The sequence below is a fragment of the Pleurodeles waltl genome, chromosome 9, assembly GCF_031143425.1.
Source record: "Pleurodeles waltl isolate 20211129_DDA chromosome 9, aPleWal1.hap1.20221129, whole genome shotgun sequence".
Lineage (NCBI taxonomy): Eukaryota > Metazoa > Chordata > Amphibia > Caudata > Salamandridae > Pleurodeles > Pleurodeles waltl.
Window position 1 is genome coordinate 694,244,450 of NC_090448.1, and position 1,153,433 is coordinate 695,397,882.

General features: G+C 45.0%; 1 protein-coding gene and 1 long non-coding RNA gene across 2 annotated transcripts; one reads left to right on the forward strand and one right to left on the reverse strand.

Moving 5' to 3' along the window:
- Nucleotides 1–1,672: 1,672 nt before the first annotated feature.
- On the forward strand, nucleotides 1,673–969,389 carry QPCTL (glutaminyl-peptide cyclotransferase like). Its single transcript, XM_069207795.1, has 7 exons — nucleotides 1,673–1,953; nucleotides 168,481–168,627; nucleotides 345,218–345,505; nucleotides 495,330–495,482; nucleotides 653,491–653,590; nucleotides 833,123–833,239; nucleotides 968,740–969,389. The coding sequence occupies exons 1-7, from the start codon at nucleotides 1,768–1,770 to the stop codon at nucleotides 968,883–968,885; spliced, it is 1,137 nt and encodes a 378-aa protein (XP_069063896.1). The 5' UTR covers nucleotides 1,673–1,767; the 3' UTR covers nucleotides 968,886–969,389.
- On the reverse strand, nucleotides 210,388–210,891 carry LOC138258701 (uncharacterized). Its single transcript, XR_011198511.1, has 3 exons — nucleotides 210,814–210,891; nucleotides 210,625–210,723; nucleotides 210,388–210,479 (listed from the first exon to the last, which is right to left on the reverse strand). It is a non-coding gene; the product is annotated as an uncharacterized lncRNA (long non-coding RNA).
- Nucleotides 969,390–1,153,433: the final 184,044 nt, after the last annotated feature.

The following is a 1,153,433-nucleotide window of genomic DNA, read 5'->3' on the forward strand; positions in this document are numbered from 1 at the left end:
TTTTTATTGGGAGACTTGGGGGAACACAGAATAGCAAAACAAGTGTTATTGCCCCTTGTCTTTCTCTACATTTTTTCCTTCCAAATGTAAGGCAGTGTGTAAAAAAGACGTCTATTTGAGAAATGCCCTGTAATTCACATGCTAGTATTGGCACCCTGGAATTCAGAAATGTGCAAATAACCACTGCTTCTCAACACCTTATCTTGTGGCCATTTTGGAAATACAAAGGTTTTCTTGATACCTATTTTTCACTTTTTATATTTCAGCAAATGATTTGCTGTATACCGGGTATAGAATAAAAACCCATTGCAAGGTGCAGCTCATTTATTGGCTCTTGGTACCTAGAGTTCTTGATGAACCTACAAGCCCTATATAACCCCGCAACCAGAAGAGTCCAGCCAACGTAACGGTATATTGCTTTCAAAAATCTGACATCACAGGAAAAAGTTACAGAGTAAAATGTGGAGAAAAATTGCTGTTTTTTTCCACTTCAATTTCAATATTTTTTTATTTCAGCTGTTACTTTCTGTAGGAAACACTTGTAGGATCTACACAAATGACCCCTTTCTGAATTCAGAATTGTGTCTACTTTTCAGAAATGTTTAGCTTTCTGGGATCCAGCACTGGTTTCTCACCCATTTTGGTCACTAACTGGAAGGAGGCTGAAAGCACAATAAATAGTAAAAATGGGGTATGTCCCAAAATTGTATTGAAAAATTGGGTTTTCAAATTCAAGTCTGCCTGTTCCTGAAAGCTGGGAAGATGGTGATCTTGCCAACGCAAACCCTTTGTTGGTGCCATTTTCAGGGAAAAAACCACGAGCTGCCTTCTGCAGCCCTTTTTTCTCATTTGTTTGAAAAAAAACAAAATGTTCACTGTATTTTGGCTAATTTCTTGGTCTCCTTCAGAGGAACCCACAAAGTCTGGGTACCTCTAGAATCCCTAGGATGTTGGGGAAAAAAAAGGCTGCAAATTTGGCGTGGGTAGCTTATGTGAACAAAAAGTTATGAGGGCCTAAGAGCGAACTGCCCCAAATAGCAAAAAAAAGGCTCCGCACAGGAGGGGGAAAAGGCCTGGCAGCGAAGGGGTTAATCCATTTATGGCCACTCTCTGCCCCTTCAGATCACACCTGCACCTTTCTGCTTTCTCTCATTGTGACGCTTTTTTGTTTTTCTCTTCCTCCGTCTTTCCCAAACGTGTCTTTAGCTTGCAACAAATGCTTGAGGCAGGAGACTAAGCACCTGCCCTCAAAAATAAGTACCTGTGCTCAGCACCGGGAACAACAACACAAATTAAGCACTGCCTGTGTGTCTCTGTAAATGTTATTTTTAAAGGGACATAGATTGATGGACAATTGAGCTGAAAGGACATCTTAATTTATTATTTACATGTACAATACTACAGTATACAAATACATTTAAACATATTGGTTGAAACATAACATCGTGTTTGGGGAGGCATCGACAGACGCACAAGCGCAAACATATTGGCAGCAGCAGTATTTCTGAGCTCCCTCTGACGTTAGGGGGGCACGTAAGAACATCGGCTCTCCTTTATTTACACTCACAGCCAGGCCTGCCGACCTCTCGGTGCTCTCTTTCTCTCGTCTTGCTTGATTCTTTCTCCAATCACATCCTTTGTGTTCGGTGTCTGCTCATTCTCGTCTCCCGTCCAATCATATTTTTTCTTGCTCTGCTGTGGACTTGTCGATGCTGAGCTACAGGATCTAGTAGTGCTCACGCCCCTTTTCGTACTACCGTTTCAAGAATGTCTCGCCGTCGCCGTCCTTCACTGGTACCTCCGTCGTCTTGCGCCCCTGGTCCAGGGCCCCGAACAGGTTTGCGTGGGCTCGGTCTATCTCTTGGTTTCCTGCTGACTGCGGTGTTGCTGTTGCGAGTTTATCTTTCCGTGGAAAGCGGCCCGGCGCCGGATGTGACGACCGGAGGGAGTGAGGTGAGAATCACTCGTTTAGAGACCACCTCCAATTCTGATGGAGGAAGAGAAAAACGGCTGAAAGCAGCGGGGACAGGAAGGCAAGAGTATAGACTCTCGGCGCATGATTTGCCAATCTGTGTACTTTTTTATACGAACTTTTCCCCGCGGAATCAACGACGAGAAGTGCATCAATAAAGCAGTGTTGGCTTACTTTATTAGTAGATCTAGTAGTTCATAAATATGTTTCAGCAGTCGTGTGTAATCTGTTGGTCACATGCTTAAGTCAACATTTTATTTAGAGAGTATTATATAATTGCTAAAAGAGCTCAAGGAAAGCTAGAAATGAGATGGGTCAGATCGTCCTGTTTTTTGACAGCTCATCCGAACACTCGAAAGAATCCGTTACACGAGTTACTTTAAAACAATTTGTGGGATACAGGACGAGCAAACAATGTCGCCGCATCACATATTCAAGCACTGAGACAAGAGAAACAGAGTAAAGGTACGAAGGAGGAGTTTTCAGCCTTCTAAGACAAGAAGTACTTTTATTCATAAGCAAACTTGCCCTCGCATGGATTTTCGAAGTGAAGAGAGGCGTTTCTAAATAGAGAAGTGATCTATTATTATTTAAGAATGTGCCAAGCTGGTGAAGTCTGAGAGTGCTTAAATAGTTTGAAAAATGTGAGCTATGGACTATGACAAATGTAGTGTGCTCCATAGCCTGAGTACCTGCCAATGAATATACCACACTGATCTATGTATTTATTACACGTCTTTCTTCTTCTGCATGTAACCACAAACTCAATATTCTAAACCTGCATTCACCTCACCACCTTCACTTATGTCATCATCATACGGAATCTTTCAAGAGCCAAAAGAGTTCCATCATACACACTCAAAAGACATGACAGCAAAGAGTTCTGTTAGCGCGTCTGACCTTAATAAGTAAACTTACAAGGGATTCGAACAGGTCGATGAACCTTTTGACTCGCATTTAGGGTGTTCTTACCATTGTTCCAGTACATAATCAATACACAATCATTAGTAATCAATAGAGTCAGTAATTGTCACGCACCATGACCTTTCAGTCATGAACAACCACACCTTTAGTAAACGTTTGGAAGGTTTATTTCTCTATATTAACACTGCTACGGTCATGTAGATTAATCTCAAAATCGGATGAAACAACACTGGTTGTCCAGAGCGGCGTAGGAAAAGTAACCTTATCAAAGCTTGAACAACAACACATTCTAAAGTTATGGTGCAAATCAATAACAAAGTCAGCTGTGTCAATGTAAGAAAATACATGAAGTTTAGCAGAAAAATGTATCCATTGTTATTCCTTGTTGTCTTAATTCAATCAGTGAGAATCCTTAACTAACATCAAATTAGCATCAGCATGTTGGGCTTCATGCAAAACAATTTAGTAACACAAATTTGGAAAAACATCTAACTATGATAGATTCATAGACAAAACAGCACAGTTGTACCTAGAAAGAAAAAAGCAAATATGCATAATAATCACCATCTGGATATATCTGTCCTCAGGGTGGATCAGCTAAACAGAATCAGTCTTCGTCCTCAGGACATCAGTCGATCAGCAAGGCATCAGGCTTCAGCATAAGAATTTAAGAGGGCAAGGTTGTTAAGCATTAAAGTTAAGCACGTCTCTTGTCAAGACGCATAAGAAAATAGTAACCTCTCGGTCAGGAAGAAAATGGGTAATGGGCTGTCTTCTCTCTGTGTAGTGTCGTTAAGTCAAAGTTACCTAGACTACCCCCCAAATCCCTATTGGTCAGTTAAACTAAAATCTCAAATCTATGAATTCTAATAATGCTCCGTTCACATATTGTTGATGGGTTTGTCTTGCAATGTCTTCATCATCCGGCTTGTCGGGTAACAATATTGTTGCAGATTCTACTCTAGTCAGTATCGTCATTGTTCTTGTTCTAGGAAACTCCGTCTCACACACATTACACATAAAATGTTGCATTAGCAGGAACATCATCTTCTAGCAGTCGGTTCACACGAGAAGCTTCCGTTATGAGCACATTTAAACAGTACAATAGAAATTCACAGTTTAACCTTCTTGGTCAGCTATTTTATTAAACGCTAAGAAATACAGCTTTTACATGAGGCCTGGCAAGTAGGCCAAGACACTTGCTAAATTAAGGCCTAAAATTAATAAAGCTTAATGTGTAACCCTTAATATGACATGTTACTGCATTAGTCTAATATATATTCAACATTTCATATTATTTAATCATTGATTAGTACACTTCGTTAACATAGGTGTCCATTCTTCGTGATAACATTTTCAAATGTGTGCATTATTTTTCTACGTTATTTTATTTTCTACATAAACTTATTCAAAATAAATAAACACACATTAATAATGTTTATTAAAACACCTGTGCTAGCAGTTCCATAAATTGCCACATGGGTGCCACATGAAGATGTTTTCTTCATCTATAGGTGACAGTGAACTTTTTGCAGGAGCGCAAGGTATACCCGTTGCAGAATAAAGATGAGTTTATTGCTACAGCTGCCCAGCATAATTTTCAGCACAGTGACTGCTTCTCAACTGTCCCCATCTTCTCAAGACAGTAGAATCTTGCTTGTTTACATCAATCTCCCTTTGTTCCTAATTATCCCATCTTTTAGTTCTTCATAATTTTCCCTACACTTTTTGACAACTTTGAGGTCTGAAAATGCAGATTTACCCTTCCAGACATTCCATGGAAATTTGAGCTTAACTTATTACTTTACATGTTCTATTACAATTCCATTTATATAGTTCTTGTTTATGTTTCACATTAATTTCCACTTACTTTCTAATAACCACCTTTGTCATGTCAATTTTACCTACTTTGCACTCCAATTTAGGCTTTCTACCATGTAATAATGTGAATGGTGTATAACCAGTTGTACTGTCTTTACTGGTTCTGTGTGACCACTCCATCTGCTTAACATGGTTGGTGACTGGCCTACCACTAGACACTTCCATCTGAATGCATTCTTTAACAATTCTATTCATTCTGTCTACCAGACCATTAGCCCTGGTATTACGTCTTACTGTGGTTTATGTTTCTATTGCCTAAATAGAGTTTCCAGTTCTGTGGAAATAAATTGTGGTCCATTATCTGTCAGTTACCCTTCGCTCAAAAACAATCTCTCCGAAAACTTTATAATATATTTATATATTATTTCTCTTAAAAGAATAAACAGACCCATTGAGAACCGTGATTAACGAGTACAATAACATATCTACTTTGGACCCCCAAAATGTTCATCTGGCCCACTTTACCCATTGCCACCTTTGCCCTGGCCTCATTGGAAATTACATTGTTTGCAACAATTGAATTCTAATTTTGTAAACTTTATCAATCTCTGCACACACATAGCATGCTTCCAGCACTTCTTCATTATTATCAATACCAGGTCACAAAACAAATTCTCTAATTCTACTCTCTGTTGTATTTCATTGTGGATGTCCTTGGTGTGCATAATCAATCACTCTACTCCTCGAACTGTTGTGAGGTATCCCCATCTTTATACTTCTTCTCAATCTCCATTCACCCACACTAAGTTCATCCTTAACCCTTGCAAATTCTTTACATCATTTAGCCTTTGCTGGCCTGAGAAATTCCAGAACAGATCTTGTAGTAGATAGTAGATGAATCAGTGATTTATGGTCTATATGTATTATAAATGGTATTCCCCCATACATATAATTGAAAAAGCTTCCCGGCCAAAAAATAGAGCCTATTTCAATAACCAAATAGCCTTATTCACACTCCGATATGGTACAGGAAGCATATGCTATAACAACTCCTCCCTTTTGTACTTCTACTCAATAGGGCACCAAGTCCATATGCTCTGGCATCTGTAGTTATAAATGTTTTTTATTGGTTACATCAAAGCTACCTAAAGGTGGACGAAAGGCAATTTTCTGTTTAGTGCCATCAAATTTGTGCTGGCATGTCTTGTTGCATTCAAAATTTTTTTGGTAACTCTCTCATAGTGTTTGTTTTGGTAGAGACGGTTTGCTGACTTGTCCTCAGCCTCTCTGTGCCACCACAATCCAACTTTGGTACCAAGGTTTTTGTCTATATATTTGTACCTTTACTAGTGACTAAGGTCCTCATTTATATATTGGCGGAGAGGGTACTTTGTTGCAACTGCGATGGAGTTCCCTCCCCACCAAAATAGTGGTCTGTCTGCTGCATTTATATGTAGGCAGACCTTAAGGTTCAAAGTCTTCGCTGTGATTAATCCCCTCCGATGGCCCTGGGGAGTAAGGGCACTCAATTTAGATGGGCGGACATGTAGTCATTTATTACTGTTCCTTACTGCCAGGTAAAACCTGGTGGTAAGGAACAGTAAAACCATTATAATGCTCTCCTGCTTTACTTTTTTTCTTTTCAGAAAGAAAACCTTGTTTTTTGGATTTTGTTTTTGAATCCCCCAAAAAAGGATACTGTTTGCTGTAGAGCCATGTCCTTCCGAAGCAGCTCTGCAGCAAACAGTAAAATGTGCCTGCCATGCGGGCATTCATAAATCTGGAGGGCAGAATATTCTCGGCCTGGTGGACATAAAGTCCTCCGCCACGCCAATGGTGAATACTCCGAATGCCAGAGTATAAATCAGGCCCTAAGTCAAATGAAAGCACTGTAAGGCTATTTTATGTCTAAGGTACATGCTCGGGTGGCTGCCCAGCTTGTCTCTTAGTGCGCAGGGCAAAGCTGAGAGCATGCACACACATCAGAGAACTACATCTGCAAATACCCTTGAAACTCCTTCAGAAAGAAAGCAGGTTTCGATAATGCTATGGGCATACTGATGCATAGAGTGAGCCCCATATTATAAATATGATCTGTGTTAAATGCCTGTCACGGTGCAAATTTATTTACATTGTTGAGCAGTCTTTTAGGATGCTAATAAGGAGAAAAGGGTAATGACTACCTGTGGCATTCTTAGCATAGAATGCCAGTCATAGAGAATCTTGAGATTGTAACCAGGGATACGGGAGCGACAGTTGAGACGAGACTTCGGTGGTAGTAGGATGCTCTTGTGAAGGCTGGGGTGTACATACACATGTACTAAATAAAAACTAACCATCTTCCTCAAGATTTGATTCATCTACTTCATTTTATTGGCGATGACTTGGAGGGATACTGGCAGTACTGCCAGAACCTTTGCCACCCCAACTCGCCATGCGTCAACCGACTTTTGAACTGTATGTATGTGCTATTTACATTTTATTACGTCTCTCTGCTGATTAAGGATGTTGATCTACGCCAACAAAGCATCCAGTATAAATTTACAGTTTCATTGAGGCAAACATCGGACCGTTTACCTTAACGCTCGTGCAGTCCGAAAGCACGTGCTGGCTTCCTCACTCCTCGCTGACGCGTGTGCAGCCTCCTCTGCACCCTGCATCTCGTTCGCTGGCGGTTCTGAGCGCACGCTGTCTCACTCTGTGAACTGTGAAAAGTAACGTCAAAGCCTCACGTTCATGAAACAAGCTTAACAGTCTCACAAGTACGATGTACACAACGACACATGCAGCGGCCATCTTAACACATTGGGACAGCGCACATTAAGTTTAAGCTTTGGCATGTTGATTGGTGATAGGCACACCTAACAGCTTTCAAATAAGTGCCTTCATGAATGGATTCACCCAATTGTTTGGGCTGCTATGCAATAGTTATATTCTACAGGGCCATTTCACTGGCTGGGTCAGAGTTCTTAAAGTCCGAGCTTTAGCACATTGATCGGTGACGGGCACACCTAACAACTTTCAACCTAAGTGCCTTCAAGGACGTATTCACTGAATTCTTGGCTGTCCCTATTAAAAAAAAAAAAAAGAAAGAAAAGAAAGGGAGGGAGGGAGGAAATAAAGAGACTGTTGCTTTTCAAGTGTTTTGGTTCATAAGTTCTAGTTTTATTTTATTTTTTTCTCCTGAGTTTATCTAAGTACACTCTTGCTATTAAAAGTGGATAATTCAAGATGCAAAACGTTACATGTCCACCTTTTTTTTTAACCACACCTGGTGAACCACCAACACTATGGAAGAAATGGAAGTCTGTCTTTGCTCACCATGCAAGAGTTTGTGGTACTTCTTTGAGTGTAGAATGGAAAATGTCACTACTTACCGAAAATAACCACTGTACTAGAAAGATATCACTTTGGAAAAAGGGTCCAATATTCAGGTGAAACGGTTGAAGAATATGTCACCGCGTTGTGAAAATTAACTTCAACGTGTAGTTTTGGGGGGAGTAAGGAAGAAAGGTTGAGGGGTCAGTTCATGTTGGGCTGCAATATTGACAAGGCTAAGGAATCCTTTTGGACTAAAGATAACCCATCCCTCAATGAAGTAATAACCATCGCTAAAACTTGTGAACATAGTTCAGCATGTCTTGAAGAAATAAAAAAGGCAAGTTCTAGAGTTAAAGAAAGTGAGGTACAGACTATTAGTTGTCAAAAGGATATATCTGAAAAGACAAAGTGTCAGAAAATGTTGATGGAAACTAATAAAGATTGTAAAGGGAAAAAAAATGGGCCAAGGGAGATGATTCAGGTGTGGTGAACTTGGTCACTATGCCAATTACAAGGGTTGTGAAGGTTGGAAAGTCACTTGTAAAAATTGTGGGAAAAAAGGTCATGTTACTAAGTGTTGTAGAAGTACTGATCTAAAAAAAAAAAAGTTCCAAAAAATTAGGGGATGATGATTCTCCTACTAAGGAAATAATTTTACAAGTAAAGGATGGTATCACTCGTCCTGTAGAAAATGTTCAGATTGAGGGTGTATCTGTCCCCATGATCTCCATTTCAGGGTAGAAAATGACACTGATCCCCCCCAGAGACATATTCGAGAATCATCTCAAATACTCGGTCAAACTTCTAAAACCTGACATTTGTCCCAAGGGTTATGGTTGTGAACCGATGAATTTGTTCGGTTACTTTATAGGTTCTATTCTATTTAAATATAGGTTCACGGCAGGGAAAAAAGTAGGTATCGATAAGGGGGTATTCTCGGATTAGTTGGCTCCATCAGAGAGATTTGAAAGTATATCTCGACCCCAATGAAAATCCTTCAGTTCGATTGAAAGACTTGGAATGTGTTGACTCTGTGAACACTTCCAGACCATTATATGAACAAGATTTTCCAGAACTGTTCCAGCATAAATTTGGTTGTCTGAGGGATTATGTGCATAAAATAAAGATAAAAGGAGGAAGTGTACCTGTAGTGAGCAAAGTAAGGGGGGGTACCTTTAATCGTTAAAGAAAAGATGAAAACCGAGCTGGACAAATTAAAACAGTTCTTAAAGTCCAATCCTTAGCACATTGATCGATGACGGGCACACCTAACAACTTTCAACCTAAGTGCCTACAAGGACAGATTCACAGAATTCTTTGCTGTCCATATTAAAAAAAAAAAAAAAGAAAAGAAAGGGAGGAAATAAGGAGGCTGTTGCTTTTCAAGTGTTTTGGTTCATAAATTCTAGTTTGATTTATTTATTTGTTTCTCCTGACTTTATCTAAGTACACTCTTGCGATTAAAAAAAAAAAAGTGGATAATTCAAGATGCAAAACGTTACATATTCACCTTTTTTTTTTTAACCATGCCTGTTGAACCACCAACACTATGGAAGAAATGGAAGTCTGTCTTTGCTCACCATGCAAGAGTTTGTGGTACTTCTTTGAGAGTAGAATGGAAAATGTCACTGTTAATGCATTGTTTGGGTCCTGAGGGACAAGAGGTTTTTGAGACTCTTCCAGAACTAACTGCGGAAGATGCTAGAGAACTCAACGATTTTGAAATTTGCATAAAAAAACTTGACTTACATTCCTTACCAAAAATAACCACTGTACTAGAAAGATATCACTTTGGTGTAAGGGTCCAATATTCAGGTGAAACGTTTGAAGAATATGTCACTGCATTGCGAAAATTAGCTTCAACATGTAGTTTTGGGGGGAGTAAGGAAGAAAGGTTGAGGGGTTAGTTCATGTTGGGCTGCAGTATTGACAAGGTTAAGGAATCCTTTTGGAATAAAGGTAACCCATCCCTCAATGAAGTTGTCGCGTGGGCTCTCATTATCCTAAATGAGACTACTGGATTTCTAGGCAGCAGGATCGTTCACGGTTTGGGGGACTGAGTCGGACCCACTTGGAAGGACCTCCGTCACCCTAAACCCGGTTTTGCTCCGGCTAACTAGCAGTGCCTCATTTCTCCAAAAGGGAAGAGATGATTGGGCAGCCGAGCACATGACATCTTTGGAACTTCTCAGGGAAGTCGTGGTCACTCAGATCCAAACCAACTCTCTCATTTACAGTATGATCTCATATACAAATGACAAAGGCAGTATAAGTTTTATATAATGTTTTAATAAAACAACTGCATTTTAGATATTAAGGCGTGAACCGCAATAACCAGAACCATACAACACAGTAGGATTGAAATAGTCACGAGGAGAGTGAAACATAAGAACAACGCTATCATGGTGTTTAACAATTTCTACTCTTCCTCAGCTAGTTCTATTTCGAGCACAGCATGTTAAGCTTCTAACTTGCCTTTCTGAATCCCTTGGGAGACATCAGCCCTCATACCTGAGGAAAGGCCTGTGATCTGGTTCAGCATCTGCTACGAGGCAGTCAGCGTCTAGTTGTGGTTCCCTGGTTGGAATCTCCCTCTTGCGTGTATTGGGACAAGGAAGTGTTTTTATAACTAACATGTCAGCGTGATCACAAAATGTCCCTACGCAGGAATGCCAAAGACTAAACTCCTACCACGTCTATCGGCAATGTACCAGACTGTATCCTTGACTGAAGCACAGAGTGAACAGGAATGTGTTATGGAGAACTCCAGTGCTGAAGTAGGCTAAACAGTGTGATATAAAAAATAAAACAAGACCGTAGGACTGGCTATTTGAAAAATAACAGTACGAAGCAGAATAAAAGCATTTAGAGCAAAGTGCACAGAGGCTCTTAGCTGCGAGCAAAGGAATAAAATACATCCAGGGCAAAATGCACAAAGGCCTAAAGCCTGAAGCTAATGCGCAAAGGATACGTAAAACTGACCACACTACACCCTCCCCTTGTCGGTAGCAAGTGGTTCCAATAATATAAAAGTATCCCCCAGATTTAAACAATACATCAAAATATATATTTCGACAAGGTCAGAGGACAACAAAGTCATAAATTTGGGAAGCATGTGACGATAAAGCCAAATTCAACATAATGCCAATTTGTATTTCATCAAAAAAAATCCAGTTGTCAGACAGAAGCAATAGAAAGCAGGAGTTCCTCCACTTCAATATATGTCAATATCGGAAGATCCACCCCAAAAAATATCATGGAGCAGGTGTGTTCCAAAGCCCCAAAACCATTCAGTGCGGCACCCCGTGCAGGGCCTATGAATGAGACAATACCATCTTCTTCCAGGAAGGGAATCTCACAAACTGCCTCACGAAGCAAACGCAACCGTAGTGCACAAGTCTGGGAATGAGCCCTAATCGGAAACATCAACAGATCAGTATCGACCACTGGGGGGCGCTGCAGTGAGAGACAGAGAGCCAGTGCATGTTCAAACGAGCACCAAAGGCACCGAAACACGGGTTGCACACAATCCAAAACCGGCCGGAATGTTAGAGACCAGTCACACTCCAATTGTCCCAGGAGTGTCGCTCCAAAATGCTGTATCATGCGTTCACGCCACAGCTGCGCTGACGGGAGCGCCAATATGGGATCTCGTTGCGGCGGGACAGCCATTGCGGAAGAACAGCAGCAGCAGCAAAACCCCAGCCAATAAAGCCAAAGTAATCGGGAAACCCCCAAAAATGCTTCCGAAAATAGAGTGAATAGCCGAAGGTATTAAACCGAATATAGAAGAGAAGGTGTGAGCAAAACCAACACCAACGGCTTTAAAAAAAAAAGTGCAATTCCAGTAGTGCTGGACGCATTAAATATACGTCCCACGAGTTCACCAAAGTGACTCGGAAAGTTAGTATTCAAAAGGGACTGTATTTCCGTCGATGACCTTGCCACCTGAAGTGCGTAGGTCTCGATAGCAGATGTAAGGGCCACATGCTTTTGAAACAATAGAGCCTTTAGTCGACTCAACTTGTCAAAATTTACCTTGGAAGTAGCAATATGAGGCCAGATGTCCGCTACCTCCCTAATTTGAGTGGGGGGAAACAACACATTCCTGCAGCACGTAACGGCCTTGGTGACAACAACTACTTAAACTATTCTGGCACGCATGCCACAACAGGGTTCACTGTTAAGAAGGACATAACTGCCGTTTGAAAGCACCTGGAAAGTGTTTTTAATTACTGGGACTGGAACTCCCTTCAGATAACAAGCTAAGTTAGCAATCGAGGCATTACATGCCCCGTGCAAGGACAGCTGTTTACAAACCATGGAATGGCTGACAGACGTTTCGCATTCGCTACCGCTAAGAAAAACCTCCCTCAAACCATTAATACATCTGTATAGAAAGGGAAGCTCCCACATCTCGTGTATGTAACTGTCCCCCAACCGTTCATATCTACCCACCGGAATGTGCTTTAAACAAGAAGTAAATTGCAGAGTGGAGCTAGGCAGGTTAATAACCCCATGAATCAACAACTCAGCTGACGGAATCTCAGCAACCGTAAAAGGCAGTTTCTCCAATTTTTTCAATATTTAACATAACATATGTCGCTTCCTTTTTAGCCATCAGCTGTTGTTGACGAGTCAAATTAAAGGAAATAAATATCTCCCTGGCACAAATGTGCTGCCACGGAACGCGACCTGCCTTCAAGGTCTGTAGAGTCCAACCCAGCTGCATGATGGACCGCGTCTGATTCTGCCCATGATATAAAGAAGACATATCCGATTTGATAACGTCTATAGCAGAGGAAATGATGTTGTCAATTGTGTAAACACGGTCTGAAAGGGTATGCATCCCATTATCCACAACAGACAAAGCCTGTATCAAATTTTCCTGATCAATTTGTCTCAACCGGGCCGCTGCCTCTTGTTGTGAAAGCTTCCAAATCTCATTATATACTTCATATAAAAAACGCTTCTTCCGCAGCATCCTTGGTCCTGACAAAAAATCTTGTAAGTCAGTATCATTAGACAGTAACGTGAGATGTGACTTAACTGCATCCAGCGTGGATGACTTCAACCATTGCTGACAAAGCTTCCCCACGCTGTATGTAGTAATATCATCAGCATGTTCTGGTGATATGTAGCGAGGGTCTGCCCTACTAGTCCTGAACCCCCCTGAAGAGGTGACAAAACACTGATGACACCCATTAGTGTCTATGGGCCATAATAACCACCCGCCCGGATGTATCAATGAAGTGTGAAGCGTACCATTCCGGACCCAGTGTGTAAACTCACGAAACGTGGCATTAAAATATCGCTGCCAATTGTTCAATTTGGAAGGGACAGGTGTACCAGGCAAATTCAAATTTCTAATCATTGCTAAGCCCAAACAGCTAGTCTGTTGCACAGAGTCCTTGAGGAAAATCATTTGGACAGGAAAAACACATGCCCTAAATAAAGTGTCCCTACCTCTCATTTGCCAATTTTTCGTTCCCCAGACACTTTTCAAGTCAACAGTCTTGGACCAATATTCATACCCCTCAACCGAAAGTTTAGATACAAACAAATTTGAATACAGTAATTTAGTATCGGTCAATAACATTTGCTTATTAGCATACGGAGTAACTTTAAAATAGTAAGACTTAGCATTCTGTTGATTATGCCCAGAAAAATATGCAAATTTATCATAATACGTTTTACAACTCCCCTGTGGAGGAGTCGGGCAATGTTCCTATTGCACATATTCAAATATCGACTTAGGGTTACTCGCTTTATGAATAAAGTGGTGTCCATAATAATTGTAGCAAAACATGTCACCATGATTATCTCTAAATAGGTAAGCATCTTCATCGTCATAGACAGTATAATATTGCAATTCTGTCAGCATAGAATCTACTGTCTTCACATCCCAATCATCAGAAACTATGCCTGGTATAACGATATCATTCATTGATAACTTGAGAACATACAGTATTTGAATCAATTCAGTGGGGCCATATATATCAAACATCACTTTATCCCACACAATCCCATCCGGAATCGGTATTGCAGAAATGTTCACATTGGACAAGTCTCTTTGAACCATATGAGACGAAAAATGTGGTTTCAACACCGTCTCCACGTGCTCAATGTCAGATCGTTCAGGAAGAAAATGACCATGTATTACCAAAAAAAAAGTAACCACAAATCCCAACCACAAGAAAAGAGTCATTACAGTCATAAAAAGCCACAAATAGTTCCAAGGAAAAACAAAATAGGTGTGTTTAAGCCAACACAGCAGCTTACGTGGACCCCGGGCTGAAGATAGAGAGGACGTGGAGTCTGACACGGTATCATCAGTGTCGTTGAAGCAGCCAGAGGCAGTTCTTGCAAAAGGTGCAACCGTGAACAAAGAAGCAGATGGTGGCTCCCGCCTTGGCACGCTATAAACCACATGTTCAGAAATATCATTAAAAAGTACAGCAACTTGATCAAAAGGTTCCAAATTAATCGCCGTCTGTGGAACAATCGCAAGATCAGCTTCCACCCTCCCCAAGCTCGGAGAGGAAACCGCATCGGTGCAAATCACCTGCAGCGGGACTTCTTCCCCAGTAGTGAGAGGGATTCCGGAACTACTGGGTGTCCCTCTTGGTCTGCTGTGCAGAATCGGCCACATGTTGTAACTTGACATTATCAATGGAAACAAAGCGATTTCCTTTGGCCCCGTGCAGCGGCGGTAAAATTACAGTTCTTGTGCCGCTAATCCCTAACACAGAGACAGGCACTCGATAAGAAGGACCAAATTCTTTCTTTACTGCAACCTTTTCACGCACAAGATCCCCAATCCTGGGTATCCAGCCAGTAGGCGTTACTGGCTCATCCTTACTTCCTGTGGAGGCAGCACTTGCAGAAGAGTTATCTTCACAGAATTGTTGTAAATCCTGCAAAACAGTGACACAATCATTTATGTCAAAGGGCGTATCTGCCATCTCCACACCAGGACCATCTAGATCAGGAACATACATTTGTGTTCCAAACAGGCACTCATATGAAGTACGACCCCCCAGGGACCTTCTAGGCAAGTTATTAAGTGCTCTCTGTACTCCATACAGGTGGGCTAGCCAACTACGACCCGTACCTATAACTCTGGCCGTTAAGGATTGCTTTAAATCACGATTTAGACGCTCCACAACAGAATTTCCCTCGGGATGAACTGGAGTTGGACCCCCAACGAAGCCATGGTGTCCCTGAATGCCTTAGAGGGAAAAGCAGGGCCCTGGTCCGAATGAAAAGCCGCAACTGCAAATGTATCGACAAAGATGCGCAAATCTTTAATAACCGTCCGAGCGTCAGCCGAGCGCTGTGGCCAGACCCACACAAATCTGCAGCACGAATCTACAGCAACCAATATATATTTGTATGCACTATCTGGTGTCAGCGGACCACAATGATCCAAGTACACACACTGTAAAGGTTTATTTGAAATCAGAAGGGGCGTCTGCTGCGGGCGTCTAGCCGTCGAAGCTTTAATTTGTTGACAGACGTCGCAACAAAGGACATACTGCTTTATCTCTTTATAGAGACCAGGCCACCAGTAACGAGCCTGTAAAAGTGAAATCGTGGCAGCCACACCAGCATGTGCAGATGCCGCCCACTCATGTGCTGCAGATATTAATCGAGGTCTCTCAACTTTATTGGGCATTTCAAGTACACCAACGCCTGGAATTTTAACAACAGCGTTTAGCATATTACCCAGGCAGTAACTATATTTAGAAGGGAATCCTTTAGGAAATGGCGTGCCATCAGCCGTAGCTTTTATGGCAGCCGAAATCTCTGTGTCTGGTTTGGAACTCAAACGAGTCACTGCGGCCACAGTGGCAACCGCCACTGTCGATTTTGCGGCTTCATCAGCCAAAGTATTTCCAGCAACGTGTATTCCAACGCGCTGGTGTCCAAGTGTATGTACAACATGGACTTTAGGAAGCGTTTTTCAGATTCGCAACCTTCCCCCACAGTAATTTGTGTTTAATGGTGTTGCCTTTGGAATCTCTGAACCCATTCAACCTCCAGTAGTGCAAATATTCATTGAAAGACTGAACACAGTAGGAGTCACAGACCAGCAAGGTAAGTATCGCCGGATCCGCGTGTTCTAAGGCTAACAATAGAGCCTTGAGCTCAGCCAACTGTGCCGTACAATCTCCCAAGGTCTGCGTATAAGTATGTCGGGGGCAGAACACTTCCCCCTCCATTGTGCCGCTCACCACTGCACATGCAGCAGAATACTGTTGTTTAGTCCCAACCGCTGGTTGCGCAGAGCCATCGGTATACATGACCACCTGATATTGGTCAATAGGTAACGTGCCAGCGGGAACTGGGTATTCCATTTCATATTGAAGAAATTCTTGAGTCTGCAGTTTAGGGTAAAATATGTAATCTACAGCAGTGGCTTTGTATCCATCGCAGGTGTAAAGCTTTCGAATTAGGAACACTCGCTTTAGTAACAGCCTCTAAGGCTGGAATCGGGGAAACGACAATGATGCGTTGGCCCTGGGCAAGAGGTCTTTCTTTAATCACAGCCATCTGTACAGCAGTGAGTATTTTCTCAGTTTGTGCAAATCGTTGTTCTGCAGCAGAATACAAGTGTGACTTGTATGCTATCAGGACAGTCTCACCCTCATTAAAGGTGACATATGTAAACCCAACGGCACCAGGTATTACCCTGATGACCAGATGCGTTTTATTGTCCAGAGTGTGTAAATGTTGAACTGCTAAGAGATCAGTTTGTAGATCTCAAAGAATATGTGTATGCTCAATCGTCCAAAATCTACTTGAAAAATTTGGGCGAATCAACTCGTATAAGGGTTTTATACGTATAGCATAATCAGGAATGTAAGTTCTGCCAAAATTCAGAAACCCCAATAATGACTGGAGCTTCCGAACCGTATTAGGAGGCTGCAATTGAGCACATTTCTCCCAAAAATTTGGCGCTAAGCTCTTGCCCTCATTCGACAACTCATACCCCAGGAAAATGACGCTGAGGAAGGCAATCTTCGATTTCTTAAAATTAAACTTATAGCCAATGTCAGCAAACCCCACAACAATGTGTGCTACACGCCTTAGATGCTGCAGTATCTCATAGTCTGTCAAATATATGTCGTCAACATATGATAAAGCTTCAGGGTCCAACTCGTGCAAAATTTCACTTACACCAGCCGAAAATAGTCCTGGGCTATTCTTATACCCCTGAGGCAGACGACAAGACTTTTTTTTTGAAAGCCAAACGCACTGAAACTGTTATAGTCCCGACTTTCGGGTGCTATATTTTGGCATAAAAATCCATTCGAGATATCTAATGTTGTTTTGTATTTTTTACGCACAATATTATTCATAAGCGCTGCGCTGTGTGAATTCTGTATTGCATATGTGCGTGTATGTCCATTTAAGTGTCTGTAATCCACCACTATCCTATATGAATGGTTCGGTTTAGCAACTGGAAATAAGGGATTATTCATCGGCGAGACACAGGGTTCAATTACTCCCTGGTACTCCAATTGTGTAAGAATTTTCCTAACCGATGCCCTTGCCTCAAATTTTATAGGATACTGCGGCTGCAGCTGAGGTTCGCCCTTTATCGGAATTACATGATAAGGTGATTGTCTATCCCACCCCACGTGATTTCTATATAGGGCGGGGGCCTGTGCCAGAGCCCATGATTTACTATAGGACTCCGCTACTTCTCTCGGAACAAGTGGTGAGAATGAAGGTGTAATAACCTCCTCCCCAACTGGACAGTCGCAAACAAAGTCAGGTGGCCAATCTTGTTCGGCCAGCAGAACATCATACGATTTTACCACATGGTCCCAAAAGATGGCGTGTACTATGCGGTCAATGTCCCCTCCTAATTGCAAAGTTACTTTATATACTCTATCGGGATCAGAGACACGCATATCTGCTGTTTCCACTTGTATGAAATCATCAGTTGCTTTCACCTCCAGATGCTGTAGAAGACTCCGGCGAACTATTGTGACCTCTGCCGCGCTGTCTAACAGTGCTAACGCCCATGTCTTGTTCTTCAAGAGAACTCTCTTCTTGAGCGGCATGTCGAACTGAAACTGCTGCCACTTTCTTCTTTTTAAATTGTTGCTTTTGTTGGAGCGGTTTCTCTTCCTGTTTAACAGAAACCTCCGTTGAGCGTTGTGATTCCTGTCTCGGTTTCACGTACTCAGTTCTCTGCTCTGACCGCCCACCTCTCTCACTTCTCTTGTCCGAGGAGTCCTGAAAGGAACGAGATTGGTGTGTATCAGTGTATTGATATCTATCAGGCGTTTTCAAATTATCCCTATTCCTGAGATTACACCTATTCTGCGGGGTCTCCGGTTGCGGAGATTGTCCCCCATCTTTCTTAGGTGTCTGTTGTATTTTCTCCCAGCGCTTCTTAGTACCCTCAGGCTGCTGTTGCTTAGCATTATCTTTACTATTTTTACCCTGTAATTGGGGTTTTTGTGGTCTAGCCCCTAGGCAATCACGACCGATACTGGAATATGTTTCTGCTATTATTCTCGGGAGTTCCCGGTCCTGATTAAGTTGCGAAACGTCTCGAAGACGCATACGCACGGCTAGCGCCACTGCCTCTCCCTTGAGATTACTCAAAATAATAGAAGAAACTGCGGCAAAATTGCCCATCAGCTCTATGCCTAAATCTAAGGCTGGGGCAGCCCCATATTCATCTTGAATTTGTTTAAGCACTTCCGGTAGATTAGCCAATGTTGGTGTACCGTGTGCTGCAGTGTAGAGCACGGCAAACACCGTGCCCCAGGTATTACAATGGTCCACAGTGGGAACCACTCCATACGGCAAACACATCGTCCATATTCTATGTTTATCCTGAGGTCCCGTATGGGGAAATACTGCTTCCAGCGTATTAATTTTTTGCGCCAGCCAAAATGGAGTTTCCTCATGTTTAGCCGGTACCTTACCCATAACTGAGTGTACAGTGGCCGGATTGATACCCGGAACCACTGCCTGTGGGTGCGCCGGAGCAGCACGCGCTGCATTAGTATTTAAGGTCTGCATTACAAACTGAACCAGTCTTCTGTATGTAGTTGCTAAGTCTATATTTAAACGACTAACGTCAGGCACTGCCAAGTTAGCAACCGCAGGATATGGTGTATATGTAGGCAATAAAGGCCAGGTCCGACCATCATTACTCAGTGGAATTAACCTAACTTGTGCTACTGTGTGTGGGAGGGCGCCATCAAGCCAATTATGGTGTTCTTGATAAGATAAAGGTATCTCTAAGTATGCCTAAGCCCTGTACTGTCCAGGGACATTCGCAACAGTGTAGTCGTGAAAAGTGTTTGTACCCCCATCAACTGCTGGAAATACAACCCAAGAATAAAAAAGTTCTGTTCTATAGGCTGCATGGGCGTCCACCACAAAAGTGACCGGACCCCCCAGGTCTTTCTTTAATCACAGCCATCTGTACAGCAGTGAGTATTTTCTCAGTTTGTGCAAATCGTTGTTCTGCAGCAGAATACAAGTGTGACTTGTATGCTATCAGGACAGTCTCACCCTCATTAAAGGTGACATATGTAAACCCAACGGCACCAGGTATTACCCTGATGACCAGATGCGTTTTATTGTCCAGAGTGTGTAAATGTTGAACTGCTAAGAGATCAGTTTGTAGATCTCAAAGAATATGTGTATGCTCAATCGTCCAAAATCTACTTGAAAAATTTGGGCGAATCAACTCGTATAAGGGTTTTATACGTATAGCATAATCAGGAATGTAAGTTCTGCCAAAATTCAGAAACCCCAATAATGACTGGAGCTTCCGAACCGTATTAGGAGGCTGCAATTGAGCACATTTCTCCCAAAAATTTGGCGCTAAGCTCTTGCCCTCATTCGACAACTCATACCCCAGGAAAATGACGCTGAGGAAGGCAATCTTCGATTTCTTAAAATTAAACTTATAGCCAATGTCAGCAAACCCCACAACAATGTGTGCTACACGCCTTAGATGCTGCAGTATCTCATAGTCTGTCAAATATATGTCGTCAACATATGATAAAGCTTCAGGGTCCAACTCGTGCAAAATTTCACTTACACCAGCCGAAAATAGTCCTGGGCTATTCTTATACCCCTGAGGCAGACGACAAGACTTTTTTTTTGAAAGCCAAACGCACTGAAACTGTTATAGTCCCGACTTTCGGGTGCTATATTTTGGCATAAAAATCCATTCGAGATATCTAATGTTGTTTTGTATTTTTTACGCACAATATTATTCATAAGCGCTGCGCTGTGTGAATTCTGTATTGCATATGTGCGTGTATGTCCATTTAAGTGTCTGTAATCCACCACTATCCTATATGAATGGTTCGGTTTAGCAACTGGAAATAAGGGATTATTCATCGGCGAGACACAGGGTTCAATTACTCCCTGGTACTCCAATTGTGTAAGAATTTTCCTAACCGATGCCCTTGCCTCAAATTTTATAGGATACTGCGGCTGCAGCTGAGGTTCGCCCTTTATCGGAATTACATGATAAGGTGATTGTCTATCCCACCCCACGTGATTTCTATATAGGGCGGGGGCCTGTGCCAGAGCCCATGATTTACTATAGGACTCCGCTACTTCTCTCGGAACAAGTGGTGAGAATGAAGGTGTAATAACCTCCTCCCCAACTGGACAGTCGCAAACAAAGTCAGGTGGCCAATCTTGTTCGGCCAGCAGAACATCATACGATTTTACCACATGGTCCCAAAAGATGGCGTGTACTATGCGGTCAATGTCCCCTCCTAATTGCAAAGTTACTTTATATACTCTATCGGGATCAGAGACACGCATATCTGCTGTTTCCACTTGTATGAAATCATCAGTTGCTTTCACCTCCAGATGCTGTAGAAGACTCCGGCGAACTATTGTGACCTCTGCCGCGCTGTCTAACAGTGCTAACGCCCATGTCTTGTTCTTCAAGAGAACTCTCTTCTTGAGCGGCATGTCGAACTGAAACTGCTGCCACTTTCTTCTTTTTAAATTGTTGCTTTTGTTGGAGCGGTTTCTCTTCCTGTTTAACAGAAACCTCCGTTGAGCGTTGTGATTCCTGTCTCGGTTTCACGTACTCAGTTCTCTGCTCTGACCGCCCACCTCTCTCACTTCTCTTGTCCGAGGAGTCCTGAAAGGAACGAGATTGGTGTGTATCAGTGTATTGATATCTATCAGGCGTTTTCAAATTATCCCTATTCCTGAGATTACACCTATTCTGCGGGGTCTCCGGTTGCGGAGATTGTCCCCCATCTTTCTTAGGTGTCTGTTGTATTTTCTCCCAGCGCTTCTTAGTACCCTCAGGCTGCTGTTGCTTAGCATTATCTTTACTATTTTTACCCTGTAATTGGGGTTTTTGTGGTCTAGCCCCTAGGCAATCACGACCGATACTGGAATATGTTTCTGCTATTATTCTCGGGAGTTCCCGGTCCTGATTAAGTTGCGAAACGTCTCGAAGACGCATACGCACGGCTAGCGCCACTGCCTCTCCCTTGAGATTACTCAAAATAATAGAAGAAACTGCGGCAAAATTGCCCATCAGCTCTATGCCTAAATCTAAGGCTGGGGCAGCCCCATATTCATCTTGAATTTGTTTAAGCACTTCCGGTAGATTAGCCAATGTTGGTGTACCGTGTGCTGCAGTGTAGAGCACGGCAAACACCGTGCCCCAGGTATTACAATGGTCCACAGTGGGAACCACTCCATACGGCAAACACATCGTCCATATTCTATGTTTATCCTGAGGTCCCGTATGGGGAAATACTGCTTCCAGCGTATTAATTTTTTGCGCCAGCCAAAATGGAGTTTCCTCATGTTTAGCCGGTACCTTACCCATAACTGAGTGTACAGTGGCCGGATTGATACCCGGAACCACTGCCTGTGGGTGCGCCGGAGCAGCACGCGCTGCATTAGTATTTAAGGTCTGCATTACAAACTGAACCAGTCTTCTGTATGTAGTTGCTAAGTCTATATTTAAACGACTAACGTCAGGCACTGCCAAGTTAGCAACCGCAGGATATGGTGTATATGTAGGCAATAAAGGCCAGGTCCGACCATCATTACTCAGTGGAATTAACCTAACTTGTGCTACTGTGTGTGGGAGGGCGCCATCAAGCCAATTATGGTGTTCTTGATAAGATAAAGGTATCTCTAAGTATGCCTAAGCCCTGTACTGTCCAGGGACATTCGCAACAGTGTAGTCGTGAAAAGTGTTTGTACCCCCATCAACTGCTGGAAATACAACCCAAGAATAAAAAAGTTCTGTTCTATAGGCTGCATGGGCGTCCACCACAAAAGTGACCGGACCCCCCAGGTCTTTCTTTAATCACAGCCATCTGTACAGCAGTGAGTATTTTCTCAGTTTGTGCAAATCGTTGTTCTGCAGCAGAATACAAGTGTGACTTGTATGCTATCAGGACAGTCTCACCCTCATTAAAGGTGACATATGTAAACCCAACGGCACCAGGTATTACCCTGATGACCAGATGCGTTTTATTGTCCAGAGTGTGTAAATGTTGAACTGCTAAGAGATCAGTTTGTAGATCTCAAAGAATATGTGTATGCTCAATCGTCCAAAATCTACTTGAAAAATTTGGGCGAATCAACTCGTATAAGGGTTTTATACGTATAGCATAATCAGGAATGTAAGTTCTGCCAAAATTCAGAAACCCCAATAATGACTGGAGCTTCCGAACCGTATTAGGAGGCTGCAATTGAGCACATTTCTCCCAAAAATTTGGCGCTAAGCTCTTGCCCTCATTCGACAACTCATACCCCAGGAAAATGACGCTGAGGAAGGCAATCTTCGATTTCTTAAAATTAAACTTATAGCCAATGTCAGCAAACCCCACAACAATGTGTGCTACACGCCTTAGATGCTGCAGTATCTCATAGTCTGTCAAATATATGTCGTCAACATATGATAAAGCTTCAGGGTCCAACTCGTGCAAAATTTCACTTACACCAGCCGAAAATAGTCCTGGGCTATTCTTATACCCCTGAGGCAGACGACAAGACTTTTTTTTTGAAAGCCAAACGCACTGAAACTGTTATAGTCCCGACTTTCGGGTGCTATATTTTGGCATAAAAATCCATTCGAGATATCTAATGTTGTTTTGTATTTTTTACGCACAATATTATTCATAAGCGCTGCGCTGTGTGAATTCTGTATTGCATATGTGCGTGTATGTCCATTTAAGTGTCTGTAATCCACCACTATCCTATATGAATGGTTCGGTTTAGCAACTGGAAATAAGGGATTATTCATCGGCGAGACACAGGGTTCAATTACTCCCTGGTACTCCAATTGTGTAAGAATTTTCCTAACCGATGCCCTTGCCTCAAATTTTATAGGATACTGCGGCTGCAGCTGAGGTTCGCCCTTTATCGGAATTACATGATAAGGTGATTGTCTATCCCACCCCACGTGATTTCTATATAGGGCGGGGGCCTGTGCCAGAGCCCATGATTTACTATAGGACTCCGCTACTTCTCTCGGAACAAGTGGTGAGAATGAAGGTGTAATAACCTCCTCCCCAACTGGACAGTCGCAAACAAAGTCAGGTGGCCAATCTTGTTCGGCCAGCAGAACATCATACGATTTTACCACATGGTCCCAAAAGATGGCGTGTACTATGCGGTCAATGTCCCCTCCTAATTGCAAAGTTACTTTATATACTCTATCGGGATCAGAGACACGCATATCTGCTGTTTCCACTTGTATGAAATCATCAGTTGCTTTCACCTCCAGATGCTGTAGAAGACTCCGGCGAACTATTGTGACCTCTGCCGCGCTGTCTAACAGTGCTAACGCCCATGTCTTGTTCTTCAAGAGAACTCTCTTCTTGAGCGGCATGTCGAACTGAAACTGCTGCCACTTTCTTCTTTTTAAATTGTTGCTTTTGTTGGAGCGGTTTCTCTTCCTGTTTAACAGAAACCTCCGTTGAGCGTTGTGATTCCTGTCTCGGTTTCACGTACTCAGTTCTCTGCTCTGACCGCCCACCTCTCTCACTTCTCTTGTCCGAGGAGTCCTGAAAGGAACGAGATTGGTGTGTATCAGTGTATTGATATCTATCAGGCGTTTTCAAATTATCCCTATTCCTGAGATTACACCTATTCTGCGGGGTCTCCGGTTGCGGAGATTGTCCCCCATCTTTCTTAGGTGTCTGTTGTATTTTCTCCCAGCGCTTCTTAGTACCCTCAGGCTGCTGTTGCTTAGCATTATCTTTACTATTTTTACCCTGTAATTGGGGTTTTTGTGGTCTAGCCCCTAGGCAATCACGACCGATACTGGAATATGTTTCTGCTATTATTCTCGGGAGTTCCCGGTCCTGATTAAGTTGCGAAACGTCTCGAAGACGCATACGCACGGCTAGCGCCACTGCCTCTCCCTTGAGATTACTCAAAATAATAGAAGAAACTGCGGCAAAATTGCCCATCAGCTCTATGCCTAAATCTAAGGCTGGGGCAGCCCCATATTCATCTTGAATTTGTTTAAGCACTTCCGGTAGATTAGCCAATGTTGGTGTACCGTGTGCTGCAGTGTAGAGCACGGCAAACACCGTGCCCCAGGTATTACAATGGTCCACAGTGGGAACCACTCCATACGGCAAACACATCGTCCATATTCTATGTTTATCCTGAGGTCCCGTATGGGGAAATACTGCTTCCAGCGTATTAATTTTTTGCGCCAGCCAAAATGGAGTTTCCTCATGTTTAGCCGGTACCTTACCCATAACTGAGTGTACAGTGGCCGGATTGATACCCGGAACCACTGCCTGTGGGTGCGCCGGAGCAGCACGCGCTGCATTAGTATTTAAGGTCTGCATTACAAACTGAACCAGTCTTCTGTATGTAGTTGCTAAGTCTATATTTAAACGACTAACGTCAGGCACTGCCAAGTTAGCAACCGCAGGATATGGTGTATATGTAGGCAATAAAGGCCAGGTCCGACCATCATTACTCAGTGGAATTAACCTAACTTGTGCTACTGTGTGTGGGAGGGCGCCATCAAGCCAATTATGGTGTTCTTGATAAGATAAAGGTATCTCTAAGTATGCCTAAGCCCTGTACTGTCCAGGGACATTCGCAACAGTGTAGTCGTGAAAAGTGTTTGTACCCCCATCAACTGCTGGAAATACAACCCAAGAATAAAAAAGTTCTGTTCTATAGGCTGCATGGGCGTCCACCACAAAAGTGACCGGACCCCCCTGGTTCGTCAAACCATGTGCTAACAGATGTCCCGTGAGCGGTTGGCGCATATTAAACGCTATGTTCACTACTTGAGGATTCGCCATTAGGAAAAATAGCACCAGGGCAGAGAAGGCACACCAATAACGGGGTTTTCCCTTCAAAGTTCAAGCTTGAACAACCGACCACTAAGTAATAGGATGCACCTATCCCGTGGCGGCGGAAATCCTCAGCCCCACGGACGTCTCCGCTTACGGAACCGAGGAGTCAATATATATATGAGACCGAGAGAGTCAGCCGGACCCAAAAATTAGAGCCAGACCAATCGTTGGCGGCGCCATGTCGCGTGGGCTCTCATTATCCTAAATGAGACTACTGGATTTCTAGGCAGCAGGATCGTTCACGGTGTGGGGGACTGAGTCGGACCCACTTGGAAGGACCTCTGTCACCCTAAACCCGGTTTTGCTCCGGCTAACTAGCAGTGCCTCATTTCTCCAAAAGGGAAGAGATGATTGGGCAGCCGAGCGCATTACATCTTTGCAACTTCTCAGGGAAGTCGTGGTCACTCAGATCCAAACCAACTCCCTCATTTACAGTATGATCTCATATACAAATGATAAAGGCAGTGTAAGTTTTATATAATGTTTTAATAAAACGACTGCAATTTAGATATTAAGGCGTGAGCCGCAATAACCAGAACCATACAACACAGTAGGATTGAAATAGTCACGAGGAGCGTGAAACATAAGAACAACGCTATCATGGTGTTTAACAATTTCTACTCTCCCTCAGCTAGTTCTATTTCGAGCACAGCATGTTAAGCTTCTAACTTGCCTTTCTGAATTCCTTGGGAGACATCAGCCCTCATACCTGAGAAAAGGCCTGTGATCTGGTCCAGCATCTGCTACGAGGCAGTCAGCGTCTAGTTGTGGTTCCCTGGTCGGAATCTCCCTCTTGCGTGTATTGGGACAAGGAAGTGTTTTTATAACTAACATGTCAGCGTGATCACAAAATGTCCCTACGCAGGAATGCCAAAGACTAAACTCCTACCACGTCTATCGGCAATGTACCAGACTGTATCCTTGACTGAAGCACAGAGTGAACAGGAATGTGTTATGGAGAACTCCAGTGCTGAAGTAGGCTAAACAGTGTGATATAAAAAATAAAACAAGACCGTAGAACTGGCTATTTGAAAAATAACAGTACGAAGCCGAATAAAAGCATTTAGAGCAAAGTGCACAGAGGCTCTAAGCTGCGAGCAAAGGAATAAAATACATCCAGGGCAAAATGCACAAAGGCCTAAAGCCTGAAGCTAATGCGCAAAGGATACGTAAAACTGACCACACTAGAAAGTAATAACCATCGCTAAAACTTGTGAACATAGTTCAGCATGTCTTGAAGAAATAAAAAAGACAAATTCTAGAGTTAAAGAAAGTGAGGTACAGTCTGTTAGTTGTCAAAAGGATATATCTGTAAAGGTAAAGCATCAGAAAATGTTTGTTGGAAACTAATAAAGATGATAAAGGGAAAAAATTGGAGCAAGGGAGATGTGTCAGGTGTGGTGAACTTGGTCACTATGCCAATTACAAAGGTTGTGAAGGTTGGAAAGTCACTTGTAAAAATTGTGGGGAAAAAAGGTCATGTTACTACGTGTTGTAGAAGTACTAATGTAAAAAAAAAAACAAAAAAAAAGGTCCAAGAAATTACTTTAGGGGATGATGATTCTTCTTCTGAGGACATTATTTTACAAGTAAAGGATGGTATCACTTGTCCTGTAGAAAATGTACAGATTGAGGGTGTATCTGTCCCCATGATGTTCGATTCAGGGGAGAAAATTACACTGATCCCCCAAAGACATATTCGAGAATCATCTCAAATACTTGGTTAAACTTCTAAAACCTGACATTTGTCCCAAGGGTTATGGTGGAGAACCGATGAATTTGTCTGGTTACTTTATGGGTTCTATTCAATTTAAAGATAGGTTCACGGCAGGGAAAATTTATGAATCGATAAGGGGGGGATTCCCTGATTAGTTGGCTCCATCAGAGAGATTTGAAAGTATATCTTGACCCCAATGAAAATCCTTCAGTTCGATTGAAAGACTTGGAATGTATTGACTCAGTGAACACTTCAGACCATTATATGAACAAGATTTTCCAGAACTGTTCCAGCATAAACTTGGTTGTCTGAGGGATTACATGCATAAAATAAAGATAAAAAGAGGAAGTGTACCTGTAGTGAGCAAAGTAAGGGGGGTACCTTTAATGGTTAAAGAAAAGATGAAAATAGAGCTGGACAAATTAAAACAAAATGGTATAATGGAAGAGGTATAAGCATGGTTAGCTCCCGTAGTTATGGCTTTGAAGGCTAATGGTGAGTCGAGGTTATGTATTGATTTAAGAGAGCTAAACAAGTGTATGGCAGTCAACCATTACCCTCTGCCCAACATTAATGAAATGCTATCCATGCTAAAGAGTGCTAAGTGTTTCCCTTCTATTGACTTAACTTCTGCCTACCATCAAATAAGACTACCTAAGGATTCACAAGATTTAACGGCGTTCATAACTCCTTTTGGTACTTACGAAGAAATTTATATGCCTTTTGGTCTAATTTCAGCAGCGGCTGTATTTCAACGTGCCGTGGAGAGAGTACTAGAAGGGGTTCAAGAAATCAAAGTATACCAAGATGATATTTTAGTCTATGGAGAAGACAGCCAAGAACACAATGAAAGAGTATGCTAAGTTCTTCAAAGACTTAAAGACAGTGGCCTAACTTTGGAAGCAGAAAAGTGCAAGTTCAACCTTGAAGAAATTGACTATCTTGGGCATAGAATATCTTCCAGAGGAATTGAACCAAAAAAGGATTTAGTCGACACCATTGTCAATTGTGCTAGTCCTAATTCCAAAAAAGAAGTGATTAAATGCTTTGGCATGTCTGTGTTTTACAACAAATTTATAGACAACTTTGCGGAAAAGACTAAATTCATGCGGGGTCTAGTAAAAAAAAAAAAAGGTGTTACTTTCAAGTGGAGTAAACAGTGTGAAGAAGAATTTGTAAACATGAAACATAGTTTAAAGAATGCTTCTAGTTTACAAAGTTTTGAACCCGGTCAGGATACAGTGATAATGTCTGATGGTAGTGCAAAAGGGGTTGGAGCTGTTTTGTTACAAAGACGAAATGGTTCAGAAATTAAGGAAAAAGAACTGACCACAAGCAGTTGAAAGAGATTTTTGAAAATAAAGGGTTGGATGTTATTTTGGGTAGAATTAGAAAGTGGGTTGTTAGCTCTGCAGGAATTTCGTTTTGAAGTCCAGTACATACCTGGAGTGGAGAATAATATTGCTGATTGTTGCTCGAGATTAGTGAAAGATTCTTCTCTGATTGAAGGGGGAATGGTCTCTGAAAGTGATGATTTTGAAGAGTGAATGGTAAGAGAAGGGATAATCAAAGAAGATGAATGGTTGACAGAATTGCGAAGTGATGGTGTAATAAAACAGGTTATTTGGAGGATTAACTGTGGGTGGAATGGCAGCGAGAAAAATGATCAACTACTGTGTAGTTATTGGAGGGTTAGAGATGAGTTATCCACACAGGATGGGTTACTACTGAGAGGAACAAGACTTATTCCACCATTGAAGTTAAGAGATGAATTAATTTCTCTTGCCCATGAGAGTCATCCTGGAATTTCCAAGACAAAGGAGAGGTTGAGACTCATGTATTGGTGGCCAGTGATAGACATTCAGATTGAGTGGCGAGTAAGGGAATGTGTAGAGTGTTCCAATGCAGATAAAACTCAAATGCGTACGGTTCAGCCGATGAAGGTGAGGGAAATACCTAAGGAACCATGGCAAGAGATTGCAATGGATATTCTAGGTCCAAAAAGGCATTCCAACACGGACAAATATGTTATAGTACTGATAGATATGTTCTCAAGGTGGCCCTTAATAGGGATTACTACCTCTGTAGAGACACATGATGTTGTAAATTTTCTTGATCAAATATTTGAAAGGGAAGGCTTTCCTTCTATTATCCTTACTGATAATGGCATACAATTTGTCTCACATTTCATGGAACAGTATCTAAGCAACAGGGGTATTAAACACAAAAAGACCCGCTTCATCATCCAGAAACTAATGGCGTGGCAGAAAGACTACATAGAGTCTTGAAGGAAACTATACAAATGGCTCTAGCTAACAATAAGTGTTGGAAGGAGGAGATACCTTGTAAAATAAAAAAATATTGGGTGACTCCTCACACAGCCACTGGGTTTACTCCATTTGAATTGTTTAAGAAGAGAAAAACAAACACATTGTTCTGTCCTTAATGGGTAAATGACAAGGTGGGTGAGAAAGTAGATGTTAGTAGTAATGCTGAGAGCTGAAAAAAAACTCTGAAAGGAAAACGGAAAGCTGTAAAAAAAAAAAAAAAAGTAGTCATTCAGGTGGGTGATTTTTATTTTTTTAGAGTGAAGAGTCCACGTTTGGGACTTTCAAAGGATCACTCAAAGTTTTCTGCTCCTCTCAAAGCCACAATGATTTTGGGAAATTGCATAAGGACAGAGGATCATAGCATGTGGAACATTGGGAGAGTGGTGAAAATCAATGATGAGTTAGACAGTTTGGGAACACTTAGCTCAGTCAGAAATTTTGGGTTGGATAGGATGGATGATGATGTTGTCACAGGTTTAAGGAAAAGTTCCAGGATAATTAGGTGTCCTAAATTTCTAGAAGACTTTGTAAACTAAGCTTTAAATAAGGGCTCACATGATTTTTTTTTGCACTCTTTTTTTTATACTGTGTGTAATGAGTTTTATTATGTTCTGTATTTATACCTTGTGTTTTCTTTATGTGCCTGTGTCACATTGAAATTGTTGTTATATTAATAGGAGGGAAATGTGTGGCTTTCTGAGCATAGAATTCCAGTCCTAGAGAATCTTGGGATTGTAACCAGGGATACGGGAGCGACAGGAGACTTCGGTGGTAGTAGGGCGCTCTTGTGAAGGCTGGGGTGTACATACACATGTACTCAATAAAACTAACGATGTTCCTCAAGATTTGACTCATCTACTTCATTTCACTACCCTACTTCTGCATCACTGCAAAAGCTCCCTTTAAAGATGTTTACTGTACAACAGCAGCCTGTCAAGTAGCTTGTCATTTATAGTGCTAGATTCTGTACCTCTGCCTTTTCTAAGCATTGTAAACAACAGGTGTTACCGTTATGGTATAGAAAATACCAGCCTTAGGAGTATGGAATGCTGAGGTGCAACTGCTGAGATTTAAACTTGTGGCCCACAGACCATGACACATGTCTCAACAGTGGGCACTTAACACACTGCTCTCTCATCCTTACTTTAACTCTTTCAAAGGAAACTTGAAGCACAAAACCCTTATATTAAGTGCTGCACATTGGTGTCCTGCTACATACTCATGATACTTGACAGTTAAACGCTTCAAAGTAATTTGCATCTTCAGCTAAGAAATTGGAAATGTGTGTTTGAGCTGGGATTACAAACTGTGTATGGAATGAGGTCATGGTTATAGTCTCATTCTTCAATTGGGATGAACAAAGCTTCTCCCTATTTTACTCTTCCCTGACCTGGGACCTTCTACAGCGTAATGATCATAGCTGGCTAAGTAAGCTTTTTAATGAGAGCCTAACCAGTGATGCAAAAAGTTGCTCCAGGGGCCCACAAATTGCACTAGAGGCATAGAGTTTGAAAGGGTAAAGTTATAAATGGGGGAAGTCAGGAGGAATGAGCTAACCGGTGGTCCGCCTATGGTCTGCTGGTACAAATGCATTATTTCAACAAACTCTGCGGCCTCCCAAGAAAAATGCAATAACAATAATATTTTTTTTATATAGCTCTTTATTTCACCCTGATGTTGTTCTTAAACAGCGAAGATGACAGCTTAATAGTACTCAGTTCACTGAACCTGGAAGGGAGAGAAGCTGGGACTGCCATACTTTATTCAAACCTGCAGCCCATTCTAACATCAAGCATTATATGGCAAACATCTACCACGCTGAGTTATCTTGTTTAGCAAAGCTGTGCAAACTAACTTTATTTGTTACAAACTGATCATATTTTAAGATGGCTTAGAATGTAAAGACTCTTGCTGAAGAAATGTTCTGCTCTCAGGGTACAATACTGAAAATATAGGTTAAGTGGTAATCTGGTGTGCTCAAAGTGTTATTGTGCCAGATGTAGAATACTGCATGTAACATGCAAGACATTGCTTTCTTTGATAGCAAGATAGGTCAGATGCTATACAAGTTAATTGCAGAAATCCTTGTGTAACCTGCAGAGCCCCCGATCCAGTCCTGGTAAAATTGATGGTTATGTGCCTGATGCCGACAACTGCATGTAACTTATAATGGTTTAAGTTTGGATTGTTAATTTTACTCAAGCTGATAAAATGGGTATGGTTCATATGTCTAGAAATTAACACCAATAATTAAGGGCAAAACACTTCAATTTGTATTTTATTGTTGCAACTACACACATATATATCTGCATACCTTATGTACATAAAAAGCATAAGAAATTAAATCCATACATACAAGATGTGGAGAGAATCTGTCTTCACATGTGGATTAAAGAGTCTAGAGACAAGGTTTAGCAGGACAACTTTAACAAAAATGCCTCAAAGTATACACATTTAGACTGAAGGCTGCGTGACAGAATTAAAAGCCTTTCGATACCCTGATGCATGACACCTAGAGCAGGAACTAGTGTGTGCAGCTGTCACTGCATATGTAACGCTCTGTCAGCACACTACACCTAAAAACACTTGAATAGATTTGTGAGCAGAACATTCCTGTGCCGCTTCATGGTGCATTAGTATTAACGGAAAACAACTTCTTGTGTACTGCTGCTTCCCCGGAGTTTTCAACCTTTTGTATAGTATGAGCTACTTATGTTCAATTAAAACATTCGCAAACTACCAATATCATGAGTGTTATAATAATAATGACCACATCAGAGAAGATTACCTTAGTGTCCACTGAATGCAGGATTACCAGCAGTGATCACCTTAGTGCATCAGGGAGGGTTGCAAGCAGTAATGTAAAAAAGGCTTTCTCTGTTTGGAATGCCTCTACATCTGCATACTTGCCAGCCATAGAGCAGTGCCCTGGCACGAAAGTAATTATATTACAAATAAGCTCTTCCACATTATTTGCCATCAAAAATCAGGTTTAAATATATTTTGGAAAGTCTGCCATTTTTCATGGCATGCATATGTCATTCAAAGCAACAGATTATAGTTTAGTAGGGTGGGACACACACAGGCAAGGTACTTACAGGTACTTGGAGAGCTACCAGTAGCTCACAAGTTACTCGAGACACCTGTTCTAGTTAATGCATTGTATTCATTGGGCCCTAATTAAAGACATCCTCCTTAAGTAATGAGATGTGCCTTTAGCAGACTTCACTGTTTTAAGGGTCATGTACATGAAAGTTTCTAAATATTCACCGGGGAATGTTTTGAGATGTGCATTTGTCAGAGAGTACAAGAGAACTCTACCTGGGTCGCAAATATAGAAACCAAGAAAAATAGAGAATAAATTATTTAATTAAACATACCATTTGTATTTATTTTTTATTCTAATAACAGGATGAACATTTACTACATTTGCTCAACTGGCACACAAATATTATCATGGAAAACTCTATTTAATTGACTGTGTTTGATGTGAACTGCCCAACTGCTGATGATAAGTGCCCATTTAATTTCTAGATCCTTCAGAAATGTTTTGCAGATATACACGGGGTGAGGTTCATGGTATGGTGATTTCATTCAAAATAAAGTTCCAGATTGTACAAGCAGATCTCGTTTACAGATCTACATTGGAAAGGATATGTGTAACCCCTGCCAGTTGTTATAGTAATCCTAGATTAAATCTACTCCCCTGATAAACCCCACCCAGAAATAACTCCTTGTTCACTTTGAGCACTCATGTAATAGCTCACTGCTAGTCTTGATTCTGCTTTCAACGGGAAAATGCACACGTACATTTTGGTGTCTCAAACAGAGCAAAAATATTAGAGGGAACATTTGCTGAAAGCCAGGGGTCTTCAAACTTGGGACGCCTCAAGTGATCCAAAGTGGGGCGCCAGGCTCTGGCCAAAAGAAGCATTCTGCAGATAAGTTCTTTGTTTTAAGCATAAAAAATTGTATTTTTAAAAAGGTAACAGAACCTAACTGTGCTGTTTAAATGTCAAGACATATTTAAACATTGCTAACTTAATTGTTACGGGGGCCCGATGATTCCTCCCCATGCCCCCCTGCCCCCGTGGGTTGGGTGGTGGCATCAAAAAGTTTGAAAACCACTGCTGTAAAGTAAGACAGTTAACCATGTGCAAAGGTCCCAGAATATATAACAATAACCACCATTATACAAGTATTACACCTTGCATGAAAAGTTATGTGAAAGATTTACTCTCCTGAACATGTCTCCCAAGCCCCAACTCACCCCCCCCCCCCCCCCCCCTCATCAGAGTACATCACAAAGGATAGTGTGATGATGGCCTTCCTCATACACAACCCAGAAACATGAGCTAACAATGCAAAACAAAACCTGTAGTGGCCATTTGGGCTCAGCTCAAAAAGGAAAGCACTAGGAGGAAAACATTTTGCTTGGAATCCAATTAAGAACCCTGCATTTCCCATCATCTAATCTTACATACATGCCAATAGACCAGATTCAGGTGGGAGACTCCCAATTTTTGAAGCAGCAAATGGCTTTTATTTGGCAGTCTCCTGTCTACAATTGGCCCTCCTTCAGTCCACGTCAATGGGGGAAATATATTCTCCAGAATATATTTTTCTAGATCTCCCACTGTCCGCTGCTAAAATTTTGGCATTTATGATGTTGCTTTGTGCCCTGCTAACAAGGGTAAGACAGGTTGGTGTGCCAAACCTTCACAATCGTCCACTATCTCACTCGACATGTCCTTTTTTTAAAATATCTTTATTTCCACAAGAGGAGCATTATTCTATTACATGCAGGAAAAGGAAAAAAACATCAAGATAGTTCTATACATACAAATCATTTGAAATAATTAATCTTAATGTTCTGGTTTCAAAATTCATTAAAAAGAAAAACCTTACCAATAAATTAATTTCACCATATTACACCAAGTGTAAAAGAGGATATAGATTTTTAAATGATTATCTAGCGTTTTGTAAAAAGGCCTAGAGGCTAGAGATTTCTCACTTGCAGCCACCCAACCATAGGGACCTGGATCTCAGCCCCTCTCTTCCTAGCCTTTTTGCCTTTACGTTTATATATGTTACTCTCCAGATGGAATATTAAAAGTAGACTCATAAGCTATAGATGATACGTGGATGGTCCTGGGTTCAACCAGGCTGTAGAAATACAAAGTCGGACTACCGCCATGGCCCCAAAAACAAACTATTCAAAATCAGCACCGCCTGCATTGTTCTGACCCCCATAAGCATAAGCTGGGGAGATAAAACTATATTTGTTTGAAAAGATGTCCATAATAACCAGGCTAGCTCTTACGTGAGAAAATCCAGCGCCAGGCAGTTACAAAACATATGCCCAAGATCTGCCTCCAGGCTGCCACATTGCAGACAGCTTGCCCCTGCATTTCCCCATCAGCTTGCTACCTGGCTGGAGTGTAACAAAAAATTGTACAATGTCTTGTAATGCGGTGCCTGCAGCCCATCGTATAGCAACAGGGATTGGCCCAGTTGCAATGATTCCAAAAATCACTGGAATTGGGCCAATCTGATGTCTGCAGTCCCCTGCTTTCTCTCCTGAGATTGCTTTTCGAGGTCATCTGCCATGTACCTGCTTAGCCATTCACAAATGTGGCTTATCTTACACCCTGCATAGCCACAATGTTGCTCCAGTAAGAGCTCCTTCTCAAACCTAGCTATTCCTCCAACCCTTTTTATCAGAAAATGCATAAACTGAAGATATTTAACTCCTCAAATATAATTTTAACAGATTTAATAACAAAAACCACCCAGCTTCTCAAATCCATATGTTTCCCACCTGATGCAGTAGTCGTCATGAAAAAATGATTGGGCACAACGGGGATCTCCAAAGAGGAGTATAATGGCTATAATGTCTGACACCAGGGGTGTAGCCATAAAAAATAGACAATTATAGGCAGAGACAGCATCTTATAACATGATATCACCCTATTATGCTTAGGTCCAGGTTATCCATTCGCCTAAAATCACTTTTAATCTTCTTTAGACCTGGAGCCAGATATATTTCAACTCTATGTTCAAATTAGGCTGTGATAATAACCTCCAGATAGGCTGCATGTTCTACTCTGCGATTAGCCACCAGCTGGATTTCATCCTTACCAACAAACTTGGTCTTAATCTTATTCAAATAGTAGCCAGATATCCTACCTAATCTCAAGGCCTCATTTTCAATCTCACTGAGAGTCCCCTTTGGATCAGGTGTCACCAGCTATATCATCTGCACATGAGAATATCTCTGTCTTAATACCATGATACATTATCAGGATTATTAACTCATTAGCTTCCAATCTTCTTATCAGTGGATCGATGTACAAAGCAAACCAGAGAGGTGAGCACAGGCATCCCTGCCTTGTCCCTCTTCTTATTTGGAAGGCCTCTTACTCCCACCCCTCTATTATTTGCAGACTTGCTGTTGAAATCCTATAGAGTGGTTGAACAGCGATATCCGAGCCCTGACGGAGTTTGTTCTTCCTAAGTACAACACATAGGTAGTCTCAGGCCTCCCAATCAAAAGCCTTTTTGGCATCTAGAACTGTCAGTGCCATGGGGAGCGCCTGTTGCGCTGGCCTTATCAACAGTGCGATTACTTGGGTAATATGGTCAGTGGTATCGCTACATGGTATAAAACCAGTTTGCCACGGGGAGACCAACAAGATTTTCGTGTACAACTTAGCATCACTATTTATCAGCAAAGTAGGTCTACACAGCCCAGGTTCAAGAGGTGGCTTCCGTTTCTTCTTGAATACCACCATATTCGTTGTTACCCATGAAACTGGGGCCTACTGCCCATCTTCCACCTCAATGAGAACTTTACCTAAATGCGCATCCAAGACAGAGTAAAAAAACTTTAAAAAAATTCAAGTGGAATTTCACCTGGGCTCACTGCAGTTCTGGAAGGTATAGCTTTAAGTGCCTCTCTAATTTCTTCTTGACCGAAGAGGGCGTTTAGGAAAGTCTGATCTTCTAGGTTTAACCCGCATTCAAAAATAGGATCAAAGTACTGCATTATATCCAACTCAGCAGGGCCCTCCTCTGCTCAATGCACCTCCTTGTAAAATTCCCTAAATACTCCTCTAATATTGCCTCTGGAGTGGAGACCATCTGCCCACCCCCCCCCCCCCTTTTATCTACCTTGCCTTTTACCTTATTCGGAGGGCCAGCAGTCTGCACACTCTTTCACTATACTCCTAGCATTCAGTCCTGTGTGCTATATCTTTTTCATCTGCCTTTTCTAGAGACATATTGTTAGTAATAGATTTAATCACCGCTATCATATTGAGTATCTCCTGCAGTTTGACCCCTTCTCCTAAACAAGTTGCACCTCAATGTTCCTTAGATCTTTACACTTATCCCTTAATAACTGAGACTGAACCCTCAGTCTATTTACATTGAAACTGAGAGCCTCCCCCTTAATCTAGCCTTCAATGTATCCCATACGACCCAACCAGGGCTCTACCTCTATCAGTCTCTATGAAGGCAGGGATCCACTTATTCATTCGAATAAAATAATCTTCAACAGAGAGCAGCCCTCTTTCTAATGACCAGGTCTGCACGCAACCTTCACCAACCAAAGATGGGATTCCTGTTATCAGGGGATTAGGATCTGATAGGACTCAAGAGAACTTCTCAGTCTTTATTCCATTGACTACACTTGAGGATGTTAAAAAATACTTCAGTCTGATTTGTTTTTTTATGACAGGCTATGGACATTTTCCAGATATCTACCAATCCATGATTACTCTTCAGTGGCTGGATCGCTCAAAAAACCCTGGGCTTCCTACCCACATAACTTCCGGCTGCTGGTGTGACTGTGGCAATAACTATATTTATATTTAGCTCTCTACACAGTATTACAGGTGTCGGCAAAGAAGTCCGTTCAATATTTATGTAATCCATTACTGAACGGTTGTCTAAATTGGATCCGTAGATGAAGCAGATCGTAACCACTGCATCAGCAAATTGACTTTCAACTAGAACCCATCTCCCATATTTATCGGGCAGTCTGTGTTTCACGTCACAACAATTTCTGCGTGCCAAGATTGCCACCCCTCTTATTCTTATGTTGGTTCCCAGTGTAATATAGGACTAAGGCCCTCATTCCAACCCTGGCGGTCATAGACCGCCAGGGTGGCGAATGACAGAAGCACCGCCAACAGGCTGGCGGTGCTTCACATGTCATTCCGACCGCGGCGGTACAGCCGCGGTCGCCCAGCCGGGTCCGGCAGTTTCCCACGGATTAACATCGGCTGGGAGAATCCTCCATGGCGGCGCTGCAAGCAGCGCCGCCATGGGGATTCCGACCCCCTTCCCGCCAGCCTGTTTCTGGCGGTTTTAACCGCCAGAAACAGGATGGCGGGAACGGGTGTCCTGGGGCCCCTGGGGGCCCCTGCACTGCCCATGCCACTGGCATGGGCAGTGCAGGGGCCCCCAAACAGGGCCCCAGTATGCTTTTCACTGTCTGCCTAGCAGACAGTGAAAAGCGCGACGGGTGCAACTGCACCCGTCGCACACCTGCAACACCGCCGGCTCCATTCGGAGCCGGCTTCAGTGTTGCAGGGATCTTTCCCACTGAGCCGGCGGGCGCTCCCTTGGCGGGCGCCCGCCGGCCCAGCGGGAAAGTCAGAATGGCCTCAGTGGTCTTGTGACCGCGGAGCGGCCAAGTGGCAGTTCCCGCCAGGCGGGCGGCAACCGCCGCCCGCCTGGATTGGAATGACCCCCTAAATGTATCCCAAAACGTCCAGTGGATATTTCCTAGATCCCTCGATATGTGTCTTATGATACAGACTGTCTGCTCTAAATAATTTCATGCCTTGTACTACATTCTTCCTTTTAAGCCGATCATTGAGACCACATATATTAATTGTGACTATACATAATCTATCTACTTGTGACATTTGGACAATCTGCAAGTCTCCATCTTCACAACATATATTACACTACTATGCAGTGCTACTCATTAATTGAAACCAGCAATCCTATTGACTTTTTATACATTTTTCTCATCTCCTCTTGTTACCTTATATTGAGATAAGATGACAGGTGCAAGGTGTCCAAGGAGTCCAACAGGCTTACACCTAGAAATCATCCCCTTGCAGCTCAGGTGAATAAGCAAAACTCTCTAAGTACTCTCCAGATTTAATTTCAGAAGTAAAGACACAAATCTTATTTTTGAAAATAATCATTACAAGTGCAGGATTCATCAGATGTGCTTCAGTGCCTTTCTCCTGACAGGGCTTTATAAGTTGCCTGAGTCCCCAATGCCTTTCAATAGTCACATGGCAGAAGTCTGGCCTGGTAATAAAAAAAAGAAAAGCTAACATTCGGTTTAGAATCAAGGCGTGCTTTCTTGAAAACAGCATGCCTTAACAGTATTTTTTTTAAATAAACAATTGTGTCTCTGGGTTTTGGGGTACCATCCCCATGTAGCTGGTCTGCTTTCATCAGCATACAAGGGAACTTATAGACCTTTTGAGTTTCCTGATCCCAGTTCCAAGATTCCAGTTCTGGTAAAGCACCCTTCAATACTTGTATTACACAGGATCTAGCATTGTTGCCTTCAACACCTCTCTCAACACCCAAAATCCATAGATTATTTCAGCACTGTGGATTCTCAGAATTCTCTAGTTTCAACTGCATATCCATTATCTGGGATTCCTGAGCCACAAATTGGCCTTTCAGACCTGCCAGATCTGTTTCAAGCACTGAGGGATGGCTTTATAGTGCATGATCCTTTCTCCAGTTTCTAAACAGGCGTTGGAGATCTTCCCACTACTCCCTGCAGTTTCCTTTTTGCCATTATTGCTTTGGAATTGTCAGAGCAGGCCTCCTCCCCTAAGTTACATAATGGAGATATAGATGAGCCTCAGCAATGGTGTTTCACCCTGATTTCCCTGCACTTGTGGTTGATTTGTGTTTTGTGATGTACTTTGCTGCAAGTTGGTGAGGTTTTCATACATATGTTGAGTTGCAGAATCATCCGATTTCAGTCCAGGAATAGCCAGATTATAACTTTACTCAACCCTTGTATTCCAACCTTTTGACCTCGTGTCGCCTTGCAACCTTAAGTGCTGCTAAGTCACTTGACTCTCCTGATGAGACACTCCGGGTATTAACCGAAACACCTGAAAAGTCACTTTCTTTTTTGCTTGAGATTGCTGAGCTTTCAGTCAACTAAAAGAAGCACTCTCCGGGCTCAGTAAACTCGTTTGACACTTTGTTTGCTTTGTGTCTATCCTTGCCACCTAGGGTAGTTGGTTTGGTATTGCCATGTGTTGTGGTCAAGTCCCACCTGGAGCTGATAGCGGATTGTCGCAGAGAATCTCTATTGCCATGTTTTCTACTAGTGCTAAGGGCGCTACTAGAACCACTCAAAACTGATTTTTGTACACTTCTCTCAGACAAGGCTGCTGCAGTTGTAGAAGCCCCTATACCAGTGGTTCCCAACCTGTGGTCCGGGGACCCCTGGGGGTCTGCAAAGCCTCCTCAGGGGGTCCGCGACTACTTAGAAAATGAAATATTATTAACAGATTAGGTCCCCAGCGTTCAGTAATGACTCAGTAGGGGGTCCCTGGGTTCCAATAATGATTCAGTGGGGGTCTCCAGGTTCCAGGAAAGACAAAGTGGGGGTCCACAGATGTCAAAAGGTTGGAAACCACTGCCCTATACTACTGCTCGATGCAGATATTAGAGTTTTTACCTCGAGGCCAGGGGAATCAAAATATCAGGCTGGAATACTCCTCCTGTCAAGACCAACTCCTCCCTCTGCACCGGGTGGGGAGAAGTAAATCAAATAAATCTCCCATCCTTCGTCAGTCCTGTCCTAAGATCATCATCATATAGTTGATATGTCATTATTTGCTCTGGTCATCATCACATAACACACATCCATGTGAAACTCATTTTCAATCAATTTAAATATTATAGCAGAAAAATCTTACTACTGGTTAACTCATACAAAAAATTCTTAATTGAAGACATAAATCATCTGTATAGAAGCTCCACTGAATCCAGTACCAACACATTTGTGAAAATGTGTTTTTAATGTTTTGGAAGCTGCATCAGCATAATATGGTGAATCATGTTTATAATAATACTTTAGGAAAATAAACAAAAAGTTATTGTGTCGACGGTGTTTCAACCCTCAAACTGGATACCAGAGTCTCATCAGGTCTGACATTCCCTTGTATCCAGACTTCACAATTAAAAAAATACAACATTCCCCACTGTGGGAAGATGCTGCCAGTCTACCCAGCTCTTATATTAACCTCTTAGCTGCTGGGCCATCCCCCCCCCCCCCAGTGCTGAGCCCTTTTTTGGCTGTTTGGGGTAGATCGCGCTTAGGCCTTCATAACTTTTTGTCCACATAAGCTATCCACGCCAAATTTGCGTCCTATTTTTCCAACATCCTAGGGATTCCAATGGTACCCAGAGTGTGTGGTTTCCCCTGGAGGAGACCAAGAAATTAGCCAAAATACAGTGAAAGTTTCGTTTTTTCCAAATAAATGGGAAAAAAGGGCTGCCGAAGAAGGCTTGTGGTTTTTTCCCTGAAAATGCCATCAACAAAGGGGTTCTGGTGCTGAAATCACCATCTTCCCACCTTTCAGGAACGGGCAGACTTGAATCAGAAAACCACATTTTTCAACACAAATTTGGCATTTTACTGGGACATACCCCATTTTTACTATTTTTGGTGCTTTCAGCCTCCTTCCAGTTAGTGACAGGAATGGGTGTGAAACCAATGCTGGATCCCAGAAAGCTAAACATTTCTGAAAACTAGACAAAATTCTGAATTCAGCAAGGGTTCATTTGTGTAGATCCTACAAGGTTTTCCTACAGAAAATAACAGCTGAAATAAAAAGATATTGAAATTGAGCTGAAAACAACAGCCATTTTTCTTTATGTTTTACTCTGTAACTTTTTCCTGCGATGTCAGATTTCTGAAAGCAATATACCGTTTTGTCTGCTGGACTCTTCTGGTTGCGGGGATATAAAGGGCTTGTAGGTTCATCAAGAACCCTAGGTACCCAGAGCCAATAAATGAGCTGCACCCTGCAGTTGGTTTTCATTCTATACTGGGTGTACAGCAATTCATTTGCTGAAATATGAAGAGTGAAAAATAGGTATCAAGAAAACCTTTGCATTTCCAAAACGGGCTCACGATAAGGTTTTGAGGAGCAGTGGTTATTTGCACATCTCTGAATTCCGGGGTGCCCATACTAGCATGTGAATTGCAGGGCATTTCTCAAATAGACGTCTTTTTTACACACTCTCTTATATTTGGAAGGAAAACATGTAGAGAGAGACAAGGGGCAATAACACTTGTTTTGCTATTCTATGTTCCCCCAAGTCTCCCGATAAAAATGATACCTCACTTGTGTGGGTAGGCCTAGCACCCGCGACAGGAAATGCCCCAAAACACAACGTGGACACATCCCATTTTTTGACAGAAAACAGAGCTGTTTTTTGCAAAGTGCCTACCTGTAGATTTTGGCCTCTAGCTCAGCCGGCACATAGGGAAACCTACCAAACCTGTGCATTGTTGAAAACTAGAGACCTAGGGGAATCCAAGATGGGGTGACTTGTGGGGCTCTGACCAGGTTCTGTTACCCAGAATCCTTTGCAAACCTCAAAACGTGGCTAAAAAAAACACGTTTTCCTCACATTTCAGTGACAGAAAGTTCTGAAATCTGGGAGGAGCCACAAATTTCCTTCCACCCAGCATTCCCCCAAGTCTCCCGATAAAAATGATACCTCACTTGTGTGGGTAGGCCTAGCACCCGCGACAGGAAGTGCCCCAAAACACAACATGGACACATCACATTTTTTCATAGAAAACAGTGCCTACCTGTGGATTTTGGCCTCCAGATCAGCCGGCACCTGCGGAAACCTAATAAACCAGCGCATTTTTGAAAACTAGAAACCCAGGGGAATCCAAGATGGGGTGACTTGTGGGGCTCAGACCAGGTTCTGTTACCCAGAATCCTTTGCAAACATCAACATTTGGCCAAAAAACACTTTTTCCTCTCATTTCGGTGACAGAAAGTTCTGGAATCTGAGAGGAGCCACAAATTTCCTTCCACCCAGCATTCCCCCAAGTCTCCCGATAAAAACGGTACCTCACTTGTGTGGGTAGGCCTGGTGCCCGCGACAGGAGTAGATCACACAACGGTGAATGTTGGTCCTTACATGAGGCAGCTGTTGACCCTGGGGTGATCCATTCCTGACGCAGGCACTAGGTGTAGGCACTCAAGTGGGGTAGTGTTGTTATCAGGACAGGTGAGGAGTCACTGGGTGGTAGGAAGTTTGTGGATCCCAGCATATTCCTGTAGTTTGTGTGACAGAAATGCGAGAAAAATAGAGTTTTTATTCAACATTTCAGCTTTGCAGGGTATTCTGGGTAAGAAAACTTTGGGGAATCCACACAAGTCACACCTCTGTGGACTCCCCCGAATGTCTAGTTTCCAGAAATGTTTGGGTTTAGTGTGTTTATCTATATGGCCGCCGAACCCAGGACCAAAAACACAGGTGCCTGCCTTACAAAACCAGTTTGTTTTGCCATAGATAATTTTGATGTCTCCACAATACGATTTGGGCGGTGGAGCACTCTCTCTCTCTCTCTCTCTGCTTGCCGCCGCATTCACCTGCTCTCTGGGTTGGGCTAACCCACTATTACCCAGTTGCACAAACTGCTTGCGAAGGGACAGCAGGACTGTCCTCATCACCTCCCTCATAATGTACTGGAAGAGGAGTTATCGAATGGGACTCCTCCAACTGAAAAATCACTCCCAGAGTCCGCGCCATTGTCCTATCCCTCAGGTGCTGTCTCAGTATCTGATGTCTCAGTCTCTGATCCTATGTCCGAGCTGTCCTTTATAACCCGAGTGCCGGCAGCAGTCATCCCTCAAGATGCCATCTCTGCTATTGGCTAAACTGTTGCTCTAAAACACTAGCTTACGTAGACAGTCACAAAACCGATGGTGTGTGTGATACACGTGCAACAGTAGAGGCCACCTTACCTGCGCTTCTTCCCTCAATCAGCACGTTCTTTCAAGACACTCAAAAAACACCTTGTCACATACCATTCGTCACAGTCTTTAGCACCTCCTGCGCCCAGTCCAACAATCATTATTGGTGCTCCCACTCCCTCCTCCTCGGATTCCCTCATTACCACCCAGCAAAAGTGCCCTTCATCTCTCCATAGCCGCCCTCCACCCTGCACATACTTTTAATTGGTATTATAGCGCAGGTAATGGCTGACTTTACTAATGTACTCAGCTATTTACATAAAATACAGATTTGCTCTTTGCAGTAGGCATATAAACCTTCTGCGCTTCTTTATGGCACTAAAACTGTCACTAGACAAGTCTGACCCTTTTGTAGCAGAAACATAGTCACAATACTTACTTGACTTTTTTATTGCTGCCTAAAAGCTACAGTTGAAAAGCGTCAGTTGAAGTATGTGCATTGCTTTGAAGATGCAAACTGCAACTGAAAGACAACTGGCGGCAAATATATATATATATATATTTATATACAGCTGTGCTGCGATCGGGGGCCAGGAAACAGTTTCAGAAGGCCTCGTAAGAAAGGGGAGACTCTCCCCTTTCTTACGAGGCCTTCCCGAACGTGGGGAAGGTCGTTTTCCCCATCGGAGCAGGAAGCGGCCACAAGGCTGCTTCCTGCTCCGATAGGGAAATCAACTTTGTTACGTCGGGGCGGGTGGGGGTGAGACACGGAAGCTTCCGTGTCTCCCTGGGATATAATAAATAAAATCATCGGGTGCGACGCACCCGAGGATTTATTAACCCCCTCCCTGGTGTCGGTCACTGGTCGTGACCCGCACCAGGGAGGTAGTGCGGGATTCGGCCGAAGGGGTTAAGGTAAAAAAGATTATTTTCTCCCCTCAAGCTGTCATTTATTTATTTTCCACAGGCTCGTGAATGCTTTTCTTTTTTTAGGTGCCATAAGCACCATTCTGGGTCAGACAGTGGCAAGTTATGCCTTAATATAACTTGCTCCCACAAATACTAATTTTAATAAAGGCTGATTCACAGAATTGAGCCCCCTTTTTCCCAGGTACCAATATTTGACATCCAGCTGAGGCTTTAATGATTCCAATCTTTCATCAGCACCTATATTTTAAATATACCCCTTTTTGTTTCTATACATCATAGCACACTCCTTACTGATGGTATTTTCCTTGACAGTTCCCCAGGTCATTTTGTTGCCCAGATGAAACCCTAGTATCCAGCTTGAGGGTTGAAACGTAGTTGACACGTTAATCAGACAGGACCTCTTTGATTATGTTTTGAATTATCGATCAATGTATTGATAAGCATACTTCATAACTTAATAAGAGGCTGTCTTTGTGAGATACACCAAAGATCACAGAACTATAAGCGATGTATTTATTGCTTTATGATGTGGTGTCTCGTTTCTCACTTGGGGATCCCTTTTTTCAGCTACCACTCTGTTTATTTTCCTAAAGTATGATTATAAAAATGATTCACTATTATATTCTGATGCAGTTTCCAAAACATTAAAAACATGTTTTTCACATATGTGTTGGTACTGGATTTAGTGGAGCTTCTAGACAGATGATTTTCGTCTTTATGTAAGAATGTTTTGTATGAGTTAACCAGTAGCAAGATTTTTCTACTGTAATATTTAAATTGATTGAAAATGAGTTTCACGTGGCTATGTGTTTTGTGATAATTATACCCAGGTTCACGTGGACATTCTAGGTTGCTCTTGTATTTGTTTAGTGTTTATTTGCTCTGGGACAATCTCCCCTTCTCCCACATCTACCAGGCCATTGGCCTCACCGTCATTGGCACTAACCTTGGCTCTGGTCTCTCCAAGGGCAGTGGTGGTTGATATACTGATTCTCCATTTATGAACAGATAGCATACAAATTGGATTCTCCACCTACAGCTGTGCTAGGACGGCCACCATTAGCTAGTAATCGTGTCAGTTTGAAATCGCCAGTCAAGCTACCATTGACTGCATCTATCACAGCTTCTTTTGGTATTGTAACCCTTATTGGCAGTTGTGAGCAATTCGGTTGTTGGTTGACTGGGGTGTGAACCCTGGTCAAGCAACAGCCACAATCCCTTACAGGGTAAACCACAAAAAGTCACTAATTTAACCTGTGCTTTACCCTGGGCACACTGGCACAAAAAGCAGTCAGGCTAAGCTTGGAGGCAATGTGTTAAGTATTTATACAGGACACAAACAGCAATAAAGTGAAAACACAAAACAAGAAAAATCCAAAACCAGCTCAGAAAAAAAGTAAAAATGAATCAAGTATTTGATACCAAGATGACAAAAATCCATTCAGTAGAATTAGATGTGAATTAAACATTTCAGTTTCAAAATGGCAAGCCTCAGTTGTAGAAAATGGTCATCTAGGCACCTTTAGTACCACTGCCAAGGGACTAGGAGTGGATGGAGACTACTTGGGGTTTCAGGGCTCACTCAGGCTGGGTCTAGGTATGGCTTCGAGATGGTGAGAGGCTGTTATGTCCCTGTGGCTCTGAACAGGAGGCCAGCAAAACTAGCCCTTGGAGTCACTTGTGGAAGTGCTGGGTGCAGGTGAAGATGCAGGGCTCCACAGCAGGGCTGACCTCTGAATGTTCAAGGCAGTCTCCAGGGAGCAAATCAGTCTTTCCAGGTACAACACCAGTCTGGTAGAATGCACAGTAGGTCAAATCAGTAGGAAGTCCCCTGAGAGTCCTGTCTCTCGTCCAGTAGTGAACTGAAGAGCCCTATTTTTATACCATGGTGCCCTGTTCCTTAAAGGTGGAAGAACGTTCCAGAAGTGTTCTTTGAAGTTCCAAGAGTTTCCTGCCATGGCTCCTAGCTGGCTGTACTAACAATACAGGGTTGTTATGCCTATTGTCTGGTGGCAGAGCACAGCCTATTCAGGTGCAAGTGGGGCTGTTGTTAGCTCCGCCCCATCAAGTCAGTTAATGGCCCATTCAGGCTCTGCTAATCCCACTATGGTGTGACTGGGGGTGGAATTCACAAAGTTCTAACTGTCAGGTGCATGAGGTCATGTGACCTGAGTCTGTCTGCAGACACAGAGGGCTAAGTGCAGGAAAATGCTAACTTTCTAAAAATGCCTTTTTCAAAATTGTAATGACAAATTTGACTTTACTGTTAAAGAGGGTTTATCGTTACAAGTTTATAGGTACCAAATTTGACACAGCTACCTCCTCTGGTTTAGGAATTACAGTTTATTAAATATGATGATGATTCCTCAGTGTTATCCTATGAGAGGGGTAGGCCTCAAAGCAGTGAAAAACAAATTTGGGAGCTTTGAACTACTAGGACATGTAAAACTTAAATGTGCATGTCCTACCTTTGAATTACACGGCACCCTTTCCTATGGGCTACCTAGGGCCTACCTTAGGGGTGATTTATATGTGATAAAAAGGGGAGTTTAAGGCTTGGCAACAGGTTTTAAATGCCAAGTCGAAATGGCAATGGGATACTGCTTTCTAGCTACAATGGCACACCTGGAACATGATTTAAAGTGACACTTAAGTGGGTGGCACAGTAAGTGCTGCAGGCCCACCGGTAGCATTTAGGGCCGTATTTATACTCTGGTTGCGCCGAATTTGCGTCGTTTTTTTCGACGCAAATTCGACGCTAAACTAACGCCAACTAACGCCATATTTATACTATGGCGTTAGACGCTTCGGGCGCCAAAGTGTGCGTCATTTTTTAGCGTGAACCCCTTCCTTGCGTTAATGATATGCAAGGGAGGCGTTCCCGTCTTAAAAAATGACTCCCAGGCCTTTACGTGGTATTTATACTCCCGGGCAAAAATGACGCCCGGGAGTGGGCGTGGCCAAAAACGGCGCATTTGCGCCGCTTTTTAACGCCTGGGTCAGGCATGGCGTTAAGGGACAAGTGGGCTCAAAATGAGCCCAGAGTGCCCTCCCCTGCCCCCAGGGACCCCCCCTGCCACCCTTGCCCACCCCAGGAGGACACCCAAGGACGGAGGGACCCATCCCATGGACATTAAGGTAAGTTCAGGTAAGTATTTTTTTTTATTTTTTGTGGCATAGGGGGGCCTGATTTGTGCCCCCCTACATGCCACTATGCTCAATGACCATGCCCAGGGGACAGAAGTCCCCTGGGCATGGCCATTGGGCAAGGGGGCATGACTCCTATCTTTACAATGATAGGAGTCATGTTGATGGGGGATGGGCGTCGTTAAAAAATGGCGCAAGTCGGGTTAAGACGATTTTTTTGCCTCAACCTGACTTGCCCCATTTTAAGACGCCCTAACGTCATTTTTTCCCAACGCCGGCGCTGCCTGGTCTACGTGGTTTTTTTCCACGCACACCAGGCAGCGCCGGTCTGCTTGCGCCGGCTAACGCCATTCCATAAATACGGCGCCCGCATGGCGCTTCAGAATGGCGTTAGACGGCGCTAAATTTTTTGACGCTAAACTGCGTTAGCGCAGTTTAGCGTCAAAAAGTATAAATATGGCCCTTAATTTACAGGCCCTGGGTATATGGTATACTATGCTTCAAGGGATTTGCATGTAAATTAAATATGCCTTTCAGGTGTATGCCAATCAAACTATGTTTGAGTGAGTACAAACACTTTTGCACTGGTTAGCAGTGGTAAAGTGCACAGAGTCTTAAGGCCAACAAACAAAAATCCAGCAAAAGACAGGAGGTGGAGGATAGCTAAAAGTTGCGGGGTGATGGTGTAGAGAGAGCCATTTCCAACAGTATTTCTGCACCATTGTTTGCTTAAGTCTCTTGTGTTATCTTTTTTTAAAGCGCCACTGCTTTGAGGAGATCGTTGGTCGGGCTCCCGCCGCCCGGCTATATTGACATATTCCCTTGCAATGGGGGTTGGACATGTGAAGGTATGGCTTCTGTCCTGCCTTCCTGCTGTGATCCTGTTTCAGCCTGGATGTGCAAGGCGCTGCTGGCAGGCTTGGACAGTCGGTGACTGTAGCGCGGTCCCGCAAGGAGCAAAATTTTTTAGAAGGCATACCAGGATTAGGGCGTATTTGCATCCCTGACTGCCTTTACAGGAACCATTCACAGCAGAGAGAACGTGACATCCCAATCTGCGAGCAGATGGCTCGGCTCAGCTCCCTAGCTTAGCAGGGTTCTTAACTGGTGCAAATTCTTGCTGTAGACCAAACATGTGCCCGTGTCCAGGTCCGCAAATTGTCTCTCACTTTGTCATTTAATCAGTCAGGAGGGAGCACTCAAACGCTGATGTGACCGCTGTCTTGCTTCTTAGCTGCCTCCGCTTCACTTTTGACGTGTTCTTATGTCGTGAGGACCCTTTAGGACTCTGGTCTCCCCTGTTTTAGCTTAGTTTTACAGCTTATATTTTTATTCACATTTTATATATGTTAGGGAGGATGCCTTTAGAGATGGCTTTCACATGATTATCAGTTAGCTTTTACTCTAGGAAATCAAGGAACACGCTGCTTGCCTTTGCATGACATATAATCAGTACCTTTTGTCCAAGGTTATGGAACGTGGTGTACGATATGTTAACTTGTGTTGCTCAATCCAGAGACAGCTTCTATTACCTAGACACAGCATTGCATCGGAACTGTATTTCCATTGTGGTATGGTTTATCATATAAATGGTGCACTGATCCAAGGAGGGCAGAGGGCCTTTCAACCACGACTACCATGGGATGCACGCTGTGTGACATGGGGCTTGGTTGATCCTGATCTGCCAGCTCCCTAAGAGGATTGCCATTTACACTACAGCCTGATTCCTGACACACTTTTGTGGTATGGAAATGGGGATAATCCCTTAGATCAGGCCTGGCAGAGGGTTACAAGCACTATAAATAGACAAAGTGGTAGGTAGGAACCCCTTCAACAAATAGAACCACATATATGATGGTTGGATTGTTTATCTTCCACATCATGTTCATAATGCTGATTACCTTGCTTTGTTTTATATGCTTAGTTATTGCAGCTCACTCTTTATATACTGTATTGTGATTGTTTCAATAAATGTATTGAAAACTTCTTTCACATCTTTTGCACCTCACCTTGACATTTGTGTTGTGAACTTCATGCTTTTTGAAAGCAGTGCTTCATACCAACCAAGTATGAGTTTGATAGATATTTGGTTTTGTCAGATGTTGCTTCAGGTCTCTTTCCAACAAAAGCATGGTAGGAAGTATACACCTGTTAGGCAAAGAGAGCTCTACACATAAAAGTGACCAATTTTCTGATGTATATGAGAAAAGTGAAACCTCCTGGAGGTTCCTTTTTAAGTCTCACCTACAAACAGCTTTAGAGCTCAGGATAACACAAAGCTCACAAATAAAGATACAGAGAGGGGCTTTTGGACTACTTCTTACTGCCATTCACCACTGTGGCTTAGCTGGTTTTACGCATTGTCTTACAGGGTTGTCAATCAGTATCAGCGGATGGCATTTTTGCAAAAGTAAACAACTTAAAAAGGAGGTCCTAGACATTATCTACCGTTCTTTTGGAACCACTGCAGTCCCTTCTCGCTCTCCTGTTCACCTTATTACTTGATAGTGATTCACGTTTTGTTGGCTGGTGGGGGGGGGGAGGGGAGAGGAGGGGTGGCTAAGGCACAGGGAAAGAAAGTGAACTTCCCAGATTCAAGCTCTGTGGTCACGGTTTTAATCTAACAGGCACTGCTCCTGGAATGAAGTTCATACACAACTAACTGCTAGAAGGAACTCTCCAAGTGTGTCCTGAGTGGTGAAAAGAACATGAAAACAGCACTTGTCTGTCAGACACACTAGTTAGTAGAGCTGGTAGAAGATCAGTGTTCTATTGCCTATTTTTGGCAAACGGACAGATTAAAAATGCATGAATTTCAGAGCGCATGCGTGAAATGCTTTGGCTTGCACCTCAGAGGCTGTGGGCTCCATTGTTTCAGTGTTCAAGGGTGTTAAAGACATAGGTACCTCTGTCTGGTCTGCAGCGTGTCAATGCTTTAGTGAAACAGAGCTCTGTGAGTAATGAACGATGGCTGTGGTTTTTACACAAGACAATTATTCAGCATTACTTTGCTTTTAATATTAAACTTGACTGTGTTTACAGTTAGACACTGTGCTCTGGACTTCTGCACATTGATGTGGTTCTCACACTGCTTTGAGCAGTGACTACTTTTTTCACCCTTTTTGCAGATTTATTCTGCACGTTGCAGAGGAGTGGGGTGGCAAGAACGGACAACTATACATTTCCCAATCTGCACACTTTATTTGTAGTTGTAACTATATAGCTCTTACTAACACTGATAAGGCTTTGAAACGCTTTATGCCCAGCAGCACGCTGCTTCAGAAGCCAAGGTTAGTGGTTACTCCAGTGTTGTTGGTTTTTGTTGGCTAATGGGATTAGTCTTGTGCACTTGAGCAAAGCATTGTATGCATTCACTCCTGTTTCTTTGTGGTAGATTAAATAGAAGTTACATGTGATTATTAGTAGATTTACGTGTCCAATAGTACGAGGCTCCACATGACTGCAAAATTGTTTTGGGAAGCATCACACCTTTTAGAGAGGATTGAACTCACTCAATTCAATGTGGGACTTTTATTAAAATATTTTCTAGGTTACCCTTGGGCAACTGTAACTGACAGTTTTAGCATCAGTTTTTAAGTTAACTCCTGACTCAGTTCAGTAGATCCCATTTCCTGTTGGCATAAAGGTTTATATTTGTTAAGCAGTTTCTGCACTTTCCTGAGATGAGTCTGCGAACTGAGCTGGCTCCTTTAAAGTATATTATGCTGGCTTGAATCTGTGCTGGAGACACATCAAAAGCAAGTCAGTCTATGTGCCACATTCAGCAGCCAGTAAGGCCTCCAGTCTGTTTGCCTACCAACAGGAAATGTGGATGTTGGTGGAGGCAAAAAAGTTTATTCTTGTGAAAAACTCTGTGCACTTGCCAACTTCCACTGTATACACCTAGAAAAGTTATGCATGTCTTCTCTGTTTAGGGTAAACCAGTGTAGTATAATGCTTGCAAACCAATATATATATCACATTCAGACCAATATAATATGTGCACAAACCAGTACATTACAAGATTAAGGTAATCTAATATGTGTGTGAACCAGTACATTAAACCTTTGGATTTATGTGTTACTCTTACAAAACAGTTTCATATGTATGTGATGAAAAATGTCCTAGTTACCGTAACAAAAAGACTCAATTTCATTAAGGACTCTAAGGTGAGGATTAATCTGTTCTTTCTGCACCTAATTCCAACAACAGCTCTTCAAAGACATAAATTTGCATCAGCAAAACTGTTTTCAACAAAAAACATTTTTTCCCATGAAACCCTGGGAGACTATGTACAACATGATGTCCAATCCTGTGATAGCGTCGCCTTCAAAGCCTCTCAGCTACGCTCTCGCTCCCTCTTTCTTCCTGCAAAGGCAGCTGTCCCAAACAACTCTCATTCCTGTTTGCAAGACTCCCAACCTGCAGTAGAGGAAATAATCCCATAAAGACCATGCCATACGATGCACTGTACAAGTATGACCAGAAGTATAACACAACATTAACAAAAAGCTAGCCACATAACGTTATAAGGTGACAATAATTTAAGCTGTTGAACCATCTTACTTGCGAGAAAAAGGTGTTCCAGCCAAGATTATCATAGTATGCCTGTATCAGGAGGGAGCAGTATCCTGGCTGGGTGGGCTAATCCTCGCCTCTGTCCTACATAGAATTGAACCTTTGTGTTACGGTAGCTAGAACATTTTTCATTCTATGTCTGGACCAAAGGCAAGAATTGGGCTGGTTCAGAGCTTCACCACCACAGAGGAGGCCAAATGCAGGATTGGTTTGAAGTAGAAATGTTTAAATGTACAATCGGAAGACAAGTCCACTGCCTTGAGAATATCCTCTAACCGGGCTCCGACCGAGAAAGCCTTTGAGGCCATGGCCTCTCATATTGAAAGAGCTCCAAAGGACGATGTATCAATGCCTCCTCCTGTATGGCCCATCTGACCCCCTTTGCGATCGTTGGAGGTGACACCCCTTTATGAGGTTTAGTGAGGGTGATAAGGAGACGTCGCGCCCCATGAGGGCGAAACTCCTCTGCCATAAGCTTGTAAGCTTTCAAAGTTATAACCACACAGAGCTCAGGAGATTCTGGAAAGTTGGGGTAAGATACCGCCTTGGAATTGTTTTTTGTTCTCTGAGAAACATAGAAATTCACCCTCTTGGAGGCAAATACTCTACCTCTCTCCAGAGCACGCATGTTTGAGACCATGCGGCAAGATAACTGGCAAAGTAAGGTAGCTAACTTAGCCCAAAGCTGCTTATGAGATAAATAGTCATTAGATGGCCAAGAGTTGAACAGATGAAGGACTTTATAAACATCCCATAGGGAGGAGTATCTAGGCCCTGGAGGAGTAAATAGTCTAACTCCCCTCAGCAGTTTGCAGATTAAAGGATGTTCCCCTACCAGGTGACCATCAACGGGGGAGTGACCCGCCGAGATAGCCGACCGGAAGTTGTTGATTTTTCTGTAAGCTAGATCTCCCAAGGCTAGGAGGGCAGAAAACTTAGGATATGGAAAATGCCCACCCCCAAGGGATTTCATTGCCTTGAACAACACCAACCCAGCCATCTAAGCCAGGAGGAGTGGTAATGTCTGGTGGTGCTGTCAGACCAGGATTTTGTGAGTAGCGCTGCAGCCTCTTGCAAAATCCCTGGGACTGCACATCGTTGCCTGTAATCCTCCAAGCCATAAGATTGAGAGACCCCTGTAGGACCAAGCGGATGCCGGAGAAGATCAGAAAGAGGGGTAGACAGATTGGAAAATTCCAAGAACTGGAACCCAAACTTGAGATCTCCAAATCGGGGTAATTACCACTAGATCTGCCTCTTGTCGCCAAATTTAAGTTGAAAGTCTCATAATCATGGCGAATGCATAGCCCATTTCCTTGCTGCAGTCCTGTAGGAAGGCATCTGTTGCCACTACCTTGGGGTCCGGCCTCCAACTGTAATACCTTTACAACTGGTGGGCTAGGCAGGAGGCAAACATATCCACTTTGAAGGGACAACGTATGTCCTGATTCTTCCGAAACACACAAGGGTCTGGCCGCCATAGGCTGGAGTCCTGCCTATGACGAGAGTGCCAGTCCGCCACATGGTTGGCTGTCCCCGGGAGATGTTCCGCTGTGACCGAGATGTGATGGTCCAGGCAGTAAGTCCAAAAGTCCTTGGCTAGGTCGGACAAAAGTTTGGAGCTCGTCCCCCCGAAATGGTTGATGTAGCAGACCACCTCCACATTGTCCATCTTGAGAAAGATGCCACACTGTGCCTTCTTCCTGGTCCATCATTTGACTACAAAGGACCCCGTTATCACTTCCAAACAGTTTATGTGGAGCAATAGTTCTGAAGAGGACCCCTTTGCTCTGGTAGTGAAAGCACCGCATCGGGCCCCCCAACTAGAGAGACTAGCGTCCGACTGTATCACCAGGTTGGGTTGGGAACCAAAAATTGCTCTCCCATTTCAAGCCTCCATGTGCGTGATCCACCAGCGAAGTTCCTCTTTGGCTTCTTCTGAGAGAGGGACAGACTGTGTGTAAGTTAGACCCTTGTGGCGATAGAGTATCTTCAGGCTTTGCAATGTCAGTTAGTGGAGGGGGCTGGGTAATATGGCCTGGATGGAGGACGACAGGAGGCCCACCACACGCGCTATCTGTGTTAAGGAACAGGAGTGTCTGGCCAGGGTTCTGTGGAGTTCATGCTTGAAGCGTGACAACTTCCGGGATGGGAGGCTCAGGGTGGCGGCCACTAAATCCTCCAGAAATCCCAGGAAGTGGATGAACTGGGATGAAATAAGAGAGGCCTTCTCTCCGTTGATTAAGAACCCTAAGGATTCTAGGAGAGAAATTGCCTTTTAGAGGTGCCCGATAGCCATGAGGGCACTGATTCATGAGCAGATCGTCGAGATATACCAGGAGATGACCCCCCCCCCATCACCTGAAGGTGTTCCACAACCAGTTAAATAACCTTGGTGGCTCACCAGAGGCGGATGATAGACAGAGGTGAACTGGAAGATCTGGAAGCATCATTGGAATAGGCAAAAACGCAATGGGTGGGAAAGTAGGGATTGTTAGATAGGCATCCTTTGGATCCAGACGTACCATCCAGTCCCCTGTCTGCAACAGGTCACGAAGGAGTTGAATGCCCTCTATCTTGAAATGGCAGAACAGTAGCCATTCGTTGGACTCCTTCTAGTTGATAACGGGCCATTGCCCTCCCCGACGTGTTTCGCTACCAAGAGAAAATTGCTGAGGAAACCCTGGGGATGAAGGTGGTTCGGCACGATCGCTCACTTGTCTAGCAGGGCCTCCACCTCTTCGTCCACCAGAGCCTTTTGGGACGGGAAGAAATGTATGAGGCGTACCCTGTTTGGCTGAGTTGGGGAGCCATAGAATTCTATACGGAAGCCTCTGACTGTCTGCAGTACCCAGGCATCTGAAGTCAAGAGTCTTCAATTGTGACAGAACTGAGCCAATCTGTGTGGCGCATGAAGTAACTGAATTTTGGTATGTGTGGCACATCACACTCTTGCAAGTAGCCAGCAGCTTTCTGCCTGAATGAAGTCTCTTGATGCTTCAGTTACTGTGATCTAGAAATCTAGTATTAGCTGGAGAACTGAACTACAAAAACACACATACATTTCATGTTCTTTTTCACTCTCTCTATGGCCTGTGACCTAACCCAGCTGCTGCTGTCCCTTCAAGGGTTTCCTGTTTGGGCCAGAATAAGTTTGTGGAGTGGTGCACAAACAATAATTTTACAACAAAATGTACGCTGTTCAAGCGACTGCATGTCCGGTATCTTTCTCTCCCTGTTCCTCTGATTTAAACCTTGACTGGTTTCTATGTACATGGAGTGAATACTTAAGACCCTAAATGTTCACCTTTCAGTCTGTGTACTCCCCTCACGCAGAGTGCCATTTAGAAAGTGAAGCAGATAGATCTGCAACCCCTTAATGTGACCCTCCGACAAACCTCTTTTTCATAATAAACACCACTTTTAACAAAAGGGTATAAAGCAATGCATACAGGGAATGTAATTAGTCACTGTGCATTCCATTAGAGAAGAATACAAGACAATTCAGTAACCACATTTAAAATAACTTTAAAACAAGTGGTTCTACTTTTACAATCTAGGGTAGTTAATAATATAATAACACCTGCATATATATTTATGCATACATGTATGTGTATTTTCTGAAAAAAACTAAGTGACGTTCTAGTTAGATATGGTAATAGGATCTTAGTTTGCGTTAAAAAAAAAAAACAGAACTTGACTGAACAAAAGCAAAGGTTAAGGTGACGTTATATAGTTAGGTGTTGAAATGAGATAAAAACTAATGTTTAAAAACAAAAATAAATACAATTAATTAGTTGTAGTTTACTGAGCTGAATATAACTTGGGGCCTGTCATGCACTGTTTATGACCTCAAATATTACATCACTCATGACATGTTAAATGACATCTGAAAGTACGTCATTGATGACATCAACAATCTCTCCCATTGTCCTATACAGCATGGAGTTACATAGTGTACATATGTGGGCCCTTAGCATGGAAATAATGTAAGCCCTAGAGGCAAGTATGTTTGTGCATTTTGAAAAAAGTATAGAGCACTGTTTACAGATCACTACAGTTTGGGGTGCAAGTATTACTTCATGTTAAACGAGTTAAGTTTGAGTGCACCTGATGTGATTTGAAGAGGTATACTTCAAAGTAGGTTGTAGTTGAAAGTCAAAGCCTGTTCCCTTCTAAGAAAAGCCGAAGATTCCGTCACCAATAGATTATCTATTAGTAGATATCTGGGCACTTGTCCATGATAAATAATTGTAATGCAGTGCTATAAACAATTTCTATGTAGCTATGAGGTTTATAAGATTTGTTTCCAGAGCTCTGCTGTAGATTTTGAGGCATGGCAGATTGTTGAATGATGTAGAATGTGGGGCAGGGATGTGAAAAGCCTTTAGTTTGACACCCAGGAAATATTGTTTGGAGTCGGGGGACAAAAAGTTATCTGATTGAGACTTCTAGCTGCAGATTCCTTACCTTTGAATTTCCAGAGGCGTCAGACTGGATCCGGAAACTTTTGCTCAAGCAATACCCCTGCGCATGCTGTTAGGTGGCTCCGATCAGTTTTGCATGGCGTCAGCATCATTGGCGCCAGATGTGGCATTGCGGTGTCACCTATATAGACTAGTGCAGATCCAGAGAGAGCTTTTTGACAGGCCTTTTATGAAGTTTTTTCTTATTAGGTTGAGGATTTAATCCAGAAAAGCAGAGTTCAAACTGTGTTGCGCCTGTCACTGCGCTATGTTGGTTACAGATCCTCAACACTTATGCCTCTGGTGTCTTGAGCGCAACTTGAAGTCATGCTCAGACTGCCGGGCCATGGCGCCGAAAGCTTTGAGAGATCGAGAAGGAGGTTGCAGGACCTCTCCACGAGCCCCAAGTCCTCTTCGTCACACTTGAGGTCCTTGGGACACTCCAAGAAGACCGTTGGCCGATGAGACGAGTGGAAAACATCAGCATTAGCGGCACGGTTCTGCAGAGCAGTTGCCCTATTAGACTCTGCGCCTCCCCCCGTTTCTGGGATCTGGATCGACACATGCTCAATTAAAAACATTTTTTACAAGACCATGCGCTTTGTATTTTAATGTGCCAGAGGCCTCTGGTACGCCTTCGGGCCCCGTGGGGTCAGAGGAGACCCCTTCAGGTTCCAAGCTTGCTGCTTCGACCTCCGCTCCGATGGGGGCTCATGACTCCAGACCGGCACCGATCGTACCCAGGTGACCTTCTCTGGCGACTGTCCTGAAGACGAAGCTCTCGGCGCCAGCCCCATTTTGATTCCCGGTGAGCCAGACTGGCATTGCATTGCGCCAGTTCCAGCGCCGACAGCACCCACATGTGCCAGATTGTTGGCTGATGTTCACAGCTAGGCATAGGAGAAGATTGGGAGGGCTCACTGGACCCTTTATAACACCAGTTAGAAAGACCTTTTGACTGGTATGAGTGGTTAGGAGAGGCCAGTGGACTGTATACCTGTCCAGATACTGGCTTGTTCTCTCCTCCCACTGTGGCTACCAAGGAAGGAACTTCCTATGCAGTAGCGCTGCTTAGCGCAGCGGAGGTCCTCAACTTTGAACTGCCCTCAGTGGCCGACAAGACGCACATCTTGGCTGAAGTGCTTCATCCTGGGGCTTTTACTTCTGAACCCCTCCTGCCCTTTAATGAAGCACTTACAGACGTCCTGCTGGGAAATTGTAATAGGACGATCACTCTCCGCCATCACCCTGCACCGCACGACCCTAGTTTCCTCAGCCAACACCCCACCCCTCAGAGCTTGGTAGTCCAAGCCTCAACTTCCCATGGTGCATTCCCTTCCACTCCCCTGGCCAGGGAATCCAAGAGACTGGACCATCTTGTGAAGATGTTTTCTTCCACCAGCCTGGCACCGAGGTCAGTGAACACTGTGTGCTTATTCGGCTGTCTCTCACACACCATTTGGGATACAGTTGCGCAAGTGCTGCCAGGTCCAGAAGGAGGCCCAGGCAAAACTCTCCCAAGCAGTAAAAGACTAGAGGGACACAGCAAAGATCACCATTCAGTGTGACTTGGATACGACTGACTCGCTGCGCAGAGCAGTTGTGTTGACAGTGGCCTCACGGCACCATGCCTGGCTGAGAACATCTCTTTTTTTTCAGGGGGTGTCCAGGCAAACTTTATGGACATGCTCTTCTATGGGATTATCTTGTTTGGCAAGACTGCAGACTCAGCACTGGAGCGCTTTAAGGACTCTGGGCTAGGGCCAAGTGCTTGGGCTTCTCGGTGGCCCCTGGTCCACGTCTGTCTTTCGCCCCTTTTTTGGCTAGGGAAAGGGTGTGGCACGACGCAGCCCTATGCCAACCACTGTCCTACACAACCACCCCAGGCAATGCAAGTACGTGGGTGTGGTGCCTTCAGACCTAGAGGGTCTGGAAGCCAGAAGTCGTCTGCCACACAGTTCCCGGCAGCTGCAGCCTCAAAGCTTTCCTAGCTTGGTTGTGCAGAACCATGCTCGCCCAGTTGGAGGGAGAATTCAACATCATCTCCTCCACTAGCAGTCCATCAACTTGGACGCATGGGTACTGCAGATCATTCGAAAGGGCTGTGCCCTGCCTTTCCAATCCTTTCCTCCCCCCCCCCCCCCCCCCCCCCCCATATCTCCAACATTCGAACAGCTGGTGAAGGATCATTTGACTCTGTTCCGAGAGGAAGTTACAGCTCTCTTGGCAAGGAAGCCATAGAAAGGTTCCTGATATCAGAAGAAGACAGTGGTTGTTATTCCTGCTACTTTCTGATGATACCCAAAAAGAACAAGGGTCTTCGCCCTGTTCTAGACATACAGACCTTAAATCTCTTCCTCAATAAGGAGAGGTTCAGTATGCTCATGTTTGCTCATGTCTTGTATGCCTAAGGTCTAGAAGACTGATTGGTAACCCTGGACTTACAGGATGCCTATTTTCATATTCCCATCATGCCGACCCACAGGCATTATCTGCGGTTCGTTAGGCCACAAACACTACTAGTTCACCTTGCTGCCATTTGGCCTTACCATTGCCCGTCAGGTGTTCACCAAGATGATGGTGGTGGTCACAGCTCATCTGCGCTAGTCAGTGGTTTGTCTTCCCCCTACCTTGACGACTGACTGTTGAAGGCGAGCTCGCCCCAGACTGTCATCTCCCACATCCAGACTATAGGAAACCTTCTTCATTTGCTGGGGTTCACTATAAATGTGCCAAAGTCGCACTTGACTCCCTCTCAGATGTTCTCTTTCAAAGGAGCTGTTCTGGACACAGTGCAGTTTTGGGCTTATCCTCCTGAGCAGCGTGTCCAGAATATTCAGGTTATGATACCGATGTTTAGGCCTCTATCCTGAATTTCAGTGAGATTGACTCTGAGGCTGCTGGGCCTCATGGCATCCTGCACCCTGCTGGTAAATCATACCAGATGGCATATGCGGGCTCTGCAGTGGGACCTGAAGTTCTAGTGGGCGCAGCATCAGGGAACTCTCTTGGACACAGTCCAGATCTCAGAGGGAAGTGCGAAAGACCTGCAGTGGTGTATTATGAACCGCTATTGGGTCACAGGCAGACTCCCCTCCCTTCCCCAACCAGACCTCTCATTACTTCTGAGATGGGGCGGCCATCTGGGAAAAGTGGAGATCACAGGACTCTGATCTCCAGCAGAATCCAGGCTCCACATCTACCTGCTGGAGCTCCGGGCGATCCGATTAGCATTGAAGGCATTTCTTCCCTCTGTCAAGGGGAAGTTAGTTCAGGTGTTCATGGACAACATCACCGAAATGTGGTACTGTGGTAAGCAGGGCGGGTGGTGTCATGGAACGTTTGCCAAGAGACCTTGCTACTCTGGACATGGCTGGAACAGCAGGGCATAACCCTGGTGTTTCAACACCTAGCAGGTTCTCTGAACACCAGGGTGGACGAACGGAGCCATCAATGCCTAGCAGATCACAAGTGGCATTGCCATCCGGAGGTGGTGCAAGGTCTCTTTCAGCAGTGGGGAAAGCATTGGTTAGATCTGTTCACCTCGGAAGAGAATATGCAATGTCAGCAGTATTGCACGTTGGAGTTTCTGAGGTCGCAATCGCTTGGCTACTTTTTTTGTCGCATGTGGAGCTCAGGCCCCCTTTCCGCATTTCCACCCATACCACTCCTGCTCAGAGTTCTCAAGATCAAAAACAACGGGCCCAAGTGTTCATTGTGGCTTCGGACTGGGTAGAGAGAGTCTGGTGTCCAGAGCTTCTGAAGCTGAGCATCGGTCCTCCGATCAGGCTGGCTCTTTGGTGGATATTCTGTTGCAGCAGCAGGGAAGGGTTCTCCACCCGAACCTGTCCACTTTACACCTTCATGCGTGGAGATTGAGCAGCGACAGTCAACAGTCTTCGACCTTTCTCCTGAAGCCTGTAATGTTATTTTAGCAGCCAGGTGTTCCTCCACCAAAACGGTTTATGCCTGTGTTGGCAAAGATTTGCAATTTATTTTACAGAGAAGTCTTTAAGATCCTCTTTCTGCTTTTCTGTCTGATGTTGTTCTTTTCATTCTATCTCTTGCCCAGCGGGGCTCTGCTCTGCGTACTCTTAAGGGCTATCTGTCTGACCTGTCTGTTTTTCTGTGGCTGCCTGACACAACAAAAGAGTTCCGGGTGGATGGCCAACTCTTTGTGGATAAGTGGGATCAAAAAAGGTCAAGCAGTACAGAAACTAACCATTTTGCGCTGGTACGTTCTCTGTATAAAGATTTGCTACACCCTGTCTAAGAAGCCACCTCTTGAGGGCTTACAAGCACATTCCAACAGGGGAAAAGCTGCAAACATGGCCTTAGTTTGTGGAGTCCCAGTCCTGGACATCTGTCAGCCAGCAATGTCTGTGTCCCTGCACACGTTCGCTAAACACTATTGCCTGGATCGTCAGGTCTACAGGGACGGGCATTTTGCAGGACTTAATTTAAAAAATGTATCCGCAGTCCCCTGGCATAAGGATATGGCTTATGTATCTATTCAAAGATACGGAATCTGAAGCTAGAAGTCTCTATCAGATGAAAAAGTTACTTGCCTTCAGTAACAAGTTATCTGGTAGAGACACTATCTAGCCAAAGATTCCTTACACCCACCTATGCCTCCCTGTTCAGCAGATTCGTTTGGTAGGGTCTGGGTGATCCCGTTCAAGACCCTAGTTTGGACACACATATATGCCAGTTCTTGTCATGGCTCTGCGCTCCTGGCGTGGAAAGTCGTGATTAAAGTAACTGATGCCTGCGTGGCATCTATAAAGGTGACCACAACGTCACACCCGGTGCTGACAATGCCAAGCGGAACTGAACAGAGCCTCCCATCGGCACGCGAACGGGTATTGCTCAAGCAAAAGTTCCCGGGTCCAGTCTGACTTCTGGGGAAATTCAAAGGTAAGGAATCTCCAGCTAGATAGTCTCTACAAGATAATTTGTTACCAAAGGGAAGTAACTTGTTCTTCATGTCTATTTTGTCCTTGGGACAAGTCGGCCCAACACTCTGCAGCACAAACCCTTTGGCTGCCAGTTTACAGTACATTATGGAACAGGAAAAGGCACTGCCTGAAGTTAAGGTCTTTTTTGTGTTCATATATTAATGGTGTTCGAACTTGTATTTATGGTTCATCAATGCAAAGCCTTTATTATTTGGGTGAGCGCTCTAAGGAAATTTAAACCTTAGACTGCACTATTGACACAAATTTGCAAAGTTTAACATATGAGGCTATGTATAATGCTCCCATAATGCTCTCTAATTAGATGCAAATATTTGTAGAATCTTGAAAACAGGATTGACAATTCTTTGCTTTCAAAATAAATTGTTCACTCTCAATGCAACTAGGAAAAAAACGTTTTGCTAAAGTATTTTTGACATTTCATGTCCCATTTCTTTAAAGTATCTTATAGTAAAATGTGTTGATGCATGCTAGTATTTCCAAAAATTATTCATAATGGAAAATGAGGGTAGCAGGTTTCAACAGGGTTATGGAAAACATGAAAATAAATGAGCATTGGCAAAGCCAAAAGGTCTGGCATTGGTGGTCAGCCTTTTTTGGTTTTGTCAATGTATATCTTGTTTTGACATGGTTTTTGTACAATTTTATAGCTGTGAGAGCTGCTGGGGCCCTCACCAATATAATAAACATTGGCAAAACTAAAAATATATTTTGTTATCCAAAAAAGCACACATTGCCACAACGTTCCTGGCACTGAATAAAACTTTGTGTACTAATATGCTCCTTGTGAAAGACCTAACTGCCTTAACTCACAGTGAATCTAGTCAGTAGACCGAGTTTGAAAAAGAGATAGAACTTTAAGAAAAGCAAAAGTTCTTGGTTAATGTCAGACCATATAGGTGCCCAATTCTTAAAGAAAGTCACAAAAGTGCACCCATGTTATATGTCCTTGCATTAGTGCAGATTTACGGCTTTAATGAATTCACAAGAACTTACAGAAGTAGGCCAGGAAACCGTACGCCTACAAAATATTTGTAATCTACATTTTAGCACGAGCAAATATGCATGTGTAGCTTTGCACTCATGAAAATCTGTTGAGCTTGTACAAGTTAACTTTCCCGCCAAACACCTTTTATCCTCAACCCTGGAAGAAATGTTACCTTTGTCCTTGTTGGAAGTAAAGTTCCAACATTTCATAGTATGGGAAAAGATTAGGGAAGAGCTGATGAAAACCCCTAAAACATGATGCAAGTTAGTAGGCATGGACAGGCTCAAAAAGCATTCCAGCCCTGGAACTATTAGTTACTGCTACCTCCAGCCCCAGTATGTGGATCTGCGAAAAGGAGGCAATATAAGGAAATTGCTAGTTTTCAAACCCAACTATAGTAGGAGCATGGGCATTTTCAGAAAGGCTATAATCAGAGCTCTTATATAATGAAATTCCTTCCATAAATTGTCACTGCACTATTTGGCACCAAAGGGACAAGTGTATATTTTTACAGGGCTATTAGATTTATGAAGCAACCTGACCCAAGCCCAAATAGATATTTTATTAAATTCCACACCCCTGGTAGGGGTCACCCACTTGGAGGTGGTTTATTTGGCACCAGCATTATAAGCATAGCTCTAAGGTTGTATGCCATTGTGCCCATCTCAGAAATGCATGTAGTGTATTTTATCAAATTACAGAGGGTTGTCCGTGGGGCTGACAGAAGGTGTCTTTCAGTGGCAAATGCATACCTGTTTACCTCTTAACTTAAATTTGTGGGTCATGTGAAGTTTTTTGGAGACTAATCGCATTAAGGGGAATAGAAAATTGTACACCAGTGTGGCGTGTTGAATTATCTCAATCCCACAAACCAAATACAATGCTGTCACAATGGCTGAATGATGTTTTAGTGGTGTCATTTAACATGTCATGAGCGGTGTAATATGTTAGGTCATAAGTAGTGCATGGTGAGGTACACGTTATACACTCAGTAAACCATTAACTGGTGAATTTCGTGGGTTTCACTTTTTAAACATTCGTTTTTTTCTCATTTCAGTTCCCAACTATAAAGTCACTTTCATAATTGTTTTGTTCAGTAAATGTTTGGGGTGTTTTGGTCATATTTAACTTAAGCATACAAACAACCCCCTCGGGCAAGCTACAGCCAACACCTCGCTGCAGATGTGCTTCAGCTATGCACAGCAGTTGACCGCACGGCTTGGCCTACGTCCAGGCAAATCCCCCTCTGCACATGGCCTTTGGCTGTGCTCTGTGGAGGTTGGCTACAGGGCCTACCTTTGGCCAGGCTAGTTCGCCCAAAACCCCCACAGCTGGCCTACCCACTCCGGCGCACAGCCTTTGGATGTGCTCATTATGAGGCTTGCCACACCGTGTGACTAACTGCAGACAGCCAACCTTCTAGCTGGCACCCAACTTGCATTTTCCTTTTTGTGAAAAAGAATTTCTAGGTACATTGGTACTCGTGCAGTCCCTGCCACGCAAGCTTCCACCTTAGGGTTTTGTGCAAGCCTTCTCGAGGAAGGTGGTGGAAGTTTTTTAGCATCAGCTCCCTGGCAGTACCACCATATTCATGGCCAGAACCAGAATTTTGTTTTTTATTTTAATGTTTGAGTGGGGAGGTCCCTGTGTCCCCCCCCCTCCCCCCTTCCAGCCCTCTCCAAGGGCCTGCCTATCAGCCAGAATGTCCATAACCTGACCACATATACCCTATTTTAAAGATATTTTCACAGGTACCCAGTGGCGTAGCGTGGGTTGTCAGCACCCGGGGCAAGGCAAGTAATTTGCGCCCCCTAACCCGTGGATTTTAGCACTCGAGTCCCCTCCCCAGATGTTGTGCCCGGTGCGGCCGGCCACCCCTGCACCCCCCACGCTACGCCACTGCAGGTACCGAGTACTGTAATGCCATTTTTCTTTCAGGTCGCGGCCAGCTAATCAGATCACACGAAATGGCCGACCAGAGAAAATGCTCCCTCTACAGTGAAAAGGCCAGAGGACCAACTGACCAGACATACCTAACTTTTTAATCCCTTTATGCCCACCCTGAGAAGCTGTACGTAAATGTCTTACTTTTAACAAATTTGGTGTAATTCTAGTCGGCCATTTTTTTCAGTATCCTAGTTTTCTGTTGGAATCAACAAGGGAAATCACCATTTTGGGACCTCCTTTTTTCTTGGGTCCTGCTTGATGAATTGGCACCAAACTTTCCATGAAGGAGCAGAGGTGAAGTCGTCAAACATCGCCAAAGTTATTAGAGAAACAAAAAATGTTCTGACTTAATTATACCTACACAATGACATCCACTTCAATATATTCTAGGTGGTAACTAACATATACCACCTAACCTGTGGTGTACCATATAAACACTGTTTGTGTATATATTTATATATATATTACACGTAGTTTCTAAGGTTTAGGTGTTGAGTAGCTCCTATATGGAGCACACTATAACACTCTCTAAATCTGTTCACTTCAAATGTCTGTTTTTCTAGGATAGTTCTTAGACATATAATAAGCACAATGCCATCCCTGCTGATCTACAAAATAATAAACACTGATGGTGTCGTGCAGCCCTAGCATTTACTCGGCTAGCAGAGCAAGGAGAGCACTGGGGAGGGACTACATCCACCAGTGCACAGTGGGGCATAACTTGACTCGACGCAGGCAGAATAAATCCTGCTTCAACCTTCTGCAGCGCAGGATGCACCCAGCCATATGCCCGGGCCTGTCTTCGGCCGTCAGAGGCTGGGCTATGTTTAGTTCATTTTTGTATATTTCACTGCATAACCAAGGACCTGCAACTGATATTTTTTAGAAATTAATAATCATTAGAGAAGTGCCTTGTTAATTGTCTTTGGGACAAACTCTGGGTGTTAAAACATGGGGAAGCAGAAGGTGCCCAGATCACATAAAGATAATGATAAGAAGCCAAAGAAACTGTCCATAGCAGCTGCTTAGGGAAAACCTGCACTCTGGCTGACATTGACCATCTAATTAAAGAGGTTGAATCTATTTTACAAGCTGAACCAGCTAGAGAGGGGGAGCCTACTGCTAAAGTTCCAGCAATGTTTATGAAAGAGTGCAGGAACCTGTTCTTGATTTACATACTGCTGAGGTAAATTCCTGTGATCCTCCTGTTACTCCATCCTTGTCCCCACGGCAGAAACTGGTTTTGTCTCCTGAAGTTATTGTTTATCCAATGTCCACTGTTTAAACCAATTTACAGCCCTGGCAGAAGATGCAATCTCAAGCCACTCAACTAATTTATTATTCTGTTATTCATACTCCAATATTAAACAAAACATGTCTGAGGAGTGCAATGCTACGAGGGGTACTGGTTATTCAGAGTCAACTGGGGATTTGAGTTCTCTTGGACTCCACCGTAAGCCAGATGAACTGAAGGGTTTTCGCTTAGGGCTAACAAACCGAATCATAAGAGTGGACAGGCTGATTAGTTCTTCTTGTAAATGCCATGCTGTTAGAAATGGGGCCTCTTGTTTGCACCCTGTCCAAGTAGGGACCCTCACTGTAGTCAGGCTAAGGGAGATACCGCTCAGATAACCCCTGCTAACACTACAAAAGGACACCACACCAGTTTTAGAAAAATAGCCAATATTTATCTATATAAAACAAGACCAAATACGCTAAAAATCCAACATACAGTAATAAAAATATTAATTCTGCAAGTTTACTCAAAAATGCAGTTCCTTGAAGTCGATAGCTCCACCTAGGGCTATCATGGCATTGTGATCAACAAAACCAACAGTTCAGACCGGCCGCAGCGTTGTGGGACAGCTACGGAGTCGGGAAGACCCACAAACAGTACCTTGGATTTGCAGGGCATCGTGATCCTCGCAGTGAGCTCCGGAAAGCGGCGTCGCGGTGTCAGTTCTGGAGTCGGTGCAGGAATCGTCGGGCCCTTGAGGTCACACGCATTGCGGATTGAACTCCAGGCTGATGAAGTCAGGTGCGCCGGCGTGGATGGCATCGGGGCTGCAGTGCGAAGTGGGACGATGCGATGCGCGGTGCCCACAGGTCACGGTGCAGGCAGTGGCTTCGTGACGGTGTCCAGTGGCATAGGTGAGACCAGGGCTGTAGTGTGAAGTGGGGCGGTGCGACATACAGTCTCCACGGTGCAGGCAGCGGCGGCGTTGCTGAAGTGATGTTGTCTGTAGACCCAAGCCAGCGGGCGAGACAGGACGGTGCTTCATGACCCTCACAAGCAGTGTCCACAGGCCACTGTGCAGACAGGATGCCTGGTGACGACACAGGAGTTGATGGTGCTGGCGTCGGTCTTCTTCTTATACCCAGTTCTGCCTTTGAAGTTAGCAAACCTCAAAGCAAAGTCTCAAGTGTTTGCAAGATCCTGCCTTATCCAGGCGAGGCCCCAGGCGCACACCAGGGGATCAGAAACTGCATTGTGTGAGGGCAGGCACAGTCCTTTCAGGTGTGAACGAGCACTCCTCCCTCCTCTCTAGCTCAGATGGCTCATGAGGATATGCAGGCTACACCCCGCCCCCTTTTGTGTAACTGTCTAGAGAAGAGGTGTGAACAGCCCAACTGTCAAACTGACTCAGACAGGGAATCCACAAACAGGCAGAGTCACAGAATGGTATAAGCAAAAAAATGCCTACTTTCTAAAAGTGGCATTTTCAAACAGACAATTTAAAAACCAACTTCACTAAAAGATGTATTTTTAAATTGTGAGTTCAGAGACCCTAAACTGCAAATTTTTATCTGCTCTCAAAGGGAATCTGCGCTTTAAGGATATTTAAAGGCTGCCCCCATGTTAACCTATGAGAGAGATAGGCCATACAGAGTGAAAATTGAATTTGGCAGTATTTCACTGTTAGGACATACAAAACACACTAGTATATCTCCTACCTTAAACATACACTGCACCCTGCCCCTGGGGCTACCTAGGGCATACCTTAGGGGTGCCTCACATGTAGTAGAAGGGAAGGGTTAGGCCTGGCAAGTAGGTACACTTGCCAAGTCGAATTGACAGTTAAAAACTGCACACACAGACACTGCAGTGGAAGGTCTGAGACCTGATTACAGAGCTACTTATGTGGGTGACACAACCAGTGCTGCAGGCCCATTAGTAGCATTTGATTTACAGGCTCTGGGCACCTCTAGTGCACTGTACTAGGGACTTACTAATAAATCAAATATGCTCATCATGGATAAACCAATCATCAGTACACTTTACATAGAGAGCATATGCACTTTAACAGGAGTTAGCAGTGGTAAAGTGCCCAGAGTCCTAAAGCCAACCAAAACAAGTCAGAAAAAATAGGAGGAAGGAGGCAAAAAGACTGGGGATAACCCTGCAAAATGGGCCATTTCCAACACATGCAAACTCTGAATCTGTGCACACGACCAGTAGAAACCTCAAACCTAGTTGTATCTTTAGGGAAGAGCTTCACTGGTGCTACGAACATCTGATAAAGGTTAAATCTCTTTGTTAACCAATGTCAATGCACCAACATGAATTTAAGACCTAATGTGCAGGTTCTGAAGGTGCTAAGGTCTTGCGATTTAAGACCTCGACTTACTTATGCATGCACAAACTGGGTGAATTCTAATGTGTACCCTTTAGCTGCACCAGTTATCTGATCTCCAGGACTACAGAGTTGCGTTGTTCGTCCAATAGGACATACTCAAAGTCAACAAGAATACTGTATCTAACGCTGGTGCCTACATTGGGAAGAGGTGCCTATGAAGACACATAATTGTTAATCAAGGAGGTCATCCAATGGCTTTGATATAAGAGGGCTGCCTATTGATTGTGAGGTTTACTATTTGACATAGTAGGGAACCCATGTCCTTGGATTATATCCAAGTGAAGCTAATTAGCCAGTCATTGGCAGAAAACTTGCTATTTTTTTTAAGATGTGTACCTGTAATTTATTAGATCAGACCAATACTGAGATGAGAATAAAAAAAAGATTCCCACCCCGGCCAACCATTACCAAAGTACCCAAACTACAGTTTGCTCATATAAAGCCCTCAGACATTGTAAATATTGTTCTCTCTGATCTCCAGCCTGGTGAAATGCCTGGTAAAGTAGACTCTGGCTTGAATTCTGTTGATTGACTGGGCCAGCATGATATTGATGAGGAAGTTATTAATCCAGTCAAGCATGCCGCAACTACCTTGAGGTTTGCAAAAAGTAATGCTGACTGTGGTCTACGAGTAAATTAGAGACTCAAAAATCAAGAGAACATATACTTGTGAACAAATCCGTCATAGAGAAGGAGAGTAATGGTAGTGTAGTTACAAAACCTTCCGCTCAGGACAGTAGTTTTCTTTTATTTCTTGGAACCTGGTGAGGATCCAGAAAAAAATCTGTGATCGAGACTGGATTTCCTTTATTGGAGGATATGACCTATTGCTCTTTCAGGAAACCCGGGTAGCAGATAGTGTTTATTGATGGGTTTGTAACCTACAGTGTGGAAGCAGTACCACTTGTGAATTTTGAGTGGGTGAGTGGTGGGTTAATGATTTTGGTAAAATATGGCATAGCTTACTCTCATGAGATATTGAATTTAGATTCAGATGTTTTACTGGGTCTCCAGCTCACTTTTCCATCAGCCATAAACCTGGTTATAATTAATGTTCACACCAAGTCTGTTCACGCTGGTAGTGAGACTCCTATCAAGATGTAGCGATCTAATCAGTTTATACCATCATAATGCTAAAATAATTTTTGTAAGAGACCCCTATGTTTCTTTCTAGCCCTCTCCACTCATTATTCTAGTGATAGAACAGGACGATGAGCAATGGGGTATTCCCTCCCATCTGGTATACCACAACACCAATTTTCTAATGCCGCTTTGCAGATGGCTTCTACTTGACTGGAGTCTGAGAGCTTGTAATGGAAGAACTCATTCTGATCCAGATAGAGCAGCAACATTTAACAGGGGGTGCTTTCTAGTGTTATTGACTAGGTACTATTTGATTTCTCTCTCTGGTCACATCTGCATGATATGGAAGTTGTCACCTGTACTGAAAGAGACCACAGCCCACTGACCACTTTTCTTACAGGGGACATCAAGAGATCAGTGACATTCTGACTCCCTGAGGTCATGTAACCTATGTTAGCAGACAATTACAGAACAGTCTCCTGGCCCAAAGTATTGGCAAGTGAAAAATAGCAAGCAGAGAAATACCTTTGGTTTGTTCACTATTTCTCTCACCAAGAAAACACCCTGAACCCGATATGCCAATATTAGAGATTCATAAACATTTTTCCACACACTACAGGGCATCTTTTATAAGGAATCATTTTGTAAGCCCAAACCCCTTTTTAAGTATCCAAAGTGGTTCTCTCCTGAATATGAGATGGCAAAGAAAGCATTAAAAAGGGCTAGCAGGGATGCAGTCGCCCAGACATCCGGCTTGTGCACTCCCAGATATAAGTTAACACTAATTAATGCCAAGTGTAGCTGGGAGTATAGTAATTGGCAGGATATGCTGCAGACTTTAAAAATGAAGGATAGTCGTACTTTCTGGCACATAATCACACGTGGGAATATTAGGAGTGCAATACCTAGATGTTTTCATATTCAACCCAAGAGTGGGCAGGCACATTTTCCAGAATTGTATACTGGCGATCGTTCTATTACGACGCCACTTTGTGGGGATACTGAGGGCCCTGAAGGCAGTACCCGAATGGTGGATAGCAACCAAAGTGCAAGGGTTTTCTTTAGTCTAGATGACATACTGTCTGCCATTGATAGCTTAAGATCATCAAAGGCCCCTGAACCAGACCATATACCTTGAGATCTATATAAGCCCCAGTTCTGGGCCACATATGTGAATCTTCTATCTAATGCGATTGCGGCCAGAGGAGAGATTTCAGATGCAGGGCAGGATGCTGGGATAATCCCAATCTACAAACAAGCATTTGCAATGCAATTGGTCTCACATTTGCTTGAGTTAGAGTTATTAGCATTGTAAACTCCTAACCAGACTTTTCTTGCCACAAAAATCAAAAATGAAAAGTAAAACAGTTTCACATAAGCGAGCCGATTTAAAGCGCCACACCATGAGCATGAAGGAGTCACACAAAAGTAAAAAGATGTTCGCTTGCAGTCAAATGTATTGGCAAAAGTCACTTAGCCATGTAATGGGGTAGATGTCCAAGGCGGTAACCAAACCGCCCCAAGTGTTGCGTAGGCTCTCATTATACTAATGAGACTACTGGATTTCAAGTGGCAGAATCGGCTGCTGTGTGGGAGACTGAGTCTAACCCACTACAGGTGACACCTGTCGGTCCAATCCGGGTTCTGCTCCGGCTAATTAGCAGTGCCTCATCTCTACCTGAGGGCAGGGATGATTGGGCAGCTGAGCGCATGACATAACTGGTTTCTCAGGGAAGCTGTGGTCACTCAGGTCCCTTACATTTCTCTCAGTTACATTAGTCTCACATACACAATGACAAACAGAGGCAGTATATATTTCAATAATGCTTTAATAAAGTGACTGCATCTTAGATAGCAAAGCGTGGGCTGCAATAACCAGGACGATACAGCATGACAAGATTAAAATTGTGACAAGGAGAGTAAAACATAAAAATAATGCTACCATATTGTCACTAGAGTCAACAGACTAATTCCTACCTAGGCTATGATAGAGCACAGAGTGTTAAGCTCTAATTCTGGCCTTCAGGTTCCCCTGGGAAGACATCATCCCCCATACCTGAGCAAAGGCCTGAAGTCTGTAAAGACAGCTGTAGCAAAGCATTCGGCAATCAGCATACAGTCGTATTTCTCTGGCTGGAATCTCCCTCTAACATGTAAGGGAATGGGAAGTGTTTTTATAATAAAACAGCTGGTGTTCTAAGAAAATGTCCCTACGTAAGGATGTGTATTTTCTATGAATGTCAGTGACTAAACTTACACCACGTTCACCGGCAACCTATCTTGCTGTAGTCTTGAAAGAAGCACAGAGTGAGCAAGAATGTCTTGTTTGAGAACAGAGTCCTGGCCTAGGCAAAAACAGTCAAATAGAGAGAAAATAAAGCAAGACCGTAAAAGTGGCTACTGTAACAATAATAAAGCAAAGCCGAATAAAATACATCTAGGTTTAAGTGCACAGCGGCGGGCCTAGTATGTTAAAATAAAGTGCATGGAGCTATAACTAAAATGGCTACACAACACAAGGAGAGACAAATGTAAAGCATTTACCAATGATAAAGGATTTTTGAAGGGCAAGCCCATGAACGAGCGATAATGATGGGCGTGGTTAAAAGCCCAAATAGATGACAAAACGTCGCAAAAGCAGCTCTTGTGCGCTGCTGTGTTCAGCCTAAAAAGGTGACGCTGGCTTCCCCAGTAGTAATAGACCTATTAGATAATTTACAAAAGGTATTCGCCATGCAGATACTAGATAGATAATGAGCAGGTACTGCCCCCCAACCCCCACCCACTCCCTTTTCAGGCCAGATTGCAGGATTCTGTGCCAAAATCATCATCATTGATCAAGTTCTCAGGATCTCTTTTTTAAAATGGAAGTATATTCTTCTTGGTGGCAGAAAGCTGCTGGAGTCTGTAAATGATTCTCCTATACTAAATAGAGTGAAAGTTCCAATATTGTTATTAGCTAAATATTCCCTGTTAATCTAAAAAACTCATATGGGCCTGCAAGCCCTGATTGATGTTTTCAATTATTTTTTTTAGAGAGAATGGTTTGGAGTTGAATGTGGCAAAAAATAAATGTATGATCTTGGGTAAGAATGCAAAGAAAAGCAGGGTGGTCAGGGCTTCAACAGATGTGCTTAATGGAGTATATAGCTTTGATTATTTGTGAGTGACTCTATCTGATAATTTTCAGTGGGGGTCTCAAGTAAGTAAAGGCTCCCCTTTGATCTCCCATAGGCTTAAAGCTATTCTTTGCTTCTGCAAAAGGACATTTTCACGCTCTATTTCGCCTGCCCTTGAAGCATACCATGCTAAGACTCCGAGAGCTGCTTAACACTGTGCTGAAAATTGTGGTTTTCTGACACCTCTAGGCTAACAGTTGCTGAGAACAATTTTACTAGGGCTCTGGCCCCAGTACCTGTTAGCACCCCCCTGTATTTTGATCTGTGCATTAAGGGTATATCTGACCTGGCCCAATTGATGCCACTACTCCTCCAGGTGCACATTTGGACGACCCTGTGCTCCTGGAGTATAGAGACTTTGTAGGAGATTTATTGAAACTTGATTGTTCTTTAAAGGTACTCTGGCTGAGATGGTGCAAGTAACTTGGTCTGTCCAAACTATGGGACGCATCTGAACAAATCTGCAGGGCAGATAGGTGGGGTTTAAAAACGAAGTTACTGGTCGCATGTGCGTGAACATCTGGTCATAAGGGGTAACCTGGGACTTTTGACTGAATAGTTTCTGGAATTTAAGCCAACACCTATGTTTGCCCCCTTTCTAAATGCTCCGCCCTTGGCTAAAAGTTTATGTATAAGATTTAGCTATGTCTGTTTACTGTTATGAACGTTTAGCAGAATTGGAGGAATGGTCAGACCTTGGTCGGCTGCCCTGCTAGTGGCATGTCCTGGGAGTCAGTGGAGCATATTCTGTTTGACTGTTATGGGTATTTTGCCGCAAAACGTAGATCGATACGTCCGGCTTGCTTATCTTCAGGGATGACCACTTATGTTGAGGCGTTGCGAATACTGAGAGCTGACACATCTGGTCCGCTTGTGTTCTCCGTGAGCCGTTACCTGCTGAATGTTTGGTGTAAACGTGAGAAATACTTGCAATACAGCCGTCTTTCCGTAGTTTGACATCAAACGAAATTAACCACTTTTGCACCACTGTTTGTTCTGTTTCAGGAGGACGGCTTTTTATCTTACCACATTGTATTGTATTGTATTGTAGCCAGTTCCTTAACGGGATGGTGTCTTGCACTCAAGCGTCCATTATTTGGACTGAATATATGCACAAGTGCACTTTTATTATGTCTATTGTTGCCCTATTCCAAGTTTTGAATGAGCTAATCGTTGCCTAACAGTATTTCAGGACGAATTTATTTTGCTATACGTATAACATCTTATAGGGTTTTCCCCATCTCTTGGACAGGGATGATGGTAACATTTATTCAATTCTGGTGATAGGCCTTTTATGCCGTATTGTATTTCTTTTTCATTTTAGGTTGCTATACTTCTTTTTTCTTTTTTTTTCAGGCAAGTACTGATTTTGTTATTTGCTTTTTTTTAAAAAGTATTTTAATTATAGATTTTAGGGAGTCATTAGGTCAACTTGAATACATTGTTAGTTGATACAACAGGTACTGATTAACTGATGGTTTTTACGTTTTCTCTAAGCTGCTGTTATCCTATGCAGAATAATGTATTATGTTTTAAAGCTGTTTTTATGATAACTTTGATGGTCTAGCGACCGAATAAAGTATTATTGATTGCAAACCCTTTTGTCATTTTACAGCAAAGTCTTTAGGTTTAGGATTAGCACGTGCCATCATCCATGCTGAGCTGGAAAATAAAACAAATCATTTAAGTAATCCAGGCACGGTGTCAGAGCTTTGGATGAATAAAATAATATCCAAGGCGACCTGGAATGACTAAGTGCGACCCCTGAAGTGTTTTGCTCTTATTGGAGCTCATCAGAGAGGTATAGCTTTGTTCAGACACAAGGGAGCAAGCGATATAAGTCAAAAGCATGCCCTTTCAGGCTTAGAATGGCATATAAATTGATCAAACAAGAGCAGGGGGGAACCCTGAGTAGTCCCCACGTTTTAGGTGGAAAGCAGCTCCTTTGCATGGAACACTTTTCAGCACTATCGACAATCCAGATCTGCTAGCCTCATTACATATGTGCTTTTCTAGCAGAGTTAATAAGAACTATATCAGGGAGGTTTTTCAGACTTCCTTTATTGTGGTCTTTACACTAGGCATTAAAGCCCTTCTTTCTTTATCTTTCTAATCATAGATGTTATGATGTTGAATGATCTGGAGGTACTTCAGAGGAAGCAATAGTTGTAGTTGGGTCTCATAATGCAGGGGTAGTGTATTGCCTATTGGGTGGACAGTCTGTCTCTGTAGGAATGGTAATCCATTTACCGGCAGCTTCTGCTTCTGTGTGGTAGAAGGACTCACCAACATCCTCCGTTTCTGATGGTGTTGTATGAGTAGGGTGAGTTGTTGTAGGTCAAACTATAGCAAAAATATTGTTTTAATATTTGTGTTTATATTGTTTTTTGATTTTGCTTTAGTAAGTTATTTTAAACATTTTCCATACTAAATTGATACTTACATGTAAATAATTTATGTAACATTACCAGTATATTTTATATAGACCATCAAGTTAATAATGCAAAAATAACACTTTTTATGTAACCTTGGTGTATGCTCATGACCTACGTTACCTAATTGCATTGCTTGAGCCTTATTCAAATTTATTGATTGATTTAGACCTCAACAGAGGTCAACAATACAGAAGACCATAAATAGCACAAAAAGTAGAAAAATTAAGACATGACCAGCAGTACAGATGTCTTCAATTAGTACAAAGATAAAAACTTAAAAAAAATATTTACAATAAATTACACACATTCATTCGGAGGGGACCTTACTAGAGATATCAGATCACTAGTTTTAAACATGCCATATTTAAAACACAAAGGTTTCATAAAATGATTTCTCACCTTTACCATTTTCCTACCAAGGCCAATATATAAAACATGCTGAACATCTTGAATCCCTCCCAACAGAGCTCCTATACTCCTGCCTTATCTCTAGAGTTCTTCCAGTGTCTAGAAACTCCTTTTAACAGTAACATGCTCAAGCGTAATATGATTATACACTCCCTCGTACTATGGTCTAGTGTGAACCCAGATACTTTTGAGGACTTTAATATAATAAGTTATCTGCGAGGGACCAATACATTGCTTACCGGGAGCAATGCTCTGTGTCCAGTGTAAAACTTAGTCTTGGCATAGAATTGTTCAAAAACCGCTTCAGATGCACCAGTGTCCATTATTTCAAATGAGCGATAGAACATTGGAACTTCTCTAGTGCAATCTCAAGAATGCTATTGAAGGTATACTGTATAATCTTCTATCTCCCCGAAAGGTTTCATCTCTCAAGAATGCTCTCAGGGACCCTTCTGTAACATGTAAGAGGTGATAAGCCCACCTGATGACATTTGCCAGAGATCTAGAATAGGTACTGGGCATGGAAACCTCTAGGCGTAATGCCTGTACAGGAGTGACTTGGCTTAGGGATGTGAATTTACAGAGAAGCCTACCTTCAAACAAGTTTAAGATTAGCCATTTGTTAACTGGAATATATTCAAGTTCATACGAGAGGACAGGAGATATCTTAACCTGATAAATATCAAGGAGAATTTTAAAGTGCCTCTTGCCAGAGGCAGAATAAAATCTTATTAAGACACTTACTTGGGCAGAAGCCTTGAGCCATATGTGGGGAAAAATGAGAGTTACACTCTAGAGTCTGTAACAACGCCCTCCTTAAATAAATATACGTTTCAACCACTTCAGCTGCCCTTCCTCCCAGTCACCAGTTGTAGGGACAGTACTGTTTCCTCCCTCTAAATGGTATCACCTTAGCTTTAGATATGTTTGCCTTCATGAAGTTTTCCTTCGAATACTTATACTTAATATTAGGCTGAAGACCCATAGGAGTTCAATCAAGAATGGCCACGTCATCTGCATACATTAAAACATGTACATTTTGAGAAGCTATTTTTGGTAGAGAATTACTAGCTTGCGAAAAACAAACTGGTAAGCCACTAAGAAATATGGAAAAAAGAAGAGGGGCTAAAATACATCCCTGCTTCAGGCTATTACGTGTAGGAATCTTTGGCATCAAACCTTTATCTCCCCCCATTAGAACTCTACACCACGTAGATGTATGCAGTGCGACTATGAATCATAGTAGAGTACAGGCTCTCCAATTTCCTCCAAAGGGTTGGTCTTTCAACCCTATCAAATGTAGTAGAGAAGTCAACAAACACACAATAATCCACTTGTGATTTTGGCACCACATACTAATCAATGTCTGTTTGTAATACAACAATGTTACCTGTTACTGAGTGTTTGGACTGAAAACCTGCCTGAAGGGCCCAGTCCTTGAGGTGGTCCAGAATACTAGTGGCAACAAATGTTACCTGTAGCATCAAGGAGAGCAATTTGACAATAGTTAATGGGAGATGACCGGGAACCCTTTTTATGAAGAGGGACCACTATGCTGCCAGAATAGCCTGGGATACTTCCTGTTTCCTAGCAGTGGGGAAAAAGACGGATAAAGAAATTCCGCCATTCTTTTGAGTCGTTTTGAAGTACTTTGATATGAATCTTATCAGGACCCGTTGCTGCTGAGGGACATGCTTTCCTGATGTATGATTCAATCAGCTTAGCACTGGGAGCTGTCATGCGCTGAGTGTGCTGGACTGAAGACATAACGACTGAAGACTCCTCCTGCTTTGGCAGCTCTGTGTGATAGGAATTGCAGAGGGGTTTTTGGTAGTTCCCAGAAAACTTGAATATAGGCTGCCAAAAAGCTTTACTATTTTTTTGTAAGGCAGCTTTCTGCAAATCAGTACAGTTCCTATCCATATAGGCTTTAATGTAGGACCAACAAATTTGCCTATGCCTTTTCCACAAGGCCCGGATGTCTTTGCCCCTTAACACAGGATAGTCAATAAACTGCGAATAAGGTTGAGTTTGCAAGAAAGGGCAGGATCTAAAGATTTTTTTTTTTCCTTGGTACCATTTTATTACTAGACACAGTTCGTCCTTGAAGCAAAAGAATGACTGTTGAAATATGCTCTTCAAAAAACAGGATAGGACTACTCACTTTCTGTATGGCCCCGTCTCCAAGAGGTAATCACGGAGTTCTTCTTGGAGATATTTTGAGAATTCCATATATTTTGACCCCGATTGTTGTAAGTTAACGCCTCGCCATTACTGTCTGCTAAGGACCATGAAGGAGGTCTGTGAAGGGTGGTCACTACTTTGTACAAATACTACCATGAGGAGCTGAATTTTTTTAAATAAATCTTAACTAGATATTATGAAGTATAAGAAAAAAAAATGGTAACCCCCCTTCCATTCTGCCATTTAGGATCACCCCATTGATTGCACTTAGAGATTCCAATATTATTCTTCCACGTTTAGAAAAACAGGATCTGGGATGGACCATACTGTTTGAGCCTTATAAAATCCTGAACCAGATTAATTAACAACTTTTAATTTAGACTTTTATTCCACTCCCATTACTTTGAGCAGGATGTGAGCGATGCCTCTCTAGGGCACTGGGAGGGGATGCATAGCCTGAAATATCTGCTCCAGTTGGAGTCACAGACGGCATTACTTTAATGTCAAATGCTCTTTTAGCACCTACCTGCTTCTTCTTTTACTCTAGTGCTATAAACATTCCTGCAACTCAGCTCACTCAAACATTTTAGATCTCACTCACAGACATCTCTAGCTGTCTGTTTTTGAAAGACATATTGTGAACAATACTGGAGCTTACAATGGGCTTTGGTTCAGCCTGTTGCCAGTCATTGGTTGCCTGCACTGTCACCTGTTTGCGATTCTCCCAGAGCATATCTTCAGCACCATCTTTTTGTTTGGGTGACTTGTATGGTTTTATGGTTTACATTCAGTGAACTTCCTTTCTTTTAGGTATGGCTGTACAGCGCAGATGTTGATGGACTCCATGTGATCAACAAGAAAATTACCTTCCAGAGACCTATAGAGAGTGGGCCTTAGTTTTCACTCACATGTTGTTTCCATTTAGTATGGGATTTGATTGGGACAGAATTGTGTACATCCACTGAAAACAGTATTTGTATTGTACAGTTTGGATTGTGGCAAAACTTAAACTTAATACAGGAGGACGCACTGGCCTGGATTAGCTCCTTTCTTGCTGACAGGGGTCAGTCTGTTTAAATGGCACTATTCGCATCTGACCATAAACAGATCAAGTTTGAAGCCCTACAAGGCTCCACCGTGAGTCCTACCATTTTTAATATCTACATGACCCCTCTGGCCTCCCTCGTGGAGTCCTTTGGGGTCAAGTTAGTGTCATATGCTGATGACACGCAGCCTCTCCTCACTATGGATAACAAATTACCGGATGATTTTATCATGTTTAAGAACTGTGTGACCGCCGTTGATGCGGGATAGCAATTTACAAGGCAATACTACTAAAACAGAGATTCTGCTGTTCGACTTGCTTCCCTCTATTTGGGATAGGTAATGTTGGCTAACTTATACCTCTCTACCTCCCTGTGCAGCGTCAGTAGTCTGTAATTTAGGGGCCAAGATTGGCTGCCAATTATCCTTGGGTCTGCAGATATCTGTGGTAGGTTACTGTTTTCAGCTCCTAGAATTGGTATAAAAATCTTTGTATTTACTCCTTCTGCAAACCCAAAAAACAGTGATGCACACTCTTATTAGCTCTCGTCTTTGCTAGCTAATGCTCTCTATTTAGGCCTTTCAGCTTATCTGTTGAGGAGGTTACAGATGCTTCATGATGCTGCTGCCAAGCTGCTGTTAAAAATCCCTAGGCAGACGGCCATATGTCCTTACTTACAGGACTTGGATTGGCTTCCTATCAAGTTGAGAATCCACTTTAATATTCTGACTCAAGCCCATAGAGCTTTTTAGGAGTCGAGCCCTAGTTAACTCTCTGCAAGGATTATCCATTATCATCTGGTTAGAAGCCCCCACTCTTCTGGTGCGAAGCTGGCCATGGCACTGAGAATTGAGAGGAAAAAATGGGGCTGTGCATTCTTTTCCCATCTTGTGGCACAAGCTTTGCATGCCCTCCCTTTGGATTTGCCTGCCTTGAGATATGAAAATCACTTCAAACATGTCCTTAAAACCTGTCTTTTTAAAGCAAGAATTGTGTATTTGGTCCTTAGCACCGAGACACTCTTTAGTAGCTGTGCTCTCTATAAATCTTTGATTGAAATTGGTTCTGATTGCAAGCCAGTGATCATAGCATTAGGTCTGACTGTTTTGTTATGAAATGTTACAAAAAAAGACAGTAGGCCTCATTTATTTATTGTGAAAAACACGTTAAAATCAAGCCATTTATGGGTGGTTTGTTACTACTCTGTACGAAAGCCTGCAGAGAAGGAAATTGACAAATGAAATCTCCTTGAATACTATAGTACAGTAGTTCCCAACCTGTAGTCCGGGACCCTTGGGGGTCCATGACTGCTTAGAAAATTTGATAATATTAACTTATTAAGTCCCCAGCTTTCAGTAATGAGTCAGTGGGGTGGTTCCCTGGATTCCAATAATGATTCAGTGGGGGTCCCCCGGTTCCAGTAATGATGAAGTCCTCAGAAGTCAAAATGTTGGGAACCACTGCTGTAGGAGACAAGGGTTTTGATGTTGGTTACTCTGTGACAAACTATGAATATAGAAAATTTGCTCTGTGAGAATCTTGTGAGACCCTCGTAGGAGAAATAGTATTTTGCTTAGGTAACTTTAATTTAATATATCTTTGTAATGTTATGAATGTATGCCTAATGGTTGCCTTGTGGGGAAAGCTTACGCTCAATACAGTAGGCCGGAGTTGGGTATAGTGACAAGCCAATCATGAAGCTTCCATGCATGTTTGTTGTGTTAAGAAAAGTAATGCCAGATGCCAAATGTCTGGCTTGTCTATTTTGATCAGTTATGGCTTTGTGTGGCTTACTGTTTGTGGAAAAAGCCAGTAGGCCTCTAACAGTGAATCAGTGTCACATTGTTACAGGCTGTAGACAGGTATTTTGTTACATATAATTTCATAAGTTATCATAGTAAAGGGTTTTGGTGTTTATCTCGTGTAGGAGGCTGGCCTGGCTTATAGTGGGCACCCTGTGGTATTTACACCCTGTGCCAGGTCCAGTTATCCCTTATTAGGAGAATAGAGGTGTTTCTAGCAGCTTAGGCTGATAGAAGGTAGCTATGGCAATGCAGCTTAGGCTGAACTAGGAGACATGCAAAGCTCCTACTATACCACTTATATCATATGCACAATATCATAAGAAAACACAATACACAGATATACTAAAAATAAAGGTACTTTATTTTTATGACAATATGCCACAAGTATCTCAGTGAGTACCCTCAGTAAGAAGGTAAGTAATATAAAGAAGTTATATGTACACAGACCCAAAACAGGTAAGTAAGAGGCAGAAAAGTAATGCAAACACTGTAGAATTACAATAGGTTGCAATAGGCAAACATAGGTCTAGGGGAACACAAACCATAGACTCCAAAAGTGGAATGCGAATCACGAATGTACCCCAGACCTATGGGAGCTTGTAGAGGGTCGCTGGGACTGTAAGAAAACAGTTAGGGTGTCCAAGATACCCCACCCCAAGACCCTGAGAAGTAGGAGTAAAGTATACCTACTACCCCAAAAGAACACAATAGGCGTGATAGGGGGATTCTGCAAGAACAACAAACACCAGCAAGGCACTGAAGGTGGATTTCTGGACCTGAGGACCTGCAAAGCAAGGGGACCAAGTCCAAGAGTCACAATAGTGTCCAGGGGGGGCAGGAGCCCAGAAAACCCCAGATGAAGGTGCAAGGAAGCTGCCTCCGGGTGGAAGAAGCTTGGAGTTATGCAACAACGAAGAGGACTAGGAACTTCTCCTTTGGATGGAAGATGTCCCACGTCGCGATGAAGGTTGCAGAAGTGTTCCCACGCAGAAATACCGCAAACAAGCCTTGCTAGCTGCAAGGGTAGTGGTAGAGGTTTTTGGGTGCTGCTGGGGACCAGGAAGGACCTGGATGTCGCCCCTTGGAGGAGGAGACAGAGGGGGCGCTCAGCAACTCAGAGAGCCCCCACAGAAGGAGGCAGCACCCGCAGAAGTACCCAAACAGGCACTTAGAAGATTTGTGAACCGGAGTCCACGCAGAGTTACAAAGGAGGGTCCCACGATGTCGGAGGCCAACTCAGAGGGTTGAGCACTGCAGGACGGAGTGCTGGTGACCCAGGCTAGGCTGTGCACGAAGGAAATCCTGGAAGAGTGCACAGGAGCCTGAGCAGCTGCAAATCATGCAGTACACAGGTTTGCAGTCTAGCGTGGGGAGGCAAGGACTTACCCCCACCAAACTTGGACTGAAGGATCACTGGACTGTGGGAGTCACTTGGATAGAGTCCCTGTGTTCCAGGGACCACGCTCGCCAGGATGAGAGGAGACCCAGAGGACCTGTGATGCAGTCTTTTGGTACCTGCGTTAGCAGGGGGAAGATTCCACTGGGGATTTCTTCTTGGCTTCCAGTGCAGGGTGAAGGCAGGTGACCCCCAGAGCATGCACCACCAGGAAACATTTGAGAAAGCCGGCAGGATGAGGTGCTACAATGTTGTTGGTAGTCGTCTTGCTACTTTGTTGCGGTTTTGCAGGCCTCCTAGAGCAGTCAGCGGTCGATCCTTGGTAGAAGTCGAAGAGGGAGATGCAGAGGAACTCTGGTGAGCTCTTGCATTCGTTATCTGAAGAATCCCCCAAAGCAGAGACCCTAAATAGCCAGAAAAGGAGGTTTGGCTACCAAGAAAGGTAAGAGCCTATCAGAGGGGGTCTCTGACGTCACCTGCTGGCACTGGCCATTCAGAGCAGTCCAGTGTGCCCCCAACACCTCTTTTTCCAAGATGGCAGAAGTCTGGGACACACTGGAGGAGCTCTGGGCACCTCCCCTGGGAGGTACTGGTCAGGGGAGTGGTCACTCCCCTTTCCTTTGTCCAGTTTCGCGCCAGAGCAGGGCTGGGGGATCCCTGAACCGTTGTAGACTGGCTTGTGCAGAGATGGGCACCATCTGTGCCCATCAAAGCATTTCCAGAGGCTGGGGGAGGCTACTCCTCCCCAGCCCTTCACACCTATTTCCAAAGGGAGAGGGTGTAACACCCTCTCTCAGAGAAAATCCTTTGTTCTGCCTTCCTGGGCCAGGGCTGCCTGGACCCCAGGAGGGCAGAATCCTGTCTGAGGGGTTGGCAACAGCAGCAGCTGCAGTGAAAACTCCGGAAAGGCAGTTTGGCAGTACCCTGGTTCTGTGCTAGAGACCCGGGGGGTCATGGAATTGTTCCCCCAATACCAGAATGGTATTGGGGTGACAATTCCATGATCTTAGACATGTTAGATGGCCATGTTCGGAGTTAGCATTGTGACGCTGTACATAGGTAGTGACCTATGTATAGTGCACACGTGTAATGGTGTCCCCGCACTCACAAAGTCCGGGGAATTTGCCCTGGATGATGTGGGGGCACCTTGGCTAGTGCCAGGGTGCCCACACACTTACGTAACTTGGCACCCAACCTTCACCAGGTGAAGGTTAGACATATAGGTGACTTATAAGTTACTTATGTGCAGTGAAAAATGGCTGTGAAATAACATGGACGTTATTTCACTCAGGCTGCAGGGGCAGGCCTGTGTAAAAATTGTCTGAGCTCCCTATGGGTGGCAAAAGAAATGCTGCAGCCCATAGGGATCTCCTGGAACCCCAATACCCTGGGTACCTAAGTACCATATACAAGGGGATTATATGGGTGTACCAGTGTGCCAATGAGAATTGGTAAATTTAGTCACTAGCCTGCAGTGACAAATTTAGAAAAGCAGAGAGAGCATAAACACTGAGGTTCTGGTTAGCAGAGCCTCAGTGATACAGTTAGGCACCACACAGGGAACACATACAGGCCGCAAACTTTATTTTTTTTATTAATATATCTTTTATTACTTTTATAAGGGTGATAACATGAATCAAAACACTTTGTGAAATTCCCCGGCAATTTAAACCCTCCCGCCCCCCATCGTGCACTAAGACCTTCAATATATTTCTTATGATGAAAAAGTCTCAAAAATGTCGAGGTACGTCAACGCTCCGGCATTGTTATTAAGTAGTTGTAGCGGCGTGTTCGGAGCCTGAGTCCGATAAAGAGTTGTCTTCGTCCGAGGAGGTGGTATCAGCTGGTTTTAGGTTTTCAAGTAGTAAGTCCCATTGCGTAACACTCTCTCTGGGCCTTTGACCTCGGGATGCTTCTTTCATTAGTACTGTGCTCTCTATTTCGGCCCATTTTACTAGTGCACCTAGCCATCTAATTATTAGTGGGCCACCTGGGTCCTTCCAATGTAATGTTATTTCTCTCCTCGCTAATATCAAAGCTAAGTCTATGAATTTGTTTGACATCTTATGTGTCGATGGGTGTGGGAAATCCCCCTGGATTGCTGCTACTGGGGTAGGTAGTAGCGTTCTTTCAGTGCAGCCAGCTAGCTTCCCGAATACTTCCGACCAGTATGTGCTAATAAGGGGGCATTCCCAAAACATATGTATTATGTCTGCTGCTGGATCAGAGCAACGTGGGCAATCAGATTTATTTGTATTATATAGTTTGGCTATCCTTTTAGGAGTTAGGTAAGCTCTGTGGAAAATATACAAGTTTATCAATTTAAATCTTGCATTTCTAGAGATAGTGTAGATGTGTGATGTAATTCTGTCCCATTGATTGTCTTCTAATATCATGTCAAGGTAATTTTGTCATTTTATCTTGAGTTTATTTAGCGGAGTGCGGGTGTCACCTTGCAAGAGTTTATATATACCAGAGATTAACCTCCTCTGCTCACCCATTGAGCATAGGAGTTCGCATCCTTTATGTGCTGGGGGTTTACAGGTTCCCTTGCCCCATATTTTTTTAATGCTTTTTACAATGGCAGTATGTGTGAGAAACAATCCAGGAGGGAGATCAAATTGCTCTTGCAGCTCCACACAGGGACGGAGTTTCCCATTACCATACAGCTCACCTATTTTCGTGATGTTGAACGAGGTCAGTTTGTTAATATGTTTGAAGATTTGTTTATTTGGGAAGCAATTCAGAGCCTCCAGAGGGATTTCAGGAGCATAAGGTGTTTTTAAACAGGAGCGTTTGAGGTACTGTTCCCAGCAGTGTCTGATGGATTCCCATCCTATAGGAAGCGGCTCTTTCTGTTTCCTGGGGATCAGTATTATTTGCAGGATTTTGCTTACTGGGCAGGTTAATGGTATTTGTAAGTCAGCAGCGATTTGGGGTTTGCTAATCAGTCTTGCTAACCATTGCATTTGTCCCATCCAATAATAGATTTCTAAGTTAGGTGCAGCTAGTCCCCCATCAGAGGTAGGTCTTTGGAGGGTCCGAAGTGCTATTCTGTGTCTACTGGGACCCCAAATGAAGCTTGCAATTAATGACTCAGCACTTTTAAATATCGAGCTGGGAATTATTAGGGGTAGCGAGGAGAAAAAGTATAAAAGCCGGGGCAGTACTATCATTTTAAACAGTGCAATTCTTCCAGCAACTCTAAGGGGTAAGGTGCTCCACAATTGCATGCTAGCTTTAATTCCCCTGATTGCGCTTTGTATGTTCCTTTCTAGTAAATCGTCTACTGAATGATAGATATTGACTCCAAGATATTTGAAGGTGGATGAGGCCCAGGGTAAGCCTTAGTGTCAGGGGGTTTCGGGGTGTCTTTGGAGGTTGGGAAAATGGAGGATTGTCTCCAATTAATCCTGAGTCCCGAGGCAGAGCCGAAATTATCTAGCATTTCTATCACCCCGGGGAGATCCGCCACCAAGCTTTTAAGGAATAATAGCATGTCATCGGCATATAGCACGATGTGGTGTGTCCAATTGTTAATTGGGATACCTTCAAAGTGACCTTTTGATCTTGCAGTTTGTGCAAGGGGTTCTACTGCAATTGCGAATAAAAGAGGGGAGAGTGGGCAGCCTTGTCTAGTCCCTCTTCCCACCATGAATGGTTCAGAGAAGGTGTTGCCCATACGTACTCTTGCTGTGGGGTTTGTGTATAGCAATTTCGTCCATCGGACGAAGCCCTCTCCTAGTCCAAGTTTTAGCATGACTTGCTCTAGGTAATCCCATCTCAGGCTGTCGAAAGGTTTTTCGATGTCTATTGAGATTATAGCAGCTTGTGATAAGATATCACGTAGGGAATGTAGAAGTGATATTAATCGCCTGATGTTTAGTGCTGTGCTGCATAGTGGAATAAATCCCGATTGATCCTGGTGTATCAAAGAGGTCATGTGTGGTAAAAGGCTGTTAGCTAGTACTCTACTTAATATTTTATAGTCTAAATTCAGCATTGAGAGTGGGCGATATGAGCGGACATCGGTAGCAGGTTTGTCTGGTTTTAATAAGGGAATCATTATGGCCTCATTAGTGGAATGCGGTAATTTGTTATTTTGCCAGGCTTCTGTATATAGTGTGCAAAGTCTGGGTGCTAGAGTGTCCTGATAGAGCTGATAGAACTCTGACGGGAGGGCGTCTGCTCCTGGTACCTTACCCTTTGCCATGCTTTGTATTGCAGTTTTGATTTCTGCAATCGATATAGGGGCTGCTAGGGTTGTACTTTCTGTAGCTTCCAATCTAGGAAGCCTCAGTGACTCCAGTTCCGCGATCTGGGTACAATTAATTGTTTCAGGAGGTGGGGCGTATAGAGAGTAGTAGTATTCAAAGAAGCAATTATTATTATTTTTTTTGCTAAGTACTCTAGTCTCTGGATCTATCTCTATTTCAAGGATAATAGTTTGATGTTTGGGGGGTTTAGCTAGCCAAGCCAGAAGAGCGCTTGCTTTATCCCCTTCTGCATGCTGTCTACTTAAGTATTGCTTATAGTTGAAACGAGAGAGTCTAATGTTCTCCTCTATTATTTTGGTTTTAGTTTCCCTCAAAAGAGAGGACAGTTCAGGGTTAGAGGGGAGCTTGCACTCAATATGTCTTAGGGAATCTTCTAATTATTAAGTTCTGTTTCGATAGATCTGCGCACTCCGATACTTTCCCCGATACAATTACCCCTAGTTACTATTTTAAAGGTTTCCCATTCAAGTGCTCTAGAGGATGCAGATCCTACATTTAGTTTAAAGTAATCGTTGATACTATTGAGGAGGTGATGTTTAAAGGCCTCATCCTGTAATATTTCAGTACTGAGCCTCCAAGTGGGTATTACTGTTTTTTCTTTATGCCAATTAATTGATATTAATAAGGGGTTGTGATCAGATATGGTACGGCTCAGGTATTCAGCTGAAGTTACAACGGGCTGCAGCTCCAGAGAGACTAGTATTGTGTCTAATCTTACGTGTAGGTCATGAACCGCAGAATAAAAGGAATATTCTCTACTATGTGGATAGAGGTGTCTCCAGCAGTCTCTGATTTGCCAGCCTTGTTGCCATTCTGAAAGGGCCTTAGCTGCTTTTATCGATTGAGTCTGTGAGAGGGTGGGGTGTGATCGTAATATCAGAAATGCAATTAAAGTCACCTCCTATTATTTTCGGATTCGCCAGAATCGGACTTAGCTCCCCTGATATTTTGTCAAAGACTTTCTTCTGGTCCTGGTTTGGGGCATAGAGGCCTCCGATGGTTATTTCTCTCCCATCTAGTCTGCCCGAGATGACTACATATCTGCCTTCTTTATCTATGTATGTATGTAATGCTTGAAAAGGGATGCCAGGGCGTATCCAAACTAGTACTCCTCTCGCAAATGCTGAGTAGTTAGTGGCAAATATTTGTCCTCTCCACCTTTTCCGTAGCGCTGCCACTTCCTGCTCTATCAAATGGGTTTCCTGTAAAATAGCAATATGTACCCCTCTGCGCTTGATGTAGTTGTGTACCTTATATCGCTTAGCTATATTATTTAAACCCCTAACATTCCAGGTTATTAGCTTGTAATTTGAAGTCATAGGCTTGGCTCACTAGTTGTTGGTGGATAATGTAGGTGTGTTTTAGGGGTGTTTTTTCGCTACAACTTTCTAGTAAAAGTTTGGGACTAGTTATGTCTTCTATTTTAGGCCTCAGTGCACAAAGTTCCCTTATAACTAATTGAAAAAACTGAAATCCCAACTCCCACTCCTCAGGACCGGTTACCGTAACTTTTCCCGTCCAAACTGGTAGCATTCTGTTCTATAATCCTATAGGTGGGTGGCGTGGAGGGGACAGAGAGTGCACGTCTTCGGCCCTCCCCGGGGCCCGGCCTCAAAATGGTAGGATCAGAGTAAGGCGCTCTTTTATCCCAAGAATCAACCATTATTATCCCGGTCCGACTGCTGATTAAGGATCCTAACTGGGTTTATAAGTTTTTCTCTTAAGTACTCACGGATCAGAGGACCCACTCTTGTTGGCATCAGATGATTTCTTCAGAAGTTCCTGGAGTTATTCTAGGTAGGCTTGTGGCCATGTCCCGAGAGGATACGGAGCTTGGCAGGGAAGAGCATTGCATATTTAATCCCATTGTCTCTTAGAGTGCGTTTATGCCCGTGGAAGGAAGCCCTCTGCATCAGGGTCTCTCTCGTAAAGTCCGGGAAGATCATGACCCGTTGGTTGTTGCATAATATTTCGCCTAGTTGTCTTGACTGGGCGAGGATGTGGTCTCGGTCTTTGTAGTGCAACAGTTTAGCTATGATTGTGCGTGGTCTAGCTCCCGGGGCGGTACTTTGTTGGGGATCCTATATGCTCTTTCTGTTGCGAAGTATGCCGTCAGGCCCTCTGGTGCCATATTAGTTCTAATCCACTCCTCCAGAAAGGCCTCTGTGCTGGTTGCTGAGGATTCCATGCCTTCCGGTATTCCAATAAGTCTAAGGTTATTCCTACGTGCACGGTTTTCGGCATCTTCCACTCTGGTTTCTAATGCCTTAATTCGGGAAGTCTAATGTACCATTTCTTTGGATGCAGTTTGTTGCTTGAGGTCGATATTGGTTAAAGATTTTTCACTTGTGTCCACTCTTTCTTTCAATTTGCGATGATCGTCTCTGAGTAGTGAGAGTTCAGATGAGAGTTGGTCGATTTTCCCCTCGAGTGCTTCTCGGGATTCCTTGATAGCCAGGAGTATGGTGTCTAACGTTGCTTCTTGAGTGGTAGGGCAGTGTGAGGAGTTCTGGCTGGAGGACTGGGTGGATTGATGCGCATTTGTGCATTCCGTTTGGGCCTGGTCATCTCGCTTCTTGGGTTTCCCCATGGCTGGAACTGTGCAATAGATAAAATGGGCAAGTTGTGCAAATGTTTCCCCTGTGCAGGGGTTTGGCTTAGCGGTTTCTGCTCTGGTTGCCTGTCTTTTTCCCCATCCAATCACCACTGACTTCAAGTTTCTATCATTGACGGGGGTGCACGGGTCCTCTCCTCCCTTCACTCTGCGGCCCCGGCGCGTTCTGCTTGGGATGTTCATACGGGGTCTGATTTCGTTGTGCAGGTTGGAGTGTACCGGGTGTTTTATAGCCGTTTACTATTGGGATCCTTCAAAGTAGACCCGCCGCTGTTAATGATTACTCCCTTTGCTTTGACTCGTCGGTTATCCAGTGTGCCTCCGGGGGGTCGGCTCCAACTTTCAGGGAGGGATCCGAGGGCCGCGTCCGGCCTCACCTCTCGTTGATGTGTTTGTTTCTCGGCGAGGCCAGCACGAGGTTCTGAATCAGAGCAGTGAGTCAGGTGAGAGGACCCGTGGATCGTGGGTTCACCCCGGTGAGTAGAGTCTCAGGTTCTTTACCTCTCGAGCTCTGAAGCGGGGGTATTTTATTCCAGCTCCTCGGACCCTTCTTCATCTACTGAGTCAAGCGGGTGTAGTGGATCGCGGGTCCGATTCTTAGAATGGGGGGGTCTTCGCTGTGCTTGCGGTTGTTAGCGGCCCTTCGATGGGATAGTTCTGGTTCTTCCCCTGCCTCTACGAGCCAGTAATGAATGCTCTCCGCTCAGTGCAGATTGGAAATGCGGCGGTGGCGCGTCGAGTCTTCCCATGTGTCAAACCGGTCTTGGTGCTCAGTTATTTATTTTCTTTTCCATACCCCCACTCCTCCGGTGGCCCTCCTCACTCTCCCCATCCTCCGGTGGCGTTGCACTGCTCTCTGTTGCGCACGCCCTCCTTTACTCACTGGTTCTCTGTTGCACTTTTTTGGACTCTGCTTCGGGTTCCGGTTGCTGCGTTTGCTCAGGGGTTTCCTCTCGTTCTCTGGCCTTACAAGGGCACGCGTGAGACGCGGTCGCCATTTTGTTTTCGCGCAACTTTCTCTGGCCAACCGAGATTTCCCCAAATCTCTCCTCTAATAGGGTGCAATACTCAAGAAAAAGTAGCACATCTAGGACCAGCCGAACTCCGGAAGGGCCCACGGTGGTCCGCTGTTAAATTGTTGGGTTCAGTGCGGTAGATATGCCGGCCGGGCCCTGGTTCAGCCCCGGAGGTCCGCACTAAGCTTGCAGCCCCCATACAGGCCGCAAACTTATGGGCACTGGGGTCCTGGCTAGCAGGATCCCTGTGACACATATCAAACACACTGACAACATAGGGTTTTCACTATGAGCACTGGGCCCTGGCTAGCAGGATCCCAGTGAGACAGTAAAATCACCCTGACATATACTCACAAACAGGCCAGAAGTGGGGGTAACACGGCTAGAAAGAGGCTGCCTTCCTACATCTCGAATGAGAATTTAGCTTAAAAAACAAGAGACAAGAGGCGTCTGGTAAAGGAGGAAATGGTTTGTTTATGTAAACATTATGGCCAGGAGAGCAGTTACAGCATCAGAGTCTGAGGATTGTCTTTCGTAGTATATTGAAATGAAGCACATTTTGTACATTTTTTGGGGAGCAATGAAGTCATAAAGCATTCTTTCACCAGTGAAAAATGCGAACATTTGACAAGAAGTTGTATCTAAAATTTTCAGATAGGGAATGCAGGTGGGCCTCGACCTGGCGTGGACGCTATGTGGGCCATCAAATACGTGTCCAGATGTCTGGCCTGATGGGCAGGATGTCACTGCATGTGCTGTGTTTGCTGTGTCCTGATTGGCTAAGCGTACCTAACTACATGTGGCATCTAACTTTATGGTGTTTTTTGGAATTCATTTGTCCCTCTGGCTATTTGTGCTTTATAGGGGGCCAATCTCCAGGGACCATTGTAGTGTTGCTACCTACAGCAGTTGATATCTAAATTTTCACTCTGTTGACGAGAACTATGTACAAGGGAACTACTGGATCACTCCAGTAGTGGGAAATATATAAACAAGGGTATTACCGAATATAATCTGATGGGGAAGGATATACACACAGGGCAATGAGCTCAACGTTATTCACAGAAGTATCAAAATAAACATTCAGCAAACAAATGCATGAATATTCACAACCCTAGGAAAAGTGCAACTGTTAGTTCACAGCAACCTGTAATCTGATGACAAAATAATAAGCCTTACTTTGGCACCAAACAATTTGTGCAAATCAACAATCTCTTCATTTATACATTAAACATTGACAAAAAACACAACATTCAACATTTAAGACAAACACAGTCACATTGGTTAACTGGCATCATAATATCAAAACAACACCATTTCAACTGGCAGGGGAGATACTGGCTAGACCCCAAAAATCAGGGGAGCGGTCCGTCCGTAGTACCTTAGCCCTGCCCACTCCTAGCACACGTTATCCTGTGACCAAGGGAAGCTCTGCGCTGCGTGAGACTAGGAGAGCCTGATAATATTGTCGATACCAGCTTGGGGGAAAATATTACAGCAATTTATGCTGAGAAAGAAAGGACTTATTTCAATGCCCATAGGCTCTTCTTGGCAAAACACAGCTGTGCCTAATGTCCAGGATCCCAATCGCTCCAGTACCCTAATGTCCGAGTCACCCCTATGTCACACCCAGGGGTCCTGTGTCCCATCTGTGTCATGCCCAGCGGTCCAAGCGAAGCACAACTCTCACTTCTTTCAAATACCACCAGTGTCTGCATTTCAAAGACCCTGTATTACATCCAGGGGTCAAGCATACCACCATACCACCTGTGTTATGCCCAGCGGTCCAAGCGATCACCCTTCCCTATGCAGACAATCAAGAAAGTAACTTCAGCTGATTATGCTTTTTCCTAGTTTTCCACATGCCAGATGCTAGGACTAAGGCTCTTATGTAATCTCTTACCCTTGTGACTGTGGCTTCAGGGCAGACCTCTGCCCTGCGGATTTAGCAGAACTTTCAATCAGTTGTGGCATCTGCTCACCTTTATTGTTTGTGGAATTGTGAATCTGTCCGGGCGAGGTCCCCTTCCTTTGGTCTCAGTCTAGTTTGAAGGACCTATCAGCTCCTATCTGGCTCGCTAAAATGTTGCTCGAATGAGAGTTTACCTAAAAAATCAAGAGGCGTCTCGCAAAACAGGAAGCGGGTTGTTGAATTAAACATTACGTCCGGCAGAGCAATTAAAGCACAGGGGTCTGAGGACTGTCTCTCGTAGCACATTGAAATAAAGCATGTTTTATACATTTCTCTGGAACTAATAAAGTAAAAAAACATTCTTTCCTGGGTGAAAAATGTGAACAGTTGACAATAAGTCATAGCTAATATTTCCAGATAGGGAATGCAGGCGGGCCTCGACCAGGTGTGGACACTATGTTGGCCAGCGAGTAGGTGGCCTGAGGGGTGAGTGATCACTGTGTGTGCTGTGTCCTAATTGGCTAAGTGTACCTAATTACATGTGGCATCTAACTTTATGGTGTTTTGGGAATGCATTTGTTCCTCTGGCTATTTGTGCTTTATTGGGGCTAGTCTCCGGGGACCATTGTAGTGTTGCTGCCTATCTGTCTTATCTGATCTAAGCTTTGTGTGTTTGGCTGTTGGCTAAGTGTTACCCCACGTGTGATCTGGCAGTCCTTAACCTTCATTCCTGGGTCGCAGAGCGTGCCTGACCATGTTCCTACGTGCTTGAGTTGACGGAGTGTTCATGACGGTGCATTGGGAATCCAACAGGGGCGATGCAGCTTCTTTTGTGTATAATAATGTATTGTTCATGTAGAAAGGTGTCTTGTTGTTGCTCACATTTATTAATCCAATATTGTAGGAGGCTGGACTGGCTTGTAGTGAGTACCAAGGGGTACTAGCACCTTGCACCAGGCCCAGTTATCCCTTATTAGTGTATAGGGTGTCTAGCAGCTTAGGCTGATAGATAATGGTAGCTTAGCAGAGCAGCTTAGGCTGAACTAGGAGACGTGTGAAGCTACTACAGTACCACTTAGTGTCATATGCACAATATCATAAGAAAACACAATACACAGTTATACTAAAAATAAAGGTACTTTATTTTTATGACAATATGCCAAAGTATCTTAGAGTGTACCCTCAGTGAGAGGATAGGAAATATACACACGATATATATACACAATAGCAAAAATATGCAGTATAGTCTTAGAAAACAGTGCAAACAATGTATAGTTACAATAGGATGCAATGGGGAAACATAGGGATAGGGGCAACACAAACCATATACTCCAAAAGTGGAATGCGAACCACGAATGGACCCCAAACCTATGTGACCTTGTAGAGGGTCGCTGGGACTATTAGAAAATAGTGAGAGTTAGAAAAATAACCCTCCCCAAGACCCTGAAAAGTGAGTGCAAAGTGCACTAAAGTTCCCCTAAGGACAAAGAAGTCGTGTTAGAGGAATAATGCAGGAAAGACACAAACCAACAATGCAACAACTGTGGATTTCCAATCTAGGGTACCTGTGGCACAAGGGGACCAAGTCCAAAAGTCACAAGCAAGTCGGAGATGGGTATATGCCCAGGAAATGCCAGCTGTGGATGCAAAGAAGCTTCTACTGGACAGAAGAAGCTGAGGTTTCTGCAGGAACGAAAAGGGCTAGAGACTTCCCCTTTCGTGGACGGATCCCTCTCGCCGTGGAGAGTCGTGCAGAAGTGTTTTCCCGCCGAAAGAACGCCAACAAGCCTTGCTAGCTGCAAATCGTGCGGTTAGCGTTTTTGGACGCTGCTGTGGCCCTGGAGGGACCAGGAGGTCGCAAATTGGACCAGGAGAGAGAGGGGACGTCGAGCAAGACAAGGAGCCCTCTCAGCAGCAGGTAGCACCCGGAGAAGTGCCAGAAACAGGCACTACGAGGATGCGTGAAACGGTGCTCACCCGAAGTCGCACAAAGGAGTCCCACGTCGCCGGAGACCAACTTAGAAAGTCGTGCAATGCAGGTTAGAGTGCCGTGGACCCAGGCTTGGCTGTGCACAAAGGATTTCCGCCGGAAGTGCACAGGGGCCGGAGTAGCTGCAAAAGTCGCGGTTCCCAGCAATGCAGCCCAGTGAGGTGAGGCAAGGACTTACCTCCACCAAACTTGGACTGAAGAGTCACTGGACTGTGGGGGTCACTTGGACAGAGTCGCTGGATTCGAGGGACCTCGCTCGTTGTGCTGAGAGGAGACCCAAGGGACCGGTAATGCAGCTTTTTAGTGCCTGCGGTTGCAGGGGGAAGATTCCGTCGACCCACGGGAGATTTCTTCGGAGCTTCTGGTGCAGAGAGGAGGCAGACTACCCCCACAGCATGCACAAGCAGGAAAACAGTCGAGAAGGCGGCAGGATCAGCGTTACAGAGTTGCAGTAGTCGTCTTTGCTACTATGTTGCAGGTTTGCAGGCTTCCAGCGCGGTCAGCAGTCGATTCCTTGGCAGAAGGTGAAGAGAGAGATGCAGAGGAACTCGGATGAGCTCTTGCATTCGTTATCTAAAGTTTCCCCAGAGACAGAGACCCTAAATAGCCAGAAAAGAGGGTTTGGCTACCTAGGAGAGAGGATAGGCTACTAACACCTGAAGGAGCCTATCGGAAGGAGTCTCTGACGTCACCTGGTGGCACTGGCCACTCAGAGCAGTCCAGTGTGCCAGCAGCACCTCTGTTTCCAAGATGGCAGAGGTCTGGAGCACACTGGAGGAGCTCTGGACACCTCCCAGGGGAGGTGCAGGTCAGGGGAGTGGTCACTCCCCTTTCCTTTGTCCAGTTTCGTGCCAGAGCAGGGCTAAGGGGTCCCCTGAACCGGTGTAGACTGGCTTATGCAGAATTGGGCACATCTGTGCCCATCAAAGCATTTCCAGAGGCTGGGGGAGGCTACTCCTCCCCTGCCTTCACACCATTTTCCAAAGGGAGAGGGTGTCACACCCTCTCTCAGAGGAAGTTCTTTGTTCTGCCATCCTGGGCCAGGCCTGGCTGGACCCCAGGAGGGCAGATGCCTGTCTGAGGGGTTGGCAGCAGCAGCAGCTGCAGTGAAACCCCAGGAAGGGCAGTTTAGCAGTACCAGGGTCTGTGCTACAGACCACTGGGATCATGGGATTGTGCCAACTATGCCAGGATGGCATAGAGGGGGCAATTCCATGATCATAGACATGTTACATGGCCATATTCGGAGTTACCATTGTGAAGCTACATATAGGTAGTGACCTATATGTAGTGCACGCGTGTAATGGTGTCCCCGCACTCACAAAGTTCAGGGAATTGGCTCTGAACAATGTGGGGGCACCTTGGCTAGTGCCAGGGTGCCCTCACACTAAGTAACTTTGCACCTAACCTTTACCAGGTAAAGGTTAGACATATAGGTGACTTATAAGTTACTTAAGTGCAGTGTAAAATGGCTGTGAAATAACGTGGACGTTATTTCACTCAGGCTGCAGTGGCAGGCCTGTGTAAGAATTGTCAGAGCTCCCTATGGGTGGCAAAAGAAATGCTGCAGCCCATAGGGATCTCCTGGAACCCCAATACCCTGGGTACCTCAGTACCATATACTAGGGAATTATAAGGGTGTTCCAGTAAGCCAATGTAAATTGGTAAAATTGGTCACTAGCCTGTTAGTGACAATTTGAATGAAATGAGAGAGCATAACCACTGAGGTTCTGGTTAGCAGAGCCTCAGTGAGACAGTTAGGCACCACACAGGGAACACATACATATAGGCCACAACCTTATGAGCACTGGGGTCCTGACTAGCAGGGTCCCAGTGACACATAACAAACATACTGAAAACATAGGGTTTTCACTATGAGCACTTGGCCCTGGCTAGCAGGATCCCAGTGAGACAGTGAAAACACCCTGACATACACTCACAAACAGGCCAAAAGTGGGGGTAACAAGGCTAGAAAGAGGCTACTTTCTCACAAATATCAAAAGGTGTTAGTCCTCATTCTGACAAGCCTTGGTAGTAGAAGGTTTTCACTGGGATTATTTTAGGAGGTGTTGTATAATGTTTTGCCAGCTGTAATTTTGTACATATTTGCAATTTTATGACTGTATGTGTGATGGTTACAAGCTTATGCACACACCAGTAGGCCTGTTTTGGTTACAGTATCAAGCTAATGATAAAGCCTATAGGTCTTATTGTTTCACTCAGAAGAATTATGTCAGATTCCTTAGGTGTGGTATGCTTATAATGAAAGATTATGACAAAGCAAACTAGGTCTTACTTATTTCCAAAAACACGTGTTAAAGGTAATAGGCCTTTCAGGGTGGATTGTTCTTATGCTATACTAAAGCTTGTAGGTAGGTATTTTGTTACCCAGAATCTCACAGATTATCGTAGTAGACAAGGGTTTTGGTGTTGGTAACCCCCCGAACAAACCATGTAGATAGAAGGCGTAAAAGTATAGTAATCTGTACTGGCCTCTATCAGGAGAAATTTTAGATTGTTTTGACAACTGGAATTCTGTACACATTTGTAATTTTATTACAGTATACCCGATGGTTGCCTTGTGAGAAAGCTTATGCCCAACTCAGTACGTGTGAGTTGGTTATGGTGACAAACCAATGGTAAAAGTTATATGCCTAATTGTTTTTTATGTAAAGTTACTATAAAGTCAGTAGGCCTTAAATATTGATTGTGAAAAGTGTATGTTGAAGACAGTACGCATTAAAGGATGGATTGTTATTGGTCAGCATTAAAACCTACAGATCAGTATATTGTTACATTGAATCTCACAGATTACCATAGTAGGCAAGGGTTTTTGTGTTGGTTACTCCTTCTGACAAAACACAGGTGCAGAAGGTTTTCACTGTGACTATCCTTGACAGACCCTCTTAAGAGAGCTAATATTGTGCTATGATAACTATGTTATGCCTAATGGTTGCCTTGTGGGAAAGCTTAAGCTCAATACAGTAGGCCCAAGTTGGTTATGGTAACAAGCCAATGGGAGCAGCTATAGCCAAAGTGATTAAGAATGCCATCAACAAGAAACTCAAAACCCACCTCAAACTTCACCATCTGCTAGACAACACTCAATTTGGATTAAAAAAGAAACACAGAACTGAAACAGCACTCGTTGTGGAAACCAATAACATTCAGATCATCCGGGAGTGAGGAAAAAACAGCCGCCCTCTTCCTGCTCGACCTCTCTGCAGCATTCGACACTGTCTCCATTAACACCCTCATCAGAAGACTCCACAAGATCGGCATACAAGGATCCGTTCTCAAATGGACCTGTTCCTTCCTCACAGGAAGAACACAGAGGGTCAGGCTGCCATCCTAATCAGAGAACAAGAAATTGATATGTGGAGTCCCACAGGGATCATCCCTCAGCCCCACTCTTCATCATATACATGACACTGCACTCAGTTCATCATCCGATCACAAGACATCACTGTCATCTCCTGTGCCGATGACACCCAACTCATCCTTTCCCTGATGGACAAAACAATCACTGCCAGAACCAAATTCACTAACTGGATGACCATGGTAGCAAACTGGATGCAAATCAGCTGCCTGCAGCTCATCTCTGACAAAACGGAAGTACTGGTTTTCAACAAGCTCTCCCCATTGGACTCCACCTGATGGCTGTTCAGAGCTGGGACTCACACCCACAGACCTGGATGACAAGCTCAACATGACGCCTCAAGACAACACAGTCAGGCTTCCACATCCTAAGCATGTTGAGAAAAATCTTCAAATGGTTGCCTCAGAACACCAGGTGGACCGTCACACAAGCAAGAAATCTTTGGCAGATCCCACAATATTGTCCAATATTTGCCCCAACTCACTGCTCCTTGCATTAACCAAAATGCTTGAAAAACAGGTCAATGGCGGATTGACTTCTTTTTAGGAAATTTTGAATGCACTTCATCCATGGCAGTGTGGTTTTCGTCCAACTCACTCCACAGAATCAGCTCTGTTGTAAGTTTCTGACACCCTAAAACTGACCTTGGACGTGGGAAATAATGCAGTGTTGATCTTGCATGAGCCATCTGCTGTGTTTGACACCATCTCACACGCCACACTTCTCCACCGAATCAAGGAGTGCTGCATCTCTTATTATGCACTGTGCTGGATGAAATATGAAATCCTTCTTAATTGGTCGTAGACAGTTTGTCCACCAAGAATCATCATATCATAGCCCTGCATTATTTTATTTATATATATATATTCCCCCTTAATCTCTCTGATTGTGTCTTTTGGAATAGCGACCTCCTCATATGCTGATGATACACAGCTGATTTTATCTCTGGATAAAAGGGTCCATTGGCTCTGAGTTAAATTCAAACTGTCTCACTGAATTGATACAGTGGATGCAATCTAACCATTTAAAAGGTAACACTGTTGAGACGGAGATCATGTTGTTTAGCAAATCAAACTCATTCCCCCCAGCCCAGTGGTGGCTGAATTCTGTGCCCCCGCCACAATTGATGCTGCAAGAATCCTTGGAGTAAAATTTCATAACCTCCCTGTCTTTCTGCCGACAAGCTCTTGCAACGGCAGGCGTGTGTTTTAACTTAATTAAATTGCTAAGAAAATGTTTTGACTTCCTCCTATTAGCTACAAGGAACACTGTTGCCTTTTGTCCTCATAACCTTGAGACTTGACTGCTGTAATAGTCTCAATGCAGAATACTCAAAACAGACCATAATCTCCAGACCGTGCAGCATGCAGCGTTTAGACTTGTGTTGAAACTTCCCAGACGGTCCTCTGCAGCTCTACTTTACATTGGTTACCAGTGCATAAAATTATTTTCAAAATCCTTATATTTACCTAGGTATCTAACTGACAGATTTACCCATGACACAACAAAAGGGCCCTGAGATCTTCCCATGCTAATCTCCTTAAGCCTCCTTCATTTAGTCTCAAACTCCCAGGCACAAATCCTTCTCATTATTAGAAGCTAAGGCATGGAATCAACTTCCCAGTCCTTTGCGATTCATTGAATCAGAAGCAATTGTCAAGAGTCAGCTGAAGACCTGGCCCTTTTTGGCCCCAGATGCTCACTGTTGTTCTCTCTTCTGTGACCTACTATTTTCCTTTTTTTCTTCTGAGTTTGATTCTTTGAAGTGTCAGGATGCTCCATGGGGAGTGGTAGTGCTCTTTATTAGTTTCAGCTTCATTCATTCATTCATCACCAGCATGCTGGCTTATGGCAACACTCTATACAACATATTCCAGACCATCCAGAATACTACTGCAAGGCTCATACTCGACCTCCCATGCCGCATCACACCCATCTCAGGAAGCTTCACTGGCTCCCCATTCAAAAGCACAGCTAATTCAAACTTCTCCCGGACTCATAGAACACCCTACACAACACAGGACCAGACTACATGAACAGCAACATGGACTTTTTACCACCCAATCATATACCTACGCTCTACCTCACTCTCACATGTCCTCCGCATCAACCGAATCAAAACTGGAGGTTGCTCATTCTCCTACATCGGACCCAAGACATGGAACCACCGCCTTCTGCACATCAGAGCCTCCTCCTCACTCTTGAGTTCTGCAAAAAGCTGAATATTTGGTTCTTTGTATAAGCACCTTGGGGACCACAAAACTACACACACCCATACCCAAACACCTGGGTGCCCTCTTGGGTGTTTAGTGTACTATTCAAATCAGTATAACATAACAGGTATTTTGTTGCATGACATCTCACAGATTACCTTTGTAGGGAAGGATTTTTGTATTGGGCACCCCCTTTGACAAACCGTAGGGGTAGGCTATTTGCCCTGTAATAATTCTTACTGGAATCTCTTTTGAATGCTTGACAGGCTTAGCTGTCTGCCACGATCTTGCAAAGAAGAAAAAATAACGCATGCATTCATGCATAAACATATAGTTAAAAGAGGGCCTTTGTGTGTGCACTCTTCTGCCACTCTGCTTCCATCTGTGAAAATGTACTGCATGGAGTAATGGTTAGGTTCACATCAGTCATAGGTTCTCTTGCCCTGTGAATACCAGCATTTTCTGATCACGTGCTCTTACCCAAGAAAATTAGTGTGCTTCATTGCCAGGGCTGGTTGTCCACTCCTTTAGTTTTTAATATTATCCTTTTTAGTTCCCATTTCATTTCTTTCCTTATCCTTTTTTGCTTTCGTTTTTTCTTTGGAAGATACTACACCTCCCCACTTAGTGCTAACAGTTATCTGGCTTGCACTGCAGTGCACCACATTCCTCATAGTCACATCTTTTAAGCCAGGCAACCATTGCGAAAAGCTGTTCTTCAATGTGTATCATTTTTTTATTTATTTCAGATGATGACTGAACACAAGAGCAAGTTACAACCATCAGCATATAGTAATAGTGCATAGTACTACTTATGAGGTATGACACACACAAGACATTAATACATTGCAGGGTAAAATGAGAACCATAAACCATGGTCGAATGCACAATGACACCTTGATTCCCTCTTCATTGCCATTTGCAGAACTAAAATATTGCATTATTTGCCCAAACATAATTGATCATTAAACATGGTCACAGGATATTGTAGCAGCCTTTACTTCTGACCTACATTAAATAATGCAGTGTCGGTTTGATTAAGAAATTCGTTCTTAAGCGGTCCCCAGATATCTTTAGGTCTGCAAAGTAATGGGCAGAGCCTCTGCATATATTTCAAAGTGTTCAGTGCAACATATCAACTCTTTAGTCATTTATTTTGAGTAGATGCTTGGCCATGTCTGCAGCACATTGCTGCTTTCCTTTATCCAAGCAGCAGCGCAAACGCAACAAATGTCCTTACGCTTATTGAAATACTCCTAACTAGACCTAATAAACATGTATATGAGGAACCAGGTCAAAGCAGCATGCAGTAATGCTAGTAATGTCAAGACTATTATGTGCAAGTATGTTAGGACCCAAGGACAATCCCATGCTAAGTTTAAAAAATCACCACCTACAACCTTACATCTTAGACACTGCACATCTTCCCTAAGACTGCATTTTTATTAAACTGTATGTATGATGTAGAGTAGAGTCTGTGCAAGAACTTGAAATAAATAATTAGCAGTCTACTATTAGGAGGCAATCCTCCTGTTTGCAAGCACAAGACGTCCAGTCTGCCTCAGACAGCAGGGCATCCAATGCACGATTCCATTAATTTTGAGAAGATGGTCTGACAATAGGTGGCTAGTCTGTTGCAAGATGAGATCGAGAGGATCAGCAACAACGTTTTAAAGTGTGGAGGTTTATGAGGGAAAGTAGCAAATGTGGAGCCATTGAAGGTTTCACAAAGCCTTTAGGATAAGTAAATTGCCAATGGTGTCTGCCAAAATCGCAGAACGGGATAACATCACCACCAGGGAATAGATTGACTAATTTGACCAACTTAACTTTTCTTAGTATCTGCAAGGATTTTTCTTCATTGGTTTTGAGTCAGCCGAGGGTAGTGTAGTAATGGAAGATCTGGCAAATGCATAATTTTTAACTGCGCCCTACAACCCAGTTAGTGCCCTGCCACCACAGTGCAGTAGACTGCATTGATGTCTTGTCGTATGCATTGTACTCTATTGGTCAGCACCACCAGCAATAGACCTGGGTTCCCAATATCTCCCTCATTTGCTAAGTGTAGTAGGAACTTGGTTAAATAGTACAAGTATTGAGAGAATTGAGCCTGAGCGCGGAGGTAATGACGCTCTAGATCTGGTGTAGCAAAGCCACCTTGAACACATGGTAGAGTGAGCACTTCTTACTTTATCCTGGGTAGTTTGTCAGCCCATGCAAGCCTGACCAGCAAGGACTGTATAGATATTTAAAAAATTATATTTAAGTATATTTGGAATGTTAGTGAGAAAGTGCATGAATTCCGGTAAGATAACCATTTTCGTTCTTGCAATTTTGCTTGCAGGAAAAAGCGGTATTGTAATCGTTCATCCAGTTTGATTTTCAAGCTTGTCAGTCACTAATCCATACTTTTTACTGATAAGTCTCTGGATCTCGACTGACCCAGATCCCCACATATTGTACTGAGCTGTTACACCTTTTAGGTGGGAATTCTATAGGGCATGTTTTGGTGGAAACATGAGGGGAAGGAATAGGTGCTTAATCCACTTAGTCTGTAGACCAGAATAAAATCCCAACCTTATGAATTATCTATTAAAGGGGAAATAAATTGTCTCTGGGATTACGCATATTGATCTCCACGCCATCTGCATACAATGGTACAAGTAGCTTGACACTGGGGAGGTTTAAGGCGGAGTAGTGTTGTTGTGGCTGCACAGGAGAGGTTCCATTGGTAATGGAACAAACAAGATGGGATAATAGGGGCATCCTTGCCTAGTACTGTATTTTATTATTTTTGGTATAGAGATGACTCTATTAGCATGAATACATACAATGGGAGAGATATCCAATCTAGAAAGCAGGGTGACATGTCCATCCTCTGGAGAACAGGAACTCCTGCTCCAGGGAGTCAAAGGGCTGAAGAGTGAGGATAATGTTTGCATATTGTGTGATGTGGACCTTATGGGGATAAACTCTGGTTGACCAGATCATAAAATATAGGAAGCTGTCTATTCACTGTTTTAGCCAGCATTTTGGCATTGGTATTAAGAAGCAATAGAAGCAAGTATGATCCACATTGGTCTGGTGGCTTGCCAGGCTTAGAAAGTGTAACTACTAACGCTTCCCTCATTGAGGGAAGAGGGGGTGGCTAGGATCCGCTTTTTGCATGCTTTTTCAAACAGTAAAAGTAAATATGAAGTTAATATTTGAGTGAACTCTTTATAGAATTTGTTTGGCAGTCCACCTATTCTAAGCTATTTACTACCCAGTAGACCCTGTATAACTGTTATGATCGCTTTGATAGTGATGAGTGCCTGAGGAACTCAGTGTCCACTTCCCAGCCATGCAGCCCAAAGCTGTGAAAGTATTATAGTGCTGCAGAAGTGGCTGCATGTCTTTAGAGTTATTGAAGTACGAGTAAAAAAACAGTGAATGCATAAAGTATGGTTTCCTTGTCATAGCATGATGTGCATTCCCTAGGTTTATCATGGAAATGTTACTGAAGACCCATGGATCAGATCTGAGCTTATATACTAGATCTTTACCAGGTTTCTCCCCTACTCCATAAGACCTGGCTGTCACCCGACTGGCTAAGTGTTGGATTTCAGTAGTCCAGTAGTCTATCCATGACCAGGAGCCATGCATAAAGTAAATAAATGTGCTCTCCAGCCTGTCGGGAGTCTGAATCTCTGTAAGACAAGTACACCGTGCGACACCAGCAGGCTGGTGATAATATTTGCAGGTGCCCTCCCATGTGTCCCTGTTGTGTTGGACCTATCCAGAGTGGGGTTGAGAGCAGTGTTAAGGTCACCACAACAAAGACTTATACAAGGCAGTAAAGCGAGCACTTTATTCCAAGTATCAGTATGAAAACATGCATCTTTCACATTCAAACTATATCTGGTTTCAAATATTATATGCATCCATGCATACATATATAGCACCCTTGACTATCTGAGCTCATGTGGAGAAGTTGGAAGTGAACTCTCCTTTTGATACATCTCAGGAGTAGGATGAGTATGACAATGCATTTGTATTGGAGTCCCATCGCTTGACAATTTGCTGCAGTTACACCAGTGAGATGGGTTTCTTGCAGAAAAACTATAAATGCCAGCATATGGCAAGTAGTTTGAGGATTATTTAAGCCCCTAATGTTCCCAGTAAGAAATGGGACAGATTTAGCACACACATTTGCCAGGTAAAGTCATGATATAGGGGGTGAACTGAAACACCATTGGTCAACGTTCTCCATTTGTATGGGTTCTGAATGGTATCACCACATAAGCACTAGAAACTTTGCATGGATTGAATGGTGTGTCAAGGCAACCAAAAACATAATCCCACAATTCCCAACCTCCACCCGTATCAGAATCCCAATTATGGTGATAGGAAAGCCCCGCCACTTAACATTAACATATCAAGGAATTTGAAATGTAAAGCACATGGACTAGCATGCCATAGCATCTGAAAGGGTTGTTTCCAGTAGGAGCACCATATGTGCCGGAGTAACCCCTTGTAAAAGAATAGGGTGGTTGGGAGGACAGTGTACTTGCATCATGTAGATTGCCTGTAGTCTATCATTGTTTTACCATTCCTAGATGGCCACCAAATTGGTTCTTAAAGTGACTGCCATGCTGGAACTTTAAAATGATAGACTATTTACAATACCACTGCAAGAAAGACATCTTCTGCTAGCTTTGTTATTGCAAGCATATGCCTGTCATATTTAGACAGCAGCATAATCCTATTCTGTTTGTAGTCTTTTGTCTTTCAAATGTTGGTTGGTCATGTGTGTTTTCTGGTGGTTTTGTCAGAGGGTGAATTCATGAATGAGTCAGTTTAGTTCATAAATAAGTTTATTTGATACAAAGGGGCCTATTACCAGTTTTCTGGTTGGACTGGCAGTCTGCCATGGTGGCAGTCCTAAGAAGACTGCTGTGCTGGCGGTCTCTTACACGCTTTTTTATGATGTATACAGGCTTAACCACTGATCGCGTCGACATATTGGGGCCCAACAGCGGCACAGCTGGCTGCAGTGTTGGCGGTGTGTACTCCGTAGCCGTCATGGCTGCGCTCAACCGCCGAGCCTATTACAAAATCACCCCCTTGTGGCGGTTAGCTGATGGAGGTCGGCCGTTGCTGTATGCTCACAGCAGATCACCAGAACAATGACCATTGGATGGATTCAAAAACAACACAGCTGACATCCATTGGCCAAGTGGACACACCTGTAAATCACACTATAAAACACACCCCATCTCAGACCATGATCCTTTGCCTCTCCACTGCAGCACAGCAAGGCAGAGACCAGACATCATGTTTTCATTCCACACATTTATACTAATTTGTTTTCCAATATCACTTGTCTTGTTTTGTTAGTTCTTGTCACCACTTTAATTTAAAGTCATGTCACATTCCAAAAATCCACGTTTTTCTGAGGATGAGTTGAGAGTCATGGTGGATGAAACCATAAGAGTACAGGGCTCGAAAAACCTATTCGACCACTGGTTATGGCAAGTTTTGTTTTAGGAGGTTGAGCTATTTTTAGATTCCACTCGCCCCTTCTGGTGAGTGGGCAAAGAGCAGGAATTCTGTTCAGTCATAAACCAAACTAGCAATTAAGATGCCTTTAAATCTTATTCTTGTCACATTTGCTCTGTGTTCAGAGACAGAGGTCAAAAGTCAGTTTGTCTTCTTGCAATGCAAATACTTTTCCTTGTGACTGCAGAGTTCCAGGATTTTCTAAGGTGAACTGTCTGGCCTATGTGAAATGTAAGGCTGTTGGTACAGGTATTTCCTACCACACATTTCTATAACTAAGTCAACTTTGCAATAATTTCAAAATATATTTCTTTAGCTGTGAAAGGCTATTTTTTGTACTTCTGTGCAATGAAAAAGTATTTTAATAGGATGAAAGAAGTCAGAACACTTTACTTGGTGATGAGCAAATGATAAATACTTTCTGAAACCCAATTTTCACAGATTATTGTTAATACACTATATAGTTTTATCAGTAAAGCTGCAAGTTAGTAGGAAGGTTTTTGGAATTTGTTGTAAATTTACTGTCTGTAAATGACAGTGCACTACCACATCATGCTTTAATAATATATATTTTAAAAGTGAGTGTTTACACATAAACTGAGGAACATTCCTGCCCTGATGGCAAAGCTATTAGTAAACTAAAAGGCAAGTCATGCATGGATCATGTGTACCCTATGTAATAGACACATCACTATCCCGGATTATGGGATGTGCACACATATCAACTTTTGTAGAGTGTGGCTATGCAGTGTCAATGATTTTGCCAAAGAGGGCATTATACGGCTGTGATTGGGTCATACATGGAGTACAACTATGAACAAGGGCTTAAAAAATATGTTTGGCCCACGGACCACAAACTCCATGCCAGGTCCATGGCGGGGCATCTATTTGCTATTGATGGAAACGTGTAAGTCTTTAGCTTAGCGTCGGTTGTATCCACAACGACATTGGTTTTAGGCATCATCGAACAGCACAAGCAGCGGAAGTGCGTGTACCATCTGCCCCATGGCGTCACATATATTTGCAATATCAAGCAAATGCTTTTGAACCTCTCCTGCCCAATGAAATTCACTTTTTGTTAGTTCATCTCTACATGAGGATGCTGCCTTTGGCTGCTCAGATTATGATAATTTATCTCAAAATTATAAGGAGCTAATAACAGCAATAAATGACCATGATTCCCACCTGGATTCCATTCTTACTGGCTAGACCATTGCACATTGTGGTAGGGAGTTTAGATTCTTTACACATAAACCCTTCATCTTAACCCATCCTTAATACCTGGGCAGACCTAGAACCTCCACTCTGTCCAGAAATTGTGGGACGACCATAGCTGTACATGTGACAAGAACTGGCTGAAGTGATGGGCCACCATAATCACTTTTAAATTGTTACAATCCACAGATAGTTGAGCAGCTTTAGATCTAAATGTATCAATGGACCGACTCCAGAAGAGAGAGAGATTTTTTAAAAATCATCCCCAAATACTTGTACTCTGATACTTACTCAACTGCTGTTCTCCCAATGGCCCATCGCTAACCCACTTTCTTTTTGCCAAATATCATCATTTTAGTCTTATCAAAATGTATTACTATATCATTAATTCTGGAGTAAAACGGGTAGGACTAACAACGCTCTGGCAAACATGGGAACGGGGAGGCATCGAGCTTTCCGACCTGGAGCTTTAGTATTTTGCAGCACACCTGCAGCACGCAGTGCAATAGCTAGATGACGACAACTGGTAAAAATGTCTTCTGGACCTCCTATGGGGACCTATGGGGAATGTACACTCACAGAACTGCCTACGTGTAGGAAACGCATGTCAGTAACAAGCCCATTTCTGATACGACAGATGTGTAGTGTTTGGGAACACGCAGTCCCAAAAGTGATTCGACATGCACCCTACACGCATAACCTGCCGATATGGGCATTAAAACTTTTTGTGGACGTAACAAAATAGATGTTAGTGGAAAGGTGGCAGGAAGGAGGCTGTGAGGTCCTCGGAGATTTGTATCTCTGTGGCAAGTTTATCGCACGTGTGGAGCCAATCGTTACATTTAGGCTAGGCATATATTTACAATATGCCAAGATATCGACTACAATACGTGAAATTTGGCCCAACTTTCCGGACAAATCTGTACCCTCACAAACATTGGCTAGCTTACTATACCTGTTGGGGAGCCTTAGACTGATCGTGCACTTGTACCACACCCTCAGGGAGGATCTACTGAGAACCACACTAAAGGTACATACCAGATGTGAAGAAATCACAGAAAGGGAAAAAGTCCATATAGGGGCACGTACTGTCTGCTCTAATGCACGCTTTAAAATTATACAATATAACTACATACCCCAAGGATGCCTTACACCAAAGACTCTACACACTATTTACCCTGACCGTACAGATGCCCGCAGTGCGGGACACCAGCGGTGGGCTTAGCACATTTGGTGTAGAACTGCTGTCTGATAAGCCCCTTTTTGAAAAATGTCCTACATAGCTTAAAAATTGCAACGGGTTTGGATGTAGCCATAGGGATGTGTTGCTGGGCTTGCTTCCTGACCCATCTAAACAAAGAAACTTAGCCGTTAGTTGCTAAAAGATGTATTGCTATCAAATCAATCAATCAAGTATTTGTAAAGCACAACTTATCATCCGGGGGAGGGGGGTCAGTCGAAGAGTTAGGTCTTGAGGTTCTCCTTGAACTGAGCCATTGAGGGTGACTGCCTGAACTGAAGCAGCAGCGTCTTCCAAGTCTGCGCGGCAAGGTAGGAGAAGGATCTTCCTCCAGCCGTGTTCTTCCCATTCCTAGCGGTGGGGATGAAGGGCAGTTGAGCAGAACTGAGTTGCCTGGGGGGTGTGTAGAAGGAGAGGCGGTGGTTGAGATAGACAGGTCCAATGTTGTGGAGGGCCTTGTAAGTGTGTGTCAGGAGTTTAAAAGTGATGCATTTGTGTTTTTTTTCTTCATAATTCTTTTTACTGGTATAAACAGTTGCTCACTACAGTGCATTCTACACAAAGGTTTTGCAGAGGATCGACTTGTTTCTCGTACTACATAAAAATAGTCACTGTATAATCAATACAATATCTCATCTTTAAATGTATGTCCCTCTCCCTGACTACAATGCACAATATATGCATTATCCCACTGCTGTAATGATGGATGGTAGGTCCATACTTCCTCCCCCATTCCCTCCCCATTTGTTCCCGGTCATCACCTGTTCCTATAGGCCTCCCATTGAGACCAGATTTTGCTATACTCCTAGGGGCATCCACAACTCATGTAAATCACCTGTTCTGCTCGCTGGCACCAGTCCAAATTTTTTTCCCAGTCCTGTATCCCTGGTGGTTCACCCGCTCCCCACTCCCTCGCTATGTCTCTTTTAGCGACCCTTGCCGCTAACATTAGCCACATCGGTTGATATTGCGGCCACCGCTCCTCACCCGTTATATGAAGCGGAGAAAAGGGCGGTAACATTGACAGCGGCTCCAAATGGAGCCGCCGTCAATGTTGGTGTGCGGCGGGTGCAGCTGCACCCGTCGTGCAGATCACTGCCCGTAAATCGGCCAGTGATCTGTGCGATGGGGCACTGCACTGGGGCCCCTGCACTGCCCATGCCAAGTGCATGGGCAGTGCAGGGGCCCTCAGTGGGGTACCGGAGCACCCCTTCCGCCAGCTTTTTTTGTGCCTGGCGGGGGAACCCGCCAGGGAGAGGCTGGTGGCAGAAGGGATCATTATCCGAGGGGCAGCGCTGCCTTGTCGGTAAATGATTCCCTCCACCGTCAGGCTGCCTGTCAGCGGCAGCCTGGAGGTGCAGGAGGGCCGCCACTGTGTCCATAATATGGCGGTTCAGACCGCCATGCCGGTGGCAGTCTTTGCCCCCGCCGCTGGCATGGCAGTCTGAACTGCCGGGGATCATAATGACCCCCCCATAGTGTGGGTAAACTATGCCAACAATGTGTACAGTCTAACATGTTAGTAGCAGTTAAACATCTAAACACTCTTTCTGAAGATGTAGACTTGCAGGACTTTTTGCTAGGTCCTAGAAAACAACGCTGTAAAAGATTCATATATGCTATGTACAATGAGATCTAGAAGCCCTCTCAGATTGAAGCTGCTGCGCGCTTAAGGCAGATAGATAGAGAAAACTTAGAAAAGGCTTTAGCTGTTGTCGATAACCACATGAATACATTGTCCAACAGAATTTATTCGCTGGCAAACATAGTGTTGTCTGAAATAGATATAATTCAGACAGATATGTCCCTTTTATATCATGGAAAAAGTCAGCTGCGTTCCATCATGCAGTTAGGTTGGATGTTACAGTCATTGAAAAATGGCCAAATTCCTTGATAATATATTAACGGTAGTGAATTGTTCACTGATTTTAATTTATCTAAAGAACAGCAGACAATGGTTAAATGGGAAGCGAGTTACACCATGCTCCATGTAGAAAAGTTAGAAAAGCTGCTAGTCCTTCAACAGTATTGCTCTTAAATGACGTCATTAATCTGCCCATTTCCACTTTTCGCTTTTCAAAATGCATGAAACATCTTGCCGTGGGGAGGTACGAGCGACTGGGCGATAGCTATATTAAGAAGAGTTGGAGTTGCCCTTTGATTACCCTTGTCTGAACGGCGAAACAGAGGTCTTTCTTAGCGGAAGCGAATGTGAGACTACTGTTAGTTAGTCAGTCAGTGGTTTGCAAACAGGTGTCCCTTCACAGCCTTTGCAATGCAGGGGTCGTGAACTTGGCCTGCTTTCTGAAGGGTACTCCCGTCCCTTTGATTCGACCGACATTTCATGTACTCTCAAATGGAAGTTATGTGGTGCTGAGCGACCAAAGCTGTTGTGGTATGCAACCAGGAAATGCCTTAGCAATTTCTGTCTCTAAGGTCGTTACGTTTTGTGGACATGTTTTATTTCTCCCCCACACAAGAGATAAGGGTATTAGGTATGTGGCCTCACATTGATACTATTAATGTAAATTATGACAAGCTGAGCAGACTAAAGGCGCTACTGTTTCAAAAACAGGTCGCGTTGACATTAGCCAGAGAGACATATGCTCTGCAGATTGCGAGATCTTCAGTCAAGATACAATTCCTATTAAATACCAACTTCCGCAAGCACTTTGGAGAATTGGTATCTGGAATTTTTAACACCTCGAGCACAGTCGGGATTGTCCATTTCTTTAAGGCTGTTGGGTCTGGATTCATGTCCATCTTCCAGACTGTCTTCGGAGTCGTCCCATCGGCCATCCATTCACCTTTTTCAAGTGTGTTTGACGGCTTTCCAATTATTCTGACATTGATTGGCAGGATACTGCTGCTATTTCTTCTGATTCGCAGTGATTGTGTCTTTTCAGGTTCACAAAGCAATGTAGCCACTGCCACCAGCTCAACTGTACCTTGATCGCATGGTTCAAATCTTCGGTGTTTCCTTGCTGGTGGAATTGGAGCGTGATTGGTCATTGCCCTTCTGACCACTCCTATGGTGTGTGCAACCAGTCTTTCGCTGCATACGGTGCCTCTTCGAACATTTGCCAACAGTGCGCCTTGCTGTTACGCCGGTACCTCCTGTGGACCAAGAACTGCTGATGTCCTCAATGAGGGTTCACTCACAGTAGTGCCCCTTGAGACTAAGACTGATTCGCAAGGCCTTCTATGAGCCTTCCTTGCTCACTGAGTTGGCTCGTTAGACCATGGAGGATGACACTACTGCAGGTGGACTTGCACAAGAGCCTTCTGCGCACAACTGATCCGTGGACCCATCTCCTTATCCCGTGATCGACCTAACATCTGACGATGTGGCCTCTTTCTTGGGGTCCTTTCCATTCAGTGACTCCGGAGATGCTCCTCAAGATCATGAGTATTGCAAATAATTTGTTTATTTGCTTAGACTAAAATCAAAGTATACATTTATTGTTCTTACTTTGGCCTGCCTTGCTGGTCATGGTCGACGTTGTATCTCTTGATGTGTTTTTTAGCTATTGATTTTTACGTGTTTTTCAGAGGATTTTTTGGCTAGTTTTTGTGCTTTCAGCTTTTGGTCCAGAGCATTTGGATTCATTTCACCTTTGGCGGCGTCCAGATATGGCATCATACTTGCTATGGCAATTTGGGGGGGGGTGTGTGTGGGGGGGGTGTTAATGAATCCTAGTTTGTTTTAATGGGATACAGGAGCTTGCTTAGCCTGTGGCTTGCAGACTCTTGCCCCGTCACCCAGTGACTTTTACCCTACTTAGCTTGCTCTGTTTTAGCGCATTTATTTAATTAATTCTTTTAAGATGGCTGCCTTGTTTTGACATAGGCCCATGTTTTGATTTTCATTATCCGTGCCACTGTGCTAAGGTGTCAAGATCAGGCGACAAATACAAACAAACTGTAGGTGTTCACTTTAGGTACTTTCTCTCTTCATGCTTTCGAGGGAATTGTTTATATTAATTACCACCCCAAGCACGCCTTGTTACCTGTTATTTAGGAAAAACCCTACGTCAGGGGTCCAAGTAGATCTGTATAAATACTCCTCACTTTATCAGACAGTCAGAGGGGTTCCGACCAGATGCCATCACCGCTATCGATTTGGCACGTCGCCATGACACTGACCCAGTCTTCATTTTCCTGTGGAGTCTGAGCTAGAGACCTCATTCCAAGGCAACAAGGGTTGGGTGCTCGTCTCATGGACATGGCATTGGCAGATTGAGGTTTAACATACCTAGCGCTCTTCTAGGTCAGGGGTTATGCCTACATGCTAGGGTATCCGGACACATCACACGTCTCATGTCATTTCATGATATTGCAAGATGGTGGGCGTCTTTGTATTAATGACACTTGTCTTTACCATTCTGTTTCTTGCACTGTTCAGTATCTTAATCATTGCAGCCCATGCAACTTATTGCAGATTGCAGTCTTGCTGAAATAAAACCTATTGAAGCTTTCCTGCATCTTCTTCATTGCCTTTGTGTGATTGAGACATGTTGATAATTTGAGAAAGAGGATTGGCATAGTCGCCTACAAACATAAGTACTGTCATCCTTAAACCAGCAGTCTTGCCTAGAGCAAGAGTCCAACTACAACATAGGTTCCTTTTGTGAAATTCCTCTGGGTGTCTTGTTACATATATTCCCAAATAGGAGAATCCCTCCCTCACCAGTGGGGCCACACATCCCACCAGGATGCTCACCTACCCATCTGTTAGTGGGTAAATTTCATATTTTTCCCAGTTTATTTAGTAACCCGAGTATGTTCCAAAAGGCTGGAAAATGTGTAACATTCTGGCTATGGAACAACAGGGTTTAGTGACTTAGAGAAGGACGTCATTGGCATAGAGGGAGATCCTAGCCTCCCACCATGCTCCTTCTGGAATACCCCACACAAGAGGGTCCTGTCGCACCCAGGTGGCCAGCGGCTCCAGTGCCAGACTAAACAGCCACGGGGACAGAGGGCAGCCCTGTCTGTGACCCTGTGTAGGGCAAAAGCGCAGGACGTCACCCCATTGACTCTCACCTGTGCTAGTGTGTCGCTGTACTGCAATTGTATCCATGCACATATTTGTGGGCCAAAGCCCAGGCTTGTTAGGGCTGCCCAAAGTTAGGCCCTTTCGATACTGTCAAAGGCCATCTTTGTGTCAAGCGCGAGCAGTGCCGCCTCCTCCGCACCTGTCTCTTGCAGGATCCCACTCTTGTAGAGCTCTAGTCTGGGAGATCATTGGGACCAACCACCTTTCCTGATCGTGTCTCCATAATTGCCCCTTCCACCTCCTCTGTTGTTATGTCGTGGTCAAGCGACTCCCTATCGTCCGCTCGGAGCTCCATCATCGGCAGGTCACCAAGGAGTTCCATACAGTTCTCAAATGTGAGGGCCGTCTTTGAGGAATAGACTTGCTCATAATATATGGCAAGGGCCTTAGCTGTATCGTCACCTGTGGTATGTCGCCCGCCTATTTCATCCCTGATCTCAGTCACCCAGTTCCTATCCCAGTCTCTTCTTTCCAACCAGGCCAATAGCTTGTTTGCCTTGTCTCCTACGTCATACAGATGTCGCTGCGTGGCCAGAGCGTGTGTGCATGCCTTATTGTCCTCTAGGTCCCTCAGCTCCTGCTTCTCAAGTAAGAGACTATGACAATGATGCGGCTGTATCGAGCCCCCGGATAGTATTTCTGCCTCCAACTTACTTATCTCACCCTCTGTTGTCTCCCATTGGAGACGGCGCTCCTTCTTTAGACCGCCTGTGAGTGCCTGTGCTCGTCCTCTAATGGTCACCTTGAAGGCCTCCCAGAGTAGTCCTGCCATGGTCACACTTCCCAGGTTATCGTTGAAATGTCTCTTAGCCCCTTCGTGTAGTTTTTCAGGAAAATCACACCTCCATTAAATACCAGGGGTCTATTCTGGGTGGCAATCCTGCATCTCTTAACAGTACCAACGAGAGTGGCACCAGGTAATGATCTGACACACCACGTACGAGATGTCACCTCCCTAAAGCATCCCATCCCCATGTGTTGTGTGAAAAGGTAGTCAATTTGTGAGACACTCCTATGGGCTGCAGATAAAAATGCATATTGTCTCATGTGGGCTGTGAGCTCTCCAGAGGTCTGTCAGGCCCAACGAGTTTGCAAAGGTCTTTAAGTTCCCTGTATCCCCCCATCTCTCTACCACCAGACAGCCTGTCCAGGGTCGGGTTCATAGTATCATTCATGTCTCCCCCCAGGATAAGGGCGCCGGGGGGTAGTTCCAACAACACAGCTCCCAGTGCTGGTAGAGTGTCTGCATGTAGTTTTGGTGACACGTATACTGAACAGAAATTTAACGTCTCTCCATTCCAGATACCAGTAATTTCCACAAACCTACTCAATCTGTCCATCCTCACAAGCCCCGGTTATAAAGGTATCGATTTTTTAAGTAAGATACTCACTCCCCTGGAGCTAGAAGTGAATCCCGCATTTGCCACCAGGTAGTAGCCCATTCGGTCTTATCCCCTGCAGCAGTTTCCCTGTAGATGTGTTTCTTGTATGAGAGTCGCGTCCGGTGCATGTCTACAGAGACCTTGTAGGACCAATGTCCGTTTAATTCTATTGCCCTGGCCATTGACATTTGATGTCATGGCCTTCAAGGGCTGCGGCCTAACTGTCATCATTGTGTATGAGTTTAAGTCTTCGGATCCACAGCTGCCTGACCCCCTGAATCATCCACCCCCTCCTCCCATCTCCTAGGGGTCTTCCTGTCCTTTCCGTAGTGGATGTCGTGAGCAGAAAGAAAACACCTTTATAGAGGGCCTCAACCCATTGTGCCCTTGAACTCCCCAACAACACCCCTCCCTCTCTGCCACCCTGCCCAGTAGGCCTAAAATTGCCCACCCCCCACAACTTGCAGAGTGTCCATGCCCCAACTGTAACATAAAATGTGGTACGGGTGAACCCGCTCCGCAGAGAAGGCTCCTACGATGTGTCGAATAATCTCATTCCTTAGTATCAGTGTTAGTATGTAAAGCTTCCCACTCAACATCTGTAGTTCTAGAGTCCCTCATCTCCACTCCTCTCAAGGGGAGAATGTGCAGTTTACCTTATATATGCCCTCCTTGCCCTGATCTCTTCATCAGTGTGCCTTGCCATGTATGACTCCTAGACGGTGGGGCGGAAAAGACCCCGTCTCCCCCCCACCCCCCCTGGATTCCAACTGCGGTCCCCCTCTGGATCACTTCCTCATCCCTAGCCCCCAATGTCGGTCCAGTTCACTTTCTGGTGGCTTGTCCGCCCTCACTGGGCGCCAGCCCTCCATCCAGTCCCAGACCTCTTCCGCGGATGAGAAGAACCACGATCTGCCCTCTGCTAGGACACATAGCTTTGCCGGGAAGAGCATCATATACTTCAGTTCTTTCACTCGGAGGGCTTTCTTTACTTCATCAAAGCTACGTCTTTGTTTTTGCACCTGAGGGTAAAGTCGGTGAACAAATGCACTATGGCATTGTCTAGGTGCACGTCTCTGTGTGTATGGGCAGCTTGCAGTATAGCGTTGCAGTCTCTGGTTAAAAATTCTCGCTATGATTGTTCTGGGGGAGGAGGGGGCGTTTTCGGCGGAGGAATCAGCGCCCTATGCACCCTCTCTATGGAGAACAATTAAGATAGGTGCTTCGGACGGAGAGTGTTGACGATGAGGTGCTCCAGAAAGAGATCCACGCTAGGCCCTTCCATCCCTTCCGGAACCCCAAACACTCTGATGTTATTTCTTCGTGGCCGCCCTTCTTGGTCATCCAGTCTGGCCGCCATCACTCCACACTGCTTCGTGAGGTATTGCACTTGTTCTTCAAGCTTTTTAGAAGTGGTTTGCAATGCCTTGATGTCCGACTCCCCTGTCGATACCTTATCAGACATTTTTTTGAAGTCCACTCGTAAAAAGGAGATGTCCACCATCACAGAATGTAGTTTAGGCTCCAGCGTGCTTTTCAAGTCCGATATCGCCACCATGATGGCACTCACTGAAGGCTCTCCTACCTCTGGCGTAGCCACCTCTGACCCACTGGATGAGGGAAGCTGCTTCTGCATTCCATATTTGTCCATTTTATTGGATTGTGTTGGGGCCTGGTCCTTTGGTTTCATCTTGATCGCAGTAGGGGACGAAAAGCTCTTCACATGCCCCCCCAATCGTCCTCAGGGGGGGGTCCCCTCTGACCCCGAGTTCCACTGGGCGAGCTACCAGAAGTAAGTTCTCCTCCTATGCGTTCCTTCTGGCATAACCAGCCCCCACCTCCACCTAGCTGGGGGGCCCTTGCACTCTTCATTCCACTGGTCCGTCTTGCAAGCACAGCGGACCCCCTCCTCCTGCAAGGGCCCTCACCGTCTGGCCACTCTCATCTCTGGATCCTGGCTTCTGCTGCTGTCGTGTCTCCGGCCAGCCACAGCTCCGGCCCACCCGCTGGTGCCGTCAGCCTCTTTGCCTTCACTCGTACCGGGCCAGCGGGGGCCAGGCCGCGCAGCCCTCAGGATCTCATAGAGGGCCCTGGCCTCCGGCTCCTCCTCACTCCCAGGCTTAGCCCCAGGGGTCCCTCATCCCGATCTGGCCGCACCTACCACCGGGCCCCTACCTCTGCCGCAGTCTCTGGTTTCAGGTCCACCGCTGTGCCGGCCCGCCCGTGGGTCAGGGTAGCCTCCTTACTGCCGCCCACACAAGTTAGGGCCCTGCTGTCCGCAGGTTCTCTTCACAGGACCCTGGCCTCTGGGCTTCTCCACACTTCTGGACCTAGCCCCTAGGGGTCATGGGTCTAATTCTGGCCACACCCACTGCCTGGGCTACTCCTATGCCACGACCTAGGCTAGTCGCAGCACCGTCCTGTCCACAGACGCCGCCAGCCTCCTCGCCTCCACTCACTCCGTGGCTGCAGGCTGGGCTACTCAGTCCGCAGGATCTCGTCGGGGGCCCAGGCCTCAGGGCTCCTCCTCACTCTCTGACTTAGCCCCTGGGGTCCCTCACAGCCTCATCGGAGGGCGGGCTCTGTCCACGGCCCCCCAGCTGGCCGGATCTCACACGCTGTCTGCCTTCAGAAGATGGCGACCCACCTTGCCAGTACCACGGGGTCAATCAGCTCAGGTCTCTGTGACCACCGGGGCTAGTCTCTCGCTTTCCCCACTGTTTACTGTGTGGGAAGCTGCCAGATTATAATAAAGGATTTATTTGTTTAGCAACCTCGGAGCTCCTTTAGATGGCCGCCATCTCCGCGCGAGCCTAGCCACGGCCCCAAAGTAATGCATTTGTTGATGGGGACCCAGTGTAGGGGAGATGTGGCTGTGGTGTGGGAGGTCCTGGATGAGTCTTTGTTGCGATGTTCTGTGGAGTCTTGTTTAGATTTTCTTGTTGATGCCAGCATAGAGTGCGTTACCGTAGTCAAGTTTACTTCTAATAAGTGCATAGGTGACTGTTCTTCTTGCATCGATGGGGATCCACTTGAAAATCTGCTGGAGCAAGCAGAGTGTGTGGAAACACAAGGATGAGACAGCGTTGACTTGGCGGGTCATAGAGAGCAAGGAGTCGAGAATGATGCTGAGGTTATGTGTGTGGCTGCTGGGAGTTTTGGCAATTCCAAGGGCCACCAGGATTCATCCCAGGCAATGGGGGAAGGGCCCAGGATGAATTCCTCAGTCTTATCCGAGTTGACTTTGAGGCAGCTGTCTTTCATCCAGTCGGCAACTGCCTTCATTCTGTAGTGAAAGTTGCTTTTGGCTGTTGATGGTTCATCGGTAAGGGAGAAAATTAGCTGAGTGTCGTCAGTGTATGAAACGATGTTGAGCCAGTGGTGTCTGACGTTCTTGGTGAGCGGGGCCATGTAATCATTGAAGAGGGTGGGTCTCGGAGAGGAGCCCTGGGGTACTAGATGGATGAGTGCATGCCCTCCTGGGCATATCGAGGGGTGGCGTGATATGTCTGAATGGGTAGTGGCAGAGGAGGCCTGTATGAAACATGTGAGACGGGAGAAACACTTGGGGATGATTTGATTGCATGGAGACAAATGCTAACAGACCTTCAGGATGAGTCCACAGCAGGTGCTGAAACAGACGCTGAGTTATAAATGCACACATTGCAGGGACATGGCGGAACGCTGAAGCGATTTGAGCTTGACATGACCCGACACAGGACGGATTGGCACTCACATGAATGGGGCATCAGGGAGACTGGCAAGTGCATCAATAACACAAGGTATGGTACTTTCACCACTTGATCCTTGCACTGAGAATTAGCAGCACAAAGAAGATATATGATACCCGATTCTGAGCAGCCACTTAGGAGTTGGGTAATAGGTTGATCAAAAAGTGTTTTATGTGACTATTATCATACAATACTGGGATGCTATGATACACTGTTAAATATTGTTACACTGTATGATGTCCATTTGAAAATTAACAAAAATTATATAAACTATTTTGAACATTATATTTTAAACATCATTAATTCCGCAGTTCCTCATAAATTCCTCTAATTTCCTTTTAAGGTTAATTGGAGTGCTATCTAGAATTATCAAATCATCAGCATAAAGGCGGCAGGGAACATAAGAGCCTACTATTTTTGGTGAAAACGACAGTGTAGACTGTAGGGTTATGGGAAGATTGACTAAATATAGCACAATGAGTGTTGGACCCCTTACACATCCCTGGCGCAAACCATTCTCCGTATTTACTTTTCATGAGGCTTCCCCCTCTATCCACTATTGCCCTGGCCCAGTTATTGGTGTGGAGTTATCCCAGTATTCTCAGTAGATCTTCTGGTTTACTAGTTTGAAGACTGACCTAAAATCAACAAAACATGTATATAAGGCTCCACCACTTCTTTGTCTTACGGGCAGTTGCCAAGAGAATAACACAATGGTCAATTGTGGAATGTCCTTTAAAACCACCTTGTTCTTTTGGGATTACGTTCCCCTTGTCAATCCATACTGAAAGACAGTTCAATAGTATTTCTCTATATATCTTGGCCCCCCACATCCATAAGACTAATAAGCCTATAGTTTTTTGGCACCATGGAGGGTCATCCTTTTTAGGCTGAGCCTAGGCAGCGCATACGCTGTCTACAAGACCTGCTGTATTCAGTCTATGGGCTTTAACCACGCCCACTATTGCCTTTCGTTTTTTTGTTGGGCTGGTCTTAAATGGTTCCTGTTTTTTTAGGTTGAGCCTTGGCAGCACGCATACACTGTCTGCAAGACATGCTGTATTCAGTCTATGGGCTTTAACCAAGCCCACTTTAGCCATTCGTTCTTTATGCTTGTCTTAAATGCTTCCCTTTTAATTGGTGATTCTCCCTCATTTGTCTGCTTAGTTCCCTCCCAGGCAATTTCACTAAGAGACCATTTTGTTGCCTATCACACTATGTTCACGCTTCCCCCTGTTGCAGCGTGTGATAGCTCCTTGTAATGACATCTGTATTTAACCACTGCTCCATCTTGACCACTGACTTCATTCTGTGCTTAGCTTAGCTTCGCACACCCTCACCTTGACGGCCACCAGCATCATTTTGATTACAGGCTCCATTTTGTGCTTAACTTAGCTGCAGCCACCGACGTTAGAGGTGCAGGCATTTTTCAGCGCACAAGTTATTCAATGTGTTTTTCGCTCATGTTTTTACTCTTCGTAATCTTTCTCACCAAGGGGCACGAGTTAGATAAGGATGTAGGATTTCTAGAATTCTCTTCTCCAGCTTGTATAAAGTATAAGAGGAGAAAACTAGGCAACTGTGGAAAAATTTTACTCAGGAGGGAAGGGGACACCTTTGCCCCCGGCCACTCCCTTGAGGGTAGCTCTCTGTCTCTCTTCACAGACGACTGGGTTTAACAGCCTGTTGCTGGCAAGGAGATAAAGCAAGCGAGCCCCATGGTGATTAATTTTATTTGATTATTATTTCCAGCTTTGCATTGTGCATGAATATATAATCACTGTTTATGCAGTAGTGTATTTTCGTTGTTTGTCTTTATGAGCATTATTATTCTACGGCTGTGATTATTTTTGGAAGTGTATTTGTGTTGCTGCATTTGATCTACATGCTTCCTCTATTCAAACCTGAACTAATGCTTCAATAAATGTACTACTCAGACTTGAGAGCTCTGCATTGTTGGAATTCCTTTTATTTGTATTTCCTCTCAGCTTAAAGTAAACGCAGAACACTTTCATTTCACTGCAGTGACTTTCTTCAAAAGTGCACTTGTGTTGTACATAATTGACCTTTTTATTCAAACCTTGCTAAGTGCCTTGATAAATGTATTTCTCGGACTGAGAGGGTTACATACCAGAAATTATTTTCAGTATTTGTGTATTTCTTCTTAGTCTGCAGTAAAGCAAAGCACCCCTCCTCTCCTCTCGGCATAGTGGGATTGACTTCATGTTTTATGCCTTTCACACTTCCTCCTGTTATAGCCTGTGATGGCCCCTCCTCTCCTCTAGGCATAGCGCAATTGTCTTTTCATGTTTGTGCCTTTAAGCTGTTTGTTTTCTTCTGTGAAAAATGACGCATTCCCTGACCGCAATTTAATTTTCTAGTTGTTTATGGGTTATTGTGACTGACATTTCCAACGGTGTTGTGTGGATTTCGTTTGAAGATTTTAATACATTTTTAGGACGGGGTTTTTTGAGATGAAAATGGAGTGCCAGATTCTCATCTGGGTCGTCTTCGACAGTTTAACGGGATATGTCCATAAAATAGACATCTACTCCCATTATCTATTTTATGTTTATCTGCCCCAGTGGAACAAAACAAAAAAGCTTCAAAAGTGCACTTACTTTCACTAAACAGTGTGCTTAAGTCATGTCGCATATTTGCATTTAAAATATATATATATATATATATATAACGTTCTTTTGGTACAAGCTTTGTTACTGACGTCTTCAACGATGCAGCGCGACGGCTATTACATGTTAGAGCAGATTCTATTACTGCACCTCTTCACTCTGTCTGACCATCTAATGGGAGAGAAGCCGTCTTTATTTTTAGCTCATTGTTATTGTTACTGGCATCTCGAAGGCTGGCATAGCGTAGATTTGAAAAATTTGTTTCATTCTAACAATGTTTTTTAATATTGGAAACATAGTGCCACACCTACTATTGGCTCATTTTGTTGGCTTCAAAGTGATATTTTTTAATAATATATATCTCGCTGGAATTATGTGGCACCATAAACCAAACATAAAAGCAGTTCACTTTTGCACAGTAAAAGTTACAGCAACAGGCCAAAAAAATACGGGATAGATCACATAATTAAACATTACATTCGGACATTTAAACTGTCTGCAATTATATTGGGCCACATGTGTTGGTTGCAACCCATTAGTCATGTTTTTTTGACCATTTTGTCTTTAAAAAACAAACATGCTCTGATTAGTTTGCTCTCTTAACCCCTTAGCTGCTGGGCCGTTTCCTCCCCAGTGCTGAGCCCTTTTTTGGCTATTTGGGGTAGTTTGCGCTTAGGCCTTCATAACTTTTTGTGTACATAAGCTATCCACGCCAAATTTGCGTCCTTTTTTTCCAACATCCTAGGGATTCTAATGGTACCCAGAGTTTGTGGTTTCCCCTGGAGGAGACCAAGAAATTAGCCAAAATACAGTGAAAAATTAGTTTTTTCCAAAAAAAATGGGAAGAAAGGGCTGCTGAAGAAGGCTTGTGTTTTTTCCCCTGAAAATGCCATCAACAAAGGGTTTCTGGTGCTGAAATCACCATCTTCACACCTTTCAGGAACGGGCAGACTTGAATCTGAAAACCAAATTTTTCAACACAAATTTGGCATTTTACTGGGGCATACCCCATTTTTACTATTTTTGGTGCTTTCAGTCTCCTTCCAGTTAGTGACAGGAATGGGTGTAAAACCAATGCTGGATCCCGGAACGCTAAACATTTCTGAAAACTAGACAAAATTCTGAATTCAGCAAGGGGTCATTTGTGTAGATCCTACAAGGTTTTCCTACCGAAAATAACAGCTGAAATAAAAAAATATTGAAATTGAGCTGAAAACAACAGCCATTTTTCTTTATGTTTTACTCTGTAACTTTGTCCTGCGATGTCAGATTTTTTAAAGCAATATACCGTTATGTCTGCTGGACTCTAATGGTTGCGGGGATATAAAGGGCTTGTAGGTTCATCAAGAACCCTAGGTACCCAGAGCCAATAAATGAGCTGAACCCTGCAGTTGGTTTTCATTCTATACTGGGTATACAGCAATTCATTTGCTGAAATATGAAGAGTGAAAAATAGGTATCAAGAAAAACTTTGCATTTCCAAAATGGGCTCAAGATAAGGTTTTGAGGAGCAGTGTTTTTTTGCACATCTCTGAATTCCAGGGTGCCCATACTAGCATGTGAATTGCAGGACATTACTCAAACAGGCTTTTTTTTTTTACACACACTGTTATATTTGGAAGGAAAAAATGCAGAGAAAGATAAGGGGCAATAACAATTGTTTTGCTATTCTATGTTCCCCCAAGTCTCCCGATAAAAATGATACCTCACTTGTGTGGGTAGGCATAGCGCCCGCGACAGGAAATGCCCCAAAACACAACGTGAACACATCCCATTTTTTGACAGAAAACACAGCTTTTTTTTGCAAAGTGCCTGCCTGTACATTTTGGCCTCTAGCTCAGCCGGCACCTAGGGAAACCTACCAAACCTGTGCATTTTTGAAATCTAGAGACATAGGGGAATCCAAGATGGGGTGACCTGTGGGGCTCTGACCAGGTTCTGTTACCCAGAATCCTTTGCAAACCTCAAAAAGTGGCTAAAAATACACATTTCCCTCACATTTCGGTGACAGAAAGTTCTGGAATCTGAGAGGAGCCACAAATTTCCTTCCACTCAGCGTTCCCCCAAGTCTCCCGATAAAAATGATACCTCACTTGTGTGGGTAGGCATAGCGCCCGCGACAGGAAATGCCCCAAAACGCAACGTGGACACATCCCATTTTTTGACAGAAAACACAGCTGTTTTTTGCAAAGTGCCTGCCTGTACATTTTGGCCTCTAGCTCAGCCGGCACCTAGGGAAACCTACCAAACCTGTGCATTTTTGAAAACTAGAGACATAGGGGAATCCAAGATGGGGTGACCTGTGGGGCTCTGACCAGGTTCTGTTACCCAGAATCCTTTGCAAACCTCAAAAAGTGGCTAAAAATACACATTTCCCTCACATTTCGGTGACAGAAAGTTCTGGAATCTGAGAGGAGCCACAAATTTCCTTCCACCCAGCGTTCCCCCAAGTCTCCCGATAAAAATGATACCTCACTTGTGTGGGTAGGCCTAGCGCCCGCGACAGGAAATGCCCCAAAACACAACATGGACACATCCCATTTTTTCATAGAAAACAGTGCCTACCTGTGGATTTTGGCCTCTAGCTCAGCCGGCACCTGGGGAAACCTAGCAAGCCAGCACATTTCTGAAAACTAGAGACCTAGGGGAATCCAAGATGGGGTGACTTGTGGGGCTCTGACCAGGTTCTGTTACCCAGAATCCTTTGCAAACCTCAAAAAGTGGCTAAAAATACACGTTTTCCTCACATTTCGGTGACAGAAAGTTCTGGAATCTGAGAGGAGCCACAAATTTCCTTCCACCCAGCGTTCCCCCAAGTCTCCCGATAAAAACGATACCTCACTTGTGTGGGTAGGCCTAGCGCCCGCGACAGGAAATGCCCCAAAACACAACGTGAACACGTCCCATTTTTTGACAGAAAACACAGCTTTTTTTTGCAAAGTGCCTGCCTGTACATTTTGGCCTCTAGCTCAGCCGGCACCTAGGGAAACCTAGCAAGCCAGCGCATTTCTGAAAACTAGAGACCTAGGGGAATCCAAGATGGGGTGACTTGTGGGGCTCTGACCAGGTTCTGTTACCCAGAATCCTTTGCAAACCTCAAAAAGTGGCTAAAAATACACGTTTTCCTCACATTTCGGTGACCGAAAGTTCTGGAATCTGAGAGGAGCCACAAATTGCCTTCCACTCAGCGTTCCCCCAAGTCTCCCGATAAAAATGATACCTCACTTGTGTGGGTAGGCATAGCGCCCGTGACAGGAAATGCCCCAAAACGCAACGTGGACACATCCCATTTTTTGACAGAAAACACAGCTGTTTTTTGCAAAGTGCCTGCCTGTAGATTTTGGCCTCTAGCTCAGCCGGCACCTAGGGAAACCTACCAAACCTGTGCATTTTTTAAAACTAGAGACCTAGGGGAATCCAAGATGGGGTGACTTGTGGGGCTCTGACCAGGTTCTGTTACCCAGAATCCTTTGCATACCTCAAAAAGCGGCTAAAAATACACGTTTTCCTCACATTTCGGTGACAAAGTTCTGGAATCTGAGAGGAGCCACAAATTTCCTTCCACCCAGCGTTCCCCCAAGTCTCCCGATAAAAATGATGCCTCACTTGTGTGGGTAGGCCTAGCGCCCGCGACAGGAAATGCCCCAAAACACAACGTGGACACATCCCATTTTTTCATAGAAAACAGTGCCTACCTGTGGATTTTGGCCTGTAGCTCAGCCGGCACCTGGGGAAACCTAGCAAACCAGCGCATTTCTGAAAACTAGAGACCTAGGGGAATCCAAGATGGGGTGACTTTTGGGGCTCTGACCAGGTTCTGTTACCCAGAATCCTTTGCAAACCTCAAAAAGTGGCTAAAAATACACGTTTTCCTCACATTTCGGTGACAGAAAGTTCTGGAATCTGAGAGGAGCCACAAATTTCCTTCCACTCAGCGTTCCCCCAAGTCTCCCGATAAAAATGATACCTCACTTGTGTGGGTAGGCATAGCGCCCGCGACAGGAAATGCCCCAAAACGCAACGTGGACACATCCCATTTTTTGACAGAAAACACAGCTGTTTTTTGCAAAGTGCCTGCCTGTAGATTTTGGCCTCTAGCTCAGCCGGCACCTAGGGAAACCTACCAAACCTGTGCATTTTTGAAAACTAGAGACCTAGGGGAATCCAAGATGGGGTGACTTGTGGGGCTCTGACCAGGTTCTGTTACCCAGAATCCTTTGCAAACCTCAAAAAGTGGCTAAAAATACACATTTTCCTCACATTTCGGTGACAGAAAGTTCTGGAATCTGAGAGGAGCCACAAATTTCCTTCCACTCAGCGTTCCCCCAAGTCTCCCGATAAAAATGATACCTCACTTGTGTGGGTAGGCATAGCGCCCGCGACAGGAAATGCCCCAAAACGCAACGTGGACACATCCCATTTTTTGACAGAAAACACAGCTGTTTTTTGCAAAGTGCCTGCCTGTAGATTTTGGCCTCTAGCTCAGCCGGCACCTAGGGAAACGTACCAAACCTGTGCATTTTGTAAAACTAGAGACCTAGGGGAATCCAAGATGGGGTGACTTGTGGGGCTCTGACCAGGTTCTGTTACCCAGAATCCTTTGCAAACCTCAAAAAGTGGCTAAAAATACACGTTTTCCTCACATTTCGGTGACAGAAAGTTCTGGAATCTGAGAGGAGCCACAAATTTCCTTCCACTCAGCGTTCCCCCAAGTCTCCCGATAAAAATGATACCTCACTTGTGTGGGTAGGCATAGCGCCCGCGACAGGAAATGCCCCAAAACGCAACGTGGACACATCCCATTTTTTGACAGAAAACACAGCTGTTTTTTGCAAAGTGCCTGCCTGTACATTTTGGCCTCTAGCTCAGCCGGCACCTAGGGAAACCTACCAAACCTGTGCATTTTTGAAAACTAGAGACCTAGGGGAATCCAAGATGGGGTGACTTGTGGGGCTCTGACCAGGTTCTGTTACCCAGAATCCTTTGCAAACCTCAAAAAGTGGCTAAAAATACACGTTTTCCTCACATTTCGGTGAAAGAAAGTTCTGGAATCTGAGAGGAGCCACAAATTTCCTTCCACTCAGCGTTCCCCCAAGTCTCCCGATAAAAATGATACCTCACTTGTGTGGGTAGGCATAGCGCCCGCGACAGGAAATGCCCCAAAACGCAACGTGGACACATCCCATTTTTTGACAGAAAACACAGCTGTTTTTTGCAAAGTGCCTGCCTGTACATTTTGGCCTCTAGCTCAGCCGGCACCTAGGGAAACCTACCAAACCTGTGCATTTTTGAAAACTAGAGACCTAGGGGAATCCAAGATGGGGTGACTTGTGGGGCTCTGACCAGGTTCTGTTACCCAGAATCCTTTGCAAACCTCAAAAAGTGGCTAAAAATACACGTTTTCCTCACATTTCGGTGAAAGAAAGTTCTGGAATCTGAGAGGAGCCACAAATTTCCTTCCACTCAGCGTTCCCCCAAGTCTCCCGATAAAAATGATACCTCACTTGTGTGGGTAGGCATAGCACCCGCGACAGGAAATGCCCCAAAACGAAACGTGGACACATCCCATTTTTTGACAGAAAACACAGCTGTTTTTTGCAAAGGGCCTGCCTGTAGATTTTGGCCTCTAGTTCAGCCGGCACCTAGGGAAACCTACCAAACCTGTGCATTTTTGAAAACTAGAGACCTAGGGGAATCCAAGATGGGGTGACTTGTGGGGCTCTGACCAGGTTCTGTTACCCAGAATCCTTTGCAAACCTCAAAAAGTGGCTAAAAATACACGTTTTCCTCACATTTCGGTGACAAAGTTCTGGAATCTGAGAGGAGCCACAAATTTCCTTCCACCCAGCGTTCCCCCAAGTCTCCCGATAAAAATGATACCTCACTTGTGTGGGTAGGCCTAGCGCCCGCGACAGGAAATGCCCCAAAACACAACGTGGACACATCCCATTTTTTCATAGAAAACAGTGCCTACCTGTGGATTTTGGCCTGTAGCTCAGCCGGCACCTGGGGAAACCTAGCAAACCAGCGCATTTATGAAAACTAGAGACCTAGGGGAATCCAAGATGGGGTGACTTTTGGGGCTCTGACCAGGTTCTGTTACCCAGAATCCTTTGCAAACCTCAAAAAGTGGCTAAAAATACACGTTTTCCTCACATTTCGGTGACAGAAAGTTCTTGAATCTGAGAGGAGCCACAAATTTCCTTCCACCCAGCGTTCCCCCAAGTCTCCTGATAAAAATGATACCTCACTTGTGTGGGTAGGCCTAGCGCCCGCGACAGGAAATGCCCCAAAACACAACGTGAACACATCCCATTTTTTGACAGAAAACACAGCTGTTTTTTGCAAAGTGCCTGCCTGTACATTTTGGCCTCTAGCTCAGCCGGCACCTAGGGAAACCTACCAAACCTGTGCATTTCTGAAAACTAGAGACCTAGGGGAACCCAAGATGGGGTGACTTGTGGGGCTCTGAGCAGGTTCTGTTACCCAGAATCCTTTGCAAACCTCAAAAAGTGGCTAAAAATACACGTTTTCCTCACATTTCGGTGACAGAAAGTTCTGGAATCTGAGAGGAGCCACAAATTTCCTTCCACCCACAGTTCCCCCAGGTTTCCCGATAAATATGATACCTCACTTGTGTGGGTAGGCCTAGCGCCTGCGACAGGAAATGCCCCAAAACACAACGTGGACACATCCCATTTTATCATAGAAAACAGTGCCTACCTGTGGATTTTGGCCTCTAGCTCAACCTGCACCTGGGGAAACCTAGCAAACCAGCACATTTTTGAAAACTAGAGACCTAGAGGAATCCAAGATGGGGTGACTTGTGGGTCTCTGACCAGGTTCCGTTACCCAGAATCCTTTGCAAACCTCAATATTTGGCTAAAAAAACACATTTTCCTCACATTTCGGTGACAGAAAGTTCTGAAATCTGAGAGGAGCCACAAATGTCCTTCCACCCAGCGTTCCCCTTAAGTCTCCCGATAAAAATGATACCTCACTTGTTTGGGTAGGCCTAGCGCTCGCAACAGGAATGGATCACACAAGGGTCAATGGTAGTCCTTGCATGAGGGCTACTGTTAACCCTGGAGTGATTCATTCCTGAAGCAGGCACTAGGCGCAGGCACACAAGCGGGGTTGTGTTTTTATCAGGACAAGTGGGGAAACACTGGGTGGTAGGAATTTTGAGGATCCCTGCAGATCCCTTTTTAAGCACATTTTGTGATTCAAGGGGATTCTGGGTGAAGGAAAACTGGTGAGAGCCACGCAAGTCCTGCACCCTTGGACTCCCCTGGTACTAGTTTGTTAAAGTTAACCCACCACTCACTCTGGTTGGTTTTAGCACCTCCAGAAATTATGGTTTCAAAGCATGATTACTTCTCAAAGTATCTGAATATTGAAACCAAGCCTTCTGAAGGTGGGCCATAAAGCCGCGTCTAAGCACCAACCTCTTTATGGTCCATTCACACGCCATTCACGCACAACAAACAACCCTTTCATATCGCCAGCCACGGGCCCAATCCAACCAATCACTGCACTCACATTAACTTACCGCTGCCAGACAAGGGCCCATCACATTCACACGCCACAGAACGGAATAAGTTTGACTACATTTTACCACCTGTCAAGTAACTGCCTCCTTCTTCCTTAACATTACCAAATGCATGCGTAACAAACCTTTACTAATGACTCCTGTGACAGCCACCTGAGGCTCAGGAAGACATGTTTTTCATGCGCCTTTAACACACTCTCTGTGCTAAATCCAACTCCTTCCAGTTTGTGGATGCAAGTTGGGGGGGTCTGAGTATGCCGTACAAAGCGATTCCTCGAACTGAGTGAGCATATCTACCTTTGAAACTAAGGGAGATATGCTGGGGATTTCTCAGGATGTTCCCTAAAGAGAAGGTCATAGGCTAACTGCCTCCTTCTTCCTTAACATTACCAAATGCATGCGTAACAAACCTTTACTAATGACTCCTGTGACAGCCACTTGAGGCTCAGGAAGACATGTTTTTCATGCGCCTTTAACACACTCTCTGTGCTAAATCCAACTCCTTCCAGTTTGTGGATGCAAGTTGGGGGTGTCCGAGTATGCCGTACAAAGCGATTCCTCGAACTGAGTGAGCATATCTACCTTTGAAACTAAGGGAGATATGCTGGGGATTTCTCAGGATGTTCCCTAAAGAGAAGGTCATAGGCTATGAAAAAAGGTAGTGTTTGGTACATAGGGGAGTCCATGAGAACGTAGCATATGTCCCAGCCAACATTATGTGCAGTGATGTGACTATAATGCACCTATACAGCAAACTGAACATCTACTAAGTTCTGATGGAGGATGAACATGAAAAGCAGGTCAAACACTGACTTATACAAGTCATTCTCCTTCAGTGCTGGGATGGCACCCATGGGTTTGAACCCATAGGTGTAGATGATGTACATCTGTACTACCTTTACTATCTGCCTTCTACCTGTGCAATAACCCTGTGAAGGCACTCCTACCATAAGCTTTCCTTACCCATTCATGTCTCTGTTCTCATCAGAGTCCTGGCTAATCCTGTATAATAGCCAAGTGTACCTATACTAGTTTGTGGAAGCAAGTTGGGGGTTTCCAAGTATGCCGTACAAAGTGATTCCTCAAACTGAGAGAGCATATCTACCGTTGAAAGTAAGGTAGACATGCAGGTGAAGAAAGTGTACTCCGTGGCAATGTGGCATATGTTCTATCCACTAGTATATGCAGTAGGGGGAATATAATGCATGTTAATTGAACAGAACACCGACCACTCTCGGACGGTGGATTTAGCTGTCAAGCAGTCCAAAAGGAAGTCCATGATGAAGTAAAAATCTGTGGCTCCTTGCCTAACGAAGCAGTGGCCCATGGACGTTTGGTATCCATGCACTGCCACTGAATGGATTACCCAACGGCAGCTCAACCTCAGTCGATTTCCCAGAACTTTGCTTTAGTATGATACAACGTAAAGCAAGTAGGGATACAGAGGCCTGGTAGTGATGGACACTGGGGACAGTAATACCGACTCTCCTGCCGCTTTCCATGCTTCGAGCACACTTTACAGCGATGACATGGACGATCCTTTTTGGGTGTTTTAGGAATGCGATCAGCAAAGTGTCGCTCCTGCAGCCTTGCCACATCCTCTAGAACATATGAGGTGGAGGCTGCTGTTCTTCTGTAACAGCAGTGAGGCTTTCAATTACAGACAACTGGAAGTCAAGGAAAGTCATGAGTCTTCCTGTGGTTGTCTGACGGTAAACAACATACGCATTATATGTTGCCATCTGAATCAGGTGGGTAAACAGTTTCTTGTACCAAGTGCGAGGTTTACGACGCGCATTGTATGGTTGAAGAACCAGGTCGTTCTTGTCCACTCCGCCCATGTACTTATTGTAATCAAGTATACAGATGGGCTTGTGGACTTCGGCCATCTGACCCCAAACCGTGATGGGAGAAGTGCTCTCATCATGAATTGTAGTGAGCACGTATACATCACGCCTATCTAGGAACTTGACTGCGAGCAGTTTGTTAGAACGCAATGCAGTACTCTGGGATTTCTGGAGCTTCTTGCAAATAAGCTCCCGCGGGAATCCATTGCGGTTACACGAACTGTACCGCATGCCACAGTGCCAGCTTTGTAGAGCTCACTGAACAGGTCTACTCCTGTATAGAAATTGTCCACATAAAGGTTATGACCTTTGTGAAGAAGCGGCTAGAAAGTTCCCATACAATCTTACCTGTGACCCCTAACGCAGGAGGGCAACCTACAGGGTTTAGGGTTGAGTCCTTCCCTGTATACACTCTCAAGCTGTACACATAGCCGTAGAGCTCTCATACAGCATGTACAGCTTTATGCCATAGCGAGCTCTTTTGCTCGCAATGTACTCTCTGAAAAGCAGCCGTCCTTTGTACAGGATCAAGGACTCATCAACTGCTATATTCTTTCCAGGAGTATAGATCTCTGGAAACCTTGACAGACAAATGTTCCACGACAGGTCGAATTTTGAACAACCTGTCATGATCTGGATGGTCCCGGGGCAATACAGCAGAATTGTCATTGAAATGCAGCATGCGCTGCAGTAGCAAAAAACGATCTCTGCTCATGTATGGTGCGAAGATGGGAGTTACCCAAACCGTGCGAGTCGTCCAGTAGGACTGCAAGGTGGGTTTCTGCACTAACCCCATTTTGAGCGTAAGGCCCAAAAATATCTTCAACTCCGCCAGCGAAGTGGGAGTCCACTGGCGTGCCATAGAATGGGGCCCTAGAGTGCCTCCGCGCTCCCTCAGAAATTGGTCTGCACGCAAATTTGTTTGCTGCACAACTTTCTGAAGGAAGTCAACATCCAAAAATAGATAGATGTAGTCGACTGGCAAAAAGTTAGCTGTATCGACTTTACATCCAGCGTCAAAGGTGGAATTTGGGGCTGAACCAAACAGGGGGGCTGCCAAGAGAGCACTCTATCTGTGCTTGCGGCAGCAAGCACGTGCTCTCTGGGTTCGGCTAACCCAATGTGGTCCCGCTGCCCAGAATGTGCTTGCGAAGGGACAGCACAGATGTCGTCATTGTCTCCTTCAGACTCACTGGAAGAGGTGTCGTCGGATGGGACTCCGACGACTGAAAAATCACTCCCAGAATCTGCCCCATTGTCCTCTCCCTCAGATGCTGTCAGTGTCTGCTGTCTCAGTCTCTGATCCCACATCAGAACTGTCCTCCATAACCCGAGTAAGGGCTTGATCAGCAGTCATCCAACGAGACGCCATCTCTGCAACTGGCTAAACTGTCCCTCTAAATTACTAGCCTACGTAGAAGGCAGATAGTCACAAAATTGCTTGTGGGTATGTTTGTTGTGTATAATAGGAAATGTAGTCACCTTACCTTCGCTTCTTCTCCAATTCTGCAGATTATCTTAAAACACTGAAAAAAACAAAAAAAGAATATTACTTCACCTTACCACACACCCTGTGCAACAGTCATTTTTGGAACTCTGCCTCCCATTACCTCCTCTTCTAATTCCCTCAGTACTACCCAGCAGAAGTGCCACTCATATCTCCATAGTACCCCTGGCATAACATTTGTTTTAAAGCGCAGGTAACGCTTGCCTTTACTAATCCACTCAGCTAAATACATATAAATGTATCTCCTTTGCATCAGGACAATAAACCATCTGCGCCACTTTATGGCAACTGCCACTACAGAAAAAAGACATGCATATATATATATATATATATATATATATATATATATATATATATTGTGTGAACAAGAATCTCACCGCACTCCACGAGGTTCAAATTGGCATCTTTTATTGCAAGCAACAGCCACGTACGCGTTTCTACTCTCAAGGAGTCTTGATCACAGTTAATGAGTCCCTCTTTTCTTTCATTGTTTATACTTGCAATAAAACATGTCAATTTGAACCTCATGGAGTGCAGTGAGATTCTTGTTCACAAAATATTTTCGAGGTTGCTCTCCTCCATCACTGAGCACCGGCAGTGGAGTGTGCTGCGCAACAATCTTTTAACCAATTTGTGTTGCATATATATATATATATATATATATATATATATATAATATATATATAGATATATGTTTAGAAACAAAGTGGTTGAAGGGTTGCTGGGCGGCACACTCCACTGCCGGTGCCCAGTGACAGAGAAGACCAATCTAGAAATTATGTAATACCGAAACATTTCACCGCACTCCACGAGGTACAAATAAACGTGTATTTTATTGCAGTCAATAACCACCAACGTGTTTCAACTCACCAAGGAGTCTTGATCACGTTCCTCGTGGAGTGCGGTGAAATTGTTCACCATTATAAAACAACACACAAAAGAAAAACAAGCATTTACAATGCAATGGGTCTCGCATCTGCTCGAATTAGAGCTATTAGCCTTATAAACTCCTAACCCAACTTTTCTTGCCACATAAATTGATAATTGAAAGTTAAACTCTTTCACATAAGAGAGACGATTCACAGCGCCACGGCCACCATGATCATCAGGTGAAGAGATACACAAAAGGAAAAGAAGTTCGCTCGCAGTTAAACGTAACAGCAAAAGTGCAATTAGCCATGTACCAGGGGCGATGGCCAAGGCAGTAACAAAACCTCCCCAAGGAGGGACAAAGGTAAACCATTTTCCAATGTAATCAAAGGATTTTTTAAGGGCAAGCCCACGAACGAGTGGTAGTGATGGGCGTGAGGTGGGCGTTGTTAGAAGCCCAGATACACACCAACAAGTCAGAAAAGCAGCGCATGGGCGCTGCAATGCTCTACCTGGGAAAAAAAATAAAATATATATATATATATATATATATATATGTGTGTGTGTGTGTGTGTATGTGTATATATATATATATATATATATATATATATATATATATATATATATATATATATATACACACACACACATATATATGAGAGAGAGAGAGAGAAAACAAGACACTCATTTCACAAACTTTTTTTTTTCATACATGTGTGCTTGCCCTTGGCAAAGCACACATGTATAAGGCTGACCACCAACAATTTTATTTTTTTCCTCCTGTTTTTACCCTGGGGGGGATCGGCCCCCCCAGTCAAAACTACACTTTTTTTTAGCCCCTGGGGTTGGCCCGTGTTCTAAGGGCCGACCCCACCATTTTGTTTTCAATTATATATATTTTTTTAAATTATTTTTATAATGTGGGGGGCGCGATCGCCCCCCAAAACAGTGGAAATAAATAAATATTGCCCGGGGGGGGGGGGGCGGCCCTTTTACAAGGGGGTGACCCACCTAAAGAAGATCCCTGGTGCCTAGGGGCGTTTCCTGGCCATGGATCGCAGCCGCGCTGCGATCCATGGGCAGGAAACGGTGCCAGGGAGGCATCGATGGAAAGGGGAGAGCCTCCCCTTTCCATCGATGCCTCCCTGCCATCTGGGGAGGCCGTTTTGGCCTTTTTTTCCCCACTGGAGAACAAGAGAACGCTTACCTGCTTCTCGTCTTCTCCGGTGGGGAAAAACTGTGATGTCAGCGCGCCGGGCGGAATGGAGACACAGAAGTTCTTCAGCGTCTCCGACGGGAAAAAAATAAAATCCTCCGGTGCATTGCACCGGAGGATTTTTAACCCCCTCCCTGGTGTCGGCCACTGGTCGTGACCTGCACCAGGGAGGGAGTCCGCAGCAAAATGGTTAAGTATAAAACGGACACTCATCATCTAAGGTTATGGCACCACATACATCCCCCCTAAATTCCAACCCAAATCACATAAATAAAAGACATTGTCATTTACTGTGCCAATAGCTCCATGTCTTGCAATTGCTAGACCTATTGCATTGCAAATGCTTATTATTTGTGAATGCCCCTCCTTTGTGTTCTTAGTTCCCTCTCAGGTGATTTCACTAAGAACATTTTTGTTGGCAATCACACTACGTTCATGCTTCCTCCGGTTACAGCGTGTGATGATGGCCCCTCCTCCTCCTCTCTGGGCATAGTGCAATTGACTTTTCATGTTTTGTGCCTTTAAGCTGTTTGTTTCGTCTCTTGCGAAAAATTATGCATTCCCCGACCGCAATTTAACTTTTTTCTAGTTGTTCATGCATTATGGTCACTGGCATCGCCAACGGTGTTGTGCAGATTTCATTTGAAGATTGTTATATATTTTTGGGATGGGATTTTTAAGATAAAAAAGGAGCGCCAGATTTTTTTCTGGTTTGTGTTCGACAGTTTAGTGCAGTGTGTCTGTAAAATGGATATCTACTTCTATTATCCATTTTATGCCTCTGTGGAACAAAGCAAAAAAGCTGCAAAAGTACGCTCTTTTCAGTAAACAGTGTTTTTAAGTCAAGTGGCGTATTTTTAAAGGCGATATTTAGCACTTTCTTTTGGTACAAACTTTATTGTTAGTACCGCTGTTACAGGTTAGAGACGATTCTTTTACTGTGCCTCTTTATTGTGTTTGACCGTCTAATGAGAGACAAACCGTCTTCTTTTTAGCTCCTTATCGTTACTGGCATCTCGAAGGTTGGCGTAGCTTTCATTTGAAAAATGTGTTTTATCCCAGCAGTGTTTTTTAATATTGGAAACATAGTGCCACCTTATTTTTGCCTCATTTGTTTGGCATTAAAGCAATATTTTTTAATAAAATATATCTTGCTGGAATTATGTGGCACCACAAACTAAACATAAAAGCACTTTGCTTTTGCGCAGTGAAACTCAGCAACAGGCCAAAAAACACACAGGATGGATCACATAATTAAGCATTACGTTCAGACACTTAAACTGTCTGCAATTATATTGGGCATCCTGTGCTTGTTGCAGCTCTTTCTTCACGCTTATTACCATTTTGTATTTACAAAACAAACATGCCCTGATTTTTTTTGCTCCCTTAAGTGTAACATGGACACTCATCATCTAAGGTTATGACACCACATACATCCCCTACACTCCAAATCAAAACACATAAATAAGACATTGTCATTTACAGTGCCAATAGCTCTAACTCTCACATGCAAGACCATTTGCATTGGAAATGCTTGTTATGTATAGTTCTGATAATAACCCCTTTCCAATCCAGAGGGTAAAGGCCTGCAGAAGTAAAAGTATTATATACCTCAGAGAGACATTTTGCCCACCAATCCTGATTTTATTTTATTACTATTGCTTGCAAATCATCAAGACCTGCAGCTCAAGTGGCCTGATTCTAGATATTAAATGCCAGATTTAAATAATGGCAGACAAGTTACTCCATCAAAACAGTGAATGATATCACGCCCACCAAAATCTAAATCCCATTATAGCCTATAGGATTTAGATTTCCGCAGACGGGATATCCGTCACTGTTGGGACGGATTAACTCGTATGCCATAACTAAATCATGGCCTAAATCTTTTACTGGTGATTCAGGGAAGATTGCTAAAGTCTCATTAGCTATGGGACCAGGGACTTGGAGGGTGACACCACACTTCCCCTTACATAGAGAAGTTATAAACTGCACTCGTGGCTCTTCGGGTACCATGCTAGCTTCACTTCTCTCCTTCCCTTGATTACCATGACTTACAAGCCTCCAAAATGTTTGGGTGTCTTTTTCTAAAATAGGCAATACCATTTCCTCCCAACTTTCCTTATAAAAGATGCCTTATTCTGTGTTTATACTGTTTTAACAGTTCACAATAGGCCAAACCATTTTTAATCAGCTTCTGGGCATGCTGTAAGCTTCTTAACTTTTGCTTCATCAATTGGTGTTCAGTGTCAAACCATCTGTTTCTTTTCCTCCCTTTGCCAGTCCAGGCTTTAGTAACTCACATTTCTTCTGCCAGCCTGTAACTATGCATGCAAACAAAGATTTTATTGTGCCTACGTATTTATTTTGTGGGTTTCCTTCCTGAAGTAAGTTGGAGTATGGGTCAGTGTTATTTTGTAGTCCCACTAGAGCCTTAATATGTTGAGCAGTTTCTGCATGTCCTAAGGGAAATTCAACATCTTTCAGTATAATAACTTCTCTTCTAGACTTTTTTAGCTGAAGTTTAGTTGTCAATGGGAAATAGTCACGCATTTGGTATGGTAGAACCTGAATGTCCACAATCAGGGAGAAATGCCATGCATGGGTAAAAATGAAATCTATGGGTCCTCCATATTGCCATGTCTATAAGTCTGCGGCACCAGTGTATCTGAAGCGTAACAGCCATTCAAGCAGACAAAGCTTCGGCTCTGTAAGAAACTCTGCATTTTGACCAATGTTTTAGACTTTTGGCACCATGGAAAGGAGGCTAATGGAATCCTATACGTTTCAAAAATATCTCCAGTGTTCGCTTCTTTTTGATCTTGTTGTAGACTTATGTTAAAATCCCCCACAATAGTATCAAACTTGATGGAAATAACAATACAAATTTGTCCTACTTCTTCTTTTAATAGTTCATATTGGATTAGATTTTACTTGCATTCCTTCTGATTGATGTAGGCATGCATTATCACCATTCTTCCTACAGTTTCATCGTGATTTAAACAGATCTATCTTAGCCACATGCAACCACTCACTTTTCATTTGCACCTGAATTACTACCTTATCAATATGCTTTGAAACTAGAGTGACTTATCCTCCCGAATTGTGAAGCTTACGATTTGGGAAAGCTTCAGAATAGATCTGAGTGAAACCCGGGAAGAGTAATATTTCTCTCAACAGCCAGGCCTCCTGGAAGCATAAAATCATGTATTCCACAAGAATTGTATCTATTTGATCAAATTCTAGGACACGTCTTAGCCCATGCACATTCCAGAGGCTGTTGGGAGATGATGTATCTTAATCAATATCACTAACACCAGAATTTTTTTCCAGCTTTACACATTTGCGTTCATTGGATCAAATCTATTGGAACTATCCACTGCTGTAGTCATTCGGAGATTATATCACGTGTGTCCCCTTGTACTGTTTAGTTCTTTGGTCTTAGAGCCTTTTAAGGCCAGATTTATTTCTCTTACATCAAGTCCTGCGTGACAGTTTAAAAATGGCTCTGCTTGTGGGGTATTTGCTTCAGAGTTTGATATAAATTGAATACCTTTAATTGCTATTTCGCCTTCTACAGCCAGTATAGCTTTCTTTATAAGTTTAGAGAGAAATGTACCACTGTTACTTCCTTTGATGATCCCCCCCCCCCCCCCCCCCCCCCCCCCCAATGAAATCCCACTATCAAAATTAGTTACTACGGCTCCTCACTTGGTTGCAGACTCACAACATGAAATAGGGTTTTTGATTTTAACAATGTTGGTATTAATAACCCAATCTACCATCTCCCGACCATTCTGATTTAGTTACCTAGTCCCATTTGAGTGGGCGAGTGGTCTTATTAATTTACGTTTGTTCATACTTTTATTAATGAATCTGTCACTACCTGATTGCTGTGCCGCACCAGTTTGAGCTCCAGTAAGCCCTGGAACCTGAATTCCCCCCTTGCTTGACCACTTAAATATGCTTTTTTGACGTCCCTTTTTTTGGGTTAGTTCCCGGCCTAAATATTTCCCTGAACCTTCAGTCTTGTTGGTTGAAACTTTTCCCTTTGTGTGCAAACTACCAATATTAATCTTTGACTCCCTTAAACTATTCTTTTGTGCCCCTCTTCGTACCTTAGATTTTTTTTTTACCCTTTTACTATACTTGTGTGCCTCCCTTCTCCCCAAAGCCCTTCTTTTATAAAAGACATAATCTCCCCTTTTCTTCACAAGCATCAGGACTTTAGACACACAAATATCAGAGTCACCTTTTACTCCTGTTTCATTTACTGAATGACCTATTGGTGAACTTAAACCATTTGCAGGACCCAGTGGTCACACTAGAGAGGGCATTCATTCAATAATAGCTTTAAGTTCCATTGCAAAAAAAGTAAAGATATATAGTTCGTTTTTCGTTTTCATCATTATTTTCCACATTTGCTTCCAGGATCTCATGTAGAGTTTCTGTCTGAAAAATAACACGTCAACAAGGGACCACCCATGTGCTGCAGAAATATCCAGAGGTAGCTGATTTGACTGATCCGATGGAAAGTGATTTTTAGAGAAGTTAATCTCTTTCCTTCTTCCTTCCCTTTCAACCTGTGATCGAAGCAGATCCTCCTGACACTTCGGCCCATTATTATCTGAAGGCGACCCGAAATGACCATGCTCTATTTCAGGATCTGTCATATTGGCCTACCAGGTTACTGATGAAAAAGATAGACGTGGTTCTAATACTCCCGGTAAAGCCGCTTCTTGTTGAGGAAAAAAAGGATTTCCCCTCGAAATTGATGGTGGCAATTGCGAGCTCATTGCACTCATTTTCATGTCTAGGCTTTGATGCAGGACTTCCCCCCCCCCCCCCCCCCCCTGTTAGTTTTTTTACTACAATGTATCCATACAAATTATTTTGTGACTGAGCCCAACAGCGGTATATCTGGGGAAATTAGAAAGATCTGACTCCTAAAGGTGAGAGAGGGGGGAGTTTCTGTACATGGAGTCAATTGCCCTATGCTTACCCTTACCTCTAAGGGAGCAGTTGTTAAAGCTCCTTTTTCACTCAGAACCTCCATGAGTCTTTCTTTTACTGGTGAGATTAAGACATTTTTATATAACTTCTTTCATGCTTCCGACATTGCTTCCAGTTAAGATTGAGGAGACTACTTTTCTCCCTGGGTTAGAAATATACAATGCAGATTATTCACCAGTAACTTTAGATTTTAGGTGTATCTGTAGAATTACACCCTTTCTGCCAGGATCCAAGCCCCTGTGGTACCACACAAACACTCGAAGCCTTAAGGCCCCAACTTTCAAGACGGTATGTAAGTGTGAAGTGTGAGAAAGTAGCCTCTTTCTAGCCTTGTTACCCCCACTTTTGGCCTGTTTGTGTGTATATGTGAGGGTGTTTTCACTGTCTCACTGGGATCCTGCTAGCAAGTGCCCAGTGCTCATAGTGAAAACCCTATGTTGTCAGTATGTTTGTTATGTGTTACTGGGACCCTGCTAGCCAGGACCCCAGTGCTCATAAGGTTGTGGCCTGTATGTGTTCCCTGTGTGATGCCTAACTGTCTCATTGAGGCTCTGCTAACCAGAACCTCAGTGGTTATGCTCTCTCTGCTTCCCAACTTTGTCACTAACAGGCTAGTGACTAAATTTACCAATTCACATTGGCATAGTGGTACACCCATATAATTCCCTAGTATATGGTACTGAGGTACCCAGGTTATTGGGGTTCCAGGAGATCCCTATGGGCTGCAGCATTCCTTTTGCCACCCATAGGGAGCTCTGACAATTCTTACACAGGCCTGCCAGTGCAGCCTGAGTGAAATAACATCCATGTTATTTAACAGCCATTTACCACTGCACTTAAGTAACTTATAAGTCACCTATATGTCTAACCTTCACCTGGTGAAGGTTGGGTGCAAAGTAACTTAGTGTGTGGGCACCCTGGCACTAGCCAAGTTGCCCCCACATCGTTCAGGGCAAATTCCCCGGACTTTGTGAGTGCGGGGACACCATTACACGCGTGCACTATACATAGGTCACTACCTATGTATAGCGTCACAATGGTAACTCCGAACATGGTCATGTAACATGTCTAAGATCATGGAATTGTCACCCCAATGACATTCTGGCATTGGGGGGACAATTCCATGATCCCCTGGGTTTCTAGCACAGTACCCAGGTACTGCCAAACTGCCTTTCCGGGGTCTCCACTGCAGCTGCTGCCAACCCCTCAGACAGGTTTCTGCCCTCCTGGGGTCCAGGCAGCCCTGGCCCAGGTAGGCAGAACAAAGGATTTCCTCTGAGAGAGGGTGTAACACCCTCTCCCTTTGGAAATAGGTGTCAAGGGAGAAGTAGCCTCCCCCAGCCTCTGGAAATGCTTTGATGGACACAGAGGGTGCCCATCTCTGCATAAGCCAGTCTACACCGGTTCAGGGATCCCCCAGCCCTGCTCTGGTGCGATACTGGACAAAGGAAAAGGGAGTGACCACTCCCCTGACCTGCACCTTCCAGGGGAGGTGCCCAGAGCTGCTCAAGTGTGTCCCAGACCTCTGCCATCTTGGATTTAGAGGTGATGGGGGCACACTGGACTGCTCTGAGTGGCCAGTGCCAGCAGGTGACGTCAGAGGCTCCTTCTGATAGGCTTTTATTCTCTTGGTAGCCAATCCTCCTTCCTTGGTAGCCAAACCTCCTTTTCTGGCTATTTAGGGTCTCTGCTTTGGGGAATTCTTTAGATAACGAATACAAGAGCTCATCAGAGTTCCTCTGCATCTCCCTCTTCACCTTCTACCAAAGGATCGACCGCTGACTGCTCAGGACGCCTGCAGAACCGCAACAAGGTAGCAATATGACTACTAGCAACCTTGTATCGCCTCATCCTGCCGGCTTTCTTGACTGTTTCCAGGTGGTGCATGCTCTGGGGGTAGCCTGCCTTCAGCCTGCACTAGGAGCTCTGAAGAAATCTCCCGTGGGTCGACGGAATCTTCCCCCTCCTAATGCAGGCACCAAAAGACTGCTACACTGGTCCTCTGGGTCCCCTCTCACCCTGACGAGCGTGGTCCCTGGAACTCAGCAACTCTGTCCAAGTGACTCCCACAGTCCAGTGACTCTTCAGTCCAAGTTTGGTGGAGGTAAGTCCTTGCCTCCCCACGCTAGACTGCATTGCTGGGTACCGCATGTTTTGCAGCTGCTCCGGCTCCTGTGCAGTCTTCCAGGATTTGTTCGCGCATAGCCAAGCCTGGGTCCCCGACACTCCTTCCTGCAGTGCACAACTTTCTGAGTTGTCCTCTGGCGTCGTGGGACCCCCTTTTGTGACTTTGTGTGGACTCTGGTTCACTTTCCTTCCAAGTGCCTGTTCAGGTACTTTTGCGGGTGCTGCCTGCTTCTGTGAGGGCTCCCTGAGTTGCTGGGCGCCCACTCTGTCTTCTCCTCCAAGTGGCGACATCCTGGTCCCTCCTGGGCCACAGCAGCACCCAAAAACCTCTACCGCGACCCTTGCAGCTAGCAAGGCTTGTTTGCGGTCTTTCTGCACGGGAACCTCTGCAAGCTTCATCGCGACGTGGGACATCCGTCTTCCAAAGGAGAAGTCCCTAGCTCTCTTCTTTCTTGCAGAGCTCCAAGCCTCTTCCATCCGGTGGCAGCTTCCTTGCACCCTCAGCTGGCATTTCCTGGGCTCCTGCCCACTCTCGACACTGTCGCGACTATTGGACTTGGTCCCCTTGTCTTACAGGTACTCAGGTCCGGAAATCCATTGTTGTTGCATTGCTGGTGTTTGTTCGTCCTGCAGAATCCCCCATCACGACGTCTGTGCTCTCCGGGGGTAGTAGGTGCACTTTACACCTACCTTTCAGGGTCTTGGGGTGGGCTAATTTTCTATCCCTCACTGTTTTCTTACAGTCTCAGCGACCCTCTACAAGCTCACATAGGTTTGTGGTCCATTCGTGGTTCGCATTCCACTTTTGGAGTATATGGTTTGTGTTGCCCCTATACCTATGTGCTCATATTGCAATCTATTGTAATTCTACACTGTTTGCATTACTTTTCTTGCTATTACTTACCTAATTTTGGTTTGTGTACATATATCTTGTGTATATATCTTATCCTCATACTGAGGGTACTCACTGAGATACTTTTGGCATATTGTCATAAAAATAAAGTACCTTTATTTTTAGTATATCTGTGTATTGTGTTTTCTTATGATATTGTGCATATGACACCAGTGGTAAGGTAGGAGCTTTACATGTCTCCTACTTCAGCCTAAGCTGTTTTGCCATAGCTACCTTCTATCAGCCTAAGCTGCTAGAAACACCTCTTCTACACTAATAAGGTATAACTGGACCTGGCACAAGGTGTAAGTACCTCTGGTACCCACTACAAGCCAGGCCAGCCTCCTACATGAAGTAAATGCCACCTCTCCTCCAAAAGGTACACAAAGCGAGGGAGTGTGATAATCAAAAATCCAGGAAAATTGCGGCGTTAACTTCGGAGCACCTGTAGCTAATAAGATCTCTCCTGGTCACTGACAAAAGTGATCTAAAGAATGTGGAAATATTGGAGGTAAGTTAGCAAGTGCACCAGACTTAAAAAGCTGAAGTCCAAATCAAGTATCACTTACATTCAGGCTACATTTTGCCCACAAGCCACACTGGAGGCTGCCTTCCTGCTGTCAATTTTGAAGCTTCTGCTGCACTCCGAGTCTGGCCCAAATAGACACAGCATCGCTTGGCGCTCCACCAGCCTGATCGGCAGCCAGCCCCCTCCCACGCCCGCGCCATATCCGCCTCCTGTGTTCACAGACGGTAGTCAGCGAGGGCTCAAGGGAGTGATCTGTAGTGAGGGGGAGGCCCAAACTGAAATGGCTATTGGCCAACATTGGCGGCTAGCTGTGGCGGCCAAGAGCAGCTGGAATGTGGCAGTACTGTCTTGAGTCGAGAATGGCAGGACTGTGGCAGCACCATTGCAGAGCTGCAAAACTAGCAGTTCCACTGCAGGGCTGTGCAGTTCCGTGAATAGGCACCAGCGGGGTTCAGGAGCCACTGGAATTAACAACCAGCAAGTGTGAGCAGCGTGACCACCCGGGCACCAGCATGCTACAGCCACCTCCATGTGTGAGTGGGCAGGCTTTGCAGAAGGAACATGGCTGCAAGGGTTTCAAGGCCTCATGTCCAAGCTGTACATCAGTGGATTGATGAATGGATGTATGAGTGCAAAGATCGGAGACAGAGTCCATGTATAATGGCTGAGTGCCAAACCCATCAATGTCACAGAAAAGCACTTTCCTTCATAAGCCAGACCTGCTGGCATTCCTAACATCTGTTTCTTTTGCTTTCAGCACTCGGTGGTAGTGCATGTGTTTTCTTGCTCACTCCACAATGTGTTTTATTTCACAGTGCTGTACGATATTGACTCCTGGTTTCTCTGTTGATTTTTCTTTCATGATTTGTTTCCCCTCCTTACTCTTTCTTACATCCTGCTCCCATGTTGATTTTCCTTGTCCGACAGCTTACCAATATGTTGTGTAGGGCCTCTGTGCTCCTCATAACTACTCACTTTGCTGCCTTCACCTAACCACTCAGTGCCTTACTGGGAAAGCCCATAAAATCTACCCAAGGCTCGTCAGACAGTTTGTTACTGTCCGTAAACCTTAAGCCATAACATTCTAGGACATCTGGTTAGCCACATCTAAAGCCGACCGGGCATCCCTCCTGATACCTGCATATGTGCCTCCATAGACTAGCCCTCTAAATCTCCTCCGGATCCCTACACATTAGGGCCTCCTCACGGCTGCGAACTACTTATCATTATCGTTCCCCACCTCAGAGCTAGGCACCAGGTCTTTAGGGATGTGGACCCTTTTGTCTCCCTATGTTCTTGCTGCCACCATTACTACTGGACTTTGAAAGCTTATGCTTTTTGAGGTCCAGCTTCTTCAAACTTCATGAGCCAACAAAAGTTTCTTCTCCTCTAGGGCCCTTCATTCAGCAGCCTCCTCCTTAGCTGCCTCCAACTTTAGTTTTGCCAGCTGCATTTAGAGATCTCTCTCAGCTCTCCTGTACTTGAGTTCATCAGGGGACAAGTTGTGGAAAGACGCGCTGCTGCTTTACGCAGACTTTCCTCTTCATGCTGCTGCTCTTTGACTATAGCCAGGCAATCTTCCTTCTCCTTCTCCTCTTTCAAATCTACCTCCTCATTCTTGTGGCCACCCCCCTCCTGCTCCCTTGTTGCATCTTTCATTCTGTGAACGTCCTCCCAGATGCAGAGATCTATCAGGAGACCTTGGGCCTGATAGAGCTGAAAGTATTTTGGAGGGAGAGAGGGCTATCGGTAATAAGGAGTTCTACGAGACTAGGGGCCTGATTACAACCTAGGGAAGGGGTTAATCTGTCCTCTCTCAGAAAGCAACTACAGTTCTTGTGAGGGTGAACCACAAAAGTCATTAAATTAACCTGTGCTTAAGTCTTTGGTATCTTAGCATAAAACCAGTCAGGTTTAACTTGGAGGCAATGTGTAAAGTAGTTCTGCAACACACAAACAGTAACATAGTGAAAACATAACACAAGAAAAACCCCACACTAATTTAGAAACAGAGTACATTTTAACAAACAAATTTCTACAAGAACAACAAAAATCCAATCATTAGAACCGGAGATCTTCATTTTCTTTAGTAAAAACAGTGCCTGAAACCACAAAGAGCACAAAATGCAGTAATCTGGTTGCCCTAGACTGGGAGAAAGTCACATATTCAGGCTGATAGTCATGGAAGGAGGGGCGGATACAGAGACCAGGTTAGTCCAGCTGAAAAGTTACCTTGTAAGTCCAGCATGAAGAGTTCCTTTCGCATTCGAGGAGGCTGTGAGGAGGATCCACAGTTTTGTGGACAATTGTCTCTTTGGCACGAAGAGCTGGTCGAGCCTCGCAGACTTGTCGTTGCTGTAGCATGAAGTGCACAGGTCTCACTCTGCCAGTCACCATGGACAGTCAGCACGAAGAGCAGGTCTCACCGGAGCTTTGCATTGGCAGTCATCAGATGCGGCAGAGTTTTGGAGCAAATGTGCCCAAACATCAGACTTTTCACCTTTTTGTCCTTGAAGGCACTTTCACTGATGCCAGCCAAGGGTTCAGGGCCTAGGGGGCACCTCTTGGGGGATCAAGAATCACTCCAGCAGAGGCCAGCACCAGGGCTCTAGCAGGTCCAGTTGCAACAGGTTAGCTAACCAGTTCCAAGGAGGCCTCTGAATCTTGTTGTGTCCCTGTATCTTACACATTAGGCCAGCCAAATGACCCTTGGAGTCACTCTCAGTAACATGGGATGAAGACAAACAGTCCTTTGGGCAGCAGGGCAGTCCTGAGGCAGCAGGGCAGTCCTTCTTCTGAATCTTCAACATTTATACCAGCCCTTGTGTGAAGAGACTCCCGGTCCTACCCCAACTTCTGGTTCTAGAAAACCCATTCCTCTTCCTCTATCATGTCTCCAAACTGTCTGGGAGTGACAAAAAGCAGAGCATACCTGGTGTTACATTCCTGGTGTATGCAGGAGACAAAGTCCTTTAATTGATGCTGGGTAAACCCCATCCCAGTCATCCTGCCGGGTTGGTCCATCCTTTTCACACCTAAGCCTACATTGTCTGGAAGTAATACACAGGCTCCAACAGCAGAGCCATTCACAGTCATGTGATCCAGGACACTGGAGTAAGGCAAACATGATTGGGTCAAGAAAATGCCAACTTCTAAAAGTGGCATTTTCAGAATTGTATTTAAAATCAGACTTCACCAAGAGGATTTTAAATTACAATTCAATTCTATAATCTTTATGTGGATGAGACACACATCCATAAAAGTTACCTAAAAAATACATAATAGTTAAAAGAACTTAATGTGAAAACACATTATCACAGCAAAAATGTAATTGTGTCTGCCCTGAAACGCAGTAGAAGTGAAAGTTCCCACTGCCTGTGCACATGCCCAAAGGTAATTGAAAGAGCTATTTGGAAGAATCCTGCTCAGGTAACCTGTCACACTCGATTTCGTTACTTCCCTTTTGGTTTGTTGAAAATATTCATAAATAAGCAGGGTGTGACAGGTGTGCTTTTTACTGAGTGTGTTGTGATATTAAGGCTCAACAAAAGCACTCAGCTGCCCAGTTCTAGAGTCAGCAGATTTTACAAAGGCTTGCCAGGGTATATGCATTCCTCTTTCACAGGAGAGGCAGTTCATGATAATGTCCCTTGTTAAACTTCTCTGCTAGTTTTTCCATATGGCCAGCCACAATAGTGCTGGTCGTATACTAATAAGATCTTCCAAAAATATCAAACCCAGCTCTTTGTGACAAATAGTACTGGAGGAAGAAATGGGAACTGGAAGTGGTCTACAAAATTGATTTTCTTTGCGCTGAATACCACGCAGTTTGATGTGCCCCAAGCTTCAGCCCATACAGAGCAATGCAGGTACAATGGGACCTATAGATCTGTAGCAATGGATTAAGGAAGCCACCGTCCACAGGCTGTGGTAAGCTGCACAACGCGCCAATTGCACCTGACAACTTTGCTCTGCGCAGAGCGATGTTAAACATCCAAGACCCTGAGGAAGAAAATTCATTTGAGTGAAAAGAGTATACAACTACCTGCTCCCACTCTAAGGTTAGCACATATTAAATGTAAGACGGTAACCCATTGTTAGTGGGAGAGATAGGAGTTATAACAGTGAACAAGAGTGCATGAAGCGATATGCGTGATGCCTTTATAGGCGCTGCCCCAGTGGGCTGATGTCAGTTACTTTCTTTCCGGTCAACACAGATCAGGAGAGAGCTAACAGTCATTTTTTAACTGACCGTTTTTAACATTTTGTCAAAGTTTTTTGAGATTTTTCTCTTGGTGTGGCAGCGATGTCCACTATGAAAGCCAGCTTTAAGCCAGTGGTGCCTGTCACCAACAGATGTCTGTGATGGACCTGCATCTTGTTTGCCCCTGGTGCCTTGAGCATGACCACGATGAGAAGACCTGCTTTGACTGCCACACCATGCACCCCCAAGGCCTTGAAGGACAGTTCCTTAAGCTCCTTGCCACTTAACGTGCTAAGGTGTCGATCCTAGTCGAAAGGAAGGTCTCGGGGTCTGTCACAGAGCCATCGATCTCCATTGCAGATTAAGTTGTCTGGACTTTTGGGTAAGTCTCACAAGAAGAAAAAAAGTAAGAAGTCAAAGACTTCACCACATCTATCGAAGTCATCCAACAAGATGAGGGAGCATCATCATTTAAGTTCTGGGTCTGCGGTTGAGACTACGCCTGGGCCATATCTACACCTCCGTGGGTTTCCGGGAGCCAGAGCAACCCCCATCCAACTCTGCGAATTTTATGAGGCAATGCACCTCATATTTGGGCAGCCTGTCCATGCTGCTGCGTCTTCAGGCCCTGTAGGTTCAGGAGGTGCCCTTACTAATTTCCTGCCAGTTGGCCCATCCCTGGGGACATTCTGGCCTCTTGGATTTACAGATTGATCCAGACTGGTGCCAGTCAAACCACCTTGACCTTCCTTGATACCAGTACTGCTGTTGATGCTCCTTCCAGAGCTGCTGTCCCCATTCTCATCCCCAACTCCTACAAGGACCTGAAGGGGTGTCACCTTATACTAACTCCGGCGCCAACTGGATCCTTGCCTTCCAGACCGGAGCCTAAGTCCTATTCCTATGGGCCATGACTTGGGGAAGATTGGGTTTAGCCAATGGCCCCTGAGGAGTACCAGCGCTTAGGCCCCAGCATGGACTGGTGTCACGAATTGATGAACGCCAGTGGACTAGACACCTCCCCAGATACTGTCATGGTCTCTCCTCCTACCATGGCTATGGAGGAGAGAGCTTCTTTTCCTATGGTGGTGAGAAGGGCAGCCGATGTCCTGGACCTAAGCTCGCCCTCTGTGACAGTTAAAACAGAGGTACTTCAGCCTGGAGTGACCCCTCTCGGAAGCGCTTCTCCCATTTAATGAAGCCCTTATGGAAGTCTTAGTTGGGACCTGGCCCAAACCCTGCACAGGGGCTCTTGTGACTAGGACAGTTGCCCACCGGATTCTGCCAGTGCCCTAGGGTATCCCAGTTTCCTCAAGCAACTTCCTACCTGGGCGCTTGGTTGTCCAAGCCTCGACTTCCGGTGTTAACACTGGTACATTCCCTACAACCCCAACGGATAGGGAGTACAAAAGGCTGGACACCTTAAACAAGAAAATTTATTTTTTCCACCAGCTTGGCACTGTGGTCCGTGTACACTGCATGACTTTTTTGGCCTTTTCTTCCATGCATTGTGGGATTTGGTTGAGCAGGTGCTGCCCATCGTCCTGGAGGAGACCCGTGCCATACTCTCACAAACTCTGGTAAGCAGGAGAGATGCAGACAAATGCATAATCAAATGTGGGCTAGAAACTGACATGCTAGGCAGAGTGTTTTCCTTGTTGTGGCCATACGGCGCAATGCCTGGTTGAGGGTGACTGGCTTTTCAGGAGATGGCGAAGCCTCGTTTTAGACATGCCCTTTGATGGCTCCCATCGCTTCGAAGACAAGGCAGACTCCGCTCTAGGGTGCTAGGGCGCTTCAAGGATATCAGAGTCATGGCTAGGTTCCTTAGCTTTTCTATTGCCCTACATCAACCCCAGTCTGCCTTTTGCTCTTTATGTGGCCATAGAAAGAGCTTTGAACCTCATCTTTACTGCCCAGTCACCACAGCACGGGAGCTCCCTAGCCTCTGTGTTGCCGAAGGACATGGTACCCCCAGACCCTGTAAATCGGGCAGCCAGAGGTCAGGCAAGTCCACCACCTCCCCCAGGCAACTACAGCCTCCAAACCGCTTTAGTTTGCCCTCCAATTATCATGGGCATCCAGTGGGAGGCAGGATGCCCCATCTCCTGCACCACTGGAGGTCGATAACATCAGATCGCTGGGTTCTCTAGATTGTCTGAAGGGGCTACTCCTACCCTTCGTGACCCTCCACCCATGTCACCCACTTGCCATAGGCTGATGGAGGACCATCTTTCCCTACTCCAGTAGGAAGTGGTGGTTCTCATGGCCAAGGGACCCATGAAGTGGGTGCCGATGCCAGAAGTAGGTTGTGGTTGTTATTCCCGCTACTTTCTGGTGCCCAAAAGGACAGAGACCTTCATCCTATCCTAGCCCTGTACCTTCCCAGTCTTTCTTTAAAAAGAAGAAATTCAGAATGCTCACACTTGCTCAAGCCCTGCCTGCCCTGGACCCAGGAGACTGGATGGTAGGGTTGGACATTCAGGGCTGATATTTCCACATTCCCGTACTGCCTGCCAACAGACGTTACCTGCGGTTCACGGTGAGCCACAAGCACTTTCAGTTATCCATGCTTCATTTTGACCTAACCCGTGCCCCTCGAGTGTTCACCAAGGTGATGGCAGTGGTTGCAGCTTATCTGTGGAGATCAAGGGTAAGAGACTTTATCTATCTTGATGACTGGCTGTTGAAGGCAGGCTTGCCCCATGCAGTCGTCTCCCACCTTCAGAATATGGCAGATCTCCTGCACTCGCTGGGTTTCATTATCAATGTGCCAAAATCACGTTAATTAGCTAATTGATCATGAGAGCAGGTTGTATAAATGTAATCCTAATAAGAGGGTTGGCTTATTGGCTAGAATGTGGGGTATTAACCTTGTGGTCTGTAGGCCTTAGTGGGGAGAATTCAGGGTGCAGGATTAAACCTCAGATTGAGCTACTGTCATTACCTGGTATAGCAGCAACTATCACAAATGTTGCGTTGATTTGGCAGACAGCGAAGCCATTAAGTGAAAAGTAATGTTTCCAGAGGCTCATATAAAAACCCTAGCTGTTAAGTGGCAGATATGCTGGTGTCCCTAGCTGCAATGTCAGTGAGGATCACAATGGGGGAATTACAGGTCTTGTCCCATCCCAATCTCCCACTCCACCCTTTGCGTCAGACTTCGTGATGCCAGCATCTGTGGCAACGCACTGGAATGGATTTGTTCCTTCCTGACCGCAAGAGCCCAGAGTGTTAGACTCCCACCATAAACTTTGATGCCCAAAGAAACCTGCTGCGGAGTACCACAGGTATCCTCACTAAGCCCGACCCTCTTCAACATCTACATGGCCTTGCTCGTCACAATCTTCAGACAGCACAGACTAAACATTGCCTGCTATGCCGACAATACTGATCCACTCCCTGACCAACGACCCATCAACAGCCAAGAGAAACTTCCACAACGGTATGAGTGCTTTCACCACATGGATAGAAGCCAGCTGCCTCAGGCTCAACTTTGACAAAACAGAGATCCTTGTACTCGACTCCACCCCTCTGCCTTGGACAACTCCTTGTGGCCAGCCACCCTAGGAAACACCCCAACCCCCACCGACCACACATGCATCCTGGGCATCATCCTGGACTCCACGCTTTCCATGACCTTTTAAGCCAACGCTCTCTCATCAGCCTGCTTCCACACCCTGCGTCTCATTCGGAAGATCTTCAAATGGATCCGCACCAAGACTAGAAGGACAGTCACCCACACTCTGGTCAGCAGCAACTTGGACTACGGCAACGCACTCTTTGCCAGCATCGCAAAAAAGCTACAAGCAAGGCTACAGAGAATCCAGAATGCAGCAACCTGACTCATACTGGATATCCTCCGCTACAGCCACAACTCTGCCCACCTCAGAGACCTCCACTGGCTCCCGGTTGACAAACCCATCACCTTCAAGCTACTGATTCACACCTATAAGGCACTTCACAACATCAGACCAGACTACCTCAACCACCCCCTGACCTTCTACACCCCCGCCAGACAACTCCAATCCTCCCATCTCGCTCTGCTGCCATCCCCAGAATCAGGAAAAGCCCAGCTGGAGGAATACCCTTCTCCTACCTCGCAGCCAGGACGTGGAATACTCTCCCTCTCAACCTCAGACAGGTGGCATCACTGAAGCAATTCAGGAAAGATCTTAAGACCTGGCTTTTCGGGTGATCATCACGCCCACAACAGTGCCTTGAGACCCCCACGGGTGATAAGCTGTGCTCTACAAGTACTGATTGATTGATTGATTGATTGTTAGTGTAAGAGTGCACACTATAGCTGTCAGGGAGCACTCTGGAAACAGAATGAGACGCTCAATAAACAGGGGGAAGTTAATTGTTCACATCTGGAGACCCCATTTAGGTATATTATTACCAGCAGTCCCTTGCAGGATGTGACTAAATGATAGGGAGATACTGTGGAAATGCAGGGTATTTGCAGATTGCGACAGAGCAGTCAGATAGAAAGGCAAATCAATAGAGGCAGCATGTAGAAGCTGGTCAGTAGCTGAATCAACAGATCTTGAAGCAGTGCAGTAGAAATGGTAAGGTGCAGTCTGTCTAGACTTGCTGTATGCAAGGCCCTCTAAGAGTGAAATCTCAGCCTATAGGTACCCATGGGGAGGTGGATAGCCATGAGAGATCGCAACTTATGGTGTAGAGTGAAGGTAGGAAGTAACTGGCAGTGACAGTTTTCCTCCATTCCAAAACCTGGAAACTTTCCCGCTTAGAACAAAACCGGGAGACGGCAGGCTCTCACGCAGCACTGAGCCGCCATCTTGCTGTCAGCACGGCTCGTCCTATGAGTCAGCAGTGCCACTGGAGCAAGGAGCAATGCCGGGCTCCAAATCCACCAGATCTGACCTATCACTCGAGTCAAGAAAGCATTGTCAACATCAGCTCACTGGTTAGGGTGAAAACAAGCATCCGGAGGCTGTCGAAAAAGCAGCTCAGTGCAGAGGGTTTGTGACAGCTCAGGAAGGATTCACCATTGTGCGTGGGTGCCAAGCCACACACCCTCAGTATACTGTCATAAAGCAGTAAAGAGCATGTGGGCTAATTGCATTTCATCAGATAGGCTTGTTCAAGAAAAACATCTGAAAATACCCACTGAATCTATTAGTTTTGGCAACAAAGCTCTGAGCAGAACAGAGCTGGATACTGTAATCGTTATGGTCGCTTCGACACAGGGTTTGATTTGTCTCCTCGTCCTGGTCCTGAAGTTTACTTTTGGACCCAGTTACATTTTTGGTTCCCTACAGGGTAAGGCTGGAAGCTGGAGCCAGGTAGGGATCAACTAGATTGGATATCTTTTGCAGTGATGCCTAGCTGAATTCTTTTTCACATGCAACAAAAATCTCAGAGCTGCTTTTTATGTCCCTGTAAAGAAGGTTACAGGAGGTCAACCACCTGACTCGTGCAGAGAAGTTCCAGTCTCTAGGTGCCAACAGGAGTCAGGATTCCCTGAGTTTTTTTCTTACAACAGTTGGGCGGAATCTTCCTTTTTCAAGATGTTTCTTCCCAGGTCTTGGATATGGGAAGGTGGTGTGTGCTGTCAGTCTCATCATGGACACTAGCCAGTGACTGAAGTATTCCCTACATCAAGTCCTGGCTACTTTCTCACATAATTGCCAACTTTATATCATTAACACTTTATTTTTTCTGTTTACTGCAGAACTTCCCAGAATCTCTCAAACAGATTTGCTCTAGCCTTATCTGCTGAAGCCACTCCACCATGGAGATGAGGTGTCATCGCCTCTGTCCGTGCTAGAACTGATTTTCCCACTTGGTAGCCACACAGACAGAAAGTCTAAAGAGGGTCAGGGAATCAGTCTTTGCACTTCGAGGCAGACATATTTGGAATTTCCACCAGGCAGGAAAAAGTGGATGGATAACAGCAAAAATTATATCCTTTCTTGCCCGCTGGTGTTAAACAGAATGTTGTGATTTGTCAGGTGAAGTTAGGCACATTGCAAGCATTTATCTATATAATGGTTAGTGACAACTAGTAGAACCTGCTAACACGTCCCTTTCTAGTTATTTTACTCCCTCTGGGACTCGTTTTAGGCCAGTGAATCTTTTGACCCTGATTGAAGACACTTAGGACGAGATAACTAATCAACATGTCAATCAATATGTCAATAACGTCATCAATAGGACTCAGAAACCACCATGACCTTTCAGTCATGAATAACCACGCCAGTTTTGTACGATTTTGTGATATATATTCCCTATTGATTACAATTCTACTAGCAAGTTTATTAGTCTCAAAACCATGAAACACATCAGCATTGTCATAATATGGTAACTCGAATAAGATTTCATCAAAGCAAGAATCACAAACATTAGAACATAGCACAACGTAAACATAGGTTAACTTTAGAAGAGTATTATTTGTGCATTGATCAACAAAGCACTGAACCAGTCATTTGTCTAATTGCGTACGTTTAGTGAACCCCTTAACTAACCTCGAATTAGCATGTTGGGCTTCATGCAAAACAATTTAGTAACACAAATTTAGAAAACATCTAGCTGTGGTCTCTGTCAAAAGAAGCAGTGGGTACCCAGAAAGGAAAGGCAATCAGACAATTACAATTTCATCATCATATAGTTACCCTCTGTATTGGGTCAGCATACAGATTGTCTTCGTCCTCAGGACATCAGTTGATTCGCCATCATCCAGGGAATTCAGCAAGATGGGTAAAAAGGCATACTTCCCTCATAAGGAGGAAAAGTATAAGACGGACGAGGTAAGGCAAGGAAGGTTTGAAGAACCAAACAGCAAAGTCCCTATGCAGAGTGACAAAGTGTCTGGGTCATAACAAAGTTCGCAACAGCATCTCCGCTCTCTCTCTCACATGGCTCCTTGTGTCAAAGGTTTTTATCCCTTTTCTGTTGTACAGTCCCCTAATTTCCAATTGGATGGGGTCGGTACCCCACTATCTCCATCCAGTGGGTTTGCAATGATTTCATCAAAATTGTCACCCCATAACACTTCTCACGTAGTTTATTGGTTCTTATGATTGACGTCTCCAGCGGGCAGAATGCCCGGTATGATTTCATACTCTTGTGGTCCTTTTCGCATCTTCAGTCAGTAGGTCCATTGTCTGTACCGGTTCAGGCGACCTTGTACCTGTTACTAGTCTACAGTGTTGCATTCAGCAAAAATGTTTCACTGAGCAAGTTGAATTTCATGGGAACGGATCTTCTACGGTTACATTCATCCTTTAGCTTTGGAAAAGTACGAGTACATGTCCTTCAGCAAGTTAGCACACTGCACGTTAGAAAAACACATTTAATATGAAACCGGGCAGCTAGGTCGCGACTCATGCTAACTAAAGCCTAATGATTTATTAGCAAAACTTTAACATATACCTTTAATATTAGTGCAAAACCATACATTATCATATAATTTGTCATTATTATTAGTCAGTTTCATTAATCGTTGTATATATTGACGGCCACTACCGTGGGCACATTTCTGGTGCACGTTTAGCAAAAACACATTAATACATTTTCTATGCGCCGTTATTATGCATTAGTTCATAAACATTTCATGTTAATTTTGAGTGTAAGTCTACGCTCTCTCAGTCCCTCCTGTGATGACACTTGTCATCACACAAACCTTTCCCTTTACAACCTTTCACTTTCTTAGGCCATGCATTTCAGTTTCTTCCCCTCTGTGTGAAATTTCCCAAATTTCTTTGAACATTTTCTCCTTTTTCTTTTCCTCTTTTCTTTTATTACGTTTTGCAAATTTCTTTTAAACCTTTTACTAATTTTGCATGATAACCATAGTCTGAATAAACAGGTTAGAACAATCAATATACCCCCTATTAGTTTTGCAAGTACCCCATTCCAAATACTACTAAACCAATTCCCTACTTTAGTAATTCCTTTGCCAACTTTTTCCCACACTCCAGGTTCCTTCAGCTCCTTCAAATCTGCACTATCTCTTGTTAGGTTAGTAAGCATACCTCTAATCTTATTACTATTTTCAGGAATGAATGCACAACAGTGGCGCTCATTAAGCATCTTACAAACTCCGCCACTCTTTGCTAAAAGAATGTCTAAAGAAAGCCGGTTTTGAAGAGTCATTGCCCTCTCCGCAGCAAGTTCAGTATCCATCAGGAGTATAGCCCCTGTGAAGTTTGTCAGCATGTTATCCACAATAGTAGACAACTTTCAAATCTTTATGGAGTTTAAGATAACCCCCACTGAAGGAATTATGGCTCCAAATATGTCACCTACGACAGCAGCCGCTGTCTCTCTCTTTTGTCTAGTATGATGTAATTCAGACATTTTAGGAAGTTGCTTTAAGTCATCAATTTGGTAAATCTTTGGGAAAATTATTCGCAAATAACATGTCCCATACCATCCCTTTGGAAGACGGTAATAAGCATTAAGTCCACATATATAATAGATCCCAGGGATTGCTGGATCCCGTCCATTTAACATGAACGTCCATTTATTCTGAAACAAAAACACATGCCTGCATTCACTCGTTCCCACAAATAAAGTGTCATGATCAGATTTTGGCCTATATATACAAAGTCTTCCTACATGTAATGCATCTATAGCTAATTTGCCCTGTGTCTTTATTGCACTATAAGCATAATCATTTGCAAATGTTCGTTTTTCTAATCCCTTTTCTAGCCTTTCCTTTAATGCCTTTCTTCTATCATCAGTGTGATCTAAGAAGCTCTTTTCTACAGGCGTTAGTAAGCAGGTTAGATTATTGAGGTGCGCATAAGCTGTTCCAAAGGTCAGTGTCGGCTCAAAGAAAACCCTAACTATTTTTATGTTCTGTTCCTTAGATAATTTATTTAGCAATTCAATCACAGGCACAAAAGAAAACACTACATCTAAATTAGAGTAGAAGTATTGAACATGTTCTTGATCATAGAATCTCGTTAATGGCAAACTACAGCTTATTCCATACATGAGTGGCAGACTATGGTAAGTAACCCCTTCTTGTACTGACGAAGCAGTCTTTGTGCACACACAGCAATTCTTTGCATCCATTGTGTCAACATACTCATTCAGCAAGCGATAGAAGACATCAGTAGATAGTTCACTTTTTGAATTAGTTCCCTCATGCAAGTACTTCGTATCCTGCTCAAACCTCTCCCATGGTGTTAGTGTAGCAGTTTCAGGAGTTGAAGCATTGTTAATCGCACTCTTATCCACCAATGGCATTCCCACAATCACACCTATAATTATTAGTGCACGCACAATACCCAGAATAGCACTCAACCAACCACACATCCTACCCCTATCATTATCCTTAGTGTTACCCATGATCTGTAAAGAATCAGAAAGCAGAATAGGATAAAATGAACAATCAACTTTGAGATAGACTAAAAGCTCTTTTATTTATTTTTCTTTTTTTTCTCTCGTGCAAAGTCTCTTTCTCTTAGCAAGTATTTACAGAGTTTCACTCACTCCCAGGACCCTTTGTCAAATCAGGTTAGCAGCTTGTCATAATTGTTTTTTCAGTGTCAATTCAGGTTATCAGTGTCACATCCAGTAGTTAATCATTCTCTTTTCTTAGATTCTTTTTTCTTTCTTTAATTTCAACTTTTACCACAGTCTCTTTCTATGGTTGAATTCAGGTGCGTAGTATTGACCTGGAATTTCTCAATCAAAACAGAATGCCAAGAAAACTTGTTGCCATTCAGCTGATGTTGCATACACCCATTCAGGACCTGCGTATCTTCTGTTTGCAACTCTCTTTCTTTTCAGTTTGCGATCACCCTGTAGCTCTCCTTCACTGAGATCTTCTTTCCTGGTTGTGTCAACTTCTTCCTCTGTTGTTTCATTAGGGATCACTCTCTCCTTTTCAGCTTGTGGCTCTGGCCAATTATCTCCTTTAAGTGTTTTCTTTCCGCTCGGTCTTTCAGGATGTTGAACAGTGCCCTCCTCTTGTACTATGGTGTTTTCTCTTGATGGATCTGCAAGTGGCTCAGGAGGAGTCAGAACACCTTGACTTCCTTCTGCCTCACCTCCTTCGCCTTCAGGATCAGTTATGGGCTCAACTTCAAACCCGTATCCGTCTGCTTCTGGGAGAACCTCTCTTTGTATCGGTTCCCCTGTTGCCTCAGCTGAGATAGGCTCACTGTCACCTCTCTGGATCTCGTTTACTGTTTGAGTGATTAAGCCGTCCTCCGCGGGCTCTCCTTCAGTCTCAGTTCCCCTTTGATTATTCTCCGGCTCTGAGACTTCCTTTTCTGCAGCTGCTGTTTTGGACACTTCAAGTTCCTCATCAGTTGGACACGTCACCTTCTTTGTGTGACTGGCATGTATCCAATTTGGAAGACCTGCACATTTCACAGCAGTAGTAGTTGTCAATATTACTTGATATGGCCCCTTCCAATGTGGCTCTAAACACGACTTCCTCACGTGTTTCTTGACAACAACCCAGTCACCGGCTTTCAGGGTGTGACCTGGATCACTTATTGGTGGCAATGTGGTAGCCTCCACCTGGTGAGAGAAAGAGCGGACCATGTCAGCCAGACCCTTGCAGTAATCCAACACCATTTCATCCGTGATATTTACAAGAGCATTTGCAGGCACTGCAGGCAATCTCATAGCTCGGCCCATAAGAATCTCATGAGGAGACAGTCCTGTTTTCTTGTCTGGTGTGTTTCTCATTGACATCAGCACTAAGGGCAATGCATCTGGCCATTTCAAATTGGTAGCTGCGCACATTTTTGCCATTCTCAACTTCAAGGTCCCATTCATCTGCTCCACTAGTCCTGATGCTTCAGGGCGATAGCTACAGTGCAGCTTCTGTTCAATGTTCAATGCAGCACACAAGAGCTTAATCACCTCATTGTCGAAGTGTCTTCCCCTATCTGATTCTTAAGAGATCGGAAACCCGAAACGTGGTATTAACTCCCTAAGCAGCAGCTTTGCTACTGTGAGACTGTCATTCCTACGTGTAGGGTAAGCTACAATACAATGACTGAAAATGCACACAATCAATAACACGTATCTCAGACCTCCACACACAGGCATCTCAATAAAATCCATCTGCATTCTGCTAAATGGACCTCCTGCTCTCCCAACGTGGCTCAAATTCGCCACGGTTCCTTTCCCCGCATTCATCTGCTGACAGATGACTTCTGCAGCTTGTCTGAATTTTGGATTGAACCAATCGATTTTGAATAACCTGATCATCGCGTCTCTCCCAACATGTGCTTGACCAAGGTAAAACCTCGCAAACTATGACAAAAGATTGTTTGGCAAAACCATTTTCCCCTCCTCTGAAACCCATAAGTCATCAGATCTCTGTACACATTGCATTCTCTGCCAGGAACGTTTCTCATCATCTGATTTACCCCTTACAGGTTAGTTCGTATTACATCTATGTCTTTGACGGACATTCCCAGTTACATAATCTTTTAGCCGTACATGCCGGGACGGCACGATTAGTAGTTTACGATGTGACCGGACCTAGTGCCGTAATTTCGACATGTTATTGGACAAATGTTTGTTGGTGTCAATAGAACTCTTCTCCAAGTGTATTCTAATCAGGTTTCCTCTTACTGTTATAACTTATTGGCACTGTACTCGGGCCAATACAACAGTATACTAGTGTCAACCCACGTTTACATCACTTTCTGTGTTTTTTCTCTACTTTAGGCTTATTATGGCCATTTTTGCTATTTTCTCCTTATGATTGACTCTACTTGGAGGTCTACTGCAACCATCTGTTTGAAAATCGTGTACTCCTTCCTACTTACACATGTTCGCATAGCTCAAGGTAGCTATCTCTTACGTTAATCTCCTGCACTCTCTTACCATTACACTTTCTAAGCATGCTTTCATACTTTAAATTACTCTATTCTTTTTTTGCATGCACCTACATAACCTGCTTAATCACCCTCACTCCATTGCACGGTTCATCCATATGGTTTATTGCCTTTCAGGATTTCACTTGTGTAACATCACCTCTGGGTTACATGCTCGTCCCCACTTTCTAACTCTTATTCGTTTGCTCATTACTTGGATATTATGCACTCTTCTTTTTACATGGATGTACACCTGCGTTGCGCATCCCTCACTCTAATTCGCGTTATCACTTCAGTCACACGGGTATCATTGGTCTGGCCTTTCCCCCTTTTTTATATAATGGATTTTGATGTTTGATATCTTATTGTACATTGCCTACTTTATCTACTTGTATATATTGTTCATCTATTTTCACAGCCTTGACAAAGTCTTGAAGACGAAACGCGTGTCGGCTGTTTTGCTGTATGGACTTATGTTGCATGTGGTCATTTGATTGGAACTCTGACCACTCATTTTCATCTGGCTGTTTTGCTGTATGGACTTATTGTACACATAGTCATTTGATTGAGACTCTGACTACTTACTTGCATCTATAATAAATATCCAACATTACGTTTCTTGCCGGACGTCTACTCAATTCCTGAAATACCACTTGGATCTACTACACGACACTTTACTCTGGGTGTGCCCTGGCCTTTGTGTTTTCGTCGTACAGGCAACTACTCATTCTTCCAGTGTGTGGCCCTCTGACACCTGTGGTGGTAGGTGTATGGCTAGCCTGGCACCCATCACTAGCTGGTTCTTGTAAAAGACTATTATTAATGGACACTTGATAAACCTTGGTTGATGTGCGAGCGCCTTTGGCATTCTCCACCCCTTTTCGTTTCTCCTCTTTACTAGCACGTCCCTGTAATGATTTTAACCCATCTAGTGTGTCAACCACCCTTAATGCATAATTTGACCATGTTTCATTTTCAGTTTCAGGTAACAACTCCCATTAGTCTTGAAACAATATACAGTTCAATGCACAAAACCTTGCGACTTGATCCGCATATGCATTTCCCATTGACACAAAGTCTTGTGACTTAACATGAGCATTGCATTTCACCACGGCAATTTCAAGAAGTAACTGAATCGCGTGCAACAAATCCTTATTTTTCTCGCCATTTTTCACTGGTGGACCAGAAGAGGTCATGAAACCCCTCTGTGACCACAACTGGTCAAAATCATGTACAATTCCAAATCCGTATCTGCTATCAGTATAGATAGTGACTTTCAGGTTTTCAGCTGCGTGGCATGCCCTAGTAAGAGCAATTAATTCGGCCACTTGAGCAGAGTATACCCTTTCGAGCCAGGAAGCTTCTAAGATACCAGTGATTGTACACACGGCATATCCAGCCCTCAGTACTCCTACTGAGTCTCTCAGACATGAACCATCAACAAAGATAATGTAATCATTTTCTTCCAATTGGATATCTTTAATATCAGGTCTCGGTTTGGTGCACAGATCTATTACCTCAAGACACATCATCAATGTCTGCATTTTCAATAGGAAGTAAAGTTGCCGGGTTCAACACAGTGCACCTTTTTAAGGACACATTCGGTGAACCCAGTATGATTGTTTCATACTTGGTAAGTCTCGCATTTGTCATATGCTGCGTCTTGGTTCGGGTCAACAGAATTTCAACTGAATGTGGGACCATTACAGTTAAGGGATGTTCCATCACTATACCTTCACACTAAGTGAGGCTTTGACCAACTGCTGCAACTGCAAGGCAACAACCCGGTAAGGCTGCTGTGACTGGGTCCAAAGTAGCTGAAAAATATGCTACTGGGCGATTTGCACCTCTATGGACCTGTGTCAGGACAGACAAAGAACAAGCATCACGTTCATGACAAAACAGTACAAAAGGCTTTGTGTAATCAGGCATACCTAAAGCTGATGCCCTGCACATGCTTTCCCTCAGTTCCATGAATGCCTTCATCTCTTTCTCGGACATGGTTATGGCACCGGGCCATCCTGAATTTCCTTAACAGTCATCTCACCAAAGGTTTAGAGATAATCAAGAAGTTGGGAATCCACTGATGACAGTAGCCCACCATTCCCAGAAACATCCTAACGTCTCTCTTAGTTGTCGGGGGATTCATCTGTAATATGGCTGTCACCCTTTCTTTGGATATTTTTCGTGACCCTTTCTCAATCAGGTGACCTAAGTACTTCACCTCTTTCTGACAGTATTGTAGCTTCTTTGGGGACACTTTATGTCCATTCTTTCCCAAATGGTTCAGTAAGGCAATTGTGTCATATCTGCAGTCATCTTTTGTTCTGGACGCAATTAACAAATCATCAATGTACTGTACTAGAATCGAACTGAAAGGCAGTTCTAATGACTCCAAATCCTTCTTCAGTGTCTGATTGAAGATGGAGGGTGATTCAGAAAACCCTTGAGCAATTGGACACCAACTGTAAACCTTGTCCAGGAATTTAAAACTGAAAAGAAATTGGCTGTCCTCCTGAAGAGGCACCAAAAAGAATGCTTGAGGCAGGTCCACAACTGTGAACCACACTGCATCACACGGAACCTGAAACATGATCACTGCTGGATTTGGCACTATGGGGCAACATTTTACCACAATTTCATTTATTTTCCTCAAGTCTTGAACAATTCGAACTTTCCCACAAGGCTTTTTCAAACCCATTATTGGTGAATTACACGGGCTGATCATCACTTACTTTAGAACACCCTGCTTTATAAAGTCTGCAGTTATCTGCATCACCTGTATAAGGACGTCTTGTGCCATGTGGTACTGCGGTACCTGAGGAAACACTGCATTTGGCTTTACTTCTACCTTGACCGGTTCTACTCCTTACATTAGTCCCACTTCTTTTCCTGTCAGGTCCCACACCTTTTCTGTCACTGTTCCCTGTAATTCGGGTGGTAAATCAGTCACTGTGAACACCAGGAGTAATGTTATCAAAGGGAACTCCTCATTTGCGGTCTCCGTCTCTAACTCCGAGAACTGACCATCGTCCCCTTCACCATCACTGTTTGTCTGCACCTCAGTCCCTTCATTGGAACAGGTAATCAAACACCTCGTTTTGCACAGTAAATCTCTTCCCAGTAGGGATACGGGACTCGAGTCACAGACTACAAATCTATGTAATCCCTGGAAAGTACCAATCTCGACTTGGACTGGATCTGTAATCGGATTTGTCAGGAACTGATTTGCTACTCCTACCACCCTTATGGTACGCTCCGAAAGTGGCAATTTCAGAACCTCTGCACTTCTGACTATAGAGCCTTATGACCCATCACCTTTCCTTCAACATAAGGTCCCCTCTGATCTATTTCTAGGGACGCTGCAAGCCTGCACTCCTCACTATCTGAACAATCATCCGACCATTCATCGTTTATTCCATCCTCACCACGCAGTGGGAACTGCTGTACTGTGTTATATTGACTCATTGCTTGACCTGTGACCTGTTGAGGAAGTATCACCTGTTGCTGTCCCATTGGAGCTAATGGTATCTGCATTTGCTGTCTAGGTACCATGGGAATCTGCTGTTGTGCCTGCTGCATTTGTGCTGGTTGAACACGTGGCATTTGTATTTGTTGCACGGGTTGGAGACCCTGCATCTGTACCATGTTATTCTGGAAGTTCGGATTTTGACCCCTCACTTTTGGACCCCTCACATTTTGAAATGTACCGACATCATTGCTGTGTTGAACAACACCATTCTGTACCACTATTGGGCATTCCCGCTTCCAGTGCCCCACGCCCCCGCACGCGTGACATGGTGACACCTTTTTCATCCCCTGCACATCATTTTGAACCACCACATTATTCAAGCCTGGACCACGGTTCACATAACCTCCTCGATCCTTCGGTTGTGCCTGAAACAATCCAGTTCCCTGCGGTTGCTGCTGTACCATCTGCTGTATTCCATTTCCCTGCATCCCTGCTTGCGCTGCCTTAATTTGCATCACCATCACTTTCTTCTTTAACTTTCTCTGCTTCAATTCAATCTCGTCACTACAGTATTTCGCATACTGCAACACCTCATCAATTGGCTTCGCTTGCCAATAGATCAAATGATTCTTAATCATTTGACTAATCTCTGGTTTCAGCCCTTCGACAAACCTGAACACAAGGTGATTCATATCTTTCGGCTCTATGACCTCAGTGCCACTGTAGTGTTTGAATGCCTTCAACAATCTCTCATAGTAAGCATGTATCGACTCTTTGGCCTCCTGTGATGTTCGATCACATTTCTGCCAATCAGTAACTTTTGGCGACACCTTCTGCTTCAAAAACTCAATCACTTTGTGATAATACCTCATCACTTCAGAAGACAGTGCTCCAGTAACCTTGTCCCTTGCCGGTTCCTCTGTCGGCCAATCCACACCCCTCTTGCATTCAAGCTATAAGTCAGCTGGAACTATGGTATCAAATAGGGTATTCGAGTCTTCCCAGAGACATTTCGCAAGCTTCACAAACCTGTTTGTCTGCTGGTACCATTCTAATGGCTTCTCCCTCAACCTGGGATAATCATTTATGAATGACAGGATGTCACCCCTGGACCACGGTAAATGGACTAGAACCCCTCCGGCTGTTTCTCTCATTGGTAACATTTGTATTGTTCCTGTGTCTGGTGCAGCTTTCGCCTGCTTTGGTTTTGGGCCATCACCTTTCTCTTTATCTCTCTTCTTTGCCCATCTGCCTTCCCATTTCTCCAATGCTCCCCGAATTTGAGCACTCTGCAGTATCTCTTTTAGATGCGCCTTCATTCCAGTAGATCTCATGTGATCAAAGTCTTTAGGTTTAAAGTCTAATCTATAGCTCCTCTTCAACCTTTTAGTACTTTCTATGTCTATGCCGTACTTGTCCGCCAGGTTTGCCAACCTCTGATGCACCTTGCTAACTTCTTTGGTTATTTTGGGGCACAGATACCTCAATTCTGCTTCCGTGTATGATTCTAATCTGTTCACCCCCATTGTTCCTTCCACTAATTACGTAGCTTCTACACCCAGTCTCACAAAATTCAGGTATTCATCCCTCTCTGACCTTTCTGCGGTCAGAGTAGTAGTCTGCGGAGTGTTGAGCTTATCCAACCACTTGTTCAATTTTTGCGCTGTTAAGCCTTGCAACAAGACATTTCCAGACTGCATCATTGGTGTCTGTGTCGTATTTGTACTCATTACCTGTGGGGTTAGTGTTCCCAACCCTGCTTGCCTCATTGTCTCTAAAGGAACCCCAATCAGACTAAAGTCTAACAAGGATCTAGACCTTTCTGCTATCTGTCCTCCCTGTGCCATTCCCTGCAAATTTCTGGTAAACCCCCTTCTTATTGCTTCTTGGGTCATTACTCCCTGGTCACATACACCAGGCTTACCTTGCGCATACAGCGGTACTGGTGGACCAACAGTTATTGGCAATGATATAGCAGCTGGTGACTGTCCAATTCCCAAACCCTGTGGAGCATTAACTCCCATAGCTCGATTCATCATGGGTGCTGTAGCTACTGACTGCGGTCCCACAACAGAAGTGTAATTCGGAACCACCTGTTGTTGCGGCTGAGGCAGCAATTGCGGAGTTGGCTCAATCTGCACTAACTTTGATCTCGTATATACTGGATTAGGCGGCATCATCAAACTCGTAGTTGTCTCTAATACTGGAATATCAGGATAGAGCCTCTGAATCTGTGGTGGCTGCATTTGTATCCGTCTCTCTGGCGCAGTGGGTACACTGACACCATTCTGTATCAAAACTGTATCATTTGCCTGCACTGTATTCATGATGCCCTTATTTTGTGCCGGGTCTTCAGAACCCATACTAGTGCTCTGTACATTATCATTTATGGCATATGGTGGCGGGCGATAATGTAACAACTGATAAAGAAACTCTTCATCGTCTGAATCATCTTCATCTACCCAAGACCTCTTGAGTCTCCTTTGGCTTACTAGAGCCCTTGTCTGTCTTACAAGTGGCTTTTTTCCCCTGTGTCTCATCCTCCTGGGTTATTGCCGGAAACATCTTAATTCCGTCAACTGTTCCCCTTCTCCACATCTTGGTCTCATTATCCCATTTAGCTTCCGCTAAAGTCTTTTCTGCTCTTTTCATTCTCCTCATAAATTTCTGCTGTCTCTGTTGTATGGCCATTAAATCCCAGACCGATAATGCCTCATACTGAGCTGGTGTCGGGGTTGGTTTTTGCACACTTAACATCAATCGCAAATTTTCCAAAATTCTTATATTAAACGTTCCGTGTTCTGGAAACCCCAAGCATCCCTCCTACTCTGTCAATTTGCACCACTGCTTTAACCAAAGACATGGCGCGACTCCCTTCGCCTCCATTACGATATAAGCTGGAGTACCCTCAGGCGGTGTAGGCTCCCCCACACTCGCTGTAATGTATGTATCTCCCTTCAAAGCACACTTTAAAGCCTTGAAAAACTTCATTTTTGCGTCTTTTATTTTATTTAGAATCTAATCAGGAAGTGACTTTAATTCCCAGAACACTCTTCGCCTACCTTCTTAACCAATTGCCTCTCACGGACAGCTGCCAATCCGTGCGTGACCCCTCTCAGCAGCTGACCTGTCCCAGCGCGGCTCCACTGGCGTCACACTCACACACACTGCGGCTGACAAAGTCTTGCGGCTTGTCTTCCTCACACAAAACTAATGCAATATATTGTGAGCACCTTTAACAACAAAAACCCAAATTTACCGGTTTACTACGGGAAGGGTAACACAATCGCTTCAGAACTTTACAGAGCTTTCACTTGAAGCCTCAGCCGCTACTCTCTCCTTCTCAGCTCCCGCACTCGCAAGCAGAATTCGACCCACAAATCCTACTCTCGACTTGTCAATGGTTCGTTCTAGTGCACTTTAGAACTTGCCAAATCTTCATCGAAGGTTTCAATCACACAATTTTGACTCAAACTCGACTTGTCAACCATGCCCGATTGACCTATTAAACCGCACAAATTACAACATAAACCAAGTGTCTCCTACACTTGTCAATATACTCCGGAGTCTTATACCACGACGGGTCCGTACATCACCAACAACCACGTGGACAATTTTTTAGCACAAAGCGCCACTTTCACATGAATTTCGCCGACTTCCCTACTCTCATACTGCGGAGTACACCCACTCCTACTAAAACATTACCTGCCCTAAATCCACACAAACTTCACAAATCACCTGCAATATGCATAAGCTGAGCAAGCGCAAATCCTACACCACACATACTAAAACGCAGAGAACATACCCAACTCACTTAGGCTAGCTCCGAGATTCCGGGAAAGTCATGTGGAATTTAGAGACTCATCATACCTCCAATTTGCATTATTTAGAAAAACACTTTTTAACAATGGTCCCTCGTCCTAGGGCCCCAAAGGGCCTCAACCGTCGCTCTGCTACCAGAACTGCTAACGCGTCCCTTTCTGTTATTTTACTCTCTCTGGGACTCGTTTTAGGCCAATGAATCTTTTGACCCTGATTGAAGACACCTTAGGACGAAATAACTAATCAACATGTCAATCAATATATCAATAACGTCATCAATAAGACTCAGAAACCACCATGACCTTTCAGTCATGAATAACCACACCAGTTTTGTACGATTTTGTGATATTTATTCCCTATTGATTACAACTCTACTAGCAAGTTTATTAGTCTCAAAACCATGAAACACATCAGCATTGTCATAATATGGTAACTTGAATAAGTTTTCATCAAAGCAAGAATCACAAACATTAGAACATAACACAACGTCAACATAGGTTAACTTTAGCAGAGTATCATTTGCGCATTGATCAAGAAGGCACTGAACCAGTCATTTGTCTAATTGCGTCCGTTTAGTGAACCCCTTAACTAACCTCGAATTAGAATTGGCATGTTGGGCTTCATACAAAACAATTTAGTAACACGAATTTAGAAAACATCTAGCTATGGTCTCTGTCAAAAGAAGCAGTTGGTACCTAGAAAGGAAAGGCAATCAGACATTTACAATTTCATCATCATATAGTTACCCTCCGTATTGGGTCAGCATACAGATTGTCTTCGTCCTCAAGACATCAGTTGTTTGCCATCAGAGAGGGAATTCAGCAAGATGGGTAAAAAGGGATACTTCCCTTATAAGGAGGAAAAGTATAAGATGGACGAGGTAAGGCAAGGATGGTTTGAAGAACCAAACAGCAAAGTCCCTATGCAGAGTGACAAAGTGTCTGAGTCATAACAAAGTTCGCAACAGCATCTCCCCTCTCTCTCATGGCTCCTTGTGTCAAAGGTTTTTATCCCTTTTCTGTTGTACAGTCCCCTAATTTCCGATTGGATGGGGTCGGTACCCCACTATCTCCATCCAATGGGTTGGCAATGATTTCATCAAAATTGTCACCCCATAACAGTTCTCACGTAGTTTATTGGTTCTTATGATTGACGTCTCCAGTGGGCAGAATGTCCGATACGATTTCATACTCTCGTGGTCTTTTTCGCATCTTCAGTCAGAAGGTCCATTGTCTGTACCGGTTCAGGCGACCTTGTACCTGTTATTAGTCTACAGTGTTGCATTCTGCAAAAATGTTTCACTGAGCAAGTCGAATTTCATGGGAACGGATCTACTACGGTTACATTCATCCTTTAGCTTTGGAAAAGTTAGCAGGTTAGCACACTGCACGTTAGAAAAACACATTTAATATAAAACTGGGCAGCTAGGCCTCGACTCATGCTAACTAAAGCCTAATGATTTATTAGCAAAACTTTAACATATACCTTTAATATTAGTGCAAAACCATACATTATCATATCATTTTCATTATTATTAGTCAGTTTCATTAGTCTTTGTATAAATTGGCGGCCACTCCCCGTGGGCACATTTCAGGTGCACGTTTAGCAAAAACACATTAATACATTTTCTACGGGCATTATTATGCATTAGTTCATAAACATTTCATGCTAATTTTGAGTGTAAGTCTACGCTCTCTCACACCCATCATAGCAATGAGCATTTCCGACAGCTCTGCAACTATTTTCGAACAAGGGCTGTTATTTTTGTGTTGTAATTACACATTTATGTGGGAAACTCTTGAAGGAGAAATGGTACAAATGAAAAGCATGCAAGGGGTTGGTGTATTGTTGTACATAGGATATAGAAACATCTTATTTCCAATCTAACAGTTAAAAGATTAGCATATTCTGGAAGTTGTAGTCTTAGATTAGTAAACCAGTTTCAGTAAAACAGATTAAACTGCGACAGACGGAGCATGGTGTGCCCCACTCCTATATTAGAAATACAGGACAACCAGCAGAGTATTGTGCTACCACACACCATACAGAGACATTAATGTAGGATACCATTCTTACTGAAGACGTAACATAGGACATCCAAAGGAGTTCAGAATAAATCCAGACCAAATTTAAAGAATGGGAAATTAGTCCTTGCAGTCCGGTTGTTGATATATCGGGCAACAAACTGCGTAATAAATGTAACCAGGCCAGAAAATCGTGCAATTGGTTTACCAGCCCTGCATAACCAGACAACCAATCTAGCAATTATATGTCACTGTTCCCACTCTGGGACAATCACTGATGCTCATTTTACAGGCTGTGATGCAGATCCTGTATCAAAGAAGTCCAGCTGAACCTTACTTTTCCATTGAAACACATTCAGCAAAAATCATAATTTTTCAGTGTTGCAGTAGAAATCCTGCATTTGTGTTTAGACCTTGTAAACGGAATAATGGTTGACAGCAGCATTTGAGGGTCTGTCCTAGTCAATGTCTCTTAGTAGCCGAAAATGATATTCAGGGCACTAGAGAGAGATTTGATTATAGAATAGTTTTATTATAGAATGCCAAAGTAAACAAGTTGTTTATTTGGCTATATAGTTTAACCTAGCTGAAAGGCAGTGGGATGCTTTAAAGGGGCAAGGGTAAAGTTTCAGTCAGTGAGTTATTGGAGGGGTGATGGGGCTCATAGAGTGGAAGTAGGCTGTTAATTAATTGCAATGTATTAAAGATGTGTGTTTGCAGTTATTTGCTAAATTAGGTCAGTGTTGAGGTGATCTTGATGAATACATGAATGTTGTTCCTTGCCTTCTTTTTTCTTAAACTTTTTTGCACTTCATCTTCAGCCTTATGGTTGGTGTCCTGGCTGTGATATGCTGATTACCATCGGAGGTATTAATCTGGTTAGTCCTATAGCCCACGGTTCTGGTCGTGATAGCTTTGTAGATGATGCAGCTGGTTTTGAAGAAAGTATGGCCAAAAAGTGGAGACAGTCGTTTTCCATCTTGGCAATATTTGATGTGGTAATATTTATTTATGCTCTTCATGAAGTATGCTACGGTATATAGGTTACCCTTAAAGGTGGGAGGCAGTGTTGGCACCTGGAAGATCTTTGATATGGGCATTACGCCTACCCAGATATAAGAGCACAAGGGTTTGAAAAGTATTTCTGACATCCTTTTCTGGAAGGACTGTTTCACTTTAGTAGAGAGAGCTGGTACCAGACTGTCTGGTTTTCTTGTTGATATTTTCCTTGAGGATTAGTTCGGTGTCCTGGGTGAATCTGAGTGACTTGGCATTCTGTGAATGGTGGAGTTCAGACCCGTCCTGGTTTATGTTGTTGAGCCAAGTTTGCCCTAGTTGTTTATAGTTCTTGGTGAATCGTAGGAATTGGGGGTTGAGCTTTACGCAAGTGTTGAACATCCAGAACTGGGTGTAGTTAAAGCAGTATTTGAGGTGTTGGATGCATTGTGAAATGCAGCACAGAGGGGTAGGTGTCTAAAATGAAGCAGTTTTGATGTTGCTTTTGTACTGTTTGATCTTCCGTATTTTTTCACTGCAAGCAAGATCTTTTTTTAAAGCAAGACCATTGGCAATGTTGATGTGACCCCTTCTCTTTTCTTTGGTGTACCTATTCATGGTCATGGATGAATGAGTCGTTACAAAGTGAATTGTGACGTGATGCTGTTGATCGATAGTGTAACCTGATCGTTGTTTGACAATTTATTTTCTATTCTGTTTAAGATACGTCATAAGCACAAGAAGCTCGCTGGTGCCCGTGTGAAGCTGCTGGTGTCCCAGGTTAACCTTCAACGCCTTTGGACCACTAGGTTGCAGCCTATGCTTATAGAGAGGTACCCAGGAACTTCAGGAAGCCAGACTGTCCAGCAGGTGAGAGCATTGTTTGCAACTCTCTGTGTACGTAACTGTGCATTTTTAATCTCCACTTGTCCTTTTAAATGAGATTGAGCTACCTACCCTTGTCATGCATGATAAATTCATCTAGTCTCTGTTTTTTCATCAAAAGCACTTTAAAGCATAGAATTAGTAGTTTTGCTTTTACAATTATAAATGAAGGTTTAAAAAGCCTGGTATGCGTGATGATGTTCACTAGAAAATCAGGTTTGGGGCATCGTGACAGCACTTTTTGTGGGATAACGCCATCTCACTGTAACCTATGCCCTGACACTGCTGCTGCAGATCATGAGGCAAACTGCTCATAGCTCACAAAGGTGTATATATTTTATTGATTTACAAAATGACACAAGAATGAATCATACATGTGATAATCAGACAGCACACCCACAGTTCCATTTACCTATAATGGGCCTAATCACAGCTTGCCTGGCACATAGGATCATAGCAAGTGTTCTAGGCCTCTGTATGGGTGCCGAATGCCTAGTCCCCCCCCCCTCACCTGCTACGGCGAAGGCCTCACCACCAGGGCATCCTCAAAGCCATCCATCAGGCGGTAGTATCCCCTCCACTGTCCCTATACTTTCTCAAATTCTTTAGGGAATCCCTAACTTTCGTACACCACTCTCTCCGCTTCCATACATTGATTTTTCCCCTCCAGCTATCTGGTCCTAGTGTGTGTGGCAGCTCCTCCATAACACCTGGCCAGATCTCACATGACTATGCCAAAACCCAGCATGCAATTGTTTCCTTGAGAAGTCCACGTCATTGGGTATGTCTAGAATAATCAGCTATGGTGATGTAGGAATCGGAGCCCCCAAAACCCATTCCAGCTAACCAGTTACCTCTTCTCAGTATTGCAATATCTCCCGGTATTCCCAGAGTGTATGAAGAAAAGCAGCGGAGGCACTTGGGATGCTCGCTCTTCCCATTTTATAAACTTGGGATGGCATAGTATACCCTGTGGAAGACTTAAACTGTATTAAACATAGCCTGGCTTTAATGGCCGCTTCTCTAGGATGTATCAACGCCACCTCCCAGTCTACATCCTTCAAGGCCCCAATATCACTTTCCCATTTCTCTCGCAGTCCCCTCAGGTGGTCCAGTGCATTGTTGAAGATAGTGCAGTTGAGACTGGAAACCCCCTTGCGGACCAACACCTCCTCCAACACCCATGTCTCCAGAGGGGAGGACTCCTGAAGGTCCAGGCCCAGCACCCAGTCTCCCCTGAGGGTGTGTGCAAGTGGCAGGTACTTAAACCGTTGGGTATCAGCAAGAGCATATTACTCCAGCAGGGTCTCAGAGACTTAACCCTTCCTCTACAGTACGTCCCCTATGGTCTCAATCCCAATGTGTTCCCACTGGCCAAAACCAGTTAGTCTCCCAGTCTCTGGCAATATCATATCCCTCCAAAGGTGGGTGGCTAGGCTATCCTTGCCTTTCCAAACAAAGAGGGGTAACTAGTGTAACCTTGTTTTTCCAATGCATAGCATTAGTGGCAGCATCCCAGGCCATCAGTATAGTCTTAGTCAGTCTGGGCAGGTGCAGCTGGTCCCTCTTCCCATAGAAATTGTAGAGATAGTCCACCACTCCATAACCATACGGTTAATCCTGTATGCTGGTTCACTATGCAGGCAGTGAACTCCTTCACTGAGAAAGTATAGTTGCGCTGCCCTATGATAAGCCCTCATATCCGGGAGTGCCAGTCGGGCACTATATACAGATCTGTATAGTATCCTCAGAGCTATCCTTGGCATGGCACTATCCTACAACAGCGAGCGACTTACCAATACTGTCAAAATTCAGGTCAGGGACAGGGTACTGGGTGTTCTGCAGGACACAAAGCAGTTTAGGCAGTGATCATTTTGTACAGGGCTGCAATGCCCATGATTGTCAGAGGGAGTGTGCACCAGCGCTCCACATTCATGCGGAACTCAGTCATGACCCACTGGGTATTCCACTCCAGAGATTGCTTGTGGTCCAAAGTAATCTCTATACCTAGATATCTAAATCCATCTGTCGCAGCCCAGAGTCCACACGTCACCAGGTCCCGGCCCTCCCAACAACCCAGCTGAAAAACAGTAGACTTATTGCAGTCAACACAGAACCTCAAATAGGTCTCAAAGGAGCGAAGCACCAATAGCAGAGCCGGGACCGACCATTCTTGATCAGTCAAATACACGACGGTGTCATCCACATACAGCAAGATTTTCTCTGGCATCGCCGATACCAGGGGGAACCCCAGAATGTCCAACCTGCTCTGCACCCAACATACCAGTGGCTACATGTACAAGGCGAAGAGGAGAGGTGACCACAGAAAGCCCTATCTTGTTTCCCTTCCAACTGCAAACTGCTCAGGAAACTACCCTGTTGACCTTCACAACTGCTGTGGGTTCCCTGTACAGGAGTGCCACCCACATGCAGAACTTTGAGCCAAAGCCAAGGCACTTCAGTATCTCAAACAAGTAACACCAGTCAATAGAGTCAAGCATTTTTTTAAAGCGTCCAATGATAGGAGCGCCCATGTAGTGGGATCTGCCTTGTACCTGTCTATCCACAAGGACAATCTGCAGAGGTTGAGCCTTGTGGACTGCTGCAGCAGAAATCTGGTTTGGTCTGCATGGACCAGGTCAGAGATAACTCCCATCAGTCTAGATGAGAAGATTTTTGCCAATATCTTGCTTTTGGAGTTAGGGAGATAAGTCGATATGAAAGCAAAGAGCGGGAGGCTTGCACTTTTTGGGATGACTATATTAATGCCATGGTTGAGGTCTAGAGGCAGGGCATCTTCCACATTCACTGCCTTGAAAGGTTCAGGAAATGGGTGGAGAAGGGCAGTGAAGCATTTATAAAGCTCCACAGGAGGCCATTGACGCTTGGCGTCTTTCCGCAATGCATCGCCTGCACCACGTCATTTAATTTCGTGGTTTTCAAGTTGCCTCCCAGGGTGGCTGTACCCAATGAGTTGAGGCCCCAAAGAGATATCTCTGCCAAAAATTCAGTGACCTTATGGGTTTCAAAGTTGCACTAGGCTGTGTATAGTAGGCTGCAAAGGCTTGGGCGATCGCCACATTGTAGCGCTACAGGTCCCCAGCGTTGGTCATTATCTCAGCCCCACAACGTGCCTACTCAACCATAGCTTCTGAGATTGCCATTGCCCCAGATATACCAACAGTTTTGAATACCATAGAGAGTACCGTACATCTCCAGTCTACCAAAATGGACACCCAAATTAAATTGCTAAATACATTAGCAGTTTTTACTTCAGGAATCAACTCAAAAATTGCAGATCTCAATAACTTGATAGTAAGAGCTCAGAACTCTGCAGATTCCTGGCTGCCTGCCTGCCCCTGTACCTGCTCTTCAATCTTGGATAAACTAAGCTCTTTACCAGGAGCCTTAAGCAGCTTCCTGAGGACTTGAAAAGAGCACTTGCTCAAAATGAGGCAACTGCTCTTAGACTCGCATCCGACCCCACGAGCGACAACCCTCTCCTGCCCCCAACAACATGTCTGCAGGACACATCCTTGGAACCTTCCAAGCCCTCCTTACAGGAACCTACGGATGGCCACCGACTGCTAGCGAACAACCAAGCAGTACAGCCCCCTGCAACCTCCTTGCAGAACTCAGACTCACCGAGCAGCTCGGGCCCCCTACCAGCCTTGCGGCTTCTCTTCCTCATGCCATAACTGACACCTCAGCTAAAAAATGTTCGCCTCCTCCACTCCGGAAGAAATGCCAACGGAAAGGGAGGAAACACAGACTAAGAACATCTAATAACAAAAACATAATTTCCTTCTTCAGCAGCCAGGTAGGGGGACCCAAAAAATCATCCTGCTCTCCTTCAGGGCGTTAGACTCAAGTACTCGCACCCTCATCGGAAACTAAGGATGGGTCATCTAGTTTAGTTTAGTTTATAGAATTGTAGAGCGCATGGCTACCCGGGGGCATCCCAGCGCTAAAGTACACCATGAATGTCGGAAGAGCCAGGGGAAGCAGAGTAACTGGGAAAGAGAATGGTTTTCAACTTCCTCCTAAAGAGAAGTTCAGAGGATTCCTGACGGCATTCAATGGGCAGGGCATTCCAGAGCCGAGCAGCCCTGATGGAGAACGAATTACCTCCCCATGATCTCTTGACTGAAGGGATGTAAACCTGTCTAGAAGAACGAGATCTAAGAGGTCTAAGTGGCGAGTAACGAAAGATCCGTTTTCTAAGGGAAAGGGGACCCTTATTGTGTAAGGCTCTGTGAACAAGACACAGAGCTTTAAACTGAATGCGCTGTTTAATCGTGAGCCAATGAAGAGCTGCAAGTGCTGGTTTAGCGGAAAGATGCCTTGGGGTATTCATTAGATGTCTAGCTGCCGCGTTTTGCGTAACCTGCAGCCTCTTTATTACATAATCTGGAGGACTAAGATATAGAGAGTTCCCGTAGTCCAGGCGGGAGAGAACTAGGGCTTGTACAAGAATTCTTCTGGCAGCGAATGGCAGAAGTCCAAGAATCTTCCTGACACTTCTAATTAAGCCGAAGCAGATCGAGGAGATTCTTTTAGCTTGTGGTTCCATAGTTAAGCGTGGGTCAAGCAGAAAGCTGAGGCTTTTTACTTGTGTTATTGGAGGAGGCAGGCTGTTAAAAGCCTCAAAGTACATAGCCAGAGGGGCGGTAGTGGCGCCATTACCTATAATCATTACCTCTGATTTGCTGTCATTAAATTTCAGTTTCGACAGGGTCATCCAGTCCCCAATATCTTTCATGCAGTCGCCCAGGTTGGCAGAGGGGGAGTCCCTACTACTAGAGAGGGAAACCACCAATTGCGTGTCATCAGCATAAGTGACCATAGAGAGGTTATAAGGAGCGACTACTGTGGCCAAGGATGACAGATAGATGTTAAACAAGGTGGGGCTTAAAGATGAACCCTGCTGGACTCCACAAGATAGAAACCTGACGTCAGACAAAAAAGACGCTCCCAAACCGACGCCCCGCTCCAGCTCCACCTTTTCACTAAGACAATTAATAGAAGGTGCCTCTTTTGGTGATTCTAGTAGTAACATCATTGCCAAAGGAGGCATGTCTTGGACCCCTCCTCTGGGAACCGTCAAATGTCCTGACAAATGCACTTCATCAAAAGTGCCCCTTACTGTCACAGCAAACTTTGATAAAAGATCTCGCCAGGTCTAACTGTCCCAGAACTTAGTAAGCCAAGAAAAGCCCAGTGAGAGGATGCAGGAGAGCAACCTCACACTGACAGTGCCAACACCTTTTAAGGCTACCAGGCCTCGAAGCAGGACCAACCATATGATGCTCCAGCCGCAAATAGTCTCTATGAGCTCTCCGTTAACCCTGCGTAACAATGCCCCAAGCTCCACAATAACCTTGCTGCACCCAGAATATAGATCAAGAGGCTCATTTGACCTTCTGAACCGTGGGAACATTCTATGGTTGTTAGGACAACTCCCCGAAACCGCAAATCCCACCTCGGCAGACATGGTCTCAGTGGCATTTATCCCTCCCTTGGCACCCCAGACGAATGAAGTAACCAAAGTTACCTGGACCTCGGCAGAGGTAGCAGAACAAGTGCTTGGAGTAAGTACTACATTCAGGAGCTGGGGGATACATATAACCCTGGCACTACACCCTGCTTATCCACAACCTCTTTTAAACCGGCAGGGCGGTCAAGTCCCTCAACCATCACCCTGTGCTTCCAACAAGACCTGAAGGAACTCCGTGAACTCTCACGGCATGACATGGCCCAGTTCAGTATCTCTGCCTGGCTCTGGGGCATCATCCTTCTTCAATGACTGGAGCTGGTTACCCAGCGCACTGAGCATAGGATCAAGGCAACTTTGATGGGACGAGCTAAATATCAGCAACAAAAAGGACAAGTCCAACTTTGGAATATGTTCCTGGAATATCAGTGGGCTACTGGACAAACTGGAGGACAAGTGCCTACTCAACTACCTAATGTCATTCCAGATTATATTGCTGCAAGAGACATGGACAGAATCCCCACCTGCAATTACAGGATTTGTGAGCTATCATGTTCCGGCAACAAGGAGGGCTCGCTTTGGGCTCTTGAGTGATGGACTCATCACATATCTCAGTTCAACAATGAAGGAACGCCTTCACACGTCTGCAGCAACGTGTAGCAATCTGTTGACAGTTCTTCTTACTGTGACCCAAGGCCCCTCCACCCTTTAACCAGCCCTAATGAACACCTACATCCCACCGGGAAAAACTCGCAAATTAGAAGCTGCATATCAACTGAAAGAGAATATTGAAGAACTAGTCAATAATGCTTCACGCCCCCAACTGATCCTAAGTGGTGATTTCAACATGAACCTGTTGGGATCTGATCCTTCTGATGAAGCCACTATGGTGCAGAACCTTAGTTGGCAGATACCGGACCAAGCTCTACCTGGGTCTTGTAAGGTGAACAAGCCAGGGAAACAACTCATAAAAGATCTTGAAGCAATGGGACTCTGATCTGCCAACGGCCGCTACTGCACGGATCACCCCCCCTCATTCACATTTTTTTAACCAAAAAAGCACGATCAATAATGGACTTTACAATTTTATCCCTACTCCTGTTCAGCTGAATTTGGAAATTTCAGGTAACAAGCATAGGGGAGAGTGACCACTTACAGCAAAAGCTACATTTTACTCACCAAATTGAACATCATGAACCTATGGACGCGTTGCAGCAAGCCATATATATATCTAATGGGAGGCAAATTAAGTGGTCCTCCAAGATCACTCCTGCGCTGGCAGAGACAGCCAAGCGAATATGGTCTCTTAAATTTAATCTCAGAGACCCTGAGCAAGTGCCACATACAACCTGGGATGAGTTTGTAGTAGAGCTTTTGTCATCCTACCATCAACAGCTCCAAGGAACAAGACCCCATAGCTTACAACGCCCTTCATCAAGGAGGTACATAAAGACACTTAAACAGAACTTAAACTCCGCCCTCCGTTGTCTTCAGAAAGAACCTAGGAACGCAGCCCTGAGAGCGCTGGTATCTACCTCCAGGCATGCCTATAGAGGCCACCTTTGGTCACATCAAAAAGACAAGGCAGCCGTGCTAGCAGCAAAACTCTTGCACGCATCAAAGACAAATCACACAGTTCTGGAGGCTCATAAACGGCCTAAGCTCTGTAACACGCTCCCCCAGCATGATTAATATTTCTGAGCCCACCTGGTGTCAGTATCTCTCACACCATTTTGGCCTTTTTACTAAGCGCCCTGAGTGTGAGGCAAAAGCATCAACCTGTACCTCCACCGGCTCTCCAAAACAACAACGCAGCTGCTTTTCAGTTCCCCCTGAAACAGTGAGGATGAGAATTACTAAGTGTCAGTGCGAGGGAGCACCGGGACCCAATGGTATCCCTGCCTCCCTGTAGAAAGAGGACCCAGATTTTTGGGCAAAACATCTTTCGACACTCTATAATTGCATTCTTGTTACCAACATCATCCCGCAAGCATGGAGAGGCTCAACTATCACCCCCATCTTTAAAGGGGATGCAGCCAACGATCCAGCAAATTACCGATTAATAGCACTCCTAGATGTCTAATCAAAAATCTTTGCAGGAATTCTCTTAGAAGAACTTGAAACCTGGGCTAATACAAACAACCTGATCCCGTTCAACCAAACTGGATTCTCCAAAGGGGTGGGCACGACTGCCAACCTCATGGCCATCGCACTATTATTTGACCAATGCCAACGTGCCAAGACGCCCCTCTTTCTTTCATTTATAGACTACAAAGCTGCATTTGATCGAGTAGAAAGAGGGAAACTCGGGTTTAAGTTCGCAAGTTGGGGCATTCCCTCCCAGTTGTTGAAAGCAGTAGTCCTTCTCCACACAGATACCTGGGTGAGGGTCAAACTGTGTGGTGGGACACACCTTTCCAGGAAAATTCCCACTCTTCAGGGTCTGCGCCAGGGATGTGTGCTTGCACCCCTTCTCTTCAATTTATTTTTGACTGACCTACCAGCAGAACTGGACAAGGTAAACTCACATTCACCAAGGCTGGGGCAAACTGCTATGACAAGCTTGCTGTACGCCGACGATCTCATCCTTTTCAGTCACACTAGAATAGGCCTGCAGAGGCTACTTAACGCAACAGCTGAACTCTCTGGAAAAAACCCTCTCCTTATTAATTTGAATAAATCATAAATCATGCCCTTTAAGATGACTGGGCGGGTGCGACATCAGTGGTACTTGGGTAACAATAGGTTGACGTTGTGCGCGAATACAAATACTTAGGGGTTTTTCATGACAGCAATGGCTCCTTCAAACCCCAATTGGAGTCCCTTAGTCGGAAATCCACCTCGCTTGCATTCGCATTCAACAGCTTTAAAAAATGAACTGGGTCTTCAACAGATCTGCCGTTATTAAAGGTCATTCAAGCCAAATTAATACCAACAATCACATATGGCAGCAAAATTCTAAGAGGCCGCAGCGATGACCACTTGGACAAAATGATCACTAAGCTCTTCAAGAGTTTGTTCAGCTTACCAAATTATGTTTCACCGGCCCACGTTCGCCTAGAACTTGGCTTGGTAAGGCAGTCTCTAGCAAGGAAAGGGCTGTTTATCAACCTAAGCCATAAGCTCAATGTAGCAAAAGAAGACCCACTAAGCTCTATTATTTGGGTGGAATTTACTTCGGATACAACTTCAGCCTTCTGCTGCTACCTTGAGTCCTCCTTCACAATATTGGGCCTGAAAGATCAACTACTCCAACTCAGCTCACATCAGCTTGTCAAATGTGCAACAAAAGTAAGCACTAAGTCTCTCTCACATCTTCAGGACAAAGAGGCTTTATCGAAACAAACCCACGCCTGCTTGGTGCTATCATCATATGGCTCTCTAATCCCACAACTATATCTGGGAGCAACAATTAATCCACGGACTAAAACAGCCTTTATGAAATATCGAATGGGCTGCCTTCTACTATATGCCCACCTTCCAAAGTGGACGAGAGTCAACATGACTTGAAACGCTAATCCATTAGATATGCCTATACAAAAGCACCACGACAGATCGCAACAGGCTCTTACGACCAGTTTGGCTTCAAAGGGGACTGCGCAGATGCAGACCGGCGATATTGGCAGGCTTCAAAGGGGACGACGTACAGCACAGCTGCAGACTGGCTAAGTTCTTGGATAAATGAGCGCGCCGTCTTCTAGAGACTGAACAAGCGAGGCAAACGTGCACAATCAGTCTACAAGCAACATGGTAGCAATCCGTAACTTAGTTGAAACATTTTTACCCAAACTGATTTTATTACTGTATTTATGACTTCCTGATTTTTTTTTATTGTCTTCCCTTCTTTTTTTCTTCTTCTCTTCTCTTTTTCTCTCTTTTCTTCATGTAATGGTTTTTATTGACCGAACACGTGTTCACATAAAATACGAATACACAACCACGCAAGGAGGCCGCTGGCTTCAATGCCTTTGTCGTAGAGGCAATGTTGAAACCCCCTGTAGTTTTGCCACGCCTCTTGTGTCACATGGTTGTGGTACCAGGGGACTTTATTACCTGTAGGAGCACATGGTTGATGCAAATGTACACATGGAAAGGATGGCAAAAGGAGAGGAGGGGGGAGAAAGAAAGGGACCACAGGGTAAATCACAGCACCAGCAGATCAGATGGCATACACATCAATCACTCACTAGGACTAAGAATGGGCAGTATGGACCACAGTGACATACCATTGCCTAGGTACTACAGCAGGTAGGAACCCAAACACTACCATCTGCACACCTACTGGGACCAACTAAGCCCTGTCTGCCATGGAAAGCTAGCTACCTAACAATACCAAATATGCATACCACCCTACATACCTAAGCAGGACCACACACGAATGTCTAAACTGTCATATTGGGGTATCCACTGACTAGAACCCTGCACCCCTATCCCCCTTGTGGCTGCTATGCTGCCCTTAAGCACCCATCCAGCTCTGGCCAGGCCACCGCCTGTATGCAGGCCATTAGGGGGGGGGTGAGGCTCCGACGGGCACCCCTCCCTCGTTGGGAGGCCGTCCCCAGCTGCGCCTCCGCTGTCTTCCTGGCCCAGCTTCTCAGGTCCTCCCACTGTTTCCTTCTGTGGGTGCTCCACCGGCTATGGACCTTCAGGGTCTGCACGTCCTTGTTGATGACACACCAGAACCCCTTCTTCTGATGGGCGCTGACTTGCAGAGGAAACCCAGACAGAAGAACACCATTAACCATACAATCCAGCATGTCATGCATATGGCCTACATACTGCATTTACCCCTCATCAAGCACACACATGACCTGTACCTCTGTATTCACATTGCCTGCAGCCATACCCCCCTAAATGACACGCTGCTAACACACATACATCTACATCTACATGCAGACATGTTGCATGCAACGTACCCATGAAGTACTCACCTGTTGGTCTGGAGGTCCACACAACTGCCCATACAGGGGTATGACCCCATCCATGAGCCTCTCCAACTCCTCCGATGTGAAGGCTGGGGCCCTTTCCCCTGTTGCACAGGCCATGGCAGGTTCCAGACACAGGTTATGGACGTGCAGACCCTGAAGCACACGCAGTGGAAATGTCGTCCAGTGGAAAGTCAGGAATCAAGTGAAGTGGTAGAAAGAAAATGGGCGTCATGGCCGTGGTGGGGAACACCGTGACTGCCGGCATTGATCATCATTGGTTCCTTTACTCTATAGAGCCCCATGTTAGCCAATTAGGAATTGCACGACGGTGCAGACAGCCTTCCGCCATGACGTCTAAAGCCGGCGGAGTAAGGTCACTTCCACCTGTCCCTGCATACAGGACAGGTGGTTGCCATTTCCTGCTGCTAGAACCCATGTATTGAATTAAAATGTACGTCATTGGTGTTGACTGTACACACCTAGACAATTCTAGTGTCCAACTTACATACATGCTCTGTGTACTCTGATGTTGTGTGTCCATAGGTCCTGTTGTCACAGCCATTTTACTTTTAGCTCACTTAGATGCCAACCGCTGCAGAAGAATAGGAGGAGGCAGCAAGCACCCGTGTACAGACCCCTTGTGGACTTGGCTACACTGGAGGACAGGCACATCATACTCACCTATCGTCTGGACAGGGCCACAATCACAGAGCTGTGTGCACAATTGGAGCATGATCAGCCCCCCGTTATCGTTTGCACCACAGTAATTCCCCCTCTTGTGCAGGTGTACTATCAGTGCTCCATTTCCTGGCAACTGATTATTTTCAGGTAACTGTGGGCTTAGCTGCAAGAAAGTCACAGCCAATGTTCTCGATTGTGCTTGTAAGAGTTTTGGCTGCCTTGCTCAAACACGTGCAGCTAAATCACATTCCCACAGGTTGATGATTTGCCCAATTTGAAGGCTGGATTCTACGCAATGGGACACGTACCACATGTGATTAGGGCTATTGACCGGACCCATATTGCCTTAGTCCCTCCCAGGACTAATGAACAGGTATATAGGAATAGGAAGAGTTTCTACTCAATCAATGTCCAGATAGTGTGCCTTGTTGACCAGTACATCTTCTACGTCACTGCCAAGAATCCTGGATCTTCGCATGATGCCTTTGTCTTGAGGAATAGCAGCATCCCACAGCTAATGGCACGACTACAGAGGCACAGAGTGTGGCTTATAGGTGAGCTTGCGTCCCAACCCAATGTATGTCCGTGTGTGCCTGCAGGAGTCCTACCCCATGCCATTGCATGGCGAATGTGTGTCCCTCACTTCTTACAGGTGCTCCGGCTACCCAAACCTCTCCTGGCTATTGACCCCTGTTAGGAATCGGAGAACAGGGGCTGAGAATCGACACAATGATGCTCCTGGGCATACCAGGAGGATTGTGGAACGCACCTTTGGTCTCCTGAAAGCCAGGTTCAAGTGCCTCCATTTGACAGGTGGATACCTATGCTACTCCCCTTAGAAGGTCCGCCAGATTGTGGTGGTCTGCTGCATGCTGCATAATTTGGCCCTCAGGCGACATGTGCCCTATCTTCAGGAGGAGGGGAGTGACTATACACCTGTGGCAGCAGTGGACACTGAGGATAGTGAGGAGAAGGAAGAGGAGAAGGATGTGGACAACAGGACACGTATCATTCAGCAGTACTTCCAATGACACTCAGGTAAGACTTTTGATCTTTACATTTCTCCATTTAAGTGATGTGCTGTGTGGCTGTAGTATAATGGCAATCACTACCTTTTCATCCCGATTAACTGTCACGTATGGCTTCCCTTATTGCAGATGTTGGTGTGGTTACAACAGTGTACTGAAGTGATGTGTACAGACTGTTGAGACACATATGTAGGATGAATTCACACATTACAGGACATTTGCACAGGATCATGCAGTTCAGTACAGTTCAATACATTGAACATTTCTTTCTAATAAAGCACTACTACTCAAGTTGTGTCCAAGGGTGTTTATTTGTAAATAAGGTATTCAATGCAAAGTGAAATAGAGTGGGGTGATGGCTGGGAAAAGTCCAGTGTAGTGGGCTAGTCTGTTTGTAGTACAGGTCCAGTGTCCAAGGGGCTATAGGAAGAGGAGCAATGACAGTTCAAAGTGAAGAAGGCGACACAGTAGAACACGAGGGGGATATTCTGGAGGGGTTCATTTCCTGGCTGTGGTCTTGGCAACTGTTGCATGACCTCCTGGTGGTGTTTCACCTGCAGCCGCCGGTTCTCCTGCATGATATTGAGCACCTGACTCATCCTGTTCTGGGATTGTTGGTATGCCCCCAGGACATTTGTGAGTGCCTCCTGGGCAGTCAGTTCCCTGGGCTTGTCCTCCCCCCTAGTGCACAGCCGTTCTCCGACTGTCCCTGGCCCACTGTGCCTGTGTCCCCTGAAAGGTGTTCCCACTCCCACTGACACCAGGTGTTGTGTGGACTCGGTCCCTGTACAGGTGGGCACACTACTTATTGACGTGTCCTGGGAACAGAGGTTTGAGGGCATTGGCTGTGGTGTTTGAGTCTGAGCAGGGGCCCTGTGGTGGACTAGCTGTGGGATGTGGTAGCTGACTGACTAGTGGTCCCAAATGGGCCAGGGAGTTAATCCAGATCGAGACCTCCAGAGTTGCTGTCATCACTGAGGGCATCTTCTGGTGGGTGATTGGGTAGCCGTGGCACCTCCTCGCTGCTGAAATTGGCTGGGGCACCTGTGGGGATGTAAGTGATGTGTTTAGGGTCATTGTCCATGACATATTCTGCATTTCTAGCTTTCCCAATGATATTGGTGTTGTCCTCCCACCTTTGATACTGTGTGGTGATGTATTGTGGGATTGGTAGTTCTCCATTCTGTCCATGCATTGGTGGTGGGTGTGCATGCAGAGCTGGGAGGGGTGTGCCTGCAGTGGGTATGGCATGCAGGGGTAGACATTTAGGTGTGGTAATTGGGGTAGTGCACTGTGTGGGATGGAGTGGGGTGAAGGGAGTCAGGGTGAGGGGATGATGTGGCATGCAGGTATGGGGGGGGGGGGTGGTAGGTTGTTAATGGTGACTCACCAGTGTCCAGTCCTCCGGCTACTCCAGTGAGTCCCCCAGGATGCAGTATTGCCAAGACGTGCTCTTCCCCTGCTGTCAGCTGTGGGGGAGGAGGTGGGGTCCACCGTCAGTCCTCCTGATGGCGAGCTGGTGCCTTCCTGCAATGAAACGCACCTTCCCCCGTAGGCCATTCCACCTTTTCCAAATGTCTTCCCTTGGGCGTGGATGTTGTCCCACAGCGTTCACCCTGTCCATGATTCTTCGCCACAGCTCCATCTTCCTGGCAATAGAGATCTGCTGTACCTGTGCTCCACGCAGCTGTGGCTCTACCCTGACTATTTCCTCCACCATGACCTGCAACTCCTCATCAGCGAAACAGGGGTGCCTTTGTGGAGACATGGGAGATGTGGGGTATGTGTGTTGTGCAGAGAGGGATGTGGTGGGGTATGTGGTGCGTGATGGATTTATGGGTAGTTGTTGTATGTGTGCAGTTGTCTCTGGGATTCATGTAGCAAGGTGTAGCGGTCTTCTCCTGTTTGCAAAGGTTTGTGGGTGTTGTGGGGGTGTGCTTTATGGTGCTGTTAGTGGGTGTGTGGGGGTGTGTGTATTTGTGTCAGGTGTGTTTTTTTTGTTCTGGCCAATGTTGTCTTGTTTTGGGAGGATATTCCTGCCTTTGCGGTGTGCACCGCCAATGGTTTACTGCTGTTGAGTGTTTGCTGTGGTGTTCGTGGGTCATTATTAGGAGGGCATTGTTTTGGTGGAGTAACGGAATGGGTGCTAGTTGCAACAGTTTATCGTGTTCGTTTGGCCTGGCAGATTTGTGGTTGTGGCTGGTTTCTGTCGGTTTTGTGTGTGTATGTCATTATCTGGCAGACAGATGTTCGCCTCCGTGGCGACATGTTGGCAGCAGTCACTTCGGCGGCATTCAGAATTTACCACCAATGTCATAATGGGGGCCTATGTCTATTCACCTTTACCATACGTTTGGGCAGTGACGGCTTTGATAACCCCTTCGCAGTTCCTCCTAACAATCTTGTTCATACAAAGTCTCCACACTCATATTCATTCCATCTTGTTTCAATCCCACTACTTTTATTATATCCATCTTGCTTTTTTTCACTCTTCTACATAAATCCTTTTCATTCACTCGCCTCTATCCCATTCTTCCCATCCAACCAGGCATGGTTTTCGTACAAGGTTTCCTTCCTATCAGCAACACAAAGAGTGTTTCCAAAGTAGTAGAATGTGGAGTGGTGCGATAGCTCCATAACAATTTCTTTATCTCATCTTTCCAGTTCAGTCTGTTTTGTACAGACAGTTGTATATTGTCACTGAGAACTCTCTTAAACCGCTTTCACAAGGATTTCCACATGTTTGACCCCACAACATGACAAATAATGCTCAAATTCCTGTGACACAAACCGAGAACCGTTCTGTTTATCAGTTCCTTAGGATAAATTTCTCTCCTCCATACTTCTTCACAAAAATCCCAAATCATGCTAGATCTTACATCACTCACTATTCTAACCTCAGGCCCCTTGGAATAATAATCTGTCATTGCTACAGCATATCTTCTTCCACTGCCTTCCAACTCAGATGCTCCAAACAATTCTAATGCTACTTTCTGCCACGGTTTACTCAGAAATGGCACAGGCACAACAGGAGTTTCCTTGACAACATGTATCTTAACACTACATGCACAAATTACACAGCTTCTTACTAATTTTTCCATGTCACAATCCACTCCTGGCCACCAAAAGTCTTCTCTCACTTTTCATTCCAAAAATTCCTCCATGTCCTTCATATAAGATTTCTAATATTCTTTGTCTCAATTCCTGCTGTACAACAAATTTATCTTCTTACATTCTCATCTCGCTTGGATAATGAAAAATTTCCTAGCTGTCGAAACAGAAAGTTTCAATTCTTTGAAGAACTCGGAGGCAAAAATTAGGTTTTCTAATTTAATGTTATTTCACTCCAGCAGCCATTAAAAGATTGCAACTATAATAAACTACATTTCCCATGAGCAACAGGGAAAGAAAACAGCCAGTCAATGAATCCAAGAGCTTCCATCCTGTTAACTTTCTGCGAGGACGCTCTATCTTCCTCTTTCTTCCTGTGACACAGCTCTTAAACTTCAGATTCCCTCATGTTTATTGAAACAGAGACGTTGCAGTAAAAGCGCCTGGAAATACCTTTGTAGAAAATATGCCCTGAACAAAAAATATTAATTAGAGAATTCCATTCAACTTAACTGTTCCCACATTCATACAAGTCCTTTAAATAATGTACTTACTTCAGAACACAGATCAATTGGTGGGGTTTGGGAGGAGTACACTCCAGTCCAGGGTGGGCTGATCCTTGCCTCCAAGTCCCTAATAGAAATGAAACTTTCTGTTATGATAGCTAGGACATTTTTCATTCTATGTCGGGACCAGAGCTGAGGATTAGGCTAGCTTAAAGCTTATCCACTACCAAGGTAGCCAGATTTGCAACAGGTTTGAAGTAGAACCATTCAGAATATCCTCCAAATGTGCTCCCAAAGAAAAAGCTTTAGAAGCCATTGCCCTGTGTACCAAAGGAGCTCTGAAGCAAGAAGTGTCAATCCCTGCCCCCTGCATGACCTAGCGAACCCAGCGTGAAATAGTCTGGGAAGACACCGCTCTATGAGGTTTCGGAAGAGTAATGAACAATTGTCTTTCACCATTTGGACGAACATCCTCAGTCATCGTCTCATAGGCCTTAAGAGCCATCACCACAGACAATTTAAGCACATTGTTAATTAAATGAAGGATTGGATACTAACTTTGAATTAATTTTCCTTCTTCTGGAAATATGGAAGGTAACCTCATAAAGGGTATAATACTCTATCTGTCAAATCTAGGGCTCTCAAATCCGAAACCCTATGACATGATATCAAACACAGCAGAGTAGCCAATTTTGTGGAAATCTGTTTCCTTGACAGCTATTTGTTGGACAGTCAGGACTTAAACAACCTCAACACTTTATTCACATCCCATAAAGTAGAGTAACGAGGTTCAGGTGGCAGGCAAAGACAAAGGAATGCCACTGAGAGGTTTGCATACCACAGGATGCTCGCCTATTGGATGTCCGTCCACAGGACTGTGACTTGCTGAAATTGCCAACCTGAAGATATTAATAATTCTACACGCTAGACCTTCAGAAGCCAAGGAGACTAAAAAATTCTAGACCTGGACAACATCCTCCCACAACGGATCCACCTGCCATTGGTGACTCCAGACTCCCCATCTTGACCATGCAGAGCGGTATCTTTTATTGCTAGTCTCTGCCCAGGCTTTGGAGAGTAAAGAGGCAGCGTCCGCTGAAAGTCCTGGATCCTTCCAATGTTCCCTGTAATCCGCCACCCATCAGCCAGAGCGAACCTGAGAGAATAAGGGGAAGACAATTCACCAGGGGATCCAGGAGCAGATCTTGAGATAGGGGTAGAGGGATTGAAAAATCCCAAGAAAGTTCCATCAGTACTGGAAACCAGACTTTAGATTTCTAAATCAGGGTGACTACTACCAGGTTTGCCCATATCTTTGAGCTTGGGAACATATCCTTGTTGTTATTGCACCAACCGACCGAGAGAAGGCATCACCAGCGTTGACAAACATACCTTCCACCTCACTACTGGTACTGACGACCACTCACCTGACATGGAGCACTTCCAGGTCCAGACCAACCCGAACGCCACCCTCCGCAGGACCCTCATCTACAGACCTCCCGGCCCTCTTCAGCGAATCCAAAGCTGACTTTATCGAACACCACGCTTTCACCTCAAAGGACTACATCCTTCTTGGTGACCTAAATTTTCACCTGGACAACCTTAACAACCACAACACATCATCCCTACTGGAGAACCTTGCCACCAATGGACTCAAACAACTGCTCACCTCCCCAACACTCTCAGCAGGACACGTGCTCGATCCCATCTTCTCAGCCAGCAACAACATCTCCTTCACTTACACCTCTGAACTACATTGGACCAACCACTGATGCGTCCGCTTCTTCACCAAACCCACGAACACCGCCGCGCCCACCGCTACCCTCTCTGAAGCTGGAACAAGGTTTCCAAAGATGAACTGCCCACCAGCCGACCTCCACGGACGCCTACACATCAGCACGCATCCTCCACATATGGATTTCCGACTGCACCAACAGAGAAAGCCAGCTGGTTCTCCTCCGACATCCAAGAGTCCTAGTGCACCTGCAGATGGCTTGAGAGAAGATGGAGGAGCAGCAAGAACCCAACTGACCACGCAGCCTTCAAAACTGCTGTCACTACACACCACCACCTCATCAGAGACACAAAAAAAACTGTCATACAGGAATGTATCGACGCCAATGCACACAACAGCAAAGAACTCTTCACTGTGATCAAAGAATTTGCCAAACCCAGCACGGATACTACACACATCCCCCTCCCAAGACCTCTGCGACAACCTTGCCACCTTTTTCCACCACAAGATCATAGACATCTGTGAGAGCTTCGCAATCCAGGACCCACCCACAACCACCGCACCCAAATGCTCCAGTTCTCAGCCAACCCTGTTCAACTGGAACACTCTCACCACTGACGAAATCCTAAGGATCATAAACACCATCCACTCTGGAGCCACCTCGGGCCGCTCTCCCCACCTTATCTTCAGCCATGCTGGTGCCACCATCACCCCTGAACTCTGCCACACCATCAACTGCTCCATCAAGTCCGCTACCTTCCCTGAAGACTGGAAACATGCAAATATCAACCCCCTACTGAAAAAATCCTCTGCCAACCCAACGGACCTAAAAAATTACAGACCCATCTCACTACTCCCCTTCCCAGCCAAAGTCATTAAGAAGGCCATCAACGCCCAACCTATCAAATTCATCTAAATTAACCACACCCTGGACCCCTCCCACTCACGCTTTAGAAGCAACCACAGCACTGAGACTGCAGTCCTCCCATCAGTAGACAACATCCGCACTCTCCTCGGCCGAGGCAAAACCACAGCCCTCATCCTCATGGACCTCTCTGCAGCCTTCAATACCATCTCCCACCGCACCCTCTGCACAAGACTGCACTTTCACAGTAATTTTGCAAAACTTTTTTTCCTACTTACATTTTTTTCTTAACATTATTTTGAATGCAAAGAATCATCAATTTATCAGTCTTGCTTACAAGCTTCTGCAAACATTTGCATCTAATCAGAGCGTATTCTGGGAATATTATACATACCTTCATGTTGTTAAACTGTTCCGACATTTGTACACTTTTTTTCTTTTACTGTAACCACTGTCAGTAGTGTAGTGTGACCGTTCGTTTATTTAGAGCGCACAACGTAATAGTAAAGGCTTGCATTAATGAACCACACATATAAATTCAAACTGCAAAAACATATGGACTGAAATATTGGCTCAACTGCAGACAGTTCCCTTCCCTGTAAATTGGCAGCCAAAGGGTTTGTGCTGCTGGGGGTTGGGCCTACTTGTCCCAAGGACAAAATAAACCTGAATACTTGTTCTCCTTCACCCCAAACAATATGTTTGTGGCGTCGGGCTATAGGAATTCCACAGCTCTGAAACCACCCTGACCCAAAAAAACTACCGCCCAATATCCCTTGTCAACATGGAGGCCAAACTTTAAGCAGAAATCTTAATGAATGGACTGGAACCATGCGTCCCTCAACGTATTCGCAATTCTCAACTGGGATTCTGTAGTATTCTGAATATTACTGTATGTATTAAATACGTATTGTTGTATGTATTAAATTTGCTACTTTACCAAGGATCCGCATTAGAACATGAGGGTGTAGGGATTTTAAAGAATGTTGGGGAATGTAGTCAATTGGAGCTATGCCTGCGAGCAGCTTGAGGTGACTCAGCTTTTTGTGTGCTTTTAACAATAAACCACAAGATTGAACAGCCTTCCAGTGGTGTTTGTGCATCATTATATGTGGCGACGAGCGGCTGGTCACTCCAGAATTCACAAACCAATAAAGTACCTGTGTTCAGCACAGATGTGGGTCGACCATCGCAGCAGCTGTTTCTACCAGCGTTCACCTTAAGTGATTAAGTGTTGCCAGATGATAAAAGAGCTCTGGAGGATGTCGGACAGTTTGTTCACACCCTTTAACAATCACACATAGGTCCAAGCACATAAAATAGAGCGAGAACAAGCATCCAAGTGCGCTGGTGCGAGTGGGAGGGTCTTAGTTTTTAAGTACATAGTTAAAATCTCTGTTTCCTAAAGAAAACATTTGAACTGTACAGGCATTTTGAAGGATTGAGCATGTTCACTTTGGTTGAATGGAGGGAGCGTCTAGTGTTCTTGTCGTGCAGCACGCATCACATGAAACAGATGGAACAGACTCTACCTCATAACGAAACAGGCACCTTAAGAGTTTCATTGCGACTATCTTAATTGCTTGGGAACAAATGCATTGTACTCTTCACAACAGCTATTTTACAACGTTACGATAGTCCGGCTGTGCAGTGGTTTGTCATGAAGCATTTTTTGTGAAGTTGTGGTTTAACAAACATTTTGTGGTCAGCGGGTGCATATGAAAGTGGTCCTAAAGAAAATTTGCCAGTATTTTGAGAGGTTAAAGGATCCTCTGCTGCTGCATTCAACACAATTATGTATCTTGTTTACTGATGTTTTCCACAGTGACAGGCACAACTCAAAACTATACATATTGCAGTCATTTCAAGAATAACCTGCTTACAGCAATTACTTTTCTTAATGCTTCTCATAGCAGTAACTTTAGCTTGTTTACTTGTGTTTTCCTCAGTGACAGGCACACCTTCACGACTGACTATTCTAGAAATGCTTTTTATGGCACTGCATGTGTGCAAGTGCTGCTCGCAAACACTAATAAATATACCACTAAATGAGTGAGTTGTAATGCTGCATTGAGTGGTGTACAATAAGCTTGCTTTCTTATATAAGAAATAAGAAGAAAACAAAAATGCAATCATTAAGTCCATCACCACCCTTCTCAGACACACCAGGACATCTGCCCATACCTTGGAGGCAGTGGTATAATTGGTTTGAAACCTATTTGGGCATCAAGATTTAGGCAAGAATGAAAACAGTTTCTAATACTCGATTCTCTGGGATTTGAAGAAAGATCTACATTTAGGCACCTGCCTGATATATAAGTGGTTGATGGCGAGGAACTGGATGAATTCCAGGAGGCTGTAAAAAAACAAAACTCATCAACAGATTTGATGTCCTATCTAGCTTGGTAGTTTTAAGGCAAAAATTCTCTAAGAGGGAACAGAAAGCTAATGAAGATGTTGAAACATACATATCGGTTCTACGTAAGCTGGTGGCAGAATGCCAGTTCGATAACTTTAGTGATCAACTAATTTGAGTTGCTATCTATGGGAAATCCTACATTGGCCAAATCAACCTGCATTGCAAAAAGATAGAAACGCCTATAAAAGTGGCGAAGGAACTGGATGGCAAAACCCAAGAACAAGTATATCTGGTTTGATCCAAAGAAGAAAAAGTGAAAGGAAGCAAGTTTATTTTATCAAAACCTTCCACAACTAAACCTAGTCAATATAATGTGTTCTTTAAACAGTCCAATATTTGTTTTAGAAGTAGTATTCCATCCCATGTAAAAAGAGAGAAATCTTGTCCAGCAAAAATGTCCAATGTCTGTTATGTAGCAGAATAGGTCATTTTGAGAAGTTATGCAAAGGTAGGCAAAAGTATGGAATGCAAAAGTAACAATGTTGCAGTAGTGTATGATGAGAACGAGTGATTTCGATTATCTGATTTTTGAGGTTCAGGACATAGTTCTTGTCATAAATGAAAGGCTAGTGAAGTGTGGTGATCCAGAGCAGTGTGTTGATCCATATGTCACGTGTCCAGGTTGGAAATAAAGTGGAGCGGTTATTATTAGACTCTGGGACCAGAATCACTGTTGTTACAGAAGAACTATTTGACGCCACTGGACCGATCCCTGGTCTCTTGCAAGGTGATTTTGAAGACATCTTGACATTTAAAGGGAGGCAAATTAATGGGAAAGTCTGTGTGGTGGTTAAGGGATTAAATATGTTGGGTTGGCTTTACCAAGGGAGGTTCAGCATGGTTTTACATCCAGGAACTGGTGAATTGGTGGCTGTTGAACTGGATAGCAGTGCAATTGAAGACTTGTTAAACCATTTTCCTAAGGTTTTTTTCTGGTGAACTAGGGAAGATGAAATTATTCAAACACAAGATTAAAATGAAAGAAAATGCCATTCCTATTAAACATAAATTGAGATGGCTGGCCTTCAGTGTCAGGGATGATCTGGAAAGAAAATGTGAAGGGTTATTTTAGGAAAGTAGCCTCTTTCTAGCATGGTTACCCCCACTTTTGGCCTGTTTGTGGGTGTGTGTCAGTGTGTTTTACTGTGTAACTGGGATCCTGCTAGCCAGGACCTCAGTGCTCATAGATAAAAAACCTATATGTCAGTGTGTTTTGCCTGTCTCACTGGGATCCTGCTAGCCAGGACCCCAGTGCTCATAGTTTGTGCCCTAATATGTATGCCTGTGTAGTGCCTAACTGTGTCACGGCGGCTCTGCTAACCAGAACCTCAGTGCTCATGCTCTCTCTGCTTTTAAATTTGTCACTGTAGGCCAGTGACTTCATTTACCAATTTCAATTGGCATACTGAACCCCCCCCCCCTTATAAGTCCCTAGTATATGGTACCTAGGTACCCAGGGCATTTGGGTTCCAGGAGATCCCTATGGGCTGCAGCATTTCTTTTGCCCCCCATAGGGAGCTCAGACAAACCCTTACACAGGACTGCAATTGCAGCCTGCATGAATAGTGCACACACTATTTCACAGCCATTTTCACTGCACTTAAGTAACTTATAAGTCACCTATATGTCTAACCTCGACTTGCTGAAGGTTAGGTGCAAAGTTACTAACCCACTAGGAAAGGTGCCCCAACATAGTTCAGGGCCATTTCCCCGGACTTTGTGAGTGCGGGGACACCATTACACACGTGCACTACATATAGGTCAATACCTACATGTAGCTTCACAATAGTCACTCCGAATATGGCCATGCAACATGTCTAAGATCATGGAATTGTCCCCCTTTCCAAATCTGGTATTGGGGAGCCAATTCCATGCATCCTGGGGGCTCCAGTATGGACTGCCAGTACTGCCAAACCAGCTCTCTGAGGCTTGCACTGCAGCTACAGCTGCTGCCACCTCACAGACAGGGTTCTTCCCTCCTGGGGTCTGGGCAGCCCAGTCCCAGGAAGGCAGAATAAAGCATTTCCTCTGAGAGCAGGGTGTTACACCCTCTCCTTTTGGAAATAGGTGCTACAGGCTGGGGAGGGGTAGCCTCCCCCAGCAGATGGAAATGCTTTGAAGGGCACAGATGGTGCCCTCCTTGCATAAACAAGTCTACACCGATTCAGGGACCCCTTCTCCCCTGCTCTGGCGGGAAACTGGACAAAGGAAAGGGGAGTGACCACTCCCCTGTCCATCACCACCCCAGGGGTGTTGCCCAGAGCTCCTCCGGTGTGTCCCAGACTTCAGCCATCTTGCTTTGCAAGGTGTGGGGGCACTCAACAAGAGATACTTTTCTTCAGCAACCTCAGCTCCAAGTCAGCAACTGCAACAGTTTCCACGGTGTGCATGCTCTGGGGACTTCCTGTCTTCATCCTGCTCCAGAAGGACCTAGGAAATCTCCTGTGGAGTGACGGAGTACCTCCACTGCTTCATGCAGGCACCTTCCGAGGCGACGACCGGTACCCTGAGACTCCTCTCACGGCGACGAGCATGCTCCTAAGGACACAGAGGGTGGACATCATCGACCTAGACTGACCTGAGGTCCTGCTGCGTAATTTGGAGGAGGTAAGACCTTGCCTTCCCCGAGAATGACGGTACCCGTGTTTTGTGTCTTCTTCGCCTCCTGAGGCCTCTGTGCACTCTTTGCAAAATTTCTTCGTGCACAGCCTGGCCCAGGTCCCCAGCACTCCACCCTGCGACGCTCAACTCTCTGAGTTTTTCTTTGGCGGCGTGGGACCTTCTTTTGTTGTGCTGCATCAACTGCGTTTTGCACCTCCTTTGAACCTGGATCGTGCGGTTTCTGGGGGTGCTGGCTGGCATCCTCAGGGTTCTCTAAAGTGCTGAGAGACCCTTATTCCTTCTCACACAGAGTTGAGGCCCCCAGGTCCCTCCTGGGTCCATCCAGCGACATTTTGATGAAAAACGCACTTTTGCCGTAACCAAGGCTTGTTGGCACCTTCCAACACGAAATCTTGTCTGCAACGATCTTCACGCCGTGGGACATCTTTTGCATCATGCAGGAACCCGCTGGCATCTTCCTAGGGTACATTTCTGCAGTCTTCTTCTAATCGGGGACTCTTCTTTTGCACCCTATTCTTTTGCACCCTCTTCTGGGTTGGCAGGGGCCCCTGTCCTTCCTGGAACTTCTTTCAACTTCTGGACTTATTCCCCTTCCTTTGCAAGTCTTCAGGTCCAATAATCCAGCAGTTGCTCTTTGCAGACTTGGTTGGCTGCTGCAAAATCCCCAAAACGAGGTGTAGTATGTCCTAAGGAAACTTGCAGTACTTTACTCCTGCTCTTCTTCGCTCTGGGGTGGGGTAATTTACTTACCTTTACTGTATTCTTACTCTCCCAGCGATTCTGCACACACTACACTTGTCTAGGGGGGAATTTGTGATTCACATTCCACTTTGTTAGTATATGGTTTGTGTTGTTCCTAGACCTATTTTCTCCCATTGCATTCTATAGGATTTCCTACTGTTTGCATTGTTCTATGACTATTTACTTGGCTAATTTTGGATTCTAGTGTACATATTGTGTATAATGCTTACCTCCAGAAGGAGTATTGTCTCTAAGATATTTTTTGGTACTGTGTCACCCAAATAAATACCTTTATTTTTGGTAACACTGAGTATTGTCTTTACTTGTGTATAAGTACTGTGTAACTATAAGTGGTATTGCATGAGCTTTGCATGTCTCCTAGTTCAGCCTAAGCTGCTCAGCTATAGCTACCTCTATCAGCCTAAGCTGCTAGAACACTACTACATTCACTAACAAGGGATAACTGGACTTGGTATAAGTACCCAAGGTACCCACTACAAACCACGCCAGCCTCCTACAGTTATGCAACAAGGGCATCATTGAACCAGTTAAGTCCTTGCTGTGTCTTTCCCCTTCAGTAGTGGTTCAGAAAAAATGGTGAGAGAATGGTGGGTTTGTGTGTGTGTGTGTCTGTCTGTCTGTCTGTCTGTCTGTCTGTCTTAGGGCGTTCAATCGAGAGATTTGGGTTGATTCACACCCTCTTCCAAAAATCAATGAGATGCTTCCAATGATTTCTGGTGCAAAATATTTCACAAAACTTGACTTGGCACCAGCTTATCACCAGGTAGAGTTAGAACCTGAATTATGTCTCTTGACTGCATTTGTGTCTCCATGGCGAACCAATCAATGTTGCAGAATGCCATTTGGTTCCATGTCAGCAGCTTTGGTGTTGCAGAGGGTGGTGACCACCAAGCTTAAGGGCATACCTAAAGGGTCTATTTTTCAAGATGACGTATTAATACATATACAAGAACGTAGTGAACATGACATCATGCTCTGATGGGTCCTCACTATTTTTGATAATGCTGAGGTGGTTCTTAAGAGGGACAAATGTGAATTCTTGAAAGAATCTGTAGAATATCTGGGACATGTGATTTTTTTGTGATGGGTTTCGACGGAAACCAGGATTGATAGATGCAATACTTGATGCACCACCTCCGGCAGACAAGATTGGGGTCAAATCATTTGTGGGTCTATGCAAATTCTATTCATGTTTTATTAATGTGTTTGCAACAAGGATCAGACCAATTTCAAATCTACTTAAAGCCAAGGTGGATTTTAAGTGGGGTCCAGACTGTGCTGCTGCATTTACAGACATCAAGCAGCAGTTGTCTAGTGTGGGTGTGCTCAGATCATATGATCACAACCCAAAAGTTGCTTGATGGTTAATGCAAATAATTTACGTTTGGGTGCAGTACTATCATAGAAGTCTGAAGATCAAGAATTTACAATAGGCCTTGCTTCTGGGATTCTCAAGGCACCAAAAACCACCACTCTTTAGTGTAAAAGGAGCTTTTAGTTTGCTGTTCAGCCATTGAGAAATGTAAAAGTTACCTATGGGGTAGGCATTTTATCCTCCAGACAGCTCATAAGCGACTTGTCTCCATTCGCAGTGGTAACAATGCCAAAACCAGTATGCCAAGGCTGGCCAGATTTGTAGCTGGGTTGCTACAATTGTTCGATGTAGTTCACATATCAGGGGAAGGAATATGAGAGCATACTTCCTGTCAAGATTTCCCTACAAAAAATGGTTCTTGACAATGTTAAATATAAGGATAAATGTTGTTTAATTGCAGCTGTTGCGGTTGAAAATATAAGTCCATCCTTAGAAGGTGAATGGAAAAATGCCACTGACAAGGATACAGTATTAAAAACAGAGCCAGGTATACAGTGGAAGGTTGGCCAAGAAACAAACAGTGCACATGTCTGTCGAAGATTTGACTGTAGAAGATGGTTTAATCTTGAGATTGGACAAACTAGTACCTCCATAGAGTCTTAGAAACCTGATTTTAAAAAAAACAACACATGGACACTTAGGTGCCACACTAACTGAACACGGAGTACAAACTTCATATTGGTGGACACAAATGGATAGTGAATGTGATCAATTGGTAAAAACTGTGTAGCATGAACCATGTGCCATAAATCTTTAAAAACGTCAACTCTGCCACTGATATAAATAGAATTCACTTCAACTCCTGGGCAAAAACTGGGGATTGACTTATTTAGGCGGTTTAAAGCTCTTCCACCACTCATGTTACGCTTATGTGCTCATGGATCGTTATTCCAAGTGGCCTCATGACAAATTTATGGAAGAGCCAAATTCTAAAACGATGGTGAAGTTTCTAAAAGATATATTCATGTGCAAAGGATTCCCAGAGGTACCAGTCACTGATAACGGGGTGCAGTTTGTGTTGCCTGATGTGGAGGACTTTTGGAAGGCTGGTTCCTTTGAGCATTTAAAGAGTTCTCTACATCACCCACAAACCAATGGCCTTGTTGAGAGCCTCAATTGGGTTTTAGTTGAGTGTATACTATGGATGTTGTTGAATAAGTGTATGATGAATACAGCAGTTCAACAATGTTGTGGTTTTACAGGACCACACCTCATTAATCCACAGGTTTCATACACTTTAGGGCAGAAGACCTGTGACTCAATTAGACCCACTTGGATGTCAAAATGGTTGAAGAATCAATCTACCGAAAAAAATTAAGATTTCATTGTAAGATCCAACATTAGTATTGCTCAGCGTAAACTAAAAATGTACTATGATCTTAGGAAAAATGTGACAGAGAAACCTATTGGTGTAGGAGACCAGGTATCTATAAAAAAAAAACATGTATTTGTCAAGAAAGACGACCCAAAATTCTCTGAACACTGCTTACCACCACATGGCAGAGTTTACTGACGCCCAACCCTAATTATTAAACTCCAGCACAGTATTCTTGAAACACACCTGGTGCAGCAGGACAGACTGGACTCAAAATCAAAATCAGCCCTCACTAAAATGTGGAAACTAGACCTATACTGCAGGACGTATAGACACTAGAAGGCGGTTTTGGGGACACAGATGGGTCCTGGCAGTCCCCTTCCTGCTCTGAAAACAGCCCCTACCCTCAATCTGATAGAGAGAGTGCGAAGTGGCTGAATAGCCAGTCCCGCTCCTTTGGCAAAGTTGTGAGGCGACTAATCACCGAGCACTAATATTCTTTTCAGCCTCTGACAGTCTCACGGAGTGACTACTTTCTTCGTGGACAGCATGACAGTTTCTCATTTTGTGACATTGGAAAGGAGGCAGCAAGAAAACTTTCTTCACAATCTGTTCATCACCCGGTGTAAATCAAAGATAACCACAGATAGATGATAGACTGTAATGTAAATGCCACCTAATGTAAACGGTGACTGTGGTTTTGTATAGAATTTACAACTGCAGATTAGTCTCACAGTCATGTAAATACAAGTGTCGAGGACTCAAAGTAATAGAATTATTTGTACGGATTGCAGAAGGATGAAGGGTGGAGGTGACCCAACCTATACCGCAGCAATGAAATAGGGTGCTTTTGGTTTAAAATTAGGCTGAACATTTTATTTTTTACCATAGTGTGATCTTGATTTTTTCACTCGCTCACAAAATACTGATTCAAGTGTCTTACGGCAATGTTGTGTCCAGGAGCGAGACATAAGTAGTAGGAAGGGATACCTTTAATCATCATATTAAAAGTGACAGTTATCCCGCCCCCCGGAAATGACGTCATTTCCGGTGGCTGGGACTTCCGGTGTCCCTGAAAGCCCTCCCCGGAAGTGACGTGTGTGCATGGGGGTGTCAAGTGGGATGTGCCCTCATGGTGTCACGTGTTAGCCCCCCTTTTTTTGAAATGTTGCATATAAGGAGCTGGTTAGAACCGGCTGTCAAACCGTGAACCAGGGCTGAAACAGTTTGGCAAGGTGTCATGAAGAGATACAATGCGATCGCAAGAAAAGCCACCTCCTCAGGGTCCCTGAACACTATTGGTAGATATTACCGGACCCTACCCCCTCTTACGATGGATGAGAATGCACAACAGGGTGTCCCTGCCACCCAGGATACCGATGTTACCGGTTTTGAAGAGGAACTTTGCTATCGGCTTGAAAAGCTCAACCTCAAGGATGTGTCGACCCTGATATCCCCTATTAAGGGGGCCGACAGCGACAGCAATGCCTCGAAAGATGAATTAAGTGTTGCATCTAACTTCATAGACATTGAAGATGTTGAAGAATGTGTAGCACCACCGAATTCGCCCATCTATGAAGACATGGGCGCCCAGGAGGACCCAGAGTCAGAGGCCGTTATTGTACAGCCATCAGGTGTAAGCTCCGGCGATGTTTCTACCCCAATGGACCTCTGCGACGCCCAAGATTTCAGAGGAGCCTCTGAGTGTGACGCGAATATGGAGGTTGGTAATGACAGTTTTTTTTTTTTTATGCCTGTATACTCTAATGTCATACTTTTAACTAATAATGTGTCTTGTGCTTTCTGTTTGAACCCTAGAACGTAGCTGAAGAAAGAGAGCCTCTAGAAGGGTCAACTCCAAAGGTTAACGCCGTACATTTTTACTGCTTATGCTGTTCCAGACAGTCTGAAAGTATTACAAGCCAGAACAAAGAGCCTCGTAAGAAATGTGTCTGCACCTACACTAGCCGCGATTTTGAAAAGGAAGCTCCGGGCGTACCCTGGGCCACCATATGGCCAGTTAAAGGTTTTGCAGCGGCCGCTGTGAACGATTGTGTTAAACGGGATTATTATGATCTTTGTTACGGGCATAAAATTAATGAGCCTCAACAGGAGGCTCATGAATGTTTATACGATGCATACACAGCAAGAATAATTCGCCACATTTGTAGTCGGATAGACCCTTACCGGGTATATAAGTTGTTAAGGGTTGTGTATGGGCTGTCTGCTGTGAAGAAAGGTGTCCACAGTGATATGATTAAGGTCTTGGCTGCGGCTGTCAATGAGATCCAATACGCTGCTGAGCCCTGCTCAAAACTCGACCGCATGCATGGGATGTGTCCCCACTTTGACATAAGTATGTTAGAACGGGTTATAGAAAGACGAATGTGTGACATTTATTATAAAAACAGGGGATACACGAGGCTTTGGAGAACATGACTGAAGATTATCTCACAAATAAAGGTTCTGAATGGTCCTGGCTAGAACTGTATGAACTGTTGAACTCTGTCAGTATCCTGAGTGTTCAGAGTTATAGGCGTGGGGAGCGGGAAGTCATGTCTAGAGCTATTGAGAGTATAGCTATAAAAATATCAAAGTTTGTGGCGCTTAGGGTTTGTAAAAGGACATGCTCTGAGTAACATGTGTAGTGGGTGTTGTACTATGTATACGATTGTAAAAAGACCACAGCGGTCCAGCTTTATGACATCTATAAGCTATGTAGCACAAAATGTCAAATACACGTTGGTTGTGTAGCCCAGCCGCACTTTTATGTTTTTCATGTTTAATAAAATGACCTTACACAAAACAGGCGTCTTTCATTTTGTGGTGTTGGTGGGAGACAGCATGACGGATGCGGATTTAAGGAAGCTTTATTACGATAAACATGGGGTTGGAAGTTTCGGAGGCTCCGAAGCTCTATTTAGAAGGGCTCGAGCTGAAAATGAATGTGTAAAACGTGCCAGTGTGAAGACTTGGTTAGCTGGGGAAGAGGCTTATTCGCTGCACAAACCTGCCAGGAGACGCTTTAAGAGGAGGGCCACCGTTGTTAACGCACAGCTCGATTATCAGTGGCAGGCCGACATAATCAGTCTTCAAGATCTAGCAAAACATAACGATGGCGCCATGTATATATTAACAGTCATAGATGTCTTGTCCAAGTACGCCTATGCAGAGGCATTAAACGATAAAAGTGGTACCAGCGTACACATCTGCTTTTAAAGACATCTTCGCTAGCGGGCGTGTGCCCCAGAAACTACAAACAGACGCCGGAAAGGAATTTTTAAACAAACATTTCCAAAAATTATTAGACCAGCACGCTGTTCCACATTTTGTAACGCACACAGAGGTAAAGGCTGCTGTTGTAGAGCGTTTTAACCGTACTTTAAAGTCGAAGATGTGGCGATATTTCACAGCCAACAACACCTACAGATACGTGGATGTTCTAAAGGCTTTTATAGATGTTTATAACGCCACCTACCACAGGACAATCAAAATGGCCCCTGTTAAGGTAACAAGGGATAATTCGTTAACGGTGTGGAGAACGGTGTACGGTGGGCGTCTCACGCCGAAGGTCAAGAAACCGAATTTAAAAGAAGGGGATCATGTCAGGGTTTCAAAGTTGAAGGGGGTCTTCACCAAAGGCTACCAGCAAACATTCAGCGATGAGATATTCATAGTGGAAAGTGTGCAGCTTAAAGAAGGGATATATATTTACAGGTTAAAAGACTACGCTGGGGAAGAGGTATCGGGTGTCTTTTACACCGAAGAGTTGCAAAAGGTGCCCTACGATCCGAACAGGGTGTACAGGGTTGAAAAGGTTCTGAAAAGGAAAGGGAGCGGTGCCCGGAGACAGGCGTTGGTCAAATGGCGTGGGTGGCCCGAGAAATTTAACAGTTGGGTCCTGGCCAGCTCATTGCACGGTGTGTGAGGTCAAGCTGTAAGCGCCATGATGGAGAACTCCCCTTTTTATATCACGCTGCCATCCAATGCTTCGAAGGACATGTTCCCAGACAATCAGATTTCGAGTTATACGGTGAAACTTGCAAAACCAGTGGATTTGAAAGGCCCGTGGGAGGTGGCACTAACGGAAATACAGTACCCTAGAACTTGGAATACCTTTACAAAGGCCGATGTTAAATTTCATATAAAGCACCCTCAGGATACCCTGACCTATCACCTGTCTTTCCCACACGGCTATTACCCCACCGTAGCGACGGTAGTCGAGGCCATCAACAAATCTATAGGCAGTATTGAGACGTATGCGAATATATATCTGGTATTGGATTACGTTAGAAGAAAAGTGTTTCTTAAAGCCCCAGAGCTCAGTACTGTGTTTAAATGTAGTGGTAAATTACAACGGGTTTTAGGGACCGTACAACATCAGCAAAGGCAGGTGGATCCAGACCCTACATGTCCCGATATTAACGGAGGATTTTATACACTCTACGTTTATAGCGATATTGTAGAGCCGCAGAGGGTCGGGGACAGTTATTCACCTTTGTTGAGGTGGGTCCCTGTGCAGGGCGAAAATAACACAATGGTTAATATACAACATCACAAACTCGACTATGTTGCAATTTCTAAGAACCATTTTGACACTATAACCATCATGGTGTACAACGATCAGTCGGAGCCGGTTGCCTTTAAATACGGGAAAGTTATTGTCAAGCTTCATTTAAGGCCACGGCGCGAAGGTGACTATTAGACAGCTGCAATGGTCATCATGAAAACCTACGGGGATCCCTCTATGTACAGGGACTATTATAGAGTTCAGGCGGGGTATGGAGGCCCCCAGCCCTACTTTCAAGGGGCTCCGGTTATGTATGGGGCGGGATTGGGTGGTTTCTTCCGGAGCATGTTCAGGAGAGCAATGCCCTTTTTGAGAAGAGGGTTCGAAATTGCAAAACCTCATGTTAAAGCGGCTGCTACAAACATCGCCCAGGATGTCGTGGGTAGTGTAACGTCTGCGGTAGCCGAACGCATGAATAGACAGCCCCAAGAAGGAGTGGGGTTGCTGTATAAAGCGCATGGTGGTGTTAAAAGGAAGCGCAGGGCTTCGAGGCGTAGGGGTCCACCAAAGCCCTATAAGAAGCGCCGGACTACTTCAAAAGGCCCTCACAAAAGAAGAGCTGTAAGACGGAAGAGATCGACCAGGAAGAAGAGAACTCGTTCTAGTGCGAATATTTTTTAAAACATCGATCATGGCCTTCGTACACTGTGCATGGGGTGAATGCGCCAAATCTGAGTTAGATCTGTTTTCTCTCAAACCCACACAGACTAGCATTGAAAACAGTTTTTTCATGGAAGTGTCGCCGATGGCCGCTCTGACACCCCTTGCACCGATAGAGTTTTATGTGTCGGGGTCCACGGATATGTACCTTGATCTCAATAACACTCTCCTGCACCTCGTCTGTAAAATAACCAAAGCGAACGGTGACAACATCGAGGATGATGCTAGAGTGGCCCCGATAGCCTACCCCATCGCAACAATGTTTAATCAAGTGGACATTAACCTAGGCGATCGCCTCGTCACACAGAGTGATAACATGTATGCCTACAGGGCCTACATAGAGAGTATTCTAAATTATAGTCGCGATGCGCTGGACACACATCTTTCAGCGGGGCTCTTCTACCGAGATACCGAAGCGCATTTGGAGAACACAGCTTTGGATGGGGACAATGAGGGATTTAAAAAAAGAGCCAGCTTCGTCGCCGGCAGTAGGCATTTTGACCTCCTAGGGCGCGTATATTCAGACCTTTTCTTCCAAGACAAACTGTTAGTCAACGGTATCGATCTTAAGATCAAACTCAATCGTAACAAAGACGCTTTCTGTCTCATCAGCGGTGATGCAGAGCAGTATAAACTGGTTATATTGTCAGCGAGCCTGTTTGTAAAGAGAGTGAAAGTGTCCCCATGTGTCAGACTGGCCCATGCTGAAGCTTTACAATTATCGAGCGCCAAGTATGCCATTGAAAGAGTTGCTCTGAAGATATTCAGCATCCCCGCCGGAACCCGATTAACGCAGCAGCAGAATCTATTTCTGGGGCAATTACCGAAACTCATCATCATAGGGTTTGTGGACAATACCGCTTTTAGTGGTGTCTACAACTCAAACCCTTTCAATTTCAAACACTATGATATCAACTATGCTGCTCTGGTTCACGAGGGCGCCGTGATCCCCGCAAAACCTTTCACGCCGAATTTTGGAACATCAAATTTTGTCCTGGAATATCTAGGACTGGTCTCGATAACGGGGAAACAGCTGAGGGACTCTGGAGTAGTTGTTTCAAGAGAAGGGTATGCTGCCGGCTACACTCTGTTTGCGTTCGACCTGACGCCTGACATGGAAGACAGCGACCATTTCAACCTGATCAAAAACGGAAATCTAAAAGCGGAAATACGTTTTACACAGGCGCTGGCGGCCAATGTGAACATGGTTGTGTTCTCGGTATTCGACAGCGTTATCCAGGTCAACCACGCCCGTCAGCTTATGTTTGACTATCATTGAAAGAGTGTAAAATACAAAAATAACAATTTTTTTTTTTTTTAAATATATAAAATGGACACTACGGAGATACGGGACTTCTTAAGTAGACATAAACATGCTAAGAAATACATTCTAGGGGTATACCCTAGCGATGGACTACCTGAAAAGATAGGTCCAGAAAGGCCCCACACCCTCGTCTTTAACACCGATCCCCATTACAGGGGTGGTGCACATTGGGCGGCTCTGTTTCTGGATGTGGACAAGGTTATAGTGTTTGATAGTTTAGCCGAATTCCCTGAGCATAGTATTTATACAAAGCCGATATTCAAATATGTAAAAAAAGCATCACCCACTGTTGTGTATAATAAACTTCGGGTACAGGATCCTATGGCCATCACATGTGGGGAACATTGTATATACTTTATTAGTAAAATGTCTGAAAGTATAACGTTTAGAATTTTTTTTAATCTGTACTCAGACGATCTAGTAAACAACGATGGTGTTGTTATGAAATATGTGAATGAAAACTCCAGGACAATGTCGCACGTTGTTAAAGCAGAATATGGTCTTTGTCAAAAGTGTAAGGTACTGTAAAGCTGTTATTTGTACTTGTGTGCCTAAAATAAAAAACATCTTAAACATGCTTTCATCCTTGGCATTTTTTTTTTTTATTCACACTGCGCACATTTTCAAACCATTTATAAACAAAAAGATGGCAGACTACTGATGAAAATTTAAAAGTGTTTATTACAAGCATGTTTCAACACTAACATTTACAAGGTTAAACATATAAAATGAAGCACAATTTTTCAAACCGTAAAAACTTTTAACAAAAACTGTACAGGTGTGCAAAATTAGAGCGGTAGCCAGGTGTTCATTTTGAATAGTCCTTTTTTTTTAGGCTCCATAGGAAGAGCAGCACTGTTCCGAACGGGTGTTAGTTGTGGAAAGAAAGGTGATGACGATATAGCGGGGCTCCTTGTAAAAACAGCTGGGGCCGGATCTTTTAATCTTTCAAGCTTACGGCGATTCTCTGCATTACCGATAATCGTGGAGGGAATGTTGAGTTCCGCAGCTGCACTTAGGAACTGCTCCCAGCCTCTAGGAGCGTCTTGTGTCGATAGGGTTTTACCGTGTGTGAGACCCCGGACCAGATCATACATATGGGAACCAGCAACCGGCTGCCCTTTGTAAATGAATTCACCCCGGTCGTTCCAGGTGGTCAAATCTTTAGTAGTAGTCATTTTACTGAGCAACATTTGAGCAGCCCCTCTATATTTCTGACTGATATTTTTTAAAAGGTCTAAGACAAAGGCATCCGTTGTGGGTGTGGGGCCTATGTCTTGAGACGCCGTAGAGGGTCCTGGCTGCTGTTCAGCATCTGGGGTGTACAGCGTCAGTTTGTTTTTTTCAGAGGTTAGCTGCTTGTAGTATTGTAGAAAGTTTTGAAGGGCTCCTGAGTAAAGCCCTGCTTTGTTGTGGGGTTTTAAATCAGTTCGGTTCAAAATGGCTTTGATTTCAGCATCGAGACGCTGCGTTTCGTTTTTGCGTATGTCCCAGACATCCGTGTTAGAAGGGCCAAGATGTTCCAGCTGTTGCCGTGGTACGAGGTACATTTTGTGGGCGTGCTCCATCAGGACCTCGACAGTAACCCTGTGATTAGGGGTATAGCTATACCTAACAGCGACCCTATAAAGCCTCCTGACTGTTTGAACAGTTTTCTTTTGGAAAGGAGCGATGCCCTCTTATTGCTGAGCTTCTTAATAATGTGGCGCTTCTTCTTCAGAACGCGGAACTGGCTCGTTGATATCGGGACATTACCTTTTAGGGTGTTTAGGGCTATTTCTGAAATGGCGGCAACTAAGTCGTCCGAGGCAGCGCTTTTCTTTTAGAGGGGCTGGCTGTGATCAACATTTTTAGAAGGCCTAAATTACGCCGCAACCTCGCAGACATTGTGGGGTCCTTATATTACAAGGTTTAGAGTGTAAATGTTATAAACATCTTTTTACTTGTTCTTTTTATAGGTTTTGGGCATTGTTTTAGGCGTGTAGGCAACAGGGAAGTCAGATGGTAGTATGCCGGCTCGTAGTCTGTAGTCTTCAAGAGTGTTGGGTTTCAAATCCACCAGTAAGTAACCATGGGGTTTTGCTGTAGCATCGTTAAAGGCCTCCATGAAAAACGGGGTGTTTCCGGGGTACATTTGTTTAGCTATAATTGAGATCTGAAGTTTGTCTCTAGGGTTTTTAAATAAGACCAGGTATGAGGCTTTGAGAGTTATGGACCGGCTGCTCTTGCCCTTGTAAAACAGGTTCTGCACTATATAGCATATGCTCCGATTACGGTGGTGTGAATATTGCGTAAAAGCCCGCTCAATCTCGGGGTGGTCCCCGCCTTCACGCATGAGGTCATCCACCACGACCATGTTTACAAGTTGTTTTGGTAGCAAATCATCGTCGTTGAGATTATCGGGGATACCCTCTATAAACCGAATGTGGGGGAACTTTAGGGTGAGCTCCGTGTAAAGATCCTGCCAGCATGAATAAAGCCACACAATGTTGTTAGGGGTCTGAGATAAAACACCGGGAGCATTTTCTAGCAGTTTCTTTATAAAAAATGTTTACCGCTATTGGAGGGACCTGCTAAAACGCAGGAGAATGGGTGTTGTAGTCTAGTGTCCATATCTGGGTGGAGTTCGAGCCTCTAATGTCTTTTAGTAACCGTAAGGCAGTGTTTTGTAGTCCGATGTGAGGACCCGTTTGTCAAACACTACTCTTAAGGTTTTATACATAGGTTGGGTTGTAATTTCCCATTTTCTCTTGGACCTGACAATGCTAGGGTGGTTTACAACAATGGCTTTGCTATTTTTGTGATCGCTTGAGGCGGAGTATTCGTGCACCAGACCCTTCAGACTGTCAAAGTTTATTTTAATCGTATTGTTTACGTTTAAAGTGATACCTTTGACTTTCATGCAAACCTTGTTGTTTGAGGTCTTATAACTGTACGTCTTAGGGCCTGATGAGGTAAATTCCTGTATATACTCCCCCTTTTCGAGCTCGCTGGTCAAATCCCCTAGATAATCACCCAGCGGAGGATCTTCATCACCCTCTTTACTCACAAAGATAACCGAGTCAGTGTCATGGTACAAACACCGTTCCTGAAGCTTGTCAAGCAACCTGTAAAGCTCTAGCCTGGCGTGAGCGGTTGTGAAGCAGGCTATAAAGATGTTTATATTGTTACACGTTGTGGGGTACTCTTTGGCGTATTTCCAGCATAGAACGGCCGTCTCGTCGTCAATAAATTCACAACTGGATATGTCATAAACCGGTGTGAATATATACTTAAAAAGCTCATGTGGATCTGTGACGATGGATGTGTTTGACAAATTGGTACGCTGTGCGAACTTTCCCCACAAGGAATTGAGACAGAGCTTAGCTAGCTGACGGCGGGCGGGGTTAACCTTAATGAACGCAGGTCTCAGTTTAATACCCTCGCGAGCTTTGTAATCAGCGATATACTTTTTCTTTGAGGGCTCATCGACACACCATTCTGGATACCCCGAGGCCTCCTGCTTGTCTCTGAGAAACAAGTTGATGTACTCTGAAAAGAGCTGGGTTGTTGTGTTTGGAAAGTGCCAGACTTCCAGGATTTTACCTAGGCGATACCCTTTCTCTAGGGCCGTCTGCACCTCGATGGTACACCATGTCCCTTCCAGCACCCTCTGCTCATCACTATGCAGACATTCGCTAAGCTGTTTACTTTCAGCGCAGGTACGGCATAGGGGGAACATTAGCTTACCCTTGACTCTATAAGGGAGCACCGGAAAGTAAAGTTTCCGCGGTGGGTGAATCTGACACTTAATGATTCCAAAGTACTCTTTGAGAGGTTTAAAGTTCCGGTATATGATTGTAGGATGGCCCATAGGGTACAACTTCACCTTGTTCACAAACGGATACAGACTTGTGAAGTCGTAGTAATGTATTTTCTCACCAGGGCCAGCTACACGGTACAATTGAATGGCGTTTGTACGACCACCGAATAAGGCGTCACGGGGTTCCAGCGGTGAAGGTAACTGCTGGCTCTTAATAAAAGTGCTCAGTTCACCATCTTTCGATAGCTCAGTTACCCAATCATGTTCCCAGAGAGTTCTCAAAACAAACCCACAACTCTCAATATACTGCGCCTTCGCCATAGTCCTGCGGTGCAGATGTTCAAACGTGGTTCCCTGCAGTCTATTAAACTCATGGGGCTTGTAACACTGAGGGCATCCATGGTAAAAACACCCGTTGAACTCAAAGGCCGTTGGTACACCGTTAATTAATGCATACCCGTCTAGATAGTAGCGACCCAGCCGGTATTCGCCGCCCTGCAAAGCGTGCTGAATGAAGATGCTCTCATTCGCAGAGACATACATGAGCCACTGAATAGAGGGGGTGGAGTAACGTTTCTGCTTGCCGTTATAGAGGTCAGGTGGTACTAAGGCGATAGTTCCAGGCAATAAAAACATGTGTTTATAAATAGACATGCACATTGAAGCCAGAGTAATGTTTTGAAATGGGTCCAGGTATACAGTTATTTTTTCTTTACTCTTGAGTGATTCGGTTTCAACAAACAGGACCCGCTTTGTCATCGCCACCACAATATCTCTGAAAAGGTTGCATGCTTTTCGCAATATCATAACATCCGCCTGACAGTATGCTTTCAATTCAGTTTGAAAATGAAACCATTTTTCACGGTTTTCATCGTACCACTGTAGAAAACTCTCTTTTTCAGAGGGCATCATGTACTCGCAACCATAACTGTCGGGCGGAGGCATAGGGCCGCTGTAATTCTGATTAGCCCAGGTGTTAAAAAAGTGAGGGAAATAACCTTTACAGCCTTCAAACCCAAAGGCTTTTGGCAGTTTGCTCAACTTCATGGGCAGAAAATTCAAGGTGTCTATGAACCTAATGTCAAAAGGTACAACCTTAAGCAGCATTAGTTTGGAACCTTGGGTTATGAGACTAATGGGCAGCTTTTTATGTATCAGGTCACGGATAATGAAGAATGAGTCATATGCTTTGGAGTTGTGAGCCAGAAATGTATAATCCTGGTATCGAGGTTGCATGAACGTGATGAGGAAATCATTCACGCATGACCGTCCTTCAAACTCCCAGCTCTCATCACCTGTTAGATGGTGGGTGTAAATATAGTTTGGCTGGTGAACACCCGTCTCTTGCGTACACTCTATATCAAATACGATATAGTCTTCTGTTTTTTTCTGGTAGTGACTTCTGAGCATGTAACACTCATGTGTTGTTCCGGCTATAAAAGCCTCGGTACACCTAGGGCATTCCATGCCTTTACATTTGTGGTCGACAGGTTTATAGCGACCGCATGTCCCACATTCGGCTTTAAGAACACATTGGGCTAGGCCGATGTGCGTGATTAAGCAGTCTTGCGACCGACAAAACAGCTTACACTTTGTGCAGTTCACTTTCTGAGCATTGTCATTGACACAACCGTCCCTCTGACACATTTTACAGTGAAATTCACACTGGTGTTTGGTCCGATTGTTGTATATATGATCGCAATGCTCGCACACATACTTGGCCCCTAGAAAACCCTTCAGGTTCAAGACACCGTAAAAATGTTTTTCATGATGCAGCACATACACGGTCTTGTTTTTCACACCTTCATTGGTAGTGAAGTACTTCCAAGAACCGGCATGGTATAGAACTTTAACCGTCACGGCAAAGTGATTCTCAAAAAGGCCCAGATCCCCAAAACCTACCATTTTGTCAGACGGTATCTGAAGTGCCTCATGTGCCGCTACAGCCATCGACATAATGACGGCGTCTGGGGTAGAGCGGTCCATCAATAAGCCTGCAATGCTTGCGGCCAGACACATGTTGGTAGCTCCGGTATTAAAATCGAGCAACCACCGAGATTTCTTGCCAATGATTTTACTGTACATAACGCTCTTTAAGGCTCTGGAAGCACCACCCTCGCGACCCCTAACAACGAGGGCGATGATTCTAAAGGACCCGTACGCCAATAATTCAGCCTTGCTCTGTAAAAGTTTAGATAGGTTTTCTAAAAACGTTACAGCGTCAAACACATCCCGAGATGACCGTCTGGTGAACAGGGGACTATTGAGACCCTGTCCCTGAAAACGCATCTGAAAGAAATCATTAGGACCCACATCGTGTAACAATCGTTCGATTAGCGCTTGCACAGCCTGATGTATAGCTATAATGCCATGATCTGAGGAGTGTAGGCGATCTAGGTTAACAAACCTAAACTCCTCATATTGCTCTGTAGCGTTAAACCGCTCTACAACTCGACTATACCGTCTCACACTTTCCATAAATACTGGTTCTGAAGCCTCAGTTTGAGAATTACTGGTTGTTGGAGAGCTCACAGGGGTATGGTTAGATGTAGATGTGTTTTTAGACCTTCTGGTAACGCAGAGTCTGGCTTTCTTTAACTTTTTTATTACAACCTTGCGTTTTCTAGAACTACCCCAAGCCACTTTGGCTTCTTATGGGCCCATCTGGTTTTTGGTAACTGTCCCCCGCCGATCTGAACAATATTTGTGTTGTTTACAAATGGTGACACTGACCCTACACCTACTTCGGATGGGTCTCCTTCAGACTGCTTAAGGCTGAGACGGCTCGGACCGTCACCCCCAGAGGGCCTGTAAAGACCATCAGCACCTCCTAACTCTATATTTTGAGGTCTTATGGGTGTTGGTTTTGGGGGTTGACATGACCTCTGACTATTGAACGCTCGTAAAACTCTTAGAGCTCTACTAAGTAGGTGCTGTGGCTTCTTTTCATATTTAGACCTACGGCCCATTGTACTGGTAAATGTACCTCTAACATTCCCCGTGTATGTACGCGCGCCTAGTCATGATGGTATGTTACCCATGGCTATAACTGTTGAAGCGCAAGTTTGGGCCATTGTGTTTCTACACCGAGCCATCAGCTGTTTTAAAGCCTTTATGCTAGCTCTGGATGCCGCTATATTACCGCCGTTCTTACACAGTTTTAAAGTTTTTAGTCGGAGCTGGCATTTTAATTGTCTGAACGACTGATGGATTTCTTTAATGTAGCTGTCTAGAACTCTAGTACGGTTTGAAAGGTTGGTTTCAAGGCCCGTACTTATGACATTAGAGGTATGATTGCCAACTCCCTGAGCCACCCCGGTTATAGGACAATGGCTGGCGTTATCACCCCCACTCACTGTTGATGGACCAGAGCGGGACGTAAAAACAGGGTTCCAGTGTGAACACCCAGGAGTTTGAGAGCCCTGATCATCGCTCGAGGGTGTTCCAAAACTCTGATTTTGCGTTCCGCTACACCCTATACTGCTGTCGGGGTATATTGATGAGGAGGGTGAAGACCACTGCGCACAGGCACTTGGCGAAGGACTGGTGGGGTCGTATGCCCCCGGGGGTGTATCGGGGGACATCAGACATGGGGAGGTTAAATGTTTATCGCAATAACGAATGGCCGCTGATGTAGAGGCAGTGTTGTGGCTGGGTGCTACTGATTGAGACCCTACTGATTGTAACCCTGAGGGGATCATCTTAGAAGTATCACAAGGGGATGCCGGGGCTTCAGAACTTTGGGTAGTACCAGCTAGAGCCTTAAGAAGTCCTATACAGTGGGAGTAAGGATCCTCTGCAGGGTGATCATTTTCCAATGACGAGTCATATAACACGGAGGGGATAGTTGTACACCCTGTAGGGGTTAGGGTGTGGCCTGAAACCCCGGTATTAGAACTCTGGGCCCTAGGGGGAACCGGTTGTACCTTAACAACATTTTTAAAAGACAGGTCTAAAGGCCCAGATTGCAGCTCAGGGGTCTGGAACTTCTTCCTACGACTCTTTAAGGACAACCGATTTATTTTAGGACTGCTGCACTGTTTTGGGGACTCTCCAGAGACCTCACACGGTACAAACAGTTAGGCGTTTGGTGTTGTACGATCGATAATGTCCGTTTGTCCATGCCCCATCCCCGGGATAGTTGTTGCAGAAGTGTTCGCTGTACTAGGTATTCCCTTTATGACGGATGGTGTGGTGCCGTTAAGTGTTGTACCTGGACCATGATCGGTGGCTGTAGAGGGGCTGCAGGGCGGGTCTTGATGTTCGGGTTGGTTCACGTGTACCGATGACGCAGTGGGGTTTTGAGCAGTCCCAGTGCAGACCTTTAAAGACGACATCCGCTTCACAGGCTGAGGGCCAGCGTCTCCGGAGCTCTGGGGTGATGATTCTAGGATGTAAAGATAGCAAAATACATATTAGGGTTGGTTATAGCTGCTATACCGGTGGGTGTGAAAGACGTTTAGACACACTAAGGACAGTATACATCAGACTCTACATTTTCTAAAAATCACCTTGGGTTTTTCGGCTTGAGGGGCCCTTCTTAATAGGCGGGCCGTCCTTAGAACCAGGGGACTTCCTTTTGCGGGGCTGGCTTTTAAGCTTTGCATCCAAATTCCGGATCGCTTCATCCATAGGGACCCCTCGGGATAAAAAACATAAAAAATAATGTTACACTTACAAGATAATACATAGACTATACAAACTCACTAAGATGACCAAATATAGGTCTGATTGTAGGGCTTGTTAGGTTTTCAGAGGGGTTACAAAAAGAACCCTAATATTTACCTGCAGAAACGTTATCCTGTGACAAGGTGTTTGACCCATCTTGAACATGAAGGATTTGTTGGAGAGAGGCAATCGCACACCTGAGTTCGGCATCATAACCTATGCAAACACATGGGTTCCCATTAGCAGTAAAATAAAAATAACATTCCTGACAACGTAGTTCAGAACGACCTATGGCCTGTAACTCACCTTGCTGCACGGTCTCCATTTCCACATGGGATTCCCCAGACTCTTGACAGTCCTGTGTACAAGAGAGACAGATTTACCTTTAAGCACCCCACAATTCATCTTCTAGGTCAGAACCCTTCATAAAAGCACCCCGAATGTTGAAATTTCATTTTTTTTCTTTTTTTTTTTTTTTTTTAAATTTGAGGAAAAAATAAATATATATATATTTTAAAAATATATATATATACATATATATATATCAAGATTCAAATTGTTGAATCCCTATGTTCTGTAAGTATAAATACATATTGACAACTGTAAAACTTTTCTCAAAAACTATACACGGTTTAATGAACAAATTCCACATGGTGGCACTCTTGCATAATACGAGCTCTAAGATTGTCTCTATAAGACATAGCCAGGAAACCGGATCCTAGGAGCCATGCCTGGTTTTCACCTTAGCTGAACAAGGCTGTGAACCATGTGTGGGGGCGGAGCTCAGTCTAAACTCCAAGCTGAGCCAATTCCAACACCACACAGTCTTTGTTTTAAAAAAAAAAAAAAAGAAAATGGCCGGATGTTGATGCAACATGTGTGAGGTCCTGGGTTTTTCAGGGCAACAAAATCAGATCCAATGCCATCCTGAACTACGGTGAGTGGTGTGGGGTACTTGAGGGGTCTGAGCCTCCCTACCAGGGTTAGTTATTTTTTAATCATTATTATTTTTTATTTATTTCAACAGCTTTTATTTTATTTTTTTATTTATGTGATTTTCTATTTTTAAAATGTTCTAGACTTCAGGGTCTCCTAAACACCTGGTCACACTTGATATATATATATATATATATATATATATATATATATATTTTTTTTTTTTAAAGCATGCCCCATGGAGACCTGGGGTCTCTGAGCCTGGTGCTCAGGGCCCTCATGGCCACCCAAACTTTATTTGTATTTAAAAAAAAAAAAAAATGCTGCCCTAAGGGACCCTGGGAGCCCCAATCCCAAGGCCCCCAAAACGCTATTAATTTATTTTTTATTTTATATGTGTGTACGGGCCCCTAGGGCCCTAGCGCGCGTGGTCAGGGCCCCACAGACCATGGCCACGCGCCATTAATCCTCCTTCTTTTTAAAAAAAAAAAAAAAAATAAAAATAAAAATGCCGCACCATGGCGGCAAGCGATCGGATCACCGAGGCCTCGGGAACCCCTACGAGTTCTCGGTGAGCCGATCGGATGGTTTAATTACAGAGAATGCCGCGTTGAAACAAACACGGCATTCTCTGTATTTAAACCATCCAGGCGGCTCTCAGAAGCCGCTAGGGAACCCCCAGCGGCTTCTGAGAGCCGCCTTACCCCTTGAAGGACACCTGGTCCCCACCCGGAGACCGGTGTAATTATTCATTAAAGCTGTAATGCTCGCAGGGACCGCGTGGTCCCTGCGTGCATTTTAGCATTAATGTATAATTACACCGGGTTCCCGAGTGGCCGCGGCCGCCCTGGAGACCCGTTGTAATTAATTACTAATGCTGAAATGCTCTCAGGGACCGCGTGGTTCCTGAGAGCATTTTAACATTAGTGAATAATTACAGGGGCCGTTGTAATTATTTACTAATGCTGAAATGCTCTCAGGGACCGCGTGGTTCCTGAGAGCATTTTAACATTAGTGAATAATTACAGGGGCCGTTGTAATTATTTACTAATGCTGAAATGCTCTCAGGGACCGCGTGGTTCCTGAGAGCATTTTAACATTAGTGAATAATTACAGGGGGTCGCCCGGGAGACCCGTTGTAATTATTTACTAATGCTGAAATGCTCTCAGGGACCGCGTGGTTCCTGAGAGCATTTTAACATTAGTGAATAATTACAGAGGGTTCCCGGGCTCCTGCGGGAGCCCGGGAGACCCGCTGTAATTATTTACTAATGCTGAAATGCTCTCAGGGACCGCGTGGTTCCTGAGAGCATTTTAACATTAGTGAATAATTACAGAGGGCCCCTGGGAGGCCGCGGGAGCCCGGGAGACCCGCTGTAATTATTTACTAATGCTGAAATGCTCTCAGGGTCTACATGGTCTCTGAGAGCATTTTAACATTAGTGAATAATTACAGAGGGTTCCCGGGCTCCCGCGGCCCCGTTGTAATTATTTACTGATGCTGAAATGCTCTCAGAGACCATGCGGACCCTGAGAGTAGCGCGGAGCATAGTTAATAACAGTGCGCCCCAGAGCTCAGGACTACTCTGGGGCGCATTGTTATTAACTATGCTCCGCGCTACTCTCAGGGTCCGCATGGTCTCTGTGGTCAGGGCGGGAAATCAATAATAATAATAAAGGGTTCCCCAGAGCTTAGGGCATCTCTGGGGGCACTGTTATTAACTTTAGAGCTCAGTGCAACACAAAGCAGAGAGCTGAGCTCTAAAGTTAATAACAGTACCCCCCAGAGATGCCCTAAGCCACAATTATATATGTATGAACACATAATACCAAGGCTGAGTTACACATGTCTCTGAGAACAGCTCTGAAAAATTAATAACGTGGTGTCCCAGAGCGCTGGTTATCTCTGGGGAGAACCAGAACTAGATAGTACAACTTAAACCTAAAACCAACCCCCAAAATACAACCCCACAAAAATACCTGCCCATGCACAACCCCTGAACCATCCCGTACAAATTAAGCCCTAGAGCAAACCCTAAAATAAGGGCAGACCCTCAAAAATACCTTCAAATGCATAACCCCTGAACCAGCATGTACAAATTAAACCCTATAACCAACCCACAAAATAAGTGCAGACCCTAAAAAATACCTTCACATAACCCCAGAACCAGCAAGTACAAATTAAGCCCTACAACCAGCCCACAAAATAAGTGTTCCCCCGCAAAATACCGACACATACACAACCCCAGAGTCAACATGTACAAATTAAACAATACAGCCCACAAAATAAAATGCTTACCCTTAAAAATACATGTACATACACTCCCCCAGAACCATCCGGTTCAAATTAAGCAATACAGCCATCCCACAAAATGAGTGCGCTCACGCAAAAAAACAAATACATAGCCCACGACCCTACAAGTACCAATTAAACAAAACCAACCCATAAAGTAATTACAGTATCTCAAAAATACACTAATAGCTTTTAAATTTGTATTTGTTTTTATTTATTTTTTAAAAGCAGGCATTTTACATATCTATGTATAGTTAAACAGGTTGGGGCTAATGTCATTGTTAAACTTTAGTAAAACACATACACACACCACACTTACAGACCTTAAGTAGAAGATGTTCAGCATCACCAGTCTGAGCTCTGCCCTTCATGTTTCCAGCCATGATGTCCTGATACAGCCCTGCTTGCCACAAATGTCAGTATGTAGTTCAGAAAAAAAGAGGTCTGTGAAGGTGGGGGGTTCTTATACCATGCTCACCGCGGTAATTATGCCTGTGCTCTATGATTGGTGGGACCTGGAAATAGACATCTGTTATAGGCTAGCAATACTTGGCATTTGTTGTGTTTCAACTTTTAATTACTGGGTCAGTTTTCTAATTTAATCCCCTCTGTGCCCCCTGGAAAGAATGTAGGCCCACCTCTGTTTTAGATTAGCCATGCCACAACAACCTCTGTTGTGTTTCAAACTTTTAATTACTGGGTCAGTTTCTAATTTAGCCCCCTCTGTGTCCCTGGAAAGAATTAAGGCCCACCTCTGTTTTAGATTAGCCATGCCCCTCATCCTCTGTTGTGTTTCAAACTTTTAATTACTGGGTCAGTTTCTAATTTAGCCCCGTCTGTGTCCCTGGAAAGAATGTAGGCCCACCTCTGTTTTAGATTAGCCATGCCTCTCATCCTCTGTTGTGTTTCAACTTTTAATTACTGGGTCAGTTTTCTAATTTAATCCCCTCTGTGACCCCTGGAAAGAATGTAGGCCCACCTCTGTTTTAGATTAGCCATGCCACAACAACCTCTGTTGTGTTTCAAACTTTTAATTACTGGGTCAGTTTCTAATTTAGCCCCCTCTGTGTCCCTGGAAAGAATGTAGGCCCACCTCTGTTTTAGATTAGCCATGCCCCTCATCCTCTGTTGTGTTTCAAACTTTTAATTACTGGGTCAGTTTCTAATTTAGCCCCCACTGTGTCCCAGGGAAAGAATGTAGGCCCACCTCTGTTTTAGATTAGCCATGCCACAACAACCTCTGTTGTGTTTCAAACTTTTAATTACTGGGCCAGTTTCTAATTTAGACCCCACTGTGTCCCTGGAAAGAATGTAGGCACACCTCTGTTTTAGATTTGCTATGCCCCTCATCCTCTGTTGTGTTTCAAACTTTTAATTACTGGTCCAGTTTCTAATTTAGCCTCCACTGTGTCCCTGGGAAACCCTATAGGCACACAGCTGTTTTAGATTTACCTCTCTAAATTGATAGGCTGGCTCTAACAAAAGCAGCATTTGACCATTCCCACTTTTTTGGATTAGCCAACAGTGTGGAGGTTTGACCAGATCGCCCACTTTGCAGCCCTATGCAGAGGCACCCTAACAGCCACTTGGGCATGAATGTCTGACATGTCCAGACCTGTCCCTCTCAAGCTCTGAAACCACGTGCACATCACTAAGTCATACTTTTTACACATCTCATAGGCCAAAACCCAGGGGCTAGGACCCAGACACAGGGCTAACACGTGACACCATGAGGGCACATCCCACTTGAGACCCCCATGCACACACGTCACTTCCGGGGAGGGCTTTCAGGGACACCGGAAGTCCCAGCCACCGGAAATGACGTCATTTCCGGGGGGCGGGATAACTGTCACTTTTAATATGATGATTAAAGGTATCCCTTCCTACTACTGACATACTTTCCTCAAATGAGCCTGCTGCCTCTATTGCATGTGACTTTAGCAAACAAGGTATGCCCTCTTCAATTGCAGCTTGCATTTTACATAATATATGCAATCTGTACCCTTCGCCCGGAGGCCCACGTTCAGCCCTAGGCTATTTTCTGCCCCACTGGCTAGTGCTGTGCTGACCTGGAGCATGAATGTAATCCTCATATGAAAGCCCCTTGCTTTTATAATTGGCTCAACTTCTGTCTTCCCGAAGTGTGCCGTGGGTGCGTTGAAAGATGAACTTCCATCTCTCTATAATCCTTCCTTTAGCAAGGAGGTAATTACGGAACATATTGTGCTAACACAAGCTTTGCTATTAACACAGAGCAATTTCCTTTAGCGTTTCTTAACTGATAACTGAAAGACAGATCATTTACAGGAGTGGAGTGTTATGTACCTGAAGCTTCATAGTCGGTGAGAATTCAGATTTCTCATAGAAATTCAATGAACAGTCAACAAATAGTATTACTTGTGGTGTATGCCACACTTCCTACACAGGATGATTCTGTGCTTGTGGCCACATTACTGATTGTTGTAAGTTATCTAGCCTTTTAAGTACCTTCTAAAAGTCATAAAGTCCTGCTTGCTTGTAACCAATCAGATAGGTGTAATCGTATCCCTTTAGTGGTGTAAAAGCATACTTGTATTGGGCAAAGAAGGAACTCTTTAATCGGATTGGCTATCAATCTTTCATTGGTTGTATTGCCTAAACAACTATGCAGTGGAAAGGGATTGGCAGGAGAAACGGTTTCCAGTTGTGCATTAGCATGATGTCCTAGACAGCGCTGTATGTCTTGTACAGATTTTACATGCTGCTTGTCTTGCTGTCTGTCCGTTGGCTGGCTCACTGACTGGTCACCAAATATTATTTTTACTGTTCCATGTCAGTGAGTCGGAAGTGACACCTGGAGGAGTTACAGCAAGAACGGGGTCAGAGCTGGTGAGTAGACTCCACTCCATAGCAGCCTTAATCTTAGCTACTAACCGTACTGCGAAACCGGACACGTGGCACAAAATGCTGGTGAAGCAGCTTCCTTTGTGGCACCTTTTTGCAGAGATGCACTGTAATCCTTCACAATTCTCTGGACTTTGACCACGCCCCCTGCACCTTCCACAGCTCCCACAGCTGCCTTCCTTCCGCAGCGCTCTGCTTTCTCTGCAGCCAGTGCACGCTACACTCACCCTTCTCTAAAATGTGCCCTAATTGCATCTGTTTACATTGATACCTAACTGTCAAGGGAAGCTATATTTTTAATATGCAGTGACAAGTGAAATTTAATTAAATGCAGCAGTATTTTTTCTTTGCAGCCTGGTTTCACGAAGAATAATTTAGGTTTTTTTCCTGTGTGTTATTTTGCACCTGCCAAATACTGTTAATAATCACAGCTACACAGGAAAAAAATATGTATTTTTTTAATGCACAGCCCGATCATGATTTACACAGGCCCAGTCACGTTCACACTGTCATTAATGTCAGGGTCAGGTGGAACTCAGCGGAATCACGCAAAGGTTTTGGGCCACTGTGCAGTATTACACGTAGCAGGACTCCGCAAGTTGTGCCCAACTCTACCTGTGACATCATATGCCCTCTCCCTACGCTGTTTTTGTGGTCGTCATCTTCTGATCCTATTTTTCTGCCGTTGGGTCTAGATGCAGAGCAGAAGAATCCCCAAGTCGTGGAAAAAAGTTGGAAGACTTTGAAGTTTCTTTGAGGATTTCAGGAAGAAATACACAGAGGATCGCCAAAGAAGGTACCGCTTATTTCTAGTATCATCGGAGGGATCGCCAACTTAGTGGAGAGAATGCCCTGAGGTGTGCAAAAACTTTGAAGGTGAGACTGAAGCAGAGGAAGGCATACCACGCCTTGCAGGGGCAGACACCTGCACATTCCCTGAAAGATCTGGGACTTTCAAGTGATGAGGACAACAATATCCCAGAAGTAGCCAACATCGAAGGCTTGGATGTGGAGATAAGAATTGTTGATGTCAAGCCCAAAAACCTGAGAGGGGAAGAAACCATGGGTAACCCTGAAAAAAACACCCTAGGTTGGACCTTGACTGCAGAGTCAGAACCCACAAAAAGTGCCTCAGCGCAGTGAAAAACACACCTCAGCAGAAGGCAAGATGTCACCCAAAGATCCCCTTGGTTTTATACATAGAGATACCGCAGGAGGAAAACAAAAAGAAAAGACTAAGACATCGATAGACGATTGAGGTCGAGACGTTCAAAGTTTGAAAGTTTCAAAAGGTGAGAAAAACTCAGAAAAAATAATTTGTAAAGATGCAGATAAAAGACTCCACGCCGTGGAAAAGAAAATCGTTGACGGCGGTCGACTTAGAAGAAAGAGCTGCCAAAATAGAGAAATAAAAAGGTGTCTCAAGGCCGAAATGGCAGCCCTATTACAAAAGAAGAAGGATTTCGACACCTCACTTCTCGAATACAGAATCCCACATAAATCTCCTCCACAAAGGAAAAACAAGGGAATGAGGTTGAGGAGTTGTAACCACCCTGAATTCCAGGAAGATGAGGAAGAGGAACAACAATTCTTCTTCGAGGAAGAAGGGGAAGGAGCTGAAAGCATTATGGTATTCCAGGAATATGAGGGCTCCGAGTGTAAAGAAACTCAATTGCAGGATGTAGAAACAGACTGTCCAGAAGAGAAGAGTACACATACATCACAAGACTGTCTCTACCTGATGATATCACCATGTATGACCAGATAATAAGGAGAGCAGCTGATAAATATGGTGTTCAGCTCGAGAAGTTGAAAACACATTAATGCTTTCTTTTGGAAACTCGTCTGCCATCCAAAAAAAAACAAAAAAAAAATTCTTGCCCATGCTCCCTAGCATTCTTGACCACGAGAGAGAAGCTTTTATGGAGCCTGCAACATGCAGGGCAATAAGAACGCTGGCAGAGAAAAAATACAACCACTCTTCCAAAGACTCTACTTATATGAAAGTTTGAGTGCAGGTAGATTCCATTATTGCTGCAACTGCTAGGAAAAGGGCTTACGTACCAGCAATATTGGGATCACCCCCTGACAGGGAGTAAGAAGATGGATTTAGTTGGAAGTAAGTTTTAAAGGGGTGTGACTAACCATTGTAAAATAGTCCGCTCAAATCCCCTCCTTGACAGGTACGCCTATCACCAGCGGGATGAAATGGGAGAACTAATGAAACATCTGCCAGAGCAGTAAAGAAAAAGGACAGCTTTAATTGCAGAAGAGGACAATAATATTGGAAATACATGCTTAAAATCAGCACTGCACACAGCAAGTTGGCAGGTGATGGCAGAAACGACTGTTAGACACCATGCTTGGCTAACAATATCTGGTTTCAAGCCTGAAGTTAAAGCTAATATTTTAAATGCACCTTTGAAAGGGGAACACATATTTGGCAGTGCAGAGGATGACACTGCAACAAATTAAAAAAGATAATTACACAGCAAAATCAATAGGTGCCTTACAATTCGGAGGAAATGTAAGAAGAGAAACGCCAATCAGCAGATGACCATTGAGCAGAGGTAATTTCCTATCAGCTTCATCCCACTAAGGATTCCAAAGCACACACCAGACAGTCATCACAACACTGTCAATTGCAGCCACAAGCAAGACAGTCCTTTCGCGGACAAGCAGGTGGGGTGAGCTCAACCACACAAGGGAGGAAGAACCTCCTCCTCAAAGTGACTGCACAAGTCAAGAAAGCCTCTTGCAGACAACATCTGTGGGAGGAAGAACTTCCTTCACGAGTGGAAGAAGATACCATCTGACCATTGAATTTTAAACATAACAATATTTGAATATTGCATAGAATTTATAAAGATGCCTCCAATGAAAAGACCAAAAAATAAAAAGATAATTGAAGAAAGAGATTCCAAGACTGATCAAAGAAATAGAAGATTGATTGCAAAAGGAGGCAATAGAAAAGTTCCACAGAAAGTTCAACACAGGGAAACTACTCAACATATTTTCTAATTCAAAAGCCAGATGAAATCCTTCAAACAATTCTGGATTTTAGGTTCATAAATAAATTCATCAAGACACACAAATTCAAAATAACCATGCCACAAGAAGTCATCCCACAGCTAGAAAAGGGAGGCTACACAGCAACAATAGATCTAAAGGACACATACTTGCACATTTCAATGAAGCACAGTTCCAAAAAATAGCTTTGGTTTGTTATGATCAGGAAACACTACCAATTCAAAGTGCTAGCTTTTGGCATAAAATCAGCACCAAGAGTTTTCACAAACACAAAAATGCAAAGAAGATGCTCAAAAGGTACTATCAACTCTATACAAAGACAGAAAAATCACCAACAAAGCCAGAACAAGATTTTTTTTTTCTAGTAGCAAGAATCAACACTGTTGAAGCAACACCTTATCCCTGTGAAAAGAGAATTATATCCATTCTACAAGAAACTCTCTGGTACCAGAAGGGTTGGTCTCTGACAGCGAGGACTGTAGGGAAGATACTAGGAAAGAGCTTTTTGCATACCTCTGATATCAAATGTGAGATTTCACATGAGACCAGTCCAAGAATGGCTACAAACACAATTGTCACAAACCACAGGAAGTTGGGAGTATCTAGTGGTTGTAACGCAGGAAATACAAGATGAAATGACATGGTGTAAGAGACCACATTTAACAGAGGAAAGACTATTCATAGAACCTAAGCCAACAGTGACCATCACTACAGATGCCTCACATTTGGGTTTGTCAGGCACACATGGGCACTCTTGAAGTCAGATGTGTTTGGAAGGAACAAGAAGCAGTTCAATATATCAGCATTCTGGAACTCAATACAGTAGTGTTAACCTTAAAATCCTTTCAGAAGCAGTTGTGGGGGAAAACAATCTAATCTAAACAGACAGTACAACAACGTTTTATCAGCAAACAGGGAGGAACACAATCCTATCTTCTACAAAAATAAGAAAATGAAATTTCGAAATGGGCTCTGTAGAAGAATATATACTTAACAATGATTCACTTACCGGGGAAAACAATGTTCAAGCAGACAAATTGAGCAGAAGGACTTCATCCACTTGCGAGTGGGAATTAAATTAATCAGTACTCACATCTTCCAGCAGTAGGGAATACCTAAAGTAGATCTGTTTGCAACACAAGCAAATGCAAATTGCTCACATTTTGTGTCCAGGAACCCACACCACCAGTCCCTGGGGCATTCCCTGTCAATAAACTGGTCTGGGAAATTTGCATACGCCACTATCACACAGAATAATCAACAAATGCAAACGCAACAAGATTAAACTGATACTTATTGCTCCACAGTGGCCAAGGCAAACTTTGTGGTCAAAACTAATACAAACGTCTCAGGGCAACATTCAAAAGTTACTAAACAGACAAGATCTGCTGTCAATGCAAAAGGGCTCCAACCGGGACCAGAGTCCCTAAAACTAGCAGCTTGACTTCTGAAGACATAGAATTTGGGCATCTATACTTACCTGAAAAGACAGTGGCGGTAATAAGAGAGGTAAGGAGGTCAACAACCAGAAGATGTTACATAGTAAAATGGCAAAGATACTCAAAGTGGTGCAGAGACCCAGGATTATTACACCAAAGCACTTCAGATGTGGCAGTGATGAAATACCTTACACATCTCCTAGACTGTAATCTCACTTATACCTCATTAAAGGTTAATCTGGCAGCACTCGTGATGTACACAAGAGGATACACAGGAATGAGCGTCTTTACATCACCAGTCATAAAACGCTTCTTAGAAGTAGCTAGGAGAATAGCACCACCCAGACAGGTGCCAGCACCAACATGGAATCTTAATTTCATGTTAACCCAACTCATGACAAACCCTTTTGAAAATCTACTTAATGTTACATTAAAAATACTTATGCTTAAAACTGCCTTTCTAGTGACAACTTCAACTCTCCGCAGAGTAAGTGAGCTAAGGACAATTACAATACAAGAACCATATTTACAAATACATAAAGACAGAGTGGTCTTAAGGACAGATGCTTATTTCCTACCAAAGGTTAGTTCACAATTTCATATTAATCAAATCATTCAAATTCTAACTTTTTTTCTGAGAACCTAAAAATAAAGCGTCAAGAACACTGCCACACACTGGGTGCACGAAGAACAGTCATGCATTAAATGGAAAGAACAAAGACAATTAGGGAAACAAAACAACTGTTTGTTTCCTTCACAAACAACAACTTGGGCAAGCCTTTGACCAAGAAAACTATGGCCAAATGAATTTCTCAAAACATCCAGATTTGTTTCACACAGGCAGGGGCAAAACTGTCCAACACGCCAAGGGCACATTTAACAAGAAAAAAAGGAGCAACTATTGCTTTTCTAGCATATATTCCAGTACAGTACATCTGCATGCCAGCTATCTGGTCAGCAATTCATACATTCACAAAACATAATGGCACAGACATTCATAAGAACAAAGAAGCGCAAGTGGAACAGAAGGTATTAAAACACCTATTCGCTAATTTAAACCCATTTCCATCCCAACCACCACAACAGTGAAAAAACGCTACAAATTCAATGCACAGCATGTAAATCCAGAAAAGAGTCACACTGCGAAATGAAATGGTTTCTTACCTGTAATAGTAGTGTTGCAGCTTGAAGAATTTTCTGGATTCACAAGCGGCCCACCCACCACCCCAAGAAGACAGGAGGAAAGAAAAAAAAATAATCTGAAGATGGCACCCACAAAAACAGTGTGGAGAGGGTATATGACATCACAGAAGGCAGGATAAAGCACCAACTAGTGGATCTGTCTGTGCCCAGCAACAATAAAAAAATGGAATGGAAAGACTTGCAGCTACAGTGGAAATATTCCAGACGCAACCACTAGATGGCAAATTAATGCACAGCATGTGAATCCAGAAAATTTGTCTCCAAGCTGCAAAACTATTATTATAGGTAAGAAACAATATCTTTGCAGTGGTGTTTTCTAAAAAAAAAAAAAAAAAAAAAAAAAAAAGCACATAATATTCTGCGTATTATTGTATGTATTAAACTAGTGTTACTTTACCAAAGCTCCACATTAGAACATGAGGTTATAGGGATTCTATAGAATGTTGAAGTGTGAAGCCAGTTGGACCTATGCTTGCGAGCAGCTTGGGGTGACTCAACATTGTGTGTACTTTCAACAATAAACCACAAATAGAACACCTCTAAAGTGGTTTTGGTGCCTCATTATAGATTAATTAAGGGGAGACTTGCCAGAGACAATGTACGTATGCTCACCCACATAGTAGAAATGGCCCAGTCACGGCAATTGCTTTTAACATCCAAATGTCCGAAGATAATGTCTTGTGGCTGTTCCTGCAGTCTGTTCTCGAGACACACAACTGTTCATAAAAATGGCTATAACATTAACTGCCAACACAAAAGCAAAAATCAGAATCAGCAGCACACTTTTCATTCTCTTGACCTACACCAAGGCACACAACAGGGCAGCCCCTTGTCTCCTGTACTCTCCCTACTTTCCCTTGATTAATTACTGCAAAGGATTAATATTGCCAGAGAAATTAGTGTTCCAAAATGGGACAACATCATACAAAACTGCTGCGTATGCAGACAATATACCCATATTTTCCAATGACATTGAGAAAACCATTCTTCTGAACACTAATATAATCCACAAATTCTCTTGGGTATCTGGATATACCTTAAAGAAAGACAAAACTGAGGTGCTTCCCCTCGACCCCATTGCTTACCCACACACTTTGGTGACTTACAACTCCATGGCAACCAAAGTTCGTCAAATATCCTGGTATCTGGTTTACTGGTAATTTAACTGAATCAGTTTGACATAATGAAACACAAACCATAACTGAAGTCAAAGACCTTTGTTACTCATAGTCCGCTAAACACATATCATGGTGGGGCAGACTTCAACCCCTTAAAGTACTGATGATTAGCCCAGTCATGTTCGTCACATCGATGCATCCCTTGAAACTATTACACACTTTTTTGTGGCTGTAACTTACCAAACTGGAACCTTTATCAGTCAGCCTTTTTGGCAGCACAAGGATCCCATTGGCTTCTGCCAGATACAATTGATCACCCCTTTGGTTAGAAATTTAACATACATTATGTGAACCCTTCCACAGCCACTACAAATGTGCTCAAATTTGTAGAAATACCAAAATCTATCTGTAATTAATCACTAGCTTCTATATGGCATAACCTGAAAATCAAGGCCGAAAAAGTCACTAATCTTGGCTTGTCACGGACATCCAAAGTTATAAGACTGACCCATGACTTTTATGATGAGAACACCAGTCTATGCTCTTTTGCAGAGCTCCAATCCATATTCCATTTGCCCAACTTCGATTTTTATGCTTTCCTAAAGCTTAAAGTGAAGTTATCTAAGTTAAGCTCATTTAGCCAGCCCTCCTCCAGCATCACAACCACCACTGCATTCGAAAGGGCCCAAACATCAAGACCTCTGACACATAGACAACCTGTCAGAAGAAAGTTGGTCAAAAATCTCTAACACATCAATATGTAACAAAATTGTCCCATCACTTACACAATCAAAACTTCCTTCAAACCCGTCAAACATTCACAAGTTAAAATTCGCAACAACAACAAATGTTGGAATTGTAACTTTACCTCTGGTACACCCAAACATATGTTCGGTAGCTGTACCCTCCTTGGCCCATACTGCTCATGGATTGAGAACCAACTAACGGAGCTATTTGAAATACAATCCTCTTAAACTTCTCAATGATTATGTTGGGTCTCTGGGCATCACCAAATGCTCTACTAGTTGATACCCATGATATGGCACTACTCAACCTATTTCTGATAATCGCAACTAAAATTATTCTCATGGAATGGAAGTAGTTCTATAAAATATCCTATCACACTTGATCCTATCACCTGGATTTCGTACCTCAGAGGTGCCCATAGCTCCGAAGAAAAAACCCAGACTAACCCCAAGATCTTGCAGAGAGTATGGCAAATTCTAGATAGGTTTACGGTATGCAACAACAGCTTCTCTCCCTCTTATCTGCAGTAAGCGACCAACATCTGAAACATTCAACTGCTTCTCTAACCAGAACCAGAGTCCCCCCCTGAAGCGATGGGATCCCTCTCCACCCCCACCCTTTCTAACAATGTCTATGCATTACACTTATGAGATGTATATTATGTACTTTGTTCTGCACAGAACTGATCTATGGCTAAAAGTTGAGTACTACATTTTTCTATAAGGCCATGTTTTGTCCATTTGCGCTAGAATTTAATCTCATATGGCTATTATGTTATGCTACAATCGCCTCAGTGATGCTATGAATATAGGTCTATGTACTCCCTTCCATGCCTCCAGGCCTATAATGTACCTTCTCTTTTATTGTATCACATGAAGTGTTACCAAGATTTGCCTTTATTGCTGGTTCTATAAAACTCAATAAAGATTAATGGAAATACATTTTAAGTGCATCTTGAAGCTATCTTGCAGTCTTACAGTCTTGCCAGTTATTGGTACAGCCACTCTGCAAAACTTGCACATTAATATCTTTCGTTTATGCACCTCTTCCATTGAGAAGTCTTTGTTTTTATATGCTTAATCCTCTACTGATTTTATTTTGTAGCACAGGGAGTTCTATACCAGGCTACCAAATTAGAAAAAAAGCTTTAGAAACAGGTTGGGTGTCTTTCACTGACTTCTTTTAAGTCTTGAACTTAAACAAAGCCCCTCCTCGCCTTCTGTAACGTGCTAAGAAGGAACATTTGGTCCAATCCATATGCTACATTTTTTTAATGACTTTTGCCCACGGTGTGGTTCAAAAGCTGGTACCTCTGGTGGAGTTCAGAGTCTTTGAAATAAAATGCATGTCAAGGCACTTAGGGGAAGTAATAGAGAGGTCTTGAGTGGCTAAGGTAGGTGAAGTTGTTCCTTAATGGTTTGTTTAATAAGCAGTTTATTCCTAGATGAAGGTTGGATACCAGAAGACAATTTTTTTATAGTTTGCGCCAGCTCCGGTCCCGGAGGGAGAAAAGTTGGTTAAGTGCAAGTTGTGCAACAGCAGTCGTAGTCCAGGATGGGCACGCACCAGTCAGGCAGATGCATCCCATATCTGGGACCAAAGCAAACAGGCAGATGACCCCACAGAGCCTGCGACTGTCTGGTAGATTTATCACTCTTCAGGCCTTTGGTACTCTAATAGATGCAGCCTCCATCTGGGTCCTTCTCGCTCTGTAAGCCTCAGCTGCGATCAGGCCCATGAGTTCCTGACAATAACTGAGTGAGAGACCATACTGGACAAGCATCACTGTCCTTTTTACTTTGCTCTAAGGACGTCCGCTTCTTCTTAGATATCCCTCAGGCACCAGGGTTGTCCTGTGTGTGTGTTTGGGCGGGTGGTTCTTGCTGCCCCTGGACAGCCTTCCTCCTGCATGGACAGACAGACTCCGTCCCTCTCCCAGCAGGCAGGTAGCCTTCTAGGTGCTTCAATGCAGGCCCACAACTCCTCCAGCATAAAGTCCAGACTTCAGGTAATGTCCTATCACCCATTAGAAACTTGCTGTCATGCAGACAACAACCCTGGTTGCACAAGTCCTTGAATTCCCTGTGGAGCACTCTTCTTCATAATCATAAAGGATGTGGAGCTGGAACGAAGTGTGGTGATTTGGGTCCCACATTTAAAGGTAGCTTTTTGATTAGGCATATGGGTCGACTGTCTCAAATTGTAGAACCACAACTGCTTCCTTTCAAGTTTCCAGGTGGTTTTCGTTTCATATGTCCTCTTTGGACTGTTTTTTAGACACACTTTGTGTAGATCTCACAGTAAGTTGAACGGGGCTGTCTCTGTACTGGAGCACTAACAACAGACACACAATCAAGTATGAGGTCTCTGCATCTAGTTATCATCAACCAAACGGAATTAATAATGAGGGAAAGACTAGGGCAGCCCTCTCCCAGAGACTCCATCACTTTACACAGCAGAGTCTGCAATCCTTAACCTGTCGTCTAACAAAAGGCAGTGCTCAAGAAAATGAATCAACTGCAATAACAAAAAGATGATGGCTGGAATGCTTGAATTAATCTCAGCCTCTGGCAGTTGTCCAGGCCGCATTCCAATCCATCATTTTTTGCCCACCCTGCTGCTCTAGACAAAGGCTTGCTTTATGCCAACCCTCCTCTAGGGAACAGTCTGCCCCATCCTGCCAGGTAAGGCCCTTTCCAGAAAGGGCCATAAGCATCGCCAGACTGGTTTCACCCTACTTGGGGCTACGCAATAGGGTGTAGCGTGATACATATGGCACAGTGTCCTCAGGATGTATGTCTGCACATACCCATTGCACTTACATTGTGACGTGCAACAACAGCAAGGTGATAAATGGAATGATTTAATTGATCTCAGCCACTAGCAATCACAAAGGCTGCATTCCAGTCCATCTTTTTTCACCCACCATGACACTCAAGACAAAGTCCCACCTTATGCAAATCAGGACCCACCATTTTACTCCATGGAAACAGCTTGTCTCGAACTGCCAGTCAAAGCCCTTTACAGAAGGGATCACAAGTAACCCCAGACCAGTTTCGCCCTACCAGTTAGTTCAGGCTGGACTGTTCTTATTGAAGCAGGGTCAAGACTGGTTTGCATATGACTGGGTGCAAAGTGAGGCAGCTTGGCGTGCAAAATAATGAGGGACTGACATGCAGCCCAAGTAAATGCCAGTGGCTAAGATTAATTCAAGGGTTCAATCCATCACTTTTTTTGTATACTACAGTGCAATGGCCTTAGAGTATACCCAGGCATGGGTCCTGTGCTCCCTGTGGCACTGGAACCAAGCAACACCCAATTGAGCCCCAATCAAGATTAAACTTGGGTGGCTTGGGTTCTGGTTCAGGGAGGCCCTGATCTGGCAATTTGGGTTGGACTTTTCCTATTGGAGGCAGGGCCAAGACTGATTTGCTTATGACTAGGTCCACACTGAAGTGGCAAGATGTGCAAAATACTGATGGACTGGGATGCGGCTTGAGTAATTATCAGTGGCTAAAATTAATTCAAGCATTCCAGTCATCACTTTTTTGTATTCTTCACGAACACTATTCAGCTGCTTATTGTTAACCCAAAAGGCCGTAGAACCTCAAAAAGCAGCCCCATCTCTCTTCTGCCATGTTGAAGTCTGAGTCCCCTTCCTCAGCTACAGGAATACAACCAATACACTTCCGTTATCCAGGAGCAGATCCTCGCCCTCCATCTTGTGCTTCACTAGGCCAAGGGAATCCAAAGCGGATCTCACTAAATTCCATTACTCTGGATCACCCACACACCATACATGTGCTGGACTGACTAAATATACAGACATGCACATACGATGTCAGCACAAGGCCTGGGTACACACATCGGAGTAGAACTTTTCACAGGTGGGAAAGCAAGCCACAATTAGAGTCACCCATTTAAAAAGGTCTGGTCACACTGTATATTTCTTATAGATATGGTATGCTGGTATGCCAATGGCAGGCACAGTAGTCCCAATGTCAGTACTTTCGCTTGGTGTACACCTTCTAGGTCAAAGGACAGGTCCAGGAACTTGCCTAGTCAGGGGCAAGACCAGGCTTCATCACACATGCATAGATTAACAGTGATGCCAGGACTAAAATAAAATGTCTGTATAGCAAATATCCATGCAGTTGGGCATTCAGGGCTAATGAACACACCTGTATGCCTTTTGGGGGACTTCCTTTTTCCCACGGGCATAGAACTGCTAGCGCGCCTGGTCCTTAGTAAGTAAACTTACAAGGGGACGCGTATAGGCCGATGAACCTTTTGGATCGCATGGAGTATCCTAATCACGTAGTGACCAGTGGCATCAATAATCAATGTAATCAATCAGTAACCACTAAGAGAATCTTTAGTTAAACAATTATAACCATCATTTCATGAATAACCGCAACTTGATAAAGCGTTGAACAAATTTTATTTTCCCTATTGACTACAATTCTAATACATCTGGTTAACTCAAACTTTATTTAATCAGCTCAGAATTAGTTTATTAGTGAACACTAATAACACAATCTAATCAAAACTTTAGAAAGCATATGTTCAAAGCTTCAGGATAAGCCAACAAAATGGATATAACAACATTAATAGCAAAGTTCAGCAATCTATCCGTCAATCATTGTCACTGTCAACGTCACCAGGAAAAACCCTTCCTAACCCAAATTAGCATCAGCATGTGGGACTTCATGCAAAAAAAATTAGAAAAATATGAATTTGGAAACATCTAGCTAGAAGAAAAATTATAAAACAGCGCAGTTGGTACCTAGAAGAAAAGGCATAAGTTAGTCACATTGTCATAGCTACCTATCCACGGAATGGATCAGCAACAAAGTCAGTCTTCCTCAGGTCATCAATAAATCAGCAGCGCATCAGGCTCTCAAGAGTGTGAGCCCAACGACAGGATCTCGAACAGCGTTTCTTGATGTCTTCAGCATTCACCCCTCTCATCTCGCATCTGCCTAAAATCTGAATCTTTATCCCCTTGTCATGACTTTTTATTAGAGTTTTTCAGTCCATCCCCCTAATTTCTAATTCGTTCACTAATAAGCAGTTATGACCCTAACCAATAACGTTTATTTTACAAATCTATAAGTTCTAATATTTCTTCTTTGTCAGTTCAAGGATTGGTCCATTGTACGATGTCTTCATAATCCGGCTCTTCAGGTATCAAAAATGTTGCATGTTCCTCTTCAGTCAGTGTTCTCATTGTTCAAGTCCTGGGAAAGTACATTTAGCCTACTCTTCACATCATTGTATCCAGTTGACTTCATCATCTCCTGTCTGTCGGTACATTGCAGAAAATTCTAGCTAAACAACTTTAACATAGGGTGGTTCAGGGTCAGGTTATGCACCGGCTTCTCTGCAGTGCTCTAGAAATTCAGCTTCTTGTGTGAAGCCTGGCAAGACTAGGCCACTACTTCAGCTAAGTTAATTCTACAAATTAATGCAAAACATAGGTTATACATCTCAGTATGACATATTACTACATTATTGTCATTATGTTACACATTTTTAGTTAATTTTAGTACAATTTCTAAATAGTAGCTGCCATTCTCTGTGGGCACATTTTCAAACGTGCACATTATTTTCTCTCAACGATTAATTTCTCTACATAGTTTTCATTAATTACAACACATATTCATTAATAATTTGTATTTAGCATATCTGCGTCCACAGAACACTTCAATTCTATTTACTGACTCTGTTTTCTGACATTCCCTTTTTCGCCACAAAGTAAACACCTAAGGTGTGGAGTACATGCTGCATACCACGCCAACAGCCTTGAGTTACTGGTGAAAGGCAATTAAAAAACACATCTTTCCCCAAACCTTCTAGCACTCCTCTTTTATTGATAACTGCGTTGGTCTATAGAACAGAACTATTTTACACTTGAGAAAGTGATGAACTACACAGACTGGCTCAACTGTATAAGAGGACAATTCAACTGACTGGTTCTAAAACTTCTGCCTTCTGGACTGTCACTGCCACACGCTATGAGCAATGACTTAGTTGGTGGATTTCCCATTAAACAGCTTTTTTCATGCATGCATCAGCATTTTCTTTACGTGCCACTTTTACCCTCATCTTTTGTTTGTTTTTAGGGTAGAGGGCCACAACTCATACATTAATCCTAAACTGCTTCCCAGCTCTAGCTCCCTGTTATGCTGCACATTTGTTTTGCCAGTTTTCATTCTATGGTTGTTACCTGAGCCACCACTTCTCTCCACCCACGATTTTCCCTGGCCTGACACAGTAATACTGCAGTGCAGTGCTCAAGGGCAAATTGTCTTTGGAGAGAAATATGTAATCAGCATACCCGCTTCAATCATTGCATGTAAAGTGGCACTTAATTAAAGTTCATGAAAATAAGGCCGCTTTGGATACTCTCCTTTGCGTCAAACGATCACTGAGATGATTTATTTTTAATCTCTGTTCACACATCGTAACATTAATAAAGCGCTTTCATGCACGCTACATCCTCATAAACTCTCCTGACCACTATACTAGGCCAACGAATATACTGCAGTCGTTCTGGATAGGGAAGTTTCTAAAGAAGAATGTCAGCTGATGTAGATGAGCACATCCGGTGCCTCAACTTAGGTACAATACTAGGAGAGCAGCTGCCAGATATTGTACACAAGGTACCTCCTTCCAACTAGGCTGGAAACAATATACCACACTATCCAATGGCTGGAGGGGTTGACCCCCCCCCCCTCACCCCCCAAATAAGCAATATGCTACATATCTGGCGATCCTTTACGGAAGCATGGACATGATTCTGAAAAAAAAAATGTTTACACAGATGAAAGCTAATACAAACATCTATTGATGGATTCACTTGTTCTCCTGGGTGCGCCTACACCTTTCCTCTCCTGTGCTCTCACTTTCCAGTCAGGGTTGTGAGCTCCCAACTGCTGTTTGCTGGTCCGATTGCCTCACCCATAAATGGAAAGCTAATGCTAGATCATCAAAAGATTAGCGACTTACTTCACTCTGGCAGCTGGCTGCAGGGAAACAAGAACATTGGCAAAGCCAATAGGTACGGCATTGGCTACTGTTTTTTTGTCAATGCTTATTTTGTTTTGTAATGGTTTTTGCTAAACTTTATTTCCGAGGAGCGCCGAGCTCTTGCCAATATAAATAAAATGGCTAAAAGCTAAAATATTTTTAGTCTGAAAACGTGCAAGCTGCCATAGGCCATGGTACTGAAGAGAACAACTTTGTGTGCGGATATTCTCCTTGTGAAAGGGCAAAATGCTGTCATTCACAGTGAAGTTAACCGATAGCTGAAGTATGCTGACCCACTACTGGTGTTGGGCTATAGTACGATGCAGCGGGTGGAAAACAATGTGAATGACGTAAAAGCAGACCATCGTAACAGGTCTGGCTGAAAGCCCCTATAACTAAGCACATTATATATACAATTTTAGTAAAAATCAAATGGTCTTGGCTCACACCAAACCTAAAAATTAGAGTGAGAACTAAGAACATGCCTGTTGACACTCGTGTATCACGCCCTCCTTTCTGTTTTACATAGACAGGTACCTCAAAGCGGCTAGGTGGACGAAATTCCTGTGTTGATTTCGTTTATCAGAGTTACTTTGTGCACAGGGTCAATAGGTCTAGGTGAAATTAATTAAAGCCACCTAATATGGCTTGAAGTGAGAAGTACTTATGACCCTGACAAGCGTGCAGTTAACCTCTTGTGGACTTTATCCAACGCAACTTCTTCGGGCAAGTTTTATATGCTGTTATCGTTTCAGATTTTACACGTGCCTCAATAAAACGGATAGAAAAATATGAAGACCGTGTGGCAGTCCTGGCTAGCCATGCCCCTAATAGGTCACACACTCTCGCCTGTAAGTGGTGGACTATGGGGGAGTTTAGTTCTCCGCGTGCAGGGCGCTCAAACTGGTGATGGACCAGTGATTTGGAATGCCATGCACACCTGCCTCACACCTGGAAGGTGTTCGCAGGATAGAAACCTTCATGCTATTTATGCAGGGGAATCACAGCTTTGGCCGACCAACATCTCAGGATGCGGAAACAAAATCCCATTACTGTGTAATGCTTGAAAGGATTGCTCTTCCAGAATGCCACTTGACTTGATCAGTTTCTTTGGGTCGGGCCAGGCAATAAAAGAGCACCTGATATCAGTCCAATTTAGCAGTGCTCGGTACATTATGGCAGTGCGAGGCAGGTTCCAAGTGTGCCACTCAAAATGCTGTGGTTAGTGGGGCTCAGCCGCCTATATATTCTCTGCAGTCCTGGCCTGGTTACATTCCTTATCACTCAAAAGTAGACCGCTGAGAATTCTGTCTCTATACAGGTGGGCAGATCTTCTTTAAAATGCGAACTTTGGATGTGCTGCAGTGGTCTGTTTATATCCAGTCATAGCGCTAGGTAGCCCAATCTAGCTGTTAAGTCAAATTTGAACTTCTTCCTAAATCTTTGGAGGGAGCCACACACCTTAACTGCATTTCTTTTTAGTGTGGTAATCCTTTAAAGTGAAACTGTCCTCTTGCTTTGTGTATTAGAACTGAGACACGTTCTCCCCAGCAGCACAGAACCTAGAATGTGGGTTGGGTCAGGCAGCTCTTCTTTGATGTAAGATATGTTAAGGCCTGACCTGGGTAGTACTCATTAATTTGCGTAGTGATTCTTAGGTCAACTTTTAGGTCTTCTTGTTGGAACTGGTTTAGCTAGCCTGAGCGAAAAACATCACTTGCCTCTCCTTCCTCCAGGTGGGTTATTCAAGCCAGACAATTATACCTAGAGTTAAAAATAATTTTGGAGAGAAGAGGTAATAAGAGGATCATCACAGGGGACAATGTAGGGAGAGAGGGAGAAACAAGGCTCTAGTTAGCACAAAGGCATTAATACCCTGCTACTCAAGGGGCAGAAACATATTGGAAAACCACCAACATCTGTACCACCACCTCAAATGTACACAAGCAATCTCAAGTACATTCCACATACATGCTTGAAGAATGAGGAGGAGGCCCACTTGTGACGTTACTACATGGTTGAAGTGAAAAAAATTATTGTGCTACTGTAGTCAGCTTCCACCACTAGTCGGTGGTTTTTGTCATGGCGGCAATATCTACCCATGTTAAAAGGAGCACCTCTTTGGATAGACTTCTGTTACCTAAGATAGTTTGTCACTTTTTGTTTTGCCAATGTATTGTTTATTGTTTCAGCTGTCAGCCATACAATAATAAATAAAACATTTAATAAATGCATTAAAACACATTCTGACAAATCCTGACCCATAAAATGCAAAGGGAATACCAGTTTGAACTGCAAGCCGACATCCTGACAACGTGCAAATAGCACTAGTTTAGTTAAGCTAAAATGGTTGCACCAATAACTGCCGTCTAAAGGAAATGCCATGAACAGCGTATTTTCCCCAACACTGTATATTCGTACTGATACCCGGTCAGTTTCCACAGCTGTTGGCAGTTCCCTCATATGTGGCCATACTGCCCATGGATACAAGGCTATTGAATTAAAAATATGTTCTCCGTCCTGCAACAAAACGGCAGTGCCGATCTAATACATCTGATCTTGTACAACCTAAAAAGGGGCAGAAGCCATCTGTTGCATGGTGAGCCATAGTGTTCTAGCTTCAATAACAACACATGTATTGTGAAGTTGTACGTTTTATTCATATGATGAAAAGACAGAACATGGCCTCCCGTCTGCCCGTCTCTGTGTCAGCAGGTAAACTGCCGTATATCAAACGCACTGCCAGAATGTCCTGTGTATTTTAATAGAACAATGACATTCTTATTAAAACGTAACACATAGTGTGTGCAAAACAACAAAAAGTGGCATAATTTGTCTTCCTCCCCTCTCGCCCCCAAATTTGCAATCTCAATATTCACTACCGATGGTGAGGCTAGAGCACCTACTGCCGGCAGAGTACCCAATCTAAATCTAATGTATAGCATACTTTTTTGTTTGGGATAAATCAAATCTAAATGAAACATACTGCCTGGCTTATGTCCACCATGGAAGTACTTCCCCAGTATGCTTCCTGGCCTTATTGTGGAGAGGTTTTCTTCCACCCAAAGTAACAGTTCTTTACGAGCTCTGCAGGGACCCACCTTACTCTACTTGGATCGGTCCATAGGGTCCCCAACTGCAGTTCGTTTAATGTGCTTTTCAAATGGGCCAGCCAAATGCTCCTACTGGGACCGCTGCCGCAATCAGGATCTGCCACGGATTTCAGTAAATTGTTGCCTTTGGGTTCATCAGCACTCTAATCCAGTATAACACTGGTTTTAGGTCAGCTACTTCTGCAAGTGGTGTAAGGCTCAGTTCAGCTTAAACTGCTAGCAAGGGAGTGCCAGGGCCCAACCTTAATAGGGATCTAAGACAGCTGTTTTCAGCCACTTGCAGTGGGTATAATTTCCCATACACAGAAAGCTTGGCCCCATAAAGTGCTGTTGTTACTGCATTCTGCTTATAGATTTGGAGAATGGTGCTTATACTCAGAGCACCTGCCTTGTGCCTAGATTTTGAAACTGCCCCAGAGGTCTGACTTAAACCTGTAGTTGTCTTCAGTATGTGATTCTTCCATTTTAATTTCTCAGTAAACCGTATCCCCAGATAATCATGCTGCTTAACACACTCAGTGGGCTCACCACTTGCCATTAGCCTCTTTCTAAAACTGGGGAATGGGATCAGCACTGTACTCGTTGTCTTGTTGCATTGGATGGTCAGGGCCTTCTCATGACAATGGTCTACAGATCTCTTTAATAATCTATGTATTGCATTTTCTACCTGAGCCAACAGAACTGCTTCATCAGCAAACAACAATAGTGTGACCTTTCGAGCTGCTAGAATTGGGGCATCAGTGGGTACTTTCAATAGATATTCGCCTACAACGTTTAGAAAAAGGCTGAAGAGCAGAGGCAATAACATACAGCCCTGCCGTACACCCTTTTTAATGGGGAAATTTTCAGTACACTCTCCTCCTGTCCCATCTCCAACCCTGGCTGTATTGTCAGTATGAAGCGCTGCTATTGCTTGCACAAGGGTGGTGTCACCCCTTGTTCTGTCACTGATCTCCATAACTTCTCCCGATCCACAAGCTTGAATGCTGCCTTCAGGTCAACAAAGATTAAATATAACAAAGATTTTATTTTGATTGTATACTGAGAGATCATATGCAGCCGTACTGCTTGATCTATGGTTCCAACCTGTGCTTTGAAACCAGCTTGAGCCTCAAAGTTTTGCAGCCGCGGCCAGTCCTTTAGGGTGGTGGGGACATGCCCCTGCACCTTTTTGCCCCTCATGAAGAGTGTCTGTCAGGCTAAGTAAAGGTCAGCCTGACACTCTTCATGTTCAGCTCAGACAGCCAGGAGCCAGACATGAACGATTTGCGCAGACTTCTGGCTGCCTAAGCTGAACTTTGCTGGGCTGAAGGGGTCACAGCTCCTATGGGGCGTGACCTCATCGGCTCAGCAAAGGTGCCTCTAGGCCCTCCCCCTCAGTGACGAGGGGAAGCGTCACCCATTGACTCTGACCTGGGCGCTTCAGGTTTAAGCCCTGAAGTGCCCAGAGCGAGTGTCAATCAGTGACACTCTGTCACAGAGTGGGGTAGGGTCAGAAGTCTCACTGACCCCATCCCACTCTGTGACTAACTTGGGACTGCTGCCTTCCCTCATTGTCTGACCTAAGGACAGCCAGTGAGGGAAGGCAGCAGTCCCAACCCTCCTGGGACCTCCAAGCTAAAGGTAACTGTGTGTGTGTGTTTTTTTTTTTTAAATGAGTGTTTGGTGCGTGCATGTATGTTTGAATGTTGATGAGAGTTGTGAATGGATGTGCGTGCATGTGTGAATGAATGAGTGTGAGTGTGCTTCCAGCCTAAAATTACCGGCCACCACTGATGTTTTGGCTATCCACCCAACCTTGCAGTCTGCTTAGCAGGACTTTCCTAAGGATTTTTCCTGCCTCATCCATGAGGAAGATTGGACGACAGTTGGTGAGGCAAACTTAATCACCCTTCTTAAATATGAGTACTAGGATGGCTTAGCGCCAAGAGCCAGGGGCACTTTTAATAGCCAGGGACGAGTTAAATACTTATGCAAGAACTCTGTCCCCACATTTGGGGGACCACATTGTCAGTGTTAATAGCCACTAGGTCTGGGACTGGTGCTTTATATTTTTTCATGCTCATCAGTGCCCATTCTACTTCTGGTAGTAGGATATTCAATGCAGTACACTGCTTATGATGGTCCTTTTTGGATGGTTGAAAATCAAAAGCGCCTTGAATATCGGCACTGTACAGAGCACTGAAATGCTTAACCCCAGGCCTCCCGGCCAATGTGACAATCCAGTATATTTAGTCACCCCTTCTCGACATGGGTGACAACTTCCCAGAACCTTTTAGTATTTTTCATGAAAGAGCTCTCTCTCTCAGCTCAACCCATAGAATGTACTGCTGAGCTTTTATCTTTGTTTTTAGGAGGTACTTATAATGAATGAATAAATGAAAGGAGTTTTTATAGCGCACAGCAACTCACCACGGTGTCCGGGCACTCAGGTATGTAAGCAATGAGGAGTGAGTAGCCGATAACTGCATGAGGCCTACCAACAGTTACAGTTGGAATAAGACTTTTTTTAGTTCCTTTCTAAATCTGACTTCATCTGTGATGGTCCTCGGGTGCCCAGGCAGCTGATTCCATAGGCCAGCTGCTTTTACAGTAAAAGAGGAACTACCTCTGCGTAGTTCTTAAAAACTGGGAATCACAATTACATTTGCAATGCTAAAACGCAAGGCTCATCCCGGGCGATAACTTTTGACCCTCTTATTTAAGTACCAAGGGCCCTTTCATAAAGGCTTAGGGCATCAGCATCAGAACTTTAAACTCTATAAGTTGCTGAACTGGTAACCAATGAAGATTTATACGCAGCAGGGAATCTGAAGTAGATTTAGGAATTTTAAATAATAGACAAACTGCCACGTTTTGCATAACTTGCTACCACTGAATCAAATAGTCAGAGAGGCCCAAGTACAGTGCATTGTCATAGTCCTACCTGAAAAGGATCAGGGCTCTGACCACTGTGACTTGTGCTTCACGCTGGAGAAGGTTCAGAAATTTTCTCAGCATTTGACAAATCCAGGAGCATGACTTCACCATGGCAGACACCTGTGAGCAAAATGAAGTTGAGCATCAAACAGTAAATAGGCCTGGTCTTCCAGGACAATGAGGAGCAGGTTGTTACATGGTCCCATGCTAGGGACTTTTGACCCTACAATCAATCAATCAGTCAGTGTTTGTAGAGCGCAACTACTCACCCGTGATGGTCTCAAGGCACTTGAGGGGTGTGCAGAGGCAGAGGGACAGACAGAGCCTCATCTGAAGAGCCATGTCCTGAGGTTCTTCCTGAAGATGGTGAGCGAGGGCTTTGTCTGAGGTGCATGGGTAGGGTGCTCCAGCTCATTGCTGCGAGGTAGATGAAGGACCTTCCTCTGGCGGTTGTTTTCCTTATGTGTGGGATGGCGGCCAGTGCCTGCTGGGCATAGCGGAGGGGTCTGGCAGGGATGTGGAAGGAGATGCAGTGATTTAGGTAGGCCGGTCTGATGTTGTGAATGGCTTTGTAGGTGTGGATGAGTAGTTTGAAGATGATTTGTTTCTCCACTGGGATCCAGTGGAGGGTCCTCAGGTGCTGGGAGGTATGTGCCTGACGGGGAGATTTAGGACAAGCCTGGCAGCGGCGTTTTGGTTGAGTTGCAGCTTTCTGATGTTTTTTGTTGTGGTGCCGGCGTAGAGTGTATTGCCATAGTCGAGCTTGCTTGTGACTAAGGCGTGGGTGACTGTCCTGCAGCAGTCTACTGGGTTCCATTTGAAAATCTTTCGGAGGTGGTGGAGGGTGAGCCAGCAGGAGGAGGTGCCCGTGTCTACCTGTCTGATCACTGATGGGGAGGAGTCAAGGATGATTCCTAGGTTGCGGGTGTGGTCAGTCGGAGAAGGCGGGGCGCTGAGAGAAGTGGGCCTCCAGGAGTCGTCCCAGGCTGAGGTGGAGTTTCCGAAGATCATGAGCTTGGTCTTATCTGAGTTGAGCTTGAGGCAGCTCGCTCTCATCCAGGCGGTGACGGCTTCCATTCCTGTGTGGAAATCCCTCTTGGCCTCGTCCGGGTTTTCCAGTGAGAGATATGATGAGTTGTGTGTCATCGGCGTATGACACAATGTTCATTCTCTGGCCTCTGACGATGGCTGCATGTGGGGCCATGTATATGCTGAAGAGTGTTGGGTTCAGGGAGGATCCCTTAGGAACTCCGCAGCTGACGTCTGTAGGTTTGGATGTGTAGGGTGGGAGCCTGACTCTCTGTGTTCTTCTGGAGATGAAGAAGTGGATCCATTGCAGGGCTTTTCCATGGACTCCTGCGTCGTGGAGTCTGGTGCATAAGGAGCTGTGGGAGACCGCGTCGATGGCTGTTGAGAGGTCGAGGAGTATAAGTGCTGTGGTGTGGCCGCAGTCTAGGAGTGTGCGGATGTCATCGGTGGCTGCAAGAAGAGCTGTCTCCGTGCTGTGGTTTCTGCAGAACCCGGACTTGGAGGTGTCCAGTGAGTTGTTGTCCTTGATAAATTGCCACAGCCGCAGCTGTGAGTTGATGGCCTTTTCCACTACTTTGGCTGGGTAGGGTAACAGCGAGATGGGCCAGAAATTCCTTAGCTCTGATGGGTCAGCCAAGGGTTTCTTCAGAAGGGGGCATACCTAGGCGTGTTTTCAGTCTTGGGGGATGGTGGCTGGGTTGATGGAGCAGTTCATTGTCTTGCGAAGCTCGGAGGCGATGTGTGTGCTGGCTCTGATGTATATGAGGTGGGGGCAGGGGTCTGTGGGAGCTCCTGAGTGAGTGCTGTTCATGATGCTTTTTGTTTCCCCAGTAGTGAGAGTGGGCCAGCTGTGGATGGTTTGGGTGGGTTCTAGGGGGGTGCTGTCAATTATAATGTAGGGAGCATGTTGGCTGCAACCTTTGTACTTTCTTCAATTATAGTGCAAGATTAAGAGCAGAATTCGGGATCAGTGGTGTGTCAGTTGTTCAATCAAACCCGATCTGGTTATCCATGGCCATCATTTATGCCAGTCTATCACTGAGACACGACAGATCATTATCTTCAAATAAAGGAATCCATAATTCCATATTCTAACATAACACATTCTCCCGAAAGCTCATTTCCATTACAGGGCTTCAGAAGTACTTGCTTTTAAGATGCAGCTCACTGCAGAGCCTGTAGTCTCACTGTGTAGTACCAACTGCAGCCCAGGCTCTACAGTGATGGCTTCTCCAATTGAGTAAATGGAATAAGATACATAATGCACTTGCCTCACCATTGTTGCAACAGATTTCACACTGTGATGAAGCAGTCATAATCTGTGTCATCGCAGCCCAATTAGATAAACATAATTATTGTGACTTGTTTGTTCTAACACAATAACTGTGCACTATTACATTTGATCACGCATCCATATCGTTGACAATTTTTCTTTGAGCTCACTGGCTATTCAACCACTGCCAACCTCTACGAACATTCTGTAGCATAACATTATAGCTTTCCAATAGGAATGTACTTGTCAGTAGCCTCTACTATATCCCAGTGGTCACTCTTTCAGTATTTGAATGAGATGTCCTGCATTTCATATCATAGTGGCATGTCACCATTTTTAAAATTTACTAGCAGTACATCCCATGCTTGGGCACTTAAGGTTCCCTGCATGTCCCTCTTTCATTCAATATCCAGAGTCTTGCTCTTTCTCTTTGCAAACCTATGAATGCCCCTCTCCTTGTAGTCCACTGTCAGGGTGCTGTATGATGACCAGGCCTTTGCTAAATATATGTGAGCTTGATTGAAGGCCTTATTTTATGTAGCTGTATGTTTTCCTTTCCAGGGGATGGCATCAAGGCCAGTGGGCTGGTCACCCAGTAACAGATTCCCGAAAACATGATATGATTCTGTATGATCACACCATATAGTAGAATCCATCATTAAGCTAACTGCTTCTTGTGGATAAGAAAGGAAAGGTGGGATGTATCCTGCAGATCTTTTTAGAGGTAAGGTAGGCCCCCTCTTAAAAGGTACATCAGTTTAAAAAGTGCATCCCTCTACACCTAAAGGGCAAGCCTTCTTCGGAAGGTCTACCCACTGTGGTCCTAGATGTGTAATGAGTTCTAAAGATTTATCTGCATCAAGGCATAAGTGACCCAGTTTATTATTACTTTATAGATAGACCATGATCCTTCAATCTGAAGGTTTGGAATGTACAATAGTCTTGAAGGTAAGAAGTACCTTTGTATTCTTGGTAGCAGATTCAAATCTAGTCAGGACTGTCTCATGTGTGCTTCACATCAGAGTTTTTTTATGTGATGGGGACAGTGCAAGATCATTGGAAAAAAAAGAATAATTTTACTGATGCTTTTAAACTTTGCTTATGCTTAGGGGTCTTTAGTTTTGAAATAATTTCTAGACAAGGTTGATGGTAATCACCAAGATTTCTATTTATACAGTTAGCAATGGGTTGATTCAGAAATTGTGTTACTGCCAAGGCTTCTTTGTAAATCAGTGTTTCCAGGGGAAGTCAATCACTCTAGTGCAGCTGCAGACAAAATTGATAAAACTGAATTATGTCTCAAGATGCCAATGAAGGAAGCCCCAGTTTGAGCTGTTAGCGACAGTGAGGACTTGCTCTCCGGATGAAAAGGCAAGAATAGATATAATAAACATGTTATCAAGGTTTAACATTTTATGCTGAGGAATACTCTGAGACATATAACTGTATTGGAATTAAATTTCAGGTTATAATAATGGCAGTTCCAAACGCAGGCCCCCCCCTATGTTTGTTATGAAATCACCCGCTAGCATTAGCAATACCCTTGCTTCGGCAGCCAGTTTGGTAAAATGAAGATACCGGTTTAATTCCTGATCAGTGATTACCCTCAAATGGTTGACTACATATTCAATTAAGGAAGAATTAATCATGTATTTAAAGGCTGGTTTAAAATAGCCAAACAACATACTCTTTTCAATAAGTTTGTTTTTACATTTTTAAGCCTGTTATTTCTTGCAGGTGGCCATGTTGTCTTTGTATCGTTCCTGCCTTGTAGACAAAATAATCCAATCATTGGCATTCGCAAGGTGGCTGAACCTGGAATCACCCAGCTTTGGAGATAGGCCCCCAGCTTAGTCTAGGTAGTCTGACGTAGCCATCTGTAAAGAAAATATCTGAGGAAGGAGAATGCACCCATCTTTCAGACTATATGCAGTGTATACATTAGGGGAAATACCTCTTCCATTTTACTGGTTAACTTGAATGCAGGTTTGTGAATGTAATTTGACCAAAAAATGAAGCGAAGTATAGTTGATCCCTCATGCATTTACTTGGGTCACCCCACCATGGAAAGTCTGGTGGAAAGCCAGAGCCAAGGGCTGCAAGGGTGCCCATGCTCATGGCATGAGCAGTGCAGGCCCCCCCTGCCCTGCACCATCGGAATGCGCTCCGTCTCCTTTGGAGATGGTGTGCATTCAGATAGTGCTGGTATGCTACAGTACTGGCCTCTGCTCCCTTAAGGGAGCTGATATCAATTTCATAGCACTATTCCCGTCAGTCAGCCCAGGAGGAATATTGTAATATGCCTGGGGGGACGCCACCGGTATGATGGTGGCTTCCTCACGAGTTTGGCGGTTGGCTCATCCGGCACAGCTCATGGCATGCCCTTCACAAGGGCATAGCATCAGATGGGGTGTTTGGTGTGTTATACCCCCCACTCCCCAATAAATGTATTTATTATGACCTTACCTCTTCACTTGCGGCCAAAGGTTCTCCCTTTAGCCATGCATCAGTGCAGACTAATGAGAGCATCTTTCAAGTGCCCAAGACTACATGGTAAGGACTACCCTGCCTGTACTGCTCTGTGCATTAGAAGGATATTCTGTTCAGTTTAAAGGGTAGGAGAGGGAACTATATTGTATATTCAGAAAGACTATTCATGTGCAAAGCAGGATAGTAAAACGTGTGTGGTACGTGGTACATGGTCACGCCCGTTCTGAACTTTGTGCACTCCCTGCAGCCGTTTCCTCATCTATTGTGTGCAAGTGTTTAAATATATTGACAATACACTCTACAATTTCAGTGGCTTCACATTCTTGGGCTGCTATGTGTATTGTAGGCCAGTTGCGTAATGCAGTAGCAACTGATATCTGACAATAGTGGTGGGGCAGCACAATAGCAAAAAATTAAAAGCACTTACCTGCCCCTTTACTCCTCAGTTGCTAGTGCACAGGCTTCCAGACTCCCTTACCCCAATCCAGATGCTGCTCTCATGCTAGTGATACTATTACTCAGCATGAGAGAAGCGCCAGAATTGGACTGAGCAGGCTGGTTTTGCACTTCCTCAGGGACTGGGATCCTGTGCCTGCTGTTCTCTACCTGGCTCTGGCCAAATGAAGCATTATGCTGTGGGCTTTGTTATAAGCTGAAAACTGAGCATCACGAAACCGCGCTCTAATGGGCCATCACTTACATGTTTTGTCATTTATATCCAAGCTGGGAGTATGTGTCAAAAGGTAAGGGACTCCAAGTACTCTTCAAAACCTCTAGCCCTATGTCTAATAATCACACCGTGAATACTTTTACAAGCTAGTAAGGCCTGCCTGACCAAAATAGGAGGTTTGGCATCACGTATTTGATTGCATTTTTAAAAAAAGTAACAGAACTTAACTACAATGTTTAGCTAAGTCTACACATTAAACATTGTCGATTTAAAAGAATAACTGTGAAAAATGCGTGGAGGGGTCCCGATAATTTCTTTTGACAGGAGGTGGGGGCTTAAAGGCTAGTGGTCTAGATCGAGCAATTTCGATATTTGAATATCAATTCCTTATCACCAGCAGACACAACACATCGTCTCACCACAGTACATCCACTGATCACTTTGCTGTTTTTTTCTTTCGTCTGCAGGCATAGACTTCTCTCCCTTATTAGTCCAGTCCAGAAACACAATTATGTAAATTCAGATGGACTTTAAGTCTCCTGGAACACCGACTAACCCCTTGAAAGTGGTACCAGATCTCCTAATGATTCATTCTGCCCTCTTCTCGAGTCAGACTTGGGAACACAGAAAGACAGTTTAGTGTGGTACCTCATTGCACATAATTCACCCTTCTCGGTATGGCTTAGTCTGTTGAAGGATCAGTACTTAAATGCTCTTTTTGCCCTTCAGATTGTTTTATAGCACCTTCTACATACCTCTGCTGTACAACATGGCTAAAAGACATTGAGCAAGCCAGTAGCTCTCTAATAGAAGAGATCGGTTTGCTTTGCCAATGATTGTTATAATTTTATTTAAACTTGTCTGATAATATTGCCATCACTAGCTTGCCTATTTAGTGTGTAGTGACGTCCCCAATCACCTTTTCGCATCTGTAACTATCTTCTCAAATCTGTTGTACTTCCTACTGAGCCAGTGACCCTGATTGCTGCGTTGTGTGATGATGACAGATGATTAAAGAGCCTTAGATCAATACCTCTCCCATACTTTTATAGTACTTATTTTAACAAGCCAGCAACTGTATAATGTCTCTTTCATCACAGAGATTTAAGGTGAGTATTGTTCCATTGTATTTTCTTGTGATCGAATGTGATTGAATATTATAACCGATTAAAATTATTTTTTTTACTTATGTATTATGTGGTTCCATTTTATACTAACCACACTCGTACCTAGTTGAGATTACGAAGCGAGGTGTAATCTAGTATTTTGCTGGTAAGGAAAGAGTTTGTGTTGAGCTGGTCTGTTCCTGCTCAAGTCTCCAATTCAAGAAACAAAAACCTAATTTGTGGAATAAAGTATAGATTACTTAGTCAACGTTGGTGGGTGGGGGGCTAATGACAATGCTGCTGTGCATGTAAGATGTTGTAATGATAATACGGTGAGTCGTGAAGTAATTGGACGTTTTCTTTCTTAAACACACTAGCATTAAATCACTGGTAATTATAACTAAGGCCTTAGAATTTCTTTTAGTCTGAAATTCTTATTCCCTTAAGCTATAATTCAGTGTGGTACAACACTTAAAAAAATCATTTGGGGACAAATAGACATTCATTAATAGTAACGTTCTGGAGGCCTGATTATAGTTAGGGGCCTCAATCAAAAAGGCAAGTAAATATTTCAGTATAATCACAATTTTTGTTCTTAAAACTTAGATTGATGCTACCTAGAGTAGGTAGAGTGGGGCTTTATGACGCAGAAGTTTCATAGGCAACAAAGGCTTGATTTAGATCTTGCCGGATGAAATACTCAATCACAAACATGACAGAAATCCTGTTCGCCATGTTACAATCTCCATAGGATATAATGGGATTGTAATATGGCAGATGGGATATTATCACCTCTTCATCGAAATCCGACCCAAAAAATTTAAGTTGAAGGTGTCCAAGATGGCAACTGGGCCGGTCGAATTCCCCTTCTGTGAGGGGTCCTGAGGGAACAGTATTGGTGCTGCACCAGGGTTACTTTTTCTAGCCCACTCCTGTGTGGGTTTGAGGTGGGCGTGCTGCTTCCAGACAACTGCAGGATGGTGTGAAGCCACCATTGTGAGCAACCGTGAGACCCAGGGGAGACAGATGCGGATATCAGGCCCTGTGAGGGGCTATGAAAGTTCCCAACCAGGCAAACAATGGCAGGCACCCTGTGCTGTGACTCCCCCGCACCAGGTCAAAATGCACGAATGTCGTACTGCGGCCCAATTGGGTCTTGAAGGTGGGTCAAATGGAAGCCACATGGGCAGATTTTCCTGAGGGCTGGGGCTGCCCAGACTTGGAAGAGACAGCAGAAGCTATGGTGCGCTGACGGTGGCATTGGGACTAGGCTTCAGGGTTCCCCCAAATGGGCAATGACAAGCCTTCCACCTCCAATGGAGTGCAGCTGTCTTGTGGCCTGAAAGAGGAATCATCTTCTCTAAGGAGTATGGGGGCCGTACCGGAGAACAGTTGGGGCCTGCAGTTGTATAATTTTGCCCAGTGTACCAGGGGACAGATCCAAGGGGCTGGTGACTTCAAGAGTCAGTGGGGGCCGACTTGCAGCCTTAGTGCGTCAGCAAAACTCCTGGCAGGAGCTGGGGCCCTCACCTCTGCCTTGCAAAACAGCTTCTTCAGGTGGGCAACTGCCTCTTGCCACCGATGGCCTGGTCTGAGTGATGAGCTGTGCCTCGTCTGATCAAGCTGAAGGCCAGCAAGATAAAGGATGGAGTGATGTTGATCCAGCGAACCAGATCACAGCAGCCCATTTGACCACTGTGGAGTGGCTCCTCCAAAATCATACAAAGAAGTTCACAGAACTCCTATCTACTCTGAGTAACCACAAGACTTCATTAGAACTCAAGCTGTGAACCCTGATGGTGAATATGGGGTTTCTAAGGGGAGACCACAAAAATTGAAGGAGATGGTGAGCAAGATGGAATCGACGCTGGCATCTCGTTGTCCCTCTGTGGTGACACGTCCTAGGAGAGGTTGTTGTGCTCTAGGGTGGATGATGCGGAGGGCTGCTCTACACAAAATAATATTCGGATAGTGGGACTACCTGAGATAGTAGAGGGCCAAAGCGTGGACCTATATTTAAAGACATGGTTAACGGAGCAAGTCTTAGGTGGAAGACTTCAACCTTCTTTTCAGTTAAGGGGTTCCACAGGGTACCTGGTAGGGCTCCCCAGCCAGGGGCACACCTTTGGCCAGTAATAGCATTACTTTTCATTTTAGGGACAGAGACAATATTTTGCAACTATCCAAAACTAATGGCCCATGGACAGTGGAAAACCGCACAGTTACAATATTCTCGGATTACACAGTAGAAGTCAGGAGACAGCGAGAGTCGTTCCACATGGTGAAACAGTGTTTTTGCCTCCTAGAAATTAAATATGCACTGCTGTATCCAGCGAAATTGAGAGTTCTGGATGGTGACAAAACATTATTCTTTTCTACACGGAAGGAGGCATAGGTTTGGCTGGAAACAAATGGAGAGATGGCACTCGCAGCTTCCACAGATGCTGGAGAGGGGGGCGGAAAAACCATACAGGCAGATATCGATCCCAGAGAAAAATCTGCAATAAACCCAGGAGGGCACAAACTGCCATTGGAAGGGCTGGAGTACTGGCTGATATCTAAATGGTTGCACCGCCAGGTACGGACTCTGATTAGGACAAGGTGGACTCACCGACTCAAATGGAATGGGGGAGATCTTGGAGGAACTGAGTGGTGGACCACATAGCACTCCGATGACAGCGGACCTACTGATGTGCTCTTAAGGACGATGTATCCTTTCTGCCCTGATCTGTATTTGATAATGTGTTGAGGGACTGCAATGAGATGGGCACCCATGTCATCTCCAGTCAGGAGGGAAGGGAGTGCCAGTTATGTGGACGGTGGTTGGGCTGACTAATGTCTGTATATTATGGACTGGTTGGACCCCCTCATTCTTCAGACTGACTATTGATTGTTTGCCGGATTATTATGGAAACCGGGTGACTTTGATCGATTAAGGACGTAGCCTGGGGAATGGACTTGTTGGAAATAGTTCAGAATGTTTACGTTTTGTGTGTTCAGTAGTTGCAGTCACCCTCTCAGCTATGAAGAATGCATAGCCACCCCTGCCACGCCTGTGATGATACCTACAATAATGACATGGGAACACAAGGATACAAGGGTGACTTGAAATTTACAGAGCATGGGCACCTATATGAAACGACATAGGATCCATGCTACTCTGAAACACAGTCAAATCCTCTTTGCATGCCCTCAAGAGACACATTTAGCAGTGAAGTATCCTAACAAGGTAAGCAAGAGTTGACGGGGACCACCCCGTATAAATACTGCACCACATATTCAGAATATGCCCAAGGAGTATTGACACGGGTGGTCCCGGGGGCCGCTACTTTATTTTTGAGGGTGCAGTGTATGGGAGTCCCTTAAAGATGGTGGCGCAATATGCACCAAATGGTGGGCAACCTCTGTTTTTCGTCTTTCTAACACCAGCACTTAGCACTACCTCCAGTGTTTTGGTGTGGGGACTTTAATTGTGTCCAAGATTTAGACTGGGGTAGATTAATTCTACCTATCCTAGAGGCTCAGGTACACACTACCACTAAGCATCTACAGCAGTGGGCACAAAACCTACAGATGGTGGACTTGTAGCGGGCCCAAAACCTGTGAGACAAGGAGTACTCCCACTACTCTGCGGTACATGCACTGCACATGAGAATTGATTTGGTATACTGCAGTACGACCATGGCACCCACATGCACACACAATGAATGCTTAGGCCGCACACTGTCTGATCATAGTCCACTGATGGTCACCCTCTCCTGGGGTCAGCCTTTCAATCCCAAAGGTGGAGACTGCAACCTGTAGCACTGAGTGATGGTCCATTAAGCGCCCAGGTAGGGTAAGCCATAGATTGATATTTTGCTGATAATGAACGATCTGCCACCGACTAGGTTGTAGAATGGGGTGCATTTAAAGTGGTTTTGTGAGGGATGTGTATGAAAACGCAATATAGAATGAAAAGTGTTGTGCTGGAGGAGTTTGTGGACCTTGAGAATTGGATAAAGACAGCTGACAGATACTGAGTGGCAAATCAAAATGCAAAAGCCACAGTATAAGCCCTCAAGACAGAATATAGGGAGGCGCTTTACCGGTTATCTAGATTACAGTTTAAGGCATACTTCAAATGCCAGCGTGACAAGGGAGCTAAGGCAGGCAGGCAGCTTGGTGACTTGGTTGATGAAAACAGAGATCCCCCCCTTGCACTCCCATAACGGCTATTCATACCCATAACAGTTTGGTGGTTGGCACTCAGCTGGAAATTAACAAAGCTTTTGAAAATTATTATACAGGGATGATGGGGGAACGGGTACAGCAACTGCTTCAGACTACCAGGAAGGTATTGGGATCCTCTCACTTAATCTTACGAAGACACGTTAATTGGACCCCCTCTGACCCTGGAGGACAATAAACTAGCTATATAACAGATTGCAAGGGGCAAGACTCCAGGCACAGATTGGTTTCCAGTTGAGTTCAATGCCCCCTTTGAGACCCAGCCGGTGCCCCAGCTATTGAAAGTCCATGAAACTGAAAAGGCACAGGTATATAATTTAATTCTGTCAGAAAGACACTGATAGTGGTGCTGCTGAAGCTGGGCAGGACCCGCTGGAGGTTGCATCATATTGCCCTGTTATTAAACAAAGTTTTGGGGTGGGTACTGGCCAACGGGCTGACACTATTGGGACAGGTATTAATGCATCCACATCAAAACTGCTTAATCACAGGCAGGAACACACTCCTTTTTTATTTCAAGAAATCTGAGTTTCATTAACAAAAAATAAATAATCCAACAAAACTGCATTGTTGTATCTCCGGCACATAGCAAAAGAGCATCTTTCGGCTCACAAACATACGGCACATAAAGAATCAGTAGGACATAGCAAATGTCAATACATCAAATGATCATCATTCTACTCATCCCTAAAGGTATCTCCATCTCAACCATCTTCCCCAATTCCCTGTGTTCCCCAAGAATACCGTACTTTGTTCCATGTCTTGGGGCATCCTCTGCTTTTATAGATGGTCTTCTCGGCGAGCATGTACCAGTCCATATCATTTCTCCCAACTCTGTGGTGGTGGCAGGTCTGGAGCCCCCCACCTTTGAGCAATATTTCTCTTTGCCACACTGAGCCCTAGGGGGAGCCATATTTGACTATATCGAGGAGGTATCCCCCCAGATATATAATATGCAGCATTTTTTTGCGTCCGGCACTTGATATCTTGTGGTTGTGTGCTTCATGTCTCTAATGGCAGACCAGTAAGTCTTTATTCGTGGGCATTCCCAAGGAAAATTATTGAAGGACCCCACTTCCCCACAGCCTCGCAAGCAGGATGCTGTTGTAGTTTTAGGAACACATTTCTAAATCTCCGCTGACTGTTCTGGGCCATTGACTTGGAACATGAGATGGAAACGCAATGCCTGGGTGGCTTCCTTAGATATCGAGAAGGTCTTTGACATCCTAGAGTGGGCATACATGCAGTCCACACTGGGTAGACTGGGAATAGGACTGAAGATCCAATGATGGATCGCTCTATTGTACAAAGGTCCAGCGGCTAGGGTCCGAACAGGTGCAGTTATTTCAAACAGGATTCTTATAGAGAGAAGCAGCAGGCAGAGTTGCCCATAACCCTTCCTCTTCCCCTTCCCCTCTATGTTGCTATTCACAAAGGTCAATGAACAGTTGGCCTGCCTGCTGCGAGCACATGGCCCACTGGGGCATTCATATAGACAGACAGACCCAAATAATGTCTCTATTCGCAGATGACGCCTTGATATACCTGAGAGCAGACCCGCTGTGCTACCAGAGGTCATGGGTTTGCTGGATGAGTTTGGCCAGGCATCTGGGTTACAGATTAACTGGATCAAATGCCATTTTCCCATTGCATTGCTTTCCCGTTTTGGAGGTCTGGGTTGCACGAATTCAATGAAGTAAGACACCATTAAATATTTGGATGTACAAAAATATCACACTGATGTTGTTAATGGTAACTTAAGGAGGGCACTGGCCTTGATCAGGCAATCCATGCCTTTTTGGCTGCAATTACCTGTATCCCCAATAGGTAGGATCTTCCAATTATGAGCTTTATTATGCAGCGCCCCAATTCCAGTGACCGAAGCGCTGGCTGGGGGAGACCTCTAAAATCTCTGCTGATTCTGGAGGAAGCTAATACTAAGATGGGATGGGTGCCATCCCAGGTTTGCCTAGACTGACTAGGCCTCAGCATAGATGCATACCTGGTTTTAGACACACTTTTCACTGAAATATCTGTTGCAGTAAACTCTGATTGCATGTTCCATATTTTATTAACCCAGGAATGGTCAGACTAAATGGTTGTGACCATTATGTTACCAGTCTAAATGCCCTTTATAAGTTGAATGCCTGCAAGATCCTGGGATTTAATGTCATTACATTCAGAAAATGATTTAAACAGGACCAACACAGAACATATTTTTACAATAACAAATAGTCCCCCTGAGGAATACAAAGGAAGTAGGTCGGTTTGAGTGGGCTCCAGCTCATCTTGAGAAAATTCAGAATTAAATGGCAAAACCTCAGGATTCAATGCTTTTCTGAGTAAACTGGAAGTAACTATGTGAGCAGCCGATCCATTAAAGTACCAACAGCTAACTCAGTCAATCATTCAAACTTTATTTGGTTACTAAAATCATAACCATAAAAGTACATTCATCGATAAAAACATCTCTGTAAAACAGAGTCCTGTCATGTACTAATATTCTTATATCCATGTTGGTTTCCGACCTAAAATGTTACATTCTAATATTTTTAAATAATTTTTTTTTTTACAAGTAAACAAGAGATTAGAAAATTCAAAAACATACTATCCAACAAAATCAAATCATTAATTTCTTTAATTTCACAGAAACAACTAGAAGATAAAACATGCAACACTCCAGATGCAAATCATTGATTTCCTTATTTTTTAAGAAGCTGTTAAAAAGCTAGTAACTGCATTACAAACATCAACATCCGGGAGATGCTGCAAATACATGAAGGGAAGCTACACTTGAGAAAAATTCAAGCTCCTTAACAAAGGACCCAGAAAAACTGGTCTAGGTATTTTTTATGACTACAAAACATAATAAAGTGCATAGTGTCTTAGAGAGAGGTGCCATTACACCCACAAAGGCCAGGTTGTTTATTTGGTTCTCTCAAATCTGTATTCCATAGTTTACGATGGACCATATTAAGCCTATAACGAATGAATAAAAACCAATGGTAAAAATGTTGAACCTACTCCAGGTGAGGCTCCATTACATTTGTTTTCAACATGGTATTTGCTCTTACTGTGGGTTTGGCCAACTTCTTCTGTTCTCTCAGTGAGTCCCCCCCCATCTAATATAATCTGTGCAAATCCATGAGATAACCAATCTCACAATCTTATCTGGGCTCATAAAAAGCTCCCTTCTCCCCAACTGAGAACAGCACGAGTTCACATACCTCAATCAAGGAATCAAGTGCCATCTGTCTAAAGAAAGGCAATCTGTCAGAACCAACCTATTTAATTTACACTTGGATCTGGTCTAAATAGTATACCACCTGAGGAAGGGACGCAGCCCAATAGTATTATTCAAATAAGGTAAACTCAATTCCTGATGAACAGTGTAAGAGGTATGCCCTATGGAATGCCCATCAATCTTCTGCAAAATATATCCTCAGTAACCTGCAGCTGGCCAGCGCCCATGCAATTCCAGATATCACCTCCATACATAGCCATTGTCACACATTTTGATACAATTTTGTCTTAACCTTCTGGGATATTTTGTCCATCCTAGTCGCAAACCCAAAGATTGCCCCAATTGTCTTTTTTAAGGCAAGATTATTGTTCAAGCAGAAGCGAGGACCAGGTGCTGTTACAGTCAAAAGTTTCAAGTTAAGAAAAGGAAGGGCTTCTTTTAAAAACATGGCTATTAGCAGAGAACGACATCGATTTCTTAGAGTCAATCGTCCTAGTATATATGATTTACTATAATTTATGGACAAATCTAAATCTGTCATAAAAGTCACAGAAGAATCTATAAGCCGCCGAAGACCTATGCCATCCTAGAAAACAGGACCTTGTCATTGCCTACAAAAGAGTGGGAATAAAACCTGTCACGCACTCCGACTCACTTTATATGACTTGGGGAAAGAGACATCCTTGTTGTTTCTCGCCATTGCAAATATATTTTGGTGCAAATCCCCTAAAAACACACACTATCAGGATCCACACCCCATAAACAACGTAGTTGCCAATAGCTTGGCCCTATTCACCCTGTCAAAAGCAGATGTGAGGTCCATAAAAGCTAGTTAAAGATGCCCAGAACTAGCAATCACATATCTACTGGCAGCCAAATGTAGATTGAGACAATGGTCAATTGTGCTAAGGCCCAGTCTAAAACCAAAATGTGGGACAGTTTTCCTCTGTCCACCATAATATTTTGTTAAGAATCACCCTTCCTACTTCTTTCACAGCTGTCTCTGTCAAAAAAATGGAGCGATAACAATGAGAAAATGCTCTCTCGCCTTTCTAATGATGGTGACGATGACAGAGGTGGACCAGGACTTCCGTGGGCCCACCTTCACTACAGCATTAATGCTGTGGGCCAGGATTGGGGACCATAAAACTGGATCATTCAAAATGAGATCAGCTGGAATCACATCAGGACCTGGGGCCTTGTTTTTTGAAAGGGTCAGAATTGCTTTATTCACCACTTCCTTATCCAGTGATAAGGTAGACGTACCCTTTATACCTTGCTGTTATTTTCAGTAAGGCACCATCACTAGATTATACATTGCTTCCAAATGAGTCACCCATGTATCTAGTGGAATATGAGACATGGCTGAACCCTTATCTAAGGTGTTAAAGAGGGGACGATAAATAACTGCTCAAAATTCAGCACCATTTTTTGACTCAGATGTTCAGTAAGTCCTGTCATGCCTCATCCTTGATTTCCTTTTGTCTCCTAAGGATGTGGGCTTTGTAATCACTCGTGCGACTAGCAATCAGGTTTTTGTCTCTGGGATTGCTGCTCAATGCTTGGCGCAGTGCTGCATGGCCATTAGTACACTACCTATCAAGCCATCGCTGGGTAACAGGGCGGCCCCCTGGGGTGGAAGTGACAAAGAGTTGATTACCTTCCCAATAACCGGAAAAGCTCCTATAATCTCCATGTCATTATTTGAGCCTCTCATGCCCAATTCCAGTTCTTGGACACAAATGACCAATAATTATGCATATATCTTGGCCGGGACCACTTTCGTCCATCTTAACCGTTGTCCTTGGTTATATAGAGTGATATCTAAAATGTTAGATTTAAAGGTGTCTGTTTCTAAAGATAGGGACCATTGCAATTTCAGTGTTACGGGGTTGTGATCACTAATGCCCAGCCGATGGACCTTCACACCTTCCAAATCGCTAAACAATTTACATCGGACTAACATAAAATCAATGAATGTTGAGCTCCCACTTTCCCTAAAGGTAGGAGGAAAGAAATCAAACATATCAAATGAGATCAAGTTAAATTCAGAAACCAACACATAAAAAAAACCCTAATTTAAAATGTTCAGAAGAGGTTCACAAACATAACAATGACCCAAGCATGGGTGTATATTTAAATCCTCCAATAATATTGTCCAGCACTGAGACAAGTCTCTGCTTCGTTGCTTCTCAAACAGCCTACGTAATGCAATCAGATGTTGTGTATGGGAACAACCGGAAATGGCATTATAAAGATTTATTACTAAAAGTTCTCACTTGTCATAAAACTGCTGTACAATTGCATGAAGATTTGAATAGTGAGTCTTTAATTGGCAGATTTTGCATGGTACAGATAGTTATCAACATTAACAAGCCCCGGATTGATCTCCCAGCACTTGAGTGAACTGCACAGACAAAGAAAGGCTGAAAACCATTCATGGCAAAAGAGTTGCTGATGTCCCATGCAAGGCAATGATATAAAATGAAAAAACACATTTTATCCATTAAGGGTACCTTTTTATCACATTTAGGCTATGTTAATACATTTACAATGGCTAGTGGTGGAGCCCCAACTCGTGGATTAAAACTGAAAAGACAGGCAGTCAATGTGCAGTGAGGTTCTGGAGCCATGCCCAACACGCAACCCAATGGATTATAATTTTCCTGAGTCCAACTAGTATGTAAAGACTGCAGGGCTACATGAAGTTGGTTGACTGACTGCATACATGCAGTAGACCTATTAGAAAGACCATCCAGAATACCTTGAATTTATTTTATGAGGTTTTGTTTTCTTATTTTTTTTTTTTTTAAATCTTTTATTTATATTTTAATGTAGTCATTTACAACATAAAGTATTCATCTTGCTGCAAACTTATCAATCACTTGACGTATTTAGGCTGTCGCATACGGTAAACAGTTCTACACATTTCCCCTCCACCCTGAAACATCGGGTCATCAATCTAGCCACAGTTACTGCTTATGTTCATGTGATTCAGTTTTATTATGTCCCATCAGAATGTCTCTCCTGTTTCTGGTTCGCTTGTTTCCATTCCAGCAAGGTAGCGGCTATAGGCCTCCCAGTATTTCTTCGGTCTAGTGGTGGGGGTGAGCATCTCATTATAATTGTCTGACTGTGTGTTACAATATGCCATATCTCTATGCCACTCTTGTATTGTGGGGACTGGGCCGCGATCCCATCTCATTGCTATCCGTCGTTTGGCTAATAGGAACCCCATCGCCAGTAGCCTGCGATTTTGAGCCGCTAATTGTTTATCCCAGCCCAAAAGTGCTGTCATCGGTTCGCAGGTCATCTGCTCTCCAGTGATACTATTTAGTTCCTGTGTCACTGCCTTCCAAAATTGCTGCACCATTCCGCACCCCCAGGACATGTGTAAGAATCCAGCCCGTTCCTCTCCACATCTGGGACAATTAGCTGTCTCTCTCAGTCCATATTGATAGAGTCGCAGGGGGTATAATAGACTCTATTTAGATATTTAAAATGTATTAGCCAGTGTCGGCCGTTTAAGGATATGGATTTCGTTCTAGAGCAGCAGTATTGCCATTGTGCATCTGTGATCTGCACCTCTAGCTCTCTCTGCCACTCCAGGCGAGCTCTCGATAACTCATGTTTCCTAGCCCCCTGAACATGTGCATAGAGACAAGAAATTAGTCTGTGAGGTTGTTTTCCCAACAGTACCACCAAGAGGGCCTGTACCTCCGGGGGTTCTTGCATACCATCTCCTAATAATTTAGTCAGGGCGTGTCTCACCCTGTGGTACTGATATCGGTGTAGGAAAGTTGGTGTCTCAGTGTCCCTTGCTATTGCGTACCAGGTCTTCACTATGCCCTCTTCCAAGATATCTCCCATTTTGTCAATGCCTATTTCGCTCATGGATTGCACCAAACTACGGCCTCTCCCAGGAGAGAACCAGGCACAGCATTCTACCGGGACATGCGGAGAATATAATAATACCAGCCCCTGCTTGTTAATGAGTTCATGCCATGCACGCGTGACCAAATTTATGGACGCAAATTCCCTATTTCGTCTATGGGGTGTATGGAACAACCTACTACTCAGCTGCCCTGGGGCAGCCAACCCCCTCTCAATCCTTAGCCACGGGGCCTCACCCGTCCCATGAAACCACTCCTGTGCCACTGCTGCATGCGCTACTATGTAATATATCTCAAGGTCTGGGGCGCCCAAGCCCCCCATCTCATATGGGAGTGTCAGAGTTCGCCAATTCACGCGAGGTACCTTGTTCGCCCATGCCAATTTAATTAATAACGTTTTCAAAGCAGCAAAGTATGTCTTCGGCAGGACTATAGGTATATTTTGAAACAGGAATAAAAAGCGCGGTAAAACCACCATTTTCATCAGTGCTATGCGCCCAAGTAATGACAACAGCAGTTTGATCCGCCTCTCCACATCCATCGACAATTTTTTCAATGCAGTTTCAAAGTTATCCTCTATCACTCTCTTAGGGTCAGTATGCACTTGTATCCCCAAATATCTGACAGTGTTCGTCTCCTGCGCCAGCTGGAAGTCTACATCTACCTGCGTTGTTACTCGAGTTAAGGGAAACACAATGGACTTATTCCAATTTATTACTAGCCCTGACAGAGAGACAAATTTTATGATTTCTCGAAGTATTGGAGCGACGTTACGCTCAGGATTTCTGATATATAATAGGGTATCGTCTGCATACGTAGACAAAACAAGGGTGTAATTTTGAAATCTGAGGCCCCGGTGTCCATTGTACTCTCTCAGTGCACACGCCAGGGGCTCCGCTACCAACGCATATAACAGGGGAGATAACGGGCAACCCTGTCTGGTACCCCTCGTAGCCCCAAACGAATTCCTTCACCGTACCGTTAGCGCAGACTCTGGCTCGGGGGTCACTATACAATGTGAAGATCATTTGGAGGAAGGTGTCGCCCACCCCAAATCTGTGCAAAGTCGCCCTTAGGAACTCCCATTCTACTGAGTCGAACGCCTTTTCGGCATCCAGGAAGACTGCCACGCCTTCAACTCCGTGTTAATGTTTTGGATTGTGCCGAATAATGTGCGAAGACTCATGGACAGACTGCGACCGGGGACAAAACCTGCTTGCTCAGGCCGAATCAGACGTGGCTGCACTCCAGCCAATCAACGAAAATCCGGGCAATTTTTTTTACATCTTCATTCAACAGTGACAATGGCCTATAAGAGGAGCAGTTTTCTTGGGGTTTACCCGGGTTGAGCAGGGCAATTATCATTGCTTCTCTCATTGATGGGGGCATGCTGCCCTTCTCTACCATTTCATCATATACGTCTTTTAACTTTGGGAGTAATAAGTGTTGATATGCTTTGTAGAAGTATACTGTCAGCCCATCTGGACCAGGAGCTTTCCCCTCAGCCATACCCCCCAGCGCTTCCGTAATTTCACTTAGAGTCAAAGGTGCACTGAGAGCCTCTCTATCCTCCTGTGTCAGTCTAGGCATAGCAATATGTGTGAGGTAGTCTGCTAGTGCATCTGAGCTTGTGTTTACCCTTGAGGAGTATAATGATTGATAGTATTCTCGGAATCTATCAGCTATACGTTCAGGATCTCTTATTTCCTCTCCCCCCTCGGATCGTATGGTTTCAATTGTGTTTTTGCCTCGCTGGGGACGTATCAATCCCGCCAGTACTGCCCCCGGTCTTTCTTCCTCCCCGTATATTCAGGCTGTGGTGTATTTACCCAGGTGTTGTATTTCTGTGTGAGCTGTCTCTTGGTATTCTTGTATCTTAGCGCGAATTTGGCTCAACACGTTAGCGTCTGCAGTATCACTGTGGTCTCGCTCCAGTTTTGATAAGTCGCTTTCAAGTATTTGGAGCCTCCGCTTTATCGATCGGAGCACCCCAGCATGTTTGGTTATGGTAATCCCTCTGATGTACACCTTAAAGGTTTCCCATACTGTGCCTACCTCAGGAACGGAACCCTCATTAATCCAAAAGAACTCTGTGATCTCTGAGGCCAATTCGGCCTTAAAGACAGTGTCTAAAAGTGAGGAAACCTCCATGAAAATGGAGGAGCCTTTATCGTACCAGTTGTCAACAGTATTGGTACTGGGGAGTGGTCTGAATATGTTCGAGGCCAAGGAGCTTCCGTGGTCAGGCTGCACAGCAACCGGCGAGCCACTAGCCAAAAATCTATACGCGTGTGCAGATTGTGTGCAGCCGAATAGTGTGTATAGCCCCCTCTCTCAGGGTGTCTATCACGCCACACGTCTACCATATCCAGTTCAGTGACTAAACGCGATATCTCGCGTGCTGCCACCGCCGGCCTTCGAGCCACCCCACCTGATCTGTCCAGTGTTGGGTCCAATGTACAGTTGAAGTCACTGCACCAGAGCTGTGGTTGCCCTCCCCAGGAGCCCGCCCTAAGTGCCAGTTCTCGATAAAATAGTGGGTCATCATAATTGGGGCCGTATATACCTATCAGTAAGAATGTGAATGCTCGCACCGTGCAACGTGCCACCACATATCGCCCTCCTGGGTCCGCTGCCACCAAGGAGAGACCAATATCAGTTTATTTTGAAGCCCAAATCAGCACACCCCTGGAATGTGATGTGTATCCTGCCGCAACAAATTGTCCCTGCAATCTCCGAGATGTGAGGATAGGGCTGTTGGGGTCCAAGTGTGTCTCCTGCAAGATAGCTATATCTACCTTGTGATTACGTAGGTACGCAATTACCTTGCAGGTCTTTCGCGCGTCATTGAGGCCCCGAACGTTTCAAGTGATCAATCGAAGCTGCTTGCGATCTTTATTTATGTTAGGGTGTGTGTGTGCAGAGGTTTGTCTTCTCTATTATTGTGCAGTGTTGTATTAATCCTATTTGTGTTGTAAATTTGTAGCTCCTTATCTTGTGTAAGAGTATGTACTCAAATGACTGTCCCCGAACATCCCTCTGCCCTCCCGCCCACCTCCCACGATAGGCTATATCCCAACTTACCCATCTCACCCATCCCTTACCCAACTTCGTCTTCCCCCACCCCCAGCCAAAACAACACCTCTCTTTTCCTGAGGTATAAGTGGAGCACACATCAGGGCGGATGTTACCCTGCTTTGTCTCTGTGTGTTAGCGTGCCAGCCACCTATGTTGGTGAATAATCATGTCACTTTTTGCTCTCATATTGCGCTCAGATTGTTCAATAACGTGCGGTGCATGTGATCTCTCTGTTCCGTTGTATCTCAAGCTCTCCATCTTATGCAGGTTGGTAGTGTGTCGAGGATGATAGTGGTGTTGGAAGCACCAATTCCTTGTCGCTACCTACATGTCCTCATCTGCGGCGGCTTAAGCACCATTGTTCACCTTCCTGCGCTTCATAAATTGTTCCAGTTTTTTAGGGTCTGTGAAAGAAATCGGATTCCCACCCACGTCAACCCTCAATTTTGCTGGGTAAAGCATTCTGTACTCCAGGTGCATGGACCGTAATTGTTTTTTCCCCTCAATTAATTTTCTCCTCACCTCCTGTACCTGTACTGTGAAGTCCGGGTATATCAACAACATCGTCCCCTCATATTGCAATTGTTTAAGTTCTCTTGCGCGACGCAAGGCAGCATCACTGTCCCTAAAGCTTAATAACCTGGTGATGATTGGGCGCGGAGGGGCCCCCGGAGGTGGGCGAGCCGCTAAGGATCTGTGCACTCTCTCTACTACGAATAGGTCCGAAAAGGTAGTTCGGCCCAGTAGTTGCACCAGTAATTGTTCAATGTGTCTTTCCATGTTGGTGATCGCAGTGGATTCTGCAAGGCCCACTATGCGTAAATTATTCCTTCTGGACCGGGCTTCCATATCCTCCACTTTTAGCTTGAGCGCCCCTAGTTCTTTGCTAAGTTTCAATTGGCCGCTTACTAGTTCCGTTTGCCCGTCTTCAGTCGCAGACACCCTATTCTCCATATGGTCTAATCTCTCCGTGTGCTTGTCTATGCGTTCAGACATTCTGTCCATACGGTAAGCGAGGGCGTCTATTTTCCTGTCTATCTGATTAAGGCTGTATTGCATTGAAACTAGGAGCTGCCTTAAGTCCTGTTCTTCCCCAGGAGTGCCCTCTGGGCCTTTCTCTGAGTCCGTCCCTGTTTCATCTCCTGCTGGGCCCTGCGCCCTTCGTCGCTCAAATTGTAGCCGGGCTTGCGTTTTGTCTGTCTTGCCCATGTTTTAGGTGTCGTGGAGTTTTTTACTTGCGGTTCCAAGAAGCTCCCACCGCCAGCGCACCCCGCCCCACTATGGACGGTGCTGTGTGTTGATGACTATCAACGCTGGGTGTAATCATCTCGTTTTGCTCGGTTGTACGTTGAAAGTGCTACGCTTGTTAATCATTCTCTTTAATGTTCCAGTCTCGCCTAATCAAGTGCGCCAACAGCGGGCCCCCTTGCGGAACCAGTGGCCACCCGGGCCCCCCGGGCCCTGCCTCATGATGTCCAATCCAGCGTACTCCGTTGCCCCTAATGCGCCGTTTCTAATTTTCCCCAAAAGACCGATCCCGACTTTCGAGGGGAGGGGTTACCCACCTGCATCCACACGCCGTGTTTCTCGAGCGCTCTCGTGCCCTCGGTGCTCTCTCGCATCGTACGCCGGCCCTCCTCACCTCCCTTCGTCGCACAGTGTCCAAGGTACGCCTCTGGGGCCGCCCTCCTCCACGGGGCCCGAGAGACGCTCCACCTCTCTCTATCTCTCTGGGCTTTTGTCTTCGATAGTCTTTCCTCCGGGGCCGCTCCCGTCCGCACCAGCGGCCCACCACGCATCCCTCTCTCAGCTAGCCGCCAACGCGATTCGCTCTACAGGCTCCCGTACTTCCTTTTTTTTTTCAGGGAAAAAGGGCATCCGCATGTGCCTCCACCTCGTAGCGGTCAGGTTTTGTTTTCTTGTAGTTATAACCAACGGGAAGTGCAACCACGTTATCAGCAATCTGAGAAGGTAGGACATCAGCAATCATTCTACTCTTGGGTGACTTAGCTTCAGAATTTGCAGGAAAAGCGGATAATGGAGCAGGTGCCACAGCCATAACAGCGATTGATATATGTTGGTCAATTTGATTATTTGTGCCAACAGCTGCTTTGGTGGCATCAACCCCAATATCGGATTCCAGGGAACCTATATTTTCTTTTCGTACTTGTGTTTTGATATATCAGATTCAGCTTGATTTTTATGGATGTCTTCTGTGGGTCCACTTTCTTATTCCATATACAAAGAAGTGTCTGCCCTTCAAGTAATAGAAAAAATATTTTGCACCTTGAGGATATAAACCTATGGTTCAAGTCCTCCTTAAACAATCGGATACATTTCAGAAATAAAATGGCAACCCTAAACCTCGAAGTATTAATTCAAGAGCCCACTCACATTGCAAGCCATATGCTGAATGTCTTTTTTTTTTGCCTCCGCTAATCCTATTATAGAGCACAAAAAACACCACTCTAGTCTAGTCTGACCACATTCCATATAAAATTAATAAAAAAGATCAGGCGCAACTGGACGTTTTTCATACCAGACCAGGTTGTCTCAGGGTTAATACATTTATGGGACCATCAGGTTAAGCTACCCATAGATACCATGCCTAAAATTCTGCTTCATAATTATTTTAATTCCGCGTGCCCTGCTACCTTGCATTCAATTTTGCCAATCTAGGAACAAAAATCTGCAAAAACACGAAGAAGAAATAATCCTTTTTTTCATGCGAGCCACACAAAAAAACTTAACATGGGAGTTTGTAGAGCTGAACGGAACAGGGGAAGCAGGATTTGTAATTCTATGTCAGGACCAGGGGTGAGGATTACGCTTTCTTCACTTATTAAGAGCTGTATGAAGATGCATTAACATCTTAACAAGAACTACATTCCAATGAGTACAAAGGTAGGTAGAGAAAAACAACAGTAATAATATTCAGCCAATGATGGTTCCATATGCTAGAATACATTCCTTTCTCTCTGTTCCTTCTCTCTTTTTGCTGCTCCGCAGCCCTCAGAACAAGTACTCTAGTCTCTAATGGGATCCGACAACTTTTTCTATGTTATTTCTGTTCCGTAGTACCAGTTTATCATCTACAGTATACGTGTTATGTTTTGCAGCGTGCTGCTCATGAGAGCGCTTGCTGCCCCTCACATGAGCTGAAGCCAATAACTTGTCTAGGCAGGGCAACGGCGCGCAATTGGTCCTGCCGACTGCAGGAGGTCACAAACTTTTGTCTTATAGAGACGGTCACCTCTCTGACTCCGCAGTCAGCACACACGGACAAAATAATTATTTTTCAGTGACTGCACTTTAACACCAGGAGCCATAAAATCTGAAATGCGAATATCACAAGACATTTGTGAAAATATTTCATTTTGTATCTAAGAGACAATTTCTGCTATCCTGGACTCCATCATTAATGACTCGTTTTCTATGCTGGTTTCACAAGGTACTACTTTTTTTGCAGACAAAGAGCTCTCTTGTCTCCTTCATACAAACTACACAAGAGGAACTCTTGTGGGCATAACTAATAGCCGCCCCTTCAGGTTCTCCAAATAATCCTGTTCAAGCACGGCATATAAGGCCACTGCTTTTAGCTGCAAGTGATATCCTCTTGACTGTCTTTAGCAGCATGTTGTATACTGGAACAACACATACCATCAACATGCATGTTTTTACAACGTGGACTTTACAACGTGCCTACCATTAAAACGCATATTTTTACAACGCATACTAATAGAGATGCATTGCAATTACCCTTATCACACATGCCAATACAACGCATGTCATTACATCGCATGACTCCAAGCCCTTAATATATGTTGCTTTTGAAGGAAAAATATATATAACTATGTAACACTCAACTGAGTGAAATGGTACACAACAGTTCAATGCCGGATTAAGATGTATTGTATAATAAAATACACATTTTAAACACAGTCATAGTAATGTCAAAAGCACAGCCTGCATTAACATTTACAACTATTATGGAGTCCTTTCTCTATTTCCACTATTTGTACAGCCTTTGTCTCCTCAAAATGGCTGTTCTAAAACGGAATGAAAATAAACATTCTTTTTCCACTGTACAAAATAAACGTTCAGTCAGATTCTAAACCACTCTAAAAAACACATTCCAAAGCATATTGTGTTTTAAATAATGATATTTCACTAAAAAAAGTATAAATTCAACCTTCCACCATTTTGTGCTTAGTGGTAAACAGACTTTACTGGTGACCTCATGCAGCTGAGGTAGGACAACTGACAATCTGCTGTGGAGGTAGTGCCTCCGATCTACAGAAGTAAGTATAACAATTACAATCGTCACATCAAAGAACAATCCAAATGATCACAAATAATAGTAAATACATTTTAAAAAATGTGCAGATGTATTAGAGAACATAGGAACCCTTACCGAGTTTCACAACAAGAGGCCTGCAGACTAACAAATGTAAGTTTTAATTATAAATATTTTAATTGGATTTTTTTTCCTTTTCATAAAATAACAGACCTTTTCCTTAAAAAAGGTGCTGGATAGTGACAGGGAGCCAATCTTCTATTCTAACTCTGCTGGGGCATCCCTCTGGGCAGGTGCTGGACAGTGACGGGGCAAATTTAGTATTCTAACTCCACTGGGGGCGTCCTTCAGGGCAGGAGCTAGACAGTGACTGGGAGCTAATTTACTATTCGAACTCCACTGGGGCCATCCCTCAGGGCAGGTGCAACAAGACAAACAAAGTAAGCAAAGCAGCGATCCAGTGAGCCCTGATAAAAACTTGGGAAGACAATTGTCACAACACTCTGAGGCAGCTGGGTCACTGCAAGATAGTGCCTGTTAAAAAGCGACTCTAAAAGGAGAGATGGAGTACAGTGACAGGCTGACAAGGCAAACATGCACTCACTGAGTCATCTTTTAGGGAGTGATAGTGATTTGCTGGAAACCTGCTGGTTCACCTGCAACTTGAGAGATGGTTATTATCCTGACAGTGCAAACTTAGCAGTTACACCTCCAGGTGAAAAATACATAATTAACCTAGATAACTGTTTTCAACATCATATTGGTACCAGGCCCAGCTGCAAAGGTTTTTTCCTTTACTTATGAACGCCTGGGGGTCCACTCACAGGGTTGGAGGCTACGGGCCCCCCTTGTGACCAGAGGGGACTTAAAGATCACGCAGACACATGTAACTTCAGTGCGCACCACCTTGTCTGTTCCTCTGCTCGTTGCTGCCAGTGAAGCCACACACACTGGAGCTCAAATTGTGTCCACAGACCTGCAGCGCCAGAAGCCTTACGTCTGCGCAGTGTCTCTAAAAGTCTTGATGACAAACTGCGCAGACTCAATTTCTCAACTTCCCACCTTAAACCGCTACCAAACCCCTTTCTCAGCTCGTCACAGGGTGGGTCTCTATCCCCTTGTGATTAATTGGGAAAGGGTAGGGTGACCATGCTGTGCACTCCCTGATTGATGTGAAGCCCCAGAGCTACAGGGCTTCAGTCTAAAACGCCCAAGGCTTATTTCCTCACACCATCAAGGGATGGAGACTGGTATTCAAGGCTATGTCTTTGCTGAGTTGATGACCTCACAGGCTTCAGGGCTTCCGGAAAACACTTCATATCTTGAGTGTCTAGGCCAGTATGTTATGATGAGTCCTCATCACAGCAACAAACAAGCATGGTGAGTGCTAGCATGCACAGTTCTGGCTCCAAGCAAGAGATATGTGTGTGTACGTTTAGATTTTGGTGCAAATTTAAAGAGTTTGCTGTCATTTAGGCAATGGCCTTCCACAGGGGGTAAAATTAAAGGGGCGGAGCCCCAACGCCCTCAGACAGAAACCACCACTGATAGTAACTTGAAATAACTCTAACTATTGAATTTCTCTGGTTTTGTGCAAGAAAATTCAGAACCTAACTATAATGTCCCTGTTACCCTTGTTTTTTTAAGTGAATATATATATATATATATCTTAAAAAAACAACTCTAAACCATATACTTACCAAAACACTATCCCACAAAAGGCGATGCGTGGTAATGACATTTGTGTTGTAATGGCATGCGTGGTAATGGTATGCCTGGTAATGGTTACATTGGAACAGTAGTTTGTGATAATGTCCGTGTTGTAATGGTTGTTTCCCCTAGCAGCTCCTTAGAGCACTGCATTTTTCAAGTCGTCTGCTTTTCATCCCTATTGAGATCATCACTAAAGAAGCCCGCCCTGGCAGTCGTTAACATGGACAAAGTTAGACCAATCTCATTGTCCCTTACATGGGCAATTGTCTGTAATAAAATGTCCCAGCATTCGCTTCAGGATTTTGCAGACTCTAACAAACTAATGGCCAGGAAACAAGTGGGCTTATTTCCTGACCGAAATCTTGTATAAGCTGGGGGTCCTATCAGCCCTTTATTATCTTCACCAGCTCACTGATGAAAGAAAACTGGAACTGTAGTATCCTTGCACTTATTGGATGCTTTGGATGTCATTTGAACACAACATCCTGATTAAAACCCTGACGCAGCAGGAAACATCGGTATGGTTCTGAAATTGATACAATATTTCTTTTCTAGAAGATCACAAGAAATCATTCTTCCCCCATGATCTTTCCAGGAGTACAACATAGTTTGTGGGGACCTGTAAGGGTAAATACTCTCAACCTTTCAATTCAATATGAACATACATCACCCCTTCCCAGTTGTTCCAACAAACGTGATTTTACATGTATGCTCATGACTTACTGTGTCTGTAACCTACCTGATTCTTTACAGGAGGCCCATTTTCACTAGATGGGTGGACAACAACGTTTTCGAGAAGAGCCCTACCAAAGCAGAGATCTTAATTCTCTCTGCTTCATCAGTGGTGGAATGTGACAGTCTTATGGTCAGAAATAACGGACAGTCCCCCATATCCTTCAATAGTAGTGTAGAATTTAGTTATTTTAGAAAGCACCCTGTTTCTACAAACCCAATCCATAAATGTTGCCCAGACCTTTCACCCACCTTTGCCTTTTGAAAAAGATTCTCTCCTTTATTAATCCCTTTTTCCATACACCAGTAGTGAACACTCTCATTCATTCGTCACTTGAGTATGAAAATTCAATCTGCCTTAAATCTCGATACGTGGACCGCAACTTGTTCAGAATGCTGCATGAATATGTCACCATAACATCTCATTTGATCTCGGGTAGCCTTTAATGTTTTAACAATTGAACGTAAAGCCCTGCGCCTCAGATCACCGGCCAATCTGGGCAATAAATCTTCCTTCTGTCAGTTTCACACTTCCTCAGATAGGTAAAACAATTCTTGCTTGCCACCACTGGAACTACAAGTGTCTCTTTTGGAGACCATGCTTTTTTGCTGTAGTGGCTAAACTATGGAACTCTCTCCCTTTATGTTTTCAGAGGGAAACAAATCCACTCTGTTATTGATGCTAGCTGTAAACCTGACTTTTTAAAAACTATCTTCTGGCATTTTGCCCCAGTCACTGTTTGATTTTATTTTTGTATGTTTCTAAAGCATTAATAAGTATCTGCGTACGAGTGGTCTACAAATAAATGATAAGATAACATACAGCGCAATTCGAACATGGACAGACTCCTATTGAAACTAAATGGAATCCTATTCCATTTCTTGAGTCTATTTAGGGCTATGTTTACTTATATAAGAGCGGATTCACTGCCACCCAATCTCTGTACTTATAATCTGCTGGTAGACGAGTATTGTCCCACATTTGTCTACTTTTGACGAAGCTTGACTGGTAAGTGGAAATTAGTATAGGCCAAATAGTGTTGAGGCGAGCAACAAATATCCTAGCTTAGATTTTGTCATCATTGTTACGTAATGCATTTGGCCTATAGGAGGTGCATTGTCTTGGATCATTATCTGGTTTTGGTAGTAAGCTGATTTTGACTTTCGTCATTGTACTCTTGATCTTACAAGTTTGTACAAAGTAGTAATAGATTTTGTTAATGGGTCCTCAGAAATATCCTTATATAGGCCTTGTAAAAGTTGGTGGTGAAACCTATGGTTCCTGGTACCTTCATTCCAATGATACCTTGCAGGAACCCAATTTGGTTGCTTGGAGTCATTCAGCTTCTGAGCCTGCAGTGAATTGGCAGGTTGCGTACCGCCATTGCCCTGCTCCTGGGGATCAAATATTTTTGACTGCCCATCACTCTCTGGAGAGCCTTGTGCGCCAAGCATTTTCTTCTACCAGAGAGAATTGTGATCCCTTCCCTGTCACTCCTGGAGAAGGAGTTCAAGGACATTGAGGCTATGGTGAAAAAGATATTCCCCTTGGTGAGCCTCATCCTGCACTACACTAATGTGACTTGTAATCTGTCCCTTTACGCTCATTCCTTGTGGGAGATGGCACAGCTGGTTGCCCCAAAACCTGCCAACGGCCTCCATGATCATTTCACAGAGGTTCTGCGCGATGGACAAGGTGCAGTGAAGCTCATTACCCGGCTCTTCTTTGGCCACGCTGAACTCATTGGCTTGATCTGTGGGTTTCTCCATTTCCATGCCTGGATGTGTTGCAATGGCTTTTCAGGTGATGTCCAGGTGACGTTGATGGACATGACCTTCAATGGCATTTTACTCTTTTGTGAAAAGACTACTTCATCTCTGGAACATTTTAAGCAGTGATGGTTGTTGTAACAGGCATATCAGCTGAAAGGTGTATTTCATGCCCACTACTGTATCTGTTATTCTGTTTCTTGTATTTTGGCCCCAGCCTCAATGTAATCTACTTTGTGGGTAAAAGCTTTTTCGCGTTGGATGATTTGAGGACGCGAGGAGGAGAAAGGCGTGTGTCAGTGCAGGGGAGATGAGGGAGCAGAGGTCGTGACTGGGGCAGCGATTGTTTTCAACCCATACAGTCCATACAATTTGCAGTCTGTTCCATGTGAAGCTGGACTGAATGGGGTAAAGCCACAGGGTGTGTCTAGACACACCACAGTTGGTGGGTTGAGCACCAGGTGGTGCTCACAGGCAGCTGGCGTAGGCACTGGTGCGGCTAGAGCTAATGGTGTGGGTTCAAATGGGACCCATTTTAAAAATTGGTACAGGGACAATGTGATCCTGGCACAGGGTGACAATTCTTTTCATTACAATATTTTTTGATGGAGCAGACAAAAGTCTGTTTCGTATTACCCCAAAGACTATCAAAGTTAGTACAGAGGAAGAAAAGACGGAAGTGTTGAAAAACATAGCTGACGAATGTTGGCTGACATTACTGAGCACTCAGCAAGGCATACTTACATCATTAAAGTTCCATTCCAACATAATTATGCATACAACTTGATCTCCTAAACTCCCTAGCGGTCCTCATTTCAGGGATCAACTGAAACCTTGAAAATCTAAACAATGTAATTATGCGATCCCAGACGACCCAAATGGCATAAGCAGGGCCAAAGAGTCCAAGTCTACTAGGCATGTGCATGCTGTCCTGTAACTAACAAACAGTTTGCTGGCAGAAGCATTATACTCAATTGTTACGGAATTAAAAAAAAACATGTCATACCTTTCACTTTCAACTGATGCTAACCAACGGTCAAACATGGATCGATCAGTTGGAACAACCCCAGATCCTCGAACCATCTGCCATTAAATCCACACTGTCAAGCACCATCATTATTTCCCCAGATGCCTTATCATAAATTGGTCTGTCCTAAAGGCAAACCACCTCAAACTCAATCAGAAATGCTAGCCCTTACAGCAGATGTCCATCACGTTTGAACTGCTTCCCAATTGAAAAAGTCTAAAACTTATTATGCAACCATCAAGATCTTGAGCAATCAGTACCTGGCACTCATTAGTCCCTCGCAAAACATAAGCGGAAAAGACAAAAAAAGGCAAGAAACAACCAAGTGTAACCAATGTAAAACTGAGAAAAATCTGTTTCCCATGCTTCATTCAAGGAAAGAATCAATAAGAAGTATATTAAATTTTTCTAACCCTTCACACAGACATTACAGTCAGCCACACCTCCACCGTAAAGTAGCCTGTTGCAAAGATTAACCCTCCCACAATGGATAGTTCTACTAAAACACAACCCCCTGCCATTAGCAGCAACAATATCCAGGTGTTGAATGAGGACATGATAGTGGACACTTCTAGCAGGAACTTGGGCAGTAGAGGGCAATTTAGAAACAGTAGTGATTCATAAATTCCCCACGCCCTGTGATGCAAATTCTCCTGAAATGAGTCACTGGCCATCAAAATTGGGCATTAATCATGATAACGCAGGTATACTAATTAGAAATTATTAATGAATGTTTAAATAGTTTGAGTAATTAATGTAGAAGAATAATGTATATGTTTGAAAATGTGCCCTCGGAGAGTGATCATCAAGATTTACAAAAGTACTAATAAAGTGAATATGTGTATGAAATATAGAAAAACGTATTGAATAATGTAGTAGTATGTCATATTGAGATATATAACGTATGTTTTGCATTATATTGTAGAGCTAACTTAGCCAAAGTTGTGGCCTAGTTACCAGGCCTTGTGCAGAAGTTGAGTATTAACACGCAATGTCGAAAAAGCTGATGTGCTGGACTGACCGTGAACCGTTTATTGTTTAATAACATTTCCTCAACCAAAATCCTATGTGTGAACCACAAACAGGAGATGACGGAATAAAAGTTTGTATCCAAATCAGTGTAAAGTATACTGTATGTACTTTCCCAGGACTCGAACAATGGAGACACTGACTGGAGAAGAAGATGCAACATTTTAGATGCTTGACGAGCTGGATGATGAGGACATCGTACAGTGAACCAATCGACACCCTGAGAACTGTGTAATATTAGAATTCCAATATTGGGAAAACTAAGATTATTGGATAAAGTCATAACTGGTGATTAACTGACCAATTAAGAATTAGGGGATAGTCTAGGCGACTTTGATATAATGTCATGGCAAAGGGAGAAAACCTCAGATGTGCAGAACAGAGGTTAGGCGTGGATGTTTGAAGAGATTCGAGATTCAGTCATTAGGCTCAAGCTCTTGAGAGCCTGATGCAATGCTGATCGATTGATGACCTGAAGACGAAGACTGACTTTGTTGCTGATCCATAACTTGGGTTGCTATGACAATGTGATTGAATTACATTTTATGCCTTTTCTTTCTAGGTACCAACTGCGCTGTTTTCATAAGTTTTCTTTTAGTTAGATGTTTTTCCAAATTCATGTTCTAAATTGTTTTCACATAAAGTCCCACATGCAGATGCCAATTTGGGTTAGTTGAGGTCCCTATCTTATGACATTGACAATCGCAGAGACAATTGATTGACAAACTAATTTGCTGAACTTCGCTATTCATGTCGACTTATTCATTCCTGATTCAATTATTGGCTTATGCTACTGCTTTAGAATGTGCTCTGATGCAAGTTTTGATTAGAGTATGTGTTTGGCGCCTTTTAATGAATTGATATGGATTTGCCTTGAATAATGTCTGAATTAACCCCATGACTTAGTATTGTAACTAATAGGAAAATAAAATTGATAAAAAGTATTTTGAGTTGTGGTTATTCTTGATTGAATGTCAATTGAGTGTGACTTTAATAACTGTTGATTATTGTTTTGCTTAATGGTTAATGATTTGTGTATTGATTATTGATGAACCTTTGTTACACCGTAGGTCGGATACTCCATGCGAATCAAAAGGTTCATCAACCTATACGCATTCCCTTATAAGTTTACTTATTAAGGACCGGGCGTGCTAGTAATTTTTGGTAGCAGAGGATGGTTAGTTTCCTTGGAGAACTAGTTATGTGGTGACCAATGGTTATGGTGATAGGTTAAATTATGGTTAGTTGTTCATTATTATTGTAATTTGGATTTTTTTTTTGTAATAGCAGTTGTAGCAAGAATGATGTCCACTTAAGCCCAGAAATGACTTTCCCAGATCCTGGATCCTGCAAGTAGAGTTGGGTATGTTCTTGGCATTTTAGTGATAGTGTGAACGTGGTAGATTGCTCTTGCAAAGGCTTATACAAAATGCAAATGAATTGTGACGTATGTGAGGGAAGTAGGGAGTCTGCTTACTCTGCAGTATGAGAGTAGGGAAGTCGTCAAACTTCACATGTGTGAGGCGCTTTGTGCTAAAAAATTGTCCACCTGGTTGTTAATGATGTACGGACCCTGCGTGGTCTAAGACTCCGGAGTATATTGACAAGTGTAGGAGACACTTGGTTATATGTTGTAATCTGTCTGGTTTAATAGATTGATCGGGCGTGATCAACAAGTTGCTGTGTAAGTTAAGAGAGTAAGAGAAATTTTTTACTGAGATTTGGCGAGTCCTATGTGCACCAGGACAGACCCATTGATCAGTTGAGAGTAAAATTTGCGGGTCGAATTTTGCTTGCAGATGTGGGAGACTGAGAAATAGGAATAGCTGCATGAGCGAAAGTGCCATCAGTGAAAATCAGTAAGGTCTCTGAAGCGATTGTGTACCTTCCTGTAGTAAACCAGCAGGTTTGTTCTGGTTAATGGTTTCTGGTTAGTGCTCGCAATAATTTCCATTAGTTTTTTGTGAATCAGAGAGTAGGAGGACAAGCCGCAAGACTTTGTCAGCCGCAGTATGTAAGTGTGATGTCGGAGAGAGCCGCGCTGGGATAGGTTGGGTAGTAAGAAGTGTCACGAGTGTATTGGCAGCCGTCCGTGAGACAATTGGTTGAGAAGGCAGGTGAAGGGAATCCTGGGAGTAAAAGTCATTTCCTTATTAAATCGAATAAAACAACAGAAAAAGATGAAGTTTTTTAAAGCGTTGAGGAGTGCCATGAAGGGTGATACATACATTAAGGTAACAGTGGGGAAGCCTACCCCACTGGAAACTTCTCCAGCATATGTTGTGATGGAGGAGCGAGGTGTTGCGCCATGTCTTTGGTTAAGGCAGTGGTGCAAATTGACAGAGAATCAGGGAGCTTTAGCGTTTCCTGAGCATGGAACGTTTAATTTGAGAATTTTGGATCAATTGCAGATGACATTGTATGAGACACAGCCTCTCCCGAGACCAGCACAATTTGAGGCATTAGCAGTTTGGGAGCTCATAGCGAGAGTTAACAAGAAATCAAATTCCAGAGGCGCATAAGGAAGGTAGAGAAATCCCTAGCAGAGGCAAGATGGGATTGGAAACAGAAGAGGTGAAGAACAGCGACATTACCGGATGTTAAGTTGTTTCCTGCTATCACAGAGGAAGATAAGTCGGAAGGGAAAGAGGAAACTAGCAAGTGACAAGAGTTTGTCAGGGAGTAAGAAGAAGAAAAAGACCTACGTAGAAGAGGAAGATTCAGATGTTGAGGATCTTATTACTCAGGTGTTGAGAGACCAACCTCCACCATATGCGGTGCATGACGGAGGTCCCAGTACTAGTTCTGCTCCAACTGCCCCAGCTCAGGTGTCGGGGACAGCGGGACCAGTGCAAGCAGATAATGGGCAGGTACAGGGGGTAGTGCAGAGTACTCCTAATGCAGTGACTACATCGGTAGTCCAGGCGTAGATGCACCCACCACCAGTATAGAGAATTTATCCAGAAATACTGATTCTCAAGACAACCTCGAACTTAGTGGTACCGACAGAGCAAGTGGTTCCGAGGCCGATGCTAGTTCAGACTGAGCCGACTCCAATGTTGATGCCTCATGCACAGCCACAGGGTTTGCAGAAATTCACACCAATGACAGGGACACAGTCAGATGTAACACCAATAATGAATCAGAGCATGGGAGTAGCCCTTCTACAAAATGTGGGTGTCAGAGCGGCACCAGATGCAATATCGTTGCTAATTACTGTTGGTCCAATGGTACCATTGTTTGTGCAGAAGAAGCCGATTACAGGGGTACAGGGCGAAATGTCACAAAGCCTCGTGAGGAGGGGGGTGAGAGAGCATGTGCAGGTGGTTTAGTCTCTGGGTCATACCTTTGATGGATCTAGACCATTAATGGATCTTAATCCACTTGTGGCGCTTTCAGACACCATAAATGGCCAGAGTGTAAGCCAGAGCTTGAAGGTTTTGATACCGCAAACTCCGGGTGCTGTGGTACAACAGGTGCCATTGCCAAACACAAGTAATGTTTAATTGCAAGGATTGACAGTGCAGCATGTAAATGAGTGGTTAGATAGTCTAAATACCCCACAAAACACATCCAAGGGTGAAGAACAGATTGATCACGTAAGGATGGCTACAGAAATAACTGAACTAGTCGAAGGATCAATGGGAGTGAATAGGTTAGAATCCTATACTGAAGAAGAGCTGAGATACTTGTGTCCGAGAATTATGAGAGAAGTTGGTAAGATACATCAGACATTGGCAGATTTAGCAGAAAAACATGACCCAGAAAGTGAGAAAACAAAGCACTTGAAAAGGAGTTATTGATTAGATTTTGAACACATGAGATCAGCAGGGATGAAAGCGCATCGTAAAGAATTATTGCAGAGTGCTCAGATTTGGCGATCATTAGAGAAGTAGGAAGGCAGATAGGCAAAGAAGAAGGACAAACTGAAACGAAATTCACAGAAAGGATCTGAAAGTGTTCATAAAGAAAAAGATCCAGTAAAAATTCTACCAATGAGGGAAATTCCAGGAGGGCAATTTGTTCATGTTCCGTGGCACAGAAGTGATATTCTGTCATTCGCAAATGATTATCCGAAACTGACGGAGAAACCGGTTGAATAGTACCAGCAGACAGAGAGATTTGTGAAGCTTTCAAAAAGTCTGTGGGAAGATTTGAATACTCTGTTGGAGATAGTAGTGCCAGATGATTTATGGGTTGAATACAAGAGAGCAGTAGATTGGCCAACGAGTGACCCAGAAAGAGATAGTTACAGGTGCACCATCACCCGAAGTGATGAAACATTATTATAAGGTGATTGAGTTCCTGAAGACAAGAATCTCGCTACAAATATTGATGGGCAGAGAATTGACAGGACATAAGAGTCGATACATGTGTACTATGAAAGGTTGTTGAAAGCTTTCAAGGAGTACAGTGTTAAAGAAACAATCGAGCCTAAAGACATGTTGCACTTTGTGTTCAGGTTAGTGGAAGGATTGAGACCTGAAGTAGGTCAGATGATTAGCAGTCATCTGATTTGTTGGCAAGCAAAGCCGATTGATGAGGTGTTGCAGTATGCAAAATACTGTAGTGATGAGATTGAGTTGAAGCAGAAGAAGTTGAAAGAGAAAGCAATGGTGATACAGATTAAGGCAGCTCAAACAGGAGTGCAGGGAGCTTTAGTGCAGCAGATACCGCAGCAGCAGGGAACTGTTTTGTTCCAACCTCATGTGAGAGGTAGGGTCGCGGAATTAATATGAATCGTGGTCCAGATTTGAATACGGTAGTGGTTCAAAATGAGGTGCAAGAGCTGAAAAAGATGGTGCCTTGTCATCTTTGCGGTAATGTGGGACACTGGAAGCGGGAGTGCCCGATGATGGTGCAGGATGGTGTTGTTCAGCAAGGTGGTGATGTCAATACATTTCAAACTGTGAAAGTCCCTAGAATGAGAGGACTTAATCCAAACTTCCAGAATAACATGAATCAAGTGCAGAATTTTCTACCTATGTGGCAGGTGCAAATGCCTCGTGCACAAGAGACACAGTTGCAACCAATGCAGCAGCAGGTTCGTATGATACGTAGACAGCAAGTGCAGATACCTCAAGCCCTGATGGAACAGAAACAGATGATGCTTACTCAGCAGGTCACAGGTCAAAGACAAGACAGAAGTAGTGACACAGCGCACCAATTCCCATTACATAGCGAGAATGAAATAAACGACAAATGGATGTGTGATAGTTCGGATGAGGAGCCATGCATGCATGCAGCATTCTTAGACGTAGATCAGAGAGGACCTTTTGTGAAAGGAAAGGTGAAGGGTCTTAGGGTCTAATTTCTAGTGGGCACAGGAGCTACGCGCTCTACAGTGAGAAGTGCAGAAGTTCCGAACTTACCTCTTTCAGGCAGAACAGTTCAGGCTGTGGGGGTAGCGAATAGACAGTTGATAAATCCAATCACAGATCCAGTACAGGTTGAGATTGGCAGTTTTCAGGGACTGCATAAGTTTGTAGTCTGCGATTCAAGTTCAGTATCCCTACTGGGAAGGGACTTTTTGTGCAAGACCAGATGTTCGATTAATTGTTCAACTACTGGAATAGAGGTCCAGACGAATAGTGATGATGAGGAAGAACAGACTCTTGAAATTGAGAATGAAACCACTAATGATGAGTACCTGTTGATTGAGTTTTTCCCAATGTTTACTGTGAAAGAATTACATGCAGACTTGCATGAAACAGTGTAGGAGAATGTGTGGGACCTGACAGGTAAAGAAGTTTTTTTGATCAAGGGAGTGGAGCCGATTAAGATCACTTTGAAGCCGAATGTAGTGTTCCGGCAGCTTCCACAGTATAACATGGCACAAGACGTTCTGATGAAAGTGGCGCAGATAATTGGAAATTTTCTGAAACAAGGGGTTTTGAAAGAAGTGTTGAGCAGTCCATGTAATTCACCGATAATGGGCTTGAAGAAACCTTGTGGGAAAGTACGAATTGTGCAAGACTTGCGAAAAGTGTATGACATGGTGGTCAAATGTTGTCCTCTGGTGCCAAACCCTGCGATAATATTGTTTCAGATTCCATGCGATGCAGAATGGTTCACAGTGGTTGATTTGTCACAAGCTTTCTTTTCTGTGCCTCTTCATGAGCTTAGTCAGTTTCTCTTCAGTTTCAAATTTCTAGACAGAGTCTACAGCTGGTGCAGGCTTCCTCAAGGGTATACGGAGTCACTGTCTCTGTTCAATCAGATTTTGAAAAAGAATCTGGAGTCATTGGAATTGCCATACATATCGAGTTTGGTGCAGTACATTGATGACTTAGTGATTGTATCCAGAACAAATGACGAGTGTAAGTATGACTCGATTGCCCTGTTAAATCATTTGGGAAAATTCGGACATAAAGTGTCACCTGTGAAATTGCAGTATTGTCGGAAGTCAGGAAAATACCTGGGACACAAAATTGAGAAAGGGTCAAGGAGAATTTCCAGAGAAAGGATTACAATGATACTGCAGAGAAGTCCCCCGACTTCACAGAGAGCTGTCAGGATGTTTCTGGGAATGATAGGTTATTGTCGTCAATGGATTCCAAATTTTGCTGAGATTGCCGAACCGTTGCAGCAGTTGACATATAAAGATGTCACAGATGATCCCATTACTTTAGACCGGGATCAGATGCAAGCGTTCACTGAGTTGAGAGAGAGTGGTGCAGGGCTCCAGTGTTGAGAATGCTTGATTACACTAAACCATTTATATTGTTTTGTCATGAACGTGATGCTTGTTCTTTGCCTGTCTTGACACAGGTCCATGGAGGTGCTTATTGCCCAGTAGCCTATTTTTCAGCTATCTTGGACCCAGTTGCAGCAACCTCACCGGGTTGTTTACGTGCAGGTGCCGCAGTTGGTCAAAGCCTTTCACAGTGTGAGGGAGTAGTGATGGGATACCCTCTGACGGTAAATGTACCTCACTCTGTTGAGATCTTACTGACAAGGGCAAAAACACAGTATTTGACTGGTGCCAGACTGACAAAGTATGAGATCTGCTTTCAGCAGGTGGAGGCAACTACCCTGCCACCCATCCACGATCCGGAAACATGTCAGAAAACATGTTCACAAACGTGTTTAGAGCCACGCTGGAGAGGGCGTTACCAGGTCGTCCTAACATCTACGACAGCTGTGAAGTGTGCAGCACTCCCGAACTGGATTCACATGAGTCATACAAAGAAAGTGCTATGTCCACTGGATCATGAGGAAGCGTTGTTGAGAGCACCAACAACAGTGAGACAGGTTGTCGCCCCTGGGCCAGAAAAAAACCAAGAGAGCCTAAAATTGAACAAAAGACTATGGAAGATGGTTCTGTTACCCCTGTAAGAGATGAAAGTGAAGAATTACAGGAGGGTGCGGAAGAAACAATCTCCACGGATACAGCAGGAGAATCTAGCTCAGCAGGGGTTCTCCCAGCAGTAGAAGGTGCTGAAAAGCAGACAGAGCAAGTGCCAGACCAAGAAGGGAAGGGAGTTGAGACGGATCAAAGTCAAGGTGATCTGACTCCTTCTGAGCCTGTTGCAGGTCCATCAAGAGAAAACACCATAGAGAAGGAGAAGAGTCCAATCTTGAAGAGAATATTAACAGAACGATTGAGAAAAAGAGATAATTGTGCTAAATCGCAAGTAGAGAAAAGAAAGGAAGTGGTCATAAATGAAACAATAGAGGAAGAAGTAGATACTACAAGAAAAGAAGAATTGAGTGAAGGAGAAATAAGTGGTGATCAAAGGTTGAAAAGAAAAAAAATAGCAAGATGGCGTTACGCAGATCCTGGATGGGCGTATGCTACTACTAATGAATGGCAACACAAGTTTATGTCCTTTTGTTTTGATAGAGAGGTTCTGAGTCAGTATTTTGATGTAACCTGAAGGTGAACAAGGAGCTGAATTGTTGAACCAATCTGAAATACCTTAAAGAGACTGTTAAAAATACACCGGAAGAGACATTGATAACCTGATTTGACATAAAACCCGAATGTGACAAGCTGCTAATCGATTTTGACAAATGAAAAGGGTTCCTGAATGTGAGACTGAACTGCGAGAGAAGAATGTTCCCCTTATTTTTTGGTTTTTACTGCACTTATATAAGAGTTGCTTCTGCTTTCTGATTCTTTACAGATCATGGCTGAGTTGAATAACCAAGTTAGGAATTCTAGGCGCTGTAAATATATGAGCATTGGATTGGCTATTATGTGTGCAATTTTGTTTATAGTATTAATTGTGGGTATGTCTGATTTTGATGCAAGAGGAGCCATCCATACTACTGCTTTTGAAACTACTACACTAACGTCTTTAGAGAGGTTTAAATTAGATGAGAAATATTTGCATTACTATATTAACGCTCCAGGACAGCTTTCTTCTAATGTCTTCTATCGTTTAATGAGTGAATATGTTGAGATGATGGATGCAAGGGATTGTCTTGTGTGTACACAAATCCCTTCATCAGTGGAGGAGGGAGTTACGTACCACAGTTTTCCACTAACTTACGGAATAAGCTGTAGTCTGCTACTAACAATGTTCTATGATCAAGAGTATATACAGTATTTTTATTCCAACTATGACTTAGGGGGTTATTCCAACTTTGGAGGAGGTGTTAATCCGTCCCAAAAGTGACGGAAAAGTGACGGATTTACCACCAGCCGTATTACGAGTCCATTATATCCTATGGAACTCGTAATACGGCTGGTGGTATATCCGTCACTTTACCGTCACTTTTGGGACGGATTAACACTCCTCCAAAGTTAGAATAACCCCCTTAGTGTTTTATTTTTTTCCTATAATTGGGTATTTCAGTAGAGTACCTAAGGATCATGATATAGTATTAGTTATAGAATTCTTTGAGCCTACACTAACATTTGGAACTGCTTACGCGAATAGAAATAACCTCAAATGCTTGCTTACTCCTTTAGAAAAGAGCTTTATAGAGCATACCGATGACAGGAGAAAGGCACTAAAGGAGAAATCAGTAAAAGGCTTAGAGAAGGACTTATAAGAATGATTATGCTTACAATGCAATTAAGACCCAAGGGAAATTAGCTTTAGATGCATTACATGTAGGGAAGCTTTCTATATATAGACCAAAACCACACACTGACACTTTATTTGTGGGAACGAGTGAATGTAGGCATGTGCTTTTGTTTCAGAGTAAATGGTCTTTTATGTTGAATGGTCAGGACCCTGCGATTCCTGGTATCTAATATATTTGTGGACCTAATGCTTATTACCATCTTCCAAGAGGATGGTATGGGACATGTTATTTTTGTGATAGTTTTCCCAAAGATCTATCAGATAAGATGACTTGAAAAAGTTTCCAAAATTGACTGACTTACATCGTAAGCGACAGAGGAGGGAATCCTCTTCTGCAGTTGTGGGAGATATATTTGGTGCGGTGATTCCTTCACTGGGGGTCATCCTGAACTCGATCAAGATACAGGAGTTGTCTACTATTGTGGATAACATGCTGACAAATTTTACTGGGGCAATACTCCTGATAGATGCAGAATTAGCTGGGGTTAGAGCTATGATGCTTCAAAATCGCCTTGCTTTAGACATCCTTCTAGCGAAGGACGGCGGAGTCTATAAAATGATTAACTCTAGGCATTGCTGCTCATACATACCAGATAACAATATATAGATAAGAGACTTACTAACCTGACTAACTCAAGTAAGGATTTAAAGAAATTGAAGGAACCAGGTGTTTGGGGTAAAAGTTGGAAAAGGATTTGCTTCAGTAGGAAATTGGCTTAGTAATATTTGGAATTGGGTATTATTAAAAATTACACAAGGAATATTAATTGTAATTGCTTGCATATTAGGATTATGGGGTTCATGTAAATTGTGTCAAAAGATTAAATTGAAAAGATCTAAAAATAATCAGAGGAGGGACGAATGAAATAGAGAAAGAATCTATAGGGAAGATGTGAGAAGAAGACAAAATACTGAAGAGATTGAATTGTGAAGCTGTTAAGAGTAAAAGTAGTTTGATGACTTATCTAGTCATCAGAGGAGGGACTGATAACGCAGGTATACTAATTAGTAATCGTTAATGAATGTTTAAATAGTTTGAGTAATTAATGTAGAAGAAAATCTGCCCTCCGAGAGTGATCACCAAGATTCACAAAAGTACTAATAAAATTAATAGCATGTATGAAATATAGAAAAACATATTGAATAATGTAGTAGTATGTCATATTAAGATATATAACGTATGTTTTGCGTTATATTGTAGAGCTAACTTAGCCGAAGTTGTGGCCTAGTTACCAGGCCTTGTGCAGAAGTTGAGTATTAACGCACAATGTAGAAAAAGCTAATATGCTGGACTGACCGTGAACCGCTTATTTTTTAATAAAATCTGCTCAACAAAAATCCTATGTGTGAACTACGAACAGGAGATGACGGAATAAAAGTTCGTATCCAAATTAGTGTAGAGTACACTGGATGTTCTTTCCCAGGACTCGAACAATGAAGACACTGACTGGAGAAGAAGATGCAACATTTTAGATACTAGACGAGCTGGATGATGAGGACATCGTACAGTGAACCAATCGACACCTTGAGAACTGTGTAACATTAGAATTCATTGATTGGGAAAACTAGGATTATTGGATAAAGTCATAACTGGTGATTAACTGACCAATTAGGAATTAGGGGATAGTCTAGGCGACTTTGATATAATGTTATGACAATGGGAGAAAACTTCAGATGTGCAGAACAGAGGTTAGGCATGGATGTTCGAAGAGATTCGAGATTCTGTCATTGGGCTCAAGCTCTTGAGAGCCTGATGCGATGCTGATCGATTAATGACCTGAAGACGAAGACTGACTTTGTTGCTGATCCATACCGTGGATAGGTAGCTATGACAATGTGACTGAATTAACTTTTATGCCTTTTCTTTCTAGGTACCAACTGCGCTGTTTTCATAAGTTTTCTTTTAGTTAGATGTTTTTCCAAATTCATGTTCTAAATTGTTTTCACATAAAGTCCCACATGCAGATGCCAATTTGGGTTAGTTGAGGTCCCTATCTTATGACATTGACAATCGCAGAGACAATTGATCTCCGTTCTGGTGCATCTGGAGAATATTGTCTAAATACACAATGAGCCTGATTCCCCTGGTCTGCAACCATTCCACGACCTGTCTCATTACCGTGGTGAAGCACCCAGGATTTGAGGAAAGTCTGAATGGAAGGCAGGTGAATTCCTAGACTTGACTGCCTCATTCGAATTGAAGAAACCATCTGTGCGGTGGGAAACTGGGTACAGTGAGGTAGGCGTCTTTTAGGTCGAACCTCACTAACCAGTCGTTTGGTAGTAGAATATTCCTGAGGAGGTGAATATTCTCCATCTTGAAATAGCAGTATACCACCCACCTGTTGAAATTCTTGAGGTTGATAATTCTTTTCAACAAGAAAAATATTGCTCACAAAGCCCCTAGGATGGGGAGTCAAGTGAGATATTGCACCCTTCTTGAGAAGTTCGGTCACTTCGTGATCCACCACCTGTGTGCCTTCCAATGAAAACACCAAAGGCATGGATGGGCATGTTGGACTGGGGTCCTGTAAAGTTCTATGTGAAAACCCTGAATGGTGTGAAGAACCCAAGCATCCTCTTTGATGGATGTCCACTTTTAGGCAAACCACTGCATCCTGCCCCCTACCACACAAGGGAATGAAGGGATTTTGCTTACTAGAGGCACTTCCAGATGCGTTGCTTGCTCCACAAAACGCTCCTCTACTGCCTCGGCCTTTGCCGCGTTCTTGTGAGGGGTAGAAGGCCCCAAAGCTTTTCTGATCCTGCCACTAGATGTATCTCTTTATTGTGGCTTTTGGGGGTCAGTGGCGGAGCGGCCGGAGGAGCGTGCACTACCTCTTCTGGCCCTGGCAAAAATTTGCTGGTTAAAGACTTGTTACTAGACTGTTTTGCCGTATCCAGGGAGGAAAAAGTATTTACAAAGCAGGTAAGCTCTTTAACAAAGGTATCTCCGAACAGACCCCCTAGGGCAACAGGACCCGCCCCCATAGAGTACAAGTTCAGCCAACCATGATTTAATCTTTATTAATTGAGAATGTTTCCTCTCCGTCGAGATGGCACAGTTTGCATTGCCCAAGAAACACAGGGCTCATTGGGGCCAACCTGAAAGGATAGTAGGGTCAATGAGATTGCCGGGACCATCCAGGAGCTTATCCTGCCAAGCCCTCCAGGATCTTTAATGACCTTTCTTAGGATCTTTAATGAATCAGGCAATGAAAGTCGCCATCCTGGAATCAATCTCCAGTGTAGAGGAGACTTTATTGGCCAGAGTAGGTCTAAGGCATTCTGCCCTCAGATGGCCCGAACATCTAGGTCTACGGGCTTGTGTATCCGGATGGCAACATAGCGTGCCACCTTTTCCACAGGAGCACAGCCTACTGAGCGAGGGTGGTAAATGTCTTCCGGTTAGGCATCCTCGGCACCCCAAGGAGTCCTTCTTGTCATCATCATCATCATCATCCAGCCTGGCTCTGTTGGTGCTGCCTTCCGGGTGCCCCGGTCTACCTGGGCCCCTCATCTCTTGAGTCCCCATCTGGGTTATCTGAGTCTTCCTCTTCATTGTCATCTGTCCCTCTGGAGGGACAGGAATTGTCTTTGGGGGTAAACCCAGACTGGGTAGTTGCCACTCTCAGGCGTCAAGGTGCCTTTAAAAAAGGCCAGAAGTAACCGCTCAAACACATTGGAGGAGTAAGTTGGCGCTTTAGCACAGGTGTCTGGTCTAGCTGTGTTTGAAGGCCCCTGCACATTGACAGGAGGCAGAGGCCTTCGAGCTTCCCCAGCCAGGGGTGTAATGGAACTTCGGGCTGCCAGGTCCAAAAGTTGTTGACTCAGGGACTGTAATGCTTTAGCAACAGCCGCTCCAAGGATGCATCAATTACATCTGCCAACTCCTCATCAATATGTAGGAGGGTATGAGTCTCCTCCCAGACTCCCAAATTTCATTAGACTGACTGGCCATAATTAAATGGGCCACAACACAGAGTGGGAAAAGAAACGCCCTGGTAAGAATTGAATCAAGTCACAAGAATTACCGTAGCCAATGCTTGTTAGCACTAGCACCAAAATTACGGCAGCCAATGCTTGTTAGCAGTGAACATTGGAGCTGCCAAGGTCTTATTCAAAAAATTGAACTGCTGCCCTCTAAATAGACCTGGGGAGGGATAACGTGCTCCACAGAAAACCGCTTATCTGGAGCCAGAAGAAAGGGTGAATCTGATTAATTGGGCTGGCACACAACCATTGCTGCAGCAGAAGGGATTAGCAATGACGCGTCAGCTCAGAAATCCGTGGTATGTGAAGAACAGAGAGGAGCGTGTCACCTTGCTTCCTAGAGACGCGCACCTCTCGTGCCATCAGAGGGCAACAGAGCCCACCACACAATGTTCAAAAGGCAACACAATAGGAAGGCACGTGTTCCCCGCAGGATCAACGCATGCCTGGGAAACACCAAAAAGTAGGCCAGCAGTCTCCAGGGAAAAGCTGCCAGCAGGGAAGGAATGCACGACGGGCCAAGGCCACTCTGAAGTCAACAACCCGCGATCAAGTGAGGGAAGCGCGCGCGTCACCCAGTCACATGTAACCCATGAACAAGTTAGCAGGAGCACAAAACCATTGAGTTGCAACACCCCAGTAACTGTAAAGGGAAATAAGGCAGTGGATAAATCACCCTACCAAAACCAAATATGAGCAGCGAAGAAAGAGGAAGTGTGGTCCTGGATGGCTATACTTGTGGGGCTGTATCTCTGTGGTTGCTTGGTTGCAGCAAAGACTTGTGGGATTTGTAGTCTTTGAAATGTTAATGGTTTTTACTCAAGGCTGGGAGTGGAAATCAAAGGAAGAGTTAGGTATAGTCTGAGCCTGCGGTCCTGACAAAGAATTCGAAAAAGCACTAGAAGGCCTTATATATCATCCTCAAAGACTGCCTCATGAGTAGGACGAAAGTCAGTGATGATTCCCAGTGACACTTCTGCAGTCAGTACAGGCTACACTGAAAAAAAAAGTGCTTAATATTATCTAGAAGGGTCACAGTGACTGAGATCCGGGCCCAAGTGACCTTCCCCAGAAATTAGTTAAATTGAATCCTGAGTTTGACCTTCACAAGAAATTATTTAAATTGAATCCTGGGTTTGGGCAGTTGATATAACTTCAGTATTCAATCACATTATGATAGCGGAACACATACCAGAATTGTGGCGTGGGGGGTATAATCCATCCTGTCTTGAAAGGTGGCAAAATTCCCACCTGGCTAACTACGATCTAATTTCCCTTCTAGATAATGAGGTGAAGTACTGTGCAGGGCTCCTATGTTAATATCTGGAGTCTTTGGCAGCTGAGCAGTGGATACTACCACCATAACAAACAGGTTTTAGAGAAGGTATTGGAACATCAGCATATTTCGTGACTCTTTCGAAACGTTTGAGCAAAACAAATGCAGCCAAATTACTGTTATACTTTTGCTTTGTGTATTTCAAAGCAGTTTTCTATTTGGTTCCAAGAAACGTCTGATTGCAAAAAATTGTCAGAAGGGGCAGTACGTCCAGATTGCTAAGACACATCATGTTTTTATATGGCAGCACATGGTTCTGCATCAAAATTGGAGATAGAAGCACTGCTACGTACAAAATACACATATAAGTTTAAAACATGGCACACTGTATTGGTGCCTTTATTGTTTAACATCTTCATAGCAGACTTGTCTTCTGCACTGAATAAGGTGAATGTGCACCTTCCCAAGCTTGCCGGCCACCCATTACATGTCGCAATTAGGCAGGCAATTCTCTTGTGATACCTAAAACCAGGATTGGCCTGCAACAACAAACTACGTGAATATGTTGAGACAAACGGACTAACTATTAATCCGAATAATACTAAAATTATGGTCATGGGCAAAAATATCTTGAAGCCCAGCACATGGCTTGACCGGTATACAAGTTACAAAAAGTGACCAAATATAAATATCTTGGAGTTCTAATCAACAGTCGAGGGTCACTTCTTCCCCACAAGCAATGTATGAAAGCAAAAGCCTCTTCTTTGCTACTTGCCTTTTTGTCTTTATTAAAAAAACTTTGTAGGCCAACCTTGGACCTGGTCTTAAAGGTTATTCGTTCAAAGATGCTCCCAGTGACTTGTTATGGCTCAGAAATTTAGGGCCAGATGTAGCAAACTGTTTGCGACTCGCAAACGGCGCAAATCGCCGTTTGCTAGTCGCAAACGCGTGTTTGCTATGCAGAAATGCATTTTGCGAGTCGGAACCGACTCGCAAAATGCATTTCCGAGTCGCAAATAGGAAGGGGTGTTCCCTTCCTATTTGGGAGTCGCAGTGGTATGCAATTCCATTTGCGACCGCGCACGCGGTTGCAAATGGAGTTGCAGTTACCATCCACTTGAAGTGGATGGTAACCCACTCGCAAACGGGAAGGGGTCCCCATGGGACCCCTTCCCCTTTGTGACTGGACCCAAAATTATTTTTTCAGGGCAGGCAGTGGTCCAAGGGACCACTACCTGCCCTGAAAAAATCTGAAACTAAAGATTTCGTTTTTTTTTTCCTAAGTGCAGCTCGTTTTCCTTTAAGGAAAACGGGCTACACTTGGGAAAAAAAAATGCTTTATTTAAAAGCAGTCACGGACATGGAGGTCTGCTGTTCCCAGCAGGCCTCCATCCCCGTGAGTGCCCAGAGTCGCTATGGGGTCGCAAATTGCGACCCACCTCATTAATATTAATGAGGTGGGTCTTTGCGACCCCATAGCGACTCGCAGAAGGTGTCTGAGACACCTTTCTGCATATGGTTTTGCGACTCGGAAATTGCGAGTCGCTCGGAGTCGCAATTTCCGAGTCACAAAACCTAGTTTTGCTACATCTGGCCCTAAATGTGGAAGGGAGTCTAAATTTGTGGATCAAATTATAATAAATTTCTGTAGACGGGTTTTTCTCCTACCCATATGTTGTTCAACCGTGCACTATTCGAGTTTGGTTTAATGAAACATTCCATAGAAAGAAAAAGGGCCTTGAGTTAAAAAAAAAAAAAAAAAAGTGATTCAAGCTCACAGCAGCTATCAAAAAATAATAAGAACACCAGCTGTTGTGAGAGATTTAAAATTCAACCATCACGCTCCTTTTGGTAAGCTTCTCTACAGAACGTTTAGATTTTGGAACTATGGGCTGCACCTGTAACTGTTGATACTTTCCAAATACTGCTATTAATATGTGCAGTCTTCATTGTTAATGGAAGACAAACAGCAATGTTGTGCACATGTTTGGTGATCCTTAATAATTATGGCGATCCTTAATAATTATTCTAAGTTTGGCCCACAACCAGCTCTGCGTCTACATTTTCCAAAAATTATCAAAAACAAAAAAGTGCAATATCGGCTGGGAGGCCTGCGGACCTTAGATCTTGTTCCAAAAGGGTTTAGAAAGATGCCAAACAGCCACTGTAGACTGTGCAAAAACCATAAGAAATCTGACACCAATTTAGAAAAATAGATTTGATTTTCATCTTAATTTAGACACTAAAATGAACTTTGTAGCTTTTGTACAACCGGAGTTGTGAATTTTTAAGTCTTTGGAAAATACAGTACTTTGCAGATTTAAAGGGTTTACTTTGAAGTCAATAGGGGAAATAGCAGTGTGCACTCAGGGACTTCTAGGGTGAGTTCTGGTGAACCCACGGGAACTTACGGTGCTGTGGGGACCCAGACCAAGAGTCAACAGTCAAACTTTTTTTTACCTTGCCCAGAGAGTCCCGTTGCAGCGGTGACTTAGCTTCCCTTGATCCTGAACAGTCTGCAGTGGCTGGTACGTTTTGCACTCTGTGCAAAACTGGACTTGGGAGTGGACTCATACGGCCATGACAAGGAATCAATGCTTGGATCTTCACCACCTCGTCTGTTGGCTGAGCGCAGTGGTAGCTCTGAGCTTTCAATCACCGGGCTGGTTGTGCCAAAGCTGCTTTGCTGCTCCAGTCATAGTCCCTTCCCTCAGGCTGCAAACCCACAGGAGGGGGGTTGTTAGCGATGCCGGTCCCTATGCTGGGTGGTTGCTCTGGAGTCAGTGAAAGTTGTGTGGCCGTCGGTTTCTGTGCAGGCAACAAAGAACCCTTGATAGCTGCAAGGGTGGTCCACAAGCTTCTGGCGGCTGGAGGGGAGTAGAGGCTTGAAACTTGGCACAGGCCTCACTGCCACTCCTCAGATGCTGGACGCTGAGTTTCTTTGGTACCAGTCAGGTCACAGTTCTTGGTCCTCAGCACTTCTTTACTCCTGCAATAAGCAAGGGACTTATGCCACCAGTCAGGGGTGTCTTCCTTGGGGTTTTGGTGTCCACGGGGGTCCCTCTGGTCGGGACCAACGAGTTTTCACCACTAGCACACACCGGACACATGGTTCCAGTACTGGTCTCCGCAGGTCACTCTGTGTCCTTTTCTTCGCAGTGGGGCTGGAATCCAGGTCCTGTTGTTGGTGCAGGCGTCTCCTTGAGCTTCTTTTCTTCTTGTCCAGGTAAGATCTATGTTCTGGTGCCAGGGGAGCTCCTTAAATCCTGGTTTAGGGGGCATGTAAGAGTGCGAGGGGCAGTGGTGAATTGGCTAGTGTCTATGCGGCTAGTCTGCCGCTGCAGTGACGACTTCCTGTGGGGAGTATGTCACTTTTTACCCAGACCCACTATTCTAGGAGTCTGCCAAGATGGCAGAACACTTCCTTGGCTGTAAAGACCTCCAAGCCCACCCTCAAAGGTGTGGCTAGTTTGAGGGAGGTGCATGCCTCCTACATATCTAATTTCCCGGCTGGGCAAGGTGGAAAGGCTTTGTCCTCCACTGAGGGGATAACTACTTGCACATCAATGGTGGGTGAAGTCTTTGAGGCTCACTGCCCTGATGCTTTTCTCACTAGCCAGCCTGGGAGAGAGGAGGTGCGACCTCTGTCCTGCCAGTCCCTTTGTCTTACACTCTGCCAAGGTGCTAGCACCACCGGCAAGAGGTCAGACTTCTGTCTGTGGCGGCAGCAGCTCAGATGAGCCCTCCAAAACAGTGCAGGACTGGGTAACTCAGTAGGCACCCTCTAAGGGTGCCACCTGGTCATCTGCTTTTTAATCTTAAACATAGGCATCATGTTCAGGGTTAAAAAGCACAGTGTTTGATACCAAACACAATGGGATTCAGCTGGGCCATTGCAGAGCTGGAGAGCTGAGGTCAGATGTCAGCCCATGTTATCCATTGGAACGCCGGTTACTCAGGCCAGCATTGCAGTTTAGATGCCAGCATGGGGGCATATGTGCTCCTGCACATATGCCCTCACTCGTAGAACAGTGCACCATGCCCCCTGGGTTAGAGGGGGCCTGCCTTAGGGGTGCCTGACCTGTCCATGGGCAGTAACAGGAACTCTGCCTGCACCTGGTGAGGGCAGAATCTCACTTGAGCAGCAGGCTGCTATTGCAGGCTTGCATGGCAGCCCTGCAGTCTCTCTTTTAATTGGGGTACCCAGAGTGGCACAATCAGTGCTGCAGCCCTGGTACCACCTTTACCACCCTTGCCCTGGGTACCTTTTACTGGGGACTTAGAGGGGTGGTAAGGTGCTTGCCAATTGGCCTATGCAATTCGACATATTCTTTAAGGCAGTGTTTCCCCAATTGTGCGCTGCTGCACCCTGGTGTGCTATCAGAATTCACCAGGGACACTGCTCACTTCTTGGGAACATTGGAAAAGCTTTCACTGTACTATGAAGAAAAAAGACTTGAAGTGGAAACACATCAAACATGATGGGTTTTACAGTTTACATCATAACATTGCAAAAACCTAACATGTTTGATTTATTTGCACTTCGATTCTTTCTCTTTCATACTACCGTACTGCTACATTCTAAAGGCACGTTATGTTTAGAACAGAGCCTTACAGTAGTATGAAAAAGAAAGCATCACTGTGCAAATAAATCAAACTTGTTAGATTTTTTTAATGTTATGTTGTAAATTGTAAAACCCATCAAGTTTTATGTGTTTCCACTGCGAGTCTTTCTCTTTCATACTACCGTACAGCTAACAAAGCCACATGATAGTATGACAGAGAAAGACTTGCAGTGGAAACAAATCGAATTTGATGGGTTTTACAATTTACATTGTACCATTGCAAAAACCTAACAAGTTTGATTTGCACTGCGATTACTTTTTTCATACTACCGTACAGCTCCATTTTATTTTTTTTTATAAACAAATTTTTATTGCTTTTAAAAGGAACAGACAAAGTGGATAGGTAACTTACAAGCCCTGGTCCGTTAGTCACCGGCTGAACAGTCAATTCTAATCTGACATCTCTGTAATCGGGATACACAGGATTCTCCAAGATTTCATAGTTTAATATTACAGCATATGCACACAATCTTCTAAGCCCCTTTAGTCTAGCAATCCTGTCCATTTCCCCCAAATCTCCTCATACTTATCGGGACATCCCCTTGATTTGTACACCACTTTTTCTTGGGCAGCACACCAGTCCACCCTCCGCCTCCATTTCTGAAGGGAGGGGCCCTTGGCGGTCTTCCAAGCGGCCGCAATGTCTCTCTTGGCCACCACCGTCGCTGCTCCCACCAAGGTCCTGTCCACTCTAGATCCCTCCATGTCATCCATTACCCCCAATAGTACCTGTTTGGGGGTCACTACCTGCCCTACTCCCAAGACACTGTTCAGCTCATGGTTTACTCCCGCCCAGTACGCTCGAACCACAGGGCAGGACCATATCATATGAAAGAAGTCGGCTTGGTTTTCACCGCATCATGGGCATTGGGCAGATTTACGGAAACCCATCTTCTGCAGTCTATCTGGAGACAGATATGCTTTATGTAGAAAAAAAAATTGTCGCCCTCAGCCTTGCCGACACTGCCAGCGTTCGGGGAGCCATCAATGCCTCCACCCAGTCCGCCTCCTCAAGTGGACCCACCCAGTTCTCCCATCCCTTCCTAAGGTGGTCAAGGTCCCCAGGTGCATTGATAGCTAACATTTTGTAAATCTGAGAGACGCCTTTCTTCCCCAGACTTCCCATGAGTATTTTAGCCTCCACTGGGTTAAATTCCGGTACGGGAGTCGACTCTTTTAGGTGCATAGCCAGGGCATGCCGGAGTTGGAGATATCTAAAAAATTGATTCGGGGACAATTGGAACTCTTGTTGAACTTCTTGAAAGGACTTCATCATACTTCCTTTCCACACATCTCCCACCAAGGATATGCCCAGTGTGTCCCAATTCCCGAATCCCTTCAGTTCAGGCTGTCTCTTTCAGCCAGCTACCATGCCACAATGGGGTTTGCCGAGTAACCACTTTGTTCCAACCAGTGTGTCTTAGGGCCGCTCTCCATGCTAAAAAGACCGCCTTGGTGATAGGCTCCAGTTCCCTAGGGATCGGTGCACTGTATAGCACATTCAGGATACGGGAATACCCCAAAGCGTCTAATTCTACCTGGTAAGCCGGGTCCGACCAACCCCCGTTGAACCAATCGTGAGCCACCAGGAGTTGTGTCACCAAGTATTACAGGTAAGGATCGGCCATGCCCAGTCCCCCATCGTATACCCCTCTTCGGCAGTTCCGGGACGCTACTCGGTGCCTTGCCCCTTTTCATATAAAGGAAATGGTAATTCCATCCAGCTTTCTAAACCATGATCGGGGAATTGCGAATGGCAGGTTCTGGACCACATATAGAAGACGTGGTAGGACCATCATCTTGTATAAAGCTACACGGCCCAACACATTCAGGGGCAATGATTGCCATCGCTTAAGGTCTTCCCGTATGCGAGACGCCAGTGGAGTCAAGTTCAGGGACCATGCAAGCTCTGGGAGCAGCGAAACCCATATCCCTAGGTATTTAAAACTTAGCCGACGCAGGGAGATCATCTCTTGCCAGTCAAAGCACTCTCGCGACCGCGCCAGAGGAACTAGTACCGATTTGTCCGGGTTCATTTTGAGCCCCGAAGCCTCCTCGAAATGCCATAATAGATGGAAACCTCGGGGGCGGTCACACCTGGGTTCGCCATGTACAACAGGATGTCGCCCGCATATAGGGCCACTCGGTCTTTGTACGAAGAGCCCCATTTCCAACCCTGGTAAATCGGGACTTTCCTTATCTCTGCCAAGGGCTCAATGGCCAGTGCAAAAAGGAGAGGGGGCACCCCTGTCGGGTTCCCCGATGAGTCAGAAAGGCCGAGGACAAGACTCCATTGACCTGCACCCGTGCCGTAGGCTTTGTATACAGGGCCTGTACCAGTCGACGGAACATTGGTCCAAAACCGGCGCGCCGGAGCACCGCAAAAAGGAACCCCCAGTCAACTGAGTCGAACGCTTTTTCGAAGTCGATGAACAGGAGGGCTAGGTGTTGGGGCAGTCGGTGTCGCCCCACGAGGGCCACCTGGAACCTTCGTATACAGTGACGCGTACTACGTCCGGCCATGAAACCACCCTGATCCGGGTGCACTAGCAGGGGCATCACTCTCTTGAGACGAGAGGCCAGTATCGCGGCATAGATCTTTACTTCACTGTTAATGAGAGATATGGGCCTGTAGTCCGCGCAGGAGAGGGAGGGGGTTGAGTCTTAGGCAATACAACAATGGTGGCAACATCTAGCCCCTCTGGAAAAAGGCCTTTCTGGTCAACTTCTGCATAGAGATTCATTAGATGCGGGACCAGGTCATCCCTGAACCTCTTATAATTTTCTGGAGGAAACCTGTTAGGCCCGGGAGTTTTCCCCACTCCCATCGCCGCTATAGCCTCCCCAATTTCTGTTTCTGTGAACGGTTCCTCCAATGCCCGGACATCCACCTTGGGCAGCTCCGTGAGCGAAGTGTCTGCCAGGAACCCATCTGGGGAGTTCATCTTCTCTGACTTTGTCGCTCGGTACAGGACCGTATAGTATTCAGCAAACGTTTCGGCCACCCCCTGGATTCAACCAGCCGTTCCCTATGCTTATTGCAAATCTCAGGGACAATTCGGGGAGCTTGTTGTTGGGAAATCAACCAATATAGTAGTTTCCCTGTTTTATTACCCCAACCATAAACTCGGGCCATGGAAGCGCGCCACATGTTTGGCCGCTTCTAGGGATAGACTATGAATCTCCTCTTGAATCAGCAGGAGTTGCCTGGTTATCCGTTCATTTGGGTGAGTTTCTTGTTCTGCTTCGAGATGAATGGTACGAGCCTCCAGCTGAGCAATTCGAGAGTCCCGGTCGCGTTCCCGCGCACGGATTAGGCCCTTAGCTGTCCCTCTCAGCACCGCCTTGCTCGCCGCCCATAGGGTTCCGGGCCACCTCACCGAGCCCCCATTAATATTAAAGTATTCGCGTAACAACTTCCTCAAGCTATCGACGTAGTCCTCGTCCTGTAGGTACCATGCGTTTAGCCTCCATATGGGGCAGGCCAGCGGGTTTGCGAGGCCCATCCTGAGGCGGACCGGCGCGTGATCCGAGATTCCCCGCGGTGGAATCTCGATGTGGGAGAGATGACGGCAGTCGTCGGCCGACATGAAAACCAGGTCTATCCTGGATTGTGTGTTGTGAGCTGCAGAGATATGTGTGAATTGCGTGCGCCTTGGGTGCCAAGCTCTCCAGGCGTCGCAGAGCTCCGTTGATGACATCCATCCGGACAGACTAGCGGTCAGGGCCTGTCGGTGGGCTGAGGATCCCCCACTCGTGTCCAGCCCTGGGCTCGGGACTGGATTGAAGTCACCCCCTATTATCGTGTTCCCTGGGGGAAGTTCCGCCTATATTCGTGTCAGATCCCCTAGAGTCTTACGCACCACATTCAGGGGGGCATATACGCTTGCAACGTTCATTGTTCGGCCCTCTATTGTACCTGAGATTGCCACATATCTCCCTTGTGGATCGCTCCATTCTTGTCTCACCACCATTGATAGTGAGAGATGCAGCATTATTGCCACCCCCCTTGAGCCTCTTGTGAACCCTGCGTGAAACACCCTGTCAAATCCTCTACGGGCTAAGAAGGGGCACCGATTTCCCATGAGATGTGTCTCCTGCATCAGGAGTATATTGGGATTATGTCTGTGGACGTGAGCAAGCACCGCTGACCTTTTAATCTTATCGAGGAGCCCGTTAACATTCCATGATATTATGTGAGTCGTCCCCATTTTTCCCCCTTTGTTTGTCTATGGACTGACCTCATTGATCTTTCCCCTGGCTCCCCCTGTGTGACCCGGAGGTGACGGGAATCAACTCTACTTGTATGCGTTCTTTGCTGGTGTGACCTACTTCCATTATTTTCAGCCGGCAATTGAGACTCTAAGCCTGTATTAACTGTGAAGAACAGTAACAGCAGCCAGTTGGCTGGATGAAACCAAACATACCCCCCAACTCCCCACCCACCCCATACTTCCCCCCCCAGAAGCATCTGTCGCCCAATACCAACAGCTCACTTCCGAACATAGTGAGCTGATAACTTTAGTGTTCGAGCTATGGTGGACCCCTCCATTCTTGCGGATTAAGAAGTGTTACGTTTGAACATAAGTGCCATGACCTCGTATTGGTCACTGGCTCTCTTGGCCCTGCCCTCCCCTCTTCGGAGGGGATTCACAACACTGGGCTTCGAGAAAGGTCGGTATCCTTGGCAGGGAGCAGTTCTTCAGAGTTTCCGACTCGGCGGTCATCTCCACCATCCTCCGGCACCCACCCTCCCACCCCCTGACAGCGAGCACCCTTTCTCTTTGCGTCTTCTGGAGAGAGTTCTCCGGCGAGACCCCCCCGGTCGCCGCAATTGATTGTTCTTCTGTTGACCAGTGAAGGCACGTCGCCGTTCCTCCCCATTAGGGCCCAACGAGACCTCTTCAGTCAGCCATGTCCATGCCTGTTCAGGGGACTCGAAGAAGTAGGTCTTGTTGTAGACCACCCTTAGTTTGGCCGGGAAGAGAAGGCGGTATGGCACCTCCATCGCTCTCAACTTTTGTTTAACTTCTATGAATGAGCGGCTTTGCATTTGAACGTCTCTTGTGTAGTCAGGGAACACCATGATTTTGATTCCATCACAGTGCAGGTCTCCTTTTGATCTTGCCGCTTGAAGTATCGCATCTCTGTCCCTGAAGTTAAAAAGTCTGAGGATCACCGGCCGGGGCGGGAAGCCTGGAGGGGGGGTCTGGCCTGTAAGGCCCGATGAGCGTGTTCAATCACGAACCAGGGTGTTAGAAGATCCCGGGGCATCCAGGACTGGAACCAGTCCTCCAGGAATGTAGCCAGGGAGGAGGTCGCTGTATTTTCCGGCAGTCCCACAATTCTGAGGTTGTTGCGGCAGCATCTATTTTCAGCATCTTCAGCCCTTCGGTATAGTTCTGCTGTTCGGGCTGTTAGCGTTGATACCTGTGTTTTGAGGGCAGCCAGGTCGTCCTCCACCGTGGAGATTTTGGACTCCGCTTCCGCGATCCTCGCTGTCGCATTGCGGAGGTCCTGGTGTACTAGGGCCACATACACCCTTACCTCTCCGATTTTAGCCTCCACCGCTTCTTGGGATGAGTGTATCACTTGGAGGATGGCCGCCCGGTCACTGTTCCCAGCTTGTTTCCCTTCGCCACCTTCCGCCTTTCGGTCATCCTTTGGCGCTCCACTAGGACCTGTGGCAAATTGGTCGATACGCATCTGTGCCGTGGCAGGCCGGGTTTGTCTGTCTTTCCCCATTACGTCCGCCCTCTGGAGCCTGCTTGCGGGCTACCTCCATGCAATGCTTCTCGTACCTCCAGACGTCGTCTTTTTAGACCGCTATTATCCAAGGGGGGGGCGAAGAGGGCAATCCTTTCAGTTCTACCAGTGTGTCCTTGATCTCAACTCCTCCACCTCCCCTCCCGCAGCACAGATCACTAGCCTCGGCTCCGAAGTTTCTTGGCCCAGGGTAACTCCTCACCTCTGACCACTGGGGCTCCCCCTCTCCTCCTGCGTCAGGGTCTCCAGCTTGGCCTGCTCCACCGTCTGTCCCCCACTCACTTCAAATTTCAGAGTTCCCGATGTCCAGCAGGTTATGAGTCCCGGGGGGGGGGGGAGGCCGCTCCGTCCGCTCCCCAGAGCCTTGACCTCATCTGCTTTTCATTATCCAGGGGGCCACACCCTGGACAAGGGGGGGTCCGGGGGAGCAGGGAAGGGCCCCCTCCCGCAGCAGCAGCCACTCACCCGTGCCCCCCCAGTCCTGGGGGGGGATGCGGGGGCCGCCCCGTTTTGTTTCCGCCCACCGGGCGATCTTTGGTGCCCCTTAGTCCGCCGCTCCTGCTCCGGCGTCACCCGCGGGTCGGTGCCCCCTCCTCTCCCTTCTGGTCAATGGGAGCACGGGAGGGGGGGGAGAGAAAAAGACCCTCGCCTCTCGCAGCCGAGGCTGCTAGGATCAACAGCTTCTTGCGTCCGGAGCGCCCGCCATTTTGCGAGCGGGCGCTCCGCTTGAGAATCTCCTTTGTTTGTTTTTTAAAAAAGAAATTAGAGTCGCCGATTTTGCAGCGCGGACCGGTGCCTACGGTCCCACTCACTGCCTCTGCAGTCCCTCCCTTCCCTCGGGAAGGACGGCCTGCAGCCTCAGCCTCAGCCGGCCGATGCCACCGGCCGCGTCTTATGTCTTCGGAGTGCCCGCCATGTTGGACGTGGGACGCTCCGTCTGTTTTCTGATCCCCTTTGGGCCGAGAGCTCCAGGACGCGGATCTAACGTCCCCGGAGCTGCCCAAGGGAGGGCCGTCGATGTGTGTATCTTGAGCGGATGACGGAGGGGTCCGGAGCACTATTAAAGTGCGACCGCCATCTTGACGCTCAAGCCACGCCTCCCCACAGCTCCATTTTAAAGACACATTATGTTTAGAACTGAGCCATACTGCAGTTAGTACGAAAAAGAAAGAATCACAGTGCCAATAAATCAAACATGTTAGGTTTTTGCAATCATATGTTGTAAATTGTAAAACCCATCAAGTATGATTTTTTTTCCACTTAAGAGCTTTATTTGTAAATAAAAACGTGCCAGTGCTGAAAGCTCTCCTCCGAAACACGCGGCTGCTGCAATGAAATGTGCACAATACTGAGGCAGCAGTAATCCTAAATCCATCTTGGCCCTCTTCAATCCATTTATAGCCTCTCCCTGCCCCTTCACCTCACACTTGCAGCTTTTTGCTTTCTCCCAATGTGGAGCTTTTCCGTTCTTCTCTTCCTTCATCCTTCCCATGTGTGTCTTTTGCTTGCAGTAAATGCCTGTTGCAGAAAACAAAGTGCCAGCCCTCAAAAATAAGTGCCGGTGCCCCCCCCACTGGAAAGCACCGGCTCAAATTAAGTACGGTTTCTACTGCAAGTCTTTCCTTTTTCATACTACCATACAGCTAATGAAGCAGCACGTCAGTGGCAGTTGCAGCCGGCAGCTTTAGGAGGGAGGGGGCGGGCGGGAAGCACACACACACTCATTCTTTCACACACGCACGCACATCCATTAACACTCATAACATTCAAACATGCACGCATGCACCAAACATTCATATTAAAAGATCACACACTCATTCTTTCACACACGCACGCACATCCATTAACAACACTCATAACATTCACACATGCACGCACGCACCATTCATTTTAAAAGATCACACACATACACAACACTCATTCTTTCACACAAACACACGCACGCATGCAGGCACATCCATTAACAACACTTATAACATTCAAACATGCACACACGCACCAAACATTCATTTTAAAAGATTACACACACACACATACTTACCTTCAGCCTCGTAGGTACCAGGAGGGTTGGGACTTCTGCCTTCCCTCATTGCCTGACCTTAGGTCAGCCAATGAGGGAAGGCAGTAGTCCCAGCCTTGTCACAGAGTGGGATAGGGTCAGTGAGACTGCTGACCCCACCCCACTCTGTGACGAAGTGTCACTGATTGACACTCGCCCTGGGCGCTTCAGGGCTTAATCCTGAAGCGCCCAGGTCGAAGTCAATGGGTGATGCTTTCCTCGTCACCCAGGAGAGGGCCTCGAGGCTCTTTTGCTGAGCCTAGGAGGTCAAGCCCATAGGAGCTGTGACCTCCTCAGCTCAGGAAAGTTCTGCTCAGGCAGCCAGGAGCCTGCGCAAGTCGCACATGTCTGCTCCTGGCTGCCTGACCTGAACATGAAGAGTGTATGTCAGGCTGACCTTTGTTCAGCCTGACAGACACTCTTCATGAGGGGCAAAAGGTGGGGGGGGCGTGGCCCGTCCACCCTAAAGGACGGGCCACGCTTGCCGCACGGTAGTATGAAAGAGAAAGACTTGCAGTGGAAACAAATCAAACATGATGTGTTTTACAGTTTACATGGTAACATTGCAAAAACCTAACAAGTTTGATTTATTTGCACTGCGATTCTTTCTCTTTCATAGTGTTGTGTAGCCATTTTGGTTATAGCTCCATGCACGTTATTTTAACACACTAGGCCACTGTGCACTTTAACCTAGATATATTTTATTCACCTTCGCATTATTATTATTACAATAACCATTTTTACGGCCTTGTTTTATTTTCATCTGTCTTTGCCTAGGCCAGCACTCTGTTCTCAAACAAGACATTCTTGATCACTCTGTGCTTCATTCAATGCTGCAGTTCGTTACATTGCCGGTGAACGTGGTAGAAGTTTAGGGCCATATGTACAAACACATTTTCCCATAGACACAGAATGGGTAAAACCCTTTGCTACATCTGGCCCTTAGTCTCCAACATTCGTACAAAATACACATCCTTACGTAGGGACTTTTTCTCAGAACATCAGCTGTATTATTATATAAACACTTCCTTGTCCCCTGCACGTTAGAGGGAGATTCCAGCCAGGAAACCACGACTGTATGCTGATTGCTTCGCTACAGATGCTAACGCAGACCACAGGCCTTTGCTCAGGTATGGGGGTTGATGTCTTCCCAGGGGAACCTGAAAGGCAGAACTAGAGCTTAACATGCTGTGCTCAAATTATAACTTACATAGGAAATAGTCCATCGATCATAGTGACAATATGATAGCGTTGTTTTTATACTTCACTCTTCTCGTCACAATTTTAATACTGTCATGTTGTGTTGTCCTGGTTATTGCAGCTCACGCTTTGCTATCTAAGATGCAGTTGTTTGATTAAACTCATTATTGAAACATATACTGCCTCTGTTTGTCGTTTATATATGAGACTGAATTAAAAATGAGAGAACCGGATGTGACCTGAGTGACCATGACTTCCCTGAGAAGCCTAGTATGTCATGCGCTCGGCTGCCCGATCATCACTATCCTTTGGTAGAGATGGGGCACTGCTAGTTAGCCGGTGCAAAACCTGGATTAGAGCGACAGGTGTCACCCGCAGTGGGTTAGACTCAGTCTCCCACACTGCAGACGATTCTGCTGCTCAAAATCCAGTAGTCTCATTAGAATAATGAGAGCCTACGCGACAATAGTACCGTATGGCTCCATTCTAAAGACTTTATATTTAGAATGGAGCCGTACGGTAATATGAAAAAGAAAGGATCACAGTGCAAATAAATCAAGCTTGTTTTTGAAATGTGCATTTGTGGCCCGAGTAACCAATGTGGAAATGCCATGTTGGGGAAGTTATGTAAGCCACACCTGTCAGTGTCAGGAATGGTTTGGACCAGCGCGTGATGTCTTGCCTAATGAAGAGCGTACTACTTAGGCAGGGCCCGGTACAATCAGGACAGTGATGGAGTGGTATTGCTGTATGTGTTCGGCAGCTACTCAGGAAAAGTGGATTATCATGAATTCACATACATGCCAACATTTGAGATGAAAGTGGGAGGTAAAAAAAAAAGAATCGGAAGAATGTATTGCTCTGATTGAGGCCTGAATCAGGTCTGCTGTCATGTGTTGGACTTGCAAGTTTGGGTGGTGCTGCAGGATCCAATATAAAAAAAGCTAATATGATTTATTTTAACCTCAAGGAGTAAACGCTATGGCAGGCAGAAAGAGCGTGACAATGTTGTGCACTGTCACTCAAGTCACTCAAGACAAGTCCCTGTCACAGAAGCCCTTTATCAACTTCATCCCAGTTATTTTCAGGGAGAAAAATGGAAGTGCTACTGAGGCCTGGCTTACATCCCCCACCTGTACAAAAATAAATTACATAACAGGGAGCTGTGGCCAATGACCAATAGGTCGAGGGAGTCACGGGTCGAAAACGTTTGGGGACCACTGCTTTAAGGGAAAGAGCATTGGTCCTGGAGCCTGGTTAGCAGGCCTCCGTACACTAACAGGTCAGAAACAACAACATCTAGTAGTTCAAATGGGGGCAAAAAGTGAGGGAGCACCTTCATAGAAGCCCAGTTTGCTACACAGATGAACCCATCATAGCTGATGTGTTGCTGTGAGTGAAAGTACCAGAAAGGGCCCTGTTTCACTTTACTTAGTTGCCATGCACATTTGGGAGAGAGGCCCAAATGTTGGACACTCATACACCCAAACACAATGGGGTTTGTTTTAGAAACTTGTGTTAATAGGAGAAAGTTCCCTTACCTGGAAGATTCAAGTGCTCATAGAACTATGATTATGACTCAGTATAGAACCAGAGGAGATTCTCCTTGGTGCGAATGGCACAGGCTTTGAAGCTTATGGAGAGGACATGGAGTATCAGATTGCCTGAGTTGAGAAAGGAAAAAAATGGCAGTTCAACCATAATCCATGTGTGGGAGAGAAGCATGGTGCTCACTGTCTCTTGGACAACGATTTGATTGCCCTTTGTTTATTCCCAGAACCAGAATCTTGTATGTTTTGGACAGCGTTAGCTGGGTTGACTAGGGCACTCGCTGCATTCCAGTCTCAGGATGAATCTGTAACCATTCCAGATTTGCAGACAAGGTAGTAAGTGGATCAGGGCAGACTTTGAGAAGGAAACTGGCCATGGAATTAGCTGCCTATGCTCCTAACAGGGGGGAGTGAGATTCCTGAAGTGAGCCATGTGTTGGAGTCTGGGTCACTGCCAAACATGGCAGGGTTGTTAGCTGCTATAGTACCTCCCCAGGAGGAATGGTGCAAGATGCAAGTTGAGTGTCCTACACTTATGGAACTTCGGAAGAATGCACAGGAGCTACCAGGAAAGAAGTGATAGGGAAACAATATATTGTGTGGGAGGATAACCCACTTTATAATGAGTCAGTGAATCCTGAGCCAGTTGCTGACAAAAGGCTAGTGGTTCCACACCTACATAGGAATTTCCTGTTGTCACTGGCCCATGAAGGACAATTTGCTATTAGAAAGACCCAGGATAGTTTTGACTCTCTGTTCTAATGGCCATGGTTGTGCAGAGAAACAAACGTTCCGTAAGACTGGTCCTATTTCCCAGCTGAGTAGCAAATCTAGGGGTAAGACCAAAGCTAGTACCTCTGCGGTTGTAGGTGTTCCATTTACACAAGTGGGAACAGACATTGTTGGTTAATTTGAATCACACTCAGCAGTGAGCACCTAATACATTTTGGTTGCAGTGGAGCAGGTATCCAGGAGCGGAATGACTGCAAAGATGGTAGATAGGACTCTTATAGGAATATTTTCTAGGGTTGGATTTCCTAAGACGGTGATTTGCAACCAGGGAACTAATCTCACCTCCCATTATATGAGAAAGATGTGATAGCAAGCTGTTGTGACATTTCACTTCCTCATGGCATACCGTGCACAGGCCAATGATTATTTATTCTCAGTATTTATTTTATTGTCATCAGCAATAGTCTTACAATATAACATTTTAAATATATAAAACATCAAATACATTGCATTATGATTCAGTTTGCATCAATAAAAACTTATAGTTTGATTTGATTACTCTCCACAGAACATTTAATATAAACTACAGTCCGCTACTTAAAAATGGCCACACTGATCACATGTAGGAGACCACAGAACAAAAGATTGCTTGGTTCTGTGGTCGGTAACAAAATGATAAAGCATCGAAAGGTGATCCAGTACCATGAGACTTGAACATTGGACGTATTCAACGTTGCAAGCTTTGTCAATCGTTGTGCAAAGTAGCAGAAGGTGCATGATTGACTCTTTGCCCCCAGTGGTGTAATCACAGAAATCACTTTCTTCTTGGAGTCTGCTTAGTCTTGATAAATATCCTTTGGGCTGGGAAAGCCCCCGTTCCAAACTTGATGTATAAGGTGTGCTTCATATCAGTCTATATTAAGTCCAGATATTGCTTGAACCCTGTTCAGCCTTCTACCAACTTTATTACTATATATGGTTTACCTCTAATTTGAGGCACCAGTACTGTTTGTTGGCAGATTCTAAGATGTCTGTGCCAGCCAGGGTGGGGTCATTCCAAAGGTGAACTAGCTGCAGTTACTAGATATTTCTTAATATGTGACAACTAATTGCTTCCTCCCACCTCTCTGTAATTTGACATCTGTAGTACAGATTGCAAGTAGGTCACTGTGTGTAGATTATTGTGCAACCTTATCCAATATAACACAGGTCTTAATGAAGCGAGATGGGAGAGATACCCATCTCCAGATATAGAGCTATTATCGGAGTGCTTGGACTCCGCTTTAACAGGAATCTTAAAATATTTCTGTCACTTGTAACTCAGTTAGGTTGCAATGCTCCCATATTTCTGATCCCTGAAGTGCAGCGGCTTCCGCTTATAAATCTGCAAGATAGTACTTGTATATGGTCTGTCTGCCTTTTGTTTTTTAAAACAAGGACAGCCCTTAAAGTTTGTAACAGAGTGGCTCTTTATTTCACTATCTGCTTGTGCCACTTAACTTGTCTGTCAAGTCGGATCCCTAAGAAGTCATACTGTGCCACACATTCCAGTAGCTCCCTATTTACTCTAAATTGTCTTTTTAACATAGAAGACAGCTTCAGTAACATAGACTTAGTTTTGCTTGTAGTTATAATTAGGTCCTTTTCTTCGCAGTAAGTTACAAAACTTTACAGCAGCCTATGCATAACATTTATTCGTTCTGGCTAGCAGAACTCTGCCATCTGCAAACAGGAGGATTATAACCTTAGTACCAGTCATTTGTGGGACATCGGGCTCAGCTGTCATAAATAATCTACAACATTATTTAAAAAAAAAAAAAATCTAAGCTAGTGCCCATCCCTGTCTTACTCCTTTGTCAGTAGCAAACCTATTGCTACATTCACCATGGGGACTGCAACTAACTCTAGCTGTGCTGTTCAGATGTAATCCCTTTATTACACCCAGAAATGAATCCCCAATTACCAGATTCTGTTACGAGTATCACAATTTTCCACGAGTAACAGGTCAAAGACTGGCTTAAAATCAACAAAAATCAAGTACACTGGAGTCTTTTGTAACAACAAAATAGTTAAAGCAAACCATAGAAAGCAGCACAGCTTGAAATGTGGTTCCAATGATACCTAAAGCAGCTTGCTCCTCGGACAGTGCATTCTCACCGTCTACTCAGCCTTGTATTTTTGTAGAACACTCACAGATATCTTGCCTGCTCTGCCAAGTAAAAAGATTTGCCGGTAGCTGGATTGACTACCACAACTACCTTTCTTACGTAATGGTACCAAAGTTAGAGAGCACCAAAAAGAAGGTACAATGTTGGCAGCATTAAAGAATTGAGGTTTAACACGTTACAGGTCTACAGAATGAAATGAAGGGCAGATATTTTGTTCGCTTTCATACTTAACAGAGCTCTCTCCACTTCCAGTACCTGTACAGTCAATGACAATTGTGTTTTTAGCAAGGGATCTCATTATGATGCAGGCTATAGCTTCTTTCAGGCTGTTGGAAATTACCATCTTTTGTGTGGTGTACCTCCAGATTTGTGTGTTGACTGATTTTGCTGGTTGTAGAACTCTATGCACTGCACCCCTGCCAACTAGTGGACAAGTGCCTGTGGTTCCCCCTTTCAACATGATGAAATTGGCACATCTCTAATTTGCATTTTTAACAGACCTAGAAGTCTCTTGTAAACGCTGCTCAAAGTGTAACCAGGGCCTGTAAGATAAATGTTAACAATGGGCTGCAGCACCCATTGTGCCACCCACTACAGTGGCAGTACAAACACGGCTACAGGCCTACCTGGCTGTGCTAGTTCTAATTGCAAATTGGAACTGTCAAAATAACCACTCTGGATAGGCCTAGATCCTACCTTTAAATATAATAATTTGCTTCCATTCGGGCCTTAGTGCTTATAAGGCAGGGTGAATTGTATTTGAAAGTAGGACATGTGTAAGGCTAGCATGAATCTTGTTCATAGAGTGAAAAGGCTCTAAAGTTTTTTTTTCGCTGTAGCAAGGTCGCTGTTCCATAGGAAAGCTCTGGGGTGCAATCTTAAACATAATATTGTTATTCTCAGCTAGGAAATAGCTACGTAGTTAATATTTGGACTCTTTGGTATATGTATTACACACCCAATTCTCTGGGAAGTTAGATTTGTAATACATATTTTGGAAGGGATACTTTTTGAAGAGTAACCCTTTCCCTGCCTGAAGCCTCTAGATGCCCATTTTCATGAGTTGCAGCTGTGGACCAGGAGCTGTATAGCTCCTTGGGTGAGGCGTGAACTTGCTCCCAGAACTGACACAACATCCTTGAGAGTGGGGAGATGTTCTGTTCCTCTGGCAGGCTGACCATCTGGGCTGTGCCCAGAAACCTCATTAACTTCAAAAAGCCCTATTCTGTCACAGCCAGATGTAGCTAACACCTAGGCATGCCCGCTTCCTTTGTCTCCCTAACCAGCAAGGCACCAGTCCCTGTGGGAGAGGTGCTGCCCCCAGACCTAGTTTGGAGAGACCACATGGGAGGGGTGCTCATTTCCTGACCACACCTTTGGGGTAGGCACTTGAGCTCTGCATAAGAGAAAAATGTTTGTGCCATATTTGTTTTCGGCAGAAAAGGGGACGATGGGATATTTACAGTACGGCATACAGAAAATGCTACAAAAGTGGGTTGGTTGCTCCTGGGAACGTTTACCCCTGGGTAAAATGACCCCACTGGTTAGGGAGGGGGGAAGGAGTTAACCCCCTCTACAAGCTGGTGCCTGGCATAAATGTGGCCAACCTGCTTAGATGATCTGATGAAGGTGCATTGCTGCTGAGCCACAAATATAGGTTGCTCATACTGTGAGCTTATCCGCAGCAGCAAATCCAATTCAGCAGGAACTTGTGGAGAAGGTATCTGGCCTTATGGAACCCTCTTTGGCTATAGCCTGCAGCCTTGCCCTGCTGGAAGAATCAGAGCTCCAAAAAAGTGACTAAGTCTGAAGGAAGACATATTTACTGGGTGAAGGTGCAAAAAGTATTCAGCCACCGAGAGATCATCTCTGCATGCAAAATTCTAATTTTTCGCACTATGAGCTTTCCTGCCAAAAGTCAACAGCTTCACAAAGGCCTCATCCAGCGGTTAAAGAACATGCAGCCCTCTTAAGCCACATCCTTCAGTCTTCCCTGCTGAGAATGTTTGACTTACATTCCAGAGGCTAAGTAAATCTTCTGACTGGGTTGAAAAACCTTGTTCCTGTAGCTGACCCGCGTTCCATTGCAGTTGACTGTAACTTGCACCTAGGTACCGATCAATGCAAGCAGATGACTGTGGTTGGCGCTTAACACTTTTTGCAGCTGTTTCGAACCTTAAACTTTAAAAATGTCATGACTCTGGTTACCCTTATTAGATTTTTGTAGTTTTAACATTTTTTCTGTTTTCTAAATTAGGTTGGGATTTTTCTTGTGTTGTGTTTTGACTTTATTAGTGTTTGCTTACTTCATAAATACTTCACACATAAGTTAAGCCTGTATGCTCTACGCCATAGCTGGGAGTTGAACACAGATTAATTTCGTGACTTTAAAAGTTCAACCTGACAAGGATTGTGGTTATTATTTGAGTTGGGTACCAATACCCCAATTTCCTACTCTGCCTTTACACTAGAACTCTCATTCATGTGTAAAAAACATTCATGGCTTGTCTGCTCATTAGCCCCAAAAATACAATCCTTTGTGTTTGCTGCACTCTCTCCTCCATATGTAATAATTTCTCAGAACCTTTTCGGAGTCATTCTTATACATTGCATCTTTTGACTCAATCCTAAATTTAAGTTACGCTTCCATCTTTTTACTTTTTATTACATTTTTATACTCTTTTTTTTAGAATACTGAAAAAGCAATTTATTACATGGCTGAAGATGGCGAAGAGCAAATGCAGCCGAAACTATCTGCTCCTTATTAAGGCACCCTAAATGATGTCATCTACAATTAGGAGATTCAGATATTGGGCAGTTTACTTTAAAAATGGTTGGGACTGCAACAATTCTATCTCGGAGTGCCTTAATGAAAAGGAATCTAAAATTATATTGTCTACTATTGTGATTGTGTCCAGGATTAACTCACCACACCTAAAGAAGTATAGGAGTTAATAATTGGATATCTTCTTGATAAATTCCATTATTCCATCATACTGCTTTCCAACCATGTTATTCTGCAAACTTCTGTTATGCATATGGCTTATGAAAGCTACCATATATAACAAGATTTACTACCAGCGAGCCATGATCACTTCCCCCCTTTTGGTAATTTCTTTTTCAACTACTTATTTCCATCTTTCAGAATCAATCAAACAGTAGTCACTAATCAGTAAAGAGAGGCTTTTGTACTGGGAAATGTGAGATAGTGTGAACTTCAGAAAACATAACTCCAAGTTTATGAGATTGATAAAACCTTTCCCATCTTGCTGGATCTTTCCAATTTCAGCATGGGTGTTGATGGTGGATGGTGGTGGCCCTGCTCAAGAAACCATCCCCTGACGTGGTCACATTGTCTATCTACAGAACCATCTCCCCCTTCCTGTACCTGGAAAATGTCTTAGAGAAATAATCAATGCCTCTTAGACCACCTCAGCAGCCACCAGCTCCTTGGCGCCACTTAGTCCAGTACAGTACAGAAAAAGCACCCATGGCTGCCACAGACCCTTGACAGCTGTTTCCAGTAGCATGTTTTCAGGTGTGTGTGTGAATGTGACTGAGTCAATAGAGGCATTACAAATGGGCTAAAGGATGGGTGTTAGTGCTTCTCTGATCGACAGGTGAAAGCATGATGGGGGCATGGATCACATGGGGCCTGAGTGGATGGTCTTCATGGTATCAGCAATTGATATATTTCCAACCTCTTAAATAATATCACTTAGCCTAACATATGCAGAATGTCAAAACCTGGATTGCCCACATGTAATTGCTGTGATTTACATTTCATTTTACATGAACCCCAAATTAAAAGGTCCCACATAGGCCTACCTTTTTTGAGGATTTTGCTGATTCACAATACTGAGTAAAACCAGTGCGAAAGTGCTTGTGCTCTCTCCCTAAAATATGGTTAGATTGGCATATACCTGATTGGCATACTTAATTTACTTGTATACCCCTATACAAGGGAGGTACAATATACCCAGAGCCTGTAAGTTAGATGCTATCAGTGGGCCTGCAGCACTTATTGTGCCACCCACTTACGTAGCTCCTTAAAATATGTCCTAGGCCTGCTAATGCAGCCTGAATGCAGTGCCCCACTGCCATGTCGACTTGCCATTTAAAACCCCTTGCCAAGACCTAAACTCCCCTTTTATTACATATAAGTCACCCCTAAGGTAGGCCATAGGTAGCCTGTAGGGCAGGGCGCTGTGTAATTAAAATGTAGGACATGTACTTTTAAGTTTTACATGTTCTAGTAGTGACAAACTCCCAAATTCATTTTTCAATACTGTGAAGCCTATGCCTCCGATAGAATAACACTGGGGATGCCTTATTACATTTAAAAAAGGTGTAATTCCTAAACCAATGGAGGTAGATTTGTGATTTTTGGTATCTATGAACTTGTAATGATAAACCCTCCTTAATGGTAAAGTTGAATATATCATCACAAGTTTTTAAAAAATGCCACTTTCATAAAGTTGGCATTATCCTGCCCTTAGCCGTCTTTGCTTACAGCCTGCCTTAAGTCACATGACTGGGTGTAAGGAACAGTTGAGACTTTGTGAATTACCCCAGACAGTCGCACAGTAGTAGGATTAGCTGAGCCTGAATGGCCTTTCCACTGCAGGATGGGGCGGGGGAACTGAGCACAGCCCCTCTTGCACCTGAAATGGCTGTGCTTTGCCACCACACAATAGGCTTAACGACCCTGTACTGTCAATGCAGGTAGGTAGGAGCCAGGGGAGGGAAGGCAGGAAACCCCTGGACCTTCACAGAATCCTTCTGGAAATGTCTGCCACTTTCTAGGAGCAGGGCACCAGAGTATAACAAGCATTGGCAAAGCCAATATGTAGGAAAGTACCACCATTCTTGGCATGTTACACCCAATTTCTGCCTGTATGTCAGTAACTTTTGCTTGCCTCTCTGGGGTCCTGTGGGTCAGTACCCCAGTGCTCATAGTTAGTGGCCTAATGTGTGTGTTGCCAATAGTGCTTAACTGTGTCACTGAAGTTCTGCTAACCAGAACTTCAGTGCTTCTGCTCTCTCTGCTTCCAAATTAGTCACTATAGTTTAGTGACAATTTACCAATTCCAATTGGCACACTGGACCCCCCTTATAAGCCCCTAGGATATGGTACCTAGGTACCCAGGGCATTGGGGTTCCAGGAGATCCTTATGGGCTGAAGCATTTCTTTTGCAACCTATAAGGAGCTCAGACAAACCCTTTCACAGGACTGCCACTGCAGCCTGTGTGAAATAGTGCACACATTATTTCACAGTCATTTTCACTGCACTTAAGTAACTTATACATCACCTATATGTCTAACCTTCATTTACTGAAGGCTAGGTGCAAAGTTACTAAGTGTGATGGCACCCTTGCACTGTCCATGGCCAAATCCCCAGGTTTCGTGAGTGTGGGGACACCATGACACACGTGCACTACATATAGGTCAATACCTATATATAGCTTCATAATGGTAACTCCGAATATGGTAATGTACGGTGTCTAAGATCATGGAATTGTCCCCCATTCCAAATCTGGTATTGGGAAGCCAGTTCCATGCATCCTGGGGGCTCCACCTTGAACCCCCAGTACTGCCAAACCAGCTCTCTGAGGCTTGCACTGCAGCTCCAGCTGCTGCCACCTCACAGACAGGGTTCTGCCCTCCTGGGGTCTGAGCAGCTCAGTCCCAGTAAGGCTGAACAAAGCATTTCCTTTGGGAGGAGGGTGTTACACCCTCTCCCTTTGGAAATAGGTGTTACGGGCTTAGGAGGGGTAGCCTCCTAGAGCCCCTGGAAATGGTTTGAAGGGCACAGATGGTGCCCTCCTTGCATAAGCCAGTCTACACCGGTTCAGGGACCCCCAGTCCCTGCTCTGGTGCGAAACTGGACAAAGGAAAGGGGAGTGACCACTCCCCTGTCCATCACCGCCCCATCCATCTTATTTTTCCAAGGTGTGGGGACACTCTGGAGGCCAGTGCCAGCAGGTGACGTCAGAGACCCCTCCTGATAGGTGCATACCTGGTTAGGTAGCCAATCCCCCTCTCAGGGCTATTTAGGGTCTCTCCTCTGGGTTCCTCTTCAGATTCTGCTTGCAAGTTTCCATCAGGAATACTCTGCAACAACTGCTTCATCCTTTGACCTCAGGTCAACCGCAGACTGCTCCAGGAACTGCTGTAACTGCAACAAAGTAACCAGAAGGGCTACTTCGACTGCAACTTAAGCTCCAGCCAGTAACTGCAACAGTTTCCACAGTGTGCATGCTCTGGGGAATACCTGTCTTCACCTTGCACCAGAAGGACTGAAGAAATCTCCAGTGGACTGACAGAGTCACTTCCCTGCTCCAGCAGGTTCCTTTTAAGACGACAACCAGTTCTCGTGGACTCCTCTCCTCGCGACGAGCATGCTCCTTGGAACACAGGTGGTGGACTTCTTCAAAATAGACTGTCCTAAGGTCCTGCTGTCCAAAGTTGGACGAGGTAGGAGCTGCTTTGCCAGTTTGCGACAGTATCCCTGTGCACCGCGTCATCTTCATCTCCTGATGCCTTTGAGCACTATTTGCAAGAATCTTTGGTGCACAGCCTGGCCCTGGTCCTCAGCACTCTGTCCTGCGACGCTCAACTCGCTAAGTTGTTCTCCAGCAGCGTGGGACCTTCTTTTATAGTGCTGCAGCAACCACAATTTGCACCTCCTTTGTCCCTGTGTCCTGGGACCTCTGTGGGTGCTGCCTTGTCATCTGTGGGTTCCCGCCAATGTTGGGAGCCCTCTCTGCCTCCTCACTCCGAGTTGAGGCCCCCAGGTCTCTCCTGGGTCCAGGCAGAGCCATTTTGACGCAATCTGTGACATTGCTTGAACCAAGGCTTGTTGGACGAATCCAGCACTGCAACTCACCTGCATCCAACATCTCCACGTGGAACATCCTTTGCATCATGCTGGAACCCGCAGCCATCTTCTTTGGTGCTCTTCTGCAGACTTCTTCTAACCGGAGAATCCTCTTTTGCACCATCTTCTGGGTCGGCAGGGGCTCCTGTCCTTCCTGGAATCTTCTGGGACTTCTGGACTTGGTCTCCTCTCTTTACAGGTCTTCAGGTCCAAATCCACCATTGGTTGCTTGCAATCTTGCTTGGTTCTTGCAATAACTCTAATCACGACTTGTAGTGTGCCCTAAGAAAACTTGCAGTACTTTACTCCTACTTTCCTGGGCTCTGGGGTGGGGTATTTTACTCACCTTTGTGGTTTTCTTACACTCCCAATGATCCTCTACACACTACACTTTTCTAGGGGGGAATTTGTGATTCGCATTCCACTTTCTTAGTATATAGTTTGTGTTTCCCCTAGACCTATTTCTTCATGTTGCATTCTATGGTATTTTCTATTGTTTGCACTATCCTTTGATTATTTACTTACCTGATTTTGGTGTCTAGTGTATATACTGTGTATAATACTTACCTCCAGAAGGAGTATTGCCTCTAAGATATTTTTGATCTTGTGTCACTAAAATAAAGTACCTTTATTTTTGGTAACACTGAGTATTGTCTTTTATTGTGTACAAGTACTGTGTAACTATAGTGGTACTGCAGGAGATTTGCATGTCTCCCAGTTCAGCCTAAGCTGCACTGCTATAGCTACCTCGATCAGCCTAAGCTGCTATAACACTACTACATTTCACAAATAAGGGATAACTGGACCTTGTATAAGGTGTAAGTACCCAAGGTACCCACTACACACCAGGCCAGCCTCCTACACAATAGGCCTTGCTTTTGCAAGAGTTAGAGCTATTGGAGTTGTAAATAGACAACATCTCTTACCCCTGTGTTATAGAGTGGAGTGGATTCATGTGGTATGGAGTGGAATTATGTGGGTTGGACTGGAACTGATAGTTGTGGAATTGTGTGGTGTGGAGTGGATTTGTATAGTGAAATTATGTGCCATTGTGTGCAGTGGAATTATTTGGTGTGGGATTGTGTGTCAGGGAGTGTAATTATGTTGAATGGTATTATGTGTTGTGGAGTGGTAGGTAGTGGAGTTTAATTATGTGGTGTGCTGTTCTGTGGTGTAGATTGGATGTATGTGGTGCATTGTGTAATTGAATTGTTGAGTTGAATGATGTGGTTTGGTGTTGAATGATGTGGTGTGGAATGGAAATGTGTGGAGATGAATTGTGTGACGTTGAGTGGAGTTATGCAAATTGGGGTCTTGTGGCATGGTCTGTAGTGTATCTATGTGATTGTTGCTATGTGACAGAATGGTGTTATGTGGGGTGTATTTATGTGGTATCGAGTAGACAACTCAACCTAAAGTAATAATAATATTAAAAGTATTACTGGCACAGTAACATATATATACGTACTGCTAAAGTCACATGCAATATGGCAGCTGACCAAAGTGAAGTGAGTGAGCTAAAGTTTGTGAAAATATCTATGGCTAACTGGTTCTAGTATTAAGTTGTTTGGCATGGTTTCCTTTTACTGCAGCTAGGCTACGTGCTAGGCACAGCACAAGTGCAAGTGTTTCAAGTATTACCACTGGTCACCTTACAGTGTCATTCTATGCAGAGGCGTTGTTGGTCCATGTTGGCAGCAGGATGCCAATGGAACGGAGGCATGCATAGCTAATGTGTAGATTGTATGCGCGCACCAAGGGTAGGATTTTGGAGTGATGGGAAACACTGAACATGTTGTGTTGCATTCCTCACTTGTAAAAACATCACATTAGTTCAGTCGGTATTTGTTGCACGCCAGGTTATATACGTGCATCGTTAAATGAAGGTTATTGCATAGTCTTTCCGAGTACGGCGAATTAATAAAATGGCTTCCATTCGGCTGTGAATGGCTTTGGCCTCTTACTTTACCCCGCTATGACGCTGATCACCGTTTGCTATCGATGATTATTGGACTCGGACGCAGAATGAAATGGATGGAAGCAAAGGGAGGGCAGATGTCACACATAGAATTAAAAAAAAGATGTCTATCTGGCGAGCCATAATTGGGAAACTGCTTGCGTTTCTTGCCAGACAATGGAGGTAAAACATTAGACATACATATATATATTCGTACAAAAGAGCCTATATACTATATATATGTGTGTGTGTACATATAAAGTGTAGCAAACTGTTTTGCTACTTTTAGACATTCATACTTTTAAAGAAAGCAGGTTTTCCCCTCAAAGTATCTTAACAGCTTGTTAAAAACGGGGCGTATCAAGCAACCGTGGGTGTGCAAATAGTGAAATATGGACGCCTCTAAAACAGTCATGAAAACACAATTATGGTAACTGTTAACTGCAGTGGGTTAGAAGAGTACGTGTTTAGTGATCAACAAATTACGAAGGAGTACTGATGCCACAATACTAAAATAACCAGACAGAATGATAAAGCAAAGTCTGACTTTCGTTGCAAGTGTTAATAAACCATTACAAGCGGCCGAGAAGTCCTTCGAATAAGGAGCAAACACTTGGGACACTAGTCTTCTAAAGTATATCCATCGCCTAGGGCTAGCTGCAGAAGCTCACCGGTGAGACTGTGAGGTAAAAGTATCATTCTACCAGCAAAATGAGAGAGTAGGGCAACTGAGTCCGAAACATGGCGTACTTGGAGTTTTGTTTTGTATTTGGAGCTACCACTACTCAGAATCAGTCTGTGGTGCTAATCACTTCATAATTAACAAAGCAGAAGAAACAGCTTTTCAGCTTGCCCAATGACGCTCTGCTCGACTGTTTCTTTCTAGCGCCTCAACCTCTCAGAAATACATAGGGCTGTGCGTCCTAAACTAAAGCCCGTCTGATGGTGATTTATCAACCATCACGTTTAACTTTGTAATGGCCATGGCACATGTGACATTTAAACAATCAATGCACACCTACTATAAGGATATGTATGCGCACATTTGTCCGTGAAATACATTAATATACTTAACTTAGCAGACAGAAAACCCACGAGAAATAAATAGTTCTTAAAATCTAAATTACGAGGATGAGCAAATCTTTTGTCAGTCAGTCAAAATAACTTTATTTCGGTTACAGAAGACACAAAAGCACAGCAACAATAAATAATTACACAGGATTACATAAAATACATACAGTACATGTGGTTAGATAAACAAATAAAATTAAATTAAATGCACTCCCAGAATTACTTAGTACTTTCTTGCTAAAACCATTATACAGATAAAAGTTTCCCTCTGACAATCCAACTTGCCCCAAGGAATTTGGCAACAGCAATCACTAGCATCGAGCGAGTGTCTGATCTGAGAATTCAGAGGGCTGAGTCAGACCTGCGAACTCCCAGCAGTCTACAAGCCGTAGCCAGCCATTTCCTGCGTGAGGCAGTGAATGCAGGGCAGACACATAGGACGTGAGGGAGGTTTTCAATGGGTGCTTTGCAAGCTGGGCAGATGGTTGTTTCATCATGCGACCAGCGACTTGTAAATAGTCTTAATGGCAGGGTGCCAGTAGGGAGCTAGAAGTACAACTTCCTTTCTCTTGGCACCGTGATGATGTCCCAGAAAGCCATATTTGCTTTTCTCTTTCAGTTTGGCGAAGTCACATGATAGTGTAGAGTGAAGAGTAGTCCTCATGTCTTCAGAGTCTACCATGTGCCAGTCCAATTTTTTTAGGTCACTTTTTGAAGGGAAGGATGTAGTGGTTGGAGAATCCCAGAGTTCTCTAAGCCCAAGCGAGTAAAGTAGCCCTTTGATGTGTCTGAACCAGGGGACACTATCAGAGTGGTCAGCTTCTAAGGTGACCTGCAGGGCTATAGTAAAGGAGGCAAGCTCCGGGGTGGTTCAAAGACGCTGCCAATACAAGAGGGGACGTAGACGGGCTTTGTGGTCGATGCGTTTCATGCCTAGGTCTTTAAAAAGGGAGAACAGTGGAGTACTTGGCGGGAGGGACACTAGATTCCTTAAATTATTTTCTGAAATCTTTATTTCTTGGGCTTTGGCATAGCCCCAAAGTTCAGCCCCTTAAAGTGCTGAACTCAGTGCCCTGGTTTCATATATCCGGATTACAGGATTTATTGGCTTAGTATGTGAGAGGTCAAAATCCTTTATTAAGACCCCCGTTGTTTGCTTTAACTTTAGTGCTCGCTTTGCAATATGTGATTTCCAAGACATTTTTTCAGTTAACATTATGCCCAGGTAACTAAAAGTGGCAACTTTTTCAAGTGGGATTCCCTCGAGAATGAACTTTCCTGTAAAGGATCTATGTGGATTAAGCGTCATCAATTTAGTTTTAGAAGCATTGATTTCAAGTCCCTGTGTGGAGCAAAATTCCTTAAAACATACAAGGAGTTAGCGTAATCCACTCAGGGTCTTGGATATCAGGAGTGTGTCGTCTGCGAAGAGCAAGACCGGAAATTTCTGTGTGCCTAGCGAAGGTGCTTCAGCCTCCAGTCTGAGTAAAGAGGAGATGATATCGTTAATGTACAGGGAGAACAGGATGGGGGCAAGGACACACCCTTGCCGCACACCCCTTGACACCTGAATTCTGTCAGTTAGCTGCCCCCTGACCTCCCACCTGACACGTGGATAGTTACCCTCATGGAGCCGAGTTAGTAATACAAGGATGTGCTTGGGGATTCCCATTAGGGAAAGAACTTCCCACAACTTGTTACGAGGTACTAGGTTGAATGCGCATTTCATTTCCGCAAAAGCAACATACAGGTTCCTTTTGCCAATAAAACGGTTTTCCAATATAAAAGCAGAAACCTGAGGGCTTGCTCAATGGTAGATATTTTTTTGTGAAAACCTCCCCGGAGGGGACTAAGGATGTCGTGTTCCATCATCCAGTCTTGAATCTTGCCCAGAAGGCAGTGACAGAACACTTTCTGTACACAATCTATTAAGCTAATTGGCCTATAGTTACTGAGGAGGCTTCTGTCGCTCTTTTTAAAAATCGGGACAACAATGGCCCCCTTCCAAGACTCAGGGATTGGTGCCCCAGAGGCTATTGCATTCGCTATGATGGTAATATATCTTGACCAGATTGCTATATCGATTACAAATAGGTATGCTGGAACACCATCCGAACCAGGTGCCCTACCGCGCTTTAGAGTACTTAAAGAATATGCTATGTCTGCTTTGGAAAATAGTTGCAGCACTGGAGGGGTGGGTGTTAGGGTAATATTTGAGCAAATGTCCTTATGTCCAGAGGTTGAGCTATCATGGTCGTAAGAGTACAACCCACTAAAGTGGTCGACCCAGTCCTTCGGTGCAATATTAGTTGTAAGGTTCAATTCACTGTTTGCTGGGCCGCGTGCTGCCAGGGACCAAAATGTGCTGCAGTTCCTCCATTATGCAGCATCACTGAGTGCTGCCCACCATTTGTCATCTTGTTCACACTTAGCTTTGTCGATAGCTGATTTGTAAGACTTTCGGGCTGTGCGAATTGCATTTGCATCCTTAGATTTGATAGCTTGGATTAATTGCTTGCTTGAGGAACGGCACTCTTTGTTAAACCAGCAATGCCTACCCTTGAGCCTCTTAATATCAAAGACTGTGTCAGCCGAGAAGAGGGCCGCAATGCCCTTGATACATGAGGTGTGAGTTAAGCTTATTTCCTCGTTGAAGATTGCGGAGCCCACCACTAAGCCCATCAATGTGGTCCTCAAGGTGTTGTTAGCAGCGTCGATGAGTGTCGGTCGAGCCAGAACCTTGTTCCACTTTAGATGGCGTTTGTCATTAACCAAACTAATTCACTTTGGTGCTTTTACTGAGGTCTTGATCATGGACAGGTGGTTGCACAAAGCTGACATATGGACTGAGAGAGAATTATGGTCACTTGCAGATCTCTCAATAACCATCATGTCAATGACTAGAGGCCATAATATTATGTTGACTAGACAATAATCAGTTCTACTAGTATGGTTGACTTTGTTATACTGTGACAACCCTTTACGTCTAATTTGGTCCTCCCATTAACTGCCCTATGTCCGAATTTCATAGTCAATGATTTTACTTGGTCAGCAACCTGTGACCACCTTTAAATGGGCGGGATGTCTAGGGAAGGGATAGACCATACTCAATCCTCCTCGTGGGTGGACCCAAGATCATCCCAGTCAAGAGGTTCAAATGTGACATTGGAGTCGCCTACCACAATGATTGTGTAATGCCGGGGACAGTTTAGCAAAAATGCCTCCAGAATGCAGAGGGTTTTGGAAACCCGACCCCCCCCCCCCCAACCCCTCTGGTGTAGATGTTAAAAATAATCACAACTGCATCAACCCCGAATGATAGGCGAAGACCTTGCAGGTCGGGGAAATCAATGGATAGCTGTGATATATGGCAGTTTAGTGATGTTCTAGTCCAAATGGCTAGACCCTCAGTGGGCCTGCCCCTGGTACTGGGCAGAGCAGGGATATAAAAGTTGGAATTGCCAGTTCGAAAGAGTGGGTCGGTCGACCATGTCTCTTGAAGAAGACATATGTTGTGTTCCTCAATAAAGGAGGTAAAGGACGGGAGGGGGAGGATCTATCTCAGACCTGCCACATTCCATGAGACAAGTCGTACCCCAGTGGTTGGATGGACCGCCCTGTCCACTGACATATTTGAAAGTTTAGTTACCAGAGGTTGGTTTGACAGGTGGGGTTGCTTGAGAGGAGAGGGGTCGTTATCACTATTGCCCAGCGAATCCTGTATCGAGTGATGATAACCATCTGAGGGACCTGACCTGGTCCTAGGTGAGGTAATCTCATGCTTTGCTATCTGTTCCTGGATTAATACATGAGGTTCACGAGGGAGGGAATGTACAATGTTATCACGGCTATGCAATGGGTCATGGGCCATCTGGTGGAATCTGTAAGGAAAAGAAACGTGAGTGCTTATGGTGGCAGTATTGGGGACTATAGCCAGACCAGGGACAGTTGTTTCATGTAAGTCAGGGGAAAGTTCAACATGTATTTCAGATGCTACTTCAAGTCAATCATTCTCACTGAGAGCAGATGGATTACCTGTTGGGCAATGGATGGAATGAACCCTATAGTGTACTGGTGGACTAGTGTATTTTAACTGGATACAGGATTGCCCTGGAGCACCTGTCCTTGGGTCTAGGGCCACCAAGTTGTCCACCATGCTCCTATCCCTAAATGTCAGCTGTAGAATGTCAGTGTGTGCCTAGGTCGGGCCTACTGACTGCATCAATTATATCTTCACGTATTACAGAGTAACAGCCTCTTACATGGCGAATCCACTGAATTGCCTTATTTCTACTAGAATCTCCCCTTTCTTTTTGTGCCAGTGGGTGTAGCTTGGGGACATTGACCCTTAGAACAGTGCTTTTAGATTGGAGTTGGTCAATGACGGTTTGTGCAGTGTATTCAGGGACAGTGTTGCTTGTGGATTTTGTGATTTGATAGCAGGCATCAAATGACTTCCCTGTGCCTAAGCTACTGTGGGGGTAGTGGGGGGATTCCTGATCTTAGCACCAGCTAGAGGTTGGTCAGCACAGCTGTTTACTGGCATTGTGGGCAATTTCATCATGGTACCTGATTGGTTTGGCGTTGAGCTCCGGTTATGATTTACAGAGGTCGCGATATCTGGAGTAAATAGCTGCTTGACTATTGCAATTAAGGAATTAACCATAGACTTGAGTTCTGACACCTCCCTCTTTAAATCTTGTATACATAACATGTGCTGTGCATTTGACTGGGCTGAGTTCTCATTTACATCTACTGACCCACCCACCCTAATGCCTGGGTCAGGGTTGTCTTGTGAGTCTGAGATATTTATTAAGGGGTGAAGCGGTTGATACGCTAAATAGGATTGCTGGGATCAGTTGGAGGCTTATCTGCTGATAATGGGAAAGCATGGGTGATGATATTCCTACCCTCCCCCTGCCCTATGGAGGGTATAACCTGTTGGGCACGTTTTACAAATACGTCAGCAATTTTCTTGTGACCAGTCCCCTTCCTGACTGGGGAGCACTCGCTCCCAGTTCCTTTGGGGCCGCTGTCCGGGGAGGAAGTTAAAATTCCTTCTCATTTGTCAAGAAGTTTGTCAATTCTGTCCATAACACAGTTATTAGCTGCATGCTTATGTCTTTTCCGCTTAGTTTTTAACAAAGCCCCTGCCCCACCCTCTATTGCTTTCCTTTTACCCATTAAGCCTATAATTGATGGATAAGTGTTCTATAGAGAGTTAGTTCAATGATACACCTACAAGAAGATACAGTAGAGGCTAGAGGCAAGAGTCAACAGTGCCTGCTACGACGGGCATTGACAGGCCTGCCCTTGGCCCGGGCTTCGCCTGCGCGTGTCCCACGCCTCTAAGTGCCCCCACGCGCTATATAGCACTCATTGGTCTGGTCAAGTGGATGCAGGTGCTGGTAAGATGGCCACCTCCTGGTGCCACAAAGCAGTCTGGGATATGTAGTCCCATTCAGAGTTCCAGGCACGTCCCACGCAGCGAAGTGCTCCCACATGCTATATTGCACTCGTTGGTCTGGTCAAGTGGATGCAGGTGCTGGTAAGATGGCTGCCTCCTGGGGCCACAAAGCAGTCTGGGCTATGTAGTCCCTTTCAGAGTTGCAGGCGCGTCCCGCAAATCTTTTATTTTAGGCTACAATTTTTAAAAGAAGAGTGTCTCCTCAGCCTTTAACTTGCGCAAATCTTTTATTTTAGGCTATAATTTTCAAAAGAAGAGTGTCTCCTCAGCCCGGGCGGGCCAGTCAATCAATATCAAGGTGTCATTCTGCAAGTGAGCAAGGCCGCGCATAACAAAACATAACGAATTAATGGCGGTATGATGCAGCAAAACTTAAATCGTTCACTGCGAGCCGCCACCTAAATAGTAAGATTTTGATCACACCTGATAAAATCCAACTCACCTGAGCTGGAATGCATGGGGTGTGATAATAACCAGTCAAGGGCGATCGTGGGTAGGAAATAACATGCGGGTTTTGGTACCACAACACCCAGTATTTCTCTTCCGATAAGTATGTGTAGGTTTGCCGTGCCACTATTCATTACAGAACCCATAACTGCGACATGTGCAAGAACAGGATTTACTGCACATGTCAAATGGCCAGCACATAACGAGGCCCGTAAGAAAAACCTTAGTGGCGGCAGATACATATGTCGGCCAACATCAGGGTGCGGGATACCTAGACTGGGGAGACCCCAAATAAAGCTGAAGCTATGAGCACATAGTTTAAAGAGCCGGACAGCGAGACTGACAGTCACCCTTCCCCCCAAACATCTTCGTGGGCTGCAGCGAGGAAAAAGACATGGGTGAGGGAGGGCTTTTTATAACCTCTGCAAGTTCTTGTTCGCATCAATGAAATTTCTGCCTTGCAGCCATTTACAGTCCGAGAAGCAGAAAGCTACCACCACATAAGATGCAAACACCGCCACGAAGGGCATTGACTCTTTGCCTTGGAGCATTCCCTTACTTTGTTCTAGAACACGTCAGCTCACCAAGAATTAACTTTTTGAAGAGTGTCAGGACAGCACAGCAAAAACTGCGATCTTCCAGTGGGCGCATACCCTCAACCCCATCATTTATCAGCTCATCCATCACTGTGACCTTCACACAGAACGACTTAGCGGGCACACTGAAAGTGCTGATACCTACACTTATGCAGCAGATACATTAACTCCAAGTGTCCTTGTCAACTTGAAATGACGGCTACAGCATCTGGTCCCTGGCACCAGCTTACTTCATGGAGTTTGGTGCCCAGCTCGAACCGACTTGAAGCTGTATGGATATGGCACATATGGCGTATCACGCAGGTTACTCCACCGTCATCCTTAAAGACCACGTATAGAAACACCTGCCCACACACCTTCACATGCCAGGAAAAAATACCAACTGAAAGCTGAGAGTTGTGGGCTTAAAGGAAACAGGAAAATGGTTGAGTGACGGGAAGAGTTCCCTATCAAATCACTTAGGGAGTTCAATCCGCCTCGCTCCTGTAGCGATGTGTTTATGCCGCACATTTATGGTTAAATACTTAAATGATATTCAGTGGATGAATTCACTGATTCGTGTATATTATTGGTAAATCACAAACTGAACAAATAAATGTAGGAGAAATAACTTGTGAGTGGTAGTTTTTTCACATCCTCGGTTGCAGACTGAGAATGCGTTAAATAGGGGGAAGGTGGAGGCGGCGCTAGGCCCGTGCAGTAAGTAAACGGGAGCCATGGGAGCCAAGTGAGTCTGCCTGAGGAAAGAAGGCTGCAACTGTGGGGTGCTCAATGGGCTGAGAGCACGGCACAGCCAGCACTAACTGTGGCATTAGGAGGTGGGAGGGAGGAATGTTATATCAAAATGTAAGCAGCTACGCCTCAAAGCTGAACACAGTCAAACAGTAAGACGAGTAGGAACCAAAGAAAAAAATAGTCACCCAAAGCATAATGATACAATATTTGGTCCCTGCTCCGAAAAAGAAAAAATGAGGGATAAAGAGGCAGGACTGATCACTAGCAAGCAAGGATTTTTAAAGGACACTGACACAAACAAATGAAATGACTTTAATCCCACAAGAGAAGTATATACTAAAGTACATGCAAGAGGTCTTGAATGCTGGACTTAAAAATAGGGCTCCATACACTACTGGACCCTTGGTTGTGGTGCTAAAGTTGACCAGATGTCTACGGTTGGTGCTTTTATCTTTTAGGTGCTATTTTGCCCTTAATCTCTAAAAATTCATAACTCTGGTTCTACTGATTGGATATTTATTGTTTCAGTGTCAAATAATTGATTGCAATTTACTCTGTTTTTCTGAATTGGTTTGGGATTTTTATTTTGTTGTGTTGCCACTGTATTTCTGTTTGTGTGCTGCATAAATACACTACACATTGCCTCTAAGTTTAACCTGACTGCTTGTTGTGCCAAGCTATTCGGGGTTAAGCATAAGTAGCACTAAGCTTAGGTTTCCCCAGGCTTACATCCCTTATGCCTTGCAATGATACTGACCTTAGAGACTGTGTAGCATACAAAAAGAGATAAGAGCTGTGATCTGTTTAATGGTTTGGTTATATTGACAGGGAATAGATTGATAAATTCATAATTGCATGTTTAAACATTATTGCCTGGCGGAAAATCCATTCTAGCCCTGTGAGTTGCCATCTTAACTGCCTACTCCTCCTTCCCCATAGGAAAGGGTTTAGCTAGTGGACTTAGTGTTTGATCATTAGCTTCTATGTGAACGTCTATCAGAGTCCCTTCGTTCTAGGGAGGGGCATGATTGTCCAAATTCATACCACCAGAATGTTACATAAGCATTATTTTCAAATAGAAACGCCAAATGTTTCTTCCTGTATCCAGGACACTTCTTCTTTGCAGCTTAAGCCTCTTACATTTTTCCTTTAGGACACTGATTCTACACTTCTACCACTTAAATGCTTTCATCTATATTGATCGGCTTCTTCACAACTTCAATGAGAATTGGATAGGCCAGCAGAGTGTCTAGGCCCTCAACCATTTTAGACCTTTCCCCCTCATCAGCTTTGAGGTTCATTTCCTTAACTGCTTTCACCTTGCACTTGTCTGTTGTTGCTACATGATTGAACCCAGATGAAGTTTTATTTTCAATGAACAATGTCCTTAGGCAGTAGACAATCACATTCTCTTTTTTTCCAATTCTACTTCCCTTCCCTCTTGTTGAACTTTCATGATAGTGGGCTCTCGGTTTTGCTTTTATGGTCTACCATTTGCACACAATTCTTAATCTTGACATTAATGATTTGCTTTGTCTTGTGGTTACTGTTTTATGGCTTATCATGGAATTTTCCCCTTACATTGTCCCTGACTTCTGTTATCGCAGTATTTGAGTACACCTGCAGGGAGTTGAGCTCACTTCCAATTGATATATAGTCTGTTTGTAGAGCTACATTGCTTATTGCCTTTGTATTGGTCATAACTTCCAATATTATTGTCAACAATGATGCAGTGTGATTGGTACCTCCAAAAGACTTCTTCATTAGCGAATGAATGGAATTCTTTAGTCTTTGTAGAACAGATAATGCTTCAGAGATAATAAAATCTTGTAGGATCAAATTTTTATTGGATGAATGCATAGCAAATTGGTTCTGGACAGATATGTTCAGAAAAATTCAATTGTCCAGATGTGGACCTCAGTTATAATCCTCAAACATTATTGTAGGTGCGTTGCCAGGTTCCATATGGACTACAGCTTCTATGTTTTTGGTGGTGTGCATTTTGCTTAAAACCTCATCTAGGATATCAGGAAGAGTAAAGTGAGTTTTAATCAGACAGCATGCTAATGGATGAGGCCATAGGATAGTCTCCTTATTTTCTTACAACTACTGGAGGTGCTAATTGGGGCTAAGATATATTTACACATAATCTCCATTTTGCTCTCTATATTCTTTGCATATGGGCCAGCTGCTTGAATTATTTGCATGTATTAGATGGCACATGGAAGTCTCATTTGAGGACTAAGCCTCAGTTAAACAAATGTGATTGTTATCCTCTTTCTCACAGGAGGTCTCTAAAGAATTGGGATATGTCTCTCTCCCAGCGGGAATCCTTATTTTCACTTGAGGGCTCAATTATCATTTGGCGAGAGGAGATAAGTCTGCCAGGGCAGTGGAGTAAATTTCCCCATTGCCTTCACAGAATCCCAGCCAGCAAAATTTTGAAATGACTACCAAGCCAACAATCTTTTTTGAAGCAATGGCAGGGACTGCTGTTACAGCTGTTAGTGCTTTTTTTAAAGTTTGATGCACAGCTGTGTCAACATGAGGGAGCTGTCCACCAAACTTATTTTGTTTTTATTTATTTTCAAGAAGAAAATTCCAAAGCAGTGTTTCCTTTTTTAGAATAAAAAAAAGCAATGCCCCCCCTTCAATGGGAGTTAACTGCCATGGCGAGTGGAGCATTAGAAAGTTTTTACTACCTCTTACTGCCAGCGTTTTCCTGGCTTTGATGGAGAGTAAAAACTGATGTAAATGTCAGCCTAACTAAATTAGGTGGTTGGACATAGAGGTCAACCTCTGATGGCCTTTACTCTGCTGGGCCGTCCAAGGGGTGCAACCATATCAGAGTTGGAATAGTATCTGATGAGGTTACACCAAAGCTCTGCCCACCTATAAACTGGGCGGGCGGACCATTATGCTGGTTGTAAGAATACTCTGTTGCTGTTGCGACAGAGTATCTTTACCATCAACATATAAATCAGCCCCTGTGAAAAAAATGTGTGTAATTCAATTTGTTTCTATTCTAGCTACAAAGATACACTCGTCTCCTCCATCCAAGGATAGAGGTGACACATGTACTGGCTTCGAAGTGGCCTTTTTGCTCTTAGGCTATCAACCTATTGTAGACTCTCAGCAACTGCCTGGATCCTAGATTCTTATTGCAGATATTTGATTTTTGCTTGATTTCATTCTTGCAGTACAGCAGTCTTGATCGTACTGTTCTACAAACTGCTGCATATACTTGACAATGGTCAATCGAGCTGAGAAAACCTGCTTCTGTCAACTCTGTAAATTGATCTCTCAAATAATTGCTTCAGTATCAGGTTAGTCTAGAGTGCTGATTCATATGCCTTTGATAGTGATGGGAAGGAAAGTTATTTAGAAATCAGCCTGGATCCTGACTCGATACAAATATGGAAGCACAGAGCCAAAGCAAATCACTGGAGCCACAGAAAAAACACGTTCTGCTGTAGGTGGCTACTACAGGCGACCACATGCACCACAAGCTGCGTTGGGCACCTCCATTATCACCACCACATCAGGCCTCAGCTAAGCCTAAATCCTACAAAGCCTCTCTGTGGCCTTCCCTCTCTCTTGCACTCCTGTACAAATCCAATATTGCACCACTGCCTAACTCCTTGAGCTGATATGCAAGAAGTGAACTTTGTGATTGTCCTTGCAATGTTTACAGCACAATACATGGGCCGATCAAAGAAAAAACGTCAGATTAGCTGGGAACTGATGAAGGAATAGGCAGCACAAGGCACTAAGAAGCGTGTTCAGTGTGATGCACCTGAAGCCTTACCTCCAGAGAGATTACCCAGTGAATGTTATGACTTTTGTAGAGGAAGTTGAAAAGGACCATGAGCCTCTTCCTGACTTGCTGCATGGCGACATGAGAAATGGATCTGTGGAAGGGTCAGAGCTTGCCCCTTAATTGACACCTGCATAGCGGAGAGAATGTATGGAGATGCTGAACTGATTTTCCTACCTGCTTTGACCTCAGGGTTGATTGCTGCCTGTGTTTGTGAGTTTGGCACAGGGAATAGTATGTCTGTCAAGAGCAAGACTTGCAGCATGTCAGACAGAGTCCAAGAATGCATTTTGGCAAATGTGGTCAAAATGTTGGCCATGGGAGATGATTCAGTGATCTCAAAGTTCTTTGTGCAACCCAGAGGTGTTGGTGCCCAAGCAGAGTTGCCCTTTTGTGTGGGCTAAAGAGGACATGACATGGTCATTAAGACAGATGCATATCTGATCCCCATAGGTGATGAACTTGTGGACTGGCTGGATACTGCAAAGTACCTGAGCACATTTGATATGACCCGCTGATACTGGCAGATTGCTTTCGTGCCTACTACCAAAGAGAAGGCTGCATTTTGTATGGCAGAGAGGATATTTCAATAAAAGGGTATGCCCTTTGGTTAAAAAAATACCTGCCACCTTCCATCGCCGGGTGAACCATGTTCTTCTAGGGCTAGAAGAGATCTCCGTGGCTTGACATTGTAGTGTTTAGAAATGTATGAGAGGACATCCTAAAGTACCTAGAACAGGTGTTGGTCAGGATACAGGGGGTGAAACTGGTACTCATGCCAGGTGGCCCAGTCCACTGTAATCTTCCTAGTCAGGTGGTTAATGAGAATATTCCCCCATTGAATGCCAAGATTGAGATTCAAAGATCCCATCAGTACTACAGTTGGAAGTACCCATTACCCAGACATGAGTAAGATACTTTTAGGACTCACTGGTACTGTAGGAATTTTGTAGCTAACTACAGCACTATAGTGGCCCCTTAAACATGCATGACACAGTCCAAGAAGGAGATCTATATTGAGGAGTGTCAGAAAGCTTTTGAGATATAAAAGTGAACACTGTACAATGCACATGTACTAAAGGCCGTTGGCTAGGACCAACTTTTCATTGGATAGATGAAGGCCTCAGACAAGTAAGTTGGTTCAGTGCTGGCTTAGCTCAGTGACAAGGGGACAAAACATCAGGTGGCCTTTATTAGTCATAGGTTACTACACAGGGAACAGAACTGGGTGGCCATGCAGAAGTAACTTTCCCATATTATGGGCTTTGAGAAGGTGGAGCCCTATCTGTTTGCTACCGAGTTTGTGGTCCAGACATCCCATAAACCATTTGTGGCTGATGGCAATGAAAGGTGAAACTCTAAAGTTGCTGAAATGGTCTGTCTCACTGAAAGACCTACAATGTCACAATAGAGCATAAGGCTGGAATAAACCATGGCATCACATATGAACTTTACTGCAGGTTTTGCTGATTCAATGACTCGACTGCTGCAATGGAGATGTAAGTTTCTAGGGAGTTTGATCTGGGAGGTGCCTCTGATGGGACTGCGTGCCATGCATGTTGTAGAGGTGTGTACCTTGCCTTGAGTCCCTGACTGTGAGTTATCTGATATATATTGTTTTTTTATTTTTGGTTCCAGCTTCACGCTAATCTAGCGTGTGCATGGATACCTAGGCATGCCACTTGATGTGAGAAAGGCCCTGGGTATGTCATATACCTGGAGGGCCACATCAAGAGCGCTGTCTTTTGTAACAGTGGACTGCTTTTCCTGTTAGGAGTTAGCTTGCAGAGTGGAGGTGGCAGCAGATTGTTTTGGTGAATCATTATTGGTGACCGGACCTTTTTACCTGTGTCATGGGAGGGAGAATGTTCTGTCCTCCTCGTATAAAGTTGTGCTGCAACAAGATAATCGTGATTCTGTCGCTGTTATCCCAGTATATGTATGCTTTTGTGTGTGCATTTGTGTGTGTCTCATCTGCACAACACATACATGGAAAAAGGATGTGAGTGAACCAGAGTGAAGGAGGCCTATGGTTTCCATTTTCTCAGACAGTGGAAGTGTTCTGCTGACATTCCTGAGACTGGAGGTAGGGGACCTAGACACTGACGTGGGAGAAGAGGAGACAGCTTTGCTCTTTGAAGTTCAGTTACTTCATTTTTCCGCAGATGAGTGCTAATTAGCTTTCCAGACTAGAGTACCCAGTGGACTTTTATGCCACCAGGGCTGGTGTCTGCCTGGGAATCAACCTTCCAGCGGTGAGGGGACCTCACCTGGATTCTTACCTGAAGTAAGAGTTGTCTCCCTAACATTTAGCACCTAGAAGTACCCAGCATTAGAAAAGAGGGGAGGAGTGAGCCAACACTGCAGGAGAAGCTGACTGCCAGTGTGGGCAAGAAGTGGTTGACCCCGAAAATTAGGGTTTGTGCACCAGGGACTCCAGAGAATGTGACCGGTGTGATCGGAAACACAGATCACTGCGGTATTGAATGAAGCGGGCCTCCTACATGAGGATCATAAAATACTGGTAGATCATGTTAAAGAAGCAGAGAACCAACTAGGAAAAACTCTGCTGAACATCAAGGAGCTCACATCAATATACTCTGCTATGCAAAAGGAGTTAAAGGCGCTGGCTATCCATCTAGAAGATGCATAGGATAAATTCTGCCTCCACAATGTAGGACCGGTTGGAGTCCTAGAAAAGACCAAAGGGCCTAACATGACATCCTTCATGAAGAAATGACTGGAAAAGACTGTTTTGCAGGACCATACATCATTGTTCTATTTCAACAAGCACACAGAATACCAGCGCACCCTCTGTCACCTGGGGCAGGCACACGTCTGTTCATAGCCCTCTGATGATTCAGAGAAAGGGATGCTATCCTGCAGGCAGTGCGGAAACACGGACCTTGGTTACTAGAAGGACAAAAGGTTAACCATTACCTGGACTAGACTAATCTGGTCCAAATGCAGATGGGAGTGTTCATGCTGCTCAAAAGGGTACTATGTCAGGTGGATTTCAAATATACACTCATTTTCCCAGCAAAGTTGCGGATTGTGCACAGTGCTAAGGCTCACTTTATGTGAGTCAGGCCCCCCGTTCCATGCACAGAAATGCCCTTGTGTCGAAGGAATAGCAATTGCACCACAGCCTCGCCCACAAAGGAAAAAATTAAGGCAGCACAAGTGAAAACAGTTGATTAAAGGCAAACACTGGTGGGTGCTACGTGGCACTGTTGGCAGAACGTGAGGGCAAAACAATGTTGTTCAGTGTATATGCTCCACTGGGACTTCAGTCTGCAACACTTTATAAGGTGGGGAATATTCTGGTGGTGCCCCCCCAGCACCCACGATTATTGGTGGGGATTTTAATCTCATACTGGATACATAGCTAGAGTGAATGAGTATGAAGACATAGGGGATGGTGACCTGAGGAAAGCTACAGGGATTTATGCGGGCACTGGGGATGTACGATATCTGGAGATCTTTTCACAGGAATGAGAGGGGACAGTCTTATTTCTAAAATGCACACAACATGCACTTTAGGCTTGATTACTTTCTCACCCTGGGCTGCTCTTTAAACAGGTTAATTGAGGCAGAGTGTTTGGCCCATGGGATCAGTGATCATTCGCCTTTGCATGTGGCTATGACCACTGGCATACGGCAGGCACCAGTCACGTTGTGGGGAGCGTATAAAACTACAATCTGGGGTGTAGTCATTACCGGAGAGATAATTGACAGGAGGGAGAGACTAAATATATATTGGCCATCCTGGAGAGGAAATTGACACAATTAGAGAGAGAATATGCAGCATCCCTCTCGCCCCACTTGAAAACAGATATGAACTTGAAGAGGACCGCGTATCAGACCTTCCCTAAACATGAGGTTAAAAGACCTCCGTAGCAAAACAGAAGCGTATATATGAAGCCAGAAACAGAGCAGGTAATTTATTGGAGTGGATTGGCAGTAAGGAAAGGAAAGGGAAGGAATGCACATCTGGGAACTTATAGCAGGGTCAGGCGAAATAGTGAGAGATAACTAGAGACTAGCAGAAGATTTAGCAGAGTATATGGAAATTTTCTACAGCACACAGCTACAGGTCCCAGAGGAGGAGGTACTGGTTTTTGTGGATGAGGTTCCTTGGACCACACCAGGTGAGGGACTTGGAGGCAGACATCTCGGTAAAGGAGCTATCACTAGCTATGGGATAGATGCAGACGGGAAAGGCTTCGTACATGAATGGTTTTCCTGTTGAGATGTTCCTTAGGCTGACCAGGAGGACAGCAGTGCCACTCCATGTGGCCTTTATGGAAGCATTTAATGCAGGGGAGTTGCCAGAGGATATGCGGATGATGACAGTTGTTTTCATTCTGAAAGCCAGAATAACCCGACAAAGGTGCAAATTCTATCAGCCAATTTCCTTGCTTAAGGTTCATGTTAAAATCCTGGGAAAGGTCCTGGCAACCCAGTTGCAGGCAGTCATGACTAATTTAGTGCACCTGGACCTAAATGGGTTCATGCTGGGTTGTTAGACCAGGCTGAAACTGAGGTGGCTTCATAATAGCTTGGGTGAGGCATCATTTGATGATCAGCTCATTGCCTCGCTTGAGGCAAACAAGGCCTTTGACTCTATGGAATGGCCATACCTGTCCTGGCCAAGCTGGGCTCTGGGCAGAAATACATTAGATGGGTCAAACTGCTTTATGATAGACTGAGAGCCAGAGTGAAGCTCAACGGTCACAACTCCTGGGAGTTTTGGGTACAGAGGGGCACACGCAGGGGTGTCCACTTTCGCCGATGCAGTTCGCATTGGCAATAGATATATTGGCAGAATGGGTGCGGATTGATGCGCAGATTTGGGGTGGGTTGGAAGGCGCTGGTTGGGAAGAGCATATATCATTATACACTGATGATATTTTGGTATACTAGACGAGCACCGACCAGATGCTGAGTAGACTGCAGGATATATTAAGCGTATTCAGCAAACTTACTTGATTTGCCATAAATTGGGAGAAAATCCCTACTGTTCACGATAGGGGACTATGAGCAAGATGGTGTGCTACCCTTGCCGCTTAGCGTGGATACTAAAAAGTGTAAATATCTTGGGATTTGGGATTTGGATCACTAAGGACTATGACTTGCAATATGTGGCAAAAGGGGTTAGAACAGGACAAGAGACATTGGCATCTCTCGTTATTGGGAAAGGCAGCAATGTTTAAGATGATTGCTCTTCCCAGACTACTACATATTCTTCAGCACAGTCCATACAGGATCCCGGATGCTCTGTTTGCTAAGATGGATGAAGTTGTTAGAACACTTCTTTGGGCAGGGGGAAAACCCTTCACAGCCCTGTAGGTCCGCCAAAGATCCAAGTATGAGGGGGGGGTATCACCCTACCATGCATCCGGAAATAATATGACACAACCCAGGCTGGCATGGTCAATGACTGGGTATATGCAGATTGGGATGACCCGGCCTTCTACCAGGACAGTCTAGGCATGGGCGAGCGTAGTTATATACATGTGCTGTATGTGTATACTCTGCTTGCCTCTTGGCCCCTGAACGGAGTCTGACATCTGTCTGTGGCCCAAACTTGGGCCTGGCACTCCAGTTTCCTCAGTTGTAATGCTAATTTAGAGCTTACTCCTGAGACATGGTTTTTTATAGGCACCACCCCACTCAGCTTGTGCAGCAGCCTAACAAATTCCTCTTTAAATGGTGTGATGATCCCAGAAACTTCAGAGGAGAGCGGCAGAGATCTTTCACCTTCTATTTCCAGCATCTCCAACTAAGCTACTTTAACCCCGTCCTTGGTGAAGCATGTGCAACCTATTTGCGGAAGAGGACAATTTCCTATCATACTGAGTACTGGCGGACCATGACTACAGACTGTTAGGTCTTCCAAGTTGTTCAGCAAGGCTATGTCTTTCTCTTCCCACTTCTCCCATTCCTTCAGTCACCCCCAACAACCAGGCTTACACCTTATATCTGGAGCTTTTTACCCTGTTGAACAAGGGAGGTTGTGGTGCTGGTACCAAATGCAGAGAGAGGGCAGTGCTGGAAGTGGTTCTGCTGCCTTTGGGGCTTAGCAACTGGATGGTTTCACCTTAACTAGTAGGATTTTTACATACCAATCCTGCAGTCGCACCACAAGTACCTTCCTTTTTTGTGGGCTCCATCCACTGCAAATTTGCACTTTGGGACACACCGGAAGGACCTCAAGGCCTTCCCACCTGCCTAGCAGGTTTGGTACATTGAAACTGTGATTCGGGAGGGGCAGAAGACAGTCCTGCACCTTCTGGATTTGGTTGCCCCCTGTTTCTTGCTAGTGCTCATTCTCGGTGGCACATGAACACCTAACAATGATGCCCTCATTTTCAGTAAGCCAAGCATTGGGCAGGTTTTCCTGTGAGGAGGTTTGTGACCTCCACTGGTGGCTGGGTATGGCGCATTTTACTTGTGGGAGACTTTCTGTCCTCTGCCGGCTGTGGCCACTATGGTGACTGATGCATCTTTCCTTGGATGGGGTGGCAATTTCAGTTTATTGGAGGTCAGAAGCCTTTGGGAGCGGAAGTCTCATATCAACCTGATGTAGCTCAGAGTGATACACCTGGCCCTGTAGGTGTTTCGGTCCTCCATCTGCTGTTGGTTGATTCCAGTTCTAAAAGACAAAACCACCGCCTAAATGGTTCCCCAACAAGGAAGGGGATGTGGGTTCCTGCTCTCTATGTCTTCAGGTACTGGGTTAATGTCTTGGGCTCAAGCCTACTATGTCTGGCTAGTGGTAAATTTTCTAGCGGGGGGCGTGGCTTCGGGCGTCAAGATGGCGGTCGCACTCTGAGAGTGCTCTGGACCCCTCCGTCATCCACCCGTAGTTAGAGTGGCCTGACCGAGCCGGAGACGTCGTTTTGACAGTCCTTGTGACCCCTGGGCCCCTGAGAGGCTCCGGCGAGGAACTCCTGACGAAAGCAGCCCCCGTTGTCGAGCCGCGACCGTCCCGTCCCCGAAAACAAAATGGCGGCCGGGACTGACTTCCGCGGCTGAGCTGGGGCCGGACCGGCGATCCCCCCGGACGCGGCCGCGCTGGAACAGAGGTGCGACGGGGTAAGAAGGGGACCCTGGACAGGGTTGAGGCTACGACCCTAGCGTGGCTCCCGCGGCGTGTGGGGGCGGCGCCGCTGCGTCTGGAGGAAGAGAGCGCCGTGTGGATGAGGCTGCGGCCGTGCGCAAACTTGGGGACAGCGGCGGAGGGAGCTAAGCGGCTGCGCTGTACCCAGGACCCCGCTGGCCGGAGCTGGAGCGGCGGAGGGGCGGTTGCAGAGAGGGACTCCCTGGTGCCCTGAGTGACGGCGGAGGCATGCCGGGGGTCCACGGAGCGCGGCGGAGACATCGAGGCAGGATGAGGCTCTGCTAAAGTTACCGATACGGCCAAAAAATCAGCACCGCGATCCGAACTAACGGAAGGGCAATGGCCCTGAGTGACCTCATGGCGTCACTGGAGCAGCGTAATTAACACCGGGGCCGGTCGAGGCTTTACTGAAGGTACCGGCTCGAAGTGAAAACGGGGTGCGGGAGGGGAAAGGAGTCAGGGAAGAAAGATGCCCTACCCCCCCCCCCTTAGCACTTAATACCTAATGGCAATTGGCAACTGGGCCAAGATGAAACTGGACTCATCAGATCTCAAAGGTGAAGAAGATCACAGCTTGGGCCTGAATGCCTCTCCCCACGCACTCATAATCGCAGTAACAGCAAACATGCAAGGGATCTAGACTTGATTGGAAAACTACCCGACTCCTGTCTCCGATGCCGTGATGGGGAGAGACAAGGCGAACAAGCAACCTCCATCTTCCCAGCAAAAGATTGACCAGTTCACGACACCGGCTGGCCAGCGAGGAGAGGGAGACACAGCTAGCGGAGGCCCCGCACCGGACGGAGTGAGTGCCATCCTTCAAGCCATTCAAGCATCACAGTCTGCTGTGGAGACCAAGATCGGGGAAGTACGAGAAGACGTGGGTCTGGTTCGGCAAGACCTCAGAAACGCAGTGAGCCGGATCACTGAGGTTGAAACTAGAGTCTCCCAGATTGAAAACGACCTAGCTGACCTTAGAAGTAAAGTGGCCCAGCTGCAGACTCGAACTGGCGAGCTGCACCGTCGTGCGGAAGATGCAGAGAACCGATCAAGACGCAACAACCTGCGTTTCATCGGATTTCCGGAGGGCGTGGAGGATGGTGGGGCATCTGAGTTCCTAGAAAGGTGGATTAAAGCATGGATGCCGGACCAGTCCCTTTCGTCCTGGTTTGCGATTGAAAGAGCCCACAGGGCATTGGCCCCGCGCCCCCCACCGGGCGGCCCAAAACGACCAATGATTGCGCGATTCTTTAACTTTAAGGATAGAGACAATATCCTTAAAGAGGCTAGGAGGTCGGAAGATCTTCAATGGGAGAACCATAAAATCTTAATTTTCCCAGACTATACCCGTGAGGTCCAGATCTGCCGCCGGTCGTATGAACACGTTAAGCAGAAACTTAGAGCGATGCAACTTTCATACATGCTCCTCTTCCCCACGCGGCTCAATGTCCTCTTGGCCGGGCGAGCACATTTTTTTGAAACACCTGAAGAGGCTTGGGACTGGCTGACGGAGGAGGGCATCGGTGCCCGGAGGGGGCCCCTGGAGCACACGGAGGGGGCCCCTCGGGTCGGACCCCTCACCCCGGGAGGCCCCCGGAGGAGCCGGAGGTGCACCAGATCCCGGAGAGGGAGACCGAAAGACACAAACAATTTGGACAACAATGAGGAAATCCGAGATTCTGGCTCACAAACAGAGAAGAAACCCACGGACCCTTCTGGGCCTCAGATCCCAGGCCAAACGGCAGATGATAACGGCCTGAGTCAGTCCCCGGTCCTTGGTTAATATGACACACTTGACACCTGCTGATGGGAGTCCAAAATGACTTGAGATGTCCGTTTCACCTATGCAGACCTTACAAGGGTCACTACAGAAGGGGTCATGCCTTTCTACTATAAGATACCTGAGACTTGGCAGGTCACCACTAATTGTAATTGATCCGACTATATGGAGGGGTCCACCACTCCACCCCAAGGACAGTCCTCCTGGCTGTCTGGTTTTGGTTGGGTATTTGGGCGACAGATGCTTCCGGGGTGGGAGTATGGGGAGGAGGGTGGTTGGGGGGAGGGGTTTTTGAAGTTAGCCTAGATAGGAAGAAGTTGCTTAGCTTCCTTATTATCTTACTGTTTTGTTTGAAATGGTCGTCCCTGGGTCCACAGCCTGACACTCAGCCCTATGCACCACCTATACAATTCACGCCTGGCACTCATTAACTCAGGTTCTTTCTTGGAACGTAAATGGTCTGTTGGATAAGATTAAGAGGTCAGCAGTATTTAACACTCTCCGCAGATACTCCCCCTTAGTGGTCCTTCTGCAGGAAACCCACCTCCTTGGGACTAGGTGCCCCATGCTCATACGGGGAGGGTACGACAGAGTATACCATGCAGGCTTCTCCAGGGGCTCTAGAGGGGTAGCCATTTTACTTCACCGCTCTCTGCCTGTGGTGATCACAGCAACACAGGCCGACCCACAGGGCAGATTTGTAGTGGCTACGGGGACTCTTCATGGAACTCCGATAAATTTTATATCTGCGTATGCCCCCCCGACGAGACTTGATGCCTTCTTGCACTCGCTTCGCCGAGTGGTTGTGGGATTGCCCCAGGGGGCCACCCTGCTGGGGGGGGACTTCAACGCGGTTCTCGATCTGGATTTGGATGTATCCGGCGAGATTACGGCCAGTAGATTAGCCAGGGCTTCGGCTCTTACTAGTTGGACCGAGAGCCTTGGCCTCTGCGAGGTATGGAGAACTTGGCACCCTAGGGATCGCCGGTACACCCACACGTCGGCCGCCCACCGGACGCAATCCAGAATTGATCTGGTATTCATGTCTGCTCTGGACCTCTCGAGTGTCACAGGGGCAGAGATACTCCCCCGGGGAGTCTCGGACCACGCACCAGTGCGGGTCCGACTGGGTGGAGCGGATCCCTCCAAACGCCCAGTATGGCGCCTGAACGCATGGTATTTACAAGACAAAGACTACACCCAAGAGATCAGAAATCAACTAACTCAATACTTCGATCTGAATCTGGGGTCGGTCCGCTCCCCAGGATCATTATGGGCCGCCTGTAAGGCTACCCTCAGAGGGCATGCCAAGTACCTTCTCCGTACCCGCGAGCGGGACAGGAACTCCCAGATCTCTGACCTGGAGGCCAGGGCTCTGAGACTGGAACGCCAACAAATGACTTCTTCGTCTGCTGCTGCCCTGAGACAGCTGACTATGGTTAGAGAAGAAATTAAACACATAATGCTAGATTCAGCCAGGTGCATTTGGAGAGCTTCGGTGGCCCGTATATATGGCTGGGGGGACAAAAATGGGAAGCTCCTACATTGGCTGGCCGCGCGTCCTCTGGCCAGCAGGGTTATACCTGAGATTTTGGAGCCCTCGGGCACCCTCTCTAGGACACCAGCTGAAATCGCACAAAGTTTTGCGTCCTACTATGCCCACCTCTATGCAATGCACCCCCGCCCCGCTATTGAGAAAGAGACTCCCCTCCTGAATGAGATCACTCTCCCCAGGATCTCCCTGGAGGCAAGAGACAGGCTAGATGAAACTATTAGCCTTGCAGAGATCACCAGTGCAATCTCCAGCCTGGCATCGGGCAAGACCCCCGGCCCTGACGGATTCCCAGCAGAGCTATATAGCAAATGCAGTGATATACTGGGTCCCCACTTACTCAACATGTATGGGGAAGCCGAGAAACTAGGCCGATTTCCCACCGAGATTGACCAGGCGACAATAGTAGTGATTCCCAAAACTCAGCCCCCATCGAGACATTGTTCGGCATACCGACCCATCTCACTTCTAAACATTGAGATCAAAGTGCTTTCCTCGACCCTGGCCTCTAGACTGAAAGAGATAATGCCTACACTAGTGCACCCTGACCTGTGTGGCTTTATGCCCACTCGTAGCACCAGGCACTGCATTAGGCGGTTGCATCTGGCTCTGGCACATCGCAATACTCTGTCGCACGCACACTTGGCATTACTCTTGCTGGACTTTGAAAAAGCCTTTGACACAGTGGATTGGTCTTACCTTGAACTGGTCTTGCAGAAAAATGGACTCGGTCCCAGATTCCGAGGCCTGGTGAGACTCCTGTACTCCAAACCGACAGCTCGAGTCCGGGTGAATGGAGTGGTCTCTGACCCATTCCCTATTGGCCGCGGAACCCGGCAGGGTTGCCCGCTATCCCCGTTGCTCTTCGCATTAATGATAGAGCCTCTTGCGATACTGGTGCGAGGAGATCCCCTGATCGAGGGCTGGTCCTGGCCTGCCTGTGCAGAAGACCGTGTGGCGCTATACGCAGACGATGTCCTCCTATACCTATCCAACCCGGCTAAAAGTGGCCCCCGCGTGCTAGAGATCCTGGGCCTCTTCGCGGAAGCCTCGGGGCTGATCCTGAACCCCGCCAAGTCCCTACTGGTACCCCTACACCGCTCCGGGGATTGTGTGGACTGGCAGCGAAACATTTCAGTACGAAGAAATAGCTTCAAATATCTGGGAGTGTATATTTCACTTCTCCCTGAGTTGACATGGGAACTTAACATTACACCGTTAACCAGAAAAATCAGAAGTGATCTCCTACACTGGAGGACACTCCCCCTTAACCTGCTCGGTAGAATTGCGCTCTATAAGATGATGATCCTTCCTAGGCTCCTTTACCTCCTGCAAAATTTTCCCCATCCCATCCCTAGGAAATGGTTTGGGGAAATGGACTCATTGGTGCGCCAATTTATATGGAGCGGAGCCCGCCCACGATTGGCGCTCAAAACCTGCCAGAGGGATGTATATGATGGAGGTTTGGGCATGTCCAATATCCACTCCTACCACCTCGCGACACAAGTACTTGTGATTAATGACTGGATGGGGGGTGGGTGGACAGACCCGGCGTACCGACTGGAGCTCCAAACGATGGGTTACCCACGGATTTTGGACACCCTCTATGGAGGTCCGATCTCTCGAGACGTCCCAGATGTGACCAGGGTGGTTCTACAGGGATGGCGGACGGCTCAAAAGTCGACGGGGTGGTGGGGACGACTTACCCAGCAGACCCCACTGTGGCATGGGAGGCAATTGGTGGAGGTGGCGGGCTTGGAGGGGTTTCGGAACTGGGACAACATAGGCATCTCCACACTAGGCGATGTCTGGAACGGGTCACACATACGGTCCTTTGAAGAGCTCCAGAAAAACTTTTCATTAAACAAGACACAGTTCCACAGATACCTCCAGCTCCGACATGCCTTATCAGTACACATCCGAGAGGGGGAAAACATACCTGAATGCAGCCTCATGGAGGCCAAGGCATTGATGGGGAGCCTAGGTAGGGGAGGTGTTTCCCAGATATATCGCACCCTGGTCTCCGGCACCTCGGGCTCCCTGGGGGTACTTCGCCAGAGATGGGAGGGGTGGGTGGGCCCCATGGAAGAGATGGAATGGGGTGAGGCGCTAATGGCCCCGCGGGCCCTGGCGATCGCCACCCGTTTCAGATTGATACAAACTTACTTTTTGCACACAGCATACCTCACACCCGACAAACTACACAGAGCGGGCCTCCGCCCCAACGCGGAGTGCCCTCGCTGCAGAAACCTTACAGCTGACTTCTTCCACATGGTGTGGACCTGCCCGGCCATGGTAGCTTATTGGGGAGCGGTCCTGGGGGAGATTTCTGAGGTGTTGCAGGAGAATATAGAGAGAGAGCCTCTACCCCTCCTCCTCGGGATTATGGGTGACATCGAGCTAAGGAGACCAGTTCGAATTTTCCTTGGGGTGGCGTGCTTAGTGGCTAAGAGGGACATAGTGGCAAACTGGAAGGCCAAGAATGCCCCATCATTGGCTAAATGGAGACAGGGAGTGGATTGGTGTGCGCAGAGTGAAAAACTTGTATTTGAGGCTAGAGGATGTCCGAATAAATATAATAGGATATGGGGGAAATGGGAGGCCGCACTAGGCTCCTGAATACTATGTTATCTGTTATCTTTAATATTAGTGCTTTCTGGGATCACAGGTTCGACCAATGTTGGATGCCCGTTGGCATCGTGTTATGACGTTTGTATCATGGTTATTTTTTCTTTTGCAAAAATCAATAAAAATTCTTTATAAAAAAAAAAGAAAAATTCTAGCGGGCTTCGTGACCGTGCGGACAGACAACCTGCACCACCTTTTTGACTGCGAGTGGCATCTGCATCCCGTAGTGGTTCATTCTGTCTTTTCCCTTTGCAACACACCTTCTTAGGACTTTTTTGCCGCTCACAAGAACAAGTGCTACCTACAGTTTTGTGCCTTGTAGTTTACGCTGCAGTGATCCCTAGGAAACCTTTTTCGTTTTAGGTGGAACTTCCATCTCCACTTCGCATTTTATCCGATCCCTTTGATTTCATGGGTTCTAAGAATTCTGTCACTACTCTGCACAGATGATTTCCTTGCACCAGACAAGCTGCAAAAGGTGTGGTACTCAGATCTGTTCTGCCTGTCCCCTCTGTTGATCATAGTTGTTTTTCTGTTGGAGTGGGAGGGGAAGGTGCTGCATCCAAACTTCTAGAGCATTCCCCTTCATGCCTATAAATTAAGTGGGCAATCTGAGTTCTTTGAACTACCTGCTGAGGTGGTGGATATGATTTTGTTAGCTTATTGCCTCTACTGCATATCGGATTATTGTGGGCATTTTTTTTTTTCATTTCTTTGTGCACTGAGCCAGATGTTAGTCACCTCGAAACACATTTATCTGATGTGTTGTGCTTTGCACTTTTTGCTCCAGCAAGCCTTTATGTTGGGGAATGTTAATGGCTATTTGGCTGCCCTATAGGTTTTTCTTTGCTTATCAAATCATTTATTTATTGTTTAAGTCAGATATAGTTATGTTTTTTAAATGGTTGATAAATTTGTTTCTTGCTTCTCCTTTTGGTGTCTCTCAGTGGGACCTTTATTTGGTGCAAAGGTTTCTCCTTTGAGCTTTTGCACATTTGTCATCTGTAATTTCTCACTTTAAAGACCACTGCTCTTGGTTGCCATTACCTTGGCTTGGTGTGTTAGCAGGCTTCAGGCTCCGTCTCTTTGTCATCTTTTCACAACATTTTAATCAACCAAGCTGGTTCTTACGACCAATGTCTCTATCTTGCTGAAGCCTGCAGCCCTTTTTTAGATGGATCAGTGCATCACTCTGTCAGCATTCTTCCTGTGTTCTCATTGTACCAAAGAGGAGGGGAGACTACACTGCTTGGATCCTCTCAGGGCCACCAACTGTTGCATCAAAGGAGTACTGACTCAGTTCTCAACTTTTCCGTTGCTGTGCTGGTTCAAAGAAAAGCAAGGCAAACAGAAGTGAATCAAATCTTACTAGATCACAGGGGCAGCTGGTGTTCAAGGGCTAAGGGGCTGCGCCCCTAGCCTTTTCTGGCCTCTCTAGTGAAGCATATATTTAATTACCAGATGAAAGTAAAACATTTTCTGCACAACATTTTCCGAGTGAAAGTTGTGTACTTTCAAAAGCCCCACTACGCCTGCATGAGTATGTGGCTGAAAGCTGCACAGTAGGGCTGACAGGGCTTGCCCACGCAAAGCCCTTACGTTTTCTCAGAACGCAGTGACATCCCTGGCTTATCTCCTCCTCCACCAGAAGCCCTGATAGTAAACAGCTTGAAGTGTTTTTTGTTCAGCCCGGGTTTCTGAAAACTTCATGCCACTCAGATATTATTATCCACCCTTTCCTATATACTCAAATGGTGGGTGTGATCAGAAGGATCTACGTACTAGAGGTCACATTTTATTAAAAGAATGTGGCATTGTGCAAAGAAAATCCCCTTTTCCTGCATTTCAAGCAGTTTGTGGCAGAGAAATGGAATAAATACAATAAATAACTCCATCCAGGGCTCTCTGGGAGACAGGAATGTGACCTAAAGACCTCAAGTCATAATTATGCCAAAGACAACCCTGCACACAAGTAGTTGGAGCTCTATCTTTTTTACAGACAAAAAGAAAAAATCTGTTCTCTCAGCTCTCCTCTCCCTTCCCTTCACTGCCTCTGTAGGTGATTTCGTCTCTCAAAGGCAGTAATGGTTCCAGTAATTTATCATGGCTAGTTATGCTCATTTTATTTCTTCTGCAGACTAATGACGTGATATGTCATATTAAACATGTAATCTGCAGCTCAAATAAACGTGTAGCTTTTATGTCTGAAACTGCTGGATACTGGATGGGTGAGGCAATGTGTGTTTGTTTGAATAAGTGTTTGCAGGGCTTAACTGAGTGGCTGAGAAAATGTGGGTGTCTGTGTATAAGAGTTGTGTGAATGGCAGTGGATGACAATGTGGATGAGTAAATGGGTAGGTGACCAAAGGCAGTGGGTGAGTAGGTGAATGGAAATACGTGGGTAGTGAGGCTCACTCACAAGGTGCAATTCCGTCTTGTATTTGTGCCCCACCACTGCTTTCAGTCACCAGCCACCACTGATAGATCGTGCTTTCTACTAAGATCTGCTAGGCTCTTGTGAGAGTCCAACATTTTATTAGAAAATAGTTTTTGTTAACATACATTTGGTTTAGTTAGCATGAATAGGCAGCATTAACAAGACATCTTCAGTCAAGATTGCAGAAATGTACATGTTTATTTGTGATCAGTTAATAAGGTTTGTAAAATATGTTATGTGTTTTAAGTGAAGTACTTTCCCTTCTGTTGCACAAACTGGAGTGGAAATATTACCTCTTTGGAGTTCAGCACTTTCCTTACGGTTGCATAGACTTGAGTTGGAATAGTAAATTGAAACCCTCCAAAGATGACGCTTTCCCTACTGTTTCACAGACTGGAGTGGTATTATTAAATTTGACCACTCCAACGCTTTCCGTACTGTTGCAGAGTGGAGTGACAATAGTAAATATTACCCATCTTGAGCCCAGCACTTTTCCTACCGCTGCACAGACTGTAGTGGGAATAGTAAATGTAACCCCTTTGGATTACAACACTTTCCCTACTCTTGCACATGCTAGAGTTGGGATGGTAAATTTCACCCCTCTAAAGTCCAGCACTTTCCCTACTGTTGCACACACTGCAGTTGGAATAGTAATTTTTTCCCCTCCGATGTCCAACTCTTTCCCTACTGTTGAACAGACTGGAGTGGGAATAGTACATTTTACCCCTGAAGTCCAACCCTTTCCCTACTGTTGCATGGACTGGAGTGGGAATAATACATTTTACCCCTCCTAATTCCAATGTTTTCCCTACTATTGTACAGATTGGAGTGGAAAATGTTAAACTACACCCCTCTGAATTCCAACGCTTTCCTTACTGTTGCACAGACTGGAGTTGGAATAGTCAATTTAACCCCTCCGAAGTCCAATGTTTTCCCTACTGTTGCACAGATTGGAGTGAGAGAAGTCAATTTTACCCCTTCAAAGTCCAACGCGTTTTCTACTGTTGCACAGACTGAGGTGGGAATGGTATATTTTACTCCTCTGAAGTCCAAGTCTTTCCCTACTGCTGCACAGACTAGAGTGGAACTAGTGTAGCTATTATTTCTGACTTTAACACTTATTTGTGATATTGTTTAAATGTGTATAATGTTATTATTTATATATTATTTGTTGTTTAGTTTTGTATTTGTGTGTGTGTGTATATATATATATATTTTTTTGTAATATTTGTAACATTTTTTCTATTTAATATTTTTATTTTTAATTTGATATTTTGTACTTGTATTTCAATATGTTTTTTTATTTTTATATATAATATATACATATATATATATGCTTTTTATAGTGGTAAATTAAAAAAACTGAAAATTGAATACAAATGAAAATATATTTTCATTAATACTGTTGCATTTTATATATATGTGTGTGTGTTTTGGGTATATATTTATATATACGTTTAAATATTTAAAATGATTTAGTCTACATTAATATAATGTTCCATGTTAAAATATTTGAGATTTACTATTTTATACTATATATAACCAAAAACATTTTTTTTTTACAATAGTAGTGTAATCAAAATTGTATTTCCAATATTTTTGTACTTACCATTATAAGTATAAACAGACCATATTTTTGTATTTGATCATTTTGACTCTATATTTGTGTGCCTCGATATTTGTTGTTCCGATATTCTGTCAGACATCCACCCATAATAAGGTCAGAAATTAGTTCTGATAAACTGCAACTTTAGTTGATCAAGAGCAGTGGTCTTCAAACATTTTTACTCTGAGCCTCCCTTAAGAAAAATGTTTTGAAATCAGGTCCCCCTATAAAAAGTCATGGCAAGACTTGGGGGTACAGGAGGGGTATGGCTGATGAGAAAAATTCGGGGTGCTTTTTTAAGCTCATAATCAACAATAAATGTAAGATTTAGAAAAGAGCAAATACATCAAAAAACAACAGAAATTGACTCACACTCCTTTGCCCCAGTACAGCTGCAACTGCTACACTAATGATAGCTGCGGCACTAAGTAGCAGGGTTATCTCCTCTGCCTCATTGACCCCTCTTCCACCATGCCTGGCCATCACTGCGATCTTGACATAGACTTGAAATGAGCACCCATGTGTTGTCCACCTCTTTGCAGCAAGGGTGCCCTTAGTTCTAATGCTAGTAGGGATAATGAGCCTCCATACCACTTTTGTAAAGTAAGACAGTAATAAATATGATGTATTGGGTCCCTCTCCATCCTGGACCCCAATGCCACTGCACCTGCTTCACTAATGAGAGCTATGGCCCTGTGAACCTGGCAGTCTCCTCTTCCTCTTGTTGAAAGTGGGCCACCATCTTGCCCCATCCCCACTGTGCCACCTCTCTGAGGCATAAGCTATGGTGTTTCCTCTTCTTCCATTTCCCCATCTATTGGGCCACAGTCTGATGTCCAAAGCAATGTTGGCACAGCAAGGATGTACTGGGCACTAGTGCAAGCAAGGAAGGATAGTAAAACCGCCTTAATTAGGGATTAGTTTGGCCCTGCATCCCAGGGCTCCAGTTCCACTGCACGTGCAGCATCATTGATATGTATTTCGCTACCCCCTCCACTAGGCCATCACTCCTAGGCCTGAGGCCCAAAACAGGCAGTCTGCCCATTTCAGGCCTACTGCCTTTATCATAACTTTTCAATATAAACAATCAGGCCAATAGCCATTTTCATTGGCTTGTCACCATAACCAACTTGGACCTACTATATTAGCTTTGCTGAAATATTTAATACTAATCAGATGAAACTTTGAAATCTAGCATGACTTTTCCACTGAACCAATGAAGTCTTTACACCTTGCCCAACACCAGCCTGTTCAAGTGCTCATAAACTGGCAGCTATCATGGAAACTGTTATACAATTACAAATATGCAGAAAAATACATCTTGCAAAAACATTATACATCCCCTTTTAACAGGGCCTAACAAGAATCATCACAGTGAAAAGCCCCAGGGTTTTTCGGAGTGCGTGGCCAATGCTAAAACCCTTGCCTACTATGGCAATTTATGAGATCACATGTAACAAAATATCTGTCTATAGCCTATAACACAGTGTGATAACAACCAACTGTTAGACTTACTGGCTTTAGCAAATGCTTTTCACAATTAATAAACTAGACAACCGGCCTTTATAGCTTCTCACTATAACCAACTCAGGCCTACAGTTTTGACCATAAGCTTTTCCACAAGGCAACCATCAGAGGCACAAGATACAAATTTACAGCTGGCTAAGCAAAATACTAGGGGGTGAGTGTTTGTATTGTTCAGCACTCCGTCCATCATCCTTTTGTGTTGCTAAAGTTGCCCTAAGTGGGAAGGGTATGCCCAGACATGGGTCCCTTGCTCACTGTGCCACTGGATTCAAGCGAGCCTGGCTGATGAAGGGTGATATCCTGAACCCGGTTCCAGGATGCTTGTTTCTGGTCCAGGAAGGACCTGGCCTTGCAGTTCAGGCTGGACTGTTCCCATGAGGAACAGGGTCAAGACTGATTTGCATATGGCTGGGTCCAAACTGGGGTGGCATGGTGAGCAAAAGAATGATGAATTAAATCCAGATCTGTGATGGGGGTGAGTGTTTGCATTGTTCAGCACTCCGTCCACCATCCTTTTGTGTTACATATTTGAGCTGAGCATGATCTGTATATTGGTCACTTCCAGGTGCGTAAACTTAATTTTAGAGTTCACTAACAGGTGTATTTGGGCAAGTGAACACCGGGCTGGTGGTTGAGGTTACCGAAACAGGGCCTCCTGGGAGTTGCAGTAAGGGTACTCCATCTACTTCCCAACACTTGACAAATGTTTTACATATCTGTTGCCTGACTAGATTTAGGGTGGAGCATACATTTAGATGTTGAGATATGTCGTGAGTCCTGGAATAACTTTTTGTTATTGAAACACTTACAGGCATCATTCCACCTTATGGCATGTGGTGGGCCTTGCTAGCTGTGATGTTAGGTCCATAAAACACACATTGACAGTCTTAATTCTCAGATACTCTGGGTATTGAATGTTGTTAGAGTCAGTGAATGGCACTATGACAAAAGCTGAGCTGTGAGCATGCATGACGTTGCAGTTTTGTGAATTTGTTTGTATTTTAACTTACCAGACTCCGCTCCACCAGGTATTTCTGTCAAGCCCTCAAGATGTAGGATGGCCAAGACCACCACCTCCCAGGGAAGGGGTCGTAATGTGGCATTGGGAGGGCCACTGCCAATCATGTTGGCCTCTATCTCTTACCTGGAGGCCAGGGAATGCACCTTGTCCCTCAGGTCATTCCACTGCTTCCTAATGTCGTCCTTTGTGCACAGGGTAGTGCCTACAACATTCACTCTGTCTACAATCCTTTGCCACAGCTCCCTTTTCTCACTGAGAGAAGTGTGTTGCACCTGGGCTCCAAACAATTATGGCTCTACTCTTATGATTTCATCTACCATGACTCTCAACGCATCCTTCGGAAAGTGGTGATTTTTGAGATGTGACATGGTGGGGCATTAAAGTGGGTGACAGGGAGTTACTTACAAAAGGAAAGTGATGTGGGGAGTAAATGGAGAAAAGTGTGTGAAAGGGGTTTTAGGGATAATGAAAAATGGGGTGCTCTATCTATCCCAACAAAATCAAATCTTGGTTGCAGGGGAGATGCAAAGGATTATGGTCTGTGAAGGGGTGTGTGTTCTATAGTGTGTTTTGCAGGTGTGTCCAATGGGCCCATGATTGTCAGCTGTGTTGTCTATGAATTCATCTAATCGGTACTTGTCTGTTGCTTTGCTATATGCGTACTGCCATTGTTGACTGCCATTGAACCAGCACGTGGACTGTGCTTATAATCGACTCAGTGGGTGGCCGCAGCTCTGACGCACCATAGTACGGACCGAGAAGGGAACAAACCGCTGCACCGTTGGTGGTCAGCACTTTGTCTTGCCGGGCAGTGGTTCTGCATCAGTCTTTTTGGGAGGACCACCTTGGCGGTCTGGTGGTCTTACTGCCAAACTCATAATCAGGCCCTCAATCTTTTCCGAGCTCATGGAGAATGCTATAGGGATTGTTGTTTAGACTCAGAAAGTACTCCTCAAATTTTTCTTTATTGTCATCCTATACAAAAAAAAAGAAGTCATCAATGTAGCGCAATCAGATTACAATACTATTCAAATATTCTTCATGTTTTCTTGACTAATCACTCTTTCTTTCACCAGCCCATGGTGAGATTTGCATAGCTGGGGCACAAGAAATTCTCATAGCAATACCAAGGCTTTGATAGAATACCTCATTTCCAAAAAAGGAAATAGTAGTTCTTCAGTTTGATTGCAATCATCTTGATTATCATCTTAGTATGTTCCAATGTATTGATATTATCTTTTTTCCAAAAACACCACCATCACCATGTGATAGTTTTCCTGCCAAGGAATATTCTGTGGATGACATAGAAATTCTTTGGTATTGTATATATGCAAACTCAGTTATAGATAGATAAAACTTTATTCAGTTATCCAAGAACAAAGTATAGAAACACACTGCATAATAGTACAAGAACAATGGAATGAAAACAATTAAATACATATATTAAAAAAAGAGAAGAAATATTATTTTTCTAACATTTTAATACAGCCATAGAATTTATAATAAATACCCATTCAGTTCTAAAACTAGAACAATAACACCAGAGTAAAATGATTTCAAAGGCAATAATATGCAAAAATGCCAATGCTGGTTACTTCATAAAATTAGTTAAAAAACAAAAAGCAGAGAGCAAGTACCACAAAGTAAAAGCAATATACTGAGATAATCACAAGACGGTCACAGGTAGAAGCTTGTTCGGCTTATACCAAACATTCAGTAAAAAATGGCTAACTGCAAACACAATTGGAGCTGATGTGTCGCTTTTCAAGATTCTCTGGGCTAATAAATATTTAGTTACCTCTAAATTCAAACATATTGATCTGATCCACTACCGACGGAAGCCCCTGCTACTCCAGACAAAAGAACATTATGTGCACCTCAGTCTTGCGATCCAGGCTACAGGCTGAACATACGTTTGAGCCTGATTCATACCCCCATTCACTGGTGAAACTTTTCAGCTGGGGAGTACCTAGCCGAAAGCGGACATACAAGCTCTTGGATAGTGGCAGGGAAATTAAGTAAAAAAAAGGTCTCAAAGTGTGGGTACAGCTTAAACTCTAAGAACTTGTTTGTGGGATGACTCTTGTCCCTGTTATTTGCATATTGATCATAGATGTATGCACAGTAGCGGGATTTCAGACCACCAAGATCAGCTTTATGAAGAGAATTTGGACCATCCCATAATCTGACATGTGTAACCAACCAACCAATCAAAGACAAATTTCACCCAAGGTACTTTCTTAGCATTGGTAGTATTAACTGAATTCTTAAGGGAGTTTCTGTAATCACTGAGTTGAGGTGTAGACCAAAGATGGACCCAGTACACAAGGGGTTTAAAGGAAGCCATGATAGCAATTCTTCATAAGCTTAAATCAAGAAAGAGTGGAACGGGGGAGTACTGATTGGTACAGAGAGCAACTCCTGTGCAAAGTTGTTCTCGGCAATAACCAATCGATTAATGTCAGTATAACCCCAAACCTCTGTGCCAAAGAGCACAGCATTTTGTGATTTAGCACGGTATACCTCAAGCACCGGTGATATTGAACAAGAGCTCTGTTTTTTATAGAGCCTGAAGATGGCACTAAATCTGTGTTCAGTTATCAAAGAGTTCTTGGTAAGTTGTGCTACCCATTTGAATTTGTTCATTAATTTGACCTTTAAGTAGTCAAAATTATGTACCTTCTCTAATACTTCACTGCCACCTTGAACGATGTAGTTCTTAGTAACACCAGTCCCAAACATCATATACTTCGTTTTATTGGCATTCAACTTTAAACCCATAGATATGCAAAAACCTAAAAATGTGTTAATCAGGAGTTGAAGCCTTGTGGTGTTTTAGAGATGAGTAGCAAATCAACTGCAAAAAGAAGAAAGGGGACCTTCTTGTTGTTCAGAGCAGGTTAGTCATTCTTGCGGTCCTGGATTACTTCCACTACGTTGTTCATGTAAAGATTAAATAGTGTTGGGGCAAGCACACACCCTTGAGGGTACAGCACATGTTTGTATGTATATATATAATAAATACAATCTCATATCCTATTGTACAAATGTTTAACATTCAGACGTTTGTAATATCCTTTTTCTATGTAATTTCAGTTGTTTTAACCTGAAACATTGCATTGCTCCTGTTCATATTTAATGAAGTTGAATTTTATCCAGTGTAATATTGTTTGCACTGCTATCATGCTGTTTTATTGTAAGTTCTGAATGAGAACCAGTTCATCCATAATCTATCAGTTGCCTCTCATATGCGTGACCTTTGTTCTATATGCCTCGTTTTCCTACATCCATTAGCATCCATAATCATAAGCCTGAGCGTTTGGACGTATGTATTTAGTGACCTGTGTATCATTTTTTTCAGCTTATAAAAAATCAGCTCGGTGCACTAGATGCTGGATGGACTGTCGACCTGGACTCCTTCCATTCCCTCACTCCCCGGGGTTCTTTGCCCTTCACCAACATCATCGCAACTCTAGATCCTATGGCTCAACGACGACTTGTAATTGCTTGTCATTATGACTCAAAGTACTTTCCACATGACCAATTTGGGCGGTCGTTTGTTGGTGCTGTCGACTCTGCTGTGCCATGCTCAATCATGTTGGAGGTAGTGTCGGCCCTGGACAAAGAGTTGCTGAGCCTGAAGAAGCAGGTAAGCACCGCAATAAGGGGATGAGGGGCAGGAACGTTTCTGTGCTGGGCAGGTATATATGTGTAGCACTTCTACAAATAGCACCATATATTTAACCTTGAAGTGAGGGAGCTAATTATATATTTACACGTTTGAGGAGCAGATGGAGTTGCCCGCTGTGTCTTCGCTATTGGGTTTCTGTTGATTTTTTTTCTCATATCTGATGCTTGGCACATACTTAACCGTCATGTATTTGCTGTAGAGCTCTGCATATTTGTTGCTTTCATTTTCTAAGTAACCAATAAAAGAAATTGTAAAAATAATGTACCTCAAAGGTGATATTGAAACGTGAAGTTTGGATATGGTTTGAGTGTCAAAATTTGGCTTTGCCCAGGGGGCAAAAGAATGTTGTGGAAGGCAGACCAAGAGACCGGTTCTATAATGTAGGTTGTTCAGTGTGAGGTGGATGTTCAGTTGTGTGGTGTGTGGGAGGGAAGTAGACTGCAAATTTAGTGAAAATGTAACCCCTTCTGTGCCCAGGACGTAATGGTTACGTCTCGAGGCACAGTGCTCATGTGCCCAAGACGTAACCATTACGTCCTGGGCACAGAGACCAGAGGGAGCGCTAGCGCTCCCTCTGTGGGGTTAACCACCATCCCCCCAAGTCAGGGATGGAAGGGGAAGCCCTTCCCCTTCCACCCCCGAGCCCCCCCACCCCCGTGACGTCAGCCGCGATCAGAAGAGAAATGCAAAAGCATTTCTCTTCAGATCACGTGGAGGAGGCCGAGAGACTTCAAAGAGAAGGAAAGTTATTTCCTTCCCTTTGAAGTCTCTCTCAGCGTTTTAGCAGGCGGATTGCAAGCAATCCGGCTGCTAAAACGCCCACTAGATACCAGGGATTTTTCTTTTTTTATGAAATTGGCATGAGGGAGCGACCCCTTGGGCAAGGGTTGCTCCCAGGGGGGCATTTTTTTTTTTAAGGCCTTTTCTATTTTTGAGGTGGGGAGCGACCCCTTAGGCAAGGGTCGCTCCCCTAGGGGGCAAATTGTATTTAGGCCATTTCTGCCCCCTTTGGGGGCAGATCGGCCGATTTTCGGTCAATCTGCCTCCCAAGGGGGGCAGAAACCACTAGGCACCGGGGATCTTTCTTTTTGCACCAACGTCACGCAAGGGGAGCGACCCCGTAGGCAAGGGTCGCTCCCCGGAGGGTCAAATTTATTTTAGGCCATTTCTGCCCCCCCTGGCGCTGGCTGAGCTAGAGGCCAAAACCCACAGGTAGGCACTCTGCAAAATAACCCACCTCTGTTTTCTGTGAAAAAATGTGAGGTGTCCACGTTGTGTTTTGGGCCATTTCCTTTCGTGGGCGCTAGGCCTACCTACACAAGTGAGGTATAATTCTTATCGGGAGACTTGGGGGAACGCTGGGTAGAAGGAAATTTGTGACTCCTCTCAGATTCCAGAACTTTCTGTCACCGAAATGTGAGGAAAATTTGTTTTTTTTAGCCAAATTGTGAGGTTTGCAAAGGATTCTGGGTAACAGAACCTGGTCAGAGCCCCACAAGTCACCCCATCTTGGATTCCCCTAGGTGTCTAGTTTTAAAAAATGCACAGGTTTGCTAGGTTTCCCCAGGTGCCGGCTGAGCTAGAGGCAAAAATCCACAGGTAGGCACTTTGCAAAACACACCTCTGTTTTCTGTGAAAAAATGTGATGTGTCCATGTTGTGTTTTGGGCCATTTCCTTTCGTGGGCGCTAGGCCTACCCATACAAGTGAGGTACCATTTTTATCGGGAGACTTGGGGGAACACAGAATAGCAAAACAAGTGTTATTGCCCCTTGTCTTTCTCTACATTTTGTCCTTCCAAATGTAAGGCAGTGTGTAAAAAAGATGTCTATTTGAGAAATGCCCTGTATTTCACCTGCTAGTATGGGCACCCCGGAATTCAGAGATGGGCAAATAACCACTGCTTCTCAACACCTTATCAATCAATAAATCACTTTATTTCGGCTGAAAGCCATAAAAGTATCCAATAAATGATAGACAATTACCATGCAAAGAGATTATAAATGATAAAAAACACAATTTCCACATAAAACATTCAAAAGGGGAACAATAATTATACTGAATTAAAATATAAAGCTCATTTGTTAAATCCATTACTGGACAACTGTCTAATTTTATAGATCTAAAAACCTACCTAAAATTGATTCCATAAAATAGTCTATTTCTTCCTACGGTAGATTGTGAAAAAATAAGCTGTTGATACACACAGTTATAAAAACAATGTAAAACTAGCTACTAACATAAAATTTCCTTTTTCTTTGCAACAAACCTTCGTAGTTTCTTGCCCATAATGATCAACAGAGGCCTAGGGTAATTATAGCTAATCCAATCAGTCGGCAGTGTATTCTCTAGTTCTTATGGACCAAGCGTTTTGTAGGTACTTGACAACGGCAAAGACCACCTTATCACTTGTGTCACTAGAAAGGATTCGCAAGGATATAATATGTTTCCTTATCCCCATTGATCTACATAAGGGAATTATCCACTTCTTCCTGGGCTTCAGATACCTAGGACAAAAAAAACATAAAATGGGCCAATGTCTCAGATTCCTCAGGACAGAAGTGGCAGAATCTCGATTTATGCACCTCGCTGCACCATCTTGTAGTAAACATATTAAGAGGCAATACCCCTAGCCTAAATTTAATAAAAAGTGTTTTGGCATAAGGGGGATTGATATTATCCATAAAAGCCTCAAACTTAGGGCTACACTTATGATCCAAAAACTGTAACGTCCTACTACCACGGGCGTTTTTGGACCAAAGTTGGGTCAAAATGAACTCCCAGTAACACCGCCTTATTCGTGCCTTTGCTTCCTTCGTCAAGCTATGGGGGTCTGACCGCACCTCGTCCATTTTAATAAGTTGGCACATATCTCTGATGTATTTAAGCCAGGGAACTTTTAACACACCGCGATCCGCTAAGAGCTCAGCAACAGCTATTTGATAGGGGGACAAGTATTCGGATGTCCAAAGGCGGACCCAATAAATAAGGGGTCTTAAGGCAGCCTTGTTGTGGATCTCATTTAAGGCTAAATCCAGTCTTAAAGGTGTGAGTGGGGTACTTGTTGGTAAATGCAGAAAATTACGCATAAAGCAATTTTCCACTTTCGTCAAGCTGCTAGAATTGCAGTACCCCCATAATTCAGTACCATAGATTGAAGCAGCCACAGCCGCTGCCTTATATACTGTGATAGCGGGTGGAATTTCACCTTCCGTAGTATTAGCAATTTTTCTAGCTATCACATTCGACCTCTATCGTAGGGTGGACACACTCTTCTCAATCTGTGCCGACCAGCGTTGGTAGTCAGATATCCTAATCCCCAAATAATCAAATTGCTTAACTTGCTCTTTCAGTTGGCCTGCAAGAGTCATTTTCCCCCTTAAGGACTTAAGAGGATTAAAAGCCATACATTTAGTCTTAGAAAAATTTATCTCTAGGCCCCTTTACACAAAATTTAAAAAAGGCATAGAGTTTGTTTTGAAGGCCCATTGGAGTCCGTGAGATTAATAAGGTATCGTCTGCAAACATTAAAATAGGGACAGGGGTTCCCGCTAACTTTGGGGCATCTGGATTACAGTGCATCAGCTGGTCAACTGCACCGTTAATATAGAGATTGAACAGAGTGGGGACCAGAACACACCCCTGTCTGACCCCCCTGTCGATTGGTATAGCTTCTGTCAAATCTCCACCTTGGGACCAGCGTACCTGGGCATAAGTGCCCTCATGAAGATACCTAATCAGTTTCAACATCTCACTGTCTAGCTTATAGTACTCAAGGGCGCCCCACAGTAAATCCCTTGGGACGATATCAAACGCAGCTTTTAGGTCAATGTAGGTCACGTACAAGTGGCCCTTATTTAGTGTCAGATATTTCCAACAGAGAAGGTTGAACCTAAATGCCTGGTCGATGGTACTCACACCCTTTCTAAAACCTGCCTGGAGGCCAGAGAGGATATGTGAGTCCTCTATCCACACCTGCAATCTAGCCAAAATTTGCTTGCAAAAAACTTTATGGCTAATGTCAATTAAGCTTATTGGCCTGTAGTTGGAAGGAAGTTCCCTTACGCCCTTTTTAAAAACGGGTACTATAATTCCTCCTTGCCATGTAGAAGGAAGCCCACCACCTCTCAAAATCTCATTACTGAGTGTGTTTAAATATAAGGACCAGGTTCTAGTTCGAGACAAGTACAAATCACCTGGGATACCATCTAACCCTGGGGCCTTCCCTTTGCGTAACGTTTGGAGTGCCAAGGTTGTTTCTTTTAAAGAAAATAGAGCCAGATCGAATTTAGGAGCAATAGCTAGCCCAGAAAAAGGTGGATGGGAGGACCCCTTAATGGGTGACAGGACAGTAAAACTACCAATTTGAGCCACACTATATACAGTTCCAAAATATGATACCCAAAGTTCTGGTTGAATTGCTGGGTATATCTCCACGTTGTCAGAATAACCTTTGTCAGCCACCAACTTCCAAAACAATTTTGAGTCCTTTGCTTTTTTGTTTTATGTTTTTCAATTCTGCTTTATATATGGACCTGGAGGCTTTTATCGCACTGCAGCTCCCTACCTTCAAAGCTTCCAAAAGTCGTGATTTAGCCGATCGGCAAGAGCTAGTATACCACCTCAAAGGTCCAGCCCTAGTTTCTACCCACCTCCTCGTTACCGAAAGAGGGGCCTTAACTTGTTGACCATGATATTATGTAATTTAATTAAGTCCACCGGTACCAAGTCAATGTGCTTCAAAGGGGAAAGCGTTGATTTCACCACTTTATATATTGAGGCCTGAAAGTGTAGATCATCAGCTACCATTTCCCACCTTACATTTTTAAAGTCATTTGTTGGAACTAGTGCGCTACCCTTCACCCGCTTAGGAAGTGAACTACATTTAAATGGGGAGATTGAAAAAGATGTACAGAGAGGTAAATGATCGCTGTCGTCACGTGGGAAAACTGCCATGTCAATGAGAGAACTCCAAAGAAAATCGTCTACTAAGACATAATGTAAGCGGCTCTTGTATGAGCCTCTCCTATACGTAGGCGACGCAGGGGTGTCTGATTTTGTGTTTCCATTGACTTTTCTAAGGCCCATTGTTTTTTTCAAGTCCTCCACTAGATCTATTACTCCCCCTGATGGTTCTATTACGCCTTGGACCACCGGACCTGATCTGTCCCATGGATGGGCAAACTGAATTCTTTTTTGCTGAAAATCGACTTCACAGTTCAACTGCATGTTAAAGTCTCCTGCGACAAGTAAGCCCTGCCCCCCAGATGAATAGTTCAAAAAATCTATTAGCGTTTTTATCTGGGCGGTCTGAGACTTATGCGGGCCAGGCCTAATATATATATTTACGAGAACTATGCAAACTGGCCCCCTTGGGCCGCTGAGCACGATCTCCACAGCTAGTATATCCCTCGAGGGGGAGGGCAGCTCCTTTGCCTTGGGAAACAAATCATGTTTAAGCCAGATTACTAAGCCCCGATGGAGATGGAAGTGCAGCCTTCTGGAAAGACCAATATCCTACTCGGTGGATTGTAGAGGGGGCCCATGTTTCCTGTAAAAAAATAATGTGTTGTTGATCCATAAAACTACACCACTCTGGGTTGGTTATCTTAGATGACAAACCCGCCACATTCCATGACAAGAGATTAATTGAATATTCATTGTTGGTCCCAATATTGGACAATCTCACTAATCGCTTTTCTTGGGAAGTAACTCCGCTATGCCACCCATCTACATGGACATTGTAACACACTCCTGACTCTAGTCCCACAATGCCCAGTGGAGGGGTACCTGAATCACATTCTTCCAAGGGCTTTATAGCAGAAGTGTCATCCTTCCCTACCTCAACTGGTGGAGCTTCATGTCAATCTAAAGTTGAAGTTGGACTACTCATAGGTCCCCATCTTGTGATATATGATTTGGGAGAAGATCTCAAATTGGGTCTATCTCTGAAGAACTGATTAGCCATTGCAAGGGGGATCGAATGGACAAGAGATACTTGAGAAAAAGCGCCAGGTCTTGATCTTAGCTCAAGAGCTAAAAGGCCCTTTACTAAACTCTGACTATTCAGCTGTAACCCGATGAGGTCCTTTTCTGAGGTATCACTTGTGAATCTCTGGGCAGTTATTAAATCGTCCTGTATAACGGACCTACATTTTTTCACACCCCTTATCCAGTGAATTACTGTGTTCTTCAGTGAAGCCTCTAGTTCCCTTGAACCATGTCTCAACTTGGGGATATTCGTCATATAGATGTCACACTGGCCCTGCAGCAACTTGTTAGGCAGAGTGCTTGGTTGAGAGGCTTTGATAACATTGTCTGGGGACGTAACACTATACTTCTCTTGGTTGGCCCCTCTAAGCAATTTAACATCATATTTATGTGAATTAGCCACTACAGGAGCAATACCCACTTCCCAGTGACAGGGTAGTGAGGTCGCTCCAGCATCTTTTCCCCTATACGTTCCCTTCATAGATATATCAATTTGCTGAGTTTGTGTGAGTGAAGAGTCAAGTTTGGGGTTAAAAGAAGATTTCCTGATGTCCCCGATAGCTGCTGTTAATCCATCAAGCTTCATGTGGACCATGTGACTAAAGGAAGTGAGGTACTCTTTTAAACTCATTATTTCGGATCTTAATTGTAGTAACTGAGCCTCTATGGGCCGATCCGTCTGAGTTGCTAGATGTACTGTTGGCTCCTCGTTTTTCCTTGCAACATCTTTCTCAGGGCTGGGGATTACCAACGAAGCCAAAGGTAAAAAACGATTAGAACAGTTCGTATAAGCAGGCACACTATCCTGCTGAATAGCCACATTCGGGTTCGAACTCTCTATACATTTAGTCAAAGTGTCGGGCGTAATGTGATCTATTTGGGACCCTCGTGATGGTACAAACCAGGTCTTATTGTTCACAAAAGTCACGGAAGTAAAGAAAGATTTTATACCTTTGGTCGCAACATCAGGTCTTCCTTTAGGATGTTTAGACGGTTTGGTTGCAAGCATACTTTTTACTTCTTCAATTAGATCGTCAATTTGGGATAGAGTACAATTTTCAGCGGCATGGCGAGGTATTTTCTTCGCCCCCCCTGCCCTGTAGAATTGCCGCTGGCTTTCCTTTTCCCCATCCTAACTGCAATAGAAAACAAAACCAACAGTTCCCAATAAGCAAGCAAAGTGCTTCTCAACACCTTATCTTGTGGCCATTTTGGAAATACAAAGGTTTTCTTTATACCTATTTTTCACTTTTTCTATTTCAGCAAATGAATTGCTGTATACCCGGTATAGAATTAAAACCCATTGCAAGGTGAAGCTCATTTATTGGCTCTGGGTACCTAGAGTTCTTGATGAACCTACAAGCCCTATATATCCCCACAACCAGAAGAGTCCAGCTGACGTAACGGTATATTGCTTTAAAAAATCTGACATCGCAGGAAAAAGTTAGAGTAAAACGTGGAGAAAAATTGCAGGTTTTTTTCACCTCAATTTCAATATTTTTTATTTCAGCTGTTATTTTCTGTAGGAAACACTTGTAGGATCTAGACAAATGACCCCTTACTGAATTCAGAATTTTGTCTACTGTTCAGAAATGTTTAGTTGTCTGGGATCCAGCCTTGTTTTCTCATCCATTGTGGTCACTAACTGGAAGGAGGCTGAAAGCACAAAAAATAATAAAAATGGGGTATGTCTCAGTAAAATGTCAAAATTGTATTGAAAAATTGGATTTTCCAATTCAAGTCTGCCTGTTCCTGAAAGCTGGGAAGATGGTGCCACTGGAAACCCTTTGTTGATGCCATTTTCAGGGAAAAAACCACGAGCTGCCTTCTGCAGCCCTTTTTTCCCATTTTTTTGAAAAAAACTACATTTTCACTGTATTTTGGCTAATTTCTTGGTCTCCTTCAGGGGAACCCACAAAGTCTGGGTACCTCTAGAATTCATAGGATGTTGGAAAAAAAGGACGCAATTTGGCGTGGGTAGCTTATGTGAACAAAAAGTTATGAGGGCCTAAGCGCGAACTGCCCCAAACAGCCAAAAAAAGGCTCTGCACAGGAGGGGGAAAAGGCCTGGCAGCGAAGGGGTTAATAACTGAAATCTAATTGCCACAGCAATCTCGACATGTTGTAATCTACATCTGTGGGCTTGTAACACACCCAACACTTTAATTCGTTCCTAGGCTTGCCTTTCAAAATTCTCTTGATTTCGTTGGTGAGTACTTAACGTTTGTCCCACATTCAGGCTGCTTTGTTAACGCCTTGGAGAGTGACCCTGTAACATGGACTATTGCATGAGGGGCCATATACATTTACTGTAGCGCACAGCTTCCTTCGTTTGCCTCGTCGGTTTGGGCTGTGTGGCCATATGTTGTTTTTTCCCCTTCCTTGTTTTTGGGAATGCTGGTGTTTCTTTGTGGTGTCTGCGCACGAAGGCTGCAAGGTGGAGGGATGTTCTTTTTTTATTTATTTATATATATATTTTTAAAGGTTCATATAGCGCAAACTCGATCGAAGTAGCGCTTTACACGAGGACGTGAAGTTTCATGTAGTGCAAATTTGATCAGAGGAACGCTTTACATGACTACGTGAAGTTTCATATAACCCAACTGCCATGTGAGGAGCGCTTTACATGAATACCGCTTTACAAGTTTAGCAGTTGAAAAGTATACATACTGGAGCATTTAAAACAGAAATCCTCAAAGCGGCTCTCCCAGCACAGTGCAAGAGCTGTTACTACAATATTGACTGCACTCGAGAAACTCACCCTATAATGCTTTGCGGGGCATTTCTTTTTCAAAACACTTTTGCCCATAACTAAACTTGTGGTGGTCCTACGGCAAAGGGACCACTACCAGTCCGTTCGGCATGTTGCACTCTCTCTGTCTAGGTCATCTCTGGGTCCCCGCGCTAAGTGGGGGGGATCCCAAAATAGTAACCTCTCCCATCATTCAAGGTCTTTTTAATCTCTCTCATGAGTGGATCTTTTGTTTTACAGCTGGGAGTAGTTTGTGTTTTAAGGGCCTTGTTTGTAATAGTATTGCATTAGCCCTGCAAGGCCTGAAAATGTGAATGGTACTACTCCCTCTAGGGGTTACATATGAGGTTACACTGCATTACTTTATGTCATTCTGTTTTCATGTCATTATGTCCTCTAGGGGCTGACTATATGCTTACATGACCATGTTTCTTACAAATTCTTTTTTATATTATGGTGTCTTCTAGGGACCTTTCTGAGCATTACGTTCATTGCTGCACTTGGAAACCTGCCCCATAATGTTTTGCAGGGCATTCCTTTTACAAAACATTTTTGGCCATAACTCACTGTGTGGTGATCCTAGGACAATGGGACCACGATCAAACTGTTCAGCACAATGCACACTAGGTTGGAGGACCCCAAAATAGTAACCTCTCCCACCATTCAATGTCTTTTTTAGCGCTCTCATGACTGGAACTTTTGTTTTACAGCTGGGAGTAGTTGTGTTTTAAAGGCCTTGTTTGCAATAGTATTGTGGTAGGCCAGCTAGGCCTTAAACTATGTAAGACACTACGTCCTCTTTGGGTTACATATATGGTTACACTGCATTACTTTCTGCCATTCTGTTTTCATGTGGTTATGCTGTCTAGGGGCTGACTATGTGGTTACGTGACCATGTTTCGCACAAATGCTGTTTTTATAATGGTATCCTCTAGGGGCTGTTCTGAGCATTACAATCAATAAATACAATATTCCCTGCACTCAGAAACTTGCCCAATAATGTTTTGCGGGGCTTCCCTTTTACAACACATTTTTACCCATATCTCACCGTGTGGTGGTCCTAGGACAATGAGGCCACCATCAAAATATTCAGCACAACACACTCTTTCTGTCTAGGACATCTCTGGGTCCCCACCTTGGGTTGCGGGGGGGACGCAAAATAATAACCCCTTCCACCAGTCAGTGTCTTTTTAAGTTCTCTCATGGCTGAAACGTTTGTTTGACAGCTGGGAGTAGTTTGTTTTTTGAGGGCCTTGTTTGTACTATTATTCTAGTAGGCCTGCTAGGCCTGAAAATGTGTATTGCACTACACCCTATGGGGGCTAAACATATGGTTGCATTGCATTTCATTCGGCCATTCTATTTTCATGTGGTTATGCTCTCTAGGGGCTGAATATATAGTTACATGACCATGTTTCTTAGAAATGTTATTTCTATAATGGTGCTCTCTAGGGGCTGTTCAGAGCATTACAGTTACGATATTACAATATTCGCTGCACTTGGAAACTCACCCCATAACTCCCTGCACAATGTGCCATTTCTGTCTAGGTCATCTCTGGTTCCCCACGCTAGGTTGGGGGCACCCCAAAATAGTAACCTCTCCCATCATTCAATGTCTTTTTAAGCTCTCTCGTGGATGGATCTTTTGCATACAGCTGGGAGTAGTTTGTGTTTTAAGGGCCTTGTTTGTAATAGTATTGCAGTAGGCCTGCTGGGCCTGAATATGTGTAAGGCACTACACCCTCTAGGGGTATATACAATGTTGCACTGCATTACTTTCTGTCATTCTGCTTTCATGTCGTTATATCCTCTATGGGCTGACTATATGCTTACATGACCATGTTTCCCTAGGGACTGTTATAAGCATTACAGTCACTGCTGCACTCGGAAACTTGCCCCACAATGCTTTGTGGGGCATTCCTTATACAACATATTTTTGGCCATAACTTGCTGTGTGGTGGTTCTAGGACAATGGCGACCACCATCAAAACATTAAGCACAATGCATTCTTTCTGTCTAGGTCATCTCTGGGTCCCCACACTAGGTTATGGGACCCCAAAATAGTAACCTCTCCCACCATCCAATGTCTTTTTAAGTGCTCTCATGGCTGGAACTTTTGTTTTACAGCTGGGAGTAGTTATGTTTTAAGGGCCTTGTTTGAATTAGTATTGCAGTAGGCCTGCTAGGCCTGAACATTTGTAATCCACTACGCCCTCGAGGGGCTACATATATGGATACACTGCAGTACTTTCTGCCATTCTGCTTTTATGTTGTTATGCTATCTAGGACCATGTTTCTTACAATTGCTTTTTTTTATTATGGTGTCCTCTGTGGCTGTTCTGGCCATTACAGTCAAGATACTACGATATTCCCTGCACTCGGAAACTTGCCCCATAATCCTTTGCAGGGCATTCCTTTTACAAAACATTTTTGACTGCATCTCATCTTGTGGTGGTCCTAGGACAATGGGGCCACCATCAAAATATTCAGCATAACACAGATTTTCTGTCTAGGGCATCTCTGGGACCCCACACTTGGTTGGGGGGAGGGTAAAATAACCATTCCCACCTGTCAATGTCTTTTTAGGTTCTCTCAAAACCGGAACTTTTGTTTTATATCTGGGGCCTTGTTTCTAATATTATTCTAGTAGGCCTGCTAGTCCTGAAAATGTATAATGCACTACACCTTCTAGGGGCTAAAAGTATGGTTAGACTGCATTATGTTCTGCTATTCTGTTTTCATGTGTTTATGCTCACTAGGGGCAGACTATATGGTTACGTGACCTGTTTTTTTAAAATGTTATTCTTATACTGGTGCTCTCTAGGGCCTGTTCTGAGCATTACATTCAAGATACTACAATATTCACTGTACTTGGAAACTCACCCCATAACTCCCCACATGATGTGCGCTTCTGTCCAAGTCATCTCTGGGACCCCACACAAGGTTCCGGGGACCCGAAAATAATAATATAAAAACATATAATTAATCATGGTAATATTCTAATTTTTTGCTGCAGCTAGAGGAAGAAGGTAAATGGAAGTTCTTTAGTTATATGCAGCACCACTAGAATTATGTGGCAGAGAGGACCAAATTATGCAGCAGGGTTGACCAATTTTTGTGGCAAGAATGTCCAGTTATGCATTTACAACACAGGCTAGCGTACTCGCTGGGCGTCCTGTTACTTAGGCGCCGAAATCAGGATTATGGAGTTAAGAGTTAGGTACATTATGTGTATTTAACTTTTATTCGGAGAATTGTTACATTGCAACATATCGTTTTTGGATCAACTGACACTTATGTCTAGTGCTTTAGTGATATTGGATTTTTAAGCCCTGAAGAAGTCGCAAGAGATATTAATAATTCCCAAAGACGAAACACGTGTTGGCTGGAAAGCTGGAAGTACAAATTTTTATGGATTGCTGAATATGAAATCAGATCTTCAATAAATTCTGGACTGATTAATTTACTCTAATAGTCGACTTCAATGAACTATAAGATGCATCATGGACTGTTGTGTGCAACTATATATATGTGAACTATATATTTCATGATTTTTGTGCAATTTAGGGGCACCTCATTGTGTTAAAAATATTTTGAGTTGTGAGGTTATTTGACCTCTTGGGGTTGGGTGTTTCCCTATTGGGGTTCCCCGTCATATACTTGGGTAGATCAGCACTCTGAGCGCCACATTTCCTCATATTACACCCCGTTCTTATATTTCTTCATGCATTTACAACACCAATAGCTCTAACTCAAGCAAATGTGGAACCTATTGCATTGCAAATGCTTGTTTTACAGTGCAGGAAGTGACATCTATACATAAAGATTTGGGAGGGGTATGGGATGAGCAGCATTGTATAGACCTAGAACTGTGAGCTAGTGAGGAGGAGAGGTGTTTGAGTGCTGAGCCCTTGAAGCACATTGAGCAACAGGCCAAACTTGCAGTTTGATCCCTATTGTTGAATGCAGTGAAGAGATTGAGGAGAATGAGAATTAAAAAGATGCAAATTTGATGGTCAGTTGATAACACAGATTAGTATTGCTTCAGTATAGTGGATCATGCTGAACTTTGAGGAGAACTCAGTTATCAGTCTGGTGAAGACAAGTAACTGAAGAGGTTTTGGAGAAAAATCTGAATTTGGAGATGGGGTAGTCAGCAGAGGCCAAGAAAAGTAATACATGTTTCTTGATTTGGGGATGAACTTAAGCCTACTTGAAGCAGGATGGGTAGGAGCCAATGAGCAGAAAGTGGTTGAACTTAACAGAGAGTCTGGATAGAATTTGGGAGGTTAGGGCCAGTGGATACAATTAGACTGAGGAGAGGAGGCGGAACACAGACTGGTGGTGAAAAGATGAGGTTAGGGGTGCTGATAAAGTGTAGAAGTGGGTGGATGGTAGACTGAAGAGCGTCTATTGAATTTGCAATCTTTTTAGGAGAAGCATGTAACAGAATCTCCTTTGGTGCAGAGTAGTTTGCATATAGGCGTACAGGGGTGAGGGACGGCCATTGTTTATAGTGGGATGGAGGGAGGCAAACTGGTCTTGAAAATAGGTATTTTTGCTGTATTTAGTGTAGTGGCATCTCAGTTAAGGTGCTTGTTGATTTTGAGTTGTTCTTGACAATCCTCCTGTGGCATAGATGGAGGTTTTGAATGAGTATATTGAAGATGTGATTCATGGCATGAGAGAGACAGTGATAGTCTTCAAATGTTATTTGAAAAGTATTTTATAAGCCGCATAAGAGGTTGACTTGGAGGGGCTCAGACCATGTAATAGTGTAGCTGAGTGTGATCCATGAGATGGGCCCTGGTGCTTGGTTTTCCATAAACTATTCCGTGGGGATTTTAACATAATTACCTTCACACACCATCTCAGTGGGGACTTGAGCATTCCTATAATTGTACGCTATCTCTAGGGGGTTTCAACATCATCTACACACTCTATCTTTGTATGATTTGTACATCCCTATAAGTGCAAACTATCTATTTCGATGGTCCAACATGCCTATAACACACACTGTTTCTGTTCTCTCTGATCTTCATGCAGAATGTAGGCAGTCAAATATATTTAGGCACTATCACTAAGGGGCATGAGCATGAATACATTAATATCCCTATAATCATCCATTGAACAGACTATAATCACACATTATCTTTGTGGGGACATGAACATGCAATATAAACATTATCTCTGGACATGAACTTCATTATCATCACACATTATCTGTGAGGGGACTTGAACTTTACCTTTACACACTATCTTAGTGGGTCTTGAATATGATTATCTTCACACACTCCTTCTGTGGGAACTTGAACATCCCTATATCCACACATGATCTTTGTGAGGACTTGGACATCACTGTAGTCACACAGTACCTCTGTGGGGACTTGAATATGATTACCTTCAGACATCATCTGTGTTGGGACTTGCACGTTCCTATAATCATACACTGTCTTTCTTTCAACTTGATCATCCTTATTGTCACTTTCTGTCAGTGTGGTGATTTGAGCATTGTCTTTACACAGTACTTAAGTAGGGATTGCTGCATGATTGTCTTTACACAGTGTATGGGGACTTAAAGGTCCCTATACCCACACACTATCTTTGTGGCAGCTTGGAAATGATCTTTATACACTATTTCAGTGGGGACTTAAACAAGAGTATCTTTAAACACTACTTCAATGGGGACTTTAACATCACAATAATCACACACTATCTGTATGGGGACTTGAACATCACTTTAATAGAACACTATCTTTGTGGGGACTTGAGCATGATTAACTTCACACACCATCTCTGTAAAGGCTATAACATTTTTCTAATCACACAATAGCTGTGTAGAGGCATGAATAACTTACTATCTGTGTTTAGACTTGAACATCATTAGCTTCACACACTCTGTCTAGGGATATGAACATTATCTTTACACACAATCTCACTGGTCAGTTACCTTCACATACTACCTCTGGGGGAAGTGAACATCCCTATAATACCACTCTATCTTTGAGGCAACTTGCCAATAATCACATACTATCTCTGTTTGGACTTGAACATCATTATCTTTAAATGCTCTCTGGAGGTATCAACATCTTTACATACTGTCTCAGTGGTCCTAGACACAATTACCTTCACAAACTGTCTCAGAGGAATTGAACATCACTATAATAACACACTACCTGTAAGAGGACTTGAGTATGATTACACTCACACACCAGCTTTCTTTGAACTTGAACATCCTTATGTTCACACCCTACCTGTGTGGAGACTTGTACATTGTCTTTAAGCACTATTTCAGTGAAGACTTGAACCAGATTATCTTCACACACTATCTCTGTGGGGTCTTTAACATCACAATAACCACACACTGTCTCTGTGGGGACTTAAACAATGTTATGATAAAACATAATCTTTGTGGGGACCTGAACAAGATTAACTTCATACACCATCTCTGTGAGGGCTATAACAAGTCTATAATCACACACTAGTTATGTAGAGGCGTGAACATGCCTATAATCACATCCTATCACTGTTTCAACTTGAACATCATTATCTTTACACACTATCTGTCGGGGGACATGAATACTATCTTTAACCACTAGCTCATTGGTCTTGAACACAATTAACTTTACATAGTGTCTCTTGGGAAAATGAGCATCACTGTAATAGCAACTATATTGAGGCAACTTGAGTATGACACATGCAACATCTCTTTGGACTGGAACATCTTTATGTTCACAGTCTACATGTGTGTCTTTAAACAATATTTTAGTGGACATTTTAACAAGATTACCTTAAACATCTCTGCACGGACAAGAACAGGTTTACCTTCAGATTCCTCCTTTATGAAGAATATATCATTCTTATAATCACACACTATCTCTGTGGGGACTTGAACACAACTATAATCACACAGCATAATGTGGAAAATGTAACATTTCTATAATCATGCATGGTTTCTGTTTTGACTTGAGAATCATCCTCACATACTTTCTGTGTGGGGACTTGACATTGTCTTTACATGATATTTCAGGTGGACTTGAACAGAATTACACAATCTCTGTGGGAACTTGAAAATCACATAACCACACACTATCTTTATGGGGACTTGATTATCACCATAATCACAGAGCATCTTTGTGGGGATTATAACATTCCCTTGCACCATTGTGAAATGATGCCTGCATTGGCTCAAGGCAGCAGTTTGTGCCCCATTGCAGGAAGAGAGCAGGAATGTGCCATATAATGATAAATATGGTGTATTCCTGGCATCTCCCTTTCATGCAGTGCAGGTGGCTTGCTGCGTTGTGTGAAATATTGATAAATATGGGCCTATATCCATTAGGACTTGAATATTCCTATAACCACACACTATCTCTGTGGGCACTTCAACATAATTATCTTCACACACTGGGGACTTGAACATTGTCTTTAAACATAATTTCAATGGGACTCGAACAAGATTATCTTTACACACTATCTCAGTGGTAATTGAACACAGTCATCATCACACACTATCAGTGTAGGGACTTGAATATCCTTATAACCACATACTATCTCTGTGAGGACTTCAACATCATATTAGTCACACACTGTCATTGTGGGGACTTCAACATGATTAACTTCACACACCATCTCCGAAGACACTTGAACGTTCCCATAATCACAAACTATCTCTCTTTGGGCTTGAACATCTTTATCTTCACACTCTATGGGCCAGATTTACAAAGATGTAGTGCCACCGGAGTATCACTTTTAGTGATGCTCCGGTGGCGCTATTCACAGCACCCTATTTACAAGAGGCATTAAGCCACAAAAAGTGGATAAATGTCTCCTTGTAAATATGGCCCCTCTGATGCACTTTTATGCAGCAGAGGGGTGTGCAATGGGTGTTCCTGTGAGTGTTCCACCGCAACACCCATTGCTTTTGATGCTGCCCCGGGTTTACGAGAAATGGTAAATCTGTGGCAGGGCCAACCACTGACGCCTCCCCAGGGGTGGCGTTAGCATGGCACAATGAGGAGGAATACTTTTATTCTCCCTAGTTTTTGCTTTTACTATGTGTGCTGCATTCTGCAGCACACATAGAAAGAGCAAAAGGCCATGAACGATTTTTTATGTGCAGGAAGGTGACAATTTGGTACTTCTATGTGTGCTGAATCCTGCAGCACACATAGAAGTGCCAAATCACCATTGTAGATTGTTTATGTGCAGGAAGGGACACCTTCCTGCACATAAACAATCACACCCCTCAGCGCAGACACCCTTGCACTGTGGTGCAAGGATGCCTGTCTTGGCGCTGGCAGCTAAATTTAGCACTGGTGCAGGGTGAAACACAGGGGTGTGACATATTTTTTTAAATACGGCACATCCCTGCATTTCAAACGCAGCACAGCATGGCGCTGCAAATCTGGTTGCTGCACCACTTTTTTGTAAATTCGGTTTTATGTGTGTAAACCTGTACATTGTCTTTACACACTATTTCATTGTGGATTTGATCAGTCAAGATTATCTTTACACGTTATCTTTGTGGGAACTTGAATATCACAATAAGCACACATTGTCACTGTGGGGACTTGAACATCTCTATGATAAAAAACCTTTTATTTATTGGGCACTGAATATCATTATGAAAACACTATCTTTGTGGAACCTCAGTATAATTACTACACCCCATCTCTGTGAGGGCTATAGACACTAACTTTGTTGACTAGAACATCATTACCTTCATGTACAATCTCTTCACAGACTTGAACATTCCTCCAATTACGTAAAATATATGTACTCTCTATGTGGGAACTCAAGAATTGTGTTTACACACTTTTACAGTGGAGAGTATAACCAAGTCCTCTTCACACACTATCTCTGTGGGGACTTGAACATTTCTATAATCATACACTGTCTCTGTAGGGACTTTAATCTAATTATTTTCACACTTTACCTCTGTGGGTACTTTCATCATAGCTATTTGCTACTGAGATCACAAACCACCTCTGTTCGCATCATTGCGCATCATTCCTTTGCAGACATTAACCTTACATCCTTTGAGAGATGCGGTCTAATAGATACTTTGACAGAAATGTAAGCAACAAATCAAACTTGACCATATTGCTTGATTTCAAATGTTAATTTATGTGTTCTCATAGCGTCTGAGATTGTGATCAGTGGGTTAAATTACAATTTTAAGTGACAGCTGTAATCATGATTTGATACTATCTTACCCATTATTAGCACAATTAATCTTTGGTATGTCCCCATATTTGCAGCAATTCTTTTATGACTAGTTTATGATGTTATTTCTGTATATTGTTGATAAAGTTTACATTTAGCCATGCATGTTTGACTATATTCATCACAAATGGTATTTATGGAGTAGGTTCTCACATAGATGGTAGCACATGCTCAAGTCCCCACAAAGATGGCTCTATGTTTTCAAACTTAAAGCAGGATCCTGTATTATGATTTTGTTTCATAACATCTTTCTGTTATTAGAACATTTTAAAAGCATTGGGAAAGGTTAACCCCCACAAGGCAGGTATTCACATACAGCCCATATATATATTTATATTTATATATATATATATATATATATATATATTCGATGGCAAGTGTAGCTGCAGAAACACATGCTATGCATAACTCTTCTGACATCTAGTGTTGGGCTTGGAGTGTTACAAGTTGTTTTTCTTTGAAGAAGTCTTTTCGGAGTCACAGGATGGAGTAACTCCTCCTCTCGGTTACAGTGCACATGGGCATCGACTCCATTGTTAGATTGTTTTCTTTCCGCTGTTGGGTTCGGACGTGTTTCCTCTTGCTCCGAGATTTCGAATCGGAAAACCTATTTAATCATCGATATTGTTTTGATCGTGTTTTCCATCTAGCATCGAACCGGTAGTACCATCAGAATCTTCATTTCGCCCTTCAGGGCACGTGCGCCCGACTCGGGCCTGTTTGGACCTACTGCATTGAAGCCTGATGGATCGGACTCCATTTCGATTTTGCGCTCTGTGCCACACAAAGTTCCCATAAACAGACAAACATCTGGTTTATAATTTGTGCCTTTCTCCGGATCATCGAGAAGAAGATTGCAAAGCCTCTGGATCATTTCGATCGAAGATGACCTTGAGAGATCGCAGGGTCCGAAAACTAGAAATGGCGTCAAAAAGCACTGAACATCTCGACGTCATGAAGGAAGAGCAGGCACATACAGCAGTCTCCATCCGAGACACCGACTCCGAGCAAGAATCGGAAGATGATAGACCATCACTGCTGGCCAGCATGTGAGTACGTCTGCCCCTACGTCCATATATAAAAAACAACAATTAAAGGCCTTGGGTACACCACTGCCGGAAGGCCATGGTAGGCCCGAAATAACACTGTCTGCGACCGACCTTCGGGATTGCCGCCGAAAAAGGCCACTCCTCCGTCCACTTCAAAGTCGAGCAAGTCGGTTAAAACTTCCACCTCGGATTCCAGTAAGCGTCCACACTCTTCGGAGTCGAAAATTCGATGTCCTGCTTCGGAGCCGAAACAGCTGACTTAATTTTCGGGACTGAAAAAGATTCAAACGTCGGAACCCAAAAAATCCTCATACACAGGGGAACAAGGACTTTTAAGTAAATTTAATCAAATCTCAAAGCCCATGCAAGAACATCACAAACCTTCTGAAGAAGAGACTGAGATTGAGCCAATATTGGAGGTTATGGATGAAAGACAATTAAGAACCCATATACATAAGGAGACTGGCAGAATTCTAACAGCACCTCCTTTAATGACTAAAAGAAAGCTGGCCTTTCAAGAGGAATTAGACTCTGTTCAACCACCAGCAAAGGTTCAGAAACTGAAGGAGAACCCACCACCTCTCCTTGTCGCTCCTCCTCACTCTCCACATCTGTCTTTTTCACCTCCTCAAAATAGTCCACCACCATTGCCTTCTCCAACACACTCACTATACTCGCATGGAGATACAGTGGACCCTTGAGATCTGTATGATCCTGATCCCATTCCAGACAATGATCCTGATCTATACCCATCCAAGCCTTCTCCACCAGAAGACACTACTGCCTACACTCAAGTAGTTTCTAGAGCAGCTGCTTACCATTGGTGCTTATGCATTCTGAGTCCCCACTCAGTCTAGATACCAGTGTCTCCCAATGTTGCCTGGAATGGTCAAACATGTGGACCAAATGTTTAATGAGCCTCTCAAAGCTAGAGTGATTACCCCTAGAATTGACAAGAAATACAGGCCGGCCCCTACGGATCCATACTACATCACACATCAGGTCCCTCTGGATTTAGTAGTAGTCAGTGTGGCTAGAAATAGAGCTAACAGCCAGTCATCAAGAGACCCGCTCCTCCTCCTGATAAAGAAAGTAGAAACTTTGATGCTGCTGGCAAGAGAGTAGCTACACAAGCAGCCAACCAATGGCAAATTTGCAAGCACTTCTTGCCAGGTGTGATAGAGCCCATTGGGATGAAATGCAAGAACTCATACAGCACCTTCCAAAAGAGCATCAAAAAAGGGCACAACAGGTTATAGAAGGACAGGCTATAAGTAATAATCAAATAAGGTCTGCTCTTGATGCTGCTGATACAGCCGCAAGGAGTGTTAATACTGCCATTACAATTAGAAGGCATGCATAGCTACGCTCCTCTGGTTTTAAACCAGAAATTCAACAGGCAGTACTTAACATGCCTTTTGATAAAAAGCTTTTATTTGGGCCTAAAGTGGACACCACTATAGAAAAACTGAAAAAAGACTCAGATACTGCTAAGGCAATGGGGGCATAATATACCGCACCATATGGAGGCTCCTTTCGCAGGCCACAGTTTAGAGGAGGATTTAAGCCACAATCCTCTGAAGCTTCTACCTCTTAGACAAAGCAGGGACAACAAACACAATAGCAAAGAGGGGGATTTAGAGGGTCCTACAGAGGACAATATTTTAGAATCAGAGGCAAGTTCCAAGCCTCAAAGCAAGACACTACACCATCCAAGCAGTGACTTCCTTCCCACCCCTCCACCCCACACATCTCTGTGGGGGGAAGACTACAGCAGTTCCACTCCCTTTGGCAAAATATCACCACAGACAATTGGGTACTATCAATTATCCTCAATGGCTGTTGCCTAGAGTTGCTCTCCACTCCTCCAAACATTCCACTGCGTTACCACAAATTGTTCCCAGAACACAATGTTCTGTCACAACAAGAGGTACAATCTCTACTATTAAAACAAGCAATATAATTGGTCCCACATTCTTCACAGGGAACAGGAGTATTCTCACTATACTTCCTCATTCCCCAAAAAGACGGCACCCTCAGGCCCATCTTGGACCTCAGACCTCTCAATCTATACATTCTGTCAGAACATTTTCACATGGTAACTCTGGAGGATGTCATTCCACTACTTAAAAAACAACATTACATGACTGCCTTAGACCTCAAAGACGCTTATTTCCATATACCCATCCGTCCAGCTCACAGAAAATACCTCTGGTTCGTCATAGCAGGAAAATATTACCAGTTCAAAGTTTTACCATTCGGCATAACAACAGCTCCAAGGGTGTTCACATTATGTCTAGCAGTAGTAGCAGCCTACTTAAGAAGACAACACATTCACATCTTTCCATATCTAGATGATTGGCTAATAAAATCAAACAATTTTACACAATGCCAAAAACACACTCAGTATGTGATACAAACCATGCATGCACTAGGGTTCACTCTCAATTACCAAAAATCACACCTTCAACCAGCACAAGTACAACCTTACCTAGGTGCTATTTTAAATACTCAAAAAGCCCTAGCATATCCAAATACACAAAGGATACAAGATTTCCAAAATCTTATTCCACACATATAGCCAAATCAACAATATACTGTAAAATATATCATGAACATTTTAGGGATGATGGCATCTTGCATAGCCATGGTTCCACATGCAAGACTAAACATGAGGCCCTTACAACAGTGCCTTGCACAACAGTGGTCTCAGGCTCACGGGCAACTTCAAGATCTAGTGTTGATGGACTGCGAAACACATATGTCCCTTCAATGGTGGAATCTCAGCAATCTAATGAAGGGGCGGTCATTTCAAGACCCTGTGCCTCACACCATAATCACAACAGACGCATCAATGATAGGTTGGGAAGCGTATCTCGACAATCATACCATTCAAGCGAAATGGGATCCCAAACAGAAACAGCTTCACATAAACCACCTAGAATTATTAGCTGTATTTCTTGCCCTAAAAGCATTTCAACCTCTTCTCAAACAGAAGACTGTTCTAATAAAAACAAACATGACCACCATGTATTACCTCAACAAACAGGGTGGGACACATTCATCTTAACTGTCCCTACTAGCCCAAACAATATGGAAATGGGCAATTCACAATCACATTCACTTTAGCAGAATACATTCCCGGGATAGACAATCCTAAGCAGGAATCACCAACAAACTCGCGAATGGGAGATTCACCCACAAGTACTTCAAAAGTACTTTCAAAAGTGGGAAACTCCAGAAATAGATCTATTCGCAACAAGCAAAAACGCAAAATGCCAAAACTTCGCATCCGGACACCCACATCCCCTATCCAAGGGCAATGCTCTATTGGTCAATTGGTCAGTGATATTTGCTTATGTTTTTCCCCCTCTCCCACTCCTTCCTTTTCTGGTCAGCAGGCTACGTCAAACATCACTCATCATGATACTTATAGCTTGAACATGGGCACATCAGCATTGGTACACAACACTCCTAGATCTGTCTGTAGTACATCATTCCAAACAAACCAGATTTGTTAACGCAGAACAAAGGTCAAATCAAACACCCAAACCCCAATGCTCTCAAGCTAGCGATTTAGCCCCTGAAGTCATAGAATTTGGTTACCTAAAATGTCCATTGGAATGTATGGAAGTAATTAAACAAGCACATAAACCTACTACTAGACAATGTTACGCAAATAAATAGAAAAGATTTGTCTACTACTGTCAATCTAAAAACACCTGTGCACTTACAGCATCTATACAAGAAATTGTATGTTATTTACTTCATTTGCAGAAATCACATTTAGCTTTCTCATCCATCAAATTCCACCTTACTGCACAATATCTGCTTATTTACAAACTATTCAACACACTTCTCTATTCAGAGTTCCTGCTATTAAAGCCTTCATGGAAGGATTAAAACGCATGATTCCACCCAGAACACCACCAGTTCCTTCTTGGAATTTAAATATTGTACTTACCAGACTCATGGGCCCACCTTTTGAACCCATGCACTCTTGCCAAATTCAATTTTTGACATGGAAGGTTGCCTTCCTTGTAGCTATTACTTCTTTAAGAAGAGTTAGTGAAATACAAGCGTTCACTCTTGCGGAACCTTTTTTCCAAGTACACAAACATAAAGTTGTACTCAGAACAAATCCAAACTTTCTACTAAAACTAGTATCTCCTTTTCACATCAACCAAACAGTGGAATTGCCAGTCTTCTTTCCACAGCCAGACTCTGTGGCAGAAAGAGCTCTTCGTACTCTAGATCTCAAAAGAGCTCTTATATACTATATAGACAGAACTAAAGAATTTAGAAAAACAAAACAACTTTTTGTTGCTTTTCAACAACCACATAGAGGCAATCCTATATCAAAACAAGGGTTAGCAAGATGGATTGTTAGATGTATACAAACATGCTATATCAAAGCAAAAAGACAACTTTGGATCTCTCCTAGAGCACATTCTACAAGAAAAAAAGGTGCGTCAATGGCATTGTTAGGAAACATACCAATGACTGATATATGTAAAGCAGCTACATGGTCAACTCCTCATACATTTACACAACACTACTGTGTTGATGGTTTTTTTTATTTTTTTTTGCAGCAACAAGCTACTGTAGGTCAAGCTGTCTTAAGAACACTATTTCAAACAACTTCAACTCCTACAGGCTAGCCATCGCTATTTTTTGGGAGGACTAACTGCTTTGTAATCTATGCATAGCATGTGTATGTGCATCTTCACATGCCATTGAACGGAAAATGTCACTTACACAGTGTACATCTGTGCGTGGAATGTAGTGCTGCAGATTCACATGCACCCTCCCTCCTCCACGGAAGCCTGTAGTCGTTCAATTTTAACATTTGTACATATGTAGATACATTTACATTTTCATGGACATCTCTTTGTATTCTTATACTCTATCACTCCTTCCTTCACCCTTTGCGGTAAAACAATCTAACAGTGGAGTCGATGCCCATGCGCACTGCAACCGAGAGGAGGAGTCACCCACTTAGAGGGTGTTCCCATAGTCCAGCTTGCTTGTGACTGGGGAGGGCATGATGGTTTTCCAGGTGCTGATTGGCAGCCATTTGAAAATCTTCCTCAGCATCTTCAAGGAATGGAAGCATGAGGTGGTGAAGGCACTGACTTAGGTGGTCATGTTGAGTTGGTTGTTGATGATGATCCCGAGTTCCTTGGTGTTGCTGGTGGGGGGTATGTGTTGGTCCTAGCTCTGTAGGCCACCAGGTGGAGTCCCATTGTGATGTGCATTTCCTGAGGCTCATGATTTTAGTCTTGTTTGTGTTCGGCCTTAGACAGCTGTCTTCATCCATTGAGCGATTACAGTCATTAAACATGTTCCGAGTACTGTGCATCTTTTCCTTGAGGGAGAGAATGAGTTGTGTCTCATCAGCGTAGTAGAGGATGTTGATATCATGAAAGTGTATGATGATGGCTAGAGGGATCATGTATGCGTTGAAGAGGGCCGGGCTTAGAGAGGATCCTTGCAGAACTCCGCAGATGACATTGCAGGCATGTGCGATGTATGGTGCCAGGCAGACTGACTAGGTCCTTCCAGTCAGGAAGAAGCAGATCGATCGGGTTGCTTGTCCTTGGATTCTAGTGTCAGATAGGCACTGATTATGTATATGGTGGGAGGCTGTGTCAAATGTTGCAGAGAGGTCCAGGAGGATGAGGGCTGCTGTGTCTCCTCTGTCCAGAGTCATGCATGGCAGCGATGAGGGCAGTTTCTATGCAGTGATTGGTTCTGAAACCAGACTGAGTGGTGTAGAGTAGTTGGTTTTGGTTGCGGTATTCGCTGAGGATATTGTTGCAGGAACGAAAACCCTCCCAAGACTCCAATAATCATGCAGACTCTTCTTGGCAATTACTAACTGTCGCAAAAGGGAGGCAAACACTGCAGACTGCACCTCAGCCCTGCACACCCTGCCTCTATGGTTTTTCTCAAACATCTGTTCACAGAAAGACCTTTTTATACAATGTGACACAATGCTTTATTACATATAGTAAATAATAGTTAACTTGCAAATAAAAGATTTAAAATGGAAAACACTTGAAAACATGTGACCCATAACCCTGAGTTCCTGAGCGAGTACATTTGCGCATTCATTATTATACATTGAACAATGCTTTATTACAGGGTATTCCTTAACACATGAATGTGTGCATGCTGCATGTTAAATGTCATTTTCGTGAAGTGTATGCTGGCGGCATTGTGTGTCTCAGACCCCCGTGAGCTCAGAATTTGGGGCCCGATGTATGACTTTTTGTTCTGCAACTTGCAATTTGCGATCCGTTTGTGAATCACAACTTGCGAGTCACAAAACAAAATGGACAACAGTGTGAACCACACTGTTGGCAATTCCCAAATGGGTCGCAAGGGCCTACCTAATTATTATTCATATAAATATTAATTATATTAACATAAATGGTATTTAATATTTTTCAGCAGAGTTGTGAGCCTGATGTGGTACTGCATGATAGCTCATCTCAGTAGAATATTATTTATGTTGCAGTTGAGTGTATGATTGAATGTTGTGTTGAAAAGTTGATCCTAGGGGAATACTTATTTCCTTAAATTCATGTTGATGCTCCATCCCCTTGAAGTAAGGGGCCCTGTCTCACTTTTATATTGGTCAGCATAAACGCCAGTGTGTGATCAATGAACAGAGGGCCAGTTTACAGCATGGACTCTAAAGAATGAGCACTGCAAATGATCTAGAGGGATAATTAATAAGTACTCTAGCGTGGCCTCTCAAAAGCAATAGACCACAAGCCAATTTATGCAATATATACAGTTCCCATTCACAATGATTTAGGACAGGTACAGAAGTGATTAACTTTAGCTACATGTATGCAGCAGTGTATCCCATGGCATGTAGTGGTTACAGTTTGCCAGGCTAAAAGGGTATGCAGGGCCTATCTAGGAGTGAGAGAGGAGCAACCCCCATTCTGCACTGATTACTGTAGCCCGGCAGGAACACCCTAATTTTCAAGTGGAGTCGCCTCAAAAACCAGAAGTGTCTATGAATGCACAATGGTGGAGGCTCTACACAGACACATCTTGCCCAAAAAATAAGTGCAGCTTCTGCATGCCCTCTTCATATAGTCTGTGTAACCTCAGAAAAGTGAATGTGGCTCCAAATAGAAAGCGTAGCCCCCTTGCCCTGGTCAAGTATGACTTCAACTGCCCATTGCAATCTTCCTCACAGGCAGGTGTGGGTTAATCTGTTCAGTGCAACATATGTAGGTCAGTTGTGGTCTTAAACATGCGGTGACCTTAGCTAGTAAACTTTCAAATGCCCAGTGATACCTCATGTGTTAGGTATACCTTCCAATATGCTGAGCAGTCTCCAGAACGCCAGGTAGAGCCTTACAGACAGGGACCATGAAATTATGCAGAAGGGAAGGTCCAGATTATGTGGCAGATTGAGTAAATTATGCAGCAAAGTGTTAGAATCTGCACATTATGCAGCAGATGATGGATTATGTGGCAAATCTGTACTTAAGCAGAAAAAAGACACAGCTGCACTATCTCATAATTCCAGTGGCCATGTTCATAGCATAGTTTAGTTCCCTGGAGCAGGTTATGACTTTAAGATTATACCAGTGCTTAATTTCGGCCAGTGGTGGCAGTTGGGGTCACTTTTTGGGGGACCGGTACTTATTTTTCATCATCAGACTGCATCTGACCCAGAATAAGAGTGAGAAAACCCGCAAGAATGAGAAGGAGGATGTGAAATACAATAAAACAATGGCAAAGGTGAAAGCTGGGATGAAGAGGGACATACAAGCGTGCAATATAAGGGTAGGTAGAGTATATTGGTGGATAGAAGAGGCATGAGGTAAAATAAAGTCTAGACAGCCTTGGCATTTAGCAACCCCGACATTTGGCACTGGTGTCGGTGGGCTTCTTGGAAAAAGTTAGGGCCCTGCCCTTATTCTTTCACATATTAATCAGTGTCTTGCACCCTTCCTCACAGGAAAGTCAAGCAGAAGTGGCCTCAAATGCCTGTGCCACCTCCTTGGGCTGAAATGACTCAATTACGCTACTTGACATAATTATGCACCATTTGCAGTAAAAATGTACAGCAAATTGCTTATTTTGCAGTAACAAATTACCTTGATCACGGGCAAAGCTAGCAACTGTTGCTTGCAGTGCATTTGTGAAACTGCATACTTACACCAAAAACTGACACAAGGATGCATTTCATGCCAAAATAAAGTGCAAAATAACAGCTTTGCATTTGACGTAATTACTAGTAATTTAACATATTGTTTTCATAGTTTTGCATAAATGCAAAAAGCAAATTGCACAAATTTTGCACACCTTTAAACTGGTATCCTATTATAAACAAGAGGCTCTGAAACGAATCTTTCCCACTTTGTATACACAATATAAAAATGTTGAGGTGTATTAGGATTGCAAATAAAATGGAAAAAGTCACTGATATTTTCATAAACGGCAAACATGGCACATTGTCCTCTGGAACTGTCACTACTGCAGAACTATTTATTTCTGTATTTGGGAATAAAGGTGCATTAGCATGTCATAGATGTCTTGTCAGATGATATGGTAGCATTAGCAAAACTGACATTCACAGCTGGATTAAACTATCAAGGTTTTTGATGGGTTGGATTACAATAATGTTGACTGTGCTTTTCTTGTTGTATATCTATTATGCAGCATTAGAAATACAGGGAGTGCAGAATTATTAGGCAAATGAGTATTTTGACCACATCATCCTCTTTATGCATGTTGTCTTACTCCAAGCTGTATAGGCTCGAAAGCCTACTACCAATTAAGCATATTAGGTGATGTGCATCTCTGTAATGAGAAGGGGTGTGGTCTAATGACATCAACACCCTATATCAGGTGTGCATAATTATTAGGCAACTTCCTTTCCTTTGGCAAAATGGGTCAAAAGAAGGACTTGACAGGCTCAGAAAAGTCAAAAATAGTGAGATATCTTGCAGAGGGATGCAGCACTCTTAAAATTGCAAAGCTTCTGAAGCGTGATCATCGAACAATCAAGCGTTTCATTCAAAATAGTCAACAGGGTCGCAAGAAGCGTGTGGAAAAACCAAGGCGCAAAATAACTGCCCATGAACTGAGAAAAGTCAAGCGTGCAGCTGCCACGATGCCACTTGCCACCAGTTTGCCCATATTTCAGAGCTGCAACATCACTGGAGTGCCCAAAAGCACAAGGTGTGCAATACTCCTAGACATGGCCAAGGTAAGAAAGGCTGAAAGACGACCACCACTGAACAAGACACACAAGCTGAAACGTCAAGACTGGGCCAAGAAATATCTCAAGACTGATTTTTCTAAGGTTTTATGGACTGATGAAATGAGAGTGAGTCTTGATGGGCCAGATGGATGGGCCCGTGGCTGGATTGGTAAAGGGCAGAGAGCTCCAGTCCGACTCAGACGCCAGCAAGGTGGAGGTGGAGTACTGGTTTGGGCTGGTATCATCAAAGATGAGCTTGTGGGGCCTTTTCGGGTTGAGGATGGAGTCAAGCTCAACTCCCAGTCCTACTGCCAGTTCCTGGAAGACACCTTCTTCAAGCAGTGGTACAGGAAGAAGTCTGCATCCTTCAAGAAAAACATGATTTTCATGCAGGACAATGCTCCATCACACGCGTCCAAGTACTGCACAGCGTGGCTGGCAAGAAAGGGTATAAAAGAAGGAAATCTAATGACATGGCCTCCTTGTTCACCTGATCTGAACCCCATTGAGAACCTGTGGTCCATCATCAAATGTGAGATTTACAAGGAGGGAAAACAGTACACCTCTCTGAACAGTGTCTGGGAGGCTGTGGTTGCTGCTGCACGCAATGTTGATGGTGAACAGATCAAAACACTGACAGAATCCATGGATGGCAGGCTTTTGAGTGTCCTTGCAAAGAAAGGTGGCTATATTGGTCACTGATTTGTTTTTGTTTTGTTTTTGAATGTCAGAAATGTATATTTGTGAATGTTGAGATGTTATATTGGTTTCACTGGTAATAATAAATAATTGAAATGGGTATATATTTTTTTTTTGTTAAGTTGCCTAATAATTATGCACAGTAATAGTCACCTGCACACACAGATATCCCCCTAACATAGCTAAAACTAAAAACAAACTAAAAACTACTTCCAAAAATATTCAGCTTTGATATTAATGAGTTTTTTGGGTTCATTGAGAACATGGTTGTTGTTCAATAATAAAATTAATCCTCAAAAATACAACTTGCCTAATAATTCTGCACTCCCTCTATTGACACACTGTTGGAGGCAGCACAAGCTGGTTGGCTAACGTGGAGCCCCAGCCAGGCAGAACAAGCCACTCCCATCAGGGGTGAGTGATTACACTTACTGTATAACCTGCACTCACCCTTGGGTAGCTTGCCACAGAGCAATAAGGATTATCACAGAGGCAATGTGTAATGGAATAACACAGCGCGTCCCCATAACACCCCCGCTGAATGGCGCAAAAGAGACTTCACAGAGAGTGTATGTCAATAATAAATTGTATTCAACACATACATTGTCAACACAGTACAAATATAATGTAAACCTGGGTGTAAATCTCAGTGAGCAACACAATAATATATAATTTAAACCTGCATGTGAATCCTAATGAGCAACACAACACACAATGATGGGCCCAACTGTATTAAAGAGTAATCATAGTATAAACATTTGAGGAAAAAGCTAACTTTCCATCCCCACACCCACATGAGGTGCCAAACGCTGTCAGTAAGAAGCCCACCATAGCATTCCCCACAATCAGTGTAACACATTCCACTCAGGGTGCACCTCTGTTTCCAACGTTAGCAGCAAAATGTATATACACGGTTTAAGAACATTTCCACATAGCATTGCGGCCTAAGCCGCACTCGTAAGACGTAATGCCAACCTCTTCTAGGCACTCACTCCCGGCAACCTAATGTGGTGCCCTGATCCCCGGACAATGGGTGCCCATATGTTTGCAAGCACCCTGTGTCCCAATCTGCCCTCTACCTGCCACCCAGCCTCCAGTTAACTAGCCCCAGGCGGTTCACGCCTAAGTCACATTTCTCAGAGTTCCAGGGTCAATGTAGGGGAAAAGAAAGACAACAGCCGATAAACAATTAGTGAGGAGACGTTCGGGCTTTCAGTAGGAGGTTCAATCAGAGGTCTGTGAAACACAGGGGGAAGGTCACTGGGGCCAACTGTTTGACACTGAGGCGCCCAGCCTAGCCAGACAGTCCAATGTCACCAAATAGTTACCAACTTCAGCACCTCCGGAATGGAGAGTTGTCATCAGGGCGTGTTGACTTGTCTCGCCCTCGACACTTGAGTTTGTATACAACAAGTTACTAAGTCCGTGCCGCCTGGAGACACCATGTCTGGTGGCTGCAAACTCAACTGACACCAGACAGATACGATCCCATGTAGAAAGTGCTCAGTACTGCACCTCCGCAAAAAGGAGGCATGTCAGGGGTCTGATGATTTGTCTCCCTGATGGCATGTTTACTCACAAACTTATTTCCAGTGCCATACCTCCTCGGAAAGAGGCACAAGTCTGGTGTGTGATGACTTGAGCCGCAACAGACAACTCCAGACTCTCCTTCGGAGGATGTAAACCTGCACCCCTCAGGAAAGCGCAACATCTAGCTCATGATAACTTGAGCCGCACTAAAACCTTTTTTCACACTCCGAACCTGGCTTCCGTACTTGCTTGGAATGAGGCACAACGTCCAGTACACTATGACCGTAGTCATACTGAACTACCCAGACAAGTACACTTTGACGCAAGTTCAGCCATGCTATACGAGGCCAAACATAGCACCACTCTGATTGTATGCACACCTCTGAGGGTCACAACCTATGAACAGGGCACAGCACACAGTGAGCATGCAGCTGAGGGTCACACGAGAGAAATGCTACCCACTGTGATCCCTTTTCCTGAAAGAGGAGATGCTTATTGGGCACTGTTGAGTAGAGGTAGTGGCCAAGAAATTAACAGGGAGAGCCGAGCCATGAGTTGACTATGGCTCTAAGAGCCTGTTCACAAGCTGAGCCTTAAAATTATTTGGCATGCACATCATGCAACAAGGATCATGCTATAAAATGATGTCCTCAAATAAAAAAAAAATGCATTCCTTTAAGACATGGAATTATTTTGTAGTAAATCAGATTATATCTTTTCATTGAAGAGTATTTCTTACAAGTGATGTTTTTAAACGTGAACTGTGAGACATTTCTGCACCCACCCTGATGACAATGCTATTAGTTAAGAAGCAAGTCACTTGTTTGTCAAGTGTACCCTATATGTGGCCTAGATTTGTATTACAGATGGGGCAACACTACAGTCTATTACATCATTAGAACGTTTTTGTATGGCGCACATACTGAACACACACATTTGAAAGTGCTGTTATGTGCTCATGAACAAGAAGCAGGCTTGTGGAACTGAAGTATTCGCCTACAATCACACAAGTTAGTCAAGCATGGAATCCAGGACTGTTCCCAGATTTTCCAGTTATATTCTGTGCAGTTCAGTTCGTAGATAGTTGTTTCTTTTTGACGTAAAAGGTTAAACCAGTTGCTACACAATATATGATTAAAAATTGGATACACTAGGGGTTGGATTACATACTGTTAAATTGCTACGACCACAACTCCTGGTCAATAATCACCTTAAAAACATGGTGTTCTCTGCCTCTGACAACCTGAGTCAAATGCTGAAACTAAGCTTAGTCCACCCATTGAAAGAACTAGTCACCGATCCCAGTGTGCAATAGAAACTAACTTCATTCAAAATGGTCCTTTGTTAACCATACACAAGGCAGCACCACCGAGCGCTTAGGATCAAGTAGCAAACCGTGGGTACCATGGATTTTAAGCAGTGATTTCATGGTCAGTCGCACTTCTCTCCGCTTCTCCTGTTATAGACAAAATCTGAAAACACAACCTGCAGGAGGGGTGGGTTTTATCTATAATAAATAAATACAAGTAATATAAAAGCAGTTACTGCCACAGCTTACTCTCGCTTATCTATCCGCTCAGGATATAATGCATGATAAAGGGATACCTGTCTGCTGAGGGAATACACGTAATATTTAAAAAGGGAGAAATGGCTTCTTTCGATTCATCCTAGCAGTACAGCGTCTTGGAAAAACTACCAGTCTCTCGCCAGAGCCCACTCGTTGAGCCAGGCCACCATCTTTGTGGATGCAAGTTTTCTTTCTTGGAGGAAAATACTGACAGGCTTGGAAGGTGTCTACCTTTGGCTTTTCATATGTTAATGTGAGCGATCCGTGGACTATCCATGCTGCTGAGAGAGTAGGGAGAAAGGCTGTCTCATGCAAACAATATGTTAAATAAGGGCTTTGTTATGACTAATGACAGAACTTTGAGAACAGCCCTGTGGCAGGCAGGTGTCCCCTGCTCAGTGTAACATAGGTTATGCTTAGTCAATGCTTAATTTGTAAATAAAAACGTGCCGGTGGCCAAAGCCCTCCTCTTAAACACGCGGCTGCCGCAATTAAATGTGAGACTACGGAATACTCAGGCGGTTTAGTACTGAAGCCATCTCGGGCCTCTTCAATCCATATAAAGTCATTCCCTGCCCTTAGGCTCACTCTTGCAGCTTTCTGCCCTCTCTCTTTGTGACGCTCGCAGCAAATGCTTGAGGCAGAAGAATAAGCCCCGGCCCTAAAAAACAAGTGCCGGTGAAATTAAGCACTGTGTAATAGAGCTTATTATCCCTTTTTAATAGCAGATCAATTCCTTGAATTCAGGTCTACCGCAAAAGTATCTGAAATATGTCCCCTTGTGGGTGTCTATTTGCAAACTATTTTTTTCATGCTGAAGTTACATAGTCCAAGCCTATAAAAAACCCATATGTAACAGCTTAAAAACCTATATGCCACATCTAGTTCTAATAAAAAAGAAAATATATAACTAGTCTATTGGTACTTTGACAAGGGAAATTGCAAGTGTTTTGAAATGAAAATTACTGAAATGAGACTCCTATATTTCAATGCAATTTGCACTTAAAGGCACATGCTTTTGAAAGTCAGTGAATAATCCTTTAATCTATGAAGCTTCTTTCACTATATTTAATATGCTTGAACAGCATGTGCTATCTTAGGTGTCATGTTCAGGGGTACGCGGAGTTGCAATATCCCCAAACATGCTTTTTTGTGAACGCATTCTGCAAGCTTTTTAAAATTGTAAGCTTTAAAAGGTATACATAAGCATTGCCAAAGCCAGTATGTCTCAATATTTTTGAAGAAGCAGTGACATTCACATTGTCATGCCCTTCAAAACCTAGACTCGAAACGTTGCTGATGTCGACTGCCATACCTTATGCTGACACTAAAGGTCTCCAGTTTGACACAAGGGCACAGATTTTAAAACACTTTGCATCAGGTTTGTGTAATAAAGTGAATCCACACCAGATGAAGATATATGGTAGGAGGTATTTATTACAGCCTCAACCAACAGCCAGCATATCAACCGTCATGCAGAGAACCCTGCATGACAGAACCTCAGAACAAGCTGGTTCCATGCCCAGTGTTCTGACATGGAGCCATGTTACATCATTACACTTCTTCCTCTTTACATTAGAACAGAAATAACATGAGAACAAAAAACACATTTGAACAGAAAGAAAAAGAGGGTAGAAAGAACTACACAAAATCACGCAAATGTAAAGGAAACCTGCGTGTTCTGACACTCCTACGAGTATTATCAGACCTTAAATCAATGTCAGAAGGAAAACGATAAGAAGTATCATCTCTCCTGTCGGCCACACCACACCCCCCAAAATGTGCTACACGACTATGATTCCAGATGCGACCATCATCCGTCTTGACAGCATTTTTAAACAGCTTAATGATAGTTTTTGGAGAGGTATATTTTGACCTATTTTGACACCCAACAGGAGCTTTGACCTTTACTTTATCTCCAACCTCAAAATTTGTAACTTTCGCATTATTCCTTTTATCAACATAAATCTTCCTTTTGCTTTGCAGAGACACTTCTTTGTCTCTCCATTCCCCAATACCATTGTTTTTCAAACCCTTCCCAGCAACCATCCAGCCAGGACACAAACAAGTATTTGGAGACCTTCCCCTGAGCAGTTCAAAAGGAGTCTTCCCCGTTGATGCATGAGGAGTGTACCTGTAAGCTGTTATACGACCCTGCAGTTCTTTTCTCCAATCTAAACAGTTTACCTTTGCTAATTGTATACTCTCCTTTAAAGTCCTGTTAAATCTCTCCAAAGCACTATTCGCCTCTGGATGATATAACGCAATTTTTTTATGTACAATTCCACATTTTACAAAATACTCCTCCATCTGAGCAGAACAGAACTGCGGACCATTGTCAGAAAGAATAGAGTTAGGAAAACTCTCGTGTTTGAACACAGATTCTAAAAAACTGATCACAGATTGAGAAGTGATCTCTCTCACCAAACTCACCTCCACCCATCGTGAATACAAATCCAGCAACACCAACAGGTAAGGAGTCTGATGTTCTCCATGCAATGGCCCCACAATATCGATAGCTAATTCATCCCATGGACTTTTTGGTAAACTTCTACAAACCATAGGTGATCATCTTGGTTTGAGTACCTTATCACTAGCTTGACAAGGTGTACACTCCCTAACAGTACGTTCCACCATCAAATCTAATCCAGGCCACCAGAAATCCTGACGGATGCGCTCTTTGGTTTTAGAAATGCCCATATGCCCTTCATGAGCCATGTTCACGATGACTTCTCTCAAACTCAATGGGGGAATCATTCTTGTGCCCCTCATTAGAACACCATCAACAACGGCTAACTCATTCGCAACTAACGACCAAGGTTTAACCAGACTACGAGACTTATGCTGATCCAAAAGAGACATCACAGAACACAATTCACTATCCTTTTGCAACTCATCCCTCCATTCATCTTCCTTTACAGCCCCCAGCGTAACATCACAAACTCTTATGCCACACTCAGCATCACATTGATCATTTTCATCCTGAGATTTATCATTCTCTACCACCTCCACCAATCTCGACAGACAGTCTGCCGTTACATTTGTCTTTCCCGGAATGTATTCAAACATGAAGTTATACTCCTGTAAGGAAATGACCCATCTCCTGATCCTCGAGGAAATCGAGTCCAAACCCTTCTTCTCAAAAATTTCTTTCAGGGGTTTATGATCAGACCTGACTACGAAAGAAGATCCAGTGTCAGAACACGCAGGTTTCCTTTACATTTGCGTGATTTTGTGTAGTTCTTTCTACCCTCTTTTTCCGCAAACATTACAAGTAATCCTATTAGCAGGACACTCACTTGCATTAGCCATGTGTCCAAATCTTCCACATCTGTAGCAATTTCCTTGAAAAGGTGTTGCAAACCTCCTATTCCCCTGTGTCTTTCCTGCGCTATTTTCTATTACAACACCTTTCTCACAGACACCCTCATACTTTTTTTCCTTCTCATCTTTTTGTATGACTTGACACTCCACTTCTTGTGCTTTTACACTGACCTTGTCTTCTTTATGTGCTTTACTTAGTTCTCCAACACACTTTAACATATGCTCTACCCTTTTTGCAATCCTAACAACCTCATCCAACGGTGGCTCGTCCTTTAGCCAGAGTTCTTCCCTCACTTTATCACTGCAACACCTCAGCACAAACTGATCTCTAATCCTTTCTTCTACCAACGCCCCAAATTTACAACTTGAAGCCAACTTCCGTAAAGCCATAATATATTCTTCAACACTCTCCTCTTTCCCTTGCTCCCGCAAACCAAAATGGTACCTTTCCATAATAGTACTAATCTTTGGCAAGTAATGTAAATCTAGTTGTCTTGCACATATTTCATATTCATTCAACCCCCTCTGATCAGCTTGCGACAATGGAGGTAGATTTTCCAACACCTCCTGTCCTTCACCCCCTAAACAATGTAACAAAAGTGCCTGCTTCCTTTCACCACTCAAATTCGTACCACACACCCTGGCATAATTCTCAAAAATCTTTTTCCATTTCTTCCACTTAATAACCGGTTCTCCTGGATCTGACAAGAAAAACGGCGGCGCCGTAACATTCTGCATACTCACAAGAGGTGTAAAACACTTCTTCCCCACAATATATTCCAAACCCTACTAGTTGCTAAAAGTACTTAAAGTCCAAAAGGTGTGCCAGTCACTGTATGTCCCAGCACGATGCCGCTATATCAAACACGGGTCTTCAGGTGTGTTTGTCACCGCAGAGACGACCTTTTCAGTTTAATTCATTTTACAACGCCCAATACTTGTATTCCACAAGTGCAATAAAGTTTCCAAAGAAATGTATATTCCCGTGACCACAAACCAATATAGTGATCCTTATCCAGTCTCCGTCTAAGTTTCAACTTCCAATAGACCGTCGATGTTCTTCTTCGATGTCCTCCAACAATTGCGCTGTAAAAATTTTTTTTTTTTAAAAATACAAAAATTCCTTCTTCCTCATCTAAGATGGCCGCCACGAAACATTTGGTCCGTTTTCTTCAGGCAGTTGGGCTTGCTTTCTCTTTGAGCAATCTCGGATCGTTTTCCTCACTCAAAATGGCCGCAACCAAACATCCAGTCTATTTTCTTCAGTCAATCTGGCTTGTTTTTCTCCTTCCACCACACTCAAGATGGCCGCCAACAATTCCCACAGCTTTCAGTCCTTTTCCAATTGCTCACTGACCTTCTGACGTCGTGAAGCATACAGAGACCACTTTGATCCTCAGTAAATGCTCAAACAGCTTTCCACAAAGCCCCTACAACCGCAATTTCACACTTTTCTCCGCTAGAACATGCTGCAAGACGCTCGATCCTCTCCCAGCACGTCTCTGTAAGTTATCTCAGTTTTTCTCTTAAATAATCCAAGCTCTTCCTTCTTTGTTGTTGTTGAGGCTGTCCCTTCCTCTGTGTTCCTTTCTCCGCCCAAGCGTCGCCAGTGTAATAAAGTGAATCCACACCAGATGAAGATATATGGTAGGAGGTATTTATTACAGCCTCAACCAACAGCCAGCATATCAACCGTCATGCAGAGAACCCTGCATGACAGAACCTCAGAACAAGCTGGTTCCATGCCCAGTGTTCTGACATGGAGCCATGTTACATCATTACAGTTTGCATTGTTTTTAACGAAGTCTGGACACAAAGTGTTAGGTTGGTGTTTACAATCCATGACCAATCATGATTTGCATAGGATTGTCACCCAAAAAGTAAGGCTGCACAATGTGTGGGTAAAAAGGAAAAACGAAGAAAAGGGAAAAGGAGAATGTTATACAGTAAACAATGAAAAAGAGAAATAGTAGTACAAAGGTAGCACACAAGAATACAATGGAATGAATGATAATGGCAAAGAAGGTGCAGGGTTGAAGGGTAGAAAGGATGGGAGGGCGAAAAGAAGGGAGGGTGGTAGGAAAGAAGGAAAAAAGGGAAGGGAGTTGCTTCAAAGTAACGCAGAGCTTGACATGCAGTCAGCTTTGATGCACAAATGCATGTTTAAGCCAGAACGTTGGCTTTGCCACTGATTCTACAGTATATAAAAATCAACTGAAGATAAAAATTCCCGTGTCAGACATTTGCCTCTGTAGCAGGCAGGATGGCCTTTTTACACAAGTTAAAGGATGTTAAATGGCTGCAGCTTTGAATATACTTATTTTCACTGCAGAGCATGCCTTGCTTTTAAGCATGTGTGCTCTGCTAATATCAAAGTGACTCCAGTTTATTGAGAAGTGACTGTAGTCCATATCTATCTACATACACTATTACAAAGGAATGAATGCGACTGGCTGGAGCTAGGTGTTTTAAATTCTAGGCCAGGTGTCTCCAACCTTCTCAGTAATGAAAGCTACTTATGTTCAATGAAAATCATCCTGAGCTAGTAACATTACCAGTGTTTGTACATATCCAACCACCCTATGCAAGATTACCTGCTGCGATCATCTCAGTGCAGGATTGCCTGCAGTAATGTAAACAAAAGGCATTGTCAGTTTGGAATGCATCTATGAGGGTAATACGAAACAGCCACATCTGCAATGCCCCTGTAACATGGTAATATTATTAGCAATAAGTCCCCCAATGCTTCATGATTTATTATTCAAATATCAGCTTTACATATGTTTAAGAAATTATGGGTTCTGGAAATACACACATTTTTATCTTGAATACACACTTTTCAATTTTAGTATACATGTATTAATTCAACCGAGCAAAAGTTCCTAATTTAGTAAACTGGGCTGCACACAGAAGAGCTACTCACAAGTTGCCAGAGAGCTACCTGTAGCTCACAAGCTACTCGTTGGAGAAGCCTGGCTAGGCTTCAGAACCGCCTGGGACAGCACCCATTTGCACATCTTACTCAGCTACATGCCTGACAAGAGGTGTCCTAACCTCGCACAACAACAGAATTGGGGAAGAGGCTGTTTCAGAGGAAGTTCTTCTCTTGGTAAGTGAAATGTTCTCCTTTTTTCAGCAGTGGAGAAAGGGGCTTTTGTTCTCGACCTATGAGAAGCAGCATTTCAGAACCTTCACCTGTGACTTGGAAATGATTTTAAAAAATTGACGGCAAGCCATTTTTTTGGAAAATAATTGAGTGCATCCCTAGAAATTGAGTGGTATAGCGTACAGTGGTGTGACATACGGTGTAACTGCGAATAGTGGAATAGCGTATAGAGGAGTGGTGTGGAGTCCCATAGAGTGGAGCGACGTAGAGGTTAGTTGCATACAATGGAATATCAGTTATTGGAGTGACGTAGATTGGAATAGCGGATAGTGGAGTGGCGTAGAGTGGGATACAGTGGAGTAGTATAGACTGGAGAGGCATACAATGGAGTGGTGTACAGTGGATTAGCATACAGTGGAGTGGTGTAGAGTAGTGTGACGTAGAGTGGAGTTGTGTAGAGTGTAATAGTGTACAGGGGAGTGGCATATAGTGGAGTGGGGAACATTGGAAAAGCATAAAGTGGAGTGGCATACATTGGAATGCCATACAATGGAGTGGTGTAGACTGGAATGGAATAGAGTGGGGTGGAGTGGCATAGAGTGGAATACCATAGAGTGTAGTGACATAGAGTGGAGTTACATACAATGGAATAGTGTAGAGTGGAGTGGCATACAGTCAAATAGTATAGAGTCTGGTGGCGTGCACTGGTATGGCATAGAGTGGAGTAGCACTGAATGTAGTTGCCTACAGTGGAGTGGTGTAGAGTGGAGTGGCATAGAGTTTAGAGGTGTAGCATGGGGTGGCATGGAGAGGTGTGGTGTAAAGTAGAGTAGCATACAGTGGAATAGCATAGAGTGGAGTGGCGTAGAGTGGTTTGGCATACACTACAGTGGTGTAGAGTGTTGTGGCCTACATTAGCACACAGTGGAGTGCTGTAGCATGTAGTGGCATACAATGGAATAATGTAGAGTGGAGTAGCATACAGTGTTGCTGCATACACTAGAATAGCATATAGTAGAGTAGCACATAGTGGAGTCCTGTAGAGTGTATTTGCATATAGTGGAGTAGTATATGGTGGAGATGGACACCGTGGAGTGGTTTAGAGTGGTGTTGCATATAATGGAATAGTGTAGAGTGGAGTGGCTTAGACTGGAATGTCTTAGAATGGAGTGTCATAGAGTATAATAGCATAGAATGGAGTAGAGTGGAGTGGCACACCGTGGAGTAGGGTAGAATGGAGTGGAGTACAGTGAATTAACATAGAGTGTAATAGCATATACTCGAGTGACGTAGAGTGGAATAGCATGACATTTTTTGAGCAGGTAAAAACTAAAATAAAGTTTCTTTGATTTCAGTCTCCTAAGTGGTCACTCTTTTAAACTAGCTAAAAGGTTTTAAAGCAGGAGAACACAAAAAATATAGGCCACTGTTGTCTCATAAATCTAGTAGTGGTGGAAAGGGTGTAGCTTAGAATGAACAAAAGCTACTGCCACCCCCTCCCAGAAACCTTTGTCAAGTTAAGCGCATTCACCTTAGAAACTTATATCCACACCGTCGTAAACCTAGGAAAGTTTTGTGTCACTTTCATCTATAATTCACTCATATTGGCTGCAATTCAATTGCAATATACAATATATCATTCCAAGTCAATACCCCAAGATCGTCAGAAAAATACAATACATTGCATATCAATTTTGATCAAATGAAAATACATTGACATGGAAGGTTACTGTTACTTCACAATACTCATATATTACTTCTGATAAAAACATTTCTTGATTCACTGTGTCAGCTTGGAAATTATACATCATCTATGTCTTAATATCTTAGTCGTGCTTGGAGGGTACTGATGTGCACAAAAATAATGGGGGGGAAATAAAAAGATGCAGTAACACAAAACCAAGGTATGTAGGGACTCGGCAGCCCAAGTGGCAATAAGCATGCTATTTTATATTCTGGACAGTTACTACGATATCTGCCACGTTTGTAGATGTGTCCTGGTCACCTTACCATGTCTGCAATTTTAAGATAGGGCTGCGCACAGCCAACACCTAAAGACGACTTTACAGCCTTCCAAAAGAGAAGAAAACCCCATTTCATATGAAGTTAGAAACTTTTAAGTCATCCCTAATCAGTTTCTTAGCTTACTTATCTCACTAAATCGTCCTATTATCATCCAGCTGTCCCATCCTCACTCGCCCCCCTACTGACCCTTTGTTAAGGAAAAATGAATCAAAGATAAAGGCATCTGTTTGACCCCTCCATTCTTTCTTTGTTCCCGAGGTTCACATATATATACATGCTTTTTTGAACAGTTCGTAGCATCCCAACAGGTCCAGCTATAGACCAGGTGCACCTCAATAACAATAACACTATTGATATCCCCAACCCTTGGCTGGTTGCACAACCTTGTAGTCTCAAGGAAGTAGTTCTCCGTGAGCCCTGGCTTATTACAGTTGTTGTAGTATTTTTGGGAGCAGTATCTGCACCAACTGATGATCCTTTGCAGCTCCCTCTTTAAAATAAATTTCAGTGGTATGATGCCAATGGGGACCATTTGTCTTTTTTCTTTCAGTGAGAGTGAATGTCTGCAAATAGATTTTTCACTAGTAATTGCAAACATCTGAATCTTTGCTTTCAGAATGTAGTTCATAATTTACCCTCTGTCTACCTGTTGACCTGGATACTCTTCTTAGCCTATTGGGACCATCTATTGAATTAAAGAAATGTAAGGTGAAAGATGGTTAGTGTAAATAGAGAAAGGATAAGGACAGATCAGTGCCTCATTTATTCCTAAACTTGAGCTGTCTGACAAACATACAGTTTCTCTGTGCCTGAAAAGGATACCCTCCCCCTTGCTGGCCAATCAGAATACTTCTAGCGCCTCAGAGTGCCATCAGCTGCCAGGCTCAGTAAGGCTTTGTGTGAACAATTGAGTATGAGGCAGACACATATTTTCTGTTGCCACAACAGACAGTAGGAATTCCAATTCCCAGCAGAGGCATGACAAGACCATGGTGTCTAATCTTTGCATCTGCAGAGTGCACCCCCTAGTCATGCTCCACTGACTTGGAATGAGACCATTGAATGTCCTGTTCTTGTAGAGAATCCAGGAAATATTGAGATCAGGCATCCTGAAATGAAGAATCACATGTCACTGTCCCTGCATCACCTCATCCACCTACATTCTGATAAAGACTCCACTAGTATTCTTGGATTACAGACAAGTCCCTAATTCAAGGTAATATGGGTACAGTGAGGTTACAGCTAAAAGTAGGTATCATGCCCTACTTTGTCATTTTGTATGGAAGAGAGGTGGCAATGACACTGTCACTTAATATAAATATGCAAAAATGGTGGAGATTCTGGCATGGGCTTTTATCTGACGTGTGTCTCTAAGTGGTAGTTCAGCAAGTGTAGTGGCCCTGGGACATGAGCAAGTAAGAGACCCACTCCCCTCAATTAGGAATGTGGTCTGTTTTACATGCTTTCTTTAGAGTCCATTGCATTCCAGAGTCACCTATGTAGTTATGGCCCCATGGAGAGGACACGGGACAGCTGCCAGTACAGGTAATAGGTCTTGACCTGGAATTTTATTTTTAAGTACAGAATAGAGAAATTATGTGTCTAAACACCATGTTTAGAAAGAAAATTGAAAAATATTTATACTGATGTGTGGATATCTTTCCCAAATACATTTTTTTTGGCACAGAAGAAATTTAAATATTGAACTTTTTTTTTCATTATCTGAGTATTACACCATTGAAAGCACAATCATAATACTGGAACTTATGCAAGTATTTCAATTCTTGTTATTCTTTGTAAAGTTTCTGTCATTCATTTACTAAAATATGTTGCTCATATTGTAAAATGTTTCAGACAGAGGTATGTTTAGTGATGGGTGCAATCTGCTCCCCTTAAACCGTCTGACTCCATGAAATGATAAAGAAGGGATTTCAGAAACAGACCATTGCTGTTTCCACACTTTGTGGAGATGACTAATTGAGCCTTTTCGCACTGGCTGTCATATAGTCCCAATCTGCCTGAAAGCTCAGTTCTGAAACTGCTCTTGGCACTAATTGTACAGACACTTCACTTTGCTAAGTAGCAAAAAGAATGCTTAAATATTTAAAACTGCTAGCATACCTACCAGTGCCACTTGTCTTAAAGCATTCCATGCCTGAGCTCTGACTAAAGTCAATGACACAGGTTCTTACAGGGTTAGGAACTGATCAAACTAACTCAAAGCACCTGTTTTTCGTTTGCTTCCTAAATTAGTGCATAAGTAGCACTTCACAGCCAGCCCACTACCTTCCCGTCCTGTCACAGCCTGGAGTAAGATCTATTTAGATGTGGGCTTTTTGATATTTAATAGCACTGGTTTCAGACTATCTCCTGCTGGATTAAGTGCAAATTATGTCCCGGAGAGGTTCCACTGGCTGGGTTTTTCTGTCTATTCTAAGGGTTTGATATGTGCCAGCTGCACTGGCTTCTGGTGACAGTGGTTACTTTAGCGGGGTCCTGACTCACTGCCAGTCTTGGGCCAGGTTTTTAGTCCCGTAATTATTTAGTTTCCATAGCTGCTGAGGTGGACGGTGTTGTGTTAGAAAATAGGTAGATTTGTGAACTTGCATGAACTCTTCAGACACATGGCAGCTGTTAAGGCAGTTTCTAGTCTAGTGCATTCCATAAAAAGGGTAAATGTTGATATCTTTCAATAGGAACTTAATTGCTTTGTTCAACTAAATGCCATTCAAAACGTCATACACATGGCATTTAAACATCACAAAAGTCCACCAAAATCTTGTAAATGTTTCACATGATGTAACTGGCAGCAATGGACACCTGGAAGCAGGCAATATTGAGATGTTTTAGTCACTGACACGAATGCGCAACATTGTCTACCGTTGTTTCTGCGATGGTCGATGGAACAATGTGGATGGCTTTTTATGAACTTCTACTTATCGAATATATACACTTATCTCAGCCTGAGGAAACGTAATGTCCCCATTTGTCCATGCGATCTAGTCACAGGTGCTGATGCTCAGCGGGCCTTTGTAAAAAGATTCGTTCATTCTTTATTGCTGCCTGCCAAGTGTTAAACTGAGACACCTTACTGAGGAGGACTGAGCGGCCCTTCTGAAAGATTCTGTAAGCAGTCAGTCAAAAACCTAGCAGCCTTGCACAGTGACTCTACTAATTCTCTTGTTCCAGCCCACCCCTACATCAAGCTTTCCTTACATCTCAGTTTCTGTACAAGGCAGAGCATGCCATCGCACTCAGAGGGGCAGGTATGGCTTCCTTGATATATATTAAGACAGCCTCCAGGACACATGCAGCAGGGACCAGGTGCACACGATGGTTACAAAGCACACAAAGCATGTTTTTGGTATGTGTGAACAAGGGTTTCTTTCATACCTTCTTCCTAATGGTGACTTTCAAAATGCACATTTGAAAGTCTTTAGGAATTCTTTCTCTGTAGATTATTGCCAAAAAGTAGGATGTTTTATATATATGAGGCCTATAGATCTTTTTTCACTCCTCAGTTTGCAAGCATTGCAGTACTAATATTTGAAGAGAACTTGTAGGGTACACCAATAAAGATTATTGCACAGGGAACCACCAAAGCTAAAACAGGCCTTCCAGATGGGTATTTAATACAGGAGTGCAACATGTACTTGTGCTTGGATCAAGTTATTAGAAATGCATCACTGAGTTTCCAGTTTAAAGAGAAGAAAAAATAACTCTCTCCAGTAACACATCCTAGGGAGGTCCATTATAGATGTGCTTGTAGGAGCTTTTATCATACCTGACATATCGGCTGCTTGCACAAGAGGTATATTTCGTTTGCTTACAAAGTAAAGTTTAAAAGAACAGTCGCGTGTGTCTGTGCACATGAAGTTTGGTAGTGCACCTGAAAACTATATATTTTTTTCTTTTTGCGAGCACAAATATCTTCGTACTTCAGGCTGCGATTTTGGAGAACTAATGCTCATGTGCCTCAGTGCCATCCTTTCAATTGCCAGACTCAAAAGACAATCACTCACTATGCTGCACATCCCCTACCCTAACTTTTCAATCAAGTTCAGGAACCGGTCTGTGGTCATGCTAATCAACCTTTTGTTATGTATAATCACTCATTAGCACAACTCTGGCCGGCTAAGCTAAAGTCCTGCTTTAGGGTTTTCTCTACACAAGAGTGTGAGGTTTCTTGGAAGATATTATATGTTTGTTTCTGGCTCTTCTTTTTTAAATACATTGAAAAATATGCACAAAAAATATGACTGGGTGAATTGGGTGAAAGATTAAAGCGTATCAATTGCAGTTAAAACTACAGACTTCTTGGCATTGCCAATTCACAAAATTATATCAGTGCGGAAATCAAATAATATCCTTTTGTCCCTGTCCCGTTTATTTCTTCACCCTGCTGACTTTGCCACGCTGTTTAAAAACTGAAACTCGGAATCATAATCTAATATAATAAGCATGCAGCGGACACGAAGCAATCTTTTTATGATGTACCTTTTCTCACGTGTGTGCTTTCTGTGTAAAGGACATATATGCATGTGGATTATCGATGGCTCACATCTATATCGCACAACTGTTTCATAGATTCATGTGCACACAAACTGCAGCCTACAAACTTCGACCTAGGTTTACCAAGAAATTCATGCTACAATTATGCACAAATCTGAGTGTTATGCAAAGTTTTTGTGCATTGTATTTACAATGTGTCATGCTGATGATGCACTAAAAATGATGTGTTTTCTTGGCACTAAATTGATTTAGTGTTGTGCCATGGAGCCCTGAGTGAGTATTGTTTTCGATGCATACCCTCCTTTACAAATCTCTTCAGACAGACAGACAAGTTGAGGGGTAAATTGTGTAGTATGTATAATTTTCAGTATTATGGGTGGAAATATCACACGACTGATGAACAATGGGAAAAGGAAATCATGTGCTATTTCCACACATATATACATTTTTCACCCTCATAGAAATGTAGCAAAGATAGGCCTATGTTGTTTTTCATCTGTCCCCCGATCCTGAACAGCTAAACAAGCAGCAAGTACTGGTCTTCGTAGTGGAGTTTTAAAGTCAAGTGCATCCATAGCATTACATCACCTGAAAAATAACTACCTGTTTCAGTGATAAAAATATATAGCAAAAAGCTTTAGATTTTATATAGTTTCAATATTTTAGCTGTCAACACACATAGTTCCATGTTGGCGAAGGACATTGTGTAGAAGAGAATGCAGCCAGTGAGAAAGATAATACACCTCCTTATATAGATGATGAAATTAAAACACAGGAGGACAACTTTGCTTTGCCTAAATGTGTGGGAGTAAGACAGGATTTAAGGATTTAGTAAGATGTTTAGTGGTATTTTCTCAATGTATGGAAATAGTGACCAGCATCAGCAATTAAATACTAAAATGGACAGGGTTTACAAAATTTTAGGGGAAAAAGTAAAATCGAAAACATCAGCCTGGTGCCTGATGCCTTCAGACTGGTGAATTTCCTAAATCAGAAATCCTTTTTAATAGAAATATTTCAGGAAACGTCAGAAAAATGAATGACATTTAGATGGCACAAACATGAAGTAAGGAGAAAAAGTGGCAAATGAAATGGAGATGGGAGGGAGAAGCATTACTTTTGGTATGGATAGATATAGTGATTCTTGGTACAGGCAGAATTAAAGGTAGTAGCTGTAGATGGGAGTAAAGTTATATATAGACAAGGATGGTTGTATGAAGGTATGTGTAGGAATAGAGTTAATAAGGTGTATGAAGGGATAGAGTTACTATGATACAGGCATGGGTGAAGTTCCCAGAGCATAGAAAGGGTAGAATTACTACAGCATAGGTAGAGGTAGAAGCATTAGGGTGAAAGCCTGGGGCATATATACTAAGGTGTAGTTAAGAATGTAGGGTGTATGGGGCGTGGCCAAGCCGGCAATGGAGTCGGGCACGTAGTCCGGAGCTCCTGCTGTCAACACCTACAGGTAGGGGCAATTATCCTGGAAGGGGCTCCAAACCGGCCACACAGGCGTGTCCCTGGACCCCCACCGGCCACGGGAAGCCCGCGGAGCAGGCGAACAAAGGACCCAGGAGCAAAGGAGAGGAGGGCAGAGGCGCGCTTAAGGCCACGGCCCATGAAAACTCAGCAACACGACAGAAGAACAGCCTCCTGATCGGAGCCTGGGAGGAAGACCGAATTCGTGAAGCTGGCCCAGATACGCCGGAGGCAGCAGCGAGCCAGGACCAGAGGGGCAGCGGCCATCTTAGAGGTGAAGCCCGACCCAGAGAAGACAGCACTGGCCGGAGTCCTGGAACGGCAACATGGCGGCTGGAAATGGGAAGCAACACAGCTTGACGGCGGGAGGACAGGAAGGGCCAGGAGCGGAGTAAAAACAGAGGTGAGCACAGAAGCACGCTCAAAGCACCACAGAAGAGGCCGCACGGATAAGTGACGAGGTGGTGGGAAAATAACTCCAGGGAGGCGAAATCGGGTGTGACCTACGCGGCTGGCCTGAATGCTCGGGGCCCGAAGAAGCAATAGGGCTGCCGCGGCAGTGAGACAGCCAAAACAGAGGCCTTGGGGGTGAACCCCCCTCCCCACCTGTGAGAACCAAGGCTGCGGCACTGCAGAACAGTGAGGGGGACCAGACAGTGGAGATTGACCCTGGAGGGGGGCCCAGATGGAAGCGAGAACTCATGGGGAAGCTACGGATCGGCAAGGAAACACCGGTCAAGGCTGTCCTCTGAGGCGCTCAGCGGGAGGATGTTGGTGGGGAGCGAGGCACTAATGCAGCACTCCACAGCAATTCTGTTGGCTATACAGGAATCCAAGGCGGCGTTAGAGACTCAGATTGCAACATTCGCAGGGGAGGTGGGTCTCCTGCGAGAAGATCACAACAAAGTGAAGGACTGAGTCAAAGCAACAGAAGATATGTTGGGAAAGACAGCCCTGCAGGTGAAAGAACTCACTCAGAAGATGGTACTCATGAATAACTAACTGAGAAGGATGGCGATCAAATTGGAGGATGCCATAAGTAGGTCTCGAAGATCATATATGGGGAGGGGCCCATCACTGGAACTATATATAGAGACATGGCTAAGCGATGTGGTGCTGGGGGGAACACCAACAGGATCCCGGCGACCCCTCCACCACCGGAGGCATATCCGAGACCGATAACAGTAAGGTTAATGAACTTCAGAGACAGAGATGTGATTCTCCAAGGGGCGAGGAAAAGGGGCCCTTTGAAAATTGAAGGTAAAGAGATAAACATCTACCCAGACTACACAAACCTGGTGCAGAAACAGAGGTCTGCCTTTGCCTCAGTCAAGAAGGTCTTACGCCAAAACGACATGAAATATGCACTGTTATACCCAGCTAAACTTAGGATCGAATACGAGAAGAGGACACATTTCCTAACATCACCTCGGGAGGCCTGGGAATGGATGGAGACACATGGACATCACCACGGAAACAGATCCATAGAGGATGACAACACGAAGTCGACTATGAGAAAGAAGAACCGCAGAGTGTCGAGGGCTCGGAGGAGATCCGCCGCCACCCTGACACAAATCAAAGCAGCGCAGATGAAGGGGCTCCAGGATCTTAGGAGGAAAAACGGGACTCTGACGAACGGCAGATGGAATGAACTCGCCTCGGACGCAGGGGGGGAGCGGTACAGAACAGTTGGGTTTGGAAATGGAATCGGAGGAGTAACAGCCTCTTTGGGTGACCCCAATGATGGCGGATCTGTTGGGCTAACACATAAACTGAGCTCTAATAACTTGTGAAAAGGACTTGGCCCAGCGGGACCGGTTGGGGGGATGGATGGGGGGGGGGGCTTCATATGGGGCCTCCCCTCTCCTTTTCTCTTTTTTCCTTCATGCTCCTTGGTGCAGGGACAGGACAAAAGAAAGCACGCGTTGATAAGTGGAAGACAATCTGCAACTATCGCAATGGATGACACCTGAAAGAAATTAACAGCCGTGGGCGAGGTCCCCCTTTTGGGTGTTAGGGCTGATACATGCCGTGAATTGGGGGGGTGGTTAGTTCCAAAATAACTGCATGGTAAGGTAGGGAGGTTGGGGTAGTTGGGGGGGCACAGTTAACAGTTCAACTTAATCAAAGGGCTGAAGGGACAACTTACATCGGTACAATGGTCATTGGGGGACTATAGAGAAAAAACTCTGAATATACCACTACAATGGGTACCGAAAAACTATCTCTCCTAACATGGAACGTGATAGGGCTGGGACACAAACTCAAACAGGGTCTGGTACATAAAGCAGTCTCTAGGTATCAGTCGGATATAATATTCTTACAAGAAACCCACCTCATGGATACGCAACACAAAGCCGTGGAATGTGGGAAATAAAAGATAGTTGGACACACGCAATACACGTCCAGGTGTAGGGGACCTATGATACTCATTAGAAAATCCCTCCCATTTCACACTACCCGCACGTGGGTGGACCATACGGTTGTTACATAACAATACTAGGGGAGTATGCAAACACACCTGTATTATTATTCATTGTATACTGGCGCCAGTACCTTTTAAAAAGTAAACACCTATACAAGGCAGGTAATAAGACAGGTAAATTATTAGCATGCATAGGCAAGAAGGAACAAAGTGACTACCTTATTAGAGAAACTCAGACAATTTGAGGGTAGATAATTTGGGAGTACAAAGGGGTCATGGAAGAACTAGCCTCTCAAATGGCGGGTTTCTATAAATCCTGCATAACCATACCGGAGGCAGAAGTAGATAGCTTCATCGCTGACTGTCCCTTGGCACAATTATCCTCCCTTCAAATCACAGACTTACAGGAGGATGTCACAGTGGAAGAACTGACAGAATCGATGGGGAAAAGAGCCGGGACCCAATGGGTTCCCCATTGAGTTTTTTCGAAAGCTTGGTAACGGGCTGATGCCACACTTGCACGCAGCTTTGCTAAAAGCCTTTGAAACCGGGGAACTCCCTAAAGACATGAGATCAGCGACGACAGTCCTTCTACCGAAGCCAAATAAGCCCAGGGATTGGGGAGACTCATATCACCTGATCTCTCTATTAAACGCTGATGTCAAAATCCTAGCGAAGGCACTGGCGATCACACTTAGGAAAGTAATGACAACTCTAGTCCACCCGGATCAAACTGGGTTCATATCCAGCCGCTCTATGGCCCTGAATCTCTGATGGCTCCACAATAATCTGGCTTTGATAACAAACTCTACCAAAGGAAGAGCCATACTCTTCCTGGATGGATGCCAATAAGGCATTTGATTCTGATGAATCGAGGTACATGTTCGGCACTCTTGCCAAAATGGGGTTTGGCCTGAAATTCCGGAGATGGAGTGAGTTGTTATATAATAACCCCATTACAAGAGTAAAGTTAATGGACACACCTCACAAGAATTCAGCCTACAAAGGGGGACAAGACAAGGTTGCCTCCTGTCGCCGATGCTTTTTGCACTGGCGATTGAGGGCCTTGCCAATTGGATAAGAATGGACCCATTGATCAGAGGATGGACGACCAACAGTGGTAAAGAATAACAAATCTCATTGTATGCAGATGACATTCTGCTTTATATAACTCAGATGCCTTCCTCAGTAGGACATCTAGGAGACGCCTCAGAGTTTGGAATCAATTGGGATAAATCGTTGATATTCCCGGTGGATACAAGAAGACCTGATCAACCACTGACACTGACACTCAGGGTGGAACTAGAGAAGTTCAAATACCTAGGTATTTCCGTTACAAGTCGACCATCCCTCCACTACCATGCAAATCTTTCCCCTCGGCTAAAAAGGTTTGAAACAGAAGTCAAACATTGGCAATCCCTCCTGGTTTCTTTGATGGGTAGAGCTGCACTCTTTAAGATGGTGGCCCTACCTCGTTTCCTATACATTCTGCACAACTCCTGCTATCCCATCCCAGACACGTTCTTCCACAAAGTGGACTCCCAGGTCCGTACACTTCTCTGATCCGGCGGGCAACCCAGAATTAAATTACACACACTACACAAGTCAAAATATGATGGGGGTATATCCCTACCGACTATTCTGAAGTATTATGAGGCGGCACAAATAAGCATAGTGAATCATTGGGCTTTCGCTCCATGGTATGTCCCGGCATTGCGAGGAGACAGGGAACCGATGTACAATAATAGTTACCTACATTGGTTTTACGGCTGTAAACTGAGTCCTGCATTCAGCCCGGCAACAACAACGGTCATCCAGATATGGAGGAGACTCACTAGGGAGATGGGATGGGCCAAACGTCTGACCCCAAGGACACCCCTTTGGGAGGGCACAAGACTACCAAAGGTAAATACCCTGAAAGGGTATAGGGGCTGGGATGTCATAGGGATAACGTACCTGTCTGACTATGCCTGGCTACGGTCAGCCCTGATCCACAGTATCCCCGTAGAAGAGGAAACACAGGAAGCCACTCCATTGAAATTGAGACTCTTGGAGATTGAGATACAAAAGAAACTAATATCACTGTCGAAGGTACAATCATGAGAAAAATGCAACCCTCATTAACTCATTTGAGGGAGAGGTGGAAAAGAGACTACAGGGAGCTGGAGGAGGCAGATTGGGCAGAAACATTTATGTTCCCAGCTGAGGTAGCTATCCTGTCGTAGTTTGGACTCTTGCTCTAGGCAAGACTGCTGGTTAAAGGATGACAGTACTTTCGTTTGTAGGCTACTACGCCTATCCTACAACAAGTCGCAACTGTTGTTCCAACCTTACCGGCTCACTAGCAGCACCTCACCAAAAACACCATAGTAAAAAAGTGACTTGTGGCAGCCTCTACGCATGGACTCGAGAATAAGACATCTCAGGAAGTGTCGTGGTTCAACGGAGATTACCCCTTTCTCACAGATATTTCATGTCTCATACAAACACAGGCAATGACAAAGATGCAGTAAAGTTTCAATAGTTTTTTATTTAACACAACTGCAATCTGCGATAAGTTGCATGGGCTGCAATGATTAGGATAATGAATAATGCAAGGAACAGAATTGTGAAGACGAGAGTCATTATTACAAAGCCCCACACCATCTTGCAATGCATGTAAGAGACATATGAGATGTAATATGCCCTAATACCCTAATGTGATAGGCCTAACCTCCTACCTAAAGGAGAGCTGGGTTTGCTAAACCTAATCTGCCTATGCCAGGTCCATGAGAGGAGCCCCAACCCTTGTTACCTTGGAATGGTGTCTCTATCTCAGACTCCACAGGGATACGAAGACTGGGTCAGCGTCAAGACGACGTGCAGCATCGATATCAGCGATGGTAGCAATGCCCTCTGGTCGGACTCCCACTGATTATCTGTGTAAAGTGTGATGTATTTATACAGATCTACCAGGACCCCTGACGTAGGTGTGTTCCCAAACAATAGATAACAGACATGCTTGGGACGGCAATTATTATAAACAATCCCTCGAAAGTATAGAGAGGGAAAATTCCTAAGTGTGAAAACCTACTGTTTGTTTGTCTTTATTGCTTGATCTTGATGCCTTAGCATGGTGGCACTGATAATGTAAAACATAACAAGTGGCCTAACTATAAACAAGGCAACCATCTTAGATGAATTAAATGGCTAAGACAGAGCAAGCTAAGTAGGTTAAAGTCACTAGGTGATAGGAACACGAGTCTGCAAGCCAGAGGCTAAGCTAACTCCTGTTATCCCATTAAAATAAACTAGAATTCACTACACCCGCTCCATTGCCGTAACAGGTATGACAAAGGTACAGGAACCCAAACGCTAAAATTGCTCTGAAATAAAAAGCTAAAAGCATAAAAACTAGCAAAAATAATCTTTAAAATGTGTTAAAAAGGTAATAAAAACAGTTCAGCTAAATTACATACAGAGATGTTAATGTCAACCATGACAAGCACAGCGTGCCAAAGCAAGTTAATTTAAATGCATAATTTTAATCGGGAATGGCAAGCCAATTCATCAAATTATTTGCTGTACGCACGATCTCGAAGAGTGTCATCGAAGTCACCAACCAAGGACCTAAAAAATGAATCAACATCATCTGATGTTAAATCGAGTGCTGTGTGGACAAACGGATCCACAGAGCAGTAGTGAGCAGTACTTTCTGGTGTAAAGTCATCTGTTGCAGTGCCATTGTCCATGGTAGATCTCAAAACGGAAAGCTCATAGGTGGCCTCAAGGAGCAACCTCGGTCTCAAGGGGCATGACCATGTATGAACCCTCATCGGGGACATCAGCAGTTCGTGGTCCACAGGAGATGTTGGTGCAACAGCAAGACAGACCATAGGCAGATGTTCAAAGAGGCACCATATGCAGTGGAAAACTGGTTGTACGCACCAGAGAAGGGGTCGAAATGACGAGGACCAGTCATGCTCCAGTTCCACCAGCAAGAGTGCACCGAAGATCCGAGCCATACGTTCACAGCACAGTGGTGTTGGTGGGAGCGGCTCCACTGCTCTGCGTAGCTGGAAAGAAACAACCACTGCGAATCAGAAGAAGTAGCAGTAGTAGTCCACCAATTAAAGCCAAAATAATTGGAAAGCCACCAAACACACTTGAAAAGAGCGAATGAATGGCCGACGGGATGGCTCCGAAGACAGTCTGGAAGATAGACACAAAACCAGACCCGACAGCCTTAAAGAAATGGACAATCCCAGTAGTGCTTGAAGCATTGAATATTCTGGATACCAGTTCTCCAAAGTGCTTGGGGAAGTTGGTATTTAATAGGGATTTTATCTTGGCTGATGATCTCGCAATCTGGAGAGCATACGTCTCCTTTGCGGATGTCAAGGCAACCTGTTTATGAAACAATAGCGCCTTTAGCCTGCTCAGCTTGTCATAGTTCACATTAATAGTATTTATGTGGGGCCACATGTCAGATACTTTTATCTCTCATGTGGGGGGGAATAAAACATGTCCACAACACGTAACAACCTTCGAGACCGAGATTGCATAGGCAATTACTGGTCGCATGCCACAACAACTTTGATCGTTCAGTACCACATAACTTCCATTGGAAAGTAGATGAAATACGGGGCGAATCAAAGGGACAGGAGAACCCTTCAGAAAACAGGCTAAGTTTGCGACCCCCACATTGCAAAGACCGTGAAGGGACACCTGCTTGCATATCATTTAATGACTAACAGCAGTCTCACATTCGCTTCCGCCTAGAAAGACCTCTGTTTCGCCGTTTAGACATTTATAATCAAAGGCCAACTCCCACTCTTCCTTACTATAGCTATCTCCTAGTTGCTCGTACCTTCCCACTGCAAGATGTTTCAGGCAGCTTGAGAAACGAAAGGTCGAAATGGGTAAATTAATTATACCATGTAAGAGCCAAATAGTTGAAGGACTCTCTGCTACCGTGAGGGGCAACTGATCTAGTTTCTCTACGTGAAGCATGGTGAAACTAGCCTCCCTTTTAGCCATTGTCTGTTGTTCTCCAGAAAAATTAAAAGCAGTGAAGAATTCACTCCCGTTAATGTACTTCCATGGAATACGGCCATTTTTCAGTGTCTGTAAAGTCCAACCCAGCTACATGATGGAATGTAGCTGTGTCTGTCCATAATATAACTGGGACAAGTCTGTCTGAGTGATATCAATAGCAGACTACACTATATTTGATAGTGAATAAATTCTGTTGGACAGAGTATTCATGCCGTTGTCGACAACCGCTAAAGCCTTCTCTAAATTTTCCTTATCCAATTGCCTTAAACGCGCAGCAGCCTCAATCTGTGAAAGTTTCCAAATTTCATTGTACATAGCATAAAGGAACCTTTTCGAGCGCTGTTTTCCAGGACCCAGCAGAAAATCCTGCAAGCCTACATCTTCAGAAAGAGTGTTCAGGTGTTTCTTAACTGTGGCTAATGTGTTGGTCTGCACCCATTGTTGGCACAGTTTACCCACACTGTATGTCGTAATTATACCTGTATGTTGACCCAATATAAAGCGAGGGTCTGGCCTGTTAATTGAAAAAAAAACCTGAAGGGTTCATTAAACGCGCTTGACACTCATTAGTGTCAGTGGGCCATATTAACCACCCGCCTGGACTGGAAAGTGAAGAATTATAGGTACCAGCCTTAACCATTGCATCTAGCCTTTCCTCTGTGACATTAAGGAAGTATTACCAATCTTTAAACCTTGCTGGAGTGGGGATACTGGGCGTGTTCATGTCTTTCATTTTTGCTAACCCTTGACAGGATGTCTGCTGAATAGTATCATTTAAGAAAATCATTTGCACGGGGATCAGGCATGCTCGAAATAAAGCCTCCCTACCCTGTATCTGCCAATCTTGTGTTCCCCACACACTGTTCAAGTCAATAGCGCTCTTCCAGTACTCGTAACCTTCAACTGCGAGCCGAGAAACAAAGGGATCTCAATAAATCAGTTTTGTGTCAGTTAGCAACATTTTTCGTATTTGTGCTGGAGGTATTTTAAAATAATATGATTTTTCTTTTTTTGTGTCATGCTCAGAAAAATATCTAAATTTGTCACTATAGTATTTTGGACTCCCCACTGGTGGTGTAAAACAGTATTCCCACTGTGTGTAGTTCAATACTGGCCTGTATCTAGTGGCACGGTGTAGGTAGTAATGTCCCCAGTTTTTATAGCAGAACATTTCCCCATAATTCATTGTATGTTCCTATACATCATCACTTTCAAATGCAGAATAGTCCTTCATTTCAGTTAGCATGGAATCAACTGTTTGGACATCCCAATCATCGGAGACAACATCAGGTGTAGTTACATCTGTAATAGAAATTTTGAACACATATGGTATTTGAATAATCTCTGTAGGCCGGTGTAAGGAAATGCCTCCTTGGCATGGTTACCCCCTGACTTTTTGCCTTTGCTGATGCTATGTTTTGAATTGAAAGTGTGCTGAGGCCTGCTAACCAGGCCCCAGCACCAGTGTTCTTTTCCTAACCTGTACTTTTGTATCCACAATTGGCACACCCTGGCATCCAGGTAAGTCCCTTGTAACTGTTACCCCTGGTACCAAGGGCCCTGATGCCAGGGAAGGTCTCTAAGGGTTGCAGCATATCTTATGCCACCCTGGGGACCCCTCACTCAGCACAGACACACTGCTTGCCAGCTTGTGTGTACTAGTGAGGACAAAACGAGTAAGTCGACATGGCACTCCCCTCAGGGTGCCATGCCAACCTCACACTGCCTATGCAGTATAGATAAGTCACCCCTCTAGCAGGCCTTACAGCCCTAAGGCAGGGTGCACTATACCATAGGTGAGGGCACCAGTGCATGAGCACTGTGCCCCTACAGTGTCTAAGCCAAACCTTAGACATTGTAAGTGCAGGGTAGCCATAAGAGTATATGGTCTGGGAGTCTGTCAAACACTAACTCCACAGCACCATAATGGCTACACTGAAAACTGGGAAGTTTGGTATCAAACTTCTCAGCACAATAAATGCACACTGATGCCAGTGTACATTTTATTGTGAAATACACCCCAGAGGGCACCTTAGAGGTGCCCCCTGAAACCTTAACCAACTACCTGTGTAGGCTGACTGGTTTTAGCAGCCTGCCACACTCGAGACATGTTGCTGGCCCCATGGAGAGTGTGCCTTTGTCACTCTGAGGCCAGTAACAAAGCCTGCACTGGGTGGAGATGCTAACACCTCCCCCAGGCAGGAGCTGTAACACCTGGCGGTGAGCCTCAAAGGCTCACCCCCTTTGTTCCAGCACCACAGGGCACTCCAGCTAGTGGAGTTGCCCGCCCCCTCCGGTCACGGCCCCACTTTTGGCGGCAAGGCCGGAGGAAATAATGAGAATAACAAGGAGGAGTCACTGGCCAGTCAGGACAGCCCCTAAGGTGTCCTGAGCTGAAGTGACTCTAACCTTTAGAAATCCTCCATCTTGCAGATGGAGGATTCCCCCAATAGGGATAGGAATGTGACCACCTCCCCTTGGGAGGAGGCACAAAGAGGGTGTACCCACCCTCAGGGCTAGTAGCCATTGGCTACTAACCCTCCAGACCTAAACACGCCTTTAAATTTAGTATTTAAGGGCTCCCCTGAACCTAAGAATTTAGATTCCTGCAACTTACAGAAGAAGAGGACTGCTGAGCTGAAAAACCCCTGCAGAAGAAGAGAGAAGACACCAACTGCTTTGGCCCCAGTCCTACCGGCCTGCGTCCTGCCTTCCAAAGAAAACTGCTCCAGCGACGCTTTCCCCAGGACCAGTGACCTCTGAATCCTCAGAGGACTGTCCTGCTTCCAAGAGACCAAGAAACTCCCGAGAACAGCGGCCCTGTTCAACAAAGACTGCAACTTTGTATCCAGAGGAGCAGATTTAAAGACCCCTGCAATCCCCGCAAGAAGCGTGAGACTTGCAACACAGCACCCGGCGACCCCGACTCGACTGGTGGAGAAACAACGCTTCAGGTAGGACCCTCCGGCGACTCCAAGACTGTGAGTAACCAAAGTTGTCCCCCCTGAGCCCCCACAGCAATGCCTGCAGAGGGAATCCCCAGGCTCCCCCTGACCGCGACTGCCTGACTCTGAAATCCCGACGTCTGGAAAAGACCCTGCACCCGCAGCCCCCAGGACCTGAAGAATCGGAACTCCAGTGCAGGAGTGACCCCCACGAGGCCCTCTCCCCTGCCCAGGTGGTGGCTACCCCGAGGAGCCCCCCCCTTGCCTGCCTGCATCGCTGAAGAGACCCCTTGGTCTCTCATTGAAAACCATTGGAAACCCGATGCTTGTTTGCACACTGCACCCGGCCGCCCCCGCGCTGCTGAGGGTGTACTTTTTGTGCTGACTTGTGTCCCCCCCCCCCGGTGTCCTACAAAACCCCCCTGGTCTGCCCTCCGAAGACGCGGGTACTTACCTGCTGGCAGACTGGAACCGGGGCACCCCCTTACCTCCATTGAAGCCAATGTGTTTTGGGCACCTCTTTGACCTCTGCACCTGACCGGCCCTGAGCTGCTGGTGTGGTGACTTTGGGGTTGCTCTGAACCCCCAACGGTGGGCTACCTTGGACCCCAATTTGAACCCCGTAGGTGGTTTACTTACCTGCAAGAACTAACATTACTTTACCTCCCCCAGGAACTGTGAAAATTGCACTAAGTGTCCACTTTTAAAACAGCTAAATGTGTTTTATGTAAAAAGTATATATGCTATTGTGATTAGTTCCTAGAGTACTTACCTGCAATACCTTTCAAATGAGATATTACATGTAGAATTTGAACCTGTGGTTCTTAACATAAACTAAGAAAATATATTTTTCTATACAAAAACCTATTGGCTTGGAATTGTCTCTGAGTATGTGTTCCTCATTTATTGCCTGTGTGTATGTACAACAAATGCTTAACACTACTCCTTTGATAAGCCTACTGCTCGACCACACTACCACAAAATAGAGCATTAGTATTATCTCTTTTTGCCACTATCTTACCTCTAAGGGGAACCCTTGGACTCTGTGCATACTATTCCTTACTTTGAAATAGTGCATACAGAGCCAACTTCCTACATTGGTGGCAGCGGTGGGATACAAGACTTTGCATTTGCTGGACTACTCAGCCAATACCTGATCACACGACAAATTCCAAAAATTGACATTAGAAATTGATTTTTGCAATTGGAACTATTTTTCTAAATTTTTAAAAGTCCTGCTAGGGCCTTGTGTTAGTCCCTGTTAGCATTTCTTTTAGAGTTTAAAAGTTTTGTGAAAGTTTGAATTAGAACCTAGAACTAGTTTTAGATTCTTAAAAAGTATTCCAACTTTTAGAAGCATAATGTCTAGTACAGATGTGAATGTGGTGGAACTCGACACCACCCCTTACCTCCATCTTAAGATGAGGGAGCTAAGGTCACACTGTAAAATAAAGAAAATAACAATGGGCCCCAGACCTTCCAAAATACAGCTCCAGGAGCTTTTGGCAGAGTTTGAAAACGCCAACCCCTCTGAGGATGGTATCACAGAGGATGAAGATAGTGACTGGGAGGAAAATTCCCACCTACCAGTCCTAACTAGGGAGAACAGGGCCTCTCAAGCCCTGTCTCCAAACATAATAGTCAGAGAGGCTGTTTCCCTCACAGGAGGGACCCACCTCTCTGAAATCACTGAGGATAATCCCAGTGAAGAGGACATCCAGCTAGTCAGGATGGCCAAAAGATTGGCTTTGGAAAAACAGATCCTAGCCATAGAAAGGGAAAGACAAGAGATGGGCCTAGGACCCATCAATGGTGGCAGCAACATAACTAGGGTCAGAGATTCTCCTGACATGTTAAAAATCCCTAAAGGGATTGTGACTAAATATGAAGATGGTGATGACATCACCAAATGGTTCACAGCTTTTGAGAGGGCTTGTGTAACCAGAAAAGTGAACAAATCTCACTGGGGTGCTCTCCTTTGGGAAATGTTCACTGGAAAGTGTAGGGATAGACTCCTCACAATCTCTGGAAAAGATGCAGAATCTTATGACCTCATGAAGGGTACCCTGATTGAGGGCTTTGGATTCTCCACTGAGGAGTATAGGATTAGATTCAGGGGGGCTCAAAAATCCTCGAGCCAGACCTGGGTTGATTTTGTAGACTACTCAGTAAAAACACTAGATGGTTGGATTCAAGGCAGTGGTGTAAATGATTATGATGGGCTGTACAATCTATTTGTGAAAGAACATCTGTTAAGTAATTGTTTCAATGATAAACTGCATCAGCATCTGGTAGACCTAGGACCAATTTCTCCCCAAGAATTGGGAAAGAAGGCAGACCATTGGGTCAAGACTAGGGTGTCCAAGACTTCCACAGGGGGTGACCAAAAGAAAGGGGTCACAAACCCTCCCCAAGGGAAGGGTGGTGAGACATCCAAAAACAAAAATAGTAAAGAGTCTTCTACAGGCCCCCAAAAACCTGCACAGGAGGGTGGGCCCAGAGCCTCTTCACAAAACAATTTTGGGTACAAGTGTAAAAACTTTGATCCCAAAAAGGCCTGGTGTCGTAGCTGGAATCAGCCTGGACACCAAACTGGAGACAAGGCCTGTCCCAAGAAAACAACCACTTCTAACTCCACTCCAGCTAACACTGGAATGCCTAGTCTCCAAGTGGGATCAACAGTGTGCCCAGAGCAAATCAGGTGTCACACTGAAGCTACATTAGTCTCTGAGGGTGGGGTGGATTTAGCCACACTGGCTGCCTGGCCTCCTAACATGCAAAAATACAGGCAGCAGCTCTTAATTAATGGGACAAGTGTAGAAGGCCTGAGGGATACAGGTGCCAGTGTCACTTTGGTGACAGAGAAACTGGTTTCCCCTGGTCAATACCTGACTGGACAAACTTATCCAGTCACCAATGCTGACAATCAAACTAAAGTACATCCCATGGCTATGGTAACTTTAGAGTGGGGAGGGGTCAATGGCCTGAAACAGGTGGTGGTCTCCTCAAATATCCCAGTAGACTGTTTGCTTGGAAATGACCTGGAGTCCTCAGCATGGGCTGAGGTAGAACTGAAAACCCATGCAGCCATGCTGGGTATCCCTGAACTGGTGTGTGTGTCAAGACAAGGGCACAGTGCAAGGCACAGGGTGAAAAAGTAGAGCTGGAGTCTGGAAAAAGGGCCCAGCCTACCAAGAGAAAAGGAAAGCCAGCTGGGAAACCAGCTGCAACACAACAAGAAAAAGAGAACCTCTCTTCTCAGGAAGAAGTTCTGCCCTTTGAGGGAACTGAGCCTATGGAGTTGGAACCTTATCAGGTTGAACTCTTAGGCCCAGGGGGACCCTCAAGGGAGCAGTTGTGTAAGGGGCCAGAAACCTGTCCCTCTCTTGAAGGCCTTAGGTAGCAAGCTGCTGAAGAGTCCAATGGCAAGAAAACTGGAACACATAGGGTCTATTGGGAAGATGGACTCCTGTACACTGAGGCAAGAGATCCCAAACCTGGTGTCACTAGGAGAGTGGTAGTGCCTCAGGAGTTCAGAGAGTTTATTCTGACCTTAGCCCATGATATTCCCCTTGCTGGGCATTTGGGACAAACCAAGACGTGGGAGAGATTAGTCAACCACTTCTACTGGCCCAACATGTCCCAGAAAGTTAAGGAGTTTTGTGTCTCCTGTACCACCTGTCAAGCCAGTGGTAAGACAGGTGGACATCCAAAGGCCCCCCTCATTCCACTTCCAGTGGTGGGGGTCCCCTTTGAAAGAGTGGGTGTGGACATAGTGGGTCCACTTGAACCTCCCACAGCCTCAGGAAATATGTACATCCTAGTAGTAGTGGATCATGCTACTAGGTATCCTGAAGCTATTCCCCTTAGGTCGACTACTGCCCCTGCAGTAGCCAAGGCCCTCATTGGTATCTTTACCAGAGTGGGCTTCCCTAAGGAGGTGGTGTCTGACAGAGGTACCAACTTCATGTCAGCATAGCTGAAACACATGTGGAATGAGTGTGGAGTGACTTATAAATTCACTACACCCTATCATCCACAAACTAATGGCCTTGTTGAGAGATTCAACAAGACATTAAAGGGCATGATCATGGGGCTCCCAGAAAAACTCAAAAGGAGATGGGATGTCCTCCTGCCATGCCTGCTTTTCGCTTACAGAGAGGTGCCTCAGAAGGGAATAGGGTTCTCACCCTTTGAACTTCTGTTTGGCCACCCTGTAAGGGGACCACTTGCTCTTGTTAAAGAAGGCTGGGAGAGACCTCTTCATGAGCCTAAACAAGACATAGTGGACTATGTACTAGGCCTTCGCTCAAGGATGGCAGAGTACATGGAAAAGGCGAGCAAAAACCTTGAGGCCAGCCAACAGCTCCAGAAGTTTTGGTATGACCAAAAGGCTGCAATGGTTGAGTTTCAACCAGGGCAGAAAGTCTGGGTTTTGGAGCCTGTGGCTCCCAGGGCACTTCAGGACAGATGGAGTGGCCCTTACCCAGTGCTAGAGAAGAAGAGTCAGGTCACCTACCTGGTGGACCTAGGCACTAGCAGGAGCCCAAAGAGGGTGATCCATGTGAACCGCCTAAAGCTCTTCCATGACAGGGCTGATGTAAATCTGTTGATGGTAACAGATGAGGACCAGGAAGCTGAGAGTGAACCTCTCCCTGATCTCCTCTGATCAAACCCTAAAGATGGCTCAGTGGATGGAGTGATCTATTCAGACACCCTCTCTAGCCAACAGCAATCTGACTGTAGGAAGGTCCTGCAGCAATTTGCTGAGCTCTTTTCCCTAACCCCTGGTCAGACACACCTGTGTACCCATGATGTGGACACAGGAGACCGCATGCCTGTCAAAAACAAAATATTCAGACAGTCTGACCAAGTTAAGGAAAGCATCAAGGTGGAAGTCCACAAGATGCTGGAATTGGGAGTAATTGAGCACTCTGACAGCCTCACACCAAAGATGGAAAGAGAGAGATGAGGTTTTGTGTGGACTACAGAGGACTTAATTCTGTCACCAAGACAGATGCCCATCCCATCCCATTCCTAGAGCTGACGAGCTGATTGACAAATTAGGTGCTGCCAAATTCTTAAGTACCTTTGACTTAACAGCAGGGTACTGGCAAATCAAAATGGCACCTGGAGCAAAAGAAAAGACAGCATTCTCCACACCTGATGGGCATTATCAGTTCACTGTTATGCCCTTTGGTTTAAAGAATGCCCCTGCCACCATCCAAAGGTTGGTGAATCAAGTCCTTGCTGGGTTGGAGTCCTTTAGTGCAGCTTATCTTGATGATATTGCTGTCTTTAGCTCCACCTGGCAGGATCACCTGGTCCACCTGAAGAAGGTTTTGAAGGCTCTGCAATCAGCAGGCCTCTCTATCAAGGCATCCAAATGCCAGATAGGGCAGGGAACTGTGGTTTACTTGGGACACCTTGTAGGTGGAGGCCAAGTTCAGCCACTCCAGCCTAAGATCCAGACTATTCTGGACTGGGCAGCTCCAAAAACCCAGACTCAAGTCAGGGCATTCCTTGGCTTGACTGGGTACTATAGGAGGTTTGTGAAGGGATATGGATCCATTGTGACAGCCCTCACAGAACTCACCTCCAAGATAATGCCCAAGAAGGTAAACTGGACTGTAGAATGCCAACAGGCCTTTGACACCCTGAAACAAGCTATGTGCACAGCACCAGTTCTAAAAGCTCCAGATTACTCCAAGCAGTTCATTGTGCAGACAGATGCCTCTGAACATGGGATAGGGGCAGTTTTGTCCCAAACAAATGATGATGGCCTTGACCAGCCTGTTGCTTTCATTAGCAGGAGGTTACTCCCCAGGGAGCAGCGTTGGAGTGCCATTGAGAGGGAGGCCTTTGCTGTGGTTTGGTCCCTGAAGAAGCTGAGACCATACCTCTTTGGTACTCACTTTGTAGTTCAAACTGACCACAGACCTCTCAGATGGCTGATGCAAATGAAAGGTGAAAATCCAAAACTGTTGAGGTGGTCCATCTCCCTACAGGGAATGGACTTTATAGTGGAACACAGACCTGGGACTGCCCATGCCAATGCAGATGGCCTTTCCAGGTTCTTCCACTTAGAAAATGAAGACTCTCTTGGGAAAGGTTAGTCTCATCCTCTTTCGTTTGGGGGGGGGGGGGTGTGTAAGGAAATGCCTCCTTGGCATGGTTACCCCCTGACTTTTTGCCTTTGCTGATGCTATGTTTTGAATTGAAAGTGTGCTGAGGCCTGCTAACCAGGCCCCAGCAACAGTGTTCTTTCCCTAACTTGTACTTTTGTATCCACAATTGGCACACCCTGGCATCCAGGTAAGTCCCTTGTAACTGGTACCCCTGGTACCAAGGGCCCTGATGCCAGGGAAGGTCTCTAAGGGCTGCAGCATATCTTATGCCACCCTGGGGACCCCTCACTCAGCACAGACACACTGCTTGCCAGCTTGTGTGTGCTAGTGAGGACAAAACGAGTAAGTCGACATGGCACTCCCCTCAGGGTGCCATGCCAACCTCACACTGCCTATGCAGTATAGATAAGTCACCCCTCTAGCAGGCCTTACAGCCCTAAGGCAGGGTGCACTATACCATAGGTGAAGGCACCAGTGCATGAGCACTGTGCCCCTACAGTGTCTAAGCCAAACCTTGGATATTGTAAGCGCAGGGTAGCCATAAGAGTATATGTTCTGGGAGTCTGTCAAACACGAACTCCACAGCACCATAATGGCTACACTGAAAACTGGGAAGTTTTGTATCAAACTTCTCAGCACAATAAATGCACACTGATGCCAGTGTACATTTTATTGTGAAATACACCCCAGAGGGCACCTTAGAGGTGCCCCCTGAAACCTTAACCAACTACCTGTGTAGGCTGACTGGTTTTAGCAGCCTGCCACACTCGAGACATGTTGCTGGCCCCATGGGGGAGAGTGCCTTTGTCACTCTGAGGCCAGTAACAAAGCCTGCACTGGGTGGAGATGCTAACACCTCCCCCAGGCAGGAGCTGTAACACCTGGCGGTGAGCCTCAAAGGCTCACCCCCTTTGTTCCAGCACCACAGGGCACTCCAGCTAGTGGAGTTGCCTGCCCCCTCCGGTCACGGCCCCACTTTTGGCGACAAGGCCGGAGGAAATAATGAGAATAACAAGGAGGAGTCACTGGTAAGTCAGGACAGCCCTTAAGGTGTCCTGAGCTGAAGTGACTCTAACTTTTAGAAATCCTCCATCTTGCAGATGGAGGATTCCCCCAATAGGGATACAAATGTGACCCCCTCCCCTTGGGAGGAGGCACAAAGAGGGTGTACCCACCCTCAGGGCTAGTAGCCATTGGCTACTAACCCCCCCAGACCTAAACACGCCCTTAAATTTAGTATTTAAGGGCTCCCCTGAACCTAAGAATTTAGATTCCTGCAACTTACAGAAGAAGAGGACTGCTGAGCTGAAAAACCCCTGCAGAAGAAGAAAGAAGACACCAACTGCTTTGGCCCCAGTCCTACCGGCCTGTCTCCTGCCTTCCAAAGAAAACTGCTCCAGCGACGCTTTCCCCAGGACCAGCGACCTCTGAATCCTCAGAGGACTGCCCTGCTTCCAAGAGACCAAGAAACTCCAGAGAACAGCGGCCCTGTTCAACAAAGACTGCAACTTTGTATCCAGAGGAGCAGATTTAAAGACCCCTGCAATCCCCGCAAGAAGCGTGAGACTTGCAACACTGCACCCGGCGACCCCGACTCGACTGGTGGAGAAACAACGCTTCAGGTAGGACCCTCCGGCGACCCCAAGACTGTGAGTAACCAAAGTTGTCCCCCCTGAGCCCTCACAGCGACGCCTGCAGAGGGAATCCCCAGGCTCCCCCTGACCGCGACTGCCTGACTCTGAAATCCCGACGCCTGGAAAAGGCCCTGCACCCGCAGCCCCCAGGACCTGAAGGATCGGAACTCCAGTGCAGGAGTGACCCCCAGGAGGCCCTCTCCCCTGCCCAGGTGGTGGCTACCCCAAGGAGCCCCCCCCTTGCCTGCCTGCATCGCTGAAGAGACCCCTTGGTCTCTCATTGAAAACCATTGGAAACCCGACGCGTGTTTGCACACTGCACCCGGCCGCCCCCGCGCTGCTGAGGGTGTACTTTTTGTGCTGACTTGTGTCCCCCCCTGTGCCCTACAAAACCCCCCTGGTCTGCCCTCCGAAGACGCGGGTACTTACCTGCTGGCAGACTGGAACCGGGGCACCCCCTTACCTCCATTGAAGCCTATGTGTTTTGGGCACCTCTTTGACCTCTGCACCTGACCGGCCCTGAGCTGCTGGTGTGGTGACTTTGGGGTTGCTCTGAACCCCCAACGGTGGGCTACCTTGGACCCCAATTTGAACCCCGTAGGTGGTTTACTTACCTGCAAGAACTAACATTAATTTACCTCCCCCAGGAACTGTGAAAATTACACAGTGTCCACTTTTAAAACAGCTAAATGTGTTTTATGTAAAAAGTATATATGCTATTGTGATTATTCAAAGTTCCTAGGTACTTACCTGCAATACCTTTCAAATGAGATATTACATGTAGAATTTGAACCTGTGGTTCTTAAAATAAACCAAGAAAATATATTTTTCTATACAAAAACCTATTGGCTTGGAATTGTCTCTGAGTGTGTGTTCCTCATTTATTGCCTGTGTGTATGTACAACAAATGCTTAACACTACTCCTTTGATAAGCCTACTGCTCGACCACACTACCACAAAATAGAGCATTAGTATTATCTCTTTTTGCCACTATCTTACCTCTAAGGGGAACCCTTGGACTCTGTGCATACTATTCCTTACTTTGAAATAGTGCATACAGAGCCAACTTCCTACATTTTAAAATAATATGATTTTTCTTTTTTTGTGTCATGCTCAGAAAAATATCTAAATTTGTCACTATAGTATTTTGGACTCCCCACTGGTGGTGTAGAACAGTATTCCCACTGTGTGTAGTTCAATACTGGCCTGTATCTAGTGGCACGGTGTAGGTAGTAATGTCCCCAGTTTTTATAGCAGAACATTTCCCCATAATTCATTGTATGTTCCTATACATCATCACTTTCAAATGCGGAATAGTCCTTCATTTCAGTTAGCATGGAATCAACTGTTTGGACATCCCAATCATCGGAAACAACATCAGGTGTAGTTACATCTGTAATAGAAATTTTGAACACGTATGGTATTTGAATAATCTCTGTAGGCCGGTATATGTGAAAGGGAACTTTGTCCCACACAATCCCATCAGAAATCGGTATTGCTGTAACATTTACAGGGGACAAGTCTCTTCGGACCTTATGTGAGGAATGATATGGTTTTAAAACTTCATCAACAGGCTCAACAGAGGAACGATCAGGAATATAGTGATCATTTATAAGCAAAAAGAAAACAGTCACAAAACCAATCCATAAATATAATGCTGAAAATGTCAAACAGAACCATAAATAGTTCCAGGGGTATATCAAATAGTTCTTTTTAAGCCATTGATACAGCTTACTTCTTGTTGAAACATTGTCAATCACAGTAGTGGATGAGTCTGAGGAAAAATCATCAATGTCAATGAAATAGCCAGAGGCAGTCTCTGCAAACACGGGAGCCGGTGCATTAGTTGTACTTTGGTCCACTTCGCGTGGGGCTCTTGGTAGACAGTGTCATTAGTCTGTGATAGGTTTTTGTAAAAAAACAGCCAAATCTTGGACAGGAGTGGTCATCGAAGTGGTGACTGGAACTAGCAAAAGTTCATTTTCCGCCCTCCCCATAGTCGAGGAGGTGTCTGGAACAGCATTGGACATTGTTGCATAGTCTGTAGTAGTGTTGTTAATCCTGCTATGTAGATGTATGTCTTGTTGGGTAGTGACAGGGGATCGGGAAACACCCAAGGGACTTTTTGGTCTACTGTGAAGGATTGGCCACATGGTGTAGTTTGATGTCATCAATGGAAATGAATCTGTTTGTTCGAGAACCAGACAGTGGTGTTAAGATGACAGTCCTGGTACCTTGCATTCCCAAGACCGGTACAGGTGCTCTGTATTGAAATTCCTTCTTCACTGCGATCTTCTCACAAACCAGATCCTCAACTTTAAGAATCCAGCCAGTCAAAGTTTTCGCTAAATCCCTTATTCCTAAGGCGGCAGCACGGGTTGATGATTTATCATCATCAAATTGCTGAAGCTCCTGTAAGACAGTGAAAAGTTCATTTATGTTAAATGATGTTTCTGCTGCCATCATACCAGAGGCATCAAAATCTGGGACATACATAGGTATCCCAATGAGAACCTCATAAGGAGTGCGTCCCCCCAAGGACCGTCTTGGCATATTATTCAGTGCACTCTAGACCCCATATAGGTGATGTAACCAACTGTGGCCTGAACCTAATCCTCAAGCTGTTAAGGACTGCTTTAGATCACGATTCTGCCTCTCCACAACCAAATTTCCCTTGGGATGGTATGGTGAGGAGTAATGGAGTTCAACACCCAGCGTTCCTATGGTGTCCCTGAATGCCTTAGAGGCAAATGCAGGGACCTGGTCTGAATGGAAAGCTGCAACCGCATATGTACCGATAAAGATCAGAAAGTCTTTTATAACAGTCCGGGCGTCAGCCGACCGCTGTGGCCAAACCCACAGGAATCTAGAACAAGAATCTACAGCGACTAGAATATATTTGTATGCACCATCAGGCTGTAAGGGACCACAGTTGTCCAGGTAAACACACACTAGTGGCCTGTTGGACACTAAGAGGGATGTCTGCGGTGGGCGTTTGATATTAGAGCCCTTTATCTGCTGGCAAATGTCACAGCAAAGGACATTCTGCTTTGTTTGTCTGCATATACCAGGCCACCAGAAGTGTTTCTGCAAGAGTGTTATTGTGGCCGATATACTAGCATGTGCAGAAGCAACACCCTCATGCACTGCTTTTACTAGATCTAATCTCTGGTCTTCGTTGGGGATCACCCGATCTCCAACCTCAGGAATTGTTGCGTAGGCAACATTCTGTGCACTGATATGGTAAGTATATTTTGTACGGTATCCCTTTGGAAGGGGCTTGCCTGTAGCCAAAGCTTTCACGGCAGTCAGTATTTCATTCTCCAATCTCGTTTGCGTCAAATCACTGCTGCCACAGATGCTGTAGCTACTGCTGCTTTGGCCTCTTCATCAGCCAGTGTATTGCCGGTAACGTGTACTCCTACAAGTTGGTGGCCCAAGGTATGTACTACATGGACACACATTAGCTTATCCCTAAGATCAGCCACCCTCCCCCACAATATTTTGTGTTTAATGGTGTTCCTTTTAGTATCTCTAAACCCGTTCAGCTTCCAATGTTTGAGATAATCATTGTATGACTGAACGCAGTAGTATGAGTCACAGACTATTAAAGTCAGACTTCCTGGCTCATTATGTTCGAGCGCTAGTATAAGAGCTTTAAGTTCAGCCAACTGGGCTGTGCAGTCCTCTAAGGTCTGCATGTAGGTATTGTGAGGGTGGAAGACTCCATCTTCCATCACTCCGCTCACGGCTGCGCAAGCTGCGGAGTATTGATGTTTAGTACGTACAGCCGGTTGTGCTGAACCGTCATTGTATATGACAGAATGGTATCTGTCTAGTGGCAAGATATTTAGAGGAGCGGGGTACTCTTGTTCGTACTGGAGAAACTCTTGTGTCTGAAGTTTTGGATCAAAAATGTAATCAACATCAGTGGTGGTCAGAGACGTTGCCCATTGAATCCAGCGTGGATGTAATACTTTAGCGTTTGGAACGCTTGCTTTGGTGACAGCCTCTAAGGCCGGCACCAGAGAGACAACAATAATACATTTCCCCTGGGCAACTGGCCTCTCTTTTATGACGGCCATCCAAACTGCCATCAGAATCTTTTCTGTAGGTGCAAAACGCTGTTCTGCATTAGAGTATTAATGTGATTTATATGCTATGGGTACCGTGTCACCCTCGTTGAAGGTGACATAAGTAAATCCAATGGCACCAGCAATTATTCGGATGACCAAATTTGTTTTATTATCACATGTGTGTAAGTGTTTAGCTTCTAGCATGTCCTGTTGCATTTCCCTAAGGATGCATGTGTGTTCAACCGTCCAGTGTCTGCTAGAAAAATTGGCCTGAACCAAGTCATAAAATGGCTTGATACGTTGTGCATAATCTGGAATGTATGTTCTGCCAAAATTAAACAAACCTAGTAATGACTGCAGTTTCTTAAGGGTGTTAGGAGGGTGCAGTTGAACACATTTCTCTAGAAAGTCCAGGGCCAGGCACAAGATCAGAGAAAGAAGGCAAAATGACATCTTCCCCATGCTGGAGCTTACCAATGTGTTCAGGTGGCCAGTCTCTTTCGGCCAATAGGATATCACTAGTAAGTTCATCCCAAAATATTACACTAATGGTGTGCTCCAGGTCTCCCTTTATCTGAATTTTTAAATCATAAACCCTGTCGGGTGGGAGAACGTGGCCGTCCGCAGTTTCAACTGCGATAAAATCGCTAGTTGTTGTCGCATCCAGATGATCTCTCAGACTCTGGTGACAAATCGTGTCCTCTGCTGTGCTGTCTAACAGAGTCACTGCCCACGTCTTGTTCCTCAACAGTGTTCTCAAGTATACTGGCATTTTTAGCTGTCAGTGCTACCACCTTTTTCTTTTTAAACTGTGGCTTTTGCTGAGGAGTCTCTTCTTCTTTTTTAATGGTAGACTACAGCGAGTCTTTCTTTTGTTTCACGTATTTAGGGCGTCGGTCTGGACGGCCCCCTCTCTTGCTACGTCTATCCGGTGCGTCCTGAACGGAACGAGAGGGACGTGAATCAGTATATCTGTCTGGAGTTTTAATGTTCTCCCTATTTCTGAGATTGTATCTCCTTTCGGAGTTCTCCGGGTGTGGAGAATCAGCTCTCTTATTTCTTCTATCTATGAAATCTTTTTGTTTTTTCCAGAGCTTCTTAGAGCCCTCTTGTGCCTGCTTTGTACCCTCCTTATGGGCGGTACCTTGTAACTCCAATTTCTTTGGCTTAGCTCCCAAACTATCCCGGCCTATACTAGTATAGGTGTCGGAAATCATTTTCTGCAGCTGTCTCTCTTGTTCCAGGTGTGGAGTTTTACAGAGACACTGGCGTATTGCCAGTGCTACTGCTTCCCCTTTAATATTACTGAGTATTATTGAGGAAACTGCGTCAAAGTTACGCATTAATTTCATCCCTAAATCCAGGGCTGTTGCAGCCCTGTTTTCATTCTGTATTTGTTTTAACACTTCCGGTAAATTGGCAAGTGTCTGGGTACCATGTGTGGTAGTATATATGGCAGCGAAGACTGTACCCCATGTGGCGCAGTCATCCACCGAGGGAACCATCCTAAAGGGCAAGCACATAGTGAGCAGTCTATGTTTTTCCTGTGGTCCCGTATGGGGAAACACAGCTTCCAGCTGATTAGTTTTCTGGACAATCCAGAACGGTATCTTTTTCTGTTCTGCGGGTACCTTCCCATGATAGTATGCACTGTTTGTGGATTAATCCCAGTAGCTAATTGGTAACCACCAGGTACTGGCAGTGCTGGATGCACTGGTGTGGTGTTCAATGTTCGCATTACGAGCTGAACTAATCGTCTATATAATGCCACTAATTCATTATATAAATCTCTCAGATCTGCTGTTGACATATTCTGTATGCCTGGGTGACGTGTGTATGTGGCAAACATAGGCCATGTTGGTCCGTCATTACTTAAGGGACCTAACCTCACTCTTTGTTGTACATATGGTAGGGTGCCTTCAAACCAGTTCTGGTGCTCTTGGTATGTGAGCGATATTTCATGATACTGGTATGCTCGGTACAGTGGAGGTACGTTTGCAATTTCATATGTATGGAATGCATGTGTTCTCTGTTCCACCTCAGGAAAGGTGACCCAACAATAAAATGTTTCTGTTTGGTATGCTTCATTAGCCTCTATTATAAGAGTAACATCCCCGCCCTCATCTGTAAGGCCATGCGTTAATAAATGTTGTGTTAGTGCTTGTCTAGCATTTTCAGGATTGTCAATGGCAGCAGCCATTTTTTGTTCAGAAAACGGAACACCAAAATGGGGAGTATAAGTTCTTTTATGAGTTCGAGCTCAAACAACTTACAGCTTAATCAGGTTTCATCTGAGGAGGAGTTTCCCAAAGACCATGGATGTCTCCGTATAATGGTACTTAGGGTACCTGTTGTCTGTGAAACAGTGATAGTCGGGGTATCCGTAAATTAATGCCTAAACACCATCGTTTGTGGTGCCATGTCGTAGTTTGAACTCTTGCTCTAGGCAAGACTGCTGGTTAAAGGATGACAGCACATTCGTTTGTAGGCAACTACGCCTATCCTACAACAAGTCGCAACTTTTGTCCCAACCTTTCCGGCTCACTAGCAGCACCTCACCAAAAACACAATAGTAAAAATAGGACTTGTGGCAACCTCTATGCATGGACTCGAGAATAAGACATCTCAGGGAGTGTTGTGGTTAAACTGAGATTACCCCTTTCTCACAGATATATCCTGTCTCATACAAACACAGGCAATGACAAAGATGCAGTAAAGTTTCAATCGTTTTTTATTTAACACAACTGCAATCTGCGATAAGTTGCATGGGCTGCAATGATTAGGATAATGAATAATGCAAGGAACAGAATTGTGAAGACGAGAATCATTATTACAAAGACCCCCACCATCTTGCAATGCATGTAAGAGACATACCGAGATGTAATTTGCCCTAATACCCTAATGTGATAGGCCTAACTTCCTACCTAAAGGAGAGCTGGGTTTGCTAAACCTAATCTGCCAATGCCATGTCCACGAGCGAAGCCCCCAACCCTCATTACCTTGGAATGAGGTCTCTATCTCAGACTCCTCGGGGACACGAAGACTGGGTCAGCGTCAAGACGACGTGCAGCATCGATATCAGCGATGGTGGCGATGCCCTCTGGTCGGATTCCCTCTGATTACCTGTCTAAAGTGTGATGTATTTATACAGATCTACCAGGACCCCTGACGTAGGTGTGTTCCCAAACAATAGATAACAGACATGCTTGGGATGACAATTATTATAAACAATCCCTCGAAAGCATAGAGAGGGAAAATCCCTAAGTGTGAACACCTACTGTTTGTTTGTCTTTATTGCTTGATCTTGACGCCTTAGCGCGGTGGCACTGATAATGCAAAACATAACAAGTGGCTTAACTATAAACAAGGCAGTCACTTTGATGAATTAAATAATTAAATGGCTAAGACAGAGCAAGCTAAGTAGGTTAAAAGTCACTAGGTGACGAGGCACGATTCTGCAAGCCAGAGGCTAGCTAACTCCTGCTATCCCATGACAACAAACCAGGATTCACTACAATCCCAACATCGCCCAAATTAATACAACTTAAAATACTGCACCCGGTATACTACACCAGGTCCTTGCTTTATAAGATAGGGAGGGCAGGAAATGCTAATTGTCTGTGAGGTTGTGGGGATATTGGTACATTTTATCCCACGCTATGCAGCTGCCCTAAGATTGGCAGTTTCTGGAGGGAAGTAGGGAAGGCCCTGGAAAACACCACGGGGAATACTCTAGTACTAAAACCATAAACAGCACTTTTGGGGGTACGGGGCCAAACCGACCACACAAGATATCAAAAGCTACTGATTAATCTAGGTTTTATGATCGCAAAAAGGGACATTGCCAGAAAGTTGGGATCAGGGACAGCACCATGCCTCAATGAATGGTGGGAGGGCATGGACAGATGTCGAATAATGGAAAAGGAAATATACCGGGATAGAGGTGAAGAAAAGAAATACACGAAGATGTGGGGGGGGAGGTGGGACAGGCACAAACCTGAAATTAGAATAAACCCAGGCCAGATGCGTAATTTTAGAAAAGGAACGAGGGAGGAGGGCCAGGGAGACACTTCAGAGTTATAGAACAAACCATGGAAACAGAAGGGTGCAGGTATAGAACACCCACAGTGCTAGACCTCCACAGGAAGGAAGAAATTAATGCTATGATGAGAAAATGTACCAAATGGGGGGTGGGGGTGGTTAGACAGGGAGTTTTAGTTCTATTTTTATGCCTTATATAACTGTTTTGCTACTAGAGATGTATGCACTGTTACAATTTGATGTATACCCCACAAACTAATAAAATATAGCAAAATAAAATAAAAGAATGTGGAGTGTTGAAAAACAGCCCCTCATGTTAGGTATTTGTGATGCTGGGAAGCTATGCATAATATAAGTGTCAAAGTTACAGGGAAAACAAAAAATGCTTTACCTATGGCAAGTAGGTCCTAACTATAGCTGCCAACTTGCTATCTCCAGTAGGTAATATCTTTCTATGTGTATACACACACATTTATATATGTGTGTGTCCACAATCCTGCTCCTTCCGATAATGAAGAACATGGGTGGCTCTCTTGGTAGTAAGAAATTAATCCATTTATTGAGGCAGAATGACAAAGTGCCAATGCGTTTTGGCCTTGATAGGTCTTGCTCATGGCGATGTGTGTGTATATAATATATATTTTAAACGTAATTTACTCCTAACCTCCCTTTACTACTCCTTAAACCCTAATATTACTCTAAATACCTTTTACTACTACTTATCTCTAAACCATAAAATTATCCTCCCCACCTCTATACTTGCTTAAAACCTAAAATTACCCTTACCACTCCTTACCACCTCATAACCCTAAAATTATCCTTAACACCCTTTACCTCTACGCACCTCATACCCTAACATTACCCTTTACATCCTTTACCACTACCCACCCCTAAACCCCAAAATTGCCCTTACCACTACCCACTCTTAAACCCTAAAAATACTTATACACCCCTAAATCCTAAATTTACTCTGCCTACCATTTACCACTACCCAACTCAAATCCTAAAATTACAAAGACAATGTAACATAAAGACTCTGAATTCCTTGTACAAGCATTCAAATGTAACAGTAAGCATTGATGCCTTTAAGTTATTTGTCAAAAATGATAAAGCCAGTTTATATTGCATCGCAGCACAGTGCAACATCATTCTTTAATTGCAGTTAAGATTCAAACAGCATTACTGAAGTATTTTGGGATTTGAAGGTGACCCAGATTGCTTTTAGCACTATTTATAAAACCATTAACAACATTGACACAAAAAGTCTAAATTAATTATGTCATGTAAATAAAAGTTGTAAAAATTGGCGCAGATGTTCCTGATGCCATTTTTTAAATCATTTTTAAGACATTGCCTAGTAAGGACCTGGGTTCAGGTCCCCACACTGCAATCAAGTCCCCACAGCATGAGTGTGTATACACACACACACACACTTTTCTAAACTAGTTTACCACTCACTTCAGCTGCTGTCTTGAAAGTCTCAGGCAGATCAGTCAAGCAGGGGCTGACAAAAAAGGGGAAGGGTTTCCCAAAACACGTTTTCCCCATGCAATTTCCCATAGGGATGTTAGACAAGAGTACAGCCCAAACCGCTGGATGGAAATACATCAAATTTGGTAGAAAGCTAGATCTTGGTCCATAAAGATCTCTTTGTAATTTGGTGTACATCTGTTCAGTAGTTTCTGAGTTATTAAAGAAAAAAAGATGTATGTATATCAAGGAACACGGATCCCCTCACCAGCATCAATGCTGTGATTGGCTGGCCGTGACCTGACAGGAAAGTTTCTGCCACCCTTTACTATATTGGGGTTCAATCCGGGAGGCCTTAAATTGACATATGTAAATAAATGAAGGGGTCAGGGCATTGATAACTACTACTAACGCTAGAGTACCCCTCCAGAGTAGGAGACTTAAAATGAAGGGGAAAGGTTGTGTGCTACACCTGTGCTCCACACCTATGGATGTGGGAAAAGGAAGAAATTATTTTTCTTATATATAACCCTCACCCACTCTAATAGTGTCATGCTTCATCATTGGGTTCACCCTGACTCCTAAAAGACAGGATGGACTCAACCATATTCCAGGGAGCTCTTATAAGAAAATTAAACTAGGGAAGCATAACTTTAAGAAAGAAAATTTATATTCCAGTCCCAAGGCATCCCTTTAATATTAGGGTGGATGGGAAAACTATAATACGATCAGGGTTTTAGGTTGTAATGGTCCTATGGTCCTAAAATTTCCAAATACCTGTTTTTTTGAAGTGTCCTACTCTGGAGGGGTACTCTAATGTTAGTAATAGTTCAGTGTACGGAGGACATATTGTTCTACCCTAGTGCAAAGGGTCTCCCGACCCTTCAGGTTAGGAAGGTTCTTCTAACCCTCCGGACCTTTGTTTGAGCATTCAGGGTATCGGTTCCCTAACCCCATAGGTGTGATAAAAGGGTCTAATAGGGATCCCTTTTGAAGACTTTTCACAAAAACATTTTGTTTGCGTGCATGTGGATCCGCAGAAACACCATGGCGCTCAGTGGGGCTCCTCGTGTCAATCCACAAAGGATCTGTGGATCTAAAGTCTAAAAAAAAACTAAATATACCCTCTCACACATTCACTCACACCCCCACACAAAACCAATTCACACATCCATAAACCCACTCAGACACCTGCTCACAGTCACACATCCACATCATACAGCCACTCACCCACACACTTACACACCCATACAGCTACTCACCCACAGACCCATACAGCTACTTACCCACCCACAAAACCACTTACACACCCACTCAAGACACCCACAACCATTAACAGACCCACTGAAAGAAGCACACAGCCACTGACACACCCACTCACACACCCATACAGCCACTCACACATTACTCACAGACCCACAAAACCACCTATATATCCATTCACTGACCCACACGACCACATATGCACCTATTCACACAAGTTCACAGCCACTCACACACCCATACATCGCTCATACACCCACAAAACCATTCATACATCCAATCTCAGATCCAAAGTTATTCACACACCCACTCACAGATCCAAACAGCGACTCACACACCACAAAACCACCACACACACACCTACTCACAGACCCACTCAACCACTCACAGACCCACTCACTGAAGCATACAACCACTCACACACCCACAAAACCATTCACACATCCATTCACTGACCTACACACCCACTTACAGACCCATACAGCTAACACACACTCACACATCCAAGTACACAGTCTCTCACACACCCATAGTCACTAACACATCCACAAAACCACTCACACCCCCACTAACCACTCACACACCCATTCATAGACCCACATAACCACTCACAGAAGCACACAGCCACTCACACACCCATACAGGCACTCACACACCTACTCGCAGACCCACAAAACCACTCAGACCCACACAGATACTCACAAGCCACTTCACAGAAATATACAGCCCCTTACACACCCATGAAGTCACTGACACACAAATTCAGACTCATACAACCACTCAGACTCACACAACCTCTCACATACCCATATAGCGACTCACACCCAAAAAACAAACCACTCACACACCCACTCATCAACCCACACAACCAAACACAGATGTACTCACAGAATCACACAGCCATTTACTCACCTACTTAGAGATCCACAAAACCACTCACACACTCACTTACAGAGCAACACAACCACTCACACCCATCCAGCAACTCATACACCCACTCATAGACTCACACAACCATTCACAGACCCACTCATAGAAGCACACAGCCACTCACACATCCACAAAACCACTCACATCCACTCACAGACCCACAAAACCACTCACACACCAACACAACCGCTCACACACCCACTCACAGATCCATACAACTACTCACAAACCATCAAAACCCCTCGCCCACCCACTGATAGACCCACACAACCACTCACTCACCCACCCACTAACTGAAGCATACAGCCACTCACACACACATTCACAGACTGCCATTGACCCACCCATTCACATACTCACAATAGTTACACACACACTGACAGACCCACACAAGCACTCACAAACCCACTGACAGACCCATACTGCTACTCACACAGCCACAGAACCACTCTCACACACCCACTGACAGACCCACACACCCATTCACACACACAAACACTTAGTCACAGACCAATATAACCATTCATATATCCACTCACAGATCCATGCAGTCTCTCACACTCCCACTGTATTAAATGTGTTGTTATTTTAAATAAGTGTTTTTGGTTTGGAACGGATCTGCTGTGGAGCCGAATGTGTTGCTGGTTTGTATTGAAAGTGTGTGCTTTTGGGTTGTGCATCCACAGATCTGAATTTGCAATTAGAAAAAATAATTTGAAAAGAAAATTAACTAGTGCTTAGTAAAGGCATAGAAGTGAATGCAGTCTTTCAAGTTGTTGAGAAACACCCTGTTGTCTCCATCTGTGAAATGGACTCCGTCTTTTTTATATATTAAGTCAATATTGAAGTGTAAGTTCATTGTGGTATATAGAGTCCATGTTGTGGTCTCTGAGAAATGCAAAACATTTTTATTGACATGTATCCTGGATTTCTCAACCTGTGGACAAACTACTGTTTACCACTGCCACTTCTGTCTTTGGCAAATGTTAGAGAACCCAAAGGTAGTATGTGGGGAAAAGTATAATTTATTCACACAAGGTATCCTTCATTAGGGTTTCCAGTCCTATCCCAATGACTGTGCACTGTGGCGGCAGTGACCAAGGCACAATCATGAGGTCTGGATGTTGGCAATCTACAATGCTTTAAACCAAAAGCAGCAATTGATGCCACTTTTACCCTATCTGGCCAACCCAAATAATGTTTACATTAGGTAAACCTAGGTCCCTGTCAGTGCTACTCTTTCTACATCTCTGTCTGGCTCAAAACACAAAACTATGGTCCACAATCCAAACTGACCACTTTGGAAACAAACAGGAGTAGCACACGGGAAAGGAGTGCAGCAGAATGAACCAGTTTTGAGGGTGAAAGGCAGTTAGAATGGAGGACAGCACATTACATATAAAATAACATATTTGATTGGATGGTGGAGATGTGCAGGGAACTAAAATTAGGTAGTAATTTTAAAAGAAAAAATAACTAAATTTGTGATTGGCTTTGACAAAATACAAATGAAAAGTTATATTGTGTGGGATATGCTTGGAATTTCAAACAGTCAACCACACTTGCTACAGTTTAATTTGAATCTTGTATGCTGCTCAGAGAAAATCTTAAGAACTTCTGACCTAGTGCTAGCAGAGAGTGTTATAAACATGGTTACAATGGAAACAGAGCTAAAAGAGTGTGAGGTGAAGTAACAAAACAGATTCCAGTGTGAAACTGACTTGTGATGAGTATTTTTTTACAAAGTAAAGTATAAATAGAAAGGATTAACTGAATATTGTTAAATGTTTGTAAGGGCTTCGCACTAATTTACAAAACACTACCAAATTGTGCTTCTCTATTGAAGTCTTAGAAAGGGTTAAAAAATACTGGCCATTTAGAAATGGTATAACAAAATTAAAAGAGGAAAAGAGGTCTGGAATTTGTTAAGTATAGTAGTATCACTGAGAGCAGAGTGTAAAGGGTAGCCATTATACTGAGAGGGGAAGTGCTTTGCTATATTTCTGACTTGAGATTTGCATTAAAATAGATAAGTGATACTTACAGAAGAATTAAAGAATAGCAACAGTATTTTACAGGTATGTGAATTAGGGTGTTCTATAAAAAAAAAACTATGTAGAAAAAATATATAACTGCATATAAGTTGAAAGAAAATGTGTAGCTTCTAGACAAAACAGTAAAAGGCATAATAGAAGGGAGGTCAGATGAGGACAGTAAGGAAAAGCATAGTGACCAGACCAGCAAAAGAGAAAAAGGGCTTGGTAAGGCAGTATGAATGTGTTTGAAATTTGATGTGGTTGCTTTCTTATCATTATGTAATTTATTAGTATATAATGTATACCCACTCACACAGTCAGACAAGCACTTACATACCTAGTTAAACTCCCACAAAGCACTTATATACCCACCACTGATATAGCCAGAGATTGACTGATATACTCAGAAACACACCAGTGAAAGCATTCACACATCCATTTACTCAACTGTACATCCACTTTCATAGTCATTCACCGACCTATAGAGCACTGTCATACCCACTCACATACTTATACAGTTTATGTATGCAGCGTTCAGATAGTTAGGCAAACACGCTCTCCTGGACTCACATACACCCAATTATACATTTAGTCTCATACACATATAGCCAGTTGTATACCTGTTTGCAAAACCGAACAGCCAGTTATGTTATGCAGTTCCTCCTTTGGTAATAGGACTGTGTGTTTAAGTCGGCAGAACGGCAGAGTGTGGAAGACTGAGCAGTATCTACACCGTTAGTAACTGTTGGCCTAATTCCTGGCTAGCTGTGCCTTACCTACGCCACAAATCGGTTAGGGGTGATTATGGCAATTCATCCCAGGATATTTGTGGCCGGAATGCCTTCTGTCCCTTCTCGGTCAGTGCATTGTTTATATAATAAAGAGTCTTTAGCTTTGGACATAAAGTACTGATTATAAGTCAAGCAAAGGCTAACTAAACAGCTAGCTTGTTCCTCGCTTTTCTAGAATAAAGCCAGCTGATAAAAATATGTAAGAATCATCTCTAAAAGCAGTCTTACTGAAATTATTAAAATTAGTAAGATATGAACACTAAAATGAAGCTAAAACAGGGGTGACCAACCCGGGTCCTAGAGATCCTCACAACAGTTTCACACCCAGTTAGACAGCGATCGAGGCAATTTTACATCCACTCACACACCCACACAGCACTTATGTATGTACTGCTAACAAAGGCAGATGCTCACACAATGAGACACCCAAACAGTTACTAACACAGCCAGTTAGCAATACATTTTTTTTTTTAAACAGAATTTTATTGCAGTTTCAGATATTAAACATCATGTTATGGTAGTACGATACATCTTACATCAGCCAGGCTGGTGGCAGTACAATTATACAGTTCAAACCGTACCATTCTGGTCCCCTACAAACCCGGGGCCATGTGTACCAACCAGTTCTACCCCCCCATACCCACCCCTACTTCCTTCCCCCCCTTGGCGAGTCCAACTTTGTTATGGGGTTAGCATGGTGCGGAATGGTCAGATGTGTGCATCCTCTGCCGAGTGTGGTGGAGTCAGGTTCCCCATCTTTAAATATGTCAGCCAACAGCTGGGGACACACTCAGGTCCCTACTTTCTGTTGTCCAGCCTATTAATTATGAGGTATAATCAGTCAGAAACCTTTCTTCTTCCAGGGCCTCCGTTATCATCCCCCATCCCTGTGCAATATCTGGTGGCCGCATCCCTCTTTTGATCTCTCTAAGGAGAACATCCCCTTCACTCCTAGCCCATTTTTTCAGTTCCCTCTTCCATTGTGACACCCTTAGCCCGACTGACTTTTCCAGGTCATTGCTACTTCCCTCTTAGCCAGTACATACGCCAAGTCCTGGAATTTGCTTGTAACTTTCCTCTTGGGCATGTGTGGATACCACCCGAGTACACAGTGGCCCATTGTACAGGGGATCTCCTTCTCTATCACTCTTGCCACAGACTGGGTCACTACTTCCCAAAACGTTCTTAAACTTGGGCAATCCCAGAACATATGTCTGAATTCTGCTCCCCTCAACCCGCACCTAGGGCAATTTGCTCCGTCCGTCCCAAGGTACCTGTTAATCCGTCCAGGGGACAAGTAAGCCTGATGTAGCATGTAAAAGTTAATGAGCTAAAATCTATAATTTCTAGTCATCTTGGGGAAGCCCTCCAGTATGCGCTCCCATGCTTTGTCAGGAATATCGGTGCCCAGATCTCGCTCCCATTTGAGTCTAAGTTGGGTCAAGGGAAGGGTCCTATGTGCTCGTATCCTGCCATATAAATTAGTCACCGCCTTAAGCCTTCCAGCGGAAGTTGCCAGGTAGGTGCACATCATCTGTTTTGGGGGCTCCCTCAATCCCTCCCGCCAGTGCTGCCGAATGCCAGCAGTTAGTGAGCCGTAGAGTAGAAAATGACCCCTTTGTAAATCAAACTCCTCTCTGAGGGCTTCAAATGTTATTATCGTTCCCTCTGCAAATAGTGCTCCCAGTGTCTGGATCCCCACTTCCAACCAAGTCTGGAGACCTTCCCAACCCCGCCGATGGGGTAATGCCATCAAGGACAACAGAGGCAGCTCCGGGGAGTAGGGGGACTGTATCTTAATTTTTCGTAGACAACCCCTCCAGCACTGGATCAGGACTTTCAACTCTGGGGAGTCTCCCGCATTGTTACTTCGGGTCCCCAATAACACCTCCATCAGCCTCGTACTCGGAGGTGTGAATGGTCTCGCTATTATCCCTGGGTCCATTCTACTTGCAGTCCACTGTGTAGGCCATTGGAGCTGGGCTGCCAAGTAATATGCTTCAAAATCTAGGACTGCCAGCCCATCGTCCGTGATCTGTCGCTGTAATTTAGCCAACCCCACTCTTCTCCGGCCACCACCCCACAGGAATGCCACCCCCATGGTCTCCAAGTCTCTAAAGGTTGCCCGGGGACCCACACCAGCAATACCGTGAAGTGATATAGTAGCCTAGACAGGACAACCATTTTTAGAAGCGCTATCCTACCTGCTACAGATAATGGCAATGTTTGCCAAATAGCCATATTGGCCCTGACAGAATGCAGCACTCTCCCTACATTTCCTTCCAGGATATCCTGTGGGTCATGGTACACCTTAACTCCTAAATAAGAGAGGCATTGCGATTCCCACTGGACCCTACCTAGCTCCTCAGTGGGTGCGGTCACAGGCCTCAACGGGAACAACCTGGTTTTGTCCCAGTTTACTCCCAGTCCCGAATGCGCCCCGAATTGAGAGAGCATTAACTGTGCTCGAGGCAGGTCTCTTTGCATGTCACCCAAAAAAATCAACAGGTCATCGGCATATAAGACAATTTGGTGTCGCCCTCCTCCCGCTCTTACACCCTGGCCTCCACCTCCAGCTCGCGCCGCAGCTGCTAGTGGCTCCATCGCCAAAGCGAAGAGTAACGGAGACAGAGGACAGCCCTGTCTAGTGCCTCTTTCCACAGCATTGCTCTCTGAAATTGTCTTTCCGGTGCGCACTCTAGCAGTAGGTTTGGTGTATAGTAACCGCACCCACGCAATATACCCAGGACCCAGACCTAGTCTGGCCATCACGGCATATAGGAACTCCCATTCCAGGTTGTCATAAGCCTTCTTGATATCCACGGTTAGCACCCAATCCATTTTATCATCCTGAGCGGAGTCCCTCAGTACCGCCAGCAGCCGGCGTATATTATGCGCCGTGTTTCGACCTGGGACAAAGCCTGTCTGATCTGGGTGAATCAAATGTGTCATATGTGGGAGGACCCTAGTTGCCAAAATTTTACTGAGTATCTTGTAGTCCAAATTTAACATAGATAAAGGCCTGTAAGCGCTGCACTCCGTAGAGTCTTTACCAAGTTTAGCAGCGGCACCACTATTGCCTCCTGAGCCGTTGCCGGCAATATTCCCCGCTCCTTTGCAGTCTTATATAGGACCTCAGGCCTCGGGCCAGTAGGTCTACGTATGCGGCATAAAACTCTACTGGGAAGCCATCTGTCCCGGTGTCTTCCCCCAAGCTAAATCCTTAATGGCCCCCTTGATTTCCTGCTGGGTAAAGGCCTCTTCCAACTGCCCTGCTGTGTCTGGTGGTAGCTGTGTGAACTGCGTCTGGGCTAAATAGGCCTCTGTGAGCCCCATATCGCATTGAAGGGTGCTTTTGCATAGTCGCTCAAAGTAGGTGAGGAAACGCGCATTTATTTGACCCTGACCATAAATGCTATCCCCCATCTGTTTTCATTTCTAATATGGTTGAGCCTCTCTGAGATGGCGACACCAGCTATGACAACATTCGGCCTGCCTTATCTCTCTCCCCATGAGCTCTAGCAATATAGTTCCTATAATCAAAGCAGCGTAGGCATTCCACACACTCCACCACTGTTCCTTTGAGCTCTAGTGTGGTCTGTTGTAAGTTTGAGTCCTCCGGTCTATTCTTTTCCACTTCTCTCAATCTATGCTCTGCCTTCACGGTGTCCCCCAGTAGCGTTCTTCGTACCCCCACCACTCCCGCTATGCACCTTCCTCTCATCACTACTTTAAAGGTGTCCCATTATATTAGAGGATTGCTGGCTGTGTCCTCGTTATCTGAAAAAAATTGTGTAATGTACTGTCTCATCTCTCCTTGATATACTGCATCCTCCAATCATTCAGGTTTCAGTTTCCATGTGGGGATGCGGGGGAGAGTCAGGCCCCACCTCAGCGACAACAAGAGTGGATTATGATAGATCGTGCGAGCCAAGTATTCAGTATTATGTATATGTGGGAATACATCTGGTGCGCACAAGAATGCGTCTAACCTGACGTGTAGATCATGTAAATAAGAGAAATATGAGTAGTCCTTATTGTCAGGGTGTAACTTCCACCACGCATCCACTAGGCCCCAATGTGTCTGCCATGATGTAAACTGTCTGGCCACTCTGGATAGTGGAGAGTCGCACAAAGGAGGGTGGGATCTGTCCTTGTCGGGGTTTGCCACACAGTTAAAGCCCAACCCCCCCCCCCCTCCGGACCAAGGTATGTTGCAGTTATGTGGCCAACAGGCCCAATAGGCTTGTGAAGAACACGCCCTGTTCAGAGTTAGGTGCGTAAACGTTGATCATAGCTAACTCCCTACCCTCTAGTCTTCCCTGAATAGCCACAAAGCGCCCCTCAGGATCGGTAAGACTATCTAGTAACTGAAATGGGACCCCAGCCCGTATCCATAATCAAGGTCCCTCTAGCAAAGCAGAATATGTAGTATAGTATACTTGGCCCCTCCACCGCTTATGTGGTGCTTTCCCCTCAGCATGTTTTAAGTGTGTTTTCTGGAGCATTGCTACCTGGAGCTCTCTCCTCTGTAAGTATGAAAAAACCTTAAATCTCTTGACCATCGTGTGCTTCCCCCGGACATTCCATGAAAAGAATTTATATGAATCTAATATAGCCATCACCAAGTAGTAACCGTAGATGTCCCTGCTCTCCACACAGTACCACAATCAGCATCAATCATATCCACCCACACCGTTTCCCCGGTTCCATTGTTATCAATCTTTGTGACTCGCATCACCCAATAGTCTGAACCCAACAATGAACTACCCAACTCCCCATCCCCAGGATGGGGCCTCTCTGCACCTTAGGCTATGTGGCAGCGGGGGCTGGATCCCGTCTGGAAGTCACAATGTATCGGGGTGAGGTATTACTGATGGGAGCCTCACGAGGAGACTTCTTCTACCATCAGCGTCTGGCCACGCTCCCTTGCCACAGCCAGTTAGCAATACATAGAGCCACATACATACCTATTTATACACCAATACATTCACTTACACAGCCACTCAGATGTCCATCTAGCTACTTACATATCGAGTCACACACCCACACAGGCAATGATGTGCTCACTGATATATGCACTCCACCACTTGCAGACCCAGTAACCCTCTTATACAGACACTTATATACCCATTTATATACACATAATGAGACACTTACTCCGCTTGTGGCATGCTCATATAAACTCTTACTTGTTACAGTATGTAATCTAATAGCATGTAATGTAAAGTTATATGTATTCTGTATTCAGTTTTCAGATATCTACTTGTCTTGAAAGAGGAGGATTTATGATGCCAAGAAAAGAGAAAAAATAGAGAAAAACATGTACAGTCCGCATAAAAGTGAGATAAAAAAGGACATTTCGGAGAAAAAGTACTGGGAAACAGGTGCTGCTGGTCAGAGAACTAAGGAGTTTCTTAAAACAGTATGTGGAAAAATGTAAAATGTGGAAAAAATTGCAAATAAAAAAGCAATATTTGAAATCAACTCACAGAGGAGAAAAAGCAAGTCACAATGAAAGTGAGAAATCTTACAAGAATACACCTAGTTTGACTCGGAGAAAGAAACAATTTAAGAAATACGAATGAGAATAGTTAGACGTAGGGTAATACAGAATTTGGCATAAAACATGAAGCAGTATAAGAGAAGTGCATAAGTGTAGCAAAAACAACATATTGAGAGTGTGGTTTATAACGCATTTGCCCTGAAGCGCATACTGTTTATCTTAATATTAAACAGAATAAGAACACTGGATAAAACAGTATTGTCTATGAAGAAAGGAAGCCAAAAAGGCTTATTGTTAAAAGTAATTTTTGCAAAACTTTCAACGGAGGATGGAAACATACATCTAGTACTGAGGCTTTCTTTAAAGAATAAAGCTACTTTCAAGAGAATGCATTAGTACATTCATTTGAAACAGTTGGTCGCTGCTATGAGGTAAAAGATGGTATTCACATTGCAAAAGAGGATATGGTTCCTAGAAATGTAGAGAAAGAGATAGCAGAAGAAGTACAAGGAAGGCATAGACATGCCCCTGGGTATAAATAGGACTGCAGTACTATTTGTACTGTTCAACAGGAATCAATTTATGTATTAAGAAATTTTGTACCTCAAATTCCAGCTAGAAGTGTGAAGCAGAAGATTGCAGTGTTTCAAGAGTTAGTTTATCTGTTATTTGAAAATAATTTGTTTGGATTGCCATATGCTGTTAATCATATTCTTAAAACAGGAGTTAATGTGCAAAATATGTCTGCAAAAGATTTTGTTGTAAAGATTTATGGAAAAGATGAGAAGCTTGAGTACAATTTGATAAATTTGATGGCATTCCAACGCAGGATCAATAAATAAAAGTATCTTCGTCATGGTGAGCTCAAGTGTATGTTGCGAAATGTAGGTGCACCAACTTGGTTTGTAACACCGAGTTGTGCAGAGTATGCATAGGATGATTTACATGAGTTTTTGAGAGACACAAACTCTAACATTAACGGCATCAAACTGAAAACAGCAGGAGAACTTTGCTCTTTAAATCCTGCAAATGTTTGCAGGTACTTTAACCACAGATATAAAGCTCTGTTGTCCTTCATCTTCAACAAAAAAAATCCACCTCTTGGAGAAGTTACTGATTTCTTTTGGCAAAAAGAGTACCAAGCAAGAGTCACTCATATTCATATGATGTGGATAAAAGAAGCGCCTACATTTGGACCAGACACAGATGAGTCTATACTTTCAATCATAGAACAGAATATTACATGTAGCATCCGACAAGACACTGAGGAAAAAGGCCTAAAGCAGCAAGTCCTGCATTTCCAGTTACATAGATGTGGGAAATATTGTAGGCATAAATACAGAGTAAATGAAATGTTTTACACAAAATGTTGTTTTGGATTTCCTTGACATGTTATTTCAAAAGGAAAAGTGAGCAGTTTTAAGTCTGCAATGAAACACGCTTACTCGCAAATCACCCAAAAACACCCACACCCGGAAGGGAACAGAGGCCTTGAAATATATTAATGACTACAATCCTATAATTTTGAAAATGTGGAATGCCACTGTGGATATTCAGGTTGTGTCAGACAACTCTGTAGCTGTTGCTCATTATGTAACGTCATGCACAACAAAATCTGAGAAGACAGAAATAAATTATATGTAGGAAGAGATTTCTGCTGAAAAGTTTCTAGCAAAAAACTGTACAGCTTCAGTTTGAAGATGCTTGTGCACAGAGAAAATGGGTCCTATGAATGTTGTCATCAGTTGAGTTCAGCTAGTTCATATTCTAAGTTGAGAATAATTGGGTGAGTCTAGGCCTAGCATCAACGCAGAGCTGAATTTTGTAATCTTATCCGGAAATTCAACATCTTGCCGAATTTGAGCCAAATAGTACATACTTTGTGAAAAGTGAACATGTTGGACATTTACTATCCAAAAATAAGTGCACACCCTGAAATGTTTGTCTCTAAGAAGTACTCCAGTACTACACAGGACCAGGAAGCTACTATGGCAAGGGGAACATAAAAATCTCCAGGGCGACAGTCACTACAAATCTGCTCTTTGAACATTAACGGTCTCATCAGCAAATTGGACGATCCACAGACTATGCAGTATTTACATTCTTTTCAAGTGAAATTATTACAGGAGACCTGTGCACTGGACTCTGTGCCACTGGAGGACTTCACAAACCTTTTTACTCCAGCACTCGAAGCCTAAAACATGGGCATCGAAAAGGAAGTCTTGCAGTATACCTTTCAACAGCTGCTAAAATGGAGGGTAAAGATCTGGAAGGCAATGAGAAGCAGCTGCAGTTTGTGGAACTGACCCTGAAAATATATGCTGGTGTCTCTGCCATAATGGTAATAGTAAACGTCAAAATCCATCCTAGTAATCGCATTGTTCACATGCCATGGCCTGTTGTGACACAACAGATACATCTGTATGAATGTGTCATTGAGCCCAAATGCACCTCTCCTGCAGCATCCTTGTAGTGGACTCACCCATATCACCCACATGACAGGAGAATGTAAGGTACATGGGATACAGAATAATTTGTGTAACAAACATCCAAAGCACACAATGTAAAGAATCCCTGCATAATAGGTATGGCCGCATCAGGGCTCTTACCCTGGGACACACTTTGCACATCCCTCTAAACCACTGTTTGCACAGGAACTGTGGCCTGATGAATATCAGAGACAAGCAATAGCAAGTCATGCCCATGTGGCAAATGTGTAAGTGCAAACCAAGACAGCTAATACAACATTAACAGCATGGGTCTCGCAGTTAGATAAATTAGCTGTAAGTTACACACATCAAAATGGACACATGTCCTTTCAATTGTATAGGAAGGTAGCACAATTGAACACTCCACGTGTGGACAAACAAACCTCTGTCCTGCACACATGAGACAAACGTCCATTCTACATCAGGGGGAGGAGTGAAACTCAATAGATGTTGACAATGACCAAGCAAAGATGAAATACTTACCATATGAAACAACACCCAATGCAATGCCCCCCCAATTGGATTACATCCCACACAACCATCCAACATCTCCCCAAGTCCTTGATGACTCCAGCACTGGTTCCAAAGTCAGATCCTTGCCACTACATCAAATGGATCATCAATCATTGTTAAACACAACTGTAGTCATACATCACAAATTAGGTAGAAAGGTAATGGACATGAACATCAAAAAGTAGAAAAGTAATGGCAGGACCAATGTTTAGCACAACAACCAAATGAACTTTATTGAAAAAACTCCAAAAATGGAGTAAAGGCCAATGGCCAGTCCATGAAAAATTGCGTATCACACTGCTGTGTCCCAAAACGTGCCTCACTAATTACTGCCACAGGAACCTCCACAAGACAGGCACCTAATGGGCATTCCAGGCACCTTAATGATCACCCTTGGGTGGTGTGGGGTAGGGTTGGTTTTAGGATGGGTGGGTTTCACTTTGGGAGTGATATGTTCCTTCTTGGGTGTGGCTGGGTTTTGGACCTGGCCCTTTTTACAGGGTCATCCCTAAACTTTTTGCTTTCCCCCTCCTATTTTTTCTGGCCCCTTTTTTGTTGATGTTAGCACTTTACCACTGCTGATCAGTGGTATAGTGCATGTTCTTTCCCTTCTAAACTTGGTATGATTGGCTTACACCTGATTAGCACATTTAATTTATCTGTAAGTCCCTTGTACAGTGGTATCCCTATATCCAGGGCCTATAAATTAAATTTTACTAGTGGGCCTGCAGTGCAGCTTGCCCCACCCACAGAAGTAGCCTTTCTCAGGTGTGCTACAGCAGAGCTTACATGCGCAGTTTACTGCCACAGGGACCTGGCATCTAAATTTACTTGCCTGCCCCTTGTACTACATATAAGTTACCCCTAAAGTAGACCCTAGCTAGCCCTATGGGCAGGGTGCTGTGTATGTAAAATGTAGGACATATGTCTTTATGTACTACATGTCCTGGTAGTGACAAACAGCCTGTCTAGTTTTTCACTACTGTGAGTGCAGCCTCTCTCATAGGATTGCATAGGAAATGCCCTAACATATGTCTAAGTGGTATAGCCTAATCTATAAGAGGTAGTGTAGGCATGTCCAGTATGATTGTAATGGTAGTAAGAAATGCTGCTTACTGGTGTAGGTGGATTTTTTATTACCATTCCAAAGTGAGCATTTCTCTGTGCTCGCCAGGAACCGCCTTGGGACTGTGCTGCAGGTCATTGAGAGGAACTGCCACTGTCTTCTTAACCCTAGTGATGGCCTGTTTGCTGGAACCCTGCAGCCCTGTGCCCTATTTCTGTCCTCGGGGGCTGAGTGGTGTGCCTCCTGCCCCCTACAGTCACCCTCTAAAAAGAGTAACAGTCACCCTCTAAAAAGAGTAAAAGAGTGCTTTATTTTTGCATCACAAGCATGTGAGGAAAGCTCCCCTGTGGTGCCTGTAGCTGGGGGCCCTTGCCCAGGCTATCTCTTCACCCCCTTGTCAGGATGACTGTGTGGAAGGAGGGCAGCGGAGCCCACAACAGCCGTTTTCTTTTTCCTCTCCAAGCGCAGATGAAGCGTGCCTCCATTTGTGTTCCTGGGGCACAAGCAGACACCTGCTTAGGTGTCTTCACTGCAGCAGCCCAAGTGGTACTGGGAGCGTGAGCTGACCTCCTGGCTGATGTGGACAAGAGCAGGAGGCCACTAACATGCCTGACACAGGGGATTAGGCTGTAGTCATTATCGGCTGCATCATTTCGTGCCCTGGAGTTACCATACATGCATATACAATCTCAGGGGCCACATGATGTGCACCATGATGTTTCTATGGTAATGTTTTATATGACTTGCCATTTGGGAAATTTCACATGCATTCCTGATGATGTCTTGGCATTTAGGATATGTGTTAATTATGACATGAGTTTTGGTGATAATGACAGCCTGACTAATGCTTATGTTGCAGAATACCTGTGCCATATATGTTTACCTGACTACTGCTTCCTTTTGCAGAGCACTAATAACCTGTGTGATGTTCTCACAACTGCTTGTGTCGCAGGGTATTATTGATACATGTTGTGTTTGGCCTACTGATGTTTTATGCAATCCAGTTTAATTTTTGTATAACTCGTTGTTGTGTCTCCTTTGTGGTGTATTGTGTCACATGTGTTTTCCGTGTTGTGCAAGCGCTTTACACGTTGCCTCGAGGATAAGCCTGACTGCTCGTGCCAAGGTACCAAGGGGGTGAGGAGGGGCTATCTTGGGTGTATAACTCCCTCACCCTGACTAGAGTGGTGGGTTCTGCCTGGCTTAGGTGCATACCCTAGCCAACCAGAAACCCCCTTTCTAACAGTGGGATATGGCTGTGTTTGGGGGAGGGGCAGGTGGCACCGGAGAGGACTTGGACATGGAAGGGATGGGTTGTGGGCAGGGTCTTTTTGGGCTTGGGTGGGGGGATTTCACAGGTGTAAGGACAAGGCTGAACAAGAAACTTTCCTTGAAAAAAATGGGCAGGTGTAGCGAAGGGATTAGGGGTTGGGAGGTTGAGGACGTGCCTGTGTGTGGTGTGGCTTTATGTGTTGTTGGTGCTGGTGCATGTGTGTCTGAAGTATGTTTCTGTTTTGTTGGTGTCTGTGGCATGTGTGAGTGTGGATGTTTGCATTTCTTGGGGGGCTGGGATGTAGATGTGATAGGTAAGGTGGGAATGATGGATGTGTCTGTGTGTGTTGTGGTGGTATCTGAGAGTATGGTGGTAGTGGTGGGTGTGTCTCTGAATAATGGGCAAGTGTCTGGGGGTATTGTGGGTGTGCCTGTGGGTGTTGGAGTGGTGTCTAGGAATATGGTGGTAATGGTGGTTGTGTCTGTGTGTGTTAGGGTGGTGTCTGGGTGGATGTGGGGTGAGTGACTGTTGAGTGCTTGTGTGTTTTGTGTTTTTTTGTGTGCTGTTTGTGGCTGTTGAGGTATGTGCTTTTGTGTGTGCGCTTTGTACAGGCATGAATAGCAAAATTGGTTGGGGAAGAGGAAGGTGGTGGGGAGCAGGATTGTGGGGAGTGAAAGGCTGTTGTTAGGGTTAAGGCCAGAGCCTGAAAGATATCTGTAGGCCAGACATAGCACTATGAATGCCTTCTAGGTACGCAATCGTCTGTTGGAGTTGGGTGCCCTGCACCTCAATGGCAATCATAATGGCAGTCTAACCCACAGAGATGATCCTCAGGAGGTCAATAGCCTCCTCACTCAGGGCAGCAAAGGGTAACAGGAGCAGGGGGTGAGGTGCCTAGCTCAAAGGAGATGCCTACCCTATGGGGGGAGTGGGCCCGGCCAACTGGGTGGGGAGCAACAGAGAGGGATTGAGATGGAACTGGGGGTGGTAGACAAGGATGGAACAAGAGCAGGTCCTGAGAGTTCCGCCACCACTAGGCAGTGTCCACTGAAGGTTGAGTCTGAAGATTATGATGTGGAACTGGTGTCATCCGTGGCACTCTCCTCACCCTCTTGCTGGTGTCATCCGTGGCACTCTCCTCACCCTCTTGGGCACTGGGTCCCTCTGTGTCTGCTGTCTTGTGACTGGAGGTACTGTGGCCAGCAGCTTCCTCACTGATGTCAACCCTGCCTCCTCTGCTTTCCTGGGATGATGCTGAAATCACAAATAGGGTCATTCCATGTGCCTGAATACACTTGAACAACAGGTTTGATCACAAAACATTACCAAAATGTACAGTAGCCCCCAGTCACAAGGTCCTCCAAAGTGCCCCCAACATTTGCCACACCACATGCATGCATGCTACATGAACTGAAAACATTTGCACACAGGACAATCTGATTCACATACAACTTCAGTTGTATGAGTGAAGTTGTCCAATCACAATACCCATTGATCAAGTAAGAGACCTTGTCACCTTGAATGGTTTGGCTCTTGTAGCATCCCTCACTAACCTGTTGGCATACATTATTATGGAAATGCCAGCTTCATTCTCACAGATTGAACACAAGGGCCTACAATCAGCATATGTACATATACACAATACCACATCATGAGGAATTGTTGGGCAAATAATCCAGCCCTGTTGCAGTAGGAATACAGTAGCGGGATGGTGACATTGCCACACCCATGTCACACTGTAAAAAATCACCAATGGATACTTCACAATATGTACTTTGTCTGAATAGTCTCATGGAAATTGTACTAATGTTATGCCAGTTGACACATCTTGCACAGACACGTACAATGGAGACCATCTGGTCAAAATGTCTGAGAAATTTGTCCAGAAATATTCACAGCACAATGAATTATCTCCATCATCTGAAGAGGGTCTTTAACATGATTCTCAACTGGAAGGCACATCACTGCACCTTTTAGTCATGCAAATACAGATTCCATTAGATTACTGAGTGACGCACTCACATATGGTTTCTGCTTGTCACTCCATAATGGTCAGGTAGTTACCTCCATCCTCATGCCAACTCTTGCTTATGAAAACTCATTTGGCCACATCCAAGGATCTAAAGGTGTACAGGGAGTGGGTCCGACGCCTCAGTTGCGTAGCCATAGTTACTGTGCACCAGCCTGGGCTGTGTCCTATACTGTGAAAAGGCTTTGACAGGCCTTGCGTTCTACAGGCCTAGCATACAGAACCTATATGACCATCACATTCCTATCACTTCCATGCATGACAGTGCACCCAGTGGCCATCCAATATGTGAGTTCAGTTTTGTGTGGCACTCTGAAGGGCTCCATGAGATTTACTTTGTTGTCATACCACAGCTTGCCAAGGCCAGATCTGGGCTGAGTGATCAGTTGGACTTTACACATTGCTACCTAAACAGTTGCTACATACACAGCTCATGCAGTAACGCCAATACATTTACTGTGTCATTTACCATCATCAGATCATGACATATATCATTGTTGGCCTATAAAGTTCACTTGCATAGACATATGAAAGCAAACCAAGGAGGATCTAGGGCTTATAACACAACACAATGGCCATTTGAAATACACACCGTACAAGGCTCCACACTTCACAAACTGTACATACTATGTATGGACTACTGATTGTGACAACAGGCACCCAAATAACTCACTGGGACTCAGAGGCACATTGCAGCCTGCTAAGAAGGAAAGAGTGGGTTTGAACAAAGTCAGATATGCCAAAAGGTAGTTACCTGCTCTTTTGGTGAGCCATAGAGCTGGCCATACAGGGGAAGACAACCTCTTGAGCTCCTCAAGGGAGAAGGCAGGGGCCCTTTCACCTGCTTTACCTGGCATGATTGCTGTCCGAGGTAGTGATGGGGGTGTTGATGGCAGCAGTGTCAAGAGGCAAGAAATTTTCCAAAACGTGGCGTACATGTGTGGCACGTATGTGGTCATCACCATCGATGGCCACAGCCATTGGACCGTGACCGTCACATTCAACATTAGCCTATGGCTGTGTGGCTGTGACGGCCACTACCTCACAGTCGACTTCTGCCAGCAGAGAAAGGTTCCTAAAATCCAATAAACAAGGTCAGGCATCTGCCATATTGGCAGTTGAAACTACAGTTTTGCAGACTGTAGAATGTCACAACATGTATAAATGTGCACTAACATCTCAGAATATGTCAACATCCCTTGCTGGGTACAGATACCATATTACTGCGGTGCACTGTGACCCGCCGATGACGGTATTTCTGGCGATCGGAACATACTTTACAATATGAAGGAGCACAAGAGGAGCAGATAGGTGTGTTATGTGTACATATATGTTGTAGACACATGTCTAGACAACCATGGGGATCATAGCTGGATCTTGAGTAGCAGACTGTTTTGTTGTGTAGTGGGTGTAATGTATTTTCTTTCAGTAATGTTTTGTTACCTGACTTTGTTGTCACTCATTCAATATGTTGGTCTAGACACTGTGCCTAATGCTCCAAATCATTTAATTCCACAGGTAGGCACCCCGGGAGATGGCGGTGGTGACAGTCTACCGTCCATTTCTAGACCTTCAGACCATGGAAGAACGTGACGTGATAATATAGTTCTGTCTCAATAGGCACACAATCCTGGATTCAGGTTGTCAGTTGGGGCTAGATCTCATGCCTGAGAACACTAATCCAACATGCATACCACCCTTTGTGAGACTCATGGCAGCACTACACTTCCTTGCCACAGGGCCCTTTCAGTATACAGTGGCTATATGTGGTGGTATGTCAAAACCATTGTTCAGTGGTGTGTTAAACGTGCTATCAGCAATGATGATACACATTGACAGCAATATCAGGTTCCCCAGATGTTAGGATTTAGCCAATGTGAAGGTTGACTTTGATGGATTTGGTCACTTCCCACATGTGGTGGGAGCCATTGATGGCACACATTTTGCATTAGTGCCACTGCATGCAAGTAAACAAGTCTATTGCAACAGAAAGAACTTCCATTCTATCAATGTTCAAGTTGTCTGCTCGGCAGATTTGTACATTTCAAATGTCTGTGCCCGGTTCCTAGGTTCTGACCATGATTCCTTTGTAATGCGTAACCGCACCATACTCCAGCTGATGTCACAACTGCAACTGGAGAGGGCCTGGCTTGTTGGTAAGTCCCATCTGTCCTAACTTTGTGTGTGCAGTGTCAGGTGCTATAATCAGGAAGTGTGTGACAGTGATAAGTGTGAAAACAAACATGTGTGAAAAGGTGACAAAACGGAAAAGTGAAAGGGTCCGTCATGGTGAATGAAATCATAGTAGTAGATGCCACAACATCAAAAGTCCAGAGTATTCCTCCCATCTGAAATGGAATGGGGTTCAGTATCAGTCCACAGAGTAAATGTGTGACACACAAATGAGGACATTAAGGATAAGATTTCTTGCTTGCACTGGTGGGTGTCTTGCCATCTGCACCTCTTGGATTCTGGGATTCTTACATGGATGTTCCTGCTTGCGAAGGCGGAGGTGGGGGGTTGAGCTGCTGCAGAGGCATGGGTGTCTGAGGCTGATTGGTCCTCTGGCAGGGCCTCCCTTCTTGTGGCTGCCACAGTTGTACTTGGGATGGATGTGGTTGGCTCACAGGAAGGGGTGGATGTTGGTTGAAAATCCCTTCTCATGGTCGTGTGGGTGTCACTCAGCACCCCTGTCAGGGTTCCCATATATGCATTATGGGCATCCATTCGTTGGATCTGGTCCCTCTGCAGCTGCTTGATTTTCCGTAGTTCGGTTAGCACCTGGTGCATCACGCCTTTTGACACATGATAGACCCTGAAGACTTGGCTGATGGTATCCTGGTAAGGAGCGGGCTTAGCGGCATCACTCTGCTGACCTGCAGCATCCTTCCCATGGACCCTACCCCCACGAGCCTGCGCCCTTGGCACAGTTTCCCCTCTCCAACTGGTTCCTGGAACCTCAGTGTTTGGATTGTTGATTTTCTCCTGGGAGTCCAGGACTGGGGGGCACAGGATGGTAGCACCTGTGCCAGGTACAGGGGGGACACGTCTGTGATTTTGATGCAACTGGGATGGGAGGTGTCGTCGTGGGCACAGTGAAACTCACTGTAGCCATCTGACCAGGCTGCCCAGATGGTCCAGGACCGTCATCCACATCCACATGTCCAGGAGTGTTGTCATCACTGAGGGCTTCATCCAGAGGTAGATTGGGAGTCTCGTCAGTGGTCAATGTCTTGGCAGGTGCTGGGCCAGCTCAACAGACAACTGTCAGGGCACTCATGAATATAGAATTCGAAGTTAGTGATGTATCGGATCTTCAGTGTGGAAAGGCAATCACACCATCAATAGTTCAGAATAGATTTATTTCTTGAAGCACATAGTTCATCATAATAATTGAAAATCGTCCTTGAATTTCATATACATATAGCCACCACAGCCAACACGTGTTTCGTCCTATGAGAGAACCCTCTCACGGACTTCATCAGGGCTTGAATCAGGTACGTATTATGTAACCAATACTCTTTTCCAAGACTTGTACAATCTCTATGCTGGGCCAGCTCAACCTATTGAGAAATAAATTACTTTGTTATTGGTTGAAAGAAACATCCAGAGGTTCTTTGTCACTGTAAGTATAGACCTGGGAAATCTTAAGTGGTTCTACGTTCCCATAGTATTAAAGCTGTTGACCTGATGTGTGAAGTTTGCAGAAACTATTATACTCAAGTACTCATTAGATGTCCAAGGCCTAGTTGTGTGAGATACAGGCAAACACACAACTTTGTGGTATATGTAGCTATAGCTATCATATGAGCAGTGCTGAGTCAATGTGTTAGCTGCCACTACCAATCTGATAAAGTAGCTTTATGTCTTGATGTACTAACTTGGTAAGGTGGCATTCCTGTCCTCAATAGTTTTATTTTGGGATACCAGGAAAAGAGCAAGCTATGTAGACAGACATGTCTAGCATGCTATGTAGATGACTCATTCTCATGTGAGTAAACATCATTTGAAAGATGGCACACAGGTGTAATTGGTCAAGTGCAGTATGGCCTGTTGGTTTGAGTTACAGAAACAGGGCCGCCTGGTGGTAGTAGGCATGTTACTCTCAACTTCCCAACACTTGACAAATATTTATTTTTACATCTCTGTTGGCGTACTGTAGTTAGGTGGGGCCATACATTTACATGTTGACACATTTCATTGGTGCCGGGAGGATCTTTTGATGTTGACACAGTTACAGGCCTCATTCCAGCATATGGCATGTAATGGGGATTAATGGATGTGATGTTCTGTAGGACAATACACATTGACAAGCTTACATCTCTGCTACTCTGGGTGTTGTATGTTGGGAAAGTAGTTGAACATCCCAGTGTCAAAAGGTGAGATGTGAGCATACAGGACAATGAAGATTTGTGGCAGTTTTGTTGTGTGACTTATCAGACTCCACTCCTCCACTTATTCCCGTCAAGCCATCAGGATGCAGGATGGCCAAGACCACCTTCTCCCAGGGAAAGAGTTTTAGTGGGGCACTGGGAGAACACTCCAGGTGTTGCCTGGAGGCCAAGGAACACACCTTACCCCTCAGGACGTTCCACCTCTTCCTTATTTCCTCCTTTTGTTCACAGGGTGATGCCTACAGCATTCACACTGTTGACAATCCTTTGCCACATTTCAATTTTCCTACTGAGAGGAGTGTGTTGGACTTGGGCTCCAAACAATTGTGGCAACTCTTCTGATTTCTTCCACCTTGACTCTCAACTCATCTCTAGAAAAACAGGGATTTTTGGAATGTAAATTAAAGTGGGTGACATGGACTCACTTAAAAGGGAAACTGCAATAGGGGGCAAATGGTAAAGAGTGTGTACAAGGTGTGAAATGGGATTGTGATAAAAATAGGTGGCTAATTTATCTGTGGTATGCAGTAGTGGTCTCTGGTGACTGTCTTGCTGTGCTGCAGTGGAGTTCAAGGGATCATGGTCGGGGAAGAAGTGTGCTGTATAGTGCAATTTGCAGGTGTGTCCACTGGGCCAATGTAGGTCATCAATGTTGTTTTTGAATTCTTCCAATGGGCACTTGTCTGTTGCTTTGCTGATTGCATACTGTGGCGGCCGCCACAAGGGGACTGCCACATCGCTGTGTTTTTGTAATGGGCTCAGCGGTTCCACGCAGCCATGACAAGGGGACTGCCACATCGCTGTGTTTTTGTAATGGGCTTGGCGGTTCCACGCAGCCATGACGGCGACTGAGTGTGCAGCAGCAAGGTTGCTGACCGCTGCATAGCTGGTGGGGCGACATTCTGTTTGGCAGTTGATGGGTCAGCTTGCATATATTGTGATATGGTGGTCTAGAGACTGCCGGCACAGCGGCCTCCTTGGGACCTCAAACATGGCAGTCTGCAGGTCCGACCGCTAAACTCATAATCAGGCCCTCAATGTTGATTCCTTAGAATGCACAATGGAACCGTTCTTTGTAGACACCTTTCTTATAAGGGGGCCTTTTTTCTTTCGAGAATTATCTGCTTTCTCTATTAACGTGGCATCTGTACTAGATGTCCTATTAGAATCATAATTGCTTCTTTGCTGAAAAGTGATCTTTCTTCCTCCTTTTTTCACAATCTTCCTTCTTTTTTCACAATCTTCCTTCTTTTTGCCCTTCTCCTTTTCTTTTGTTGAATTTTGGCCGAGGTCTGAAGAGTGCTTCTTCGCAAAGCTGGCTCCAATTCTCAGAGCCTTCTTTTTGGCAAACTAACATATTTTGAGACCCATTTTCTTTTTTGTTAAATATCCGAAAGAGTGGGATAGATAATGTTGTTGAAGTTGCTCTCTGGAAATCGTATGATTCACACTTGAGGTATTTGAGTCAAATGAAAAAGACTTGCACAATGAGAAGATGCTTCCATATTTTCATTGTATGTCCCTTTTAGAGTTCTTGATCCTGTGCAAGTTATCAATTTGGATGCCTGTATTTTTTTCCCCTATCTCCACGAATGAGACATGTAATTCTGTTGATGGAAGAGAAGAGGGGGAGGGAAATCTTATGATGTCTAACTGTCACACTGCCTTTTGTTTATGAGAACAAACCGGCAGATGAGGCTTCAAGCATATGATCAGAATTAAGAGTCGTTTTTTTCCATTAATTTTAAAATTTAGTCTTAAATCCTTTGCAAAACATGCAAAGCGTCTGACACAGCCCCCTGGAGGATGTGCACTATAATGTAAGCTTCTTTGAGTGGTTCTCATCGGGAAGAAGGCTACTTTCAAATAGGGCCAATGTTTCTCTTGAGTTTTCCCTAACTCCTTTCATTTCTACCGTTGGCATATTTTGATGTTATTGGAAATCTGGATCAATATCCTGCAATGTATTATCAAACAGAGTGCATTGGGCACATCATCACTCTAAGTGAATGAAAATCTCACACACGTCCTCGTAGTTAAACACCTAAACCTCACAGAAGAGTGTCTGGGTATTAAGTGTCCCTTGAATATAGGGTGCACAAATATGCAAGACTGCAGGGATCAAAAGGATACTTAAGGGCTCATTTCACCCACAACTTTTTAGTGGCATGCTTCATCATTTACAGTCCCCCACCCACACTGGGGCAGGATGGTACCTCTCAGGTGGACTCATCCATAAAAGGAATTTCTTAGATATATTATTTTATCAGGACAAAAACAGAGGTTTTGGTTCAGAAATTTAAAACACCTAAGGGTACACCCAAAGGATTTCCTTTTATTAGCAGCAGCCCTTGGTATGATTAAAAAGACATCAAACTGCCACGCTTCCCTAGTTGCATCCTATAAGTCATCCCAATGCCTTGACCTCCCCCCTGCGGTCCTTGAAAGGGAGGGCAATCATCTTGGCACTATGCACAGCTAACCAAGTTCTTTTATCAATATGGGACATGGATACCATACCTCCACATATGTACTGTTTGTATAAACTCTTGGACCTTCTGAAAATGGAGAGACTGACAGCCTTTGTTGAATATACCCTTCCTTGATTTGAGAAAGCCTGGGTCCCCTGCATCCAGTACCTAGCCCAGAGGTTTTGCGAATTAACCTGCCCAGCATGCCTCAGAGCACTGCATCTCACAGCTGAGACCCCAGGCTCAAATTAATTACTCACTGATGGCGGTCCCCGCTTTTTTTGTTTTTTACCTGTGAATGACCTGAGAGACATTAAAATGTGCGAGCATTGTTTCCTTTCCCTTCCTCCTCCTTCCTAATCCTCCCTCCAAGGAATTTTCAGGATATTGGTTATCTCCCTCTAACTTTCCCTCCCATATTCTTCCCCACTTGTTGGTTCTTTCAGTATTTTTTCTCATTCTTCACTGGCCAGTGGTTGTAGGCAAGTGGTTTTGTTTTCTATGTTTCTTGTTCACCTTACGAAAAGCAATAAAAATCTATTTAATCATAAGAAGAAAGTCTGTGTAGTTCAGTGGTGAACTTAATTGATAACCTTGCCACAAATAAATGGCGACATGTTTTAACCTATTATAAGGCCTGTACTTGTCCACAATCTCCTTCAGGGCTCCTGAACTCCCTTCACATAGTCTACACTCATTCCATGCACAATAATGCGGCAGAAGGCTCTCGTACCTGTCTTCTGTGATTTGTAATGATACCTGTAGGCGAAGTCAGAATCAAACAAAAAAGTACTTAAAAGCCATAATTGTGGTATAGAGGTCTTCTGTAATATCAGTAAACTGCAGCAAGGGGTCTCCAAACTAGCTTTGTTTGCAGACAAATTGGGGTTTGATTTAAGACTATAACTCTTTGAAACCAATCCTCATTTTGTAGTGTGCATTGTTAATCCTTATTGAAAGAGGGTTCCAACAACTGCCCCTCTAGGGTCTTATAAAATTGATCATCAACAAACACACATCTCTCTCAAATACTGCTCTGTGAGTTGTTTGCAGTCTAACTGGCTTTCTGTCTCGAGTTGGCAGTCCTTAGTGCCAGGGAGGTCTAGAAGACAAACTCTGTGTTTAAAACACTCTGTAAAATGCATCTTGTGGCACCTGTGTACAAATTATCTACATCTTTCAGTAATTTTGGAGGCACACTCAAGAAACTAAGTATTACAGTAAGCAGGGACTTCGGTTGTAACATATGGCCCCTGTAGAAATGTGCAACATTTGGAGAAGAGTATTTGCAGGTATTTATTCTACTACGGATGGCAGTCACCTCATTGGCAGTGCTAGCAGAATTATTGAAACAAGTACAAAATGAGAATGGAGCCGCACCTGCTCTTAATCTAGGGTTGAAATGAATAGGCAATTTTGAGACAGTTTCCTCAGTAGATCTGAGTAGTGTTTGCTGAGAAGCTGCAGTTCTTACAGAGTGCCAGCAGTTGGCAGTGGTTCCCCTTTAACATTGTAAAAGGGAACTTCCAAAAATTATTTCAGAAGTTTACACCTCTCTATGCCCGTGATTCCTTAGTTTTGTGGGCTGTTCAATTGCATCTCAAAGCAAAAAAAGAAAGTGTGGGTTTAAAATCATTAAAATCCTCCAGAGACTCTTCATAATGTAGAAATTCAGATTGAGGGGTACTTATAGCACAGAATAAAGCTATATTATGATCTTATTTATCAGATGCTTATGCCATCATTCTTGCAGAGGATGACTCTCCTTCGATTTTTACAAGAGATGCACCTCGAGTTGAGGAGGTGTGATAATGCAAGGATTTTCCTAATTAGTACATGAAGATCTCCGGGAACAATAGGCATGCCAATGGGCTTTGAAACCGGCTCCTGCATTGTATAGGAATCAAACGGGGTAGGACAGAGGATCTGTACCACATGTAATTAATTCCCTTAGGAAGTGAGACCCAACTGCAGGCTCAGTATCCTTTAAAGCCAAAGGCTAAGTGTGATGTAAATTCTATTTCAAATCAGCTACAACATCAATGTATAATAGTGCCTTGTAGTTCTACAATGAACACCTCTTTTTCCAATATTGAAATCTGATCATTGATATTGAATAGTTTTAAATAGCAGAAATTTAAATGTGCATACATGCACACATGCTGGACAAAACACTCATGGTACTGGACTAATGATGAACTTAGCGAGGGAAAAATCTAAAACAAGTTTGGATACATCTAATGACTTCTTTAATAAAAAAAAATGTAGCAGCTGAATCCCAGTATCTAACTGCATTTTATTTTTCAGTAAACCTATAAAAGATGTGCTGTGGGATAGACGAATGGCCCTAGGCTTTTTGTAACAAGAATCAGGATGATCTCATAAGAAGATCAATAGGCGCTATGATATATAGGTGATAAATAGATTACAGATGATGAATTGACTGAACACCTGACTAAGGTGGGCAGAATAGGGACTCTGCTAGCCAAAAATAAGATTTACTTTAAGAACTCTAAAATTGCTTATTTAAATGTGGTTTTCCTTGGATATGAACTATCCAATGAGGGTAAAGGTTTGGCACCTGACTACAGACATATGCTACTTTACAACCTTCAAACACATTGAGAAAGTTACAATCCCTTATTGGGTTACTTAAATTTGGTCAGGCTTACATGCCTCATTATGCTATATGAGTGAAACACCTGCATGGTTAATTACTTCCACATTTTCTGAAAAGATTGGACGAAAACACACACATCACCCATCTGTCTTACAATGGACTGTTTAAGACTAAATATTTATAGACTTGAGATAATGTTCCCAATACTTCAAGCTACACAATCTTAATTTACAGTGAAGGAAATCTGAATGTGACTCTCCTCTCTACACACAAAAAGGTTTGCAGTAAATACAGCATATACCACAAACTGTGAGTGTTTTACCCATGCACAATTGAGCGTGTTTGACACAGGTGGCTTTGCACAGGCTGCAAATGGTTCAAAACAGAATGCTCTGCAGCTTATGCTGCAGTCTAGGGAATTTGTGAAGATGGCAACTTCAAAACGCTGCACATACTCTAAAGTTTTAGGACATTCTACTGCACAGCTTGCAGAAATACATGGCCTGTTACTTGCCCTAGAGAAAAGTGATCCGTTAGTTCCTGGACCTACTGAGCCAAATTCCGCATTCTGTGCCCCAGGATATAATGTGGACTTAGCAAATTGGAGCTTGAACGGATTCAGAGATTCAAATGGGGAGTCAACAAAAGTAGACAACTTTGGGGAAAGGTATCTTTTCTACAATACACACTTCCTTTGGTCCATGTACAGCACACCATGGCCCATACAATTAAAGGAATTAATCTTAAAGGCAACCATGTATCAGACTTGGCTGTGAAAACAGTTGGGCAAACTTCTAAGTTAGCTACTGTAACCCAACCTCAAACCAAGATTAATGTAGACATTTTGGTTGTGGTGATACAGGCAATGTTCATGGGTTTCCTTCTAAATTCTCCTACACCCTCATTACAGTTAATGTTCCTATAGTAATTATACCTAGACTAGGAGATAAGCTTAATCTTCATGTTATCAGTGCTACTGTATCAGAGCTACAGCAGCAATATTGGTGACCTGGTTTATCAGAGTTTACAACAGTTATATGCAGCAATGCACTGTTTGTCAACAGATAAAACAATCAAGTGTTGCAGAACCAGCGACTCCCCTTACTGTCTTTGACAAACTCTTTGAGGTAAATTTCGTCGACCATATTGGGCCAGTCCAGAGTGTTAACCAATAGTAATTGATAATTAAGTTTACATTGGTTCCTGCCTATTCATGCTCTATATTCCTTTGGTTTCGACCACAAAAGAGCTGGCACTGCTCAACTGGTCATAAAAGACTTACAGTGCCTGGTAGCAATGGGAGCAGTTCATACTTTTCCTTCAGGCAGTAGACCTGCATTCATTGATGAGGCATTTATGAATGCTATGTCTTGCTCCGGAAGTATGACTGCTCTATGGACACCGTTTTTGTTCTTAATCTAATGGGATAATGGGGTTACCCTATCACAAACATGACAGATATCCCGTCCGCTGTATTACAATCCCATTATATTCTATGGGAATCGTAATACAGCAGATGGGATATCTATCACATTTGTGACTGCGTAACCCTACCGCCAAACTCTAAATCAAGCCATAACTCTTGTACTGATAATTGCCAAATCTACCTCTAATCTTGATTTTGAACATTCTTTACTCAATGGTCTTACAAGGATTTTCACTTGTGTACATACAATCTTCATAGTATGGAGTTTTATTTTTATAGCTATATGTATATATGTGTATGTGTATGTATTTTGTTATGGATTAGGACTAAGAATCTTCCATAGCATTTCAATATTGTGATGTTGCTATATATTCTGTGCTAACTGAGGACCTGCAGTATTATTTGGATTAAAAGATCAATCGTAAACAAAAGAAAGGCAGCACACATCATACAGGTAGCAACAAGAACTGCCAGGTGCTCAGCTGAAACTATTACCTTGAAAGACATTGACAGCCATTTTGAGGAAGTTAAAATCATACTTATCCAAGAGAGACAGAAGAAAAGTCATGACAAATTAAAAAAGATACATAATTCTTTTCAAAATAGACCATAGCACTTCTGTTTTAGTGGCATAATAATCTACTTTTGATTTGAGTCTCCTTTTTATAATCATATAACAAGGCTTTTAGCCGTACTTTATCCTCCTCTTTACAGGATCTACAGCACCTTCTCTCAAGCTGTCTACAGACTAGTTTCAGCCTTTTTAACAAAGATTTGTACCAGGAGCAGATGGACAGTCAAGTTATCTCATGAGTCGCTTAGGAATTTCAATGTCAAGAACTTCAAGGACTTTTTCCTCCATGAAGTTATAATTTTCTTCCGCCGATTTATCTGCATCAAAGGAATTTGCTGTATTAGATAACCCATAGCAAAATGACTCGCCAAGTATATGCCACAGCCTGCCCATATACATGGTGACTACTGTCTTTTTGGCAGAATTGAGTTATTTGACCAGCGGGTAGAAGGTTATGAGGGCATGGTAGGTCCAGCAGAGGGAGTGTGTCCTTGAGAGAAATCAGGCCTTCTTTAGCCATGACAAGATCTAATGTGTGACCGCTAGCATGCGTTGGATCAGAAACCGACTGCCGTATCCCTAAAATATGTCCAAAAAGCAAAGTGCACCTGTATAAATAATGAGAGCAGTTACCAGGGGGATTAAAGATTACGCAAGAAGAGACCGCATCTCCAAACTCAATTCAATTCGGGGTTTGTAAACTCATACACAATGTAATATTGTAAATTCTTGAAGCCAGAAACAAATTTTAAAAATATTCTATAACAGAGAATACTTATTGCAACCCGGAAGTGATTATATCATTTATTGAACAGGTTTCCTCTAGACCCGGTAACTATAGATAGAATGTTTGATATTTATGTATCTTTATATATGTTATCAAGCACTTAGGCAATCTACTACTAAATGGTTTGAAACGCTATGCATTTTTATGATTTTTGTGATGAGTGTTTGAAACTGTATGTATGGTGGCGAAGTGACTGAACGTGATGAGTAGAGTGACCCTAGCACATTAGTTTTTTTGTTATCTGTGTACAATTTACTCTTCTGTTCTAGGATTTTTTTGTATGTATAATATCAAACTTTATATATAATAAATAAGTATTCTTTGTTATGCAATATTTTTTACATTTGTTTCTGGCTTCAAGAATTTATAATATTGTATAGTGTATGAGTTTACTAAACCATAATTGAATTTAGTTTTGAGATGCAGTCTCTTCTTGCGTAATGTATCCCTAAAATATTACATGATCTAATAAATTTTCTATATATGCTCTCCTGCCCACATGTTGAAGTTTCCGAGAGTGAAAAAATTAGAGTGAACTAATGTCATATTCAAGATGGTCTCTATAAGGGACTGGAGATGAGAAGCAGGAAGACCATGAGGATGATAGCATCCAATTCCTGTCATTAGTCAACCTTTTTTAGATTGCAGGGAATAAGCTAACACATCTGGACCAGGAAGTTAATACATGGGTAAAAATACCTGATTCCAACAGCCTGTAAAAATAATCCCAATGCCACCACTTGTCTTAGAGGTGTGAGGCTTATGGAGGATGTTATATCCCAGGGGCATATTAAACCAATAACAGAGTCAGGAGTGGTCCATGTTTCAGTTAAAAAAAAAAGAAAATGTCCCAGTTCCCACTCTTTAATAGCAAATTAATTTCCACTGAGTACTTAATTGAGAATTTGCCTTTTATCAGTCCACATTTTAGACAGCTGGTTAATGCATTAGTTTCTGGTAAGTGTTTGGTATGAGGAATAGCGTTCATCTGACTGTCCTTCAAAGACCTGGTAGGTGTGGCAGGGCAGAGGAGAGTAAGCTCCTCACTACGCCCCCCTACAATTGATATGTTTTTATTTAACCGCATACCTAGTAATAGTAATTGCTCTCTGGTGTAACAGAGTCTATTGTTGGAGGGACATGCGGGCTCGCTGAGAAAACTAGCAGCATGGCTGGTGCTGTGCAAGAATGGGTGCACAGGTGGGCTTGCGTTTGGCGACCTATTAGCGCACCCACTGCTTGTTCGCATCTGCATCCGGTTGAAATAGTCTCCGCACTTAATGAGGTGAGAAGACTAGAGCAGCAACAAAAATGGCTGCCAAGAAATGGACCCACTCTGACAGATAGGCTAGGTATGCCAGAAACAAGTAAAATACCCTTTATAGTCCTCCAGCCCCCTTAACAGTAAAAACAAAGTGCCCCTGAATAAAATTAAAATTAAAATCATTTTTGGCTCCTGTATCGTGCATCAGTAACAAAAGTAACCAGGTAGGCAGTGTGGTTGCGTCGTTATCTGGGTGAAATAGTTTTCTCACCTAATGAGGTGAGAAGAATAGAGCAGCAACACAAATGTCTGCCTAGAAATGGACCTGCTCTTACAGACAGACTAGTTATGCTAGAACAAGTAGAATTCTCGAACGGCTCTCAGGCAGTGGCAAGGGTAGCACCAGTGAGCTGCAACCACGCACAGTTGGCGACACAGTCAGAGCAAGAGAAAGCCTTGAAGCTAAACGAACAGCACCAAGCTATCCTGTCATGAATGCTGTGGTAAGAGAACAACAAATATTGCAGGGATTGCGAGGTCAAAGGCTTTTTAAAGGATTGGTAGTGATCGGGACCAAAAGCTACTCAGCATGGGACTTCCTCTCGCAAGAACCCTGTGGAGGACATCGAGGAGTGGGAGGAGAGCTCTGCCAAGGCACCATTAGTGCTATGTAGCGCATTTCATGCCCCTGCGGTGGGACCAAAAGCTGCTCAGCGTGGGACTACTTGTCCCAGGAATCCTGTGGAGGACATCGAGTTGCAGGAGGAGAGCCTTGCCATGTCAACATTAACGCTGTATAGCACATTTCAAGCCCCCACTGCGCTGGACCAAAAGCTGCTCAGCATGGGGCTACCTGTTCCAGTAATCCTGTGGAAAACATAGAGGGGCGAGAGGAGAGCCCTTCCCTGCCACTATTACAACTATATAGAGCATTTCAAGCTCCAAGTCATAAACAAAGTCAAGGGGAGCAAAAGACGGTTGATCTTAAATGTAGCAGAGCTAAATAACTTGCAATTTTTTTTCTCCAGAAAATGGAAGATAAAATCTTTTCTGCTTTTAACACTCTCAATTTGCAGATGGTAAACTAAGAGGCATCATATGGTTCTTGAGCGAAAACAGTGGAGAATTTGCAAGTACAGTTGAAGTTACAAGCCTCTGCTCCAAAGTATACTCCCCAGTAACTTCATTTTTGGGTCTAAGTTCTTCCACCACCCTATGCAACAATAAGAAAATGAACTCTGAATATTCTCGAGCAGTCTGTAGGTAATCGATCGATGGGTCATAGTATATCTGACTCGGAGCCAGAAATCTCTTGTCCCATCACCCCCCTTGCTGATAGGTGATATAGCCCCAGGTACAAGGTATGGAAAGAATTAAATTCTGGGCATTTGAGGGGAAGTGAGTCGGGAACAAGCCAGCAAGACCCATCTAGTACTTCCCCGGCTCCAATTCCCAGTGATATCATTATTCAGCTTCCTCCTGCTTGTACACCGTATGTTTTGCTTTTGACAAACGTACCCCCTCTATAGTCACAATCTGAATCTTATAATCATCTAAAAAATAAGTTGGTACATTTGCTAGCCGGAAGGTTTATAAACCAGCTTAATCAACAGTTGATTAAGGAAATCATTATGGTTAGAAGGGTGGGCTGGATTGGGCATGCCCAGAAAGTCTATAAAGGAGATTGTATTGTGGTCAATTTTTGAATGCTTACAAGGTGGGTTTCATTTGAATGAGTCCCTGCCTAGTCTGGGCCCCAATAGTAATATAATTCCGTTACCATTGGGCTTTTTTTTTTTTTTTTTAGCTAATGAAGGTGGGGTGTCTCAACAAGGGGACCCTAATTTCCTCTTATGCAGGGGCTTGACTTTAACTTTGCCCTAATTCAAAGACTCCGTATAGTGCTGAGCAATCTGTTTGAACCTTTGAGTAGATTAGATGAGCAGGACTGACTGGGGATCCATGTGGACCAAATTTATCCTATTCGTTGTAATAAAACATTGATGACGCTAAACGTTATGAGTTGGAATATTGCAGGAATTCAGGGTAAATTGGGGGACCTGAATTGGCTTAAGGCGCTGAACCCTCAGGACATCATCAACTTACAGGAAACATGGGATTCTAAAGAAGAGTTTTGCTTAGTTGGCTGTGTCTCATTTAGTAAAAAGGGTATTCCGTCTGGGAGTGGGTGAGCAAGAGGGAGTGTGGGTACCCTTATACAACTAAATTTGGAATGTAACCCTAAGTGACCCCCGACCAAATCCCCTTTTGTTCTCAGTGTTTTGCTAACTTTTGGTCATAAATTTTGTATCCTGTGTATTTATATATGTTATGTTGTACCTGGAAGAGATCGCACAGATGTTGTTATGGAATTGGCAGAGTTTTTAAATGCTTTTATTACTTCTCATGCAAATCAGTGAACAGTGTTTTACATAGTAGGGGATTTTAATCTTCACCCATGTATGGATTATTTGTATGACTAGGGATTCTGCTGGGATCGACTCAGACCAGGTTCATTCTAAGCATGCTCCTAATGGGGACTTTTTGAATGAACTGGCCATGGACTTTAATTTAGTTATTTACTTAGTTTAAGTTCTCTCGAACAGGCTGATGTTGTGCCAACATATAAAGGCCGGGTTCTACTATTGATCATATCTTTGTCTCTAAAAGTGACTTCTCTTCTATGAGAGATTTGCCACAAAATGGAATGTCCTTAGTTGTCACAATCCTCTGTTTGCATTGTTTACATGGGTGAAAAGGCAGGCTGACAAAAGTTTGCCAAATAAGGCTGTGGCTCTTACTGAGGACAGAGGTCGGAGATTAAAATGGGATAACATTATTCCCATGTACTTTAATTCTAATATGATACAGGCATGTCAGAATTAATTTGTTATCTGTTTAGATGTAGAGGTCCCGGAAGAGAGTAATTGCAAGACTTTTGACTCCATCTGTAAGTCTGTAAATTCAGTTCTTACTAAATCAGGGGCAGTTGGTCCTCCTAAGCCCTGTAGCTGGTTTGATACACATTGCACCAAGACCAGGTAGGAACTTTTGCTCACATTAAAAAAGAAACCAAGGGTCAGGTTGGAGATCAGAATGTGAAAGCATGCATATGTAACTGCAATAGGGGACAGGAAGAACAACCTAAAGTCCAGGCTATAGGTGGAACTGAAGACTGCAAGTAACCAGAAGTATAGTTCCCTGTTTTGGCGAATTCTGAATCATCCTTTTTTAAGAAGGAGCAGCTTTCAGTAGGGCAACCACAGTTCCTGCCCTCTATTACCATGAGAGACCTGAGCTTATATATCATTGTACTCTACGGGAGGATAGGCTTTTAGTCAAATGGGAAGAATTTAAAACTGCAATCTTATTCCCGCCATCAGACAAGATGCCGGGTGCGATTGGGGTGCCAGGTGACTTATTGAAATCTCTTGTTGAATTATGGGCCCCTATTCTCACCATACACATTAATGTAGCCAGCTGGGTGATCCTTCCCAGAGGCCTGGCTATGGTCGTTCATAATCTCACTGTATAAGAAAGGAGATCGAAATGGCCCTTGTTATAGGCCAATCTCTGTTGTGGATATAGAAGTGAAGGTACTAGGGAGTGTTCTTCTGGAGAGACTGACTGCTGGACCGATGAGAACAGCATTTTGTCTGACCTTCAATGCAGGTTTAGACCCAAAAGGGGCACTGTGGAGCAAAACTTAAATTTGTACCTTCGGATCTCTAAAAATACTATGGCTAGAAAAGGTTTGATACATATGACGTTCATAGTCCTCAGCTCAGTCTTTGATCAGGTTAATCATGAGAAGCTTTGGGCTGAGCTGGTGTATATGGGGGTTGAGCAGGTTCTTGTTGATTTTTTGAGAGACCCTCACACAGATCTGACAGGGGTGGTTAGATATGGTGCCAGTGATGAGTGCTCCAGGCCCCTTCATTTGAAAATAAGTGTGCGTCAGGGTTGTAGCCTTGCTTCGTTATTATTTTTGTATATTAATCATTTGGCGGGGATGTTTTCCAATAGTCGATTAGAGGTTCCTAGAGTTAATGTTAGGAAAATACATGTGCTTTTATAAGCTAGTGATGAGGTTTTAATCGCCGTAACAGTCAGAAGTCTTCAGCAGTTTTTATATTTATTCTTCACTTTTATGGATAAATTGGACCTATCCACAAATTTTAAATAATCCCACTTTATGGTGGTCGGATCGAAGAACACGAGAAGTGTAAGGCTTTTGGCCTAGGTACATACTCTGGGTAGTGTGGAACATTCCTCTGATTTGCAAATTCTATTAAACTCGAAGCTTAGTTGTCAACTTCTGATTAAAAAAAAATGTAGGGTTCCTAAAGAGAGCTATTTCCGGCCTAAGTGATTTTGCTGACTGTCTTGTTCACAGGCCTCTAAGAATCATGCTGGATGTTTTTAAGGCCAAATGTGTTCCATGGCAACATTCGGAAGTGAAATCTAGGGTTACACCGCTATTACAAATATTCAGGTCATGGAAAATAAGTTTCTGAGGGATCTTTTAGCGGTAGGTCAGAGCACTTCTGCGGCAATTGTACATGAGGAGGTAGGTATGATTTTTTTTTTTATTCGTGTATATCTGCTTTTACTCTGGTATTCAGTATGATATAAGGAGGAGCTAGAACTAAATCGATGAATCCTCCAGGACTGCGTATCCCTGGATAATGCACTTCAGATTCTATAGCTTTATTATATAAAATTGACTTTTAATATTTTAGGAAACCTGGGCCTTTCCTCAGAGCCTGTGGGATTAAAAAAAAGACATTGTATGGGTAAAACAAGTCTTTTCCCTTAGGATGGAAGTAGATCGAAAGAACTTAGGTTTGACTAAATAGTCCATGAGATCATACATAATGGTCAAATCAGTAGAGGGAATTGAGCCTTATTTACTTTTGGAAATGCCCCATCTTCATAAGCGTCTTTTGACTTTTTTTTTATACTTGGTACCTTTCATCAGCTTTTGTTTTCAAGTGGGGGGTGGCATAAACCATCTAACCAGCCTCCCTGCACCTGTGATAATGTTTCAGTGTGTGACACAATCCATGTTGTGCTTATTTGTCCCAGATTTGCTTCTCTGCACCATAAATACTTTAGGGCTCTTTTATTGCCCTTGTGTTTTAGACAAATTAGATCTGCATTTTTATATGTACAACTTTTATCTACATCAAACCTATGTTTTTATGTGTCCTGGTTTTTGGTGGGGGTTTTAGGGCAAGTTTCTAGTCTTCCAGTTCACTTTCCTATAGATTGTATTTTTTTATTGGATGCCAAGTAAGGTAGTTTAACCTTCCACTTAGTACTTTATTTCAGGACAATATGTATTATAGATGTTTTTTTCCTCTGCTTTAGGCATTTTGGCTATTGTAACGTAGGGACTTTTATCTGTTTTTATTTTTTTTGTATATTTATTGTTTTGTATACTTATACGATTTGACAAAAAAAATCGAATAAGGTTCTTTGATGATGTCGAGGGAAGTAAAATTCCCTTTATAGTCCCCCTCTGACAACAGTAAACACAAAGTGCCCTTGAGTAAAAACGAATTGGCTCGTGTATCGTGCAGGAGTAACAACAGAATCCAAGTAGGTTGACAAAAGTACTGAGTAGGAGCCATGAGCAAATATAAGATAATTCCAGGAGTACATAAACATTAAATGAGATTGATTGACTGAGGGATAGTTTAGTTACAAGTCGAGAAGAGCTTGAAGAAGAGGGTATGTATTCATTTGTATCAACATCATGGGTGGTTTTCCCTTCTGATTTATGTACGTCCGATTATATTTCTCCCGCAAGAGTTGATAAATCCCAATCAAAATTTGAAAGATGCCCATATATCTTCAACCACTGTGGGGTCAATACAGTTATGAGTAATCTCAGGGTATTTAGAGTGTCTTAGACTGTGGAGATTCATATCATGTATGTACTGTATGTTTCCCCATAGCGCTATCATGACCTAGTCTTCTGTCCCAGTGCCAGTACTGGATAGGATTCTTTACACCTAGTGTGAGTCTTTACCCTCAACTGCTCATCAGTCATACAGTGGTCGTCTTACAATGGGTAAAAGCGATATTTTACCCCAGATATTTTAGCTAGGACTATATAATTAACAAGTGGGCCTTCCATGACCCTGTATAATGTCTATAATCGTTTTACTCCCATTAATTCCGAGTCTACAATCTTATGATTCTGTGAGTAGTCTGAGAGAATTTAAGGAGGAGACCTTGGGCATACCGGTCCTTGAGGCCAAACCTATTGCAAACTGACCAGCTGCAGCATTTTAGCGGCCCTCTTTAACACTATATTTTGTCCTTATCACTTGTAATGGGAGAGCACTATTGGATATGAAGAGAGACTACACATCTAGATAAGGTAGCTATGATAGTAGGATTGGTTATATTATTTTCGGTCTTAAATTATGGATCCAACTCTATGATATTGAAATTATTCTGAGATGACTGTGACCTCCATGCTCATGTCCTTACCTTTAATGTTGTGGCTGTCAAAACCGCTCTCAGAGGGCCACAGGGCAAGTTGGTGATGTTGGTTAAGGCCTTTCACTTCTGATGTCCCAGGCATGGCCTACTATGCACTCTGGGCAACTGCACCAATATCCCTTCATCACCTGTCTCTCAGCAGATGCGCGGGTCAGGGCGAACACAGGCTCACAACTCAAAATACAGCCACCAACCCCTATACATGATTGTCGAGCCCAACACTTTCTTTTATGAAAAAATGAGTGTCTACCATTACAAAGTACAATACTGCACACCACAAATAATATACCCAGACTTCTTAAGGCTGACATGCTAGTCCTATCCAAGTCAACTCTTGAGTCCCTCTTCCCCTTCTAAGGATTGTAGTTATTTCCTATTTACATGTGACAACATCATGTATTCTCTAGCGGTCAGCAGTGCCAGTAGCCTCTAAGATACTCTTGTGCTCACCTCCTGTGTCGTCTGACTGCCAGGTGCCCATGATCCCTGCTTGTCTGAACTGCCCTCTGCTCCCCTACTGTGTCTGACTTGACATATTGAAACTCAACAGGAAAAGTCCCCATTTTCAGCTTGTGTACTTTGCTTGTCTGCAGCGAACAGGATCCAAGTTGTTGCACCTGTATCTCTGTTATGTCAACCTAGTCACTGAATTTAATTGAATTTCCCAATTTTAACATGCTAAAGCTGCTTCACAAGGAAGCATCCAGGTGCTAACCCGCAAGGAAAGAAATTCACTGGATCCTACTTGTCTGCAAAAAGGAAGGTCTTTAGTCTTTTCCTGAGTAGCGCTTCCGAGTCAAGCATTTTGAGCTCGACTGGCAGCTCATTCCACAGCTTGGCAGCAAGTAACAAAAGGGATCAACCACCCAATCTGGGGACACGAAGAAGGCACTGATAAGCTGAACTAAGAGCTCTGGAGAGATGGTAAATGCAAAAATTCCTGCTAAGGCAGATATAACCTTTTTTTTCTGAATTACTTGAAACAGGATTTACAGTGCTTTGAACTCAATCCGCCCTTTAATAGGGAGCCAGTGAAGTTGCTTTAGGCTAGCACGAATTGATTGTTGCTTAACGACATTAGGAAAAGCTCTGGCTTCTGTGCTTGTGACCAGGTGTAACTTCCTAATTAGGTGATCGGGAACCCCCAAGTAAAGGGAGTTTGCATAGTGCAATTTAGAAGTTCCTAGAGCTTAACACAATCGTATTTCAAAGCTGAAGTGGCAGTATATTCAGTATCTTTCTCATTGATTTCAGAATGCAAAAAACAGGTCTCTCTCACAGCACTGATTTGGGCTTTATAATTTCAAATTTCTTTATTGCATTTCGGAAATAAAGAAAAAGGTCCTATATATATATAAGCAGTGCAATAGTCTCATAGATACCACATGTATAGCAAAGAACTGAAGAACACCCCCCAAAATCCCCACACCCATTCTATCCCCCACAGTAGTCAGAGCTAGAGGTTCCTTGGTAATATGGCACTCATGGCACCGGTATGGTTGTCCTAGGCAGAATTATCTGGTTGTGCAGGGCAGGCGGTGTAATAACCGGAGATATTTGGGAGACGTTAATTCCATTGAGAGCAAAGCATTGTAAGGTCTCCAGGGCTTCTCACAGGAGTCACTCAGTGCGGTGAAAGTAAGAGTAAGCTTCTCCATTCCCAAGATATACTGTACAGGGTGGAGCCATCCCTGAAGCTTTGGGATGTGTCCCATGCCTCAATGTTTTAAAATATTCTGACGGGCTGCCCCCAAGGCCAATCCTATCTGTCGCCCTGTTCTGCTTTCCTACATATCTCATATCAGAGCTTACAGAACCTCTCTGGAATGCACTTCTGAGTTCAAAGAAGACCTTTATTGTTGTTAATTCTCCCCACCCACAAGTTCTTGAGAGACGAATTAGTAGATTTCAAGCACACATTCAAAAGAGTAAAAGTAGTCGCAGCAATGAAAACAAAATATATCACAGTACTTCTCAGTTGCAATGTACACAGCAAATATATAATATATTCAAAGCAAAGCATAAACGTCAAATTCATCACCGTATGGGCAAGGCGGCAGGGCCTAAATATTCAGCGTCATCTTTCTGGGGTCTGCAAGTTGATGACTCCGGTCAACTGCGAGAAAGAGATTATCTACCCAAACGGGAGACTGGCAACTGACATCTAGCTCCAGCCTGAAGTCAAGCAGATTTGAATCTAACTCACTGTAGCCCAGAGCCATCCTTACAAAAGCGTGCCCCCTCCTCTCAGACTCGGGAAAACTATGCAAGCCTTTGGAGACTGGCCAGATCTCCTAGACTTCTCATATTCCCAAGGCTGAGCAGAAAGGGAAACACCAAATGTACTCTCTCTTATCAGGTCTAGACTGGTGTGAAGAAAACATCTTGGTTCATCTTGTGGAAAAACACAGCTTGGAAGAATACAGACATCTGCGATGTTTCAACTGCAATGTCTAACTCCACGTTAAAGCCAATAGGCAGCTAACCTAAATATCAAATGTAATGTCTAATATCATGTCAAAGCCAATAGGCAGCTAAGCTGAATACAGAATGTAATGTCTAATATCATGTCAAAGCCAATAGGCAGCTAAACTGAATACAGCATGTCAAAGCCAATAGGCAGAATACAGAATGTAATGGCTAATGCAATGTCAAAGCCAATAGGCGCTAAACTGAATACAGCATGTCAAAGCCAATAGGCAGAATACAGAATGTAATGGCTAATGCAATGTCAAAGCCAATAGGCGGCTAAACTGAATACAGAAAGTAATGGCTAACTCCATGTTAAAGCCAATAGGCAGCTAAACGGAACAAAATATATACTGTGCTACTGATGAACATTGAGCAACTAATATGCGCAGTGGTGAAACACAAAGTCATTGGTCAAACACAATTAATAGCATCACATTCCACCCTATGACCAATTAATTTTTGTTTCACATATCTCTTGTTTCAAACAAACAAAAAAAAAACATCAACACAAAAAAAAACATTATCAGCAAGTCAGATTTGAATGATAAAAGCAATCACTGTAAAGCAATGGAAGTGGATTAACATATTGATCTCATAACCTTTCACATCAGAAACATCTACACAGAAAAGTGTCTCCAAAATAGCAATTTGATGTAGCATGAGTTCTACTCATGTAAAGGTGCACGGTCCACCTGAAAGGTTTGCTTGAAGGTAAGTGAAAGTCAGAGTTCCACTCGAAAAAACACAGACAGTTAACTGTTAAGGTTGCTTAGTTCCAGTGGAAGAATGCAATCAAACAAGTTGAACTTGAACTGAAGGCGCCATTTGCGCAAAATGGATCCATGGTACTTGCACTTTACTCAATCAGGTTCAGGTTGGGGGTTCGGTCCCTTCCCCGACCCCACACGCACACATCCAGAGGGAGCCCACACATCACATTCAGGGTCAGTGGCAAAACGTGGTAGGATCTGCAAAAGAGAAAAGTATGACTTTTCTTGCAATAAACATTTGTCATCTGAAATGTGCCCTTTCTCTTCCTCTCCCTGTTTTATAATCAGCAGGACGTTTTTAGGGTCCTTTGTTATGATTTCTACAGGTCCTGGAGGGTCACTTGGGGCTTCAACCCACACCTCAGCACTGAGGTTTTTATCTGCTGCACCAAAGCTTCCCTTTTCTTGCACTGTCAGAGAGGCTGGGGCAGACTCATTCTGTACCAAACCTCCATTCACTGCATTTTTGACAAGTTGGGCCATTCTGTCTCCAATTTGTATGAATGAATCAGATTATTTTCTAGTTGCCAGCATAATTTTGATTTCTCCTTGGTAATCTGCAGCAATCATTCCCCCTAAAACCTGATCAATTTGCCATATCTGTACAAATTGCTCTTGTGCGTGCTGCACAGTTTTGATCAAATCTAGGGGAATGTGCATCCCTCTAATCTCTGCCCACCTGTAAGTGGCTTTTTCTCCCAGCTGTTCACATTTCTGGTGCACCCATTTAGCCATCCCCACTAAGTCAGAATTCTGGGTGGACACTTCACACTCTGAATTTTTCTCTTTAACATCTGCAAGGGAATTGAACCAGTTAGGTACAAGCCATGTGGAAAACCAAACGGCTAAACCATTGGAAGTGAACCAAGAATCAGTGTAAAAATGACACATCTCAAGCAGCTCTTGCTTTAAAATCTGACACACATTGTACAAAACTGTTCCTTTTCTTGTGCTAGAAAACAACATTTCAGTCAATGAATCATTAGTCAAACACACGCTTTTTATCCTCAGGGGACACAAATTCAAATGGTGCACTCAATTTCACTGGTGACTCTTTTACCTGTGGTACTCCCTGCATCCTCTCCACATCCTGAAAAGGGGCTTGTGGCACCTGTTCATTCTTCCCCTGTTCCTGATTTATATGTAAATCACTGTTTCCCTCTTGCACTGCGCAGAAACCTAAAGTCATTATTTAATTTGCCAAATCACAAGCGCGCAGCTGCTTATATTTTTTCCTAGTGACCATATACCAAAGTGTTAAGATTTCACTCAGATGAGGGCTATTCTGTTTCCAAAAAATCAAACAAGCTAATTAAACTCGGTGTCTCTTGCTTAGTGCAAACAGTGAGAAACTCTAAAATCTTTCGTTTTACCTCGTAAATCACATTCTGAGCTCTGTTCTCCGTGTTATCAGGTAAGGAATGCACTTCGACTGCCAAAAAAAACCTGTCTCACACAGAGGCTCAGACTGGCTCTCAGCTGTCTTAACCCCCTAATTACTGGAATGAGAAAAGCCAGATTCTTCTAAAACAGCAGTTTTATAGATTTCAGCATTATCTTGCATTAATGTGTTCTGGCTTATTTGCTCACGTAAATTCTTATTTTCATGTTCTAACTGCCTACATTTCTCCTGCATTTTTCTGTAAGCAGATAAAAGTATCCAAACCCTTCTGTCAAAAACAAAAGAAACATCATTGCTTCCAAAAGGCACATTTTCTAAATATGCTTTATCACAGCAAGAAATAATGTTTCTCACAACACCATCAGGCAGTTTAACTACACATGCATTTTCAAACATGGTCTGCCATGCTTCTGTAATTCTCTAAACAACAAAAAATAATTACACTTTTAAATTGTGCGTGCAGAAATCTATAATTCGACTTTCAATCCTGCCGACTACGCCAAAATGTTCTGCTTTCCTACATATCTCATATCAGAGCTTACAGAACCTCTCTGGAATGCACTTCTGAGTTCAAAGAATACCTTTATTGTTGTTAATTCTCCCCACCCACAAGTTCTTGAGAGACGAATTAGTAGATTTCAAGCACACATTCAAAAGAGTAAAAGTAGGCCCAGCAATGAAAGCAAAATATATCACAGTACTTCTCAGTTGCAATGTACACAGCAAATATATAATATATTCAAAGCAAAGCATAAAAGTCAAATTCATCACCGTATGGGCAAGGCGGCAGGGCCTAAATATTCAGCTTCATCTTTCTGGGGTCTGCAAGTTGATGACTCCGGTCATCTGCGAGAAAGAGATGATCTACCCAAACGGGAGACTGGCAGCTGACGTCTAGCTCCAGCCTGAAGTCAAGCAGATTCTAATCTAACTTACTGTAGCCCAGAGCCATCCTTACAAAAGCGTGCCCCCTCCTCTCAGACTCGGGAAAACTACGCAAGCCTTTGGAGACTGGCCAGATCTCCTAGACTTCTCCTATTCCCAAGGCTGAGCAGAAAGGAAAACACCAAATGTACTCTCTCTTATCAGGTCTAGTCTGGTGTGAAGAAAACAGCTTGGTTCATCTTGTGGAAAAACACAGCTTGGAAGAATACAGACATCTGCGATGTTTCAACTGCAATGTCTTACTCCACGTTAAAGCCAATAGGCAGCTAACCTAAATATCAAATGTAATGTCTAATATCATGTCAAACCAATAGGCAGCTAAGCTGAATACAGAATGTAATGTCTAATATCATGTCAAAGCCAATAGGCAGCTAAACTGAATACAGCATGTCAAAGCCAATAGGCAGAATACAGAATGTAATGGCTAATGCAATGTCAAAGCCAATAGGCGGCTAAACTGAATACAGCATGTCACAGCCAATAGGCAGAATACAGAATGTAATGGCTAATGCAATGTCAAAGCCAATAGGCGGCTAAACTGAATACAGAAAGTAATGGCTAACTCCATGTTAAAGCCAATAGGCAGCTAAACGGAACAAAACATATAATGTGCTACTGGTGAACATTGAGCAACTAATATGCGCAATGGTGAAACACAAAGTCATTGGTCAAACACAATTAATAGCATCACACGCCCCCATGCATGATTTTAGTGGGAAGGTGAGTGCGTTCAGGAGCACCGGAATAACGTAGGCAGGGAAGCAAGGTAGTTGCATATTCATGTGTGTCAATAGTCAATATAATTTAGGATCATATCCCAGTATCTTGTGAGTTTAGTGCATTCTGTAGTAAGTGGAGCAGTGCCCTGGGTAACCTACAGCCTCTCAAGCAATCGGCACTTCGTGCAGGGTTGCCTCTAAGTAGGCACAACAGCGTGAGGTACCAATATGTGACTATCTTAGTGGCAGTTTTGAGGTTGGCTGTGTTGTGGGCCGTGTGGTGCACCCTATAATACACCTCCTCCCACTCTTTCTGTCTCAACAGTTCTAACTCCCATCCCTTCTGTCCCACTGTCTTCATCTGCGGGTGATCTGGTGTAGAATGCTGTGTAGTTTTGTGACAAGACGCTTATCTGAAGTTTTCATCACCAGCCACTTCAAAAAAATCGTGAGGGGTCGCTGTGCTCCATGGCGTATCGTCAGGTGCATAATCCAATGTCGGATCTCAATGTAGCGCATTATCTCTGATTCTGACAACAAGTAATCGGTGTGTAGCTGGTCAAAGGACAGAGGGCCCTCTTCATTGAACATGTCACCTATAGATCGGCATACTGTGCATTGCCATGGCTGGAGCACTGCTTGATCTAAGCCCGGAGTGAAGTCAGTGTTGCCTATAATCGGCATCAGTGGGGAGGACAAGGACAAGCTTTTACATACCACCACCCGGTCCTACACCAACAATATAGCCTTAGTTAGGGGGGAGCAATAAAGGCTTCCCGTCCATTGCAGTCTCTTCAAAAAGGGGACTTTCCCCAAGTGCTGCCCAGCAACTTCCCAGGCCATGAACAACCAGTGTTTCTCTGATTCCTCCCTGGTCGATTCGGTCATATACCTGAGCTGTGTGTCTTCTGACAGTAATGCAGGAGATTTGGGATGCCCAATCCTCCTTTTTGGGAGTCTGTAGCTCTGGTCTTGCCACATCCAGGGTCTCCCTTTGGCCCAGACGCAACGATTCATCTCCCCTTGTAGGGGCTGGATTAGACATACGGGTGGTTCTAGTGGAAGGGCCTTGAAGAGAACCAGGATCTTTGGGAGAGCAGTCATCCTTAAGGCGGCCACACGCCCAAGCCTGGGGAGCTGCTATTGCCGTCGTTGGGTTAGGTCACTCTTAATTTGTCAAAGCAAGGCAGGATAATTTATGGTCACTTTTGTCGAAGAGGCCAAATAAACCCCAAAGTAGGGAAAAGAGGTAGCCCCCCACTGAATGAGAATTGGCATGGAATCTGCGCCTCATCTCTGGAGAAACCGAGAGGTTGAGGGCCTGTTATTTGTGTACATTATTGCAGCACCCCGCTGCCCAGCCAAAGACCTCTAGCTCGACCAGGAATGCTGGGTGAGCTGAGATAGGATCATCCAGTGCCACAAATACATTGCTTCCGTAGAGGCTAATAGTGTGTTCCTACCCTCCGAATTTGACCCCTGTAATGTAGGGAGTATCATGAATGCGTTGGACCAAAGGCTCCATTTAAAGAGCAAATAGAAGGGGCGAGAGTGGGCACCCATGTCTTGGCCCTTGCTTACATGAAAGGGAGTCAAAGTGTGTCCATTCACCCGGACTGTCGCTCTTGGCTGCTGTAGTTGCTGAGGACTCATATGCGGAAGCGTTTACTAAAACCAATGTGAGTAAGTGTAGCCTCCAGGAAGCCAGTGCACCTGGTCAAACGCTTTGTCTGCATCTATGGTCAAGAGCATTATCTCTTGTCCAGAGAGCTTGGCCTTATCTATCAGGTGTAGAATGCATTTAGCATTTTTGCTACACTGCCTGTTTGGAACAAAGCCCATCTAGTTCAGGGCAATCAGACCTGGCATGAGAGAACCCAGTTGGGCAGCTAAAATACTGGTGAATAATTTGATATCCACATTGAAAAGGAATATCGGTCGGTAAGAAACGCATTTTGTTTTGTCTTTCCTAAGTTTGGGAATGACCATGATATAGGCATCTAGCTTTGAGGATGGGCCCACTATGGAGTTGAAGAGCTGGGTTAATATTGGAACCAGTGTAGGGCCGAAGGTTTTATAGAATAAAGCTGGAAAGCCATCTGGATCTGGGAATTTGAAGGGTTGCTGAGGGGCTACAGCAGATATGACCGCCTCTATCCGGAGCGGGCAATCTTGCTCTTCCGCCTGTTCTGGTGACAGCTGTGAGGTGCGTGCCTCTCTAAGGTATAGGTCTGGTCCCTCGGGTGCTAACGTCTGGCCAAGGTATAGCTCCTCAAAGCTAATGCTTTCTCTTGTCACAGTGGAGTTTGTCTGCCGCCGATACTGCAAACAGTCCCCCCCGTATAATGGCCTTTTGGGTTTCCCATAGGGTGGAAATGGGAGTATCAGTGGTGTTGTTTATATCTATGAAGTACCCTTTCGCTTGGTTAACCCTCTTCACTACCTTGGGCCTATGAAAGTAAGGCTTTCTGCATCCTCCGTGTTCAGGAAGGACATCTCATGGGGGAAGGGGCCAGAGTGAGGGACACTGTGGCATGATCTGATAAGGAACATGGCTCGATTTCAGAAGCTGTAACTAAGTTCTAATGCTCCCTCGTCCTCAGTGGTCTAGGAATGCATATGTTTTATGGGTGGGTGAGTAGAATGTGTAATCCTGAGTCTGAGGGTGTTGTGCTCACCATAGGTGCTGCCACCCCATCTCCTACAGCCATTGTGCTCCCTCCCGGGAGAGGGCTCCACTGTGACAGTAGCATTGGGCCGATAGTCTAAGTCATTGTTGAATACCAAATAGAGGTCTTCCCCAAAAAGCACCATCCTGTTCTACGTGGACATCATGTCGGCAACAGCCCGGCTTATAAATAGTTTTTGCCCGTCGTTAGGGGCATACAGTGACCCAAGTATAAATGTGGAGTCTCCTGTACTCGTGGAGTATGTTGTGTCGGCAGCCTGCCTCTAATTTCGGCCATTGCAGAACCTACCTTGCCTCGAAAAGAACGGAAGACCAGTATGGCCACCCCTGCGGTTTTTGAATGGGTGGATGAAAAGAACTGCTGTTGAAAGGCGTGAGAGTGCAACCTGTGCCAGTCACCCGAGACCAAGAGGGTCTCCTTCAGGAGACAGAGATCTGCCCCAGCTTGTTCTAAGTAGGAGAGGATGGCACAGCGCTTGGTTGGGTTGTTGAGCCCCTCCACATTGAGGGTGAAAACCATAATACTATTATGTGTACCTACAGGGTAAAGAGCGCTGAGTTAGGACCCCCTTAGATAAATCCCAGTCTCCTCCCCTTCAGGCCCCACCCCGACTCTGGCCAAGGTCTTGTGTAGATGAGTCTGTGATGTTGTGCATCTTCTTGTTTTCTGGGTACATCCCCCAACAAAACATAATAACGATAAACTATAACAAAAACAACATTGCTCTCAAGCCAAAGGCTCCCGCAGGTAACAAAATGTCCCACGGGGAGTTAAGGTTACAGGTCCGTAGAGTGGCTCTATTGGTCTTTGCCCCCCACCCCCCAAACCCACCCCACCCTCCAACCACCTCCTTTGTTAAAGGTATCTCTCAAGTACCATGGCATTCATGTTGCTTCTGCTTTTTCTGATTCGCCACAGAGCGTCTCTAGCACCACTTGTCTCTCCAGCATCATGGGTCTGGGTCTGGGCATAGTTCCTTGGGTGTAGCCTTAGGCCCCTGCCAGCGCAAGAGTTTACAGACTTTCTGTTTTCAGGGGCTAGATTGTTGTGTGATTGCAGGGTGAGTCCTCAATATTGAGCACCCGCAAGCCTCCAACAGTGATCGAAGCTGGTGAAGCCTGTCCTCCAGGCAAAAGATTATCTGGAACAGATGGCCCCAGGTATATATGGAATGCCTTGATTCTGCAGGCGAATCTTCACTGGGTGGAAGTCACAGCATTTTTGCAGTGTGAGGGCCGAGAGGTCCTTATAGAGCTTGAGCATTTGCCATCTAAATACTACAAGTTGAAGGTCTCTGGCTTTGCAAAGAATGCTGTCCTTGAGCTGGAAGTCATGAACACATACTAATATGGCCACTGGAGGAGCATTTTCAGGTTTCGTGGGTTTACTCTGTGCACTCTGTCAAGCTGTATCTCCTTGTCCAGTGGGGATTCCAGATCTAAAGAAAGAGGTCTTTGATGTGGACTTCCACATCTGCACCCTCTGTGCTAGTCGGCGCCCCTGATGCATATAGCATTTTGACTTGACCTGTTTTCCAGATCCTCAGCATGGGCCAATAAGTTAGTCTGCTGATCCCTGAGTTGTATAACCTCCTGCTGTGGCTGTTCGACTTACTTGTCACGGCTGAATTAATGGTCTTCCCGGGTAGAGACCCTATCACCCACTTCTGCTAGATCTCTGCGGACCTCTTTGAGGCTGGATGATAGATCCCACTTAACAGTCTGGAGGTCTTCTCGAAGGGATGAAACAGAGCCTCTAGGAAAGATCGGGTCACCGGTCCCTCTACATTTTCATTTTCTAGTGGTTGTTCTGGTCCCATAGGTGATGGTCAATCTTCAGGCTGGCCTCCGGCTGTTTTGGTCAACATCTCTTTGAGGGAGTGATCCTTTTTGTTTGCGCTGTGGCCTTGGTCGCTCTGGCCTCGGGAGTGTAGCATGGGGGAAATGTGCTGCCAGAGGACATCTGTGAGGACTCTTCCCCCTCTCCCCCCCCCCCACCCCATATGGAGGTGGAGCACTAAAGCACAGTCTGGGTAGAATCTCAGTGAGAGATTAAAAACTTGGTGCTTCTGTCCAATAGTTTTTGATACCCGAGTCCTGTCAGGGCCTGTCACTTGTCCCACTACTCCTCTCTGCACCTCTTTGGCCTTCCCTTCTAGTCCCTGCCAGGAGTCCCAGCACAACTCTCACCAGTTTTTGTTGCGCTTCACACAGGGTAACTCAGTCCCTCAATCCCACAAGGCAATGATATATGCTAGATGTGATCCTCTGGTGCCCTGTCACACTGCTTTGGCCATGCTCATGCTGCGTAGCTTCACTCAGGGGGCCGTCTGTACATAGAGGGGTGCTACTGGGGGGTTACCCTTCAAGGGTCTCTCCCTCTCATATGCCCAGAACGCTGCCTGCTATGTGTGTCATCCATACTGTGAGCTTGACCCCAGGGGCTGCCGGTGTCAACTATGTATTAATGCCACCTTGTGCTCCCGACTGCTTCCGTTCAAACTGCACCCCCGGTCCACAACGCACTTAATATCACTGGGGGTCACCCCTCAGATCACCAACAGGGGTCAGAGCTCATCCCATGGAGGTAATCCTGGGAGTCGCATTTCATTGTCTTACCACATCCGTCTGGTTTAGGAATGGGTTATCTGTGTCAGGTCGAGCCAAATGTGGCCAGCTGCGGAGCTGCCACAAGCAGCTTCTCCTCTGTCTCTGCTCGGGCCCAAAGCTCCTGCTGTCCCCAACTGCCTAGGCTGTAGTGCGGGGTAACTGGATCGTAGCTTCAGCAGGCCCTCCAAATCGGGCTGTATGGGCTGCAACCTATTCCCTCAGTGCCAGGGTGCTGCCTCCGCTGTGGTGTCCCTCATGGTCTGGCCTTCCCTGTAATAGTCCTTCAGCTGGCACACTTAGCAGAGGCATCCGATGCAAACAGATAGCCGAGCACCCAGGATATTCAAGCAGGCCAGGGCCAGCTTCAATTTTGCTGCAGCGAGGGCGTTGCCATTTTGCCACTTGTCGCCCGACTCCTCTCCGAGTCACTGCTTACCAGGGACAGACATGGGGCGTAGTTTTGGCCAAGGGTATTCTTCCCAGTGTCTAGCAAGCTCTGGGTATAGTGCAAGCACTGCGGGCTCCCACCAATCATGAAGTAGGGCAGATGTGAAGGCCTATCTGGCAGTGGGGGCAAAGGGACGAGGAAACACACCCTGTCTGGCTGCCATCTTGTCCACACCCCCCCCTGATTTGGGCATTAAAGGAGAGTTCTTGATCGAACTTCACTCTTAGATTTCTTATCACTTTAGATGGAGGTTCGCCAGAAGTGGTTGCCTCCATTGTAAAAGGTCAACAGAGTTGTACTGCCCAGATTTTTCTCAGTTGAACCGAAGACAGTTCTTTTGCATCAAGTTTTCCACCTTAGAAAGACCAGCCTGGAAACTGTCAGTCAATGATGCATCAATCTGCTCAACAGAGAGAATAAGTTGTGTGACAACCGCATATGACACAAAGTTAAAACCCCTATGCTCCATTATTTTACCCACTGGTGCTAAGTATATATTAAATAAAATTGGGCTCAAGACTGAACCTCGAGGAGCCCTATATTCCAGACTGTTTATAACAAAAACGAAAGGTGGGGAGCAAGACAGCCTGAGTGAACTCTTAGTCAGATAGGAATGTAGCCATTTCTTGGCTTTTTCCTAACAGACAACTGACTCCAAACCATGTAGAAGTATGACATGGGAGATGGTATTAAAGGCCGCCAAGAGATCTTGAAGAATCCCAACGGCTTTCTTACCATGACCCTGGTTGATTTTAATGCATTCTGAGACCTCAAGTAGGGCTGTCTCCGTGCAGAGACCAGGATGGAAGCTCGATTGAGTAGGACGCAAGACATTATTAATCCTAATACATTTCGAGATCTGTTTGTTTATCAATTTTTCCAACATTTTGCCTAATGCTGGAAGCAGCGAAACAGGTCTAAAATGATCACCTGTATTTAACTGCCCCAGTCTGTACATTTTGACTGTGAGATGGACTGAAGGGTTCTGTGCTCCATGTGAGCATTGCCATGGTTTACATTGCATCCTCACCTCTGTACTTTTAATTTTCTAGCCATTTGCATTTTAGAGAAAAGAGTAATTTCTGATTTAATCTTTACACATACATAACTGCCTTGTTGCACTTATGATGAAGTGTCACTCAGTGTCTCTCCTAATTCAGCAAATTATCAGCCAATCATTTACCTTAGCTATGGAAATGTCTAACATTTTATAAACTAAAAACTTGGTAGCCTATGCTTCAAGGCACAGCAGTGAAGCATTCAGCTGTGCTGTAATGACAAGTCGGAGTTTGGGAGAGATAAAAAACAGGAGAAAGTATGAATAGATATAAACAAGAGTGAGAAAAGATGAGAGAAGGGAAAGTAATGCGAAAAAGGGAGCTAGGGTGATGTAGGACATACACCGCAGAGTGCTGTGCTGCACTAAAGATTGAGAATATGCCCTCAGAGAGCAGATAATGCAACCTGAAGGTGGAGGAAGTGCATGCTACTACATTGCACAGCTTCTTGGACTGACAGATTTGTGAAATGGTCCTGTGGATGTCTGGTGATGTAGCTGATTTCAGTGCTTGCCTCTGTTGTGTGTATGCCTACAGATTGGGATAAAGTCAGGCCCTGCTCTGTAATGCATTTAGGTATTATTTTGACCCTGTTCAAACACTTGTCACTCCACTGCATATAGGGATCTGATGTGCCATGTTCTATATAACTCCCTTGTGAAATCAAGTGTAACCTATTGCATTAATTTCCAATTATCCTTCCACATTACATTGCTGTATGCATAAGGATGGTTCCTACTGCCTCCAGTCATATTTGCCTTTGCTGTACGAATTCCAAAATATTGGTGTGCAAAGACGTATCTCCATTACCTTTCCATAATCAGTGATCCATTCGCCACCCCCGCCCCCTACCATCCCAAAGCATGAGTCCCACATGCAGCCTGCCCTGTGGCACAAAGCTGGTCTTCATCCAGTCCAACAGACACTGACAGGCTACCAATTGTCAGGCATTCATGGACTTGTCCTCCGGTTTTCTAAGAGTGATGGACTTTGCTTCAGAAGACCAGAGGTTACATCTTGTAGTCAAACAATAGCCATGCAGAACGCCTTCCACTTGGCCTCAGAACCAATCTCATATCTTTCATAACTTTGAGCGTTTTATTGAAGGACTTGCTTTCAGGGAAAAATAGTGCATGCTTTCTCGCACACTTACAATGCATACAGCTTTCCGAGACATATTTGGTGTGTCCATTTCAGTTCCATGACACGTGCTATGATATATAGATGTGTAATTTAAGCATGTTGTGAAAGATACTAAAGAAAGGACGTATACTAATACTAATTGCTGACCTTCACGCAGAGACTGGGGAATGACTGCCTCTGAAGTTGATGTTACAAATATTAAGGTTATACTCTCAAAATGTTACAAATTCCAAATAAAAGGTATTCAAAATAACCGTTTGTTCACTGACGTATTGAGTAGTGAAACAGAAGCCAAATCAATTCAATTGAGTTCAGTAATTTTTATTTCAGCACAATGGCCACAAGTCATAAGAATAAGTACATAAATAATCATGAATAAGAAAATAAAAACAACTCTGTTTCGTAAATTGATCCGTCACATCTTCACATAATACTTCAAAATATTAGTTCATAAAACCATTAATCACAAAACACACACACAGAGCCAAGGCAACGATACCCCAGCAGGTTAAAATCAACTCTTTAAAAAAACAGGCGGGACAGCACGAGATGGGACCAATAGCTTTGTGTTTTACATTGCCCAAGCCTCCACATGTGCATTAAGAAACCTGAGACAGGAAACACAGTGCACTGTCTGGTGTGCTTCCTATAATTCTAAATGCCACCCTAAAATTCCTTGTCCCCAAATTGCAACAAACAGGTAAAATCGACTTCCTCCTAATGCATAAACATTTTTGGCCGAAAAATGACATGCTCAGCCATCTCTACCACCTGCAGGCAGAACCTATGGCAGTCGCTTGAGTGAGGATTCCATTTAGCTGTAAAAGAGCCAATGGAAAGGGCCCCTAATCAGAATTTAACATATAAGGCCTTTGCTATTGGAGGTTCATTCTCGTCCAGTTAAGCTTTTAAGTGATAATCCACTTTGATTTCCAAAAAGGAAACAGTGAACGGGCCAGCCCTATGAGTGCATAAGGCTTAGTTGTCCATGTAGCGCCAGTGCGCATCTGTTAGCTGAGACTTTGAAATTAAACCAGCATCATCAGGGCAGGACCACAGATTCATATACCCAGTCTGACCCAATTGGTCTTTCATAATCCAAAGACAGGGAATCTTACAGGTGCCATGCTGCCCCAGGACATCCTTCAGTGCCAAACGAAAGGGCATGAGTTCAGGTGATTCCCAGAGCCTCCACCAATACAAAAGTGGCCTTAGGCCGACTATATCCTGAATACACCTAAGACTGTAATCAAGGCCTAAAGAGAACAAGTGGGGTACTGGCTGGTAGTCATATACGGTCCCTCATAAAGAAATTTTCTATAAATTTTAGTGGTCGAGTGTATTGAAAACCCCAGATCTCCCCCCATACACGTTCCCTCCAGAAGCCTGACTTATAAATTGCAAGGGCTGGTGACACAGGATGAAAGGGGGAGACACGATGGTCCCTCAATATACTCCTGCAGAGCTGCCCTAGTTTAAGTCTCCAGACCTGAAAATGGAATGACCAATCAAACCTTTCAGAGAATGTAACCCCCAGGTCAAAAACCTGAACTTGCTCCAGGGCAACTCCATTAAGGGACAGGTTGGCACTGGTAGTAGGGTGGGGATTTAAAACCATATATTTAGTCTTCCCGAGGTTGATCTCCAGCCCTCCCTGCCTACAGAAAGCCCCAAAGCAGTCCAAAAGATGCTGAATCCCCATAGGGGATTTGGAAAGCAAAAGGGTATTGTCCGCAAACAGTAGGGCCGGGACCTTTACCCCAGCAAGGCGTGGGTCATCACCTCAAAATGTAATACTCAATCATTAATATAAAGAAGAAAGAAAGTAGGTACTAACAGACACCCCTGTCTAACTTCCTGATTAACTGATATGGGGTCTGTCACACCTAACTTGTGCATATGTATTAGAATGTAATATTTTCATGACATATATCAGGTACCCGGAGCCCCCCATGTCCCCCAGTACCTTCCACAATGAGTCTCTGGACAAAGTCAAAGGCAGACCGAAGAGCCAAAAAAAATAACATAAACCCCTCAGAACCACATGTTTCTAATATAACAATTGCAACCGGAATGCCTGGTCGATAGTGCCTATACCATCCCTAAACCCAGCCTGCAGAGGAGTTAATAGATTAGAGTCAGACATACACTCATTCAACCTGTTCAAGATAATCCGGCTAAACAAATTGTGGGTGCTATTGATAAGACTATTCAGCTTGTAGTTTGAAGGCTCTGACTTAGAGCCTTTTTAGGGTCGAGCCTGCGTTGCATGCGCTCGCGCATGCGTATGGCAGCGAGACCCTTTTGTATTTAGAAAAGGGCTCGGAGCCCTGTCAACTTCACGTCAGTGTTTTTTATTGGTTCGTGGGCTTCCCTAATAAAATCTGCTTGCTTTCATTAGTCCAAGGCACCCAAATGTCAAGCCTTTTCCGGTGGCAAGCCCTCCTCGAGCGCAGGGACCAAGTACAGAAAACATGCGAGGCTCGCTGTTTTCCATTGGGCTCGTGGACTTTTTCTTCTCTAATTTACGAGCGCGATCTTGCTTGGCAGAAGTCGAGCGCTTTACATACTTGATTTCACTTTTTCGGGTTATGTACATAAATGAACTTTTGCCCGATAGGTGAAAAGTCGGGTTAAGAGTTTACAACGCGATCAGCTCTAACATGAGCAGACGCGAGACCCGTTGCATTGTAAATGCTTGTTTAAAAATTGGGATGATCTCTTCTCCCTGCCCAGGTAGGGAACAATAGAGCGCCTCTCATTGTTGCAGTAAAACAGAGAGAAAAGTATGGACACCAAACATCCCTGTAAGATTTAAATAGGTCATCAGCCACCTTATCAGTCCCAGTAGCTCGCTTTCAGAGATACTATAAACTCCTTCTCCCACCAGCTAAGTAAAGGGCTCACTCGTAATGCCATAGGCAGGATTGGAACTTATCTCCATAGTAACATGGCTATAGGGGTTACCTGATTTGGTGCCAGACTAGCGACTCTCGAAGATAACTGAGAGAAGTGTTCATCCCATTCAGCAGCAGAAATGTTACTATCAAATGGGGCAGGGGTGCCAGAATCCTTGTTGCCAACAATGCCACAGAATGATCGATGGTCCTTGTTTTGAACGGCACTCAACATTGACTCCCACTTAGACTGTTCCCGATTTCTTTTCACATTAATGATTGACTTTTTGTATAGTGACCTAGCCGTCCGAGTGGCAGATTGTGACCCAGACTCAATAGATTGGGAAAGGGCGCGCCTAGCTAATTAGCACGATTTTGTGTATCAGTAGCATTCCTCTTTGACATAGACCTAGATTCTACCAAGAATGCATTCCTGATTGATTCAATCAGAGAAATGTGGATTTCACTCAGCCTCTGGAACAATGCAGGATTATCTGCGGGCCTAATCTCTGAAGCTGCAGTATCCAAGCCTTTGGACACCTCAAACACTTTACCCAGGATAGCATCTGACCCAGCCACAGAACCCCATTTAAGTCTAGGAATGTTGTTAGTCAGAGCTGGCCTTGTATCAAACGGCTCTAGCAGGATGTTCAAAAGGGCGTCTCCCAGGGCTCCTAGTGTCTACCCCAGGGCGTTGTGGTCACTATCCTGCCTAGTTACAACTACCATGTCCATCAGAGATTGCCATAACCTAATATGTAACAAGATGTAATCAATAAGGCTGGTACACTGAGGGCAGTGAAATGTGTGATTCCCTTCTCGATCAGGGATTGTTCTCCCATTACACGCCTGGACACCATTATTGTATGTGAAGGCAATGAGCTGGAGCACTGCAGCTGTCCATCTCTTTACTGGGGAGACTGTAAGACTAGGAATTCCCCAAACTTGATCCTCGTGGCCCATAGGATCCTCTTGGAGGACAGACAGTGGCTCAGACGTACAATTAAAATTACCTGCCACAATTTTAAATGCGTCCAAGGGCAGGGCAGCTGTATGCATACTAATCGTATCAATAATCTTTAACTTCGCACCATTGCCCTCATGCCTACAATATACATTATACAGGTAAAAAAAAAACTACCTGACGGAAATAGAGGGAAACACTGTGCATCTTGACTGTCCAATACAATATCCTTTGACAAACAACCAAGCATGCTTTTGATCCTAACTGACAGCCCACCCGAAGGTCTACCCCTCCCTGAAGTGGAGGTCACCTGAGAAAAATTGACAAACCCTGCTCAGTGTTGGGGAACAACTGACTAAGTCTCCTGAAGCAAGCAGATACCAAACAAATCTACAGTATAAATATACCCAAGTTCCGGCAGAAGCCAAATCTTATGACAGAGCAGTGATGAACAATAGCTGGTATCTGCATAACATGAATAAGAAGTGAGGTGAAAATGAGATTAGGTTGTAGTAAAAGTGATGTAAGGTTGTGGATAGGTGTTGTGACATTTAAGATGAGGTTGTGAGACAAGGTAAAGTTTACGGTGAGACTGGGTTGAGGTGAATTTGAAGTGAAGTGAGTGAGATGAATGACACTGAGCTGAGGGGAAACTGAGGTGAGGTACAATGAGGAAAAGTGATGGAACTGAGAGTGAAGTGGAAGTGATGCTGAGGCGAGCTGGTGGACTGGGAACTAAAAGACACTTTGAAAATATTTGATTAAAAGTCCCATATTGAATTGAGTGAGCATAGTAAGTGAGTTTAATCCTATCTAAAATATTTGCTGCTCCCCCCAATTAACTTTGCAGCAAATGGGACCATGTGATGCCTTTTGTAGTATAATTTTAGGAATTTATTATGTAAGAAACAATAGTTTTTGCAGGCAGTTCAGAAGAAAGATAAAATTCTCTAGTAGTTAGTTAGTTACAGTTAGTTAGTTAGCTTTATTTTGGTAAAAGAAAATACCATAAAAGCATGTAGACGAAACACATAAATACATAAAAAAGATAAAAAGGATATTATAGAACCTCTAACTAATAGTGGCATGCATGAGTGTAACAATTTTGCCACATACAAAATCTAGTGTAAGAATAACAATAAAAGAAGAAAATGCAATATAATATAGTACGTTTAAAAGTTAAAATATTAAGATCATAACTACAAGGATACAGCACATCTCATGCTCTCAATTGCAAACTAATTCTCATAGGTTATCGCTGGAATGTTAGCTTTCAATTTACAGTTGCTGACTCAAAGGTAACAGTACTATATATTATGATTTACACTCCAGAGATTTACGTCTAATGTGCCAATTTGCCTCCACAAATTTTGCCAATGAACATGCCACATTCCCATGCGGGTTTGATTTGCAAATCCTGAGGGCTGTTATCCTACTCCTATGACCCATGGATCTGCAGAGTGGTATAAGCCAATGTGCCCTCTGTGGGGCAATGAAATAAAACGTGGGCTATATGTTCAGCAATTCCACATCCTATGGGTCATAGATTGGTGTCGCTGGCAGATTTAATCCATCTACAAGTGAAAGTGCGTAGTGGTACCGTTCCTAGCCTAAATCTAATGTAAAGTGCACGTGCTAAAGGAGATACAATCAAATCCATAAAATGCTCAAAATCATAGTGGCATTTGAGTGATAAAAAACTATCTGTCAAGCTAAGCGAGGTGCACCTCTGCTAATTTTCCCATTTGTACACTCAACCAATATGCATCTTTCATGACCTCTGCGGCGTTTTTTGGAAGATGGGAGGGATCTGTCCAATAGACTCCCAACCCAAGGTTAAAGAAGATTTTTTTAACATACTTACACCACCTGACTTTTTTTAAGGCTTCCGTGCTCATCAGGGCGCTAAGCCCAACTCTATATGGGCCAAAAATGTCCAGGGACCAGATCCTGATCCAGTGAATCAATGGCCTTAAGGCAGCAATATGCAAGATAGGGTGAAGATTCAAATCCATCCTGATAGGCAAGCTCGGGAACTTGTAGATATTTTAAACAGCACTTTCATAAAGAAGTTTTCGGTTCTCTCCAGATCGTTCAAATGACAATGACCTCATAACTCTGCACCATATAATACTCCCCCCTTGCTTGAGCTTTGTATATCTCCATTGCAGGAGTAATTGCAAATCTAGGGGATTTGTCAGCATATCTCAAAATACACCCAGATTTTTGTTTTAAGCTCATAAATGACTTCGATAAGTGGGCCTGCACTATATGGGAATCCTCCAATCTTATTCCCAGGTAATCGAAGTCGGTTACTCTTTCTAGAACTTCTCCCTCCAAGCATATCTTCTTCCCCACTTTTTGTTTTGTGTCACCAAATACCATGTACTTGGTTTTGGAGGTGTTAATTTCCAAGCCATAATCTTTGCATAAACCCGTGAACTTCTCAAGCAGGTTGGTGAGTCCAGAGGCAGTTTGAGATAGTAACAAAGTATCGTCTGCAAACAGCAGGCAAGGAACCCTCACCCTCTCTATTTTAGGTGACAAAATCCAATAAATAGGGAATACAAACATTAATAAACAGTAGAAAGATTGTAGGGGCCAGCACACATCCCTGCCTCACCCCTCTACGTATTGGAATCTCCCTCGTTAGTTCCCCTTTTGTCCCCCATCGGATTCTAGCATAGCTCTCAGAATTCAGCTCTATGATAAGATTTAGCAGAGGGCCCGGTACTCCAACTTTATTCATAAGTTCCCAGAGTTTACTGCATGGAACCAGGTCAAAAGCGAACCTAAGGTCTACAAATGCGACAAAAAGTTTCCTAGCGCCCAGGTCCAACATTTTCCATTTGATCATAAGGATGTGAAAGACCTGGTCAACCGTGCTAATCTTCTGCCTGAAGCCGGCCTGAAAATGGCTAAGTACTTGGTTATCTTCAATCCATTCCTTAAGCCTGCTCAGTACGTGGTAGCAAAACATTTTTTGTAAATTATCCAGGAGACTAATTGGTCTGTATATTTTTCTTTAGTATTTTAAAGTTTGTGACAGGGCTTAAGAGCAACACACCTAGCAGACTTAACAAAGGGGCGACAACACAATATCCTAGATGTCCATAGGGGAATGTTTACTTTTCAGGTACACCAGTGCCTCTTTTATGCACTGAAAAGATCCTCCCTTTGAAAATGAAATGAAATGTCATGACTTCATAAATAATATCAGTTTTAAAAAAATCAATCCGGACATAATGCCTGTTGCAGATTTGCTGCTGCTACATATGCCAGGTGTGTGCCAATATAAATCTAAGAATTGCTCTTTTGCATTAGAGGGTCTGTTATAGGGTGCTGTTATTATGTCTGTTGTCCAGTGTCCTAGTGTGCTCCTGGTGCCTCTCTGGGGGTTTTCTCAAGTTTGTCACAGTATGTGTTTGATATGTCTGGTTGTTAGGTCTGATCACCTAGGGTCCAAGACACACCTATTTCTCATGTACCAGAGAGTTGCTCATTGTATCAAGATGAGGCTCAGATGCCTACATATAGTACTGGTGATAGCTGACCCACTATTATATGGTAGGCCAACTACTTTCCAACCCGCTGTTAAAGGGAAACATTAGCGAAGTTGTGAGACTTTAGCTTAGCTGATAATTCCCTTGCCCACTGACTCAAGGTTGTTCGGGCATGCAGATAGCTGGTATTGTCAGAATTCTTGATGATACTGGGGCCTGTCCACAAACAGCATTTAATACTACTCACAAACTACAAAATGCTAGTCACAAAACTATGGGGGTCATTACAACATTGGCGGTAAAAGCCGCTTACCGCCGTGCAGAAGACCGGCAATACACCGCCGCGGCCGCGGAATTCCGCCACAGCTATTATGACACACAACTTGGAATCTGCCGAAATTCAGACACCCACGCAAGTCGGCCACACCAAAGGTCAGTGTAAAACTGGCAAAAACAATTCCTCCACGCCAACAGAAACACGCCCATGCTATTACGACCCACGAATCCACGCAGCGTTCTTTCAACCGCGGTATTCCATTGGCGGTATACACTGCCGCGCTTAAAATACACACACATCTCCAAAACACCGCCACATTGGACAATTCAAAATACACACACCTGATACACATACACACACCACTCCCACATACCCAACACAACATAAAACACACACCCACATCACCCACTAATTCTACGACCACAATTCACGACCGAAGGCCAGAGAGAGAGAGAGCACAGCAACTGAGAACCCCACCACACAGAGGCACACAACACCATCACCCATACAACATTCCACGCACAATACACCACACACCACTACACATCACCACACACATCAACACTGACATCAACCCACACATCACCCACACCACCCCATGTCACGCCAAAGACACCCCCGGTTTTCCGAGGAGGAGCTCAGGGTCATGGTGGAGGAAATCCTACGGGTAAAGCCACAGCTATTTGGCTCACAGGTGCAGCACACATCCATAGCCAGGAAGATGGAGCTATGGCGCAGAATAGTCGACAGGGTCAACGCAGTGGGACAGCATCCAAGAAATAGGGAGGACATCAGGAAGAGGTGGAACGACCTACGGGGGAAGGTGCGTTCAGTGGTCTCCAGGCACAACATCGCGGTTCAGCGGACTGGCGGTGGACCCCCACCTCCTCCCCCACAACTAACAACATGGGAGGAGCAAGTCTTGACCATCATGCATCCAGAGGGCCTCGGAGGAGTCGGTGGAGGAATGGACACTGGTAAGTCAAATCTTAACTATCATATCCCCCACCCTACCTGCATGCTATCACACACCCCCACCCTCCCCCCCTCCCCTATCACTCCAAATCCTCACTAATGTACTAATAACACAAACCACCCATCCCAACACCAAGCCCTGCATGACAGAACTAAGCATGGTCACCCCTCACTAAAGCATGCTCACTGCACATAACCAGAAAAACCCCCTAACCATCATCAAACCAACCCACACACAGGAATGCTTGCACTGGGGTACACACACACCCACCCATTGCACACCATTACACACACACATGCAATAATCATGCTCTTATGACCCTGCAGGACCACTAAGGCACGTCACCACACCAGAGGGTCCAGACAACTCCACTCCACCCACAGAAGAGGCCCACAGTGACGATAGCAGCTCTGCCCTACTGGATCCTGATGACCAGCCTGGACCATCGTGGGCCTCGGGACAGTCGGTTCCCCTTGCACAGGCACAGGCCAACACTGACCTTCCACCCTCTGGTAACACCAGCACAGCACCCACCCAGCGGGCCCATACCTCCGTACCCAGGACACGACAATCAGCAGTGTGTCCACCACTACAGGGAACCCAGGAGAACCCACCACCCCAAGAAAATCAGGGACCTGGGGGCAGTGGTAGTGGGCACACGGTCCAGGGGACGGAGGCACAGGAACACAGGGGAACTGGGAGGGCTGCTGTGCGACAGGGGGGCGGACAGGCCTAAGGAACCCACTCTCCACGAGGCCCTCTCCTCCGTCATGGGAGCATACCACCACTCCCAGGAGACGATGGCGACGGTCCTGGCCAAGTTTCAGGAGACCCAGCGCCTGCAGGAGGAGCAGTATTTGGGGTTCAGGGAGGAGCTCAGGACCATCAGCTCCGCCCTGGGCACCATCGTAGGGGTGCTGAAGGACATACAGCAGACCATGAGGGACACCGTGGCACTCCAAGGGGGCCCTGACATTAGCATGGACGATGAACTGCCCACCACCTCCGCCGGCGCTAGTGGACAGGACGCCCCGCCACAGGACCAGCACCCCACCCCCTGCAGACGGAGAACCACCACGCAAGCGGTCCCTGAGATCCAGGAACAGGACAGAGCAAGATGGCAAGACCCCCGCCAGGAAATGAGACCACCCTGATTGTCCTCCCACTGTCCCACTTTGTTACCCTGTCCATACTTTAACTGCCCCAGCTCCACTTCCTAGGCCCATATGGGCAGTGCACCTGTGTGACTAATAGACTGGACTCTGCCATGGACATTCCTCCACCGTCCCCCATCACCATTTTCCAACCCCCCTCCATTTTTGAGCACTTAAATAAACACCCTTGAACCACAAAAACATCTGGAGTCAGTCTGTGATTTTGTAAATATGTATTATAAATGACCGTGTCATAATGCGTTTCCAATTGTAAAGCCAACATACCTATGTCACACATCACAAGTCCTTGAAGGATGCAAGCAGATGACACACGTTGGTAACCACACCTGTGAAACCGTAATGGAAAGGTACAACTCAGTGACCAAATACTGGTATGAAATGACAGACAGGATAGAGGTAGACGTGTGAAAGTTAATGTAATGGTAAAAATGAATATGTTCTCACCTGTGTGTCACTGGAAATATTGCTGTATGACTGACTCCCTGTTGTCGATGTCTTCTTCCTCAGCTTCCGCCTCATCACTGTCCACAGGCAGTTGTACGACGGAATGCCGACTGCTAAAACAACGGGTGCCTAAACAACGAGGTCGGAACACCGACCTCGTTGTTACTACTAATGCCTTTACCACGAATGCCTTAACAACAATATTTCGTTGTAAAGGCATTCCTGGTAAAGTCATTAGTAACAGGCACCCATTGATCCTGCATGCCTCACCCCACCCCCCTAACCCCACCCCAAAACCTAAAACCCCGACCCCCACCCCCTCCCCAAAACCAAAAACGCCCCACCCCCCTCAACCCCACCCCAAAACCTAAAACCCCGACCCCCACCCCCTCCCCAAAACCAAAAACGCCCCACCCCCCAACCCCACCCCAAAACCTAAAACCCCCGACCCCCCACCCCTCCCCAAAAACAAAAACGCCCCACCCCCCAACCCCACCCTAAAACCCCGACCCCCCACCCCCTCCCCAAAAACAAAAACGCCCCACCCCCCCAACCCCACCCCAGAACCTAAAACCCGACCCCCCACCCCCTCCCCAAAACCAAAAACGCCCCACCCCCCAACCCCACCCCAAAACCTAAAACCCCCGACCCCCTCCCCAAAACCCATAACCCCCCACTTACCTGAGTCGTCGCCTCATCTGCATCAACCTCCTCAGCCGACTCCCTTGTTTGTACCTTAACCATGCATGTTCGTTGTTCAGGACATGCGTGGTTAAGGCACAAAATAACGATGTCGTGGTTAAAGAAAGCATTGTTCCGCTTTCGTTAACCAGGACTTCGTTATAAAAAAGTCGGCATAAAGGATGTTTACCTCCACAGGCTCCACAGCTGCCACAACACCGCCATCTGGACCATCCTCCTGCAGAAAAGGCACCTGGCATCGCAAAGCAAGATTGTGAAGCATCGAGCAGGCGATGATGATCTGGCACACCTTCTTCGGTGAGTAGAATAGGGAACCACCTGTCATATGGAGGCACCTGAACCTGGCCTTCAGGAGGCCGAAGGTGCGTTCGATCACCCTCCTAGTCTGCCCATGGGCCTCATTGTAGCGTTCCTCTGCCCTGGTCCTGGGATTCCTCACTGGGGTCAATAGCCAGGACAGGTTAGGGTAACCAGAGTCCCCTAATAGCCACACACGGTGCCTCTGGAGTTGACCCATCATGTAAGGGATGCTGCTATTCCGCAGGATGTAGGCGTCATGCACTGAGCCAGGGAACATAGCATTTACCTGGGAGATGTAGTGGTCTGCCAAACATACCATCTGTACATTCATCGAATGATAACTCTTCCGGTTCCTGTACACCTGTTCACTCCTGTGGGGGGGGACCAGAGCTACATGGGTCCCATCAATAGCACCTATGATGTTGGGGATATGTCCCAGGGCATAGAAGTCCCCTTTGACTGTAGCCAAATCCTCCACCTCAGGGAAAACAATGTATCTCCTTACGTGTTTCAGCAGGGCAGCCAACACTCTGGACAACACGTTGGAAAACATAGGCTGGGACATCCCTGATGCCATGGCCACTGTTGTCTGAAAAGACCCACTAGCAAGGAAATGGAGCACTGACAGCACCTGCACGTCAGGGGGGATTCCAGTGGGATGGCGGATTGGTGACATCAGGTCTGGCTCCAACTGGGTACATAGTTCCTGGATAGTGGCACGGTCAAACCTGTAGGTGACGATTAAATGTCGCTCCTCCATTGTCAACAGGTCCACCAGCGGTCAGTACACCGGAGGATTCCGCCATCTCCTCAAATGTCCCAGCTGACGGTGTCTAGGAAGGACAACAGCGACCACAGAGTTAACAAATTCCCAGGTATGTACCCACAGATACACAGAACACGACACAAAACCCTTCCTGTATGTGTGTTGAGTGTAGGCCTAGCTATGTGTGACGCAGTAGTAAATGAAGCCATGTGGGCCCCTGCAATGGCGGCTGCCTGACCTCTAAACTGGGACAATGGGAATGTGAGGTGACTGCGCTGGCGTTGTACACCGTCGCGGTAGGCGGTCGTAGACCGCGGCGCAGTGCTGCATTGGCTAACATTGGACCCTATGGGTCCCAGGAGCCAATGACGAAGTGCGCCGGCGGTTATGATACGCACCGCCGCGGACGTCACCGCAATTTTCTATCTGTTCAATCACTCGATACCTGATCTTTGACAGGAGAGGACCTACACTGCAAGTGCTGCTGTGACCTCGGTCTGGAAGAGACAATGGCTGCTGCGTCTTGGGAAAGGGCCCCTGCCTTCACTGCTCAGGAGTTGGAGAAGCTAGTACACAGGGTCCTCCAACAGTACACGCTACTCTACGGTCCTCCAGACCAACAGGTAAGTACACAGGGAGCACGTTGTATGAGCTATGCCTGGGTGGAGAGGGCTGGTTGTAAGAGGGAAGGGGGCAGAGTTCAGGGAACATGATGGACTGTGAATGCATGTGCCACATGGCAAGGGTAGGGATGGGGGCCACTCACATCGGCGGTGCAGTTGGTAATTACTTCTCTTCTTCCCTTGTGCATGTAGGTCAGCGCCCACCAGAAGAAGGACATTTGGCGTGCCATCGCCAAGGACGTCCGGACCCTGGGGGTCCACCAGAGACGGGGCACCCACTGCCGGAAAAGATGGGAGGACATTCGCCGCTGGAGCAAGAAGACGGCAGAGGCTCAGCTGGGGATGGCCTCCCAACGTGGGAGGGGTGCCCGTCGCACCATGACCCCCCTGATGTTCCGGATCCTGGCGGTGGCCTACCCGGAGTTGGATGGGCGCTTGAGGGCATCACAGCAGACACAAGGGGGTGAGTACACTCTCATCCTGGGGACTTGGCGCGCAGTTGAGGGGTCTGGGTGGGGGAGGAGGGCTGTGGGTGTACCTAGGCCGGGCAGAAATACGTAGGCTAGGCCCCTCTGTAATGCAGGGCATGTGCCACTCCACCCCACCTCAGTAGTGGGCCAAGTACAGGTATAGATGCCCCTGTGGCATCCATGTGTGCAGATGTCCACCATAGCCATGTAGGCCATATCCCAGCAATTGCATCTGTATATGCCAAGAGTGCGGCGTAGTGCAGGGGGCTGCTGTGTCTGTATTGTCCGCCAACGGTAAGCCATGCACTCAACCTGTCTTTCTTCTGTCGTCCCCTCCCCCTTTTTCTGCTCTCCCTGTTCTTTTGTGCATCAGCATCATCAGGCGGAGGTACAGTGGCACCGGGGCATCCCACATGGCCATGGAGGGCCACACCACGGACTCAGAATGCACCAGTGGGACGGAGGGCGAGGGGAGCTACACGTCGGTCACCGGATCACCAACCAGCGACACGGACTCGTCCGCTGATGGGAGGTCCCTTGTGGTGGCGGCACCATCTGTGCCCCCCACTTCTACAGGTACAGCTGCCACCTCCCCTACCAGCACCCCCCTCCCAGCAGCCCCTCAGCGTTCGCCCCGTGCCCGCTCATCCAGGAGGGTGGGCATCACCTTCGCCCCAGGCACCTCAGGCCCTGCCCCAGTCACCCCTGCTGCCCTCAGTGAGGAGGCCATTGACCTCCTCAGGTCACTCACTGTTGGGCAGTCTATCATTGTGAATGCCATCCAGGGTGTAGAAAGGGAGTTGCAACACACTAATGCATTCCTGGAGGGCATTCATTCTGGTCAGGCTGCCCATCATCGAACCCTGCAAACTCTGGCCTCAGCACTGATGGCAGCCATTGTCCCTGTCTCTAGCCTCCCCCTTCCAACTTCCTCCACCCAGACCCAATCCTCTGTACCCCAGCCTGTCCCAAGCACACCATCAGAGAAGCATGCATACACCTCAACACCCAAAAGTAGCTCAGGCAAACATAGGCACCACACAACCCACAGGCACTCACACAAGCATCACCCACATGCAGACACAACAACATCCACTGCCTCCACTGTGTCCCCCTCCTCGTGGTCTCCTTCCTCCCTCCCAGTCTCATCTACAGTCTCACCTGCATGCACCACATCTACAGGCACTAGGACTCGCACCAGAACACCCAGCACCACACCCCGCTCACCTGCACTCACCACCCCCACTCCCATTTACACGTCCCCTGTGTCCTCTCCCAGTGTGTCTGTGACGCCCCCTCCCAAAGTACACAAACGCGGGCATCCACCTCACGACAGCCTCCAGTACCTGCACCTGTACCCAAAACCCCTAGTGACACCTCCTACAACCACCTCCTCTTCCTCCACTCCCAGACCCCCTCCAGCTACCCATCCCAGTGTTCGTCAGAAACGGTCCCTCAGCAACGTTGACCTCTTTGCCCCCACCCACACCCCTCCAATTCATCAGTCCCGTCGTAGCGCCTCAGCCAAAAAGACTCCAGTGCCAGTGGTGCGTGTTACAGGTGTGTGGAGTGCACCGGCCACCAGGGCAGGCAGTGTGACACGGAGCCAAGGCACTGCCAGTCCACCCCCTGTAAAGCATGTCAAGTTGGAAAGTGGCCGACGGGACTGGGTGAAGACTACTGGAGGCAAAACTACTCACAAGGGTCCCAGGGGGATTGCAGAGTCAGCTGTGACTCCTCCAAAGGTGGGGAAGGCCCAGAAAAAGTCTGCACAGCCTGGTGTCAGCAGCACGGCGGAGAAGGGCGGCATCCTTCCCGGCGGGCCGGACGCCACCGCCAGCACCGTCGTCACTGGTCAGGAGGCCACCGCCGGAGTCTTTGCCCAGGAGGGCACAAGTATCGTCACTGGTCAGGAGACCACCGCCGGAGTCATTGCCCAGGAGGGCCCCGGCTGCCACAGCCCCGCTGGGCAATGAGGGACCGTCATGTCACACACCAATGCACAGGTCAGAGACCGCCATGGCAAAGCACCGCTGAACAGGGCAAGCACCGCTTAACAGCCCAGAGACCGCCATGGTAAAGCACCGCTGAACAGGGCAAGCACCGCTGAACAGGGCAAGCACCGCTGAACAGCCCAGAGACCGCCATGGTAAAGCACCGTTGAACACGGCAAACACCGCTGAACAGCCCAGAGACCGCCATGGCAAAGCACCGCTGAACAGGGCAAAGCACAGCTGAACAGGGCAAAGCACCGCTGAACAGAGCAAGCACCGCTGAACAGCCCAGAGACCGCCATGGTAAAGCACCACTGAACAGGGCAAACAACGCTGAACAGCCCAGAGACTGCCATGGTAAAGCACCGCTGAACAGGGAAAGCACTGCTGAACAGCCCAGAGACCGCCATGGCAAAGCACCGCTGAACAGGGCAAAGCACCGCTGAACAGGCCAGAGACCGCCATGGCAAAGCACTGCTGAACAGGGCAAGCACCACTGAACAGCCCAGAGACCGCCATGGCAAAGCACAGCTGAACAGGGCAGAGCAACGCTGCAGAAGGAAAAGACGCCACATCAAGCATCGTTATCCCATGTACAGCTGGGACAGTGACGGGACAGAAACTATCACGGGGAGCCTAATCCAGTCTAGGCACCATTCCCCCTCCAGATCCAGTGGAGAAATCCATCCACTCCGTCTGTCCTGCACAGGATGAAGCACTCTGGGCACCAGTCCCCCTCCAGAACCAGTGGAGACTGTTATCCACTTGTGACACTGTGGCTTTGCACTCCCCAGGATGTAACAGTGGGCAACACATCCACTGTATAGACTTGAGAGACTGTGGCTTTGCACTCCCCAGGATGTAACAGTGGGCAACCCACCCACTGTAGAGACTTGAGAGACTGTGGCTTTGCACTCCCCAGGATACATCAATGGGCATGGAGCCCCGTCGTGGATGTGGCGTGGTGCTGTAATCCGGCTTAGGTGATCCCCCCTTCCCTTCCCACTGAGGTGCCTGTTGTATTTCTCTCTGATGCCCCGGCAGTGTTCTCTCCGTTTGTGGACAGGTTTCTTGTGTGGGCCTCGCCCATGCATTTTGGGCCCATGTGGTGCACGGACATTGAGAGTGCATATCTGCACTACTTCTTGTAATGTATATACTTTTGAATGAGTTTATATATGTCTGTATATATTTGGTAACTGTATTTTGATACATTACAATGTTTGAACTGATTTTGTTTTGTCTTTGCATTCTTCCGGGGGGGTTGTGGGTTGTTCCTGTGATGTTTGGAAATGCATTGGTGTGTGTGTTGTAATGTGCGAGGGTGAGGGTGGGGATGTTGCGTGTGTGTCCCCCTGACTTTTGCCTCCCCTATGTCGTAGGTGCAGTACTCACCGTTGTCTTCACCGCCGCAGGCCCTGGTGTTCGTAGATGAGTAGGAAGAGAAGGGCAGGTAGGATTTGTAATTCCGGCTCCATGGTGGCCTCCTTCCTCGTGGGATGTGTTAAGGTGAGCGTTTTCCCATTGCAAAAGCAGTTTCCGCCGTGTTTTTATCCACAGTGAATCCGCCCCGGAAAAGGTGGCGGATTGGCGGGTTGTGATACTGTCTCCCGCCTGTCTGTTGGCGGTGACCGCCGCGCTGCTTGTCTGTACCGCCGTAGCGGGCGGAGTGTTAAAGTGGCTGTCTATGTTGGCGGTTTCCGCCACGGTCATAATTCCCTTTTTTTGTCCGCCGGCCTGTTTGTGGTATTACCGCACCTTTAACACCGTCCGCCAGGGTTGTAATGACCCCCTATATGTCGAGGTCTCTGCCTCCACCTCTACTATCTTGTCTGTGAAGATCTCTGCCTCGACTGCGGAGATCTCTGCGTACGTAAGTATACAATTTAGTACTAAATGTTGGCGGGACAAGGGTAAGAACTATAAAATAGGGAATACTCATTATTAAGTAGATGGGGTTTTACTTTATTTTATAAGATATTTTAATTAACCTTTTACATTTTAAAACATAACTTTAAAAAATAAATTATTTTAAATTAACCATATACATAACTTTCAGTATTTTTTAATACATAATAAATATGTACAAGTACTTTTCTTTAGGTGGACTTTTTTTTTTTTTTTACAAATCTTTAATACAAGTTGATTGATACGATCTATTCGATATCTGATTCTCGAAAAACTAGCAAATTATTGCTGTAGGACACTCTAGGATCTGTCTAGCTCTGCTGTTGATGGCTGGTGATTGTGAAATTTGTATTATTTAGATTTAGATTTAACTACACTTTTTTCAAGGTTTTCTTATGAAGAGTGAACCTTAAGACCCCAGTGGAGAGTCACGCTTTTATAGAAAATCGAAATATTTTTGGATATTTTACTGATGCCCTTTTAAAAGCCCTTCTTTTTGTACTGTTATGACGACAGTTGGGCTATATGTTATATCGAAATTCACGCCCCCAGCGCCAAAACTCATGAAAAAAAAAAGGTTTCTTGCTTATCTCTTTCAGTTAAATTTAAAGCAGTTATTTATGAAACTTTTAAAGTTTATCACTTGTCATTGACTAATGCTATGGTTATCAGTGCTGATCCATTTTCCAGGTTCAGACCTTTTTAGTTCCACTCAAACTGTCATCCTGCCCAGGCCAATAACATGATGGGGCAGTCATTCCTTTATCATTCTATTATTCAACACCAAGCTGGCTACAGGGTGAACATAAGTTTTACAAAGACACATTATGTTCTATTATTTTACCTATGAGATTTAGGTTCTGGTCCCCACAGGCTCATTCTTCAGACAATAGAGATATTCATGAGGTAACACACCTGCCTGAGTGCTTGCACCGGTAATGCGGCAACATGTAAAACACACATTATCGTGACAGCTTCCATAATACTATTGTATATAGAACATTCATTAGTGTATAACTTCATTGTCACATTGGTTTTGGTATTGTACGTAACTATGCATCATTTCCGGGGGAGAGACAATTACTAATTTCTATCAAGAAACCCTTCAAGCAGGTGTCTTCCCCTACCATTGCAAGATTTGTCTGCTAGTTTAAGAAAGAAGGTGGCCATTGGTACTAGCATGTTTGAGGCACACTCTGTTAGTGATGCAATAGTCTTCAAAGTCTTTGTGTTGGGTGCAAATCTGGTGGACATACTGAATGCAGCAGACTGGCCCTTGGATTTCTGCTTCAAGAGGTTTTATTTTAAGGCTGGCATGGATATGGCTTTTCTGATGAGGAATAAGCTTTAAACTAGTGTAATCTTCGCCTCCTGTCCCAATGTAGAATAACAATTTTCCTAACTATTTAACAGAAATTTCAGTTCTGACGGATACATCTACTTGTGGATTCCTCACCTTTTGAATGTCCCTAATGCACTAGCATTCGATTCAACGGAAATGTTTTTTTTCTCTCTAGCTCTCCATGTCGACGAGGATGTCACAATGGCACGGCTCCGCACATGACTCTGTCTGACATCATCAGAGCCATAAGAAGTCCTCGCTGACATCTGTTCCCTTTCTTCTGCGCCTTCTACGCATAGCGTTTTTTCCTACCTCTCCGTGCGGTTACACTGTTTCAAGGAAATCTAGGTTTTGTTGTCTTCTTAGACAACAATATCTCCACCTAAGAAGTCAGGGTTCAAACCTTGTCAGGAGTGTGGTGGCCACATGTTGATTACGGACCGGCCTGAACATTGTCTTTGGTGCCTTATTTCGGATCATGAAGTCAGAGACAGTGCTTCATGCCAGAGCATGAATCCTAAAGCTCTGAAGTAGAGAGAAGCAAAATTGTTCTTGGCTAAGGCGAAGGACTAGCGAGGCCATCATAGGTCCTGACCTTGAGCGGACTCACCGTCTCATCGGTCCTCGAAGTCACAGAAGAAGGGATGACGGCATGGTTCACAGCGTTGGTCTTCTTGAGAAGTCAGTCCTCGACCTCTGTCTCCTGCTCCGAAGTCCCAGCACCAATCGACTTGGCAAATTAGTCCTCGGCCTCTGTCTCCGAAGTGGCCTGATGGTTCCCGGACGCTGCCTTTAGTAGAGATCCCCGACGACACTTACAACTCCTATAGCGCAGTTCTCTCTGGTTACACCACGGGATCAGGAGACTGAAGCCTCGGCAGCAAGTCCTGTTCGACCTCCTCAGCAGCAACATTTTCCTCAATTTCCATCTCCAGGGACAGACCTGATGAACTTTTTAAATACTCTGTATCGCATTTTCAACAGGGCAGTGACTCCCTCTGGTGTGCCGGCTGACCCCATTGGTCTTTTGTCCTGCTCCCTTGGAGGTTTTCCAGCACCATATAGGCAGGCTTCATTTTTACTTTTTATGCCAGTGATCCAGTATCCCTGGCCTTTAACGGTGCGGAGGAAGATGACACCTTTGCCGACTGTCACTCAGCAGGATTCAGTAGTGCAAGTACAACTTAGGAGCAGTCGCATCCGACATCACGTCACTCTAATCTAGCTCGACCAGTTTCAGGATCTAAGTTACTGGCGTTGATATCAGCTTCACAGGCGGTGCAACAGACATCACCAACCACAGTATATTCCCTTCTGGTGCCTCTGCTGGAGTCGAGGTTAAGGTCTCGAAGGAAGGCTCCTGGAGGAGCAAGAATATTTAGATGCGCAACAAGACCCTGAATTGGAAGAGGGTGAAATTGCAATGCCATCTCAGGAGTTTGAAGGCATTGATGTAGCAAGTAGTTTCCTCAGGGTGGAAGTTATCTCTATGGGGCCTACCTCCACCTGAGGTTACATCATACCATGGGGTAATAAGAAAAGCGGCTGAGCTGTTGGACTTGCCTCTCCCACAAAGGAATTAAGATCAAATATATTAACGGAGGTCCTTCATTCTTCATCGTCTGCATCAGAGCCTTTGTTGCCATTCCATGATGCTCCGACTGAACCAGTGTTAGACATGTGGCAGAAGTCTGTATTGACTCCAGCGGTGTTGAGGTTGATTGCTAGCAGATATTGGACGGCACAGGAAGATTCTGGGTTTTTGAGTCCACATCCGACACTGATAAGCTTAGGGGTCCAGGCATCTTGTTCTTCTAAATCAGCCCCTGGTTCCTTTCCAACAACGGCCTTGAAATCCGTGATTGCCACTTGTCTTTTAGGCAGATATATCCATGTTTTGATGGATTCGCCAGGGACATAATTCCCAAGCTACCGCAGAATCTTTAGGGCCATTTTGCAGAGCTTTTAAATGACAGTCAGGCTGCGGCAAAACAGGTGATACAATCAGGCCTCAATACAGTGGATTCAGTGGACAGTACCATGGGAACTTCAGTGCCACTAGGCAGCACTCCTGGTTGAGGGGCTTGGGGTTCTTCCCGAATGTACAATCGATGCTCATGGATTTACCTTTCGACGGGTCCAGACTGTTTGGGGCCAAAGCAGATTTAGCCTTAGAAAGATTTAAGTTAACGGAGAGCACAGCAACAGCTAAATTGTTGGGTCTTTAGTCCCTTTCTATGACATATAGACCACTACATAGGTTGAGGGGGTTTGGCCGGGGCTCTTCCTTTAGAGGACGATAGCATTTTCAGCAACAGCAGTCAGCCAAACCCCCTCTACAGATCCTATAGAGGTTGGGGCAGAGTTAAACAACGAGGTGCAGCCCACAACCTTCTTCCTCCTACTCTGCTAATCTCTCAGGGAAGCAGCCCTAGTTCCTCCATCTTAAGCTAACATGCTTTACGTGTGGGAGGGAGGTTGATTAAATTCCTACAGAATGGAAGTCCATAACAATGGACAGTTGGGTGTTAAACATTGTGGAAAATGGCTATGCCCTTCCCTTCCGGGAACTCCCCCCTCCTTTCCTCCCAAATAAACTTTTCTTTTCGAAAGCAAATCTACTCCTACTGCAGCAAGATATGAACAATCTACCTTTAAAGGGTGCAGTAGAGTAGAGAGGTCAGGGATGTTACTAAAGATATTTCCTGATACCCAAGAAGGCCGGTCGTTTACGTCTGATCACAGACCTGATGATTTTGAATTGGTTCCTCAAAGAGAAAAAAATTGAAATTGCTGACCTTGGCACAGGTGCTTCTTGCGCTGGACAAAGAAGACTGGATGGTTTCCATAGAGAGGATGCATATTTTCACATTCCCATTCTGCAGTCGCACAGGAAGTATCTCCGGTTCACAATAAGGATGAAACACTACCAGTTTGCAGTCCTTCCGTTTGGTCTTACTTCCGCACCTCGAGTCTTCACAAAGGTAGCGGCAGTGGTTGTGGCACCCCTCAGACGGTGAGGAATACCAGTGCTCCCTTATCTGGAAAACTGGTTGCTCAAAGCAAAGTATCCAGAGTTGGTGCTGCACCATTTGCAGTTGACAACCCAGTTGTTGTTTAACCTGGGCTTTATATTAAATGTGCTCAAGTCTCACCTGGAGCCCTAGCAGTGCCTGCTGTTCATAGGGGCAGTACTGGACACAGCAGTGAATCGTGCCTACCCTCTTCCTCAGAGGGTCCTTGACATTCAGGATATGATTCCGATGATTCAGGATGAAGCGGTCATTCCAGTCCTAAAGGTTTTAAGTCTGCTTGGTCTGTTCGCTTCCTGTATTCTGTTGGTCACTGACACATGTTGGCACATTAGGGGCCTCCAGTGGGAACGCCACTGGCATTGGTTTCAACACAATGGAGATCCCAAGGAGTCAATAAGGATTTCCAGAGACACTACAGCGGATCTTCAATGTTGGTGTATGGATGGCAAACTGACACAAGGGAAGCCATTTTGTCCTCTACCTTTGGTTTCCACAGTGATCACGGATGCTTCCACTCTAGGATAGTGAGCTCATCTGGAGGACCTGGAGATCAAGGTACTTTGGTCTCCAGAGGAACAGTTGCTTTACATCAGTCTGTTAAAATTGCTGGCGAAAATTCTGGCTCTCAAGGCGTTCCTCCCTTCCGTTCGTGGTCAGTCAGTACAGGTCTTGACAGACAACACTGCCACGATGTGGTACGTGAACAGCAGTGGGGGTAGTGTTGTACTTTGTCTGCAGAGAGGCTCTGCGACTCTATTCTTGGGCTCAGGACCATCGGATTTGCATTGTAGCAAACCATTTGGCCAGAGTTCTCAATGTACATGAGGACAGTCTGTCTGCACTTTTCCGCCGATCATGATTGGTGTTCCCATCCAGAGGTGGTAGTTCACATCTTCGCTCTGTGGCGGAAAAAGTGGTGAAACTGACATCAACGCATCGGCGAGGACTTCTTATGGCTCTGATGACGTCAGACGGAGTTGAGTGCTGAACCGTGCCATTGGACGTCCTTGTCGATGTGAAGAGTTAGAGAGAGGAAAAAGAAAGTCTGTGGAATGCTGACGCATTGGGGGTATTCAAAAGTTGAGGAATCCACAGGTAGATACTGTGTCCACCAGAAAAGTATTACCAAAGGTAAGTAACTTGTTCTTATAGACATAGAGGTGAGGATTATCCACCCATTGAAGGGCTACTATATCTTTTGATAATGTTGATCTTTTGCCTGAAAGACATGTCAAGCATGTTCTTATTTAGCATATGTTATATTAGATGGAAGTTCCTCAGGTAACTATATATTGTGATTACTGGGAACAATACATCCAAACAGGAATGACCTGAATGGCAACTGTCAGACGGAGAAAGAGAGGCCATGAAAGGAGAGACAGGACTATGAGTCACAGCCACCACTGTGACTGGATGGGAACTTTGAGTTTATTTTCCCTGGTGTGCATAGGAAAGTGTTTTGTTAATAAAGCTAATGGCTGCTGGATTGAAAATAAAATGGTGAAAGATAGCGTAATCCTTGCCTCCGGTCCTGACATAGAACTGCAAAGTTAGTTGCTCCATAATAGAGAGAGAGTATTAAGCTCTCTCTATTATGGAGCTCAGGAGTTTGATCCAAACAAACAGAGGTCAATACAATCACATTGTCTTTGGAAAACCGAATCGACAGAAAGTTCAATCAATACATTCAACTGTCCCTTCTCAGGTAAAATTTCTTATAGCCATACTAAATGGTGTTCCATGAGAATTTCCACCTTAATAGACCTGGCATTCAAGTTATCATCATTCTGGGCTGTGTCTGGGGGAATCCAGCTTTTAAAGAATTATATTAAATGGTTAATTAGTGTTGCAAACCATTAATTGCTGTTCCTTCTGGCCTTTGTCTCACTTAGATTTTTTTTTCTTTTTGCCTCTCTTTATCACTCTACTTGATGTTCTATGGCTCAGAATGTGCAGGTAACTCTGCAGTTGTTGTTTCTGGATGGAGAGGAAGCCTTTGAACAGTGGACAGCCATAGACTCACTCTATGGTGCTCGACATCTGGCGGAGCGCATGGCACAGACACAGCACATCCATGGTGGCACCGAAATCCAGGCCATAGTAAGTTATTAGTCTTTGTACGCAATTATTTCAAGTTGTTGGTGTTGGATGGTCGCAGGGCAGCTGCTTGCTTGAATGTTTGGGTGTCTTCTACTTTCAGGAACAACACATTTATGCTTCTGTTGTCTGGCTTAGTTGTTTTCTCAGAGAGGGAGATGTGGCCATTTTTATTCCCTTAGATTTGATAGTACCTTTCTCTCCAGGTAGTCCAGTGTCACATCACTATGTGGTTAATAGAGTTTGATGAGAGGGCTGTATGGGGAGGAGGGAGATTGCTATGCATTCTTTGTGTTGTATATAATGTGTTGTGTTTGATATTTTGTATTCAAAATGGTTGATATCCTCTTGTGGGATTCCTGTCCACCTGTTTATTTTCTCTGTGAATCCTCTGCATGAAAATGCTGCATCTTCAAGGTCTGCTCTTTCATACGTATGCAGATGAAAATCAAGTGGTGTTTGTCAACTTTAGGATGATATCCAGAAACTGTTCTGGCTGTTATAGGATGTTATTCCCCACCCACACTTAGAATCTCTTCTCTCTAGTTTTAGGTACATTTTTTACCTGCCTTCAAATATCTTTGAGGGTTGTTCACTGTTTCAGTTGTCATGTTTGAGACGTAGCTCTGCGTTTTTGTTAGTGAACTCCTTGTTATTTTATATGTGCTGCTGAGAGAGCTGAAAGTAAATCTGGATTTTGTTGTTTGCGCTAGGTTGGTTTGAGGTTGCAGTAACTTGACTTCAGTCTTTATGTGATCATTAGTAAACCAGGGATTAGCGGTTTTGAGTTATGTATTTATCTGTATATATGTGCGTGTATACATACTTGTGGGTGTATATATATATATATATATATATGTACATATATATATTCACTTTAAAAAACAAAGGTTTACAGGGGTGTTAGTAGTTAGGCTCACGTTATAAACATAGAGATTCACCGGTTATAATTAGAGTTCTGTCAAGTAACTATAACTCGTACCCTAAGGTAACTCATAACTCACACCCTTGTCATGCACAGCCAATTACCCCACAAATTACAGCACTCATGACATCTTTGATAACACCGTTGATACTATCAATGTCATATTTGCAGTAAACGGTTTGATGAAAAAACTGCATGGCGGGGCGCGAGTTATAGTTACCTTAGGGCACAATTTATGGTTACTTGAGATAACTCTATAACAGGTGAATTTCTATTGCTTTGTACGCTCAAAATGTGAGCCTAACTATTTCCCAACTATAACGTCCCTGTAATCTTTGTTTTTTCAAGTTTGTTTCTTTCACTGAAAAAAAACAAAAGCTACAGGAACATTATAGTTAGGTTCTGAGTTTCAGTGGATTTCTGTTTTTTAAGCGTAAAGTAATTTTAATTACTATGTTAATCCAACCACCACTTCACACAACCTTTGGCTTTGCGCAGCATGGTTTGGCCTCAGGGCCTGGCCCCAGGCACAGCGGCCAACCCCCCTATAACCACATAATCCCACATTATACATGGTCTTTGGGTGGAGGTTGGCTTGTGGCCAGGCCCAGCAGCCAGCACTCTGTAGCCACCCAAACTCATGCTGCCTAAGGCCTTCGGCCATGCGTGGCGGGGGTTGTCTGCAGGGCCTTGCCTGTAGCCATGTCCTGCAGCCAAACCCCTTTAACCACCCAGACCTGCTGCCTACCAGTATGGATTATATGACTGCTAAAATTAGTAGTCCTCGGTCCTATGTAACATTTTCTATACACTGACACATGCCTGTCATTGATTGTCTCTGTGTGGATGATGTAAAGTGCTCTGACATCCTACACTGGTATGATTGATGCTATACAAATAGTTAAATGAATCAGAGAGTGGTTATGGAGACTTGTGGGACACTGTTAAAGGGTGTTACTAAGGGAAGATACTTTTTAATGTGGGAGGGGAGCTGTAGTCACAATTGTTTGGGCCTGTGTGGGAGCCTGAAGGCCCCCGTGGTCCCTGCCGGCTCCCTGCCTCCTTCAGAAGCTGGCGTTGCTGTTACAGACTGCGAGCTGCTAAACATGCAGCTCCCTGTTTATGAGAGCAATTATTTCCTCTGTTTCCCTGCCCGCATGTCTGCAAGCAGGGAAACAGAGGGAAACCTCCACTCCACTTCCAGCGGACAAGAGCACTTTAACAGCTCCCACCCACTAGAACTGGAGTGTTTGCCGTGACTTGGCTGTCAAAGCTCCCGCCAAGTCAAACCAATCAGCAATGTCCTGAGGGTGGACACCCCAGGGCATAGCAATAGCCGGTCATGGGGGGTTGAGGTCCCGAGGGCCATAATTGGCTCCTTGAGGAGGGACACACGGCCCCCCTCCAGCACTTGAATTTGCCCTAGGGAGGTGATGGGCCCTGGGCCGGGGGGCCGCGATGGACCCCTTTCATTATCTCAATTTAATCCCTGGGAGGTGGCAGTCCCCGGGGCACGGGGAATCCACAGGACCCCCCTACTATAAGTAAGGCATTTTGCCCCAGGGAGATGGTAGTCCTCTGAGCACAGGGGGGCCGCGCAGCCCCTACGTACTATTGAATAAAAGCCCTGAGGAGGCGGCAGTCCTGGGGCATAAATAAGCCTGGGAGGGAGGGCACCTGGCCCACCTAAGTGCTTTATTAAAACAAGCGCAGCAGACCGCTCTTGTTTTTTTTTTTTTTTAGTTTTTTTTTTTTTTTGCCACAAATTTACAACATCATTGCAAATTCCATATTTTTTTATTTTTATATTGAAGTGCTTTTTTTGCCCTGGCTGGGTCCCTCTGGAACCCCAGCACCACATCCAATTGGTTAGGGTGTCCCTACCCTGGCCACCTTTCTTTTTTTCTTATCTTTTTTTCAGGGACTCGGCTGAAGCTGAGTCCCAGGATGGGTGCCTCATTTAAGTATTGGCAGCCAATCTGAGCTCTGCAGATCTCTGCACAAGCTTGTTATTATTCAGATATGCAAATTTGGATTTCCTAAAAGTTCTCAACAACTACTGAAAAGTTACACCAAATAAAAATTCTAATCTGCGTACTAAAATCTACCTTTCAGCCAAATCTGGTGTAATTTTGTCCAGCGATTCAGGCTGTAGTCATATCCAAACTCAAAGGGCAATTAACACGGGAAACGCATGTATTTTTGACCCCACCCCCACCCTTTTTCTCAGCCCCTTGACGGATCACCCCAAAACTTTCTGTGCGCAATAAGAGTCACTGGCACACTTTTTGGGGAAGATTCTGTGAAGATTCATCAAACGGTGCCTATGATATAGGCAAGTCCAAAAATGTTTTGTGGAAAATTGTCCTAATTATACCTACTGGCAACTGGCGTGGGTACATGTCTTTAATTTGTGGACTATGCTCGGGTAGAAGGGATGTTATCAGGACAGCTATAGTAGATGATGACTTATAGGTTTTCCTCATTTTTGGTATTCAATCATTTTGTGGGTAGTTTTTGTTGGAGCAGACAATGGTGTGAGTGGGGAATGGGAAGATTGGGAGTGTGATGTTTAATGTGATAATGGTGTGCTCAGACATATATAATATTCAAATCTCATCTCCTGTAATTCGGATGTGCTTTGAAGTGACAAATAACTTTGTCAGGAGGGGGGAGAAATGGGTCATAAAGTTAGTACCTGGGCCTCGAAGATGATGGCATGTGATGGTTTTGATTTTATTGTTGTGGTACAGAATGATTGATAACTTCCATCCTGCGTTCTCACTGCATTAGTGTCATTCAGCGGTGATGTGAAGTCTGTGTCTATGTATTATTGCTCCCATCCACCCTACTTGAGGGCTTATTGGTTAAGCGTATGTCATTTAGCAGTGAATGTTCAAGTTAGCCATCTTAGCTTCAGGGCTGCAAGCCCCAAATCATCCTGAAAACAATCTGAACAAAAACGTGGTCACTTCAGGGCCTTATTAAAAGTATTCATTGTTTGAAATCAGCAAAAGGGGAAATTATCTCTGGCTTAGGCAGACACGATTTAAGTATAGAATATAAAATATAGGGCAAGCATATAAACCGAGTCAAGCAAGGTGATGATGGTGAAATTTTATTTGAATGCAGTTAGGACCACTGCCACAAGAGGGTCTATGAGCCAAAAATGGCCTAAGTAAGTCCCCTGAACATCTGGAGGCCGATATAGATCCCCTCAAACAATCCTCAGAGACCTGATCACATTTTCAAAGCTTTTGAGCAGTCTGTCTGCCGCAATTTGAGAATGATACCAGCTGGCAACCCAAGGTAGCAAGTATTTCCGTAGTTTATTTGAGACTGAGTTTAAAAACCCACTGCCGGTGCATGCTGCTGCCAAGAAAGTAATGGCAAGATTTTGCAAATTAGCGTAATATCTTGAAGTAGACGGAGACCACAGGATTAACTTTCTCCCTCAGCTGGTGTACGTTTCTGGATTAATAGCCAAGGCTTTTCCCCTTTGCGACTGAGGAAGAGTGGATACAGGCATTCACAAGTAATCAGTGAGATCCAGTCGATGCAGGTCGGTGCAGCAGACTGAAATGGCAAACACGATAAAACGGTTGTGCAACATTGAGGAACAAAGGACTCACTTCACAGATAGATGCGAGGAGTTGGAATGAGGAGTTTCAAGTTGCGAAGATAAACTACACACTATCTCAACCAAATATGCATAATATAAGAAGCAGATAGCAATCCTTCAAGAGAAACAGGTCCCTGGAGAACAGATCAAATCTGGAAATTACTGGTGTTATCTGCAAGAAAGGAGGAAAATGCTGGGAAATCTCATAACTAGAGTCTAGGACTCACATTCTCGCAGACCTCTGCCAAGACTTAACAATAATGTGAGCGCACAGGGTATATATCCCAGAAAATGCAAAGTATCTATGTAGTATCCTAGGTAGAATTAAAGAACTCATCCTATCAAAAGCCATTAAGGAGAATACTTTCTCAGTCCAAAATGAGTCCTCATTTCAGTTATATTCAAATACAACTATTAAAACTATACGCAGGCTCAAGGAGTTCAGAACTATTATCCCTGTGTAGCATTCTACTGACAACTAGGCTTTGTTGGTACAGATATCTAAACTGAAAGTTCTCTTGAAAGGTCAATTTTTATATGTTTTGTCAGGTGCAAGAGGCACAAACATTTTTAAAAATTTTAGTGCTTCAGGATAAGTCATAGATTAGATTTAATCTTCTTGGAAGTTTGAGTAAAGGAGATGTCTAGGTTGAAGACTTGTACATTATAATTGAGGGCATGAGGTTGCTGAAAGGAACCAAATGAAATTGAGAGAGCTGGGGTGGTCCAGGAAAATCAGAACCAGGAATGGGAAATAAAGTAGCAATACTCTGGCATGGCATTGTTTACCTTTAGTGATAGAGGCAGTAAGATAGAAGAAGGTCCTAGTGCAAATTATCGGGTTAATGGTTTTTAAATTGGGCTTTGATCATAAGCAGCACATTTCTACACCCAAAATCTCCTCTCTAGCATTACTAGCAAGACCATGTTCCTACTTTAAACAACTCAAGTCAATGCTTAATAGTCGGCAGTGGATAAAGGAAGATAAATTTAGGTTTACAGTACTCTATTTATAAGAAGAGAGTGCTGATGGGAGTGTTTCTCCATGCACTTTGAGGGGTTTTATATATATACACCTATGGATATTATTAAGGGCTGAGCCCTTTAGGCACATCTTGCACTTTAGGCACTTCATAAACTTTAAAAAGTAAGGGAAAAAAAAAAAGATTTATCTCTTTTTTTGCCATAATACGCTGGACAAATTCATGGAATGGCAAGTGGTGGTTGGAGGGTGGGCGGTGAATGGTGCTTAGGTAATAACATGAGGGGGGGGTTAAAAGAGACTGCTTTTACATGCAGAGGTACTTGGGTATTCCTCTGGAGTTTTTATCCCTTGTGGCTTTGGGTTTTTTATGCAAACTCCTTTTATCAGTTAAGCATTTTAGTTATTTCAGGCACGATATACACTTTATTTATTGTATGCTCCCCAGGCCTATCTTCTTTAACTCTTTAAGTGTGATGCTCAAATTGATTGACAGTTGGTGGGTAGTCTGCTTAAGTAACTTCCCCAAGAGGATAAAAGACAGTGTAACTAGGCACCTTGGTATTTTTTAAAGAGGTGTCTTGATATTATGTTGTTTGGGATTGTCCTTATGTCAGTTTTTTTTATTTCTTTTATTCTCTATGGCGTTATATTTACCATTGGTTGGTGTGTCTATATGTGGAAAAATAGGTCTTTATTGGATTTTGGCACTTTTGATATGCTTAGGCACTTATTTAGAATAAAGGATAAATTGGTCATCTCATTTAGTGTTAACAGGTTTAACAATAGGGAGAAAGCATAGCCTATTGAAGTGTGGGTACTAATGCTTAATCCTGCAATTGTACTGTTGCAGAAAACCCACATTTCCACTTAAAGCTTAATAAGTTTAAGTGGTTTTCAGCTTCGGCGGATCTTCAGTGTTTTCCCTTGACTGGGGCGGTCCATAGAGGGGTAACAATTCATGATAGTAAAGTCCATGTCTGGCATCATGATAAGGAAGGTAGTAGGTGTTGGGTGAACTGTACAATAGCAGCAGCCAGCGTGACTATTGTAAGATTTTTGCTCCAATAGAAGACAACACAGATATTTTGGTATCCTTTTTTTGATTCTTTTGTCACCCCCTAGGAGGCTGGTGATAGGAGGGAAATTTCATTGTTTGCAAAATCGAGCTTTTGATTCCTCATGCCCACACAAAAAACAACTTAAGTAAAAAAAAAAAAAACAGCATAGTTAATTAAACAATATCAGGCTAATTTGAGGCTGGTTGGTGCTTGGCATGCAAAGCGTCCCCGTACGTGTGAATATATATGTATGTCAAGGAGGTTTAAATCATCTGCCTGAATTGATCAGTTTTTGGTCAGCTCAACTTTTCATCTTGCCGATATGCAGGTTTTGTCCAATGGTCTTTTGGATCATGCTGCCCTTCTATTAGAGTTAAGGAATTTAAAGGGACCCCAGAAACCAAGGAGGTGATTGGTTGATAAATTATAGCAGGTGTATTTGGATTTACCTGCTCTGATTGGAATCGAGATAGAAGCTTTTTTTTTAGCAAAACCAAAAAACTGCCTATTCCAAGATGTCTAGGATGCATTTAAGGCCTCCATTCACTATTGTTTGATATCTACAGATATCTACCTTAGGAAAAGTAAGAGAGCCAAAAATCAGGAATCTGAAACCTCTGTTAGGGAGAAGTATGAAAAAGTGATGAAAGTAGACTCAAAGGAGAATGGAAGAACTTTTGCCCAGGCAAAAGATTGCCTTTATGATCATTACTAATTCCAAAAATATATAAATAATTCTTCATAACTAGAGCAGTCCTATAAAGGCTCTGACTGTGCAGGAACACTTATGACCTGGCAAGTCTGGGAGAGAAAAGCTAAGAATGCTATCAGCCCTTTAGATTGTTCTAAAACCAGAACACAGTTTACAGTCCCAGAAGAAATCAATAAATAGTTTTTAGACTGTTATGTTGGTAGTTATAGCCACCCCAGGCAATACAATTGGCGCAGTTGACTGAATTTTAGAGACTACAATGTATACCTAAATTGGCCCAGGATGAGAAAGATCGCCTGATTCATCCGTGTACAATGTCTGGATTAGAAGAATTTACCTCTAGTCTACCTCTGGGGGAAGCTGCTGGCCCAGACGACTTCCCTGCAGAATTATCAAGAGATGTTCCCAGTTTAAAGAAGACACTTGCTTGAATTCATTAATTTCATGCTAATTGATGGGATAATACTACCGTCTTTCATGATAGGGTAATAGTTTTTTTTTTTTTTTATATAAGGGAAAGGATCCACATGATTCGAATTTGTAATCACCTATTTCGCTTTTACAATCTGATTACAACATTTTCACAAAATTGTTAGCAAATAGATTTAATAAGAATACTCATAAATTGATTCACCTGCATCAAAATGGATTTATTCAGGGAAGGCATCTTTCTACTAACACTAATTTTATGATTGAATCTCTGAGTTTTTAAAAAAAGTTAATCAAATACCAGCCATGATATACATGCTAGATGTCAAAAAGGCATTTGATTTGGTAACCTGGGACACTCTTTTTTAGATTCTACAGGAGTTAAAAATTCCCAATCAAATAATAAGAACAATTCAAAAGCGTTATGAGGGTGCAAAAGCCAAATCAATAATTAATTCACTAGATGCAAGCACTGTCAGGGTAGGAAAGGGCAAAAAACAGGGCTGTCTCCTCTCCCAACTTTTTTTTTTTTTTTTATAGAACTCTTAGCTATAGCAATTTGAGCTGATGCTATGATTTTACCCCCACACACAGCTTGCTCGTTTAAAACTATATGCTGACAATGTAATGCTGTTTCTGGGGCCTACAAGATTATGTCAGGAGATTTTTGCACTTTCTAAAAATCTTGGAGGTTACAAGATTAATAATGTAAAAATAGAGGTCATATTATGAATCGTAAACCCAACTACTGCCAGAACTTCAGAGTACTATTCCAAAAAGATATTTTCCAAGATATTTCCAAGATGGAATTCCTTGCCATTACTTTGTTAAGGAGAGTAGCCTTGATAAAGATAACTGTGTTGCCAATGGTCAACTTCCTTTTTTTGTGACTATTCCATGCATGTTTATTTTTTTTAACGAAATTGGAGGCTATGATTTCCTCTTTCATATGGAAAATTCGTTGATCAAGGTTAGTGTTAGAGAAACTTTACCTTCCTATGGTAGAAAGTGGGCTATTTCCTGCCCAACCTGAATAACTTGCATAGAAGATTTGGACTTCAAGAACTGTGAGGTCATCTCTCAGCAGGTGATAATCAGTTTGAGATTGGCCAGCATTTTAAAAGTTATTGATTTTCTGGCTGGGAATCTTAGGAAAATGTGGACTGAAATAAAGGCTACATTGGGTGCAGGTAGCAAACAGCTTAAATGGTCATATAATGTGATATATATCTCACCCTTAAGGAAAATGATCCCTTAACGGTTCTATGGCAGAAAAAGCTAGTGATGGCTCTTGTTGAAAAACATGTGTTTAAACAAATTTCTGTGGACAAACAAATCTTAGAGAAGATCAAGTGGGTGGATGCTTGTTTAAAAATATCAGCCAGGTGGCTTTTAGGGGAAGATATTGTTTTAGCTTCTTCCGGTATGGAAAAAAATGAGTTAAATCTTTCAACTTTTGAAGGATGCAATTCTATTCAAATTGGGTGATTCATTACACCCCAGCTCGATTGCATAGATTCAGTTCAGGATACCTCAATATCTGCTTTAGATGTGACACGCTAGACTGGGGTAACTGGTCGCACATAGCTGGGTTATGTCTTGAGTTGAATATATATTCTGGGATTCAATCTTCGGTTACTTAGAAAACATCTTGGGTGTGCAAATTGAATGAGACCCAATTACTCAGGTGCTGTTTTTCTTTTAACCAAGATATATCAGAGAGCCATCAAAAGTTAATCTATATATATATATATATATATATATATATATATATATATATGATGATTGCTCGTTCTTTGATTCTCCAAAAATGGCTAACTGGTTTGTTACCACAATTCCCTGAATGTTTAAGTAAAATGATTGAAATATGTGTACAAGAAGAATTATAAACAAAAATAACAGCAGCCAGTAACATCAACAGCTCTGGGGAGAATTGTTTGTAGACTGATAACAGCAAAAATATTGATACCTGTTCTATACGTGATTAGATTTTGGGTGAGGCGAAAGAATGCTATATAGTTATTCAATGTTACGCTACGACCTGTCTGAATTTGAGATTCTTGGAGTTCTTTATTTATTATTGTCATGAATTTGAATTGGAATGATGTATGAATAGTTTCTGAATTGTAAAATATATTTATGGTTGTTTCGAAGATCTCTTCCACTATGTACCACCATCTATAAACAGAATGAAAAAAGTGCTTGCTTGTTAAGCTTGCTTCCTCATGTACTTCTCATGTCTCCCTTTTCTTCCCCTATTTATCTGCTCTTCCCCACCTGCCGCCCATTGTTCGTCAGTTTGCTCCCATCCTCCGCCCTCTCATTGTCTGTGGCTGCTTGCTCCTACCCTCCCACTTCCAGTAGTGCGTGTTGCCTCCTTGCTGTCACCCTCTCGTTGTCTGTGTTGCCTCCTTGCCCTCACCGTCCCCTTCCCTTTGTCCATGTTGTTTCTTTTTCCCCCTTCCCTGTATTTTATCTGTGTTGTCGCTTTGCTCCCATCCTTTCCCTCCCATTGTCTGTATTGCCTCCTTTTTCTCACCCTCCCACCCTGTTGTCTATTTCCTCCCTGCTCCCACCCTCCACTTGTTCTTGTTGCCTCCTTCCTTCCAGCCCCCTCTGTACATGCATGTTGCCTCCTATTTTCCCACCCTATGGTTGTTGGTGTCTGCCTCCGGCTCCCACCCTCCCTCCTGTTGTGCATGTTGCCTCTCAACCATCACAGCAAAAAATATCCCTATAATGCGGACACCTCTGGCTGCCTCATATCACTTTTGTTTTGTCTTCCTTCGCCTTCCCTTCTTCTGGTGTCTGTTACACTTCCTACCTGCCCCTACTCAGAAGCTCTCCTGCCAGCAATAAAAAAGTGGTATGGCATGCACTACGCTGGCTGCGTCATGTTAGTAATTTTAGCCATGCTGCACTGCAGCCGCACTCCTATACAGCATGGCTAAAAACATTGACAAAGCCAGTAGCTCTCCTAAGTGAGACTGGTTCTGTGAGAGTGTGTGGATCCCATACTATTTGTTACTTTTACCATTGAATGCTCTATTCATTGGAGCATTGCATCTCTCTGCTCTGATGACCTACTATACCCCTCCGGACCGCAAACTAGCCTGTGGCAGAATCAAAACTAAGGTTCAGTGGAAGAGTAGGTCTGTTGGTCTTTATTCAGTCTAGAGTGTATCTTCTTTCATCCTAAATGAAAGATGCATTTTATTGTGGTATGAGCAAAAAGTGCCATAGATTGTAACGCACAGCTGCTCTTTATTCCCTGTTAACATACTTTAGGAGACCAAAAGGTCACGCTGTTGAAACGTGTGTATTGGGGAAGCATCACTAACAACGAAGTTAATGCAACGCTATGCTTTGACCACGCTGCCATTACCATGCATATGCGTTTACTACGCATGTGTTTAACACACATGCCTTTGCAACGCAAATGTGTGGTCATGGCAGAGAGAGCAATCCAGGCGGAACAGGAAGGAGCAGCGACCAAAGGAGAAAGAGGTAAGTGGGGCCGAGTTGTGGGAGGTTGGGGTAGTTTTTAGGGAGGGTCAGGGTAGTTTTTAGGACAGGATGGGGTAGCTTTTAGGATTTAGGGCAGGGTAATTTGTAGGACAGGGCGGGTAGTTTTTAGGACAGGGTAGGCTTTAAGTTTCAGAGCTGGGGCAGAGGTTCAGGTAGTTTTTAGGTTAGGGTAAGTTTTAGGGTTTGGGGTTGGGGTAGTTTTTAGGACAGGGTGGGGTAGGTTTTAGGACAGGGTAGGGCAGGGGTTAGGGTTCAGAGCAGGGGGTCAAAGGGGCAATTTTAAGGGCTTGGGCGGGTGGAGTATGGTGTCAGGTGTAGGGGGCAGGGCAGCATCTTGAGGAAGAACCTCAAAACGTGGCTCTTCTGGTGAGGCCCCACCCTCCCCCCAGCGCCTTGAGACCCTCACGGATGAGTAGCCACGCTTTACAAATATTGATTGATTGCTTGAGAATTTACCACGCATGTTCATTCACCAAACATTCCTTTACAACAAAATGAATTGTAAAGGCGTGGGTGGTAAAGGCATGCGTGATAAAGACGTTGTTTTTGTAGAGACCGTGTTGTAAAGACATGCATGATATACACATGCGTTGTTCCATCATGCATCCGACCAGGGGGAAACATCACTAACAACGCAGTCAATGCAATGCTATGCATTGACCACGCTGCCATTACCAATCATATGCGTTTACTATGCATGCGTTTAGTATGCATGCCTTTACCACACATTGCATGGTAACGGCAGAGAGAGCAGTCCTGGGGGAACAGGAAGGAGCAGCGACCAGAGGAGTGAGAGGTAGGTGGGGTGTTTTTTTTTGGGGGGGGCGGGGTTGCGGTCGTGTTTAGGACCGAGTAGGGGTAGTTTTTAGGACATGGTGGGGTAGGTTTTAAGGTTCAGGGTCGGGGGTCGGGTTAGTTCTGGGGACAGAGTAGGTTTTAGGGTGTAGGGCAGGGTGGGGGGTTGGGGTAGTTTTTAGGGCAGGTAGGTTTTAGGACAGTGTAGCTTTTAGGGTTTAGTGTGGGGCGGGGTCATTTTTAGGACAGGGTGGGGTAGGTTTTAGGACAGGGTAGGGTTTGGGGGTCAGATAGTTTTTAGGACAGGATGGGGTAGGTTTTAGGACAGAGCAGGGTAGCTTTTAGGGTTTAGGGTGAAGGCGGGGAGTCGGGGTTGTTTTTAGTACAGGACGGGGTACGTTTTAGGATTCGGGGTGGGGTGGACGGTCGGGGTAGTTTGTAGGACAGTGTGGCATAGTGTTTAGGAGCGGTAGGTTTTAGGGTTTAGGGCGGGGATCCCGGTAGTTTTTAGGACTGCACGGGGTAGGTTTTAGGACAGCGTGGGGTAGTTTTTAGGAAAGGGTAGTTTTTAGGTTTTAGTGCGAGGTTGGGGTAGTTTTTAGGACAGGGTAGGTTTTATGCTTATGGCGGGTGATCAGGGTAGTTTTTAGGACAGGTCAGGGTAGATTTTCAGACAGGGTAGCTTTTAGGGTTTAGGATGGGGCGGGGTAATTTTTAGGAAAGGGTGGGGTCGTTTTTTGGGTAGGGTAGTTTTTAGGGTTTAGGGTTGGGTCAGAGTAGTTTTTAGGGCAGGGGGTAGTTTTTAAGACAGGGTAGGTTTAGGGTGGGGGTCGGAGTAGTTTTTAGATCAGGGTGGGGTAGTTTTTAGGACAGGCTAGGTTTTAGCCTTTAGGGTGGTGGAGGTCTGGGTGGTTGTTACGAGAGGGCAGTGTAGGTTTTAGGTTTCAGGGCGGGTGGTCGGGGTAGTTTTTAGGGCAGGGTGTGATAGGTTTTAGGATAGTTTAGGGTAGCTTTCCGGGTGAAGGTGGCGTGTTTGGGTAAGTTTTATGGCAGGGAAGGTTTTAGGGGTCAGGGTAGGGTTGGGGGTTGGGTAGTTTTTAGGGCAGCATGGAGTACGTTTTAGGACAGGGTAGGTTTTAGGGTTCAAGGTGGTTGGGGTATTTTTTAGGACAGCGCAGGGTAGGATTCAGGTGGGGGCATGGTGGCCGGCCTAGGTTTTAGGACAGGGTGGGGTCATTTTTAGGACAGGGTATGTTTTCGGGTTTGAGACGGGGTCAGAGTAGTTTTTACGACAGAGCGGGGTAGGTTTTAGGATAGGGCAGGGTAGTTTTGGGGGTTTAGGGTATGGGCGGGGAATCACAGTAGTTTTTATGACAGGACAAGGTAGGTTTTAGGGTTTAGGACGGGGGGTCGGGTAGTTTTCAGGACAGGGTGCCAATAGGTTTTAGGACAGGGCAGAATTGCTTTTGGTTTTTAGGGCGGGGCTGGGGTAGTTATTAGGACAGATCAGGATAGGTTTTAGGACAAGACAGGGTATTTTAGGGCAAAGGCGGGAGGTTGGTTAGTGCTTAAAACAGGGCAGTGTGGGGTAGTTTTTTGGACAGGATAGGTTTTCGGGATTGGGGCGGGAGGTCAGGGTAGTTTTTAAGACAGGACACAGTAGGTTTTAGGACAGGGAAGCTTCTAAGGTTTATTGCTGGGAGGGGTAGTTTTTAGGGCAGGGTAGGTTTTAGAGTTTAGGGTGGGGGCGGGGGTCGAGGTTGTTTTTTAGGATTGTGGAGTAGGTTTTAGGACAGGGCAGGGTAGCTTTTAGGATGGGAAGTCAGGTTAGTTTTTAGGACAGGGCAGGATAGGTTTTAGGTTTCAGGACAGAGGGTTGGGGCTATTTTTAGAACAGGTACAGGTAGATTTAGGACAGGGTAGGTTTTACAGTTTGGGCAGGGAGGTCGGGGTAGTATTTAGGACAGGGTGGGGTAGGATTTAGGGCAGGGCAGGGTAATTTAGGGTTTAGGGTGGGGGCGGGTACGTTTTAGGACAGGGCAGAGTAGGTTTTAGGGTTTAGGGTGGGGGGTCGGTGGATTTAGGAAAGGGTGGGGTAGTTAGTAGGACAGGGTAGGTTTTAGGGTGGGGCGGGGGTCAAGGTAGTTTTTAGGACAGGGTGGGGTAGGTTTTAGGGCAGGATAGGGTGGGGTTAGGGCTCGGGCAGGGGGCGGAAGGAGCAGGCAATTTTAAGGGCTTGGGTGGGTGGATTATGGTGTCAGGTGTAGGGGTCAGGCCAGGGGAGAATTTACCACGCCTGTTCCTTTACCACACTTGCTTTTACAATGAAATTCGATGTAAAATCATGTGTGGTAGAGGCATGCTTGGTAAAGACAGTCGTTGTACAGACCGCGCTGTAAAGGCATGCTTGACATACGCCTGTGTTGTTCCATCATACATCCGACCAGGGGAAACATCACTAACAACACCTGTCAATGCAATGCAATGCAATGCATTGACCATGCTGCCAGTACCACACACATGCATTTAGCATCATGCCTTTACAATTCATATGTGTGGTAACGGCAGAGAGAGCCATCTGGGCAGAACAGGAAGGAGCAGAGGCCAGAGGAGAGAGAGAGAGAGGTGAGTGGGGCCCAGTTTGGGAGGGAGGAGTTGGGGTAGTTGTTCGGACAGGGTCCGGGTAGTTTTTAGGACAGGATGGGGTAGGTTTTAGGGTTCAGGATCAGGGGTTGGGGTAGTTTTTAGGACAGGGTAGGTTTTGGGGTTTAGGGTGGGGTGAGGGGTCAGGGTAGTGTAGGGGATCCTATTTAGTTTAATGGGAATCAGGTGTTTAGCTTAGCCTTTGGCTTGCAGGCCTGTGCCCCTGTCACCTAGTGACATTTTAACTTATGTAGCTTGCTCTTTTTAGCACATTTATGTAATTATTTCTTCCAAGATGGCTGCCATGTTTATAGTTAGGAAGATGTTTTAGTTTCTTGATATCAGTGCCATTCTGTAAAGATGTCACAATCAGCATCAAAGATAAATGAGATATGTAGGTATTCACATCATGTACTTTCCCACTTTCATGTGACAGTAACATAATGTACCTTTTCAGAGAATTGTTTATATAATTGCCGCCCTAAGCATGCCTTCTTATCTATTGTGTGAGAACATACCTGCGTCAGGGGGTCCTACAAGATCTGTATAAATAACATCTCACTCAGGCAAGATAATCCGATTCCTACCAGATGCCATTGATGCTATCTATGCTACACGTCGCCTTGATGCTGACCCAGTCTTCGTGTCCCCACGGAGTCTTATGTATAGACCTAATTCCAAGGTAACAAGGGTTGGGGGACTCTTCTCATGGACATGGTACTGGCAGATTAGTTTCAACACACCTAGCTCTCTTTAGGTTAGAGATTAGGTTCATCATGCTAGGGTATTAGGGTTAATTTCACATCTACTTTACATTTCATGTTATTGCAAGATGGTGGGGGTCTTTGTATTTATGACTCTTGTTTTTGCCATTCTATTTCTTGCTTTGTTCATTATCCTAATCATTGCAGCCCATGCAATTTACAGTAGATTGCAGTCTTGTTAAGTTGAAAACTTTACTGCATCTCTTTCATTGCCTGTGTGTTACTCACACATGTTACTCATGTGGGAAAAGGGTAATCTCCTTTTAACCACGATCTTCCTGAGATGTCGCACTCTAGAGTCCATGCGTAAATCTGCCACAAATTACTTTTTACTGTTTAAGGTTTTTGGTGAGATACTGCTAGTGATCCGGGAGGGTTGGGCCGGCAGTTGCAACTTGTTGTAAGATTGGCCTAGTCACCAACAAAGATAAGTACGGTCATCCCTAAACCAGCTGTATTGCCTAGAGCAAGAGTCCAGCTTTGACAGTAGTTTTTAGGACAGGGCGGGGTAGGTTTTCGGACAGGGCAGGGTAACCTTTAGGGTTTAGGACAAGGTAGTTTTTAGGACAGGGAAGGGTAGGGAAGGTTTCAGGGCAGGGTAGGATTCAGGGCTGAGGGCGCTGTCATTACCACACATTGTTTGCTACACATGTGTTGGGAGTTCGGGTAGTTTTTAGGACAGGTGGGGGGTCCGGGTACTTTTTAGGACAGGGTGGGGTAGGTTTTAGGGTTCAGGGTGGGATGTCGGGAATGTTTTTACGACAGAGACAGTTTAGGGCAGGGTGGGGGTTCGGGGTAACTTTTAGGGTTTAATGTGGGGTCATTTTTAGGACAGGTGTAGGAAGTTGGCTCTGTATATACTATCTCAAAGTGAGAGATAGTGTGCACAGAGTCCAAGGGTTCCCCTTACAGGTTGATAGTGGCAAAATTAGATAATACTAATGCTCTATTTTGTGGTAGTGTGGTCGAGCAGTATGCTTCTCCGAGGGTAGTGTTAAGCATTTGTTGTACATACAGAGGCAATAAATAAGGAACACACACTCAAAGACTTAACTCCAGGCCATTAGGTTTTTATATAGAAAAATATATTTTCTTCATTTATTTTAGAACCCCAAGATTTTAGGTAAGTACATAAAATGCGAGGTACTTCACACAGGTAAGTATAGAACTTTGATTTAAAACAGTAGTACACACACTTTTGGTTAGAGGGGCAATAAACTATTTTAAAAGTGGACACTGCAAAAATCAACAGTTCCTGGGGGAGGTAAGTTTGGTAAGTTTTCTCAGGTATGTAAAGCACTTACACAGTCAGTCTCCTGGGCATAGGCAGCCCACCATTGGGGGTTCAAGGCAACCCCAAAGCCACAGCACCAGCAATACAGGGCCAGTCAGGTGCAGAGGTCAAAGGAGGGCCCAAAACACATAGGCGCCTATGAAGAACGAGATGCTCTGGTCCTAGTCTGCTTACAGGTAAGTACCTGCGTCCTTGGGGAGCAGACCATGGGTTTTTTGTAGAGAACTGGGGGGGACACACACAAGCCCACAAAACGCACCCTCAGCGGCACAGGGGTGGCTGGGTGCACTAGGCAAAGTAGGCGTTGGGTTTGCTATTGAAAGCAATGGAGGGACCCGGGGCTCACTTAGGCGATGCCCGCAGGGCACAGTGGGGCTTCTCGGGTCAGCCACCAACTGGGCTAGGATGAGGGCCGCCTGCTGGTCACTCCTGCACTGGTAGGTGGTTCCTCTCGGTCCTGGGGGCTGCGGGTGCAGTGCTTGGTCCAGGCGTCGGGTTCCTTTGTTACCAGGCAGTCGCGGGCATGGGGATCCTCTGGATCCTCTATGCAAGCGTCGCTGTGGGGGTGCAGGGAGGTCGTCTCAGGGTGTCCATATCGTTGGACTCACCTGGGATTCCTCTCTGCGGGGTTGGTTCTCCTGAACTCGAGCCAGGGGAGTCTGGTGCAGAGTAGGAAGTCTCAAGCGTCCGGCGGGAAGGGAGAGTCTCTTTAAAAGTTGCTTTAAAGTTGCAAAGTTGTTGCAGTTTCTGAACAGTGCCGCTGTTCTCTGGAGTTTCTTGGTCCTTTAGGTGCAGGGCAGTCCTCTGAGTCCTCGGAGGTCGCTGGTCCTGTTGGATGCATTGCTGTGCAGGTTCTTTGAGTCTGGAGACAGGCCGGTAGGGCTTGGGCCAAGTCAGTTGGTGTCTCCATCGTCTCTGCGGGGCTTTCAGGTCAGCAGTCCTTCTTCTTTCTTCAGGTTGCAGGAATCTGATTTCCTGGGTTCAGGATCGCCCCTAAACACTAAATTTAGGGGGGTGTTTATGTCTGGGGGGCAGTAGCAAATGGCTACTGTCCTTGAGGGTGGATACACCCTCTATGTGCCTCCTTCCAGAGGGGAGGGGAGCACATCCCTATTCCTATTGGGGGAATCCCCCAAACTCAAGATGAAGGATTTCGAAAGGCAGGGGTCACCTCAGCTCAGGGCACCTTAGGGGCTGTCCTGACTGGTAGGTGACTCCTCCTTGTTTTTCTCATTATCTCCTTCGGCCTTGCTGCCAAAAGTGGGGCTGGGATGCCCTGGGGTGCTGTGACAAAAGGCATGAGTCTTTGAGACTCACCGCCAGGTGTTATAATTCCTGCAGGGGGAGATGAGAAGCACCTCCACCCAGTACAGGCTTTGTTCCTGGCCACAGAGTGACAAAGGCACTCATCCCATGTGGCCAGAAACTCGTCTGGTTGTGGCAGGCTGGCAGAAACTGGTCAGCCTAGCACTAGGAGTCGGACTGGTATTCAGGGGGCATCTCTAAGATGCTGTCTGGGTGTTTTTTGTTTTTTTTACAATAAATCCCACTCTGGCATCAGAGTGCATTTATTGTGCTGAGACGTTTGATACCAAACTTCCCAGATTTCAGTGTAGCCATTATGGTACTGTGGAGTTCGTAATTGACAGACTCCCAGGCCATATGCTCTTTATGGCTTCCCTGCGCATACAATGTTTAAGGTTTGGCTTAAACACTGTAGGGGCATATTGCTCATGCAACTATGCCCTCACCTGTGGTATAGTTCACCCTGCCTTAGGGCTGTAAGGCCTGCTAGAGGGGTGACTTGCGTATGTCACAGGCAGTGAGAGGTGGGCATGGCACCCTGAGGGGCGTGCCATGTTGACTTAGTCATTTTGTCCCCACCAGCACACACAAGCTGTGAGGCAGTATGCATGTGCTGAGTGAGGGGTCCCCAGGGTGGCTTAATAAATGCTGCAGTCCTTAGAGACCTTTCCTGGCCACAGGGCCCTTGATACCAGGGGTACCAGTTATAAGGGACATATCTGTGTGCCAGGGCTGTGCCAATTGTGGGAACAAAGGTACAGTTTAGGGAAAGAACACTGGTGCTGGGGCCTGGTTAGCAGTGTACCAGCACACTTTCGATCATAACTGGCATCAACAAAAGGCAAAAAGTTAGGGGGTAACCACGCCAAGGGAGACATTTTCCTACAACAGTGCAGGGTAGATTTTAGGGTTTAGGGCAGGGGTGAGATAGTTTTTAGGACAGGGCAGGTTAGGTTTTAGAACAGGGCAGCTTTTAGGATTTAGGGCGAAGGAGGGGGTTTGGGCAGTTTTTATGACAGGGTGGGGTAGCTTTTAAGACAGGGCAGGGTAGCTTTTAGGTTGGGGTCAGTGTAGTTTTTAGGACAGGCTGGGGTAGCTTTTAGGAGAGGGCAGGGTAGCTTTTAGGGTTTAGGGTGGGGTCAGGTTAGTTTTTAGGACATGATTGGGTCGTTTTTAGGTCAGGGTAGTTTTCGGGGTTTAGGGCAGGAGTTCAGGGTAGTTTTTAGGACCCGGTAGGGGAGGCTTTAGGGCAAGGCAATGTAGTTTTTAGGACAGGTAGCAGTAGGTTTTAGGACATAATAGGTTTTAGTGTTTAGGGTGGGTAGTTTTTTAGGACAAGGCAGGGTAGGTTTTAGGACAGGGCAGGGTAGCTTTGAGAGTTTAGGGCAAAGGCGGGGAGTCGGGTAGTTTTTAGGACAGGGCAAGGTAGGTTTTAGGATTCAGGGTAGAGCAGGGGGTTGGGGTAAGTATAAGGACAGGGTAGGTTTTAGGGTTTAGGACAGGGATCGGGGTAGTTTTTAGTATAGGGCAGGATAGGTTTTAGAACAGGGCAGGGTAGCTTTTATGGTTTAGGGTGGGTTTGGGGTAGTTTTTTGGACAGGGTGGGGTTGTTTTTAGGATAGGGTAGGTTTTAGGGAAGGGTTTAAGTAGTTTTAAGGACAGGGTGGGGCAGGTTTTAGGACTGAGTAGGTTTTAAGGTTTAGAGCGGGGGTCACAGTAGTTTTTTTTAGGATAAGGAGGGGTAGCTTTTAGGACAAGGCGGGGAAGCTTTCAGAGTTTAGGTCGAAGGCGGGTGGTCGGGTAGTTTTTAGGACAGGGTAGGGTAGGTTTTAGGATTCAGGGTAGGATGGGGAGTTTGAGGAGCTTTAAGGACAGGGTGAGTCATTTTAAGGACATGGTAGATGTAGGAGGCTGGCTTGGTTTGTAGCGTGTACCTATGGTACTTACGCCTTATACCAGGTCGAGTTATCCCTTATTAGTGAAATGTAGGCAGCCTCTAGAAGTCAGGCTCTCTAGAAGTAGCTATGGATGAGCAGCCAAGGCTTATCTAGGAGACATGCAAAGCTCATGCAATACCACTGTAGTCACACAGTACTCACACACATGAAAGAAAATACTCAGTGTTAAAGAAATAAAGGTACTTTATTTTGGTGACACTAATGCCAAAAATACCATTGAGACTATACTTCCGTAGGAGGTAAGTAATACACAAATTATATACACTAGTATACAGAAAAAGCGGTGAAAACAGTGCAAATAGTGAACATCAGAGTAGTTAGAAATGGGCCTAAGGGGAACACAAACTATATACTAAGAAAGTGGAATGTGAATGTCTGTTTCTCGCCTAGGCAAGTGTAGTGTGTAGAGGGGTGCTGGGAGTATTAGAAAACACCAAAGGTAAGTAATAGAACACACCCCAGAGCCCAGGAAAGCAGGAGTAAATCACAGTAACCTTCCTAGAACACACAAGAACATGAGAAAGAAGATTATGTAAGAACCAGAAGTGACTGTAAGACACCAGTGATGGGTTCCTGGACCTGAAGACCTGTGGAAGAACGGGACCAAGTCCAAGAAGCACAGAAGAGTCAAGGGAGAACATAAGCCCCTGTTAACATGCATGACGGTGCAAAGAACATAAGCCCCTGTTAACCCGCACGAAGGTGCAAAAGAAGAACCACAGCTGAAGAACAACAGTCAGTACTGCACCCAAGAAGACGGATGCGGGTTCCTGCAGATGATGTCCCACGCCGGACGTATGATTGCGGTCTGGTTTGCATCGCTGGATTCCGCCAACAAGCCTTGGCACACTCAAAACTTGCGGTTAGCAGAAAATATCGCTGCATGGACCCGGTGGACTCTACCTACGAGGGGTAGTCAGAGGGGGCTCTCAGCAACTCAGAGCCCTCAGAAGAGCAGGCAGCGCACACAGGAGTCCCACAGCATGGGGACAAAGAAGGTGCAAAAGGAGGCCCACGTAGCACTACAACAAAGGGTCCCACGTTGTAGGAGAACCACGCAGGAAGCACTGCGTCGCAGGAAGTAGTGCTGGGGGCCAGAGCTGCACGGTGCATGAAGAACTTCATTGAAGGAATCCAACAAGCCATGGCAACTGCAAAACATACGGTGCATGGTGGTACTGTCTTGCATGGGGAGGCAAGCTCTTACCTCCACCAAAGTTGGATTTGGATGTCGGGACCACTTAAGTGCACCACCCGTGATGCAGGATCCACGCTACTCATCAGGAGAGGGCTCCCACACAGCCGGTCATCGATGCAGAGAGGTGTCTGCTGAAACAGGGGAGTGACTCCTTCACTCCAAGGGAGATTCCTTTGTTCTTCTGGTGCAGGCTGAAGACAGGCTGTCCTTTGAGGATGCATGACCAGGAAACAGTTGCAGTTGCTGGCAGGAGCTTAAGATACAATGTTGCAGAAGTTGTCTTTGCTTCTTTGGTGCAGTTTGTAGCGTTCCTGGAGGGTCCAGATGCAATTTCTTCGGTAAGAAGGTGAAGTAAAGGATGCAGAGGATTCCTACTGGCATCTAGCAATCCGAATCTGAGGAACCACCCAAGAGAGAGACCCTAAATAGCACAGAAAGGAGGTTTGTTCAGCTAAACAGGTAAGCACCTATCAGGGGAGAGCTCTGACGTCACCTGCTGGCACTGGCTACTCAGATGCTCCCAGAGTGCCCTGTGAACTTGGAATCCAAAATAGGAAAACCCAGGGACCCTCTGGAGGAGCTCTGAGCACCACCCCTGGGGTGGTGATGGACAGGGGAATGGTCACTCCCCTTTCCTTTTTCCTGTTTCGCGCCAGAGCAGGGACTGGGGGTCCCTGAACCGGTTTAGACTGGATTATGCAAGGAGGGCACCATCTGTGCCCTTCAAAGCATTTCCAGTATCTTGGGGAGGCTACCCTTCCCAAACCTATAGCACCTATTTCCAAAGGAAGAGGGTGTAACGCCCCTCCCCGAAAGGAAATCCTTTGTTTTGCCTTCCTGGGCTTGAGCTGCTCAAGCAACAGGAGGGCAGAAACCTGTCTGAGAGGTGGCAGAAACTGGGGCTGCCTGGAAAACCTCAGAAGGCTGTAATGGCAATACTGAGGAGCCCCCAGAGTGCATGGAATCATACAACCAATGCTTGCAAAAGCGTTGGAGTATGATTCCAATATGTTTGATACAAAACATGCCTATGTTCGGAGTTACCATATGTAGTTGGACATAGGTAGTGACCTATGTCCAGTACACGTGTAAAATGGCGTCCCCGCACTCACGAAGTCTGGGAAAATGGTCCTGGAGGTTGTGGGGGCACACAGGTAATCTTCATCCTGCCCTCAGGGCTGGATAGCCTGCTATAGGGGTGACTTATAAGTGACCTGGTGCAGTGTAAATGGCAGTGAAAGGGTGCATGCACCTTTCACGGAGGCTGCAGTGGCTGTCCTGCAGAAGCCTTTGCATGGGCTCCCTATGGGTGGCAAAAGAAATGCTGCAGTCCATAGGGATCCCCTGGAACCTTAATGCCCTGGGTACCTATGTACCACATACTAGAAACTTATAAGGGGGCACCACTATGCCATTTTTGGGTGAAATACTGGGTTACCGGTATGCAGTGACAACATTTAGAGGAGAGCGAGCATAATCACTGGGGTCCTGGTTAGCAGGATCCCAGTGAACGCAGTCAAGCACAATGACATCCGGCAGAAAATGTGGGTAACCATGACAAAAAGAGGGTACTTACCTACAGTAGGTTTTAGAATTTAGAGCACGGTCGAGGTTGTTTTCAGGGCAGGGTAGCTTTTAGGTTTTAGGGTGGGGTGGGGGTGTTGGGGTAGTTTTTAGGACAGGTGTGGTAGCTTTTAGGACAGGGTTGTTTTTAGGATTTAGGTAGGGGTAGTTTTAGGACAAGGTGTGGTAGTTGTTAGGACAGGGTAGGTTTTAGGGTTTAGGGCAGGTGTCTGGATAGTAGGACAGGGTAGGGTTTAGGGCAGGGGTAGTTATTAGGACAGGGCGGGGTAGGTTTTAAAACAGGGTAGGTTTTAGAGTTTTGGGCAGGGGTGGAGGACAGGGTAGTTTTTAAGACAGGGCGGGGTAAGTTTTAGTATTCAGGGCTGGGGTAGTGTTTAGGACAGTGGAGTAGTTTTTAGGACAGGGTAGGGTTTAGGGCAGGGTCTGGGTAGTTTTCTAAGTCAGGGTAGGTTTTAGGGACAGGGCAGCTTTTAGGTTTTAGGGCAAAGACAGGGGTCAGGGTTTTTGGGTCAGGGTAAGTTTTAGGGTTCAGGGTGGGGGTGAGTGGTTGGGGTAGTTTTAAGACAGGGTGGGGTAGTTGTTAGGACGGTAGGTTTTAGGGTTTAGGGCAGGGGGTCCGGGTATGTTTTAGGACAGGCAGTGTTGATTTTAGGATTTAGGGCGGGGAAGGGGGTAGTTTTTAGGACAGGGTATGGTTTAGGGTGGGGGCGGGAGGTTATGGTGGTTTTAGGACAGGGTGGACTTTAGGGCGGAGGGTCGGGGTAGTTTCTAGGACATGGTGAGGTAGTTTTTAGAACACAGTAGATTTTAGGGTTTGGGCAGGGTAGTTTTTAGGACAGTGGGGTAGGTTTTAGAGCAGGGTAGCTTTTAGGGTGGGGTTGGGGTAGTTTTTAGGAGAGGGCTGGGCAGGATTTAGGTTTCAGGATGGGGGTCGGGGTAGTTTTTATGACAGGGTGGGGTAGCTTTTAGGGTTTCGGGTGGGGGGTCAGGTCGTTTTTACAATAGGGCAGGGTAGTGCGGGGGTTAGGGCTCAGGGCAGGTGGTGGAAGGGACAGTTTGAAGGGCTTGGACGGGAGGAGGATGGCGTCAGGTGTAGGGGGCAGGGTGGTGGAGTATTTACCAAGCATGTTCCTTTATCAGACATGCTTTTACAACAGGATTTGATGTAAAGGCATAAATGGTAAATACGCGGTCCTTGTAGAGACCGCATTGTAAAGATATGACTGATACGCATACGTTGTTCCATCATACATCTGTGAATTGTGACACTCATTTTATCCATTCCCTTAGTATGCTTTTTTGTAATTTATTTGTAAGGTGGCAGCATATATCAATAGATTGCCTTGCATTATTATTGTGCACCCGTTAACCCTCTGTAATGCATTTATGCACATCAGATTTTGCAGTGTGCAATGGACTTAAGAAGCATCCCATTTGTTATTTATTAACATTCACTTCCTCCAAAGGTTAGTTGCACATTTTACATAGCAAATGGGTGTCGGGCAGAGGGGTGCGATTTGCAAACGCAGAGAAGCCTTTACAAAAAAGTAGTGGATTAAGATGGGTGAATATGGAAGATAAATGTACGTGATGAAAGGAACACCGCATAAGTGGGTAAGGGGAGCTTTCCTGAGTGGCAAAAAGTGAAGTCCATGCACCAAGTACCATCGGCATGGAATGACTGGAGCAGGGATTTATCCGCCATTATCCAGTATTTCTTGGTGGAAATCATGCTCCCTGCTGTTCTTTTGATGGCTTCAGAGATGCCTTGTATTGGCTGGTTGCGCTGGGCAAGGGTGCAACTAGGCCCAAACGGTGGAGGAAGGGGTTCGTGCTTTCAGCATTGGGACCGAGACTTACTCAAAGCCAATATTTAAACACACATTAGCAAACTCAGTAAGTCGGACTTTAATGTTCAAACTCATACAAACAGCATTTGCGTATTGCTGTATTTCCATGCTTTCGCACATTAAAGCTGGATCTATTGGCTTTGCCAGTGCATTTCCATGAGACACTTAGCACTGCAGGGGATCAGACAGCGTACATCAGAGTTGCCAGCATCAGTTGTCTGCAAGATGTTTGGTACTAAGCAAGTCCTAATCCTGGTGTGCATGTCTGAAAGACAAAAAAGCACTGAAGGTTTACTAGAATGTGAGGTTAAGTGATTTACTCAGAACTACACCATTTTCAGTCAAGTGCGATGCTGGATTCAAACCAAAGTCCACACACCTGCAGCCACTAGACCACATCTCCTTTATCTGTTGATTTATAGAACATAAAAAAAGAGTTAAGAATGTAATCGAAAATGGTTACTATTTTTGCCTTCATCTATCAATCAATCCTTGTCAACACTCATATTCTATTGATGTTTTACCATAGGCATTAAGCAGTGTTCCTCATGTTAGGTAGTGAGTAGACCAAAAACAAATTACTTTGCTATGTAGATATTATACATGCGCAGCACCTTGATTACAGTCTCTTGTTTCAGATTCAGTGTAGTCTATTAGCATATATGCAATGAGATTTTCTTTTATTACTTAGTGGCGGTCGCCACTAGTTAGTTATAGTTAGGTCTGGTGTTCCATAGGAAAAGTGTTTATTGTGTTGCTAATAAGTTTGGCACCCTTTGACGAATTTCCACAAAACCTTCCAAAAAGGTGCTACTTTTTAACTGGTTTGTGCATGGAAAGTTTTGAGATGATCTGTGAAGCAGGGACGGAGAAAAAAGGGAGCTCCCAAAACACAAATTTCTCTTTTTTTTCATAGACTTCTTTGAGATGAGTTACAGTAAAAACTGCTGAACAGAAATACATCAAATTTGGCAGGAAGCTAGATCTTGGTCCGCAAATTGTGCTTTTTGTGATTTAATGTAAATCTGTTCAGTAGTTTTTGAGACATTAGGGTTGAAAAATAATTGTATATCTGGAGGGTTGTGTCTGGGAGAGTCTTGAGAGACTTGTGCGAGCAGCAGTTTGAAAATAGAGCATTCTGATTGGCACAGGGAGCTTTATTTCCCTTGGGCCATCTCAGTACTCTAGAGTCAGACTCCAACGGAAGCAAGCTCTCCGATTGGCTGCCAGCAACATGAGAAAAATGTTGCTGGCAGCCATTAGAGGACTACGGGATATAGTCCCCTGTTCTGAAGATAGAAAAATAAATAACATAAAGGAACAGAGTAGTGATACCTGAGTTCCTAGGCTCCATAAGGGCCCCCAGAGGCGCCCGGGGCCAAAAAGAAGAAAAAATCAGCAAAAAATGCCACAATCCCATGGGACTCTGGTGGATAAAAAAAAATGGCAGAGGGGCCACATGTATTATATTTGTGCCCCGGCAAGCTCACCCCAGGGCTGTATTCATAAACGGAAGGGGGGCTGTGTGGCCCCCCTCCCTAAGCATCCAGAGGCCCAAGGAGCTCAACCCAGGGGCTGAAATTAAATTCTATGGGGAGGGGGTTACCGCAGGCCCCCTTCCCCAAGCCTCCAGGGGCCCCAGGCAACCCACCTCCTGGGCCAAAATTGCTTTATATGGGGAGAAGGGACTGCACGCCCCCCATCCCTGTGCCTCCAGGGGCCCTGGTGAAACTGCTTGGTGACAGGGACCATCTGGCGCCTATCCCCGATCTTCAAAAGGCCCCGGGAGCCCACCCCTGGGCCATCACAGTTTCACCAGTGCAGGCAGGGAAACATGTGTTAACTCTAACTTGGCAGGAGCATTTTTTATTTTTCTGCCAAGCAGGAGCAAGCAATAAGTCCACTCCTAGCAGGTGGGAGCTTCAAAGATAAGACGTTTCCGCCTGGTGTGAGCAGGCTTTTGATCTTTTTCCCGGCCTGCACTGATACGGGCAGGGAAAGTGATCAAAATATTGCTCCTGCCCAGAAAGAGCAGCATTAGTAGCTGCTTCCTGTGGGCAGGAGCATTGCTGGCTCCCACTGCATGCGGGGAGCCTACTGGGGCTGCGGAGGCCTTGGGCCTCCCTCCGCAGCCCCAAAACGTTTATGGTGGGTTCCCTGGGTAGGCACCAGGGTACCAAACTTTAACAAATGTGAACCCTGGGGGATGGGGTCCCTTCTCCCCTTTAAAATAAATAGGACCTTTAGGGATGAGGTCTCCAGGGCCTATGGAAGCTCAGCAATGTGGGGTTGACTGCCTTTAGGGGGGTTGGCCACAGACCAGGCCTTGTGGCTAACACCTGACTGTGCATGACCATAGTCCCAGCACAGTGTGTGTCTGGCTGCCTGTACTGGGGTTCACTGCAGGTCTTGGCCACATGCCAGACCATGTGTTCAGCCCCCTGCCATGCACCACTGAAGGACCTGCTCAGTGTGGGGTTGGCTTCCTTTATGGTGTTTGGCCACAGGGCAAGGCCTTGTGGCAAACCTCCCACTGCGCATGGTCACAGGCCGTGCACATCGTGTGGTTGGCTGCATGAGGTGGGTTGGCTGCAGGGCCTGGCCACAGGCCAAGCCCAATAGCCAATTCACTCTAGTGGGGGGTGTTGGATTTCCATATGGTAATTAAATAATGCTGTACGTGAGAAAAAAAAAACTATAAATTCACTGAAAAAAACAAAGGTTACCATAACATAGTTAGGTGTGATAAAAAGTTGTCCTTAGATCAGACACCAGGCCAACGCTAGTGATCGCTATCGCCAAATTCCTCGGAGCTAGTTGGCTTATTAGAGGGAAAACTCTCCTGGACAAAGACTCCAAATAAGACTGTCCCAACATCCTGCACAGTGCATTTCACATCATTTCATTTTATCTAATTTCGTTCCATTTTATTCTATCTCATTTTTATTCCATTTTAATTTTTATTTATATTTTACTTCCTTTGATCACCATAATTACCTGCAATTTTATTTTATCATGTGCATTTATTTGTATTTATTACTGCTCGCGCTTTTTTGGCTCTTGTAGCCGCAATAAAGCTTCTTTGAATTGAATTGATAAAAAGTTGTGTTTAAAAAAAAAAAAAAAAAAACCTTTAAAATTCACTGAAAAAACAAGGATAAAAGTAGCATTACAGTTAGGTGAATTTATCAGTAACAACATTAACGTTATAAACTAAAAAAAAAACACAGAAACTCACCAGTGAAAGTTAGATGAACTAACCTTAACTTCCGTCTCTGTCATGCACTGCTTAAGACTTCACATGTGACATCATTCATGACACTTTCTATGGCATCTTAAATTACATCATTGATGACATCACCAATTTCATCATCCAAGCTACTTTTATACGCATTGCTCTATAAACGGGCATACCATTAGAGCTATGAAAGTAAGTTCAAAGTTGCTCAGAAATGTCTAAATAAAGCAATGGGCAATGGCGAGATCAGTAAATATATGCCACTCACTGTCTGCTAAGTTTGCCACATAATTATGGCTGTGCTGAATGTTCCACCTGTTAGAAATTGGATTTCTGGTTGGCAGAGGTATGCATCCTGTCCAAGCAGGAACCCCAATCCTAGTCAGGAGTAGTCAGTTACACACCATAAATTAACCAGTGTTCACTTCCAGCAGCTTGGCACAAAGCAGGCAGGCTTAACTTAAGAGGCAAAGTGTAAAGTATTTGTGCAACACTTCAACCAGTAACACAGTGAAAACACCACAAAAACAATCCACACCATGTTAGAAAATTAGAGTTTAAGATTATAAACAAAACACGACCATAATGACAAAAATCAAATAAATAGAAGTCAAGATTTGAATTTCTAAAGAATTAACTTAAATATAAAGCTTAAAAGCATAAAGTTCATACCGGGGTTATCTGGTCGCGCAAGACTGGGTTAAATCTAAATGTTCAGTCTGACCGTGATGGAGCACAGGCCAGATACAGTCCCAGACAAGTCCCACTGAAGTTTTACCTTCTCAAGAATTGAGTCAAGAGCCCCGTATGTAGGGAAAAAGTTCGCTGGGAGCAAGTAGAGAGTCGCTGGCAGTGGTCAGTGGGTGCGAAGAGTGAGCCGGGCATTGCGGATGGGTGGACTGAAGCCTCGTGGTAGTGAGTGGTGATGTGCAAAGAGATGAACTTTCAAGTGGCTTGCGCTGACTCTGTAAGTGAGCGGCGTAGTTCTGGAGCAAATGGAGTCATTCTTAAAGATTGATTTCAGGAACCCAAAAACCACTGCCAAGTGCCCAGGGCCTGAGAGGCGCCTCTTGGGGTCAGGAGCTGGTTGAAGGCAGTACTAAGAGCTGTAGGTGAAGAGTTGGAAGTCTTTTGTGTCCCTGAGACTTCAGGACAGGAGGCAAGCCAGCAAGCCCTTGGGGTCACTCTGGGGTCCTGGGTTCAAGATGAAGTTACAGGTCCAATTCTTCTCCCCCAGGTCAGGACATCAGCATGCCAACACAGCAGAAAACAGTTCTTCCACAGCAGTAGTTCACAGAGTAGAAGTCTTTGTAGCAGCACATCAGTCCTTCTTCCTGGCAGAGTATCCACAGGTCCAGACGTGTATTGAGTTCGTAGGGTCAGCGGTCACGTACTTATACCCAATTGTGCCTTTGAAGTGGGGGTGACTTCAGAGAAGGTCTTTAAAGTTCACAAAGGTGTTTTCTTACTACCCTGGCCCCAGACTCACTACAGGGGGGTATGCAGCCCTTTGTGTTGAAGCAGGACACTGCCTATTCAGGTGTACGTGTCAACTCCTCCCGCGCATCCTGCCAAGGATGGCCCATAAGATGTTGACAGGCCATCAGTCACACATAAGGTGCAGTTGTGTGTCTAGAGGGGATGCAAAACATCAAGCTGTCATTCAGCCCATATATGTATTGGAGAAAGGCTGCAGGCACACAGGGCTAAGAGAAGGAAAATGCCAACTTTCTAAAAGTGGCATTTTCAAAATTGTGACGACAAATCCCCCTTTACCATTAAATATGATTTCTCATTACAATCCCATAGGAACTAAACATGATATATCTACCACTTATCAATTAGGAATTACATCCTATTAAATGTAATAAGGAATCCCTAAAGTTAGCCTATGAGAAGGGTAGGCCAAAACGCATTTGGGACTTTTTAACTACCAGGACATGTACAACTTAAAGGTATATATCCTGCCTTTTAATTACATAGCACCCTGCACTATGGGCTACCTAGGGCCTTTAATATGCAATAAAAGGGGAGTTTAAGGCTTGGCAATAGATTTTAAATGCCAAGTCAGCACAGCAGTGTAACTGCACATACAGGCTCTGCATTGTTAGGCCTATTTAAGAGCTATGTGGCTGACATGTTTGAGGGCTACTTGAGAGGGTGGCACAAGCACTGCTTCAGGCCCACCAGTAGCACTTAATATATACTCCCTGGAGACAAGTAGTGCACTTTATAGGTAAATTAAATATGGCAATTAGGTACATACCAATCAAGCCATGTTGCAGAGAGAGACGACAAGCATGTTAGCACTGCTTAGCAGTCATAAGGCCAACAAAATTGAATTCAGCAAAAAGTAAAGGGAATAAGCCAAAAAGGTTTGCGGGTGACCCTGCAGAAAGGGACATTTCCAACACAACATAATTTGCAAAAACTGTATATTTCACTAACGTTGTTTCTAGCTCAAGTAGATAAAAATAACAGTCAGAAAATGTGCCACACAATTTTTTGATTATTATTTTTTGCTGCATCATTTAGATAACCTTGTTGCTTAATTGGTCTTCAGTGTTGCATAATCCTACTAGCTCAGACAATGCTAAAGTTATGCAGAGTGGTTTGGGGATATCAAAATGACAAAATCTGTATTTCACAGACATCCATTAAATAAGTTTCCATTTTCATGGTGCCTTGTGATGCGTTAGTTTTTATACTACTGCTTTTTGTGCAATAAAACACCAAACCATGGCACTTGCACAAAGTTACAATTTCTTCCTCTCTGAATGAAAGAGGGTTGGAAAAAAATGCTGAGATTTAAATTTGTGCATGCTGCACCATAAATTCATAATTAGAAGTAGTGCTAGCAGTCCTATTTGTAAAGGAGCTGAAATTGTATTAAAGTAGATTTATTCTTTTTACAGTGAGCATCAGCTGCACAATACATTTCTGCAGGATTAAACTGAGACACATGAGGGTTGCCAGATGAAGACTACCTGAGTGTAGTTCCATGCGCATGTAAGCTGTACTCCTCCCACTGGACTGTTGTAGTTCCTGCCAGTGCACAATGCCTGCACCTTTAGCCAGTGAGCAGCTCATGTTCATCCACCTGAACAGCTGTCTGGAGCTGTCTCACAGGAAAATGGGGGGTAAATCTAAAATAAAATGGGGGGCTTGGAGCGTTTATCCATTGAGGGCATCATGCCTCCCCTTGATTTTTGGTGCCACAAAGTCATGCACCAAACCAAAGATTATTGCACACACACCGAGGCTGCTGCAGGAAATCCCTCCCTTTATGTGAAGTTGAGCTGCTCTCACAGATTTTATGCTTTACACTTCCATCCACTCACTTTAGGTTTTTCAGGCTCCAGCCAAGCCAAGGGATGTGACAGAGGGAGAGCTGGCATTTGTATCAGCAGTGGATGACAGCATTGTATATGATGTGCAGAAGCAGCACCAGGCCTGGCATGAGATTCATCTGGTGGCCACAGTACTCAGAGTGACAGCAGTAGTGACTGACAGGATTCCATAGAAGTGACACAGGGACACAAGCAGGAATTGCAGGGACTGGCAACATTAAAAAGCTGCATGCATTGAAAGCAAGACTTAGTGACTGAAGCATGGCTCCAGAATATGACACAGGTAGAAGTGACAGTAAGTGCAGGAGCCTGTGTAACAGGAGTGTCAGGGTTTGAAGCATCTCTACAGCACCTCAAGTAAAACAGGTATTTGCAAAGCCAGTAGTTAATTCCTTTGCAAGAGCTATTGGCTTCGCCAATATGATTTAGCCATGTTGTACACAAGCTTGGCAGCTGTTCAGCATGGCTAAAAGTGGTGTAAAGGATAGTGTTGTGGAGTGTCGTAAAGTAGAGTGTCATAGTGTAGAGTGGGGTGCTATTGAGTGGTGTAGAGAGGTGTTAAGTGGTGTAGAGTAGAATTGAGTAGAGTGCCATGGAGTGGCATAGAGTAGAGGCTCATAGTGTTTTGCAGTGACGTGGAGGAGTAGAGCTTTATAGAGTGTTGTAGACTTTAGTGAGTAGTGTCATGGAATGGAGTGGCATAGAGTTTTGTTGTGTGGCATAGAACAGGGTGGAGTGGCATAGAGGGTGTTGCATAGAGTGGAGCACTGTAGAGTGGTTTAGAGTGAAGTAGTTTGTCAGAGTGGAGTGGTACAGAGTGGAGTAGTGTAGAGTGGAACGACGTAGAGTGATACAGAGTGAAGTACAGTGCCATGGAGTGAAGTGATGTAGAGCGGAGAACTTGAGTAGAGTGGAGTAATGTATTGTAGAATAGAGTGGAGTAAAGTGGGATGGAGCGTTGTAGAGAGAGTTGAGTAGAGCATTGTAGAGTAGTGGAGTGAAGTGACATAGAGTAGATGATTGTGGAGTGGCATCGACTGGAGTACAGTGTCATAGAGTGGGGTGTTGTGGAGTAGAATGGCCTAGAGTGAAATAGTGTAAAGTACGGTAATGCAGCGTACATTATCATAGAGTGCAGTGTCTTAGAGTGCATTAGATTTGAGTGAAGTGGTGTAGAGTGCAGTGGCATAGAGTAAGTAGAGTAGCCTAGGGTAGTAGTGTAGAGTAGAGTGGCGTGGCGTGGAGTGCAGTGGCGTACAGTAGATTGCTTTAAAATAAAGTGAAGTTCTGCATGGTAAAATGGAGTGGTGCAAGATAGAGTGCCAAGGTGTAATGTGAAGTGCAGTGGTGCAGAGTAATTACAGTGGCATAGAGTGCATTGGCATAGAAATGAGTAGTGCAGAGTAGAGTGCAATGGCATAGAGTACAGCGGTGCAGAATAGAGTGGTGGAGAGTGCAGTCATACAGAGTAGAGTGTCTTAGAGTGCATTGGCATAGAGTGCAGGGGCATACAGTGTTGCAGAGCAGAATGCCGAAGGGAGAAAATGGCATACAGAACAGTGGTGCAGAGTAGCATAGATTGCCATAGAGTGCAGTGACATAGAGCACAGTGAGGTAGAGCATGCATCGGTGTAAAATGTTGCAGAGGAGAATATAGTGGCATAGAGTGCATTGGTTTTGAGTAAAGTGGTGTAGAGTGCACTGGTTTAGAGTAGACTTGAGTAGAGCCCAGTGGTAATGCAGCATATAGTAGAGTGGCATAGAGTGTAGTGGTGTAGAGTAGATTGTTTCAGAGTAGAGTGAAGAGGCATAGAGTGCAGTGCTGCAGGGTAGATGGGAGGGGTGTGGCATAGGCTAGTGGCATAGAGTGCATTAGCATAGAGTGGAATGGTGTAGAGTACAGTGGTGCATAGTAAAGTAGAGGGCATTGGCTAAGAGTACAGTGGTGCAGAGTAGAGTAAAGTGGTGTGTATTGCAGTGGTGTAGAGTTGCGTGGTGCCCAATAGATTACAGTGGCGTAAAGTGCAGTGGCCTGGAGTAGTGTAGAGTAGAGTGGTCCAGTGGCATAGAGGGCAGTGGAGCAGAATAGAGTGGCGGAGAGTGCAATGTTACAAAGTTTAGGGCCATATCTATCGAAGGGTTTTGCCCATTCTGTGTCAATGAGAAAATGTGTTCATACATATGGCCCTTAGTGTTGTAGATTGCAGTGGCGTGTAGTAAAGTGACACAGAGAGAAATGGCATAGAGTACAGTGGCATTGAGATAGAGGAGATGATATCCTTGCATTCTGTAAAAAAAAGAAAAAAAAAATTCAAACCGAAGCAGGAATTAATTTTCAGTATGTTCTTGATGCTAGATTGTTCTTGTGCAACTGCATCTGTTGTACAAATAGAAAGAGTGACATATACGTGTGTGTGCAAAAGGTAGGGACAGGAAAAAAAGATTTCTGCTAAAGTCTTATGAAACATTACTGATAAGGACTTGTCTCAAAAGAACACATGAGTGTAGGTTAGTGATGATAGCGCAAGTTTGTCAATTTTTTTTTTTTTTATGTGTTGTACTTTATTTATTGTTTTCATAACTTTAAACAATACACAAAAATACAGACCTTAGCCCTTCAAGATTTACTTGACATATACAGCCTGTAGTCTGCCATATATACATGTCAGAATAATAAACAGATTAAGCAGGTATCTACGTTTATGGCATATAATTATTACCAGCTTAATTTTTAAAGTAGAGAAATAGTTACAGTACAATAGTACAAGAATATTCCCATATATCTTATTATAGTAGAACCATGAAGGAAGAACACACCTGCTCTATGATATAACTGTAGTACAGTATCGTTATACCAGCTGCAGGGTTCAATAGCTGTCAGATCTGTTTTAATGAATAAGTGATCCGTGGCAGATGGAAGGAGGAGAAAGAAAGGCTCACAGGTTATCACTCCACAGGTGCTTAAGAGAGGCGTGCTTTTGACTTGGTTCAGTCCCTGTATATAAGAGAAATGCATGCACTGTAAGAATGTCAGATGTGTTGGTCTGTCTCACTATCTGAACAAATAACAATGTAAATGCCACTATTTTATTTATTTTATAGTGCTACTATTCCCAATGCAGGGTACCAGAGCGCTTTACATAGCATATATATTTCCTATCTAGCTAAACTAAACAACTGTCATCCGCATGTTACATGATGTGCTATTTAAGGGTTATGTTGCAGCCTTGTAAATGGAGCACAGGAGAGTTATCTGCATTTCTCTTTCATATAAACGCTCTCACTTTGAAGTCAACCGAAAGTAAAGTAAACACCAAGCTCCCTCGAAGACGCAGCTTGACATTTGCCCTCTGTCTTTGAATGCACAGCAAATGTGACAAGAAATTAACAAGATTTAAAGGCTTGTTTACAGAAGGTGAGTTTGTTGAAGAATACAGTACACAGTTTAAACAGAGAGAGGGACTAACCACACCTGGAGAGCCTAAAGCAAATAAAGCCAGCAAATACCAGAAAATATGAGTTACAAACCACACAGCCAATGGCAAGCAGTGAGCAGAATGCATTCCTAGGTCAGCATTCTTAAAGTCCCCAAGATGTATTTAGCAAACCAGACAGCTTACTGTTTGGTGGGCTGCAAGCTAAATAGGATTGAAAAAATGTGACTTCAAGTACACTGATGAAGACCTCCTACGTGAGAATGGCAGCAGCACTCACACCTTAGTTCACTGACTCATTCACTCAAATACCCATCTCTGTAGATTTCGCATCGCTCCAGAGATTTGAATGTACCCTTAATCCTGAATTGTACACATTCTGTGAGCGATAAAGGTGTGCAGTACAGCTGTGACTTCTAAATGGAAGATGAGCTTGCAGTGCTGCTACCTTCTGTGAGTAGAGGAAATATGGTTGTTGTGTGATTGAATACCTTTTCTGTGAAGAAAAAAAGTGTGAACATTGTGCATCCTATTTAAAGCTTACATTGCTGCTATCCGGGTCATACCTGTTATTTATGAGAGGTAAGCATGCTTTGCTGATACTGTACATACCTGTTCTGTGAGGATGTTGTGGGGTTATTTCAGCTCTTGGCCTAAGGCCTGTGCCCTTTCGCCTAGATGCATTTCATTTCATTCCTTTTATTATTTTAGCAAAGCTTCATTTTAGTAGAGATTTTTTATTATTTTTATCAGTTACACTTCCGGGCAGAATTTGGTTTTAGTTTTCTTGCACGAGATTTCAACTTGTGCTCAGCCCAAGGTTGCATGTGATTATTTAACCGGTATTGCAGGTCCAAAGAGTACAATGCCTGCCTTATACAGAAAAGACGTTATTGTCACATCAGGGTAGTTCTTAGAACAACAACATGTTTTATTATAAAACAACACGCTGTCCAAACTAAGCCAGAAGGGACATTCCAGTCAGTTAGCCATCTTACACTGTATCATGTAGTCGCAGCCCTGCTGTAACCCCTCGTCTTTTCTCCCTCCACTTAGGAGGATTGCTAGCAGTCAAACAGATCTCCTTTCTACACATCTCACAGGTTTGGGGATGGGGTTTCCTTGCGGAGACTATTATGGGCAAAATAGTGCTAACACTGCTTGTAGTGCAGGTAGGGATTTTAGATTCACTATTGTGATAGAATGTTGGGACTTTTTATCTGTTTCACTTTTCTGGTCACTATAATAAATCTGTGTTTTATTGTCTTCTCAATTGCAATTCATGCCTTTCTATATAGACTGCAGTTGCTTCAATAAAATGTATTGAACCAAATCCTGCTTCTGTCTGTCTTATGCATGTATGAGTCTTGTGGAACTGAGAGAAAGGGGTAAAACCTCCCTGAGATGTCTTAGAGTGCCATGCGTCAGGGCTGCCACAAATCATCTTTACTCTTGGGTTTTGGTGAGGTGCTGCTAGCTAGTCGAAAGGGTTATGCCGACAGCTATCAGACGATGTGGGTTAAGACTCAGTCCCCCACATGCAGTGGTGCTGCCACCCGAATCCAGCAGTCTCGTCCGCATGACAAGAGTCCTACGACAATGAAGAGAGACACATTTACACTACTGTTTGAGTTCTACCTGTTCTGCACTAGAGAAAGCTTTTACAATTGTTAGCCCTTTTGTTCCTCTTCTATGCATTTGACAACACCTTATCCTGGTTCTGCTGCTGTGCTACATGCCTATTACCTATTGTTTGTCCTAGGACAGCTGCCAATGCTATGTTACAAAAGTCGAAATAAAAGAATTGTCAATACCTGATTGGTACATGATTTCAGTAAAAGTGTATACTAACCAAAATAGGTCATCCTCCTCACTCCCTGTCAGAGACAGACAATGTCTGAGATTATCCTGGGTGAGAAGCCCGTTATACATTCACAGAATATTAGCTGATGCCCAGTATCTCAGTGCCCAAAGAAGCTTAGCTTTTACATTGTAAGAATGCTCAACTCTGCTTCTGAATTAGATTACCTCAGTCTATGAAGGAATAAATCTCTGCCTGTACATGGACTCTGCTATGTTTGTGCAGAGGTTCAGCAATACGTATGCAGGGACTTGGCTGCATCTGTGGAGGAGCTTATCTCTGAAATGTGACGGGTCTGTTTGTGACAGAATTTCACTCTGTGTGCATGTGAACTAATTACTGTCTGTGCAGAATCTTGTTTCTCAAGAAAGTGTTGGAGGAGTGATTAGGTCTATTGTTGATTAACCGTTATATGTAGATTGATGGAATCAATTCTTAGAGTTTAAAGATACTTTTTATTATACAAATCAACAGGATGCTCCAAGTTGACAGTAAAACCTAGTGAATTGTAAGCAGCCTACATGTGTTTCGCCTGCTGAAGGCTTTTTCAAGGCTGTAGATAATACTGTCTGCATGAAAGATGGGTCAAAAATAAATAACATAAATCTACCAGAATGAGTCAAATTAAGAAAAAGCAAGGAAGATCCCACTGAGGAAATGCATGTCCAGGGTATATAGTAAAAGAGACAGAACCATTTCAAATCCAGTAGTCAACCAGGGTAAAGCATAATATATATATGTTAAAGAAATGCAGCATAATGTACAGAACATGTCATCAACAGGATTCCAAAGACGCACTTAGCATATCAGACAAGATATAAATATACATCAGAGTATGAATGAAACCAGGCAGAAATAAATGTGCCATATAGAGCAGTTCGATCCATATTTGAGTATACAAAAAGGATTTGATGGGGGTGGGGCCAACCAGCATGGCCGACCGGTCGTGAAGCCCGGAGGCTCCGCGACCACCCACTCCTGCAGACCCATTCGTCAGGTGTCTAGGAGGGGCCGCTTGCTGATTTGGGTCCCCGGACGATGTTGTGAGTCCGGGAGGGCCGGTGAGGCTTGACGGCAGTTCGCGCCCGCACAGGAGGTGTGCCGCTCCAGGAGGGCCGGAGGACAGGCTGGAGCCTTAAGGCCGGTGCATCGGGGGAGCCCCTGAGTAAGGGGAGGGGGCGCCCCTGGACTGGGGGAGAGGAGGCAGCAATGGCGATCAGTGAGGGGGGCGGTAGGGCCCCTTTGCAAACTCCAGGCGGCTGCACGAGTGGAGAGGACCACGGCTGCACATGCAGGGTCGCGAGTACCGGGCCCCCGGCGAAGAGCATAGGCCAGGAACCGCAGAGTAGGGCTCTCTGGCTGGCTGCACGCCCCTCCCCCATAGAGGACTGCGGGGGCAATAGTTGGCCCCTGGAGGTCCGTTTTTTGGGGCCTGCTTGACCTGGTTGCCTGACATCAAAATGGCGCCCAGTGCCAGACCTCGTGGAGCTTCCACTGGGAGGCTTTTCATGGAGATATTGTAGGAGGGTCGCTTCTCCTTTCCCTGCATAGGGATTTTTTTTCTTTTTGTTCACCAGCATTGTTACTGTGGGGAGACATGTCCCAGTGAGGAGCAGCTGGGGGCCAGCAGAAGAAGTGGCACCTATTGTGACAAGAAGAGCACCAGGGCGACTGAGGTCTGGGGAAGTGCTTATGCCTCGATGGAAGCTACAATCTAATAGGATAATTATTTCACACCTGCCGGATCCGGGGGGATCTTCTGTCCTCCCTCCGCACCTTTAAGGCAGAATTGCGAGAGGAGCTCACGGCTGACTTTAATCAGACGTTACTAGTCACATGACCTCTCTTCAGTCGGATGTGGATTCAGTGGAGACCTGCACGTTAGACCTTGAAACTCAGGTCCAAGAGATAAAACAGCAAGTAAGTCCTTTGGAGAAGGAGGACTCACAACTCCAACTTTCGATAATCGCGAAGAGATAACATTAGAGTGCGGGGCTGGAGGAGGGCAGTGAAGGTCCGGATCTGGAGGCATTTGTGGTGGGCCTCTTCTCCGCTCTCTTGTGCGACGATCATCCAGAAGTACAGATTGAAAGGGTGAATCGGGTGGGATTCGATATTTTGGTGAAATTTAGCTCATTCAAGGTTAAAGAGCGCATACTTTAGGAGGCGAGGCAACAGGACGTGGTGTCCTTTCAAGGTGCTCAGTGTATGCTGTTCCAGGAAATTGCTCCAGCTACACTACACTGGCGGCAGAGATCCCGCCCAATCACGGATGAGTTGAAAGCGCAAAATATTCGGTACAGATGGACATTTCCATTTGGCATTGCTTTTGAACTTAACAACAAGCCCTACCACTTTGCGGAGTATGGGGAGGCGGCGGCTGCACTGGGTCCCCCGGAGAGGAGTGTGGACATCGGACTTGCTGGGCAGGGGGAGTCACGGCATTGGGAGGAGCCCGTCATGTCTCCCATTGGGGATCACTGGAGGCTGCTGCAGAGGGGGAGGAAAGCCCCCAAGCCGTATTATGTGTACTTGACTCACATCAGCTGGAGGTTCGTCTAGGAGTGGAGGAGGAGGCTCTTGAGGGGGCCTTATGGAGATCCTCTTCCCGGGGAGAGTGTGGAGGCTTTGGAAGGGCCGGCGAGGTGCTGGCGGTTTGAGTGCTCCCGGGGCTGTTCTCTATCATCCCTCCAATGGGCAGCAAGGGAGTTTCAACACTGGACACTGTGCTTTTGTCAGGGGTCTGTCGTGGGTGGAGGCGGATGAATACCCCTTCCCGATCATTAGGACCACACAGAGTTTCCTGTTTCAATGTCAGAGACTTATAGTTTCTATGTTGTTACTTTTTTTTTTGTCATTCTTGATGTTTGATTACTGTTTGTTTTCCCTATTTCATGTGGGTGAACAGTTTGATGGGGGCAGGGGTGGTGGGGGCCATGGGATGGAGGGGCGCACTGGGGTACCAGGGCGACACATTCGATCAGAGGTACTCACAGGCGAGGGCTTCTTAGTCACATCGGCATGATGTTACACTGTTTAACATGGAATGTTAAGGGGCTGAACTCACCTAACAAGTGGTCACAGTTGCGGAAATTCTTTGATGACCACCAATACGCTATAGTGGCATTGCAGGAAACACATCTCAAGAAGGGCGATGGCCATAGACTGCAGCACAAACATTACCCGCAGATATATACTGCCGCTGCGTAAACAAAACATTGTGGGGTAGCCTTGCAGTTTCATAGATCCACGCACTTTCAGCTTTCAGGGACACAACTAGATAAGGAGGGTAGATTCTTGTTGGTCAAGGGCTCCCTGGGAGGGCAGGTTTGTACGATAGCCACACTCTATGCGCCTAATAGTGGCAAAACACAGTTCCTATTGCACTTCCTGCATGTGCTGGGGGGCTTTGCAGAGGGTGAGATAGTACTTTTGGGAGACGTCAACCTGATTTGGGATACTGCTTAGGACACAACACACCCCCAGAGACTGCTTTTCAGTGCCTTTGCAAAATACGTTAAGATGGCATTTCACAGATTGGGGCTTCTTGACTCTTGGCGCGCGTTTCACCCCACAGTAAAAGACTATACCTTTTTCTCCCATTTCCACAGGTCCTATTCTAGGATCGATTATATCTTCTTAAGCAAGCCCCTTCTACAGTTTCTCCGAACGGCCACTATCCAACTGATAATCATATCCGATTTCACACCGGTTGAGGTGGGTTTGGAGTGGTCCTTCCCGAAGTCACAGAGTGGGCGTTGGTATTTTCCACACGTTAACTAGAGACCCAATGACTCGAGACAAGTTGCAGGGAGCTATCAGGGATTTTTTTCAGAGTAATAAACCTGGGTACTCCCCTCTCCGCACCATTTGGGATGCGTTTAAAGCTGTCCTCGGGCACATGCATCTCTTTGGCGACCTCACTTTATCGGTTGAAAGCTGAAGAGAGACAAGGTTTGGAGAGTGCATTGAAGGAGGCTGAACAGACCCATAAGCTCTCCCATACTTGGCATAATAAAAGGAAAGTAACCTCCTTTAAAGGTAAACTGCAATCTATTTATATGAACAGGGCAGAGGTGGCATTGTTACAGCTCCAGAGGTCTTATTATGTCAGTGGAAACAAAATCGGCTCTCTCCTGGCTAGGCAATTGAAGGTTAAGCAATCTAAGGGCTACATAGCGCAAGTGCGGGACGAATCTGGGGAGCACTGTTCGGAAATGGAGAAAGTGCAAGCTTTCAGGAACATTTATACTTGCTTGTATAAATCCGATAATCTGAGTGCTGCCGCCCAAGAGAGTTATTTGCACCCCATTCAGCTTCCACAAGTTTCCCGGGATACCAACGAGTTTCTAGAGGCCCCATTCACCTTAGACGAAGTGCAGGATGCCATTGACTCCCTTCCACTGTACAAGGCGACGGGGTCCTGAAGGTTTTACTGTGCATTTTTATAGGACTTTTGGGGCCGAGCCAGTCCCCCACCTAGCTGCACTGTTCAGTTTCATAAGAACTGAGCACATACTCTCCCCCACTATGGGGGAAGCCCTGATCTCACTTATTCCTAAGGAGTGGAAGGACCCCCAGCTTTGTACTTCCTATAGGCCCAATGCCCTGCTTAATCTCAAAGCAAAACTCTACACAAAAATACTTGCCCGGAGACTTGAAGGGGTGTTGCCGGATTTGGTTCATCCGGATCAATCAGGTTTCATTAAGGGTTGGCAAACACATGATAACCTTCGAAGGGTCATCCACCTGATGGAAAAGGTGGCGAAAAAGCAGGTCCCGGCTATGCTGTAAGCACTGGATGCTGAAAAAGCTTTCAACCAGGTGGAATGGTCCTTTTTGGTGGTGACCCTTCAGTGCTTTGGGTTTGGGGAGCAGTTCATAGCGATCGTGATAAGCAACTACTCGGGCCCCAGGTCACGGATATGTGTCAATGGGGTGACCTCATATTTCTTTGATCTGTCCAGGGGAACCAGACAGGGGTGCCCTCTTTCCCCACTGCTTTTTGCACTTAGTGTGGAGCCATTAGCAGCCCAAATAAAGGCCGATCTGAACTTTCATGGCATTCAATTTGGCTCCGATCAACATAAGATCTCATTATTTGCCAACGATATCCTGCTTTTTGTTACTCAACCATGTACAACCCTTAGGGCCATTCAGGAGGAGTTGAGTCTCTTTGAGTAGGTAGTAGGCTTCAAAGTGAATAGGGGGAAATCCTATATCCTCAACTTAACAGTTCCTTCCGCAGAGATGTGTGTTGGCTGCCACTTCCCCATTTGCCTGGGCCAAGAAAGAAATTCTATATGTGGGAGTACAGCTCACCCCTAGGGTGGCTGACCTATTTAAGGTGAATTTTCCACCCCTCCTTAGGACACTGCGAGCAGACTTCGAGATGGTCAACACTCTGGCACTCCTGGTTAGGCCGCATTAATACTATTAAGATGACGGTTCTCCCACGGTTGTTATATTTGTTCCAAAGCCTGTCCATTGACATTCCTCCAGACTTTTTTTTACCGAGCTTTGTAGGCTGTTTATTTCAGTTTTTTATAGTAGAAAGGGGAGGGTTAGCCCTCCCAGACCCTCTTATATATTATAGAGCGGCACAGCTCTGCGTTATCGCGGAGTGGTCCCGTTGGGAATCGGACAAGTTGTGGCTGCACATGGATAGGGCAGTGATGGGGCGGACATTGTGGGATGTGCTGTGGAAACCCAGGGGCGACCGCCTGAAAAATGCTTACTTTAGTACCCCCACGGCTAATACCCTCGAGGTTTGGGGCGCTGTGACAAGCACCCACAGACTTACGACCTTTCCCTCACCCCATACCCCAATCCACTACAACACGGGCTTCCCCCCGGGAGCTACTCCAGGACCATTTGTGGAGGGAGGGGGGTTGTCTGACGATCGCTGATCTTTTTCGTGGGGAACATGTACGCACATTCGAAAATTGTTGTAGGGACTTCCATCTACCCATTTCTGAGCGCTTTCATTATAATCAACTAGTTCATTGGGTTACTCAACCGCATATGAGAGCAGCGGCCGTTACGGATTTCCTCCCATCAAGAGATTTGTTCAGCGGGGGCAGGCACGGGGTAGTATTTCCACACTATATAGATTATTAATATCAGCACAAGGCGCTTACACTCCTTGTCATTTGGCTTTTTTGGAGCGGACTTTGGAGTCTTCGGTGGATGAGGGTCTCTGAACCCACCTGTTTCAGGACATAGTCAAATACAACCACTCCATGGGCACTAGAGAAGCTCATTATAAATTCCTCTACAATTGGTATCTCTACCCGGAGAAGCTTAAAAAACTCTTTCCCAGGTGTCTGATAGGTGTTGGCGGGGATGTGGGATGTTGGGAGATTTTAGACATATCTGGTGGGACTGTCCCAATATACGCCCATACTGGAATGAAATTCTGTCACATCTAAAAGAGATTTTGGGCTACCCTATTTCGGCATCACCGGCACATATTCTATTGGGCCTGCGTGCCCCGGAACTGAAACATCAGACTCAGGGTGACTGCTCTATTCTTTGGCTGCCATTGGATGCAGCAAAGACAGTACTAGCATCATACTGGAAGAAAAAAGAACCACCCCTAATGGCGCTGTGGTATGCCAGACTGTGGAGCTTGCTCGCTCGCTATGGAGTGCTTAGCTGATAAACTGGACAATTCTAGGAGGAGCTTTGACTATATTTGGGACCCCCCTGTGAGGTTCCTCTCTAGGGGTATACCGCTCACAGCCTGTAGCCCGCGTCTTAGGGCTTTACACCTTTTCCATGTATAAGGCTCAGTTCAATGGTGGGGGCACAGGGAGAGGGTTTAGGGGGTTGTGCCTCGGGGGCAGATGAGCCCCTTGTCTTCTTGCGCTCCATCCTCAGACTGTATATAATACACTGTAGGAAATGGAACATATAGGCCCTCATTACAACCATGGCGGTAAAGTCTGCTTACCGCCGTATCGACGGCCACCAACATACCGTGTCTGTGGCGGAAATCCGCTACGGTTATTTGAACCCACACTTAGAAATCCTCCACAATACAGACACCCACAAAAGTCCGCCACACCAAAGGTCAGTGATAAATTAGCGATAGCAAAACCCACACCGTTATGCCAACAAGAATATGCCCACACTATCACGACCCACGAATCAACGTGGCGGTCATTCAACTGCGGTAAACCATTGGCGGTACACACCGCCTTGCTCATAATAAACACACATTTACAAAACACAACCTCATTGGACAATTCAAAATACACATACACACACCACACCGACACACACAATCCAATATAAAACACACACCCACATTACCCACAACTCCTTACACCCAAAAAGTTAGAAGAAGCAGAGAGAGAGAAAAGCGGAGACCACATCAGCATCCAGAGGCACACAACACCATCACTCATGCACCATCCATGCACAAAACACCACACACCCCAAAACATCACCCACACATCACATCAACCATCACCTTACACATCACTCACACCACATCATGGCACCTCAAAGACACCCCAGGTTTTCAGAGGAGGAGCTCAGGGTCATGGTGGAGGAAATAATCCGGGTAGAGCCACAGTTATTTGGATCACAGGTGCAGCAGACATCCATTGCTAGGAAGATGGAGCTATGGCAGATAATTGTCGACAGGGTCAACGCTTTGGGACAGCACCCAAGAACACAGGAAGAAGTGGAACGACCTACGGGGGAAGGTACATTCCGTGGTATCCAGACACCAAGTAGCCGTACAGAGGCTGGCAGTGGACCCCCACCTCCTCCCCCACAACTAACAAAATGGGAGGAGCAAGTCTTGTCGATCATGCATCCTGAGGGCCTCGCAGGAGTAGCAGGAGGACTGGACTCTGGAAGTCTTTTCTACTTTATCCCCCACCCTACCTGTATGCTGTCACTAACGTCTACCCCTACCCTCACACCCATCACTCCACCACCTCACTTATACCCCACTATCACAACCCACACATCCCAATACCAAGCCCTGCGTGTTACACAAATGCATGGACACCCATCACAGACCTGCATGGACGCCCATCACCAAAGCATGTCCAAGGGAGAGACTCACCCAGGGCACACAATCACCACCCACACAAGGCCCATGGCGAAAATGCAAGCATAGTAGTAGAGGGAGAGGGAAACACACCCATTGCACAAGATGGCACACACAGATACAATAACAATGCATTTGCATTTGGATCCCAACAGGACCCCTACCCAACGTCACCGGACAGGAATTGCCAGCCATATCCAGTCCCCCCCACAGAAGAGGCCCACAGTGACAACAGCAGCTCTGCACGCCTGGATCAAGATGCCCGGCCCATCAGGGACCTCTGGACAGTCGGTTCCCCTGCCACAGTCCCAAACCTCCACAGAACCTCCCCCCTCAGGAAACACCACCACAGCACCAACCCAGAGGCCCATGCCACTGTCCCAGGAAACGTCAATCAGCAGTGTGTCCACCACTACAGGGACCCCAGGCAACCCCACTAACCCAAGCAAATCAGGGACCTGGGGTCAGTGGCAGCGGGCACACGGTTCAGGGGACAGAGGCACAGGATAACAGGGAAGCTGGGAGGACTGCTGGTCGACAGGGGGAGGACAAGCCCAGGGAACCCACTCTCCACGAGGCATTCTCAAACATAATGGGAGCATACCACCATTCCCAAGAGACCATGGGCACGGTACTGGACAAGTTTCAGGAGACCCAGCGGCAGCAGGAGGGACAGTGGATCAGGGAAGACTTGAAGTCCATTAACACCACCCTGGTCACCATTGCTGGGGTGCTGGGAGACATGGGCAACACCATGAGGGAGACAGTGGCATACCACCGGGCCCCTGACACCAGCCCAAATGATGAACAGCCTTCCACGTCCGCCGGTGCTAGTGGACAGGAGGTCCCGCCACAGGACCAACAGGCCACCAGCACTCCCCTCCCCCGCAGAAGGAGAACCACCCCACAAACTGTCCATGCGATCCAGACAGAAGACAGAGAACATTGCCAAGACCCCCGCCAGGAAATAAGACTCTCCTGATTGTCACCCTTCTGTCCCACTATCTCACCCTGTCCACCTTGATCTGCCATTGCTTCACTTCCTGTGCCCCCTTGGACAATGCACCTGTGATACCAAGAGACTGGACCCTATCCTCGACATTCCTCCACCATCACCCCAGCCCCTTCCACATACCCCTATACACATTAGCCCATAAATAAACACCCTTGAATCACAAAACAATCTGGAGTCAGTCTGTACTTTCACAAATGTATAATTACAACTTATTCGACAAATATCAATGTAAATGTTCATTTGCACATACCAGTGTATGACAGTTGTTGGGCAGCAGTAAACATAGCAGAAGGCAGAATGAGTTACCCAGATCTGTGAAAAGGAAAGCCAAAGTGAATTGTCAGGGTCCATACACAGAGGTTAAGAGGCTGACTTATACAATGTCCTACAGTAGTCAGATATGAGATGAGCAGTGCCAGTCTCTTACCTGTGTCTCACCGGAAGTACTAAATGATGATGTTGTTTCGGTTGTCAATATCTTCTTCCTCTGCCTCCTCTTCCTCACTGTCCACAGGCTCCACAGCTGCCACAATACCATCATCAGGCCCATCCTCCTGCAGAAAAGGCACCTGGCGTCGCAAAGCCAGGTTGTGCAACAATCAGCATGCCACGATTACCTGGCACACCTTCTTCGGTGAGTAGTATAGGGAGCCACCTGTTAGATGGAGGCACCGGAATCTGGCCTTCAGGAGGCCGAAAGTCCGCACAATAATACGCCTAGTTCGCCCTTGTGCCTCATTGTAGCGGTCCTCTGCCCTTGTCCTGGCATTCCTCACTGGGGTCAGTAGCCATGAGAGGCTGGGGTAACCAGAGTCACCTGCAAATGTTGAGGGAAATCTGTTAGACGCACACTAACCCTTAGGGACTACCCCATACCCAGACACCTATTCATACTGTGTGGGGACCTTGGGCTCACCTATTAGCCACACACGGTGCTTCTGGAGTTGGCACATCACATAAGGGATGCTGCTACTCCTCAAAAAGTAAGCGTCATGCACAGAGCCAGGATACTTGGCATTCACATGAGAGATGTACTGGTCTGCCAAACACACCATCTGCACATTCATGGAATGGTAGCTTTTATGATTTCTGTACACCTGTTTGTTCCTGCGGGGGGGATGGACAAATGCCACATGTGTACCATCAATGGCACCAAATGATGTTGGGGATATGTCCCAAGGCATAGAAGTCACCTTTCGCTGGGGGAAAATCCTCCACCTGGGGGTAAACGATGTAGCTGCGCATGTGTTTCAGCAGGGCAGACAACACTCTGGTCAACACGTTAGAGAACATTGGCTGTGACATCCCTGATGCCATGGCCACTGTTGTTTGAAAGGAACCACTGGCCAGGAAATGGAGCACTGACAGGACCTGCACTAGAGGGGGGATGGCGGATAGCTGACTTCAGGTCAGGCTCCAATTGGGCATTCAGTTCTTGGATTGTGGCACGATCAAGTCTGTAGGTGATAATGATGTGTCTGTCTTCCATTGTCGACAGGTCCACCAGGGGTCTGTACACCGGAGGATGACGCCATCTCATCATCTGCCCCAGAGGATGTGCCCTATGGAGGAGAATGGTGTGCAGAGGGTCATGTACCACATAGGTTGCACAAGGGTTTTTGCTGTAATATGAGTAAATCTGTGTGTGGCGTTGTATGTCCGTATTTCTGCCCAAATGTGCTGACACGCAGTTAGGTGCCATGCCATGTGCCCTCCTGAAATGGTGGCTGCCTGACCTGTGAGGAGGGACAAGAGGAAATGAGACAAGTGCGTCGCGGAATGCGGTCAATGACCACCGCGCAACTTCACATTGGTTATCATTGGGCCCTATGGGTCCCAGGAGCCAATGGCGATGTACGCCGGCGGTGACGGCATGCACCGCCGCGGGCGTCACCTCCATTTTCTACCTATTCACTCACTTGCTACCTGACCATCAACAGGAGAGGACCTACACTGCAAGTGCTGCTGTGACCTGAGTCTGGAAGCAACAATGGCTAGAGTGTCTGGGGAAAGGGCCCCAGCCTTCACTGCGGAGGAGTTGGAGAAACTGGTGGATGGGGTCCTTCCCCAGTACATGTTACTCTACGGTCCTCCAGACAAACAGGTGAGTACACTGTGAGCATGATGTGTGGGCAATGCCTGTTTGGAATGGTGTGGATGTAAGCCACATGTTGGGGGGTGATAAGGCGTCCTGGCCTGAATGCTGCATGAGAGGTGGTCACTGTATGTGCGTCAGGGCATGGGTGGGAACTGGTGGGCAATGAGTATGCGGGTCCGGATGGGTGAGTAATTACAAATTCCGCTGTCTTTTCCCTCTAGGTCAGCGCCCACCAGACGAACGGTATTTGGTGTGGACCCTGGGGGTCTATCACAGGCGGAGCACCCACTACTGCAAGAGGTGGGAGGACCTGCGCTGCTGGACCAAGAAGACGGCGGAGGCCCAGCTGGGGCTGGCCTCCCAACGTGGAAGAGGTGCCCGTTGCACCATGACCCTACTGATGTTCCGCATCCTGGCGGTGACCTATCTGGGGTTGGATGGGCGCTTGAGGGTATCACAGCAGCCACAAGGGGGCAGTTCAGGCTCCATGGCGTCCTTGTTCTTCATTGGGTGTCAAAAGGTGAGCTGTTCCCTTTCAGTGTACTGTTTCTGCTGTGCTTTTGATGTTGTTGGTACCGCCCCGGAAAAGCTGGCGGATTGGCCTGTCATAATACAGTGGGCTTTACATTGTCTTCTGCCTGTCTGTTGGCAGTGACAGCCGTGGTGTTTGTTGCTACCGCCGTGGCGGTCAGAGTGTTAAAGTGGCTGTCTATTATGGCAGTTTCCGCCGTGGTCGTGATCCATTTTTTGGCCCGCCAACCTGTTTGCAGTCTTACAGCCGCTTTATCTACGACCGCCAGGGTTGTAATGAGGGCCTCTTTGCCTTCAAAAATGTCTTCCTTCACAGAGCCCTCCAGCATCAACAGGAACAGAAACATTGACTTTGAATTTTTACTTGTTGTATCTCAAAATTAAATTAATGCACCTTAGAAGGTAATCAAATCAACCTCGATGATTATTTTCCCATCCCCTTTTCCCAGTAAAAACACTAAACACTTCATGCAAAATAAAAATCTTTTACCCCACACATACCTACTAAAGTGATGAACTGCCCACACATTGGTTGTTGCCTCCTTTTCAGTAGTATTATAACATAACTCTGTTTCCGATACCTTGACGCAGAGGCCACTGTTCTCTCATGCCTATTGCTACATTAGCTCTACACTGCACCATTTCTGTAAGTACTTGCATCCAGTGCGATCACACACAGATTACCATCCACATATGGTGATGAGGCTAGTGCCTCAATAAATAACTACTTGTTATTCATAAAACAATAACATTCAGCATCTGTCTAGGTGAAACTCACCTACTTTCTTAGTAGTTTCTTGAGAGGTTCAGTTAAGATTGCAAAGGTGTCAACATATAGTGCATAATAGTTGCACATACCAGGGAATGGGCGAGGAGCTTTCAGTATAACTCTTAATAAATCACTTTTTGGTTTAATACCCTCAAATGTAAGAAGACGATCCAAATATTCATTTTTTTCGTTTCAAATGATCCTTCCTTACTGTGACTTCATGCTCCTGTAGGGTGTCCAAAACTTGAGTAAGTGTCTGAATTTGTTCATCAACTGTTCCTTCATGTATTAAGATGGCATCCTGAAATGCATAAACATTTTTGTTTTCCTTAAAAAGATTACACATGAATTTCTTGATTCACTGATGCTGCAAAGGGGATCCCAAACGGCATCTGATAAAATCTGTAAGCACCAAACAGTATGATAAATGTTGCCAGGTGGCTTGATTCCACTGCCAACTCAGTTTAGTTTTGTCATTTGCAAATCTCGGGTCAACTGCAGGAAAAGCAAATTGCATCACCCAGCTTCACAAAATGTTCAATATTTTCGGCAGATGCTGATAATCAGAATGTTCTTGCTTAATGGCCCGGAGCCGCACAGAAGTGAATCCTACCACTATTTTTTGGATCATGACAGCAGGGGTGACCCATTTAGCAGAGTCAACAGGTTTGATCAATCCATCTTGTAGTAATTGAACACGATGTTTGTACAAACTCTTTTGCTAAGAGGTATATTACGTACCTTATGGTAAATTGGTATAGTATTTTTCTTCAAGACAATTCTCAGCATGTCCTAGACTCTCTCAAAAGATTTCTTTGTGTTCATTGATGATTTGCTGTACGTCTTTTGATACAATGTCATCAAATGAAATGAAACGTTAAGATCCAGGATGCAATATCATGCCCAACAAGAATTGATCCAGCCACCCCAAAACACTGTAACCTCATGGCTATATACATTTTGATGAAGATTTCCCTGTTACACTGTATAGTAAATTCGCTGAAAAATACACCATGTCAGTCCTGCTGCCACCATAAGCTAGAAAAGTTGACATCTTAGGTCATTCCTTGTAATACAAATTTATCAGAAACCATTGTTGTTTTTTGAGCACAAATCAACGGTTCCCATCAGTTGGACTTCATCAATAATAACATCAGATAGAGAAATCTGTTGTAATTCGTGTGGGTTAGAATTACTAGCACGGATTGTAGATAAGGTTCCACCTCAGTGCTGAAGTGGCAGTTGAGGACATCGAGGGTTGACTGTCTACTTGTGGAATAAACAATCTTTCTGCACTTATATGATGAAGATCTCTTAATTTATCACCGCATAAATTTGGCGATGTAGTGCTCATATGACTTCATCCCAGCGGGCGACAGCAGATCCTAGCTGAAACACGATTACAAAGGAAGCGACACAGATGTAGTCCTAATCTACAGTGGATTCCTCTGAAGTTGAGTTAGGGCCTGCTCTTTTGGTGGTTGAAAGTGTTTCCAGGATTTGTAAGTAGTTAATTTAAAGGGCTGCTCACGCTCTGGACATGTACACCTCAGGCAGAACTTCAGACAACTCGTGCACTGGCTCTCGCGCAGTCCCAGTCGAAATTCAGGGTTGAAAGTTATGTGCAACCCGCTGGAGGTGTCAGGCGTAACAACATACTTATCATTCAACAGGGGTCACTAAGCAATGAGTGACACCAGCACATTTGTCCCATTTCAGGAATGGATTCAGTGAAACGTGTGTAAAATACTCATATCTTTTGTAACATCGACACACACAGCCTGCTTATTGCTTCAGCGTACAAATCCACAAAACGTGGGGCAGGATTCTATTGCACATCCGACACTTTTCCAGTCTTTGCTATATACAGAGTACCTGGTCCTTCACGAAGAAATATCCCTTTTATGGATGCAAAGGCCTCACCCACTTAGTCGTGCATGCTTCATCATAGGCCAGCCCATCCCTCAGGGTTGAGATAGTACTAACCCTGCGGTCTCAACCGTAGCCCCAGAGGAGAACTAGCTCCTTTTGAGACTGGGAGATTAGCATAAAGTATCTGCTGGTCAGTAGGGCATCAGTATCAATAAAAAAAAAAGTTAAAACTACCTCCGTATCCATGCAAAGGCACTGCTTTATTCAGGATGATGCAGAGTAGAATATAAAAAAATGTACTAGTTCCTCCTATGTTCCTTGGGGGCAGCCAACCGGTGTGTTCGGGATCTCTAATGGATCACCACACCTTCTCAGATGCATGTCAGTATGTTTCAGCCTACTGAGTTACCTGTCTGGATTGTTTTATCCTCAGGCCTTTGGTCCTCCGGCCTTCTTCAGGACCAAAATATTGTCTAAAGTCCCTACTTTCAATCACATGTTTAGATATAATACATGCAACAAGGTAAGACCAGTTCCTACCTGGCCCTCTGTGCATCTCCTAAATGTAGATCACAAGAGATAATTGATACATTGGTATGGTATATTGAAAACCTAAACAATGTTTTGTGTTGTGTGGAATGGTCACGTTGCCAAGAAAAGTAATTACTGAATTTATATATGCTGACACACACAGCAGATAGATCAATTCAGTGTGTGGGAAGAGCTGATACAGCGGTGATTTGTTAAAAGAACAACACAACGAAGACACACATAGGCCCTCAGTACAACCCTGGCGGTCGGTGTTAAAGCAGCGGTAATACCACCAACAGGCCGGCGGAAAAAAAAATGGAATCACGACCATGGCGGAAACCGCCAACATAGACAGCCACTTTAACACTCCGACTGCCACGGCGGTAGAAACAAACACCGCGGCGGTAACCGCCAGCAGACAGGCGGAGCACAAGGTTCCGCCCACTGTATTACAAGAGGCCTATCCACCACCTCTTCCGGGGCAGTACCAATGCTATCAAAAGCACGGCGGGGACAGGACACAGAAGGGAAACCACTCACCTCTCGACACCCAACGAGGAACCAGGACGCCATGGAGCCCGAACTACAGATCACAAATACATGCAGCAACATTACATATACACCACGTCACCCCCTAGAAGAACGCAAGGACAAAAGGAAATGATTGTAACGAATGTAATCAATAAAAATCAGATAGGGCAATTTAAAAAATCAGTACATACAAATATGTACACCAACTACACAAGTCTGGATATTAATCCAATCATTGTCCGTGGATCAGTGTCCAAAATGCATGGGCGAAGCCCACACAAGATACCTGACTCGAAACGGAGAGAGCACTGCAGAGGCATCAGATGGAAAATAAACAGGCACTTCAGGGGGGCACCTCAGCCGGATGAACGGACAATGCCACTGCTCCACAAGGGGGCTCCATGCCCACTGACTGGTCCTGGGGAGTGCAAAGCCACAGTCTCTCAAGTCTCTCAAGTGGGTGGGTTGCCCACTGCTGTATCCTGCGGAGTGCAAAGCCACAGTCTTTCAAGTCTTTCCAGTGGGTGGTTTGCCCACTGCTGTGTCCTGGGGAGTGCAAAGCCACAGTCTCTCAAGTCTTTCCAGTGGGTGGTTTGCCCACTGCGGTATCCTGGGGAGTGCAAAGCCACAGTCTCTCAAGTCTTTCCAGTGGGTGGTTTGCCCACTGCTGTATCCTGGGGAGTGCAGAGCCACAGTCTCTCAAGTGGATAACAGTCTCCACTGGTTCTGGAGGGGGCTTGGTGCTCAGAGTGCTTCATCCTGCCAAGGACTGAGGTAGTGGATGTCAATCTCCACTAGTTCTGGACGGGGCTTGGTGCCCAGAGTGCTTCATCCTGCCAAGGACTGAGGTACTGGATGTCAGTCTCCACTGGTTCTGGAGGGGGCATTGTACCCAGAGTGCTTCACATGCAGTGTGGCAGGTCCCAGTCCCTGGGTGTGTGTGCCTCGAGATTGCCTGGGAACAGGTAGCATGATACTCCATGGAGGCAGAGACACACTCCACTCTGCTGCAACTTCGCCTGCCACCTGCAGGTACAAACAGTGCTGGAAGTCATGCCTCATGGACGCTGGGCAGGGTCCAGGACGTCTCTTGCAGCCTCCGATGGCTGCCCACTGGGGATGATTGCCATGTCAGCTGTGGTGGCACTGTCTAAGCACGTCGCGGGGCTGGTGGCGGTGGTTGCAGCGGTGTCTGTGGTGAAGGTGCTGGCGGTGGTGCATATGTCTGCACCTGTTGAGGGACACAGCAGGATGTCACCTGCAGCCTCGGATGGCTACCCACTCGGGATGATGCTGGGGACTGTTGCTGAGGCAGCAGACGTGCAGGTGGCGGTGTCCACCGCCGTACAGGTTGATGTTGTGGTTGACAGAAGGGGTGACTCTGGTCCCTCAGCCGGGGCTACTGTGCCCTGTCCTGACCTGCTCTTCGGCTTGTGTCCCTTCCCCACCTTTGATGTTGCTGCTGGTGTCTTGCCACTGTACCCTTTTGGTTTGGAGGAGCCCTTGCTTGCTGGTAGGTGTGGCTTCTCCCTCTGGCATGTGGGTACCTTGTTCACCTTGGCAGGTGGCGAATGGCCTGCTCCTTGGCCTTGCTAGGTGGCACACTGGCAGCCCTGATGGGTGGCACCCGCGATGAGACCAGAGTTGCTGGGACCACTGTGCTTGAGGATTTGGTAGCTGAGGTGCTGGGCTGTGACCTGGACAGCCTGGCCCTGGGGGAAGGACGGCGGGGGGAGATGTAGGGAAGAGGTCAAGGTTAGTCAAGAAAAGTTTCTTCGACACACTGGGACGGGAAGATGGAGGGGGTTTGGGAGTGGAGGAAGAGGTAGTGGTTGTAGGAGGTGTACGTTTGCTGAATTTGGGTGAAGGTGCATGGGCTGGAGGCTGTTGTGAGGTGGATGGCTGTTGGGTGGGCGTGTGCCTGCGTTTGTGTAGTTTGGGAGAAGGGCTCACAGACACACTGGGAGAGGACACACGGGATGTGTGAATGGTAGTGGGGGTGGTGAGTGCACGTGAGCGGTGTGTGGTGATGGGCATGCTGGTGATGGAGGTAGTGGCGGAGGATGTAGTACATGCAGGTGTGAGTGGAGACAGGACAGGGAGGGAGGAGGAGGATGTGGAGGAGGGGGACACAGTGGAGGCAGTGGATGTTGCTGTGTCTGCATGGGGATGGTGCTAGTGTGAGTGCCTGTGGGATGTGTGGTGCTTATGTTTGCCATGTCCACTCTTGTGTGTTGATGAGTGTGCATGCTGGTCTGATGGTGTGCTTGGATAGGCTGAGGTACAGGTGAGTGGGTCTGGGTGGAGGAAGTTGGAGGGGGGAGGCTGGACGCAGGGACAATGGCTGCCATCAGTGCTGAGGCCAGAGCCTGAAATGCTCTCTGTTGGGCCGCCTGGCCAGAATGAGTGCCCTCCAGGTATGCATTTGTTTGCTGCAAATGCCTCTCAACACCCTGGATGGCATTGAAAATGGTAGATTGCCCAACAGTGAGGGATCTCAGGAGGTCAATAGCCTCCTCACTGAGGGCAGCAGAGCTGACTGGGGCAGGGCCTGAGGTGCCTGGGGCGAAAGAGATGCCCCCCTCCTGGGTGAGCGGGCACAAGAAACACGCTGAGGGGCTGCTGGGAGGGCGGTGCTGGTAGGGGGGATGGCGGCTGTACCTGTTGATGTGGTGGGCACAGAGGTGCCCGCCACCGCAAGGGAGCTCCCATCAGAGGAGGAGTCGCTGTCGCTGGTGTATGCTCCTGTCCCCGTCATGGCGCTCCCCTCACCCTCCGTCCCACTGGTGCCTTCAGTCTCCGTTACTTCACCCTCCACGGCCATGTGAGATGCAGCTCCCTCCTGCTCCGGTGCCACTGCTCCTTCGCCAGATGATGCTAATGCACGCAAGAACAGGGTGACAAAACAAAAAGGGGGGGAAGACAGAAGAGACACATGGTCAGTGCATGCAACACCACTACCGTTGGCAGACACAACACACAGGGAGCAGCCCTATGCACTAAGCCATTCACTAACAGTGCAGGGGAAAAGCACATGCCCAAGGGGGACTCTGTCTAGACCCATTTCATGCACAGCTGGAACCCATGGGAGCCTGCCTAGGTGTAGAGGGCAAATACCACCTTTGGGGTCTACCTTTGCGCGTCTGCCCTGGCCTATGATCTACCTTTGCGCGTCTGCCCTGGCCTAGGGGAACCCACAGCCCACTTCCCCCACCCATACACCTCGTCAAGCACGCAGAGTCAGCTGAATGACAGTGTACTCACCCCCTTGTGGCTTCTGTGATGCCCTCAAGTGCCCATCCAACTCCGGATATGCCACCGCCAGGATCCGGTACATCAGGGGGGGTCATGGTGCGACGGGCACCTCTTCCAGGTTGGGAGGCCATCCCCAGCTGGGCCTCCGCCGTCTTCTTGCTCCAGCGGCGCAGGTCCTTCCATCTTTTCTGGCAGTGGTGCTCCGTCTATGGTAGACCCCCAGGGTCCACACTCCCTTGGCGATGGCACGCCAAACACCCTTCTTCTGGTGGGCGCTGTCCTAGAGGAAATGTGAAGTTATAATGGACGTTACTCTCCCGTACAGTTCTTCTCACACATTGCCTAAAAACCTCCCTCCCTGGCCCAGACATACATACACACACACTGTCCTCACATGCTGGCCTGCCCCCCCCCCCCTTCCATCCACGACACTCCATATAATCATGTGCCATCCACCATGCTCACAGTGTACTCACCTGTTTATCTGGAGAACCGTATAGTTGCGTGTACTGGGGAGGACCGCATCCACTAGTTTCTCCAACTCCTCCGAAGTGAAGGCGGGGGGTTCTTTCCCCAGACACTGTAGCCATTGTCGCTTCCAGACTCAGGTCACAGCAGCACTTGCAGTGTAGGTCCTCTCCTGTTGAAGGTCAGGTATCAAGTGAGGAAAAAGATAGAAAATGGCGGTCACGTCCGCGGTGGTGCGTACCGTCACCGCCGGCGTACATCGTCATTGGCTCCTGGAACCCATAGGGCCCATTGTTAACCAATGCTGAATTGCGCTGCGGTCTTCGACCTCCTACTGTGACGGTGTACAACACCAGCGCAGTTACCTCATTTCCCCTTGTCCCACCTTACAGGTCAGGCAGCTGCCATTTCAAGGGGCCACATGGCAGGCCAAATAACTGCGTCACACCTATTTAGGCCAGGAATACGGACAGACAAAGGCACATAGAGAAAATGTAACGTTTTGGAAAAAACAGCCTTGTGATACCTAAGTGTTATATGACCCTCTGCTCACCGTTCTCCTCCATAGGGCACGTCTGCTGGGGCAAGTAATGAGATGGTGGCATCCTCCGGTGTACAGACCCCTGGTGGACCTGCCAACAATAAAAGACAGACACATAATTATCACTTACAGACTTGATTGTGCAACAACCCAGGAACTGTGTGCCCAATTGTATCCTGACCTGATGTCAGCTATCCGCCATCCCACAGGAATACCCCCTCTAGTGCAGGTCCTGTCTGTACTCCATTTCCTGGCCAGTGGGTCTTTTCAAACAACAGTAGCCATGGCATCAGGGATGTCCAAGCCAATGTTCTTTAACGTGTTGTCCAGAGTGTTGTCTGCCCTGCTGAAACACATGCGCAGCTACTTCGTTTTCCCTGAAGTGGAGGGTTTGCCCACAGTGAAAGGTGACTTCTATGCCCTGGGACATATCCCCAACATCATTGGTGCCATTGATGGGACACATGTGGCATTGGTACCCCCACGCAGGAGTGAACAGGTGTACAGAAACCGGAAGAGCTACCATTCTATGAATGTGCAGATGGTGTGTTTGGCAGACCAGTACATCTCCCATGTGAATGCCAAGTTTCCATGCTCAGTGCATGACGCTTACATTTTGAGAAATAGTAGCATCCCTTATGTGATGGGGCAACTCCAGAGGCACCGTGTGCGGCTTTTAGGTGAGGACAAGGACCCTATACAGTGTGAATAGGTGTCTGGGTATGGGGTTGTCCCTAAGGGTTAGTGTGTGTCTAACAGTTGCCCCTCGATATTTGCAGTTGACTCTGGTTACCCAACCTGTCATGGCTACTGACCCCAGTGAGGAATCCCAGGACAAGGGCAGAGGAACGCTACAATGAGGCACATGGGCGAACTAGGAGGGTGATTGAACGAACCTTCGGCCTCCTGAAGGCCAGATTCCGGTGCCTCCATATGACAGGTGGTTCTCTCTACTACTCACCAAAGAAGGTATGCCAGATCATCGTGGCCTGCTGTATGCTGCATGCTGCATAACCTGACTTTGTGACGCCAGGTGCCTTTTCTGCAGTAGGATGGAACTGCTTCCCACATCTCATACTACTATTGGAGCTAGCATAAGTCTGTCTTTTACACTAAGTCTATGGACCCTGACGTGTCACTTTGGCTTTCCATTTCACAGATGTGGGTCCCACTTTGTGCCCTCTGCTATATTTCCTCCAGGCCTACAGCTGTGTTACATCGGTATGTGCACAAGTAAATTGACATTGCTATATTCCATGGTTATTGCAATTACACGTTTGTGAAAGCACAGACTGACTCCAGATTTTTTGGTGATTCAAGGGTGTTTATTTCTGTGCAAATAAGTGGAGGGGTGTGTGAAATGGGCTGGGGTGATGGTGGAGGAATGTCCATGGCAGAGTCCAGTCTCTTGGTCTCACAGGGGCATTGTCCAATGGGGCATAGGAAGTGGAGCTATGGCAGTTTAAGGTGGACAGGGTGACAAATGGGACAGAAGGGTGACATTCAGGAGGGTCTTATTTCCTGGCAGGGGTCTTGGCAATGTTCTCTGTCTTGTGCCTGGATCTCAGGGACCGTTTGCGGGGTGGTTCTCCTTCTGCAGGGGGTGGGGTGCTGGTGGCCTGTTGGTCCTGTGGCGGTGCCTCCTGTGCACTAGCGACGGCGGAGGTGGAGGGCTGTTCATCGTTCAGGCTAGTGTCAGGGGCCTGTTGGTGTGCCACTGTGTCCCTCATGGTGTTGACAAGGTCTGCCAGCACCCCTTCAATGGTGACCAGGGTGGTGTTAATGGACTTCAAGTTCTCCCTGATCCCCAGGTAGTGTTCCTCCTGCAGCCGCTGGGTCTCCTGAAACTTGGCCAGTACCATGCCCATGGTCTCCTGGGAATGGTGGTAAGCTCCCATGATGTTGGCGAGTGCCTCGTGGAGTGTCGGTTCCCTGGGCCTGTCCTCCCCCTGTCGCACAGCAGTCCTCCCAGCTTCCCTGTTATCCTGTGCCTCTGTCCCCTGAACCATGTGCCCACTGCCACTGACCCCAGGTCCCTGATTTTCTTGGGTTGGTGGGTTTGCCTGGGTTCCCTGTAGTGGTGGACACACTGCTGATTTATGTGTCCTGGGGACAGAGGGATGGGCCCGCTGGGTGGGTGCTGTTGTGGTGTTTCCTGAGGGGGGAGGTTCAGTGGTGGTTTGGGACTGTGTCAGGGGAACCGACTGTCCCGAGGTCCCTGATGGGCCGGGCTGGTCATCTTGATCCAGGCGTGCAGAGCTGCTGTCATCAGTTTGGGCCTCTTCTGTGGGGGGGCTGGAGATGTCTGGCACCTCCTGTCCGGTGACGTTGGGTATGGGTCCTGCAGGGGTGTAATGGCATGATTATTGCATCTGTGTGTGCCATTGTGTGCGATGGGTAAGTGGCCCTGTACTGCAGTGCTTGCGTTCTTGGCTTGGTCCCTGTGTGATATTTGGTTTGCGGTCTGTGTGGGTATCTGTAGTGGACATGCTTTGGTGATGGGTGTCCATGCTTTGGTGTTGCATGCAGGGCTTGGAATTGGGATGGGTGGGTTGTGATAGTGGGGCATATGTGAGGTGTTGGAGTGATGGAGATGAGGGTGGGAGTATGTGATGGCATGCAGGTAGGGTGGGGGGGATAAGGTAGTAAAGAGTTGACTTACCAGAGTCCAGTCCTCCTGCTACTCTTGCGAGTCCCTCACGATGCAGTATTGCCAAGACCTGCTCCTCCCATGTTGTTAGTTGTGGGGGAGGAGGTGGGGGGTCCACCGCCAGTCCTCTGTACAGCAATCTGGTGTCTGGAGACCACAGAACGCACCTTCCCCCGTAGGTCATTCCACCTCTTCCTGATGTCATCCCTAGTTCTTGGATGCTGTCCCACTGCGTTGACGCTGTCGACAATTCTTCGCCATAGCTCCATCCTCCTTGCAATGGAGGTGTGCTGCACCTGTGATCCGAATAGCTGCGGCTCTACCCGGACGATTTCCTCCACCATGACCCTGAGCTCCTCCTCAGAGAACCTGGGGTGTTGTTGAGGTGCCATGAAGTGGAGTGGGTGATGTGTAAGGTGGTGTGTGTTGTGATGTGTGAGGGGATGTGTTGGTGTGTGTTGTTTGAGGTGCATGGATGTTGTGTATGGGATGGTGTTGTGTGTCTGTGGATGCTGGCGTTGTTTATGGTGGTGTCTCTCTCTGGCGAGGTTTCAGAGTTCTGGTAGTAAGGGTTTGTGGGTGTGTGCTTTATATTGGATTGGGTGTGTGGGTGTGGTGTGTGTATGTGTATCAGGTGTGTGAATTTCGATTTGTCCAATGTGGGTGTGTTTTGTAAATGTGTGTGTATTTTGAGCGCAGCGGTGTGTACTGCTAATGGAATACCGCGTTTGAAAGACCGCCGCGTTGATTCGTGGGTCGTGATAGTGTGGGCGTATTCCTGTTGGCGTGACGGTGTTGGTTTTGTTATCGCCAGTTTATCACTGACCTTTGGTGTGGCGGACTTGTGTGGGTGTCTGTATTATGGCGGATTCCGAGCTGTGGGTCGTAATAGCTGTAGCGGAATTCCGCTGCTGCAGCAGTATGTTGGCGGTCTTCTGCACAGCGGTAAGCAGGATTTACCGCCAGGGTTGAAATGAGGGCCCAAGTGTCTCCTCCCCCACCCATTTGTAGAATTCCGCTGGGAATCTGTCTTCTCCTGGCGACTTGTGGTATGGGAGACCGGAGACGACCTGCAGAATTTCCTGGCGGGTGATGTCCCCCCCCCCAGCAGTTCTTGGCCTTCATCGGAAAGGGAGGGCAAGGTGACAGTACTGAGAAAAGCCTCTATCTGGGCAGGGGAGGACTGTGAGTCCGAGGTATAGAGGTGGCGATATAAGGTTGCAAATTCGTCCACTATGTCCTGCGGGTGCGTGAGGATCTCCCCCGACTGGGCACTGATAGCCGGTATAGCTAGGGTCGATGCTCTTTGGCGAAGTTGTTCGGCCAGTAGACGGACAGCCTTCTCCCCTTGCTCATAGTGCCATCCCTGCAGACGTTGCAGCGCATATTCAGCCTGGGAGGTAAAGAGTTCGTTCAGAGCCATACGGGCTCTCTCAAATTCCCTGCGGGTGGAGAGGGAGGGGCGGGCTGTGTAGCACTGCGTTAGGTGTGTGATATCAGTTTCTAAGGTCGTTTGCCGCTCTGCCCTGTCTTTATTTGCCAGTGCGGCATCGCGCATCATCTGTCCCCGTATCGTTGCTTTGGCCGCAGCCCAGGTAATCTTTTTGGATGTCACTGACCCAAGATTGTCCTGGATATAGATGGATGTGTGTTCCTGCAGCTGCGCCTTCCCCTGAGGGGTTCGGTAGCGGTGGGCAGCTAATCGCAATGTTTTGCGGCCTGGGGACACCATGCCCAGCTGAAGATCTAGGAAGATCGGGGAATGGTCTGACAAGCCCACACTCAGTATGTGAGAGTCCTGCGTTTGTGCTACAAGGCTGTGTGAAATAAGGAAGTAGTCCAGCCCGTATTGGGTGCCGTGGACTGGGGATAAGAAGGTATATTCCCTATCACTTGGGTGCGTCAATCTCCACGGATCCACCAGGCCGTTGTCATGCATTACATCAGACTGTAAGGCTCTGTCTCCATTATTGATGGTGTCCATAGGCCCGGTCCTGTCTAATATGGCATCTCGGGCTAGGTTCCAGTCCCCGCTGATAATGTACCGGGCAGCTGCAATCTCTGTCAAGAGATTGTTGATGCGGAGAAAAAATGGTCTTTTGGGACCTATTGGGACATAGATGGATCCCACGCATAACGAGGCGCCTCCCAGCTTCAGTTTGGCAAATATGTATTGCCCCTCCGGGTCAACCGATGACTTGGTAACTGTTAAGGGCAGGCTATTTCGCAGCAATATCGTAGTCCCACATTTCCGCAGCACCGTGCTCTGGTCATCTAGCGGGGGGGTGCTACAGCTGGAGAGCGCAGTCCCCACCCAGTCCCTTTGCAGTTTATCAGATTTGAGCCTGGTCAAGTGGGTTTCCTGAAGGAGGGCTATGTCCACCCGCTTGGTATTGAGGTACGAAAGTATTTTCTTCCGTTTAATGAAGTGGGTGAGACCGTTGACGTTCCAAGAGACAACCCGTAACAGGGCAGGCAAGGCATACGAATGTCCAGCCATGGAGGAAAGCTATTAAGAGCGGTGAGGCGAGCGGTGTGCAGAGGAGAAATAGAAGGATAGGGGAAGGGGTGGGGGGTGCGGCATGCTGCAGAATATAGGACCGAGTGACTTGCGAGTGGGGGGAGAGGGTGTGAAGGGGAGTTGAAGGAGAAGAGGTCGAAATAGAAGGAAATACCAGGAAGGGAAGGGAAAAGAAGCGAACAGGAGGCAGAAGGTAAGAATGTAGAATAAGTGTGTGGACGGGGGTAAAGGGGAAGGGGAAAGAAAGAGGTTATGAGGGAGGGGTAGGGTGGGAGGGCAGAATAAGGATAGGCGAGGAGATAGACACACCAGAGCAGAACCAGCCCCGATAGGGGAGGGGAGATAGCAAAGAGCAAAAGGAAAAAAGAAGAAAGAAAGAGATAGGAGGAGGGTCAAGAAAGGGAAGAATCGAGGAGGGGAAAGGGAAGGGGGGAGCAGAGGGGAGAGGGAAGAGGAGAAAGGAAATAGGAAATAGAAGAGAAAATAAAAAAGGAAAAGGAAAAGAAGGGGAAAGAAAAAAGAGGGGGGAGGAGGAGAAAAATGGAGCAAACTAAAGCCCCAGGAAACCTAAACTTTAATCTGCGGGTCTATACCCGGACTGTACTAGTCCTAGCGCAAGGCAAGGCCGGCGGGGCCGCGGCCAGGAACGGGGGTGCAGCGCAGGGCCACCATTGTCCATTGATACTAACTTCCCATGGTCTCGACGCCAGGTTCCCCCCGGGAGGAGCATGATATGATAAAATGTAATTTGATCTGGTGTCCCCTAACAAGGGGGTAAGGCAATGCAGCGTCACACATCCGGAGGACAAGCCCACCGAGGGGGGCGGGGAGGGGCGGGGAGGGACGGTGGGGGACGGGGGCCGCGAGGCAGTGAAAAGAGGGGTGAGGGGGGGTGGGCGGGGTGGACTATAAGTGAGTAAACATAAGGAAGAGAGGATGTAGAGAACAGCACAAGAATCTCAAAAACAGAGATATAACAATGAGAAACGCTCAATCAATCTTCACTATGTTAACAGCTATATTATTAGAGCCATTGCAGGGCTACTAGGCTTAAGGAGCATGCATTGTCCCACATGTCATCAGACCCATTGGAGTGTGAACGGTCTTCATGAGTCTATTCTGCTTAACCCCCACTTTATGTATGTAAGAAAATTTTGCTTTACAGGAATAACAAAGGTATAATAAAACACCTAACATTATGCAGGAATGAAAAGAACTGTACTCAGCCAGCCGATGGGTTAGTGGAGGGTCCGGCGCCCCCGGGCCTAGGAGGGGCCATGGCCACTGGGTTCTCGGTTTCAACTATCCAAGAGGATAAGATAGGTTCAAGTGGGCTCCAGTAGGGGCTTTAAGGGGGAGCGGGATTTGTCTCTGTCCGCCACTGGCGTATGAAGCGCCACCGCCTGCAGCACCTGTCCTCTGTCATCGTGGCTGTGGAGGAGTCTCTCCAAGTCCTGTCCCCTGGAGCAGGGGCGAGGAAGTTGGTGGGCAGACCCTGACCCTCCTGGGGCAAAGTCGTAGGAGGGAGTATTCTGATCTGCAGCCCTTGTGTCTCGGTGTGGAGTCGAGGTGGAAGAGTCTGTGAGTGACAAACCATCCAAGAAAGAGCGTAAGTCTTCCAGGTCATAGAAGTCTTTGGATGCGCCGTTTTTTGTTAACCACATTCTTGCTGGATCGAACAGGCCGTATTTTACATCCAGCTGGCGTAGGCGCGGGTGGAGGGCCAGGAATGCCCTTCGTCGGTCACTGGTTTCCTTGGAGAAGTCTGCCGATATTCAGATTGTGTGACCATCCAGTTGACAAGGACCTTGTGTACGTGCTTTCTATATAAGTTGGCGGACTTGTGTATGACGAAGAAGGCAGGCTATGATCGGTGGGAGGCGAGCATCCGTACCGGTTCTCCGGGGGCCCAACCTATGATCTCTTTGGAACTCCAAGGGTGGCTCAAAGGTAATACCAGTCAGCCTAGGCAGTGTGTCTCGCAAAAATCTGTGGAGGTCCTCTCTCTCTATGTTTTCAGGAAATCCTATAAAACTGACATTGTCTCTTCGGCTCCTGTCTTCCAAGTCTGTCATCTTACTACGAAGAAAGAGGAGTTCCTGATCTCTGTCCTGGAAAGAAGAGGCGTGGGCCTCCACTTTTGACACTCATTGTTCCAATCCCAGGACACGAGTCCGAAAGCTTGCAATTTCCGTACAGATGGATTTCGTTTCCGCCACCTATGAAACTATGGCACTATCTATCCCCTCCAGTCTACGGCCAACTGCCGAAATTTCCTGAAAGATACGGTCCATTGTGGATTCCTGGGCTAGGTCCACCATATCTTGGTGTGTGGTAGATGGCTGTGTCACCATCGGTGGAGGAACTCCCTTCGCCTGGAGTAAGGCCTTAGAGAAGAGCAACTGCCTCGCTGGCTTGCCCGTGTTCTTGTGGGACGACCGTCTGCCTGGCATCTCTGGCCTCCATCGCAGGGCTTGGTAGTAGCTGCGTGGGGGGGGGGGACCGGAGGGCTCAGAGATCCTCTCCCAAAGCTGGATGGGTAGGTGGGTGGGGGTGGGGTGGGGGGAGATAGGCTGGAGGACTCCAGGTCGGACCGTGGCGTAGCCGGTGGGTAATTCAGTCCCAGCGGGGGCTGCTGCGTCATCCGTGCTTTGGTAATAGAAAGAGGTCGCAGTCCGGAGGAGGGAGGTGTCTGTCTGGCACAATAGCAAGGGGACGACTGAGCCCGAGCCGCAGACTCAACGAGCCGGAGCACAGGTACTCCGTGGGTAGGGAGTACCGGTTCCTTTATTGTCGTGACGTGGGTCATCTTCCGGAGGCCCCCGCTACAGGCGGTGCACAATTACCCACCTCACATTGATGCACAGTGAGTCCACCAGATCGCGTCCAAGGTAGTGGAACAAAGACGAAGTCCAGTTGGCAGCCCAGTGGCCTCATTGAGAGCTCCTCCAGGGCTCTCATTCATCTCGGGTAGCGTGGCGTGGGGGGCGGGCAGACCATATCCAGCAGACATAGCAGTGTATCCATCATTAGGGAGCAAAAAGTAAGAGGTAGGAAGTAGGCCGACCTGCCTCTCTGTCTTCTGTCTTGGCCCCTGGTGGTTCGCAGCCCCCCCTCTTTGTCAGCCGGGTGGATGGGGGGGCAGGCAGGTGCGGGAGGAGAGTAGGTGGGCCCCCACTGGGAGAGTAGGGCAGGGTCTCTCAGGGCCCCCAGCACAATGCAAGATTCTCACCGGTTCCCGACGCCCCCCCCGGGAGGGCGTCGTCGTGTCCGCTGCAAAAAGCTTGCCCCAGTTCCCAGGGCATCGCGGCTCCGGGGCCCCAGACGCACGGAGCTCTCTGCCCCCACCGTAAGCAGTGCCCCAGTGGCAAGGTGGAAAGCTGTTTGGTGCGTCAGTGGGGTTGGGGTCGGCAAAAATTTGGTGCCCAGGAGTGCCCTCTCCGCTCCTGGGCCGCTCGAATGTCCTCGGCGGCGCCAGGCCCTGAGAATGTTGGAGGCCGCGGCTCCGGGCTCTCTCCTGGGCCGCTTCGTCTCGGCTTTCTCCGGAGCTCCTGCTCCGCAGTGCTCCCGGGAGGCGGCCCCGCCCTCACAGCGTCCTCCGATCTGTTTTGTGCCCACGGGGGGGAGTTTTCGTGCCCCGCAGCATCCCCGTCTCTGGCCCGGCCCAGCCGTCTCACGGAGCACGCAGATCAGGCGGCCATCGCACTCCGTGGCCAGACCACGCCCAGGTGATGTCCTGGAATTTAAGGGGCACAGAATCCAGGGCAAGGTCTATGTGGTGGTCAAGGAGCTCAATATAGTAGGGTAGTTCCATCAGGGCCTTTTTGGCATGGTGCTCAAACCTGGTACTAGTGAACAGGTGATGGTGGTCAAAGAATTATCAATATCTGATGTTGACACACTACACAAGGAATCGCCTAAAGTTTTCGAGAGTAAGTTAGGATGCATTGTAGGATTCAAGCATAGAATGAAGGTAAAACTGGGGGGTGTTCCTGTTAAATACAAACTCAGGGCAATACCATTCAGTTTGAGAGATGATCTTAAACAAGCGCTGGAAAAATTACAAATGAGTGGCATGATTGAACCAATTGGGTCAAGATTATGGCTTTCGCCTATTGTTGTAGCACATAAGCACAATGGTGATATGCGCCTGTGCATTAATCTAAGAAGCCTGAATCAGGAGATTTGGGTTGATTTGTTTCCCCTGCCTAAGATTAGCGATCTAATAGAAGAACTTCAAGGGGCTGAATGATTTCTAAAATTGATCTTGCATCAGTTTGAGACATTACACTGCTTTCAACACACCTTTTGGCAATTTCCAATTTTGTAGGATGCCATTTGCACTGGCATCAGTGGCTTTGGCTTTCCAGCAGATGATGTATCAGCTATTAAAGGATGTTCAAAGAGTCTTGCTATTCCAGGCTGATGTACTCATTTTCGCAAAACAGTTGGAAGAACATGACTGGGTACTCAGGTTGGCACTGCGTATTTTTGAAAAAAGTGGTTAGTAGTGAAAGGAGAATAATGTTAATTTTGGGGGAAAAACTTTGAGTTTTTAGGGCGTGCTATATCCAGTGAAGATATTAGCCCCAGACCAGGTTGGTCAAACCAGTCAGAGAGTGCCCTATTCCCAAGAACAAAGATAAGTTACGATCCTGTGTTGGCTTGTGTGAATTTTACACTAGGTTTATTTCTGATTATGCCACCAAAATGAGGAGTTTAACTAATATGCTGAAAAATAAAGTTGCATTTGAGTGGGACAAGGATTGCCACAACACTTTTGATGTGGTTAAATCAGAAATGACAAATGCTAAGGCGTTGAGTGCTTATGGTCCCCAGTTGACATGTATGATTATGGTAGGCGCCAGCAAATATGGTGGGGGCAGTTTTAACCCAGGAGTCTGCACTTGGAGAGGTTCCCATTAGTTACACATCGAGGGTTCTCAGAGAAGCTGAGCTGAACTACTCAGTGATTGAAAAGGAACTCTTAGCTTGCTTTTGGGCATTTGAAATATTTAAAAGCTACGTGTGGGGCACAAGGTATGTGATACAAACTGACCATAAACCACTTGTGCATATGTTGAGTGGTGACACAGTCATATATGCCACTCCACGCATAGTGCGGTTCACCACAAAGTTGCTGCAGTTATGACCAAGAGGTTAGGTATATCCCAGGCAGAGATAATTTAAGAGCTGATTTTCTTTCAAGACTACTTATTTGTGAGCTGGACAAGATGGATATGGAGGAGGATAAGGAAGATTGCTTTGTTGCTTGTATGGATTTACCTGAATGTAGAGCACGTAGTGAAACTGATTGGAAGGAAGCTGAGAAAGTAGATGCAGTACTAGCTAAAGTGAGGGAATGTGTGGTGAATGGCTGGCTGAAAGAAAGAAACTTGGAGATGACATTACAATTGTTTCGCAAAATTGTCAAAGAAATTTTGATTGAAGATGGGGTGCTAATGAGGTTCGAGAAGTGTATTCCACTATGTGGTGTTCTTGCTGGATTTATTATTCCGGCCATGATGGTCATCTTGGGGTTACGAGGACGAAACAGAGACTAAGAGAGCATTATTGGTGGCCTTCCATGGAAAAAGATGTTGATGCAGTGTTAAAAGGGTGTGTGGTATACAGCAGTGTCGAGAAAGGTTTTAAAGTCAGCACACCTCACCCACAACTTATAGATTTTCTTGAGAAACCCTGGGTGAAATTTGGTTTTGACATGGTTGGCCCATTTGATTTTCTTCCTCATAATTTACACTACATGTGTGTACTGATGGATTAGTAAATGGCCAGAAGTACGTTTTTGTGCCACACCTACTGCGTCTAATGCAGTGGGGTTTTTGAAAGACATTTTCCTGAGGGTGGCTTCCCAGAAGCAGTCTTCTTGAACAATGGAGTCCAATTTGTTAGATTTGAAATGGAGTGTTTCTTGAAACAATCCGGGATTAGACACCTAAAGAGATCTCTTTATTATCCTCAAACCAATGGTTTGGCTGGTTGAGAGGATGAATATAGTAGTACAAGAATGCATAAAATGGGTAAGCAGTAACAGTTATGATACTGAAGAGGCGGTCAAAACCATGTTATGGTTTTACTGTACGGCGTTGCATTCATTGACAGTGTATCTGCATTTTAAGCACTAAGGGGTCGCAAGTCTACTTCCATTCTCTTCCCGATGTGGTTAGCCAAGTCTGTAAGGGAAGAGTACTTGAGGGAATTGGTGGGTGCAGGCAGGTTGGAGGGAGTTGTGTTGGGACAAAATAGAATGAAGAACAGATATGATATCATGAAAGCAACCAAACAAACAAGATATACGCCCAGGGAACATAGTACGTATAAAAAAACAGTACATTTGTAAGAAAAGGGGAAGCCTGTTATGGTGATCCTGCGAGAGTGGAGAAAACAAGTGGTAATGCAGTAATGGTGGAAGGGGGTCGATGGTAGAACATGGCTAAAATTGTAATGGTACAGGAGAAATTTCCCACAATTGCTGACGGTAATGGGGGGTCTGGGTGTCGCCCAGCAGAGGTTTGCCCAATAGAGGGTCCCAGGATGGCCCCCAATGTACAAGTGGAAGTGAGTTGTCCACCAGATGGTCCCAGGATAGATTCTAATGTACCAGGGGAAATGGGCTTACACAGATCTACCTGGAAAACAATTATATCTTGGAAGCTGAGGGACAACATGTAGGTTCAGAGAATTGTATTTTTTTTTTTGTGATCGCCATTTTGGCTTATTTTGTTGTTCATTATCATCTTTATTGTTTATAGTATTATATCTATGTTTTGTTCGTCTTATGCTATAGCAGTATTTTGTTGGCGTAATTTTATGTTTGTTTTCCACGCCAACATTGTAGGCGCTAGTTCAGATGGAGTGCTAAGAAAATAGGGTTGTTTTAGATTTTGTCTTTGTATATTGTTTCTTTGATGTGTATTTATGTGTATTCATATAAAAAAAAAAAAAAAAAGAGAGATAATGTTGTAGTTTGTGTGGGTTAGAATTAAGAACAAGGATTGTAAATAAGGTTCTACCTGAGTGCTGTCCGGGGTTCTGAAGCGGCAGTTGAGGACATCGGGACGAGCTGAGAGGTGGCTCTATCTACTTGTGGAGTAAATGCTCTTTCTGCACTTACCTGATGAAGATTTCTTAATTTATCACCACAAAACCATTTCTTATCTTTAGATTGAACATTCCTTCAGAAACAGATAAAACAAATGTACATATTTTTCTTGACTATCATCAAGCTCAAGGTTTTGTACAGCAGTCATACTTATGGATTTTTGGCTGCATGTGCAAACTTTGGTAAAATGCCCCCATTTATCACACTGGTTGAATGTGTTATTTTAGGCAGGGACATTCCCAGAACCAGCCATAAGAACTCCAGAGCCACAATTGAAACATATAAGCTGTCTTTCCCTATGTCTAAAGTTTCTCTTAAATTGGGATTTCTTAAACATAAAAGTGTCTCTGCATTTAAACCAGGCCCAATAATCTGGTCTCTTAAGCAGTGCTCTAAGGTACTATCAGTAACATTAGGATGCGTAATTCTGCAACGTAGTTGTCGATGGGCCCATGTGTTGGCTTCTTGGAGTAGAAACCGTGCCTTTCTACTAGTACACTTGAATCATCTGTGAAATGCCAAGATAGTCTCTCAACAGCCTATTCAAATTCATCCCAATCACCAAAAATTGCTCTGTCAGGCACAATTTGTGGTAGATGGTCAAATACTTTGACCCCCTGTCCATAATCAGTTGTACAAACTAACTAGTCTCCTCTCCATAGTGTACTTCTTACCTTCAATGTCAATTCGATATCTGACAAAACTACAGTACTAATGCAACAATTTAATTAGTGGCTTGCCAGGTGTTTGCAAGAACAGGCAGGGGTCACTGCTTTTTGCATCTTTAGGATATAAACCTTGTTGCAGAGTTACAGAAATAGATTTCTCTTTCACAACCACTAAATATTTATGTCTGTAGTCCCTATGTCGGCTGACTTCTTCATAATGATAGTATGAGAAATTAGGTTATTGTCACGGTCTGCATGTCTCTTACCGCTGTAGGCTGCAGTACTTGGAGGGACGCCTGGGTTCGTACTGGTGTCGAAGCATCCTTTTCTATCTGCCCTCAAGAACAAACCAGAGACCAGCCAGCCTTAAGGTACAAGCAGAAATATTTAATAATACGTGCACGGAGACTGTGGCTTGAAAGGCCAAGGCCAAGCAGTCTGAATTGCGGAACTCCAATACAATCTTTTATGCATGAAAACCACAAAAGGGTGAAAATATATCCTCCAATCAGAACAACTGAAAGATAATTTCTTCATCAAGTACATGGCGTGATGTTGATCAGGAGATGCATGGCATGACACATATATTAGGCATCTATCCAATCACAGTAGAATAACATTTCATGGTGGCAGCATGATACAAGATGACCACAAGTGTGACCTTCACATTTCTCAGACGTTTGGGACTTTACAAGGCGTCACCAATCCAGCTTCCTCATAACCTCTCCTTAGACCTATGTGGACATTGAGATGTCTGTCTGTTGCTGGGGGAATGAAGCAATGCATGTCGCATGAACTGTCTCTTGTAAGCAAGCCTTGCATTACAAGCTGCCTGTCAGGGTTAATATACTAAAGGTCATCCAACCTTCTGCATATGTTTTTCAGGCCTGTACATCATTGAGTATCACAGGATGAGGTCAGGCCTAGGGAGTAATAAAATGGATTCTTTAGCCAGTTTCCACATTCCCTCCTCTGATAATCAACGATGAAATGGTTTTCCCAATCCTCCTGGAACTGTCTCCCACCCATCAGGGTTTAGGTCTAGATATTGTGTCTGGTATGCATGCTGTTGCTATCTTGGGAATCATTACTATGGCTGTCTTTTGTCATCTTTTGTACCTCTTGTTCAAACTTCAGAGGATATCTGATATATCACTATATGTGTTTTTTTGTGTAAGCAATGTTGCACATGGGACATTAACCTTAGTTGTTATCTGGTGTGTGTGTGTTTAATTAGGAACAAATATTTGTTTCCTCTACCTGTTTTAATGTTCAAAGTCTCATTGTCATTTAATGCTCCTATTCGAAGTAAGGGTGATCCGTGGGAAATCAGCAGACTCCATGAGAAGTAGCACAACAACAACAACAAAAATCTAGTGCCCATGGCTATTTCTTGGTAGGCCTTGAAGGGACGTCGGACATCATTGCCTTATTGAATTTCAAAAGAGAATTTCAAAATGATCAATTTCCTATACCTTATATTTTGCCCCAGAGGTCACCAGTACTTGAGACAAAAGGTATTGTGGAATGGAGGCCAGGTACTCTAGAACTGAATGTTTACTGAGGTCTTTCAGCCAGAACTGCAGGAGATGAAGGTGTTGAAGTTGACAGTTGGTGAGGTTGACGGTGCCCATAGTCCTTGCAGTTATACTCTTTGGAGGAGACAAAGAGATCCTTAAATGTTGCAGTTGTAGAGGGCTCCTATTCCCGGAGCCAACAGCCTGCAGTTACAGTACCATGGAATGGCAATCAGCTGTGCCACAGTCGGTGGTACCCCTTCAGTGTGGCATCAAAGGATAACTTGATTGCTTTGTATTAGAACCAAACAGGGCCCGCTTACACCCTCGGTGTCTTGGAGGCGAGCAGCCCTTGTTGAGTGGAGACTCTACCATGATGGTGGGTCCACCAGTTGTTCCACTTGTTTCTGCTGCTGCGGATGTCCATGTTCCGCTACCTTCTTGGTGTAAGAGCTGTGGATCCAGGAGGTCAGTCCCTCCTACTTTACAGGTGACCCAAGCCCGATCTCCCTGTTGGAGGTCATGTCCAGGTAGTGTTGTCTAGCCAGGAAGGGCCTGCAGCACCTAGTGCTGAAGGCAATGCAAACTGCTGTCAAAATGTCTTATCAGATAATAACTTCTCAGCACCAGACATGTTCATAGGCCAGTCAAACAGTATTTCAGTCGGTGCTCAGTTTGACAACTTTTTCAAGGGTGCCTCTCTTGACCAATGAAGCAAGTGGTAGTGCATCAATCCAGAACCGCTCAGCAGATGCACAAAATCTTATGAAGGGACATATCTGACTCGTTTATGGGGTAACTAAATTAAATAAATTATTTCACCTCCTCCTCTTTGCGTACACCTAATCCCACATTCTATTGTACCGCCTGTCAGCTGTTACTCATATCAAAAACTGGACCATCATAACACATGTAACATACAACATCACCGTTAGTAGCACCATTCTATTCAACTAATGTAGGCAGGACAGTAATATTCACATATCCTAGGCACAGTCGTTATCACTGTAAACCATACATGTGCTACATCGGAAACCTGTAACTCAACTACGTGTGGCTAAAGTGGAGCTAGGGGTAATATGTATCTAAAAATGTTTTTGTTTCCTTATTATCTTTTTTTTTTTTTTATCTTATTTTAATTTTTTAAATCAGGAAAGGAAACCCCAATCAAGGTACGTGGGGGGAAAAGCTCGCTACTCTGTGTGTAACCACTTGAAACATGACATAAATCTGTACAGAGAAATAACATTTCTCTCCCTCTCATCACTGCCCCACACTCGCAACATAAACTTCTCTAATTATACTTTCAAAAAATAAAATGCAGTTATAAATTTGGAAAACACATGTTAATAGTAATAGCCAACCATCATTGTATAGTCAAGAGTAATCAATGCATCAAGTCCTTCTCTTATAGTGTAAGTGTAACACAGGACATACATTCGGAAGTGACATTGTAGATCTACTGATAACATTGTATTAATATTTTGTTACTATCCTTGTATCTAAAGTCCCATCACTGAGGCATTTAATAAGTATGAACAAATAGATCTTATTGGATAGCCCTTATAATCACATATACTAGTACACTCTTCAATGGAAATCAGCACTCAAAAAATAAATAATAATGACACTCAGTAACAGTGGAATATTCACACAAACTATTTCACCAAACAAATGATAATCCAAAGGTCAGGAGAAAACACATGTTAAACCTGTATACAGACAGTATTTTTGGAACACAGCATTGTATCCTATTATTCTCCTTCAACACAGAATATTTGCATCAATGCTAGAGGGGTTGGGACCTTGCAGGCATCACCGCCATCAGAAGTCACTTCCCCTTTCTCGTACAAATGTGATGTTGTGAAATGCAGATGTTCCTTTAAGATAAAATATGGGCTTGGGACACACGCCAGTCTTTACTGGGTGCCCTCAATCTGTAGTTGTCTTTTCGCTAAACTCTTTCATAGTGCAAAAACACAAACCGGATGCAATTTATATTTGGCACCCTCATCATCAGAAGTATATTACTAATAGCTGTATTGCAGTACTACATAGCACATCTTAAGGTAGTAATAACTCTATCCTAATATAGGTATGTTCAATACTCAAAACCAGTATGGAAAATATATAGTTGCAATCTAGCAACACATGAAGGAAATCCATGTCACTGTGCACATTAAGAAGTACCCCGGAAGACTCCCATTAATTATGAAACATAAAACAGAACATAGACAGATGGATACAGAAAACACATCTTCTCGTCCATGTTCTGAAACCTAGGAAAACACACGGATAGAAAAATACTCCTCCTGCAGCCAATTATATGCACATATATATACGTAGATATATACATCCCTGCGTCCAGGGTGTGTAAGAAAATCATATAAACTTTAAAATTAACAGTATCCAAATACTTATTAGGCATCAACATTCAGCTGTACATTTATTCTTTATTCCATACTTCAAAGAATCATGCTAAATCCAGCACACTATCCCATCATCTTGTGCACCACACCTCTACTTTGTCCGTCATGGCGACAAATTGCAACAATCTGTGGCTTTGCCCTCGGAGCCATGCCCAGAGTCTGTGGTTTTCAGAAATGGGGAAGGTAATCTTAACTGCTACAACTAATGCAGGAACCTCGCAGATAAATGGTAAATTTGTGCCCAGAGCTAATCAGTTAATGCCACAGAAAAAATTACAGTAAAAACATTGGATCGATACCATCCAGTCAGTGGATACATGTGGGATAAAAAAAACATGCACTCTTCTTTTACCTGTGGAGGAGACATAACCTGTAACATTGCATGACTGCACCCAGATAGTGTTATTCTCCTTTTTTTGTGTCAATAAATGCATTTCCTGTCATATTCATATTTTTTTGTGAACTATGAGTGCAGAATTCACCCTGTGTATCTTAGAAAATATGTGTAACCAGAATGTTTTAGCCTAAAACATCACATTCACTTTGTTTGTTCAAAACATATTCCTATAGCTAGAGACACTGTACAAAGTGCAATGCACATTAATTCGGTGGATCCATTAAAGAATCCATTAATATTCACAAAAGATCTTCTGTTCTGATACAATATAAGCAGTATTGCCGTTACTGCTATAAAATAAAATACATTTGTGACAAATGTGTTGCATTTATATTTATTTATTGCACCTTTGATACTTTAGTTGCGCTCAAATGACTTCAACATACTACATGTAATGCAGGCATTAAACATCCACTTGTGTTATTTTCTTTTATCCGTTTATCAAGTGAAATCGATCAGTCACTAACACGTCATGTGTCATTATTATTACTGCTCTATTATGTTTATTTTGAATAGCAATACACCTTATTAGAAGTATGTTATCACAGAACTAACTCACTCTACATCCCAACAAGAACCCTAATGTTGTATATCTATTATTTCCTGCTATTATTTACAATTCAGTACATAGTAACTCTTCTGTTAATGTCTAGATCCCTTCCATAATTGAACATGACTAAATTTTTTGTAAGTACTCGATAGAGCTATGAAGAAATACACAACCAGGGGTATGGAATTACCATAAACAAATGCCCAGCACAATTCTTCCAGAATGCTCTCTCATCAGATGCAAATATTTGCAGAAGCTCAAAAGCAAAATTTATTATTCTTTGCTTTCAAAATATCTTCACAAACAATGTAACTAGTAAAGAAACATTTTGCTAAACTACCATGAATTTTTAGGTGCCATTTCTTTGAAGCATCATTTAGTAAAATGTGCGGATGAATGGTGGTATTTCAAAAATTTATATTTATAACGGAAAAATCAATGTAACCTTTTCAGCAAAGTTATGGGCAAAATGAAAATAAACAAGCATTGGCAAAAGCAAAAATAAGTTTTTCTTTTTCCCGTCCTCTAAAAGCACACATTGCCACAGTATTTCCTGGCATGAACAAAACTACTTTGTGCCAATATGCTTCGTATGGAAGAGCAGAATGGTGTCACTACCAATGAAGCCAGTCGATAAACAGAGACAGAATTCAAATAACAAAAGGTCTGTGATAACCAGTTTGTGGCAGAATTCTTAAAGAAAATCACAAAGTGCACCCATGGTATCTGTTCTTGCATTAGTGCAGATTTACAGCTTTTATGCATGAGCAAGCATTTACCGATGCAGACCAGGAAATCGGACTCCTAGACAATATTTGTAAACGTAATTTTAGCATGAGAAAATATGCATGTGTTTTTACAGGACAAGTAGACTGATGACACAAACTGTCCCATGGACAAGTAGACATTTTATAAAATTCCACACTCCTGACAACATATTGTTAACTGCTGCAAATGAATCCTCCGTTCCCTCAAGACTAAATTTGTTCACTGTAAGAATTTTGGCAACCTTTGCATGGGTCAAATATTTTTTAAATGTAATCCTTACATAAGAAAGTTCTTATTTGTTGTACACCTGTGGTTCCCAATCTTTTGACTCCTGGGGACCCCCATTGAAACATTACTGGAAGCCGGGGACCCCCAAGCAATTTGCACAATTTAAATTTCAAACATGAAAACAGTAATTCGCAATAAATAGTACACACCAAACAAATACTAACATTACTAAAGATATAATTCTTTTATATTGAAAAAATATTCAAAAATCAAAACATTTTATTGGGAATTTTGATGCTGCATCTCAGCGACTAACTTTTCAATTTTAAATTTTATTTAGGAAAGGTGAATCCTTCGGGCAATTTCTTTAATTATTTCTGGGGCTATTTCTGTTATTATTTTTTTAGGTACATAAGATCTAAGAAAGCTTTTACACATAAATATGTGGTGGGGAAAGGAAGTAAACCATAAGTGCCTCTCATCTCTCCCTGTCCTCTTTGTCACATGTAATTAATTTTTATTATAGCACCTCTCATACCAGAGTAGGGTGTTGAGCACTTTACAGGGGAGTACAAGGTGTAGGATTCACATGGCACCCACACTGGTAGTCATTTTGCTAAGAGTTCTTGGTCTGGAGAAGCACAAACTCAGCATTCAGAACACAACACAGTGGTTAGCGTTTTCTTTAATAATAAGAATGTATTTCTACACAGGCAAACCCTTTTTTTGTTGTTGTTGTTTTGAGCAGCATAAGGAAAATGAAAGACTGGGAAAAAACAGCTTTCTAACTTGTGCTATGCAGTTGGCATGCAGCTCCTTAATTGCAGTTCATAGCTCACTGTGCTAGATTACGATTATGAACTGTACAGTAACTGAAGAATCTCTGTGACAAAATCAGTGACCCACTGTGCCATCCACATAAAATATTGTTCTTTGCATGATACACATCCTTTGCAGCCGGCATATTAACCATCTACACTACCTTTCAGTCAAAACTGCCACTGTCCAAAACTCTCATTCCTCCCCAGCAGGTACATTAATCACTCGAGTTATCTTGACGCTTTTATTTTTGCTGTACAAGGAGCTTTGCAGTGCTTTTAAACCTGCTGAAAAAAGGAAGTAATAAATATAAAAACACGCACACACATGTTTCTGTAGAGGCACCAGCAGGAGAAGTGACTTCCTCCCAGCCAGGCCTGCGGACCTCCTGGGAATGTGTCACTGACCCCAGTGGGCCCACCGACCACAGGTTGGGAACCACTGTTATACAGTATCCACAGCTGTACAGCGAAACGCCCCCCTGAGGATCTTAACCTAAAGCCACTAACAAGTAATAAAGTCAGAAGCTTGTGTCTTATTAGTTGTGATAACTTAACAATTTAACTTATATTTTCTACAGTGTGTAAGCATGTTACAACCATCCCTTGTCTACTTGCAAACCTTTCCCATACTTAGTCTAGTGCCAAATGATAGTGTAGTAATTGCAGTAGTGGTCACATATTTCAGGCCAGTGTATCACTTTCTTACAATCCTCCCACAAATCTCTTGGTACAATAATGCTAAACAATGTATCCAGATCCTTCCAAAGCAGTCCTCCTTATTCTGTTTAACTCTGTACATTTTTTTTTTTTTGTATACCGAGAGACTGTCTTGTGATCTCCAGCTGTGTGTTTGTATTGCTGAGCACCTCCTACCACATCTTGATGTTATGGAGTGTGATGTGCATACGTGGACATATCCCATAGTAAATTGTGTGATCCCTCACGCCCCTTGCCAATACACCCTTAGATTTCATTTGATATCTGTTCGTACTTCTGTTCTTGTTTTCTGATGGCGTTAGTCACTTGCTCTTTAACCTGGCTATGGAATAACTGTCTAATTCTTTCTTAAGGTCTCTTACTTTTTTGCTTTTATTTTTCACTTCTCATCCATCAAACGCCATGTCAGGGTGCGGCTTTCACGTTCCGTCACTGCCTGCTGCTGTGGAGGCAGCTCAGAGTGTTTGGTCCCTGTTGTGGTGCCCTCAGGCTGTAGTGTATTTCCCAAATGTCCTCAAGCAAAATCGATGTTTTGTTTCCGTGACTGTTCACTCGCCACAGGAAGAGAGCTTGGCAAGCCCCTATTATCTCTAATTGTTTCCTCCTCCAATCTTCCCTGCCCTTGTCAGCCCCCCCACCATGTTCAGGCATTTTTTATTTTTAGATTATACTCCACATACAGAACAGCCCCACATTCAAGGGACATCCCATATGCTACTAGAATGTAGGCGGCATTGTAAAGCACAACACATGTCCGCACAGCCACAGTAACAATACTGTCAGTTTCCTTGCAATGTCAAAAAGAGGCCCTCACCACGATAGAACAGACGCTCAAAACTGAACAGTATGGAAAACAACACAATGCTACAATGTGATAAATGGCAACGTGCAAAACACAGGTACTATTAAACAATCCAAATACCCCTCCCGCCACCCACCTCTTGTACCCAGGGCGAAAAAGTCCCTGAGGACAATCCGGAGGCCCCCCGGGCCCCAGGCGTCCGGAAGAGTGGTTCACAGAAGAACCAAATCGAGGAGGTGACAGGCAAATAAGCAGCGCATTCCCTGCCTGCTGTACCGGGGCAGACCACTACTGCCCCCCTGGCCAGGTTTCCCCCACAGCCCCTCCGGCTGGGTACATAATAGTCACAACCCCTCCTGCTGTGACCAGAGACCACCCCACTGGGCGTCCCGGAAAACCCCCCGCCTCAGCCCCACCGGCTGACCGCTCCACTGTTACAGCCCCTCAGGCTGCAACCCTGGACAAGCCCTCGAGCTGTCCAGAAAACCACACTGCAGCCCCACCGGCTACACACATTCATAAAAACATGACACCTGCTCGCATCCTAGGAGCAGAGGAAACAAACACCAGTATTAGCCCAGAAAGAAAGGGGTAAGGAATTGACAAGTAAAGAGGGAAAGTAGCATACAACCCCAGAATCTGACGCGTGGCGCACGGCCACAAATGGAAAAGCAGGAGTAGCCACCTGAACAGGAGTGGCACTACCGCCATCCCAGTGAAGGCAGAGCAGAAAAAGAGCCAGAAACAAAAAACAATGCTCAGGGTGATGGGAAAACTCAGAAGCAACTTCACCCCTTATCACTCCACTCCCCACTTATTGAGACACAGACCAAAGCAGACAGGCAAAACCAGAGGGGACCAGGAAGTGACAGAGACTCACCACAGCACTGTCACCCTTTCCAGGGAGGGCACTCCGAGCATAGCAGGGAAACCCACAAGAGCCAGGCGCCATCCCAAACAGCTGGGAGCCAGGCAGGGGAGAACATCAATCCAAACACCACATTCTGCATCAAGATGTGGAAGTGTCCATTTCTATCTGCCCTCAAGAACAAACCAGAGATCAGCCAGCCTTAAGGTACAAGCAGAAATATTGTATAATACGTGCACAGAGACTATGGCTTGAAAGGCCAAGGCCAAGCAGTCTGAATTGCGGAACTCCAATACAATCTTTTATGCATGAAAACCACAAACGGGTGAAAATACATACTCCAATCAGAACAATTGAAAGATAATTTCTTCATCAAGTACATGGTGTGATGTTGATCAGGAGATGCTTGGTATTACACATCTATTAGGCATCTATCCAATCACAGTAGAATAACATTTCATGGTGGCAGCGTGATACAAGATGACCACAAGCGTGACCTTCACATTTCTCAGACGTTTGGGACTTTCCAAGGCGTCACCAATCCATCTTCCTCATAACCTCTCCTCAGACCTATGTGGACATCGAGATGTCTGTCTGTTGCTGGGGGAATGAAGCAATGCATGCCGCATGAGCTGTCTCTTGTAAGCAGGCCTTGCATTAAAAGCTGCCTGTCAGGGTTAATGTACTAAAGGTCATCCAACCTTCTGCATATGTTTTTCAGGCCTGTACATCATTGGATGAGGTCAGGCCTGGGGGGATAATAAAATGGATTCCTTAGCCAGTTTCCACACTGGTTCTGGACTGGCCAAGATAAGGGCGACCCCTTGTAGTAGCCCTAGTGCTGCTGACTAGAAAAACGCCAAGGCAGACCGTACCCTCCAGAAGGAGTCCCAGAGGAAAAACCCAAGTAATGGTGAAAAAACACTATCACAGGAACTCCTGAAAAAGAGGAAAAACAATGCAAAAGACAAAATAGAAATCAAATCCGCAGAGAAAAATGCAGGAGCGAGAAGAACCTGGAAACAGGAGCGAGGATCACCACCAGTACGGAAGTGTTTGCAATGCAAGGAAGAAGGGAACTGCAAAGCGTATATACCATGAAACAGGAAGTGACAAAACAGGAGGAACGTACAACACCATCTTGGACTGGGAAAAGCCACATAGAAATGAATGAGAAAGAAAGCCACGTAGAAAAGGAAAAGGAAGAAGACATGATGGGAAGGCAACCACCACAGATGAAGACCATATGGATGACCAAGAAGACATGAAGACAGAAGAAAAAGAAGAAAAAAGAGAAAGGACCCAAGTAAGGTAAGTGGGAAGGGAAAGGCAGAGAGGCTGCCAGGCGCCGCAGCATGACCCAAAGCACAAAATGTACCTCCTGGTCCGCATTGCCACACAGAACGCCAAACGAGCACCAAAAAAACAGGCTGCGGCGGTTCCGGTGTCCCGAAACACAGACTGCCGGCCCGACTGCGACCTGAAAAAGGGACGCTGTGGTATTCTGCGGCGTCACAGTTGTTGGTTGACTGGGGTATGAGCCCTGGTCAAGTAGCAGCCGCTGTCCCTTGCAGGATGAACCACAAAAAGCTCCTAAATTAATCTGCGCTTAACTACGGTAGCTTGCCACTAAAAGCAGGCAGGAGTACCTTAGAGGCAATGTGTAGAGCGTTTATGCAGCACACAAACAGTTACAAAGTGAAAACACAACACAAGAAGAATCCCAAACCAATTTAGAAAAATGGAGCAAATTTTAGTAAATTGACACCAAAATGACTTAGCCACCTGCTCCTAAATGCAAAGTACAGATTATTAAATGTATAATCCTCTGTGTTATCCTATGGGGAGAATGCCTCACAATAGTAAAAAAATAATTTTGCAGTAGTGTTTACTACTAGGAAATGTAAAACCTAAAAGTACATGCCCAACTTCTTAATTACACAGCGCCCTGCCCTATGGGCTACCGTAGGGGAGTGACTTATATGTAATTAAAGGGAAGTTTAAGCCTTGGCAAGGGTTTTTTATGGCCAAGTCGACATGGCAGTTTAAAATTGCATTCAGACTGCATTGGCAAGTCTGGGACATGTTTTAAGGTGCTACTTAAGTGGTGGCACATTAAATGCTGAAGGCCCACTGGTGGCATTTTATTTAGAGGCCCTGGGTATATGATACACCACTCAACAAGGGACTTGTAAGTAAATTAAATATGAAAATGTAACAGTGTTTGGGGAAATGAGCATAGGCATTTTAGCACTGGTTAGCAGTGGCGAAGTGTAAAGAGTCGTGAGGCCAACATAAACGAATTTCAGCACCAAAAACAGAGGTAAGTAGGCAAAAAGTTTGCTGACAAGTGTTACAAGTAGGTACAGCAAGAAGACTGCAGTGTAACGAATTAGTAAACTTGCTGAGAAGATAAAATGTGGTTGTAAGAAAGCACACCAAATGAAATTCCTTGTAAATTCTGTTGAGGCATTTATTGCTATAACATACTCCGGTAAAGGAAGCCAGCCGCATCCGTCACAGAGGCTCATCAACTAACAATCGTAATCCTGTGTCTGTTGCAGTAATCTTTGACATTACGTAACTATGGGAACATGTTAAGACAAAATATATGGCAGGAGGAAAAGAAACATTACCTGTGAATGGCAAGATGAAAATTGCATGCCGTGGGCGGCACGTGTATTTATGTATGTAAGTGGTATTTATAAAGCGCTCAAAGAGCATCAAAGCGCTAAAAAGAGGTGAGAGGCGTAAAACTGAGAAAGGGAAAGGGAAAGAAAAAGCAGATGCCTGTGACTAACGTGGGAAGAGCCAGGTTTTGACCAGTTTCCTGAAGCTTAAGTAGCTGAATTCCTGCCTGATATTCAGGGGAAGTGAATTCCAGCATTTTGTAGCGGCCACAGTAAGGGCTTTATCCCCCCATTTAGCTTTGTAGGTTCGAGGGGCCTGAATTCTGTAGGCCCCAAGTGACCTGAGATGCCGCCTGGGTCTATACCAGCAGAGTTTTGAAACCAGGTAGTGAGAGCTGATGCCATGAACAGCTTTGTGGGTCATGCAGAGCGTTTAAAAAATAATACGCTGAGCACCGGGAGCCAATGTAGTTTTTTTAAACTGTCTCTGGCCAAGGCAGAGCGGGGAAGATTGAAGATGGATCTAGCGGTCGTATTCTGGATCAGCTGTAGCTTGTTCAAAGAAACTCTGTCCAGATTAAGTAAAAGGGCATTACAATAGTCCATAGGGGACATGACCAGGGCTAGAGTGACTGTGATTTTCCATTCCCGTTGAAGGTAGGGGAGAACTTTTCTAAACATTTTTAAAGTCCACAGGCATTTTGCTACAGTGTGATTTACCTGACTTTTAAAAGATAGGCGATCATCAAAGATAGCGGTAGTGGGGACTGGGAGGGTGCAACAGTCGGTCGGCCACCACCGTGTATTCTATTGCTCGATGCCAGGTCCATAGTAGAGAATTTCGGTTTTGGCACTATTGAGTTTCAGCCAATTAGTCCTCATCCAGTTATTAACTGCCTGCATGCAATTATTAAAATGATCAGCCACTTCCTCCCAATTCTTATTAACTGGGATAATTAGCTGTGTATCATCTCCATAGGACGTAGGAATTAATCCAAACGACCGAATCAAGTTGGCCATTGGAGCAACATACACATTAAACAGAGTGGGGCTTAATGAAGAACCCTGAGGGACCCCACAGGGTAGAAGATAGCCGTAGATCTGAAGTCGCCACAGCTAACCGAGGTCCATCTGTCAGTCAAGAAGTACTCTAATAGCTTAAGCACCTGCTCTCTAATGCCTGCTTGGTAAAGGCGGGATAGCATAGTTTGAGGTGAAATAGTGTCAAAAGCCACAGACAGGTCTAAAAGAATTAGGATAGCCCCTTGCACTTCATCCACCATTCTCTGGATTGAGTCTGAAGAAGAGATAAGAGCGGACTCCGTACTGTGTGCTTTTATAAAACCATGTTGGGAAGGATCTAGTCCTCCCTCTTCCATTAGGAATTTTACTAGTTCTTTATTAATGTATTTTTCAAAGATCTTTGCCAGAAAAGGGAGGAGCGCAATCGGACGTAGGTTACTTAGGTCCTGGTTGTCTCCATTTTGCTTTTTTTTTTCAGGGGGATGACTATAGTCTCCTTCCAGGAAACTGGGTAGACCCCTGAAGAGAGAACCTCCTGAAAGATAGGGACTAAGGCTCAGGAAAAAAGCTCAGGAGCCAGTTGAAAAATGGAGGGGGGGCAAGGGTCCAAGGGGGAGCCTGATTTAATTTCAGAAATCAACATTTATGATGCATTCATAACCTCCACCCCCAAAACATCCTACTTAGGCATCTAGTTGAGGGGTAGAGAGATTACCCCCATTTGCCCTATTTGGGCATGTCGGAACAGGGATCATCTAGAGGGAAAACCTAATCCCACCCCTTTCCATCCTGTCCTCTAATCACTCACTCTCATCCTCCTTAATTGACAACATTCATAAGGGCTGAGAGGTTAACAGTAGCTTCATTATTTGGGCCTTTCAGGTCCAGGGAGCAACTAGGGGAAGCACGCCAATCCCATCCCTCTCCACCCTGCCTTCAGTCACTTCCCTCATTCCCCTAACACATTCCTCCACAGAACCAGCTTAGCTTTGGATCTAGAACTACCTGCTCCCGAAAGGACTTCGAGACCCCTGTATCCTTCAACCCCTCTCCTTCTAACTCTATCCAAATCCAAACTAAATACTTTTCTCTACTGTATTTTCCTTCTAGTTGGCACATGCACTCTCAGGTGCCCCAGAAACAGGTAAGTACTTGCACTCTGTCTCCCTTGAAGGCTTCTCGAGATATTATACTCTTGAGTTAAAAACCTAAGGGATGCTCCCCAGTTGCTGCTAGTAGATTTTATATTCATTGCTGTCAACCCTAAATGCGAAATATGTTGAGTTAAAAAGTCTACTAAAAAATATTGGTTTAGACTCAAATCTAAATAAGTCCAATGCAAAACTTAAATTCAGGCCTTAGACGTCCACAAAAGTTGTGATATTGCTAATTCAGGGAATAGACTGGGAAGTATATGTGTTCTTTCCAGGTGAAGCACATCAGACTCTGATTCACCATTGTTAATATATACACAATCAACTATCATGAGGAGATGTTTCTTAAAAATGCCAATAGCTGATATACTAGCTGTAGCAGAGGGGGATGCTATCATGGGAGGAGATAACAATCTAGTTATGAATAGCCTCAAGGTAGGTCAGTACTTAAATCGATGCAATCTGGCTGTATCTCAGAGCCTTCTGCATTTGTTATATTTAGATCTCTATATCTGTATTTAGGTCTGTATATCTATACTGAGATGGCTAGGCAGCTTATACCTGGTAGATATCTGGCAGCTTCAACTTCCGAGCACCAGAATAAACTGATAGAATATGGCAAAACATCTGGTTTCACAATTCAGTGCACCAACAATTGCAAATCCTAAACATTTCACTCCCCAAAGAACAAGCAACAAACCTACAAGTTTGCTTCCCATTCTTTGTCACCAGTACCCCGCACACCTACTGCTTCAGATCACTCACTTCATTAAACAAGTGATACTTACCTTTCCATTTGGGTATATAGATGGAGCTTCAAGCAAGACACATGGGGCGGGTGTGGGAGTGTCCTTGTTCAGTAAACCAGTAACAGTTAGGATATTAAAATACCCTGAAATCCTCTACCTTTCCCAGACACGATCTATATTGGTGAACAAAAACCTTGCTCATGAAAGTACACAGGACGCTTGACAATTTAGTTTGGGCAGGGTAAAAAACAGAATAGCTGTTTGATGAATATACCTAGAGTAGGTAAAAAGGGAGGTATGGGTCTGCCTACTGTCTTTAAGTACTATCTAGCATCCCAGCTATGTTACATAGTGGAGCGGAAAATAATGTAATCTGAAAAACACTGATGCTTTAGCCAACAAATTATATGTAAGTACAAACATTTAGAAAATACCATGGTTGGAAAAGAAATTATGGGACTGGAAACTTTATTCCTCTTGTGTTACTAGAGCGACTATATCAATATGGGACTAGGAGCCATATGTACGAACACTTTTTCCTATAGACACAGAATGGGTAAAAACCTTTGCTACATCTGGCCCTAAGTAGCTACCAAACTAGGCTTACCTACATTTCCATCACCTATTATGGGCAACCTGAACTTTGGGAGTGGGATAATTATTTGTGGAAGCCAGCATCAAATCATTTAATATGCTTGTTGGGGATTATGGAATATCAAAACCTGAACTATAGCTAGATGCCACACTAGATATTGGTTTCTATAGTATTCTATTACACCCTCCGCAGCAGACACATTTTGAATTTTTTAAAATGTATACTTCTTAAGAAAGAGGTTTAGAACTATTTCAAAACTTTCTAATGTTTGTTAAACCATCACAAGCAAGGGATGTCCCCTTAACATAGTATCGACTAGGGTGGGGCAATGGAGTAAGTGCTGAGCTTAGAAAAGTTTGGGAGAGCGACTGTTGAGGTGAGGTGGGGTAAGAGAGAGGAAGGGCCAAGGGTGAGGAGGAATTGTGTGGTGGAGGATAAGGAGTGAAATGTCTGAAGGGGGAAAATGCAGAGACAAATAACGGAAAAGGGACATGGGTTAAGGGTTGTGGATGAAGGATGAGGATGGGGAGAGGAGGAAAGGCTGAGTAGTGCAGTGCATGGGGATTATGTACTGTGTTCTAGAGGTCAGAAGTAGGACAGAGGGAGCAGTAGAGGATAAGAGGAGAACAAGGACTATCATAGAGAAAGGTGCTGGTCAAGTACAACCCATGACAATTTACATGCAATTAGTACATTGATGGTCACTAAAAAAGAGGTAAACATGAAATTAACATTTTTTATCCTGTTGCATATATATCAAAGTGGTGGGAAAGCAAATCATTTAAAAAATACTTAGAGGTAGGTCAAATTTCGCGAAGATTGTGCATATTAATTGCTCCAAGCAATATAACATGTAAACCCTCAGAGTTGTTGTTAAATGTCACTGATGAGGAGGATGAGGAATGGGGAATTCCGGGCTTGTGCCAATCGTCTGCAGCTAGGAATACAAAAGTTGCTCTTCAGCTTGCTTCACTCACGATTAAGCATAATCTAAGTGCTTGTAACATATACTCAAATTCAGATAAGGATTTAAAACACACATTCAAGAGGGCTAATTGTGGCTCAAGAATTGATTACATATTACCGGACTTAGGGGGTCATTCCGACCCTGGCAGTCCAAGACCGCCAGGGCCGCGAACAACTGAAGCACCGCCAACAGGCTGGCGGTGCTTCACAGCTCATTCTGACCACGGCGGTAAAGCCGCGGTCAGAAAACCGGGTCCGACGGTTTCCTGCCGGATTTCCCCCGGCTGGGCGAATCCGCCATGGCGGTGCTGCTGGGATTCTGACCCCCTTACCGCCAGCCTGTTTCTGGCGGTTGTCACCGCCAGAAAGAGGCTGGCGGTAAAGGGTGTCCTGGGGGCCCCTGCACTGCCCATGCCGCTGGCATGGGCAGTGCAGGGGCCCCCTAACAGGGCCCCAATATGCTTTTCACTGTCTGCCTAGCAGACAGTGAAAAGCGCGACGGGTGCAACTGCACCCGTCGCACACCTGCAACACCGCCGGCTCCATTCGGAGCCGGCTTCAGTGTTGCAGGCCTCTTTCCCGTTGGGCCGGCGGGGCGCTATCTTGGCTAGCACCCGCCGGCCCAGCGGGAAAGTCGGAATGGCCCCAGCGGTCTTTTGACCACAGAGCGGCCAAATGGCGGTTCCCGCCAGGCGGGCGGCGACCGCCGCCCGCCGGGGTCAGAATGACCCCCTTAGTGTCCTGGCAATAAATTAGTGATATGAAGATCCTTGGCAAGGATGATAGCGCTCACATTGCTTTAGCACTAGACCTTTATAACCTGTTTATAGATTCTGGAGGCAAGTTGGTATGTGAGTTGGGTTATCCAATCGTCACCAGTAACAACATGAGAAGGATTAAATGGCCCAAAATAGAGGGAGACCAAGTTACCATGGCCCAGATTTATGCAATAGTAGCTCAAGCCCTCAGAGATCTGGGAGACCATTCGGAGAGGTACATCTTATCTCAAATACCTACTCCAAGTTATTTGAAGAGGTTAAAACTTTCTTCTACAAAAATGTGAAGGGTACGGCAAAATATAATAAAGGGACCACCTGGTTTAATAAGTTCTGCAAGGCAGCAAGGAAAGATCTGATGGAAGCCTTGAAATTGGGAGGCAAACATATAGGGGGTCATTACAACATTGGCGGTAAAAGGCGCTTACCGCCGTGCAGAAGACCGCCAATACACCGCCGCGGCCACGGAATTCTGTCACAGCTATTATGACACACATCTCGGAATCCGCCGAAATTCAGACACCCACACAAGTCCGCCACACCAAAGGTCAGTGTTAAACTGGCGAAAACAAAACCTCCACCTCCACGCCAACAGAAACACGCCCATGCTATTACGACCCACGTATCCACGCGGCGGTCTTTCAACCGCGGTATTCCATTGGCGGTACACACCGCCGTGCTCAAAATACACACACATCTCCAAAACACCGCCACATTGGACATTTCGAAATACACACAAACACCACTCCCACACACCCAACACAATATAAAACACACACCCACATCACCCACAAACCCCTACGACCAAAAAATCACGAACGAAGGCCAGAGAGAGAGCACAGAATAGACAACCCCACCACACAGAGGCACACAACACCATCACCCACACAACATCCAAGCACAAAACACCACACACCACTACACATCACCACACTCATCACCACATACACCACCCCACACATCACCTACACCACCCCATGTCACGCCAAAGACACCCCCGGTTTTCCGAGGAGGAGCTCAGGGTCATGGTGGAGGAAATCCTACGGGTAGAGCCACAGCTATTTAGCTCACAGGTGCAGCACACATCCATAGCCAGGAAGATGGAGCTATGGCGCAGAATAGTGGACAGGGTCAACGCTGTGGGACAGCATCCAAGAAATCGGGACGACATCAGGAAGAGGTGGAACGACGTACGGGGGAAGGTGCGTTCAGCGGTCTCCAGGCACAACATCGCGGTTCAGCGAACTGGCGGCGGACCCCCACCTCCTCCCCCACAACTAACAACATGGGAGGAGCACGTCTTGACCATCATGCATCCAGAGGGCCTCAGAGGAGTCGGTGGAGGAATGGACACTGGTAAGTCAAATCTTAACTATCATATCCCCCACCCTACCTGCATGCTATCACACACCCCTACCCTCACCCCCTCCTCTATCACTCCATCCTCTATCACTCCAACTCCTCACTAATGTACTAATAACACAAACCACACATCCCAACACCAAGCCCTCCATGACACAACTAAGCATGGTCACCCCTCACCAAAGCATGCTCACTGCACATACCCAGAACACCCTCCCAGCCATCATCACACAAGCCCCCCCACAGGAATGCTTGCAATGGTGTACACGGTGAGCCACCCATTGCACACCATGACACACACACACATGCAATAATCATGCACTTATGCCACTGCAGGATCACGAAGGACCGTCACCACACCGGGTGGTCCAGACAACTCCACTCCACCCACAGAAGAGGCCCACAGTGACAATAGCAGCTCTACCCTACTGGATCCTAATGACCAGCCCGGACCATCGTGGGCCTCGGGACAGTCGGTTCCCCTTGCACAGGCACAGCCCAACACTGACCTTCCACCCTCTGGTAACACCAGCACAGCACCCACCCAGCGGGCCTATACCTCCGTACCCAGGACACGTCAATCAGCGGTGTGTCCACCACTACAGGGAACCCAGGAGAAACCACCACCCCAACAACAACAGGGACCTGGGGGCAGTGGTAGTGGGCACACGGTCCAGGGGACGGAGGCACAGGAACACAGGGGAACTGGGAGGGCTGCTGTGCTACAGGGGGCAGACAGGCCAAGGGAACCCACTCTCCACGAGGCCCTATCCTCCATCATGGGGACATACCACCACTCCCAGGAGACAATGGCGACGGTCCTGGCCAAGTTTCAGGACACCCAGCGCCTGCAGGAGAAGCAGTATTTGGGGTTCAGGGAGGAGCTCAGGACCATCAGCTCCGCCCTGGGCACCATCGTAGGGGTGCTGAAGGACATACAGCAGACCTTGAGGGACACCATGGCACTCCAAGGGGTCCCTGACTCTAGCCTGGATGATGAACTGCCCACCACCTCTGCCGGCGCTAGTGGACAGGACGCCCCGCCACAGGACCACCACACCAGCACCCCACCACGCAGGCGGTCCCTGAGATCCAGGAACAGGACAGAGCAAGATGGCAAGACCCCCGCCAGGAAATGAGACCACCCTGTTTCTCCTCCCACTGTCCCACTTTGTTACCCTGTCCATACTTTAACTGCCCCAGCTCCACTTCCTTTGCCCATATGGCCAGTGCACCTGTGTGACCAATGGACTGGACTCTGCCATGGACATTCCTCCACCGTCCCCCATCACCATATTACAACGCCCCTCCATTTTTGAGCACTTAAATAAACACCCTTGAACCACAAAACAATCTGGAGTCAGTCTGTGATTTGGTAAAATGTATTATCAATGACAGTGTCAAAATGCGTTTCTAGTTGTAAAGCCAACATACCTATGCCACACATCACAAGTCCTTGAAGGATGCAAGCAGATAACACACGTTTGTAACCACACCTGTGAAACCGTAATGGAAAGGTACTACTCAGTTACCAAATAATGCTATGAAATTACACACAGGATAGAGGAAGACGTGTGACAGTGAATGTAATGGTAAAAATTAAAATGTTCTCACCTGTGTGTCACTGGAAATATTGCTGTATGACTGACTCCCTGTTGTCGTTGTCTTCTTCCTCAGCTTCCTCCTCATCACTGTCCACAGGCTCCACAGCTGCCACAACACCGTCATCTGGACCATCCTCCTGCAGAAAAGGCACCTGGCGTCGCAAAGCAAGATTGTGAAGCATCGAGCATGCAATGATGATCTGGCACACCTTCTTTGGTGAGTAGAATAGGGATCCACCTGTCATATGGAGGCACCTGAACCTGGCCTTCAGGAGGCCGAAGGTGCGTTCGATCACCCTCCTAGTCCGCCTATGGGCCTCATTGTAGCGTTCCTCTGCCCTGGTCCTGGGATTCCTCACTGGGGTCAATAGCCAGGAAAGGTTGGGGTAACCAGAGTCCCCTAATAGCCACACACGGTGCCTCTGGAGTTGACCCATCATATAAGGGACGCTGCTATTCCGCAGGATGTAGGCATCATGCACTGAGCCAGGGAACATAGCATTTACCTGGGAGATGTACTGGTCTGCCAAACATACCATCTGTACATTCATGGAATTATAACTATTCCGGTTCCTGTACACCTGTTCACTCCTGTGGGGGTGGGGGGGGACCAGAGCTACATGGGTCCCATCAATAGCACTTATGATGTTGGGGATATGTCCAAGGGCATAGAAGTCACCTTTGACTGTAGCCAAATCCTCCACCTCAGGGAAAATGATGTATCTCCTTACGTGTTTCAGCAGGGCAGCCAACACTCTGGACAACACGTTGGAAAACATAGGCTGGGACATCCCTGATGCCATGGCCACTGTTGTCTGAAAAGACCCACTTGCAAGGAAATGGAGCACTGACAGCACCTGCACGTCATGGGGGGATTCCAGTGGGATGGCGGATTGCTGACATCAGGTTTGGCTCCAACTGGGTACATGGTTCCTGGATAGTGGCACGGTCAAACCTGTAAATGTCGCTCCTCCATTGTCAACAGGTCCACCAGCAGTCGGTATACCGGAGGATTCCGCCATCTTCTCAATTGTCCCAGCTGACGGTGCCTAGGAAGGACAACAGCGACCACAGAGTCAACAAATTTCCAGGTATGTACCCACAGATACACAGAACACGACACCAAACACAAAACCCTTCCTGTATGTGTGTTGAGTGTAGGCCTAGCTATGTGTGACGCAGAAGTAAATGAAGCCATGTGGGCCCCTGAAATTGTGGCTGCCTGACCTCTAAACTGGGACAATGGTATTGTGAGGTAACTGCGCTGGCGTTGCACACCGTCGCGGTAGGCGGTGGTAGACCGCGGCGCAATGCTGCATTGGTTAACATTGTACCCTATGGGTCCCAGGAGCCAATGAACAAGTGCGCCGGCGTTGATGATACGCACCGCCGCGGACGTCACCGCCATTTTCTATCTGTTCCATCACTCGATACCTGACCTTCGACAGGTGAGGACCTACACTGCAAGTGCTGCTGTGACCTCGGTCTGGAAGCGACGATGGCTGCTGCGTCTGGGGAAAGGGCCCCTGCCTTCACTGCTCAGGAGTTGGAGAAACTAGTAGACGGGGTCCTCCCCCAGTACACGCTACTCTACGGTCCTCCAGACCAACAGGTAAGTACACAGGAAGCACGTTGTATGGGCTAGGCCTGGGTGGAGAGGGCTGGTTGTAAGAGGGAAGGGGACAGAGTTCAGGGAACATGAATGCATGTGAATGCATGTGCCACATGGCAAGGGTACGGAGGGGGGACACTTACATCGACGGTGCAGTTGGTAATGACTTCTCTTCTTCCCTTGTGCATGTCATGTAGGTCAGCGCCCACCAGAAGAAGGACATTTGGCGTGCCATCGCCAAGGAAGTCCGGACCCTGGGGGCCCCCCAGAGACGGGGCACCCACTGCCGGAAAAGATGGGAGGACATTCGCCGCTGTAGCTAGAAGATGGCGGAGGCTCAGCTGGGGATGGCCTCCCAACGTGGGAGGGGTTCCTGTCGCACCATGACCCCCTGATGTTCCAGATCCTGGCGGTGGCCTACCCTGAGTTGGATGGGCGTTTGAGGGCATCACAGCAGACACAAGGGGGTGAGTACAACCTCATTCTGGGTACTTGGCGTGCAGTTGAGGGGCTGGCTGAGGGAGGAGGGCTGTGGGTGTACCTAGGCCTGGCAACAATACGTAGGCTAGGCCCCTCCGTAATGCAGTGCATGTGGCACTCCACCCCACCTCAGTAGTGGCCCAAGTACAGGTATAGATGCCCCTGTGGCATCCATGTGTGCAGATGTCCGCCATAGGCATGTAGGCCAGATCGCAGGATTTGCTTCTGTAGAGGCCAAGATCACGGCGTAGTGCAGGGGGCTGCTGTGTCTGTATTGTCCGCCAACGGTAGCGGTAAGCCATGCACTCAACCTGTCTTTCTTATGTCGTCCCCTCCCCCTTTTTCTGCTCTCCCTGTTCTTATGTGCCTCAGCATCATCAGGCGGAGGTACAGTGGCACCGGGGCACGAGGGAGCTGCATCCCACATGGCCATGGAGGGCCACACCACGGACCAGTGGGACGGAGGGCGAGGGGAGCTACACGTCGGTCACCGGATCACCAACCAGCGACACAGACTCGTCCGCCGATGGGACCTCCCTTGTGGTGGCGGCACCATCTGTGCCCCCCACTTCTACAGGTACAGCCGCCACCTCCCCTAACAGCACCGCCCTCCCAGCAGCCCCTCAGCGTTCGCCCCGTGCCTGCTCTCCCAGGAGGGTGGGCATCACCTTCGCCCCAGGCACCTCAGGCCCTGCCCCAGTCACCCCTGCTGCCCTCAGTGAGGAGGCCATTTACCTCCTCAGGTCACTCACTGTTGGGCAGTCTACCATTGTGAATGCCACCCAGGGTGTAGAAAGGGAGTTGCAACACACTAATGCATTCCTGGAGGGCATTCATTCTGGTCAGGCTGCCCATCATCGAACCCTGCAATCTCTGGCCTCAGCACTGATGGCAGCCATCGTCCCTGTCTCCAGCCTCCCCCTTCCAACTTCCTCCACCCAGACCCAATCCCCTGTATCCCAGCCTGTCCCAAGCACACCATCAGACAAGCATGCATACACCTCAAGACACAAAAGTAGCTCAGGCAAACATAGGCACCACACAACCCACAGGCACACACACAAGCATCACACACATGCAGACACAGCAACATCCACTGGCTCCACTGTGTCCCCCTCTTCGTCGTCTGCCTCCTCCCTCCCAGTGTCGTCTACACTCTCACCTACATGCACTACATCTACAGGCACCAGGACTCGCACAAGAACACCCAGCACCACACCCCGCTCACCTGCACTCACCACCTCCACTCCCATTTACACATCCCCTGTGTCCTCTCCCAGTGTGTCTGTGACGCCCCCTCCCAAAGTACACAAACGCGGGAACCCACACACCCAACATCCATCCACCTCACGACAGCCTCCAGTACCTGCACCCAAAACACCTAAAGTGACACCTCCTACAACCACCTCCTCTTCCTCCACTCCCAGACCCCCTCCAGCTACCTGTCCCTCTGCAAAGTTGACCTTTTTGCCCCCACCCCTCCAATTCATCAGTCCCGTCGTAGCGCTTCAGCCAAAAAGCCTCCAGTACCAGTGGTGCGTGTTCAAGGTGTGTGGAGTGCACCGGCCACCAGGGCAGGCAGTGTGACACGGAGCCAAGGCACTGCCAGTCCACCCCCTGTAAAGGCTCTGAAGTTGGAAAGTGGCCGACGGGACCGGGTGAAGACTCCTGGATGCAAAACAACTCACAGGGGTCCCAGGGGGATTGCAGAGTCAGCTGTGACTCCTCCAAAGGTGGGGAAGGGCCAGAAGAAGTCTGCACAGCCTGGTGTGAGCATCACGGCGGAGAAGGGCCGCATCCTTCCCGGCGGCCGGGACGCCACCGCCAGCACCGTCGTCACTGGTCAGGAGACCACCGCCAGTCATTGCCCAGGAGGGCCCAAGTATCGTCACTGGTCAGGAGACCACCGCCAGAGTCATTGCCCAGGAGGGCACAAGTATTGTCACTAGTCAGGAGACCACCACCAGAGTCATTGCCCAGGATGGCACAAGTATCGTCACTGGTCAGGAGACCACCGCCAGAGTCATTGCCCAGGAGGGCACAAGTATCGTCACTGGTCAGGACACCACCGCCAGAGTCATTGCCCAGGAGGGCCCCGGCAGCCACAGCCCTGCTGGGCAATGAGGGACCGTCATGCCACACACCAATGCCCAGTCCAGAGACCGCCATGGCGAAGCACCGCTGAACAGTCTAGAGACCGCCATGGCAAAGCACCGCTGAACAGTCCAGAGACCGCCATGGCAAAGCACCGCTGAACAGTCCAGAGACCGCCATGGCAAAGCACCGCTGAACAGTCCAGAGACCGCCATGGCGATGCACCGCTGAACAGGGCATGCACCGCTGAACAGGGCAAGCACCGCTGAACAGTCCAGAGACCGCCATGGCAAAGCACCGCTGAACAGGGCATGCACCGCTGAACAGGGCAAGCACCGCTGAACAGTCCAGAAACTGCCATGGCGAAGCACCGCTGAACAGGGCAAGCACCGCTGAACAGTCCAGAGACCGCCATGGCAAAGCACCGCTGAACAGGGCATGCACCGCTGAACAGGGCATACACTGCTGAAGAAGGAAAAGACCGCCACATCAAGCATTGTTATCCCATGTGCAGCTGGGACAGTGACGGGACAGGAACTGTTACGGGGAGACTAATCCAGTCTGGGCACCATTCCCCCTCCAGAACCAGTGGAGAGATCCATCCACTACCTCTGTCCTTCACAGGATGAAGCACTCTGGGCACCAGTCCCCCTCCAGAACCAGTGGAGACTGTCATCCACTACCTCTGTCCTTCACAGGATGAAGCACTCTGGGCACCAGTCCCCCTCCAGAACCAGTGGAGGCTGTTATCTACTTGTGAGACTGTGGCTTTGCACTCCCCAGGATTGAACAGTGGGCAACCCACCCACTGTAGAGACTTGTGAGACTGTGGCTTTGCACTCCCCAGGATTGAACAGTAGGCAACCCACCCACTGTAGAGACTTGTGAGACTGTGGCTTTGCACTCCCCAGGATGGTACAGTGGGCAACCCACCCACTGTAGAGACTTGTGAGACTGTGGCTTTGCACTCCCCAGGATGGTACAGTGGGCAACCCACCCACTGTAGAGACTTGCGAGACTGTGGCTTTGCACTCCCCAGGATACATCAATGGGCATGGAGCCCCGTCGTGGATGTGGCGTGGTGCTGTAATCCAGCTGAGGTGCCCCCCCCCCTTCCCTTCCCCATGAGGTGCCTGTTGTTTTTCTCTCTGATGCCCCGGCAGTGTTCTCTCCGTTTGTGGACAGGTATCTTGTGTGGGCCTCGCCCATGCATTTTTGGCCTAGTGGTGCACAGACATTGAGATGTGCATATCTGCACTACTTCTCGTAATGTATATACCTTTGTATGAGTTTATATATATATGTATATAATTGACACGTATACAGTATTGATACATTACAATGTTTGAACTGGTTTTGTTTTGTCCTTGCATTCTTCCGGGGGGGTTGTGGGTTGTTACTGTGATGTTTGTAAATGCATTGGTATGTGTGTTGTAATATGCAAGGGTGGGGTGGGGGTGGGGGTGTTTCGTGTGTGTCCCCCTGACTTTTGCCTCCCCCCTCCCCTATGTCGTAGGTGCAGTACTCACTGTTGTCTTCGCCACCGCTGGTCTTCGTAGATGAGTAGGAAGAGAAGGGCAGGTAGGATTTGTAATTCCGGCTCCATGGTGTCCTCCTTCCTTGTGGGATGTGTTAAGGTGAGCGTTTTCCCATTGCAGAAACTGTTTCCGCCGTGTTTTTATCCACGGTGAATCCGCCCCGGAAAAGGTGGCGGATTAGTGGGTTGTGATACTATGGGCGGTACATTATCTTCCGCCTGTCTGTTGGCGGTGACCGCCGGGCTGCTTGTCTGTACCGCCGTGGCGGGTGGAGTGTTAAAGTGGCTGTCTTTGTTGGCGGTTTCCGCCACGGTCTTAATTCCCTTTTTTTGTCCGCCGGCCTGTTTGCGGTATTACCGCACCTTTAACACCGTCCACCAGGGTTGTAATGACCCCCATAGTCAACCTTAAAAGGAAGCAATACCTCAAGGCCCAAAAAGATGGCAAAAGAGCCTGGGAGGAATGTCAATGTAGAGATCTATCTTATGTGTCCAAAGCTAAGGATTGTACGCAGTTTTGGCACATTGTGGCTAAGGGCACCAATAGCCAGACCATGAAGGAAGATTACTACCTTCAACCTCAGGTGTGGGTAAACCACTTGAGTACTCTCTACGCAGGCCAGAATTCTAAGGTAATGGGGGTTGTAACCCTGTTGTGTGCTGATACTATCATGGAATCTAGGGAGACTGTTTCAAGCAATTTCAGCTTAGAGAAAACCAGGATAGACATTTTTTATGCTGCAGAGAGGAAAGGCACCAGGGCTGAATAAAATTCCGGGCAACCTTTATTTAGCTGAAGCGGTAGTCTGAAGTGCCATCTTTAATATTTGCTTTGATGCTGTCTTAAAAGGTGCTCCGTTTCCCGACTCCTGGTGGGAGCAGAAGTGATCCCAGTGTAGAAACGGGCAAAAGTGGTCCTGCAAAATTATAGGCCTATCAGCCTTAAAGATATAACACAAAAAGTGTTTTGAGGGCACTTGCTGGGGAGGCTTCGGAATTGGATTAAGGGGTATGAGATCCTCGCACCCTCACAGGCTGGGTTCAGAAAAATACTTTCACAATTGATCAATTATTTAAATTCCTAATAATTTTATGGAAATATGTGGTGATTAAAAAAACAATGTATATATTGTTTTTGTAGATCTACGAGCAGCCTTTGACCTTATCCCCAGGAGGAAATTGTGGCCAGTGCTTGAACAGCTAGGAGTTTGAATTATCTCCTCCAAATTATAATTAGACTTTGTCAGGGGTACTATGCTCGGATAAGATGGGGACGTCATGGAGAGCTTACTGATCGTGTTTGGGTGGATAGAGGGGGTTAGACAAGGGTGTGTCTTGGTCTCAACTCCGTTCACCTTATTCATCAACAGACTAATTGAGTCCTTGCAGGGTTGTAATGGGGACCCGCCAAAGATTTCCGGTAGCCCGATTGCATCCCTGATGTTTGCGGACAATACCCTACTTGTATCTAGAACACTGATAATGCTCCAAAATCTATTGGACAGGTTCTCTGTTATATGCGGAGAACTTGGCCTCAAAGTAAACTTTAAGACAAAATTTATGGTGTTCAATCCACACAAAACATTCAGGGGCAAAGTGAAGATAGGTGACATATATTTAGAACAAGTAAAGGATTTTGTTTATCTTGGTGTAAGGATTACAGATACATCAGCTTGGACCCCTCACATTACTAAGTCCCAGCTTGTCCTTCAACGTTGTCAGCTCAGTTTTGTCCAAAAGGTTAAAAGCCAGCACATATAGGCAGTTGTTACCGCCACAGCCATTTATCGGGCAAAGGGGGTAGGCGTGGCAAATAACGGTGCTGAGTTATGGGGCGCCCATAAATTAGGGGTTCTTGAAAAAGCAGAACATATTTTTCTGAGGTCAATCTTGGGGTTACCACACAATGCGCCATTAACACCCATGAGGTTGGATCTAGGTTTGCAAAATATTGCACATGTGGCAGCATTTAGACCTTTAGCTTTTTGGGTATAGGTCTGGCTGAGTAAGTCACCTCTTCCCATGAGAGAGCCATTAAGTTAAGTAATGGCATTAGGCAGCAAAGGGCACTTTCCTTGGTCACAATATGTAAACATGTGGTTAAACAATCTGGATGTGTGTCAACTGTGGACGTATCCCCAAAGTGCTAACAGAATACCTTGGCATCCCTTAAGAAGAATTACTGGTATTATATTCAGGGTTCTTGGTTGAACCAGGGTACTGCGGGAGTCCTAACTGGTAGGTTTTTGAATTTTAAAGATCATTTACATCAGAAATAGTTCCTGAATCAGATTGAACCTCTGCAAAAATCTTTATACCTACAGTTTATATATGGTATTTTCCCCCTAAAAGGTTTTCTTTGCAGATGGAATGGTTCAAACATCTCGTCCTCTTGTCTTTCTGTCAAGCTTGTCCAGTAACTGAATAGCACTTTTTATTTTTTGTCCTAGGTATGCTCTCTATAGAAGAGTATGGCCTATCCTGATTTGTTTTGCCTTGTCAGTTAGACATGTGAGTACCATTATCAAAATCCTTAGAGGCGATGCGTTGATCTTTGCCATATCTAGCCATTTATTACATGCTTGGCGGCTTAGATATAAGTACATGCCGTTCCATGACATTGAAAATATAGCCTAATGGAGCGTTAGTGATACCTTTAGGAAACTGTTTATTCCTTTAAATTAATTGTAATAGGGGGTTATATATCATTGGTTTTGAGTTTGCACTAGCTGATGCACTAAGATAACAAAGTGCTGTGGAAACTGCTATTTCTTTGGAACACTTTTTAGGTTTTTAGTAGGGTACACATGTGAATGGGTCCTTTTTAAACTTGTGATTTTATTCTCTGCCTAATGTTTAAATGTATGCACTGTTTTATATTGTATATGTGTGATTTAATGAGGTTTTTTTGTAAACCGAATAAAGAGATTACTACTACTAATTGCTCCAAGCTTCGACAACCTCAACACTGAAATTGTAACAAGGTATTGATATGTCTAATAAAAATCTTGATTAAATATGTTGGCAAAGATAGTCAATTCTGTAAGAAATCGAAAAGCAGACATCTGAACTGAATAAAAGAGTTAATGAAGAGCTAGTTAAAATATCCTAGGTAAATGAAAGAGAGACTCTCTAATCAAGAAGAAATAATAAAAAAAAATAGAAGACCCAGGAAGTCAGACATGACAAAATATGTTACATAAAAGACCTAGTATTTACTTTTGTGCGTAAATTTGACAATCACATGAGTCAAATGTCCCCTGACAACAACAGACAATTACAGGAGGAGCAGTCACCTGAAACAAGTTGTAAACTGAGTTCTAAAATTGACATTGATCTAATCAAGGCGCAGTCAGACAGACCAAAGCGCTATATAAGGTTTACTTTTATTGATGTTGGACAGTACAGTAAATTTAAGACCAAGAGAACAATTACAAAATAACCCACAAAGATGCGTAAGTGTAAGAGAAGATGATTTGGGAAAAGCGCACAGAACTCTGAAATGAAAAATTGAAATGAAATAAGGGAAGACAAATTCAAACAATATAATAAATCTCACAAATAACAATCTCACGACAGAGGAAGGGAAAATAACTGCCTCATTTACTCATACTACCTTAAGAAGTAGTTTAATTATAGCCAAACTAGAATTTACATTAAAAGTCCATAAGGAAACTAAAGAAACATTTTAGTGTACAATATAACCAGAAAAAATCAAGTAAGATCAGGCCTCGAAATCGCCCTCTTGCTATGGTGAGTTATATTTTATCAGGGTTAGCTATTTTTAGGACCTACTCACCCCTTCTGGCCAGTTGACAAAGAACAGGTTTTCTGTTCAGTCAGAAAGTGAAGGAGCAATAAAGACACCTTTAAATCTTGTTATCTTACTCTATGTTCAGAGACAGAGGTCAAGAGTCAGTTTGTTTTATTAAAATTGCTTTTTATTCTGACTGCAGAGTTCCAAGATTTTGTAAGGTGGACTATCTGACCTGCTGTACATAGTGTGAAATGAAAGGCTTTAGGGTGTGAGGTTGTTCCTAACACACAACATTTAAATAACTACGTCAACTTGACAAACATTTCAAAATATATTTCAGTAGTTGTAAAAGCCCATTGTTTGTACTTATGTGGGAATAAGAATTTTTTTAATAAGATGAAAACAAATCAGACCACTTTACTTGGTGATGTACTAATGATAAATATGTTTTCTGTAATTCAATTTTCACAGATTATTGTTAAACCATTATATAGTTTTATCAGTAAAGCTGCAAGTTAGTGGGATGTTTTGGACATTTATCGGATACTTACTTGTCCGTACATGACAATGCACTTACCACATCATGCTTTAGTAATAATATATGTATTAGAAATGAGTGTTTAAAGAAAACTGAGAAACACTCCTGCCCTGATGCAATGCTATTAGTAAACTAAGAGACAAGTCATGGATCATGTGTACGTTATATGTGAGCTGGATTCTTATTATACACGGAGCAACCGTTTAGTCTATTAAATCAAACAAAAAATGTTTTTTTGTACAGCAGAAAAGCTGAACTCCTATGTTTGAAGGTGCACTCATGAGAGAATGAAGAAAAAAGCGACTGTAAAATAAAATATTTGCCTAGTATCACACAATTTGAGACCCGTTTACTGGTCAGGTGCATTACAGTTAGGTCAAGTGAATTATTCAAGTTACGTGACCTGCAGGTCTAGTAACGTTTTCATGATTTTTCTAGGCCTGAAAATGTTCACAAATGATCATCAGATGTATTTGCAAGTATGTGGCCTCAACCCTATGATTGAATTACAAGAATTGGAAGATGAAATAGCATTCCAGATGAAATAACAAAAGCAGAAATAATTGATAGAATGAAATTAAATGTATCCAGAGGGTCCAGTACTAATTTTAAAGCAGCCTCAACTTTTTTCCACTTATGCAAAGAGATACCATAAATATCTATTCAGATCTACTACTTGAAGACTTCTAGTTTGTATACAAGCATAGGAAATCATAAGATGGGACTCAAAAACAGAAGGATTACATAGATGTCATATACAAATTGGAAAAAAGAGATATGATTCTGTAATAAGGAACTCAGACAGAAATGGAAATATTGTCTTGGGCCCCTGGCTGTGTAGAAAGAAGATGCATATACGTAATTCAGTGATGACACTTGTTATAATAGACTATCTAATGAAGTTGTCAGTGAGGTTAGGTCCAACATGGATTTGCTTTTGCACTTGTACACCATAATGAATGTACTGTATGAAGTTTCATCCGTAAACAGTGGGGGGAAAAACAATCATAAAGATTGTAAAAAAAAAAAAAACTAAAAAAAAAACTGTTCTAGATGCAGCACCTGCTCTTTCCTTTTTTTAAAATTAAATTTTGGTGTTTTTATTCCATTATTTGCCAATAAAATGGCATCTGGTGGCAATTAGGAAAAATTACCATACTCTTTTGAAGACCGTTATTTGGTGGAGCAACCCCTAACAAGGCTGCAATAAATTGCATGGCAGTTTTTCACCATCACCTCTAGGCAAAATAAAGTAGTGGAAAAGCATGTCAAATGTTCTTTGTGCATCAAGGCCCTCTCCAGTGGTACATCAAACAAATACTTGTGTGGCACTACAAGTATGTTGACACGTCAAAAGAGGTATACCTCCAATCACTGTTGAAAAAAAAACAGATTATATATATATATATATATATATATATATATATATATATATATGTGTTAGTATAACATTTAAAAATTTGACAAAACAGTGCGCATTACTTACGTTGTAACAGCATTATAGTACAACATTTAATTTTCCCTTTTTTCTGTTCTCAGCTTTTATATCTGTATAACTTAAATGTTGTATTGTATAAAGAATTATCATTGAGTAGTGGGGAAAAACAATCACAGATTGTAGAAAAAACACAAAACTGCATAATGTGCCATTACAAATAAGTGACATTAAGCATTACACTCACTACAATTACTTTATCAATTGTTTTACCTACAATTACTAAGCAAACGTGCTAAAAATAATTGTTTTAATATTATAACTTGTACAATTATAGTAATAGATATAAAGGACACTTTTTTTAAGACGTCACCCCAGGTAGGCCAAATAATCTAAAAAATACTGATGATCCATGTAGATGAAGTACCATACTTTACTTTTTTTCCAGAAATACTCCTTAGAACTTTGTTTGAAGAAAGAAAAGGTATGAAATTTGTATATTGAAAGGCAATTTTTTGTTTCTATTTATGGTTGTGGTAATTGCATTTTGTCTATCCAGTTTCACTCTTGCTGGGTATCCCTGAGGAATTGTTCCCTCTCATTTCTACTGAAATGAAAAAGCAAAGGAGAGAAGAAGGCCTGAAAACTCAGGATCCCTCTCCAACAACAGGTAAAAAGGGTATCACAGTATCCCCTAACCATCCTGCCATTCAGGATACCATTTCTGTGGTGGGAGAAACCTCTCCTGGGGTGGCACCTGTTCCAAGGGAATCATCAGCTGGCATAGCTGTACTCCCTGAGGTGGAAGTACCTCTCTGTGGGATAACTAATATTGGTGAGAAAAAGAGCACCATTTTAGTTAACATGGAGCATCCCTCCAACCCTCCTAGAGAAACTTTAGTGCAGAAACCCTGCACTACCTCACAACACTTAAGGCAGCAACCCTGCCCTAGTGTGGAACTCATAGGACAGCATCCCTGCCCTGCTCCAAATCAAGATAAACAGCATTCCTGTTCTCTCTTCCAGCCATATGGATAAAGTTTTTGCCCAGCTATGGCTTTACTGAGACAGCATCCCTGTCTGGCATTCTCATCACTAGAAATAGGTCCAGTGGGACAATTCCCACTATTCTAAACTAAAACTTACTGATAGAAACTCTGAAAATATATCTTCACATTGTTGCTTAGCTAAAAAAAACTTCAAACAGGGTGGTTTACATCCCCACAGGGAAGTAACCATATAGTGGATGATAAAGGGAGTAACCAGTCTATTGCAGAGCTACTCTCTACTTATCACCACTTAGACAATAAAGTCTCAACTGGCCAAGGTTAACCTTCTTGTCCTTCGTTTGGGGGGGGGGGGTGGTTGTGTGAGAAAGTTGCCTCTTTCTAGCCTTGTTACCCCCACTTTTGGCCTGTTTGTGAGTATATGTCAGGGTGTTTTCACTGTCTCACTGGGATCCTGCTAGCCAGGGCCCAGTGCTCATAATGAAAACCCTATGTTTTCATTATGTTTGTTATGTGTCACTGGGACCCTGCTAGCCAGGACCCCAGTGCTCATACGTTTGTGACCTATATGTATGTGTTCCCTGTGTGATGACTAACTGTCTCACTGAGGCTCTGCTAACCAGAACCTCAGTGGTTATGCTCTCTCTTTACAAATTGCCACTAACAGGCTAGTGACCAATTTCACCAATTCACATTGGCATACTGGAACACCCTTATAATTCCCTAGTATATGGTACTGAGGTACCCAGGGTATTGGGGTTCCAGGAGATCCCTATGGGCTGCAGCATTTCTTTTGCCACCCATAGGGAGCTCTGACAATTCTTACACAGGCCTGCCACTGCAGCCTGAGTGAAATAACGTCCACGTTATTTCACAGCCATTTACCACTGCACTTAAGTAACTTATAAGTCACCGATATGTCTAACCTTTACCTGGTAAAGGTTGGGTGCTAAGTTACTTAGTGTGTGGGCACCCTGGCACTAGCCGAGGTGCCCCCACTTTGTTCAGGGCAAATTCCCTTTGCGAGTGCGGGGACACCATTTCACGTGTGCACTATACATAGGTCACTACCTATGTATAGTGTCACAATGGTAACTCCGAACATGGCCATGTAACATGTCTAAGATCATGGAATGTGGCATTGGGGAAGACAATTCCATGATCCCCCGAGTCTCTAGCACAGACCTGGGTACTGCCAAACTGCCTTTCCCGGGGTTTCACTGCAACTGCTACGGCTGCCAACCCCTCAGACAGGTTTCTGCCCTCCTGGGGTCCAGCCAGGCTTGGCCCAGGAAGGCAGAACAAATGAATTCCTCAGAGAGAGGGTGTTACACCCTCTCCCTTTGGAAAAAGGTGTCAGGGCTGGGGAGGAGTAGCCTCCCCCAGCCTCTGGAAATGCTTTGATGGGCACAGATGGTGCCCATCTCTGCATAAGCCAGTCTACACCGGTTCAGGGATCCCCCAGCCCTGCTCTGGCACGAAACTGGACAAAGGAAAGGGGAGTGACCACTCCCCTGACCTGCACCTCCCAGGGGAGGTGCCCAGAGCTCCTCCAGTGTGCTCCAGACCTCTGCCATCTAGGAAACAGAGGTGCTGCTGGCACACTGGACTGCTCTGAGTGGCCAATGCCAGCAGGTGACGTCAGAGACTCCTTCTGATAGGCTCTTACCTGTGTTGCTAGCCTATCCTCCTTCCTAGGTAGCCAAACCTCCTTTTCTGGCTATTTAGGGTCTCTGCTTTGGGGAATTCTTTAGATAACGAATGCGAGAGCTCCTCAGAGTTCCTCTGCATCTCTCTCTTCACCTTCTGCCAAAGGATCGACTGCTGACTGCTCAGAATGCCTGCAAAACCGCAACAAAGTAGCAAAGACGACTACTGCAACCTTGTATCGCTGATCCTGCCACTTTCTCGTCTGTTTACTGGTGGTGCATGCTCTGGGGGTAGCCTGCCTCCTTCTTGCACCAGGAGCTCTGAAGAAATCTCCCGTGGGACGACGGAATCTTCTCCCTGCAACCGCAGGCAACAAAAGACTGCATCACCGGTCCTCTGGGTCCCCTCTCATCCTGACGAGCGTGGTCCCTGGAACTCAGCAACTCTGTCCAAGTGACTCCCACAGTCCAGTGACTCTTCAGTCCAAGTTTGGTGGAGGTAAGTCCTTGCCTCCCCACGCTAGACTGCATTGCTGGGTACCGCGTGATTTGCAGCTGCTCCGGCTCCTGTGCACTCTTCCAGGATTTCCTTCGTGCACAGCGAAGCCTGGGTCCCCGACACTCTAACCTGCAGTGCACAACCTTCTGAGTTGTCCTCCGGCGTCGTGGGACTCCTTTTTGTGTCTTCGGGTGAGCTCCGGTTCACTCCTCTTCCAAGTGCCTGTTCCGGTACTTCTGCGGGTGCTAACCCGCTTCTGTAAGGGCTCCCTGACTTGCTGGGCGCCCCCTCTGTCTCCTTATCCAAGTGGCTACATCCTGGTCCCTCCTGGGCCACAGCAGCATCCAAAAACCCTAACCGCGACCCTTGCAGCTAGCAAGGCTTGTTTGCATTCTTTCTGCGTGGGAACACCTCTGCACACTTCTTCATGACGTGGGACATCCATCCCCCAAAGGGGAAGTTCCTAGTCCTCTTCGTTCTTGCAGAATCCACAGCTTCTACCATCCGGTGGCAGCTTCTTTGCACCCTCAGCTGGCATTTCCTGGGCATCTGCCCAATCTCGACTTTGTCGCGACTCTTGAACTTGGTCCCCTTGTTCCACAGGTACTCTCGTCCGGAAATCCACTTTGGTTGCATTGCTGGTGTTGGTCTTCCTTGCAGAATTCCCCTATCACGACTTCTGTGCTCTCTGGGGAATATAGGTGCACTTTACACCTACTTTTCAGGGTCTTGGGGTGGGCTATTTTTTTAACCCTCACTGTTTTCTTACAGTCCCAGCGACCCTCTACAAGCTCACATAGGTTTGGGGTCCATTCGTGGTTCGCATTCCACTTTTGGAGTATGTGGTTTGTGTTGCCCCTATACCTATGTGCTCCTATTTCAATCTACTGTAACTTTACATTGCTTGCATTACTTCCTTTTGCTATTACTGCATATTTTTGGTATTGTTTACATATATCTTGTGTATATTTGGCATCCTCGTACTGAGGGTACTCACTGACATACTTTTGGCATATTGTCATAAAAATAAAGTACCTTTATTTTTAGTATATCTGTGTATTGTGTTTTCTTATGATATTGTGGTATAGTAGGAGCTTTGCATGTCTCCTAGTTCAGCCTAAGCTGCTCTGCTATAGCTGCCTTCTATCAGCCTAAGCTGCTAGAAACACCTCTTCTACACTAATAAGGGATAACTGGACCTGGTACAGAGTGTAAGTACCCCTTGGTACCCACTACAAGCAAGGCCAGCCTCCTACAAGTGTCCAGATGTTACATTAACTCCTTTGTGAAAGGTACTAAAGTACTGTTTGTTCTTCCAGAAACTGATATTTGCCCAGCTTGGATGTTTGTAATTTTGGTTTCCAATTTAGATCCATCTGCTCTGCATCGTTGGAACATAAATATAAGGTATTTTCCACTTCTTCGTCCATGTAACGTAGACATAACATTTTGATCCACAATTTGGCCAGGTCATATTTTGGTTTGCGTTTTCGCTCAATCTGTCAAAAGGCAGTTTTGCAGTCTGGTAGTGTTAAGTTTAGAAATTATTTGAGTGGTGGATGTAAAAGAACAATCTCCACGGTCATGGGTTCCATTTGTAACTCAGTCCTAATACACTAAGGATGACCATTATAAATTCTTGTGTGTCATGTTGAGTATTGAGAGTAAATTTTACAGATCCACCATATGTATCTACAAGGTGATGAATGCCTGAAACAGAATATATAAGACTCCGAGCACTGAGTAAACGTTGGAGCAAATGATACACTTCAGGTCACAATCTGGTATTTATTTTTGTCGGATTGCATTTACAAAATATGGTAAATGAAAGAGTATGCATCAGCACTAACTTTCCTATTATCAAATTCAACAAAAAACAAACCAGACAGTGTTCATGCTACATATGACATATCGTCTTTAAATACTGTACTTCCAATAGTAATAAATAAACCTTGAGATTCATGGATACTTAAAGCATACACTAGAGAGAGTGGAAACTGCGCCCGCTGGACATATAAGTCCTTTACAAGCATAAAACATACAGTACATCGGCAGTCTGCTTCACTCCATGAATCTGATCAAATTTTATAGCTAAATATTCAACCTCATCCCTATTTGGAAGATGAATGAAATCAGTAACTTTACCCATAGCACCATTTACTAACCCTTCCTCAACATTTAAATAATGCCGCAAAATTACTCTACAGTTTTTATACATGCATACACACTTTTCTAATCCTGCAGTCCTGAATGCAGACTTCTCCAAAGAATCCAAATTTGCTTGTAGTTTTTCAGTTAGCAGTATTGTCACTTCCTGGTATTACATTTTGTTGATAGCTGTATTTACCAAAATGTCTTCTTTCTCCAGTTTCAGTAATTGTTTGTTAAAGTTGAACCACTCTTGAAGTGTAGGCATTAAACAGACTATGGATTTCCCTTCTTCAATGAAATTGCACATTAGCTGTGTTACTGTGATGTGAGTTTCTTTGGTAAGTTGACTTTCTAAAGTATGTTTCCCCTCCTTTGTCAGAATGCCTACTCTAATGTCCTCCAGAATACTTCCATATTCCACATCAGAAGCTTGACGCATATTCTTCACTAGTACCTTGTATTGGAAGTTTTACCAAATGTTTACATTGCCAATACTTTCCTAAAAATGTTGTGTTTCATTATTGAGAAGTGTCTTGAAAACAGACTGTCCTTTCACAGGGGAAAGTTGTAGTGGGTCACTGAAGACAATTAAACGATTTCCTCCTAACTATACGTAATACTCTGTTTTTACAACCTGTTGAATTCTCAATTGCATGAAGGCAAATATTACGTTTGAAACCATGCTCACCTCATTGATAATTAAAAGCTTCAGTTTCTTTAATACTCATGACACCTCTTGACAAGCTTCACCAGAAAACTTATAGTATTCCAGTTTATTGTCATGTTCAACAGGTAGCATAAGTAGTCAATGTAAAGTATTTCCTTTATCGTTGTGAGCAGCTAATCCAGTTGGTGATGTGACTACACATCATAAGTTTGATTCTGTAGTCCTCTATAGGTAAGCGACAAGAACTTTAATTAAAAAGCTTTTCACTGTGGCAGTTTGACCTCTAATGTATTGGCTTGAATAAAGAGTATGTAATGTCTTGGCTTAATTGAAGAGCATTTACATTCTTTCTTCTCGTGCAGGAGTCCACGCTCTATTTTATCTTTTGCCTTGACATAAATTTATTTCTGTTCACCTTTCAGTGGTGCAACCAAGTGTTTGAAATCAACACTTATTTATCTTGCTTGTTCTAATGCAGTTTCCACCTCGTTCTTGGCTATTGAGGCTTCATTTTCAATAATTGGTTGTCCAGGAGGATCTTGACTCAGTGGTCCAGAACTTTGGATGCTTTGTGAACTCACCTTAGCTATCTCAGCAGCAGTGGTTTCTTCCTGATGACTCTTATTGTTTAACATTTGCAAGTAGTTTGTAATGACTGAATTCTGAATGCTGTCTTTCACAGAGTTGACAGAACCTTTGTAGAAGTCACAGTCTCTACAAAATTTGGATTCAGCACACCAAGGCTTGAAGAGCTGTAGAAGTGCCAAATATAAAAACTCTCTTTGTCTGGAGTTTGGCAACTAAGGTTTCTGTGCTTAATTAGATTTCCTTCGGTATGTCTCACCAAACCACTGTCACATCCAACTACTCCATATTTCCCTTCTTCTATGTTTTCGGTGCCATTGCTTCTATATCAGTAATGTTGAAGAACTTCAAAAAGGCACATGGTTTATAGATGTGGACTCCTTTTTGGATAGTAGGTATCCAACCTAATTGATTTCACAATGTCTGTACTTTCCAGATCGAACTCTGCTAGATACTGAATTTCTGTGCTTGCAAGGCCCAGACTTACCCAAACAGTTCCCCTTGACTTTGAGAACAAACTTGCTGAGCTCAACCTATCGGAGTACTCATATGACCCTATCTCTCTTTGGGAAAGCATTTTCAAGCTGAAGCTGTACAATTTTGAGAATGACTGGATTATAGTCATTAAAATACTTGGAGGCCTCAGTTCTTCTCAGGTTGTGTGTATTTTTCAGTGATTTCCGTGTAAGTGTATGTCTGACTGCAGATAAAAAGCTGTTTTTTCTTCCTTGTTAAATGACGGGCCGTGGGAATCCAAAATTACATCTTGTGTAAAATGTACATTTCCATCTGTTTTTTGATGATAATACTTCCCACATCTATGAATTTGAAAGCGCAGAACTTGTTGTCTCAGGCCTTTTTTTCACCACTGTCTTTTTGGATGGCACATGACACATACTGTTCTATGAAAGAGAGGACAGACTCATCAGTGTCTGTTCCAAATGTTGGTGCATCTTTTATATATAATTGCATGTGAAAATGAGGAGCACCTCTTGGTAGTCCTTATGCTAAAAGAAGTCAGTTACTTCGCCAGGAGGAGAATTTGTTTTGTTGCAGATGAAAGACATTATGGCTTGAAACCTGCAGTTAAAGTATCTGCAAACATTAGCAGGATCCAAGGAGCAAAGTTCTCCACCTGTCTTCACTTTGATGTCCGTAATGTTTGAGTCTGCTTCTCTCAAAAATTCCAGCAGGTATTCCCAAGCATGCTCAGCAAAACTGAGTGTCAGAAATCTTCCTAATCTCTTCTCTAAAGTTATCTCCAATAATACCTGTGTCCTGTTCCTCTAACACCTCCACATACCAACTCCTCATTTTCCCTATACTCTTGCTCAGAACCAAAGAAACAAAACTAAATATCTTCATAATCTCTTTCCACCTCTGCTACTGTACCAAGCAAAGGAGTTCTATTAATTGCTCCTAAACGCAGGTCAAGAGTTTTGACATAGTAAAGGCTCCTAACTAAAATTCATATTTTTGACTGGTGTGAAGCTAACATTCTGATGTGAGGAAAGGTGCTTTGGCACACTTTCGTTAATGGACATGCTAGTGAAAGTCTCTGTAAATTAGTATTCTTCCTTACTTTGCATGGATCTATTCCTTGTAATATACCAATTTACTGTTTCACAGTTTTTTACGGAAACATACAAAGGAAAGTTCTCAATATATCAGTTGATTCCTGCCGAACACTACAAATACTGCTACATTTCCATTTGTGCAAAGGAGCCTGACTACGCCTTTCCTGCACTGCTTCAGCTATCACTTCTTCAACATTTCTAGGTTCTATCTCCTCTTTTGTAATGGGAGTACCATCCTTCATCTCATAACATTGTCCATTGGTTTCAACTGCATGCACTAATGTGTTCTCTTGAAAGTAGCTTTCTACAGTAAAGAAGGGCTCAGTTCTGGAAATATGCTTATTCACCATTCACTTCTATTCACAGGTTTTTTCTTTTGCCTTTTTTTCCTCATAGACAGCACTATTTTGTCTAGTGTTCTCATTCTGCTCAGAATCAAAATAAACAGCTTCCTCCTAGGGCAAAGGGCTTATCAACTAGAGCCTCAATAGGTTTCTTTTGTTTGACTGCTTCTCTTCTCCTTTTATACTGGTTCATAGTTTGTTAGAATTTCTGAATTACCCTACTACGAAACATTCAGTCTCTTACTTCCTTAAACTGACTCTGCCTTCTAGTTAAACCATCTCCTTTATTGTATGATTTTTTTGTATCTTAATGTCGTATATTTTTTGTCCTTTGTTAGCTAATTTGAAAGTTTGCTTTTTATTTACTTGATTTTGCTCACTTTTTAAGAAACTTCCCTGTTTTCTTACCAGCAGCTCTTTTCTCTTTCATCTCATTCTACCCCTTTTGCTTCTCAGTGTGAGGCGTTAGTATGCTTTCTCTTGTTTCTGTTTTTTTTCAATTTTTGATGGCATTGTAATTCTCTGGGTTTAACTGTAAGTTGATGTCTGGAACCACAAAACAAATGAGTACATTTAGGTTTTCTTTGCACACTATTGAACTATATTTGTAAGTATATTACTGACACCATAAAAAGTTATATTAGTATAGTAAAGCCACTCTAACACTATTAAGTTTTATGTTTATATAGGTGTGTGTCTGCCTGTCTCAGCTTATGCATCTCTTTGTGCCTGGGTTTGCCACTGTATGCATCAGTTTGTCCCTGGGTGTCTAAGCATATGCATTAGTGTTTGCCTGGGTGTGTCACAATCTTCATAGGTGTCTTCCTGCATGCATTGACGAATACATCAGTTTGTCTGACTGGGTGTGTGAGTGGCTCTATGCTTTTGTAAATATGTATGTGAGTTGAAGTATGGGTGGGCAACGGTATGTGTTATTGGGCATAGGGGTCTGAACTTGCATTTGCAACTCAGTGAAATTCAAAAGGATATTTCTTACCTTTTAAGCACAAAACACCTTCCCCTAGGGCCTACCTACAACATGCCTTATGGGTGGCTTATTTGTAGCAAAAGGAGAATTTAAGGCTTGGGAAAGGAGTTTTTTAATGCCAAGTTGGGCTGGCAGTAAAACTGCACAAACAGACTGCAACAGTAGACCCGAACCATGTTTAAAGTACTACTTCTCTGAAGGGGTTAGTAGGGTGTGTCAGTACTTGACTGCATATCTGAGTGAGTGTATCTGTTCCTCTGTGGGTATGCCACCAGATCTTTAAGTAGGTATGCCTCTATATGACCTGCTGTTTTACTAACTTTCTGTGTCTCTAAATGTGTATGCAAGTGGATGTATGAATGCCTTACTGGTTGTATTGGTGAGTACAGGGTATGTAACTGGCTCTGATACTGCTGTATACACAACTGGTGTCTGGGTGTGTGAGTGAATGTATAAGTGCCTCTGTCGCTCTCTGACCAGGTGTGTGAGTGTCTCTAAGCTTTTGTAAATAGGTATGTGAGTTGCATTATGGGTGGGTTTTACTTGTGTAGCGCTTACATTGCGAAAGATGAGCAACCAGTGCTCGTTGTTTTCAGATAGCTGAGCATGTCCCATGTAGCATGCTAGAGTCTGTCTGCAATGTTGTTCAGTTGGATATGGGTACTCCATGTTGTTGATTTCCTTGTCAGAACTGGAAAAATCTTCCAAAAGGACTGGAGAACAGAGAATTAAAACATAACTAAATCAGTCCAGATACTGCTTTAGACCAGATCCAATGTTCTTAAAAAGATGCACAACACAGCTTGTTGCAGGTGAATTAAATATTGTTTGCAACATATCTGCAAAATGTGTTGGATATTGTTTGTGTAATAGCCACTGAGTCTCTGAAGAATTCTTGCAGGTTAAACACTTCAACCGCTGAAGTCAAAGGGACTTCTTTTTGTGAGAGAACAGACAATAGTTTGTTCAAGTCGTCAAAAAGCATAGATTTTGTGTTTATTCTAGGCCAGGGGATGTTCCTAATAACATTTCTAGGTGGAGGATACATGTTCCTTCCACAACACTGTATTGTTTCTGAAAACTTTATCAGGTATGGCTGGCCAGGTTCCTGCCCACAGGAAGTAGCATTTGTTAAAGTTAAAAACAAATGAGAGCCATTGTTTAAAAGTTCATAATGTATGGAAATAAATGCAAAAGTAGAAACAGATCAAAGCGCTACACATTCTGTGCAAAGATAAGGTGTCACACTGAAGGGAGTGTCCAAGGGATGTCTACAATTTACTCTACTGATATGCAGAGGGTCATCCTTCTTTTCTGATGTTGGTGAAAGGAAATTTCCATGGAGGGAACAGTTGTGAATTGTGCATGTTTCATATCAACCAATAGATTGATATTTTTTACATTAATGAAAATGAAAAGTTGTTATGGGTGAAGAAATATTACCATGTATTAACCAGTTAATAGGTGGTGTGTCATTGACTGTAAATGGTGCATCGTCAACTTGTTATATACTTAATAAAGTGTACGTGGATTATTTCTTGACCATTGTTTTTAGAGTGTCAAATAAGATGGTTCAAAGAAGGCTGTTTCATTAAGGAGTTGCCATGGCACAAAACCTGATCTAAGTGTTTGTAATGCCCAATTAGGAGGGGACGCCTTAAACACACCCTTTCCTAATACGTAGTCAGAACCCTAATTTGTGATTTCGGATTGGGTTACCGAACTAGGGATTTCTACATCCCAAAAAGCCATTATGTGTTCGCAACCAGGCGATTCTGTGAATTAGCCTGTTTTTGACTGGCAAACTGTTTTGTACATGTGTCCTGAGATTACAACAGTGGACCCTTGAGCAAACTCTGAATGATGATAAGGTTTGTGCTATTGTCACTGCTCAGAAAACATCAGATGAAGACATATGCTGTTTAATGTCGTCGAACTCAGAAGGATCATATTCAATGAGGGTGACTGGGTCCTTGTCAAACAAAATCGTAAGTGAAAGACAGATCCTCCATTTGATGCTGAACCTTTGAAAGTTGTGAAGCGCAAGGGACACATGATTACGGCACACTGTCCCAGCAAATCCATCACTAGGGACTTGTCACACTTCAGACATCTGTCTAGCCGGTCATTGGTCCTTGCAAGCCCAGAGGAGACTATTCCACGTGAAAGCCTTAATCTGACATTAGACCCTGTACCCTCTGGGTCCACACAGGATACAACTCATTTATCTTATGTCACTGCCAGTACCCAGAAAGCTGATCAAGGACATGTAATGCTGCTATTTGTTCATGGTTTTTAATGTATTTTATTTAACAAGGGGTGTGATGTGGTGTTTTAGGATTGTGAGCACTATGGCCTTGCGGCCAAGGCAAACTCAGTGAAGAGATTGCGCAAGGGAGGTGTTAAGGTGTAGTCTTTAACGGCTATGAAAGATTGAGAAGTCAGTTGAATGTTTTACGCTGATAAATAAAGACGTTAACTATGAGCTAAGAGTGTGGTGTGCTCTCATGCATGTTCCTAGACTGAGGAGGACATGACATTTGGGAATCCAATTAATGCAAGTATGATGCAGGTATGACCAGTAGAAAATTTGCATAGTAGTAAAGGAGGCGAGGACGCATGTCCATTTCAGCTTTTGCAGTCTGACCATGTGCTATTAATGGCAGGGAGTTCCAGAATGCAACATTGGATTGAAGCATCCTATCACTCTATCCTGTCACTCTACTCAGAATCCCATGGAGGAGATCAGAGTATTAATGGTATAAATGAATCTGAGGTATCAGGTGGTAGTGGGCGCCCCTTGGAGCATTTGTTCTCCCATTGCAAGTTCTCAGCATGCTAATGTTTGTCAGATTGGTAAGACGTATGAATTGGCATAGTTAACTCGAAGATCAGAGACTGCATGGAAATCCTGCATGATGTTGAAATTTGGGGTAAGGTCAGCAGTCATGTCTCGGACATACAGCAGCATGTCATCTGTGTAAAGAAACAACATGTATTTCCCCAGACACTGAGATGCCCCAGGTCAGTCCCCGGTTATGCAACTTTATGACTTCTGGTTGTAAGGCCAAATCAAATAATAGTTGGGACAGGACACAACCCTGTCTTTTGCTCCTGACTGTTTTATAACTGCTGGGAAAGTGATTGCCAGTTCTGGCCCTGCCCGTGGTTGCTGTGTAGAGGAGTCTGATGAAGCTAATTAATTGCCTGTCAATCCCATACCTTCTCAATACAACAGTCAGATACACCCAGCCTGTTCAAGGTCCAGTGGCTGGCAGGCAGACCTAGGGCAGGTCACAGGGGCATTCTCTAATATATGGTAAACCCACCTGATGTTAAGGGAAGTATTTCTCTAGGGTATGAAACCGTTTTAGTCTTTGTGGCTGTGTTCCAACATAAGAAGGAGTAATCTTTCTGCTGTAATATCACTTAGAATTTTATACTCTTTATTTAGGATAAAGTCTGTAGGTAGATAGCTTTATAGTATCTTGGCCTGGTTCTGTAGAGTGAAGTTGACCACCGCCTCTTTTGTTGTGGCCGGAAGGTGCCCCAGTGCTTTGGTTGTGTTATAAAGTTTTAGAAGCCTAGATAATAGCAAGGACTAATAAGTGGCATGAGACTCCATCAGAACCTGGAGTCACCAATCCTTCAAACTCATCTAGAGGCACTTAATGGAAGGTCAGGCTGTCTAAGAATTCATGCACAGTCACAGCTGTAGAATCAGCAGAGTCAGGGTACAAGGTAGCATAGTAGTCTCTGAAGGATTTGTTTATTGCTTCTTGTGTTTGTACTACTTTCCCACCTTGGATTTTGATTGCAGGTATTAGTGTTTGTGGGAGTGCCAGTCATGCCAGTATCCTTCCTGCTGTGTCACCTTCCAACTGGGTTCTAGTTGTATAAGTTTCATGGTCTAAGCATTGAAGGCACTGTAGTAGGGTAGCATGCTTCTCTTTCTTACGATTAAGTCCCTCAAACCGCCTGGGTCCAAGGCAGCAGTTTATTCTAGGGTCAATGGGGGGAACTCTTAATTTTTTTTTCCAGACTAGAGTTGATCACTACACAGGCCCCCTTTGTGTTATAAATGCAGTAGCTTTGGACCACCACCTTAAAGGCCTCCCATTCTGTTGTAGAAGCAGAGTTTTCATTCTCTTAGAAATAATTCACTATTTCTTCCCTTAGTTCTTCTCTAATAATGAAGTCCTCCAACCAGGCTGGTGGTATTTTCCAGGTTGGTATTGGTTTGGGAATTCTGCCCCAGTCTAAGCCGACCTCCAAGCGGTTATTACCCAACAGTGCTTAGGAACCCTCTCAAATATGTTTTTTTCCACAGTCTTCCCTGGCTTCAGTCTGCCAGTTGAAACCTCTAGGTTGAGATTTCCCCCTCCATTATTAGCATTCCCTGGAGTAGTTTTCCCAACAAACATATGCTTCAGTGTCAATCTGGGTGGCATGAAGACACTCGCCAAGCTGATCAGTACACCATTCCGATCAATCAATCAGACACTTACAGAACGCAGCTTATCACCCATGAGCTGTTACAGGTGTGCTGCTCACTTGAAGAGCCAGGTCTTGAGGTCTTTCCCGAACTGCTTCAACTAGACGGCCTGTCTGAGGTTGAGAGAGAACGTGTTCCATGTCCGGGCTGTGAGGTAAGAGAAGCATCTGCCCCGGCTGTGCTCTTCCTGATTCTGGTAATGACGGCAAGTTGGCAGGATCGGAGCTGTTTGGTGGGGGTGTAGAAAGTTAGGCGGTGGTTGAGATAGGCCGGTCCTATGTTGTGCAGCGCCTTTTAGATGTGTGCCCCCTAGTGGCGTTCCCTAGGGTGGCTGGCCACCAGGAGATGGGTCTGTAGTTCTCTAACTCCCTTGGTTTGGCAGTGGTTTCTTTAGGAGTGGGTTGATCTCTGCATGCTTGCAGTCAGATGGTAAGGTTTGTGGGCAGTGTGTGCTGGTTTGGGTTCTTGAATCCTTTGTATATGTCCTGGAGTTTCCGGTGGAAGAAAGTGGTGAGGTCATTGCAGAGGTCTTAAGAGGGGCGGGAATGTCTGAGGTGTCTGTTCCGGGGTTCGTGAACTCTTTGACAATGGTGAAGAGCTCCTTGCTGTTGTGTGCGTTGGTGCTGAGGCGTTTTTTGAATGGAAGCTTTCTTGGAGGCTCTGATGCGCTGGTGGTGCATGGTTATTGCATTTTTGTAGGCTGTGTGGTCTTCGGTTGTTTTGCTATTCCTCCATTTCCGCTCCAGTTGTCTACAGGTGTGTTTTGGCTCTTGGAGTTCTATCGTGAGCCATCTTGGTTTCTTGCAGTGCTGGTTTCTGGCAGGTTTTTTTAAGGGAGCTATGCTGTTGGTGCATTCTGTGATTGCGTGCTGAGACGTTTGAATTTGTGGCATTCAGCCGGGGGTTGTGGCTGAGTGCATTGGTGAACTGCGCTTCAGTGACTTTGCCCCAGCGTCTGCTGGGGGGCCGACGGAAGTAGTGGCGTGTGATGTTGTTCATGAAGGCAAAATGGATGCACCGATGGTCGGTCCATTGGTGTTATGAGATCTGGCAAGGGTGATGATGTTCCCTGCCGAGAAGACTGGGTCGAGGGTATGACCTGCTGAGTGAATGGGGAGGTTGACTAGATGCTCAAGACCAAGGGTTGCAAGGATGTCCAAGAGGGTTGTGGCGTTTGGGTTGTCGTGAATATCGAGGTGGAAGTTCAGGTCGCCGAGTAGGAGGTAGCTGGTAGAGGCGAGCGCGTGGGGGATGATGCGGTTGGCAATGGCTTCGCTGAACTGGGGCCGGGGACTGGGTGGTCTGTAGACAAGCATGCCACATAGGGAGTTGTTCGGATTGGTCTGAATCTGGAAGTGTACGTTTTCAAGGGTTGGCTGGATCTGTCTCTCGATAGTGGTTGACAGGTGAAGGGTGTTCCTGTTGACTATGGTGATGCCTCCTCCTGGTTGATTGAGTCGGTCTTCGTGGACGATTTTGTATCCGTCAGGAATGGCGGTGGTGATGTCCAGGGCCAAGGTGGGGGTGAGTCAGGTCTCTGTGAGGAAGGAGACGTCTGGGTCGATCGTGTTGAGGAGGTCCCAGACTTCTACTGCCTGCTTGACGAGGGAGGGGGTGTTGAGGAGTATGCACTCGAGGTGCCCACCAGGCAAGTTTCCGGCAGACAAATTACATGTAGACTGTGTCCTTAAAGATATTGGTGTACCAGCCCCCTTCTTAGTTTTTCTCCCAGTTCATTTACATTCAAGAAAAGAAGAACTAGGTTATGGGATTTCAAATGTTGTCTCTTTTTCCTCTATGAGTGATTGTGATGTTTCCTCAGTGTCCCTCTCAATACCTCTTTTGTAAGTATGTGCCTCTGTGCCATGCCATCCCTGAACCCCCCTCATTTTTGGAAAGGAAAACAAAACCATAACTACCCCTCCCAAAAACCAACCCCCTCTCCACCTCCCTGTGCTGCTGGCCTATAACTTCATGCATCCCCAATTTGTAGGGTACCTGTTGCCCACCCCAACATTTCCTTTATTTTCTGGGGATGACCAAGTCTTGGACAAAAGTAATGAAAGCAGCTGTGGATATCCTATTATATCCCTCTCACCGCATGTCCTTTCTTTTCCCACCCCACCCCAGTACCTTTCTTTTGTCACAAGGGTTCTTGGTTCTGGTTGTTGCGTTCAGTCGGTGACACAATGTGTCATCTGTACGTTGTCAGAGTTTATCTCACTTCGCGGAAGCCAAATCAAGGTTTTCAAGTGGTGGTTGTTCTTACACTATCCCTGCAGTCTGATTTGAGGCATTCATGCTGCCTTTGTTTGCTTCTACCACTTAAGGCTATGAACTGCTGCTTGACTGCTGAGTTGCAATCGTCTCTGCACCTTGCTGTCTTGGCCTATCTGTATTGGGTTATTCCATGGCAGCTGCTGAGTCCAGCGGCGTAGCTCTTTTTCTCCCCATCTCAGTGGCTGATTCATTGAAGAACCTTGTTCTGTTTACTGTAGTTGTCTTCCCTGGTCCAACCAAGATTGCCTTTTGGGGCTGTTCTCCTTTCCTTGATTCAGTCCCGTGCGACATCAGGGAACAGGAATGTCCATGTCTTGTTTTCTGCTATGACACAAATTTCGATGGGGAATAGCATCAGGTATTCTATCTAACGGTGTTTTAGCTCTCTTTTTACAGCTTTGAAGTTCTGCTTCTGAACCAATAGAGTGTATTCTGGGAAGATTCTGATTGTAGTACTTTCAAATTGTAGTTGGCCCTGTTTTCTTGCTCTTTGAGAGAGAGCATCTGTTTCACATTGATTAAAGATACAGGTAATAACCGTTATGGGTGGTGCACCAGGTTTTGGCGGTAGCATAGGAATACTGTGTGCCCTTTCCACTAAGAAAATTTTTGAGAAACCCTTTGGTTTCAGTGTAGAGTTACATGTGGAGTGCTGGTTTATGTTTTATAACTATGCTTCATAATCCAGTACTACACAAACAATTCTACACTTGCGCTTTCAGACTTTTTCTGTACCTTCCATAATTTGAATATTGTTACTCTGTGAGTTACTTTGTTCTTCTGTAGAGTGTCCACTTCACTTTGGGCCAGATGTATCATCACGGCCCTTTGCCATTCGGAAATAGCGATTTTTAAGAAATCGCTATTTCCGACTCGCAAAGTGCCATGTATCACATTTGCGAATCGGTAATAGCGATTCCTTAAAAATCGCAAATGCTATAACCGAATCGCAAATTGCGATACCGGCCCCATTCGCAGCTATGGGCCTGTTGGCCCATATTTGCAAATTTGTTGCATTTCCAAAATTGCGATTTCTGAACCAGAAATCGCAATTTTGGAAATGCAAAACCCCAGGGTGCTGGGGGCCTAAGGCCCCCTCTGCTGCACCCCAGAAACATTTTTGGGGACATGTAAGGTGCACACATGCCAAAAGGGCATGTGTGCTTTACATGCCCAATTTAAAAATGCATTTTTAAATTTTGCAACAGGTTACCACCTGGTTTCTTTTAATGGTATTTTGCATGTGCAAAATGCCATTCTGCGAAAAATCGCAATTTGCGATTTTTTGCAGCATCTCCTTGCGATTTGGATTTTGCGAATTACAAATTGCGACTCGCAAAACCAGGTCGCAACGCAAGAAATCAAAATTTTTGCGATTTCTTATTTGTGGTCTGCGAATGCCTTTCATGCATCGCAGACACTTTTTTTGCCCTCGCAAAAGGCCGAATTTTGCGATTCGCACCGTTTGCGAGTGCAAAACAATGTCATACATCTGGCCCTTTATAAGAACTTAACTTCTTTCTTGAGCATAGCAATTGTCCGCTCATTCAGTTCAATCTGATCACTAATTTTCCTGAAATCAGTTTGCAAGAAATTGAGTTCTCTATTGACAGTGTCTATTTTGTTTTCCAATGACGGTTTAGTGTCTTTCATTGCCATAATGATATTTTTTTGTAAGGGTTCATCTTCTATGGAGTGTCTTTCCTCCTCTTGGTCTTCCTTCGTCCTCTTTATTTCTCTGTCACAGGAATGTGTAGCAATCCATTTTGCTTTGTTGGTCGGCTTTCCAGCTCTGTCTCACCCCATTCTCTTTGCATGGGTTGGGGTGTATCATAGTTCTGTGTCACTGTAGGTTTCCTTTCTTCTGTAATGGTGCTATCCCAAGGCGGGTTTCACAGTGCTCTTTGGTCTCCGTGAAGTCAGGATCGAGATCAGGTACTCATTGCTGCCTACCAGGGAAGGGTTAGAAGGGGGTCCCAGTAATTATTTGCACCTGCCTTCTCACCTGTCTCTGCTGGTGGCTTTTCTTTGTCCCTATTGCCAGGTCTTAAGCTATGAGGCCTGTCTTGGTTGTCCAGTTGTCTATTATGCACAGTGTCTGTGTTGGGTCATACGAATTGCTTCTCAGGTTTTCACAGTCAGCTCTTCTTGGGTGTTATTTGAGTATGCAAGGCCCCTACCAGCTTTGTCCAGGACAACACAGAGCTCTCATGCTGATTCTCTCATTTGAATCTTATTTTATTAGTTGGTCCCCAACATCTGAAGCAGGGGGCCTCCCTCCTGTAATGTTCCTGGCCTAAATAGAGTTTGTTTTACATATGTAAGTTCGGAGGGGGACAATTTTCACATGGAGAAAACTATAGCCTGTGGCTGCATTTGATTCCCGCTCTCGGTGGAACTAGGCTGAGGATATATACACAATGGTTAGTGACTGCCTAACTGGATCAACTTGCCACTGACAGTGTCTCTATAGCAGAGTGCTATTTTGGCTTGATCAAGGGTCCAGTTCGTGGTCGCCTCATAGTTGTCCTATTTTTGTTCTGGTCTGTAGAGTTTCCTTGTTGTCCTGGTCAGATTAGAGGTCCACCTCACTTCGCTTATGGGGTTGTACTCTGCCTTCTCCGCTCACGACAGGACTGATATCACAATGTAGTGGTCCCTAGGGAGATATCTAATAACTGCCATGCTGCCTCTTCCATGGCATTGACGTTTTCTCTAGGAGTCTCTCGTTAGCACACGCTCAGGAGCAGATCTGCCCCACCTCCTCTGTGAGGTTAGGGTCAGCCCTTTTCTCCTGCTGGTAGTAGAGCAAATGTCCTGCTCGGTCTCTGCCAGACCACCCCTTTCATGATCAGAGGTTTTGCGGGCCCCCGCCAGCTCTGCCTTTAATTGTATAGCTGGACTGTATTAACAGCTTGGTGGCAGGACCCCACAGGCCTACGTCGGGAGCTAACAAGGGTTCCAATCTGCCCACAGTACTCCTGGCTCCTCTGCCAGCCCCTTGTGACTGGGCTTCTTTGGTGGTTACTCTCTGCTCCTCATTAGTCTGCCTCAGCTCCTTCAAATTTCATAGACATCCCCTGAGACCTCCTCCATTCTTCTCTTTGCATTTGTGGGGATTTCTGCTGTATAGAGAGACAGAATTTCAAGGGATTATGCTGCCAAGATCAGGAAACCTAAAGTTCTGCAGACATCGTGGTCAGCTCTGGGCCATGTCCCCCAGGATAAGATTTTTTATTCGGATTTGTTATGAGCTCCTTTTGCTAGGATATTGGCATGTAGGTTCAACGTCTTGTCTAGGGTATATCCTATTGATGTGGCTTTTTCAACACTGAATGATTTATAGCAAAAATATTAGTGGCATCAACACTGTATTTGACTTCTTATTTAGGTACAAATGTCTGTTGGCCTAATTATCTGACTGTAATATTGCACATAGACACCAAATTAAAGCATGAGTACCTACTGGCCGGATTTTGGCCTTTAGCAGGAAGCTCATCTTTGCAGCATTCAGAAACTACTCTACTCAGCACAAACCAAGGACAGCTTGAAAATGGTGAACATACACATATGTACTTCAATAAAACAATAATTTACCGAAGCTCTTGGGGGGGTCTATGGAGTAGCACTATAACTACACAATGGCTAATGTAATTTGATTAAAACAAATGGAAGGGCAACTCCACTTTATCCTTTGCTTTAGGCCGACACTTTAAAATGAAATAAAAGGGCCTTAAATGCCTAAAGTGTTTTTCAATGCGGAGTACAAGGACGTTTGTGGTTCCCCACAGATTCCAGAACTTTCCATCACAGAAATGTGAGGAAAAGGTGCTTTTTGTCAAAGTTTGAGGTTTGCAAGGGATTCTAGGTAAAACAAATCTGATGAGACATAAGTCATCCCATCCTGGATTCCCACAGGAAATCAGTTTTAAGAAATGTGCTAGCTTGCTACGTTTCCCTAAGTGCTGACTGAGCGAGGGCCCAAAATCCACAGCTACCCACTTTGCAAAAAAGAGTTAGTTTGAGTGGGAAAATGTGATGTATCCATGTTCCGTTTTGGACCGTTTCCTGTCCCAGCTGTTAGGCCTACCCACACAAGTGAGGCACCATTTTTATTGAGACACTTAAGGGAATGCTGGGTGGAAATGTGAGGAAATTTGTTTTTAATCAAAGTTTGTGGTTTGTAAAGGGATACCTGGTTAAAAAAAACTGGTTAGATACACACATGTCACCCTACACTGGATTCCCCCAGGTGTCTCTTTTTCAAAAATATTCAAGTGTGTTAGGTTTCCCTAAGTGCCAGCTGAGCTAGGCCCAAAATCCACAGCTACCCAATTTGAAAGAAAGGGCCTGTTTTGAGTGAAACATGTGATATATCCATCTTTCATTTTGGTCAGTTTTACGATGCAGGCACTAGGCCTTCCCACAGAAGTGAAGTGCCATTCTTAGGTCTCGACTCTAGACAGCGCGCATGCACTGTCTCAAACCGAGACATGCTGTATCTACTTTGTGGGCTTCAGCCTGCTTATAAGCTTCTGATTTTCTCACTCCATCGTCTCTCTCCTAATCGTACTCCTTATTTGTTATGGCTTGCATTTGTCATGCCTCTTTCTGTCTTTATCCCTCCCCCAAGAGCAGGGACAAAGTACTACCTTTTATCCACTCCTGCCATTTTAGCTTAGTGTTTAAGTACTACTTTTAGTGTGTTTTCAACACCCAACACAAGCTCTTGTGCTCCCAGTCAGGCCTTACTCCCACGCTCATCCCCTTCTTTCTTTTGAGCCCACTAAATGAGTGCTCAACACGAGTCAAAACGGATGAAAACACAAGCGCTCATGTTAAGCGCTGAAAATATTTAAAAAAATTAGCATTGAAGTGGCAGAAAACACAGGCACCCACGCCAAGTGCTGAAAACAAAACAAACACTGCCACAAACTTGTGGCTATGCCTTTAACCATGAAGTGGCAGAAAACACAGGCACCAACGCCAATTGCTGAAAACAAACCAAACACTGCCACGAACTTGTGGCTATGCCTTTAACCAGACACTTTTCAAAGCCAAAGCTTTTGATTCACAAACATTAAGTCACATTTGAGGGGTCTATAGTTACTCTTTAGCAGGCGGCGCATGAGTAAGCTGGGCTGCTGTCTAAAATCATGGTGTAAACACTCCCTTGCCTAGTCTGGCAGCCTCGCACTGCAGGTTGGGCTTGTTTGGGGCTTCTTTCGGCAGGAGTTGGATCTAGTTGTCCCAACAGGGCCTGTGCTCCTCTGGGCATACACTGTGCCTCCCATCACACCCCTTGTGCTGCTGCTGGCTGCAGTGATTGCGGGAGACCATGTTGCTAGATTTCTGCCACCGGGAGCTTTTCATCTGCGTGACTCACGGAAAAACAACAACAGGCAGTTTTAATGTTGGCCAGGCTTGTTTGGTGGAAAGTTTGGGGAAAGTTTTGAGTCCCATAATCTTGCTGGCGACAGACCACTGGAAGAATAATGTAGCAGACTAGGATTCGGGATCCAAGAACTGTGGGCGTTGACAATAATAATGCATTGTGTATATTATTAAACCCAGCCCCAGAGCTGTACACAAATCCATTAACATTGCCAATGCCTATAGCTCTCGGATTGCCAAGACTTATTGGCATTGCAGGTGCTTGTTATCAGTAGACTTGGGGAAATGCTGGGTGGAAGGACTTTGTGGCTACCTGCAGATTCCAGAATTTTCCATGACAGTAATTTGAGGAACAAGTTTCTTTTTCCTCAAAGTTTGAGGTTTGAAAGGGATTCTTGGTAAAATAAAACATTATGAGAGCCACGCAAGTTACACAACCCTGGATTCCTTCAGATGTCTATTTATAAAAAAATTTAAGAGTGTGCTTCAGTTCTCTAGGTGCAGGTTTAATGGGGTCCAAAACCCAGAGCTTAATAGTTCTCACAAAAAAAAGTCTGTTTTGAGTGGAAAAATTTGATGTTCCCTTCTTGTGTTTTGTACTGTCTCCTGTTGCAGGTACTAGGCTTACCCACAAAAGTGAGGTACCACATTTATTGAAGGATGTATGGAAGCATAAACTAGTAATACATTTATTACCAATTAAATCTTGCAGCATTTGTGCCTTCCAAATGTAGCTAGTGTGTAAGAAAAAGCAATTTTTAAAAATACCCTCTAATTTATATGCTAGTATGGGTACCCACAAATTCAGAGATGTACAAGTAACCACTGCTCCTAAACTCCAGATGTCATTTTCAGAAACACATAGGTCTCCTTGATACTCATTTTTCACTCTACATATTTGACCATATGAATTGGTGTATACTCAGTACATAGTGAAAAAACATCGTACAGTGAAGCCCAGCTGTTGCCTCTTGGTACCTTGGGTTCCTAAAGAACCTACAAACCCTGTATATTCCAGCAACCGGAAAGGTCTAGTTGATGTAATAGTATATTGCTTTTATAAAGTGGCCATTAAGACAGAAAGTTATAGGTGAAAACGTTGTCACAAATGGCTACTTTTTCCTACTCATTTTCAATATTTATTTATTTCAACAGTTACTGTCTGTTCGAAAAACCTTGAGAGATCTACAGATATGACCCCTCCTATGCTGAATGTTGTCTACTTTTCCGAAATCTATAGTTGTTCTGGATCACCCATGGGTTTCACACTGCTTTGTACCACAAACTTGAAGTAGGTTGAGACCACAAAAATAGGAAAAATTGGGTACCTCCTTGAAAAATGCAAAACTGTGGTAAAGAAATTAGTCTTTTTTCTTTGATTTGTCATTTAGTAAAATGTTTTGATGCATGCTAGTATTTCCCAAAAATATTTCTAATGGAAAATCAGTGTAACCATTTTCAACACGATTATGGGAAGCAAATAAAATAAACAAACACTGAAAAAAGTCAACTGATCCGACATATTTGTATAAGTCTTTTAGTTTCATCAATGCGTGTCTTGTTTTGACATGGCTTTTGTAACAATTTATTGTTGTGGGAGCTACCAAGCCCTCAACATTGTAACAAACACTGGCAAATCCCCCCCCAAAGGTTTTTGAACTCTAAAAGCACACTTTGCCACCAGTGGCATAACAAAGGCCCCGCAGCCGCCCTCCAGGGGACCCCTTCAGCACAGCACCTGCCCTGAGTGAGTCTGAAGAGGGGGCTCCTTCATGTTCTTTGTAAAGGGGCACCCTCCAGTTTCGTTACGTCACTGGTTGCCACTGTAGTTCCTGACACTGAACAAAACTACTTTGTGTGCCAATATGCTCCTTGTGGAAGAGCAGAATGCGATCACTCACAGTAAAGCCAGCCGATAGAGAGAGAAATAGAAGTTTAATAAAAACAAAATGTCTTTGTTAACACCAGACCTAATTAGGGACCAAGAACCACATGTAGGTACCTTTTTGCGAACAGGTTTGCGACTCGCAATTAGGAAGGGGTGTTCCCTTCCTAATTGTGACTCGCAGTGCGATGTAGGATTGTTTTGTGACCAAGGGCGCAAACCAATCGCAGTTTGCACCCATTTCAAATGGGTGCTAACCCATTCGCAAAAGGGAAGGGGTCCCCAGGGGACCCCTTCCCCGTTGTGAATGTCACTGTAAAAAAAAGTTCAGTGTGGACCACTGCCTGCTCTGAAAAAATGAAACGAAAACATTTCATTTTTCGTTTTTGTAATGCATCTCATTTTCTTTTAAGGAAAATGGGCTGCATTACAAAAAAAAACTGCTTTATTGAAAAGCAGTCACAGACATGGTGGTCTGCTGTCTCCAGCAGGCCACCATCCCTGTGAGGGCCGCCATTTGCAAGGGGGTCGCAAATTGCAACCCACCTCATGATTATTCATGAGGTGGGCATTTGCGACCCCCTTGCGAATCGCAGATGGTGTCAGGGACACCATCCTACATTCGGATTTGCGACTCGCAAATTGCGAGTCGCAAATCTGAACCTGCCTACATGTGGTCACAAATTCTTACAGAAAGTCACAAAAGTGCACCCATGGTATATGTCTTTGAATTAGTGGCTTTCAAGAGAAGTATACCAGGAAATCGTACCCCTATAAAATATTTGTGAACTGTATTTTAGCATGGGTAAATACGCATGTGTAGATTTGCTCATGTGAAAATCTATTGAGCATTTGCAAGTTCATTTTCCCTCCAGCCACTTTCTTCCCAACCCTGGAAGAAGTTCTAATTCTGCCATTGTCAGGAGTAAATTTCCAACTTTTCTTATTATGGGCAAATATTAGAGAGAAGCTGGTGAAAATCTTTAAAACATGCAGGTTAGTAGGTTTGCAGACTCAAAGGCATTCCAGCCCTGGAACTATTGCTTACTGCTTCCTCCAGCCCCAGTATGCAGATCTGCAGAAAGGTGGCAAAATAAGGAAATTGCTACAGTAGGGATTGAAATTGCAAGTATTCAAGCCCTACTATGGTAGTAGCCCTGGCATAATCAGAGAGGCTATTATCAGAGCTCTTACATAATGAGATTGCTGCCATAATTTGTCGCCACACTACATGGCACCAGAGGGACAAGTAGATCTTTTTACAGGACAAGTAGATTTGAGAAGCAAAGTAGATATTTTAATAAATTCCACATCCCTGATGTTAGGAATAAAGGACACAAATTTGGTATGGATACCCAATGTGGAAAAAAGTTATAAAGTCCTAAGTGCAAACTTCCCCAAAAAACCAAAAAAGGACTCAGAATTGGGAGTAAGGCCCAGCAGTTAAGGGGTTAACTGATCTCAGAGAATAGTACTCAAAAATCCAAAGTTTTAAAATATCCACAGCCAGACTGAAAACAGAAGCACAGAAGACAAGTGTGAAGAAGGTCTTAAGAGTTCAGATTGCAGCAGCTAATTCTTCTCGCTTAGGCTAGAGCAGAAAAAGTACTTCTCAAACAGCTGCCTTTCAACCCAGATGTGTGAAATCATTAGAGAGAATTGTATTTCTTATTTTTTACAGCCTATTGTAGAATCCGGTATGAAGTAAGTCCACTGCACACACACGTTCCTGCTGTGTTTCTTATTTTTTACAGTCTATTGTAGAATCCGGTATGAAGTAAGTCCACTGCACACAAACGTTCCTGCTGTGTTTTGGAACCCTTTTGTGTGCAGAGGCTGTTTCTGCATGAGGGTGGGGGAGCGTTGCCCCCGCCTGCTGCAAACCATGCTAAATCAGTGTGAACAATAAAATGGCAATGAAATCATTTCATTGCCATTTTATTTTTCACAAGGCCTGGAGCTGGGAGAAATGAGGGGCGTGTCCTCTGCAGAATGGAGGACCAGAGCAGTGGCTGGCCAGACACTGCAAAATGTGCATGTCATTTTGAGCGGAAGACTTGCGCAGGGGTAAACTGACGTGTACTTTGAAGCTCTCCACCCACCTGCCTTGGACATCTGGGTGGAGACCAATCGCAGGCCTAAAGGGCCTGAAAGAGCGTCTAGCCAGCCCCCTCCACCCAAGCCTGGCGCTGCTCTCAAGCTGGTTAACAGCATGAGAGCAGCGTCTGGATTGCTTAAGGAAGTTACCTCTTCCACCTGTGCCGGTCGGAGCTACAGACTGCGAAGAACAAAAAGGATGCAGCCAGGGTAAGTACACTTACTTTATTTTTCATGTTAATATAATGCATGCAAGTGTTTTTATTTTACATGCTTGTTTTATGTTTTTGTGTTTTGTGATGCGGTGGGCACTTTGCCCCTCCACTTTTATATATTGCCAGCTGCTGCTATTGTCTGAAGAGCATGTTTCTTTCCCTATATTTTCTCCTTGTATAATTACCTACATTTTAGGTCGAGCGCAAACACTCTGACTTGTAATCTATCTGTGGGCTTTTAACCAGGCCCACCGCACGCCCATCACAGTCACTCATTCATGGGCTTGCCTTTCAAAAATCATTTGTTATCATTGGTAAATGCTTTACAGTTGCCCCTCCTTGGGGCAGATTTGTTACCGCCTTGGCCATTGACCCTGTTACATGGATAATTGCACATTTGCCGATATGTTTGACTGCGAGCAAACTTCTTTTTCTTTTTCGTCTCTCCTTCTCGCGCACGCTTATGGCAGCCGTGGCACCTTGAACTGCCTTTCTTATGTCAACTATTTTACTTTTCATTTTCAATTTATGTGGCAAGAAAAGTCCAGTTAGGAATTTACAATGTTAATAGCTCTAACTCGAGCAACCAAGAGACCCATTGCATTGCAAATGCTTGTTTGGATTCTTAACAGATTTATCATAGCAGGTTTTAACGTCTTACAATCCTGAACCTCCCAGTTAGTTCTATTTGTAATTGGAGCTTGTAAATTAATACACATACATATTGGATTCTTATAATATCATCAGATCGTGACTGTTTTGTTCTATATATATGTTAAACTCAAATGTATTTGTCCTGGATTTGTTATTTTGCCTTCCTAAACATATGAATTGTGGCTGACCCGTGTAGTTACCGATTAACTCACCTTTGTTTCTATCAAGGGAGTAGCCAGAATATTAAAATAACCCCCTACTTTGAACCATACTTCGAACGCCATTGAGTGAGAGAAACAAATAAGCTCTACCCACTCTAGGTGAGTTCCCTTCATCTTGTCCTCAGTCCATCTATCGCACTATCCTTTAAGCCTTTCATGCATCTATCGAACTATCCATCTTATTCTCCATTCATCCTCCATTTCATCTTTACAATCTCACTTCGAAGCGTTCATACATCCTTTTACCCAATCCATCCATTCATTCTTTTTCATTCATTCACTTATCCACCATTCTTTTATCAAGCCACCTATCCATCATTTAACTCTTCTGTCCAGATATCCATCCATTCATCCATCTATCCAGGCATTGATTCTTTCACCCACCAATGGAAATGTGGTTTTACGCTTCCATCCATCAGGCCTTTCATCCTTGCAACCATCCTTTCTTTCTTCCCCCTTTCTCCTTTTTACAGTTTTGTCTTTATTTGTATGTCTTCTTTCATTCTTCCCTCTGGCCCTCTCTCTCTTTCTTTCTTTATTTCTTAACTGTGGGTAACTTTGCCTCTCTGGCCTCTTTTTATCGTTTTCCATTAATTTTGTTTTTAGAGCTTTTGTCTGCAGAGCTGCAGACAGGAAAGGCTAATAAATAACTGTGCCAACAACCTCCCCCCTTAAGCTGTGAAAGCAGGGGCTCACGACGCCACTGGTTTCTATGCATAGCAACATGAATGTAATAGATCAGGACCCCTTTGCCATGTCCGCCATTAAATGTTAATCGAACAGGTCTGCTGTTTTGAAAAGTATTATGCAGGACTCACAAGCTGGAATATTGTGCACTCTTCTCACTCCTCTTTTAGTGTATATAGGTTTCCATTTAATTGAATATGTGACTTGTGAGATCGAAATTATGCAGATACATGTAGAGCTTCGCCAAGGACGTCCTTTAAAAATAGGAGCTGCTCTACATGGTATGGACTTGTTTCTATAGTTCAGTCCCCTAGTTATTTCTATTGATTAAATTGACAAGGACGTGGCTTTCCGCAAAGGCTTATGTGCTACAGAAAGAAAAGGGGAGCAAATATGGGCATTTTAATTTTCAAATGTAACCATAAATTTAGTCTGTCTAAATACCTTCACTCCCTCCCTACATATCATTTTATATTGAATTTGTAACCAGATTTCTATTTTACCTAAGCCACCCATACCAGCTAGGCAGTACCAGTAGACTGCTTCAAAGCTCTAGGAATGCTTTCAGCCATCTTCACATGTTACATATTTGTCACTCGCCCACATATCACTCCACCGAATGAGACTGTTTCTGAGGCAATAATGCCAATCTTTGCATTTTCATTTTTAAGCAGCATGCTTGGCCGTGGATGTCTTCTGAAAGGCTGGACAAGATCACTCCCTTTTCAACTTCATGCTCTCTTAATGGGAGCATGAATTTGAGAAAGGCAAACTGTAGGAAAATCCTAACTGGCTTAGGTTGAGTTATAAAGAGCTATGTTGAAGAATTATATGGTAGAGGTAAGCTGTGATGGCTCGTTGAAGAAAGTATCAAAATAATCACTACAGATAAAATGAAAGCAAACTGATATGCCCAGTTATTATTGTGAATAATCTCATCACCATTGCCAATGTACTTAAAATTGTCTGTGGTGACTGTCATTTGTTTATGATCATTTGAAGTATGTGATTGGATTTATGTCTTAAGAAATAGTCTACATTAGCCACTATGGTTTCTTGATCATGAAAGGCATCGACTAATTCCTGCTAGCTAGATCCCACATAGAATAGAAAGACCTCAATGATTCAGATAGCACTTTTCTTGGCAAGTGATGAAGGATGCTGGGAACAAAAATATATTATTTTAAATGTTTCATGCAGTGTACAAGTATCTCTAATTATAATCGGGCACTAAATAACCACCGATATTCACTAAAGGTGCAAATGTTTTCATTTCAGGGTCAAGGTGACTAACAACTATGTCACAAACCTCCAAAGCATGTTTGCTTGGCTGATACCACAAAGAGCATAGATGGCATCAGACGCAAACGAATATTTTTCTTTTAAAGTTAATTCCTTTAAACCATTTATTTTTTTCTAATGGAGGAATTGGAATATGGTGGTAATCATGGTAGATTGACTTTTAGGAAAGGAGTTTAGAGATGCATAGGTACATCTCCATTCCAGGTTTCCATTATGCCTAATTTTGGATTGATAAACGTTTTTGATGAAAAGGAGGTTCAATAAAAACTCAAACTTAGTTATTCGTATATAAATTCTATGGTACACTACAAGGTACTTTTGATCAGGATCTTTTCCACATAATAAGCTAGCAGCTTAGAAATATTATTTTTCACAGTAGCTACTGCAATACAATCTGACGACTTTTGACCACAAATAAAACTGTTAACCACATCTTGCACTTTATGTAGATATTTGTAAGGTTTCCTGAACAGTTCACAATTCAGATCTGCCAGTGTTTCTTGTGAAGATTAGTAGAATGTGTATGTAACTGTCAGGAGCATAGCTTGGTCAATAAATTGGGGGGTGCGAACTTCAAATTTCCCAACAATCACACTGGTGTATCTTGTGAAAATACATTATGTGAGAAGCGCCGCATGAGGGAGCTTAAGAGATAGTGTGTATTGTTAGGAGTACTTAAAACACAATATTTATCAAACTAAACAACATTCTTTAAGACCCTCAAAACGGAGATGTGAGTGTGTGTGTGTGTGTTTTTGCTTGAGAATATCCCAGGTGATATCCGACACAGGCCTCACCATACCCGTTTTAAAGCATTTGTACCGAATTATATACTACAAAATACATTTTTAGGGGGTTGTAACAAAAAAAGCTAAAACCTGATATCTGTGAATGCAAATTAATGCAAACTGTCAATTGTACAATTCACTTTGAGTTTCTTTTTGAATTTCCAATTATTTTTTTAGTATACCTTATGGATTCCCTTAGTTCCTCTAACGTCTGCTCAGGATTACTTACAGGCTCTGAATTTGCAATTTTCGTTGTGCCTACTGAGGTCTTAATATTTGTCACAAATATAAACTCCCCCCGTCCAAACAAAATGTTTCTTCTCTCAACTCCAATGCAGTATTTTCTGTTTGTGCACAATGATTTACGATCCACTGATAACTGCCCAACATGTTATTTATTATATATGCATATTAATCAACATTGTACATACATTTTATTAAAAAGTATTTTTTCACATACAATCAATATACTTTTATTGTCAATGTGAAACACTCAAAATCAATTTATCACTCCTACCACACAACCCTAACTTCACCCGGTTTTCTCAGATTCTGTAGTACTTCATCAATACACAGTTTGGGTAACCATCAAATCCATATGCACCATGAAGTAATAATCTTTTGTTAGTCAGTTGACCCAGTGTGGTGTTGTTTTTAATTTTATTTCTCCACCTTTATCAAGACATTAACAGAAGCAGTAATTTCTTACACAAATCTGCTTATTTAGGCATCCCTCAGGGGAGATCTTCAGAATATTCTCCAAAAACTGCTATACATGTTCTTCAATTATTATGTAAATGTACAAGGTCCTCCTTCAAACCATTTTTGACGTATCTATATTTAACATGCCTTTTATTTTGTTTTCAGTTTAATCTTTATAACTTGAATTTACACATCATGCAAAACCCAGGTAGAAAAATAGTGGAAGACAATGGATAAAGAGTGGGCGTATTAAGAACATGGACTATAGTAACATGTTAAAAATACTTAAGGAAAGAGCTACTGAAGATAGCTTGATTAAAGTGTACTATGGGTACCAGAGAACTACAGGTCAGAGGCATGAAAGTTGAATGAAGAGAGACATTTGTGTCTGAGTTAAGATCAGTAGAGTAGAGAGAGAAACATTTGAGAAGGGGCAAAAAATGAAAATGAGTCGGGGAATCTCTAAATGGGAATTGGTAACATGTGTCTCCAAGTAATATTGTTTTGGATGTAGCAAAGTCAGAAGCAGGTAGTGTGGAGCCAGATCAGGTAAGCGTTGAGAGAGAAGACTACTAAATAAATAGAATTAAGCACATAAGTGAAGGAAGAAAGAGATAATAAATTGACATTGGTGTCACTTATTTGCCAGTAAAGAAGAATCATAGTGTGCTTGGCAAGAAGAGATGGGCATAATCAGAAAGGAATTGTGTTTAAATTTACATAATTTTCCAGCTACGGAGGTGTATGAGAAAGAGTGTAAGAAAATAGTGGATACTGTATATCGAATGTGTGATGTGACTGGCAGGAGAGGAACTGCGGAGGTAGAATTAGGGGGGTAGAGAATATAGAAAAACAAGTAATAAGAGGAAGAAGAAATAATTGGTGCAAAAGACCTGTGGAGGAAGTAGAAAAGGGATAGAAAAAGTAAAGAACAGTCTGAGCCTGATTCACAAAGGTATACTTAAACTATTTATCTAAACTTAGACAAAAAGTCTAACTTTACGACTTTGGGAATTCACAAAGGACATTAATGAGTAGTATCTCATCATCATCAAACAGACTTTATTCGACTTTCAACAAGTCATAAAAGTATCAAATAGTGACACATTTATATATATAGCGTAGTAAATAGGTAAAAGTAAGAAGATAAGTGATAAGGGAAAGAAGTAATAGTGCACATCCTTAATTCATTCAAATACAGGTATATAAACCTTAGTAAATTTAAACCAGTGCAGAAACGAATTTCCTTGCAGTTATTTCCAAAAAGTAAGGAGTTTACCAAAGATTCCAGGCGTTCCAATAAAATTAGTCCAGTGCACCCATAGACTTCCTTACAGTCAGTACTATGCATAGAAAATTTGCTAAAATTCCACACATTTCAATAAAGGATAAAATCTGTAGGCTAAAATACGCGTCACGACACTGACGCAAATTGGTCGATCTTAAGGCAATAAAAAACGTTTTCTTTGTGTATCATAGAATTTACAGAAGAGGACCACTTGCATTGTAGATTGAGGTGCCTTCGCATCGCAAGGGCATACTCTTAAGGTTGTACTCCAGTCATTCATGGTCGGAAAGGTTACTAGCCGATGGAAGGTATCTAAACGTAATCTTGTGAGGACAAATCGGTGTCAAGGGTTTACCACACTTGCTAAATAAGGCTGGACAGCATCTGTAGACAGAATTAGTTGGTTAAACATGACCGTAGATTTTTTTGATTCAGCTTCCCATCTCTGTTCTTCCAAGTGCTTCAGTGTCAAGGCCCTCAGTTCTCTCCTGGTTATTTTTTCCAGTGATTGTGGATTTAAGTAATAGTCTTTGCAACCCATATTTTTAAAAAAGGTCATAATGTATCTCAGCCAGGGAACTCTAAGCGAGTGTGTTAGCCTTATGCAGTCGGATAAGATGGCCTTGTTTAGTCCAGTGTGCTCAGGGGTCCACACTTTGTGCCATAATAATAATGGCTGTATCTTTATCAGATCAGCTACAAAGGGGACCCCAAGTTCCGCGTGACTAATGTATGATGATGTACTATTTGGTACCATTAGCAAGTATCTGAGGAAATCATTCTCCGCTGACTGAATCGCATTGCAGTTGGTATACCCCCAAATACATGCTCCATAAGTAGCCGCCGGAATGCACTTAGCTTTATAGATCTTTACCATATTTGGCGGGGTAATCCCCCCCTAGCTTTTTAGAAAAGATCTTCAAGGCCGCCGTTGTTTTAATAATCTGATCTTTTTTTGTTTTCACGCAATGTGCCCAAGTGGCCTGTTTATCAAACATTATACCCATATATGAGAAGGTAGGAGCTATCTTCACCTTGTCCTCGTGAATAGTAGTGTTATAGGTGTTACTCAGTTTCCTGCCACAGTTCATTATAAAAGTTTTTGAGCGGTTGACTGTGAGTCCCAGGTCTGTCATGAAATTTATACAGGTGGTTAGGAGTTTTTGAAGGGCTAGCGGTGTCCTGGCCATAAGTACTGCATCGTCTGCGTAAAGGAGTGCGGGGACAGGGCGGCTACCTATTTGAGGAAGGTCTTTACATTTGCTTATCAGTTCGCTTTCTAGATTATTTATATATAATGAAAATAAGAGTGGAGTAAGAACGCAACCTTGGCGCACCCCTCTGTGTATGCCAAAGGACCTGGTACATTCCCCTCTCATCCCATACCTTACTCTTGCTCTACACCCTTGTAGGAAAGTACCATCTTGCCTGGCATGTTACCCCCATTTTTCACTGTATATATGTTGTTTTAGTTGTATGTGTCACTGGGACCCTGCCAGCCAGGGCCCCAGTGCTCATAAGTGTGCCCTGTATGTGTTACCTGTGTTATGACTAACTGTCTCACTGAGGCTCTGCTATCCAGAACCTCAGTGGTTATGCTCTCTCATTTCTTTCCAAATTGTCACTAACAGGCTAGTGACCAATTTCACCAATTTACATTGGCATACTGGAACACCCTTATAATTCCCTAGTATATGGTACTGAGGTACCCAGGGTATTGGGGTTCCAGGAGATCCCTATGGGCTGCAGCATTTCTTTTGCCACCCATAGGGAGCTCTGACAATTCTTACACAGGCCTGCCACAGCAGCCCGAGTGAAATAATGCACACATTATTTCACAGCCATTTTCACTGCACTTAAGTAACTTACAAGTCACCTATATGTCTAACCTTTACCTAGTAAAGGTTGGGTGCTAAGTTACTTAGTGTGTGGGCACCCTGGCACTAGCCAAGGTGCTCCCACATTGTTCAGGGCAAATTCCCCGTACTTTGTGAGTGCGGGGACACCATTACACGCGTGCACTATACATAGGTCACTACCTATGTATAGCTTCACAATGGTAACTCCGAATATGGCCATGTAACATGTCTAAGATCATGGAATTGCCCCCTCTATGCCATCCTTGCATTGTTGGCACAATCCCATGATCCCACGGGTCTCTAGCACAGACCTGGGTACTGCAAAACTGCCTTTTCAGGGGTTTCACTGCAGCTGCTGCTGCTGCCATCCCCTCAGACAGGTTTCTGCCCTCCTGGGGTCCAGCAATCTTGGCCCAGGAAGGCAGAACAAAGGACTTCCTCAGAGAGAGGGTGTTACACCCTCTCCCTTTGGAAAAAGGTGTTAAGGCAGGGGAGGAGTAGCCTCCCCCAGCCTCTGGAAATGCTTTCATGGGCACAGATGGTGCCCATTTCTGCATAAGCCAGTCTACACCGGTTCAGGGACCCCTCAGCCCTGCTCTGGCGCGAAACTGGACAAAGGAAAGGGGAGTGACCACTCCCCTGACCTGCACCTCCCCTGGGAGGTGCCCAGAGCTCCTCCAGTGTGCTCCAGACCTCTGCCATCTTGGAAACAGAGGTGCTGCTGGCACACTGGACTGCTCTAAGTGGCCAGGGCCAGCAGGTGACGTCCGAGACTCCTTCTGATAGGCTACTTCAGGTGTTGCTAGCCTATCCTCTCTCCTAAGTAGCCAAACCCTCTTTTCTGGCTATTTAGGGTCTCTGCTTTGGGGAATTCCTTAGATAACGAATGCAAGAGCTCATCAGAGTCCCTCTGCATCTCTCTCTTCACCTTCTGCCAAGGAATCGACTGCTGACCGCGCTGGAAGCCTGCAAAACTGCAACAAAGTAGCAAAGACGACTACTGCGACACTGTAACGCTGATCCAGCCGCCTTCTCGACTGTTTTCCTGGTGGTGCATGCTGTGGGGATAGTCTGCCTCCTCTCTGCACTAGAAGCTCCGAAGAAATCTCCCGTGGGTCTACGGAATCGTCCCCCTGCTACCGCAGGCACCAAAGAACTGCATCACCGGTCCCCTGGGTCTCCTCTCAGCACGACGAGCGAGGTCCCTTGAATCCAGCAACTCTGTCCAAGTGACTCCCACAGTCCAGTGACTCTTCAGTCCACGTTTGGTGGAGGTAAGTCCTTGCCTCCCACGCCAGACTGCATTGCTGGGAACCGCGTCATTTGCAGCTACTCCGGCTCCTGTGCACTTTTCCAGGATTTCCTTTGTGCACAGCCAAGCCTGGGTCCACGGCACTCTAACCTGCATTGCACGACCTCCTGAGTTGTCCTCCGGCGGCGTGGGACTCTCTTGTGCAACTTCGGGTGAGCACCGTTTCACGCCACTTCGTAGTGCCTGTTCCGGCACTTCTCCGGGTGCTGCTTGCTTCTGAGAGGGCTCCTTGTCTTGCTGGACGCCCCCTCTGTCTCCTCACGCAATTGGTGACATCCTGGTCCCTCCTGGGCCACAGCAGCATCCAAAAACCCTAAACCGCGAGTTTGCAGCTAGCAAGGCTTGTTTGCGGTCTTTCGGCGGGAAAACACTTCTGCACGACTCTTCACGACGTGGGACATCCATCCTCCAAAGGGGAAGTTTCTAGCCCTTGTCGTTCCTGCAGAATCCTCAGCGTCTACTGCCTAGTAGCAGCTTCTTTGCACCCACAGCTGGCATTTCCTGGGCATCTGCCCACTCTCAACTTGATCGTGACTTTTGGACTTGGTCCCCTTGTTCCTAGTCTGGAAATCCATTGTTGTTGCATTGCTGGTGTTGGGCTTTCCTGCAGAATTCCCCTATCACGACTTCTGTGCTCTTTGGGGAACTTTAGTGCACTTTGCATTCACTTTTCAGGGTCTTGGGGTGGGCTATTTTTCTAACCCTCACTGTTTTTTTTACAGTTCCAGCGACCCTCTACAAGGCCACATAGGTTTGGGGTCCATTCGTGGTTCGCATTCCACTTTTGGAGTATATGGTTTGTGTTGCCCCTATCCCTATGTGCTCCCATTGCATCCTATTGTAACTATACATTGTTTGCACTGTTTTCTAATACTATACTGCATATTTTTGGTGTTGTGTACATATATCTTGTGTATATTTGCTATCCTCATACTGAGGGTACTCACTGAGATACTTTGGCATATTGTCAGAAAAATAAAGTACCTTTATTTTTAGGATATCTGTGTATTGTGTTTTCTTATGATATTGTGCAAGTGACACTAGTGGTACTGTAGGAGCTTCACTCGTCTCCTAGTTCAGCCTAAGCTGCTCTGCTAAGCTACCATTATCTATCAGCCTAAGCTGCTAGACACCCTATACACTAATAAGGGATACGTGGGCCTGGTGCAAGGTGTAAGTACCCCTTGGTACTCACTACAAGCCAGTCCAGCCTCCTACATTGGTTGTGCAGCGGTGGGATAAGTACTTTGCAACTACTTACCACTTTTGTCATTGTACTTTTCATAAGAGAAAAATATACAAAACAAGTTCAGTGTATGTACACCTAACCAAAAAAGTTTAGCTTTTTCTCCTTTCACGTCTTTGCTAAGTGCTGAAAAGTACTTCTAAACTTTCTAAAAAGTTCTTACAAAGTTTTAAAAGTTTTTTTTCTGTCTTTCAAAAAGTTCTGAAAAACTTTTTCTCACTTTTTCTATCACTTAAACACTTTCTAAAATGTCTGGCACAGGCCAAACTGTTGATCTGTCCAAACTTGCTTATGATCACCTTAGCTGGAAAGGAGCAAGGAGTCTCTGCATAGAAAGAGGTTTAAGTGTAGGGAAGAATCCCCCTAGAGAACTGTTGGTTAATATGCTTGTTGAACAGGATAAGGCCAGAGGTGGCACTTCTGTGGAGAAATTAGCTGATGGTTCCCAATCTGACCCTGGGGCACCCCTAGCAAAAGATTTAGAAGGGAAACTTCCTAGCCTGCCCATTAGCAGACAACCTAGCATAGCTGGTACTGATGTAGAGTCACATCACACTGATAGTGTTGTCTCACATCACAGTAAGAGTATACCTTCTCATCATAGTAGAAGTGCTGTTTCTGTTAGCCAAGCTTTAAGGGTGCCATCTGTTAGAGACAGGTCTCCTTCTGTTCATTCTCACCATACTTCTGTTTCAAGGCATGTCCCACCCACCCACCCTGATGACAGAGTGTTAGAAAGGGAGCTCAATAGATTGAGAGTGGAAGAATCCAGACTGAAGCTCAAGAAGCAACAGCTGGATTTAGATAGGCAGTCCTTAGAAATAGAAAGAGAAAGACAGAAAATTGGGTTAGAAACCCATGGTGGCAGCAGCAGTATTCCCCATAGTCATCCTGCAAGAGAGCATGATTCAAGGAATCTGCACAAGATAGTTCCCCCTTATAAGGAGGGGGATGACATTAACAAGTGGTTTGCTGCACTTGAGAGGGCCTGTGTTGTACAGGATGTCCCTCAAAGGCAGTGGGCTGCTATCCTATGGCTATCATTTAGTGGAAAGGGTAAGGATAGGCTCCTTACTGTGAAAGAAAGTGATGCCAATAATTTTGCAGTTCTTAAGAATGCACTCCTAGATGGTTATGGCTTAACCACTGAACAGTACAGGATGAAGTTCAGAGAGACCAAAAAGGAGTCTTCACAAGACTGGGTAGACTTTGTTGACCATTCAGTGAAGGCCTTGGAGGGGTGGTTACATGGCAGTAAAGTTATTGATTATGAAAGCCTGTATAACTTAATCCTGTGAGAGCATATTCTTAATAATTGTGTGTCTGATTTGTTGCACCAGTACTTGGGGGACTCTGATCTGACCTCTCCCCAAGAATTGGGAAAGAAGGCACACAAATGGGTCAGAACAAGGGTGAACAGAAAAGTTCATACAGGGGGTGACAAAGATGGCAAGAAGAAGGATGGTAAGTCTTCTGACAAGGGTGGGGACAAATCTAAAAATGAGTCTTCATCAGGCCCACAAAAACACTCTGGTGGGGGTGGTGGGCCCAAATCCTCTTCAAATCAAAACAAAGAAAATAAACCATGGTGCTATTTATGTAAAATAAAAGGCCATTGGACAACAGATCCCAGTTGTCCAAAGAAAAGCACCAAGCCTCCTACCACTACAACCCCTGCTGCTACACCTAGTGTCCCTACTAATAGCAGTGGTGGTGGGAGCAAACGTACTAATAGCCAATCCAAGGGAGTAGCTGGGCTCACTATTGGTAACTTAGTTGGGGTTGGTCTGATTAGGGAGACCACAGAGAGGCTGTGTTAGTCTCTGAGGGGGCTATTGATTTAGCCACCTTGGTTGCTTGTCCCCTTAACATGGATAAGTACAAGCAACTACCCCTAATAAATGGTGTTGAGGTTCAGGCCTACAGGGACACAGGTGCCAGTGTTACAATGGTAATAGAGAAACTGGTCCACCCTGAACAACACCAACACCCTGGTCACCAGTACCAAGTAACCGATGCTCATAACAACACCCGTTAGCCACCCCATGGCTGTTGTGAATCTCAACTGGGGGGGAGGGGGGGGGGGGGGGTTACTGGCCCAAAGAAAGTTGTGGTTGCCTCAGATTTACCTGTAGACTGTCTATCAGGGAATGATTTAGAGACATCAGCTTGGGCAGAAGCGGAGTTGGAGGCTCATGCAGCAATGCTGGGCATTCCAGGGCATATTTTTGCTTTAACCACGGCTCAGGCCAAAAAGCAAAAAGGACAGGGTGACTTGGATCCTGGAAGAATGGACCAAGTGCTCCCTAAAGCTAGGGTTAGTAAAGGTAAATCACTACCTACTATCCCTCCCTCTACAGTGGATTCTACTTCTGAGGAAGAAGAATTTCCACCCTGTGCAGAACTTACACCAGAGGAGCTAGAAGCAGACACTGCTGAGCTTTTGGGTGAAGGGGGGCCTGCCAGGGAGGAGCTGAGTGTGGCACAGCATACCTGTCCCACACTAGAGGGTCTAAGGCAGCAAGCTGTCAAACAAGCAAATGGGGATGTCAGTGACTCTCACAGAGTTTACTGGGAGGACAACCTCTTGTTCACTGAAGCAAGGGATCCAAAACCTGGAGCTGCCAGGAGATTGGTGATTCCTCAGGAGTACAGAAAGTTCCTCCTAACTCTAGCTCACGACATTCCCTTAGCTGGACATTTGGGGCAAATGAAAACTTGGGACAGGCTTGTTCCCTTGTTTCATTGGCCTATAATATCAGAGGACACAAAGGAATTTTGTAAGTCCAGTGAAACCTGTCAAGCCAGTGGCAAGGCAGGTAGCACTCCAAAGGCACCCCTTATTCCACTGCCTGTGGTTGGGGTTTCCTTTGAAAGGGTAGGGGTGGACATAGTTGGCCCCCTTGACCCTCCTACTGCTTCAGGCAATAGGTTTATCTTGGTGGTAGTGGGCCATGCCACCAGATATCCTGAAGCAATTCCTCTAAGGACCACTATAGCTCCTGCAGTGGCAAAGGCCCTCCTGTGAATCTTTTCCAGGGTGGGCTTCCCAAAAGAGGTAGTATCAGACAGGGGAAGCAATTTCATGTCTGCTTACTTAAAGGCCATGTGGAAGGAGTGTGGTGTGACATACAAGTTCACTACACCCTATCATCCACAAACAAATGGACTGGTGGAGAGATTTAACACAACTCTCAAAGGCATGATTATGGGACTCCCTGAAAAACTCAGCAGGAGATGGGATATCCTGTTACCTTGCCTCCTTTTTGCTTACAGGGAGGTATCCCAGAAAGAAGTGGGCTTCAGCCTCTTTGAACTCCTCTTTGGACACCCTGTGAGAGGTCTTCTAACACTTGTTAAGGAGGGTTGGGAACAACCTTTAAAAGCTCCAAAGCAAGACATAGTGGACTATGTACTTGGCCTCAGATCAAGGATGGCTGAGTACATGAAAAAGGCCAGTAAAAACCTTCAGGCCAGCCAAGAGCTCCAAAAGCAATGGCATGACCAGAAGGCAGTTTTGGTTCAGTACCAACCAGGGCAGAAAGTGTGGGTCTTGGAGCCTGTGGCCCCAAGAGCACTCCAAGACAAATGGAGTGGACCCCACATAATTGTTGAAAAGAAGGGTAAAGTCACCTACTTAGTTGACTTAGGCACTGGCAGGAGTCCCCTTAGGGTGCTCCATGTCAATCGCCTGAAACCCTACTATGACAGGGCTGATCTCACCCTGCTCATGGCAACTGATGAGGGACAGGAAGAAGAGAGTGACCCTCTCCCTGATCTCTTCTCTTCCACAGAACAAGATGCTCTAGTGGAAGGTGTAGTACTGGCAGATTGTCTTACTGCTGAACAGAAAGACCACTGCATAAATCTCCTGGGTCAGTTTTCTGAACTCTTCTCTACTGTGCCAGGCACCACTTCTTGGTGTGAGCACACTATAGATACTGGAGACAGCCTGCCTGTCAAAAGTAAGATCTATAGGCAGCCTGACCATGTCAGAGACTGCATAAAGCAAGAAGTACAGAAAATGCTTGAACTGGGAGTGGTTGAGCACTCTGAAAGTCCATGGGCTTCTCCTGTGGTACTTGTACGAAAACCTCATTCCAAGGATGGAAAGAATGAAATGCGGTTTTGTGTAGACTACAGAGGTCTCAACCAGGTAACCAAAACTGATGCTCACCCTATACCAAGGGCAGATGAGCTAATAGATACACTGGCATCTGCCAAGTATCTAAGCACTTTTGATTTGACTGCAGGGTATTGGTAGATCAAATTATCAGAAGATGCAAAAGCAAAAACTGCATTTTCAACCATTGGAGGCCATTACCAATTCACAGTAATGCCTTTTGGATTGAAAAATGCACCTGCCACTTTTCAAAGCTTGGTGAATACAGTCCTGCAAGGGCTGGAAGCTTTTAGTGCAGCATATCTAAATGATATAGCTGTCTTTAGCTCCAGTTGGGATGATCACCTGGTCCACCTATGGAAAGTTTTGGAGGCCCTGCAAAAGGCAGGCCTCACTATCAAGGCTTCAAAGTGCCAGATAGGGCAGGGGAAGGTGGTTTATCTGGGACACCTGGTAGGTGGAGAACAGATTGCACCACTTCAGGGGAAAATCCAAACTATTATAGATTGGGTTCCCCCTACTACTCAGACGAGAGCCTTTTTAGGCCTCACTGCATACTATAGGAGGTTCATAAAGAACTATGGCTCCATTGCAGCTCCTCTTAATGACCTCACATCCAAGAAAATGCCTAAGAAGGTATTATGGACAGCAAACTGTCAGAAAGCTTTTGAGGAGCTGAAGCAGGCCATGTGCTCTACACCTGTCCTGAAAAGCCCCTGTTACTCCAAAAAAATTCATTGTCCAAACTGATGCATCTGAATTAGGGGTAGGGGCAGTCTTATCACAACTAAATTCTGAGGGCCAGGATCAACCTGTTGCTTTTATCAGCAGGAGGTTGACCCCTAGAGAAAAGCGTTGGTCTGCCATAGAGAGGGAGGCCTTTGCTGTGGTCTGGGCACTGAAGAAGTTGAGGCCATACCTGTTTGGCACTCACTTCATTGTTCAGACAGACCACAGACCTCTACTTTGGCTAAAACAAATGAAAGGTGAAAATCCTAAATTGTTGAGGTGGTCCATATCCCTGCAGGGAATGGACTATACAGTGGAACATAGACCTGGGAGTACCCACTCCAATGCAGATGGACTCTCCAGATATTTCCATTTAGACAATGAAGACCCATCAGGTAATGACTAGTCTTATTTTCCTTCGTTTGGGGGGGGGGTTGTGTAGGAAAGTACCATCTTGCCTGGCATGTTACCCCCATTTTTCACTGTATATATGTTGTTTTAGTTGTATGTGTCACTGGGACCCTGCCATCCAGGGCCCCAGTGCTCATAAGTGTGCCCTGTATGTGTTACCTGTGTTATGACTAACTGTCTCACTGAGGCTCTGCTATCCAGAACCTCAGTGGTTATGCTCTCTCATTTCTTTCCAAATTGTCACTAACAGGCTAGTGACCAATTTCAACAATTTACATTGGCATACTGGAACACCCTTATAATTCCCTAGTATATGGTACTGAGGTACCCAGGGTATTGGGGTTCCAGGAGATCCCTATGGACTGCAGCATTTCTTTTGCCACCCATAGGGAGCTCTGACAATTCTTACACAGGCCTGCCACAGCAGCCTGAGTGAAATAATGCACACATTATTTCACAGCCATTTTCACTGCACTTAAGTAACTTATAAGTCACCTATATGTCTAACCTTTACCTAGTAAAGGTTGGGTGCTAAGTTACTTAGTGTGTGGGTACCCTGGCACTAGCCAAGGTGCTCCCACATTGTTCAGGGCAAATTCCCCGGACTTTGTGAGTGCGGGGACACCATTACACACGTGCACTATACATAGGTCACTACCTATGTATAGCTTCACAATGGTAACTCCGAATATGGCCATGTAACATGTCTAAGATCATGGAATTGCCCCCTCTATGCCATCCTTGCATTGTTGGCACAATCCCATGATCCCACGGGTCTCTAGCACAGACCCGGGTACTGCCAAACTGCCTTTTCAGGGGTTTCACTGCAGCTGCTGCTGCTGCCAACCCCTCAGACAGGTTTCTGCCCTCCTGGGGTCCAGCCAGGCTTGGCCCAGGAAGGCAGAACAAAGGACTTCCTCAGAGAGAGGGTGTTACACCCTCTCCCTTTGGAAAATGGTGTGAAGGCAGGGGAGGAGTAGCCTCCCCCAGCCTCTCGAAATGCTTTCATGGGCACAGATGGTGCCCATTTCTGCATAAGCCAGTCTACACCGGTCCAGGGACCCCTCAGCCCTGCTCTGGCGCGAAACTGGACAAAGGAAAGGGGAGTGACCACTCCCCTGACCTGCACCCATCCTGGGAGGTGCCCAGATCTCCTCCAGTGTGCTCCAGACCTCTGCCATCTTGGAAACAGAGGTGCTGCTGGCACACTGGACTGCTCTGAGTGGCCAGGGCCAGCAGGTGACGCCAAAGACTCCTTCTGATAGGCTCCTTCAGGTGTTGCTAGCCTATCCTCTCTCCTAAGTAGCCAAACCCTCTTTTCTGGCTATTTAGGGTCTCTGCTTTGGGGAATTCCTTAGATAACGAATGCAAGAGCTCATCAGAGTTCCTCTGCATCTCTCTCTTCACCTTCTGCCAAGGAATCGACTGCTGACCGCGCTGGAAGCCTGCAAAACTGCAACAAAGTAGCAAAGACGACTACTGCGACACTGTAACGCTGATCCAGCCGCCTTCTCGACTGTTTTCCTGGTGGTGCATGCTGTGGGGGTAGTCTGCCTCCTCTCTGCACTAGAAGCTCCGAAGAAATCTCCTATGGGGCGACGGAATCGTCCTCCTGCTACCGCAGGCACCAAAGAACTGCATCACCGGTCCCCTGGGTCTCCTCTCAGCACGACGAGGGAGGTCTCTTGAATCCAGCAACTCTGTCCAAGTGACTCCCACAGTCCAGTGACTCTTCAGTCCAAGTTTGGTGGAGGTAAGTCCTTGCCTCCCCACGCCAGACTGCATTGCTGGGAACCGCGTCTTTTGCAGCTACTCCGGCTCCTGTGCACTTTTCCAGGATTTCCTTTGTGCACAGCCAAGCCTGGGTCCACGGCACTCTAACCTGCATTGCACGACCTCCTGAGTTGTCCTCCGGCGGCGTGGGACTCTCTTGTGCAACTTCGGGTGAGCACCGTTTCACGCCACTTCGTAGTGCCTGTTCCAGCACTTCTCCGGGTGCTGCTTGCGTCTGAGAGGGCTCCTTGTCTTGTTGGACGCCCCCTCTGTCTCCTCACGCAATTGGCGACATCCTGGTCCCTCCTGGGCCACAGCAGCATCCAAAATCCCTAAACCGCGAGTTTGCAGCTAGCAGGGCCTGTTTGCGGTCTTTCGGCGGGAAAACACTTCTGTGCGACTCTTCACGACGTGGGACATCCATCCTCCAAAGGGGAAGTTTCTAGCCCTTGTCGTTCCTGCAGAATCCTCAGCGTCTACTGCCTAGTAGCAGCTTCTTTGCACCCACAGCTGGCATTTCCTGGGCATCTGCCCACTCTCGACTTGATCGTGACTTTTGGACTTGGTCCCCTTGTTCCACAGGTACTATAGTCTGGAAATCCATCGTTGTTGCATTGCTGGTGTTGGTCTTTCCTGCAGAATTCCCCTATCACGACTTCTGTGCTCTTTGGGGAACTTTAGTGCACTTTGCACTCACTTTTCAGGGTCTTGGGGTGGGCTATTTTTCTAACCCTCACTGTTTTCTTACAGTCCCAGCGACCCTCTACAAGGTCACATAGGTTTGGGGTCCATTCGTGGTTCGCATTCCACTTTTGGAGTATATGGTTTGTGTTGCCCCTATCCCTATGTGCTCCCATTGCATCCTATTGTAACTATACATTGTTTGCACTGTTTTCTAATACTATAGTGCATATTTTTGGCGTTGTGTATATATATCTTGTGTATATTTGCTATCCTCATACTGAGGGTACTCACTGAGATACTTTGGCATATTATCATAAAAATAAAGTACCTTTATTTTTAGTATATCTGTGTATTGTGTTTTCTTATGATATTGTGCAAGTGACACTAGTGGTACTGTAGGAGCTTCACACGTCTCCTAATTCAGCCTAAGCTGCTCTGCTAAGCTACCATTATCTATCAGCCTAAGCTGCTAGACACCCTATACACTAATAAGGGACCTGGGCCTGGTGCAAGGTGTAAGTACCCCTTGGTACTCACTACAAGCCAGTCCAGCCTCCTACAACCCTGTATACAAATCCCTTATAAAATGAACTATTGTTGATTCAACCCCTATTCTTGTTAAGATGTCCCATAGCTTCTTGTGTAGAACGTAGTCAAATGCTGAGGATAAATCTATGAAGGCCAGGTACAAACTGCCCTCTCTGATCTTTGTATACTTCCCCACTAAAATGCTTACATTCAGGCCCTGTTCCACTGTAGCTAGTCCTGTGCGGAAGCCATACAGCACTGAGGATAAAATATTGTTTCCTTCCACTCATGTTTGGAATTATTCTCCCCGCTAATTTAGCTGATGTGTCGAGGAGAGAAATTGGCCTGTAGCAAGCTGGATTAAGGCGGTCGCCTTTTTTGTATATAGGTATAATAATAGTCTCGCTATGTCGATGGAGGGCCTTGTATACAGAAAGCCCTCAATACCTGCGTCAATAGAGAGCCCCATAGGTGCGTATTAGTTTTATATAAATCGATTGGAACGCCATCGGGCCCCGGCGCTTTCCCCACTTTACTTGTATTTATGGCTTCCACTACCTCCTTTAGGCTAAACTGAGGTGTTACTGCTAGGTTACTCCTTCGAGTCTGGGGGCTTTAATGGGTCCGGAGGGACTCTGTCATTAGGTTGGCAATATATCTTAGAGAAATACGTGATCCAATCCTCTCCCGAGATTGCAATTTCCATTCTAGGGGTATCGCTGTTACCTAGAACAGGAGTATTTATTGTTTTCCAGAAGAGGATGTTGTCTTTCACGAGACTAGCTCTGTGTAGGTTGTCCCATAACTTCCCTCTCGAAGCAGATTTCCTCTTTTTTATGGCTGTCTTGTATGCCTGTCTGCAAGTACGTATTTCAGTCGGGCATCTTGTAGGGGCACTTAGGGCTTTTTTTAGTCTCGTATGAGCTTTCGTACAATCATGATCAAACCAGCCGTTTTCCCTTTTTTTTTTCCCTGCCCCTCCCGGCCTGATCGTAAGGGCTTCTTTCGCGCCTTGCGGTATCTGGAGGAAAGCACTTAAGTATTTTCCTGGAGCCGTATCCTCACTAAGGCAATCAAGGAACGCTTGGTTGTGTTCACATAGTAGGTGTTTCAATAATGCCTGTGGGTCAGTCCGAGACCATCTCAGTGTGTAGCCATTACCCGGTGCTAATACAATATAATTTACCGTCGTTACCTTTCCGGCTTTAGCCTGTGAGACAGGAGTTAGTGAGAGTTCCAGGCTCTGAGGGAAATGATCACTTATTGCGATATCATGAATTATGTAATTAGTAAAATAATGTGCAAAATGGGTTAACATTAGAATATATAGTCAATCACTGTGTTGGCGCCCCTTCCATTAAAGGTTGGTTTAAACTGTAGTTCTTTAAAAAGTAATTCATTTACAAGAGACAGGTTGTGTTTTTGGGCCACTGAATTCATTACGTCTCCTTGGATGGTATGTGAAAAATTAGGCCTTGGGCCGATATCTTCAGTGTCCCAACCGCACACGTTTCCCGTAGGTTCCTTACAGAGATGGACATTAAAGTCACCCACCCATATAATGAAAGTCTCGTCTATTACTTGCTCATATTTTCTCTAAATCCTCACCCATCTCTGTTAGAATTTTAAGAACTTCTCTTGGTAGTGCATTATTGTAGAAATTGATGAGTACTAACTGTATATTCTGATCCAGATTACACTCTATCATTTGATAATGGGGTTTCGTGATTTGCATTTTTTAGGTTTTGTAACCACGTCTTATTGGAAATATATGTGCATAGACCTCCTTTTGGCCTGCCATGTTTGGTCTGTACGGCTGGTGTGTGAAATGTCTTATAACCATTTATATGAACAGGATTTAATAACCAAGTCTCCTGAAGGCATATACAAGGGAAATCATCAATGAAGTTCACCCACAGCTCATTATTAATCTTGTTAGTTAGGCCTGCCACATTCCAGTAAAGTATAACTGTTTCCATATATTGGTGGGGTTGAGAACGCACCTTCTCTGTGATTGGTGAGGGTAGTCCGTCATCTAAGGTGTAGGTTGTTGGGGAGGAGAGATTTATCTGATTCAGGTGGATATCTACGATATTCCTATCGGGTACCATCTCACCCGATGCGTCTCCCCTATTCATGGTAGGCCCTTCTAACGCCTAGTTTGTGAATGATGCTGTGCACTAAATCTGGGGTCTTAAATGAAAGGACCACACAGTCTCCTTCCACTGCTTTCTCCCTGCTTCCTATCCACTTGACTCTTCTGGCCATTTTTATATTGTTTAACTCAACATTGTGTGCAGCGTTCTGCTACTTTTGATTTATGAGGCAATCCTAAGTCAATCAAAATTGCTTGATTTTGCTTCTTATATCTGACACAGAGTATTACGTCATGCATGTACAACTTTGTGTGGTGCATATGTGATGCTTTACAGTCATACAAATTCCTGATACAGTTAGCCCAGCTTAATTCAGCTGTAGGAGTTTTGTGCTCTAATCTATGTGTTGGGGATGGCTCAGAAAAACATTGAATTGGTTGTGTGTCATGGTAGATACTGTAGATTTTCTGCCTTTTGGTTGCTCGTGTATCATCTCCTAGATTATATCATAGCTTTGCTGCTAAAACGTGGAGTCTACATCCCAAGTGTAAAGTCCCCACCCCGGGTGCGTACACCCCACATACAGAGCAGAGACTCCGCACTTGGGGTGGAGACTCCGCACTTGGGTCAGAATTCAACTATTTCATACAAGAAATGACACTGAGGAATTAAGCAGCAGGATTTTCATCACAGGAAGAACCTGGCAGCCATTTTATAATCATTCTGGACCATCCTCACCTGCATATAAGATCCTCTGCCATCCTGCTCTTCTGTGTATCTGATTTGTCACCAACATCGCTAAGGGACTTGATGACAAAGGCACCCCCTTACTCCGAGACATAGTTAAACATCGTAGCAGAGAGGGTGCTTGATAAGTGCCCTCATCTTTTTGGGAACCCAGAACAACAGCTGAGTATTGAAGCACACACTTGTTTTTGGGAAGACATCGCCATGTGCTGCAGTGCAGTGGTTGTTTTCCATCAGTGTGTCCAAATGTGCAATGCTCGGCCTGTATCAAGGCTCAGGATCTCTTGGGCCTGTCCTCCCAGTGGCAAATCCATAGGCTCCTCTTCAGCCCACTGTACTGGAGGGTTCTGAGAACAGCCTGGTTGAAACCTCCATGCTAGCTGGAGGAATTTGAGCTGCAGAGAACTGGTAAGCGCATGGACTGCTTTATGTGCTTGGTAGTATGATGTGAGGGGTGAAAGTGATGTTACTTCATGTTTATTTGTACGCACTCACCCTGGGTTTATAATGGTTACAGGATTTATGCAACCAAGTTATCCTTTGAGCAATATAAAGGAAACTTTGAGGGCATTCTGGGACTTGTAGTGTAGTAATCACAACTGAGGTAATATTAGCATCTATCTGCATTTTCAAGAAAAATGCACTTACAAAAGCAGAACTAGGCTCCAAAGGACCTGATAACCATTGTATCTAAAGGGCAAGGAAGGGCTTGTGCTTTGGAGCTTGGATCCTATCTCATGCATGTTTTTTTGAGCTAATATGTTTCTACGTTGAATGACATATTTAGTGTCAATAAAGTAAGGCCTGACTGTGTGATACTTGTCTCAATCAAGATATATGAAGATTTAAAAGAGGACATACACACATCTTCAGTGCAGTGGCACATATGTCATTTCTATTTTCCTGGTCAAAGTCCTAACTATGCACATGTGCTTAACAGTATACAGCATAGAGGCAGCTGTGTTTACAGACTAAATGAGGCTCTTGGTGTGTACACTGTCCAGTGTTCTCTAGGGATATTCAAATAGTTTTACTCACGTCTTAGACAAGGTCATATTCAAGGCCTTGTATGTATCTGTACACCCTATTTTGAAGGTGTGTATTGCTTTGTATACTACACAACAAATGGCATTTACTAGTAAGCGTATGACTATTGACACTGCCCATTCCCAGATATTCCTAAATCCCCTTCTAGGTTTGGCTAAATCCATCATGACTGTGTCCTATCCCCACTTGTGAACTTTAACATAAGAAATGATGCGTTTCAGTGTACAGAAACTCACATCAGACCAATGCTGAGGGTGATGGTTAGTAAGTATTGAAGGGGGAACAAAGCATTCTTGAGACAGATGTTATTGTGTGTCTAATATCAGGACTTTACAGTGAATATATACATAATTTTGGCCTGCCCAAAAATTACATTGTCCAGTTGAGGACAAAGGATTCCAAAGTGAGCACTGCTTAATGTTGTTGTGAGCTTTTTCGTTTATTTGCACACCAGCTACATAGTTCTTAGCTCTCTATTTCACTGGACCCATCTGACCAAGCTACATCAACCCGGGGGCAGGGAAGTGGAACCTCCACTCAACGGTGGGTACGACCTCTCGATACCACCAGAGAGGAGGAAGAAGTGCACCCACCCAGACCGCAGCTACACGAACAACATCATCAGCCCAGGTGGAGGCTGTGGACATTGAACGGGGAGGACATTGAGGAGGACACCACCACCTGGTGTGGGAGTGGAAGTGGGGGGAGAATATGGGTCTCTGCCTGGACCAGAAGACTAGGATTTTGATGTGGTGTCCCCAGGGCAGGCCCCATTGCCATCTGAGCCTGCCACTGGCACTGGCACTTTCACTATAAAATCTGGAAAATCTACATCTGTGTAGTGTTTTTTATTATATTTGCTGTATTCCAAATACTGAAGTCGCATTGTTATGTGGTAATTGCTTTGTACACAGATGGTTCTACTTATATACATGTTTTACATACATTTTTTCAAAGCATATGTGGCCTACAACCAGATTGACCAAGTGACCATCATCAACTATTACTCAACTCCTTTGAAACGCAGAAGCTAATTTCTATTTACATAGTGTAGCAAATACATATTTGACATTGATCATGGGGGGGATCCCTCCTGTGGCTGTGCAACTTTGGTGGTGAGGACCTCTGTCAGTAAGTGAGTTTAACGTGTTGGTGCTGATGGGTGGGTGTGGTGCCTGTCTGTACAGCGAGTGAGGGTGGCTGGACAGATGGTAGATGGGCCTGGACAGGGAGTAAGGATGGCTGTATAGGTGGGGGATGTGCCTATACAGGGACTGATGGTGCCTGTACAGGTGGAGGGGTGCTTGTACGGGGGTGAGGGTGGGTGTACAGGTGGAGGATGTGCCTGTACATGGGGTGATGGTGGCTGTACAGGTGGGGGACGTACCTGTACAGGGGCTGACTGTAGCTACACAGGTGGTGGATGTGACTGTGCAGTGAGGGGTATGTGCAAGTGGAGTGGTGCCTTTGAAGATTGGGGGGTGTCTGTGCAGTTTTTGGTATCAGGGGCTGGGTGTGACGTGGTGCAGGTAGATGTTAGGTCCCCTCCATGTGTTGACTGTGAAGGGTGACTTGATATCAATTTCAGCATGCCCTCCATCATCTTCATAGCCAAGGCATGGTATCTTGCACTGTCTTCCCTATGTATGGCCACGATGTTGTTGATCTTCTTTGCCACGCCTTGCCAATATTTATTCATCCTGTTCAAGACCTGGGTCAGTTGGTTGATCATCTTAGGGAAGTACACATGTCCTTTAGTAAGTCTGAAATCTCAGACAGAGTAGGCCCTATGGCACGAATGTCCTGCCTCACATTAGCCTGCTGTTGGAAGAAATCCGCCTTCCACTGGCCTCCATGAGCATCCATAATCCCTTTCTGCATGGGACAGCTTCGAATACCACCATCAGGTCCAACAGCAGGGGGAAGTGTGGCAGGTGGGAGGCTGTGGGCTGGAGATTGGTGCCTAGGGGATATCGGCTCCTCACTATTGGTGCTAGGCCCCTCAGATGGTGGAGAGAAGGCCTGGGATGCACTGCGATGGGAGGAGTGTATAGGGGAACCAACCCGCCTGACCTTGATGTGAGGGATGTGAAGGGGTTGATGTTTGTGTTTGGGTTTGTGAACACTGTTGCTGGTTGGCTGACTGCTGGGAATGAGCAATCCTCGGGGTGGAGTTGGAGGCACCATGCTGGCTGGAGCTCTGCAAGATTCTCCCCTTGGATTGCCCGTCACCTGTAACTTGTGGATGGTAACTCTCCCAGAAGCGACTCACCTTCCTCAGCATCTGGAAGACAGAAGTTGCAATAGAATACCTATTTGCCTTAGAATAACATGTGGTGCAATACAAGGGTTGAGTAAAATTATCTGTGCATCACCGGATGACCAACATGTGATCAGGTTTGTGTACTCTTACACTGTAGCATTGAGGTGTTCAATGCAGATGTGAAATGCAAAAGCAAACTCACCCACTCTAAACACAGCTCTGTGTTGTGATGAGATGCCCCTTGCTGTCAACTGCTGAACCCTACTCCTCGAGTGTGTAGCCGAAGATGTTTTCCTTGATCCAGCAGCTTGAGAAGGAAGTGACAGCATCTTACTGTTTAGCATGACTCATTTGTTAGCATGCACACTTAAAACACATCACTGATTATGTTGGCAACATTTTACACACAACTTCAGATGCCATGCAAAGGTGGCTAGATCTACTAATGTAATTCCACAAGTATTTAGTTATTGCAAATTAATTGGGATTCAATAGTATACAACACACTATGGCACCCTTTTCTGATGGACGGATGGTAATGGATTTGACTGATGCAGCCAAGATGTCTCCCAAACCCCTGGATGATGTCTTCTGGAACATTGAGGATGACCTGACAGCAGCTGTAATGTGACATACATTTCCATATTTAAATGCAAGGGGTGATGGTAATTATTCCACATGTCTAAGTCATAGGTAAAAAACAGAAATCTGCAATTTACAGGAAGGGGCTGCATGTGGCCCTCCTGACATTCACATTCGGAGCCCTGGTCAGCAGCAACATTGGACATGTGTTGATTCAGCACAGCACTGGCATCAGCCAGATTGCACATTAACAGGCAGATGTGTAAAATAAGGTTAGTGATAGTCAAAGGAAGGAAGTTAAGCAGGTGTGCTGCCTCACCTACCTTTGAATTCCCCTCATTTTGAGGGGCATCATGTATCATAAGTATGATGTGGTCTCTTCAAAGTTCTAAGTGAGTTTACCTCAACATGCAGACCTGTTTCACCTTTACACATCCGATATTATCAATGCTTTGCAGCCTACAAATCATAGGTATAGTTGTCAACCAAGATTTGGGAAACTTCATTCTCCCTCCACCTCCTCCCTGATTTCATTGCCCATACTGGGTTGGGCAGTTAGACATTTGTGCTCTCTACCTCCTTTCCTGTTCTGTTCCTCCATTATACATAACAACATCATATTCTATTTTACATGACACCGGATAAGGATTTGGACTGCACACATCCTGAAGTCATTCAAGCTTCACTTAGAAGTGATTATGGAGTGAAAAGGGGCAAAGTGAAAATCAACATTTGGGTTGGATCAAACATTCTGTATAATAGGATAAGCTGGCATAATAAACACCTTTCTTGGTTTCACATTGTGCAGTTTGACTTCCTCTATACCCACCATACCAGCCACAACCCCTATCCCCGAATGCAACTGCTGGCATTAGTGCAGCACTCATACCCAACAATTACCATACATTTTGGGCACTTTGATTTTGTTAGCAAGTATCCCGGTAATGGTTTTTCAAATCAGTTGTTTCAACTACTCTTCACAAGAGACAATATGAGCAAATGGTAAGCACTTTACTAATGCACTGTACGTTTTGAGTCATCCTATCATTAGGCAAGATGTTAAGTGGTATACTGTTGTTAGCCATATGTGACCTTATGGAGAAGAGACAATAGTGAGATTTGACACATACAGTTGACATTTTGGCCACTTTTTAAGAGCATGAACATTTTGGAAATGTGTTACTATTCATACTTACCAGAGTCCTGCATCCAACCAGTGTATGATTCCTGACCAGATATAACATCCGTACATGTAGCAGAGATATCTGTGGTATTCTATACAACTTCACAGGGCCTACAATGATATTTGTAGTTTCAGTTTACATTCTAGTTGACATGTGATGCACAACATAACTTAGTTCATTTCAAAGGTTTGGGAATGTTGATAGATTCTATGCACTATATCTATGCAGGGATGTGGAATTCCTATCGCCCGACGCCCGGGACATCTTGTTTGGGGTCAAGGGCAACAAGTTGCACTTCACTACTGACGGTTCCTGTACCAAAAAAATAAATAAAACGTGTACACACATGTTTGAAACGTTAGGCTATGAGGCTAAGTATAATGCTCCCAGAATGCTCTCTGATTAGATGCAAATGTTTGCAGAAGCTTGTAAGCAAGAGAGAAGAGTCTTTGCTTTTCAAATAAAATGTTCAGAAAAAATGCAAGTAGGGAAAAAGTTTCGCTACCATGAAATTTTAGGTGCTATTTCTTTGACATGTCATTTAGTAAAATGTGTTGATGCATGCTAGTATTTCCCAAAAATATTTCTAATGGAAAATCAGTGTAACCATTTTCAACACGATTATGGGAAGCAAATAAAATAAACAAACACTGAAAAAAGTCAACTGATCCGACATATTTGTATAAGTCTTTTAGTTTCATCAATGCGTGTCTTGTTTTGACATGGCTTTTGTAACAATTTATTGTTGTGGGAGCTACCAAGCCCTCAACATTGTAACAAACACTGGCAAATCCCCCCCCAAAGGTTTTTGAACTCTAAAAGCACACTTTGCCACCAGTGGCATTACAAAGGCCCCGCAGCCGCCCTCCAGGGGACCCCTTCAGCACAGCACCTGCCCTGAGTGAGTCTGAAGAGGGGGCTCCTTCATGTTCTTTGTAAAGGGGCACCCTCCAGTTTTGTTACGTCACTGATTGCCACTGTAGTTCCTGACACTGAACAAAACTACTTTGTGTGCCAATATGCTCCTTGTGGAAGAGCAGAATGCGATCACTCACAGTAAAGCCAGCCGATAGAGAGAGAAATAGAAGTTTAATAAAAACAAAATGTCTTTGTTAACACCAGACCTAATTAGGGACCAAGAACCACATGTAGGTACCTTTTTGCGAACAGGTTTGCGACTCGCAATTAGGAAGGGGTGTTCCCTTCCTAATTGCGACTCGCAGTGCAATGTAGGATTGTTTTGTGACCAAGGGCGCAAACCAATCGCAGTTTGCACCCATTTCAAATGGGTGCTAACCCATTCGCAAAAGGGAAGGGGTCCCCAGGGGACCCCTTACCCGTTGTGAATGTCACTGTAAAAAAAAGTTCAGTGTGGACCACTGCCTGCTCTGAATAAATGAAACAAAAACATTTCATTTTTCGTTTTTGTAATGCATCTCATTTTCTTTTAAGGAAAACGGGCTGCATTACAAAAAAAAACTGCTTTATTGAAAAGCAGTCACAGACATGGTGGTCTGCTGTCTCCAGCAGGCCACCATCCCTGTGAGGGCCGCCATTTGCAAGGGGGTCGCAAATTGCAACCCACCTCATGATTATTCATGAGGTGGGCATTTGCGACCCCCTTGCGAATCGCAGATGGTGTCAGGGACACCATCCTACATTCGGATTTGCGACTCGCAAATTGCGAGTCGCAAATCTGAACCTGCCTACATGTGGTCACAAATTCTTACAGAAAGTCACAAAAGTGCACCCATGGTATATGTCTTTGAATTAGTGGCTTTCAAGAGAAGTATACCAGGAAATCGTACCCCTATAAAATATTTGTGAACTGTATTTTAGCATGGGTAAATACGCATGTGTAGATTTGCTCATGTGAAAATCTATTGAGCATTTGCAAGTTCATTTTCCCTCCAGCCACTTTCTTCCCAACCCTGGAAGAAGTTCTAATTCTGCCATTGTCAGGAGTAAATTTCCAACTTTTCTTATTATGGGCAAATATTAGAGAGAAGCTGGTGAAAATCTTTAAAACATGCAGGTTAGTAGGTTTGCAGACTCAAAGGCATTCCAGCCCTGGAACTATTGCTTACTGCTTCCTCCAGCCCCTGTATGCAGATCTGCAGAAAGGTGGCAAAATAAGGAAATTGCTACAGTAGGGATTGAAATTGCAAGTATTCAAGCCCTACTATGGTAGTAGCCCTGGCATAATCAGAGAGGCTATTATCAGAGCTCTTACATAATGAGATTGCTGCCATAATTTGTCGCCACACTACATGGCACCAGAGGGACAAGTAGATCTTTTTACAGGACAAGTAGATTTGAGAAGCAACCTGTCCCCTGGACAAGTAGATATTTTAATAAATTCCACATCCCTGTCTATGGTTGTCTGATCACAGTGTATGAGTTTGGGCCCTCTGACAATAGTTATGTACCAGTTTGTGCTGGTGTTATGGGTTTCTGTTCCCTATGAGGTTGCGTCCCTGCTGGTGTAGGGATCTCTGCTGCAGTGGGTGACTGCACTCTGGCTGTATGTGGCAAAAAAAGAGAAAATTAATCTGACTGTAGGAGGGCGCCGCAAGAATCCCAATCCTGGCGCTCCTCGAACGCCTCGCCAGATCTACAACCCCGTCGTCATGGAGACGCGTGGGGGAGGAGACGGAAGTCGGCCCCGGAGTTCCGGGTTGCCGAGATTGAAGAAGGACGCAGCGGGACGGGACAGGACTCCTCCTCGGGACGCGATACGGAGCCAGAGGGAGAGACCATAGGACAGCGCGAGAAGGAGAGAGACGCCGAGCCAGACCACGCAGAGGAAACGTGGAGAAGCGCCAAACCGGACCGAGAAGGAGAGACGGAGAGAAGAGCCAACCCGGGATACCAAGGAAGGGAGAAGGAAGAAAAGACGGAAGAGCCACCCCGAGAGGAGACGGAGGACGCGACAGCCTGCCACGGCCCAGGAGGGTCGTGGCTGGACAAGGTACGTGCTATAGTAAAGGGCCGTAGCAGAACCCAGGGAAGGGGAAGGGTAGGAAGCGAGAGGAGGATTAGAAAGAGGTGGAAAGGGGAGGAAGGGAGACAGGGTGACTATCTCTAAAAGGGGAGCGTCTGAGGTGGGATAAGTTCCCTGGGCACCATAATAATCACGTATACTGTGTTGACACTAGGAAAAGAAACCCACTCACCTCCCCACTAAAAGAATAGAGTAACCCCTCCATCACACCCCCCCCTTCGTATTTCACCTCCTCTCACGTACCCCTATACAGAAACAAAACAGTGCTTACCCTCCCCACTTACCGGCTGCCACCTTGTTTGTGTTCTTCCGAGGAAACCTGCCGCCAGGACACCGGAACACGCCATCTGGAAGGGAAAAGAAAGGGAAGAAATAAACAACCCACCTGAGACGGATAGAGACCAGAGCAGGAAGAGAAGGAAAGGAAAAGGAAACTCAGAACCATGAGTTACTAACAGACTATTCTAGGTTATTTTCCCTTTACTGCCGCCAAGAACAATAAAAAGCACGTAAACCCCTGAAAAGGGTAGTTAACCTCAGTGTTTGTGTCCTCTATCACCCCTACACCACACCCATCGCCTACACTGACATAACCAAAACATGTTGAATATGTGCGACTTATTTACACTCTTGCACCTACACGCCAACAATAATGGTGAGTGAAGGAAGCACATCATCTATTGCCATTTACCTTTGTAATACACCAGCAGTGATGGGCCACTGTTTTGGACTGAGGAATCTCTAATTGCCATTTTCATCGAAAGGATCCTGGGACTTGTAGTGAAAGGGTCTAAATGAGACACTTGAGAGTCAGACTCACTGAGGCAATTGCACATTTTTGGTACAAAAATCCATAGTCGTATATGTAGTGTATCACACTTATCTATCAATTGGTGTCACTGTTGGATTCATCACATATTACCTGGCACCACATCAAGGTAATCACTCACAGGCAGCCCATGGAGCAGGTCGGTTTATGGTGGAGAGGACGTCCCTCTCAAATGGAGCGAGATGGAGATGGAGGTGGGGTCCAGTTGGGCCAGCAGGGAGAGCTCTTGCCACCTCTATCCTGCTGTACTTCTCCTTCACCCTCCTCTTCTCATTCTGCCACTTCTTTTTTATGTCTGTGACTGTATGGGCATCCTCTCCCAATACAGTGACTGCCATGGCCAAATGCTGCCATAGGGTTTTGCTGTAGGGTGGGGAGACCAAGCAGTCTTTTGTGATGCCTCACTATGAACTTAGGTATCATGGTGGTCTCTTCCTCATTATAATTTTTCTTCCTCCTCAGGGGGGTAGCATGTCTTCAATTTCTCCAAACATACAGCAGGCAGGCTCAGTTTTGGTGTCGAAGGACCAGAGCCTTGGATGTGTGCAGCTTTTATGGGGTTTTTGATGCAGGTGGTATTGATAGCCTGCAGGTGCAAGGTATTACAATCACTCCGCCAGAGTGCAGAGAATCCGTCCCGAGTACGGACATAAAGATACTACTCGTAAATGCCCTTTGTGAATTTCCAAAGTTGTAAACATAGACGTTTGGTCTAAGTTTAGACCAAAGTTCTAGGTTACCCTTTGTGAATCTTTATCTACATCAGAAGAAATGGGTGAAGGTACATTTACACTATAGTATGCGTTGGACAGTCACGAACGTCAGCGTTGGGAGAGAAGGTGATATGTGACATTAAAACAGCAGTTTTATCAGCAGTATGCACAGATATTCATCACATCTTAGTGGTATCTCTTATTGCAGGTGGTAAAGAGTAAAGGCGATGGGCCACTTTGAGTTGTAAATGTGTGAAAGGGTGATGCTCAGGGGGTGATGGATCTTCAATCCAGTGGCAGAGTTTGAGGAAAGATAAATAGCCGACTCAATAGTGGGAGCCTACTTAGGTAGGGGATGCTCCATAACCGCATCACTTTCTTTGATTATGGCCTCGGTTGACTCCATTATCCTGTTTTCCCTCCGCTTTGGAATCTTTTCTCTTGATGATGACAATTAAGAAACTGTATTTCCTGCACTACAAATCCTAAACATTCTCCGTTTGCAACAAACCACAAAATGCTCTCATGTATGGCCTAGCCAAACCTCTGTTAACATTTGTAGAGGAGCTCTAGTGGTTAAGCATGTGCCTCTTACAGGAGTTAGACTGTGGTTCACAGAAGAGTGTGCCCACACAACTCTAGCCCCTCTGTTTGTGTAGAAATCTGGTATTAATGTTTTTATAGTGTTGTTTATAAGTGTCACTAAAGAAAATGTACGACTGCGATCAGGAGGTTTTACATGAGTCAGTAACTGCCATGTTTCTCTTGAACTGAATCTCAAGTTTTTCTAAAATACATAATTCTTGATATTTGATTCTTGCAGAATTTGTTTGTCCTTCTGGATCTCCTTGGTGCCAGTGAAACACTCATTGTAAGTCACTTCCCCCAGACATCATTTTGGTTTGAACAGCTCATCAATATAGGTACTGTATAAACATTTTATATTCCATTCACCTTTACATTTTTAGCATGCACCCTACATTTTGTTCCCTGGGTGTTTGTGCCAAATGTTCATGCCATATATTATATATGTAAATATGGGTATTTCTTCTTACTGAATATTTGCTAGTAGTTTCAAAGCTTGCTTTTCACAGAAAATAGATATAAAGGCGTTATAGCCCATAATTTCAATCACACAAAAAGTGATCGGAGGAATGCGTGCAATACGTCTAACCAATGGCAATCATTTGGGGTAATATTCAAACTCATCCTTCTTTTGCCCACCATGTCACCTCAGTTTAGACCTTGTGTTAGACCGGGCATCCTTGCCGTGGTTTCCCCTGTCTTTTTGCCTCTGCTTCCTGTATTTTTGACTGTGTGCTGGATTTCGTTTTTGTTGACTTTAAGACTCTGAGCACTTTATCACTGCTGACCAGTGCTAAAGAGCAAGTGCTCCCTGTGTAAATTGTGATTATGATTATCCGTGATTGGCATATCTGATTTACTTATAGGTCCCTAGAAGGGTGTACTAGAGGTGCCCGGGGCCTGTAAATCAAATGATACTAGTAGGCCTGCTGCACTGATTGTGCCATCCACATGAGTAGCCCTTTAAACATGTCTCAGACCTGCCACTCCTGTGTCTGTATGTGCAGTTTTGCACTGCCAGTTCTACCTGGCATCCACTTGCCAGGCCCAAACCTTCACTTTCACTACATGTACGACGCCTCTAAGGTAGGCCCTGGGTAGCCCCATAGAAAGGTGCAGTGCATTTAAAAGGTAGGGCATGTACTCGTTTGTTTTTCATGTCCTCATAGTGAAATACTGCCAAATGTGTTTTTCACTATTGCAAGGCCTATGTCTCCCATAGGTTAACATGGGGGTTGCCTTTAAATACCCTAAGTGCATGTTCCCGTTAGGGGCAGATAGAGATGTGGAGTTTGGGGTCTCTGAACTCACAATTTAAAAATACATCTTTTGGTTTGTGAATTCATTCTAGACAGTAACACAGAGGGAGCTGAGTTGTGTACTGCATATGCTGATGATTCTTTCTGGGATAGAATGGGAGGGAGGAGCGGTCACCTGCATTTGAAAGGGCTGTGTCAGTGCCCTCACAATACAGTCTCCAACCTACTAGAGTGTGGTTGGGGCAGGGCAAGAGGCAGGATATTGTATACTACAAAGACTTTCCTTTGAAGTTTGCCTACTTCAAAGGCAGAAATGAGTATAAGTAGTGGACCCAAAACCCCAGACTTTGAGAACACTTATGGATCAAGAGGAACCTCTGCCAAGGCGAAAGTTGAAGAGCAGAGAGGAGGAGTACTGCCCCTTAGCTGTGTGTGCTTTGCTGGGTTGGTCTGCAGTTGCTGCTTCTGCCTTAGAGAGGACAAAGGCTGGACTTTGCTGTGTATACTACTTGTGAAGATTCTCCAAGGGCTTGGACTGAGCTTGCCTCCTGTTAGGAAGTCTCAAGGACATCAAAGACTTCATCTGCCAGCACCTAGGCTGTCTTGCTTGAGACCCCCTGACTTGCCAAGTGGTGCCACATCCAATCCCTGGGCCCTTGGAAGGAGAAGCTGGCAGAACCAGAGTGAAAATCCACGCACTGGTGCTGAATGGCACAAAAATCGACACCGCGGCTGAAAAATCGATGCAGCACCGGTAAAAACAACGCATTGCCAGCTCAGCGTGGATTTATTGCTGCCATGCGTCCTGATTTTGCATACATCGTGCCTGGATGTCAAAATCTTCAACATCACCGCACGGACTTGAGGCTGCTGGTCCGGAAACTGATGCATTCCTTCCCTGCGAGGATAGAATTGACATGTCGCTTACCCGGTGAAAAAAGAATTGACGCACGGCCTCACTTGCAAGTAAGGATCAACGCATTGCTTGCTTTTCTGACTCATGCTCGCCTGTGCAGCTTTATTTTTTATGCATACAAGGTACTTTCTGCTAAAACAACACATCCATTGATTCTTATGGCTTAAGATTCTTTTTACTTTACAAATTGATATCTTTACTTGTGTATATTGGATTTTTGTCGTTTTGGTCTTGTTTGATTTAGATAAATATTGGCGATTTTTCTAAAGTGGTGTGGTGTCCTTTTGTTGTTTTTTCACTGTGTAATGTGTGTGTTGCTACAAATACTTAACACATTTCCTCTGAGATAAGCCTGACTGCTTGTGCCAAGCTCCAAGGGGTTGAGCAGGAGTTATCTGAGCTGTTTATCTCCCTTACCCTGACTAGAGTGAGGGTTCCTACTTGGCCAGGGTGTAAACTGACTTCCAACTAGAGACCCCATTTCTAACACCCAGCATATGCAAGTTAGTCTTGGTCATGCTCCAGTAGGAACCATCCAGCCAGTATTGCCAAGAAAGGATCCCTCTGAACCAGAACACAACCAACCCAGGATGTAATTCACAGTGCTGAATTAATTTGCAGGATATTAAGCTTTCCTATGCAACTTAAACATTCATGCAGTAACAGTGCTCTTAGACCATTAAATAGTACCCCGTGACAAGCTCACCTGTGCAGGTCCCAAAAACATTGTAAATCAGGAACCCTGTTAGCAAAATTAGACTACCCCACATTGCATTTTTTCTTTCTGTAGATGTGTCTAATCTGTAGTCTCAGTATACCTGCAAAGAAAAGAAAATCACATATCAGAATGTGTTTTTCGTTTCCTTACAATGTACTTTACAATTTAAAATTTGATTTATAATAACATACATTGTTGCATAAATTGCATTTTAAATATTTGCACATTATTTTTCTCAAAACATCTGTAGACACATCTGCAGTCTACCACAATCAGTTATTACTAAATGGATAATGTTCATATGCTTGGGGGTGATGCGTCAAGTGGGGCCAAGACAAAGGGAGTCCCAAAATGCGAAATCTCCATGCAGTTTCCATAAGGATATTTGAATAGTGCAACAGTCAAAATGGCTGAATGGAATTACACCAAATTTGGTAAGAAGTTAGATATTGGTCCAGGAAGTATGTTTTCTTTTTTAATTTTGTGTAAGTCTGTTCTTAGTTTTTGAGAAATTAATGTTAAAAAATATATGAACTGTTGTTCAAAATTTTACAAATCAAGTCATTTCATTGGCTGAGGGGGCTTTCACAGAGCGAGCTCTCTGATTGGCTGACTGCAATATGAACAAAAGTGTTATGGCAGCCATTGTGGGACTTGGGAGACTAAGGGCCTCATTATAAGTCTGGCGGTCTTCAGACTGTCAGACTCTCCAACTTCGGTAGGATCCCCGCAGCCTTGATTAAAAATTACGACGATCAGACCGCCAAAGGACCGCTGTCCCCTCCGGGAACCTGGTTCCCAACAGCATGATGGCAGTCAAGCTTGTAATTAGCCATGGAGGCGCTGAACTCAGTGCATCTATGCTGACTGCAATCCCCCTAAGACTGGTGGAAAGGTAGTGCAGGGGGCCACATGGGTCCCCTACACTGCCCACAACCATGTATTAAGAAAGCATCAATAGTTTAACTCAGTTGTCAGTAGTGTCCCATAAGAACATTTTCCTCATACCTCACATTAAGTGTTTTGATTAAGGATACCAGATTCCTTCATGTCGCCAAGGGTTCAGTGCTGTAGTCCTCCACTTTTTCTTTTTAAAAGCCTTTCCAATATGGTATATTAGTCCACTATGTTTTATTAATGGAGATCAGCAGTACATTTACCAGAATGGATTAGGCTGTTTAAACAAGAGGTTAACACTGGAGCATGTGTCCTGGGGGCATGGAGTCTTCTGTTAACCTTAATGCTGGCTTCTAAATTAATGAATAAAAGGTGTAGGTGTGCACCTTTTTGCTTGGAATGTACCCTCTTTTGTGTTGATTGCACCAAGGAAGCGCTGAAAATGAAGGCATCATTTCAGACAGTGGTCTTGCTAACACCTCTTTGTCGTTCACAGAACCCCATGTGCGAAACATGACCATCAATCAGCGATGTATTTTATGGACTCTTTGGTGTCGTTTTAATCATCCATTGAAATGTACTGGGGATGGAAAATATTAAATAAAACATTATATTCTTACTCTAAATCGCATCCATGTAAGAACCATCTTCATATTCATGCTACCCTAAGCTACTCTAGATGAGTGCTTGAGAACTTTGTTAAAAAAAACACTCCAGCCATTGATGAGCAATATGATCCCTCTCATTGAGTGTTTGAAATGTACCAAATCAGTTTGATACCAGTACATACAGAGTTCAAGAACTTTACCAGCCTAGCACAAAGTAATGAACGGTACAAACAGTTCATTTTGTGTTTTATGGGTGTGATGCTCCATCAAAACATGGTGAATATTCCATTTGCCATATTAAAAGTGTCAGAGGGTACAATACACCTATAAAACAGTGGCCAGGAGATACATAGTCGCCACTTTTGGGACTTTTCTAAGTAAATCCCAAAGTCTTGAAGTACCAAACAACAGGTTGAGTAATCGGAGGTCTAGGATCTTAATCTTTGGCTGGAGACTATGTCAAAATTCCATCAAAAACTGCATCGGTAAGGGATAGATCATACCCTCTCATGGTATATAGAGAGGATATTGGAATAACTGTCCCAAGCAATCGCCTGGGTTGAAACATATACACCATAAAAGAACATACATTAAAATATAATTACTTAAATTATTATAGAATCCATACAACCCATATAGGTATATACACAATATGTACCTATATAGGTTTTATATACTATAGTTAATAATTTATACATTCCAAATTAATTAAGCATTTTCTTATAGGCGCAGCCTGTAGAGCAAAATTTGCAACCACACTACCGACAATTACATCTAAATTTATCAAATATATCAGTGCTAGTCTATATGTAGTAAATTTCATATTTAAAAGTAGAGGCTTTAATAATTTCCTTCTTGGAACACTGTACAATTTACAAAATAATATAAAGTGCACAGTGGATTGTAATGATGTCCCATCACAAGGCGAGGGAAGCCTGATGTCGCATCCTGTGGAATACTACCAGATGGTGAACTAAACCTAGGCAAAATTGTTTGAGTATCTAAACATATTTGGAATGTTCAAAAGTTAGGGTTTGACACCATCCTGATAAACCATAGTGAAAACATTTATACGTGACTCATCACAAGCTCTCTAATAGTAATACACAAATTCCTTTAAAAAATAACTAATTATTGACGTTGGTGTTTGCAAGAGCTTGTGATCACCCAATTTATTAAAAAGGTTTGTAATATTTTGTGACCAAGGAATCCTTTTGCCATTGTCTGAATTAAGGCAGTCCTTTAGAATCTCTCTGGTAAAGGAAGTTTCTGACTTACGTCTATACCACATACCGGAGAAGACTGGGCTTAACAAATAAAACATCTTTGACAAAGGGTATACCTAGCTCCTTGCATATAACAGACTCAAAGTTAGATTTCGGCAGAGTAAACATCTCAGAAATGTGTTCTCTTGTCTTTGGACTGTCACATTAGAACCAAGCCCCCATAACCTGCCACATATCGATTCTAGAGTCCCACCCATGCACCTACTATTAAATATAGTTAACATTTCTCTTAATGATTTGGAGCCCAGTTTTTTTTAGCAAATCTAAAGTCAACAATGAGCTTACGTGACTGCATAGAGTAGGATTGTGTCATAAACCCATGATAGTTTACATGGGTATTCCATTGATGGGGTTAGCTGTCCATAAGGGGCTGGACGCCTAGCCACTGATCTGGCCCTGCGGCCAATCCCACACTGTGTGTGTCATAAGGTTGCTTTCAGAAAGGTAATACAATTTTATTTCTCATTATAAAAACCCTAGAAATTCACTATAATTAAATTGAGTGACATTATAGTTTAGAATTGTCATTATTTTTTACTTGACAATAAAAAGCCTTAAAACAAAGGTTAAAATTTTGTTATAGGTAGGTGAAAATGTCAGCCACAAAGTAACGTTTTAAGCTAAAAATAACATGAAATTCACCAATTCTGGCTATCTCTAGTAACTATAACTTGTGCCAAAAACTATACCTTGCTTCATCAACATGCACTAATAATTACCCCACATATTAGATCACTCATGACATATGTGACATCATAAATAACATGACTGCAACATCTGAAATGACTTAATCGATGACAAGACTGTGTATGGCGCGGACACAAGTTATACTTACTTTAGAGACTTTAGAGAATGAGTGATAGTTACTAGAGATTACTATAACTGGTGAATTTTAGTGTTTTTGGATTTTAAAACGGTATTGTGTCACTGAAAATGTCATTATAAAGGTAGCCTTTGTTTTTTAAGTGACTATATATATATATATATATATATATATATATATATATATATATATATGGTCGGCGGCATGTGTAGCTGCAGATACACATGCTGTGCATTATCCTGCCATCTAGTGTTGGGCTTAGAGTGTTACAAGTTGTTTTTCTTTGAAGAAGTCTTTTTGAGTCACAGGACCGAGTGACTCCTCCCTTTCAGCTCAATTGCACATGGGCGTCGACTCCATCTTAGATTGTTTTCTTTCCGGCATCGGGTTCGGACATGTTCCTCTTCGCTCCGTATTTCGAATCGGGAAAGTTAGCTAAAGCATAAAAAAAATTGACGGTATTGTTATTGCTCGGTACCGGGTTAGTGTTAGTGTATCGGCACCAACATCAAGAACGCGTCGGCAGCCCTTCGGGGATTCCACTCTTCACCCAGGGCCTGGTCGGCCAACCACACCCGTCGTGCCAGAATAATGGACCGGACCCCCTTCCGTGTCTGTCCTAAGTGTCACTCAAAGTATCCTTATACAGACCAGCACCGGGTCTGTAATCTGTGTTTGTCACCCGAACACAGAGAGGTTACTTGTGAAGCTTGCCATGCGTTTCGATCAAAGAAGACCTTGAGGGATCGACGAGCAAGAAGACTGCAAATGGTGTAGAAACCGAAAGAACAACTCGACGCCGAGGAGGAGGAAAGCATCTCCATCCAAGAGACGGAATCGGATGAATCCGACAGTGAACGACCATTGACGGTGCAACAAACCGTGAGTAAACCTGCCCCATCCCAAACTCAGGGTCACACTAAAAAACTTGAGGCCATGGGAACGCCACTGCCAGCAGGCCATGGCTCAACCCACCGAAAGGAAGGTGACCAAACATCAGCACCGAAAAAGGCCAAGGAGTTGCCGAGGACTTCCGACTCCGGTCGAGAATCCGGCACCGAACGATTTCGACACAGAGTGATCGAATCGACCGAATTCTCCTCGGAACCGAAAAAGACTATAACAACAGAAACTTCGGTACCGAAGAAAGCGGCCTCGGAGCCGAAAAGAAGCTCCTATACAGAAGAGCAAGGACTTTCATTGCAATTTAAGGAAAGACATCGATTTGAGCAAGAGTTAGGTATGGAAGAACCTGACCATACACAACAGAGGTTACATATCCAAAAAGAGACTGGCAAGATTCAGACTTTACCTCCACTCAAATCGAAAAGGAAACTTGCATTTCAGGAAACAGAAATGCAGCCAAAGGCTAAAGTAGTTAGAGACAAATCTCCACCACCAATGGTCTCACCACAACTATCCCCACTGCACTCACCACAATTGTCACCAGTGGGAACACCTATAATGCAGTCACCCACACATACTGGAATGACCCAAGATGATGCTGATGCATGGGATTTATATGATTCACCAGTATCGGATAATAGCCCTGAAGGTTATCCAACCAAGCCGTCACCACCAGAAGACAGTACTGCATATACACAGGTACCATCCAGGGCAGCTACGTTCCACAACGTAGCAGTGCACACAGAGCCAGTGGAGGATGACTTCCTTTTTAACACTCTGGCATCCACCCACGCATCTTATCAAAGTCTGCCAATACTCCCGGGCATGCTCAAGCATGCGCAACAGGTCTTCCAGGAGCCTGTAAAGGTTAGAGCTATCACGCCTAGAGTTGAAAAAAAGTACAAACCACCCCAACAGATCCAGTGTTCATAACACAGCAGCTCACACCGGACTCAGTGGTTGTAGGGGCAGCAAGGAAAAGAGCAAACTCTCAATCGTCAGGAGATGCTCCACCACCTGACAAAGAAAGTCGGAAATTTGACGCTGCAGGCAAGCAAGTGGCATCACAAGCAGCCAATCAATGGCGAATTGCGAATTCACAAGCCCTACTTGCACGCTACGACAGGGCACACTGGGACGAGATGCAAGACATCATACAGCACTTGCCCAAGGAACACCAAAAACGTGCCCAGCAAGTAGTGGAAGAGGGACAGGCCATATCTAACAACCAGATAAGGTCCGCACTAGACTCGGCAGACACGGCAGCACGCACTGTCAACACGGCTGTAACCATTTGCAGGCATGCATGGCTCCAAAGTTCTGGATTCAAGCCGGAGATTCAACAAGCGGTGTTAAATATGCAGTTTAATCAACAACAGTTTGGGCCGGAAGTCGATACAGCCATTGAAAAAATGAAAAAAGATACGAACATGGCCAAAGCAATGGGCGCGCTCTATTCCCCACATGTCAGAGGCACCTTTAGGAAACCACAATTCAGAGGGGGGGTTTCGTCAACAAACATTTGAACCTTTCACCTCTCAAACCAGACCCACCTATCAATCACAATACCAAAGGGGATGGTTTTGTGGTTCCTATAGAGGGCAATTCCCAAAAGGAAGGGGAAAATTCCAACCAGCCAAACCAAGCCAGACCAAGCAGTGACTTCAGTGTCACAACACCCCAACACTTGTCACCAGTGGGGGGGAGGCGAACCACATACTACCAAAACTGGACACATATTACCACAGACACATGGGTCCTATCAATTATCCAACATGGTTATTGCATAGAATTCACAACATTCCCTCCAGATGTGCCACCAAAAACGCACAGACTATCTCAACAACACTTAGACCTATTACAAATAGAGGTCAAAGCACTGCTACAAAAACGAGCAATAGAGCTCGTACCCAATCACCAAAAAGGAACAGGCATCTACTCACTTCTTTCCTGATTCCAAAAAAGGACAAAACATTAAGACCTATCTTAGATCTCAGAACACTGAATCTTTTCATCAAATCTGATCATTTCCACATGGTAACACTTCAGGGCGTAGTTCCCTTACTAAAAAAGGAAGAATACATGACAACATTGGATCTCAAAGATGCGTATTTCCACATACCCATCCATCCTTCTCACAGACAATACCTAAGGTTTGTAATGCAAGGCAAACAATATCAATTCAAAGTGCTACCGTTCGGAATAACAACAGCCCCCAGAGTATTCACAAAATGCCTAGCAGTAGCAGCCGCTCACATAAGGAGACAGCACATGCACGTATTCCCATATTTAGACGACTGGCTAATAAAAGCCAACACTCAACAACAATGTCAATTTCACACGCAAGACGTCATAGAAACTCTACACAAACTAGGGTTCTCTATAAACTACCAAAAATCACATCTGCAACCATCCCAAATACAACAATACTTAGGAGCAACACTCAACACACAAAGGGCAATTGCCACTCCAAGTCCACAAATAGCCTATTCGTTGCAAAATGTAAGATCAAGCATACAACCAAACCAACACTACACGGTAAAGTTGGTAATGAAACTACTAGGCATGATGTCCTCATGCATAGCCATTGTCCCAAACACAAGATTACATATGCGGCCCTTACAACAGTGCCTAGCAAAACAATGGACACAAGCACAGGGTCAACTTCAAGATCTAGTGTTGATAGACCGCCAAACACACTCTTCGCTTCAATGGTGGAACCCTATAAATTTAAACAAAGGGTGGCCATTTCAAGACCCAGTGCCTCAAGATATTATCACAACAGATGCTTCCATGGTTGGGTGGGGAGCACACCTCAACAATCACAGCATACAGGGTCAATGGGACAATCAACAAAAACTACTTCACATAAATCACTTGGAACTGCTAGCGGTATTTCTAGCATTAAAAGCGTTTCAACCACTAATAGCCCACAAACACATTCTTGTCAAGACAGACAACATGACAACAATGTACTATCTCAACAAGCAAGGGGGGACACACTTGTCCCAACTGTGTCTCTTAGCACAAAAGATTTGGCATTGGGCAATTCACACCCACATTCGCCTAATAGCACAATACGTACCAGGCATTCAGAATCAGTTAGCCGGCAATCTCAGTCGAGATCACCAGCAAACTCATGAATGGGAAATACATCCGAAGATCCTACAGGATCACTTCCACCGCTGGGGAACACCAAACATAGACCTATTTGCAACAAAAGAAAACGCAAAATGCCAAAACTTCGCGTTCAGGTACCCACACCCTCAGTCCAAGGGCAATGCTCTATGGATCAGCTGGTCAGGGATATTTGCTTACGCTTTTCCCCCTCTCCCACTCATTACTTATCTGGTCAACAAACTGAGTCAAAACAAACTCAAACTAATACTCATAGCACCAACTTGGGCTCTCCAACCGTGGTACACAACACTGTTGGACTTATCAGTAGTACCCCACATCAAACTACCAAACAGACCAGATCTGTTAACACAACACTAACAACAGATCAGACACCCGAATCCAGCATCGCTCAATCTAGCAATCTGGCTCCTGAAGTCTTAGAATTCTGACATTTAAATCTTCCACAAGAGTGTATGGAGGTCATTAAACAAGCGAGAAAACCTACAGCAAGACATTGTTATGCAAACAAATGGAAAAAATTAGTTTGCTACTGCCACACTAATCAAATTCAACCACTACATGCTTCCACAAAGGACATTGTAAGCTATTTATTACACCTACAAAAGTCTAATCTAGCATTCTCTTCCATTAAAATCCATCTCACTGCAATATTTGCCTATCTGCAGATTACACATACAACATCACTTTTTAGAATCCCAGTCATTAAAGCATTTATGGAAGGACTAAAAAGAATCATACCCCCAAGGACGCCACCAGTACCTTCGTGGAACCTTAATATTGTATTAACAGGACTCATGGGCCCACCATTCGAACCCATGCATTCTTGTCAAATCCAATATCTGACTTGGAAAGTAGCCTTTCTAATAGCTATCACATCACTTAGAAGAGTGAGTGAAATACAAGCATTTACTATTCAAGAACCCTTTATACGAATACATAAACATAAAGTGGTTCTCCGTACAAATCCAAAATTCTTACCAAAGGTCATATCACCATTCCATCTGAACCAAACTGTGGAACTCCCAGTCTTCTTTCCACAACCAGACTCAGTAGCCGAAAGGGCCTTGCATACATTAGACATAAAGAGAGAACTAATGTATTACATTGACAGAACAAAACAATTTCGTTAAAAAAACAACTGTTTGTAGCTTTCCAAAAACCTCATGCAGGCAACCCTGTATCCAAACAAGGCATTGCCAGATGGATAGTTAAATGCATTCAAACCTGTTACCTTAACCCCTTCGCTGCCAGGCCTTTTCCCCCTCCTGTGCCAGGCCTTTTTTTGCCTATTTGGGGCAGTTCGCGCTTAGGCCCTCATAACTTTTTGTCCACATAAGCTAACCAAGCCAAATTTGCGTCCTTTTTTTCCAACATCCTAGGGATTCTAAAGGTACCCAGACTTTGTGGGTTCCCCTGAAGGAGGTCAAGAAATTGGCCAAAATACAGTGAAAATTTCGTTTTTTTCAAAAAAATTGGAAAAAGGGGCTGGAGAAGAAGGCTTGTGGTTTTTCCCCTGAAAATGGCATCAACAAAGGGTCTACGGTGCTAAACTCAGCAGCTTCCCAGCTTTCAGGAACAGGCAGACTTGAATCCGAAAACCCAATTTTTCAACACAATTTCGGCATTTTACTGGAGCATACCCCATTTGTGCAATTTTTTGTGCTTTCAGCCTCCTTCCAGTCAGTGACAGGAATGGTCAGGAAACCAATGCTGGATCCCAGAAACCTAAACATTTCTGAAAAGTAGACAAAATTCTGAATTCAGCAAGGGGTCATTTGTGTAGATCCTACAAGGGTTTCCTACAGAAAATAACAGCTGAAAAAGAAAAATATTGAAATTGAGGTGAAAAAAACATCAATTTTTCTCTACTTTTTACTCTGTAACTTTTCCCTGCAATGTCAAATTATCGAAAGCAATATAGCGTTACGTCTGCTGGACTCCTCTGGTTGCGGGGATATATAGGGTTTGTAGGTTCATCAAGAACCCGAGGAACCCAGAGCCACTAAATGAGCTGCACCCTGCAGTGCGTTTTCATTCTATACCGGGTATACAGTAATTCATTTGCTGAAATATAAGGAGTAAAAAATAGCTATCAAGAAAACCTTTGCATTTCCAAAAAGGGCACAAGATAAGGTGTTGAGGAGCAGTGGTTATTTGCACATCTCTGAATTCCGGGGTGACCATAGTAGCACGTGAATTACATGGAATTTCTCAAATAGATGTCTTTTTTACACACACCCCTATATTTGGAAGGAATAAATGTAGAGAAAGACAAGGGGCAATAACACTTGTTTTGCTATTCTATGTTCCCCCAAGTCTCCCGATAAAAATGATACCTCACTTGTGTGGCTAGGCCTAGCGCCCGCGACAGGATATGCCCCAAAACACAACGTGGACACATCACAGAAAACAGAGCTGTTTTTAGCAAAGTGACTACCTGTAGATTTTGGCCTCTAGCTCAGCCGCCACCTAGGGAAACCTACCAAACCTGTGCATTTCTGAAAACTAGAGACCTAGGGGAATCCAAGGAGGGGTGACTTGTGTGGCTCGGACCAGGTTCTGTTACCCAGAATCCTTTGCAAACCTCAAAATTTGGCTAAAAAAACACATGTTCCTCACATTTCTGTGGCAGAAAGTTCTGGAATCTGAGAGGAGCGACAAATTTCCTTCCACCCAGCATTCCCCCACGTCTCCCGATAAAAATGATACCTCACTTGTGTGGGTAGGCCTAGCGCCCGCGACAGGATATGCCCCAAAACACAACCTGGACACATCACAGAAAACAGAGCTGTTTTTAGCAAAGTGACTACCTGTAGATTTTGGCCTGTAGCTCAGCCGCCACCTAGGGAAACCTACCAAACCTGTGCATTTCTGAAAACTAGAGACCTAGGGGAATCCAAGGAGGGGTAACTTGTGTGGCTCGGACCAGGTTCGGTTACCCAGAATCCTTTGCAAACTTCAAAATTTGGCTAAAAAAACACATGTTCCTCACATTTCTGTGGCAGAAAGTTCTGGAATCTGAGAGGAGCCACAAATTTCCTTCCACCTAGCGTTCCCCCACGTCTCCCGATAAAAATTATACCTCACTTGTGTGGGTAGGCCTAGCGCCCGCGACAGGATATGCCCCAAAACACAACGTGGACATATCACAGAAAACAGAGCTGTTTTTAGCAAAGTGACTACCTGTAGATTTTGGCCTCTAGCTCAGCCGCCACCTAGGGAAACCTACCAAACCTGTGCATTTCTGAAAACTAGAGACCTAGGGGGATCCAAGGAGGGGTGACTTGCGGGGCTCGGACCAGGTTCTGTTACCCAGAATCCTTTGCAAACCTCAAAATTTGGCTAAAAAAACACATGTTCCCCACATTTCTGTGGCAGAAAGTTCTGGAATCTGAGAGGAGCCACAAATTTCCTTCCACCCAGCGTTCCCCCACGTCTCCCGATAAAAATGATACCTCACTTGTGTGGGTAGGCCTAGCGCCCGCGACAGGATATGCCCCAAAACACAACGTGGACATATCACAGAAAACAGAGCTGTTTTTAGCAAAGTGACTACCTGTAGATTTTGGCCTCTAGCTCAGCCGCCACCTAGGGAAACCTACCAAACCTATGCATTTCTGAAAACTAGACACCTAGGGGAATCCAAGGAGGGGTGACTTGTGTGGCTCGGACCAGGTTCTGTTACCCAGAATCCTTTGCAAACCTCAAAATTTGGCTAAAAAACACATGTTCCTCACATTTCTGTGGCAGAAAGTTCTGGAATCTGAGAGGAGCCACAAATTTCCTTCCACCCAGCGTTCCCCCATGTCTCCCGATAAAAATGATACCTCACTTGTGTGGGTAGGCCTAGCGCCCGCGACAGGGTATGCCCCAAAACACAACGTGGACATATCACAGAAAACAGAGCTGTTTTTAGCAAAGTGACTACCTGTAGATTTTGGCCTCTAGCTCAGCCGCCACCTAGGGAAACCTACCAAACCTGTGCATTTCTGAAAACTAGAGACCTAGGGGGATCCAAGGAGTGGTGACTTGCGGGGCTCGGACCAGGTTCTGTTACCCAGAATCCTTTGCAAACCTCAAAATTTGGCTAAAAAAACACATGTTCCTCACATTTCTGTGGCAGAAAGTTCTGGAATCTGAGAGGAGCCACAAATTTCCTTCCACCCAGCGTTCCCCCACGTCTCCCGATAAAAATGATACCTCACTTGTGTGGGTAGGCCTAGCGCCCGCGACAGGATATGCCCCAAAACACAACGTGGACATATCACAGAAAACAGAGCTGTTTTTAGCAAAGTGACTACCTGTAGATTTTGGCCTCTAGCTCAGCCGCCACCTAGGGAAACCTACCAAACCTATGCATTTCTGAAAACTAGAGACCTAGGGGAATCCAAGGAGGGGTGACTTGTGTGGCTCGGACCAGGTTCTGTTACCCAGAATCGTTTGCAAACCTCAAAATTTGGCTAAAAAAACACATGTTCCTCACATTTCTGTGGCAGAAAGTTCTGGAATCTGAGAGGAGCCACAAATTTCCTTCCACCCAGCGTTCCCCCACGTCTCCCGATAAAAATGATACCTCACTTGTGTGGGTAGGCCTAGTGCCCGCGACAGGATATGCCCCAAAACACAACGTGGACATATCACAGAAAACAGAGCTGTTTTTAGCAAAGTGACTACCTGTAGATTTTGGCCTCTAGCTCAGCCGCCACCTAGGGAAACCTACCAAACCTATGCATTTCTGAAAACTAGAGACCTAGGGGAATCCAAGGAGGGGTGACTTGTGTGGCTCGGACCAGGTTCTGTTACCCAGAATCCTTTGCAAACCTCAAAATTTGGCTAAAAAAACACATGTTCCTCACATTTCTGTGGCAGAAAGTTCTGGAATCTGAGAGGAGCCACAAATTTCCTTCCACCCAGCATTCCCCCACGTCTCCCGATAAAAATGATACCTCACTTGTGTGGGTAGGCCTAGCGCCCGCGACAGGATATGCCCCAAAACACAACGTGGACATATCACAGAAAACAGAGCTGTTTTTAGCAAAGTGACTACCTGTAGATTTTGGCCTCTAGCTCTGCCGCCACCTAGGGAAACCTACCAAACCTGTGCATTTCTGAAAACTAGAGACCTAGGGGAATCCAAGGAGGGGTGACTTGTGTGGCTCGGACCAGGTTCTGTTACCCAGAATCCTTTGCAAACCTCAAAATTTGGCTAAAAAAACACATGTTCCTCACATTTCTGTGGCAGAAAGTTCTGGAATCTGAGAGGAGCCACAAATTTCCTTCCACCCAGCATTCCCCCACGTCTCCCGATAAAAATGATACCTCACTTGTGTGGGTAGGCCTAGCGCCCGCGACAGGATATGCCCCAAAACACAACGTGGACATATCACAGAAAACAGAGCTGTTTTTAGCAAAGTGACTACCTGTAGATTTTGGCCTCTAGCTCTGCCGCCACCTAGGGAAACCTACCAAACCTGTGCATTTCTGAAAACTAGAGACCTAGGGGAATCCAAGGAGGGGTGACTTGTGTGGCTCGGACCAGGTTCTGTTACCCAGAATCCTTTGCAAACCTCAAAATTTGGCTAAAAAAACACATGTTCCTCACATTTCTGTGGCAGAAAGTTCTGGAATCTGAGAGGAGTCACAAATTTCCTTCCACCCAGCGTTCCCCTAAGTCTCCCGATAAAAATGATACCTCACTTGTGTGGGTAGGCCTAGCGCCCGCGACAGGATATGCCCCAAAACACAACGTGGACATATCACAGAAAACAGAGCTGTTTTTAGCAAAGTGACTACCTGTAGATTTTGGCCTCTAGCTCAGCCGCCACCTAGGGAAACCTACCAAACCTATGCATTTCTGAAAACTAGAGACCTAGGGGAATCCAAGGAGGGGTGACTTGTGTGGCTCGGACCAGGTTCTGTTACCCAGAATCCTTTGCAAACCTCAAAATTTGGCTAAAAAAACACATGTTCCTCACATTTCTGTGGCAGAAAGTTCTGGAATCTGAGAGGAGCCACAAATTTCCTTCCACCCAGCGTTCCCCCACGTCTCCCGATAAAAATGATACCTCACTTGTGTGGGTAGGCCTAGCGCCCGCAACAGGATATGCCCCAAAACACAACGTGGACATATCACAGAAAACAGAGCTGTTTTTAGCAAAGTGACTACCTGTAGATTTTGGCCTCTAGCTCAGCCGCCACCTAGGGAAACCTACCAAACCTGTGCATTTCTGAAAACTAGAGACCTAGGGGAATCCAAGGAGGGGTGACTTGTGTGGCTCGGACCAGGTTCTGTTACCCAGAATCCTTTGCAAACCTCAAAATTTGGCTAAAAAAACACATGTTCCTCACATTTCTGTGGCAGAAAGTTCTGGAATCTGAGAGGAGCCACAAATTTCCTTCCACCCAGCGTTCCCCCACGTCTCCCGATAAAAATGATACCTCACTTGTGTGGGTAGGCCTAGCGCCCGCGACAGGATATGCCCCAAAACACAACGTGGACATATCACAGAAAACAGAGCTGTTTTTAGCAAAGTGACTACCTGTAGATTTTGGCCTCTAGCTCAGCCGCCACCTAGGGAAACCTACCAAACCTGTGCATTTCTGAAAACTAGAGACCTAGGGGAATCCAAGGAGGGGTGACTTGCGGGGCTCGGACCAGGTTCTGTTACCCAGAATCCTTTGCAAACCTCAAAATCTGGCTAAAAAAACACATGTTCCTCACATTTCTGTGGCAGAAAGTTCTGGAATCTGAGAGGAGCCACAAATTTCCTTCCACCCAGCGTTCCCCCATGTCTCCCGATAAAAATGATACCTCACTTGCGTGGGTAGGCCTAGCGGCCGCGACAGGAAACGCCCCAAAGCGCAACGTGGACACAACCAAAATTTTGGAAGAAAACAGTGCCTACCTGTGAATTTTGGCCTGTAGCTCAGCGGGCACCAAGGGAAACCTACCAAACCTGTGCATTTCTGAAAACTAGAGACCTAGGGGAATCCAAGGAGGGGTGACTTGCGGGGCTCGGACCAGGTTCTGTTACCCAGAATCCTTTGCAAACCTCAAAATTTGGCCAAAAAAACACTTTTTCCTCTCTTTTCTGTGGCAGAAAGTTCTGGAATCTGAGAGGAGCCACAAATTTCCTTCCACCCAGCATTCCCCCAAGTCTCCCGATAAAAATGATACCTCACTTGTGTGGGTGGGCCAGGTGCCTGCAACAGAATAAGGCCCAAAACCTGAAGAGATAGAAGGGATAGGTATTTTTGCAATATATCATTTTGATGTGTGCACATACGTCCGTGATGTGCCAAACACTAAAATAGTGAAAAGAAACACTTAGGTTATGTGAAGAAGACCCCTCACCCACCAACCAAGTTGGTGGCATGCTTCATCATCGGGGTCCCACCCGAGGCACCTAGCGTGTCACAGGTGTGCTGCGACGCCTGATTACAGCGGAGCAGGTTTTGTCATTTTTTACAACACATACTGGTTGGATTTGGCACGAGGTTTGAGTGATGGTTCAGTGGATCAAATTTTATTAACAAGAGATTTCACAAAAATGAAATGCACTGCTAATAACTGAAAGGCAAAAAAGTGAACCAATGACTCACAGCTCGTGAGCTGTAAAGCCGCGACAAGGCACCAACCGCTTTACAGTCCATTCACACACCTTTCATACATGACACGCACAAGACCATTCACACCGCCAGCCACGGGCCCAGCACATTACAACACTCACATCGACAGACCGCGCCACTCAAGGGCCCATCACTTACATACGCCACATGCCTGATACAAGAATCACACCAGCTGATGGGAGTGTGGACTGCCGTTTGGCTGGCACCGCCAGCCAAGCGCCACCCCACGCACACCGCCAGCCAAGCGCCACCCCACGCACACCGCCAGCCAAGCGCCACCCCACGCACACCGCAATCACTTTTTTTTATTTATAAACAACAAATAAACTACTAATTATAAAATAGGCACAAAACTACAAACACAAAACCTCAAACTAAATACACAACAGATGCCAACCGTGGAAAATATAAAACAGACAGCTTACGCTCACGGTATTTCCCAAAAGTTTTTCCTTGTGTGGTAACTTCTAAAACAGCTAGGCACACACAGCCCAGGCTTTGAAGGGCATTCGGGGCAGTACATCCGGCTCTCCCTCCGGATTGATCTCCGGGCACATACTCTACATTTCTTTGTGGGCATGTCTTTTTTGGGAGTGGGAGGAATGTGATCTGGAAAGTGCCGATCTTTCAATCTAGCCACATCCTCCACCACTTCTACTCTAGGAACTCTTGCCGGTTCCACCACAATAAGGCTTTCTATCACCGACTCCTGAAATTTAACAAAAGTCATCCTTGACTCAGGTGAACAATCCTTGTATACAATAAAGGCATTAAAAGTTGCCAAATGAAATAAATGTAGGGCCAACTTTTTATACCACACATAGGACTTACGAAGAGCAGTGTAAGGTTCCAACCTCTGATCTACTCTATCAACACCACCCATGTGCCTATTGTAGTCCAAAATGCACGCAGGTTTGCGCACTTCCGCAACCTGACCCCAAACAGCCACAGGGGAAGTACTCTCATCATGGATGGTCGATAGCATGTACACATCCCTCCTGTCTGAAAATTTCATAGCTAACAGCTCATTATTCCGCAAGGCACTGCACTGTCCCCTCTCAAGTTTTTTACAGACAAGCTCCCTTGGATAGCCTTTGCGGTTAGAACGGATTGTGCCACAAGCAACAGTGTCCACCCTAAACAACTCCTTGAACAACTGCACTCCAGTGTAGAAATTATCTACGTACAAATGGTGACCTTTGTTAAACAGCCGTCTAGCAAGTTCACACACAATTTTTTCGCTAACTCCAAAAGTGGCCGGACAACCAGGAGGGTCAATACTGGAATCCCTACCAGTGTAGACCCGGAAATTATAAACATATCCTGTACTGCTTTCTGACAGCAGATACAATTTAATCCCATACCGTGCCCTCTTACTAGGGATGTACTGCTTAAAAACTAAACGCCCCTTGAAAAGGACCAAAGACTCGTCCACACTTATCTCTTTGCCTGGAACATAGACCTCTGAAAACCGATCCACAAAATGATCAAGGACAGGCCTAATCTTAAAAAGGCGGTCACAATCAGGGTGATCTCGTGGCAAGGCTAAAGCATTGTCTACAAAATGCAGCATACGAAGAAGAAGCAAATACCGATTACGTGTTATAGTTGCAGGAAATATAGCAGTTGCCATCAAGGGACTAGTAGACCAATAAGAAGCCAGTGACGGCTTCCTGATCAACCCCATCAAAAAAGACAAACCTAAAAACCTTTTCATCTCTTCCAGATATGTGGGAACCCAATGAGTAGCTCTAGACTGAGGCTTAAGTCTGGCAGCGTTGTCCCGCAAATATTGCTCTGCATACACATTTGTCTGCTCCACAATCTCTTCCAAAAATACATCGTCCATAAACAAGTGAAAGAAATGGACAGGCAGAAAGTTTTCCGTATTAACTCTACACCCTGGGAGACTAGTAAATGCAGGTAACTGTGGCTGCTCCATGTTTGGGGCAATCCAGGTGTCAGGTCTTCTAATGGGAAACCCTTCAGCCCCAGGCTGCTGCACTCTTGGCACATCAATGTCCTCCTCTAACTCAGGCCCTTCATCTGCACTGAGAGTAGCTTCCTCATCAGAAGAATACTCTTGGACAGAAAACTCACTTCCAGAATCTCCTGCTTCCTCCTCTGCCTCAGATGCAGAGTCAGTGTCGTAATCATGGTCTGAAGACGACTCAAAGAGCATGCGAACAACCTGCTGAGCGGTCACTTTGCGGCTAGCCATGATCCTAACAACAAATGGATTGCCAACAACAACTAGCACTAAAATAAGTAATAAACAAAGTGTAGCTTTATCACAAAGAGTTATGTACTACAAAAAACTATACCACTCAGTTGCCTGAAATAGCTACTCACCAAGCAACTACTCTGCACAGACACAGCAATCACCAATGATATCCCACTAAAAAGAAAAAAGAAAAAAGAAAATTAGACATATGACAACACAAACATCACTGTGCTCAAATCTAAGGACAATGTCAAACACACAATACTGCATTTAGTACACCACCTACAAACATGTCATTCATGCATGTCAACAATACTCCTTTGGAGTAAATTGCTTTCACTTACCTAAAACATGCAGCTATGCAAACCACTGGACAACTACTGCCAAAACCGCTAAGATCCACAGCAAAGGAAGCAAAAGCGTTGAACTAGAAGAAAAAGAAGAAATAAATTGTTATAATCACAAATACAAATACTTTGCCTGTTGACAAACACCCCACCACCAAGAACTTAGAAGTTGTCCCTGGTACCTAAGTGGATCCTGCCCCCCCTCGGGGGTAGATGGGTGTAAAAAAATTAGCCGAAATGGGCAACACCTCTGTGCCCCCTTTTAGGGGGCAACCCTTCCCAAAGGGGGCACCCCCAGCACAAAACAAAAAAATCCCTGCCGTATTGGTGGTTTCTGCCCTCCTTGGGGGCAGATGGGCCTACAAAATTACACACACACCACACAATCCCTGGCGCCTAGTGTGCTTCCACCCCCCCGGGGCCAGATCGTCCAAAAAATGACTGGTCTGCCATCGGGGGGCCGAAACAGAAAAAAAAAACTCCCCAGGGGAGAGACCCTTGCCCAAGGGGTTGCCCTCAAAATAAACAACAAAAACAAAATCCCTGGTGTCTAGTGGATTTTGCCCCCCCGCCACCCCCCCCGGCGGCAGATCAGCCCAAAAATTGGCAATCTGCCCCCGTGGGGGGAGGGGGGGGCAAATACTAAAAAATGTGTCCCCCAGTGGGACGCCCCTTGCCCAAAGGGTCGCCCCCCCAAAAAAAACTTTACAATAAAAATAAATCCCTGGTGTCTAGTGGTTTTCAACCCCCCTCGGGGGCAGATCTGCCAAAAAATCAGCGGATCTGCCCCCCGGGGGGGGGGGCTAAATACAAATAAAAATTCCCCGGGGGGCCACCCTGGCCCAAGGGGTCGCCCCCAAAACATACACAAAATATAAAATCCCTGGTGTCTAGTGGTTTTCGCCCCCCCCCGGGGGCAGATCCGCCGAAAATTCGGCGGATCTGCCCCAGGGGGGGGGGCGAAATACAAAAAAAAATTGCCCCCGGGGTGGGGCGACCCTTGCCCAAGGGGGTCGTCCCCAAAATAAACATAAAATACTATATCCCTGGTGTCTAGTGGTTTTCGCCCCCCCCTGGGGGCAGATCCGCCGAAAAATCGGCAGATCTGCCCCCAGGGGGGGGCGAAATACAATAAAAAAATGCCCCCGGGGGAGGGCGACCCTTGCCCAAGGGGTTGCCCCCAAAATAATAAATATAATACATTTTCCCTGGTGTCTAGTGGTTTTCGCCCCCCCCCTGGGGGCAGATCCGCCGAAAAATCGGCAGATCTGCCCCCAGGGGGGGGCGAAATACAAAAAAAAATTGCCCCCGGGGGGGGGGCGACCCTTGCCCAAGGGGTCGCCCCCAAAATTATGGCAAAATAACACTATCCCTGGTGTCTAGTGGTTTTCGCCCCCCCCTGGGGGCAGATCCGCCGAAAAAACGGCGGATCTGCCCCCAGGGGGGGGCGAAATACTAAAAATAATTGCCCCCGGGGGGGGCGACCCTTGCCCAAGGGGTCGCCCCCAAAATATTGAAAAAAATAAATCCCTGGTGGCTAGTGGAGCTTCCTGCTCCACGATCGCGGGCTCTGCCCGCGATCGTGGAGCAGGAATCTAATGAAAACAGGCACCGGGGGAAAGGAAAAACCCTTTCCTTTCCCCCCGTGTCTGTTTCCCACCACCCCCGACCCCCAAAAACGAAGAGGACTCACCTTTCGTGTCCTCCTCGGTAGACGCGCTGGAAGCAAATGGCTTCCAGCGCGCCCGGCAACACTAGATGACGTCAGCGCGCTGTGCGCGCGCTGACGTCATCGGATTGCCGTGGGGGGGGGCGGGGGTGGAAGGGGAAGGTCTTCCCCTTCCATCCCCGCCTGGGGGGGGGAGGGGGGTGCACGGGGGGGCGCGCTAGCGCGCCCCCAAGTTCCCCTGTGCCTAGGACGAGATGATCTCGTCCAAGGCACAGGGGAACTGTAGCCTTGGACGAGATCATCTCGTCCAAGGCACAGAAGAGGTTAAAGAAAAAAGAGAATTACCTATTACACCAAGAAAAAAGGGCGCCACAATGGCTTTTCTTGGAAATACACCAATGACAGAAATTTGTAAGGCAGCCACCTAGTCTACACCTCATACATTTACTAAGCATTACTATGTGGACATGTTAGCGACACAACAAGCCACAGTAGGACAGGCTGTATTAAGAACATTATTTCAGACAACTTCAACTCCTACAGGCTAACCACCGCTTTTGGGGAGATTACTGCTTTCTAGTCTATGCACAGCATGTGTATCTGCAGCTACACATGCCACTGAACGGAAAATGTCACTTACCCAGTGTACATCTGTTCGTGGCATGAGACGCTGCAAATTCACATGCGCCCTCCCACCTCCCCGGGAGCCTGTAGCCGTTTTTAGTTGCATGAATTATAAATATGTAAATAAATATTATTTTAATACACACTATGTACATACATTACTACTCCATTGCATGGGCACCTCTAGTATACTCACAACTCCTACCTCATCCTTTGCGGGGAAAACAATCTAAGATGGAGTCGACGCCCATGCGCAATGGAGCTGAAAGGGAGGAGTCACTCGGTCCCGTGACTCGAAAAGACTTCTTCGAAGAAAAACAACTTGTAACACTCCGAGCGCAACACTAGATGGCAGGATAATGCACAGCATGTGAATCTGCAGCGTCTCATGCCACGAACAGATGTACACTGGGTAAGTGACATTTTCCATATATACTTATTACTCATTGATGGTTGCCACTAGGTACAGTTAGGACCTAGTTTCTATAGAAAAAACATTTTTTTTTTTTTTGCTTATAACTTTGGCGCCGTTTAATGAATCTTAACAAATTTTTCCCAAAATATACAACGCTCATTTCAGGTGCTGTCTGGAAAGTTTCGGGATGATCTGTCAGGCGGGGACTGCGAAAAAGTGGGGGTCCCAAAACGCTTTTTACCCATGTACTTTTCCATAGGAATTTTGAATAGAAATAGTGCCCGAACCACTGGACGGAATTACACCAAATTTCGGCAGAAAGGTAGCTCTTGGTCCAGGAAGCACCCTTTTTGTTATTTGGTGTAAATCCATTCAGTAGTTTTTGAGAAATTAAAGAAAAAACAAATTTGTATAAATAGGGACGTGAAGGCTCTGCAAATCCTCCCGTTCTCGTGCTGAGATGCAATGGACTGTCAACACTTCAACAAGTAAGCTTCAGCCAAGTCCCAGAAAAAAACATTAAAAAAAATAATAAAAGGGGCTAGTATAGGGACACCCTGACCCCTTAGCTCTGCTGCTATGGCAAAAAAGCATTTTTGTTTTCATTTGCAGTGGGGGTCATGGTGGATCCACCAAGAATAAAACAAATGCGGAGTCTGCACTTCTTTCAATGCAGCCCCTGGGAGGTCCAGATCCCAGGGTCATTGAAATTGTGAATGCGGGGGCATGTCCAGCCCCCCGCAGCCCTGAGAACTGCCACCTCCCTGGGCTATCATGGAAGTAAATGTGGGGGAGCCGCCTCCCCCCACAGCCTCAGGAACTACCACCTCCCTGAGGCAAAATAGATTAAGAATGCGGGGGGCTGCACTGCCTTCTACGCAGCCCCGAGGACCGCCACCTCCCTGGGGCAAAATACAATCTGAATGCGGGGGCCATGCAGCCCCCAAGAGACTGCCTCCTATCCGGGGCTATATACATTAAGAATGCGGGGCCGCGCATCCCCGGGGCCCACCATCTCACTGGGGCAAAACAGAAAACAGATTAGGAAGGCCGGGGGGCTGCGCGGCCCCCACACAGCCCCATGAACTGCCACCTCTCTGGAGCAAAATGCTATCAGAATGCCGGGGAGCTGTGCAGCCCAGGGGTAGCCTCGGGGACCGCCACCTCCTTGGGGCTAAATAGATTAAGAATACGGAGGGACACTTGAGCCACCCTACAGCACCAGGGACCACCACCTCCCAGGGGCCATGCAGCCCCCAGGGGACTGCCTCCCATCCGGGGCTATATACATTAGGAATGCGGGCCGCGCATCCCCGGGGCCCACCATCTCACTGGGGCAAAACAGAAAACAGATTAAGAATGCCGGGTGGCTGCGCGGCCCCCACACAGCCCCATGAACTGCCACCTCTCTGGAGCAAAATGCTATTGGAATGCCGGGGAGCTGTGCAGCCCAGGGGTAGCCTCGGGGACCGCCACCTCCTTGGGGCTAAAAAGATTAAGAATACAGAGGGACACTCACGCCACCCTACAGCACGAGGGACCACCACCTCCCAGGGGCTGTATAGGTTGGAGTTTGGCTGCGTGGCCCTCTTTGAGGAGCCGTAGATGGCGTTAGGGACTGCCACCCACCAGGGCCGGTTCCTGCTATGTCCTGGGGTACCCACTCCCAGGACATAGCTGTTTGCTCTGACTTGACTGGAGCTTTGACAGTTCCTGCCAAGTCTGAGCAAACACTCTGGTTCCAGCTTGTGAGAGTTGTCTAACAGCTTTCACTTACTGGAAGCAGAGGTTCCCTCTGTTTCCCTGCGTGCAGAGATGCAGGCAGGGTAACAGAAGAAACTATTGCTCTCAGAGGGAGGGAGCTGCATCTTTAGCAGCTCCCTTTCTGTGACTGCAGTGCTGGCTCCTGCAGGAGGGTGGAGCCAATTGGGACTTCAGGGGCCTTCAGGCTCCCCCCACGGTCCCCAACCATTTTGGGCTGCACCCAGATGACATGGCAAAATAAAATGTTTAGGCCGGGCCCTGGGGGACGGAGTCCCCAAGGTTGAGATCGACCCAGGGAGAGGAGCAGCGCGGCCTCCCTCACAAAAAAAAAAAATAATAATAAAATGAAGCCTGGTCCCTGGGGGATGTGGTTCCTGGGGCTAAAATCAGCTGGGAGAGGTGGGCCGTGTGTTTCCCTCCTCAAAAAAATTCAGAAGGCCTGGCCCCGGGGGTTGGGATTCCTAGGGTCAAGTTCCTCCCTCCCACTCTAGCGCAGGAAGACTCATCAGGATATGCACGACACACCTTAGCTCCCTTTGTGTCACTGTCTACAGTGAATTCACAAACAGCCCAACTACTCATGTGGGTGGCACAATCAGTCCTTCAGGCCCACTAGTAGCATTTGATTTACAGGCCACGGGCACTTCTGGTGCACTTTACTAGGAACTTACTGGTAAATCAAATATGCTAACCAGGGATAATCACTCATAATCACAATTTACACAGGGAACACTTGCTTCTTAGTATTGGTCAGCAGTGGTAAAGTGCCCAGACTCCTAAAGCCACCCAGATGACATGGCTGGGGGATAGGGTCCCTGGGGCTGGGATTGATCTGAGGAAGGGGACTGCGTGGCCCCCATCTCCAAAAACAAATAAAATGTTTAGGCCGGACCCAGGGGGATGGAGTCCCCAGGGCCAAAATTGGACAGGGAGAGGGGCAGAGCGACCTCCCTCCCCCCCCCAAAAAAAATAATAGTAATAATCTGAAGGCTGGTCCCCAGGAGATGTGGCCCCTGGGGCTGAAATTGGTTGGAAGAGGTGGGCCGTGTGGGCCCCCTCCCCCCCAAAAAAAATTCAGAAGGCCTGGCCACGGGGTTGGGGTACCTGGGTTGAGATCGGCCCAGGAAGGAGGGTCATGCAGCCCTCTGCCCCAAAAACATAAATATATTATCACCGTGCCCTGGGGGATGCGTCCCTGGGGCCAAAATTAGCCAGGGAAGGGGGGGCCACACCACAAAACAAAATATTGTAGCAGGCTGGGCCCAGGGGAAGTGGGTCCCAGGGTACGAGATCGGCCGGGTTAGGGGCCGTGCGCCCCCCCCCCCCCCATGGAATTCTAGTGGGCCCAGGGAATGGCATCCCCAGGGCTGAAAATGTCCAGGAGAGGGGGGCCACATGGATATGCGCCCAGCTCCCATTGCACATGGCCAAAGGCCATGCGCAGCGTTGGGTTAGGTGGTTAGGGAGGTCGGCCGCAGGGACTAAGCGGTATGCAAAGCCCTGTGGCTAACATCCACCACGCACGGTTGGGTGGCTATAGGGCCAGGCCGTGTCTGGATTAACGTATAGTAATGAAAATTACATAACGTTAAAAAAAACTATAGAAATTCACTGAAAAAAAACAAAGGTTATAGGCACATCGTAGTTAGGGAATAGAATTTTAAAAAAACATAGAAATTCCCTAAAACTGTGCATGGCGCAAGCGCGAGTTATCGTTACCTTGAGGCACGAGTTATAGTTACTTGAGATAGCTATAACTGGTGAATTTCTATGGTTTTGTACATTTAGAATATGAGCCTAATTATAAGGTCCCTGTAACATTTCATTTTTTAACTGGATTTCTGTGCTTTTTTTTTAATTGATATTCCTAACTGTAAGGTCTTTGTAAACTTTGTAATTTTTAATGAATGTGTGTGCAAATGATACTCAGTATGGTAAGATATTTCCTGGTGCACAACAGCATATTCACATTTCACAACAAAATCTACTTGTTAAAGCTAGGTAGGGCCATGGACACCTCCTTCGGCCCCACCAATGGGAACTTGTACATGGGGTGGAGGGAGAAGGAGGTGGCCTGGTCAGAATAAAATGAAATATATATGAATCATATAAGACTGTGGGTCAGATTTATCGATTATCTTTTAATAATATGGGATGGTGAGGAAGACATCTTAGAATCCTTGTGGAGAACGTCAATAGGAACAAATATAATATACAACGAACCAGCAGCTGGAATAAGACAGTTTTAGTTTTTGGATGTGGCTTTGTATATTGGAAACAATGCACTACACACTAAAATACACAGAAGGCAACTGCGGCTAATTATTTGCTACATGCAAATAGTGCGCACACTAAAACTCTTAAATGGAGTATTCTGTACTGCCAGCTCTTACAAGCAAAATGATCTAATCATCTGACAAAGATTTCAATATGGAAGTTGAATAAATGATGTCCAGATTCCTTATGAGGCGTTATCCAAGGAGCATACTGCAGAATGCCTATTAAAGAGTTATGCTGAAAAATAGGGAAGACTTGCTGTTCAAATCTGACAAAGTCAAACGGGACAACACAAACGCTGAGGTTTGTAGGTTTTTCATAAGGAAAACGGATACCTATGAAAGAGACCATCAACTGCAATTCGGAATTTGTAGTTTGTCTTGGTATGTATTAGGAAACAATATTTGGGGAGTACAACTAAAGAAGTGATAAAACATATCCTACAGCACTTGAGAGCAGTAAAGAACAAAGATAATAGTTAAATCATGGGAAAACATTTTTGGAAAGAGCATTAAAGTGATATTGATTGTTTGGAGCACTGTGGGATTAAACACGTGAGAGCTCACACAAGACACATTGACCAGAAATGACAACTGAGAAGACAGAAACCATCCCCTATATTGTTATTGGGAATATATTACCCTAGGGGACATACCTTAGATGTGGAATTGCATGTACATTTATAATTGAACACTAGAACCAGTGGATGGACATTGGAGGTCTGTGTAATTCCTGAAGGCCATAAACTGTTAAGCCCAGCTAGTCTTTTGCACATTGATGAGCAACACACCAAGGTCAGCTCGATTCCCTTGTAGGAGAAGAACATGTTAAATACAGGTGAACTATGGTTTGACCTATGGCATGAACAGTATTAATGGTTTGTATCCTTATCTATTGGGATATGTGCTGGCATCAGAAAGATATAAGAACATTGTGTATGTTTGTTGGAATGTGACTCAAGGTCACACAACAATGAGCCCCTGCATAAGAGAAGAGTGACTCATACAGGCAGTTGAAATTGATAGCCCTCCTTAACATTGAATTAGGATTTAAGAAACATTGAACATGTACTGTCATATTAATTAATAGTATGTTTGTGTCATTAACCACTTCTGTGCCGCGGACATAATGGTTACGTCCTGTGGCACAGTGCTCCAGTGCCGAGGATGTAACCATTATGTCCTCAGCCTGGAGCCCGGAGGGAGCGCTAGCTCTCCCTCCGTGGGGTTCCCTCCCACCCCCCCAAGGCAGGGATGGGAGGGAAGCCCTTCCCCTTACACCCCCGACCCCCTCAGTGACATCTGCGCTGACCTCATCAGAGGCCACTTCCAGCGAGATCAGAAGAGAAATGCAAAGCATTTCTCTTCCGATCATGTGATGGGGGCCTGAGAGGCTTCAAAGGGAAGGAAAGGAATTTCCTTCCCTTTGAAATGCCCACTAGACACCAGGGATTAATTTTTCAAGGGAAACTGGCAAGAGGGGAGCGACCCCTTGGGCAAGGGTCGCTCCCCGGGGAGGGGCAATATTTTTCAAGGCCTTTTGGCACCAGGGATTGTTTTTTTTGTTTTTTTTTTGTTTCTTTTGTTTTTTAGTTGGGGAGCGACCCCTTAGGCAAGGGTCACTCCCTAGGGGGCAAATTATATTTAGGCCATTTCTGCCCCCCTTGGGTGCAGATTGGCCTATTTTTATGAGGCCAGACTGCCCCCAAGGGGGGCAGAAACCACTAGAAACCAGGGAGTTTTTTTTATGCCAAATTCACGGAAGGGGAGCGACCCCTTAAGCAAGGGTCGCTCCCTAGGGGGGCAAATTATATTTAGGCCCTTTCTGCCCCCTTGGGAGCAGATTGGCCTATTTTTATGATGCCAGTCTGCCCCAAAGGGGAGCAGAAACCACTAGAAACCAGGGAGTTTAAAAAAAAAAAAAATGTTTACGGCAAATTGACGGAAGGGTGCGACCCCTTAGGCAAGAGTCGCTCCCGGGTGGGGGGGGGCAAATTTATTTTAGGCCATTTCTGCCCTCCCTTGGGGCCGATCGGCCTATTGTTATTAGACCGATCTGCCCCCAGGGGGGGCAGAAACCTCTAGGCGCCGGGGCTATTTTTGTTTTTGTTTTTGTTTTTTTACAGATGGGGAGCGACCCCTTAGGCAAGGGTCGCTCCCCTGGGGGGTAAATTGTATTTAGACCATTTCTGCCCCCCTTGGGAGCAGATCGGACGATTTTTGTTAGGTCAATCTACCCCCAAGGGGGGCAGAAACCACTAGGCACCGGGGATCCTTTTTTTTGCGCCAATGTCACGCAAGGGGAGCGACCCCTTAGGCAAGGGTCGCTCCCCAGGGGGAGTGGGGGTTCAAATTTGTTTTAGGCCATTTCTGCCCCCCTGGGCAGATTGGCCTATTGTTACTAGGCCGATCTACCCCCAAGGGGGCCAGAAGCCTCTAGGCGCCAGGGATACTTTTTTTTTTTTTTGTTTTTGTTTTTTAGAGGTGGGGAGCGACCCCTTAGCCAAGGGTCGCTCCCCGGAGGGGGGTGAGGGGGCAATTTATTTTAGGCCATTTCTGCCCCCCTGGGGGCAGATCGGCCTATTGTTAGGCCGATCTGCTCCCGGGGGGGGGCAGATTCCACTAGGCACCAGGGATCATTTTTTTTTTTTTTTTTTGTTTCTTTTTTTAGTTGGGTAGCGACCCCTTAGGCAAGGGTTGCTCCCTAGGGGGGGCAAATTACATTTAGGCCATTTCTGCCCCCCTTGGGGGCAGATTGACCTATTTTTATGAGGCCAGTCTGCCCCAGAGGGGGCAGAAACCACTAGACACCAGGGAGTTCTTTTTTTTTTTTTTTTACGCCAAATTTACAGAAGGGGAGCGACCCCTTAGGCATGAGTCGCTCCCGGGGGGGGGGGATTTATTTTAGCCCATTTCTGCCCCTCTTGGGGGCAGATCGGCCTATTGTTATTAGGCCAGGGATACTTTTTTTTTTTAAAGAGGTGGGGAGCGACCCCTTAGCCAAGGGTCGCTCCCCGGAGGGGGGCGAGGGGGCAAATTTATTTTAGGCCATTTCTGCCCCCCGAGGGCAGATCGGTCTATTGTTATTAGGCCGATTTGCCCCCGGGGGGGGGGCAGAAGCCTCTAGGCGGCAGGGATACATTTTTTTTTTTTTTTTTTTTTTTTTAGAAGTGGGGAGCGTCCCCTTAGCCAAGGGTCGTTCCACTGGGGGGCACATTGTATTTAAACTATTTCTGCCCCCCTTGGGGGCAGATCGGCAGATTTTTGTTAGGTCAATCTGCCCCCAAGAGGGGCAGAAACCACTAGGCACCGGGGATCTTTTTTTTTGCGCCAATGTCACGCAAGGGGAGTGACCTCTCAGGCAAGGGTCGTTCTCCGGGGGGTGGGGGGTCAAATTTATTTTAGGCTGTGCAGATCAGCCTATTGTTACTAGGCCGATCTGCCCCCAGGGGGGGCAGAAGCCTCTAGGCACCAGGGACACCCTTTTTTTTTTTTTTTTTTTTTTTTTTTTTTAAGAGGTGGGGAGCGACCCCTTAGGCAAGGGTCGCTCCCCTGGGTAGGCAAATTTATTTTAGGCTGATTTATTTATTTATTTTAGGGGGCTGATCGTCCTATTGTGATTAGGCCAATCTGCCCCCGGGGTGGCAGAAGCCTCTAGGCGCCAGGAATACATTTTTTTTTTCTGTTTTTTGGAGGTGGGGAGCGACCCATTAGGCAAGGGTCGCTCCCCGAGGGGGGGGGGAATTCATTTTAGGCCTTTTCTGCCCCCCCTTTGGGCAGATTGGCCTATTGTTATTAGGCCGATCTGCCCCCAGGTGTGGCAGAAACCTCTAGGCGCCAGAGATAAAAAAAAAAATTGTTTTTTTGTTGTTGTTGTTGTTTTGTTCTTTAGAGGTGGGGAGCGACCCCTTGGGGGCAGATCGGCCGATTTTTGTTAGGCCAATCTGCCCCCATGGGGGCAGAAACCACTTAGGCACCAGGGATTGGTGTGTGTGTATGCGTGTGTTTTCTTTAGGGGGGCAGCCCCTTGGGTAAGGGTCGCTCCCCATGGGGGCACATTACTGTTGGCCATATCTGCCCCCCATTGGGGGTAGATGGGCCTATTTTTGGAAGGCCCTTCTGCCCCCAAGGGGTGGCAGAAAGCCCACCAGATGCCGGGGAAGTTTTTTTTTTTCAAAAATAAGAGGGTGGGGGTATGGCCATACTCCCACCCCAAATAAATGGGGCCAAAGTTGTTCTGCCCACCAGTGGGCAGATGGGGCAATGACCCCAGATCCACACCCCAGGGGGGCAGAAAGTCTACTAGATGGCAGGGAATTTTAAAAAAACAAAAAATATTGGGCTGGTGGCTACCAACCAGTATGGGCCTGGTTACGCCCTCACCTCAACCGAAGGGGGTAACAGTCTTTCAGCTCTCCCCGCACTCTAAAACATCTTATCCAACAGCAAGCAAGAAGACATTTGATTATTTTGGGTTTTAGTTTTACATTTGGGCCATGAGAGCTTGGCTTACTCTCAAAATCGTCCCACTTGAAATGGTGAGGGCTGCACTTCATGGACTTTGGGACGCTGCCATGTAGAAAAATCCACAAGACCTAGACACATCTGAAAACTAAACATCTGGGTGATTCAAGGGTGGTGTGTTTCACATGCACCCCACACCAATGTTGTACCCACAATCCCCTGCAATCTTCCACCTTTGCTGGAAATCACACATTTTTCCTATGTTTTTGTGATGGAACCTTCCAGAATCTGCAGGAATCCACAAAATTCCTATCACCCAGCATTGTCTCATCTATACCGATAACAATAACTGCTGCACTTGTCAGTCTGAAAATGTTTTTTTGCAAACTGCCCTTTTGGACCCCCTTTGGTTCCCCCTCAATATCGACATGTTTTTGGCTCATCCCTTTCACAAGCACTTGGCCCACCTACACAAATGAGGTATCATTTTTACCGGGAGACTAAGGGGAACATTGGGTGGTATGAAATGTGTCCCAGTGCAGTGATCCCATACAGAAATGTGGGAAAAATGTGATTGTTTTTTTTAGCTAAATTTGAGGTTTGCTGAGGATTCTGGGTAAGAAAACATTGGGGGATCCACCCAAGTCACACCTCACTGGACTCCCTCGGGTGTCTAGTTTTCAGAAATGTCTGGGTTTGTTAGGTTTCCCTAGAAGGCTGCTGAGCCCAGGACCAAAAACGCAGGTGCCCCCGCAAAAACAGGTAGTTTTGTATTTGATAATTTTGATGTGTCCAGGTAGTGTTTTGGGGCATTTCCTTTCGCGGGCAGCAGGCCCACCCACAAAAGTGAGGTACCATTTTTATCGGGAGACTTGGGGGAATGCTGGGTGGAAGGAAATTTGTGGCTGCTCTCTGATTCAAGAACTTTCTCTCACCGAAATGAGAGGAAAAGGTATTTTTTCAGCCAAATTTTGAGGTTTGCAAAGGATTCTGTGTAACAGAACCTGGTCAGAACCCCACAAGTCACCCCATCTTGGATTCCCCTAGGTGTCTAGTTTTCAAAACTGCTCAGGTTTGCTAGGTTTCCCTAAGGTGCCGGCTGAGCTAGAGGCCAAAATCCGCAGCTAGGCACTTTGCAAAAAACAGCTCTGTTTTCTTTGTGAAAATTTGATGTGTCCACGTTGTGTTTTGGGGCTTTTCCTGTCGCGGGCGCTAGGCCTACCCCCACAAGTGAGGTACCATTTTTATCGGGAGGCTTGGGGGAACGCTGGGTGGAAATTTGTGGCTCCTCTCTGATTACAGAACTTTCTGTCACCGAAATGAGAGGTAAAATAGTTTTTTGGCCAAATTTTGAGGTTTGCAAAGGATTCTGGGTAACAGAACCTTGTCAGAGCCCCCACAAGTCACCCCATCTTGGATTCCCCTAGGTGTCTAGTTCTCAAAACTACGCAGGTTTGCTAGGTTTCCCTAGGTGCCGGCTGAGCTAGAGGCCAAAATCCACAGCTAGGTGCTTTGCAAAAAACAGCTCTGTTTTCTTTGTGAAAATGTGATGTGTCCATGTTGTGTTTTGGGGCTTTTCCTGTCGCGGGCGCTAGGCCTACCCCCACAAGTAAGGTACCATTTTTATCGGGAGACATGGGGGAATGCTGGGTGGAAGGAAATTTGTGGCTCTTCTCGGATTCCAGAACTTTCTGTCCCCGAAATGAGAGGAAAAAGTGTTTTTTTGGGCCAAATTTTGAGGTTTGCAAAGGATTCTGGGCAACAGAACCTGGTCAGAACCCCACAAGTCACCCCATCTTGAATTCCCCTAAGTGTCTAGTTTTCAAAACTGCACTGGTTTGCTAGGTTTCCCTAGGTGCCGGCTGAGCTAGAGGCCAAAATCCACAGCTAGGCACTTTGCAAAAAACAGCTCTGTTTTCTTTGTGAAAATGTGATGTGTCCACGTTGTGTTTTGGGGCTTTTCCTGTTGCGGGCGCTAGGCCTACCCCCACAAGTGAGGTACCAATTTTTATCGGGAGACATGGGGGAACGCTGGGTGGAAGGACATTTGTGGCTCCTCTCTGATTCCAGAACTTTCTGTCACCGAAATAAGAGGTAAAAGTGTTTTTTTTTTTTTTTTTTACAAATTTTGAGGTTTGCAAACGATTCTGGGTAACAGAACCTGGTCAGAACCCCACAAGTCACCCCATCTTGGATTCCCCTAGGTGTCTAGTTTTCAAAACTTTGCAAAAAACAGCTCTGTTTTCTTTGTGAAAATGTTATGCGTCTATGTTGTGTGTTTGGGGCAGTTCCTATCACGGGCGCTAGGCCTACCCACGCAAGTGAGGTACCATTTTTATCGGCAGACATGGGGGAACACAGAATAGCAAAACAAGTGTTATTGCCCCTTGTCTTTCTCTACATTTTTGTCCTTCAAAAATGTAAGACAGTGTGTAAAATAGACGTCTAGTTGAGAAATTCCCTGTAATTCACATGCTAGTATGGGCACCCCGGAATTCAGAGATGTGCAAATAACCACTGCTTCTCAGCACCTTATCTTGTGATAATTTTGAAAATACTAAGGTTTTCTTGATACCTATTTTTCATTTTTTATATTTCAGCAAATGAATTTGATGTATACCCGGTATAGAATGAAAACCCATTGCAAGGTGCAGCTCATTTATTGGCTCTGGGTACCTAGGGTTCTTGATGAACCTACAAGCCCTGTATATCCCCGCAACCAGAAGAGTCCAGCTGACGTAACAGTATATTGCTTTAAAAAATCTGACATCGCAGGAAAAAGTTACTGAGTAAAACGTGGAGAAAAATGGCTGTTTTTTAACCTCAATTTCAATATTCTTTTATTTCAGCTGTTATTTTCTGTAGGAAACACTTGTAGGATCTACACAAATGACCCCTTGCTAAATTCAGAATGTTGTCTACTTTCCAGAAATGTTTAGCTTTCTGGGATCCAGCATTGGTTTCTCACTCATTTCTGTCACTAACTGGAAGGAGGCTGAAAGCACAAAAAATAGTAAAAATGGGGCATGTCCCAGTAAAATGTCAAAATTGTGTTGAAAAATTGGGTTTTCTAATTCAAGTCTACCTGTTCCTGAAAGCTGGGAAGATGGTGATTGTACCACTACAAGCCCTTTGTTGATGCTGTTCTCAGGGAAAAAAACACAAGCCTTCTTCTGCAGCCCTGCTTTCCCATTTTTTTTTAAAAAAACAAAATTTTCGCTGTATTTTGGCTAGTTTCTTGGTCTTCTTCCGGGGAACCCACAAAGTCTGGGTACCTCTAGAATCCCTAGGATGTTGGAAAAAAAGGGCGCAAATTTGGCATGGGTAGCTTATGTGGAGAAAAAGTTATGAGGGCCTAAGCGCGAAATGCTCCAAATAGCCAAAAAAAGGCTCGGCACAGGAGGGGAAAAGGCCTGGCAGCGAAGGGGTTAGTATGTGTAATAATATTTGCTCAAAACTGACCTTTTTTTTTTGCAAAGTGGATTGCTGAGGATGTTGGGCCCCAGCTAAGTCCGCACTCAGGAAAACCTAGCAAACCTATGGATTTTTAAAAATTAGACAGCTATTGAAGTATAGGGAGTGATGAACCCTGTTAGTCCCTCATGTCACAATGGTCATCAGAGTGTGACTTAATGTTTTATGTTAATCGTAGTTTTAATGGTAAATGTAGAAAGTTTCACTGCTGAACATTTTAAAATGTGCACTTGGTTGCATTTCAGAATTCGACTTAGATGGCATTTCAATCAAATTACAAGTTATAGGGATGAATCTTATGTTATAATGTAATTTTAGACTTTAGACTAAAAGTGCATATAGAAACTATATTGAATTTCTAATGATTAGTAAATTAGTTTAAAAATATGTGCAAAAGTGAGAAATGCAATTTTCTGTTGTATCTAGTGAAATGTAGTAACTATGCTTTTCCATTTGAAATTAAATGTTATTCATTTTAATGAAATATTGTTAATACTGAATTTATAAATTTGTACTTCAAAGTTCAATGCTGATTCATTTCCTAATGTGAACTTTCGTTCAGATTATGTTCTCATGAGAAGCTTAGCTAGTTGGTAATAGACTCTATTGGTTAAGTATAGAGGTGATGTAACGTAGTGTTCTTGACGGAAGAACAGTGTGAAACATGGACTGGTATCATATACAATTTTTTCAAATGTGTGTGGAGTCACACACATGGAAGATGTTCTCATGACAGACCTGGGAAAAAATCGGACTGTTTCAATTTGGAGTTATACGATGAAGTTCTGTTGGATGATGCTCAATCAACGTGCCATGAACTGATACCTTCGATGAATCAGAATGCTTTGTGAAATTCTAAAATTCTGATGGACATTTGAACTTTGAAGTAGTCCCTTGCAGAACCGAGCAGTCCTGAGCTGTCCCGAGCAGACCCTTGCTGTCCTGATGCTTGCTGATCCTGATGCTTTGCTGATAAAGATTCCCTGAATGCTATGCTCTTCGAGAGGTATCTTCCTCTCTGCCATTGCCTTTGAAATGCCCTTTCAGAATTAGAAATCCTTTTATTTTTCCCTTCAGAAGATTCTTGACAGAGCTTCTGATATGCTGACGCTTTCCCCTTTTTCTTATTTATTCTTAACTTAGTTAGTGACCTGCAATCCGAGATTATCCTTTTCCAAATTATTTTTGCCCTTTTTATGTTTTTTTGTATTTTGCCCACGTGTTCCTCCCCACACATGTATTTCCCTGATTTTGTTAGTTGTAGGGTTGGCCCGTGCCCAGCTAAAGATTGATTCTGAAAATTTGGATTGACCAATGATTGTTAACTCTGAGCAACATATTATTTCAGTATCTCAGATATTTTTATTGTTGATATACATGATTCTTCTTGACTGCTTAGTTTTACTAATGTTAGTTCGCCTAAATCTATTTTGAAACCTTGGGCAACCTTTAGTGATTATGTATCTTTATAATTTGGTTTTGCGTATTGTCTACATGACTTTGAGCTTGTGTTTGTAATACATTTTTAACTTTATTTCCTGATTGGAGTTTTCCTTCTGTGGCCACATTGGACATGGTGTTTAAATTGTTTGGGGTGTTATTGAAATTCTGTTGATGGTTCTACCACACCACGTAATGGGTCCAAAACTTCATCCACCTCGATGAGCATTGATTCCTACGAATTATAAAAATGCTACAACAGGTCTGGTAGCAGAGTTATGGTTTCATCTCATAAGATTGACCCCATGTGAATGTCCTGTCAATTAGTTTCCCACCCCAAATCTGGTTCCATGGTTCGTTCCAAAGATTGATGAAAGTTCCAGCGTTGTGTCTACAAGTGGCGGTTGCACGAGTATAAATAAGGTTTTGCGCTTGCAATACTTTGGCTAGAAGATTTCAGTGCAGTGTGATGCTGTGAAGTGTTTTGCAGAAATGTTGTACTCAAAGTGATTGTAGTGTGCAGACAGGTTGTTTTGGCATGCAATATTTGGCATTAGATGTGAGTGAGCAATCATGTGAGAGACACTTACGAAGCAATTGCAGCTTTTAAATTAAGTGAGTGTGACATCATATTGTGTTGCACTAGTGTAGATTAATTAGTGTGCAGCCACATTGCTATTGGTTGAGAACCGTGAGAGAAAAGGATTGTGGGATTTAAATTACTTCCTGATTCAATCACAAAGTTATGGAATTAATCGAATTTAACTGAAAATGACATTTTTCAAAGCATTAAGGAGTGGGTTAAAGGGAGATGTATTTATTCCAGTCATAGAAGGTATAGAAAAACCACCCATAGGAACTCCAGGTTATATTGTGTCATCTGCTAAGGGTTTTCATGCATGTCTTTGGCTTGATTAGTGGTGCAAAACTACTGAGAAAGAAGGGAGCTTTTCCTGATACAGAACATTTAATTTGAGAATTTTAGACAATTTGAGACAAATGTTGTATGTCATGAGACCGCATCCTAGACCTGCAAAATTTGAAGCCCTCAGTTTTTGTGAACTTTCAATTAAGACACTTTCAGAAGGTAGATGGGATACATAGCAGAAAATGTGGAGAGCAGATATATTAGATGGTCAGAATGTTTCCGGCCATTTCAGACGAAGGTGACGGAAGTACAAGACCTAGGACTCGAAAGAAACAGATAGAGAAAGCAGGATAGACAGCAGAAGCCGAGAGTAAGAAGACAGTAACATATGACAGTGATTCAGATGATGTGTATAAATCAGTTATTAATGAAACGTCCACCAATATATCATTCAGTTGAGACAGGAGCGAGAAGTGATGCAGTACAGAATGCAGTCCCAAATGTGCCAACTGTTCCAGTTGCACAGATCTCAAATCAGATTGTTCCAGTTACTCCTGCAAGTACAGAGACACAAGTGCCCATGGTTTATGCACCAGTTCCAACTGTTAATACAGTTCAGCCCATTTCAAGTTCAGTTGTAAATCAAATTGTCCCAGATTCTAATGTGAATCACACAGTGCTGACACCTAATATGTCTATGCCTGTGCAGACTTTTAATCAGAATCAGCCTATGCCTATGTTTACACCATTGCAGGCTATGTCAAATGTTACTCCAAGTCAAACGGGACAGCCTTTCAGTATTGTCTTAACAGGACAGAGTGCAGGAATGCAGATTCCTCAGAATCAGACAAATCTTATGGGTCCCTATGCACTAACATTTCCTGTGACTATAGGTTCATTTGTTCCCTTGTATGCGTCCGGCAATTCTGAAAGTACTACCCATTCAATAAACTTTCCTACTGTTCTGAAACACCAGTTGCCTGTGCTGGGATATCACCAATTGATATGCAGCGATCAGTATATTCAAGCAATTCAGAGATGGAGAGGACAGCTTCTCTTTTTTCACCTTTGACTGCTACACGAATTGCAGAACCTAACCAGATATTAAATCAGGCAGGACCAGTTTTTGATGTAAGGTTTCCTCTGGGAGCACCTCAGTATCCCATGTTTAGAACAGATCAGATTTCGAATGTGCATTGCAGTACCCAGCAAGATGTAACCAAGAAAAAAAATACCAGTTTACAAGGTTTCACAGCACAGCAATTGACAGATTGGTTAAGTAATTTGGGCCCACAGGGTGCAACAGGATTTACAAATGGCAGTGCTAGAATAGAAGAGACAGCAGAGAGAGACCGATCACAGAATGTGTCCAGATTGAAATTAGAATTGAATGAATTGATTCTGGGAATGTTGGACATAGCTCAATTGGAAACTTCCACAGAAGATGAACTATTGTTCATGTGTAAGGATATTACTCAATGTGCAGAACAGGCTTATAAGAGGTTCGCTGAATTAGCCGAGAACTATGACGTAGATTAAAAAAAAAAAAAAACTTTGAAGAGAAGTTACAGGTTGGAGTTCAGTTCAAAAGACATAATTAACATGAGATTGCCCGGAATTAAATTGCACATTAAGGAATTGATTGCCTATATATAGAGATTGGGAGTGTTAGGTTAGTGGGAAGGCAGATGGGCAAAGAAAAGAGATCAGAAGAAAGCACAGCCAAATGTGCCTCCAGGAGGAGCAAATTAAGCCAAGGACAATGTGAAAATGATGACAATGAGAGAAATACCAGGTGGAGGTTATGTTCACTTAACTTGGAGTAGGAGTGATATACTGCCTTTTACCAATGATTATCTGAGATTGAGGGAAAAGCCTGTGGAGTGTTGAAAGCAGACAGATGTTTGTAAACTTTCAAAGTGCCTGTGGGAGGATTTGACTACATTGTTTGACATTGTGGTTCCAACTGATTTGTGGACCGCTTGTAAGGTGCATGTTGATTGGCCTGATAGTGGACTTTCAAGAAATCCAGGAACAGGTGCACCATCTGAAGAGGTAATGAAAAAGTATTACAAGGTGATGAGTTCCTAAAAAATAAAGTGCCCCCAAAAGATATTGATTGGCAGAGGATTGACAAAACTGCCCGGGAGACAAAAGATTAGATTCATGCTTGTTATGAGAGATTATTGCAAGCTTTCAAGCATCACAGTGGTGCTGAGGATATGGAAGCCAAAGATATGGGTCATTTTGTGTTCAGATTTGTACAGGGATTGATGCCAGACATAAGCAACAGGATTCAGCAGCACCTGATTTGTTGGCAGAATAAACCGATTGATGAGATCCTGCGTTATTCAAAGTATTGTAGTGATGAGATAGAGATGAAACAGAAAAAGCTGAAAGAAAAAGTCATGGGTTTGCAGTTGAAAGCTGCACTGAAAGCAAATCAGAATCTGCATATAATGGTGAACACTAGTGCGATGCAAGGAGTACTGCAGCAGGTGACAAATGTTGTCCAGCCTAGAGGTAGAGGACGTGGCGTTCAGATAGATCAGATTAGAGGTGTTCTTGATGTCCCATCTTGAAGAAGACTAATCTGTGTCATGCACGTGGAAATGTGGGTCATTGGTGACAGTAATGTCCATATAATAATGTGAATGTTCAAGTGCAGAATGCTGGAGTTGCTCAGACTCGAGGTAATAATCAGATTCAAATTCAAAGAGATCAGAGTCCCTGAATCCAGAATGTACATGTGTCCCCAGGACAACAGATGCAGGTAACACAAGCCCTGTTAACACAGCAGCAGGTGATTGTTCCTCAGAAAAACATGAATCAGATGGCGAATGTAAATATGAATCAGATAGCATCACAATTTCCCTTAATACATTTTAGTGATGAGGAATGCATGGAAACGTATCACAGTGATAGTTCTTGTGATGAAGATTGCATACTAGGTGTATCCTTAGAGGTAGATCAATGTGGTCCCTATGTAAACACAAATGTTACGGGCCACAATGTGTCGCTCTTGATTGACACAGGAGCTACATGTTCCACTGTCAGAATTGCTGAACTACCAAATGTGCCCCTTCCAGGAAAAAGAGTCTAGGTGGGTAGGAGTTGCAAGTAAACGATTGACAAATCCTGTAACAGAGTATGTCCCTGTTAAAATTTGTTCATTTGAAGATAAGCACCGATTTGTGGTCTTTGATTCAAGTCCTGTACATTTGCTGGGATGTAATCTATTGTGTAATCTGAATTGTTCCATCAGCTACACACCTAAAGGAATAGTGATTCAGACAAATGAGGAAGATGTGCCTTGTAAAATTGTAGAGCAGTACCCAAGTGTCACATTGTACCCAATGATGACATGAAATGATTTGCTCGAAGATTTGAAGGAAATTGTGACACCAGAAGCTTAGGATTTTTCAGGAAAAGCAATAGGACTCATTAAAGGTGTTGAGCCCAATAAAAGAATAGTGAAATCAAATGCAGTGTAGCCAAAAACCCCTCCGTATAATATGTCCCCAGAGACAGTTGTTGTAATTACCCCTTTGATTGCTTGATTGAGCAGGGTATTTGAAAAGAAATCATGGGAAGTCTCTGTAACGCTCCTATTTTAGGAAAGTACTGCATAGTTCAAGATTTGAGAAAGGTGAACAAGATTGTTGTTCCATGTTGTCCGTGGTACCAAATCCTGCAGTGCTTTTATTCCAAATTCCTTGTGAAGCTTTGTGGTTCCCAGTCTTCGATCTTTTCAAAACATTTTTCCCTGTACCTTTGCAGCCAGTGTTTATTCACATTTAAATTCAGAAGTTGTGTTTTGGCATGGTGCCGAACTCCTCAGGGGTATACGAAGTCACCACCCATTTTTTAACCAGATCTTGAAAACGAATTTGGAGTCGCTTAAAATGCCCTATTATTCAGTCTAGGCGCAATACATTGATGAACTGTTGGTTGTGTCAAACACCAGAGAAGCATGCAGAAGAGATACTATTGCCCTTTTGATTCACCTAGGAGAGAATGGTCATAAGGTTTCCTGTGCTAAATTACAGTATTGCAAGAAAGACGTCCTGTATTTAGGTCATCACATTGAGAAGGGTGTGAGGAAAGTGTCACGAGAAAGAATCACAGCAATCATGAAAATGAATCCTCCAGTAACACAGAAAAAAGTCTGAATTTGTTTGTGAATGGTTGGCTCCTGTCGTTGGTGGATTCCAAACTTTTTCCTCTTGGCCAAGCCTTTACACAAGCTAACACACAAAGATGTGACTGATCCGGTACCATTAAATGAAAATTGCAAAGTGCCTTCAAAGAGCCGAGAGAAAGCCTATGCTGTGCTTCAGCTCTGGGAATGATTATAATAAATGTTTTTCTTAGTTTTTTTATGAGAGAGATGGATGTGCACCCTCGGTTTAGACACAGTGCATGGAAATGCAAACAAGCTTGTGGCTTATTTTTCCCCCACACTTGATCCTGCAGCTGCAGCATTGCCTGGTTGTTTAAAGGCTGTGGCAACACTAAGCATCAGACGTGCAAAAGCATCGTGATAGGACATCCACTGAATGTTTTATCCCCCACTCAGTGGATATTTTGTTAACCTGAACAAAGATTCAATACCTCACAAGTGCCTGTTTAACTCATTGTGAGCAAGTGATCCTTGCCTCTTTGAACATGACTATCAAGAGATGTACAGTTTTAAACCCTGCAACCTTGATGCCTATTCCTGTTGAAAATACAAATTACGAGAAGATGAGGTTGAGCATGACTGTCAAGATGCAACTAAATTGTGCTCCAAACCAAGGCCTGATATTCAAGATGTGCCTTTAGACGAAAATGACTGTCATGTTTGTTGATGACTTCTGTTTGAGAGATAAAGATTGTGGAGGTTATACAGTTTTCACAGTCTCAGGTGTAATTGAAGCCTCCTGGCTTCGGGGAGTTTTTTTTTAGCTCAAGTAACCGCCTTGGTTGCTCTAACCAGAGGATGCTGTGTTTCTGAACAGCTTAAAGTGACAATTTTCACAGATAGTCAATATGCGTTGGGTGTTGTTCACAATTTTGGACAGTTATGGTCCCAGAGAGGTTTTATGACCTCTTTTGATTCTCCAATACAAAACGGTGATGAGATTTACAATTTGTTAAATTCATTACAGTTACCAGCAAAAATTATTGTCAGATGTCTAGCCCATAGGAAATCAGCTGATTACATTACCCTGGGTAATACCTGTGTAGCTGAAGTTGCCAGGTACTGTGCTCTTTGTTACACCCCTTTCAATGGGGAGTGAAATAGGATGAGACAAGCCAAGATTTTTTGAGGACTATTGTTGATACATTGGAGGAAATGAAAAAAAATGCACGAGGAAGAGAAAGAACATCAATGTTGGATTAGAGTAGTATGTGTCAAAAGGAATGAAGATGACGTTTGGGTTTCAAGTGGTAGAAGAGTAGTGTTGCCAAATAGCTTACTGTCCCCAATGGCAAGACAATACCAAGGACAGGCACACATAGGTAAATATGTATTGGTCAGAACATTTAGAGCTATTGCTGAAGCCACGTTATCTATGTGCCACATGTCAAATGAATGTAGGGAAAGCTACAGTTGTCATACTGAGTCATATAGGTAGGTCAGGAGGACCAGTTAACAGAGTGCAGTTAGATTTTATTGAGTTGCCAGTGTGCAATGGACAGAGATATGTTCTAGTTATTGTCTGTATTTTCTCACACGTGTTTGAGGCTTATCCCACTAGGAGAAATTATAGTCTCACAGTGACAAGACCATGTATGTAAGTATGTATGTATACCGTATTTGTAAAGCGCATTCCGACTCACAGAGAGCATCGAAGCGCTAATGTAAAAGGCGAGAGAGGAGGGAAAAAACAAGATAAGAAAAACCACCCATAACAGCAGATAGTAAAAAAAGAAAATAATTACTTAAGGATACAAACCAGGACACCGAGCAAAGGCTATCGAAGGAAGAGACATGTTTTAACCAGTTTCCTGAACTTTAGATAACAGGGTTCTTGCCTGATGTTCAAAGGAAGTGAGTTCCAACCTTTGGCAGCAGCCACAGTAAAAGCTTTGTCACCCCATTTGACTTTATAAGTGCGGGGAACCTGGATTCGGTAGGCTTTGGAGGACCTCAGATTTCTCTTAGGAACAAGCCAACAGAGCCTGGTAGTGAGTTAACGAGGGCCTATCCCATGAGTTGGTTTGTACGTCAAGCAGAGCGATTTGAAAATTATACGCTGGGCCACCGGGACCCAATGTAATTGAGACTCTCCCTGACTGATACCCTCTGTGAAAGGCTGAGTACCGCTCTAGCCGCTGCGCTCTCAATCAATTGCAACTTATTAATTAGGACCTTGTCCAAATTAAGGAATAAGGCATTACAGTAATCAACTTTAGACATAACCAATGCTAATACGGCAGAGACTCTCCATTCATGCTGGAGGTAAGGAAACATTTTCCTAAGCATTTTAATACACCAAAGGCATGTCTTTAAGGTGTGATTTACCTGGCTTTTAAAGGATAAGCGATCATCAAAAAGAATGCCCAAATTCCTGCTGGTAGTGGTGGGAACAGGAAGCATGCCACAGTCTGAGGGCCACCAATGTGAATTCCATAACTCTTTTCCCGGACCAAAACAGAGAATTTCGGTTTTGGTGGCATTAATTTTGAGCCAGTTAGTCTTCATCCAGTTACTCACTGCTTGCATACAGTTCTTGAACCAGGTCTGCAACCTCCTCCCAAGGCTTCTTAATTGGGATGATGAGCTGAGTGTCATCTGCGTAAGAGGACGGGATAAAACCGAAGGAGCGAATCAGACTAGCCAGTGGGGCGACATACACATTAAACAGAGTGGGACTCAAAGAAGAACCCTGTGGAATCCCACAGGGTAGTAGATATGATGTGAATCTGAATTTACCACAGCTTACAATGGTCCATCTATTGGTGAGAAAAGATTCCAGAAGTTTAAGGGCTTGCTCCCTGATCCCTACTTGACCAGGGCAGGATGTCAGTAGCTGAGGGGAGATAGTATCAAACGCCGCTGATAGATCTAGTAATACTAGGATGGCCCCTTGACCTTCGTCCACCAGTTTCCGATGAGCATCAGAGGATGAGATCAAGGCAGTCTCCGTGCTGTGTGCCTTTCTAAAGCCATGTTGAGAAGAGTCGAGGCCTCCCGCTTCTACTAGGAATTCTACCAGTTCCATATTAAAAATGTTCTCTAGAATCTTAGCCAGAGAGGGGAGAAGTTGTATTGGTCGTAGATTATTTAAATCCTGGCAATCGCCATCTGGCTTCTTCTTAAGGGGAACAACTATGGTCTCCTTCCATAGGGAGGGATATATCCCAGATGGCAGAACCTCTTGAAAAATAGGAACTAACGCCCCAGCCATCAGATCAGGGGCCAATTTAAAAATAGAAGGGGGCACGGATCCAAAGGGGAACCTGACTTTATTTCTAGAATCATCTTTCTGATGGTGTCGTGAGTTGGGATATGGAAATCAGATAATACTTTGCCACTAGTTTTAAAGTCAGTAGATACCCTAGATGAGAATTCCCTAGAGATCTCATGAGGAACAAAATTAGCATGTATTTGAAGGATTTTGTTCTCGAAGTGCCTAGCAACTTTATCGCAGAACTCCTGGGAATTTTCCAAATCAAGTGGCCTAGTGGGAGTAGATAATGCCTTTATCACCTTAAAAAGTTCTCTGGGGGCATTTAATGCCTCCTTAACTTTGGCAGTATAAAAATTAGATTTGGCCTTAAAATGCGCCGCTTTATAAGCCTTGAGGGTGGACTTTAATTTCCACCTATGCTCCTGTTGTCGGTAATTTCTCTGGAAGGTTTTAAGTTCACTCGTGAACCACGGTTGACCGAGCTTCTTCCGGCTGCGAGGCCCCAGAAACTTAGGGGGGCCAATTGAGCCATGGCCGATTGAACCCCTAACTGGAAACTTTTGAGCAAGGGCCGCGCCAGCTTCTTGGCCTTGTTCCAACCCTCTTCTACAGTTGGAACTAGCTCTTCCGCCTTAATCTGCTTCCATGGCCTAAAAGCTTTGTTCTCCAGCTCATACAAAGCAGGAGAGTGCATGGTGTAAATTTTGAAGTTTAGCAGATGATGATCGGTCCAGCTTAACTGGGTGATAGTTAAGGCCTGCTGTAGAGAGGTACGAGCAAATACCCCATCTAATATGTGTCCTGCACTATGGGTAGCTGCCAAAACTCTGGGAGTCCAATCCAGGGCCTCCATAAAATCTAGAAACTCCCCAACCACTGGGGTGCAAATCTCGTCAAAGTGCATATTGAAATCCCCTAAGATAATTGCCTTGGGGGACAGAACCATAGGTTCTATCAACTTAATCCAAGATTGGACAAAATTTGTAAATGGGCCTGTGGTCAGTAAATCAGTAAACCCTCCAACAGTACTCCATTGCTCTGAGAGATCTTAAAAATCATTGCCTCGCACGTTAGAGCGGCGAGGCTAGACCAAACGCACACAAGAGTATCCCTTCACATAATAGCCAAACTTCCACCCCTTTATAGGGGTCTATCTAATCTGTAGTAGGTGTACCCTGGGGGGATTCTGCAACAAAGTCGGGGTCTGATTCTATTTTACCCCAAGTTTCTGTTAAAAACAAACAGTCAATGTGCCAGGTATCAATCATCTTGCAAATTTCCAGTTTGTGCTTAGTGAGAGAGCGAACATTTAACAGGGCGTACTGAAACGGCAGACCGTGAGCTACCGTCTTTTCCTGAGCTGCCATTCCAAACATCAGAGGCCTCCTGTTCTGAGCTCTGGCCTCCTTCAGAGTTATAGGAGCTTGTATTGCCCAGTTGCATTCCTTACAGGTCCAGGCGAACCTGTAATCAGATGGCGCCTTGTGCTTGCAAGGCAAAATCTTAGTTTTACCGTTAGAGCCCTGAGGGGTCATATATTTAAAAAAACGGGCAGAGTCTCTGATCCCTGGGCCCGTTCGGGCACAGACGGGTGCAGACGGGCTTGCCTTAGGCGTGCCTTTGGTGCGCCAGCGGCGCACCCGCTGCGTGCGTCCGCTGTGCGGCTGCTCAGCTGCTTTCATTTATAGTGCCGGGCCAAAGAGCCCGATGTAAACTGAACCGCTAACTGAGCAGTTTCTGGTGGCCCGAAGGAGGGCTCTAACAGACCCTCACTTCCGGTGCAGGCGCTAAGACGGCACCTGGCTCCAGAAACGCGGTAAAAGGTAAAATAGCCCCCAATAAAAAGTGAATAAAAAAGAGTTAGCCCCAATTAAAAACCAGAAAATGGCACACCCCAGAAGCAGAATTTCCCACATGCAACGCTAGCAACCGCGCTCACCTTTTGTGCGCGCCCGCTCAGCTGCTTTCATTTATGGTGCCGGGCCAAAGAGCCCGATGTAAACTGGACCGCTAACTGAGCGGTTTCTGGTGGCAGGAAGGAGGGCTCTAACAGACCCTCACTTTCCGTGCAGGTGCTAAGACGGCACCTGGCTCCAGAAACGCAGTAAAAGGTAAAATAGCCCCTAATAAAAAGTGAATAAACAAGAGTTAGCCCCAATTAAAAACCAGAAAATGGCACACCCCAGAAGCAGAATTTCCCACACACAGCAACGCTAGCAGCTGCGCTCACCTTTTGTCCACTCGCCTGAATTCCAAGTTCCGCGGGAGCGAAGAGAATAAAACCCTCACCCCTAAACACTATTCTCTCGTATCTGAATTGAACAGGAAACAAGCGAATAGCCTCTGGGAGAAAGGGATAGGGAACAGGGATTTGGGAAGGAAAAAGAAACAAAACACTAGTTCATGAAGGAGCATCACTGTTGTTCTAAGAAAGTTGCCTCAGGCCTTGGTGCAGGAATTCTAAGACCAAAAACAAATCAAAAACAAAAGAACTACAAATTTCACAGAGTCTTTCAGCAAAATAACAATAATTATTATCATTCAATTGGGCAATCACCTAGTCTTTCAGCAAAGTCACAATAATTATTAGCGCTCGATTGCTCAACTATTAAGCTTCTTTTGAAACTCACGACAAAATCATTTTAAAATCTAATTTATGAATTTGTCTTTTGTTATTCGTTTTCACACAATAGCCTTGCTCCAAAACAATCAGACGTTTAAGTTTACATAGATATCGAGCGATGCTTTCAGGAGTTCACAACACCTAACTTCAATGCTGCTTTTAAAAATACTTCTCAAGCTGTCTTTGGAAAATAGGCTTGTATCACGGGCTTCTGAACATCGACGAATGTCTTTCATAATGCACCAAAAGGTCACTAACCTCAAGAAGGCTGAAAACAGGGAGATGAGAGGGGAATTACTCACGAACCGACTTCTCATTGGAATGTTTTGATTATTTGAGGATGATGGAATACTGCTCGTAAAAATTCTCCAGCTGCTGTGAAAGTAATCCGCTCCAGAGAGGGAAGCTCCGATGAAGCCTTGCTCTGAAAAGACGACTCCTGAAAGTATCAAGGAACTCCAGCTGCACCAGGAACACCTGCTAGCGAAAGAAGACTCAAAGCCAAGCACAGGAAACACCTTGGCAGTTCTATTTGTAGACTTTTGTGCTGGTAATGAGTCATCAGACACATGCTGGTGATGAGTCATCAGTCATGAGGGGTGTGGAGGTGTGCTGGTGATGAGTCAGCAAACACAGGCTGATTTATTTTGTGAGGGAGCAGCAAGAAGCATGCATGTGTGAGTGAGTGCAAGGCCTAACACACAGTAGTGAAGCTGTTACTGTTCTGCTTTCCTGTTCTTATCTCATAACCAAGCTTACAGAATCTCTCTGGAATGCACTTCTGAGTTTAAAGAAGACGTTTATTGTTCACCACAAGGTTCCTGAGAGACAAAATTAGTAGATTGGAAGCACATGTTCAAAAGTAGTCGCAGCAATGAAAGCAAAATATATCAAAGTACTTCTCAGTTGCAATGTACACAGCAAATACATTATATTATAGCATAATTTCAAAGCAAAGCATAAAAGTCAAAATTCATCACCGTAGGGCCTATAGCTCAGCTTCATCTTTCTGGGGTCTGCAAGTTGATGACTCTGGTCAACTGCGAGAAAGAGATTTTCTACCCAAACGGGAGACAGGCAACTGACGTCTACGTTCCTGTCTGAAGTCAAGCAGATTCAATCTACCTCTGCTGTAGTCCAGAGTCATCCTTAAAAGCAAACTCAGTGTGAGAACCAAAGAAACTTGGAGAGTGGCCAATTCTCCCCAGCTCACTCGTTCTCAGACTGGATTGCGAGGTAAACACAAAATCTACGTGCTCTTATCAGCTAAGGTCTGGTGTGAAGAAAACAGCTTGGTCCATCTTGTGGAAAAACACAGCTCATCTGCAATGTCTCAACTGCAATGTCTAACCCCACGTTAAAGCCAATAGGCAGCTAACCTAAATATCAAATGTAATGTCTAATGTCATGTCAAAGCCAATAGGCAGCTAAACTGAATACAGAATGTAATGTCTAACGCCATGTCAAAGCCAATAGGCAGCTAAACTGAACGCAGCATGTAATGTGCTACTGGTGAACATTGAGCAACTAATATGTGCAGTGGTGAAACACAAAGTCATTGGTCAAACACAATTAATAGCATCACAGTTACTTAGAGAGTTGATACCTAGGTTTGGGTTCCCAACTTCTGTAGAATCACACCGAGGAACTAATTTCAACAGTGAAGTCCTTAAAATTATGTGTGCAGCATTACAAGTTGAGCAAAGATTTCATTGCAGTTATTGTCCAGAAGCTTTAGGGCTGGTAGAACAAATAAATCGAACGCCAAAGTCACGATTGGTGAAAGTATGTGCATCTACAACACTGAAATGGCCAGATGCATTGCCTCTTGTTTTGATGAGAATGAGCAGCACACCTGACAGGAAACAGGATTGTCACCGCATGAATTTATTATGTGGCACTATGAGATTGCCAGCAATGCCTGCAAATGGGCCTGTGAACATTACAGATGACTTGGTGCTGGATTATTGCAAGGACTAGCTAATGTGGTGCTTTCTTTGTCTCATCATGTTGGAAAGGCTGCTGTACAGCTGCAGCAAAAACTGTGTCTTGACCTATGTCCTGGTGACTGGGTTATACAAAAAAAACATGTAAGGAAGACATGCTTGGAGCCACGTTGGAAAGGTCATTACCAAGTGGTTCTGTGAAGTGTGTTGGTCTCCTGAATTGGGTACATGCAAGCCACACTTGCAAAGTTCCAGGTCCCCTTGATGAAACAGAACCTGTTCCTGAAGGGTCGGTTGCAATGAGTGCAAGGAATCCGGTTAGCCAAGCTGTTGGGGCCGGACAAGTGGATGCAGCACAGACTGCATCTGATGGGGGTTCTGAGCAAGTCAACAGTACTGAATGGTATGGAAAGGGTCGAGGCAGAATCAGTTGACTCATGCTGGCTCAGATGCTGATAAAGGATCAGTTGTGCTAGTTAGAGTTATGCCCAGAGACAACTGGCCTAATGTGAAAACTGTGCCTGCTGTACAAGCACCTTCAACTATTGCTGAAGAAACTAACGAGTCAAGTCAAAGTGAAGGTGATGCTGAAAGTCAAGTAAACAGAAGGTCAAAAAGACAAAAGAGTGCCAAGCAGAAAGTACTAAGCACCTGAACGGACATATTATTCTGCTCATGAGTGGGAACAGGAGTTTGTGCTAACAATTTAAATCTAGTTCAGTATTCTTGCGATTGATATTGCTTTGGACCTGAACTTTGAAATATCATGGCCAGTCAATGAAGAGAGACATTACGTTTTGGAAGTGATTATCAGTGATTGCGAACTGAGCCTTTATTAGAGACATTTGAACTTTTTAGTGGAAATGTTTGAACATTTGCCAGTAGAAACAAGAGCCTCTTAATGAACTTTGTAGAACATCAAGAAACTTTGTGAATAATTGCATTTTTGAAAGAGACTATTTTTAATTGCTTTGCTCACAAAAAAAAGGACTGAAAAGAGACAGTGATAAACATAACCCACTTTAATTTATTTTTTTTGTTTTTTTTTTATTAAGATTTTATTTTTTCGGTCTGGGATTAGAGAACTTGTGAAGTTAAATGACAATAGACATAGTAAATGTAAATACAGATGTATAGATTTAGCAGTAGTGGCAGTTCACATGAGAGTACTATTGCCTATAGGTTTGAGTTTGCACATAGCAAACAATTCAGATCTGATTGAACCCACACTTGTCCCGTAATTAGTAAATTCCCTTGTAAATCATAATTAATTTCACACAGATAAGAAGTATTTACACACTGATAGTTTTAAAGATGATTTATCGACAAATATGTATTATACGTTGTTGTATGAGTATGTTGAAACAATGGAAGTTAGAGATTATTACATATGAACACAGCTGTCCATCAGTTAGTGAAGGAATTACGTATCACAGTTTACCCCTAACCTATGGCATTTCCTGTAGTCTGTTACTTACACTGTTTTATCAGCAGGAGCATTACCAAAGCTTCAATTCAAATTATGTTTTAGTGTTTTCAATTGTACCTGTCATGAAACATTTAAGTAGTATTGTAAAGGCGAAGACCGTTGATTATGTGGGAGGTTTCTTTGAACCTACATTGACATTTCAAACAGCATTTGCACACAAGAATAATTTACTTTGGATTCTTAACTCTGTAGAAAAGGAATTCAGTGGACAAGTAGAGGAGAGAAGGAGAGCAATGAAAGCTCAATTAGAAAAAGGTGTCATTTTGCAGAATTGGGCGAAAGATGCAACACATTCAGTAGCTGGAAATCAAGGATTCATGGCTATTGACTGGCAACATGTAGGGAAGCTAGGTATATATAGGTGAAAATCAAAGACTGACCCACATTTTGTAGGTACTAGTGAGTATAGACATGTATTTTTGTTTAAAAGTGTTTGGACTTTTATGCTGAAGGGTCAAGACCCCACCATACCAGGTATTTATTTAATATGCCGAAGAAAGGAGTATTGCAAGTTGCCCAAAGGATGGTATGGTACATGCTACCTAGGAGTAGTTTTTTCAAAGATTTATAATTTGGAACATTTTAATGAACCTGCTTGGAGTGAGAATTCAAACTATGTAGTCAAAAGAGCAGTAAGTGCTTCAGTAATTACAGGAGATATTTTTGTTGCTATAATTCCATCAGTAGGTATGATCCTGAATGACATCAAGATAAGTAAGCTGTCAACAATAATAGATAAGTTATTAATGGGCATCCCAGGTGCCATATTGTTAATGGACACAGAAGTGATAGCTATGAGATCAATGGCTTTGCACAATCGTCTTGCTTTAGACATATTACTCGCGAAGGAAAGCAGAGTTTGCAAAATGCTACATGCGCAATAACGTTGTACTTACATTCCTGACAATAGTAAGGAGATAAGAAAGTACATTTCAAAATGACTGATTTGAAAAGAGACCCAAAAGATCTGACAGCAACAGGGGCATGGGAAGTTATAGGAAATGGTTTTACAGCCACTGATAGATGGTTTGGAAATCTGGAAAGAGATATTGTGGGAACCATACTGAGACCCTTATCAGTCCTAGTGGCAGTTGAATTTTACAAATTATACAAGTTGCTGAAGGAAAAAAGAGCTGAAAATAGAAAGAGACTGGAAGAGGCAGAAATGGAGACTAGGAGCAGCCTGTATTACAGTAGTGTCAAGTAGGCAGGGTATTTCAAAAGATGTTACCTCAAATGAACCTCTGAAGTTTTGGGCTGTCCCTTTGAAAATGAGAGTGGGGGTAATTTGTGATGGCATAGTTGCCATCAAAGAAGGGGCTAAGATAGTCTAAATGTTAGTAGAGATCTCATGTCACAAAGGTCATCAGATTGTAACTTGTCACTGTTTTATGTTAGTCGTAGTTTTAATGGTGAAACGTAGAATGCTGCACAGAAAAGTATTTTAATATGTGCACTTGCTTGCATTTCAGGATTCAACTTAGGTGGAATTTGAATCAAATTACATGTCAGAAGGATAAAACTTATGTTATGATGTAATTTAGACTCTACACTAAAAGTGCCTATAGAAACAATATATTTTTTTCTTTATTTTTTTACATTTCTTTTTATTTTATTGAACAACGAGGGTACAACATCATGGCGTAACCATTCATTGCATAGAGTACATTCCTTGGTCTGGTCGCTTAGGCTAGTGACTCCACTTCAATCCCACCAGTCGCGGTGGCGCCTGTACAGCCAAGACACTTTACATATTATCCCTTAGAGCCTGGCTGTCATCCCCTCTCCCCTCTTGTCCTCATGATGTGTCCTCCAATTCCATGCCTGTATAGGCCTTCTATGCCCCCCAGATCTTGTCCCACTTTCTAGAACAGCCCTTTCCTTTGTATATCACCCATTCTACCCTCTGGCGCCAGTCCAAATCCCCTTCCCATTCTGACAGTCTTGGAACCTCCTGTTTGCCCCAGGCCTTTGGGATATTTCGCTTTGCAATTCCCAAGGCTAAATTCAACCAAATTCCTTGATACCTTGGTCACAGGATATCCCCCTGCATCCCCAACAGTAACTTCTTAGCTTCTAATGGAATCTCTAAGTCCTTGACCCAGGACATCACCTGGCTTAATTTGGACCAGTACCCTTGTATCAAGGGGCATCCCCATATAGCATGAAAAAATGTGCCCTCTTCAGCACAACCCCTCAGGCATAATGGTGAATCTGCTCTCCCTATTTTATGTATTAGGGTTCGAGCGTAGCAAGATCTATGGAGTATTCGAAGTTGAATCAGTTGAAAGCGTCCCCTTATTGCAATTTTCCTGGGTTCCCTCAATGCCTCCTCCCATTATTCATCTTCTAGCACTCCTAAATCCATGGACCATGCCTCCCTCAAACCCTTCATTAAGTCTGGAGCTTTAAGGACCAGTTTCATATAGATCAGTGAGATTGCTTTCCCTGGGATGGATTCTGTGGGCACCCTAACTTCCAACTGTGACGAGTCTGGAAATTGTTCGCCTTCTATCATATGCCTCTGAAACACATTGCCCAACCGATGGTATCTAAATTGCTCAGTTAAGCTGAGGCCAAAATCCCTACGGAGCTCTTCGAATGTGACAATGGCAGATCCCCTCCACACATCCCCCAGATGCTCAATTCCTATCATTTCCCACTGTTTAAACCAGGTTAGGCCCCTTACTTCCACAATCAAATCACTGTGCCACAGTGGGGTGAAGCGTCTTTAGTCTCTCACCCCCCCAACCCAAAAACGCATTTGCCTCCTTTCACGCTCAAACCACTACCAATGTGTGTTGCTGGAGGAGTCTCTCTCATCATATATTGCCCAATAGGGCCTCACTCGGTAGGGTGGATCTTGTTGATCCACGAAAATCTACTCACTAATTATCAGAAGGTTAGCAGCCCAGTAGTACTTTCTAATATCTGGAATCGCTAAGCCACCATCATAGACACTGTTTTGTAGCTTAGCCAGGGAAATCCTGGATGTCCCCCCGTTCCAAAGCAGGCTGTGTACCTCTTTGTCTATGCTCCGAAAGACCTCACTGGAAACCCTGTAGGGCGTATTCTGCAAAACATACAGGAGACTAGGCAAACTAATAATTTTGTACAGTGCAATAGTGTTAGGCGGAGTCCTTGCCAATGAGTCACATACTCCTGCAGTCTCTCTACCTGGGGGAGTACATTTTCATGCTGAAATTTCCTGTGTGATATATATTCCCAAGTATTTGAAACCCTCAGTGGACATCAGCACCGCACGCTCCCGGGGCAGTCTGGGTCTTTCCCCCGAAAGAGGATACACAACCGGTTTGGAGCAGTTGATAGTGTATCCAGAGTGATCCCTAAAATCTGCATAATCCTGTCAATTATTGCAGTGGGCTGCCTCACGTATAACAGAATATCGTCCGCGTATAGGGATATGTGTTCCTCCCATCCATCTGTGGCCTTAAGTCCCCGCACCAGTGGCTCACACCGGATCCACACCGCCAACGGCTCCAGTTATAAGGCAAATAACATAGGGGACAGTGGACAGCCATGCCAGGTCCTTCTCTGCAGCCTGAAGTCCCAGGATACTACCCCATTTACCCTAACTCTTGCCCTGGGAGAGGTGTACAGCAGCTTCACCTCGTAATAAGTTGCAAATGTATCTGCAATAGTTACACTCGTTGTTTGCAGTATCCCATCCTCTGATCGCACACTGAGCACCCAAGACCACTCCCTATCTCTCCGCTCCTACATTGCCAGTAACTTACTTGCCTTCTTCCCCACATCATATAGCCTACACTGCGTCACAAGGGCATGCTTACGCGCTTGATTCTCCGCTCTCAACCCCTGCTGATGCAACCTTAATTCATGGTGTTCCTCTGGCTTCCCCAAATCTCGGACCCCTTCCTCCAGCTGGGCTATATCCCTTTCTGTGACAGTATATTCTAGTTGAGTGTCTTTCCTTCGTGCTCCAATTATGGCTTGTGCCTGCCCCCTTATAAGTGACTTAAAGGCCTCCCATAGCACTCTTGATGAGGAGACGGAGCAACGATTTTCTGTAGGGTCCATACCCTCCCTAAGTTTCTCTTGGATCTCTGTGTCTCTCAGACTCCACGCATCCAAGCGAGGTGGCAACTTGAAGTCTCTAGATGGACCCCTTAACTGGACCTCCACCGGGGAATGATCTGAGATCCCCATCGCCTGATTGATTGGTGGTCCAAACTGTGAGGCCTGGGCACCCTGGGTGAAAATATAATCAATGCAAGAGAAACTCCCATGTGCAGCAGAATAATAAGTATAGCCCCACATTTGAGGGTTGCGTTCTCTTCGCCGATCTACTAGATCAAGGGCTCTTGCAAAGTGTAATAGGGGATCTTTCATCTTCTTCCCCCACTGTTTGTGTTCATAGTGTAAGGCATTAGTTTTAGTCCCTGCCTATGATCGGATATCTGGTTCCCTAAGTGCGATTCCTGTCACCTTACTGTGGTCTACTGCGTTGAATGTCCATGCCATGCACGTCCCCTCCAACCTCAAGATTATGCAACCCAACAACATTTTACCATAAAACTAGATGAACAAAACAGTTCCCTCAAACCCCCCCCCTGCTACATTGCTGAGTGAGTTATAATATTCCCACCCCTCCAACTTGCAGTCCCAACCCTCCTCTGGTGACTCAAAGTGCCATGTCTTCTCATCTGCCACCACTCGCAACCTTGCCAGGAACAGCATCATATATTTCACCTCCTTGGCTTGCAGTGCCTTTTTGACATCCTCAAACCATTTCCTTTGACGCTGCACCTGTAGGGTTAAGTCGTGATAAAGTCGGATCACCGCATTGTCAACCAGCAAGTCCCCAAGTGACCTAGCTGCCTGCGGTATTGCGTCCTTGTCTCTGTAGTTCAGGATTCTGGCAATAATAGTTTGTGGTGGGGCTCCCGGATTGGGAGGAAGGCCCAGCATCCGATGCGTCCTCTCGACTGAGAAGAAGTTCGACAACCTCTATGGCTGTAGCTTGTTCAATACAATATCCTCAACAGAGAGATCTACAGTAGGGCCATCAATGTCTTCCGGTACCCCTACTATCTGAATGTTATTGCGTCTGGCCCTGCGCTCCTGGTCCTCCAGCCGGGCCGCCATCGCCACACTTTGCTTAGTGAGGGACCGAACCTGCTCCTTTAGCCTCTTCATGGTCGAGAGCAGACCCTCGATGTGAGTCTATGCCACCGCCACCTTTTCAGATATGTTCCCGAAATCTGCTCTCAACAGATTGACCTCCAGGATCATTGCATCCAGTTTAAGCTTAATGGGCGAGATTGAGCCTCAAAGATCCTGAATGGTCACCATAATGGATTTTAGAGAGGGTTCACCACTCTGTGTTAGGCCAACTTGTGGAGTCTCGCCCCTCGGGTCCCTAAGCTGTCCCCCAGAGACCATCTTCACTGCGTACCTGTCCACTCTGTTAGCTTGGAACGATTTGGGCTGCTTGCCCTTGACCATGACCCAGTGTTCCTGTTGCTACTCGCTGTGCTTGCCGGAATGTTCAGGGCCCAGCCAGCTCTTCCTGGCCCAGGGTCTCCTGATGCCCACCTGTATCGCACCTGGTGGCCCACGCCCCTTCTCCTGACGATGTAATGAAGATATTGGGCGAAGGAGGGAAGCCCCTTGTTCCAGTCTGGGCCAGGGCCCCTTAGGGTGCAGTCCTCTAGTCCCCCACGCTGTGGTTTTCGCACTCAGTAATAGCTGATGGCAGAGGGGGGCAGGCGGGAGAGCGACCAAATGCACACCCCGCCCATTGAATTCAATGAGGGCAACGCTTATCCTCCAAGGGCTCCCCTCCACTCACAGCTGGTCTTTGCTCTCGGCCTTGCCAAATCTCCTCGTAGCCTCCTAGAAGCAGGCCTCGTTTTGTCGCTCCTTAGGGCCACTCGAATCACCGACAGGGGTTGGGGGGCAGGGTGTACCTCACTCCCCCACACCCAAGTGACCTCGTCTTCGGCACCCTCCCATCCTCCCCATCCCCCCCACTCCAAACCTGCCGATGGTCCTTGGATCCCTCCTCTGCCTCTCCACCTTGACTGCCTCTACAGGTCCCTCCACCAGGCAGAGAGTCGGCGGCACGCTCTCCCTCCTTGGGAACACCACCGCAGTGGGCCGCCTGCCTGCACCCAATCAGCCGCACTTTTCTCCTCAGGCTGCCATCTTAAACAGGTACCGTGAGTGGCTGGCTCTCTTCTTCCCAGCACTGGGCTGATTACTGCCAGCCCAGCACTACCTTGGCGTGCCCACGCCATCCAGGATCCACACTAGGGTCCCTAGTGGTTGGTGGCGTCAGGATATGTAACGGATTGTAGGAGATTTTAAGCAGGCTATATTAGAGCTTGTTCAGCCTGTGGCCATCTTTGCCGGCGGCTAGCCACACCCACCAATAGAAACAATATTGAATGTTTAATGATTAGTAAATGATTATTGAGTTTAAAAATATGTACAAAATTTAGAGAAATCTAATTCTCTGTATTATCTAATGAAATACAGTAACTATGCTTTTCCATTTGAATTTAAATGTATTATATTAATGAAATATTAATACTGAATTTATAATTTGCATATACAGGGAGTGCAGAATTATTAGGCAAATTAGTATTTTGACCACATCATCCTCTTTATGCATGTTGTCTTACTCCAAGCTGTATAGGCTTGAAAGCCTACTACCAATTAAGCATATTAGGTGATGTGCATCTCTGTAATGAGAAGGGGTGTGGTCTAATGACATCAACACCCTATATCAGGTGTGCATAATTATTAGGCAACTTCCTTTCCTTTGGCAAAATGGGTCAAAAGAAGGACTTGACAGGCTCAGAAAAGTCAAAAATAGTGAGATATCTTGCAGAGGGATGCAGCACTCTTAAAATTGCAAAGCTTCTGAAGCGTGATCATCGAACAATCAAGCGTTTCATTCAAAATAGTCAACAGGGTCGCAAGAAGCGTGTGGAAAAACCAAGGCGCAAAATAACTGCCCATGAACTGAGAAAAGTCAAGTGTGCAGCTGCCACGATGCCACTTGCCACCAGTTTGGCCATATTTCAGAGCTGCAACATCACTGGAGTGCCCAAAAGCACAAGGTGTGCAATACTCCGAGACATGGCCAAGGTAAGAAAGGCTGAAAGACGACCACCACTGAACAAGACACACAAGCTGAAACGTCAAGACTGGGCCAAGAAATATCTCAAGACTGATTTTTCTAAGGTTTTTATGGACTGATGAAATGAGAGTGAGTCTTGATGGGCCAGATGGATGGGCCCGTGGCTGGATTGGTAAAGGGCAGAGAGCTCCAGTCCGACTCAGACGCCAGCAAGGTGGAGGTGGAGTACTGATTTGGGCTGGTATCATCAAAGATGAGGTTGTGGGGCCTTTTCGGGTTGAGGATGGTGTCAAGCTCAACTCCCAGTCCTACTGCCAGTTCCTGGAAGACACCTTCTTCAAGCAGTGGTACAGGAAGAAGCCTGCATCCTTCAAGAAAAACATGATTTTCATGCAGGGCAATGCTCCATCACACGCGTCCAAGTACTCCACAGCGTGGCTGGCAAGAAAGGGTATAAAAGAAGGAAATCTAATGACATGGCCTCCTTGTTCACCTGATCTGAACCCCATTGAGAACCTGTGGTCCATCATCAAATGTGAGATTTACAAGGAGGGAAAACAGTACACCTCTCTGAACAGTCTGGGAGGCTGTGGTTGCTGCTGCACGCAATGTTGATGGTGAACAGATCAAAACACTGACAGAATCCATGGATGGCAGGCTTTTGAGTGTCCTTGCAAAGAAAGGTGGCTATATTGGTCACTGATTTGTTTTTGTTTTGTTTTTGAATGTCAGAAATGTATATTTGTGAATGTTGAGATGTTATATTGGTTTCACTGGTAATAATCAATAATTGAAATGGGTATATATTTGTTTTTTGTTAAGTTGCCTAATAATTATGCACAGTAATAGTCACCTGCACACACAGATATCCCCCTAACATAGCTAAAACTAAAAACAAACTAAAAACTACTTCCAAAAATATTCAGCTTTGATATTAATGAGTTTTTTGGGTTCATTGAGAACATGGTTGTTGTTCAATAATAAAATTAATCCTCAAAAATACAACTTGCCTAATAATTCTGCACTCCCTGTAATGTGTTTTTCAAAAACGTATTATTTTATGCATTTCATATATTTTTATTGTGCTAGCATGGCTAAGGCCTGTTGGAACCTGTAATTTGTGACCATGCTAGAAATGCTGATTCATTTCCTAATGTAAACTTTCTTTTAGGTTATGTTCTCTAGAGAAGCTTAGCTAGTTGGAAATAGCTTCTGTTGTTCAAGTATTGAGAGAATGTAGTGTAGTGTCCTTGGTGGAAGAATGGTGTGAAACATGGACTGGTATTATATACAATTGTTTCAGACATGCGTGGAGTCACACAGATAGAAAGTATTCCCATGACAGACCTGGGAAGAAATCAGCTGTTTCAATTTGCCGTCATACGATTAATTTCTGTTGGATGATACCCATTCAATGTGACATGTACTGATACCTTTGACAAATCAGAATGCTTTGTGAAACTCTAAAATACTGATGAACATTTGAACTTTGAAGCAGTCCTTTGGAGACCCGAGCTGTCCTGAGCAGACCCTTGCTGTGCTGATTGCTAATCATGATGCTTTGGTGATGAAGATTTCCTGAATGCTGTACCCTTGCAGTAAAATCATCCTCTCTGCCATTACATTTGAAATGCCCTTTTAGAATTAGAAATTATTTTATTTTTCCCTTCAGCAGACTCTTGACTGAGCTTCTGATATGCTGACGCGTTCCCTTTTTTCTTATTTTTGCTTAAGTTAGTGACCTGCAGTCTGAGATTATCTTTTTCCAGATTATATTTGCCCTTTTTACGTTTTGTTTGTATTTTGCCCACATGTGTTCCTCCCTGCACATGTATATCCCTGATTTAGATAATTGTAGGGTTGACCTGTGCCCAGGTAAAGGTTGACTCTGCTAAATTTGTATGACCAGCGATAGTTAACTCTGAGTAACGTATTATTTCAGTATCTCACATATTTTTATTAATGATATGGATTATTCTTCTTGAATGTTTAGTTTTATTAATGTTAGTTCACCTAAAACTATTTCGAAGCCTTGGGCAACCTTTAGTGATTATGTATTTTTATAATTTGGTTTTTCATATTGTCTACATGTAATACATTTTTTACTTTATTTCCTGATTGGAGTTTCCCTTCGGTGGCTTCCGTTGTTGAAATTGTTTGGGGTGCTATTTAAAAGCTGTTGATGGCTCTACCCCACCACTTACTGGGTCCAAAGATTCATCCACCTCAATGAGCATTGATTCCTGCGAAGAGTGAGAATGCTACAACAGGAGCAATGACTTGTGTGGCTTTTTGTTGAATCCCCAAATGAGTTTCAAAAGAGAAAAAACGTTTCTAAAAAACAAAAAAGGGGGTTTATTACAACTACCTTTCATTGTTAAAAGATAGAAAAATATTTTATGTTGTTTGTCATGTTTGTCTTTTAGTAATATATCCGTACAGCAGACTTCAATAATCAGTAAACCCCCACTCTACTCTTATAGGTCTGACAAAAGGTGAACACATTTAACCTCAGACTGGGACTTTAATAGTTAAATAGTCAGCTATAGCAGACTACAAGGCTCAGATTCATAGAGAAGTCACACAACACAGGGCAGCAAGTAAAGTTACTGTGCTTTGTGAAAGGGATAGATTGGAACATCCCCATATCAATTAAAATGTGGTACTGTTCTGCATCAATTAAAATGTGGTACTGTTCTGCACTCTCCATGTACTAGTGCACTTTTGGCAGCCATGCACCAATTCAGACACTCTTGTGTCATAGTGCAAGGGTGAGTGTGTTCTCTGAAAGACAGGTTTTGTACTGTAAGTGCTTTCCATTGCAAAAAATAAATGTGCTTTAAAACTTTTTTCACTGTGTGTGCTGTCCAATGCAATGCACATGCAAAGTAGGAAAAACAACAAGAAATTAAAAAGATTCTCCTTATTGCAGCCCTCTCAAGGAGGCATACGAGGAGGTGTAAGATTTTGGTGCAAATCAGTGTCTACAATTCTTAGTAGATAGAAATGTGTATCAAAACCCATTGATAGTTGCATGTGAATGCCCATGCACCACCCATAGAGAGATTCCTTTATGCATAGTAATGCAAGGCAGTGCCTTACTTTGGGTTTCAGTCCAAAGAAAGAGTTGATTTGTGTTAGATTGTAAATCCCACCACATTTTGCATCACGTTTGTGTTAAAAACTAACACAAACCTGATGCAAAGAGTTTGTAAATATGGGCCTATAAAAGTATGATAACATTCTGCTCTACAATCTAAGACTGTCCATCTATACCCTTATAACCTACCGTAGCAGGTTATACCGGCCATTAAAGTCCCACTCTACTGTTGTAGATTCATATTAATTAAAAACTTCTACAACAAGAGATTGGTGCACAGATTTACTAATGCTTTGTGTCTGGTTTGCTCAACACAAAGTGTAAAGGTTGAATTTAATGTCCAACACAAATCGTGATTTGTGTTGGATAGTATCCCAAAGTAACATAAAGTTCCACAGTGCAAAGTGGACTTGGGTGCCTTGAGAGAGCGGGCTGTCCTTAAGGTATTGTGAACAGGACAGATCTCATGCACAACATTGGCTAGCGCACTAGCATGCGGTTGGTTAGCCACAGGGTTGGCTGTCTTGAAAGGGTTCAGAACAGGGCGAAGGATTGGCAAACTGGGGTCATGGCTGGCGGCCTAAATGGAGATTGTGTGTTTGAAAGCAGTGGACTGTCTGTGAATGTTTATTTTCAAGGTGAAAACAGAAGGGGTTTGCTCAGTCATGCAGTTGTTAGCCAGTAGGAGTCCTACCTGTCAGAGAAGTGTACAGCACATGGATGGAGGCCATGTATACTGGGGGATTGTCGACCTAAGGGAGGCTTGTGTCTCTTAAGGGAACAGGCTGTCCGCCAGGATTTGTGCACAGGGACAATGTACTGTTATATGTGCAAACTAAAGACAAATACCCATAACAAGAGTTGGACTATAACGCCTACAATTATGTGCTATAGCGAACTACAAAGGTATTAAAACATTTTGCTCTATGATGAAAGACTGTCCTTAACTTTGATCGCCCACTACAACAGGCTATGCCAACCATAAAAGGTCCTTTGGCCAGCCACCTGCTGGCAGCCAACCCCCACTCACTCTCAGTCCACAGCTGTAGGAAAGTGCCTCTTTTTAACATGGTCACCCCCACGTGTTGCCTCGTATTCGATGCAATTTTGAATGAAAGTGCACTGGGTTGTTACTAACCAGGTCCCCAGTGCCAAGTCTCTTTCCCTAAAACTGTACAATTGTTCTCACAATTGCCAATACCGTTGGTCCCCCTGTAAGCCCCTGATAAATGGTGCCCCTGGTACCTAGTGCCTGTGTACCAAAAGGGGACCCTAAGGGCTGCAGCATGTATTGTGCCACCCTCAGGGACCCCTCACCTAGCACACACAGACTGCCATTGCAGTCTGTGTGCCTTGGTGTAGCTAAAAGTGAAAGCATGACATGGCACACTGCCTGTGTGCCCTGTGCCCTAACATTGCGTGCAGTTTATGTAAGTCAGCCCTATGATGGGGTGTATTATATTACGTGTGAGGGAGTATCTGCAAGACTAGATATGCCCCTGCTATGTCTTTGTCAATTCTTACACATAGTGAATGAACAGGGAAGCCATTTTTAAGGACGTGTGCTGGACACTGGACACTACAAGTTCCCCAGCTACATGATGGTTTCACTGAGTACAGGGATATTTGATATCAGCCATCTTGTATTATTAAACCCTCATTGGTTCCAGTGATGGATTTAATAATACATACACTCAGAGTGCACGTTAGAGGTGCTCTTGAAAACCTACTAACTACCCATATGGGGACTGTCTAGTTTTAGCCAGCCTGCCACCAGACAACACAAGTCTCACCTCCTAAGGTATGCAGATCTGACTTCACTCACAGGAGACATGCTGGCCCTCCTGTCCCCATTTGGCACCTGGACATAAGGGAAATTTAGTGTTCAGGGAGGTGTGTCCACCCCTCAGGTCAGTCCCACCTCTAAGGTGAGTTGCTTGATGTGGACACAAGTTTTAGAAGTCTGCCATTTTGGTGTTGTCAGATTTAGGAACTCTGAGGCAGGGTTATGCCCACTTGCAACAGGAAGTGGTCACATAGGGGGTGTAGTGACCCCCAGGGTAAGTATCCCACTGGCTACTATCCTACACTCCCCGTAATGCCCCTATATGCAGTATTTAGGGAAGCCCCTGGCACGAGGAAGGCAGATTCCTGCTGACCTACGAAAAAGGACTCTCAAGAGCCACAAAAGCAAAGCCCAAGGAAGAAGCACCTGACTTGGCCTCAGCCCTGCCAGACTGTCTACTGTTCCTGCCAATTTGTGCAAAAGTTGACTCTTCCTGCAAGCTGCTGTACCCTCAATTCCCAGTCCTCACCTACAGCATCTTTGCAACCGGGCCGTACGCCATTGGGCACCCAACTCTGTACTACACCTCTGCATCAGCGCACCCCAGTGCCGCCCGGTGTGACCTGTTGGTGTGCCCTTGCCCATTACTTACCTTGAGTCAAGGAGATTGGTCCAGTAAGTTACTGTACTGGATTCTGCCAGCTCAATATGTGTGCCCCTCATAAAAATTGTTGATTTAGCTGAGACAGGTGCTTCTGTTACGGCCTTCACAAAAGCATTATATATCTCTGTTAAAGTCTCCAAATTCCCCAAGACTGAGGGCCACTTGATGGACTTACAATTGTTCCCTGTTACTGGGGTAAAAGTTGGACGTATTAAGGGGTGAGCGACACTAAACCAACAATTCAGGATTTTAGCATGCAGTGGATAGTGGTCACTCTCCTCCATTTGTTCAATCTTACAATCTACCATCATATCCCACATTGAAGCTTTAATCAAAATATAGTGCAGTCTAGATGATTTCAGACCTTTTCTAAATGTAGGAGCTTCCTGCCTGTTGGATACATATCTACCATTCCATGCTCTCAGCCCATTAGATAACGTAAAGCAGAGAATCTGCTTGGCAGCCACTGAGCTGGAGACAAAATGTGTGGTGTGAGAGAGGGTATACCCCAACACTCATCCTCCTCCTCACGGATCATATCATAGCCATGAATGGGTTCAAAATTTATATTAAGATCTCCCCCTATGATGATCAAATCTTTGGGTTTAATTAGACCTACAGTGTGTTGCAGGGCAGCCAATGTGGGTGATTCTGTGCTCTCACTTCTAGGTCTACAATAAACGTTGTACAAATACGTACATGGACCATAGGGCAAATTAATTTTTAAATGCCAAAATATCTGGTGTCAAAATTTAAAATGACAATACATAAATTTAGGTCTATTCCTACCCAAATCAAAAGTCTCCCTGATGGTCTACCACGGGCAGGCAGCAGAGAATTTATATGATATGTAATATTAGAAATGGGGTCTCTAGTTGCCATTCAGTTTATTCCCTGTCCAAGTCTGGACCCTCACTCTAGTCAGGGTAAGGGAGTCACACACCTAAGTTAACCCCTGCTCACTCCTTTGGTAGCTTGGCACAAGCGGTCGGGTTTATCTCAGAGGCATTGTATAAAGTATTTGCACAAACACTTACAGTAACACAGTGCAAACACCACAAAATGACTCCACACCAGTTTAGAAAAATAACTAATATTTATCTAAATCAAACAAGACCAAAAGCAACAAAAATTTAACATACACAAGAAAATATATTACTTTTTAAAGTTAAGAGTCTTAATCCATAAAAGTCAATGGTTGCATTGTTTTAGCACAAAGTACCTGATATGTGTCAAAATTAAAGCCACAGGAGAGGTGATGAGTCAGAAGAGCAAGTGATGCGTCGATTGCTTACTCGCAAGTGAGGCCTTGCGTTGATTCTTTCCCCGCCAGGAAGACAATGTCTTGATTCTTTCCCTGTAGGCGAGCGATGCGTCGATTTCTGGACACGCAGCCTCCGTTCCATGCTGCGATGTGGAAGGTTTGACGCACACGGTTGATGCGTGGAAAATTCCGATGAGCTGTGCGAAAGGTCCATGGGGGGCTGCCTTGGGCCTACCTTCAGGGTGACTTGCATGTAGAAAAGGGGAAGGTTTGTGCCTGGCAGGTGGGTACATTTGCCAGGTCGAACTTGCAGTTTAAAACTGCACATACAGTCAATGCAGTGGCAGGTCTGAGACATGTTTGCAGGGCTACTCATGTGGGTGGCACAATCAGTGCTGCAGGACCACTGGTAACATTTGATTTACAGGCCCTGGGCACCTCTGGTGCCCTTTACTAGGGACTTACTAGTAAATCAGATATGCTAATCATGGAAAAAGCCAAACACCATCCCAATTTAGACAGAGAGCAATTGCAGATTAGCACTGATCAGCAGTGGTAAAGTGCCCATGGTCCTAAAACCAGCAAAAACAGATCAGAAAATATAGGAGGAAGGCAAAATGTTTGGGAAAAGCCCTGCAAAAGATTCCATTGCCTACATGTAGTATAACCCAATTTATACAATGGTTCCATAGCCAATGTCTCTTGAAACAAGCACACTTCAAATCAGTGTATTCCATCCATCCCAGGTTGGGCTTAAGACCAGCAATATTCCACGAGAGGATGCTGTTTACTCCAGTGGGAATAACTTTTTGTAATAATGCAAGTGATCTGCTACCAAAGCCTCCTGAGTTTGAAATGTAGTTGGTAGTAAAGACAGGACGAGTGAATGGGGGCCTAACACTTCTATTCCAATGAAAGGTGAGGGGGGTGTTACAAACCAAACCACCTGCCCGTTCATCTGGCCTTGAGAGAGATACATGGGGGCCTGACACATCGATCTCAATCAAAGGCAAGGGGGCGGTCACAAAAGTAAAGATTTTTAGAATCAAAGCCTGAGACATTCCACAAACATAAAAACAGGACGATATTTTCCATCAACCAAGGGGCACAAAATTACTTCATTGGCATCGCTCACCAACACAAAAAAGGAAGAAGCATCAAGGGTAATAAAATGCAACTTTTAAACACTGTCATCTGTGTCAGCTACTTTGCTTTCTGAAAAGGGCTGATGACTAATCTCACACTGGAATACGTGAAACGTTGTCTCCCATGGTGTTCAGTTGATCCTCTCTAAAAACTCGGACTTGTTGAATTTATTGAAATTTGCTGGTTCAGGTAGTCAAAAAACGGGTCTTTCCAAGCAAATATGGAACAACTGGCACCTGTTCAGCTTGACCACTCCTGACCGCCCTGAAAAGTGAAAAGTGCAAAGTGCAGGGATGCAATCTTCCTGAGGGGTGGAGGGGCACTCTCTCTCCCCCATGGGCCCTGTGCACATGGTCTGTTAGCCGTGAGAACTGAGGACCGTTCACAGCCATAAAAACCTTTTGGAGGGGCCAGTGTAAACCGCCCACCGCCCCCTAAAATTTGACACTTTCCTGCAAGGTTTGCTGTTTGTGGAAAATGTAGGCATAAGGGCCCAACGTAAAAAAATTAAAGAGAAAACAGTAAATTTAGATGTAAAACAGAAGTAAAAGAGATACCTATCCAGTGACTGGTTGCATGATTTCCAACCATAAAACCTGGGCTAAACCCCGGCTTCCGCGTCTGCCCACATTGTGTGATCATATGCAAATATGTTATGTCACCAAGCCTCTTTTTCTTCATTATTTCATATGGGCAGCACCTTCAAATGCGTGTGCTCACGTTGTGCTGTCCCCAATGCCGGATTAACGAAAAAGAAGGCAGGGCCCCTTAAGCCCCACACGTTTTATGGGCCCCGTGACAACGGATCAAAATAATATTGATTTGACCTTGAAATAAAATTACAATCAAGCTTTCTTCATTTTTTTCCAAAAGACGGGAAAAAAATAAATCAACTCAAAGAAACGAAAACTTTCATTAAAGACTCTATAGAGAAAATACGGTATTAATGTAATAAGTACATAAACCATAGACATCAGATGCACATAACAGTTTTTCTCTTAAAAGCTCATCTTCTGTCAGCTGTCAGTTTAAAAAAAAAGAAAAGAAATCGGTGCAAACTATGTTCGTGTAATAAAATTCGTTTATTAAAATTGTTGGTAAAATGAAAAACGTATTAGGAGATAATTTGCAAGGGGGACAGAAATGTTGACCGCCTAGGGGCCTCCAAAGAGTTTAATCCGCACTGGCTGTCCATAAATATTTTATATTTGATTTAATAGTGTGTTGTTTTTTGTTAATAATATTCCAGGTCATATGTAGGGTCTACATGACAGCTAACTTGACTCCTTGTTCAGTAGTGGCAGTCTTCACGGCGGAAGACATGAGTATTTCTAAGTTCTGGTAACTATCATTTTTATTAAGTGCCTCTCAATGCATTGATATATTCTGATGTAGAAAGGGTAAATGCACAGGCAAGTTAAAGAACTACTCTTTTTCAAATTTTTGAAGAAACTTTATTTTATTTTCATACGATGCCACTGCATGATTTACATGGCAAACATTTCAATGAATTGGCGTGTGCACGGGCTGATAAAACGTAGCCAGACAACTACGTAGCTTGTCTGCGTAGTTGTAAAGAAAAACGATAAGGAGAGAACGATCAGTGTAATGGGTGGTGTACAGAAAAGCCTAGCGTGAAACCCTAAGGGCAGGAAAGAGGGTGAAAGAGCTGGAGGAGGGCAGAAACATCGGCGGACTGGTATGGAGCTGCAACCGACAAGGAAGGAAAACTGGGGGCAAAAAAGGGAATGGGAGAAAGGAAAATAGAATGAAAAAAGACGCATGTGCGAAAGTGAAAGGGAGACTAGCAGAGGGGCGGTGCAATTGTTTATTGAGAGCGAGTCAAATAGAGGGAACGAATTACCACGGGTTTTCACTGTATGCAGCCTAGCCCCTTCTGCACTGTTAACAAACTCAGGCCGTGGGCTGAGAGTCAATCAACGTGAATTAATTAATTGTTTCCTTACCTTAATTGTGTACTGCAGTTGCTTGTACGGTTTCCGGTGGCCAACCGTACGTGCCAGCATCTGCCAGACCCATCATATACAGTGCACGGCGGTATTAATTTCAAGTGAGTATTTGGACTGCTTAGGACACAACGTTGCCAACAGCAAAGTATCCGTCACCCGATCTCTTTCAGTTACCAAGTGAGGGAGTTGGGACCCCGGGTCTCTCTGGTGTATCGCATAGTGCAGTGGTTCCCAACCTTTTGATTTCTGTGGACCTCCACTTTAACATTAATAGAACCCAGGGACCCCCACTGAATCATCATTGGAATCCGGGGACCCCCGCCTGAGTCATTACTGGAAGCTGGGGACCTAATTTGTCAATATTTGTTACTATTTTTTAATTTTCTAGGCTCTCGCGGACCCCCTCAGAAGGCTTCGCGGACCCCCAGGGGTCCCCGGACCACATGTTGGGAACCACTGGCATAGTGTGCCTGTGCTGGTAATTGATATGTGCCTAGGTCCAGGACACTGGAGTGTAAGAGTTCCTCACTTCACCCTGGGTTCCACCCCAGCCCAAGCTAATTTCATCAGCAAAGCTCTCAACGTTTCAAAGAATTGGGACTGGGTGATTTATGAACAGGTAAATAATTTCGGGCAACAGTAGTACCATCTTGATGATGGTTGTACGGCTTGCCATTGAGAGGCGGGTCTTAATCTGCCTTTCTGTTCGGTTTGAAGCGTAATTGTCACCGCGTCATGGGTTTCCCATCGCAAAATATCTTATTAACGATGTATCAGGCTGCCTGGAGTACCTTATAGGGGTTTTCCCTCCATTTTAATCGGAATTTTAAGGGTTGCTGTCTAGTGTGAGCAATGCGAGGGAAAAATTCTGATTGATCTCATTTGATCGAAAGACCAGATACCTCCCAAATTGCGCGATCACCCTCAAGAGGATGAAAGGTTTTGCCCAGATTCCTTAAGAAAAAGGAGTATGAATTATCCGAATACAGGGATATTGCCACTTTTCTGTCGAGGAAGGAGGTTACTCTATGTGAGGGGAATTGCTTTATTTTCTATGCAAGTAACTCAACTTCTATGGCAAGCAAAAAGGTGGAAAGGGGACATCTTTTCTGTTGCCCCTACCGATCTACCAGGAGAATAATATATTATTCACCTTCACCGTACCCCTAGGATTGGTTTACAGTAGATGCACCAGCTTAAGTATATGTGTACTTAGCCCTGCATATTGGAACGCAGCAGAAATAAAAGACCATTCCAGCTAATCAAGGGCCTTTTTCCCACCTAAAAAGGCGGACTGTTTTGATTTGTGAATTTTTGTTGTTGTACGAAAGCCAATAAAGTATTCGGGTTATTGTAGGTGGCTATAATTTGTTAGAAAGGCAGACTGTTCCAGGAGCACTAGCTTATTAATATATGAAGCCAGTCTAGGCGCGATAACCTTAGCTAGGATCTTATTGTCCAAGTGCAGCAGCAATAGACATTGTTTAGGCCTTTTCCTGGTTTTAACAATATTGTGACTGTCACATCTCTGAAGGTAGGGGGCAAATGCCCCCTCTTCAGCTCCATGTATACTTCCAATAAGGGAGGACTGTAAGGCTGCCTGATCTAGTGGAATTGCTACCAAGGAAACTTCTGTTGCACTCGTAATCTCCCCAATCGTTTTAGGAGCCTTTGAGAGTTCCCTTGCTTAGTCTTCCACCAAGGATATGTCAACCATGTAGTCTGATATGGATTTAGGGCTAGGAGGGCCCTTAGACGAGTATAACACAGCACAGTAATCCACAGATTCTTTCACTGTCTCTTGTTGTAACACAGTCACCATTCTTCTTGGAGAGCCTAGTAATTAGGAGCGCCTGCTGATCAGGAGCACCTATGATTCTCGACAATGTCTTACTGAGGTGCTCCCCCCTCTCCCCATACCTATGAGCCAGGACATATTTCCCCAGGTATTTTACCTTTTGCTACGTCTATTCCATATGGACCAGTATCAGTACGTTTATTTTTGTTTAGTTCACGGTTGTCGGTTCCACCATATGCGCTTCTTTCAACTGAGCTATCTTAGTGATGGTCTTGGTTATTTGCAGTTAGATATCATTTAGGAACCCTGCTCATTTGGAGGTGGCTATTACCCTCACACAGACCTTAAAGGTCCCCCAGAAAGTGGACTAGAAAAGTAACAGAGCCCTGAATGTTGGCAAAGAATTCATGAATTGTGTCCCCCAACTCATCATGGAATATGCGGTCATGTAGTGCCATGGAGGGAAGCCTCCATCCTGCTTAAAAGGGCAATGTAACTGGAAGTCGGAGTTCGAACAACATAGAAGAATGATCCGACAGGGAATATGTGCAGCAACTTTTGAACATCTTTTAAAAAATGCAACAGCTCAGTGTTTGCAAACTGGTAGTCTATACGCCAGTAGCTGTTGTGCACTGTGGAGTAAAAGGGAATATCTGCTTAGGGCCATTTATGTGTCGACAAGTATCCACTAGGCCATATTTATCCAGCACTTCTGAAAGAGGACTCTCCACCCTAGAATGGTGCAAGGGAAGCATGGCAGTCTTATCCAGAGCTGCTTCTAACATCAGGTTAAAGTCATCTCCAGAAATAATGTAACATGACTCATATTGTACCAAAATTTGGACACAGTCCTCAAAATTAACGAGGTGACTTGTCCATAGGGGCATAAACATTAAGGATGGTAAAGGGCCAATTAGGTGTGCATGGTGATCATCAGCACTTATGATTCTGGAAAATGTCTTCCCCAGTCTTCCCCCTCCCATATCTATGAGTCAGGGCATATTTCACCAGGTATTTGACCTTATGCTCCATCTATCCCCTATGCTCCCGGATCAGTATGTTTATTTTGTTTAGTTTATCGTTGGACAGATCTGCCATAAGCGTGTCCTCCAAGGTGACTTGTCGATACAGGATAGGGAAGCACATGCAGGTACTGGATGTATGTGTGCCTATGAGTAGTACAGTTCATGGAGGATACAATACTGTTTATTATGTGTATGCTGTATACATGCAATAGGTGAATATTTGCCTTTGGATGGTACACCACATGGAGGTCCCTGAGTTCCATTTTGGGATAGACCCATGCCTGCATGATGAAACATGGAGAGGATGTAGAGAAATCCCCCAGACAGATTTATGTATTGCTGCATTCCTGTAAGCGGAGTGGGACACAGTAGAGAGAACAGAGCCAGGCTTCCCCTGTACCCTTCAAAGGGTGCTCTTAAATTTGGGGAGCGGTCACAAGGAAGGGGCCAGGCATCGCAGGAAAGAGATAGAGCTGCTAAAAGAACCAAAAAGAGACGGACTGGGAGCCCATGCCTAACCTTTTGAAGCACATATCAGTGTAGCTAAAGCAAAAACAACAAGGTGATGGATGGAAAGCTTGAATTAACTCAGCCACTGGTAATCACTCTGGCCGCATCTCAAACAATTGTTTTTAAGCACACCATGCCATCCCAATTCAGACCCAGCCATATGCAAATCAGTATTGACCCTGCTCCTCTTGGGACCAGTCCTGCTTAAACTGCCAGGCCTGGTCCTCCCTGAACCGGAACACAAGCAACCTAAGACCTGTTTGAACCTAGTTAGGGCTCTTCAGCCAGGTATAGCTTGGTTCCTGTGGCACTATGAGCTTGGGAGCCACGTCTGGACATACCCGGCACAATTAAGGCGGCAAATGCATAAAGAATAAGGTGATGGATGAAATGCTTGTATTAATCTCAGCCACTAGCAATTGATCAGGCCACATCCCGATCCATCATTTTTATGCCCGCAATGCTACCTTAGTTTGGACCCAGCCATGCAAATCACTCTTGACCCTGCTCCTCTTGGAAACATTGCAGCCCGAACTGCCAGGCCAGGTCCTCCCTGAACCGGAATACAAGCAACCTAGGATTGATTGGCTAACATCTTGTTAGTTCCATGGCTTGTGTTCTGGGACTATCAGCTTTGGAAACACTCCTGCTGTGACAGACTGCTTTTCAAGAGGAAGAACGAAAAGAGAAGTGAACAAATGCTCAGACCCTAAATCACATTTGGTGTCTGGAAATGCACTATAAAAATGGGATTTTGAGCCCCCAAATATTGTCATCTGCCAATCAGCCAGATGGGCTGTGTGGGGAGGGGAAGCTCTCAAAGACCTCTGCCTGTAAGTAGAACTGGGGCCCAAGGCCTGCTAGTCTCCCTGCTGGGTGAGCAGACATCACCCAGGGAATCCAAGACTACCTGCCCTGGAATCTGGAGCGTGAGCTCCTGCTTGCTTGTTAAGAACAGTGTGCCCTGTGAGAAAGAGAAGAGCATTAGGAGGATCGAGGTCCTATGGGGAGCCATGTTGTCTGGACTGTGGTGTGAGGAAATGGCTGCTGCACCAGTCGAATCGTTCTCCCTGTGAAGGACAAAGTCAGCGACCCCGTATGCCAGGAGAGAGCCGCCATAAATTGAGCAGTATGTCTTGCGGCACCGATCGGACCGAAGCCCAGCGTAGTGCAGAGTGGGTGACCCCTGATGTTAGAAGGGGACCACTGTGAAGAAGAATGTCATGCGATAAGGTCCGTATCCTTGTGCGGTAGCAAGTCATGACTGGTATGCCAGGAGGGCCTCCACAAAAATGGACTGCCTTGCTCTAATTCCTGTACCTTGTGCTGTAGTGGGCGGCAACCCCATAGGCCAGGAAGCACGGCAGCGAAGAATTTCACCATGCCAATCCAGTAGGAACCAGTGTGCTATGTGGTACAGTGACCCCGTATTCCAGAGGGGGTCACCAGGAACATCAATTACTGCAACTTGATCTGTCATCTCCTGCCGGAAAAGGGAAGACACCAAAGGAGCACCTGCGTACTATTACCCAGACGAGGCACCCAAGACAGCTGAATTCACTTTCCCTGCCTCAGTGCGCTATCCAGCCCTCCGATCATCGAGGCAGACTAATGAAGATCGCTGCAGGAGGGCGATCCCCTAGCAGGGATCCACCCACTAGACACCAGGGAAGGGAAGTGGCCAATAACTTTTGCTCCTCCATTATTTTTTTGGCCAATATTTAATTCTTTCTTACTGCCCCCGGGGGTCAGATAGGGGCAAAAACCCCTGAGGCAGAAAGTTCACGAGGCGCCAGGAAAATGTGTTCATATTGTATTGGGGTGGGGGCTGCCTAAAATGGGCATGCCAATTCCCCCACACCCACCCCAAATATGTAACAGTCTTTCTGCCCCCCCCCCCTTCAGGGGGCAGTAGCCTCAGATCACCCAGGGAGGAGAAGATGGGGATTATAACCCCAGATCTGTCCCCTGGGGGAGGGGCAGAAAGCGCACTAGATACCAAGGGAGAATGATAAAAAAAAAAACAGAGTGGACTGGGTATGGCCATGCCTCCACCCAAATAAATGGGGACACAGTCTTTCTTGACCCTTGGGGGGCAGATGGGATAATTACTCCCGATCCGCCTCCTGATGGGGAGGGGACAGACAGCCCAATAGACGCTAGGAAATAAAAACAAAAAATAGACAGGTGGGGGCAACTCACTACCATGGGCATGGTTGAGCCCTCCACCCCTCCTGTGCGAGGACGTCCCCATTGGCTTCACCTTTCAAGGGCCCAGGAACTTGATAGGGCACCACTTGGCAGGGTAAGAGTCTCAGCAGAGAGCCCAGGTACTTGCAGAGGAAGTCTCTGATGGTCCTGAGATATCAAAACAAGAGGCAAGCTCAGTCTAAACCCTTGGAGACACTTCACAAGCAGGAATATACCACAAAGGCCAATCCACAGGAATCCACAAAATACCTACCACCCAGCATTGCCCCATCTGTACCAATAAAATTTCTACCCCACCTGTGTAAGTGCCAAAAGCAGAGTCAGCTAAACAATGTGTGAAAACAATGCCCTTTTGGACCTGCTTTGGTTCCCCCTCAATTTCTACATGTTTTTGGCACTTCTCTGTCGCAGGGACTTGTCCATCTACACAAGTGAGGTATCATTTTTATCGGAAGACTGAGGGGGAACCCTGGGTGGCAGGAAATTTGTACCAGTGCAGTGATCTCACACAGAAATGTGAGGAAAATGTGACTGTAAACAGTTAGAAAAGTAGTGCAAACACTGTAGAATACAATAGGATGCAATAGGCCTAGGGGCAACACACACCATATACTAAGAAAGTGGAATGCAAACCACTTAGGGACCCCTGGTCCAGTGTAGTGTGTGGAGGGTTGCTCGGAGTGTAAGAAAACACTAAGGGTGTCCAAGATACCCCACCCCAAGACCCTGAAAAGTAGGAGTAAAATGACCCCACTTCCCCAGAAACACACTAATGTCGTGATAGGAGATTCTGCAAAGACAACAACTGACTGCAAAGCACTGAAGACGGATTCCTGGACCTGAGGACCTGCAAAGGAAGGGGACCAAGTCCAAGAGTCACGAAAGTGTCCGGGGGGGGCGCAGGAGCTCACTAAACCCTGGATGAAGATGCACAGTGGCTGCCTCTGGGTGGAAGAAGCCGAAGATTCTGCAACAACGGAAGACACCAGGAACTTATCCTTTGCACAGAAGATGTCCCATGGAATGCTAGAGGATGCAGAGCTGTTTCTATGCAGAAAGACCGCAAACAAGCCTTGCTAGCTGCAAAGGTCGCAGTTGAAGAAAATGGGTGCTGCCTGGGCCCAGGATAGACCAGGAGGTCGCCACTTGGAAGAGGAGACAGAGGGGGCCCTCAGTAACACAGAGAGCCCATGCAGAAGAAGGCAGCACCCGCAGAAGTACTTGAACTCAGGTTCAAGAAGACTGAGCAAGGCGGTCATCTCAACACTACAAAGGAGGATCCCACGAAGCCGGTGGTCAACTCAGCGAGTTGAGCAATGCATGACGGAGTGCTGGGAACCTGGGCTGTGCTATGCACAAAGGATTCCTTGCAAAAGTACACAGAAGCCCTAGCAGCTGCAGTTCACACAGTACACAGGATTACTGTCTGGCGTGGAGGGGCAAGGACTTACCTCCACCAAATTTGGACAGATGGACCACTGGACTGTCGGGGTCACTTAGATCCAGCTCCTGTGTTCCAGGGGCCACGCTCGTCACGATGAGAGGGGACCCAGAGGACCAGTGAAGCAGAAGTTTGGTGCCTGCGTTAGCAGGGGGAAGATTCCGTCGACCCACAGGAGAGTTCTTCTTGGCTTCCAGTGCCTGGTGAAGGCAGACAGCCCCCAGAGCATGCACCACCAGGAAACAGTTGAGAAAGCCGGAGGATTAGGCGCTACAATGTCGCTGGTAGTCTTCTTGCTACTTTGTTGCAGTTTTGCAGGCGTCCTGGAGCAGTCAGCGGTCGATCCTTGGTAGAAGTCGAAGAAGGAGATGCAGAGGAACTCTGGTGAGCTCTTGCCTTCGTTATCTGAGGAAAAGCCCACAGGAGAGACCCTAAATATCCCTCAGAGGAGGATTGGCCACCTAGTCAGGTAAGCACCTATCGGGAGGGGTCTCTGACGTCACCTGCTGGCACTGGCCACTCAGAGGCCTCTGTTGTGCCCTCACACCTCTGGATTCAAGATGGCAGAGGTCTGGGACACACTGGAGGAGCTCTGGGCACTACCCCTGGGGTGGTGATGGACAGGGGAGTGGTCACTCCCCTTTCCTTTGTCCAGTTTCGCACCAGAGCAGGGGCTGGGGGATCCCTGAACCAGTGTAGACTGGCTTATGCAAGATGGGCACCATCTGTACCCTTCAAAGCATTTCCAGAGACTGGGGGAGGCTACTCTTCCCCAGCCCTTAACACCTATTTCCAAAGGGAGAGGGTGTAACACCCTCTCTGAGGAAATTATTTGTTCTGCCTTCCTGGAACTGGGCTGCCCAGACCCCAGGAGGGCAAAAGCCTGTCTGTGGGTTGGCAGCAGCAGTAGCTGCAGTGAAAACCCCAGAGAGCTGGTTTGGCAGTACCCCGGGTCCATGCTGGAGCCCCGGGGGTGCATGGGATTGGCACCCCAATACCAGAATTGGCATGGGGGGACAATATCATGATCGTAGACATGTTACATGGTCATATTCGGAGTTACCATTGTGAAGCTACATATAGGTATTGACCTAAATGTAGTGCACGCGTGTAATGGTGTCCCCACACTCAAAGTCCAGGGAAATTGCCCTGAACTTTGTGGGGGCACCTTGGCTAGTGCCAGGGTGCCCTCACACTTAGTAACTTTGCACCTAACCTTCACTAAGTGAGGGTTAGACATATAGGTGACTTATAAGTTACTCAAGTGCAGTGTAAAATGGCTGTGAAATAACGTGGACATTATTTCACTCAGGCTGTAGTGGCAGTCCTGTGTAAGAATTGTCTGAGCTCCCTATGGGAAAGAAATGCTGCAGCCCATAGGGATCTCCTGGAACCCCAAAACCCTGGGTACCTAGGTACCATATACTAGGGAATTCTAAGGGTGTTCCAGTGTGCCAATTTGAATTGGTAAAATGGTCACTAGCCTGCAGTGACAATTTTAAAGGCAGAGAGAGCATAAGCACTGAGGTTCTGATTAGCAGAGCCTCAGTGACACAGTTAGGCACTACACAGGGAACACACATTCAGGCCATAACTATGAGCACTGGGGTCCTGGCTAGCAGGATCCCAGTGAGACAGGCAAAAACAAACTGAGACACAAGTAAAAATGGGGGTAACATGCCAGGCAAGATGGTACTTTCCTACAGATGTCTCCACAATATGTTTTGGGGCCATCCCTGTCGCGTGCACTAGTCCAAGTGAGGCAGCTTTTTTTATCGGGAGACTTTGGGTAATGCTGGGGGAAGGAAGTTTGTGGCTCCCCTCAGGTTTCACAACTTTCCATCAAAGAAATGTGAGCAAAATGTATTTTCTAGACAAATTTTGAGGTTTACAAGGGATTCTAGGCAGCAGAACCTGGTGAGAGCCACACATATCACCCCTTCTTAGATTCCCATGGATGTCTAGTTTTCAAAAATGCACAGGTTTGCTAGGTTTTATAAGGTGCCAGCTGAGCTAGGACCCAAAATCCACAGCTTGGTACATTGCAAAAAAAAGGGTCAGTTTTGAATAGAAAAATTGAATGGGTCCACGTTGTGTTTTCGTCTGTTTCATATTGCAGGCAGTAGGCCTACCCACACAAGTGAGGTACCATTTTTATCGGGAGACTTGGGGGACTGCTAGGTGGAAGGAAGATTGTAGCTCCCCTCCAATTCCAGTACTCTCCATCACAGAAATTTGAGGAAAATTGTTTTTTTAGACAAATTTGGAGATTTTAAGGAATTCTGCAGGGGCATCGCCACCCGGGTAAGCCAACAGCTGAAAAATAAAACAAAGGTTTACTATCCTTCTATTTTTCAGCTACTTGCTCGGGCAGCAGCATGTGCAGGGAGGGGCGGGCTTGGCCACGGGATGGGGCAGAGGGCCGGGGAGGCGGAGTGCACGTAAGTGCACATGTTTGTTTGGCCGGCCAAACACACATGCACACTTAGGTTTCTCCATCCCTACTGTGTTACACAGCCGGGCTGGAGAAACTGCACAGACTCCCATGCAGTGTCAGATCAAACCGCTCAGATCCATCCTGATGCTGCTCTCATGCTAGGCATAGCATGAGAGCAGCACCCGGATTGCATGGGGGAGCCTGTGCTGATGTCCCAGAGGAGCAAGGTGGCAGCGTCGGGACAGGTACGTTTTCTTCAGTTTTTTTTTTTGTTCACCCGTCTTCTCCCGGCCCCTCCCCTTGAGATTTGCGGTGGCTGCCACTGGGATTCTGGGTAACCGAACCTGGTGAGAGCTACACAAGTTGCCCCATCCTGGATTGCCTTAGATGTCTAGTTTTAAAAAATGTACAGGTTTGCTAGGTTTCCCTAGGTGCTGGCTGAGCTAGAGCCCAAAATCCACTGCTAGGTACATTGCAAAAAAAAAAAAAGTGTCAGTTTAGAGTGGAAAAATGTCTTGTGTCCACGTTTCGTTTTGGGCTGTTTCCTGTCGTGGGCACTAGGTCTACCCACACAAGTGAGGTGCCATTTTTATCAGGAGACATGGGAAAAACAGAATAGTAGAACAAGTGTTATTACCAATTGTCTTTCTGTATTTGCACCTTCCAAATGTAAGACTGTGTAAGAAAGAAGTCATTTTAAGAAATGCCCTCTAATTCACGTGCTAGTCTGGGTACCCACAATTTCAGAGATGTGCAAATAACCACTGCTTCTAAACTCCATATCTTGTGCCAGTTTCAGAAATACATAGCCTATTTTTCACTCCTGATATTTTACCAAATGAATTGCTGTATACATAGTACACAATGAAAAACCATTGCAAGGTGCAGCTTTATTTATTGACTCTGGGTGGCTTGGGTGCTTGGAGAATCTACAAGCCCTATAGATCCCTGCAACCAGAAGGGTCCAGCGGACGTAACAGTATATTGCTTTCGAAAATCTGCTATTCTTAGAAAATGTTACTTTCTATAGGAAATCCTTGGAGGATCCACACAAATGACCCCTTGCATAGCTTTCCAGGATCTGCTATTGGTTTCATACCTATTTTTTTCACCTGAAGGAGGTTGAAAGCTCAAAAAATAGGAAACATGGGGTATGTCTCAATGAAATGCCAAAACTGTTGACATTTTTTATTTCTGATTCTAGTCTGTTTGTTCCTGAAAGCTGGGAAGATGATGATTTGAGCACCACAAACCCTTCATTGATGCCATTTGCAGGGAAAGAACCAGATGCTTTTTTCTGCAGCACTTTTTTCCCCCATTTTCCCCAAAATTTTAGCTGTATCTTGGCTATACAGGGAGTGCAGAATTATTAGGCAAATTAGTATTTTGACCACATCATCCTCTTTATGCATGTTGTCTTACTCCAAGCTGTATAGGCTCGAAAGCCTACTACCAATTAAGCATATTAGGTGATGTGCATCTCTGTAATGAGAAGGGGTGTGGTCTAATGACATCAACACCCTATATCAGGTGTGCATAATTATTAGGCAACTTCCTTTCCTTTGGCAAAATGGGTCAAAAGAAGGACTTGACAGGCTCCGAAAAGTAAAAAATAGTGAGATATCTTGCAGAGGGATGCAGCACTCTTAAAATTGCAAAGCTTCTGAAGCGTGATCATCGAACAATCAAGCGTTTCATTCAAAATAGTCAACAGGGTCGCAAGAAGCGTGTGGAAAAACCAAGGCGCAAAATAACTGCCCATGAACTGAGAAAAGTCAAGCGTGACGCTGCCACGATGCCACTTGCCACCAGTTTGGCCATATTTCAGAGCTGCAACATCACTGGAGTGCCCAAAAGCACAAGGTGTGCAATACTCAGAGACATGGCCAAGGTAAGAAAGGCTGAAAGACGACCACCACTGAACAAGACACAAGCTGAAACGTCAAGACTGGGCCAATAAATATCTCAAGACTGATTTTTCTAAGGTTTTATGGACTGATGAAATGAGAGTGAGTCTTGATGGGCCAGATGGATGGGCCTGTGGCTGGATTGGTAAAGGGCAGAGAGCTCCAGTCCGACTCAGACGCCAGCAAGGTGGAGGTGGAGTACTGGTTTGGGCTGGTATCATCAAAGATGAGCTTGTGGGGCCTTTTCGGGTTGAGGATGGAGTCAAGCTCAACTCCCAGTCCTACTGCCAGTTCCTGGAAGACACCTTCTTCAAGCAGTGGTACAGGAAGAAGTCTGCATCCTTCAAGAAAAACATGATTTTCATGCAGGACAATGCTCCATCACACGCGTCCAAGTACTCCACAGCGTGGCTGGCAAGAAAGGGTATAAAAGAAGGAAATCTAATGACATGGCCTCCTTGTTCACCTGATCTGAACCCCATTGAGAACCTGTGGTCCATCATCAAATGTGAGATTTACAAGGAGGGAAAACAGTACACCTCTCTGAACAGTGTCTGGGAGGCTGTGGTTGCTGCTGCACGCAATGTTGATGGTGAACAGATCAAAACACTGACAGAATCCATGGATGGCAGGCTTTTGAGTGTCCTTGCAAAGAAAGGTGGCTATATTGGTCACTGATTTGTTTTTGTTTTGTTTTTGAATGTCAGAAATGTATATTTGTGAATGTTGAGATGTTATATTGGTTTCACTGGTAATAATAAATAATTGAAATGGGTATATATTTTTTTTTTGTTAAGTTGCCTAATAATTATGCACAGTAATAGTCACCTGCACACACAGATATCCCCCTAACATAGCTAAAACTAAAAACTACTTCCAAAAATATTCAGCTTTGATATTAATGAGTTTTTTGGGTTCATTGAGAACATGGTTGTTGTTCAATAATAAAATTAATCCTCAAAAATACAACTTGCCTATTAATCGTGCACTCCCTGTATTCTCAGTGCCCACTAGTGGGATCCGCAAACCTTGTATCCCCAGGATGTTGGGGAAAAAAGGACACAAATTTGGCACGGATAGCTTATGCAGACAAAAAGTTATGGGGGCCGAAACGCAAACGACCCAAAATAGCCAAAAAAAGGGGTTAACAAACAAAACAAGCATTGGTAAATGCATTAGGTTTCACCAATGGGAATAATAATAGGTTAAGAGGTGTGGGAGCAGTGTATGAGTGCAGGGAGAAGGCATGCATGTTCTCTGCAGGGTGAGTGGTGCATGTATGAAGGTTGATAAGTGTCTGAGTGCAAGGTGAAAGTGCCTCAATGTATGGTGATTGACGTTTGTTCAGTACAGAATGAGAATTGTGTGAGTGTACAGGGAGAAAGATGTTAGCCTGTACAAGGTAAGAGGTGTACAAGTATAGGATGAGTGGTATGTCAATAGTATGAGAGCAAGATGAGCAGTTTTATTTCAGTTTGAGAGGTGTGGGTGGAGGATGAAAGGAGTGTGAGTGCTGGGTGAGAGGTATGTCAATGGCGTGTGAGTGCAGAGTTAGCACTGTGCATATTTAGGTTGTTGCGAAGTTATAACTATCTCAAATTGCATGACTGGATTGTATTGACAGCACATTTTATTGTATAACTGCTTTTATTCTTTGTATTGTTTGTAATGAATTTAAATTTACAGAATAAACGTATTCAACCATTACTCTTGTGTGAAATTAAATATTAGGATACTGCCACAACATTAGGCTGTTTCTTACTGTGTATAAAATTATGCCATTGTGATGACAGTCTTAGTAATAGTAGCGGTTTTCAATCTGATTTCTTGTTTTATCAACGTTTTAATGGATCTGATACTTTCCCATGGCTCATTCTATTTTTATTTTTTGTTTGAGAGCTAGGGTGTACTGGATTGCTTTGCCGTAATTTTAATTAAATATGGCAATACATAATACATAATTTGAATTCTGAAATGTATATCATAGACAGTGGGAAGTTCTTGTGTTGTCTTTGTTAGTTTAGCAGCTGGTTGAATAAGTGTTAAAATGGACGTTCTGGAGACCCATCCAATCACCCCCACACACCACCTCCCCAACTAAACATCGATCTTGAAGCTTTTCGTCTAGGACTTGGAACACAGTGGCACGTTGGCAGAAGGAACATTCCCAAATGCAACCATTTCACTTAATGTTTAAACGACACTGACTAAGCAGGCGGAGAAAGCACACCAGGGGGACTGCGCCTTTTTAGCTCCACTTACATTTGTTACTAAGTAATCATCTGTGCCGAGACGCCACAAGGCACTGTGTTTCACTCGCTTTTGGGAAAGTTAATTGGCAAGCACTAATGCATGCCAAACAGTCAGACTACAAGATGGCAATCGCAAAGTGCTCTTTGTACAGTTATGAGTCAAAACATCTGTGGGTGCACAAAGTTAAAAGAAAAAGACGTTTGCAGGGGAATCTTACCCAGGTCCCGAACTGTCACTGAAAAACGTTTGCTGAAAGAGCACACAGATCAAAAAGCAATTCCTGACTGACCAGTTCAGACTCACATGGCGCCGTGGAGTATTTGGATTTTGGGTAGCACCCAACAGCTCCCTGCTTCTTTCAAAAACAAGCACGCTTGAAGTGCGTGCAGCCCACGGAGAGATTAGGTGGAGGACAAATAGAGCAAGCTTTGTGCAGGCAAAACCTAAAAAAAGAGTTCCTTCCACAAAAGTGGATGAAAACAGTACTTGGACCTCGGGACACTGATAGAAGCAAACACACGAGGGACAAGCATTGGTAAATGCAGAAAGTAGTATACTACAACCAATAGGAAAAGTAAGTGGCAAGCGCACGAATAAATGAAAAGCAAGAGCTGGATGTAAGCCCCTTTTAAGATTCATATTGAATACAATAGATTTCATCACAAGCATAGCGGAAGTGTTGTGCAGGCATAAATTTAGAACAAGAAGATACCCAAGGTGTACAGCTCACTCCCCCACTCACTCGCACCGCTAACCCCAAAAACCAATATGGCATCCCAATTACTTCGAAATCAAATTTTCAGTACAATGCACAAAATGGCATGCACCACCCCCAGCGTCTGCAGAATCTCAATCCAGCATATATTGGCAAGCTTGGAAAGCAGTGGGATATCAAGTGGCAGTAATAATGTAAAATAAGAGTTATCGAACAGGGCAATCCACCATTGAGGCCCAACCTGTGAGGCAGGCTTCTATGAAAACAAAAAAAAATAGAATCTAACTAATCACCCCTGCAGACTATCACATAATAAGCCAACCTGATAATATAGAATCATGTACACTGAGCAGGTAAAAGCTCGACCTCAGTCAATTATTCCACATTACTCCATGGCTGTGAATTGCTGCTATCTGATTCCGGACAAATGGAAGCATATCTGACCTTGCCAAATTGGCAAAATCTATGCATCTTCACTGGTTTACCGAAGAAATTATGTGCGTCCCTCCTCCGTCTGTCAATTTGTGCAGAGTACATCATGGCCTGCTATTGCTGCATGTAGTATTTTTAGACATCAAGGAATGCTTGTCTGGCTTCCTGCATAGCTATGGTGAAGTTGGGGAAAAAAGAACATTTTGGAGCATTAGTGTTCAGTAGAGCCATGTTCCCTCGCCAGCCTCAAGATTTAATCTCTTGTCCTTGTAATTAAGGAGCTTTGCTGTGAAAGGAAATGCATGGGCCCCTAGCGGCTGCCACACACACCAAGGGACTAGTGTCTCTCTCAATGAACCACAAAACATTATAAAAAAGACTCCTTGCCAAATTTCTCAAATAGGAGCGTTTCATTGAATACATTGGTTCTATCAAAGGACTTAGATTCGGTGATTTCTAGGAGACATATTTTGTTGCACCTCAACCCCACTTCTAAGACCTCAGCTTTGGTATTGACAGTAACCGCTATTTTTTCCAGTTGGACAAGGGTGGCTTTTGATGTTTTATACTTGTATTCAATATTTGAAATGTCCTTGTATGATTTGTTCAGTCAAGGAGTCGGTGCTTCATTTGATCCAAGCACTATGATAGTGAGTCTATTTGGTTGTCAATTGCTTTGAGTCATGCTCTCACACACTGCCAGATGGTCTTAATTTCAGCCATTGGTGGCACATCGGTGCTTACAGGAGACATACCCCTAGTGGCTGCATCTGCCGGCTCCAATTGCTTGGTGCTTCTGTGGTTAATATTCATTAGCTGTCTATAGGTCGGGCCTGCGATTCTCCCCACTGCCTTTAGGGTAGTAAGATCACCAGAATTAAGGGATGGTCTGAAGACCATATTAACAGAAAAGCCACGTGTTTTCATTTGAAGTCCACCTTTCCCAAAGGTAACATCATGGATGCAGTTCCCCATCTGAGAATATTTGTTATGTTTGTAGCTTGTAAAACAGGAAACAAGTGGACACCAACATTAGTCTATCATTCGGCCAGTACGAATGAGTGAGCAGGCAGCAGAGGAACAAACATCTACTACATAATTACCCATAACATGTTGGCTCATTTTGTCAAAAATCAAGATGGCAGCTGCTTCTCGCAGCTGCCCGTTTTCTCTCATCTGGGCCGTTATTGTTTTCACGATGGCCCAGGGGTTTGAGCACATGCTGCGCGCCAGGTCCCTCCACTGCCTCTCTGCATGCCCGGGGCTGTAAATATCAGATATGACCCACTTCATTGCAAATGGAGTCTCCTCTGCCAGGGTTGTATCACTGACCACATGTTGTGGTGTTCCCCCTTGCCAGCATGGATGCTTCAAGAACAAGTCGCTGACCACAGGGGTGCAGGGCTTACTTTAGGGCAACCGCTTCTCCTGCAGATCTCCGCAGGATGGTGGAGAGCACAGTGTGAGCAATGACTCAATGTGGCAATTTTGGAGCACAGCTGGCCACGCCCCTAAGAGGCATATCTTTAAAAGACGATTCTTCAATTGAGTTCATTTGGAGGACAATAATGTGGTTGGTGTGACCCAGTGTTTAGTTTGGTGGGGATGGGGAAACAGATATTCTAAACAAACTTTGCAAATGGATTTTCTGTTTTCAAAGAAAACATCAACAGATGGAACAGCTTGAAAATTAGCACTATCAAAATGTGATCTGCTCAAACTGATATGTGTATTTTTTAAGGTATATTTTGTTTGTCCAAATATAGTAGCCAGAGTCTCCCTACAAAGACTGCAAATTAAAAGGGATTTAGGAGATTTGAATTTCCCACCCGAATGTCATATAGCTCTTCTAGATATGAAGTTACAGATCGTATTGCCCAATTCTAAGAAAATGAGTATCAGCATAGAAATAAAAGACAAGGTAATATATGAGTTTTAAATAAAGCCATCCTACCAATCCACGGGCCCTTCCATAGCCTTAAATGCTTTTTTACTTGAATACAGGAATGGCTCAAATTAAGGATATACAACATTTAAAGGGAAGAATACCCCCAGCTAATTATCCGTTAACCACAGTAGGCAGAAAGATGATGCTCTCCCCGTTTATTTTTTGTTCTCAGGAATAGCCTATGGTTAGATTTTCTCTGTCAGATTCACTTTAACCCCTTAAGTGCTGAGCAGCAAAATGGTGAATTTATGATATTTGTGGTAGTGTTTTCCTCTGCCTCCATAACCTTTTTTTCTGTGAGACATTGAAACCAAATTTGTGTCCTTTTTCCTTCCCCATGTGTGGGGATTCTAATGGTGCCTAGTGTTTTTCAATTCCACTGGAAGGAACCAAGAAAGTAGTGTAGCACAGTTTGAGGTTCTTTTTTGAAAAATGATAGAAAACATACTGTGCAATAAAGTGATTTTTAATATAAGAATGGCATTGACAAAATATTTCTAAGTGATAATCAATATTTCTATTTTTGCAGCTTCTAAATACTTGCAGTTTGTTGGGGCATGGGGTGTGAAAAACATGGGTGGACATGGAAAGATGTACATTTCTGAAAAGTAAACATAATTCTGAATTCAGCTTGTTATCCATCTCTCATGGTTTTCGCATATAACTAATCACTGAAATCAAAGACTAATGAAAGTAAGTAGGAGAAAATAGACATAGATGTTGCACCTATATTTCTTGCCCAAATGGTCAATCAAAGTAATTTGCCATTATGTTATCAGACTGTTCCAGTCGCAGCAGAATATATTATTTGTTAGTTCTCTAAAAAGATGCGATACCCAGAGACATCAACTGCACTGCAGCGTATAATGATTTTTAATTGTGTACCTACTATGCATCAATGTATAAGGTAAAATCTTATAAATGAAACATGGTATGGAGAAATGCTGTGCTTTTTCAATACTGTGCCCACAAATCAGAGTTTAGGAGTAGTGGTTACTCATGCAACCCTGAATTTGGGGATACGTATGGTATTGTGTGATTCAGAAGGCATTTCGCAAAATGTGTTCTTTCTTGCACATTGACTTATATTTGGAAATCAAAAATGGAAAGAAATTCAATAAATAATAACAAATGTTCTACTACTTAGTGTTACCACACTGCCAATATTATTGGTAGCTCACTTGTGTGATTCAGCCCACTACCCAATAAAGACTTAAAAGTCAACATGGATACATCAAGAGTTTTCCTTTGAATTTCAATACCTCTAGTGATCCGAGCAACTGCGGTACTAGGCACTAGGGTAAGCTGGCAACAATGGAAACCTACAAACCCCAGGCATTTCTGAAAACAGGCACCTGGAGCAGTCCAGGGTGGTGTAGATTGCACTGATCCACTTAATTTTTGGAACCAAAATGCCATGTAAATGGCAAATGTTGCCTAAAATCAAAGAATGTTCTCACGTTTCTGTGAGGGGAAGTTATGGAATTCGAGGACATCTTCAGAAGTCCTACCACCCGGTGTTTCCACACTTCTCCCAATAAAAACAGCACCCCACTTGTGTGGATGGGTCTGTCACCTGTGACAGGTACCAGTCATAGCTTGGAAGTCAGTTTAATGTCTGTCCGATTTATACATGGTTGCAGATTTGGTCCTTTCCTATGTTATACATTTAACCCCAACCACACACTTGAGGCAGTGTTTTTATTCGATAAGTTGGGGAATTAAGGGTGGTAAAACGTTGGCCAATAGCTGGAAGTACCCAACATTTCTGTCACATAAATATGGCATAAATAATAATTTTGAAGTTCTCAGGGCATTCTGAATAGGAAAATATGTTAAAATCCACACAAGTCACACCGCTATTAATTCCCCTGAGTCTCTAGATTTCAGAAATGCCCCATACTGCAGAAAGACTGTTTGCCCTGTATGGGGGCAGGTGTAACTCGATGCCTGAACGGGCCAGCTCCCCACTCGATTAAATGAAAAACAAAAAAGTCCTTGGCCCAAATTACAAATTGGGCACAATCCTTACCTTTAATTAATTTCCTATGCCCGGCACAGACCTAGACAGTGTGCCAGAATAAAAAAAAAACGGAAACACTGTCCTCAGTGCAGGGTCAAACTCTGACAGCTTCTGCCAACACTCAGGAGAGGGAGTTAGTGAAATATATTGTCATTATTTGAAACCAAGGCTTTGTTTTACTGAAAGCTGAATGGCCTCTCTTTGGAGAGTGGAGGTGCTTGCGTGGGACCTCTCAAACCTATTCCCAGGAGGCACCGATGGGAGGACACACTCGCTGTGCACCACCTCTATGTGGCACACAATCTGTGTGCCTCCAAGAGGTGTTTTGCCTGTGCAATCTGTTCCCTCGTTTGCATTGTCACACCCCCTGTGATTTTGCTGGCGTAGGGCATGCAACAGCATGATTCATTTGTAGAAGGAGCAGTGCCTGCATCTCTGGCCCCTTCTACAATACCAAGTGCTTTGTGGGGCATGAAGAAGGAGTGCAAAAGCCAGTTACCCTTTCTGTACTAGTGTCTCCTGGAGTCTACTATGCCTTATAAGAGGGAGGGTGGTTAAGGGTTAAATCCCCCAATCTGCTTCTCAGGGAAGGCATAACAACTGTTTTTCCTTCAGGGGTGGCGTTGCAAGAACAAACAGGCCCGATGCCATTCTCTTTAAAAAAAAAAAAAGAATCAGCAACCCTTTCATCTAGTCGACTTCCTTCCCTATGGGGACAGACAAACTGTTTCAGGCCTTAAGTGGGTGGAGAGAACAACGTGGTAGAAGCTGCTCTCCCCACCTCCACAATTCCTAGAGGTGCAATGAGTCGATCCCTAATGAAAATCACCTTCCTGGGACAGTCCTGCAGAAGGCATATATTAAGAAGGGGCAATATTGGAAAGGGGGATTGTCCCGTTTACAACATCACCTCTCTTATTGTGATCACCTTATAAAAGCAACTGGAGCTTAAAACTCTGGGTTCTTTAATTTCCACTCATTGTGTTGTCAAGGCACATGATGCTCTGCACCTCAAAGAAAACTCCCCACCCCCCAAAAAAAATATGCTTTGTTTGGCTGCAAGGCAAGCATTTCCCTGAAACTCGAGGTGGGGCTGAAAAAGGATATTCCTCTGGTGCTCACACCAGAGGGATTTCCTCTCCTGCAATGAAGGATATGAATGTCTCATTCTCCTCACCAAAGGGTTTAAAACCTGATAAGGACTTGTATGTGTAAATGTCATCCATTACTACCAGTAAAGATGTGACTAGCATTGTGAACTGCATGAGTGCATTTTACTTAAACAGAGCTGTCGTTTGAGTGTCCTAGCTCTGATACCTTTGAAAGAGAAGTTCAGTCTAATCCCGAAAGTAAAGTGTTCCATGACCAGGTTAAACACCAGTGTTGTAAGGGTACACCTCCTTAAAGAGAACCAAGGTCTGAAGCTAAGAAAGAAAACAGTGGGCAAAGCCACATTTTCATGGCATCCATAGAAAAGCCTTCTCAACTTGAGTGAATGCGTTCTCAGCACCAAGGAAAGAAAAACCACCCCCTCTTACCCATGTAATGCAACACAGATAAAGTCTACTCACAAATGCCACCTAGTCCCTGTCTTTATTCAAGGAAAGAACTCAGTTGGCCCTTTGCTTCATGCCCACTTGAAAGTTGAGAAATTAATTCAGAGGATCTGCTTAGCCTCCCTACCTATGACCAAGATAGTAGATTTAAACATTGTAGGGGAAAGTGTACTCACATCTAAAGTGAAGCCATAGTAGATTTAACCTTCTTGTAGAAAGGAGAAGTAAAATCATCTTTGCCTGAGCCTTTTCCCCTAGTCATAGTCTCTATGACATGTACATTCTAAAATAAATTGAAGGGGTCTATTGAGGATCTTTACAATGAACTAAGAGAGAAAGAAAAGAGTAATTCCATCCAAGTAGTATACTATAGAAGGATGCTCACTGTTCCCCTTTGAGGTTATGAGTAGTATGGGAACTGGCTTGAGGTTCGGGGGCTCTCATAAAAGTTACCATTGCCTGTCTTGCTAGTGGCCCAAAAACTGAGCACCATATACACCCGTTTTGCATTCAGTCATCAGTAGAGTGAAGCAATGTGATTGAATGCTTACTCAGTGACTTTATGTAGAGTTAGAGACACAAAATAACATTAATAGGACATACATATTCATTGTGTAACCAATGCTTTATTTCAAGCTTTTAAATAAAATAAAGTACTTATTCCATAATCCACTAAATCCAATAACATACATACACAGAACAAGATATCTACACATTTAGTAGATGTCAATCAGGAACTTGTTGCTACCAATAACAAGTGTTGAGAGTTCTCTACTGCAGTGTGCTGGCTATGCACCCACAGTCTCTGCAGGTTCAGGATAGCTGCCCTGGTGCACTTCATGGCTCGTAGTCTAGGCAGTACCTTTTCTGTCAATTAGAACCCCCTTCTGTGCCACCCTACCATCTGAAGACATGCCACCAGAGTGCTTGCTCACTGGGATCCCTCAGTTGTAGTGCAAGCTATGCAGGTAGGATCCAGTCAAGTTTGTAGATGGCTTCTCTGTTATAATTCCAGCTGCAACATGATCCTGTAGACACAGGTCACAACATGCAGGAAACAGTACACATCCTCCAGGCCTCAAGCTAGAGGGGTCTACTTTCTGGTATAACACTTCATAAATAAAGGCCTAGGCCTACTGAAGAACACACTGGGCAGTGTGCAAGCATGAGTGCAAGGGACAACACATATCCAGGTGGCACAGCTCCTTTCCCCACCTTGCTAAATACTTCACAGTCTTGCTCATTCCCACTTCCACAGTGCCATCTTTCTCCAGGCAGAGGATTAGTGTTCTCTCTTGTGGTCGGTTTGTCACTGTGGTGACACAGCCAGAATCCACAAGTCAAAATAGTCAGCAAGGTTGAGTAGCAATCCATGGCCCTGAAGAATGCCCGAGAACCGTTTGGACTTATGAAAATGGGCAGATACATGTTGGCTGTAATTAGGTGACTCAAACCATAATCTTAGAGGTATCACCTTTTACTGTTTATACAATACCTCTGTTCCCCACTAATAAAGGTGAAAAGCAGAGGTAATACAAGGTATTTTTAGTTTAGTCATCTGGATCCCAGTTTTTATCCGAAATTTACTTATTAAGAACTCCCTCCTGCGTTGAGTCCATCAAGTAGTTTATTAGGACACTATTAGGTGTGTGAGGCTTCCTCTTACATGAAAGAAATGACCCCCTGTGGACTAAGATCCTGTATCTAGACCTCAAGTGGAGGCTCTTTTGAAAAGAGAACCAAAATTGGGCTTCTCTGTTGTAGCAGTCACATTTGGTTGTGTTTCTGGAGAAAAGCTGCAGTTAGGTGTTTGAACCAGAAATATAATCATTGTCTAGCTGTTTTTTCAGTGAATTTCAGGTTTTTGTTTTAAACTTTAATGCTAAAATTGAAAAGTAAATTTAAGCTAAACATATCGTTTTTAAATCTTGGTCTTTTTCTTCTTTTTTCAATGGTTTACCATTACCTTTCCAAAGAAAAGATGAGACAATTGCTATTCTCAACTACGTTTATCGTATATTTTTAAAGATTCTCAGACACTACTTGTGCAACCTCTGAGTAGTTTAGCCGTAATGCTGACGAAAGTGGGAACATTGTGTCATTTTTATCAGTTCTGAACCATTTTTTAAGGTTTGGGAAAAAAACTTTATACTTAAAGGTATACATTACCAAATAGTGCCACTTGACCTACATACATTCAGTGGCAAACTTAACAAATGAGTGACTTTATCAGCATAGTATTCATCTTAGTTTCATTGTACTATTTTGTTTTTTTTCTGTTTAATTACCCTGTTTTATTTCGGTTATGCCTCTGATAAGCTACTTATCAAGTTATTTGTGATTCCTCTTCCACCATATAGAAACAAGTGTGTTATTGGTGTTGGTCCACGTTGTATATCTGTGTCTGAAACATAGATGTAATTATTTTTAGTTAGAGAATTTATGCTCAGGAAAATATAAACAAATATTTTCTAGGTAAACGTTATCTCACTGGCATACGTGTTTTTTTTTGGGGGGGGAAATCTTTGTAGTGTCCTGATCCAATATTGATGCCTTTGTGGAATATGATGGCAATAAGATATATGATTGTTATTGAAATTGTGAATTTCGACCCAGTTACTGGCACTCTCAGCATTGTATCTGAGCAACATTTGAATAATATAGTTTCAAATATCTTGTTCACAAATGTACCTGAGTCTTACCTGTGACGTCTAGATGCACATTCGAAATTAGTTTTTTTTGAACGCTAATGTAGACAAACGTTTCAAGGCCTACTCACCTTTCTGTGATTGTCCACAGTGGGACATTTGTGTACTCAGGCGTATTTCAGTTGCAAAGTGTTTTCTAATTTTAACCCTTCATCTTCTAGCATGCTAAAATGTCCATCATAAATTCTTGAACATCTTGTTGCTCTTGATGTTGGTATTGTATTTTCCAGCATGTAGTTAACATGGCTTGATTGGTCAAATTTGTGTCATGCACCACTTTTCTCACACTATCTTAAGTCATTCTTCAAGCTGCGGAAAATGGTGGTCGGACCCTAGAGCTGCTCCGACCACCGACCCAAGATCCTGCAGGGCCTGCGGCTGACCCCTGCCAGTACCAAGCAGCGTGTGTGGGCTCGAGTGGAGAACCCAAAGGGGGGGCGAGCAGTCAGCACCCCAGGAACAAGGGAGCGCCCTCCATGATCACCAGCTGCTGAAGGCCGGGAAGCAGACGCTGTGGTGCACGGAGCTGCGGAGGAACGACGAGAACACTTAGTGGCTGTGAGGCCCTGATCGCCCCGTAAAATACGTTAGGAGTCCGCAGGGGCCCTGAGCACTAGGACCAGCACCCTGCTTCTCCTGGCTCCATCACCTGGACTCACTTGTGGCTCTGGGAGGGGACGCCCCCTTCCCTGTGATAACGATTGGAGTGCCGCTTGGCAGAGGGCCTCATGTGGGTGATTGCTCTCTCCCTCCGCTCATCTAGCATGGTACAACCGACGGCCTGCTCATCGTGCTGATCCTGGTGGGGCCCTGACGCTAGCCACACCATGAGTGGTGAGGGGACTGCTGGAGGGGTCTGGTGGTGGTCAAACAGCGGGACCTGCGTCAGCTCAAACCCATTGCCAAACACAGCGTGGTGTGAGGCGTGCAATGTACGGACACAGCTTTGCAGCTCCCTGTCAGCTATATATCGCTGGTATTGAGGAGCTCCCTGCTGAGAAGCGCTGCCCCCCCCTTACAACACTGAAAATGGGCCATAGGGGAGGTTTGGGATCCCTGCCCGGAGGTCTGGGAGTGAGGTGGCTCAGAACCCTGTGGTATTGGATATCCACCCCCCTACGTCAGACATGGCATCCACTATGGAGGCCAAGCTGGATCAAAAACTGGGGGCCATATCGACTACTGTACAGGAGCTAAGGACAAACGTAGATGGTGTAGCCGTAGAACTTGGATCCCTAAGAGCTGACCAGCAGAAACTTGCGAGCAGAGGCACTCATGTGGAACACAACACAGAACTCAACCCAAAAGTCAACGGCCTAGCAGAACAGGTGCGCTTACTAACAGCCAAAGTACAGGACCTAGAGACGAGAGACGAAGACTCGGAAGGAAGACCCCGCTGGGACAACGTCCGCATCATGGGATTTCTGTAGGGAGACGAAAATACTGATCCTACATCCTTTTTCGAACAATGGCAAGCACAAAAGTTGTCTCCGGCCCAATTATCCACCAGTTTTCTAGTGGAACGTGCCCACAGGGTGCCCATGCGGCATCCGCCTCTGGGGGCGCCCCCAAGACCTGTGGCTGCGTGCATACTGATCTATAGAGACAAATCCTACTGCGGGCGGCTTGGACGACATCCCCACTTCACCAAGACAATAACAGAATGTACCTCTTTCCAGATTATATATTGGCGGTACAGCGCCATAAAGCCTCCTTTCTTGGAGTGAAATGCAAACTGCAACAAGCAGGTCTCTGCTATTCACTTCTCTTCCTAGCAAAGTTGAAGGTAATGACTGGCACCAAACCTTCTTCTTTACGGAGCCAACGGACACCTGGGATTGGGTGGATCAACATCTATACGAGGCCTCTTCACCACCCTCAGTAGTGCACCAACGGCACAACACCAAAGACTCGAACAAGGGAAAGGCGGGTGTTGCACTCATGTCTGGTTAACCCGATCCCAGGTACACCCCCCGCCACAGCAAGCCAAGATAGGACAATTACAGGCGTTGAACACTGCTAGCGCTGTGTGTGCGGATAGATGCTCACCCCCACCCCCAGAGGCCTCTCTGGACAATGATGCTTCTGAATCTGTCCCCCTCAACTCAGAAGAAAGTATGACCTCGCAGTTTCTGCCAAATGTGACGCCTGAAACGGCGGATGAGAGCCTATAAGTCCTAGTCAGGAGAGTCTATTGTACTTATACTGTATTACACTTTGAGGGGGTGAGGGGGGCACCATGCTCACACTGAACAGATAGTTACTTTGTTAACATGGGTCCCTTGGTCCACAGGTTGGCTGTGGTCCATAGCGGTTACAGTCCTACACGCCCCTCGTTGGGGAGGATCACTCCCTCCACCCCCTCCGTTAGACTCCTAAGCGCAACCATCCGTATGGAGGCTTGCATGGGAGCACCCCATCTACGGGTTACGATCTTACTGGTTTGGGCCACTCCCTGTTCCGGAGTGGCCCTGGGTTGGGAGTTCGAAGTTCAGATTATTCAAACAGTTAAAAGATGTGATGTGATAAGGACCATTCTTCTCTTTGATCTTCTGCGGGCTTTACACTGGAGGTGGGGGCCACAGCCTTACAGCAATAGCCCTATATGGGCTCCTCTTATACCTGAGCGGGATAGATGGCTCCTCTTAAACTAATAACTTGGAACGTCCGAGGGATGGGCAGTACTAGGAAGAGACCCGCTGTGCAGCAATTCTTAAGGAGAAGGGGGGGTACAAGTAGCCTTCCTGCAGAAGACGCATGTGGCAGGAGGGGAGGAAGTACACTTACAGAAGCAGTGGCGGGGTCAATGCTATAGCACCACATATTCCGGCTTTGCACAGGGAGCTTTAGTCTGGGGTCTCTTTCCACCTACTCTCAGCAAACATCGACCCGGAGGGTAGATATCTGTTGGTGTAGGGTCTCCTGGATGGTAAGGTAGTGCCATCAGTTAGCATATATATCTCTAATGTGGCACAGCCGGCCTTTGTTTTTAAACTTTCAGCGGTTTTAACACACAAGGCCCACATACCTTGGATACTGGGGGGTGACTTTAACTGCATACTTGATACGCAATTAAACCGCTCACACCCCCCGCTTCTGAGCCCCCCCGGTTGTGTCAACAGCCACGTTATTTTCCCAGTGGCTTCAACATAGGCCGCTGTTGGACTGCTGGAGGTCCCTGTATCCAAACAGGATTGATTATTCGTACTACTCAGCTAAACATGACCTCCATGTTAGATTAGACAGAATCCTAAGTGACCCCGCTACCCGGCTATTAGCAACGAGGACAGAATATTTAGGTAAGACCTTCTCTGACCATAATCCACTACATATTCAATTGGAATGGGGAGCAGCCCGACCGATAGCTCCCACATGGAGGCTAGAACCGGCCTTGTTAGAAGATCAGGGACTTCAAGACTAAACGAATAACATACTAACACACTACTTTGAGGACACCTGGGGTACATCCAACTCTAAACTAACGGATTGGGAAGCAATGAAGGTAGTGTTATGTGGCCATCTTATTCGCACGGTGGTCGGAGTGAGGGCAACAGTAAACAGGGGCCTGACAGTGACTGAGGCGTCCTTGAAAGCCTTGGAGAATAGAGTCAGAACTGACCCTGTAGCACAAACCGATTTAGATGCAGGATTTGCCAACCACATATACTTAGTGGAACAGCTACACTGGGTTGACTTTCAGTCTTACAAAGCTAAAATGCATAATGAAGGTGACAAGGCCGGTCACCTCCTGGCCTGGCTGCTCAGTAACGCAGATTCGCACATGCCCGTAATGCGGATATGCACCTCTCCAACAACATTCATCCTTCAACAGACACAGATTCATGAGGCATTCACGACATATCATAAAGCACTATGTCACTCTTCTTAAATTGCTCGGCAAGACAACATATGCAGGTTTTTGGAGGAGTTCCATCTTCCTAGCGTAACCGTATCGGAGAGTGAGGACCTCAGTGCCCATATTACATTGCAGGGGATTAAAGGGTCGATCCGAGGAGCAGCCACCAACAAAACACCAGGGTTAGATGGACTCCCTATCGAATTTTACAAAGCATACAAACACCACCTTGCCCCTAGATTACTTGAATTATACAACAGCCCCTGATGAGGGTCACCTACCTTGGTGTATGTGGGAATCATTACTGGTCTCCCTCCCCAAACCGGGTAAAGTCCAGTAAGAACAGGCTTCCTATCACCCATTATCCATGTTAGGATCTGACTACAAGATTCTGAGCAAAAAACTGGCATGTCGCATACAGGGACTAATAGAGAGGCTGGTACAGAGAGATCAAAATGGGTTCAGCCGTGGGAGATCCACTATGCTAAATATTCGTAGACTGTACAGAGTAATGAAACAGCACCCCCCCTCCTCCCCACTGGCCCTTTGCCGCATGCCTGATCTTGGACTTGGAGAAGGTGTTTGATACTGTGGATTGGGCTACCTCTTCTCCATGCTGACAAAATGTGGGATTAGGGAGAGGATCCAAGCAATGATACGACTATTATATAGAGACCTTATGGCACGTGTCAGAATAGGACAATGGATCTCTCCCCCATTGCAGATTAAACGTGGGACACAACAAGGTTGTCTGCTGCCCCTCCTATTATTTGCATTGGCCATGGAGCCCCTAGCACAGAAACTACGTCAACTGGGAGGAGAGTGGGGTATTCCAAAATTTGGGGAAATTCATGCAGTCTCCTTATGTGCGGACTATGTCCTGATTTACATCCGAGACATTCGTAACGGCTTTGCCCCAATCCTGACTCTGCTACAGGACTTCCACATGGCTTCTGGGATGAGAGTGCACTGGGCAATGTCTTGCCCATTCCCTTTGCATCTGCCCTGCCTTCCACAGGACTTTCAAATTGAGGGACACCAACTATAATGGGAACCCCACACTTTCAGATATTTGAGCATTAATATCTACCATGATAAACAACATTTACTGGATGGTAATTTTCGAAAGGAGCGGCAACAATGAGGCCTCAGATGGCCTTTTGGAGCACGGTGCCCCTTACCGTTCAGGGTAGGGTGTCATTGACAAAAATGGTGATGTTACCCAGGCTGTTATATTTCTTTCAGAATCTACCACTCAATATACCCCGGTCCACCTTTCATACTTTGCATTCCACATTAGGGTCCTTTATCAGGAACAAGGGCAGACGGTGAATATCACTTCGAAAATAACAGCTTCCCATAACAAAAGGCAACTTAGGTGCCCCGAATTTTTAGCATTATTATCTGGCGGCGCAGTTGCAATGGCTGACATATTGGTTGAAGGGGGCGATACACGGAGGAGATAGGTCCCCTTGCCCCTGCACAGGTGAAAATAGAGATGCAACGTCTCTTTATGCCTCAGATACACCTCCCGACAATGGTGAATAGCTTACTGAAGATTGCATTTGAAAGCTTTTGCCGTAGCCTGAAACTTATACCAAAGATCCCACTTTATTCGCCTCACATACCACTGTGGTCAGTCTCTACCTTTCATGAGATGCTGGGAGAACTGGGGTTGACCATGGGGGAGGAGGTGGGTGTGAATGCAGTGGGTGCTCTCTTTCAGGATAGAACACTCTTGACATATGAGCAGCTACATGAGGAGACTGGGTTGCCTGCGGGACACTTCTTGGCACATGCACATCTGTTAGCAGAGGCAATCCATCTGTGGGGCATCACTGACACAGATCCAGACCCCCACTCACTAGTGAAATTGTTGTTTACGATGGGCAAAGGACGTAAATTGATTACATGGCAGACCCGGGCGTTTGCGTACGCTACACAGGACCCCCTTAGTTGCAGCATGTAGAGAGTGGGAGAGGGACCTAGGTAAAGAAATCATGGTTAAGGAATGGGAGACAACTGTAAAATACCGTAGGCGAGTGTCACGAAATGCGAAATTTCAATTTATCCAGCATAACATTCTCCATAGAGCTTACCTCACGCCTGCCACCCTCTCGCCGCACGTTTAGCTCTTCATCAGCATGTCCACGATGCCAGCTACCCAGAGCTGACATGAAACACATGTTCCGGGACTGTTCAGAAGTAGTAAGTTTCTGGGCCCAAATACACACTGGAATATAAAGGGTTACGGGCGCTCTGACTTGTGCTCACTAGAGGGGTCACTGCTTGGCCTCTTCAGAAAATCACCTGTCGCCAAGGCCAATAATAGATTTATTGATCTGGCGCTACTAGTGGCCTGTAGACATATAACTATGCACTGGAAATCCCAAGTGCTACCTGGTACGGCCCACTGGCAGGCAGCGACACTTAAATGGGGCAGAGCGGAAACCGAAGCATTGAGGCGAGAAGAGAATAGATGCCTCATTTCCCGTAACTGCATACTGGGAAACATTATTATTTGATCTTCGTACCCACCCCCTGACACTTAATGCCACCCTGGACGACACCTAATGATCCTCCTTTTAACCAGTCAGGCCACCCACAGTCTCTGATGACGGGAGCAAAGGTCACCACACTCTACACACCACCACAGTTTGGGGTAAACATGAGATATTGGTATAGCTCGAGATTTGGTTGAGAAGGATGTGCAACTGGGATTCTGCAACAAAGGAAAAAATCTCATCACATGCTGGTTCATGTATTGTTATACTGTTTGAGTTGAATAAGAAATGAACCGTTTACTCCTGCAATTCTTCTTACACATATTGTTTTGTACAATGTGGGATTTGCACGTCACTATGACTAATGCTCCTGCATTGTATTCTGTAATGTGTTTGAAATACAGAAATATCAATGAAAATGGGTAAAAAAAATCTTGCCACTTTCAGTTAGTGCTCCACATTGTCTTTTTTCTACACACTGTACATTTTTTTCAGTGTGATGAGCACATTATCTGTAACATTTGTGCAACAGTTAATTACACTTTTGTTCAGCAATCTAATTTTGCAGTGTGAATCCTTTCTGGATTCACGTGCTGTGCATTATTCTGCCATCTAGTGGCTGGGTCCCTAACTCTCCATTTGTAGTCTGTTTTCTGTTTTCTCTTTTTTTTGTTGGACATCGACTGTTGCCACCATTTGGTGCCTCGTCTATCCTTCTCCTGAAGCCAGACGACTGCCCAGGAAGTCCATGTGGTTGGTTGTCTTCTTCACATTCTCTTTGTTGTTCCAAACACGGAGAAGAAAGAAGAAAGAAAGCAACGGTTCACCAAAGAAAATTCCAAGTTTCACTCAGAAATACCGCCATAGCAGAAAGAGAAGGATATTCACAGAGTGATCCAACATATCCACTGAGGAAAACCAAAGTAGGTGGGGCATAATGATAGGCAACGAGAGGAGGTCAGAGAATGTGTAGCCAAAGGGCATCCTATGCTGGGAGTGATGGAAAGCACGCTCTTTAAGTTTTGCCCAGAGAGCCACAACAAGTGTGTGCAGAGGAACAGCCAGCAGCGGTGCAACCATTTCCTACTGAGAGACCAAAACACCGAGGGCTGCCAGGCATGTGCAGAGTTTAAGCCTAAGATTCTAAAGGCCAGGGAAAAACAGAGGCAGGCTCACTACACCATGCAGGGGCAGAAGAAAGTCTGTCTTTAAGGGACTCTGGCCTGTCAAGTAAGGAAGAGGATAACATCGCTGAAGAGGCCGATTGAGAAGGCTCAACACCAAGAGAGGCCATTGTCGTTAAGAGAGAGCACAAGAAACACAAATAATAGCATGGACAGGTACTGCTAAAAAACACAAAGGACCGGTGAGCCAAGAATTTTGGACTCCAAAAAACGCCTCAGCTCTGAAACACTCACACCCGAAGGCAAGTCGAGATCAAAAATACCTCTCCGGTCCCATGCCAAAATTGATCATCCGAAAGGCACAAGGGTTGAATGACAACTGAGGATAAGAGAGGCCAGAGAAAACACCAGCCGAAACACCAGCAGCCAAAACACCAATGCTGAAAAAGAGGCCGTTGAGCGCATTCACCGACAAAGAGTGGGTGCTCGAGATTGAGAGGAGAAAGAGGTGGCTGAGGGCCAAGATGACGATGCTCCTCAAAAAGAAAAAGAAGTTTGACGCTTCCTCAAGGAATTTCTGTATTCCATTTAAGCCTTTGACGGGAAAGATCCAGGAGGGGCGGGAGAATACACTGGCTTTCGAACCACCACTAACCCTTTTGCCCTAAGACGATGAAGAACCAGAGATCTTCTGCAAAGACGAGGACCCAGAATCCCAGGGCCTGTTCTGTGAAGCCGAAGATGTGGAAGAACAATGGCAAGATCTCAACACCCACTCACCAGAAGAGGGAGCAGACATATCCGTCGAGGCCTTTGTCCTTCGGATGCCATCGCCATTTATAACATGATTGTGAAGAGAGCAGCAGAACGAAATGGGGTACAGCTGGAGGAAGAAAGGTCCTACTTCCTACTCAAAATACTCCCCCCCCCCCCTTACAAAGGAAACACCATTATCTGCCAAAACTCCCTAGCATTTTGGACCAGGGGAGAGAGGCCGTTAAAGAATGGTTGACCTGCAGATAAGTAATGCCCAGAGTAGAGAAGATCTGCAAGTACTCCTTAAGTGAACCTGCATATATACAGGACAACATGATGGCAGATGTTATCAGGGAAAGCAAGGAAAGGAGATGACCCACCAAAACTTCATCAGGACTACTCCTTTATATGGAAAGTAAGAGAAGGTAAATGGTGGGGTGCAGATTTGAAAGGGGAGCCTCTATGCAATGGTGCATTGCAAACTCCAGTGCCCTATTCAATAAATAGGCCCACCAGCACTGGGAAGAGGTGGAAGAACTGCTGAAGCACCTGCCAGAGTCTTATCAGAAGAGAGCAAGCTCTCTTGTGGAAAAAAGTAAGAATACAGGCAACACTTTCTTAAAATCAGCACTAGATGCTGCCGACACAGCGAGCAGACATCTGGTGTCATATACAACACTGAGAAGACATGCCTGTCTGCGAGTATACAATGAAGTCCATACTAATATAATTAATACGCCGTTCAGCGAGGAACAACATTTTGGTTGTGGGGTGGATGACACTGTAGCAACTACAAAAAAAAGGCAACGAGATGGCAAAGTCCATGGAGCCTTACAGATGAGGGGCCAACAGAGGAGGGGACCCAGCCCCAGAAAGAGATCAGTGGGATAGGGGAGTTTCCAACCCATCCTCCCATGCCAACCCATCCAACAGACAAGCCAAGCACAGGACCAACACAACAGTGGCAGTATCAGCAGCTACAAAGACAGTCCTTTTGCAGATGAATTAGAGGAAGGGGCCAACAATCCAGAAAAGCGGACCCCACAAACAAGTGACTCACAGAACCAGAGTCCCACACCACACACACCACCTGTGGGGGGAACAAAGTAACATTTCTCCAGGAGTGGCGGGAGCGCATATTGGACAAATGGATACTCAAACTACTCCAACATGGCTATTATATATATAACTAATGAAACACCCTCCAGGCAAGGCCGAAAAGAAAGAATACACGCCGAAAAGGAAAAGACATATCTATAACAGGAAGTGAAAGAGCTGTTGCTCAAATGAGCAATAGAAAGAGTCCTCCAATGGCGGTCAACCAAGGAAATTAATCAACATACTTCTTGAATTCAGAGCTTGACAAATTATTACAACTAATGTTAGACCTCCGCTCCTTAAACAATATCATAAAGACACAGAAAATTCAAGATGACAATGTTGCAAGAAGTCATTCCGCAACTCTGGGAAAAAGATTACATGGTAACTATAGTCCTAAAGGACGCTTACTTGCGCATCCCAATGAACCACAGACACAAGAAATTCCTAGGTTTCATGATGGACAAAACAAACTATCAATTTAGAGTACTACCACTGGAATAAAATCAGCGCCCAGAGTTTTCATAAAATGCTCAGGAAACCGTACAGGCACACTTAAAAAGAAACGGAGCACAAGTGTACCCCTAACTAGACGACTGGCTGGTAAAGGCTTACCCCTTCTACAAGTGCACAGAAAGCATAAAGCTAGTGATGGAAACAATCCCCAGACTAGGTTCCTCTATAAACCTGGAAAAATCACCACCTACATAAGAAAGGGAAAGGTTCTTCCTCAGAGCAGTAATGAATACAACAAAAGTAAGAGCAATACCCTGCATGGGGAAGACGCTGGACATTATGGCTTCTTGCATCCTATTAATCCCATATGCGCGGCTATGCATGAGACTGATCCAGCAATGGATCTAGAACCAAAGATCTCAGGCAACAGGGAGTTGAGAGGATCTAGTGATTGTCCCACAAAAACAGGAAGAAATGGCGTGGCGTAGGAAAGAGAACTTAACAGTGTAAACACCCTTCATACTACCAACTCCAACAGCGACTATCAACACAGACATTTCTCACACAGGCTGGGGAGCATTCATGGGGAGACTAAATATCAGAGGAGTCTGGAAGCCAAAAGAAGTGATGCAGCACATAAACATTGTGGAACTAAAGACAGGGTTTCTTAGCTTTATAGGCAATTGATTCAGAAGCAACTATTGGGAAAATTGATATGCGGACAGACAACACAACAACAAGTTTCTTCCTCAACAAGCAGGTGGGAACAAATCTTTCACCATTTAAAAACTATTGTAAGAAACATATAAGTGCACCTTTCAAACAGAAAAAACCCTAACAGCTGTATACCGACCAGCAGTAGACATCATGGAAGCAGACAAGCTCAGCAGACAATCTAGTATCCTGCACCAGTGGGAAATAAATCAGACAGCGATCAACAAGGTGTTCTAGAGGTGGGGACACCAGAGATAGACTTGTCTGCAGTACCACAGAACGCAAAATGCCAACTCCTTGGCTCCAGACGCCCACACCACTGCTTCTTTGCTTCTTGGGCAATGCACTGTTGATAGAGTGGTCAAGGAGATTTGCATATGCCTTTCTCCTATCTCGCTATTGCCAGTAGTGATAAACAAGTATAGACAGTTGGGAATGATGCTGACTCTCATCGCCCCCTATCCCTCCTGCCCGCCCGCCCCCAGTGTGGCAAGGCAGACGTTTTTCCGAACTGATAGAGATGGCACAGAACAACTTGGAGGCTACCAACGTTGCACAACCTACGATCCATACCAGGGGGAACAGTTCTCACCCAGAAGCCAACATCCTAAGTCTAGCAGCATGGCTTCTAAAGAAACAGAATTCAGACACTTGGGCCTCCCAAGTCCTAAGGGAGACAGAAAGGCCAGCTGCAAGGAAATGTTACATGGCCAAATGGCTGAGGTATACAAGGTGGTGCCAGAAATCGGGTCTCTCCCGAAGCAGAACACAGGACACCACGGTCGTCGGGTATCTTACCTATCTACTAGACAGTAAACTGATTTACACCTCACTAAAGGTGATTTGGCAGAGATAGTGGCCTACACAAGGGGACACTACAGGCAGACATTTCTTCACTACACCAGTGGTTATACGGTTCCCCAGGGGGGTCCAAGAGAATAGACCCACCAAAGTGTGCATCAGCACCCATGTGGTGCCTAAATGTGGTGCTAACTCAACTGATAAAAGACCCTTTGAGCCACTCCACTGGATGTCACTAAAATGTGCCAAATGGCTGAGGTAAACAAGAAGAGACTTCAAAAGGAGAGTGCTGTCTTTACTTTTCCTTGAGTCTGCATCTTTTTTTCCATGTTTTGGTTTGCAACTTTGTTTGTACTATTCAATCTTCTTATTTTGCTTTATTATATAGCATTTTCAGTATCTGTTATTGTTTCATGAGGTTTGTTTTCTCTCCTAATTCTACTGTATGTTTTCAGGGAGCTAGAACTTGCATTAAATATGGTTTTATCATAGTCAAATAGGAATAATCCTGAGAGTGTTTTTACTCAGGACAGTACCACATAGGCCATCCCCTCATTGAGCACTTTTGATCCAATATACATTTATCTAACCAAGGCCTTGCGATTTGTGAATACTGACTGGCAAAATGACTGGAACCGTACACTACATTTGGCTACCTTCAGTGCTCCCTTAACTCAACCAAATATAAAAGAATGAACTCAATGTCTTCCATATTTGGGTTTGTAATTCATTTCATTACTTAACTCATTGCTCCATTTACTAAACCTGTTTCAGCATTCATGTTTCTCATGAATAACTCTGAAGTCAGTGCAGAGTTGAGACACTTTCAAGTTCATTCATTCTCTTGGCTGCTAAAAACCTTATCATAGTCAAATGGGAATACTCAAAGTGTTTTTACTCAGGACACTACCACATAGGCCATCCCCTCATTGAGCACTTTTGATCCAATATACATTTATCTGACCAAGGCCTTGCGATTTGTGAATGCTGACTGGCAAAATGACTGGAACCTTGCACTACATTTGGCTACCTTCAGTGCTCCCTTAACTCAACCAAATATAAAATAATAAACTCAATGTCATCCATATTTGGGGTTGTAATTCATTTCATTACCTAACTCATTGCTCCATTTACTAAACCTGTTTCAGCATTCATGTTTCTTCATGAATAACTCTGAAGTCAATGCAGAGTTGAGACACTTTCAAGTTCATCCATTCCCTTGGCTGCTAAAAACCTAATGGGAAGTTCATACCATGAAGTTCCGTTTGCTCTACCGCTGTGAGTCCACAATTGTATATTTTTCCAGCGTTACTCTTCTCTACATTCACATACTGTGCATTATTCCACCTTCTAGTGGTTGGGTCCGGAATTCTCCCATTGTAGTAACAGTCCTTCTTCTCTCTTTTTATTTATTTATTTTTTATTTTTTATTTTTTTTTGTTGCTGGCTGTGGATGGTTCCACCATTTGGTACCATATCCAGCCCCGTGTGACTTTATATTCTGTCCCTGGAAGTCTCCTCATTGTTGCCATCTTCAGAGGGATCCTCTAGGGTGTGTAAAGAATGCCTGGATAGGGGACTCTCTGTTTTGCATGATGGAGACAACCCCATTCCAGTTCTGCTTGACCTGCCATCACAAATTCTCTCCAAATGACCAGCACCAGGTGTGTAATCTTTGCCTACCACTCAAGCACCGAAGTGAGGACTGCAAGGCCTGTGCTTGGTTCAAGGCAAAGACATTGAAGGTGAGGCAGAAACAGAGAGAGGCGCACTATGCCATGCAAGGTCAGAAACAAACACCATCTCTGAAAGATCTAGGTCTCTAAAGTGATGGTGACAGCAATGTCGCTGAAGTGGCTGATGGAGAAGGCTTAAATGTGGAGCCGAAAATCATCGAACATCAGAAGTCAAGAGAGAAGACACCACAGGTAACCCTGAAAAAACATACAGGGGGAGACTAAGATTGCGGAGTCAAAAGCTGTCTTGATGCCAGGGAAATCGCCGACTGAAGGTAAGCCGACTCAGGAACAGCCCCTCTGATCCCAGTACAAGGATACCGCAGGCTGCCAAGTTCTTGAAAACATGAAGACGTCAAGAGATGATTAGAGTCGAGACTTCAAGATCGAAAGAAGTGAAAGGGAGGTAGACGCCATGAAAGTCATTGACCAAAGCACTGTTAAAAGACACTTCATCGAAAAGGAATACTTTGACGAATGTCGAAGAGTGAGCCATCAAGATCTTAAAGAAAAAGTGTCACCTCGAAGCAGAAGTGGTGGCACTTCTGCAAAAGAAGAAAGGTTTCGATACCTCACTACAGGAGTTCAGAATCCCGCAAAAGACTCCATCACAGAAGGAGCAACGAGAAAAGGAGGTTGACGAGAAAGAGCTCCCTTTAACTACAGAGCCTCAGGAGGTTTAAAAGGGACAGTGCTTCTTCGAGGAGAAAGAGGTAGAGAGCATGGATGTGTCCATGATCCAGGAATATGAGCGCTCAGAATGTGCACAGTGGCAGGATGTGGAGACAGACTCTCCTGGAAAGACAGTTGACACACACACCACTAGACCATCGCCTCCTGACAATATTACCATGTATGGTGTACTTATTAAAAGGGTTGCAGACAAATATGGTATGTAACTAGAGGAGGCAAAATCTCAATCTTGCTTCCTCTTGGAGACTTTCCTACGTTCCCAAACCAAGAATCAGTTTGCATCCTGGATCAAGGGATAGAAGCATTCAAGGAAACTGCATCATTCAGAGCAATCACACCAGGGGCGGAGGAGAAGTACAAGCACTCCTCCAAAGACCCTGCATACCTTAAGGGAACAGTACCAGCTGATTTCATTATGGGATCCACAGCAAGAAAAAGGGCAAATAACCCAGCAACATTGGGACATCCTCCGCATAAGGAGAGCAAAAAGTTGGAATTAGTAGGCAGAAAATTTTAGAGAGGGGCAGCTTACCCGTCGAAAATAGCCAGTTCAAATGCTCTCCTGGATAGGTATGCCTACCAACATTGGGAAAAGGAAAAGAGCAGCATATTTGGCAGAAAAAGAAAGAAACATAGCAAATACATACCTAAAATCAATGCTAGACGCAGCGGACACAATGCAAGACGCCAGCTGATGGCTGGAACAACCCTTAGGTGACTTGCTTGGCTAAGATTTCAAGATTTAAGGCAGAAGTCCAAGCTAACATCATTAATCCACCACTCAACTTAGAGCAGTTATTTGGTAGTGCACTAGATGACAATCTTCAAGAGTTGAAAAAAGATAACAATACTGCAAAGTCAATGGGGGCATTGCAGTTTTGGGGAACTCTGATGACAAGAAGGAAAGGGAGTGTAAATTTACCATTGTGCAACATCGCATCAGGGTTCCAAGGCACACCCCAAACAAGGGCAGTATCAGACAAATGCACACCAGTCCTTTTGAGGATGAACACAGATAAAAGCAGAGACCCACAGAGGAGGAATAACTCCCTCTGGAAAAACTTCAACACCTCTCACATGCAACACCAGTGGGAGGGAGAACAAAACACTTCCTTCACAAGTGGAGAAAAATAACATCAGACAATTTGATTTTAAACATCACAAAATGTGGATATTGCATAGACTAAGAGCGCACTCAATGTAAGAAACATCTACCCTAATCAAGGAAGTAGAGGCATTATTGGGAAAGAAAGTAAAAGAAATAGTCCCCCCCCCCAAAAACGAGATCAACCAGGGGAACTACTCAACATATTCCTTAATTCAAAAACCTGATGGAACTCTACTACCAATCCTAGATCTAAGGTTCTTTAACAAACATATAAAAACACAAAAATTCAAAATGACAACTCTACAAGAAGTCATTCTACAATTACGGATGGGAGACTACATGGTAGCAAGATATCTAAAAGATGTCTAGCTGCACATCTCAGTGAATCACAGACACAACAATTATTAACGTTTGGTAGTGAACAAAAAACATTACCAATTCAAGGTACTGGCTTTTGGTGTAAAATCTGCATAAGAGTGTTCACAAAATGCTTGGCAGCGGATGCGGCTTATTTGAAGAGACAAGGCATACATGTGTATCTATACGCAGATGATTGGCCAATAAGAGCAAACTCGTCAAGCACATGCAAAACAGATATACAAAAGGTGATATCAACACTATTCAAACTAGGATTTTCAGTAAATACAGAAAAAATTTCAACAAGGGCAGAACAGGAAAATACATTTCTACAAGCAATACTCAACAAAATGCAAGCGAAGGCATATCCTTGCAAGAAAAGGATTGCATCTATACTGCAAGAAGCATGTTTATACCAGAAGGGACAGTCTCTGACAGTCAGGACTTTGGGGGAAGATGATGGGAAAAATTGTATCATGCACACCTCTTATCCCACATGCAAGGCTTCACATGAGACCAATCAAGGAATGGCTACCAGCACAATGGTCATAAGCCCTAGGGAGCTGGGAGGATCTAGTGGTTGTCTCTCCCAAAAATATGGGAAGAGATGGAGTGGTGTAACATAGCACTTTTAACAGTGTGAACACGTTTTGCAAAGCTAACTTCAACAGTGAGCATACTACAGACGCCTCACATATGGGTGGGGAGCACATATGGGCTTTCTCAAAGTCAGAGGTGTTTGGAAGGATCAAGAAACAGTACAAAATATCAATGTTCCAGAACTAAAAAACAGTGTTCCTAGCCTTAGAAGCCTTTCAGAGGCTGTTGTGGGGAGAAACCATATTGATCCAAATGGACAATACCACAACAATGTTTTATATCACGAAACAGGGAGGAACGTGATCTTTTGTTCTTTCAAAGCTTTTCTAATGTTGGAGGAGGAGCTACAGCAGAGTGGAATGCACTGTGTTATGTGGTGCGGGAGCATCTGTTGCTCTCACTGGTGCACAAGATCAAGCTGCTGGCAACCAGAGGGGACGCCAGTATCCCCGTGAGGTGAGCTGGAGGCAACAGCCGCAAGAAACTTTCGCAAGACGCAGTTCACCGTGCAGTGTGTAGCGCTAGAGTGATGTCGGAGCTGGAAGGAGCAGGAGTGTAGCAGCATGAACCAGGGGCGGTAAACACAAGGGGCAGACAGAAAGCCCCCCTGCATCATACCACCACCTCTTATCGCCCTTTCCTCCTCCCTGGGGGGGAAGTCTCCAGGGGCATCTCAGGCTGAGCATCGGGGCTGTAGACAGCCTCCAACAAGTGAGAGCCCAGCCACCTTGGAGAAGCAGCCCAGCCATGACTGGGTGCACCTTGCTGGGCAGGCTGGTTACCTCCCGCTAGGTTGCTGCTGCTTTCACCCTTCCATTCTCTACGCCTATCTCCAGGTAGTGGTCTTTGCCTGGAAACCATGGACTCCCAGAGACCCTAGAAGCAATCAGAAGCTCCCTGGACGTTGGTTGCTGGTTGTCATACCGACTGCGCCACAATAGTTGGTCACCATTGGATCCAACAAGTTTTTTCATTCTACCAAAAGGAAAGCGTGCTTGTGCCCCTCCACCCAGCCCTTAGCGGGCAAGTTCATAATAGGTGACGCTGAGGCGGTGCCTTACTTTAAAGATGTGGCCTATACAAAATAAATAAAAACCATGCTGATGCCCCTCCCAGTGCCCAGCGGGAAGCTCCTCAAGGGAAAGTGTGGCGGTGCAACATCTAGAATACTAGGCCACCATAAGAAAGCATGCGTGTGCCCCTCCTGGATAGTGCCTAGATGAGAGTTTCACCAAGGGAGAAGAGGCAGCGCTTTCATTCAACAAAACAACCTCTGAGCCATGAGTTTGGGCAGAACAAGGAATGAACCCTCAACTTCCAAGCAATGCAGGAAGACAAGGGCGACGCTAAGTTTCCCAGTAGGTCTGGTGAGACCTCTCCTTCGACCATGAAGCCTACTCAACAAAGCCCCATGTCAGCAGCTATGGAACAAACTTTAATGACGCATGGCCATCTGTCTGTAGCCACACCAGATAATAGTGGGCCATTTGGCAGCCAGGGTACCTATAAGGCTACTCTTGGGGACTTTTTCAAGAAAACTCCTGTTACCACCAGATCAGTCAATAGTATAGACATTGTCGCTGGAAAAAGGAACCCCTTTAACGTACATGCAAAACCAGGGTACCCAACAAAGAACTCCACATTATTTACCTTTCAGGCTATGGTACATACACCTGCACCATCAATGGGCGACAACACCCTCATTGACAGTTTAACAGAGATGGAAGATGTGGACAAAGCTGCATCGCTGGTTTAATCTGTCCTTAGTGAAAAGGTTAACCCACACCAGCCCCTTTTTAAGCACAGGCTTTCCCCGATCATCATATCAAGTGATAATTTGCCAATCTTTTTGGATGCTGCATCCTTACCGAAGGAGCTTTCTCATCAGGATATATATGTGCCCCATCTCTGTGAAAGTCAGATTCCTGTTAATGACAACTTCCTCAGTCTGCCAGCAGCTCAATGGGTCCAGGCCTTAACAGGACAAATAAAACCAATTACACTCATGAAATCTTTTCATTTAAATGGTTTAGAAAATCTTGTAAATGCCCTGGAGGCATGGAATCAAATGATCAGTCACACTTGGAAATGTCATTCTTCCACAATGATCCTACCAGGAACCCAGGTACACAAGACAGAATAGACTCTGAAACAACAACGACTACTATAAAAGAGTTTTGCCACAACATTTACAAACCTTGCAATCTACAGTTGCTGCTTTAAACTTTCATTCTGACAAGCTGGTTGCACAAGTTGACCTTTTGAATAAACTGGTGGTCTTTAGGGCTGGAATAGATAACAAATTGGATAATCTAAATAAACTGATCGTGAGAGCACAATCTAATGGCAACTTGGTGCAATCAGTATGTTGCTGCTCCTCCATAATTGGTAGTTTGTCCTCGCTCCCAATGTTCCTTAGCACAGCCCTGACTGAAATCAAAAGACACCCAGGGGCTCCCACTCAGAGCAAACAACACATAATTGTAGGCTCCCAACAAGCCAATAGGGTGCATAATGAGTAAAATTCACCACCTAAAATTGGCAATGAAGCAGCATGGCTGAGTTCTAGCAGTTTGGCTACTATGGAAGCTACGTTATTATAGCTAATTATTATATTATTTTTATAGTATTAAGAACTGCCAATCCCCCAGCCACAACTTTGAGCACAAAGGCTCGAGATGACTATCAACTCTTTCGACAATGCATCTCCGATCAGCCAGAGTCACTGATGATATTTCCATCTCCTGGGAAGGCCTCTCATGGTGGCGGCGTGACTGTATCAGGCAATATGCCCATCAATAGTCACTCGCCTCTGCGCCCCCTTAGCAAAAGGGAAAAGAAAAGGCTCAGAAAACAGCACAATAAGACAAATTGTAACATCCTGTCTGTGAGTAGCAATGTTTTCCCAGTATTTGCAAATAGAAGAGTAGAATCCACTCCCTCAAACAAGGTAAAACGCAGTCCTCCACGCTTATTGCCAACGTCAGTGTTGACCATGAATACCGTGTTAGAACCTATAGACACAAAGACACTGATCCCCACTCCAATGGTGAGTTAAGTCAGTCTTAAGGACTTCCAGGTTCTGGCAAAAGAGAAATGTCATCTAATCCAGTCACAGAGGCAGTGGGTGGAGTGGAGCATGCCTAACAATTCCCCCTATCAGGCGCTAGTGAAGCAGAAACAATAACTATAACCGAAAATAAGAAATGGAGCTCACAAAACCACTCGCCTTTACAAATCACAACTAGGGAACCCCTCAACTCCATTAACGTTTTTAGAGGGGTCCAGTTCCAATCTTTAAAGGGCCCCATTAGAGTAACAAAAACTCAAGACCTGAGTCTTCAGACTCCACAAGAAGAGCAACTGTATAAGTCAGAGCCCCCACGTTGTGCCTCACGAAAGGTGTGTCAGCAGGGAGTAACAAACAACCCTCACAAGACTAAGCAAACGTCCGTCTCGAAACGGGGGTCTCAATCAAGTTCGCAATCACAAATCTGCTGTGTCTGCTCTAAATCAAAATAGGCTACTGTATATTGCAGAGTATCCCTCGAAAGGGTCCCATGATATCCTAAACAGGGGGAACATTCTCAGTTTGTTTACTTTTATTCCAGAACTGAGCAGATTGGAGTCCAGTGATGATATAGTGATTGAGTTTCTCCCCCTCAAAGGTCATCATACTGCAGAACATACACTAGTAACTTTTATCTCGACAGCAGTCGCTCAGCAATTTCTTTCCAGATTCGAGTTATTCAGCACGTATCAAAATCATCCTGTTCAAAGAGACAGGCTACCCCATAGTATTAGCAAATCCTCCGCCCTCTACAGTGCTTGGCAGGGAGAAGCCATTTTCAATTTAAAAAAATGCTCAGGTTTGCTCTATCAGTAATCATAGCAAAAAAAACAGTGCAAGCCACAGATTTCACAGAGAAAGACTGGGCCTGGCTGCTTGAAGTACTTTTCCAGAGATGGCTGGAGTGAATAAGCCCCAAAGCAACCATCAGTGTTAACTCACCATCGTTATCATTTTGTTCCTGGAATGTCAATGGCCTTACTCAGAAACATCCGTCTCCTGACGTGCTTACATTTCTACAGAATCATGAAATCATAGCTTTACAGGAAACATGAGCAGAGACAAGTCTTTCTATTGTAGGATATACTGAGCACTGGATGCCAGCCTACAAGGAACATAAGTATGGCAGACCAAAAGGTGGGCTATCTATTTACACCTCCATTAAGCTAAAAGGGAATATTGGCCCACTAACATTCGAAGAGAACTGGCTGTCTGGAATTAAGATTTGTAATCCACATTCGCAGCAATTTATACTATTGTTAAATGTTTACATCTGTCCAAACGTAAGAGACAAAAGGCCCAAATGTAATTGTTTAATAGAGATTCTATGTGATTTAATCTGCGATCATCCCAATGCAATCCGCTTGATCACTGGGGATTTTAACACTAACCTCTTTCAAAACCATGTGGAAGATTACGAGGATTTCCCTCCAGGGAGCTATCAAAATATAACTGAGCAAGTAAAGCAAGTGGCTGCCCACGTAGCCAGTTAAGCGAATAAATCGTACTGCAACTCAGTAGCATGGGCTACATAATATTGAATGGTCGCTACTCGCATGGCAAGCCATCTTGGTGGACGAGAACCAGTGGGATTACCCGCTCGTTTTTAGATTACTCCATTTGTAATGCTGAAATGCTGCTGTATGTAGAAAATGATAACATTGCTTCACACGCAGAGAGTGATATATCATCAACCACAGATTGCTAAATTCACTTAATTTACCGCACCATGCTTTAGCAATGTCGACATTTGGCAGAATACATACTGAGAATCTTAAACTGTTATATGGAGTGATTCCGTCAGCACCGTAATGGCTGCATTGCATGCAGGATGCTTAGAGGGAAACTGTACTTATAAGGGTTTCTCAATTAAGAAATGGACGAATTTTACTATGTAGTTGCTTAAAGAATTTTATTGTCCTACCCATCAGCATGTACCCCTTAAAGATGTAATCTCCTCAACTGTTATCATGGACCTTAAAACAATCTGCAACAAAGTCCTGAGGTGTGTTCGGAGGACTCCAGGTATAATGGAAACCTTTAATGCATTCAAGTAAGCACAGAAAGCATTTAGGCTGGCAGTTTTTGCCCTAAAATGCAAATAAGCTGAGCACTTGGACAATTGCTACACACCAGTAAGAACTTCAATTCTAGGACCTTTTGGTCCATAGTGAATAAATAAATAAATGGCCTAAGGGGCCTGGGCTGTGCTAATATATTGGAAGCAGTTTGGGTATATTTTTTTTAACTGTGCATTTTGAGGTCACAGGGGAGGAAGTTAGCCCCATGAACAACATTCTGAGTAGGTCCTCTGCTACAGGTACTGAAGCCATAAGACAAGATTTTGAGTCTTGGTACCCTAATACTTCTGAAGAGGATTTTCTTTTTACAGAGAACAGTTTGAAAGAGGCATCTACATTGGAAGTTTTAGCCCCTCATCAAGATTTGGCCCCCATGTATCCCGCTGATAAGGATTCTGCTCCCTTGTTATCCCGAATAAAGCGTGTCACAACAAAAGGAAAGATGGATGGGGCCCCAGGGCTTAATGGTCTGCCACAGGCCATGTTCAAACAAGACATTACGTTTTGGGCTGAACAGTTTACTAGATGCTTTGATTATTGCCAGAGGATCTCACTGATACCAGATTCATGGTGTGGTGCCATAATTCATCCCATTTATAAAAGTGGCACAAGAGCGGATCCAAGTAACTACAGGCTGAGCACTCTTCTCAACAATAATGCCAAATATTATGTCAGTTTACTCCTAGAAGACTTATGGGCATGGGTTGCACCAAACTGGCTAATACCTTTTAATCAAACCAAGGTTTATGGCTAAACCTGGGACATTAACCAGTCTAATAGAAATGTCAGTCTTGGTCGATAAGGGAATGGCCTCAAAGTCCTCTCTCCATTGCTGCTTTGTTGATTTCAATGCAGCGTTTGATAGAGCGTCGAGGGGGGCCCTGTGGGCCAAGTTATATGAATGGGGACTACTTTGGTCCCATTCAGAGGCACTAATCCAGTTATTCTGACACATGGGTACGTATTAAATTGGGAGACGAGGCCCACATATCTAGAAAAATCACTACATCGCTTGGAGTGAAGCAGGGGTGCGTATTAGCCCCCTTGCTTTTTAATCTATTCACTGCAAATCTACCACATATCTTGGATGTTATGAATAGTTACTTTCCAAAAATAGATGGGGACCGAATTAGCAATTTGCTATAAACAGATGGCCTTATTTAGTCATACAAGGGTCGGTCTTCAACGATTACTTAATTAGTTACATAGATATACAACCATGAATAAATTAGAGGTGAATCTTGAAAAAAACTAAGGTGGTGTCATTTGGGCAAAAAAAAAAACATCAGGGAGGATGATGGCACTATGATGACTCGACACAACTCTATATGTACCTAGGGATCTATCTCGACGCCAGATGCTGTTTTGTGAAACAAGAAGAAGTTGAAACAAAAGCTCTTACTCTCCAAGGGATGCTATCAAAAATAGGAAGATCATTATTGTGCCCAAGTCTTTCTCCTTTACAAGAAATTATGAGGGCCAAGATTCTGAAATTATATTAGGAAGAGATAATTCAGTCATCATCATAAAACTTTTATTTCGATATCCAGTGCCATAAAAGTCATATAGCACCACAATAAATAATAAATTAAAATTCATAAAATAAATTTGGCTAAAATAAATTAAGAAAATAATAATGCACAAAATGCAGTACAATAAAAGAGGAATATGACAAAACACAGTTCTGAGGTACAGTATTGGGGCAGAAATATACAGGTAAGACTGCAGGAACATAGAGAAAGTCAGTCTCAGTCAATTTCCTTTTAATGCGCCACATTCTTCTGAGAAATTTGGCAACTGCAATGGCAATTGGCGGACTGGAGTCTGATTTTAAAATTCTCATGGCTGGAGCGTGATCTTGGGTCCCAAGCCGTTTGCTGGTTCCCGTGAGCCATTTCCTTCATAGGGGAGCTTAGTATGGACATGCAAAAAGGGCATGGGCAGTTGACTACTGGTGCAGGTTGCAGCAGGGGCATAACTTGTTGCTAGCGGCCTTATTCTGCCATCTGCTGGTAAAGGTTTTGAGAGGGAGGGATCCAAATCTGAATTGCATATAGAGCTTCCTATCGGACGGGTCTAGAATGCAGCCCAGGTAAGGTTCTAGCAACCAGGTAGACTTGAAGTCCAGAAACTTGCTAGTTAGTCACTCCAATTAGAGCGAGCAAGATATAGACTGGGTTACCCACTCCCAGTAGCAGGACTTCACTCTTTCTTTGGTCGGTGGTGGCCCTATGTGTGAAGAGTTCCATGAGTCTCCCATCCAAATGGGCAATCAATGCTGACTTAACTGAATGGATCCACCGGATCTTATTGGAGGTGTCCAAAGAACAAACTTCCCTAAACGCGGTGGCATAGGAGGAAAGTTCGGGAGTTGCCATGATTCTCCTCCAAAACAACAGCAGTCTGAGACCGACTATGGCAGCTAGTGGTTTACAGGCCAGATCCAAGTGCAAGGGAAGAAGCGGGGTACTCAGGGGCAGGGAGGTGAGCTTTCTCATGAACATGTTCTCAATACGGGTGACTACCTTTACATCCTCAGAGCCCCAGAGTTCAGCCCGTAAAGTGCTAGGCTAACATACTTCATGTTATAAATCTGGAGAGCAGCAGCTATTCGTCGTGTAGTTGATGCATGGTGCTCCCTTAGCCCACTAGCTGGCTAAAGTTTAATGATGTGATTTTGATATGGGCTTTCCAGGACATTGAGTCTGATAGTTTGATCCCCAGGTATTCGAAGCTGTTACCTTATTCTAATTTGGACCCACATAGGGAAAGGTTCCCCCTATATAACCTGTGAGGGTTAATGACCATGAACTTGGTTTTAGAGGTGTTTATTTCTAAGCCTCTCTTGGAGCAGAAATCGAAAAATCGATTGAGCAAGGATTGGAGGCCCATCAGAGTTTTGGATTCTATCAGGGTGTCATCCGCGAACAAAAGTGTTGCAATCTTTTTGTTGCCTAAGGCTGGTGCGTCTGTGGGCTGCAAGGTGAGGTGTTAGCTGACCTGATTCACATAAAGGGAGAAGAGAGTTGGAGCTAGTACAAAGCCCTGCTGAACGCCCTTGACTACTTTGATTGGATCGGTGAGATCGCCCTGGTTCCCTCAGCATATTTTTGTGTAGTTGGCCTCGTGTAGTCGAATTGTTGTGGTCAGGAGCCCTGGGGGCATACCCATCTCATTGAAGACCTCCCAGAGTTTACATCCAGGGACCAGATCGAATGCAGATTTACGGTCTTTGAAAGCTACGTAGAGACTCCCCTTCCCTATCACTACAACCTTCCAATAAAAAAGCAAAAACCTGAACACCTGATCTATGGTGCTTGTTTTGGACCTGAAGTCAGCCTGGAATGGTGATAGGATGTCATTCTCAGGAATCCAATCTTGGATTTTCGATAGTAGGGCACGACAGAACACCTTTTGCACTGTATCGATAAGGCTTATGGACCTATAGTTGGTGGGTAGGTACCTATCGCCTTTCTTGTAAATGGGTATTATCTTGGCACCCTTCCAGGACTCGGAAATGGGGGCTCCCCTAACAATTGCATTGGATAAGAGAAGGAGGTACTCAGCCCGTTTGTCGGTGTTATGAAGAAATAGGTCACCAGGAATGCCATTGGGGCCTGCGGCTTTCAGTAGAACTATATTGTTTCTCTCGGATATCTCCCAGGTTGAACAAATCATTCCCGTGGGTGGTATTTGGCTGGGGTGGAAGTAAAGAGACAGAGATGGTTGCGAATTGGCTTTCAACATTATAGAGAGAGTTGAAGTGTTGGAACCAGTCTGAGGGCAGATATTGTTGCCAATTGGAGGGACTCCCTTTTGGTTTCTTTTGCTTACCATAAGCCAAAAAGATCTGGAATCCCTGCGTTCACATGCAACCTTAAAGAGTTTCCATCTTCCCTCCTCCCAGTCCTTCCTGGCCTTGTTCTGCATCTGCTTGTACAGGTTCCGCAGAGCCCTAACTTGGGCAACATCCTTTTGTTTGATTGCACTGATTAGATTTGTTTGTACCATCCGGGAGTCTCGATTGTACCGGTTATCTCCCTTACGGGGAGGAGCACTACCAGTGTTGTGGGTAGCTGGCAAAGATAGTAGCTGTTCCAATCTTTTGAAAAACTTGATGTGTTCATCGATTAGAGAGGAACAGTTTCCCACACCTTCTCCCATCATGGGTATCAATGCTACGCTATGTGTCAGGTGTAAATTGATGGAAGAGAGAATGTCGTCTTGCAGGATCACCTTGCTCCATCTAAGCCGCCATCTGCTGTTCTCAGCATGGATCACCTTGGCTACTTTGGCAGTGGTTGTTGCAATGGGAGCCCTACCTCATGGTGGCTCTAAACAAAGACAGAGTCGATTGTGGTCACTGACTGTTTGGGTCTGGACTACTATGTCATTTACCAAGTGCCAGTATCTAAGGTCCATCAATATATAGTCGATGCAGCTCTTCCCCTGTGTGCCAGTGAACATGTGGGCAACATGCGTGTCAGATTCAGTTCTTCCATTTACAGCTCTCAGGCCTTGGCCGAGGGTCAAGCCATTTAGTTGCAGAGCAGGTGGGTGCCACTTCTTGATGGGTGGGAGCTCCAGCCTAGGGATGTGCCATATGTTATCTTCCCTGAAATCGCTCATGTGATCCAGACTGAGGGGTTCTAAGGTGGTATTGAAGTCCCCGCTACAATGAGTGCATGTTTGGAGGGTCTTTCACCAAATTGGGTCTCTAGAGACTGCAAGGTGGCAGAGTGGTTGGGCCCCCTTGTCCCCCTGGCATAGATGTTGAAAATGTCGGTGACAGTGGACCCTATTCCTTTGAGACAGACTGATACCAAGAATGTCAGGGCTGTCGGTGGGTATCAGTTTCACTACGCACTGTAGTGCGATTTTCATCCATAGTAGGAGGCCCCCCAATGGATGGCCCGCCTTGCTGGGAACAGTGGGTATGTGGTAGGTTGCATAGCCAGGTTTGTGGGCTGGTTTGATTAGTCAGGTCTCCTGAAAGATACATATTTCGTAATGGTCGATAAAGGTGTTCCAGTGAGGCAACGGGAGTTTGGATTTGATGCCTGCCATGTTCCAGGAGACAATCTTTACTTTCCAACTGGTGGTCATGGAGTTGGACGATGGAAGCAGGTTTACCTGGAGATCTGGGGTGGCTGGTATGATGACAGTGGGGGAAGCGGTGGGGACAATCCATTTTCTCTGTTCGGGGATGTCGGCTAAGTCATAAGTTAGCTGCCCGTTTTCTAGAAGAAGCTCGATGCAGTCAGACGGTGAACTCAGAGACCTGTGCCGTCTGGCCCTAAGCATATCTTTCCTGATTACTGAGAGGCATCCTCTACTGTGTTGAATCCAATGGGTGACTTTGTTAATCAAGGAGTCTTCCCCTTCCCTCCCCCCTGAGAATGAGATATAGGCACGTTGGTCATAAAGATTTTCCGAGGAGGGAGAGTGGTGGTCTTGGGAACATGTGTACTGCCAAGCTGACAACCCTCCCCTAGTGTGAGAGGTGTGAAGATGAAACGTTTGTTGTAGGGGTTGATGGAAGGAGATTCAATTTGCACACCTACTGTTGTATGGGGACCTGATATACGGGTTCTGACCGAAGTCCTAGAAATGGTGTGCTCAAGTGGTAAACCTGGGTGGCCTCCATGATGTTTTGCATGATAGAAACAGATGGTGCCAGAGTGTCAATGTTGGTCAGAACTGGGGTGGCGGCGCATTCCCTGGCTATTCTCCCTCTCTCCTTCATAAGACGCCCCACTGTAACCGCAAGGTTGCCTAACCTACACTGAAGTGCTGCTATTTCTGACCTGAGTGTTTGTATACAACCTACCAAGTTGTCATTTTGGGGTGGGGTGGGGCGGAGGGGGGGGGGTTGATAATCCACCTGCCCTAGCCTGGGCAGGTGGAGCTACGAGATCCTGAGTTGTGGGTGGGTCTGAGGGACGTGATAGCGGCAGAAAGCGATTGTTACAGGGCATGGGCGAGGGAGGAGGCACTAATGGTGATTCATGAGGGGAGCCGGAGCTAGGAACTGAGTCTGCGGGTTATGGGGCGCTGTGCTGGTCTTGGTCCTCATCCATACCTTGGCTTTGTTAAAGATATTAGATATGCTTTCCTGCTTGCTGGTCAGTGGTTGGATTGCAGGGCACAGTTTGCACTCAGTGGTTGATCTGCACCGGATGGTAGGGCTAATATTTCCCCTCAATCAGCTAGGAGGACTTCGATGCAGTCAACTAGTTCATTGCAGCCTGACTTTTTGGAGTTTGTCTTGTGCTCCCCCCCCCCCCCCAGCTGCTTTTCTTTTACCTATATCTGTGGCAATTTATTGGGACGGGACAAGGGGCCTGGGAGGGTATTTGGCGGAGGACCAGCAGGGGACAAAACTATTCGGGTGGCTGGAAAAGAGAGCCAGACTCAGAGGGGTGGCCCTATCCGGCATCATTTGGTCGCGGATGGGGGGCGCTTTATAGCGCTTGTTTGCATCTGGCAAGTGGGAGCAGGTGATGCACAAGATGGCCTCCTCCTGGGGCCACAAAGCAGTCTGGGATATGTAGTCCCTCCGGTCCCTGTCAGCGCATCCTGTGCTGTGGTATGCCCCCTTGTGCTTTATAGCACTCGTTGGGTCTAGCAAGTGGGAGCAGGTGATGCACAAGATGGCCGCCTCCTGTGGCCACAAAGCAGTCTGATATATGTAGTCCCTCTGGTCCTGGTCAGCGCGTCCCCAAGAGATAATTCTCTGCTGAACAAACTTGTTGTAAAGATCTACAAGTGGTTCTTTGACTATTGAAATCATCAGCAGCCCAGGTCAGGATTGAATTTGGCCTTTCTGACCAGTGGGCTGCTGATGCGTTCCGCAATCTGTGTCAAAAGATACGAAGGCCCAGGGCCAGCAGCCGAGAGGCTTTATTATGGTCTGACATCAGCTGCAGCCGGCCCAATCGGGCACGTAGTCAGTTTTTAGAAGACTGCCAGCTACTTCTGAATGTAATGGACCTTTGGGTCAGCAACCCCAATCAACAAATTTTTAAAGAGAGTATAAGATTGCAAGTTCGTCTTTGGTCATTTCATTCGGATAGAGTAATGCTTGCCAGACACAGTCATGCCTGAGCAATATTAAATGGTTATCAGCCAGCCACCCCAGCATCCTATTTATCCTGCACATATGCCACCCATTGGAAAGCAAGAGTTATGGTCCCTAGGCTGGGCTAGTGTCCTTTCCTGAAGCATCTTGCTGGCTGGTGCCACACAACTGAGGACAGAACCTGCTGGGGCTGTGGAGACAGCAAAGAGTCATTTGAACATGCTTTGCTTCTGCCCAGCATTGCTAAACAAACAAAGAACGATATTACGGCGGGAGTGGGACAAATTGGGAGCTAACATATGCCAGAAGGCTGTTATTACCTCCCTTAACCCCAATAATACTGCCTTGAATATTGCCTTGATGAGGTTTGTTTCCATCGCATCCAACCTCTTCAGCCTACTCCCCTCCAATTCATCCTCAAGTTAAACTGCTCCCTAAATGGATCATTCTGTGGATGTTGGTTATTAATGGTTGTTTGCATTACACTCACACTTTATTAGTCCATTGGTTAGTTGGTTGGGTGACCACCCCTTTATTATTTGCAGTTTTTATTGCGTTAGCATCATTCAGGTGGCAAAGAGATTTCAACCTGCTGCCATCCCAGTTTTAAGTTACTTAGGCAGGGTATTGTCATGGTATTTGGTCCCTGTGCTGCTTCCATTTATGGTTGTTTCACAGCATTAGCAGTTAAACATTTTATTGTCTAGCTGGAAATGAAGACTAACATGCTGCTATTTTAGACCGAGTTATTTAGACGGTGTACAGTTATGGTATTGGATCCCTTGTTATTTCTCGAGTGGCTCTCATTGATGGACTGCTGCTGCTTATTGTCAAACCTGATTAGTTAAATAAGCCATATCCACTCCTTGCTGTTAACAGTCACATTTGAGAGATTGCTGACAATTTTAAAATGTAGAAAATTCCTGCTTGATTAAGTTTTAATATGGATATATGTAATTTATTTTATTGAGCTTGTTTTTAATGTGTAAAGGCTTTAAAAACCACTAACAATAAAAGACATTTCAAGACATATTTGAAATGGGGCAAAATGTTCACGTTTCCTGTACTTCGGAAGCTGTTTCAGTTTTAATTTTATGATTAGTTAGAAAAAACTATATCAAGTAACAAATTTCTGTTCTGCCATAATGTACAAAAAACTATAAACAATGTTAGTCACAGAGATGGAGCTAAGACGTAATATAAAATGTATGAAAAAACACACAAATTGAATGATGAGTGGTTAGTTGTCTCCTAAGGAATATGTATTAATAAACTTCACCACTTTAATCAGAATAAAATGTTTTCATCATAGTAAAAAATGGACCGCCACCATGCAAGTTCTGATATTGCGTGCATTTAGCTTAGCCTTTAATGCTTTTCTTCATGCTTGCAATGACAATGGACAAATACAGAACACATGGATCAGTGTTACTTTAGATGACTTGCAAAGCTTATAGGTAGATTCAGATAGATTTAAAAAACACATTGGGGCAGTATTTTCCAAATTCCCATCTGAAAAACAATAAAAAACGTAATCTCTCTTAAAACTTTTTACAGTTGAGATTTTAAAGATATGGTGGAAGTGAAGTAGAAGTGTATGAATTGTTGAGGTTTTCTGAGATCTTCAATCCTTTTAAATAATTCTTCATCAAGAATACAGAATAACGTTTTTACAGTCTTCTTTGCTGTTTACTTAAATTGGGAGATTGAGGTCATTTTGGACAAGGTATCTTCAAGATTTAAATAATTAAGTTAGAGTCCTTTATGTTTACCAACCAAGGGGATTGTGCATCCTAGTCGTAGTCTTCTGTAGACCCAAGAATTGATTTCAGGGTGCCACCTTGGTCCTATTTTAATCTAAATATGGAAACCAGTTCCTCTTCACTTTATAATCTTAACGCATCAGAGTATCTAGTCTGAAAGGAGAATGTGGAGTGGATTGGAGAGTGAAAATGGCTCTCGCAGGAGTTGATTGCACTTGATAGAAGGGAGGGCAAGATCTTCACTGAGATCACTTTTAAAATAGGTGTAACATTTGGAGACTTAAGACAGTCTTATAAGTGCTTAAAATTGTAGATGAATAAATACAGTTTTAATATGAGGCTATTGGGTGGAAGCTTGTGTTCCCCCCTTTTCCACAAGCCATACTCCAAGATAATAGTATCCTGCCTTCCGGTCAATCAGTAAACTGCCTATTTGCCAACAGCACTTTTACATCTAAATGATGATGCTGCAGACTTGGAGGTGTTATTTAAAAGTTGATTAGCAATTGTTTAAGACTGAAGAGTCAAGCTTGCCCTGTAAGCCTTTTGGCCTGATGGAGCAGTCATCATGGGTTCCCTGCATTACAAGTTTGTAGTATTGCTCCTTTTTGGTTAATTAATGAGCGATTTTACCAAAACGTATGTAATTGTGGCCATTTTCATTAGGAGCTAGAGCAGGAACTAATTTTCATACTTAGATGACTATGTGGTTAAGATGTGCTCATGTCTGTTACTCTCCAACCACCTGGCAGGTATCTGTACTTGTTGCTGTAGGCGACAGGTTTTTTAGTCATCAAAATTCCCATTTCTGTGCAGCTCAGCACTTTGTTTTTTATTGGAGCGATTTTGAACACAAGCTACATGGGGAAAGAGCTTTCTTCCACTTCAGAGGATCCTGGATGTTGTGGATATGATTCCAGTGTTTCAGGCTCTGGCGATTCTTTCTGTTTTGAGAGTGCTCTACCTTACAGGCTTTATGGCCTTGTTTATCCTCCTTGTTCCCTATCCTTGGTGGATGATAAGGTCTCTTGATTACTGCCTCCTTTAGGGCATTCTTTCGGCCATGGTGAGAATATTTACCATGCCGTTTCCAGATCTGGAACAGTGACTGAGACTCTGCAACCTCACATTATGCTGCACTTATTGACTACACCCTCCCCTTGAAAGACTGCTGTGGTGATAGGGCAGTCACCTGGGGAGATACAAGTAGTGTTTGGTCATTGGCAGAACAGTGCATGCACATAACTGTGCTGAAATTGTGTGCTGTTCAACTTGTCTTCAAGCCCTTTCTTCCCTCTATCACAGGTCAGGTGGTGCAAGTCCAACTGGATATCTTTATGGAGGTCTGCTACCTCAATAAGTTTGGATGTCTTACATCTGTGGCAGTGGTCCCTGGCTCCCAGAGTCATCCTTGGAGGAAAACGAGTGAAAGCTTCATCCTTATGACAGACGTGTTTTCACATTCAGGGTGCCCATTCATCAATCCATTTGCATCATCTTCAACAGGAAGTGTCCCATGTTCTGTGCTTCCACCATAATGCTTACTGAGTGATGTTAAATTTACAGTGAAACCGGGGACTTCGGTATGCATTTCCATTTCACAGTTCAGTTAAAAATGTTGCTGAAATGGATCTTAGACTATCCACCCCACTCCAGATTGGGTATGTTGATACTTACTGATCACATTTCCCTCCCTCTCCAGAGAGAGCTTATCTTCCGTCACAGCAGGATGGTTGGATTGTGCACTGCAGCCCTCAGACATGTACATTCCATATGTGGAGAATGAGTGGTGCCAACTGAATATGTTTTATGTGGTGGCTGATTTGTCTTGGCTCCTATGAAGACATCGACCAAATCTGTCTATGTTAACTGTTGAAAAATTGTGTTTACTGGTGTCATGTGAAGGTCCTGGATACTCTAAGGCATGCCTATATATTATTTTATGCTTTGAGCTTTCTTTTGACCTACAGGCTCTGGTGATAGCAACTTGGATGCATTAGCAGCTTTCTTGTGCCTTCTGGACAACACTTATCTTTTTGGTGGTGATATTCATGAAAAGTTTTTTTTTTTACATGTCTCATCCCACGCCTTCTGATGTTCAATAGTGGGACATTCATTTCCAGCTTTCCCAGTTGAGCCGTTTTTTATTTTTTAAATATGGTATTTATGGTAGCCATGACATTTCTATGTAGGGTCAGTTAATTACAGTCTTTTACCAAGACGAATTAGTTTTGCATAGTACCCTTATTTCTTGCCAGAGTGTTATATGTGTTCCATGTTCAGCAGTCTGTTGCTCTTCCATATTTCTTACGTCCTCAGCCCTGTTCTAAGAATAAAAAATGACACTACATATTGAGCCCAAACCACGGACTCATTCTATAGTCATCAACTGAGGATGGATTAGGTGGATGATATACTTTCATTGGATTTGCTGGTGTTAAGAAGGGTTAAGTTTATAACAAAGTTAAGCTTTTCTCATTGGCTCACTCTGCATTTAAATCTGTTGTGCCTTTATAAATAAGGAGCTTTCTGAAGGTCATAGGGCTCATTGACATTTGCCAGGCAGCACCCTTGTCTTCACTTCATATGTTTAGCAAACAACATTGGCTGGCAGCCTAGCGTAGGAGCAATGGCTACTTTCCTGGTGTGTTTACATGATTGTCTGGTCTGGTTGGCACTGCATAGGCCCACCTTCTGCTGAGAAGTATATATCAGAAGAAGTAGTTAATTACCTTTGGTAACACTTTTTCTGGTGGATAATCTTACAGAATAATCTACTATCTCCCTCCTCCCTTTCTGAGATTATACTGGTTTACTAAGGATCCATAGTAGCAATGTTCTCGATATTATGCTGGCTTTTATTTTCATTCTTGTATTGTTCTTCTTGTGCGGACCTCAGATGAGAGCAGGAAAAAATGAAATACCAATGCCAGCACACCAGTATGGGTCACCTTTCATTATGTGGTGACACAACTGCTATTGGTTGGCAAAGTTTTCCAGATCCTGTCCGGTGCATGGTAGTATTAGTAAGATTAATTATCTGAGAGATGATAGAGAATGCAACACAAAATATGTTACCAAAGGTAAATAACTTGCTGGTTAGAACTGTTCTTAGTGTCAGCAAATTCCATCAGCCTGGTATTAATTTAACCTGTATGTCCCTTCCTCTTTCAAATGCTGCAAAGTTAATAGACCTTCATAAAGCATAACACCTAGACTGGGTGATGAAAATACTCGTTGTGGCTGAATGATGGTCATTTCCTAGAATTTCCATGAGCTTTATTTTCCATAAGAGGGGAGCCACTTATGTAACGTCAGGTTTAAACCCCCTGACAATGTCATTACAGTATAAAAACCAGTCTCAGTACCCACCAGATTATAACTTGATAGACAGTAGGCCATCACAAAGGTCTGGCCCTGTTCAGTCACCTCCAACCTGTGGGATTGTGTTTTGTGATAAAAGATTTAGCATTGAGTAATCTCAAAGATTTTAGAACACCCACATTCTTTCTGCCTACACGTAGTCTTATTTGTTTTTGAGTTTGTGGTGTTTGAGAAAGAGGGGCAGGTTTAATTACATTTTTAGTCACTGCAAATAAATAGAGCTGCTGTGTTGTATACAAAACAAGCACTGGCAAAGCCAATAGGTTTCACCTTTGCAAGAGCTATCGGCCTTTATCAATTTTTTTTGTTCCATGTCACACAGCAGCATAAGCTGCTGTGCAACATGGCCTTAAGTTAAAAAAAAAAAATAAAAAAAAAAAATGGAAAAGCGTTATGATGCAGCCAGAAGAAGAAGCTTTATTCGGTATGAAAAAATTCATCCATTACAACACATAATCACCAAAACATTATAAAAATACCAATAAAAAACATGTATAATAAAAGCACCCATCATAAAAACATGTACATATAAAAATATATATATAGACATATATATATAAAAATAAAAAACAGACAAAGATAAAAACCTCATTCATAAAAACTGAAAACAAATAAATAAAATCATTCTAAAAATTCTACATTTTTGCGCCAAGTAGTAGCTCCCTTCAGGAATGATCCCAGGCCCTTCCATACCAGTACATCTGAGGCCATTTGCAACCACATGAAAGCAGGACGGTATTGCACAAAACCCTTGGGCCTAAGGAGCGGTAGTAGAAATCGGGTTCTAAATGGTGCATAAAAGGCACAAAACAGTGTAAAATGGATCAAGGTCTGATGGGACACCCCATCACAGGGGCAGGGTCTAATACCCTTCTCCCCATACTGACCTAGGGGGAAGCACAAATTACTTCTAATGATCCCCAAGCGAAATCAAGTTATGAGAGACCTTTCCCTCACATCCTTGATTTCTGAAAGATATCGCTCAGGACCCACCTACATCTTTAGCATAGTAAATTCCCTGATCGATTTTTTCCTTAGAGCCTCCCCCTCCCTCTTGTTCTCCTGGATTCTCTGAAAGTTATCCTTAACCCATTTCTTATCATAGCTAGTCAGGTCCACGGGATAATCAAACAATTCAGGCCGCCCCAGGTCATGTGCCATCTTCCTTATGTGCGACAGCCAGGGAATATGCTTTACATTGTCGCAGTCCAAACAATCCCTTAGGATATCCCTGTTAAGAGAGGCATGTTCGTTACTCCAAACTGAAATCCATAACAAAAGGGGAGCCAGCTGGGTAGTGTCCTGTACATACTCAAGGTCCAGTTCCAGGTGAAGGCAAAATCCAGGAATATTTTGTCCAACACCCAGAAGCCTTCTACAGAAACGATTTTCTTCCACCATAAGGGCTCGGGTATCCCTAAAATCCCACAGTGCTGAACCATACAGAAGGACAGGTAGGCATTTCCGCCTAAAGATTTCAAGCAGGGGTTTGATAGGTTTGCTACCTACCCTAGCCGCAAAGTCAAAGGTTGCACCAACTGTTGCATGAAAAAGCACAATCCTTCTAGCAATACAGGGTTTCCAAGATCCTTTCTCATCAAAAATGACCCCTAAGTATGGGAACTCATGGACTCTGCTAATAACTTGCTCCTCCACCCTTAGCTCCCCCACCCTACTCATAGGTTTACCACAAACCATAAAGTGCGACTTCTTAAAATTGACCTCCAGTCCCAAAGCTGACATAAAGACAACATAAGCTCTAACTAATTCTCGGAGACCATTCATCGTGCGGGCTATAAGGACCGCGTCATCCGCATACGTCAGCACAGGGATATCAATACCCTTCACCTTCGGGACATCCCTGCAGTGTTCCATCAGAAAATCTGACAGTCCATTTGTGTATAGAAGGAACAAGGTAGGGGCCAAGACACACCCCTGGCGCACACCCCTTGAAAGCTTGAAAGCCTCCGAGCATTCCCCATTTGGGCCCACCCTCACGTTTGCAACTGTCCCTGAATGGAGATATCGGAGAAGCTCTACAATATTAGGGTCCAACCCTGACTGAATTAGCCTCTTGCATAATAAAGACCGGTTTACTTTATCAAAAGCACAGCTAAGGTCCATAAAAGCAAGATAAAGGGTACCTTTCCTGGCCTGCGTGTATTGGTTGATTATTGTAGGAGGCTGGACTGGCTTGTAGTGAGTACCTAGGGGTACTTGCACCTTGCACCAGGCCCAGTTATCCCTTATTAGTGTATAGGGTGTCTAGCAGCATAGGCTGATAGATAATGGTAGCTTAGCAGAGCAGCTTAGGCTGAACTAGGAGACAAGTGAAGCTCCTACAGTACCACTTAGTGTCATATGCACAATATCATAAGAAAACACAATACACAGTTATACTAAAAATAAAGGTACTTTATTTTTATGACAATATGCCAAAGTATCTCAGAGTGTACCCTCAGTGAGAGGATAGGAAATATACACAAGATATATATACACAATACCTAAATATGCAGTAATAGTCTTAGAAAACAGTGCAAACAATGTATAGTTACAATAGGATGCAATGGGGACACATAGGGATAGGGGCAACACAAACCATATACTCCAAAAGTGGAATGCGAACCACGAATGGACCCCAAACCTATGTGACCTTGTAGAGGGTCGCTGGGACTATTAGAAAATAGTGAGGGTTAGAAAAATAGCCCACCCCAAGACCCTGAAAAGTGAGTGCAAAGTGCACTAAAGTTCCCCAAAGGACAAAGAAGTTGTGATAGGGGAATAATGCAGGAAAGACACAAACCAACAATGCAACAACGATGGATTTCCAATCTAGGGTACCTGTGGAACAAGGGGACCAAGTCCAAAAGTCACAAGCAAGTCGGAGATGGGCAGATGCCCAGGAAATGCCAGCTGTGGGTGCAAAGAAGCTTCTACTGGACAGAAGAAGCTGAGGTTTCTGCAGGAACGAAAAGGGCTAGAGACTTCCCCTTTGGTGGATGGATCCCTCTCGCCATGGAGAGTCGTGCACAAGTGTTTTCCCGCCGAAAGACTGCCAACAAGCCTTGCTAGCTGCAAATCATGCGATAAGCGTTTTTGGATGCTGCTGTGGCCCAGGAAGGACCAGGATGTCGCAAATTGCGTCAGGAGAGAGAGGGGACGTCGAGCAAGAAAAGGAGCCCTCTCAGCAGCAGGTAGCACCCGGAGAAGTGCCAGAAACAGGCACTACGAGGATGCATGAAACAGTGCTCACCCGAAGTCGCACAAAGAAGTCCCACGTCGCCGGAGAACAACTTAGGAGGTCGTGCAATGCAGGTTAGAGTGCCGTGGACCCAGGCTGGACTGTGCACAAAGGATTTCCGCCGGAAGTGCACGGAGGCCGGAGTAGCTGCAAAAGTCGCGGTTCCCAGCAATGCAGTCTGGCGTGGGGAGGCAAGGACTTACCTCCACCAAACTTGGACTGAAGAGTCACTGGACTGTGGGAGTCACTTGGACAGAGTTGCTGGATTCGAGGGACCTCGCTCGTCGTGCTGAAAGGAGACCCAAGGGACCGGTAATGCAGCTTTTTGGTGCCTGCGGTTGCAGGGGGAAGATTCCGTCGACCCACAGGAGATTTCTTCGGAGCTTCTAGTGCAGAGAGGAGGCAGACTACCCCCACAGCATGCACCACCAGGAAAACAGTCGAGAAGGCGGCAGGATCAGCGTTACAGAGTTGCAGTAGTCGTCTTTGCTACTATGTTGCAGTTTTGCAGGCTTCCAGCGCGGTCAGCAGTCGATTCCTTGGCAGAAGGTGAAGAGAGAGATGCAGAGGAACTCGGATGAGCTCTTGCATTCGTTATCTAAAGTTTCCCCAGAGACAGAGACCCTAAATAGCCAGAAAAGAGGGTTTGGCTACCTAGGAGAGAGGATAGGCTAGCAACACCTGAAGGAGCCTATCAGAAGGAGTCTCTGACGTCACCTGGTGGCACTAGCCACTCAGAGCAGTCCAGTGTGCCAGCAGCACCTCTGTTTCCAAGATGGCAGAGGTCTGGAGCACACTGGAGGAGCTCTGGGCACCTCCCAGGGGAGGTACAGGTCAGGGGAGTGGTCACTCCCCTTTCCTTTGTCCAGTTTCGCGCCAGAGCAGGGCTAAGGGGTCCCCTGAACCGGTGTAGACTGGCTTATGCAGAATTGGGCACATCTGTGCCCAAGAAAGCATTTCCAGAGGCTGGGGGAGGCTACTCCTCCCCTGCCTTCACACCATTTTCCAAAGGGAGAGGGTGTAACACCCTCTCTCAGAGGAAGTTCTTTGTTCTGCCATCCTGGGCCAGGCCTGGCTGGACCCCAGGAGGGCAGATGCCTGTCTGAGGGGTTGGCAGCAGCAGCTGCAGTGAAACCCCAGGAAAGGCAGTTTGGCAGTACCAGGGTCTGTGCTACAGACCACTGGGATCATGGGATTGTGCCAACTATGCCAGGATGGCATAGAGGGGGCAATTCCATGATCATAGACATGTTACATGGCCATATTCGGAGTTACCATTGTGAAGCTACATATAGGTAGTGACCTATATGTAGTGCACGCGTGTAATGGTGTCCCCGCACTCACAAAGTCCGGGGAATTGGCCCTGAACAATGTGGGGGCACCTTGGCTAGTGCCAGGGTGCCCTCACACTAAGTAACTTTGCACCTAACCTTTACCAGGTAAAGGTTAGACATATAGGTGAGTTATAAGTTACTTAAGTGCAGTGTAAAATGGCTGTGAAATAACGTGGACGTTATTTCACTCAGGCTGCAGTGGCAGGCCTGTGTAAGAATTGTCAGAGCTCCCTATGGGTGGCAAAAGAAATGCTGCAGCCCATAGGGATCTCCTGGAACCGCAATACCCTGGGTACCTCAGTACCATATACTAGGGAATTATAAGGGTGTTCCAGTAAGCCAATGTAAATTGGTAAAATTGGTCACTAGCCTGTTAGTTACAATTTGAAAGAAATGAGAGAGCATAACCACTGAGGTTCTGATTAGCAGAGCCTCAGTGAGACAGTTAGTCACTACACAGGTAACACATTCAGGCACACTTATGAGCAATGGGGCCCTGGGTGACAGGGTCCCAGTGACACATACAACTAAAACAACATATATACAGTGAAAAATGGGGGTAACATGCCAGGCAAGATGGTACTTTCCTACAATTATCATCAGTAGATTAAGACACTGTTCTTGCGTGCCGAGGCCTTCCCTGAAGCCATACTGTTCCCGACTTAAAATATCATTTCCTATCATCCAGACCTCCAGACGACCTAGGATAATCCGTCCCAGAATCTTCACAGAGGAATCCAGCAGTGAAATAGGGCGATAAGACTTAGGATCATTTCGATCACCCTTTTTAAACACTGGGACTATACATGCCAATCTCCAAGAGGCAGGAATGCCCACAGTAACGGCTGCATTGAGAACATTTAGGAGAATGGGTGCCCATAACTGAGGGTTAGCTTTATACAGATCCATAGGGATTGAGTCCGGGCCCGGAGCTTTATTATGCGCACAACTCTGTATCGCATCAATAACCTCCTGTAGTGAGAATCTGATTGCTAGGTTAGGAGCCTCATCAGACACACTCTCCCGCATATTTCTTAGGGGGGTACCCTCAAATATACTACAGAAATGAGTTACCCAGGCCTCCGGGGCTATATTACATCCAAGGCCCTCAGAGGTTTCTGTTTCAAAGGAACCTCTATTCACCACCTTCCAAAACAGGCCGGGGTCTTTCAAAGCTGTAGCACGCTCTAACTCTTCCCAGGCTTTATCTTTATATTTTAGCTTACTATCCCTCAGGGTCCTTTTATACCTTATTCTGGCTTCTTTTACAAGAACCCAATCTCTAGGGTGAGTCTTGGTAGCCATCTTTAAATTTGCCCTTGCATCATAGCAGGCTTTGTCATACCAACCACATTTACGTTTATTAGGGTGGATGCCTACTACAAAGAGACAGTCTCTGACTGCTGCATATACTACTGTTATCGCATCTATAACAGTCGTGGGATTTGGTGCTTCTGTCAGGAGTATTTCCATAAATAGATGTAGGTTATCCCCCACAACCCTTCCCACAACTTTTTGGGGGTCTACTTGCTTCAACCCAAGCCGCCTACCCTGATCCTTTGTCACCACCATTGCAGGCCTGCCTCGTCCTAGTAAGCGTATGGTCCCAGGGAGTTTAAAGGACAATATAAGGGGATTATGATCGCTAAAGCACTCGCCTAACACTTTACCCCCAATCACCAAGTTTCTCATAGGAGGGGACACAAAAATATAGTCAATGGTGGATCCAGACCCTCTTCAACATAAGTTGGAAGATGGTGAGGGCCTACTGCTTCAATATCATAGAAATTCAGGAGGCCCATCTCCCCGAGTTCCTTTAGTAGATCTCTACCTCTGGAGTCCTGCGGACCCTGCGCTGAAAAGACCTCGCCGTCCCAGATGAAGGGATTAACCACAGTACTGGACCGGCCCAACTTGGCATTAAAGTCCCCGGCGATGATGGCACGAAATTCCAATCCCACCTTCTCCATTCTATCTTTCATAATCTTTAGAATGGAGAACAGGGCCCCAATTTGGCACCCTAAACCCCACACAGCATTATAAAAGTTGACCAATAATACATTAAAATGATTGGAGAAGAGTACCCATACCAGCAATATACCTTGATGGTTACAGTTAATTTGGAAAGCACCCACTATCTTAGAGAGGCGAATTAGAGTAACCAGGCCACCTTTCGAGCGACCCCCAAGAGACTGTACAGCTGGAATTGCATATCTGTCATACCCATCCCACACAGCCAGTCCCGCCGACCAAGTTTCCTGAAGCATGATAACATCATAGTTAGCCACACACCCAACCCATGCTTGATCAGATAGCTTAGCGTCATAGCCCGCAATATTCCACGAGATAAGATTACACTGTGGGGGCACCTCTTCTTGTATAGCCAGTGCCTTAGCGCATTGTCAATCCACCCCTTCCAGGGATAGGTTGCTATTGGATCTTCTACTATATGCCTGTAGGCTGAATTGTCCCATGGGGAGATTCCTACCAGATCCAGAAGAGTCCCCAGTACACACTCGCATGTGATCATAAAAATAGCCCAAGGGGACCATACCCATAGCCATAGAACCTGCACTAGGGACAGGAGAGCGATGGCTAGAGAGAAGCCTTTTAGTCAGGGCGGGATATCTGACATTTATAATAATACAGTCGTTCTTACCCATCTTATTTTTATGGCCGACCCACCCAATTCTTCTGGCAAACAGGATATCCTTGAGGTCCTTACATGAAAAATCACAATTTTTGCTCAGCCAATGTCCAACCTTATTTATGAGTTGATTTGTAGACTCAGTTGCCCCATAAACAAGAGCAGGCACATTCGTCAGTACTACCACATAAGGGGCACACGCAGGGAGGAGATCCAAACAAGCTGGGGAAGGCCTGGCCATTGGCTGGTTCAGATTGTCATTTCCAGACAGCAGTTGGCCACCCCCCCCAGCTGCCACAGAATTCGTATCAGGCTGCCTACTGCAGCTAAACCTATTGGCTGACCTCTCTGTCCTCAATGAAGAGGTTGGTGCAGTCGGAGCAGTTTCAGCACAGGCAGCCTGACCCTCAGTATTTACAGTATTTACAGGATTCACCAAAAGGTACGATGATTTTTCCACGAGCCCCGAGGGTCCTGCGGCTACCTCTGGGAAGGACAACTCCCTACTGGCGCAGGGATGCCTCGTCGAAGCCACACTTCTACCTACACCCTGGCTTCCATGACCTCCTTGCGCACAAATCAGGGATATTGTTTTTTCTATGGCAGATAGTTTTGCCACCACGGGAGACAGAAGCTCCTGAATAATCTCCCGAAATGTAATCAGTATATTAGTTGTATCGTGCCCCAAGAGCTGACAAGGTGAAAAATCACTGCTCGCACCCTTCGGGAGCTCCAGGAGAGGTGTTTTGGTCTTTGGTATCAGTTTTTTAAAGGTTTTTTTTTTTCCTCGGGGAGGGCTACAATTTTCAGCAGGACAGGCCGGGGGAGAAGACAATAAAAGTCTTTTACTTCTTCTAGAGGTGCCATGGCCCCCTGGATCCTCTGTTGACCCTATTGGCTCTGTCTGGACAGGGTCAGCATCATCCATACCAGCACCTTGCCCCATCCCCAGATAATCCACCTCCACATCCGCAGCCTCACAAGGGCCATTTTCTGTTGGGGCCTGGTGCCAGTCTTCCAATTCCATGGACAACCTCCTCTCTGCCAAATCAATTTCTTTTGTAACAACCCCAACGGCTCTTGCAAGAAAGGAGTCTAAAGTGGTGGCGCCATAACCCTGTCTGCTACTGCCAACACCCCCCCCCTGAGGCCCAGATAGGGCTCCTTTTTTCCTTCCCATATTAGCAATACTGAGAACAATGCAGCAGCGTGGCAGCAAACAAGATAGTACTAAATAGGCTTTTAAAAGTCCACTAAAAAACAAGGAGAGACTCCAATTATGTACCAGGAATTAAAGAAAGATTTGAGCAATCACTCCTTACTGTAAACGAAAGAGGGGTGGCCCAGCCCAGCCTCTTTCGGACGATGACGGGCCCGCCCTTGGCCCGGTCTTTGCCCGGGCGCCGCCCACGCGCGTCCCGCAAGGCGGGAGCGCTGCTGAAGATTTAAAGGGCTCCTGCCCTAAGGGAATGGTTGCTGGCCCCTGCCGCCTCCTTCCGCCCACGTTGTGCGCGTCCCGCGAGGCGGGAGCGCTGCTGAAGATTTAAAGGGCTCCTGCCCTAAGGGAATGGTTGCCGGCTCCTGCCGCCTCCTTCCGCCCACGTTGTGCGCGTCCCGCGAGGCGGGAGCGCTGCTGAAGATTTAAAGGGCTCCTGCCCTAAGGGAATGGTGGCCGGCTCCTGCCGCCTCCTTCCGCCCACGTTGTGCGCGTCCCGCGAGGCGGGAGCACTGCTGAAGATTTAAAGGGCTCCTGCCCTAAGGGAATGGTTGCCGGCTCCTGCCGCCTCCTTCCGCCCACGTTGTGCGCGTCCCCAATGTACAGAAAATGTTACATCAAACAAGAAGGGTTACAAGTTGTAGAAGTCACAATCATCTATACTGGTATGTTTTTATGTTAAAGGTGCATGGACTGAAGAAACACAGTCGGGATTTAAAACATAACTCAGTGGTTGGGATAGTCTGTACTGATAAGACTTTATTAGGTCGCAAAGAAATCCTTTTTAGCAACGTTAGAATATCCGAGTTACAAAAAATAATGTTCAAAATCCATGCCTTGCTGTTTGCATGCAGCTCCAGGGTGCTGGTTCATAGCTGGTTGTGCTATTGTACAAGTATTGCCAATAATGAACTGCGAGTAACAAAAGGATCTCTGTACCAAAAGTAGTAACCCACTTACATAGCTACATAAAATGCGAATTACAAATCTGTGATCTGCAAGTTAAACAATGTGGTTAACAGCAGCCGTGTTAACCGTATATACTGCATTTTGTCTCAAAACTGTGACTAGACAAAACCTAGATCTCTCCAGGAGGTGTATTAACCACCAGAGTTTTCTTACCATTAGCATTATCAGCTGAAAATTGCTGGCCACACAAAGATGTCTCCAGCAGTTATCTTAACCCCTTCGCTGCTGGGCCTTTTTCCCTCATGCCAACCCTTTTTTTGGCTATTTGGGGTAGTTTGCGCTTAGGCCCTCATAACCTTTTTTCCACATAAGCTATCATTGCCAAATTTGTGTCCTTTTTTTCCAACATCCTAGGGATTATAAAAGTATCAAGAGTTTGTAGGCTCCCCTGGAGTAGACTGAGAAATTAGCCAAAATACAGCTATGATTTGTTTTTGTTTTTGGAACAAAATGGGAAAATGGTGCTACAGAAGAAAGCATGTGTTTTTTCCCCTGCAAATGGCATCACCAAAGGGTTTGTGGTGCTAAAATCACCATCTTCCCAGCTTTCAGGAACAGGAAGACTTGAATCAGAATACCACATTTTTCAACACAGTTCTGGAATTTTACTGGGACATACCCCATTTTTAGTATAGTTTTTGCTTTCAGACTCCTTCCAGTTGGTGACAGAAATGGGTGTGAAACCAATGAGGATCCTAGACAGCTAAACATTTCTGAAAAGTAGACAACAATCTGAATTTATGCAAGGGGTCATTTGTGTAGATCCTTAAAGGTTTCCCTACAGAAAGTCACAGCTGAAATAAAACAAATATTGACATTGAGTTGAAAAAACAGCCATTTATGTCTACGTTTTTTCTGTAGTTTTCTCCAGCTATGGCAGATTTTTTAAAGCAATATACCGTTTCGTCTCCTGCTGGACTCTTCTGGTTGTGGGGATATATAGAGCTTGTAGGTTAATCAAAAACCCTAGGTACCCAGAGCCAATAAATGAGCTGCACCTTGCAATGGGTTTTTATTGTTTACTGCAATTCATTTGGTAACATTTAAAGAGTGTCTTACATTTGGAAGGAAAACATGTAGAGAAAGACAATGGGCAATAACACTTGTTCTTCTAATCTGTGTTCCCCCAAGTTTCTCGATAAAAATGGTACCTCACTTGTGTGAGTAGGCTTAGTGCCCGCGACAGGAAATGCCCCAAAACACAAAGTGAACACATCACATTTTTCTAGTGAAAACTGACCTGTTTTTTGCAAAGTGCCTAGCTGTGGATTTTGGGCTCTATCTCAGCCGGCACTTAGGGAAACCTACCAAACCTGTGCATTTTTTAAAACTAGACACCTAGGGGAACCCAGGGCGGGGTGACTTGTGGGGCTCTCACCAGGTTCTATTACCCAGAATCCTTTGCAAACCTCAAACGTTGGCAAGACAAATACTTTTTCCTTACATTTCAGTGATGGAAAGTTCAGAAATCTGAGGAGAGCCACGAACTTCCTTCCACCCAGCATTCCCCCAGGTCTTCCGATAAAAATTGTACCTCACTTGTTTGGGTAGAGCTAGTGCCCGTGACAGGAAATGGTCCAAAACATAATGTGAACACATCACATTTTTTTTTTAATGAAAACTGACCTGTTTTTTGCAAAGTGCCTAGCTGTGGATTTTTACCTCTAGCTCAGCCCGCAATTAGGGAAACCTAGCACATCTGTGCATTTTTCAAAACTAGACACCTACGGTAACCCAGGATGGGGTGAGTTGTGGGGCTCTCACCAGGTTCTATTACCCAGAATCCTTTGCAAACCTCAAAAGTTGGCAAAAAAAACACTTTTTCCGCACATTTTGTGATGGAAAGTTCTGAAATCTGAGGGGAACCACAAACTTCCTTCCACACAGCATTCCCCCAGGTCTCCTGATAAAAATGGTGCCAAGGGAACATTGATTGGTATAAGTTTCTGGTTTCTTTTTGCTTCTGGAAGAATATGGTACACAAATGCAAGACAACTGTGTGATTTTAGTCACATTCTAACGTTTACAGGGCATTGTGGCTTAGAAACTTGTTGGGATCCACAAGAGGCACACCACCCTGTACTCCACCAGGTGTCTAGTTTTTGAACTTATCTAGAGTTGGTAGTTTTTCCCTAGAGAAAAAGCAAGCACACTACCAAGACTCTTACTACTGTGATGTTCCAAACAAATTGTGAAAAAAAGCCTATTAGGTTATGTTAAAAGGACCCCTCAACCACCAACCTAGTTGGTGGCATGCTTCATCAATGGAGTCCCACCTGGGACACCTAGCATGTCACGGGTGTGCTTCGACCCCTGATTACAGCAGAGTGGGTTTTTTATTTTTTTTATTTTACCACACACATACTGATTGGATTTGGCACAAGTGTGAGTGATGGTTCAGTAGATCAAATGTCATTAACAAGAGGTTTCACAACAATGAAATGCACTGTTAATAACTGAAAGGCCAAAAATCTGAACCAATGACTCACAGCTCATGAGCTCTAAAGCCACATGAAGGCACCAATCGCTTTACAGTCCATTTACACACCTTTCATACGTGGCATGTACAAGACCATTCGAGCCGCGGGCCCAGCACATTACTACACTCACATCAACAGACAGTGCCATTCAAGGGCCCATCGCTTTCATTTTTTATTTTTTTTCATAAATCTGTTTTAACATTTTATCATTACATCATGTTTTGACAGTAGTATCATTTTAACATAGTGTCTTGTGCAGCGGCTATATCATTGAGTATTTGTCGATAAGATAGTAATACGATGGTGTAGTATACTGTTCAGCATAAACTTGCAGTTGCTCAGATGTGTAGTCTGTTTACTGCATTACCTGCGATTTGCGTCTAGTATTGTTTTCTCGTTTGGTGTACTCAACCGTTATCAACCTGTTTCACAGGTGCAGCCTAAGAAGTTAACAGCCTACTTAACGTCTATTAGTGAGCATGCCACTTGGCAGAACTTGCTGGCGTACCATTGCTTCCATCACATGTTTACAATTTGGGTGTCTTTGCTAAGGGGGCAGATACTATGAACTTTATATAAACTAACCTTCGAGTAAAAAACAACGGTAACAACTGCTGGTTGAGGACATCTGTACAATTATTTCACATGTAATTATTTCCCGATCAGGCTGTGGATCATACTGCAACAGACCGGCTTGCCGGTAGAGGGGCTGGGCCAACCTTCAAGTCCAGTGAATACCGCTTTCCCGCCTCTCAGCGCAATAGCGAATCTCGCCAATTCCCACACTCAGTCCTCCTGCACAGTGCATCTCCTCTTCAACAGATACTCATTCGTGCTAGTCCAAACCTTCTTCCACTGGGTCCCCTCCCACCCTCAGCAGCCACAACATCAGCCCCTCCCAGCAGGCAGATTGCGGGAACTGGCGCAGCCCCAACACCTCCTCCTGTTTCAGTGCTGTACCCTTCGCCCCCACCCACATCTCGAGAGAGCGCCTCCATGCCCGCACTGGTGGGGGATCTGGTGACTTCCATCTACGGGTCACTAATCACTTTGCCACAATAAGCCCCAAGTCCGTGAAGCGCACCTCTGCTCTGTGCCGCTTGCTTCTGGGGAATAGCCCCAGTATACATGCCTCCCACGTGAGGGGTATCCGTTGTGCTATGCAGTCAGATAAATTGTCAATTACCACCCTCCAGTAGGAGCACAAGCTAGAACAGGACCACACCATGTGTAACAAGTCTGTGCCAATCTCGCAGCATCGGGGACAGGCCACGTCCCCGCGGGCAAAGTATCTGTTCACGCGGGCTGGTGTAAGGTAGGCTCTGTGCACTATATAGTACCGAATTAAGTGAAATCGAGAATTACGGGGCACATTAAGGTGGCCCGAGAGAGCAAACCTCCACCGTGCCTCCGCGATCGGACCGCTCGTGTCCACTTCCCATGCCGTGCGTAGCGTTTCGCTCTCCAGGGCGGTATGAGAGTTCTCAGGGCATCTGCAAGCCAGCTAATCAGGCGACGACCCCGACCCATCACCTGCAGGTACTGAATCAGCAAGTGAGTGGGAGGAGCCACTGAGACATCTACCCACCCGGACCTCAGGGCCCGTAACAAGGAGCAGTAAATAGAAACTGGCCAGGCGGCAACCCCAGCTCCTGGAGCCTAGCAAACAGGAGCAGCTGGCCCTCTTCATAGAGATAACCCAATGTACATAACTCCATTTCGTGCCATGCGCGTAATTCTGAGTCCGATGTGACTCTGGGGCCCCTTGGCGTACCCGGCAGCGCCCAGGGCCGGCGCAAAGGGGATCACCGACTCCATGAGGTGGAGGGATCTACGGAAACATTTATGGGCTACCCTGAGAAACAGCTGCCGTGGGGTCTGTGCACGAGTGAGTGGGTGAAATAAGTGCTGTATCTGCTGGAGCGACCAGTAACCCCTCTCCGACGCTGTGTCTGCGAGCTGGGCGTCCACCAACCACCTGGAAATCCACTGAAGCTGGGCCGTCAGGTAGTAGTGTTCCAAATTAGGGACAGCCAGTCCACCCTTGTCAGTGGTAGGTACACATTTTTTAGGGCAACTCTGCAGCTGCCGCCATTCCAGATGAAGTCTCTCAGCCCCGTCTCCAGGGCCCTGAAGAAACCAGGGGGAACATAGTGCGGGAGGTTAGAGAAAAAATACAAAAGTCGTGGCAGGACCACCATCTTTAGGAGTGCTATCCTGCCTGCACTGACAGCGGTAATTTTCTCCAAAACGACATTTGAGACCTGACCGAGGACACCGCTCTTGCAAGGTTGCCCTCGAATATATCTTCCTCGCGATGGTAGACTCGGATGCCCAGGTATCTGAACATGCATGGTTGCCATGGAACAGGGCTCCCGGCCAGATTAAGTCCCAGATCTGAAACCCCCGGGTCAAAGGGAAAGAGGCACGACTTACACCAATTGACCTTGAGGCCGGATATCAGCGCAAAGTGTTGCAGAAGTGACCCAGCCTCCGGCGGGATCTGCGTGACATCTCTGAAGTACAGAAGGAGGTCGTCAGCATACAACAACACTATATGTAGGCCATCCCCTAGAGGGATTCCCCAGTCACTCCCTTCTCTGCGCAAGGCCGCCGCCAGAGGTTCCATATCGAGTGAGAACAACAGCAAGAGAGGGCAGCCCTGTCTCGTACCCCTGCGCACCCGGATCGGCTCCGATATCTCGGATCCCAGCGTCGCCCGGACCTGCGGCCTGGTGTATAGTAGTTTAACTAGACAGATAAAGGATGATCCCATACCAAACTGCTGTAGCACTCTAAACAAGTAGGGCCATTCTAGAGAGTCAAAGGCCTTCTCCATATCCAGGGCAAGGCAGCCCTCTTGCGGCCAATCACGCCTCACATACTGCATGACCAGGAATAACCTTCTGATATTGTGGGAGGTGTCTCTAGCCGGTACAAACCCGTTTTGGTCGGGATGTATCAGGCCCGGCACACTCGGCGCAAGGCACGTCACCAGCACCTTAGCTAGTATTTTATAATCGGTGTTCAGCATTGCCAGAGGTCTGTACGAACCCATTCCCACTGGATCTCTCCCAGGCTTGGGAAGGGAAACCAGCAATGCTTCCCTCTGAGTAGCCGATAGATAACCCTCCTGCTCAGCCGCTTCGTATACACGAAGCAGCCTGGGCGCCAATTGTATCGCGAAGGCCTTGTAAAAGTCAACTGGCAACCCGCCCAGGCCCGGTGTTTTGCCAGATGCAAGCTCACGGATACTAGACCTGATCTCTTCGAGGTAGAGGGGTGTCACAAGTGCCTCAATCTTTTCGTTCTCTAAGCACGGCATCTCCACCCCAGCGAGAAACCCGGTGCCGGAATCATCCCCGGGAGGCGCCCCTGAAGCGTAAAGTGCCTTGTAATGCCTTGTGAATTTGCTTATATCTCCCCAGGTGTGTGTATCAGTCCCCCCGTCTGTGAGTGGATTTCCACTATCGGTCTCCTCTCACAATACCGGTGGATAAGCCAAGAGCTTACCCGCCTTGTCAGCCAAAGCATGGGTTCTCGCAGATTGCGCAGTATAATTCAGACATCGCAGACGCTCTAGCAGCGACAGGTGTTCAGCGCGTATCGCTGGTAACATCGAATCTTCAGCCTGATTGTTAGTTACCTCCCCCTCCGGTCGTAACAGAACCCGTTCTACCCGGGTCAGATCTGTTCAACAGAATGACGCAAATTACACTGAGCTCCTAGACAGTGCCCCAGGATGAAAACTTTGAATGCGTCCCACTCTACTAAACCCGAAGAAGCCGCGCCGTCATTGTGCTAAAAGAATTCTGGGATTACAGCACTCAGTGACACTCTGAAAGCAGCGTCTTTCAGCAGTTCCGGCCTCAGCCTCCAGGTGGGAACAGCCGAACGGGAGGACCCCCAACACAGGTGCGCAAGCAACGGGTTGTGATCCGAGTGGGTGCGCCCCAAAGAGTCCGAGTTCACTATCACCGGGGTGAAGCTTGCAGTGCAAAGCATTCTATGTGGGGCAGAATAGAAGGAGTAGACTCTATCCACCGCATGTGTCTGCCGCCATATGTCTACCAATTGCCACTGCTGAGTCCAGCTTACCAGACCGCGCGAGGCAGCCACCACCGGTGACGTAGGCAACGGGAGGGAAGGAGCGGTCCAACTCCACATCAAGCACGCTATTGAAGTCCCCTCCCAGCAGCCATGGAAGGCCGCTCCAACCCACCAGGTGCCGAGACAGGCCATGTAGAAAGGAAGTCTGGTCTGTGTTTTGGGGCATATATAGAGCCTAATACAAACGTATGACCTGCCAGCCTCCCCCGAACCAACACAAATCTACCAATGTGGGCCCATGACCGCAAAGGGAGTGCCAGCTCTAATCCAAATCAATGCACCTCTGGTGTACGCCGAGTGACCTGTCGCATACAATTGTCCTCTCCAGCGTTGGCGCAACCGGGGGATCTCCAGTCCCACCAGGCGTGTCTCCTGTAAAAACGCCAAATGGACTGAATGTCTTCTTAAGATAGGAGTAGATAGCGTATCGCCGCTTGGGGGTGTGAATGCTTCTCACATTCCAGGTAATTGCTGTATATGTAGACATACCATAGGTAGTAGATCCCCTCTCAGTTCTCCCCGCCCTGCCCCTCCGCACAGCACCACATCGACATTCTTCCACTCCCAGCCAACAATCGGGGGTTCAATAGGTGTCCTCCAGCAAGAACAGAACATAACTAATGCCATCAGAGCAGAGAGACAACAGGTCACCGCCCAAACCCAACAATGAAAACAGTAGCGTGTACCCACACAACCACACATTATGTGTCTCCACTAGTAGGAGTGTGGGGTAGGCCAAACCCGCAGAAAAGGAGTTCAAACACAAGCCATTTTATCCAGCTATAGCAGGTAACAGAGAAAATAGAGGGGAACACAGGGGCAATCTCACACTCTCCAGCCGCAGGGGAGCGCAGCGCGCGAGGGAGGACGCCACGCCATCCGGCATGCACACAACCTCATAGTGTCCGACGCACGCATTCATCAATCGCTACCCGCTCATTTCCTAGACCATATTAATGCAGGTTCAGTTAGTTGGGCAGTTCCAACAGTGCACAGTCTCTCGACATTGTTCGAGGATCCTTTAAAAGAGCCCATCCGTGGTGGCCGGTGTAGGAAAGTACCATCTTGCCTGGCATGTTACCCCCATATTTCACTGTATATATGTTGTTTTAGTCTATGTGTCACTGGGACTCTGCCAGGCAGGGCCCCAGTGCTCATAAGTATGTGCCCTGTATGTGTTCCCTGTGTGATGCCTAACTGTCTCACTGAGGCTCTGCTAACTAGAACCTCAGTGGTTATGCTCTCTCTGCTTTCCAAATTTGTCACTAACAGGCTAGTGACTAAATTTATGAATTCACATTGGCATACTGGTACACCCATATAATTCCCTAGTATATGGTACTGAGGTACCCAGGGTATTGGGGTTTCAGGCGATCCCTATGGGCTGCAGCATTTCTTTTGCCACCCATAGGAAGCTTTGACAATTCTTACACAGGCCTGCCAGTGCAGCCTGAGTGAAATAATGTCCACGTTATTTCACAGCCATTTACCACTGCACTTAAGTAACTTATAAGTCACCGATATGTTTAACCTTCACCTGGTGAAGGTTGGGTGCAAAGTTACTTAGTGTGAGGGCACCCTGGCACTAGCCAAGGTGCCCCCACATCGTTCAGGGCAAATTCCCCGGACTTTGTGAGTGCGGGGATACCATTACACGTGGGCACTGTACATAGGTAACTACCTATGTACAGCGTCACAATGTTAACTCCGAACATGGCCATGAAACATGTCTAAGATCATTGAATTGTCACCCCAATGCCATTCTGGCATTGGGGGGACAATTCCATGATCCTCTGGGTCTCTAGCACAGAACCCGGGTATTGCCAAACTCCCTTTCCGGGGTCTCCACTGCAGCTGTTGCCAACCCCTCAGACAGGTTTCTGCCCTCCTGGGGTCCAGGCAGCCCTGGCCCAGGAAGGCAGAACAAAGGACTTCCTCTGAGAGAGGGTGTAACACCTTCTCCCTTTGGAAATAGGTGTGAAGGCTGGGGAGGAGTAGCCTCCCCCAGCCTCTGGAAATGCTTTGATGGGCACAGATGGTGCCCATCTCTACATAAGCCAGTCTACAGCGGTTCAGGGATCCCCCAGCCCTGCTCTGGCGTGAAACTGGACAAAGGAAAGGGGAGTGACCACTCCCCTGACCTGCACCTCCCAGGAGAGGTGCCCAGAGCTCCTCCAATGTGTCCCAGACCTCTGCCATCTTGGAAACAGAGGTGTCTGTGGCACACTGGACTGCTCTGAGTGGCCAGTGCCAGCAGGTGACATCAGAGGCTCCTTCTGATAGGCTCTTACCTCTCTTGGTAGCCAGTCCTCGTTCCTAGGTAGCCAAACCTCCTTTTCTGGCTATTTAGGGTCTCTGCTTTGGGGATCTCACCAGATAACGAATGCAAGTGCTCACCCGAGTTCCTCTGCATCTCCCTCTTCACCTTCTGCCAAAGGATCGACCGCTGACTGCTCAGGACGCCTGCAAAACCGCAACAAAGTAGCAAGACGACTACTAGCAACCTTGTACAGCTTCATCCTGCTGGCTTTCTCAACTGTTTCCAGGTGGTGCATGCTCTGGGGGTAGTCTGCCTCCTCTCTGCACCAGGAGCTCTGAAGAAATCTCCCGTGGGTCAACGGAATCTTCCCCCTGCAACCGCAGGCAACAAAAGACTGCATCGCCGGTCCTCTGGGTCCCCTCTCAGCACGATGAGAAGAAGGGGGTGAGCTTGCCCTCTGGTAGCAGCCCCCGCAGCCAGTTCTCCGACTAGGCCACCGGGTCCCGGCCCTCGGTGCCCTCCGGCAAACTCACCACTCTAATGTTGTTCCTCCTAGAGCGGCCCTCTGCGTCTTCCACTCGGCGCTTCAACTCCGTCACTCTGGCTTACACGTCCTCAATTTCTGTTTTCAGCCGGGAGGCCGCGGGTGTTAGCTCATCTACTTTAGCCTCGATCTCGCTGGTTTTGTCTGCCAACTTGCGATGGTCCGCATGTAGCAGGACAAGGTCACTCGCCACCTTGTCTATCTTGGCTTCCAACGATGTACGGGCACGCTCCAGTGAATCCCCAATGCGTTCTACTGCCGCAAGTACTGCATCTAGTTTTTGGCTGTCCTGCATTATCGGGTCTTGCGATTTCCCGGCCCGGCACCAGAGCGCAAGCCCCCTGTTCCGGCCATGTTCCAGGTCGCAGTGGGCCTCTGTCCAGCCCCAAGTCGTCAATCACGGCCCTACCAGCCACCGCGTGTGCTCCGTGCTTTTGTTCAAACTCAGTTGGGGCAAAGGGGGGCAAGCGGGCGACTCACCGCCAAAGATGTGCAGCCTGACGCCAGACAATACCACCAGTGGCTGCCTCCAACTCCGCACTGCGGATCCCCACCTGTAGCCAGTCCAGTAGAGAATCGCACCAAGCGCTGCCCCCTACGCAGCATTCTCCGTGTTGTTGACCATTAGTTGGTCATGCAAACTTCCACGTATCCTTTGCTCGCTCGGATACCCAAGATGACGGGGAAGGCCGGGCCCGCTTGTCTGAAGGCACCAGGTCACCCCCACGCGACAACTCGAGCAGCCCGGCCAAGCGTCTCCCCTCCTCCAATCTTCTGCCACTCACTGTGGTCTCAAGAGTCCTTTTTAGTAGTTGCAGGTGTCCAACAGGTTAGTTAGATTCAACGCTGGTGCAGGCGCAGGTCCGCTGCTCCCCTAAGGCCCAGAGGGGCCCAGAGCACCTCCTCCAGGTGACTCTCTCACCGCTCCCCAGCACAGGGTCCGGGCCATTGAGGGGGCGCCCCCCTCCTCAGTCACAGCAGTCAGGATCGGGGCAAAAGCCGCCAGGGCCCCGCTGGCCTCCAAGAGGGCCCAGACCTGTCACCAGCTTCCGAAAAGGCCCATTTCGTTTACCTCGTCGCCAGAGGAGGTGTCACCTCACCTCCTCAGGCTGTAGCCGCCGCCAAGAAGGCGCTCTTCAGGAACGTCACGGCCCCAGCCGCTCAAGCCGCTCCTTCTCATGCGGCCGCGCCACCCTGCGGCTCAGCTCACGGTTCCGACTTGCGTGGCCGCGGTACAGACAGCTCCGCCGCGGAACACCGCCAAGGGCCCGTTCACGGCTCCGATGAGCCTCGGAGTCGTCCAGGCTCCAACCTGGCTGCTCGGGGAGCGATATGCTTTCCTGGTCCCCTCTGATGGTGTTGGATGAGCCGGGTGCGGCGCGGAGCTCTAGCAGCTCGCGTCCGCCATGCTCGGTGGCTTGGCCACACCCCCAAGGGCCCATCACTTTCATATGCCCACGTGCCTGACACAGCAATCACACCAGCTGACGGAGTCTGTGGACTGGCGTTTGGCTAGCAGTGTGTTGTAGTGGCCAACAGCAAGTCACAGTTTACACCGCCAGTCAAGCGCCACTCCATGCACACCACCAGCCAAGCGCAACTCCACGCACACTGCCTTCACTTTTGTTTTAACAAAAAAGAAAACGCTAACTAATTATAAGTACAAAACTACAAACACAAAAGCTCTAACTAAATACACAACAGTAATGCCAACCATTAACCTGAACAAAAAATATAAAACAATGTAGAACAGCAGTTTAGGTTTATGCGGAAGGTCCCAATAATTATTTTGGGTGCAGTAACTTCTGAAACAGCTGGCCACATGCAGCCCAGGCTTAGAAAGGCAATGGGGCAGTACATAAGAGTTTCCCTCATGATACCTCTTCAGGCACATACGTTACATTTCTTAGGAAGAAAGTCTTTTTTGGGCATGGGAGAAATGTGATCAGTAAAGTGGCGATCTTTCAATCTAGCCACATCCTCCACCACTGCTTCTCTAGGAACTTTTGCCTGTTCCACCACAACAAGGCCCTCCTCTATCACAGACCCCTGAAGTTGAACAATCATTGAACACAATAAAAGCATTAAAAGTTGTTAAATGGAAGCGATGTATAGCCAACTTTTTATACCAAACATAAGCCTTATGAACAACTGTGTAAGGTTCCAACCTCTGATCTACTCTATCTACCCCACCCATGTGCTTATTGGAGTCTATAATGCACACAGATTTGTGCACTTCAGCAACCTGACCCCAAACAGTCACAGAGGAAGTACGCTCATCATGGATGGTAGTCAGCATGTAGACACTCCTGTCTGCAAATTGCACAGCTAGCAGCTCATCATTACGCAAGGCACTGCACTGTCCCTTCTCAGCTTTTTTTTTTTTAAGAAAAAGCTCCCTTGCATAGCCTTCACAGTTAGAGTGGATTGTGCCACAAGCAAGAGTGTCCACTTTGAACAATTCCCTGAACAATTGCACTCCAGTATAGAAGTTATCTAGGTACAAATGGTGACCTTTGTTAAACAGTCGTCTACCAAGTTCCCTCACAATTTTTTCACTAACTCCAAAAGTGGACAGACAACCAGGGGAGTTCAATACTGGAATCCCTACCAGTGTAGACCTGGAAATTATAAACATATCCTGTACTTCTTTCACACAGCATATACATCTATATTCCATAACGTGCCCTCTTGCTAGGAATGTACTGCTGAAAAACCAAACGACCCTTAAACAGGGACAAAGACTCATCAACACCTATTTCTTTCCCTAGAATATAGACCTCTGAAAAACAATCTACGAAATAGTCGAAGAGAGGCCTAATCTTAAAAAGACGGTCAGAATCAGGGTGATCTCGTGGCAAGGCTAAACCATTATCAACAAAATGCAATATCTGAAGAATAAGCAAATACCGACTACGACTCATGGTTGCAGGAAATATAGCCGTTGCCATCAAGGGACTAGTGGACCACCATGAAGACAGTGATGGCTTCCTTATCAAACCCATCAAAAAAGTTAAACTCAAGAACTTTTTCAACTCTTCCATATTTGTGGGAATCCACCAGCTAGCTCTAGAGTGTGGCCTAAGTCTGGCACTGTTGTTCCTCAATTACTGGTCAGCATACAAATTAGTCTGCTTAACAATCTCTTTAAAAATTAAATCGTCCATAAACGACTGAAAGAAATTGATAGGCAAAGACCAGTAAAGAGAAGCAACTCCGGCTGCTCCATGTTTTGGGCAACCCAGAATTCAGGCCTTCCAATGGGAAGCCTTTCAGCCCCAGGCTGCTGCACTATTGGCACATCAGTGTCCTCCTCTAAAACAGGCACTTCATCCGCACTGGGAGTGGCTTCATCATCAGATCCTTCCTCTGTGACAGAAGATTCACTGCCATAATCTTGCACTTCCTCCTCTGCCCCAGATGCCAAGTCAGTCTCATAATCATGGCCAGAAGATGACTCAAAAAGCATACCAACAACCTGCTGAGCGGTCACCCTGCGACTAGCCATGATCACTCCTACGAAAAGTAACTTGCCTGAAAAAGCTAGGCTTGCACAAATACAGCAAGCACCAACGATATCCCACTAAAAAGGAAAAAGAAAAGAAAATTACGCATAAGACAACACAAATACAGTGCACAAATCTGAGGACAATTTCACACACAATCCTACATTTAGTACACCATTTACTAAAAAGTCATTCATGCATGGCAACGATAATCATTTGGAGTAAATCGTTTTTTCTTACCCAGAACATGCAACTACGCAAACTGCAGGTCAACCACTGCCAAAACCGCAAGGGGTCACACCAAACGAATTAAAAGTTTTGAACTAGGACAAAAAGGAGAAATAAAATGTTTTAATCACAAATGCAAATACTTCACCAGTCAACAAACATTTAGAAATGTTCCCTGGTGTCTAGTGGTTTCTTGCCCCCCTTGGGGGCAGATGAGCCTTAACAAAATAGGCTGATCTGCTCCCAAGGGAGACAGAAGTGGGCAACAGTTATGTGCCCCCTTTTCCCTGGTCCCCTAAAAAAATAAATTGTTCTGAGTCCCTGGTGCCTAGTGGGATTTGAAACCTCCCACCCGGGGGGGCAGATCAGCTGAAAAACACCGATCTAGCCCAGGGGGGCTGAAACACAGATCGTTTCTTGCCCCCCACGGCAGCGACCCTTGCCCGAGGGGTTGCTCCCCTAAATAGGAAAAATAAAACAGGAGAATGACTCACCTGAAATTGGTCCTCTCCCCTCAATGCCCTAGAAGCAGATGCTTCCACTGCATCCCTAGCAGCATGTGATGACATCAGCGTGCTGTGAGTGCGCTGATGTCAACAGATCGCTGAGGGGGGGCGGTTGGGGGTGTATGCAGAAGGTCTTCCGCTGCCATTCCTGGTGGGTGGGAGACCCACAGAGGGAGCATTAGCGCTCCCCCAGGGTCGAGTGCAGGATGTAACGGTTGCGTCCTTGGCACAGCAGCGCTGCAGCCAAAACGTAACCATTACATCCGTGGCACCCAAGGGGCTAACACAGTAAGAGGTTTGAAATGCAGCCTCATTATGACCAAATAAATCAGAACTGATTTATTATCACATTTGTCCATGTTGGCAATTTCTTTGCAACCAAATGTTTAAAAATAAAATGTATAAGCAAGACTGCTTTTCATGGTTCCTTATGGCTGTGCCCCGTTTCTGCTGCCACACCTCGACTCAAATGTTTTGGGTTCCCAACGATTTTTTTTTTTAACAATTTCTAGCTTTGATCCAAACTAAAACGCAGCAACTGAAGCAGGGCATGAGACAGGGAGAACGGGTGAGAAGTGTCAGTTTCTGTCGAAATAACTTGCAATGTGAGACTCTGAAAGCTCTGTTCCCTGCACAGTATTGTTTGTAGAAGAGCAGCTCGACCGTGCATATGTCAAAATTGCAATAAGAGGGGGGCTATGTTGTAAATACTAGCGTTCTTGCATAGTGTCAAAGCCCTGCCTTTATTTGGGTGCCCTTCCACACCTTCAAGAGGGAATCACAGGTTGCAGAAGGGAAGCAGCCTGCTTACCCTTTTGACCTGAAGGTGTGAAGCTGGGCAAAAATAACTATGACAAAGAGACGTGGGACAGAGCAGAAAGCAAGCGCCAATCCACTATGATCAGCAGTGGAATCAGTGGGTCTCCAGACACTCTCACATGTGGCAGTGAGTGCCTTACATTGGCCCAATGACCTTCTGCACACATACAACTTGCAGGGTGACAGGCTCTTCAGTTACTAGGAGAAATGTGATGCAGTTGAAATCTTTCTAATCTCTCACTGGTACAGAAGCATTAGTACAAACGTCAGAAAAAAGACAGTTGGCCAGCTTGACTTCCCTCATGAAAAAAGCTGAAGCAGGATGACAACAACGGAATGTGAAGACTTTAGTAGAGAAATGAGATAATAACAATAGCAGATCTATGTTGAATGCTCAGGAGTCAGACCCGAAGTACACAAAGATAGCTTCAAAGAAGAATGAAGTGTTCCCTTTGCATAAGGTTCATCTTTTACAATATCTCAAAGAGTTGCAGGACAATCTGTAGAAAGACTTGGCTGAACAAATACAGGAAGTAAAAAGTGACATGACGAATGCTATTTCAAATGTCTCCAAAACATTTCAGGCTATGCAAGATTGTTTACATGCGAACTAAGAAACGTAGTCAATACTATGCACTGGAGTGAATGAATCAGAGAATTGTGTGGTACCCCTGAGTGAGGAGCAGAAAGATCGCAAGAATAAATATAATGATGTTGAAGATCACTAAGTATGCCATACATACAACTGAGAAATGTGAAAAAGGTTTTAGATGGAGATAACAGAGGGATTTTGAGCAGACGTTCCATTTCCAGTTGGGATAATTTTGCTGAGTGGTCAGACCTCTAGATTCTAGAGAGGCGTAACTTATAGACCTATTGCGAAAGGTTGCATTTTCTACATACGTAGATAATTGAAGTTCTTCTGAGGTTGTGAGTGTAATGTTCTAAGATCTGTAGGTGTTAGTAACCCCTGATTTGGGGCAACCTCAAAAGGAATTTCGTAATCAATATGGGAGGTGTTAAAGTGTGGTCTTCTACGGTTATGGGATATTGACAGCCAGTTGAATGTTGCACGCTGATCAGTAAGAACGTTTGACTACGAGCTCCGTGTGGTGTGTTCTTATTCATGTTACTGGGCTGGGGAGAACGCAGCAGCTGGCGACGAGAATGGGATACGTGCCCCGTATAAATAAAACTGCTCTCCCTGAGAGATTGCGAGGAAAAGCAAACTGCTTGTGCATGCCACATGCGGCCAAGCCTGAATGAAGAAACTGCAGTGAGCGTATGTGGAGTGGAAGCTCTGCTCCAGTCCGCAAGAGACCTCGTGAAGAAAGTGAAGGCCTAGCGAAAGAGTGCTGTTGGAAAATACCACCAACATTTTCTGGCCAGGCTGAAGGAAGATGGTCCCTTACCTCAACACTGAGCCATCATTAACACAAAGAGAACGCTAAAGACAGTCACAACCAGGTAAAAAAGAAAAAAACTGAATCTAGACTTTCGATGATTTCTTAGATGCTCTGGAAGAAGTAAATGATGAGAAAATCATAAACTACTTTAAGAATCTTGCTGGAGATGGAATGAAGAAAGTGATAAAGAAAATTTCACAGTCCAAGAAAATATCAAACCATCAAATCCAAGAAGCTTTAGGAGTCAAGGTCAATTCGGTGCCAAATGTCAACTTTGAAAGGTACACTTTCAGTCAAGCAAGACAACAAGTTGGTGAAACAACGGATGAGTTTGCTGAGAGACTTGATGTGCTCCTCAAACATTGCAAATTTAGTGAGTTTAATGATGAACAAGCCGTGCGACTCAGAATCATCTGCCACCCGCCAATGTCATTCCACCATCAGGCCACATGGGCAGCCTGAACCCCGACAGCCCTATTTTGAGTTCCCCGCTGGGCCGGCAGGCGGAAACAGTGTTTCCGCCCGTCGGCCCAGCGGGGAACAGGACCTTAACATTGCAGCCAGCTCTTAATTGAGCCGGCTGCAATGTGGCGGTGCAGCAGCACCTGTTGCGCATTCCACTGCCCGTAATTTGGACGCGATGGGGCAGTGCAGGGGCCCTCAGCCCCACCCCCGGCACCCCCCAAATCCCCCATTCCACCAACCTTTCCATGGCAGCGTAAACTGCCATGGACAGGCTGGCGGATGGGGACTCGTAATCCCCAGGGCAGATTACAACCGCCGGGACCGCCAGGCTGGCGGAAGTCTGGCGGTGTTGGTGGTTGGACCGTGGTAGCTTCGTCACAGTCATAATGTGGCAGTCTGACCGCTACGACCGCAGTGGTCTGAACTCTGACCGGTCTGATGGTCTGGTGACCGCCAGGGTCATAATGACCCCCTCAGTCTAGAAAAAGTGCTGATGGTTGCGAGAGCTGAGGAGCAAGTTGATCAGCAAGCCCCGGCATGAAAGCGGGAACAATAAAAGGTGAATCAATGTTGATTGTGAGAAGCAGACAACAGCGTCAAGCTGATACCCATAAGTCATAATCCTCGAAGAAGAAAAGACTATTCTCTGATGTGGATTCTCGTGTCCACATGACTGTAAGTGCTCTGCCATCAGACAAATGTGTAAGGGTTGCAGAAAAAATAATCACTTCTTAACCATGTGTAAAGCAAAAAAAAGTCCAAGTACATCATGACAAGATGACAACATGGACGCCAGAATGTTCCAGAAGGATTCTTGCTACACCCACAAAGACAGGAAGCAACCTCAACTGCAGCAGCTGAAAATTATATAAAATTGATTGTCATCACGTTCATCGAGTAAGAGTTCCTTGACCCCACCATTGAGTGACAGCGAAGAGGGTGAATGTGCAATGATCATAGACAAGAGAGAGTGAAATGTACAAGTGGGCCGCCTGCACAGAAAATGAACGAAGTACAAAAACAAGTGAACTGAGAAGACAAAAGAACTTCTTCGGACATTGTCCCAAAATTAGAATGAAAGTCAACAATTGCTTTGTAATCTTCGTAATTGTCAATGGTGCATTGATCATCATTATGCTGATCGAACAATTTAACGTCTCTCATCTCTGCCGCAACTAAAATCATCAAGTGTGAAGATGTACATGTGGACTGCATCCAAACTGCTACAATGTCAAAGATCATTCACAGTGTCCTTGCGGCACAAGAAGATATCTGTGCAGGCCTCAATCCACTTTTTTTTTTTTTTTTAAAGAACTCACTCTCGTGCCTGTCTGCTTAGTTTTGTAACTGCTGTTGACATGGTGCTGATATCCATTAATTACAACCTCAACATGCCATCTGAAATTGTGAATCTCTTCCTGTCACTGCTTCATGGCCTGGGAAGACTCAAAACGATGAAGGTTACAACTTCACATTAATGAATGCATCAGGTCTGTTGCACAGCACCCTCGAAGAATAGCGTTTCAGCTACAGGAAGCAGTCAAGAAAGAGTTAGAGGCCTTACTGAAAAATGACATTATTGAGTGCCCTATAGGTCCCACGCCTTGGGTGTTGTTCATTGTGGTGCTGCCAAAAAAAGACATGGGATGTGTGGTGCAAATCTGCGTGGGTGTGAGACATCCTGGTCCACACATTGCAGACATGATCATGCAGCTGAATGGAACCAAAGACTGCTCCCGTCTTGATTTGAGCAAGGGCTTCCATCAGCTGGAGCTGGAGGAAAACTGCAGGTACATTACCAGGTACATTACCACTTTTTCAACTTGTGTTGGTTTATTCAGACATAACAGACTAAGGTAGTCATTACAACCCTGGCGGACGGTGTTAAAGCGGCGGTAAGACCGCCAACAGAAAAAAAATTGGAATTACGACTGCGGCGGTAACCACCAACAAAGACAGCCACTTTAACACTCCGACCGCCACAGCGGTACAAACAAACAGTGCGGCGGTCACCGCCATCAGACAGGCGGAGGACAATGTACCACCCACAGTATCACAACCTACCAATCCGCCACCTTTTCCGGGGTGGATTCACCGCGGACAAAAACACGGCAGAAACAGGACTCCGAAGGGAAAACGCTCACCTCTACACACCCCATGAGGATTCCGGACGCCATGGAACCCGAGCTCCACATCCTGCCAGCCCTTATCTTCTTGCTCCTCTACCAGGAGCACGAACGCCGGCGGCGAAGACCACAGTGAGTACTGCACCTACGACACAGGGGAGGAGGGAGGGAAAAAACATGGACACACACATGCAACACCCGCACCCACGACAACACACACACTAATACAGCATGATACATTACAGTTACACCCCCCAACCCCCCCCCGCAAGAATGCAAGGACAAAAGGAAATGAGTGTAACCATTGTAATATATTAACATCCAGTATGCAAAAATATACATATACACTATAAATAAAATATACACCAAGAATAGTAGTCCAGGTAGTGCTTCATTGAAGTCCGTGGAACACTGGGCCCACACGGTATGGGCGAGGCCCACACTCAATCCCCGAACATGATGGAGAGAAACACTGCAGGGGCATCAGATAGCAATAAAACAGGCACCTCAGGGGGAAGGGAAAGCGGGGCACCTCAGCCGGTTGAGTGCATGATGCCAAATCCATGAGGGGGCCACAGGGCCCACTGTTCCATCCTGGGGAGTGCAAAGCCACAGTCTCTTAAGTCTCTACAGTGGGTGGTTTGCCCACTGTTCCATCCTGGGGAGTGCAAAGCCAAAGTCTCTCAAGTGGATAACAGCCTCCACTGGTTCTGGAGGGGGCTTAGTGCCCAGAGTGCTTCATCGTGCCAAAGACTGAGGTAGTGGATGTGAAACTTCACTGGTTCTGGAGGGGCTTTGTGCCCAGAGTGCTTCATCCTGCCAAGGCCTGAGGTAGTGGATAACAGTCTCCACTGGTTCTGGAGGGGGCTTGGTGCCCAGAGTGCTTCATCCTGCCAAGGACTGAGGTGGTGGATGTGATACTCCACTGGTTCTGGAGGGGGCTTGGTGCCCAGAGTGCTTCATCCTGCCAAGGACTGAGGTGGTGGATGTGATACTCCACTGGTTCTGGAGGGGGCTTTGTGCCCAGAGTGCTTCATCCTGCCAAGGACTGAGGTAGTGGATGCCTTTCTCCACTGGTTCTGGAGGTGAGCTTGGTGCCCAGAGTGCTTCATCCTGCTCGTGACAGACTCAGTAGTGTCAGTGCCCTTGGCGCTCATGGACCAGCTGTGCTTGTTGCGGCGGTGCCCTGTTCAGCGGTGCTTGTGGTTGCGGTGCCCTGTTCAGAGGTGCTTGTGGCGGCAGGGTCCTTTGCAGTGACTCAGCTGCTGGTGGTCCTTCATGGCCCATCGGGGCTGGTGCTGGCAGTCCTGCCTGGCCCAGCGGTGCTGGTGCTGGCAGTCCTTCATGGCACAGCGGGGCTGGCGCTGGCGGTCCTGTCTGGCCCAGTGGGACTGGCGGCGGTGGCCTCCTGTGCAGCGGGGATGATGGCGGTGGCCTCCTGGGCAGCAGAGCTGGTGCTGGCGGTGGCCTCCTGGGCAGCAGGGCTGGTGCTGGCGGTGGCCTCCTGGGCAGCAGGGCTGGTGCTGGCAGTGGCCTCCTGGGCAGCAGGGCTGGTGCTGGCGGTGGCCTCCTGGGCAGCAGGGCTGGTGCTGGCGGTGGCCTCCTGGGCAGCAGGGCTGGTGCTGGCGGTGGCCTCCTGGGCAGCAGGGCTGGTGGCGGTGGCCTCCTGGGCAGCAGACTGGTGCTGGCGGTGGCCTCCTGGGCAGCAGACTGGTGCTGGCGGTGGCCTCCTGGGCAGCGGGCATGATGGCAGTGGCCTCCTAGGCAGCAGGGCTGGTGGCGGTGGCCTCCTGGGCAGCGGGGATGATATGATGGCGGTTGCCTCCTGGGCAGCAGGGCAGGTGGCGGTGGCCTCCTGGGCAGCGGGGATGATGGCGGTCTTCTTCGCCGTGCTGCTCTTCCGAGACTTGCTGACTTTCTTGTGGCCCTTCCCCACCTTGGAAGGTGTTGCAGCAGACTCCACAATCCCACCTGTACCCCTGTGTAGGAAAGTACCATCTTGCCTGGGATGTTACCCCCATTTTTCACTGTATATATGTTGTTTTAGTTGTATGTGTCACTGGGACCCTGGTAACCCAGGGCCCCAGTGCTCATAAGTGTGCCTGAATGTGTTACCTGTGTAGTGACTAACTGTCTCACTGAGGCTCTGCTAATCAGAACCTCAGTGGTTATGCTCTCTCATTTCTTTCCAAATTGTCACTGACAGGCTAGTGACCATTTTTACCAATTTACATTGGCTTACTGGAACACCCTTATAATTCCCTAGTATATGGTACTGAGGTACCCAGGGTATTGGGGTTCCAGGAGATCCCTATGGGCTGCAGCATTTCTTTTGCCACCCATAGGGAGCTCTGACAATTCTTACATAGGCCTGCCACTGCAGCCTGAGTGAAATAACGTCCACGTTATTTCACAGCCATTTTACACTGCACTTAAGTAACTTATAAGTCACCTATATGTCTAACCTTTACCTGGTAAAGGTTAGGTGCAAAGTTACTTAGTGTGAGGGCACCCTGGCACTAGCCAAGGTGCCCCCACATTGTTCAGAGCCAATTCCCTGAACTTTGTGAGTGCGGGGACACCATTACACGCGTGCACTACATATAGGTCACTACCTATATGTAGCTTCACAATGGTAACTCCGAATATGGCCATGTAACATGTCTATGATCATGGAATTGCCCCCTCTATGCCATCCTGGCATTGTTGGTACAATTCTATGATCCCAGTGGTCTGTAGCACAGACCCTGGTACTGCCAAACTGCCCTTCCTGGGGTTTCACTGCAGCTGCTGCTGCTGCCAACCCCTCAGACAGGCATCTGCCCTCCTGGGGTCCAGCCAGGCCTGGCCCAGGATGGCAGAACAAAGAACTTCCTCTGAGAGAGGGTGTGACACCCTCTCCCTTTGGAAAATGGTGTGAAGGCAGGGGAGGAGTAGCCTCCCCCAGCCTCTGGAAATGCTTTGTTGGGCACAGAGGTGCCCAATTCTGCATAAGCCAGTCTACACCGGTTCAGGGACCCCTTAGCCCCTGCTCTGGCGCGAAACTGGACAAAGGAAAGGGGAGTGACCACTCCCCTGACCTGCACCTCCCCTGGGAGGTGTCTAGAGCTCCTCCAGTGTGCTCCAGACCTCTGCCATCTTGGAAACAGAGGTGCTGCTGGCACACTGGACTGCTCTGAGTGGCCAGTGCCACCAGGTGACGTCAGAGACTCCTGCTGATAGGCTCCTTCAGGTGTTAGTAGCCTATCCTCTCTCCTAAGTAGCCAAACCCTCTTTTCTGGCTATTTAGGGTCTCTGTCTCTGGGGAAACTTTAGATAACGAATGCAAGAGCTCATCCGAGTTCCTCTGCATCTCCCTCTTCACCTTCTGATAAGGAACAGACTGCTGACCGCGCTGGAAGCCTGCAAACCTGCAACATAGTAGCAAAGACGACTACTGCAACTCTGTAACGCTGATCCTGTCGCCTTCTCGACTGTTTTCCTGCTTGTGCATGCTGTGGGGGTAGCCTGCCTCCTCTCTGCACCAGAAGCTCCGAAGAAATCTCCCGTGGGTCGACGGAATCTTCCCCCTGCAACCGCAGGCACCAAAAAGCTGCATCACCGGTCCCTTGGGTCTCCTCTCAGCACGACGAGCGAGGTCCCTCGAATCCAGCGACTCTGTCCAAGTGACCCCCACAGTCCAGTGACTCTTCAGCCCAAGTTTGGTGGAGGTAAGTCCTTGCCTCACCTCGCTGGGCTGCATTGCTGGGAACCGCGACTTTGCAGCTACTCCGGCCCCTGTGCACTTCCGGCGGAAATCCTTTGTGCACAGCCAAGCCTGGGTCCACGGCACTCTAACCTGCATTGCACGACTTTCTAAGTTGGTCTCCGGCAACGTGGGACTCCTTTGTGCAACTTCGGCGAGCACCGTTTCACGCATCCTCGTAGTGCCTGTTTCTGGCACTTCTCCGGGTGCTACCTGCTTCAGTGAGGGCTCTGTGTCTTGCTCGACGTCCCCTCTCTCTTCAGGTCCAATTTGCGACCTCCTGGTCCCTCCTGGGCCCCAGCAGCGTCCAAAAACGCCAAACGCACGATTTGCGTGTAGCAAGGCTTGTTGGCGTCCTTCCGGCGGGAAAACACTTCTGCACGACTCTCCAAGGCGAGAGGGATCCGTCCACCAAAGGGGAAGTCTCTAGCCCTTTTCGTTCCTGCAGAAACCTCAGCTTCTTCTGTCCAGTCGAAGCTTCTTTGCACCCGCAGCTGGCATTTCCTGGGCATCTGCCCATCTCCTACTTGCTTGTGACTTTTGGACTTGGTCCCCTTGTTCCACAGGTACCCTAGATTGGAAATCCACAGTTGTTGCATTCCTGGTTTGTGTCTTTCCTGCATTATTCCTCTAACACGACTTCTTTGTCCTTAGGGGAACTTTAGTGCACTTTGCACTCACTTTTCAGGGTCTTGGGGAGGGTTATTTTGCTAACTCTCACTATTTTCTAATAGTCCCAGCGACCCTCTACAAGGTCACATAGGTTTGGGGTCCATTCGTGGTTCGCATTCCACTTTTGGAGTATATGGTTTGTGTTGCCCCTATCCCTATGTTTCCCCATTGCATCCTATTGTAACTATACATTGTTTGCACTGTTTTCTAAGACTATACTTCATATTTTTGCTATTGTGTATATATATCTTGTGTATATTTCCTATCCTCTCACTGAGGGTACACTCTAAGATACTTTGGCATATTGTCATAAAAATAAAGTACCTTTATTTTTAGTATAACTGTGTATTGTGTTTTCTTATGATATTGTGCATATGACACAAAGTGGTACTGTAGTAGCTTCACACGTCTCCTAGTTCAGCCTAAGCTGCTCTGCTAAGCTACCATTATCTATCAGCCTAAGCTGCTAGACACCCTATACACTAATAAGGGATAACTGGGCCTGGTGCAAGGTGCAAGTACCCCTTGGTACTCACTACAAGCCAGTCCAGCCTCCTACACCCTGTGAGCGGCTTTGGTGGCTGGAGTCTTCCCCCTCTCCCGCCGGGCACTGGCCAACTTTTGATGCTTGACAGGTGGGGGACTGTCCGTGCTGTGGCTCTGTGCCACACTGGCTGCCCTGGTGGCCGGTGCACTCCAGATTCCGGTGACTACAGGCACCACTGGTCCCGGAGAAGTTGTGGCTGAGGTGCTAGGTTGGGACCTGGAGAGTCGGGCCCTAGGAGACGGATGGGGTGGGGGAGGTGAGGGAAAGAGGTCAAGGTTGCACAGGAAAAGTTTCTTGGGAACACTGGGATGGGTAGCTGGAGGGGTTTGGGAGTGGAGGAAGAGGTTGTGGTTGTAGGAGGTGACTTTGGGTGAAGGCGCATGCGCTGGAGGCTATTGTGAGGTGGATGGCTGTTGGGTGAGTGTGTGCCTGCGTTTGTGTATCTTGGGAGGTGGTGTCACAGACACACTGGGAGAGGACACAGGGGGCGTGTGAATGGCAGTGGGGGTGGTGACTGCACGTGAGCGGGGTGTGGTGGTGTGTGTGCTGGTGATGGAAGTAGTGGCTGTAGATGTAGTGCATGCAGGTGTGAGTCGAGACGAGACTGGGAGGGAGGAAGGAGATGAGGAGGGGGACACAGTGGAGGCAGTGGATGTTGGTGTGTCTGCATGTGTGTGATGCTTGCGTGAGTGCCTGTGGGATGTGTGGTGCTTATGTTTGGCAGAGCTTCCCTTGTGTGTTGACGTGTGTGCATGCTGGTCTGAAGGTGTGCTTGGGATAGGCTGAGGTAGAGGGGATTGGGTCTGGGTGGAGGAAGTTGGAGGGGGAGGCTAGAGACAGGGACAATGGCTGCCATCAGTGCTGAGGCCAGAGTCTGAAAAGCTCGCTGAAGGGCCGCCTGACCAGAATGAATGCCCTCCAGGAATGCATTTGTTTGTTGCAACTGCCTTTCTAAACCCTGGATGGCTTTCAAAATGGTAGACTGCCCAACAGTGAGGGACCTGAGGAGGTCAATGGCCTCCTCACTGAGGGCAGCAGGGGTGACTGGGGCAGGGGCTGAGGTGCCTGGGGCGAAGGTGATGCCCACCCTCCTGGGTGAGCGGGCACGGGGCAAAGGCTGAGGGGCTGCAGAAAGGGCGGTGCTGGTAGGGGGGGTGGCGGCTGTACCTGTAGATGCGGGGGCACAGATGTTGCCGCCACCACAAGGGAGCTTCCATCAGAGGACGAGTCTGTGTCACTGGTGTCAGCTCCTGTCCCCGCCGTGGAGCTCCCCTCGCCCTCCGTCCCACTGGTGAACTCCGAGTCCGTTGTCTCGCCCTCCAGGGCTATGTGGGATGCAGCTCCCTCCTGCTCCGGTGCCACTGCTCCTCCGCCTGATGATGCTAATGCACACAAGAACAAGGAAACCACAAAAAGGGGGGAAACGATAGAAGAAAGACATGTTGAGTGCATGCATTACCGCTACCGTTGGTGGACACGACAGACCCAGAAGCCCCCTGCATTACGCCGCGCACTTGGGCTCCACTGTTCAATCCCTGGGACATGGCCTACAAGGCTATGGCTGACATCTGCACACATGGATGACACAGGAGCCTGACTAGGTGTACTTGGCACTGTACACAGGTGGGGTGGGGTGCCACAGGGTCTGCCAGTACAAGGGGACCTAACTAGCACACTCGCCCTGGCCCAGGGAAACCCCCAGCCCACCTCCCTCACCCAGACACCTCCACTGCACGCAAAATCAGCAGAATGAGAGTGTACTCACCCCCTTGTGGCTGCTGTGATGCCCTCAAGCGCCCATCCAACTCCGGGTACGCCACCACCAGGATCCTGAACATCAGGGGGGTCATGGTGCGACGGGCACCCCTCCCACATTGGGAGGCCATCCCCAGCTGGGCCTCCGCCGTCTTCTTGCTCCAGCGGCGAATGTCCTCCCATCTCTTATGGCAGTGGGTGCTCCGTCTGTGGTAGACCCCCAGGGTCCGGACGTCCTTGGCGTTGGCACGCCAAATATCTTTTTTCTGGTGGGCGCTGACCTACATGATTTATACAGGGGGGAATAAAAGTTATTACCAACTGCACTGTCACAGTCATTGGCCCCCCTTCCCTACCCTTGCCATGTGGGGCATGCACTCACCGTCGTTTCATGCACGCCTCAGTCTCCCCCCCCCATCTTTCATCCACCCCACTCCACACAGGCATAGCCCATACAGTATGCTCCCAGTGTACTTACCTGTTTGTCTGGAGGACCGTAGAGTAGCGTGTACTGGGGGAGGACCCCATCCACGAGTTTCTCCAACTTCTCCGATGTGAAGGCAGGGGCCCTTTCCCCAGACGCACGAGCCATTGTCTCTTCCAGACCGAGGTCGCAGCAGCACTTGCAGTGTAGGTCCTCTCCTGTCGAAGATCAGGTATCGAGTAATTGAACAGATAGAAAATGGCAGTCACATCCGCGGCGGTGCGTACCGTCACCACCGACGTACATCGTCATTGGCTCCTGGGACCCATAGGGTCCAATGTTAACCAATGAAGAATTGCGCCACGGTCTTCGACCGCCTACTGCAACGGTGTACAACGCCAGCGCAGTTACCTCACATCCCATTGTCCCACTTTAGAGGTCAAGCAGCCGCCATTTCAGGGGCCCACATGGCTTTATTTTTAACTGCGTCACACATACCTAGGCCTAGCCTCAACACTCATACAGGCCAAATTTCAGATTAGGATTCGTGTTTTGTGTGAGCTGTGGGTACGTACCTCTGGTTGATTGACTCTGTGCTCGCGGTTGTCCTTCATAGGCACCGTCCGCTGGGACATGTGAGGAGCTGACGGCATCCTCCGGTGTACAGACCGCTGGTGGACCTGTCGACAATGGAGGAAAGACATGTGATCATCACCTACAGGCTTGATCGTGCCACAATCCTGGAACTGTGTGCCCAGCTGGAGCCAGACCTCATGTCAGCTATCCGCCATCCCACAGGAATCCCCCCTCAAGTGCAGTACTCCATTTCCTTGCAAGTGGGTCATTTCAAACAACAGTGGCCATAGCATCAGGGATGTCCCAGCCTATGTTTTCCAACGTGTTGTCCAGAGTGTTGTCTGCCCTGCTGAAACACATGCGCAGCTACATCGTTTTCCCTCAGGTGGAGGTTTTGCCTACAGTGAAAGGTGACTTCTATGCCCTGGGACATATCCCCAACATCATAGGTGCCATTAATGGGACACATGTAGCTTTGGTAAAGGAGTGAACAGGTGTACAGAAACCGGAAGAGTTATCATTCCATGAATGTGCAGATAGTGGGTTTGGCCGACCAGTACATCTCCCATGTGAATGCCAAATTCCCTGGATCAGTGCATGACGCTTACATCCTGCGGAATAGCAGCATCCCTTATGTGATGGGTCAACTCCAGAGGCACCGTGTGTGGCTATTAGGTGAGCACCTGGAAGCAAGTCAGTGGGATTGGTTGTCTGGGTCTGGGGATATCCCTACAGGTTAGTGTGTGTCTAACAGTTGTCCCTCGCCATTTGCAGGTGACTCTGGTTACCCCAACCTGTCATGGCTACTGACCCCAGTGAGGAATCCCAAGACAAGGGCAGAGGAACTCTACAATGAGGCCCGTGGGCGAACTCAGCGGATTATAGAGTGGACCTTTGGCCTCCTGAAGGCCAGGTTCAGGCGCCTCCATATGACAGCTGGATCCCTATTCTACTCACCAAAGAAGGTGGGCCAGATCATCGTGGCCTGCTGTATGCTTCACAATGTAGCTTTGCAACGACAGGTGCCTTTTCTGCAGGAGGATGGTCCAGATGGCGTTGTTGTTGCAGCTGTGGAGCCTGTGGACAGTAAAGACGAGGAAGCAGAAGAAGAGGACATGGACAATAGGAACTCGGTGATCCTGCAATATTTCCAGTGAGACACAGGTAAGAATACAAACCTGCTTACTACATGTACTTTAACACTACTACCTCTCAACTGTCTGTCGTTTTCACCCAGTGTATGGTCACTGAGTTGTCACTTTCCCTTACGATTTCACAGATGTGGGTCCTACTGTGTGACATCTGCTTTGTTTCCTCATGGACTAGAGCTGTGTGCCATAGCTATGTTGACATTACATTTGAAAGAGCATATTGACACTGTAATTGCTAATACACTATTTCGAAATCACAGACTGACTCCATATTGTTTTGTGCTTCAAGGGTGTTTATTTAAGTGCTCAATATTGGAGGGGGTTGTAAAATGTTGAGGGGTGATGGTGGAGGAATGTCCATGGCAGAATCCAGTCTATTAGTCTCACAGGTGCATTGCCCAAATGGGCATAGGAAGTGGAGCTGGGGCAGTTGGATGACATTCAGGGTGGTCTCATTTCTTGGCGGGGGTCTTGGCATCGTTCTCTGTCTTTGTCCTGGATCTCAGGGACCGTTTGCGGGGTGGTTCACCCACTGCAGGGTGTGGGGTGCTGGTGTGGTGGTCCTGTGGCGGTGCCTCCTGTCCACTAGCGCCGGAGGAGGTGATAGGCAGTTCATCGTCCATGCTAGTGTCAGGGGCCCCTTGTTGTGCCACAGTGTCCCTCCTGGTGTTGAGGGCTTCCTTCAGCACCCCTACGATGGTGCCCAGGGTGGAATTGATGGATCTGAGTTCCTCCCTGAAGCCCAAATACTGTTCCTCCTGCAGGCGCTGGGTATCCTGGAACTTGGCCAGTACCGTTGCCATTGTCTCCTGGGAATGGTGGTAGGCTCCCATGATGTTGGAGAGGGCCTCGTGGAGAGTGGGTTCCCTTGGCCTGTCCTCCCCCTGTTGCACAGCAGCCCTCCCAGTTCCCCTGTGTTCCTGGGCCTCCGTCCCCTGGACCGTGTGCCCACTGCCCCCAGGACCCTGTTGTTGTTGGGATGGTGGGTTAGCCTGGGTTCCCTGTAGTGTTGGACACACTGCTGATTGACGTGTCCTGGGAACAGAGGTATGGGCCCGCTGGGTGGGTGCTGTGCTGGTGTTTCCAGAGGGGGAAGCTCTGTGGTGGCCTGTGACTGTGTCAGGGGAACCGACTGTCCAGAGGTCCCCGATGGGCCGATGTGGTCATCTAGATCCAGTTGGACAGGGCTGCTGTCATCATTGTGGGCCTCTTCTATTGGTGGTGTGGACCCTCCTGTCCGGTGACGTTAGGTAGGGGTCCTGCAGGGGTATAAAAGGATGTTTATTACATCTGTGTGTGGCATGGTGTGCAATGGGTGGGTGACCGTGTACCCCAGTGCTTGCATTCTTGTGTGGGACCTTGTGTGATAATTTTTTAGGGGTGTGTGTGGGTATGTGCAGTGGCCATTCATTGGTGATGGGTGTCCATGCTTTGTAGTTGCATGCAGGGCTTGGTGTTGGGATGGGTGGTTTGTGATAGTGGGACATTTGTGAGGCGTTGGAGTGATGGGGGTAAGGGTGAGGGTGGGGGTATTTGATAGCATGCAGGTAGGGTGGGGGATGTAATAGTTAAGATTTGACTTACCAGAGTCCATTCCTCCATCTACTCCTGTGAGGCCCTCAGGATGCAGAATTGCCAAGACCTACTCCTCCCATGTTGTTAGTTGTGGGGGAGGAGGTGGGGGTACGCCGCCAGTCCGCTGAACCACAAGGTGGTGTCTTGAGACCGCGGAACGCACCTTCCCCCGTAGGTCGTTCCACCTCTTCCTGATGTCATCCCTATTTCTTGGGTGCTTTCCCACTTCATTGACCCTGTCCACTATTCTTCGCCATAGCTCCATCTTCCTAGTTATAGAGGTGTGCTGCACCTGTGATCCGAAAAGCTGTGGCTCTACCGAGACGATTTCCTCCACCATGACCCTAAGCTCCTCCTCCGAGAACCTGGGGTGTCTTTGCCGTGCCATGGGGTGGTGTGGGGTGGGGAGGTGTGTGTAGTGATAAGTGGGGTGATATGTAGTGGTGTGTTGTGTGAGGTGCATGGAAGTTATGTGGATGATGGTATTGTGTGCCTGTGGATGCTTGGTAGTTGTTGGTGGTATCTCTCTCTGGCCTTCTCTCAGTAATTTTGGTCGTAGGGGTTTGTGGGTTGTGTGTTTTATATTGTATTGAGTGTGTGGGAGTGGTATGTGTATGTGCATCGGGTGTGTATATTACAAATTGTCCAATGTGGTGGTGTTTTGTATATGTGTGTGTATTTTGAGCGCAGCGGTGTGTACCACCAATGGAATACCGCGGTTGAAAGACCGCTGCATGGATTCGTGTGTCGCGATAGTGTGGGCGTATTTCTGTTGGCGTGACGGTGGAGGTTTTGTTTTCGCCAGTTTATCACTGACCTTTGGTGTGGCGGACTTGTGTGGGTGTCTGAATTTTGGCAGATTCCGAGCAGTGGGTCATAATGACCGTGGCGGAATTCCGCTGCCGTGGCGGTGTGTTGGCGGTCTTCTGCACGGCGGTAAGTGGCTTTTACCGCCAATGTTGTAATGAGGGCCTAAGTTTTGGAGTATCATCTGCTGCAGAAATATGCCTAGATGTCATACGTAGGATTATTCAGCTTTCAATTACAGTGATGATATACTTGTGTCTGGTGCAATTTGGAAGTAAATATCATCTGCTGCAGAAATATTCCAAGATGTCATATGTAGGATTATTCAGCTTTCAGTTACACTGATGATTTACTTGTGTTTGGTGCAATTTGGAAGGAGCATGACAGAGCTCTTGGGCTTGTGTCTCACTTACTCACAGATGCTGGTCTCACTTTAAATGTTGAAAAGTGCAAATTTCACAAAACAAGGTTCAAGTTCTTTGGACATGTATTTTCTGATGGAGGGATGACTCCTAATAAAGTGCAATCACTATCAGATCCCAGTCCTCCATGAGATGTCACCATGGTACAGTCCTTCTTGGGAATGGCCAGCTATTATTTATGGCACATGTGTGGCTTTGCCACCAAGAGTGCCCCTTTCCGAAACTTGACAAAGCAGAATTTTCAATTCTATTGCTCCGCTGAATGTGACCGTACCTTTAAAAGCATAAAACATGCAATTGCAAATGTGACTTAAATGGCTTATTTTGATCTGAAACTGCACACTGAAATCACTGTTGATGTGAGCCTGGTGAGGTGAGGAGCAATTCTTGCTCAGCATAATGGACATCCAAATGCCCAGCGATACAATGTGGCATATGCCAGTTGAAGTTTATCTGACACTGAACATGCCTATTCTCAACCGAAAAAGGAAAGTCTGACTTTGGTATAGGCCTGTGAAAATGTTAATGTGTTTCTGTATGGAAAGTATTTCATGATTGTCACGAACCACCAGTCTTTACTCACCATTTTTCGGTAATCCGAAAGCCAAGATGCCCCCTCGCATTGAGAGGTGGGGGTTACACCTACAAGAGTACGATTACACAATTGTGCACAAGAACGGCAAGAATAAAAACTGTCTGCCTCTACAGTGTGGCAGTTCAGTATCAAAAACTGCTGAGGAGTACCTCAACTTCATTGTAAAGTCCAGTACGTCTGTGGCTCTATCCATACAGAAGATTATCAATGGCACTAATGCCGACAAGCACATGTCTGTTCTCAAACACATAAATTTAGCTTTATCATAGAGACAGTGTGTTCAACCTTTGAGTGATGATATTGAATTTCAAAAGTGCTGCAATGTACAAAATTAACTGTCTGTCTCTAAAAAGGGATTGCGCTAAGAGAGTCGTGGATTGTCATGCTCTTAAGTCTGCAACAACAAGTCATTTAGATCTCTCATGAAGGCCACTGTGGCCACCAAAAGACCTCAAAGGGTTTGAGTGTGATTCCCTCGTCTTGATTAGAAAGTGGATAGAGAACTAAAAGAGCGTCTTTAATGCAACTGCCTCTCTCCTAAAGTGACTCAACATCCAATAACCATGTCTGACCTTCCTGAACATGTGTGGGAAAGAATTGCTGATGACTTCTTTGGGCCTTTTATTTATAGACATCACCTTATGGTGATCATTGATGAACATTCCTGATTTCCTCTGGTAGAGGAAATGTCATCCATAACTCATACCAAAGTCATTGAGAGGCTGAACGGCGTCTTTGCTGTGTGGGGCATACCAGACACTCTCAAATCTGACAATGGTCCACTGTTCAACACAAGGAGTTCAAATAGTTTCTTGCCAGCCTTAACATTAAACCGCAGAAAAGCACACCTTTGTGGCCTCAGGCAAATGGTTTTGTAGAACCCTTTATGAGGGGCCTTAAACGGGTGATCCAGTGTGCATCCATGGAAGGTCTTGAGCTAAATCAAATGTTATGCCAAGCCCTCTGTGCCTGTCAGTCAACTGCTCATTCAACCACGGGCTAGAGCCCTGCCACATTAATGTTCGTGAAAGACATGAGAACTAAGTTACCCCAGTGGACCCCTGTAAGAACCCTGAACAATGATGCAGTTTGCGCTACAGATGCTGCCTGAAAACACCAGATAAAGGAATATGCAGATCAGTGTCATCAGGCTTGAGAGGTTGTGTTTGACGAGGGTGACTGGGTTCTCGTTAAGCAAAAGCGAAGACAGAAAACAGATCCTCCATTTGCTGTTGAACCCTTACTGATTGTGAAATGCAAGGGACATATGATAACGGCGCACCATCCTAGTAAATCTATCACAAAGGATCCTCACATTTTAGACATCTATTTTGCAAACCAGTGGTCCCTGCAGATTCAAGAGAAGCTGTGCCACCTGAGGACTTGGATCAGACACTGTACCAACGGGGTCCACCCCAGGTACAGATCAGCTACCTTATGTCACTCGGTCTGGCCGAACTCTGCGAGCGCCCAGATTGCTGATCAAAGGAATGTAATGCTGCTATTTATTTATGCCTTTTGTTTGTGTCTTTTTATTTAACAAAGGAGAATATATAGTGTTGTAAGAGCTGTGAGTGTAAGGCCCTGTGGTTTGGGGTGGCTCAAAAGGAATTACGTTATCGATGTGGGAGGTGTTAAGGTGTGGACTTTAATGGTTATAGGATATTGAAAGCCATTAAAATGTTGTACGCTGATGAGTAAAGACGCTTTACTACGAGCTTCGTGTGTGGTGTGTTCTTATGCATGGTATCAGGCTGGGGAGGACGCAATAGTGAGTTGCAGCTGTTTCAAAATTTATCTCAGAGTACCCTGAGCAAAAGGCGTGCCATGAAAAAGATTAGTAGTAAACTCAGCTCACAGATCAAATATTGATGTACAGTTCTTTTCACTTTGTTCATCCAATGGGACTCAAAAGTCTAGACAATTCGATGAATGATAAAAGACAATCTTGGACCTCACAAAGGTTGATGCAAGTAGTGAACTGAAGGACTCCTACCCACCCAGAATGAGAGAGATTGTTGCTCGAAAGTGGATTTACCTTAAAAAAACAATAGACAAGGGGAGTTTGGCAAAACAGGAACAGTTGATTTAAATAAACGTTACAGCTAGGAGAGCAGTTACAGATCTGAGGTCTGAGGACTGCCTCTTGATGTACATTAGTTTGCAGTAGGTTTTTATACATTTCTCTGAATACCATAATTCAATAAAAAACATTCCTATCTTGGTAAAAAATGCCAGCAGTTGTCATTGAGCCATGATCCCTTGCAGATGACTCACGTGCTGTGTGGTCATGCGCTGCTGAGACTTTCCCATCTGCTGGCACACCCATAAGTGGATGAGAATGGGCCACCAGAAAAAGGGATTGTTGCTGTCAATAGGGTGATGTCATCAGCAGGATCTAGAGTGATTTGATATTCTACATATGGGGAAGGGCTGGAGTTGTGCTGTATACTTAACACATTCATGATTGGGGAGTTCATGAGGTAATTGTACTGTTGCTAGAACCCTAACATGACGTTACGCACTCACCTGGTTCCAACCGCGAAGACGATACTGGACCTTCTGTCACGCTCGAGGCAGGAAACGAAATCTGGTAACATCAACCCTAATTCAAACACTGCCTCCAGGGGTAAAGAGGGATGGGATAAAACAAGAAAAGTTGGACTGGCTTCACTGGGCCTGCTCTGCTGCCTTTTCAACACTGCCTAGTCAGGTCTGAACTCCCTGGACTTTATTAGTGTTGATGGAGGTGCGGAGCACTAGAAACAAGGCTTGTAGCACTAGTGCGCTGGAGGTTCCGGGCGACTCAGAAGGTGAGTGCAGGGAAGATGCGTGCGCAGGACTGTAACAAGGCCAATCCCCGACTCAGGTTTAGATGGAGGTATTTATGCTGGAAGGAGACTGTTCCAGAAAGGCACATGTCTCATGTGGAAGAGTAGAAGTTTCCAAGGAGCCTGGGGAAGAGCACGTGTTACACAAAACGTATATGACCCCTTGCAAATGCAAGTCGCAGTTGGAAACAATTAACAATGATTAATGGAACCCAAGAACATTATGGTAAAAGTCGACAGGTCAGGGTGGATGCATCTGATTTCCCTGGAAATGTGGTTCATCTGCAGGTGCAAGACTGGTTAAACTACCAATAATACAGAAGGGTCAATGGTTCAAGGGGGACCATGGATTGTACAAGACAGAGAGGTGCCACACGGGAAGGTTTACATGAGTCTTGTGTGTAAAACCCTTAGCACAGTGGGCACTAGAGGGAGTTGCAACAGTGGGGTTTGTGACACTTGGAATATCAAGGAATTGAATTTCCCAGTTCCAGTTAAAGACACAAAAAAAATGCAAACCTTGTCTGAAAGACTAGAACTCATGTCTGCAAGAGATGCATTGAATGAGTAAAGAGACTCAATTGATGGCCCACAGAGCAGACCCATGTAGTCCCATGCAACTGCAGTTCATCCTATTTAAGTGAAAGTTAAATGGTATAAAAATGACAATTGTATCTTCTTATGTTACAAGATCTAATACATACCATACACAAAAAATAGAGGGGGGATTGGTTTGGCAGTGGTTTTCAGTAGAGTGGGTGCCTCCTCAGAAATCCCCACCCTAAAGACAGGTACTTAAGTGTTATGGTACCCAACTCTCTGATCAGAAGCATTCATGATAAAAAAAAATTGGTGGGTTGGAAGGTGGTAATATTTGGAGAAGTTACACACCTGTCACGGACTGCTTTTTCTTTTCCTAAACACTTAGAACTACCTCCAGAAATTACCTAATATATAATAGTGACAAATTGGTGAGTACTACTGAAACAGTACAGATTGGGAATATAGCACTATCTGATCATGCCTCAGTGAATTTTGACCTTGACTTGGGCAGTGTAGTTAGATGCAAGGGGCCATGAAGGATTGAGCCTACTTCACTGAAAAAAAGTATATGTGAAGGTGAGTGTGACAACAAATAAAATATTATTTTGTTTGGAATTACATTAGGGAGTTATCACCTGACATGTAATGGGATGCATTCAGGGTTGTGATTAGGGGCAAACGTATTGCTCTGGGAACTAGCTAAAGCAGATTGGAAAATGACCTTCATCAGGCTGAACTGAGATCTAAAGAAATTGGTTCCCTGTCGTGTTCAAGAATGTCACTTCCCCAAGGGTTCTTTTAAACGTGTTGTTGACTGAGCAGTCTGTGAGTGCACTTCTCAAACTCAGTCAGCGCTTTCAACACAAGCTAATAACTTGGATGCAGTTTTGGTAGTCAGATGTCACTCTGAGGGCCCAGGACTGTATTCCTATTATTATTACAAGGGGAAAACCCTAAACATAAATGTGTCTGCTTTATTTAAACCTTGTATTAGGGGGAAACATCCTGAAGTGATCAAGCACTGGAGCCTTTTTCGGGGAATTGGTTAGCCCTTACTTTGGTAAAGCCAAAAGGAATTGTCAGGAGGAAGTTGAAGTATGCCCGTGGGCAAATAAATCCCTGGGCCTCAAGGAACTCAGTATTATTTATTAAAGCTCTGTGAAAACCTTGGCATCCTCCTCTCTTGCTAAGCTGTACAACTTCCTACTAATTCCTTGGATGGAGATAGACTCAAAGGGGAAGTGCTTACCCCCAAGGAGGATCAACCAGTCAATAAGCGTGCCTCTTATAGCCAGCTCACCTTGCTAAATGTGAATCCTAACATTTAATATAATATACTGACCAACAAGTTAGACCAGTGGTTTCCAACTTGTGGTCCGGGGCACCTGGGAGTCCACAAAGCCTCCTCTGGGAGTCTGGACTGCTTAACAAATTGACCAACATTAACAGATTAATAAAGTGTATATAAAATAAATGTTGAAAATTTTAAAAACTTACAGTAAATGTCAATGAATTTGAAATGGGAGGCTAAAAATTAAATTGTTATCCTCAGATTGATTTGTGGGAACAGTGCAGATACATCAGACAGAATGTAGTATGGATTTTATGTGGCTTCAATTGAATTTAAAAAAAGCTCCAACCTTCCAATTAAAATTAACATTTTTTAAAAATTTTATTTGCAAATTAAATAAAATGTGTTCTCATTTGTATATGTGTTTGATGGAATGCTTGTTTATGTTTTTTTTTTTGTGTAATTGTTTTGCCGTTTGAATCATGAACAAAGTTTAGGCAGGGATCCCTGGCTTTAAGGAATGACTGTGAGGGGGTCCCCGGATTCCAGTAATCATTCAGTGGTAGTCCCTGGGTTCCAGTAATGACAAAGAGGAAGTCCACAGAGGTCAAAACGTTGGGAACCACTGGGTTAGACACTTCCATGCCTAAGCTGCAGCAGTCCGATAATAGCAGAGTTTAGCAGACATCAGTACAGTTTTCTGCCAGTTAGAAGAGTTCCTGGGAGGACTTATCCCATTGATTAAACAGTTGCTTGGCACTGAAAAAAGGACATGATCATGTGGATTGGAGCTTTTTAGGAACCATCTTAGTACTTAATTTGTAAATAAAAATGTGCCAGTGCCCAAAGATCTCCTTTGAAACACGTGGCTGCTGCATTTAAATGTACGAGCACTGAATGCTGAAGCAGCGTAACGCTAAAGGATTTTCTGGCCTCTTTAATCCATTTACAGCCACTTACTGCCCCTTCAACTCACCATTGCAGCTTTCTGCTTTCTCCCTTTGTGGTGTTTTTTTCATTTTCCTCTTCTCCGCCTTCCCTGTATGTGTCTTTTTCTCACAGTAGATAACTGATGCAGAAAACTAAAGCCCTCATTATGAGTTTGGCGGTCATTCACACAGAAGACCATCACGTGGTCTTCCGCCAGCTGCCTCTATTGAGTTGCTTGTTGGGCCGGCAGGGAATAGGACCTTAACATTGATGCTGGCTCATAATTGAGTTGGTGGCAATGTGGTGGTGTGTCGGGTGCGACAGCACCCGTCGCACTTTTTACTGCCCGTAATTCGGGCAGTGAAAAGCACGACAGGGCTGTCCATAGGAGCCCCGGGCAACTTGTCTCCGCCAGACTTTGCATGGCATTGGAACTGCCATGCAAAAGCTGGCAGAGAAGGGATTTGTAATCCCCAGGACCTAAGACCACTGGCACCACCAGGCTGTCGGCCTTTCAAAATATGGCGGTGCCGGCGGTCTTACTGTCGCACTTTCGCTACGGCCAGAATGTGGAGGTCGGACCGCCACTTTGGCGGCAGTCCAACCGCCACCGGGAGTGTGGCGGTCTTAAGACCGCCACACTCATAATGCGGGCCTAAGTGCCGGCCCTCAAAAATAAGTGCCGATGCCCTGCATCGGAAATCACCGGCTCAAATTAAGCACTGATTTTAGTCAAATTTGGATTAGGGCCTAAACTTGGCAATCCCACAAGAGAGCAAAATATTGAATAGAGCAAGATTAGAGCCCATCTCTTTGGGAAAAGGCACATACCAGGGATGCCTCCTCTTAGTCCTGCCTTTTGCCTGGACCGCTGAGCTATTAGCTCTAAAGATACAAAACAGCAAGAGAATTAATTATCTTTTAAACCAGATGATCATAAATTACATTCAATCACTGGAAATTTTATTGATGTTGACAGACTTGTTAACTTCCATTCCTGAAGTGGGTACTCAGTGACTTGTAGAGGCTTTTGGGTTACAAGGATTCTGAAAGATGTTGAACATCAGTCAGAAATCGGACTCCCAGGCTATTAGAAGTGAGAGAGAATGGGTACCCTTTGCAGTGGACTAAACATAAATCAGATAATTGGGAATCTGTATCACACCCACGATCCTGGGCTCATGTAAAGCTAACTACCATTCACTGCTGTATTCTACTAAGAGAGATCTGAAGAATTAGAGGCCAATTTTTTAATCTTGGCTGGGTAGGTTTGCAACCCTGAAAAGTCATATTCTTTCAAGGTTATTATACCTTTTCCGTATGCTCCCAATCACCATACCATCTAACACCCTAAAGAGATCATTTAAATATGTAACATGTTTTATTGGGGTGGGTAAAGCCTAGACTGCCTAGGAGATTTCTACAAGTGAGGAAAATTAGACAAAGATTTGGTCTCCTGAACTTTAATACCTGTTATAAAGCGTCCAACCTGAGGGTGACATTTGAGTGGTGCATGAGAGCCACTAAGCCACAAATGGTTTACATGGAGTGTGCAGTGGCCAGCAGACCTGTCTCACATTTTCTCTGGCTGGGATGAGGCAACCAGCCTTAGAATGTTTGTGCTTCATACGTACCCAAACATCTTCTTGATATATGGATATGGTCTCATATAACCTTAGCATTTAGTCTTTTCTTTTAAGTACTCTCATTTAGTAACAAGGTGGCAAGGTATAGCGATATGACAATTTTGACAACATGTATTTAAATCTTAACTGTATGAAGTCACAACCTTCAATGTATAGGACACTAGACGGGTCTCAGCTGCCACTGAAATTACCATGCATGGGAAGGTGGAAGGGAACCTTGAATAGATCCATAGACCAAAAAGGTGGCAGGCATTGTGAGCAAATGATAGGTTTAATTGTTGTGTTTGAGTAGACAGGCCGTTTATAAAATAATGTCCAACTGATAAATGGCCCTGGGGGAATTGCAAGCATTGTACCCAAATCTGGATGGAAGTACTGGAGGGATTTTGGTAAAGATGATGCTGAGATACACACATGGGGTTTTCCCAGTGTTCCATGTATACTGGAAATAGATATTGGGGCACATTATAAAGGTATATTAGGTTACCTGATTCTACCAACTTTGTGGATAATGATTCAGTGGCTGAAGTGGGAAAAGAGTCTGAAATGTATCTTCTAACAACAAGGTATTTCTCTATAACGTTATTGCCTGCCAAAAAATAATTAGTAGATGAGTGAAAAAACCTGCCCCCTCCCGCTCTTCCATTAAAGATGGGCTAGAAGAATATGGAACTTACTGACCTTGACATTGTTTACTCACTGTATTAGGGATGAATATGAAAAAATGAGTGTGACAAGGAAACCACTTGTTAATATTAAAGTCAATTCACAAAGGCCTTTGGTTTCTATGGAAATATATTGCACATGATGTTTTAAGATGGAATTATCTATGTGCAGGAAACGTGAGTAACAAAAGAATCCTAAGATAGAAAATTATATGATCAGGATCCCACTAGATGCTCTAGGTGAGGTGAGGTAACTGGAGGCATTGGTGCAGGCTTTATGAACTATATGTGGTCTTGTGAAATGTTATGTTATGAGGATTTGTGGAGAGTGCTTATCACCCAAGGGGTATCCAGGTGCTGGAAGAGGTGAGTAGGCCGATCAGGCTTATAGTCAAATAGGCAGGTCTTCAGGAACTCAAGAAGAGATGGGGAGGTCCTGATGTGGTATGGAAGTTTGTTCCTGGATTTGGTGACAATGTAGGAAAAGGAGCATCCTCCTAGCTTGCTCCTGTGGGCGTGGGGTATTTGCTTGAGGAGTGAGGTGGAGTCTGGTTGCCTGGTGAGTTGGTAGCAGTTGAGGCAGTGGTTGAGGTAGGCAGGCCCAATGTTGTGGAGAGCTTTGTATACATTGGTGAGCAATTTAAACTGGCATTACTTCTGGATTGGCAGCCAGTGTAGCTTTCTGAGGGGGGCGTGCTGTGTGTGTTGCAGGGTATGCTGAGGATAAGTCTAGCAGCAGCATTCTAGGTTTTCTAGAGTCTTTGTAAGACTGCGTTGACATAATCCAGTCTGTTGGTGATAAGGGCCTGTGTGACCATGCATCTGGTGTCGGTGGGGACCAGTGGAATATTTTGCAGAGCAATCGTAGGATGAAGAAGCAGATGGAGGCGACGGCATTCATTTATTTGGTGATTGAGTCTGTTGTCCATCATGATACTGAGGTTTTCTGATGTGGTCGGTGGGGGGTGGGCATGGGTCTCAGGTCTGTTGGCCTCCAGGATGAGTCCCATGGAAACCTCTTGTTGCCGAAGATCAGGACTTCAGCTTTATCTTTGTTGAGTTTTAGGCGGTGCTGTTTCATACAGTTATTTTTGATGGACATACAGGTTTTGAAGTTGGTTCTGGTGGTGTGACTGCGGTCTGTGTAGGAAAGGATGAGCTGGGTCTCATCTGCTTAAGAAAAAATGTTGATTCTGTGGGATCTTATGGCATGGGTGAATGGTGTCATGTAGATGTTTAAGAGGGTAGAGCTCAGTGATAATCCTTGCAGGACTTCACAGATTAGGTTTTTGGGTTCGCAGGGTACAGTCCGATAGGAAGGAGGCCAGCTATCTAAGGGAGGGATCATGTATTCTTGACTTGTAGAGTGTTCTGATAAGGGTGCTGTGGGAGACGTTGTCGAAGACTGCAGAGGAGTCAAGAGTGTGGTGGTTTCTCCTTTGTCCATCATGGTCCGGATGTCGTCAGTTGCTACAGTGAGAGCAGTGTTTGTGCTGAGGTTATTGAGGAATCCAGACTGCAAGATCTCTAGTAAGTGAGATTGTTCAAGATGATTGGATTTTTTGATAGACTTCTCCATGACTTTGGATGGGAAGGGCAGTAGTGAGATGAGTCTGTAACTGCTGAGCTCCTATGGGTCTGCCTTGGATTTTTTCAGGAGAGCTGTGATTCCTGCATGTTTCCCGTTGTTGAGGAAGGTTCCACTTTGGATGGAGGTGTTGATGGTGGTGCGGTAGGAGCTGATCAGAGTTTCTCCAAGGTTGAAGAAATGCTGGAGGCAAGGGTCGGTGTGGGCACCGGAATGGATTGTTCTCATAATTTCAGCTGTGTCTTCTGAGGAAAGGGTTTCCAGGTTGTGACCTGGGTGGTGGTTGTGGGCAGCTGGTTTACGAGTTCTTGTGCCTTGTGTTGGGAGTCAAAGTTGCTGTAGATGTTTAGGATTTTGTTGTGGAAGAAATTGGAGCGGTTGTTGCAGAGTTCTAGCAAATTAGTGATGGAGTTGGTGGCAGCTGATGGGTTGGAGACGTCTTTGACAATGTTGAACAGCTGATTGCAGTTGCTGGAGCTGTTTTCCATTCTGAGACATATTTTTACATGTGAGCAATGCACCTCATGTTAGTAAGATTTGATTTTTTGAATGTCCCAGTCAAAACAGGTCCGTTCCTGGTTACGCTTTAATTTTTATGTGCATCCAGGCTCACACCACAATACATAAAATTGGTTAGTTTTTTCATTGGGCTATGTGAATATCTGGAAATGATCATCCTTCCAACCCAACGTATGAAAGGAACTAAGGGTGCCTCACTAATCGATTACATGATTTCTTCATATAAAGCATCCCAATTTATTCCAATATTCTAATTCAGGAGAACGAGTAGAGCACCTATTGTATCCTATAACTCAAGGGAACCTTTTACCCAGAAGAAACATCAGTTTCCTAGAAGGGGACCAGCCCTAGTACAATAAATCATGTAATCAATCTTACCTCAACAGACATTCAAGCCCTGCATTATATATTATATGATTCAACTGCATATCGCTGAGGATTGGTTAATGCAAATCTGGATCTCAATGGAGAGGGATCCTGCAAACTGGTCAACTGGGATAAATTTGCCATTTTCCCAGTGGGAAATGTTGACCTTCTAGGGAAATAGGCCCTGAGCCTGAGGGTATTAAGTAAGGGTTTAAAGTATCTAGGGATCAATATTGTTTTTGACCCAGCGTTGTACATGGAGCTTAACGTAGCCTGCTTATTGCAGACCTTTGAAGTGACTTTTGGTCCTGAAATGTTCTACTGAGAATCACTTTTGGTTGTGTCACACTCTCTAAGATAGTGGCCACTTCTCAGCATGATCCAGAATTGACCACATGCAATTCCATAAAAAACATATCCTGCAGTGGTATATGGAAAGGGGAATTGCCATATAGCACATTGAAACAATGCAAACAATCCACTTAGGAAGGTAGTCTTGGAGAGGCTGACATTTGTTTATATTATTGGGCCACACAATGGCCTGTTCTACATGACTGGTTCTCTGGCTATAAGCAAGATCTGATCATCCAAAGCAAACTAAATCTGTTCAAGTGATCAGTATTTATACAGTATTTAGAAGTCTCCCACCATCTCCTGATACTTACTAAGGCTATTCTGTATTGCTGACAAAAATCGCTAAAGTGGATCAGCTAACATGGTAAGATAACATGAGAGACCCCCTTGTGGTGTAGCCCAGTGCTAGGGTAGGTGACGAAACTTGTTGGATTCTGCCATTTAAATCTCCAAATTGGGAAATTAAATGTATGGGGACCTGGTTACCTCATATAACTTAAGACACTCATAAGAATACACATTACAGCATTCACAAATCACGAGTTACATAGAACTAGACCATACACTACGCCTAAATTATCTCCCACTTCTGAATTGAACTCCTGCAAGGCAAAAAAAATAACATTGGATCCTCAGTTCAAACATGGGACTTTTCGTGTCTATGTATTCTTAACAATATATGCTTCTGACTCATTCACTACTCTGCAGGCTTTTCTGGGAAATCAATTATGGTCTGTTGAGAGATAATCGATGGACTGGCGTGAGAACTCTCCATCACAGCACATCTGTGCCTCATTGAAATTAGATATTTCCATAATGCGTGCTACACTCTCCAGCATACCCAATATGCAGTGCAGAAAATGGGGTTTGGATTCATATACTATGGAGCGGTCTGGTAGTCCATAATGTCAGGAAATTAGCTCTGTCCTGTTTGGTGTACTGGGACAAACTGTGGAACCTACACCAATGTTGTGTTTTGTGGGTGCCATGGGTGATGGGGAGGGAAATTATTACTCCCATATCCTACTGGGAATAGGATGTCTCCTGACTTAGAGGGACATCACACAACACTGGAAATCTGTCTTGGTCCCGCCTTCTATTGAGTGGGTGAGGGGGATGGATCTTTGAGCGATCACTGAGGTGAAAGATCTTGGCCCCATGGTGATCAATTTGACCTAGAGATTGTATGATCTCTAATGGCTTGGAACTGTATTCACCTATTCATACAGACTTTACTTCTTCTTGTTTTCCCAGCCCCTATCTGTCTAGTAGTATGTTGCATATTCAGTTAGTATGCTGCATATATGTTTTCAAAAACCTAATAGAAAGCGTTTATAAAACAAAATCTGCAGATTCTCTGGATGGTACTAGCAGCAATATTATTATGGAATTTGAATCTTGTGTGCAAAGCTTTGTAGTAGCATTTAAAGCTCAGCAATGTGAATTAGATGGCCATACATCTATTACCAAAGATGGAGTAAAGCCGGAACTGTCTACAGAAACAAATGCGTAATCTGCAGGCAGTTTAAGTAATAACCTCAGAGCAGAGCTAGATAATCAGGCTATGGCGAAAGGGGAGTGCAAGATATGGGGCAACCCACAAAGGAACATAGGTTGACTTACTGTGGCTTGACCTGCATAAAGCAGGCAGTGGCAAAACAATCAATACAGTTCTGGCACATAATAGCACAGAAATGTGGCACTAAGTTACCCATGCTACCATTAGCCATATCACTGCAGACATGAGACTGATGGCTTAACTTTCAAAGTAAAGAGTCAGAGTGAATGTCTAACTCCCTTTCACTTCATCATCTCCAAGCCTGATAATGGACTTTATTCATGGAAATAGACACTGAGGGGCCTTTGGGGTAGATCAAATTTGAATTGCAGTGTCAAAAAGGGAACCAGGACTTTGGGCAATGTTTAGCCCACTTGTTCACATACTGCTATGACTTTGATCGTATTTGGGATTTAAGTACAGGTCGTAGTATTCTTCCGATTTATGAAAAGAGTTCTGAAAACCGCTAAGTAGTGTTAGACAAATTGCCCTCACTGGCTTAGTTGGAATTTTTGTTGCTGAATTTTAAAGCATCTCCAATCCTAGGTCTTAGATAATGAAATAAATTATTTAGGAGCAATCAAGATTTAAGGCAAATTGCTCAGCACGCATACAGTCTATTTTGGAGAAGTGCCTTGTACTTAGCAGTCAGACCGTGTATTCAGCATTCATTGACTTTTCAATGGCTTTCAACAGAGTCTACAGACCAACAGTGGAAAATATTGATGGGACCTTGGATCCCCCTGGGATTACTAAAACTAATAATTACACTTCACACATCAACCTGCTTCCAGGCGTTTCTGAGTAGTGATTTGGGCCTTTCCCTAAGGATTCCTACAAAGAATGGTTTAAAACCATTGTTTCAGTTGGTACCTCTGTATTCTAATTCCTCACAATTTGCCGTTTATGCAAGGCCTGGCAACAAGTTAGCCACCTAAGTTTGCAGCATGCCCATTGTGCATTTTACTTTGTGATGATGTTTCTCTTAGACATACCTCCAAAGGGTTTTTATGCATTTTATAAACGATGTAATTGATCATTTGTTTATCTTGGTTGTGGTTGAAAGCAACAAAGACTTGACTTAAATTGACATTTATTGTACATATTATTTAGAATTTGAAATGTTTTCAGTCTAAACTTACCCATGGGGCAATATTGTGTACATTTATTTATTTGTGGTGAACGTCTTCCTCCATGGTGAAATAATTATCAAGAAGGAGTGCAAAGGAATTACTAGATTCTGTAACCTTCAAACTATCAACATGTGTATCTTTGAGCCTTGTTAGTCTCATGTTCCTTCAAACGTTTTTCCAAGGGTCAAAAAAGGATGCAATTCATAGCAACTGTGCAAAGACCTCCTCATCCAAGCATTCAACCAACATCTCCTTTTGCTTGAAATCTTTGTTCTACTGTATGAAGCAGAGCTTCCTGGTCATGAATGTTGTCAAATAAGGATTCAAGACCCTTAGTCCATTGCTTTTGCCCTACCAAGAAAGTTTGGACATCACACCATTGACCACATCAAAAGTGAGGAAAACTGTAATCTTCTTTGATACCAACCTCATCTTTGAACCCAAATCAGTGCTATGGCAAACTGTTTGAATATGCAGCTCTTCCTACTCCAGGAAATCCCCCAACTCATTCACAACAAGCACAGATATGAACTGACTGGAGCCCTCTTACTGGCATCTCTATACTTTTATGACGTCTGCTGTGGTATACCCAAGAAACTGCCAAACTCCAAAGGACTAAGCAGCCAGAATATGCCTTAACCTCAGACTGTGGGAACCCATCAAACCTGCTATTAAATCCCACACAAGTGTTCTGAATGTACCAGGATTACATTCTAGGGAAAATGTACCACCCACAAACCATGCTATGCTACATATACTACTTACATGCAGAAACTGACACTTCACTACATCACAACAGGAGACCTACATGCTCAATGTATGTCCATCAGATCAACCAGTGATTCTTCAGGAGAAAGAAACACAGCAGCAGGCGCCTGGGTGTGCAGGGACAAAATTCTGAAACACCTTTGACCTGTATATAAGAGTTGAAACCAACCACATGGAGTTCATAAAACTCCCAGAACTGAACTTTTCAGACTCGCTTTCAAGTAAGATGTGCTCTTATATATTGGACAATTTTAATCACCCTGCCAGACTGGATGCTGATTTCCCCTTCCAGCATTCATATTTCTTCCTTCAGCTATTGTTCTGAAGTTACAAAAATCAACATATGATACTATAACAAATTCCCCAATAGTTAAATATTGTGCTCAACTTTCTCTGTTGTCTTCTGTTAGTGTTTGTACACACTGTGCCCTCCCTACCCCAACTCAAGCATCAGGTCACCCTTATGAGACCTACATTATGAGTTGTCTCTAGCAATATAGTATGCCTGGGAGAGATACTAATTCCAACTCCAAGACGCCAGCTTTTAGGACAGCGGGCAGAGGCACAGCCCTCTCTTACTCCGTTAGACACTGCAGAGGGAACAGACAATGCTACATCCTGAGAGGATACAGCCTACCCATCCCAATGACACCCTCACAGGCTGCCATACACTTATTTTAGAACTCCCCGGAATTGTGGACAGTTTGAGCAAAAGTGTTGTGTTGTTCCCTATTCCTGCTAGTTTGACTTGTGATACCCTTTAACTTAAGGGGAGATACAATCTGAAATCATTAATTTCAGCCTTAATATCCCCCTCAAAGATATTGGGACCTTGGTAGAAGTGCCCTATACAAACTCAATACGGCCTTTTTCTTGCTCTGCATATTGTGTGTAATCTCTGTGTTTATTTTTAGGTTATTTATTATGCACAGAATGCCTCTTGCAAACTGCAAGAGTGAAGGGTGTATATAAATGCATCAAACCTTTTTTGTGCTGAGGGCTAGACCAATATGTGAGCTTCTGTCTTGTCAACTAACATATAAATTTGATGCTCAACTAATGTTACTGCTTCAATTTGTTTCCACATTTGTACATGTGCACAGATGGTCATCAGGGTTAGCATCATCTTTTCTGTTTGCAGAGAAACGTCTACACAAGATGGGTCTCCTGCAGTCCCACCCAGCGGAACAGGTTTACTTCCGCCGAGATCTTTCCTACATGAGTGTGGATGACGATCATACACCTTTCCTTCGCAGAGGTATGCTTATGTTTATTTCTGGAGAGGTGTTGTGTGGGTGACTGGAGTGTGTTTTTCTTGAGGGCTTTTTGCTTACACAATTTAAGGATCTATTTACATTAGTGATGTCTGCACTGTATTTGTATTATTGGAGTAATGTCACTTGAAGCAAAGCTAGAGGCTCTCAGTGCCATTGAGAGGCATGTCTGCAACCGTATCTTTGCAGCAGACTCTGAACTGCCTAGCCCTAATCCATATTGCCTTACACTGGTACACTTGTGAAAGTCCACCAAAAAAATGCCTAAATTCATCCTCCTTGAAACTGCTCTGTTGCCAGAGAACTGGTTATAAGTGCTGCATAGGAAGAACATTGCTCTTGCAAGGTTCCTCACTCAGAAATGTGTTCATTGTATGTCGACTCTGAAGTTGACAGTCTGAAGTTCTGCACAACAAAGAAGACACATCTATTTTATGTAGTGTGCTATTGCTAATATGTGTCAGCTGTCACATTTTCTTTTGACATATTCCTATTCCCTTTTCCATTTCCTTTCTCCCCTTGATTGTCACCCAAAACCTGAAAAACCCAGGAATCATACCTGACCTATGTGAAAGCCACCAATGTTTAATTTTCTAACCATAGAAAGAAACTTTCACTCCTAGAGGTAACACAATCAGCAGAAATAATTGGAGGCTTGGTGATGACAAGATTGCATTACTGCAACATTGTCTGCAAGGGCACCTAGAAACTATGGGCCATATGTAAGAAATTACAGTTTTGCATTGCCTAAAAAGCGCAGCCTAACAAATCGCTATTTTGGAAATGCAAATTGGAATGTACAAAATTAGCGATTTTCCTAACAGCAATTCCTATGGCGTAGGAATCGCTTTTAGGAAATCGCTGTTTAGGGAATGCTAAACCATTTGTTCCTATGGACCTTAAGGCCCATAAGGTTTGAATGGTTTTCCATTTCCAAAGTTGGGGTTTCCTAATAGGAAATCTCAAATTTGGAAATGTAAAACCAAGGGTGTCTACGGGCCTTGCGGCCCGCCTTAATGCATCCCAAAAAAAGTGGTGCACATGTAAAGCGCACAAATGCCTAGGGGCATTTTTGGGTGTTTTTTTTGTTTTTTGCCAAATTGCACATGGTTATCATTGTAATGGATCCAATGGTAATAGCATTTCCTAAATGCCCATTTCACATTTAGGAAATGCTTTGTACATGTGCTTAGGAACTCATAAATAAGAAATCCCTAGTTGCGATATCCTATTTAGGGAATCGAAAAATGTGATTTATACTGTGTAGAAATCGCATTTTGTGACCATGTTTAGGCCTTCGTCCATGTGGAAAGGCAGTATTGCGTTTCTTAATTGACCAAAATTGCGATTCGGTCCGTTAGGAAAAGCAGTTTCCTTCCGTACCCCTGGCCCCAAATTATCAACCTACAGGGGGCTCAAAATCAGGCAGCCTGGCTAAGAACCAGTTTTAAAAAGCATGGAGATACAAAATCTACCTTTAAAGCCCCCTTTTGCTCCCCGTGGAGGCAATGCTCAATTTAAGACTTGTGCCTCATTGTACGTTGGCTAATTCCCATTGTCATGTACTCACCTGGTTCCAACCGCAGACACAGTGCTGGCACTTTTATCCCCCTGGGTTGGCAAATAAAAAAGTAATCAAAACCTCAATTCACACACCACCCTGAAGAGAAGAGGGGTTGGGACAAAATAAGAAAAGATAGACTTGTGGTTCTGGGTATGGTCTGCTGCCTTGTGACACTGCATAACAGGATCTGCACTCCCTCAGCCTTTGCTTTAGTGAAGGTGCGGTGCACTGGAAACAAAAGGTTTGCTGAACGTTCTCAGTATACAGTGATTAAGTAGCTGTTAACAACAATATACACTTACAGGCTTCATCAGGAATACTGCTTGAGAGAAACAAAAAGTTTGCTGGAAGTTCTCAGTATATAGTGATTAAGTAGCTGTTAACAATATACACTTACAGGCTTCATCAGAAATACTGTCTGAGAGCAGGCACAAATCAAGATTATGGCTGGGGTTTCTGACATCTCAAGAATCACTTTACGGATGGTTTCTGTTCAATTTCTTATACGATTATCATGTTCGCTAATATGCCTTCTCTTGCTACAACAGATTGTCAAAGAAATACTGGTGTGAAGTTATCTGTTCTGATGTAATTTTAGTTCGAAGAGCCCACTCTGTAAATGTGTCCACTAAAACAATTGAAGCACAGCAAAAATATTGTCCGATATCTGGAAAACATATTTGTTCTATTAAAGAACTCAGGGCCTGATTTAGTTCGTGGCAGATGGATTACTTTGTCACAATGGTGACGGATATCTCGTCCACCGAAATATAAATGCCACAGGATATAATGGGATTTGTATTTCAGCGGATGGGAAATCTGTCACAGTTGTGATGGAGTAGCCCTGCTGCCAAGAACCAAATCAAACCTCCAGTTTTGTCTTTTACTTAACCTTTTTGATTAGTGCGCACTACCTTTTATCAAGTACTTGGCCTTGTCTCTCATTCTTAAACTGGAATCCAGCGGAGATCTTGTAGCTGTTGTGCTGTAAGTCAAAGTGGAAGAGGAATCACCAAGCAAGAAACAGATGATGGAGATGTCAGTAATGCCAGAACCACAAGAACAACAGGTAGGCTTGGACTGAGGAAGACTAGTGTGCTGGAGGATTCCGGCTGACTCAGCAAATGAGTGAACAGCTGATGCGTGTGCAGGACAGGAACAAGGACAAGCACTGACTTGAACTTTGGGTGCAGTTTAAATACTATGACCCTCATTATGACTTTGGTGGTCTCAGAGCGAGATACCAAAGCCACGGAAACCATGTCGTTGGGCCGGCTCCTAATACCACTGGAGTCCTCTGTGGACTTCAGGGTCAGAGGTGAACATCTCTGGCCTGGCGTTCTATACCGCCATGGCAGTATGGGTGAAGATGTGGCAGGTTGGCAGTGGCCAACCCGCCACACTCATAATGTGGCGGTCCTCACCACCAGCCTGTTGGCGGTGTTACTGTCACATAAACCCTGGCGGTCAGAAGACTGCCAGGATCACAATGACCACCTATGTCTGGTGTCCAATAGGTGCGTCTAATTCCTGAGAGGCATGTGGTGCACATGGTAGACAGAAAGACTCATAACTAGCCTTTGGAGAGACGTGAAAGCATAATGGTTTTGACCTTTAATGAAGGAATGTGCACAGTGAAAGTGAAACAATGGCAGGTGGAGTCAATAAGCCATGGCAATTGGAGCCAATAACTCAGGTAACACGTGTCGCTCTTTCCCAAAGTGTGCAAATCAAAAGCCTAATTAAAACAAAGGTACAAGATATTCAGTGGGTTCATGAGCTCTGGGAGGGGGCATGTTAGAAAGTAGCCTCTTTCTATCATGGTTACCCCCATTTTGTGAGTGTTTGTCAGTGTGTTTTTACTTTCTCACTGGTATCCTGCTAGCCAGGAACCCGGTGCTCATAGTTTGTGTGGCATATGTGTGTTGTCAGTATGCTTGACTTTGTCACTGAAGTTCTGCTAACCAGAACTCCAGTGCTTATGCTCTCGCTACTTACCAAATATGCCACTATACATTAATAACTGCATATTCCAAATATGATTGCACACTGGACCGCCCTTATAAGTCCCTGGTATATGATACCTAGGTACCCAGGGCATTGGGTTTCCAGGAGATCCTTATGGGCTGCAGCATTCCTTTTCCCACCCATAAGGAGCTCATACAAACCTTTCATCAGGACTGTCATTGCAGTCTGAGTGAAATAGTGCCCACACTATTTCACAGCCATTTTTCACTGCGCTAAGTAACTTATAAGTCACCTATATGTCTAACCTTCATTTACTGAAGGCTAGGTGCAAAGTGTAAGGGCACCCTTGCACTAGCAAAGGTGCCCCTAGGTTGTCCAGGGCCAATTCCCCAGACCTTGTGAGTGCAGGACACCATTATAAGCGTACACTACATATATGTCAATACATATATGTAGCTTCACAATGGTAACTCCGAATATGGCCAAGATCATGGAATTGATCCCTCCCCTCCAATCCAAATCTGGTATTGGGGGGCTAATCCCATGCACCATGGGGGCTCCACCATGGACCCCCAGTACTGCCGAACCAGCTCTCTGAGGTTTCCACTGTAGCCCCAGCTGCTGCCACCTCACAGACAGGTTTCTGCCCTCCTGGGGATTAAGCAGCTCAATCCTAGGAAAACATAAAAATGCATTTCCTTTAGGAGAGGGGTGTTACACCCTCTATCATTGGAAATAGGTGTTACAGGCATGGGAGGGGTAGCCTCTCAGAGCCTCTGAAAATGCTTTGAAGGGCACAAACAGTGCCCTCCTTGCATAATCCAGTCTACACTGGTTCAGGGACCCCTAGTCCCTGCTCTTGTGCAAAACTGGACAAAAGAAAGGGGAGTTACCACTCCCCTGTCCATCACTACCCCAGGGGTGGTGCCTGGAGATCCTCCAGAGTGTCCCTGGTGTTAGCCATCTTGGACTCCAAGGTGTGGGGACCCTCTTGACACCTCTGAGTGGCCAATGCCAGCAGGTGACGTCAGAGACCCCTCCTGATAGGTGCACACCTGGGTAAGTAGCCAATCTCCCTCTCAGGGCAATTTAGGGTCTCTCCCCTGGGTGTTTCCTCAGATTCGGTTTGCAAGATTCTTCCAGGACTCCTCTGCATCCTCTGCTTCAGCTTCTGACTGTCTGATCAAGCGCAGACTGCTCCAGGAACTGCTGTAACTGCAGCAAAGTATCCAGGACAACTCCTGTGACCTACCACTTCAGCTCCAGCCAGCTTTTGCAACAGTTTCCAAGGTGTGCACACTCTGAGGACTGCCTGTCCTCACCCTGCACCAGAAGAACCAAAGGAATCTCCTTGTAGTGACAGAGTCACTGCCCTGCTTCTGCATGCACCCTTCTGTGATGACAGCTGGTACTCTGGGACTCCTCTCCTGACGAGGAGCGTGCTCCCTGGAACACAGGTGGTGGACCGAAGTGACCCAGACTGTCCAAAGGTCCAGCTGTCCAAATTTGATGGAGGTAAGAGTTTGCTTCCCCCTGCTGCGACAGTTCCCCTGTACACCGCGTCTTCTGCAGCTCCTTGGGCTTCTGTGCACTTCTTCCAAGAATCCTTTGTACACAGCGTAGACCAGGTCCCCAGCACTCCATCCTGCGATACACAGGTCCCTGAATTGTTCTCCGGCGGTGTGGGATCTTTCAGTGTAGTGCTGCGACAACCGCACTTTGCATCTTATTTGTCCCCGTCTTTTGGGACTCCAGTGTGTGCTGCCTGGTCTATGGGGGGTCTCTGAAGTGCTGACAGCCCCCTCTGTCCCCTCAGTCGGAGTTGAGACCCCCAGTACCCTCCTGGGTCCAGGCAGCTCCTTTTTGACGCAAACCACATACTTGCTTTAACCAAGGCTTGTTGGTGGAATCCAGCGGCGCAAACAGCCTGCATCCAACAACTCAATGAGGTACTTCTGCACCAAGCAGGAACCCGCAGCCATCTTCTTAGGTGCTCTTCTGTACTTTTCTTCTGACCGGAGAATCCACTTTTGCACTTTCTGATAGGTTGCCAGGGACTCCTGTCCTTCCTGGACTCTTCTTCAACTTCTGGACTTGGTCTCCTCTCTCCACAGGTCTTCAGGTCCAGGAATCATTTGTTGCTTGCAGTCTTGCTTGGTTCTTGCAAAATCCTTTATCACGACTTGTAGTGTGTCCTGAGGAAACTTGCTGTACTTTACTCCTGCTTTCCTGGGCTCTGGGGCGGGGTACAATACTTACCTTTGGTGTTTTCTTACACTTTGAGCACCCGTCTACACGCTATACTTGCGTAGGAGGAAAGTCAACATTCGTATTCTACTATTTTAGTGTATGGTTTGTGTTGCCCCTAGGCCCATTGCAATCTGTTGTATTTTTTACTGTTTGCACTATTCTTTGACTGTTTACTTACCTGATGTTGGTTACTAGGGTATATATTGTGTGTAATACTTACCTCCAGAAGGAGTATTGTCTCTAAGATACTTTTGGCCTTGTGTCACTAAACTAAAGTACCTTTATTTTTGGTAACACTGAGTATTGTCTTTTATTGTGTATAAGTACTGTGAAACTATAGTGGTATTGCAGGATCTTTGCATGTCTCCTTGTTCAGCCTAAGCTGCTCTGCTACAGCTACCTCTAGACAGCCTAAGCTGCTAGAACACTGCCTACATTTCACTAATAAGGGATCACTGGACCTGGTATAAGCTGTAAGCACCTTAGGTACCCACTACAAACCAGGCCAGCCTCCTACAGGGCCTGCCATAGTTTAAGTGCAGGTAGACCGTTGGGCCTGGGGGATGTTAGTTCTGGTGTCACAGTAGGCCATGAAGTGCCACAGGGGTAATAACATGAGCCCTGCGCAAAAGACCCACCTTATAGAGTGCAGAAGAGGAGATTGTGTCATTCATACCATCATCCAGCCTAGACTCAAGTGGCTGATTCACGGCTCTAGATTACTTGGGGTTCAGTGACTTAAGTTTCACACTCCACACTGAGAAGCAAGCCCACCCGCTAGTTTCACACCCGCACTGAGAAGAGAGCTCAGCTGCTTATGATTCAGTGCATTCAGCATAGTAATTGTTAACCATTTTTCCTTGCTAGACCTTTCAGCTCTTGGTGTGGTTACGCCTGTCTTTTTGGCTTTTGACCTCCTGTTATGATTCTGTGCTGAACTTCTTTTTTGCTGGTTTTAGGACTCTGGGCACTTTACCACTTCTGACCAGTGCTAAAGTGCAAGTACTCTCTGGCTAAATTGGGTTAATGATTGTCTTTCTCCATGACTGGCATATTTGATTTACTAGTAAGTCCATAGTAAAGTGCACTAGAGGTGCCCAGGGTCTGTAAATCAAATGTTACTAGTGGGCCTGCAGCACTGATTGTGCCACCCACATGAGTAGCCCTGTAAATATGTCTCAGACCTGCCACTGTGTGTGCAGCTTTAAACTGCCTTTTCGACCTGGTAAGTACACCCACTTGCCAAGCCCACACCTTATCTTTTACTACATGTAAGACACCCCTAACGTAGGCCCAAGGCAGCACCATGGGGGGGTGCACTGTATTTAAAATGTAGGACATGTACTAGTGTTACATGTCCTGATAGTGAAATACTGCTAAATTTGTTTTTCACTATTGCAAGGCCTATCTCTCCCTTAGGGTATCATGGGGATTGCCTTGGAATATCTTTTAAGTGTAGTTTCCCATTGGGAGCCGATAGCGATATGGAGTTCTGGATCTCTGAACTCACAATTTGAAAATACATCTTTTGGTAGAGTTGGTTTTTAGATTGTCAGTTTGAAAATGTAAGTTTTAGAAAATGAGCATTTTCTTGCTTAACCATTCTGTGCTTCTGTGTGGCTGCTGAATCCATGTTTAGGTCAGACTGACAGTTGGGCTGTTTGTGAATTCACTCTAGACAGTCACACAAAGAGAGCTGAGGTGCATCCTTCATATCCTGATGAGTCTTCCAGGGCTAGAGTGGAGGGAGGAGCTGACACATGCACCTATATAGAGTTGTGCCTGCCCTTACAAAAAGCAGTCTCTATCCCCCTAGAGTGTATCTCGTGCCATGACAGGGAAAGTGAGGGTCTTGTGCTCTACAAAGACTTTCCTTTGAAGTTTGCCTACTTCAGAGGCAGAAATGAGTATAAGTATTGGACTGCTGACTCCACAACTGAAGATCACTTTCGGACTGCAGACATTATGACTGGGAGAAGAGCTGGATGCTTGTGGAGGACCTGCCTCTCTGTCTGTTGCTTTGCTGTGCTGGCCTGCTGCTCTGCCCTGGGAGTGAAAGGACTTGACTTTGCTTTCTACATCCTGCTCTCCAAGGTTCTCCAAGGGCTTGAACTGAGCTTGCCTCCTGTTGTGAAGTCTCAGGGTCATCAAAGACTTCATCTGCTAGTGCCTGGGCTCTTCTGCTTAGAATCCTTACTTGCTAGGTGGTACCAAATCCAGTCCCTGGGCCATTAGAATTGGACGTTGGTAACTTGTGGGGGAAAAGCCACACACTGCTGTATGCGCGTCAGAAAAATAGAGGCAGCGGCTGTCCCACAGCTGAAAATTTGAGGCAGAGCCTGGAAAATCGATGCAGCGCCTGTTCTCAAAGCGGCTGAATCTTTCACACATCGAACCTGGGTGTCAAAACTCTAACATCAGAGCAAGAACCTGAGGCTGCGTGTCCGGAAATCGACGTATTGTTTGCCTGCAGGGGAAAGAATTGACACATCGCCTAGCTGACGGGGAAAGAACTGACACACAGCCTCACTTGATAGTAAGGAATCGACTCATCACTTGCTTTTCTGACACATCTCCTCTCCTGCGGATTTATTTTTGACGCATGCCAGGAGCTTTGTGCTAAAACAACACATCCATTGATTTTTATGGATTAAGGCTCTTTTGAATTTAAAAATGTATATCTCTTTTTATGTACATCGGATTTTTGTTGTTTTGGTCTTGTTTGGTTTAGATAAATATTGCCTATTTTTCTAAACTGGTGTGGAGTCCTTTTTGTGGTGTTTTCACTGTGTTACTGTGTGTGCATGTACAAATACTTTACACATTCCCTCTGAGATAAGCCTGACTGCTTGTGCCTAGCGAACAAGAGGGTGAGCAGGGGTTATCCTAGGTGGGTGACCCCTTTACCCTGGCTAGAGTGAGGTTCCCTACTTTGACAAGGTATAAACTGACTGCCAACTGGAGACCCCATTTCTAACAGTTCTCAAAAGAAAAACAAACACACAATGATGATCCTGGACATAAACCTATTATATAATATAAAATGAGATGTCCACAAAAGGCCACTTGCGCAACAAGTACAGTGAAACACAACTGTAAAAGATTTAGGAAACCTAGCTATACTTAACCAGTTGGGTGTAAGAGGGAGTCCTGTTGTGTCAGTTGGCATGGTACCCCATTGATTGAGGAATGTTGAAGAGAAAACCAACTTTGTCCTCCGGACTGGCCTCTAATTGCATCCTGACTGCCCCTTAAGTCCAAATTCTTCCTTACATCTCTGAGGCCTTACTTGACACCGTTGCTCCCCACGCTCTTTCACAACCTACTTAAAGAGTTGCATTGTGTTGGCTGAGACCAGGACTAGACTATGCTGACCAGAAGCCCAGAAATCAGTTACTTTACCCACTGACTCTTTAATCTGCATGCACCCAAATCTCTGTGGTTTCAGGCGACAGAACAGCACTCTGCATAACTCCTAACATAAATGGCATTCACACATTTAATACGTTTGACCTTGCTTTACTTTTTCTCCAAAATCTTGGCATCAACAAAGACTTTTCGGTTCTGGGTTTCACAGGGAGGAGGTTTGAGTAACCATGTACTCTAGTGTACACACACATTTCCTCCTCTACTCCTTTGTCGTCCCATTACATACTCCATGAGTGAATCTGCCCATTCATTTTCCTCCCATCACTACTTCACAAGCTGTTTTCTGTCTCCATCCCTGGGAAGAGGAACTATGTATAAATTCCCTTCTCTCCTTAAATACTTCCTTTACTTTCCTTTGTGCCTGTGTCGCTTCCTGGCCTTGAACTGTTGAAGGTATGCATGGGCAACCTCTCTCTCTCTCTGGGGCACGTGGGATTCCTGATTTCCTTTTATCTGTAAAGTACGTTTTATCTTACTTTGTCTTCCATTTTGCTGCAAGTGCCTTCTTGGGAGGTTTCTGTTAGCTTGTGGCTGCTTGCACCATTTGCCATTTTTGCAGCCCTGTATGTATGCCTCCTCCGATGTTGGGGGTACCAGAGAGCCGGCCAAAAGATGGCCACCCATCGGTGAGGCTGTACTGGCTGAGCAGATAATCCAACAGTTATCCTGCCTTGAGAAGCCTGATCTGACACCCTAGAGAGGAGGATGTGCTGCTATGATCCTATGATCCTATGATCCTGCAGGGGCCGCGTATTCCTGCTCTGGCTGCCCAGGAGCGTTTCAAGCTACAGTATCTGGACTTGGCTGCTCAACAGGAGTTCCTTCCCGCTAAATGAATAATTATGATAGCTGCTATTAAAAATGTGCAGCTTTACCCCACCAAGTTGAGAATACACCTAAATGGCAAGCTGCACCTCTTCACAGACCCTAAAGGGGATGTTAACTTTTGCCGATGACGTGGTCTCACCGCATCTGCGAAGAGCTCCACTGTAGAGGAGGATGCTCACAGCTGCCTCAGTGTTAATGACTGAACTTAACTTGGAGCCCTCTTTTCCCTGTTGACTATGAGATACAGCCTCTTGCTGATGGGCGCAGCATGCCTTCCCTCTCCCTGGACTGCTGAGTGACTCATCCTGAACTCCAGATGCCACACCTGCTTTGTAGGCAATGAATTGGGCCTCTGTCTTCCACTGAGCCACCCACCTTTCCCCTGAGAAGGCAAGTCTACCCGTCTCCTTTGTCTTCCCTGGGATATATCATTATTTCTTTCTGGGTTTAGTTGCCTTGCTGCAGCTCTGTTAGTTTTTTTCTGTTTGTGGTAACTATTTCTTCAACCTGTTTGGGCTCTTGGAGTGGGTGGGGGGGAGGTTGCACTTTCTATTTACACCAGTTGCGCAGTGCCACAATGTCACCAGGCCTTAACATGTCACAGGGGTCCACCACACATGCAGATCCAACTCTATAAGTCAGCCCCTTGCTTGATAACAAGCTCTGTTAAATATTTCCTCATAAACTGCTCTCTTGGAATATCCGTGGGTTAAATAATCTATGTAAAGCAAGGCAAGTATTTGCCTATTTGCATCAACAGGAAATTGATATCAGCTTGCTTCAGGAGGTGCATCTAACACCTGCCTCACAATCAAGAACTCGAGCTAGCTGAATTGCTGAAGCTCAGGTCACTCGATATTCGGCCTACGCCCGAGATGTGGTGGTGATCTCCAAGGGGGTCTTGTGGTGCATGGTAGACACCATTCGCGCTAAGGAGCTCAAGTATCTCATCATTAAAAGGATACTCCATGGGTCCCAGTCACAACTGTATCTGTTTATGGACCAAATACTGACAGCCTGAGTTTCTTCCTGGAGGTCTGGAGAAAGATACTTAACCTTGGAGTTATCCTTTGGGGAGGAGACTTTAATGTTGAGCTAGATACAACACAAGATAAGTCTAGCACAGCCATGCACCTTCATTTACAAGTGGGGCATCAACTTATTACGTCAGATTATAACCTTTTTGATATTTGGCAGTCGGGACACGAGTGTCTGGGAGGGTACAACTATCTCCTACGCAAATGTGGCTTGGTCTAAAAACTGTCTACTGGCTTGTTACTAAAAATATGAGGTGCTAGCGTCCAGAGGGTCCTCTATTTGCCCCAGACACTTTCTGATCATGCTCCAGTGTTGCTGGAGCTGCACTTGGCAAGCCACATGCATCAGGCCCCCCTCCGAATGCACCGCTTGATACTGTTTTCAAGGATGAAATGAAGCAGGAAATCCTTTACTATTTTGTTATAACTCTTAATCTGTGATGTAGGTAGGCACACTCTGGATGGCCTTCAAGGTCGTTATCAGGGGTGCATGTATGTCTAAGCAGTCTGGGATCCTAAAGTCTTTGCGGCGGCATTTGACAGCACTAGAAAATGTAATTCAGTCAGTGGAGTTGGATTACTATGCTACCAGGGAGCCACAGCTGTTAGCTGATATCGGGTGTAGACTGACAGAATACAAGTATGTGGCAGAGCAAGAAACTCACTCCCTGGGTAAAGTCGAAATCACAAGGCATTATGGCGAGGGGGACGGATCTGCAAAAACACTGTCCCGCCTCCTGCATAATTCATGGTCTAGTTCCTATATAACTAAGCTTACAGGTAGCTAAAGCGGGCCCCAACTTCGTAGCAATAACATTGAGCGTACACTCTACTCTTTCTACTTCAACTTCTACCGCACTTGTACCAATCCCACTTTGCAACACATTTTGTAGTATCTTAGCTCCCTACAGCTACTTTGGTAGGTTGATTCCCATAGGCCAGTAGATTTTAACCATTTAACTTCAGTGGACCACCACTTAATCAATAATTAAACCCTCGGGGACCCTCATTGCACCATTATTAAAATCCGGGGGCTGCCACTGACTGATTACTAGAAGTCAGAAACCGCTTCCTAGGCATTTTCAATAACTTGAACTGCAAAACAATACAGAAAATATAAATAATACAGAAACAAGCATCTATCAAACAACTATACAAATGATGAGATTAAATTTAATCCCCAAACATGAATACAAAAATCTATATGTATTCCTTGATGAGAAGGTTGGAGCTTTTTTCAATTCAATTGAGGCCACTTGTCATCCATATTATATTTCGTTTGATGCACTTGCACTGCTTCCATGAATCAATCTGTGTATTCCAACTTAATTTTTAGCCTCCAATTTCAAATTCCTTCACATTTTCAGAACAGTCTAACATTTTCAGTTTGTACATTTTGCTTCTTCATTTATACAAACATCATTAATATGTTAATATTATTTAGTCTTCTAAGCATTTGCAAACTCCGATGGATCCCCAGATCACAGGTTAAGAACCACTGCCATGAGCAATACATTGGTCCGGCCCTGCCATCCTTACGCAAGCCACTGATCGTTACAATATTGAAACCTGATAAATCCCCCGGAAGATTTGACTTCAACAGACCTTTGTCTTGTCGTGGATTCATTTTACACTCTGCTTGGGCACACATATGTTAGCTTAGGCCTGCGGCCTGTGCCCTTTTTCGTTATATGTGCTCTGATTTCATTTATTCAATTTTATTTATTTTTAGTTAACTTGCTTTCAGCGGGGATGTTTTATTCTTTAATCAGCCGTAAATCTGTGATTCTGCGAAAGCATTGTTATTATTATTATTCTGTACACATTTCACCATGTACCCTTGTCCATGGTTGACTTGTCCGAGTACATGAAAATCCAGCTAGCAATTGTCGCCACAAGATTTTGTAATCAGTCCGACACTTTGGCATCTACCAACGTCAGGCCTTTTTCACGGAATGAAAATATGTTTTCTTATAAAAACACTGTGTATGCCAGGAGACAACAGGGAGGTCATTCCAGCCAGGAAACCATCCACGCCACATGCCATTTCATTGCTGAACTCGGCCCTGTCTCCACAGCTAACCCAGGAGACGGCGGGGAGACCCCTTGCCTTCTGGTAATGGGTTCTCCTCTCATGGACTAAATATGGACAGATTGGTTTATCACTGCTATGATCTCACTTAGGAGTTAGGGGCTAGGTAGGATTCAGTTATGCATATTATTCCAATATGTTGGGACTGTTAATATTCTTCTTGCTGGTCACCACCATTCTAATATTGTTATGCCTCATTGCCCTAATAATTGCAGCACAAGTATTTTATTTTAGATTGCCATCTTTTCAAAAAAATGTATTGAAAACCATTGTGCATCTCTTTCTTTGCCTGTGTGTGTATGAGACCCTTTACTAATGAGAGAAATAGGTGGGACTTGTTGACCATGACTTTCCCTGAGAAGTCACCCTGGGGTCACGTTGAGGCTGCCACAAAACACCTTTTCTTTCAGGTTTTGGAGAGGTGCTGCTAGCTAGCCGAAGGGTTGGGCCAACAACAGCTGCCAAGATGGTGTGGGATTTACTCAGTCACCCACACAATGTGGTGCTGCCACACCTAATCCACCAGTCTCGTTATAATAATGGCAGTCTACGACAGTCTGTGATTTCTTTTTTTTTAAACATTCTTTGAGAACAATTCACATGTCAACAACAGTCATCAATAACCACATCGCTGAGTGAACAAGCATGTGTGGCACAAGCAGTTCTGTAATGAACATAAGATGATCACCAGCAAAAAAACTGGTGACCTTTGTCCGTGATTAACATGGATAATAAGATACTGATCAAACTGATTACCAACAGGCTCCTCCCACTCCTGCTTGACAATGTCAGGCCTAATGAGTCTTGCTTTATATCAGGTTGCTCCACTGCTCATATCTTAAGAACCCTTTTCCGTCTGCTGAACTCCCTAGATCTCCAGGTGCGTACTGCTACTTTTTTCCCTTGATGTCACTAAGGCATTTAAATCACTTGAGTGGAAGTACCTGTTATTACTATTCAATCAGAATGACCTTAGCTGCCAATTCATCATATAGATAAGGCTGTTATATGCACAACGTACAGCCCGGCAATGCATCTGTGGTGCTGCAATTCCGTCTTTTTCCCTTGAGAGATGTACCTGAAAGGGTGCCTCTATCAACTGCACTGTTGGCATTCACCATGGACTTCCTTGCGCCAGGCTACGTTCACATCACTCTGAGAAAGGGCTAAACTTTGCAACTAGTCACATGGTCGTATCTAAGCATGCTGATGATGATACGCTCTGTGTACAAAACAAAAGCTGTAACTAATGCTACCCCAATACTAAGAAAGTTCATTAAGTTTGGAAGCCTTATCAAGTATTACCATCAGCTGGTCTAAATAGGTTATTTTCCCCATTATAGCTGCCACAACTGCATCTGTTCTGGAGTTTCTGTTTCTGTGGTCTGACGATGGCATCAAGTACCCCTCGGTGTGTGTATTAGCAGGGATTTAGATTCCATTATCCGTGATAACAATGGCAGGGTACTCACATAGCTAGAGGACAGGGTACCTGTCTGGACTAAGCTTCTTCTGTTTCCCATTACCAGAATCTTTGTCCTCCCTAAATTCCTCTACTTGTTTGTAAATGTGCCAATCGTTCTTACTGAACAATTTTTTCTCTGCCTTCACTCCAACCTTGTTAGGCTTGCTTGGGCCAGCAAACAGCTCAGAATCACCTAAAATGCACTCAGCACCTTTTAACCAGGGAGGCTCATGCATGCCAGACCTGGAGTTGTATTACTACTGCGTCCAAGCACAGTTTGCAGACTTCTGGCACCACTCCAAGCACTTCGAACCCCACGTCGCCATTGAAACTGATAACATGGTACCTTGCCGGCTAAACAGTGTCATCTTTTCCCACGTAAGGTAGCCTGTATTGAGTTTCACACGATGGATGCACCATATCAGCCTGGGACCGCTTGAAGCACTGAGCGGGGCTTGATTCTTTATTTGTGGCTGAGCTCCTCATGCTTCAGAACCCAGTGCTGCCACTGACAAAGTATTGTGGTGTTGTAAATACTGCAGACAGGATATCTGTCATGTTTGTGATGGGGTAACCCGTCCGCCAAACTCTAAATCAGGCCCTATGTTTAAACACATTGAATTCCTACACAGAATTTACTGCACCTTGGTGGCAGTACATAGAATGAGTCTTGTTGAGGACACATGCTGTGCATGCCACTGGACGCCTGACGTGGCCTTAATGCACCTAGCGTATAGGTACCCACGTGTTGCCTTGTACTGGTTATCCCTATTTGATACTATACATCACATTACAGACTTTCAGGTTCCTAGGGCCCTCTTGTGGTGTTATTGGGAGTGGGTTAAAGAAATCCCAGCTTAAGCCTGCTACTTTACGGCAATGCTACTTCCCCTTGCCAAGCACAGAGTCTGTGCATTGGGGTCAGTCCCTAAACTGCATGACTGGTTGTGAGATGTGCTGTGTTGCCGCAAGCGACTTGAGCGCTGATGAGACCTCATGATCAGCACATCTCGGCGTATAGATATTTGGAGCTCAGTGGTCACCAACTTGATTTTGCAGGATGTGAGCACCCTGAGCGAGCAGTGACGTCGCTGGCGGACTCCCCATGGTGGCCACCCATGCTTTCCTATCCCCCTCATCAAACTCCCAGTAACCTGGCTATCGACTTGCATATGATAGTTGCCACTTTATTTGTCACATCACCTATTGACTATTGCCATAAAGCTTGAATATCCTTTCCTCCTGTTTCACTATCAGTCTGCTGCCTCTTCCAAAGAATAATATACTGTAAAGTATGGATGGCTCTGTAAACTGTGTGTTCATTGCTGCACCGTGGGCTATGAACACATCATGAGTTGATCTACTGGTGACTTGTTTTGAATATGCTTTTTTAACTTCTGTAACAAATAAAATAAAATAAGATTGAATAAAACAAAACCTTCCCCAGTTGTGGTGCTGCGGTTTCCCTTTCCACTTGTGCGGAGTAGCGGGTGGTTGCTTTTGGCACTGTCTACTGCTGAATCCTTAAGGCAGTGCTACAATTGGAGTTGGGTGCTTGCTTCTTTGTTTTGGTGTGAACACCAGTTCTGAGGACTACTATGCTACAGTACATTTTTTCCCCTCTCTCCCCTCTTGCGGTGAAGTGGAGAATGGGGGGCGGTTACTTGGTTGCGGCTGGGGCTCTTACCTCCCAGTGTTCCTAGCTGGGATTTCAGAGCTGTCGACTGCAGGTAATTTTAAGAACTGAGGGTATAACCTGTATTTTGCAGGCATATTCATTTTAAATTTTGATTTACCATCTGTATTCAACTTCTTATTGACTGATTCAGAAGCTGCTACGAAGGTTTTCTTCTGCTTTTGGATATTTTCTTTTTCAGGAAAATTAAGACAAACTTACGTTTAGGACCCCTGGGGGTTATTTATGGAGCTACCCCTCTAGGTCTCAGTCTGTACCTGTGTTCCTGTGAACTGTCTAGCCTCTCACTATGGGAAAACACTCAAGGAAATCACACTTCTCCTCCTTTTGAGAGTTATCTTTATGGGGTTAAGAATAGAGGCTCACGCTCCTTCCCTGTTTCAGAGAGGGCTTTACAGTAAATGGTCGTCACTTTCTGAGGCCTACAATTGGCAGAGTAAGAAGGCTCCCCCTTCCTCAGGACTCTCCTTTTTGTTTCTTCTCCTCTTCCTGCTCTTCTTGGGCATTTCTGGGTTACAATGAGAAAGATGTGAGCTTCGAAGGAGATCCTTCTCTGCCCAGAGGGAACTATATTGTAAAGGAGGACCTTACGCTTGTGTTTTCTTATCTCTCCTCCAATCTTCAGCTCCCGGCGAAGGAGGAACAGCCAGAAACGAGCAGTAAGTGGTTAAGACAGTTGAAGAGACCTTCATACCCTAAGGTGCTAGTAATCCCATCGCTCCAGAACATTATGAAGAGAGAGTGGAAGGCCTCAGATAGGTTTTTGGTACCTAAGTTTATGGGTAGACTGTATTTACTGGTTTCTGGTAGAATTGAACTACCACAATCTCTAATCATTGATCCGTTACTGGCTAACCTAGTAAGCAAGCCCTCGTTGTCAACTGAGGATTTTGTTCTCTTGGGTCCAGTTGATGAGAAAGTGTAGGGAGCTCTGAAGACATCTTATATGGGCTTAAGATTGGCTTTAAGGACTGAGATTTACCTTTTTTATGCCTCCCAATCTTTAGGTAAAGATTTCCAACCGTTGGCTGCTGGCATCAAAGGGAAGACTTCTCTCAGTTGCTTAGCAGAATGGAAATCCAAGAAAGATTCATGTCTGATATTATGTTTGAAAATCTGGAGACCTCTTCCATAGCTTCCGCAGGTTCAGTCACAGCCTGAAGACACCACCTAAGAAATTAGAAGGTGGATGCAATTCAAAATAGCTGCCTCTTGCGAGTGCGCTTCTCTGGCATCAAGCTTTTTGGGGTGGAATTGGAGAAATTGCTGTGTAAGTTCTTTGATATCCAGAAACGTGCACCCTTTTTGCTCAAAGAACAGATTGGGAAAGGTAATAAGAGAAAGTCTGATTACAGCAAGAAAAGATCAGACTTCTTTCAGAAAAGGTATTGCTTCCAACCAAAGGAAGCACAATCAGGTCCTGCTTCTCAGCAGTCTGGTGGGAAAGGCAATCAAAAACAAAATTTGTGACTATGCGGAGAATCCTCCAGGTCTGGTGGGAGATTGACTTCTGTTGTTTCATCTCCAAAGAAAGCAATTGATTCCAGATAGATGGGCTTATCAAACCACTGCCCAGGGTTACTATATATAGTTTTCTCAATCTTTTCCGGAACCCCATTTATTACAGATCCTTCGGCCACCGGACACCTTGAAGAGAAGATTTTTTCAGGACAACATTACTATGTTGAAGACGAAGAGGGCAATTATTCCTGTGCCTTCTTAGGAGAATGGTCTGGTACATAAAACCCCAGGGTTTAGGGCATGATTATAAAGCTCTGTTTTCTCAATCAGTTCATTCCCAATTTACATTTTCAAGATGAATTCTCTTCAACAAGTTCTTCCTCTAATTTTCCAAGGGTATTTCCTCACGAAGATAGAGTTACAGGACACCTACTCCCATGTTCCTACAGCTCCTGTTCATCAGAGGCTTCTCAGGTTTGCTGTAGAGAGCCTACATTGGCAATTCTTAGGACACCTGTTTGGACTCAAGACCTTACTGGGGTCATTACCAAGAGCCTTGCCCTGGTGATTGGACTGCTCCATTCACAGGGGATAGTAGTAGGACCATCTTTTGATTCAGGCAGCCACTTACGATCAATCGATGTGGAGCACTGCCCAGACCTTGTTAACACTGCTGACTTTCAGCTTTTTGATAAACTGGCAGAAGTTGCACCTCAACCTTACTCATGATCTGGAATATATAGGGGGCAAATTCAGCATTGTTCAGGGAGCAGTTGTCCTGTTGGACTCCAGAAAGAACAAGCTCAGAGCCCTACTACAGGTGATATTGATGAAGGAGCAGACACCTGTGAGGGAGTGGCTTTGTATTTAGGGGAAAATTGTAACTTCTGTATACAGTTTTGCACCTCATCTCTTGCTTGACTCTCAACAGAGGGGGGATGTTTATTAACTCAGTTTTTTTCTTTCTCACCCTCCCTCATTCTTCCTTACCTTTTTGTAGGCAGCAACTCTCAGCCTCATCCCTTGATCCAGACTCTATTTGGGGAAGCTGGTCTCCCACATTCTCGATTTATGAACTCCTCTTCAACAGGATTACCACATACTACATTTTGTTACCCCCCCCCCCCCTTTAGCCTGAGAGGCCCTGTCTTGGTGGATGAAGTCACCTTCTCTGGAGAGGGGGATGGTCTTTTCCTACCCTGAACCCAGTATCTTAACTACAAATGTCAGAAGGTTGGGTGGGGGACCAGTTTTAGGCAATCTGACAGCTCAGGGTCTTTGGGATGTAGGGGAGCAACAGAGGTCCTCCAACTGGAAAGAGCTGCAGGCCATATGGAGGGCAATGCAACCTTTTTCTGGGTCTCTGAGAGGGAGATTAGTGGTTATATCAACCAATAGCAATGCCATATCTAACCCAGCAGTTTTGCACAGTCTCTAGAACCCTCAATCAAATAACAGGTAAGATCTTTTTTTCGCCAGAGGACAGCATCTTACACATTAAGGCAGTCTACATTAGGGATTCCTTAACATCCCAGGCGAGTTCCCCCAACAGGGATTTTCCATGGTCTCAGGATTTTGTACCAGGTTCTGTGATAATTCTGGAGATTTGCTGGAAAGGGGGGGCATCTTTTTGCTTCACAGAAAACTCTCATCTCTCTGCCTTTATGACCAAGTGTCACTCCCAGTGAGCAGCGAGAATAGATGACCTGCCCAGCCCCTGGCCACCTAGACCCTTATTTGCCTCTCCTCTCATTCCTTTAATACTGAGGATCCTGGACAGGCTCTGGTGAGAGTCATTGGACGACTTCATGGTTCTCCCCTTTTGGACAAGGAAACCATGGTTCCTTCTTCTGAGACTCATTCAGGTAGAACCAGACTGTATTCTCCTAATCTCCCCTTGTATATTCCTCTTATTCTGAGAGACTCTAGCACAGTGAAAACTATTACTATGGAGGTTGAGAGGGAGGGGTTCTTCAGGTGTGATATTTTCGTTTGCAGTCTCTACCTCGCTATAGGCTTCCAGAAACAAAATCCACCACTAGGGTGTTGTAGTTGGACTCTCTCTCCTAGGCGAGACTGCTGGTTCAGGGATGACAGCACTTTTGTTTGTAGGCGACTAAGCCAATCCTACAACAAATCACAACTGTCGGCCCAAGCCTCCCGGCTCACAAGCAGTACCTCACCAAAACTCAGACAGCAAAGATGATTTCTGGCAACCTTATGCATGGACTCTAGATAAGACCTCTCAGGAAAGTCGTGGTGGAACGGAAGTTACCCTTTTCTCACATTAGCAACAAGTCTCAGTCACACACAGGCAACGAAGGAGATGCAGGAGAGTTTTCAATATATTTTATACAATAAAATGCATGAGCTGCAATGCTTAAGATAATAAAAAATAAAAGAAGCAGAATTTTGAATATAAAACCCCCCATCACCTTACAATAAACATGATATAAAATTCCTAGCCAAGAGAACCCAATCTCTAACCTAATGAGAGCTAGGTATGATAAACCTAATCCTCCAGTACCATATCCGTGAGAAGTGCCATGGAATTGTCACTCAAGTTAAATAGGGTTGAAAACTTATATGTAAGATATAAGACATGTACGTTATTACTGTTTGTTTCTGCCCTTGCATCTACCACCGCAGCCTTCACTGCCAACTTCTCTAATATTACAGTCTTGGTCGGTTCGTCAAGCCCAAGCATGGCAAACATCGTTCTCAGAGTGTTGTTATAGGGACAGCCATGGTATTTTAAAAGCGTGATCCAAGGATAGGCAGTCCTGTATAATAGCCTTTGTAAGTTGGTTTCAAGTTTGTCCCTCTAGACAAAATGATTTTGCATTCTTGGGAATTTTCCCACAGGTCATTGTAAACGTCTTTTCCTTACTAATTTTTCATTTTCTCGTGTCCATAAAATCTGCAAAAGAATCCATTAATCTCTGCAGCCCAACCGTGGTCCTTGATAAAAGAATGGTGTCATCAGCGTAAAGAAGGATGGGCAAAGAGTGACTAATGACAATCGGCGCATCAGTATGCAGGTCCCGCAGCGTGTAATAGACCCCATTTAGAAACAAAGAAAATAAAAAAGGCAGCCAATAAACACCCATGGTAGACACCCAGCGGTAGACACCCAGCCTAATTCTAAAAGAGGGTGATAGTTCGCCATTAGAACCGAACCTTACTTTAGCTGAGAGATTCTTATATAACTGCGCGACGAGGCTAACAATCTCCATAGGAGCCCCATAAAAGAGCAATGTATGCCACAATATTGCATGATCTAGTAGGTCAAATGCACTAGTAAGATCTGCAATGCACATGTGGAGCATTCCTGTCTTTGCTTCCTCTAATGTATTTCCCGATCAAGAGTTCAAGGTTTAAGCCCTGCTTCACTATCTCAAGTCTCTTCCTGGATCTATACTGGGCCTCAAACAAAATAGAATTGTTGCTTGCCCATTCCTCAAGTCTCTTTAAGGCAACCCTTCCCAAGACTTAAGCAGAGGAATCCAGAAGTGAATTGGGACGATAGCATTTTGCATCTGCTTTGTCACCTTTCTAGTACATCGGAACTATAACTTGACCGATGAGGAAGGAAAAATACCCTGTGTTGCCGCAAAAACAATATGGGTAAGTATTGGTGCCCATAACTCTCCCATTCCTAAAAAGTCATCAACCGGGACCCCATCGGGCCAGTGGGCTTTCCCTTTTGCACACTTGTGCAAATCGTCCACAGTTTCATCTAGAATGAATGTCAGAGGTGGAGTATTAGTAAAGGTAGAACTCTTAGTCAGACTATTTGGGACTAGTACTAGAGGCCTTAATTCGTTAATCGGTATTGGATAAAATATCCTCTCAGAGTGGTCAAGCAAAGCCTGTGAGGGTACCAAAGACGTGGGCACAGGGCTTGAATCATCCTTCAAAAAAAGGGTATCTACAGTGCTCCAAAACAATGATATGTCATTAGTTTCAGCAGCCTGGGCCAAGTTTGACCATGCTTTTTCCCTCAGCTCTTTCCTCATGGCTAGTATGGTCTCAGAATACTGTTTCTTGATCAGGTGCTTGATCAGAGTTTGATCTCTTGGGCCCTGGAGAAAGGCAGTTCTCAATAGTTTCGAAGCCTGAGTGCATTCATAATCAAACCATCCCTGTCTATCCAGTGGTCCTATTTTACAGGGTGAACCAATAAAGAATTAAGGGCCATAGTGATCTGCTCAAAGGCTGAGACCAAATTGTCATTATCCACGTCATCAGCTAGAGAGATGACAAACTCTTTGGACATTCGGGACACCAACTTCTGTAGCATACACTCTGGGTCAATTCCTGTCCATTTAATTCAGACACCATTTGTTCTGATAGGGGCAATAGATGAGATCTTAGCGTGTTCTTCATAATAGTTGGCTTGTAGAAGAATAGATAAGATTAATAGGTTATGATCACTAGCTTATGTCTGTTTTACTCTAACGTTAATGACCATCTGGTTATGGTTTGGGCTGATTAGGATATGACTGATTGTGGAATGATGCCCCCCTCCCACAAATGTGTCTGTCTCTGTGGTGCCCAAACTCTTGGTTTCTTCCAAAAGTAAAGGATCATACATATGCAGCAGTGTATTCAAACTGTTTTGGAAGTGCAAGGTTCCCTCACCAGCCACATTCATGAAGCCACAGACCTTCTTTGCTGAAAAGCAACATATTTGCACATTAAAATCCCCTACCCATATAATTGGGCAAACAGTTTTAAATTGCACAAGGAATGCATCCAGGTCGATTTCCAAGGCTCTTGCAACCTCCCCACCTGTATAATCAAATATATTGTTGTAATAATTGATAATGATCACATCAGACCCCAATTCAAACACACAAATTGATAATATGGAGAGGATGTGTCAAATCTTTTCACTGTGACAGGAAGTAATTTGGAAATCAGCAGCTGTAACCCACCTTTTGCTCTACCGGCTGGGGACGGGGTAGCTGGTGTAAACAAAGAGAAAAAGCCTTTAATATGAAGAGGACCCACCTGCCATGTTTATTGGATGCAAATTATGTGTGTTTAGCAGATGATATTAAGCCACTTGTAAGCATTTAATTTGTTCTTCAACCCTGCTATATTCTGTGATACAATAACACACATCTCATTAAAGCCATTTTGAATCATGGAGTTGGTTAAGCCAGCCTGACCCGGGCTCCTGCTCAGGGCCCCACTTCTGTCTGGGAAGTTTGTGAGCACAGGAGGATCCGCAACAGCTACTAGGGTCTTAATAGAGGCTCTGCTTCTGCCTGGGGAATGAGTGGGTGCAGGAGGATCCGCAGCAGCCACTAAAGACTTGTTAAGTCAATCTATGTCCTGCAGATCACTCAGGGGCTCATACCTATTAGAGAATTCAGGATAAGGGAACTGATTCCCCACTAAAGAAAGGGCTGAGGAATGGGAAACTGAGCCTACGTGGGGCTGAGACAGCTATCTATAAAGAAACAAAGAGCTATGTTGCCCTCTATCAGTAATGAAGAAGAGTTGTTGTGTAAAATTTTCCCAGAAAACCTTGGATGCCTAAAATTTATGAATACACAATCTCCCCCAAGTTTTTCTTTTTGATTGGCCATTCCAGCCCACCCTCCGTGTCAGCAAAATCTGGTCTGCAGCAGAAATGGGGAGTAGTGTCTGGACTGAAGCCAGTGTAAAACCTTATTTCTTAGTTGGATAGCTGACTCTGCTGAGCCTTCTAAAAGTGGCGGTACATTTGCCGTAATTACTACATAAGGGCAACATGCGGGGGTAAATCATTCCTATCTAAGCTGGGATACCCAGGTCCTCTATTTTTTGCCTCCCTATCTTCTGCAGTCTGTGGGGTGTTCCCCATAGCTGCTGTTGCTTGAAAACACCTATCTGTCAAGTTAACTGTGTTAGTTGCAGCTGTAGAGAAGGTGTGTTGCATGGGTTACCTATAATTGGAGGTAGTATTCGTACCTTGAGCCCCCCTTGAATCGATCAGACCCTCTTTCCTCACCTCGGAAGCTCCCTTGTGTGTTCTGGGAAGGGCTATGTTGGGCTGGATAGGCTGCAAGATAGGCTGCTGGCTATACTCAGTAGTCCTACCTGGCAGAGATTTACATAAATTATGGGACACTATAAGCTGTTGACCTGTTGGAGATGGTGAGCAGTGGATGGTGGTCCTCTCCACCTCTTGCTGACGCTAGTGCATGTTAAATTTAATAGTGGGGAGAGTTATACCTTTTATATTAAGATCTTTTAGGTGTTGTTCAATTAGGCACAACCTAGGATGTAGAGGGGCAAATAAAACGTGTCAGACATTCTCAAATAAAGTGCTCTGAAACAGATTCAGCTTTTCATTAATCAGGTCTTGTTAAATGGGTGGGTTGAGAAGTGTTCGGTGAGAATGATTTTCGAGGCACCTCTCTCCTTTTCCATTTCGCAGCAGGCTCGTTATGGCTCTGAAGGGTGGTAACTAAAGCTGAAGACGAACCTGGCTCAACCAAAGTAATGCCAATAGTGGTAACAATAGTGGCTGGTGTTGAAGTGGATTCACAGTTTTGTACCAAGCAGGCCATTCCTTCACATCCTGGCTCCCTGGAAGGTTCAGAATCTAGCCCTGCAACTGACAACGGCCTCAAATGTGATGTTCCACTTGATCATTCTCTTTATTCAGGGTTCGTATTGCCTGCTTCATAAACCCATCTAAGGTTGAAGACGAAGGGCCAGGTTTGGTTTGGACAGATTGAGTGGCTATTTTACGTTTCCCTATCTCAGATTTGAACTAAATGCCAGCCTGAGCAGAGCACCAGATCACCAAACTGTGGCCCGATAGTTTGTCAAACTTCACGGACTATAAAAATCCTTATGCAAGAAAAATCCTTATGCTCAAAGAATGCTGTGGGTGCAATGCAGTTGATATTTGTTTTGCTGCGACTACTCCTCTGCCCACGAAGGAGGTGACTTGATCCAGGTTACTGGGTCGATGTCCCTTTAAGTCTTCTTGTGCTGGTAGAAGTCCAGTCACCACTGGACTACAGTCGCCCAGTATCGTGGTCACTGGTCAATCCTTCCTGGGTTGTTAACTTGTCTTCTGGGGGTCACAGCTTCAATCTGATGCACCCCCGGACTCAGCTAACTCGGGCGCAACTTTGTGCATCGGGTCCTTGTCCCTGGTTCTGCATGGCGTCTGTTTACGGCATGTTGAAGACTTTGGGCTACCAGCATGCCCCGGCAGTCTTCTTCAGCTGTTGTGTCCCTGTGCTGCAAACAGGAGACCAGTCAGCTGGTCCTTGGAGTCTCTTGGCTTTGGCTGGCATCTGGAAGTGATTACTCGGTACACGGCAGGCACAGTCCCTCTCCTTTGCTAGCCACCAAGTGCTGCAGGTGCAGTCCACAAAGGTGCAGCCTCTTTTTGCCAGTTCCACAGTGCTGCAGGGCAGTCCATCCTCTGTCCCTTTTCCAGTCCAGTCGTGATCTCAGTTCAGTGTGCAAGTGCAACCTACTTATGCTCTGAAAATGCACTCAGGGGAGGAGGTGGTTGGCAGCCAATGGGCTACTAGGCCCCCTCTCATCGGATCACCACTTCCTGCAAAGTGTTGCATCTGGGCATACCAGGATCAAGGATGCGGAATTCCTTTCGCCCCATGCCCAGGACATATCGTTTGGGGTCAAAGGCATCACATTTTCATGTTATAGTGTGTCCTTGGGACAAGTAGGCCCAACTCCCTGCAGCACAAACTATTTGGCTGCCAGTTTACAGAGAAGGGAACTGTCTGCAGTTGAGGTAATGTGTGTCCCATATGTTAATGCTGTTCTAACTTCTATTTATGGTTCATTAATAAATAGCCTTCATTATTAGGGTGAGCACTGTAAATAAACGTTTTAAGTTCACACTGCACTACTTCCAGGGGTTCCAGTAAAAAAAAAAAAAAAGTTTACACACTTCTGAAAAGTTTAACAACATGAGGCTAAGTATAATGCTCCCAGGATGCTCTTTGAGTAGATGCAAATGTTTGCAGAAGCTTGTAAGCAAAAGTGATGATTCTTTGCTTTCAAAATAAAATGTTCAGAAAAAATGCAAGTAGGAAAAAAAATCTTGCTACTATGAAATTTTAGGTGCTATTTCTTTGAAATTTAGTAAAATGTATTGATTCATGCTAATATTTCCCGAAAATATTCCTAATGGAAAATCAGTGTAACCATTTTCAACAAGGTTCTGTGAAGCATTAAAATAAAGAAGCACTGGCGAAGCTGACCGATCCAACTTTTTTTGTGAGTCTTTTGGTTTTGTCAATGCGTGTAAGGTTTTGACATGGCTTTTGTAACACTTTATTGTTGTGGGAGATGCCAGGCCCTCAAATTGTAACAAGCACTGGCAAAAAGGGCAAAAAATGTTTTTGGTCTAAAAAAAAAAGCACACATTGCCACCAGTGGCTTAACAAAGGCCCCCAGCTCCCCTCCAGGGGGGGCCCATAGCACAGCACCTGCCCTGAGTGAGTCTGGGAGGGCCCTCCATGTACTTTGCAGTTTTGTTACGCCACTGATTGCCACAGTAGTTTCTGGCACTGAACAAAACTGCTTTGTGTGCCAGTATGCTCCTTGTGGAAGAGCAGAATGCGATCACTCACAGTAAAGCCAGCCAATAGATAGAGAACTAGAAGTTTAATCAAAACGAAATGGCTTTGTTAACACCTGACCTAATTAGGGATCCATTTCTTAAAGAAGGTCACAAAAGTGCATCCACGGTTTGTCTTTAAATTAGTAGCTTTCATGAATTCACAAGAACTTACAGAAGTAGACCAGGAAATAGTACTCCTAGAAAATATTTGTGAACTGTATTTTAGCACGAGCACATTAGCATGTGTAGAGTTGCTCATGTGAAAATCTATTGAGCATTTACAAGTTCACTTTCCCTCCAACCATTTTTCTCCCAACCCTGGAAGCACTTCTACTTCTGCCATTGTCAGGAGTAAATGTCCAAACTTTCTCATTATGGGAAAAGATTAGAGAAAAGCTGGTGAAAATCCTTAAAACATGCAAGTTAGTAGGTTTTCAGACTCAAAGGCATTCCAGCCATGGATCTATTGCTTACTTCTTCCTCCAGCCCCAGTATGTAGATCTGCGGAAAGGTAGCAAAATTAGGAAATTGCTATAGTAGGGATTGAAATTGCAGGAATAGCAGTAGCCCTGGCATAGTCAGAAAGGCTATTATCAGAGCTCTTACATAATGAGATTGCTGCATAATTTGTCGCCACACTACATGGCACCAAAGGGAAAAGTAGATTTTTTTTTTTAAGGACAAGTAGATTTAAGAAGCAACCTGTCCCATGGACAAGGAGATATTTTATGAAATTCCAAACACCTGAGGATGCACCATTCTGCCCACTTGCATACGACAGGAGCCCCCTCTCCTGGAATGTGGATCTCCCTAGCCCAACCCAGAGGTGTGGCTACAGGCCCCCAGAAAACCGGTTCGGTAACTGATTTCCCCTATCCTGTCCCTAGAGCCAGCCTGTCTGCCTGAACAATGGAGCAGACTATCTCCTTCAAAGGGGGCTTTTCCTTTGAGTCTCCCCTTTTGGGCCAAAACCTGTGTGGTTTTCTGCAAGAGGGTGGTGACACGTCTTTCTAGAGCAGGCTCCTATTGTATACTTTCCTGTGAGTCATTAGCAAGTCTTGCACACGCAATAAATCCAGCAGGAAAAAAACAGATCAGAGAGAGGCAGTGTATGACAGGAATAAATTCACCAGAAAGACTAGCCAAACTGGAGGGTTGATAAGGGGTCTTTAAAAGGTAACCCACATTGGCAAAGCCAGTTGGTCTGACATTGGCTGTCAGCCTTTTAGCTTTGTCACTGCTTCTTTGTTTTCACATTTGTGTTTTTTAAATAAACATGCACATTGCCATGTATGCAGTTGAAATACGTCTGCTCACAAACACAGTTGCATGTGCACATACCAAGTTCAAGTTTCTATTTCATGTATTGGAACTCCTAAGAGGTCCACATGCTAAACCACATCCTAAAAACATAAAAGGACCTAAGAACATACATATAAAATGCCACAGAAGTTCGAGAAAGAGCTCAATAATTATTATTATACAAATACATAGCACACATAATGCATTATGGTGGTGGGTCAGAAATTGATTGAGTTATTCGAACCCGCACATACCCTACCGTTTTCTACAATAAAACACATATAAAACATACACTTCCAAACCGGAATAAAATGCAAATTGAAAAAACACCAGGAGTTCTTATCTAAGTTTACCAATCCTCCCTATAGAGTACATTTTCAAACTTCGTATTTAACACCCATACCAAACATTCAATAAAGATATAAAAAAGACTGAACAAATCTAAAAATCCTAAAACAGAAAAGTTCATTGGGAGGATTAAAAAAGGGCTTCCAAAGCTGCTTCTGCTGAGCAGATATTAAGGTGCAGATAAAGAGGTTTTAACCATTTTGTCCTAGCCAAGACTAGAGGCGGACAAATAAATAGAACATGTTTACAATTCTGTACACCCATTTGACATATATCACAATTATTATCAGAACCATCCTATTTGGAGGTAAGATCTCTAAGGGGCAATCTATCTAATCTCAGCAGAAGGAACAGGCGCCTTATCTCATGAGGAAGATTCCAAGAAAGGTAAGGCTGAGGTTGCTTGAGAGTTACAGATTAGTTTAACCTGGACAGTCTCCTTTTATTACTGCAGAATTGTAAATGTGCACATATAAAGGAGATGAACTTGGAAACACAAATATGTGCATGTAGGTGTATGCAGGGAAATGCACTTGTGCTCATTTTTGTGCCTGCATTTGAACACGTGTATATTTACATGAGCATTCATAAATAACATGTGCACAGTTTACTCTCCTGAGTATCTCACACATTCTATGACAGTGGCACCATACACTCTGTCTGTAAACATACTCTGAGACAAGCACTTTCACACTGGCACACCAACAGACACAAGCAATTACATGCATTTATTCTAACATTGATACTAGTGCAAACACTTGTGAGGACTCACACACCAATCTCTTAAAGTGTTTATTGTTGCTGCCATGTGAAAATGTGAGTGTTGCATGCAGTCATCCAACTAGAAACTTCCCAAAGACAAGCATGATTAGTGGTGCGTTTGGCTTTGCTTAATGATTACGGTATCTGTGGAGCATATGCTCCCATTTTACTTTGTCTTCAGCAATTTACTATAGATATGATGCAGAAAGACAGTCCAGTGAAGTGCTTGACTTCTGTCCTGCGACATCAGTGGTACTTCAAAACTGCTTCAAGGGGTCACAACATTTGGGACATACTTAAAATTTACAATTCCTTTAACCCCTTCGCTGCCAGGCCTTTTCCCCTCCTGTGCCGAGCCTTTTTTTGGCTATTTGGGGCAGTTCGCGCTTAGGCCCTCATAACTTTTTGTTTACATAAGCTACCCATGCCAAATTTGTGTCCTTTTTTTTCCCAACATCCTAGGGATTCTAGAGGTACCCAGACTTTGTGGGTTCCCCTGAAGGAGACCAAGAAATTAGCCAAAATACAGCGAAAAAGTCGGGTTTTTTTTCGAAAAAAGGGCTGCAGAAGAAGGCTCGTGGTTTTTTCCCTGAAAATGGCATCAACAAAGGGTTTGCTGTGGTAAAATCACCTTCTTCCCAGCTTTCAGGAACAGGCAGAGTTGAATTACAAAACCCCATTTTTCAACACAATTTTGACATTTTACTGGGACATACCCCATTTTTACTATTTTTTGTGCTTTCAGCCTCCTTCCACTTAGTGATAGAAATGGGTGAGAAACCAATGCTGGATCCCAGAAAGCTAACCATTCTTGAAAAGTAGACACAATTCTGAATGCAGCAAGGGGTCATTTGTGTAGATCCTACAAGTGTTTCCTACAGACAACAACAGCTGAATTAAGAGAATATTGAAATTGAGGTGGAAAAAAAAGCAATTTTTCCTCCACGTTTTACCCTGTAACTTTTTCCTGCGATGTCAAATTTTTTAAAGCAATATACCATTACGACAGCTGTTCTCATCTGGTTGTGGGGATATATAGGGCTTGTAGGTCCATCAAGAACCCTAGGTACCCAGAGCTAAAAAATGAGCTGCACCTTGCAATGGGTTTTCATTCTATACCGGGTATACAGCAATTCATTTGCAGAAATATAAAAAGTGAAAAATAGGTATCCAGAAAACCTATGTATTTCCAAAAATGTCACAAGTTAAGGTGTTGAGAAGCAGTGTTTATTGGCACATCTCTGAATTCCGGGGTGCCCATACTAGCATGTGAATTACAGGGCATTTCTCAAATAGACGTCTTTTTTTATACACTGTCTTACATTTGGAAGGAAAAAATGTAGAGAAAGACAAGGGGCAATAACACTTGTTTTGCTATTCTGTGTTCCCCCAAGTCTCCTGATAAAAATGTTCCCTCACTTGCGTGGGTAGGCTTAGCGCCTGTGACAGGAATCACAAAATGGACACATCACATTTTCACATAGAAAACAGAGCTGTTTTTTGCAAAGTGCCTAGCTGTGGATTTTGGCCTCTAGCTCAGCTGGCACAGGGGGAAACCTAGCAAACCAGCAGATTTCTAAAAACTAGACACCTAGGGGAATCCAAGATGGGGTGACTTGTGGGGCTCTGACCAGGTTCTATTAGCCAGAATCCTTTTCAAACCTCAAAATGTGGCCAAAAAAACACTTTTTCCTCTCATTTCAGTGACAGAAAGTTCTGGAATCTGAGAGGAGCCATAAATGTCCTTCCATCCAGCATTCCCCCAAGTCTCCCGATAAAAATGGTACCTCACTTGTGTGGGTAGGCCTAGCGCCTGAGAGAGGAAATGCCCCAAAACACAACGTGGACACACCACATTTTCACAAAGAAAACAGAGCTGTTTTTTTACAAAGTCCCTAGCTGTGGATTTTGGCCTCTAGCTCAGCCGGCACCTGGGGAAACCTAGCAAACCTGAGTATTGTTAAAAACTAGACACCTAGGGGAATCCAAGATGGGGTGGCTTGTGGGGCTCTGACCAGGTTCTGTTACCCAGAATCCTTTGCAAACCTCAAAATTGTGCCAAAAAAACACTGTTTCCTCTCATTTTGGTGACAGAAAGTTCTGGAATCTGAGAGGAGCCACAAATTTCCTTCCACTCAGCATTCCCCCAAGTCTCCTGATAAAAATGGTACCTCACTTGTGTGGGTAAGCCTAGCGCCTGAGAGACACCACATTTTCACAAAGAAAACAGAGCTGTTTTTTTTACAAAGTGCCTAGCTGTGGATTTTGGCCTCTAGCTCAGCTGGCACCTGGGGAAACCTAGCAAACCTGTGCATTTGTTAAAACTAGACACCTAGGGGTATCCAGGATGGGGTGAGTTCTGGGGCTCTGACCAGGCTCTGTTACCGAGAATCTTTTGCAAACCTCAAAATTTGGCCAAAAAAACACTTTTCTCCTCTCATTTCGGTGACAGAAAGTTCTGGAATCTGAGGGGAGCCACAAATTTCCTTCTACACGTCGTTCCCCCAAGTCTCCCGATGAAAATGGTACCTCACTTGTGTGGGTAGGCCTAGCGCCCGCGACAGGAAATGCCTCAAAACACAACGTGGACACACCACATTTTCACAAAGAAAAGAGAGCTGGTTTTTTTACAAAGTGCCTAGCTGTGGATTTTGGCCTCTATCTCAGCCGGCACCTGGCGAAACCTAGCAAACCTGTGCATTGTTGAAAACTAGACACCTAGAGGGATCCAAGATGGGGTGACTTGTGGGTCTCTGACCAGGTTCTGCTACCCACAATCCTTAGCAAACCTCAAACTTTGGCCAAAATAACACTCTTTCCTCTCATTTCGGTGACAGAAAGTTCTGGAATCTGAGAGGAGCCACAAATTTCCTTCCATCCAGCGTTCCCCCAAGTCTCCCGATAAAAATGGTACCTCACTTGTGTGGGTAAGCCTAGCGCCCAAGAGACACCACATTTTCACAAAGAAAACAGAGCTGTTTTTTTTACAAAGTGCCTAGCTGTGGATTTTGTCCTCTAGCTCAGCCGGCACCTGGGGAAACCTAGCAAACCTGTGCATTTTTAAAAACTAGACACCTAGAGGAATCCAAGATGGGATGACTTGTGGGGCTCTGACCAGGTTCTATTACCCAGAATCCTTTGCAAACCTCAAAATTTTGCCAAAATAACACTCTTTCCTCTCATTTCTGTGAAACAAAGTTTTGGAATCTGAGAGGAGCCACAAATTTACTTCCACTTAGCGTTCCCCCAAGTCTCCCGATAAGAATGGTACCTCACTTGTGTAGGTAGGCCTAGTGCCCGCGACAGAAAATGTCCCAAAACACAACGTGGACACACCACATTTTCACAAAGTAAACAGAGCAGTTTTTTTACAAAGTGCCTAGCTGTGGATTTTGGCCTGTAGCTCAGCCGGCACCTGGCGAAACCTAGCAAACCTGTGCATTGTTGAAAACCAGACACCTAGGGGAATCCAAGATGGGAGTGAGTTGTGGGGCTCTGACCAGGTTCTGTTACCCAGAATCCTTTGCAAACCTCAAAATTTGGCCAAAATAACACTCTTTCCTCTCATTTCAGTGACAGAAAGTTCTGGAATCTGAGAGGAGCCACAAATTTCCTTCCACTCAGCGTTCCCCCAAGTCTCCCGTTAAGAATGATACCTCACTTGTGTGGGTAGGCCAGCGCCTGAGAGAGGAAATGCCCCTAAACACAATGTGGACACACCACATTTTCACAAAGAAAACAGAGCTGGTTTTTTTACAAAGTCCCTAGCTGTGGATTTTGGCCTCTAGCTAAGTCGGCACCTGGGGAAACCTAACAAACCTGTGCATTTTTTTAAAACTAGACACCTAGGGGAATCCAAGATGGGGTGACTTGTGGGGCTCTGACCAGGTTCTGTTACCCAGAATCCTTTGCAAACCTCAAAATTTGGCCAAAAAAACACTGTTTCCTCTCATTTCGGTGACAGAAAGTTCTGGAATCTGAGAGGAGCCACAAATTTCCTTCCACTCAGCATTCCCTCAAGACCTCCTGATAAAAATGGTACCTCACTTGTGTGGGTAAGCCTAGCGCCTGAGAGACACCACATTTTCACAAAGAAAACAGAGCTGTTTTTTTTACAAAGTTCCTAGCTGTGGATTTTGGCCTCTAGCTCAGCTGGCACCTGGGGAAACCTAGCAAACCTGTGCATTTGTTAAAACTAGACACCTAGGGGTATCCAGGATGGGGGGGTGAGTTCTGGGGCTCTGACCAGGCTCTGTTACCCAGAATCTTTTACAAACCTCAAAATTTGGCCAAAAAAACACTTTTTCCGCTCAATTCGGTGACAGAAAGTTCTGGAATCTGAGAGGAGCCACAAATTTCCTTCTACACCTCGTTCCCCCAAGTCTCCCGATGAAAATGGTACCTCACTTGTGTGGGTAGGCCTAGAGCCCGCAACAGGAAATGCCCCAAAACACAATGTGGACACACCACATTTTCACAAAGAAGACAGAGCTGTTTTTTTACAAAGTGCCTAGCTGTGGATTTTGGTCTCTAGCTCCGCGGGCATCTGGGGAAACCTAGCAAACCTGTGCATTTTTGAAAACTAGACACCTAGAGGGATCCAAGATGGGGTGACTTGTGGGGCTCTGACCAGGTTCTGTTACCCAGAATCCTTTGCAAAACTCAAAATGTGGCCACCAAAAAACTTTTTCCTCTCATTTCGGTGACAGAAAGTTCTGGAATCTGAGGGGAGCCACAAATTTCCTTCTACACGTCGTTCCCCCAAGTCTCCCGATAAAAATGGTACCTCACTGGTGTGGGTAGGCCTAGAGCCCACGACAGGAACTGCCCCGAAACACAACGCGGACACACCACATTTTTACATATAAAAACAGAGCTGTTTTTTTACAAAGTGCCTAGCTGTGGATTTCGGCCTCTATCTCAGCTGGCACCTGGGGAAATCTAGCAAACCTGCGCATTTTTTGAAAACTAGACACCTAGGGGAATCCAGGATGGGGTGAGTTGTGGGGCTCTGACCAGGTTCTGTTACCCAGAATCCTTGCAAACCTCAAAATTTGGCCAAAAAAACACTTTTCTCCTCTCATTTCGCTGACCGAAAGTTCTGGAATCTGACAGAAGCCACAAATTTCCTTCCATCCATCGTTCCAACAAGTCTCCTGATAAAATGGTACCTCACTTGTATGGGTAAGCCTATCGCCCCAGACAGGAAATGCCCCAAAGCACAACGTGACACGCCACATTTTCACAAAGAAAACAGAGCTGTTTTTTTACAAAGTGCCTAGCTGTGGATTTTGTCCTCTAGCTCAGCCGGCACCTGGGGGAATCCTAGCAAACCTGTGCATTTTTTAAAACTAGACACCTAGGGGAATCGAAGATGGGGTGACTTGTGGGGCTCTGACCAGGTTCTGTTACCCAGAATCCTTTGCAAACCTCAAAATGTGGCCAAGAAAACACTTTTCTCCTCTCATTTCGGTGACAGAAAGTTCTGGAATCTGAGAGGAGCCACAAATGTCCTTCCATCCAGCATTCCCCCAAGTCTCCCGATAAAAATGGTACCTCACTTGTGTGGGTAAGCCTAGCGCCCGAGAGACACCACATTTTCACAAAGAAAACAGAGCTGTTTTTTACAAAGTGCCTAGCTGTGGATTTTGGCCTCTAGCTCAGCCGGCACCTGGGGAAACCTAGCAAACCTGTGCATTTTTTAAAACTAGACACCTAGAGGAATCCAGGATGGGTGTGACTTGTGGTGCTCTGACCAGGTTCTGTTACCCAGAATCCTTTGCAAACCTCAAGATGTGGCCAAGAAAACACTTTTCTCCTCTCATTTCGGTGACAGAAAGTTCTGGAATCTGAGAGGAGCCACAAATTTCCTTCCATCCAGCGTTCCCCCAAGTCTCCCGATAAAAATGGTACCTCACTTGTGGGGGTAAGCCTAGCGCCCGAGAGACACCACATTTTCACAAAGAAAACAGAGCTGTTTTTTTACAAAGTCCCTAGCTGTGGATTTTGGCCTCTAGCTAAGTCGGCACCTGGGGAAACCTAACAAACCTGTACATTTTTTGAAAACTAGACACATAGGGGAATCCAAGATGGGAGTGAGTTGTGGGGCTCTGACCAGGTTCTGTTACCCAGAATACTTTGCAAACCTCAAAATTTGGCCAAAATAACACTCTTTCCTCTCATTTCAGCGACAGAAAGTTCTGGAATCTGAGAGGAGCCACAAATTTCCTTCCACTCAGCGTTCCCCCAAGTCTCCCGTTAAGAATGGTACCTCACTTGTGTGGGTAGGCCTAGCGCCTGAGAGAGGAAATGCCCCAAAACACAACGTGGACACACCACATTTTCACAAAGAAAACAGAGCAGTTTTTTTACAAAGTCCCTAGCTGTGGATTCTGGCCTCTAGCTAAGTCGGCACCTGGGGAAACCTAACAAACCTGTGCATTTTTTGAAAACTAGACACCTAGGGGAATCCAAGATGGGGTGACTTGTGGGGCTCTGACCAGGTTCTGTTACCCCGAATCCTTTGCAAACCTCAAAATTTGGCCAAAAAAAACACTGTTTCCTCTCATTTCTGTGACAGAAAGTTCTGGAATCTGAGAGGACCCACAAATTTCCTTCCTCCCAGCATTCCCTCAAGTCTCCCAAAAAAAATGGTACCTCACTTGTGTGGGTAGGCCTAGAGCCCACAACAGGAAATGCCCCAAAACACAACGTGGACACACCACATTTTCACAAAGAAAACAGAGCTGTTTTTTTACAAAGTCCCTAGCTGTGGATTTTGGCCTCTAGCTAAGTCGGCACCTGGGGAAACCTAACAAACCTGTACATTTTTTGAAAACTAGACACCTAGGGGAATCCAAGATGGGAGTGAGTTGTGGGGCTCTGACCAGGTTCTGTTACCCAGAATACTTTGCAAACCTCAAAATTTGGCCAAAATAACACTCTTTCCTCCCATTTCTGCGACAGAAAGTTCTGGAATCTGAGAGGAGCCACAAATTTCCTTCCACTCAGCGTTCCCCCAAGTCTCCCGTTAAGAATGGTACCTCACTTGTGTGGGTAGGCCTAGTGCCTGAGAGAGGAAATGCCCCAAAACACAACGTGGACACACCACATTTTCACAAAGAAAACAGAGCAGTTTTTTTTACAAAGTCCCTAGCTGTGGATTCTGGCCTCTAGCTAAGTCGGCACCTGGGGAAACCTAACAAACCTGTGCATTTTTTGAAAACTAGACACCTAGGGGAATCCAAGATGGGGTGACTTGTGGGGCTCTGACCAGGTTCTGTTACCCTGAATCCTTTGCAAACCTCAAAATTTGGCCAAAAAAACACTGTTTCCTCTCCTTTCGGTGACAGAAAGTTCTGGAATCTGTGAGGAGCCACAAATTTCCTTCCATCTAGCGTTCCCCCAAGTCTCCCGATAAAAATGGTACCTCACTTGTGTGGGTAGGCGTAGAGCCCGCGACTGGAAATGCCCCAAAACACAACGCGGACACACCACATTTTTACATATAAAAACAGAGCTTTTTTTTTTACAAAGTGACTAGCTGTGGATTTTGGCCTCTAGCTCAGCTGGCACCTGGGGAAATCTAGCAAACCTGCACATTTTTTTAAAACTAGACACCTAGGGGAATCCAGGATGGGGTGAGTTGTGGGGCTCTGACCAGGTTCTGTTACCCAGAATCCTTTGCAAACCTCAAAATTTGGCCCAAAAAATACTGTTTCCTCTCACTTCGGTGACAGAAAGTTCTGGAATCTGAGAGGAGCCACAAATTTCCTTCCATCTAGCGTTCCCCCAAGTCTCCCGATATAAATGGTACCTCACTTGTGTGGGTAGGCCTAGAGCCCGCGACAGGAAATGCCCCAAAACACAACTCGGACACACCACATTTTTACATATAAAAACAGAGCTGTTTTTTACAAAGTGCGTAGCTGTAGATTTTGGCCTCTAGCTCAGCTGGCACCTGGGGAAATCTAGCAAACCTGTGCATTTTTTGAAAACTAGACACCTAGGGGAAACCAGGATGGAGTGAGTTGTGGGGCTCTGACCAGGTTCTGTTACCCAGAATCCTTTGCAAACCTCACAATTAGGCCAAAAAAACACTTTTTCCTCTCATTTCGGTGACAGAAAGTTCTGGAATCTGAGAGGAGCCACAAATTTCTTTCCATCTAGCGTTCCCCCAAGTCTCCCAATAAAAATGGTACCTCACTTGTGTGGGTAGGCCTAGAGCCCGCGACAGGAAATGCCCCAAAACACAACGTGAAACGCCACATTTTCACAAAGAAAACAGAGCTGGTTTTTACAAAGTCCCTAGCTGTGGATTTTGGCCTCTACCTCAGCCGGCACATGGGGAAACCTAGAAAACCTGTGCATTGTTGAAAACTAGACACCTAGGGGAATCCAGGATGGGGGTGACTTGTGGTGCTCTGACCAAGTTCTGTTACCCAGAATCCTTTGCAAACCTCAAAATGAGGCGAAAAAAAAAACTTTTTCCTCTCATTTCGGTGACAGAAAGTTCTGGAATCTGAGGGGAGCCACAAATTTCCTTCTACACGTCGTTCCCCTAAGTCTCCCGATAAAAATGGTACCTCACTTGTGTGGGTAGGCCTAGAGCCCACGACAGGAACTGCCCGAAAACACAGCGCGGACACACCACATTTTTACATATAAAAACAGAGCTGTTTTTTACAAAGTGCCTAGCTGTGGATTTCGGCCTCTATCTCAGCTGGCACCTGGGGAAATCTAGCAAACCTGCTCATTTTTTTAAAACTAGACACCTAGGGGAATCCAGGATGGGGTGAGTTTTGGGGCTCTGAACAGGTTCTGTTACCCAGAATCCTTGCAAAACCTCAAAATTTGGCCAAAAAAACACTTTTTCCTCTCATCTCGGTGACAGAAAGTTCCGGAATCTGACAGAAGCCACACATTTCCTTCCATCCATCGTTCCAACAAGTCTCCTGATAAAATGGTACCTCACTTGTATGTGTAAGCCTATCGCCCCAGACAGGAAATGCCCCAAAGCACAACGTGACACGCCACATTTTCACAAAGAAAACAGAGCTGTTTTTTTCAAAGTGCCTACTGTGGATTTTGTCCTCTAGCTCTGCCGCCACCTGGGGAAACCTAGCAAACCTGTGCATTTTTTAAAACTAGACACCTAGGGGAATCCAAGATCGGGTGACTTGTGGGGCTCTGACCAGGTTCTGTTACCCAGAATCCTTAGCAAACCTCAAAATGTGGCCAAGAAAACACTTTTCTCCTCTCATTTCGGTGACAGAAAGTTCTGGAATCTGAGGGGAGCCACAAATTTCCTTCTACACGTCGTTCCCCCAAGTCTCCCGATAAAATTGGTACCTCACTTGTGTGGGTAGGCCTAGCGCCCGCGACAGGAAGTGCCCCAAAACACAACGTGACACGCCACATTTTCACAAAGAAAACAGAGCTGTTTTTCACAGAGTGCCTAGCTTTGGATTTTGGCCTCTAGCTCAGCCGGCACCTGGGGAAACCTAGCAAACCTGTGCATTTTTGAAAACTAGACACCTAGGGGAATCCAAGATGGGGTGACTTGTGGGGCTCTGATCAGGTTCTGTTACCCCGAATCCTTTGCAAACCTCAAAATTTGGCCAAAAAAAACACTGTTTCCTCTCATTTCTGTGACAGAAAGTTCTGGAATCTGAGAGGACCCACAAATTTCCTTCCTCCCAGCATTCCCTCAAGTCTCCCAAAAAAAATGGTACCTCACTTGTGTGGGTAGGCCTAGAGCCCACAACAGGAAATGCCCCAAAACACAACGTGGACACACCACATTTTCACAAAGAAAACAGAGCTGTTTTTTACAAAGTCCCTAGCTGTGGATTTTGGCCTCTAGCTAAGTCGGCACCTGGGGAAACCTAACAAACCTGTACATTTTTTGAAAACTAGACACCTAGGGGAATCCAAGATGGGAGTGAGTTGTGGGGCTCTGACCAGGTTCTGTTACCCAGAATACTTTGCAAACCTCAAAATTTGGCCAAAATAACACTCTTTCCTCCCATTTCTGCGACAGAAAGTTCTGGAATCTGAGAGGAGCCACAAATTTCCTTCCACTCAGCGTTCCCCCAAGTCTCCCAATAAAAATGGTACCTCACTTGTGTGGGTAGGCCTAGAGCCCGCAACAGGAAATGCCCCAAAACACAACATGGACACACCACATTTTCACAAAGAGAACAGAGCCGTTTCTCACAAAGTGCCTAGCAGTGGATTTTGGCCTCTAGCTAAGTCGGCACCTTGGGAAACCTAACAAACCTGTGCCTTTTTTGAAAACTAGACACCTAGGGGAATCCAAGATGGGGTGACTTGTGGGGCTCTGACCAGGTTCTGTTACCCTGAATCCTTTGCAAACCTCAAAATTTGGCCAAAAAAACACAGTTTCGTCTTATTTCGGTGACAGAAAGTTCTGGAATCTGAGAGGAGCCACAAATTTCCTTCCATCTAGCATTCCCCCAAGTCTCCCAATAAAAATGGTACCTCACTTGTGTGGGTAGGCCTAGAGCCCGCGAATGGAAATGCCCCAAAACACAACGCGGACACACCACATTTTTACATATAAAAACAGAGCTGTTTTTTACAAAGTGACTAGCTGTGGATTTTGGCCTCTAGCTCAGCTGGCACCTGGGGAAATCTAGCAAACCTGCACATTTTTTGAAAACTAGACACCTAGGGGAATCCAGGATGGGGTGAGTTGTGGGGCTCTGACCAGATTCTGTAACCCAGAATCCTTTGCAAACCTCAAAATTTGGCCAAAGAAACACTGTTTCCTCTCATTTCGGTGACAGAAAGTTCTGGAATCTGAGGGGAGCCACAAATTTCCTTCTACACGTCGTTCCCCCAAGTCTCCCGATAAAATTGGTACCTCACTTGTGTGGGTAGGCCTAGCGCCCGCGACAGGAAGTGCCCCAAAACACAACGTGACACGCCACATTTTCACAAAGAAAACAGTTCTGTTTTTCACAGAGTGCCTAGCTTTGGATTTTGGCCTCTAGCTCAGCCGGCGCCTGGGGAAACCTAGCAAACCTGTGCATTTTTGAAAACTAGACACCTAGGGGAATCCAAGATGGGGTGACTTGTGGGGCTCTGATCAGGTTCTGTTACCCAGAATCCTTTGCAAACCTCAAAATTTGGCCAAAAAAACAGTTTCCTCTCATTTTGGTGACAGAAAGTTCTGGAATCTGAGAGGAGCCACACATTTCCTTCCATCTAGCGTTCCCCCAAGTGTCCCGATAAAAATGGTACCTCACTTGTGTGGATAGGCCTAGAGCCCGCGACAGGAAATGCCCCAAAACACAACGCGGACACACCACATTTTTACATATAAAAACAGAGCTGTTTTTTACAAAGTGCGTAGCTGTGGATTTTGGCCTCTAGCTCAGCTGGCACCTGGGAAAATCTAGCAAACCTGTGCATTTTTTTAAAACTAGACACCTAGGGGAATCCAGGATGAGGTGAGTTGTGGGGCTCTGACCAGGTTCTGTTACCCAGAATCCTTTGCAAACCTCAAAATGTGGCCAAGAAAACACTTTTCTCCTCTCATTTCGGTGACAGAAAGTTCTGGAATCTGAGGGGAGCTACAAATCTCCTTCTAAATGTCGTTCCCCCAAGTCTCCCGATGAAAATGGTACCTCACTTGTGTGGGTATGCCTAGCGCCCGCGACAGGAAATGCCTCAAAACACAACGTGGACGCACCACATTTTCACAAAGAAAACAGAGCTGTTTTTTTTACAAAGTGCCTAGCTGTGGATTTTGTCCTCTAGCTCAGCCGGCACCTCGGGAAACCTAGTATATCTGAGTATTTTTAAAAACTAGACACCTAGAGGAATCCAAGATGGGGTGACTTTTGGGGCTCTGACCAGGTTCTGTTACCCAGAATCCTTTGCAAACCTCAAAATTTGGCCTAAAAAACATTTTTTCCTCTCATTTCGGTGACAGACAGTTCTGGAATCTGAGAGGAGCCACAAATTTCCTTCCATCAAGCGTTTCCCCAAGTCTCCCGATAAAAATGGTACCTCACTTGTATGGGTAGGCCTAGAGCCCGCGACAGGAAATGCCCCAAAACACAACGTGAAACGCCACATTTTCACAAAGAAAACAGAGCTGTTTTTTACAAAGTCCCTAGCTGTAGATTTTGGCCTCTACGTCAGCCGGCACCTGGGGAAACCTAGAAAACCTCTGCATTGTTGAAAACTAGTCACCTAGAGGAATCCAAGATGGGGTGAGTTGTGGGGCTCTGACCAGGTTCTGTTACCCAGAATCCTTTGCAAACCTCAAAATGTGGCCAAGAAAACACTTTTCTCCTCTCATTTCGGTGACAGAAAGTTCTGGAATCTGAGGGGAGCTACAAATCTCCTTCTAAACGTCGTTCCCCCAAGTCTCCCGATGAAAATGGTACCTCACTTGTGTGGGTAGGCCTCGCGGTCGCGACAGGAAATGCCTCAAAACACAACGTGGACACACCACATTTTCACAAAGAAAACAGAGCTGTTTTTTTACAAAGTGCCTAGCTGTGGATTTTGTCCTCTAGCTCAGCCGGCACCTGGGGAAACCTAGTATATCTGAGTATTTTTAAAAACTAGACACCTAGAGGAATCCAAGATGGGGTGACTTTTGGGGCTCTGACCAGGTTCTGTTACCCGGAATCCTTTGCAAACCTCAAAATTTGGCCAAAAAAACACTGTTTCCTCTCATTTCGGTGACAGAAAGTTCTGGAATCTGAGAGGAGCCACAAATTTCATTCCACTCAGCGTTCCCCCAAGTCTCCCGTTAAGAATGGTACCTCACTTGTGTGGGTAGGCCTAGTGCCCACAACAGAAAATGTCCCAAAACACAACGTGGACACACCACATTTCCACAAAGAAAACAGAGCTGTTTCTCACAAAGTGCCTAGCAGTGGATTTTGGCCCAAGCTAAGTCGGCACCTGGGAAAACCTAACAAACCTGTGCATTTTTTGACAACTAGACACCTAGGGGAATCCAAGATGGGGTGACTTGTGGGTCTCTGACCAGGTTCTGCTACCCACAATCCTTTGCAAACCTCAAACTTTGGCCAAAATAACACTCTTTCCTCTCATTTCGGTGACAGAAAGTTCTGGAATCTGAGAGGAGCCACAAATTTCCTTCCATCCAGCGTTCCCCCAAGTCTCCCGATAAAAATGGTACCTCACTTGTGTGGGTAAGCCTAGCGCCCGAGAGACACCACATTTTCACAAAGAAAACAGAGCTGTTTTTTACAAAGTGCCTAGCTGTGGATTTTGGCCTTTAGCTCAGCCGGCACCTGGGGAAACCTAGCAAACCTGTGCATTTTTTTAAACTAGACACCTAGAGGTATCCAGGATGGGTGTGACTTGTGGTGCTCTGACCATGTTCTGTTACCCAGAATCCTTTGCAAACCTCAAGATGTGGCCAAGAAAACACTTTTCTCCTCTCATTTCTTTGACAGAAAGTTCTGGAATCTGAGGGGAGCCACAAATTTCCTTCTACATGTCGTTTCCCCAAGTCTCCCAATAGAAATGGTCCCTCACTTGTGTGGGTAAGGCTAGCGCCCGCGACAGGAAATGCCTCAAAGCACAACGTGGACACACCACATTTTCAAAAAGAAAACAGAGCTGTTTTTTTACAAAGTGCCTAGCTGTGGATTTTGTCCTCCAGCTCAGCCGGCACCTGGAGAAACCTAGCAAACCTGAGTATTTTTAAAAACTAGACACCTAGAGGAATCCAAGATATGGGGTGGCTTGTGGGGCTCTGACCAGGTTCTGTTACCCTGAATCCTTTGCAAACCTCAAAATTAGGCGAAAAAAACACTTTTCTCCTCTCATTTCGGTGACAGAAAGTTCTGGAATCTGAGGGGAGCCACAAATTTCCTTCTACACGTCGTTCCCCCAAGACTCCCATTAAGAATGGTACCTCACTTGTGTGGGTAGGCCTAGTGCCCACAACAGAAAATGTCCCAAAACACAACGTGGACACACCACATTTCCACAAAGAAAACAGAGCTGTTTCTCACAAAGTGCCTAGCAGTGGATTTTGGCCCAAGCTAAGTCGGCACCTGGGAAAACCTAACAAACCTGTGCATTTTTTGACAACTAGACACCTAGGGGAATCCAAGATGGGGTGACTTGTGGGTCTCTGACCAGGTTCTGCTACCCACAATCCTTTGCAAACCTCAAACTTTGGCCAAAATAACACTCTTTCCTCTCATTTCGGTGACAGAAAGTTCTGGAATCTGAGAGGAGCCACAAATTTCCTTCCATCCAGCGTTCCCCCAAGTCTCCCGATAAAAATGGTACCTCACTTGTGTGGGTAAGCCTAGCGCCCGAGAGACACCACATTTTCACAAAGAAAACAGAGCTGTTTTTTACAAAGTGCCTAGCTGTGGATTTTGGCCTTTAGCTCAGCCGGCACCTGGGGAAACCTAGCAAACCTGTGCATTTTTTTAAACTAGACACCTAGAGGTATCCAGGATGGGTGTGACTTGTGGTGCTCTGACCATGTTCTGTTACCCAGAATCCTTTGCAAACCTCAAGATGTGGCCAAGAAAACACTTTTCTCCTCTCATTTCTTTGACAGAAAGTTCTGGAATCTGAGGGGAGCCACAAATGTCCTTCTACATGTCGTTTCCCCAAGTCTCCCAATAGAAATGGTCCCTCACTTGTGTGGGTAAGGCTAGCGCCCGCGACAGGAAATGCCTCAAAGCACAACGTGGACACACCACATTTTCAAAAAGAAAACAGAGCGGTTTTTTTACAAAGTGCCTAGCTGTGGATTTTGTCCTCCAGCTCAGCCGGCACCTGGAGAAACCTAGCAAACCTGAGTATTTTTAAAAACTAGACACCTAGAGGAATCCAAGATATGGGGTGGCTTGTGGGGCTCTGACCAGGTTCTGTTACCCTGAATCCTTTGCAAACCTCAAAATTAGGCGAAAAAAACACTTTTCTCCTCTCATTTCGGTGACAGAAAGTTCTGGAATCTGAGGGGAGCCACAAATTTCCTTCTACACGTCGTTCCCCCAAGACTCCCATTAAGAATGGTACCTCACTTGTGTGGGTAGGCCTAGTGCCCACAACAGAAAATGTCCCAAAACACAACGTGGACACACCACATTTCCACAAAGAAAACAGAGCTGTTTCTCACAAAGTGCCTAGCAGTGGATTTTGGCCCAAGCTAAGTCGGCACCTGGGAAAACCTAACAAACCTGTGCATTTTTTGACAACTAGACACCTAGGGGAATCCAAGATGGGGTGACTTGTGGGTCTCTGACCAGGTTCTGCTACCCACAATCCTTTGCAAACCTCAAACTTTGGCCAAAATAACACTCTTTCCTCTCATTTCGGTGACAGAAAGTTCTGGAATCTGAGAGGAGCCACAAATTTCCTTCCATCCAGCGTTCCCCCAAGTCTCCCGATAAAAATGGTACCTCACTTGTGTGGGTAAGCCTAGCGCCCGAGAGACACCACATTTTCACAAAGAAAACAGAGCTGTTTTTTACAAAGTGCCTAGCTGTGGATTTTGGCCTTTAGCTCAGCCGGCACCTGGGGAAACCTAGCAAACCTGTGCATTTTTTTAAAACTAGACACCTAGAGGTATCCAGGATGGGTGTGACTTGTGGTGCTCTGACCATGTTCTGTTACCCAGAATCCTTTGCAAACCTCAAGATGTGGCCAAGAAAACACTTTTCTCCTCTCATTTCTTTGACAGAAAGTTCTGGAATCTGAGGGGAGCCACAAATTTCCTTCTACATGTCGTTCCCCCAAGTCTCCCAATAGAAATGGTCCCTCACTTGTGTGGGTAAGGCTAGCGCCCGCGACAGGAAATGCCTCAAAGCACAACGTGGACACACCACATTTTCAAAAAGAAAACAGAGCTGTTTTTTTACAAAGTGCCTAGCTGTGGATTTTGTCCTCCAGCTCAGCCGGCACCTGGAGAAACCTAGCAAACCTGAGTATTTTTAAAAACTAGACACCTAGAGGAATCCAAGATATGGGGTGGCTTGTGGGGCTCTGACCAGGTTCTGTTACCCTGAATCCTTTGCAAACCTCAAAATTAGGCGAAAAAAACACTTTTCTCCTCTCATTTCGGTGACAGAAAGTTCTGGAATCTGAGGGGAGCCACAAATTTCCTTCTACACGTCGTTCCCCCAAGACTCCCATTAAGAATGGTACCTCACTTGTGTGGGTAGGCCTAGCGCCTGAGAAAGGAAATGCCCAAAAACACAACGCGGACACACCACATTTTTACATATAAAAACAGAGCTGTTTTTTACAAAGTGACTAGCTGTGGATTTTGGCCTCTAGCTCAGCTGGCACCTGGGGAAATCTAGCAAACCTGCGCATTTTTTGAAAACTAGACACCTAGGGGAATCCAGGATGTGGTGAGTTGTGGGGCTCTGACCAGGTTCTGTTACCCAGAATCCTTTGCAAACCTCAAAATTTGGCCAACAAAAACACTTTTCTCCTCTCATTTCGCTGACAGAAAGTTCTGGAATCTGAGGGGAGCCACAAATTTCCTTCTACACGTCGTTCCCCCAAGTCTCCCGATGAAAATGGTACCTCACTTGTGTTGGTAGGCCTAGTGCCCGCGACAGAAAATTTCCCAAAACAGAACGTGGACACACCACATTTTCACAAAGAAAACAGAGCTGTTTTTTTAACAAAGTCCCTAGCTGTGGATTTTGGCCTCTAGCTAAGTCGGCACCTGGGGAAACCTAACAAACCTGTGCATTTTTTGAAAACTAGACACCTAGGGGAATCCAAGATGGGGTGACTTGTGGGTCTCTGACCAGGTTATGTTACCCTGAATCCTTTGCAAACATCAAAATTTGGCCAAAAAAACACTGTTTCCTCTCATCTCGGTGACAGAAAGTTCTGGAATCTGAGAGGAGCCACAAATTTCCTTCCATCTAGCGTTCCCCCAAGTCTCCCGATAAAAATGGTACCTCACTTGTGTGGGTAGGCCTAGAGCCCGCGACTGGAAATGCCCAAAAACACAACGCGGACACAACACATTTTTACATATAAAAACAGAGCTGTTGTTTACAAAGTGACTAGCTGTGGATTTTGGCCTCTAGCTCAGCTGGCACCTGGGGAAATCTAGCAAACCTGTGCATTTTTTGCAAACTAGACACCTAGGGGAATCCAGGATGTGGTGAGTTGTGGGGCTCTGACCAGGTTCTGTTACCCAGAATCCTTTGCAAACCTCAAAATTTGGCCAAAAAAACACTTTTCTCCTCTCATTTCGCTGACAGAAAGTTCTGGAATCTGAGGGGAGCCACAAATTTCCTTCTACACGTCGTCCCCCCAAGTCTCCTGACGAAAATGTTACCTCACTTGTGTTGGTAGGCCTAGTGCCCGCGACAGAAAATGTCCCAAAACACAACGTGGACACACCACATTTTCACAAAGTAAACAGAGCTGTTTTTTACAAAGTGCCTAGCTGTGGATTTTGGCCTGTAGCTCAGCCGGCACCTGGCGAAACCTAGCAAACCTGTGCATTGTTGAAAACCAGACACCTAGGGGAATCCAAGATGGGAGTGAGTTGTGGGGCTCTGACCAGGTTCTGTTACCCAGAATCCTTTGCAAACCTCAAAATTTGGCCAAAATAACTCTCTTTCCTCTCATTTCAGCGACAGAAAGTTCTGGAATCTGAGAGGAGCCACAAATTTCCTTCCACTCAGCGTTCCCCCAAGTCTCCCGTTAAGAATGGTACCTCACTTGTGTGGGTAGGCCTAGCGCCTGAGAGAGGAAATGCCCCAAAACACAACGTGGACACACCACATTTTCACAAAGAAAACAGAGCTGTTTTTTTACAAAGTCCCTAGCTGTGGATTTTGGCCTCTAGCTAAGTCGGCACCTGGGGAAACCTAACAAACCTGTACATTTTTTGAAAACTAGACACCTAGGGGAATCCAAGATGGGGTGACTTGTGGGGCTCTGACCAGGTTCTGTTACCCTGAATCCTTTGCAAAACTCGAAATTTGGCCAAAAAAATACTGTTTCCTCTCATTTCGGTGACAGAAAGTTCTGGAATCTGAGAGGAGCCACAAATTTCCTTCCATCTAGCGTTCCCCAAAGTCTCCCGATAAAAATGGTACCTCACTTGTGTGGGTAGGCCTAGAGCCCGCGACAGGAAATGCCCCAAAACACAACGCGGACACACCACTTTTTTACATATAAAAACAGAGCTGTTTTTTTTGCAAAGTGACTACCTGTGGATTTTGGCCTCTAGCTCAGCTGGCACCTGGGGAAATCTAGCAAACCTGCACATTTTTTTAAAACTAGACACCTAGGGGAATCCAGGATGGGGTGAGTTGTGGGGCTCTGACCAGGTTCTGTTACCCAGAATCCTTTGCAAACCTCAAAATTTGGCCAAAAAAATACTGTTTCCTCTCATTTCGGTGACAGAAAGTTCTGGAATCTGAGAGGAGCCACAAATTTCCTTCCATCTAGCGTTCCCCCAAGTCTCCCGATAAAAATGGTACCTCACTTGTGTGGGTAGGCCTAGAGCCTGCGACAGGAAATGCCCCAAAACACAACTCGGACACACCACATTTTTACATATAAAAACAGAGCTGTTTTTTACAAAGTGCGTAGCTGTAGATTTTGGCCTCTAGCTCAGCTGGCACCTGGGGAAATCTAGCAAACCTGTGCATTTTTTGAAAACTAGACACCTAGGGGAAACCAGGATGGAGTGAATTGTGGGGCTCTGACCAGGTTCTGTTACCCAGAATCCTTTGCAAACCTCACAATTAGGCCAAAAAAACACTTTTTCCTCTCATTTCGGTGACAGAAAGTTCTGGAATCTGAGAGAAGCCACAAATTTCCTTCCATCCATCGTTCCAACAAGTCTCCTGATTAAATGGTACCTCACTTGTATGGGTAAGCCTAGCGCCCCAGACAGGAAATGCCCCAAAACACAACGTGACACACCACATTTTCACAAAGACGATAGAGCTGTTTTTTACAAACTGCCTAGCTGTGGATTTTGGTCTCTAGTTTAGCCTGCACCTGGGAAAACCTAGCAAACCTGTGCATTTTTTAAAACTAGACACCTAGAGGGATCCAAGATGGGGTGACTTGTGGGTCTCTGACAAGGTTCTGCTACCCACAATCCTTTGCAAACCTCAAGATTTGGCCAAAATAACACTCTTTCCTCTCATTTCGGTGACAGAAAGTTCTGGAATCTGAGAGGAGCCACAAATTTCCTTCCACCCAGCATTCCCCCAAGTCTCCTGAGAAAAATTGTACCTCACTTGTGTGGGTAAGCCTAGCGCCCGAGAGACAGCACATTTTCACAAAGAAAAACAGAGCTGTTTTTTTACAAAGTGCCTAGCTGTGGAGTTTGTCCTCTTGCTCAGCCGGCACCTGGGGAAACCTATTATATCTGATTATTTTTAAAAACTAGACACCTAGAGGAATCCAAGATGGGGTGACTTGTGGGGCTCTGACCAGGTTCTGTTACCCAGAATCCTTTGCAAACCTCCAAATCTTGCCAAAAAACACTGTTTCCTTTCATTTTGGTGACAGAAAGTTCTGGAATCTGAGAGGACCCACAAATTTCCTTCCTCCCAGCATTCCCCCAAGTCTCCCAATAAAAATGGTACCTCACTTGTGTGGGTAGGCCTAGAGCCCGCGAATGGAAATGCCCCAAAACACAACGTGAAACACCACATTTTCACAAAGAAAACAGAGCTGTTTTTTACAAAGTCCCTAGCTGTGGATTTTGGCCTCTACCTCAGCCGGCACCTGGGGAAACCTAGAAAACCTCTGCATTGTTGAAAACTAGACACCTAGGGGAATCCAGGATGCAGTGAGTTGTGGGGCTCTGAACAGGTTCTGTTACCCAGAATCCTTGCAAAACCTCAAAATTTGGCCAAAAAAACACTTTTTCCTCTCATTTCGGTGACAGAAAGTTCCGGAATCTGACAGAAGCCACAAATTTCCTTCCATCCATTGTTCCAACAAGTCTCCTGATAAAATGGTACCTCACTTGTATGGGTAAGCCTATCGCCCCAGACAGGAAATGCCCCAAAGCACAACATGACACGCCACATTTTCACAAAGAAAACAGAGCTGTTTTTTACAAAGTGCCTATAGCTCTGCCGCCACCTGGGGAAACCTAGCAAACCTGTGCATTTTTTAAAACTAGACACCTAGGGGAATCCAAGATGGGGTGACTTGTGGGGCTCTGACCAGGTTCTGTTACCCAGAATCCTTTGCAAACCTCAAAATGTGGCCAAGAAAACACTTTTCTCCTCTCATTTCGGTGACAGAAAGTTCTGGAATCTGAGGGGAGCCACAAATTTCCTTCTACACGACGTTCCCCCAAGTCTCCCGATAAAAATGGTACCTCACTTGTGTGGGTAGGCCTAGCGCCCGCGACAGGAAGTGCCCCAAAACACAACGTGACACGCCACATTTTCACAAAGAAAACAGAGCTGTTTTTCACAGAGTGCCTAGCTTTGGATTTTGGCCTCTAGCTCAGCCGGCACCTGGGGAAACCTAGCAAACCTGTGCATTTTTGAAAACTAGACACCTAGGGGAATCCAAGATGGGGTGACTTGTGGGGCTCTGATCAGGTTCTGTTACCCAGAATCCTTTGCAAACCTCAAAATTTGGCCAAAAAAACCACTGTTTCCTCTTATTTCTGTGACAGAAAGTTCTGGAATCTGAGAGGAGCCACAAATTTCCTTCCATCTAGCGTTCCCCCAAGTCTCCCGATAAAAATGGTACCTCACTTGTGTGGGTAGGCCTAGAGCCCGCGACTGGAAATGCCCCAAAACACAACGCGGACACACCACATTTTTACATATAAAAACAGAGCTGTTTTTTTTACAAAGTGACTAGCTGTGGATTTTGGCCTCTAGCTCAGCTGGCACCTGGGGAAATCTAGCAAACCTGCACATTTTTTTAAAACTAGACACCTAGGGGAATCCAGGATGGGGTGAGTTGTGGGGCTCTGACCAGGTTCTGTTACCCAGAATCCTTTGCAAACCTCAAAATGTGGCCAAGGAAACACTTTTCTCCTCTCATTGCGGTGACAGAAAGTTCTGGAATCTGAGGGGAGCTACAAATCTCCTTCTAAACGTCGTTCCCCCAAGTCTCCCGATGAAAATGGTACCACACTTGTGTGGGTAGGCCTAGCGCCCGCGACAGAAAATGCCTCAAAACACAACGTGGACACGCCACATTTTCACAAAGAAAACAGAGCTGTTTTTTTACAAAGTGCCTAGCTGTGGATTTTGTCCTCTTGCTCAGCCGGCACCTGGGGAAACCTATTATATCTGATTATTTTTAAAAACTAGACACCTAGAGGAATCCAAGATGGGGTGACTTGTGGGGCTCTGACCAGTTTCTGTTACCCAGAATCCTTTGCAAACCTCAAAATCTGGCCAAAAAAATACTGTTTCCTTTCATTTTGGTGACAGAAAGTTCTGGAATCTGAGAGGACCCACAAATTTCCTTCCCCCCAGCATTCCCCCAAGTCTCCCAATAAAAATGGTACCTCACTTGTGTGGGTAGGCCTAGAGCCCGCAACAGGAAATGCCCCAAAACACAACATGGACACACCACATTTTCACAAAGAGAACAGAGCCGTTTCTCACAAAGTGCCTAGCAGTGGATTTTGGCCTCTAGCTAAGTCGGCACCTGGGGAAACCTAACAAACCTGTGCCTTTTTTGAAAACTAGACACCTAGGGGAATCCAAGATGGGGTGACTTGTGGGGCTCTGACCAGGTTCTGTTACCCTGAATCCTTTGCAAACCTCAAAATTTGGCCAAAAAAACACTGTTTCGTCTCATTTCGGTGACAGAAAGTTCTGGAATCTGAGAGGAGCCACAAATTTCCTTCCATCTAGCGTTCCCCCAAGTCTCCCAATAAAAATGGTACCTCACTTGTGTGGGTAGGCCTAGAGCCCGCGACAGGAAATGCCCCAAAACACAACGTGAAACGCCACATTTTCACAAAGAAAACAGAGCTGGTTTTTACAAAGTCCCTAGCTGTGGATTTTGGCCTCTACCTCAGCCAGCACCTGGGGAAACCTAGAAAACCTGTGCATTGTTGAAAACTAGACACCTAGGGGAATCCAGGATGGGGGTGACTTGTGGTGCTCTGACCAAGTTCTGTTACCCAGAATCCTTTGCAAACCTCAAAATGTGGCGAAAAAAACACTTTTTCCTCTCATTTCGGTGACAGAAAGTTCTGGAATCTGAGGGGAGCCACAAATTTCCTTCTACACGTCGTTCCCTCAAGTCTCCCGATAAAAATGGTACCTCACTTGTGTGGGTAGGCCTAGAGCCCACGACAGGAACTGCCCCAAAACACAACGCGGACACACCACATTTTTACATATAAAAACAGAGCTGTTTTTTACAAAGTGCCTAGCTGTGGATTTCGGCCTCTATCTCAGCTGGCACCTGGGGAAATCTAGCAAACCTGCACATTTTTTTAAAACTAGACACCTAGGGGAATCCAGGATGGGGTGAGTTGTGGGTCTCTGAACAGGTTCTGTTACCCAGAATCCTTGCAAAACCTCAAAATTTGGCCAAAAAAACACTTTTTCCTCTCATTTCGGTGACAGAAAGTTCCGGAATCTGACAGAAGCCACACATTTCCTTCCATCCATCGTTCCAACAAGTCTCCTGATAAAATGGTACCTCACTTGTATGGGTAAGCCTATCGCCCCAGACAGGAAATGCCCCAAAGCACAACGTGACACGCCACATTTTCACAAAGAAAACAGAGCTGTTTTTTACAAAGTGCCTACTGTGGATTTTGTCCTCTACCTCTGCCGCCACCTGGGGAAACCTAGCAAACCTGTGCATTTTTTAAAACTAGACACCTAGGGGAATCCAAGATCGGGTGACTTGTGGGGCTCTGACCAGGTTCTGTTACCCAGAATCCTTTGCAAACCTCAAAATTTGGCCTAAAAAACATTTTTTCCTCTCATTTCGGTGACAGACAGATCTGGAATCTGAGAGGAGCCACAAATTTCCTTCCATCAAGCGTTCCCCCAAGTCTCCCGATAAAAATGGTACCTCACTTGTGTGGGTAGGCCTAGAGCCCGCGACAGGAAATGCCCCAAAACACAACGTGAAACACCACATTTTCACAAAGAAAACAGAGCTGTTTTTTACAAAGTCCCTAGCTGTGGATTTTGGCCTCTACCTCAGCCGGCACCTGGGGAAACCTAGAAAACCTCTGCATTGTTGAAAACTAGACACCTAGGGGAATCCAGGATGCAGTGAGTTGTGGGGCTCTGAACAGGTTCTGTTACCCAGAATCCTTGCAAAACCTCAAAATTTGGCCAAAAAAACACTTTTTCCTCTCATTTCGGTGACAGAAAGTTCCGGAATCTGACAGAAGCCACAAATTTCCTTCCATCCATTGTTCCAACAAGTCTCCTGATAAAATGGTACCTCACTTGTATGGGTAAGCCTATCGCCCCAGACAGGAAATGCCCCAAAGCACAACATGACACGCCACATTTTCACAAAGAAAACAGAGCTGTTTTTTACAAAGTGCCTATAGCTCTGCCGCCACCTGGGGAAACCTAGCAAACCTGTGCATTTTTTAAAACTAGACACCTAGGGGAATCCAAGATGGGGTGACTTGTGGGGCTCTGACCAGGTTCTGTTACCCAGAATCCTTTGCAAACCTCAAAATGTGGCCAAGAAAACACTTTTCTCCTCTCATTTCGGTGACAGAAAGTTCTGGAATCTGAGGGGAGCCACAAATTTCCTTCTACACGACGTTCCCCCAAGTCTCCCGATAAAAATGGTACCTCACTTGTGTGGGTAGGCCTAGCGCCCGCGACAGGAAGTGCCCCAAAACACAACGTGACACGCCACATTTTCACAAAGAAAACAGAGCTGTTTTTCACAGAGTGCCTAGCTTTGGATTTTGGCCTCTAGCTCAGCCGGCACCTGGGGAAACCTAGCAAACCTGTGCATTTTTGAAAACTAGACACCTAGGGGAATCCAAGATGGGGTGACTTGTGGGGCTCTGATCAGGTTCTGTTACCCAGAATCCTTTGCAAACCTCAAAATTTGGCCAAAAAAACCACTGTTTCCTCTTATTTCTGTGACAGAAAGTTCTGGAATCTGAGAGGAGCCACAAATTTCCTTCCATCTAGCGTTCCCCCAAGTCTCCCGATAAAAATGGTACCTCACTTGTGTGGGTAGGCCTAGAGCCCGCGACTGGAAATGCCCCAAAACACAACGCGGACACACCACATTTTTACATATAAAAACAGAGCTGTTTTTTTTACAAAGTGACTAGCTGTGGATTTTGGCCTCTAGCTCAGCTGGCACCTGGGGAAATCTAGCAAACCTGCACATTTTTTTAAAACTAGACACCTAGGGGAATCCAGGATGGGGTGAGTTGTGGGGCTCTGACCAGGTTCTGTTACCCAGAATCCTTTGCAAACCTCAAAATGTGGCCAAGGAAACACTTTTCTCCTCTCATTGCGGTGACAGAAAGTTCTGGAATCTGAGGGGAGCTACAAATCTCCTTCTAAACGTCGTTCCCCCAAGTCTCCCGATGAAAATGGTACCACACTTGTGTGGGTAGGCCTAGCGCCCGCGACAGAAAATGCCTCAAAACACAACGTGGACACGCCACATTTTCACAAAGAAAACAGAGCTGTTTTTTTACAAAGTGCCTAGCTGTGGATTTTGTCCTCTTGCTCAGCCGGCACCTGGGGAAACCTATTATATCTGATTATTTTTAAAAACTAGACACCTAGAGGAATCCAAGATGGGGTGACTTGTGGGGCTCTGACCAGTTTCTGTTACCCAGAATCCTTTGCAAACCTCAAAATCTGGCCAAAAAAATACTGTTTCCTTTCATTTTGGTGACAGAAAGTTCTGGAATCTGAGAGGACCCACAAATTTCCTTCCCCCCAGCATTCCCCCAAGTCTCCCAATAAAAATGGTACCTCACTTGTGTGGGTAGGCCTAGAGCCCGCAACAGGAAATGCCCCAAAACACAACATGGACACACCACATTTTCACAAAGAGAACAGAGCCGTTTCTCACAAAGTGCCTAGCAGTGGATTTTGGCCTCTAGCTAAGTCGGCACCTGGGGAAACCTAACAAACCTGTGCCTTTTTTGAAAACTAGACACCTAGGGGAATCCAAGATGGGGTGACTTGTGGGGCTCTGACCAGGTTCTGTTACCCTGAATCCTTTGCAAACCTCAAAATTTGGCCAAAAAAACACTGTTTCGTCTCATTTCGGTGACAGAAAGTTCTGGAATCTGAGAGGAGCCACAAATTTCCTTCCATCTAGCGTTCCCCCAAGTCTCCCAATAAAAATGGTACCTCACTTGTGTGGGTAGGCCTAGAGCCCGCGACAGGAAATGCCCCAAAACACAACGTGAAACGCCACATTTTCACAAAGAAAACAGAGCTGGTTTTTACAAAGTCCCTAGCTGTGGATTTTGGCCTCTACCTCAGCCAGCACCTGGGGAAACCTAGAAAACCTGTGCATTGTTGAAAACTAGACACCTAGGGGAATCCAGGATGGGGGTGACTTGTGGTGCTCTGACCAAGTTCTGTTACCCAGAATCCTTTGCAAACCTCAAAATGTGGCGAAAAAAACACTTTTTCCTCTCATTTCGGTGACAGAAAGTTCTGGAATCTGAGGGGAGCCACAAATTTCCTTCTACACGTCGTTCCCTCAAGTCTCCCGATAAAAATGGTACCTCACTTGTGTGGGTAGGCCTAGAGCCCACGACAGGAACTGCCCCAAAACACAACGCGGACACACCACATTTTTACATATAAAAACAGAGCTGTTTTTTACAAAGTGCCTAGCTGTGGATTTCGGCCTCTATCTCAGCTGGCACCTGGGGAAATCTAGCAAACCTGCACATTTTTTTAAAACTAGACACCTAGGGGAATCCAGGATGGGGTGAGTTGTGGGTCTCTGAACAGGTTCTGTTACCCAGAATCCTTGCAAAACCTCAAAATTTGGCCAAAAAAACACTTTTTCCTCTCATTTCGGTGACAGAAAGTTCCGGAATCTGACAGAAGCCACACATTTCCTTCCATCCATCGTTCCAACAAGTCTCCTGATAAAATGGTACCTCACTTGTATGGGTAAGCCTATCGCCCCAGACAGGAAATGCCCCAAAGCACAACGTGACACGCCACATTTTCACAAAGAAAACAGAGCTGTTTTTTACAAAGTGCCTACTGTGGATTTTGTCCTCTACCTCTGCCGCCACCTGGGGAAACCTAGCAAACCTGTGCATTTTTTAAAACTAGACACCTAGGGGAATCCAAGATCGGGTGACTTGTGGGGCTCTGACCAGGTTCTGTTACCCAGAATCCTTAGCAAACCTCAAAATGTGGCCAAGAAAACACTTTTCTCCTCTCATTTCGGTGACAGAAAGTTCTGGAATCTGAGGGGAGCCACAAATTTCCTTCTACACGTCGTTCCCCCAAGTCTCCCGATAAAATTGGTATCTCACTTGTGTGGGTAGGCCTAGCGCCCGCGACAGGAAGTGCCCCAAAACACAACGTGACACGCCACATTTTCACAAAGAAAACAGAGCTGTTTTTCAGAGTGCCTAGCTTTGGATTTTGGCCTCTAGCTCAGCCGGCACCTGGGGAAACCTAGCAAACCTGTTCATTTTTTAAAACTAGACACCTAGGGGAATCCAAGATGGGGTGACTTGTGGGGCTCTGATCAGGTTCTGTTACCCAGAATCCTTTGCAAACCTCAAAATTTGGCCAAAAAATACACTGTTTCCTCTCATTTCTGTGACAGAAAGTTCTGGAATCTGAGAGGACCCACAAATTTCCTTCCTCCCAGCATTCCCTCAAGTCTCCCAATAAAAATGGTACCTCACTTGTGTGGGTAGGCCTAGAGCCCACAACAGGAAATGCCCCAAAACACAACGTGGACACACCACATTTTCACAAAGAAAACAGAGCTGTTTTTTTACAAAGTCCCTAGCTGTGGATTTTGGCCTCTAGCTAAGTCGGCACCTGGGGAAACCTAACAAACCTGTGCATTTTTTTAAAACTAGACACCTAGGGGAATCCAAGATGGGGTGACTTGTGGGGCTCTGACCAGGTTCTGTTACCCTGAATCCTTTGCAAACCTCAAAATTTGGCCAAAAAAACACTGTTTCCTCTCCTTTCGGTGACAGAAAGTTCTGGAATCTGTGAGGAGCCACAAATTTCCTTCCATCTAGCGTTCCCCCAAGTCTCCCGATAAAAATGGTACCTCACTTGTGTGGGTAGGCCTAGAGCCTGCGACAGGAAATGCCCCAAAACACAACTCGGACACACCACATTTTTACATATAAAAACAGAGCTGTTTTTTACAAAGTGCGTAGCTGTAGATTTTGGCCTCTAGCTCAGCTGGCACCTGGGGAAATCTAGCAAACCTGTGCATTTTTTGAAAACTAGACACCTAGGGGAAACCAGGATGGAGTGAATTGTGGGGCTCTGACCAGGTTCTGTTACCCAGAATCCTTTGCAAACCTCACAATTAGGCCAAAAAAACACTTTTTCCTCTCATTTCGGTGACAGAAAGTTCTGGAATCTGAGAGAAGCCACAAATTTCCTTCCATCCATCGTTCCAACAAGTCTCCTGATTAAATGGTACCTCACTTGTATGGGTAAGCCTAGCGCCCCAGACAGGAAATGCCCCAAAACACAACGTGACACACCACATTTTCACAAAGACGATAGAGCTGTTTTTTACAAACTGCCTAGCTGTGGATTTTGGTCTCTAGTTTAGCCTGCACCTGGGAAAACCTAGCAAACCTGTGCATTTTTTAAAACTAGACACCTAGAGGGATCCAAGATGGGGTGACTTGTGGGTCTCTGACAAGGTTCTGCTACCCACAATCCTTTGCAAACCTCAAGATTTGGCCAAAATAACACTCTTTCCTCTCATTTCGGTGACAGAAAGTTCTGGAATCTGAGAGGAGCCACAAATTTCCTTCCACCCAGCATTCCCCCAAGTCTCCTGAGAAAAATTGTACCTCACTTGTGTGGGTAAGCCTAGCGCCCGAGAGACAGCACATTTTCACAAAGAAAAACAGAGCTGTTTTTTTACAAAGTGCCTAGCTGTGGAGTTTGTCCTCTTGCTCAGCCGGCACCTGGGGAAACCTATTATATCTGATTATTTTTAAAAACTAGACACCTAGAGGAATCCAAGATGGGGTGACTTGTGGGGCTCTGACCAGGTTCTGTTACCCAGAATCCTTTGCAAACCTCCAAATCTTTCCAAAAAACACTGTTTCCTTTCATTTTGGTGACAGAAAGTTCTGGAATCTGAGAGGACCCACAAATTTCCTTCCTCCCAGCATTCCCCCAAGTCTCCCAATAAAAATGGTACATCACTTGTGTGGGTAGGCCTAGAGCCCGCGAATGGAAATGCCCCAAAACACAACGCGGACACACCACATTTTTACATATAAAAACAGAGCTGTTTTTTACAAAGTGACTAGCTGTGGATTTTGGCCTCTAGCTCAGCCGGCACCTGGGGAAACCTAGCAAACCTGTGCATTTTTGAAAACTAGACACCTAGGGGAATCCAAGATGGGGTGACTTGTGGGGCTCTGACCAGGTTCTGTTGCCCAGAATCCTTTGCAAACCTCAAAATGTGGCCAAGAAAACACTTTTCTCCTCTCATTTCGGTGACAGAAAGTTCTGGAATCTGAGGGGAGCTACAAATCTCCTTCTAAACGTCGTTCCCCCAAGTCTCCCGATGAAAATGGTACCTCACTTGTGTGGGTAGGCCTAGCGCCCGCAACAGGAAATGCCTCAAAACACAACGTGGACACACCACATTTTCACAAAGAAAACAGAGCTGTTTTTTTACAAAGTGCCTAGCTGTGGATTTTGTCCTCTAGCTCAGCCGGCACCTGGGGAAACCTAGTATATCTGAGTATTTTTAAAAACTAGACACCTAGAGGAATCCAAGATGGGGTGACTTTTGGGGCTCTGACCAGGTTCTGTTACCCAGAATCCTTTGCAAACCTCAAAATTTGGCCTAAAAAACATTTTTTCCTCTCATTTCGGTGACAGACAGATCTGGAATCTGAGAGGAGCCACAAATTTCCTTCCATCAAGCGTTCCCCCAAGTCTCCCGATAAAAATGGTACCTCACTTGTGTGGGTAGGCCTAGAGCCCGCGACAGGAAATGCCCCAAAACACAACGTGAAACACCACATTTTCACAAAGAAAACAGAGCTGTTTTTTACAAAGTCCCTAGCTGTGGATTTTGGCCTCTACCTCAGCCGGCACCTGGGGAAACCTAGAAAACCTCTGCATTGTTGAAAACTAGACACCTAGGGGAATCCAGGATGCGGTGAGTTGTGGGGCTCTGAACAGGTTCTGTTACCCAGAATCCTTGCAAAACCTCAAAATTTGGCCAAAAAAACACTTTTTCCTCTCATTTCGGTGACAGAAAGTTCCGGAATCTGACAGAAGCCACAAATTTCCTTCCATCCATTGTTCCAACAAGTCTCCTGATAAAATGGTACCTCACTTGTATGGGTAAGCCTATCGCCCCAGACAGGAAATGCCCCAAAGCACAACATGACACGCCACATTTTCACAAAGAAAACAGAGCTGTTTTTTACAAAGTGCCTATAGCTCTGCCGCCACCTGGGGAAACCTAGCAAACCTGTGCATTTTTTAAAACTAGACACCTAGGGGAATCCAAGATGGGGTGACTTGTGGGGCTCTGACCAGGTTCTGTTACCCAGAATCCTTTGCAAACCTCAAAATGTGGCCAAGAAAACACTTTTCTCCTCTCATTTCGGTGACAGAAAGTTCTGGAATCTGAGGGGAGCCACAAATTTCCTTCTACACGACGTTCCCCCAAGTCTCCCGATAAAAATGGTACCTCACTTGTGTGGGTAGGCCTAGCGCCCGCGACAGGAAGTGCCCCAAAACACAACGTGACACGCCACATTTTCACAAAGAAAACAGAGCTGTTTTTCACAGAGTGCCTAGCTTTGGATTTTGGCCTCTAGCTCAGCCGGCACCTGGGGAAACCTAGCAAACCTGTGCATTTTTGAAAACTAGACACCTAGGGGAATCCAAGATGGGGTGACTTGTGGGGCTCTGATCAGGTTCTGTTACCCAGAATCCTTTGCAAACCTCAAAATTTGGCCAAAAAAACCACTGTTTCCTCTTATTTCTGTGACAGAAAGTTCTGGAATCTGAGAGGAGCCACAAATTTCCTTCCATCTAGCGTTCCCCCAAGTCTCCCGATAAAAATGGTACCTCACTTGTGTGGGTAGGCCTAGAGCCCGCGACTGGAAATGCCCCAAAACACAACGCGGACACACCACATTTTTACATATAAAAACAGAGCTGTTTTTTTTACAAAGTGACTAGCTGTGGATTTTGGCCTCTAGCTCAGCTGGCACCTGGGGAAATCTAGCAAACCTGCACATTTTTTTAAAACTAGACACCTAGGGGAATCCAGGATGGGGTGAGTTGTGGGGCTCTGACCAGGTTCTGTTACCCAGAATCCTTTGCAAACCTCAAAATGTGGCCAAGGAAACACTTTTCTCCTCTCATTGCGGTGACAGAAAGTTCTGGAATCTGAGGGGAGCTACAAATCTCCTTCTAAACGTCGTTCCCCCAAGTCTCCCGATGAAAATGGTACCACACTTGTGTGGGTAGGCCTAGCGCCCGCGACAGAAAATGCCTCAAAACACAACGTGGACACGCCACATTTTCACAAAGAAAACAGAGCTGTTTTTTACAAAGTGCCTATAGCTCTGCCGCCACCTGGGGAAACCTAGCAAACCTGTGCATTTTTTAAAACTAGACACCTAGGGGAATCCAAGATGGGGTGACTTGTGGGGCTCTGACCAGGTTCTGTTACCCAGAATCCTTTGCAAACCTCAAAATGTGGCCAAGAAAACACTTTTCTCCTCTCATTTCGGTGACAGAAAGATCTGGAATCTGAGGGGAGCCACAAATTTCCTTCTACACGACGTTCCCCCAAGTCTCCCGATAAAAATGGTACCTCACTTGTGTGGGTAGGCCTAGAGCCCGCGACAGGAAATGCCCCAAAACACAACGTGAAACACCACATTTTCACAAAGAAAACAGAGCTGTTTTTTACAAAGTCCCTAGCTGTGGATTTTGGCCTCTACCTCAGCCGGCACCTGGGGAAACCTAGAAAACCTCTGCATTGTTGAAAACTAGACACCTAGGGGAATCCAGGATGCGGTGAGTTGTGGGGCTCTGAACAGGTTCTGTTACCCAGAATCCTTGCAAAACCTCAAAATTTGGCCAAAAAAACACTTTTTCCTCTCATTTCGGTGACAGAAAGTTCCGGAATCTGACAGAAGCCACAAATTTCCTTCCATCCATCGTTCCAACAAGTCTCCTGATAAAATGGTACCTCACTTGTATGGGTAAGCCTATCGCCCCAGACAGGAAATGCCCCAAAGCACAACATGACACGCCACATTTTCACAAAGAAAACAGAGCTGTTTTTTACAAAGTGCCTATAGCTCTGCCGCCACCTGGGGAAACCTAGCAAACCTGTGCATTTTTTAAAACTAGACACCTAGGGGAATCCAAGATGGGGTGACTTGTGGGGCTCTGACCAGGTTCTGTTACCCACAATCCTTTGCAAACCTCAAAATGTGGCCAAGAAAACACTTTTCTCCTCTCATTTCGGTGACAGAAAGTTCTGGAATCTGAGGGGAGCCACAAATTTCCTTCTACACGACGTTCCCCCAAGTCTCCCGATAAAAATGGTACCTCACTTGTGTGGGTAGGCCTAGCGCCCGCGACAGGAAGTGCCCCAAAACACAACGTGACACGCCACATTTTCACAAAGAAAACAGAGCTGTTTTTCACAGAGTGCCTAGCTTTGGATTTTGGCCTCTAGCTCAGCCGGCACCTGGGGAAACCTAGCAAACCTGTGCATTTTTGAAAACTAGACACCTAGGGGAATCCAAGATGGGGTGACTTGTGGGGCTCTGATCAGGTTCTGTTACCCAGAATCCTTTGCAAACCTCAAAATTTGGCCAAAAAAAACACTGTTTCCTCTTATTTCTGTGACAGAAAGTTCTGGAATCTGAGAGGAGCCACAAATTTCCTTCCATCTAGCGTTCCCCCAAGTCTCCCGATAAAAATGGTACCTCACTTGTGTGGGTAGGCCTAGAGCCCGCGACTGGAAATGCCCCAAAACACAACGCGGACACACCACATTTTTACATATAAAAACAGAGCTGTTTTTTTTACAAAGTGACTAGCTGTGGATTTTGGCCTCTAGCTCAGCTGGCACCTGGGGAAATCTAGCAAACCTGCACATTTTTTTAAAACTAGACACCTAGGGGAATCCAGGATGGGGTGAGTTGTGGGGCTCTGACCAGGTTCTGTTACCCAGAATCCTTTGCAAACCTCAAAATGTGGCCAAGGAAACACTTTTCTCCTCTCATTTCGGTGACAGAAAGTTCTGGAATCTGAGGGGAGCTACAAATCTCCTTCTAAACGTCGTTCCCCCAAGTCTCCCGATGAAAATGGTACCACACTTGTGTGGGTAGGCCTAGCGCCCGCGACAGAAAATGCCTCAAAACACAACGTGGACACACCACATTTTCACAAAGAAAACAGAGCTGTTTTTTTACAAAGTGCCTAGCTGTGGATTTTGTCCTCTAGCTCAGCCGGCACCTGGGGAAACCTAGTATATCTGAGTATTTTTAAAAACTAGACACCTAGAGGAATCCAAGTTGGGGTGACTTTTGGGGCTCTGACCAGGTTCTGTTACCCAGAATCCTTTGCAAACCTCAAAATTTGGCCTAAAAAACATTTTTTCCTCTCATTTCGGTGACAGAAAGTTCTGGAATGTGAGAGGAGCCACAAATTTCCTTCCATCAAGCGTTCCCCCAAGTCTCCCGATAAAAATGGTACCTCACTTGTGTCTGTAGGCCTATAGCCCGCGACAGGAAATGCCCCAAAACACAACGTGAAACGCCACATTTTCACAAAGAAAACAGAGCTGTTTTTTACAAAGTCCCTAGCTGTGGATTTTGGCCTCTACCTCAGCCGGCACCTGGGGAAACCTAGAAAAACTCTGCATTGTTGAAAACTAGACACCTAGAGGAATCCAAGATGGGGTGACTTGTGGGGCTCTGACCAGGTTCTGTTACCCAGAATCCTTTGCAAATCTCAAAATTTGGCCAAAAAAACACTGTTTCCTTTCATTTTGGTGACAGAAAGTTCTGGAATCTGAGAGGACCCACAAATTTCCTTCCTCCCAGCATTCCCCCAAGTCTCCCAATAAAAATGGTACCTCACTTGTGTGGGTAGCCCTAGAGCCCGCAACAGGAAATGCCCCAAAACACAACATGGACACACCAGATTTTCACAAAGAGAACAGAGCTGTTTCTCACAAAGTGCCTAGCAGTGGATTTTGGCCTCTAGCTAAGTCGGCACCTGGGAAAACCTAACAAACTTGTGCATTTTTTTAAAACTAGACACCTAGGGGAATCCAAGATGGGGTGACTTGTGGGGCTCTGACCAGGTTCTGTTACCCTGAATCCTTTGCAAACCTCAAAATTTGGCCAAAAAAACACTGTTTCCTCTCATTTCGGTGACAGAAAGTTCTGGAATCTGAGAGGAGACACAAATTTCCTTCCATCTAGCGTTCCCCCAAGTCTCCCAATAAAAATGGTACCTCACTTGTGTGGGTAGGCCTAGAGCCCGCGACTGGAAATGCCCCAAAACACAACGTGGACACACCACATTTTTACATATAAAAACAGAGCTGTTTTTTACAAAGTGACTAGCTGTGGATTTTGGCCTCTAGCTCAGCTGGCACCTGAGGAAATCTAGCAAAGCTGCACATTTTTTGAAAACTAGACACCTAGGGGAATCCAGGATGGGGTGAGTTGTGGGGCTCTGACCAGGTTCTGTTACCCAGAATCCTTTGCAAACCTCAAAATTTGGCCAAAAAAACACTGTTTCCTCTCATTTCGGTGACAGAAAGTTCTGGAATCTGAGAGGAGCCACAAATTTCCTTCCATCTAGCGTTCCCCCAAGTCTCCCGATAAAAATGGTACCTCACTTGTGTGGGTAGGCCTAGAGCCCGCAACAGGAAATGCCCCAAAACACAACGTGACACACCACATTTTCACAAAGACGATAGAGCTGTTTTTTACAAACTGCCTAGCTGTGGATTTTGGTCTCTAGTTCAGCCTGCACCTGGGAAAACCTAGCAAACCTGTGCATTTTTTAAAACTAGACACCTAGAGGGATCCAAGATGGGGTGACTTGTGGGTCTCTGACCAGGTTCTGCTACCCACAATCCTTTGCAAACCTCAAAATGTGGCCAAAATAACACTCTTTCCTCTCATTTCGGTGACAGAAAGTTCTGGAATCTGAGAGGAGCCACAAATTTCCTTCCACCCAGCATTCCCCCAAGTCTCCTGATAAAAATTGTACCTCACTTGTGTGGGTAAGCCTAGCGCCCGAGAGACAGCACATTTTCACAAAGAAAACAGAGCTGTTTTTTTTACAAAGTGCCTAGCTGTGTATTTTGTCCTCTTGCTCAGCCGGCACCTGGGGAAACCTATTATATCTGAGTATTTTTAAAAACTAGACACCTAGAGGAATCCAAGATGGGGTGACTTCTGGGGATCTGACCAGGTTCTGTTACCCAGAATCCTTTGCAAACCTCAAAATTTGGCCCAAAAACACTTTTTCCTCTCATTTTGGTGACAGACAGTTCTGGAATCTGAGAAGAGCCACAAATTTCCTTCCATCAAGCGTTCCCCCAAGTCTCCCGATACAAATGGTACCTCACTTGTGTGGGTAGGCCTAGAGCCCGCGACAGGAAATGCCCCAAAACACAACGTGAAACGCTACATTTTCACAAAGAAAACAGAGCTGGTTTTTACAAAGTCCCTAGCTGTAGATTTTGGCCTCTACCTCAGCCGGCACCTGGGGAAACCTAGAAAACCTGTGCATTGTTGAAAACTAGACACCTAGGGGAATCCAGGATGGGGGTGACTTGTGGTGCTCTGACCAGGTTCTGTTACCCAGAATCCTTTGCAAACCTCAAAATGTGGCCAAAAAAAACACTTTTTCCTCTCATTTCGGTGACAGAAAGTTCTGGAATCTGAGGGAGCCACAAATTTCCTTCAACACGTCGTTCCCCCAAGTCTCCCGATAAAAATGGTACCTCACTTGTGTGGGTAGGCCTAGAGCCCACGACAGGAACTGCCCCAAAACACAACGCGAACACACCACATTTTTACATATAAAAACAGAGCTGTTTTTTACAAAGTGCCTAGCTGTGGATTTCGGCCTCTATCTCAGCTGGCACCTGGGGAAATCTAGCAAACCTGCGCATTTTTTTAAAACTAGACACCTAGGGGAATCCAGGATGGGGTGAGTTGTGGGGCTCTGAACAGGTTCTGTTACCCAGAATCCTTGCAAAACCTCAAAATTTGGCCAAAAAAACACTTTTTCCTCTCATTTCGGTGACAGAAAGTTCCGGAATCTGACAGAAGCCACAAATTTCCTTCCATCGATCGTTCCAACAAGTCTCCTGATAAAATGGTACCTCACTTGTGTGGGTAAGCCTATCGCCCCAGACAGGAAATGCCCCAAAGCACAACGTGACACGCCACAATTTCACAAAGAAAACAGAGCTGTTTTTTACAAAGTGCCTATAGCTCTGCCGCCACCTGGGGAAACCTAGCAAATCTGTGCATTTTTTAAAACTAGACACCTAGGGGAATCCAAGATGGGGTGACTTGTGGGGCTCTGACCAGGTTCTGTTACCCAGAATCCTTTGCAAACCTCAAAATGTGGCCAAGAAAACACTTTTATCCTCTCATTTCGGTGACAGAAAGTTCTGGAATCTGAGGGGAGCCACGAATTTCCTTCTACACGTCGTTCCCCCAAGTCTCCCGATAAAAATGGTACCTCACTTGTGTGGGTAGGCCTAGCGCCCGCGACAGGAAGTGCCCCAAAACACAACGTGATACGCCACATTTTCACAAAGAAAACAGAGCTGTTTTTCACAGAGTGCCTAGCTTTGGATTTTGGCCTCTAGCTCAGCCGGCACCTGGGGAAACCTAGCAAACTTGTGCATTTTTGAAAACTAGACACCTAGGGGAATCCAAGATGGGGTGACTTGTGGGGCTCTGATCAGGTTCTGTTACCCAGAATCCTTTGCAAACCTCAAAATTTGGCCAAATAAACACTTTTTCCTCTCATTTCGGTGACAGACAGTTCTGGAATCTGAGAGGAGCCACAAATTTCCTTCCATCAAGCGTTCCCCCAAGTCTCCTGATAAAAATGGTACCTCACTTGTGTGGGTAGGCCTAGAGCCCGCGACAGGAAATGCCCCAAAACACAACGTGAAACGCCACATTTTCACAAAGAAAACAGAGCTGTTTTTTACAAAGTGCCTACTGTGGATTTTGGCCTCTAGCTCAGCCGACACCTGGGGAAACCTAGCAAACCTGCGCATTTTTGAAAACTAGACACCTAGGGGAATCCAGGATGGGGTGAGTTGTGGGGCTCCGACCAGGTTCTGTTACCCAGAATCCTTTGCAAACCTCAAAATTTGGCCAAAAAAACACTGTTTCCTCTCATTTCGGTGACAGAAAGTTCTGGAATCTGAGAGGAGCCACAAATTTCCTTCTATCTAGCGTTCCCCCAAGTCTCCCGATAAAAATGGTACCTCACTTGTGTGGGTAGGCCTAGAGCCCGCGACAGGAAATGCCCCAAAACACAACGCGGACACACCACATTTTTACATATAAAAACAGAGCTGTTTTTTACAAAGTGCGTAGCTGTGGATTTTGGACTCTAGCTCAGCTGGCACCTGGGGAAATCTAGCAAACCTGTGCATTTTTTGAAAACTAGACACCTAGGGGAATCCAGGATGGGGTGAGTTGTGGGGCTCTGACCAGGTTCTGTTAACCAGAATCCTTTGCAAACCTCACAATTTGGCCAAAAAAACACTTTTTCCTCTCATTTCTGTGACAGAAAGTTCTGGAATCTGAGAGAAGCCACAAATTTCCTTCCATCCATTGTTCCACCAAGTCTCCTGATAAAATGGTACCTCACTTGTATGGGTAAGCCTAGCGCCCCAGACAGGAAATGCCCCAAAACACAACGTGACACACCACATTTTCACAAAGACGACAGAGCTGTTTTTTACAAACTGCCTAGCTGTGGATTTTGGTCTCTAGTTCAGCCTGCGCCTGGGAAAACCTAGCAAACCTGTGCATTTTTGAAAACTAGACACCTAGAGAGATCCAAGATGGGGTGACTTGTGGGTCTCTGACCAGGTTCTGCTACCCACAATCCTTTGCAAACCTCAAAATGTGGCCAAAATAACACTCTTTCCTCTCATTTCAGTGACAGAAAGTTCTGGAATCTGAGAGGAGCCACAAATTTCCTTCCATCCAGCGTTCCCCCAAGTCTCCCAATAAAAATGGTACCTCACTTGTGTGGGTAGGCCTAGAGCCCGCCACAGGAAATGCCCCAAAACACAATGTGGACACACCACATTTTCACAAAGTAAACAGAGCTGTTTTTTACAAAGTTCCTAGCTGTGGATTTTGGCCTGTAGCTCAGCCGGCACCTGGCGAAACCTAGCAAACCTGTGCATTTTTTAAAACTAGACACCTAGAGGAATCCAAGATGGGATGACTTGTGGGGCTCTGATCAGGTTCTGTTACCCAGAATGCTTTGCAAACCCCACAATTTGGCCAAAAAAACACCTTTTCCTCTCATTTCGGTGACAGAAAGTTCTGAAATCTGAGAGGAGCCACAAATTTCCTTCCACCCAGCATTCCCCCAAGTCTCCTGATAAAAATTGTACCTCACTTGTGTGGGTAAGCCTAGCGCCCGAGAGACGGCACATTTTCACAAAGATAACAGAGCTGTTTTTTACAAAGTGCCTAGCTGTAGATTTTGGCCTCTAGCTCTGCCGGCACCTGGGGAAACCTAGCAAACCTGTGCATTTTTTAAAACTAGACACCTAGGGGAATCCAAGATGGGGTGACTTGTGGGGCTCTGACCAGGTTCTGTTACCCAGAATCCTTTGCAAACCTCAAAATGTGGCCAAGAAAACACTTTTCTCCTCTCATTTCGGTGACAGAAAGTTCTGGAATCTGAGGGGAGCCACAAATTTCCTTCTAAACGTCGTTCCCCCAAGTCTCCCGATGAAAATGGTACCTCACTTATGTGGGTAGGCCTAGCGCCCGCGACAGGAAATGCCTCAAAACACAACGTGGACACACCACATTTTCACAAAGAAAACAGAGCTGTTTTTTTACAAAGTGCCTAGCTGTGGATTTTGTCCTCTAGCTCAGCCGGCACCTGGGGAAACCTAGTATACCTGAGTATTTTTTAAAACTAGACACCTAGGGGAATCCAGGATGGGGGTGACTTGTGGTGCTCTGACCAGGTTCTGTTACCCAGAATCCTTTGCAAACCTCAAAATGTCGCCAAGAAAACAATTTTCTCCTCTCATTTCGGTGACAGAAAGTTCTGGAATCTGAGGGGAGCCACAAATTTCCTTACATCCAGTCTTCCCCCAATTCTCCCGATACAAATGGTACCTCACTTTTGTGGGTAGGCCTAGTGCCCGCGACAGATAATGTCCCAAAACAGAACGTTGACACACCACATTTTCACAAAGTAAACAGAGCTGTTTTTTACAAAGTGCCTAGCTATGGATTTTGGCCTGTAGCTCAGTCGGCACCTGGCGAAACCTAGCACACCTGTGCATTGTTGAAAACCAGACACCTAGGGGAATCCAAGATGGGAGTGAGTTGTGGGGCTCTGACCAGGTTCTGTTACCCGGAATCCTTTGCAAACCTCAACATTTGGCCAAAATAACACTCTTTCCTCTCATTTCAGTGACAGAAAGTTCTGGAATCTGAGAGGAGCCACAAGTTTCCTTCCACTCAGCGTTCCCACAAGTCTCCTGTTAAGAATGGTACCTCACATGTGTGGGTAGGCCTAGAGACCGCGACAGGAAATGCCCCAAAACACAATGTGGACACACCACATTTTCACAAAGAAAACAGAGCAGTTTTTTTACAAAGTGCCTAGCTGTGGATTTTGGTCTCTAGCTCAGCCGGCACCTGGAAAAACCTAGCAAACCTGTGCATTTTTGGAAAACTAGACACCTAGGGGAATCCAAGATGGGAGTGAGTTGTGGGGCTCTGACCAGGTTCTGTTACCCAGAATCCTTTGCAAACCTCAAAATTTGGCTAAAATAACACTCTTTCCTCTCAGTTCGGTGACAGAAAGTTCTGGAATCTGAGAGGAGCCACAAATGTCCTTCCACTCAGCGTTCCCCCAAGTCTCCCGATAAGAATGGTACCTCACTTGTGTGGGTAGGCCTAGTGCCCGTGACAGGAAATGTCCCAAAACACAACGTGAACACACCACATTTTCACAAAGAAAACAGAGCTGTTTTTTTACAAAGTGTCTAGATGTGGATTTTGTCCTCTAGCTCAGCCGGCACCTGGGAAAACCTAGCAAACCTGTGCATTTTATAAAACTAGACACCTAGATTAATCCAAGATGGGATGACTTGTGGGGCTCTGACCAGGTTCTGTTACCCAGAATCCTTTGCAAACCTCAAAATTTGGCCCAAAAAAACACTTTTTCCTCTCATTTCGGTGACAGAAAGTTCTGGAATCTGTGAGGAGCCACAAATGTCCTTACACCCAGTCTTCCCCCAATTCTCCCGATACAAATGGTACCTCACTTGTGTGGGTAGGCCTAGTGCCCGTGACAGGAAATGTCCCAAAACACAACGTGGACACACCACATTTTCACAAAGAAAACAGAGCTGTTTTTTACAAAGTGCCTAGCTGTGGATTTTGGTATCTAGCTCAGTTTCACCTGGGCAAACCTAGCAAACCTGCATATTTTTGAAAACTAGACACCTAGGGGAATCCAAGATGGGGTGACTTGTGGGGCTCAGACCAGGTTCTGTTACCCAGAATCCTTTGCAAATCTCAAAACTTGGCCCAAAAATATTTTTTCCTCTCATTTCGGTGACAGAAAGTTCTGGAATCTGTGAGGAGCCACAAATTTCCTTCCACCCACCGTTCCCCCAATTCTTATGATAAAAATGGTACCTCACTTGTGTGGGTAGGCCTAGCGCCCGCAACAGGAAATGCCCCGAAACACAACGTGGACAGACCACATTTTCACAAAGAAAACAGAGCTGTTTTTTACAAAGTGCTTAGGTGTGGATTTTGGCCTCTAGCTCAGCCGCTACCTGGGAAAACCTAGCAAACCTGCACATTTTTTAAAACTAGACTCCTAGGGGAATGCAAGATGGGGTGACTTTCGGGGCTCTGACCAGGTTCTGTTACCCAGAATCCTTTGCAAACCTCAGAAGTTGGCCAAAAAAACACTTTTTCATCTCATTTCAGTGACAGAAAGTTCTGGAATCTGAGAGGATCCACACATTTCCTTCCACTCAGTGTTCCGCAAGTCTCACGATAAAAATTAAACCTCACTTGTGTGGGTGGCCCAGGTGCCTGCAACAGAAAAATGGCAACAACGTGTAGAGATTGAAGGGATAGCACAGCGAGTTGATAAGCACATATTTTTCTTTTATACATCTTTTAGGCTGACTCTGCTTTGGGGACCCATGCCATTTAGGTAGCATTTTACTTGGGGGGACCGAGGGGAACGCTGGGTGGTAGGAAATTTGTGCCGCAGTGGTGATCATACAAAGAAAAGTGAGGAAAATATGATTTTTAAGCAAATTTTGAGGTTTGCCAAGGAGTCTGGGTAAGAAAATGTTGGGGGATCTAGGCAAGCCACACCTCCTTGGACTCCTTGGGGTGTCTATTTTTATAACATGTCAGGGTTTGGTAGGTTTCCCTAGATGAAGGCCGTACCCGGGACCAAAAACATAGGTACCCCCCTTGACCCCAAACACAGGTAGTTTTGCAATAGATCATTTTGGTGGGTCCACATACTTATGTGATGTTCCAAACACTAAAATTGTGAAAAGAAACGCACCTAGGTTATGTTAAAAAGACCCCTCACCCACAAACCAAGTTGGTGGCATGCTTCATCTTGGGCATCTCACCCAAGACACCAAGCGTGTCACAGGTGTGCTGCGACGCCTGATTACATCGGAGCAGGTTTTGTCATTTTTACCACACATACTGGTTGGATTCAGCACAAGGGTGAGTGATGGTTCAGTGAATCAAATTTTATTAGCAAGAGATTTCACAAAAATGAAATGCACTGTTAATAACCGAAAGGCCAAAAAACTGAACCAATGACTCAGCTCGTGAGCTGTAAAGCCACGGCAAGGCACCAACTGCTTTACAGTCCATTCACACACCTTTCATACATGATATGCACAAAACCATTCACGCCGCCAGCCACGGGCCCAACACATTACAACACTCGCAACGACAGACAGCTCCACTCAAGGGCCCATCACTTACATACGCCCACATGCCTGATACAGCAATCACACCAGCTGTTGGGAGTGTGTGGCGTTTGGCTGGCAGTGTGTTGCAGTAGCCAACAGCAAGTCAATATGTACACCGTCAGCCAAGCGCCACTCCACACACAATGGCATCACTTTTTTTTTTTTTTTAAACAAAGAATCCACTAACTAATTAGAAATAATTACAAAACTACAAAGACAAAAGCTCTAAGTACATGACAGAAATGTCCCAGTAATTCTTCTGGGTGTGGTAATTCTTGAAACAACTACCCACACACAGCCCAGGCTATGAAGGACAAACTGGGCCGTACATTTGAGTCTCCCTCTGGATACCTCTTCGTTCACACACTCTACATTTCTTAGCTGGAAAGTCTTTTTTTGGCGTGGGAGGAATGCGCTCAGCAAAGTGGCGATCTTTCAATCTAGCCACATCCTCCACCACTGCTTCTCTAGGAACTCTTGCCTGTTCCACCACAATAAGGCTCTCTATCATTGACTCCTGAAATTTCACAAATGTCATCTTTGACTCTGGAGACCTATCCTTAAACACAATAAAAGCATTAAATGTTGCTAAGTGGAAGAGGTGAATTGCTAACTGCTTATACCAAACGTAAGACTTATGAATAGCTGTATAAGGTTCCAACCTCTGATAGACTCTATCTACGCCTCCCATGTGCTTATTATAATCTAAAATGCACACAGGTTTGCGCACTTCAGCAACCTGGCCCCAAACAGTCACAAGGGAAGTCCCCTCATTAAGGATGGTACTTAGCATGTAGACATCCCTCCTGTCTGAAAATTTCAAAGCTAGCAGCTCATCATTCCGCAAGGCACTGGACTGTCCCCTCTCAAGTTTTTTACTTGCTCCCTTGGACAAGCTCCCTTGGTTAGCCTTTCCGGTTACAATGAACTGTGCCACAAGCAACAGTGTCCACACTAAACAATTCCTTGAACAACTGCACTCCAGTGTAGAAGTTATCTACATACAAATGGTGATCTTTGTTGGACAGTCGTCTACTAAGTTCCCACACAATTTTCTCAGTAACTCCAAAAGTGGGAGGACAACTGGGGGTGGGGGGTCAGTACTGGAATCCCTACCAGTGTAGACACGGAAACTATGCACATATCCTGCACTACTTTCAGACAGCATATACAATTTAATTCTATATCATACCCTCTTGCTAGGAATGTACTGCCTAAAAACCAAACAACTCTTGAAGAAGACCAAAGACTCGTCCACAGCTATTTCTTTGCCTGGAACATGGACCTCTGATAACCGATCTACAAAATGATCAAGGACAGGCCTAATCTTAAAAAGATGGTCAGAATCAGGGTGATCTCTTGGCAAGGCTAATGCATTGTCATCAAAATGCAGCATCCTAAGAAGAAGCAAATACAGATTACGACTCATGGTTTCAGGAAATATAGCTGTTGCCATCAAGGGACTAGTAGACCAATAAGAAGCCAGTGACGGCTTCCTTATCAACCCCATCAAAAGAGTCAAACCCAAAAACCTTTTCATCTCCTCCAAATTTGTGGGAATCCACTGGGTAGCTCTAGGGTGTGGCCTACGTTTAGCAGCATTGTCCCTCAAATACTGCTCCGCATACAAATTAGTCTGCTCAACAGTCTCTTCCAAAAACACATCATCCACAAATAACTCAAAGAAATTGACAGGCAAAAAGTTCTCTGTATTGACTCTACACCCCGGGAGACCAGTAAAGGCAGGCAACTCTGGCTGCTCCATGTTTGGGGCAACCCAGAGTTCATGTCTTCTAACGGGAAACCTTTCAGCCCCAGGTTGCTGCACTAATGGCACATTGGTGTCCTCCTCTAAAAAAGGCCCTTCGTCTGCACTGAGTGTGGCTTCCTCATCAGAAGATTCCTCTCCGACAGAAACTTCACTGCCAGAATCTCTCACTTCCTCCTCTGCCTCAGATTCATAGTCCGTCTCATAATCATGATCAGACAATGACTCAAAAAGCATACCAACCACCTGCTGAGTGGTCATCCTGCGGCTAGCCACGATCTTTCCTATGAAAATTAACTGGACAAATGCACCACCAACAACCAGCTCTGTGCAAGATAAGTTATAAAGTGTAGCCTTATCAGTAAGAGTTATAAACTATACCGCTCACTTGCCTGAAAAAGCTTGACTCACCAGCAACTACTCTGCTCAGACACAGCAATCACTAAAGATATCCCACTAAAAAGAAAGAAAGAAAAGCAAATTAGAAATAAAACAACACAAATATCATTGTGCACAAATCTAAGGACAATTTCACACACAATCCTGCATTTAGTACACCACCTACAAACATGTCATTCATGCATGGCAACAATACTCCTTTGGAGTAATTTTTTTTTACTTACCTAAAACATGCAACTATGCAAACTGCAGGTCAACCACCGCCAAAACCACAAGGAGCCACAGCAAAAAAAGCAAAAGCTTTGAACTAGAACAAAAAGGAGAAAAAAAATGTAGCACAAATGCAAATACTTTGTCAGTTGACAAACACCCCACCATCAAGCATTTAGAATTTGATGCCTAAGTGGATTCTGCCATAGGGGCAGATGGGCCTACTAAAAAATAGGCCTAACTGCCCCAAGGAGGGCAGAAAATACCTTTAGTAGTGTCCCCCCATGGGGAGCAACCCTTGCCCAAGGGGCCACCCCACCCCCCCCCAAAAAAAAAAACAGACACACACTACCCCTGGTGCCTAAGTGGCTTCTGCCCCCCTTGGGGGCAATGGGCCTTAAAAACAAAACAAATAGGCCCATCTGCCCCCAAGGGGGGCAGAACTGTCCAACAGTTCAATGCCCCCCTTGGGGGGGGTGCGACCCTTGCCCCAGGGGACACCCCCCCACATAAATAAACATATTTAAAAAATCTAGTGGTTCAAGGGGGGCAGTTCAGCCTAAAAATAATAGGCTGATCTGCCCCCAGGGGCAGGAATGCTCAAAGAGACACCCGGGGAAAGGAAAAGCCTTTCCTTTACCCCGGTGCCTCTTTGTTCCAAACCCACCACCTGCCAGAGGAGAAACTCACCTGTTTCTCCCTTGTCGCACTGGAAGCAAATGGCTTCCAGTGTGACCGGCACCCCGTAATGATGTCAGCGCACGATCTCGCGCTGACATCATTGCGGGGGTGAGGATGGGCGGGGGTGGAAGGGGAAGGGCTTACCTTCCATCCCTGCCTTGTGGGGGTGGGAGGGAAGCCCACAGAGGGAGCATTAGCGCTCTCTCAGAGCTCAGTGCCGAGGACGTAATGGTTACGTCCCCGGCACATGAGCACTGTTCCGGGGGACGTCACCATTACGTCCCCGGCACAGAAGGGGTTAAGTCACTGTAGCGCACCAGGAAATCAATCCTTAAAATGATAATTGTAGTGGGGCACCAGCTACATAGCTGCCAAGGTTTTCCATTGCTATGTGTGACATTTTCATAATTTCAGTGTAATTTTGAGCCACAATTCAGCAACTTTGAGTGACACTTTCTGGTGAGCCAAATCAAGCAGTGAAAATGAGGGAAACATAAATATCAGAAATGAAACCCATTTAAGCAACGAGAAACTCAAAGAAGAGCAAAGCCCCAGAAATAGAAAGGCACTAACCTACTGCTCTTGTAACCTGATTGTACTGTTAAACAAATGTGTAAGCATGATATTAAACGTTAAACAAATCTTTCACACCCCCAAGTTTGACCAAGCCGCTGTGTAGTAGTCTGATGGCCCGGGGATTATAAACAAGTTGATTAAACAACTCATCAGACTCTAGCCAAAATTATGGAAAATAAAGCGGTCTGGAAGACATTAACTCAACTATAATGATCAGCTGAGTGACTCGCAGACTCATTTGACTGCTGCCGGCGAGATGAGCACGGCTGCACTGGGAAATGTGAGAGTTGGAGCCACTCATTTAGGTCACAGCTAGTTAGGCAGCTGTATTCATTTAAAAAATAAAGAATCTTTGCTGCTTTGTGAATGTGAGTGCGTCTGACCCTATTTAGTCTCTAGTAATTTAGTTATAAGGGGACACGTTAGAGGTTTGATCGACTTTTTGATTACGCTTAGAGTGATTCCACCATAGATCATAACTTTAATTTAGATTACAGCAAACACATTCAATTTGACATCAGTGACATTTTGGAGTCAATAAACTCTAAGCACCATGACCAATGTGGTCATGCATAACCCTGCCTTTAGTATAATTAGAAAGTTTATTTCCCTATATTAACAATGCTAATATCACATAGATTAGTCTCAATACCAAATGATAAACATATACAAGCAACACAGGCTGACCGAAACGTTGAAAGAATCTCAATTTAACTAGTGCCTTGATTTTTTCCGTAAATCTGTTTACTAACATTTTATCATTACAATACTTCATTTTATGATGTTATCATTTTTACAACATAGTGTGGAGTGTGATGGTTACGGCATTGAGTGTTAGTTGGTAAGTTGGTAATACGATGATGTAGCATATTGTATAGCATATACTTGCTGATATTCAGTTTTTTAGTTCGCTTGTTGTGTTATCTGCGGCTTTTGTCCATTATTGCTTCCTTGATTAATGTTTTTACCATTATCAGCTTGTTTTTCAGGTGCATACTAAGAGGTTAATAACATGCTTAGCATCCGTCGGCTAAGGTATCACCTGGCAGTGCTCGCTGGCGTAACATTACTTCCATCACAAGTGTTGTCCTTGGGGTGTCTTTGTCAAACAAACAGGTATCATGAACTTTATATAAACTAACTTTTGAATAAGGAAGGAAAAACAACAATAACATTTGCTGGTTACAGACATCTATACAGTTGTTTTGCATATGATCGTACCCCGGTCGGGTTGTGGATTACAGCGCAACAGTTCGGTTTGTTGGTGGAAGGGGCGGGTCGGGTATCCGGTCTAATGTGTGCTTTCTTCTCACCTCTCGGCGTCATAGCAGATCTCGCCAGTTCTCACATTCAGTCCCCCTATGCAGTGCATTTGTTCTACAATAGAAACTTGTTTGTTTTAGTCTATACCTTCTTCTACTGGATTCCCTCCCATATTCCGCAGCTGCAGCATCAGCTCATCCCAGCAGACAGACAGCGGGAACTGACTCAGTCCCAGGATCTCCTCCAGCCTCAGCCCTGTGCCCTCCACTCCCGCCCACACTTCGAGAGAGCGCCTCCAAGCCTGCACCGGTGGTGGATCTGGAGATTTCCACCTACGGGTCACCAATCGCTTTGCCACTATGAGCCCAAAGTCTGTGAAGCGCACCTCTGCTCTGCGCTGCTTGCTTCTGGGGAATAATCCCAGTATACATGCCTCCCGTGTGAAGGGTATTCGTTGTGCTATGGAGTCAGATAGGTTGTCAATTACCACCCTCCAATAAGGGCCCAAGCTAGGACAGGACCACACCATGTGTAACAAGTCTGCTCCTATCTCCTGGCATTGGGGACAGGCCACGTCCCCGCGGGCGAAGTATCTGTTCACTCGGGCTGGTGTGAGGTAGGCTCTGTGCACTATATAGTACTGGATTAAGCAAAATCGAGAATTGCGGGGCACATTAAGGTGGCTCGAGAGAGCAACCCCCCCATCGCGATCGGGTCGCCTGTGTCCGCTTCCCATGCCGCCTGTAACGTTTCACTCTTGAAGGCGGTGTGGGTTCTCAGAGCATCTGCCAACCAGCTAATCAGGTGATGACCCCAACCCACCACCTGGAGGTACTGGACCAGCAAGTGAGTAGGAGGGGCCACCGAGATGTCGCCTCACCCGGATTCCAGAGTCCTCAACAAGGAACAGTACAGTAGGAACTGACCAGGTAGCAAGCCCAGCTCCTGGAGCCTGGCAAACTGGAGCAGTTGGCCCTCCTCATAGAGGTCGCCCAGTGTGTGCAACTCCATTTCGTGCCATTTGCATAGCTCAAAGTCTGATGTGACTCTGAGGCCTCTCGGCGTGCCCGACAGCGCGAGTGCCGGCGAAAAGGGGATCACCGGTTCTATGAGGCAGAGGGATCTGCAGTAACATCTGTGGGCAACCCTAAGAAACAGCTGCCGTGGGGTCTGCGCACGAGTAAGCGGGTGGAATAAGTGTTGTATCTGCTGGAGCGACCAGGGGCCCCCCTCCGCCACCGTGTCTGCGAGTTGGGTGTCCGCCAGCCACTTGGATATCCATTGTAGCTGGGCCGCCAGATAGTAATGTTCCAAGTTAGGGACCGCCAGTCCACCTTTGTCAGGTGGCAGATACAATTTTTTTAGGGCAACTCTGCAATGGCCACCATTCCAGATGAATTTCCTCAGTCCTGTCTCCAGTGTCCTGAAGAAGGCGGGGCAACGTAGTGCGGGAGGTTAGAAAAGAAATACAAGAGTCGTGGTAGGACCACCATTTTTAGGAGTGCTATCCTGCCCACCACCAACAGCGGTAGTGTCCTCCAGAATAACATTTGTGACCTGACGGAGGACACCGTTTTTGCAAGATTGCCCTCAAATATATCCTCCTCGCGATGATAGATTCGGATGCCCAAATATCTAAACGTGCATGGTTGCCACGGAACAGGGCTCCCGGCCAGGTCAAGTCCCGGTTCTGAAAGTCCTGGGTCAAATGGAAAGAGGCACGACTTGGACCAATTGACCCTGAGTCCGGATATCGATGCAAAGTATTGTAGGAGTGAGCCAGCCTCCGATGAGATTTGTGTGATGTCTCTAAAGTTGAAGGAGGTCGTCGGCGTATAACAACACTATATGTATGCCATCTCCTAAAGGGATTCCCCAGTTGCCCCCATCTCTGCGCAAGGCCGCCGCTAGTGGCTCCATAGCGAGTGAGAACAACGGCGGCGAGAGGGGGCATCCCTGCCTACTACCCCTGCGCACTCGGATTGGATCCGATATCTTGATTCCAAGCTTCACCCGGACCTGTGGTTTAGTGTATAATAGTTTAACTAGGTGAGTGAAGGATGGTCCCATACCAAACTGATGTAACACTCTGAACAAGTAGGGCCATTCTAGGGAGTCGAAAGCCTTCTCTAGATCCAGAACAAGGCAGCCCGCTCGTGGCCAATCATGCCTCGCATACTGCATGACCCGATATAACCTTCTGATGTTGTGTGAGGTGTCTCTGGCCGGCACAAACCCATTTTGGTCCGGATGTATCAGTCCCGGAACACTCGGCGCGAGGCGCGTCGCCAGTGCCTTGGCTAGTATTTTATAATCTGTGTTCAGCATTGCCAGAGTTCTATATGAGCCCATCTCCACCGGATCCCTCCCGGGCTTGGGAAGGGAGACCAGAGGCGCCTCTCTCTGTGTGGCCGATAAATGACCCTCCCGTTCAGCCGCCTCGTATACATGAAGCAGCTTGGGCGCCAATTGCATCGCGAAGGCCTTGTAAAAATCAACTGACAACCCGTCTGGTCCCGGTGTTTTGCCAGAGGCTAGCTCACGGATACAAGATTTGATCTCCTCGAGATCGAAGCTTGCCTCAAGTAACTCAATCTGTTCGTTCTCTAAGTGCGGGAGTTCCATCCCTGCAAGAAACTCAGTACTGGAGTTGTCCCCGTGTGGTGCCCTTGAAGCGTAGAGTGCCTCATAGTGTCTCATGAATTCGGCTTGTATCTCCCCAGGTGTGTGTGTCCGTTCCCTGTTTGTGAGCGAATTTCCACTATCGGTTTCCTCTCACAGTCCAGATGAATCAGCAAGGCCAAAAGCTTACCTGCCTTGTCAGCTGAGGCATGGGTTCTCGCAGAGTGTGCAGTGTAGTTTAGACATCGCAGACGCTCCAGTAGCGACAGGTGTTCAGTTCGTATTGCAGGCAAATTCAACTCTTCAGCTTGGTTATTAGTTACCTCCCCCTCTGGTCGCAGCAGGACCCGCTCTACCCGAGTGAGCTCGCGTTCAACAGAGCGGCGCAGATTTCACTGGGTTCCCAGAAAGTGCCCCCGGATGTAAACTTTGAGTGCATCCCATTCTATCAAGCCCTACGAGGCCGTGCCGTCGTTATGTTTAAAAAAATTCTGGGATTATAGCGCTCAATGACGCTCTGAAAGCAGCGTCTTCCAACAGCTCTGGCCTCATTTTCCAGGTGGGAACAACTGGACGGGAGGAACCCCAGCGCAGGCGCGCAATTAGTGGGTTGTGATCGGAGTGTGTGCGCCCCAGATAATCCAGGTCCACTACAACAGGGGCGAAACCTGCGGTGCAAAGCATTCTGTCTAAGCGCATGTGTAAGGAGTGTGGGGCAGAATAGAAGGAGTAAACCCTATCTGCCCTGTGCCGCTGTCGCCATATGTCCAACAGCTGCCACTGCTGGGTCCAGTTCACTAGACCGCGCGAAGCAGTCACTACCGGTGATGTGGGCAGCGGAGGGAAGGAGCGATCCAATTCTGCATCAAGCACGCTGTTAATGCCCCCCCCCCGCAGCCACTGAAGGCCGCTCCAACCCGCCAGGTGGTGTGACAGGCCCTGTAGAAAGGCAGTCTGGTCTGTGTTGGGGGCGTATATAGAGCCTACTACAACTGTATGACCCGCCAGCTTCCCCCTAACTAGCACAAATCTTCCCTGTGGGTTCCCAACCTGCTCCTCCGCCGCAAAGGGAGTACCAGCTCTAATCCAAATTAATGCACCTCTGGCGTAAGCCGAGTGACCAGTCGCATATAATTGCCCTCTCCAGCGTTGGCGTAGCCGGGGGATCTCTGGCCCCATCAGGTGTGTTTTTGTAAAAACGCCAAATGAGTGTCTTCTAAGGTAGGAGTAGATAGCATATCACCGCCTGGGGGGTGGGAATGCCTCTCACGTTCCAGGTAATTGCTGTGTATGTAGCCATGCCATAGATAATAAGTCCCTTTTCGATTCTTCCCGCTCCGCCCCTTCGCACAGCGCCACACCGCCATTCTTCCGTTCCCAACCAACATTCAGGGGTTTAATGGGTATCGACCAGCAAAAACAGAATAAAACTAATGCCATCGGAGCAGTTAGACAACAGGTCACTGCCCAAACATAACAACAAAAACAGGAACGTGCAATCACACATCCACACATTATATGTCTCCACTAATAGGAGTGTGGGGGTAGGCCAAACCCGTGTAGGAGCAGTTCTAGCACAGACCATTTTATCCGGCTGTAGCGGATAACAGAGAGAATAGAGGGAAACACAAGGGCAGCCTCACAGTCTCCAGTCGCAGGGAAGCGCAGCGCGCGGGGGAGGGTGCCACGTCATCTAGCGTACACACAGCCACATGATGACCAACGCATACATTCATCAATCAGATCTGCTGCCTGTACATTTCACAGGCCATATTTATGTAGGTACCGTTAGTTGGACAGTTCCCATAGTGCAGTCTCTTGACGTTGTACGGAGATCTTTTAAAAGAGTTTGTCTGCGGTGGTCGGCGTCACAGGTGGGCCCCTGACGAGACCCGACTCCGACAGGCGGTCTTGCGTGAGGGAATGGTCGGTAGCCGGCTGTGAGAGTTCTGTGTCCGATCCCGAGACCAGGGGGGATGCACTTATCGCCGCGGCAGTATGGATCGCCTCCCTTCTCTCTTGGATTAGCTGCTCCAGATCTGGAGCGCATTTCGTAGGTCCAGTGTGAGCTTCATTTCTCCTTCGGTCCCGTCGGGCTCGACTGCGCTTAGCTCGAGGTGCCGGCCTAGCTCGTTTCAGCTGTGCCATTAGGAGTTAGTCCTGATGCTTCAAGCCATTCCCATGCTGCTTCAGGTGTGGTGAAGAAATGTGATTTGTTTTCCGCCACAACACGCAGCCTGGCGGGGAACAGTAACGAGTAAGTTAGACCAAGTGTTCGAAGCTTGCGTTTCAGAGGCAGGTAGGAGGCTCGGTCCCTTTGCACAGCTTAGGGTATAGTCCGGGAACAACCAGATCTGCGCATCGTCCACTCGGGGGGTGGGCTGGCTCTCATTGTTCGTAGTATAATGTGTCTATCTGCATAGTGGAAGAGGTTGAATGATGAATGGTCGCGGAGTGTTCCCCGGCGGTCTTGACTGCGCCGGGATTCGATGGGCGCGTTCCACAGAGGAGGGGGTGACCTCGCCCCCCTGCACTAGCCCCCGCAGCCAACTCTCCGAGTAGGTCACCGGGTCCCGACCCTCTGCTCCCTCCGCCAGGTTCACCACTCAAATATTGTTCCTCCTAGAGCATCCCTCTGCATCTTCCACTCGGCGCTCCAGTTCCGTCACCCTGGCCTGTATGTCTTCCATTCCTGTTTTCAACTGGGCAGTCGCGGGCGTTAGCTCATTAACTTTGGCCTCAACCTCGCTGGTTTTATCTGCTAGCTTGCGATGGTCTGCATGCAGCAGGACAAGGTCACTTGCCACTGTGTCTATTTTAGCTTCTAGCCACGTGCGGGCACGCTCCAGTGAGTCTCCAATGCATTCTACTGCAGTAAGCACTGCATCTAGTTTTTGGCCGTCTTGGGTTATCGAGTCCTGTGATTTCCCTTCGCCGGCACCAGATCGCAAGCGCCCCGTTCCGGCCATGTTCCAGGTCCCAGGGGTCTCCGTTCAGCCCTTGCTCGCCACTCACCGCTTTGTTAGCCACCGCTTGTGTTCAGCGCTTCAGTTCGGGATCAGTTGTAGCGATGGGGGGCAAGTGGGCAATCCACCGCCAGGTACGCGCCACCCGGCAACAGTACCAGCAGTGGTCTCCAGTTCCACGCCGCAGGTCCAGCCAAGGATTGCCCTCCACGCACTGGTCCCCGCACTCCTGATCCCTAGCTGGTTCTGCAGGTTTCAGCACGATCTTCGCTCGCCCAGGCACTTGAGTTGACCGGAGAGAGGTCGGACCCGCTTGTTTGGGGGTATTAGGTCATCCCCCATAACAGCACAAGCAGCCCAGCCAAGTGTCTCCCCTCCTCTAGTCATTCGCTTCACACCCCTGTCTCTCGTTTTTTTTTTTTCCCAGTTGCAGCGGGATTCCAGCAGGTCAGCATGGCACTGCGCCGGTACTGATGTAGGCCCGCAGACTTCCGCAGGTCCAGGGGGGGCCCAGAGCTTCCCCCCTCCGCAGCTCTCTTGCCGCCTCTCAGCGCAGTGCCCCGTTTGTCAGGGGGGCGTCATCCTCCTGTTGACTGCCACAGTCAGGAGCAGGGCGAAAATCGCCAAGACCCAGCCGGTCCACTAGGGGGCCCGCGGGTGCCGCCCAGGCCCATCACCAGTTCTTGAAAGAAGGCCCTGCGCGCTCACCTCCTCTGCTTCATTGCCGGGGGGGCGCGCTGCCCCCCTCAGATCGCGGCCGTTGATAGGCGGGGGTGCCCCGGGGACACCATGATCCAGGCTGTCGGCTACAGCCTCTTCGGCTGCTCTTTTCCATGCGGCCAGGTCACCCCGCGGGCCAGCACACAGGTCCGGCCCGCACAGCCGCGGCTTCGCTCTGCCGCCCGGGGTCACTGAGACTCTGTTTACGGCTCCGGCGAGTCACGGAGCCCCCCGGGCCCCAGCCCAGCCGGTCAGGGAGCAGATTGTCTCCCCAGTTCCCTCCAGCGATTCCGGATAAGCCGAAGGCGGCGCAGAGCTCTAACAGCTCGCGTCCGCCATGCTTGGTGGCTTGGCCACGCCCTTAACTAGTGCCTTGATAATTAGACATTCAAGTGTTACAGTACAAAACAGTAGCATCAATAACTGAACTACAGAGGTGGCATACATCTAGATCCGACAGGTGAACAAAATCAATTCTTAATTTATGTATCCAACACATTGGGCATTCTAACTAACCCTCCAATTAGAATAACATGTTTGGGCCTCATTCAAAACAATTTAGTCAAAGGTTAATTTGGAAAACATCTAACTAGGGATCGCTCAAAATAGCGGTTGGTACCTAAAAGAGCAAAAATCATTTAGCAAAAGCAATAGCATTTCATTATACCTCTCCTCAAAGGATCAGTAAGCTACAATTTCTCTTCGTCAGTTGGACATCCATCTGGTTAGATTCAGCAACGGGACAGTAAAAGGAAATGGCTCAGCCTCGATTGGGCTCTAAGTCAGCTGAACCACAAAAAGGGCTTCAAGCACAAAATCTGCATTAACACTATTACCATATGAGGATGGTTGTTAAGCTAGGAAATCAGCATTAACACAGTTACTCTATGAGGATAATTAAGGGGAAAAAGACATCTGGAACTGCTGTGCTACACGAACAAGACTCGGACAAGAGTAGAAAAGAAGGGCATGGAATGGCTAAGATGGCAGAAAATGGAAAAATGGCAAAAATGGCTAACTGCTCTGTAAAGTACAGTCTGGATATACTAAATTGCCTAAAGCATTTTCTGATGCCATCATTGGTCAGGAAATCGTACGTTTGTAGGCAGACCAATAGTGTTTAAAACCTAGATCTAAAATATAATTAAACAGTCTTTCACACGTCGATGATTGGCTCCTCTTCTCCCGTTGCCGTCGTCAGCTAACTTCTTTGTTGCAGCCCTGGCTGTAGTCAGTCCGTCCATTGTTAGCTCCTGGCAAGTTGCAGTTCTCACTGTAGAACATGTAGCTCCTTTGTCGACTAAAAATGAGACTTTGTGACCCATCACCTTTCCTTTCGCATATGGGCCCTTTTGGTCTACTTCTAATTAAGCGGCTAACACACACACTTCTTCATCCGAACTCTCACTCACCCAGTCGTCATTCACTTCATCCTCACTGTGCAATGGGTATTGGTGTATGGTGTTATTACTCGTGTTAAACCTTTGACCTGTGCCCTGCTGAGGAAGCATCATCTGCTGCTGCTCTATTGGGGCTTGAGGTATCCGAATTGGTTGCCTTGGTACCATTTGAACTTGAATTGCATTTGCGTGACTGAGGCATCTGCAAACGTGCCGTTTGCATCAGTTGCATGGGCTGAGGACCTTGCGCCTGATTCACATTGTTTTAGAAACCTAAATTCTGACCTCTCACTCTTGGTCCTCTCATGTTTGGAAAATAATTGATTTCATTTGTCTGTGATACAATACCTTCCTGTTCTAGCATTGGACACTCCTGCTTCCAATGTCCGAGGCTTCTGCAAGCGTGATATGGTAACGTTCTCTTCATTGCCTGCATATCATTCTGTGCAACTACAGTATTCATATCGGGACCACGATTCACATTTCCAATTCCAACTCAACTTCTACCTTACGTCTGGTTCTGAAACCACATGTCTCCCCGCTGCTGCTGTGGTGGTGAACTCCCTTGTGTTCCCGACTGTGCCGCTTTAATCTGCATCACCATTGCTTTCTCTTTCAACTTTCTTTGCTTCAACTCAATTTCATCACTACAGTACTTAGCATATTGCAGAATTTCATCATTCAGTTTTGCTTGCCAACAAATCAAATGACTCTTAATCATCTGGCTAATTTTTGGTCTCAATCCTTCAACAAATTTGAACACAAAATGAATCATGTCTTTCGGCTCAATTGTTTCTATACCACTGTAATGTTTAAATGCATGCAACAATCTCTCATAGTACGCATGTCTGGACTCCGTTCCTTCCTGAGCTGTCCTGTCTATTCTCTGCCAATCAGTATTCTTGGGGGAAATTCTAATTTTCAAAAATGTAAACACTTTATAGTAATATTTCATTACATCAGGAGATGGTGCGCCTGTAGCTGGATCTTTTGGAGGTTCTCTTATCGGCCAATCCACACTTCTTTTGCATTCCACCCTATAAATATACTGGCACCACTGTCTCTAAGAGAATGTTCAAATCTTCCCACAGGCATTTTTGCTGGTACCATGCCAGTGGCTTCTCTCTCAACCTGGGGTAATCATTGGTAAATGACAGAATGTCACTTCTGCTCCAAGGGATCTGGACAACATTCCCTCCTGGAATCTCTCATCGGTAATATGTTTACTGGGTTATCAGTCTGCTGCACATTAACAGTTACATTTGCAGACTCCCTTTTCTTCTTGTCTCGTTTCTTTACCCATCTGCCTTCCCACTTATCCAGTGCTCCCCATATCTGAATGCTGTGGATTAATTCCCTAATGTGAATTTTCATTCCTGGTATTCTCATGTTCTCAATATCTTTGGAATCAATTTCTAGTCTGTAACTTCTTCTCAAATGCTCTGTTTTATCAATTTCTGTATCATTTTTCTCTGCTATATCTGCTAATTTTTGATGTACCAAGCCTGCTTTGTTGGTAAGTAGTTTGCACAAAAAGCGCAACTCCTCTTCCCTATACAAGTCAAGTCTGTCCAATCCAATTGTTCCCTCTGTCAGTTCCTATATTTCTAATTTGAGCCTGGTCAAGTTCAGGGGACTGTCTGCATTTGAATCTTCTGGGGTACTATTCAGCTTTTCCAGCCACTCAGTTAATTATTGGGCTGTCAAACCCTGTAACAAGATATGGTTATTGCTTACACTAGGCACTTGTTGCAACTTCTGGCATGGAGTCTATGGTGTTCTTGAAAATGGGTTGGGACCTTTCTCTGGTCTCCCGGGATTATTCGGTGGAGTCCTGGAATAACACAAGTCAATTAAGGGACCTGTCAAGTCAAATGTCTGCTTCATCGGAGACATAACACATGTATTTGCATTAAATCTTTCCATTTCTATACTTGAATTCAACATTTTCTGTACACTGCTCCTATTGTTTCCCTGGGCAAACAGTGGTATAATGGGACCAATAGAAACTGGTACTGACACAGCGTCTGAACTAGGTTGGACATATACAAACAACACAGGCTGACCAAAACGTCGAAAGAATCTCAAAATAACTAGTGCATTGATAATTAGACACTCACGTGTTAAAGTACAAAGCAATAGCATCAATAACTGAACAACAGAAATGGCATTCATCTAGATTCGACAGGTGGATAAAATCAATTCTTAACTAATTTACATTTCCAACACATTTTGCACACTAACTATCCCTCCAATTAGAATAGCATGTTTGGGCCCATGCAAAACAATTTAGTAAAAAGTTAATTTGAAAAACATCTAACTAGGGCTCTATCAAATAGTGGTTGGTACCTAAAAGAGGAAAAAACATTTAGCAAAAGCAATAGCATTTCATTATACTTCTCCTCAATGAATCAGTAAGCTGCGATTTCTCTTCCTCAGTTGGACATCCGTCTGGTCAGCTTCAGCAATGGGACAGTAAAAGGAAATGGCTCAGCCTCGATTGGGCTCTAAGTCAGCTGAACCACAAAAAGGGCATCATGCAAAAAGCCAGCATTAACACTATTACTCTATGGGGATGGTTATTAAGCTAGGAAATCAGCATTAACGCAATTACTCTATGAGGATAATTAAGGGGAAAAAAGATATCTGGAACTGCTGTGCTCCACGAACAGGATTTGGACAAAAAGTAGAAAAGAATTACATGGAATGGCTAAGATAGCAGAAAATGGAAAAATGGCAAAAATGGCTAACTGCTCTCTAAAGTACAGTCTGGGTATACTAAATTTCCTAAAGCATCTTCTCAAGCCATCATTGGTCAGGAAATCGTACGTTTGCAGTAGGACCAATAGTGTTTAAAACTTAGATCTAAAACATAATTAAAGAGTCTTTCACATACTGATGATTGGCTCCTCTTCTCCTGTTTCCGTCGTCCGGTTCGTCAGGTAACTTCTTTGTTGCAGTCCTAGCTGTAGTCAGTGCGTCCATTGTGAGCTCCTGGGATCCTCTCCTTCTCACGCATCAAGTTTACAAAGTAAAACATTTTTAGTGCAGTATATTTCGACAAACAGTTCTCATGAGAAAGCCTGATCAGCGCTGTTTGAACAATGGTTAACAGTAATTATCTTATTACAAAAACATTTACAACAGTTCTTTATGTCAGGAAACGTAATCCGAGTCTTGGTCGACTAGGCCCAAAACTCCTATAGTTAATCAATTTTAAAATATTTTTGGAAAAATACATAATGTTAACACGTTACTATGACCCACTAATACATTTGTTCTACATGTGCACATTAATTAAACCCTAAGTATCAATTCCTCATTAGTTGTTAGATTCGTTGTGGTGGCCACTGAAGTGGGCAAATTTTTCCATGACACATTATTTTCTACACATTAGCCTAATTCATAAAAAAATCCTAACCAATAATCTATATAAATTTATTAGAAATGGTTTCAGCTTTCACAGGAAACAGAAGCTGGGCGGCAGCCAGCGCTATATGATCAGCTGGAAGTTATTAGGGACTACTGACCATAGACCGGTGTTCTGAGTGCCAGTAAGTCCTATTCTACTCCCTGGAGGGTCACGCTTGGATGAGGTGGCCGCCAAGTACGACAAGAATATAAAACTGTCGCCGGCACCTCAGGGCCTCTGTGTCTGCTCTGAACCAATCCTGCAGCGTGTCATTGTGGGGCAGTCGCCTTGCCGGAATTGAGAGAACTACTACAGGCTGGGTGATGGACCAAATCTCTGTCTCTGCCCGCAGTCTGGATTGCTTGTAGTCACATCCGAGAGACTACGTGGTACTCTCACTAGCCGGGTGGGGCACCTTGCTTCATGAAGCTGCTTCCTGTATGCAGGTGATATCCCTGGCCCACGGCTTGGTGAAATATATGTTCTTTTTGAAAATTAAGATGGACCCGGTCGCTATTGTGAAAGCACAGAACATGAAACTGGACAGCACAGCATGCTTCCTGCATAAATGCATAGCAGCCTCCCCTATTGTAGGGCGCATCGGGTGGTCCCTGAAGAGCTATATTTGCATGACTAATGCATTTTAGTGCGGTGATGTGGACACCAGCACTAAAATGTGTTAGTCTAACCCCTGATGCATTGTACTTGACAGGGCTGCAGAGAGCTAGCTACAAAGATGGCTGCATAATTATTGCTCTCCAGTTGCCAGCCTTTAAAAAGCTGCTTCTTGGCCACTGATTTGGGGCACAGTGTGTCTCCTCAACATACCCCCACCCTCTACCAACCCTGGCCAGCCTTTGAGGATCCCTGGATTCGTGATCGGGAATGGATTGTTACTGATTGCCCAATCAGCTGCTGTGGCAGCAGAGTGACCTGCCCCATTACGGGGGTTGCCATGTTGATCTACGACTGCTCTGTATAGGCTGCTTCTGTGTGTGGTCCATGCAGACGAATTAGCTCCAACCTCAGCCTCACCCCCTTTGGGAGCCTTGTTTCTAGCCTGGGGTGCATTGGCTGGTCGAGGCCATACGCTGCTGTTGGGGGGCAAATCGCTGCACACTTAGTCTGGGACAATATAGTACAGCCTGACCTGGACAACCCGACTGAACCTTGTGAGATGAATGCCTCTCCGCCAGACCTGACAGGTTTTCCATGTACATGTGTTATGTGCTGCACCAGTCCAGGTTTTTTAATTTGAATTATGGGACTTGTAGTCCTTTTTCTTCCATTATGAAATGGTACTTTAAATCCCAGAATTCAAAGAAAAAAACCTGGACTGGAGTAACACATCACACATGAAACTTAGCAGCTATCCCCCCACCCCAGTGAATAGCAGTCTTTTTCTATGGTGCTTCATCGAGGCTGGGGCCCAACAGGGCCTCTTGTCATCAGGCAGCCCTCCTTTCCTTTCCTCGCCTCGCCTTGGTCCAACCCATGTTCCAGGAGGCTGGGTATTGACCCTCTGCTTTGTCAGCTTTATTTTGCACTGTTTCTCACTGTTCCTGTCATCCCATTGCCACTTCATAGGGTGCATTCCTGGGTGGGCTGCACAGCACACAGAGATGAACGCGCTGTAGCATAGGAAGCATGCCTTTGGATCACTCTGTAACTATGACTTGCCTCAATCTCAGCTTGACACAGCGCTCAATTTTATAGAGCAGTACATTATACCTAGAAGAACTAGGTCCTCAGACCTGGCAAGCCCTTCCTCCACCAGGGGTGCATGGGCCTCTGCCCTGAGTGACAATGATTGAACATTCCCATTGCTTCTCCTGATTTTGTCCTCCCATCCAGGATTTGAAGTTTGGTCCATTTATCAATGACCTGGGCCTGCTTGATAGGAGTCCGCCTATCTCACTCCACTGGAGCAGGCATAATTTCCCCTTTAATTGTATTAATTTGAACTACTGTAAAGAACACTCCTCTTACAGAACTTCCAAGGTGGGGTGAATGTTTTCTTTTATTAAAATATGGACTTAAGATGTATCAATCTTATCCGATTACATTTTTGGGAGAATGCCCTAGGCCACGCTGTGCTCCTTGGTCACACTTTTTGTGGAGGGCACTTCTGTGGTTTAGTCTGCTGACTTGTTTTTTCATGTCTTTATTGTTACTTGGGTATGGGTTGGCATGAGTGGGAGGTTGGGAGGGTTTATTTTCTGTTGGGGTTGTTGATATTTAAATGTTTTGTCACAGCCACTGAACTCTGTCCCCTTAAGTCAATGACAGCCAATTCACCGCCCAGTGGGCTGGCAAGATACAGGATAGCTCAATTAGCCTTGAAAGGTGCATAAGGATAACCTCATACTTAGGTTTATCACTTGGAATGTTTGCCGGGAGAACAATCCCTTTGATCATGACAAGATTGATGTCACCATGCGACAGGAGACCCACTGCTTCGTAATGGGCCGCCCCTCCTTTGCTTCTAAATGGGGCCCTCATTGATACTTCTTCTCTTATGCTACCCACACCTGTATGGTTGTTATCCTTATAAGACCCACTCTACAGTTCACCCGGGGACATGGCTTGCAGAGTGGCAGCAGTTGCATGCATGCTGGAGGGGTGACAACTTTTATTTGTGAACCTGTATGGCTTCTTTGACAATACTCTTCATTTAAGCGGTAGATACAGAGTCTGACTGACGATCTTGCACTTTGTAAGTCACTGGATAGATCCTTAGAGAGACTTCACCCCCACACTACAGAAGTGCTCAGCCACATTATGTAGGTATGTGACTTAGTGGATGCCAGGTGGATATTCCATCCCCAGGATGTCGAACATACCTTCTACTCCCCTGGTGCACATTGTGGCCTCCAGACTCAATATGTGTCTCGTCTTCTGTTCCTTGATATCAGTGGTGTGCGATGCAGGGATACTTCCCTATACCTTGTCTGACCATTCTCCTGTGACACTAACTCTCAGGAATCTCCCCCACAACTGCATATCTTTTATTGGTGTCTGAAGGCCCTGGAATTGTGTGATGCAGTCTTCATCTCTCTAGTTAGTGAGGCCATTGCTGAAATTTGTAGACTGAACAAACTCTTAGTTGGTGAGCTGTCCAGTCTGTGGGTTAGCCTTCAAAGCTTACATACAGGGTATTTGCATGTCCAAAAGCACTGGGATTCTAATATCAATTAGTAATATTCTGGAGCACCTTGAATCAGCATTTTGGTTGCTGGAAAATGCATATGAGTAGTCCAATAATAGGGCACTCTTGGGACAGATCCAGATGAGCTTGATGGTATAAAAAGAAGAAACAGAGCATGGAGCCCTGTAATTGTATCATGGTGCTCATGCCCGTCAATTCAGGGAGGGCAACCGACCAGGCAGAACACTAATCTTGGTCACTATAGGTGACCAAATGCCTGTATGGGGTCGCCTGCGTACGAGGGGATTGCGCATGGGGTCCCATTGGACCCAGTTGAAATACTAGTGAAGTTTCAACAGTTTTATACACACCTTTACTCTCCACAGGCACACAATGACGACACAGGCATTGTGAGGTACTTGACCAGATTGCACTCGCTTGGATTGTTTGAGTCTCCAGGAAGCTACTAAACTTGCTGGTATCCTTTGAGATTGTCAAAAAAGCCGTCAAGCCATCATGGGCCTGTCCAGCGGAAAGTCTTCAGGTGTTGATGGCCTACCTGTAGACTTCTACAAGGAATACATAGATCTACTGGTGCCACAACTTCTAGACATACACAGTGCTGCTTTCGACTGTGGATACCTATCCCTCACTATTATGGAGACGGTTATAATGGTGTTACTTAAACCAAACAAAGACTAAAACTTATGCTTATCATATAGACCACTCTCACTGCTCAGTACTGATAAAATAAATCTTGCCAAAATAATAGCACAACACCTCCAGGCCACTTATGCAGGCCGGATTCATCCCCCAGAGATATCTACTGCCTGTAGCCTCCAAACACTGATGACGAATCTCCATAGAGTTGACCCACATCTCCCTTCTGTGGTGGTTCTCCTTGACACTTAAAAAGTGTTCCATTCTTTCCAGTGGCCATTCAGGATGGGAGTCCTCCAATGGCTCAGACTTGGTAAATATTTCCTGTCGCTCATCTCCTTTCTGTACAACTCTATATTCCTGCTCCTTCAGTGTTGGCAGTTGGGCTTGTCAGGGCTGTCCGCACTGATCTTTGCATTAGCAGTGGAACTGCTGGTATTCTTCTGAGAGATCTGTGTGCTCACCATGGACTGCGCCTCAGGAGCAGCTCACTCATCATCTCGCTCTATGCAGATGACGTGATACTACAAATTCAGTGCCCCAAGCTCAACCTGTCCCCCCATCCTTTACGAGCTTGTGCAGTGTGAGGGGTTTCCAGGCTATGCATCAACTGGTCCAAGTCTTAAGTTTTCCCACACAGAGATTTTCCTTCGGCCCCCACACTGGGATATCCGTTACAGTGGAGTCCTGTTGGGGTAAAATACTTGGTAGTGTGGGTAGCTCGTCATCGTGATTGACTTGCTCCAGACAAACTTTAGTAATTCTCTGGACAGAATGACTACTTGCATCAGTAGATAGATCCACCTTCCCCTTTAAATGATGGGGAGCATATCCTTAATTAAGATGGTAGTGTTAACAAAATTGTAATATATTTTCTCCAACATATTTGCTGCCTTTTCAGTGCAGTTCTTAAAAAACAAAAGAAATGAAATACGGCAGGCCGTTCTCAGGCTTAATTGAGGTGGAGCCCAACCTAGAAAACGCTGGGAGGTGTTCACAAGCCCTCTTCGGGAAGGCGGACTTGCCATGCCTGAGTTTTACTTCTATTGTATAATGGCACTGATCCACTATTTAAAATTTTGGGCCACATGGCAAGCTGTAATGCCCCATGTTAGAGTCGTGCCTACCACAGCTCCTTTGCCGTCTTTTTTAGCAAGAATATGCATACCCCCACTCAAAGTGAGGGGTGACGTAGACAGAGTGGCTTCGACCTGTAGGTCATGGTGGAAACTAGCGAATTAACTTTAATTGAGCATGCTTTGCTCTCCCCTACTTCCCCTTGTGGACAAGCCTCTGGTCCCCCCCCCAACTACTGAAAAAACAGTAAAGTCTCTGCTGTGGCTTACATCGCTCAGCGATTAGTTTGTTGATCACACCTTCATGTCCCAGCAAGACCTTCAACTCTGTAGATGCAACTCTCTTCTGGGTGCCTTTAGTTATAGCAGATTACATGAAAGCTGGCCTCCAACATTTCCCAATGCACCACCTAATATGTTCCTCCTCAACGCTTACAATTGGATGGGATGACCTTTGTTACTGTCTGCCTGTGTGAGCTCATGTTTGCATCCTGGGTGTGCCTCCTAAATATTGAGTAGCGAATGTTGAGAGACAGAATACTGAGAGACAAAATATTATAAGATAAGTGTGTAGTTCTTTATATCTAACACCACATATATGTACCTTGACGATATATATATATCTTCAAGGCACATAGCTGTGAAGTTAAGAATAGGAAATCTATACTTCCTTTATATGCACTGCCCTTTCCATATTTTGTTCCTTAATATTGTGTCGGCGATAATATGATACCACAATATTCATATGTTTGATTTCCCATGAGACAATCTGCACCCTGTATTGCTGCCCTTCTCCTGCTTAGACCCATGCTCCTGTCAAGTCCTAAAAATGAATCTACACAATGAAAAATTGGGTCTGTAGAAATGCTATGTACGCTTTTGAAGGGGCTGAAGAAGCTGTATTGAGGAGTAGGTTTAATTGTCCCACCCCGGATTTGGAGTTACACAGCCACACTCCTCGCCCTGCATTTACACAGCCAGTCATGCAAAAGAAATAATTATTCTTCAACAACAAAAAGTGTTCTCCTGGCATACAAATAAATCACACAACACTCCGTAAAGATGGGATATTTGGTCGACTTTTCCACATGGTCTTCACCATTTATGGCTGATCCATTCTGGTTGATTTCTTGTCCCTTTCCTGTGATAGGCTCAGGAAATGCCAGTTACTCTCAACTTATTTGGACTCTATGCTCAGGTACCCTATGTGGTAGCAATTTTCTGGTATATATTTTTGTGAAATATTATTAATAAAATCTGTTTTTTTATGATGTATTCAATAAGCCAATGACGAATTAACATAATTGAGGTTAACACAGGTTTATTAATCAGATTTAGAAGTGTGTTTATTAATGTAATTTAGTTTGCCCACACTTATATGCACCATTTTGGATAAAATGGATGCTGTTCTATCATTCACTCCTATTCTTTTACCTCACTTCACATTCTCCCTGTACACCTTATCTCCCCATACGCTCTGCAGAAGCAAAGTCAAGTTGCAGTAATGCTTTATTTCCACTGATATTAATACAAATGTTTTGATGAACATTCTATATTCCTGACTGTTCCAAAAGTCAAGCTGGTTCGGCTGCAACTCGCTGCTGAGATTACACCTAATCAAGAATGTGAAACTCCTTGTTGAATGTTAAATTTTTATTTTGGACATATTCGATTAGCGATAACATATAAAGCACTGGATACTTTCTTTGAATGAGTTAGTGCTTATGAATTTACAAATGTTGTTTCAGTCAGTGATTTGCAAAATAAGTTGCTACTTGTGATCATGCCACGATTAATAAATTGTGTATAAGGACCTCTTGATTTGGGGGTGAGCCAGAGAAGACATTTCTTTTAGATTTTGCTGCTCATTGAGACTTCGTTTTAAAAAAAAATTTGACTACGTTGTACAAGTTTGCTTTTAAACCTTCATGGTGATTTATTCTGTATCACTTGATTTTTAGACGTTTTGTAATAACACTGTTTACCTTTTCTGTTACCTATAACTCAGTTAATGAGTGGTCCCAGTTACTTATGACTATTAATCTGCTAAATTGATAACGGGGAGGGTGCCTCTTTTTTTTTTTTTTTTTACACAAGATCAACTTATGTCTGAACCGATAAAGCAATTTTGGGGTGAATTTAATTTTGGGGTGTCCTGAATATTGGGGTCAGGTTCTGGGCCCACACCTACATATCTGCCTATTTAAATTATGGTTGTGATTAAAGCATGCATTATGCTTGTTTAAATCATTATGTTTCCTAGACGTAAGTTATAAATAGAACCTGTGCTTAATTTCCAAAATAATGAGTGTTGGTGCCCAAAGAGCTGCTCAGAAGCATGCTGCCAGAGCTATTATGTGTTAGAACAGTAAACACAAAGTCTGTGTACCCTGGAAATCACCTGAGTCCTTTTTAGTCCAGTGCCACACACACTCTTGCCCCTTTATCTGACTTTTGCAGGTTCCTACTTTCTCCTTTTGTGAAAGTTTATCATCTTTATCTTCCCCCTTCTTTCCTGTTTGTCTGTGCTTCCCTCCCTTGCCCTCAGTAAATGTCTGTTGAGATAAAATAATTGTAATTCCCCCCAAAATAAGTGCAGGTGTCCCCTCCCCCCCCCCACCTCCCCCCCATGTCAACCACTGGCTCAAATTAAGCACTGAGTAGCTCGCACAGCCATGTGATAAAATGTCTGTGAAATGTACACTATGAGTTGAAGTGGGATCCTAAATGCAGGATAGGTAAGAGAGTAGTTTTAACACAATGTTAGCGCAGACCCAAAATAGACAAAAACAGTTTGATGGTGAAAAGTGAGTGAGAGGCAAAAGAGGGTTATGAGAGAAAAAAAGGCTGGGCTGTCAAGACAATAAGAGATTGGGTAAAAGATGGGAGAGAGAAAGAAGTAGCTGAGTAAGTGGGGATGTGAGGGGGATAAAGAGAAAAGAGTAGGAAAGTCAGGGAGACAGAGAGATGGGAATGTAAGGGTAATGGAGACCACAAAAGCTAACTAAAAATGTAAGTAGAGAGAATACGATTAAACATTGGACTGGAGAAGGGGGCGGCTGGAGAAGAAGCAGAGAACTGCCAGACACTCAGAGGGAATGTAGAGTGGTCCGTTGGAGGGATAAATCACAGCGGCAGCTGAAGGGATGAATGAGGGCAGCATAACTGATGCCTACTGGGTGCCTAGAAGTGGTGTTGTATTCAGTTTTCTTTTATAATATGTCTTCTTTTGCACTTCCTATCCTCCCCCCATTCTCATCCCGCCGCCACCTGCTGTGTCATCCAGAACTGGGGTGCACTGAAAGGAAAAATGGCGCACAGTAAAGTAGTGCAGAGGGGGCCAGGAAGGCAGGCCGACTGAGGTGCCGAGCGAGTGCACCAAAAGCAGGCAATTGGAAGGGGGAATGTGCCCAAAGATGTGGGGCAGTACGCTAAATGCCATGTCAGTTCTCTCAAGGTGTTTCTCTTCATATCCCCTTCTGTTCTTTCCCTTTTCCTCACCTCAGGACAAGTGTCTCCTTGGAAAAATTAAAGTTCAAGCGTTGGTTTGTTGGGAGGCAGTCTTTGGCTCCATGTGGTATGTACAGGGCAGGCATGGAACAAAAACAAACAAAAAAGAAGACAATAGATGCATTAGGACACAGACAGAATAGTTGTAAACAAAACCTATATCCTCTGACACGCTCTTAGTGCATCAAGACAGACAGGCTATGCTCTGCCTGGAGCCACATCTTCTCTTCATCCGTACCAATTGCAAGCATTCATTTGTGCATTTGCTGGCAATAATCTCATATTGTGAGTATAATGGTCAATCAATATCTGAAGTTTATCATGCAAAACAGTCATAGAGTTATCATGTTTGAATCCAGCAGCCCTGCTGGTGAATTGAAATCTCTTTGGAGCCAACAGGACTGCGCAACAAGCAGTCTCATCATTATCTTTTAATATGGCGGCCATCTAAGGTGATAGGAATCCAATAAAGAACCAGTAGGAGTGTAATAAGCACTTTGTTTTGGCACTAATTCATCTTCAAACCAATCAAACAATGTACTCATAGTAAGCTATATGTGGGTGGAGCCAAAGCCCCTTTGTCACCAGGGCTACATAAATCTATTTTCGAGGCATTTGTGGCTGTAGGTACTCCTGCCACCTAGTGTTGAGGCTGCATGTGTGCAAGGGGTTTGTCTTCGCAGAAGGCATTCGAGTGACGAGGCAAAGTGACTCCTCCTCTTGGTGATAATGCTCATAGGCATCGACTCCATTGTTAGATTTTTTTTCTTTCCGCTGTTGAGTTTGAACCTGTTTTACTGCATTCCGGTTCAAGACTGTTATGGGCCCCTTTCGGCTCGTTGTTCACCACTACCCTCATCTGTATTGTTCTCAAACAAGTTTCCATAGTCATGTATCGAAAAAATAGACAACCATTGGCCGTCGGTTCAATGTGCTCCAATCGCAGCTTTGGGCCTCACCTTTTTGGCCCTATCTTCCATCTCGTCAGCTTCGACTAAAAATGTGCTGCTAATTCGGCTTCTGTCCCAGCTGCCACGCTAAGTACCAGAGGACCAACCTCCATCAGATTTGCAACCTTTGTCTTTCTCCTGATCATAAGAAAGAGGACTGCAAGACCTGTCAGTCCTTCTGATTGGAGAAAACCTTACAGGACTGAAGGGGTGGGGGTGGGGTGGGGATGGGGGACACCTGACATCTTCGGACATCAGGATGTTGAGGAGGAGGAGGAAGAACTTTATGAGGCCTCTGCAGCTGAAGGAGAGGCCTTTTCCATCCAAGACTCCAGCTTTGACCTTGAGATCGATCTCCAGATGCAGGACCTTCCTCCGGGTCAGCATGCAAAAAGTACCCATGCCCCATCCAACTGCCCCAGAAACACTTGGTTCCGACCTAATATATGTTTCCCGGGCCACCACTGCCAACAGGCCATGGTAGGCAATGACCATCTGCTGTGGATGCCCCCCCTCAGACTCGGCACCAAAAACGAGGCCGGAATCAACCTCTTCTCACCGAGTTGTCCATCTGCCTCTTTGGCACTGAACACCCTGGCATTGACCACCTCTGCTCCAAGCAACCCAATCTCTTTCAGCACCAAAACCCTCAACACAGGCACAGAAAATGGCTCCAGAACCAATCCTTCAAACAATGCAGGAGTGGTTTGACCCCACACAAAGAAAACTGCACCTCCTCGCTCCCCATCTCCTTGCAATGTAGGAAGAATCGCTCAAGACAGGGTCTCTACCCCCAATGCTACGTGAAACGGTCATCACCCTCTTACTTAAACCTAGTAAGGATCCTCACTGTTGCAGCTCCTACCGTCCCTTATCACTTGTAAACTTGGACAATAAGACTTTAAATTGACTTTCCCTCTTATGGAGCAGATTATCTTACAAGTACAGTCAGGTTTCATCCCCCACCTCTCAACCTCCCTGAATTTACGCACCATTTTTTCAGCTCTCAAGCTAAAAAGGCCTTTGATTCACTGGAATGGCCTTTTCTATATGCTACGCTTCGCAAACTGGGTATGCCACAAGACTTTATTTCCGTGATTATGTTGCTTTAGTCCCTGCCGACAGCTTGGATCAGAAGCAATGGCTTCTTTTCAGCTCATTTGTAGTAACAAGGGATACTAGACAGGGCTCTCCGCCATCCCCCATTCTTTTTATCATTGCAATGGACCCCCTGGTCTGCCATCTGCAAGAAAAACACATGCACTGCGGAGTGCAATTTCAAACTGGCCCACTACTTCTTTCCCTATATGCTGCTGACATTCTGCTTTTTGTGCGCCATCCCTCTGGCAACCTCCTGCCTATTATCCATGAGATCACCCACTTCAGATTGTTCTCTAGCCTCCATGTCAACTAGTCCAAGTCGGACTTGTTTCCACTCGCTGCCTCCACTACCCTCTTCCTCAGTGAATTTCCCTGGACCTGGTGTCAGGGTCCAGTCAGATATTAGGCATCATGCTCCACCGGGACAAAGCATAGATGATCAGACTAAATTAGATAAATTACCATCTCATATAGATGACTCTGTTTGGCTCCCTCTTCCCTTGACCGTCCGCATTGCCATAATAAAGATGGTCATACTTCTCCGTTTCTTGTATTTGTTTCTTAACATACTAATCCCGCTTAACTCTTTTTTCTCCAAATTGCGAAGCCTTCTCCTTAAACTAATTTGGGCTAGTTGATGTCCTCGCGTCAGCTGGAATGCATTGGTGTTACTGTACAAGAGAGGTGGGTTTGTCCTGGCCCACATGCAATTAAGTTACCTGCTGGCACAATGCCAATATGGCCATCAATGGTCTCACCCCTACGCTGGCATCCTATTCATGAAACCTGAAATCAGCCTGGCTGCCTCCACCCTGATTGCTTCTCTTCTCTCCTCTAGGCTCCACTGGACCCCATGGACATTTAACCACTTTCTACTTCTAGCTGGGCATGGAAAAAGCTCCTACGACTTCTAGGAGGCACCCTCCTTTACTCACCATCTTTATCATTAGCATCCAACCCCTGGTTGCCCATTACTGGTGAATTACCAGTCCAGCGTGCTCTCACATGACACACACTTAACACCTTTGCTGACATGTTTCCTGTAGACTGCATGGTGGACATAACAGATGAGACCCACCTCCCCGCGCAACTCAGATGGACCGTTTCATCATGAGGCACATCCAGAGTGTGCTTTGTGCTGCCATATCCAATTATCCTTTAGCCCCACCGGAATTCTCCCCCTTGGCCTCACTGATTGCCGATGAGAACGGGCGACGATTGGTTTCTAAACGCTATAACACTTGCACTGCCCTCCTCCCTCCTTGCAACGATAGACTCTGCCTCTCCTGGGAGACGGACTTGGAGTGTACACTCACTGACAAAATGTGGTCGCCTGTTGTGCACAAAGCGTCTTGTCTCACCTACTTATTGCCACAGACTTCTGCAATACAAATTCCTATGCAGAATGTATTTCCTGCCTAGCTTTCTTGTGCATCTTGACCCCACAAGGGCCTCTGCCTGCCGAAGATGCCACGGTCCAGAGGCAGACTTTGCCCACCTATCCTGGCCATGCCATCCAATTGCTTCCTATTGGCAAACCATCTATGACCTCCTGGCCCAAATGATGGATCTAATCCTCGCCCATGACCACCTGGTAGCCTTACTAGGTTATGTGCAAGACATTCCCAAACCTGTGCACTGTTTCACCACCATTGCACTACTCTTGGCTAACCAAAAAAATAGAGCTTCATGGGTGCTTTAGGCACTCTCTCACTACCAAGGCATGGCTCAATAGCCTGGCCTTCTGTGGCACCACTAGTGAATTATATGCCACACTTCTACCTCCTACCTTAAGAACATTTGGCAACCACTCCATAACTATCTGTTGGTTGTGCGACACCCTAGTCAACCCTCCGGAACCCCTCCACCCCACCAACACCACCCCCCTCACCCTTGAAGACCCCACTGTACTGTTATATTGATACACTTACCCTACTTTGTTTGTTACTTAAATGCGCTACTCACTGAGAAACGTTGTGCTTGAGTCTTTGGTATGACTCGCTGTACCAAACAGAATTACTATTGTATTATTTATATAGGTACCCTGTTTTTTTCTCCATTATGTTGACGTAGTCTCTGATGTTAGCCCCTTTTACTTGAAAATCTATAAATAAAGCATAAAAAAAAGAAACTTCATTTACAACCTCTGCCTGGCTGTATCTTAGCCAAACCTGTGCAGTTAGTGCCACTGCCAACGAAGCTCCAACTCTCCTTTGAATAAGCTATAGACTTACTGGTGCCTCCCAAAACAAAGAAGGACATAGCGACTAGTCCTTTGCAACCTCCAGCACCTGCTTCTCCACCACCAGCGCCGCCATCCCCCATTCCACTACCACCACCCTCTTCACCAACTCATTCACACAGTGACCCCGGGGACATTATACCACAGGGATCCCCACAGTTGTCCACAGGTGATCATGGAGAGGCGGATTATTCATATGATGTACCACAGCCCACAGATCCCTGGGACAATTATGATAACAGTTCTCCCAGGAGATACCGACCGAGATCTCTACATGGCCAAGCCATCACGCCCTGATGGTGCAACATCCTACGAGGAACTCATCAGTAGGGCAGCAGCATACCAAAAGGTCCCTCTACATAAAGACCCTATCAAGAAGGATTTCCTCTTCAAAACACTATCCAGCACCCATAGGGCATGCCAGTACCTCCGTATGCTAAAGGGAATGTTGCTCCACACAGATGAAATCTTTAAGGACTTAGTGCGAGCATGCATCATTATACTCAGGTCCACAAAAAGTACAAGGCAGCACCTTCAGACCCTGTTTACATCAGAGGCCAGCTTTTTCCAGACTCATTGGTTGTGTCTAATGCTTGTAAGAGGGCGAATTCGCAGACCACAGCTGATGCTTCTCTACCTGATAAGGAATCTAAGCTCATTGACAATTTGGGGAAAAGAGTGCCAGCACAAGCCGCCAATCACTGGCGAATTGCCAACACACCGGGTTTAATGGCAAGATAACGATAGGACTCACTGAGGTGAAATAGAGGAACTGTTACAACATCACCCCGAGGACTATGGAAAAAGGGGACATGAAATAGTTCAAGAGGGCAAATGTATTTCTAACAAGTCAATTGATGCATCTTAGATTCAGTAGACACGGCTGCCAGTGGCATCAATACCTGGCTTCACAGACATACTTTGCTATGAATCTCTGGCTTTAAGCCAGAGGTTCAACAAACACTTTGAATGTTCCATTCGATAAGGAACACTTTTTGGTCCAGAAGTGGACCGAGCATTAGAAAAAATGAAGGACACTAAGGTAGCCAAATCAATGGGGGAACTCCAAAACCCACTCCTCGTGGCTCTTTTCAACATGCCTCTTATAAGCTGGGTGCCAAAACAACATAATCTGATGCCTCTACCTGCTCATACAGACAGCAAAGTCAGACCTTCCCTCTACAGGTCTATTACAGGGGCACGTACAGAGGAAACAACTGTACAGGTAATGGGAAGGATGCCTCTGTACGTACCACACCAGCCATCTCAAATCAGTGACTCCCTTCACATTCCCCCACCATCTAACACCTGGCAGGGGATGATTACAACATTTCTTCCCTAACTGGAAAAACATAACATCAGATCAATGGGTGTTGGACATTATCTAACATGGTTATTGTCTGGAGCTCATCACCACACCGCCAAACATCACACCTCGCAAATGCAAACTCGCTGTAGAACATCAAAACCTGTTCAAACAGGAGGTGCAGACTCTATTGCTTAAAGGAGTCATACAGCCTGTCCCTATACAACATCAAGGATCTGGAGTGTACTTCCTATACTTTCTAATTCCCAAAATGACATATGATTACTGCCCATCTTAGATCTCAAGCCCTTAAATCACTACATCCTAGGAGAGCATTTTCACATGGCCACCCTCCAGGATGTGATTCCACTTTTCCAACAGCACTGGACTTAAAGGATACTTACTTTCACAGCGCGATCCACCCAGCACACTGCAAGTACCTTAGGTTTGTTATAGCTGGCAAATACTACCAATTTAAGTGGCTCCCATTCTGAGTCACTACTGCACCCTGTGTGTTCACCAAGTGTCTGACATTGGTAACAACACATCTGTGCAGACAGAACATTCGAGTCTTCCTGTATCTGTAAGACAAAGAAGGAAAGAGATAACGAAAGAAAGAGAAAAAAAGAAAAAAAGAAAGAAAGCAGTAAAGGAGGAAGGAAAGTAAAAAAGAAGGGAGGAAAGAATGAATGAAAAAGTGAGGATGAAAGGAAAATGGAGGAAATTAGGGCGAAAAAAGAAATGGGCTTAGACAAGAGCAAATGAAAGAAAGGATAAACTAAAATACAAAAAAGAAAAGTAAAAGAAAAGTTAAAAAAAAGGAAGACTGAAGAGTGAATGAAGGAGAAAGCAGGAAGGAGAAGAAGAGGGTAACTGGAAACCAGTATCTAGCTGCAGCATCCGCTCGATCGACAGCTTGTGATTTTGGGCTAATCACTTTATTTTCCAGAGCCTAAAAATTAATCTGATTTTATGTAATGTAACCTGGTGGTCATGTTAACCTTCAGTGACCTTTGACTGAGTTTGTGCTATATAAAGTTGAAAAAAATAAAACCAAAATAAATAAATAAAAGAAAGCAGAAAAATGGGTGATAAGAGGCATTTCACAGACTCTGATACAAGCCTCTATACCAGCACACTGTTCAGAGCGCATGATTCCTAATGTTAAGCTGAACTTGTCAACAGCTAATCTGACCCCCCACAACAGTGCAGCATCACCACCCTATTTGCAAGACTATCACTGGATTTGCATTTTCATAAAATGTGCCATAGTTCTGGAGGTACAGTGCTCACCTCGGTGCTTGATTACATTCCAGGAGCACCTTCGCAGCATTAAGCCAGTTCTTAAATGCTCCTGCAGGAAACAGTCATTGCTGAAGAGTATTGTGAAAGTATATGCGTTATTGCCAAACTTTGGTCATTAAAATTAAAGTGCTGTCAGTGGCAAAATGTATGTATGTGTGTGTGTGTGTGTGTGTGTATATATATATATATTTCACATGAGTTTATATTTATTTACCTGCAGTTTTTAATTTAAACATCGATACCCGTTGATCTGTATAGCTAGGAATCATTCTGCTTTCATTTTGCACCAAATATGAGTAACCTGATCTTTTCAAAGCTCACGTTTCCCATGGTGGTCCTGATACTATTCTACGTGCATTTTGTTCCTAGTCTTGCAGTAACTCCTTAAAGCTTCCCATTCCTTTACCTTCAAATATTCCCCTTTTTGTCTCTCATGTCACCACATTTATAAGATTTGTCATTTACAAATAGTTTCCTTTATTCCTTTATGAAACATTTATGCCACCACTGCTGCTATGCAGACGTTTACAAGGTAAAAGGCCACTTGTGGCTGAGCTATCTTAACTTCCCATCCTTCCAAGATTATAAAGTAGTACCAGCGACTGGGGTAGTGTAAGAAATTGGGTTACTGGTTTGAGATGGGCTACAGAAGCAGCAGCCGCAATCCTTGTCAGGTTGAAGTCACAAGCAATCCCCAAGCAATCCCCAAATTAACTTGTGCTCAACCCTCTGGTAGCTTGGCACAGAGCAGTGAGGCTTAACTTAGAAGCAATGTGTAAAGAATGTATGCTGCACTTCAAACACTGATGAAGATAAAACACAACACAAGAAAACTCTCACACCAATTTAGAAAAGTAGAGTACAATTTAAAGTTCAAATCTGTTTTATTGTTTTACTGCAAAGTACAAGGCAGGCACGCATAGACCAGTCTCAAAAGTACAACACAAAATCAACAATACAAAACAAGGACCCAACTGAACCCTTCCCTCTCCACTCCCCTGTACTCGCTTAAGAAACTAAAGCAACTGGGATGACATTTTCTTCAGTGATCGAAGAGAGTCCTTGGCAGGCTGCTGTGTGTGGGAGATAGAATGTGTGGCACGGGGGGTCTCTCATCAGCTCTCTCCTGGGCTCTCGGGGAGTAGGCATAGGACTCTCAAATATTTGGGGCGGGTGAGCTCATGAAACTCCTGAGAGACAAGGGAGATGAATGAGGCCCAAAGCTCCTTATTGGCATCAGGGTTGTGCTTTGCCTGCTAGGTCATGTTCTCCATGCCTAGAATCAGCCAGAGCCTGTGCAGCCAGGAGACGTGCGTAGGAACTTGGTCTGAGCCACAGAGAAAGATAATAGCTTGGAGGGCCCCCCTATGGCTTGGTCTATCTGATGCCCTTGATTGTATTTTAATGGGTATGTTAAGGCATTGGGAAGGCCCAGCATGACATATGTGGGAGGCACAGCAACTGAGTGCCCATGTGTGCATCAGTGTCCAAAAACACTTCCTCCCAGTAGCGGACTAGTTTGGGTCAGGACCATAGGAGGTGTAGGAAGGTGCCTGTTGCCTCACATCTTCGCCAACAGGTCGCTCTGTGCATTGGATTACCCTGATGCAATCTGGTCGGTGTGAGGTACCAATATTTGGCTATTTTTACAGCTGTTTCAGGATTAGCAGCATTTTAACGCCGTGTATGGGGTAAGTGGTAATACATTCCCTCCCACTCCATATGGGTGAGGGGGTGCCTCATCTCCCTTTCCCAGCTTAGTTGTGCCGTTGATTTCTGTTCTACAGTGGCACTGGTGAGGAAGACCTACATTTCAGACACAAGATGATTCTTGCCATCCTTTGTAATCAGCCATTTATTGAAGGGTGTCAAGCATCTCTGTGATCTAAGTCACACCATGGGTTGCAGGACCCAATGATGAATGGATGATAGTGCAGGTGTTCCATCTCCGGGAGGCCAGAGACCTTTTTTAGTTGGTGAAATGGGATAAGCCCATTGGAGTTAAAAAAGTGCCCATTTGATTTACAGCACACCTTCTGTCAGATGGCAAAAGCCATGAATGTAGGCCCAGGGAGAAATTGGAGTTGCCCAAAACCTGCGTCATTGGGGAGGGTAAAGTGGGCAAACCTCTGCATGTACCTATGGAGTCCCAAGACATGAGCGTGGCTCTAGTGAAAGTTGATGAGTAGAAGCTAATGTGGGATCCAGGGTAGCTTCCACATGTGTTCTTGCCACTTCCCGATCCAATAAGCACCATTGATTCTTTAACTCATCACAGTGCTGTTCTACCAGAAGTCGGAGCTGCACTGCTTGGCAGTATTGTAGTAGGTTCGGGAATCAAGCCCCCCCCCCAATCTGGGAATGTCCAGCTGAGACCAAGGTGCATCCCAGAGCCCGATGACGTGGACGGTTGCATTGCATATAAAGTGAAGGAGCTCTGCCTGCAGCTGCTTCTGCATGCTCCGAGGGGGCAAGATTGGAAAGGCCTGGAATAAGGATAGGGTTCTTAGGAGTACAGTCATCTTCAGGGCTGCTATGTGGCCAAGTCAGGAGAGGCCATAGTTCTTCCGTGAGGGAAGGTGGATCTAGTCTGGTGTAGTAGTGTGCTATAGTTGAGCGCTACTGTATCATGAAACATAATAGCTATCTGAACCCTAAAGGTAAGAGACAGAGGATGGATCCCAGGTCAGGGGTAAAGGTCTGCCAGACGTTTTTGGAGGGGCAGGGACAGATTAGGATTGCAAGCCTGAGACTTCTGCAGGTTAACCTTGAAGCTGGAGACCTATCCACAGAGCTGGAGATTGTCTAGGAAGGTATGAGGTGATTGCAGAGAGTTATCAAGCGCCACCAGGGTGCCATCAGCATAGAGACAGATAGTGTTGGTGTCGCTCTCGAATTGAATCCTCGTGACGAGCGAGTAATCCCATACTCGCTGAGTTGTTGTTTCCATGTAGAGTGCAAATAAAAAGCAGGATAGCGAACAACCCTGCTGTGTCCCCCTGTGTATGGGAAAGGGTTCTAAACTGGCACTATTGACTCACTGAGGCTCATGGGGACCTGTATCCACTCAAAACGCACCCATTAAATCTGCTTCTAAATCCAAAGTGATCCAAGGTTGTCGCTAGATAGGGCCAATGGACCCTATTGAACAACTTCTCGGTGTCAATGGCCAGCAGCATGCTCTCCTGCCGAGAGCGTCTAGCCTTGTCAGTGAGGTGCAAGATCTGTTTAGTATTGTCTAAACATTCTGTATGTGAGTTAAATCCCACCTGAGCTGGATCAATCAAGGTTGGTATTGAGGGGCTTAGGGAGGCCGCCAGGATACCAGTGAAGAGCTTAGCATGCATGTTTATCAGAGAAATGGGGCAGTAGGAACGCCACTGAGTTTGTCCTTCCCGGGCTTCAGGGTCACCATTATTGAAGCTCCAGCATCTATTGAGAAAGTGACCCTGTATCCGCAAAGGAGTAATACAACCTAGTAAGGAGCGATGTGATGGTCTGGCAGAAGTTTTTATAGAATAGAGGGCGAAAGCTGTGTGGACCAGGTGATTTTAGGGGTTTCAAGTGAGTAATGGTCGCAATATCTTCCTCAATACGGCTGGGCTGCTTAAGGGATTCCTCCTGTTGTGGGGTAAGTCAAGAGAAGCATGCTCCCTGAAGGTATGTTTCCCTGTCAGCATTGCAGAGGTCTAGTGCATCAGACAACTACGCATGGACCTCCCCAGAGCATGCAGCTGTGTCAGTCTTCTGTCGCTTCAGAGACGTCCAGTCTTTGAATGACCCTGACCCTGTCAATCTGTTGCTTGGCACTAAGCCTATGGGCTAGCAATTTCCCACATTTTTCACCCCTCATGTAAAACATGTGTCGGGTCGCAGTCAAGCGTATCCTGCTCTGTCCCTATCCAGATGCCTTAATTGCCCTTTGACAGCATCAAGTTGCTCTTATGTAGAGACTCCAGGTCCTTGACCCACCCTTCCAATTCTGCTCTTTTTGTCCCTTCGCAATTTGTTAAATCTGCAGAGATAGCAATAATTTACCCTCTTGTCACAGCCTTCAATGTCTCCCAAAGAATGGCTATAGATGTGTTATTGGTCCGTAAAAAGTCTGCCAGCATGTCCATCAGAGTCCATATTGTGTTCTGATTGTGAAGAAGACTGTCACCTATGCGCCATGCATCTCTTGGAGAGTAGAGTACTATGTAATACATAACTTGATATCACAATGACAAAAATTCAATTAGTAGAACTGGAGATATGCAATTTTAAAGATTTAAGTGAAAATAGTGCAAAAAAGCACAGAGTGCCACTCACAGCTATCTTGTCATGAGAGACCGGGTTAAAGTCAAAAGTTCAGGACGACCGTGATGGAGTGTGGGTTGGGTACAGTTTTGACCGTACCACCTCAGTTTGAACCTAGCCATATGCAAATCAATCTTGACCCTGGTCCTCACTGGAACAGTCCAGCCCAGTCTGTCAGGCCAGATCATCCCTGAGCTGGAACACAATCAACCTAGGACCGGTTTCGCCCTAGATAGGGATCTTCAGCTAGGTATAGTTTGGTTCCAGTGGCACAGGGAGCCCAGGATCCATGTCTGGGCATACCCAGTGCACTTAGGGCGGCAAATGAAAAACAAAAAGGGGATTACCGGAATGTATGAATTAAACTCAGCCACTGGCAATCGCTCGGGCTGCATCCCAATCCATCATTTTTTTGCCCAACATGCCACCTCAGTTTGGACACAGCTGTTTTCAGATCAAACTACCTGCTGTTGGAATAATCTCCCCTCCCTATCCCCCATGAGATTTTCAATCATGTCTTCACAAATGTAATTTGTTGTTTTATTGACAAAACAGTTTATCAATCACCGATCTGTCCATGAAACACACTCCAATTTTATTGCTTGGTTGTAAACTTCTCTTCAATAGATGACAGTCTAAAAAATACATCAGAATAAAAATAAGACAGACACATAGTTTATCTCTTAGCTCATCAGAAGGTACTGAATACAATAGTATATTTCAACTGCAAAAGACAAAATATTGTTAATTAAATAGCAGTATAGGTATCTTGGTTATAAATTACATTTTGGATGTCCAAGTATAGCTAATCCCTGAATTAAGAAAACAAGTTAGAAATGTGTGAGGAATTATGGAAAATTAGAAAAATAGTTTTGCAACTACTATTTTCAAGGGTGTGGAATTCATATAGCCCTATGACCAAATCATATTGTTTGGGGTCAAGGTAAAAAAAAACATTAATGTTTAATTTGTCCCTAAGACAGGGAGGCCCAACCCCCTGCATCACAAACCCCGTGGCTGCCAGTTTACAGTACCACATTAAAGATGAGGGAAGGGTACTGTCTGCAGTTAAGGTAATATTTGTGACCATAAATTGTAATGCTGTTCTAACTTGTATTTGTGGTTCATTGATGCAAAGCCTTCATTATTGGGTGAGTGCTCTAAGGAAATGTAAGCTCGGACTGCACTACTGACAGTGGTTCCAGTATAAAAATGTGTACACACATTTCCAAAGTTTAACAATATGAAGCTGCATATAATGCTCACAGAATACTCTGATTAGACATAAATATTTTCAGAAGCTTTAAAGCAAGACTGATGATCATTTACTTTCAATATAAAATGTTCACAAAAATGGAACTAGGAAAAAAAATACATTTTGCTAAACTACTGTGAAATGTATGAAGCATCATTTACTAAAATGTGTCAATGCATGCGAGTATTTCCCAAAAATATTCATCATGGAAAATTGGCAAAGCTGATAGATCTGACATTGTGGTCAACCTTTTTGTTGTGTCAATTCGTATCTTCTTTTGACATGGTTTCTGTAAAATATTATTGTTGTGGGAGCTGAAAGCCCCTCACCCTCATAACAAGCATTGGTAAAAAGCAAAAATATTTTATGGTCTCAAAAAGCACACATTGGCACAGTAGTTCCTTCTACGGTACAAAACTACTTTGTGTGCGATCTGCTCCAGAATGCTGTCGCTCATAGTGAAGTCAGGCAAGCCACAGAGATCGAAATCTAATAAAAACAAAAAGTCTTGTTTGAAGCCAAACCTAAATAGGGGCCGAATTCTTAAAGAAAGTCACAAGAGTGCACCCATGGTATATGTTCTTGCATTAGTGCAGATTTCCAGATTTTATGAATTCACAATAATTTGAAGTAGGACAGAAAATCGTACTCCTAGAAAATATTAGTGAACTACATTTTAGCACAAGCAAATATATATATGTGTAGATTTGCTTATGCAACCATCTGTTGAGCATTTGCAAGTTTACTTTACCTCCAACCATGTTTTTCTCAAACCTGAAAGAACATTTACTTCTTCCCTTGTCAGCAGTAATTTTTCAACCTTTCTAAGTATTAGAAAATAGAAATATGTGTACCAGCAAGGGCTTGTGCTTGAATCCACATTTCATAATTGGCATGCAACAGTGGTGTTGGAATCATTTTCAGAGTGGGGTGTTGCCATTAATGTTACATCACTGAAGTAACAGGGATTGTGAAAAATCCATGTATAGCCAATTTATTAGGAAGGAGAGTTGTAAGGATATAGTATGTCACTGGTGGTACATTTTAGAGCACACTGCCACAAACATATTAGTAAAGCATGGTATGGAAGTCCACTGCCATTACACACCACCCATTTTCCATCTAAAAGACCATTACGTTTGCACAGACATACAGCTTTCCTGAAAAAAACTATACCGTGCATATACTATAATGTGTGGAACTCAGCCTCACCTAGTGTATTGATTTGTTTTGATCATATCAAAGTCTTTGTTTCACCACACTTCAGAATTACAAAAAAATGTACTTAATTTGTGCTTTCCTAATTCTGATACATTCGGAAATATATGTACAGTTCATTTACAGGCATTTCAGTTTTATTGTGTGCTAGAATAAAATAAAATCCTACAACCTTTTCACACTGACAGTCCCCAGCAAGATTGCCGAATAAATTCTTTCACTTTGCAGCCAGAGAAAGAAAAGTAAACACTATGCACCCTTTAAAAAGATCAAGCAGCAGTTTGTCAGAACACAGAACCTGATGTCTGACCTCTGTCTTTAAATGCACAGCAAATGTGACAAGATAAAAACAAAATGTAAAGGCCTCTTATTGCTCATTCGACTTCTCAACTTAAGCATGTTTATTTTAGGAGTGCTTCCACACATCCCACTCCCTATTTCCAGACCTATGGAATGGGCATGAAAATGAGGGAATAGGATTGTTTAGATTGCTATTGTTAAAGAGCACTGGCCAATATAAACTAGCTCGTAGACAGAACATTGGTCATCACAGGCATGAAAAATTGATGAACTGGTAGTGGCAGAGATAGGTATTATCAGTCAAGCAGAAAGACAGGAGGCAGGAAACCTTTTCAAAGAAATACAGCATATTTACTGTTGTGAACTATCGGTGAAGGGATACAGCTGAAAACACATACTCTTGTTAAGTGCCTCACGAAAAAAAGAGTTTCCAGAAAGTGAGCACATCTGTAAGAATACAAGGAGCCAGTCAGGGTGGATGGTAAACAGGCTATGCTCCTTGGGAGGAACAAAGAGATGCTGGACAGCCTAAATCAAATAAAGTCAGCAAATAGAAAGCAAGCACGCAAAACACAAAGCCAATGAGAAGCAATGGGCGGAATGCATTCCTTGGTAAGCTATCAGCATATCGCCAATATGTCTTTGCAACCAGGCACCTGCACTGTCAGGTAGGTTTCGACCTAAAAAGGAATGGTCTCTACAAACATGTAGTCCTCCAGCACTCTATGGGACAATTTGAAAGGTCCTAGAAGAAAAAGAAGGTAAGGAACAAATAACATACATAAGATACATGTCACAAAAGGGACCAGGTGACATCTTTGATGTGGGTCTTTTAAGCTATATAAGTACTTGAATAATTATGTGATATGGTAGCTGGTCTTATCGTTTGGCAGAAACCTTATATTTCTCTACTTTTAACAGTATTTTAATGTATAGGTCATGAAAGCACTGCATCACTACTAAATGATGATTCTAAGATTTTTATATAAATTTTTTGAAAACGATTGCCAAACGTCTTGGTTGGCCTAATGTAAAACCAACAGCATTGTATTGTCCCTTAACTGACTCCAAAACATCATGAAAATAGTGACTTTTCAGAAACATATATTTCAACATCAGAGGCTTTCTTTAAAAGAAATATGGAATATGCTGCTCTTGCTTTAAATATTTCGTTTTAATTAGGGCATTCCTATTTTTTAATTTAACTGGACCGTTGGTGTATGTTCAAAGGGACTCTCAAAAGGTTATTTTTTGAGTCATTTGGTTTTCCATTTTAACGTTAATCTTTACCTTAGATTGTAAGAGAATGGGCTTTTGTAGAAAGTATTATTAAAATGTACTCTCTGCTCTAAGGATGCAAAATGAGTGGTATGCAAATAGCTTTTTAACGCTACAACACAGAAAACATTTCAATACCCAACTATTTTGATAGGCCCAACTTAGAGTTTAGCAGAGAAGGTGCGCTATCGCACCTGCAACGGAGTACCCTCTCTGCCAAACAGTTGGGTCTACCTCACCTGATTTATAGACGAGTGGATGTTAAGTTTGTCAGCAACAGAGCTTATTCCTTCTCTGTTCCTTACATATTCTCCCTAAGGAGTACGGGCAGTCAGAGTTTTGGCCATTCGACTGCCCAACTGATTTAGAGTGGGCAGTCAAATGGCCAGTTTTCACTCCCCCTCAGTGCTGTGAAAAACCTAACGGTACAGCACAGTGAAGACATTAAATGACCCCCACACCATGCGAGGCAATTCCCATGATGAGGGAGTTATTAGATTTTGATTTTTCTTTGGGATCCTCTTTAGGATTGTGTATATGAACAATCAAAAACAAGTTAAAAGTTTGACGGATGAAGGTTTGACAATCTTTCAACTCATTGACAGAAACCACTGTGATGGCGGTCCCTGACTATGACTAGAGATGTCTACAGAGTTGATAGATATATCTTATTGTGGAGGACAGGTACTCCGCCAGGGCAATAGAGTATTTTACTCTATTTCTCTGCTCCAGTAAAGCCTGTCCTCCACACTCTAAATCTGGCCCTAATTTTTTTAATACTAAGGTTGAAATGAGATATATTCAAACTAATGCTATTGTACTGTTGAGCAGAACAATCAAACTATGTATAAATCTACAAAAACTATGCACGATTAAACAGAATGTCATCAGTAAAACACAAGTTTGTTGGGTCTTCTAAAATTAGTTTCTGATAGATACTACTAACCGCAGATTTCTTACCTTATGAATATTCTCCAGCTATCAAACTTGAACTGGAAAAACTTTAAAGCAGTACTTCTGTGTACCTTAGATGGCAATATACAGTTCTGTACCAAGTTTGTTACATTCTGGAAATAACAAACAGTCACACATAAGTGTCACCATGCATGCCAGTGCGAGTTCTTTAATATCTGCACCTTCTGATGTGTATCAGGAGCTCTATTTTTGGTCTATTCTCTCACATTATTATGCCAGTGTGCAGGGGAAATGTCCCTTCCTAAAAAGACATGGGTTCAACCTTGTATGGCCTGTCACAAACAAATGTCTGTGACAGATCTCCATGGTGCTTGGGGTTGGAACACGAATCCAGAACCTCCGACGACTGTACTCAGATGAACTTGATAGTAATACCGTATTTAGAAACGAAGCTCTACATTACATAACAGCGCAAGACTTCAAACCATTACTGGTCGGAGCAGAGAAGAAGGCCCTTTATCTGCTTTGAAAGTAATTGCTGCAGCATATCTACGTTGGGGTCAAAGTCTATGGGTAAGTCAAAGAAGAAACAGAAGAAGTCTAAGCAGGAATCAGCCCCTTCACACCGTTATCGATCTCCAGAGAAGATGCAAGGGCAAAACATGCCAGCTGGTTTAACTTCTGGATTCCTGAAGGGGGCGATTCCGAGTCTAGTCCTGATGCACCCCAAACTTTCCAGGCCCATGTCAATGTCTTTAGTAAGGCCTTGCTGTGCATTTTTGGCATGCTTCCAATTACTTCTAGTGCACCTTCAGACCCCAAAGATCTGCCTGGGGTTCCCGTCCGACTTTCATAGGTGGGTCAACCCTTCCAGCTATGGAAGTTAAAACCAATATTTTTCAGACATACCTTAGCTTGGTCAGGCTCCTCTCGAACCCCTCCCACCCCTTAATGAGGCTGTTACAGATACGCTCTTGTAGACTTGGCAAAACTATGACATGGCCCACTGGTCAATAGACAGCTCGCTCGTCACCACAGGCCAGCTCCAGGCAACCCTGAATTTCTCACACAATATCTAACCCCAGAGACCTTGCTGGTTTTGATGTCCACTAGTAAGGTCAACCCTAAGGCCTTTCTTGTGATCTCTCTGATCACAAATCGAAACATGTGGAGGCATTTGGCAGGCGTATGTTTTCATCTGCCAGCCTTGTCCTACATTTAGTAAATGTTAGCTGCCGCCTTGGTCGCTATAGCAATGTGCTATGAGACATGGTCAGTCGGATCTTAGCAGTGGTCTCAGGCAACCCATGGGCATCTTTAACCCAAACTGTTCATGATGGCTGGTATGTGGCAACATTTGTTATTCGTTCTTGGCTGAACACAACCAATTGCTTGGGTCAGGCAGTTGGCAAAAGTGTGGTGCTTCGGCGTCATGCTTGGATGAGGTCTACAGGCTCTCAGGGGATGTCCAAGCATCTTTGAAAGATCTGCCATTCATAAGGCTTTCACCCTTAGAGTGATTCCAAGAGAGGCATGCCACAGCTGGCTCATTGGGTTTCTACAGCCGCCAGCCAGTTTACCCATCAATTCTGTCCATTTCAGGATACCGCCTGGGATTTGGTATCTCTCCAACACTGGATCCCACTGCCAGCAAGGCAGGCTCTGTAGACCTTTTGAGGTTGGCCGACAGCTCCCGGAGACAACCCTCAGTTTGTCAGGGACAATGCTCAGCTCTGTCCTCTGCCTCTCTAGGAAACACAACTTCAAAACCACTTTAGTGGTGGTGCCATGACCACTTTCAGTAGCCTAAGAGGCAAGCAGGATTTACATGGCCCAGCAATGAGGGTTTGAGACTTTTCTGCCCATGATGTCCCAGGTTTTGTCCTGCTATGGTTCCTGCTAAAGTCGGCTAAGTACTATCTATTTCAACACTTTGACCCTCAGTTGGAGCGTGAGTTGAGCAGTCCGTGGCTCGTCATGTGGGGTAGGTGTGCGATATACACAAGCTCAAGTGTCAAAGTACATAAAGTAACGTCAGTAAGATGATTGTCCAACCAAATATTTGCTTTAATGAAAAAAGGAGTATTTCAGTGTAATCGCATAAAGCATAGACTCAGCATACTAAACAATTCAATGTTTTTTTAAGGCTGGTGTGCTAGCGTAATCCTGGGCAGTATCCATAACTCTGTGCCTTTCAAGTAAGGCTGGTTATTCCCCACTTGATACTGAGGTGACATTCAGATGCAGCAGAGTCTACTTTAGCAGGGCTACACACTAAGGTGATGAAAGTCCCCAATTGGCCTGCTGGCCTAGAATGGCAGTAGGTGAATGCTTGTGGAATGGGTTGCATCTCTGAGCCTTCCTTTCTATCAAGATTCCCTGGTCCACAGTGCCAACCTTATCAGTCTCACCATCTCCTTGACAGTGAGCACCCAGGTCCCACTGACCATTAACTCTTCCTGGAATCAATGTGACCACTGATGTGCACAAAGGCTCCTCTGCTCCCGTTCTTTCAGTATGTGTTCCCTCCCCATCCCTCAAAAATATCAGCAATAAACCTTTCTCTGATGGTTGCGATCTTCGTCTCTCCAGACCCGGTGTTTCCAAAATGGAACTACAGTTCTCTGCTATGCTGTGTTACCTAATATTTATAAAACCATTGTTTACCTGAGGGGATCATAGCATTAACCTTGAAAAGTGCAACTCAAAGGCTTTCTCAGCACATATTCCAGCATGCACAGTCTTCCTCTTGCTTGAGAACTGTCTGTTGAAATCTGACTTGCCCCAGGCAGTTGTAGACCACCTCCAAATGAGGGTGAATCTTCTAACATCGGTAGGGTTCATTATCAAAGTGCGAAAGCCACACCTGACTTTGCAAATTCTACAGTTCATTAGCGTCATCCTGGATACGGTGCAATTTTGGCCCTTCTCCCTGCAGCGGACAGTCAGGAACATTCAGGCTAAAATCCTGATGTTTCAGTCTCTGTCCTTGATTTCATTGATGATCACTAGGTCTGCTGGCATCCTGCAGCTTGATAATGCCATGTGGGTTCTGCAGTGGGATCTGAAGTCCCATAGGTGAGGCACCAGGGGAACATACTCAATTCCATCCGGGTTTTGGAGTAAACTGTGGAAGATCTTGACCATGATTGGCCCAGCAGTAGATCCCTCTCTCTATCCCAACCGCTGATGATGATGACGGATACAGCACTGCTGAGATGGAGAGGCCATCCAGGAGAGGTGGAGACCAGATGACTCTTGTCTCCGGCAGAAACCCAACTTCACATCAGTCTATTGGAGATAAGGGTGACCAGCTCGGGGTTGATGGTCTTCTTGCCAACCATTAAGGATATGCTGTTCCAGCTTCTCACCAACAACACCACTGCCATATGGTCTTTCAACAAGCAGGGAGGGTGGAGTCTTGGGCCCTTTGCCGAGACTTGGTATGCCTCCCTGGAAGTGACTGATTCATCTGGGCATATTTTTGGGTTGTGAAACTGAATGGCAGTTACACCTGCAGGTGGTGCAGGGGGTTTTCCAGCAATGTGGAGAACTCCCGCTTAATCTCTTTGCTGCTGCCAAGAACTTGCAATGGCAACACTATTGCATGTTCGACTTCAGAAGAAGGCAGGCTCTTGGAGACACATTCCGTCTAGAGTGGAGCTTGGTGCTCCTGCCTTGGTATGCCACACTACTCCACTTCCCTTGGCTTGAGTTCTAGGGAAGATCAGGAATGACGAGGCCGAAGTCATCTAGAGGGGCACCGGTTTGAGCCCGGAGAGTATGGTATCCAGAACTCCAGGTATGAGCATCTGTCCTTCGATCAAGCTCCTGCCATGGGAGGACGCTCTGCAGCAGCAGCAGGGCAGAGTTTTGGACCCAGGCCTGCACAACCTGCAACTATAAGTGAGTAGATTGAACAGTAGCAGTTGACTCCATTTGATATCCCACCCAAAGTTATTCATGTAATCTTGCAAGTTAGACGCTCTTCCACAAAGTCAGTGTGTGCCGGTGCTGGGACAGATTTGTGCCACCAGTTGGACCCATTGCAGGCCAAACTGTCAGATGTTCTGTATTTTGTTTTCTCCTTGGCTCAGCAAGGACTTGCACTGGGCTCTGTTAAAAGCAACTTGTGGATTCTTTCAGCTTTTTGTTTGCATTTGCCAGATTAGCCTTCTTTGTTGAAATCACCTGTTGTGATGAGATTTCTTAAAGATTACAACACGTTCCTGCCAAAGCCTCTTGTGATCCCATGGAGTGACATGAATTTGGATCAGGCTTTTCTAATTTGCACCCCTTATGAGCCAAAGTCCAGTGGTCCACTATGCTTCTTGACCCTGAAAATGGTCAGATCGTCACATAAATGAGCTGCAGGCACTCTTTGTCTAGCTACCTTACATAATATATTTTCCAGACAAACTTGTGCTCAGGCTGCATTTCTACCAAAAGTAGTATCACCTTTTCATGTTGGGCAGTCTATCACCTATCTGATATCCTTTGCCCCACCTCATCCCTTGAAAGAGGAGGAGAGAATTGGGTCCCAAAAAAGCCCTAATTTTTACATTAATCTTACCAGAGATCACTGAGGGGACATTAAGCTGTTTTATCAGGGGCACGGAAAGGAAGGAAAGTGCAGAAAAGAACCATCTCCAGGTGGATAGTTATGTTTATTAACATATGCTACGCACTATGAAGCAGCCCCAGAATGATTACAGGCTCTTTCTCCTCGAGCCAAGGCTGCTAATACAATGTTAGCATGTGGAGTACCTGGCCTGGATATATGTCAGGCTTCTAAATAGGCATCAGTGCGCACAAAAATGAAGCATTACTACCTTGACAGATAGTACCAAAGAGATGGGCCTTTTGCCCATTTGGTCCTGTAGGACGTTTTGATCTGAGCCATTCCATAGGCCCACCTCATGAGGACGATGAGGAATCTGCGGCTAGAAGTATCCATCAGAACTTATTACATTTGGTAACACTCTTGTGGATACTCAATCTAACTAGCATTGCTTTATGTATACAAATAAAAACGCTGTGGCACTTGTGTGATTGAGCATAGTGGCAGAAACCTGAATGGATCAAACCGAGGTCAATAGGAGTCCCCATGCAAGGGCTCCCACCTTGGTTTGATTAGTTCTTGCTGCGGGCATAAGGCCTAACCACACAAGTGGGACAGAGTTTTTATCTGCACAAATGGCATAATGGTGGGTGGTAGAAATTATGTGGATTCCTGTGGATTCTGGAAGTTTCCATCACAGAAATGTGAGGAAAATGTGTTTTTTTAGTCAAGGTTTGAGGTTTTCAAGGGATTCTTGTAGGAAACTGGCACCTTGTTGCAGTACCCCCCCTCAACCCCCCCCCCACACACCCACACTTTTGCCTGGTTTCTGGGTGCAACTTGGACTGGAGTGCACTGGGATTCTGCTAACCAGGTTCCCAGTGCCAATGTTCTTTCCCTAAAAATTGCATTGGCACAAGTCGATACACCTTTAGCTATTACTATAAGTCCCTAGTAAAAGGTACTTAGGTACCCAGGGCATGGGGTACTAAAGGTAGGCCCCTGAGGCAGCAGCACTGACTGATTGTGCCACCTTCTAAGACCATGCATCCAGATGCACCCAGCACTATCACTGCAGGCTAAGTGTCCTGGTGCAAACCTAAAACACAAACTTGACATGGCAGACTGCCTGTGTGCCCTGTTCATCGTACACTGCATTCACTATCGATAAGACAGGGTGCATCATATTACAAGTGAGGGCATAGCTGCATGAGCAATATGCCCTCACTTTGTCCTTGCCAAACCTGGGACATAGTGAGTGACAGGGCTGCCATTTTAATACATGTGCTAGACACTGGTCAACATGAGTTTCCCAGCTACATGATGGCCACTCTGAGCCCTGTTGTTTGGTATCAAACAACTCAGAATGATAAATCCAATCTGGTACCAGTATTTGGTTTATCCCTAAAAGCACCCAGGGGTCACCTTAGAGCTGCCCCCTGTAAATGCTACCTACCTTGACATGGCTGCTGACCGGTCCTATCCAGCCTGCCTCCTCCAGACACCCAGTCTTCAAACCTTGAGGGAGAGATCCATCTCTCTGGCTTGTAGAACTATGCCCTTCCTGGTGGAGGTGCTAACATCCCCCCCCCACCCCCCAGGAATGTGCACTGCCCTGGCGTCACGCTTTAAAGGGCTTACTGCCTTTGAAACTTGACCCCCAGGCCTGCTGCTAGCAGAAGATGGTCACCCCCTTTGCAAACCCCCACCTTTGGTGGGAGCAAAGATGGGAAACTACACAAAGAGTGGAAGGAGTGGCCTCACCTGGCATGCACCACCCCTAAGATGTGGCTTGCGAGGTGGGCACTCTGGCTATTTTCTTTCCATCTAAGATGGAGGAAAATGAAATAATCAGGATGGAAGTGACCCTTTCCACAGGAAGGGGTCACTTTAATGGGTGTAGCCACCCAAAGGTAGATGCCCCATTGGACACTACCAGGTTCCCCCTAAAACACCCACTAAATTCAGTATTTAGTGGGCATCCCTAAAACAAGAAATCAGATTTGACAGACAAAAAGAAAACCAGCACCACAACGATCCAAGGCACAAGAACTGTGGACCTGCTGCACAAAGAAAAGGCGTCAATCCCTGCCTGCTGCACCCAGGACCCAACAATCGCTGCTGAGGAGCTGCTGGACACATGGAAAAATGCTAAAGAACCCCAGAGAATCTCCAGGCTTTATATATATATCACCCAAAAACTTCCTTCAGAGTGGCGGTACCACTCTGCAACAAGAAGAAACCAGCAAACCAGTGAGGGTCACTTCCCTGATCAGCCGCTAACCTCCAAACCAGAAGACGCAGCTGGACCCGATGACACAACGATGACCGTGAGGACAAACCCTGCAGGTGTGCCAAGTTGGGTGCCACTGCGCCCTCCAGTGGTCAAACCGCACCAATGCCCTTTATTTGGTTAGCTGACGTCGGACACCAGGAAAACCAGACCACCTGGGGCTGAAAAGGGACCAGGAGGAAGTCCCAGTTGACGGACTTCAGGAACAACCCAGACCTCCCGCCAGAGTGCCCCCATTGTCCTGAAAATGACCCCTAAACTGACTTACCTCCAGATCCAAAGGGCATCTTTGCGCACTGCTCCTGACTCACTGATTCAGTCTTCACCCGGCCGCGCTGTGCCCTGCAACGAAGAACCTACTGTGCACTAACGGTCCCTCATCCCTTGCGACCTCGACCCTCCAAGGGGACCCCAAAGAACCACCTTTAAACTTACCTGCATAGACCTTTATCAAGTTGTTCCCCACAGTGGCCCTGCACAAGCTCCAGAGACCTTTCACCACCGCTCCCACCAGGAGCCGCCCAAACTTCTCCAGCTGGCACGGTGTGCCCACCAATAACCTCAACCAATCTGCAAACGAAGAATTTGGTAAAGCAAATGTGTGATTTTATATGTATTTTTAAAGGTGACTTTCCATTGATTCCTATGGTGCATAATTACGCACAAAAATAATATTTTTCTTAAACTTCAAAAATCCATATCTCAAAAGTAAATAAAAATCTGAAGTATTTTTTATAAATTGGTCTTGAGTTATTCCTTTGAGTTTGTGAGTTGCAGGATTGATACTGTGAATACAACAAATGCTTTGCACAAGATTGGCCTAACTGATCGACACAGCTACCTTAAACATTACAGCATTAGGTGATCTAGTTTTTACCCCTGCAAACCAATGTGTGGTTGCCTGGGCCCCCTGCACAGTGTGCCGAGCTTTGCACACTATGTAGAGGGCCAGCCTCCTGCAATTCTGGGTAAAACAACCTGGTAAAAGCCACACAAGTCGCCCCATCATTGATTCCTCTAGGTGTCTAGTTTTAAAATATATACAAGTGTGCTAGGTTTCTCTAGGTGCTGGCTGAGCTAGAGCCCAAAATTCACAGCTACATACTTTGAAATATACCCTGTAAATCATAGCTGTTATGGATAACCATAAATTCAGAGATGTACAAATAGACACTCCATATCTTGTGCCCATATCAGAAATACATAGGTTATTTTGATACCTATTTTTCACTCTACAAATTTCACCCATGAATTGATCTATACTCACTACACAATGAAAAACCATTGTATGATGCAGCTCAGCTGTTGGCTCTGGGTAAATTGGGTTCTTGGAGAACCTATAACTCCTATATATCCCCACAATCAAAAGGGTCTAGCGAACATAATGGTACATTGCTTTCGTAAAAAGTTACAGATGAAAACATTGTGACAAATGGCTGTTTTTCCTGCTAGTTTTCAATATTTCTTCTTTTTAACACCCAGGGCCTGATTACAATCTTGGCTGATATCCCGTCCGCCGTATTACAAGTTCCATTATATCCTATGGAACTTGTAATATGGCAGGCTGGATATCTGTCACGTTTGTGATGGAATATCCCATCCACCAAATCGTAATCAGGCTCTTCGTTTCTTTGGGAAAACCTTGAGGGAGCTACACATATGACACCTAGCTAAATTCTGAATTTTGTCTACTTTTCAGAAATATGTAATTTTCCTGTATCACTCATGGGTTTCACACTGGTTCCCACCACAAACTGGTAGTGGGTTGAAAGCACAAAAATAGGAAAAATGGGCTACAGATTTGCCTCTGATTCACTTTTATTCGCCTCTGCAAGTTCCTGAAAGCTGGGAGGGTGGTGACTTTAGGACAGTAAACCGTTCATTGATGCTGCTTTTATGAAAAAAAGACACTTTTATCCAGAACACTTTTTTCTTTTTCTCCCCCCCCCCCAAAAACTCAAAATTTAGCTATGTTTTGGTTATTTTCCCAGTCCCCTCCAGGGAAATCAACAAACCCTGGATACCTTTAGAATTCCCAGGATGTTGGGAAAAAGGGCACACATTTGCAGTAGATACCTTAGGTAGATAAAAGGTTATGGAGGCCTAAGCATGAACTACCCCAAATACCCAAAAAAGGACCCTGCAATGGGGGCGTGGGGGGGTGGCAGCAGTTAAGATGTTAATTCTAAATGCTAGCAATGCTGTGGATAGATAATTACTAGACTGGCAGAGACACAGTTATTTCTAGGACTATAAAGGTTTCTTCTTTGACAACTGTTTTCATTTTTTACATTGTATTTACTGTGTTGGGTCTGACCCCGTTTAGCTTCACCTACCCCGTATTGCTTCCTTCCCCACCACCGGACCTCCATATTGCTTCCCTCCACCTGCTCTATTTGAATTGTTTATTTACCAATCCAACTCAGTAAATAAAGTAGAAAAAAGCACCTGCATCATTTTGTGGATGTGCCCCTGTGTGTTGCTCACCCCTACAAAATGACACAAGTAGATGTGTCATAGCGCCTTCTTTTCTTTAACCATGATGCACTGCATCACTAAAAACTGTTGGCAAAGCGAAAAGGGAAGACCTGTGGCCTATGCCAATGCTTGTTATAATAAATGTAGCATTATGAGAAAAATAGTTCATCCTCAGTTAATAATTAGGACCTTCAGATTGAATCTCAGTTCATTATAAGCAGAAGTAGAAACCTTAAATTTAGTGATAAGAATGAATAAATCAATATGATTATTTGTATAAGCATTTAAAATAGTTAGAGAAATTTGATCACACATATTAAAACTTTATCAAAATCACAATTTAAGCACATTAAAGTTTTATCACAGACATTAAAGTTGTTTTTTCACTCATGCCATAAAACTAATTTAAAATCAATAATTCCTTAAATACTGATAAAGTTCCCCAAAGACCAAGGGCGCGTGGGGATCACAGCAAGGAAGACTAGATGGACTAAAAGGGTCATGACTAGGAGGACCAGAAACAAAGGCTAAGAGAACCATGAAGATCAGGACCTAGGAAACCAGGGCTCGGTTTGCCAAGTGGGCCGAGAAATCATCTTGGGTAGCAGGACCAGGGTCAGGAGGATCAGATGTAAGAAGGCCAGCAAGAGTCAGGAAGACCAGGGGACTGGACACTGGTGGCCAGGAGGACCAGGCCCACAGGGATCAGGCATAGGAAGACCAATCCAAATAAGGAGAACATGAATCAAGAGGGCCAGGCCCAGTGGGTGCAGTACCCCTGGGACCAGGAGGACAAGGAACAGATCTGGGAGGACTAGGACAACCCAAACCAAGTGAACAAATACTAAGAGGACCAGGACACAAGTGGCTACAATAAGGAGAACCTGGATCAAAAGGGCCAGGACCAGTAGGTGCAGTACCATTAGAACCAAGAGGACAAGGAACATATCTGAGAAGACTAGGACAACCCAAACCAGGAGGACAAAGACTACGAAGACCAGGACATGAGGGGCTAGATGATTCAAGAGTACCAGCAGGACTAGTACTAGTAGTACAAGGGCTAGGAGATTCAGTATGGGGAAAACCAGGACAGTGTAACCAAGACCAAGAGGACCAGAAAGGAACAGGACCAGGACAAGGCTACTGGAACTAAGAAAAGCCAAGGTGTCCAGAAACAGGGTTTATGAAGGCCATCACAATAGGAGAAGAAGAACCCAGACTCCAGGACTAAGGAGACCAAGACTAGGATAGCTAGAAGACCAAGTCTATGAGAATGAGGCCTAGAACAAAGAGGATCAGGGGCAATGGACACAGAATCACAAGAAGGATAAGGATTATGAAAAACAAGAATACAATGACCATCACCAGGAGGGCAAGGCAAGTGAGACTAGGGACCAAGATGACCAGATCCAGAAGAGTAAGATCTAAGAGGACTGGAAACAAAGGGCCAGAGGGACCAGGGACATCAGGAAAGATAGGATCAGGACCTTGATTACCAGGACCAGAAGGACAAGGGTGAGGAGTAAAAGGAGGATCAGGACCAGCAACATCAGAACCAGGATGACCACAGAGCTAGGAACAGGATGGCCAGGCCCTGGAGGACCAGAAAAAGGAGGAACATTCCCAGTTGATCTCCTAGAGTGATGGTGAGAGTTAATGGGCTCCTGTCACAGCCTTTCAACATCTCCAAAGGGACTCATCAGGGCTGCCCTTCACCCTGATTACTCTCCAGGAAGATCTGGGCCAGGAGGATCATGACCAGATTAAAGAAGACTAGAAAGATTAGGAACATGAGAAATATGGCCAGTAGCACCAGGGGACCAAAATATGCTACGAATATGAGGGGGGATTAACAAGGATATCAGGAGGACAAGAATCAGGATGGTCAGGACCAGAGCAATTAGGATTAGACGAATCAGAACTAAGACCACCAAGAACAGGTCTAGGAGACCGGAGTACCGCGTGGAGCAGAAAAATCAGAACCTGGCGGTAGCAAGACAGGAATGACAAAGATCAGAAGGAACAGACCACCCTGAGACAGGAAAATGAATGGAACCGGACCCGGATGGCCAGGAGGATCAGGAGAAAATTACCATTAGTTTGATCAAGAGCAGATGATAGACAAGGGCCATTAAGAGAGGGGACCGGTGAATGAGGTAGGTGGACTAAAAGGATCAGGATAAGCTAGACCTGGAACTGGCTAGTAATACTAGGCGGGCCAGAACCAAGAGGGACCAAGACTTGAACTAGAGCAGGTGGACCAGGAACTAGAGTGGCATCAACATGCTGGTGAGGTTCAGGAGCTCCAGAATGACGAGAGGCTCTGAAACCAGTGGGACCAGACCAGGACCAAAATGAACAGGCCCAACCCAAAAGGACCTAATAGGGAGGGCCTAGGACCAATGGATACGGTACCAGGTGGACAGGGACCATGATAAGGATGATCTGGATGACCTGAACCAGGAGGACCAGGATTGCTCCTAAGGACCGAACAACACCTGAGGACCAGAACAACAAAGCCAGGTAGAGAAGGAACCAGCAAAATCAAAGTGCAGAGGATCATTATACTAGGAACAGTAGGCCCAGGAAGGGCTGACACAAGGAGGGGACAGGAAAACCAGGGTCAAGAAGGACTAGAACTAGGAGCACCAGATTCAGGCAACCAGTATCATGGTAACCAGAGCTAGCTGGACCAGTGCCAGGATGAGGACCAGGAGAACCAAAACAACCCAGAAAATGAAGGCTTGGACAGGACCCGGAGTAGAGCCAGCACCAGAAGGCATAGAAGGACGAGGAGGATCAGATCATTCAAAGTAAATTAAAAACCCGGAAAATTACACTCTCACTTCTGAGTGATAACAGCACTGACTGATGCTGGCATAGTAGTCTGAGGGTGGATCAGAGAGGAGAGGGACTAAAAATTGTCAAAGGCTCTAACAGTGGTTGTTGAAAAAGAAGTGTGGTCTGTGAAGGGTGGCAAAAAGGTTTGAGAAACAGAGTGCTGAATTCAGCAAATTGGTTAATGGCTAACAGAGGAGTCAAAGCGCTATGGCTATCAGCAAAGGGGAGTTCAGGATCATAAGACCGATCCGATGGCCAGAAGAGGGTGCGAGGGAAGCTCCAGATAAATCATCTCAGATGTGCCACAGAAGGATTCTGAGCTACAAAGGGCTTTGATTGCCAGCTGTGATAGCACTGGGAACTGTGGCCATGATAACTTTACCACCAGATGAGTAGCGTGCAGGAACTCTGAGGGCTAGATGAAGGATGGTTGAGATACATATGCAGCAGAATTGTTTGGAAGGCCAGCAAAGAGGCACTGTGTATCAACACCAGTATAAGTAGTCTGTGTGACTCCCAGACTTTTGTGCGGACATTCCATGTGTGTGTATTTGTGGTGGATATGTAGCTGATGTGTAGTAGTAAGACTCCATGGATGGTAAAAGTCTGAATGTTGGGACTAGTGAAATGCATTTGAATGGGCCCTAGGCTTAGCATGGCATATGATGGAGAGTACATATGGCTTCCCCAGACAGTGGAAGTGTATTGACTGCATCCGTGTGGCTTGAGGGTGGAGACCCAAACACTGAAGTGAGGGAGGATAGAGAAAAGGCTACCTACAGAAATTCAGTGAGGTCCTTGTTAGCAAAGGTCTGCTGATTATGTCTTCCTCAGTGACAATGGAGTAGATGGTAAGAGTGAGGGGCAGGTCAGAGGTTTCTCTTGTTGTTGGCAACAGAGTTTCTAAGCAAGGCCTGCCCTTTTGTCTGTCTCATGACTGCTTCAGAAAGGCTGATGTAAGCCAAGCGCTGACATCTCACGCTTCATTGTGACCTTGTTTTAGAGACTCCTGCTTGTAATCAGCCCCATAGCTACATCCTGTGAGAGCTATCACCTAGCATAAAGGCTGTGTCTGAGTTACACCTCATATCAGTTCTGACACCTTATACAGAGGATCCACAGCCCGTGTCTGGAAAATATGTATAAAAGTGGACCTGTGAAATGATTGATCTATTGATCACATGAATGGAGGCAATCAAAAAGTCTGTTTATTTAGTGTGCCTTACTTCCTACAATAGTTGTACTTAGGTCAATGAGTAAAATATCTCTGTCAGTTTCTTTTGTTCTGAAGTTTTCATGCCTTTATATCTCTCTCTGTTTTACTGGGAATATTCATTCATGTTCCAATTACATTCAGTTTAATTAATTGTATTCCCATTCCTTCACTAGTAAACCAGACATTATCTGCGAGTCCATTGTCATGGTCCTCCAGATCCTTCCCCCCACAACTTTCAGGAAAGTACGAATCAGGAAATTTGTCCCTGTCCTCAGGGAAAAAAAGAGGCAATGGCCACCTCTGGTGTGTAGCCTGAATGCTCATTTCCTCTTAAGAATAATGTATTTTTATTCCCTTGGCGATTCCTACTTGAGAGAAAGTAGGGGCAGTGTTCATCTCTGCCAGGTAGCCTGAATATTCCATAATATGCAGTCTCTTCCATTCTCCTTTATATAGGGTAGAATTCAATATGGAGCAGGGAGAGAGCAAAGTTTCTTATTGCCTTCGGTGGTGTTCCAGCTAGAGGGGTCGAGCATGACACCCAGAGCATTCTGTCTGGGAGATGAGCTGTAAGTTGCTCCTAATCATGCCCCTTAAAAGTCAGACTCTTTGCCGTCTGGGGTCCTGCCTTTGCGAAGGGCTCCGGGAAAAGCTGTTTATTTGCAGAGTATTGTGGTCTACAATGTCATCCTGTGTGTAGCCTATATTTAAATCGGTGTTGGCTTCCTCTCCAACCATAAGATACTGCTGTCCCACCCATAAGAACCCAGTTCTAGGTTATTAAACCAAAACAGTTAGTTGTGTCTGTTCTTGGGTTACATTAAAATACTGCTTTTTGTGCAATATACATTGCCCCAGTGTTGCCTTTACCAAGTAACACTCTTGCCAGAAAGGACCTGCAGAAATTCCCAGAATGGAATAAAGCCAAGAGTCAACCTGTGTCTTGAAGGATCTCTTGCTTTCGCAACATGATTCCCATAGCGAACTGAATCATGACATACAATTAAAGAGCAACATTCTTGGAATCCATACGCTAAGAGACTGGTATGCTCCTGCCTGATGCTGGGGCTGCAGTGAAAAGGAGTCATCATCATCAGCGATGCGAAAGCCCAGATTTGTCCTGGGAGGCCGCAACTGCTTAAGATGAACATCCGCTGATGATCTGGCCCAGGAGCTGCAAGTGCTGAAACCAAGCATCTGTCTCTGTTCAGTCTGGAAGGCTGGTACCTGCCAAAGGAGAGAACACTCTATACAGGCCCTCTGCACTAATCCCCACCTAGTAGCCCTTGTACTGAGTTAATCTGCCTTTGTGGTCCTGCATAATTTCAGTCGCAACTGAAGGAGGAGCGTGCCAGAATGCACCCGCAAATGCCTCAATAACTACATCTTCACTGGCTGGAAATACATGGTCTAGCAGAAAGTTCGAGAGACTGAACGCACAGACATAAATCCGTCATAGGCTTTGTGTAGGAAGCTTGCCTGGTGTGTGGTGGTCACCTATGGTGTTATCACCCTATACCAGGGCCAGGTATCCCCTATTAGTGATGTGTAGGCAGTGTCTAGGAAGCCAGGGCTCTCTAGAGGTAGCTGTGGATGAGCAGTCAAGATTTATCTAGGAGACATGCAAAGCTTATGCAATACCACTATTGCCACACAGCACTATCATACATGAAAGAACCACACAGTGTTCACAAATAAAGGTACCTTATTATATTAACACAAATACTAGAATACTGAATAGGCAATCCCCCAACTGGAGGTAAGTTAACACACTATTATGTACACATTAGCAATCCGTAAAGAGCATAGAAAGCAATAAGCACTGGCTAAAGTATAGTTAAACAGTGAGAGCCCTAGGGGATGGCCAAGCCATATACTAAAAAAGTGGAATGTGAAAGGCAGTCCCCCACCCAAGGAAGTGCAATCAGTAGAACAGAGCTGGAGGAACTAGAAACCCAAAGAGTTGATTACCAGAGTGACCCCCAGCGACAAGGAGAGGAGAGGTAACTACCTAGTTTTCCCCAATACCAACAGGATGACTCAGGATAAGGATTATGCAAGACCCAAGCAAGACCAGAAGAATCCAAAGGTGGATCCTGACAGAAGAGGATCTGCAAAGGAAGTGGACCAAGTCCAGTTCATGATGGAGTGTTCGGTTGTGGCAGAAGCCACTACCCACCCTTCTGTGGATGCAGGACCTGGTTGACGAGGGACAAAGAAGACCAGCAGTAAAGCACAGGAGATCAAGAAGAGTTCCTGGAGTGATGCAGAAGTTTACCACGTCGTCTGTCGGGTTGCAGCTGGTCAATGGTGCTGGAGAACCATCAGCAAGCCTTGGCAAATGTGACAGAGGAAGAAGACAAGTTGCAAGGCTGGAGAGGACCAGCAAGGCCCAGGGGACTCACCCAAAGGATGGGAGTCCAGGGTGACCCTCAGCGGTCAGGAGAGTCACAAGAAGAGGAGGCAGCCTCCACAGGCAACCCACTGACAGCAGGCACAACAGTTGCGGTGAGGTCCACTCAGCACACCTGAAGACGAGTCCCGCATCGCTGGAGCTGCAGGAAGAAGACTGTGCTTTGCAGGAAGGAATGCTGGGGGCCGGCGCTACACGGAGCCTGAAGATCCCTTGGAGGAGGAGCAAACAAGCCTTGGTAGCTGCAAGAGTTGAGGTGCATCGGGGTACTGTCCTGCAAGGAGAGGCAAGAGCTTACTGTCTCCCAAGTTGAACACCTGGTAGAGAGGACGAAGGGGACCACTCTAGACCACCACCTGTGATGCAGGATCCACGCAGTTCCAGAGGAGAGCAGATCCACGCAGCCTGTCGTCGTTGCAGTTGGTGCTGCAGATGCAGGGCAGTGACTCCTTCACTCCAAGGGAGATTGCTTCTTACTTTTTGTGCAGACTAAATACTCGCCGTCCTCAGAGGATGCACAGCCAGGGAAGTGTTGCAGTTGCTGGAAGGAGCCAGAGAAACAATGTTGCAGAGCGGAGCCATCGCTGAAGGTGCAGATTGTCCAGTTTCCGTCCCAGTGGCCAGAAGATGAAGTAAAAAATATGAAGAGAAGTCCTGCTGGAATCTTCCACATGAAATCTGATAAGCCACCCAAGAGGGGACCCTAAATAGCCCTAAAAGGGTGTTTGGTCACCTGCAAGGTGAACACCTATCAGGAGGGGACTGTGATGTCACATGCCTGACCTGGCCACTCAGATGCTCCCAGGGACCTCTGCACATCTTGGATTCAAGATGGCAGAACCAAGTGGCTACCTCAAGGAGCTGTGGGCACCACCCCTGGTGTGGTGATGGACAGTGAAGTAGTCACTCCCCTTTTCTTTGTCCAGTTTCGCGCCAGAGCAGGGCTGGACTGGTACAAACCAGTTTATGCAAGGAAGGCACCAAATGTGCCCTTCAAAGCATTCCGGTGGCTTGGGGAGGCTACCCCTCCCAAGCCATATCACACCTATTTCCAGGGGGAGAGGGTGTTGTCTCTCTCTCTCTCTCTCTCTCTCTCTCTCTCCTATAGGAAATCCTTTGTTCTGTCTTCCCCTGTTTGAGCTGGTCAAGCAGCAGAACAGAAACCTGTCTGGAGGGTGGCAGCAGCGTGAGCTGCTTGCAAAACCCTGAAAGACTAGTAGGAGCAATACTGGTGGGTCCTCTGATGAGCCCCCAGAGTGCATGGAATCATACAACTAATACTGGCAACAGAATTGGGGTATGATTCCGACATGTTTGATACCAAACATGCCCAAGTTCAGAGTTACCATTATGTAGGTGGACAAAGGTAGTGAATGACCCGTGTCCAGTACACGGGTAAAATGACTTCCCAACACTTACGAAGTCCAGCGCAGTGGAGCTGTAGTTTGTAGGGGCACCTCTGTTCATGCAGGGGTACCCTCACACACAGGTATGTGCATCCTGCCTTCTGGGCAAGGAGGGTCTACCATTTGGATGACTTAAGTGACATGGTGCAGTGACCTGTAGTGAAAGGGTGAATGCACTTTTTCACACAGGCTGCAATGGCAGGCCTGCAGACACATTTTTCATAGGTTCACATGGGTGGCACAATACATGCTGCAGCCCATAGGGAACCTCTGGTGCCCGAATGTCTGGGGTACCTAAGTAGCATATACTAGGGACTTACATAGGGGCACCAGCATACCAATTGTGGAGGGTACAATGTCCTCTGCAACCACATTTAGAGGGAGAGAACACAATCACTGGGGTCCTGGTTAGCAGGATCCCAGTGAAAACAGTCAATACTGATAGCAGGCAAAAAGTGGGGTAACAATTCCAAAAAGAGTGACTTTCCTACACTTTGCATGAATGAACTCTTAGTGGCACAAACTGTTGAATTGATCTGTGCATTAACCAGGTAATCAATGACTATTCCCAAATTTCATGTGAGGGACTGCAGACATTAGGAGAGCTCCTAGCGAAGGGGGAGAGTGCTGTAGTTAATGTAGAACTTCACTGAGATTAGTTGATGGGATTACAACCAGGTAGCTATTCATATTTGATCTGTGCAGTATTTCATTTTATTGTGAGATTAAAATACTTTTTACTAAGATAAGCACCTGACTGGACAATACTTTATTGCGTCTGTTGGTTGATAGTTGAGGTTTGAGCTCGTGAGTTTTCTCTCAGAAATTAGACTGATATATAATGTTTATCAAATTTAAAGAAATAAAGGCTTGCATTGAAATATGATTTCATTATATTCCTATCAGGTGCATGCATCCAATGTGTTTAGGTTTGCAAATACATTATTATAATAAAAGATAAAGGCCCTCATGACGACCCTGGCGGTTTGTAACCGCCAGGGCCGCGGCACGCGGGAGCACCGCCGACAGGCCGGCGGTGCCCCGCGGGGCATTCTGACCGCGGCGGCTTAGCCGCGGTCAGAGAAGGGAAACCGGCGGTTTCCCGCCGGTTTCCCGCCGGTTTCCCGCCGGTTTCCCGCTGCCCCCAAGGAATCCTCCAAGCCGGCGCAGCTTGCTGCGCCGGCTTGGGGATTCCGACTCCCCCTCCCGCCATCCAGTTCCTGGCGGTTCTCCCGCCGGGAACCGGATGGCGGGAGGGGGAGTCGCGGGGCCCCTGGGGGCCCCTGCAGTGCCCATGCCAACGGCATGGGCACTGCATGGGCCCCCGTAAGAGGGCCCCAAAATGTATTTCACTGTCTGCCTTGCAGACAGTGAAATACGCGACGGGTTCAGTAGCACCCGTCGCACCTTCCCACTCCGCCGGCTCGATTACGAGCCGGCATCCTCATGGGAAGGGAGTTTTTCCCTGGGCTGGCGGGCGGTCTTTTGGAGACCGCCCGCCAGCCCAGGGAAAAACTCATAATACCCTCCGCGGTCTTCTGACCGCGGAGCGGTATTATGGAGGGCGGAATCCTGGCGGGCGGCCTCCGCCGCCCGCCAGGGTCGTAATGAGGGCCAAAGTGTTGGTTGTTAATTTTGATAGTTATATGTTTGAGAACTGGGGATGATAAAGCTAGATATATGAATGTCTTAACTATTCTGATACTTCCAAAGTCCTTTCTTAAGAAGCCAAGTTTAATATGCAGCACAGACTAATACTTGGAGCATAGTCATCATAGTAAGAACCTAATTTCATAAAGTAGTTTCAATGTTCTGTTACCTAATATTGACTGCCACAGTAAGGGAATGGGAACTGGGGGGAGAAGCAAAGCCAGTCACTGCGAGATATGGAAGCAGTGTAACTGATTTAGGAACAAGGTAATTTGCCTCCCATCACATTGTTTGTGACTCTATATTGAGCACAGTCATAGCAAGGTTATTGTTGGATAGATGGTATCGCTTTCTGCTGTGTAAGAGCTCTGTTTCATGACTACATTAAAGGAATTTTGCTCATTGCGTGCTGTAACTCTTGTTATTATTGGCGGGATTACCCTTGACGTTCCTACATAGATGATCATACATAGGTCAGATTAGAGGATGGTAGTATCTTTCTGCAAGTTTGAATCCATCTATCTTATACCTCTCTGCCACACTTAATGCATGCAAGCTCTCTCAATATTGCAGGGATGTGGCATAGGAAGCAGGATGTGTACATTAGCATGTCCTCCAAGGAAGAAGACTAGCCTAATGCTAGAAGATTACCAATCACTGCCTGTGCTCAAATGTACTCCACTATTCACCCAGTTTCAACAAACCACACATACCAAGGCTTCATCCATAAAAAAAAGCAAGACCCTGTGGATCTGGACAGCTAATAGCCAATATCCCAACTTTGACACAGGTTAAAACTCTTGTCTCCGTGTAATATTAATCTGCTGCTACTAAGACCTGTCATCCTGGGTTGGTGGGGCAGTAGCCAATTTCACTCACAATGAGTACACTTTGGATCAAATAGGGGAACAAAACAAGCTAGTTGAGAAAAACAGAGTACATTTTAATACAACAATGACACAGAAACAGGCAAAATCCAATAAGTGGAACCAGAGTTATGAATTTTTAAAGTTTCATGTTAAAAATAACACCAAAAAGCGTTAAGAACAAACTGCAGTAATCTGCTTGTGCTTGACTGGTACCTAGGGGCAAGTTAAGGCTGGCCAGCATGGAGTTCAGTTTGGATACAGAAACCAGGTTTGAACTCAGTTGTAAGTTTTACCTCCGGACTTAGTCTATGGGATGGAAGTCAAAAGTCTAGAGGGGCAAGACAGCAAGCTGTAGCCGAAGAGGGCTCCACTTTGTCGGATAGCTGCTGGACGAGGCCTTGGTGAAGCTGCTGATTTTTGGTGGGAATTCTCTGAGCAGGAGAAACTTTAATTTTACTCCCAGGGAAGGTCCCTCACAACCGAATATGTTTTGTGCTTTTGCCAAGTGAAGATTTCTACCTCCGGACCAAGTCACTTTTTGGAATGTAGATTCTTCAATGAAGGGAAGGTTGCAGCCTCTAGCCGGAGAGGGCTCCATGTGGCCAGATACCTTCTTCACAAGGATCCCGCTGGATTGGATTTGCTGCTGCTGAAAAGCTCTGGGCAAGAGTGTGGCACCTGGCCATTTTTGCAGGGTCATCCCCAATCTTTTTGCCACCTTCCTCCTAATTTTTCTGACCAGTTGTTGTTGGCTTTAGGATTCTGGGCACTGTACCACTGCTAATCAGTTCTAAAGTGCATGTGCTCTCTGTGTAAATTGTATTGTTGATTAGTTTATTCCTGATTTGCATATTTGATTTACTAGTAAGTCCCTAGTAAAGTGCACTAGAGGTGCCCAGGGCCTGGAAATCAAATGTTACTAGTGGGTCTGCAGCACTGATTGTGCCACCCACATAAGTAGCCCTGTAAACATGGCTCTGACCTGCCACTGCAGTGTCTGTATGTGCAGTTTTAAACTGCCAGTTCGACTTGGTAAGTGTACCCACTTGCCATACCTAAACCTTCCCTTTTACTATATGTAAGACACCCCTACGGTAGGCCCTAGGTAGCCCCATGAGCAGAATGCAGTGTATTTAAAAGGTAGAACATGTGCTGGTGTGTTTTACATGTCCTAACAGTGAAATACTGCCAAATGCGTGTTTCACTGTTGCAAGACTTATCTTCCAGGTTACCATGGGGGCTGCCTTTAAGTAACTTTAAAGTGCAGATTCCCTTTGAGGGCAGATAGAAATTTAGAGTTTGGGGTCTCTGAACTCACAATCTAAAAATACATCTTTTAGTGATGTTGGTTTTTAGTTTGTGAGTTTGAAAATGCCACTTTTAGAAAGTAGGCATTTTCTTCCTTAAGACATTCTTTGACTCTACCTTTTTGTGGATTCCCCGTCTGGATCAGTTTGACAGTTGGGCTGTTCACACCTCTCCTCTAGACAGTGACACAAAGGGAGCTGAGATGTAGCCTGCATATCCTGATGAGCCATCTGTGCTGAGAGGGAGGGTAGGAGTGATCACTCACACTTGAAATGGCTATGCCTGCCCTCACACAATGCAGTCTTCAACCCCCTGGTGTGTGTCTGTGGCCTGGCCCGAACAAAGAAGGATCTTGCAAACACTTGAGACTTTGCTTTGAAGTTTGCCATCTTCAAAGGCAGAAAGGGGTATAAGAAGAGGACCCAAAACCCCAAACCTTTAGACTCTTTCTGGAAGCAAGAGGAATCTCTGCCCAGCAGAAGAGCTGAAGATGGATTACTGTCCCTTGGCTGTGTTGCTTTGCTGGACTGGCCTGCAGTTGCTGCTTCTGCCTGAAAATAGTGCAAAGGCTGAACTTTGCTGTGTGTCCTGCTTGAGAGAGTTCTCCAAGGGCTTGGAGTAGAGCTTGCCTCCTGTTGGAAGTCTCAGGGACACCAAAGACTTCAGTATCCTCGACCTGCAGCACTGGGAACTGTGTGTTTTGTGCTGTTCAAGAGGAGAAACCACAGCAACAACGCCACTGGCCTGCACAGTGACCTGTCGACACCGCACGGAGCCGCACTGCCCCGCTTCGTACTGCGACCCTGATTTCACTGACTCTGTCATTGGATGACTTCACGGAGCTGCTGCTCGCACCGCGACCCATGGGTTCCGCACTCCGGCATCGCCTGCTCACACTGCAGCCTGGGCATCCCCGATGCTGCCGCTCCTGTGGACACCGTGGCCGGTGGACGCCGCTCGTGAGGTATATGAAGCACCGTCCCGTCCCACAGCCCCTGTCCACCAACGCCAGCACCATCGACTCCAGTGTCATCACCAGACATCCCTGCCTGCACCGTGGCCTGTGGACACCGCTCGTGAGGGTAATGAAGCACCATCCCGTCTCGCACCACCAGTTTGGGCCTACCGACAACAGCGCTTCAGCAACAACGATGCCGCTGCCTACACTGTGACCTGGTGACACCGCACGTCGCACCGCCCTGCTTCACACCGCAGCCCTGGTCTCACCGCCGCCGCTGGACAGTGTCACCGAGCCACTGCCTACACCGTGACCTGTGGGCACCGCACGTTGCATTGTCCCACTTTGCACTGCAGCCCAGCCGCCATCCACGCCAGCGCTCCTGACTTCATCAACCCAGAATGTCGTTATGCAACGCGTGTGACTTCAAGGGCTGGACGACCCGCACACCGACACCGGAACTGACACCGTGGAGCTGCTCTCCGGAGCTAACCCGGAGGATCACGACACTCTGCAATTCCAAAGGTACTGTTTGCAGGTCTCCCTGACACCGTAGCTGGCCTGCGACACCGCGGCCAGCCTGAACTGTTGGTTTTGTTGATCACGATGCTGTGATAGCCCCAGGTGGAGCTATTAACTTCAAGGAACTGTATTTTTGAGTAAATCTTGCAAAATTCATATCTTTAGCATTGTATGTTGGATTTTTATTGTTTTGGTCTTGTTTTATATACATAAATATTAGCTATTTTTCTAAAACTGATGTGGTGTCCTTTTGTAATGTTTTCACTTATTACTGTGTGTTATGCACAAATGCCTTACACATTGCTTCTGAGATAACCACGACTGCTTGTGCCAAGATACCAAGGGGGTGAGCAGAGGTTATATGAGCGGGTATCTCCCTTATCCTGACTAGAGTGACGGTACCTACTTGGACAGGGTGCAAAACGACTGCCAACTAGAGACTCCATTTCTAACAAAGAGCAACCTGAATTTTTGGCCTAGCCGGAATGCACCTTCATCCAATCGGCTGGGAAGTTTGGTACCAGACCTCCGTAGGTACTTATAGCCAAAAAGTTTCATAGTCCCAGGTTTAAGAATTTATTAGGATGAGCACACTTTGGCACCAACCAAGGGTGCAGGAACTTGGGAACAGCATTTGGGGGTTAATACTCCAGCAGAGGCCAGCACTAGGGTCCAGGGCAGGTCCAGTTGGAAGTGGTCAGCTGGGAAATGGCAGGAAAGGCCTCTTGTAGCTTGTTGTGTCCCTGTAGCTGAAGCAGGAGGTCAGCCTTATGGTCCTTGGATTCCACCTCGTTGGCCTGGGTACAAGAGGAAGAGCAGGTCTAGTCTTAGTTGCTCTTCTCAGGTCACAGACAGCAAGTCCAGTGATTTTTTTTGTTCTTCCAGCAGTACAGATAATGTTCTGAGGAGGGTACTGTGGGTACTACATTTATACCTGGGACCAGCCTGTTGGTGGTGTTAACTCCTGGTTCTTTTTTAACAAATGAAGTAAAGGATACCCATGGCAACCTTACCCACTTTTGCATCACTTCCTCTGTGCCCTGCTGCGGACAATCCCACCATGCCCTTCTCTACCCAAATCCAATGTAGCAGAATCATTCTTCCCCTATGCAGACCTCCTGTGCCAACTCCAAAGTCTATGGCTCCGCTGCCCACCAAACTCATTCGCGTGGAAGACCGGCATGCCGGTCTTCCGTCCGCTGGCACTATTAAGCTTTGCCTGCTGGGTGGGCGGGCAGAAACAGCATTTCTGCCTACCGGCCCAGTGGGGAACAGGGCTTTAACATTGACTCATTATTGAGCCGGTGGCAATGTGGCTGTAATTCAGGCAGTGAAATGTGCAATGGGGCTGTCCATGGAGGCCCCTGCACTGCCCATGCCAAGCGCATGGGCAGTGCAGGCTGGCGGAAAGGGGACTCGTAATCCCCATGGCAGCACTGCCCTGGTGGATGGAGACCACCGGCACCGCCAGGCTGCCAGCTGGCGGCAACCTGGCAGTGTTGGCGGTCCGACCGTAGCAGCTCCGTCACGGTCGTAATGTGGAGGCTGGACCTCTGATTTGGCAGCGGTCCGACCTCCACCGCAGCCCTGGTGGTCTCATGACCACCAGGGTCGTAATGAAGCCCTATGTGTCCTACTTTAAATATTATACACCCTGCCTTATGGGCAGTAAGACCTTCTTAAGGATGATGGTAAAATGTAAAAAGAAGATGTAGCCCTGTCAAAAAGGGTTACTTTGACAGGTCGAATATGCAGTTAAAACCTTCACACCAGGCTATGGTTGGTGGGTCTGTAGCCACTGTAATGAAAACGTAGTCTCATGTGGCCTGATAATGCTACCTAAAACAAACCTATATTAGGTATTATTTTTGTAATAGAAATAAATTGCACAACCAATGAAACGAGTTGCACATGGTTATTTGTTTATTTTTTTGTTCTTTCATGGCTGTACTGATATTGTTTTACCAATAGAGACTTGTAAAAAAAAAAAAAACTGTAACATTGATGAATGACTGTTAGAAAGTGCAAACATTATAGGATGTCTGCACAATTTCATTTCTAAAAGATTTTCCGCTCTGTGCCTTTAATGCAATGTTGTCTTTTTCTCTGTTAGGTGTTCCCATTCTCCACCTTATTGCGACACCATTCCCGCAGGTATGGCATACCATGGATGATACAGAGGAGAATCTCCACCCTCCCACCGTGGATAATCTGAGCCGTATCCTCACAGTCTTTGTAGCGGAGTACCTGCGGATCTGAGCTTCTTTAGAATCCCCATTTGCTTACCCTTATGACTCATTCTTGACTGCATAACAAGCATGGTTGACGCCGGCAGGAATAGAAGTTGTCTTTGTAAGTGGGAGACAGGCCATCAAAGTATCACTTGCGATTTTGCAGCTAAGAAAATGTCATTGATGTGGCCCTTCTATTACTCTTGTGTCGTCAAGTAGCTTTCTGGGGATGCTCAGAGAAGTGTGTTGGTGACAAAGCATGACATTTATCTTGAAAAACAGTCTGATAAGATCAACTCTGCATTATTGGCCTTGTTGCAGATTACATACGCCATCAGATACTTGCATTCTAAACCAAGCGGAAACAGTTGGCGTGTAAATGTTGTTGTCATGTTATCATCTCCTCTTCAATGCTTCTGCTAATGTCTAGCTTCCGTTTATACATCGGTGCCCCTCCCACTGAACAGACATCCTGGACTTCACTATAATACTATCTTTTAATTGTCGAAATAAACATGTACATGCTCTTAAACTTTGGCAGTGTTAGCGTTGTTGGGGAACTTGAGCAGTATGGTTTTTAAGACATTCGAAAATCTGAGTTAGGTATGGAGAGGTAGCTGCATGGAATGATCCTGAATGTTGTGGGGAAATCTTTCACTTAAAAATACTTGAAACTGACAACTTGTTTTGGTCATAGAACAGGTACAGAAAGGAGGACTGGCTTTCTGCATGTACGTGATCTAGGGGCACACGTACATACCATTTTTCCTGTTGCAAACGGCCCAATTCGCAGAAACGGACCATTTGCGACAGGAAAAAAAAACATTTTCGTATGTACAGACCCTATTTTGCGATTCGGTAATCTATTTACCTAATCGCAAAATAGGTTTGCCAGTCGCAACTAGGAAGGAGCGTTCCCTTCCTAATTGCGAGTCGCAGTGCGATGTAGAATTGTTTTGTGACCGTGAATGCGGTCACAAAACAATCGCAGTGCTAACCCATTCACAAACGGGAAGGGGTCCCCATGGGACACTCTTCCCCTTTGTGAATGGCAGAAAAAATATTTTTTTCAGAGCAGGCAGTGGTTCTGCGGATCACTGCCTGTTCTGAAAAAATGAAAAGAAAACTTTTCATTTTTGATTTTGAAATTCATCTCATTTTCCTTTAAGAAAAACGAGATGTATTTCAAAATAAAAATGCAACAGACATGGTGGTCTGCTGTCTCCAGCAGGCCACCATCCCTGTAAGGGCAGCCATTCCAAATGGGGTCGCAAATTGCGACCTACCTCATGAATATTCATGAGGTAGGTCATTTGCAGCCCCATTGGGAATCGCAAACAGTGTCAAGTACACTGTTGTACACTCGGTTTTGCGACTCGCAAAACCGAATCTTTGTACATGTGGCCCTTAGTATAATAGAGATGTTCAAATTGCAAAATCATTGAATCTTATTAGAAACAGTGGATGTTGACAGGTCATAGTTGCAAAGATGTTTTTATGGCGTGAAAAAGTAGTCGTTCATTGTGGCACTGTTCTAATTGACGTAATTGCTCATGGTGGATTATAGCAACCAGAAGAGAATACTATTCAGTAGTTACAAGCCTGGATTGTGTTTTGAAACCACGACCTAAAAAACTTTGTGTTCAACACCAAAGCCCTGAAATGTTACTTTCTAATGTATACTCCATCACCACATCCCTACAGGGAATCCTTTTCAGGCACCAGACTGGGCTATAAACTTTTTGCAACAAAATGCAGTGACCTGCGCCTGGTGGCATTATGTGGATTCAACTCTGGGGTCATGTGGCTCCACTTGAAACATCATTGCAGCTCATAGACGAGAGTTGTTATGTGACTAACTTGTTTTCAGCACCTTAACAAACGCTATATTCGAAGCGACTGAGAGAGTCTAAGTTATTTTGTGATATTTTTTTCGCAAAACCCAAGGAAACGTCGGCAGATGTCTATCAAAGATCCACACTAAGACTGTCTCTAGTGCCTGTGCACATTAGGCAGTGCAGCACTATGCCAGCTCTGTTTTCTCAAGTGCCCAAAGGTCACTCGAGAAAGGAAGGGTAAGGTTAACAATGGCCTCCTTAAAGTGTTACTCGACCGACCCTCATATAAACCCAGAATTAATTCTCTCCTGGAACGTTATAGGAATATATAGGTATATTTAGGAATTAGAAGAAAGGCCTAACTCTTCTTTCATAAAATGCACTAGAAATAACTAGTTACCTCATCTTTCTTTATCGGAATAGATTTTAGCGTTGTAACCCATCCAGCAGTTCAGTTTTTCTTGTACTAATGCGTCTGTACAGATTGAAGCCTTTCAAAAGGTTATGCTTGTTATTTTCCTGCTCCACCCTCCGGCACCCCTCTTAAAACTTAGAAGGTCTTTACTACTTTCTTGACGCTAGACAACTCCACTGTAGTATCAGCAACTTCAGTCGTTGGCTATGCACCTTCCAAAGTTGGTGGTTTTTCTTATTTCGAAGAATCCACGGGTTTCCACTGTATCAATATCAAAATATTTGACTATAGCAGCATTACCAAGGTCAGCCTTAACTTCATCAAAACTAATCACTGAAAATATTCTAAAATCAACCAATTCTAGGTCAGTCTTAACTCCAGAGCAGGTGATGCCTCAAATGCCTCCCATTTACAGACCTGAACATTTCCAGTGCTTTATGGTAGACTTTCCTCTGATTTTGGCATGATAGGATTTACATTCGCAGCACTTTACAGGAGTGAGGCTAATGACAGTAAGGTGGATAACCTCGTACATGGACAATATCCTGATTTTTCTCAGAGTTGTCAACCTCTCCAGGGGCCATGTTTGCAGTCCCACTGGGCCAACTACACATAAGGAATCTGATTTTGCTGTTACAATTAAAACGTCAGCGGAGACTGACCATCCCCATACATGCCAGGCAGCTCAGTTCGTCACTCTTTAAGGAGACATTGGAGGAAAACAACCCATGGATGACATCCTATCTTTCAGCGAAACTCTTAGGCCGAAGAACGAGCAACATGAGGGAAACCTCAGCTTGCCCCAGCTATGTTAAGTATGAGATAAGAACAAAGGGCTGTCCGGCAGTCATACGAATTGGACAGAAATAAGATGTCCATTTGAACTCATATATAAACAAATAGAACACTACAAGTGATCAATTAATAAGCCACTTTACAAATAGTTCAACAAAAAATAGACCTACAAATACATGTAAGTAATGGGAAATATGTAAATAGAATTGTTAACTGGCTTAACACATATTCCCTTGATATACAGTTTACCATGACCCAGAACACCCAGGAGATGACATTCCTAGATTTGACAATTAAGGTGCAAGAAGGGAAGGGTTATACCATCCTTTTCTTCAAATCATCCAAATGTAATTACCTATGAAATATACCAGGCATTATCCACTTGAGTTAAGGAACAACTCAATTCTTCGGTCTATTTGTGTAATTACTCGGGGAATATGCATTTAAATAGAATTTTATTTTAGCAATCTGACATTTTTAATCAAAGATTAATTAAACGTGTTATCGTAAGAGGTGAAGACTGGTGCACAAAAAACTCCACCCACAATTTTTTTTTCCAATCAAGTTGCCCAATATCAGTGTGCCTATTCATGTGCCTTCTAGGTGTTATGGCATGTTGCATCGCCATAGTCCCATAAGCAAGGTTGCATGCGAGGCCCTCGTAGGAGTCTGGCAGTCCAATGGTCACAGGTTCAGGGTCAATCGGAAGATCTAGTGTTGGTTCATACCAAAGCACACCGCTCTCTGCACTGGTGGACACCCACCAGCATGGTGCAAGGTAGGCCTTTTGCAAACCCTGTTCCCCATGTGACCAATACCACAGACACATCCCTCCATGGGTGGGGTGCTCATTTACATCATCACACCATTTCGGGAAAATGGCCCATTCATTATCAAGGGAAACACGCCGTCTTCCTAGAGATTCTAGCTGTACAACTTGCTCTCAAATAATCCGAGGCAAGGTAGTCCTTGTCAAAACAGACAACTTGACAGATGGAAAATATACAAAAGCAGTGAGGCATGTGCTCTCTTTAGCATTTCACACCTAGCACAGATTTTATGGCATAGGGCAGTTCACCACAAGATTCACTTCAAGGCAGACTACTATCTAGGAGAACACAATAATGTTGCAGACCTATTCAGCAGGGCACATCAACATGGCTATGATTGAGAACTGCACCCTCAAGTTCTCCCCACATACTTCCAACATTAGGGCACTCCACAAACAGACTTGTTTGAAACACCTGACAATGCAAAATGCGCAGGCTTGCTGCCAATACCGACACGCACAGCCCACAGGGAATGCACTACGGATCATCTGGTCAGGAATAATTGCCTATGCTTTTGCACCCCTCCCACTGCTTCCATTTGTCATCCGGAAGACATTCGAGTTCTCCAACCTGGGCCAGGCAGTTCTGCTCCTCCACCCTATTTGAACTCTCAACCAGCCCCCATGAGACAGTTCCCCTAGACCAGACCTACTAAACCATTGGCACAAGCACGGGCAGATCAGGCACCCAGACCCTGTGCAACTCAGTCTTGTACTTTGGCACCTGCGATCCTAGAGTTTGAGCATCACAGATACCACAAGCATGTATGGCTATCCTTAACCCCTATGCTGCCAGGCCTTTTTCCCCTCCGGTGGCAGGCCTTTTTTTGGGTATTTGGGGAAGTACGTGCTTAGGCCCTTATAACTTTTTGTCCACATAAGCTACCCATGCCAAATTTGCGTCCTTTTTTTCCAACATCCTAGGGATTCTAGAGGTACCCTGAGTTTGTGGGTTCCCCTGGAGGAGACCAAGAAATTAGCCAAAATACAGCAAACATTTTTTTTTTAATGGGAAAAAGGGCTGCAGAAGAAGGCTTGTGTTTTTTTTTTTTTTCCCTGAAAATGGCATCAACAAAGCGTTTGTGGTGCTAAAATCACCATCTTCTGAGCTTTCAGGAACAGGCAGACTTGAATCAGAAAACCACATTTTGTTAACACAATTTTGTTTTTTTACTGGGACATACCCCATTTTTACTACTTTTTGTGCTTTAAGCCTCCTTCCAGTTAGTGACAGAAATGGGTGTGAAACCAATGCTGGATCCCAGAAAGCTAAACATTTCTGAAAAGTAGACACAATTCTGAATTCACCATGGGGTCATTTGTGTAGATCCTACAAGGTTTTCCTACTGAAAATAACAACTGAAATTAATAAATATATAAATTGAGGTGAAAAAGCCATTTTCCTTTTTCCTGCGAGGTCAGATTTTCAAAAGTAATATACCTTTAAGTCTGCTGGGCACTTCTGGTTGCGGGGATATATTGGGCTCATAGGTTCATCAAGAACCCTAGGTTCACAGAGCCAATAAAGGAGCTGCACCTTGCAATGGGGTTTCCTTGTATACCGGGTATACCGCAATTCATTTGGTGAAATATAAAGAGTGAAAAATAGGTATCAAGAAAACCTTTGTATTTCCAAAATTGGCACAAGATAAGGTGTTGAGAAGCAGTGGTTATTTACACATCTCTTAATTCCAGGGTGTCCATTCTAGCATTTGAATTACAGGGCATTTCTCAAATAGATGCCTTTTTTACACACTGTCTTACATTTGGAAGGAAAAAATGTAGAGAAAGACAATGGGCAGTAACAATTGTTCTGCTATTCTGTGATCCCCCAAGTCTCCCGATTAAAATGGTACCTCACTTGCATGGGTAGGCCTAATGCCCGCATCAGGAAATGCCCCAAAACACAATGTGGACACATCACATTTTCCCAATGAAAACAGACCTGTTTTTTGCAAAGTGCCTAGCTGTGGATTTTGGCCTCTAGCTCAGCCAGCTCCTAGGGAAACCTACCAAACCCATGCATTTTTTTAAACCTAGACACCTAGGGGAATCCAAGATGGGGTGGCTTGTGGGGCTCTCACCACGTTCTGTTACCCAGAATCCTTTGCAAACCTCAAAATTTGGCCCAAAAACACTTTTTCCTCACATTTCGGTGGTCTAGGGCTCAGCAGCCATATAGGGAAACCTACCAAACCCAAACATTTCTGAAAACTAGACACCTGAGGGAGTGCAGGGAGGTGTGACTTGCGTGGATCCCCCAGAGTTTTCTTACCCAGAATCCTCAGCAAACCTCAAATTTTGCTAAAAAATCACATTTTCCCACATTTCTGTGTGGGATCACCGCACCGGGACAAATTTCCTACCGCCAATTGTTCCCCTCAGTCTCCAGGTAAAAATGATACCTCACTTGTGTAGGTGGCCCAAGTGTCTGTGACAGGGAAGAGCCAAAAACATGTCGAAATTGAGGGGGAACCAAAGCTGGTCCAAAAGGGCAGATTGCAAAAAAAAAAATTTTAGGTTGACAAGTGGGGCAGAGTTTTTATCGGTATAGATGCAACTATGCTGGGTGGTAGCAATTTTGTGGATTCCTGCAGATTCTAGGTTTCATCACAAAAATGTGGGACAAATTTGTGATTTCCAGCAAAGTTGGAGGTTTGCAGGGCATTGTGGGTAAGAAAATGGTGCAGGGTGCATGTGAAGCACACCACCCTGTACTCAACCAGATGTTTAGTTTTCAGATGTGTCTAGGTCTTCCAATGTCCAAAAAGTGCAGCCCTCACCATTCCAAGTGGGACGATTTTGAGAGTTATCCAAGCTCTCATAGCCCAAATGTAAAACCAAAACCCAAAATAATTAAATGTCCTCTTGCTTGCCGTGGGTTAGATGTTTTAGTGTGAGGGGGGACAAGTTGAAAGACACTTACCCCCTTCAGTTGGGGTGGGGCATAGCCATGCCCATACTGGTTGGTATCCACCGCTCGACTATTTTTTTTTAATTTTTTTATTCTTGGCATCTAGTAGGCTTTCTGCCCCCTCCCCACCCCCCCCCCGGATTGGATCAGGGGTATTTTCCCTGTTTGCCCACCGGTGGGCAGAACAACTTTGGCCCCATTTATTTGGGGTGGGGATATGGCCATACCCCCACCCTCTATTATTTGAAAAAAAAATCTTCACTGGTTGCTGGTGGGCTATCTGCCCCCCTTGGGGGCAGATGGGCCTTCCAAAAATAGGCCAATCTGCCACCAAGGGGGGCAGATGTGGCCAACAGTAATGTGCCCTCATGGGAAGCGATCCTTGCCGAAGGGGCTGTCCCACCAAACAAAACACACACATATACACACACCATTCTCTGGTTCCTAAGTGGTTTCTGTCCTGCACCTTGGGCAGATCAGCCTAATAGAAATAGCCTAAAATAAATTTGCCCCCCCCAGGGACCGACCCTTGCCTAAGGGGTTGCTCCCCGTGCATGAAATTGACGCAAAAATAAAAATCCCTGGTGCCTAGTGGTATCTGCCCCCCTTGGGGGCGGATAGGCCTAATTACAATGAAATCGCCTAAAATAAGATTGCCCCTCAGGGGAGCGACCCTTGCCTAAGGGGTCGCTCCACTTCAGAGAAATTGTCAAAAAAAATCCCTGGTGTCTAGAGGTTTCTGCCCCCCCTTGGGGGCAGATTGGCCTAATAAAAATAGGCTGATCTGCGCCCAAGAGGGGCAGAAATGGCCTAAAATTATTTACCATCCGTTAGTCAAGAGTCGCTCCCCTCCTGCAAAGAACAAACAAACAAAAAAAGAAAACAATCCCTGGCGTCTAATGGTTTGTGCCCCCCCCGGGGCAGATCGGCCTAATTACAGTAGCTGTCTGATCCACGGAGAATCCACGTCCCTAGAGACTTTATTTATTTTTCCTTTATAATCCCAAAAACTACTGAACAGATTTACACGAAATAACATAAAGGGCACTTTCTGGACTAAGATTTACATTTGTGCCAAAGTTGGTGCAATTCCATCCAGCGGTGTGGGCAGTAATTGTGTCTAAAAATCCGTATGGAAGTTGCATGGGGAAAAAGTGTTTTGGGACCCACTCTTTCTCGGACCCTGCTTGACGAATCACCCTGAAACTTTCAAGACAGCAGCTGAAGTAAGTGGTGTATTCATTTTGGAAATTTCATGAGGATTCGTCAAACGGTACTAGAGTTATTGGCAAAACAAAAAGCACGACTGCCAGTAGGTAAAATACATATATATATATATATATATATATATATATATATATATATATATATATATATATTTATATTTGTATATATATTTATATTTGTTGAACACACTTAATTGATTTAACTTCAGTTACTATTGGGTTTTAGTTTAATTTCCTCCCTCCATTGATTTCTGTGGGAGTGTCTTTCAGTACCAGTGGCTGGCCATGTGTGGTTTCTGACCTTTACATCTGTTTTACACCTTTACGGCAGTAGTAACTTAGAAGTGTATTTATTTGTGAATGGGAATTTTCATGCCTCTTTGTAGGTCTCTCTTAGTATTAGCATATTCTTCCCGAACCCATCCTTAAATTTCCCCCAACTTCTTATCTAGTAGTAATTATTCTCCATTTTCCCACCACTGCCCCTGGTCTCTCTCACATTTACAACTAATTTGTACCCCCTACATATGCAGAGATCTATGCCACTGTGGTGGACCTCTCTGCATGGAAAATGTGGGAGAGTGAATGTCGCAGGCTGTTGGTTTCTGGATTGCATTTTGCAGTAAATTACTAGTACTACTGTAGTACTGCTTTGCACACTACAAAATGCTGTTTGTGATTCAGGCCCATAGTGTGAGGCATTTTTAAGGCTGTTGAGACTCACATACTACTCCTTCTAAAGTGTGTGGCTGAGCGCACCCAGACCTTGCCATATTGCTGTATAGATATAAGTAGGAAGCACCCACCCACAGCACAGAACGTAAACACATTCTGTAATGTTTAGCATTTTTTCATGTTTTACACAGTAAAAAGTAGCTTTCAGGACATAAATATGCCTATATTTTATTAAACAAAGCTTTTCGATGCAGAGCACTTCCAGATTTAACAAGTTTGGCAATGCCAATAGGTCTGGCTTTAATGTGCTGCACTCTCCACACACAAAAGCTTACTGCTCACTTTGCATTCACATAGGCACACCTCTCACTCTGCATATTTGCGTTGTTCATCCAGCAATCACATTTCTTTTAGCCTCTACTCACAAACAGCACACTGTGCATTTATACACCACTCACCTACCCTCTCCCTATATTCACATCCCACGTATGCAGCACACTTACAGTACACGCTCTGCACTCACCCTGCTCACAATGCAGTCACTGCTCATCCTACACTCACCCAGTTTACACACACACCACTCACCATCACACATTGCTTACCCTCTGCTCACACACCGATCACCCTCTGCTCACACATTGCTCACACACAACTGACAGTGCAAGCTTGTATACTCAGGTACCACTCATGCATCCCTGTCCCTGCACGCAAACACTGTTCATCTTGCATACATTGCTCATTCTGCAATCAAACTTTCACACCTTTCATCCTGCACTCTGAAACTGCTTCCCTTTCACTCCAACATCGCTCATCCTGTGCATTCACAGACATTCGTCTTGCTCACTCGGACAAATCCCACCCTTTGCACTCAGACACCGATCACTGTGCACTGAGACACTGCTCACCCTGCACTCATTCCCCACTCACCCTGAACTCATAAATTGCTCACCCTGCACTCTGACACGCTCACCTTGCACTCAGCCGGGGCAGGCATGGCAGGTCCTTCCAGCTGATTCCTGTAGTCCTGTCCATAATACTGGGGCTCTTTCTGGTTCAGTGACTGGTTTACTGGGAATGACCTTGGGCCCCAGGAGGGTCACTGCTGCACTGTCCCTCCTCCCTCACATCTAGGATGTGGGTGCCAGCAGTAGCACGGACTGCCCAATTCCAAGCTGACTGTTCGTCACAGCTCCGCTTTAGTGCCCAATTCACACATGACTCACCTGTAATTCACAGCGAAGTCCAGTCGGAGTATAGTCTGGGATATTGTTGCACACCACAGAGGTATGCCCAGACCCCACAGCCAATCAGCACTTTGAAATTCTATTCAGCAGGCTAGTATTGGCCTGGGGTTCAGCCAGTGAACCCATCACTGGTCTGTTTTCAACTCACTCCCACTCCAGATTCCTCCCAGGATATGTCCAGCCGTAGTATTAGTTGTCAGGCAATTCTGAAGTACTGAAATTACAAATTAATATCATTGAGTAACAGCTAGTGGACAGCGGACATTATGTTGGACTAATAGACTTCCCTCTAAGTAGCAGATAAGGGGCTCATCTAAAAATGCATTCTCAGATAGACATACATTCTTGGTAGTGCTTTATGTAGGTGAGGGGAAATCCACAATAGTGCCACCATTACTAGGGCAACACAATAGAAGGTGTTTTCTTGCGTACCACTACATCATTACATTTGAATGTGGCAGCCCTTTTGAATGAGGGACTCCACTAGCCAGTAGGAGCTCAATATGAGCACTATTTGTAGAGAAGGCACACAACTTCTGACCCATCAGATATTGCACCCAAGGTAAACATCATCTGGGTGCAGTCAAAGCCCTCTTTTATTAGTAATTCTGAAAGCCTTTTTCTCTTGTTCACATAAGGTCTCGCAATATCTGCACTGTCATACCAGAGCATTCCAGGGCTCGCTTGTTGTGGGAAGGCGACTTGGGTCATAACATTTTCATGAGCAGTGGCGATTTTGTTGTCAACTGACCAAGGAGGTGTCTACTAATGGTAGGCACCGTCTAATTCATTATAAATATGTATACTGGTGGACCTCACCTGCTATTATCACACTGATGACACCAAATGTAAGCAATATGGTACTTGGGGAGTGGATTTTCTCCATTTGGCATGGTCCTGCTTGGCGGTGGTCATGTTCTGGAACCAGATTCTAGCGGTGCTGCTTGACCTGACAGCCCATGCTTTCCAAGGCACTCTCATTATCGTTCCGCTTGGTATTGTTAGAGATGTGCCTAAAAATTTCCACAAGTCTGCTTCTGGGTAAACGGAGAGTGGTCATGATGTGGGGAAGTAGAAATGCACCGAAATTTCAGGGCTTGCTGAAGGACATATCCTTATGCGAGGACTGGTCGGCAGCAGTTGCTGTAACTTTGCCAATGGCTGCTCGACCACGTTACTTCTGGGACCCACTGCGTTGTGATTTGTTAATGGTAAATCCTGAATAAGAACAGTATTTCTCCTGCACTGTTATTGCTTATATTTGATGTCCCAAGTTGCACTGGACTGTTTTTCATGTCTGAAACTTTCTAGTTCTAAGTGATTAGGCCTTGGTACATTGAGATACCATTGTATTCAAGAGACCTCTGCTGGACCTGTTTTTTTGTGATTCATCTCATCTCGCTTTTGAGACCTCTGTAGTAATCTGATGAGTACTTTATATCTGCTCATGCCATATCATCATGCCATGTCTTGCCTTGCTGAAGTGTTGTATACATTATTAATGTCTAATAAACATTTATAAATTTAAAAAAATAAATGATGTTGTATATCACACATTTCCCTTAGGCGTGTCCTGCATAATTAATTGTCTGTTTACAAATGTTTTTTATTTGTTTGAAACTGAGGGTGGTATTGAAATCCATTTGCCTTTATAGCTGAGAGGGATTTTTTGTGAGTACCTGTTGAGAGTTTAGAACTGTATATATCTTGGATACTAAGCAGTTGGTGGAGGAGAGTGTCTGACAAAGAATCTGAGCGGGTGTGAGAGCTCTTGTCGGCCCTTTCTAAGTTCTTGGATGTAAGCCCCCAGTATCTCGGCTGTAAATAATAAAAAATGTTCCATCTCAAGCCTGATAAGCCTCCTGATGATTGTGCCTCTTACAGGCCCACATTTCTAATTTGTGTTGAAATTAAACTTTTCCCCAGGGTCCTAGCTACTAGATTGGCTAGAGTGGTCAGGATATTGGTCCATGAGGATCAAAAAAGGTTTATGCCTACTAGAAGTATGAAACTCTGTTTGCGCCACCTGCATATGGCACTGTCTCAGATAGAGGGACTCGGGGATACCACAGCTTTATTCCTATTGGATTACAAAAAAGCCTTTGACACAGTGCACTGGCCCTTCTTGCTCCAAGTGCTGCAGAAGATGAGTATTGTTTTTAGGTTTGTGGCCTACTTAGCTGCCCTGTATAATGCCCCGCGGGCACATGTAAGTGTCAACAGTATGCTTTTTCCACCTTCCCAATCAAATGCAGCACACAGCAGGACTTACCCTCACTCTTCTTTGCACTTGTGATAGAGCCATTGGTGGAATGGATTAGGAGAGATGCACAATTGAATCGATTTTTTTTACCTGTTTGGTTGGAGGACAAGTTATTCCTCTATGCGTACACCATGCTGCTGTATCTGCAAACCGCAGACTTCCCTGCCTCGACTGAAACAGATACTGTTGGTCTATAGTGAAGCATCTGGACTAACAGCCACTGGGGACAGTCGACACATGTACACCTTATGAGTACTCCTCACTTGTTGTCCGACTCCACCTGCCACCAGCTTACTGAAAGCCTGTTTCAGTATCTGGGCATGAATATAATTAAGGATCAGCAAACAGCATGGGATCTCAATATTTGCCTGATACTATGACGCACCCAGGATTTCTTTGATGCCTGGGCCTCCATACCCCTTAACCTGATGGGTAGAGTGGCACTCTGTAAACGTACAGTACTCCCCAACTTCCTTTATGTCCTACAAAATTATCTATATATCCTCCCACCCACCTTTTCCCCTGGCCTACAATAACTGGTGTCCAGATTCTTCTGGGCAGGATAGCTCCTTGGAACTTCTTATTTAAAGTGCACTCTGACAGCATATGAAGGATGCTTGGGTGTACCAGACATGCAACCTAATACCTGGGCATATAGATCATACCAATTGGTGACTGCTTATTTGGTGATCAGCACAACTCCACCTGGAGGCTGGAGGTAGAAACCCTTGACAAACTAGGGACCCTGGGCCTGTTATATGGTGGGGGACTACCCAGTTTACTTCTGCAAGGCACACAGCTTCAGAGTTTGTGCTGCCAAATGGCCCGACCTCATATTAAGTGGCTTGATAAGTTTACTGCCCTGACCATCATACTTTTGGAACTAGATTAAAACAGGTGACACATCTCCCTGGGTTCCACCCATGGAATCTAATTGTCATCTCCAGATTGGGGGATATTTGTGACCATGATCATATTTTATCCTTTGATCAGCTTGCTGATGAATTTGATCTTCATAAATCTGAGTTCTTCCGCTATCTCCATATCTGAAATGACCTAAATACATGCTGCAAGGGATTGGCAGAGGTACCAGACTATAACCCCACTCAAGGCTAAACTCGTACTGGGCCCTTTGGACCATGGAGACATTTTGAGACTTTATAGATCAACACTCCTGAGAGCTAGATGATAAGTGGTGGGAGGCCAGGATAGCAGCCCAGTTATTGACCCTGTCTGTGAGAATCTGGGTTGCTGGTTGCCTGGAGTGTGAGCCCTGGTCAAGCAGCAGCCACAATCCCTTGCAGGGTGAACCACGAAAAAAATCAGTAATTTAACCTGTGATTAACCATGGGTAACTTGGTACAAAAAGCAGTCAGGCTAAACCTAGAGTCAATGTGTTAAGTATTTATGCAGCACACAAACAGTAATAAAGTGAAAACATAACTCAAAACAAATAGCAAAACAATTTACAAAAATAAAGAACATTTTAATACACCAAAACCATTAGAATCCAATTAGTAGAACTGAAGCTATGAAGTTTTAAAGTTTAAGGTTCAAAATAGCTAGTCTTAAGTTTTAGAAAAATGTCTATCTAGGCACCATTAGCACCACAACCAAGGGTCCTTGAGTGGATGGGAGGCCATTTGGGGATTCAGGACTCACTCAGGCTGGGTCCAGGTTCAAGATGGTGGGAGCCTGTTACATCATTTTGGCTCTGAACAGGAGGCCACAAAACTAGCCCTTGGAGTCCTTTCTGAAGTCCTGGGTGCAGGTGAAGATGCAGGTCTCCATAGCAGGACTGGCCTCTGAAGGGTCAAGGCAGGCTCCAGGCAACAATGCAGTCCTTCCAGGTACAGCAGCAGTCTGGAAGAGTGCACAGCAGTCAGGCCTCTGAGGTCCATTAGTGAACTAAACAGTGGGTCTGAGAGTCCCTTTTGTATATTCTGCTGCTCTGCTCATAGAAGTTGGGAGAAGTTTCCAGAAGGGTTCTTTGATGTTCCAGGAGTTCCCTTTCTTCCCCTGCCCTGGCTCCTATCTGGCTGCACTGACAATACAGGGTTGTTAGGCCCATTTTGTGGTGGCAGAGCCCAGCCTATTTGGGTGCAGGTGAGGCTGTGCTTACCCCCCCCCCCCCCCCCATCAAATCAGTTAATGGCCCATTCAGGCTCTGCTAATCCTGTTATTGTATGACTGTCTTAGATGAATTCACAAAGTCTCAATTGTCAGTTACACCCAGTCATGTGACTTAAGGCAGGCTACAGACACAGAGGGCTAAGGGCAGAAAAATGCCAACTTTCTAACAGTGGAAGTTTCAAAAACGTAATGATACGTACTACTTTACCATTAAAGAGGGCTTATCATTACAGGTTCATAGATACCAACCAGAACATATCTTCCACCTCTGGTTTAGGAATTACAGCTTATTAAATATAATAAGGAATCCCCAATTTTATCCTATGGGTGGGGTAAGCCTCACAGTAGTGAAAAACATATTTTTTTTCACTACAAGGACATGTAGAACTTAAAAGTACATGTCCAACCTTTTAATTACACAGCACCCTTCCCTATGGGATACCTAAGGCCTACACGAAGGGTGACATATGTAATTAAAGGGAAGTTTAATACTTGGCAAGGGGTTATAAATGCCAAGTCGGGATGGCAGTTGGACACTGTTTTAAAGTGCTACTTAAGTGGGTGGCACAATTGTTGTAGTTGGACTCTCACTCCTAAGCGAGACTGCTGGTTTAGGGATGGCAACACTTTTGTAGGCAACTGGGTCACTTCTACAACAAGTCACAACTGTCTGCCCAGCCCTCCCGACTCACAAGCAGCACCTCACCAAAACTCGAAAACCAAAAGTGATTTCTGGCAGCATTAAGCATGGACTCTAGACCTCTAAGGGAAGTCGTAGTCGAACGGACGTTACCCTTTTCTCTTCCTAACAACAAGTCTCTTACACATAAAGGCAATGAAGGAGATGCAGGAGAGTTTTCAATATACATATTGAAAAGACTGTAATCTACAATAAAATGCATGTGCTGCAATGATTAGAATACTAAACAGCAACAGAAGCAGAATTGTGAAGATGAGAGTGTTGAATATAAAACTTCCCACCAGCTTACAATAAACATGAGATATAAAACTCCTAACCAAGAAAGCCTAATTCTCTACCCTAGTGAGTGCTAGGTATGATAAACCTAATCTGCCAGTACCATGTTCATGAGTAGAACCCTCCAACTCTTGTTACCTTCGAATAAGGTCTTTAGTTTAGACTCCATGGTGACACGAAGGCAGAGTTCTGCATCTAGGTGACGTGCAGTGTAGATGGCATCTGGAAGGAACTCCTGTAATGACCTTGTCCATGTGAGATGTATTTATACAGATCATGTAGGACCCCTGACACAGGTATGTTCCCCAACAACTGATAAAGAGGAAGACTTGTGGCGGCAATTATATAAACAATCCAGAACAAGTGTACATTGTGTTCCTATCACACTTAAGTGAGAAAGAGACAAGATAACTATACCCACATACATCACTGATCATGACGCTGATAATGACGTCTTCTCAGAGTGGCACTAATAATGCAAATCAAAACATCCTTAAAAGAAATAATTAAAATAAATGGAATAAAATAGAGCAGGCTAAGTAGGTTAAAAGTCATAGATGACGGGGGCACAGGCCTGCAAGCCAAAGGCTAAGCTAAACTCCTGAGCCCCAATAAAAATAAAAATTGATTCACCACACAATAAGTGCTGCAGGCCCAGTGGTAGCATTTAATTTGCAGGCCCTGGGGTATATTGTATACGACTCAACAAGTGACTTACATGTAAATTAAATATGCCAATCAGGTAAATGCTATTCAAACCATGTTTTAGGGAGAGAGCACAAGTACTTCAGCACTCGTTAGCAGTGGTGAAGTGCACAGAGTCCTAAGGCCAACAAGCAAAAATACAGCAAAAAGTAGGAGGAGGAGGGCAAAAGGTTTGGAGGTGACCCTGTAGGGAGGGTGATTTCCAACACCCTCTAATTTAAAATTGATCCAAATACATTACTTGCTTAGTATTTAGTAAAGCTCAAGTGACTCTGGAGAATAGGCAGAACCCCTACCGCAACATGTATTCACTATATTTGTATTTATTTTTGTTTTTTAACATATTGGGGGTGAAATCAATCAATCACAATAAAAACTTGTAGATCATAAAAATGCATAACTAGTACAGAATACAAAGAATATTAAACCCTCCCTATAATCCAACAAGCTATTATTAAATAGGTCTAATATGGAGGTCTCTCCAAACATATAGGGCCTGATTACGACCTTGGCGGATGGGCTACTCCATCACAAAAGTGGCAGATATCCCGTCAGCCGTATTACAAGTTCCATGATTTCCTATGGAACTTGTAAAACAGTGGACGGGATATCCTTCACTTTTGTGACAGAGTAGCTCATCTGCCAAGGTCGTAGTCAGGCCCATAGTCCCTGTTTCTAGTTTCAAAAAGGACAAAAAGAAACTCTTCAGGCGATAGCAGATGTTTACAGAAGATTAATTTAACATAAAAAATAATTCTTCCCCATATGTTTCTCACAGGTGCGTTTTCCATATTGGGGCAATATATTGAAGTCCTGAAGTCTCCAATCCCGGGCAAAAAAAAAAATAGACTATGTCCAGATTGACAACTTGGGGGCCTTGTGCACCTACAACTTTTGCCCAGGGGTCAACACCTAGTAGGAGCACGCCATATTTAAACTTCATATAGATGTTCCTGAAGGAAAGGTTCTAAATTTGCTCTTAAGTAGAAATGCATTGGGGCATAAGTAAGCTGCTGGCAATTAATTTATAAACTTGAGATTTGTCTACAGTGCCCTAGATCACTTTGATACCTTTTGGATTTAATTATTTTTTCAATTTCAGCAAAAAAAAATTAACTGATTTAAAAAAAAAAAATCAGCTTTGACAGATCTAGTTAACTTAATCATAAGTTTTTCAAAGGAAAACACCTTTGAACAGTCGTACATAAATGTTTGCCAAATAAGTTTTATCTAATAACATTTTCAGGGCTAGAAAAGGGTCTGTATGCATATCATAAAAACTAACTAATTTCCCTAAACGTAAGGCTTGTTAAAGCAAGCTGTAGTCAAATCTTTTATACTGAGGAAGATTGGCCTAGGCCTAAGTAATATTTCCATAATTTAGACTCAATGTTGTCATATTTTATTATAGCGGTAATTGGATGAGCTTCTAAAGCATATACAAAGCCACTGATGGAATATTTGAAACATATGCCTGAAGCAAAGAACTGATGTCTCTACCCCCCACCAAACTAAAAAAAACTCTTACAGCCATACATTATTGCAATAGCTTTTGAAATTCGCCCCGAACATGAGTTGGCCATAATACGTTATTGAAAATACTTGCCCGTAAGTAATTATAGGATTTAGCAATTTCTAATTTAGATCACATAAATAATCACTGGTTTCAAGATTTCAGACTGGACACCCCCATAACCATGAGTTTTGTCTTCCCTTCATTTACGATTAAGATATGGGTTTCTGAGTAAGCTAAGGCTTTCAATTCACTTTGGAGCACAACTGGGGTAAGGGAGACTATGATTAGATCATTAGAGTACCTTAATAAGGAGATTGGTCTAGTGCTCATTTTTGGAAGATGTACATCGATCTTCCTAATCAGTTCTGGAGCATCGGCCAGATATAAAGAAAATAAATAGAGAGATAAAACACATCCCTGCTTTAAACCATTTAAAACTGCAATGTCTAATGTGCACTCCTTTTCAGAACGTAATAAAATTCTTAACCAGTTATTGAAATATACATTGGTGAACGGAATTAATAACCAATTAGTGATATCCCAGTTCAATAATTTTTGCCATAACGGTGTAATCAAATGATGAATGCATCACCAAAGTCAACAAAGGCTACATATAACTTAGACTTTCTTACCTTCATATTGTATTCTGTAATCATTACTAGGTCTAAAATATTATCAACCGTAGAACAGCCCTCCCTAAAACCACCTTGCTCCAAATGGAGGGTATGATTCAATTTTACCCATTGTGTCAGTCTTTGTTGTAAACATATAACTAAGATTTTCACTATCACATCTAAAAGGGCAATCAGCCGATAATGCCTGGGGTAATTCCGATCTTCTTTTTTATAGAGGGCAATATTGTTACTCCACTTACATGAGTTTACAATATTGCCAAGCTTTCTACAATGTTCAAAAAATTGCTTTAAATATGAATCCCAGGAGTCGGGCAGAATTTTAAAATATCTAGTGATTCTTTTCTGGACCAGAGGCTCAAGAGCTTTTCATTTGCTTAATCACTTTAATAATTTCCATTTTGGACGAATCTTCCCTAGGGGCACAGCCCAAAGACTTAAGTTCAAAAAGGGAAATTGGTTGGCTGCAACTGCATGCAATTGTTCCATGTAAAAGTGTCAGTGTTTTTCATAAAGTGGGATTCTTTTTTTCAAATGACTTTTCCCAAACACTTGGCAATAGTAAGCTAAAATGTACTCATATTTCTGGTAAGAAACGCATTCCATAGGGACACTATAGTTTTGCTACATCAGCATCTATTAGTTGCTTTTTAGTTATCTTAAAGCACACAATTATGTTACAGGAATTAAAGTTATAACAACAAGATTGTTGTGTAGATTTAGCCAACATAGTATTAATATGTTCAACTAAGTTCTCATATGACAAAATGTTTATATTACCTAAGAAAGAATCTTTGGTAATTTGAATTTGCATCTTTATCATCTCATTCAGAACTGGGCCCCTTACATTAACACTATTCGAATGAGTTCTTAAAATCCCATTCCATTGGAAGCCAATATTTTGAGATTCTGCAGATGACTTTAGAGAAAATATGAACTGGTGATGATCGCTCCATAGAATAATGTCTAATGAAAAACTACTAATTGGGTGTTTAACTAGCATATAGAAGCGTAGTCCAAGAGTGCCATAAGATTCCCACACTGCCAGGAAAAGTTATCCTGCTGCTTATCATTAACTCTACCATTGGGTAGTGCTAAGTTTAGCCCCAAGGCTCATTCTAGTAGTAGTGGGGCACGCTTTTCTTTCCTTTTATTCAGATGTACTGGAGCACCCAATTCCCAAATCCCGTCAAACTCAATAAGGCTATATTTCTTGTAGCAAGAAGAAGATATTTTGGAATTAAAATCCCCAACAATTGGCACTTAGAAACAATTTTTTTCGCCCTAGTAGACTTCTACCCTATACTGGAATTCAATAATGTTCACAGGCCTCTTTTAGCATGGCCTTTTATGGGCGGAATCGCTGGTACGGAAAACATCTTAAAATCCTTCAATTCAAAAACAGTACATAGCCAAGTTTCTCGCAGACTAACAATCATAAATGACTCAAAGAGAGATAAGGTAAGAGATGCAAGCCAGCCACATTTCAGCTGCACAGGGACCACCCATCATTCCAAGCATTAGGCAGAATTTAAGACCTTAGGAAACCATGACCAATGACCCTGAAGTCCCACGACTGTACTGATGGACACCTGTTGCTTTTCATATACCTGCTTAGGCCAGTTTGATGATAGACCATAACGTTTTTGGCTTGAAGTTTATTCTGAGGGAATAAAAATTGCTATTCCATCAGGCTTCGTACTAAATCTTTTACAGGATACCTTACAGCATGAAGATGTATTACTTTGTCAAAGCCCATCTTGGAAAGGCCTTCTTAATCTTTAATATTTGCTCCAGTACATTATTTGTGAAAAAAGCTCTGTTGACTCTTGATAAACTTGACCATTTATGTTCCTTGAGGAAATTTTAACCCAATCAATGTCACTTCAGGAAATAAGTCTGTTTCAAGATGTTCTCACGGTTCGGAAAACACTCATTCTCAGAAATAGGGAAAAGGTCTGAGATGATAATAGAGGGTTTGGATAATTGACCTGGGATGCAGTTCCAAAACCTGTGCCAACATCCACTAAATCCAAGCTCCTTTGCTTAGGCAGAGCTGGGTGGAAAAGGAATAGCTCAAGGAGTCAGCACACATTTATCAGATTTTGGAACGTGATTCCATGGCAATTTCTGTCCTTGTAAGGCCCCAGAATAATCCCTGGTGGGGTAATACAAAGTAGAAGCCTAGGCTTCTATAATAGGACACTCCTCAGGTATATTGACTTGATGGTCTGTCTCCTTAGTTTGACAACTCTCTGCCTCTTGTGAGCGTTTTCAGAATTTAATTCTCCTTACAGGTTTCTTTTTCATTCTCCTTAATTTTGCCTTCCATTTTCTTGTTAGATTATTGTCCACCCCTCCTTCCTATCGGTGGAGAGAGTTCCCTTCCTTGGGTCTATTGTTAGTTGCTACAGAAGAATTTGAGTCAGTGGCCAAGATGGTGGCCGCATCACATGTCTGTTGAAAAGCTCTGATGCGGGCCCGCATAATATCCTGCTAAAATATTGAGCATTTTGGCCTGAGAGTATAGGTAAAATTGAAGGTGCTCCCGAACCCCTGGTTGACAGAGAGTGAAGACTGCCGCCAGTCCTGAAGCAGCACAAAAAAGACATAGTCCTGCAGAGGCCACCTCCTGGCACTGTGGCCGTGCTAGACCTCTTTGCAGTGCAGTTCCAGCAGGAAGGCAAGGTGAGTATGGCTCCCCCAGGCTGGACTTCGATCAGCAGGGAGCGGGCGAGCCATGCTGCAAACTGCCTCACAACACTGGGCGGCGCTGCCTGTGCTCCACTGGCAATCCTCGGCAGCTGCAGAGACCAGATACCAGGTATGCCTCCAGCGCTTGGGCTTTGCAACAGTTGCTGCTGTGCCACAGTAGGAACGGATGTGCTGCCTCACTGGACTAGAGGCCAATGATGGCGAGACTCACGACCTGCTGCATGCTGGGCATAGGTAGACCAGGATGGAGAAACTGCATCATCCCCTGAAATGGGTACCCAGCCACCGTTGATTCTTATAGGAGGCCTTACCACTTTTAGTGACAGGCACATTATATGTGGAATTGCTCCTCATGGCAGTGCATTGAGTGAGGGGCTGCTGAGGTTACAACAGGCGGACTGGCGGTGGAGGGAGGCACATTACCTGCAGTTTCAGAGACCTGCGTACCTCACAAAGTGGTGGTGGGGACCCCTCCCCAAGTGACAAGTGGAGTCGGCGACCAAGCAAGTACCCAATACTAAATCATCTGTGGGATCTCTGCTGCGTCCCCCCTAGCTTTCTTCCCCAACACTGAAGTGGACCTCAGCAGATGACTGTGCCTCTTGTCTGTCATTGCCGTGCACCTTCCCTTCTTCTCCGGAAGCGGTGCATGGGGCAAGCATCGAAGGGGCAGTGTGGAATTGAGTAGATGGCACTCTACAGGTGCTACATGGTGAACATGTCAATCCTCCTCTCTCCCATGACAAACTTATCTGCAATGCCCAAAACTGTATCAGAGAGAGGCACACTCCAAGCCAGGGTTGATCCTGCCATTGGATCTGATGATGCCCCCTGGAGACAGACTTTCTTGACTGATCCGAGGGTAGGGTAAGCCTTCTTCCTCACATCTGCACCTCTTTCAGTGCCCACAGGCCCAGTCATCCCATTCTTGGTGAAGCAATGAGGAAGCTTAAGAACTCCAGGGCCTCGGATGCTGTTGGGACAGGGTGCCCGCAGCAATCCTTAGGGGGCTTGAGCCACCTGAAAGCTACACTGCACAGTCATTCAACTCAGTTCGCAAAGGTGCTCCATGCCATCTTAGACACTAAAACAAAGTTGGGAACTAAAATGGACACTCTCTCTATAGATGTCAACCTTCTTCGGGCAGACCCCTGGAAACTGACAGAATGAGTGGATGAAGTAGAATCCACGATGACCTCCATGCACCCAACTTTGCAAGATATTCAAACACAAATGAAACGCATGAAAGATGAAACATCCATTCTTGATCAGAGGGCAGAGGATGCTGAAGGTCAATTGAAAAGTAATAATATCTATTTTTTGGGGTTCCCCAAACGTTCAGAAAGACCAAGCGTTGAGCTCTTTCTTGAAAACTGGTGACTGACCACAGTACTGAAGGGTAAAGTTTCCAATTCATCGCATACTAGACAGGTAACCACCACCGGGAGCCTCCTCGCGACCTGTGATTGCTCATTTCTTGAACTACAGAGACAGGGATTTACTTCTACAGTTCTTCAGGTCCAAAAGCCCCTGGAAGTTCAAGGGAGGACCATCTCGACCTACCCAGACTTTCCTATAGAAGTTTAACCCCAGCGCAACTCCTACACTGTGGTCAAATGTCGGCTTTGGGAGCTCCAGATCAAATATGCTTTTATGTACCACGCAAGCTTAAAGTACTAGATGGTGAAATCTCACATTTCTTCTCCTCCCATGAAAATCTAAGGACCTGGCTCCATGCTAAAGGGTTGGCAACTTCTTCCACTGAGACACGAGAGATAGGCGAGTGGCTAACACCCAAACCCTGGCGTACGAAACAAAGGAACATCAGGAATTGTCCCAGACACATTCAGGTGGCCAGGGAGGAGGCACAGGCTATCGCAGAGGCATTGCATCACAGCCAGAATTCCTTTGAAATACTGCAAACAGATCACGGGTCTGACCTATTTTTGACACTGGGGAGTCCAGGGCTTCAACAGAGGAAACGTCCTGGGGCGCTATATTGAAACAGAGGCTGGCTGATAACTTACTCTAAATCTCCAGGGGTACTGCAACCGATACTCCTTAGACTGTGATTAGCAGAGAGACACATATTGAGACTTCTCTGACGCCTACATAGATGTGGGCCATATGCACTGACATTTGTGGTGGGCCTGTCTCCAGGATGATGCATGTCTGCATCATACCAGGCCCCACATGGTATCCAACCAGGGCTGGTGTTTCATTGCCTTTTCTCCCTTGATTTAGAATGTTGGCTGTTCAGTTATGGCTGGCGATCAATTGTCATCTGAGAGGGGTGAGGTATGTTATATTTCTATTTGACTGTTCATTTCTTTTTTCTTTTGCTATTCAAGTGGAGTTCAAAATGTATAAGGTAGGGCTGCGATTTCACTGTGTGTGACATATGTACTGACAGAGACAACACAGGGAGTCCCCATTCGTTTTCCCCATACAGGATTGGCACTGTCCACACATATGAAGACTTACCTACCCAAGTCACAGATGGATACACCGCCAGGTAATCTGAACCCATGATATACGTTGACTTGGAACATGTGGGACATGGCCACCCCCATGAAGCGAGATCGGATACATACATAACTTAAATGCAGGCACACCCCTTGTTGCACTATTGCAAGAGGTGCATTTGACACAAGGGAAGCTACTTAACGTGTAGGAGAAATGGAGGGGTCAGATATATGGCACTTTGTTCTCTGTCAATGCACAACACATGCCAATTTGGATAGCTCCCGGAGCCCCATGTGGTAGACACACACAAGATAGATGAGGAGTGCTATATGTTGTTCTCGAGGGCCAGTTCGATGGAGTACAGCTCACACTGGTTTACATTTACACACCCAACACAACCAAGCAGTCTTTTTTGACACTCCTACTCTGGCACATTTCTATGATCCGCACATACCTTGTTTATAGGTTGGAGACTTCAGCTGTGTCCCTGATGTTAATTGGGATCGCTCCCTTCCCTGCTACACAACACCCTCTGCATTCGTACATCACAACACTTCAGGGACTGGATGACACAGAGGTGACTATATGATGCATGGCAACTGGGTCATCCGGCTGATCCTGAATTCTCGTTCTACTCACTGGTGCATGACATACACACCAGACTAAACCTATTCCTTTGCGACACGGTGTTGGTCCTGCGGATTGTATGTACAGAGTATCTGGCACACACCCTATCAGATCTCTGCCCATTGCTACTGGCTTTGAGCTGGGGCCACATGCACCCTAGCATGCTGACATGGAAACTCCAGACTGGAGCGCTCTTAGAGCCCCCCCACCACCCGGGTCTCCCTAGCTACCCATACCAGTACTTCAACCTTAACCAGAATTCTACTCCTACTAGAGCAATAGAATGGGACGCTCATAAGGAAGTGATAAGAGGGAACTGTAGGGGAGTACTCCGGGTGCTGATGAGAGAACCGATGAGACTGGAGCAAGACATATGCTGTCTCAAGACCTGAGTGCTTGAACGGTCAGCAGACCTCAAACAACTCTGAACATTAAGAGAACAATGGGAATTGCTGATGTGGCTGGGAAGACATGATTATAAACTCTGGTTCGCCCTCCTGTATGCAGAGGGCAACTGTTTGGGGAGCTCCAGCTTGAAGAGATACAAACACCTATTGCCCAAATTGCCAGGAATAAAACCCCAGGTATAGACGGCCTATTCATCTAATACTATGCCATCTACGGGGCTCAATTATGCCAAAAGCTCTTGGATGTCTATGATGAGGCTGTGGAATTGGGTCATTTGGGTCATTTGCCAAGCTCACTTTGTGAAGCAAGCCACGAAGGGACCCTCTGGATGTGCAATCTTGCCAGGTGCTATCCTTATTAAATCTAGACTTTAAGATATTGGGCAAGGTGCTAGCCAATCAACTGCTCCCCATAACTGCTACACTGGTGCATGAAGATTCTTTCAGGGTTCATACCTAGATGATGCACCTTCTTAAATATTCGTAGACTGTTACTCCTGGTCAATCCTTCATCTTCAGAGGCCCATAGACAACTGACTGTATTGCTAGATATTAAAAAGGCGTTTGATACTCTGGGGTGAGAATGTTTGTTTGAGATGATGGAGAGCATGGGACTGGGGCCAGGACATGCTAGCTGGTTTCTGGCCCTATACAAAACCCAACGACAGCTGTATGAACAGGCCAGCTGATCTTGGATAGTTTTGCCATGCACAGGGGCACTAGGCAGGGGTGCCTGCTATCCCCATTGATCTTCGCCTTGGCACCACTGACCTGTCTCCTGCGACTACAGACATGGCAGTGGGAGGTACTGGCAAATGGTGAACCCCACGTTATCTTGTTACATGCAGCTGATACTCTTGTCTTCCTGTGAGACGTGTCAATGTCACTCCCGTCCCTGATGTCAGTGCTAAAGGAATTTGACGCTATGTTGGGTCTCCGAGTGAATTGGCGGTTAGTCTTGTCTGTTCCCCTTGTCCCCGGTATTGGAGCCTGACAGAGAGGCCCTGCGAGAACCAAACTTTTATGGTGCTGTGACACATTTAAATACTATCATGCTGATGGTGTCCTCAGGGAGGATAATTTGAATAAGGCAGTAAGCTCAGTCCAGACATCCCCCCCATTCTGGTTGTCACTGCTGTTATCACCCGTGGGACAAGTGGCACATTCCAAACTGTTCAAACTTCACCATATTCTATATTCTTCTAATTCTAATATTCTTAATAGGCTCTGCGTTCCATTATGAAAGCATACTTCAACAATAATTGGTCTGTATCGTCCTCCATTGGACTAACAAGTTCCTCATCCAAGCATCTTGCCACCGAATCGTGTAAGATATGAAGCCATTAAAAAAAATGTTTGGGCACCTGTTCTTGGTAATAATGCCTCTTAGCGCTTTCCTAAGAGTTTGTTGTATTTAAAATGTGTCTTTCAGGTGAAGGAGACCTCAAGCAGTGAAAAGTCTCAAAACCGAGATAGGAGATTGGCATGAGAGGGTTTAGTAACCTTTTTGGGATTACTCATCCGCTTAGTACAAGTTATTCCCTCACAGGAACAACTGTAGTCCAAGATGGTATTTTCTTTTTTTTTTTTTAAGTTAAGATCATCTTGGTTATATGTTCATGACTACTGCTTGCGATCTCAGGAATTTTGGCTATTATTGAGGTCTTGTAAGTAACCTTTCTACTACAAAGTTCCTTTGTTAACCCCTTTGCTGATAAGCCTTTCCCCCCTCCTGTGCTAAGTCTTTTTTTTTGGCTATTTGGTGTAGTTTGCGCTTAGGCCCCCATAACATTTTGTCCACATAAGCTATCCATGCCAAATTTGTAACCCTTTTTTCCAACATCCTGGAGTTTATAAAGGTATGCAGGGTTTGTGGCTTCCCCTAGTGAGGACTGAGAAATTTTCCAAAATACAGATAAAATCTGGGATTTTGGGGAAAAATGGGAAAAAGTGCTGCAGAAGAAAGCATCTGGTTTTTTCCCCTGCAAATGGCATTAATGGAGAGTTTACAGTGCTAAAATCACCATCTTCCCAGCTTTCAGGAACAGCCAGACTAGAATCAGAAGACACCGTTTTGGCATTTTACTGGAACATACCCCATTTTCCCTATTTTTGTGCTTTCAACCTACTTTCAGTTAGTGACAGAAATGGGTGTGAAACCAATAGTGGATCTCGGAAAGCTATACATTTTTGAAAAGTAGACAAAATTCTGACTTCAGCAAGGGGTCATTTCTGTAGCTCCTTAAAGGTTTTCCTATAGAAAGTAACAGTTGAAATAAAATAAATATTAAAATTGAGTTGAAAAAACTCCAGCCATTTCTGTCTACGTTTTCATCTGTAACTTTTTCCAGTTATGGCAGATTTTCAAAAGCAATATAATGTTATGTCCGCTGGACCCTTCTTGTTGTGGGGATATATAGGGCTTGTAGATTCACCAAGGACCCAAGGTACAAGTGCCAACAAATGAGCTGCGTCTTGCAATGGTTTTTCAGTGTGTACTGGGTATACAGCAATTCATTTGTTAAAAATATAAAGAGTGAAAAATAGGTATCAAGGAAACCTATGTATTAAGGAAATTGGCACAAGATATGGAGTTTAGAAGCAGTGGTTATTTGCACATCTCTGAATTTGAGGGTACCCATACTAGCATGTGAATTGCAGGGCATTTCTCAGAATTGGAAGGCACAAATGCAGAGAAAGACAATTGTTAGTAAACCTTGTTCTGCTATTCTGTGCTCCCCCAAGTCTCCCGATAAAAATAGTAGTTCACTTGTGTGGGTAGGCCTAGTGCCCGCGGCAGGACATGCCCCTAATCCCAGCGCAGACATATTACATTTTTCTACTGAAAATTGAGGCATTTTTTAGCAAAGTGTCTAGCTGTGAATTCTGGGCTGTTGCTCAGCCGGAACTTAAGGAAACCTAGCAACCCTGTACATTTTAAAAAACTAGACACCAAGGGGAATCCAGGATGGGGTAAGTTGTGGGGCTCTCACCAGGGTCTGTCACTCAGAATCCTTAGAAATCTTAAACATTTATCTAAAAAACACATTTACCTCACATTTCTGTGATGCAAAGTTCTGAAATCCTAGGGGAGCCACAAACTTGGTGGTGGGAAATTCCAGTCAGAAATGTGAGGAAAATGTATTTTTTGATGTTTGTAGAGGATTCTGGATAAGAAAACATTAGGGGATCCACCCAAGCCGCACCTCCCTGGACTCCCCCGGCTGTCTAGTTTTCAGAAGTGTCTGGGTTTGGTAGGTTTCCCTAGATGGCTGCTGAGCCAGGGCCAAAAACACAGGTTCCCCCTTGCAAAAACAGATTGTTTTGTGATAGATAATTTTGATATGTCCACGTTGTGTTTTGCGCCCTTCCCTTTTGCTGGCACTTGGCCCACCCACACAAGTGAGGTAGCATTTTTATCGGGAGACCGAGAGGAGTGCTTGGTGGTAGAACATTTCTGGATCATTCTGCTTTTTTGAAGAATATGGCACAGGAATGCAAGGAAAATGTGTGACTTTGGACACATTTTGAGGTATGCAGGGCATTGTGGGTAAGAAAACGTTGGGATCCACGAGAGGCACACCACCCTGTACTCCCCTGGGTGTCTAGATTTTGAACATATCTAGAGTTGGTAGATTTTCCCTAGACAAGAAGCGAGCATGCTACAAAATCTCTTACTTCTTTGATGTCCCAACAATTGTGAAAAAAACGCCTTTAGGTTTGTTAAAAAATACCCCTCACTCACCAACCTAGTTGGTGGCATGCTTCATCATTGGAGTCTCACCTGAGATATGTAGCGTGTCGGTGTGCTTCGATACCTGATTACAGTGGAGCGGGCTTTTTCATGATAACATATACATACTGGTTGGATTTGGCATGAGGGTGAGTGATGGCTCAATATATAAAATTGTATTAACAAGAGATTGTACAAAAATGAAATGCTCTATTAATAATTGATAAGTCAAAAAACGTAACCAAAGCCTGTGAGCTGTAAAGCCACGACAAGGCACCAACCGCTTTACAGGCCATTCACACTCCTTTCATACGTGACACACACAAGACCATTCACGCTGCCAGCCGCAGGCCCAGCACATTACAACACTCACATCAACAGACAGAACCATTCAAGGGCCCTTTACTTTCATATGCCCACATGCCTGACACAGCAATCACACCAGCTGACGGAGTGTGTGGACTGGTGTTTGGCTAGCAGTGTGTGTAGTGACCTTCAGGAAGTTCCTACTCACACACCACCAACCAAGCGCTAGCTCACAAACACCGTTAGCCATTTGCCAACTCACTCACACAGCTAGCCAGGTGCCAGCTCACTCACACCACCAGCCAAGCACCAGCCCATGCACACTGCCAGCCAAGCACTAGTCCACTCACACCACCAGCCAAGTGCCAGTCCACGCACACCACCCTCACATTTTTTAACAAAAAAGAAAACACAAACCACTGTAAGTATAAACATAACTACAAACTTAACAGCTCCAACTAAATAAATAAATCACACTAATGCCAACAGTGAACCTGAACAAAAAACAACTCTCCTTCTGCTTGTCTCTTCGCATACAGGCTCGACATCGCTTACAGGGATTGGGCTTTTTTGGTGTGGGAGGAATGTGATCAGCAAAGTGGTGATCTTTCAAACTTACCACATCCTCCACCACTCTAACTCTAGGAACACTTGCCTTTTTGACTACAACAAGGCTGCTTATCACAGATTCCTGAAACTGAACAAAAGTCATCTTTGACTCTGGAGAACAATCATTGAACACAACAAAAGCATTAAAGGTTGCTACGTGGAAGAGTTGGATAGCCAGCGTCTTATACCAAGAATATGCCTTATGAACAGCAGTGTAAGGTCCCAACTTCTGACCTACTCTATCTACACTACCCAGGTGCTTATTGTAATCTAAAATGTACACAGGTGTGCACACTTCAGCAACCTGACCCCAAACAGTCACAGGTTAAGTACTTTCATCATGGATGGTAGTCCGCATGTAAACACCTCTCCTGTCTGCAGATTTCACAGCTAGCAGCTCATCATTACGCAGGGCACTGCACTTTCCCCTCTCAAGTTCTTTACACACAAGCTCCTTTGGATAACCTTTGGTTATGCTTGTGCCCCAAGCATCAGTGTCCTCTTTGAGCAATTTCCTGAACAATTACACACCAGTGTAGAAGTTATCTAGGTACAAATGGTGACCTTTGTTAAAAAAGTCCTCTACCAAGTTCCCCCACAGTTTTCTTACTAACTCCAAAAGTAGGCAGTAGGAATCCCTACCAATGTAGACCCAAAAATTATAAATATATCCTCTTCTACTCTCAAACAGCATATACATCTAAATTCCATTACATGCCTTCTTGCTAGGAATGTACTGCCTAAAAACCAAATGGTCCTTGAACAGGACCAAAGACTTGTCCGCAGTTATTTCTTTCCCTGGAACATAGATCTCAGAAAATTGATCTACAAAATGATCAAGGACAGGCTGAATCTTAAAAAGATGGTCACATTCAGGATGATCTCTTGGCAGTCTCAAAGCATTATCAGCAAAATGCATTATCCAAAGAAGCAAATACAGATCACAACTCATGATTACAGGAAATATGGCAGTTGCCATCAAGGGACTAGTAGACCAGTATGAAGACAGTGACTGCTTCCTTATCAAGCCCATCAAAACATTTAAACCCAAGAACTTCTAATCTTTCAGATTTGTGGAAGTCCACCAGGTAGCTCTAAACCAGGGTGTAAGTCTGGCACTGTTGTCCTTCAAATGCTGTTTATCATACAAGTTAGCCTGCTCAACAATCTCACCCAAAAATACATTGTCCATGAACAACTCAAGGAAATGTATTTGCAAAATGTTTTCAATATTCACTTTACACCCTGCAATACCAGTAAAGGCAGGCAATGCCGGCTTCACCATGTTTGGAGCAGCCAAGAGTTCAGATCGTCCAATGGGAAGTATTTCAGCCCCAGGCTGCTGCACTATCAGCACATCACTGTCCTCCTCTAAAACAGGCACTTCATCTGCACTGAAAGTGGCGTCATCATCGGATAATTCCTCCCAGACATAAAATTCACTGCCAAACTCTTGCACTTCCACCTCTACCTCAGATGCAGCGGAATATTTAAAAAAAGCATACCAACAACCTGCTTAGCAATCATCCTGTGCCTAGCCATGATCCATCCTATTAAACGTAACTTGACAAATACACCAACAACAACAAACACTGTGTAAAATAAGTAATAAACAAAGTGTGGCTTTATCACAATGACTTATATACTCAAAAACGATACCACTCATTTGCTAAAGATAGCTAGACTCACCAGCACCTACTCTGTACAGACACAGCAAGCACCAACGATATCTCACTAAAAATGTAAAACAAGGTAAAATTACACATAAGACAACACAATACACATAGTGCACAAATCCAAGGAGAATTTCACGCACAATAAAATACAAGCTTAATATGCTGCTAATATTCCTCCATTTACAAAAAACTCAACCATGCATGGCAACAATACTGAAAGGTCTTTCTTACCAAACGCAAGCAACTACACAAACTGCGGATCTACCACTGCCGAAACCGCAAGGAGGAGTCACAGCAAGGGAATCAAAAGCTTTGCACTAGAAGAGACAGGAGACATCAACATTATTATCACAAATGCAAATAATGTGCCAGTCCACACACACACTAAGCCAGGGGGCAGATGGACCTAAAAATATGGCCAAAACATTCACCCCCTAAAGGAGAGCGACCCTTGCGCTAGGGGCAGCTTTGCACAACAACAGCAACATAGTGGTAGCCTAGTGGTTTTGGCTCCCCTTGGGTGCAGATTAGCCTAAGAAAATGTCTTATCTGCCCCCAAGGGGCTCAGCAACAGCCAAAATATATGCCCCTAAAGGGCACGACCCTTGCCCAAGGGGTTGCGCCCTAAAAAGCACCAAAATGTAAAACTTCCTGATGGCCTAGTGGTTTCTGGCCCCTTTGGGGCAGATCAGCCTAAAAAAATTGCCAGTCTGCCCCCGAGGGGAGCAGAAATGGCCAAAATATGTGCCCCCTAAAGGAGAGTGACCCTAACCCAAGGGGCTGCTCCCTATACATCAAAACACACACAAATCCCTGGTGGCCCAGTGAAATTCCTGCTGCACAAACATGACACTGTGCACAATGGTGCAGCAGGAATGCATTTCAAAGACACAGAGGAAAAAGAAAAACTCTTTCCTTTCCCTCCGGTCCCTCTTTGAAAACCCCCACCCTTTATAGGAGAAAAAACATACCTCCTTTCTCATCCACAGTAACAATCCAGAAGGGACTTTCTACCACATGATACATGATCTGGATATGCCTTATTATCACCAAGCACTGGCAAACTATACACAACACTTTAGCAGATATTCTTCACACGTACAATGATCTGGACCCTAAGGTCGCTCTACTAACCATCATGGAGGGATAATGGGTTTACATTGGTCAACAGAGATTGCCCGATGTTGGTAAAACCCTGAACTCTCACCGCTGCAAGTTTGGATCGGGGCACGAACTACTCTTGTTGGGCAGAAAAGGTGATCTGTAGGTGGAGAGGATGTGCAACTAAACATCAGAATATATGGGGCCCATGAACCCCCGGGCATAATATTACTGATGATTGATCGAGAGTTCCTGTCTCCTATATTATTTTTTTTCTCTGTGTCTTTACAGTAACTTGTGCAAACTCTGTTTTTTTTTCAACAGTATAATAGCATTTCTTTTTGCTTGCTGCACCCTGCATTGACATATGGTTATACACTTGGTTTATGTTGTTTACCTAATCAATAAAAAGATTTTTGAAAAAAATGTTCCATCTCATGATCGCCATGCTCATTTTCCCTTTTCTCAAAAGATGTCAATGTGCCTTTCATGAATAGATCCTGTAATTAATATGAAACATTCTTTATCACTCCATGTCTGGTGGTTTAGCCAGTTTAGTCCAGGGGAAAGATTGGTGTCACCAAACAGCAGTGTGAGGAAGAGATGTGAAGGGAGTCAGTCCTGCTCCATTGGCCACACAATCAAGTAGCTGTTGTGATCAGGGATAAGTAAAAGTTGAAGGCCTGTTGCATATTTAGGATTCAAGAGATTTCTGCTAATGGTCCAGTGGCAAACTTCTGGTCTATGAAGCACTATATTTTGTCAATCTTGCTGACAACCATTCTACCATATACCGTAGTTGCAAAGCTTGATACTACTCAGGGCCACAGGAATTATATGACTTGAGATGGCCAAATGATGTAGCTTCATTGACTGAAGTAGGCAGAAAAAATGCAAATTATTGTGGTGTAATGCATAAAATTCTCTGTTGCAATGTTAATTGATTATTCTCTTCTTTTTACACGTCAGGATTATCTGTGCAAATATTACACCTCATTAGTATCAGTACAGTACCTAAATAGTGTGATCAGCAACTGAAAGATAACCAGTTAACCTTCACAAATGGGTCTTTGTTTCCGCTTTAACATGCTTGCCAGTACTTTTAGTAATGTCTGATCCATTTGATATAGAAACAGTTTTTTTTAATTAAAGTCTGCAAATTAGGTATCAGATTAGGTATCAGATCATGAATTATGTGGCAAGTACATCAAAGCTATAGTTATGCGGAAAGCACAGCGGCTGCATAATACAATAATTACTGTGGTCAGGGGCGAGTCTGTTACCTGTAAGTAAAGATTTATTGTTTAGTCACTTAAAACCATAACAATGAAAAAAAAAACGAAAACAATTTTAAGATACATTCAAATTGTTAATAAGCCATCTTTAGCAGTTTCTTAGTTTACACGTGCCCATATTGCTTATTTGTGAACTTCTTCTTGATGCATATAAAACGCATTGTGGTAACTCAATTGAGCTGTCCGATCCTCATAGCAGTTGGTTTGCCTCCTAAAACGTAACTCATTCTATTTGTAGTTAAAACATCTCTTAGTACCATTGAATGCTGATGTCAAGCGTTTAGGAAAGAACGTCACCTTATAGTGTTGCCAATTCTTCCCAGTGTCCCACCCCTTTCTTGATGTGTTATTATTGTTATTTGTTTGTTTGCATAGTTGCCTGGGACCATTATAGCCTTGCATGAAACAATTTTCACTAAAGTCATCTAAGATATTTTAGCAATCATTAGGCTCATACTTCCTACTAGTTGATTGATTTGAGGACCTGTATAGGCCCAGTTGGTCGCAGTGGCAGAGGTCTTATACCTGAGGGACCGTATAAGAGGTTGAAGGAGGATGATGCTGCTGTGTTGAATGCTGCTTTTGTGTTACCAGGGAGAGAAATTTCACTAGGGCGCAGTTCAGTTGTAGATCCCCAGGTGCAAAACATGCCATCACTGCTTGCCTCCTTGTCCGTAGGCCTCTTCCATTAAATGTGTTTTTTAATACGGCGTTTCTTTCTGATACGAGATGATCGCCTGAGCAGAGGACATGTGGGAGGTCTTCTGTGCCCTCATCGCATAAGCGGCATGTAATGTCTTTCACCTCTCTAAGGCAGGGGGCTGCATTGGGAGTACATGGTAGGCACCCTAGCCGATACTGTAAGAATTGCTCCTTTGTTTGCCTTGAGAAACCAAGGCCTAGTTATAGCTGTGGTACCAGAGACATGTAGGTGCAGAGTTATCCACACGTGAGAACTCCATGAGAAGACTGCCTTGTCCTCCATCAGGGATTGAAGCCTGATCAATTTCCCAGCTGCTTTTTTAAAGGCGCTGTGTGGGATTGAGGTCCTCCAGAGGTTCGTGAGCCCCATCACCCTGAGTGAGTAATCCAAATGGACCCTGAACGGGGAGGGGTTCTTACGTTCAATCTCCTGCCACAGATGGTGGCTAAGGTCCTCCGAAGTGGTGCCTCAGGCTTTACTCCAGAAGTTGATGTATGCACCAAGTCGTGCCAAGGATTGATCCAGTAGGCTGAATTCCAGTCTCAGTGGGGGGTGGTGGTAGAAGGTATATTTTGGAAGATTGAAGGTCATGCGGTATACTTTGCTTACTGTGAGATTTAAGGTTTCTGTGGCTCTGCCTCTTTGTACTTCACTTCCATATGTTATTGTGGGCAAGAGTTTGGCTTTTAGTACTTGTAGGAGGGGAGTGTATGAGGGACCGTTCAAGTGTACTTATAGCCTTTTCCCATTACACACCCTCTTTGATGAACAAAGTTCCCTGATTTGCCAATGGTGACACCGAGGTGTTTGTACCTTTCTGTTTGAACAAGCTGTGTCATACCCCAGTACCACGCACCTGGGGGCTCCTTGGTTCTGATTGACATTGTGCGTGTTTTTCGAAGTTCGCAGTCAGGGTGTTGGCAGCCGAGTAGTTTTGAGTGGCACATACCAGCCTTTGGAGCCCTATTTTAGTGTAGCTAATCAGCACAAGGTTGTCTGCATACATGAGGCACAGTAGCTCCAGGTCTCCAATGTTTGAGGCGTGCAAGTTTGTAAGAACGAATGAGCCCACCAGGTCTGCTAAGTATAAATTGAAAAGTGTGGGGGCCAAAACACAGCCCTGTTTTAGACCTTTGATTGTTTGAATTTTCCTTGAGAGATGAGTGCCTTTTCCCAGTTTTATTTGGACTGGTGTTCGTATGAAGAGCTATTATCAGATGTAGAACGGTTGTGGAAGTCCCCAGTCTGATAGATTCTTCCACAGCAAGTTCATTTCCACATGATCAAAGGCGGGCCTTAAAGTCGACAAAACATAGGTGAAGCTGCCATTTCTGTGTCTTAGTTTTGTCGATTAAGAGACCAATGGCTATTATGTTTGTTAAGGTGCCAGTTTGTTTAGAGAAGCCTGTTTGGGTCATCAGAATTATTCCGTTTTCAACAATCCATGTAGACAGGTGCTCTAACAGCAAACCTGCATAATACTTTGCTTTGTTAACTATTAGGGCAATCAGGCGATAGCTGTTTGGGAGCGACCTGTCCCCGCTTTTAAAGATGGGAGAGATTATGGACCCTTTCCAGGGCTATGGAATGATGCCGGTCTGGCTTATTTCCAGGTAGAGAGGTTCTAGGATCTTTCGCCAGAAGGGACTGTTGTGCTGGAAAATTACAGGGGGAAGACCGTTTAGGCCCGGGGTACTTTCTCTACTGCCCTTGATATCTGGTCCTTTACCATGACAGAGTCAGTGAATGCTGAGAATTGAGTCTTCTCTGGAGACTTAAGAGGAATTCGAGATTCTACAGAGTTTCTTTGTGTGTATGGGCTGTTTGGTGCCTGGATTGAAGGCTGGGGGTTGAAGTGGACTCCAAGATATTGAGCCCAGACAGTTTCTGGTATATATAATGTAATACTGCCGTGTGAAGGGCGTGTAAGATTACATATTGTGTGCCAGAAGCATGTGCTATTGTTACTCATTTTATCTGAGTGCAGCCTGGCCCATAACACTTCGCTACGATTCCTGTTGATTGCCCAGCTCAGCTTTTTTTGTGACTGTTTGTGGTGCCTTAACGCTTCGCACAGGTCTGAGTCCCCAGGACTGCCACGGAGATGCCTTATGTTGGTGTTGATTTTCTTTTTTGCATCTCGAAGTGCAGTTCTGTGGACCTGTGGCAAGTGAGTTGTTGCTGACAGTGCTGAGGGTCGTCTGGTGGTGATCGATTCTGCAAAATTGATGTTTAACTTAGTAGTTAGTAGTTCCCACTTCAGCACCTCACTGCTGTCATTCACTTCTAGTTCAACTGCCAGATCCATTGCTGCTTTGGATACTAGATCCACATTTGCTTGGCCGCATTTAACCCACTCATAATTTGTGGTGTAGGAAGTGATGAGTGAGATACTTGCTTTTTTCCATTTTCAGATCCTCAGGTTAATGGTTAGTTCCAGTGGGCAGTGATCACTTTCACTTTTGTCTCCTGGTGATAGGTGGCTACTTGGTCAAATAGTGGCAGAGTGACAAACTTGTAATCAATTGTTGTAGAGGCTGTGGTAGAGAAATGTTGCCGCTAGTGGTGAGTCTTCCTGAAATCTGCCATTCAGGGTTCTTAACTGTAGTTGTTCTAAACCTTTTAGCAGTGTCCTGCTTGTCAACGTGGGTCTCCTGTGTTTGTTGGCCCCCTGTGTTGGGAGGCCCCAGGTACTGGAGAAAACACTTGCAGCTTTGTTTGTGAAGGCCCCAAGCTGATGAAGATTGATGTCGCCTGAGATGATAACGACTGGCCTTTCACCTATATCTCCACTGCTTATATAGGTCTCCAGTTGTTCCACTAATTTGGAGCATCGTTAGATTTGAGGGTCGGGTGAAGGTAGGCATTTACAAGAACTATTTCTGCTGTGGGCACCTCCAAGGAGGTGGTGATTGTTACAATGTTAGTAAAAGAGGGGGTGGAGACCAGAGGGGTGGCTCTGATAGACAGTGCTAGAGAGATGTAGGTGACCAGGCCTGTTGTGTAGCCATTTTAGCTATAGTTTTATATACGCTATTTTAGCACACTAGGCCTGCTGCTGTGCACTTTATCCTAGATATGTTTTATTTTAGCTTCGTTATATTATTTTAACAATAACCACATTTGCAGTCTTGTTTTATTTTTTCTATCTAGCTGTTCTTCACCTAGGTCAGCACTGCGTTCTTAAACAAGACATTTCTTTCACTCTGTGTGTTTCTCAAGGCTGCAGTAAGACAGGTTGCCGGCAAAAGTGGTACACTTTGTCTCCAATGTTCACAGAAACATACACACTCTTACGTGGGTATCCCTTCTTGGAACATCGGCTGTTTTATTATAAGAACACTGCTTTGACCCATGTACGTTAGGGGGAGATTATAGCCAGATGTCCACAACTGTATGCTGATTGCTTCACTTCATCTGCTTATGTAGACTACAGGCCTCTTGCTCAGGTATGAGGGATGATGTCTTCCCAGGGGAAACCTAAAGGGCAGAATTAGAACTTAACATGCTGTTCTCTAACATAGCTTAGGTAGGAACTATCCTTAACAATCTTAGTGACAACATGGCAGCGTTATTTTTGTGTTTGTGTTTTACTCTCCTTGTTGTGCTTCATCGTCCTAGTTACTGTAATACATGCCTTATTATCCAAGATGCAGTTACTTCAATAAAACCTTATTGAAATATCCTCTGCCTCTGATTGTCCTTGCAAATGTGAGACAAATGTAACTGAGAGAAACAAATGATATCTGAGTGACCACGATTTCCCTGAGGAGTCATTTATGATGAACTGAGGCACTGCTAGTTAACCGGAACAAAAACCCGGATTAGGCCGACATGTGTTACATGTGCGGGATCAGACTCAGTCCCCCGCAGTACAGGTGATTCTGCCGCTCAAATCCAGTAGTCTCATTAGAATAATGGGAACCTACGGGACATGGCGCTGCCAACGTTTGGTCAGGCACTAATTTTCGGGTCATCCTGAGTATCTCTGTCTCACTACATGCAGAGGCACCTCAGTACTATTTACGGAGAGGTCTGTGGTATTGAGGATTTTTCTCCTCAGCTAAGTAGGGAGTACCTAACTATTGCTGTAGGTTGTTCAAGCTTGAACCCTAAAAGGATAATCCCCATTTGGTGTGCTTATCTCTGAACAAAATTTACCATTCACCATGGCGAACCCGCAACCACCCCTTACTGCACATTTACTGGCACATGGTTTAACGGCCCAATGGGGTCGAGTTACATTTGTTGTTGAGGCTCATCCAGCAAACAGAACAGAAATATTCTACTCTTGAGTCACATTTCCAGCAGCTAATGGGAGCACAAATACATTTCATCACTATACACCTGCCAACATACCTGCGCAATATAGAGCATATGCATATTTGGAAATACCTCTAGCTTATCAAGACCATAATAATTGGCTTGATGGCGCCCTACCACATACAATCTTACACGTTAGGTTAGGTCCTCTAAGTAATGATAGTCCTACCTGGCCTTTATTGGCCACATATAAACCACACCCTAATGCAGCAACCTTGACGGTAGCTGAGGTTCTGCCACTTATATACTGAGCTTACGGAAATATACAGACAATTAATACAGTTTGTAATGCAAACATTAAATACAAACCCAGCACTTGCTGCACCGGTACAACTACATGCAACAATGCCAGGCATTAATCCTGCGACTGTACGTTTGCTCATGGGTAAGGTACCCGCCAAACAGGAAGAGATTCCGTTTTGGTTAGCTCAAAAAAATAAATGCACTGGAAGCAGTATTTTCCCATATGGAACCTCAGGATAAGCATAGAATATTAACTAGTATTGGTCGAGATAGTCTGGGGGCCAGACCCATGATACCACAGTTTCACGGTAAATCTAATAAAGATTCTACTAAGCAAGCACCTGAGGGTTCTAAAAAACACTGTTATAAAAAATAACAAGCACCTAAAAAGAAAGGGGAGAATCTCCGTATACGGAGACCCCTCAGGATAGATATAATCTTGGAAATAGAGATAATATGAAAACGCCTGACAGATATCAATATACTGATAGATGCCAATCTTGTTCCTTTCTAGACTCACCGGAAAAACGCAGTGAGAGAGGTGGGCGGTCAGAGCGCAGCACTGAGCACGTGAAACCGGGACTGGAATCAGAACGCTCAACAGAAGTTTATGTTAAAAAAGAAGAGAAACTTCTCCAACACAAACCACAATTTAAAAAGAAAAAAGTGGCAGCAGTTGTGATTCGTCATGCCACTTAAGAAGAGGGCTCTATTGAAGAACAAGACGTGGGCGTTAGCTCAGCTAGACAGCGCAGCAGAGGTCACAATAGTTCGCCGGAATCTTCAAGAGCATCTGGAGGTGAAAGTAACTGATGGCTTCTTACAAGTTGAAACTGCGGACATGCGTGCCTCCACGCCTGACAGGGTGTACAAAGTAACAATACAGTTAGAAGGAGACATTGAACGCACAATCAACGCAATCTTTTGGGACTGCGTTGTTAACATTTATGATATTTAACTTGCCGAAAAGGATTGGCCACTTGATTTTGTCCATACTTTCCCATATGGGGAAGAGGTTATTAAACCTTCTTTCTCGCCTCTTGTTCCCTATGAGCTCGCAGAATCCTATTCCATTGTTTGGGCATTGGCGCAGGCACCCCTGTTATATCGCAACCACGTAGGGTGGGATAAAGATTCTCCCTATCATGTAATTCTAATTAAAGATCAACCTCAACCCCAGTGCCCAATAAAACATGATGCTAAAGCACCTGTGAGGGAAATCCTCACCCAACTGGAGTACCAGTGTGAAATCGAACCCTGTGTCTCACCAATGAATAATCCTTTATTCTCTGTAGCTATACGGGACCATTCATACAGAATAGTCTTAGATCACAGACAATTAAACAGTCACACACGCACATATGCTATACAAAATTCTCATAGCACAGCACTTATGAGCAACACGGTGCGCAAAAAATACAAAACAACATTGGATATTTCCAATGGCTTCTTCTGCCAAAATATAGCGCCTGAGTTTAGAGACCTAACAAGTTTCAGTGCACTAGGCTCCCAGAAAAAATTCTGTTGTTTACCACATGGGTATAAGAACAGTCCAGGACTGTTTGTGGCTAGTGTGACTTCAATATTACACAATATTGACCCTGAAGCATTGCCCTATGTGGATGACATCTACCTTACGGGCGATGAATTACTGCAACATCTAAGACGGGTAACCCGCATTAATGTAGGATTTGCCGAATTTGGGTATAAATTCAACTTCAAAAAAACAAAAATAGCCTTCCTTAGCGTCCTGTTTCTGGGATACGAATTATCAAGTGAAGGAAAGAACCTAGCGCCAAAATTCATAGAAAAATACGCACAGTTACAACCTCCAAATACCATTAAAAAAACTCCAATCCCTATTTGGTTTTCTAAGTTTTGGCAGAACATACATTCCAAATTACGCATCACGCATAAAACCCTTATATGACTTAATACATCCTGACTTTTCCAGTAAATTCTGGATAGTCAAACACACACGCATCCTCAGAGCATTGCAACAAGACATGCTTTCAGCACAACACCTACACACTAGGGATAATAAAAAACATCTGGTCCTCAGAGTAATTGCTGGTGCCATTGGTTTCACCTATGTAACATTCAATGACGGTGAGACAGTCCAGATTGCATACAAATCACGTTTGTACTCAACAGCAGAACAACGTTTTGCATCCACAGCGAAAATTCTTACTGCTGTTCAGATGGCCGTCATTAAAGAAAGACCACTAGCTCAGGGGAAACGCATTACTGTCGTATCTCCAATCCCAGCCCTTGAGGAAACACATTGCCATTGTATCTCCAATCCCAGACCTTGAGGCTGTTACCAAAGCCCGCTAAAGCATTACATCCACATTAGATCCAAATGGGCAATGGCTCTGACAGCCACTGATTTAGACTATATTTTTGATCCATAGTTACAAACTCAAGAATTTTTTCAATATGAACTAGAATACCCAGTTCCGTCAAATACATTGCCTATTGATCAATATCAAAGACTCATGTACACTGATGGCTCAGCACAACCTGAAAAAAAGGCACTAAGCATCAATACTCCGCTGCCTACGCAGTCGTAAGCGGCTATATGGAGGGTAGTAAATTCTATCCACAACATACCTTTACACAAACCCTATGGGATTGCACTGCACAACTAGCAGAGCTAAAGGCTTTGATGATGGCACTGGAAAATACGGATCCTTATCAGCTAACACTGATTGTATGTGATTCATACTATTGCGTCCAGTCCTTCAATGAATATCTGCATTATTGCTGCCAGAACGGGTTCAGAGATTCCAAAGGTAACACCATCAAACACAGACTTCTGTGGGGGAAAGTATCGGATCTGAAGGAAATGCTACCAAATGTCAATGTTGTACATACACTTGGACACCAGTGTGTTGGAATACATGTTGCTGGAAATAAACTGGCTGATGAAGCAGCCAAATCAGAAGCAGCCACGGCTTCTGTTGCTGCAGTAACTCGTTCTAGAACGAAACCGGGCAATGAAATAATGGCTGTAGTGCAAGCCTTGGCTGACAGCACACCTTTACCTAAAGGATATCCCACTAAATATTCCTACCGGATGGGAGGCTTCCTTGAAGCAGACGTAAAAATACCAGGCGTGGGAGTTCGAGTAATTCCCAATAAAGACCTAAGACCAGAGTTGATCAAAGCAGCGCATGAGGGAGTTGCCTCTGCGCATGCTGGTGTGGTGGCTACAATATCATTATTGAAGGCCCGTCATTGGTGGCCAGGTCTATACAAACAGACCAAGCAGTATGTCCTTTGTTGTGATACCTGCCAACAAATTTCTGTCAAACGCCTACTGCAGACACCCCTCCTAATTTCTAACAAACCATTGCTGTAGGAGGCTGGCCAGGCTTGTAGTGGGTACCAGAGATACTTACACCTTGTGCCAGGTCCAGTTATCCCTTTTTAGTGTAGAAAAGGTGTTTCTAGCAGCTTAGGCTGATAGAAGGTAGCTATAGCAGAGCAGCTTAGGCTGAACTAGGAGACATGCAAAGCTCCTACTATACCACTGGTGTCATATGCACAATATCGTAAGAAAACACAATACACAGATATACTAAAAATAAAGGTACTTTATTTTTATGACAATATGCCAAAAGTATCTCAGTGAGTACCCTCAGTATGAGGATGCCACATATACACAAGATATACGTACACAATACCAAAAATATGCAGTAATAGCAAAAGGGAGTAATGCAAGCAGTGTAAAGTTACAATAGATTGCATTAGGAGCACATAGGTATAGGGGCAACACAAACCATATACTCCAAAAGTGGAATGCGAACCACGAATGGACCCCAAACCTATGTGAGCTTGTAGAGAGTCGCTGGGACTGTAAGAAAACAGTGAGGGTTAGAAAAATAGCCCACCCCAAGACCCTGTAAGGTAGGTGTAAAGTGCACCTACAACCCCCAGAGTGCACAGAAGTCGTGATAGGGGGATTCTGCAAGGAAAAGCAACAACAGTGGATTTCCGGACCTGAGTACCTGTGAAACAAGGGGACCAAATCCAAGAGTCGCGACAGTGTCAAGAGTGGGCAGATGCCCAGGAAATGCCAGCTGAGGGTGCAAAGGAGCTGCCACCAGATGGAAGAAGCTTGGTGTTTTGCAAGAACGAAGAGGACTATGAACTTCCCCTTTGGAGGATGGATGTCCCACGTCGGGAAGAAGCTTGCAGAGGTGTTCCTATGCAGAAAGACTGCAAACAAGCCTTGCTAGCTGCAAGGGTTGCGGTTAGGGTTTTTGGATGCTGCTGTGGCCCAGGAGGGACCAGGATGTCGCCACTTAGATGAGGAGACAGAGGGGGCGCCCAGCAAATCAGGGAGCCCTCACAGAAGTAGGCAGCACCCGCAGAAGTACCGGAACAGGCACTTAGAACAGGAGTGAACCGGAGTCCACCCGAAGTCACAAAAAGGAGTCCCACGACGCCGGAGGACAACTCAGAAGGTTGTGCACTGCAGGTTAGAGTGTCGGGGACTCATGCTTGGCTGTGCATGAAGGAAATCCTGGAAAAATGCACAGGAGCCGGAGCAGCTGCAAATCACGCTGTATCCAGCAATGCAGTCTAGCGTAGGGAGGCAAGGACTTACCTCCACCAAACTTGGACTGAAGAGTCACTGGACTGTGTGAGTCACTTGGACAGAGTTGCTGAGTTCCAGGAACCACGCTCGTCATGCTGAGAGGGGACCCAGAAGACCGGTGATGCAGTCTTTTGTTGCCTGCGGTTGCAGGGGGACGATTCCGTCGACCCACGGGAGATTTCTTCAAAGCTCCTGGTGCAAGAAGGAGACAGGCTACCCCCAGAGCATGCACCACCAGGAAACAGGTGAGAAAGCCGGCAGGATGAAGCGATACAAGGTTGCAGTAGTCGTCTTTGCTACTTTGTTGCGGTTTTGCAGGCGTCCTGAGCAGTCAGCGGTCGATCCTTTGGCAGAATTTAAGAGAGAGATGCAGAGGAACTCTGGTGAGCTCTTGCATTCGGTATCTGAAGAATTCCCTAAAGCAGAGACCCTAAATAGCCAGAAAAGGAGGTTTGGCTACCTAGAAAGGAGGATAGGCTAGTAAGAAAGGTAAGAACCTATCAGAAGGAGTCTCTGACGTCACCTGCTGGCACTGGCCACTCAGAGCAGTCCAGTGTGCCAGCAACACCTCTGTTTCCAAGATGGCAGAGGTCTGGAGCACACTGGAGGAGCTCTGGGCACCTCCCCTGGGAGGTGCAGGTCAGTGGTCACTCCCCTTTCCTTTGTCCAGTTTTGCGCCAGAGCAGGGCTGGGGGATACCTAAACCGGTGTAGACTGGCTTATGCAGAGATGGGCACCATCTGTGCCCATCAAAGCATTTCCAGAGGCTGAGGGAAGCTACTCCTCCCCAGCCTTCACACCTATTTCCAAAGGGAGGGGGTGTGACACCCTCTCTCAGAGGAAATCCTTTGTTCTGCCTTCCTGGGCCAGGGCTGCCTGGACCCCAGGGGGGCAGAAACCTGTCTGAGGGGTTGGCAGCAGCTGCAGTGCAAACCCTGAAAAGGCAGTTTGGCAGTACCCGGGTTCTGTGCTAGAGACCCGGGGGATCATGGAATTGTCTCCCAAATGCCAGAATGGCATTGGGGTGACAATTCCATGATCTTAGACATGTTACATGGCCATGTTCGGAGTTACCATTGTGACGCCATACATAGGTAGTGACCTATGCATAGTGCAAGCGTGTAATGGTGTCCCCGCACTCACAAAGTCCGGGGAATTTGCCCTGAACAATGTGGGGGCACCTTGGCTAGTGCCAGGGTGCCCACACACTAAGTAACTTTGCACCCAACCTTCACCAGGTGAAGGTTAGACATATAGGTGACTTATAAGTTACTTAAGTGCAGTGGTAAATGGCTGTGAAATAACGTGGATGTTATTTCACTCAGGCTGCACTGGCAGGCCTGTGTAAGAATAGATAGATCTCCCTATGGGTGGCAAAAGAAATGCTGCAGCCCATAGAGATCTCCTGGAACCCCAATACCCTGGGTACCTCAGTACCATATACTAGGGAATTATAAGGGTGTTCCAGTATGCCAATGTGAATTGGTGAAATTGGTCACTAGCCTGTTAGTGACAATTTGGAAAGCAGAGAGAGCATAACCAATGAGGTGCTGGTTAGCAGAGCCACAGTGAGACAGTTAGGCATCACACAGGGAACACATACATATAGGCCACAAACCTATGAGCACTGGGGTCCTGGCTAGCAGGATCCCAGTGACACATAACAACTACACTTACAACATAAGGTTTTCACTATGAACACCGGGCCCTGGCTAGCAGGATCCCAGTGAGACAGTGAAAACACCCTGACATATACTCACAAACAGGCCAAAAGTGGGGGTAACAAGGCTAGAAAGAGGCTACTTTCTCACAATTGCAATTTGTGCACTTGGACCATTGTGGTCCCCTGACACCTGACAGTGCATACTAATACATCTTAGTTGCTGTTGACTCCTGCTGTAGATTTTTATGGGTGTGGCCACAACGCTCGGCTGATGCTCAGACTGTTATTAAAGATTTACAAGTCTTTATCAGCACATTTGCAGTTGCGGCTTTCCACTCGGACCAGGGCCCTGCTTTAGCCTCAAGGACATTCAGGGTCGCCATGGCTTTGTTAGGGGTCCAACTCCATCACTCGTCTCTATTTCATCCTGAGAGAAATAGTGTCGGGAAGCGAAGAAGCCAAGATTTAAAGCATTCCTTAACAGCCAGAGTATTAGGTACGGGTCGTAGTTGGCTTAATCACCTGTATGGAGTCCAGATAGCACTTCATAATCTGTCTAGAAGGTCAATATGTCCCTCTACAAGTTTTGAGCAGCAACACTGACACCTCTCCGAGCTTGGGGAGGGTGGAAAATGATCTTGCATTAGTTCCACTAACATCTTTTGCAACAAGCATCACGGAAACTGTTGATCAATTTGTTTCTACCTCTATACAAACGGATGGCGTCATTTATTGTAAACCCCCACGGAGACTCCTACCAGTTCTTCTTCTTCAAATGCAGCTCCAGTTTTTGCACAAACTGCTTCTGGATACTTTACCGACATTAATGCCACCTTTTAAGAGTCATCTGCCTCTTCTGCATCTGAACTGCCAAAAACATGTAAGCTGATAAATAGGCTTAAAACAAATTATTTTATTTTCCCATGGAACTATCTGTGGCTTTCCTTGATCGTATTAGCTTTCCTCCTTTGGATTAGCTTTATTATTACTTTCTTTCCACCAATACATAGTCATTACCTTCCTGAACGATCAACAGTTGAACTGGTGGATGAGGTCCTAAAACCCAATATTTCTTCTTACAAAGTTCGCAGAAACTTGTCTTTCATGAACATTTCAGCTATACCAATTCCTGATGGGATTGTTTGGGATAAAGTCATATTTGATATATACGGCCCGACGGAGTTCATTCAAATACCTTATGTCTATAAACTTTCTTTGAACGATGTAATAATACCCTGGAATTGTTTCTGATGACTGGGATGTGAAAACAGTTGTTTCTATGATGACTGAGTTGCAGTATTTTACTGTATTTGAAAGTGGGGATGTTTATCAATCCAAAACAAATTATGGTGACATGTTCTGCTATAATTATTATGGACACCATTTCATTCACAGAGCAAGTACCCCAAAGACTATTTTTTTAATTACACACAATGGAAACATTGTCCAACTCCACCACAAGGGAGTTTTTAATCATCTTCTGAAACATTTGCATATTTTTCTGGGCACAATGTTAAAATTGCTGAGTCATATTAATATTATTTCAAATTGCCATTTATGGAAAATGTACATATATTGTTGACTGATATACAATTCATTTATTCAGATTCCTTTGTTTCCCGGTTGGCTATAGAAGGCTATGAATATTGGTTGAAGTCGATTGACTTAAAAAGTGTGTGGCGAACGGAAAATTGGCAAATAAGGTGAAAGGAAACTTTGTTTAGACCATGCCTGATACCTGTTCAAATGATATTTTTAAATGAAACTGTACAACAGACAAGTTGTTTAGGCTAAAATTAAGGATTAGAATGTGCCCAGTATTCCTGCCCCTGCAAACTTTTACAAATGACAAAAGTATATAAATGCAATTGAATTGGAATGGGTCCAAAACAGCACGTTTAATGCCACACTTTCACATCCTGGTGGGTGGTTATTGTGGCCAGTGGCTACCAATGGGTGTCATAAACGTTTTGTAAACTCTCCGGGGAAACGTTTTGTAAACTCCCCGGGGAAACGTTTTGTAAACTCCCCGGGTTTTAGAACAAGTAGGCCTGACCCTCACTATGTGTCATCTGAACACACGGGTATAGTAACAACATACAGTGTAGGGAAACTATGCCAGCAATGGTTGAAGAGTTCCTCACTAGAAGCTGTTGGAGAACACCTCAGTCTCCTGTTTAATAATACTGACTTACAAGATTTCCTGTTATGCTCCAGAAAACAACGCAGAAAGCACTTCTTATATGCAGTCTATAATGAAATTTGAAAGCTTTCTCAGCAAGAAGCTGCTGCCTGGTTACGACAAATAGATGAGGAAAATTTACAGAAGGCATTAGCTGTTGTAGATAATGGGATTTAATACCCCATCCAACCGAATATACACCTTAAACAACATTATTTCCTCTGCAATAGACATCGTACAGAGCAACATGTTCTCTTTACACCATGGACAGAGTCAACTAAGATCCATTATGCAGCTAGGCTGAACGCTACAAACACTGAAGGCAGTTTGCGTTCCCTGGCAACATGTCAGCACGAGGGACATATTTTCCACATTTAATTTAATGTGACAACAACAACTAATGGCTAAAAAGTAGCGACTTATGTCATGTTAAATATTGAGGAATTAGAAAAGTTGCCTTTTACTGTGGCTGAAATACCATCTGTTGAGTGGTTAATACATGGGGTCATCAATCTGCCTATTTCAACACTTCAATTCACATCCTGCTTAAAACACATTCCAGTGGGCAGATATGAAAGGCTAGGAGATAGTTACATCCACGAGGTGTGGGAGCTTCCCTTCTCGTACAAATGTCTCAGTGGCATGAAAGAGGTCTTTCTTAGTGGTAGTGAATGCAAGACTTCTGTTAGCCATTCAATGGTTTGATAACAGCTGTCCTTGCAGGGGGCGTTCAACACTTCGGCAACGAACTTGGCTTGTTATCTGAAGGGAGTCCCAGTCTCCTTGATTAGACCTGCGTTCCAGGTGCTCTTGAATGGCAGCTATGTGCTCCTTAATAGTGAGAGCTGTTGTGGGATAAGAGCCGGAATGGTTTATGTCGTTTCGGTCTCCAAAATTGTTACATGCTGTGGAAATGTACTTTTTCCTCCTACACGACAGAGGGAAGTAGTTGAGATCTGGCCCCATATCACTACTTCAAATGTGAATTTTGAAAAGTTGAGCAGACTCCAGGCTTTATTGTTTCAAAAACATGTGGTGCTTACATCTGCACGCAAGACCTATACGCTTCAGGTTGCGAGGTCATCTGCAGAGATACAGTCCCTTTTAAGTACTAACTTTCCGGGACACTTTGGTGAACTCGTAGGATGGATATTTAATGCGTCCAGTACTACTGGAATCGCAAATTTCTTTAAGGCTATCAGTTCTGGTTTCGTTCACACCTTCTCCTCTATATTTGGCTTAATACCTTCAGCCATTCACTCAATATTTTCCAGTATTTTCGGGGGATTTCCAATAACTTTGGCTATATTAGGTGGCATCTTGCTATTGCTACTTCTTATGCGCAATGGCTGTCCCGCTACAACAAGGAGGACTGGAAGCGCTTCAACCAGCGCAGCTGTGTTGTGACAGCATGATGCAGTACTTTGGAGCATCACTCCTGGAGCAATTGGAGTGCGACTGGTCTCTTTCATTTAGACCGGTTTTACATTGTGTGCAGCCGTGTTTCAGTGCCTCTGGTGTCCTTTTGAATGTGCACTGAAAGTTTGTCTTTCTACGCAGCGCTTGCTTTCATTGGACGCTGATCTGTTGATGTTCTCGCTGAGGGCTCATTACCAGACATGCGCGATGAGGGTGCTTTTGCTACGGGAAGCCGTTTATGAGTTGCCCTTTGTGGATCATGCAGCTCTAAACTCACTGTTGGGCACACCACGGAATGCTGCGACCTCAGCTGGAACTCAGGCTTTGGAACACGAATGCTCCTTAGTTTTCCTTGGTGATGAATTTCATACGATACCACCTGCCGAAGTGGAAGATTTCCTGTCTTCAATTATCCCGGATTCAGTTGACGATGTAAAAAAGGAGTCTGGCTTTTGAAATTCGGCTTTCTTGACGCCACAATTGACATCTTAAATTGTCCTATTAATACATGCTCAAGTGTCTTTTAACTTGTCATTATTATATATATGCCTTAGGATGAATATTAGTAGCTTTTTACATATATAATTAGGCTTTGAACTACCTTCGAACCAGCAAGGAGAGGGTGTTGTGTAGCCATTTTAGCTATAGTTTTATACAGGTTATTTTAGCACACTAGGCCTGCCCCTGTGCACTTTATCCTAGATATGTTTTATTTTAGCTTTGTTATATTATTTTAACCATAGCCACGTTTGCTGTCTTGTTTTATTTTTTCTATCTAGCTGTTCTTTGCGTAGGTCAGCACTGTGTTCTTAAACAAGACATTTTTTTCACTCTGTGCTTTTCTTAAGGCTGCAATAAGATAGGTTGCCGGCAAAAGTGGTACGCTTTGTCTCCAATGTTCACAGAAACGTATTCACTCTTACGTGGGGATCCTGTCTTGGAACATCAGCTGTTTTATTATAAAAATACTACTATGACCCATGTACTTTAGAGGGAGATTCCAGCCAGATGACCACGACTGTATGCTGATTGCTTCACTGCAGCTGATTATGTAGACGGCAGGCCTCTTGCTCAGGTGTAAGGGATGATGTCTTCCCAGGGGAAACCTAAAGGACAGAATTAGAGCTTAACATGCTGTGCTCTAACATAGCTTAGGCAGGAACTATCCTTAACAATCTTAGTGACAACATGGTAACGTTATTTTTGTGTTTTTCTCTGCTTGTCACAATTTTAATCTTGTTGTGCTTCATCGCCCTAGTTATTGTAATACATGCCTTATTATCCAAGATGCAGTTACTTCAATAAAACCTTATTGAATTATACTCTGCCTCTGATTGTCCTTGCATACGTGAGACCGATGTAACTGAGAGAAACGGATGAGATCTGAGTGACCACGATTTCCCTTAGGAGTCATTTATGTCATGTGCCCAGTTGCCCAATCATCTCTGCTCTTGAGTGGAGATGAGGCACTGCTAGTTAGCCGGAACAAAACCCAGATTAGGCCGACAGGTAACACATGTTGCGGGATCAGACTCAGCCCCCTGCAGTACAGGGGATTCTGCCGCCCGAATCCAGTAGTTTCATTAGGATAATTGGAACCTACACGACAGGCCATCCATATGTCACCTTTCTGATTGCTGGCGTAAAGATGCACGTGTAGTCACCTAATTGAAATGGTTCATCCAGCCAGGTTCCCTGCATTAGTATTATGTCAAAGGTGCTGATATATTGAATACGTTCGTGGTCTGAGGCTATGGAAAGTAGACCGTTCACATTCAAAAAACAAAGGCAGAGGCTTCCGTTAGTGGAGTTGGGACCCCACCTTTTGTCTCGAGTTTGTCACCGGGACAAGTTGCAGTTATTGATTGATCTTGAGATCCACCTTAAGTCTTTGTAGGGTTGAAGATGGTCTTTTGATGTGTGCTCCATGGGGCTCTGAGACTCGCCCGTAGTGGTGGTGGAAGCACTTGAAGATGGTGGTGAACAGCCCCGGGTGCTCTTGAGTATAGAGCGTGTTTCCCTGGGGGTCTGGTTTAGTTCCTGATGTTAGCAGAGGAGACGGGTAGCCAACCTCACAGTGCATGGTGATACTGATGCCCCAGTGTTCAAAAGTTGCTTTTTCAGCTACGATTGTTTGGGCAATTGATCTTGTCTTCCATGTGACCTTGGTTGCTTCAAGGCAGGTGTGGTGGTTGGGCAGATGAATTCTATTGCCAGGAGGTCAGTTGTGCTCAGGCTGCTTGTAGAAGGAATATGCAATAGAAGCCGGAGAATGTTTGCCCTATTCAGGATGTCGTCAGTGCCCTTAGAATTGTAATGTGGATGAAAATGAAGTATGTTGGTGTTTGTAGTCTCTGGTCGAGGTTCCAGTTTCTGCAGTGGTTGGTTTGGTGGTCCTCCCCCATCCTGACTCTAGCAGTTATTACCTGCTTGTGCATTTTGTGAAGGGCTAGCTGGTATGCTGGTCACTCCCTGATGTTTCCTGTGATCCAATGGGTGAGTCTGTTGACAGCACAAGTGAAGGGTTCAAAAGTGTAGGTTGACTGATTTCCGTGTATTGAATTTGCTGCAGTTTGTGAAAACTGTGGAATTTTGACTGTTGCGGCAGTACCCACCCCCTCTCCTTGGGAAGAGGGATTGTTTATAGCTGAGATCACCGATCGATAGCCACATTTGAAAATGGATACTCTGTGTTCACCAATGAGCTCGGAGGCCGGGGAGATGTGACGTCACTGGGGGACAAATTTACTGATGTTCCCAGTTTGGGGTCTGTTGCCAGTTTGGATGCCCAAGTGCTGATCTTTCCGTTCCGTACAAGTTCCTTGTTGCGTCCTTTCCTCTGCTTGGAGTTAGCTGTCACAGTGGTGTTGCCATCCATGAAGCCACCAGTTGATTGTCTGTTCCCAGGAGGTTGGATAGTGATTGTTATTGGAACCGAGGAGGGGAAGGCTACTTTTGTAGGTAGCGTCTGGTTAGGCCCGTATTTCAGTTCTCGTTCCTTGTTCCTAGTTTGTGCATTATGCTCTGAGATGAGTCTGAGTTGATTTTTGCAGAGTCATGAGCTGTAGGGTCAGTTTCGATGTGGGAGCGTGTAAAGTGACTGGGATCTCCTGCTTTTAGAGACACACAAAGGTGGGTAAGCATGGAGAGTAGCGTCGATAGTTTGTCTATTATTTGCCCACATGAGCAGTTGGTGCGAGCGCTCTTGGGCCCATATTTATACTTTTTTAGCGCCGTATTTGCGCCGCTTTTTGACGCAAAAACGGCGCAAACTTGCAAAACACAATTGGATTTTGCAAGTTTGCGCTGTTTTTGCGTCAAAAAGCGGCGCAAATGCGGCGCTAAAAAAGTATAAATATGGAAATTGGTGTTTTCATGTTGCTGTGTGAGGAGGGATTTTAGGTCACCTAGTTTCCCGTCTATTCCTGCTAAAAAAAAACTGCCAACATGTTAAGCATGGTTACCTGAACATTCATTTTGTCTGACTGGTAGTGAAGTGCTTCAACTAGGAGCTGCATGGCTTTGAGTAGGGAAGCCCAAGCTCCGTCCGCGAGAGTTCGCAACAAGATCTTGATCAATTGGTGTTCTGATACTCATGTCAGTGCTAGCGTTGGTCCTTGCACCATCCTTAGGGGACAGTTGGCTTGGATCTGGATTGGGGGTATATCGAGTGGCTGAAGAAGACTCTTGGGAGTAAGCGATCAGCATGTCCTCCCATTCTTTCGTGTCTAGGATAAGATAGTGTTTCTTCATCTGCTGCTATGCTGACCCCCTCTGTTTCTAAGTTTTGGTGGGAGAGTTGGCAAGCTGGGGGCCTGAGTTGCGTTTTCTTAGGTGGCAGGGTCAGAATCCAGCGTCATGACCTGGATGATTGTGGATGGTTGGCTCTCCTCTTTGAAGGGCGTGGGCTGAGTGGCTTCCATTCCCTGTAGCATTGAAATCTTTTGGCAGGTGTTACTTTGATGAAGGGAAGCCCACCATTGGTCCGCCAGGACCAGCCGAGGCTCCTCGTGGACTTCCGCCCTGATGGATTGAGCGTGTTGTCCTGTAGACGGTGAAGATGTGCTAGGTGTGGCTGGTAGGGTGGGGTTTGATCTTGATGTAAGCCCCGTTGTAGGAATGTCATGCTGAGTTGAGCAGCTTTCAGTTGTTTTTATGGAGATTGAGGGTTCCAGTGGTGGCTGTAGGCCCTGTATGTGGCTACTGTTTGGAATAAAAGGTGGATCTGTCATTTTGTAGGAAGGAGAACTTGGTGTATATTTTTGGTTGACAATCTGTGGTGCAATGCTTTTTTGATTGTTCCAGCCCATGTCCAGCACTGGGCCTGGCATTAGAGCTTTCTCCTTCCTGATCCGTCTCTGACTCAATCTGGATGAGAGGTGACAGAATCTGTGTATGTGTTGTGTGGTGGCTGTCCGGAGCTTGGAGTCTCCTTTTCCACTTCCCCATTGCTGTTTTTGTTTTGGTGGGGGGGAGACTTTCTTGTCTTGCTAGACCTCATGGTCATATGTTTCCCTTTCCTTCTTTGCCTCCTGGCAGCCCCTAAGGCTGTACTGTCGGATTAATGGAGTTAGTGGAAATGTTGCAGCTGATTGATTAACGGCCGGCTGTTGTGACTGCCTTGCTAGGTTCCACAGATGCAGTTGCTGATAGACGAAAGTGCCGTAGATACTACTTCTGATGATGCTTAGGCAAGTAAGGCTCTCCAGACCCCGCAAGCTGCACCCACCCTAGCTGGGCCGCTTCTGCGATTGACTGGGGCTCACCCTTTGCGGTGACTGAGTACAGTCACCACACCCGCCTGCTGCCTGCCTCTGTGCATCTATGAGAATTGGCTCTAGTGGATGGCGATAACTGTCCCCTGGAGCTGCAATGCTAAAGTTTGGGATGGCGAATTGGGTGGTGAGATAGATGGCGCAATAGCGTCCTGGTGAGGTTAGTGTCCTGTATGAAGGTGGTGAAGACGTGATGTGCCTGATGAGGCTGATGCACAGGAGGGGTAGGTTGAGGGTCTCGAGGGGCAGATGCCAGACCAGGGGGGCAGGGTGGAAAGAGCGACCCCAGCACTTATGTTTCCACCCTCCTCCTCCCCTCAGCCCTCCTCCCCTTGCCTCACTGGCCTCCCGGTTGGGGCGGGGGAGCTCAGGTGCAAGTTTGCTGGAGTGCAAGGGTGTGAGGGTGGGGCAAGAGCTCAGGCACAAGGGTGGGTTGAGAGCTCAGGCACAAGGGTGGTAAAGCAAGGTTGTGGCTGGGGCAGGGTTCCAGGCAGTGTGGGCTCAGGCAGGGTCCTGGCAGGGCAAGATGGATAGCGGGATGGTGGGGAGCTGGGCGGTGGCAAACAGTGGTGTGGCTGGGCAGGGGGGCAGGTGACAGCGGTGACAATGGTGGTTGTAGTGCTTGTGGTGCGTGGTATGGGTGATGACTGGTGGAAGCTGACACCAGCCACACTCAAGGTCGTGTCACTACTGCACCTCTGCCTGTCACTCCTGTAGCTCCCATAGCCCCTGCTGCCCCGCAGCCCCAGCAGCCAGCCTCACAGCCCCACACCCCCGCAGTCGCCATGAAACCCGCAGCCCGTAACCCATAATCCCACACAACCTACGCGGGCCCAGCCCCACCTCACCTCTCCTCTTGACTCGACGCTGCGCCCCCCTCAGTCAGCTAAGCTCCGACTCTGAGCTCCGTCCTACGTCCTCGGGCTGCTGGAATTTCCCTGTCCGATTTCCGCTTCCAGCACCTACAATTTGATTTTGAATTTGATTCATTGGCTGAGGTGCGGTTGGAGGTCCCATTCAGGTAACAATGACAATCCTTGCCGGGGTAAAGCTCAAAGGTCACTAAATTAACCCTTGCTTAACCCTCTGGTATCTTGTCACAAAAGCAGTTAAGTTTAACTTAGAGGCAATGTGTAAAGTATTTATGAAGCACACAACCAATAATAAAGTGAAAACACAACACAAGAAAACCCCCAAGAGAAAAATAGAGAAAATGTTAATAGTGATACTAGAACCACAAAAATCCAATCAATAAAACTGAAGATATAAAGTGCAAACGTTTTTATTGAAAATAGTGCCTAAAAGCTGAAAACACCACTTGCAGTCACCTGGTCCCCCTAGACTGGGGGAAATTCACAAGTTCAGGCTGACTGTGATGGGGTGCAGGCCAGATACAGGGACCAGGTTAGTCCTGCTGAAAAGTGACCTTCTAAGTCTGGCAAAAAAAGTTACGTTCATGGTTAAGGAGGCCCTGGGGAGCAGGCTGAGTGTCATGGACAGTTGTTGCTGTAGTTGATGTAGTACGGAGAGCCAGTCGGGCATTACGAACGGTCGTTACTGTAGCTTCGCATTGGCATTCGTCATGGGATGTTGTTGCCTGTATTGTGAAGTTCAGGTCTTGGGCTGCTGGTCGTCCTAGATTGTCATTGTCAGTGCAAAGGAAATGACATGACTAAAACATTTGTCATGTCTTGTAGCTCCAAGCGCATCAACAAACCCAAATTGTTTTTGTAAGCTAATCTCATTCAAGAAAAAAACGATTTTTGTTATCTCGGTCTGACCTTTAACAAAAAAGGGTCTCGGTATCCAGTTTGCCAGGAGCATCAATGCCTTCTTTTGCTTTGACGCAAAATTTAGCAAAAGGTCTGTCCGTCATATGTTGATAATTTATCTGGGAAAATGCTTCAGTGTAGTGACTTGTGGGACCTGGGTCTGGGGAATCAAGAAAGCAACTGATTACTGAAAACAGATTTGGCCGTCTCATTCTCTCACTCCCCCAATGTACTGCTACTTTTATGTGCCTTAAGGAGCTAAAGTTATTTCTGTGGGAGTATAAAATAAAGACTCACTCATTCTTACTGTGGCGCCAAGTTCAATGAGGCAGTGGCTTTGAATAGAGCGATAATCAAAGATTTCCTGTCCCTGGACCGAGGCCTCATAATTCCATAGTTGAGGGAAGTCAAGAAAATGGCCTTGGCCCGACCGAATTTGTTAAGAAATCCCACAACTTTATCCTCCCTGAGAAAAGGATAAGGAGGGGCATGTGTTATACACTGTACAGAATTGAAAGGTGGGAAAAAGCTAGAACAATGTCACCGTTATTTCTTACATGTTGCTGGCCCCTAATGACGGTCCGAGCAATTTTTACAATCAAATGCACATCCCTTTCAGAATTTCCTTCTACCGAGGTTTAGACTGAACCTTTTCCACAGATGAGTTGCTTTTCCCCATGGTAGTAATTGGGAGCGCAACCTCGATTCATGTCCCTGTGACAAGGTTTCTGCACAAAGCAATTTACACATAATGTTTTTCAGTGGTTTTTATTCCAGACCCAGGCCTTGTGCTATCAAAGCCCTTCTGAATAAATTCTATATAATACATTGCAGTCACTTTATTTTCTCCAATGTCTAGCAACAGATGAATTAATGGCGACTGTCTATATTTATCTTAGATTTGTAATGAAGATTAGGAAGACTCACGAGCTTGATTATAGATATTTTTGGGGGGCCTTTTTCCAATCTGTAGTGCCACACTGGGGCGACCCTTCCAATGAGCAGGAGCAGATAGCAGATTGCTTTATTGGGAGCTTTGGTAATCCACTTCTTGGATCCATTGTTATGTTAATGTGCCTTTTATTCAGAAGGGTCTTGATATTGAATTTGCACCATTGAGTATTACCATTCACTTCACTTTTTTAATCTTTGAAGTCTGATGAAATCTGGAATCAACCAAAGTTTTATATATTTTTTTTAACCTTTATCATATTATGCTGGCCCTCCCTTGATTGTATGTCTCCAACCATTTTTGCTATTTAATGCACAGCACCATTAGCACTTTTTTATCTGAGGAATTTAGGAATGTCATCTGAGGATGTGCCAGATTCTCAGTTGTTGTCATTTTGAAATCTTGCTTTGTATTATCAAAAGCACCCTTGAATGAATGCCCCATAGGATTTTGTCGACATGTTTTTCCTCTTCAGCGTTTAACGATCAGCACCTTTTCTTTTGTATGTGCATGAGGCAAAGCCCTTTTAGTTGGAAGTAGGGCTTGGTACAGCTGCTCCTAAGTCATCCTGTCAGTATGGGCCATCCTGTCTACACCTTTGTGTCACCGTCTACAAGGAATGCACAAACCACAACAGCAGAGCCATTCATAGTCATGTGACCCAAGACCCTGGCAGAGGCACAAATGGTTGGAACAGGAAAATGGCAACTTTCTAAAAGTACCAGTTTTAGAATTGTGACTTACAATCAGACTTCACAGTTGAAGAGGATTTAAAATTACATTTCATTTTAGCGTAAACAGCATATCTCTATCTGCTCTCAATCCAAAGTTAGCACTTACTAAATGTAGCAAGATAACCTAGTGTTAGTCATAAGGAGGGATAAGCCTTACAACAGTGAGATACAACTTTAGGAGTATGTAAAACGTTGATGCACATAGAGCAAAATTCATTCATTCTAATCCTGGCCCACTTTATCCACCCCATAAAGTGGGTCTAAAAAATGGTGCAGGTTATCCATCATCATATCACACTTCACTCTGCAGAACACCTTTTTCTGTGTCCAGCGAGAGGAAAACTGTTTCTCTTCCATGTTTCTTACCTACTTCAATCTGGTGTATGGCCTTTCCAGTATTTTCACTAGCATTGCAATCTTGGATGAAGCCAGCCTGGCTTGTGTGCATCCATGAGGGCATCAATCTGTTTAGTCTATTGGCTAATATTTATGTAGAAGATTTTTCCATTAGAATTTAACAGTGATATTGGTGGTGTGAGGTGGAAAGACTGGGGTCCTTGCTTGGTTTAGAGATTGGGGAGGGTTGCCTCAGTCATGGAGTGTGCCACCTCCTGGTTGTTTTTAAACCTATTGAAGATGCCAGTCAGCAGTCGGATTAGTTAGGGAAGCAAAGGATTTTTAAAAGGATGCAGAGAAGCTGTCTGGACCTGAGGTCTTAGCTGTTTTCAAATGTCCCATTGCTCCATCTTTGGCTATTGCCTTATCAAGTAATTTGGCATCTCGCTCAGTTAATAAAGACATATCTGACCTGCATGTTAGATGGGTCCTTGCCATAGAGCTCTTGATAGAAAGCCTGGAACAGTTATGATTTGTTTTCTTCTATGAGCCCTGTTCCTCCCCTTCTCATCTTGGATCTTCCCAATATAGCCAGCATCTGCTGTCTTCGTTATGTATTCACTAGAAGTCTGTTAGCTTGGTTGCCCTCTTTGTGAAAATGCTTCCCCTGTCTGGTCAACATATAATTGGCATTTTCATTGTCTAAAGTGCACAGCTGCCTCTCACCGCTTGGATTTATGTCTCTCCTCTATCTCCTTTAACTTTTTAAGCAGTGTAGTCTGCATCAGCTTCAAGCATGCAGCCTCCTATATAAGTGAGCCTCAGTGCAGTGCCTCTGAGCATCCCATTCTACCATGTTACTCATCTACCTAGTGTCATTATTTGCCATATACTCAGCAATCTATTTCCTGATTGCATATTTGACCACTGGATCATTTAAGAGAGAATCATTCAAGCACCAATGTCCCCTGGGTTTTGGTTTTCCCATGGCTTGCCGTGAGAATCACTGATAGTGGGCCCTGGTACACCTCTTCCAATGCATTTAGTAGGTGTTTGTCTATGAATTAGAAGTTGATTCTCATATGGATTTGGTGCGCAGCTGAGAACACGTAATTGCTAATGGATGGTGATGCTGCCACATATCCTACATTTTTAAGCCATCCTTTCCCTTCTCTCGTGAGCTCCAACCTTATGTATTGATTACAAGCCATTGGCCCTATCTGTTCTGATGCCACCTTTTGCTAATTATTATTTTGGGCTCTCTAGAATCCACACCTTAGCTGTTGTTGTGAGTGTGGATGTGTGGTACTGCCTCAAATAGTACCAATTGGTTTTCCTGTAGGAAGTTCCTGTAATAATCTTTTTTGTTTTTTTTTATTGGATAATGTTAGACATTGGGTCTCAAACTGGAATAGGTATGCACCCTTGTCGAAGTAGGGACCACAATCCTAGTCATGGTAAATCACAACACAATCCAAATTATCCTAAGCTCATCCTCTGGTAGCTTGGCACAGAGCAGGCAGTCTTAACTTAGAAGGCAATCTGTAAAGTATTTGTGCACTAACTCATGCAGTAACACAGTTAAAACACCACAAAAAGTACTCCATACTAGTTTTGAAAAATAGATAATATTATCTGAATAAAATAAGTTATCACTTTAAAGGTTTAAATGAGTCTCAATCCTTAAGAATCAGTTTTTGTATCCTTGTAACAAAAATAACGACGCACAGTATCACAGAGGAGGAGATGGGTTGAAAAATAAGGTGTTGCGTCAGATTTTCCAAGCGAGGCAAAGACAATGCATCGTTCCTTTACACACTACAAGGTGATGCATCGATTTACAGGAGTGCAGCCTTGGTTCCGAGGAGATATGTTGAAAAATTAGGAACTGCGTCATATTTTCCAGTGTGGCACAGACTATGCGCTGTCTTTCCACGGTGCAGAGGAATGTATTGTTTTCCAGGAGCACATCCTAGGTTCCTCACTGTGATGCGGAGATAGTTTGATACCCAGAGGCAATGCGTTCAAAATCCTTGACCCCCTGGTAAGAAGGAGCAGCCGCTGCGTTGATCCAGTAGGCGCTGCAGTGATTTTTCCACTGCGTGGCAGGCGCTGATTTGATTTCTTCAGCCTTGCATCGATTTTCTGACGCACAGGGATTTTCATCTCTTTGGTGAAGTATTTGTGGCCCTGAGACTTCAGAACAGGAGACAAGCTCAATCCAAGCCCTTGGAGAGCACTTGTGAGGAAGACAGAGGCCTTCCAGAAAAGTCAGGGGCCATTAGGCAACAGGGCAACAAGCAGGGCAACAGCCCCTTCACAGCAAAGCATTCCAGATAAGTCCTTTGGGCAGCCAGGCAGTCGCTCTGACAGAGTTTAGATGTCAATCCAGAAGTGTCTGATTTGGTGGGGGTCAGAGATCCAGTATAAATACCCAAAAAATGCCTTTCAAGTGGGGGAATCTTCAAAGAGTGGTTTTGAAGTGTACAAGTTCCCCTTTCAGCCCACTCCTGTCTGCCAGGATCCCTATGAGGGGTTATCAGTCCTTTGTGTGAGGGCAGGCCACTGGCCTTCGAAGTGTAAGGGAGAGCCCCTCCACCCTTCCTGCCAAGGGAGACCCATTCAGTATGCAGATGAAATGCAGATATGACTGAGTGTCCTGTGTTTATGGCTGTCTGGGTGGAATGCACAAGGGGGGCTGTCAACTAGCACAGCCCAGACATGGATTTGAGACAAGCTGTAAGGCGCAGACGGCAGTAAGTGCAGAGAAATGCCCACTTTCTAAAAGTGGCATTTCTAAAATTGTAATATTAAATCCCACTCCAACAGTAAGCAGGATTTTCTAGTACAATTCTGGCCATACTAAACATGACAAGGCTACTCTTTTAAGATCCGAATCTACCCCTTAAAAGTATAGAATGGCAGTTCTAATGCTAGCCTATGAGAGGAACAGGCCTCACAGTAGTGGAAATCAAATTTGTGAGTTTTCCACTACCTGGACCTGTAAAACACATAAGTGCGTGTTGTGCCTTTTATTTATACAGCACCCTGCCCTATGGCTTACCTAGGGCCTGCCTTAGAGGTGATTTATATGTAGAAAAGGGGGAGTTTAAGGTTTGGCAATTAGTTTTAAATGCCAAGTCGAAGTGGCAGTGAAACTGCACACGCATACCTTGCAATTGCAGGCCTGAGATATGGTTAAGGGGCTGCCTATGTGGGTGGCACAATCAGTGCTTCAAGTCCACTAGTAACATTTAATTTACAGGCCCTAGGCACCTCTAGTGCACTTTGCTAGGGACTTACAGGTAAATTAAATATGGCAATTGGGTAGGAGCCAATGTTATCATGTTTAGGGGAGAGAGCGCATGCACTTTAGCACTGGTCAACAGTGGTAAAGTGCGCAGAGTCCTAAAACCAGCACAAACAGGGTCAGAAAGATGGAAGGAGGCAGACTAAAAGTTGGGGGAGGACCACCATAGGGCTGTCAGGTCTAGCACATAATAAAGATAAATCACAGTGTCCCTTTACATTCAGTATGGTAAAAGAGACAAAAAAAGAAGGTTGATAATCATATGTGATCAGAAATCCATAACAAGTCAAAATAATCATCCAGCACACTAGGATGTCAACTCAGGTGAGACTATGGCTTGGAGGAGGGAGTGGTCTCTGTGAATTGTAGTAGGTAAAAACAATCCCGGAACCAAATGTCCTTTGGGCGGGTGGTGGGGTGTATTTTTATCTGAATACTGTTTTGCCATGTTGTGGCAAAAAGCTATATCATGATATAAGTGTTTGATTGTGGGCAGCCTCCTCTGCATCCAGACCACAGCCACTCCTGTTTTGGCCAAGACCATTTCTTAAGCCACACCTCCCACAGGAACTCCTTCTACGGGCACCAAATTTAGCAATGTGTTCAGAGCTAAACTACTATTGATGCAGGTATTTAAAATGTATCAATGTATGCTTGTAGTTGAGTTGTGTATCCTTTACCTGTGCAGAACCTAATGCCCAACTCTTATTTGGGAGTTGGTCTCCCATGGAATCTTCCAATCTGCATTTGGCCTCCAGCAGTGTATCAGCAGTACTGGACATGAATGTGGAACACAAAAAGGATATCTAATGCCCCATATCAGCCAAGACGATCCATGGGGTTAGAAAAGACATTTAGGGAGAGCATCAGGGCATGTGGTGAGCCCTGCTCTGGCTGCCTATCACAGCCTAAGGTAGCATAGTGCAGACAGATGTGTGGTCAGAATGTATGTGCTAAACCTTTGCATTGAGAGAAAGGTGCCGCCTTCAACCAGATCACCAATTGTTGTCAACCCCAGCGTGCATAACAATTATTGCACTCCTTTTTCTCTGGTTGGTGGTAACAAAGGATTTTCCACTGAGGTTGTAGAGGTGAGTATGGTCTATCAAGTGTCAACAGATTGACTAGGTCCCACCAGGCATGACAGGCCGACGCAACCACACCCACAATATTCCTCACTGCAAGTGGCAGGGTAATTAGTCTCCCTAAAATTGACTGAGTGTGGGTGATAGCTAGCTCAATTTTAACATGTGCAGCTGGGGCCTTGGATGTAGCCTAGAATTTCAAATAGTGTGCTAGTGGAATTATATAGTATATATTAAAATCTAGCAGGGTGAAACGACCTGTATTTAATAGTCTCGTGAGCACCTACCAGTGTACCGTAGTTTGGCCATTACCCCATGCAAGTTGTAGAAAGACCTATTGCAGCTCTCTAGCAAGGTGAAGTGGAAGGGAGACAGGTGTGTTTGTGAATGAATACAGACATTTTGGCAGAGCTACCTTTGTAATCAGGGAGAGCCTCACTATCAAAAAAAGAGGATGCCACATCCATCTCTCAGTAAACATTTTCAATTTCTCCAGTGCTGTGCCAAAGTTGCCCCTTACTAAATTGTCATAGTGGCCCAAACTCCGATGTATTAAGCACCATCCGTAATCCAGTGTAAGGGGTAAGTTCCTGTAATGAGCTTAACCGGTTAGTTAGGTTATTTAAACCCTTGACGTTCTGTATGTTGGCCTTCAGTTTTAGTAATATACATGTCAAGAGGGGTTGTGTGTTGATTACATCTGGCTGGCCTGGCGCTAATCACTGCCTTAGTGGTGAACAAGTGGGTGGTGAGTCATTTAAGTGGTGGGAATGTACTGGAACCCCCCACCCACCATTCTCCCTCCTTTCCAAATCGAAAACATCAGTAACTGAATCAAACATGTAAAACGTATTGAGACTAGTGCTTCCCAGGTGCTTGATTCCTTTGCACCAGTCACTTAATCTCCCAGTCTCCCTGAAGTTTTTTAAAACAATATATTTAGAAAACATTTAGAATTCAGGGATGATGTACCCTGTTGGCCCTGTCCTGAATGGCCTCCTGCAAATACCCCAGGACCCCCTGCCCTCCATCCGTGTTCACATGACTCGTTTCAATGCTAGCAAGGCATTTCACATTTCACACTTAGGCAGTGCTTGCTTGTTTTATGTCTTTGTCTATCAACCTTCCCCCACCTAAGTCCCCACTAACCTTGCTCAGGTCCTGGATCATCCTCTCTTGGCTTACTGTATTCTCCACCTTTCGGGTAATCATTTTTGTGTCAGTGGGAGATTCTGTGCTATCTGTCTCTCATAGATGTGGATCAATCCTCTGTGATGATGAGCTGTCACCCATTTCCTGATTCAAGATACAGAGTTGCTTTGTGCACTTTTATGTTGTCAAACATGCAATGGATAGTTTTTTGCAGAAATCAGCTACACAACCCAATTCTGAGGCCCAGGACCAGAGGGGACGCCTCTGGCAAGGATAGGACTCCCAGATGGCAGAGTCCAGCAGCACCAGAAGAGTTGCAAGCAGTCTTTAATGTCCCTGAGACTGTAGAAGAACAGAAGCCAAGCAAGCAAGCCCTTACAGACACTCTGGGCCAGCAGTATGGGTCCAGTCATTGTTCAGCAGTGAAGAGATCAGCAGGCAGCACAGTAAAGCAGAGAAGCAGTTCCTTGGAACAGTCAGTCCAGGCAGAGTGGCAATCCTTACTCCAGCAGAGTTCTTCCCAAGTCCAGTAGTGCCCTGCTGTGCTAGGTTCAGACCCCAGTTCTTATACCAAAAAGTGTCCTTGAAGTGGGGATGACTTCAGAGCAGCTCTTTGAAGTGGACAGGTCCCCATTTCATCCCAGCCCTGGCTCCACACTATCAATATGGAGTAATCAGCCCTTTCTGTGGTAACAGGCACTTCCCTATTGAAGTGTAAGTGTGAGCTCCCCTCCACCCTTCCAGCCCAGGAAGGCCCATCAGAATGCAGATGAATGCAGTTGAGTCCTGTGTCACACCCACCCTTTGTAAAAGGCAGACAACCTGTACCATGAATTCTACAGGAGCAAATGTGAAGTCCCACATTCCTCCCAACTCCTTCTTGCACAGAATAGATAAACTCTGAGTGCAGTACAGTCAGGGAGTGAAGGGGGATGGGAAGAAAGAGAAACCGCTTTGGAGTCCGGCTCCCTTCTGGCTCTTCTTCGTCATCCTTTTCTTTTCATGTTATTTCTTAAGGAGCCTCAATGGAACCTACATTAAAGTTGAACAAAAGTATTTAAGGTAAACATTCCTAAATACATACAAAGACATATATATTCTACAATTCTTAACTCACTCTCCTTCATTCGCTCACTATTACCTGGTACTTTTAATAGGCTAGCCCCTCTCTGTTAACAATCAATAAGACTATTCACCATTTAAAGAGGCATTACTTATGAAATATTTACATTCAATATAGTAGGATTCATCTTATAATCAATATAGCATTTTCTTATCAATAGTCTTTTTCCTGTTGATCAAATAACAATAGTCTTTGTATAGAAACAAGTTCTTAATGATATTCTGAGGGAAAGAACAATGGAGAAGTTTCTTAAAAGTAATCCTTGAACCTCAATGGGAATTATACTCCTGTCTTTTGTCTTTTAACCAGTCAATTTATTTTTCTTACTTTGTGAAAACTTAGCTGAGTTCAAAATTTGAATACCTCGAAAGGTCCTGAAAGCACTGAAGACTTACATCACTAACAAGAGCATTTTATGCTAAGACGCAAAGATCCCTGGTGTGCACACCGAAAAAATAAGGGGCAGGGTCAAGAGATTCTTGTCATAGTCAGGTGTGCAGGAACACTGTTAAAATTCTGGACAGGCGCGTAGGAAAACACTACTCCTACACCAGGCAAATACAAAGAAAAAACTCTACTCATCCGGCATGCCGGCGCAAAGTGAAAACACTGCTGTATTCTCCTCAGAGCAGGCACACAGCTAAAAACTCTTTTCTCCTCAACGAAGATGGTTGAAGTGCACATTCTAAGAGGTGCACATGCGCTCAGGAGAATCTAGCGCATGACAAGTGAAAGAACTAGGCTGCTACACTCAGGCAATAGTTGGAAGCTGCCATCTTCGATTTCTTGTGAGAAATGGAATAGGAAAATTATAACAGGAGTCTCTTAACCAGTGGAATAAGTTGAGTTTTTGCAGTTTCCAGGTGGATAAGGTGTGAATCTTTGTTTCTTTGTGCTTGGTGAGTCTTATCTCAAGCTGGCTATCAGGGTCCTGACACCCTCCCTGTGTTTGTGGCTGTCTGTGGGGAATGCACAAAATGTAGCTGACACCTAGCCCAGTCATGTATTAGAGTCAGGCTGCAAGGCACACAGATCAATAGGAGCAGAGAAATGCCCACTTTCCAAAAGTGGCATTTCAAAAATAGTGATGTTAAATCTGATTTTACCATTTGATTTTACAGTTTGCGCTGGACTTTACCCATGGTGAACAGTGGCAAAAATGATTTGCATATGGCTTGGTCAAAGCTGGGGTGGCATGGTGAGCAAAAGAATGATGGATTAAACCCAGATCTGTGACTGGGGGTGAGTGTTTGAAAAGTTTCAGCACTCCGTCCATCATCCTTTTGTGTTGCCAAAGTTGCCCTAAGTGCGAAGGGTATGTTTAGACGTGGAATCCCGGCGCAAGGCCAGCATAAATCTGGCCCAATGTGTAGGGGAGAAGAAGTACATGCACTTTAGCACTGGTTAGCAGTGGTGAAGTGCTCAGAGTCCTAAGGCAAACAAAAGGATACAGTGAAAAACAGGAGGTGAAAGGCAAAAAGTCTCGGATAAGACCTTGCTAAGGGTGCCCGGTCTATCAAGTGTCCCCCCCAGCTCAAAGTGGGGAAAGCTATTCAACCTCTAGGGAGTTCTCATCACTAAGGAGGGAAAACCTAGAGGGACCATCAACATTGGCGTGATCTACCCCAGATCTGTGTTCCACCCAGAAGTCCATATCCTGTAGGGAAATGGACCATCTCAACAAACTTTGGATTTTCACCCCACGCTTGCATTAGGCACTGAGGGGTCTGTGGTCAGTCAGAATCCAGAAGTGAGTGCCGAACAACTATGGCCTCAACTTCTTCAGGGCCCAAATCACAGCAAAAACTTCTCTCTCAATAGCACTCCACCTCTGTTACCGGGGAAGTAACCTCCTAGAGGTGAAGCCTAAAGGTTGGTACAGGCCCTCTTCATTGAGCTGTGATAAACTGCCCCTTTACCATGGTCTGAGACATCTGTCTAAATGATAAACCCCTTAGAGAGGTGAGCTGTCTTGAGCACAGAGGCTGTACACACGGCTTGCTTCAGAAAGTCAAATTCTTTTTGGGATGCCTCTGTCCAAATCTCACTTTCAGGCTGCTTTTCAGAAGTCAGCTCAGTCAAGGGGACAAAAATGGGGCCATATCCCTTGACAAACCTCCTACAGTATCCAGTGAGGCCCAAGAATGCTCTGACCTCAGTCTTGGTTTTGGGGGGCTTCCGGGCAATGATAGTTTCAGTATTGGCTGGGGGGGGGCTGCACTTTACCCCTGCCCACCGGGTGTCCTAAGTACCCCACCAACCCTGTCTTATCTGGCACTTACTGTTCTTCATTGTCAGGCCTGCCTGTTGCAGGCTCTGAAGCATTTCCCGGAGGTGAAAGAGGTGGTCTTCCCAGCTGCTACTGAAGAAGCTATGTCATCCAGATAGGCAGCTGAGAAGGCCTCCAACCCAGCAAGGACCTGGTTCACTAGCCTCTGGAAGGTGGCAGGAGCATTCTTTAACCCAAAGAGCATCACTCTAAACTGTTAGTGGGCCTCTGGGGTGGAGAAGGCTGACCTCTCCTTGGCTCCTCCTGTTAGGGCGATATGCCAGTACCCTGATGTAGGATCGAAGGTACTTAAGTAGTTGGCAGCCCCTAACCTGTCAATGAGCTCATTCACCTGGGGAATAGTTTGAATATCAGTATTTGTTACAGAGTTTAGCCTTCTATAAACCGCACAGATTCTCAGTTCAAGTGTGGTGCCCAGTGGGGCAGGTTTGAGAGCAGACACTACCTAAAGGGTTCCCTGGAAATAACGGATCAAGGAGTGGAACAGGGAAATTAAGGAAAAAAGCAAAAGAACACCCACCTCTCAAGCTAGTTCCTAAAAAGGAATCCCTCAAGAATTATAGGAAAAGGGAGGTCAAGAGAACAGTGTTCAAAATCACAAAAACAAATATTTTATTAATAGTGATTCCTAATTAATTATCATTCATAATGTGATATACAGTTGTAGGAACTTACTTAAAAACTCCCTAGAAAACTCATCTAAGCAAACCATTTACCACATTCACACACCTAACTTCCTGATAAAAACAAGAATCAAAAATACAATCAGACCTTATAGATGTACATATCCCCCCACAAGAGAAAGGACAAATTGCAAATACGAAAAATCCAACTGAGTTCTTACTCATAATCAGACCTGAGTCGTAAAATTAGACAAAGCTCCCATTCCAGGGTCATAGTGGCCAGAATCGCCTCTTCGGACTCGAGCCGGAAGGAGTAGCTAGAGAGAGGACTTTCAAATGTCTACTGAGGCTGATTTTAAACGCTGTGGTCGTCTAGCAGCCATGTTAGAAGAATAAATACAGAAACTAGTTTCAAGCATCGGCCGAGACTCCAAAACACATCCATAAGACAACTTTTGCACTAAGGAATTGATCATGTTCAAATACTAATCGCCACATAATGTGCCAGCCAAATGATCTTTAAATGGATCCAGAAAAAGTAAATACAAAGATAAAATAAGAAAATAAAATAAAACGAAAAGTAGGTATAAATCTCTCAGCTATCTGTTCAAAATGGCTGTAAGTGTAGGACCATCAAAAAACACTATATTGGCCCAAAGGACAAGTTGCAAATATGAAAAGTCCAACTGATTTCTTAATCATAATCAATCCCGAATCGTAACATTAGACAAAGCTCCCTTTCACAGGTCGTAGCTGCAGAATCTCTTCTATCTCTACCTTACTTATGCGAGTCCAAAGAGAGAGAGCTAAACTACCTCTAATTCCAAGTCATTTTCCCATGGTATCCTTTCATTCAATTCTATACATGCAGTATCCACATAGTAAATCCAAAAAACCTTTCTTTGTCTTCTGTTTGTGTCTGAATATCCAGAAGTAGATGGAACAATTTTTTCCAAAATAACCCACTTAAAACATCGCTCTGTATGTTTCAACTCCAAACAATGGGAAACTTACTGAGCTTGCATCCTCAGATTTCTAATAGCTGACTTATGCTCACTGAATCTGATTTTGAATGGTCTCCCAGTTTACCCTATGTATCCTATGTTACAATGACAGACGATACAGTATATTACATTATTACTATGACAATTCGTCATTGACCTCAGGTAAATAGTTTTCCTATTAAATACAAAGCAGTCAGAGACAATTGCTTGTATACATGCATGGCAGTGCCCACATCGATGGTTCTCTAGGATGGAATTTGTTCACTCAATGGTTTTCTGAATAAATGTGTTCTCTTGTATGAGTCTAGCCTTGACTAATTTATCTCTCAAACTGGAAATTCTTTCAAACGCAAACATGGGGGTAGGAAGAGCAGGCTCGTCCTCAATGCTATTCAAGAAATTACAATGTGTGATTATTATGCCCCTAACTTTGTTGTTAATATTAGAGTTCCCAATGACACACACTAGCCTTGGTTGCTTGGTGTTAGGCCGATCCTCAAAAAGAGTGTCCCGGTTATAATATTTCACACTTTTATATGAATTTTAGATCAGCCTTTGGGGATGTCCTCTTCTAAGAAACTTTTCTTTTAGATCATTAGCATGTTTCTCATACTCAACCGTGTTACTGCAGTTTCTGCGAATTGTCAGGAACCGACTAAAGGCTGATTTTGGCATCTGGGATGGAACCTTTGAAAATGAAGCAGAATGTTACGTGCAGTAGGTTTGGTATACAATGACACTTGGAGCTGCCCACAATCTTCATGAATCAGAATGTCCAAAAATTCAATTTTTGTATTACTTATGTTTGGGGTAAATTTATGGTTATCATTGCATAGGTTGAGCTGTCTGTTCTACAAACTCATGGAGATATTCTATTTACCCTTCCCAGATGAAAAAAATACCATCTATGTAGTGGGCCCATGCTTGGGGTTTTCAAAAAAGGGGCAACTTCATGATATATGAATGTCTTTTCAAATTGGCCCATGTAGATGTTCACCACACTTGGGGCGCAAGCAGCTCCCATACTAGCCCCTTTGATCTGTTTGTAAATGGCACCATCGCTATCAAAAAAGTTATCTTGTAAGATCATTCTTACGCACTTCAAAATGAAGCTTACGGGGATATTGGAGGAACCATCCACCAACACCTTCTTAACAGATTCATAGGCTCCCTCCTGAGGAATGTTCATATATAGAGCTTCAATGTCTTTCGTCACCAGCAAATCCCAATTGGGATTAAACTTCAGGCTGTCCACTTTGGAGATCATTTGCAATGCGTCCTTAATATATGATGTAAAGTTGGTGACCAAAGGTTTAAAAAATGAGTCAATGTACTTAGATAAGGGCTCTGTAGCCGACTAATCGTAGATACTATAGGTCTAAAAGGAGGGTCAACTATTCTTACAGGAATTTTGGGATCCTTTAACTGAAGGAATTCCAATTCTGATTAAACGATATATCCGTGATGGCTCCCCCATTCACAGACAGCTTGAATCTTCGAACAAATAGATTTAGTGGGGTTATTTTTGACCATTAGATAATGATCCCCTATGGACAGCGTCCTTATCATCTTTTGTTTATATTGATCAGTGTCCAGCAAAACTATACCTCCACCCTTATCCCATAGTTTAACAGTAATAGATCCATTATGTTGTAAACAGAACTACAGGACTGGACCAGGGCTACTGGGGGGTTCTATCTCCCTCAACTGCAGCATCTTTGTTCTGTGTGAGTCAGTCACCAGAATTCCAGGTACCCCAATGGGGCGATGGCAATTCCCAAATCCCGGTGAGTGCTAACATAACTGCGATGAAGATTACATTGCCCTCTCGCAAGTTCTCAAGGGCAAGGGGGTTTTGGGAAGAGAAAAAGGGAAAATACCAACTTCTGCTTCATGGACTGCAGAAGCGGACTGCTGGAACCCGGATTGAGTGTCGTGTTGGGCGACAGGCCTTCTGATTTCTCAAAATACTGTTTTTTTGTTTTTTAGGATTCTGGGCTGCAAAATAATTACTTCAGTAATACATTGAACTTGCATAAACTATTGCATATTGTCAGTTGTTTTTCACGCATTGTACATACATTTCTATAAGGCTGAACAAGTCTCTTCCTCTTTTTACAATATTTTTAAAGTCTCTGAAGCAATGTCCAAACTCAAAAACAATCAACTTGACTAAAAGGCTTCTTTGTGTTCTGGCATAATCTCTTGCCAATAATAGCTTTGATAAACTTGCTCTATTTACAGTCTCCTAATTCTCAGAGGAGAATGTTACAGGAAAAATGTCTTCCCTTAATGTCTGTTAGCGATATCTTGGATTCCCACTCAAACGATAAATCACGCTAGTTCCTATTGTCATAAATTATTTAATAGACAGAGCTCTGTTTTGTTTCATTTAAGCGAATAATCTTTCTTTACCTTGAAATGAAGTCACTTGCTTCAACATTTCAGAAGAACCCAAACAGTTTTTTTTTCACTTTTCTTATTTTCTCTCTTTTACAGGAAACACAGATCATCAGCTGAAGACAGAAGAGGAGAGCCCGAACTCTGCAGGAAGCCGACCAGAGGGTGAGGATTGCCAGAACTCGACTGGAGGCTGTCTGGAGGATGAGAAATGCTGGAACTCGAGTGGAAGCTAGTCGGAGAATGAGGAACATGGGAACTCAACTGGAGACAGGCTGTAGAACAAGGAACCTGACTTGCACTGGAACTCAACTGGAAGCAGGCTGGAGGACAAGGAATTTGAATTGACTGGAAACAGGTGAGCAGAGCAATAGGTACAAAGCCAAGCAAGGCCTCAGACTCACAAGCATTCTTAACCCCTTCCCCGCCACGGACGTAATGGTTACGTCCATGGCAGCGCCCGTGTGGCGCCATGGACGTAACCATTACGTCCAGGGACTGGCAGTCGGGGGAAGCGCTAGCGCTTCCCCCGAGGGCCGCCCCCCAACACCCCCAGGCCAGGGCTGAAAGGGGAATCCCTTCCCCTTTCACGCCCACCCCCCCCATGACGTCAGCGCGCGATCGCGCGCTGATTTCATGGAAACGGGGAATGACGCGCTGGAAGCCATTTGCTTCCAGCGCGTCAAGGGAGAAGGTGAGTATTTCACCTTCCTGCGGGGTGGGGGTGCTCTCAGAGAGGCATCGAGGGAAAGGAAAGGGTTTTCCTTTCCCTCGATGTCTCTTTGAGCATTCCTGCTGCCCGATCGCGATGCGATCGGGCAGCAGGAATGCCCACTAGACACCAGGGATTTCTGTATGTGTGTGTGTGTGAGTGAATATTAGTGTAGGGGAGCGACCCCTTGGGCAAGGGTCGCTCCCCTTTGGGGGCACATGCTTTTTACGTCGTTTCTGCCCCCCCTGGGGGCAGATTGGCCCTATTTTTAGGCCGATCTGCCCCCAAGGGGGGCAGAAAGCCACTAGACACCAGGGATTTTATTGTTGCTGTGTATTTTTTGTGTTGGGGGGCGGCCCCTTGGGCAAGGGTCGCTCCCCTTTGGGGGCACATGTATTTTACGTCGTTTCTGCCCCCCCTGGGGGCAGATTGGCCCTATTTTTAGGCCGATCTGCCCCCAAGGGGGGCAGAAAGCCACTAGACACCAGGGATTTTATTGTTGATTTGTATTTTTTGTGTTGGGGGGCGGCCCCTTGGGCAAGGGTCGCTCCCCTTTGGGGGCAAATGTATTTTACGTCGTTTCTGCCCCCCCTGGGGGCAGATTGGCCCTATTTTTAGGCCGATCTGCCCCCAAGGGGGGCAGAAAGCCACTAGACACCAGGGATTTTATTGTTGATGTGTATTTTTTGTGTTGGGGGGCGGCCCCTTGGGCAAGGGTCGCCCCCAGGGGCCCTCATGTATTTTTGGGCAGTTCTGCCCCCCTTGGGGGCAGAGAGGCCTATTTTTTTTAGGCCTTTCTGCCCCCAAGGGGGGCAGAATCCCAATAGCGCCAGAAATAGTATGTATGTATGTGTGCTTTGTGTTGGGGGGTGGCCCCTTGGGCAAGGGTCGCTCCCCCCAGGGGCGCAATGTATTTATTGTCGTTTCTGCCCCCCTTGGGGGCAGATTGGCCCTATTTTTAGGCCGATCTGCCCCCAAGGGGGGCAGAAAGCCACTAGACACCAGGGATTTTATTGTTGATGTGTATTTTTTGTGTTGGGGGGCGGCCCCTTGGGCAAGGGTCGCCCCCAGGGGCCCTCATGTATTTTTGGGCAGTTCTGCCCCCCTTGGGGGCAGAGAGGCCTATTTTTTTTAGGCCTTTCTGCCCCCAAGGGGGGCAGAATCCCAATAGCGCCAGAAATAGTATGTATGTATGTGTGCTTTGTGTTGGGGGGTGGCCCCTTGGGCAAGGGTCGCTCCCCCCAGGGGCGCAATGTATTTATTGTCGTTTCTGCCCCCCTTGGGGGCAGATTGGCCCTATTTTTAGGCCGATCTGCCCCCAAGGGGGGCAGAAAGCCACTAGACAACAGGGATTTTATTGTTGATTTTTATTTTTTGTGTTGGGGGGTGGCCCCTTGGGCAAGGGTCGCCCCCAGGGGCCCACATGTATTTTTGGGCAGTTCTGCCCCCCTAGGGGGCAGATATGCCTATTTTTTAGGCCTTTCTGTCCCCAAGGGGGGCAGAATCCCCATAGCGCCAGGGATACTATGTATGTGTGTGTGTGCTTAGTGTGGGGGTGTGGCACCTTGGGCAAGGGTCGCCCCCCCCCAAAGGGTGCAATGTAATCTGGGTGATTTCTGCCCCCTCCCCTTGGGGGTAGATTGGCCTATTTTTTTTTTAGGCCCATCTTCCCCCAAGCAGAGAAGACTAGACACGGGAAAATGAAAAAATGGTTAGTGGCGGAGTGTTTGTCAACTGGCGAAGTATTTACTTTTATGATAATAACAGTTTTTCTCCTTTTTGTTTTAGTTCAAAGCTTTTGCTGACTTTGCTGTGGCTTGTTGCAGTTTTGGCAGTAGTTGTCCTGCGGTTTGCGTAGTTGCATGTTTTAGGTAAGTAAATAAATTTACTCCAAGTGAGTATTGTTGCAATGCATGAATGACATGTTTGTAGGTGGTGTACTGAATGCAGGATTGTGTGTGAAATTGTCCTTAGAGTTATGCACAATGATTATTGTGTTGTCTTATGTCTAATTTGCTTTTTTTTTTCTCTTTTTAGTGGGATATCGTTGGTGATTGCTGTGGCTGTGCAGAGTAGTTGCTGGTGAGTCAAGCTTTTTCAGGCAAGTGAGCAGTATAGTTTTTGAGTTTATAATTCTTAGTGATAAACCTATACTTTGTTACTTATCTTACACAGTGCTGGTTGTTGGTGGTGTATTTGTCCAGTTAATTTTAGTAGGAAGGATCATGGCCAGCCGTAGGATGACCGCTCAGCAGGTTGTTAGTGTGCTTTTTGAGTCATCTTCTGACCATGAATATGAGACTGACTCTGCATCTGAGGCAGAGGAGGAAGTGCAGGATTCTGGAAGTGAATTTTCTGTCAGAGATGAATCATCTGATGATGAAGCCACTCTCAGTGCTGATGAAGGGCCTGTTTTAGAGGAGGACAGTGATGTGCCAATGGTGCAGGAGCCAGCGGCTGAAAGGCTTCCCATTGGAAGACCTGACGCATGGGTTGCACCAAACATGGAGCAGCCACAGTTGCCTGCGTTTACTGGTTTTCCAGGGTGTCGAGTTAATACGGAAAACTTTTTGCCCGTCAACTTTTTTGAGTTGTTTATGGACGATATATTTTTGGAAGAGATTGTTGAGCAGACTAATTTGTATGCAGAGCAGTTTTTGAGGGACAACGCTGCCAGACTTAGGCCACACTCTAGAGCTAGCCGGTGGATTCCCACAAATCTGGAAGAGTTGAAAAAGTTCTTGGGTTTAACTTTTTTGATGGGGCTGATAAGGAAGCCGTCGCTGTCTTCATATTGGTCTACTAGTCCCTTGATGGCAACTGCTATATTTCCTGCCATCATGAGTCGTAACCGGTATGAGCTTCTTCTTCGGATGTTGCATTTTGTAGATAATGCTTTAGCCTTGCCACGAGATCATCCTGATTCTGACCGTCTTTTTAAGATTAGACCTGTCCTTGATCATTTGGTAGATCGGTTTTCAGAGATCTATGTTCCAGGGAAAGAAATATCTGTAGATGAGTCTTTGGTCCTGTTCAAGGGTCGTTTGGTTTTTAGGCAGTACATTCCTAGCAAGAGGGCACGGTATGGAATTAAATTGTATATGCTGTCAGAAAGTAGTACAGGATATGTTTATAATTTCCGGGTCTACACTGGTAGGGATTCCAATATTGACCCCCCTGGTTGTCCACCCACTTTTGGAGTTAGTGAGAAAATTGTGTGGGAACTTGGTAGACGACTGTTTAACAAAGGTCACCATTTATATGTAGATAACTTCTACACTGGAGTTCGGTTGTTCAAGGAGTTGTTCAGAGTGGACACTGTTGCTTGTGGCACAATCCGCTCTAATCGGAAAGGCTATCCAAAAGAGCTTGTCTGTAAAAAACTTGAGAAGGGACAGTGCAGTGCCTTGCGGAATGATGAGCTGCTAGCTCTGAAATTTGTAGACAAGAGGGATGTATACATGCTAAGCACCATCCATGATGAGAGTACTTCACCTGTGGCTGTTTGGGGTCAGGTTGCCGAAGTGCGCAAACCTGTGTGCATCTTAGACTATAATAAGCACATGGGTGGTGTTGATAGAGTAGATCAGAGGTTAGAACCTTACACTGCTGCTCGTAAGTCTTATGTGTGGTATAAGAAATTAGCGCTTCACTTGTTCCACTTGGCAACTTTTAATGCTTTTGTTGTGTTTAAGGATAGTTCTCCAGAGTCAAGGATGACATTTGTGAAATTTCAGGAGTCTATCATAGCTAGCCTTGTTGTGCTGGAACAGGCAAGAGTTCCTAGAGAAGCAGTGGTGGAGGATGTGGCTAGATTGAAAGATCGTCACTTTGCTGAGCACATTCCTCCCACGGCCAAAAAAAACTTTCCTGCTAAGAGATGTAGAGTCTGTGCTCGAAGAGGTATCAGGAAGGAGACTAGGATGTACTGCCCTGATTGTCCTTCAAAGCCTGGGCTGTGTGTGGGTGGCTGTTTCAGGAGCTACCACACACAGAAGAATTATTGGGAAATTCCGTGAGCGTAAACTGGTGTTTTATATTTTTATATGTTCGGTTTCACGGTTGGCATTAGTCATGTATTCAGTTAGAGCTTTTGTGTTTGTAGTTTTGTACTAATTTATGATTAGTGGTTTCTTTGTTGTTTAAAAACAAAAAAAAGGGGATGGCATGTGTAGAGTGGCGCTTGGCTGGCAGCGTGGGTGTGGTGGCGCTTGGCTGGCGGTGTGTGTGGGGTGGCGCTTGGCTGGCGGTGTGTGTGGGGTGGCGCTTGGCTGGCGGTGTGTGTGGGGTGGCGCTGGGCTGGCGGTGTGTGTGGGGTGGCGCTGGGCTGGCGGTGTGTGTGGGGTGGCGCTTGGCTGGTGGTGTGGGTGGGGTGGCGCTTGGCTGGCAGTGCCGGCCAAACGCCAGTCCACACACTCATCAGCTGGTGTGATTGCTGTATCAGGCATGTGGGCGTATGAAAGTGATGGGCCCTTGACTGGCGCTGTCTGTGGATGCGAGTCTTGTAATGTGCTGGGCCCGTGGCTGGCGGCATGAATGGTCTAGTGCATGTCATGTATGAAAGGTGTGTGAATGGACTGTAAAGCGGTTGGTGCCTTGTCGTGGCTTTACAGCTCACGAGCTGTGAGTCATTGGTTCAGTTTTTTGGCCTTTCAGTTATTACCAGTGCATTTCACTTTTGTGAAATCTCTTGTTAATAAAATTTGATCTACTGAACCATCACTCACCCTCGTGCCAAATCCAACCAGTATGTGTGGTACAAATGACAAAACCTGCTCAGCTGTAATCAGGCGTCGCAGCACACTTGAGACACGCTAGGTGCCTCAGGTGGGACCCCGATGATGAAGCATGCCACCAACTTGGTTGGTGGGTGAGGGGTCTTCTTCACATAACCTAAGTGTGTTTCTTTTCACAATTTTAGTGTTTGGCACATCACGGACGTATGTGCACACATCAAAGTGATATATTCCAAAAATACCTGTGTTTGGGGGGGAGGGCCCACCTATGTTTTTGGTCCTGGGTGCGGCCATCATGTAGGGAAACCTACAAAACCCAGAAACTTTTTAAAACTAGGCACCCCAAGGAGTCTAGGGAGGTGTGGCTTGTGTGGCTCCCCCAACATTTTCTTACCCAGACTCCTCTGTAAACCTCACAATTTGCATAAAAAAGCATATTTTCCTGATTTTTCTTAGTAGGATCACCGCTCCAGCACAAAATTCCTACTCCCCAGTTTTCCCCTCAGTCTCCCAAGTAAAATGACACCTCACTTATGTGGGTCCCCAAAGCAGAGTCCGTCTAAAGATGTATAAAAGAATATGCCCTTATAAACTTGCTGTGCTATCCCTTCTATCCCTTCAGGTTTTGGGCCTTATTATGTTGCAGGCACCTGGGCCACCCACACAAGTGAGGTATCATTTTTATCGGGAGACTTGGGGGAACGCTGGGTGGAAGGAAATTTGTGGCTCCTATCAGATTCCAGAACTTTCTGCCACAGAAATGTGAGGAACATGTGTTTTTTTAGCCAAATTTTGAGGTTTGCAAAGGATTCTGGGTAACAGAACCTGGTCCGAGCCCCGCAAGTCACCCCTCCTTGGATTCCCCTAGGTCTCTAGTTTTCAGAAATGCACTGGTTTGGTAGGTTTCCCTAGGCGCCGGGTGAGCTACAGGCCAAAATCCGCAGGTAGGCACTGTTTTCTCCCAAAATTGTGGATGTGTCCACGTTGCGCTTTGGGGTGTTTCCTGTCGCAGGCGCTAGGCCTACCCACGCAAGTGAGGTATCATTTTTATCGGGAGACTTGGGGGAACGCTGGGTGGAAGGAAATTTGTAGCTCCTCTCAGATTCCAGAACTTTCTGCCACAGAAATGTGAGGAACATGTGTTTTTTTAGCCAAATTTTGAGGTTTGCAAAGGATTCTGGGTAACAGAACCTGGTCCGAGCCCCGCAAGTCACCCCGCCTTGGATCCCCCTAGGTCTCTAGTTTTCAGAAATGCACAGGTTTGGTAGGTTTCCCTATGTATCGGCTGAGCTAGAGGCCAAAATCTACAGGTAGTCACTTTGCTAAAAACAGCTCTGTTTTCTGTGATATGTCCACGTTGTGTTTTGGGGCATATCCTGTCGCGGGAGCTAGGCCTACCCACACAAGTGAGGTATCATTTTTATCGGGAGACGTGGGGGAACACTGGGTGGAAGGAAATTTGTGGCTCCTCTCAGATTCCAGAACTTTCTGCCACAGAAATGTGAGGAACATGTGTTTTTTTAGCCAAATTTTGAGGTTTGCAAAGGATTCTGGGTAACAGAACCTGGTCCGAGCCCCGCAAGTCACCCCTCCTTGGATCTCCCTAGGTCTCTAGTTTTCAGAAATGCACAGGTTTGGTAGGTTTCCCTAGGTGGCGGCTGAGCTAGAGGCCAAAATCTACAGGTAGTCACTTTGCTAAAAACAGCTCTGTTTTCTGTGATATGTCCACGTTGTGTTTTGGGGCATATCCTGTCGCGGGCGCTAGGCCTACCCACACAAGTGAGGTATCATTTTTATCAGGAGACGTGGGGGAACGCTGGGTGGAAGGAAATTTGTAGCTCCTCTCAGATTCCAGAACTTTCTGCCACAGAAATGTGAGGAACATGTGTTATTTTAGCCAAATTTTGAGGTTTGCAAAGGATTCTGGGTAACAGAACCTGGTCCGAGCCCCACAAGTCACCCCTCCTTGGATTCCCCTAGGTCTCTAGTTTTCAGAAATGCACAGGTTTGGTAGGTTTCCCTAGGTGCCAGCTGAGCTAGAGGCCAAAATCTACAGGTAGGCACTTCGCAAAAAACACCTCTGTTTTTTTCCAAAATTTAGGATGTGTCCACGTTGCGCTTTGGGGCATATCCTGTCGCGGGCGCTAGGCCTACCCACGCAAGTGAGGTATCATTTTTATCGGGAGGCTTGGGGGAACGCTGGGTGGAAGGAAATTTGTAGCTCCTCTCAGATTCCAGAACTTTCTGCCACAGAAATGTGAGGGACATGTGTTTTTTTAGCCAAATTTTGAGGTTTGCAAGGGATTCTGGGTAACAGAACCTGGTCCGAGCCCCACAAGTCACCCCTCCTTGGATTCCCCTAGGTCTCTAGTTTTCAGAAATGCACAGGTTTGGTAGGTTTCCCTATGTATCGGCTGAGCTAGAGGCCAAAATCTACAGGTAGTCACTTTGCTAAAAACAGCTCTGTTTTCTGTGATATGTCCACGTTGTGTTTTGGGGCATATCCTGTCGCGGGAGCTAGGCCTACCCACACAAGTGAGGTATCATTTTTATCGGGAGACGTGGGGGAACACTGGGTGGAAGGAAATTTGTGGCTCCTCTCAGATTCCAGAACTTTCTGCCACAGAAATGTGAGGAACATGTGTTTTTTTAGCCAAATTTTGAGGTTTGCAAAGGATTCTGGGTAACAGAACCTGGTCCGAGCCCCGCAAGTCACCCCTCCTTGGATCTCCCTAGGTCTCTAGTTTTCAGACATGCACAGGTTTGGTAGGTTTCCCTAGGTGGCGGCTGAGCTAGAGGCCAAAATCTACAGGTAGTCACTTTGCTAAAAACAGCTCTGTTTTCTGTGATATGTCCACGTTGTGTTTTGGGGCATATCCTGTCGCGGGCGCTAGGCCTACCCACACAAGTGAGGTATCATTTTTATCAGGAGACGTGGGGGAACGCTGGGTGGAAGGAAATTTGTAGCTCCTCTCAGATTCCAGAACTTTCTGCCACAGAAATGTGAGGAACATGTGTTATTTTAGCCAAATTTTGAGGTTTGCAAAGGATTCTGGGTAACAGAACCTGGTCCGAGCCCCACAAGTCACCCCTCCTTGGATTCCCCTAGGTCTCTAGTTTTCAGAAATGCACAGGTTTGGTAGGTTTCCCTAGGTGCCGGCTGAGCTAGAGGCCAAAATCTACAGGTAGGCACTTCGCAAAAAACACCTCTGTTTTTTTCCAAAATTTAGGATGTGTCCACGTTGCGCTTTGGGGCATATCCTGTCGCGGGCGCTAGGCCTACCCACGCAAGTGAGGTATCATTTTTATCGGGAGGCTTGGGGGAACGCTGGGTGGAAGGAAATTTGTAGCTCCTCTCAGATTCCAGAACTTTCTGCCACAGAAATGTGAGGGACATGTGTTTTTTTAGCCAAATTTTGAGGTTTGCAAGGGATTCTGGGTAACAGAACCTGGTCCGAGCCCCGCAAGTCACCCTCCTTGGATCCCCCTAGGTCTCTAGTTTTCAGAAATGGTCAGGTTTGGTAGGTTTCCCTAGGTGGCGGCTGAGCTAGAGGCCAAAATCTACAGGTAGTCACTTTGCTAAAAACAGCTCTGTTTTCTGTGATATGTCCACGTTGTGTTTTGGGGCATATCCTGTCGCGGGCGCTAGGCCTACCCACACAAGTGAGGTATCATTTTTATCGGGAGACGTGGGGGAACGCTGGGTGGAAGGAAATTTGTGGCTCCTCTCAGATTCCAGAACTTTCTGCCACAGAAATGTGAGGAACATGTGTTTTTTTAGCCAAATTTTGAGGTTTGCAAAGGATTCTGGGTAACAGAACCTGGTCCGAGCCCCGCAAGTCACCCCTCCTTGGATCCCCCTAGGTCTCTAGTTTTCAGAAATGCACAGGTTTGGTAGGTTTCCCTAGGTGGCGGCTGAGCTAGAGGCCAAAATCTACAGGTAGTCACTTTGCTAAAAACAGCTCTGTTTTCTGTGATATGTCCACGTTGTGTTTTGGGGCATATCCTGTCGCGGGCGCTAGGCCTACCCACACAAGTGAGGTATCATTTTTATCGGGAGACGTGGGGGAACGCTGGGTGGAAGGAAATTTGTAGCTCCTCTCAGATTCCAGAACTTTCTGCCACAGAAATGTGAGGAACATGTGTTATTTTAGCCAAATTTTGAGGTTTGCAAAGGATTCTGGGTAACAGAACCTCGTCCGAGCCCCGCAAGTCACCCCTCCTTGGATTCCCCTAGGTCTCTAGTTTTCAGAAATGCACAGGTTTGGTAGGTTTCCCTAGATGCCGGCTGAGCTAGAGGCCAAAATCTACAGGTAGGCACTTCGCAAAAAACACCTCTGTTTTTTTCCAAAATTTAGGATGTGTCCACGTTGCGCTTTGGGGTGTTTCCTGTCGCCGGCGCTAGGCCTACCCACGCAAGTGAGGTATCATTTTTATCGGGAGACTTGGGGGAACGCTGGGTGGAAGGAAATTTGTAGCTCCTCTCAGATTCCAGAACTTTCTGCCACAGAAATGTGAGGGACATGTGTTTTTTTAGCCAAATTTTGAGGTTTGCAAAGGATTCTGGGTAACAGAACCTGGTCCGAGCCCCGCAAGTCACCCCTCTTTGGATCCCCCTAGGTCTCTAGTTTTCAGAAATGCACAGGTTTGGTAGGTTTCCCTAGGTGGCGGCTGAGCTAGAGGCCAAAATCTACAGGTAGTCACTTTGCTAAAAACAGCTCTGTTTTCTGTGATATGTCCACGTTGTGTTTTGGGGCATATCCTGTCGCGGGCGCTAGGCCTACCCACACAAGTGAGATATCATTTTTATCGGGAGACGTGGGGGAACGCTGGGTGGAAGGAAATTTGTAGCTCCTCTCAGATTCCAGAACTTTCTGCCACAGAAATGTGAGGGACATGTGTTTTTTTAGCCAAATTTTGAGGTTTGCAAAGGATTCTGGGTAACAGAACCTGGTCCGAGCCCCGCAAGTCACCCCTCCTTGGATCCCCCTAGGTCTCTAGTTTTCAGAAATGCACAGGTTTGGTAGGTTTCCCTAGGTGGCGGCTGAGCTAGAGGCCAAAATCTACAGGTAGTCACTTTGCTAAAAACAGCTCTGTTTTCTGTGATATGTCCACGTTGTGTTTTGGGGCATATCCTGTCGCGGGCGCTAGGCCTACCCACACAAGTGAGGTATCATTTTTATCGGGAGACGTGGGGGAACGCTGGGTGGAAGGAAATTTGTAGCTCCTCTCAGATTCCAGAACTTTCTGCCACAGAAATGTGAGGAACATGTGTTATTTTAGCCAAATTTTGAGGTTTGCAAAGGATTCTGGGTAACAGAACCTGGTCCGAGCCCCGCAAGTCACCCCTCCTTGGATCCCCCTAGGTCTCTAGTTTTCAGAAATGCACAGGTTTGGTAGGTTTCCCTAGGTGGCGGCTGAGCTAGAGGCCAAAATCTACAGGTAGTCACTTTGCTAAAAACAGCTCTGTTTTCTGTGATATGTCCACGTTGTGTTTTGGGGCATATCCTGTCGCGGGCGCTAGGCCTACCCACACAAGTGAGGTATCATTTTTATCGGGAGACGTGGGGGAACGCTGGGTGGAAGGAAATTTGTAGCTCCTCTCAGATTCCAGAACTTTCTGCCACAGAAATGTGAGGAACATGTGTTTTTTTAGCCAAATTTTGAGGTTTGCAAAGGATTCTGGGTAACAGAACCTGGTCCGAGCCCCGCAAGTCACCCCTCCTTGGATTCCCCTAGGTCTCTAGTTTTCAGAAATGCACAGGTTTGGTAGGTTTCCCTAGGTGCCGGCTGAGCTAGAGGCCAAAATCTACAGGTAGGCACTTCGCAAAAAACACCTCTGTTTTTTTCCAAAATTTAGGATGTGTCCACGTTGCGCTTTGGGGTGTTTCCTGTCGCCGGCGCTAGGCCTACCCACGCAAGTGAGGTATCATTTTTATCGGGAGACTTGGGGGAACACTGGGTGGAAGGAAATTTGTAGCTCCTCTCAGATTCCAGAACTTTCTGCCACAGAAATGTGAGGAACATGTGTTTTTTTAGCCAAATTTTGAGGTTTGCAAAGGATTCTGGGTAACAGAACCTCGTCCGAACCACACAAGTCACCCCTCCTTGGATTCCCCTAGGTCTCTAGTTTTCAGAAATGCATAGGTTTGGTAGGTTTCCCTAGGTGGCGGCTGAGCTAGAGGCCAAAATCTACAGGTAGTCACTTTGCTAAAAACAGCTCTGTTTTCTGTGATATGTCCACGTTGTGTTTTGGGGCATATCCTGTCGCGGGCGCTAGGCCTACCCACACAAGTGAGGTATCATTTTTATCGGGAGACGTGGGGGAACGCTGGGTGGAAGGAAATTTGTAGCTCCTCTCAGATTCCAGAACTTTCTGCCACAGAAATGTGAGGGACGTGTTTTTTTAGCCAAATTTTGAGGTTTGCAAGGGATTCTGGGTAACAGAACCTGGTCCGAGCCCCGCAAGTCACCCTCCTTGGATCCCCCTAGGTCTCTAGTTTTCAGAAATGCACAGGTTTGGTAGGTTTCCCTAGGTGGCGGCTGAGCTAGAGGCCAAAATCTACAGGTAGTCACTTTGCTAAAAACAGCTCTGTTTTCTGTGATATGTCCACGTTGTGTTTTGGGGCATATCCTGTCGCGGGCGCTAGGCCTACCCACACAAGTGAGGTATCATTTTTATCGGGAGACGTGGGGGAACGCTGGGTGGAAGGAAATTTGTGGCTCCTCTCAGATTCCAGAACTTTCTGCCACAGAAATGTGAGGAACATGTGTTTTTTTAGCCAAATTTTGAGGTTTGCAAAGGATTCTGGGTAACAGAACCTGGTCCGAGCCCCGCAAGTCACCCCTCCTTGGATCCCCCTAGGTCTCTAGTTTTCAGAAATGCACAGGTTTGGTAGGTTTCCCTAGGTGGCGGCTGAGCTAGAGGCCAAAATCTACAGGTAGTCACTTTGCTAAAAACAGCTCTGTTTTCTGTGATATGTCCACGTTGTGTTTTGGGGCATATCCTGTCGCGGGCGCTAGGCCTACCCACACAAGTGAGGTATCATTTTTATCGGGAGACGTGGGGGAACGCTGGGTGGAAGGAAATTTGTAGCTCCTCTCAGATTCCAGAACTTTCTGCCACAGAAATGTGAGGAACATGTGTTATTTTAGCCAAATTTTGAGGTTTGCAAAGGATTCTGGGTAACAGAACCTGGTCCGAGCCCCGCAAGTCACCCCTCCTTGGATTCCCCTAGGTCTCTAGTTTTCAGAAATGCACAGGTTTGGTAGGTTTCCCTAGATGCCGGCTGAGCTAGAGGCCAAAATCTACAGGTAGGCACTTCGCAAAAAACACCTCTGTTTTTTTCCAAAATTTAGGATGTGTCCACGTTGCGCTTTGGGGTGTTTCCTGTCGCCGGCGCTAGGCCTACCCACGCAAGTGAGGTATAATTTTTATCGGGAGACTTGGGGGAACGCTGGGTGGAAGGAAATTTGTAGCTCCTCTCAGATTCCAGAACTTTCTGCCACAGAAATGTGAGGGACATGTGTTTTTTTAGCCAAATTTTGAGGTTTGCAAAGGATTCTGGGTAACAGAACCTGGTCCGAGCCCCGCAAGTCACCCCTCTTTGGATCCCCCTAGGTCTCTAGTTTTCAGAAATGCACAGGTTTGGTAGGTTTCCCTAGGTGGCGGCTGAGCTAGAGGCCAAAATCTACAGGTAGTCACTTTGCTAAAAACAGCTCTGTTTTCTGTGATATGTCCACGTTGTGTTTTGGGGCATATCCTGTCGCGGGCGCTAGGCCTACCCACACAAGTGAGGTATCATTTTTATCGGGAGACGTGGGGGAACGCTGGGTGGAAGGAAATTTGTAGCTCCTCTCAGATTCCAGAACTTTCTGCCACAGAAATGTGAGGGACATGTGTTTTTTTAGCCAAATTTTGAGGTTTGCAAAGGATTCTGGGTAACAGAACCTGGTCCGAGCCCCGCAAGTCACCCCTCCTTGGATCCCCCTAGGTCTCTAGTTTTCAGAAATGCACAGGTTTGGTAGGTTTCCCTAGGTGGCGGCTGAGCTAGAGGCCAAAATCTACAGGTAGTCACTTTGCTAAAAACAGCTCTGTTTTCTGTGATATGTCCACGTTGTGTTTTGGGGCATATCCTGTCGCGGGCGCTAGGCCTACCCACACAAGTGAGGTATCATTTTTATCGGGAGACGTGGGGGAACGCTGGGTGGAAGGAAATTTGTAGCTCCTCTCAGATTCCAGAACTTTCTGCCACAGAAATGTGAGGAACATGTGTTATTTTAGCCAAATTTTGAGGTTTGCAAAGGATTCTGGGTAACAGAACCTGGTCCGAGCCCCGCAAGTCACCCCTCCTTGGATCCCCCTAGGTCTCTAGTTTTCAGAAATGCACAGGTTTGGTAGGTTTCCCTAGGTGGCGGCTGAGCTAGAGGCCAAAATCTACAGGTAGTCACTTTGCTAAAAACAGCTCTGTTTTCTGTGATATGTCCACGTTGTGTTTTGGGGCATATCCTGTCGCGGGCGCTAGGCCTACCCACACAAGTGAGGTATCATTTTTATCGGGAGACGTGGGGGAACGCTGGGTGGAAGGAAATTTGTAGCTCCTCTCAGATTCCAGAACTTTCTGCCACAGAAATGTGAGGAACATGTGTTATTTTAGCCAAATTTTGAGGTTTGCAAAGGATTCTGGGTAACAGAACCTGGTCCGAGCCCCGCAAGTCACCCCTCCTTGGATCCCCCTAGGTCTCTAGTTTTCAGAAATGCACAGGTTTGGTAGGTTTCCCTAGGTGGCGGCTGAGCTAGAGGCCAAAATCTACAGGTAGTCACTTTGCTAAAAACAGCTCTGTTTTCTGTGATATGTCCACGTTGTGTTTTGGGGCATATCCTGTCGCGGGCGCTAGGCCTACCCACACAAGTGAGGTATCATTTTTATCGGGAGACGTGGGGGAACGCTGGGTGGAAGGAAATTTGTAGCTCCTCTCAGATTCCAGAACTTTCTGCCACAGAAATGTGAGGAACATGTGTTTTTTTAGCCAAATTTTGAGGTTTGCAAAGGATTCTGGGTAACAGAACCTGGTCCGAGCCCCGCAAGTCACCCCTCCTTGGATTCCCCTAGGTCTCTAGTTTTCAGAAATGCACAGGTTTGGTAGGTTTCCCTAGGTGCCGGCTGAGCTAGAGGCCAAAATCTACAGGTAGGCACTTCGCAAAAAACACCTCTGTTTTTTTCCAAAATTTAGGATGTGTCCACGTTGCGCTTTGGGGTGTTTCCTGTCGCCGGCGCTAGGCCTACCCACGCAAGTGAGGTATCATTTTTATCGGGAGACTTGGGGGAACACTGGGTGGAAGGAAATTTGTAGCTCCTCTCAGATTCCAGAACTTTCTGCCACAGAAATGTGAGGAACATGTGTTTTTTTAGCCAAATTTTGAGGTTTGCAAAGGATTCTGGGTAACAGAACCTCGTCCGAGCCACACAAGTCACCCCTCCTTGGATTCCCCTAGGTCTCTAGTTTTCAGAAATGCATAGGTTTGGTAGGTTTCCCTAGGTGGCGGCTGAGCTAGAGGCCAAAATCTACAGGTAGTCACTTTGCTAAAAACAGCTCTGTTTTCTGTGATATGTCCACGTTGTGTTTTGGGGCATATCCTGTCGCGGGCGCTAGGCCTACCCACACAAGTGAGGTATCATTTTTATCGGGAGACGTGGGGGAACGCTGGGTGGAAGGAAATTTGTGGCTCCTCTCAGATTCCAGAACTTTCTGCCACAGAAATGTGAGGAACATGTGTTTTTTTAGCCAAATTTTGAGGTTTGCAAAGGATTCTGGGTAACAGAACCTGGTCCGAGCCCCGCAAGTCACCCCTCCTTGGATCCCCCTAGGTCTCTAGTTTTCAGAAATGCACAGGTTTGGTAGGTTTCCCTAGGTGGCGGCTGAGCTAGGGGCCAAAATCTACAGGTAGTCACTTTGCTAAAAACAGCTCTGTTTTCTGTGATATGTCCACGTTGTGTTTTGGGGCATATCCTGTCGCGGGCGCTAGGCCTACCCACACAAGTGAGGTATCATTTTTATCGGGATACGTGGGGGAACGCTAGGTGGAAGGAAATTTGTGGCTCCTCTCAGATTCCAGAACTTTCTGCCACAGAAATGTGAGGAACATGTGTTTTTTTAGCCAAATTTTGAGGTTTGCAAAGGATTCTGGGTAACCGAACCTGGTCCGAGCCACACAAGTCACCCCTCCTTGGATTCCCCTAGGTCTCTAGTTTTCAGAAATGCACAGTTCTGATGGATACAACTACCTGTGGATTCCTCACCTCATGAATACTCCCATGGCGACAGCATTCGACGGAAATCTTCTTACTAGTCTCTGCACGTCGACGAGGACGTCACTGTCTCGCACGCGACGCCGTCTGACGTCATACAGGCAATAAGAGGTCCTCGACGACGTGCGGACGTCAGTTCCCTTTTTTCCGTGCATTCGAAACGGTTATCTTCGAGGGAGCAACTGTTACTCTTGCGGTTACAGTGTATATCTTGCTGCGTACTCTTTCTCTGTGGAAATAATGTCGCAGAGAAAGTCTGGATTTAAGCCTTGTCGTGAGTGTGGAGGCAAGATGTCGGTGACGGATCCTCATTCCGATTGCCTTTGGTGTTTGAGCTCCGACCACGACGTCTCGACTTGTGATTCGTGTCAGCACATGAATCCGAAGGCCATTAAAGAACGCGAGGCGAAGCTGTTTATGGCCAAGTCAAAGGAGAAGCATCACAAGAAAAAGTCTTCTCCAAGACATCGGCGTCATCGAGACTCCCGGCGCCGTAGAGAATCTCGGCGTCATTCAAGGGAGGCTCGTTCCAGGTCTCCGGATCGGCGCCGGAGGACATGGGAGGTCAGCCCCACGGTGACGCCGCATCCTTCGACGCCGTTGCTCTCTCCGACGTCTCCAACTTCGCCTGGACAGGCGTCGGTGATTGAGGTATTGGAGCCTCAGGTGTTTTCTCCGGCGCAGACGCCGAGGCCGGCGTCGGGGTCGCCTCCGAGTCAGGCACCCCAGTATCCGGCTTTTCCCACCCCTGGAGCCGATAGTTCCGCATTCTTGAATGCGATGTATGCCATCTTCCAACAGATGGCTCCAGGGGGTGCTCCGGCTGGGCCTTTGGCCTTTTCTTTGGGTGATCCTGCGCCTCTTCGGCCGGCACCCTTTATGCCCTTTCTCCCGTTTGGGAACGTGGGCTCGGCGCCAGTGTCGGCGCCGGTGGCCGCTCCGATGGCTTCGGAGGGATTGGCCCCAGGGATTTCCATCCCGTCGACGTCGAGATTTCGGCCTGTGACTCCGGTGGGTCCATCCGTTTCATCTGCTCTTCAGTCGGCGCCGAAGTTACCTGTGGCGCCGGATGCGGCGTCGGTGGCTTCGGAAGATCGGCGCCGATCTCCGACTTCGGCGGAGGTGTTGTCGACTCCGCGGATTGAGCAACGACTGCATTCAAGGAGGCGTGCTCTCCGGGTACTAGAGGAGCAGGAGTACCAACGAGCCCTAGAGGAAGGAGAGCTAGAGGACTCGGGTGATGGGCTGCGTGGACTGGAGTCGGCCAGTGGGCTGGACACTTCCCCTGAGTGGGACCTTTCGTCCCCGGGGGAATATACCGAGGAATCTGCTTCCTTTCATACAGTGGTACGGAAGGCAGCTAGTTTTTTGGACCTGCCTTTGCCGGTGGTGGAGGCGAAACAAAACCTTTTGACAGAGGTGTTGCATCCGGCCTCAGCCGCGGAGGAGCCTCTATTACCTTTTAATGACGCTCTGCTGGATCCGGTTTTAGAGGTGTGGAAGAAGCCGGCATCTTCCCCAGCAGTTCACAGAGCCGTGGCCAGGAGGTATCGGACGGCTCCAACTGATCCTGGTTTCCTATCTAGGCACCCTACGCCGGAGAGCTTGGTTGTGCAGGCCTCCTGTTCGTCCAAGTCAGCGCCTGGTTCTTTCCCGACGGTGCCTGGGGACAGAGACTCAAAAAAGCTAGAGGCGCAGTCGAAGAAGATTTTTTCGTCCTGCAGTCTGGCGTTAAAAGCCACTAATGCGACCTGTATCCTGGGGAGGTATATTCATGCTCTGATGGATGACATCTCCTCTTCGTTTACAGAGCTTCCCCAGGGTCTTTTGGATCTTGTCTCTGATGCCCAGGCTGCTGCGACCCAAATTATCCAGACGGGACTGGATACCACCGACTCGGTAGCCAGAGCAATGGGCACAACTGTGGTGGAAAGGAGACAGGCCTGGCTCCGTAACTCGGGCTTTTCGGCAGATGTACAGTCCACATTGTTGGATCTCCCGTTTGATGGGGACAAACTGTTTGGGGCTAAGGCTGATTCGGCCTTGGAACGTTTTAAGGAGAGCAGGGCCACGGCTAAGTCGTTGGGACTCCAAGCTCCTTCTTCCACGGCCTCTTCCAGATTCTTCAGGAGGTTTCGTGGATTTGGGCGTGGCTCTTCCTCCTCTTCCTTTCGGGGAAGATATCAGCAACCTGCCTCTTCCCATCCCTATAGATCTTTTAGGGGGAGGGGTAGGGTCCGCACCAGGGGAGCCTCTCAGCAGCACTCTGCCTCTTCCTCATCCTCTGGCGGGGTGCAGCAGGGGAAGCAGCCTTAGGCTTCCACCATTTCCCACTCACTCCTCTCCTGTAGGGGGAAGATTACAGCATTTTCTCACCAAATGGGAGACTGTTACGTCGGACACTTGGGTTCTCAGTGTTGTGGGAAAAGGCTACACCCTTCCCTTTCGGGAGTTTCCGCCCCTCATCCCGCCCCGCCCTTCGTATTGTTCACAAGAACACCTCCTGTTGCTAGAACAGGAGGTAGAAGTCCTCCTTTTAAAGGGCGCGGTGGAGTTGGTCCCGGAGCAGGAAAGGGGTCAAGGAGTTTACTCAAGGTATTTCCTGATTCCCAAGAAGGATGGTCGTTTGAGACCAATTCTGGACCTGAGGATCTTGAATTGGTTCCTCAAGCAGGAAAAGTTCAAGATGCTGACCCTAGCACAGGTGCTTTTGGCGTTGAACATGGAAGACTGGATGGTGTCTGTCGACTTGCAGGATGCTTACTTTCATATCCCGATACTCAAGTCACACAGGAAGTATCTCCGGTTTGTGGTGGGATCGCAACACTACCAGTTTGCGGTCCTTCCGTTTGGTCTTACTTCAGCACCTCGAGTCTTCACGAAGGTGATGTCGGTGGTTGCGGCAGAGCTCAGAAGGAAGGGGATAGCAGTATTCCCTTACTTGGACGATTGGTTGATCAAAGCCAAGTCCCCGGAGCTTGTGTTGCGTCATCTGCAGTCAACAACCCAGTTGTTGTTCGACCTGGGCTTTTCGGTGAACGAGCCCAAATCTCACCTGGAGCCCTCTCAGCGCCTCCTGTTCATAGGGGCAGTACTGGATACGACATTGGGTCGGGCCTTTCCTCCGCCTCAGCGGATTCAAGATATTCAGGATTTGGTTCCAATGTTTCGAAATGGAGCGGTAGTTCCAGTCCTCAAGGTCCTTCGTCTGCTCGGTCTTTTTGCCTCCTGCATTCTGTTGGTCACGCATGCTCGCTGGCACATGAGGGCTCTTCAGTGGTGCCTCCGAAGGCAGTGGTCTCAACACAGAGGGGATCTAGAGGGTACTGTCAAGATCTCCAGAGATGCTGCTGTGGATTTGAAGTGGTGGATTGCAAGCAACAATCTTTCACAAGGAAAACCGTTCCAGCAGTCGCCACCAGTGGCCACAGTCATAACGGATGCTTCCACTCTAGGGTGGGGAGCTCATCTGGGGGATCTGGAGATCAAAGGTCTTTGGTCTCCAGAGGAACAGATTTTTCACATCAATCTGTTAGAGTTACGGGCTGTACGTCTGGCTCTCAAGGCCTTCCTCCCTTCCCTTCGTGGTCAGTCGGTACAGGTCCTAACGGACAATACTACCACGATGTGGTACATAAACAAGCAGGGAGGAGTGGGGTCGTACCTTCTCTGCAGAGAAGCTCTTCGACTATGGTCCTGGGCAAAGGACCATCGGATTTGCTTGATAGCAAACCATCTGGCCGGAGTCTTGAACGTGCGTGCGGACAGTCTCAGTCGCCACTTCTCGGCAGACCACGAGTGGCGTCTCCATCCAGATCAAGTCCGTTTAATCTTCCAGAAGTGGGGGTTTCCTCGGGTAGATCTGTTCGCCACTCGAGAGAACGCGCATTGTCCGTTGTTCTGCAGCCTTCAGTATCCGATGCAGGAAGCGTTGGGGGACGCGTTTCAAATGACCTGGTGCGGCCAGTTGCTTTACGCGTTTCCTCCCATACCCTTGATTCCTCGAGTATTGAGGAAGATTCGCCAAGACCGGGCTCTAGTAATCTTAATAGCTCCGGATTGGCCAAGGAGGGTGTGGTACTCCGACCTTCTCCAACTCTCAACGTGCCCGCCGCTCCGTCTCCCTTTCAGGGCAGACCTCCTCTCGCAGTTGCAGGGGCAGGTTCTACACCCCAACCTCCAGAGTCTGCACCTACATGCCTGGAGATTGAACGGGGCAACCTGAGTTCCTTCTCTCTCCCGCCTGAGGTAGTGGATGTTATATTAGCGGCCAGGCGACACTCCACTAAATCTATATACGCTAATAGGTGGTCTAAATTTGTTGCGTGGTGTGGAGAGAGGCAGATTGATCCTTTACATGCTCATCTATCGGACGTTTTGTCTTTTGCTCTATCTCTGGCGCAGAAAGGTTGTGCAGTGGCTACCATTAAAGGTTATTTATCGGCCTTGTCAGCCTTCATATGTCTTCCAGACCAACCATCTTTATTTAAATCCCCTATTGTTATCAGATTCTTGAAAGGTCTTCTAAATCAATATCCTCCAAAGCCATTCGTTATGCCGCAATGGGATTTGTCCTTAGTCCTGACTTTCCTTATGGGGTCCCCTTTTGAACCTATGCATTCTTGCTCCTTGAGGTATTTGGTTTTAAAAACAGTCTTCCTGATAGCTATAACATCAGCAAGGAGAGTGAGTGAGTTGCAGGCCTTATCAGTAAAACCCCCTTATACAACTTTTTATGGGGATAAGGTGGTGTTGAGGACCAAGGCTGCTTTCCTCCCGAAGGTTGTTTCACCCTTCCATTTGGCTCAGGCAATTACTTTGTCCACGTTCTATCCTCCGCCTCATCCTTCCAAAGAGGAAGAAAGACTGCACCGTTTGGACCCAAAGAGAGCGTTGAGCTTCTTTATCGATAGAACAAAGGATTTCAGGCTGGAGGATCAGCTGTTTATTGGATACGTGGGCAAGAGGAGAGGAAAGGCAGTCCACAAGAGAACACTATCCAGGTGGGTTGTTCTTTGCATTAAAATATGTTACTCTTTGGCAAAGAAGGATCCTCCTGAGGGCATTAGAGCTCATTCCACCAGAGCTAAGTCGGCCACTTCGGCCTTAGCCAGAGGTGTTCCTGTGGTCGACATCTGCAAGGCCGCAACTTGGTCGTCCCTTCACACTTTTGCAAAACATTACTGTTTAGATTCTGAGGTTAGAAGGGACGGCCATTTTGCACGGTCAGTGCTGCAGGATTTCTTGGTTTGACCATTTAGGCACCCACCGCCGGGCGTGGTACTGCTTTGGGACTCTATTCATGAGGTGAGGAATCCACAGGTAGTTGTATCCATCAGAAGAACGAGTTACTTACCTTCGGTAACGACTTTTCTGGTGGATACATTAGCTACCTGTGGATTCCTCACGGTCCCACCCGCCTCCCCGTTGCCTTTATGGTCTTGCCAAGTAATCCTTGAGTGCGCTCCTCTTGATCTTTGAGGGTGCAATAGATGTATATATATAATATATTTATATATATATAGGTATATGTGTATATATCTTTATGTATATACTTGGTGTGTGTATATATTTTAAAAGAGAGAGTTTTATATATATATATGTACATAAAAAGATTTACAGTTATTCATACAATGTGGTGTATTTTTACAATATAATGGATGTTGCTTTGTTCTTTCATTGCATTGCCTGGTTGTTCTCATGCACGTAAAAAATGATTGGTACTGACGTCCGCACGTCGTCGAGGACCTCTTATTGCCTGTATGACGTCAGACGGCGTCGCGTGCGAGACAGTGACGTCCTCGTCGACGTGCAGAGACTAGTAAGAAGATTTCCGTCGAATGCTGGCGCCATGGGAGTATTCATGAGGTGAGGAATCCACAGGTAGCTAATGTATCCACCAGAAAAGTCGTTACCGAAGGTAAGTAACTCGTTCGTTTGGTAGGTTTCCCTAGGTGGCGGCTGAGCTAGAGGCCAAAATCTACAGGTAGTCACTATGCTAAAAACAGCTCTGTTTTCTGTGATGTGTCCAGGTTGTGTTTTGGGGCATATCCTGTCGCGGGCGCTAGGCCTACCCACACAAGTGAGGTATCATTTTTATCGGGAGACGTGGGGGAATGCTGGGTGGAAGGAAATTTGTCGCTCCTCTCAGATTCCAGAACTTTCTGCCACAGAAATGTGAGGAACATGTGTTTTTTTAGCCAAATTTTGAGGTTTGCAAAGGATTCTGGGTAACAGAACCTGGTCCGAGCCACACAAGTCACCCCTCCTTGGATTCCCCTAGGTCTCTAGTTTTCAGAAATGCACAGGTTTGGTAGGTTTCCCTAGGTGCCGGCTGAGCTAGAGGCCAAAATCTACAGGTAGTCACTTTGCTAAAAACAGCTCTGTTTTCTGTGATGTGTCCACGTTGTGTTTTGGGGCATATCCTGTCGCGGTCGCTAGGCCTACCCAAACAAGTGAGGTATCATTTTTATCGGGAGACTTGGGGGAACATAGAATAGCAAAACAAGTGTTATTGCCCCTTGTCTTTCTCTACATTTATTCCTTCCAAATATAGGGGTGTGTGTAAAAAAGACATCTATTTGAGAAATTCCATGTAATTCACGTGCTACTATGGTCACCCCGGAATTCAGAGATGTGCAAATAACCACTGCTCCTCAACACCTTATCTTGTGCCCTTTTTGGAAATGCAAAGGTTTTCTTGATAGCTATTTTTTACTCCTTATATTTCAGCAAATGAATTACTGTATACCCGGTATAGAATGAAAACGCACTGCAGGGTGCAGCTCATTTATTGGCTCTGGGTTCCTCGGGTTCTTGATGAACCTACAAACCCTATATATCCCCGCAACCAGAGGAGTCCAGCAGACGTAACGGTATATTGCTTTCGATAATCTGACATTGCAGGGAAAAGTTACAGAGTAAAAAGTAGAGAAAAATTGATGTTTTTTTCACCTCAATTTCAATATTTTTCTTTTTCAGCTGTTATTTTCTGTAGGAAACCCTTGTAGGATCTACACAAATGACCCCTTGCTGAATTCAGAATTTTGTCTACTTTTCAGAAATGTTTAGGTTTCTGGGATCCAGCATTGGTTTCATGACCATTCCGGTCACTGACTGGAAGGAGGCTGAAAGCACAAAAAATTGCACAAATGGGGTATGCCCCAGTAAAATGCCAAAATTGTGTTGAAAAATTGGGTTTTCGGATTCAAGTCTGCCTGTTCCTGAAAGCTGGGAAGCTGCTGAGTTTAGCACCGCAAACCCTTTGTTGATGCCATTTTCAGGGGAAAAACCACAAGCCTTCTTCTGCAGCCCCTTTTTCCAATTGTTTTGAAAAAAACGAAATTTTCACTGTATTTTGGCCAATTTCTTGGCCTCCTTCAGGGGAACCCACAAAGTCTGGGTACCTTTAGAATCGCTAGGATGTTGGAAAAAAAGGACGCAAATTTGGCTTGGTTAGCTTATGTGGACAAAAAGTTATGAGGGCCTAAGCGCGAACTGCCCCAAATAGGCAAAAAAAGGCCTGGCACAGGAGGGGGAAAAGGCCTGGCAGCGAAGTGGTTAAATAGTCAAATGTGCACATTTGCCTTTTGGCAGGTGATTACTTGTTAAGGAAATGAGCAATTATCCTCTTGGTTGTGGGGCATATTCAATACAGATCACATGTTTTGGCAGTTACTGTTGAAGCAGGTGGAAAGGCAGTTAGTTGCTTGTTAAGGAAATTAGCAATTAGCCTCCTGATTGTGGCACATGTTCAATACAGATCACATTGTGAAGAGCACATGTTTTATGCAGTTGGAACAGGTGGAATACAATGTGCACAATCAACAAGCATCACTTATAATAAAAGAGACTTTTAACAAGCATTGGTTATTGCAAACTTGATATTAAAAGATGTAATGATAATGCCCAAATAAGTCTGAATGTTGCAAGCAGCAGCATCTTACTGTAATCGAGCTCTTGGATGTGCTATGTACCCACAACAATCTTAGAGACTTTGCTCTTGATGCTGGCCCTCACCCTATCTGACAACATGTAAGGTTTATGGCCTAATTTAGATCTTGTCGGGACTCCGTTGTCCTCCGCGGTGAAGTTTACAAGTGGTCCGTCAAGCTGACAGATTCCCGCCCACCCTATTTAGGTGTGTGGCGGCGGATCTCCCGTCCGCGTTGCCAGACTGTTTTCTCTTGTGTAAGTGGCACAACCGTGACACAGCGGCAAACTCCTCTGCTGGCTAACATTACTCTGTTGCCGTCGGGGTGGTGGAATTGCGCAGAACATATTTAAATTTCACAGTTGTGCTGACACTGTTCTAGTGGCAGATTGATCAATTTTTCAACAGTGAAATGCTTGCATTTAAATAATTAAGATAACATTTGCTAATTGTGATATAATAAAGAATGCAGGGTTCATAAGTATCTAATAAAACAACTTTTCTAGGAGCTATGCAATGACTTATGAACATGTTAAGCACATAATAATATACACATATATATGAATACACACACATATACACATGCACACATACGCATACACACATATATGTATATTTAACCATGAGTAAATATACATTTGTTAAACAAGCTTAAAGAGTATGTATAGAATTTATTATCATGAAATAGTAACTATGCATATTTCTTAAAGAACTATACATATCTAGAATATACACATAATCAGATTATAAATATTTATCAACATAGGCATAGGCAGTGCATTGCTGTTTGAAGGAAAGAGCCAACTCTTGAGTAGTCTTCCGAAGACAAGATAGTTATCTGTGGATCTTGTATTTGGGGGTAATGAATTCCATGGTTTGGCTGCTTGAACAAAGAAGGATGTACCACCTAATTTTTTTTCTTCTATGGTGCCATTTTAAGGCGGGGTGCCAATGTTCAGTGGAGATTTTTTTGTTGAATGTATGTGGTTATTTTGTCCTGTTCCATGTATAGCTTTTGTGGCTGATACAAAGCAGCTTGAAGGTGGATCTTCTGGCAACCGGTAACCAGTGTAGTGCTCTCAAGGCAGCGGAGATGTAGGCTTGTGGCTTTGCATGTAATAGTAGCCTGGCAGCTGAGTTTTAATACATTGTAGTTTTTTCATAATAGAGATGATCCGTGGTAGATGCCATTGGCATAGTCCAGTTTAGATAGTGCAAGAGAGATATTAGCCTGCACCTTGTGTGGAAATCCATGGTGGGGGAAGATGTGTTGCAGAGCCTTCAAGGTGATGAAGCTTGATCGTGCTAATTTGTCTGCTTGGGCATTGATTGTTAACTTGGAGTCCATGGTAATTCCAAGGTTTTTAACTTCCTTGGATACTTGAGGAGGTGGTCCCAGAACATCAGGCCAGGCGCACAGCGGCGCACAATTTTTCCAGTCGGCAAATGTGAGTATTTCTGTTTTGGAAGCATTCAGTTTGAGATGGATCCAAGTCATCCACTGATCAACGGCTCTGAGGCAACATAAGATTTGTGAGTTTTCTATCTCATTGGGGCATTTCAATTTAAGTAGTATTTGTGTATCATCTGCATAGTTGTAGCATATCAGTTGAAAATCATTGATCAATTCCGGTAATGACATCATGTAGATGTTGAAAAGCATATCTGAGATAGTGGAATGCAAAGTGAAGTCACCCACCCAAGGATATGGGGTAGTTAGAGGGGAGCTGGGAGAGCTTGGGACTCCAAGAGGTGAGTACCTAAGTGACCCCAAGCGACCAGGAGAGCAGAGGTAAGTACCTGGTCTTCCCAAAGACTAACAAGGACTTAAGAAAGAGGAAGATTGCAAGACCAGGACCAGTCTGGTGAAACCCAACTATGGATTCCTAGAAGAATAGTACCTGGAAAAGAAGGGGACAGAGTCCAGTCTACACCAGAGTCTCCAGGAGGGGCAGGAGCCACTACCCACCCTTCTGTGGATGAAGCACTGGGTTCATGAGGGAAGATGAAGATCAGCTGTGGAGACAAGGAGCTGCAGAGATGTCCTTGAAGTTGTGCAGATGATGTCCCACGTCGGTCACTGGGTCACAGTCAGTCAGTGGCCAGGCGGACCACCAACAAGCCTTGGCAAATGCAAGCTGGAGCAAAAGAAAGAGTTGCAGAGCTGATGAGGACCAGCAAGGTCCAGAGGACTTGACCCTTGGAGGGGAGTCTGGGCTGACCCTCAGCAGTCGGGAGAGCCAGCAAAAGCAGTTGTAGCCCCCAAGGGCAACTCATTAGCAGCAGGCACAGTAAGCTGCAGTGAGGCTCATTCAGCACACCTGGAGAGGAGTCCCACATCGCTAGAGCAGGAGAGACTGTCCTTACAAAGATGAAGTACTGGAGGCCGGGTTACGTGGATCCTGAAGATTTCTTGGCGCAGGAGTCAACAAGCCTTGGTTGCTGCAAGATTTGCGGTGCACAGAGGTACTGTCCTGCAAGGAGAGGCAAGAGCTCACCATCTCCCAAATTGGACAGGAGGTAGAGAGAGCCAAGGGGGACACTCAGACCTGACACCTGTGTTGGAGATTCTTCCTGGAGCTGGATGGCAGAAGATCACAGCAGCTGGTCATCGTTGCCTTAGGTGACTGTGGATGCAGGTGACTGACCCCTTCACTCCAAGGGAGATTCCTTCTTGCTTCTTCGTGCAGCTGAAGTCTTGCTGACCCTAAAGGATGTACAGCCATGGAAATGATACAGTTGCTGGAAGGAGCGGGAGAAACAATGTTGCAAGGCAAGATCATCTCAGGAGTTGCAGGCTTATTTGGTTGCTGAAGAGTCCAGCAGCAGTTCCGGTGGCCAGGAGCCTAAGAGGTTGTTGCAGGGGAGCCCTGGTGGCGTCTTGCATGCCAAATCTGGAGACCCATCTGCAAGGGAGTTCCTAAATAGTCCTTCCAGGGGGATTGGTCTCTCTGCAGGCTGACCACCTATCAGAGGGGGTCACTGATGTCAGTCACCTGTCCTGACCAACCAGATGCTCCCAGGGGCCTCGCACATCTTGTTATCAAGATGTCAGAATCGAATGGCCACCTGGAGGAGCTCTGTGCACCACCCCTGGGGTGGTGATGGACAAGGGAGTGGTCACTCCCCTTTCCTTTGCATGCTTTCGGCTGGTGCAAGCCAGATTAAGCAAGGAGAACACCCAATCAACTCTTCCAAGCAAGCAGTTGGCATGGGAAGGCTACCCCTCCCCAGCCTTGTAACACCTATTTCCAAACGAGATGGTGTTGCCTCCCACTCACCACAGGAAATCCTTTGTTCTGCCTTCCCCTGTTTGAGCTGGTCAAGCAGCAGGAGGGCAGAAACCTGTCTGAGGGGCTACAGCTGCGTGGTCTGCCCACAAATCCTGGAAGACTGGCAGGAGTAATACTGAGGGGTCCTCTAATGAGCCCCCACAGAGCATGGACCCATGCTACCAATACTGGCATTAGTATTGGGGTATGATTCCAACATGTTTGATACCAAACATGCCTAGGTTCGGAGTTACCATTATTTATCTGGACTGATCGTGGTGACCTGTGGCCAGTACGAGGGTAAAACGGCTTCCCCGCACTTATGAAGTCCAGTGCATTGGAACTGGAGCTTGTAGGGGCATCTCTGCTCATGCAGGGGTGCCCTCACACAGAGGTATCTGCACCCTACCCTCTGGGCTAGGAGGGCCTACCATAGGGGTGACTTACAGTGACCTGCTGCAGTGACCAGCAGTGAAAGGATGCATGCACCTTTTCACGCAGGCTGCAATGGCAGGCCTGCACACCGTTTGCAGGGGCTCCCATGGGTGACATAATACATGCTGCAGCCCATGGGGGACCGATGGTGTAGCAATGCCCTGGGTACCTAAGTACCATGTACTAGAGACTCACTGAGGTACACCGTTATGCCAAGTGTGGGGTGTAAAGGGTACCAAAGCAACCAAATTTGGAGGAGAGAGCACAATCACTGGGGTCCTGGTTAGTAGGATTCCAGTGAGGACACTTTAAACACACTGATAAACAGGCAACAAAATGCCAAAAAGAGTGACTTTCCTACACCCCCCCAAACAAAGAACAATAAGACTAGCCTTGCCAAGTTCATCTTCATTGCCTAAGTGGAAATATATGGAGAGTCCATCTGCATTGGAGTGGTTACTCCCTGGTCTATGTTCCACTGCATAGTCCATTCCCTGTAGGGAGATGGACCACATCAACAATTTAGGGTTTTCTCCTTTTATCTGTTTAAGCCATAGAAGGGGCTTGTGGTCTGTTTAAACAAGGAAGTGAGTGCCAAAAAGGTATGGCCTCAACTTCTTCAAGGCCCAGACCACAACAAAGGCCTCCCTCTTAATGGCTGACAAACACTTCTCTCTGGGGGTGAACCTTCTACTTATAAAAGCAACGGGTTGATCCAGACCCGTTTCATATAGTTGTGACAGAACTGCCCTTATCCCTACCTCAGAAGCATCTTTTTGGACAATGGATTGTTTGGAGTAATCAGGGCTTCCCAGAATGGGAGCAGAGCATATGACCTGATTCAGGTCATCAAAGACCTTCTGGCAGCTAGATGTCCACATAACCCTCTTTGGCATCCTTTTGGATGTGAGGTAATTCAAGGGGGTTACAATGGAGCCATACCCTTTAATGAACCTCCTGTAGTACTTAGCCAGACCTAAGAAGGCTCTTACTTGGGTGTGAGTGATAGGGGCAACCCAGTCCAAAAGTGTCTCGATTTTGCGCTGGAGTGGCTGAATTTGGCCTCCACCTACCAGGTGTCCCAAATAAACCACTTTACCCTGCCCTATCAGACATTTTGATTACTACAACTACCATGTTGCCTTATTTCTTGGTTTGTTCAAACATTATTGGAATGTTATTTTGAGCATTTACTCTTATCTTACATATTTTCCCACAGGTTAATGTGTAATGTCCTTATCAAACTCTATATTATGCTGTTTTGTGAAATGTGATGTTGTTTAATTTTGTATGTTCTCATTTGGATTATATTTAATTGATGTGATGGTTTCTGTCTCACTAATCAATTGTTTCACTGGAAATGTATGTAAATATGTATGCTGAATAGAAGATATTTTAAAAAATATATACTTTACAATGTTCATATTATGACTAATGTTATTAATACTACAAAGTTGTTTAATTCTCAGCTCATAAACCTGCTAGGCCTTTGAATGATTTCCCCACATTTCTCCAATCAATTGTGTTGTGCAGAGAGTTTAGTAAATTTCATGTGTAGTCCATATCTTTTGTACCTTTCAGAACGTCATTTCACCTGCTATTCTGAATGAGTTTTGTGTATATATTAAATGGTTATGTAACTTAATAACAAACATCTGAAAGGTATTTTAATTATATCAACTGTGTTTCACCATTTAGGTTGCTTCATTTTTTCCATCTAACCCATTTGATGTACAATTCAGACTTCTAAAATAATTCTTATTTTTAATTAATCATAGATTTAACACCAAGAGCATGTGGACCACCATCTGCCACAACACCAGAGGATACCTCCATTCCAAACCAGGAACACACCTTCAGTGAGAATGCTACTCCTGCAAGTCTGGATGATGAGGAGCAGTCTGGTCTATATAGTGTGCCTGGGCAGACAGCTCCTGTGAGTGTCACTCATCTTATTACTACGCCTCCCACCCCAGCTGTTACATCCCAGTCCTTGGATACCTCCACTTCTTGTGTCCAAAGGACTACCACGTCAATCTTGTGCCCACCAGTAGTGGCTGCTATTGAGCCAACACCACCACCTTCAGTTCAGCCAGGAGCCAGTGGGATGGGGCACACTGGGTGAAAGGCACAGAATGGTGGGAGTAGGGTCCATGGGAGGGAATCTCACAGAGCTCTGGGAGGTCCTGCCACAAGAGCAAAAAACTGTGTCAATGTAAGTATAAACAAAACCATACAACTATCGCATTTAACCACAATAATGCACTACATTATACATTTTGGCTCTCATTACAAGTTTGGCGGTCTATTGTTAAGATACCCGCAGTGGCGGCTGCCAAAAGACCGCCAGTGTTGATGGCTCAGAACACCTCCTGTCAGAATACAACACCACACTGAACAGTTCAAATACCAGACACCTGACACATATACACACCATGCACACCTGCCCACTACACTATATAACACCCCCTACACACAAACACAATCCTTTGCAACTAGAAAACTCCCACTGACAGCGAAGAGTGCTCAAACGAAGGACCCAGCACTGTTATAGCATAGCCACCATCACACTTCACACACCACACAACTGCAGCAGCAACACAATACACACATCGCCACTGCCCACAAACACCACATGCAACCAGCAAACACAACAAAACACCCCCCACCCCACCAACCACCCCACACTGCACCCTTGCACACAACGTACACCACCACCCACAACACGACCACCATGTCATGCCAAAAGCACCCACGCTTCACAGACGATGAGCTGAGGGTCATGGTCGATGAAATCCTCAGAGTAGAGCCACTACTGTGTGGTGCACAGGTCCATTGCCAGAAAAATGAAGTTATGGCAGAGAATTGTTGACAGTGTCAACTCAGTGGGCAACTATTCAGGCACATGGGAGGATATCAGGAAGAGGTGGAACATCCTACAGGGGAAGCTGTGCTCCATGGCATCACAACACCATATAGCCGTTCACAAGACTGGCGGTGGGCTGACACCACCTTATCGGAACCATCTATGTCAGTGGCAGCCAGTGGACTGGAGGCCCTGCTAGGTGACCCACAGGCCACTAACACACCTCCCTCTGTAGCTGTGGAACCCCCCACAAATGTGGTCGTCCATCCAGGCATCTGGCTGCAGCAGAAGCCAAGACCAATACCACTGCCAGGAAGTGAACCTCTCCTGAACATTCTCCCTTGTGTGCCACTGACACACTCTGTTGACTGTTCAGTGTCATCTCTCACCTTTTCGGATGGCCCTTGGACACTGGACCTGTACTACCTATAGCTAGGCTATCTACTCCGATGAAAACATCCACTATGACCCCACTCATCAACGGTAGGACAATATTTGCACAATAAACACTGTAGAGCACAGCATATGCATTTGTGTCTTTATTTTATGATGTGGAAATGTGAGCAAACTAAAATGTCATGTATCGTAGCACACATCAACCTACAGCCAATGCAAATCACATTAGAGGGAGGCATCCACCTCAGGGAACATAGGACACCAGAGATGTCACATTAGACTTCTCAAGGTTAGCAGTCCAGCCACACACCAGAGTAGATCCAGTTATTCAGTCTGTACAAAGGAGGACAACACAGGGGCACAAATCAGGATGTGACCCATGGTGCCACCCTATGCAAATATGCAGTACTCTTTTAGCAGTGCCTCTTGTGCTTTGCCAAGGAAACAGGTCATAACACATTACACATCCACATCAAGAAACACAAGAATAACACAACCAAAAACCTGTAGCTGACATCTTGAATAGGCTGAACACAACACCTCCAACTGTTAGCAGACCCAGCTTGCCATGAAAGGTTCAGGCAACAGTTAGGATATAAAATGAAACGCTGTACAGAACACATAGCTTGGCTCACATCTGGACATGAGATTACTTGACACATAGCACACTACAGGACTGTCCATAATAGATGTCAACCTAGCAACCTGCCTATGGTACATTGTAACATGTCTCGTCATCCGTGGTAGGGTACCTCACTGGTGTCAACAGCCAGGGAAGTTTAGGATATCCTGAGTCTCCACTATGTTTAAAGGCAGGACTATTTGGAAAACAAGGACAGGCACAGGGAAGGTAGTGTTAACAGGTGAAACTACAGAAACCAATATCCACACTGATACCTAACAATGAGCCAAGCCCTCTCCCTTTTTAGACGTGCCATCATGTATGGGACATTGCTGTTCCTCAAAATGTGGGCATCATGGACAGATCCCGGGAACTTGGCAGTCACTTGGGAGATGTACTGGTCCGCCAAACACACCACCTGCACATTAATGGAGTGAAAGTTTTTCCGGCTACGATAGACATGTTTGATGACGCTTGGAGAGACCAAAGCAATATGGGTGCCATCAATTGCCCCAATCACGTGAGAGATGTGTCCCAGCTCATAGATGTCAGCCTTCACAGTGGGCAAATCCACAAGTTAGGGGAATCTGATGTAACTGTCCAGGTGTTTTAGGAAAGCTGACAGTACATCGCACAACAGGATGCTGAACATGGGCTATGACATCCCTGCAGCCAATCCCACTGTGACCTGAAAGGACCCTATGGCAAGGAAGTGCAGCACCGACAATACTAGGACCATGGCCTAGTGATTGCGGATGGCAGGAAGTAGATCAGGCTCCAACTGAGTACAGAGCTCCATGATAGTTACACGATTCAGACGATAGGTCTGTGCAATGTCTCTCTCTTCCATGGTGGCGAGGTCGACTAACGGACGGTACACAGGTGCATTTCTCCTTACCCTCATTACATGGTATCTAGGATGTAGAGGAGAAAATGTAGCATGTGATGAGCACTCCCAACATGTCATGAGGTCAATTTTGTGGGCCACACAATCAACAATTCAGAAATGCCTGAACGGGTGACAGTTACATTATTAGGTATGCAGGAGTGCTATTAATGTCATGCGTGCGTCCCATTACTGGCCCTGTAAATTGTTTGTGCCACCCAATACATGTGTTACGTTCCGTGTTGTGTGCACATATGTGTCCCGCACAGAACATGCATGTAGATGTGAGATGGATCTAAGGTGCAATACCGCCTACGGGGCAGTATGTAGGGGCAAATGCACTTCAGGTGACATCCGCGTTGAATGTCACATGTATGTGCCCATACATGATATTAATACATGGGCCAGTGCTGAAATACGGACATAAATCACTCTCATGACGCACTTACACTTAATAGAAAATCCCACTGCCTGTAGGTTAAATAGCAGCCGCCTGTCCTGCAGCATTGGACAGTTGGAAGTGTTACAAGTCCTCCGGCGTTTGCCGTCATGGCGGTTGCAACCGCTGTGCAACTTCTCATTGGTTAACATTGCTGCCTATGGGGAATTGGGGCCAATGGCGATGACCGCCGGTGGTAATGGTTCTGTACGCGGTGGCCATGACTGCCACTTTTTGCCACCAGCTCACTTGACTCCTGACACTCGTGCAAGCAAGACCTCCACTACTTGAACAGCTGTGTTCTGTCTCTGGGAGCCATCATGCCACGTCCTGCGGGGGAAAGGACCCCTGCCTTCATTCAGGAGGAGTTGGAGAAACTTGTGGACGGGGTCCTACCCCTGTATGCACAGCTGTATGGAGCACTAGAGGAGCAGATGAGGCCAGTTTCATTGTCCTGTGTGATTGGATTGTATGTGAGGCTGTAATGCGTTGCCATGCCGCACTGGGAGTGGATGCATGCAGGGGGCATGGAGTAAATGTGATTGTGGTGTGTAGAACGTTAGTGTCGGCATGTGATGTGTATGATGTGTGTAGTCCACTGCTGCTGATGTGGTGCGACACTAAATTACTTTTCCTCCTGTCTTTGTCACCATGCAGGTCAGCGCCCATCAGAAAAAGGGGATCTGGCATGCCATCGCCAAGCAAGTGCAGACCCAGCGGGTCCATAGCCGGCAGAGCACCCACTGCAGAAAGCGGTGGGAGGATCAATTCACTTAGTCAAAATGTCCAACTATATCAAATTTATTAGCATTGCATCTTTATTTACCCAATGTGTTTTTGAAGAAATGGTGTGTCATTGGCATGGCATTTCCTGCCATGATATATGTGGTGAGATGTGCATTTTGATCTGTGTAAATGGTAGGTACGTGTTGGCCCTTTTGCACCCTATCTTTCTCTCTCTCTCTCTCCCTCTCCTCCTCTGTCTTTGTGTGCATGAGAATCATCAGGCAAAGGAGTAGAGCCACCAGCAAGTGGGGGAGCAGCAGCCTATGGGACCCAGGAGGCTGATACCAGCATATCTGAGGGGACCAGTGGGACAGAGGGAGAGGGGAGTGCCAAGGGAGTGACCGGATCATCGACATCATCTTCAAATTGCTCCTCTGGTGGACACTCCCTGACGGTGGTGGACATATCTGGGACCACCCCAGCAGCGACCTTGTCCGCCATCCTCCTTAGTAGCACAGCCCTTTCTGTTGCTTCCTATCCAGTTGCCCGTGCCTGCTCACCTAGGATGGTGGGCATCTCCTTTACTGCAGGTACCTCTGCCCCTGCCCCAGTCAGCCCTCCTGCCCTCAGTGAGGAGGCTATTGACCTCCTGAGGTCCATATCTGTGAGTTAGACAACCATTGTGAATGCCATCCAGGGAATGGCAGCTCAGGTACAGCAGAGCAATGCCTAAATGGAAGGCATTCACGGTGCCCTGTCTGGCCTGCAGAGATCCTTTCAGGCTGTGGCCTCCTTGCTGATGGCAGCCAGTGTCCCTTTGTCTTTAGTCCCCCTTCCAGCTACCTGAGCACAAACCCATACCCCTCTCCCCACACCCATCCAGAGTACACAGTCAGATGCCATTCATCCACCTCAACAGACACATGTCGCAGTGACAAACACAAACCGCACAAAACCCACCACCAGCAGGCACACAGACAACACCCACCTGTACACACAACATCCACTCCCTACACTGAGCCCCACACAACCCCCTTCTTCACAGACACTACACCACTCACAGATGCTGGCATGACACCAACACTCCCTGATCCAGCCACAAGTCCCATCAAACCCACAGTCACCACACTTCCAGACCCGTATTCATCTACCCCATTCACCACATGTGCACTCACCACAACTACCAACACCCCCAGATGCACGCACTACGCCAACAGTCACCCGTCCACCATGGCAACTCCCTGCACCTCATCCCCCCCTACTCTCAAAACACCTATACGCCGCCAGTCAACCACCCAACATACACCCGCACACACATGCCTTCGTCCCACACAGCTGCGCTCAAAACACCTACAAGAACACACCTCACAACCACTCCTGCTCCCTCCATTCCCAAATGCTTTTCCCATGACCGCCCTTGTGTCCCTAAGAAAAGATTCCTATACAAATTTTCCCTCTTTCCTATCACCCTCCCACCCCATGATTCCCCAAAGCACCCTGTGTCCCTCCCCCAGCCCAGCCTTTCCACCTCCTTGTCCTCCCCTGCCACTTCTGAAGTTGTCCATGCCCCTTCCCCTGCTAAAAAATCTACCACCTTCAAATCCAAGGTCACCCCTCCCAAGTGAAGGAGTCGGCCTCAAAAACAAAACAGAAAGCTAAGCCTCCCCTGCCTAAACCAAAACCCAAGCCCAAAGACACCCCCTCCCAAACCATAACCCCCACCTCCACCATCCCTCCTTCACCCCTGAGACACCTGCCTTCCCCCTTATTGCCCCTACTATGTGGAGTCCACTTTGCAGTCAGGAGTCAAGTTGGGGCAATGACACTTGCCATATGTGCCAGGAGCACATGGACATGTTAAACTGGCCAGTTGACCTGTTTTGTATATAGTTGGGCAGATATAATTTTGTCTGCATGATATATATGGGCCAACCGCATGTTGGTTTCAATGGTTACATACTTATCCTGCCTTTCCTTCAACATGGATGTGTTGTATTTGTACGATTTGGTTTGTGTGTGTTATGTGTATGTGATGTGATTGTGTTGCAGCATGAGTTGTGTAGCTAACTTCTGCACTTTACTTGGTGTGATGTGTTGTGGTGGTGTTGTGAGGCATTATGTGGTTGTTGTGTAGTGTCCTTGTGTGTGATGATGGATATGTCATATGCATTGTGTGAATGTGGTGTGACTGACACATTGTGTGGCAGTGTTTTGGTATTGTTTGGTTGTGTGCGGTTGTTACCTTTTGCTGTCAGAATATGTTGTCATGTGGATGTGTGCTGTGTTCTTCCTTGCCAATGTGTTTGTGTGGTAGCGGTTGTGATGTTGTTGTGTGACTCAGTAGTGTTGTGTATGATTGTGTTGGACAGTGGTGGTGATGTGTGTGTGCAGGGTGATGTGTATGTATGGCACGTGTATGTTGGCCATGGTGCGTATAGTCATGTGTGTATGTTAATGTATATGTGTGTGTTGGTACAGGTGTTTGCATGTGTATGTGGCCATCCCTAGCCGTTCCGTCTGTGTGTGTTGTGTGTGTGTGCTAATGGCCTTCCCTCCAGTGTGTGCTAGGTAGGTATACTTACGGTTGTTGCCTTCGTCGCCGTCGATGGTTCTGCAGTCATAGTGATATCAGGATCAGTGGGAAGACTTCAAGTTCAGGTTCCATGTCGGCTCCGGACGTGTCTGTGTTCCTGAAGGTGAATGTCTCCTTTTTCTACTGGTCATTTCCGCCAGGATTTTGGTGGTGGTCCGACCGCCTTGGAAATCCTGGCAGTGTGCAACCTCGTAATATGCCCGGCGGTAACATGGTCCCCGCCAGACTGAAGATGACTGCCGCAGTCCACGGTGGTCCGTCCGCACTGATGGTGTATTGGCTGTGTTCCATTGGGAATACCGCCTTGGTCATAATATGGTGGTCCTCAATGCCAGGCCGGCGGAGGTGTGACCACCACCTCCACAGTGGTGGTCCTCGGGCCGCCAAACTTGTAATGAGGGCATTTGTCTGAAAAAATTTACATTAACATTTTGTATATGTAAACAACCATTTTGAGTGGTGGTGATGCACCTAGCATTAAAAAACACACCTTCATAATCTAAAATGGCAGATGCCTGACCTTGCAATCAGAACATTTGCAATTAGATGGAAGTTGGCAGAAGTTGACTGTTAGTGGGTGTAAAACTCCACAGTGGACACAGCCATAGGCTAATGTGTGTGTTAGCAACATACAAAAGCCAATGGATGTGTCCGTCTTTTTTGATGAATGCATATGCTGTGTAGATGTACACGTCTTTTCAAAGTTTCAAAAATAGCACACATACTTCCTAACTCTGCAATGAAAAACACCTCATCAAGTTTTGCTGCAGTTTCTGACCTCTGGGAGCCACAATGCCAGGAAAAGCAGGAGACAGGGCCCCAAACTTCTTGCTAGAGGAGCTGGAGTTGCCTGCTATGGTGGTCCTGTACCTGTACAGCCAGCTGTGTGGTTCACCAGAAAAACAGGTGTATATTTGAAATGATAATGTTATTCTGACTAACTTCTTTTCTATTTACACACAGGCTAGAATGTCCCTTTTAGTTCCTGAGTGAAGTGCAGTAATTGAAGTGAAGTTTCTGTTCTTTTTAAATTACATTTAAAAATATTGGCCCTCTTTACAAACCTGGCGATTAGTGGAATAGTGGAGGTATTACCACCAACAGGCTGGCGGTACCTAATGCCGCTATTATGACATTGAAAGTTTGGCCAAAGCCAAACCGCCAATGTACCACACCGACCTCCACGGCAGTAACGACCGCCGAGCTGGAAACTACAGTCTCCAGCCTGGCTGCCGTCACTAGGCCGCCCATGGTATTATGACACCGCCATGGATTCAATGGTTTCCGTACTGCAACTGAAACCATGGCAGTAGGCACTATCTGTGCCAGGGAATTCCTTCCCTGGCACTGATAGGGGTCTCACTGTCCCCCTCCCCCAGAGCACTCCCCTACCCTCTCCCTCCCTCTCCCACCTCCCACCCCTGCACATTTACACGCATACACGCACATATATACCCATACACACACGCATACACACATTCACCCACGTATTCATACACACTCACAACAACACTCACTAACATGCATCCAGGCACACACGCACTCGCATGACACAACATGCACCTACATTCACACCCTCTCATGTACACATGCATTACAAATGCATGCACGCATTCACACACACTCACACACACCCCACACGTGCACACAACACCCCCGCCCCCCTCTCCTTTTGGAGAACCTGACTTACCTGCTCGCAGGGGGTCCATCTGCAGGAGACGGGACCCGGTGCTGCTGCCAGCAAAACACCGCTAGGCCAGAGGGGTTTTGGTGGTGTGGCGCTGCTGCTGGGAGCAGCACCACCTTACTGCCGTCCACCGCATGACCGTCGATGGAATTCTGCTTGCCTTCTGGCGGTATTCCATCTACGGTCATAATGGCATAGACGGTCGGTAGCCACATGTATGTTGGCGGCCGTAGCCGTGGCGATATGCGGCATTTACCGCCAATGTCGTAATGAGGGCCATAGTATATAGAGGAGGAGCCAAGATGGCCACCTGAGAAGATGGCCACCTGGAATGGCAGCTCCAAAGGATTACAGTGCTGAGCTCCCCCTCCGGTCGGTAGCATGCAGGCCTGGCAACACATGAGGACAGCCCCGGCCCCCAGTGAGGTGAGAGCCAGAGGAATATAACTCCCCCCAGCATGTGACGGCCACCGTGTTGAGTGCATGGTGTGGACTGAGTTGAACCTGTACTGAGTGGCCTGCAAATCGCGGCATGGCCAAACCGGGACGTGGTCACTGGAGAATGTACAGAGATTGGAGGAGAACTGGGCCACGAACGGTGAGTCACAAAGCAATGTGATTCTGATAGAGGACGGCTGCAGGAAATTGGGGACATAACTCTGGGCTCTGCACGGCTGGAGGGGAGAGGGTGCCGGCAGAAGGGCCAGTGACTGAAGGACAGCCCCCCACCTGCTCTGCATTACACCACCGAGCCTGCAGGGGTGGTTGGCACAGTCCCCTCAACAAAGACTATACAGCAAGATCAAATGTGTGCTCCCTGGGGCATATGTGTTGAGAGTGGGGTAGGGGCAGAAGCCCCTGTGGCTTGCTGTCTCTGACCAGGGGGTCCTGAGATAGACACGGCAGAAGGGCACTTTGGCCTTTGGAGGAGCAACGCCAGGGGAGCAAATAAGTTGGCACACACATGGACAAGGGAGCAAGAATTAGAACTTTCCTCAGCCATGCACAGATAAAACCTGATTGGAAAACAGATTGATCAGTCCACATTTCCGTTATGTTGATGCTGTATGAGGGCCTCAGTATTGTGAGGGTGGGGAGTGACCCTAGACCCAACAGAGTGTCCCATGTGGTTGCGCCCATTGTTGAGATAGAAGCTGGGTTGTCCACCTTGAACTCCTGAGTTAGCCTGTGCCCGAAGTGGGTGCGAATGCCACTGAAACCTAAGGGCGGGTTGGGAGAAGCCTCGAAGGACCGACACACCATCGAAGAGGGGTTGGCTAAAATTGCACACAACACGATACCCAATGAGGAGTTTGGAATGGGGGACCCCTCATCTTCAACAAACCTAGCACTCAAAAACCTAATCCTGGAGGGTAACAAAGCAATCACAGAGAAGATTGACGGGGTGGCTATCACGATGGTGCTATTAAAGCAAGATATAGATAAAATGAGAGACCGAATGAGAGAACTGGGCTGAAGAACTGATGATATGAATGAGGTGCAAGGCGCACACACCACGCAATTGGCTGACGAGGAGTGGCGACAACAGGGACAGGAGGCTAAACTGGTGGATTTAGAGGACACATCGAGTTGTAACAATGTCCGCATCCTGGGTTTACCTGAGGGAACTGAGACTACCCCAGTGGAGTAATTTCTTGGATCCTGGCTATTTGAGATATTATCCGGGCTGGGAAATGGCATGGAACTACTAGTAGACAGAGCCCAAAGAACCCCGGGAGGTAGACCTAAGTCAGGTGCCCCCAAGAATGCTGATTATGCAGATGCTGCGGTATAAAGATAAAATCAACATCCTAGAGGAAGCACGCAAAGCAGGCACTGTTGTGTACAATGGAAACAGAATCTCTTTTTACCCAGACTATGGTGTAGGCACTCAACGGAGAAAGAGATCATTTATGGAAGTAAAGCGCAAGCTTAGAGATAAAGGTTTAGCATATGCACTGTTACCACCAGCTCGTCCATGCATCAGCATTCAGGGAAAAATACATTTCCTTGACAATGCAGAGGATGCCATGCAGTTTATTGCTAATAATGGATAATTGGTCAGATGACAGTTGAATAATCATTGACACGAAAGGGAAGATGCGGGAGGAGGAAGGACAAATCGATGTGAATATGTGAAAGACCGATGGGGGCAATATACACTGGATTGAAATATACTGTGAGTCCGAGGGAAGCAGGGAAGTATACAATGTATTGGCTATACTACACGTTTGTTTGAGACCTGAGGGTGAGGCCACTGGGGTAACCCCTCAGGGAGACTCTCGAGGCAGCACTCCAGGACAGGGCAGAATGTTTGTTATTGAGAAGGAAATTGGGCAGGCACACTCTGTGTCAATTGTGGAGGCTGAGTTGGGGAGAGCCACATGGGAGGGGGCAGGGGCAGTTCAGCCTCACTAGCTATTTAGTTGGAGAATGATGGCATCAGAGAGCCAGAGGGGGCAGCGCCAACTCCATAAACAGCGTAGCCAGACCGGTGCGATTACATCAATTTACACAGGAGAATCTCTTGATCATCACATTGGGGTGACTGCACTGTCATAGAACATTAAGGGGATACAGAATCCTATAAATAGAAAAAAGAATATGGTTGTATATATAAAAACAGAAGGCAAAAATAGTTATGTTGCAGGAGACACATTTATTGTCACAGGAACACCAGGAACTATGCTCCAAATGGTCAGGGGGGGGCAACTGTGGTACTGTAGCTTTATGTCCTCTGCAGGGGGGGTGTTATGGGTAGAAGCATGTATCCCGCTCAAGGTAACAGAAGAGCCGAAGGCAGAAAATGATCGTTATGTGGGCATTGTGGGCAAAAGTGGGCGTAGACCAACAATCCTATTAAACACATACGCCCCAAATATAGACACATCTGAATTTTTTAAATCAGTGGTACACATGCTAACACAGTATGCACACTATGACATACTCTGGATGGGTGACTGCAATTGTGTACTGGATAGACAATTTGATAGTTCCAGTCCCAATCCTAGACCACTTAGATGGTCTTTCAGAGCTCTTTTGGAAGGCATGGATACGCTTTACCTGATAGAACAATGGAGGAAACAGCACAGGCACCAGAGAGGGACCTCTTTCTACTCCTCACCACACAAGACGTTTTCTGGGATAGATTATGCATTCACACACCCTGAACAGTTAGGCCAATTTGGGAAGACGCAATACTTAGACCGAACGTTATTGTATGACGTTCCTCTCGCTGTTTAGATAATGAATCGAATATATATGGCACATGTACCTCAATGGTGGCTACAACCCTGAGCATTATTGGATCAGGCATATCGGGAAGAAATAAGGGAAGCATTACGGGAGTACTCTGTAGTTAATAAAGGCACAGTAGAATCAGCCAGAACGCTGTGGGGGGCTTTTAAAGTTACAATAAGTGGGAAATGTATGGTGACAACCTATGGTATATGCAAGACACTGGGATACATTTTTACGACCATTGAGAAACAAATAGCAGATATTGATAAACAGGCCCCACATATGGTGGAGCTATGGGAGAAAAGACACAGACTGCTAGGGGAGTTCGATGAAGCCAGGGACACATTTGGGAAACATGATTATAAGATGTATTCAGAAACGATGCATGAAGAGAACGACCAGCCGTGTAGACTCCTGGCATGGCTGATCAATAGGGAGAGAGGTGAGAATATAGTGGTTTCAATCAAAGATACACATGGGGAATCTCTAACCACCCAAGATGACATAATACACTGCTTTGCTGAATTTTTTAAACAGCTGTACACACAGGAAGGCCAGGAGGATGAGGTAGGGATTGCGACCATACTAGATAAGGCACACATTCCCATGATAGAGGCAACAGTACAAGAGGCACTAAATGCTCCAATTGAGGAATCTGACTTTAGATGAGCAATTAAAAACATGAATACAGGAAAAACACCGGGTATGGATGACTTTAGCGTAGAGTTTACCAGGCGTATGTGAATCTGTTATGGAGACCGCTGCTGGCAATGTATACTGAAGCCTTTAAGAGGGGCGTACTACCAGAAGCCATTATTGTAGTACTACTCAAGCCCAGTAAGGACCTAACAGAATATGAATCTTATCGTCCCCTATCAATGATAAATGTGGATGCAAAAATATTGGGGAAAATATTGGTGCACCGACTGTCTAAGGTAACTGACAGGGTCAAACATACGGATCAATCAGGATCTATGGGTGTTCACACCACCACCCTAATATTAGAAAGGTCTTTTTGATCATGGAACAGGCAAAAAAAAGGGGTGGGAGCCATGTGTGTTAGCCAGTAAGGATATGTACCTTAAATTGGACATTCATGGAAAACACACTATGCAGATATGATTTAGGATTGGCCTACTTAAAATAGGTGACATTATTATACACTAACAGCAAGGCCAGAGTGAGGGTGGGCCATAGGGTTTCTGGGGACTGGCAGACTGGGAGGGGAACCTGACAAGAGAGGGGAACCTGGCAAGAGAGGGGATTTTTGCTGTGATAATTGAACCACTGGCTCAGATTATACGTTACAGGCATGAAGATGCAGGGATAATGGTGGGAGGTAAATGAGAGGTCATATCGCTCTATGCGGTTGATACCTTGCTTACGATAAGGAACCCAACAGACACATGGCCTGTCATACATGATACTATAAGTACAGTGGGATCTATTCAGAATTCAAATTAAATGCAGGTAACTTCATACTATTTCACATGCAGAAGACTGGGCATGGAGGGAATGCATTTCCCTAATATTAATGTGCAGGCAACTCCCGTTAAATACTTAGGCCCATATTTATACTTTTTTAGCGCCGCATTTGCGCCGTTTTTTGACGCAAAAATGGCGCAAACTTACAAAATACAATTGTATTTTGCAAGTTTGCGCCGTTTTAGTGTAAAAAAATGATGCAAATGCGGCGCTAAGAAAGTATAAATATGAGCCTTAGTATTCAATGCCTGTTAAATATTTAGGGGATCCACCTCTATGCCCAAATATTTCTTCAATTGGGAGTGCATTTGAAAATACTTCTAGAAATGTGGACTACTTTTTGCAAGATGTTGTCACCGCTGTCCCAGATACAGGGAACTTCCTCAAGAAAATCTATGATATGCCATGGAAGGAAGACTACATCGTACTCAGCATAGATGTGACAACATTGTACACCAGCATCCAACGCATTGATGATATCAGGGCAGTACAGCACTTTTCAGGGTCTAGATCATTAAATTTGTGGAAACATACAGACATGTTATTAAAAATGATCCAATGGTGCTTGGAGAGTAACATCTTTTTATTTAACAAAGAGGTATTTGATCAGATCCGAGGGACAGTGATGGACACCTGCTTCGCCCCAGCTATGCGAATTTCGATATGGGCTGGTGGAAGGAGCAGGTGGTCATGGTTGATTACCATCTGGAATGGAGTACAGCCATAGCACATTGGAGCAGAAGCATAGACGACCTCTCTATAGTATGGAAGGGGAACCAAAGAGAGTGCATAGAGGTTTATCTAGAAAATCAATGATAACATGCTCAACCTGCAATTTACGAGTACTATCCACAAAACAGAGGTACATTTTCTAGATCTAACAGTATATGTTAAAAACAAAAGACTGGAAACCAAGCTGCTTAGGAAGCTTACTTCCAGTGACACACTGCTGCATGCTACAAGCTTTCACCCTAGCAGATTGATTCAAAGTATTCCCTATGATGAGAGCTTGAGAGTTAAACATAATTATAGTAAGCAAGAAGGGGAAGTTAAAGCGTTGGAAAATCTGTCTAAAAGGTTTGCAGTAAGAGGCTATGCCAAAGTTAGTATTGAGAAAGCACAGCAAAGGGCAAGAGCATAAACAATGGACCAGTTGTTGTTTGATAGTAGGAAGGATTTGTGAGGCAAAATAGATCCGCACTTCAGATTCATAATGACCTTCAATTGACAGGAAGGCAGAATTAGATCTATTTTACAGAAGCACTGGCATCTGGTTCGGAGTGATCCAGTGATTGGTAAGATAGTGCCTCGTAGACCTGGTGTTACTTATAGGAGAGCCAAATCCATGAGGAACAAGCTTGTAAGGAATAGTTCAGAGATATGCATGAAGACCAATAAAGCCTGGTTAGATTAAAGTCCTGGATTTAGAAAATGCGGTAATTGTAAAGCCTGTGGACATGGCATTAACACAAAAGCGTACACACTGCCTTTAATTCAGAAAAGTAGGAAAATTATTGGAAACTACGATTGTAAAACAACATATGCGATTTATCTTTTGAAATGTCTTTATGATTTAGCATATGTAGGGAGTACAATAGTCCCTGTCCATAAAAGGATTTTGCAGCTTTTACGGGCAGCTAAAAACCATGATAAGGCGTATCCTGTTGCCAGGTATTTTGAGGACTATCACAGTAGTGACATCAATAGCCTTGTATATTTTGTAACTGATGTAATTCCACTTAATATAAGAGGAGTTGACAGAGAGAAAACTCTAAAAAAGGTTAGAGTCTCAGTACATCATTGAACTGAACACGAAGAGCCCCCATCGTCTTAATATGGAAGACGACTTGTACATGTATTTGTAAGATAAAGAAAATAAAGTATATTCATCTGTAAGAACTAAAAAAATGAATGCCCCTTTCTTGATGTAAGAAGTATTTCATGTATGATTTTAACGTTTCACTTGTGGGGTGGTTTTAGTAATTTTAGGACATAACTGGGGAACAATACATTTTTTGGGATATCATTTGCAAGAACACTAGCCCACTTGGGCACGAATATGTGGTAAGGAATATTGGCCTTGTTCTGATTACATTATTGCACTAAGCACTTTATTTATACAAATACGATTATGAATATTGTCTTTAAAGAATGGATAGCACAAGGCACTTTATTCTCAAATCCACTGTTAAGTGTTGCCAATTCATTTGGCAATATAAGAATGTCACCAGATTGTTGAAAGCACTAGACACCTTATTTCTGTATTCCTCTGAATAATTTTGTACCATGCAGTAGGATAGTTACCATATTATAATATACATTTTTGCCCACTTGGGCTATATGGTGTATAAGCATAAGGCAATGCAAAGTTTTCCTTACACCTGTGCCTAATGGGTACATTACCATAGCATATTACTGATGCGTAGTATATTTTTGGAAATTCTATATAATAGTGGGCCAGATGTATCATCTAACCCTTTTGCGATTCGGTAATAGCGATTTTTAAGAAATCGCTATTTCTGATTCGCAAAAGGGTATGTATCATATTTGCGATTCGGTAATAACGATTTCATAAAAATCGCAAATACTATTACCGAATTGCAAATTGCGATACAGACCCCATTCGCACCTATGGGCCTGTAGGCCCATATTTGCGAATTTTTTGCATTTCCCAAATTGCGAATTCCTAACTGGAATTTGCAATTTAGGAAATGCAGAACCCCAGGGTGCTGGAGGCCTAAGGCACCCTCTGCTGCACCCCAAAAAATATTTTAGGACATGTAAGGTGCACACATGCCAAAGGGGCATGTGTGCGTTACATGTCAATTTTAAAAATGCATTTTTAATGCATTTTTTAAATTTGCACATGGTTACCACCAAGTTTTACTTGGTGGTAATTGCGATTCCTTAATGCCCAATTCGCATTAGGGAAAAGCTTCATACATGTGCTTAGGAAATCGTAAATAACGAATCCTTATTTGGGATTTCTTATTTAGAGAATCACAATTTGCGATTCTCTAAACGGGCTCGCAAATTTAAGGAATCGCTATTTCAGTGATTCCTTAAAATTGCATTGCCAATGCCTTTCATACATACTCAAAGGCACTTTTGCATTCGCAAACGGGCATTTGCACCGTTTGCGAATGCAAAAAGGCTTGATACATGTGGCCCAGTATTACAATTGTATTGGCAATTATAAAGATTTACAATCAGCTTCAGATGCTGGAATTTTATGTCATATTACGCTTATATTTTAACCAGGTTATAGCCCTTTTAGTCTGGTTTTCATTTTGTTTACAGCATCATGCACTTACACTGATGTAAATATGTGCACAAAATGGTGCTTCACCATCAGTGAACAAGGCTACAGAGGTAGCCGAAATGCCTTTGATGGCTGTGGCAGCATTGGATTAAATAAGGAACTCAGAAACAACTGAACACAACAGGCATCGGCTCTAGAGTTCTCTTCTGTTTTGCATAATCTATGCGTCACTCTTACCCTGAAAGGGTGTTCTTTGATATATATATATATAGTATTATATATATATATATATATATATATATATATATATATATATATATATATATATATATATACATATATATATACACACACACACACATAAATAGATATAGATATTTTAAATTTAAAACATCACATGTTAATTTAGAAAACATACCATGCATTTGATACAAAGAAACATATATTTTTTAACATGCCAAATAAAATGTTCTTTGCTATTTGTATTAAACCAAAAATAACTCAGCCTAGATGATGTCACTGGCCTGGACAAGTAAAATAAGATGACAAGGGATAAGGTTACTCAACAGGTTACTACAAATGTTTGTGTTTTTTTGTGGTAGAATAAAAAAAACACATTTTAAAAAGACCAAAACCTATACTGTTTTAACGTTTAACAATGATTGTGGCTGATTCCTCTAATTTGTGATACATCAAAACTAAAAAAAAATAAAGTCAGTCAAGATAGTCGTTCTTTCATTCTTTGTATAAAAACGACAACTCCCATCAGAATTAGGAGATATGGAAGGCGATCACCAAGAAGGTTAGGACCTTGGAAATCAACAAGCGGCGCAGCATCCACTGCTTGAAGCGATAGGAGGACCTAAGACACTGGACCATAAAATCAGCAGAAGTCCAGCTGGGCTAGCCCTTCCAACATGCAAAGCATGTGTGCTACACCCTGTCCCCCCTAAAGGCTTGTGGTAGCTTAGCCCCACCTTGATGGGCAGTTGAAGACCAGACAGCAGCATGGAGAGGGTACGTTTATTATTTACATTTCATTTCAATTAACTAATTTTTGTTACAGCAACAAAGTTTGCCTTCACCATTAAGGGTGACAAGTGGCCAATGTATAAGAAGTGTTCTTGAAGGTATACATTTTACAGAAGGTGTCTCATGATGTGGGTCTTTGCAATGATTTGTTAAACAGTATACCATTCTTTTTTTCTTTTATAAAGGACTGTTTGACCAGACACAAGCCTGGTCAAAATAAATGTAACATTCTTTTGTGAAATTTAATGAGATACAATTGTACCAAACAGTCAAAAAATCTATTATGTGACAAGTGTGATACTCCTACCAATTTTTGAAGGTTGTTACGTTCCCCCTATCACAAGTGACATAGCATCAAATGTACCTATGATACAGCCACAATGTCCAAAAACATCAGAATAAAACAGTTTAGAAATTGATTATTAACATATTACAAATATGTTTTTGATAATGAAAACATGTCAATTTATATTGAATGTGAAATTTTCCACGATGTCTTACTCATTTACAAATGTGCATGTAAGCCAGTTTGTTTTTAGAAAAAGTATCTTATAGGCATAGTTTTTTTCTAAAAAACTGACAGGAATGTGAACACATTTATGACAAGGCAACATATAGCCTAAACACATTTATTTCATGTCCTTTGTTATATCAAGTTGAAATATCGTTAATGTGGAAAAATAGATTCCTTTAAGGGACTTTGGCAGATGGAATGTTCTATACAAATATTTTTGTCCTAGCTATTCCAAGGTCAATATTTTACAATGCACTTGGACTTTGAGGTAGGTAAATTCCATCATGTATATGTTGAAGTATCCCATCTGCAAAAAATCCAAATCAGGCACAAAAATATGACATATTGTGAATTTTTGGAAATGCATCACAGTAAACATTTTTGTCATGTTCAATTTCATTTTGAGTGTCCTTTTGTATTTTAAATTAATCTGAATACAAGTATATTGTATCAATATTTGACTAACCGGAAAGCCAGATTTTTTTCACATTGTTTTTATGAATAGCATTAAATGAAGAGATTTCAGAGACCATCTGTTAATTATTTCTATCTGTACTTATGTGGTTTGAAAATGTATCAGTCCCTTTGTATTTAGTTATTTTGTTTAAGCAATTTAAAATTAGATTTTTTTAAAAAGATTTCACACATAAACAGCATAAACAAATGCATAGAGTGCACTACATTAATAAACAACTTCAGTACGGAATTGAAAACAATATTTTGAAATGGCAAAAAAAAAACTGAAGTAAATTAAAGTAAGTATTGTCATTGTGAAACGTGCTATGAAATAAAACAGCCTTTCAATTCAATAAAATATTGGTACAACAATACAGTAAATGTTGACACACATTGATTGAAGATTTTATTTTTCTAAATGAAATGTCTGATCAGCCTTTTTTCACCTTGTACAGACAATGTACATTTTGTTTGTTTGATGTAAACTTTTGGTAACAAGCTCACTATTCTAAACAACAAAATGGAAACTTTCAGAAGTGTTAAACAGTTCCTAGGAACATTAGAAAATAGATGAGGTACATGACCAGTACTGAATTAGGAGCAAGTAGGAAATAACAAAACTGTGACCAAATGATTTGTGAACATATTCCGTACATGCAGAAGTTCAAGGTGTACATAAACCTGATTTTCAAAGATTTAAAGCAGATGAAAATTGAAATGTTTTGATGACACACGTCATGGTCAGTTATATTTACACAGATACAATAAAACTTTTGTATATGTCTTTACAGCATCTTCTAAAGCAGGTGGAGGGGACATTGGTCAAGAAGGTGCAGAAGCAGCTGGTCAGTGTGTTTCAGTGGTGAAACCTCTGACACTGATGGACACATGGAGGATGAAGGGATTGGAATGGAGGCCACCATCTTATCATCATCTTTGGAGCCCTCTACAAGTGACCAGTCCCTAGTTGTGGTGGGCCCTACAGGAGCTGTACCATCACCATCTTTGTCCACCACTGAGAGGCCCATCTCCAACCTCCCTCTTGCTCACTCCCCAGTCGGCCAAACCTGACCTCCTAAAAGGACTGGGGTCTGCTTCACCACAGGCACCTCACCCCCTGCACACCCAGCTGCACTGAGTGCGGAGGCTATTGACCTCTTACGTAGCAACTCTATAGGCCAGACTGCAATTGTGAATGGCATCCAGGGCCTCAGTTGCCAAACGCAACAAATGTTTGAATTTCTGGACGCCATTCACAGTCCAGTGCCTGTCATGCATAGATCACTTGAAAAAAATAGCCTCCTCACTGAATGCAGCTTCCCAGCCAGTCCAACCTTGTACCCCAACTCCAGTCCCTTCTTCACACCAAATCCCTCCCCAATCCCACACACACTCACTTTTTGCAGACACCCACTCCAACAGACACGAGCAGCACATTCTCACACACACACTCACACACATAAACACAAACACAAAGAAACGCAAACAAACACACAAATAACATTCACTACTGACACTACACCTATAGCCATCACAACCACCACAGCAGCCACAACCACACCCGCAACCACCACCATACTCACAGCCACCACCACACCCACAACCACCAGCACATCCACAACCACCAGCACATCCACAAGCACCATACTACACCGCAACCACACTCACACATACAATGACTACACCAATCACGCTAACAGCACACTCATCCAAACCAACACATTCACACAAAGGCACACCTACACACAAAACAACAGCACAGAAAACCAAACGCTCAGACTAAGCCGAATACCTAACACTTTCAAAAACATACACCCAAACAAACACAATATACACCAGTCCCACATGCAACACCCACACACACCTCACTCACTCCAGCTCCCTCTACTTTCAAAAACCCAAATATCTCCCACTCCTCCTACAGGTTCCACTCCTCCTGAATCCACATCCTGCCTCTTCTTACCCTCTGTCAAACCCAACCCCCCTCCCTCCACAAGAAAGATCCTTGAGGTGCCTGCTATGTGCCCACCAAAAGCCTCTTCCTGAAGAGCTGGCAGTGTGAATAGGATGCAAGTTTGTAGCAACACAATCACAGCCTATGATAATGTTAGAAACCTTTGTCAGAACATTATTTTTCTTTTACTATTCATTGATTCATAAAAATGTTCATGATGAAAATGCGATTTACATCATTTTAATACAATTCTGACAGTAAATACAACAGTTTTTAAAATATCTATTGTGCGAAGTCCATACTCTGGTAAAAAGAAGAATGTGATGGGCATAATATTTTTGGTGCAAGCATTCATCATGATGGCGCCTTCCTGAGCAAAGCAAACTTTGTCAGGAAACGCTGAGAAATGCTGCACACATGCACCAAGGAGGGGCAGGAGACATTGCACTGTAAGGAAGCTGGGATGGAGAATGAAGTTATCTGTGCCACCCATCTGCTGCCCATGTGTGTCACGTGCCGGGTGTGCAGCCTGTGCACTGCACCCTGAGAGTTACCTGTGGTGGGGGAAGGCGAGGGGTGCTCACCACCAGTGAAGCTGAAAGCAGCTGAGGAGGAGTGGAGACATGGAGGAGATGCAGAGGAAGGAGGTGAGAGGTAGTAGTGGGACGTTAGGAGTGACAGGAGCGGCTGAGCATAATGGAAGATAAACAAGAGGGGGGAGTCACCATCAAAGGACTTACCCCTGCCACTGCCACCTCCCTGCCAGCAGTTTGCCTGCCTGGCCACCACTCAATCGCCGCCAGGTGTGAGCCCACTATTGCCTCCACTCGAAAACCCACTACCCAGCGGGCCTGCGCAATTGCCCCCCCCCCCGGGGAGTTATAGGAAGGTACTTAAGCCGCTAACCGGGGGGAATGGAGGAAGAAGGGCTCCTTTCCAGTGGGCAGTGCCTGGGGAAAACCGAGAAGCTTTAGATAGCTGCGGGTGCCCAGCGGTGTGCAAAGGCGGCCGGCATTAGGCTGGTGTGACTTGTGCTCACCGATGTACCTGCTCAACGGTTCCTTTGCTTATCCTGCAGCTGACTGTGGGTAGGCAGGGAACCTTTGGACAAAACAAGGAACTAAAGGCAAGGAATCAAAGGAAAATTGAAACTAACTCAGGAAGAGCCCAGAAAGGCACAGGAAACTGCACATAGTGAGCAGAGGTCAGCCGCATCCACACCAGTGATACTAGAGGACAAAGGGTGCTGGCGAAACATGGTGCTGGTGAAATTAAGCAACAAGGAAGGTAAAAGGAGGGTAGGAGGTAGGAGGTACATGGGACAGGCAGGTAGGAGCCAAACAAGGCAAACAAGAAGCTCATCTGAAGGCCAGATTAGACTGGGGAAGTCAGTCTTTAGCTCCATTTGCTCTATTTGCTCCATCTGGCAGCTGCCCCCCACAGCGGACTGTGACAATCTGCATATCATCATCACTTAGCACCCCTCCTCCTCACCTGCCTCAGCATGCCCGAGCTCTCTACTACTATCCCCGGAGAGGGCATATCGGGACATTCTGGCAAACGCCCCCGTGAGTAGCATACCTGTGCCTCTATCTTCTTCCCTATTGGAGCCCTGAAGGGCAGCCTGCAGTTTAGGAGGTAAGGCCGCGCTACAAACTTGCTAACTTGCCTGCCATAGAGTGCATTGAAAAATTCACAGATTGAGACCCAGCCAGCCGGCACCTAATTAATAGTACTGGGATTATGCCAAAAAGGAAAGCACAACAGCAGAAGAAAGTATATAACCCCACAGAGGACTTCTTTATTCCTCCTCTGGCACTTCCCTCATTGAAGTTTGAGCCTCAGTTGGAGTCAAGCAATACCTTACCTCATACTTCACCCATTAAGGGGTGCAGCCTCAGTCCGCCTACCAATGCAAGAAGACAAAGGATGTAGGATTTAGGCCCAGAAGGCCCACATGGCTAACATGCCCCACTACCAATGCCTATAAAGAAGCCTCAAGGGCTGCTCAGCACCAGCCTCAAGAGGAACTTGGTCCAAGTGCTGACACAAGGAGTGATCAATGAATATTTCTACAAGGCCTACATTAAGGGATTTCAAACAACCAACTCAAAGGGGTCAAAGTAGGATAACAAACCTTCTGCGGAATCATGCAGTGGTTGCCAGGAAGGGTTGCCAGCCACACGGCCAAAACCTCACAGGTAAAACTCTTACCCTAGGTTACTAGGGGTGATCCAGAGCTGTGAGGTGACCGTCCTAGCTTATCTACCATAAGGCACCCAGGAAACATCCCAGGTGATAGCAGTATTAGTATCGAAGGAGGTCAGTCTTCCCTTGGACCAGCCGCATATAGGCAACCGGAGATTTGAACAAGATGTCTCACCAGGATGAACAGCAGGCTCGTGTGTTCGTGGTGACAGCACTAGTCTACAACAGCATGATAGCCCATACCCCCAACCACTGCTACCAGAAATCGAGCATCTAAATTAAATATTAGAGGTTAGTTCTACTCAATCCCTCACACAATCATCCATAAAAAAGCTTAGGAGGGAACGTATATCAGATCAAGAACTGGGAAATCTATTGGATTGCTTCCTCGCAACACTGGAAGCTCAGATTGAAGCCGAATTTGAAGCATCGATGACACATACTACTGTATTCAGAAGCTACTGTAATTGCAGATCCATTAATCCAATGAAATCAAGAGCACAAGTCTCTCCTCATAAAGGGCCACCTAGACTCTCAATGGCCTCTCTTTCCTCCATCAGCAACACACTAGACATGACAGCAAGGGCACTCTTATGGCAAGCGCACAAGATGGAGCTCCAGATTGACTCAATTTAATCCATCATCTCAGATTTAGTGGATTTGGGTCTTAGATTGAGTCACCTAGAAACGATGCTCGAGTGGGCAGGGGTAGAACAGTCCTTTGCGTGGTCCCCACTGATTGATAAGTTAAGCACTCTGCCCAAGATAGTATAGCCACTTATCAAAAGCGTCAAACTACATTTCAGGACCCGAGATACAAACCAAACACCTTTGCCCTAGACAGTGCTTTCTTAACAAATACAATTGGCACCAAAAACAGCCCCCACTCCTCCCTCCCCTCCCTCGGGTTAGGATCTCCAGCTCCTCTGGGATTGAACTGGGGTCTCAGTCTGCAACAACACAGGTCCCTGGTATCTATAGAACAAATAAGGCTCTCCATCTCCCCCACGATTGACTGATGAGAGCATGCACGCCCACCCCCTGTGACAACAGCCCCATTAAGCACATCAACCATGTCAAAACTTTCAAGAAAGCGGAAGAAGAAACTGAAAAAACATACAAAAACAGTGCCTCACTAAACGGAGGTTGATGATCGCAGGGGGTACCATCACCTCCCAAGCGGATAGCGGGGAAGGATCCTCAAAGCTCTTCCCGATATTTAGCCTATTCACTAAATCAAGCACGGGGCCCACGGAGGTCATAAGGTTAGCGACACCTGATAACAGCCCTGAAACCAAACCTGAACTGACCCATCAAGAATAATGGGACACATGGTAGAGGCAAGCTTGATGATTACCATTAAAGACCCTGAAAATAAACCAAAAATTGCTGCTCAAGGAATCTCCTCTGCACAGGCTTCAATGACGAGCATCACCTCAGAAGGACCCATAAGGATGTCTGCAACCAGAGTTGAACTAACAATCGTCCATAAGCAGTCCCAGGGAAGCACTAGTTTGCCAAGCACACACAATGCTCCCCTAGATAAGGCGCAGGCGGGACGGCAAACAGAGGATGACCTCAAAAACTCAGCCACTCCATCGGATAAACTGGCAGCAGCCTTATGTGGGACTAGAGAGGAACAGCTGCTCAACCCATCCACTCCAGGACCCACAACTTTAATACACATAATGGCTTTGAGAACACAAAGGGCCGAGAGGGGCACAAACACAAGCCCTCTCTAGAGCGATCAAACTTAGAGCTTACTTCCTATCAAAGGCCCCTCACCTCTACATGCGGCAGTCAAGATGCATACCATCATCAAAGCAGCATGGCAAGCACATCAGCCCCAGGAATCATTAGACATGGGATAAATCACAATCTGGAACAGCATCACACAATGGAAGAGAATACCACACATCAAGGGACAGCAAGAATGACAGTTACAATGATTATCAGGAGCGTTGGGCCAATGACTGGTGGCAAAGTGGGAAGATACTTTGTCATAAGCAACTCCAACATCAACCGCCTAGCAACCAGAAGCCAGATGGCCCAGCACACACACATCTTCAGGACCACTTAAGCTACCCCAGGCACCAACCTGATCAATTTCAACAGGCTCCAGAGCCACAGCCAACTACACAGAGAGAAACCGCAAAAGATGAAGTTGCCAAAGGGCGCCCATGACACTGACCGGAGGAAACCTCTTACGCTTGTTTCAGTGTATTCTGGCACTGGAGGTAATACCCTTGGATGAAACAACCTCTGTAAAGTTTTCCAAGACCCCGGGGAAAGGCTTCTCAGATGCCACAATAACCACAAGGCATAGAGCGGCCCTCAGAGATGCCATCATGAATGAATCAAAGATTTTCGAGGATTGGGATATTGAACTGTCAAAGCCATATCCACCAAAATACCCTCATGTGCTACTCCCACAAGAGTAATCCATATCACACAGATCTATCCTGAGAGGTGCTTGGGGTGCTACCCATGAATGGCTGCCTAGTGCTACAAAAGCTTCAAACCTTCTAGAAATATTCTTTGTACATAACAGAAGAAATGTAACATGCATGACAAGCAGCCACAACAACATCAACTGGACCCAGCTGAGTACCTCTCACAGGGGCATCTGTGACATCTATTCCTAGCCAACACCAAACAGTCCTTCCGCAACCCCATAGATCCACAGCAGAGTCCAAGTTCACAATAGCATTGTGGAATGTGGTCCTGACAAGTCAATCGGCTGTAGCTTTCTTGCACGGATCCGACATTATCTGTCTGCAGGAAATGTGGCCATGTATTCCAACAGTCTTACATGACTTTTATGAGCTCTTTAAGCCAACGAAACAGGCCAGCTTATTTGGGTGACCGTCAGGAGGCCTCTCAATCTTTATCAGGCAAAATGGTAGGATTGAAGTTGTACCCCTTGTTCAAAACTCCCAGGCTCTGCAAGCGGCAACAGTCTAAGGCCTAACCATAAGCCACCATAAGACTCCATTGCTTTTGATAAATTGTTATCACACCATGCAGAAACTATCAAGATTATATGCAACAGAGGACCTTCGCTATTGCCTGAAAGCAATCCTATTGGACCATCCCTCATATGAAGTCTTGTTGACAGGTAATTTTAATATCAAATACCTGGGAAGCAGTGGAGCAGCTGCCTCAAATACCAAGGAACAGGAAAAAATGAACAATTTCCTGAGTACCTACAAGATAATCTCAGCAGAACAAGCATTCAAGGCCACTGCAGCAGATCCTCAGCTCCCCCTAACATTCAGGGTAATCTCAACAATCGGTTATATCTTTCTGTCTGAATCTTTAGCAGACCGTCTTACAAACTTTTAGATCCATAACAGGTGTGAATGTGATCACAACCCTCTGACACTAACAGTGAACATGGGAGCACCCACCTCGCCCATACAACGGACAGTAGGGTCTTCCACACTCTGAAGTAAGAAAGTTATTCAGGAGGCTCAATCGGAAGAGCGTAGCTACTACATCAGTGAACAAGCGGCTACTCAAATTGTCCACGGACCCCTAATGTTTTCAGAGAGAAATGCATCCTAGGTGGGGCAACCTCTTATCGGTGCTCATGGATGTGCTAACAGCAACTGGGGGCCGTGCATGCCCTTTAAAGACAAGGGGAAGGCGCAGAGCATTCAGTCATATAACAACACCATCTAAAACTTAAGGAGTATGCTAAGAAAGGCTTGGTGGGATCACAAGTCTAACTGCACAGTAACAACTGCAATACACATCAGAAAAATATTCAAGGACACTTAATGAGTGGTTAAAGCTCAATTAAATGCTCCAAGAAAGAAGGCTAGCTTGCTTCTGGAACTATGTTAACAAGCTAAAAGCACCACACCCCACTAGGAACATGGCGTTCCAGAAGGGGTCTGGGTGACCTGTGCAGCAGTACAGTACTCAAGCCATCTTGCGGCACCAGTGGTCATGGACAATGATGAATTGGCCACCCAGTTGACCTGGAACCAGTCGTTTCTCACTACCCAATCCCAGATGCGCTAACTCATCAAGGAAATGAAAAATGAAGGGACACCAGTACCCAACGGCTTGCATGCGGGAATCTTTAAATGCGCAATGGAGGACTGGGCCAAGCTGTTAACCCGCATTCAACCAAGCTTTTCTTACCTCCCAAATATCAGAAGCATAGAAGGGCTTGATTCTGTGCCCAATCTTCAAGAAAGTGAACCCAGCAAAGCCATCCAACTATTGACTGATAACCCTGTTAGATCTAGAGGCAAAAGCTTATGCATGGTTACTACTTAAGCACCTAGAAGCCTGGGTTCTGGACGGTGACATATTTCCATTGTTTCAGACAGGCTTCTGGGCAGCAGCGTCAACCATTGTTAACACTGCGTCCCTCGCCATGCTGAGCCAGTAAGCAGCTCAACAGAAACAGCTTCCACTTCTTTGCTCTTTGTTTTACTACTGTGCCTATATACAGCAGAACGGCACAGAAATATAACTACCTGATGGTCTGGTTCACTGAGGCATCCAAACCCTCGGTCCACATAGGCTCATTAAAGAAAATAGCAGCTGCTATAACATTTGGACTCGCCAGCCTCAACAAAAAACTAAAAAGTGCCTCTGCTGCACCTGTAGTGAATCCTAGTTTGTTTTAATAGGGATACAGGAGGTAGCTTAGCTGTTGGCTTGCAGAACTCGTGCCCCCGTCACCTAGTGACTTTTAGCCTACTTAGCCTGCTCTCTTTTAGCGCATTTAATAAATGATTTTTTTTAAGATGGCTGCCTTGTTTTGACCTAGGCCCATGTTTTGATTTCCCTTATGAGTGCCACCGCGCTAAGGTGTCAAGACCAGGCGACAAATACAAACTGAAGGTGTCTGCATTAGGTACTTTCCCTCTTCACTCTTTCGAGGGAATTGTTTATACTAATTACCGTCCCAAGCACACCTTTTTATCTATTGTTTGGGAACTAACCAATGTCAGGGGTCTAGGCAGATCTGTAAATATACTCCTCACTTTATCAGATAGATAGAGGGATTCCGACCAGATGCTATCGCTGTGGCACGTTGCCTTGACACTGACCCAATCTTCATGTTCCTGCGGAGTCTGAGCTAGAGACCTCATTCCAAGGTAATTAGGGTTAGGGGCTCTTCCCATGGACATGGCATTGGCAGATTGAGGTTGAACACACCTAGCTCTCTTCTGGGTTAGAGGTTAGGCCTACCGACCAGGGTATTAGGACATATCACACATTTCATGAGATCGAATGATATTGCGAGATGGTGGGGGTCCTTGTTTTAATGACTCGTCTTTTCCATTCTCTTTCTTGCATTGTTCATTATCCCAATCATTGCAGCCCATGCAACTTATCATAGGTTGCAGTTTTTGATGAAATAAATATTATTGAACCTTTTACTGCATCTTCTTCTTTGCCTGTGTATGATTGAGACTTCTTGTTGATGAGAGAAAGGGGTACTCTCCGTTTAACCACGATATCCCCTGGGATGTCATGCATTTGAATCCATGCGTAAAGACTGCCACAAGTCATCTCTGACCATTTGGAGTTTAGGTGAGGTGCTGCTTGTGAGCCGGAAGGGTTGGACGACAGTTGTGTTTTGATGTAGGATTGGCATAGTCGCCTCCATACATAGGTACTGTCATCCTAAATCAGCAGTCTTGCCAAGAGCAAGAGTCAAACTACGACACACCGATCCTCAAAGTCATAAAAGCCTGTCACCTTTCAGCATTACAATGCGAGCACCTGGCATTTCCAGGCACCTGTGTAACACCTTGGAGCACTTGCAGACCTTAGGATACAAGAAGGTACTCCAACTACCTAGATATCTACGCAGAACCATAATCCATCTGGAATTTGGTCTGACAAGTCAACGGTTAGCCTGTAAGTCAGATATTGTGAAATACTACATTGGTATTTTAAAAGCACCTGGAAACTCAATAAAAGCCTGTCTGAAAGAAACATTTTACATGCCTGGAACCCTTGGCAGAGGCTGCTAAAGAAGGCAATTCAGTCTCTTAAGTTAAAAGCATTACCTTGTGACACCGTAATTTTTTAACATGGAAAAAAACAATTAATAAACAGGCGCACCTGGTGTTATTTCAGCAAGACATTGCTCCTCTGAGGTCTTCAGATATTTTACATCCACTGAATGCATCCTACATGGTTGGAAGACCTCAGCCATACCTCTCAGAGTCCATTAATCGTCCTACATGCAGAGACATCATGTATATGCCACTTTTAGGCCTACCTGTGGCTGACTTCAACTCAGCTTGGTTCTTAATGGAGAAGAGGGGGGCTTGCAGGCTACGTCACTTAGGAACTAATCCTGGCTCTATCTCCTGTGCTACTGCCCTTCTGTTGATGCTGCTAGGAGATCCCTGCTGAAACAGATTTTTCTGATGAAGTGGGCCCGGATCCGGCAGGGAAGCCTGCTTGATATGTTTTTCACATCCTGTGCAAGAACTCAATCAAGGTGTGGCAAATACATCAACGAACTAAGAGTTCTTCTCTGTCCTCGATCCACTGACCCCAATCCTACCAAGAGTACTCAAAAGCTCATCATTGGCTATTTCAACTGCATGTAGCACCTTCTAATGTTTCGCTAAGCAGTCAACCATCTGGTATAATTGTATATTATTTATTCGGGTTATGGGCAGCATTTTGCTTTTTTTAAGCACATCACTTTTTAACAGTTTTGTAAATACTTACTTTTAACTTCTGTGGTGCCCGCCATGCACTTTGCCTAGGAAAAACAATCTTTTCTCGTTAGTAAATTCATGTCTTCTGTTTACAACAGGTACTCTCGTAAGTATGTCATTACCTTTGGTGATTTTTACATGAAAAGTGTGATGGTTTTTATTAACTAAACAATAAAATATATTGTATTGTATCATATCATATCATTCATCATGAGGATGGACACTTACACCAAAAAAAAAAGAAATTATTTTTTTTACGTTTTGATTTTAACTAAATAAGTGAATAAATAAACACATATGCATTACACCTTACAAAAAAATAAGTTAATTTAAAATTGATCAAATACAGAAAATGCACTAGACAAATGTTACATAAATAAAAAATAAAAAAAGATTTCAGTTTAGGACTAACATTGATATTACAAATTTTTTGTTAAACAAACCTTTATACCTTTTTGGGTGCAATTACTAAATTCTATTATATTTAAATTGTTCTAAAAATATGTGATGCATATATTTATAATTTGATAGTTTACGATGAGGGAACACACCTGTAGGAACACATCTGAATTTTGTTTACTGTCTTCATCATCAATTAATCATACTTTTAATTGCTGCACTTCAGCAGCATAAAACCACATTATAAATAAAACCGATAAATATAAATAAATGAGCTAATACAATACCATCTCTAAAATACATATTGTCATATAGGGACTAAAAATATAAACATCAATGGACCAGATACAGCAGCTATCAGCTCAGAACAGTTCTTGTAAGGTTTATTATCTGCCGAATAAAATTTGTGACAGTGTAGCACACCAGAGGAAACTGCAGCTGTAGGAGAAATAGAAGTGCTGGCTTGCATTGCCGAAAATTCAGAGACTTAAGCAGTGGACACAACAACTTTTTCCTAGGTATACAGTAAAAGGGACAAAAAAACATAATATGGATAGTTGACTTCACATAACTACTGTTACATGAACAGGGGGCTAGGCCTGCATGGGAGTTACACTCTGGTGGGAATCCCACCATCAGAGGAATATAGTTAAGTCTAAATCTGGTAAGGATGAAGCGATGCTGTTGTTCTGAAATTCAGAAAGATACAATTGAACCCCCTCCTGATGGGGCATTTGCTGGTACAACTGAACAGATGGTTTATGCTGTTTGGCTGCCACCCTGGTGGACCTCATCATTCCCAAGAGCGTCCCTTTCAGCCTATATTCAGGGAAAGAACTACAGTTATTTGGGGGAGAAGAACAACTCTGGGAGCCCAATCTTCTCAAATGTCCATTTTACGTAGGTAACCCAGGGGATTGCTAAAGCCCCAGTCATGTCTAGGCAATTGCTAATAAGCAGAAGGTTCTATGGAGCAGATTTCCTTGCCCAAATGGCATGCCACAGCAATAGCAGGGAAAGCTTTATTTTATTCTCTATATATGGCAACCCAAGTTCCTTGTTGGGACAAGAATGTAGAGCACCCACAAGGGACAGCTAACATGCTCGTAATGAAAGAGTTTTCAGGTCTCTGAACCATGCCTGTGTCCACTATCCCCCCATTTCCTGCCCCATAACAAGCCACAGAGACTGATTTAAAATTCATATACGGAAAGAAGCTCTTTTACAGGGGCAATGCCCAAATTCTAGCTGAAGCGCTGTAGCCCCAGTACAGTCTTTTCCAACAATACCACTCTTTTTTTCACCATCGGCTTCCGTACCACTTTACTATCAAATACTGTAGAACCCCCAAATAGGAAAAGGTGGAAGTCTTTTCTATCTGATATTCTTAATATGGAAGCATGGGGTTCTCTTGGAGCGCTTCCCACGCCTTTTTATAAATCTTTTCTTAGCATTGACCTGAAGGTAAAGATCTTTCATTAGGCTAACATAGCCATTAATTAAACCCTGCAAAGCTAACCCTGTACTAGCAATGAAAACGGCGTTATCCACATATAGGAGAATTGACAGTTGATGTGCACCCACACATCGGATATCGCTAGGCCTTCAGGTGAATGCTACCTCAATTCTGTTCATGTACAAAGAAAATAAAAAGGGAGTGGGTACGCACCCTTGCCTCACACCACGCCTGATCCCAAATGTGTCTGTACACTCCCCATCCCTACCATAGCGGACAGATGTTTTGGACCCTGAATACAGCTGCCTAATGAAGGTAATAATCTCTTCCACTATGCCCATCTCAGGCATAATATCCCAGAGCTTTGGGTTGATAATGCAATCGAAAGCTGCTGATAAGTCCATAAACGTCACGAATGCTGTAGTTTTCTTAATCAGAGCATATCTGGAGATAACCAAGCTAAGGTTCAGGCACTGGTCAATTGTGCCCATTCCCTTTTTAAAACCGTATGAGCAAGAATATTATTGTTTGCTCCCACACCTCTAACCTTTGGAGCATGATGCAACCCATATTTTTTGCTGTCAAATCCATAAGGGATATAGGCCTATAATACACTGGGATCTATCACCTTTTTTTATAAATAGGAACAATAACATATTCATTCTATGTTGCTGGCAGCCCAGCCTTTCAAAAGCACTGAAAACATTCTATAGAAGGGGGGCCCCACACCTCCTTGCAATCCAGGAAAATGTCCACTGGAACTACATTGTGGCCTGGTGCCTTTCCCTTGGAAGACCCCCTCAAGGTAGTTTTTACTTCTTCCAGGCCAAAGCTCAAGGGCAAAAGCCATGGATGAGTTACAAACCATTTCCGCCTTCAGTACTTCCCACGACACGGCCAATTTCATATTGGGAAAATGCTCCACCCACTGTGAAGCTTGCCTATGCCCATCCATAGAATAATCAGACCTCTCCTTGAAATATGAAGAATTCACAACTCTCCATAATGTCGAACTCTCTTTCATTTGACTTGCCCTCCTCAGCTCTTCCCATGCCTTCTCCCTGATCTCTCTGACCCGGACCGCCCTGGTCTCTCTCTATGCCCCACCCGCAAGGCCGAAAAGGAGTCTGGAAAGTGCCTTAGTGCATGTGGAGTTAAACCACCCCCAGCATTAAGCTTTTTTGTATTGGCTGGTCTGATGAGCGCTGCACTAATAGCCTCTGTAATTTCTCTGAATGCCTCCATCAAACCAGCATCTGCATTCACTTCTAAACATAAAGAAAATGCCTGGTGCTTGTCCACAATAGTGTGGGCAGAAAGTTGGCGCTGTTCATCCTTGACCATTTGATGGTAAAACCATTTTTTCCCCAATATTGGCCGATAGCCTGTTCTACTCTGAGGCTTTATTGCTCACCCTTTTAAACTGCAGCACAGGAAAACATGATCGCTGAAACCAGTGAAAATGGCCTGAAAATACCCCAACAGTGCCCTAACTAGCTTGGAGCTAAACATATAATTAATCGTTGTTGCCGGATTCTGCCTAAAAAGGTCAGGAGCAGACTTCCTCCCTTACCTTCTTCATTCAGCATTTTAAGGTTGCGTTATATGAAAAAGTTATTAGGATTAGTGCCATAAAAGTGGTGCTTAATATTAGTGAAAGGGTCTTGTATACATTCAGTGAACCCCTGTTTGAAACCAAAGAAAGAGGGCAGTGATGTGCGTTAAAATCCTCCACCCATATGATTTTCACCATGTTCTGGAGAGAGTCTTTAAGACGTCTAACACTAGTCTCCATAGCTTCAATTACTGTGAGCAGAATCATCAAATAAATTATTATAATAATTCATTAGCAGAAGGTCCCAGTCTAAATTTAAATCAAATAGTGTAAATTGAAAGTGGGAAGAGTCACTAAACTGTCTAATAATTTTCCCTGCAAAGGCATTGATTACAAACGTAGCCAGCCCTCGCTTAGCCCTGCCTGCCATAGCAGGACAGGCAGGGGTAAGGTATGACTGATACCCATCAATATCATATGAGTCAGTAACCCATGTTTCTTGAAAGCATATGATTTGGTAACTTGCAACTATATTCAAGCATTCGGGGTCGCCCATCTTTCTCCCTAGCCCCGCAATGTTCCATGATAAGACCTTCATCACATTGGGTTCGGGGTAAGCAATTATGCTTAGCCCATGACAGGGCTGTTCCCTGTTCACACTAGACAGGAGAGGCTTGATAGATGGCCACTCATGAAGTCAGTCACAACCCTCCAACCCCTCCGATGGCTGAAATCTATTTATTAGGGGAAGCCCTGAGGGGTTACCAACAGACTCTTTCTGATTAGTTGATTCCTGTTTCCTTGTACTCCACCCCCCGATTTGACACTAAGGAGTAGCGAGGTCTATAGAAAAAACCCAGGGGCAGGGTGGTATTTGTAGTTAACAGGTTGCGGGGAGACAGCAGAGTCTGTAGCAAAGTGGCCAACAACCCTGGGGAACTGATGTTAACAACTACACAGTCCCCAGGGATTGACTTTGGTGCCAAACCCACCCAGTCTACCCTCTTAGCCATCAAAATGTGAGATAATAAATTATGCTCTCTTGCGGTATTCATAGATAGCCAATGTGCGGCCTTAGCAATCAACTCCTCAGTGGTTTCAGGCTGGTTCGACCTCAAACGTGGAATGTTTACCAAAACAGGAATGCACGTGGTAGAGGCAGGGGGTAACTAGAGTCTTATATGATCACTTCCCTCCCTCTAAGCTAAATCATCCTCAGGCCACTTACCGTTACTCACAACATGATGTAACCTCCTCCCCTGACTGCCTTCCTCCTGTAAAGGACCCCTGTGTACATTATTAGCTGCGCCCTTGGGTTGAGAATGTGCAATAGCAACATCGGATGTCATAGACTCCAGAACCCCCCTCTACAGGGACTCAGAACCCCCCTTCGGCGCCATGAACTGATCCCCTTCCTTTCTACTAGGATGTACTCGAGAGGCAGGGTTAGCAGAGGTGCCCCTTTTTTCCTACATACAGATGTCATCGCCTGCTTGAGGGTGGCCTGCTAGACAGGGAGAGGCTCGTCTCACGGAAAGCTGACCCAGCAAGGATGAAAGCTTAACCTCAGTGTCATCCAGCCAATCATACAAGGGTTTAAAAAGAAGTTTCAACATTAATTCAACCCTCACCCAAAGGACATTACAATTATACTGGGAGCCTGCCCCTACCGATACTACAGCCCCCGTACAACCTGAGGTTTTGTTACCACTGCAGGCCTTTTCCATGCTGCCCCCTCATTCTTTTACTGGCGGTTCATTAGATCATGGCGTGTACTGCTGGTCACAGTATAGTCCCGATTTTGTTGGAGGGGGAATTGATGCTTCTCAGGTCCTGGGACTGTCCTCATGGACCCTGCTCGCTGGTGAAATGCTTAGTGGAGGGATATCCAGACCCAACTCTCATGAAAGACACTGCTCAGTGTTAGAGGGAAATCTGTTAATAAAATAAGACATATCAATTTGACACAGTAATATAGGTTTAATCAATTTTCAGCTGGGAACAACAGGCAGTCTCAACATAGAGGCCATGACTGGAGTTCAAAGTTCTAGTTTGCAAGCAGTGGTATTTATACTGTAAAAACCACTGAAAACTATGCTGACAAGTTCAGCATTGATGTAAGCAAGAACAAGCAGTACAGATAAGATAATAGGGGAGAGGTACCTCTTGACAAGAGTACATGCACGGTTATTGGTCACCTCATGGGTGGGTAAGTAACACTGATGTCATTCTGCATCTCTATCTTTTCTGCACAACAAGTCATTATATGTTACATGATGCTCACGGTAGCCCTGCCTTGTGCAAATTCTTATCTGACCCTTACACAGTTCCCCTCACTAAGATATGAATGACTTGTGGTTTTTAGGACCATTGTGCTAAGGTAGGATACACCCTTTTGTTCCACCCTGTTCATGCTAAGTGAAGATTTTGAAAACGTCAGTTGGTGCAGCTTTAAAGAAAAACTCTCATTCTAATGTGGCTTGGGCCTCTTGTGTGTTTCAGCACAGCTAACTTAACAATGCAGCATGTGTATAGGTTTCCTAAGTAATAAGTGTTTGTTTGTCCTAAATATGACCTGCCTTTTCTATTGAACCCACAGTCTGTCTTTTTTTTAGCATGTAATGTATTAAGCCTTCCACTACTTACATCAGTTTACAACTATCCCTAGCCTAAAATGTTTGTATTGGGATTTGGGAACTTATGTTTGTATGTATGTGATGTATATCATGTGTTCCTATTCTTCCTACATCATTCCTCTAGTTGATTATTCATCTACTCTTCCTACCTTCCCATCTACTAATGAACATAGGGGAATCACCACACACTCACTACTCTGACTCTCCCAATTTAGCTGTCATCCTTTTGTAACATGCTATTATTACCTGAAAAATAAGACACTTCAAGAGCAACAACACGATCAAAGGCAACAAGGCCTTGAACAACCCCGACATCCAGGACGGCACCTATTCGAACCAGCCCTCAAACCACCCATCAGGGGCACCACCCCTCATCGATCATTTTCTTTTGTTGATCATGCAATGTCTGAATGGTCTGATTTAATGTCCCATTGTCCGCATCATTGGCCGGCACATAAGTACAACAGGCTGATCCAATCTTCTTACACACCCCTCCTTCCAAGGCCTTCATTAAATCAAGTACATATCTGTGTTGCATTACCATCAGCCTAAGGGCTCAGAGTTCTTCCTTGATAGCATTGAACCCATCTTCGGTTGCATGTATGGTCTTTATCAATTCAAAGCGTGTGATCTGCAGCAGTTGCTTTCGCCCGAAAAAATGGTAGGATGCTACCAAAAAAGATTTGGGCATCATTAAATGGTCTATGTTCCTGTGGAATGTCTTTCCATACTGCAGTACCAAAAAACTCAGCGGCTCGTTTTCTCCGGTAATGGTGAAGCAAGGTTGTTTGACGGCTCATGGGATGGCCATGTAACTGAGAGATGTCCACACCTGGTATCACCAGGGAGGGGGTGTGCAAAGTCACTAGGGAGCCAGAGGCCATTCCAGTTCGGGGTTAGTTGCATGTGGAGCCGGGCCCACACATCCAGTAGTGATCCATCAGGCTGGAGGTGCCACCCTGCATATCAGCGCAGTAGGTGGTGATGTTGCAGTTGAGGTTACTCCCCACCTTCATTGTCCCATTCCCTCTGAAACATTGCTATTCTAGGGTGTATGGTAGTTCCTGTCCACGTATATCTCTGTATGTTCGCTTCCCATATTTCCTGACATTGGCCTATTATCTTATTAAAACTTAGTGGACCTTGTGTCTCAGTGCCATTCCATAATGATATTTCTCTACATATGACTTTGGCCTCGGTATGCCATTTATCATGGGCAAATATTGATCCTGTGATACTAAGAACTGGCCTGCCTGCGCAATCAGGGGATAGGGGTTTAGCTAAATAATTACTACATTCAAATGATGGGTAAGACCTTCCAAAAATAGCTTGATGTAATACCCTTTTTCCCAATCTGGGTGAGACCTTTTTTGCCCTGCTTTCTTCATTTTTGACATCTCTTCCATTATCTCTTGTTTTCCTGTCAGGAATTGTATGACTTCTGGGGTGGTGTCAAATCTAGTTGTGGTAACTAGTGCAGTAACAGGACTAACATGAGTTGGTTGTAGCTGTGCTCTCATTCTGCATAAAAATAGGTGCAGGAGACAATGTGTAATGTTTGGGGATAGCTCTTTTGGGAGATGCAATCTATCTACTCCAGCAGCATGGGGGATGAGAGAGCATACAAAACAACTGGTGTTTGACGTGGATGTGCCTATACTATGCATATGCTGGTACCACATATTATCAAGCAAAGCAGTATGGAGAGGGTGATAGTCATTATCATTATCAACAGTTCTACGCATGTGTGTAATAATTAATATAGGATCAAAAAAATAAAAATATCCAAGGGCTAAAAACATCAATATCAGTGCACTGAGGAGGAAAAACAAACATAAAATACATAACTGGAAATAAGAATTGTCTAATATTGGAGCTTTAAAGGGAGGCTTTACTCCGGTTGCTTATCCTGTTCTCCCCCCTCTTTTTCCTGCTTTGTGTCCAAAGGGATGGATGGCATGGTCGGGGCCAGGCGGATGTCCTGGAAGTGGTACCATGGTTTGTGGCCTTGGACTTTCACTGCTGTAGTCATGCTGTCTGTCACTGGGAAGGGTCCATTGAATTTGCACTCCTTCCACTTTCTGACAAAATTGCGAATATATACTAAAGTTCCCAAAGGTAATGGTGATTGTTGATCCTTTACAGGAGATGCGTGGGCACACTTCTTGGCTGCACGTGAAACCTGTTTAGAGGAGAACTTTGCAACTTAGGTTAGCTCAGACATGTATTCATTCATTTCAGTTCGGGTGCACTCTCAATCTCCAAATTATGTCTAGTTGATGGCACAAATGTGTTCATTGTTCTACCTGCCACTAGTTGATGAGGAGTCAAATGGTGATCTGATCCTGGGGTATTTCTCAAAGGAAAGAGTGCTAATGGGATGCAGAATAGCCATTTATTTTTCAATGTCACACACAGTTTACTTATTTTGTTCTTGAGGAGGCCATTTAGGCACTCCACAATTCCATTGCTTTGTAGATGATAAGCTGAGGAAAATGTATGTGTTATACCTAACAAGGTGGTGAGGTGAGAAAAGATATTATTGACAAAGTGGGTGCCATTGTCAGATCTGATCCCCTCAGGGACACCCCACCGTGGTATTACTTCACGGATCAAAAAATTAGCAGCAGACTTGGCATCACAGTGAACACAAGGTCCTGCTTCAATCCACCTTGAGAGTGGGCAGACTACAACTATAAGATAGCAATAATGATTGCATCTGTCAATCATATCAATGTAATCAATGTGCAGTTCCTTAAAGGGACCTTGTGGGCGAGGTATTGTGGAAGCTATTACCTTAGAGGTGGGACTTGGTGAATTCTGCTGGCACACTGTGCAGGTGTATGTACATTATAATCATCTCATGGAAGTTAGGGACAAACCAATCCTGACGTATTTGGAGGGACATATTGTCTCTAGCAGTATGTGAAGGAAGATGTAGCTGGTTTAGAGCTATCAGTAGCAATGCTTGGGGCATGACTGGCTTCCCTGTTGATATTTGTCTGTATATTAAATCTGTTCCTGTCTGTGTGCATCCTCTGGCTTCCCACAACTGTTTCTCATGCTCTGGGGCATTTTCTAATTTTCTTGTATCTCTCTTATATGCAGATGAGCTGTCTCTGTGTAATGTCTGGATGCATTCAAACGGTCTGATTGTGTCAATGTTTCACTAGCTAACAAAACTGTGGTATGTGTGTCACTAAGAGGGCGTGTTGCTGCATCTTTGGCTGCCCAATCAGCCAGAGCATTTCCACGGTACACAAAATCCTGACCATTAGTGTGGGCTGCGCATTTCACTACTGCAACTGCATGTGGCAGTGTTAAAGCTTGTATCAAGTCCTCTAAAAGGGGGCGGTGCACGACAGGGTTTCCATAAGACTTGAGAAATCCACATCTGTTCCACCCATAATCCTGGAATGCACTGTTGTAGTGACATAGGCTGAATCAGAGTATACTGTTATTGTTTCTCATTCCCCTTGTTTGAGGGCTGGCACTAAAGCTACTAATTCAGCAGCCTGGGCTGAATATTGAGATGGCAAAGTTATCTGTTTGGTTATCTGCAGTGTGTCTGAAGAATTGTGCTGCATCGCTCTGACCACTGCAGCACCTGTATGTCTTACCCCTGTGTCCTGATCTATTGTGGAAGACCCATCCACAAAATATACAACACTACCTGGAAAGGGGTCTTCTGTTGCTTGGCTACACTCATCTGGAGTATATGTGGCACAATCATGGGCATCATCATCATCAGTGTCTCAAATGGGGTGTGCAAATAAGGTAGCAAGATTGACTATGTGGCATTTAACCACCTTCAAGGATGGTAATGATAATATCATCTCATAGCCTGATACTCTCTGTGTTGTTAATGTTGTTTTAGCTTTCTGAATTATTGCAAACACAGCATGTTCAGCATACAGTGTCAGAGGTGCACCCATGACAATGGGGGCACTTTACTCTACTGCAAAGGCTGCTGTGGCTAGTGCTTATTCACAAGGGTAATAGCTTTTCATGACAGAATCAAGTAGGCCCTAAAATATGCAATTGGTTTCTGGTCTAAAGGATATTTTTGGGTGAGGACAGCCATCATCACCTGGCCATTACAGTGGCAAAAAAGAAAAAACTCTTTGTTGTAATCTGGTGTTCCTAACACTGGTGCATTTGTTATCTCTGTTTTTAGCTTACTGAAGGTTTGTTCCATCTCCGTAGTCCATGTTATCCTGTCTTTCTGTGTTTTTGCCTGTTTGATAAATGCAAGCAGTGGGGATATTAAAGTACTGTATTCAAAAACCCATTGTCTGACATAATTACATAAGCCTAGGAACTTCTGCATTCCTTTCACAGTCATCTGCCGAATGGATTCTGCTCTCCCGGGCATAATTCGGCGGCCTGATGCTGACAGTAGTTGCCCCAAGTATTGACCTTCTTTCTGGCAGTACTGTCATTTGTCCCTGTCCACCTTGTAACCTCTTTGAGCAAGGGTGCACAACAGGGACACAGTGTCCTTTCTACACTGCTCCTCTGCTGGACTACAGATCAGTAGGTCATCGACATACTGCAACACTGTGCTGTCACATTGAAAATTGGTGAGGTCATTCTTGACCGTCCTGTTAAAGACGCTAGGGGACTCACAGTACCCTTGAGGTAATCGGGAATTAAGGTACTGTGAACCGAGATAGGAAAATGCAGTCAAATAGTGACTGTCTTGGTGCAGGGAAATGCTGAAAAAAGCATTCTTCAATTCTATGACTGAAAAGTATTTAGCATCTTGGGGTATATTGGTTAGGATGATGGAAGGGTCAGGTACTACAGGGAATTCAGGTATCACTATGTCATTAAGAGGGCGCAGGTCTTGAATCATGCACCACAAATTTCCCTTGGCCTTCCTTATAGGGTAAATTGGGGCGTTGCAGGGGGATTCACCTGGGTATATGACTCCCTGCTCCACCAATGCCTGTATTACAGGTGCAATGTCCTCCTCTGCTTCTTTGGATAGAGGGTATTGTCTCACTCTTGGTAGTATTGCTCCTTCCTTCAAAATTATTCTGAATGGTACTGCTGTGCGGACGAGGCCTACATCATAAGAGCTTTTTGACCACAAGTTGGAGGGTACCTGCGCAATGTCATTATCCTTGATAGGACTGGAGACATTTATTGGTATCACAGGCTTTGTCTCCAGTGTGGTGCGTAGAGGTACACTGTTTTGAAAAACAATCTCTGTCCTTCTAAGGTCATCAGCAAACAAATGGTCATCTGATATGTCACCCACCTGCATGTTGGGATCATAAAAGATGACACATGCCCACATCGCACCAGTATGGTCACTTGCCATCAGTGTCCCATAGTTGGGGGACACTTCTAGAGCCTCTATTTCCAGAATGAGGTCTTTGTCTAATATTTCAAATTTGGGGCCCTGTCGTCTAAAGAGAAAGCTCTTGGGTAATTCAACTAGCTTCCCTGTCAGTTCCGGTGTTTCTGCTATGATGGTGCACACTGCTCTAGTAAAAGTTAAAATGTCTACAGGTCTGGCTCTAACTTGGTTACCATCTAGGGGTGTGTAACCATTGTCATGATGTGTGTACTAGATACTCCTGGTGTTGAACAGATCATAGTCCCATCCTCTTCAAAGTGAATAGTCATGTTTAATTTTGCCATGAGATCACGTACTAGCAGATTAGCTGGTGTATAAGAAGCATCCATCAACATACCTTCCCCCTATTTCCATCTCCACAGGTTTAGTGAATGGAACCCTCACTACAGCCCCGGAGAACCCCTGTGTGTCCATTGATAAATTTGACAATGGCAGTCCCCTCTCACGGATACAGGACCTAGTGGCCCCAGTGTCAATGAGAAAGGTGTACTTCTTGTCATTTATGGCTACCATCATAGTGGGTTCCCCGTCTGGCCTGTGGGTTATCGATAACACTGGACACATGAGACTTCTCCTTGGGCACCTTCATTGGGCATATCCTCCAATGTAGTTTTACTGGAACGGGTTTCCTCCCCTTACAGTTACCCCTCCTTGTAGGTTCAGGTGCTGCAAGGTGGGCTGCACTGTCTGCTGTGAACCATACTGTATTTGGGGCACTGATTGCTGTAACTGCTGAGGCTGTATCTGTGGTTGAGGCTGCAGTTGTATTTGGGGCTGTGGGAGATATATCACTTGGGGACTCGTGGCATATTGTGCTACAATGCCACCAGGCAGTGCCATGTGTTGGCCATAATTTGCCCTTGTCTGATTGCTAAGTTCATCTTCCTTTTTAAACCTACAGTCTCTAATGAAATGTCCTGTCATCTTGCAATAGTGGCATGTCTGTCTACTCTGGAATGTGTTTACTCTAGTTCCCCCAAACCTTCCTCGCCCTCCTCTTCCATTATTCCTGTTATTGCTTCTCTGGGCATACTGGTAGGGTTGCATTGGGGTGCTTGAAGGGGGCACCCACAGGGACACTGCAGCTAACTGGGTTGTGGGAGTGGCAATTGCTTCCTCTGTTTTCTTAGCCAGTTTCTGCTAGACCAATTTAGCTGCTTCTTTCTCTATTTTATCTTTCTCACTCTTTTCCTTTTCTTGTCTCTTCTTACATAAATGTATTATGTGTGCCCGTATCTCTATCCATGGTTTGGCCTCTAAGACCACTATATTATCTGATTTATCCTGCATTTCAGCTGGCAGAACCTTTTTCACTATATTGTAAAATAGTATTGCATTCTGGCCAGTTACATCCCAACTCTCCCCCATTTCCTGTGTCCATGTTTCCTTCATTCTGATAAGGAATTTGGCTGGGTCCTCATTTGGCTGCATTGTTTGTGCCATAAGGGACCCAATGTCTGGTCTGTCTGGATACATTTTTCTCAGTTGTTTCCAAACAATTCCCCTTACTCTATTAAAGGGTGCCCCATCACATTTTGGGTTGGTCAATGTCATATCCTTTACTCTTGCCTTTGTGAACAGTAAGTCTGTCTCATCTCCTATAAGGGAACTTGGTAAACTCCTAATATCCCCTATTGCAAGAGTAATCCCTGTGGTATGTTTTTCCAGAGCTGCTATCCATTTCCCAGCACCCTCAGCAAGTTGTGGCAACTGTTTTTTAAGATGTTCTTTGTCCATCTGGGGCCATGGTATATACTGAGGCGCCCCTGGGCCCTTGAATATCAAGGGCAGTTGTGACAGGACTGTAGTCCTATTGCCAGTAGGGTGATGAGAGTCATACTTACCAGCATATTTCTGCTACACTCTTAGAGTTTTCTGCAAATAGGGATAATCCCAGTAAGGATCCCCTGTTCCCTGAAAAATGCACATTTCTACATTAGCCATATCTCGGGGTTCAAAGGAACCCTCTTGCGGCCACGGTGTCTGTGATGCCAATCCTTCTGTCCAACCTGCTAGGTTGTCAGTAAAAGGGACAACATTATACCAACTATTTCCATACTGAGTTACTATTTCATTGCCAGGGGATACAAGGAATGCATGTGCCATGTCTTTCCTCCGTGTCATTTTTCCTCCCATATCAAATCAATCAATCAATCAATCAAAGAAATTTGTAGAGCGCGCTACTCACCCGTGAGGATCTCAAGGTGCTGGGGGGGGCACGGGGGGGCAGGGAGGGTCACTGGTCGAACAGCCAAGTCTTGAGGTTCTTTCTGAAGACCAGTAGGTCTTTGGTTTTTTGAAGGTCGGTGGGGAGGGAGTTCCAGGTTTTGGGGGCAAGGTAGGAGAAAGACCTGCCTCCTGTGGTGGTGTGCTGGATGCGGGGGACTGTGGCTAGGGCGAGGTCGGCTGATCGGAGGTTGCGTGTGGGAGTGTGGAAGTTTACCCTTTCATTGAGGTAGGTTGGGCCGGTGTTGTGGAGGGATTTGTGTGCGTGGATGAGGATCTTGAATGTGATTCTCTTGTCTATGAGGAGCCAGTGAAGGGATTTGAGGTGTGGTGAGATTCGTTCGTGGCGGGGGAGGCCAAGGACGAGGCGCGCGGCTGTGTTCTGGATTCTTTGGAGTTTGCGTTTGAGTTTGAGTGTGGTGCCAGCGTAGAGGGCGTTGCGGTAGTCCAGTCTGCTGCTGATGAGTGCGTGGGTGACTGTCTTTCTGGTTTCTGGGGGATCCATTTGAAGGATTTTTTTAGAGTGCGGAGTGTGTGGAAGCAGGAGGAGGTTAGAGCATTGATTTGCTGTATCATGGAGAGGGAGGGGTCGAGGATGATGCCGAGGTTGCATGCGTGGGTTGCGGGGGTGGGTGCGGGACCTAGGGCGGTGGGCCACCAGGAGTCGACCCATGTGGTTTTGTTGGGGCCGAAGATGATGATTTCGGTTTTTGTTTGAGTTGAGATTGAGGTGGTTAGTGGTCATCCAGTTGGCGGTGTCTAGGAGAGCGGCGTGTACGTTGGTTTTGGTAGTGGTAGGGTTGCGGATGAGGGAGAGGATGAGTTGGATATCATCTGCGTAGGAGAGGATAGTGATTCCGTGTGATCGGAGGATGTTGGCTAGTGGGATCATGTAGATGTTGAAGAGTGTGGGGCTGAGGGAGGACCCTTGGGGGACTCCGCAGGTGATCTTGGTGGTGTTGGAGTGGAAGGGTGGAAGGTGGACTCTCTGGGTTCGGTCAGTGAGGAATGAGGTGAGTCTAAGGCTTTGTGGCGGATTCCTATGTTGTGGAGGCGTGTGCGGAGTGTGTGGTGACATACAGTGTCAAAAGCTGCGGAGAGGTCTAGGAGGATGAGTGTGACGGTCTCGCCTTTATCGACTTTGGTCCTGATGTCTTCAGTGCATGCAATGAGGGCAGTTTCTGTGCTGTGGTTCTTGCAGAACCCAGATTGTGAGGGGTCAAGGGTGTTGGTTGCTTTGAGGAAGTGGGATAGGCGGGTGTTGACTAATTTCTCTGCAACCTTGGCGGGGAAAGGGAGGAGGGAGATGGGGCTGTAGTTGGAGAGGATCTCCGGGTCGGCTTTATTTTTTTTTTAGGAGAGCGGTGATTTCCGCATGCTTCCAGGAGTCTGGGTAGGTGACGGAGTTCCATTTCTCTCATATGGGTGTGCATGCGCCCCATCAAATACTAAACTCTGTAATTCTCTTGGCTTCTTTTGTAAAGTCTGTCCTGTCTTATTGTTTTCTTCTCCCTCACAGGCATATTGTGACTGTTCCCTGTTATGGTCCTCAAGGCGGGACATTCGTTTAACATGTTCAGTGATGTCATCTAATGTAAACCTTAGATCCTTTGTAGGATTTTTCGAAATCCAGATCTTCTTCACCTACGTTGCTATGTGTGGAGACTGTGTCCTCTAGTCCTTCTTGTTCAATCATTTCTGGCCCAGTGAGGGCCCATGACTGCCTCAAGGGCCCTTCTTCCTTTTCCCAAGTCGCTCTTTGGTCTACCAGTCCATCTTCCTGCACTGTGACCCCCTTGCCTACATTATTCTGGACTTTTTGGTGTGTAAGCTGTCTCATTTTTAATGTTGGTACTTGGTTTTTGCAAAACACCTTTCTTTTTTCTAGCCCCATCCATTCTCTGTGCCTCTCTTGACCCCTCATTAGGTACACCTTCATTTTTCCTAGTGGGGACATCTCGTCCTCTAAATGAAGTGTAAATGTGGCATCTACTGTCCCTATGTATTTAGTACTGTCCTCACCTAACATTTCCCATGGTGTACTGGCCATTTCAGGACATGGAGATGGGTGGACATATTCTCTATTTTCAGAAGAAGATTCTAATGGTGGGCTATACTCGGGGTCTGTATATCCCACAGCAGGGGGATGTGAAGAGGTGGGTAGTGAGTGTGGGGTACCAGTTTGCATTGTATACATGCCCTGTACCTTTGCACTGCATAGGGGGGTAGAGGAGCAGAAGGGAGGGTCTGAGGCTTTGTCTTTGACTCATTCATATTTGTTTCACAAAAGACCCTCCATAGGTCTACTGTGATCTTCCTTTTCTCTAGTTTATTTCCCTTGAATTTACTCTGTAGGAAGGTGGACATGTGTTCTTTTGTTGTATTATCAAATGTGCCCTCTTTGGGCCACGCATGTGCAAGTTTTAACGTTGCTCTGTGCCATTCCTTACAGTATTTTCCTATCCTGTCCTTGTCTCCTGAGAACACTTTATCCATGTGTTCTAAAGGAGACCCCATGTCTGTTAAGTGAACTTAATCCTTTATACTATATGGTTTACACTCTAAATGGACTTCTATTTACTTCCTGGGGTATTTCCAGACTTCACATAAACTGTTACTAGGCTGTGAAGGTGAACATCAGATATATATATCCCTAATCTCTGAAAGACTTTGTTCATTTATATATATATATTAGGTAGGTGCATTTATGTGTGGCCTAAGTGGTTTGTTTGCCTAACACAACGAACAATAATGTTATTGTGATATATATACATGTTTATAAGTCACTCATATCCTAAATTTCACACTGGGAGGTCCCTAATAAATACATATAGTAAGAGGTCTAATGCTAAATATGAGTCTGTTATTATTGCATGGAATTCACATGACTGTTGCCCATGGTTTTACTGAAAAATTGCAGTGACTTCAATATATTCACTTTCTGGCCACAAGGTGGCACCAGTGTCACACATGAAAAATTAAACAGGATATTTTAGAGGCCTTCAAAGGGGTGCCTCAGTCTTGGAAAGAAAACTGCAACAGGTTTTGTGGATTTCAAAACATACTCTTTTATTCTAATTATGCAAAGGTCCTGTTCACATCTAACTGAAAGGTAGTTAAATATATTTGTATGTATAGTAACTTATAATTCTTCTTCTATTTGTATACTCTCAAGATATGTGTATATGTCCCAGTCTATACTGTTTGATAATTCATCTTGCCTCCAATCTTGAGGCTCTATAGTTTCATAATGTGGATAATAGTAGTGTCAGTATTTGTTATGGGGTTCACGAGGCTACTACACTACATTTAACTTGGAGGACAATGTCCTTATATTAGTACTTTGAACAATTATTTATAATTGTCCAACGGGCATTTCTCTTATGTCAATGTAGGTTGTTTTAAGGCCTAGAGGTGATATACTATAAATACCTAGACATTCATACATTTTTTACTTAAAAATAAATGATTCTATGGCATTGATATTACTGGTCTACTAAGGTCAGTTCTGTTGTAGAGGGTGACAGCCTGACAGTTATGAAAATGAATAATTAATTCAGGGATGTGGAATTAATTAGTTGACTTTTTTGGGACATTTGCTCAATCCAGTCGATTACTTTACTTTTGAGTATACTGTTATACCTTAACCTTCATAAGAATAGGAGGTCTGATACTTATTCCTAAATTATACACTAAATAACATAAACTTATATATTGACATTATTATGTGGCCACATTTCTATCTATTCATGCATATACATACACATTCATTCTTAATTTCATACTAGGGCAAACAAAATACTACTGGTCACTTCCCTTCGGATTCATAGAAGGGACAACTTTTCACTATTTGCAACTACAAATTGTGACTTTCAGACTTAAGGTCTGGGTTAGGTTGACTTGAGTGTTCTTAAGAACATACACTGATTGCTCAGTCCCAAGTCCAACACTACTCTTGACCACTTTTGACTTACTTAGTCAAGTTCCCTGTATCTTCCGGACTTACCACTGGGATCCCTTAATATTGTATCAATTCATACACAATCTTGCATGCAAACACCAAAATTATATACATTACAGTGTCAAAATTGTAAATGTCTTCATAAAATAAAAGGAACAGACCTCGTACTTTGTCTACATCAATGCAAACACCTGAGTGCCATCTGTCCCCACGAAATCAGAGATTTTTACTTAAATGTTGGCATCTCCCTTACCTCTTTAAAAAGTGAGCAAATCACCTTGTGGAGAAAGGCAGGGCCCCCAGTCTAGCAGTTGGTGAGATCAAAGCAGAGCTCCTGGATTAGCTGGCCAATGTGTTAGAGGGAAATCTGTTAATAAAATAAGACATATCAATTTGACACAGTGATATAGGTTTAATCAATTTTCAGCTGGGAACAACAGGCAGTCTCAACATAGAGGCCATGACTGGAGTTCAAAGTTCTAGTTCACAAGCAGTGGTATTTATACCGCAAAAACCACAGAAACTATGCTGACAAGTTCAGCACTGACATAAGCAAGAACAAGCATTACAGATAAGATAATAGGGGAGAGGTACCTCTTGACAAGAGTAAATGCACGGTTATTGGTCACCTCATGGGTGGATAAGTAACATTGATGTCATTCTGCATCTCTATCTTTTCTGCACAACAAGACATTATGGTGGTCATTACAACCCTGGCGGACGGTGTTAAAGATGCGGTAATACCGCAAACAGTCAGACGGACAAAAAAAGGGAATTATGACCCTGGCGTGAACCGCCAACAAAGACAGACACTTTAACACACTGCCTGCCACGGCGGTACAGACAAGCAGCGCGGCGGTCAACGCCAACAGACAGGCGGAAGACAATGTACCGCCCACAGTATCACAACAGGCCAATCCGCCACCTTTTCCGGGGCGGATTCACCGTGGATAAAAACACAGCGGAAACAGCTTTTGCTATGGGAAAACGCTCACCTTCTACACATCCTACGAGGAACGACGACTCCATGGACCCGGAACTGCAAATACTACCTGCCCTTGACTTTCTGCTCCTTCACGACCTACAGCGACGTAGGCGCAGAAGATACCGGTGAGTACTGCACCTACGACACGGGGGAGGAGGGAGGCAAAAGTTAGGGGGACACCCACCAAACACCTCCACCCTCGCATATTACAACATACACACCAATGCAGTCACAAAAAGAACAGTAACAACCCACAATCCCCCCGGAAGAATGCAAAGACAATGCGAATTTCGGGCAAACTTTGTAATGTGCCACTATACATGTCACACAAAAATATACAAATATATGTATTCCAAAATCACTCATATTTACATATACAATCCGAGAAGTATTGCAGATATGTACACAACAATGTCTGTGCACAAACAGTCCAAAAATGCATGGGCGAGGCCCACAATATATACCTGACCAAAATCGGAGAGAACACTGCCGGGGCATCAGATAGAAACACTACAGGCACCTCAGGGGGAAGGGAAGGGGGGGCACCTCAGCCACATGAATGCAAAGCCAGATCCACGACGGGGCTCTATGCCCATTGATGTATCCTGGGGATTGCAAAGCCACAGTCTCTCAAGTCTCACAAGTGGGTGGGTTGGCCACTGTGCCATCCTGGGGAGTGCAAAGCCACAGTCTCTCAAGTCTCTGCAGTGGGTGGGTTGCCCACTGTGCCATCCTGAGGAGTGCAAAGCCACAGTCTCTCAAGTCTCTACTGTGGGTGGGTTGCCCACTGTGCCATCCTGGGGAGTGCAAAGCCACAGTCTCTCACGTCTCTACAGTGGGTGGGTTGCCCACTGTTCAATCCTGGGGAGTGCAAAGCCACAGTCTCTCAAGTCTCTACAGTGGGTGGGTTGCCCACTGTGCCATCCTGGGGAGTGCAAAGCCACAGTCTCTCAAGTCTCTACAGTGGGTGGGTTGCCCACTATTCAATCCTGGGGAGTGCAAAGCCACAGTCTCTCAAGTTGATGCAGGTCCATACTGGTACTGGGGGGTGACTGGTGCCCAGACTGGATGAGTCTCCCTGTGAAAGGTAGTGTCCTGTCACTGTCCCAGCTGCACATGGGATAAGGATGCCTGATGTGGTGGGCCATTCATTCCTACCCGGTGCATTGCCCTGTTCAGCAGTGCTTTGACATGGCGGTTCTGGACTGTTCAGCGGTGCTTTGCCATGGCGGTCTTTGCCCTGTTCAGCGGTGCTTTGACATGGCGGTTCTGGACTGTTCAGCGGCGCTTTGCCATGGCGGTCTTTGCCCTGTTCAGCGGTGCTTTGCCATGGCGGTCTTTGCCCTGTTCAGCGGTGCTTTGACATGGCGGTTCTGAACTGTTCAGCGGTGCTTTGCCATGGCGGTCTTTGCCCTGTTCAGCGGTGCTTTGCAATGGCGGTCTTTGCCCTGTTCAGCGGTGCTTTGACATGGCGGTTCTGGACTGTTCAGCGGTGCTTTGCCATGGCGGTCTTTGCCCTGTTCAGCGCTGCTTTGACATGGCGGTTCTGGACTGTTCAGCGGTGCTTTGCCATGGCGGTCTTTGCCCTGTTCAGCGGTGCTTTGACATGGCGGTTCTGGACTGTTCAGCGGTGCTTTGCCATGGCGGTCTTTGCCCTGTTCAGCGGTGCTTTGACATGGCGGTCTTTGCCCTGTTCAGCGGTGCTTTGCCATGGCGGTCTTTGCCCTGTTCAGCGGTGCTTTGACATGGCGGTCTTTGCCCTGTTCTGCGGTGCTTTGACATGGCGGTTCTGATACGGACATTGGTGTGTGGCATGACGATTTCCACACTGGACATTGGTGTGTGGCATGACGATTTCCACACTGGAAATTGGTGTGTGGCATGACGATCTCCATACTGGACATTGGTGTGTGGCATGATGATCTCCATACTGGACATTGGTGTGTGGCATGACGATTTCCACACTGGACATTGGTGTGTGGCATGACGATCTCCACACTGGACATTGGTGTGTGGCATGACGATTTCCACACTGGACATTGGTGTGTGGCATGACGATCTCCATACTGGACATTGGTGTGTGGCATGACGATTTTCACACTGGACATTGGTGTGTGGCATGACATTCTCCATACTGGACATTGGTGTGTGGCATGACGATCTCCATACTGGACATTGGTGTGTGGCATGACGATCTCCATACTGGACATTGGTGTGTGGCATGACGTTCTCCATACTGGACATTGGTCTGTGGCATGACGATCTCCATACTGGACATTGGTGTGTGGCATGACGTTCCATCATTGCCCAGCGGGGCTGTGGCATCCTGGCCCCGCCTGGGCTGTGACTGCGGCGGTGGACTCTGGACCAGTGACGATACTTGAGCCCTCCTGGGCTGTGTCTTGTGCGGTGGTCTCAGGACCAGTGACGATACTTGGGCCCTCCTGGGCTGTGTCTTGTGCGGTGGTCTCAGGACCAGTGACGATACTTGGGCCCACCTGGGCTGTGTCTTGTGCGGTGGTCTCAGGACCAGTGACGATACTTGGGCCCTCCTGGGCTGTGTCTTGTGCGGTGGTCTCAGGACCAGTGACGATACTTGGGCCCTCCTGGGCACTCACTCTGGCGGTGGTCTCAGGACCAGTGACGATACTTGGGCCCTCCTGGGCTGTGTCTTGTGCGGTGGTCTCAGGACCAGTGACGATACTTGGGCCCTCCTGGGCACTCACTCTGGCGGTGGTCTCTGGACCAGTGACAATACTTGGGCCCTCCTGGGCACTCACTCTGGTGGTGGGCTCTGGACCAGTGACGACGGTGCTGGCGGCTGTGTCTGGACCACCGGAAATGATGGCACACTTCTCCGCCGTGACACTCACAACAGGCTGGGCAGACTTCCTCTGGACCTTCCCCACCTTTTTTGGAGTTACAGCTGACGCACCAATCGCCTTCGATCCCATTTCACTTGTTGTCCCACCAGGAGTCTTGACACGGTCCCGTCGTCCACTCTCCAATTTCGGAGCCTTTACAGGGGGTGGGCTGCCAGTGCCTTGGCTCCGGGTCCTACTGCCTGCCCTGGTGGACGGTGCACTCTAAAAACCTGGAACAAGCACCACTGGTACTGGTGGCTTTTTGGCTGAGGCGCTATGACGGGACTGATGAATTGGAGGGGGGGTGGGGGCAAAAAGGTCAATTTGACAGAGGGACAGTTTCTGACGAACACTGGGATGGGTAGCTGGAGGGGGTCTGGGAGTGGAGGAAGAGGAGGTGGTTGTAGGAGGTGTCACTTTAGCTGTTTTGGGTGCAGGTGCAGGTACTGGAGGCTGTCGTGAGGTGGATGGATGTTGGGTGAGTGATTGCCGGTGTTTGGGTACTTTGGGAGGGGGCGTCACAGACACACTGGGAGAGGACACAGGGGACGTGTAAATGGCAGTGGAGGTGGTGAGTGCTGGTGAGCGGCGTGTGGTGCTGGGTGTCCTGGTGCGAGTCCTAGTGCCTGTAGATGTGGTGCATGCAGGTGTGTGTGTAGACGACACTGGGAGGGAGGAGGGAGAATAGGAGGAGGGGGACACAGTGGAGACAGTGGATGTTGCTGTGTTTGTATGGGTGTGATGCTTGTGTGAGTGCCTGTGGGATGTGTGGTGCCTATGTTTGCCTGAGCTACTTTTGTGTGTTGACTTGTGTGCATGCTGGTCTGTAGGTGTACTTGGGATGGGCTGGGGTACAGGGGATTGGGTCTGGGTGGAGGAAGTTGGAGGGGGGAGGCTGGACACAGGGACAATTGCTGCCATCAGTGCTGAGGCCAGAGATTGCAGGGTTCGCTGAAGGACAGCCTAACCAGAACGAATGCCCTCCAGGAATGCATTACCGTGTTGCAACGCCCTTTCTACACCCTGGATGGCATTCACAATGGTAGACTGCCCAACAGTGAGTGACCTGAGGAGGTCAATGGCCTCCTCACTGAGGGCAACAGGGGTGACTGGGGCAGGGCCTGAGGTGCCTGGGGCGAAGGTGATGACCACCCTCCTGGGTGAGCGGGCACGGGTTGAACGCTGAGGGGCTGCTGGGAGGGCGATGCTGGTAGGGGGGGTGGCGGCTGTACCTGTAGAAGTGGGGCGCACAGATGGTGCCGCCACCACAGGGGAGCTCACATCGGTGGATGAGACTGTGTCGCTGGTTGGTGATCCGGTGGCCGACGTGAAGCTCCCCTCGCCCTCCGTCCCACTGGTGTATTCAGAGTCTGTGGTGTGGCCCTCCATGGCCATGTGGGATGCAGCTCCCTCGTGCTCCGGTGCCACTGTACCTCCGCCTGTTGATGCTGATGTACAAAAGGACAGGGAGAGCAGGAAAAGGGGGGGAGACGGAACAATGAGAGTTTTAGTGCATGGCATACCGCTACCGTTGGCGGACAAGACAGACGCAGCAGCCCCATGCACAACGCCGCGCTCCTGCCTTCTGCACATGCAATTTCTGGGATATGGCCTACATGGCAATGGTGGAAATCTGCGCACATGGATGCCACAGGGGCAACTATACCTCAACTTGCTAATTTACTGAGGTGGGGTAGAGTGCCGCATGGCCTACATTACGGAGGGGCCTTGCCTACCTAACTCGCCCTGGCTTAGGGACACCCACAGCCCACCTCCCCCACCCAGACACCTCCACTGCATGCAAAGTCCGCAGAATGAGGTTGTACTCACCCCCTTGTGTCTGCTGTGATGTCCTTAAGCGCCCATCCAACTCCGGGTAGGCCACCGCCAGGATCCGGAACATCAGGGGGGTCATGGTACGACGGGCACCCCTCCCACGTTGGGAGGCCATCCCCAGCTGAGCCTCCGCCGTCTTCTTGCTGCAGCAGCGAATGTCCTCCCATCTCTTCTGGCAGTGGGTGCCCCGTCTCTGGTGGGCCCCCAGGGTCCGGACCTCCTTGGCGATGGCACGCCAAATGTCCCACTTCTGGTGGGCGCTGACCTACATGACATGCACAAGGGATGAGGAACAGTCATTACCAATTGCACCATCAATGTGTGTGTCCCCCTCCATACTCTGACCATGTGGCCCATTTATTCCCATGCTTTACTGTAGTATGACATCTGCCCCCTTCCCTCTTCCACCCAGCCCTGTTCACCCAGGCCTAGCCCCTACAACGTGCTCCCTGTGTACTAACCTGCTGGTCTGGAGGACCGTAGAGTAGCATGTACTGGGGGAGGACCCCATCCACAAGTTTCTCCAACTCCTGTGCAGTGAAGGCAGGGGCCCTTTCCCCAGACGCAGCAGCCATCGTCGCTTCCAGACCGAGGTCACAGCAGCACTAGCAGTGTAGGTCCTCTCCTGTCGAAGGTCAGGTATCTAGTGATTGAACAGATAGAAAATGGTGGTAACGTCCGCGGCGGTGACGTCCGCGGCGGGGCGCATTATCACCGCCGGCGCACCTGTTCATTGGCTCCTGGGACCCATAGGGTCCAATGTTAACCAATGCAGCATTGCGCCGCCCTCTACGACCGCCTACCGCGACGGTGTGCAATGCCAGCGCTGTTATCCCACAATCCCATTGTCCCAGTTTAGAGGTCAGGCAGCCGCCATTTCAGGGGCCCACATGGATTCATTTTCAACTGTGTCACACATACTGAGGCCTACACTCCACACACATACAGGAAGGGTTTTGTGTCTGCTGTAGTCTTGTGTGTAACTGTGGGTACATACCTGGAGGAATAGTGACTGTTTCTTCGCTGTTGTCCTTTTTAGGCACCGTCAGCTGGGACATATGAGAAGATGGCGGAATCCTCCGGTGTACCGACCGCTGGTGGACCTATTGACAATGGAAGAGAGACATTTAATCGTGACCTACCGGTTTGACCGTGCTACAATCCAGGAACTATGTACCCAGTTGGAGCCAGACCTGATGTCACCAATCCGCCATCCGACTGGAATCCCCCCTGACGTGCAAGTGCTGTCAGTGCTCCATTTCCTTGCAAGTGGGTCTTTTCAAACAACAGTGGCCATGGCATCAGGGATGTCCCAGTCTATGTTTTCCAACGTGTTGTCCAGAGTGTTGTCTGCCCTGCTGAAACACGTAAGGAGATACATCATTTTCCCTGAGGTGGAGGATTTGCCTACAGTGAAAGGTGACTTCTATGCCGTTGGACATATCCCCAACGTCATAGGTGCCATTGATGGGACCCATGTAGCTCTGGTCCCCCCGCAGGAGTGAACAGGTGTACAGGAACAGGAAGAGTTATCATTCAATGAATGTCCAGATGGTCTGTTTGGCAGACCAGTACATCTCGCAGGTAAATGCTATGTTCCCTGGCTCTGTGCATGACGCCTACATCCTGCGCAATAGCAGCATCCCTGATATGATGGGGCAACTCCAGAGGCACCGTGTATGGCTATTGGGGACTCTGGTTACTCCAACCTTTCCTGGCTATTGACCCCAGTGAGGAATCCCAGGACCAGGGCAGAGGAACGCTACAATGAGGCCCATGGGCGGACTAGGAGGGTTATGGAGCGCAGGTTCCGGTGCCTCCATATGACAGATGGATCCCTATTCTACTCACCGAAGAAGGTGTGCAACAGCATCATCATCGCCTGCTTTAAGCTCCATAACTTGGCATTGCGATGCCAGGTGCCTTTTCTGCAGGAGGATGATCCAGATGACGGTGTTGTGGCAGCTGTGGAGCCTGTGGACAGTGATGAGGATGAAGCTGAGGAAGACGAAAACGACAACAGGGAGTCAGTCATACAGCAATATTTCCAGTGAGACACAGGTGAGAACATTTTCATTTTTACCATTACATTAACTTTCACACATCTACCTCTATCCTGTACCGACATTTCACTCACTATTTGTTAACTGAGTTGTCCCCTTCCATTTCAGTTTCACAAATGTGGTAACCTACGTTTCAACTGTTTGCATCCTTGAAGGGCTTGTGATGTGTGACATAGGTATGTTAGCCTTCCAATGGGTAACCCATTATGAAACTGTAATTGATAATACAGATTTACAAATCATAGACTGACTACATTTGTTTTTAGTGTTTCAAGGGTGTTTATTTAAGTGTAAAAAAATGAAGGGGGGTTGTAAAATGGTGATGGGTGATGGTGGAGGAAGGTCCATGGCAGAGTCCAGTCTATTAGTCTCACAGGTGCATTGCACATCTGGGCATTGGAAGTGGAGCTAGGTCAGTTCCGATTTGGGCAGGGTAACAAAGTGGGACAGTGGGGGGACAAACAGGGTGGTCTTATTTCCTGGCGGGGGTCTTGCCATCTTGCTCTGTCCTGTTCCTGGATCTCAGGGCCCGCTTGCGTGGTGGTTGTCCGTCTGCAGGGGATGGGGTGCTGGTGTGGTGGTCCTGTGGCGGGGCGTCCTGTCCACTAGCGCCGGCGGAGGTGGTGGGCATTTCATCGTCGTGGCTAGTGTCAGGGGCCCCTTGGAGTGCCACGGTGTCCCTCAAGGTCTTTTGAATGTCCGTCAGCACCCCTACGATGGTGCCCAGGGCGGAGCCGATGGTCCTGAGCTCCTCCCTGAACCACAAATATTGTTCCTCCTGCAGACGCAGGGTCTCCTGCAACTTGTCCAGGACCGTGGCCATCGTCTCCTGGGAGTGGTGGTATGCTCCCATGATGGAGGAGAAGGCCTCGTTGAGAGTTGGTTTCCTTGGCCTGTCCTCCCTCTGTCGCACAGCAGCCCTCCCAGTTCCCCTGTGTTCCTGTGCCTCTGTCCCCTGGACCGTGTGCCCACTACCACTGCCCCCAGGTCCCTGTTGTTGTTAGGGTGGTGGGTTAGCCTGGGTGCCCTGTAGTGGTGGACACACCGCTGATTGACCTGTCCTGGGTAGGGAAGTTTGGGCCTGCTGGGTGGATGCTGTGCTGGTGTTACCAGAGGGTGTAAGCTCGGTGTTGGGCTGTGGCTGGGCAAGGGGAACCGACTGTCCTGAGGCCCACGATGGTCCGGGCTGGTCATCAAGATCCAGTGGGGCAGAGCTGCTGTCGTTACTGTGGGCCTCTTCTGGGGGTGGAGTGGTGTTGTCTGGACCCTCTGGTGTGGTGACGTTCCTTCGGGTTCCTGCGGGGGTATAAGTACATGATTATTGCATGTGTGTGTTTCATGGTGTGCAATGGTTGGGTGTTCGTGAACCCCAGTGCAGGCATTCCTGTGTGGGGGCTTGTGTCCTGATAGTTGGAGGGTGTTGTGGGTCTGTGCAGTGGGCATGCTTTGGTGATGGGTGTCCATGCTTAGTTATGTCATGCAGGTCTTGGGGTTGGGATGGGTGGTTGGTGTCATGGGTAGATAGGTGAGAATTTGGGGTGATAAGGGTGGGTGTGATGGTGGGGGTGTGCGATATCATGCAGGTAGGGTGGGGGTTATGATGGTTAAGATTAGACTTACCAGTGTCTGTTCCTCCAACGACTCCTCCGAGGCCCTCAAGATGCAAGATGGACAAGACTTGCTCCTCCCATGTTGTTAGTAGTGGGGGAGGAGCTGGGGTCCGCCGCCAGTCCGCTGTACCGCGATGTGGTGCCTGGATACCGTGGAACGCACCTTCCCCCGTAGGTCGTTCCACCGCTTCCTGATGTCCTCCCTATTTCTTGGGTGCTGTCCCACAGCGTTGACCCTGTCCACTATTCTTTGCCATAGCTCCATCTTCCTGGCTATGGATGTGTGCTGTACCTGTGAGCCAAATAGCTGTGGCTCTACCTGGATTATTTCTTCCACCATGAACCTGAGCTCCTCCTCTGAGAAGCGGGGGTGTCTTTGGCGTGACAAAGGGGTGGTGTGTGTGATGTGTGGGGTGGTGTATGTGTTGATGAGTGTGGTGAGTGTAGTGGTATGTGGTGTTTTGTGCTTGGATGTTGCGTGGGTGATGGTGTTGTGTGCCTCTGTGTGATGGGGTTGTCTGTTCTGTGCTATCTCTCTGGCTTTCGTTTGTGAATTGTGGTCCTAGGGGTTTGTGGGTGATGTGGGTGTGTGTTTTATATAGTATTGGGTGTGTGGGAGTGGTGTGTGTATGTGTATCAGGTGTGTGTATTTGGAATTGTCCAATGTGGCGGTGTTTTGTAGATGTGTGTGTATTTTGAGCGCGGCGGTGTGTACCGCCAATGGAATACCGCGGTTGAAAGACCGCTGCGTGGATTCGTGGGTCGTAATGGCATGGGTGTGTTTCTGTTGCCGTGGAGGTGGAGGATGTGTTTCCGCCAGTTTATCGCTGACCTTTGGTGTGGCGGTGTTGTATGGGTGTCTGAATTTCGGCGGATTCCGTGATGTGTGTCATAATAGCTGTGGCAGTCTACCGCGACCGCGGCGGTGTACTGGCGATCTTCTGCACGGCGGTGAGCGCCTTATACCGCCAATGTTGTAATGACCCCCTATATGTTACATGATGCTCACAGTAGCCCTGCCTTGTGCAAATGCTTATTTGACCCTTACACAGTTCCCCTCACAAAGATATGAATGACTTGTGGTTTTTAGGACCCTTGTGCTAAAGCAGGATCCACCCTTTTGTTCCACCCTGTTCGTGCTAAGTGAAGATTTTGAAAGCGACAGTTGGTGCAGCTTTAAAGAAAAACTCTCATTCTAATGTGGCTTGGGCCTCTTGTGTGTTTCAGCACAGCTAACTTAACAATGCAGCATGTGTATAGGTTTCCTAAGTAATAAGTGTTTGTTTGTCCTAAATATGACCTGCTTTTTCTATTGAACCCACAGTCTGTCTTTTTTTTTTTAGCATGTCATGTATTAAGCCTTTCACTATTACATTAGTTTACAACTATCCCTAGCCTAAAATGTTTGTATTGGGATTTGGGAACTTATGTTTGTATGTATGTGATGTATATCATGTGTTCCTATTCTTCCTCCATAATCAGTAAGTGTCGTAATGGTCTCCCCTACATAGACAGCAGCCTCCGCCTTTCGTTTCCCATTGTGTACCCACCCAGCGGTTACGCAAAACAGGGGGGGTGCCAAGAAGGTTCTACAAGGGTGGAGTCCATGGACCAAGAGGGGTGGTCCAGAGCGACCTCTGTTGTCTGCTGGCGGGTGCAGACAGACCTGCTCTTAGCACAGACTTCGGCCGGGCACATCCCGCGGGGGCCTTGATGTTCTATTAAGTCCTCACACAATCCTTGCCCCTCCTCCTTCCTGCCTGCAGGTTAGGTGTGATGGACCTTGGGGGGCGAAGTCCCACCCCAGGAATTTGCCCCCCCTATTGCAGGGAACGTTGTCAGCCTCCTGGGCAGGACAGGCCGGGGACGTGGGCTGTGTGCAGGCTCTACGTGCTCCGGCCTGTTCTCTTACTGCTGCACGCAGCCTCCGCTGGAAATCCAATGAGCCAGTAGTTATGCCATAAATTAGGCTGCATGAGTGTTCAGTTTTGTGTTTTAGAGAGAGGTTAACACAAGTCTTCTCAGGGTGTCTGGGAGGTGCTTACAGTTCTGTGGTGCCTCATTAATGAGGTTGAGCTGAGGGAAAACTGTTTTTCGGTGTGTTCTCCATAAGATCCTCAAGCGATATTAGAACAAGCGGTTGCGGGGAAAACTGAGGGCACTCCCACTATGAGAATTATAGACCCAGAATATTAAAAGAGAAGAAAGGAGGCTGTGCTCCTTTTAGAAGTGTTACGGTATAAGCATGAAGCGTTTCCTTGCTCCGGCCTGTAATGGAGTTGAATGTGCTTCTCCTCACTGAATTACAACCCTGACTGCAAGCATGGTGATCCCCACTGCGATGGTGAGGGAAGCAGGCTGCCTGATCAGGAAAACACTGTCTGGCTGGAGGCAAAGTTGGTGAAGGTGGCGTGCAGCCACTGAGCGCAAGGAGACCCGGTAAGTCAAGGGTGAGTTCCTTTGCATTAGTCTGGGCCTCAAGCTTAGTTGTCATGTAAAGATCTCCAATACATTCGGGTCGGGTTCGCGCTCTGTTTTCTGTCAGAAATTTGGGCAGAAAATTTCTGCTCTGGGCTGAGATGCTGCACAATTTGGTGACTTATTCGCCACTTTCAGATCAGGAGTGGGAGATTTGTCGATGCCCCTTTCAACTTTGGCAGCTACAAACCAGAAGAGATTGGCTCGCTGTCCCGCACCGCAGGGCTCACCTTCACCAATGACAGCTGGAACAAACATTACCTGCGGTCATCATTTGTGTAAGTGTCCATTATCATGTAGGAAGCTTGCACCAACTTTTTATTACAGGTGTGTTGCTTTAAATTTCGTAAATGACACATATGCGTTACACATTTGTAATAAATTGCTTGTAAGTGAAATGTACAAATTGCATTAGTCCAGAGCTAATGTAAACAGACCATTCAAAAGGAAATAAGTGAAAAAAGACATCTTTGATTCTGGCAACGACTTGGTTGATTTGCTTCATGGTCAAATAGCAGCACCAAAGGAAGGACTTGGAAGATCAGCTTCATGCCAGAAAGGAAGTAGAAAAACAAAAAAAGGTACGTTTCTACCTTACATCCCTTCGATACCACCAACTCAGGTGTGGAGGTTTCCCCGCCACAGTTATGTCGGTGGGAAGACACATCATTGTTGACCCTCCAAGCACACTGGCTGTACTCCCTCTGACAGCTGCTTTTGCCTATGATGCTGTCAATGTGGGGGTAAAATCCTGGCGGAGACGGCGGGATGTGGACGGATTACCATCCATAGACCTGTCAGCATGTAAATACAGCGGGCAGAGTGCCTAGTAGGCAGACAGATTTACAGATGGAAAAGCGACAGCAGGACCAAATCCACCAGGATCTAAACTGGGCCCTGACTATTGACAGGGAGGTTGTCCCCTGTGCACAAATCATGGGTACACAGGTAGGTCATCCCAGGAGTAAGGGAGAAAACAGAGGAGTTCTGCTGCAACAATTGCCAACAGTCCCTCTGCTGTTCTGGAGTCAGAGAGGGGGAAAGGATTACTCCTTGCACAAACCCATCATTCTCCTTGGAGGCTAAGAGGTCAGGGAGAGGTTCACTCTCCTCTTTCTCTGCTCCATCTCCAACAGCATGGTGAGCTCAGATCTCTCAAAGTGTGGTTTGAGGCGAATGATGTGAAGCACCCTGTGGGGTTGCCAGGGTGTTTTAAGGTCCACCATGTAGGTGGCCTTACCCTTTTTCTCTATCACCTCATAGGGCCCAGTCCAGTGGTCCTGGAGAGTCGCAAGTTCCACAACCCTCACTTTCTGGCCAGGCTGGAATTCCACAGTAGTAGAAGTTTGGTCACACCACTCTTTAATCACAGCCTGGATGGCTTCTAAGTTGTCAGAAGCTTGCTTCCACAACTTAGCCATTTAGCTTCTAAAGGCCAGCATGTAGCTTAATACATCCTGGGGAACGTTCCTGGGAGCTTGCTCCCACCCCTCCTCCACCAAACTGAGAGGCCCTCTGACAGGATGACCATACAGAAGCTCAAAGGGTCTGACGCCCACTCCCTTCTGTGGTGCCTCCCTGTAAGCAAACAACAAACAGGGTAAGAGGGTGTCCCACTGTTTCCTCACGCCCTCAGGCAGACTTCTGATCATGCCTTCCAGGATCTTATTGCCCCTGTCAGACACAAATTCCTTGGGAAACCCACATGGGCAAAAGTCCCTATCAGACCATTTGCCACAATAGGTGCACTGGTGGTCTTCAGAGGGATGGCGTCGGGGAAGCGTGACCACCAGAACAAGGATACACCTGTGACCAGAAGTTGTCTGGGGATCTTTAGGCCTAATGGTGTTGATGCCCTCCCTTCCAAAGGGGGTGCTAACGAAAGGTATTGGTTCCAGGGGAGCTTTTAGCTTTTATCTGTCTTCCTACTGGTTTGGAAGGCCACACAGGTCCTGCAGAAGGTGTTTGAGGAAGTCCTGATCTTAGACCAATAAAAGTGGGGGATAAGCCCTGCAAAGGTCTTGTCTTGACCCAAGTGTCCTGCCGGGGGAATCTCCTGAGCCAGCTCCAGTAGGAAGGCTCTGTAACATTGTGAAACCACCAGGGCCCTTGGTATCCCATGCACAGGAACCTTCGGCTCACTGTAAAGGATGTTACTGTCCCAGTAAATGTGATAGCTCCCAGAGACATCACCTGCTGTTTAGGCTTTGGCCTGTTTCCTCCTGCCCTCAAGGGTTTGGGTACTCCCGCTGTGCCCTGCAGAACACCTCCTTGGTGGGTCCCCCTTTTACATGCCAGTCAGCAGGTGTAGGCACGTCACCAAGGGGAGCAGTGCCCTTCTCAGTTGACTCTAGGGCAGCCACTGCAGGTGCCCCCTCTATCTCACTGGGGGTAGACTCAGGGGCTGGTTTCCCACACCCTCTGCCTTTTCCCTTTTTAGCAGCTGGCTAGGCCACTGTTCCAGGCTCTAGCCCTTCTTGACTCCCCTCCCGGGCAGCCATGGACCTTGTTGTTGCACTCAGGTAACTCCAACATCTCCACACGAGCCTTGCGTTCCACTGCCTTCCAGATAGAGGACTCAAGGTCATTACCCAAAAAACAGTCTACAGGCATGGCAGGGTTTATAGCAACCTTAAGAAGTCCTGAATCCACTCCCCCCCACTCAAATGGAACAAGGGCCATGGGATATTGACCCTCTCTATTGTCTGCCACCACAGCTTGGTGGAATGCATGGGGAATTGCCTGCTCAGACTCTTTACCTTAGTCACCTGCATCCCTCAGAACCTCAACACCTTGCCATTGATGGTGACCCATTGCCTATTACTGGTAGTATTTGATGTCACGTGGATCTTATGAACCATCTCACTGTCACCCGGGAACACTAGGGTAACCACACTAAAGTTCCTTCCCAGCACTATGCTAACCACCCCTGGGTTCTTACCTGCAGTGGGAGGGTGTGTTTTTTTAGGGTTACTCTGGGTCCCCTTTGTAGTGTCCTACTTGCCACACTCATAGCACTTGTAGGTATTGGGCTGCTGACTTTTGTCAGGGTAGTTTTGTTTCTGGTGGCCAGATTGGTTATGAGAACTAGACATTAATTGTTTTTGGGGCTTTAGAAGTCTCCTTTTTATCCCCCTCTTTTTTTCTGTTGAGAACCCTGACCACCCTTTTGAAAATCTCCCCAGATTACTTTGTGGACACTCTGGTGCTGACCTAGATGTTCGTCTACTCAGCAAGCTTCCTGGAGTCAGTCAGCTTGGTATCCACCAGGTGTTGCCACAGCTCTGGAAATCAATTATCAAGCATGTGCTCATTCAAAAACAAGTTGTATAGCCCTTCATAATCATCATCCTTGCTGCACCTCATCCAGCTCTTCAGTGCCTTGCCAGCATAATCCAGAAAATCTACCCATGTTTGGGTGGTGAGTTTGCCACTAGCTCTGAACCATTGCTTGTACTTTTCAGGTGTCAAACCTAACTTCCTCACTAAAATGGTCTCCTTGGCATCGTAGTTGATCTAGTCCTCCACTTCTAATCTAAGGAGTGTATCTTTACCACCCCCACCCCCCCCCCAACTACTCTGGGACCCTGTGCACCTTCAAAGCCACTTCGTAGGATGCCAACCATTTGTCTGTCATCCCCAACACTGTAACTGGGCACCATATCTTTTGGATCTGGAATCTGGACTCACTTGAAGGCCCTGCAGGTATGCTGCCACCATCACTGCTGGACTCAGCCGGCTCTCCTGGCTCTGATGTCCAGCTCCCTCAGGCTCAGCTCTTGAGACAGCATAATTTTCTTTTCCTCCGTAGATGATTTTCTCTCCTCCAAGGCTCTTTCCTCCTCCAATTTGAGCTTAGCTAGCTCTGATTTTAATATTCTCTCCTCCCTCTTGTCCTCCAACTCCCCCGGGACAGGTATTTGGATGACTCACTGTTCCTAGCCCTGGAAAGGGCTCTCATTCCTGGGAATAAGTTGCTCTCCTCCACGGACAGCAGCCCAAAGCCTCCTCTTAGACTCCGGTTAAAATCCTCCTCTACATCCAGCTGTTCCTCAGCTCCATTCTCTGAGGTCTCATTTATTGCAGCATATACTTGCTCTTTACAGGAAGTCCAAAATCATTGCAGTAATCCTTGGGCCAGTTCAAATTCCATTCTTGCAGATGCAGATTCAGAACCTCCAACCAACAACATGATTTAGATTTAAAAAAAAAAATGCCTATCAGTGAGAACTGAAAAATTAAAAATGCCAATTGAAGAGAGTAGAAAAAATAACAATTGACGTCAGACACAGTTGATTCCAATTGGTCTAGGTGTGAGTGGCAGTGTACACTGAATTACTATATGGTATTGCACAAACACAAGTCCGATCCTCACTGCTGATCAACAATGTTAAAAATTGGGTCTCTAGTTGGCAAAGGTATGCACCCTGTTAAAGTAGGGACCACAATACTATTTAAGGTAAGTCAGATGCACACCCTAAATTAACCTGTGCTCTCCCTCTGGTAGCTTGACAGAGGGCAGGCAGGCTTAACTTAAGAGGCAATGTGTGAAGTATATGTCCAACACACACACACACACACACAGTAACACAATGAAACACCACAAAAAGGACTTCACACCAGTTCAGAACAATAGAGAATATTTATCTGAGTAAAACAAGACCTAAACGGCAAGAATCCAATCAGTAGATGTTGAGATATGAATTTTCAAAGATTAAAGGCCTGATTTAGATTTCAGTGGAGGGTTAGTTTGTCACAACAGTGATGGATATCCCGTCCGCTGAAATCTAAAGCCCTTTGGAAACAATGGGATTTAGATTTTAACTGACAGGATATCTATCACCGCTGTGGTGGAGTAACCGCTCCGCCAAATTCTAAATCAGGCCAGATAAGTGAAAAAGTGCTTAGAAGTCACAAGCGTTCAAAAGGCTACTTGAGGTCACGAGGGACCACTACAAATCCAAATTTCCGTCTGACCACAATGGAAGGCAGGTCAACTACAGAACCCATGCAGGGTCTGCTGGAACAGTACTGATGGAACAAAGCGCCGACATCTAGGGCATTATGTGTTGGTTCTGATTCTGGCAGTTGGGTCCCGTCTAGGTGTTCATGTCCATTGAAGGGAATGGGATGTGACGTCATTGAGCCATGCAGAGCATCATCATCAAGCCACAAAGTAAATCCACTGTCATCGAGCAGCCTCTGCGTCGGCGACGAGGGAGCGATACATCACAATTTCTCCTGTACTATACTATACTAAGCATTTATAAAGTGCATGGACACCCAACAGGCCTCCCAGTGCTAAATATCATGTCTGTCACATAGTGCCTATTAGGCAAGCAGATTACTCAAATAGATGGGTCTTGAGATGCTTTCTAAAACTGAGTTCTTCCTTTATCGTTCTTGGAGGCAGTAGCAGAGTGTTTCAAAGCTTTGAGGCCAGATAGGCAAATGAGTTTCTGACACGTCTGGCTTTCTAAATCAAAGGCTCAGTGAAAAATATCTGTTTTGCAGACCATAAAGGTCTTCTGGGATTGTAGGGAATTAGTAACCGCTATGGAAGAGGAGGACTCTTGTTATGCAGAGCCCGATGGGCTAGGCAGAGAGATTTGAACTGAATTCTCTTGAACACTAGCAGCCAGTGGAAGGACACCAGAGACGTACAGACAGAATGGTGTTATGGTATCTTTAGCAAAGTGTGCACTGCAGCATTATAAACCACTTGAAGTCACTTAACCACATACAGTGGAGTACATAGACTGAGTTGCCGTAGTGAAGGCTGGACACCACTAGGTCCTAAGCAACTGTTCTCCATGTGGCAAGAGGAAGCCAGCTCAAAACTTCCCTCAAAGTCCTGAGTAGGCCAAAACAGCAATCTGCTAGTTTCCTCACCGTAACCTCCATGGTCAGATTACTATCAATATAGATGCCTAGGCATTTTATTTCAGTTTTTCGAGGGATGGTCTCCTAAGCAGACAGGCCAGCTTAGTTTTATCCAGTGAGAATGATTGTTGCCAAATACTAAGACCTCTGTCTTATCCCCGTTAAGTTTCAGATTGCTGCTCGACATCCAGCCAGTAACTTCTCTTAAACAGGCATTTAATTGGGTGGGGAGAGCTGCAGTTTCTGGAGTTAGCGAGATGATGATTTGTTTATCATCTGCATATCCAGGCTGTTATAATGTCTGCTAATGGTTGCACATAGCTATTAAACAAGTTAGAGCTTAAGGACGATCCCTGAGGTACTCCATATTCCAAAGTCGGAGGATCTGAACAAAAAGTTTACTTGCATACTTGGAAGCTCCTGTTAACTCAGGAATAAGGCAAGCCATTTGAGAGCTGTACCTTGAATTTGTGCTTCTTCCTATCTTTTAATAAATGTTGGATGGGATACAGTATCAAAAGCAGCACTTAAGTCAACGAATATGATGGCTGCCGAGCCGACTCCATCGAAAATGCTTTTAAGCTCATCTGTTATGGGTAATAAGGCCCGTTCTGTGCTGTTGCTTCCTCTGAAACCAGTTTGAGTTCCTCCAAAAATGAAGAGAGATTCTTAATAACATATTTCTCCACAATTTTGCTGACAACTGAGAGCAGGGAGATCGGTCTATAATTTTTGGCTAAGGTAGGGTATAAGGACGCCCTTGTATGCATGTTTACTCACTGAATCTTAATGTTTTCTCCACATTTTTTCTTTTCTTTTACAGTCCCTTTTCAGTATGATAAGATCTTTGGGAACCATGGAGCAGGGGCTTGGGAACTGCTATTTTTCTGTGTTCTCAAAGCAATTAGCTGCTCAAGTGAGTTTTCTATCCAGTCTCTGAATGTAGAATCCATTTCTGCTATCTCTCCCTTCAGATTTGGCGTGAACCTAGCAAGGACTAATTCCCAGCTCTCACTATCTAGTTTACACTAGCTTCAACAGTGGAGGGGCTGATGGGAGTGACTATTTTTGTTGCCAACCCTATCAAGATGGAATGGAATCATATAATGATCTGACCAGCATAATGGAAAAGGAGTTGCTGATCACAAATCAGAAATGTTTGAGAATATAGGGTCAAGAAGATGGGTCTTTCTGTGTGTGGGTAGAACCACTCTTTGAATGAGCTGAATAGCTGGCAGGTCCTATGTTAGGTTGTTTCTGTTTGTACAGCTAGTGTTTTTGAAATGTGAGATAAGATCCCCCAGTAATATATATATTTCACCTTCTGCATGCATTGTTCTGCCATTATAGTGTGAAGTGCTTTTTTGGAACTGGGATGAGGGTCGAGGTGTGCAATACAGAAGGAATCCTGAAAGTGTGAATGTATGAGAAAGTTCTAGTAAAAATGCAAGGTTTTCACATCCTGGGCTAGAGATAGTGGAAAATGTCCCTTTTAATTTTTCTTTCATTCATTGCACTCAAGGCAATGCATCAGTCTTTGCAGAAATCAGCTAGGCAACCTACTTCTGAGGCCCAGAAGGGGCACATCAGACTAGGGTAGGACTCACAGATTGCAAAGTCCAGCAGCACCAGGAGATTTTTAACCATTATTTTATGTCCCTGACACTGCGGAAGAACAGGGGGCAAGCCAGCAAGCTCTTGGGTCAGCAGGATGGGTCCAGTCATTGTCCTCAGCAGGACAGAGATCAGCAGGGTAGCACAGCAAAGCAGAGTAGTAGTTCCTTAAAACAATCAGTCTAGCCAAAGCGGCAATCCTTACAGCATAGCAGTATTTACTCCAGCTGAGTCCTTCCCACATCCAGTAGTGATCTAGCTTGGTAGGGTCAGAGCCCCAGTTCTTATACCAAAAAGTGCCCTTTGAAATGGTGATTACTTCAAAGCAGCTCCTTGAAGTGCACAGGCCCCCTGGCGTCCACACCTCCCCAAGAATCTGAAGTGATTGATTGCCTTTTGCTTTGTTAACCCCCCCCCTACAATATGTGGGCCAGAAGGAAGACTTACTTGCAGGTTGTGAGTTCCTGGGATTTCCTTGGTTGCGCCCTTGGTAACCACTCGCTTTTTGTGGATAGAATTGAGGTTGGAATTCTTGGTAGTTTGAATTGAAGGAATACCTGTACCATTGATTTCTGATGTTTTGGCTGGTAAAAATACTCTTACGTCTACCGGCCCATGCAAAAAACACAATTGGAAATAAATTTTTTAAGGGACTGTTGTGCTTTGTCTTAGGAGATGACATATTTTCTAAGTTCCTCAGTGGAGGAATCACACAATAATAAGCCTTCAACCTTGATGCTGGGATCCATAGTTGCAAGATGGGCTAGTTTGGAATCTAGTTTTAGGAGAAAACCCTTGTGTCTTTCGTGGGTAATCACCGAAATAGCATTTCCACAAGGAAAATTCTTCAGCATCAATGGAAGCACCATCCAACCTGGCAATCTCAGCAATATCAAGGATACGTGACAGAGGACCAACGATGTCCAACATTTTGTCCTGACACGTTGACCAGGTCTTATCTAGTCCCTTGCAGGGATCTTTGCCCCATTTTGAGAGGAAGGTTAGCATTGTGTGATCAATTGTTGGGGTGGACCTGATCCTAGAAACGGAGGGAAGGTCTGGGACACTTGGATGTTAGCTTAGCTCTGGTTTGTTTGTCCAGTGGTAAACTGAGTTTGGTGGAAATATATCCCCCCACATGGTCGGATGGGAGTCACTCTGTAGTGTTAGGATGTTAAAATAAATTAGGGTCAAACATAAGCTGACCTTTGGCATCCAAAATTGTTGTGGAGTGAAAGGGATCGTTAGAGTTGGAAGTCAATTTTCTCTACTTTGCCTGGGGACCTCACCAGGAATCAGAATCACCTGTACCAACATGGTCATCATCAGTGTCCAGGTAACCTATGTCTTCATTAGTATCATGAATATCAGAAAGTACAATTTTCAAAATGTTATTGGAGATATTTTTCTTTTTTCTTTTTTGCTTAGCCAAAGAATTAGTCCCCTCCTCAGTAGGTGGCCTAGGAGGAGCTTTGTCCTCAAACACATGTGAGGAATCCTTACCAGTGGAAAGCTCAATATTTTGTTATAAGTTTCCAGGTAGTTCTGGTTGAGTCGAAGGATGCTTTTTCTGCTTTCCCCTGCAGATTGGACCAACATAGTCTGAGGAATTAAATTAAGCACAGTAGTTTTTATTTTTTTTCACAGACGACTGAAGAAAACCATTGAGGGTATTTTTAAACACCTCATCATCATCGTTATTTTCATAAAAAATTGATGAATTGTCTGCCTTCAATGATGTACTGGTAATAATACAGAGGCCAGAATACAGAGGAGAGAAAATGTTAACTGAAAGGAAGCTGGAAGTCCCTTGGAGATGTCCACAGGCAGAGGGAGGAGACGAGCTGGTTCTGAAACTCTGAGGAATGTAGGGGGTGGGAAATAAGGCCACTCCTCTGAGACATGCCCAGGCTCTGAAGTCAGAGCAGTCGACCGGCCAAGACACATCGGAAGGTAGGCACTCCAAAAGTGCCAAACATCTGAATCCACCAGAGAGAAGCTGAAATGCTGCAGGTAGACTCCTGCGAGAAAGAAACCTAAACCGCTGCAGATAGGAAATGTCTGTCTCGCTGCACCACAAAACAATGGCAGGCGTGACCAACAAAAGGAAACCACTGTGAAAGGAGCGCTTGCAAGCATGTTGGATAGGCAAGTGCCAACAACAGATATGCAAAATAAGAGTTACTTCAAAGTGAATTTCCCAAGAAAACTGCATATGTAGCACACAATACAAATGACTGTGATACAGTGACGATAATACTTACCTTGACTGCAAGCAGCAAGAAAAAAGAGCTGAACTCAGATAATGAACTCCATTTTTCATCAATGTCTTAATGACAGCTTGATTACTCCTCTGCATGTTATTCCAATTCGTACAAAGCAGGACCAAACAGTTGAACCAGGAATTACATCTAGACTATAACCTATCCCCAGTTTCCACGCAGATCACTGCTTTGATGATGCTATTGCTCTGTGGAACCTGTTACTAGGGATAGCTACGGACTCAAAATAAAAATAGATTGTTCTTAAAAATACAACTGTAACAGGGCAAATGTGAGCATTTGGAATCGAACACGGAAGACTATAGAAAACATAGGATAATGTGCCAAATAATAGATTACTGAGAAAGGCAACACAAACCTAGGCTTCCATCAGTTTAGCTCTGATCTTACAGAACAGGCACCCCAGCACTGTTCTTTTCTAGCATGCTTATATTTGACCTCGATGAGCTTGAGACCACCATGTTAAGATTATAATAACATGGTAGTTTCAACCTCATTGAGGAGATAGATCAGAATATTAGTTTTATGTTCATAAATGGGGTCCAGACCTTTATCTAAAACAACCTTGGTGTAAACCTGGGTTTTTCCTTTTTTTGGGTACACTCAGCTAGGTTAAAAATTCAACATGAAGATGCTACCGGGAACCTATGGTTCTTCATCTTATCTATGCTAATATGTTTCCACTTCCATAAGATCTCTCGATAGAAGGTTTAGGGACTTTGTAAGGGCAGTCAACAGTACCCTTACTGTCTGTTCTTAATGAACCTGTATGTGCATGCGGGTAAGAATAAGTCTTGTGTGTCAGTCCACCATCTTCACCTATGGATAAACATTATGAATATCATTATAGCAATTAAGTTTTAATCCCTGTCCTTTTCCACAGAGGTTAAAAGATGTGTTTTCATATTTTCCTTTTTTTGTTTCTCATTTAGACTTTGCGTCATGTATCTCATATAAAAACACCCATTGTGATATACATGTGAAGTCAAGACACACTATGCATATGTGGGGAATACACTGGTGAATCATGTACATTTTGTACAATATGTTACCCTAAAATTGGTGGGTATCTAAAGTGTTTGTTGTTTTATTGCTTATGTTAAATTAATATACCTTTTTCTATTTTATTATCCTTTGCTGAATGCGACTTTATAAATTTCTTAAGTACACAATTCTAGTTCTCATGATGTAGGCCGTGCCCCTAATTGTTTTTGTTTGTGCCCTTATAACAGGTTTGCCATGACCCATGTACAGAGCCCACAGTTTTTCAATCCCACTTAAAACTCTGCCCCCTGCACCTATCCGGGCATCCACGTGGATATGCGGCCACTCTTCTCTCCATAGTTGTTTTTACCGAGAGCCCACGATCTTGAAGAGGCGGCGCTTCATGATCTTTCCGCTTTAATCGTACTGAGTTTGGGTCTCTTGTCAGTGGAATCACTGTGCCAGTTGACTGTTCTTGCCCTCTGTCGTCACTGTTGTGTTTCTGAACCCACTGAGACTTGCGGTATACTGATGGTGGCTTTAATCTTATGTGCCTGGATAGGCACCTACAAAAGTTTATTTAAGTATTGTTTATATTGATGGGGTCATCCAGTCTGTTAACTTTGACTTCAAGTGAAGTTTCATTCAACAATTAAAATTCATAAAAGCACCAGGAATGGGCTATTTTTGCTCTAAAGAAATAAAATGCAGGAATGTTGTGGCTTCTATTGTTTTAAACCATGATACAATTACTCACACAAGCTACCAGAATGTTTTTTATACTGAGTACAATTTTCTTTTGTTGGATACCTAAAATATCTTTACTGCCGCAGAGAATACTGCTGCAAGTACTGTGGCAGATTTTTTTATTAGATGATTAAATAAGTTCTTCCCAAAAAGTGCCATTGTACCTATATAAATATGCTTTAAGATTCCCTTTTAAAAATGCTTTCATAGTGATGCAACCATAATTTACATTCCTAACTTCCTTTGAGGTGGAGGTTTTCTTGCTCACTTTAACAGTGGATGACATCATCATTCACTTTCCACACCACAAAGAAAAGAGCATACACCTACATTTCATGTCCAGACACAGAAAATTGATTATGGGGATCATAATTTCATTCAGATTCAAAAACCGATCCATCACCTCATTTTCCGGGCAGGAACCGTACCACTGCAGACCTTCTAAGCAGATTATCTTTCACACACCCCAAGCTTGAGATTCTATGAGAAGTGGCAGAAATGGATTTTCAGATCTTTCGCCTTCCAGACTTGGCTTAGTCATGTACTCTCAAATAATTGTTGTTTCTCCCAGAAGTTCTTTCCATTGGGCTGGTAGGATTTCCAGTATGCAACACGGTTAACAATTAATACATACACAAAAACATCAAGGTATCCACATGAGACATTAGGCATATATGCAGAAATTAGGATTATTTTGAAGCCAGTAGACACAAGTACTATAAAGAGACAGCAGCTACGAAACAGCTCACCTAATACAGAGGTAATGGCATTTGTTGATAACAGCAGTGTTTATCAATTCTCCCCCTCGCTAATCTAATAAACATAACTGCAAACCTATGCTGGCTTTTGCCTTAAAGGAACACTGCAGAGATACACAACTTGCAATGCTAAACAGTACACCTTACATTAGGTCTACCCCTCTGTTGAGGTTTTTATCAACCCTTTTCCAGCATATAGGAATGTCCCAACAATTCAATATTTTATGCATAAACCCCAGAGTTCTGTCCCTGCACCTGTGTTAAATGTCTGTTCTGCAGGGACAGGTATTGTGCAACACTCCAGGTGTCAGGTGCATTCTATGTAAGACTTTAAACTGTGCCAATTTGAATCTGAAATTTCCATATGCAGTACAACTGTGTTGACACATCCTATGCCACTCTCCATCTGTAAATTATTCATTAATTTAATTTCCCATCTGTCTGTTATAGGTATTCCGTGTTCAATCCCGTCCTGTTGTAATGTTTGAAATACTTTTAAGTACAACTACCACATCTGAATACTGTATCTTTGTTTATGAAATACTCTCCAGAACAGCTACACAATCTGATGAATTACAACTTCACCATCCCAGAGATCCTTATAATCTCCGTAAATAATTGTGGGATTTCGAAATGCTTACCATTCCAATACCAATTGTCAGAGAAAAAATAAAATGTACAACAAAACTTATCCAATGTAAAGTACGGCTTTATTAATGCTAGATATGCTGCCAGACATTCCTAGAACTTTACTTACTTATCAGCCTGGCTTTAGACTATCCCTTCTAAACCCAAACCTGGCTCACTTCCTTGACCTTTCTGACATTTCAACACAATAGTCCATAGAATTACTCACCCTAACTCACCAATGGACCTACAGGTACAGGGCATGCCCCACTCATTATCCATAGGAGTAATCTTCACATTATCAAGCTCATCATGCGTGACAACAACTCTTTTGAATCCCTGGGAAGACCCTACCAACCTTTTCATCAATATATGTACTTTCTCTTACCCACCTAGCCCGGCACGAAGCTGTTTTGAAGACTTCTCTTCTCCCCTAATCAACTTCTTCCTCATATCCAGTCACCTCCTATCCATAGGAGATTTAACTTCAGGCCACAGACCAAACTATCCCAACCTTAAAAGAGTTCTTTGAAAAATGCCGTAGCATCAGCCTAGAAAAGTCAATCACTTCATTCCTTCAAATCAAAGGCCATTGTTTTGACACTATAGTTCACCGTGGACATACTATCACCCCCTGTCATTTGGTATGACCATCACACCATCTTTGATAACAATTTTCAATATAGTACTCCCTGTACCTAGCACAATCACCAACAAACACCCCATCTCCTACATCTGCTCCGTGAAAAAAATCATGTCCTGTTCAGCCAAATACATTATCGAGAAAATCACTCATCAGTCATCACCACTAAATCCCCTCAATTCATCATAGACCCCATACACTCCACAATTCCCCCTCACAGCTTATTCACAGGCCCCTTTCAAAATATATGTAAAATAACTTTACACAATATTTTGTACTCAGATTGGCTGGAACTTCTAAAAAAGAAAATCCAGCAACTGGAATCCATCAGTTTTCCTGCACTGTCCTCACACATTTCAGAGCCAATTACCATATAACCATCTCAAAAGCCAAACAAGAATTTTAGTCAGGGCAAATCTAAAATGCAATGAACTGTGCCTGAGAATTCTGCAATATGTTTAGGAACGTTTCCTTACCATCAAATGAAAAAATTGTCCAACTGCCTCTTACCTACAGCTCATAATGCAAAATTATGCCAGAGCCAGACATATCAACTTTAACCGCTTCAATACTCCCAAATCCAATTGCAGTCCAGAGGAGACCAATGTTTCTCAGTTGGAAGGCCCCGCCTGTGGAACAGCCTTCTCCTACATGCGTGGCAATCAGGCAGTGCTCAATGGGCTGGTCTGACAAGTCAGTATGTGGGCCTATTTTATGGCCAGGTGGTTGTTTTTTTTTTACTGTTGATTTCCGTGATATTACTACAAGCACTGGGTGCAGAAAACATAAATGCACACAGTCTCCCATATCTTCTAAAATAGAAACTGGGGGGCATATTTATACTCCGTCTGTGCCGATTGTGCGTCAAAAAGTTTGACGCACAATCAGCGCAAACGTTGCCCCGTATTTAAACTTTGACGCCCGAGCCCACGGACGACAAAAGTCCGCTGTTTGCGTCATTTTTTGGATGCGCCAACCCACCTTGCGTTAATTATATGCAAGGTAGGCGTTCCCGTCCAAAAAATGGCTTAAAGGGCCGTGCGTCGTATTTATGCTTTTGGGCAAAAATGACGCACGGCCGGGAGGCGGAGCCAGAAAATGATGCACAGCCCGATTTGCGTAAAAAATTAACGCCTGGGTGAGGGCAGGCGTTAAAATGGGGCAAACACACCTGTATTTAATCAGAACACACAGAACAAACAGCAGAGCAGCAACAGGGAGCCATGGAGGTGATACTAATCCAGCGTGCACGCAGACGCAGAGCCCAGCAGCAACAACAGCAGCTACAACACCAGCAGGGACCCCAAAGGCAGCGCAGAAGGGAGGAGAGGATATTCCGCCCAAGAACAACCCTTCAGGGCCTCAGGGAACACAACATCATACAGAGGTACCAGTTGAACTGGCAGGCCATTCAGCAGCTGCTGCGAAACATTGAACAGCAGTTGGCCCCCACTTTGGTGACACCCACACCATCCCAACAGAAACAAAGCTGCTTGCCGTACTTCATATGCTGGCAAGTGGCTCTTTTCAAACAACTGGTGCCCTGGTTGGCGGAATATCACAACCATCATTCTCCGCCTTTTTGCCCAAAGTACTGGACGCCATCATTCGACTGACACCCGCCACATCTGCTTCCCTAACACACTGCAGATGCAGCAGGAAACTAAACAGGGGTTCTACAAAATCAGTGGCTTCCCACACGTTCTTGGTGCAATCGACTGCACACATGTACGCCTTGTGCCACCTGCTGCAACTGAACACCTCTACCGCAACAGGAAGCACACACATTCCATCAACGTGCAGGCCATTGTCGATCACCAGGGATTGATCACCAACATCGTGGCTAAATATCCTGGGAGTGTACATGACTCATACATCTTCCGTCACTGGACCATCAATCAACACTTCCAGGATGGACGGTATGGCAATGGACTACTTGTTGGTAAGTACAAAAACCTACTTATATACACACTGCACAGCAACCCTCTAGGACACACAACACATACACCACAACAGCAACATGCTGACAGGATCACACTGAGGTCGTGACAACCCTAGCCATGTTTCTTAAGTCACCATTGAACCTGTCACACATCGGAAATTACTGTACAGCCTAATGTTAAGACGTCAATGAGTGTGGTTGCCGAAATGTCACCTTGCAAATTGTAAGTGTCCCAATGACCTTCACATTAATACATTGCATAAGTCTAAAGGTATGGGATGTCCAGGGTACTTTGATATGAACGTGTTAACAACACTTTCAATTTTAACTGTGCATGGAACTATCATCTCACCCCCAGTGAAGACACACGGACACCTGTATCACAAGTCACAATGCTAGGGATGGCACACTGTACTGCAAAGCCCAAAACATACTGCTGACAAACGGTTAGCAGACAAACACTTGTTCAGCCAAGGACACAACACAATGCAGATGGTACAGCCTACAAGCATAGGATGTCACATTAGTACACAAAAGAGTCACAGACAACACAAGACAACTACTGCCATTAAAGGTCTATTCAATAGTGCCATCTACATCAACATGATCCCATTCATTTTCTCTTGCAGCTGATCAGGGGTATGGCATCCAGCCATGGATTATGACACCATTTGGCAACCCAAGTACAGCTGCAGAGCGTGCATACAACGAGGCCCATAGGAGGACACGCAGCATTGTCGAGCGGACCTTCGGCATCCTCAAGTCAAGGTTCCGCTGCCTCGACATCACTGGTGGTAGCCTCCTATATTCCCCCGAGATGGTCTGTAGGATCATCCTCACATGTGCTATATTGCACAACAATTGCATCAGAAGAAACATTCCCCTCCTGGAACAAGAGCCACACATTCCTGAAGAGGAGGAAGAGGAGAATGCTGGCCTGCAACATGAGGGGGAACTACAGAACACAGCTGCTGGTATACGCAGGCGGCAACAGTTTGTAAATAATTTCTTCTGAATATGTTCACCTTCACCACTTTAGTTAACTAATTTAAATAAACACCTATTATAATCACCATATCATGGTCTGGCTATTCCTTTTTACACACCTTCATCTCTACTTATCAGAATAAGAGTGTTGCCTCATGGAGCATTGCTGAGATACTGGGTAGGACACGGAACATCCCAGAGCTTATGTGATGCCTAACATACAATGGTCACATACACACACACTCTTAATGACATATATCATGTACATATCTCCTTTGAAGGCCAATAGCAGAGGACCACAACTATTTCACACATACATGTTGAAAGCAAAGTCCAACGCAGCATGTGGCACACAACTATGACACCATCACTCAATAAGGGGAAAACAAGCCTCATACATGAGGCAGTCAATGTGCTTTGGCATCACTAACAGAAATGTCTTACAAGACCCTTGACAGCAGTTAGTCCAACTGCATCCAATATTTGCAAGGAATATCTGTGACTAGAGTTCCATAGAAGCAGAACATAGACAGCACAAGTGCCACACATATGACATACATTGAGCACATGACATTCCATGCACATGTCAGCCCATTTCCTAACTCCTGACACACCCATGCACCTGGTCACAACCCACCTGTTGGAAGAGGTCCCTGGAATACTAAGATGTGTACCCTGATAATACCTTCTCTACACACACACAGACCAACATTAGCAAACCAGTGTGCTACACCCTTTCCTAAGGTATGCCATTGTCATAGAACATCTGACTGCATGGACGTCAGGTCAATTTATACACTGACTTCTAGTTTCAAAGCCATGTTAGCACATGTAGATTGCTTCCCCTTGTGAAAATGTCTGTTGGCCCTTACAATGCAAGTAACACCTACAGGACTGGTGAGAAACCAATGCAGCCCACACCTGTGATCACCTCCATGCACACCACCCATTTCAAAAAGCACTGCCCCTGATGATACCTGGAACAGCATAGGAGTCGCCATTATGTCAAATACACCGTCAACCATTGATACTAATTAAGCCGTGTAACACAGCCCTTGGGTTCATTTGTCACCTTCAGAAACACAGGACGTACACAGATTGACATGTCAACTGTCTAGTTTGTCCTCCAAACAGTCTCAGTCAGACCACTGATTATGTAACTTGTCCAGTAGCTGGCTCCTAAATCATCTTGCATTCTGTCAGCCTGACTGGCAACACAGCATCACAGTGCACACAACATAGTGATGGGCCGTGTGTGGTGAATAGCTGCGAGAATAAACAGCACAGAGGCTATGGTGTTCCCAGATGCAGTGGGAAGTGCAGAGGCCAACCTGTGTACAAATGTTGTAATGACACCTGCCGGAACATGACAATTGAGACATTATCTCAATCAGCACACCAAGTTTGCCCTGTTGACTGTCTCATTACACGTCTTTAGTGACAGGGTGGGACCATTCACATGTTGGTTCACATGTCCACATCTACTTTACTCACATTGATCAACAAAGGATACTCAGTAGTTACAGGAATAGCTGCCACTGACTCATGATGAGTCCTGGTCCGAACTGTGACAAATTATACCCCAAACAATCTACAGGATCCTCATTGGACCACACACATGAACAAGACACCTATGTGCAATTGATCACTGGAAATATGTGGACACATGCTGTCTTGTATACTGGTCCACCACAGCCACTTGATAGTTGGGCCTTACTTCTAAGGCCTCAACTGTGGTGTCATCATACATATGAGATTGACCCTTGTCTGTCAGTGCAAACAACATGGTACCCACTTCCTCAATGCATGTGTATGACTCACTGTGGGATTCATCAACTAGTGCCTAGGAAGCTCTTACCAATACTTTAGGACATAGGATGTAGAAATTGTGGACCTTTGGCATGAACATTCGTCTGCCATCCATCTGGTGCATGCTATGTCACATGTTGTGTCTACATGACCCTAAAACTTGGAAGTATACTTTGCGGGTGTTGTTACATGTATGACTAACACATGCCCTTGCTCATTCCAATTTTTACTTGCATCTTAGGATTGGACACATGGACGTCACATTCATACAACCAAATGTACAATAATGCTTCATGTGATGTACACACACACTTGGTCAACCAACAAATTAGTTGTCAAAGCACACACTTTGAGCCAAAGGCAATTAGGTATTGTACATATGTGCGTCACATTGCTATCCTCTCCTTATGGCAAACAGGCACAATTTGTGCCACACATATATGTAGGGCACACTTATGACCATCTATGACGTCAGCCAACTTTGAACATACTGTGAAGGGTGTAGTGGATAATGTTCCGCTGCAGTATGATGTCACACATGTGAACATACACCATCAACACCATACTGTCTTCAATTAGCCAATCTCTGATGTGTTCCAAATGTAAAATAACCAAAAAAGAAGTAAAAATGCCCCAAACCAGTTAATGCAATGTAATTTTGACATCCCTAGCGGTGTGCGTCATCTTTTGTTTACCAAAACTGTATTTGCGTAATTTTTTTTGACGCACAAGAGTGAAATTTAGCCCGCATCCAGATATTTCTACAGTTCATGTATCATTATGTGGATGCGGGTTAATATTCACGTCTGTGCGTCAAAAAAATTACGCAAATACAGTTTTGTGCAACAAAAAATGACGCATAACGCGAAAAAGGCGGGACTTTTCATACAGGAAGTGATGTAATAGGATATCCTGTTTACAGATCATGTACAGTGGGTGTACTTTCACTTTCACTTTCACTTTGCAGTCTATGGTCCTTCTAGACTGTGTGGCTGTGTAGAGAGTGTTGTCCAGAGATTTTGTGCTGTATTTGTCCTGTGTGCTATCTGTAAAGTCCTTTTGTGAAATAAATATTGTTTGTGTATACTGTAGTACTGTGTTTTGTCTACATTTGTCCATTTATCTTGTGTATTTCTTGTTTGTGTGGGTCTGTTGTGGGTAGTGTTAGTTTGGGGATAGTTGGGCTCTTTTAGTGTTTAGGTTTACTTTTTTTCTGTCTTTTTACCCCTACTTTCACCCATTTCCCCTTTCTATTTCTTTTACCCCTATTCCTTCTCTTCAATTATAAGTATGTCTGGTAGGACAAGTCTTGGCAGGATGGGGGAAGAGGAGTTGGGGGGCTTCATCTGGCTGGTGACACATTTCTTGCCGCTCATGATCCAGGCAGGGGGCAGGGTCATACAGGGGTACCCGACAGAGGGGCGCAGAATCCGGTGGGGAAAGGTGCTGCATCACCTGCAGCGTGTGTATGCCAGCCAGAGGAGGGACCACCAGCTGAAGCACTGGTGGGCTGACCTCATCACCAGGGAGCAGGATCTCTTGGACCACCTGGGAATCATGATTGGTGGCACTGTTGGTGAGTACGACTTATGTTATTGTGCACAATTAAATGCTCTGTAGTGACATCAGTGGATTAGTGCAATGCCTGCCAGCTAACTTGATGACTGTGTGTAATTTTAGGGAAATATAAGGGGATCATTGATGCACTATGGCAAGGATCACAATTGCTAGCTGTCAGGTAGCACGTGCTCAGCAAACTTACAGATAACTTTACCATGAAGGAAATTGGTGCGGCCTTTTTGTCAGCACAGCTAACAAAATAGGAGCCAATCATGTCTATATAGGGTATTATTGACAGAGAAGTACAGATGTACCAACATTTAGGCCAACAATGTTGACACAATTGCTAGACTGACTTTAGAATCACTACATGATGCTGAAAATGAGTGCTGCCTTCATGTCAATTGATAATAGCAAAGTGGCTCAAATATTGGTCTCATTTTAGTCTGGTGAGTGTGGAAGGAAAGCGTTCACAGAAGTACTATGAATGTGTGGGATTATTGTGTTTCTTGATCTTTTTGGATACATGTCAGTTAATGATTTGAAAACATTGTGAAAAGGTGTAAGGTGCCCTCAGCTGACATCTTAAGATGTTTGTTGGAATCGGTTGAGCCACAATCCAAATATGGATGGCAGTCCAAGTGTATGCACATGGCTTCACATCTTCATGGTTGGTGCAAATCACCATAGCTGGGCCACATCAATTGACTATACTGTAACAACAGGATGGCTTACAGGAGTCCCTGCCCCTCCCTCTGTAAATTGGGCCTATGTGCACTAAATGTGTCATGGCCACAAGGCATGTTTGACTGGTAATGCAGTCCTCAAGTAACCAGGCGTTGGATGTTTCTCTTGGATGCACATGATGAGACGATTACACTCCATATTTTTTAGTGCTCACCAATTATGGGGCAAGTTTGCAACCACATGATAGTTAAGGCCAATGTATGTGTGCAGATATGTGTGTTACTGTCACAGGAGACCCATGCTATGTACAAGTTGGCCGTGAAATATCAGATGCAGTACCATCATGTCTGAATGGCTGCCATGTCCTTATTCAGCCTACACATTGTAAATTATACTGAAAATGTTACACTGTGCACAGATTTTGAGCACATTTCTTCCTTCCATACCTTACAGGTGGACCGGCGCCCTACAATGTGGGAGAGGTGGCGACATTTGAGGACCCCGACCACTACAGTAAGTGTTGATATGTCTGTTATGTGTTGTGTATGCTGGTTATGGACTCGTGTGAGTTGGACGCATAGCAAGGTGTGATGCGTTGGGCAAGTTTTTCACTTGTTCCATTAGTGGGAATGCAGTTCTCACATGTTTTGAGTTAGCCAATGCGTATCCAATGGTATCATGTAGGGATTGTAGGACCCACTGTGAGTACAGGGGATAGTCATGTCTCTGACACTTGTATCACCAAGAGTCGCAATGGAAGTCAGCCCCTATTTAGTCAGCCTGTCAGATCCACATTCTCTAAGATTGGTGGAGCTAATAGCTTTCCAATAGACATCTGCTTCCCTATTTACCTACGTAAGTTTGAAAAGTAGGTAGAATTTCCTAGCAGCATGTACTTCCACATGTAGTGCATCAAGTCTGTGGAACCTGAGTGTAATGGCCTAGGTGTGCATGCAATTCATGATCATGGGTATTCTAGCAACTCTGTGTCTGATGTAAGTCAGGCCTCACTGGAAGTATATGTTGTGTACTAAGTTCTGATTTTCCGGACATGTCTGACCCTATGAGTGCTCTAGGGTTTGCTGACTCCAAATTGTAGATAGACCTTACCTGTGGTGTGTCTGTAGAGACAAACATGTGTGGAGTTGCCTATACACTCCTCGGTGTACATGTTGTTGGCAAATTATAGTTGTGTATCCGTCGCCCCCCCTCAAACACGGCCATTGGTTTGTGAATGGGTTAACTAGTATTGATGCTACCAGTATTTTACACATACCTGTGAAAAAGTGACGGTTTGGTTGCATAGTAGTATACACACTCAGGTTTGGCACTTGGTACCATACTGGACAGTCCAGTTACAACTTGCAGACCATGTGGCTTTAGTTTTGCTTTCCGTACACTGACATTTGTAGCCCAGCTCTTGGTGGAGGATATGCAGCATGATTCTTAGATGTTAACTGTCAGAACTCCGATTGCAAGTCAAGGCCAGTTGTTACCCATCTTGTGGGTTATAGATGTGCTTTGTGTGATGTGACCTTTGTTGTCTGGCCTGCCATGTACTTTCTCAGGGACATTCAATGCTCTGTATCGTGTTATGAGCTGTTAGAAGTACAGTAGATGTAATGTCTGATTAACTTGCTGTGCTGTTTCACACAATGCAGTTACTAATGTGGCATATCTGCATTTGTCTTCACAGCAGCTAACATGACTCCAGACCAGGTCCATGAATTTCAGCGTTGGGCCATGCGATACCATCATATCCTGCTGGTGGAGTCGGGGTTCCGGAGGATGGCCCGGCGATATCACCATGAACGTGCCTCCGGGGCATGGCGAGCCTTCCCACAGGGTGGGCCTACTGTGCCCACCACAGCCACCACAGATACAACCACCAATCAGAGCCAGGTGGCCCCACCCACAGCTGCCTCTGTTGATTCTACATCTACTGGACTTCCTGGCCCCAGCATTGCCACCGGTGCAGGACAGCCCACACAGACCTCCTCCACCGGTACCCAGACTGCCACTGCTCCAACTGTTGACCCTGCAGCCTTCAATAGACTTGAACACAAGATGGACAAAGTGCTGTGCAAGGTGAGCCACCTGAGCCGGGACGTGCGGCACATAAAACGGCGGGTCAAGGATATAAAGAGGACCCTCCGGAGGGCCAACCTCTAGACAGTTGAATAGATGGACATGATACCCTCCCCTCCCTCCTCTTTCCTTGTTCTTATAGTTAGTGGGCTTAGGGGGCTTAGTGTTAGGTTAGTATAGGCTGTTAGTTTAGTCAGTGTTAGTGGGTGGGGGGTAGGGGGTCCTGCTTGTTTCTTTTTTGACTTATTACATGTGTTGGGCTATGTTGGGGTCCTTGTGTGTAAAAAATAAAAAAAATTAAAAAATAAAGCAACATTTTTTCCCCCAAAATTACCAAAAATATATATATTTGTTTAGGATAGTATAGTATGTGTTTAGGTTAGTATGTGTTGTCCTCAATGTGTCCAGTCTCATAAGGGGGGTGGGGGGTAGATGTTTAGAACATTTCATTACATGTGATAAGTAAGTGTAGCTTAGGTTAGTTAGGGACAGTTGTGGGTAATGAGTAGTCAGGGTAGAGTAGGGTAGGTAAGATTTTTCCTTCAGTTTCCTCATCTATGGTTAGCTTTTAATAAATAATTGGTTACCCCTTAATAGTATGTGTTGAATGGTACTTGATCGTGGGTTTGGATTCCATGTACATCTCTTTTGTACTATAACATCTGTGTCCAATGCTACAAACAAATCCCAACTGAGCTGTATGATTGGCAGCTAACCCAGAGCTACCTTGCAAAGTGTCTACCCTTTGTTGCAACCACCAATCACAGTTAATATGGTTCCCAATGTGTTTTTGTTGATAATTGTGTTTTCAAAGTCACTAACAGTGCTTCCAGACTTGATATTGGGGAAACAGTTTTAGGTCTGACTGCAGTGTGATGATCATGGACACCCTTATAAGATGAGTTCTCATTGGCAATCTTGTATTCTTGTCTTCATGACCCTCATACATCATTTGTGACAGTTCGGCATGATTACCTATTTGTATGTTAACTCAGACACCTTCATTTGTGCAGTTTTTTTTTTGTATTTACTTAGATTAGTGTGGCATGTTGATTGTGTTATTTCTGCATGTTGACAACATTTAGCGGGCACTACTTGATGACTTAGTAATCCCCTGAGGAAGCATTCTTCTGTCCTACACAGCATGGTGGTGTATGGTTTCTCAATTCATCAGATTATTCCCTCAGGGTGGGCAGAGTATGATGCAATCATGGTCACTGTGCAGATTTCTCTAACTACATAATATCTGGACAGTTGTACTGACAAGCTACGTTATTTGACAGTAGGGACATTTCAATTATCTACTGCGCAGTTGATATGTCACATTACCCAGAGACAGATTTGTTGTGTAAGTGCTATTTATTGAAAAGTGCTGTAGTGCTATATGTACATTGTCCATGATTGTGAGTCCATTATAGTGATATCTTCCATTGTGATCCAACACAAGGGTTTACCAAAATGCTTTGGTCATGCTGGGGTTGCTGTTTCAGACGGTGCAGAGGGACAGACTTAGCCAATGAGTAGGAGAGAGACAATCACTGGGCTGGGTGACAAGATATACAGTGGTTAGCAGAACAGTGCTTGAGTACAGTTGTTGTAAGACTGTCATGTTTCAAAACGCAGGACTTTGGTAATAGTTGGCCATGTGGCAGGGACTAGTGCTTCCGGGTCATTTTCCTTGTGAATGTGATCTGTTTCATGTCTTCTTCTTCTGATGTGTGTGTTGCCTGCTTTGTCCTTGTTGTTGTTGGTTGTGAAGGGGCAACACACACCTCAGTGTTAGAAGACGTGGAGTCAGACATCCCGGTCGCTGCTCCCTGTGAAGGTCTTAAGGGCAGTACTGCTGCAAGGAGGGCCTGCTGGTTCTTGAGAATAGCAGCCACATCACGATGGTAGGCAGCCAAGTCGGCCCTGAGGGGTTCAATGTTGCATTCGTGCACGCGTTGACAGGATTGCTGTTGTAGGTGTTGGGTCAACTGTTTTACAGCTGTGCTGATTTCCTTCTGGGTTTTCTGCAGTTCCTGCAAGATAGATGTTAGGGCTTGCATAGCTGCTGCCTGATCTGCAAATGATATCATGCACGAACGCACCCCCTCAAGGCTGGCTGCCATATTTTGCATCCCCACCCGCACCTCCTTGGCCAGCTCCCACTGTACTCCAACTACAGTTCTCTCAAAGCTGGTGCCAGTGTCGTCTGAGTCCTCAGCTGTATTGGAGCTAGCAGGTCGTACAATTGGGGTGGTGGGTGGTTCCTCTGCGATGGCTGCTTGTTCTGTGCTCCTCCTTGTGACTGAAGGTGGGCTCTGGAGGGTTTCAAGGACCTTTTGGATTGTCTGCTGGGGAATGTTTAAAGGCTCGTCATCCATGTCATCAGGGAAATCTGGGACAGGCATATTGGCAGGAGATCCATCTTCCTCTGCAATGAAACAGGGTACAATTAGTGTGTCTGTGTTGTGACAATTGTGACGTGACGTGCCTGCCTTTTGATGAATTCACTTTGTGATCTTGTTTTGTATTAATATCTGCAGTCCTTCAGATGGGCATTGTTTCAGGCCTATGGCCCACCTGTGTGTCACATGTATGTTATTGAGTTATCAGACTTGTCAGCCTCATCGCCTCAAGGTGTTGATTTTAGCCAAATAGAGAATTGCCACCTTCTTTTCCTACTTGACCCTCCGTGTATATCCATTCTCATGGTGAGACCTTTCACTGGCTGTGGGTGTTCTGATGTCCCTGGCAGAATACTTAACAATCTGGACCTGCCCCAATCCCTGATCGTTCACATTGACTTAAATGTAATTGACATGTTGCATATCCTATGCATGGCAATGTTATGATCTGATATGGATGTTGACATTGTTAATGTGTCCTGCTGATGTTGGGTAATGTGTGTTACATTGGATTGCCTTGATAGTCGTATCAGTGTCCTATTTCGTCGTCTGACTGTGCAGGTCTATTTCAGTGACCAGTTACATGTGTCCCCTCCTCAATGCTGTTGTCTGAGCAGTATGACATTTGGGATGTTGCCTTGTTACCCAGGCACAGGATGGACCCAGACATATGCAGCATGGGTGTGTCCTTAGTGCTGTGTCGCTCCTATTGTTGTTTACTTTGGCTGATGTTTGTGACAACTATGGGCGTTGACATTTGAGTGTACTGGGGCCTTTGTCTTGTTTCAGGGGATTGTTGCAGATGTCATCCTCACCCCCTAATTTAGGTGTGTTTATGTTCCATGGGGAGGTTACTGCCATTGGCTACTTGAGCTGCACACAGATCAGAGGTGGTAGTGGCAACTGTTGTCGCAGTTACATTGCAGTTGTCGGTTTGGCTAGAGGATTGCTAATAGGGCCCTAGTTAATGTAGGAATTGTGTTGGCTGACGAGTGCCAGGATGTAAGTTTGACTTACAGGGCTTTCCCTTTGCTCCATCGTTGGCATGACAGCATGCCCCCATGGGACTGTTGTTGTGTAATGGTGTGCCCCAGGTCTTCTCAGAACGGGCCATACTCCCATGCCGTGCCCCTTTACCCATGCCACTCCATGTATTAGATGACTTCCATGCATTTAGTGGTCGGTATCCCCCCGGTTGTAGATGACATTATTGCATTTTAATTCCCCATGCGACTTACCCTGCATGTGCGTGTCTCCTGGTAGTCTACGCTGTCCTGTCCTTGAATCCCTGTGACGATCTCCTCAGGGATGACGGCTGCGACCATAGCCTCCATGTGGTCCAGGGCCTCCTGGTGTGCTGGACTCCCCCCGCCAGTCAGCAGTGCTGCCTTCCTGTTCCTGGCCATCTTTTCCTTGGTCCTGCGTTTGCAGTCATGCCAGCGTTTCTTGCACTCGATTACAGTTCTACGTACTTCAGCCACACTGTTAATCTTGTCAACAATTTGTTGCCATATAGCCTCTCTCCTACTGATTGGCAACTTTGATGTGACAAACAGTTGGTGCTAGTGTTCTGTCACCTCTTTAACCAGGATTTCCTGCTCCTCTGCACTAAAGCGACACTTTCTTTTTTTCTTAAAAGTGTCCTGGTTCTTGTGTGGGTCCTCCTGGCTGGTTCCTGGTCTGCTGTTAGCTTCCTGGGGTCTGTAGTGGCATCTGGGATCCATTTTGGCTCTCCTCTGGTGAAATGGCTGTGTTCGCTGTGTTTTTTGACAGCAAGGGTAGACTCACTGTGAGTAGAGTGGTGCATGGGTTGGACGAGGCACCGCGTTCAATACTTCAGTCATACCAGCGAAGATCAGACCCATTTCTTGCAACT

Coding starts and splice junctions, on each gene's coding strand:
- QPCTL (XM_069207795.1), top strand. CDS start 1,768: ATGTCTCGCCGTCGCCGTCCTTCACTGGTACCTCCGTCGTCTTGCGCC. Junction 168,628..345,217: donor GAAGCCAGACTGTCCAGCAG/GTGAGAGCATTG, acceptor CATTTTTTTCAG/CTTATAAAAAATCAGCTCGG. Junction 833,240..968,739: donor TACACCTTTCCTTCGCAGAG/GTATGCTTATGT, acceptor TTTCTCTGTTAG/GTGTTCCCATTCTCCACCTT.